Genomic DNA, 1,119,902 nt, shown 5'->3' with positions numbered 1-1,119,902 from the left:
GCCCCGAAACGAACCCGAAACCCCAAAACGAACCCCAGACCGAACCCTAACCCTAACCCTAAAACGAGCCCCAAAACGAACCCGAAACCCCAAAACGAACCCCAGACCGAACCCTAACCCTAACCCTAAAACGAGCCCCAAAACGAACCCGAAACCCCAAAACGAACCCCAGACCGAACCCTAACCCTAACCCTAAAACGAGCCCCAAAACGAACCCGAAACCCCAAAACGAACCCTAAAACGAACCCCAGACCGAACCCTAACCCTAACCCTAAAACGAGCCCCAAAACGAACCCGAAACCCCAAAACGAACCCCAGACCGAACCCTAACCCTAACCCTAAAACGAGCCCCAAAACGAACCCGAAACCCCAAAACGAACCCCAGACCGAACCCTAACCCTAACCCTAAAATGAGCCCCAAAACGAACCCGAAACCCCAAAACGAACCCCAGACCGAACCCTAACCCTAACCCTAAAACGAGCCCCAAAACGAACCCGAAACCCCAAAACGAACCCTAAAACGAACCCCAGACCGAACCCTAACCCTAACCCTAAAACGAGCCCCAAAACGAACCCGAAACCCCAAAACGAACCCCAGACCGAACCCTAACCCTAACCCTAAAACGAGCCCCAAAACGAACCCGAAACCCTAAACCCTGAAACTTTTTTAGGGTTAGGGTCAGGGAACAGGGTTTGAGCATAGCTCGCAGTCTCTTTTTTAGGGTTAGGGTCAGGGAACAGGGTTTGTTCATAGCTCACAGTCTCTTTTTTAGGGTTAGGGTCAGGGAAAAGGGTTTGCGCATAGCTCGCAGTCTCTTTTTTAGGGTTAGGGTCAGGGAAAAGGGTCTGCGCATAGCTTGCAGCCCCTCTTTTAAGGTTAGGGTAAGGGAACAGGGCTTGTGCATAGCATGCAGCTAGTGGCGGACCAATCAGCGCTGAGTCCGCCCAGTAGGCGGAGTCAGTGACGGGGACCAATCAGCGCCTTGACTCCGCCCAGTGGGCGGCGCCAGTTCGCTATATAACCAGAGCACATACCGGACGGCGGTAGGTATGCTGCCAGAGATGCGACAGAACAGCAACAGCAAAAGCAGACACCCAAGAGAAAAAGCAAAAGATTCTTACAGCGGTGGGCAGTGAATTGGGCTTATAGCCCAAGAGGGGCTTATTGGGCACCGCTGCATCTCTGGACTGGGCTTAACCGAGATTCTTAAATCGAGCATTGAGGGACACTATGCCTAATTCTAGACCCTAACCTAACCCTAACCCTAACCCTAACCCTAACCCTAACCCTAACCCTAACCCTAACCCTAACCCTAACCCTAACCCTAACCCTAACCCTAACCCTAACCCTAACCCTAACCCTAACCCTAACCCTAACCCTAACCCTAACCCTAACCCTAACCCTAACCCTAACCCTAACCCTAACCCTAACCCTAACCCTAACCCTAACCCTAACCCTAACCCTAACCCTAACCCTAACCCTAACCCTAACCCTAACCCTAACCCTAACCCTAACCCTAACCCTAACCCTAACCCTAACCCTAACCCTAACCCTAACCCTAACCCTAACCCTAACCCTAACCCTAACCCTAACCCTAACCCTAACCCTAACCCTAACCCTAACCCTAACCCTAACCCTAACCCTAACCCTAACCCTAACCCTAACCCTAACCCTAACCCTAACCCTAACCCTAACCCTAACCCTAACCCTAACCCTAACCCTAACCCTAACCCTAACCCTAACCCTAACCCTAACCCTAACCCTAACCCTAACCCTAACCCTAACCCTAACCCTAACCCTAACCCTAACCCTAACCCTAACCCTAACCCTAACCCTAACCCTAACCCTAACCCTAACCCTAACCCTAACCCTAACCCTAACCCTAACCCTAACCCTAACCCTAACCCTAACCCTAACCCTAACCCTAACCCTAACCCTAACCCTAACCCTAACCCTAACCCTAACCCTAACCCTAACCCTAACCCTAACCCTAACCCTAACCCTAACCCTAACCCTAACCCTAACCCTAACCCTAACCCTAACCCTAACCCTAACCCTAACCCTAACCCTAACCCTAACCCTAACCCTAACCCTAACCCTAACCCTAACCCTAACCCTAACCCTAACCCTAACCCTAACCCTAACCCTAACCCTAACCCTAACCCTAACCCTAACCCTAACCCTAACCCTAACCCTAACCCTAACCCTAACCCTAACCCTAACCCTAACCCTAACCCTAACCCTAACCCTAACCCTAACCCTAACCCTAACCCTAACCCTAACCCTAACCCTAACCCTAACCCTAACCCTAACCCTAACCCTAACCCTAACCCTAACCCTAACCCTAACCCTAACCCTAACCCTAACCCTAACCCTAACCCTAACCCTAACCCTAACCCTAACCCTAACCCTAACCCTAACCCTAACCCTAACCCTAAACCCTAACCCTAACCCTAACCCTAACCCTAACCCTAACCCTAACCCTACCCTAACCCAACCTAACCCTAACCCTAACCCTAACCCTAACCCTAACCCTAACCCTAACCCTAACCCTAACCCTAACCCTAACCCTAACCCTAACCCTAACCCTAACCCAGACCGAACCCTAACCCTAACCCTAAACGAGCCCCAAAACGAACCCGAAACCCCAAAACGAACCCCAGACCGAACCCTAACCCTAACCCTAAAACGAGCCCCAAAACGAACCCGAAACCCCAAAACTAACCCCAGACCGAACCCTAACCCTAACCCTAAAACGAGCCCCAAAACGAACCCGAAACCCCAAAACGAACCCCAGACCGAACCCTAACCCTAACCCTAAAACGAGCCCCAAAACGAACCCGAAACCCCAAAACGAACCCCAGACCGAACCCTAACCCTAACCCTAAAACGAGCCCCAGGACGAACCCGAAACCCCGAAACGAACCCCAGACCGAACCCTAACCCTAACCCTAAAACGAGCCCCAAAACGAACCCGAAACCCCAAAACGAACCCCAGACCGAACCCTAACCCTAACCCTAAAACGAGCCCCAAAACGAACCCGAAACCCCAAAACGAACCCCAGACCGAACCCTAACCCTAACCCTAAAACGAGCCCCAAAACGAACCCGAAACCCCAAAACGAACCCCAGACCGAACCCTAACCCTAACCCTAAAACGAGCCCCAAAACGAACCCGAAACCCCAAAACGAACCCCAGACCGAACCCTAACCCTAACCCTAAAACGAGCCCCAAAACGAACCCGAAACCCCAAAACGAACCCCAGACCGAACCCTAACCCTAACCCTAAAACGAGCCCCAAAACGAACCCGAAACCCCAAAACGAACCCCAGACCGAACCCTAACCCTAACCCTAAAACGAGCCCCAAAACGAACCCGAAACCCCAAAACGAACCCCAGACCGAACCCTAACCCTAACCCTAAAACGAGCCCCAAAACGAACCCGAAACCCCAAAACGAACCCCAGACCGAACCCTAACCCTAACCCTAAAACGAGCCCCAAAACGAACCCGAAACCCCAAAACGAACCCCAGACCGAACCCTAACCCTAACCCTAAAACGAGCCCCAAAACGAACCCGAAACCCCAAAACGAACCCCAGACCGAACCCTAACCCTAACCCTAAAACGAGCCCCAAAACGAACCCGAAACCCCAAAACGAACCCCAGACCGAACCCTAACCCTAACCCTAAAACGAGCCCCAAAACGAACCCGAAACCCCAAAACGAACCCCAGACCGAACCCTAACCCTAACCCTAAAACGAGCCCCAAAACGAACCCGAAACCCCAAAACGAACCCCAGACCGAACCCTAACCCTAACCCTAAAACGAGCCCCAAAACGAACCCGAAACCCCAAAACGAACCCCAGACCGAACCCTAACCCTAACCCTAAAACGAGCCCCAAAACGAACCCGAAACCCCAAAACGAACCCCAGACCGAACCCTAACCCTAACCCTAAAACGAGCCCCAAAACGAACCCGAAACCCCAAAACGAACCCCAGACCGAACCCTAACCCTAACCCTAAAACGAGCCCCAAAACGAACCCGAAACCCCAAAACGAACCCCAGACCGAACCCTAACCCTAAAACGAGCCCCAAAACGAACCCGAAACCCCAAAACGAACCCCAGACCGAACCCTAACCCTAACCCTAAAACGAGCCCCAAAACGAACCCGAAACCCCAAAACGAACCCCAGACCGAACCCTAACCCTAACCCTAAAACGAGCCCCAAAACGAACCCGAAACCCCAAAACGAACCCCAGACCGAACCCTAACCCTAACCCTAAAACGAGCCCCAAAACGAACCCGAAACCCCAAAACGAACCCCAGACCGAACCCTAACCCTAACCCTAAAACGAGCCCCAAAACGAACCCGAAACCCCAAAACGAACCCCAGACCGAACCCTAACCCTAACCCTAAAACGAGCCCCAAAACGAACCCGAAACCCCAAAACGAACCCCAGACCGAACCCTAACCCTAACCCTAAAACGAGCCCCAAAACGAACCCGAAACCCCAAAACGAACCCCAGACCGAACCCTAACCCTAACCCTAAAACGAGCCCCAAAACGAACCCGAAACCCCAAAACGAACCCCAGACCGAACCCTAACCCTAACCCTAAAACGAGCCCCAAAACGAACCCGAAACCCCAAAACGAACCCCAGACCGAACCCTAACCCTAACCCTAAAACGAGCCCCAAAACGAACCCGAAACCCCAAAACGAACCCCAGACCGAACCCTAACCCTAACCCTAAAACGAGCCCCAAAACGAACCCGAAACCCCAAAACGAACCCCAGACCGAACCCTAACCCTAACCCTAAAACGAGCCCCAAAACGAACCCGAAACCCCAAAACGAACCCCAGACCGAACCCTAACCCTAACCCTAAAACGAGCCCCAAAACGAACCCGAAACCCCAAAACGAACCCCAGACCGAACCCTAACCCTAACCCTAAAACGAGCCCCAAAACGAACCCGAAACCCCAAAACGAACCCCAGACCGAACCCTAACCCTAACCCTAAAACGAGCCCCAAAACGAACCCGAAACCCCAAAACGAACCCCAGACCGAACCCTAACCCTAACCCTAAAACGAGCCCCAAAACGAACCCGAAACCCCAAAACGAACCCCAGACCGAACCCTAACCCTAACCCTAAAACGAGCCCCAAAACGAACCCGAAACCCCAAAACGAACCCCAGACCGAACCCTAACCCTAACCCTAAAACGAGCCCCAAAACGAACCCGAAACCCCAAAACGAACCCCAGACCGAACCCTAACCCTAACCCTAAAACGAGCCCCAAAACGAACCCGAAACCCCAAAACGAACCCCAGACCGAACCCTAACCCTAACCCTAAAACGAGCCCCAAAACGAACCCGAAACCCCAAAACGAACCCCAGACCGAACCCTAACCCTAACCCTAAAACGAGCCCCAAAACGAACCCGAAACCCCAAAACGAACCCTAAAACGAACCCCAGACCGAACCCTAACCCTAACCCTAAAACGAGCCCCAAAACGAACCCGAAACCCCAAAACGAACCCCAGACCGAACCCTAACCCTAACCCTAAAACGAGCCCCAAAACGAACCCGAAACCCTAAACCCTGAAACTTTTTTAGGGTTAGGGTCAGGGAACAGGGTTTGAGCATAGCTCGCAGTCTCTTTTTTAGGGTTAGGGTCAGGGAACAGGGTTTGCTCATAGCTCGCAGTCTCTTTTTTAGGGTTAGGGTCAGGGAAAAGGGTTTGCGCATAGCTCGCAGTCTCTTTTTTAGGGTTAGGGTCAGGGAAAAGGGTCTGCGCATAGCTTGCAGCCCCTCTTTTAAGGTTAGGGTAAGGGAACAGGGCTTGTGCATAGCATGCAGCTAGTGGCGGACCAATCAGCGCTGAGTCCGCCCAGTAGGCGGAGTCAGTGACGGGGACCAATCAGCGCCTTGACTCCGCCCAGTGGGCGGCGCCAGTTCGCTATATAACCAGAGCACATACCGGACGGCGGTAGGTATGCTGCCAGAGATGCGACAGAACAGCAACAGCAAAAGCAGACACCCAAGAGAAAAAGCAAAAGATTCTGACAGCGGTGGGCAGTGAATTGGGCTTATAGCCCAAGAGGGGCTTATTGGGCACCGCTGCATCTCTGGACTGGGCCTAACCCGAGATTCTTAAATCGAGCATTGAGGGAAACTATGCCTAATTCTAGACCCTAACCCTAACCCTAACCCTAACCCTAACCCTAACCCTAACCCTAACCCTAACCCTAACCCTAACCCTAACCCTAACCCTAACCCTAACCCTAACCCTAACCCTAACCCTAACCCTAACCCTAACCCTAACCCTAACCCTAACCCTAACCCTAACCCTAACCCTAACCCTAACCCTAACCCTAACCCTAACCCTAACCCTAACCCTAACCCTAACCCTAACCCTAACCCTAACCCTAACCCTAAACCCTAACCCTAACCCTAACCCTAACCCTAACCCTAACCCTAACCCTAACCCTAACCCTAACCCTAACCCTAACCCTAACCCTAACCCTAACCCTAACCCTAACCCTAACCCTAACCCTAACCCTAACCCTAACCCTAACCCTAACCCTAACCCTAACCCTAACCCTAACCCTAACCCTAACCCTAACCCTAACCCCAACCCTAACCCTAACCCCAACCCTAACCCCAACCCCAACCCCAACCCTAACCCTAACCCTAACCCTAACCCTAACCCTAACCCTAACCCTAACCCTAACCCTAACCCTAACCCTAACCCTAACCCTAACCCTAACCCTAACCCTAACCCTAACCCTAACCCTAACCCTAACCCTAACCCTAACCCTAACCCTAACCCTAACCCTAACCCTAACCCTAACCCTAACCCTAAACCTAAACCTAAACCTAAACCTAAACCTAACCCTAACCCTAACCCTAACCCCTAACCCCTAACCCTAACCCCTAACCCCTAACCCTAACCCTAACCCTAACCCTAACCCTAACCCTCCTACATCCCAAAGGTGACTGGGGAGGGGGAGTTCACCCCAAATGTCTTGGGGGATTTCCGGCAGTTTTTTGGGGGAGAGATTTGGATCTTTGAAGACTCCAAAATGAGCCACAAATGCCCCTCGGGGGGATATTGAGGTTCCTGTTAGGTGTTTTTTGAGGGTCCCCAAAAAACCGCCGTCAGAGTCCCAGCAGTGGGCGGGAGGATACGTGTCCCCCCCTGCAGTGGGGGTTGGTGTTCCTGGGTCAGGCCCTTCATTGCCAGCCTGGAGCATGGAGAGGGGGGACCCCTGGGACCCTGAAATGGGGGCCCTGGAGAGGGGACCCTCAGGACCCCCAACAGTCTGGAGAGGGGACACTGCAGAAAGGGGAGACCCCTGGGACACCACAGTAGGGATCCCAGAGAGGGGAGATCCCTAGGATTCCCAGGATCCCCAGTAGCATGAAGAAGAAAGGACCCCAGAGAGAGGGGACCCCTGGGACTCCTTGCACCCCATAGCAGAGAATGAGGGGAGAAGGTACCCCTGGGACCCCCAAAACCCCCAGCATCCATAAACGGGGGGACCCCAGAGAAGGACTACCCCCAGAATCCCAAAGGGAGAAGACTAGAGAGGAGGGACCCCTGTGTTTCACAGCACCCCTTACAGCCTGGAGACAGGGAACTCCCAGAACCCCAAAGTGGAGAGACCAGAGAGGGGAAACTCCTTGGGAGGCTTTTATTTCACTGAATCTTGAACTTTTGGAGTTTTTTGGGGGTGAATCTTGGTGTTTTGGAGGTTTTTTGGGCTAAATCTTGGTATTTGGGGATTTGGTTTTTTATGACTCTTCATATCTTGAAGATTTTTTTATGAGTATTGATGATTTGGAGGGGATTTTAGCTGAATCATAACCTTTTGGGATTTTTGGGGCTGTGTCGGTGTTTTGGGGATATTTGTTGGGTTGAATCTTGGTGTTTCGTAGGTTTTTGTGGACACAAGATGCCTGGTGACTTCTAGAGATGGACTTGGGCAGGAGGAACCTCCAACTCACACCTTGTTTTTCTCCCAAAATAGAATTTCTTCTTCCCAAAACTTGGTCAAATAGAGGAGGAGGCTGTGAGGAAGAGGAAGATGCCACAGGACCCCCCAGGCAGTGCCCCTTTGCCCCCATTTTGTCCTGTATCTCCCAGTTGAGCATGGCCCCCAGCTGCAGGACAACCCCGCTGCCGCTGCCATCCTGCTGGGGACGGATTTGGGGGGATCTCCTTGCCCTTCTCTCTGGCACAGAGTCAAATCCTCTCCCTGTCCTTCTTCCTTCCTATCCTTCCTTCCTTGCTTTCCTTGTTCCTTTTCTTTCCTTCTTCCTTTTCCTTCCTTCTCCTTTTTCCTCCCCCTCCTTCTTCCTTCTGCTTTTTCCTTACTCTCCTTGTTCCTTCTCCTTCTTCTCCTTCCTTCTTCCTTTCTCTCCTTACTCCATTTTTTTCCTGTTCCTTCCTCTCCTTCTTCCTTTTGATTGTTTCTTCTTCTCCTTGCACCTTCTCCTCCTTCCTTCTCCTTTTTCATTCCTCCTCTTCTGCCTTCTTTTTCCTTTCTCACCTTCTTCCTCTCCTTTTTCCTCTCCTTGCTCCTTCCTCTCCTTGCTTCCTCCTCAATTTGTTCCTTCCTCTCCCTCATTCCTTCTTCTTGTTCCCTTTTCTCCTTCTTCCTTCTCCTTGTTCCTTCCTCTCCTCTGTTCCTCCCTCTCCTTGTCCTTCCTCCCCCAGACAACAGCTTGAGGACAGAGACCATGGAGGACAAATCCCCCTGGCAGAACCTCATGGAAGAGGCTGTTTTCAACAACTCCACTGTGCAGGAAGGCAACGGGGAGGAAAAGCCACAAACATTCCCCATGGGAAAGGGCTCCAAACCCACTCCACGATGCTTCGAGGAGGAAAGACCCCGTGTGCTGGTAAGGTGACTGAAGTTTCAGTCAGAGCTCTGATCTGGTGGTCCATGAGCAGCTTCACAGCAGAGAGAAGCCCTTGGAACGTGGGAAGAGCTTCAGCTGGAGGTCCCACCTGATCCGCCACCAGAAGATCCACAGCAGGGAACAACCCTACACATGTGGGGAATGTGGGAAGAGCTTCAACCAGAGCTCTGACCTAGTGGTCCACCAGCATCTTCACACTGGGGAACAACCCTACAAGTGCTTGGAATGTAGAAAGAGCTTCAGCAAGAGCTCCAGCCTCACGTACCACCAACACTTGGAAACTTGTTTTTCTTGCCCAAAGAACAACCCAAGTGGAATCGTATTTTTGTTCTCCAACTTTCAGAGAAAGTCCCTAACCTGAACTGGGGCCAGGATGGACAATTCCTGTGCCTTAAAGCCCCCTCTGCGTGGGCCCCACGCAGTCAGCCGTGCTGACTGAGACCCTTTGAGCTCTCTGAGGCCGCAGTAGCTGCGACAGCAACCTCCCTTTGCTTGGACCTCTCAGAACCCCCAACTCTCCTATTTGCTACACTGACAGCAGATCCGGGGCTGATCCCTCTCACTCCTTGAGGCTCAGCTGTTCTTCTGAGAATGTGCAATGGCATCCCAAGGGAGGATTTTCCTGAATCCCAAGGGAATTGTTCCCAGGTACCTTGTCCAGACTGTGGCAGGAAATCTTCAGTATATGAGAAAACTGTTGTTTAAACATGTCTTAAAATGGCTTTTGGTGGTCTCTTTGCAAACACATGCTTCTTCTTCCCAACACCCCCCATGACAAGTGTTATCCCATGCAAGAATGTCCTGAGAAGATATCCTGAGGTATTCTCATTGGCCCCTTTTAACCCCTTCCTATTGGTTGTTAACCCCTTCCTACAACCTGTAATTGGTTACTCTGTGAATCCTCCTGAGCCTATAAATGTAACACCCCCAACAATAAACTCTCTCTTGCCTCCTTTCCATGCCGGTGTACTGTCTCTGTACCGACTATGGAACCACATGGGTGGTGGAAGGAGGGGAGGACACCTCTCTCCTCCAGGCTCAAGACCCGAAGAAATCCCTGATGCTGGAGTTCCCTTTCCCTATCCTTCAAGACGTCAGAATGGTTCCTCAGATGGAAATGGAACTAGAACTGGGCCGCTCCACGCCATGGGCGGAAAGAGACCCCCATGTCTCACACTGTCTGTGTGAGTGTGAATCTGCCATAACAAATGTCCCGGGAACACTGCTCTCCTGGATTCTTCAGCACTTTGGATTTGTAAGTTGGTCAGGCCTGTAAGTGAGTTACTGTTATGGTGCCGTGAATTCTATATGAATGCTTTGCTAAATTGTTTGACTTCAGTTATCAGTTAAGTGCTGTTAAGTGCTGTTGGGCCTCTAAGGCATAAACTGTTGATCAAGTTCAGGCTCAGTTTAGCATGGTGGCAGCTGTGGCAGGGGCCTGACCCTGCCCGGGACGGCTGATGCCACCTGCCTGCTCCAAACTGGGCCGGACTGGTGCTCCCAGTGCTGTGTGGGCCAGAGCCGCTTTTGGGAACCCCCCTGGCACTGCCCAGCTGCTTTTGGGGTGTCAACACCTGCCCAGTGCTGGGGATGGGCTGTGCGGGAGGAGTTGGGGCCAGACTGGTGGTGCTGGGAACCCCCCCGGTGCTGGGAACCCACCCGGCTGTGGACGAGGGGAACTCGGGGGAGCAGGAAGGGGAGAGACAGTGGGAAAGCAGGAGGAAAGAGGGAGTGGGACACCCAAACCAAGTGGGACAGGAGCACGACAACCCAAACCAAGATCAGTGATGGTTGGGGATTGTGGACAATTGGAAAGGGGGAGGAGAGAGAGGAAAAGGTGGGGCTTTGGACCATCAAAATGAGCTGAGAGGGGCTAGGTCACCAAATCCAAGCAAGATGAGGGGGGATACCAAGCTGTCGGGGGAGTTGGGGATTGTGAGGATGATGAGGAAGGGGTGAGACAGTGAGGAAAAGAGTTGGAAGAGCGGGCACAGGTGTCCCATGGGGGTCCTGTAGCAGGATGCTCTGCCTGGAATGGGGTAAAACAACACCAGCAAGGTCCTGTTTGAAAAGCCCTCAGTGGGAAATAAGAAGGGTGGGGTCATGCTGTTTTGGGGACTGAACAAAGCTGAAAACAACCTGACTCATCAATCCCTAAGTTAAACATCTTGAGAGTGAGAGAATATTTGGTAGACCTTGTAAAATATCTGGATATAAAGGAACAAACAAGTGACACCACTGAGAACTTCTCCAAAGCTGCTGAGTTGGCATAGCCTGGACACACCTGACTGATAGTCCAATACTTTACACTAGAGAAGCCCCGTCCCAAATTTTAAAGGCAGGGTCTTCTGACATATCCTTTCTTCGGATTGTGTGTGGAGATTCCTGCCTGGAGTGGGGACGCCCCTCAAAGTCACTCCTCAAGGCTAAGCCAGAGATTTGCCTAAGGTCTTTGGTCTGGGTGAGTGACATCAATCTCTACTTAATAATTGGTTTTGTTTAAATGCAATTGCTTTAGTACAGTTGCTTCAATATTGCTTCCTAGTGCACTATGTTACAGCAGTTGTTGTAACTCCTATACTGGGTAGTAAATAATTCTGATTAAGATATTTTTACTTAATCATTATAATAATAAATCCTATATATATTTATATAATACATCTGGTTTGTAGTCCAGTCCCCTGGGATATATCCATGGAAACCCTGTCACTGCATGGGACATCACAGTTCTTTAGCAACATAGACACCTCTGTTGTCACCATGAAACCTCTGTGAGTGCTGTGGCAAATTGACTCCTTAGCAACCATCAAAATTTCCTGTTGCTGTGGTCAGTTTCCATGACAACCATCACCAGGACATGTTGCTCATGCATGGCCCGTGGCAGCTCCATGGAGATGCAACCACCCCAGGGTGGTAGCCATGGGAACAAGCTGAGTCCTGGAGCCAGAGTCTGGTGCTATGGCAGCAATTTACGATCCTATACCGCTTGTCAGTTACCACAGCACCCATCAATGGACCCCTTTCCTAAGTGTGGTGCCATGGCAACCAAGATTTGGACCAGTTGTGATAGTTGTTTGCCATGGAAACCTGCATTAGGGCACATTGCTATGGGCTTGTGCCATGGAATTCTGGATCTGTGATGTTTCCGTGGCAGTTTGGGTCAGCTGTCCCGGCAATCATCATAGAAACCCATTATCAGAGACTGTTGTCATGGACACTTGCACTGAGACCTGTTACTAAGTCTGGTTGCCATGGCAACCATCAAAAAGACCCATTGCTATGGTGGTTGCTACGACAACCTGCAGGGAGACCGTTGCTGCAGTTTCCATGGTAACCATCAATAAATCCATTGCCAGGGACCTAACTCATGGGCACTCCCATGAGTTGTTTGCCATGGAAACCATCCCACAATCTTATTGAAATGTTGGTTGCCATGGCAAGCAATATAAGAATCCATTGCTATGGTTGGTTGTCATGGCAACCATTCCAATGCCCTGTTGCTGGGGCAGGGGCACAGCACTGACCCTGTGGGACCTGGTGCTGGGGAATGGGCATTGGGAGATGGTTTGGGCTTGGAGGGAGTAAATTTCCTTCCAGGGGGCTTCTCTGGGACTGGGCTGGGAACAGGGGGGAAAATTCTGGGAGGTTTTTGTTTCTGCCCAGAGCCAAGGCCTTTCCTACTCCTCATCCTGTCCTGCCAGCAAAGGGAGCTGGAGGTGCACCACGAGTTGGGAGGGGACACAGCCAGGACAGGTGACTCCAACTGACCCCAGCGATGTCCCAGACCATGTGGCATCACTGTCAGGTGTGGGAAAGGAGGGCAGACTGGGGAAGGAGGGAACACTGGGAGCGATGGTGTTTGTGTCCCGAAGTCACCATTCCCTGAGGTGGGGAAGCTGAACACCCTCCTGCCTGTGGGAAGCAGGGAGGGAGTTCCTGATTTTTGCTGCTCCCATGGAACTGTCTGTGCCTCAGCCCAGGAGTTTGGTCCCTTTTGCTCTCTGGTTGTACCTCGTCCTGCAGGTTCTCAGATGTCGCCGCAATTAGCGATGGAACCAGGTGTGAGGGGCAGTGCTGGAGAAACAGACTCAGAAAGACATCGGTAGGGAATGTTGCCATAGCAACCAGCACTTGGACTATCAGTCCATTGCCAGGGACTCTTGCCATGGAAACCAGAACCCTTTCTCATGACCTAAGGCTGTTACCATGGCAACCATCCCTCAGTCCATTGCCAGGGACTGTTTCCATGAACACCTGCACTGAGACCAATGACCAGGGCCAGTTGCCATGACAACCACCATACAGGTCCATTGCTATGGTTGGTTTCTATGGAAACCATCTGATGACCCATAGCTATGGCAGTTGCTATGGTAACATTCCCACGGGCTGGTTGCTGAGGTCAGAAACAACCACGGTCCAGTTACTGGAGTTGGGTTACCATGGGAATATTCACTGAGATTGGTGGCTTCAGCTGATTTCCATGGCACAGTTAAAACCCATTACTGGGGACTACTTCCATGGAGATGTGAGCTGAAACCCTTTGATATGATCAGCTGGCACGGCAACCATTAGAAGACTTGTTGTTGGGAACTGGTTCCATGAACAATTAAACAGAGACCCATTGCTATGGCAGTGGTCTCCATGGCAACCAGCAAATGACCAGTCACGATGGTGGTTTGCCATGGTAACTTCCTCCAGTGCCAGTTGCTGAGGAGTTTTGTTATGGAGACTTCCACTGGGTCCAATTACAAGGGGTGGTTGCCATGGTAACCTGCACAAAGACCCAGGGCTTGTGTTGGGTGGCGAGGCAACCTGCACTGAATTTCTTGATGCAGATTGGTTACCATGGCAGCTATCATAAATCCCCATTACAAAATCGTGGTGCTATCACAGCTTCCTCTTCCATGCGTTGCTATGGTTGGTTGCCATGGTAACCATCATCAAACCCTTTGCTACAACCCGTTGCCATGGACAATGCCACTGAAATTCATTGTTAAGGTCAGTTACCATGGCAACCATCCTAAATTCCCATTGCTACAGTCAGTTACTGCAGTGTCCTGCTTACAGAGAAGGAGGTGGAGTTTAGTGCAGTGTGGGGATGATCAGGTATTTATTCCACATCCATGTCATCACTGGGAATGTGGTTTGGGCAGGAAAAGCCAGGGCTCTGGACACAAAGTGCCCCATCCTGCTTTACTCTCTCTGGTGGAGGGACTGTCAGCATCAGACCTGTGCTTCCTGTCCTCTGCCCCACTGGTTCCCCCTCCCATTTTCTCTGGAGCATGACAATGGACCTCTGATGCTGAAAGGGACAGAGGGGAAAAACATAATTGACAACAGTGCTGAACCAACAGCTCCTGCGGGGAAGCTGCCAGCAGGAACAGAGTGGTGACAAGGTGAACCCCCTCAGGCTGAGTTTCTCAAGCGAGAGAAAAGGAGGCCTGCGCAGGACTGAGCCTCAAGGAGCGACTGGTGGCACTAGGAGGACGGCCCAGCTCCTGGGGGTTGGTTTGCCCTTGTTTTCATTGTTTTCAAGCTGAGGGGATGGGAAATGTTAACCTTGGCACATTGCTGTGTTAGCTCCCCTAGCACATTGCCTTCATTTCCCAAATACCACTTGGCACAGCATGCGAGAACTCCCCCACCACATTGCCTTTTTCTGGGGACACTACGCAGACACATCCCACGAGGAGCACCTGCCATCTTGTTTGTGTGCCCAGTGGTGAATAACTTTTGGGAGTGAAACACTTTCTTTTTTGTATACTTTTGCTCTTAATATTGCTGTTGTTACTCTGCGCACCTTATTCGATTGCTGTGTGCTTTCAGTAAATTCTTATCTGAACCCACAATCTCTCCTTTTTTGTTCATCCCTTACCAAAAAGAGAGAAGGGGAGTGACTTATTTGGATTTTAATTTCCTGCTGATGTTAAAACCAGCACACCTGTCATGCATCAGCCTCAGGAAAGATGGAATAATGCAGTGGACTGGTAAAGAGGAGACTGAGAGTAGTGGGTGGTGGGACTTGCAAACATTGGGATCCACATTTAGCAAAGGCCACCTGATCACTCAACTCTTGGGAATCTGCCCATTGGGCTGGCTCTACCAACCAAAACGTTTATGTACCGTACAAAGGGATAAAGGGGACGGGAACCTCGGGGATGTGGCGCAGCAAGGACAGGGGCCCAGGCAGCTGGCAGGCGGCATGGCCTCACCCACTGCCCCAGCAGCAGCAGCGGGCCCTGCCCAAGGCGCTCCTGCCAGGGACTGGGTCCTGCAGGCAGGGGCAGAACCCACTCCCTGGGGCGGCCTTGCTGCCCCAACCCTTGTCCGACCCAGCCTCTCCCTGTGTGCACACTCCCCACAGCACAGGCTGCACTGGGCAGCATCCCCTGATGGGCCCTGCAGAGCTGCCCCACGGGGACACTTCCATTTTATGTCACAGGCACCACAGCCTGTCCCAGCCAGCTCTGCCCATTGTCCCCACCCCGGCTCAGTGACTCGTAGTGGCTCCTGGCAACCAAAGAACCAAAGCCCCACACTCCCACAGTGCAGCCCCACCCATCTGCAAGGGGCTCCCAAGGGTTCCCTGCACAAAGCAGCCCCTCCAAACCGTTGTCAGATAGAAAACTGGCTGACATGACACTTGGATGGTTTTAGTACAGTGATACAAGCTTTTCTTGAATAAGGAGGGGGTCACTTTTTTATTATTAATATTTACAGTTCTCCAGTTGGGGACAGGATGTCCTACAGGCTAATGTGGAGGAAAAGTACTTTTCAAAGAAACCCAGGGTGCATGGGTGATGCAGAGGAAGCTGCCAAGTCACCCAATGTGAAGTTCAACACTGCTTTACACAAGCACTGCCTTTTCACACATGTCTTTTGCAAAGACAAAGATGCCAGGGTTTAGGGTTAACCCTAAATCAGTAACACTTGACAAGATCTCTTTATGAACTGACAGCAAGAGAACTTCGGAGCAGCTTAGGGTTGGCAAGTGTAGGAGCCCAGAAGAGAAGGGGCTGATGGGTATGTCATGAACACTGACAGTTGGATGGTCGTGGAGCTGACCAAGGACTGCCAGACACGAAAGACATCACCTACTGGACTCTGCCTAAACACCAGCCCCCTCCTCTCCCTTCTCAACCACTCAACCACTACCTGCACACACCCACACTAACCAGGGTCAACTGGCTGTTTCTCTTCTCTTATCTGCCTGGGGGCAAAGGAATAAGGACAGGGAGGGCATTTGCCTTCGTGCCAGAGGGAAGAGGAAGGAGATCCCCCCAAATCCATCCCTGGTAGATGGGGGTTGGGGGAGGACATTGGGGGACCCCTAAGAGTATTTTCGAGGGGGGGAAAGGATGGGGGCACCCTCAAGGGGTTGAGGAGGGAGGGACCCAGGAATCTCGTGGTGAGATACGGGGGGGTTCCAAGTAGTTTCTTGGGGGGGTTGACCCCCAGCAGTCCGGGGCGAAAAATGAACGGAGGAATCCGCCCTAAAGGGTTGGGGAGACCCAAAAGATTCTAGGAGGGGGTCAGGAGGGGCCCAGGAGTCCTGAAGAGGGTTTGTGGGTCCCCAGGAGGGAGTTTGGGGGTCTGAGGTTGTCCCAGGAGATTTTCAAGGGTTAAGGGGACGCACAGGAGATTTGGTGGGGGAGGGGGAAAGGCAGAGGGGTGACTCCCAGGAAGGGGGCTTTCAGAGGGTCCCCAGGACTCTTGGGGGGGATCTGGGTGGTTACTGACAGTCTTGGGGGAGAATTGGAGGGGTCACCAGGAGCCCTCGGACCCCCCGAACTCACCCGACACCACCGTGGCCTCGTTGGGGCCACACATGAAAAACATTGAAGCGGGGGCAGACCCTGGGGCTGGGATCCATCAGGACCAATCGGGTTCAATCGAGATCCTCCCCTCCCCCCCTACCACCGCCCCGATCCCAGTAGCCCCCGCGGAAGTATCAACGTTCTATTGGATGACTCACTGGCGACAGGAGAGGGGTCGAGCAGAATTTGCCAATGACGTCATTCCAGCATAGCCATTCTATTGGTTGCAACCCATGAGGGAGCCCCAAAACCTGTTCATGGCTTGGGGGGGAAGGAGAGCCGGCATGGCCGGGAACGGGGGTGCAGAGGGTGTTCCAGCGCCAAGGAAAGAGGTAAAAAACTTTCCCCTCTCTCTCCCAGTGCCCACTCAGCCCATCCCAGTGTCTCCCCTCTCTTCCAGTGCCCTCTCGGCCCATCCTGGTCTCTACCCTGCTCTCCCAGAGCCCCCGTCCATCAAGGTCCCCTGCTCCACTCTGGTCTGGATTTCTCTTCTGCAGGGGCAACTGAGGTGACACAAGGGCAGGCGGGAACTTTCAGGGCCTGGGGTGACTCCCGATGTGCTACTGGGGCACCTCCTCATCCGAGTCTGGGGGAGGCGTCGGCAACAGGGAGGGACTTTGGGAAGGAATGGGGAGGTAGAGAAGGGGTTGGGAGTCGTGGAGGTAAGTGGGAAGGAGTTTGGGGGAGCTTGGGGGGTTGAGAGGGAGGTTGGGGAGATTGGGGCGTCTGGGAGGCATTTTGGCCTCAGTTCAGCTACAAAAGCTCAGGAAAGGAACAGGAAAGGAACAGGAAAGGGGGGAATCCATGTTTTTTACAATACTTGCCTTCTGAGTGGCCTCTCTGTGTGGTGAAACCCTGCTTCCCATGAAGCGGCCAGACATGGCTGCTGACGGGAAGTAGAGTATAAATCTACAATGTAAACCTAATGACCAGAAACCATTGGATCCAACATTTCTTTAATATACCAGCTGGGGATTCATGGGCGTACTCTGCCAGGCATGAATCAAAGAATCAGTATAAACTTCGGAATATAAATACAGTGATACTTGCAAGACACCCCTCCTTCACTAGCGGTCTATACTTATGATTTTGGTGTCAAATAACATCTGGGATTGTATTCGTGGAGCAAGACTGCCATCTAGCGTCCATTTCTTCTGGGAGGGGTAGGCATTTTTGCAGGGTGGTCTTCTTGCTTAGCATCTCTGATTGGTCTATTGGACATCTAACAACTAAACTAAATGTTCTAGGACCAACTAAGACATGTGTCTTAGAACTTCCCATTTGCTTAAGTGGCTTTCTTCTTAACAGAACAATCTCTTTTTAAACAAGTTTTCTGAGGCATGTAAGCTAATGTCTTGAAGATGGGCATACGATACACTCTCTATTAGTTTCCATGTGTCATCTACATTCTCTCTCCTAAAACTTATTTTAGTCTTTAAAGAAAGGACCGCTGTAGAGGATTGACTAGCAAGACAAGGACATACAGATATAACTAAGGTTATGGATGAGCTGTTAGAGTATAGAACAAGGCCTGTCTAGGCCGTGAGAAAATCTGAGATAGCAAAACTACAGTGTATTTGTGCCTGCTAGTTGGCTGGTAAACCGGACGTTGTGATTAGCAAAACAGAAGCAACTGAGAACCACCTGTGTCAATATAAGAAGGGAATAAGCCGTGGAATCAACATTTAAGCTAGAGCCAATAATGAGCTTGCCACTAAAGGTACAGTGAGGGACCATTAACTGCTGCCCAGCAGGGCTCATCTCCTTTTCCTGGGGAGCAGGGAGAGAGACATTCTTCCCAGGCAGATGAGGAGAAACCACAGAGGTGGAGGAGACACGTGTTCCCCGAGGAAGATGCAAGCAACCCAGAGAACTGCGGACAGCACGGGATGATGTGAAAGGTGCAGCAGGGAAGAAGCCCGGAGTTCCCAAAAGCCCAGCAGTGGGTGTGGAGCAGAGCAGGCAATTGCACCTGGGCAGGGGAGGACTGAGTGCACTGCTATCTGCCCGGGAACAGCCCCTGCTAATGAGTTCTTTCAGTGCCTGAACTACTCTCTTTGGGTTTCTCCCTCCCCAAGCAGCAACCCCTGTGCTCGGTCAACCGATGACCTTCTGAGAATTTCCTGGCTCTGGGGCCTCACTCATGGGCAGGGGCTGTTCCCGGACAGATGGCAGTGCAGTCAGTGCAGTCCTCCACTCCGTAGATGCAATCGCCTGCTCTGCTGCACACCCACTGCTGGACTTTTGGAAGCTCCGGTCTTCTTCACTGCTGCTACACCTTTCACACCTTCCCATACTGTCCTCAGCTCTCTGGGCTGCTTGCAGCTTCCTCGGGAAATACATTTCTCCTTCACCTCTCTGGTTTCTCCCCTGTCCTTCTTCATCTGCCTAGGAAGAATTCCTCTTTCCCAGTTCCCCAGGAAAGGGAGAGGAGCCCTGCTTGGCTGCAATTAAGGATCCCTCACTGTGCCTTTTTCTACTGGGAAAATGCAGAGTGCGAGAGAGGAATGTGGCTCCCGTATGGATGCTAGATATCCCAGCCCAAGTAGTGGCAAGAACAGCATATTCCCTAGGGAATGCGTTGAGGAATGAGCAGGGAAAAGGATTAAGGCCCTCACGCAAATGCAGGGAGCACAGGTGGCAACTACCACAGTGCTGCCTGCTAGTGCTGGGGCTGGGAGAGCTCTGTGAACCTATCTGAAAAGGCAGCTGAGTGTCTGGGGGCTTGGCAGATACAGACACTTACTCCCAACCCCTTCTCTTGATCAACTTCCGAGTGATCCCAGGCACCCATCACATCAAAAGAATCTGTGGCTTTCACAGTCTTCCCAGGTGGAAGAGCAGCATCAAATTCACCCTCCCGATGCCTGTGTGCTCCTGACATTTTTCTGCCCTCTTAGGTATCAGAGCAGAGATAACATATTTACAGCAATGTTAGCAGTCTGTATTTGTACTGAGAGGCTAAAGAAGGATGGTCCTACAACCTTCCTTCCCTGGGCCACATGGTTGGAGGTCTCTCTTAGTTTTTTCTCCTCTCTCACCACCTCTAAACCTTGGTCTGGCTTCGATGCACGTCGTTCTGTAGCACTCTCTGCCTTCAGAGCTTCTTCAGCACACGTCCGAAATATACTTTTCAGATTCCCTACGAATGGCTCTCTGTTCCGGGAGGGTCACCCTCTCTCCACCTCTTCTCCCTCCTCTACCTTCCTCTCCCTCCCACCCTTCACGGGGGAGGAGGTGGGGCCGGACTGGGTGACAGGGGTGCGGGTTGGTATCGGGGAGCTCAAGATTGGCAGGTCATGAGCTCCTTTCGCCGCCATCGTCTCTTCCCTCATATCACTCCTCTACTGGCAAGTGGAGACTCCTGAGTTGCCTTCAAGGGAACGTGTCGAGGGGCACGAGAGGTAGATCATCCTCCGGGCTAAGCACCCAGGGCTCAACCTCTCCTGGTTGGTCCCAGGGAGCATCCCTGCTGGCAGCAAGAGCGCTTCTGCTGGCGACAAAGACCACTTGGGTTTTTGTTGGGGGTTGTAGCACCAGCGCTACGAAGAGGCAGTGCGTGGGCGGAGCACCTTCCTCAGAGAAAACTCTGACGTGGCATGGCATCTCCCACCTGTTTTGGACTTCATGGAGATGCAGTCTCTGTAAGTGAACTCTGCTCTGCCCCTCTTCCTGCTCCTCTTCATCTGTCGCACTGTCTGCCTTCAGAGCTTCTTCAGCACACGTCCGAAATATACTTTTCAGATTCCCGACGAATGACCCTCCAAGTCTTACGGACCCTGACTGTGTCTTTTCCACAGTCAATGCAACGCCTGAACAGTCCTCCTATCCGAAGAGAAAGATCTTCATGGACCAGAGAATCACGGTGGCTGCATGGAGTGGATCATAGTTTCCAGGAGACGACGCCTCAGGACAAAATAAGGACAAATATTACAGCTGACTGCAGGATGCCCAGATTTGCGTTGCTATTTGCTGTGTATATCATTTGGCACTCAGGCATTCTGTCACAAACCTGTGCTCTGTGTAGGACTGAAACACCCTATTTTCATGGGGTGCTACTTTGTTCCGCTGTAGAACCAATTAACAGAGTTGTGTATTTCTAAAAAAATCCACTGAAAGCTCCGAAGATGACGGCGTCATTTAGTCCGCGTCCACCAGGGAGCAGGAATAGAGCGCCGTCTCTCCATGATGGGACCCGGAGAGCCAGAGGACGGTCCAACGACCATCTCCCGACATCGACAAACCCACCACTGGCACCCACTCTTCACTGAACCCTTTAGCAGTGCGTGCCAGGAACTCGGGGTTGTGTCCCGGGAGCTGCTGGTAGAAATGGATAAAATCAGCGATTCGTATGCTACCGTGTGAGCACTTGATGGTGATTTAACTGTCCTCGACTTTCTCTATCAATGGGTCCTGCTGTACCTGTGCTCTACCTGCAGACATTGGCGAGCAGAAAAAGAAGAAAAGCCGTCAGAAGTGCTTTTGGCACTAGATATTTTTTCCCAGAACAAAGGGCTCAGAAGGAGTCAGGACAATACGGAGAAGACTTTTAAGAGGATTTCACGGTGTGAAGTAGTGGAAGTGTCCATTAGTATTTGCTGGAGAGATGAGTGCAGGAGAGAAAGCTGGATGGGTGGAATCACTGAAGAATGGAAAACTGCGGCACCAAGTAAAGCAAAGAGAATAAGGAAATAAGGAAAGGGGAAGGACGGACTGCAGGAGTTCTCTGAATGACAGAGTGTCAAGCAAGGAAAGAGGAACGGCTCGACAAAGAAAAGAGCCCTGAGTGTTCCGACGGAAAAGTAACACTTGAGTGAATGGGGGGGTGTCTTGGGGGTTTCCATTCTCTTTTCTCTCTCTCGGTTTCTCATTTTGCTTGCTAATTTCTTTGGAATAAATGGGTTTTTTTCAACTTTCAACTGTATGCAGATTTCAGTTTTGGCAATCTCCCTACTACACGCAGACATAACAAACAAATGACAGCATCAGCAGATACCTTTCCATTCCTCTTTCCGTTCCCATTCCCTCTTCCTCTTCCCTTCCCGTTCCCACAGCCAACACACTGTTTTACTTTTCACTTTAACAAAACTCTTTTCTCCTTCAAGCCCCTCAAAGGCGCCAAGTCACATAGGAGGCCCAACACAAACAGTACTCCTCTTCCCACTTGACAACTCCTTCCCCCTTACTGTTCTACAGGGAACACCATGAATCTGCTCGCAGAGGCCTCTCTTTTCCCATCAGCAGCTCAGCACAAGGAGTTAAAGGAGATCAAAACTTAGGCCACAAGAGCTGACAGTGAGGAAACTTTGGGGGCAAACTAATGCTGCTAACACGGACCCAGCTGAATCCCGCACACGATGACTGAATCCAAGAGTCCTTCAGCTTGGGAAAGACCTCCAAGCTCATTGAGTCTTATGCTGCCCCTCCACGACCGCCTGCAGGGACAGGATGATGCTTTGCAGAAGCACCACATTTGGTATTCCTTTCACAGTATTCCTTTGAATACTGTGAAAGACATGGCCTGCAGGAGGACACAAAGAAGGGCTTGGCTGGGGCTAGGAAGGAGGGAGTTGGCACTGGGGGAGAGGGACGAAAGCCTCGGGGATGTGGTGCAGCAAAGTCCACTTGATCACTCAACTCTGGGGGAATCTGCCCATTGGGCTGGCTCTACCAACCAAAACGTTTATGTACCGTACAAAGGGATAAAGGGGACGGGAACCTCGGGGATGTGGCGCAGCAAGGACAGGGGCCCAGGCAGTTGGCAGGTGGCATGGCCTCACCCACTGCCCCAGCAGCAGCAGCGGGCCCTGCCCAAGGTGCTCCTGCCAGGGACTGGGTCCTGCAGGCAGGGGTAGAACCCACTCCCTGGGGCGGCCTTGCTGCCCCAGCCCTTGTCCGACCCAGCCTCTCCCTGTGTGCACACTCCCCACAGCACAGGCTGCACTGGGCAGCATCCCCTGATGGGCCCTGCAGAGCTGCCCCACGGGGACACTTCCATTTTATGTCACAGGCACCACAGCCTGTCCCAGCCAGCTCTGCCCATTGTCCCCGCCCCGGCTCAGTGACTCGTAGTGGCTTGCTACTCTTGCTCAGAGGACCAGGGAACAGCCTGTCACACCTGAACGGGATATGCTGGAACCAACACATCCGCAGCAGGTTGAGAGGCACTCAGATGCACAGAAAAAAATTTCGTTCTCTTTGCCATCGTTGTCACCTCCTTAAATTCTGAGGTTTCCTCAGTCCCCGACTTCCTCACTCTCTGAGAACACGAAATGCTTCTCCTGCAAACAGGGGGCCCTGCATTCCGATACCAACCTGGGGAAAACTGGAAGTCGTCCCAGAGGCAGCGTGGAGGCAGAATGGGAAGCATTTTTAAAGTTAATGAGATGAGAGCTTGATAGGCCTGGGGCAACTTCGAAAGGATCTGCTGATTTTCTTTCGAAAAGGAGAAATGTGGGACTGCAGAGAGAGTCGAGATGTCTTTTGGTGGCAGCATGTGGATGAGAAGACAGAAGGAGAGGGATAGTGAGAGAGGTTGAAGGGGAGAGTAGAGACAGACGAAGGGGTCTGAGCTTTCTCTTAACTGGGCAGAAATTAAGGGTCCCACAATGTGCCTTTCTCTGCTTGGAAAATGAAGAGTGCGAGAGAGGAAGGTGACTCCCGTACGGATGCTGGATATCCCAACCACAACGTTGGCAAGGACATCATATCCTCTAGAGAATGTGCTGAGAGATGACCAGGGAGCAGGGGGAAGGCCCTCACGTACACGCAGGGAACAGAGGAAGCAGCCACCAGAGTGCTACGTGCTAGTGTTGGGGCCGGGAAAGCCTTTCTGAAAGGGTAGATGAATGTCTGGAAGCTTGGCAGATGGAGACACTTACTCCCAGCCCCTTGTCTTGATCAACTCCAGAGTGATACGATGTACCTATCACACTACAGGTAATATATTTTTCAGTTTGGTTAACTCTAAAACGGTGTTTCCTCTACAAAACTCTTATGATGAGATGAAAAACGATTGAATGATGATAATGGTAAGAGTAAGAGCATTCCAGTAGGAGTGCTGCAGCACCTCAGTTTGTACAAATGACTTCCAGGCACGTGGAGGGTCCTGAGGCTCTCACAGGCTTCCCATGTGGATCAAATTCACCCTCCCTATGCCTGAGTGCTCCTGACATGGTTTTGCCCTCTTAGGTAACAGAGCAGAGAAAACACATTTACAGGAAGGTTAGCAGTCGGCATTTGTACTGAGAGGCTAATGAAGGATGGTCCTGCAACCATCTTTCCTGAGTACAGGGTCACATGGCTGGAGGTCTCTCTTTTCTTGGTGTTTTTTTCTCCTCTCTCACCACCTCTAAACCTTGGTCTGGCTTAGATGCACGTCGTTCTGTAGCACTGTCTGCCTTCAGAGCTTCTTCAGCACACGTCCGAAATGTAGTGTTCAGATTCTTGACTAGTGACGGTCCAAGTCTTGTGGACCATGACTGTGTCTTTTCCACACTCAAGGCAAGGACTTAACCCTCCTCCTATCCAAAGAGAAAGATCTTCATGAAACAGAGAATCGCAGTGAATGCATGGAGTGAATCAGACTATCCAGGAGAGGATGTCTCAGGACAAGATAAGGACAAATATTACAGCTGACTGCAGGATACCCAGATTTGCCTTGCTCTTTGCTGTGTATATCATTTGGCACTCAGGCATTCTGTCACAAACCTGTGCTCTGTGTAGGACTGAAACGCCCTCTTTTCATGGGGTGCTATTTGTTCCGCTGTAGAACCAATTAACCGAGTTGTGTATTTCTAAGAAAATCCCCTGAAAACTCCAAAGATGACGGCGTCAATTATTCCGCGTCCACCAGGGAGCAGGAATAGAGCGCCGTCTCTCCATGATGGGGCCCGGAGAGCCAGAGGACGGTCCAACGACCATCTCCCGACATCGACAAACCCACCGCTGGCACCCGTTGTTCCCTGGACCTTTTAGCAGTGCGTGCCAGGAGCTCGGGGCTGTGTCCCGGGAGCTGCTGGTAGAAATGGATAAAATCAGCGATTAGAATGCTACCATGTGAGCACCTGTAATTTCACTGCCCTCGTTTTTCTCTATCAATGGGTCCTGCTGTACCTGTGCTCTACCTGCAGACTCTGGCGAGCAGAAAAAGAAGAAAAGCCGTCAGAAGTGGTTTTGGCACTGGATATTTTTTCCCAGAACAAAGGGCACAGAAGGAGTAATGACAATACGGAGAAGACTTTTAAGAGGACTTCACGGTGTGAAGTAGTGGAAGTGTCCATTAGTATTTGCTGGAGAGATGAGCGCAGGAGAGAAAGCTGGATGGGTGGAATCACTGAAGAATGGAAAACTGCGGCACCAAGTAAAGCAAAGAGAAGGAGGAAAGAAGGAAACGTGAATTATATACTGCAGGAGTTCTCTGAATGACAGAGTGTAAAGTGAAGAAAGAGGAACGGTTCGACAAAGAAAAGAGCCCTGAGTGTTCCGACGGAATGCTTATTGGAGCAGAGAGACGGACTGACGGGAGGATTGTTCGGGAGTAGAGCTCTGTGAAGAACGTGCCAGGTAGGACGGTAACATCGAGGGACCTGCGTGACCGCCCCAACCTCTGCCCAAGCCCCCACGGTCCCCGACCGCTCAGCTCTGCTCACGAGCTCTGCTATCCACACTCAGTTCCAGCGCCACAACTGCCGATCCGCCACCCGACGTCTCGCTACCCTAGCCAACCCCGGCTCTCTGCTTCGGGGGACCGCCTTCTCTCGGCCTCGTCTCCCTCCTCTACCTTTTTCTCCCTCCCACCCTTCACAGTCGAGGAGGTGGGGCCGGACTGGGTGACAAGGGTGCGGGTTGGTATCGGGGAACTCAAGATTGACAGGTCATTAGCTTCTTTCGCCACCAACATCTCTTCCCACACATCACTCCTCTATTGGCACGTGGAGACTCCTAAGTTGTCTTCAAGGGAACGTGTGGAGGGGCAGGAGTGGTAGATGATCCTCCGGGCTAAGCGTCCAGGGCTAAGTCTCTCCTGGTACGTTCCAGGGAGCATCCCTGCTGGCAGTTCTTCTGCTGGCAGCAATACCACTTTGGTTTTTGTTGGGGGCTGTGGCACCAGTGCTACAACGAAGTACCTTCCCCAGAGAAAGCTCTGACGTGGCATGGTATCTCCCACCTGCTTTGGAATTCATGGAGATGCAGTCTTGCTCAGAGACCAGGGAACAGCCTGTCGCACCTGAACGGGATGTGCTGGAACCAGCACAACTGCAGCAGGTTGAGAGGCACTCAGAGGCACAGACAAAAATTTCGTTCTGTTTCCTACCTCGGGGATCTCCTTAGGAGGACATGAAGGACCACCTGGGCAGGGTGTGATCTACTGCCGCATGCACTGGAAGGGGGGTTCCAGGGCGGGAGAGAGTTTTCAGGGTAGGGGGTGGCTCTCGACGTGCTGCTGGAACCGACCCGTGCCAGGGTGGACCCGTCAGCCTGGGGCACCTCCTCACCTGAGCCTGGGGGCGGGACCGGCAACTGGGAGGGGCTTTGGGAAGGAATGGGGAGCCTGAGAAAGGGTTGCTGGTCGTGGAGGTAAATGGGAAGGGGTTTGGGGGAGCTTGGGTTTTGGGAGGGAGTTGGGGGAGATTGGGGCAACTGGGAAGGCTTTTGGGGAATAGTCGAGGGTCTGGGAGGGGACCGGGAGACAGTTTGGGGCCGTCCTGGAGGGGAAGGAGGCAACTAGGGGAGGCTTTATGGGTCCTGGGAGGGCTGGAGGTAACTGGGGGGGGTTGGGGGCATCTTGTGGGCTTTTGTGAGTCTGGGAGGCAGTCTGGGGGCCTGGGAGGGTTTGAGGGGAAGTTGGGAGTGTCCTATGGGACCGGGCTGGGATTTGAGGGCTCCTGGAGGGGCTGGGAGGGCTTTATGCCTTTTTAATGCGGGTATTGTCTAATAATGATGGGGTAATCGGTGAGCTGACTGTTTGACAATCATCCAAATTTGAACAAGACTCTGAAGGTGGTCAAACTCAGTTTGAAGCAGCTCAATTTTAGCAAAAAGTTGATCCAATTTTTCTCCTGTTTCTCTTTCAAAGACTAATGATGACTTCAACACCACATTTTCTGATTTCAAAACAGTGGACCCAATACCAGAAATCCATTCCTGACTACCCTGTCAGCACTCCATGTGAATGTCTGTGCACTCAATTTGACCTGAGAGAAACCTGCCGGTTTACAGGGCATTGACTGGGTAACGTTTCTTTTTACAGGTGGAAAAGGGCAGATCAAGAAAAAACAGATGGGTCCAGTAGAAGTGATGCTGCTTCTATCAAAAGCAGAGCAGAGGCCGAAAGCACTTGCAGAAAGCTGCTTAAGAAGCACTGTGCATTCCAAGTTACAACTCAGGAGTCTCAGTGACTTGTCCAACATGAGAGTTCCTTTTCCATTTCTCAACCCCCAGATTCCTCAGGAGTAGGAAACTGAAAACACTAACTCAGAAAAGTTCCTTTCCTTCCTAATACTTGTACTTTGTCCTTCCCATTTGACAGTGCTCTTGGAAATGTGCTGGTGTGATCTGTGAGCAACCCTGACTTCCCACAGCACTCCTCCAACGGCAGGAAGACCCTGCCTGGTTCCTGCTGGCGTTCTAACCTGCAGTGGGGTGGGTAACTACCCAGGCGGGTTGAGACCTGACCTGTCAGGCAGCAAGGTCTCTGCCCTGCACGAAGAACCCCGGAGCACAGGAACCCTGCTCTGCAGGACAGCCCCGGGCGCCCCTGGTTGCACCCCCACCTTTCCACCCCGCAGCCATCCCTGGGAGAAGGAACCCACCTGCACTCTCCCTCTGACGCTGCTGCAGGGAAGGCCTGCCCTGGAGAGCCTCCTCCTCCTGTGCAACAAGAGAAACTGGGAGAGTCCTGACAGATGCGCAAGGCTGTGGGATGTGGTAGCTTTAGGAGATTCCTCCAGGAACACAAGCGACATTGCCCTGCAACTGTAGACTCATTCTGCAGAGGAGTGTGAAGTCGTGTCACCAAGGGAAGTCTCAGCTGAACACCTCTCATCTTTCCGCTGCCTTGCTTCTCTTCTCTCGTGGCTACAGGCAGTGCCCTGGGCCCTGCTGGGTTGTGCAGAGGAACTGCTCCTGGGCAGAGCTGTCTCTCTGCAGTGCTGTTCGCTTACCAGGAGCTCCCTGTGTGCCAGGAGTCCGGCCCAGCTGAGCAGCACAGCAAGAGCCAAAGGTAGACCTTTCTCTGCCCCTCTGCGTTCCCCGCGGGTGTCCCTGAAGCTCCAGGGAAACCTGCTGTGGAACAGGCTGAAGGAAACAATGATCTTCCCTCTTCTCACCTCTTCAGTGACACTTCTTTCCAGCAGTGACATTTCTCCCCTGACGATCACCTTTTCTAGTTTCACCATTACACAGAATGCAAGAGGGATGACAACAAAGGATCTGATAACTCCCTGGTACAGTGGGGGTTAACCTGGAGTCACACACAGAAATGTGTCAGGGTTCTGAGAACTGTCCACACCTAAGCTGGACTGATGCACTGCTCACACCCACTGGGGTGTTCAGAGACACGAGTCCTTCCCTCGCACACACACAGGCAGTTCATTGCAGCAGGGGCAGTGTCTCCCTGGGCACCTGCTGCACTCCCAGAACCTGGAACAACCTCAGCCCTTTAGTGCTCCCATCCTGCCACTCCTCCACTTCAGATGAATATTGGGGTTTTCTACTCCCTGGAACTGCCCAGTCCAGCCCCTCCCCGGTCCCCCCATGTCCCTACCTTTTCCCAGTCCAGCAGATCAGCACAGTCGTTTCTGCTCCTGCAGCAGGAAAGGGAGGAAATAGAGGAAAGGGACAGGGACTGCGTGTCTGGACTGCTCAGGAGATCATCAGCTCTAGCGGTAGCTCCTGCAGTCCCAGGGCCAGACCCTCTTCCCAGTGCCCCCTAGGCAGCTGCTGGCACGTGGGCACAAACTCTGTTGCCCAGGAGGGTCCTGTCGGGCAGGGCTTTGCAGATGGTCACGTAGTGGTTGTAGGACATGATGGTGAGAAGGGCAACCTGCGCTGGGATTAAGAAGAAAAGCAAAAAACACCTGTGCAGCTCATCCTGAGTAGGAGATGCCCCTGGTGTTCCAGAGGGAATTGACCATGGCTTTGGGGACAGTGATGCAGATGTAGCCCAGGTGCGTGAGGGAGAGGTGGAGGAGGAAGAAGTCCCTGGGGGTGTGCAGGTGGTGGTGGTAGGCTACGGCGCTGAGGATGAGACCGTTGCCCAGGAGGGCAGCCAGGGAGATGCCCAGGAAGAAGCAGAAGCTCAAGAGCTGCAGCCCTTGCATGCCAGGAGGAGGAAGTCAGGGATGGAGCTGCTGTTGGAGATGAGCTCCCTCGGTGCATCAGGAACTGTCAAAGGAGGAAAAGGCAGTGAAAACTTTGGGGACGGATTTCCTAGACCAAAATCCCTGAATTCCTCTGAGCATCTACCCTCATCCCAAGTATCTGCAATCACACATATGTAGATTCTGGACTGTAGAAGACAGGCTTAGCGTGACTTTAAGATGATTTCTTCTGAATTTTTTGTTTTATTTTTCTACTGCCAGGTCTGACAGCTGTGTCACGGTGACACGGGGGGCATCATGGAACCAAACGAACCCTGAGACATTTCAGAATCCCCCACGTGTCTTGGGTCTGGATTGGAGTTCGTTTTCTCCCTGCACCCGTCACAGTGCTGTGCTTTGCATTTTGAACAACAAAGGGGTTAATCACACCAACTGCTTTGGCAACTGCTGAGCAGGGTTGGCCCAGCATCCGCCTTGTCATGTTCCTCTCTTTCACTAGGGGCAAGATCATGGGAGCGGATACAGACAAATTTGTTGACAAATTCTTTGTCAACAGACAAATTTGAGCCAAATGGACCGAAGGGACCTTGCAGAATACATGGGGTCAGCTCAGCTACAGAAGCCCAGGAAATAAAGAGGAAAGGGGGGAATCCATGTTTTTACAATACTTTCCTTCTGAGTGGCCTCTCTGTGCGGTGAAGCCCTGCTTCCCATGAAGCAGCCAGGCATGGCTACTGACGGGAAGTAGAGAATAAACCTCTTTATTTTCCTCTTCACTTATGCATGCACAAACTTGGACTTTTGCTTTAGTAAAGTGCCTGATCTCAAGGTAGAAGTCATTTTCTATCTTTTTCTGTCTCTCCCCTCTGGCTGGGAAGGGTAGCGATAGAGCGGCTTGGTGGGCACCTGACATCCAGACAAGGTCAACCCACTGCAACATTGCAGGGTCCCACGGAACCAAACGACTGCTGGGACACCAGGGGAACTTAAGAAATCAAGCGGCCGTCATGACACTGCCCTGCATCACGGAAGCAAATGTTCCCTGGGAAACAACAGAAAACCAGGGAATTAAGGGAAGTCATTGGGACGTGCGGGACTTCATGGTATTAAACAAACCCTGGAATATCTTTAGAACTTCATGGAATCGAAGGGATAAAACAAAAGAATTAAACCCAATGACCAGAAACCATTGGATCCAACATTTCTTTAATATTGCAGCTGGGGATTCATGGCGGTCCACTGCCATGCATGAATTAAAGAATCAGTATAAATTTCGGAATATAAATACCGTGATACTTGAAAGACCCCCCCCCTTCACAAGCAGTCCATACGTATGATTTTGGGGTCAAATAGCATCGGGGATGGTATTCGTGGAGCAAGACTGCCATCTAGCGTCCATTTCTTCTGGGAGGGGTAGGCATTTTCGCAGAGTGGTCTTCTAGTTTAGCAGGCCTCGTAGCATCTCTGATTGATTTTTCCGACCTCTAACCCCTAAACTAAATGTTCTAGGACCGACTAAGACATGTGCCTTAAAACTTCCCATTTGCTTAAACAATGTAAAATTGAGTTTCTTCTTAACAGAACAATCTCTTTTTAAAAAAGTTTTCTGAGGCATGTAAGTTACTTTCTTGAAGATGGGCATAGGATATACTCTCTATTATTTTCCATGTGTCATCTACATTTTCTCTCCTAAAACTAATTGTAAGAATGCCAAGAAAGTAAATCCCTTTGTTGATTAGGATTTTTATCTAAGAAAAAACTTCTGATTTACGAAGTCATTTAGAAAGGAGATCCTCTCTCATTTCAGTGCATTGTGACAATATGGGGCCTCATATAACACATGGAACACTGAACACTGCAGATTCTCGTGGAATCAATGGGTCATTGTGACACTCCAAGGCCTCATGGAAGAGGGGAACCCTGCAGAGAGACCAAAAATCAGAGGTTTGGGCAGTCATCAACGACAGGAAGTTCAACAAGGTGAAAGTGTCAGATTCTGTCCCTGGGATGGGGCAATCCCGGATGTACGGACAGACATGGAATGCCATGCTGCATAGCAGTGCTGGAAAATGGCCTCTGGAGTCCTGGTGGATGGTCAATTGTCCAAGAGTCAGAGGTACTCTAAGAGGGGCTCACTGTTCGGTCATACGAGGGTTTTCAGACACACGAGTCCTTTGCTTGCACACAGACACAGACAGTTCATGGCAACAGGGCAGTATCTCCTGAGGGTCTTGCTACCACTCCCGGAGCCTGGGTGCATCTCAGCCCTTACGAGGTGCCGCCTGTTCTGCCACTGTCTGAGATGTTTCACGGCCTGAGGGGTGGAAACGGGGAGCTCTGTCCACAGAAGCACATCCCAGATCTGCATGCAGGGGCTTTGCCAGGGTTATTACTGTAACTACAATGTGACACGAAGACACTTTTTGTCCCATATAACTTCAAGGTTCGCCCAGGAGGCCGATGTCATCTCCCCACACCAACACCAGGTGTGTGCTCAAGAATTGGCTGTGCAATGCAAACAGAGACACCCTGTTTAGCCCTTCTGTGTCTCTCCAGGGAAGGTTAAAGAACCTATGTGGGCTGGGTGAGAATCCAGTGCCTGAAGCAGTGGTTCTGTTTTGAGTGCCAACCAAGAGTGGTGGGGAGGTCTGGGATGCATGCCCTGGGGAGTTGACCAGGGTTTTCCAGTGCATAAAGATAACACCCTGACCTGGTGGTCCTTCATATCCTCCTACGGAGGTGACAGAGATGAAATTTTTGTCTGTGCCTCTGAGTACCCATCAACCTGCTGCAGATATTCTGATTCCAGCACATCCCGTTCAGGTGTGACAGGCTGTTCCCTTGTCCTCTTAGCAAGAGGAGCAGGAGGAAGGACACAGCAGAAGAGGTCACTTAGGGAGACTGCATCTCCATGAATCCAAAGCAGGTGGGAGATGCCATGTCACGTCCGAACCTTCTCTGGAGAAGATGCTTCCTCCATGCACTGCCTCGCCGTAGCACTGGTACCATAGCCCGGACAAAAACCCAAGTAATCTTTATCCCCAGCCAAAGTTCTCCTGTTCCAGCAGGGTTGTTCCCCCGGACAGACCAGGAGAGGCAACAATGCAGTGGAAACTATTAATGCACGGTGCTTTTCCTCCAGGTGAGGAAAGCATCCTTCATCTTATGTCTTTTCATATTTTGCCTTGTAATCCCTTTTGTTATCATGGTTTATTCGTATGGGAAGCTGCTCTTTTCTGTAAGGGAGGTAAACTGATTTGTCATCTGCATTTTTACTTTGACCCCAAACCAAGTAGAAAGCAGTAATTTCCATTTTCCCCATTTAAACTCCTCTGTTGCCAGATATGCCGCTCTTGGAACCTGGATCTCCTCTGACTGTCTTGTTGACACGCTCCAGTCTACCAGGACTTTAAAATTCACATTCAAGTATGAACAGATGGATTAACCTAGCTTCTTTTGCCCCGGTTGGTCTCCCTCACGTCCTGTTCTGCCCTCTGTCCCAACTTGCCTCTCATTTTGTCCGAGTAACAGGTACCACCTGCAGAGAAATGTTGGAGGGGCAAAACTGCTCTTCCCCCTCCTCCTCTTCCTCCTCCTTCTCCCTACCTTTGGCATTATACAGCCTTTGAGGAGAGAGGTGAGTTCCAACCAGAGTCACTCTTTGACATCATGAGTCCCCAGGAGGATTCACCCTTCTACCGTCCCCCTCTTGTGGTGGTCTGTGTTCAGCTGCCTCGGGCAGCAGAGGTGAGTAACTGCAACCTCCACAATCCAGAGGCCAACAGTACCCGCTGCTGACCCTGAGTCAGGGACTGCAGGCCCTACATCCCGACCGCAACTGCGTTATCACTGCGCTGAAAGGCAAAAAATACTAAATTGTTTTCGGTGGAAGTTTTGTTACAGGATTATTTTTTGTTATTGTTGTGTTACCTATATTTACATATATTCTTTGGTAAAGATTTATTCTTTTATTTTCTACACCTTTTCGACTGAAGCCTCTAAATTTTGAAGTTATAATTACTTCTGAGAAGTAAGGTTTTTCTCATATCCTGCCCTCCCTAACAAAGATTTCTGTCTTGGTAAACTGAGACACGCATAAAAAGTTGATTTAGGGCCCAGGAGAGCTCCTTTCTCAGAGAGGAAGCAACGTTTTTCTGCAGTTTGTGCAAAGTCTGTGCACGTGTTGTTTTATATTGAATGTGTGACCCTGTAGGACAGGCCTCCTGAGCCTCAGCACATGAGGGAAGAACCCATTTTGAGGTTTAGCCCACACCACTGCCATCATACCTGGTTTGCCAAAGATATACATACCTGTGTCTGGATCTGAGTTTTCTTTCCGTGAAGGGGGATTTACCATGAAGGGGGAAAGTCAAAACTGGACGAAAACGTGGGCTTGTTTGGGAAACCAGAAGAGAGGTGCAGGGGCAGGTACGTCTATCTATCATTCTGCCCTGGCCCATGCAGCCCCCGTATTGCTATTCCCGTTGCTGTGCCCATTCCTTACCCAGACTGGTGTTCCTGTTGTCCAGGTTCCCCCACGGCAGCAAGGTACAGAAGCCGCAAACCCCCCAGTGTGTAAGAGGGAGGGGGAAAAAGTGTAGCTGAGATTATCTGCACCACTTACAGGAGTAAAATTGTACTGAGAGATCAGGATGTTTGCTTTCACCGAGGCATGAAAAATTATATCCTTTCGCTTGACATTTGTATTTCCATCCTCTGATTTCTGACCTGATTACCACCACAGGAGGTATGCAGGGGTGCTTAAACTCTATGATATCAGTCTAGGCTCCCTCATTCTCCTGTGCTGCTTGCAAGCAGCTAACATATTCCACTCTCTCGCTTCGAGATTACAGTTTCGTTAAACCTAAAGAAAAATGTGAACACTAAGAGAGGAAACATTTTTTTCCCCACATCTCATTTCAGGTTGGCAGGAAATGACCAGAGGGAAGGGTTTACTCCAAGCCATTTCAAATGAATACCAGAGGGCCTGGAACATATTACAGTGTTGACACCAAATCTGAGTTCTGAAAACCTTTAGGAAATGACAGGTATTAAGGTTTCCAAACACATTGATCTTTTCTCATTTCTGAGAAGTCTTTCTACTTTGATACTTGTTTCATAACTACCCTATAATTGAATTCGCAGTGCCAACACAAAAGCAAAGGCTACTGGTCTCCTGGGGGGATGCAAAAGCTCGATGCATATGTGTGCTGGAAAACATCTGGGTTAAAGGGTTCTTTTGTCGCAGGTTCCTGTATGGGAGTTTCACCACAGTGCCGCAGTGGAATGGCAAGACCTGGTTTTGCCTCCCATGTCCAGTCCCATTCCTGAAAGGGAGCTGGAAGAAGAAACCTGTTGAGTGGGGTTTGGTGCAGGGAGCCTGAATGCTTTAAAATGGCCTTGGTTTTCATTAGTAGAGCCTCGAGAGCATGGTACTTCCCATTCAGTAGAATGTGTTGCTCCAGAGGAGAGCACAGGCCTGCTACATGCCATACCAGAGAAACTGTAATCCCTCAGCTCAGGTCACTGTAGAAGAATGACAGAGGTTATGAAGGTTTAGAAAAGACAGAAATAAAATAAAGCCTGAGAGACCTTTGGCAACCGGGCTGAGCTAGCTGTGAGAAGTAGATAAGCAAATCCAGGCAACACCTCTTATTCTGCAGAGTCCAGCGGCTTCTGAGTCAGGGTTAGAGGCTGTCAGGTTCAGGGTGAAGCATACAGGCAGCTACTTGCAGCAGGGCAAAACCTCTGGGACACCAAGCTGGGTGGTACTGGAAGGCTGGCTTCATCCTTCATCCAAAGGCCTGTGGTTGGTTTGAAAACACAGTTGTGTCCATGATATTACTTCTGCAAAATTATTTTAGCCAGAAACAGTGCACATGAACAAGACTCTGAAAGACAACTTCAGTGATGCAAACAATTAATGGGTTACAAAAAAAACCAAGAATTTGTGACTTGCTCTAATTCAAGTGCTTGAGAGCCAGTGTCAAGCTCACCCTGAGTTCTTGGATCTCTTGAAGAATCAAGAGCTCTTCGTGACCTATGTTTCAGCAGTGTGCTTAGCTCAAGGTGTGGGGCATAAAAATGTCCAGTACATACCTGCTTGGGTAAATCATCTGGTCAAACGTAGTCTTCATCCCAAATCTCTGCAGGAAATAGCCAACCCACTGACAGTAACACAAGAAGTGATTCCCAATTACATCCCTGAAACATGCAGGACACAACCATTCTGCTGCCAAGTTTTGGAATAGCACATGAAAACTTGAAAATGCTCACCAGATACAGATAAATCATTTTGTGAACACAGGGGTTAGAAAGTCATTAGTTAGAGTTCTTGACAAGATTGGTTGAGTACTCTTACTTGACTTGTCAGAATGCAAATATAATGCATTCCAACTTTTGTGTCACTATATTACAGTTTTGTTGGGATTTTTTTTCCTTAATTCATTGTCAGGTTACTCTTCTATCATCTCCTTTTCAAATGAATCTGAAGTCCTGCCTTCAAATTTTTGACCAGTGTTCACCCTAGTCGATAAGTGCAAAAACTCAATTATCTTCTTCTGAGACTCTTGCCCTCTGTTGAGTTACATCAGTGTAAATCTACAATAAGCAGTAATTACAGACAAGGCAGGAAAAGCCTACACCTCAGTAAGATTTCCATCAACACTCTGCCCCCTTGGTCCCTCAAGTGTTATGGAAAGGGAAAAAAGTGCAGGGAGGCATTTACTGTGTTACATATTAATTTCTTCCTGTCACTTAGTAAGTCTCACAGTTTTTAACATTGGGAAATAGCTTCATACAGCTTGGGCTGAGGAAAATACGGGAAAACAGCACTGTTTTCCAGCAAATCCCCTTCCACAGGCAGGAATGGGAAAGAGTAATTTCAGTGGTCTTTCAGCATTCACCCTGAAGGCTGCCAGAGTGCTTATCCAAAGTAAACTGAGACTGAACTAGGCATTTGAGACAAACACATCCACAAAGAAAGGGAGTATGACAGTTTAAGCACTGAAACACCAGTTTCAGTGTCATCTGCCAGATGACAGAAATTGAGCCCACAGGAGCACACAGAAACCCTGCAGGCCAAGATATCGAAGAGGGCAGTCGCCTTCAGAAAGGGGATCAGCCCCACCCACGCATAAGATTAATCAAAGAATTGGCTTTCTTTTCCGCCTTTGATCTCAATCCCAGTGAAAATATATTTCCCCACTCCAACAGTAGTAGGAGTTCCGCCCATTTGACGTACTCGACTTGGTTCATCATTCGAGTTTCTCGTATTTAGTTCATCTCAGAGGTGGGTTCCCCAACAGAAATTGCTGCTTCTTGGAGCAGAGGGAAAAGTCTTCCCTCAGCAGCAATAGCTGTAGGTAGTGGAAATCTGAAATCTAAGTGACCACAAAGCATATGCAAGGAGGACCACAGCCCGTGTGCTGACCCTGAAGCAACAGGCAACACTTCCCTCCACTCAGGGATACTGCTAATCCCTGGATCATTTGCTTTGCTGAAGGGTATAGTGACTATCCGCAGCTTCTCCAAAGAGCTGGAGAGGAGATAATTTGCCCTCGCTCCACTGCCGCATACATGTGCCACGGGATTTGTCCATCAGCAATTTGACCTGCTAAACACATTAAGGATTTTTCTAGTTGAAAACTAAGCAACTGTGAAATTTTTTTCTCAAAGTTCAACTTTTTTCCCACAGGTGTTTCCAAAATGTAGTGTTCATGCATATGCAGTAAGGAACAAGTGCCTCTCAGAGCACCCTCCTGCCAGAAAACAGCAGAGAGCAGCCGTGCTCCACGGGCTGAACTCCACTGCCCTTTTGCCCAGGGACCATATTCTCCTCCTCCACTGGCTCTTGTTGGTACTCTACTGCCTATTACAGATAACATTATAGAAGATTTCCTCTTCCACTCTCCGTGAGAAGAACATAAAATCACCAGAGTCATTACCAAATAAATCATCAATGAAAGATGTAGAAGGAGGGGAACCAAACCAGTGGGAATGTCAGCAGTGATGAAGTGCTTTAATAGTCATTCTCACTGACAGATGATTTATGCAGATTAAGAACTCCAAAGGACTTTCTCTCTGTAAATTTTCCTGCTTTATACAGTAAGCCCCCCAAACCTGGAACCGCAGTAGTACTGTGAACAGAGAACTCAGCTGGAGAAGGATGAGGCAGTGCTTACAACCCAGCCACCTCCCAGCATCATTGCATCGTGCCTGCGCTCTGTATTCTAGCTTTTGCATACAACAAAAGATTATTTAATATTTTGATATTTGAAACTAAAAATTAACCTGTTTTAGTGATTACAGCACTCTATGTTTATAACAGCAAGTGAGAAAATCTTTTAGGTTGAAATCTTAAATCTTAATCTTGAATCACATATTCCACCCTTGCCAGGACAGAGTTGCGTATGAGAGGATACTGTGAGCACTTCAAAGGCATATTTGAGCTACAAAGCTCTCTCTCTTGCACAGAACAACTATTATTCATCTTTCATATTCCAAGCCCTCTCAGAAATGAAAAGCTGGAAATTGAGTTCTTCTTCTCTCTCCTCTCACCTCCCTATAAGCTTTGGCAAAATCTATGTTAATACTGGAAACTGCAGCTTCCAAAATATCCCTAGTAATTGCAGAGCCAGGTCCTCCACCTGTACAGGTTCCAACGTGGGCTCTGTGATCTCCTGCCGGTGGGACATGGCCCCAGCCACCTTCCCTTGGTTACACCCAGCTGCAAGTGCTTCTCGTAAAATTTTCACAGTAGTATGGGAGGTTTTCCACAGCCTTCATTTATGGGGAAAAAAGATGATTTGCAGAGGCAAATCTTTCCCGGACTCTTAGTGCTGGACAGCACCAGGGGGCCAGACCAAGGGTCAGAAGTTTTGTTTGGACTCACCAAAAGTGAGCTGCTGGTATCACAGCAAGAAGGGACAGGCAAACTTGAGATATTTTGGTGTAAACATGACTAATTAAGTTATGTTTGAGATTGAAGTTTATACATAAGCATCAGAGTTGGAGTACAAGACTTTTTGCACATCAGGAATGGTTACAACAATTGTCATCTGGATGCCTCTGCCTGTAGCACAGCCAACAGGTGGAAACCTCCAAAGCACTTCAAAAGCAATGTGATGCTCAGAGCAGCCCAAACTGTGTCTGAGTAACACAGGGAGGAAAAGGTAAAATAGCATAGGAACAAGGTAGAGAAAAAGGAAATATTTGGCTGGGAAAACAGATAATTTATGTGGACTGTTATCAAGCTCCTATAATAAAAATTTATTCATCTGACTGGAGATTTCTTTGTATTTTTACGTGCCTTCAGAAGAGCGGGGGGCCTTTCACAGTTGTTTAATTTACAGACATTAACTCTTTATTCTCTACTTGGACAAGAAGTGGGAACAGGACAGTGTAGGTGAGCCCAGAAACCCTGAGCAGAGAAAGTAGAGTAGTTCCTAAGTGAAGTCAAATTCGAGGCTCCACTCCCTCAGGCTGCAAAAGAAGCATGGAATTCTGGTAGAAGTTATTGAGCAGTTTGAGGTAAAAGCAATTTCTTACAGATGTTTTAGTCCTCCTTGTGCATAAGGTGCTCCATTTTCCATAAAAATACACTTAGTCCAAGGCAAGAAACCAAGCACCAACAATGCCGTGGTCATGGCAGAAATATGCAACTGCTACTGCGAGGTTCTCCACAGCTTTCCACCAGCAGACAAGCTTGCTTCTATCCTGGAAATCCTGAGGAAGGATTCCCAGCCCTGAGAATAATTGTGTGGGTTTGACCCTTTAAACTAATACCCAGTATATTAAATCAGTTTCCATCTCAGTTTCCACCAGTAGCTCTGTTTTCTTGGTGTGCTGCCCCAGTTCTACTACCTTTGCAGAAAAATTTGCTGTATTTTCTGTGAATTCAGAGGAGTGATAACCCTTTTCATTTCACATCTTCTACAAGAAATCATCAAGTCCCCTCTTCCTATCTCCCAGAATTACCATGAAAAAATATATGCAGAGGAAAATCAGGGGGTGGCTTCATAATTGTCCTCTTGCATATAGGAAAGATCTGGACCCAACCAACCAGGACCGTGCTTAGTTGGTGTTGCACAAGAGACAATGGAAAGGGTTTGTCTTTGACTCAGATTTAGGTTGTTCTTATCAGTGACAGCCTCTTGAGATGTTAACTTACCAGATCTAGTGCAGGTAAGCAGCACACAACAAAATCTGGGATGTAGGAGTTTCCAAGTGACAAGCCAGCAATGTTGCTGCTTTCTGCCTCAAGTCATTTTAAGTCCCGTCTCCAGGTCTGCTCTTCCCCTTCTCTCCGTGTTTATCTGGGTTCAAGGTTGTTACATCAGTGTAAAATATGTTCTGTGGAGTAAAAGCCCAAGGTCTGCTAGGAGCAGAGCACTTCTGATATGGACAAGCATTAAAATGGACATATAGTACGGAGCTGGCAACTTGCTGTTGACACTCACTGTTTTTTTCATGGTAAGGCACAGAATGGATGAGATTCTTAAGAAAGCCTATGCATTGTTGTCAATGCAGGTACCATGTTTCTAGCTTTCAGAATTGCAGTGAGAAGCTTTTAAGCATAATTCAGACTCCCAAATATTAGGAGGGCAAGAACAACTTCCTTAAAAATAAAATCTAACTTGTTCTTGCAACATTTCTGCATGGAATCATCAGTCTTTAATTTCCTTGATAAACATCTGTATTTCCTCTCCAAGCAAAACCTTTTTTTTATTATTAGGAGAGACCATGGAATGTTAAACCAGTACTGTATGACTGCCCATCTAAGCTTCAAGGAAATTCTCAGTGATCATAGCATCATCGAATGTGTTGGAAGGCATATTAAATATAATCGAGTTCGAACTCCAGAGGGTCAAAGGTTTCCCTTGAAGCATCCAACATACTCACTACAAGCCCTCTATCTATGTTTATCCTAGAAGTAGGGCACACACTAATGTGTAGGGACCAGGAGGAATTTTAACATCCACTTTAGAAGAAATTGGATTGAACTTTAATGTACAGGCAATGCAATTTAATAGCAAGTTCATTAGGTTATACTCTGGTTCTCCTGCATATATTCAATTAACAGCAGTCATGAATTTGCCAGGGCAGAGTGTAACTGGGTATACCGGGCAGATTTTGGATTCTTTTGTGATGAACAGGTTGAAGGTGTTCAGCTGCTGCTACAGCTCAGGGGAGTCTGTGCTGCCCAGGTTATCCCTGCTTTGTTCACACCAGCCATTGGCTCAGCTAGTGGGCTCAGGCTGGTACATACCCAAATTAGTTGAGTATTTTTTTTCCCTCTCTCTGCCTAATTCACAGGTTTCTAAAGGATCATCTTCCTAGGCCCATGAAAGTTGTCCAATGTCAGTTTTCCAAGTTCTAAATTCTAGGGTGGTTTCACAAATGATGCAGTGGGGTTTAGGTGCTGAAAAAAATCTCCGGAGCAGTTAATTAGGGGTGAGATAAGAAAGGGTTTATTATGCCAAGGCAGAAGATGTTACATGACGCGCACACCCGCTGCGCCCTACATGCTACATTTTATAATACCATTCATCCAATCTCAAATGTGTCCACCCTGTGGCCTTTACGCTGGACTGCCCCGGGTCTACCCTCGAGAAATGGGTCTGGAGTGTATTTTCGGACCCTCTACTTCATCATCCTCACCATCTTCAGAGAACAAAGGGTATATAGTCACCCAGTTCTTGACTTCATTTTGTTGCTCAGGCCCTGATATGCTGTTCTGCAAACAATCTAGGCCTTGTCTTGACAAGAGACTAAACATTGCCACTGAATTCAGGGGCAGAAGTGATATAGGGTGCATAGAATGGGGTAAGAGAGTTAAGGAACATGTAAACTATGGGTGCTACAGGGAAAGGGACAAGGGAGTGAGGGTTGCTGCTTTTACCTCTACTTATAAAACTTACGAGGCTTAAAAATATTAGGAAAATAAAAAACCATTAGAGGTTTAAGGCATCACAAAAAAAAAAAAAAAAGAAGAAAAACATAGTCAGTCACTCAGCAGAGATTCTCAGATAATCCTGGAGATTTAGGAATTCATGGTTAAACCTCCCAGGTGACCATGGGAATATTCAACTGTACTCTCTACTCCTGGATATTACAGAGCAATTTCCACATCCATTGCTTAAAACATATATTTTACCTTCCTAGCAATGTGACCACTCTGTTATTTCTGCACAGTGTTAGCAATGTCAACCAGGAATTTGCTCTGTCCACAGTGACCTCTCTTTAAACCTGTCCTTGTTGCTTGTTGCATTAGTTGCTCATCCGTGTTCTTCTCATGTCCGTGACATCCAAAGCCATGCCACACAAACACTATTTTTGATCATCTGTGCTCCTACACTAGGAGGATGTTAAGTTCCCAATTATGGTCAATGAAATAAAAAAAGAAGGCAAATTAATCACTTCTGCAGGATGTCTCACCATCTAGAGGTGTTTTTCTGCAGTAGAAATCATAAAGTAACTTAACTAGAACGTGATACATCTCAGCACAGGGTCTGTCCTTCACCCATGTTCATGACCATCTGCACCATGGATCCTTTCTAATAGCAGAAGACAATACACAGCACAGACACATGATGGTTTAGAATGTCCTGGGAAGAGGCAAACAGGCAGTATCCAGGAAGCCCCTGAAATCATGGGTTGAATTGAGAGAGTGCATATTCCACAGAAATGCCTTTCTAATGAATGGGATTAAATACAGCACTGGTCACCATGTTCGACATCTTTATGTTTGACTTTCAGCTGAGTTTGAGCTGGAAAGGGCACAGCAGCTTGTTACGGTAAGCTCTCGGATGAAAAGGACAGCTCATGCGCAGAGTGAGTGCACACTAACATTTCCAGTACATTAATCCTCTTCCTGCCTGCATCGGTTGTCATGAAATGTGACTCCAGTACACCGGGAAACCATCTTTTCACTGCCCACAACTGTTCCTAGCATCAACCTTTACTGCCTGCCCACGGCAGGGATGGGAAGCTGAACAGAACCAGGAGTCGAGACTTTAACTGGATGTGCGGGATGGCGGCAGGTATTTTTTGTGGGTGTTTTCTATATCAAAACCTACAGAAATAGTGAGATTTGTTAAAAAAATAGCTTGCACAGCAGATTGATATTTAGATTTTTAACCAAACCAGAAGAAAAGGACGCTGTACATCAGGTCAGTGCACTAGCAGGGTAAGTAACTCTGCTGAATTCCTCTGGAAGCATTTCTGCTTTTAAACCTAAGCCAGGAACACCCTTGGCTGACTTTCTATCCTCCATGCGTCAGCAACTACAGACAAGCCACATGTGCTAGACTTGTGCTTAAATACTATCCTAAGTTATTAAGGAAAATTAAAATAAAATCCCGCAGCACCACTTATCAGCATGACACAACTCTTTGCTTTGCCCTCCTACAGAAGATGATCAAATAGCAAGTCTGGATGCAGTTGTGTGGTGTATCCGAGTCACCATCTGCTGCTTCCGTGCAGCAATGTTTCAAGGGTGCTGAGTTTGGTTTTGGAAAAGTTTTCTGCATGTGCCTCAAATATGAATATCTTGTGTTTCCTTTACTAAGCAGGGGAGCTTTGTAATTGAAAGTAAAAATGCTTCAAGGAGAATTGTAAAAGTGGGAGGATATTCAAGCTTTCTGGCATTGTAGGATGAAAACGATAATTTCGTGCTGCTGGGAAGGATATTCAAACCTTTCCTTGCTTACCCGTGAAACCATTCCCTAGCAGCAGCAGTCTGAAAACTGCAAGTTTTTCTCTTTTTTTAGGAAAGGATAAAATAATTCAAAAGTATGGAGAGTTGGTACAGGTTTGCCTGAGGAAGGAACATTGCACAGGTAGAACACACACCATCAGAAGTACCCCACTGACTTTATGTAAGTGTTCAACCCACTGACCAAAAGCAGTTGTTTCTCCCCATTTAAGCTCCGTGCCAGGTTGCATCAGGATATGAAGAAAGACCTGTTCAGACTGCACCAGCTCCCTGTGACCTGTGCCCAGTTCAAGCTTATTAAATGGAAATCCCTCCACAATCTTCCTCCCATGACCAGCCTCAGATCAGGTTGATTTGGATCCGGGAAGCATTTGGTAAACATTTGTCTTTTCTGACCTTATCTTAAGGAAGAGGTTGTTGGTTTGACTCTTCTAAAATTGATAAAAATCTGTAGGAAAAAAAAGGAGTTGTGTTTTTTTTCCTCAAGGACTTGAGGAATATGTGCAAGTCATCACCCACCCCCCACCCTAGGTGCCTCCTGATGCGGGGAGGTAGATAAGAGAGTCTCAGAAGGCCACAAAGAAACTGGGATTTGTGTGGAGATAAAGGACTCTGACAGCCAGCCGATGATGCCTTTCAGTACCGCATCTTGGGAGTTTAAAAACTAAGTGCATGTGATGCAAAATGCAGCCTGTATTTCGTCTGCATTCCTGTACACATCTGCCCCCATCCAGCTGCTTCAGCTTCATCACACATCCTGAGCATCTGGTGAAGTTTTATACCGAGATGTGGCAGACTTTCAACGAATCCACACACAGGGAGGTGCCATACAGAATTCTTATCGACTCCATGAAATACAATATAACCAGATGAATTTGAGCTATCTGTCTAAGATGTCTGTAAATAAATCTGAGCTACTGATGCCAGTGCTGGTTCTGAGTGAAATACTCACTTCTCACTAATGGAAATATTTTGATTATTTTCCTAGTGGCAAATACCACTTTCTTTTTTTTTAAATCACGGACAAGTGTCATAAAAGGTTTCACTTGCACATTAACAGGATATTTATAAAGTACTTGGTATTTGAGTTCCTTCAGAAGGCAATTACAGATATATTCTATTTTTTGAACAGTTTTGGTTAGGTTTTTTAATTAGTCTCAAGGTGACTTCCAACACACTAATACATCCGGACGGATTTCCCATAAAACTGCTTGTAATAATTAGTTCCTCACACTTACTGCAGTACTTTGCAATGCAGGCATTACAGAGTGAAATGCCTGATTTTCAGTGAAAGGTCTGATTTTCAAAACACACTTAAAACTAGGAAAAAAGGGTGAGGCATAGGCCAGCAGCATTTATATACAATATGATTTACTGACGTGTGAGCCCGAAGTCCAGGGAAGGAGTCTGTTGTAAATCAGTTTAACTCAACTGCTTACTTGACCAGTGGATTCAAAGGAAAAAGCTCTCTCAAAGCCTTCTTTTTCATGTTCTCACCTGTCTCCTGCCCTGCCCCAGTGCCCTCTGGGTAGAGGGCATTTCATTCTTGGCTAGGGGCATTAATCCTGGCAGGACTCAGACAAGCACTCCTTTCGGGAACACTGGGATCACCTGTCCCCCAGGGCCAGTTAAACCATGGCAGACTCCTTCTACTTCCCTCTTGCCCAAGATACTCCCATTAAACGCTGTGATTTAGAAAAACTGGAGAAGTCTATTCTAGATGAAGACCACTATTCCTAATCCTATTCCAACTGTTAGATACACACTCTGGTTATATCACATACCGTGGTGGGCGACTCCCCTCCATCCAGAACATTTCAGATGACACTCTCAGCCCTGCCCTTAGTGTGGCCACTCCAGGAGCCCCCATACACCACCAGTACACCTCCACGATCCTAGTACAAGCTGTGCTAATGGCATAACGGTGCCTCTCTCCCACCCAGGTGAGCGGCACCAACAAATGTGGTGATGCTGGTTTACTTTCTCCTCTGCTGCTCTATGCAGCTGTGGTACTTACAACTACATCTGGGAAACCTGGGCTCATCACCCCCGCAGCTAACATCATCCCATCCATCCTGGTCAAGAGCACCACAATCTACAGCCCCATCCATCATCTACATTCTTCTGAACAAACAGGTGAGTAAAATGTTACACTTCTGTTTACTCAGAAAGAAACAGTGAGGGGAAATAATGAGTGTATCTGTGACATAGCTGAAATCCATGAGAGGGAAGCACTGAGAAAGGGCTCCAACAAGTCTGCCCTTTTGGAAGTTGAATGAACAACTACCCACATGTCCAAATAGAAAGTGATAGGTCTGCTCTTTAAATTTCTTAATTTGAAAAACAGCAAGTTAAATGTGGAGGACAAGAAATCTGTGTTCTGGTACCAGAAACAGTGAAGGCACCAGAAACGATCTGAAGTTTACTCAGATATGTGAAGTCTTTTAAGGACGTGAGCTCTTGCTACCCTAAGCTGTGCCCCAGCACAACCCATTGCCCATAGTAACTCCTTTGCAGCAGCTTTCTCTTCCCTGCTTTACTCTTTTAACCCCACTCAAATCCTTCAGTCACTCTTCTGTCCTGCTCTGCCCCTCCTAAGAGCTGGTGGGAGCCACAATCAGCAAGGATCTGTCTGAAAGCGCTGCCAAAGGAGCTGACCCTAGAGCAGGGGACAGTACACAACAGACAGGAGCTGAGATAGCCACACAAGGACAGGGAATAAAAGTGAGGATGAAGATGGATCTACAGAGCACAAACAGAGAGCATCGGAGCCTCAGAACACCAGAGTTCAGTCCTTCAGTCACCCATTCCCTCAGCCCACTTGCTCAGGCATTTCTCATTGATCTTTGCATTGTTGCATTGTAGCTAATTTTAATCTTTGCATTGTAGCTAATTTTTTTCTCTGAGTCCACTTGAAATGATTTTCGGAAGCTGTAAGGAAGCACAGACAGTAAATTTCTCACTCACTCTTGAAAGAAACTGATGATGGTAAAGATTGATTTTAGTCTGGCAGTAGCTATGGCTGTTTTTACTGGGACATGGGAAATTCCCAGGGAGTAAAAGTTTCCATGACACCATGAATCAGCTCCACACCATCCATCAGATCCACTCATTGTCCCTAACAGTACATTGCCTTCTCTGCTCGTGCTCAGGATCCCGCACGTCTTCCCTGCAATATGAGTACTTCTTTTCCTTCTCCTTTATTATTTAGCTTTGAAATAAATTCTCTTGTGAAACTGCCTGGAACATTAAAGAGCTGCTGCCACCCTATACCAGAGGAAAAGCCTCCAAACACACCAACACAGAAAGGATAACTCAGTCTGACTTCAAATATGTTCAACCCTGGTTAAACAAGGGAGGTAGTTTATAAGTTACAGGCTAATCTTAACATGTGCACAAGCTAGAAAGATCACTCCAAAAGAACACAGACTGTGTGGAGGAATTTTCTACACATAATTATTAAGTAATCTTTTTACTAAATATGTTGAGAGGCAGCAGGGAGACACAAAGTAAACTGAGTTCATCCATGTCAAACTCCTTAAGATTACCATAAACTTCTACTATTAGTATTACATACACACTTCAGTTTCTTTGTGGGTTTTTTTGTGGTTTGTTTTTTTTTTTTTTTAATTACACTTGGTTTCCACTGCTCAGTATTTTAGCAGCAATCAGTGCTCAAGTTCCTATATTCAGTACAGAACAAGAAATCAATACTCTGCCTTTCACTACGCTCAAGAGAGAAAACAGTAGAAGCACCTAAAAGCAGGGAACACTTTACCCACTCTACCACTTCTGCAGCCACCCAGAAGTGTCAGGCAGACTTAGGGTGCAAGCAGCAGATGCTGTTCATCTAGATAACCATGTTCAACACTGACAGCATTCCTGATGCTATGGAAATCTATAGGAGATAACTTGATAACTCACACAGTTTTAATTTCCCTCTAATTCTGTGATATTTCTAAAACAATTCTGTGTCCAGGTTCTCCCCGCCCACCCCACTTTGGTAAATGTTCAGAAATCTCTAATCAGGATGGATTAAATTCAAGAACAGACCAGATAAAATAACATTTACATGGAGCAAATGCCTCCAGGCAAGGACTACGTGAAGGTCAAACAGATTAAAGAGACTCTCAAGCTGTAACAGAAATTTACTGGGGATTAAGCAACTACAAAAAGGTGGCTGGGAACAACCTTACCCACCCACATGAACTTGACCACTAGGGCAGGAGAGGAAGTAAAAAGCAGAAAATAGACAGTACTGCTCACAAGTTTTCAAACAGCTTAATACTTCAATGCTCAGTGGTTTAAGGCTGATGAAAAAGTTATGATTATTTTTATTAAAAAGTAAGTTTTAACCCTGACAAGATTTGGGTTCCCATTTAAAAAAAAGATGAAGCCTGTCTTATAAAAACTGAAACGAATAAAATTCCTGCTAACTTTTTGTTCTCTCTGTGCATGTGACAGTTTTACAGGTGCTTTTTGGTGCTTCCGAGACGCAACAAATCCACCTGGAATTCCTCCAAGTCCTTGCCCATGTCCTGCCATGCCTTGCAGCAGGTACATACAGGGTGACACTGGCTGCATAACACCTGCCCTGGCTGGCTAACCCTTGCCTGAAAGTCTGGACTGTGCTGGGAACTCATGCCCACATCTGGAGACACCTTGGCAGCTGGAGTCAGAGTTTTGCCAAATAACCTCAGTTTGTGGCTTTTTTGCTAATGAAGAACTGCCTGTCTCTTTCTTCAGAGGCTGGTTTTAGTAATAAGCCACTGCCCAGTTTATCAAGTACTCTCTTCCTTAATCAAATACTAGGAGTTTCGGAAGAAAAAAATCCACAGATGCCTCTAGAAAAAGATTAAAAAAAGAAACAACAAAACCCACATTCTAAAGACTTTCTGCCAAAACGTGAGCAAACAAAACAAACAAACAAAACCAAAAACAAAAACAAAAACCCACCCACAAAAAAACCCTGAGATCCAGAGCACGGTAGAACAGCTCCAAGAAACAACCTGCATGAGAAGAGGGGAGGTAAACAGATTCTCCCGTAGGGAATGATCCAACTTGCAAATGGTCTCTCTCTGGTTTGGACTGTGCTGTTCCTTAAAAGTCTCATATCACTTTTCAATACAAACCTGAATAGATTATGAAGAACTGCAGTTAAAAATCAAAGTTCTACTTAAGTTTAAAGTCCTTTGAAACATACAAAGGAGAGAAACTGCAACTGAAGCTTAAGAAAACAAATATTTTAGGGACCTTTTTTTTTTTAATTATTAGCTTAAAAAGTTATTGCACCAAAGAATTCTTCACACACCCAGTGAAGAATCAACTCTCTGAATACACAGTACTCAACGATGTAAAGGCCTTGTCTCTGGAAATCTGCCAGTTTGTAAGCATTAGGAAAAAGCAAGAATGATTCCAGCCCTTCCTAGAAGTGTGGTTATAGTTGTATTTGTCAAGACAAAAGGAGCAGACCAGTCACCACAGACTGTGAGCAGTGCAGCTGCCAGGTGAGACCCTGCTGCACTGAGCAGTAGTAAGAACAGTATGGTTTTACCCAGAACAGTCACAGCTGACACCATCAGGAAAGCTGGTTGGGGACCTTCTACAGGACCTTCCTCCTGGACCATCTTTGGGAAGGAAAGTGGCAGATGGTGTCTCTGCAAACAGAGCAGCGTTGAGAGTCTCATAAGTACAGCTGGAGGAAAAATGAAAACCAAGCAAACATGGAATGACCTTGTCCCTCATTAACTCTGAGTACAATTCCAGTATTTTGACAATGTTTTCATCCAAAATTGGAAGGAAAACACAAAATAACATCATTTTGTGGAGAATTACTTTTCAAATTCCAAACTACTTGGAAATGCCGTTTTTTATGGGAGTTCACACTGAGGCACATCCACACCCCTGCCAGCCATGCCAACACAGCTGTCAAAAACTGGTATCACAGTGGTCTAATTACCCTGCATAAGCCAACGCAGGTCTGGGTGAGTGAGTACTGTAGGAGAAAAATTGGATTCTTGATCACTGCATGGGTTGGATCCATTTCAAATCACCCATGTTAGATCTTCCCTATACATATGCACATAAGTTTGATTCTATGAGTCACACTTGCTGAGGACTTCAACACTGCAACTGCCCAGGAGTGAGGATACAGAAATCTGCTGCAATTCTGGAAGCAAAAACATCTAGCCCCAGATCAGACCACTGACATCCTTAAAACCGAGTATGGCATTTAAGAGAGAGCAGTACTGAGAAATGAGTCCCCATTATCAGCAGATTCCCTGAGCAACCCATGCTGGATGTCTCCAAAAAGCCCCTGAGAATGATGCATCCCCACTTCCTTCACTGATCAAAAGTCATTCATGTTCAAAGATCTACACCTTTGGTTTACTACCAAACACTGAAGCCCTTTGGGTGCCCTTGTACGCGAAGGAGATATTCACCAGTAGCAGGGCTGGCACAACGTGGCACAGTTATGACCTTCAGCCTGTTTTCCACCTCCATCTCCTCACCACCAGGGAGCACTCTGTGCACGTCACTGCCAGAGTCCCCGTTCCAAATGGATGTTTTTGATTTTTGTGTGATCACAACCTGTCTTTTCATTCCAGGGATGCAGGTTTATTTTTATTTCGCAATTTTTTAACAAAAACCTCTTCGTACTCACACATTATTGTTGGGTCACTGTCTTTATACGATAAAGAATGCTATACGCTCTTCATGAGATGGGAATCGAAGCGGTTTTATTTGAATCTCGCACTCCCTTTTATCCCCTAAACCCATGTGACCTTAGAACCAATGGGGTTGTCTGTCCCTGTGCATGTCCCTTGGTTCCCCTGCCCCTGGGACACGCCTCCTACATCACCCCCTTCTCAATTATATAAGAAGGTCATGAGAACAGTGCAACAACAATGCAAACAATCAGAACAGTACATTGTAAACTACCAAATCTCGCAATGACCCAGCACATCTCTTGCTTTGGCCTCTTATGCATCTATGGTAAACTTTTTTAAAACTTTCTTATATTCCTAAAGGGTAGTGCAACTTGGAGAAACAACTTTATTAACCTAGGGACCTTAGCCCAACCATGCATATTTATAATCTTTATTAATCTGAGGGTTTTAAATAACTGGGGAGTTCAACTTTATTTAAGAAACAGGCTAAGCTTAGCAAAACTAAATTCTCCTAAAGTGACCATGTGGCGGAGGTAGTGTTATTTTGTGAGGTGTTTGGTGTTTATGACACTTGTCCAGTCAAACAACTTTCTTATTCATTTGCTCTCTCATTCACTGACAACCGTCGTCCATTCATCACACACACATTCATAGATTTTTTATAGACTGCCTTTGCTACACTGGTCATCCTTAAATGTAAACCTGAAACATAAACATAACTCTTTTATAACTTCTGCGTTACTCTGGTTCTTGCTGCTGTGGTTGTGTACCTAGGTAGGGTCTGACACACCTGGAAGGAATCCATTTCAGCTCTTTTCTTGCAGCCACACAGGCGTAGCCTCTTCCCTAAGTCATGAGATCTAATGGTCCTGTCTGTAGGAGGCGTGTCCAAGGTACTGGGGACGTACTGGGGCAGAAAAACCCAAGAGAGCATGCACAGAAATAGACAACCCTATTGGTTAAAGAAGTCACATGATTCTAATGGATAAAAGGAGGCGCCGAATTCAAATAAATCTCTTTGTTCTCCATCTCAGAAGAATGTGCATCCTTCTTTACAATATAAAGGTACCGCACGCTATATATGGCGCACCCGAACATGGGACATAAAACCTATATTAGGTCAGTTTAGCATATCCTAAATCAGGCAGAGAACTCGGTAATTCCGGATATCGTCTCAATTGTTTGGAGACGGTAATTTTCACTGAAAAAAACCTGGACGTTTGTAAATCGTTGTCTCAGTGGCGTCTGAGAAACGCAATTTTAGTTTAGAGAGTTCAAAGAAGAAAAAAAAGAAAGAAGAAAAGAAAAAGGAGAAACGGAAGGGTGGGCGGTGAAGAGAGGAGCCGAGGACCATGTAGGTAGAAGCGGGCAGCGAGACAGCGAAGTTGAGTGAGTTATCAACACTGCAGCTCCCAGTCCCTGCTAAGGGAGGCTCGCAGCTGCTTTGTGCATACCTCGCGAGCTGCTGCCGGGCGCTCCACAGCTAAAAAGCAATGGACACCCTAGCAAAGGCAGCTAACGCGACCCCATGCCGCCTCCCCGTATGCTCTGGGGACCCTAAGACCCCTCGTGCCACCCAACCGTCCTTCCCCCCTCGCATGCTGCAGACTGCAACCGCGGAGAAACAGCCGAGCCATGCACGCGTTGCCGCAGTTCAGCCGAGTGCACGAAAACAGCTGCTGCAGGGACCCCCCACCGCGCCCGCCGCCTCTGCTGGCCCCGTGCCACACGTACAAGCCACGAGGGACCCACAGAAACCGCGTCAAACACAGCCGGCACCCGGGCCCCCCCACTCCGCCCAGCGAACCCCAGGAACCCTGGAGCCACCTCCTACTGGTCCCTGCCTGCCTCTAACAACAGCACAATGCGTCCAAGCTGCAGAAAGACTCACCAGGAGCATTGCAGACCCTGAAGGAACCTCTGCTGCTTTTTGCTGCTTTCCGCCACTTTGCCACTGCTTGCAGCCGCCCGAACCGCATTGGAGCAGCGCTAGGACCGCTGGCAGAGGACAACTGCAGGAACTAGATGGAAGGGATCCTGCCATCATCTACATTCCAGCTGCAAAGGACAACTTCGATTGGATGCTAGCTGAGGACGCAAGATTCCAAACTGCCTTAGCAAGCTTTGACGGTGACATTTCAATCCATCTCCCTAAACACAGATTGTGGGCAGAAATTGGTAGTTTGCCTTTAAAAGCCACAACCAGATGCAAACATGAACCAGTGAAAGACCTCACAGTCTTCACAGATGCATCTGGAAAAACACGAAAAGTTGCAATGACTTGGGTAAATCCTGACATAAGACAATGGGAACGATAGGTACAGACCATGAACCAAAGTTCTGTACAGGTTCTGGAACTGACTACCATTTCATTGCCTTGGGGAAATTTTTCTGAAAAACCTTTTAATGTTGTAACTGATTCCTGTTATACTGCAAAGTTAGTCTCTCGTCTTGAGAGCTCGTTTCTTCGAAATGTCTCCAACCCCCACCTGTTATTTGAAATGTGTACTATTTGGGTTCTTGTCAATTATAGAAAGTTTTGATTTCCATATAATACAAACAAAATTCACACACTGACATGCCAGCTGACAGAAACTGAGAAACTGATAAAGCAGTTAAACCCCTCTGGGGTTAACACCTTCCTGAGATGGCATGGGTGTAATTTTCTGACAGTCTCGGCATGACATGATGATGTCTTGAGCCTGATTGAGTGTTATTTGAAATTGTCTCTTCAGAGAACTTGTGTTCGGATAGAAAAATGAATGAAACAATTTCGCTTGCGCTAAGACTCTAGGTATGGTGTCAAACATTGTTGCTTTGTCAGCCTCTCAGTTCTCGTCAGTTATTGGCCCTGGCATGTCAGTGTGTGACCTTGTGTGCATTATATAGAAATCAAACTTTCTATGATTGACAAGAAACCATACAGAACGCATTTCAAACAACAGGTGAGGGTTAACGATATCTCGAAGAAATGAACTCTCGAGATGGGAGACTAACTTTGCAGTATAACAGGAATCAACTAAATATCAATAGGTTGTTCAGAAAATTTCCCCAAGACAATACAAATGGCAGCCAGTTAGAGAACCTTTACAGAGCTTTGGTTCATGGTCTGTACCTCTCATTCCCATTGTCCTGTGTCAGGGTTTTACCCAAGTAGCTTTTTGTGTTTTTCCCAGATGCATCTGTGAAGGACCAGAGGCTTTTCACTGGTTCATGTTTGCATCTGGTTGTGGCTTTTAAAGGCAAACTACCAATTTCTGCCCACAATCTGTGTTTAGGGAGATGAATTGAAATGTCACGGTCAAAGCCTGTCAAGGCAACCTGGAATTCTACGTCCTCAGCTAGCATCCAATCGAAGTTGTCCTTTGCAGCTGGGATGTTGAGGATGGCACGGTCTCTCCCATCCAGTTCTTGTAATTGTCCTCTGCCTTTAATGACAAGCTTGGCAAACATCTCATTAGTAGTTCACACAGTTTTAGGTGGTGTGTGGGGCAGAAACAGCCACTCTAGAATTTGCAGTGGGTCTTTTTCTGTTTGATTCCACTGAAACAAGTGCAAATGGCTGATACCTGCTGGGAACAAGGGTTAGGCAGATTTGCAGTTCAGGATTTCTCCTTCTGCCTTGTCTGCCTTCTATTGCCTTGGCATGAAAGTCTAACGCCTCTTTTGCCTCTGCTGTCGGAGACCTGTTAGACATTAGGTTGAAGTCCCCCTTTAGCAGTTCAAATAGAGGGTGTAGTTCCTCTGTGGTTATGCCTAAAATAGACCTTAACCAGTTGATGGCTCCCAGAAGTATTTGCAACTCGTGTAAAATGTTTTTTACCTCGAGCTGCAGTGCCTGTGGGGAAAATTTCCTGCTGTGTGATTTTCCATCCAAGGTAAGTCCAGGACTGTGATCGCTGGGTCTTCTCTGGAGAAACCTGTAACCCTGCATCTTGGATGGTTTTAATTAGAGCAGTAAGAACAAATGGTAGTTCATTTCTTGTGGCCGTGGTTTATTAGTATGTCATCTACATAATGGCGTATGATGGCTGTTTGATTTCTCGTCTGGCTATTTTGAATTCCCTGAAGAAGGACAACCCAGCAATAGCTTTGCATGGGCTGTGCATTGTTTAAGGTCATGATGGAAAAGGTAAACCTTGGCGCGTCTTCAGGGTGCAGGAAGATGGTAAAAAGGCAGCTTTTTAAGTCAATGATTAGTGGTGGCCACTTTGCTGGAAGCATAGCAGGTGAGGCAAGTCCAGGCTGCGATGTTTCCGTAAGCTCTATGACTGCGTTTACTGCTCTTAAAATTTGCAGCATTCTCCACCTCTCACCTTTCTTGGGGATGCAGAATACAGAGGTATTTTGGGGGCTGGTTGTTGGCACATTGTGGCTTGCCTCAAGCTGCTTCCTCTCTTGCTTGCGAAAGCGGGTGGCAAAGAGGAGGATGGTGAGCAGCACAGCAGCAAGCAGTGAGATGCTCATGGCGTGGCCCCTGCCCCACCCATGGCACCCTTGGTACAACTCAGCCCATTCCCTGCTGTTTAGGTACTTGTGGGATGTTACTGCTAAGGGTCTCCAAGGGCAATCCCCTTGAAAGTGGTCAGTGTCACCACATCTAACACAACTCACTCTATGTCTGGCCTCTTCTTGTACTCTTAGCTGGGCGCTTAGGGCTCCAGTCAAAGGGGCAGACTGGTGCTCCACAGAGCCAACTCTTTGGTAGAGTCGAACCAGCTCAGCAATGCTGCAGCTCTCCCTTTCAGGAAGGGCCTGCAAAGCTTTCTTATAGTCTGTGTTCGCCTTTTCAAAAGCCAGTTGCCTATACAGCATCTCTCTGGCTTTCTTGTACTCTACTTACTTGTTTAAAGCAGATTGTAGCCGATCTAAGCATCGTGAATTTGGTTCAGTACAACCTTGTAACACTTTTGCGGAGGACAGGTTGCTGTCTTGGTCTGTAGGGGGAAGCTTTCTCATAGCTTTCAGGGCCTGTTTGGCTGTTACTTTGTACACCTCCCGGGGATAGGTTGATTGGGCATCTACCATGCTGTAATTTCCCTCTCCGGTTAATTGGTTTGTTGTTATGCCTGCTTGGGTGTTAGTTGCATACTTAGCACAATTCTTTTGAAAGTCAGCTAACCAGGTTGTATACTGGGTGTTATTAAGAACTAATTTCATTAGATTCTTCCAGTCATGTGGGGTGAAAAAATCGATGGAACTCAATGTCTCCAAATACTTGAAAGTATTGGTTAAGGACATGTCAGTATCTCTTACCAGTTGCCTCAATTTCTTTGTAACCTCATATGGCAGAGGTTGGAATTGAGGGGGCTGACGTTGGCTAGTATCGATTGGGCATGCATGAATAACCTTCAAGCCTCTCACTCGAAATGCCTCATCTTGACATTGCTCCCACTTGTTAACTGACCTTCCCCTGTTTGCTTCCTTGCTCCCTCCCGGTGGAACCATCTCTGGTCCCTCCTCCTCATCGCCCTTCACCTCCCCCCCTGTAGCTCCAGTATACCCGGTTCCCTGTGGGGGGGTGGTGGTGGGTGGTGGAGGTGGCGTGGGGAAGGGGTCCCCTCCCCCTCATGCCTATAGGCGGGGCGGGGCGGCGCTGGGGCCAGAAGAGACGGATCGGTTTCCGTTCCATTTGGCGGGCAAGATGGCTGTGCCCAGTCCGAGACATGTGGTCGCTGGTCATCCACAGCGTGGGGTGGCAGAGGGGCTGGATTACCCTTGTCTGGCACTGCTCTGCTGCGGCTCCAGCGGGCGCAGCGGGGAAGTGGCGAGAGGTTTCTTCAGGGTCTGTGCCGCTTCTGGTGGGTTTCTCCTCAGCGTGGAGGCTTCATGCGGTGGTTATAGGCATGCATGGGTCGGCAGGGGGTGGCTGCGGGGCTCCTCCAGTCTGCTGGGTGGTGTGAGGGTTCCGGCGCTGCGACGGGGGCTCACAGCGTGGCAGCACGGGTGATGTTAAGGCGACACTGGGCTCCGTTCGGTGGGCAGTCCCGGCGTGTCCGGCATGGGGTCCCTGCGGTGGCGGGGGGGAAGGGGGGTGGCCAGCGGCACGTACGTGGCTTGGCCATTTTCCCGTGCTTGCAGACTGCGGTACGTATGCGGGGAGGGGCGGTGGGTCAGCACGCGGGGTCCTGGGGTCCCCAAGGCATCCGAGGAGGTGGCACGGGGTGGCTTTAGCTGCCTCTGCTCGGGTCTCCGTCGCTTTTTAGCTAGGGAGCTCCCGGCGGCGGTTCGCGAGATAAACACAATAGCTCCGAGCTCCCTCGGGGGAGGGTTGGGGGCTGTAGTGTTAGTAACTCACTCAGCTTCGCTGTTTCGCTGCCCCCTTTTGCCTGCGTGGTCCCCGGATCCTCTCTTAGCTGCCCGCTGTTCCATTTCTCCTTCTTTTCTTCTTTCTTCTTTATTCCTGTACACTTTTCCCTAATATTTTTGAGCTCACTAATTAACTTCTGTTTCTCATATGCAACTGAGACAATGGTTTTACAGATGTCTAGGGTTTTTTTGGTTAAAATTCCCGTCTCCACACAATTGAGACGATAAATGGAATTACCGATTTTTCTTGCCTGATTCAGGATATGCTAAACTCGCCTAATGTAGGTTCTCAGTCCAAATTTGGTGCGCCACATGTCGGGTCACTGTCTTTATATGATAAAGAATGCTATACCCTCTTCGTGAGGTGGAAATCAAAGAGGCTTTATTTGAATCTCGTGCTCCCTTTTATCCCCTAAAGCCATGTGACCTTAGAACCAATGGGGTTGTCTGTCCCTGTGCAAGTCCCTTGGTTCCCCTGCCCCTGGGACACGCCTCCTACACATTACTGCACAACTTCTTTCTATTTTTTTATAAACCCTAAGCCACAGCTGTAGTAATTATCTAAATAACAGCAGATGTTTTAAAATACAGAAGCTGAACCCATGAATTGAGGCTTTTACTGAGGTTCTAGTAATGAATGAAATGAAAGCAATGGATGCATTTACTGCTAAGGAATACAAATAAATTATTTATTCCCAAGCACACATTTTTAAGGGGTGGTTTGTTATTTTCAGATTAGAAAGCACAGAAGGAATTTTTCAGTTTGTCTTTTCCCTTGATACTGTCTCTAGGTGGATTGGTAAATTTCAATATTAATTTCTACATTAACAATAACTTTGCAACTCTGTGACTGGTGATTTTCATATATGCAAGAATCTGTTCTGTCTTAGAGTATACAAATCTGATTTTGGCAGGTGTCTTTGAGGTGTTAAATAGTTTGTGGCTTGTGATACATATTTATGTTTTCAACAAAAATTTCTAGTTTCTGTTCCAATAACCCTGTGACCTGTGGCAAACATCACCTGCAAATCTGCTCCAGAAAGCAACTTGTAAGTGCTCTGGTGCTATTTGGAACCCTGCAGAATGTTATAGCTATAAATAAAAAATATTTTCATTCAGTACCTTGCCAGCCTTATTTCCTATGTGCAAGCCAACCAGTTTGGCCTCTCCAGGCTTTCACAGCTTTTTGGCACAGGACTTGAGGCTGGATTTCACAGTAGCAATAGTAGCAGGAATGATAACTTGTGAAACTGGATTGCCACCACTCAGCATACTCCAGAAAGATAACTTGTAAAATATTATAGGTCAAATAGGTTTCTAACCCTTCCTAAACATTTGAGGGGCTTCAGTTTGTTTTCCCAGGCAGAGACTTTGGCAAAGCTTAGGCAAAAAAAATTCCCATTGCTTGGTGCAGAAACAACAGCAACAAAAATCCACTTTCAGAAAGGATTCAGCTTTCTCTGTCTTACTCATTCTCAGAGGGAACTTGCCGTGCACCACTTTTTGCCTGTTGCCTCTTGCTGGGCACCCCCGAGAAGAGCCTGACCTCTTCCTGCAAACACTGACAAATATGGATGTTGTCCCCTCTCAGTGTCTCTTCTCAAGCCTGAACAGGCACAGCTGCCTCAGCCTTTCCTTGTCACAGAGATGCTCCAGTCCCTTCATCATCTTTGTCACCCTCCTCTAGATCCGCTCCAGGAGCTCCATATCTCTTGTCCTGAGGAGCCCAGAACTGGGCACAGAACTCCAGATGTGCCTCACAGGGTTGGGCAGAGGATCACCTCCCTGACCTGCTGGCAATGCTCTTCCAAATGCACCCCAGGATACCTTTGCCCTTCTTGTCCCCCTGGGCACTGCTGGCTCGTGGACAGTTTGTTGTCCACCAGGACCCTCAGCTCCTCACAGAGCTGCTCTCCAGCAGGTCACCCCCAGCCTGTGCTGGTGCCAGGCATTATTCTCTGCCAGGTACAGGACCACGCACTTGCCTTTGTTGAATTTCACACAGTTGTTCTCTGCCCCTCTCTCCAGCCTGTCAAGGTCCCCCTGAAGGGCTGCCCAGCACTCTGGGTTATGTCAAAGTGTTCACACACAGCTAAACCACAGCCCTCACATGATGTCCAATACGTGGCACCAGAGGGACAGCGACTGCGCTTCACTTACACTGCCAATTGTTGCATTTGGGATCCTTGGACAATTTACTAGAAAATATGACCAAGGTGATATCAATTTTATAAAAAACACCAAAAAAAATCCAATAAAAACTACAACCAACCCTACCTCCCCCAAAAAACCACAAGCAAACGGACACAAAACCAACTAACAAACCAAAACCGGATTCCAATTAACACCTCCAAAGTGAGGGGGAAGATTCTTTCCCTTGAAAAGGATGTTGTGATGGACTGAAGTGTCAGTAATATCTTAAACATTGTCAAAATCATAGAAAGACTTTTTGTCAAAGTGCAAGAAACAACAGCCTGTGGTCACTGAGGCACTCCCAGTGCCTCCCAGTTGGAGTTCGGACTGTGGCTGGGGGCTTGAGACAAGACTATTGTCTAATCATCTCAAGTCTGAGGAGAAGTAAACAAGGCCCAGGAAAGAAGAATGCATCTGTGTTAAGAACCAGCCCTAGGTGGGCTCAGGGGGTGGTGGGGGAGAAGGGTTTCGGGCGTGTGATGGTGAAATGTCTCCACACCAAACTAAATAAACAACCCCCTGCCCCCCCTCCCCACCCCCACCCCTGAGAAGACCAGGTAAACACAGGCCATTCATGTGAGAAGCAGCTGAGAAGGAAGGGCTCATAAACCACGAAACACTCCCAGAGAGCCCCCCCTCATCCATTCCTGAGGTCTCCCATCACCAGAAGGGTGAAGGTAATCCAAGTGAGGCAACAAATCTGTTACAAGAGACTGCCAAGCTTCCCACCCAAAAGGGAGGTACTGGGCATCTCCTGAACATATATTAATCCATTGGACTCTATGTTTTTTGGGAAACCCTCACTGGACTCTATATTTTTTGGGAAACCTTCACCACCAAAAAGACCAGAAGAGCCAGATCAACGGGATGCCACCGGGTTATACGGAGTGGTGATATTTTTTCTATTTTAATCTCTCTCTGTTACTTTCTTTCTTCTACCTCCACCTGCTCCTTTCCCTTATTTCCTTCTATCTCTCTTTCTCTGTCTCACATTTACCATTAAATAAAACCCATGCTATTGACTTTGGCACTTGGTCTCTTTGTACCTTAATTTGGGGAGAGGTATTTCTAATGATTTTAATAACTGGTTAAAGAGGTGCAGCTCCCATTTTTTTCAATGAGTGTACTATGCTTTCTGATATTTATAAGCAGCTCATAATTTCATTTCATTTCAGCAAGTAGATCTGCTGTCTGTAATGTTTTTCATTAAACGAGACGATCATTTCATAACTATTTACCTGGATTTTTTCTAAACAAAGCACTGTAGCAGTGTAACCAGCAGTATCGTGGGGTGTTACACAAGCAGTCAAGCCTTCCCTTACCTGCTCTTCAACGTCTTCAACATCTGAAAAAAGTGGTTGCACCATTTTTCAAACTTTATTTTTTTTGTGATAAGGAAAAGCTATCTAGCTTTGAATGTAGGCATTTCATTGCATGCAGAACCAATCCCTAGCAAACCCCTGGGATATCCCAAGAGAGACTTTGCCTAGTTTTCAGATGCAAATCCAAGAATTGGGTTGAGTCAAGCAAAACTGATTCAAGAAAGGAAATTAATATTAAACACTTCCAAGTAGCTCCATTTCCTTTAGAGATCTCCCTTCTTAGCATCAAGCAGGAGCAATAATGGATAATTACAGCAGGGTTTACAGCACCATGTTCACAGAGGCCCATGAGGGAGCCTTGCACTGACCCTTGGGATGGCACCCCCTAAGGCACAGACCACCTTGTACTTATTAGAGAAAGAGTTTTGAATACTCTCTCCTTTCATATCTGGATTGTGTTGGCCCCATTTCAGAAAGAAATACGGTGCCTGAGCAAAAGTCTCTTCAGCCAATGGGAGTTTCCTCACCACTGTGAGAGGCCTTGCTTCAGGCACCATGGTCTGAAACTTAATTTTAAGCAAATCGGTTCTGTCACCCTCTCCCTCACTTTGAATTAAACATAAATACCAGCTTAGCTTTAGAAGACCTAAGTCCCAGATTAGAAGCAGAACAAGCACAAGTCCTGTAAGAGAAGGAGGATGACCTGCAGGAGATGCAGGGAGGTAATTCTCAAGGAAATTTGGTTGTAGTGGCCACATGAGAGAGGGAACAGCCAGCACTCATTCTTGAGTTATCCTGCAGAGTTTTGGGCAATAAGCAGCAAACCAGGTTTGTGGACATGACAGCATCCAGAAAGGTAGGAAACTGACATACACATTATTTTTATATAGCACAGTGCCAGGGGAGAACTAAATTTATAATGATTAACATTCACTGCAGTTGCTATAGTGATGGATTTTGTCTTCTACATGGGCTAGATGGCTATTTTCTCCTCCAGGCCTTAGAGAATATTGCCCCCAAAAAGCATCACTCTTAGGTCACACAGCTGACAGCTGAAATAACACCCAGCCCCCTGAAAATTTTTAAAAATTTATTGGGTTTTCCTATCAAACTATAAGTAAGTTTGATAGCAGATGGACAAATTACAGCAGGATGACACCAGCCCTTTAACCAGCCCATAAAGTGTTCTGCAGCATTTTCTGTTTTGGCAACCAGAGCATAGAGAATATATGAGGCAGCCCCAAGACGACTGAACACCAGCAAGTCCTGCTTTTAGGGCCAGTTGGACTTGCAGTCCAAGGCCAACTTTTGCACAGCACCTTTTTTTTTTTTTCCCCGTAACTTTCCTTGCAGAAAGCATTTTATTAGGTCTTCTTAGCAGCAGAGAGAAGGCAGCATCAAATGCTCTTTCTCTATCCACAGTGCTTGCACGTGATTTGCCTTTAAAATACATTACTAGTTTTAAGCACTTTACCAGAAAGCTGGGAGGACATGCTAAGACGTGTGAACCCCACTTCTTGTGTAAAGTGTAAGTTATCAGTTGTGATTTAAACATAAAAGAAACATTTTAGCAGCAGTGTTGGGACTGCTGGTGAAATTTGTCACTGAGGTGATAGACACTGAGAGCCTTTCCAATTACAAGTGAAGCAGAGGGTGTCTTGTAGGCAGTTTGTAATTACAGTGATGGCATTAATTGTAACATACAATGTATATTCCTCAGAAGGGAGGAAGGCTGTTTCCAGTAGGAGAAAAAGTAATGACAATGCAGTTTTAGGTTGTGAAAGTCCTTTACTTAGAAGCTGCTTGGGAGAGAAGTGCCATGTTAGAGGGCACTGGCGCCTTAGGACCTGCCCACACAGGGACACAGGGAAATCGACTGGAGTTAACTAAGGGGTGTGGATTTAAAGTGAGTGGGTTGAATCTGCATTAAGTTGCTTTGATTCTGAGTTAGGGTCTTTATTCCACTTTCAGATGTAATTAAGCCAAAATAAATTACAGTCAAGCAAGGCTATTTGAAATCCAAGTCCACAGGAGAGTGTTCAACCAATTTAAGCAATCTGCTTTAGAAAAGCAGATCAACTTTCCATATCCTCACACAGCTGAAAGTCCTCCAAAGGGCACACAAAGGGCTGTCAGCAGAGTCAGTCCCTGCCCTGCTAATGCCAGGATCTGGCCCTGAACATCTACTCTTTAATCTGCAAGATGCAACACATGTCAAAGGGCACATATCCATCACGGATGTCTGCTTTTGCCAGCCCTTTCCCATGCTTCCCATTGTATTTATTTGGTTTTGTTACTCAACAGAGGCAGGGCTGTGCCAACAAGGTGCCTGGAAGCAGGACTGCTGTGAGGAGAGAGGGCTGGGCCGAGCAGGGCAAGCTTTTGCCCCCACAGCTCTGCCCCGGTTTGAGTACCACATACCCCCACCCCACAGCTGCATCAGACATCCTGACACTGCCGCAGGGTGGGAGGAGCCTCCCAGCCCCTGGAGATACCCCAGACCACAAGAGTGTTTATGAGGCACCACCACAGATTTGTTAATGGCCTCTGTAAAAGACAGCATGGTCCAGCTGCAGGCCTGCAGCGCTCCAAGCCACAGCTATAGCTAAGGATGAACACAAAGCCAAAGATCTTAACGAGCTCACAGGATGCACAGAGCTACATCCTAATAGCAGCACTTCTGCCATGTCACATTTGATGCTGCTAAAAGGCAAGATTCCTCAGTGCTCTCAGTCCCACAGCAGCCAGCATCACACATCATAGACATGTTTTCATCAAATAAATCAAAGCCTTGCAAAATACCTCCCACGGATGACATTTAAAAGCCTGGAGTGCTTTTGAAGGCAAAGATGTTGAAAAAAGTTCCACTGATGAGGGTTCATGCAAGTTGTCACCCTTATCATCTAAATGTAGTAAAAATGCAGTAAGTGCCAGCCACAAATACTTCTAGCAGTAGTTGCTGTGATCCAAGAAGAAAAACATCCTTTCAAAGGAGACAGAGGAGGAATGAATACAGAGGATCTTATTCCACTTGCTCTAAATTATCAGCTGACACTCCTTACACAGCTCAAAGTGGGTGAACAATGGAGCAAGAATTTCAGTAGCTATTAAAAGAAAGATGGAAGATAAGAGGACACAACCCTATTTCATCACAAGAACTGTAAATAGATTTATACAAGCATTATATGACCAATTACCTGCCTTTGCTTTCATGATCTGCCTGGGCTTGGTAATTCATTCACATCAAATTGGAATTTGAGGAAACAAGAAGGGAGACGATCTTATCCTGCACATCTACATAACGCAAATACAGTTAGTAATTTGAGGTATTCCTGCACAAGGCCTTCTATGGAGAAGACTGTTTGTTTCTTTGTCCTTATTTCTGCCCGACCCCAGAACTGCGCGGGGTGCCGGGTAGGCCATGGTGGTCCTCGGAGTGGCGGGAGGGTGGGCGGGGAAGCCCTGTATGAAGTATCGCAGGTAAGCAGTGCGTGGGAAGATATGAGGTAACACGGTGGGGGGAGGATAAGGTCAGGGTGGATAACGGGTTCTTCTGGGGAGTTGGGGGTCTTGGCCGGGCTAGGGCCATGAGAGGTACTCAAGCCCCAGGTGGGTACTGGGGCCAGAACGGTTTGGTTTTGGCTCACCTGTGGTTACTGTCCAGGTTCAGTATGTTCTGGATATATTTGTTGCGTCCTGAAAGGGTAGTCAGGATAAAGGGATGTTCCTGAGTATTTCTCTGGGATTGAATATAGATGGGTGGCAGAAAAGTAAGGAGTGAAAGGCTTGCCCTAATCGTTTTAATGGGAAAGAAGCCTGTGTGCCCCTATGTGGTTGCGAGCTATGCTGGAGATGGTACATGCCTTCGGTAGGGTCGCCCATGCCAGACAGGTCAAAACTGTAGGGTCAGATACAATATATCCTTGGGCAGGATGAGTTTGTTAGTCTTCTGGCAGTCATCCTAGGAGAAGGACAACTCTAATCCCAAACCCGGGCAGATGGAGCTCGCTTAGCCCCGTAAGGCCATCCATCTAAGAGAAGGTCACTCTAATTAAACCTATATCCTGAGGACCTCGCTGCCACTGTCCAAGCTCGCTTGGCCCTGGCAGATGAACCTTAGGATTAAAGGGTGGGTTCAGTTCTGCACATACTACCTCTCACCTAAAAAATCCATCGCGCAGGCTCGAAGGCCTTACCCACATTCACAAAGCCCTGTAGCGATGGGCAAGGGTTGAAATGGCAGGTGAAAGGTGCACTGGAAACCGCAGACCCAACCCTGCATGCAGGCGGTTCAGGGCATTGGTCATTAGAGACTGGAGATGACAGCCTCTTTGGGCAGCACCCTGAACGACCAAGCAGCCTTTTCAAGGAGAGCACTGCTTGCTCCACTCAGAGAGGGGCCTAGAAAAGGTGGCCTAAACAAAGTTCATCTCCTCCTTCACCTGGTTGGTTAACCGCAGCCAACGGGCATCTTCTACTAATGCGGTCACACAAAGATAAAAGACAAAGGCATACACCTGCCTCCAAAGGTGTACCCAAATTAACTCTAGCATGTTGGAACATCAGAACCATGCTTGATTCTGCAGATAGTGGACATCCTGAGCATCGCTCTGCCCCAATTGCCCACGAACTATCACGTCTCAACATTGACATAGCTGCTCTCAGTGAAGTTCACCTCAACGAGGAAGGCAGCCTCAGAGAACATGGTGCCGGTTATACACTCTTTTGGTCAGGTAAACCCAGAACCAAAAGGCATCTCTCAGGAGTTGGCTTCATGATTAAAAACTCTATTGTTCCTAAACTCAAAAATCTTCCGACAGGTCATTCTGACCACATTATCTCCCTACACCTTTCACTACACAACAAGCAATACGTTGTCCTCTTTAGTATATATGCCCCAACTCTCCAAGTTGACCCTGCAGAAAAAGATAAATTTTACACCGACCTGCGTCACCTTACCCAAAAGGTTTCTGCAGATGATAAGATCATTATTCTTGGTGATTTCAACGCCAGAGTAGGTAAGAATTTTGAAGCCTGAAAAGGAATATTAGGCAAGCATGGTGTTGGAAACTGCAACGATAATGGTCGACTTCTGCTAGAATTCTGTGCAGAGCAACAGCTCCCCATCACTAATACTATCTTTCAGCAGAAAAATAGTGTGAAGACAACCTGGATGCATCCCAGATCTAAGCATCGGCACCTCATTGATTATGTCTTGGTGCGACGGAGAGATGTCTGCGGTGTCCTCCATACCCATGTGATGCCCAGCGCAGAATGCCAAACAGACCATCGACTTGTGCGTTGTAAACTCAACTTCAATCTCACATTCAACCCCAAAAGGTACAGTATCCCAAGGAGAAGACTCCAAGTTAACAATCTCCAATCAGCCACAGTAAGAGAGAAATTCCAGGTAAATATTCAAACTAGGCTCGAAAACCATTCCACAGATTCTATAGATGCCTCTCCTGAAACACTCTGGCACCATATTAAAAACAGTATCCTGCAGTCCTCTGAAGAATCCTTAGGGTTCTCCTTCAAGAAGAACAAGGACTGGTTTGATGAAAACAATCAAGAAATCCAGGACTTGTTGAGGAAGAAGAGAACCGCTCACCAAGCACACCCTGCACTGCCATCCTGTCACATAAGAAAAACAGCCTTTCATCTTGCACGCAGCAAGCTCCAACAGAAACTCCGTGACATCCAGAACAAGTGGTGGATCGATCTAGCGGAGAAAACTCAATTGTGTGCAGATACGGGTGATCACAGAAGATTCTATGAGGCCCTGAAAACAGCATACAGGCCTACGTAGCAAGTCCAAAGCCCTCTACTCAGCGCAGATGGTCAAATGCTTCTGACAGATAAAACCTCCATTCTGAATCGATGGTCTGAACACTTTCAGACTCTTTTCAATACTAGCCGTGTAGTCCAAGACTCAGCTATTCAGTCCATGACACAACAACTGAAGTATGAATTGGATACTGCCTCCACTTCAGGCCATACAGAAGGTGAAAACCGGCAAGGCAGTTGGGGTTGATGGAATTCCACCCGAAGTCTGGAAACATGGGGGCCATGCGCTCCATGCTAAATTTCACAAGTTTGTGGTGCACTGTTGGGAACTAGGCGAACTACCATCAGACCTTCGTGATGCAGTCATCATCACTTTGTATAAAAAGAAAGGAATTAAATCAGACTGCTCAAATTACCGTGGTATTACTCTGCTCTTCATTGCGGGTAAAATCCTGGCAAGAATACTCTTGAACAAACTAATACCTGCTATAGCAGAAGGAATTCTACCTGAAAGCCAATGCGGTTTCAGAGCCAACAGGAGTACCACAGGCAGGGTATTTGTTCTCAGACAACTGCAAGAGAAGTGTAGGGAACAGAACAAAGGTCTCTATGTAACCTTTGCTGACCTCACCAAGGCTTTCAATGTTGTGAGCAAAAAAGGTCCGTGGTAGATTTTGGAACGTTTAAGTTGTCGCCCCAAGTTCCTTAAAATTATCATCTCACTCTGTGAGGATCAGCACGGCCAGGTCAGATATGGCAATGCACTTTCTGAGCCCTTTCTAATAACCAATGGTGTGAAACAAGGCTGTGTTCTCGCACCAACACTATTCACAATCTTTTTCAGCATGATGCTCCAAAGGGCCACGGCAGACCTCGAGGATCAGGATGGTATCTACATTCGATACCATACTGATGGAAGCCTATTTAACAAGGTGACTGAAGGCTCACATCAAGACCTTAAATCATCTTGTCCAGGAGCTGCTTTATGCTGATGATGCCGCCCTTGTCGCCCACACAGAAGCAGCTCTGCAGCGTTTAACATCCTGCTTTGCAGACGCTGCTGAGCTCTTTGGGCTGGAAGTCAGCTTAAAGAAGACAGAAGTTCTCTATCAACTGGCACCTCAGGAAGTCTTCCATCATTGCCGTATCACAACTGGTGAATCAGAGCTTAAATCAGTCCAACAGTTTAATTACCTAGGTAGCCTCATCTCCTCAGATGGTAAGATTGATGGAGAGATAGACAACAGGTTAGCAAAGGCATACAGTGTCTTCAGAAAGCTTCATAAAAGAGTTTGGTGAAATAAACACTTGAAGAAAAGTACAAAGATCAGTGTTTACAGAGCCACAGTGCTGTCTACTCTTTCATATAGAATCATGGGTCATCTACCGCCACCGCTTGCATCTCCTAGAACGCTTCCATCAACGCTGCCTTCATACAATCCTAAACATCCACTGGTCAGATTATGTGACCAATACATTTGTTCTAGAACAAGCAGCAGTCACAAGTAGTGAGGCCATGTTGCTGAGAACACAGCTGCATTGGGCAGGGCACGTCTCCAGGATGAAGGACCACTGCCTCCCTAAGATCTTGCTTTATGGTGAACTTGCCACTGGTTGCCGCATGAGAGGAGCCCCGAAGAGAAGATACAAGGACTCCCTGAAACAACATCTCAGCCTCAGCCGTATTGATCATATCATAACTGGTCTACTCTGGCCTCCAATCGGGAGGCCTGGAGACACACCATCTATAACGCTGTTGATGCTGATGCCTTTGAGAATGCACGCAGGATCACTCGAGGAGAAAAGACAACGCAGAAAGAATTGTGCTTTGCAGAATTTACCACCTAAGGAGTCTTTCTGCTTTACCTTTTGCAACCGGACATGTCTATCTCGCATTGGCCTTTTTAGCCATCAATGCGCTTGTAACAAACGTGAGAAGAGCCCTTCCCAAATCTTCGTTCGCGAAGCTCAGCCATGATGATGATGATGATGATGATTTCTGCTCATTGCTGCTTATCCTCACAACTGCAGAGGTGTTTGCTTCCAGTATGAAACTTCTTCTTGTGCACTACCAAGCAGAAGAGCTCCAAAAACCATGAATCCAATCAGGCTACAAGTTTTTTAGCATAGCAGGAATCAGGGAGGAAGCAACTGTGTATCGAGTCAGTCAGGCGTGAAAACTGACTTCCCCAAAATAAGTTGTCCTTGGTCTGTGAGGATGTATGTGGCCTCCTCCTAACTTTTTAGGAGCATGCCAGCTGCAGAAGAGGAAATAACCCCGTAGCCTTGTTTTCAAAAGGTACAGATTTTGGGGTACTGGAGACCCTCTGTATCTTTGACCCCAGCGCCACACACATACATGCAGGTACAAGCCTTCACTTGAAAGCTTTTGAGTAGTTCCCTCAACATCAGTGTGGTCAGTCTGCGTTGAGAGGCTGCATTAAGTCTGCAGGATTCACCCTGTTTAGTGAGCTGTACATTTGAATACAAAAAATGAAGACTTGAGTTCCTAGCCAGTCTGCTTGAGTGAAGTTCTCAGGCTTGCTCTACAGAAAAAGTCCCTCTGGGCCTTTGTAGAAGCAACCAGTCTATAAACAGCCCAGTGGAAACTTCCTAAAGTTTAAAATTAGCATGAACGACATTGACATCTCAAATATCTTGGCAGAAAGTTTCACAGGCTTTTTCTGTGGAAGACCAACAGTAACCTCTCCACGTTCACTCCCCACAGAGCCCTTCCATCCCCTGGGGGTCTGCATTTCCAGCAGACCCTGCCATAGCACCAACACCACCATCTTGTTTGAACTTGGGCTCAAACAAGATGCCCAACTCACTTGTAAACATGAGGTACCAAGGTCCAAGTGACCCCTTGGATACAGGGAACAGAAGATACTCTCTAGTCACATCAGAGTCCACTGCAAAACCCCCAACATCAGTCAGGGTTCTCATCTCAAAAGGGCTGTCTTACAAGTGAAATACAAATCAGGGAGAAGAAGACAGAAAAGAAAAAGCCAAGATAACTGACTTATAAATAAATAACAAAAAGGTTCCCTTCAATCCAAAATGATGATGATGATAATAGAACAAAAATATGTTTATGGAACAAAGGAAGATTGATTAGCAACAGTAAGAGCTTCACTCAATCTTATTTCTAAGTTTTTTAATATCATTTGCCTAAAAACCCCCACCACTTTCCATTAAAAAACAAAAACTGACTCACTAGTAAATCAATGAGAATAACATTAATATGACAAGTTTTCAGTGCCAAAGTATCTACAGCTGAGTCTGTAACTGCTAATGAAACCAGAAGCCCTGGCTTCTGATTTTGTGTCAGGACCCAACTGAGAGACATCAGTGACTCCCTGCTCCCCAAGAGGGGCACTTGCCCCTCACTCCGTCGCTGGCTGAGACCCCACACCACAGCACTGTGCTGCACACAACTGCCCGATGCAGATAGGAGCATCAGGGCTGCTCGTCACTGCACAAATTTCTGAGCCCCTCCCAGCAGGAAATGCCTCCATCTCCTAAACTTTCCATCTAACACAAAAGTAGAGGAGAGATTTACCCCCACGCTGCATCAGAAAGTTGCTCATTAACCTGGAAGTTCATAGACTTTTCTAGCTGCATTTCCAAGAAAAGAGAAGGGATGTTTATTTTAGCTGTACTTCTCTGAATTCACTTTCAGATAAGAATAAAGTAATTAAGAGAAGGGGAACAGAGGAAATCTGCACATCAGATATCAACTTACCAACTCATGAGAGTTCTCTGCCTTGGCAGACAATCCCAAAGCAAATGCCATTTCCCATGCTTCAGCCATATGATTTTCCCACAGGCTTCTTCAGGACAACTGGCTCTGTTACTCCAACAGGGATTCATAGCAGTCAGCTCAATGTCTGAGATACAGACACTGCAGATTTCATTGTGGTCAAAACAGATAAAAGCGTGTTAGCTATTTTTCCCACCTATATCTTTGAAGAATACTTTTAACAGCTTTCTCTATTTTGAATAACATAAACAGCCAAGTATATGCATTTTTTTTTCCAAAACCAGGGAAAAGTGATCTCAAGCCACCCAGATAACCAGACACTTCTTTTGCAAGTTTGTGGTTGGTCTGCAAACAGGAGCACTAGATGCCCTTGGCAATGCACATCCTCTCCTGAACAGGTTAGCAGGGAGAAAGCTGAGGCCAATTTAAAAGCTGGTGCCCTAGGAGCCGGGAGGGGAGGTGAGGGGGAGAACACATGTGGGCACCACAGCCCCGGGGAGCTCCCCTGCACCTGGGTGTTTGTCCCATTTGCACACTGTAAAGCTCCTTGGAATAAATCAGTCATCAAACTTCCCTGGATTGCCTCCCCAAACATGCAGAGTGTTTCAATACATCTCTCATGAAGCTGAATACCCAAGGATACCCAAAAAAAGACATGTTCCTTCTTTTCTTCAGCAAATTTCAGTCTGAGACTGGTGCATTTCTCATAGCTGCTCTGGATAAATTAATAAGTTGGGTAAATTGTTGTGTAATTGGAAGAGTGACTCAGAGCTGAACAGAAGCTTTTGGTCCTGAGAGGATAAATGTTAATAACTTTGGCTTCAAGAAAATTGTAATTAGAAAAAAAAAACCTGCAAGAAGGGAAAAGTGACATGTACGTATTGAAATAGTCAACATAAAATGGCATTTTTTTTCCTAATTTATTAAAAATAAACAGGAACATGAGACTCCCGACCCTGTACAACAGAGTATCTCCCATATGCTCAAAGCAAGGAAGAGGGAACTCCCCTGCCCTGAGAACCTGCTGGCATCTGGAACCACTGCCCCATCGCTCTGCCTCGAGGGGAGAAGGGGCTGGGGGGCCCAGGGACAACACCTTCCCAGCTGCACTCCCTTCACCTGTGGAAGCCCCCAGGAAAACCTGGAGGAACCCATGGTCCAGCTCATCCACAGTGCAATCCCACTCCTCAGTTGACTCCACATACATCAAGGTATTCAGGGGCACGAGCATCTCAGTGTTTGAACTGAAACCTGTGAACTGGGGACAGGACACTCCCCAAACACATACAGCTGCTGTTCTGAGGAGATGCTAAATTGCTTCACAAGAGCAAAGCACCAGGCTCCAGGATTTTTCTTGAACGACTCAAATGACTCTCATTTTTAAATGCTCAATCCCTTAGCTTTGTAATTAAAAAGTTGAAACTGTGCAAGTTTTTACAACACATACCAAAGGCTGTTTTAATTTAAATATGTATTTTTAAATAGTATTTTTGTCTGTGGGAAGTATCTATTTGCACTTTGGGAAGAGGCTCTGGTTTTATCCCATTTAGGCATTCTTTTTTTTTTGGAGTTCTTTTCTTCCACCCCGATACCTGAAAGTATCAGAAAACAAATCTTGAGAGAGAAACTGAGCAGCAGCTGTGGTAACAGGCATTAGAAATCTGGTTTTAGACTACACTAGTGGCTTTAATTACTTCAAATACTACAAAACTCAGAAGTCAAAGAGTGGCAGGGAAGGCACTGGCCAATCTACAATAATCTGAATGGATCAGAAGCACTGACCTTGGGAACTCAATCAAGGCAGGCAATATTTTTTAAATAGCAGTTGAATGAAAGAAACTAATTTTCATTTACAGATGGCCTTTAGCTTGTGTGAAGATCCACACTGATTACACCTGCTCACATTCTGAAGCATGTGCAAATATTTCCACTACTCAAATTCCAGCCTGAGTTTCGTCCTCATAATGGATTTTACTGCACTGTTAGAAGTACTGAATACTGTAGAAAAGTACTTGAAGAATTTCATCCTCTCCCAAAACAGGAGAAAAAGAAACTAGACACAGCAAAAATGGAATGTATTGTGCATTGACAACACACTGCCATAAAATGCAGAAAATCTCAGCCCATGGCAGCCCTCCAGCTCGTGGGCCTGCATGTGGCACACTGGCAGTGATCTGTTACCAAGGCAGATTAATGACCTTTCCCAGGCTTCAAAATTAAGCTATCAGCAAGCATCAGAGCAGCAAGTGTCACAGGTGTAATACAGAAGTGCAATCTGGCCACATACTGCACTACTATGGGAAAACCTGCACTGCAGGAAGCACATACAACAGCAAAACCCTTCAGACCCCAAAAGGTATCACAGAATTGTAGAATGGTTTGAGTTGGAAGGGACAATAAAGATTATCTACTTTCAACCCCCTTGCCACTGGCAGGGACACATTCCGTTTTTCCCACTTCCAATTTTCTCAAGCCAGGGATGCCCCTCGCTGCTATTCTTGCTTAAAATACCACTGCTTTGCTCTGTAGCTTTTTGCTTCTTCCCCTTATGCCTGTACATATATACACACACACATACTTTTCTCATATGGCAGTAAAAGCCAGGAATTCCCAAGAGCACAAAAACAACTTCTTAAAATCACACTGAGCAGCATAATTCATAATTCTCACTGAAGTGAGAAGCAACACTGCATATCAGCACAAAATCCCTTCCTGCAGTCTCCTCACATCAATCACACAAGGGGAGATTCTCCAGTTTCTGCTCCGGGCAAGGACCTGTTCAGCTTTACAAATGGAAAGTTTCCATAGCACTACAGGATTTCTTATGAGTGCCTGTGTATTTGCTTGAGTAAAGGACCTTAAAATATTAATACTGCAGCAAAATCACCTTGACTCAGGACGTTCCTGCCTGCCAAGTGGGACTCAGTGCCAAGCTATGAAGGTGCATGTCAAGTACTTTGCCTATTAGATATACGGTTGATAAGACGGGTTTGGGGCTTTTGTTTTGCTTGTTATAAAAAATTTCCTGAAACTGATTTCACAGCTCTTCCCACTCTCACCGAACATGCCGTTTTCTGGTTACTTTTCCAGATGATCATTAAGCTTTTGTTACTGTTTGACCAATGAACAAATGCCAAGTGTTGCTCATGGTGGAATAATTACCTTCTGACTTTATAGGAAGAGCTGTTTTTAAGAGCTTTGGATAAACCATCCTCAGTTCTGCCAGATCACTATCTTCATGAATCAAAGCAATAGGTACATTAGCAAATAAATATATAACACATTTTTAACTGGAAGGTAGTTAAGCAAGTGATGAGGGGGACTCTCCAAAGGGCATTTTGAGCATGCAAACTCCTAACAGCTCCTGAGAGTCCTGGGCACCAGTCAGAGTGATATCACCCACTCTTCATGCTTTCACAAGCACTGCAATTCTCAGCCTTGTACTGAGCAGTCACTGCAGGCTCAGCCCTCCTTGGAAGAAAAATATAAAGTGTTTCTGGCATTTGCTGATCCATAGAACAGCTTTGAAGTGCAACTTCATCACAACCAAAAACCTCAAGCTAGACACTCACCTGTACCCAAGGGTTTCGGGGAGTTTGGAGGGATTAAGCTCATGGAGAGGGATGGCTTTGCAGTACAGGGTTTTTGTAACAAAATACTGACAGCGGAATCCACCCCTGTATGGTTTGTAACAGAGATGAAAAAAATCTGCCCTTCTAGTTTCCTTATGCTGAAAGCAGTGTGGTGCACAGCTCCCACACATACGCACTTTTCATCAGTGGTTCCTCTTCCTTAATACTTTAAAATTGATTTACAGCTGCACCCATCACCTCACCCTTTAATGACCTTCTAGCTGCATTAAAACCTCAGCTTCATCTGCTTCAGCAAACCACAAGGCTGAACTTTTTTGTATTCATTTATTTATTTTTCTTTGAGTAATTCCCCTGTGAATTCCCCTCACAGTTGTAGCTGGGCACAGGGGGGAATTTAAGGCCTCAGCTCACAGAGGGGTGTGCTGGCAAATTACAGTTTGGAAAAACAGAGACTTCAGGTAATGGGATTGGCTCAGCTGCTATTAATCCGTGTATCAGCTTTTCCAAAGATGCTTACGTTGGAAGATTAGTGAATAAAGCATCCATGTAACGCTGAAGCTACAGAACACAGCTTTACAGAAACCATCTGCTCCCAGGACTGGATGGATTGGTGATGAGACTAGAGCACTGCATAGACACAGGTTTCATAAAGAAAGACACAACCTTCACTGTCCCTTTCCAACTCCCCAGAGACCTTCGAGGGTGGGGGAAGGTGTAGTGGGTTGAAACACAGCTCCTCCATGGTGCAGGAATCCCCAGGTTTCTGTGTGGCCATTGACACACTCGAAGTGACAGGGGTTGGACAGGAAGGGGACTACCAGGGGGCAACACAAGCTTTGTTTTAATATTAATAGCTATTTAAGAGAACTGAAAATTAATTGAGCTTAAAACTATTTCCTGTACTGTCCATTTTATGGCAGTGACAAAACCAGCTGATTTCTTGACATACCACTTCCTTGTTCGCTCATGCCACCAGGGATACTCATTTGCTATTTTTTTCATTCTCTGCCACATATGACAATGCTGCATTATAGCACCATCATTATATCTAATTATCAGCTAAAAGTGTGAAATTAAAACAGAGTAAACCAGAATTCCTTCAGGTTTGGTTGTCTACAGGAAGGAGGACATCAGGAGGCCAGGGACTGGCGTGCAGAGCTGGATGAAACTTTCAGTATGAAACCTGGAGCAGCACAGCTTCACCAAAGCCCAGCTTCCAGCTGCAGGTGTCCCACCCACACTCACTTATTCTGCCCTTGTTTTCTTTATACCTATTGAGAACTGAGATCTGGAGAGATCTCCTTGCTTCCTTGTAGGACACAGCCAGGGAGGAGATGGTTTTATTGGTCTGTCACCAAGGGAATGTTTTTGAGTCCCATATTCATGAGAAGAGAAACCCTGAGGTTAGCAGTGCTGTAACACAGGTTGTTTGGAGCATCCACAGAGTCACCTCCACCCCAGTGTCCCAGCAGGACATCAATGAGAAGTCAATCCAACAATGACTGTGTGGGCTCAGTTTATGAACGCATGTCCATTTTATGGCTCTTTGCTGGCACCCCTCACCAGAATCTGCAGTCAGATCATGGCAAGCAAAGCAGCCACTCCCAGATGAAGCTGGGAGTGTCACCTCCACTTGGTGGCAGGACCAGAACAGTCCAGACCAGGAGGTACTGTGTCTATCCCCAGGGCACAGGGACACTTCAGACCTCCACATGAGCTCAACAGGGAAGTTCAGAGGCAACAGCTCATCCAAGAGGTGAGCTCTAAGTCAGCTCAAGCTGTCTCAGAGCTCAACCTTGAAAGCTTATTGAGCAAGACTACAATAGTCTGAAAATCATGGGGCAGAAACAGCACTCCACAATCTTGGCACCTCCAGAGTGTTCAAAGACCTGCACAGGTCTTTGAACGAGACCTTTGAACAGACAAGCTGGACACAGAGAGCTCAGACCTGCTGCCAGGATACACAACTTACCCACACAATTACCCCAGGCCATTCAAAGGCAAGAATGCCAAATCGTTATCATGTTGTCCCAGTCACTCACTGATCTTCCTACACAAACAGTGCCTAAAACTAGAAGTGGGGAAAAAAACTAAAAAGAGACCGCAAGTCATATATATGCAAATTAGAACTTTTACTCATTAAAAATAAGAAAAGAGTTTTCTCTAAACTATTGGTCACAATTAGCCTCGTCAGGCTCAAATTATCTGCCACGACAGTCCTACTTCAACAAGATTGAGTTGCTTCTCATCCAAACTGCTTTGAGCATCTCAGTCCTAACAAATAAACAAGATTTCTTTGTAATTTCCTTTAAATTCTTTAGCTTCAGTCTCAGTTCCCACAACCTATACAAATAACCTTGAACCGGCAGCTGGTACAAGACACCATCTTCTAAATTCTCTAGAAAACTCTGTTCCCCCAGCAACAAACTGCTTTGCACTCTGTCCCATGCACAGGAGGTCCAGCCTTAACTGGACTTTGCTCAGCCTTCTTCCTAAATTCAAGTGCAAATGCCCCCTCACACATATTTTCTTAAGAAATGTGGGTCTTTAATATATCTTTGGTAAACCAAGAGAGAATCAAATAATGTCTGTGAAGATACCTGAGAAAACTATAGGCTACTGAGAGGGGAAACAGATTCTCAGTTCATGAAAATTATTTACAGCTTCCTTGAAGGTAGGTTACTTCATTGATTTATCTCAGTTAAAGATCAGGTTCCGTTTTTTAGAAGTATTTTAAGTGGTAATGCAGTTATTCAGCATTTCTGAATGGGTGTGGATCACTCAGCCAAGGAGGAGAAAGCCAAGGAAGTTCCCCCTCCATACACTTGTTGAGATTAGTGTTTATGTAACACTTCAGGCATGATAAATCACAGTTATTTTGTAATATATAAAGCACATACTGAGCATGTAACTCAATTTTCCTATTTTTATGCTGCTGGGTGTATCCAAAACTGGCTTTTAATGAAATACAGCCTACTTTCACACATATTTTATTTTATTCTGGGAAAGGAAACGAGTGCTACAAATGCTGGTACCACTTTCACCATCCAGGGCCCTGCGTTTCATTTTAGTCTTTAACTATCAGAGAAGGACTCTGCTTTTCCACATTTTGGTTGGGTTTATAGACCTGAAACGGCCCAAGGCATTTCAGCATCACTGGAGTGGTACAAGGTAAGCACCCGTGGAAGGCTCTGTGTGAATTACTGAGGCTTGGAACAGGTGATAGCACACAGCAGAGCCGTTCTGGAGCAGGATTAGCAAAAGCTTGGCTGATTTAATCACCTTGTTAGAAGGACCCTCCTTCTGAGGTTCTCCTGCCCAGAGGTTTTAGAATTCCTTGAAACTGTAAACTACGCATCCCCATGCTAAAATTTTAACTTTTTCTGACGTGTAGAACGGCCATCAGCACCTGCTGAAGACGGGTTTGTCACAGGTTTGAATTGGCATTGGCTCATGGAAGCACCTCACCATCGCTTTTGTAAAGGATACCAGGGCCAGAAAGGAAGAACACTGCAAGATACTGCATGAATGGAAATAAAGACATTCCGAGTTGGTTTTGTTCCAATAAGGACAGCTTTCCATGCACACTGACCTCCAAAACCAGCAGCATACCCAGAGCTGGCAGAGACAGCAAGCCAAGCTCCCTGGGAAGTGTCTGTTCTGCTCAAAGAGATCTCCCTCCTGCCAGAAGTTATTCCAAACCAAACCGCTTTCAGCTCACTCCCTCCACTCCTGCCCTTCTCTGGCTTTCAGAGGGTTATTTAGAATAAAGTGCACTAGACTTTTTTAAACCATCTCCAAGGTCAGATTTTCCTTGTTCATCTTCCATTCTGCTTTGCAAGCATCCCTGTATCTTCCCAAAACATAGGATTTTTTTTTCAAATGCTCGTTGCTGAAATCCCCAAATCAGTTTTGTTCATTGTACACTGTACACTGGAATTAATGGTAGAATGCTAAACTTCAAGTCTGACTCGCCTGTCAAAAGATGCAATTAAGATTAAATTCTCCCTGTATCACACATGAAGTTGCAAGCTGAGTTTAGGCCAGCAAGCACATACAAACTCACGCAAAACTTGGAGACACAAACATCCTCGGGTGTCACCTCAGCAGAGGTGATACCTGGAGGATAAGTAGCAGCAGGAGCCACTTACCTACAGAGGGAAGTATTTCACAAGACTTGGATGGAAGATGAGGGGTTCCAAAGCTGGCTCCCACAAGGGCTACTTCCTTTCTCAGCGGATATGCTGTGAGGGTGCTGTGTTTGTAAACCCTCTGGCACAATCCCCTGAAAGAAGCCCTCCATACCCACCTCCAGAACTGCAGACAAGTTGCGCATGGCATGAGCTGTGTGTTACCAATTCCAAGAGACATCAGATCTCCCTCCATTGTGTTACCAGGATGACCAGTCATGGTTCTGTGTGTTGAAGCCATTTTCCATACCTTTCACAAGACAAGGCTACTGAACAGCTCACTGGGTTTAGGTCAAAAAGAGAAGCAGCTATGTGCAGACAGAGACATTTACAACTTTACCTTCATCTGCACTTTAAAGACAAGCTAGAAGCAAGAACATCCTCTTCATTGAAAGTTCTCTCTTCAAAAGGGAGTACTGATCTGTAGCTCCTTCTTGAAACCTGGAGTGAGGCACAAAGCCAGCTGGGTCCCAGCTTGTTCCCAGCATTCTCCAGGGAGCTCATGAGCTCCAGGTGATGCCTTGCTGAGTACAGTGACTGCAGGCAGCTCCCTTCCCAGGACACCAGGTAACATATCCACACCTCCACAAGATCTTCCTCACTTTCATCTCTTCTATAAATGCACAGGGATATGAACTAAGACGTATATGGCCATGCACACAAATTATCTGCTCCAGAATGAAGCCTGATGCTTCCACACTGTGCTTTGTATCATCACCTGAAGCAAGTAATGCAGTTTCCCTGCCAGGCTGGTACGATTCACAAATGAAGACAAGCACCTACAGCGCTGGGCAAGAGTGTCAGACTTCACAGTACAGAGCAGAGAATGAGCCATATTACTGTTCCCACACCTTCAGTTGGGTGCATGCACAAAACCAAAGGAATGTGTGGCTGGGGCAGCTTGTGTTTCTCTCCAGGAAGTGCCAGCATGTATTTTTTTAACCATCACTTGATACACTGGTTGTCAGATCTAGTTCCCACTCACCCACTCCATTCTTCTCAGGGAGGTGAGGACAGGCATGTTGACTCAGGTGGGAACAGCTTGAATTTCTGGGACTTTTCTCCCCTTGTCTTTAGTGAAAGCAAACCATAAAAATCCACAGGCCCCTTTGATAGGCCCAGACAATGAAAAATCTCCTTTAAAGACAATGAAGTCCAGTGTTCCTCTGTCAGTAACATATTTTCATTGCTTTAAATCACCCAGTTATTTCCTCATCCAACCATGACCCCCTGGCAGCAGCACTTGCCTCCTCTGGTCTCTGCTCACCGCAAAACCTCTCCCCACCCATGTTCCTGGCTCTCTAAAAAGGCAAAGTGGAAAAAACAGTTTCCAGCTGGAAATGTTTTCCATCCTTCTCATACAATTATGGAGAATTTTTCCTAGTTCTTAGCCCTTCAGCAGGTAACTGGAAAGGGCTCTGTTTTCTACATGGAGAGAGTTGTTCACTCTGGAAGTGGTTAGCCTGCAGGAGAGATGAGGCTTTTGTTACAGTCTAGCTGTTACTGCCCACTAACATACACCTGGCTCTTCTAAATACCAGACTTGCCGTCACTTGCAATTTATATTAGATTGGGATCTAGCCAGCCAAGAAGAGGGGAAAAAAAAAGATGGTTAAAACTGGCTTATTTTAAGCTCTGTCATAATTCCTTAATAGTGTTTTTAGTCTGTAAGTGAATCACACACTGGATGTAGCTAAAACTGTTACCATCACATTTGAAATTCCATGCCCAGTGTAAGACTATTGCCATAAATAACGGAGGGTTCTGAGAGACCCTGGGGAGCCTGTCTGACATTTTGTCTTCTTGCAGGAGCCCTGTAGAGGAGCAGGTGGTTTGGGGATTCCCAGGTGACCAGCAGGCAGATTGTTCTGGTTTCCCAGAAGCCACGTGCTATCCATCAGTTCCACAGCCCGAGCCGAAGAGGGTGGCTGTGCTGATCTCCCCAGGGTGGATGCTCGGGGAAAATAACGTGGTGGGAAATGTCAAATGAGACAAGGTAGGAAGAGAGTCTAAAGGTATTCAAGTCTCAACTAAACACATACTAAGGCAAATTGCTGTGGCAGACACTCCCTTGATCCAAAGGCCAGAGTTAGGACTGTTAGAAACTAAGAGTGGTGATGGGGAGAGGTTGCTGCAGCTCTCCCAAAAAACCCCTTATGGCTTTTCCCCCATAAGCTCTCTCCTCTCACAGGGAAAAGGAATGCTTAACAAGACACAACTGCCTTCACAGCATTCCTGCCCTAGCACTCCTGAGTAGTAGTGCCAGGACCTGAACTTTTTTCCCTACATATATGCCATACAATTTGTTAAGCACTGACAGACCCAATGCATCCCAAGAGATGGGGGTGCAGAGAGCCAGGCTCTGAAGGAACAGCTCTGCAGTGGCCCTCTCACCAGCAGGGCAAGAGCCATGGGCTCATTGGAATGAGTAGGGGAGCAGCTCCCTTCCAGCTCTGCCTGCACTGGTGCAAGGCTGGTGCAAATCCCCAGGGTCATGGAGCAAAGATATTTACAGTGGTTTCACCAAGGCAAAAACAGGCCAATGACTTCACAGGATTTATTCAAAACAGGAGAAGAAAAAGCTTTCTTTACAGACCTGATGAAACACACCAGTATAGGAGACCGGGAAGGTGTTCTCACCAACATACAAGAGATTGCACAGCTACTACTTCCATCATGCTGCCACAGGAGTGCCCTGGAGCAGGAAAAAGCTCCCCTTCTCAGTTCTGCCTGTTTCAGCATGAGAAGCAGAGCACACTCTCCCTCCTCACACCTCACAAAGCATGGAAGCAATAAATCTGCTCCCCACCTACTCAGAAAAGCACACAGCAACCAAGAGACTCCTTCTGGTAGCTTGCAGAAGACTGGAACTCATCTAGAAGCAGCTCTGTGGTATTTGTTACTGGGGACAGGAAGTAATTTGCCAACAATTGCAAAGGTAGAGCAGCAGACAGCTGGAAAGAGGTACTGACTTCCAGTGAGCTCTCCCATGTGTGCCTTGGAGCATCTTCCCCAAAACATTTCTGAAATAAGGGTTCTTCTGTACCAAGCCCAACACTGTACTGGAGAAGTAAATGTTCACTAAAATTTATTTTAAATTATTTTTAAAAAAGTAACAAGATTTAAAAGTCTTGCAAGAATCACCGAATTGTGAGTTGCCTCCCTCTTCCTTGGCCAAAAATGTCACCTGAGTGGTTTTAGAAGTCTTACAATTCAGAAGGAAGTTGTCAAGGTAATTTTACAAACTATTTATAAAATGAAATATTTTGGACTAGGAATTTAGCTTATCAGTACACAGCTTGACAGCATTTCCATAGATCAGTCCTGCTCTGAAGAGCTCCTAGGACTATGGGAACAAATTTTAAATTATTTCTCTTGTTTCCCAATGGACCAGGTTTTTGGCTATCATAACCCTTTTTAAGTAAACCAAACTGTATTCACCATTTGATCCCAACCTGTGCAATCTCTGCTCAGAAAGCCTCTCCTGCATCTCCCACACACCATCATGGGCTGAGAGGCAGACAGAGGTATCCACCCACTGCATGAGCCTGGCTCCACTGGGAGTGAATTTATTGCAGTGACTCATGCAGATATGGTGTGGATGTACCACAGTGAGTTAACACCACCTCACAGAGCTGGTCAACGAAGTCCTAAGAGCAAGCGCTGCTACATGGAACAGCTGTCAAAACACACCAGTGCTTAGACCTAACAAATCTGACAACCCTGATTTAAAAAGCGCTTTGACAGTCAAGGAAAACTAAACACCAATCCATTAGCAATGCACTTTTCGGAAGCCGGGCAGAGTGGCTTTCCCATGAGTATAGATGTCCTCGTCTGTCCCCTGGTTCATGTGCTTCACCAGGTTCTTCTCGAAGAGCAGAGGATGGTAAGCTCCCATGGTGCAGGCGTGGTCGTGAAACTTCTGGTAATAGTGGCAAATGTCTGTCTGCCGCTTGGAAGGGAGGAATTCGTACACGTCCACCTCATCACAGAGCGTCATCATGATCACAATGCCTGGGGAGGGATGGAAGGCAGACAGTCCACATCAGCCCAGAGAACCAATTAAACACTTGAGCAAGACAGGCAGGCAGCAAGGAGCACCCAGCTCCAAGGGGAAGGGTTTCCTTTTGGGACATTCAGAGTAGAGGGGGAGCAAACAAATCTGGCCAGATCAGGGATGTCTTCTGAAGCTCTCCCTTGCAAAGTGTGCGATCGATGTGATCACAGCGGATTGTTTACAGCGACAGACCTGCTAAAAGGCCAAATTTTAAGAGTGCTACCATTCTCAATGACCTTCATGGAAACTTGGGTGTCTGCCAAGCATGCACTACACTTAGCTGCTTGAATAAGCAGGGATGAGATTTTCGTCTTTTCCCCACCTGCCTCCAGTGAATGCAGGGAATATGAATGGGACTGGTGCTGCGAAATGCTCAGGGAGACCTCAGCAGCCTCTGCTCCTCAGGGTCCCCGCAGCAGAGTGGTGCTGCCCTCCTGTGTCTTCTGACAGGCACAGGGACTACTCGAGGACATCACACTGGGCACAGCCTGAAGACTTTTCGGCCAGATCAGACGTAAGCCATAGTTACTGGCTGCTTTTCTTCTAAGTGCAAGAATATACCAGGGAATCACAACCAGTGTACAACATCACAGAAATTCACGCAGTATCTGAGATATCAAGGACTCTGCACAATCAGAGGAACACGGATTGCAAGACATTAAAAGAACCCATATGTGAAACCACTCATTTACCTAAGGCACATTTTAAACACATTTTCAACCACTTTTTCAAATTACAACTTTCAATCACACTTAGACCTTTCAGAGAAGCTACAGTTGGAAACTAGAACTCATCTATGCCCCCGAATTTGGCGAGGTGATTTGCTTTACAAAGCAGGTAACCTGGCCCCAAGTTAAGCCACAGAGAAATTGCTGTTCGATGTGGCCTGGTGCCTGCTAACAATTTTGTTGCTGAAGTCATCAATTATGCTGCTACACAGTTATTCTGCACATATCCCAGCAATCATTTAATAGCTGTTGGACCTGGTAAAAATATGAAGTGACTCTGTTTACATGGAGACAGAAAGGTGCCTCTGCCCCAGCAGTGATGGGAGTAGAGACAGGAGCAGCCGAAGGGTGGAAGCACAGCAGTTGGACATTCCATGGCAAACAAGACTATAGGTCTTGTGTGATTTCAAATACACGTGAGCTTTCCCAGAGGTTCACTCCTTTTTATTCATCTGGTCATGAGATCTGCTTTTCACTAAGTAGGAAAACCTTTGCAACAGCAGAATGTAAAATGAGCTCCTTCGCTGAGAGGCAGAATTTAGCATGCTGACAAGCAAGAAGTTAGCATGCTGCATAAGGGGGAACATCACTGAACTTTTCAGGGCAACTGTTTAGTCTGACCATCCCCAGCCCCTCAGTAAGCCATTTATATATATATATATATAATATATGGAAAGGATGAACAGGCTAGCACTCAGAATTCATCTGCAGTAACCAGAGTTATTTGCCTGACAAGATCTGAGCCTGCAGGAACCATATCCTTCCTCTCACACTCCGTGGGAACTGCTCTGGCACCAGAAGCTAGAAATCCTAGAGATCCTCCCAATGTTGCAATCTGCCCTCCTGTTTCCATGTGGAACTGGGCTATGTTTGCAACTGCTGTTTCAGAGGAGTGCTGCAAACCACTTAGTGTAGCGCAACCGAGCTGCTACTTTAAAGACAGGAAGCTTAAATTTTGGCATAAGACAAACACTGTAAAAACAACTCTGATAAGCACCACAGATTTGTAGTTGTCTTTGTAAAAAGGCATCCTGGAGAGTTCCTGCCTGCAAACTGAACCAGAAGTTTAGAGGGTGATTATCTTACCAAGCATTCCTGATGACGGTGGATTAGGCTGAATATGCTCCAGGGAATTCTCCTGCAGAATATCCCAGAGTTGCCACTGCATTTTTGGATTCAGGATATAAAAGGGCTGCTCTGGATGTGTTCTACGATACGCCTTATAGCTTTCAAAAAAGTTGTAGTCTGGTTTTCTGTACCACTGCAAAACAGAAACAAGAAGTCAGACTATTTCTGGCCCATTTTCCTGTAACCAACAGGAAACAAGGATGAGTGAACCTGCTGATGCTGGGTAAAAGGTCCTGCTACACCTGCACACCCTGAGCTGCAACCCTTGGGTCACTGCAGTGACTTGACTCAGTGAACAGAGCAGGGAAAACGCGAATCTCAGTGAAGGACCATTAAATGAGATCAGCATCTTGTATAATTTCCTTCTGTACCTCCCAATAGCAGATGATATTGAGAACTCTGCCTTAAATGTTACAGACCCCAATCCTTCTCAGTGTTGCAGTACAAAGCATCCTATTCTGCAGGCAAGTGTTCTCAGCACAGCCTCCCAAACCAGGCAGAGCTGATCTGCGTCCTAAATCTTCTTTCAGTAAAAACACTTAGGAATGGTTTATGGGGTTTTTCTAAATCATTTTGAGATTTTTTTTTTCCTACGCTACAAATATCCCATCCTGGTTTTAATGACTCTTAAACATGCTGTACATACCCCCTTATGCCACCTGGAGCCATGAGACTAGACACAGGAATAAACATCAGTGACAAAATAGGAAATGCAGTCCAGAGAAAGGAAGGCAAAGACCTTTCAGTTACAGATAGAGCTCTAAATAAGAGTAAAGAATGGACTGTTCACTTCTACCTGCTTTGACCATGAGTCTCCAAAGCTCATCACTTATCAAATAATGCTCTTTTGTACTCAAAATCAAAAGTGAGTGCCAGAGGGATTGCAACACCCCCTCATGACAGCCTTGCTGACACAGAGAGGAGACATTTGCTAAGATCTTCAGAGGGTTTCCTAATCCATTTATAATGCATCAAGCATATCTCATGTCTCACTGGTGCTCGAAATATCCAAGCATCAACCAGCAGCAAATCTTAGAGTAACTGTCAGAAAAAACAGATCATCCTCTAACTGCTGCAGCCACAAGTGACCTCCTCCCTGTGGCATCAGTCCATGGGAAAGCAGAGGTGGTGACCTGTTACACTTGGCCTGATGCCCTTCAAAGGGATCAGGAACAGGCAAGTGTTCTCATAGGAGCAATCACGCATGGGGTGTTCTCAGAAGTACACACAGATACATCCACAATAACAAAGAGGTAAAAAACAATGGCCTTCAAAGGAGTGATTGCCCATGTTAGCAGGAAGTGGGTTAACCGAGGCACTTCAAAGCATATGAATCTGATTTTATTTACAGAAAACTCAGCCTTACCTCATGAATTTCTGCATGATAAGGTGCTGGATCCCAGACAATTAAAATTCCAGTGTTATATAGCGCTTCCCTCAGGAACTGCTTCTCTTCAACAGTGACAAGCTTGAATGACAACAACAAACGCAATGATATACAGTATGTTGTCAGAATGAGTGGGCAGCCAAGCAGTAAAAGACACCTGAAAACAGTCACAGCCACGCCACTGTTGGTTACTGAGCATTCCCCACTGTGTGCAGAAAAAAAAAAAAAAAAAAAGGCCTGCAGGTGGGTGGTTTCTCCTGAGCAGCAGGAACTCCAGCAGCCAAGGCTCAGCTGTGAGACCACCAGTGGAGGAGATGAGAGACCATGGCACCCCTGTCCAACCCAGCCTCACACCAAGCTCTCTATGCTTCTCCAGAGCAGAGGAGTCCAACTTAGGCAAAGAAGGTTTGAATCTTCTGAGAGCAGCAATGAGAAGGCAATCTTCAAACACAGAAGTTCTCTCTATACTCTGGACACAACAACTGTTTGGTACACCTGAGGGTAACCCAGGTCTGCAGCACAAAGCAAACAATCAGAATTAAACAATTCATCTCCTGTCCTTCCCACCTAAAGCCATCATCTGTACAGGCACAGCTTGTAAACACTGTAATCATAAATCATAATCACAGAAATCAGCTTCCATTTGTCCTGATTTTCTCCACAGATCTAATTATGAGCCAGCCAATTAGTCCTTGAGCATCCTGGCTGCCCCAGTAGCCTGCCTGGCTGTCCCCGTAACCAGAGTAAAAGGACACTCCAGCTAGCCCAGATATGATTTATTTCAAAAGCAAAAAGGGTTTCCTCGCATCTGTTCATAACTCTGCAGGATTAGAGCTTGGCCTTGAGCACGTGTGCTGCCCGGCTTCCTTTCCCTTCCTTCCTTTAGCTGCCTTCCGGCAGCTAAAACATCTAGGCCACTTGTGAGCTGGAGTGTGCAATGCTGCAGGTGTGAACATCTGTGGACACCAGAGGCAAGGAGGGGCACAGAGGTTGGTACCAGCCATCCCCTCAGCTGGGTATGAGCGGGATGCAGCACTGCAACGGGACAGTGATAGTGCAAGGAACACGGACACTTCATTTTCATTTCATTGTTTCTATTTAAAGGCTAGAAATTTTTCAGGAACTTCTCTGATGCAGCATCCACGAAAGGAGGGTTTGAGAGACTGAGCATCAGAGAAAGCAAGGGTCAGCCAAGCAAAGCCATGTGAGTTGGCAGAGACACAGAGCAAGCTGCGATAGGTACAAAAGCAAAGGGATAAGAAACCAGGTGGGGAGCACCTCCACAGCCACAAGCTGTTTGCTGTGTCCTTCCTCACGCCCCATGGCTGGGTCTTGGCACTGCTTGTTAACTCTTGGTCACTTAACCCGTTTGCTGGGGGAATCTGGTTCCCCAGATACTTTAGTGCCTATTTGTTGTGTTTAATACTGATAGTGACTGATTCTTTCTAAGTAGTTAAATTCATTTATATTGCTACATTATTTCCTTGTCTTGATCCTAATTAGTTAACTGATCTACTGATTTCCTAGTTAATTTGTTCTTCAGCCAGTTCACAGTTTAAGCAGTATCTTGCTAATACAGCCCCTACTCTCTTGGTACATCTATTGACGATATCACAATTATTTCCTTCTTTCCGGCTTCCACAGTCAATGTCCTGTAATCTAAACACGATCCCCTTTCCCATCACAATCTTCCCCCATTCCACCGATGTGTTCTATCCCTTCTCTTCCTCCCTGCAGACTCATTAGTGCCAGTAACAGCACAGGCAGCCAAAGAAGAGAGCGCTCTCTATGGCAGTGAGAAGTCAGCCCAGGAGAACTGTAAACAAGAACTGGGAGGAACAAGGAACTCTGGTCCTTGGTCAGCTCTGCAGGAAAGAGCTGCGTCCTCCACAGTGACATTGGCACTCCCCTTGCACACACTTCAGCCCTTGTTTTTGCAAGATGTGCTGCTTTCCCAGGGCAAATCGATGCCTTGTGTAAGACTGCAGGAAAACAAGCCATGAAAGGCAGCACCGCTGATGAACCAGTCAAGGTCTAAGAAAAAAAGCAAGGCAATGTCGAATAAATTCTTTATTTAAAACAACTACCAAACTTGTGGACCTACAAGCTTATCCTCAGATCTGGGGATCGCAATTGTCTCCCCCTCCTGCCAGTATCAAATCTATTAACCTTTCCCTATCCGTACAGATGCAAAAGATACCCCACTCCACTGTTATAACCATCTACCCTCAGATATGTAATGCAAATTACAGAAAAATACCCTAAAATAATTACTAAGCAACTTAGGGCCCCTGGCCACGCGTGCCAAAGGGATGCTACTCAATACAGGCTAGTTCTGACAGATTCAGGAAATCCCATTTCCTTCATTTTGGGAATGGACTGATCAATAGTAAGAGCCAAAATAAAAGCAGCCAAGCCACAGTCTCATCCCTTTTCCCAGAAAGGTCAAGAAATAACATAAGAAAAGCCAATCCCAGAACAAGAACAAACTACAGCTTCTCCAGCCAGTATGTGATGCCTGCAGGAGCTCTGGGCAAGGCCCAGTAAGCTGAAAACAGAATGTGATCAGGCAACCCCACTCACAAGAAGGTTTAAATGATGTCCAGAACAGCACTGAACAGCACTAAAAGTGCGAATAAACACATCGGAAAATCAGGCTTTCAATCCGGTGATCTCTGAAGATAACAGGGACTGCAATTAGAGATGGTCAGTTCATAAAGCCTAGATGAGAGGCTCCTGCACTACTCACCTTTTGCCCTGGTCAGCAGCCAGATCTACGCTGCATTTTGAGTTAAATTTCGCCTCTAAAAACTGCAACAATATTGTTCTCCCTGTAACTCAATTTTTCTAAGCTGGCGTCTCCACTCAGAGGGAATGTCACCCATGACTGCAGGCTGATCCACATGGAGAACAGAAATACTATAATGCCATGGCTATAACTACACTTGGTCCAAAGTAAGAGACTGCACATGAAGAGTCACATTAAGCTGTACAACCACACGGATCCCCTCCTCCCTGTGCTGATAATTCTGATATCCCACAGGTCATGTACATGTTTTCTCTTCTTATCACTGTCAGCTTGGCAATGACCACAACCTCTAGGGAAAGTTTGCTTAAGTGATAACACCTATCTGACATTCATATAAAAATACACACAGAAAGGAAAGACAAAAAAAAAAAAAAAAAGAGATGTCAAACAGGGCATAAGGAGGATGTGACCAGCCAGATATGTCTTCTAAACCAGACCGGTCCAGGAAGGACAAACTGTCCCACATCTAACTGGGGGTGTTAACACAAGGGCATCAAGATGCAGCAAGTAGCAGCACAGAGCACAGCAGGAAGTGGAGAAGGCAAGATCCAAGAGCAGAAAGAGGTGGCAACAGCATTCACAAGAGAAGCAAGAACAAAAAAGACACACAAAATGAACCAGGCAAACACACTAGCTGAATGTCTTGCCTTTGGAACAGATGGCCAAGCTTCTGCTGCTGTTTTGAGAAACTTCAAACCTCATTACACAGCAGCTCCCACGGACTCCTCACACAGGAGCAGATGAGAAAACTTCCAGCCTAAAAATCTTACCTTTGGGGTAAAGAAAAAAAAACCTACCTTTTTGGTTCTGGATTACAAAAGCTATGTTTAAGCCCCTCATCTCTCCCTCTCCCAGCCCCTCAGTCTTCATGTGCCTACAACCTCCTCCTCCTCCTCTTGCAGGGTGAGGAGGTGCTTCAGTGCCACAGCAGGTCTTTTACCAGTGAGTAATGGCCTGTTCAGCATTTTACTGCCTCACTCCATTACCTCACCAACACACACTACTGTGACTTTGTTTTCCCTCTGCGTGTCTACACCTGAAAATTTCTCCCCCCAAAATGGGCAAACATGAAGGGTAACAGCTGTATGGAAGAAGAGTGCAAACACACTGAGATGTACCTACAGCAGTAAGGACCTCCCTCTGCTCCTGAACGGGCCAATACACTACTAGATATGCTTCTGACCCCGGAGAGTCTGCTTCACAGGCCTACTGACAGCCAAAGGCAACCAGTAGAGGGACAGCTTCACACCTAGAAAGAGCTCTCACAGAGTCAGGGAAAATGTCATCATCACGGCCAGTCTTCGCGAACAAAGATTTGGGAAAGGTCTCTACCCACATTTGTTACAAGCGCACTGGAGATACAGGGCTTTGCAAATGCGGGTAAGGCCTTTGAGCCTGTGCAATGGATTTTTTAGGTGAGACGCAGTGTGCGCTGAACTGAGCCCACCCTTTAATCCTAAGGTTCATCTGCTGGGACCGAGTGAGCTTGGACAGTGGCAGCGAGGTCCTCAGGACGTAGGTTTGTTTAGGGTGACCTTCTCTTAGATGGATGGCCTTACAGGGCTGAACGAGCTCCATCTGCCCGGGTTTACAGTTGTCCTTCTCTTCTGTGTGTTCCGGGGCTCCCCTCTCATCTCCCACGATGATGGCACTGTCCGCACAGGCGAAGCTCCCATTCTCTCGCTCCTTTCCGCACCTGGGGCCGGGCCGCGCCGCCGTGCACGCACCCGGGGCCGGCCGGGCCCACACCGCAGGGAAAATGTAACTCCGTAAGCAATGCCTTGCATTAAAAGCATTTTCTGCCATGCTCTGCAGTGAGATCCCGGACCCTCCGACTCACCCATCAGAGCCCATCCCTCTCTTGGCTGCGCACAGACTACAGCTTTAAAGGTGTGTCCTCTGCCAAATGTCTTCAGCCATTTAGCAGCACTGGTTAATGTGTTATCTACAGAATCTGTGGCACTGCTAGGCAGTAAAGAAACACTGTTATTTTATTAAAAGCCAAATAAACTTCCTTCATTCTTCATACCCATCTCTGGGGCAAGCACAACTCCTCTCTCGGCAGACCTCTCTCTGCTGAGCTGCATTAGGTGAGCTGTGGTGCTGCTCCTGCCCCTTGCTCTGAAGGCAGAGCAGCAGCTTGCAGCTGGCCTTCCTATGCTAACACAGAGGCTTCGAGCCAAGACAAAACCCAGATTACCTTGTGCCTGCTGTAAATTGCAAGCAGGATACTACAGGTTCCCTAGCATGAGCTAGGGTCACTCCAGTCACCTCAGATCTACCAACTGTCCCCCATTCCAAGAGGAATCAGAGGGATGGCCCTGTTCCCCCAACTTCTTTTTAAAGACCTCCCAGCAGCAGATGAGCCCAGAAGTCCCCTGGATGCTGCTAGTTCAGCCTGCTGCTCAGCTCCCAGACAATGCAGTTCTGCCATGCTTGGCCCATTGGGCACATGTTGTTCAGACTCACCTGGGAATTCACAAGACGGATTGTTGTCTTCTGCCCCACGTCATCTTGAAAGCCCTTGACGGGAGCCCCATTGAACCGCAAGACAGCATCGTGGCTGTCTGAAAGCGAAACACAGTGAAAACCCATGAGCTAGCAACTGGTTTTTGACTGACAGAGACACATAACATGTTATGCACCTGTACTTCTAATACAATCTGGCTAGTCCCTGGCTTTCCATGTAACAACTGGAAGTAGCGAGCCAGATTCTTTGGAGGAAGCTGTGGCTCAAACTTCATGATCAATATACTTTAAAAAAACCCACTTTTTAAAACTACAACCCACTGAGAGCACAATTCCAGCATTTGCTCTGCATGGAGGAGTACAGTATCTCCCTCCCTCTGCTTCCTTCCGCTTTACCAGTAGACAGACAATTAATTTATCACGTGGCTGGCTGCATACTAAGGAAATGGAAAGTAATGGCAAGCCAGCAACCTCTCTTGCAGACGGGAGGTTGACCGGCCCGAGAAATCTGTATAATAGCCACAGTGGAAAGTGAAGCTGACCTTAGCCTGCCAGCACACCTCCCACATTACAGAAATAAATCCACTGCTGTGCATTTAAACAGGTACAGCTTGTTACATGCCTTGGGATTCACTGCATTTTCCTCCGCTGGCATCATCTCTTAAGATAGCACAGCATTCCTTCAGCACCCTCCTCTGCCTTGGCACAGCTGCTGTAACACCACGGAGCCAGGCTGCTGTGGCATGGAAGGTGCTCATGCCCATCACCCTGACTTCTCCATGCCTCGTGGCTGGATTTGGATAGGAAATCTTTCACATCAGAGAAGTAGGACCAACTCCCCTACCTTCACACTGAGGCCACATGACCACAGCTCACAGCACCTGCAGCCAGGGTCCCTGGGGAATTGCCAAGTTCCCACACAGGGCAGAAGGACTTGCCTGGTCCAGAACCAGGTCTTTTTGAGATCATTTTCTTGAAAATAGGGGTATTTTCATAAGCAATGCTGGAGGATCAGCAACTACTGTCAGCAAATACTGGCTTCTCAGCTTCTTTATTCTCAAGAAGTGGATCTTTAAGAGCCCTTCCAAAGCAACACCCAAAACTGTGAAAGGCGATGTTTCATGAAAAAAACATATCCATGCTGAGAAGTGCCTCTGTAGTTACCACGACAGACCCATAACTCCATGTCCTACCTTGCATCAATGCAACACAGGTTATAATTTCCCCCTATAACTTCAGCCAGACACTAAGCATTATTATGCCCCGAGTTCACATTTTAAAAGGGTGTTTGGTGACAGCTCAGGCAGAGTAGCTGGCTGTCTCCAGGTGGTTGTGCTGCACTTGGTATCTCCCATATCAGATTTTTCAGTGGCATCTTATAACCTCCAGTAACACCAAGAGCCCAGTAAGACACAAGCCAGTTGTTTACAAGCTTCTCCCTGTTCTGCTCTGCCAGCCTTCCTTACACTGACTAATTGCTCATTTGATATCTTAATGTGCTTACACAGAACACATATTTCCTGGAATAATAACTCAGCAATCCATTGTGCTCATCTACGCAAATGCTTAATTTTAAGCCTGTAAGATTTAGTACCTTTCTGACAACTTCCTCCAACAAAACCATGACTTTTCCTACATGGAAATAAATCCAGCCAAAACTGTGAAAAAACCTTACATAAATACTCTGAATGCTCCTGAATCCTTAACATTCACCCTGCCCAGCTCAAGGCTGCAAGTGCCCCACACTCTGCAGAAGCCCTTGCAGAGACGACCAAGCACAAAGGTGACCCAGGCGTGAGGAACGCAAGGCAGGAACACCAGCAGGGGTTAATGGATTTGCCTCAAGCACTACTCAGTGACCTCCCCAGCATCCATTCCTTGTGATCTGGAACAAACCAGTGCTTCAGCTCTGAGACAGGCTCAGGGACAGGCTGTAGGAACGATGAAATGGCTTTGCATGTCTGATGTCTGCTCAGCTGTGCCACAGCCAGAGCACTTGGCTGCTCTGGCACTGAATCCAGAACTGTATTGACTGTGCCTAAACACTCCATAAACATCACACTCACATCCTCAGAGGGTCACTTCTGAGCAAACTTTTAGCTCCAAGAGGCAACCAAAAAAGCCAAGACTGGTACTCAAAGGAAAAGTCAGAATTGGCTTCCCACGCCTTGACTCGCATAGCCTCAAAAGCAGGCAGAAACAATTACATCAACCAACTCCCACCTGCAACCTGAACCAGGAGGCAATGCTATTTTTCATTGCATTTTTAATAGCATTTTAACACACTTCCAGTTGTCCAGCCTCCCTCTAGTTCCTTTCCACCTGCTCTTTGGAGCACAGACAAGTTTGAGGGAGAACTTCTGAGCAAGTACCAGAACAAAAGTGTCTCTCGCAGGAGCATCCAGAGACTATGATTGCCAAGTTGTCTGTGAAAAATGCATTAAGATCTACCCACCTACTTGTTTCAGAAGATGAAGGCTACTTGCAGCTTAGTGCAGGCCAAAGGAATCTGATTCAACAGAAAACTTACGAATACACCAAAGCCTGCAAACAATTTCCACTTGAGAGAAAACTCCCAGGCTTTAAAACTTCTCCTTCAGCGAAGCTACAGTTCTGCAAAGTGAGAATCTTAACTGAGCTTCAAACAAAATATAATGAAGTAAGCTTAGGGAACTGCAGGCACAATACCCCAAGGTGAAGGCTGAAGACCTGGTTTCCCCTCCATGCTGCTTTTGTAAAGACCCAAAATGCTTTGGTATCAAAACATGCTTCCTTATAATCCACAGTACAAGACCAATGATTCAGCATTTATTAATGCATTAACTTCAGATAAATATGATCAGATAAGACTGCAAAGCGTCACCAAACTTTGCCTAAAGAGATAAAATAAAGCCCCGTGAAGTCTTCTGGGCCATTCAAATTCAGCCACTATCTTATGGCTCAGAATACAGTAGTGCCACCTTTGTAAAGCCTTGAACAGAATTATTATAGCATCCTTGAGGCTGGAAGTGACCTCTGAAGACTGTCTGTACCCAGCCCCTCTGCTCAACACACACTGGTCAGGGCTGTGTCCAGTGGTTTTTTTTCCCCTTTGGTGTTTTCCTTTATTTCTTCTCTGACAAAATTTTTCTCGATGGAAGTTTTCCTGACCATTGACTGTTCAATGAGCATTACTCAACCCATTTCAAATCTTCTCAAAAAACTAACACTTGTGGAACCAAGACCTCTCTCTGGTATCCAGTATTAGTGCTATCCTCTAGTCATGCCAACACAATCATGACAATTGAAAGGACTAGCTAGAAGAGAACTACCTATTATTCCCATCTCCTAGGCTGAAATGTTAACTGACTTTAGAAGAAGTTGAAAGACAATATTTCAACTTATTCTAAACATCTTTTGACCACAACAGAGATTTATTGGTAAGAGCATGACAGTAGCTTACTTCTACTCAGCATAAGTTATAAAACAACGATATTTGGCTTTATGCTAACAGAAAGATACCAACCTATCTCTTGTCCCAGATGAGATGATTTCAGAGACCCAGCTGAGGACACGACAGCACAGCGACCCAGGTGCCCCACTGTTTCACTGAGGCTCTTCCCTGGTAGGTATTGCTGCCATTCAGAGGTACCAAAAGGACCATCTGACCCCTGTATCATGGTCACATTGACCCTGTCCCGCAGCTGGCACAGCAGCTTCTCCGGGCTGAGTTTAGCAGTGTTCCTCTTCCCACTGTAAGTCACATTGTACTTGTTCATGGCCAGGTAGTTTTTTCTGACCTTCTGCAGCCTGGGTATGAGATTTTTGGATGAACTGTCCTTATCCCATACCTTCACAGAGGCTGCTGCTTTCTTGGACTTCTCCGCTGTTTCAGAAATGCTGCCTTTTGGTTTGTTTTGGGTACCAAGCCATGTTTTGGATACCTGACCCAACTCACTGGCTGCTTCGCGGAAGAGGCCTTGTGATTTAACAGTGTTCCACTTTTCTGTACTCCTGTGACCCTGCAAATCATCGTTCTCAATCTTGAAAGGATTGTAGTAGCTTCTTCTTGTCTCTCTCCACAGGCAAACTGTCAGTGCTACCAATATCACCACAAGAACACACATTAATTTTTTCAACACATTGATGTGAACCATAGTGTACGGTGCATCCAAATGGTCCACTGGAAGCTGGTCCTGCAAAAAGGAACGCAGCTCAGTCAGGGCTGCATATATATAAAGTCATAAATATCAGTGTGCAAGCAACAGGAGGGGAGAGGGACAACATAGTAATTCTAAAAGTTCAAGCTGTTTAAAGATCTCATTTCAAAGTCCACCACCTCAAACACTAAAAAGAAAGACCTGAGCTGGCTATCAGCCATCACATGCTACGTAATGGTGATCTGAGGCCACTGCCACTCAAACCTTTTTTCTATTCCCTACCACAAGTGACAGCCAACGTTAACACCACCAGTATTATACTAGCAATGGGGTAAGTCTCCACTTTGCCTTCCTTCATCTTTCATCCCTGCCAATCAATATCCAAATTACACCAAATGAATGTCCAGAAATGAGTTTTTTACTCGACCATAAGCTTGAATGCTAATAAACACATAATAAAGTATATAACTGGGAAAAAAAAATAATTTGTGAGTTCATGAGCCCCAGGAGCTTCACCAGCCTGGCACTGACACATTTGGTAACTTCACAGGGAACTGCTGCAAGCCTCTGGTGGGCTGAGTGCACTTCCCAACATCAAACCTTACTGAACAGCTGATGAGAGCCAATGAAGCCCCAGTAAGGTTCGAGGCATGTTTGGGCTCATAAACACGCTTTGATAAACATTACTCCAGCAAAGTTACTTCTGGAGGAAGCAGAACCAGACTTTGTTGTACAGCACTGCCTTTCCTCTTCTGTGTTGCCTCACTCTAGCAGACACCTCCAGCTCTCACCATAAAAGGGGGAATCCAACAGGAGGACTGCCCAAAAGGTAGCTCAACCCAAGCAGCACAAGGGGTGGGTGTACGAAACATACTGAGGCATAAACACCTCATGAGCAGCACAGAGGACCACAGAAGGTAGGAGAGCAGGTGCTCATTTCCCTACGTGGCTGCCTCCAGCATGCATCCAAAAACATGGGAGCGGCACAGAGGCACAAGGTCCTCAGGAGACAAACACATGTAGGTCACCACTGCCATCCCAGAGAGGCAAGGGCGGCAACTTCCTCACTGAGCAACCTGCTGAAAGCAAACAGTGCTACACCGTGCTGTTGAGATGTTACTGAGCTACCACCACAGTACCCGTGGAAAAAGCATCAGCTCTCCAACTCAAGTCATTTTTGGCTCTTGGCAGATTTTCTTCTGAGGACTTAAGCAGAATATCCCAAAACACAACAGTTTTGTGGTGCACTGAAGAGTTCAAGAAACACCTGCAGAAAAAGAGGAAAAAAAGAAAACCTGTTAAGGAAGAGCCTCGAATTTCTAGGGGTGAGCAAGTGTTTCCTCAGATAAGCCCTGTGGTCCTGAAAAAAGCTCTTACCAAGGCCTGGAAGGGCCAGCAGCAAACACATTAACACCACATAAGCCTTTTGTCCACTCAAAATAGACATCCTGCTCTCAGCTAAAGCAGGAACCAGTTCACAGACTGCCTGCTCTATGGTCCCAACCAGACCAACAGCCTTCTCCCGTGGAAAAGGCTCTGAGCAGTGGATACACCCATAATACATTGAAGGAAATAACTTGATTAATGCAGTGAACAGGGGAAAAGAAAGATAAAGCTAACTCTTCCCAGAGGAACATTCTACTGCCTATTTTTGAGCAATTCATGCACTCTTGCAGAGAAGACTCCCTGCTTTTCTGGAGCAAGACGTATGAAAGTTGCTTTATAACATGTATCTTAATCCATAAGGCTTCACAAAATAGATAAATCTACTTTAGACTTTACTACCAAGGAAATGCAGCAGGAGAAAGGAAGATTTCACAGTATTACAGAAAACAAGAAGTAGCTTGCTTTTGCAGGAACTCTGAGTCAGTACAATGCCACATAAGCTAAATTACAAACACTACCCTTCACAGACTAAATACTAAATTATTAAAGCATCCTAATGCTGACTATTTATATTTTAACTTTATTAAGGAACTCAAATTTTTTTTTTATAGAGCACTCCACAATGAAAAAGCAAACATTGTTCTACCTCCAGTTCTTAAACAACAACAACAAAAAGATCCAAGAAACATAAGTAATTCTAGCTTTCGTTGAAGTTATTTCCGCTGCCCTGACACACTGTATAACTCCTCATTTGTCTGAGTACAAATGTGCTAGAAAGGCATGCTGAAGCCTTTTTGGCCAGTGTGTTTCAGATGCAGAGGTCCAGCAATCTGGGGAAGGGGGGAATCAGGAGGGGATGCAGGACATCCTTGTGCTCTCTTCTGCAAGGAGTTAGCATGAAGTTCTCCACACTGTTTGTGGTTCCTCTTCTGCCATGGGCTCTGCAAGACACTCTCAGCCCTGCCTCCCGCCATGCCCTCCACAGCTGGGGACCCTGGAGGGCCAGCTCACTCGGGGTCTGCCCGGTGCCATCCAGAACAGAAGGCACACAAAGGCAGGGACTGCAAAAGCCATTGGCTAACAGGGAAAGCACCACTGAGTCACCCTCATGCTGTCAGAGGCTCTGCAGGCAAACTACATGCACACAGCAACGCTTCCCAATGAGATACACACGGAAATAGAGCTGTCCAGTGAAAGCTTAATACAAGAGCCTGAGATGCCTCCCTCATGCAGCCCCCAGTCTGTATTTGGTGAGGCTTCCAGGAAACTCAACCCAGAGCTTCTGTGCAGGTAGGACAGAGCATCGACACTGTAGGAGGTGCTCAGGTGCCTACCACCCTGCAGAGTGGAGCTCTCTGCTCCACGCCCTGGAGGGCTCTGCCCTGCTTTGGACTTCACAAACCTCTCTCGATGGGTTTCCAGGTGGAGGTGACAGCAGGCACAACTCAGCAACCATCAGCTTTGGCTTCCTACATTAGAATCATCTAGAAAGGTGGCAGGTTTATCGCAGTGAAACAACCTCACAGCTCACTGCAAGTTCCTGCTGGGACACTCCTCCCGCGGCTGCACAGGACAGGATGCCCAAGTCCCAATATCTCCTCTCCTTCCTGGGCCACACAGAGGAACCTGGAAAGCTCACCTTTGAGTCACTCCGTACAGGATGATCCCTGCCTCTGATGACTGTGTGCTGCTGCAACGTGAACTTTGACATATTGTTTGCTTTGATTTGCAAGCTGGCAAAGGAGCGTCTGCAAGCAAGCACACAGCAGAGCCACAACACTTCCTTCTGTTCCCCGTGGATTCAGTTTAATTATTACTAATACTTCACATGATATGGTTTTATTTTATTGGCACAAGCAGTGCTCTAACGTCAGGTTCCTTTTAAGCATTCCGCCACTAAACGTCTTCTGTGGAGAGAGAAGGCACCTGCTCTTCCAGACAAAGCAGGATAGCCCACAAGCGGTGTTCTCTTTCCACACCTTTAGATAAGCCACTTGTGTGCAGTTGTGTATGGCAGCAGTCAGTACAAAGGCGCTTTTGGGGAAGTGATGGAAGCTTATCACCTACACAAAGTACAAAGTGTCAGCTATGAGTACAAGGAAAGAAAGGACAAAAAAAATTCCCCAAACCTATAAAAAACCTTAAACAAATTGCTGCCTTTTTGAAACCCAGAGCCTGACGCAGCAATGTCACAGCAGAGAACACTCGGCAATCCCCATTTCACAGCAGATTTACCCTAAAAATGCTAACAGAACTGTCTTTATCTCATAAACAAAAGGTTTATCAAGCCTTACCTATCTCCTGTTGTGTCCAACAGCAGACACACAGAGAAACCACGACTATGAAACAAAGGTATGAATATATTTCTCTTCCAGTAAATGCGCACGGCGTCCCAGAAGTTGTGTCATCAGCTGTACCAATGCCCATCCTCTGCACATTTGTTTAATTAGTTCTTGAAAGCACTCATATTTCCCAAACAGCCCAAGGCAATGACCTCTGCAATGGCACACAGTGCAGACACAACCCCTCCTCTCTCCACCTCACACCAGAAAACCCAATCCCACTGATGGGAAACTCCTGCTTCATTTTCCACACATCCTTCATGGTTGCACCACCTCTGCTAACACCCTCCATTGCGCACTCGTGGCTTTTTCAGACTGAATCCCACTTGTTCCAATCTCTCCTTGAACAGCAGTTTTTCCATACCTTGGACTCTCTTGGTCAACCTCCCCAGCAGAACTAGCAGGACATGACCATCCCTCAAGGCAGGGACACCGGGACACCCCTGCTGGACATGCTCTCTGGACCACATGGTCCAGCCACAACACAACAACAGGGCTGCTTTGTTCTCCCTTGGAAACTTCCTCCCCTTCCATTTCCCTTCCTGATCACTCCTGAGCCCTGGTCTCTATGCTGTCGCTGTCGGCAATGACTTCAGGATATTTTGCAAGCAGCAGTGACTCACTCACAGAGTTGTCCCTGGTGCAGGATAGAGGGGAGGAGTAAACACAACTAAAGAGCATTATCTTATCCCTGCTGGCACAGGCTTCCTTTGCTGCTGTGCTGCCCAGCCACCCAGGATCAAGACCCCTCTGCAGCTGCTCCGTGTTTTGCCCGGTCCCAGCAGCCTCAAGGAGACAAAGTCAGCCAAACCTGTATCCCTACCCTTCCCTCCTCTCCTCTGCAGATCCATTACCACTGCTCAACAGCGGGGATCTCAGAGAAAATCTCCTGGGGACTTCTGTGATGTTGTGAAAACTGACCACCTGCTTTCCGACCTTCTAAGGCAGTCACTAATTGAGGACAGGGACTTTCTCATGCCACAACAGCTTATGGTGTTTTTTTACTGAGGCTCTTGGTGAGCAATCGCACCAAAACCTTGAAAATTCAAGGCTTCCTTCTCTCCATGCTCACCAACTTCTGAAAATGAGAGAAGAGGAAACAACTTCTGCAAACAGATGAGACCTCTTCATTAATTCTTAAAATATTTTACAGTTGTTAGTTATTATGATTACTGGTCTGAAGTAATGAATCCCACCAGAGTCTTTCTGAAATGCAATCACGTCCAATAAAACCTTTAATTTAAGCAATGATTTGAGAGATACCCCTGGGGATGGGCATATGCAGCAATCACATCTACCTGGTCTACTGCACCTCTCCTTGGTCCTGCCATTCATACATCAGCATCATTTACATGCAGTTTCCATGTGTCTGATCTATGCACAAAAGCTTTTTACTTTAGCAAGTTGTTCCTCAACCTTTTTTTTAGATAACGTGATAATGATTTCATATTTAAACTTAGAGCACTTACATTTCTTTCCAGATTTCCTTCATTTATGCATTTCCATCTGTACCCACAACTGTGCTATGCCTGAACAAGAAGAAAGTTTTGCCCCTAGCTTTTGTTGGTGTATTTTTGAATGTTTTTATGCTCTCCTATATGAAAATTTTATACTTCAACTACACCTTTACATTTTTTTTGTACATTCTCAGTGCTAACCCTTTCCTTCATCCAGCACCCTCTGTAAAGCACCTCTCAAAAGAGCAGTGGCTGGTAGCAGAGGCTGAATTAGTTTCCACAAAAGTGTGTGGAAAAGAGGGAAGACATGGAGGTGTAGGGCAGGAATTGCTCTGTTCAAAATAAAATAACATACTCAAAGAAACTGAAGAAGAGAAAAAACCTGAATTCAAAAAGTAACCTCAAAACCACATCTGCTCTTAAAATTCCCTATTCCTGTCCTGAGGAAAAACATATATATATCAAGATCTTTTACAGTATTAAACAAATTACAATCATGCCATTTTGCAGATGAAGAACCTATACTTTCCACATGCTTGACACACCAGATGAAAGGTGAGGATGCATTTGTCCAAGCTAAAGGTCTGTCCCTCTGGAGTAGAGTTTCAGATCTGTCCCTCTACAGCAGAGTTTCAGTTCTCTCCGATACCTTATTTAGCCCAGCCAGTTAATTCAACTGTGGTGTATTAAGATTTTGTAAATATATAAGTAGGGAAAGCTTGCTTTTTGTTTTGTTTTTTTTTTCAAAACATCACTGTGCTGTGAAAATAAAACATCTGTTGAGCCATACACTTAAGTACTTCCAATGCCAACAAATAGAACAAAAAGAAAAGTGGAGAATGAGGAAATTTTACATAGAGAAGGGAAAAGGGAAGGGAAAAAAATCATTTTAAGTGAGAAACATGGTTAAATTTCAGACGACGCGTTAAGGAGCTACACAAGTCACTCATAATCAAATAAATCATTCCATTAGTCCTGCCTGCATTAAAAATTTCTGCATGCGCCAGAGAAAATATGCTGCTGTCACAGTTGAAAAAAATCCTCCAGGAGAAGAGGAGAGCCAGATTTTGGGGGGAGGCACAGGGGAAAGTTTAAGTGTGAGCTTCATTTTGGTTTTACATGTCAACAAACACTGGAATTTAATATAAGGCAGAAGCCTTCATTTCTAGCTGTGTCAGCCCTTTATTCCCCCTTGTTTTTAGGTCCTGTGTTGGTTTTTGCTGCCCTAATTATGAGGCAGCAGCTTTGCTTTCACTCCCTGCAAAGGTTCCACCAGGCACCTGCAGAATCACAGTCACCATGAGCCATCAAGAACCAAGGCAAGAGGTGACCCACACTACTGTGGCTTCTCACCTCAAGCTCCGACCATCCCAGATGCCTGCACAGCTCTGGCCCAGGACCAGCACACACCAGGGCACAGTCTGAAATCAGCTTTAATAAACCACCTGACATTAACCAGTATGACAAATCCAGGGCACCTGAACTAGGCAACCTGTGCCCTGAGGATGTGCCAACAGTTATGGCTGCAGTGAGAAGCATCACAGGTGCCAGCAGCACCCACAGGGCTCAGACACAGCTTTCCCAGGAAGGGAGCCTCTGTCTGCTCTTGTGCTCAGGCCCAGACCAGAAGCAGACACAAACACACACATGCAAGGAGAGCTTCAACACTGACATACCAAGAAAGGAAGAGAGATCCACTGAAGAGTGTTTACAGCACAGCCATGCTGCTCTGATAGGTGATGACTGTCAAAGGGACAGTCCTCCTTAGCCTACTTGTTCAGAGACTGGTAGCCACAGAGGGACAACCTCCAGCTTTGCCACCTGTATCACGATATCACCCCTCACTCCAACATTGTCAGGAGAGCAGTGAATACCAAAAAGTGTGTCTTCTCCCTCTGCAAAGCCACAGGCTCTAACCATCGACCTGGGTCAGCAGTACCAGTCCCTGACCCTGCTGGCTAAGGGAGAAATGGGCTACTGCAGGGTCCTTTGCAGGTGTACCAAGATGGAAGGACAGTTTAAACTCTTAGGACAGGATAAAATAATTATCAAGGCATGCCATAGTGGAGAACACCACATACTGTTCCTTGCTTGGTGGCTTACTTGCTCAGAGGGACAGCATGTTTATGAACTCTGTAACAGGACCAAGCTCTCAGCTGGTGGGACCAGCACTTCTCCTTTACAAAACCCCCACAGCCTGCTGAATTTTCCATGTTACCAATCATGGACACAAAGGAGACCTCATCCGCATGGGGTGTCTGCATGCCCCAGGCCAGCCTTGGGCTCTTGTAACATGATCTCACTTGGATGCAGCTAGCTGGCCACCATGGAAGCTCTCAGAGTGCAGCTCAACACAGAAGCTGTTTCCAGATGGGCACATGCCCACATGAGCCTTGCTCAGCAAGACACTTCGAGACTACTGCTGGCAACAAACCTTTTCCATTTCTAAAGTCGCCAGTTCCACGTTCCATTGAAGAAACAGAAAGAAAGCACATCTTAGCATGCATGAACAGCACCAATTCCCAAATTCACTGCTTTTCCTCCCATACCCAGACCCCTGTGTGTCAGGACTTTACAAGTGAGTTTTTTGTTATCAGTCAACTTTACCACAACCATTCCCATGCTGAAGCTAACAGTAAAAATCCCCCTACCCTACCCCACCCCAACTTTAAAGACCAGGATGTGATCACTCACCTATGACTATTTACTTTACACGGAACATTACACCTTCAAATCAAACAAATCACTTTTTTCTTCCCTCCAAGTCTGTGTTTCTCTATAAGGTTTATCTTTCAAAATGAAAGGGCAGCGCTTCTTTATCTTAAATTAACAGCATGTGGTAGGTCAACATTTAATGCCTCTGCAAATATCCCTGCATACCAAGACATGTAATTGGTATTCCATGGCCCCAGGACAATAAATACACTGTGTGCCAGCTGCAGCCACACCACCCCTCAGGATAATATTTCTCTGACACCAGCCCTTTGCAGGTGGGCACGATGTCTTTCTGTTTCAAGGACAACACAGTAACTTTACAACTTGAAGAGGATTCTAATTCAATTTGACTTAAGACTTAGCCTTTCACTAAATGAAATAAACTTGCAGAAGTGTCCATCTATCATTCCCGGTTTTCAGTCCAACAGCACTACCAAGATTTGCTTTTCTCTACGTACCCAGAGCTCATGAGCTCAACAGCAGCCCTCCACCACATCAACTTCACTGGAAGAAACAATTAAGGTGGGAATTCTGGCTGTTGACTTCAGAAAGCACTATTCGAACTATTTACCCTATGTTAACCAAAACACTTCCCGCATTACATTTAAAAGAAATCAGTTTTCACTAAGAAATCTGTATTTTATAATGTAAGAGACACACAGATGTCAAGACTGTTCATCAAAAAAAATCAGATGCTGGATAAAAAAAAAGGCAAGTCCTGATGGCAATAAAGAGAGTACTAGAAAGGACACCCACTAGAGCCCATCAAACCAAATAACTACCAGAGAAATTGTAAGAACAATCATGTAACAAGCACTTCAATAACTTATTTGGCAAAAATCAAAGTAGTTCCCTTCTATGAAAGGAACTTGAGGCATGGAAGACAAATGGAAACATCAAAATGAGGGTTAACTATTTTGTCTCTGATAGAAAAGGAGGCAGAAAAAAATGTGCTACAATAATCAGACTTTTTCCGTAAATAAAAACCACTTGCATTCTCCCTAGCCACGGTGTTAGGAAAGCTAAATTGATATCACTTCTACCACACATCATCAGTTCCACTGGTTAAACCAAGACTGAAATGACCAAAGGAAAGCCAGGTGTAACCTAGCACAAGTTGTTGAGAAAGCCCTCAGTGTCAGGCTGCAGCAGAGCAGCTGAGGTAGCAGATATGCAGGAATCAATATCCCCCAAAGTCCTGGATATTGTTAATTGTTGAAGCAGCAGGCAGGTTCCCAAAGTCAGAATATTTGCAGTAGCAGATGTCAAATATGTGCTTTGCCAAGGCATGTCAGCGAGTCACATCCTCGTGCAGGGAGCTCTCAGCATGGCTTGAGTTCAGAGAGGAATAACAGCAAGTGCTGCTCTGTTTTTCAAACACAGGTCTGACTGATTCATCCAGTAACACTATCTCCTTGTAGCAGCATTTCAAACATATCTGCTGTCAATAAGCCCACATGTATGTTGGTAGAGAAGTGACATTACCTAAATACAACTCAATTTTATGAATCACAGACAATATGTATAGCATAATTTCATAAATCGTAAACAAAATGCATAGCATAGCCATTTCTGGACACCTAAATATATTCAAAGACATTTAAAGAGATTAAGACACTCCTCTCCCCTCAAAGTTTTACATATGTATTTATAAAAACAGAAAACATTAATGAAACTTTCCTAATAAAGCCTTCATTTGAAACCTCCTTCCCATTTTCTTCCCTCAGCATCTCCCCAGATGCTTAGGAAAGGAAAGCAGGTTCAGCAGTACCTCCTACCCAGACCCATGACTGTGTCCTCTGTTTAAGGATCCAGCATGGAGAACACTTGGCAGGAGCAAAGGGGTGCCTCTCAAACTAGTTGCAATGACCAACTCTTTGGTGGGATGGAGGACTGGCACAGCCTAGCAACCACCTCCAGCTGTAAGCTCCCAAACACAGCATGCCATGCATTTTGCAGCTCCACAGTGCCAGGTACAACCTAGCCAAAGAATTCCCTTTTTATTCCCCCCTTACACACGCTGGCAGCATCCCAGTGATGGATCAGTGTGGCTATGGGCATGGCATTAATTGATCGGAAGTGAAACAAATCTACACAATTGCTGGAGGGAGGTAAACACCAAGCTTGAAACACAGTCGGGTTCAGAGACACCAATAAAGGCCATTTTAGTGTCTGCCTATGTGATATCTCCAGCTCCCAGTGGTTTTAGTCTCCTTTCTTCTCCATCAGAAAACCAGACATAAAGCCTGGAAAGCACTACCCATCTCCTGTCCCCAAACACATCACTCACTTCCTACGGTCAGCACTTCAGAAACAAGTCTGGAAGCAGAGCTTGCAGATGACAACTGGATGGATCCTTCGTGGATCTGAGCCACACCTCCACCCACCCCTTGAAGCTTTCTGTCCTCTGGTATGTAAGCACACAGAAACTCTACGCACATGGGAATTTGTGTTTCCTCTATGAAAGATGCCATTGTGCCATCCCTATGGCACTGCCTTACAGGAGGAACTTGGTCCCTACTCACAGCAGCAATGGCTCCTGAAATCCACAGGACTTTGCTTTCCCAGGGTGTCACTAATGGTGGCCCATCTTCCCTGGGTCTGTGTAGTGCCAGCGGAGAAGCACAGCCACAGTCCCCTTGTGTTTGCCTGTGCCTGACACACCTGTGGGAGGGCTCCAGAGGTGCAGCCAGCATGGGCTGAGCACATGAGCCTGGCAGCAGCACAAGGGCCAAGCAGTTGAGTGTGCAGAGAGCTCCACACGGCGCCCAGCCAGGGGCATGAAACGCAGGACAGGGTGGCTGAGAAAGCAGGGAAAAAGGGAGACTACCAGTGAATCTCAGCACAAATGTGTTTTTCATCAAAGCCAGGTAACAACTTGCAGCATGGAGAGAGAGATCTAGACAGATAATTCTAACAAAAACATAAGGTACTCCCTAAAGCAGCAAAGGAGGCCCCAGACATTTTTGCATCTCCTCCACTCAACATCAGCTCTCATACTGCTTCTAGCACAACATGTTTCTGCAGTCTTTCTCCGAGCCTCCCAGAGCAAGGAAAGATTCTTGTCTTCCCCCACAACCAGACAGCACTTGGCTGGATGAAGGGATGAGATATGGGAGGAGGAATGAGATATGAGGGATGGGAGGAAGATGTTATTGCCCAGAGCTGGACTCTTGCACACGAGCACATAAAGCTCTTCCTGGGCACTCAGTGCCACCTGGCCACAAAGACACCACACTTCCTCTTTCATTAAGAGAACTGCCACCCAACACAGAAGTCAGGCATCTCTCATGCCTAGGATGGATGGCTTGGAAAGGGAAGGGAAGCTCAAAAAAGCACATGTAAAAAAATCAGAGGGGTGGGAGGGAGCATTCCTTATGAATTCCGTTGGAGTCGTGCTGCTGAGAAATGCAAGTAGCTGGTTAGACCGTTCTCGGAAAGTTTCTTTTTGTTGGTTTTCACCTGACTCCAACCCCCTTTGATCAGACATTGCTTCCGAGCAGGGATGGAAACATGGTATGCATGGAGGTGACCAGCAGGTCAGCTTTGAAGGTGCAAACCTGACCCAAAGTACATCACTTAATCAGATTTATGCTGCACTGTTCTTCCTCGGGATCATTCTGAAGTCCAGCCAATTCTTTTATCTAACATCTCAACAACCCAGACACAGGTCAAAGAGTTCCAGTGGGGCTTCTCCCGCCCCCAAAGAAGGAAACTGCATCAAACCACAGCATCAAACACTTGACATTAAGTTGAAACAAATATTTACCAGGAAGAAGTTACAGAATACTGCAAAACTTGTCTGCAAGCTGAGGCCGTGTAGCAAACACTACCTACAGTCATCTCTTACAACCACACACCTCAATGTACTGCACAAGTAAGTACAAGTGCCAAAACCATCCACATCCCAGCAGCAGCATCCTGTGCAGGCAAGGAACCCGTAGAAATCCAGCTGAGATGTTCCACACGCACAGTGGTGGCTGCCAGCTGCTGGGGGTGACTCACAGAACACCTTGGGAGGACACCATGCCCTACTGCTCGAGAGCAAGAGCAAGAGCCTCCCTACAGCAGTGGTCTCACATGCCACAAATCCCACACAGTGCTCAAGGCTGCGAGGGTGATCTCATGCCACCTCTTCTTGCTGCTCAACATCCCATTCAAGCTCAAAGTGGAAAAGCACTGGGCTTGAAATTCACTGAACTTTAAACAAGGCTGACTTTTGATCTCGCTCAGACAAGCTTTAGATGAAAAGTTATTCATTCATTTTATTTAAACAAATCTGCCTACCTTTACTCCAGCATACTTTAAAGGGACAAGTTTTTAAGTAGTTCATTTCGCAATGCCATCAGTCTCATGGGAGCTGATCCTAGATGATCCTTCATCTCCTTTTTCCTTCCTCTTCCTGCCAAAAGGATCCTTTGGTACAGCAATGTAGCTCACTCTCCACAAGCTCCCCTCCAGGTTCTCAGGATGGGAGCTTGGCTGCTACTACGCCATGTTTTAACCTCGCACAGGCATCTGAAGATACAAAGTCCTGGATATCTCTTGACAGGAGGAACACATTTTTTTTTTCCCTCCTCATGCCATCATACCAGTATCCCCTGAGGCTAAACCAGCAGAGAACCCCCAAGCCCAGGGTGTGGCGGTTAGAATATCTCCTCTCACATAGGAGGAACCACAACATTCCAGTATGAAAGCAAAGGAAAACAGAAGGGAAGCCTAGCAGAGTTGTCTGAAACTATTTTAGAATTATTAGTTTACATTTTACCTGTCTTTTTGTTTGTGGTGTTTTGTTTTGGGGCCCGGGGGGGGGGGGGAAGGGCGCGCCTTTTTTGTTTGTTTGTTTGTTTTTTGGTCTTTTTTGTTTTGTTTTGTTGTGGGTTTTTTTGGTTGTTTTTTTGTTTGTTTGTTTGTGGGTTTTTTTTAATTATTATTATTTTATTTTTTATTTTTATTTTTTATTTTCAAGAATCAGGTCAATTCAGCTAAGGTGGTTCTGCTTCCACTGAGACTTGTATTGCTCTCTCTCTTGGATTTATAACAAATACACATACTTACATACTTTCACACCTATCCTCAGCTATTTTTAAGTTAGGAAATAATGCATTCACAATACAGAGATATTGCTGAAATAAAAGCCTTTTCACAGGTTGTCCAACATGCATATAGGCCAGAGTTGTATGCTGTCAAGGGAAACCACTTTTACAAAGTGTTATCTCTCAATTTTCCTTCTTTATTCTAAACAAATATAGAAATCACTAGTTAAAATGCATCAGCCTGACGAATATTTTCTGAAGTCTGCTAGAACAGCAATTTTTAATTTTTTTTCCTCCCAAAGTACAAGGCTAAAAAAAATTACAAGCCTGACCCAGTTTACAGGTTCCTCCACTTTAGGTTGTGCATAAAGTCTTATTTTGGCTGGATCTCTGTATGGCATTATCTGCAGCCACCTCAATGAGGGAAAGCATTAGTGCCTCAGAAACTTGCAGCAAACCTCCCATGCCCCTTTTGGGAGCTCTTTAAAAGCTGAGTAAACAGAGCTCTTTCAGAGATCTCAGCAGATTACGGCCCAAAGAGGTGAAAAACCATTTGCATGAGAGCAGGGAGCAGAAGTTTCCCACACACTTGTTTCGGGGCGCCAGCTCCCCTGAACCCTCTGACTTGGGCAGGTGCTGCTGCCGGGGCAGAGGGAGGCCTGTGCTCTGCACTGCTGCTCACACTCCCAGCACGGCCCGATCACACAGCAACAGCGGGTTCAGCGCTTGCCACTACCGGCAGTGGTACTCAAAGAGCTATTTTAGGAGACCAAGGATGCACAGCGCCGTGTGGAGCAGGGGATGAGGGCTGGAGGTGGATATACACGCTACCTGTTAGGAACCAGGTGCATTCCTGGTGTGTCTGCATCTCCAGGACTCTTCTCTTCCTCCCAGGAAATCCCCCCTATGGTCCTTCACATCCCTTCCAGCATCTGCATTGCACAAGGCGAGTACCCTAGTTTCTGTGGCTTTCCCCACCAGGACAGTGTGCAGGAAGCTGCTTTCCTGCCATGGTGAGATTCCACCTCCAGCCCTCCTCCCACCCTCCACAAGCCTTTCTTCTTGGAAGTCCTTTCCTTATGAGCATTTTTGGATCCGAGTTGGGGGGAAAAGCTGACCACTGTATGCAGTGCCTGTCCTGGGCTCATGTCCTACTCACCATGGTGTTTCAGAGCTAATGCAGGAGTCCCACAAAATGCTTCAAGTGCAAAGCAATGTCTGAGAACGGCGTCTTCTGCCACAGCAAGGACTTCATGCATGTAAAAGAGTAGAAGCCATGAGTATATAGAAACAGGCTGCCAGAGTGACCACAGAGCCATACACACCAACAGCCAGCTCCTGACAGAGAAGCTGCCCCAAACTGCTGGCAGTAGTGGGGCCATCTCTAAAGCACACACAAAACTGCAGCAAAAACAAGCAGATGGGTTAGCACTGCACTTCAGCACAAGCACACAGAATTAACTGCTCTTACACAATACGATTACATCTGCGTCATCCTGTTATTGTGAAAGAAAACTGTATTTTAGTACGTGGTCGAAGGTTTTGCTGATCACACTCCACTGGTCTGGACACCCACCTTGGGAAGCCACTGCTAAACCTGGACTCGACACACCAAAGCTCATCTCCTCCACCTTCAACCACCTAGACCCAACACATAACATCCTCTTTTCCAACAGGCAGGCTCTGCCCCCTTCTAAAGGGGGAGAGGGTCAGAGGCTCCCACACAGCCACAGGGAGCACTGGGACATGAAGGGGGGTGTGTACCAATTTTTGGTTTTACTTCCCTATTTCAGATGTACCCAAAGGAGGAAAGAGAAAAGTCCCTCTTCCGTTTAAATTATTAACATATAACAGCGTAACTGCTGACAAGAGGGTTAGGCAGACAGAGAGGTACAGATATTACAGACCAAACGTATCACTTTGTTGGTTTTCAAATATCCAACTCCCACAGCAGCCTTGGCATATTGCAAGCCACACCTAACTAGGCTGCCTAGTCTGAAACTGTACTTAGTAACAGGGAGCTGGGTTTGCTGTTCAGGAGGAAGACTTCCGAGTGTTTTGAAAGGGGCTAAAGATTTCATTCTGACACAAACAGAAGGTGACTCTTCAGTGTTACCAATGCACATTAAGAGAAGGATATCTCTGCACTAAAAGTGAATCTGAGTTTGAAAGGTTAGCTTGGTCTTGGATTTCAGAGGAACAAGGAAGAAAAACAGAACTAAAAAAAAACCCCCCTCGTTTCCCAAGAACAACAACAACAAACGAGAAGTTTTGCAGGGGCTGAGCTCCATGGCTGACCTGCTTCTTTAACTTCTATTCTACACCCAAATCCTACCTAACTAGAGGTCAAGTTGTCTCCAGCTTTGTTTTCTTTTCCCCATGAAAAGAGCAACTGCCAGAGATGCCCAAGGCAACGTGCTTTTTCTTTTCCACTCACCCACCCTCCGCAGTGTGTTCCCACTCCTGCCAGTGCTCCCCAGGCTCCATACAGCTCTGTCTCGATCTCTCTGCAAATTTTGGCTGCTCTCTGCCCTCTTTGGGGATGGAAATCCAGCAGCCTCCAAGCAAGCAGGCTGCTGGAGCTCCACCACCCCTGCCCAAGTGTTTCAGTTTGCAATGCTAAAGGTAACACAACACTGGGAGGGACAAGTGTTCCTCAGCCAGAAAGGAAGAAAGGATGGTGCATGTTCCATATTAAAGATTCAGGTTTTAAGTAGAGGAGAGGAGATTAGCATGTTTCCAGCAGAAGAGGAAGTGGGGAGCAACAGCTGGCACTCCTCATGCCAGCAATTTAAGGATCTAGAGAAGCAGCTATACAACAAGGTCTTCCCAAGCCTTCTTCACACATGAAAACAGGTATAAACCCAACACTTACAGTTGCAGTTGCCTCTAAAAATGCTCCCTACCAAGTGAGCTTTCCCGTGCGCGAGAGAAAAGCGGGGTCCCAGCATCAGCACCTTCCTCAGTCACTGCAATGGCTCACATGACCCAACCTTTTGAACTAGCTCATCATTCCTGAGGGCAGCTCCAAAGCCTTGCAGTGCTGGGATAAGGGGCAGGATGCCAGCGGGGAAGGGTGATAGACAGGGATAGAGGCACCACCACCAAAAGCACTTCAGACATGAGGTCAGCCCTGAAAGTAGGCAGCTAATTACTCTAACCCAGAACCACAGGCAATATCCCCAGAGGGTTTCTGTGGAAAGCCCTTACCAAAAGGAGCCCCAATACACATCCTACATTCACTTTACGCAAGGCAGAATAAATACTGGATCTCAGACACTTATCTCTGGCACACTACCAATATGTCTCAGCTTCTACAAGGGCTCCCACAAGTAGCAGAACAAATCTTTTATTTTGCTTTAAAAGAGAAATATAGGATAGTTTCAAAGGGAATAGCAGAGAACCCTTCTCGTTTTCTTTACCACCCTCCCAACTCTGCAAGCAACACGGGACAGCCCTAGTGCCAACAGCAGTGCCTCTGAACGTACATGGCCTTGTCACGCCAACAGCAGTCCTGTTCCTGCTGCACACATGTGGAAGTGAAAAAAGGGACACTGAAAAGAAAAAGAAGAGCCATGGTCATCACCTTCATCTCCAGGTTCCCTTGCTGCCCACAGCAGTTCCTTGTCATTCCCTTCCAGGCAGCAGTAGGTTGCCAGGTAAGATCGGTAGGAGGTGCCACCACAGGAAGCACATCCGTGCAATTCTTCATGCTCTCATGTCCCTTTTAATCGAATTCTCTAGCCTAGGAAAGAAATCAAGATGTTAGACAGCTACATCAGACTGATCAGAAATCATTGGACAGGGGACTACAACCACCAGCCAGGACCACACAGCAAATAGGCAGCAACACAGAAACACTAGAGCAAATACTGCTGTGCCCACACCACAGGCAACGGTATCCTGGGTAAGATCAACAATCTCTTTAGAGCTGCCAACGCCTCTAAACACAACTTGGGCTTGAGTAAAATAGCACACAGAGCCTTGTTTTGAAGGTGAAATCTGCTGGTGAACACCTGCTGCCTGCAGAACTTCCCAGAGTCTAAAGCCAGGAGCCAGGGTCAGGGAGAGCTGGTAATATTGAGATCAGGGCAGAACAACTCACCCTTAGTGCTGGGGCTATGAGTCCCTAAGGAGTTCTGAGCAAGGTAACCTGTACAAACACATGTGCAGGACCCTCTTGAGGATCCTCCTCACCCTCTTGAGGATCCCTCTCCCACTGAACCATCCATAGCAAAAACCACTGCCTACCTTGACACAACAGAGCAGTGATGCACTGCATTAAACTGATGACCCTTGCTGGAAACACAAAAGAGCCTTTACAGAGTTTATATTTCTAACCTCTCCCCTACTTCTAAAAGAAATGCAGTGTAACTGTAGCATGTGTCCTAAAATCCTCTTAAGTTAAGACATTAATCACAAGACTGTTTAGCAAGTGAGAGCACACAGTCTGCTCAGAAAAAGCTGCCTCCCATAATTATCCTGCCTTGGGCAAGTTTCCAGTGTATGTGCCTGGCCTGGCACATGTTTCACCTGAGCCCAGCAGCTCAAGTTTCTGCTCTCAGCAGGGAACTCAAACACACACAGCTTAGGAGGAGGTCCCAGTATGTCCGTAACTCAAATTAATGCCAGCATGAACCATCCAAGGACCCTAATGCATTGCAGTACACCATGGCAGGGGATGGAAAGCAGTAGCATGAAGACGATCTGTGCAAATTATGGCTAATCCAATCTCTCACTCAGCAGCAGTCTCACCCAGGCATCATCCCAGCAGGATCTTTTTCCACAACTACCAAATTAGCAGAAGTTTCTCACTGCTTTCCTTGGAAAGATATTACAAAGACCAGTACTTTCACTTCAAATACATCTTGCTCGAGACAAATTCAACTTCCTTGATCCTCCTCCCCAAACCAGAGCTGAAGAATTGCTCATTTTTCCAGTGAGTAACACCAAAGTAGCTTCTACACAGGCTTTTTTTAAGGGGGTAGTTTTTGCAGCTTATCTGCTCTGAACCATTACACCTACTTTTTGACACAAACACACAGCTAATAATCTCCTGGTAACCAGCTATAAAACAAATTTCATTAGAACTACTGATAACACCAACACCTAAATTCAGTTTTCAGAAAGATAACAAGCGCAACTACAGAGAAGAGGCAGAATGTATCTGGTACATTTGGAGAGGGGTTTGGGTTTTTTGGTTGCTTTGTGGCTGGTTGTTTTTTTTTTTTCACCTGGAGATTGGCTTCATGAAACATAAAAGAAAGCAAGCCAAGGATGTGGGAGGGCTAAGAGATGCTCAAGGACCAGAAAGACTGAAAGGAGATGGCAGCTTAGGAATCTGGCAAGAACTGAAATGGGCTAGAAGGAGCAATACTGGAAGAAAGAGCAGGTTTCTTGGAGCGTATGGCTAGACAGGAATTTAGCTGAAGAAAATGTTTTAAAACAACTTCAAGACTGTGACACCATTAAAACATGCAACAGCCTGTGGGGCAATCTCAGGTGGGGAAAAGCAGGACATGATAACCTTCACTCCCAGCCTGAGTGTTTTCACTTCAGAAAAACAGGCAGTGATGGACAAATCCAGCCACAGAACCCTACCCAACAGCACAGCCTGTGCTTACCAAAACCCTGGCAGGTGGCCTCCTTAGGGAAACCATGGTGGCTCATGCTCTCCAAAAGTCATTACCACCACCATCCCAAAGTCCCCAGCACCAGCTGGCACAGAACAGCACATGCTAGGGCTGCACGACTAGGGGACACGGGGCTGGCAACATGCTCACAGCTGCTCCCTCCACTTACCGGAAACCCTGTGCAGTGTTCAATCACACCTCAGGTTTGTTTTCTTTCAGATTAGGGAGTTGTGGCAACCAGGGGAGATCCACATGGGTAGGAGCTGGGAAGAAAGACCTGAGATCTCCTGGCTGCAGTGACCGGTTTCATCAGCTCTGCTGCTGATCAGACACAGAAGAGGTGCTGAGTAGGCCACGCGCTGCCTGATGAGGGTTCTGACAGATGGGGAGGGCTGAGGCTCAGCCTAAACCCTGCTGAAGCAGGGCTAAGCCATGAGCAGAAGGGGTTGGGACAGAGCCCTTTCCTGCCCTGCAGGCTCCAAGGCAGCCACCCCACTGCTCAGCTGTGGTGCACGCATGGCAGGCCATGACGGTCATGCCTGAGGGCACTTCACAGATGTGAAACGCAGGCAACAACTAGGTGAAAAATTAAGCATTTCAAACATCACCTGCAGGGCTTGACGTGCCGTCCTCACCCAGTGTAAAATCTCAGCTCAGATGCTGCGAAGGAACAGTGGGGAGAAGAAGTAATTTCTGCAATATCTCAAAAATGTGAAACTTCCAGAGTGTTGTCTGCACGGACAGATGGGAAGAATCAAGCCAACTTAACGTCAGGAATTAATTTTAAAAGTATGAGTTAACATGCATTAATGACCTTGGTACACCCCCACATCTGTAGCCATGGTAAGCTTAAATTTCCTTCATTCCTATTCACTTCCAGCCCGAACTAAACTGATTTTAATTAAGAGTGTCCACACTGAAACTTCACATCACTTCTGACATCAAATTTTACAACTAATCTTTAATTCATTCTGAATTTTTCTCCTTAGATTGCAAACATATGATCCTCTATCTACCTAATTAAACAATCCATCCATGAATATCTAATAAAATAGTCACCCAATTGCACTCCCTTAATAACTAGGAACACTTCTCAACCTTAGAGCACATAGTTCAACTGAAAGATATGGGTGTTTTGCGAAGTGATTTACAAAGTGATAAGAAGTTTCCAAAACTGAGAGTGGGAAAGCAGAGGTGAGCTACACCACAATGGAAAATTAAATTTTCCAGGTGCAGATTTGAAGGAGTTTCCCTTTGTTTTTAAAATCCCACTTCTAACCACATTTGAAATTGCTGAGCCACATCCACAGGGCCTAAAATAATTCCCAGTCCACACCCACGCTATTATATATAAAAGAATAAAATAGAAGACAGAATTAGTGACTGCTCTGAAAGCCAGCAGATAGATCCAAAGAAAATTAGATTCTTTCCATGCAGCTTTCCCTCCTTTCTGCACTTTTCAGACCCCTCTGTTAAAGCAGGCCGTGGCTCATGCACACATCACATGGAGCCACTGCTCAGTGCCAAATATACAGCACCTTTTCAGACTCCTCCATCTATAGGTGAGCTGCTCAGTCTGCAAGATTCAAGACGGCTGTCCTTTAAGCACAGGTTAAATTAAATTCGAAGAGCCTGAAAATGCCAATGATCCCTCACTTTGTAGGATGAGCAGAAAGCCTGACTAATCCATCACACAAGGCATTCCTGAATTAAAGTGGCCTTCCAGCGCTGCTCTTCTTTCCTCTCCAGCTGGGCACTCCCACATCTCTCAAAATACCCTTTCACGTCACAGGCACAAGCAACACCTATTTCTATCAATCCCATTTTTGCCTTTGGGAATCCCCCTGCCCCCAGTACTAAAACACATCCAGGGGACTATTTCATCTGTGCTCCCGACTCCTTCAACCTGAATCCCATCTCTGTTCCACTAAAATCTGCCCCTGCAGCATTTGTTGGAGATCCCTTCCATGATGCCTTTTGTTCAGAAAGGTGAAAGGTGGCTCCTTAGGCAGAGTTACAAACTCCACAAAATACCAAGCTCTGTAAGGACTTTGTTAAGATACAACCCGTCGCTCTTTTATGATCTTCCCAGGAAAGCACTACTCTTTCGTGAACATACTCATTTGTGAAAAGTGAATTTCAAGACTGCAGGAACAGCTGTTAATAGGAAACAGGCTTCATATTCACAGACACCGTTATCTGGATGAGAGCAAAATCCATCCAGCACCTTCTCGACTCTCATAAAACATACATATTTCATGTCAGGCTCACCTGTGCAACACCAGCCCAGAGAAACCAGAACATAACATTTCCATTTCTGCAACATTTCTGCTAGTGCACCTCACAAAGGGCCTAACTCCTTGATAATTATTTACACAGAATCTCTGCTGGACAAATAAGAGCTGGGTGAAGAACTAATAAAAATTTATATAAAAATATAAACAACATAAAAAAAATATATAGCTCCAGAGAATCATTCTAGAATGGTTTAGGTTGGAAGGGATCTCAAAGATCATCTTCTTCCAACCCCCTGCCATGGGCAGGGACACCTTCCACTAGACCAGGTTGCTCCAAGTCCCATCCAACCTGGCCTTAAACACTTCCAGGGATAGGGCAGCAACAGCTTCTCTGGGCAACCTGTGGCAGGGCCTCACCACCCTCATAGGAAAGAATGTTTCCCTAATATCCCATCTAAATCTACTCTCAGTTTGAAGCTATCCCCCCTTGTCCTGTCACTCCAGGTCCTTGTTAAAGAAAAAAAAAAAGGCCCTCTCCACCTTTCTTGCAGGCTCCCTTCAGATACTGGAAGGCTGCAATTAGGTCACCCCAAATCCTTGTCTTCTCCAAGTGAACAATCCCAATTCTCTCAGTCTTTCCTCATAGCAGAGCTGCTCCACCCCTCTAATCATTTTGGTGGCCTCCTCTGGACGTGCTCCAACAGGTCCATGTCCTTCCTGTGCTAGGGATCCCAGAGCTAGAAGCAGCACTGCATGTGGGGTCTCACAGAAGCAACAGTGAGATTACCTTTATCCCAGCTATTACAATCTTGTATGTCTAAATTTCTAATTTCTTTAAGACCCCTTGCAAGCACAAAGGATGGCAGGATTACAGTCAGGTCATTAGGATAATCAAGAATTTACACAGTTATTCTCCACCTCTGTACCAAAGTTATGTTATGTATGTATGGATGTAGTTAAGTTATGCAGAACTAAACCTTTGGGGAAAGAGAAGAAAACCCTAAACCCAAACAAATAAATAAACATTAAACAACCCAACTTATATAACAAAGGATCATGCTCAAATTTTCAGTCTTGCTAGGCAATGCGACTCAGCATGAAGGCATCTTCTCTGAGCAATCAAGAGATTTATTTATTTATTTATTTAAAATGCAAACTAATTGCTTTCGAGGTGCTCTGTGCCTCAGTTGCTGTGTTCAGAAGGCACAGAGCTTGCACACTTTCCTGAGGATTCTGCATTACAAACAAACGTAGGGGTGAGGAAAAAAAAAAGTCATTACTCTGGTACTGCCCATTAAATGTTATTTCAAGGTAAAAAGCAGGTTCTTGAGACGAGCATGAGGAAACCAGGACTACAGATTTCTTTTAGTTCCCAGGAGATCCATTTTAGAAAGCAGCTATCATTGCTGCATGACTGCCATGGACATTTTTATTGTCATCCCATCCCAGTGAGCATCACCACACTCTCCCCACAGACTCGGGACTCCGTTGTCACACACAGGTTATCTGCAGAAAATCCAGTGAACAAAGTCAGGCTGATTGGAACACCTTTGATTTCCTAATCAGCAAGTGCTGCACCACAAAGACAAAGGCAAGCCATAATGCATATTAATAAATTAATCCCTGCTGTCAGCAACTGCTATTTTTCTGCAAAATTTTACAGTTGAAAATCCAAACTGCTGCAGCTGTCCTAAGAGGATGGGTGCAACACTGATGAGGGGAGCATTAGCTTGTTTCCCTCACCCCCAGGAATCCCAGGCACAAGCCAGGGCTTCGTGACAAACACTTGTGCCATGGGACCTGCTGAACAGCTCAGTATGCACAATACAGCCAGCCAGATTGGCATCCTGTGCTGAATGCTTCGGGTTCTCTGCTTCCTCCAGCAGCACCGAGGTATGCACCAGCACCAGCTTCCCTCAGTTCATTTGCAGCAGCTGCCAGTTCCTGGAGGGAACACAGATCGGGAGCACAGAAGAATGTCAGCACAGTCTGGCACAGAGCTCTCTTCTGCCTGTACCAATGCACCATTCCCAGGCAAAGGAGTCTGGGGCGCAGGAGACTATACAAAAGCAAAGGCCTCCCTGCACTTCAGCATCCTGCTGGTAAAAGGGGGGATATTCTGTGCAGCGTTTCCATTTTAAATAAAGGTCTTGCAAACAGACCTTTTTTTAGCTATTACAGAAAAAGAAACAGCCAGATGCTGTGTTGCAGTTTTCTGCACAACCTCTGCCTGAGAACGGACATTGTGGTAACTTGTGAGCAACAGACCACAAGGAAATATTTAAGAACATCTGATGACATGCTGGGAGAGCTGAAAGTTCAGACACCCCAAGCCAAGCATCTCAGGCAGCTTCCAAATGCTGCAGAGGGACCAGCAAATCCAAGCTAGGCAGAGGCACCACTTGGAACCTGCTGAGACAAAACCAGAGGACAGACTTCCTCTGCTCTGGTTTCATGAATCCCCGTTCTGGTTTCACAGACAAGCTTCTGGACCACGTGCAGTCTACTGGTACGTGCTGGGAAGCACAAGCACACCAGAACAGGCACTTCTTGTTGCTTCCCAGCATTCTTCAAACAAAGGGATCTATCCTGCAGAGATGAAATCATGACAGGTAGGAATGGGTTTAAGCGCTGCCTTAAAACAACCGAGTCACTCTTTTGCAGACCTAGTTCTGGATTCTCCTTTTTATCATCGTTTACCTCCTCACTCTGGAATCAGTAGGAAAACTTATCTGTAAGTGGAACAAGCAGATGTGCATTAACATCAATATCATCAGTGACTCGCAGGGAGCGGTTTTACGGAAGAAGCTTTGGGTTTACATCTCACTTAAGGCTGAGCTTGCAGCACGCACTTCAGAAAGGCAATAAAATTTCTTTTTTACCTATAAGCAAGTGGCTCAAATATGTAAGTTTTTCCAAGGTTTTTAATTACACAAGTGATAACAATGATCTCTGTTGGCTAGACATCTAAGAGCACTTTATACTGAAAGCATCTTATTTCATCTTCTAGTTTTTTCATCAGCACAAGTATAATAAAAAGAACATTCAAAGGAACCACTTATATTTCACACTTCATTGACAAGTTACCAGTCAAGCAGCACAGACTTCAAGCACATCTGAAGTCACCAGGAATTTTAGTAAATCTCTACATAATCTCAATGAAAATGTTCTTCAAACACAAAGATCTCCAGCAGCTGATCCACCTTACACTCAGAAACAAAGCCCATTCTTGCTGACGCAGTTATAGTGAAAGCTAGAATATGTAGGTCAGCAATCTAAGAAGGGCTATGGTTAAGACAAAGTATCAGATTGATTCATAATGCTCTTTGATTGCTAATCCTATGCAGAATTGTGATTTACATCACTCTACCAAAATCTGAGGGCTATGGAAAAGATTTGTGCACTTTTTAGAGATCATCAAGACAATTCTGTCTGATCTTTCACTGTGAAATTTATGAGTGTTGAGAACAGGAAAATGACATTTTCACCAAGAGCAGTGTGCACCGCTGAGCCTCTCCTGTGGAAAGGGAGGAGAACCATTACTCAGTGGCATCATTCCTGCCCTTCCCAAAGCTGCCAATGCAACAGATCAAGGGGTGTCAGAAGAAGCACTTGAAGCATCAAAGAACTTGAGTTCAAATACCTCCTCCACGTCAGTCAGCCTGCAAGCAAAGGGCAGGACAACCTGACATGGATTTGGGCCAGCACCCATTACCATCCTCCAGTTCTTACAGCCTGGAGCAAGACAGGAGCTAGGTGAGATATGTGCTGCCAAGTGCCTGTGGCTAAAGGTGCCAGTACAGGCAGTGCCATGGACACACTCCCTCCAGCACAGGGCTACCCTTCAGTGTCCCTCTGTCCTCCAACAGAGGCCAGCAGGGACATAAGCCTCTGAATATACAGCAATCTGCTTCTGCAGCAGTTTCTCTTGCACCACTGTCTCAGGGACAGAGATAAGATATGAAACATTACAAGGTGCATTTGCTTTGCCCTTCATTAGACCACCCCTGTCCACCTCATACTGGCACCTCTAATTCCTCCCACGCATTTCCCACTCCTGCAGGAGATGACTCTGCCACCAGTCACTCCAAACCAAGGTTTAAGTACTTGCCTATTTTGTCCCTAGAAAACTAGGTCTCTGAGAACAGTGATACACCTTCATTTCCACTGTTTGGTTTTAACAAAATTAGAGTATTTGCAAACAAACAGTAGCCACCAGAGCAAGCAACTTGCTCATCAGAGATTCATCAACACCTTTGTGTCAAGGAATTAGGTAGAGATGATCACACATTTCTCCTGTTTTCTGAAACTTCACATTTGCTGCCAGCAGAAGACACATACACGCCCAGCTGAGCACTGCAGCTCCAGTGGTTATGTGGCAGCTCACTGCACTGGGGGTCCATCTCCATTTTCAGGCAAGCCACCTCTTTTGTCAGAGGCACACCTTTTGGCACTAAATGAAGGAAAGAAAGCCAGCAGATAGATTTATGTGGAACCAAGCTGCACTCCTATGCAGCTATGCAGCTGTCCTGTCCCCAACACTGACAGCAGCTGTGCCAGAGGTCCCCCAGCACACACCTCAGCACTGCGGAGCTGCTTGTCTCTGCAGCACCATCACCAAACCAACTCATTTGCTAAACCAAAAGAAAATAGAGGATTTACCTGGACTCAGCACCTCCATCACCTCCAGAGTAGCAGCTTGTGCCACAGCAAGGAGAGCAGTTGCCCAGAGCAAAGGAGCCCAGGAGACAGGCTGTCTGCTCTCAGAGGTCCCCAGGTCTGCTGACTTCAACCCCTCAAACCCTCACCCTCTAACATTAAGAACTGCAGCTCATAAGGAAAGTTTGCCTCATTAGACACTGTTGGCCTCTGTCCCAGGGGCCTTCTGGGGAAGATTTTTCCTGGTAATATTCTTTCTCCTAAGGAACAGTTAGCATCGTTCCTATCTATATGAACTCCTCACTTATTTAAGGCTTCACCTAAACCTTCCCTGACACAGTGATGAAGCACAAGGGATGTGTGTTTGTTACCTTGTCCTGGACCCCAGCAGATGAGGGCAACTCTAAGATGCACAGCAAAGCTCAATAAAATAAATGGTTTAGCAGCAAAACCCAAGGACAGAAAGCTGTCCCTTTTCCCCTCAGTAACACACCTGCCCCATTCTGCTGATGTCTCCTTCCACAGACTCCTCTCTGAAAGCAGGAAGATGATGTAGGCTTGAATCACTGTCCTCCATACATTTAAGGTTATCCCAGCTCAGAAAAATGATTTCACAATCCTTTGTGTGAGGAGCATTATAAAATCCCGTTAGGTTAGCTACCAGTCTTTAGGCAAGTGCAGTATTGTAAGCGTGCCACTAAAGGAGGAGTTGCACATAGCAAGTTAGATTCATTCCTCACATATTAATAGGCAGCTCTGGTTTCTCACTCCCTCACAGCCAGGAAAATGTCCTGCTAGATCCAGCTGCCCCACGATGGCACCTTTCCGCTCTCAGCCATTTGTTTTGACGCTGTCCGTCGTTAGATCCAGTTGCAGCAAGCGGATATGGAAACAGCAAAGAGCAGCAGCAGTTCCCACTCCTTCGGCCCCTGCTCCCCTTCCACCGCCCTGATTTACCGGGGGCTCATAAACACAGCAACAGAGATTTGCCCTGAAACAAAAGCCTAGAGCACGGCAGAAGACACGCATTATTCACTCTCTCTGCAGCCTGACCTGCTGTGCGCTATTAAAAACGAATGCAGCTACTTCTAAAATTACTCAGAGCGTGCATCCCTTGCTACAACTCGCAGGTCCGTGCGGGCTGACCCAGGCCAGCAAGGATCTGTCAAATTTAGGCGAGGGTAAGCACAAGCCGAAGGGAAGGCAGGGGCCGCGATCTGCCTTATCCCCCGCCCATCCTCTCTTCCTCAGTGGCGGAACCGAGCGGTCTCCGCGCCCACCACCGACTTTTGTGCTAGCAAAGCCCCGCCGAGCGGGGAGAGAAGCTGGGGCAGGGGGGACGGGGAGCCAGGGCAGCCACGGCCGCACACGTCTGTCGCTTCTAAGTTTATATTGATGGCGTTATACGAATAAATAATAATAAGAATTAATAAAGTTACGAGTTGGCGCTCGTCTGCCCGGCGCCGCTCCCTGGAGCCCACCCTCCCGCGCGGGTCCGCCTCACGCCGAAGCCGAAACCCCTGAGGGCGGCGGGGCCGGGCTGGGCGCGGCCCTTCCCGCCCTCCTACGGCACCTGCGACCACGCCTGCCCCTCAGGCAATGCCTCTGTCACCGCCGACCCGCCGCCGCTCACCGCCAGCCCGGCCCCGCCGCCCCTCAGCCGGTCCCTCACTCACCGCCGCCGCCCGCCTTTGTTGCCGCCGCGGCCGAGGCATTTAAGGCGCTGAGGTGGGGGGGCGGGGGCCGCCGCTCGGGGGAGGCGCCGCCGCCAGCCCGGCTAGCTAGGCGGGCACGGGGCATCCTCCGCACCCGCGCCGTCCTCCCACCGCGGCAGAGCTGCGGAGAGGAGCAGCGGTGTCTCTGACCGGCCGCCCCCGGTACAGCCCAGCACAGCCCGGGCACCCCTTTAGCCCTGGCAGCGGTGACAGCAGGCTGGGGAGGGTCTCGCTCGGTGCCGCACGTGTCTCCACGCTCCGCAGCACCCTCGGGTGGGAGCCCCATCGCTGGCCCTGCCCACCGGCCTCGGGGATCTCGCTCTGGAAAGGCGCAAAAAGCGATCGTCCCCTGTTACTGGCACGGGCAGAGCTGCCATCCAACTCCATCACTACGGGCTCATTTTGAATAGACACTGCAGATACGTCAATATTTCATTAGCGAGCCGCAGGCAGCCTCCCTCAGCACCTATTTTAGGGCCGCCCCAGGAGAGCCCTCTGGCCTACGGCTCTCTTGGGTCCACCGAGGGATGCCCGTGGCATGGAAAACGGGGCACACGGCTACTGGCTGGCTTAAAATTGCCTCAGCCTTTAACTACTTTCAGCCTTTTCCCTGTCAAACGTACAAGCACGAGCAGGGATCTGCGCGTGCAATACATTTTGCCAAACTGTGTATTAGTCAGCGTACAGGCAAAGTAACCTGATTATTGTGATCATAAAAGCTTGAACTCTGGGTCCTGGCCATGCAAGCCAAAAACAAAGGTCCTGCTTAAATCAGCACCAGTCCCCATTGTGGGCAATCAGGGCTGCAGGAGATGGTACATTGTACCTATCCTGGCTGCTGCACTTCCACTGCTCAACTGGAAAGAGCAAGCAAACTATTTCAGAGGTGTATTCATGTTTTTCTGCCTTGAAAGGAGTCAGCATCTGGTCTGGGGTTATATCCTTCAAGTTTGTGTCCAGAATCAGCATCTCACTGTGCATTATTCCCACCTTGCCTGGAGATGATGTTCTGCTGCACAACTGTACCTCTACTCCCACTGGACAAAGCAAGATCTTCCCAAGGGCTTTCCAACAGCAGAGAAGATGAAACATCTGCAAGGACAAGTAAAGTATTTCCAGATAAACCCTCAGAAAAGAAATAACCCACAGTGCTATTGCAGAATGCAAGTTCACACTGTAACCCCATCCTTTCCCCAGGTACTCCTGTTAAGGCTGGTACCAGTCTGAACCAGGCTCTGGGTGGGGGGGGGGAATCGAAGGGGGAGACATGGCTTTCATGTGTGATGCAGCCAATTCCTGGTTGGAGAGGGCTGCATCCAGGAGAGAAGCTGGATAAGGAGCTCTCTGCAAGCAGTTTGATGCACTGCCTGGGAGAATCAGGGGAGCAGATTCTTGATGCTTGCCTGGACCAGGCTGGGGCACAGGGCGTAGTCCTGGACAAGTTTACATACAGCACCCTGTGCGCTTCCGGCCCCTTGACTGAGAGCACTGTTGTTGGAGCATGAGCACCGGAGCTGAGGTTTCACAGCAGGCAGACACCTTCCTGCACAGGCAAAGTCGTTTAGGGTACTTCCTGGCCTTTGTAAGCTGGTTAAACTTTACATATATGCTGAACTCAAAGGCAGATGAGTGTCTGCAGCTTCTTTGAGTAGGGACCTAAGTGAGACAGGCAGCTGGCCAGCCCACATTTACCACTAATTGGGGTATGTTTATGTGGATGTTTGCTCAGAAAGGTTTTAGCCTGGGCCAAGATCCTTTACTGAGCATCTTCCCAGTCCTTTTGCACTTAGATTGTGTGGAGGTAGGTACATGCTGTCCATGCAAGGCGATGCACAAAAGCCTCCTGCCCTTCCCTTCGGGGGCTCCAGGTTGGGAACACTGGAGTGTTCCCCTTTCTGCCTCCCCCTCCACCCACTCCTCTTTCTCAGAAGTCCCCTTCTTGCTGGTCCTTGGCTCCATCTCAGGTTCCTCCTGGGCTGCACTGCTTGCAGGATGGATCATAACAAGTTCACCTGCCTGGATAGTACAGAAATCCCCAAACTACTGTAAGCAGTTCCCCTCCCTTCCTGACACTGTTCATCCCTCCCTTCTTTCTTTACCAAGGTTTCAGACTATGACGGTGCCAGAGGAAGGACCACACCTGGCTGAAGGAAACCTTCCCCTACCTTTGGAAATGCTTATAAAATCTGCAGATAACTGAAAACAGTCTCCTGAAGTCCAGGAGCCTCGGAGGGGGGGGGTGAACCTCACCCACTCACCTTGCCATGCCCCCGGGGAAGCAGCAGAGGAGACCACAGGGGAAGCAAGGGAGAGCATCCAAATTCCGGAGAGATATGCTGAGCTGTGCTGGCTTTTTCAGGCTGATGACTCCTACCTTCCAGCAGAGCTTCTTTATGGAGAACAAAGCTGGCATCAGCATCTTCATTCAAGCCATTTTTTCCTATGCTGCAGAAGAACTAGCAGTTCAGGGAAAAGTGCTGGGAGTCATCGTCATTGTACTCTATTTGTCACTCTAAAGAGATGAGCAGACTCAGAAGAGGAACAGGATAAAAAGGTGGCTGTTGTCCTAGCGTGCTCTTGTCCTGTATCAGCCACATCCCAGGCCAGTTCAGGGATTCTTGTACCCCCTCAGCATTGGCAGCTGCTGCTGGATGTCCCAGTGTTACTGATTCTCCAGATTCTCCAGTGTCCAGTGCCCTCAGTGGCTTTGGTGGAAAGCAGCAGGCACATCTGGGTGCTGGCTGAGAGCTTTGCCCCCAGGGCCATATACATGTGACTTCTAGTCATGACTGAATCAGTGGGGAGGGGACACAATTACCTGTGCCTTGCTAGAAACCTCCCAGACGAGCACTCAGCTGCTCAATGAAGTGATTAATATTTATGCTTCATGCCTGCTAATATTAGAAGTTCGGGAACGGTAGATAATGCTTTTATGGAGCTGTTAAAAAGAATCTTCCTCAAAGACTCCTTTACCCAAAGGCCTATAAAGGTGGGTTTGAGTGTCTTTTACATGAAAAAAATAATTTGTCACATCTTCAATCCCTTAATTCCTTGCTTAAAGCTCTAATAGCTTTATAATAAAAAGTTGCCACCTTCTCAACTGCTTGACCTGATTGTCCTTGAACTGCAGGAAAACCACACATGCTTGGGCAGAGCAGTTGCAGGGAAGTCCCACCATGCTTGGGATGTGCAATGGCAGAAATTTTCTCCTGAAGCTTCTGACTTCAGCACAGTGAAACCAGCTAACAAAAAATATTGAAACTAATCTCAAAAACCCACATTGTCCGTCCTTGCTGCCAAAACCTGCATTCTTGACAGAGGTTTGTCTAACGTGGTCCTAAAAACATCTATTGGTGGAGACATGCCAACCTGTGTCTTTTCCAGTGCTTATTTATCTTGCAGTTGGAAAGCTTCTCTCAATGTCTTTTCAAAAATATTATTGCAATTTTCCCCTATTCCCAGTGGGAGACCAATTTACTGCCTTACTCTGTGGTAGTCTTTTATACTCTTAAAGGCTTAACTCATCTCCCTAGTCCGCCTTCCACTGGATTAACCAATGCTAGTTCACTCCGCCTGTCCTCACAGGTCACATTTTCAAGTTCTCCAGTCTTCCTTGCTGCCCATCTCCGGTTCCTCTCCAGTCAGGCTTTATCTTTTGACACCTGCCCTGAAGCCTGCCCTGGTTTGAGCAGAGGGAAAGGGTTGGATGGGATGTAAAAGTGCGCTTCTGTCTGCATTCTCCATTTCACTTCCTTTGCTCACAGGGGTGTTGGCAGCTTGTGTTCAGCCTGCTCTGGTCTGCACTAACCAAGGATTTTTTAGGATGGCCAGTGCCCAGCCAGCCCCTGGCCAGGATTCCCAGGCAGCAGCAGCAGCCAGACCCCTGCTCAGAGAGGGACGCTGAGCAGAGAGGAGCGTGATGCCACTCAGCCTCCTTGCCCTCCTGCACACGTTTCTTCTCCTGGCCCATTTAGGAACTTTGGATTCTTGCACAGGCAGGATAAGTCTTGTTTTCTTAATTCCCATGGCTGCACTTTCCAGGCAAAAGTGAAGAAAAACAGGAGTTAGACCACGGTGTTTCTTCCCTTGGCCAGCTGCAGTCTCCTGGGGCTGAGCGAGGCCACCAGAGCCCGTGCTTCATTATGCCTATGTTGCATTTCTCTCTTTTGTTGGGACACTGCTATTCAATAAAAATGTGACACATTTGACTATGGCAGAAACGGCAGACTCCAGGCAGCAAGAGCAACCAGAAGGGAGGATGTATAATCCCTGCTGGCACACACGCAGTGTATACACACAGCAACAATTAGGCAGGTTCAGTTGTCTCAGATCACAGTCTCAGATGTTATGAATGCAAGTCTACACACAGCCCAAGCTAAAACAGGCAAATCCCATTTTTTTTTTTTTTTCCTGGAAAATTCTGTGTCACTGAGTTGTCTCCTACAGAAGAAAGCAAAATCTCACTCTGATCCGGGAATTATCTGCCTGCGAATGGGTAGCACAAATCCCAGCAGGCTGTGGGCCAGGCTTTCTTCTGCAATTCTACTGCACAAGCACAGAGTTTAGGGTGGCACAGCAGCCTCTGAACTTGCATCCTCCCTTCATATGTCAGAGGAGGAAGGGGGGGGCCAGAGGCTGAGCTGGGACGTGGTTCACTGGGGATGCACCTTTGTCTGCTCAGCTCCCTGTCAGAGCAGCCCAGGTTCCCCTTTGTGCTCAACAGCAGGAGCCAAAGCTTGAGGGGAAGGTTAAATACATGTCAGTTTAAATACACGGCATGTATTAAATGCAGCAGTCACTCCTCCCTCTGCCCAGACACCTCATGTACCAGGGCTTGGCAGGGTGCTGGATTCACTGCACGATCCAGCCCCTAACCAGCAGTTTGAGCAGAGCCCATCACACAACAAGTCACAGAAGTGGGGTTTTCTCCCACGTAGTTTTGGTCACAGTGACTGACCACACAGGTCCTCTGCCTCCAGGGGCCTGTGCCATGGCCTGGGTGCAGCACAACCCCACATACACTGTTTTATAACCTCACTGGGCTGTGGTTATAATTTCCCAGCAATCTTGTAGGCACAGCAGTGGTGCAGAACGGCATAGGCAAAGACACAGATAACCCAGCCCTGTTCATCTCCCACCTCCTCCCAGGCTGGCACAGGAGGAGGTTGCTCCAAAGCCAGATTGTGATGCACAGCAACATGCCAATGAGAAAAATCACACCACTCCCTTTGGTGTTATGTTCCAGCCAAGCTAAAAATAAACTGCAGGTAGCATTTTCTTTGTTTTCTTCACACAGTAGAGAAGATTCAAGTCTGAACAATTAAGACCTAAAATGATTCCTGCAATCAGCATCCTAACATGATTATGTATGCTGCTGATGTCTTCAGCTTCTTCGTTCATGAGTATAAAGTGAGGAAGAAAATAGCATTGAGCGCTATTTAGGTAAGAGAAAAATTCACATACTTTTAAGCTTAGCAGAATCAGATTACAAGTGACATTTTTCCCCTCACCTCTGCACGTTATCATGATCATGGTTAAAAAACCTGTTAAGTTAGCCTTTTCTATGAAAGAAAAGAACTTCAGCAGGAGAACTTGAGGCCCTTGCTGTTGCTACAGAACCCGCTGTCCCCCCAAAAACAATTTTTAGACTGGTTAAGTTCAAGTGTAACCAAAACATCTTTAAATTACTTCTTGCGCAAAGCAATAAAGCAATATCATAAGTGTGGAATAAAGTCCAGTGCTACTGACCCTGTGAGCCATAAACCTACAAAGGCAGCAGCAGGAGGCAATCAAGATTTACCGTGTGAAGCTGTTTGAGTAGAAAGGGACTGGGAGTAGTGGTAATTTCTCCCAAACTCGTTTTCTAGAGGTGAGGTGTACTGCAGCCCCATCAGTGCTCTGGAGGAGGGGGATGTCTTCTTTGGAGCACAGTCAACAGTTTGGGAGGTCAAGAGACGAGCAAGAGAAATTTCCTTGGACAAGAGTAGAGTTCCCCGGCCCAGACTCATGGGCAAGAGGAGACTCCTTGCAGAATCTGTGTTATTTCTCAGAGATGCTTGTTTTTTCAGGCTGGCAGGAAGAGTGCAATTGCCTGCAGCCACTACACGGTGAGTGTTCATTCCTGTGGGTCAGCAGAGGTCGGTGGCCATCCTTTAAAGATTTCCTGCCTGCAGAAGAGCTGCCCTTCCCTCTGCACACATGGGAGTGTAGCCATCATACCCAAGACATGACTGTCAGCGGTCCCCAGTCAGACTTTGGTTGAAGATAGCCCCAAAACTTTGTTTTTGTTGTGGTAATCCAGACTCTGGACATCTTTGGATTACCTCCCTGGCTCAGCTCCAAGAGCAGCAGTTTGCTTCTGTGCAAAATCAGCCCAAATCTGCCTGAGTTTGCACTGAAGCACGTGAAGAGCTTTCACAGGCTCTGCTCTACCACAGTGTGGGGTCTCTCAAGTGTTTGTGTTTTGGCTTTTTTTTTCTTTTTTTTTTGGAGAGGGGAGGAGGCAGCAGCCTTCCCTGTGGAGGTAAATTGCACAGCCCTGAAGTAGTAACACACCAAACCGCGTGCTTCTCCTCTCCGTACTATAAAACCACCACAGATCAAACATAAAAGCACATCTGACATGGTCACAGTGCCCTGAAGTTTTGCAGCGTCTCTATTTTCTTGCCCAGAGGAATATTCTGAGCCAAAAGTCGCTTATACAGGAGTGTTATAATTTTGTCCTCTTGTCCTCCATGAAATGCAAACAAACCACATGGCTCAAAAATCAAATGAGCTTGGTCTGGGGCTGGCTGGCTTTCTCTAGCAATTAGACTGTGGGCAATAAACCATTCCATTACAAGGCACTCCAAGGTCAGACCCCGAAGAAAAGATCTGACACTTTGGTCAGCACCTGCCCTTAGTGGTAACATAATGTTTTAATGAAAACCAAGAACTCCAACATGAAAACCACTCATTTTGAAGTGTTTCTATTGATGGATTTTAATGAAAATATTTGATTTAAAGTTGTTAGGGAAAAAAAACAAAACACACAGCAAAAAACTTAGTTAATGGAAAAATAAAGTCAAGGAAACATTTTCAAGTAGTTCTCATCAGGACAAATTCCTCAGAGTCCTGAACAAATAAATGCAACATCTCCTACCGAGAGGTTCCAGCCCCGTCCAGAATTAAGGAACAGTGTATCCAGACTCTCTTCTTCTTACTCTATCTGGTGTATGCATGTGCAGAGTTGAAGAATGTGCAGAGTTGAAGAATTAGGAGCTTATCTGAGTTGAACTCAACCCAGTAAGTCTAAGAAATCTTTAAAGATACATCATAACTCAGAACAGGCTGAACAGAAAAAAGTGGCCTTGGCAGAAACCATTTTTAGTTTCATCTGGAACACAGAGTGTTTTTTGTACTCACCATGTGATCCCAGTGTATGCAAGGAGTGCTTTGGTTTGGACTAGGGATTTTTGGTTCTGCTTATGAGAGGGCATCACCTCTCCCCGTTTCTTGTCCATGGCAAAGAGACACAGGGATGAGGGGCCTTGCGCAGGCTCCACACTTCTGCAGGGTGTTCTCATCTAATCGATAGAGTTGTCTGACTGAAATTAAAGCAGAGCTGAAATTAAAGGATGTATTAGACAAGGTTTAAGAAAAGAAATTATTGCTTACCTTCCTTTTTAGTGAACTCATGATAAGCCAACTGATGTCCAGCTATACGCTGTTCCTGCCTGCTTCTACAAACTCTGCGTTACCCTACGGCCCCTTCTTTCCTTTAAATCCAGAACGGTGCTTTGAATTGATGAAACTGTAAAATTCCTTCCTGAAGTAATTAGCTACCTGATGTTGGGCAATGCTGTGCTGGAAAGGGCATGGCTTTCCACTGTCCCTAGCAGGAAGGCAGCAGGATATTTTTGCCACTTGTCATTCACATTACAAGTTTGCAATTTCCCCTTGGTCCTCCTGGGTATAGTTTTATTATCATATCTGTACCTACATCCTTACCATGCTTTACAGCTTGAGATCCTGAACTGATCTGCCAACTAAGTACCTGCATTTTAAGTCACAAATGTGGAAGTTCAGGGACAGATTTTACAGCCCTTACACTGTCGATCCTGTGTCCGAGACACTCCACCACAGTCCCACCATGATGTTGCTCAACACAGCAACATGCCCCAGATTCTGCATTTTTAAGATTTCCAGAGAACTGGTTGGGGTAGTGAGCAGTATTTGGTCACTCCTTTTATGATGGTTCATTGGAAAGTCAAGTTTTTTTTCTTTCTCATTCTTGAGCCTGCTATTAAGAGGATTTTAAGATCAACAAATAAAATTCTTTCATGTTCAGTCTTGATGTTGGTTTCCTGAAGAAGTGCAAGAAGAGGTTGTTCTATAAGGGTGCTGGAACAGCATGTCCTGCGCCCATGCTACACATGAGACAACAACAACTGTAGATCCTTGTTTGAGAAAATACAGTAGGGGAGGCAAGGTATCCAATAGGATGCAGCTGTCTGGCGTGCTGGATTTTTAATCTATGTCCAAAATAGGACTAAGAAGAGCTCACTCAGCATCTACTTCAGCAGCACCTGGAAAGCCACTTTCCAGGAACACTGATGCTTGTGATACTTGGTTGCAGTTGTAGCATCACAGCAAATTTACTCCAAATGAGCCCTGATGTGACAAACTGGGGACTGGGACTGAGCCCATGCTCACCCTGAGCCCTGCAACCTCGTGTTCTAATAAAATATCTGGAATTTCTTCTACTGCAAGCATAGCATAGAGGTTGTCAGGACAGCTTGTCAATCCATTACTGTGCTTTAACATCAAGATGCACTTTCTTGGGGCTGATTTCTGAAACACTAAAAGAGGGAAAGTCTGTTGTCGCTTCGGTGACTGGCAACCACATGACTCCCACATCTTTGACCACTCCCTGTGTCTGCAGTCGTGCTGCTGCCCCAGGCTCGTCAGAAGAAGGACACCCAAGCCCACCAACACCCACCTCTCCTGCTGCCTGCGTGGAGCCAATTAGGAGTGCAAGACAAACAGCAGTGGATTTACACAAGGCAGCAGCACCCCCCAAGCCGATGGCTGTTCCTTTTCAGCCTTTTCCCAGGAGCAGATGGAATGCAGCATTTGCCTCAGTACCATTTCAGCACCGCAGCATCACCAGCCAGTTTGGCACTGCACTGCTTGGGTCGGTGCCGTAGGAGCAGCCGGGCCCTGCTGTTCTCTTACACCAGCAAGAACAGGCTCCTCTCTGCTGCCCCTCCTGCCCACTGCTCCCAGAAGACTCCCCAGCATTGCCACTTGAGTGAGAAGGATAATTTAAGTTTTCTCTCTTTAAAATTCACAGCATTGCATGCTTTTTAGAGAAATAGTCCTTCACCATGCGTCCCATGGACTCGCTCAGTAGCACTAGTTACTGTATGACTGCTGGTTTCTCAGAAAAAAATTGGGAAAGAGAAGGTGACAAAAGCAGAAATAAAAGAGAAAAGCAGCCTATCCAGACAGAATTTTAACCCCCCTGTCAGAAGTGTGACTTCACTAATGCTGTGCATTTGGTGCAGCACAGGCTCAGGAGATACCCAGGACTTCCTTTTGAAACATCAGCAGATTAACTAATCAAAGTTATCAAAATAAAATATTTGAACTCTAAGTTATACGGGTTACATCTCTGGGTCAGGATCCGAAAAAACTTTTCCTTTTCCCATTGTCCTGCAAAGTGCAGGCTCTGATGGCTGGGCTGTCTGTGCCTCAGCCCTTCCACATCCTTCATGCTTCCCTTCTTCCCGACGAGGGTGAGGGGATGCTGCAGAGGAGGATGGGAAGGGGATTGGCTGCAGCCACAGTTGTTCTGGCACTAGGAAGGACGCTGGTACAGGAGGATTCAAGGGGTCAGAGGAGAGGTCTGGCACTGGCTGCAGGAGAGAGTTGTGGAATGCTGCTGATGGCAAACCCTGCTCTGCAGGATGCACACTAGCACCAGAGCACTTATGTTTACCATAAGCACAGTATCCCTAAAAGCACCAGAATTACTCTGGAGACCCACTGTCCACTGGAAACCATGCATCTGAGGCCAGAGATAAGTAATGTTTATATTGCTGAAGGAAAACATATACAGGATTCTTCTCTGACCTTGAGATTCCAGATGAATACGGAGTCAGGGCAAATAAAGATGTCACTGGTTCATAACCTATGTACAGGAATTTCCAGAGAATTATTTACACTGACTCTGGTATATCTACCTGTGGGAAAATACAGTTACAAGCAAAGCATTTGGGATGCAGTCCTGCAGTCCTCCTTCCTCCTAAACACACCCTGCCTGTGCTATTTGCTTTAGAAGTGTTTAAATGAAGGTGTGTGGAGGCCTCCCAAGCATCCACACAACATTGTCTTAGCTGGTGGCCCTTAACACCTCACTGCTTTTGTACACAATGCCCAAAAAACTCAAGTACAACTTTCCATTTAGTACTGATGTGCTGGAGAAACAAAATCCTGGATATTCTCCTAGTGTGGTAGCAAAGGCAGGAGGGCAGAGTGCTGGTGTGACCAGTTCAGGTGTAAAGCTGCCTGTGCTTACAGGGAGGCTTTTCTGAGCTGCCTTATTCATGGTTGGTGTGGGGATGTGTTCAAACTGCCTGATGCAAAGAGATCTCCAGCCCACAGCCTTGACTGTCCCTTGGCATGGAGAGCTGTGTTCAAAGCACAGCCTGGATGCCACCCACCTGCCCTCCTGTAAGGCACAACTACCTGTCTGCAGATGGCCATGCCTGCAAAGCAGCTGCACACCTTGGTTTGAAGCACCAACCCTTGGCTCTTCATCCCTCACTTGCAGCTGCCAGCTCAGCTCTGCTGGACCTGCTGCAGGGCAGGGGGAGGAAGGCAGCTCCTCACGTAGTGGATGCACCTCCTCAGACAGAGGAGGGACCACCTGATTAAGAAGGTTCAAACATAATGTGGAAAATCAAACAAAAATACCATCTCCTCTTGGCACTGACTTAAAACTATTGTGTCCTCAGCTCACTGAACACCACAGGAGCATCCCACCCTGCACACTTCCTGGTGGCTGCTGCTGCTGCTTTCACTGTAATTCTTCCTTGTAAATTAAAGAGAGATTCTTCTAACGTTGAGGAAAATGGCAAACATTTTCCATTCCCTGCTCATTTCCTACCTCACTTCCCTTTCCAGTCACTGAAGCATGAATGGTGTATCAGAGGAACTTCAGCCTGTTCTTAAAACAGTCTCCATCTCATCCACTGCTTTCTGCAACACTGACCCCAGTTACTGTCACCTTAATATTTCATTGTACTAACAATAACCCTACTGCTCTACCATCCTTTGGATGTGTAGGATCATATTTCTTCACAGTTGCTGTACCTATTTTCTTTCACAAGTTTTTGGTGCTGCCTGCGTGGCTCACGCTTTCTTGATATATTTTATTTTTAATGCCATGTCGATTTTCTCTTTCATGCATTTAACACCTTGTCCCTATAGGTATTACAGCAGCCTTCTCTGTTTTCTTTTACCATATTTCCCACTTCTTCTAACAAGGAACCTTTCAGTCTCCTTGCACTGTCTTGCAAGGTGCCTCTCTCGTATCTCCAACACTTGAGCTCTTCTTTTATTTGCTCACTGTTAGATTCTCAGTTGCTTGTGGCTTGATCCTATCTCCATGCCGTATAGCCTTTCCACATGTTGTTTTCATGCCTGCCTCCTCACCACCCCCATCAGCTGTGAATGTAGCTTTCTGAAGCATTTCTGGACCTTCAGGTTCCTTAGCAATGCCTGCCCTGCCCCATTCACCACGCAGCCTCTTGCCCACACTCTCCCTGCCAGCCTGGCTTCACTCCTTGCTCTTAGCCCATCTCAACCTCAGAACATCCTGTTTCCATCTAGTCATGGGCAGACACAAAATTTCTGTCAATGACAGAGGCCAAATCCCTCTCTGGTGGGAAGCAGTGACTCTCCAGGCTCAGGCACAGGTGTGAGCACCGTCATGGCCAGCTCAGAAGCTCAGCATCCTCCAAGCCCATCCTCCCCACAGTCGTACAGCTGATGCAGAGGTGCACATGATTCAGGCCAAGTCCTCTCCTCCTGCTTTCGAGGGCAGGATGGCAGCAAAGGCAGCACATCCTTTCCAAGGGACTTGCATGGAGACAGCCCCAAGGCAAGGGAAGATAGAGATGGCATAGATCCTATGTCAGCCCTCACCCCCATGGCTGTGGTCCCTTTAAGAGCTGTGCAGCAGTTCTTCCAGAGCTGGGGACTGCCATTCCAAGGATGATCTCCTGCTGGCGAGATGGCTTGTGGCTCCAAAAGGAGGAGGGAGGAGAGCAGTGGTATGGATCCACATGCTGCAAGATATGTCAGACCATGCAGTGCTCAGCAAACGGATGCTCCCCATCGGCTTTCCCAGGATGTCTGCACAAGCATAAGGTCCCCAGGGACAAGGTTTCCCCTCTAAAGGTAGTGCTGTGATTAACTTTCTAATTAAAGGAGAGGGGCAGAAGATGTGCCCTTGCAGCCTGCCCAGCTAAGAACACAGAACACAGACCTCCCCTGTCTTGCACTGTTCATCACCTTTTGCTTAGAATTCCAAGTGTCACCAACTCTATTTGCTTAGAATTTCCCCATGCCAGAGAAGAAATGTTGCTTCTCAACACTTAATGAGATGAAAGCTCAGACCATGCCTTGCTACTTCAGTCTCCAAGGGTATCCTTATGGGTGGCCTTCCACCCACAAGGCCAGCAGTCCCTCTGCAGGAGTGGTTTCACCTTCTGGGTGCACAACACCCACTCCCTTGATACTGGCATACTGATGTGTGCTGGCCCCAGCCCAGGCTCTGCCCCTCAACATTTTTGTCAATGCACATGAAACTTTGTTCACAGTAACTGTCCTCTCCACCTGTTCTGGAGCTTTATCCTTCCATCTGTTTCCATCTGTACAGACAAGACACCAACTGCAAATCCACAAACCCCACAGCTCTAAACGGGAGTTACCCCTGGTGTCCCTCAGCCCACATCTCTTCTTTTCCAAGACGCAACTTCAGAATCAGATGGGACTGGGAGTCTCTTATGTAAGGGTGTGTGAAGGGGAAGCTGTGTACTGAGAAAAGATCTCACAGAAATGAGGTTCACAAGGGAAGACGATTTCTGCATTACCTACAATAAACAGGAAGCAAAGACTCACTGTTAGGTAAGAACAGTAAATAACTCTTACCTTTTCTCAATAGCCAACTGAGCTCTAAAAAAAGGGTTTAGCCTCTTACGATTTCCTGTTTCCATGGTGGCAGGGTGCATCCCCCGCTGACTTCTGGCAGCAGATTCAGCCCCTGGTTTACTGCAGGGAGTGGTGGAGCCAAATGTCCCCAAGTGGAAGATGTGTGCTCACCAGTCTGTGCCATGCAGCAGAGGGATGAGCACCAGAGCCCCCTCCACATGTCTGGCTGGAAAGAGCGAGTTGGCCTGGACAGAACCTTCCTTGAAAGAGAAATCAAGCTTTTCCCAAGTCTTCTTTGAATGTGTTGGCAAAGGGTCATCTGCAGCCACTGGCCCCACTCCCTCATGTATGAGTGTTTTTACTCACGGGAGCCCAGAGGCAGGGCCAGGGTTAGCAGAGATCCGTACATATGTAGGAGGAGGCTGTGGTTTTCAGTCCCATCTGCAAGGGGTTTGGATTGCAAATTCCAGAAGGCTCCAACTGAAAGGTGGTTTGGGTTTAGAGCAGCTGTTGTTATTTCAGCAGCAGCAACCTGAGAGAAACATGCAAATCTTTCCCTAAATTTTATTAGTGACTCATCCTAATCACGGTGCAAAGTCCTTCCCAGTGACCACGATGCTGCAGGGGACAAAAGGAGTGGGTGTAAACATAGGAGATGGAAACAGGTGGAGAAAGCAGGTATGGAATGTGGTAGAGAGTAGCTATAAAATCTACTCTACCTCAGCTTCCCCAAAATACTTGTGACAGTTGAAAAAGATTCAAGCAAAAATTTCAGTTTTTCAAGGAGGCAAATGGCACCTGAAAGAGAAGAGGAATAAAAGCCACATTTTTTTATTTAGTATATCTACATCAGAGGCAGGAGGTCTGTGCAAAAGGTAAGCGGAGAACAGTAAGCAGGTTATCGTAGTGTGCTACATAGATTTTGAAGATATTGAATTCATAGATTAAACTTTGAAAAATGTTGGATTTAAGAGAAACAAAAGGAGCAGGAATCTTGCGAAGAAGCTTTTATACACAGCACAAATACAGCCAGATTATATGTTCTCTTCTGGAGGACAGGTATAATGGGCTCAGAAATTTAAAATGGAGGAAGAGATTGTCAGAATATTCCTCCTCAAATATAGAAACCCAGAGCTGGAATGGGGCAACATCCACAGGTTGTGAAGGAGTGGGGCTGCAAGGCTGGGTGGGAAAGCACAGCAATATTGGAGCAGACCAGCACAGAAACCACAGGAACATGACAGAGAGGGCAGAAATAGGAGCTCTGGAAAAATGCTTCTTGCAAAATCCACACTGAGTAAAAAGGCAGGAGATGGTCATAAGGAGCACAGAGATGGTGGGAATAAAGAGAGGCCAGGACAGAGCTGCCATGAGTGCAAGGTGCCCAGACATAACCTGAGGGAATAGTTAAAGGAGTCATCTCAAAGAAAAGTGAGAGACACAATAGAATAGGTTCCTTTTCTATGGAAAATCAAAGGATGACATCCCTTGCCTGTGTTCAGAGCTAAATAAGTATTCAGAACAGACATTTCCCCATGCTTAGAATAAGAGGTTATATTTGGTGGTGGGGCTTTTCCGCACTGGGGGCTTCAGCTGACTTCCTCCAGGGGCAAAACCAACCAGTCTCACCCCAGCTCATCACTCCACACTCTTAGGAAAGCATTGCCTTAGGAAACAGCCATTTGGACTGCACCCTGTGCCTCAGCCCATGCACACAGGGTGACAAGGGACACCATGAGCCTTGGGGCTCGTATGAGTAATATACTGAAGTGCCGATAAGCAATAAAAGAAACACAAGCAACATAAGAAAACTTCATGAGGCTTCTGAAAGACTGCTTCTGGTGAAATACTCCTTCTAGTTTTAAACCCAACAGCAGCATCTTAACAACCTTCTTAGAGAAAAGAGAAACTGGGCAGGGACTACAGGTGAATTCCCATCCATTGCAAGGGGTCAGCAATAGGCCTCCACCTTCAAAACCAGACTCACTGGGAACAGAAAGTTTTGCCATGAAATGCAGCATCCCCAGTCTCTGTGCTGCAACTGTTCACTCTCTGGCTTCCCTGGGTAAAGCGGGGGGAGGTACAAGGGACAATCTTGGGAAAGCCCATCCCCAGTTCAGGAGGAAGAGAGGCTGTGGAGGAGCTGATAGCCCAGAGAGGATGGAGTTGAGCAATACTGAAACCAAACCACAGCAAAGGCTTCTGTGCTCTGCAGGTGACTCACCAACTGACTGGGGCGGCTGCTGAACCGCTGGGTTTCACAGCCCACTCTGTAAAGGAAACAGCAGGAGGGTTTCTGTACCTGAGTCTGGGTCACCACACAGCAGCCTTGGGATGCATTGATGGAGAGAGGAGCTGCAGCTGAATCAGGTTCCCACTGACACTCCTTTACCACCTCTTGTCACCAGCACTTCTTTACCCACCTATAGTAAATCTCATCATGCATAAGTCTGTCATTAGCCATAAGGGTTAATTTGTGCTGCCCTCTGACACTAGCAGTGGAAAATACGATTCCAGTGCTGCCAGGTTCATGTCCTGCTCGGGACTGACTGCAAATAACAACCTGAATGTGCAGAAGGTGGGGAAAACCCAAATACTGGCTGAGCAGTGTCAGAAATAGAGGAGTAACAAACTGTTTGAGAGAAGCTGGGTAAAGTAATGAGGAAAGGGAAAGAAGAATATTTCTTCTTTCATGGCAACATGGCCAATGCTCCTCTTTGATAAGCATGTAGGAAACCTCCCTGCAGGTGATAGAGCTGCTCTGGGAAGCAGGAGAGCCAAGGTTTGGACCCATACAGCCAAGGAGACCCCTGTGTCCCAGGTGAGGTGGCAGAGGTCTGTTGCAAGAAGAGAGCCACTGTGGTTAATTTAATTGTATTTATTCTACATCAAAAAGCAGGTAATCTTAGTCTCGGAGAAATGCTTCAGCAGCATCCCTGAGGCTACATTTTATCTCCATTTCAGAGTGTCAGAAACATTCTGCATTTTGGAGTCATTGCAGTGCAGCCAGAGCATGCTGTCCCAGAGGGAAAGGCTGGTATAATGCCTTGCACTCACAAACTGGAAAATGCTGTCAAGGTAGCAAATGCTTTGTCAGGATGGTGGCAGGGTCTGCTGGGGAAATGTCATAACATTTTTAATTAAACCATAAAGACACGCTGCGTGAACAGCAGTCGCCAGGGGACGCATGCAGAGATGCTGCTTTCCTGCTTCTCAGAAACAAATACAAAAAATGACCAGACATGAAGTCAATTATTTTCAGAGGTATCAGAAAAGGCACTACGCACCAAGGGGACAGTGGGAGATGCACAGAGCCCAGAAACAAAAGCAATACACTGAAAGATGACAGAGCCATTGAGCACAAAAGCACCCGGATTATCTCCAGCACACATGCTGGCACTTGCAGGCTCATTATAAACCTCAACGGCAGAGCTGTGAGCAATTATTTCTGGTTCAGCTGGATACAAATATTTGCAAAGACCAAGCCAAGAGACAACAAACAGACAAGCCATGGGGCTCAGGGGCCAGATTCTTCCCCGTGTCTCTCCATGCCCCCAGAAAACCAGCAGGGACAGTGATGGCACTGGCATAGTCTGCCCATGCTGGTGGCCACTTGGGTGAGTGAGACCTTTGTTTTTGGAAGGCAGGTCAGTACTGCACAGCCATGTAGTGCAGGTGACGTCTGTGACCACATGCCACCAGCGGTCCCCTCCAAAGACACCGATGGGAAGTTTGCTCAAGGGTTTTCCAGCCAAGAGCCAGTGGGATGAAAAGGGCCTGGGGTCAGCAGGCACCAGTGCTCTGCCCTGCCTTGGGAGAATGAGGCAATGCCACAGGTACTCATTCTTGCCTCCAGTCTGCAGCCTTGATCCACAACAGGAATTAAATTACACTTTTTAGCTGAATCACTTGCCCACTTGCAGTCCCAGATGGCAGGTCCTGGGGTGTTTCCCAGGAAGAATATCTATATCATACCTCATTTTGGTTCTCTGAATTTCCTTAATCTTTCCTCTTTGCCTGCGGGGAAGAAAAAGTCCCTTTCTCACTCCTCTCCTGTCAAAGAGACTCTCTCTGATGTCCCTATCTCCATCTGTGAGCCAAGCAGAGCCTCATGGATGCAGGCACATGAAAGGTAAAAAACTAAAGTACTGGGGAGAATTTTCTGCGAGGTGAATATGTGTAGCTGCCTGGAAAAAGAAAGAAACAGCTTAGATCCTTTTTGTTTTCTCTCCTTGCTATTCAGAGAACCTCTGTGTCATCTGAGCAGAAACACAGCAGGGAACTGTTTCTTGCTTTGCCAAAGCAATGAGAAGGAATAGTCTCTGTTAAAGACACCACGCTCGTAGGGATTATAAATACAAAAGGAGACGAAATTATCCAGTTGAACCCAATCCACAGAAAACACTGCAGCGAAGGAGCAGGAGGAAGGGGAGTGCCTGGCTGTGGGCAATGGGCCAGGCAGGGACATATGAATCACATTAAAATCCTATAAGGAGCACCAGAAAATGTGTTTTATATAGAAGTGCTTTCACTCTCACCTGCCTATCTCTAGAGCTGTTGCTGGAGGAGCCTCCAATGGTGCCAAGGTGGCAGGATCTGAGACCAGCACACCAGGGTGCCCTGGTGTGACCCTGAGGCTCACAGTCAGGGTACCCATCCTGCCAGGGGAGGCAGCCATGGGGGCATGGCAGGAGCAGGAGACTTTGTGCAATTGCAAGAGAGTTCAGGACACCTGGTTTGCCTGTGGGTTTGGTATCCGGGGCCCAGTCCCACAGGATTTCTGTGTGGGCATGGAAGCTGTCGCAAGCCCAGATGAGTAGCACTAAGGGTCTCATGGCTGCTGCGTGCCCAGAGTGAAGAGTCCCTGGCATCCAGCCATCACTGAGCACCAACTCAAAGGCAACAACACAAACCAGTGTGTAACAGCACAAAACGTGTTTTCCACGTGCATTTGTAAAGGTTTTATAAAACATCAGGTCATAGCAAAAAGGAATGTTTCCTCTGCCCAGGCCAAGCTGCAAGCATGGAGGAGCAAGTTCTCACTGGGGCTGCTGACACAGCCCACCACAGTGAGCACAACGCTTGGAACACGTCACATCCACTCCTCCGAAGTTCCTCAGCCCATCTGCTGTGACAGAGTGTTGAGGCCCCCAGTCTGCTCCCAGGCTGCGAGATCTGCCTCTCCACTCTCACGTTCACCTCCTGGCAGCCTCAAGGAAAGGTGCTGCAGCCACTTGGGCTGGGAATAAGAGCTGCTGGGTCAGCCAGTTGCTGCCTGCACTGCCAGACGTGCTTTCCAAAAAAAAGGTGCTTTCCAAAGCCAGAAACATATTCAATGTTATGATGGCTTAGTGAACTGGCATTGTTTTTCGTATGGAAGAGAGGCAAAGTCTGCAGTGGAAGCAAAGTCATTTGATTCCAGAAAAAAACCATCCCAATTTACTGCTAAAATCAGTCACAATTTGGCTGCTCCAGTCAGGAGAACAAGCACTTATAAATGAATAATTGAAGACATCATAAGCCTTTATTAGCCCTACAGCAAACATAAATGCCTTCTGCACAGCACTAAGAAATGCCCTATCAAAAGTGTCACAGATGTGTGATTTCCCAAAGAGCACTTTGGGATAATTTATACAGTGAAACTCCCAAAAAAACCTACAGAGTAATAATTTTTTATCAGATTTATAGTTTCTTGGTGAAATATGCATCACTCAGATTGCGCAATGATATTTCATTTTATAGACAATATAAGATTCCTTATGCCTTTAACCAATCACATCCTTGCTTCTAAGTGATTAGGTTTTGAAAATGATGGAAGAAACAAGCAAAAACTGTTGCCCCTTAGCACCTCACTGGTGTTTTCAAACAAAGATCATTGAATTGGAACAGAGACCCTCTGGAAGGCAGGCAGGGACCGGTTGCCTGAGCTGAGAATACAGTGACTCAGTCTCATTGGCAGCTGAATGACAGTCTAGGAGAGTCCTGCACTGGGAAAAGAGCTCCAAACTCCAGCAGGCCAGTGCCAAACCCACCCCTTGCCCTAATGTTGCATCCATCATGCTGCAAAAAGCAGGGAGTCAGCTAATGCACGGCAGAGGTTACTGGGGCCAGTGGCTCTGAATCAATACCTTAGTGGATGGAAAAACCATTACGGCCAAAAAATTATTCTTGTGAATTTGCATAATGCAAAGAACAGTGTGATAGGAGGGCGTTGTCTCCCCCAGGGGCTCCTGTCACCCCAGTGGTGGTGTGGCCATGAACATGAACAGGCTGTCACCAGGCAGTGCTTCCAAACACAGCAGATGAGGGCTGTGGTTTATGGAGCCACGAGGAGACCTGCCTGTGCCCTGCCTGCCTGGGGCTCCATTCGGGAGGAGACCAAGTGTGCACCAGCATCCCACACACCTGCCTGTGGTGAGAGCAACTGTCCTGTATTTTCAGTGGGGGATAAAAGGGGTGGAGGGAGAGAGAGGGAAAGAAAATCCCCTTGTGAGGAGTCCTAAATCCCAGCTGGTTGCTGTGGGGAGAGCTGGGGGTACCCTGAAACCCCAGCAACAGGAGCCCCAACATCCCATGGCCCCTTACTGCCTGCCTGCACGGGGCCCCAGCATGGGGCCACCAACCCAACTCCAGGCATTGCTAAACCACTCAGGGTTTTGGGGCTCCACATGCCCCCTCCCCTTTTCCATCAGACCCAGAGCAAATACACTCTTCTGGTTTGTGCAGCTTCCTCAGACACTCCAGCAACACTGCTACCCCAAATCAAGAGTAGTGGGTACAGAGACTGAAAGAAAAAACATGTCCAGTGATGGGGAGTGGTGACCAGGGAAAATGGTGCCATTTCTGTCCCTCAGCAACCAAAAGTGATGAAAAATAGGGGACTGGGGGGGACAGACTGATGTAGACTGGGAAGACCATGGTAGTTGCACTGGGATTACCTCCATCACGTTGCACAAATGTCATAAAGCCCCAGACAAACTCCACAATTTTCCTCTTCTGTTTTGTTTCCAGCTGGCTGTGGTCACGTTTCCCAGCTAACTGCCCCCCACCGGTAGGGAAAAGGGCCTGGCTGCCCCCAGAGGATCCTACTGCTTTCCCCGAGGGCGGGGGCTCTTCGGGGGTGTCCCCGGATCTGCAGCGCTTGGCCAGGCATGCAGAGCCAGGGTGGTGAGCACCATCTATTGTCCAAGCGGTGGAGGGGCTGGCTGGGATACCTCCTCTGTGCGAAGGAAACCGTGTTTTTCCTTGCCTGAATGACTCAGAAATGCTCTCCTAATAAATAATTTCTCTACTTCGTAAAACTGTGTTCTCGATGAACGCAAGTACGCTTCGAGGGGCTGTGTGGTTATCAGCTGCAAGCTCTCCTTCCTTGCCTGTGTTGAGCTGCTCATTTTAATGGGCATGTGGAAATCTCATTAAATACCTCATTAACAGCTCAGCCGGTGGAGCTGAGCTGAAGGGGAGAGCAAGAAAGAGGTGCACTCTCAAGTGTCTCGTCGAAAAGATGCGATCACTGTTGGGGAGTGAAATCTGGGGAGGCCGTTTCGGCAGGGGATGTCACAAGGGAGTGCTGTGCATACCAGATCACTGAGGTTGTTATTCTGTTCCCTGCCCTGTTTCTTCCCGGCCCAGAATGAGCCCCAAAACAAGACCAAACTGTGCTGAAAGCAGACAGTACCTGGCTCAGCTGCAGGCTGGCATGGAAGCAGAGGGGAGGTGGATGCAGTCGTGCATAACCCCCTCCCCAGGGCTTTGGCTGCCTTTCCCTGGCCAGCCTGGGGAGGCGAAAGCAGTGTCCTGAACTTGCAGTGCAGAAACAAGTGCCCTGGGAACAGCTATAACATTAATAAAAGGAGCTTTGAGCAGTATTTACAGGGCTCTGTTTCCTGGACAAATGTGTCTCAATGTCCCTTTCGGCATGAGAAACCCTGCTGCGCCAAGATCCCTCGCCAGGAACCAAGCGGGGATCCCCTGAGGCCAGGGAAGTTTATTTGCAGTTACCAAGAAGAGAAATACGCTGTTGCTCAAGCCTGGCAAGGAGCTGTTCTGTCCAAGCTGCCCATCACAGGGAAGAAAAGAGCCCGTTTGTCTGTGTGAAATGGGCCGAGAAATCGGTAACCCCAGTGCCGAGCAGCCAGCTGGATCCATGGAGCATAGCCAGAGTATGGCGGTGGGTCCCATGGTCCTGCAACCAGGGCCAGGGTTCCCCACAGACCACCAAGTGGGGTGTGTCCCCTTGTCCCTGCTGGCTTCTGGTGGACCCAAAATGCTGGCTCAGCATCCCCACCATGTCATGCACCCAGAGGCCTCCTGTCTGCCACCACCTGACCCACATTACCGTCACCTTGGGTGAGCAGCCCCCGTGTACAGCCCAGCTGGGCTTCTACATGGCCCCAAAAAGCCACTGTCCCCTCCTGTAGGCTGATTCTGCCTGCACTGCACCCACACAGCTGGCCTTGGCCACTGCTGCCAGGTCTGCCTGTCCCTGCACCTAAGCTGCCTCACTGCACTCCTGTAGGAAAATCCAACGGGAACATCACAATCCACAAGTTTGTAGCAGGAAAGGCTGCACTGCTTTGCTGTGCTGATGACCCTTGTGCCTCCCTGCCATCACCATGGGGACATGAATGGCCACAGCAGCCCAAAGCCATGCTGCACAAAGTGCACCTACCAGCATGGCAGATCCCACAGGAGCCAGGCTGATGGAGAAGGGGCTGAGCAGCCCCCAAGGGCACAACGGACCAGGCTGACATACTCCAGCCTGCTGCAGGAGCTGGAGTTAATGGAGCTCCTCTACTCCATTAATAATTAGCCACTAGAGGGAAGTACAAGGCTGTACAGGGAATGGTTTGGGCACACGGCAACGCATTGCGTGGGATCACAGGCAATTGCAGTTTGTGGTATGAGGCCTCATGGGCAGCAGCACCTGCACTAAAGGCCATTTTACTGCTTTTTGTTTGGAGCTGGCCCCTCAGCACTCACCACTGTCTTGCACCCAGTTCAGGTGCCCATGTGGCAATGGCAGGGATGGGCACAGGGTCTGTCTGGGCATACGAGTGGACTTAGCTGGAGCTGACTGCAGTGCCCTGGGATGGAGCCAGCAGTGCCCTTGGCACGGAGGCTGCGGACCCTGGCATGGAGGCTGCAGTCCCTCTAGGGTGCACAGGCTCGGACAGCACCAGAATAGCCCAGAGCAGCCTGCCAGCCAGACTGCTGGACAGCATACACAGCTCTTGCCGTTTTTAGCAAAGTGGGGAATGTGTGTTGTTTCTGGGACATGCGGTATCCAGGGCCAGAGGAAAGACAAGGGAGTGACCTGGTGTCCCGGGGGGACAGTGAATCAGAGCACAGCAACGGACAGATCCCAGAGGAGGAGCCCCAGCTGTGGGGCTGGAGAGGGGAACAGCCATTTTGGGAAGGGACAACCAGTGGGACAAAGGTTCCCACAGACTCTGTTCCACAGTGGTGTTGGCTTGACCCTGCTGGGGGAGGACAGTGGTGGGCAGCTGAGGGCTCCTGCCCCAGTCCCATGGCATGGATCCTGCGAACAGGGCCAGGTTGGCCTGGGCAGCCACCAACCTCCTGTCAAGGCAGCCATCCCAACCTCCCTGCAACCAAAGCAGCTTTCTACCCCTCAAACAACACCAGCAGGGATTGGGACTGCACTGATGGAGCACAGCTGATAATGAGCCTCCTGCTCTACTTTATTCCTGTTTATAGAGGGCTAAATATAACTTTGTGCTTATTTTTAATTCTTAGTGAATGCTGTGAGCCACAATCCATCAAGTCAGTTTTGTGTTTTTCATATGGACTGGCTTGCATCAAATCCAAGTGAGAAAACACATCTAGGCCCAGCACAAGGTCTGTAGCCAAGTGAGGTTCGGGCAGTCTCACACCAGAGAGCTGGTGACCACAAGGCAAAGCAGAGAAGGTATTGCAGGACTTATGGGCAGCGGCTTTCTCTGTGCCAAAACACTCCCCGGTCCCCACCAGAGCTGCTGCCCCTGGGCAATGCCCACAGCTGTGGGCACTGCTGGGCCAGCCCACATTTGGTGGCAGGTATTGCTTGTCACCAGGTGGAGCCAAAGGCATTTTAAATGTTTTCTTATCACACAGCCAGAAAGCAGTTCCCTGGATTTTACAGTATTTCCCTCTGCAGCAGGAACAGCTGCAGCTGCAGTATTTCCCTCTGCAGCAGCCAGCATCAATCTGCAAACCAAGTGTGCAACAAAAACCGCAAGCAAATGTGCCAGGGCTTGTATCAGCTGGTTGCACCCCCAGAGATAAACTTCCACCCCTCTTCTGGGAGCCAGGGATAACATTTGGAAAGCTGTTTGATGGACCACTGAAAGGTTTATCACTGTGGTATTTCCCTGGGAACTGAACTGAAACACCATGAGGTAATTTCAGCACTACCTGTTAAACACGTCAGGTCCAATTCTCAAATCCTGGCAGCCTAACAAATACCCCAATCATACATTTTGGGGTTCAAGCCGAGAGCTGGCAGGGAAACCAGCCTTGTCTTGCTCACACCCAGGGCAGGGGCAGCTGAAAACCTCTTGCTCTACTGCAAAAACAGTTCCAATTTCAGTTCCATGATCCTGCTCCTCTATTCATTGCTCGAGAGACTTCAACGGAAACACTGGCATCACACACACGCCAATGCACACATAGGTCTAGAAAATCACATTTATAACAAAACAGATCCAACTAGATCACTGTCATATTTTACTGGGGTTGCATGAGAGATTGTTTTAAGTCTCAACATTGCATGAAAGAATCATCATCCGACAAAAAATAAAAATATTCTTCGAATGCTGGACTAAGGGCTTGACCAAAACAAGGCAGGCAGTATGCAGTTATCCTGTGGCTCCTCCCTTTGGCACCTTCTTCTCAGGCTATAAATTCACCCCTGCTGACTCCTAGCTCTATATATGAGAAATTATTTATATGCTCATGTATACATCTTTTTAGTCCTTCCAGATAGCCAGGTCTTTAAAATAACTCAGCAATTCAGAATACTGCCCTGCTGATATTCACTTGGATGAGTTTCCCCTCTCACAAGGACACTAACTCCCAATGCCCAGTTGCAACAACACACATCACACTAATTTTTCCTGGTGTGGTTTTGGGAGCCCAGGTTTGCTAAGGTCCCACCGAGCTAACCTTGAAGTGCCCTGGAGCAGCTGCAGAGGAAAGCCTCTGCTCACCAAGGTTCAACCTCCATTTTGGAAGGAGACAGACACAGGGAAAAAGGGACCTTGTTTTCACCTAAAGCCAAAAAGCAAGATAGGTGGAAAGCCATCCATGGGGTTGAAATTACTCCAGTTATTTACAACAGCTCTGGCACATATCTGGCTGCCTTAAGAAGAAACCCTCCCCCAGTGCTGCCTTTCCCCTCAGGCAGCTTTGCCCTTCTTTGGTGTGGCAGCAGCCTCCAGGCAGGAATGGTTCTTGCAGTTAAAAAGAGAAGCCAGAGCTTGTCAAACAATAATACACTTACAAACACATTGAAAAACCCCATGTGAGTGCATTACTGCAAGGCTGGAGACACACTTTCTCCATCAGCTGCTAACAACATTTCCAATCTGCAGAGAGCAACAGGCTGAGCTGGACAAGCCCAGCCCTGGTCAAGCAGGCGTTCCCTGTCACACAGGCTTTCCAGCAAACCACTGCTCTTTCAGTTCCTATCCAATTCCCAAACCTATCTTTTCCCTCTAAGGCTATCTTCACAAGCTATCCCAGTGGATTATACAAGTGGTCCAAAACTTAAGTGATGTCCAGGAAAAATTAATGGGAAAACCCAAGTTTTAGGTCAGCATGCGCAATGGCAAATGGAAAATGCAGTGTCTGAGCTGACATCTCCCTGTGCCCTTAGGGATAGTGATGTGATAGCCAGACCTCATTCTCCAAAGAGACTGCAGCAAGCCAACTAGGACTCAAGGCAGCTGGTAAGAATGATTATTTTTTTTCCTCTTACTAGGTTCAGGATTTTCTCTTCTTTTGGGCTGAATAAAACGGACAGACTTTCTGTTCGCAAAAAGTTTCCTTTCTTAGGGTTATTCTCAGAATAGCCGGGGAATATTTTAAACCAAGAATAGCTGATCTCCATTAGATTCAGACTCCCCTTTTTGGAAACACTATTTAGAGGACAAAACTCCTAAATCAAAAAGTAGTCAGGAACAACAGTGAAAAACCAGATGGCTATAACAGCAAATACTGCATGGGCACCTCTCAATTCACCTCTTTCCTCAAAGACTCCAGTAAAGATTGGATTTGCCTCAAATCTCCCCAAGTTGTATCAATTCCTTGCCAGAAACTTGCACTACCCAGATTTAAAGTCTGAGCCGCCTGGAGCAAATCACCACTGGAACATCAGCAAAATCTATGCTATGAGTAATTACAAAAAGAAAAAAGCTTGACAGTCAAAGCCCTGGTTAATACCCTTTGAGGAAAATGCTGTAGTGGGAAAACAGATGGATTTTTGGTTCTATTTTGCACAGAAAGGTGTGGATTTTTTGAATATACAATATTTATATAGTGTTATCTGAAATTTAAATTCTGAATCATGATCTGAATCATTATATAGCACTTAGGAATGGCATTGTTCTTATGGATGATGCTCTGGTTTCTGCTGATAAATGAATAAGCTTCATATAATGTATATGAGCTTTTGATATAGCAGCTGCCAAGGGAATAACTGAAGGCCACCAAGAGTACTGAGTTCATCTATTCCTAGTCCAAAAGGTACCAGTGACATTCAAATACAGCAGATTATTTCATGTTACACTGCTGAGCATCAGATGGAAAACCAAAAAGAAATGGGTGAGACAGAGCAAAAGGATGTCACACCTAAACCAGGGTCCGAACTAAGAGCTCACAGACACAGCTTAAGACTTTCCCTTTTTAAGATATACTTATGCCAAAGAATTACTCGGCTTCTCAAACAAGCAAACCACCTGTGCTTGAGTCAAACTGTAGCAAAAGAAGTAGTTCTATCTTTCTATCTGGAGCAAGCTGGCTGGGCAGCTGCCAGAAAAGCTCCCTGTAGCCCTGCTTTGGGCTCCTCAAACCTGCACTGCTTGCGACTTTATATGAGAGGTTTATTTGGCACCAGCAGAAGACCTGGCACACTGCTAAAATTGTAATGATATTTGGGTTCTAGGAAGCTTACAAGAAAGCAGAACTAACCCCATCGCCCAAGAAACACAATTTTGAGGCAGATTTTTCTGGATCGCTACCATGTTTTAATGCAGTTAGATGTCCCCAGACAGCCTGTGCTGATTTTGGAAGGGTACATGAGCCAGCGAGGACCTGGGAAGGGGGGACAAGGGTCCCTCTGCTTAGTGCCAACCACTGGGGCATGGCAAAGGGGCTGTGTCACAGTGTGCCCAATATACACACCCTTGTTTGCCAACCCAAGCCACTTTCAGGATTTATAGACATCTGTTTCCCTGGTCCACCCTGGTTCATGGACAATCAGTACATCCTTTGCTGTGAAGGGGCATTTTGGTTCCCAAAGTGCAGGGACACAGGAACACTGCCTAAGGCTCAGGCTGTGGTTGCTGGACTCCACAGCACGCTCAGCCCCAAAACTGCCCCTGAGCTAGGGCACCAGCCCCATCACAGGGTGTTGTGTGGCTGCTGGATTGCTGGAGCCTGGCTGGGAGGGCAGGGGTTTGGGGGTACCCTGATTTTAGGCATTGCCCACCAAAGTAATTAAACACAGTTTTGAAGTGTTCTTCAAAGCCCCCTCAAAATCCTGCAAAAAACTGAAATCACAGCAACCTCTGTTGTATGTATGGTCGGTCTTTATGAACGAAGATTTGGGAAAGGTCTTTACCCTTTGAGCCTGCGCAGTGGATTTTTTTTAGATAAGACACAGTGTGTGCTGAGCTGAGCCCACCCTTTAATCCTAAGGTTCATCTGCCAGGGCTGAGGGAGCTTGGACAGTGGCAGTGAGGTCCTCAGGATGTAGGTTTGTTTAGAGGGACCTTCTCTTAGATGGATGGCCTTACAGAGCTGACGAGCTCCATCTGCCCGGGGGAGTTTCCCTGATCGGGAATCGAACCCGGGCCACAGCGTGAGAGTGCCGCATCCTAACCACTAGACCACCAGGGGTCCCCAACCTCTTTGTTACTGTAGTATTTTAACTCCAGCTGGCAACTGAGCTCCACACAGCTGTTCACACCCTGTCCAGAGCAGGATGGGGGAAAGAGAATTGCAATGGGAAAAGTCAGAACACTCATGGGTTGAGATAAGAACAGTGTAATAATTGAAATAAAATAGTAACAATAACAATAATAAGTTGTAATGAAAGAGAAAATAGCAGAGGGAGAGAAATAAAACCCAAGAAAGACAAGCGTTGCAAATGAAAACAGTTGCTCACCACCGACCAACTGATGCCTGGACAGTCCCTGAGCAGCAGCCCCAGGCCAACCTCATCCATGGTTTACAGCTGAGCATATGAAGATGCCATAAGGTATGGTATGGTATGGAATATCCCTCAGGTCAGTTGGGGTCAGCTGTCCCAGCTGTGTCCCCTGCCAACTCTTTGTGCACCCCCAGACTTCTTGCTGGTGGGGTGGGGTGAGGAGCAGAAAAAGCCTTGACACTGTGCAAGTGCTGCTCAGCAATAACAAAAACATCCCTGTTATCAACCCTGTGTTCAGCACAAATCCAAAACACAGCCCATACTAGCTACTACAAAGAAAATTAACTCTACCCCAGCTAAAACCAGCACATTTCTTAAGCTTTCTTTGAAGCAATTACACGAGAGCTAATAAGACATTATTTAAAATATGACATTTAAATAGCTTGCCTAGGAAAAATCAACCCTGCAAAGGAATTGCTCCAAGATATTATTTTTCTTGGAAATTACAGAGCTAAGGAACTCTAATAGCCATGGTATTCTTCACTTTTCATTGCCTATTATGCCACTTACAATGCTCCTAACAGGATACCTTTATTGTTCCAAAAGGAACTGGGGAGCAGTTTCACGCAACAGTGATCATTTTAAAATATCTGTGTCCTAACTGAACTGGCCTGACTCAAAGCCCACCAAGGTCCCGCTGATTTCTGGGAGCCGGGCTGGCTGTAGGGTGTCACCATCGACCTGGTTTTGGGCAGCCACACTAATTGCTCTGAACAGCAAAGCAACTAGATCAAAGAGAAATACAACACTACAGTGTCTAAATACTACACACATTGTCTTGCACTAATCAAAATACGTAATTCGGGTGGAAAACAAACCAGAATCACAATTTCATATGGTGGTGCAAAGGAGCTGGAAAGCCTGGCTATGGTTTCTGTTCACATTAGGTAGAGCCAGGTCAGCAGGCTGTACATGCAGTGACAAACCACCTGCCTGGATTCAAGGCTTTAGAGGGTTTGAGACAGGCTCTGCCAGACCTTCCATCAGCCGCTTGCTCACCGAGGCCAACCTTACCCCAGCTTATAGCAGGAGTCAGGGTGTATTGTGGCTAATTGAGCAGAGATTAGCCAGAGATACTCTGGCATCTGCCGTGCTCGGTCCTGAAACATCTGTGCCTGTGCAAAGAGCCTGTGAGTGCTGGAGGAGTAACTGCTGTTTGCTCCTCTCTACACTTCTCTCCACAGTGTGGCCCATCCCAGCTTGGCTTATAGAGCTCACATCAGCACCACGCTGGATGCAGAGGGGCCCTTCGGGCAAACAGAACTGCTTTTCTTCAGATGTGCTGACTCAAACTTTAGTCTTCTGGGCCTCTGTGTTATTCAGGAGGGAGGTTTTGTTCACTTTTTTCCCCCCTATTAATCTTTAAAGTTAACAAAATGACTCTCTGCATCAGGAACCAACAATGAGGGGCCCAACAGGCATCCTGCTGTGCTCATTGCTGCTGATGGCCCCCCATTGCACAGAGGTGGTTGCCCAGGATGACCAGCCTGACCCCAAAATGCCATGTGCCAAGTGGATGGGAGGAGCACCTGGCTACCCTGGCCACAACGGGCTCCCTGGTCGGGATGGGAAAGATGGAAAAGATGGACTAAAGGGAGAAAAAGGAGATGCAGGTTGGTGAGAAACAGGTAGTACATTGGTGCTGGAGTCCATGGGCAGCCCCAGTCCCAACAGGTTTTGTGTCTGGTGGGTCAATGCCTGACTGTTGTCCAGATGACTTTTGAGTATCTCCTGGGATGGAGAATCCATAACCCAAGTCAAAGAGTTTGGTGTGGTAGCTGTTTCCCCAATTAGTGATGTTTTTTCAGACGCTGCTCTCAGCAGCTCTGCATATAGCAGGGGGAGAGGAGGGGGACGGGTAGTGAGCAGGCTTTCCACTCACTGACTCCGCTCCTGGGGGCTGTTGAGGTTATTGAGCCTTTCCTCAGCTCTGTGCTGCAGAGCAGATCCTCATGCCACAGCCCCCTCTGCATTTTGGGACGGTGGGTAGCAGTTGCCAACACTGCAAACACAACTCCCAATCCCCACTCTGTCCCCCAGGTGCAGCAGGTCCCATAGGTGCGCCAGGCATGACAGGACCCCCAGGGATGACGGGACCTCCTGGAGCTCCTGGATTCACGGGACTGAAGGGGGAGAAGGGTGAAGGTGCTTTTGTCCACCGCTCTGCCTTCAGCGTAGGGCTGACAGAGCGCCCCCCTGCCCCCAACATCCCCATCCGCTTCAGCAAGATCTTCTACAACGAGCAGGGCCACTATGACGTCAGCACTGGCAAGTTCCTGTGCAATGTCCCCGGCACCTACTACTTCGCCTACCACCTCACGGTCTACCTGGCAGATGTCAAGGTCAGCCTCTACAAGAAGGGTAAGGCCGTGATCTTCACCTATGACCAGTTCCAGAACAACAACGTTGACCAAGCAAGTGGCTCTGTCTTGCTGCACCTCAGCTCCGGGGATGAGGTCTGGCTTCAGGTGTATGGGAACGGGAACAACAACGGTGTCTACGCTGACAACGTCAACGATTCTACTTTCATGGGCTTCCTCCTGTACCCCGACATGGATGACTATTAATGTAGGGGGTGCTGCACAAAAAAGGGTGAAGCAGCTTAATCCCGGATGGAGTCCTGGGGCACTGGCACTATAGCTATAATGTATCTATACCATAAAATTGTCTTTTGCAGGAGCAACAATTGCCAAGGGTGGACTCTATCTCCTATGAGTACTTCCATGGGACCAAGGGCTCACTCCTACCTCTGCTCTTGTTCTCCTTGTGGAAAGCTCAGCCCGAAGTCAGACGCCTCTCCTGCCATATAATGAAAAAGTAACTCTCAACTCTCAATATGCCTTAATCTTTTTTTAAATTTAAAGTGAAAAGAGAAAAATTGATTAAATATGACATTTTAAATTTCCCTTTTTTTAACCACTTAAATCTATCTAAAGCAATGGGGAATATTTTAGCCAGCATTTTAAAATTTGAGTAGAAGAGGGAGAAAACTATTCACAAAATCAGAGTGCTCTTGTTTTCATCTGGAACATATGGTTCCATTTTTTCCATTGTAACTCCCTGTATTACTAGGCCCTTTGACTTCCACCCATGGTTTGTTGTCTCCCTTCTTTAGCCTAGACCTTTGAATATATACAGATTATTAACTTCCATTGATTTTAATCCTTTGATTTTCCTTTTATGTTTACCCCTGTCATTATCTCTAATGCAGATAGCAGGCTGGTTTAGGGCAGGAATCTTGTGATTTATCTGAAAAGCCTTATGAACACAGTGAGGCCACACAAAAGCGGCCCATTGACCACATGGCTTTGGGGTCCCAAGGCGATCACAGATATGTTGGCCACACAGATCCTGTCCCACCTACCTTCTGAATAGCTCCCGAGTGCACTCAGAAGTTGAGATCAATAACTGTGTTTCTACTTTTCCATGCTCTAAGTGTGCCATAACCAATGGTTTGCTCTGCACAGAGCTTCAGGTGGTGCTGAAGCCTCCCATGTGGAGTGGGCTCCTGGGATGAAACCCCAGGACCTGCCCCAGCTCTGGGCAAGCTTACCTTAACAGCAGAGGACTATTAATGCTGGAATCAGTAGCAATCCCATCAAACTGCTCTCCTGGGAGCTTGCCTGACTTTTAGCTAAAAGAGGATTTGATGGTTTCTCAGACACATTCAAAGCAGACTCCTACTACTAAGCTTCAGAACAAGCTAACACCAGTCAGAGGTAATGCATTATTACAAGCACAAAACAGCATTAAGAGCTTCAACTGAAATTATTTCCCACAGCAGCATTTTCCACACTCCAGTGAATTACCACACTGCAAATAAAAAATAAAAAATTTTCTAAATGACAATGTTCCCACATTTTTGTGTGTGTCATTGGGAAGGACTTGAAGAAAGGGATACACTCCTGGCCTCACCAGGTAGCCCAGGAAAATATTTTTTTTTTTCCAGCAAGGTGAGGGCACCCTGGGCTGGCACACACAGGGACACCCCCCTTTTTCTTTCCCAAGAAACGCTCCACACTCTAAATTTCATCAAGGCTTCAGCATCTCACCACCTGTCATGGTTTGAGAGCCCCAAAATCCAATTCCCTAGTCCAAGCCCCCTCTCACATCTCAACCCAATGTGAGATGATTTTCCAGACAACCACACGAGACTCAAAATGGGGGAAAGGGAATATATTACAATGACTGTACAAATAAATACTACAATACATTATATACAATCTTAATTATCTCTACCATGACATAAATATTTACAATGGATCAAATCTTTTCTCCCCTTCAATAAAAGTCCAGAAGGGAAGAAGGAAAGATCCTTCTTCAGAGCAGCAACGTCTCTAAGGCAGCAGGTTCTCTTCTCATGCAGCAGTAGCTGGATCTCTGCCAGTACTCATGAGGGGTATCCAAGCCCCTCGGTCCGTCGTCTTCAAGCGAGGGTCTTTTCTTCCGTAGGCTGTGTTCACCAGGACAAGGGTCACTTCACTATGTCATATCACGAAGCTCAGGGGTCTTCATGACGGTCCTTATCTTCAGGGGATTCAAGTTCCCCTACAGAGCTCTGTGCTCTGTCTCAAGCAGCGGGGGGGCCAAGGTCACCCTCTGCATTCTTCTCGGAGCTCTTCAGCTCCTTTCTGCAAGTGCTGTAGCACTTTAAGACTCTTTCAAGTAAGAGTCCATCATCTTCCTCCTTTCTCGGAGGTCTCAGAGGGGTATGGGGTCTTTTGGTTCAGTTCTTACCCCAAAAACTCTGTCTGTAGAGCTTAGGTTTGCTCTCTCTGCTGCTGCTCTCTCTCTCTCGGCTCTCTCTCTTCAGACAACTCTGTGTCTCTCTTGGCTGTATGCTTGGTTTGCTGCTTCTTCAGTTCTTATCTCTTGGCTTTCAGCCATCGCTCCGTCCACTACTGTTCTGCCAATGCTTTTCAGTATCTTTTGCTGCGGCTCACAGTAGAGAAACATCTCCCAGCTCAGCTACAGACACTTAGCCTAGTCTAACACTGTTCCAAGTCTCTGCAGCCCCCAGCCGGGGCTGGGGGGGCAGAGCCCCCCCAGGGAGGGCTCCTGTTCTCACTCCTCGTGGCTCTCACAACATGGCTACCTCTTCTACCACAAAACTACAACTACTTCTCTTCCATTCTGGTTGTGATATGTTTATATTTTGCAGAAGTGCTCATTGGGTAAAACCTCAAAACTTCAAGGGTCACCACCCCCTGGGGTTTTACCATTTTATAACTGCAGGGGGAAAACTGTTTCCCCCCACCACACCACCTTACACTGTATTGTCTCCTTTTTGGATAAGATGAGCTCTGGTTTACAGACTGTTTCCCCAAACCCAATGTGCCTGAATCCACCCTGAGTGGCCATCCAGAACAAGGGCCTCAGCTGACCCCAGAAGCTTCAAGCACATTAGATTTAGCAAGGGTGAAACTGTTGCGCAGTGTGGTCATGCTGAATTCAGAGAGCTGGGAAAAACCCTGCTCCTATTGTGGGAATTAATGGGAAGGGAACAAGGCAAAGGGAAAAAAAAAAAACAAACACAAAAATACTAATCCATAAACAAAAGATTTAAAAATGCGGCATTTGCTGGATCAAATGGCATAAGAGGCCATTGAAAGGAGCATGTCAGAGCTTTTACACTATTGTCAAACATTTTCAGATGGATCTTCAGAAAGCAGGAAAAATTGCAACAGCCAGAGTGCTGAGACATTTGAGATAAACACTAAGAGGCAAGACTACTTCTGAGGAGGAGCCAAAACAAATTACTCCTTTCTTTGCTGCCATGCAGTGGGAGCAAACATGCTTACAGCTTTATCCTGTATGCCAGAACTCAGGGGCTGAGACCTTGGGAGAAGTTTTAAAGAAAGCCATTAAGGCATCACTGTTCCGTGTACTGACTGCTCCCCTTCTCACAAACGCACATGCTGAACTGCAGCTTCACCATGACACTCACTCCAGGGTGGGAGTGCCAAAGCCACCTTCCTCCCAGCTCCAACAGGGATGCTCCTTCGTTGCTCATGCATATCCCACCCAGGCACCTCAAAACACAGCTGGAGCAGCCCAGGCAGCAGGCTGTGAATGAGACAGGCCCCAGCTACATGGAAACAGGGGTCAAAGCCCTCCCTTTTGGGTTTGGAACTGGTTTATGAAGTCTTTTACCTCAAACCTCTGTAAGATTCTTGCTCAGATGAGACACACGCCTTCCTAGCAAGCACCAAATCTCAGTTTAAGTCTCCACCCACCCAGAAAACTACTTTGCATCCCAGGAGCAGCAATCAGCTCCCTCCCAGCTCCCCTCTAAGGGAAATGCTCCCAGCAGAGGTTCAGCCCATCAGCCAAGCAAGCACAGTCACAGGGCAGGGCATGGAGAGAAGGACCTCCTTCTCAGCAAACACGTCTGCCCCTCTGCAGCCAGGGTCAAGGCCCAAAGCTGCCCTTAGCACCACTGTTCCTGCCTCCTGAGGCTGCTCAACCCCTGCAGGGCTCTGCTTGGGGGTCTCAACCAGTCAAAACATGCTGGCAAGCTTCAGGAGCAGCACCTGAATGTGGCCAGCAATTATCCCACCAGGCTGCAGGACCCTGGGCAGCCCTTTAAGGCCAGGAGCCGCCACATTCCTGCATGTGGGATGGCTATCAAACCTCCACTTCCCCAGCTCTGCTATGTCAGGGGCACACAGCCAGGCTGACTGTGGGCAGGGAGCTGCAGGCCACCACACTGGCTTTTGCTGCTTTTAGGGGAGAGCTGCAAATAGGGTTTGGGAGGGTAATGAGGTCCTGGGGGATGAGCTCAGAGGAGTTCCTAATGAATCCAGCCTTTTTCCATTACAGAGTTGGTGTGGTTTTCCTCTCCCTCCATGTTTCATAAACCCGTGGGAGGGGAAAACCTGGCCAACACTGGCACATCTCCAAGGCCTGGGCTTGGCTCCCAAGGATCACACAATTGTTTAAACACACAATTATCTTGTAACAAAAGAGCCAAGAATGACACTGACATGCTGAGAGGGCACAGAATCACCTGCTCTCCAACAAATTTAAATGTTTTAGTTTGTGTTTTCTTAATCAATCCTGACAGTAGATGCCTAGTACAAAGTTATGTCTTACTATTTACTGCCTCTCTAACTGTGGCAGGTTTAAATGGATGTTTTTCCCTTTAGAAGCTAATGTACTCTTAGAGGCAGAAAGCAAGAACACTCCCCAATGAAAGATTTAAGTCACTGCACTAACACTTAGGGAGAAATAACATGGAAAGCTGGAGGCAGCTGGAGAGACTGGCCAATCTCATCTAGCAGGGAAACCATCTGTAAAAGCATCCATAGCCCTTTCAAACACAATTATAGGCTGGTCCTAATTGCGCCTCAACTCTGTGTAATCACTTGTGCCAGTAATTAATTGGAATACAAATAGCAGCTGCACTAAACCATGAAGAGCTACAAGAAAAAGATAAATTGCTTGCAAGACTTGTATTTGTGAAGCATAAACTCACTAGAACCTTTTTGTCATGGAAGCAGGCAGAGGGATTAGGATAAAGTCCTACATTTAGCTAATCAGCCATTATACTTCCATGCAGGAAATGCCATCAGATTTAAAGCCTACCCTTTGAAATACTCTGGAGGGAAGCATCCCCAGGCTGCCACATTTCTCTGATATTTGTACTAGGTGTAAGTACCTGATGATTTACAGTCCCATGTCCCTGAGTTTCTTCATCAAACCCACCCTCAACTCGTCGTTAGACGCATCCCAGGAGACCAGCCCAGCATAACACCACTGCTCTTTGAGAAGAGTGGCCTTTCATGCAGGTGCAGTTTGTTACTCTCCAGTCCAAGGGGAAGGAAAGGTTTATTCCCAATGAAATGGAAGCATTAAATATCAACATCCATTTCTTCCTGCGTGGATTCCCACCCTCAAGGCAATCTGTGGGACCTCTCCCATAAAGCAGGACAGGTTTATGGAGCGGCATCAGGAAAGGAGGCAGGGAGGAGATCCCACTTGAAGCCCCTCTCTAAATCCCCTCCAGAGTTAGGCAGGGAAGGTCAGGGGGTATGAACAAAGATTATGTAAGACTTTTTTCATAAGTAAGAAAGCAGCATTCACCAAAAATGTCCTGTTTGTGAATTTTAAAACCTTTAAGAGACACGGCTCCTCTCTCCCTCTGGTCTGAACTCCCTGTAGTAGCTCAAGAAAAAGGTTATTATTTGGGTCATGATTGTCATCCTGCTCTTAGCAAAGAAGAACTGGAGCAAATATAAAAGGTAAACTAAAAAAAAAATAAATAAACCTGAAAGTAAAAGCATAGAAGCCAATGCTTGTGCTCAAAGTCCCCCCTGCTGCCAAGGACTGAGTTGCATTGTGCCAGTGCTTTTCGAAAATATCTTTGATGTGACACTGGCATTCCAGCCCCATCACTAACAGGGACTTCAGAGAACAGGGCTGCACTGTCATCTGCCCAGCATGTTCTCATGTGCTGAACAACTGCACATTGAGAGCAGGAAGATGCCTGCCAGCTTCCCAACACCCTGGGGAAGCAGGAAGGACTCCATTTATTCATCTAAATCAATTTCTTCTTTATCAAGAAAAATACCTTCCACTCCAATTATTGAAATAAAATATTAAAAGGAAAACTTTTAATTCCCTGGAAGTAAACGAAGCAGAAAACCACCAAGGAAAACCCACTACTGCCATATTAGGTCTGAGCTTGCCTGTTCCTGCTCACATTAGGAGCAGTAGCAGTTGTCTCTATAACCTGAAAGCCAAATCACAAGAGGCACTGCAGAAATATTATGCACAGGTGACAACCGTTTTCCTTTAGCATGGCAACTTCCTCTCCCTCACAATGACTGGATTATTTTCAGCTCAAATCAGATCACACGTTCTTATTTCCAAGGACTATACTGGGACAGTTTGCAGTTCCCTGCAAACAGAGCCTTAGCCTGGTGAGAGCATTGAAAGGAACAGGCTGACATTTAAGTGTTTTGAAGCTATTCCTTTTCATCTGTGCTGTATCACTGGCTACACCCCTTCTAAGGCCTTTCAGCACTTGGGCCTGCCAAGTCTCAGGCGGAAGCTCAGCTTTACAGATTGCCAGATGTCCCACTGGTCACTGGGACAGTTCATAAATCTATTCAGATTGGAACCTTTATCTGGATATTGAAATACCGAGCTGGACCCAGCAGCTTATAAAGTAACACACATCAGTCTAAATGGGTGCAGATTGCTGCTGAAGAGGCTTGTTTCCTCAGAAACACCTATTACAAGAGGTGTCAATCTCCACAGAAGATACAGGAATCAAAGCTCAATAAATTAATTGGCCAAGGCAGTCAAATGCCCTTTACATAAATTTTTATTAGAGATTTTGACATCTTGTGATTATTTCCTGACAACAGGCTGATTGCCCACAGACTAATTAGACCAAAAGTCTTGACAAAAGATAACACAGAAACAATGTGAAGCTGAAGGGCATTTTGTTCTCATATAATACCGTCCCAGAACGGACCCAAACAAATGACAGTTCCTGATGAAAGTTTCACACACTGACAGTTCTCTTTAGAGAGATGAAGCTAAACACACCCCCTCACTTCGTCTCACTGTGGATGAGAACTTCATACTCCAGACAGCTACAACATACATACCTTCAATACCATCCCATCCCAACCCGGAAGAATGTTCCTTTCATAGTACTGCCAGCATACTATTTATGCTGCTTTTTAACATGGAACAGAGTTTCTGGAAAGCTTCACAAAAAGGTGTGTTAGCTATACCTACCTTGAACGGAGAGCTGTATCCTACCAGGATGGAAACTCCGGCTGGTCCCATGAGCATTATTTGCCCTCTATCCAGTTCTGTAAAGGTTCCATGTTTTGATCAAGTGAGATGACATTTCAAAACTAGAACTACTCACCATGAGCACCTTCAAACCCATGTTCACTGAGGTTTTGGACACGTCTAAAAAGAGAACACCACCCATACTGAAGAGCAACTGTTCAACATGAGTTCGTATGACAGAATATACTCCTCTTGCTGGGACCAAACACAGGGCTCAAGTTTCTTACAACTTAAGGAAAGCAAATGAAAAACCAAAAAGTATGTACAAAACATGGACAAGGAAATATTCCAAAAACAAGATGACCATCTTAAGGAATCAAGAAAAGTAGCTAAAGAGCAGAGTTGCTTCTTAGATCTTATGTCATAATTTGCTCCTGCCTAGAACGCAGCCTCTATTTACAGGCATCAACTTTCAAAACCTGGCTTGGAGAAAGCACAGCACCAAAGCTAGAGACGACAGCCCAAACACACTTGCCACCTCTCAAACTGTTTTACCTTGGTTTCAATGAGAAAAGCTGGAAATGCCAAGCTCTAAGCAAAGCAAGCACTAAAAGGGAAAGGAAACTGCCTGAATGAGGCTGTTCCTTCAGGGACACATGGCAGCATCAGACACCAAGCGGAGTGTCAGAAATGCTGATTTAATGTTCACTGCACGATGAAACACAGGCTGCTCAGAAATCAACATGGGGGACAATAAAAAGACATCTAAATCCTACTAGGTTTATTGTGCTTACGTTTTTAAGCTTAGTGGTCAGCATAGACACTGTAAAATTTAAGATTTCATTTTTTAAGGCAAAGCAAAGAAAAAAATGTGAAAGAAGTAGGAGAGGAGAGAGCTTCAGTTCAGGTGAAATTTAATCAGTGCCAGGTGTTCACAGAAAGATCCGTCACACTATCATTTTTCTGATCAATTTATGGAATACACATTGCATTTGAGATTAGACAGGATACAGTCTTGACTCGGAAATAACGTGCTAAAAACTCACCTGCTCCTTTCATTCTGAGATTCCCTTTGGTCACTGAAGGGTGAAAATGAAACATTTCTAAAAACATTCTGAAAACTTGTGTCAAAATCTGAACTAATATGTCAACAGCTTAATTCATATACACTTACCTCTGAGTACAAACAACTGCACTACCCGCTGCAGTAGAAAAGAATCCTAAATTATTTTCTTTACAATTTCAGGAATTAAATTATATTTTTAAATCCAAGCACTGCCGTGGTCCAGGGTCAGAACACTTCTCTGCTTAAAATATCAAGGTGAAATTACTTTTGGTTTCTGTGCTTCCTAAATTAAAAGTGAAGTACTGATGTCTTGAAACAGAAGACCACTTACACTGCTCTTAGTGTGACCAACAAATGAACTGGACTATTCAGAACAAGCAACCATCTTATCCCAAGATAATCCTTTATTGTGGAACAATCAAAACTTTACTAGGCAGCAATGCGCCCTGCCATGTATCTTTTATATAATATCTAAAAGTAACAGTGAATTATTTAAAAAATAAAATTAAAAAATCATTCTCTAAGGGAGCTCAGAACACAGCAATATCTACTTTCAAAGTATAACCCAGAGTGAAGGAGAGTTTCTTTTAGTATTTTATTCAATAAGCACATCAGCAAATAAAATTTCCACAGAAATCTACGCACAGCTTCCTAGAAATAACATTCCACAATTCCCTCCTTAGTTATCTTTAACCATCTGGTTTTCATATTCCCCGAGCAGCTTATACAGGTTTCCCCCCCCGCTTGTGATTTTCCCATTTTGATTACTTTAATAAATAATGGACACCACAGGTGATCCTAGAGAAAAATCCACATCTCAGCACTGCATAGCTGGACAACCAAGTTCACTGGATGTCATCATCATCAAAGAGATCTTCAAAATCTAGTCAGAAAAACAAGACAAGGTAAAATTACCCTTAAAAGTTTCAACTGTTAGAAATGCACGTACTCAAGTAGAGTACTTCATTATTAAACACAGAAATAAAGATGAATTAAGTGAATGAGAGTTACTGCACCATCTATTACTGGAAATGTAATCAGGGTGGAAAGAGACAGCAAAGGCAGGCAAACCCATGGACATGTTCTCTGTCATGCACAGTTAAACTGCCCCACTTGTACAATACAAGCTGTGCAATCAAACTCATGAAAGCTAAGCTTAAAAGAAGGGGCTTTTTTAACGGCATTAAGTAGCCATCACAGAGAGGATCAAGCAGGATTCCCTGAGCCCAGAACAAAGCAAGTGCTAGCTTTATGCATGCAGCAAGTCTCAGATGTAAACACTCCTGCAGAATCCTAGCTTTAGGTCACAGCATCCAGGCACACCTCTAAATGCTGCAGACTGACATTCTCAAGTGGGATTTGCTGTTAAAACATTTCATTGCTTTGAAGGTGATAATAACATTTCTCTCTCTGAACTAATTTCAGACTAGTGAAATGTGGCTGGCTACATTTCATCTTTGGAAAGTGCTCTTAACTACTCAGCTTTGTATCTTCTTTGTATATTGAGCATAAACTAACAACATAACTGAATACAAACCCTTATTCTTACAGAAGGCGGTCTATGTGCCATACAATAAACTGAGGATTAATGCTCATTTAGAAGAGTCCTAAAATACCAATGGAATATAATACCATGATGGTAGAACTTTACGGAAATACCTGCTCCTGAATATGCTGGTTCCAACACAGAGCTAGCTCCTTCACCACTCCTGAGAGTATAACTGAAAATTCCTTTTTCTCCTGCATTCTAAATGTTGAGAACCACGAGAAACCTACTTTATTTTGGAATTAATACCAGTTTGTGATATTAACACCACTACAGCAACCAGATTTAATAATGTATCTGAAACTCCCTGTTGGAATGTCTAAACATACTTCTTGAGAAGAAGCATAGAAAAACCCTTAGTAATCAAGTGCAGTGTTCTATATTCTACCACTAAGTGGCCTGATATGTAGCTCTTTCCTCTCAAAGCAGCTGTCTATACTTACATCTAGGCTGAGAGAACTGGAATTGTTCAGCCTGGAGAAGAGAAGGCTTTGAGGTGACCTAATTGGACCCTTCCAGTACCTGAAGGGAGCTTATAGCAAAGAAGCAGAGAGACTATTTATAAGGGCTTGGAATGACAGGACAAGGGGGAATGGCTTCAAACTGACAGAGAGTAGGCTTAGATTGGATATTAGGGCAAAATTCTCCACTGTGAGGGTGGTGAGGCCCTGGCACAGGTTGCCCAGAGAAGCTGCGGCTGCCCCATCCCTGCAAGTGTTCAAGGCAAGGTTGGACGGGGCTCTGAGCAACCCGGGATAGCAGAAGGGGGGTTGGAACTTGATGATCTTTAAGGTTCTTTCCAACCCAAACCATCTTATGATTCTATATGCATACAGCTCACTTTCAAATGCAGAAACTGCATTAAAAACAGTGGTTTATCTTCCTTGGGACACGTATGCACATATACTTTAAGAGATTAATGAACTACCTATGTAATGCCCAGACACAATTTTTTGAAGTCCATTCCACGTTTTTGTATCTATTTGCACAGTTTAATATAAGTTACTTGTTATGCAAACAGATAAAGGTATTTTTCCTTGTGGTGATCAATACCAAAACTTCCACGAGAGGAAAACCACGCATTTTACCGCTCCCGCCTGCATTATTTAACACTAAAGCGCTCTTACACCGCTCACCAGAGATGTAGTTAGTGAAAAGTTTAGCGGCCACCAGGCACCGAAGACATGAGATCAGCGAGAAGCGAGGTTTGCTGCGACACTCCTCAACCCCCCCGCCCAGCCGGCGGCGGTCCTTACCATTGAAGAAGTCGGCGTGCACAGCTTTCTCGTTGGCGGCCAGGTCCATCAGCAGCCCCGTGCTTCCCCCTGCCTGGGAAAGCAGCCGCTGAGCGCCCCCGCGCCACGGCGGCACGGCGACGGCTCCCCCTGCTCCCCCCTCACCTCGTCCAGATCCACGTACGGCCCGGCTCCCTCGGGAAACATCTCGTCCACCGCCGGCTTCATGGCGGCTCCTCTGCGCCGTCACTTCCGCGGGTAAGGAGGAACCGCCCCTCATGGCCGCCCTGTGGGCGGGGGCGCCGCCGTTGCCATGGCGAGGAGGGAAATAGCGGCCGCCATTCTGCTCACCCCGCCCTCCCCCTGGGGCGGGCCAAGGCTTGAGGTGAGGCACTACGCAGCAGAGGGTGCAGCTGTGGTTTAAACTGGTGGTCCTTGCAGCCCCCGGAATGGGCGGACTGGCCAGATAATTCCTGTACACACACGACTCCTGTACTCTCAGAGAGTCGTTTCCTGAGTCAACGCTGGGTAAGAAAAGCTCCCAAAACTGCGCAGCAGGATGGAGGAGTTTATTGTTTTCACGCGAAAGGATAAATTGTAAAAAATTCAAAGCATGAAACGCTGCGTGCGACTGCAGTGAGTATCACTAAGTGGCTGAGGCCAGCCCAGCTGCATTTATTGGCACCTCTAAGTTGACAAAAGAGACTAATTTAAAGCATGAAATTCTGTGCATGGCTGTGGTATCACATAGTGGCTGAAGGCAGCCCAGGTGCATTCACTGGCAGGTATTCGCTCTAACACCTTGGCACCCATAAATTGTAAAAAGGAAACTAATTTAAAGCGTGAAATGCCGTGTGTGACTGCAGTGAGTATCACGAGGCGGCCGAGGGCAGCCTAGGTATGTTTGCTGTCAGACAGGTATTCACCCAAACACCTCAGCACTGGCTCTAGCAAAGCTGAGTGAGGCACTTAGCGCTCGTGGTCAGGCACGTGGTAGCCAAGGTGGCTCCCAAAAGGGAACTGGGCAAAAAAAGCTCTGGCCATTTCATTGATCCTGTTGTAGGCTCCCAAGGTCCAGAAGTATTCCACATAGGACCAGAAATCGTTGGATGAGAAAGGCCAGTATGGCAAGGCTACAGCTTCCTGGTACAGATCTTAAAAAAAAACAACCAAAATAAAATGTTGCAGATTACTGTAATACAAAGCATTTTTGTTGAAAGCTTGGTCCTGGGAGCCAATATGGTTTGGGGTTGTGGGTTCCCTAATGGGGCTTATGGGCTCCTCTGGCAGGAGAGAGGCAGGGAGAGCCTTCGACCCCTCTCCATCCCTCACTCTGTAGGAGATGAAGCCAGTATTCCCTGCTCCTGATGCACTAGTGTGATAGAGTGGGACAAGATGGAGAGGAGGAATGAAGGCACACCATCCACATCTAGGGCAATTCAAGAATTCATCAGGCTGATTTAATTGCTAGAAGGCTACTGATTATTTAAAGGCAAAGAGTGCTTGCAATTGAAAGCCATTTTTTCTCATTCCACACAATTTGCTTTGCCCAGTATAAAAATATAAGGAATAAGGTACCATCGTCTATACTCTGACCCTGCAGCTGCCCGCTCTGCCCACAGAGCTCCCCAGGACTAAGGCCATACTTCCCTGACATTGCCTGGGACTGCAGTTGCCCTCTTCTCAGAGGGCTGTAGGAAACAGGCGAAAGGAAGGGAAAGGTTTTGCCGCCTGGAATACAGCTGTTGTATTTGTGCCTGCTCTAGGAATATCAGAAAACGTGGTATACTCATTGAAACGGTTTCAAATTCAGCAGGAAAACAAAGTCAGTTCTGAAAATGCAGAAGCTGGCCACCCTTGGGCCCAAATCTGGGCAAACACAGAAGCATATATAACATATAAACACTAGCTGAGACCACACAGTTACAAATGTCTTTCCGTGCAGCGAAGCTAAATCTAGTATTTTGTTTTGATTTAAAGCCTATTTAGATAAATGGGAGCCATTCCACTCAGCTTGGGACCAGGGTCTTTAGTAGGAATTAAGAGCCTTCAACAATCCTGTTGTCAGAGCTTAATTTTATGGAGTAAAGTTTGCAGTGCACAGGCCCAAATGGCACATAACCAAACAAATGAACCAGTGAAATGCTGTCTGCAGAGGAGAACTCACTGTTAATACCAGCTGACCTTAGATTCACTTTGCAGGCTGCTGCTTGGCCCAGTGTGAAAGAAAACCATAATTGCTGGTAATGAGAGCAACAGAACACTGCCTGAAGAGGGTTGCATTTTCACATTGACACACGCTCCTCTGACCATCTCAGAAGGTTGCTGCAGAAGTATTTGCCGTGCACAAACGCAGGTGATGCATTCAAAATATTTTAGAGCTATGAAGAAATAGATTGGGGCATAGGGGGAAAGGTTTGACTTATAACTTAATATTAGACTTTATTCTGTATTTCTACAGTTCATATCTGTTATAATACTCTCTGCATATTTGTATCTGTGCACTGGACATGCTGCTGGCCGTCCTGCTGGTTAACTTAGATGTACACCAGCAATAGCAGTACCTGATTACTGTAGATATTTCTTTGCAATTTTGTTTCCAGACAGAATTCTGTCTGAAAAGCCAAAGAGAGGTTAACTGATAGAATCATCAGCAAGCCAGTGTAAACATCATTAGGGTGTTGAGGGTTTTTTATTTAATCAAAAGCAAACACTAATCCAATGGACTAATCACATGAAGCAATATGAACCACAGGGTAGCTTTGCTAAGGGATTTAGTCTAACATTTCTGTAATTGGATTTGTGGCAATTTGTAAATTTTAAGCTTTATGTTGTGGAGGCCAGTATCTCTTGCCAATAAGCAGATGCACATATAGTATTACTGTTCAGGACAGACAAAATCCTCAGATGTCTGATACACTTACAAGTCTGGTGCTTTCCAGTTATGATTTTGTACAACAGAATTAGTGACTTGACCATAGTCCCTTTTCATTTTAAGACTTTTAGTATATTAGCTCTATTATTAGACACTAATATTTCAGCTTTTAATTAATTTTAAAGACATTTCTAAAAGTTCACTCTTCTTTCTCCACCAGAACTAGATGAAAGCGCTTCCACAGCCCGTTGAGGTTACTGAGCGTTCCTGCCAAAGTCACTGCTAGGCATCAGGTCTGGGAGTTACAAATTACTCTCCTAATTATTAGTGATACAAAGCAAATAAAAATACATTAGGAATTACCATCTCCATCCTGGATGGATCGGGCATCTGTGAATAAAGAGGAAACGCATTAGTACCAGCTCATGCACAGAAAGACTTTCTGTTAATAAAAGGTTTCCCATGTAGCCAGAAGATGACAAGGGTTAGGGTTAATGCCCATGTAGTACCCTCTGCTTAGCCAAAGGATTTTTGTTTCTCGAACAGTAGAATAAGAAATTCCCCATTTGCAGTCACTCAGTGCTACAAGCCAAATACTTACAACTAACAGCCAGAACAGTTATGATTACTACACAAGTGATACTAAATAGAGGATATTGTATTCATAACAAAATATTTCTGGCTACTTGAAAACATAAACAAGGATAAATTCAGCAGTAATCTTACCTGTTAGCATGTTCATCAGCATGCAGAAAAAAAATAAGCCAGTAAATGTCATCATTTCTGCAAGATAATGCTTGTGTTTCTGAAAAGTAATCTGTACAATTGAAGATTATTACAATACATTAATAATCATGCAAAGTCTATTATTTCTTCTTTTAATAGAAGAATACATTCCAAAATAAAGTCTAATTATCAATTCAGGCATAACAAGATCCATTATGTTTTCTTACAGCTTCTGAACTGCAACACAGAGTATTAAAAGACCGGCAGTCCTGAAGCATGTACTAATATTTTGCCTTAAGAAGGCATAAATCCAAAAGGCTCCTCTGAACTGACGTGAAATTAAGTGTCTTTAGAAATGTTTTATTTTGTAGCTAATTTACTTTCACTTTAGAAATTACCTTTCTTTTCTTTTCTTCTTCTTGCAGTAGTAAAAATACGGAGCTCTGTGTCAGCTAGGAAACTCCAAAAGGATTTCTACTGCTGTAAAATAGCAGTGCTCAGTAAGGAAGGGTAGGGAGAAAACGTCACTGATTTTCTGCACCAATCTGGTTTTGTTGCCTTCAGGTATTTTAACTGCTCACATTTGCATTATATTTCAGCACTGCCCATGGAAGAGACAGTGGACAGTTTCTGCAAGGAAATCAAAATCAGCTTTGGCAATAACACTTTTGCTTTTTGAAGGCAGACGGAGAAAATCCAGAGGCAAATTCACTGATTGCTACCATTGCTGCCCTCTGAATTTTCTTTCTCTATAAAAATAGATTTTCAAAAATCTTATTTGAGCAAATTACTAAAAGGATATGGAGTTCCCTCTCCAGCTGAGTCACAAACCCCGCAAATGCTTGACACTGCTTTATGTTCTTACTTGGAATCCTTAAAACCTGGACCTTAAAGTGTACATGGGCACCAAGCGCCCGCTAAAATCCATTGGGTTATGCTAAGTAAAGCAGGAGGTCCCCAGTGACCTCAGTCATGCTGGTGGTGCAGGTGCTTTCAGAGGGTCATTAAGGTGCATTGAAATGCATTTTCACATTAAACTGAATTCCTGGAAAGATTCCTCTGCCAGGACCAAGTAGTGCTTTGGGCTCCAGCCTATGCAGGTTGCTGAATGGATCCAGTGCTTTCAGAAGCCTGGAGGGGAGACAGAGTTTGGAGAACACTCAGCTGACATGGACATCTTGATTGATTTTCTTTTATCACAAAACTCCTGATGGCAGTGGGTGGGGTCAAGGGCCTAAGGTGTAGCAGAGTGTGTCCTGTGACTCATGGGAAATGTGGGGATTTCTGTGCTCCTCGAAGACATGGCTGTTGAGGTCATCTTGCCAAACCAGGCAGCTATTTCCAGAGGGCTCCTCTGCTGAGTGGAGCTGCTGAAACACCAGTGCAGAGCTCACTGTGCATGTTCCTGCTGCAAGATCTGATCTTATAGTTGCTGATCTGAGCTGTGCCCTCTCACTAGGCATTTTCAGTTGCCTTTATGATCTACAAAATCATTCTGTCTCAGTTCTACACACCTGCATTTCCTAACTCTGTGTGTGTGTGTTGATGTTGGTGCTCTTGCTCTACCACATCCACCCATCTGCCACAGGAGTACAGAGAAAGTCTCCATACTCACAAAGTCCTGGAGGGGAGAGATCCAGGTGAATGGCCTTGCAGGAGGCCCCAGCTTTGCTGGAGTTTGTTCCTATCTACGCACAGAGTTAGGTAGTTCTGCCAAGAATTAATTCAGGATGTTCTGAGCAAGGGAAGAAAGGGTGCTTTGTAGCACACTAGCCTGTGCCAACTCTTGTGGAGGCTGAAAAGCAAAATATTATGAAGGCAGGATCTATTCCATCTTTGAAAGGCTTTAATCCTCTTGGTGAATATTTCCTAAGCCTGTAGGAAGGGTCCCTACATCAGCCAAGTTCTGCTGGCACCTTTGCCCCACTCCCCTGGATTGTGGCACTTCCCTTGCTTAGTGGAGTCCTGTGGTGCAGATGTACCCAAGTTCACCCACCAGCACTGCCTGCAGAGCCAAACTTTCCCTTTCGGTGCGTAGTCTGTATATCCTCTTCCAATAAACAATCAGAAGAACTGAGGTGTACTAATACACATAGAAAACAGTCATCAGCTGTAATTGAATAATTACCATGAAGCTCCTTCTGTACATATCTATCACTAGCTTTTGGTTTTGGCAGCTGATAAGCAGGAGGAGTTCCAAGTGGGAGGTGAGATAACATATTCTGGATGATGACAAAGGAGAAGAATGATGTTTCTGCTGCAGCCACATCCTGCAGCTCTACCCTCAAGATGTTAACGGTGCTGTAGGAGAATGACAAAGTCCCAGAAGTTATCAGATTCAGGGTCACTCTGGTCACAATATGATTTGCTACAGCACTGGATTATCATGGGAGGATTCACGTAGCTATTGAGGTTCGTGCTGACATACACCTTTACACCTATCTCCTTTACACCTTCTTATTCTGTCTTTTGAAGCTTGGAGTTGCCCATTCCAGAACTAGGAGGCTCACCCATCTGACATTGTGTGACAGTCTTTTAACAATTACACACTTACAATTTAATTAAAATCCAAGTTTTCCCCTTGCTAGTGCACATATTGGAGAGGAAAATAAATTCCCAGTGTTTCCATGCTAAAGTAGGTCTAGGAAATTATAAAAAGAGGGATGAGAATTAGCAATGAGAACAGTTGCATCAGGGGATACAATCTTTTCTATCTGCAGTAGATATTACAGCACTTAAGAGTGCTGAGAGAGTCCAGTGTTTTAATTTCTATTCATTTTGGAAAGAAGTTCACCGTTCTACTTTTTTTTCAAAACACTTATTTTTGCTGGCAGCAAGTTCTTCAGGTGCCAGACTCTAATGTTTGCGTGGAGTTTTTTAGATAAGGGCATTGATTCATAAAAGCTTTGCTACGTGAGAGAAGGGGCTGATGGCTATGTACGATCCCAGGAGGATCAATCTGTACTTTTTGTAGATGGCTCTCAAAGCCAGAAAATACTACACAGAGCTGTGTCAGGGACATAAATCAATCGGAGCACAGAGGACATTTCCTTGGGAATAAGGGAATGCAGTTTGGGCAGCACAGGTGTTTGTGTGACTCGATGGGTACTGGTGTCACAGACAGGATCTCCCTTGAAGCAAAACTGTTTATTCCAAAACCTGATAATTGCTAATTTTTATGATCGATCATTCTGTGATAAGACAATCAGAGTAAGGTACCTTCTTTCCTTTCTTTTTTTGACTTTATGACTGTGTGACTTAAGGACGTTTGACTTTACAAGTTATTTTTCAGTTTTTTTCGTTTTGTTTTGTTTTTGAAGTTAATGTGCACATTGTAACTTAGTGCTTTCTGGGGAGAAAGGGGTGAAATTTTGGAAATTAATTTTTACGAGGGGCCCCCCAGATAAGCTCACCCCGGTTTTGCTGTAACGTAACTTTTAAGAGGGGCTCTCTGGAGAAGATCGCTCCGAATTTGTGGTAACATGGAACATAATGTGCAAGCGCTTACTAATCTATTAGATGAATTTGGTGCCAGGCCATCTCCCCTCGGAATGGAATGGGCACAAGATAATTGATGTAATATTCAAGCAATTGTTAATCGAATCTCTACCCTACAGGCAGGGGCGAGAAAAGGTAAAGAAAACCCTATTGTTTGTTCAATATTAGGTGCAGCTGTAATAACTGCAATTAACAACAAAGAACAGCAGCAAAAAGCTCACATGACAGTGGTTAACTCACTGCAAGAATCGGTTAAGTCTTTGCAGATGCCGTTGGAGGAACAAGCGGCTACTGCCACTGTCCTCCAGGAAGAGATAAGGAATGAAAGGGCTACAGCCCGTGTGCTCAGAGAGGAGCTGTACACAAGACCCTAATGAGAGAAGAAAAAAGGGAGTCAGAACTGGAGTCATCTAAAGAAATATACCCTCTCTCTGACTTAAAACCTTTGCGTGATCAAGTGGAAAAGCTGTCGGTGTCTCTCCGTCCCCTAATTAAAACAGAATACACATATGAGGGCTCAGATGACGATACACCTCAAATAACTACAAAAGAAGTCCCTTATACAGCAACTGAATTAGCTAAATTAAAAAAGGAATATAGCAGAACTCCTAAAGAGTCTGAGACTGAGTATGTTTGGAGAGTCTCTCTTACTGGGGGTGATCAAATTTTGTTATCAGAAAAAGAGGCTGAAGGATTTTGGGGAGCCGGAGTTTTCCTGACCACAGGAGATAACCCTGCACCTTGGTCCCTTACCCAAAGAGCAGCGTATTGGGCTGGAGGACTCAACCCCTTAAAAAGGGGAGATCCTCTGGCTATAGTGGGAAATATTAATCAGATTGTAGAAAGTGTTCAAAAGGCTGCTTGTTTACAAACGATGTATGATAGGGAATTAACACCAAGATGTGAATCCCCTATGATGCTGCCTGTAGACCCTGAAAGAATGATTCCCCTTATCAGGGGACTCCCTGAGGCTATGAAGCCCATTGGCATTCAGCTAAAAGGACAAATAGAAAGCCTCACCAAAGGGGAAAGAACTGCAGCCACTTTAGAAGCAGCTTTAACCCCCAGTAATTACCGTGGAGAAAATAAGATGTGGACCTGGGGAGAAGTGGCACAGGAATTAATTAATTATGGAAGAAAATATGGTCCAGTACCCTCAGTTACTACTGATACTAAATCAATTCAGCACACAGAATGCAGAAGTACTCCAGCAAGACTCAGAAAGGTAACGTTCTCCTCTGGACAAGGAGGACCCACTAACACTGGCAGATACAGGGAAAAAAGGAATGCCCTGTGGATTGTGGGCTTGCAAAAAGGAATCCCAAAGTCCCTAATGGATGGCCAACCCACAGATAAATTAGAGATATTAATTCAAGAATGGCCAGTAAAGGAGGAATCCCTGCAAGCTGTCCCTGCTACAGCCCCTGCCCTGGAGGGGTCACAGAAAGGGGAGGGATCACAGCAAGAGGAGGTGACAGGAATCTCCTCTCTTCGTCCTCAGTAGGTAAGCTGGGGGACGAAGGCTGGTTTTACATTAGACGGCTTACCAAAAATTCCAAAGGAGATTTGTTAATAACCTTTCCTATTGGTCCCCGCAGAACTCCTGTAACTTTTTTGATAGACACTGGTGCTCAGGTATCTGCCCTGAAAATTGAAGATGCATCTGCATGTGGAATCACTCCCTCACGTAAAGACATATTTGTTGCGGATGCTTTCGGGAACATACAACCCCAGATAACAGCAAAGGTAAGATGCTGGTTACCAGGGGAGGAGAAAGCAGTTGAAACCCTAATGATTTTGGGTAAACTTCCTACCAATTTACTGGGACTAGACCTCCTGAAGGGAAGGTCTTGGACTGATGAGGAAGGAAACATATGGGCTTTTGGAAAAGAAATCCCACATCTGTGTTTACTAAGCCCTGCCCCTGCTCTTCCTCCCTCCCTAGTAACCAATGTCAAACGTTACCCCTTACCCTTGGGAGCAAGGGAAGGAATCACTCCAGTTATTGGAGATTTAAAAGAAAAAGGAATAGTGATTGCAACACATTCTCCTTACAATTCTCCTATGTCGCTTGTCCAGTAAGCCAAATGGTAATTGGAGGCTAACGGTAGACTACCGCCATCTTAATGCAAATACAGGACCCCTTACTGCAGCAGTCCCAAATATAGCTGAGTTAATAGCAACCATCCAAGAATAAGCCCATCAAATCATGGCCACTATTGACATCAAAGATATGTTTTTTATGGTTCCCCTGCAGGAACAAGATCAAGAACGCTTTGCTTTCACATGGGAGGGCCAGCAATACACTTTTACCCATCTCCCACAAGGATTTAAACATTCACCCACTCTAGCACATCATGCACTGGCACAGGAACTGTCACTCATTCCTCCTGCACCAGGAGTAAAAGTGTACCAATGACATTTTAGTAGCAGGAAATGAGATTGCGCCTGTGCAAACAACCCAAACAGACATTATCAGGCATCTTGAGTCCCTAGACTTACATATCCCTCCTGAAAAGGTACAACCTCCTTCACAAGAAGTAAAATTCCTGGGAATTTGGTGGAAGGGAGGAATGGTTTGTATTCCCCCAGACACACTTACCTGCCTGGACCAACTTAAAACACCAGAGAATAAAAAAGATTTGCCTGCTGATTTTTTGGAGAAAACACATCCCTGATTTTTCTATAATTGCACGGCCCTTACATGATTTATTGCAGAAAAAAGCAAGGTGGGATTGGACCCCCCTTCACGATGAAGCCCTACAACTCCTGATTTTTGAGGCTAACACATACCACTCATTAGGCCCCATACACCCTACCAATCCAGTACAAATTGAGTGGGGATTTGCAAGCTCCAGACTGTCCATACACTTATGGCAGAAAGGACCTGATGATCCCACCAGGCCTATAGGGTTTTATTCACGCAGTTTCAAAGATGCTGAAAAACTATATTCTATCTGGGAAAAAGGCTTATTTGTGGTGAGTACTGCTTTTCGTGAAACAGAAAAAGTTGTCCGTCAGCAACCTCTTAATTTTAAGGGGACCCTTCAAGGTCATCAAGCCTGTTTTGACAGGAACCCCACCCTCTGACGGGGTGGCCCAGCGAGCTACTGTTCGGAAATAGTATGCTCAAATTGAACATTATTGCACCATTTTTCAGGTAACAGAGGGAGCTCACAAAAATCTTCCCTTACAAGATGAGGTAACTTTAAATAGCACAATTGATTCTCTACCTTCTGTGATTGAAGCAGCACCCCCATACTCAGAACAATTGCAGAATGTGTGGTTTACTGATGCCTCAGCTAAACGGGAAGGTAAAGTTTGGAAATATCGTGCTGTAGCTTTACAGGTACATACAGGAGACAAAATAATAACTGAAGGAGAAGGCAGTGCACAGGTAGGAGAATTAGTAGCAGTTTGGAGTGTATTTAATCATGAAGCCGAAACCTGTGACTCTGTATATGTCTACATTGATTCTTTTGCTGTGTTCAAAGAGTGTACTGAGTGGCTCCCCTTCTGGGACAAAAATGACTGGGAAGTGAATAGAGTCCCTGTTTGGCAAAAAGAGAAATGGCAAGAAATTCTTGCTATAGCAAAGAAAGGGAATTTTTTAGTCGGATGGGTAGCCTCTCATCAAGAAAATGAAACTCCCGCTAGCTGCTGGAACAACAAAGTAGATGAACTGGCCAGATTAGCCCCTCTAAGTGTAAAAACTCTCTCAGAGAACTGGGACAGATTGTTAGAGTGGTTGCATTTAAAGAGACAGCACACAGGAGCATAAGACCTGTACAGAGAAGCAGGAAGCAGGGGATGGCCAGTAACTCGAGAGATGTGCTGCACCTGCATATCCTCATGTGAACAGTGCAGAACCCAACTCGAATGTCACCCCTTAGAACAACCCCCGTTACATATCAGAGACAGAAAAGGGCTGTGGGACACATGGCAGATAGACTATATTGGACCCTTTCGAAAGTCTGAAGGAAAACATTATATGTTAGTGGGAGTGGAAGTCAGGTCAGGATTAGTGCAAGCAAAAGCTTTCCCTCAAGCAACCAGTACAAACACTCTAGAAGCTCTTAAAATGTGGTTCAGTTTTTTCCCAAAACCTGTATCTATCCGATCAGATAACAGGTCACACTTCACAGCTGCCATCGTTCAGGAGTGGGCCAAGGAAGAAGGACTCCAGTGGATATTTCACACACCATTTGCTTGCCACACAAGCAAATGGCATAGTGGAAAGAACAAATGGCCTGCTTAAACAATTTCTAAAACCTCAGAAATCCAACTGGACTGAGCAACTATGGGATGCTGTAAAAATGGTCAATGACAGATGGGGAGTAAGTGGCTGTCCCAGACTCACAGCTTTTTATCCACAGCCTCCCTCTCTGATATCAGCAACATCAAAACATGACATTAATCAGAAACCCTCTCACCTTCCTGGACAACCTGTATTAGTGGAACTACCTTCTGTAGGAGCTCTACCAATGGTACTCACCACTCCCTTGAACATACACACCTGGAAAGCAAAAGATGCTTATGGCAAAGAACACAAAATAAGCTCTCGGTGGATTGTTCCTACATTTTAATATTGGGCCCTAAAAGGGACCAGACAGACCTTTTTCTTTTCTTTTACAGGTAACTGCCCAACGGAGAAAAGTATTCAGAACTGTGAATGAATAATCTCAGATTTGGACTATGGTTCAGTTTACTGGTAACTGTAGTTATACTTTGTTAGTTATGTTTGTATGGTTACTTACCTTGTACATATGCTCAGCAGAACAGACTGTTAAAAGTGAAAATCAAAGGAACCTTGCCTGGGAACTAGTCAAAAGGTTTGCAAAAATATGGAATCATACTGATCAGGGTATATGTGTAACTTCACCAGAGTCTGCTGAACAAGGTGTCCTAGTTAGAACAGCTGGGACCGATTCATCACTGGATGGGTGTAGCCCAAACCTGTGTCTTCTATAGCCTTCCATGCCATTTCCCAGAAACTGTTGTCAGTAGAGGCCTTCGAGGTGGGGGGATGTCATGACGAGGGAAGAATGAGACGCTCAATATGAGAATCAGCAAACTTCGTTTATTGATCACTACTAACAGCTTAATATACACTTTATAATTAGCTCATACATATTGCAAAAGCTAAGCTCATCATTGGTTCTGCTTAAATGTTGACTTCATTCTTTACTCCTTAACATTGTTGACACTTAGATGTTAATTCTGTCTCTTACTCCCTTCCTTTGTTGACACAGGTGGCTTTCAGTTGCTTTTTGTTTTGCTAATCACAGTGTCCTGTTTGCCAGCCAAATAACACGTACAAGGGCACTGTAACCTCGTTATCTCAGATCTTCTCACGGGCCTAGACAGGCCGCGCTCCACACTCCAACAGCTCATCCATAGCTCCAGCCACATCCATATGTCCCTGTCTTGCTAGGCAATTCTCTACAGGGGGATGTTCCTGTCCTCATGCCCTTTTATGGAATTGAATTCCCCACTCTGAGGAAGGGACTGAGCATTCCTGCCTGAGCTGGAGAATATATAAACCTGGAGTTTCGGAGCCTTACCACCACTCGTGGGATCCAGAGGAGGACTGCAGCTCACTGCTCTCAGCCAGACTGAAACCACCACCCTCGGCTGGACTGCAATCACCACTTTTGGCCGGACTGCAGCAGCTCTCCCACTGGCAGGTTTTTCCCCTCTCCCTTTGCTTTGGATTCGGGGGGGGGGGGGGGGCAGGGAGCACCACTTTGTTTTTACCCTGGGGTGCTGGGTTGTACGTTTGGGCTTTGTGGGTTAGGGCCGGTTGCTTGTCTGTGTGGGTCGTACTTATTGTATTATTTTATTAAATTGTTATTCTGACTTGTAATCTCTCTTTTGAGTTGGGTTGGTTTCCCCTGCTGGTTAACTTTTAAATCAGCACACAAGGATTGCGATTTTTTATGATACCTTTGAATTTATCCTTTGCCCCATTGCCCCTACCCGAAAAGTGGACCAACAAGACCAACGGAGCCCAAATACTCTGGATAGATATTCCTATAGTACATGGCCTTTACCAAACTTACACCCCACCTCCTAATATGACTCAAGACTGGATGTCACGCACCAAATATTGTAAAACAGTAAGTCCAAAGGTAAATGTAACCATCTTATCTCAAACTGAATCCCCTCACCCGTCTATTACATCAAGTAAAGGTGAATTTAAACCTGGAATAATAACCTTTGAGAAATATAATGCTAGACAACCCTGCCTTATTTACACATGGGATCCACTCTTTGACCCATTATACTCACCAGATGTATACAAAAGTAATATGCCACAGTTTTTAGTCCTTCCTGGTGTGTACAGCTTCCTAATGTAACAAATATAACTCCAATTAACCAGAAAAACTTAATGTGGGCATGGTCTGTACAAGCATTTTTTGAATCCAAATTTACAGAACCCAAATTTACCGTGCCTCAGGTAGAAGAAAGTCCTTTATTCAATTGCTCAAAGGTTATAACATGCAAAGAAGGACCAGGAGATCCTCCAGAAACATGGTTTTCACTCAGAACTAGAGCTTTGATAAGAGATATGTGTACTCGTTTGAGATACCCTTCTAAAGGCTGGAGAAGTCAGGATGAATCCTGTAATTCAACCTACGAATATCTTCTTAATCCCTGTGGAGTTCCCTATACCCACTACCCAATCCATGGTACTCCAATAAATACTAAACCAAAAACCACCATCCTTGATCATGCAGACAATACTGACTGTAAAACTGCAAAATATATAGCCCCTCTGGGAATGGCTTGGGGATGCTCTGATGGAAAGTTTTATTCACATTTGTCATTAGAGCAGCATGCTGGACTTAGGTGTAGTCCTGGAATTCCCTCTCTTTGACCCAGGCGTGTCTTTACTTTTACTAAATGGTCTAAAGAACATCATCATCGCAGCGTTATTCCCTCTCCAAAAGCAACACAAAGGCCAGAATGGGCAATTAAAGGAGTCGATTTTCCAGATTATTACACTACCTGGCAAAAAGCATCCCTTTTTCTTGAGAATTTCTTTACCCCCTATGTCACCTTAAAAGGACACCAATTTGTATTAGAAGATATTACCTGGCAATTAAGTGTTTTAAGCAATTGGACACAACATGCATTTGGGGAATTAAACACTCAAGTCCAGCAAACTACTAAAATGACATTGCAAAACAGATTAGCATTAGATATGTTACTGTTAAAAGAACAAGGTGTTTGTGGAATGTTAAATTTATCAGCAAACAAATGCTGTGTAACGATTTATAATGCTTCAACCTCCACTGAGGAGGCACGAACAACAATGAGAGAAATAAGTAACCACACTAGAAATTTGTTTTATGCAATGCAACCACAAGAAGTGTTAGATGGAATATGGGTTACCAACATCCTAGAGTCTTTTGGACTCACTGGATGGGGAAAATGGATAGCACAAATTGGAATAGCAATTGTCATTGGAATTTTGTTCCTAATTACTGGCATTGGCCTAGTTAAATGCATGATAGACCACTTGCTTGTTTCCTTCTCCCCCTCTGTTCGCTATATTCGTATTACCACCACTGAAGAAAACTACCTTGATGTGCCAAGAAACAATGTTGAACCATGGGGTGGCGTGTAACAGACAGATAACATACAAATGCCAAAATTTATGTTTCGCCATTGTTTCTGCCTGTCAAAAACTTCCTACCAAAAATTCTGTGTCAGTTTTCCACCAGAAGTTCTCACCAGAATTTTCCCACTGGAGTTTTCCTGCCAAAAGATCCTGTTATTGTTCATGGTTATCATATCTCTGCGAACATCTGAATAGGGCTACGTGCCAAGAAACCACACACGACCTCCTTGGGACACTATAAAAGATGAGGAAAAGTTTGGGAAAAGCAGGGAAAGAGGAGTGGGAGAGAGAATTGGCTACAGCAGCTAAGGATCTCTCCTCCGCCTCGCCCTCACCTTTTCTTCTGCCACCGTAAGCTGCCTGCCGTCACCAGAGACTGGACCTCTGCCGTCTTGAAGTGGACTGAGACCCACCGTGCCACCCATGTGAGTTTCTCCACCCTGACCATATTTCTGAGGGCCGAGAGGTACAGATCGAGACCTCCGCACAGCCTGGGACATGGCCCAGTGTGAGCGGCGGCGGCGAGGCCCACAGCCTGGCTGCATTCCAGAGAACTAAGACTCCCTGCAGCTAAAGAGATAACATCGAAAGCAGCAGAGACCAGAGGAAAAAAAAAAGGCAAAAAACTGCTTCTCTCTCTCCCCCCCACCCTACAGACCAGCTCAGATGAAAAGGTAGTTTTGGTGGTATCTTTTCTCTGCTTCTAAAAGTAATCTTAGCATTTTCCAACCTTTTCTTATTTTTTCCTCTTTCTCTTTGCATCTCTTAGCAACTAATAAAAAACAGTTTTGGTATCAACAGATAACTTGTATGAGTTTTAATTTTGCTCAAGGGAATATTCGAATCTAAAATCTCTTTCTGTAATATTTAAGCAGATCACAACAATGGGGAAGACTCCTGGAGCTGCCAGCCTGCCTTCAGGTGGGACCTTGCTGATGGGCTGTTTTACCCAAAGCCAACCCCTGTGGAGTAATTCAGCCTTCCTTGTTGATTAACTAGAAGCAAAGATAAAGGAATACATAAAAGCAAGCTTATGGATGCCTTTGTTTTCCCAATAGCTATATTAGACTGCTATTGCACACACACTGAGAAAAATCCGTAATCCCCCAGCCGCTGAAAAAACCCCATGTAAGTGGTTTTAAAAAACCAGAATCTTTCCTATTTAATCAATAGGCAAAAGCACATGCATGCAGAGCACCGTAAGAACTTATTTAAAAACTAAATAGCACTTACAGCTGCACCTGAAGTGCTTTGCCCTTGGGCTGAGCTGACAAAATGTTCTCTGCAGGGCTTCAACACTTTTGTACATCAGAAACAACCAATGACCATCACTAGAAATACAAATTCTGGATCTCTTTCCCCCTATAGCATGGGGCACACCAGTTCTAGTTCCATTTCCATCTGAGGAACCATTTCCAACGGCTTAATGTGGATAGGGAGGGGGGAAACTCCAGCGCCAGGGGTTTCTTCAGGTCATGAACCTGGAGGGGAGAGGTGCTCTCCCCACACCCCACCCACGTGGTCTCATGGCAGCCACAGAGACAGCACATTGGCGTGGAGAGGAGGCAAAAGAGAGTTTATTGTTGGGGGGGTTACATTTATAGGGTTAGGAGGATTCACAGAGTAACCAATTACCAATTGCAGGAAGGGGTTAACAACCAATAGGAAGGGGTTAACAAGGTCCAATGAGAAGTCCTCAGGACATCTTCCCAGGACATTCCTGCAGGGGAGATAAGAATTGCTGTTCGGGGTGTTGGGAAGAAGAAGCATGTGTTTGCAAAGAGACTACAAAAAGCCATTTTGAAACATGTTTAAACCACAGTTTCTCATATGATGCAGATTTACTGCCACAACAAATGTTTCATTACTTCTTCCAGCAATGTGGTCCAAATAATACAGGTCAAAAAGAGATTCCCAGGACTATATGATTTGCTCAGACAGGTGTGAATTGCCCTAGATATTCCAGGTATTCACAGCTTCATTTTCTTTCCTTTGAGCTTTGCTTCACTTTTCATGAATATAGAAGCTCCAAAAATGTTTGATGATGCTGCATTAGCCAGGATAGTAAAGCCCAGGGCAGACAAGGAGAATTCAGGCAAGGATCTCACAGTACCAAGCAGCTGAATAACAAAATGGCCAATAAAAATAAATGTAAAATTAAGAACCTGGGTGAATACCTCCAACTTTAGAGGCATGTGGTATCTGACCCTTCTGACTCAGAAAATAGATTTGCAGCTATGAAAGATAGTTCTGACCAAGCAGTGCTGCACTTTTGCTCTGTGTCTTACTCTCCTCAGATATCCTCTGCTGCTGGGCCAGGTGAGCTCCCAGACTGGCCCTGTCGTTGTTCTTACAGTCAGTTTTACTGAAAGTATTATATATTTCCAGTTCCTGTGAACAGATAGCTTTCCTGCCAGCAACTGGCTTGATCATCCTGATAAAAGTAGCCCCTGGAAGCAATTGAAAGGAGACACAGCAAATGGATTTGGATAGTTACAAAACAATTAACAAAACAACTGTAATGTGATTAGACATAGCACAGTTCAAATGAACCACTTTCAGATATATTAGAGCCAACTGTGAAGGTCAGATCTACAAACCTGAGTTAAGGAGTAGCTCTGCACTTAAGTAAATCACACTTAAGAGCCAATAAGAAGGTGCATCTGTTCACATTTATTTCAACTTATCATTTTAACCTCTATGTGAAGAAGGGTTATGTTTGTAGATGCAGATGAGCTTCCAGGGGTTCACAGGTAGCAGGCAGTGCTATATTGCAGCAGCAGGTAGTGAAAGCAAAGGAAGGGAGCAGTTCCACTAGTCTTGCTGGACTAGTGCAGCTTGGCTCCCAATGGGATATTCCTGCCAAGTATCCCAGTAATACCCTGGTGTCCTCACCTCCTGCAAGGAGCTCTCAGCTGTTCTCCACTGTCCCTTTCCCTCCCAGGGCAGCGTTGCCAGCTCCAAGCACTATGTTTGGCTTTCCCAAGGGTCCATGCAAGGCTGCTGGAACACAGGAGGCTGGTAACCCTGCTTACTAGTCAAGCAGCGGCTGCTGAGGAAGCAAAGAACAGCTGCAGGGCTGATTTCTCCCCTCTTATCACCCCGATACCAACAGATTTTCTCCACTGTCCATCTGCAAATTGTCATATGAATGACAGGAACCTCACATCCAGGCTACCACCAAAGTAGGTGAAGATTTGCTAACATTTCAAACTGTTTTTGCTATAGACAAAATGGAGTATTAGATCCAAGAAGTCCACTTGGTTTCCTACATCTTGTTTCCTCAGGAGACAGAGCTGGCAATTCCTGTTAGCACCACAGAAGGTGCATGGCAATGAGGAGCATTTGCTTCCAAGCAATTTGGCTGCAGGGAGAATGGGAGGCAGCAGCACCCATTTTCTAGTAGCAGAGCATCCAGGACTTGTCCTTTCCCTTCCTGCACCCATATTAGGCCTAAGCTTGTCCAAGGCATCTTTTTAAATAAATTGGTCAGTTCTTTGCTTTAGCCTTACTTAGCTATTCAGCACAGTCATAGATGACTGAACTCCACAGGGAATCTAACAAATTGATCCCTGATTCACAGCTCTTAAGAGAGGATATATTTTTCCCACTGCCATTATGATTAGATGTATCATAGCAATAACTTCCACCATTTTGAAATATACTCACAATAAGTTGCTTTTCAGATTGATTGAATGCTCAAGCTACACTTAAGCTATTAAGCCATCAGCATCTGTTTATTGTTTTCATTTCACAGAGAGGTTTCTTTAAATAAAAGTGCATTAAATATTTGTTACCAAAGTTAAAACTTTATCAGGATGAATAGAAGCTTCTTTACAGCCAGAGTCTCTTATTCCCTTTGATTCATATGCCAAGGCTACTTCAATATCAGCAGTTATACCTGTCCATGAGCAGCTCTGCCCTAGGGACAATAAAATTGATTAAACAAGATTAATGAGGAGATAGGCTTGAGTACAAAAAATCCATCATGGAAATGTGAGCAAGTTGCTAGTGTATTTGATAGTAGCAATAAATGAGACCTGTGAGGGGCAGTATTATTGTAGCAGTTGCCAGATCAAAAGCCACATATGAAGGGAGCAAGGGCTGCACAGTGCTCTGCCATGCTGGAAGTGACCTGGCTACCCAGAAGCACAGCATTAGCCCATCCAGCTGTCAAGAGATTGTTTCAGCTGCAGATGGGGAAGTCTACACTTAAAAAGAGACTTCTGCCAAGGAAGCAGCTTCCATCTGGTTCAATATATTGATCTGGGTGGTGTGACTGAAGAGGGCACTCACCCTGTATGCTCGATTCTGGAGATACTGCTCAGCACTACCAGCAGCACCTGTATCTCACCACCCCTCAGCCTTCTAGCATTTGGCAGAACAAGCTCAACGTGTAAGAGTTTAACAAGTGCATTGATTCACTAGGAGGAACAGCTGAGGAGCGGGAAGGATTTGGGAACTCTCATCTTCTTTGTCCTGTGTTCCCTCAAGGTTAGCAAACCCAAGAAGGGTCACACATCTGTCAGGAAAAAAAAAAATCATTCTGTTTCTCAATCTTACAAAGTTGGCTGTTTTAAAGAGTGACAGGGTGAGGACTATCAGTCACACCATGCCAAAATGAAGCAGCAGTTACCTTCTATTCCAGCTTTCCTGGGTAACAGCAATCACTGCTAATAGTGCAGTTGGAGGTGGAGAACAAACCCTGCACAGCTCTTGGAGCTTAGAAGTTATAGTTACTCAGGTTACACAATGTCTTATACATTGGAGGCAGAGCTTAGCCTTACAGCTTGCCTATTTAAAAGCATTATTTATTCTGATCAGGCATTTAGCCTTCCAAGCTAGTAGCCTTTCCAAGTTGTACAAGCTACTTTGCAGAGAGGGTATTTAAGGCACTAATTTGGACTGATGTACTAAACTCTGATTGAAAGAGACGGAACCTAGTACAAAAGGTGACCAAGTAGGATAAATTAATTTTTAAAACAGCTTTGTTGACACTCAACTTCCTTGAGACATACAATTAAACACAGGGTAAGCAGCTCTTGGCTGCAGCATTTATTGCCGTGCAGCTTATAATTTGATGATCGTACCCCAAAGCCCCTGTTCGACACGACTTTGCACCTGAACTTGACTGACAGCTCAGAATATTACCTGACTTAATATTCAGTTTAATGCCACTTTTGTCAGCATTGACTGAAGTTAAACCGTATGCATGGCCAAGGCAGCCTTACCGGGGTCCTGGCACTGACCTTCATTTCATCCCTGCGGAATCACACAGCCCGCACGAAGTCGGGAGAGCTGCAGCCGCGGGCGATGGAGACTCGCAGGTGGGAGCGAGCCCGGCCCAGGGCTCTGCGCGGGGCTCCGGCTCCCTCTGCTGTCCCCGGCCCGGGATCTCCGCTCTGCAGACACAGAATCTGCTCACACGGGCACGCGTTCAGACTTTTCTCTGATTTAGCATTTTGCTGGCCACCACGCTTGCAGTTTGAATAAAATCAGGGTAAAACTTTAGCTGCATCAGATCAGCAGAAACCAGGGCCAAAATCACAAAGGTGATAACCCCATCTCAGCAGAATGCGTTTGTGATTGAAGGATATATCATAACTTCTTCCTATACAAAAGGAAATCAGAAGCATTTTACATCTCTTGTGCAAATAGCATTCACCTTTATGGCAGCAAGAGGGGGAAAACCCAATGCCACATTCCTAAGCCCCCTGCTCCCTCCAGTTAGGCTCCTTCTGCTGTTAATATGGAGGCAGCACTGAGCATTGACTCACCCCAGGCTACTACAGATTAAGGTCTCGAGTATACAAGCAGGAACTACAGAGCAGGAACAGTCATACCTCTAGGAGAGCTAAAGATTAGCAGTGCCACAACAGAGAGACTAGGATTTATAGCCCTGGACTGAGCTTAAATGGTTCCTAGGACCATGGGTAGGGATGTGGGTGAGGCTCCAGGTGAAGCTGCTCAGCACTTTTAGGGTATATCAGTGCCCCCAGGCCCCCAGTAATGTCTGTTAAAGAGAAAAGAAACAAACTACTGACATTTTGCTAAAGGAGGTAATATGTGAGTTAGGAGAAGAAGGATAAGGACAATCCCCCTGGCAAAACCCCAAAGCATCCCTTAGCAAACACAGATTCAGCTCCTTGTATTGGTAATGTGTTTCCATGTGATCTTGGAAAATGATGAAGATACTTACATGTTTTTCAGTACATTTAATCTAAAATCACACTCCTTTCTATCTTTAAACTCTTTAAAACGTGCTGAACTTTAAATTTGCCTTGACTTGTGGCTTATAGTGTTGGTGGGCGCTTAGGACAAGAATAAAGACTAAAAATGCTGCCTGGGGACCGAATCAAGGTGATTTCTCCATGTGGCCCAACCTTTGCTGTCTGTGATCCCTGCTGTGAGCTTTCCAAGGGAAATGTCTGTGAACTGCACTAGAAGGCAAAGGTTACAAAGTACTGCAGCTGCCAGGTGTGTGGTGGCTTGTTTTACCCAGCTGGGCAGCACTTGGGACAGTTTCTAGAAAGTGGGCAGGCACTGTCAGGTGGTGTTGGGAGAAAAAGGCAGGCGTTTTTCCTTTAATGCTTGATTCTTGCCAGTGCTCTGATTTTCCTAGCCTGAGCAACATATGGGATGGCAGTGCATGCCAAACCTCCCTTCTCATGGGCACTGTCTTACCCATTTTTGTGCAAAGCAGCTGTTGCCCAAAGCTCTGCTCTCCTTTTCCTTCTGCAAAGGATGGTCCCTGATAAAGGTGACTCCTGTACGAGCACATGTGAAGCACAGCTGTCATGAATGAGTGTTTTAGGTTGCTCAGTCACTAGCAAAGGTATCAGCAAAAGCAGGTTTAATATTAAAGTGAAGGCACAAGAGACTTTGTTGGTAAGGTTCACTCTACTGCTTACTAGATGGTTAAAACGTACAGAGAAAAATTGGACTAAAACCTAAACTCCATCAATCTGAAACTAAAATCAACAAAAAATTATCTACCTGGAGGCTGGGAATGGGAAAAGGGTAAGGATACAAAGGAATAAGCAAGACCCTCCCATTGGGTAAGAAGGTTCAGAGTGGACTCCCTTGCCAAACTTAGCCCCAGACTTGACCAATGATTTAGGCCTAAAGGTTTTAACAGTGCTCAACAAGACCTTACTTAAACAATTTAACAAAAGATTCATACAGGATTTACTGGAGCACAACAGTCACTCATTCTTAGGCCTAATTTACTTACCAATGTAAAGTACTTAAGAATCCAGCAGAGCAACATTCATCATACATTTGCTAGAGCATATTCACCCTCACACACATACACACCTGAGCCAGCCTTGGCCTCACATGGGGCATGCACTGACACTCCTGTGCTCCCCTCAGCAGCACCCCAAAATGCGGACTGCTAACAAGTGGTGATTACTGCTTTTGCAGGCTGGCCATGCCCAAGATCCAGAAAGAGGGTCGTCAGGGCGAAACAAAAAAGGGATGGGGGGAACCCATTTCTCACCCTACTTAACAAGTAGGCCATCTGTCAAGTGATGGGGCCATCTGTCAAGTGATGTATCTGTTAGGTTTGTTTCCTGATTTCCAGCCCAAGGCCTGGGCTCCTCTGTAAACTGTGTGCTTCCCACTGTTTCTACATCCCTGCCAGTGTCTCTGCTCCTTTCACCACTTCCAGCCTGGGGCAAGGCTGTCCACCAGCAGGTATTGCAAAGAGTACCCTAACCCACAACTTATCTTTTTCAGCGTAACCAACCTGCTACATTAGTTTCTGACTCCTGCTGAACAACCCTTCCATCCTTTGTATGAAATGTCCCACCTCACTGCTCAGCCTTCCTTTTGCTTAGCCCAAGGGCAAAGATCTTTCGTTTTCCTCTCCAGATCCCAGTGTCCTTCTCCCCTCATTATCGAAAACACATGTATGGGAAAACACATGTTCTCCTCACTGCCTGAGCCAGCACAATTCCTAATCCTTCTCAAACTGCCAGGGGAGCCAGAGCCTGACACACGTAATCCACTCCTGAACTCTCCAGAACACTTCAGACATGATTAACTATCCCTACCACAGTGCACCTCCCTCCCTCAGCCCTCCATTCAGTCGGAACAGCCAAAGCTGCTCCACAGACCACTCCAACTGCTGACCCTTTGCCATCAGCTCATACATGTGAGCCCACCCTCGTGTCAGTGCTTTTTGCCTTTACTTTGAGTCAGGCCCACCTCTCTCCCTTTTTCTTGTTCTCACATGCTTCTTAATGCTTTTATCATCAGGCTCATGCCCATTTTCATCTGCGTGAAACAGGAGGACCCAGCCATGCAGACTGTAAATCCTTCAACATTAAGCATTTTTCACTCTGTGTGTGTGAGCTCGTTTGCATGGTTTTTCCCATCTGGAAGAGGCACAGCTGTTATTTTTATATCAACTCTGAGGCAGCTAATATTTTAAATATTGCTTATTAAAAAAGAAAAGGTGAGCGAGGGTACATCAAAACTACAGAGGCTCATGGGGTTACATTTTAAAGTTTACATACATCTTCATATGTAAACATTGGCCTCTTTGATACAGCTCTGCCTTTTTTCTGAAGGCTGCAAGATGTTCCAGAGATATAAAGGGCTCAGCCTCCATGGGGCTGCCTCTGACATTGCTCCAGCACAGCACTTGGTGAGTCGGCTCCCAGAACCTGGCCAGAATCATATTCTCCCAGTGCTTGGCTGGACTGGAACCAGAGAGCCCAGTGGGTGTGACGGTGGAGCTGTAATTAATTCAGGCTCACACTGCCCCTTGGAGGAAGAGATGGCTGTGAGAGCTGTTCAAAATGGGGAAATACCACTCTCTGGAAATTGTGTTATTGGAATGTTTTGGGTTTTTTTTGCTAAAGGCAAAGCAAATGCATGAATGTAGGCTTTAAATAAAAGAAAGGCCTTGTTTAAAGCTTTAAAGTAGAAATTATTTAAATGTGTTCCCCCTCCTTCCCATTCTTTGCCTTCTTCTCTTCATTCTTAACAAAAGATTAAAAAGAAATAACGGAGGTTGTTACAATGGAAATGAACCAGATTCAATGTAAAATCCTTAACCATTCTTATCTGTTCTGAAGCTGTAGAAGCAAGCTAAGATTTTGTCAACTTATGATCCTTTTCAGGGCCTGTGTTTACATCACAAGGAACTTAGAAGATGATTTATGGAAAATAAAGAGGAAGAACAGAGAGCAGGTGAGACCCTTCTGAGAGCACACAAGTGCATAAGACTGGTGGCAGCAAGGGGGAAATGCCCAGGCTCACAGACACAGGGGTGAGATGGGCACAGAACTGGGAGACAGTGCAACTGCCACAGTGGGGACTCAGATTCTTCCCACTGCAGTGTGGTCAAAAATCCTCATTTCTTCTGGAAACAGGACCACAGTGGTCTAAAGCCAGGCAGAAAAGGTGTGGAGTACTTAGCTCTGGGTAACAGGACAGGCAGCAGCTATTTCTGACAACCCTGCAAAGCAGGTAAGCTAAACACACATTCTCATGCCTGACTGCCCAGGGATGGGACAGTTGAGTGTTTTAGTTTAGGATATACTTTAATGAATCATGGCTTCTGCCAGGATTTAAGCCAGAACTTTGTATCTCCACTGTCTTCACCCTGCGTGACATCAGGTAACTTGTCTGGATGATTGGTTTTAAGCCTTCCAGCAACTCCATTCATTTCAGCTGGATTCCTCCTGCGTGCTAGCCCTTTGCAGTCAGCTGTGCCAAGCTCCAGCTAGGAAGGTTGGTAAAGATGGCACTAAGAAGGAAAAAACAAAATTCAAATGAGACCCAGGAGAGCCAGGCTCTATTTCGAGCTCTATGACAGCTTTGCTGGGTACCCACAGGCAGTTCATGCTATTGCTCCTGGCATTCGGTCTGCATGAGTGCATGTGCTGCAACATGATGAGCACAGCAGAAGAGCCAGGAATTATTATTAATAATGCAGGGCAAGGACAGAACCAGCAGGAACCCAGGATGGGTGGGATGACTCTAGTCCTCACTCTGGTGTGGAGAGATGGTAGACTTGACATTCTGTGCCAACCTGCAGCAACTACATAAGATTATTTTTAAGGTACTTTCATGTTGCTTTACGGTCAAGGGTTGATGGTGTACAGAGAGGATCTTCTCTAAAGTTCTGCAAGGGCAAGGGAAAGCAACCATGAACGTGATAAAAGACCAGAGAAGGATTAAGCTCCTTGCTGGCTTCAAACATAAATGCATCCTTATAAAAATAAGGCCATTTCCTTGTAACTGGAGTGTGCAGGAAGTTTGTTTTTATAAGTAGAAAACAGAACCTATTCTTAATGAGTAACACTTGTCCATGGCCAAACATCTTGTCAACAATGGTAATTCTTTCGAGCTCCTCGGTGCTTGTGACATCCCGAAAGAATTATCTTCTAAGAAATATGATCAAAAAGCCCATAAACCCCAAACAAGGAATTTACTGGACAAGATTTTAAGAGGAGGAAATAAGAAAAAAAAGAAAGCACAGTTAAAAAAGAAACCTACTATAAATGCTGCTGAGCCATAGCAGCAAAAAGTGCTGTACTGATGCTGACATCACTTAGGGAAGGCTGGGAAAACTTTCCCAACAGGAGTGCATATGCCTTTCATTATCTGGTTCAGTCATTGAAGAAGACTAAACACCCCAGTGGTGGCTTCTGTTCTCCTGATGCTGACAGGACCAAATTTGGAAAATGCGGAAAAACCAGTCTGAATGTGTGTCTAGTGCCAAAGCCAGAGAGGAACAGTCAGAGCTTCTGGGCACCTTTAGGAGCTGTAGCTTTTCATCCTGAAAAGTTGCATGCTGGAAATTCCAAGTACAAGCAGGACCTTAAGGCAAAGAAGGGGTGCAGGGCAGAGGCCCTGGTCTGTGCTGTCATCCCTGCACTCTTCACTCCCTTGGGGAATTACTCAGCCCTTTTGCTGTGCCACCTGAGTAATGCACATGTGCAGGGCAGAGAACATTCATAGCTCTTTGTCTGCATGAGTGATGTAAATCACAGGGCATTTTCTGAGGCCTGTGATTTCATGGCTGCTGGCTATAGACCAAAAATAAGAAAGTTGTCATCACATACATGGGTGAAATTGGTGATGGGCAGAGTTCTTTCAGAAATCATTTATATGATTGATTCTCAAAATTCAACTTTTTGCTCCGCTATTCTCATAGAAACTCATTTTCAGACCTTAACTCTGCATAAAATCTGCAGAAAAAAGGTAATCTTTTATGCCAAACAAGTGGTTGTGTAGAAGTCTCAAGTTTGCTGCCAACGTATAACCAGTTACATTCAGGGACTGTGGACTCAGGACTTAACACCTTCTTATTTCTATTACTCCCTCCTGTCTCATTCCCTGGAAAGACAGACAGAAAACCTGACCATACTGCAGCCCAAAGATTGGCCATTAACTTTGCCAAGGCCAGGATTTCATCTACTGTACGGGTCCAGTGCTTAATTCCATATGTGTGCAATCTGGTCAACGCTCCAAGGTACACTTTTATCCACAGAAGTATCACCAGTGCCATGCTTGTTTGCTGAAGGAATTTAAATTAACTCCATAATGCAGTTCAGGGAGGGAAAGGTAATACAGGTTGAAGGTTGCAGCAACTTGATTCAGTTCAGCTGCAAAAATGACAGATGGCCCCATCTGACTTGGAACTCTATGAAAAGTACAGTTCCTGGTGTATCACACTGAAACAGCCTCATTATTATTGCATGACCTAGCTGGCCACAGTGTCACCATGGATAAACAAACATGGGAAAATCATTGTGACCGCTTCTCAGAATCTTACGCTGCAAAGCATTTGTGAATGTAAATAGTGAGGGTGGGAAAACCTCGAAGACTCTGACCCTTATTTCCAAGATCTGGTATCTTGTGAGACTTGCTTACATAGTGAGAAATTTGAAACCTTGACAACTTGGCTTCAAAAGTACTTTTTAAATATACATCATTTTCCTGTTCCTGAGTAGGAGAGAGACAAGCCTCTTCTCCAACGCACAGTTCAGGATAAAAAAGCACCTCTGTAACCACGGGAAACTGTAGACCAAAATGCTGCTTTGATTTAAATAGTAATAACTGTAATATTAAAATATAGAATAGGCATTTCTATCTTTAGTCATCTCCCTGGTCCTAGGCTGGGGCTTATTCTTGTCAGTGTATTTATGCAAAACTTATACTGATTTCCCTGGTTTCACCTGAATTGTTTCATTTAGCTTCTCTTTCTTTATATCTTTATGCTACGTGTTCTTATTCAACTGCTTTGGTGTGAGTACAAATCAAATCTTTCACAGCTTTGGTTCTGCTTAAAAAAAATTGAGAGCAACAGAAATTTATACACTTCATCAGCAGCTGGCTATTTGCCCCAGTGTCGAAAGATAGAAGTTGTGTGAACAATTTCTATTGCATTTCTGAGAACTTTTGCCTTGGCATGGCTGGGTACAGCCAGTAAAAAATACTACGCCACTAAGATGGCTACAGGAGCTAAAGCTAGAACAAAGGTGGATTCTTGCCAGATGCCAAGGAGGAGTTTTGGCAGGTGAATAAAGTTTTCTCATCTCCTATGACCACCTGTTGTGATCCAATTAGCAGTGGACAGCAAAGTATGTTTTTCTTATGTATCCAATGTAGTGTGAACAAGAACTAAGCGTCATAACCGCTATATATTCTGTCTTTCTTCTAATAAAGCTGACATATTGCCGACCATAATGGTCTGTGAGCATTATGTTCATGCTTCTCCATCAATACCCCAGACCTCACCGAATTTGGAGCATGTGTCTGTCGGAGACAACGACAAGTCCGTCAGAAGGAAGTAAGAAGATGGAAGACAGGAAGTACAAAAACGGACTTCCTGGACTTTCTGCAAATCATCATGACTCGACAAAAGCTGTGTCAGCATGAGTTTACTATTTTGCAGCCAATCCTGATGTATTTATACATGAAGACACCAATAGTAGACTGACATGTGTATGGCCTGATATATGTGTACATGAAAGTACTAATAGTAGGTTGACGTGTATGACCTGATGTATGTTTACATGAAAGGCGCCAGTAGTAAGTTACATGTGTGTTGTGTGAAAAGCATAAATGTCTGCAACCTGTTGCAATAAAGATCTCTTCCAGCCTTCTTGCTATCCTGTCCCTGCTTTGGAAGAAGATTCTATGTCGCTTGGGCTGTCTCAATTTAAGAGCGACATGTGTCCATGTGGTAGGACCCTCCTGGAAAGGATGCTTGACTGGGATGTAGCAGGGACATGCTCTGTGTGTCTCTCTTCTTAGGAAAGGCACTTCTTTTACTGTGATCTGTCATCACAGCAAGTAACATGTGCCACAGTCACAGATCCCAATCTTGAGATACATTGTGAAAGTTGCCAAAATGTGCTGCATTTCCTTGATTTCCACTGACAGTCCTAGTTGTGCCCTACCTATGTGGGACACTTGAAGGTCTTATCTGTAGGAAAGCATTTCTTCTCAGGTATGATCTAATTCTTGAGAAAGGAGGAAAGAAAAGAAAGAAAGAAAGCTAATAAGATTTTTAGACACATCAAAAATTAAATCAATAGAAATATTCACAATTATTAAGTCTTTGCAGAATTGAGGCCATTTAGGGAGATGCACTTCTGGTCATTTCTTCTGATCTGCTGTGGATTTTGCTGCGATATGGAGAAGTAATTTAGAGACTCTTCCAGATGGCTGAAGGCTGTTCATTAAGGAAGACAGCTAGCATGTAAATATATAGCTACAGTCCTCTCCAGCTTCCAGACCTACAGCACTCCTATGGGATGAGCCAGGGAGGGAAGTGGGAGCTCTACAGCACCATAATGCTGAACAGCTGTGACCAGAGCCTGTAACTGTCAAACCACTTTGAGGAAGTGGTCAGGTATGGTCTATCACCCAAGCTGTTCCCCTGCTCAGGAATATTTTGTAGATGAAAATATTCAGGGATAAATTGAGCCCATATGGGAGAATAGCCGCGCACATACCTTTATTGTTCACCTTGTATGTGCTTTGGGTATGCATGAGCATCCAACAGCTCAGGAAAGGTCAGGTAGAGCAGGTGCTGTTTCATGTTGCTCCAGCACTATATGATGTGTTACCTTAATTATGTCATACAGAGCAATCCATGTAGGCAACGTGTTTTAAATATAAGCTGGAGGCACGAAGCTTGAGTTTCCTCTCATACACACTGGCTCCACACTTGTATTGCTTCATTGTTCCCAATGTAAATCCACACAGCAGGAATGAGACTGGAGAACAATTATATTCACCAGATGCATACTTCTTTTGTACCCTTTTTCCTTGATGCATGTCAGGCAACCAGCTTTTGCCCAGAGCCTCAGAAAATGCCCCTTTTCCAAAGTGGACCATGGTGGCAAAGGTAGGCACGCAGCGGGGTGCCAGAGAAGACACTTGGAGTTTCCGTTCTGCTTCAGGGAGGCAAACGTGGGGACAGATGGCATTAAACTTGCTGCTTTGATGATGGCAAAGAGAAGTCAGGAACAGCAAAGCCCCTTGCGAACCCCTGCCTGCAGCTGTCAGCCCCAGGAGGGAGCATTTCCACCTTCTGCAGGATTTAACCTTGTGTTGCTACAGGGTTATTCATATCACTGTGGCTGCCAGGTACCCTCTGCTCTGAGGACACTTTTTAAAGGGTCACAGCCTTGCCTTTCTGTTCACCCACCTTTCCAGAATGTGGTGGGTGTCCGGAACTTCCTCACTGGGCTCACCATGCCCAACATTTGCTCTCGCTGAACTCAAGCTAGTGGTGAAATATTTTCCTCTTCCTCTGTGACCAACAGTGGACAACAACTGTGACCCAGTTCCCACAAATGCAGTTAAAGAACTAATCTATGATTTTGGCTCCACTGACACAGCAAGAATATCAAGATGCCAAATAGATTGTCTGAAACCTGTTAATTTTGCATAATCTCAGAGTGACACATTTTTCTGTACAGGTATCTCGGGAATACATGTTTCTGCAAGAAAGTGGCTCAGCATTTCTGTCCTCTGCTATGTTAATCACAACCAACTGGTATCTCAATAACACAGCAGATCCACACAGGATAAAGCTGGTGTACAAGAATTTGAATTTGGCTGACCTGGAAATATCTCAGTCATGGATTTCACAAGCTGCATTGTCAAAATAGGGCACAGATAATTGAGGCTCAGACTAAAGGGCAAGGGGGACAGGAAACCATGAGATGGTGAGCATGAAAGTAAGTAGCCCTCTGTCATGAGAATAGCCCCAGGGCTGCTCTCTGAGAACCTCCTGCTCCCTGACCCCCCAGCCTACCCCAACTGGGGCTTAAGAAGTCCTGAGGGCAGCCCTTTCCTGCCCTGAGCAGAGCAAACCCTGTGGCACATCCCTCTAGCCTCTGGCACTGGAGGTGAGTCCTGCAGGACGCATGGTTGGGCACCCTCAGAGTGAGTGGGAAGCATGGAGCTGTGTGAGCTGTGGGGGTCTGTGCAGCCCCACTGCTCACAAGGGACCAGGACACTGACACCCTCTACCTCCTCCACAGCACAGCACAACTGACAACACTGAGCTTATTTTGGTGATCTGTCTTGCCTCCTTCCCCCACAGCAGGCTGAGAACTGAGGCATGTGGGGCCATGGCTGTCAGGCCCTGGATCACACTAAACCATGGGTCTGCTCAAGGCAGTGAACTCCTCTCCCTGGTCCTTGTTTTGGGACAGTTAATACCTTTGTTTTTCCTTTACTAAGGCCTCTCTGAGAGCCTGGCTAAGGGGCAGGTATTACTTCAGGTTCAGCTGCCTCAGGTGTCTCTCATTTACTGACTCTAATGGCCTCCTCAGGGCTGCTGGGAACACAAGCCCTTAAAAGCAAGAGCAGGGCAAAAAGGCCTGTCTCTGCTTCTGGAGTCTTTGCTGTGCTGTGTGAGTACTGAGGAGGGGGTTTCCTGAAAGAGAAAGCTTTTGATCCCTGAAGGGCCAGAAGCTTTAACTCTTCCTGTCTTATGGCTTTGATCCTTAGGTATCTGGGATACAGACAGGTATCTGGTTTTAGTAGAACGAGCAGAAGGAAAGGAGAGATTTATTTGTTATTTGGGAGTGGTTTAAGGAGGAATGTTTCTGGGAGTTTCAGAGCTTTCTGCTGTTTTTGTTTTGTTTGTTTGTTTGTTTTAAAACAAAAAAGAAGAGAGATGAATATTGCTCCTGTTTGAGGTAACTTCTGCTTCTGCTTTGCAGGAGAGTTATACTGCTAAACCCATGAGGTTACTCATTAATAACCATATGATTAACCTGAAGAGGTGATTCCCTTCAATACTTTCAGAGGAGCTGACTCCAGGTCCTGCTGGAGAAAGCTGCCTGAGAGGAGCTGGAGCCAGGGAGGTTGGAAGGAGAGACCGAAATGGACACTTAGCATAGGTGTACATGTAAGTTTGCAGTCCTGGGAAAGCCCAGTGTTTTAGCCAGATACTCATAACACACTGTTCCACAGAGTTAACTGATGGACACTTTCAACTTAAAATTCTATGGTTAGATTAATGAAGCTTGTGATTGTGAAAATTTATTTCTTCTAAGAGGTTGACAAAGTAGTCTTTTTAAGGTCATTTGCCTTCAACCAGGGGCAAAATAGAAGTATAAAGGAAAACTTGTGGATGAAGAAGGGAAGATGAGAGTAGAGAAACTTCAACCAGGCACTAGACCTTTTTGGAGACAAACACTTCTGTGAAGAAATTATGTTTGTTGTGAATTGTGTACTAAAATGATTGCAGGTATTTTGTAGGTCTAAGGGTGGAAAGTATATGCATGTTTAATATTCCTTGCAGAACTGAGTGCTGTTGGTCCAATGGACACTCGACTGTAGTCAGGCATCTGTGTAGCTGTTGGCAGCACCATGCGAACAGTCAGGGTGGCTTTTTGCGAGGGCCATTAACTCTGGGTTCTCTCTAAAAGAGTCTGTGGAAATGCACTATTGCTTTAAGCATCTCTAATGAAAGACAAGGGGTGTGTTTACAATTAAATTGTACTTGTGATAATTTTTGCAGTTGATGACTTTCAATGCTTGACACCTTTTTGTTTAGACATATGAGAGTTAATACAAACCTCATGTACCACCCACTTGCATTCCAGCCTGGCTTCATTTCTAGGGTGTGAAAGGGCTCCTTTAGAAGTTGTTAAATTGAGGGACCTAAGTATACAAACAAATATTTTTTTGTAGGGACTAATTGAATGACTCTTACTGCAGAAGTCTGCAATAAAAACATGGGAGGTCTGGCACTTTGTGTTCCTAGATTTTGGCAGGAATTGTCATTCCAATATTTTAACCCTTCATCAAGCTGTGGCCTCTGCAGCTTCCCCGTGTTTAATAGATATTATTTAATAAGTATCTCCTGCTGTGCTCATCCAGGTGAGTGGTCCTAAAGCACATGGGGATGGCTGGTCTCTGAGAAAGAGTCAGCCTCCTCTGTTGGGGTCTCTGGGATGGCAGCCCCCCTGACAGAGAGTGCCACAGCACAGCCACTCAGTGTGCTGGGGCTGGTCGTGGCTGCACTTCTCATCCCTCAGCAAGAATGTTCTATTTGTCCTTTCATCACGAGGTGTGGCTTAATTTATATCTTCTATTTTTTCCTTAAGTTCCCTTGGTGAGTGATCAGGTGTGCTGAGGGGAGGGAGAGCCTCAGGCTTGGAGAAAGCTTCCCAGGCAGAACTCTGTATTTGAATGCACCGAGGCTTTCTCAATTTTTTTGTTATTATGCATATTCTGACCTAGAGGGATGGGATTTAGAAGATGTTTCTTTAAACCCTTTATTTCAGATCTCTGCTTGGGGATCTGCCAGCCAAGCAGGGAAGCGAAGCCTCTGCTCCCCCACACCCCAGGGTAGCTCAGCTGTGCAGAATGAGTCCTGCCATGCTACTGCTTTATAGCCCACTGTATTCCCCAAACAGGCATTTCTCAGGGAAACTGTGGGATGTAAGGAAAGCCAGCTGTTCAGGCCAAAGGAAAGGTGCACAAGTGGAGAGTGTGACTGGGGGAGCAAGGGCTGGGGACTTGCTGTGTTTGCCCCTGTTTCATTCCAACCTGTTTAGCTGGAGAGCTGATAAAAGTTCTGTGTAAGCCCTCTCAGCAATAACAACATCTCTATATTATCAATCTTGTGTTCAGTGCAAATTCAGAATATAGGCTCATACCACCCACTGTGAAGAAAATTAACTCTACCCCAGCTGAAACCAGCGCAAGTGCGTTGGTCTTAGGAAGAGAAAAAAATGACCTGACAAGGGACTAGTTAATGCACCAAGCACAAAGGACTGAGCCTGGATTATAAAACACAAATTAGAAATGGAGAACTCCCCAAAAGCTTGTCCTGTGTACAATTCCCTGTTGCATCAGTCCTTCTCTTGTCTCTGGCAGGCTCCTCGGGAACAGGAGTATTTTCCCTGAGGCACCCTGGCAGGGCAGTGTAGTCTTGGGGGCCCAAATTGTAATGTCTGGGGCTGAGAAGAAAGTAGATCTGGAAAGAGAAATGCTGCTAAAGCAATTGAGTGAGGTGGCTGTAATGTTTTAAGCTCCCATGTTCACTGTCTACTGTCTTCTGTTTGCACAGCACTTGCCTGGAGGGATCCCAGGCTGAGTCCCTGGAGATGATGGTGATGCCTGGAGTCAGAATTCAGCCTGAGGAAAAGAAGCAGCAGCTCTGGGCATGGAGGATCCTGGTCTGTGTCCTCTGTACTAAGACAGAGCTTTGGAGGAGGAGGTACAGATAAATATTGGGCATAAAGCGTGCATTGGAGTATTTTTCTATAAATTTAATGTCTGGTAGCTGATTTAGGTGTGGAATAAGCTCTTTGCAGCTTTCAGGTAGCTCTGTGTAACTGGGGTTGAAGTGGTTTACATGGTTATTATTGTTATATTATTATCAGTGCCTCCACCCAGCAAGGTCAGTCAGTTAACTGTGGGTTCCTTGCTGACTTTGAAATCACTGTGTTTATCCCTATGACTTTTTATTCTTGAAACATTTGAAGAAAATTTTATGCTAGGGATCTAAATTAATAGTCCTCTTTCCAAAAGCTATGCAAGAGCTCTCTTAAACTTTTGACTTGCAGTGAAGTTTTGCCTATGAGTGCTTGTGTTAGTTTGGAATATAAGCTAGAAAATCCATCTGGGGAGCTAATGTGTAGTTAATGTCTCTATAATAAATACTGAAGGGACTAGTAAGTAGGCCAATTCTAAAATTCTGCTAGTTAAAAAATAAAGAGTGTGTTAAATTGACAATGCACTTTGATGTAAACACTAACACCATGTATCTGTGAGCTGTTCCTGTGCCTTCTTGCCTAGGATTTTGCAGGATATGGATCAAGTGCTCATGCACAAATATCAGTGAAACTGCAATGCTCTATACATTAATCTTCTATATAGGCTTCCAAACAGAGAATGATTATCTGAGGTAACATGTACATTTTCTATGTTTTTAGCATTTAATTGGGATAAATTATCCAACAGTTTTTTAAAGTAACTTCAGAGAAAATTTTCTATGTGTTGGGGACCTTAGTTGCATTACTTGTTGGTTGAGAAGGAGTTCTAGAGTAATTGAAAGGCTTGTTTCTAATCAGAAGTGTTTCACAAGAGTATTTCAATTTCCTTTTAATGAGACTAGGAAACTTGTAACTAAAGTTAAACTATGTGTTCCTCTGGGAAGCAGGAAGCTTTTGTTTCCCCCAAAATGTTAATTTAAGGAAATCTATACCAAGAAAAGAGGAAAAAAATAGTTATTCTGTCAGTATCTTATTTTTATCTGATATAAAATCATATTTTCTAATGTATGGTTTAACTGGCTGCCACACAGTCCTGAAAATACACTGAAATATCCTGTCACGATCTAGCCAGGATTTATCAGGTCGTGTGGCTGTTGACGCCAGGAGAGGGCACCAGACATCAGTGACAGCGCCCGTGCTCGGTGCCCTGCTCTGTCACTGCAGGGGAGCCACCGGTCCTGGGTACTTGCACAGGTAAAGGATAACCTGCCCTGCGGCAAGAACTTTTGTGGGGAGGGACTCAGTGTGTCCAGGAAGTGCTTGTGCTTATGCATTATGTTAAAGTTACAATACCTGAGGTTTGGCGAATCTTATTTATGTGAATTTTGGGAACCAGTATCTGTATGTGAAAGGATGATACGAGTCTGAGGCTTTCAAAGGAATGTAAAGAAATTAGAAGGGCTTTGGCTGTCGAGGGGGAGCTGTGTCCCATAATCCCCTGTTGAAATCCAGGCCAGTGAATGAGTGTGGTGATGTGCATGTGAAACTTCATCCATGCTTAGAACCAGCACCTGGGAAAGTGGAGGAATCCCCAGAGGATGGATAAAGGTGACCCTGGATATATCCCTGTAGAGCCTGGCCTAGGAAGACCCCTACCAGGAGCAGGGTGTCCACTGCCACTGCAGTGCATTCCTGCCTTCCTTTCCCTCCTCTGTCCTGCGGCTGCCCTTTGTCTCTTGCTTTGCCTTATTAAAGGTATATGGGAGCTTGGTGGACTTTTCCTGTAATCCAGTCAATGATTTTTTGAATAAAATGGAGTATACCTTTAGAATTCTATGGATAATTAAACTATAATTTTGATCCTCTAGTAATGGAAAATAAATGCCTACAGAGACATGTCAGAGTGGAGGCTTAATTATTCTATCTAGAGAATACTTACAGCTGACTTTTCCCCCCACCTCTTTAGAAACATATTAAAAATATTTAGGCTGAAATGCAGAATTTTACTGCCTCTAGTTTCCTCTAATTCTTTGGAATGAACTATTAGCTCCTATTATTGCCTACTCCTGTATTCCTCAGAAGCATTGTCTAACTGAATGTATCAGGATTTCATAACATGGTAATCATCCATTTTCTAATGTACTTTGATCCTGTGCCTTTATGGATTCTTTGACTCTCCTAACTTTCCTGGAAATTGAGGATAACCAGCTCTTCTAAGAGCTGGCCTCACACATAATTTGCATGCTGAAATTGGTATTTGTATTAAATTACAAAAAAAAGGCAGTCTTGGTGAGACCTCTAAAAGTTCCTGTACCACGAGCAGAACTCTGAGTCAGCTGCAGGACCGAGATTTGACTTTAAGAGCTGATGTAAAAATACGTAAAAATGTAGTTATGTAGACCCTCTTATTCAGAGCATTATAACTGTAAAACTGTAAAAATTTTATCAACTGCCGAAATTTGTTTGGACAAGTTTTTCTATTTTTAAATATTTAGTTTCTAGTTTCTCCCAGCACCTGAATCTGGGCTGAGCAGGGTGGCTACAGAGCTTCATTCTCCTGTCCTCAGTAACACTATCTTTTGTCTCCTTGAAGTAGTGGCACAACATCTGTTAATGTATTTTTGTAATGGTTTTTGTACCAACAGGATTAATATGATAGTCTTTGCTTTGCTTTTGTCCAAATTAGGCGAAGGAGTTTCATGCTGTTGGATAATTATTCCCAAAACGAGGGGTAAATATCAGGCTTAGTTCTTATTCTTGAAAGAATTGAGGCAACTGAAAGGAAATTCCACCCCACAATCTCTGATTTTCCAATCTTTGGAGCCAAAAGCCATGGCATCATTGCCCCAGCCCTTGCTGTGAGAATCTCTGTCTGAAGTAAAGGTCTGTGCATTTGCCTTTCATCTTGATATATTTGAGCTGTCCCTGTTTTCTGTCTTTAAACTAACAGGTACCCCCCTACCAGATTCCCTGTCTTGTCCCCTCCCCAGCCTCTTCCATGACCTGGAATTTGTGCAGCAGCTTCAGCTACCCGAGGCTGAGCAACAGCACTTGGCATGAGTCTTCTCGCATGGAACTAATAAAATTGTCCTGGCCACAAGTTGTGTGAAATACTGCAGAGCACCTGCAGAAGGGAATTAAGTTGCCCCTCCTGAATTGTTGTTCTCCAATTAATCTTTACACTGGGCACATACATCAATGGCACATAGTTCATACATGGTGACAGCAGTGCTAAGAAATGATAAGAAAATTAGGACTGAAGCTGGATTGAATTTTTAAAAAGGCATAAAGCCAGGCATGAATATTTGCTTATTTTCTTTTGTATTGTGCCTGACCTTGGCCCAGGTTTTGGATGCCTCCATGAGACTTGAAATCATCTTGTCAAACCCAAACCTCAGTTTTTTAATGGAGCGTTTGAGAAGGATTTTTGTTCCCTGTCACTTGTTTCAATTTTCTGAAACAGCTCCTCATTTCTTTCATACCATTATCCTGGCCTTTATTAGCCACAAGATCCTAAAGGCATCAAATGCTAATCCTGACTCTGGCCTCAGTCTTCAATGGTAGCAGGGCTAAAGCACTGCAGGAGATGCAAATGTGTGGTACTACTGGCTCTGGAAGTCTTGACTGCAGTGTAAAACCAGCAGTGAGGGGAGAACTGTGGCGTTTACTGGATATTAATGTTGATGGATACGTGACTGCAAAGGCATGCTGTCCATGCTCAGCAAAGGCTTGGCACTCCTGCTCAGAGTGCCAAAATTAAGAATCATTGACCTGTCTGTTTTCCTTACTGCAGATATCAGGCAAGGTATCCAGTATGGGTAAGGATGACAACTGGGCACGCTGCTGCAAAGGAGACATTCTTCCCTGGAGTGACACCCCTATTAAGTGTCTCACTGAGACAGATATCTTAAAACGAGCAGCCCCACTTGTAAGTGTAAGGTAGATTTTGCTGCCCAGCCCATGTGCTGCTAAAGGACTGGTGCACAGCTTTAGCTGAGTCTGCTGTGCAGAGCAAGTTTTTTCCTTACTTTTGGGTAGGTTTTAACCTGAAATATTTGAAGTTATTACCTTACACAAAGTTCAGAGTGATACTTCAGGATTGCCAGTTCTCCCTCTGGAGAGAAGGAGTGCCTTCTCTGTTTGTGTTTCCAGATTATCTGAGCTAACCTCACATACCCTGTTCTATCACTGTTTTAGAGGGTACAGGTTGAGAATGAGTTCATTATCCCACTCCTTAACTTTCTTGCAGCAAACCATGGCATTGTCAGTAGAGAGCACGGCAGGTTCTTGTAGGTTAACAGCCTAAGCACACAGGGAAAATGTGGCACTTGTGCTCATGGATACCAGATCAAAATAGTACCACTGAACTAAAAAGGTTGAGGGTCTAGTCCCAATGCAGCTGACTGCAGGTTTAGCATGAAATGATGTTGTGCCTTCTGCATGTTAGTTTTTGAAGAACATGCTTAACTCACTGGGGTTTGTCTATCCTTTTAAGTAAACTTTGTGCTCTCAGGCTTTGTGGCAGAATTCATTCTTCAGTGATTTCATGAAAGCTTCATTGTTAATATGGCCATATGTGGTCTGATTATCCAGCTGCCTATGTAACTCCCACATGTTTTCTCCCAGCCCGGTTGCTTATTTACTGTTTATTCCCTCTGCTAGGTTTATTTACTTTATTCCCTCTGCTAGGTTAATGATGCCACCTTAATGGCCCTATTCATCTTTTTTTTCCCTTCCACAAGTGTCACTGTTCCTGTTCTCACTTTTTATGTGATATGCCCCATTAAGTCGTTGCCTTTGCCATCAAAATCCTTTCTCAAATATTTGGGTTCTTCCAATACTGCTGAGTCCATTTTCCCTATTTGTGCACTTGTACATGATCATCTCACTCCATGAGGATCAACACGGCCAAGTCAGTTATGGCAATGCACTTTCTGAGCCCTTTCTAATAACCAACGGTGTGAAACAAGGCTGTGTTCTCGCACCAACCCTATTCACAATCTTTTTCAGCATGATGCTCCAAAGGGCCACAGCAGACCTCGAGGATCAGGATGGTATCTACATTTGATACCGTACTGATGGAAGCCTATTCAACCTAAGGTGACCGAAGGCCCACACCAAGACCTTAAACCATCTTGTCCGGGAACTGCTTTATGCTGATGACGCCGCCCTCGTTGCTCATACAGAAACAGCCCTGCAGCGTTTAACATCCTGCTTTGCAGATGCTGCTGAGCTCTTTGGGCTGGAAGTCAGCTTAAAGAAGACAGAAGTTCTCTATCAACCTGCACCTCAGGAAGTCTTCCATCATCCCCATATCACCATTGGCCAATCAGTGCTCAAATCAGTCCAGCAGTTTAATTACCTGGGTGACCTCATCTCCTTGGATGGTAAGATTGACGGGGAGATAGACAACAGGTTAGCAAAGGCATACAGTGCCTTCAGAAAGCTTCATAAAAGAGTTTGGCGAAATAAACTCTTGAAGAAAAGTACAAAGATCAGTGTTTACAGAGCCATTGTGCTGACTACTCTCTTATATGGATCTGAATCATGGGTCATCTACCGCCACCACCTGCGACTCCTAGAACGCTTCCATCAACACTGCCTTCATACAATCCTAAACATCCACTGGTCAGATTATGTGACCAATACATCTGTTCTAGAACAAGCAGCAGTCACAAGTAGTGAGGCCATGTTACTGAGAACACAGCTGCGTTGGGCAGGGCACGTCTCCAGGATGAAGGACCACCGCCTCCCTAAGATCTTGCTTTATGGTGAACTTGCCACTGGCTGCCGCATTAGAGGAGCCCCAGAGAAGATACAAGGACCCCCTGAAACAACATCTCAGCCTTGGCCACATTGATCAACATAACTGGTCTACTCTGGCCTCCAATTGGGAGACCTGGAGACACACCATCTATAACGCTGCTGATGCCTTTGAGAACGCACGCGGGATCACTCTGGAGGAGAAAAGGCAACGCAGAAAGAATCATGCCTTGCAGAATATACCACCTAAGGAGTATTTCCTGCTGTGCCTTTTGCAACTGGACATGCCTGTCTCGTATTGGCCTTTTTAGCCACCAATGCGCTCGCAACAAACGTGGGTAGAGACCTTTCCCTAATCTTCGTTCGCAAAGCCCAGCCATGATGATGACAGATGAGATGGCATGTGTTGAATCATGACAAGGTGTCATTTAGAGGCACAAGAAGTGACTCCTGCTTTTGGCTGTCCACAGCAGGGCTATTCCTAGGCTTGCATTCTTATCTAGGGCTTCCTCTCAGTTTGCCTGTTTCATGTACAGCAAAGACTGTGTTTGACCTTGTCTGATGTACTGTGGCACTGCTCCTGTGCTCCCTAGCACAGCAACAGCCCTGGGAAGAACCAGGGTCACTGATTTCAATGGCTTGTGTCCCTGGAGTGCAAGTGGTGTAAAGTAACTGCAGAGCACTAGCACTTCTGTTGCACAGTTTGGTGTCAAAGTCTCTTGACACCAAGAAATTGAAACTGGAGGTTTTGATAGAGTGAGGAAAAGGTGGGGAATGGCTGGTAAAAAAAAGAACCTTACAGTGCTGGTGGTTGATATATCTCATGATGCTTCACAAGTACTTGGGAATTTTACCTTTATTGCAAACTCCCCAGGGGAAGCTGTGGCTGAGTTAAATTAACATCCTCGAGCACTGTCCTGGTTAACCAGTGCCCATGTTTTGCCTTGTCCGTATGTGATTGTCATTGACCCACTGCTTCTGAGTGCCAGGAGGGCTCTTCCTCCTCTGTTAGTGCAGGGTGAGTTATTGGGCAGCTGCTACCCAGGAATAGCTGTCTGAGGGCAGAGTCATGGTGAGTGGCAACTGAGGCTGTTTTCAGACAAATATTGTCTGCACTCTCACTTTTGTCCTTGAGGGACTGATTGGGAAGACACTTTTTTCTGCAGTTAGTTGAAAATCACATCAAACAAATAAATGTGCTTAGTGCTATCCTGGGGAGAGGAAAGTCAATTAGGCAGCACTAAAATAAATGTGGAATACTTTGACCAATCTGGCATGAAACAAGAACTACCTGAGGTATGTCTGAGTGTGTCTTGCGAGTAGTGTTACAGCAACACACAGCGCTAGAGGCATTGACATTTGAGGTGGGGATGGACAGGCTAATGCTGGAGCCTGTGCTCATCCAAAGGCAGATTCCAGGTCCAACACAGTGGAGGCTGCTTTGCCAGTGCAGTTCAGACAGCAGTCCTGCAGTGTGCATGCAGGCTGTCTGCAGGCTTGGTGTAAGAGCATTTTAAGTATGTTGCCCTTGGTTTTAGTTTCATGGATAATTTTAGAAAGCATATGCCTGGGTCTCTAATTTCCAAATTACTGCTGCTGTTTCCATATGTCAGATGGTATCTGTTCTTTCCTGACAAAACTTTCTCATCATCACCACTGACACTCAATACTTTTGCTCCGATGTTGCTTCTTTTAGTTCCTGGGAAAAGTTGGAGAGCTTGCTCTGCTGGCCAATGTGCCAGTGGGAAGGGAGGTGGCAGTGGGAGCAGAGGCACTTCTGTGCGCTTGTTGCTTTTTTGCCTATTGCTATGGAATGGCAATATCCATACTTCAGCACAGGATACTAAGGGGGTGTTGGGAACGTCAAAAGTGCCAAGTTCAAATGTAGAAGTTTGCAAGTGTAGTTTTAGATGTGTAGTAGGCAAATACAAGCTGAGATATTGGTGTTCTTGACTTCAGTTGCTCGCAGTCCATGTGCAGATGTTAATTTGAGTTCACCCTTTCAGCCCTGCTTCCATCTTAGTGCTGCCATCACCTTTGTTTCCATAGCAACCAGAACGGGGAGGGGGTGGGGGGGGGTGGGTGTGTGTGGGGGGGGTGGGGGGGGTGGGGGTGTGTGTGTGGGGGGGGTGTGTGGGGGGGGGGGTGGGGGGGGTGTGGGGGGGGGGGTGTGGGGTGGGAGGTGTGTGCGTGCGTGGGGGTGTGCGTGCGTGGGGGTGTGCGTGCGTGTGCATACAGCCCAACGGCCCCCAGGTGACACTTTGGGGCCCTGGGGTGCCCCGTCAGCCAGCAGTGGGCCTACCTGGGAAGTGCTGTTTGTTCATACTGCAGGGGTTTAAAGAAACTACTTTAAACCTGATTTTCTGCTTAGTCAGAGATGGAGCTGGAATCACAGAATATTCTGAGTTGAAAGGGACCCATGGGGATCATCAGGTGCAACTCTGAAGTGAATGGCCCATGTAGGGATCAAACCCATATCCTTGATGGTATTAGCACCATGCTCTAACCCACTGAGCTAATCTCTGGACCTTCAGGTAAAGTGGTCTAGTGCCCCTTCTAAATGTCATCAGAATGCAAGTACCATGGACTAAAATTTTCCAGTTGGCATATCTGCATTAAGCTGGATGGTTTTGGGAAGCTTCAGCAAGAATGGTGCATGTATTTGTACAGGTACTGTTTTATCAACTTTTCTTTATAAAGGTGTAAGACTACTGAGCTGTGGACTAAAACAGGATGTTTTGGTTTAATGGGGTGGTCTCTGCTCCTGTAGGGAAGCGCCATCCCAACCTGACCAAGTGAGAGGTCTTTACATGCTCTCCAGTCTTGCAGACAGAATTGATTTGGTTTGGTAGTTGCCTCCCAGTTCATCCTGGCAGTGCATGGGCTTAGTTCCAAGGGTACATAACCATTTCCCCAGAAATGTGTTTTCCCACATCCTTTTCTAGTGGCCAAATGACATCCAGGAGCTCTAGAGGATGAGCATGGCTGACCTGCAGGAAGGATAAAAGCTAAATGGAGAGATGGGAAAAGAAAACTAGGAGTGAAGAGTCTCATGACTTGGATATTTGTATATCCATTATCTTTCAGTCAGTTCACAGAGTCCTAAACATCATCTTAAGCTAGGTTTGACGATGTATTGTTCTATGTCAAGAACCAAATATCACATCAAGAGGTTTGAAAGCTGGTGTTAGCTGGCTGAGATGAAGCTCTGGAGTGCATTATCTTAGGTGCAGAGTCTGTCTTCTATACACAGAGTAAAAGCATCTCATATCCCTGTTTTATTGTAAAAATAATTTGTTTGAAGTGCTTGGATGCAAGAGCTGAGCACTGCAAGAGGCTGTAAAGAAATATTTTTCTTTAGTGCATGCTTTGAGCAGTGTGCAGTAAAGAGGAGCACGGGGTAAGTACAGGTCACAACAGAGGTAATGTAATATTGTCATTTATTCTGTGTCTTAAATGAGACGGGGAACTTCTGGGGAAAAGTAAGATGTGATCATGTAATTAGACTGTATGATCATACAGGCTTTTCAGGAAGCAATACAAAAGCTCAACGGATCTCTGAACTATTGGACACATGGCTTTGAAACCTTGCTAAAGTGTTTTTAATATAGATAGGTGTGGTATAATACCTCGGACTGAAATAGCCCTGAGTGCTAGGATTGACCTCTTCATTGCTTGTTCAGCATCTCTGCACCAGTTAAATGTGTTATTTCTATAGGAAGATTAAAATAGAGTGAAGAAGCAATTTCCAGAAGGATTTTGAGCACTCTTTGATGGGGACTTCAGTGCTTCTGAAAAATATCTTAATGTAAATAGTTTTCTCATCTTTGCAAATACCATGATGTTTTGGCATTGTGGGGCAGTAACTTACACTGCACTAATTTAAGAAGCAGATGTAAGCCCAGACTCATACAAAAGTTTGCTGGAAACCTCTTTTGTGTAGTGTGTTGTGGTCAGATGTGTGAAGAAAAGCTGTGGAATGTGGGATATGCCATCATGGGCTGTGCTGTTCAGCTCTGCTGATTAAAAGAGGGTTTATGGATATTTTGTGGCTGAGCACTCTGCCTGTGCACTGATTATGGATGTTGTAGGAATGTTTTGAGATGGAGCAGAAGGAAGGGGTGGGCTGAGTTGAGAAAATGGGGTCACAGGAATGTCTAGTGTACAATACATAGCAATGAGTCCCTCCTTGGGGAAGAAAGGATTGTCAGTTGAGGACTGCATCTCTAGCAACAGCTTCAAGGGAAGGAAATCTTTTCATTGTGTCTTTCCTTAAATAGTCACTATGGTTTGGGGTTGAAAGAAGATTGTTGCAAGATGAAGTTTCCCCCTTGATTTTTTTTTTTCTACTTTAAAAGTATATTGAAAATAGGCTTTAAAAATACCTGGTGTCTACATGTGTGTGCACACCCCCTCCTCTTCCACTTGATTGTTACAGGGAAAAGCTCCAGGTTTTGCAAAGAAATAACACAAGAGCTGACAATGCTTTCATTGCAAGATGCCCATTATTTTCAATGTTTTCACCTAGTCCCTTTGAAATTGTATGTCACGGTCTAATGCAGGTCTCATTCTTATAGTGTGTCCACCACTTTCAGATAGTCCCCACTCTGTCCATACCTGTATCTCCCTGCTGTTTTTGAGCCATAATTAGCATCCTGTAATGCACAGTAATGGGATGAGTCATATCACCTGCTCTTCAGTGCTCAATGACACCTTCCCTCAGGGCTGTGTTTCCAGTTTGCTTTTCTCCAAGTTCTCCAAACTGCTGCTGGGTTACCTTGAAATAATTGTCTGATTGTAAATGAGGCTACAGTGGTGTAGGTGAAGGTTAATTTAATTTTGTGAAAAGCTGGAATGCAAAATTATGGCAAGCAAACAGACCTGGTGGTTCTTGTATAGCTTTACAGTGCCTTACACCTGCAAGGGAGGTAAGGGGCAGGGGTGCTGCCAGCCCAGCTCTTCTCCCTCATCCTGTCCTGTTGAAAGCAAGGGAGACTCCAGTCTCTTACAGGCTGCCCAGGGAAGTGCTGGAATCACCATCTCTGGAAGTATTTAAAAGGCATGTAAATGTGGTGCTTAGGGAACAGGGTTTAGTCCATGGTTTAGTATTGGTAGTACTGGATTGGACCTGATGACCTTAAAGGTCTTTTCTAGCCTACATGGTTATATGATTCTACCTGAGTGAGGACAACAGGACTCAACTGATGAGCTTTTCTGTTATACAGGCTTACACTTCTCTAGATCCTAGATTTGTGATAACAGATTTGCTACACAAAGAAGTGGATCTGTTTGCAATTCAATTTGGGTTTACTAAGACAATCTTGTATAAGCTCATTCTGGCTTTATGTGGCTATAAATGATGCTTGGCATTGTAGCTGGCACAGGAAGGACATTGCAGCAGAAAAGATGTAATGTTTTTTCTGCCAAGACATGATTTTTGAGAAAAACAGCAGGAACAGAACATTCGGCAGCCCTTAATTGTGACTTTAAAAAGTGCAGATGTTGGGAAGTGCTTTTGGAGCAATGTTTTTGTAATAGTTCTGCACAGTATGAGCTGCATCTGAACTACTGAAGGCTTTGTGAGTTTGTTTTGTAATCTAGGTTCAGTTCTGCATCTTTTACTGCCACCAACTAGATTTTTATGTCAGTTTGACACATTTGAAAGTCTTTCAGGCCTCCATGTGGTCTGACCTCCAAAACTGAGTGTTGTGTGCATAGACCTGACCGAAACATCTCACAAGGCTGGGTTGTCCTCTTCTGTGAAAGTTATCTTGGGTTCTCCCCAGCTGTGAAACCTGGGGAACGAGTGAAGAATAGAGGAACTCTTAACCCCCTGGTTCCTTTTTCCGGGGCAAAAAGACTGGAAAGGGCTTCCTGGAGCTTTGCAGTTGGTTCAAAGGTTTTTCCCAGCTGAGGCTCTGCACAGGCACCTGGGTTTTCAGTGGAAGTAGAGGTGTTGTCAGACCTGCTGATCGTGTCCTTCATGAAGTGCATAAGGGAAGCTGCTGTGGCCATCAGGGTTACCTTGGCTACCCATGAAGTTTTGTGGCTGGAAGGGTCCACAGGTGCTAAACCAGCACAAGCCCCCAAGAGTTCAGTGTCCCCTCCTAAGGTCCCAGTGCAGTAAGTCTCCAGCAAGACTGAACTAGAAGATGGAATTGCAGGAATGTGTGATATAACAGACTAGAGCTGGAGCCTACAGGCTTTAGCATTTACTGGCTAAGAATGTTGCTGGCTGTTTGAGGGAAGGCCACTGACAACACCATTTTTTGTGCTCAGTTTCTATGCTGCTACTAATATTTGAAGTTCTGGAATTCAAAACTAGATTTTCCCTTGGTATGAAATTGTCTAGGTGGTGTGAAGCTGACTACAGAAATCCAGCGCATCAACAGAAAGAGAGGTTTCTTTTTTTTTCAATGAAATGCATATTTGCCAGTCAGCATGTCTGGCAGGCTTTTAGCAGTAAATATCACTTGAAACCAACAGCTAGAATCCCTGGGTGTACTAACAGAAAGGAATGAATGGAAAAGGGAACTCACATTCGAAATCCTTCCAGAGTAAGTTATTAAAAATAACAAAGTTGGAGTAGGACTGGGAACAGGCTTATCAGCACCTGGAGAATGATGAATTTCATGATTGCTAAAAGCTGTTCGTTCTGTTGTAATTAATGTTAGTATCTGGCACATGCTGACCTTGGAAGTGGTCAGTGGTCCCAGTAAATGCTTATTGGGAGGAAGCTGACTCAGTTCTTTGGGTGTATAAACCTGGGAATCTCAGCCCTGAATAGTTTTGACAGCTATCATATGCTACCTTCTCTGACTTTACTCCCCATTGTCTTGTTTTTCTTCCGTCAACCTCAGATATGGAAATTTATGTGCAGAAATGGTAACAGATAATTTCTACAGTTTTTCTATGGAAAAATCACAGATCCTATTGGAGAGAAGAAAAGTCTTACTGAAGGACTGGCTGGGAGACAGGTCTTGAGTTCAGCCCTGGGCTCAGCTAAGGGCTTTATGAGTAATCTAGAGGCAAATTGGTTAATCTGTCTGTTCCCCACCTACAAGCTCAGGCTAATAATGCCTCCTCTAGACACACAGCATCAGGGATCTGGAGGCCTTGATTTTAACTTGGAAAGCCACTGTATTTCTACAGGAAAAGCAGCAAGACAAGACTAACAGATGGAGCACATTGTTTCTCAGAGTTTGACAGAGCAAACTCCATTTGGGGGACAGGAGGAATGAAGGCAAGAGCAAATGCACTCACATAATCTCCTTTTTTAGCTCTGCTCAATTGGGGCATCAACTGAATCTGCTTAACCTCTGCAGCTGAAGGCTCCTGCTTGAACTCAGGCAAGTCCTGCTGTTTTATCACAGAGGAGTTCTTTGAAGTTGTTCTTGTGTCTGTGGGTCAAGGTGATTACACTGCAGTGCATACAGCTGAGATAGACTTCAGGGGCCAAAAAAGTATGGCAGTAACTACTTTAATGCCTGTATCTGGTCTTGACCAGTATGTGCTCCAGTTACTGCTCAGTGTCCTGCAGCTACAGCATCTCAGTAAGCTGGAGCCAACCTGGCCCCTGCCTCAAAAAGTCAGATGTAAACTTTTTAGGTACATAATTTCCAAGCTTAAAAGCTTAGTTTTAGGCTGTGACTTATTGCACTGCCTCATTGTGCAGCAGAACGGAAGGAGTCCTGCCCCAGGACTCCTGGGTGCTATACCATCTGTGCTTCCTGTAGGTTAGTGATGCAGCATATGATTATACATTTATATTTTGATAGTGTTAAAGACCCACATGTTTGGTGTTCTTTAGTGCTTGGTGCTGTATAAATGTATTGAAAGTGATGATCTCTGCATAAAAAGCTCTTAGTCTCAAGACAAGTCAAAATGAGAATAAAACAGGCAAAAAACCCCCAAATTAGATGACCGGGAGAAAAAATTATAGAAACTTTGCCATATATTTGGAAATGACACAGGTTTCCAACCTCCCCCCTCCCTTAAAAATAGTCTTCCCATAGCAAAACAATAACAAGTGTTTGATCTAATCTTCTGCTTCTGTGGATTAGGCATGTCTGCACTGCAAGACTAAACAATCTATACTTACCAAAGGAAGCTTTAAATGAGCTTCTTTGGAGGCCATTCACAAGCAGGTGAGGACACACTGTAGGCTGCAGATGGCTCTCAGCTTCTGGAGTGATATGTGGGGTTTCTGGGGTGAGCCTTATGCTGCTGTGAGGTGCAGCACAGACAAAGCAGGCACTGCTTTCTCTCCTCCTCCTGCACTGGGAGCAGAACCTGGCCCAAAACAGTGATAAAACATCCGTCCCAGCACAGACGGCCTGTTGCTGCAGCAGCCTTGGGGCAAAGGGATTTTGGAGTGGAGGGACTAAAGAGGTGCTTCTGAGGTAGCCAAGGGGGTGTTTCTACTGCAAAGACAATTGGAGAGGAAATTTGGGACATGCAAATATTGAGGGGGGAACTGGAAAAGCACTGAGATGAGTTGAGGATGGAAGCTTGAGCTTTCCTTGAAGCTGTATGTGGGGGGTGTCACTGTCAATATTTGGAAAGGGACACAACAGCCCTGTGGCTTTCCTTGTGCTGGAATATGTGGGAGAATAAACTCACTGCTACTGAGTTTTTCAGGGTTGTGCTTGCTTGTGGAATTTAATAGCAAGACTCCTCCTAGTTAAGATAAAAGTGTGTTTTGGTGAGAATCACTTTAATCCTCGTGTCTCAGTTCTCAGATTGTCTGTGCTTCCTTTGTAGCAATTGACACTCATTATGTCACGAGTGCAAATTGCCACAGCACGTTTTCTGAAGTTTGATGTAATGAGAAAAGAATTCAGATACCATCAATACCTCATAATTTTGCACCAATTGTTAGTGGGAACCAACAAAATCAGATACAGCTTTTCTGTATTAAGTGTACAAACAATCCATGGGATCAAAACCTCTGACTTCAGTCGTGTCAGATTTCATGATTAAGTCCATGTTTCTGGGACAGAAAGTGAACACAGCTGAGAATTTTTGGAAAACCCTCTCTTCTAAAGGGGCGGTGCTGCAGTGTGGGGTGTCTAAATGGCCCTGAACGAGGTGGGGTATTTTTCTGGTTTGGGAAGGGTTGTGGTGTGGTGGGCACTGCCTTGGTGAACCCCTTCTGTTAGACCACTGCTTCTCTGCATTTGAGTTTGAGTGTTTCCCCACCCTGTTTCATAGGGAGTTGTGTACTAGGAATTTTTTGAGACCTGATCTTGTCTGCAGGGGGTCAGTACATTCCCTGGAAGATATTTACCCACGGTGGCTGGGGGAGCGCATTCTCCAAACACAGACAGGGAAAGGCATGCGGAGGGCAGCTCTGGCTGGGAGCAACAGGCCCAAGGTCTGCAGGGATTCTTTTGGGAATTGTGGGAATCACTTCTGCAGGGATCTCCTGCTAACAGCCCTAACACACTGTGTATGGAAAACGTGTTGCTAAGGGAAACCTCTTCCAGTACAAGATATTACTCAGTTTGAAAGAACTAAAATAAAACCAATACATTTTATTTTAGTAATAGTCCTATGTAATACTAACAGGAGTCACGAGATGGAGCTATTTTAGCTAAATCTTTCCAGTCCTGTGTCCTTGGCTGTTTGGGCAGTTAGATGGGAAATCCCCGTATCCGTGAGGATGAGCTTGGCTGGAAGGTGAGCCCAGCACCTGTGGGGTGTGTGTACCGGTATCTGGGCAATCCATTGTTCATTTGTGCAGATGCAGCTCTGACAAAGGCTTTCCTCCAAGCAAAAGCCCAAAACGGTGAATCTAAGCTCGAGGCAGGGGTTTTCCTTCTCTCTCGCTGCCCCTTTGCACAATAAGCCTCAGGACAGAATTTCATCCTTATTCTTGTGTGTAGGGCAGGTGAGTTTTCCTAGTGGAAGTCTTCTGATTCATTTGGCAGAGATTCCTCTCCACACAGCCAGGAAAGGGGTTCAAAGCACATTCAGTTCAGTGTTCAACATCATTTAACAGTCACATCTTCTCTTTAAAATGTAGCTTTAAATAAATCCTCATTCTTCTACACTGCATGTTGCTAGATGCAAACAAGTAGAACTTTCTCCTCAGGTACTGTGTGCCTCTAAAAAAAGGCTGAAATGAGAGATTTCTGTGACCTGAAACACCTAATTTAGGCTCTGAGGGACTCTGCCATCCAATAATCTCTTTGCTCCAGAGCTCAGAAATAAATTTTTTTTAAATGGCATTAAAATAGCAGATGTTAAAAATATGCAGTTTAAGGCTCTCCTCCTCATTCCCAAAGGCACAGAATAATAGATAACATTAATATGACATCTGAGTCTGTGCCTTTGTGCAACTGAACATCTCATGGTATCTGGAATAGGTGATGATAAAGAAACCAAATTGAATGTGGTTAGGAAGATTTTGGCTGTATCTGCAATTCATCTCCTGATTTCTTTTTCATTATGAGGGAAGAAATACAGGTTGGATTTAGCCCTAGTGTAAACTCACATGGATCCTCTGTGGGCAGAGGAGTTGCACGCTGAGAATGTCCCAGGTCCCTGTTGTATGTAGATTAACAGCCAATTATGCTAATTGCATTCCTAGTTGAAGCACAGAATCGGCCAGTGCTGTTTGTCACTGAGTATCAGCTCATTGAAACAAAAGAAATGTGTGATGTCTGTGGGGTGTGCGCAGAGATTTTTAGAGGATACTCATAAATTGCAAACACTCCCATCACGTTCTTTGCCTTGCACAGAGAATGAGCTAACACAGAGCCTGCTGCAGGATTGATGGCCAGGAATAGTAGATGTCAAGATATTAGCAGAACTGCTGTGGCTTTTTATATATGTGTGTGTAAATAAGTCCTCTACAACACAGTGCTTCCAAAACAAGTTGGAGTGACCTTGTAGCTTTGGGTTGTCTTGAAGAATGGTCAATCCATGTGAGTTGGGCAGCCACAATTTGTCCTCTATGTACAAAAAGCAGAAGAGGAGGACAAGGCTGTCTCTAAAACTCCCTGAATGTAAAATGCTATGTAGAAGGGAGGTTTGGGTGAGAAGAAATGCTGGACTGAAAACAGGAGGAGACTGGAAACTAGATAACTTGCTGTCTTGGCTTATAGCTTGGGACACGGGAATTCCAGGCTTCTGTCGTGGGCATGAGTCATACTTAAGTATGTGTGGTTACAGCAAAAAAAAAAAAAAAATGCAGACGGCTGCAGAAAATAATGTTTATACAACGCTCACTTAGAAATGTTTTCTTTGCAGTTGTTACATTACTTGAAGCATGAAGGCCTGAGAAACCTGTACGTTCTTCAGGGTTTGTTCCCAAATATGTTTTGATGGGTCCAGGTAAACCCAGGGTCTGGGGGGTTTTTGCAGTTGTCTGCACTTACAGGAAGCTTGATTGCTGCACTTTTGAGGGAAAGATCACAGGGAAGAACAGATTCCTCCTGTTATGCTAATCCAATCCCACTGAAGCCAGTACAATCATGCCAATGTAAATAAAGGAAGAATTCAACCTGTGGTTCTTTATAGTGCATCTCAGGACCCAGTATGTGGTGAAATATGGATGTGTTGTATGGATGCAGGTATGCCAGTTGTATACCAGCATCCAGTGTACTGCTGCTTTTGTGTTATAGCACGCACAAGCTTCCTGAAACACATTACTTAGTGTGTTTGGAATAGTGGTCAGGGTTACCCAGTAACTCAGAAGTACAGGATTTTCACTCTACTAATCTACTTTTCCTCTTAAAATATTAATAAATAAAATGTTATGTTCCTATAACATTGAAGCACTAAATGTTTTCTGAAGTTTTTCTCTGACTTAATTGCACTGTCAGGTGTAAAATTTCTATCTATCATAGAAATTCTCCTAAGAAACCTATTTTAATCATTCTTTGCCAAATACAAGCACGTTTATCCACAACTGCTATGATAAGTCCTAAATGAAAGTAGAACTGACACATTTGTCCTGGGAATCTGGGCTGTTCTTTTTGGATGCATGCTAAGGATCAGATGTGTAACATCTGTTTGCTTTGTGGCGTTTTTTTAAAGAGGCTTTTCAGTGAAGTAATGCACAGTTAATCTTTTAGAGTAACTCTGTCATTACTAAGTTGAATGTCCTACATTGCAGGGAGAGGTTTCATCTCTCAGCTGAGGGAAGGGCAAGGAAGGAATGAAGGCAGCATTGGTGACTCAAAAGAGAACTGGCTGATGACGTGCTCAGTGGCTGCCTGCTGTGATTCACAGCATGGAGACCATGTAGACACTGTCATCTGAGTTTAGGTTTTATAGCCATACAATTCTACTATGCTTGCACTGGCTTGGTTAAAAAGATTGAGTTTTATGAGACACATTATAAGGCCAAATGCTTGATGTTTTGGGTGTGTCATGCCTTTAGAAGTGAAGGTGCAGCTTTCAGGTGCAACTGCAGCAAAAGGATGTGTTTTTTCAATGGGAAAGCAAAGACCCAGCCATGCTGTGGAGGGCGAGAGCCTTGGGATGGAAATGCTGCTGCTGTAGTGTGGTAGTGTACAATAAAGAAATCAACCAAGTGCAGGTTATCCCTAGAAGTTATATTCAGGTTGAGTTAGAGAGTGATTAATTTTGAAATCTGATTCCTTTTCTCTCTATAAACAATAGTGTATTCTTTGTGGGGTTTGGCTGTAGTCACTGAAGTGTCCAAAACTTGAACAGCACAAACTCCTTGTCTCTTAAGGTGCTTATCCTTCAGAAATTGTTTGGGTAGATGTTTTGGTGCAATGCATGTGGAAAATATAAAGATGAGGTGCTCTATAGATTGCTCCTTTGAGTAGGGCACAGTCCTGATGGACTGGCACTGGTATAATCAAAGGGCAGCTAATTCTGCAGCTTAACTCAACCTATGCTTTAGTATGAAATGAAGAGTAGTAGTGGCCTTAAATTCACTTTTGGGATACTGATGTAGATCTGCTCTGATCTCTGCATCATATAAACCCGAGGAAGCTAAATACTGTGTTGCATTACCCTTTAAAATTAGGGTGAAGATAATTCATGTTGAAGTGCTCAAAAAATGGTTGTCAAATGATGCTCACTAAAATATGAACTATCTTACCAGTTGCTGCTTTTTAATATAGTAACCATGGGAATTATTCATGGCCACCTAGGTTAACCTGGCACAAAATACTACATGTCCACACAGAGAAAAATTCCACTACTTGTTCCTCTACAGTGTAAAAGATTTAAAATTACATTTCCTTGGTGTTATATATATAGACTGTAGCTAAGAAGTTATTTCAGTCCTTTAGTATTCTTGTTGTATAGAAAGCTATAGTTATACAGTGAATTAAATGCAAAAAAGATCTTTGTGAATGTGACAGTAAAATAACAGTTATTGAGTATGTGGGTCAAGAAATGAAAATATTCAGGTTTTTGTAGTGGCAGTTCTCTGCGTGGTAGTTTATGTATCAAGGCTGCCCTTGAGATGGGTCTGCTGTGCTGTAATTAGGACTGTAACAGAAGGGCTGCTCAATAAAGAAGGTAATTCAGGTAGCTCATACAAAAGGTGGGAGGAAGGAAGCAAAATAACCTTGTTTTGCAAATAAGCTCCCTGAATTGAGCAAGGATATCATAGCATAACAACAAGGGTCTGAGCTGTTCCCTGTTCCTTACTGAGGCAGCAATGCTGGAGCCAGATTCCAAGCGCTCATCTCCCAGGGACATTTTGAGATGAAGCTCTGAGGGAAGTTCTCTCTGTGGCTTTAGCTAGAAATAAGAATAAATGTAGTGAATGATATGGTGCTGACTTTATTTTTTATCTGCAATAGCAACTTGGTTTCTGCTCCTGTAACCTCTTCCCTGATACGCTGTAGGGAATGATTCAGAAACTTGACCACTACTTCTGTAGCAATTGCAATAAATCTCATATGTAGCTTCCAAAGTGTGCCCTTCAAGTACAACAAACCAACCCTGATGCTAAAGCCACATTGCCCCAACCTAACCAGGAGAGGTTGCAGGCCAGGAATTAATTGTTTAAAATCACTCACAATTTCTCCACACTGGACAGAGGCTGAAGTGCTTTTATGAAGCTTCCTGCTGAGCGATGGGGGGACATACAGCACATGTTCCTCCACCTCTTTAGGGGCCTTTGAAATTGGCAGAGGAGTTTGAACATGCATGTCAGGCTGGATAGCTCTGACACTTAGTATGTCTGAAAGTTTCTCTCTTTTTTTCCTAACCCCAGAGCATGTCTCACTGATGGTCAGTGAGCCTGAAGTGCCTTGATCTGTACAGCCTTGGTTGTCTGAGGCTCCATGTGTGAAACACATAATACAGCACAAGGCAAGCCCTGAGGATGCTCCTAACTGCAGTTTTTAAAGCCACGTGTAAAGAAACTATTGACAAGAGTTAACTAGGAAAAAGAATCTAAACAAATAAGGAAGCTTCAGTCTTATAGTTACCTACAAATATTTCATTCTGCTTTATCCTATACTCACTATCAGCCAATGGACTGAGAAGGGGAGAATATCAGACATTAGCTATATAAGGTTTCCAGAAATGGAGAATATCAGACATTAGCTATATAAGGTTTCCAGAAATAATCAGATGACTAAAGTAAGCATTTTTTCACTCAAATCTTATTGAAATATGTCCTAATTGGCCCTGTGCGCAGGCAAATTTTCTGATGGTTTTATTGCCAATTATTTATGCAGTGAGTAGGGCAAAATGTTCTTAGGAAACTATAATGTTCTCTAGCCTTTTTGTAGGCTTGCATTCTTGCCTCTTTGGGATTTTTCTCCTTGCTCCTAGAAACTGGACACATTTTCTGAGGCATCCAGCACAGGTCTGAAAAACTGAAGCCAGACTCCCCTAAGGAAAATTCCCACCCAGAGTTAGTCCAGCTGCACTTGCTCTAGAAACCCATCAGGATACTATTCTTCTTAGGAAGGCAGGACAGCATTGCTAAGGATATTTTCAATCCTTAAATAAAGATTTACTGTGGCTTCAGTAAGCAAACACATGGTTACATTTGTCTTAAGGCAAACTGAAGTAAAGGGGATTCTGCAAGTATAAAACCAAGAAATATAAAACCTATTTCTTCTATGAGTGGTAAAAAGAGAGGGAGTAACTTATAAATTACCAGACAAAGAGGGAGGGGTATCGAGTGAGCCATGGGGGTCCTCTGATTGGCGGGAGGGAGAGCGGGGCACTCCTGTATGAAGTGTCACAGGTGAGCAGTGTGCCTGAAGATACGTGATAACACAGTGGAGGAAGGATACGGTCAGGGTGAATAGTGGGATTCCTTTAGAGTGATGGGGGTCCCAGCCAAGCTGGGGCCTTGAAAGGCACCTCAGCCTTGGATGTGTACGGGGGCCAGAACGGTTGGTCGGTTTGTTTGTCTGTTTGTTTTTGGCTCACCTGCGTCTACTGCCCAGGTTCGGCATGTTCTGGATATATTTGCTTTGCTCTGTTACGTCCTGAAAGGGTGGGCAGGACAAAGGGTTGTTCCTGGGTATCTCCTTATGATTGTATATAAACAGGTGATAGTAAAGTAGAAAATGTAAGACTTGCCCAAAACCGTTCTAACAGGAACGTAGCCTGTGTGCCCCTATGTGGTTGCAAGCTATGCTGGCGATGGTACATGCCTTCGATAGGGTCGCCCATGCCAGACAGGTCAAAACAGCAGGGTCAGATACAATACATCTGTGGGCAGGATGAGCTCGTTAACCTTCTGGCAGTCATCCTAGAAGGACAACTCTAATCCCAAACCTGGGCAGATGGAGCTCACTTAGCCCCGTAAGGCCATCCATCTAAGAGAAGGTCACTCTAATCAAACCTACATCCTGAGGACCTCACTGCCACTGTCCAAGCTCGCTTGGCCCTGGCAGATGAACCTCAGGATTAAAGGGTGGGTTCAGTTCCGCGCATACTGCATCTCACCTAAAAATCCATTGCGCAGGCTTGAAGGCTTTACCCACATGCAAAAAGTCCTGTAGCGATGGGCGAGGGTTGAAATGGCAGGTGAAAGGTGCACTGGAAGCCGCAGACCCAACCCTGCATGCAGGTGGTTCAGGGCATTGGTCATTAGAGACTGAAGATGACAGTCTCTTGGGGCAGCACCCTGAATGACCAAGCAGCCTTTTCAAGGAGAGCACTGCTTGCTCCACTCAGAGAGGGGCCTAGAAAAGGTGGCCTAAACAAAGCTCATCTCCACTTTCACCTGGTTGGTTAACCACAGCCAACGGGCATCTTCTTCCAATGCGGTCACACAAAGATCAAAAGACAAAGGCATGCACCTGCCTCCAAAGGTGTACCCAAATTAACTCTAGCATGTTGGAACATCAGAACCATGCTCGATTCTGCGGATGGCGGACATCCTGAGCGATGTTCTGCCCTAATTGCCCATGAACTGGCTCGTCTCAACATCGATATAACTGCTCTCAGTGAAATTCGCCTTCATGAGGAAGGAGGCCTCAGAGAACATGGTGCTGGTTATACACTCTTTTGGTCAGGTAAGCCCAGAACCGATAAACATCTCTCAGGTGTCGGCTTCATGATCAAAAACTCTCTTCTTTCTAAACTTGAAAGTCTGCCTACGGGTCACTCTGACCGCATTATCTCCCTACGCCTTCCACTCCACAAAAACCAATACGTTGTCCTCTTTAGTATCTATGCCCCAACTCTCCAAGCTGACCCTGCAGAAAAAGATAAATTTTAAGCTGACCTGTGCCGCCTTACCCAAAAGGTAACTGCAGATGATAAGATCATTATCCTTGGTGATTTCAACGCCAGAGTAGGTAAGAATTTTGAAGCATGGAAAAGTATATTAGGCAAGCATGGTGTTGGAAACTGCAACGATAATGGTCAACTTCTGCTAGAATTCTGTGCAGAGCAACAGCTCACCGTCACTAATACTATCTTCCAGCAGAAAAATAGTCTGAAGACAACCTGGATGCATCTCAGATCTAAGCATCGGCACCTCATCGATTATGTCTTGGTGCGATGGAGAGATGTTCGCGATGTCCTCCATACCCATGAAGGTATGACTCCAAGAAGAATTAAGAAAAGACTTTTGAGATGATTGTATCAAACCATGTCTAAACCCCTGTAATCCCTCTATCCCCCATGTAATGCTACTAGAAGAAAAATTAACTATTTAGAAATTGCAGTAAAAACTTGTGTAATTCCATAATTAACATAACTCGTCCCCTTCATTAACATGTCCAACCTCAGATGCCTTTAAAATAGTGTTCTCGTGTTCAATAAACGATTCCAGTTCCCCCATACTGGGATCGTGTCTAGCTTTTATTTCTCAGACTGCCACTAAGAAGAGAACTGCTCACCAAGCACACCTTGCACTGCCATCCTGTCACGCAAGAAAAACAGCCTTTCATCTTGCATGCAGGAAGCTCCAACGGAAACTCCGTGACATCCAGAACAAGTGGTGGATCTATCTAGCTGAGAAAACTCAATTGTGCGCAGATACGGGTGATCACAGAGGATTCTATGAGGCCCTGAAAATAGCATACAGGCCTACATATCAGGTACAAAGCCCTCTACTCAGTGCTGATGGGCAAACGCTTCTGACAGATAAAACCTCCATTTTGAATCGATGGTCTGAACACTTTCAGACACTTTTCAGTACCAACTGTGTAGTCCAAGACTCAGCAATTCAGTTCATCACGCAACAACCGGTAAAGTATGAATTGGATACTGCCCCCACTTTAGGAGAAACCTTCAAGGCCATACAGCAGGTGAAAATTGGCAACTGGGATTGATGGAATTCCACCTGAAGTCTGGAAACATGGGGGCCTCGCACTCCATACCAAATTTCACGAGTTTGTGGTGCGCTGTTGGGAACTGGGCAAACTCCCGTCAGACCTCTGTGATGCAGACATCATCACTTTTTATAAGAAGAAAGGTATTAAATCAGATTGCTCAAATTACCGTGGTATTACTCTGCTCTTCATTGCGGGCAAAATCCTGGCAAGAATACTCTTGAACAGACTAATACCTGCTATAGCAGAAGGAATTCTACCTGAAAGTCAGTGTGGTTTCAGAGCCAACAGGAGTACCACAGACAGGGTATTTGTTCTCAGACAACTGCAAGAGAAGTGTAGGGAACAGAACAAAGGTCTTTATGTAACCTTTGTCAACCTCACCAAGGCTTTCAATACTGTGAGCAGAAGAGGTCTGTGGCAGATTTTGGAACATTTAGGTTGTCTCCCCAAGTTCCTCAAAATGATCATCTCACTCCACGAGGATCAACATAGCCAAGTCAGTTATGGCAACACACTTTCTGAGCCCTTTCTAATAAAGAATGGCGTGAAACAAGGCTGCGTTCTCGCTCCTACCCTATTCACAGTCTTTTTCAGCATGATGCTCCAAAGGGCCACGGCAGACCTCGAGGATCAGGACGGTATCTACATTCAATATTGTACTAATGGAAGCCTATTCAACCTTAGGCGACTGAAGGCCCACACCAAGACCTTAAACCATCTTGTCCAGGAGCTGCTTTATGCTGATGACGCCGCCCTTGTTGCTCATACAGAAACAGCCCTGCAGCGTTTAACATCCTGCTTTGCAGATGCTGCTGAGCTCTTTGGGCTGGAAGTCAGCTTAAAGAAGACAGAAGTTCTCCATCAACCTGCACCTCAGGAAGTCCCCCATCATCCCCACATCACCATTGGCCAATCAGAACTCAAATCAGTCCAGCAGTTTAATTACCTAGGTAGCCTCATCTCCTTGGATGGTAAGATTGACGGGGAGATAGACAACAGGTTAGCAAAGGCATACAGTGCCTTCAGAAAGCTTCATAAAAGAGTTTGGCGAAACAAACACCTGAAGAAAAGTACAAAGATCAGTGTTTACAGAGCCATTGTGCTGACTACTCTCTTATATGGATCTGAATCATGGGTCATCTACCGCCACCACCTGCATCTCCTAGAACGCTTCCATCAACACTGCCTTCATACAATCCTAAACATCCACTGGTCAGATTATGTGACCAATACATCTGTTCTAGAACAAGCAGCAGTCACAAGTAATGAGGCCATGTTACTGAGAACACAGCTGCGTTGGGTAGGGCACGTCTCCAGGATGAAGGACCAACCACCGCCTCCCTAAGATCCTGCTTTATGGTGAACTTGCCACCGGCTGCCGCATGAGAGGAGCCCCGAAGAGAAGATACAAGGACTCCGTGAAACAACATCTCAGCCTTGGCCACATTGATCACCATAACTGGTCTACTCTGGCCTCCAATTGGGAGACCTGGAGACACACCATCTATAACGCTGCTGATGCTTTTGAGAACGCACGCAGGATCACTCTGGAGGAGAAAAGGCAACGCAGAAAGAATCATGCCTTGCAGAATATACCACCTAAGGAGTCTTTCTGTTGTGCCTTTTGCAACTGGACATACCTATCTCGTATTGGCCTTTTTAGCCACCAATGCGCTTGCAACACACGTGGGTAGAGCCCTTCCCAAATCTTCGTTCGTGAAGCCCAGCCATGATGACCAGACAAAGAATAGCTTACAAATTCCAGGGGATCTGGAATGAAGTGAAAGCTAAATAACTATAAATGCAGAAGCCATTGAGTTGTACACCCAGTGAGGTACTTGTCTTTGTATCAAATTATTGTGTACTTCATATGACAGCTACCCAATGGCATTAACCTTTAGTATGTTAAGAATCTCCTTTGATCTATGGGAGTTTTAAACTATCAGGAATGTGTTCCATAACAGAGATAGTACCTTCTTCAGGTAGATTGGCATCCCCACAGGAATGGCAAAATATAATTTTAGAAACAGTTCAATATTTTTTTTTTATTTCTTTATCAGTGTTGCCAGGGCACCAGGAGAACTTGCGGAAGAACTAACCTTCGAATGACCATTAATATTTGAGTTCAGAGAATCTTTTCCAGTTTCCTGCCTGCATGCAGGTGTCTGTTCTGCTCTAGCACCTAAGAACCCGCTGCTGCTGGGTGGTTAACAAATGCACTTACCTGAAAAATACACTTAGTGAAGGTGGGTTTTGTATTCATATGTCCACTCAACTTCAGTCTTCAAATGTTAGATATCAAATCTTACGTGATACCTATAGCAGTCTGAACTTCCACAGCTGTGTTCTGGAGAGCTGCTGGAGCCCCGAACTTGAAAGCAAGATTGTGCTGTGACTCCTGGACTCCTTTTGGTTGTAAATCCTCAAAAGCCAGGGGAGCCACCTCTTCAGAGACATCTGCAACTAGGCTGCAAATACACTGAAAAAAGTGGATTTGCATAGAGTAAGTGAATAGACTTGTCCTTTGTGTGATTTGATGAACTCAACATCAGTTTCTGAATTACGCTGGAGTCTTTAACAAACAGGAGCAATCTGGAATGGTTGTGAACCTTTCTGTGAGATGATGTTGCTAAGCTGTAAGAACAGCACACAGACACCAAGCTGCTCTGCAAGCCCAGTGCTTTACAGATAATAAGTTTACCAAGAAAGGCTGATGCACTGCAGCTGCCTCCACTTTTGACTCTTAGCTCTTCACTGTTGTTTTGGTCTCTATTCTGATGGAGGTGCTTCCCTAATTTTATGCCCTTCTTGCTACACACTTATCAGCAGTTATCCAACCCTTATTTTACCATCTACTCCTCTAGTACTGAGGATGCTGTTTAAACTCATGTTAGAGGTCGGATGTACCACCAGGAGAATCCAAGGATTTTGATATGTCAGAGGGAAGAATCTTCTGTCCTGAAATGATAAATAGGTGTGTTGTAGTTTCTTAGCTTAAAGATCTGACTCAGGCTTGGCTCTCTCACAGGGTAACAACCTCCTAAACCAAGATCCCCCTGACTCAGGTGCTCTCTGTAAGCTGGATCTGTTTCAGCTCTTCTGATTCCTTTGATATAGCAACAGGCTCTCAATATTTGAGATAAGTTTTCAAAATGCAACTCAGACATGGTCCTTTGAGGTTTTTAATAGCATGGCTTTTACTGACCAGTCTTCTGAGATGAAAATACTGCAGGAGTTTCCCTTCAATTCTGTGGAGGATGTGTGCCAAAGTTAGTGAGCAATTTTCTCTTGATACTCTTTTAAAACCAATATTATTTATCAGTAATGGTGTTAAACATTTGCCTGATGGTGACAGTATCTACTGTGTGGAAAGCGTCTTAGACCTGTTATGAGATTGTGCATTCATTTTGAAGTAAATTATCACCATTAAAACACTTGGAAAGGCAGGAGAGTGTGTGGTGGAACCCTGTTCTTCATAAACATTGTATAAGTTCAATTACACTTCAAAATGAAATGAAAATTATTATGAGGAGTTTCTTAAAGGAAACCTGAAGGATTTTGAGGGTTCCACAGAGAACACTATTTGCTTCCAGTTGGATAGCTTTGCTTTAAACCTACCTGGATGATACTAGAAAAAAGAAGTTGTAGATACACCTCAACAGCTGGGCCTGGGAATGAGATAGCTTGTCCACACTTTGAGAAGTGAGACCATGTAACCAAACCCTTGGAGGCCTCTCAGCTCTAGCAATGGCTTGTTGGAGGTCCCAAATTCTGCTCTCAGCAGCTGTATTGTAGTTCCTTGGCATATCTAGTGCCCTGGTGCCAAGTTTGTCCTTTGGCCTCATGGTGATACGAGAGTCATGGCTCTGGCCATGCCCCTTGGAATGACAAGCCCTGGTGTTACTCTGGGCTTGCACCAGGCAATCCCAATGTTGATCTGCTGCACAATTAGGAAAATGCTTTCCCAGAAGTTGCTCCGGTGAAATTTGAAAGGAGAGTTGTGACTAGAAATATGCTTTTAAAGAGATGAGGAAATTCTAATTCAATTGGATGGTTCCCAGTATTGAAAAACCCCCATAGGACTGGATTTTTATTCAGAATTGGTTTTTAAGTATTTGGAGCAAGCTGCCTAATGTAAATATCAATTTCTGTGGAATGAACAAATTGTATCAGTATGAGGGAGAATCTTAGACAATATTCTGCTGCATGCTGAGCTACTGCTTAATGCATCTGTTCTGTTTTCAGGTTATTGCTAGGTTTTCTCTATATGCTCCAAAAAGCAAGAAATTCTGCTGACAAAACACTGTTGTTCCCTATGTAACATCACAGGAAAAGCTGGCACATAAACCTTGTGCCAGTCCATTCAATGCAATGAGTTGGGCAGCTCTGTTTATTGAGCAAAAGTTATAAGCAAAATTGACTTCTCCATAATTTTTTCCTTCTGTTTAATTTCTAAGTTCAACAGATGCATTTCCTTTAAATATGAAAGTTACCAGATGATAAAATCCTAGTTAAACTCTGAGGATGTTTTTTATTTTTAGTGTTTGCTTCCTCTAGATCAGTGAAAACAGCACAAACGAGAATGATGTATGACATCCTCCAATATGTTCATCATCCTTATTCCCTCTAAATGGGAGTTGCTTCCTGTCATTTAGTTCAAAGACATATATAACAGCTCCTCACAGTATTCCTTTTAATAATGAGTTGCCAAATTGTTGCAGGCAGTAGGCGTGTTGAAGTTTCACTCATTGTGAATATTCTCCACCATTACTTTTTGACCTTATTTATGTTTTCATTAATCAGCTAAATCAAATTATCATTGGCTGTTCAAATGGGTTTGCATACAGTTTAGGTCAAATGCTAGACTTGCTCAATAAAATAACTGCAGCAAGGCTCCTGCCCTGCTTTTTGTTGGTCTTTACTTCAGCCTGAGCTGGTCCAGGCTCCATGACAATACAAGACTTTTGTGCTCTGAAGAGCAAGTTACCTGTCTTGCATCTGATTTCCTACTTTGTTGTTGTTCCATCTTGTCTGATGAGTACTAAAGGTTAATTTAAACTGCTAAATTTAGGAATTTTTTTCCCAGTAACTTTATTACTAATTTACATCTCATCACGTTAACCTGAATGTGTTGGTGTGGTAGCTCCATAAGGTTGTAGCTGGTTCTGCTTCACCTCTGAGCTGGAGGGGTCAGCTCTGGTGTCAGCTCCTGACCTGATTATGGAGACTGCAAACAAAATGCCTGCGAGCATTGATGTGAGGGTGGTGGTGGCACAGACACCTTCTCATCAGGAGCTGAACTGAGATCACTGCCTCATTTCCCAGAGGTGGCCAAAGAGCCATCACAAGACAGTTCAAATTTAATTTGGAAAGAGAATTAGAGCCCTATTGGGTGTTCTGTGAACTTCCCAGTGTATCCCAGTTAATAACTGTTGTTCCAATGAGACCCAGATCAGGGGGAACAACTGTCAGCGTCCTCTTTCCTAGCTGAGAGTAACTAAATATTTTTCTTTCAGTTTGTTTTTGACAGTGGATGAGAGGGGCAGTGCCTGAGCTTCAGAAAGATCTAGAGAGTTGAGTACGTGATTGCCCACCTACAGAGTTGCATATTTTGGTTCCTGTCTAAGCATCTTATGCAATGCCTATAACGAGCACAAAGCTAGGTTTCTGCTGGTGTATTGTAGTAATCTTCCATATGGGTTTTAACTGTTACTTCATCTGCAAAGATATTTATTTAATGTTTTTCCTTTAAGATTTCTTTCTTTTAGTAATTAAGCATATGCAAAGTAGAAAAGCCAAAAAACCACCAAACAACCAAACAAACCACACAAATACTCAGAATCCCTAAGCATGATTCTCTTCTGGTTATCTCTAACCTGTCCTTGACAGGCCTCTGTCTTATTTGGTCATTAAAACTGAGATCTGAAAGTTCAATTTTTAAGCTATAGCTTGATTCTGATTTCTTACTTGCTTGCCTTAGGATGAATCTGGATTCTTAACAAAGGAACTAGGTGTCTGCAGATGGCGATCCCAGTGAGATCAGTCAAGTGTGTCATCTTGCTGATGCCTCAACCTAAAAACTGAGTGGATGATGAAAACTGGAAGCTGTTTTTGGAGTAGATGAGCAGCATAGAAGCATGAGTCATCTTTGCCACGGCAAGGTGTTATAGGGAAATTGCATTAAAACAGGTTTTGGGAGAAAATGGTTATTTTAGAAAATGCATGAGAACCAGTGCTCAGTTTAGTATCAATATTACAAAGGATTAAGCAGGCAGGGTGTGTATAGGCAGTTTATCATTCCAAGGTACGAATGTGTGAAGAAGCCACATGTCGCAATGTTAGCACTGCCAATTTATTTCTTGCCTTTTTCTGGGATGGAAGTGGTTACCTGCTCCATCCTTGTGCTGACAATGTTTCTAACCATTTGTTCATTATGTGCCTATTCAGTCTCCACTAATGGTTTGGTTTGTCTTCAAATAATCCTTCTGTATCCATTAGCAAGTTGTTCTCCCTTTTTATATTTTAAGTACTGTGTTACTCTGTTTTGTCCCATTAGTTAGCTGATGACTTTGAGCCAACACATGTAATGGGGGAAGACAAATAAACAGATTGGTAAAGTCACTGGAGCAGCTAAATGTGGGTAAATTCCTACCAGGGATTTGCACATCTTAACAAAGGAGGCTGTTTTTCAGTGAGGTAAATGTTAACTCATTCATGTGGCTTTTGTAAAATCCATTTAGTGTTTACCTGTGTATTTAAGTCCTTTAAATACCCTTGCTTGATCTTTGTAGTTCTTAGAGGTATACATTTTACTTCCACATCAAGAAGCAATCTGTTAAGTTTTTCTGTAACACATATATATGTGTATGTATGTATATATATATATACACACACATATATACACACACATGTATACACACACATGTATACACACACACGTATACACACACACGTATACACACACACGTATACACACACACGTATACACACACACATACACACACACATACACACACACACATACACACACACACACACACACACACACACACATACACACACACACACACACACACACACACACACATACACACACACACACACACACACACATACACACACACACATACACACACACACATACACACACACATACACACACACATACACACACACATATACACACACACATATACACACACACATACACACACACATACACACACACACACATACACACACACACACACACACACACACACACACACACACACACACACACACACACATACACACACACACACACACATACACACACACACATATACACACACACACATATACACACACACATATACACACACACATATACACACACACATATATACACACACACATATACACACACACATATATACACACACACATATATACACACACATATATACACACACATATATACACACACATATATACACACACATATACACGTGTATATATATTGAGCCCAGACCTCAGTTATTGCTACTCATACAATGAGTTCATAGCTGTCAGCTGTTTATCCTTCATGTGTCCATGCATGCAGATTCCAAATCTCAGTCTTTATATATAAAAAACCCTTTGTGTATATAAGCAGACATAGAGAAAGCCTTACCTTTGGATTACATCTGTGTCAAGCTGAGTTTGACCATGACTTGGGGCAAGAAAGATTCTGGGAGTTTTATTGATAGCATGTAAACATTACTGTTTCCTTGATCTATGTGAAATATAGATGTTGACAAATACAAGTTAGATTGTGGCATTTGAACTGGATTATGCGTTTTTGTTCTTTGTCAAATGTGTAGTTTCATTTTTGACTCATAAGAAACAGGCAGTTCATCTCTCTGTAGCCCATGTAGCCTTAGTCTTGTTTGAGATAAAAGAAATTGCCATTTTTTTCCATCTTCTGTCTCATTGATTGTACTGGAATTTCACCCAAAATTAATGTCTAAAATTTTGGAACAGTTTTGTTTTCTTAAATTGGTCCACTGAATTTCTGGAAAATTTAAACCACTTCTACTGTGGGAGCCAGCAAAACTATGAATCCATGTGGTAACATTCAGATGGACATCACTGACATGATCTCATCCTGCATGTAACTTTTGATGTTTGGATGTCAGCGAGGAAGCTGATGAGCAGAAGAACTCATTCAGTATCAGAAAAGTTACCCTTCCTCTTGCTGAGGATTTCTGTAGTGTGAAGAACCTTTCAGCTCCTTCTTTTCCCAGTAAAAATCATGTGTCTCAAAAGCTAAAAGTGAATAATGCCAAGCCTGTTCAGAAGCCATCAGCTCATCCTGATATCAGTTGGCACAGCTTGTGCCTGATAATATGCCTAGGACTCATCAGCTGTGACATCTCGCTCCAGGAGTATTTTGTCTGATTAGTCACATGAAAGGGAATTTATGAGTACAGGACAAATAGTGCATTGTTTTTCTGTTCATACTCAGTCTTACAGGACTGATCATTGCTACTTTTAAAAGGCCTATTTGAAGGTCTCTACTTGGTAGTGTGCTGGGCATCCAGAGATGAGCTTTGTTGGAAGTCAAATCAGCCAGGATTGGCAGACAAGTACAACAAAATTCTTCTTGCTAATTGAATGGCACTTTACTGCTTCCCATATCCTCCTGCCCTGATCTGAGACCTCTATTGGTGGTTCTTAGTCTCTTCACTCATTCTTCAGCTGTTTTTGAGGTCATGGTAGTCCCAAGTGATTTATCCTGTTAGTCATTTCATGGATTTGCCATGATTCCTTGTGTGCTCAGTGCATGTGTAGGTACACACAGTCTGATTTCTGTATTAGCTGTTCACTGCTGTGGTTGCAGTCTGAGCAGTTATCTGTGTTGCTTGTTGTTTTTTAATTCTAGTTTTTGTTTTGTGAACTTCAGAAATAAAAGGATTAGGTGGTATTTGTATCTGACTCTCCAGGCTGACTTGCTACAGGGGGGTGCAGGACACATTCCCCAAAGCTGGCACTCGAGGCTGTGCATGTATCACAGAACTGCTGTCTGGGTGTTAAAGGCCTGTTTAACATCCTTAAGGCACTGTCTTCTCATTCTGAGTGTGTGGTGTCCATCACTTGTGGAAGAGATGGAATGAGAGGCCCTTTTCTCACAAGTGATCCTGCCAGAGCTGCACTGGTTTTCAGCTGGGTCATGTCCATGCTGTGTGCTTGGAGACCTTCCCCTGGCATCTGGTACAGCTCCACTCTGCTCAGGCTGAGGACCTAACCCCTGCTTTCATCAACTGCCAAGCTGCTAGAGCATATCTGGTAGCTGTTACAAATGAATCCCTCTCACTTCTTCCTTTGGTTGTTAAACTTTATTTACATTAGTACTACAGGGACAGTGATGAGACAAAGGTCATGGCATACCTTTGTATCTTGTCCCCTGAAGATCAGATTAATTTGTTGTCTCCCCCACCCTCCACAAACTGTACAATTTAAAGCTGGTTTGTGCTGTCAGCAGCTAATTAATGGTATCTTCCACTGAGACTAGCAGCAACCCATCTGGGTTGCAGGCCATGTAACTCTGTAGCTGAAGTATTGGAAAACTTTACAGATAGCTTTACAAAGCTGCTTTCTATCTATCTGGTAAAGAAATTGAGAGTACTAGTGCTGCCAGAGAGAGGTTCCATTGCAATGCCTTTAGACTTCAACAGGTAGCAAAATGAAGTGTGTTGAGTGATCAGTAACAGTCCTTATCTATTCGTATGGCTACAGAGTTAGTGAGCAGCTTTTGAAGTTTAGGCTCTTCACACCAAGCTCCTGAAGTCAGCACAAAGTGATTCTGACTCCCTATTTCCCCCTGACATGCTTGCATAAATCAGGAGACTGAAACTCTTGGGTACTGAGCCATCCCCTGCTGCTTTTTGAGATGGGAAGTTGTCCGTGTCATGGAGTACAACCCTCCTGCTGTTGTGGCTACATCTCAGGTATGTGCTCCCAGCCTAGTTCTAAACCCAGCTTGTTCAGACCAGCTGTGATGCTAAGAGCTCAGAGGAGGCTCCCCATGCAGGCTTTTACCAGGTTCTGGCATGAGCACCAGTGTTTGGACCAGGTGCTGTATTTCTACTGCCAGTCATGTCCAGTCAAGTTACTTAAAGCTCACCCTGCCTTTGCAGCTTTGAGTTCTTGGTCAGCACCAGACATATGGGACACAGTCAGACCCTAAAGCACAGAGCCATCCCATTTCCCTGTGTTCAGTGGTGTGCTATAACCAAGTGAGCCCTTAGCCATGCATCAGATGCCATAACATTCACCAGTTCTCAGAAAATGAGTGCAGCAAGGTATCACAATGTGATTAAAAAAAAAAAGAAGACAAAACAAGCTTTAAACAATCCTTGCTTCATTTGAAATATTAAAGTATTCCTTTATCTACTGATTGTGTATTCTTTATCTGAAAGCAGCCTATGCAAGGTTTGATCTGGAACTGCTCTTGAGAGAGGAAACATATCTGGGTTTTGGGGCAGTGAGAGTTGAGCCCATTTAACAATCCTGTCACCTTTTGCATACAAATCTAAGATAATTCCATTTTAAGTATAGGTTATGCTGATAGAAAAACCAAGTTGGCTAGCATCTGGCTCTAATCTGGGCCTTAAATATTTCCCCTCTTTGGTTTACTTCCACTTTACCAGTTCAGCAGACTGAACCAAAAGCAGTGCGATTTTAGCCAGCTGCAGCATGTTTCTTAGGAGGTGTGGAGTGACACTGGTGAGGACTGGAATAGTGGCAGATCAAAATTAAGAAATAGCAGCCAGGCAAAATGCTGTGGGGGGCGTGATGGTGAAAATTTTAGTTTACACCTTTTGCTTCTTCTCTGCGAGTGAATAGTTAAAGCCTGCAGAATTGAGACCAAGCCTTGAGACCCATTGCATTACTGTTCTCCAGAAGAGCATAGTGGCAGTGTTTTAACATGCACATTGTGTGTGCTGATTTCTGCTACACTTGCAAGCAAATCACTTAGTGCATAGGAGCATACAGCAAAGTGACCATCTAAAGTCTGCAGGTCAGAGTACAGTTCTCTGGCAGCTCACTTAGGAAGCCTATTTCACATTAAATGCAGATGGCCTTAGGCGATGTTAAATGTCAGCATGGTCCTTCCTGGGAGTGGTCACTGTTACATGAAGGCAACTCCAGTTCTGCTGGATTATTCTGAAGCTCAGCAGACTTTCTTACAGTATTCCTGGGTGTATGGACATCATGGTTTTGAGCAACTGCTTTTGAATGAATTGTTTCACCTGTTAAACCCAACTTCACAAGCCTTTCTCACTTTGAGATGATTAGTCTGGAAAAGGCTTGACCTCCATCACAGGATAAAAGGATGGAGGACTCTCTGGGATTTTTATTACTGTGTTTGTGCCCTGTCCTAAAAGCTGCACACCCACAGGGAGATGAAAACCACCAGCACTGCTGCTCTGAACATCCCAAGGGGCCTTTTTGGAAACATCTCTAAGTGGAATTGAGACCTATGGAAAGTCCACTCTCTTAATCAAGGGGACATGAAACAAGTACTGTACTATACAGAGAAACAATTCAAGTTGGTTTTTCAGACAACCTCACAGAATGCCCCCTTGCTATATAAATGGACCCTCTTCTTCCCTTTTCATCTGTTTTGCTGTATTCTAACATAAAGTATTAATTTGAAAAGAAATGGATGGTATTTCACTCCTTTATTTGCATTGGAGTACCAGGGCTGAGCATCTTTCTCACAATGGATAATATACAGTAACTCAAACCGTAACACAGAATGTGTGGTCTAAAAATAGGTGGATGGAGGTATTGAGGTATTTTATTCTTGTTTTATAAATGACCATAGAGGCCCAGAGAAATCTTCATGTCAGTGTGATGGTCTGTAGCATAACTGAAAGGCAAAAGGAACTTTAACCTCTCCCTGCTCCTAAAAGTTTCAAGTACTTTATACTTAATATTAGATACACATAGGAGATGTTTAGATATGAGTGACTGTCTTTGCAGATGCTGTCACTGTGAAACATGCTGTGAGCTCTGTCTGGTGTATTTCTCCAGGTACAGGTCAATCGGGATAATGTGGGAGCAGTTCAGCCCTAGAATCAAGTTTGTACTCAGGCTGCTGATACAATATTTTTTCCTTACAAAAGGAAAGGAGGATGGAGTTCCCTAGGGTATGGTGTCCAACACTTCCTGTGTGAACCAATTTTAGATCATAAAACAATTTTTTTGTTTAAATTAATCATTAGGACTAATAGTCCCATTAGAGTGACTAACCAATTCTCTGCATTTTGGCAGAAGGCCGGGGGGGGGGGTGTTTTTAGCCTTTGTTGTAAAGCTGCAGACTTTCTAGAAGCTGCTTGTTTGGGGTATCTTGCTGCTGCTTATCTTGTGGATGCTAATGATGATCTCAGATCAGTTCAGAGCCCCTTTGTGTTAGACACCATATCCTGAGGAACAGAGCTTGTGCTGCAAAGCCTGGTGAGAAAGGAGCAGGGTGATAAGAACTGTTATCTGTCAATCCCATTTCACAAACAGATGAATTCCACCAAGACTAAAGGTAGTGATGCCTTATGATGACACAAGCAGAAAAAGAGCTGGCTTTCTATAACAACTAAAACTCCCATTAAGGTCTGTACAGATTTGATGTAAAAGATTTAAACTTAAAACTTTTAATTTATTACATCATAGGGGAAGGTAGTCTTCTGTCTTTATCTGCTTATTTATTATCTCTATAAAATAGGCCCTCGAGTCTGCTGCTGTGCCACAAACTGAGTGCAGATCTCGTGTATGCCAGGCTTAGGTGTTAGTTTTGGTACTTCAGTTTGAGTCTGGGCAGGTGAGACTGTACTGTTCTTCAGCTGAAATAGTTAACAGTGGCTGCTAAGGTGATTAACTTTTAGTGATGAATTAGAGAACTTCCTACCAAATAATTAAAAAAAAAAAAAAGGGCAGGCTTTTTTTAGATTTTTATTATAAGGCTCTTGTTGAGGCCATATTGTACAAGTTGTTCATTTAGGATCTTCCCAGGATGAATTTTTGGATCAGTTTTACGTCTTCTGAGCCACAGTTGGACTATGTTGACACTGCCTCTCCAGAGACTCCTCAATTAACCAAATGTATTTCTTTATTTTGGTTTTAAGCTACTGATTTTTTGATGCTGAAATGAATTGCAGCTGCTTTGCCTCCTTTCAGAAAACTATTGTGTGCTGCCTTCCCTTGTGCCATCATTCTAGTGGAGGAAATATTGAAACCGATGTGTTTCATTATGCACCTGTAGTATTTTTACACTTACCACTTTTTGTTGTGGCCCAACACAGGGGAAGGCTTGGAGTCTTAAATTCTTATTTGATGGGACAAGCTGTATCCCTTCCTTTTGGCTTCAGGCCCTTATTCTGCACTGTGGTTTTTGAGCACATCAACTAAGCAGCCATTTTAAGAACCCTCCAGTTACCACAGACTTAAGCCATCTGTCTTTGCTAGCCCTACTCCTTCATCCTCTACTTCTACCTATGTTCATCCTAATTTTTCTAGTGGAAGGCAGAAGGTAACACAAGCGTGCTGGAAGCTGTACCTGCCTTTCTGACAATTCTCCTTTGCTCTGCCCACTCCTTTGTCCTTTTGCTTAAAAGATCAGACTCCAGTAGTAAATAAAGACCAAGATATCTTGCTAATTCTTTGCTATCTGCATGTACTGGGGAGATTTTTCCAAGGGTTGTTACTTGGCTTCCTATGTGATTTCCCCCCCCCCCCCCCCCCCCCGGTGAGTCTTGGATCAGCTGTTCATGGGTGACTTTCAGCCCACAAAACCAGTGTGGTGAGCACAATGTACCCTGCCTGACTTTCAGCTCATATTTTTGCCCTCCCCACTGTGACACACACATCTCATTCTTGTTCAAAGAACATTTTGCACTTAAGATGAAAATAAGTGAAATGGCAATGGCAGAGTGCCCAAACTTGCTGTTTGTGCTTTTTGTGCAATAACAGCACACAGTTGCATTCTGGAGTCTGTTGGGAACAACAGCAAGGCTCTGTACAGGAGAAATGCATGTTAAGTGATCAAAGAGGAAAAAAACTGATTATGTAAACCTGGAACAAAAATAAAGAGGATGCTTTTTATTGCAAGGTCAAAGTAATTAAATGCTCAGTTAGAACAGTCTTTGTCATTCACTTAAGTAATAGCTGTTCACTCACTCATCTTCAGTGTCCTCTCTGTCTGCTGCTTTAAGGTAACTTATGAGCCATGAGGCATCTCTTGATCTAAAACATTTCTAAAGAAAGTGATTGTTGCCAAGTCTTTCACCCACAGGTACTTCCAGCTGCCCTGAGAACATCTTGATTGCTTCACTCCTGGAACGTCAAAAGCTGTGGGGTTAGAAGCCCTGATGTGGGCCCCATTCACAAATGGTGACATGCAGGAGTCCCCTGCATGTTCAGGAGTTCATCTTGGGAGCCGTGCCTTGGAAAAACAGGGAAGCAAAATCTAAATGACAAAATACTGTTGCTGAGCTGAGAGTGCTGTGCAGAGCTGTCCCAGGGACATGGAGAGGTTGTGTTCCATCCCCTTGGTGTGTCAGGCGCGGTGCTGAGGGCAGTGGCAGGACTGCTGCCATTCCTCTAGACAACAGCTGCCTTCCTCATGGGATGTGGGCTTTCCTCTCTGACTGAGGCCTACAGTGGGCAAAGGCCCATCCCGAGGCAGGGACTTACCGGAACACCCAATCACAGGAAGGGGTTAACAAAGGCCAGTGGGAAACACCTCAGGACACCTTCCCAGGACATTCCTGCATGGATAACATTACCGTGGGGGGTGTTGGAAAGAAGCATGTGTTTGCAAGGACCACCAAAAGCCATTTTAAGACACATTTAAACAATAGATTTCCCATATAATACAGATTTACTGCCACATATCACCCTTTTTTATTCCTTAAAGTTAAATATGTCTTTATTGATATATGGATTTTTGAATTTACCCCATTTTCCTACTGTTTGAGGGTGTCCCTATAAAACAAAATTTAAAAAGTTTTTTATTGATGTATTTATAAACAAGTTTTTCACTTGCACAAACTTTCAATTTACTGCTGAACCAAACAAACTACTTATTGTTGTTAATTTAGTTTCATTAGAGTCCAAATGGTTCTTCTGTTTCTCGGAGGCAGTCCTGGCATCCGGAGGATGGAGCGGCGGCTGCTGCCCCGGGCCGCATGGCGGGACGGGGAGGGTGCTGTGTGCGGCAGGAGCAGGGCGCAGGAGGGATCGGCGGGGGCCAGGACCGTCAGCGGCACCGGGGTCTCGGCGGGGCGGCGGCGGCACCGCGGGTGTCCGGTCCGGTCCGTTGCGGGGCGGGGGTCCGCCCCGGGCGGCTCGGTGAAGGCAGGCAGAGGTCGCAGTGGCTGGTTCCCGCGTCAGCTGAGGAAAAGAAAGTCTCTGCCTCGGCAGGATAAGGGCTGGCTGATGTCGGGGTCTCTCCAGAGCAGCGGCATGGTGCCGGCCCGGGGCCAAGCGGCGCGGCGGCTGGGAGCCCCGCGGGGAATTGCTGCGGAGCTGTTTTGCGCAGCTTTAACCCTTTTTTCGCCATGCTGGCGTGGTAACTATCTTTCAGGTTAGCAAAGCAGTCTTATTAGATGACTTGCGGATGGAATTAAATGTTCTTTAAGCTTTCCTTTTCTCTCTTAAAGAGGCATGCACGCTTCTTATAGTTACAGGTTTACAGGGGGAGAGGTTTAGGGAGTATGCCGAAGTTTGCTTCCTACCTGCCACAGGAGGAACCGCTTAAACTTCGGGGCGTCGTGGAACACAGATTCGCCGCATCTATGCCTTAGGAATCAACCTATCTTCATAGAAGAGTTCAGTAAGATTCGTTTCCTCACACGGGGCACCATTTACGACGGATTAGTGGGATGGGGGAGACCTCCAGGCCTTAGGCTGCTAGCCCATTACCTGCGAGGTGAATGCTCTTCCCCCTGCCCCCCAGCACGTGGCCCGCGACCCCGCAAGGAGCACACAGACCACCAGGGAGGGACAGATGAAAGAGGAAGTTTATTGTGGGGTAGGGGTTTATAAGGCTTTCAGGAGGGTCAAAAGGGGACCAATCACAAGTTCAGGGTCACATAGAAAAAACCATCAGGTAAAGGGTCAACAGCCAATAGGAAGGGGTTAACAAAGGACCAATGAGAAACACCGCAGGACACCTTCCCAGGACACTCTGTATGGGAGACAATAGCTTCACAGGGGGTGTCGGGAAGAGGGAGACAGTGACTCTGCAAAAAGGTAAAAGCCATTTTAAAACCTGTTTAAACCACCTTAAAAACTTCAGTTTCTATAACATTTGAACTGTTTTCATTTTCTTCACTAGTCCATCTCTGACAGGACTTCTTCCATCCTGTATATGACAAATCCATTGCCACAGGGACTGAATTCAACTGAGGAGAATATTACTAGAAATGGGTGGGGCACCTGCATTTCTAATGTGTGTACAGAAACACAGGCAGCCTTCACCTACCACTGCAGTGTAAGGAACTGAACTTGTCAGGGGACAATGGACAATTATCCATCCCTCTGTCCAAAAGTCTTTTCAACTGCTACTTCTCTTTGACAGGAACAGATTATTTCCTTCTCGTTTCTGGAAGACTGGCATGAGCCTGTGGAGAAATTCAATGAAATGGTTTTGAGTTTGTAAGGAACTGGCCTTTACCAATAAGCTTAGAGACTGACCTATACAGAGATGAGCGCTATCTTCAGAGCTCTCTAAATAAATGAGAACTGGCTTCACAGAGTAATTTAGATGGAGGAACCTGGGGAGACAGACTGGTCCAAATCCAGATGCAGAGTATTCTAAACATGCTAGCTCAGGTTCTTCAGGGGCACCCATTCTGCAGTCTTTCTAGGATGTGGGGTGATTGCACCTTTGACTCAGTTTATTTTTACCAATGTTTTTGGTGATTCAAAAATTAAGTACCAAGAACTTCAAATGCAGTCTCACTTTCAAAGTTCAAAATTAAAAAAAACCCAACCAAACAAAAAACTTCTGTTAAATATTTACATCTTTGTATTATTTCCTAAAGTCTTAATCAGAAAATAAGTGGGTTTGAACTGAAGAAACTTCAGATTCTGGTTTCTTCTGCAACCAAAACAATTTGCTAAGATTAGCAAAATGCTTTCACCAAACCACGTTAGCATTTTTTAGGAAAAGTTTAATCATTTAGAAGTAAAAACCCTCTTACCCCCCCACTATAATCCTCTTCAGCATTTATCTTGAACTTCATGAGAATCTTGCTACATGAAGTAGCAGTAAATCTGAGTTGCTTTTATCTTACATGACAAAACCAAACCACTGTCTTAAAACTCCAATGCGATGATCTTCTACCAATCTACCTTTCAACATCTTTCTATTCAAAAGGACATGCTCTGAAAAACTCTTCTTTGGGGCCTTTAGCAATTCCATGTGTTAATTTACTTGAGTTTGACTTCTAGCTTATTTTTCCTTTGAAGTTATACCTTTGATTTTTATTTTTTTCCCTCCTCTTTAAGTGTGATCACATTCCTGTCACTTCAGACACTTTCATGAAATTTCTGCTCTTGCAGGCAAAGAGGAAGCTGTCAAAACTCCAGAAATATGACTCTGGGAAATTTGTGTTTAATGGAGTTCTTTAGTTTGTCTGATATCCTACTGCTTTTTGACAGGATACCTCTGGCTTTGCACATTAAGAAGCTTTGGTGGTAATAGTGATAAAGAATGGTTTTATCCCTTTTGTAGAGATGAACTGGCCTGAGTTTTCCTGGCATGCTCTAATTCTCCCGAGGGCATTACAGTAATCCTCACATTTGTCACTTGTCTGTACTATAGTAGCCTCCTTGCAGGGACTCTGATTCCATTGTGCAGAGTAGTTTTCATGCAGAGGTAATGAATACACAGCTATTCAGCTGGAGATCAGCATAAGCAGGAGACATAACAGGTGGCCCAGAGTTTGATATGAGTATGATGCTGATGAGCTGCATTTCCATCCCACTGTAACTAGTGGAAACTACCTTGATATCATGCAAAGAAAGTGGTCTTGAAAGTTGTTTTCTGACTTAAGTCTTGCTCAAGGAAGAATTTCTCTGATTAGGTTGGGTTGCAGGTGGTGAAAGGAGGGACAGGGACCATGTTCATCACTGCCTTGAGTTCTGTGCTTCCCTTTAGTTAGATTAGAGCAGAGAATGTAACGGGTATTAGTTACCTGTACTTCCTTGCTTGCTGCTAATCCTGTAGTCTCTGTCTCTGACTGAACACAGGCTGTATCTCTGCTGCACAGAGCCCTCTGATTATCTCACCTTGGAGCAATGTGTGGTCCCAGGTTTGTGAGCTAAGCTGGCAGGGATGACCCGGTGCGGGAGGTGCTTTGTCTGCTCCTGTCCTTATTCCTTTAACATGGAGCTGTTGCAGGCAGCAGCACCGTGACAGAATGGTCTTCCTAGTGAAGACCAGCTTAATCTGGCCCTTGGATCTTTAAGGGCTGTAAAGACTTGACAAAAAAAAAAAAGTGTAAATAAGTATGTGGGTGACTGCAGTTCACTTTGCCCTGGAAGCAAACTTTGCACACAAATCACAGTGACATGGATTCCTGGAACTCGCTGCCTTGTGCTTGGTGGCTTCATTGTTGACTCCCTAAAGAACTCCTGGACCTTGGAAGGGTTTGCCCAGGGCAGGAGTGCAAAGGAGATCCCTGTCCTTCCCTACACTGACCTCTGGGCTGGATCCTCTTTGAGGCCAAGGAAGTTTTGCTCCCATCAAAGGCTGCTTAGCCTCTGGCAGTGGGGCAGGCAGGCAGGGGCTCTCCTGCATAGGGAATGCACAGGGCAGCAGGTGGCTTCAGCAGGACAAGGGCTCCAGGGCTTAGGTGGATGAAGGCCAGGTTGTGCAGAGACACTCAGGGGATATTTCCACAGCCTCACTTTGTTTGTAGTGAGGAGGGGGGGTTCACAGAAACATTCCAACTCCGTGTTGGTTTATAACAACTTTGGTGCTAAAAATTAATTGCTTGAGCCTGTATGCCAAATCTTAGCCTGAAGCTCATTTTTGCAGCCAAGTTATAAATCTTGAAAGTAAGGATTTGTAATAAAAACACTGGTACAATCTTGAAGCCCAATAGTGCTAGTGGCAGTTGCTGCTGTGGTGTAGTTTGAAAAAAAAAAATAGTGTGTGGAATAGTTTGTGTTAATTACTCTTAAACCTGTTAGTGTGTTATGCCTGGCAAACCCTGAGAAGCTCAGCTTTCTGTGACAGGAATGGTGTTTAGTTTGGGTTTACTTTTTTTATAAAATCCAAACAAAGAAAAGATTGGACACTTTAATGATTTCATGGTTTAAAATCTCTGTGCTAGAAACAACCTAATTAAATTCCTGACATCATCAGGTTTGTTAGTAAATAGTAACCATGGACACGGTGGAGACTTGCATCTCATTACATTCAGCATAGGGTTTCAATACAAGAGCCATTGGATGTGGTGTGGAAATGGAAAAACAAAGGGGAAAGTATGGGACACATTTTTTTTCCTCCCATTGATCCCGAACACAGTGGAAGACTCAACTCACTCATGGCTAGGCTTCATGAACGAAGATTTAGGAAGGCACTATCCACGTTTGTTACAGGCATGCTGGTGACTTATGAGGCCAATACGAGATAGACATATCCGATTGCAAAAGGCACAGCAGAGAGCTCCTTAGGTGGTGTATTCAGCAGGATACGATTCTTTCTGCATTGTCTTTTCTCCTCAAGAGTGATCCTGCGTGCATTCTCAAAGGAAACGGCAGTGTTAAAGATGGTGTGTCTCCAGACGTCCCGGTTTGCAGCCAGAGTAGACCAGTTATGATGATCAAACAGTGGAAGAAGATCTGTAATTAACTAGCAGGGCTTTAATGTAGGGTAGTAGGCCATAGGTTTTCTCTACTGAATGTAGTAAGTGGCAGCATATTGTACAAGACAGAGGAGACAAGAATATATAAAACCTACTCAAACTGCAGGAAATCAGCTATTGTACAGTGTAGTTAAAGCAAGCACATATTTGACACTGACTTATGATGGTGTTTGTGTATGTCTCTATCCCAGGAAAAATGCAATCCAGGTGAATAATCATTTACTACACCTGCCTTAATGTGATTTAATAAAAAAAAAAAATCCAGATTCAGTTAGGTAAGTGGTGACAACGCTGCCTGTTGAAGCAAGGGTGAATTAGCATGCAGACAGCAAACATGGGCAGAAGGGAAACAGACTTTCTCATAAAGGAACTGATTAGAATTACTCAATGCCACTCTTTCTTTAACAGGAGATGTACTAGTTAGCACTTCATTTCAATACAAACAACAAACAAATGATGTTCAGTTACCACGGTTTGGCATAAAACTGGTGCCTTCAAAGGAAGTGAGGCTGATTCAATGCAATTAGAACAGATTTTGCTTTGGACTTGTGAATAAATTGGTGCAATGTGTCTGAAAGCCACTGTGCAGCATATTTGTCCACTCTGCAGTCCCCAGTTCTGCAGCTGAGGGGATTTATGCTCAGCCTTGCAAGTAACAGTAGCAGTGTCAATGCCAGTAACAGAGTCCTCAATGAGCACATATGCAGGTGTCTGTCAGATTTTAATTTTTATGTTAATAAATGAGCTCGTATTATCATCAAAGGTCCACTACAGATTGATTTTTAGCAAAGCTTCAAATATACGCGACAATCAGATGGAAAAATAACAGTAAAGACTCATTCAGATAATGCTGACTCACTTTCCATCAGTAGCAAAAGGGAGATTTTCTTTAGAAACAGCAGCATGGAGCTGATTATCTCTTCCTTGCTGGTTTTCCTTGTGGATTTGTCAGTAAGGTTCAGCTGGAGTTGCAGAGGGACATACCCTCCTTCCTTAGGACAAGATGAACACTGTGCAGCTTTCTGTTAAATGGCAGTGCCTCTTTTCAGGAAAATGGGATAATCTGTAGATTGTGTGACTCGGTAAAGAAATTCCCATGACTTTTAATGGGAAGGGTCAGAGGCTGCACAGTGATTCCTTGCACACAACCCAGGCTTCAAAAGTTTAAGTTTCTCCCGCAGTGTGGGATTCCTGTACTAGAGAATGGAGTCCAAGTGCACTCCATGAGCAAGGATGTTTTAGGAATCCTTGAAAGTATAACATTTTTAATATTAAAAAGGGTTTTCAAAAACCTTGCTTAGAAGTGTTTTAACTGTCAGTGAATGGAAGAAAAAGGCAAAAAGGAAAAAAAATTAGTTTGTAGCTTTGACAGGGAAATAAGTTAGGGGATAAAGGGGCCCGCAGTGGAAGCTGCTATCAATCAGAGTGTGCCTGGTATGTAATTCTGCTCTGGAGACCTCTTAGATGTGGAACTTTGTGCAATAAATCCATTCCTAGAACATGTTTATTCCTTTGTTACATTTGTGGGAAGCAGAGATTTCACTGCATTTTCTGTAGTGATGCATAAAATCCATATTTATAATCTTGCTGTATGTATTACACATGTTTCAGCAACAGTATATTAGTTTGTTATATGGATTTGTTCTTTGCAGCCAGGCCCTCTTTTAATGAGAAATTTCAGAATCCTTGGCAAAATTATGAGAAGTATTCAGTAATTCTTTTTTCTGATTTATTTGTATATCATGTGTTTTATGTCATCTTGGTGCACACAAAAGGACTTACTAAATCTAATGGGGAAATGACATAATTATACTGCTATCCTAAAGCATTATTAAGCAAATTTCATTTGAAATTAATAGTCAATACTTGAGAACTGTCTTTTTATTAGCAGAAATTCTGTCCTATTTCTAACATAAGTTGACTATATCAGAATGCCTTTCATCAACCAATTCCAATAACTCTTCTGAACAGAGGTGGCTTTCCTTATGTATCATTTTCAGTTCATTGGCTACAGTTTTTTGTCATTTGGAGAGAGTGTTTGGCTTTAAAAAGGAAAAGTTTATTTTGTTTTACCTACAAAAAAGGTGAAAAAAAAAAAAATAGAAGCCAGTGATGTTCTCTAAATGGGAGATGCTCAAGAATTCAAGCATAGCATCCAGCTAGAGATACTGATACGTAGGCTTTTTAAAACGGGGAAAAATCTGCTTTCTTGTTAAATTACTAAATAGCAGTAAAATACCACATTTAAACTGTGAGCTTTGTGGTACTAACAGCTTTTGCTCTGGTCCAGTTCTGCTTTTGTTGGGATAGACTCTCTTATTCAGCTGGCAGTGCACTGGATTGATGGCTGAGGCCAGACCTGTTGCTGAAGGGAGAAATTACCCTCCTAAAATAATCTGATCCCAGTGATGAGGTGAGTCAGGAAGGGTTGAGGGGTAAATGCATCCTCCAGTTGCTGCCATAACTGAATGAGGATTGTGGTCCTTAGAAGATCCAAGGTTTTACAGCTTGATTTTTTTTTCCTCCCTATGAAATACTTCGAACTGGCTTTGCCTTTAATAGTAAGTTTTATGTTTCTATTTGAAGTTTTACCTCCCTGTGGAGCTTTGTCTCAACTTGCTGAAATCTTACAATTCATGTGACATTCTTACCCTTTTTCAGGTGGAATTCTAAATTAGTGACAGTGCCTTTTTCTGCAGGGTGCTTCCTAACAGAGCAAGGCTCCATCTGAAGAGGGCAATTCCCTGAAAGCCAGGAGCAGCCCTTGTGTGCCCCTTTCTGTCAGCTAATTGCAATTCCACAGATGCCTGGCTGCTGCAGAGACCTCCAAACCCTCTGTGCTCTACCAAAGGAGGGTTGTTTTTTTTTTCTTGCAGTTGGACAGTAATAAGGATGAGAGCTTGTTCTGTTGGCTCTGGCAGTTCCAGTGAACTCTGCTGTCCTTGTGCCAGGGGAAATGGGAATGCAGATTTATGATGGTGTAGCAAGGGGCAGGCACAGAAGGGAGTCGTTTGTATGATTTCTTTGCTGCAGTGAACAGCTGTGGAAGTCCTGATTGCAAATTTCTGTGCATGTTCATCTTTCTCTTGTTATGAAACAAGTACTGGGAGGAGAGTCTTTCCAGCAAAGAAATAAAATGAGGAAAAATGATTTAGTGCAGGCAGCTTGGCATAAAAAATACTTTTGTCCAGGAAAAAGTGCTGCATTCATGCCTATTTTCTCATGGGTGAGCTGAGGTATCAACAGAATTGAATTTTCCTATTAAAAGATGTGCTTCTGTTAAAAGAACTTGGAGTGGGCATGATGGCAGCTCACTAGATTTTTAGCCTGGGGGTTAAAAAGTACATTTAGATTTTTCATGAGTTCCTAGGAAGGGACTCGGGAGCCTGAACTGATCAGACAGGAGGACCTTAAATGCCTAGAAAGAGCATGTCTGCCATGAATTAGAGTTAGCAGGGTGGATTATCTCCCATTCCTGTTTCCAGCAAAGTGTTTCCCTTGAGAATGTTTTCTGGATAGTTTTTCTGGGCTGCTCTGATTCTTCATCTCTCCTATTTCCTATCACTGTTCTCCTTTCCTCAGAACCACTGGTGCTGAGGGAAGAAAAAAGAGCAAGTGCCCCACTGATGAGGAACTGAAGGGATAAACCCTTCTGGCCACAAGCTTGACATGGTATTGAAAATAGTGGGAAAAATTAGACAGAAAAAGAATTTGTCGAGTTCCTGTAGCCAGTTGTGGGGAAGGTTTTCTCTAGAAGATTGTTGCATTAGGAGGAGAGTCTCTTTAAGTGCAATAGCAATCCTTGATATATTTTATTGCTACCAGATGCTCCTGGATCCTGCCAAGTTGGGCAGGTTTCCCTCCTCTGTCACCTCTGTGTAAGCATCTGCTCTCAGCTCTTCTGAACGAATTTAGCGAATGAAGAAAAAAGCCCATAGGAGAACTCCTGGTGGTGGAGTGTGGCGTAACTGGAAATAACACTGACCGTAGTAACAACAGGTCAACAAAAATAGGGAAAAACCCTTGGGTTCCATTCTCCTGGAGTTCGGAGTTCATTCCTGTAAGGTAGGTTGGATACCTTGGAGGTGAGGCTGTCTCAACTTGTGTGCTGAGCTATGAGAGATCATAACAGACTTGCCAGAAAGATGTTTTGTTGTCACAGCTCGCCTGTGGATCCCTGTGTGCACAGGGATAGGGATTTGGATCAGTTAATTAGATAATTAATTACTGCCTGACTAAGGCAGGCCAGACCCACTGCAGAGCCATCTCACTTTTGAGGAATTGCATCAGCTTTTTGCCTTTGTTCCTTTGGGAAGAGGGGGTGGGAACTGATCCAAGGAGAAATCCCAACTGGCTTAGGGATATAAGTGTCAAAGGTAGATTATCCAAAATGTTGGCCCTAAGACAAAGATGACAGCAGTTGTCTTTATTCAGGAGGAAATGGAATGGAACAGCCTGCATGAGTCATACATTTTTAGCACATCAGCTATCACTCTATTGCTAGAAAATGTACAAACTACATAAGATTTTGTTTAAGTAAAGGCATATTTGAAAGCTCTGGCAATGAAAGTGCCAACACACTGGACTGTACTTGATGTTACTGCTCTCCAAGCACCTCACAGTTCTTATTTAGTTCTTCCTTGTGTTTGTTTTCTGAATTTTTTTCTCTTTTAGATGTTAGTAAGAAACATTATCTGAACATCAGAAAAGAGATGCTCAGTGCTATCTGATAGGATCAAATAGAGCCAGCTGGAAATTTCAATGGCTTAGATCTGTTTTCCCTATCTCACCACCTCTAAAAGGGTCCCCCTTCTGTGCTTGTCTTGATTGGAATCCTGCTGTGTACAAAGTGTCCAGATATTTGCAACTCATTAGAGCCTCTTCCCCTCCTTTGGTGACAAAACACTTTCTGTGTAGCTTCTGTATCATGTGTCCCCCTGTCCTGTCAGTCACAGGTAGCTAAAATCTCATTCTGTGATCACCATTTCCGGGTAAAACTTCCTGAGTACTAATGTGAGTTGGTGAGTATGGCATGGATAACGGAGAAAGGAGGGAACTAATTGTATCAAACAGCCTGGAAAATTCATGTAACAAAACAAATCCAAAAGGAAAGATTAATTTTAGGTAGCAAAACGTTCCTAGTTAAAACTTGGATCAAACTTTTGCGTTTAACTAGTATCTTTTGTTGAGTCATTATTTTTGTGTCATTTTAAATGCAAATTGCCTGCCCACATTAGATGATACAAAGCAAGTTAGAAAAGTAAACTTAACCTTTTTTTTAAACACAAACCATGCAGAGTCATAGCTGGATGATCAGATTGTTTCAAAGAATATTGCAAAACCAAAGGATCATGCTGAATCATTGTAAATAATTCTAATATTAAAAGTTCTGCACACAGAAAATGACACACAGCATAAAAAAAAAATAATCATATACCAGCAGGCATATTGTGGAAGATTTTCAAAGGTCCATTAGTCAACTAAGGCAACTCTCCTGTTTATTCCCACTTTGATAATATCCCCAAACTGCAAGATGTGTTAGGTCAATTATTGTCTTGCAAGAGGAAAGTTAAGGTGGACATTGCTGCAGACCAGCTGGCTGGGAACTCTTCAGTGTGAGGCACTTTTTCTAGAATAGTTAAATTGTTCTCCATGCATCACATACTTATCAAAAAACAATATATGAAGAATAAGTTTAAGTTCAGAATATTCTTTGTTGGCAAAAACTGTATAGAAAGGCTGATTAATAGTGGTTCTATACAACCTTATGCTTCTTGCATCCGGTGCAGATATCAGTGTGTAAAATCTGTCAGAGAGGGAATGGGATGGATTTGTAACGGTCTCTGAAAGGTCTTCAACTCCATGAGCCAGTTAATGGATTGCAGACAGCCACATGCAGCATTTCCATTTCTTATGGCTATAATGGAATAATGGTTTTCATTTAATAATCAGTCCAAGTATAATTCAATACAAAGACATATTATATTCCATTTGAGCAAATGAAGCATGCCACACCTTAAGTGGAGCTAAAAAAATACCCCATTAGTACTGTTTTCTCTCATGAAAAGGCTTGCTACATCTTTAAGTGCAAATTCTAGTTGTGAGTACACACTAAGTCCTAGTATCTAGTTTATTGATGACTTTTAAGGCTTTGTTTTGAACATATCTATTCCTATAATTCATAATTTAAAGGGCTGAATTCTTGCATGCTGACTTCAGTCAGTGAGGAGAGCTGTGGCTAAGATGTTGCTTGGTGGAAGGTATATAAGCTCTATTAAAAAAAATATTGTCACTCTCAGCTTCAGGCTGAAATCCTCCTGGGTTTGCAGCTGGAACTGCTGCCTCAGAGGGCAAAGATTCTGTAGACCTTTCCTCACGGATCAGTCTGAAAACAGAGCAGAAAGTGGGTGTCATCCTTTTGAGTTAGAGCATGGCATGAGCCCTTGTCTCTGCTCATGTACAGGAGCACCAGGCCACAGCAGACCTGTTCCAAAGCTCACTGGGGTCACAGGAGCTTTGCACTGGCTTTGAAGAATTTTAGATTGCATGCATACAGTTGCCACTCCGTAGAAAATCGTGATTCATTCAACTCCCAACTGTGTGAAGAACTTGAGAACAACAGGTGTCGTGTCAGGGCCCACATTTGTTCCTGATTTACTTTGCAGGGCAGAAACTCACTTATGACCAGCCCTGGACTTGGTTTTGAAGGAAGAAAATGAGCTGTGTAGAATAGGTAGTGCTATCACCACTGAGTAATCTGTACTTCAAAGTCAAGCAAAGCTTTCCTGTTACCTTGTGAATCATGGGTGGGATTTATCCTGAGCTTTGTCTCTAAAAATTGCCTGTAAGAAATCTCAGCAGTCAGTGAGAATAGATGGCTCAGAACTCGGCTATGGCTCTAGGGACCATCACAAATCTCAGGATGTCTCCTAAGCATAATCTCAGATGATGCTCTGATTTAGCAGAAAGTCGCATATAAACGCGTGTTGCCAGCAGCCTCTATTGGCGTCAGATGCAGAGGCTTGAGAGAGTACGTTATTCCAGCAAATATCAGCATTAATTTATACTTGCTCAGGCCTCATCTGCTTTTTCCTGCACTCTCTTGGAGAGGAGAGATTAGAGTCATGTGCATGAAAAATTTGGTGTCTAGCAGATGAAGCCAGAAATCGCCTGGAATCCTGGAGAGGGGTGTGTGCTGAGGGAGGGATGGCAGCAGGCTGACCCCCAAGCAGAGGGTTTGTGTCATTGCTTGTTACACCCTCTGTTAATGAAAGCACCATGAAAGTCATGTCATTAAGCTGCAGTGATGCCTCCCCAGAGGAGCTGCAATTTAAACTGCTGATCTGCTGGCAAGAACCGCTAATACAGACCTGTTGCAACACAGAAAAAAATTTTACTTTGCTAAGAGTAGTTCCCATAGCTGGAGTTAAAGGGGTCAAATATCCCTGTTTCGCTTATGTGAAGGATTGCAGCAATTGCTGTACTACTCAAGAGCAAAACCGACTGGGAAAATTTGCACTTACATATGAGGTTTAACTGAGCTGTTGCGTTCACGTTCTCTCACTTTGAAAAGAACTTTTCAGCTCCAGGATTACTCATTGCATTAGATCTACAAGTCACTTTATGGTGTAAGACAAAACAGCAAAAGATGACTTTCAATATTCAAACAAAAGAAACCAGTTGTTAAATATAGTTCTTAAAAAATGCAGTGGTATGTGTGGAACGTATCAGACATTCAAATGCAGCCCAGTGTGCTTACTTTTTATTTTTCTGATTCTATGTCATACTTGCTCAGTTTGCAAAGGGGTTGAGTATTTGCCCTGATGTGGGAGAAGTTAGGCAAGTGACTTGCCCAATTCCACCATTTCCAGCTCCTGTTCTGAGAGACACCTCTCCAAGTCCACTTGCAGTGAATGTACTGGGCAGATGTTGAACCAGAGAGAAACTATGAAACTTGCTTCCACCACTGTGGAACCAGGAAGCTTTTCATAGTTTTCTTGAAGTGTAGATTTCTACTTCGGAATTCTCCTATTGGAGTGCTCCTCGGCACTGAAATCTTTAGCAGAAGTGTTTGTATAGAACTGACAACAGTGAATGCCAATTAGAAAAAGTTGTTTTCAACATGTATTTTTTATGAATAGCATATTTTAACCACATGTGTTTCAGACTACACAGGCAAACTTCCCAGGCATATTTCAGCAGTGACTTGTGCCTGTTCTGCTAATGCTTATCCAGTCTCCAGGCTATCAAGCTGCTGTTGCCCTTCATAATGGAGCGGACTAGGAGTATAGTGTGAATCAAACAACTGGAAGTTGGGCTTGGTGACATGTGGTGCTTTTTTCATCTGTCATCTCTCCACTGCAGATTTTACTAATAAATGATGGTCTGTCTCCATGCCAGCAATTTTAACACAGTCTTCCCCTGCAGCCCCTCATATACCCAGTGGGTCTCTAGGTAGGTTGTGGATGACTTGTGCTGAGTGGCTTTGCAGAGGCTCCTGCCCAAGAGCGCAGGGCAAGCTGATGATTGTCCACAGAGCAAGTTGGCTGTCTCATCTGACCACCACCTGCCCTGTGGAGCTGGGCTTGAATAGGATTCTTGGCACTTGGGATGGGTTTGGGCAGGATTTGACTTCAGGGAGCAAGGCAAGTTTGCGTGTGTTAAATAACTTTTAAGGCACGTTCTTAGGCTGGAAAACATAAATATACAGGAGCTGGTCCTCTATAATATGTTTTCTACAGCAACAAAAGTTTCCTTCAGGGCTTATTCCAGCTCCCTACTGGTTGTTGGTGCTTATGATGCCGTGTGCTGACTGGAAGATGCTTTGGTCAAGGGCAGGTACTTCACACAGGTGTATTGTTGGGTTTCTTGATATAACTCCTACTACCAAATTGTAAGGAAAAGAGTGATACCATGGCAAAGGCTTCCTGCCTCCATTACCACCACCATCAGGCTCTGCAGGTGTGATGCCACAAGGCTGACAGCAGTCCTAGAAATTCTGTCCTAGCACCATTTGCAGATGTCAGATGGGGAAAGTTCAGTGAGTTGAAGTGGGCAGGTGATGTGAACCTGCCATGCTGTATGTGAACGTGGTGGCAAGCAGCCTGCTTTTGTCATAGTTGCAGAAAGGGCTATGCTTTTTCACTAGACTCAACCTGTGGCATGCTGGAAATCCAGAGCCCTCTCTTCCTCCTCAGTTTCTTGTGTTCCTTCCAGAAATAATCCCTGCCTACTACTGCAGTCCCCCAGTCCCTCATGCTGGGGGGCAGCTGCAGAAACTTGTGCCTGGCTACCTCTGCTCTTATTTAACCCTAGGTTCACACCCTTCATACCCTCCCCGTGAAGGGAGGGGGTACTATCATGTTATGTGATCCAGCATGTGGAGACTTACACTCTGGACACACAGAAAGTTGAAAAAGTCTGCACATATGCTAGTGGTGTGAGGGAGTAGCAGCACTGTTTTCTGGCTGTATGTGTTCTCATTAAAGAGATTTACTTTGCACCCATGCGGTAAAGATATCAAATACTGCTGTACCAGAACAGTGGTGCTGAGCTGTAAAGTTTTGCTACAAAACTGAGCACATAAACAAGTAATCTGAGGACAGAAAGTGGTGGCTGGTGGGAACAGTAATATGAGGTGCCAGAGGAGCTCATTCATTTTGATAAACTAGTTGATATTCTAGGATGCTTTCTGCCACATTGATGAAGTGTCAATCTTACAATGAACTTTGCTACTGATGACCTTTCATGTAAAGTTGCAGGGCAGAAAGAAAAGATAAACAACTTGAACAACACAATTAAGGCAAACAGAGAATTCAGTCAGTGAGAGACACCGGTGTTAAGTAAATCATCCCATGGAAACAGAGCTATTTGGAAATGCAATGGCATCGCTTACAGTACAGTGGGCAATTAGTTTTAATTAACTTCAAATTCTGACACATAGTTAAAAATCATCTTTTGAGTGCCCAGCTAGACAAATGACAGTTGGGGCATTATGTTCTGCAAGAAAAAGCTATTACAAGTATTATAATGATGTTATTAACACTTCTATTATAAGTATTATGTGATCTTTTTAATTTTTTATGAACTGTACTTTTGGAAGATGATCTTGTTCCATACCATAAGCCTTTGAATAAGGGCACTGTTTTCGAAGAAAAGATTGAATTTCTAGAAGCTGTTTTGAATTCATTAACAATGTCCACTGAACATCTTGTGACTTTTACTGGTCAGGGAGGAAACAGCCAGGAGTTCTTGTAAGATTATCAGAAATCAAAGGCAGCTTTTGATGTGTATTTTAAGGTTAAATCTGGCACTTTAAATGTGACATATGTCTGTCACTATGGAAGCCCCAGGTACACATTTTGTGGGAGGTAAGGGGGTGAGTGCTCTGAATTACAACTGCTCAGTGGGGCATGTGTGCCCCAGCCTGAGTCCACACATCCCTCTGCCCTGTGTGTCCATCCAGCTGGACCATTCTGGAGAGCAAAAAATTACTTCCTATATATGTTCTTTTAGCAGTGTATTATAATCCTTAGCACTGTGAGTTTGATGCTGGTGTTTGTGGGATCAGCTGTGAATTCTTGGTGTTTGCTGTGGTATGGCTCTCCTGTTGTTGGGGGGAGCAGCTTCTGAAAGATGCTCAGTAAGTTACTGACTTCTTCTATATGAAACTTATTTCCATTATTGGTGTTTTGAAGTATGTGAAACTAGAGCTAGATTCTTCTGCTTACATTATGCAACCTTTGCTCCTTGAATAATCTCCTTGATTTCCCTTGGACTGTGTGTGGCAGCTTCTCACATGAGTAAGTTCAGAGACTACTTGCTTGTCCCAGTTTAAATTAATTTGTATGCTGAGCCATGCAGGTAAGGGCAAAGAGTGTATTCATCTTGTCAGCTGCTTGGTGACCAGGATGCTTGAGGAAGAATTCAAACAGAAAGAGCTGGTGCTACTGAGATGGGAAAACTGTTATCATGCAGTCACCTCCACAGCGTGTTTGTCTTGGATCATGGCAGTTACCAGCCCTGGGAGGTGCTGTTTTATTGAGTCATTAAAATCTGTGCCTTTTCCTCTGTTACATCTTCGCCAAGATACTAATTTCTCAGGGCTATATTTTTTATGACCAAGAAAAAAGCTGCTCCTCTGGGGATTAGACTGATGTTCTCAGCTCATGTCAGAGAACATGCACAGCAGTCTCTGGGTAGCAGGGTGGGACTTGGAGCTGAGATCTGGAGAGGGAGAATGCTGATATGCTGCACATGGTGTAATTTCTAAATAAGCATGGTGGGTCTGATGTCTGCCACGGGAGACAAGTAATTGGGCTGAAGGATTTTTGGCCTGAACCAAAATAATTGCTCTCACACTGTTAAAACGAAACACTAGAAAATTATGAAAAAGTAGAATTCTGTTCAGCATTGTCTGTAGAATGTTTTCTCTTAACTAGTGGCTGTCCTGACTTGCTGTGTTGTCATATCAATTGTATTTCTTTCATAGATCTTCTGCTGGTTGGTGGCCTAATAATGTTTTTAAAAATGAGTTTTATGGTAGAGTTAACAGCTGTGCTTTTCAGGCATGATTTTTTTTTTCTTTCAGAAAAAATATGACAGGCACTTGTAAACTGTACATTTGGTAAAGTGAAAAATATCCATGAAACAATGAGCCAGCAGAGGAATACTGCATTCTGATCACCAAAAAGGTCTGCACATATTTTTTCCATGTGGAGTACATGCAATGCAGGAAACAGTTCATGATATGGCAGAATGCTCGTTCTCCTTCTGCTCAGTACTTGGAGTGTATGAGAAGAGAACAAAATGGAACCTCTAAACAAAAAAGAGAATGATAGGTTTCTACTAGTAATTTTTATTTTAGTTTCCTAGTTCTCATCACTTAACATGATGAGGAAATTGAGTAAAATTACCAGAAATTATTTTCAAACAGTGCTTTTTAGTCTTGGCATATTTATGAATATTTCATGCATGATTTTTTTTTACTATTTAAGATCTATATTTAAAATTTCATACTCAGCTTTAAAGTTTGCTCTGACTTGAAATATAGTAGTCTTTAGAAAATAGGTTTAACTTTCTTAAAAGAAGAAAAAACCGGAAATTATAAAAACCTGGAAAAAGAAACTTGTCTTAATTACAGAGAGAGGATTTTGCATTTCTTTTGAAGCTGATTAAGTTGTTTTTTAAATGAAAATCAGCATGTGTTTTGGGCTCATTCCCGTGACTTAGTGGACAGAAGTAAAATTAAGGAACCTGTTTCAGTTCCTCAGGTGCTTCAGTAAAACGTGAACCTTAGAAAATCAGATCTCTAAAGATAAAACAAAGTTTTAAAGACTAGATTACTGGCTTTCCTGGCCTGGCTGAGACATACAAGCAAGGGCTTTCCTCTGGCAGCCGAATTGGCAAGAGCAGACCTGGTGCCCATTACGTCTCATTGGTGGAAAATCCAGTGTTGGAGATGAGCTTATCTTAAACATAAGGGAATTAGTCCAGCTTCCATTTAAATCACTGGCAAAGCTCTGGCTATATTCAACAAGGGAATGGCTGAGGTAGCAGGAACACAAAACCCTGTTTCTAGGCCTGATCCCAGTTTTTCTTATATGCCCAAAGCTCATGCTGAGTATTGTGGTCACTTTAGCAGGATTAAGACCGAGCAGATTGTTTGAGCAGATTTATATTGCTGTACATTGTAAGAAGTACTGATACAGTTCTCAGTGATGTACAATTAATAAATACGCATGTTATAATACAAGACACCTGTTGACAAGGTGAGATTGTTCCAATCAAATTGCTCAAGTGTGATAGCATGTCACGTACAATAATTAGCTGAATAGCTCTTCTGTTATCTGCAGCCCTCTTCCAGTAGAGCACTTGGGCATGTGTTTGCCATGAAGCACCTGACTACCTCCATAAAGTCAGTCTGACTGCCCTGCGGTATGTGGAGCATGTGTTTCGGAGAAATAAGGCCTAAATTAATTGGAGTCCACTGTATTATGCCTGTGGTGTGTGTTCTCAGTCCTTTGGGAAGTCAGTCACGTCCAAATGTGACACCTTGGTTTCATCATCACTTCATAGGGAGAAACACCTGCAGTGCCTGTCACTTTACACTGGGTGAGTTTCAGTAGCAATCTTGCACACTCATGGGTGCCAGAAGGTTATATTTGTCACCAAAGCAGTGCCAGGAGAGAGGTGTGATGGTTCAGTGTCAGCCCAGAGATGCAGGGAGGCCAGTGGTTACCTGTGGGTTGTGACTGTGCGTGTGAACACCTGGGGCTGCTGATGGTGGTAATGACCACTCCTTGCTATGGATGTAATCAGTGACAAAAACATACACCTGAACAGTGTGTGGAAGGTCAACATTTTTTTGCAGAGGGGAAAAAAAATTAAACTCCAGCCCAAAAAAATGTAACGTGTCACCTTTATTTAATGCTTCTATAGTTATCACAAAACAACAAGAAATATAAATATTATGTATTGAAGTAACCAGTATTAAATGTATGGGTGTTACGATTAACTGACATGGTTTTTACTGAATTTGGGCATGTGGATAATTCAGGTTCTTGGCAGGATTTTGAGGAGAAGAGGGGAGCTGAAGATGGTAACGTAATGGACTGTCCTCTACTAATGATCTGAGGACCAATTAAAAAGTAAAATAATTGTCACCTGACTTAAAAAGCCAGGTGAGGAAAAGAACACCCATCATATAAAGATGAGGCATTAAAATAAACCATGCTAGAAAATAATTAGCCATTTGAGATTTGAACTTGCCACCCACTGAAAACAATGGCAAGAATCCCACTAAATTAAATGCCTCAAGCCCTTGCACGGGACTCATTTGATGATATTAATAGAATAACGTATATGCCAAATAATGCTGTTATTTGTCAAGTAAATTATTCATCAGATCAATCATCCTGCCATTTCTTTTTTGGCAGAGCTCCCACTGAAGTCAATGGGAGTATTGTCTAAATTAAAGTCTTTTAGGACTGGGCCCAAGGTTATGCAAAATGCTACTGGGGGCAACTTATTTATCTTCCTTGTGTACATAAACCCACATGCTGGACAATAGTTTGTCAGCCAGGGTACTGTGCCTTATGATGCTAATTGTTCTTTCACTGATGCTGATTATTCACGCATCTCTCTTTAATCTACCTGTTGCCTCCTCGATTTGATCCTGCTAACGTGTGTATGTAACTTAAAGCTTGCTGGCTGTATAACCCCTATTAAGCTGACAGCAAAGTCAACCTGTATTGATGTCCATGGCCATCAGCCCTTTGGGTGTGCTGTCTCGTCCTGTGGTGTCCTGGGCTCTTGTCTGACCTTGGAAAACTGCAGGATGAGCCAAGGACTCAGAACACAGGGCTTCAAAGGTGACTTGTTCTTTGCTTTGGAGTTTAGAAGCCTGATTAAATGGCTGATTTGTTCTTCCAGTTTGGGTTTTTTTAGTCTACAAGTTAAATGTTCTGAATCAAATTGCTTTTTCTTCAAAAAAGTGAGAGTTATCTCTTATTGTCTTGATAAAATACAACAAATCGTTTAAAAGGATTTGCACTTCTAGCTATTAAAATACAACTTGGGCAACTTCAGCACTGAGCTCATTACTACCTATGGGAATGTATAATGGTTAAATTAGCTGCAGGTGGGCTCCCCCGTTGCTCCAGAAGCACATTAGAAGCATCTTGAAGGTTGCAAGTAACCTTAAAGAAATCGCACATAATGGCCTCAAACAATAGTCATTCTTGTAACTACTAACGTGCTCCATATGCCTGTGCAAGGTACCATGCAAATGAGGCTCTTTGTGGGAGACCGCTTGGGTTTGGCATCTCTGGAAATGGAGTGTTTGTGTGAAATGGAAGATATTCATGGGCGTTGAAGGTAATTCTGTTCTCAAACGTGTGGCAGAGCAGCTGATACCGAAGCTTGCTTAGGGCGGTGAAAAGATCGCAGACCAGCTCTCCGATGGTGACAGTGGCTGCTCTCAAGGTGGTGTCATCCCCAGGAGGGGGCTATGTCCCCCAGACCATATAGGATAGATCTGCCGCTGGCTTTTGTCCAAATTAACAATTTATATCCGCAGCTGTATAGAGAGAGATGTATCCTGGTGTAAAGTCTCTGCTGGGACTGTTGGCTGGAGTTAACACCTGTCTAGTGAAGACCCTTCCATGTCATCTGCTAGAAATTTCGGAATCGAAGCAAACCTCCACCCTGCAGCGCTCAGGGGGTTTATACCTACTGCTCTGTCTGCTCCTGTACCTGTTGTTACCAACGACCACACGCTGCGAGCGCGCCTCTCCCTTGGTGCTGATCTTCCTTCTTTCGGGACTCTTTCCACTGACCTCGGTTCGCTCCCTTGGTCTGCGTGGCCCGCAGGGACCGCACCGCTGCTCTTGGAGAACTTCCGTGTCGGTGTCCCGCGGGGCCGGGCAGCAGCTTCCCCCGAGGCGTGTCACGGGAGCTGTGCCAGCGCTCTCTCCCCTCTCTCCCTCTTCTCCAGCCGCGATCGGGGGGCGGTGGCGCCCCTCGGATCCCGCGGGGGGGGGAGGGGAGGGGAGGGGAGGGGCGGGCGGCGGCGGCGGCCGCTCCCGCCGAGGAGGAGCGCGGGCGGCGGGCAGGGCAGCGCTGCTGCTGCCGCCGCCGGGACCGGCACCGGGACCCGGCCCGCGCCCGCAGCGCTCCGGCGGCCCGCGGCCGTGTGCCGGGCTGCGAGATGGCCGCCGGCGCCGTCCTGGGGCTGTGGCTGCTGGCGGCGGCGGGGCTGTGCTGCGGGGCGGCGGCGGGCAGGTCCCCCAGCTGCCACGAAGTGCGGACGGCGTTCCAGCTGCGGCAGATCGGGCCCCTCAAGCTGGTCCCCGACGTGCCCACGGCCGGTCAGTACCGACACACCTGCGGGGGGCTGCTCCGCGAGCGGAGGGGATGCGCGGGGCTCGGGGCTCTGCAGCTGCGAGCGGCCGGTGCGCCCCCGATGCCTCCATCCAGCCCGGCTTTGCTGCCGGCGCGGGGAGCGGAGCGCGTTTGGAACGTCGCTTGCTAAAACAACTAAAAGATTCTGTAGGAAGAGCAGACCGGGATGACTCCTGCGGTTTTACACTGTGCAGGTGCTGCTTGTCGGTCTCCACCGTAAGCGCGGTCTGTCTTACCCGCGTGTTTCAGACCTGTGCGGTCCCTTTGCTGAGTACCTGCCGCAGAGGATTCTTCGCGGGAAGGATCTCTGTCGTGGAACGCAAATCAGTAGCCGAGTTGTTAGGGAAGGCTTGTTTTACTGCTCGGATGTGGGGTCCTCGAGCGGGTGGTGAATACTCTCTAAATTCTGATTTGGAAGAGTTATCCTGCAGATGAATTCGGGAGCGCTGTCATAAAGAGAGGCAGGGGTGACACCTTGGAAGGACACAGCCAAAAGAACTTGGGTTTTGCTTAGTTAAGCAGCAAGTCTGCAGCATTTGGAAAAGTTGATGAGCGGAGTGGTGTTCCCTTTTGCCTTTTCACAGCTCCTCAACAATGCCTGGCAGCACTGAAAGGGGAAACTAACACACAGATAATAAGAACAGATTATTTTTTTTTTGCGTATTCTACAACTACTCTGTAAAATTCATGGCAAGGGGATAAATTGCTTTATAGTATAAAACCGTGATTAAACTCGTGAATGACAATATATCTGTCTATATAATGGAGTTGCATCGCTCACTTTTACGTGTTTTCCAACCTAAACGATTCAGTGAGTCTGTTTGAAGAAAATGTTTACAGGAATCGGAATAAGAAAGCAGAGACTATCAATCTCATGTCGCAGTCTCTAGCTGCCTTATGCCAACAGATGTGTGACAGTATAAGTTTCGGTTTGGGTTGTTGCCTTTTTTTTGTGTGTGTGCGTGTGTGTGTTTGATTTTTGGGTTTTTTTTGAGCAGTTCAATTCAAAGCCTGCAGAGTTTAATGGAAAGACTTCTTATCTTAGATGAGTTTTGGATATGTTTTCTGGCATGAGTTTCTGTCCTGGAGATTAAATTTGATAGGCCATTGGGCTGATCTCTTAGGGCTGTGAATGACTGCATAGTGCTGGTGATCTTCACTTTGCATGAAGTAGCTGAGATGACACATAGGTGTAGAGTTATCCTTGGGTAAGGAATCATTTGTCATTTTGTGGCAAGAAGAGGTCTGCAGGAATGGCATTTTGAAACTTGGTGCTACTGTTCTGTGCTGATAGAGGCATGAGGTCGTGTTTGTCTTGGAGAGCTAAAAAAGAAGGAAAATGAGGCTTTTCATCCATTTCGATGAAAGCTTAACCATCTCTCCTGAACTCTTTCTGGAAAAAGTTCCTCAAACTTTAAATTGATTGTTTTACACTTTCTGTGAAACTCTGCTGCTGTAGATGAAACTTTGAGAAAATTCTGCATTTGCAGAAGGTCAAGGTGTAGATGCAGTGATACTTCAGAGAATCCTGGAATGATTTGGGATGGAAGGGATCTCAGAGATCACCTAGTTCTAACTCCCTTGCCGTGGAGGGTTCTTTCATTGTTTTCTTGTGTCATATTGAACTTTCCTGTTGAATTAACAAGCTCTTCGAAAATAATCTGCATGAGAGAGGGTGAGAGAGGGTAATGTGCTTTTAAATTTTAGCTCATAAAGGTTTCTTTTGAAGAGGAGTGGAGCAGAGCTGCAGAAAAGTGGTGCATATTGATCTTCCCTGTTTCTTGAGTATTACTCAGCTCCACCAAAGCTTTTGTGCTTTAATGATGATAGCTTGCCAGGCAGTTATGTATCCTGTGCTCTCTTTTAATGAGATAGTGAAGTGTTTTCCAGTGTTTTCATCTGGCAGCTATTACTAGTGAATATATCTTAATACAACCTACCCTTCACACGTTTCTCTCTCACACTGAGGCTCGTTTTATTATGAATTTTAGCAATACACAAATGTTGAAGCGTGTCCCCTGAAGACCTCAAATGTCAGTTAAAGCAGAAGAGGGAAAGAGTGATGGGCAGGTGGGGGTGACACTGGAGAGCAGCATGTTCCCACTCACTTCTGGTCCTGTGGGCCAAACCTGCACTGCACTGGGGTGCTCCTCAGTCCTCAGTGCCTGCATGTTGGTTTTGGATTATTTTCTCTAAAGACTGAAACTTTTGCAGTCCTGATTGTTTATGAGATATTTTCAATCACAGGAGTGTTGAAAACCCTTGACTAATCTCAAGCTACTATTTACAGGCTAATACAACAAATCTGACAGAGGTTAAAGTCTTAATACTTACTGAGTTCTTATAACCTTTGGGAGAACTGGCAGCTCAGTTGAGGAGAGAGGCCCAACTCAGTGCTGGGAGAGGGATCAGCAGACAGACTGTCAGGTGTATGTTTTCTCTCCCCTCTTATGGGTGGTGCCCATTTCACCTGTAATAAAATTAACTCTAAATACTTGGGAGAGTTTGTAGCCTATACCTCTTGTGGTGTATTAGTTGTGGTTGTGGTGCTGAAGATGCATGCTGATGGATCTAGGATATGGTAATGGATCCTGGATACAAGCCTTATGGGGACTGGTGGACTGGAAGCTGCTTCCCTGTGTTTGCCTGGTCTGCAGCAGGTCGCTGGGATTGCTGAGTGGATGGGAGAGGGGTGTCAGCAGTATGTACAGTGAGATGTGGCTTTGGGCAGGAGCTCCCAGCCTCTTGTATAAAATGTAGTGGCAAGGGAAGGAAGAAGACTCCTGAGGGAAAAACGCTTTTCTTTTTGAGATGCAATGTGACTCTTGCAGCAACCTTTCTGGAAATTGTCACCACCTTAGAGGTGTCCAGGAGTCTTTTTTTAAATTTCTCTTCCACAGTTTCCCCCCAAAGACATGAGATTTTTCTGCTTTGGATTCTAGTCTGTTATTGAGGGCAGGGTTAAGGAAGAAGTGTTTGGACATGGGATGGATAAGAGGCCCAAACAGGTATTTTTGAGCAGCAGGTCTTCTTGGTCTGTCTCTAGCACTTCCTTCTCTACTAGTGGAGTCAGTGCTCCTGTCTGGTACCCTACTTTTCTGGAACAATGGGAATGTTTCAAGGGTAATTTGCTGCAAATAATAACAGACAGGTTGGTCAGGTAAGGATACTACTGCCTTGGCTGTGATCCACAGGAAAGGATTTTTTTGTGTCTTCCTCTACACTGGAAAATGAGGTAATGTGTTCCTGGACTTGTACTTTGATTATCACAGACTGAGCCGGGATGTTTTTGTAGGAGCTCCTTGGTTAGCAGTTTGATGAGAGAGAATTCTATGCTGTCTCCAAGGGTGAACGGCTGTGTTAATCCTGCCAAGGGCCTAAGCCTTTGGTTCCAGGGAGTCTGGATACCTCAGACTTGATGTGTGCTGCTACGTGTGGTATCGCTCCCAGACACGGGGCCGCCTCGGCAATGCCCTGTGAACCCTGGGTTGTGTTACAGCATTCCCTGCACGCTGGCATGGGCTCCCTGTGAAGTTCCGGTTATTCAGAGGCTGCTCTGTGGCACGGAGCACGGTGGTGCCTGCCTGGCACTGCTTTCCAAGTTCTCAGTAGGAAAACTGAATGAACCCAACTGGAGTCTGTGACTTGTCTGCATTCAGGCAGTGAATTGGAGCAGAACCAGAATAAAAGTCCTCTTGTGATTCCTTTGGTAATCGTGTGACCACGAGAACATCCTGCCCATTTATATATGCTCAGTTCTCTCTCTGGCTGATTGACTAGTGTATGAGCATGCAAAAAACCCCAAGTCTGTAAATGTATGATAAGAGAGAAGAATTGGGCTGATTTCTGGGAAGCAGAGAAAATATTTGTCACTTGTGAAAGACTTCTAGGAACTCTTTACCTTCTAAATAATCATCTTGTGGAGAACTACCAAAGGGATGATTAGCTTTATCTTGCTGCTCTACTGCTTTACTAAGAGCACAGATTCCCAGGTTGTGCTCAGGGATGCACTTCTGAAGGGGAGATTTTGTCCTGTTAAAAGCTGCTTTATTATCCTCTGTCATCCTGCACCTTAAATCAGCAGGAGTGTTCATTACCACGTGTGTGTGCTGAACATCCCATGGCAGAGCTGGACATGCATTAACAATTTATACATTAAAATTGTTTTACTTTCTGCATAGTGACAGGAAAGTCCAAGATTCCTACCAGAAGCTCCTTGATGCATGTGGTGCATGTGTTAGACAGGATCTCATTTCATCTCAGTCTGTGGCAAAACTCCCATCTATGTTGAGAAAGGAGCATGCCACACGTTATTTTGTTGTTTTTCTCTTAACACTCAGCTTTTTATTTTTATCTTGTTGATGAGAAGTCTGTAGTTCCCCTGCTAAAGGTGCAATAATGAAACGCATTTTGCTCCCAGCAGCATTCTGTCAAAAGCCACTGGTGAGTCTGGTGTGTGCCAGATGTGACATGTACTCGCTTTATTGGCTCTGGGAGGTCTTTGCCCCATCAGAGTGAGATGCTAAAATCCTGTTGTGTGAACTGCAGTTCATACTTGTGTGTCCTGTTCACCTGCCATACGTGGCTGTGTGGGACTACCTTCAGTAGGGTGGCTGAAAGGTGCATCTGAGAGCAAAGATTGCTGGGTGAGCACAGTTGTGTTAATGCTTAGAAACTGCGTAGGGTGCTTAAGATTTTTAAAAATGGCACAAAAAATAATCTTGTTTCTATGAGGTTTCTGTTTCTTTTAGACAATCTTGAGTGTAATACAAGTTTGAAATGTCCTTGGGATTACTTAGTATTTGTTTATTTATGAACACACAGGCTTCTTGTTGGTTTACAGCACAGACTACCTGTTGGAGGGATGGACTGGTCCAGTGTAAGATGGATTCTATTCCCATCTTTTTCACTCTCTGCATAGCCAAGGCCAGTTGTGCCTCAGTTTCCCTGTCTACAGGCTGTATCATGGTGTGTTAGTGTGAGCTCTTTCATTGCTGAAAAGCTGCTATTAAAGGGTCGTAGACTGCAGCCAGAAAAAACATCATTGAGTTCCATCTTATTTCTTCAGGCTGACTTTCACTTAATTCTTTATGTGAGGAAAAAGGCTAGAAGTCACCTTGGTTTCTGAACCTGAAAGCTGTCCTTCCTTCACTTCTCTCATCCAGCCTCTGAGCAGTCAGGGGTGTGTATTCTGTACTTGCTGTGATAGGTGTTCTGAGTAGAAGAAAAGCTATGCTTTTGCAGCTTGCAACCTTAGAAGAAAGGTTCCTTGCTTCATTAATCTTTTCAGGATTTTTTAGCACTCTTCAGGCTCAGACAGAAGTGTTAACCTAAGGCTGGTGATGGCTGTGGATGCAGGCAAGACTTCTGCTAGCAGTGATATCTTTTCTTCCCCTTCTTTTGCTGTGTCTTAAATTTCTGTTTGACACAGGACCAGCTGCCCACTTGGTAATGCCTCCTGGGAGTCATCTATAGGCAAAAAAATCTGTTTAAACTTACTTAGTGCCTCATAAAGATGGAATTGCTGTTCCACTTCCAGGTGGAAACTGGCAGTTTTCATATCTATGAGCCCCAAAAAGCATTGTCCTCGGTGACTTACATCAACATTTGGTCCAGGTGAGAAGATGACTGGCTTAGTTACTCAGATCAGCCTTTCCTGTAAATGTCTTGGGAAGGAATCCAAGAGTCAGCAGAGAACCTGCTCTCCCCCAGCGCACAATCTTGTTGTCAAACTGAGTCACGGGAAAGAGCCAAGTATTCCTACAACTCGTATGGTCTACTTATTCTTTCGAAAATCTCTGCTGAAAAGACTGTATAGTGATTTTTCTTTTTTTTTTAAATGGTTAGCTCAAGGCCTGGTGATTCTGGTGTTGAATTGGATCTCAGGATGGAGAACAAGCTTAGTCAGAAATGACCCATCCTTAAAATACTGGTGGCTCCCAAGAGCTGCCTCTATAGCATGTTATGTGCCACGGAAGTTTTGCTGTCGGATTGTTATCAGAAATTAGTATAAAAATAATGCCCCCCACCCCAGTATGTTGCAGGCATGATAATGGCTGTATAAATCAATAAAGTAAATACATCAAAATAAGTAAAAGCTTTTGTAAGGATTAATCATGAAAATTGGCATAACCTGAGGATCTGTAAAAAGCAAAAATACGTGCAAAATGCACCCTGGGCAGTGAAAGGGTTTTGCTTTTAAATGGTATAAGACTAGAGCTAGAGTTCCAAGTATTGTAAAGTCTTTGTAATTGAATCTCTCTTCTATGAAAGCATAAAATGACATGATAAAAAGCCATATGTTTAATAATACTTCAAATACATACTCATCACTTAAGAGTTTTAGAGCACAGCTACTGCTTTTAGGGGAAATAAGAATTTTGATGGATCAGAATCAATTTGCAAACAGCAGCCAGGCCTGCAGCAACATTTATACTTAGTGTATCAATTGGTTGATTTGAATTAGGTATCAGTATTTGATATGATAAACTCATCCTGGTATCTGTAAAGATATATTTAAAGGTATTTGTTTTGTCCACATTAAAGTAACTACTGAGCAACATCAGTGGATGAAATAAGGCACCTCACTAATATTTAATGATTTATATTAAGGATAAAATTGTATGGGGAGGCAAGCCTCTTTCTACATTCTACAGAGAAGATGTAATATTTTAAGGCAGTGTATTATTTGATGGAAAAACATAAAATACTTCTTCAGTATCTTCTTCAGATTCAATCCACAGAATTAACCTGAGCCTCAAGCTAAGAGCTGGGTCCACAGGATTACGTAGCACAGACTTAGGAGAACAAGGTTTTTCCCTCTTTCTGTGTCCTTCATGACCCAGGGTGGTCTGTAGATCCAAAGTGTGCGGTCTGGAAGGGAACTGACCTGTGTTGTGTGTGGAGCAAAGGTAGTAGGACTGTGTGCCAAGCTGTTCTGTCCATTAGAAAGGTAACAGGTGTCCAGAATACTTTTTTTATGGCTGTGTTTTGTCCCTTACAAGAGCTAAATATTTTTTTGTAGCAATGCTGACATGTGCACTGAGCCCTTTGTGTCTGAACTGCTTTATCAACGCTGGTCCTTAGGACCACCCTCTATAGAAGAATGTAATGACAATATTTATCTCCCTATTTTAGGATGTCAGATGAAAGTCAAGCAACTGAGAAGACTTTGCCAATTCCATAGTGAGTCCTGTAGTTTAGTGGCATCTGATGGCAGGTAAAGCAGTGCAGCTCAGCAGGGTGACACCCAAAGGAACCCCTGTGGATTGAAGGTGGTCTCGCCTCTACAAGGTGCTGCAGCCATGCCAAAGGCTTGTCCTGGCAGCCTTGCCCGATGAATTGTATCGTGCTTGATACAAGCCCTGCGGCTCTGTGCCTGGTACAGCTATGAGGAGCTCAGCACTATTACACAAATGATTTATGATGGAACAACCACCACCTTGCCTCGTATTATGGATACGCACTGTGCGTGTACTTCCATGAGAATAAATCTGTCCATTTTACTCTTTTAGTCCATTTACTCTTTTCAGTACATCAGTTTAAAGGATGGTTATTAATTACCTTCCTAGTGTATTCATACATGCATGATTAATGTCTGAAGTTTTTACTTATGAAATTTCAAGGCACTAGTTGGAAGAATACAGAAGGAATTTAAGACAATGGAAGAATTTTAAATATCACAGGCAATACTGTTATAATTATTTTGTGGACTGAAAAATCTCGGGGAAGTATCATTGATATGTATCTTCAGGTTCTCTTTTGCATTTTGATAGCTAAAATATAGGAATAAAGAACAACTGTAGCCAGGCAATTGTGTAGGAATTTCAGAGTTGTAGAGGATATAAAATTATTCCCCTAGAAGTTGTCTTTCTACTCTTTTCTTTTGGAATTTATTTTTTAGCCTACTTTATATGATTCTATGCCATATTCTGCCATTCTCTGTTCTTACTGAGTTTCTATTAATACTGATGACCAGCATATATATGCATTTGAATACGTATATATAGATTTTTTTTGGTCTTCTGACGATTCTGCTTGCTTCCTGGGGTCATGGTCTTTCCCTCTGCAGAGTCCTTCCATCACATGGTGGATGTGACAGCTATTCTGGAGGGATATCCTTCTCCAAGGAGCTTGTTCTCACGAAGAGCCCCTACTCTGCTATGCACTCCACTGTCACTGCCATGTCCTTTAAAAACAAATGGGAAACAAATTTCAGAGAGCTGTGTTGGAACCTGAGGATATCAGATAGGTCAGGGTAGCTTTGTTTGGCAGCTGGTTAAATTGGGTAGTTGGACACATCCCTAGATGTTAATGGTTAAATGTATTCATTGTTCCAACAAGGCCCCTATTCATAAGGGGACTATTCTGTGCTCGTTATGCATGCATAATTCTCATTAATGCTACTGGGGGTTAAGGGTGGATAGTGAGGGGGGAAACCAAGCTGATGTTTATACATCCATGTTTGCACTCAGAGAAGAGGTTTTGTAACACACCAGGAACTGATGGTGTTTTCACAGATCCCTTAACTTTAAATCTCCACTTTAAGGAGAGAATGGGCATGAAAAGTGACATTTGCATAACTGCCTTGCACACCATACTTGTCAATGATTAGAATATTACTCCAGTGCTATTATTGGAGAAGCTTTTGAAAGTAATTAAGTGCTTGGAAATTCCAGGTTCTTATTTGAATATCAAAATAATGACTCCGAATCTTTAACTTCTGGCAAAAAGTTTTTGCAAACCTTTGACTCAGTTAATCGAGGTGACAAGATTTTGTGATTTATTGTACAATATGGGTGTTTTTCCATAGAAAACCTTCAGATTAAGGTTCCTCACTCTTAGGTGCACATCAAAGTCATGTAAAAACATAAAGAAGCTAAGCATTTCCTAAGAAAGCCTTTCAAGTTCCAGAAAGGTGCTTGAACTACTGAGGGTTTTGAAGTGTTCTAATCTCTGACATGGGTGATCTGCTAGGCTAGCACTTTTTTGTTTTGTCACAATCATCCATGCACATAGTGCAAAGGGACCCTGACAAAGTCATTTTACTTTTGAAAAGGATTGCTTTTTTCCCCTACTATTATGTCTCCCATTCACATCTACATGTTTGCTTCCACTTTGTTCAGGTCTAAGTAGTAGGGCATTTGCATAGTCTTCCCTTTGTTCTTGGTAAATATGGAGTAAAATGAGCAAGATCCGTGCTTTGAATTAAGGCTCTACTCTTGAGATCTTAAGGGCCAAATCCTCACAAAAGGTACAACGTAGTTCCAAGGAGCTGCTGTCCAGGAACAGCTTGCCTTGGGTGTTTGTACTAGGAAATGTGAATAAAGGGAGAGTAATCTGTTGAAAACTGGATGTAACTAGGAAAAATACACTGCTGAGAGCTGCTGAAAGATTAGAATAATAGAAAATAGTGCTGACGTAGACCTGAAGTGATCATTGGTCCAGTCTTGCTACTTGCAGCCCAGAATAAACTGTGTTTAAATCAGGGGTAGAAGATCACAGCCTTTTTAGGCTGTTTGTTCCATTGCTTAATTACCTTATTGCTTGGGTTTATTCCTAATACAAAATTTAATTATTCCCTGCCAAAATACAGGCCTTTTGCTTCTTATCCTGTTCTCAGGACATTCCTCTTTGCAGTAACACTGGTATGGACAACTGCTCTGTTTGTTCTGCTCTGAAACAGTGCTCTGTGCATTTGCACTAGTGACAGACAGAGCAATAAGCTTTTTACATGTGAGTCTAGCCTTGATTTGGGACATGCACACCTGGAATGAACAATGTGAATTCCAGATGTGGCGACTCATTAAGCATCATGATTTGATTTGGTGTTTGAGCCCCAAGAATGTTTCGTCCTCCTTTATAAGTTTCAGTATTGTGAAGAAGGAGCAAAATGTGTGGGGGATATCAAATTCTGTGGACAGTAAAGCAAATAACGAAGGTCGCAGATTTGCCATGTAATGGTGGAGGGGAGTGTGCAGAAAAAGCAGTTTTCAAGTGACCAAACTTTCAACAGCAGTTGAGTTGCAAGGCTACCAGTGGGAAAACTGCAGTGTTGCAGCAAGGCAATGTGGAGATACGTGGAAACATGAGGTTTAGATGGGGCATATGCTCCTAACTTAAGTATCCACCTTAGATTTTGCTGGCAGTAGTTCCCTGTCTTGCAGGTGTATAGGCCAGAAGATGGAAATTAGGCTACTGTAAACAGAGGAAGATGACTAAAGTTTTAAGTCTTGCAAATAGAAATGGGATGATTTTGAAAGCAAGCCTGAGGATCTCCAGTTATCCAGGTTAAGACTAGATCTGACCCTTAACCCTCTGTTTTTCAGTGCTTCACTGTTTTGGGGTCTTCATTCTTGAGTGATGTTACAGTGTTACTGATATAGGAAATTGCTTTGTGGCTGAAGAAACAAGGCTTCAAGAGATCAGGGTTGTGTAAGGTTGTGTCTCCAGGTGGATTTGGTCTTGCCTCCAGCATGCTGCAGATAGCTGTAATCCAGTGCTATGCTGCCAGCAGTGCAGCCATACCTAGTGTGATACTGTGCCTCAATTCAGATCATTCTCTCCTGCTTCCAGGTCAGCACTTGCATCTTGCCATTACAAAGCACATGTGTCTGTCTGCAGAATGCTGGGTGACTGTGCTCTACATGGCTTGTCCTGGGAGCCTGTCAGAGGATGAAATCATAGAATGGTTCTGGTTGGAAGGGACCTTGAAGATCATCTGGTTCCAACCCCCATGGATAGGGATGCCACCCACTAGACCAGGTTGCTCCAAGCGCTGCCCAGCCTGGCCTTGAACACTTTAAGGGATGGGGCATTCACAGCTTCTCTTGGCAACCTGTGCCAGGGCCTCACCACCCTCACAGTAAAGAATTTATTTGTAATGTCCAATCTTAACCTACTCTCTGTCAGTTTGAGGGCATTCCCCCTTGTCCTGTCATTCCAGGCCCTTGTAAATAGTTTGTCACTATCTTTCTTGCAGGCTCCCTTCAGGTACTGGAAGTCATCCCAAATCCTTCTCTTCTCCAGGCTGAACAATCCCAATTCTCTCAGCCTTTCCGCATAGCAAGAAGTGCACCATCCCTGTTAATCAGATATCAAAACCCTTATGTCCTGTGTTCCCACCTTGTTGTTCTTCCATAAGGAAACACAAAAAAGTGTGAAATGGAAGACTGGAGTGATGATTTTAGAAGGAACAGGGGCTTACTAAGTAATACTTGGGGAACAGCACCCAGGGTCTTATATGGTTGCCCTTTGATGGAAGTCAAAATATTCCCTCCTTGCAAATCACAAGAAAATGCGCTTTTTCAGAAGTGCGGGATAGTTATCTTCTCTTTTTACATGGACAGTTAAAAGGAGAGGTGTAATGAGTCCGAGGGCAAGAAAACAAAGAATATGTAGAAAAGCCACTGCCTTCCCAAAACAGAGTAGGGCTTTTAAAAAAAGAAATTGGAATCATTGCTCTCGGAGAAAGGCTTTCAAATTTCTGCTCAGAGAAGGCTTGGCTTTAGTATCTTAATTTTAGTTAACTTTGGGAAAAATATATCTATTACCATTCACAGCAGCCCAAAGCTGTATTTGGCTAAAGCACTGCATTTTCAGTTTCAAGCTGCAGTAATCAAATTTACTCTTCCTAACCTGATTTGCTCTGGGTATGTCAGGAAATACAAACATTCACCCTCCTCTAAAAGCAGCTGTGGTTTGGCTGTACCTGGTTCTGATCTAAAGCTCACTGGGAGCTTCCCCGTTGCTGATGACAGACTTGCTGTGCTCTGTGGCCTTCTCTGATAGCAATAAACCCCAGCTGGGATGAAAAGTGGCTATGTCATTTGCTGGCAGGGCTGTTGGCTTAGGTTTGGAAAGTCTATTCTAGAGCTACTATCACAGGTGCCAAAACATTAGCTGAGCAGCAAGGACTGAATAGGGCTGGCTTGTGTCAGTTTGGCTGCTGCTGTGTCTCTGGTGGTTGCCACCCCCAGCCCAGCTTCCTTTCTCACTGCCTGCCTCTGGCTTTTCCAAGTGTGGATTGAGTGTAGCCAGTGCTGCCTGGCAGTGTGTAGAGCTAGCCTCAGACAGCTCTGTGGCACGGTGGGCTGCTCTGGACAGCTTGGATGGGGAGCTCTAAACCTTCAGTAATGCTGGTGGTTTTGAATGGAACAGCACAAGCAAGAAGGGAAGGATAGTCAGTTCAGTGTGCTGTGAAGGGAGCCTTGTTTGAGTGATGTAAGGGAAGAAACATGATTTCTTAATTTATATAACAGGTACATAGGATCAAAAGCAGGCCCTAGGAGAACACTGAACATGCACATAGGGCAGGCTCCACTAGGAATTGCTTACAGGCTAAACAAACTGATGAAAGGTGTAGTCTTCTTTTCCATGGGGGAAACAAAGTGTGGAGCCCAAGGGACCTGCCTTAAGTCAAACATACATTGTAGTATTGCCAAGTGGTAGGAGCCTATCAAAGGTTTCCACACTGGTTTTCAAAAGTTATTTGTCTGTGGTCCCAATCTAAAGGCTTTTAAGACATCTTCCTACCTCTCCTCAGTCTTTGGGAAGCTACATGTTTCAGAATCCATTATCCTGGCTCAAGATGTCCCAGAAAGATACAGGCATTCCTGCTAAACACACTACTGGGGTCCAGGAGGGAGTGGTGGAATGTCATATGTGGTGAGCTCGGCTGCTTTCCAGCTTGGGGGTATGGCTGGTACCCAGAAGTTGGGTGAGATTTCATTGTGGACTGTCATTAATCCTGTAGTTCTTCATTCCTCATTGCTGCCTTCATCTGCTCCTGATACTGCCAGGACGTTCTGCATGGTCTAGGCAGACAGAACAGAGCAAAGCCAAAACAAATGAGGAAGGGCAGAAGACCAGGCCCATCCTGGCTTAAGTGGAAATATTGTCATGGCCCTCAATTTCATGGGGGGTATATTAGCTTGTTAATGGGCCCTTGCTGCTTTTTGGACCACTGAATGTTGTCACAACTCTGTGATATGTGTGGAGTTTGAACTGTTTGAGCTTCCATTGATTTTCATTGAATGTCTGCAGCTAAAAATCTCAAGTACTTGTCTGAAATCAAACGCAAGTTACTCTAAGGTCATTGAAGTGCTTCTTTATAATTCTTTGTAGGTGCATTTTTCTGTTAATTTTGACTTTTTCAGGAGGGGCAAGTTTTCTGGGGTTTCCAGGCTGTGAATCCTGTTCCATGATTCACTTGAGAGTTTGACCCAAAGCCCTTCGAGTTCAGAGCTGTGTTAATCTCAACTATTAAATCCACTGTAGTGGGTTGACCTGGCCAGATACCAGATACCCACTAAAGCCACTCTCTCACTCTCCCTCTGCAGCTGGACAGAGGAGAGAGAAAAAAACCAGCTAAGAATTCATGCATAGAGATAAGAGCTGGGAAAGGTAAGTGACTGATTACCTTCATGGGCAAAACAAGACTCAAAGTGGGGATAGTACTTATATTTATTAGTAACAGGATAAGAGCCAAAGAGTGAGAAATAAAACAGTCTTAAAAAATACCTTCCCCCCACCCTCCTTCCTTCCATGTTTTCCTCCTCCCCCCAGCTGTGCAGGGGGATGGGGAATGGGGGTTACAGTCAGTTTTTGTTTCTGCTGCTGCTCAGAGAGAGGAGTCCTTCCCTTGCTCCTATGGGGTCCCTCCCACGGGAGACAGTCCTTGATGGACCTCTCCAGCGTGAGTCCGTCCCTCGAGCAGCAGCTCTTCCCAAACTGCTGTCCCGTGGGTCACTCCTCCATGAGGTGCTGTACCAGTGTGGGTCCCCCACAGGGGCCACGAGTCCTACCCGGGAAAAACCTGCTCCAGCCTGGGCTTCCCTCTCCACAGGCTGCAGGTCTCCAGCAGGACCCTACTCCATCTTGGGCCTCCCACGGGGTCACAGCCTCCTTCAGATATCCATATGCTCTAGCATGGGAGCCTCCAGGGGCTGCAGGTGGGTCTTTGCACCCCGATGCTCCCCTGTGGGCTGCAGGGGCACAGCTGCCCTGCCCTGCTCTGCACCACGGGTCACAGGGGCCTCAGCTCTGGTGCCTGGAGCACCTCCTACCCCTCTTTCTGCAATGACCTTGGTGTCTACGTTGTTATTCCTGTGTTTTCACTCTCCTTTTCCCTGGCTGGAACTTTCTTCTCCACAACAATCTTCTATTCTTAAATATGTTATCACAGAGACGTTACTATTGCTCCTGATGGGCTCCGCCTTGGCCAGCAGCCAGAAGTCTGTCCTAGAGCCGGCTGGCATTGGCTCCACGGGACAGGGGAAGCTTCTAGCAGCTCCTAACAGAAGCCATCCCTGTAGCCCCCCCCCCCGCTACCAAAACACAGCCACAGAAACCCACTACCTCCCCACAGAAGCCTGAAGCGCAGCAGAGTGTTGTGTCTTTAACTGTGCTTGTATTTTGTGTGACTTGATGCTACTGGGTGTCTGGACATCAGGAGTTGCTGAACCAAGCCCTCTGATACTACTTCCCTCGCCTCTTTCCTGCCCTGTGGAGCATTATTTTGCACATAGTGGTCCAATATGGAAGAACTGATCTGAGCATAAATCTAGATTTTTCTCAGACCATCCAAACAGCCTACCTGGTGTCTTGTAAGCAACCTGTGGGGCTGTCAGCTGGTTCTTCTGCGTGGTCACAGTGAACGAGTGTTCCTCTCCAGTTGCTGTCATCTATGTTTGGCTGTTTCCTCTCTTGCCTGCTCTGTGTTGCCTTCCAATGCCTGTGGCTCCAATTTGTGGCAACAAACTCCAGTTTTGCATGAGTGTCCCTGCTCCTGACAGTGCCATTGTCTGCGTAAGGAACCAAAGAAAGGGAGCAGGATGCAGAGACCTTGTGATACTGTAGTCTTGCTGCAACCTGTTTTAATTAATTACTGTGTCATGAAGTTCAAGAATTGGCCCTAGTGAGGGGTGTCTTGTCTAGTCATCAGTTGCTTAGTTTTGTTTCTGCTCTGTAAATGATTGCTCTTCCTTTTGTGTAAATGGCAGCAAGAACACATTATGCTTTTCTTAAAATTCTTGCTTATATCATCCAGGTTTTTATAGTTTTCCTCTTTCTTCTCCCTAAAAATAAAAAAAAATTATGGAAGTGGGAATGGATCCTAAAGAAATTTGTTCAAATACTAGTGAAAACTCTGGAGAAAGTAGCTGTTTCTCATTCTCAAGTCATGCACAAGAGTGAAGTTACACGCAGGCTTACTGGACAAACTGATTGAAAGCGTTTGGGATTTGGGCTGTAAAATTAATACTTAAGCAAGACTCATATGTATTTTTAAAAGAAAAAACGTGTTGTCTGAGCACTTGGTTTCACATATTGCTTTCAAGTGAAATGGCAAAAATGGAAGCATTCAAATCTTGGGGGGGGGGAAGGGAGTGTTGGGGAATTATTATTCTTCACTTCTCCAGTACTCTTCTTTCAGTTTCACTTTCTGAGGCTGTGACCCAAATATCTAATGGTCCCTTGGTTCCTTTAGATTTATCTTTGCTTTTGTTTCTTCTTCCCGTCTAACCTTCTTAGAGATTTTTATGTTGACAGAAAAAATAAAACAGAAGAAATACAATTGATCATGAACCTATCAATATATTTGAAATGTTCTGTGCTCTGCCACCTTATATAGATATTACCACAGCAGCTAAAGCATATTAGGAACTAGTTCATATTAAAAAGTAATCTGTCGGTGGTAAAAAACAGCTGGGAACATCTGAATTATCTTTCAGCTTTGCAGTTGAGATGAATGAGGTGATTCACACCTTTCATAAAGCTATTTTATGTCATCTCCCTGTGGGGCTAGATAGACAGCCTAGTATTGATTTGCATTCAGAAGGTGTGTTTTTTCTAACTGTACGGGGCTGCAAACCTACTTCTTTCATTTAAAAGCAACTTCAGTTTTGTTGCAAAGTGCTCCATACCTGTCTTCCTCTTTAGGCTTTCCACCTCCTGTGGTTTCTGTGTTCTTTAGTCAGATCACCCTGCAAGGCAGAGTTCTGTGGCAGTGAAATGCTGTCCCCACTGGAGAGCAGAAATGCAGCTGTTAGTTTATCGGATGATATGGAGCAGGAAGATTCACTAGACTCATCTAGGAAATATTTTGTTTGTATGTATGATTTTTTTTTTGTTGGCGGTGGTGAAAAAATGGATAGGATTTACTGCTGGGAATGTGATGAGACATAATGAAAGATGAATCATAGTAGACTCTAAATTAATGAAAGTTCTTGTAATTTTTCTCTCACCTCTATTGCAATTATACATGTTGTCCCAGGAAAACAGAGGAAGGACTTGGCATTACAGTAAATGTAGAAACCCCTTTGATGTAGACCCACTGACCTATATCAGTCTAGATTGTTTTAAAATGTACTTTATGTGCATCGTGTTTTTATATCAACTCTAGGCAAAAAAAAAAGTATGGATCCTCAAGAGTGTGAATCTCTTGAATGTGCATGTCCTGTGTAGTTAGGAAGCTCTGTAGCAGTCAGTCTTGCTGTCTCCCATATTCAAAAGATCTCACTTAGCACCGGGCTCATGTGAAGTAATTTAATTTAATCAGCATTAAAGAATTTCTCACCCCTCTATAGGAGTGCAAGCCCTGGAGGAAGTGACCACTGTGCAGTCCTCTGGCCATGGCAGGTAGTGCTTGCCCTGCACAGCAGCTGGCACTTACCAAGCTGTCTCTCTCCTCAGCTGCTCAGCCTCTTAAATTAATGGTTTGGGCTGAAATTCTGTAAGGTGGGTTTCATGCCTTCTGCTACCAAAATTCCTCTCTTTCTGAGATCGGGGCTGACTGGGGGGAAGACCCGAGGGGGAGGTAGTGGACTGTGGGAGATGAATCACCATTTCTTTGTTCCTTCCAGAGAGTATTTAGGAGCAGTGGTACTGTGGCCATTTGGCATTGACACCAAAGGTGCATCTCACAGCAAACTCCTGAAAAAGCATTGGAAAGTCTTGAATTGTGAACCTTGTCTGAGGAGGGTGAGAAGAGTGGAGAGGGACTCAGAGGAGGAAAGGGAGGGCCTGGTTACAGTTTTTGAGGTTTCAGCAAGTTGAAGGGACATCTGTTTTAGGGCAGTCAGTTTTTCTGTCGCTTGGGCCCAGGCATGAGGCAGGTTCAGTGGGGCACAAGCGAAGGTAAAAAAGCTAATAGGCATGCAGTACTCTGTGGGGTAGGGCAGAAGGTGTCTTGGAAACCAGGCCAAAAAATAGAATACAAGAGCGGTGAGAACCAGGCAAGCAGCAGAGGGAAATGGGAAAAACTCAGACAAAATGAACTTAGCAACAGGCCTAACAATACTGAATTGTGCAGATGCTGCTCTTAAGAGCTGTATATTTTGGAGAGTTCCTGCTCTGGAAGCTGATCAGGGCCAGTGCCTGATAGTCTCTAGCTGCCCTGCAAGCTGTGGCACTTGCTGATGCTGCCAACTCTCTGGAGTCATGACATCTAGTGCTTCTCACTGTCCCCCTTCCTGTCCCATTCAGGATTTCCACCCACCTCAAATTGGCTGGTGTAATTGCAGTGCAATCAAATGGTCCTCCCATTTTGTGGGGTTTTATACTTTTTTTTTTTTTCAGGTCTACTCAGGCACTCTTAGGCTAATGCAAGCTATTTGATTTAACAGAGTTGAAAGTAGCTACACATGCTAGTAGTTACATTAGCATGTTATCTAAGTGGTGCTTGATAACACTGGAGGTGTTTGTCTTTTATCCTTGATTGTTTCAACTGGAATAGCACATCTGGTCATGGCCTTAGTTATGCTTTGTTGTATTTCAGAAGAACAGTGAGAATGTAAAGTCCAGTGTTTAAGTTAAAAAGTGTCTCTGTTAATGTACATTATGCAACAAGGGATCAGGGAATGGAAATTTTTGTGGCTTGTGATTTCCAAACTGCACTTGTAATTTGCTGTGCTGGATATAGACAGATGGGACACATTCAGGCTCTGCTTTGGTATTTCATCAGCTTTTTGCTTTAAAGGGTCTTTTTAACATGCTGTTTGTCTATGTAATCTTTATATTAAAGCTAACAGTAGGATTATTTTAACAAAATAGAGGAAAGAGTTGGAAACAGATTGGAAGATTCTTTCTGAATAGTCAGAAAATGTGAGTTGGGTGGGCCTGGCCACAGATTACCTGAGGCAGGAGGAACAGACATCTTCATTTGACTTAGAAAGGGTCTCTGCTCCCTGGAGCTTACCTGGATGTTACCGCTTGCCCAAGGAGCAGAAGGTTTTTTGGGTTAGTTGCTATTTTATGTCCTAGAGCCATTTGCAACTGTGCAGTGGTCACTGTTGCACTGGCTTGTTGGTTTTTCAGGTAGTTCCTGGCACACGCTACTTCAAGCATAGTAACTACCATACTTTAAACATTGACAAATCAAATAGTAGCTGTTTGACTATGCACACGTTGAGCTTGATGGTTTTAATGTGCTTTTTGTGTCTTTCTAGTTGGAAACATTTTATTAGTTGCAGGGGGACTGGGCTGTGATGTAAGGCTGTGCTCCCTTCTGGGTAAGGATGGCTTGTGTTTGTGGATGAGTTTTGTGACCTCGATCTTGCTGGTGAAGGGGATGATGGTTTTAGCACTGCTGGAGCATGAGAACTGTGTAGGAAAAGAATCTCACAAACTTGTGGCAGCGTACAGTGGTTGGATTCCCTTTCCCTGATGCGGCTCTGTGGGTTCTGCTCATGCATCAAGTAGTGCAGGGCTGAAAACTGCTTCCTTTTTCATTGGTTTCGCCTTCTCCCCTGAATTAGTCTGCATTTAATTGCTGAATTTTCCTCTAGCTGAGGCAGCAGCTACACCAGACAGATGAGTCTCAAGAAGGATGAAGCGTTGGCTCCTGTTCAGCTGGGCCAGATACAATGTAAGGGACCTTTGGCACCCTCCTCTCTGTTACTAAGGCATAATCAATCTTGGAGTCTTTGAGGACATTTGTACAATGTTAAAATCTTTGGCTTTCGACTAAAGCTTTGTTTAGAAGTAGTGTTGAAATGTTTGCCCAAATACAAAGGAATAAAAACTATCAGAAGATAGATTGCACTGACCTCACCTTCTGATCGTGCCCAGGACTGTTCTGTGCAGTGCAAGTTAAAGGCTCAGCTTGTTTGGAAAAAAAAAAAAAAAAGTCAAAATCAGCCTGTCTTTGAAAAAGTTAATGCAGGTAAATCAATTACTGTGTGATTACTTGTTGTTCTGTGGCCAGGACCCTCCGCGGCCGGGGCCCGTTCCCGGGGTGGCTGGGGCTTGCCCCACGCCTCAGGGGCGGGAGCCCCTGCTGGGGGGGGCTCCCGAGCCTCGAACCTTGTGGCTGGGACCCTCCGCGGCCGGGGCCCGTTCCCGGGGCAGCTGGGGCTTGTCCCCGCACCTCAGGGGCGGGAGCCCCTGCTGGGGGGGGGCTCCCGAGCCTCGAACCTCGTGGCCGGGACCCTCCGCGGCCGGGACCCGTTCCCGGGGCGGCCGGGACTTGTCCCCGCGCTGCGCGCGCTCTGCGCGCGCTCTGCACGCGCGGTTGAGCCCTTGGCCGCAGCCGTTGCAGGAGAGAGGAGAAACAGGGGGAGCCTTGCCGGCAGGTACTACACCTCCATGAAAGAGGAGAAGGAAGATTCGGAGCACACAGAGGTTTGGCGTTCCAGGGTTGGGGGGAGGGGCTGGGGGGGGGATTACCGTAGTGTGTCAAGCGGGCCGTGGTGGTCCGCCGACCAGCAGGAGGGAGAGTGGCACAATCCCGTATGAAATGTCGCAGGTGAGTAGTGTGCCTGAAGATATGTGGAAACACAGTGGGGGTAGGATAAGGTCAGGGTGGATAGTAGGTTCTTTTAGAATAATGGGGGGCCCCGCCAGGCTGGGGCCAATAAAAGGCACCCCCGCCTGGATGGGTACTGGGGTCAGAATGTTTGCTTTGTTTGTTCTGTCTGTCTGGTTTTGGTTCTCCTGTGGCTACTGCCCAGGTTCGGCATGTTCTGGATATACTTGCTTTGCTCTGTTACATCCTGAAACGGTGGACAGGACAAAGGGTTGTCCCTGGGTACCTCCTCCAGTTTATTTATAGGTAGGTGATAATAAAGCAGGAAATGAAAGACTTGCCCAAGGCGTTCTAATAGGAACATAGTCTCCGTTCCCCTGTGTGGTTGCAAGCTATATGGTACATGCCTCCAGTAGGGTCGCCCATGCCAGACAGATCTAAACCGTAGGACCAGATTTAATACATTCTTGGGCAGGATGAGCTCTTTAGCCTCCTGGCAGTCATCCTAGGAGAAGGACAACTCCAATCCCAAACCCGGGCAGATGGAGCTCGCTTAGCCCTGTAAGGCCATCCATCTAAGAGAAGGTCACTCTAATCAAACCTATGTCCTGAGGACCTCACTGCCACCGTCCAAGCTCGCTTGGCCCTGGCAGATGAACCTCAGGATTAAAGGGTGGGTTCAGTTCCGCGCACACTGTGTCTCACCTAAAAAATCCATTGTGCAGGCTTGAAGGCTTTACCCACATGCAAAAAGTCCTGTAGCGACGGGTGAGGGTCGAAACGGCAGGTGAAAGGTGCACTGGGAGCCGCAGACCCAACCCTGCATGCAGGTGGTTCAGGATATTGGTCATTTGAGACTGACTGGAGATGACAGTCTCTTGGGGCAGCACCCTGAACGACCAAGCAGCCTTTTCAAGGACAGCACTGCTTGCTCCACTCAGAGAGGGGCCTAGAAAAGGTGGCCTAAACAAAGCTCATCTCCACTTGCACCCGGTTGGTTAACCGCAGGCCAACGGGCATCTTCTTCCAGTGCGGTCGCACAAAGATCAAAAGACAAAGGCATGCACCTGCCTCCAAAGGTGTACCTAAATTAACTCTAGCATGTTGGAATATCAGAACCATGCTCGATTCTGCGGGTAGCGGACGTCCTGAGCGTCGGTCTGCCCTAATTGCCCATGAGCTGGCTCGTCTCAACATCGACATCGCCGCTCTCAGTGATGTTTGCCTTCATGAAGAAGGCAGCCTCAGAGAACATGGTGCCGGTTACACACTCTTTTGGTCAGGCAAGCCCAGAACCGAAAAACACCTCTCAGGAGTCGGCTTCATGATCAAAAACTCCATTGCCCCTAAACTCGAAAAATCTGCCGACGGGTCACTCTGACCGCATTATCTCCCTACGCCTTCCGCTAAACAACAAGCAATATGTTGTCATCTTTAGTATATATGCCCCAACTCTCCAAGCTGACCCTACTGAAAAAGATAAATTTTACGCTGACCTGCGCCTCCTTACCCAAAAGGTTCCAGCAGATGATAAGATCATTATCCTTGGTGATTTCAACGCCAGAGTAGGCAAGAATTTTGAAGCCTGGAAAGGAGTATTAGGCAAGCATGGTGTTGGAAACTGCAACGATAATGGTCGACTTCTGCTAGAATTCTGTGCAGAGCAACAACTCACCGTCACTAATACTATCTTCCAGCAGAAAGATAGTCTGAAGACAACCTGGATGCACTCCCGTTCTAAGCATTGGCACCTCATTGATTATGTCTTGGTGCGACAGAGAGATGCCCGCGATGTCCTCCATATCCGCGTGATGCCCAGCGCAGAATGCCAAACAGATCATCGGCTTGTGCGCTGTAAACTCAATTTTAAGCTCAAATTCAAACCAAAGAGGGGCAGCATGCCAAGGAGAAGACTCCAAGTTAACAATCTCCAATCAGCCACAGTAAGAGACAGTTTCCAGGCAAACCTTCAAACTAGGCTCGAAAACATTCCCACAGATTCCTCTCCTGAAACAATCTGGCTTCATATTAAAAACAGCATCCTGCAGTCCTCTGAAGAATCCTTAGGGTTCTCCCTCAAGAAGAACAAGGACTGGTTTGACGAAAACAACCAAGAAATCCAAGACTTGTTGAGGAAGAAGAGAACCGCCCACCAAGCACACCTTGCACTGCCATCCTGTCACGCAAGAAAAACAGCCTTTCGTCTCGCATGCAGCAAGCTCCAACAGAAACTCCGTGACATCCAGAACAAGTGGTGGATCGATCTAGCTGAAAAAACTCAATTATGCGCAGATACCGGTGATCACAAAGGTTTCTATGAGGCCTTGAAAACAGCATACGGGCCTACATACCAGGTCCAAAGCCCTCTACTCAGTGCTGATGGTCAAACCCTTCTAACAGATAAAACCTCCATTCTGAATCGATGGTCTGAACACTTTCAGACTCTTTTCAGTACCAGCTGTGTAGTCCAAGATTCAACAATTCAGTCCATCACACAACAACCAGTAAAGTATGAATTGGATACTGCCCCCACTTTAGGAGAAACCCTCAAGGCCATACAGCAGGTAAAAATCGGCAAGGCAGTTGGGGTTGATGGAATTCCACCTGAAGTCTGGAAACATGGGGGCCTTGCACTCCACACCAAATTTCACGAGTTTGTGGTGCGCTGCTGGGAGCTCGGTGAACTACCTTCAGACCTTCGTGCTGCTGTCATCATCACTTTGTATAAGAAGAAAGGTACTAAATCAGATTGCTCAAACTATCGTGGTATTACTCTGCTCTCCATTGCTGGCAAAATCCTGGCAAGAATACTCTTGAACAGACTAATACCTGCTATAGCAGAAGGAATTCTACCTGAAAGTCAATGTGGTTTCAGAGTCAACAGGAGTACCACAGACAGGGTATTTGTTCTCAGACAACTGCAAGAGAAGTGTAGGGAACAGAACAAAGGTCTCTATGTAACCTTTGTCGACCTCACCAAGGCTTTTGATACTGTGAGCAGAAAAGGTCTCTGGCAGATTTTGGAACGTTTAGGTTGTCCCCCCAAGTTCCTTAAAATGATCATCTCACTCCACGAGGATCAACATAGCCAAGTCAGTTATGGCAACACACTTTCTGAGCCCTTTCTAATTAAGAATGGTGTGAAACAAGGTTGTGTTCTCGCTCCTACCCTATTCACCGTCTTCTTTAGCGTGATGCTCCAAAGGGCCACGGCAGACCTCGAGGATCAGGACGGTATCTACATTCGATACCGTACTGATGGAAGTCTATTCAACCTAAGGCGACTGAAGGCCCACACCAAGACTTTAAACCATCTTGTCCAGGAGCTGCTTTATGCTGATGATGCTGCCCTTGTTGCCCACACAGAAGCAGCCCTGCAGCGTTTAACATCCTGCTTTGCAGATGCTGCTGAGCATTTTGGGCTGAAAGTCAGCTTAAAGAAGACAGAAGTTCTCTATCAACCTGCACCTCAGGAAGTCCCCCATCATCCCCACATCACCATTGGCCAGTCAGTGCTCAAATCAGTCCAACAGTTTAATTTCCTTGGTAGCCTCATCTCCTTGGATGGTAAGATCGACGGAGAGATAGACAACAGGTTAGCTAAGGCATATAATGCTTTTGGAAAACTCCACAAAAGAGTATGGCGTAATAAACACCTGAAGAAAAGTACAAAGATCAGTGTTTACAGAGCCATTGTGCTGACTACTCTCTTCTATGGATCTGAGTCATGGGTCATCTACCGCCACCACCTGCATCTCCTAGAACGCTTCCATCAGCGCTGCCTCCGTACAATCCTTAACATCCGCTGGTCAGATTATGTGACCAATACATCTGTACTAGAGCAAGCAGCTGTCACTAGTACTGAGGCCATGTTACTGAGAACGCAGCTGCGTTGGGCAGGGCACGTCTCTAGGATGAAGGACCACCGCCTCCCTAAGATCCTGCTCTATGGTGAACTTGCCGCTGGCTGCCACATGAGAGGAGCCCCGAAGAAAAGATTCAAGGACTCCTTGAAACAACATCTCAGCCTTGGCCATATTGATCACCATAACTGGTCTACTCTGGCCTCCAATCGGGAGGCCTGGAGACATGCCATCTATAATGCAGCTGTCTCCTTTGAGAACTCACGCAGGATCACTCTCGAGGAAAAAAGACAACGCAGGAAGAACCGTGTCTTGCAAAATACACCATCTAAGGAGTCTTTCTGCTGCGCCTTTTGCAATCGGATATGTCTGTCACGTATTGGCCTCATAAGCCACCAGCGTGCCTGCAGCAAATGTGGATAGTGCCTTCCCAAATCTTCGTTCGCGAAGCCTAGCCATGATGATGATGACTTGTTGTTCTGGTTTCAGAGTATGGCTTTTACAGTGTGTACAGTATTTTAAAGACAGAACTGTTAAACTGCACTGTCAGCCAACAAAATAAATATATATTCAGCTTTTGGAAGAACTTAATTTTGCGTGCTAAACTGGCCTCTCTGCTTTTAGGAAATTATACTGATTGAGTTAACGTTAATGGCCAAAGTCTTAGATTTTATTGGTACCAGAGTTCCGACTGAAGCCCAGAACATTTTGATTTAAAATAAAAAAGTCTCCAAGCAACACACAACAAAATAAACCACAGCTGATTTCAGTAGACCTGGCCAGCTGGAGATCAAGTAAAGATGTGTTTTTTGTGCATTTGGCACCTTAAGTGATTTATAATTTTGACAGGGAGGTGTCTGAAGGTGATGCCTTTGGCATGTATTAAATGCTTTGGTGTTGCAGAGGAGTTTTCAATAGGGATCATTGTTTCTTTCCAAAATACTCATTCTTTAGACTCAGGTAGTACATTTTTTTTTTCTGCTGTTCTGAATGTGACTTTGTTTTTCAAAGTGGAGCAAGATATTTTATCCTGGTTTTTATAATAACAGTAAGGATTTAAAGTCTGTTGTTTTTCTCACTTTAAAAAATAAGCTGAGCCACAGTTTTAACCAGCACTCAAGGGAAAAAGACTTGAATGGAAAAATAATGTACATAATAAGCAGAGTAATCCTTCCATCTGATCTGAAGCAGAAAACTAATTTGTTTTAGGAAAGCTATAAACCTTTTGGAATTGAAGCCCAGACATGTACAGGTGAAAGTGTTCTGCTCTGTCAGTAAGTTAATGCATAAGAAAATAGAATACACAGAGGAGTGTCTTGGGATGCAGGTGCTTCACATCTGTGGCATAAAGTTAAGAGTCCTAGCAGAGGGCTCCCATGATGGTCAGGGCTGGAACATGAGGGAATAGAGAGCTAGGTTTGTTCAGTTGAAGGGAAGATTAAGGGAGGTCATACTGCTGTCTTCAACTGCCTTTTGGCAGAAAATAGAGAAAGTGGAGTCAGATTCTTGCAGGCACACAGTGATACGCTGAGAAGCAACAGACACGAGTTCGAACATGGGAAGTTATCTTTAGACAGGATTTCTTAATTCACTTATTCTACCACGAGGGTAGTAGTAACTTTTTTTTTCTTTGGGGGTACTTGAAACTTGGCTGGATGAATCCCTTGTGTAGGGCTTCATCCTACAAAAAAAAATCCTGCTTTAAAGGGTTGAACTAGAGGTTCCTCCAAACTAAATCATGAGTTAGGAAATGAGAGGCAGCTTGGGAAAAGCAGGTAAGAATGTCCTAGAGGGAAATTAGCAGAATCTATCACTGAAATGATGCTCTTGGTAACTTTTCTTCCCTCTTTCACAAATGGTGCTTTTTCTCTGGTGTAAAGAATGACTTTGTTCCTAAACTTGCCCTTAAGGTTGTCTCCCTTTTGCTGATATGCAGAGCACATATGAGCAGGGGTGATTGCCACGGCACTGTGGGGTGCTCAGTCCCTCGGTCACTGCTGGGTCACTGTGTTCCTCCCCTCTTTTTCTCCTCTTGGAGAGGGTAGTCTTTATTAAGATGAAAGAGATGAGATAAACTAAAATTAGTATCAGAGCTATTAAAGGCATTAAGACATTACTAATGAGTTCTAATTTAATCTCAGTGCCCAGGCATGTATAGTACTGAAAACTTTTATTAGGTTTCTATAATTGTATTAAAAGTGATACCCTCAGGCTAGTTCTGAAGCCAGTGAAAGTGCCAAGCTGTGCATGACAGCACTGACCCGACAGTACTGTGAGGGGAGGGGAGTTTGCTTTCAGTGCTCTGTGTTTAGTGCTGTTTCTATTTAGGAGTGGCTTCTGTATCATTTTGGCTCTGGACCATCGAAACCTAATCTTCAGGCTCATTGGAGGAGATAGCTGGGCGGGGAATCCCAGGAGTGCAGTTCCAGCTGAGGTATCTGTATTCTTAAAGCTTTCTGGAGGAGAAGCAGGTTCCTGAGGTTCAAATGGGAGCACCAGGCACAAGCACTGATAGCCAGGGAGAGCTTCCTGGCCAAGGCCAGCACACAGTCAGCATGGAGCACTTGATATTTCAGACCTTTTTGATACAGGTCTGAGCTTTGCAAAAGCCTTCCAAACAAAAAATTCAGAGGGCTGCTGAGTAAGGAGAAGTGCTCTGAGTATCAGCAGCCTGGCACTGCAGATGCCAAGTAACATTTACAACCCCTCTGCTTGGACACCTGATTGTGCACTGAGTTGCTCAGCAGCTTGTACTATAATTTCACACATGCTTTGTGGTGCCAGCTCAGAGAAGTGGCCCTTCCCCGGCTCCCAGTTCCTTGTGACAGAACAAACGTGTTAGGGGGTGAACTGGATCAGGGAACCCGCCCAAGTTAAAATTAGCCTGGCCAAGAAGCTAATTTCAACCTCAGGCAGCTTCTCTGGCAGGCGGGAACAGAGGAGTGTGCCCAGCTGGTGACAAGTGCAGCCTTCCTGCTGCTGCTTTTGGCAGCCTGCTGGTTCCTACCAGGGCACAATGGTCTTATCCTGGGCTTTCAGCGGGGTCTGGGACTGCAGATCTGACTGGGGAGACTTGTTGTTTCCCATTTTTGAGATTAGACTGAAGCGTAAAACAAATCCACCTCCAAAATGGTATCCTGAGTTAGCTCAGTCTGTGACAACTTTGATGTTTGTTTGTAAACTGGTACAAAAATGTGGTTAATTCAGTGATATGGTTTGAAGCTGGCTCCCTGCCAAGTCTCCAAACCTCACCACCAGAAGTCCCCCCCCCCCCCAAACCTCAGGGAGAAGAGGGAGAAAAAAAACCAACCAAGAAAACCCGAAACGAGAGAGACAGCTAAAGTGATATATATATAAATATATTTACACTTATGTTACAATTGAAATATATATATAATTTAAAAATATATAGAATTTCACAAGGGAAGGGGAAAAGGGAAAGGGAAAGGGAACAAAACCAAAATAAAATATATGTATATATATATATATATATATATATATATTCCGATCAGTAGCCCGAGATCTAGTAACTAAGAGTTAGCAAAGAAAATATCCCACCACTCTCCTTGGGACAACCGAGAGTCACTCCGGTACGATCGCCGGCAACCTCCGCTTCCCAAGGTCAACAAGGCCCTACCAGGCCTCGCTCCCCAACACGGCAGACTCAACAGCAGGGAACCTGCACCTCCAAGCCGCCGGAAGGAAAGAGAGCAAAGGCCTCTCCTCCTTTCTTCTTATAATCTGGCTTACATAAAAATCGTAGGGAATACTGGGTAAATCTGGACCCTTCCTTGGTTACAAACTGGTCACCAAGGAAGGCCTAGCCCAAACCACCACATTCAGATATTTCCCTTTGCTTTTGACCTTTTTGACACAAATTAGCCTCACTTTTAAATGAGAGTTGCTATAAACTGGAAACAACATTTTCAAGTCGAATGAGATGTTTCAGCCAGCTTGGTGTTTTTATTTTTTCTCCTGACAAGGGAGATTTACAAACTCCTCTCTGCGGGTTTGGTCTCAGCTGCTGATGACCTGGAGCTGGCTCTGAGCAGAGCCTGGTCATTTGGGTGATTCTACAGATTTTTCAGTCTGCATCCTCTTGTTTTCAGTCCTTGTCAGTTCTGTGTGGAGCATTGCCATGTGTTAACCTGCAAGGCCAGGTGTGAGGGTTAGTGCAGTGTGATTGTTCATTAATGTTTCTATCTCGGGGCTTGGCCTGAGTGCTCTGCAGTGGCTTGAGTGAGAAATGCTGAGGAGGAATTATGGCCTTTTTGAGAACTGGGGCTGTTTCCATCTGAGAAGGGGACTGCTAGTGGTGTTAACAGGGCTTTAGAAGCAGAGAGGTGGCAGTGTGGGGACAGGCCAGCTCCAGACCTGGCGCAGGGAGGGTGCTGGTGTCTCAGCACTGCTTTGGGTCCAACCCAGCTGGGCTGTGCCACCCTGTGCTGTTGGGCATTAAAATGGCCCCTAAAGCCATTGGTTGGGTGGGAGGGGGATCTTGGTCCTCTGTGTGGCACTGGCTTTCCTGGGAAAGGCTGTCTCCTTAAAGCCTGAGAGATGGGCTGGAGGTGGACACCTGCAACCCTGTTCCCTCAGGACCACCATTTCTGCCTCAAAGTGGAGGGAAGGAAGCGCCTGACACTGGCATGAGACTTCCTGCTGGGATGTTCCTGTTCCACTGAGAAATTGCAGTGGAAATATCTGCTTTTTAATATCATGTGACTGTTTTGGCTCTGGTATTTTCTATGTGCCTCTAGTTTATTTAATAGTCTCTTGCTTTCTTTCATCCCCTTCTTAAAACATGTGTTTGTGAAGCACCAGAATATACTCATCTGCAGTCTGTACCAGATCCTTTCTGGCACCTGTAAATCCTATGGTGTAGAACAGATAGACCCTAAATGTCCATTCACAACTCTGTGTGATGTGGGTTTCCTAATTAAAGGGTACTAAACTTAATGAAACATGTACAAAGATGGAATTATTTAAAACAAAATAAAAACATCCTATAAAAATCAAGTTTTTTAATTGACTTTCAACTTCCTCTGTAGTTGCAAGGTGGGAGTGATTTCAATGCCTTTACAATTTTTTGGGGGTTTTTTTTCGGTGAGCTGCTTAGGAGTTCAATGATTTTATTTTTTTTTAACCTGGTTCCCCTAGTGTAAGAGGTGAGTAGGTGATTCCTCAAGGCACTGTGGGGGTGAGTATTGGATCCTAATTTGAGGCACGGTTATCACCCACATGTTCAAGTTTTGATACCTTTAGCACAAGGTGTACAGTGGAAATGTATTGTCAATAATTCTGTTGTCCTTGACTTTGACTGTGCTCAGATGCTTTTTCTGCCCAGTGCTCTTAACAGTGTAAAATAACTTATTAACTGATAATGTGATGTTACCCAAATTTAGATGAAATGGTCATAAATTTATGTTCTTGTGACAGCAGCTGAATTTCACAGTGTCATTCCTTGCGGGTTCGGTTTTGTTTCAGAATCTAAAACATCGCAGTTCTGACATTAAGAAGCATTGTTTTTATGGCGTAAGTTTAAAAGGTTTTCTAACTGCTGTGTTTTTCTTGTTTGCTTTAAGAGTCAGATTTACAGATCTGTCAACACAGGGCACCAACATGTTGCACCAAAAAAATGGAAGAAAGCTACCAGGCCGCTGTTCGGAGAGAGAGGACTCAAAGTATTCAGGCACTGAACTTCGAACTAAAGTACATGATTGTTGGTCATATCACAGCTTTTCAAGGTAGGAACTTTTGAGTAGTTTGTAGCAGTATTCTCTGCAATACAAAGGAAAAACTCTTATTTTTCATTCCTCTGGTATCGCATGCTGTAGTCACTGCCGTATGGTTGACTTGCTTGTTCTTTGTGCTTTTGGAGAAAGGTAATGGCACTTAGTCTTGACTGATATTTCAAGCATCTGCCTAAATCTAATCAGGAATAGATTTAAACTTAGACCTTGTTCCTGGGCTTGGCATGGATTTTTTTTTAATGGCATTTTCAAATGTCATTTTGGTGCCTGATGGCTGTACTTTTTTTATCTTCCCTTGTGTTTTGCCAAATCATTTACAGGTGTAGAACATTAAATGAAGATGCATTTGCTTGTTGATGCTGAGGAGTAAGTGCTCGAACTGATATGTCAAATGAGAGCACAGCTCTTGCTTCATGTCAAAATGCTTTACTACTACCTTGCTCTAACAGGGTCATGTCAAACTATGGAGTTTCTTCCTACAGGTGGTTATTGTATTGTTACAAGGAGGAAGATGTGCACTGTAGTGTTGAGCTCTGGAGACTTTTCTCCAGAAGGGCATTTAGACATAGGCTGTGACATATGTAAACATATGAGAGTTGAGTGATTAAATCAGTCATTGACTGGTGAATCCAGTTTACTGACTTCTGTGGGCCTAAGAATGTGCTAAATTTTGACTTGCTGCTTTGCTGTGTTTAGTGCTGAGTGCCCTGATGGAATAGGCTTTGAAAACAAACCAGTAGTTATTAAAATACAGTGTTGAGGCCTGTATGATTAAGCCTGTTGTTACAACGCAGGTTTTATTAAGTAGCAGCTCTTTTTGTCTAGTTTCTTCCATTTGAGTGAAAATACTAAAAGTAAAAGGTGTGATTGACAGTTAAGAAGAGATAGCATATTGTCTAAAATTTACAATAAATGATGATGGAAATCTGAAAGAGGCATGCAGGGGCAAGATAAAATTTTTCTTCTGCTTTTGGGTTTTTTTACCTCTTTTTTTTTTCTGTTTTGGACGAATGAGTGAGAAATGGCATTTTGGTTTATTTTACAATTAAGTTTTGAAAATGTTTAATATTCCCCGTGATTAAAAAATTGGTTTAGAGGGCACTTCAGAGGAGCACTGTAGTGAAAGAGCAGCTGTAGGCATTGTTAAATGCTGGTTATTCATTCCAGCAATCTTTCAGTATTATGATTGAATAAAGATAAGGTCAGAATAGATTAACCTACCAGCCCCTTTAGGTCAAGCCAGTGGCTTTATTGTCCATTGCTGATGAAGCCTTTTGATGGAATGAAAGAGGTAGTTAGACATTTCACACAGTTTAAATTTACAAGCATTCTCTGGAAGTGGGTGAATAGGTGGTTTGTTGTAACTTGCTATGGCTGGCCTTCTGTCTACATTAGGTGGGAACACTTGAAAAATTTAACTTTGCTCTCTTGCATCAGGAGCTGCTTTTGTTCTTTGGTTTTGTCCCAGGTGTCAGTGAAAAGCCTCTCTCTTTATCTTGTGCTGGATAAACATTCTGTTGCTAAGAGTGGTGCTGTTCGAGACATTTACTGAGAAGGAAGATCTTTGCATGGAATTAACTCTGTCCTTTTGGAGTGTTTTCGTTTGTTGCTATTTTGAATGATAAAGTGAGTGTGCCAACAGCACACTTTACAGTCCGAGAAAAGAGCATCCTGATTTTAGAAGCTTTCAGACACCTTTCAGATTTCATGTTCCTTGCAGCAGAGAGAACTGACTCAGACATGCTAAAAAATAGCACTTTATTAATTTCTATGCAATAGTGTTTACTTGTACAGTTTTCATGCACAATTTATTTTTATATACAGAATTTTTAGTACTCTTAGTGTAGTCAGAGCAAAGCAGTAGAGTTAGCCTTGCTGCCTACTGCTGAGGAAAAGAAGTGTTAACTAATTTTTATGCACTTAAAGCAGACAATACCATTAATATTATACTCCTACTGATGAAATAATTTTTAAGAGTACTGTGGTATAATAAATGGATTTTCAGCTGTCCAGCTCTGAGAACATAGTGGTGGGAATTAAATTTCAGGGAGAAGAGATCAACTTTTTTGGAAGGGAGGACACCCAGAGAGAATGTTTTTTGTTTTCTTTTTGAGTTCTTATTTCCTTTTATGCTTTGATAAAAGTAAAAAGGCACTTCTGAGGACCTGCAAATGCCAAAAGTATTAATAATAAAAACCTTTCTCGTGTGAGTAGGAGTTTTGATATGGGTTGGGTTAAATATTGCCTCTGCACTGCCTCAGTGCTGTAGTTGGCTGTGGATATTTTGGTCTTGAAGAAATGTTGTTTTGGTTTTTCTTCTTGCAATTGAAAATGTTGTTTAAGTAGCTTTGACCGCAGCTGAAATAAGACAATTTTCACAGATTTAGATGTGCAAAATAATTAGTCTAAGACTTGATTAAGTGTGCCACAGCTGTGGGCAGGCTTGTTGTATGTGGGCTAGTGCCCAATCCATACATATGGACAACTTTAGCACTATGGTTCAACCCCACTGTTTCTCCCCATTTAAACTTTTCAATATTAGCAAGCCAGTCTTTGCCTGAACACTTAATAAATCAAGCTTTTGCTGGGTGTGTTTTGCTGGAATGCCTGTCTCCAGTGCTGTTGCTGATACATCTCATTTGAGTAGGAGGAGGCACATTGGCATGGGCTGCCAAATGCCCTCCCCATTAGTCACAGGACAGGAAGAAGGGAGAGAGACAGGAATGAAATGGCCAGCTGGCTGCTTAGGAATTCATCGCAGTCAGCTCCGGTGAAATCATACAGCGTCACAAAATCTTTGGTGTTTGGCATGTTGAATGGAAACAGGCCCCTGGGGGAGGGTTTCATGGAAAGCTGCTGGATTTACTTTCTCTTCATGTTTTGGTCCATGGTGTAGCCTAAAAGCCATAGCCGTGGTAAGTCACTCGACAGATGTGTGATTCTCTGCTCCAAATGGAGTCACAGGCAAGGTGGAGTAAGTGCAGGAGGTGTGCAAGTGTTCCAGACTGTAACAGGAGCAGTGTAACTGAGGACATTGTGCCTGTTGTAACGATCCTGGGCGTGTCACCCTCTGGCTCTACACAGGGGCCTTTGCTTTGGAGGCATTTTGGACCCGATCAGTCTGTCACATCCAAAGATGTGCCTGCCTTTCTGTCTTTCTCCTGTGGCTGCAGTCTGAAAGGCCCAGGAGGCCTGTTTAAATGGATGACAAATGAGATGCTTTCATTTTTTAAGTGGTTTCCCCTTCGATAACCTGAAGATTCTCCTTAAAACTTACTGCTTTTTGCCCCAATATTTTTTGAAGCTTGCACATATTCAAATGCATTGTTTTAGATTTATGTCTTTGTGGTGATGCTACATATTACTTGGCACAGCCATCCTTCTGCTAACCGTGCCCCCCCAATTCTCTTATGCAGTCCCTGCACTCCTCGGGATACTTCCAAGTAAGGCAACTAATTCATTGTTAGTGGATTAGAAGTGCTGTGGGTGTGTAGGCTGAAAGTTGCTGTCAGAAGAGGTATTAATGGTCTGACAGGAAGGCTTTGTTGTGAGCAGACAACAGAGAGAACCTGGCCTCCCTTTTCTGTGTCCTTTATGTGGTGCTAACAGGTGCCCCTAAGGGACCCACAGATAGCTTGCCTCTGCTCCTGTCATCTTATGCTGAAGCTAATTTGAGGTAATGAGAATCCAGATACTGGTAATTTATTTGTTCTGCTGATGGTTTCTGCAGAGGGACAGAACAAGGTACTTTTAAATGTGCATCACTTTTCAGTCACCAAATTAGCAGCTGTCAGAGATAGTGGTGAAAAACTTTGAGCTCAGGAGTTCAAAAAAATTACTGTTCTTTGCACTTGTTTTTTACAGCAAGCAATAGGAATTGTTCATTCAACCTCTTAAGAGAAAGCTTTCATGAATGAAAATAGATTGGTCATAAAGCACTAATATTGTCTTGTTTCTCTGAAATAGCATTCACTTGACCTTGAATGAAGGTGGTGGGACCAGGTGTTCTCATGTTCTCACAGCTATACGAGGGAAGCTTTGTAGCACTGTTCTTCTCACTCCAAACCCAAGGGGTTTGACAAAGCTGTGCTTACCTTCTGCTTTCTGTGGAATGGGGAATGATAGTTGGGAAAGCACCTTGTTGCAGTTTCTAATAGCTGGAGTTGCCCTGACAATGTGGTGCTTGCACATTGTTTTGGCCTGATCCAATAAGGCAACTGGGAAGGACACGAATGATATGAAGTGGAGAGGGGAGTTGGTTGTAGCAGGGATGGAGCCCAGGACTCCTGGTTGTCAGTAAAATGCCTGGAAGTTAATGCCCAGTTCATCCATGAAGTCCTTAAGCGCAAAGTTTTTCGTATAACATCCTGCATGGGGAATGGGAATGACTGTCTGGTTTCTGTGGGTCTTGGGATGGATAACATTAGTGAGCCCAGTAATGAAGTGCCCTGAACTTTCCCAGAAATAAGTAATATGATACACTGGCACTCAGAGCTATGCAGAGTCAAATACAGTCTCCATTTTCATTTGACTCAGTTGCAGTGTTGCTCATACTTACTTTTACTGAATTTAGGAATATCGGCTTGGAATAGGGGTGGCTGGTTAATGGTGTTGAAGTGCTATGACATTTACAAAACAAAGACTTGGCTGAAGAAGCACACTCTGGTTTGAAGTAAATTACTATATGAAGTGTAGTCACAATGCTGGAGATGGATGCAGTCCAAAATCAATGAGCTATTTAAAAAGCAAAGCCAACCATTGCCATCAGAAACCTGCCAACCCTCACCACCAGTGCTTCTGGTTTCTGTTATTTACTGCTGGATTATAGAAATGCAGAAGTGTTGTTTTTTAAATAGTTTTTTGTAAACCCCTACTACTTGGTCATTTATTCAGCCAAATTGTTACCCACCCCTTTCCACTTGTCTAACCCTGCTGAGCAGAGTTTTGTACTCTGCTGACCTTAGCTCTGAAAGTTGGCTGGGATGTAGAATTTGGTTTGGGCTCAGTGCAAAAATGATTTCCTGCAGAGAGAGAGGCTCCATTAGAGTATTTCTGTTCCCCCCCTGTATGCTGTTCACTCCTATTCCAGTGCACCAGTGAATCAGCACTTTACAGGATACTTTTTGTCTTTAGACTGTGAGCACTTAGGAGAGGACTTGAGTGTGGCTGTATTGGTGCTGGGCATAGGGGAAGTGAGCCACAGGGGAGGGAAAATGTCTTTGCTAAAGTGGCACATCGTAGCGTGTCAAGAGCCAAGAATGCAACTTAGATTATCTTTGTGACCTCTTCTGTTCCCTCACAAAAGTATTTGTGATTTCTAGAGACCTTTGAGGGGAAGGGCATTTTGTCTGGTTGTAGTCTCCTGAGGTGTTTGCTGCAAGAGTGAGAGATACTTGTTTTGTCCTTGATGGTTGGGCTACATTGCCCTGACTGTGGACCAGGTGAGTGTTTCAGAGCAGTGCAGTGTGAGGAAGGAGTGTTCTGCATCAACTCTTAGGGGATAAGATTCCTTCTTTCTATTCTGGTGCTACCAGAAAGTTCACAAATGCAGAGTACTCAGTCTGCCACGAGTTTGGAGGAAGGAATTCCCCTGATTTGCTGTCCACTGTGAAACAGTTTGTGGTGGGTAGAGGTAATGAAGGATGAACTGTGGGGTAAGGGAGGCAGAGTCCTTTAGGAATAAGTGTCCTGTGTAACCAAGACACTGCAGTGCTATAGTGATGAAGCATTACCCTTCAGATAGTGGTCTGGTTCTGCCATCCAGGTTTTATCCTCTATTGGTGCTGTTGTGTCAGGAACTGCCACGTATTCCCTGTGCTGCAAACAGGGCCACCTGATCAAGGAAATCCATCAGAAATATGAACATGCTTCCCTCTTACCCTGCTGTTCCCCAGAGACTGATAATTCCACAGTTTCCCAAGTTAGGTTGAGATGCACCCATTATCCAGTCTGTTGTTGGGCCCACTATCCATTAATTCCTCTTCCCGGAGGTTATCTTTTGGCTACCACAAAAAAATTGGCAATGCTGACCACATGTTGACAATTAGGTGGCTTCTTTTAAACATACTGCCTTCTGATTCTACTGTCTGACTTGATTCTGAAGTTTTTTCATTTAAAAGTGTAGTTATTGTCTCTTTTATATGCCAGTTATGGTTTCAGAGCCCAGGGCTTCAGTCTTTGTCTGCATGTAGGGTGAGGGAAGAGAATGTTAAATTCTTCCCTCTCATTGTCCTTTTCTCAGCAAAATAAAAAGTTTACAATGTGCTATTCCCTAATGCTCACACCTTTTATCTTCTGAATGTGCAAAATTAGAAGAAAATCTTGCTGGTGTGCTGGGGACTGTGAGTAAATATTAACATTACATTGTGAATGGTGATTATTGAACTCGTGTGTTCTGTCTCTAAACATTTCAAATGCTGTGAAGTTTTGGTTTGGTTTTTTTTTTTTTTTTTTGCTGAAAGGCTACCTGTGATGCTTTGGAATCATACCTTTTCAGAAGTTGTGTGTATGCTTTTGTCAAGATTCTAGATTCAGATTGATGTTTTCAAGCTGTACATTACAAAAGAATTAATGTGTTTCTTACGTGGTGACTTGTTCCATTTTTCACAGAAATTGGAATCAGAGTGGTTGATCTATTATCCATTAATAATTTGAGAAATTTGCTTCATTTCTGTGTACATACAAGCTGAAAATTAAACATTGAAAAAACCCAAATAAACCTTCACCTTCAAAATTTTTCTGTAGTGCATATTAAACATAGAATGAGCTTGTGCAGAAGTTTCATTCCAGCCTCTCATGTCCCCTAAGACTGCGTGCCTCTAGATTTTTCCCATACTGTTTCATCTCCCATCATCATGGCCAGTCTTTGCGAACGAAGATTTGGGAAAGGTCTTTACCCTTCGAGCCTGCGCAGTGGATTTTTTAGGTGAGACACAGTGTGCGCTGAACTGAGCCCACCCTTTAATCCTAAGGTTCATCTGCCGGGGCCGAGCAAGCTTGGACGGCGGCAGCGAGGTCCTCAGGATGTAGGTTTGTTTAGAGTGACCTTCTCTTAGATGGATGGCCTTACAGGGCTGACGAGCTCCATCTGCCCGGAGAAGTTCCCTGACCGGGAATCGAACCTGGGCTGCGGCGGTGAGAGTGCCGCATCCTAACCGCTAGATCACCAGGGAACCCTTCATCTCCCATAGTATGCTGTGAAAAGCAAGTATGTAGTGTTCCTTTTTCACTGTTTTCTCTGTTTTTTTCAAGGTTACCTGAATCCTGCTGAAAAGATAATTTCCCTAATCAAACTACTGATAACACTGTTTCCTTGATGGTGCTACCCTCCTGCATCTGAAGCATGCCTTTCATCTTGTATTTTCCAGTGTAGCCCATGCTGCTGGTCACCTGTGATTCATGATTTATTTAAATGTCAGGTACCATCACAGGCCAGCACTGCAGTCTTTTCACTTACTATTAAAATTCAGATGGGTATGTTTTTTTATTTTTTCCCATGCTGTCTTTCATGTTAGAGACTGGCGAGTTGTGAAGATGCTCCGTGCCTTCATTGTCTTCCTTTAAATGCCATTCTTGAAGCTGTCTTTAAGGTCATGATAAGCAAAATGCTTGTGAAAAGTCAACCCAGAATATACTGAATCTCCTGCCTCTTGCACTGACTGGATTTCTCATGCTTGTGCCCTTTTCTGTCCTTCCTCCCTGTGTGTGTGAATCCATCAGCTGTTGTCTGCCTTCCCTTTTATTGGCAGCCTTGAGACAGGCACCAGGATTTATTTAGGATCTCTGCAGCACCTGTGATCCCAGAGTTCATTAGCATCCCTAAGTGCTGTCATAATGTTGAACTTGATAACTTGTGTTTCTGATTGCATTAATATATCCCCCAACTGTGCCTTGTCCTTTGGGCAGCTTGTTAGGAAGAAAGAATTATTAGTCTTTAAAAGAACATAGGAAAAATCAGAGGGATCAGTACTGGAGGAAATTAGAAAATTCTGATGCCTTTATGCTTTCAAAATAGCAAATTCAAGTGGAAAAATTAATGAAAACTTTGGTAGAACTTATAGTTGTAGCTATGGAATGAAAATCATTGTCTTGCGAACTGTTTCTAGTAACAAAGATCATGTCCACAGAACTCTTTGAAGGATAACTAAAGCTAGTGACTGTATTGTTAAACATAGGATAACCTTATATCAAGTCTTATTTATTGCACTGGAATGACCTTATATCCAGTGGCAACCAGCAGTTGTACTTGGGAGTAGTTCACTGTGAGGAGTTCCTGCATGTTGTGGGCAGGTTTGATTTATGGAATAGTGTGCAGGTGTTTCTCAGGAATGCATATGCAGAACAGTGCTTGTGGATAACTGGATCATATTGCCAGAAACGTATACTGGAAATGTTTATATACTTAGGAGTATCAAAGTTTTTGGCTGGTTACTAGAAATGCAGTGCATTGACTGCTAAGCAAAAGTGTGACATTGTTTAGATACCTTTGTAACATTAAATTTTACTAAATACAGATTTTACAGAACTGTTTGGCCCAAGGCTTTGGAAGAACACTATAATGGGAAGTGGAGAGAGAAATAAACCTTAAATACATTTAAAAGGAAACAGCAAATCATCTTCGATAAGACATCATCCAAATATCAAGATTTATAATCATCCTATAGACTTGGTTCCTGAACTTGTCAGGCTGTGGCTGCCATTTGATGCCTAGAATGTCAGCAATTTGGGGAAGGGACAGTCCCTTCATTATCTCTTTATAGCTATTGTTCAGGCGATGTGGGTTGGGTATATTGGTGCTAGAATAAGAAACCTAATGTATATACACACACATCATGTGACCATGAGTTTGATTATTTGCTGTCCCTCTGTCCATATTTCACCTGTTGGTGGTTGTAATTGCCTCTTTGTTCCTCCCAATACCTTGTCAGGCTGTTGACTCTATCTCCATAATATAAAAGCACAGTGGAAAAAAGATAAGAACCTGCAAAAGCGAAATGAGCAAATGAGTCCAGGGGCTTGTCTGCCTCGGGAGACTGAAGCACAATTCCTGTTGTGACAGCAACTTCTTGGAGACAGTGTTTCTGGTATCTTTTTTAGTGTCCTTTTTTCTGGAGTTACACACTTTATTCACAACCATGTTGTGAAATTTCTGTGGCCTCCTTCCTGCAGGTGAGAAGGTGGGTGGTTTTCTCCCTCTGTTTCACTTTTGTTATGGCACTTCTGCCATTTGTGTGACATTTCCATGCAGACATCATTGCCACTCAGATTCTAATTACAGCAAGTCCCTCAAACCAGTGATTCTGCTGCTGGCTGTGTGAGTACTTCAGTAAGAATAAAGTTGTTCTCAGTGCAGCCAAGTCCAAGTTCCGACTTGCCTAAGTAAGTCTGACATTTTGGGAAAAAAAAAGTGGGTGAAATCCTGAGAAACAATGTGTTCTGACAAATGTTTGAATGGGAGTGTAAGTGTATGAAGATCCTGCACAAAACTTTTTTGAAATAAAAAGACCACCGACTGTCAGTTTGGGGGTATTTCAGTGATAATTCAGCTTTGAATTACATATCCTTTTCTCCCAAAGATGATCAGCTGTTTAAAATTACTTTTGTTTTTTTATTAGTCCTTTTCTTGTGAGTTTGGAAACAGGAAAGGCATCCTTGTAGGCCATTTCTAGATGCAAAGTTTTAGATGTTCTTTGAACAAAGTATTACTTCTCTTGGTAATATTGAAACCGTTGGTCAATTCAGTAAAAATATGGAAAAAACATTGTAGAGAACTGAGTGCAAAAGGACTGATTTGCAGGAAATTCTTCATTCTCAATTTTGTATTTTCAGGCTTCAAAAAGGAAATGACTGTGTGAGACTGCAAGGTTAAGAGAGCAGAATCTCAAAGCAAGTATGTTCAGGGGAAAACAGTAGATTCCAGCCTTAGATGCGTGCCCCGGTGAGGGTAGTGTGGCATTTCAGTTTGCAGTGTGCTCTCTTCTGCCAACTGTAGACTTTCAATGGGTGAAACTTGTACTCAGAAAATTAAAACTTTCTTTCTCAGGTTTACAGGTATGCACTTTCATTTTTCTTTTACCTTAATTTAGGAGGCAAGTGTAGAATAGCTTAGATTAATTTGGTTTTTTTCTAGAAAAATAATTTATCTGTTATACAGATATATGTTTTTTTACTCTTAGAGCAGTTTGTATATGTGCTTTTTAGTAATTCTGTGTAACATAATGCATTATTGATCTAAACTGTTACGTGTGTACAGCTGTAGAAAAAGAGGATGAAGTTTTCTTTTCTCCCAGTTTTTAACAGAAAATGACTTACTGCTGTTGTGTGGTATTTTATTTATGGGCTGGGACTTCACCGTGCTGACTGTAAAACTCTAAGACACAGTGCCAGTCCCAGGAAGATTAGGGTTACTGTAACAGGAGAGACAGGAATGCAGATGGAGGGTGTATAAAAGCAGTAGGATCATGGTTTTCTCTGTAAGAGATGGCAGTCTGAGTGTTTACAAGCACACTTGTCACGTTGGGATTTTTAGATCAGATTTCAGAATTTGGATTTGATCTCAGTTCCTAATTTGCTTGGTGCTCTAGAGTGTCATGGCTTTCCTGGTCATCCATCAGTTGAGGGCATTGTGGCTGGTAGGCGTTGAGGCTACTTTAGTTTAAAAGGAGGTGTACTTGATTTTAAGTGGGTTTATTCTTATGAGTGTTCACCTTCAGGCAGAATGTTTTCAAAACTTTAGAGTTGTACCAAACTTGGAGGTAGGGAAATTAAAACTGGTGGTGTGCTTGAGCCCCTCACAGCACAAATAGGTGAACACATAGATCAGTCCTTTTTCACTTCTTTGTTACTTCAGTTTTTCCCCTGTTGTCCTTGATGCTTTTCCCTTAGGTATCTCTCTCGGGGAGGAGAGGAGGAAGAGTGTATGTGCAGAGCAGGGAGTGCCTCATGGAGTGTTGGCCCTGTATTTACTGATTACTCTACCTTAGTTTAGGATCATTGATTTGGAGTTGGACAGTTGTACATCAGAACAGCTGAACCACTCCTTGTGCCTCTCCATGGCACGACTGTCAGAGCTGCTGTGAAGCAGAACTGGGACCAGTTCTGTGTACAGCAGGGTGATGAGGGAGACTGGAGTTTCTAAGGATGCAGGAACGTGCAAGTAGACTGCTGCGCTATAACCATGGAGAGGTATTTGCTCAAATCCATGGCATGTGAACATGATTCTCAGTAAAACTTACTCTTCCACGTGACTTAAGTTGAAATGGCTTTTCATCTGGCCTCAAAAGTATCTAGGAAATACTTGCAGTATATAAGAGCCGAAGCTGATGCGGATTCCTCGTCCTGTGCCTTCTTCATGGATGTCTGTTAGGATTGCATTTCTCCACTGGGCCATGTAGGTGGAGTGTAAGTATTTTAAAGTGTAGCTATTAGATCATACCTTTTGTTTGCTGTTTTTTTGGAGAGTTGGGGCCTACTTAATGAAGTACTGAATCTGTAATTGTCACCATCCTTGCAGAAAGCTTAAGACATTTTCTCTAAACTCAGGTAGTTTAGTTTTAGGAATTAGGAAGGTTTGTATGGGTATAGATAAAATCTACTGCATTATTTCTTATCCATGTTAGTGGGGAAATGATTAGTGCTGTTACCCATCAGCTTCCTATTGACTCTCTAACTGTTCTTCAAACATTGTGTGAAGGAGCTCTTTCCTTTGGTGTGAATCTGAATGAAAGCAATGTAAGAATAGGACTTGAAAGTAAGGAATTTATGGGTCATGTCTTCCATACATACTCTCAAGTCTTTTCCTCAGTCTTGCAGGCCTGTTCACAGCAACCAAAGGGTGATTTTTGTCAGAGAGTGGAGGATCCAACAGCTTTGTCCATCTGAGGATAACTACATCTGCTCCAAATCTTTTGTCAGGAAGGGAGAGGTTTGAGATTGGCTCTCTTTTTCATGTATTAAGGCTTTTGCCTTTGATGTGCCATGCTAAAATTAGGATCTCTGCAGATGTTTACGTTTGGAATGTAAGTATTGATGCAAACCTTAGTGGATTTTTATTAGAAAGGAGAGTTTTAACAGTTTTTTTCACTTTTTGCTGTGACTGTTTTGCAATTGTGTGATTTTTTTTTTCTGGTTTGTGCTGTCCAATGCTTGGGAGAGCTTCCTTTAGATTTTTTTAGATTGCCATGGGAAAGAGGTATGTTTGTAGGTGATGTAATAATGTCTTTACCCTTTGTTACTGCTTTCGTTAGGTTTCATAATATTCACTGTAAATAGAATGCCGTGAACATGAATAGAGGCTTTTCATAGCAATAAATGGTATGTATCTGCTACCAGGATTTTAGAGGTGCATATGTAGAAACACGGAGCTTTTAGATCTCTTTTATTTTTTCCCCCTTTAGTTGTGTTCTGAGAAGGCCCCTTTCAAGTATCTGCATTTTCCATATGTGACCAGTGGTTCCTGGAATGCCTGAAGCCCTGTGCCCCACTGCACCTCGTGTAGAAGTTGCTGCTCCAGAAACCACTCCTCATCCTCTCTCTCTATGACCAGGCTTGGTTTGCCCCAGCCCAGCTGCAGAGTCCTGTGTGACTCTGGATCCATGGAGCAGTGCTCATACCGCTGGATAAGCAGTAATTTTGGGTGGATAAAGAGCATTCTGAGAAATACAAATGACCAGACTGAAACCAGTTATCTGAGCTAGAACGTTTCTGTATGCATTTAATCACTTCCTCATGTGTTATTTCCTGCTTTTTTCTCTTAGTAGTTTTGGCCCAGGTGGTTGTGTGAGTGTCACAACAGAAAATGTGGTCTAACATCTCTGGAAAACCTTTCTTCTGTTTCTACCCATTCAGATTCCTCTAAGGAAACATTTTGGCATGTGGCGAAGAGCTGCTTATTTGTTTTATTCCGTGGACTAGAAGTTAAAAATCTGGGCTGTTTTTTGTCTGACTCAACAGGGAATGATCCCAATGCCAGTCATGTAGGTATGCAATTAACATTAAATGTGAAATGTTTTATCTTAAAAGCAAAGAGATGTAGGTCTCTGAAATACACTTACAAACTTCTAAATCTGAGGCACACCTTGTTTCATGGCACATGGGGTGAAAAGAGGCTGTTGGGATTTGGCAGGCTCACCTCCTGCATCCTTTCTTCTTCCCTACCCTGGTGGAAAAGGAGCATTGTGGAAGTTGTAAACATGCAGTGTAAAACACACTGCAGACAAAAGAATGGCCCACAAAATTGGAGATAGTTTTAAATGTACAAATATAACAAACACATTTACGGAATATATTTCATTTTTTTACTGTGTTAAACTTTATGCTCCGGAAATATTAATTTCCTTGAATGTAGTCATCTGTAAAACAATGCTTAGAAAATGTAGAAACCCACCAAATTTATTGCCAAAAGAAAAAAAAGTTTTAGGGTTACTAGCAAAAGAATGTGAAATTAAAGAAAGAGTGGACCCACCTGCAGGAGGGTGAATCCTTTTAGGCCAGACTACTTTGCTGTTGATTTTTTTGATTAGTTATGAATGTTTCAGTCTTCATGTGTGTAACTAATTTCAGTGCTGTTGGGAATAATGAATGAGTGTGTCTGTGCATTGGAAGTAAAGTGAATTTTAGTGACTCAGAAGTGCTTGCTCGAGAAGTTCCTCCTGAAGCTGTTGCTGTCCTGGAGTGACTGTAAGGATTTATATCCTGTTAAGATGACAGTTTTCAGGCATCCAGGCTCTGTCTCTGGGTATCCAGTTACTGGTCAGTGATGGCAGGTGCTGGTAGGTGGATATACTGCCAGTAGCTCCTACCAAGGTGAATATTGTTTTTTTACCTGAAAACACAGGAATGAGAAAGTCTTCTGTGATTTAAATTTATTTATTTAGTCTTTGCAAAACAATGAAGAATTCATCTTGGCTTTGGTCCAAAAGGAGTTAAAAACCCTGATAATCTTTTCACTGATTTAACTGAGCTTGGACGCTGGCTCCATAGGTAGAATGAAACTAAAACTTTTAAATTATAATGCTAAAGAAAAAGAGAGGCTTCTGTTTCCCGAGTGAAGATTACTTTGTTGGGATATGCCATGGAATATCTTATTAAGTGGCAAACGAGGAACCGCAATGGGTTTAATAATGCAATTTACGGAGACCAGCAGAGGAACTAAATGTATAAAGAACCAAAATCCACTGTAGTAAGTTTTTGTTGAAAACAAAATTATTCTTATGATGTTTTAGCTGAATATAGCAGCAAAAATACTCTTTCACCACTACCCCTGTCCAAATTCTAAGACTGGTTATCAGAGACATCTACCTTACTCTTGCTGCTTCTGTATGTGGTAGTAAAATTTGTAAAAACCGGAGGAAGAGGAGCAATACTTTGATATTCAGATGTGCAGAGTAAATTCTGCAAAGCATATGAGAAGGTGAGATATTTCATTTTATTAGATATGCCATTACAGTTCAGAAGAAAAATGGACTATGTTTTGGTCAGAGCCCTTCAGAGTTCTGTGGCTGAAGAACTTGTGTGTCCAAAAGATTTTTTTCTTTCTCCTTTAGCTGTATTAATTCATCTAATAACAGATGCCATCCTTCCCTATAAACCTTTCATTTTTCAATATCCTCAGTCTGCCATCCTTACAGCAAAGCTATTACTGTTCAACACCAAATCTATTTTGAGACATTTATGGCTGTTGTGCAGTAACACACCTGACATCCAGCTAATCCAGCCGAGCACAACAGCTCAGGAACCCTCTTGGAGTTCTGGGACTGCAGCAAGTGAGTCTGAGAGCTGTGGGCACTGCTTTAAGGTGGAAGCAGAGGCAGTTTATTTGCAGCCTGTCCTGCTGGTTGGGAGCTCTGGTGTGTGGATGCTGAGGTTCAGTCCTTTGCTTTTCTGCAGACTTTCCCTGGTGCCATGTGCAAGGGGCATTTGACAGCTCAAACTGCCTTTTCTTCTAAGTGTACCATTAACTTCAGAGTGGAGTAGGTTTTTTTAATTAGTCAAGTGCACTTCAGTTGGAGAATAGGAGATGTCATTGCAGTGGTTTAAATCAGAATTTGTTTTAATTTTTTGATGTGTGATCCATACACTTTCTAATGGAATGCAAGGTTTGTCATCTCTCTTTTTTTTAAAGTATTTAAAAATCCCTCCCTTTTTTTTCCTTAAGTATGTTTGTTACGTTTGAGCAATAAGTTTAACCTCAACGATGATATTGCTATTGCAAAAATACCTAAGAATTCAAAGACAAATAAGACATGTAGAAAATACTATATGAACTGTGTCCCTGCACACCTACCCACTTGTATGCTTAGAAATAATGTGCTGACGAACAGGAATGGCACAGCTTCAAGGAAAATGCAAAGAACTGATGAAGGTTCCTAAGATTTCTTAGTTATCTCTCTCTGCCTGAAAACTAATTGTTCTCTTGGCTACTTGAAGGTGGAGTAACTTGAGTGAAGGCTTTGGAGTTACACCAGGTATGACTGGTATAAATTACAGCAGCATGAGACCCACAGTGATTTATCTTGTGATGGCAGAGACAAATCTTATCTGAAGATTGCTGGTTCTGTAGAGGATGAAATGTTCATTTTCCTGTCATCACTCAAGGCAATAGATAGTTTCATCTGATTTTATAATCTGTCTGAACAGAGCAGTTTTGAGGCTATAAACATTATTTAAGGGTGTGCTTTCTTGTATTTCTGAAGCCATTATCAAGGTCTATTCCTCAAGCAGGCATCTTTTTTGTAGGCCTGCTTTTGATCTTATTTTATGACTGATGAGTTTTATAGCAAGTTTTAGTGAGTTTTTATTTCAAGATCAATAAAACTGAAATACTAAAAGCAAAAAACGGGCTTCCAGCCCACCCACTCTACCCACCACACACTCAGTGACACACCTTTCGGGACTGCTGTCACATCAAGTGCCACCAGAACACGTGCTCGGTTTTGTGGTGCAGCACGAGGTCCTGGTTAAGCAGGGGTCTGAATGGAGCTGTCCTGGCCTTGGCATGTTGCTTAAAATGTGTGTTGTAAGATTACAGGCCAGACAGGATGGAAGCATGGTAAAACACTGATGTGCATTTCTTAAAAAAAGTAACAAAAAAGTCATGCTATCCAGTACATCAAAATTCTGAAGACTTTGGATACCCTTGAAGTGGATAAGGCTGCTAGATAAGGAGAGGATTAGGGATGCAGTTCCCTCTGTTAGTGTAGTATCCAAGACTTTCCCTGTGTGAAGTGTTGGGAAGCCCAGGGCTATGTTCAGGCCACAAAAGGGACCAAAGAACTCAACGTTCCATAGATGAACCATTTGGATGATATGAGTTTCAACACCCTGAGGGCTCTTGGGTGAAGTAACTCAAACTCTATTTACACACTAACCTTTGAATTTCTCAGATTCACATGCATGATAATTTGTTTGAATAAAAAATTGGATATAAAAATGGAATTAAACCTTTATGGTGACCTTTGGAGTAATTTGGACACATTCTCATCTTGGCTTGAGATTTAAAACTGATGCAGTTACTGATCCATGGTGTGGGTAATGAAACTTTATCTGAAACTGTTTTAATATTTGTGTTGAGCTGTAAATGAGAAAATGCTTTTTCTTGTTAGTATTTGGATGCTATTTCTGGGGTGGTTTTTTTGGTATGTTTTCAGTGTAGCTTACAAGCATAAAGAGCTGTGGATGCGTTCATTCTTCTAGTTTCAATTTTGGATTCCATTTAGATTTCATCTTTGGGTTTATCTCGGGCTGTGCTGCCTCCAAGGAGGAGGAGGATCTTGACATTTTAGTTATTAAAGTGTTTTACTCTTCATTTTTTAAAAATAATTATGCATATATAATTAAATATTATGCATATATGATTAAATATGCATATTGCGTGAAACAAAGTTCCAAATGTTTTTCATCCCACTTTGTTTTGAGAACCATTTGATGCTGTTGGGTTAAACTGTATTAATTAAAGCATGGATCTACATCTGGTGTATTAGAAGTGGCAATTGTAGAGAAGTGAACACCCTTTACAGTGGAAAGCCATGTGAGAGCTTCAGCTGTGTGGTTTTTAACCAGGTTTGATTCAGGTTGACCTGTCTTAATGTTGCCCTTTTTTGTTTGTTTGTTTTTTAACCTTGTAACACAGAACAAGTCTTGGAATTTATATCAGAAATATTCTGAGTTAGGACAGTGTGCAGTCAACACAAAATTATAGATCAAATTCAGATGTACGGCAGGGTCACCCCCAAACCATTCCTGGAAAAATTAACAAAAAAAAAAAAAGTGGGAGAATCACTTGTTCTTCTTAAAATCTGTTTTGAAAATATAAATAATAATTCTCACGTACACCAACAAATTCTCACCAATAATTCTCACGTACACCCGTGTAGCCTGTTGACGAAAAAGAGTGTGCCTTGGGATTTCTTTTTGTTTACACAAGATCTCCACATGCAACATCTGGGCTCTTAAAGCCCAAGCAATGACCTTGTGCTGGAAAAATACACTGTGATGAGGCACATTGTGTGATGTGGACACCACTGCTTATAAGTTCAGGACCAGAATTCATCAAAACTCTGTGTCTATGTCTTTGGCTGGTGCCAGGGAGGATTAAAGAAAAAGAATAAGCACTCATCCTATTTTTTAATGGAAAATGAAATAGTTTTCAATCAGCATTCCTGAAGTGTGGCATTCCTTTCCAAAAGAACCCATTCAGTATATCTGTGGGCCTCTGAGAGTTCCCTGTTGGCTCTGTGTGGGATTAGAGTGTTTCTATTTGCAAGTCATCAACTTGATTCAAATCGGAGCCAGACTGAATCTTAACTCAGGGAATGTTCCTGAACATCTCTGAATAAATGGATGTGTTTTACCCCAGAACAGAACCAGCGTGCTTTGTAGTCACATCTCCAGTCCAAGGACTCCTATTGATAATGTCAGAATTAATAAAGTCAGCTTAATAAAGCTCAAAATCCCACCTAGGTCAGCACTAACAGCATTTGGAGGTTCATTGCATGTTTGAATCGAAATGCTGCCGTTGGAGTATCAAAAGACATGTGCTCAGTGCCTTGTTACTAAGAAAACCCACCCCAAAACATCTATATTGATGCACATGTGAGAGTTTAAATGCACATGTCAACATCTCAAACTGACCTTGGATAGTTTCTCATTTTTAGGCAGCAGAATTTCCTGATGAAAAATAATACTTCTTACATATTTTCCCACCCATGTTATTTATTAAATCCATATTGAACGTGTTTGCCTGCAGAATAAATGATCTTGGCTATTCAGCATAACAATGAGCTATTCTACAGAAATTTTAAAGAAAAAGAAAAAAAAAAAAAAAAAGAAACTACTTCTAATAAAAAAGGCCAGATGCTGACTTCATGTATTCTGGGGAAAGAAACCCCATGTAAATTCAATGCTCCTCGTTGATTCCCCCTAGTGAAATTATATCTAATGTATTGATCCAATGCAATTTTTAATGCACTAACATCTCTTGGCTCGAGAGGCTCCTTACGCTTTCCAGACCAGTAAATCTCTGCTTCTGCAGCACTAGGTTGTTTTTAGTGCTTTTGGCAGTGTGATAGCTCATGTTGCCTATTGATGATTTCTTTGGATTTTTTAGTACATTCTGACATATTCTGTTCATTCAGTACATCTTCTCATAAAAGAAAGCCATGTTTTCTTTTGTTGTCATAAATTTTGAAGTATATTTTTAAATAAAACTATTTTAACTGTTTAGGTGCTGGTGAAAAAGAGAAAGTAAGTCAAGCAGTAAGATAACTATTATAGTACTGTTAATTCCCAGGGCTCTAAATACAGATATGACAAGTGTGTGTTATAGCCTTGATTTAAATCTGTCAGCAGAGACCTTGTATAGTAGTTGTAGGCTTTGATTCTCCAAACACACAGTGCTCTGGAAGACAAAGTGAAGAGCACACAGGTAAGACCTCAAGAACAAGATTTAGCAACATGTCTGTTCCTGTTGTTGTCTACTCAAGCCCCAGTTTTCAGTTAAAACTTTTTCTTCTCTAGCCTGGATGAAGTGACTGGTTGGCAGTGAGTAGTGTCAGATTTCACACTTCTTTTCTATAGGGTATCTTGAAATAAAGGTGACAAGGTCGCTGAAGGAATGCTCAGAAAGAAATACACTCAGAAATGCTCAGTGGAATGTTTTTAGAGCTTTACCTCTCCCAGATTTTCCACGTGCCATGTCAGATGTGTGCATCTTTAGCGTAGGTCTTCCAGGTCAAATTCCATGGTAGGGAAAAGTTGAGCTTTAGAGCAGCAGAGAAGTTTTTGGCTGCCTGTTTTCAGTTATGTGTGCAGAGGCTGGGGAGTGCCTCGAGTGCAGTTGGAATCACGTAGAGCACCCCACATTTACTGCATTTGCGAGCAGCTGTTCACAGCAACATTGTGGGACAGTGACTTTTGGGAGAGAGGAGGGATTGCTTGACATTTTGAGTCTGCGGGGGGGGGAAAAGAGAAAATCCCAAATCTCCCTAGTGAAGCTTTAGATAAAATAGATGAAATTATGTTTCTGATGGTGAAGAGTTAGTGGTAGGTGAGATCTTTTAAAAGAGGAAAAAGTTGCTCAGCAGAGAGGGCCTTGGACTCTGGGAATTTGAGGGCATTTTAGTATGTAGAAGATGGGAAGGATTTTTCTACTGCAAATGTAGAGGATTGTGAAGCAAAAAAAAAAAGAAAAGCTGGAAAGATTCAATATGTGTGTTAATGATGTCCCTGAAGAGGAAGTCGGCAGTAATCCCATTCTCCTCATTCAGAAACTTCTTATTTGAGAGTTGGAGCTTCCTGTCAAGAAGATTTTGGAGGGAAGGTGCTGACTTCTGAAGTAGGGGTTTTTGATAAGTGTCTAAAGGACTCTTCATGTTTGATAGAAGCAGCTTAATTAGTACTCTCATAGCCTGATGAATACTCCACCTTGATTTCAAGTGAGATAATTCAAGTTCATCCTTAAAAGATCAGTTCTGTGCATATGGAGGAGAGAGAATATTGTCAGGAGCTGATGTTTCTGGCTGGCATTGCAGTGCAGCCCAGAGGTAACACACAAGCCCAAGATGTCCTGAACAGTCAGCCCTGGTTCCTTGAACCAGGATTTTCTAGTGAATCTTTGTCACTAGAAAATCTTTACTTGACTTTGATTTGCCTACTGGTATTATCATAGTCTGGACTGCAGTACTGTTTTTGTAGATCTTGCTTTTTTTGCTTTCCTTTTAGGAGGGCTTAGTGCTTCCTACACGGAAAAAGGAAATCAAGTGCTCCCGCTGATCTCATGACTCTAAAACAAAGGGGTAATTCATATTGGAAAATGGGGATTTTTTAAAATTCTTGTGTATAATAAAAGTTATGTTGTGGCAGTAAATGCCACAAGCTGCCAGTAAGGCCAAATGTGTGTGATGATTCAAGGATTATGTGTATTCTGTGTATCTTGCAGAGCATGATTTATAACGGACAGTACTTCTCTTAAAGAGAGTTCATTTTTCAACAGAATTCTTCTTGTTTCTCTAAAACTAAGACATGTGCAGTGGTTCTAAATGGACCAGCACTCCCCTGCACTGTGACCATTTTCCCTGTTCCCAGCTTTCCATATTTCTGTTTTAATAGCCTATAGAAATTGAACTGTTCTTCACTTTACCCATCACTTACTTTATGCAGTGAATCACTCAAAGCAGCAAAACTGAAAAGTAATGAGCCATTCAGATGATTTTTGCTGAAATTAAGACTTTAATACTGTGCTTTTAGTTTCTTGTGATAGTAAGTTGAATGATAAGAACAATAAACTTAAGAACAGAGTGTCCAGAGAAGGGCAGCAGAGCTGGTGAAGGATCTGGAGCACAAGTCTGATGAGGAGTGGCTCAGGGAGCTGGGGGGCCTCAGCCTGGAGAAAAGGAGAGTGAGGGAGGGGGGACCTTATCACTCTGTTCAACCACCTGAAAGGAGGATGTAACCAGGTGGAGGTTGCTCTGTTCTCCCAAGTAACAAGTGATAGGACAAGAGCAAACAGCCTCAAGTTATGCCTGGGGAGGTTTAGATTGGACGTGAGGAAAAATTTCTCCACTGAAAGGATGGTCAGGCTTTGGAACAGGCTGCCCAGGGAAGTGCTGCAGTCACCATCCCTGGAGGGATTGAAAAGATGAGTAGATAAGGCACTTGGGGGACCATGACTTAGTGGTGGACTTGGCAGTGCTGGGAAGCAGTTGGACTCAGTGGTCTTGGAGGTCATTTCCAACCTCAATAGTTCTGTGATTCTAGGATGATAAAGAAAAAGTTAAAAGCTTTAGGTGCACATGTAGAAGCTAAAGCAATGCATTACCCTTCACAGCAGGTAGCTGGCTTCCTGAAGGACAAAGGGAGAACTCCCTCAGCAGCCTTTTTTTGATAAGCTTTGAACATTTTGGAAGAGCAAGCTGGACTTTTGGCCTTACATAATTATATATAGCAAATATATTTGAGGAAATTCATGAAGACACTGATGAAAATAACTGTTTCTTCATATGAAAGCAGGATTTGTATAGTGAGCAAAAGCATCTGATACTAGAGGTGGCTGGCTGTTACATATTGCATATTTGGGAAGCTGTTGTTAAAAATCACTTCTTGTGACCAAATCCCGTATATTGCTGATCAGGTGCAGAGATTTGACAGGGAAGATCTGTCCTGTGTGGTAATTCTGGTAGCCTTAAAGGATAAATAGGTTTTTTATATAAATAAATATACATCTAAAGGAAAATATAAAACGGGCTGTAGGTGAATACAGAGGCTGACCCCATTACTAATGAAGTTCATGTATTTTCTGCCTGGTTCACTCATACAGAGCCTGCTCTTCCTGCCTTGGGAAGTGTGCTTTCATATTAATCAGAAATTTCAAACCCAGGGGATAAAGCCTAAGAGAGGAGATTGACTTAGTAATTATGCAGTTGGAACTCTTTATTGCTCCACAGAGCTGGATTTTGAGAGAGCGTTCCTGCAGGTGCCAGGGCTGCAACTACACGGAAGGAAAAGATGAAAGTTCACATTTTCACTTTTCAGTAGGGTCGACTTTCAAGTAATTTGTCCTTCACAAGACGTGTCCTGGCTCAGAGAATTGAAAGTATTCTACAATGCCAGACAAGGAAGGGAGTTTTGGTATGAGAGCAGTTCTGAGTGTATGGAGTGTCAGACACAGAGTCCTGCTTTATTTTCATAATAGTGTGAGGGAGTTATAAGTATTATGAATAAGCAGTGTTTGCTTTCAGCTTTTTGTAAAACGTCGTGACTTTTTAAATACTCAGTGTTCTATGTGTGCAGTTAATGAAAGGAAAATAATCTTCTTTTCCGTTACGGAAGAGATTATTTGACTGCTTTGGATGCTAGGGATGTGTCTTAGTGACCAGAAGTCTGTTCTTTTGTGCATTCTGACCCTGGATGGCTGGAACTTGGAGTTCTTTCTGCAGAAGTTATAACACTCCTGTAGTTGAATTAAAGGCAAAACCTTCACGAAGTGGTGGAAGTCCTGGAAAGAGAAGAGCTTTTTCCTCCAGCACTGTAGGCTTTATTGGTTATTTGTCCCCCTGGTAGGCTTTCCAAACCCCCATTTTGTATTTGTGGAATTGTGAAAAGCATTCTTTGTTCTTAATTTAGTCTTACTCTGACATCAACTACAGTCCAGTCATAGGAGGATATGTAACACCATTCCCTGAAGACCCAAAAAAAGTGTACAGTGAAGACAGATCATCTCTTTCATTGTGAAAATGAGGAAATCCCTTGACATAGAAACATGGGAAATGAGTCTTTTTCTAGTCATTAGGAGCCAAGAGGACGGGTAATCAAATTGCATTTAGTTCTTAAACATGGTACTCTGAAATAAGTGAAATATTAACTATGCTCTAGTGTTCAAACAATAGGGAGCAAGTTGAGCATTGCTAAGCTCAGTGAATTCAGTGCCATGAACTAAATATTTGAGCGTTTGTGGCATTTTGGCCTTTTGATAGCCATCAGAATCTTTAACATCACTAGGGAAGTCTGACCTTGTCATTTCTCTTCAGAAAGCTCGAAAGTGGAATATCTGATATAATATGTTCCCATACATAACATTTACTATTAAAATGTTCGTTTAATATTGTTGATACTTGTGACCAAAGAGCAAACTTTTTTGAACAGAATATATTTGGCAGAAAGGTAGCTTTTGTGTTAAGTAGGGGCTTGTTCCACAGGTGAGCAATATATGAAATATGCACAGGTTTTGATAAATGTGTCCAAGTAATCCAGTTTCTTTGAGATGCTAAGAGAAACAAAGGTGTAAAAGCAAACTCTTAAATGTTTATTACAAAATGTTTCCAGTTTCGGTAAAGTAGCTTTAATTTATTGGCTAGAATGCATGTCTCTGAGAATTTTCAGTGGAATTGACACATTGATTTAGTGTTTGAAAAGAGAACACAAGGTGGCTACTTAGCATTGCCTTTTTAGGAAACAGGAGCACTGCCCTGGTGACATCCTGGAAGCAATAGCATGGAGCAGGTATAGTGAGTATCTATGTGTGCTTTAATGAAATCATTCCAGGGGTGGTTTTGTGATTGCTGCAGGTGTGTAATTAATGAAGAGTTCCAATCTATTTTTACAGGATTTATTTAATCTTTCATATGCAGGAAGTAGAGATGGTGCAGTGCTGTGTTTTCTCCTGTTACAGTAACTTAGACCCTTAGCACGAGGGTTAAAGAAATTACATTGAAATATGGATGCAATGGCCAGCAGCCAGTCCTTTTATAATCTGAGTTGCACCAACTTCTTTGAAATAGTCTGCAGTTGGCTGATAGTTTAACTCCTCTTCTTTTGCAAGATAAATTACTTCCTTGTTGGAAGCACAGGTGTCTCTTGATAGCAGTTATTAGAGGAAGCATTGATACAGCATCACACTGCATGGTACTTACACAAATTCACATTTATTCTAGCTTTGTGATATTAATACTCTGTGCTGTAAATTTAAGAGCTACTGATCTGTTTTGTTTTGCAGAACAGGCTGCAAAAAACCTTGGGCTAGTTTAGTTTAAGGTAAGGTTGAGGGTGAGTGATTTGGTCTCAGTATTTATTGAAAATGAGACTGAAATGCATTTTTAAATGAACACATACCTGCGTTTAATATTGTTGAGGTGATACAAGTGCAGACCTAAACCACAGAAAACCAAACTCATTCTGTACCCAGGTGGAGATGATACAGTCCTTGATTTATTAGTGGTAAAATATTGATGTTGAAATTTTTTTTATGCATGTCAGCTGAGCAGGCAGGAATTTACTGTGCTTAGCAGGGTGAGGTCTCACTTGGTACCTTTTAAAGTGTGAGGCTGAGATCTTTTGTTTCTCCTGTACAAATGCAGACCAGATAAACAGCACTTGAAGGGTTTTACCATTTTAGGATGACTTGGCAGGCTTTGTGAAATGGCAAAGTGCCATTCCCTGCATCTGTAGCTGCAACAGAAGGCAACAGAATTGATGATGTTTGTGCAGGTGAGCAAGGTCAGGCCCATATGAGAGGGGACACAGTCCAGGTGTAATCACCTGGGATGCTGGCAGGACCTGCGTTGATGCTCCTCCAAATTCTGAATTATAACCAAAGCCAGAGCTGCAAAAGTGGGATATGGCTGATGGCAACAAGACAGGGGTTAGCACTTTATGGGGAGGGGGGGAAGGACATGTTCTCCTTAATTAATGCAAGAAATCATTGCATTAATACAAATTAATACCTGTGTGGTTTGAACCACATGTTCTTGGTCTTTTTTTCTTCTTTATGGACTGCTCCCTGTTACTCTGTTCAGAAACAGCCCGTGAAGGAATCCTGAAACAGGTATCACAGGCCTGCACACAGCAAGTGTGTCATAAATGAAATAAGCCACAGTTATATTTTCCAAGGTAAGCTTAAATCCTGAAATGAATACTGGTACTGGGAAAGAACCCAGGCTTTTGGGACTGTAATGATAACTCTTCCCTTGCCATGTGCCTCTCAAAGGATTGCATTGTTGCGGGAAATGTTGCAAGAATTCCCAAGTAGAAATCATACCATATTGTAAATGGATTTATTAGCCCAGGATGCATTTCCCTTATGGAAGTAGGGTGTAAATACAGGTATGAAACCAAGGTCAGAAAAGGAGAAAAAAAAAAAAATAAAAAAGGGGACAGGTGTACATCTGCGTCAGTGTAGAGAGAGGAACTGATTTACAGGAATCTTAAACTGGAGGCTGTCTGCAGTCAGCAGTTTGTCCTTTGTTCCTCATCCTTGCTGGTCATTGTCACACAGTCTTCTCTCATCTGTAGTGGTAGCAGCAGGACCCAACTTCCACACCCCCTTAAAATAACCAACTTAAAATTTTAAAGGAATCATTTCATGGGAAGTCATTGAGGAACTAGGAGAGCATGTAGACATGTTCAATGAGACTAAAGAATTGCTTCAGGCAGGAAGTTGTGGTGGGTACTTTCAAGATAAAGTTGTAGGAAAAAGAAATCAACATGTCTTAGTCAAAATCACCTTTGCTAAATACTGCAGGGCTTGGTGACAAGTATGAATTAAGATTAAAGTAGATACTATTGAAATGAGTTCCAACTTTTATAATAGAAAGATAGCTTTAGAGGAAACATATCTGCAGAAAGGCTTGGATTTAATCTCTAGTATATTCTTTGAATAATTGTGGTTTACGTAGGGTAATGCACTCAGGTAAAATATCTGAACAATCCAGTGCGGCGTAAATTTTTACTTGAATTTTGTGCAGAAGTTTTGTATAAAAAAAAAAGTATTCTCCAAATGTTAACATCTGTGTGGATGTGGCACGGGCTAAAAGCAATGACAGAAGATTTCCAGGTCCTGAAAGACCAAATAATTCATCACGTGCTTAATCTAAAGAGTATTTCCACTGGTTTCCAGGAGATCATCTGCATTCTCAAAACTAAGGACAAGTTTAAAGAATTTGACTCAAGCTAAAGCAAAAATTATGAGAAACAATTTGTTGCTCTTCAGACTTGGTTTCTTTTTCCTTTAAATTATGCACTGCAAGTTGTATATGCAGCTTGTTTAAGGGAGACTTAAGTACTTACAGTAGCTCAACAGGGAATGGTTGTATACATATGGGTTTGATAAATGGGCATGAACTAATAAACATGCTTTCCTAAGTATCTGTTCTTCATAATATTTTTCTGTGAGAATTAGACCATATTATGACTGAAGTTCAAACATTCAAGGGATTCCCAGAAAAACAAACATTACTTCCTCTTCCAAATCTTCTCATCACAGTATTGTTTTCCAACACTGTGCTGCGTTCCAGCACAGCAGATGTTTAACAAAAGCACTGAAAGTGTTATTCTTCACTAGTGATACTTTGCAAACAACAAAGTCCGTTTACAAGGTGTTGTCTTAAACTGTTTAATCGAGTACAAATCAACAAACAGGAGAATGTGTCTAGTATCCAGGATTTTTTGGGTAAAATTCAGCCTTTCAGAAAGACTTCTGTAGAAGTATTACTTACTTTTAATAGTATGTAAAAGAACTTCAGATGAGAGGTGGCCTGAAAGCAATGCACACTGAATTTCAGGCTGTGGTTCCTTTCTGGTTGAGCCCGTAGCACCCTCAAAGGGAGCACTGTTTGCCTCATAATCCCCTGTCTGTTGGTTCTTGTCGCTGTGGTGCCTCCTTCATCATCTTGCACAGATGTTTGTGCCCGTGTGTTGTGAACCTCTTACTGAACTGGCAGAACAAGTGATTCTCCTTGAGCTACACCAGGACCTTGATAGGTTTGCTGTGCACTTTGGCTGTGGCCTTGGACTCCTCAAAGGGAAGCAGAGCAGTATCATGAAAGCCTGGTGTAGATGTGCAGGGCGCTAGAGTCCCTTGCCAGGAGTTTACTCAGGTCCAAGCACGTGGAATTATCATCAACCCAACGAGTGTCCCCTCAGAAGGCTGAGATACCGTGGCTGGTGTCTCTGTACACACACTGTACTGTGCTGTGTGCTGCATTCTGTGCCCAAAGCCTTCATCTGCTGAGGTGGAACAGTTTCAACTGATTTCTCTAATTACTTCTCTAACATTTAGTTTACATTTAGTAACATTCTCTAACATTTAGTTTAGTTTGACCTACATGAGGTTTTTTTCTAGGAAGGTTTACGCTCATAAAATCTTCATATCTCTAATAAAAGGCAAGCCAGGAGCCTCAGGAATGTTATTGCCATGACCACAAGGCAGATTCTCATGCAAAGCTCCCATCCAACAGCCCTCACTTAGTCTGGAGCCAGCATTCTTTTCTGAAATACTCAACGTGATCACAAAAGACAGGATACACCAAGAAGGCTAGTAGGATTTGCAACCTGTGGTGTTTAGGAGTTTCCTAAATCAATACAATGGTTATGAAAATTTATCTTAGATGTCAAAACGTATCTTCAAAATGCGTTTTCATTTCAAATTTACAAATATGTTCAATGACATTTTCCTCAGTGTTTAGAAAATACAATTTTTTTCTCCAGATAATACTGAAGTAATTATTTTTAAAAGCACAAGATTGAATGCCACTTTAATACTGATAACTTTACCCCAGCTACCGTGTATTCATATGAAACATACACACTTTTAGGTGTGGAGGTGAGCAAAATACATGCTTTTTAACACTTTTAGGATCAGGACCTCAATTCTGAATATTGTCATCTTTGATTATTCCAGGTGGTAAAAGGGTAAGTTTATAACCCACATAGGACAGCTTATTCAAAACACATGTACTTTAGGTTGGGAGAACATCCACTGAGGATGTAATGGAGAGAAGAAGGGTCAGTGACACTGTTGCCTGCAGTTCAGAGATCTCTCAGCTTGTGCTGACCTGATAAAGTAAGTCTGGCAGCACAGTGACAAAATAAATGCAGCTGTATTGCTTCCAGACATGAACTGTCTCGTGCAGAGTTAACTTGGGTGTCATTCTACTCCTCGCACAAGGAAACTGCAACCCTGAAAAGCCACCAAAGGATGATTGAATACGGATTTTTTTTTCCCCCTCTGTAGAAACTTAAAAGCTTTATAGAGGTACCCCATCAGCAGCAACGGGATGAAATATAAGTTAGTTTTTTGTAACAGTTGACCTTGATTTGCCAGCCCATCAGTTTTCTAATTAGTTTTTTGCAAAACTTCAAAATAATTTAAAGCAATAATTTAAAATTATAGAAGTATCAGTTGATTGAATTCAGCAGTTTAAGTCACTTGATGTTAAGTATTCTGTTCAGATGAGGGTGTGCAGCCACTTGAACTGCAGCATTTGTTTGCAGAGTGCTTTGATTCCCATGGAGTGGCTTACATTTTCCTTTCAACCGGCCTGCCGAGCCTGGGATGGTGCACAGGGGCAGGATGGAATGGGAACCTGCACTCCCACAGTGGGGGAAGTGTGGAACTGTAGCTTCCAACGTGTATCATCAGCTGCAGTCATCAGTACACACTGTTATGCAGGACCATCATTGTTTCTTTCATCAGGAATATTTTTAAGTCATGACTTGTCCGTACCTTTTGTGGGACAAATCAATGCCCGAATTCTTTCAGTTTAATATCTGCACTGAGAAGAATTTAGTTCATTTTAGGTCTTTGCTTTTTGTAGTAGATGTCTGCCAAGGTTATGTCATGTATTTATGGATTAAATTTGGTGCTGTCTTCCTTATTTTACTCCCAGTAAGAAAATGTGCTCTGGTTTTGGCAGTGCTTTCTGTCCCATGTTTTCATCCTCTTCTCTTCCTTTCTACTTCCATATCTCTGTGAATCTCCTTTGTTGTTTTCCCTCTTATTTCTGTCCTTGTGACAACTCCAACTTGGCCTATACATCATGAGCCTCCAGTCCTGTGTGTTACAGACAGATGGTTCTGTTAATGGTGCTGATGCTCCAACACTGTCACAGGCTTCAGCACTGCTGCTGCAGACCATGGAAAGGAGCATAAAATCCGTCGTGTCTTCAAGCCTTTGTGTCAGCCTGTGTGTAGATGTGGTAGTTGAGCATTTGCAAGGTTGTTCTTTATCGCCATGAAGGAGTGATGTATAAATGGTTAGATATTGGAAAATTAAGGTTACGGCACACCAACCATTTTCACAGGAAGCATATTCTTCTGCAAGAAGCACAGATTTCAGTGAACTGTCTGAGATCATTGTGGAATTAGGGTCTTTAATCAATGCATATCTTATTTCTATTTAAGATATTATTTGGTGTGAAGTCCTTGCCCACAACCTGCTTGACATACCCTGTGAACTTGGTATGTGCTTTGAGCCTCCTTTCGAACCCCTGTCTGCAGAGATGCATGTCCTGGTAACGTTCTTGCCTACAAAGTGAATTCCATTATGCTGGTTTTCAGTTCAGATAAATACTCGATATTAGCAGTGCCACTGACTGGTCCTGCAGCGTCCCGTGCCTCATGTCGCATTGTCAGATATGATAATGTGAGTGTTCAGTGAGGAGCCTGGGATGAGCAGTGTCACAGTGGGAAAAGATCATGTAATTGCTCATAGGGATGAGATCACTGCATGACATGGGTTTATAGCCCACAAAGACATTCTTTCAAACAGACCATCTGCTGTGTTTCCTAAATTGTGGGTTTTGGCAGCTTCCTGACATTTAGGGGGGTGCAGGACACAGGGACGTGACAACAGCAACAATAAAACCAAGACATAGTGTGTGCACAGTGAGGGAAACAATGTTGAATTCAGTAATTGTTTTTCCTGATTCAGCACTGAGGTGTGCAAATGAGCAGTGTGAGTCATGGCCAGAGTTGCCTGAGTTGGAGGAGGTGGTAGGCAAGAGGACTAGTAAATGGTCCCCACAAAATATCCAGTTGTTCCATACCAGCCCAGCCCCTCATCAGCGCTGCCAGGCAGATCTACTACCACTGAGACACCTTTCTATGAATTATAATCTCATCATCTTTGTCCACAATGCGGCTGAATTAATTGTGCATTATCGATTGATGTAATTAGCTTAATGAGGCATCTGGTTTTGTTTATATTGTAGTTCAGACACAGTATACATGAAAAATATTTTTCAACTGGGCATGCGTCCAGTACATGTTATTTAACTTTCTCATCTTTCAAAATCTCCCCTTTGTCCATCTAAGAACTGCTATTTTTCTGTCTTCAAAACTTTTATTTACAACCTGCCTCAATTGTTTGCTAAACTGGGGTCCTTATTACTACTAATGCTGGTCTTCTGTTGCAAGCCCTTGGGAACTCCAAGTCGCATTTTTAACCCTTTTTCAAGCTATCAACATGCAGCCCTCTAGACATTTGTGAATGAAACATTTTTATTAAGTAGCTGTGGTGGTTTGGGCTAGGCCTTCCTTGGTGACTAGTTTGTAACCAAGGAAGGGTCCAGATCTACCCAGTATTCCCTACGATTTTTACGTAAGCCCGACTGTAAGAAGAAAGGAGGAGAGGCCTTTGCTCTCTTTCCTTCCGGCGGCTTGGAGGTGCAGGTTCCCTGCTGCTGAGTCTGTCGGGTTGGGGAGCGAGGCCTGGTAGGGCCTTGTTGACCTTGGGAGGCGGAGGTTGCCGGCGATCGGTCCGGAGCGACTCTCGGTTGTCCCAAGGAGAGTGGTGGGATATTTTCTTTGCTAACTCTTTAGTTCCTAGACCTCGGGCTACTGATTGGGATATATATATATATATATTTTATTTTGGTTTTGTTCCCGTTCCCTTTCCCTTCCCCCTTCCCTTTCCCTTGTGAAACTGTATATATTTTATATATTTCAATTGTAACATAAGTGTAAATATATTTATATATATATATATATCACTTTAGCTGTCTCTCTCTCGTTACGGGTTTTCTTAGCTGGTTGTTTTTCTCCCTCTTCTCCCTGAGGTTTGGGGGGGGGAGGGGGATGACTTCTGGTGGTAAGGTTTGGAGATTTGGCAGGGAACCAGCTTCAAACCATATCACCTTATCTGGTGTTTCCGCCCCGGATTGGGGCCAATTTTGATCCCAGGGACCTCAACCACTAGGCCTTTGATGTCATAATTAAGGAAAGGCAGATATTGGTAGATGCCTTTTGGGTTAGTTCTCACTGGATACCCAGAAGCGTATATAAAAATGGCCAAAATAACCAAGAAAATGAATAAAAAGGCCATGTTTATATATTTTTTCTTCCTTTGTTCCCAAACAAAGCTATGTTTATATAAACAATAGGTTCTTGGCAGCTCTCCCCGTAGTGTTCCCAAACAATGGGCAGTGTTTGCACCAACTTGGCTCCCTTCCCAGACTTGTTCCCAAACAACCATGGCAAAACCAAAACAAACCGGAGATAACCGGAGATAAACCAGGCAGAAACACCAGATAAGGTGATATGGTTTGAAGCTGGCTCCCTGCCAAGTCTCCAAACCTTACCACCAGAAGTCATCCCCCGTCCCCCCGTCCCCCCCCCAAACAAACCTCAGGGAGAAGAGGGAGAAAAACAACCAACTAAGAAAACCCGTAACGAGAGAGAGACAGCTAAAGTGATATATATATATATATAAATATATTTACACTTATGTTACAATTGAAATATATAAAATATATACAATTTCACAAGGGAAAGGGAAGGGGGAAGAGAAAGGGAACGGGAACAAAACCAAAATAAAATATATATATATCCCAATCAGTAGCCCGAGGTCTAGGAACTAAAGAGTTAGCAAAGAAATATCCCACCACTCTCCTTGGGACAACCGAGAGTCACTCCGGACCGATCGCCGGCAACCTTCGCCTCCCAAGGTCGACAGGGCCCTACCAGGCCTCGCTCCCCAACCCGACAGACTCAGCAGCAGGGAACCTGCACCTCCAAGCCGCCGGAAGGAAAGAGAGCAAAGGCCTCTCCTCCTTTCTTCTTACAGTCGGGCTTACGTAAAAATCGTAGGGAATACTGGATAGATCTGGACCCTTCCTTGGTTACAAACTGGTCACCAAGGAAGGCCTAGCCCAAACCACCACAGTAGCTTATAAGAAGAGTTGTAGAACCCTTTAGGTAACTTGTTAAAGATTTGCTGTGCTCGTCAGTGTGATGGGAGAGAGTGATATGATACTGAGAAATGCTTGAGGAGGAAATTAAAGGTTTATTGTTACGTGGATCTGTTAGAAATGGGTCATGCAGAGGTCTAAGATCTATTTGAAATGAGTTTTTGAAGCACTCTGACTAAGGTGGTTGTGGGTTTTTTTAATAATGAATGCTTCTTTCAGTTTTTCACCCCTTTAAGGAGTATATGATCTATAGTAGAAACAGATAAACTGTATTAACACAATACTGAGATTGTCCAGATAAATTCTGGCAAACTCAAGAAATACAAACAGTAATGAGTTCCCAGAACATGAATTTGTGAGTATTTCATGTCATCTGAACTGTTTTATCAGCTTTACAACAGGAATGTATCGTGCTCTACCTCAGATCTTTACATTCCTGTTGCTTACCTGGAGCTGGATGGATCTACATAGCCCTAATCTCATTGCTATTTGAATACGCTTCTCTGGCATAATCCAACTCTTTAGATATTTATTGTTCATATTGGTGTGGGATTGATCCTGCGGGACTCAGTTTTGGGAAGGCTGCCAGATGCACTGTCACAAAACAGGTTATTAATCTGAGAAGGAAATTAGCAAAAGAAGTGAATTCTACAGTAGAGTTTTTGTTAAGGTGGAACTGACCCTATAAAGGTCCCAGTCCTAAAGTGTGCATGTTTGTAGTGCAGTCCCAAGGAGCCAGGAAGGGGGTTTCACACCAGCTCTGATGGCTGTAGGGCAGATGTCACTGCAGTAGGGTTCCTGCTGTGAACTGGATAAAAGACTTGCCTCACACAGGGCTGGGCAGTTTGGGATGGAGCCACGTGCTGAAGAGGCTGGAATCCTGGAGTTCGGGTACACAGTTCCAGCTGGATTCTGGATTACAGCTTTATGAGTTTAGGATAATGATGCTACCAGACAGCCAAGCAGTTGTCCTAATTGAGTCTGGCTCCCATTAATTTACTGAGGACAAGACTTTGTGACAAGTCAAGTCTATATGGGATTAATTACTAAATGTGAAGTTTTTTAAAAAGGGCCTAAGAGAATTAAGTGCCCGGTTCCATTAGTTAACTTTTAAATAATTCCAACAGAAACGCCTGGACAGCTCTCTTTTCTTAAATTCTCCTGAAGACTTTGAATTCAGCTGCAGAATAGCATCTGTTCAAAGGGTTTGCAGCTCCTTTCTCTTGGCACTTACTTTACACACAATGAAGTCTTCAAGTCTGTTGTAGTCAAAACATCTGCTTTGATATCAGAAAATAAAATGCTTTTGCTATTTTATGCATTTGTATGACTGAAAGCAAGACAAAATGCCAGTGAATGAATAAATGGTGACAAGCCTCTTCCCAACAGGGAGAGCAGAGTGATAGGGTTAGGGTGAAATGTGCAGGGAATCTCATTGCCACACTGATAATGCAAGGTAAGAAAAGGAAAAAATCTAATTCCTAGACTGAAAACAGTGAAGTTAGAGAAGGATTGGATTTGATGTGCTTCATTAAGTGAGAGGAAGAAAGCAAGACACAAGTGTAAATACGGAATTAAAATGAAAATTTATCCAATGTGTTAATAAGTTCTTTCATCCCCCCCATTCAGTGTTGCCAGCTAACTTTTATTTCCAGTTTATAGAATCCTTTTCGGTTACCACACGGTTTGTGTCAGCTGAGTGAACTTCAGTCACTAATGCTCCCTGTGTTCCTGCTTGTTGCCCCGTAGTGGACACCGAGGGAGCAGACAGGCCAGTGCAGGGACCATGTAATTCCCTTTTCCAACTCAGTCAGCCTCACCTGTGCAAGCTGTTGCCATGTCCACTTCCAGCTTAATTGTCTAACGAGATGAATTCCGTTTGCTTCTCACCAGACTTGTCACGTATAACTTTGTGACACAACTTCAGACAAAACAGTGTGGACCTGGTTGAGGGAATTCACTTCAGGAGTCACCTGCAGTGTATGTGGATTGTTTTATTGATGGGTTGTTCCTCCCAGTACTCATAAGCAGGTCAGCTACAGATGGGAGGAAGGTCCTTTTCTTCTTCATGGGTTTTTTGGGGTTAAAGACCTCCTGGAATTGGAGAAACCATGTGGCCTGAGGAGTAGCCCAGCAAATACCAGTAGGTAATGTGAGGATGTCCACTGTACAGTTTTAAAAATCTATAACTGGGAGAGATGATTAATTGTAGTTGGTCCTCCTTTCTCAGAGATGTTTTGATGCAAATTTAAAGTCAGCATACATTGCCAAGGCTCTTCCACCAGAACCATTATTGTTTTCCATAGTGACATTCTAACACTCTTCCATGGAGGACCAAAGAGGAAATGAGTGTTCTGTGCCAAAGAATTATCTCCTGTAAAACGCTGTGTTTACTCACCAGATTGCTTTTTTGGTTTCATAATAAAATTCTAAAACCATTCAAAGCATTAAAGTAAAACAGATTGTAAAGGGGAAAAGAAAGGGTGGAACTTGAAATAAATATGGTGGTATAAGAACACTATATACATGCAATTGGATTAGTCCAACTAATTCAGTAGTGATTAGAAAAGATTATACATTTGTTTGGACCCATTCACAGATTAACCTGGCCAGTTGAGGTTGATCAAATTAGACATCATTCTTCTAATCGGGCCTTTGGTTACATAACAGATGGCCAATATTCACCTTAATTAGAACATAGCCTTTTAGTTACCATTTTAAAGTATGACATCTGGGCTTCCTCTAACAGAAAACCATGAAAATTATAGATGATGTACATTTTTTAGATATTAGTGAAATCTGTATGTACTTCCATGAGAACAGAAGTTCTTTTGTGGGAGGTGCTTTAGTATTATTTTCCTTCTTTCTTTTTTTTTTCATGGGTGCTGAGAAGGCATTCTCACTCCCTGGTTTTCTCTAGTTCTCCAGTGTGAAAAATACACCAGTTAATGAAATATTAATACTTCAGTTTAAAGTGCTTGTAAATCTCAGTACTTTAGGACACTTCTTTTAGTCTTTTGGGTTATAAGACTGCAGGTTTTTTGACTGGTTAACCCATCAAAATATTTAGTTTCCCTCAAACCCAAGGTGCCTTTAAAATATATATGTTTCTATATGATTTAAACAAATGAAGCAAGCTAAAAAGTATGTTTTATCTTTGACAAATGAATATGGTGATGTTGCTGCCTTCTTGTAGTTTTGCAAAGATAATTTCTCTAATGGGGCCAGCAGTTGGACTCGATCTTGATGGTTCTCTTCCGACTCAGCATATTTTATGATTCTGTGATTTTTGTCATAGCTTAAAAACAAGTTAAAAAAAAATATTAAAAAAATCCTGCATTTGTGTGCCTGTGCAACAGCAAGTAACTCCTAGTAGTACCAATTAGCATTGTGCATCCAGGGCCCAGTTTTTATTTTCATGACAGTGAATTGACATCCTGGGGCCAATTCTTTAAGTCATAACTTTTTTAGTCAATTGTTATTCACAAAAGCTTGACTAATTTCAGTTGGGAATGAATGACTTGCTGTGCATTAAGTAAAAACTGGCTGATCACCACTGGGATTAAACTCTTGGGATTAGCAGAAACTTGTAAATGGCAGTTGTGTCTCATTAACTTGGTAATTTTTAAGCTTTTCTCACTCTTGACAATTCTCTAGTGCAGGTGTAGGTTTCTGAATAGTGAACTTGAAGGCCTCTGATAATAGACTTTTTCTTATTTAAGCTTTTTGGACTCCTGAAGCTGGTCCATCGATTGTCCTCTCTTGCCCTCAGTGAAGTTTTCTGTGGCTCTGAAGAAACTGCTGCTGTAGCCAGATGTGTCTGGGGAATTTTGGTTTGTGCTGTTTTAAGAGGCAGAAATCCCATCATGTTCTTGGAACATGTTTTCTGCGCAGGAGAGGTTTACTTTCCTCTTGTGTCTCAGATTTTCTGCAAGAGAACAGGGGACAGGCTGGGGGACAGCAGTTTAATACAGTGTCTGTTGCTGGTGTAATCTAACAGCTGCATCATTAGGGCCATCCAGAAATCTTGGCCCATTTCTAGTCAAAATTTATTAGTCTGGGGGCTTTGCTGGCTGTCTCCTGCATTGTGTGGAGTTTGCATGTGCCTTACTCCTTCTCCAGGGGAACTTTGCCATGGATGTAGTCCCTGTGTCAGTACCTCTTCTATACAAAATAAGCCAATTGGATCTAAGCTGATGTAAGCCAGGCTGATTTCATTCAAGCAGGTGTATGTTTCTGAGATTCACGAGAGGGAGTGTGGAACTACAACTTTAGAGTCCTTAATTTGTGGTTTGAATGGTCAGTGCTTTAAACCTGCCAGGTGGCACACAGAAAGCCAACTATTTTCACCAAGGAATTTCAACTTACATATATAAATATATATACTTTTCTGGCATCTGTCAGACTGACTCAGTGACTTTGAACCCATCATTTAATTTGTACAGAGAGATGCTTACTGGGAATGTCTTAGGTTATTCTTATCTGTAGGTTTAATTTGTGAAGTGTGGTGGTTAGAGGTAGGTGAAGTAAAAGCAAACATCCCATAACTAGTGTGCACTATCCTGCCTGGGGCCTTGTCATTGGTCTGTAGGAAAGGAGAGGCTTGGAACTTTGAGCAGGTGATGTGCAGTCCCTGGTGACATAGGACTGGCTACAGGACTGGATCCATTTACCGAACACAGGTACCATGGGACAGCAGGCAGTGCCACCCCTGCGTTTGGAATTTGTGCTATTTGGGTGGCAGGCTTTGTGTAGAAGAAAGTAGTTTCCAGAAATGAGAAAGTGTATGGAAGGAGATTAATTGTGTTAAGGTTTTTTTGTCAAAATATTTTTTCAATGAACAGTGGTGTTTGAATCAACATGTGAAAGTGTTGTTTTCTGCTGAAGATGTTTATAAATGTGTTTGCAAAGCCCAAATAACTTCTGCTGAAATCTTATGAACTGCTTTGAGCTTTAATTGTCATTGAGGAGGCAGAACATGTTAGGGAGAAATTAAAATAAGCCAACAAAAGCCAACACCAACGCTCAGTTTTCTGAGGGGAAAAAATTAACAGGGTTTTTAAAACAGGCCCAGTTTCACTTGGGAGAGGGGGCAGAGGAGCCGAAGCTTTTGTTGCTCCTACTTCATCAGCTAAGGTGAAGTACCACATCTGTGTAGTGACTTCTTATTTCCATTTTTCATTTTCTGCTTTCCTTCCTACTTGCATCTCAAGTGCTGAAGAGGAAATTAAACCCTGAGATTGAAGTAATAACTGAACAACACTGCTTTTGTACAGGAGAGACTATATGACCATAGGGAAAAGAACCTTAATTGAAGTGATGCTGTTTCTAGATTTCTCTGTGATACCTCTGATGAATCTTTCATCTTTCACATTTTGTTTTACTCTCTGTTATGCTTTTGTGGTAGCAGGTTAATTGATAGTCTGTCAGTAGAAAAATATCTCACCTGTCAGGAAGCTGGTGGTAGGGGACTAAGGCTGCATTAAAAATAAAGGAAAGCTCAGAGTACTGCCCACTGAAAGAAGTGGGATGGTTTTTGTAGCGAGGAAATTGGTCTGTAATTTTAACTTTGGTTTTTCAGGTTAGTTGAAATGGGAAGCAAGTCCCAGATGCTTCCAGTACTCTGGGCTGGGATGTACCAGCCTCTCAGGACGTGGGAAGTTTTTTTAAAGTTATATTTGTCATTTACATGCAAACTTTTAGAATCTCAGTGGCAAATCTTGCCCGGAAATGTTAATAAGTAACATTTCCAGAGATACTGCAGTTTTCTGAGCCTAGAGCTCTTAGAGAGTTTTGCTGTTTGAACTTTTGCACAAATAAATATAGCTAAAACAACCCACTGTTTATCCCTGTGATAGGGACAGACTTGATAGATGCCACTGCTATATTTGATTGAGGTCCCAATATTACTTGCTACTGTAATTGCTTCAGTTAGCTAAGACTGGATCTGGTTTATGTAGGTTTCAATTTCAATGTGCAAGTTGTCTCATACTCACAGTACAGATTTACAGTTGAAGTTCAACATGGCTTTTATAGAGGTGGGAGAACATAATGACCAACATTCTTGGGATCCCCTCTTGATTACTAGAACAATGTAAACATTGTTTAAATGTATGGCTGTGATTAAGTATAGAAATTAAAATCTTAGATTAGGCATAGTAGCTACTTAAGCACACCACAGCCTGTCAACTGCAAATGAGAATAGCAAAATTTGAGAAAAGGAGCTGAAAGGCAAATGAATCCATATGCTTAAACACAAAGTTCAGGAGGTTATTTGAGCAAAAGAAATAGCTGTCAGAAACTGGAAATCCAACACTAGGGAATGCTAGAGATGGGGGCACAGCCTAGAGTGGGCATTGTGAAAAGGGAACTGAAGGGCTAGAAATGGAATTTGAAGAGCAAAGAATCAAAGACATAAAAACAAACAATAAGAAATTCTTGTGGTATATTAAAGCCAGGAAAGACTGTGAGAGATTGGGCAGGTCCCCTGGGCATGTTATTCTATACCCTGGGGCTGTCAACTGCAGGTCTTCATACAGCTGATGGTAACTATTCCTTGCTATCAGACCTGGGACTGGATCCATCTCTGTTTCTTCCTGTGTGGCGGTTCCTTCATGTCCCAAAAGTCCATGCCATCCCATCCCAGTTAACCACAAGATCCAAAAATAATTTCTGAGTGTTCCCTGGATATTTCTGTGATATTTAAGCAACTTTCAGCAAACTCAAATGTCAGATTTTGAGGACCAGTGGGTATACACTTTTGCATTCCTCCAGGGCCCACTGTAATATCAGGCCTAGGAAGATGTAGATGGATGTTTGTCTTGGCCAGCATAACAGACTGCTTGGCTTTTGTATGGTATCTGTGAGGTGTGATCATGACTGGGAAATGAATTCTCAGAAACTGAGCATTATATTTAGAATGTTTCTGAATGTGCTTTAAGAACCAGCATTGCCTAAAGTATATTAAACAAATTAAAATTTTGTAATGCTTGTAAATACTGATTTAATCTGCTCAGAATCAGTTCCAGGGCTTCCTTTGCCATGCTGAGCCTTCTGCTTCCTTCAGTATGTTGAAATTCCCCAAGCTGCAGATCTCCTATACCTTTTCTTTGAAGAATAGATTGAAAACCAGTCCTCAAGTTTTATGTCTTCTAAATTTGGAAACCCCTTCAACCTGATGCCCCTTTTATTTTAATGGTTTGTGTCTCTTGCTCTGTGTGTGTTTGGTGGGTTGTCTCTGGCTGTACCTCCCTAAATTACAGTGCAGGCTTTTCAGCATCACTGAGTTTCCATTTCAGGGATGCTTTGAATTGGGAAACTCTTGGTTCTTACAGAACTTCCCTACATTAGGATGAGGGGGGGAAAAAAAGCATTAGGGCATGATACTTCTACAAAATGGGACGATTTTTGGTCAAGGCACAATATTGGCTCAAAGCTGTGCCAGGCAAGGTTTAGACTGGGCATTAGGAACCATTTCTTTACCAAGAGGGTGGTCAGACCCTGGAACAGGGTCAGTCACCTCCAGGGGATGATTGATGCCCCAAGGCTGTCATTGATTGAGGCATTTGGACAATGCCCTAACCAAGATGCTTTAATCTGATCAGCCCTGAATGGATCAGGCAGTCAGACTAGATGTGGTTATTGCAGCTCCCTTCCCACTGAAACAGTCTCTTCTATTCACAGGGAGCTGGTCCATAACATTTCCCAGAATAGATTAATCAAGTCAGCATTTTTTTTCCCAGTCTTATGATGAGTTTCATTATACAAGATCGATCTGGAAGACAAGAGAAAACTCTTCCACAATTAGACCTTTGTGGAACAAGAAGGCAGGAGATTTGTCAAAAGGAACTGAAATGGTCTTACAGAATTCAAATGATTTTGTGAAGTTTAAGGCCCTGTTCCACAAATCCACTTTCTTGGCAGAAAACTTAAGTGAGCACTGAAGTTCTGTGGGGATTTTGTGGATCAAGAACAGTATTGCAGAACTAAGATAAACGTCCTGTATGCCAAAGTGCTTTTTTGAACTGGGTCTGAAATGCAGAAATGTGTTTTTTCCTTCAGGGCTCAGAATTTCTTCTGTGTTATCTGTTCTCCTCTCATTTGCAGTGTACCAGTCATTTTCCTACTTTGGTTGGGTGGTGGTTCTGTTTCCTCTCTCGGTTTCTTTCAGTGCTTCTGAAGGGCTTGATCCCATTACAGGGTTATATAGATAAAGTTTCACGCCAAAGGGTCTTTCTTAAAATAAGCAGTCAGTTCTAGGGCTTCAGAGAGTAGAACTTACCCAGTGGGAGGTGTCTATTATAATAAATTTAAAGAGACAGAAAAAAAGTGGAGAATTTACTTGCTTATGAAAGTGGCTGAATCTTGAACTTTTTCCTGAAACAAAACCAACAAAATTGCTGTCAGAATATTTCATGGTGATTCTCCCCTCACCCTCCCCTTTTTAAAACTTCATCTTTACTTTTGTATTCTGACTGGGCTAGAAATGTAATACCTAAATGGGTAGGGTACAAAAATTGATTTATTTTTATTGATTTCATGTGACCTTGAAATGAAGATAAGCATTTTAAGAGAGAAATTCTTCACAAACTTTGCCTTTTAGTTAAGAGTCTGTTTACTCCCTCTATTATGTTAAGTGTTCTTAATATAATATGAATGATACAAATTTAGGACAGCACTGAGTGATTAAAGTCAGCTGAGTTTGTAGGATAGATGAACAAGTGACCATGGTGTGGAGCTCTCTGTTGAGAAATAAACTTTCTGTCTTCTGAGAGAATAAAAGCAGCTGACTGGCTTGGATGTGTTAAAAAAATGTACTGTTAAAAAGCCAGGACTGTCATGAGACTCCCTCTTGCCTAAGAAAGACTCCTGACTTGGCTGGAGCTTGTTAGAGCTCATGATACCATTTGTGTAGATCATGGTTTTGGTGCTTTAGTTCTGAATACTTGTTTGATAAACTTCCTGTAAAGCTCCTTGGAAAGGGGAGCCCTGAATTGGAATTCAGGAGAGCACTGCATTATATTGCTGCAGTCAATCTCAGTGTGCTCATTTGTGTTGGAATTCTGCTGGAGCAGAATGGCTAATTTACTTTCATTAGAGTTTGATTTATCTGCAACTTTTATTTTTCATTAAGTTGCGGAGTAAAAGATTGCACAACTTTTACCAGAACTGTAAAAACTGCATGTATATAAGGGGTTTTAACAATTGCTTATTAAAACTTCAGTGTGACAGATGTGATGGATGCTTTGACCCTCAATTCCAAGTATAATATTTCTGCAGTTGAGTTCTAATGACCCACGTAATTTAACCAAAAAAACGTAAGTATATGTTGTAATTAGTGAAATACCCTTAACCAATAGAGAAAACAATACAGTCATAACATGACATGAGAAGGTAGGAGAAGAAAGCTAATGCATTCCCACAAAAATCTACTTCTAACTCTGTTGCAGTGCATCCATGGGTCCTGAGGGAACTGGCACATGTAGTGGCTAAGCCAGTGTCCATCATATTGGAGAAGTCATGGCAGTCTGGTTGAAGTTCCCGCTGACTGGAAAAGGAGAAACACAACCCTCATTTTCAAAATGGAAAAAAAGGAAGACCCAAGGAACTACAGGCCAGTCAGTCTCACCTCAAAGTCAGGGGATGAATAAGCAAGCTACACAACTTTATGAATTTAAGGAAATTCTGGGGTCTTGTGAACCCTGCTCATCTCAGAAGGTGTCTGGATATGTGTGGGAATGTTGAACTACAGTGTCAGGGTGACTTTATTTTGATCAAGGACTGTGCAACTTTCTGCACATAAGAAATTTCGTTGCTTTGGCCTTTGATCTTCATTGGTGCAACAGAGGCTCGTCTTGCAAAATCTCTGTAATCAATGTGATTGGAAAAAACTTACCTTTGGATATTTTCTAAGGCAGGAATTTCAGGAGAAAAATCGGTGTTTTGATTTATTAGTGCTAATGGGTTTCATGTGCTTTCCCTTAGGAATACCTAGAGCTATTTCTCCACAAACATCTGGTTAGCTATTAAATCACCAACATGTGTTCTTCTGCCAGTGCTGACCCATGTGTTGAACACATGCCAGTCACTTTATTTGAAGGAATTTGGGGGATAAATTGAGGAGAAACTCTTCACCATAAAAACATATGTGTTCTATTTTTATAGGATTATTTAAAGTATTGATTGCCCTTTAATTTTTTCCATTGAGTGGAAATTTTAAAAAACAACACCCAGAATATTTTCCTAAATTTCCAGTGATTTCAATTCTGTCTCAGTTGAAGTCAGTCATGAAAGTCTTTTCCACTATTTTTCTTCAGTAAGCTTAGTGGAATTCTTTGTTCTGACTGGAACGAAAGTCCATGAACAAGGTCAGATTCTTCAAGCAAACATGTCCTTTCAATTACCTTATGCCATTAGGATATCAAATATGTCTGCAAAATAATCTACAAGAGGACACAGCCAAAAATAGATGCTGCAGGAAAGAGTTTTGTTTTTTAAGCATTGCTTGCCTGTGTCTTTTTCTCTGAGGCCAGTTCCTCTGCCTTTAATCTTAGGTGACTGTGTGCTTCTCAGTGCACTGCTGAAGAGCCCAGTGGCCCTCACCCTGTTGGCCACACATGGACCACAGTGGCCTGCAGCTGGTCTAGGGAGCAGTGCCGAGGAGTGTTTTCAGCTCAGATTTGGGTGAGGATCCTGCATCTGTCGCTAGTTTTTGGGGATAGGAGTTGCCCAAGGGTCTGAAACATGAAAGCCACCGAATTAAATTATTTGCAGAAGATGACTTGTATGAAAGACAGTCTCTGCACTGTTCTTAGCTATGGAACTTCCACGTGTTCTTTTGTTTTGTTAAGGCTTCCCTATGTGTAGGGAGAAGGCTGGGTAAAGTCAGTACTGGGAAAGGAAGTTGATGCTGCTCAATCTGAAATCAGAAGAAATGGCTGGTAGGTTTTGTGGCCTGTGCTTTTGAACAAATGGGAAGTCCACAGTGGTTGTGTGCGGGCTGCCACGTGGTGTCTGACTGCCCTGGTGAATCTTGGTCCTTTTCCCTCCTGCAGCTGAGGTCTGGAGGGTCTGCCCACACACAGGAGCACAGTACTCGAGCCACCTGACACTTCTGGGTTAGAGAGTCTTTCTTCACTGTGGAACACACAGGACTGCATTACTGCTGGTCTCTACAAAAGACAATTTTCTTTGTTTTGAAGTTGTCGATATATAGAGATTTAATCTAGATTTTTCAAACTCTTTCTTTTTTAGTCTTATTTGTGACCTGAGCTCTTTAATGGAATTTGGACATAATTTCTTGTATTTCTGTTAGTACCGCAACAAAAGAAGAAAAAAAATACCTTGAAAAACAAATCATCTCTCCCCTGTATTTCATCTTTATTAAACTAATCCTTTCTCTTGTAGCTGTTTTTCTCTTAGATTTTTAGAAACAGGTCATAATAGACCACCTAACTATTTCAGCTGGAAATCATGAAATAGTTCATGACCTTATGAAACAAACGTATTAGTTTTCCTGCTGCCAGTTGAACTCCTTAATCAGAGGGTCAAGAAAATTCTCTCTAGAGACTCCTGTCTGGTTGCTTTTCTGGTTGCTTTAATGGAAAGATTCCCAAAAGAATGAAAAGACTTTTACGTCTTCCTGCTTTCTTCTGATTAACTCAGAAGAGAAATTTTTGGTTCTTATTTCTTAACTAGTGCAAGTTTTGTACTTTCCTTTCTCGGTAACACTTAATACATCAGAGATGCAAATAAACACCTCAATTTCTTCTATGGCTCTCAAAGTTACTGGCGACTTTGAAGTGTGTTTCTGCCAGGAAACACGAACATGCAGTGCAGCGATGTACCAGAGACAGATTTGGGAGTGTATTCGGTACTCTGGTCACATCTGGATTCTAAAGAAAGATTTTGTATTTGATACTTCTCTGTAGGTAACATCCCAGTGCTCAGTGCCTCCGGGATCATCGGTGCCACTGCGCAAGTCAAGCAACAGAGAGGAGTCTGTAGTGCTTTTGGCGGGCCTGGCTGCCTGCTCTCCAAGCCCAATTGTGTCAGTGTGCAGCACGTTTGAGTTCCAAGAGACCACCAGCGTTAAATGCCCTCTCTTTCTCTAGTGATGGCATCTGTTCCTCTCTGCTATTAGTACCTGGCACTGTGTTTAGTTGGCACAGCTTTTATTTTCTCTGTGGCTTTCATTTGCAGTGACGCTGCAGAAGCAATTTTTGACCTTTCTTTACCTGTTTATTTTTTGAATAGTGCCTTTCTTCAAGCAATGTAAACCAGCAATCTCTCTACATAGCCACATTTCACTTGTACATTAGCTGTGTCCTCACCCATAATCCCATTTTGGATTTTCTGGCAGTAGTCCACCTGCTTGCTCTTGAATATTTGTATGTGTATGTCCTATGCATGTTGTCATTTGAATGTTGTCCTCACCTTTACCTAGGCATAGGATCCAGTTAAGAGGATTTTCTGCTCCATGTAGGCCCAGAGCATTTGGAGTGCCATGATAAATGATATGTTGCCTCAGGTGCTCAAGCCAGCCCGTATGGCAGTCGTGGGTGGGCCGGGATTCTTCCATAAGTCTGGTTTAGTTCTGGAAACTATGCTATGTACACTAAATAGCTCATTCCTAAAATCCTTGTGACTAGAGTAGTTTAGCAAATCCAAAGAGGAATGATACCCAGTCTGTGGGAAGAGATTACCTGAAAGCCTTAGTCCTAGAGATTGCAATAAGGGCATTATTGTCACTTATCCAAGAGCCCCATGCTGGCATTTGTAGTGCAGTGATTCACAGCACTGAGAAATGGCTTGCACACATGGAAAAATAATTGCCATGGAACCCCAGAAAGAAGGAGGTAATTGTTTTGCACTGTTTCCCAGCGACAGTAGCATTTTTGGGTACCCGGGCTTGATATATATTGCCATCAGGAGCAGTTTTCCCCTCCAGCTCACCCCAGAAGCAGCTGTGCCCTAATGGTACCCGAAACTCCATCTTTCACTGGGTGCTCTGATAACAACCGTGTCGTGGCAGTTTGAGCTACATTAGAAATCCAAAATCTAATTTCCAGGCTTTCCCCCCACCCCTTCCCACAATTTATCTCAACACCGGAGAGAAACTTTCAGGCCAGAGGCTTCTATAGGGGAGGGGGAAATATATACATTTATTTACACAAATAAATATACTGTACAAACTAAAAGCAACTCTCTCTATATATGTATTTACATTTCTGTCAGTCCTTTTAAGTCCCTCCCTTTAACTTTAGTCCAGGAAGAGCTTTTCAAGGCTGTTGGGTAACCAGTCTCGTGGGAGTGTTCTGGGCCCGAACGCTCCCAGCTGTTTGTTGCAGTCTTTCTCCTCATGAAGTCCAAGAAAGTAGTTTTGAGTCCTTGCTCCTCAGTCTGTGTGATCTCTCCCTCTCATACCTCGGTTCGTAGGCTGCTGCAGTGTACTTCAGCTTATCAAGCATCCTCCAAGTCAGTTTTCGGCTGCCCCCGGTCAGCTTCAGCAGGGCAACCCCCGAGCTCTTGGCCTGTCTCCAATTTCACCTGGGATTCTTCTCCCAAGTGCCGAGCCTCCTCCTCTGGCCCGTCTCTTGGCTCAGCCCCAATGCTGAGCCTCTCCTCCACTTCACAGTGGAGGGAAAGAAAAAGCCCCCCTCCACAGCTTTAACTGCAGAAAGGAGGGGGGAGAGGGCTTGGCTGCAAAGCCTGCCTCTCTTCTCTTACCTCAGGTGCTGTGAATTTCTTCCTTCACAGCATACACTCCAAATGCTGCCTCTTAACTCTGGCCTAGGCAGAGTTGGGGGGGCCGCAGGGCTCCCCTTCCCCCCCGAGGGGGAAAGAAGGAGCCCAACCACCCCCTGGCCTTCTCCACCTACACGCAGCAGACACCAACAGCACAACACACAGACTGCCAACAGCTTCCGGTGCTGCGATTTATGATTTTGAGCAGAAGCGAGCAACAGGAATGGTGATTGGCTCTCCAGGGAACACTGCCCTGGCACCCAGTCACCTGTGAGCCCCCCAGCCTCTCAGGGGGGCCAATTTCAAACCATGACAACTTTGTGAGTTTTGAAAAATTATAGTTCCTGTTCAATAACCAAATTGTTGTGTTTTGAGAATTGGAACAAAAAGTTTGCAAGATTTTGGCACTGGAGGTTCTGCTCAAAGGAACTGCAGCCAGAGGTACCAAGTATCTATTCTGAAGAGACTAAACTGAGGGCAGGCCGTGTTTTAGAACCAGAATACATCCTTAGGTTTTTAGGCCATGGTCTCACTGTGTCTTTATAACAATATTCAAATATGTCAAAAAAACCCCACACCCTGCCCCCCAGCAAGACCCTTACTTGAAAAGAAACTGGAGGTTTACCTCATCCCCCAGCGTTGATTTTTTAAGACAATATTGTTCAAGCTGATGTTTATTTTTACTGGAAAACTTTATTTTCTAAGGAAAAATGGTGTCTTTCATTTCACTTGAACATCTTTGCAACAGCACATAGGGTTTTAGCCTGAAAAATAAAACCAGATGCTTTTTTTTTAATATGGCAAAAACTTTGTTCATTAGAATAGTTAGATCGGACCTAATTTAAGCAATGTGGACTGTCCCTGGGGGTCTGTCTGGAATAGAATGTTGACGGTTACAGAGTTGTCATTCAAAGCTGTTTTGCAAGTGCTTTGTGCTGTAATCCATCCTGGGAATTGCGTGCTGCTTGCTGTAGCTTCCAGTCATCACTATCCATGTTAGTGACTGATCAAATAACTGTGATAACATTGTTTCTGCTCCTACTCTAATGGCTATTAAACCTCTGAAGAACATCAGTGATGAGCGTGGTTATCTACAGATACACAACTGCTGTGGCTTTTTCTTTTGTATTTCTGTAGATTGTGAGAACTGTTATTATAAATAATTTGTCCTTGGAAAGCAAATGAAGGGTATAACAATGCCATTGAAGCACAGCTGTAGTTCTTCCTTAAGTTATCTTGGCCCAACTCCTGTTAAAACTGTGAATTGATATTATTAAGTAATGGCAGACAGGTTTGAACTTGGCAGATATGAATTATACGAATCATCTTTTGGAGTTCTGATGGAAGGGGAACGAGACTGATAGCCACAGCTTTTATAACACATCCAGCCACAGTCCTCAGGACTTTTACTGCTCTTCTGGATTATCTTACTCCAGTGATGGGAGGTGTCCATACTTCTACTGCACAAATATTCCAAAGAACTACTTGTTTTGTTTATCTGTCAGTGGAAGCCTGGTGGTGTCATGAAAGGTAAATACCACATCTGGTCTCCAGCTTTCTGCTGGTCAACTGATTTAGTTTTACTTGACACTGCTCACTTTAGAAAAGAGTAATTGTACCCTGTAATTATAGTGTGTAAAATAATGTACAACTGTACTGAAATGGAGTATACAGAAATAATAAACAGCTAAATTTAATTACCAGCTCATTCATTGTATTCTTAAAAGAGTCTGAAGATGAAATATGTAGTGAACAGGTCAAAGTCAAGCCAGCAAACTGTAACTGATTCTGTGAAGCATAACAACTTAATTGTTATTTCTCATCAGCTTCATCAAGAGTGGCTGTGTTTATGTATAGGAAGACTGCCATGCTAAAAACAGTAAAGACCAGGGAAAAGTAGGGTGTTAATGAAGAGCTTTGGCCCCACTTTGAGCAGAAGGATAAAGAGGATAAGAAGGAAATTTCCAAGCATTGGAAGTTTCGCTACTAGTGAAATGCCACAAAGGAAGCTATTGTTCAACAAACTGTATCTTTCATTCATCCGGTAACTGTAATAAATGCAAGATGTTGAAGGGAAAGGAGCCAAATATTAGTGTGGTCCTAAGAGAGCAAGCAAATAATGGAGCCACTTAAATTTCTCATTCTTCTTTTGTGATTACACTCAAACCTAAAATGTACACATGTCATGGTTTGAGATAGCCCAAAATCCAATTCCCTAGCTCCATCCCCCTCCCACATCTCAACCCAATGTGAGATGGGTTTTTCCAGACAAAACACAACCAGACTCCGAATGGGGGAAAGGGAATATATTACAATGACTGTACAAATAAATATCATAATACATTATACACATGACTACAACTATCTCTGCCATGACATATAGTATTTACAATGGATCAGATCTCTTCTCCCCTCCAAATAAAAGTCCAGGAGGGAAAGAAGGACAGATCCCTTCCAGTCTCTCAGGGCAGCAGCTTCTTCAGAGTAGCAGTCACTAAGCAGCAGTATCTTCTAAGGCAGCAGGCTCTCTCTTCTGTTTCTTGCAGCAGCTGATAGCTGGATCTCTGCCAGCACACACGAGGGGGGTATCCCCCTCGGCCACTCGTCTCCCCAAACGAGTGGTCTTCCGTGGACTGCGTTTCCCAGGACAAGGGCGCTATCACCACGTCATGTCACGAAGCACAGGGGGTCTTCGCGACAGTCCTTATCTTCAGGGGACTCAGCCCCTTGCAGAGCTCCTGTGCCCTGCCTCAAAGATGGCTGCGAGCTTCTTTGTAGCTTGCAGCAAGGGAGGGCCTCAAGGTCAACCTCCACACACCGTCCTGGCTGAGCTCTCAGGACGACCGAGCTTCTTAGCTCCTTTACTCCATCTAGGACTTCTAATCAGTAAGAGTCCACCTCCCTCCATTTTTGGAGGGATCTCCAAGGAAGTTTAGGGGAGTTTTACAGTTCTTACCCCCAAGCTTTCTCTCTGTAGAAACTTAGTTCTAGAGTGTTCTCTGCTGCCGGTCTTTCACCTCGGCTTGAGCAGCTCTGAGTCTTCCTTAGCTGCATGCTGTTTCTGCTGCTTCGCTGGTTCAGATCTTATCAGTTGGCTTTTAGCCATAACCTCTGGACGCTGCCGCCGCTTCTGCTCTGTCTCTGCTCACTCACGATGGAAAACATCCTCCAGCTCACAGCTACAGACACATAGTCCAGCTTAACACTGTTCCAAGTCTCTGTAGCCCCCAACTGGGGCTGGGGGGGGCCCCAGAGGCCCCGAGGGGCTCAGAGCCCCTTCCTCTCGTGGCTTACAACATGGCTACTTCTTCTAACCCAAAACTACAACTCTCCTCTTCCGTTTGGTTGTGGTATGTTTACATTTTTGCAGGAGCACTCATTGGACAGAATTTCAAAACTTCCAGGGGTTTCCACCCCTTGGGGTCTACCACTTTTCTTATCCTCTGGGGGAAAACAAAGTCCAAACCACTACAACACTGATGTTATTTCTGTTTAGATTCTGTATAGATAGTTTTGTGAGTATTGTTAAAACTTTTCAGTAATGTTTATAATATAATGATTATTTTTTTACAGAATTTGTGGATTTTTTTAAATTTAAGCCCAGCAGGCTGTCAATTATTGCAGAGTGTAAGGAAACATTAATGTAGTGGAGAGCTGCTGCATTATCAGGGTGGTCTTACCAGGTCAGCTCTGTGGGCAAGGTGGCAGCTTTGAGCTGCATCCAGAAGCGTGATGACAGTGACAGTAACTTCCCTGTCACCCAGGCCTGGTGTGGTTTGCACTGAGTTTTAGGACTTTGGTCATTGAAGACGTGGGGTTTCAAACATGAGATCTGCTCTCTCTCAGCCTCAGCTGATGTGGGGCAGAAATGGTTCTCTGTGCACAGTGGTCTCTGGTGTTTAGGTTGACTTGGTTTTGGGAAAATGGTTTCCATGCTAAATATTCCTGTGCTGGACCTGTGGAAAGAAAAGAATGTGGGTTTGAACAGATTCATAATCCAGCGAGTTGAAAGTTGCTTAACCTTGACTAATGCTCTCCATCTAAACCCTACAGCTGCTTGCAGAACATGGATCTCAATAGCTTTGTGAAGGGCTTGTATGAGGGAGGGAAGCAAATGAGCTTTCTCCATGCATGGCTATCATATATCAATCCAGATTTTCTTGGAAAACTTCTATCCAAGTGTGTTCCCTGAGACCACATCTGCTGCCTGCCATGCACTGTGAGAAAACCAGGTTTTATGAGATGAAGGCAGTCCTGAATGCAGGCTCTGGCGCTGCCATGTGTGTCAACTCGCTGTTCAGCAGATCTTCTCTTCAGGTCTTTTCTTGAGCTTATGTTGCTGTTTGTCCAGGAGCCTAGCAAAATAAACAGCTCCTTGGAATACACTCAGAGAGATTTTTGTAGCTGAAAGGGTGGCAAATTGATGCGTGGCAGTTGTGCATTTTTGATTCTCGTTCTGAGGATAAGGCTGCAGGAGAAGAAGTGGTGGCCTGGACACAAACTCAGAGAGCCCTTGCATCAGACTGGACTCACATGGAGGTGACAGCAATTTAAAAGCACAGGCAGCTATTCCTGCTGAAGGGAGGTAAAGTAAGTGGATGGAGTGTTTATGTGATGTGAGGAATGAGTCACAGCTACAGTGCCTGTACTGCTACTTAAAATCTACTTGTTCTTCCACAAATAGACCTCCGGGTGGTGAAAAAATAGAGGAGATATTTGGAAAATGCTGGTACACCAGCACTGGGCAGAGTGATACCTAACCTCCTCCATCTGTTTCTCCCTGTAGCACTATTCTTAGCAGAAACACTAAAATTCTGCAGCTTTTTGTGACATGCAATGCATTTAAATCAGGATTAAATCCCACTGAAGTCAACGGTGTTACACTGATGCAAAAGCTGGTATGAGGTAAGTCAGGAATCCTTTGTGATTTTTATTGCATCAGGCATATGAAGTGTAGCTGGTGGCTGGCTGAAGAGAAGGACTACATCTTGTGTGTCAGGATGGCTGTATTTTTGTCAGAAGGGAGCTAGTGCTCCCAACCAAGCTGTGCCATGCTCAGGGTGAATAAACAGGAATGCTGTACATGCAAAGCAATGTTTTCCAATCTGTGTGTGCTAGACTGAGCATAATGCAATTTTTAGTGTATGTGAGAGGTAGGACCCAGGCTGGAGGCCCAGCATGAGAACTGGTTGGCTGCTTGGCCTGGCAGGCCCTGTGCTGCTGCTGGAGCAGCAAACCCAGCGTGGCATCTCCTCAGAACAGGGCTCTTCTCCAGAAACTCATTCCGTAACCCCAGCGGTGCAATGGGAAGTTTCCAGAGGTGAGCTGTGTTTGGTCAGCTGTGTTTTGAGTTGTCCAGGCACATCAGTGGTGGCATCTAGTGTTTGGTGAGTGCATGATAAATGGTTTCAACAAAATTCTCCCCGTGGAAGGTGGTGTTGCCTGACTTTCATTAAAGAGTTACCAGTGTGTGAGTTCAAAATCTGAATCTGGCTGTTGTTTCACTTTCCCTGTAGTCTTAAATCAAAAAGGAGCTTCTGAGGAACGTGAGAACAAACCTTATTCTCCATATTCCTATTTATTTTAATACTAGTGGAAGGCAGAAATATACGTAATGTCTTCATCAAGTGTTAGGTTATTTTGGTTAAGGCTTATTTCTGCTCAGAATCAATATATTTGCAATTTATTCAGTGCTGCTGGGGAGCTTGTGTCAAGGGCAGTGAAAGATGATCAAATTATTCTCTCAGTGTATCTTTAGGCTTAGAAATCAGCTTTTTGTGAGTTCCTAACTGTTCGAAGTTTGCTGTATTTGACTGCACAGATGAGCAGCTGATCTAGTGGACAGTGGTAAATCTTCCTTGGGATTTAGAAACTTCACACAAAGTGCCATACAAGGTGCACTAAAAGCACATAATTAATCACTATAGCAGCTGCCTGCTCTGTACAGCCAGAACGCAAACTGTCCATTGTTGCCAAGCCATTTGACTGTGTGATGTCCCATTATTTCTAATTTAAAGGTCTAAGAACAGTAATTCGATTGTCTCAAACGTCTCTTAATGCCTTAACAATGAAAAAAGACCTGTATATTTCCTTCTGGAACATCACTGACTGCAGTCGTGAGTCATTTTTTGTGTCTGAGCAATGGTGATAAGGAGGCAAATGATACCTTATGGGTGTTTGCAGCACATCTACAATCACCAGCAATATTTTTGGGCTGTATTTTTAGCATTAGGGCTCTTTTTGCAGGAGGAATGAAGCTACATGCCATTACAGTTTCCCCTTATACAATGAAAAATTACATTCCTACTTGTCTCAGAATAACACAGAATTTCATTTAATTGAATACAGGATTTTCATGGTTAAGAGACTTGAAAATAAAATGCAACATGATTTCTAGTCTACAACCAGTATCCCAGGAATCTGCTGAGGTCTGTTTTCTTGGGATGTATGTTATCATTGGTTGTTTTATTCTCATCTTTCGCAGGGGCTGTCATTTCTCAGGAAAATAAGGATACTTGCACATTCATAAATGAATTTTGTTTAGTTTTCAGGAAAGGAGAGTGATGTCTACAGTTCTGCCTTTGTGGATGTGGAAGGTAAAGGAACAGCACAGGACTGTTGGCATTGTAGATGACAGTCCCTACTCCCATAATTTAATGATAAGCTGTAAGGGATTGTGTGTAGGGAGGAAACTTAAACCACTGTTTTCATGTTTTAAATATTTCTTCTGAGTTTTTTGTATGATAAAAATTATGTTTAGTTTTCCTCTAGAAATAAAAATACACACAGATGTGATGTGACAAAGAGAAAAACTTCCAGTAGTGTGCGGTAGCACAGAACAACCTGCTCTACAGTTTGTGTCAAGATTTCCATCATAAATCTAATTTTCAGAATTGTTACCAGCTATAAAAGTGCTTCAGACTGAAACTTGGCAAGGTGTTTCTCTGCCCAAGAATAAACTGTCATCTTTTTCAACTGAAGTGTATGTGGATTCTTAATTTCTAGGATTTTATAAGTACTTCCAGAGTATTAGTTGCTGTAATACTAGTGGGAATGCTGAAGTGATTTTTCTGGCAGAAGAATGCAGTGCGTGTGTGCAAAATACTGATGATTTAATATACAATGAGATATGCTGTAATATCTGTTAAGTTAAACCACACTTTGTGGTAAAAGGGACTGTAATGCTTATCATACCAAGCGAGTGAGTTGCCCAGGGAGATGTCATAGGGGAAGGCACCGAGCAGGCTTTGCTGCAGAACTTTGCCAGCATGTGCTAATCTTGACTTACATTATTGTATCTGCTCCTTTGTTGGGCTGAGCTGTGAGTGACTTGGGTTTGTGCTGCAGTGCAGTGAACCACATGGTGATGTTCGTATGAATGTAGAGTAGGATTAGACCAAAAACCCCATTATCTGGCCAGTCCTCAGGAGGTATAATGTGACAGGTCTCCTGCCTTGACTGGAACTACTTGCCACCCAGAGGAGTGCAAGAATGATTTATGTCAGAGGCTTTTTGTTGGAGAGCTTCCAAAGAAAGCAGTGGGAATGGTGTGGATTGTTATCTTCTGTGTCATTAAAAATAATCTGGGGAACTGATCTCTTCCTTACCCTGTCCATGGATTGTAGCGCCCCAGTCAGTGGTTTGAGTGTATAATATTTGCCATGTGCATTTTGAAATGTGTTAACTGTGGAACTTCTTAAACATTATTTTTTCTTCACTTTTGAAAATGGTATGGTTAAAGGAGATAGGATTTTTCTGACTTTATTATTTCTTTTTTGGTTTTGGGTCACAGCAGACTTGATGTCAAGTCCTGCCCAACCGCTGGCTGGTCTCCAGACCTGGCCAGTGTTAATGGGGAGAGAATTTATTTACACAGTGTTTTTTCTTCATCCTGGAGTTGTACTTTGCTAGAAGTGCCTCTCAAGCCACCTACTCACAGAACTGTGAAACAAAAGTTTCAGCTTCTTTTTGTATTCATTTATGTCACAATCTCTCATTGAGCTAGAGGAGGGATATTTTGGAAATATACCCAGTTGAATGCCCAAATGCAATGTCAGTTCCAAAAGCTTGTGCTCACAGGAGTCTGTGTGAGTCCTTCCTTGACTATCAAGTTTGGGTCAGGGTCTAGCTAGGGAGAAGAGAGTCATCTTTTTTAAGGAAAATAATTGTGTGTTACGTGTTACCTTTATTTATTATGCACAGGTATTATTTAGGTGACTTTCCAATCACGTTACTGGTGAAAACTGTATTACTGTAATCATATTGCAGATTCCATGTAACTGTTGGTGTTCCTGTTCAGGACAGTGTTAGTCCTGTGACTGAGATAGTGCCTGCTGTTAACTTCTAATTCTTTCTCTCCCCTGCCCCTGTTTTAGAGGCCTTTGAGTCTTTGCTTCGCTTTGCTGAAAACCACACAAGCTCCCTGTTTGAGACAGCTTACAGACCCATGGCAAAAGAAGCAGCAGAGCCTGTTAAGGAGCTTTTTACAGACATCTCTCTCTACATTCTGGGCGCAGAGACTACAGTGGAAAGTGCAGTATTGCGGTTCTTTGACAGTCTCTTTCCTCTGGTGTATAGTCGGCTAATAAACCCAGGAATTACAGATCTGTCAGAGGACTATACAGAGTGCCTGCGGCTCACAAGGCAAGACATAAATCCTTTTGGACACTATTCTAAAAACATGGTTACAGAGCTGTCAAAATCTCTTTGGGCCAGTCGAATGCTCATCCAGGCCCTGAGCCTGGGCATTGAAGTGATAAATACTACTGAACACGCGGCTCTGACGAAGGAGTGCAGCAGAGCCCTGGTGAAGATGCAGTACTGCCCACACTGCCAGGGCCTGACGCTCATCAGACCCTGCGTCGGCTACTGTCTGAATGTAATGAGGGGCTGCCTGGCCAGCGTGTCAGAGCTGGATGCACAATGGAGGGAGTACATCTCCACGCTGGAATATCTCACTAATGAAATGGCTGCCTCGCATGATCTGGAAATTGCACTGTCGGCAATGTGGAACTCCATCAATGAAGCCATCCTGCATGCACAGCTCAACGGGCCGCAGCTCTCCGCCACAGTAAGTGCTCTCTGATTATTAGCTACTCCCATTTATCAGTTTCCTTATTTGGTGGATAAACATATAAACGAGTTGGTATTGTCTTTGGGTCAATTTTTAGTCTTCAACTAGATCTTTGTTTAATAGTACATGAGAACATTACAGGCAATTATCATGGGGTTCAGTAGGGTCTGCTCTGAAATGAGAGGGTTGGGGGGGAGTTTGTTTCTTGAGAAGCAACACTGTAAAGCATAGAGCTCTGCTTTGACTGCACAGTTTTCTAAGCAAAAATTTGGGGTCTGTTACACTTGATAACGAGTAAGTGTTTCCCTGGCATGTGGGGACATTCTTCAGGAATTGCTCTAAGGGTCTAGAAAAGCAAGTTTCTAAATAAAAGCAAAGAAATTAACTTTCACAGTTTTACAGTCCCTTTACTTTTGTGTTGACTGAGACATCAGAAAGGTAGTACAGGTCTATAATAAGAACACCCATCCTACAGAAGCTGGGAAAAGAGCATGAAAAAATTCAAACATTTGACAGCCTTTATGTAAGTAAAGGATAAAAATGCACTTAAAGCAGATCCAGTTTTGTAAGTGGTGTAGATAAAAGAAAAAAGAACTAGGATGGTAGAACTGTCACATAAATAATTACAGCATATGACGGGCAGGTGTTCTCTCAAGGTGTTGAAGATTAGAGATTAGACCAGAAATGACTGAAATGACTAATGATGCAGCTGACTGCATCTGGTATGAAGTTCAACACAACTGTCAATGGAAAACAAAATGTAGCAGCGCAGCCTTAAGCAGGGTAAAGACTAATCTTAGAAATGCAGACGGGTTTGCCTGTCTTGGAAATAAAGGAATTCTTGCAGAGAACAAATAAGAAGAAAATGCACAAATGAAAAAAATTAATTACTGTGCAGAACTCTGGTCATCATATTCACATAAGAGAAAAAACAGTCTAGAGGGTCTACAGAATGAAGCTGTGGCAGAGGGTATTCTAAACTAGGGAAATGTTTTTATAGGGGAAAAATGCCTGTGTGCTTGCAACCTTCCAAGATCCCTAATATTGCAGCTGTCTACTGTAGAACACTTGACTGAGCCCAGAGATTTATAATCAGTACAATATGTAGATTATAAAAACCCCCAACCACTTCCAGTAATCTGATAAAATTTCACTGGATATTGCTCTGTTTATGTTGCTTCAGTTGTCCTTTCCTTTTCATGAATGACACTCGTGTCTGCTGGTTTATCTGACATCCAGGGATAAATACAAAAAATTTCTAAGAAAAGATTTTTCCAGGTTCTAGAATAGTGCACAGCAGGCATTGGAGCCTGCGTGCATTGCAGGTCTTCATGGTGATAATGTCTAGTAGTGTCAGCATGTATCTGTTAGGGCAATGTAAAACTTAGAACATGTAATGAACAGTGTTCAGGCATCTGCCCTTATTTTCACTCATAAGTTGTTTTTATGAGTCTAGAGAGGAACTATCAGAGTACATTATTACTGTATATTGATTTTTTTGACTATAGATGGATACCTCATATCATTCCACAGCTTCATTGCTGATTACACAGGAGTAATTAGGAATCAAGTTCAGCTTTCTGACTACTAGCAGCAAAAGTGGTCTGACATATTTGTTGTGATATCTGATGCTAAAGCATAACTCTGCATTGCATTTGTCAGCCTCATAGTTCACATGCACTTGTTTAGTTTACCGAGGGGTAAAATTCGTAATCCAGGTGAATATTGGATAATGGTGGATGAACTCAATGAGTGTATTGCTTTCAGGTGACTTGGAAGTAGAATTCTCTCTGAAGCATCTTTCAGGCTCAGGATTCTCTTTAATGATGATTCAATTATTTTTATTTGGGACTTTTTCCATTCCCTAGCAGTATGTTTAAACATTTTCCTTCTTTCATTCAGAATGAATTCAGAATGCGCTGTTGTGTTTGAAACTTCATTAATTCTTTTTTCCCCTGAAATTATCTTTTATCTTGTCTCACTGGTGAAATCTCCATGAGAAAAATGTGTGTTGTTTTAGGGACTGCTCAGTAGGATGGCAAAGATGTTTTCTGTTTTACAATAAAAACTGTGCCAGTGTGCGTTACCCTCAGCCCTTTCAATTGTCAGCAGGGTAAGATTATATTTGGAAGATAGAGCATGTTTCACTATTTGAACATTAATCTGATACTGATTTAAAGTTTTCCTGATTAGTTACAGAGGATAACCATTATTTAGAAAATTGAGCCTAATTAAGATGTATTTCCCTCTCTGAAGAAACGGAAAAGAATTGAGTCCTCAGCTTCAGGATTTCCGGCTGGAGATGGCTTCTCAGAATCCAGGCTTGGACTCTCAGTGACACTGGGGCCATTTGATCTGTATTTCCTGTTTGTTTTACTTATAGGATTATTTTTTTTTCCCCTAGAAAAGATAATTTCTCTTTTCCCTTCAAAAATATGTGGAGATCTTTCTCCATGCAGTGTGCTCTTCAGCTTCTGCAAAAGTGGAGATGTTTAACTTACATACAGTTTCCATTACAAATGCTCTAATTGGTTTCATTCAATTATAAATAATCTATGGAAAACTCATCCAGGAAAGCAGAGCACTATTAGTAATTTTCATTTATCCTGAGGCAGCCTAATTAATGTACCTGCCCTTTTAGGAAACATTTTACATTTTTAATAGACAGTATGGCTAAAAATTAGGGTTCTTTTTTTGTCTTGCTTCCTGCCTGGATGATAATGAATAATGGAAAGTTAGATTATGTTTTCTTTAAAATGGAGAAGGGGTGAAACAAACCAATAAAGCACTTAGGGTACTTTGTTCAAATGAGGTGCAATCAATTGATATTAAATTTAAAAATAAAAATCCTATTTGTATGAAGAGTGCATAACTTCAGGAGACTGGCCTCTGCTGATCTCCTCCATTACAGCCAGGAGAATTGCCTGATTTGCTGGGATAGCATGTGTGAAAGGTCACCTTTTAGATATTGGTAATCTCTCCTCAGATTTCTGTGGAATGTGCTGTGCCATTTGTTCAATGATGCTGGCTGGTCTCCAGCTTACTTAACCTAATGTGGGCCAGTCCCGCTCTGCAGCATCAGCAATCACTGTCATCACTGCTTTCTGCCTGGGCTGCTCAATCTTATTGTCTTATTGGTAGAAGCCCTTCCTTATCATTTTGAGACTTTTTCTCTTGCTTTTTCTTTTTGTGCCTTTGTGTGGTCTCATTTTTCATGTGCTCAGTCTACCATCTTGCTATACAAACTCCATGCATCCTTCCGGATTTGTTTTTTTAAATTTTACTTTCTATTAAAATGAAAGTAAAATGCCCTCAACTAAAAATGTGAGGAAGAGGAGAGGCAGTTCTGCAGTGGATGTGGCCACTGGCACTTCAGGCAGGTGGATCACCAGGCAGAGTAACAAATGCTGTCTGTGCCCACACTCCCAGGTCCCAGTGAGGTGTTCTAGTTGCTTGTGTAGGGCTAGCGGGGGCTTGGCTTTCAGCCCTCTCCAGAGGGACAGGAGTCATGTATGGGGACAGATACGGGAAATGGAGGTAGGGAAGATTTCTGTTGGATCAGAAATGGTTGGAGTCTGACCAGTCTCACTAACTATAGGTCTGCACCCCCAGTAATACATGGCATATATCCCAGTACTTTGAGTTTTGGGCTTCAGTGAGTCTTGGTCATCTTTCTCCCACAGTGGCACTGCTTCCTGCTCTGGATCCAGCAGGCACCAATGATCTATGGGATGGGTTTCCTGCTGGACAGGTGGGCACTCACAAGTCAGTGCCCTGCTCAGATTTCCTTTAGCATCTGCCAAAAACAGGCATCTTTCATTACAACCTTAAACCAGTTCCCTTTAAAATACAAATGGTATTTAGTGGATCTCTTCTCAGTATTATCCATCCTTCTCCTCCATGTCTTCACAACCGATGGAAAGACTGTCACTGATTTTCATCAGATTTTTTTCTCTCACAATCACTCTGCACATACCTTCAGCCAACTGGATGTTGCAAGGATTTAATGTTGCATTTAACCAGAACAGATGATCCCTGCTAGAAATCAGCATATAATACCTTTGGATTGAACAAGCAAACTGCATAGATTATTTTCTAGGTTCAGTTTAAGGATGGAAGGGGGCATCTGCCTGTGAAAGAACATACTTGGTGTGTCCTGGAATGCCTGTGTTCCTGTGGTGGGCTTGAGCCAGAATTTACAGGGGAGGGGCCTTTGGGGAAAACAAATATGAAAATCTTACTGTAAGTTTTCTGATAAAAATTCAGCAGTGGATGGAAGGCTTACAGAAAATAATTTAGGTGGTCTTAAATTATTAGTAATGGAGAAGGAAAAAAAAATCCTGAAAAATAAAAAACTGAGGATCTGTTAAAATGGTCACCTTTAGGTAAATAACAGCTTAGAGAAAAGAATGCCAAATTTGCAGCAGCAGGAGATTGATGTGCAATAACCCTACAAATTTGAAGAGGAAATGGCAGTAGTGTGAACAAAATAACTTTGTGCTGAGTGACTTCACAGCAACAAAGAGTTTCTGCCAGTCAGTAATGAACTGTTTGATTAATGACATTGAATGGTATCATAAAACACTGTCGGAGACTTTGGAGAACACTCAAAACTGAACTCAGGTGCTTCTGTCCTGCAAGTTTTCCAATTCAAATGATTGATACCAGCTGTCAATAAGTATAAAAACTGTAGTTAGCAGAGATTAAAGCAATATATTCAATTCCTTGCGGTTAGATTGCTGAAAATAACTGTAAAAACGGACAGGGAAAGTTACGTTTGTGAAATATTTACACTGGAAATGCTATTTTAAATGACATTTTGCTTTTTCTAAGTGCTTAGCAGCAAACCTCCTCTGAAAACAGAAACTGGAGGAAACTTCAGCTCCGATGAGGTTTCTGTCTAAGATCTCAGAGCAGCCCTGTTGAAGCTAGTCTGATGTAGCAGCAGAGGTGATGCTGAGTGACACAATCACTCACATTGAAGGCATGTCCTTGTACATTTTGTTCTTGGGAACCGAAGTTACATGAATGTACATCAGGCTCAAATCCCTTAGGAATCCAGGGACAGAAGGAGACCTTTTAGGAACGGGGTGAATTGTACTGAAGGCACACCTTCTAACATAATGACCCATTTCTGTGTGAAAGGTAAAAGAATGGCTTTCACAGGGGTGTAAAACATGTAAAAATAGGTCTACATTAAAATTTTGGTTTATTTCTCTTGGGCTTTATACTCATTAAGATGCTGCTCCCATGGTCAGTCAGGAGTGAATTTTTAAAAGCGAGAAGTGGAGCTATGTATCTGAAATCAACTGAATTTCATGGAGTATGAGCATCTAATTCTTGTAGTCAGCTTTGTAAGTCTTACCACGTGCTATTTGCTTGACTTAAAAGCATTTTGACACTTGAGTACTGTAGAAGTATTTCTGGAAATAATCATCTAAATTGTTTAATGTATTTGCCTCATTTCCATCTGTTACAAAAGTCCTCTGGAGAATTAGAGCTCATGTAGTCTTGAACAGCTCTTCAAGGGGATCCAAGGAGCTTTCTGGCCCTTGTTGGTTGATGACAGTTCTCCATGCAGCTGTTTGATACCTCAGAGTAACCTGATTTCCTGATGTTAAGGTTCATCTCATCTTCAGTGATGGAACTGCTTGAAATTTAGTATTTATGTCAATATGAAGTAAGTTAATTGAAATACATATTTCCAAAAATCTAAATTATTATCAGTTGGAACAGGAATAAAAACCATCACATCATTACAATTGAGTTGGCCTGAGATATTTACTGGGTATTATCCAGCTGTCATGTTGTTTGACTAAACATGTATGTAAGAAGTTGATTTTACAGAAATTGTATGGCCTTAAGTTTGCTTTTGCAGAAGCGATGATTTATTTGGATGTCTCTTCATACCCAAAGGCCATCACAAGTCCCATCTTGCCTGCTGACTTGCTGATACTGCTTAACCACACTGTTAACAAGTCATAAATCTGTAGTGAGATAAAAAGCTCTTTTCTGCCTGACGGAGCAGTATTCAAGTTCTACTTTCCGTTCCCTGGATCTTGTATTTTGTGTAAACATGTAACTAAAGGGTTTATGTTAAACATGGATATCAATGGAATTGATGGATATATATACCTTTTTACCTGCTTTTGATCCAAGACCAGTTTGGATTGTGATTAACCATTTGTGCTTAATTACTGTGATTAAGGTTTTGGGAATGACAGTGACTTGGGGCTGCTGCCTTTTGACAAAGGCTTCTGTCTTTGAGATACAATCAAACTATAGTTGTTTGGCCTAATCTTACTGCTAAACCATTTGTGGAAAATGTGTCAGGTATGTTTGTGTGGTCCTAGAAATGCTGTCAAGTGTTTTCAGGAGATGTGCATGCAGATTTGGTTCAAAACAGATGATATTCCACATGACTAAGGTGTTTCTGCTGTGTTGCCCAGGCCTATCCTAATGTATGGTATAGGGCCAGCAAGTTACCCAAATGTGGAGAGTAAGAATAGTAGGTTAAATATAAACCCAAGAAACAGTAACCTGCTTTCAGAGAAAGAGGCCTAAACAGTGTTGTAAAAAATGAATTTCAAAAAAAAATCATTGCATTATGGCTACCATCTGCATTTAGGGAAAATAACTCAGGTGTGATAGATTTCTGAAAGGTAGATTTTATTACTTCATTGTTGTTTTCTTTAATGTTAAAAACAGTGATACCCCATTGATTTTAATTCTAAAAACATGCCTAGAAGGGCATGGTTGATGAAGCAGGTGTTTTTGGCCAGGGCAGGGGTGTTAAGCCTGTCACCCTCTGATGTTCAGTGCTATGAAGACTAACACGAGTGTTCACAAGCACATAAGCACATGTGCACATGTTGACATAGGCAGCCCAGTGCTTTTCTTCATGCCTTCAAATGAAACTACATCTGTTTTAGGGTGTGGATAACCAGCTTAGTTCTAAAAGTTTAGCTCATGTAGCAGGTATTTTTATTTAGCAAGAATGAGCTTATTATTTCTGCTGTTGATTTTAGTTTTTCTGTGAGGGCTATCGGCAGGATATAGGCCACTTTTTCTCAAAACAGCTGCTTTGCTTCATTTTGTTTGTCAAACTGAGGCTCTAGAATTTTTCAGCACCTTACAATTCCTGGAGGATTACGTCCTGGGAGCTCTAACACCAAGTGTAATTAAAATAATAATGAAAAGTAAACCCCAAAGTTGTAACCTGTGTAAAATACAGCGAGAATGATGCTCATTTTCACCCCCAAGTTGAAAATGCTGAAGTATATCCTCAGTTGCAGTGTCTGTGTCCTGTTTGACTTTGGCTCGATGCTGTGTAAGTAGGAGGATGTGCCCATGGCAGGATATGAGCTACAGAGTACAAGGCCTGTCAAAGCCATAATCATAAAGCTGCCAAGAGAACACAGCCGTAATTTTCCAAACCCAAGGCTGTCACTGAGCACTCTCTATCTTTCTTGGAATATGATTCTGGTGTCAGCGCTTCACCATTATTAGAGTTGAAAGATGAAGGACATCAATATGGTAAAAGTCCAGGATTTTGCTTGAAACAAAGCAATGAATGGTTGGGATAATATTTATGGAAATGATGATGCTCAAGATCACAGATGATGTGTGCTTAGTGTTTCAGCAAGTTATGTACACTTTATTCATCGTTTCCACTTCTTTCTTTTTTATTCTATACACTTATTGTAAGTCTCCCCAGATTGCGGAAGTTGTCTGCTGAAATCGAGTGTTTTCTATTGCAAAATCAATTTAAACTACAAAAGAGAAATTAGATGTGCAGGTTTTTTTTATGAACCTGACTTTCTGTATTGTGGTTTGTTAAATATGATGGATTTTGTAGCTGCAGTGCTTTAGAATTTTGGCACTTGTGTTTGTTGTGGTTAATTTTTGGTCTTATAAATTAACAAGGCATCAAACAATGAAGTTGGAGTGTTGCTGGGTTAGGTCCAGTCCCTGGTAAAAAATGCAACTCCAGCATATTGGCAGCTCTGCTGCTTGTTATTCATTGTAAGGCATCTGGCTATGGGAGTGTTAGATGTGTGACAGCATTGAATAGATTCCAGTCAGCCATACAAACTACCTCCAGTGAAGTGGAAAGGACCATAAAATTGTTTTAGCAACAGCTAATTCTCCTGAGTCTTTTAAGGCTTTTTCCCCCTTATTTTTTCTTTAACCATTTCCTTGCCAGTAGAGGATTTGCCAATTTAAGCAGTAAATGTTCTCAGATTGATTTTATTTTTTAAGATTAGTTAGGAGAGCTCTTCACTGATTTTGCACTTAGCATTGTTTAGATTTTGAGGAAAAAAAATAACATCCAAAATATATATTGTACCTTTCCTTGAATATAAAAACTGAACTATAAAGAAACTTACAGCGCTGTTTTATTTTCTATAAATAAATTCCAGTTTTGTTTTTATCAACATTTGGATGCTAATCTCTTGATTTGTAGGTATTTTGTTTGATGTCCCTGTTCACCTTTTATATGCTGCAGTGCCACGCAAGCTTAGTGCTGCAGGGTGCTTTTACAAACAGCTCGAGGACTTGTCTTTCAATGTCCAGCTGAAGATGTGTGTTAAATGCTATCTTTCCTTTGAATTCCTTTGAATTTTGTTTTTCTCCTAAGTAGCTTAGTCGGTGGATTCAGTGTATGAAAGAACATAAAAATGTGTCCATTACCTGTCAAATATTTTATAAGAGCTAGTTGCTTCATAATGTGCTATAGTTCAGTCATGAACTGTAGTCATGTCCAAGAGACACAGTAACAGTTTTGGAGTAAGCTTTTGGTATACCAGAGGAAGATGGAGAATGAGGAGCTCCTCATTCTCCTCATTACAGCTTCATTGAAGGGACTTATAGGCACTTGGGTGAAATGTTAAGTTTGTCCTTTTGTCTTAGTGCAAGTCTTCAATCTGCTGACAGTAGATGGGCAGTGAGATTAGAGTGAAAAGCCGGTGGCCTCTCTTGTCACCTGCTGCCCCAAAAGAGGCTGCATCTTGCCAAGACCTCTGTCTTGTACACTGGGAAAAATTACATATTTCGTCCAACTGAGTACCGACTTCCCTTTTCCTCTCCTGTTTCCCAGTAATTATTCAGTTAGGTTAATGTTACCTGGAAAAATTGAGAAAAAATTGTCATTACCAGCATTTGTAGCCGGGAGATTTAAACTACAGGGAGGACTGTTCCCTGCTCAGATCAGCTGAGACCAGCTGTCCTGCGAGGCCTAATCAGCTGATCAGGGGGTCCAGCCAAGGTCATTGCCAGGAGATTTAAACTGCTCCAGGGAGCACAAGCAACCAGGAGTGGGCAAACAGGGATGTGGCATGGCAGTTCACACAGGAAGGGCACAGCCACGCTCCCAGCTCTCTCTGGTGGGTTATGAGATACGTGTGTGGCTGTGGGTATTTTTAGTTTTTATTTTTTTTCCCCCTGTAACTCCACTAGACCCAGCCAGTGGTTTCCAAACGAGTGAAAGCTGTTGCTGCTACTGTCAGGGGGAGTGTGCTAACCCAGGCAGAACCCCCAGGAAGGACACAGCTGTCCAGATCATTGGCTGCTCAGTGTGTCTGAGCCTGGAGTCAGTACCAGAGGACAGTGCGAGAGACGCCTGCGTATGATGTGAGCAGGTTGGATGATTTGCTGTGCTTAGTGGCAGAGCTCAAGGAAGGAGTGGAGAGGCTAAAGAAGAATTAGGGAGAGTGAAAGGGAAATACACTGGTGTGTATTTTTGACCCCAAAAGAAGTCCAGCAGGAGATGGTGAAGCCCTGCCCCTCCTGCCATCAGGCAGATGGAGCAAACCAAGTGGATGGGGGGAAATGGAAACAGATCTCTGACTGAAGAGGTAAAAGAATCCCCTCCTGACCCCCATCACCTCCTGTGGTTCCCTTAAAGAACAGGTATGAGGCCCTGGACCCAGAGAGTCAGGCAGAGGGTAGTCAAGAAGAGGATCTGTCTGGAGGGTCTCCTGGTTCCACCCCATCTACTAGACAGATTGAAACCACAGCTATAAAGAAAAAAAGAGGGGTAGTTGTTGTAGGCGACTCCCTTCTGAGGGGAGCTGAAGGCCCTATATGCCGACCGGACCCATCCCACAGGGAGGTCTTCTGCCTTCCCAGGGCCTGGGTGAGGGATATTAGTAGGAGGCTCCCTGAGCTAAACCAGCCCTCTGGTTATTATCCACTGCTGGTGGTCCAGGCTGGCAGTGATGACATTAATGAAAGAGGTACCAGGCTAATTAAAAAGGACTTCAAGGCACTGGGTCGATCAGTTAATGGGACAGGAGCACAGGTGATGTTCGCCTCAGTTCTTGCAGTAGCAGGGATGAATGAGGAGAGGAGTAGGAAAACCTGTCTTATCAATAGGTGGCTAAAGGATTGGTGCCACTAGTGGAATTTTGGTGTTTTTGACCATGGGGCAAATTCTATGGTACTCAGCCTGCTGGAGTCAGATGGGCTTCATTTATCTAGCAAGGGCAGAAGGACTCTAGCCCATAAGTTGTCAGGGCTGATCAGAAGGGCTTTAAACTAGGTTTGAACGGAGAAGGGGTTGAAATCAGGGTTTAAACCAGGCTCTCTAGAGATGAGCTTAAGGGTGGAAAGCCTGAGTTAGAAGTGAATTGAGCAGCCCAGCTGAAGTGCGTGTACACTTGAAGTGCATGTAGTTTGGGTAACAAACAAGGAGCTGGAAGCCATCCAGCAGCAGGAAAGCTATGACATGGTCGCCATCATGGAAACGTGGTGGGATGACTCGCATGACTGGAGTGCTACCATGGGTGCCTGCAAGCTCTTCAGAAGGGACAGGCAAGGTAGGAGAGGTGGAGGGGTGGCTCTATATGTTAGAGAGTCTCTTGACTCTTTAGAACTTGAAGTCAGTAACAATAAGGTTGAGTGCCTGTGGATCAGAATCAGGGAGAAGGCCAACAAGGCTGACATCCTGGTGGGAGTCTGTTACAGACCACCCAACCAGGGTGATGAGGGTGATGAATTTTTCTACAAGCAGCTGGGAGATGTCTCAAAATTGCCAGCCCTTGTTCCTGTGGGCAACTTTAACCTGCTGGATATCTGTTGGGAAGTCAACACAGCAGAGAAGAGGCAGTCTAGGAGATTCCTAGAGCGTAGAGAGGATAATTTCCTGCTCCAGCTGGTAAATGAGCCTACCAGGGAGGGGGCCCTGCTAGACCTTCTGTTCACAAACAGAGAGGGGCTGGTGGGAGATGTGGTGGTCAGAGGCCGTCTGGGGCACAGTGACTATGAGTTTTCAATACTCAGGGATGCAAAGAGGGCCATCAATAAAACTTCTACCCTGGACTTCCACAGGGCAGATTTCGGCCTACTCAGCAACTCTGCTAGGGGAGGTTTCGGTTGGATACTAGGAAGAAAGTTTTTATAGAGAGAGTAATCAGACATTGGAATGGGCTGCCCAGGGAGGTGGTGGATTCACCGTCCCTGGAGGTTTTTAAGATGAGACTGGATGTGGCACTTAGGGCCATGGTCTGGTAACCATGGCAGTGTAGGATCAAGGGTTGGACTTGATGATCTCGGAGGTCTTTTACAACCTGGTTGATTCTATGATTTGATCTTACAGTAAAAATACCAGCTATGCTAGGAAGGCATTGGGCAGGAGCATCAGCACATGGTGCTCGACTGGATCAGGGCTGGAATGATCAGCTTGCGTGGAGAAACGTAGAGCACAGCTTGGAAACAGGAGCTTGGTGACTCATGGTGTGTGTGCCCTTCTTCTGTGGTAGATGAGGTGAAAGGCCCTGGTGATTTTATTGTTATTCTTTAGGCTTTTGTTAATTGTAATGAAGCTTTACTTATTTATTTTATTCTATTCCATCTACGCAAAATCTTCGCTGATTTTTTTTCTCTAGTCTTCCTATGTCTGTACGAACCAGAGAATTCAATGCAGTCTGTAAGGAGAAATGGAACTATAAATCCTAGTTATTGAACTTTTTGTGCCTGTGTTTATAGGATATGACCTGCCTTTTCCTTTAAAGACTTGAAGCCTAGAGGGAGAGCTGTGGGCCTTTTAAGGCTGCACACCTTGTGTGCAGAGCCAAAGGCTTCCTGCAGCCACAGGACCAAGCAGAGCAAACAGGCATCTGCCCTGATTAGCAGATCTCCTTTCTCTTAAGGGGATTCTGCTCAGAGTAAAATTTGGCATTTATATAGAAAGAAAAACACACAAATTTGTTGTCTGTGATCTCAAGCAATGTCTCAGCTACCTCAAGGGTTGGCTTATGTCACTAACTGGAGAAGCCATAAAATACCTGATTTTTCAAGTTGGGACAGGGTCTGGGCATTTTGACAGTTGTGCTACATCTGAGCAGTCACTGAGACAACTTCCAAAGCTTATTTTTTACAATGCAAAGAGCCTCTGTCCTCCTTATCTGAAGTGTGTATTGGTGCCTCTAGTATCTGTTTCTTTGCAAACCTGCTCCATTCTACACTATCCCCTGTGGTTGTTTTCTGGGAGATCAAACAGTTTTAATCCTCTCTAATAAAACTGTGTTGCTTTTATTACAAACCCATAGCTCATGTGCTTGTGAGCCATGGCAACATGTGAATCCTCATTTTCCCAGAGATGGACCTTGTTGTTGCAGAGTTCCCTAGAAGGCATTTACTACTGGAAATATTAATAAGGAGTGGAGGATACAGGGAAAAGAAGAAAATATAGTAATTTCTAAGCTGTGTGTATCAAGTCTCTGCTTTGTTCTGTATGCTCAGAGTGGAATCAGGAGTGCAGTCTGAAAGATGAGCACAGGGCCCTTGTGTGTTGGACACACGGAAGGCAATAGGAAATTGGATGTACGGGAATAGGATTGAGGAGCAGACGTCTGTCTGGATAGTAAAAGGAGATTGAGGTATTTCTGTCCATTGCTCTGTGCCCTTACAGAAAGATAACTGTTTGCTCACATGTTGCCACAGTAGAAGTATTCAAAGATGTGCTCATACTTGTTTAAAAGGTCCATTGGCTCTTTTCAAGGAGACACCTATACTTTGTCCCTTGTTTTCTTTCTTTGTCAATACTTCTTGTTAAAAGTTTCACTTAGTGAGATGGTTTGTTTTGACTCACTGCTATACTTGATATATGGAGTTTACCCTTAGTTGCCATTCCCAATATGCTCATTATATTGTTTTACGTGCTTTTCCACCCTTTTTCCCCTAATCTAGTGTGACACTGCTGCCTTCTGTGGAGGCAAAAGGAAATAATCCTCTTGTACTCTGTGTGAGCCCTGGCTGTCACACCTGTATGTGGCACTAGAGCAGGGACTTGCAGAGCTCGATGGATTTTCACCTTTTCACTTTTATCTACCAAAAGTTGGAACTCTTCTGCCAACAGCAGAATGGACAACACAAACATTTCTGATCAAGCCACAAAGAACAGGCCTTGGGGATGGCCGGAACTGTCTGGAACCAGCTGTGTTTGGCACAGGGCAGCCTCTGCTCTCAGAGAGACCCCCGTCACACCCCAACTCCCCTCACAGAGACACCCTCCCAGCTCCCCCCTCCTCTCACAGAGACCCTCCTCACACCCTCCACTCTCCTAGAGACCCCCTCCTCACACCCTCCCTTCACAGAGACACTCCCACCACCCTCCTCCCCTCACAGAGACCCCCCATGGCCCCTTGTCCCCTCACAGAGACCCCCATGGCCCCTTCTCCCCTCACAGAGACCCTCCATGGCCCCTCATCCCCTCACAGAGACACCTCCACCACCCTTCTCCCCTCACAGAGACCCCCCATGGCCCCTTCTCCCCTCACAGAGACACCCCCCGCCCACTGCCAGCTCTGGGCACCAACACCTGACGTGGGCAGGAACGTGGAGGAAAAGAGCTCAGACTGAAGAAGTTAAATGTAAATTCTCAAGAATAGCATACTGTGTCTGGGCGAAGCCCTGATTTCTGGCAGAAATTCATCATTTACATTTCTGAATTGATGGGCATTGGCAGAAGGGGAAAGGGGCACGTCCAGAGAAGTGAAACAGTGATTTTGAGGTAATGGAGAAAAATACGACACTATTCACAGTTAAGGTAGGACAAGTGGTGGCTTGGAGAGAGTCTGATTTGTATGGGAAAAAATAAAAAAGAGGGAAAAAAAAAGGGCTAACCCAATAGAAAGAGTTGTAGAAGAATATGAAGGCAAAGCAATGGAAAAGGTATCTAAGAAATTGAGACAAAAGATATGGAAAAGAGCTAGGAAAACAATTACGGGAGGAAAAACTTATTTGAAGATTCAAAGAACTGGAATGTGTTTAAGAGGGAATAAATGATAACAATTTTTACTGACTGTAGGCAGGTATTAACATATGGCCTGGACTGGCTGGTCTTACAAGCCACAGAGCAATGCAAGCTGGTTTCGTGTGGGTTATTCTGAGAAAACAGATTTAATACAACAGAGGTGTCACGAGCCGGGTCCAGCAGCAGCATGGCCATGTTTACAGTTCTCCTCAACCAGGCTTAGCAACTTAAATGATGTCATACAAACACAGTTGTGCAAATTTATCAAAGCAGAGCAATACTCTATTTTCTGTTGGTGTGGTTGCCAGTGGTTTCCCTTCGTGCTGCAGTGCTGGGTTTTCACAGTAAGGCTGCAGGCGTTCCACTTGATGGGTTTGCTGTGAACCCTGTGGGAGGTGGGTGTCACATCAGCTACCTCTCAGGGCATATGGACTAAACTGGAGAAGTCTCTCTTTTCAGTGGTTGTATTCTGGTTATTGGCCTCCTTCTTTGGTCAGCTTGGGGTGTTGGTAGGGTTTTATCAACATCAGTATTGTCTCTCCTCCCCTTAGACAGCCCTCTTTGGTTAATCCTGTTATTTCAAACTAGTTTTAGCAATATTTTGCCTATGTTAGAGGAGGCTTGGATGGATTACTCTGGCTGTGAGTTCTCCAGAGCAGTTAGCCTAACCCTCTAGTGTGCACTTCCCTGTTGCTGATAGCTAAGGGAGGGACCAGAGCATGTGAATGACAGCACACATCCTGTCACACCCACACAGCACCAGATCTGTAGGGCTTTTGTTCAGCTCTCTTGCCCCACTTGGTTCTGCCCTGCTTCTTCTCCCTTTAGTTAGTTCTGTGTGTTTTCCAAAAAAGCATTTTGTGTTTTTTGTGAGGTATGTGATGTATTACTCTGTAAACTTTAATCATTAAGTATATATAATCTATACTTTTCCTATTCTCTTAACTTGCCTGGGATATGCCCTCAGTTCTGAGGTTTCATCCTTGATGGAATTAAGAAGTCAGCTTCTTGCAGGAGCAGGACAGGAATCTTCTCCATTGATAGGCTGAATTTTAGTATGAACTTAATTCTTCATGACGGTTATTTTAATTGACATTTATCACTGAATGAAATCTTTTTAAAAGAATGGATTGTTCATCATAGTTAACTATGAAAATGTATAACCAGTCCATGATTTTATTTTGAGACTACATTTAGTGACCCAGGATTTCCAAGCCTACGTCTCTGTTAATCTCCAAAACTTTAATTTGATAGTACAGAAATTTGTGACAGTGCTGTGAAGAGCTCCATGTGTCCCTGTTGTGGGCCAGATCCCAGTGAGTAAAGTCCTCCAAGCTTCTGTACTGCTATGCCAGTTTGTGCCAGCTGAGGGCTTGATCTTTGCAGTGCATCTTCATGTGCTTTCAGCTCCTTGAACTATTATATCCAAATTGCAAGTGCCTGGATTAAGCATGAAAAAACACACATAGCAAGGTTTGCCTGGGTAAGAATCTGCTGATTTCCCAGCCCTGCTGACCTACTGCAGAAATTACTGGTGCATCACAATCATACCGTCAGGATTGGCTAAATGTTTGGATGTATATACCAAACCTGTATATGTTCAGTGATGTTCAGAAATAAACGTGTCCTCATCTGAATTTTGTCCCTTGTAGCTTTTTGCAGAAACAAAAAACGAACTGCTTTCTGCTCACAGTTGTCTTGGTAGGTTTGTATTGTCACAGGTTTTGGTATGTAAAAAATTGGCAACAAACTTAAGGGAGGTTGTTGCTTTCGAGCTTTTAATTCAAGATTCATCTTGTATATAAAATATGCTTCAGGTCAGTGTCTGCAGTGGGGTCTGTGCTGGTAGTAAAAATGCCAGACCTATTTTATCAGTTTGCTGTTGCTGAAGCAGAAGAGACTCCCTATGTGCCCATCTCTGATCATTTACTGTTTCTAGTCTGATACATACTAGAACTCTTGAATAACTTAACTTTTTTGTTGCCTGTGTATACTTTCTGGTAGATTCAGTCACAGATATCTGGCATTTGGCATCGAGTGTACAGAGTTTAACGAAGTTACACAGAATTTTCAGCATAGATACCATTGTAGCTTCCTTTATATTTGGTTGGGGAGCTCACCTGGCAATCTTGAGACTCAGAGATTCTGTTCCCCTGGAATTCATTATCAGCACGGGCAGTATGTTGGATCATTGTTCCTCTTCCCCATTTGGGTGTTATATAACACTGGTGTGGTTGTGTGTACTGGAGCCAGAGACTGAGCAAGCTCTTGTTGTCAAGACGTAAAAGCCCTTCACCTGCTTTTCCACTATGGATTGCTGTGCAGAAGAGCTATCTTACAAGGAACCGCAAACAGTCCCTTGTAAGATCTTGTGCTGGTCTGAAAGTTAACCAGCAGAGGAAACCAAGCCAACTCAAAGAGAGATTACAAGTCAGAATAACAATTTAATAAAATAATACAATAAGTACAACCACACAGACAAGCAACAGGCACTAACCCACAAAAGCCCAAATGTACAACCCAGCACCCCGGGGCACAAACAAAGCGGTGCTACCTGGGCCCCCCCTTGAGTCCAAAGCAAAGGGAGAAGGGAAAAACCTGCTGGTGGGAGAGCTGCTGCAGTCCAACCAAAAGTGGTAATTGTAGTCCGGCCGAGGGTGATGAGCTGCAGGTTGAGAGCGACGAGCTGCAGTCCTCCTCTGGATCCCACGAGTGGTAAAAGGGTTCCGAAACTCCAGGTTTATATACTCTCCAGTTCAGGTGGGAATGTTCAGTCCTCCCCTCAGAGCGGGGAATTCCATAAAAGGGTATGAGGGTGCTCATTCCATAAAAGGATATGAGGGTGCTCAGGAACATTCCCCCCCCCCTCTCGCAGGCCTCTACTGACAACAGTTTCTGGGAAATGGCATGGAGGGCTATAGAATACACAGTTTGGGCTATACCCATTCAGTGATGAATCGGTCCCAGCTGTTCCAACCAGGACATTATCCACCCCTTATTCTATGCCGTCCATGTCATGCCCAAATTAACCCCCTTAAAAACTATGTCTCCTTAAAACTATATACACTTATATATATATATATATATATACAATGAAACATTACAGACCGTTCTCACTCAAAATTAGGTCCCCTTGTGGTACACAACGTGTCTCCCCATCTTTTTGCATTACCCACCAGGTGGAACCAGGTCCTTGAGCAAAAACAATCCCTCGGATGGGTTTGCCTTTGCTTGAGGTGGGACTAATCCAAACAGTCTTCCCTAACATTCCTCTCATATGCACCACAGGGACTTTATCTCCATCTACAGTATGCAAAAGTTCTGATTGAGCAGGGCCAGCTCGATTGATGGAGCCTCGGGTGTTGACCAACCAGGTGGCCTTTGCTAAATGCAGCTCCCAGTGTTTGAAAGTCTTCCCACACAGTGCCTTCAGGGTGGTTTTCAGCAGTCCGTTGCACCGCTCAACTTTTCCAGCCGCTGGTGCATGGTAGGGGATATGATACACCCACTCAATGCCGTGCTCTTTGGCCCAGGTGTCTACGAGGCCATTCTTGAAATGCGTCCCATTATCAGACTCAATTCTCTCCGGGGTGCCATGTCGCCACAGGACTTGTTTTTCAAGGCCCAGGATGCTATTCCGGGCAGTGGCATGAGGCACAGTGTATGTCTCCAGCCATCCAGTACTTCCTTCTACCATGGTCAGTACATAGTGCTTGCCTTGGCGGGTTTTGGGGAGCGTGATGTAATCAACTTGCCAGGCTTCCCCATACCTGTACTTTGACCACCGTCCGCCATACCATAGAGGCTTCACCCTCTTGGCCTGCTTGATGGCAGCACATGTCTCACAGTCATGGATGACCTGTGAGACAATGTCCTTGGTTAAGTCCACCCCTCGGTCACGAGCCCATCTGTATGTTGCATCTCTCCCCTGGTGACCGGAGGCATCATGGGCCCATCGAGCCAGAAATAATTCTCCTTTGTGCTGCCAATCCAGATCTACCTGAGAGACTTTAATCCTGGCAGCTTGGTCCGCCTGCTTGTTGTTACGATGCTCCTCAGTAGCCCGTTTCTTGCCTACATGAGCGTCTACGTGACCGACCTTCACACTCAGCTTCTCTACCCGGCCAGCGATGTCCTGCCACATCTCTGCTGCCCAGATGGGTTTCCCTTGGCGCTGCCAGTTGGCCTTTTTCCATCGTTCCAGCCATCCCCACAGAGCATTGGCCACCATCCATGAGTCAGTGTAGAGATAGAGTCTTGGCCACTTCTCTTGTTCAGCTATATCCAAAGCCAACTGAACGGCTTTAAGCTCTGCAAACTGACTTGACCCACCTTGTCCTTCAGTCGCTTCTGCAACTCGCCGTGTGGGGCTCCATACGGCTGCCTTCCATTTTCGGTTTGTCCCTACCATGCGACAGGAGCCATCCGTGAAGAGCGCATATCGCCTTTCCTCTGCTGGTAACTTGTCATATGGTGGGGCCTCCTCAGCCCGTGTCACCTGCTCCTCTTCTTCTTCAGAGGATAGTCCGAAACTCTCACCTTCGGGCCAATTGGTGATAATTTCCAGAATCCCAGGGCGATTAGGATTCCCTATCCGGGTTCGCTGCGTGATCAGAGCGATCCACTTACTCCATGTGGCATCGGTGGCGTGATGTGTAGAAGGAACTTTTCCCTTGAACATCCAGCCCAGCACTGGTAGTCGGGGTGCCAGGAGGAGCTGCACTTTGGTGCCGATCACTTCTGAGGCAGCTCGAACTCCTTCATAAGCAGCCAGGATCTCTTTCTCAGTTGGTGTATAGCTGGCTTCAGATCCTTTGTATCCCCGACTCCAGAATCCCAGCGGTCGTCCGCGGGTCTCCCCAGGCACCTTCTGCCAGAGACTCCAGGAAGGGCCATTCTTCCCGGCTGCAGTGTAGAGCATGTTCTTCACATCCTGTCCTGTCCTTACTGGCCCAAGGGCTACCGCATGGGCAATCTCCTGTTTAATTTGTTCAAAGGCTTGTTGTTGTTCAGGGCCCCACTGGAAATCATTTTTCTTCCGTGTCACAAGGTAGAGAGGGCTTACAATCTGGCTATACTCGGGGATATGCATCCTCCAAAAGCCCACAGCGCCTAGGAAAGCCTGTGTTTCCTTCTTGCTGGTTGGTGGGGACATGGCTGCTATTTTGTTAATCACCTCCATTGGAATTAGGCGGCGTCCATCTTGCCACTTCACTCCTAGGAACTGAATTTCCTGAGCAGGTCCCTTGACCTTACTCTGTTTAATGGCAAAACCAGCTCTTAGGAGAATCTGGATTATCTTCTCTCCTTTCTCGAAGACTTCGCCCGCTGTGTTCCCCCATACAATGATGTCGTCAATGTACTGTAGATGTTCTGGAACCTCGCCCTTTTCCAGTGCAGTCTGGATCAGTCCATGGCAAATGCTGGGACTGTGTTTCCACCCCTGAGGCAGTCGATTCCAAGTGTACTGCACACCTCTCCAAGTGAAAGCAAATTGTGGTCTGCACTCCGCTGCCAAAGGAATGGAGAAAAAGGCATTGGCAATGTCAATGGTGGCATACCACTTGGCTGCCTTGGACTCCAGCTCGTACTGGAGCTCCAGCATGTCCGGCACAGCAGCATTCAGGGGTGGTGTGACTTCATTGAGTCCACGGTAATCCACTGTCAGCCTCCACTCTCCGCTGGATTTACGCACTGGCCATATAGGGCTATTAAAGGGTGAGCGAGTCTTGCTGACCACCCCCTGGGTCTCCAGGTCACGGATCATCTTATGTATAGGGGTCACAGAGTCTCGGTCGGTGCGGTATTGCCGACGGTGCACTGTTGCTGTGGCTATCGGTACCAACTGTTCTTCAACCTTCAGCAGTCCCACAGCAGAGGGGTCCTCTGAGAGACCAGGCAAGGTGTTCAACTGTCTGATTTCCTCTGTCTCCACAGTAGCTATGCCAAAAGCCCAGCGAAGTCCTTTTGGGTCTTTGAAATACCCACTCCTCAGGTAATCTATGCCAAGGATGCACGGGGCCTCTGGGCCAGTCACGATGGGGTGTCTGTGCCATTCCTTCCCAGTCAGGCTCACTTCAGCTTCCAGTACAGTCAGCTGTTGGGATCCCCCTGTTACCCCAGAAATAGAGATGGATTCTGCCCCTACGTATCTTGATGGCATTAAAGTACATTGTGCGCCGGTGTCCACTAAGGCCTTATATCTTTGTGGCTCTGGTGTGCCAGGCCACCGAATCCACACTGTCCAATAGACTCGATTGTCCCTCTCCTCTACCTGGCTAGAGGCAGGGCACCCCTAATCCCGGTCATGGTACTCGTTGTGCTCTTCTTGTGAGTATGACCTGGAGGTCCCTTCAAGAGGATCAGACGTGTCATCATTCCTGTACCGTCTGGAGTCTTGCCCACGAGAGACTGGAGCAACATTTACCCTTGAAGAGTTCCTTGTGGCACTTGTTCCTCTTTTCAGTTCACATACCCGGGCTGCTAAGGAAGAGGTGGGTTTCCCATCCCACTTCCTCATATCTTCTCCGTGTTCACAGAGGTAAAACCATAGATTGCCACGTGGAGTGTTCCCTCTCTCCTTAACTGGGGAGCGCTGGCTCCTAATAGCAGAGACTCTTGTTTGTCCTGGCGCGATATGGAAGAGCCCTTCCTTAATTTCTTCTCTTAGCTTCTGGTGTCCCTCTTCAATCTTCTCTTCCAGGCTTCGGACATGTTCGGCCAGTTTGGTTTCCACAGATGAGACGTGGGCTCGTAGTGGGGCAGTGACAGTGTCTTCATAAATCCTGAGTTTACTGACCAATGCGCCCACCTTGTCCTCTCCTTCCCTCCATTGCAGCGTTGCTAAGTAGCGGGAATACATTTCTGGCCCGAGTCGTGCAAACTTTAACCACATCTGGGATGTGCACTGTACACCATCTGGACTTTTAGGGAATCTTTCATCCTCCGAAAAGATTATCTCCAGTACAGCTAATTCTCTTAAGCACCGGATACCTTGTTCCATCGTGTTCCACTGTCCTTGCTGTACGTGGAGGTCCTCCTTACAAAGGTATCTCTCCCTCACACTGGACAACAGTCGCCGCCAGAGGCTGAGAGTTTCCTGCCTCCTTCCAATCCCCTGATCAATGACTACATCTCGAGGCAGGGATCCCAGCTGTCTGGCTTCACTCCCATCTAGGATTGTCTCGTTAGCTGCGGCATCCCAGATTCGGAGCAGCCAGGTCAGAATGGACTCATTCGCCTGTCGTGTGAACTCTCTCCGGAGCTCACGTAGCTCACCCAGGGATAGGGACCGAGTGATTATTTCTGGCTCTGTCTCCTCCGGTGGATGTGAAGGTCCTGCCTCTTCATCATCATTTGCTATACGGACTGATTTAGTCTTTGATTTCCTTTTCTGGACAGGGGCGACTGCTATTGGTTTGGGTTGTTCTTCTGGCTCCTCGATGGTTTGTGTGGACACGGTGCCGGTTGATTCATTTCTTTCTCCCTCTGACTCAGTTGTGGTTTGGGTGGACGTGGTGCCTGTGGATCTGCTCCTTCTCTCCTCCCCCTGACAGCACTGTACCATGTCAAGTAGTGTCCGGTAGGCAGTGGCCAGGGCCCAGCAGGTTGCTGTGAGCTGGCCATCTCTGGAGCTGCCAGAGCATTTTCCCTTCACCAGTCTTATCATGCTAACAGGATCCTGCAGTTGTTCAGGGGTGAATTTCCAGATCATTGGAGGAGAAAACTTCTCCAAATACTGGCCGATGTCCTCCCACTTCCCATGCCACTCAGCATTATCTGCTCCCAGGGCAGGTGTCCAAACAACCTCCCTAGAAGGCCCTGTTCTGACCCTAAACATGGTGTAGACAGTACAGAGCAGACAAAGCAACACTAACAATAACATTATACTGTCCTTAACATCAAAAGGGAACTCAATATTTTCAAAAACTGTCGTAGCAGGTCTGAAGGGGAAGAAGGAGGTGAGAGGCTGGAAACAACCATTCCCCCCTGTTTCCCCAAAGGGCTGGGTGCGATTTTTAATGAGGCCCCAGAGGTAGCAACCCAAACCAGGACAGGCAAACAGGACTGAATACACATTTACAATGAAACTCATTGCTTCTGATGTTATGATGACATAAATATAGTAAACTAATAAAGCAATTTGGATCCCTCTCCCTGGTTTTAAAAAGAGCATCACAACAGGCAAATAGTTCCCCATTTGTGGAAATATGAACATGCTCAGATACAACATCCACGTGAATGCATCAAACAACATGGTGATCAGGGAGTTTCTATATCCAAATAGACAAATGCTTAAAATGAAATTGTGATTCTGACTTCTCTCTCTCTGCCCCACGAGTGGGCGCCAAAATTGTGCTGGTCTGAAAGTTAACCAGCAGAGGAAACCAAGCCAACTCAAAGAGAGATTACAAGTCAGAATAACAATTTAATAAAATAATACAATAAGTACAACCACACAGACAAGCAACAGGCACTAACCCACAAAAGCCCAAATGTACAACCCAGCACCCCGGGGCACAAACAAAGCGGTGCTACCTGGGCCCCCCCTTGAGTCCAAAGCAAAGGGAGAAGGGAAAAACCTGCTGGTGGGAGAGCTGCTGCAGTCCAACCAAAAGTGGTAATTGTAGTCCGGCCGAGGGTGATGAGCTGCAGGTTGAGAGCGACGAGCTGCAGTCCTCCTCTGGATCCCACGAGTGGTAAAAGGGTTCCGAAACTCCAGGTTTATATACTCTCCAGTTCAGGTGGGAATGTTCAGTCCTCCCCTCAGAGCGGGGAATTCCATAAAAGGGTATGAGGGTGCTCATTCCATAAAAGGATATGAGGGTGCTCAGGAACATTCCCCCCCCCCCCCTCGCAGGCCTCTACTGACAACAGTTTCTGGGAAATGGCATGGAGGGCTATAGAATACACAGTTTGGGCTATACCCATTCAGTGATGAATCGGTCCCAGCTGTTCTAACCAGGACAGATCTGTACTCCACAACATCTGCATCTGAGTCTCATAAGCCTCAGGCTCTCAGTAACACGCTAATAATACGTCCAGAATTTTGCTTCAGGACGAGACCAAGGTCACACTTCCCTCCTGCCAGGAGACAGTGGATACATTTCCCTTTAGATCAATTCTAGGATACTCAAACTTTGGCATTATTATAGATCGAGTCTGGGACATTTTGGATTCCCCAGCATGGAAAACATCTATGTCCACATGCAGATGTAAAAATTGCAACTGAATGTTTTGCCTACATAGCTTTACCTGACAGTCTGGGTGACACCAAAAGCCTCCAACAGACAGGTGAATAATGGAAATACCAAATACTCTGCAAATCAGGCACAAAATATATCAGAAACCCTGATGGTGTAGAAGTCCTAAGGACCTAGGGGCAGCTGTATTTGTCTGCCAGAGTCACAAGACTATCCACTTGGTTTCTCATTTATTTTTCTCTCATTCATTATGAATAGTCAAATTTCAGTAGAGAGAATTAAGGCTAGGCAGGGTAGTAAAACAAGTTTTACAGTGACAGCAGATACAAAATTGTGTAGAAGGATAGCCTTGAGAGGATAAATGTCTAGCGAGACATGAGGCAATACTAGTGTCAAAATCACATTCACTCCTCCCATGAGATGCCTAGGAGGGGATGATAAAAAATTGCGATCCAAGTAAAAAACCAGCCAACTAACAAGAACAACAACAATTTTATTTTGCTTTTGTGCGTTTTTTTTGTAGTGTGTGGTTTACTTTCTGCACTAATATTAGTGCACTTTAAATATTAGCTTGTCGTTGCAAGGTCTGGGTGTATCCCATTTCCCTTGGGCACATTGTCTGCTTGTAAAATGTTTTATGAAAGGTTAGGGAAAGAACAAGAAAGTTTGTGCCTCACTGATTTTCTGCCAGACCTCATGACCACTTTTGCTTCATAGCATCTTCTGAATTTTCCTGAGTCAAGCCATAAGACAATAAATTCTTCTCCATTATTGCTTAATTCCCCCTCCCCCTCCCCCCCCAATCCTTAAATTATGAGGAAAATTGCTCCAAGGAAGTACACTTGGTATAACAGCAAAAGGGAAACACAAAGTTTTTAAAATTTGCTGGGATTTTACAGTGTTCAAAAGCTGTGCAGCCTTGCAGGGTGTGGGATAGAGCCAGTTTCTCTCTTCCACACCTGCCCTCCTGGGTTTCCTGTCTCCAGCTGTGTTGTCCCCACCCATTGCTACCAGTTGGGGAAGGTGGGGCAGTGTTGTAGAGAGGGCTTTCCAATAAAGTTCCTGCACCTAAACTTTCTTGCTTTGTTTTTTGAAGCTTAAAAGTGTAGGGTTATTTTAGGGTCATTCCTCAGCAACACATTGGTTGTGATTAGAAAAATAATCTCTCTTTTTGAGTGATTTGAAAGTGCTTTTGCATAAGCATTTGCTTCTGAAGTGTTTTTCCAAGTACTCCCTTGTTTCTCTTTTTCTTTCATCTTAGAGTTTTGGATTTTTAAAATATAAAGAGTAAAAATATACTGAAACCATAAACTATCCAATGCTGTGTTACTTGTACTTGGCATGATTTTCATTTGCTTTTTCATCTACGTATTGTCTGGTTTTTTCACAGATTGAATGGGAGAGCCCTTCCTTCACTTATCCCTGTGGTGCTTTGCTTGTCCCTTGCAGAGTTAGGGACTAGTAAAGTGAGCATACTTCATAGCTGCTTTTTCAATATAAAGTGCCTTCAATGTATATGGTAATCAGACCACTGTACTTTAGGTTAACCCTTCACCCCTTGCTGAGCTCAATCCTGAAAAATAAACAAAACTCAGGGAAAAGAGGTTTACTTGGCAGAAAGATTGAGCTAAAATTATGGATATAAAAACATAGGGCTTAGATCTGCAAGAAGCTGAGCATGCTGGCCCCAGTCCCATAAAGCACTTGAGCACAAGCTTCATTTTCAAGCGAGTAGCAGATTGGCTGACAGCTGGAAAGGCTGAATTCTTAATCCTTGACCCTGCATGTGGAGCTGGACTCAAGTTGCTCACACAGTTGTGCCACAGCCAGGGTTGCTCCTCCAGTGCCCAAGTGGGATGGCAGGTCCCAGATGATGGCTCTGGGGTTTCTGGGAATGGCAGACCCCTCTGGGCACCTGGGGAGGTGACAGGTTGTGCTGCCACACAGACCTGGAGAGCTCCAAAATCTGCCTTGCCAGGGGGAGGAAGGAAAATGTGTGGAAATGGTCCCTTACACCAGACAAGAAGTTTCCTCCACCCAGGAAATTCCCAGCTGCCCTGTGAGGCTTTTGTACTCAGTCTGGCCTCTTTGCTGAGCTCAGCCCTTGTGTGGAATCACTCGCACACGAGGGGTGCTGTCCAGGAGGAACAGACACGTCCTGTCACAGGGGCTCCTTTTCCAGGGGACAGGGATTGAGTAGAGGGCTGGTCTGTCAGTCAGCTGTCAGGCATCGTGGCATTTTCATGATGAATTAGGCTCTGTAGATGCTTTGTGGCTTGGCTAACAAAGAGGTTCTTCTTTTCTTTACCAGAGTCTCTAATGCTGCATTCCCTACAGAACATGATTTTACCAAGATAATTTTTTGATACTTGGAAAATGTGATACACAGCATTGAAAGAAAAAGAGAAACCATACACATGTTTAATATTATCATGTACCTTTTTTGTTGTTGTTGTTGTTTAAGATTGTGGTGAGGATGCATTCTTGATACATCACCAGTGTCTGCTTAATAAGATTTTCTAATTCTGTATGCTTACTGGTTTATGTGCTTTTCCTTCAGAGACTATGGGTTATGGTTTTGTGTTGCAGGTACTTGCATGTATGTTTTACGGTTTTATATGCATTTATGATGTTTAGTGAACATACCAAAACTTTTTTTGTCTGTAGTATGAGTTACAGGTACTTATTCCTTAAGAAATATTTCTTTTCCATAAAGGGAAATGGGTACTGTAGTCATCAGTCTTTCTTTGATCTCCTTAGTGTGTTTGTAAGTAACTCTAGTGCTGATTGTTATTATGATTTTTTTTCTTTCTGAAACTGATTTACTCTCTGAATCTTGCTATTCTGTTGGTATTGGCAAGTAATGGAAATCAGTCTTCTGGTCTGCAATTTTGGGTCCCTGGTATAAGTTACTGTTGCAGAGATGACATTCCTTTTATTTTTGCACTGACCAGCCTTCACGAAGTGGAGGGGACAAAGTTAAGGCCACGCATTTCTGTCCTCTACAAAAAGCACTGGTTGGCTTTCCATAAAAAGATGAAACTTTTTTATTTTGAACCAGCTTGGAAGTGAACTATCTAAAAGACACCAAGGCGTGAAAAGTATATTTTTTTTTTGAGGTGGCTACTGATGGCAGAATGTTGCAAAGAAAATAAGTGGAACAAAAAGTTAGTTCTGATTCGATAGACACGGCTGGCATTGCAAGCAGATTTACCTCCCACACCGCATAGCAATGAGGAGGGAGCTTGGTGAGAAAGTTCAAACTGCAGAAGATTATCCTTTCACAAATAAATTCTTTTAACAGGCCGCCGTTGAAAATGGTAAGATTATAGCTCTCTGAAGAAGTGCTTATGCCACTTACAGTTTTTGGAAACTCATAAAATCTTTTTGAGTAAAAGTAACAAACTTTTCATCCTTTAAATAAGATATACATTTTCTGTCAGAAACAGGCCTGCTAATCGTGAATTACTTAGGCACCTAATGCTCTTCAGAGGAAAAAAACCCCTGAGATTCACATAGTACAATATTCCCTTTTGTTGCTGTGCTTTTTTGGGTGACTGAAAATTTCTTCAGCTTCCAAGTCAGAGTATCTAGCACATTTTTATGTTTCATCTCATTTGCTTGTTTTGAGTGTGCAGTTTGCGTTCTTTTGACATAAAGCATTTAGTTACAGTGCTATCCACATTCAAAATTATGGACTGGAAATATCCAAATACAGCTTGTCACAGTAACTTGTTTGATAGTCTAGTCTAAATGCAGCAGCTCTCTAAATACATTGAACATAGGCAAGATGATATTCACAGAGTTTATTACAAAGTTGACATGTAAAATATTTGGTTGATTGAAGTTATTTTTTAGTAGTTTTCATCTGTTTCAAACATCTTCTAAGGAAAGCAGTAGGTCTTTAGTGTGACAGTGATGCCCAAAGTGTCTGTATTGAATTTAAGTACTAAAATTGGAAATTGATGCAGTATTATTTACAACTACTAAACTTAAATTAGGTCCCAGTTCTTCTCCAAATAATGAATCAAGAGTGAAGTCTGGTGAACTCCAATTGTATGAACTGTGGTGAACATGTTTCCTGGGATATTTTGATGATGTGACATCAAACATATGTGTAACTGATTAGTTTGATGTTTATGTAACTTTTATAAATTTGCTTTTTGCAAAAAAGATGTTCTGTCCATTTGTTTGAGGTGATTGAACTTTTTTTGAATGATATTTTAAGAGAGAACAAACCCGTCATATTTAAAACTCAAAACTAAAAATTTTCATGTTCTGCAAGTTTTTGTCTTTTTTTTTTGTTAAGAAAAATAGAAAAACATTGTTAAGAAAATATGCTGAAATGGCTGCTATTGTGCTCTTCCACATTTTCTTACTGGAATTTGGCTTGCTCACTGCTTTAATCCAATTTGCAATCTCTCAGCTCCCAAGTCAGATTCTTGACAACCTTGGCATTACTTAGAGTTTATTTAGTCAGTATATTCTGATACTGGAATGTGAAATGTCCATTATAAACTATTGAAAAACATAAAAAAATTATGGAAAAGGTAGGATTTGCAGTGGCATTTCAACTGAGCTGGAAAATCTCCATGCGAGAGCAAAGGGTGGAGGGGGAACTTGGTAAAATGTGTCTACCTTCACTGGGAGTGAGCTCTGATATTTGCTCCATGAAGGTTATGGTGTCTGTGGTAAAAGCACGTGCTGTCCTGCACTTCTGAAAAACTGCATCTTCTTGGGAGTTGCAAGGAGGGAATATTTTGACCTCCGTCAAAGGGCAGCCATATAAGACCCTGGGTGCTGTTCCTCAGATATTACTTAGCAAGCCCCTGTTCCTTCTAAAATCATCACTCCAGTCTTCCAGTTCCTACTTTTCTGTGTTTCCTTATGGAAGAACAACAAGGCAGGAACACAAGACATAAGGGTTTGAGGTATGATCAAAGTCATGGAGCACCTCTCCTATGAGGAAACACTGAGAGAACTGGGATTGTTCAGCTGGAGAATAGAAGGCTTCAGGGTGACCTGGCTGCAGCCTTCTAGTACCCGAAGGAAGCCTGCACAAAAGATGGAGAGGAACTATTACAAGGGCTTGGAGTGACAGGACAAGGAGGAATGGCTTCAAACTGACAGAGGGGCAGGTTTAGATTGGATATTAGGGAAAAATTCTTTCCTGTGGGGATGATGAGGCCCTGGCACAGGTTGCCCATAGAAGCTGTGAATGCCCCATCCCTGGAGGTGTTCAAGGCCAAGCTGGATGGGGCTCTGAGCAACCTGGTCTCTAGTGGAAGGTGTCTCTGTACGTGGTGGGGGGGTTGGAGCAAGATGGTCTTTAAGGTCCCTTCCAACCCAAACCATCCTGCGATTCCATGGCACTTGCAGAGTCAGGCCTTGTGCAGTCAGGCAGTTTGAGGCCAGTGGAGTCCCTTCAACGAGTCAGGGTATCTGAAGGGAAGAACAGGGAGTGAAATGAATGCTTAATGGGTCAGAAAAGAGTCAATCTGGAATTCTGGAGTTGTATCAATCCCAACTCATCCTCTTGTGGCCAAGTTAGGTGAAGACACTGGGATTTTGAGGAAGCAGACAGCTGACAGAGCCTGATGCTTATGAGCAAATAAAGCTCCATTTTTTCTCTCATTCCCTATGTGCCATGGCTGTCATGGCATGCATAAGTTGGTTACATGTAACCCTTGAGAATTATGCTTTGCAGAAAATAATGAAAGCTTATCTTTGTGCTGGGAGGCATTAATAGTAGTGTAGGATGTGAATTGTGTTGGGGTTTGTTTTTTCTTTTTCCTCTGACATGCATAAAACTGTTCCATTAAAATCTTTTTTTGCTGTCTCCATTTAACTGCATTTCAGATTTATGGGTAGATTAAAAAAATTATCTTCTGGTGTTTAGGTATGGTAATATTGCCTTATTTTGGCAATGGTTATAGGCCTTGAGATTTTAGACTAAAGAAAACATCTGTCTTTTCACTCTTCAGAGTTTTCTGAGTCACGCAGATACTACAAGGAGGTTAAAAAAAGTGAGAAACATTTTCATAGGAATGACTTTTTTTAAGGACCTAGGTTATTTTTTAAGATCTCCAGGTTTTAAAGCTAAGTGAGTATGTGACAGACACACTGAAATTATTTGCTTATGTTTTTGCTGTCATCCTACCCAGTACAAAAGGAACTATGCATATACATGGTTTACAGGCTTTGATATCTACAAAAACATGGCAAGTATGAAAGGTTTTCCAATTCATAGTGCTGCAGAATGTGCTACATTTTGTATCCCTCTTGAATTTCCACAGATTCTTGCAGAATTGGGAATAGGAGGTCAGATTTCCAAATAAATGGTATTTCGAAGTTTATTTGATTAGGACATTTTCACTGTGACATAGATATCTTTTGTTTGGTAATTCAATCACAAGTGGAAGCGAATTCTATACCTCTTAAGTTTGCCCTCTGGCTTGCTGTACTGGAATAGTCTTTTTCATATGTATCAGTAACCCAAGTAATTCCTGCTCCTGTGTCGTTCTCCTGTATTGTTCCCCTGTTTCTCAAGCAGTCTAAATATTTTTTTAATGGGATAAGTATTTCTTCATATATGAAATTCTACTTAGAAATCCGTCTCGTTCTGTTCTTTAGATTAACTCTTAGGAAAATTAATTAGCAGTCTGCCATTTTTCCATGTGAATGGGCTTTGAGAGTTGCCAGCACAGCAGTGGGATGAACTTCATGAACCTCAGTGATGCCTGAACCTCAGTGATGCTCTTAGGCTCTGTTGCACGTAGAATTGCAGCTACCACAGTGAATAAATTTATTTGGTGGTATAATCCCTCTCTGATGGAAATAGCAGCGGTTCTGAGTTGTTAGATAAACATCTATAAAATTAGATTGGCTTAACTGAATGCCAGCAGTAGCTACTGTACTTTGCTTCATACTGGAGTTGAATTTACAGAATGCCGGTGAAGTTTTAAAATCTAAAAGAATATAGCCAAAAGTGGCACATGTTCAAATGAAGAATTTGGTCATGTATGTTTTCCAGCAGCTGTTTTTATTTTAGGTTTAATTTAAAATACATTCAGCTTAATTCCATGTTCAGAATCATCAAAGCCTACCAAAAATCCTCATATTCTGTTTCACAGAGATAATTATCAAGTTCTGAGCAATTGTATGTTTATTACTTTCATATTTTACATTTCTGGGGTTTCTTATTCTACCCAAGGGCATAGTCTAACTCAAAGAATAATAGGAATCAGCATGCTTTTCATTTACTCTTTTTCATTATTACAGGCATTCTATATCAAGGCCTGTTTTAGAAACAAGCCAGTTTTACTTTTTTAACCTCCCATTTGTTTTATTAGCTTGCTGAGGTTTTAATTTTTTTTATTTTTAAATGGTTATAAAAAGAAAGGGACTTTGGTCCTGATTCCCATTCATGCTGTTGCCTTTCTAAAAAGTTTTGTCATACTAAAGTTGTTCGTATGAATCTTTCAGCAGCTGATCAGACCAACAGAAAGGCACAGTATAAATGAGAGGAGCCCTTTGTGTGTATTTTTTCCTAGGAGATTGTTGTACCCTTGGGAACACTGTCCTTGGCACGTACTTTACCCACCCCAGCAGGCACTGAAGTCTCACTGTATTTCTCATTAAGTGTTCTGTGCCATAAGGTAGTTCACAGTAGAAGTGGCCACACAGACAACTTTATGTAAAGGCATTAAAAAATGTAGGCTACATAGCACCACCCTCCCATCCCAAATGATATTTTTTACATTAAAGAATCTCAACCCAAGACGTCTGGGATTTAGATTTCAGGAGTCACTTAAACATCTAGAATTCAGGAAAGGGTTTTCTCTCCATCATTGTTCAGTCCTCTTTCCCTGTCTCATTATAGTAATGAGTTTTGTCACGTCAGTCCCTCCCTATCAGAAAAAAGTGGGACTAACAATCTTTAACAATAATATTTGCTTAGGTAAACAAATAGCAGTCTCCTGATATCATAGTCTGCTTCCTTCTGTTTGCTGATGGTTGATAAACTGTGGCTGAAGGACTAGTCAGCTGGTTCCCATAGTCTAGCTTTTATTACATTTATTCTGTGTACATAGTAAATAATGAAAATAGCCATGTTTATGGGACACTCAAGATGCTTTCAGCATCATAACCAGTTCTAATTAGCTCAGAACCAGGGCAAACTGGGCCTCAAGTATACAAGATTTTACAACTAAGATACTTGCCTATATCTCATCATGTTGCCTTGTAAGAGTCTAAAATTGAAAACAAAATTGTAACTTTGTGTGGTAATGAATTGATCCCAGGTACAGATATATATTCCCTAGCTTTAATTTCTTTTCTGCAACCAGAATACTTTTATTCTCACTGGCCTACCATGCTCTTGCTTCAAGAACTTGCTCTGAAACAAGACCTTCAGTTCTATCCCAGTAGTTGCTGAAAATTTAGCATTTGGCAGATTTATTGACTATGTGCCCCAGACTCTACAAAATCAAAACCTTACTGGATTCTTTTAAGTAAATATTATAGTGTGCCTACTTAAAGAGGTCAAAGGGCATCACGATATAAGAATGAAAATAGCTGACCTCTCTCCTGTTTCGCATTAAACATCTGCAGATGACTGTTTAGAGGGATGAAGATGCTGTGAAGAAAAAGGCAAGGCTGGGCCTTCCCAAAACTGTCTGCTCATAGGAAAGTTCCCTAAGAAATGGAAATTGCTGTTAGAACCGTGTGAGCTGAGTGCTGCTGGGGGAGGCTGTGTTGAGGTTCCACTGGGGAATGAACATAGAACCTCCTGGTAAGGGCAGGTGGGGGAAAAGGGGCTGGTGCATCTGCCTGGGAGTGCTAACTCACCAGCTCCCACTGCAGAGCAGGGAACAGGGATGGAGGTTCAGGCCAAGCAACCTAAACACTAAATTACTTTTTCCTTTTCCTTTGTTTACATTGTTGTGGGCTGGCTTTTTGAGGACAGTGTCTCCTGGCACATGCATTGAAAAGACCAGTGGCTGAATTTACCTTCGGTTTGAGCCAATAGTGCTGCTTTCTTGTGGCTGCAGAAAAAGGGAACATAAATTCTTCTCTAGTGCACTGTAGGAAGTAAAGAAATAGGTTTTATTAATGAAAAACTTGGCTGCGTGTTTTGAAAAGCAGATGAGCACAGACCATATAGTTCAAATCAGCTGCTTCCAGTTCCTATTTTGGGCAAGTAAAACAGTTAGTGAATGAAACAAGTTTGCATATTCAGTGCAGTTTAATTACAGGCTTAAACAATAAGTTGGGTTGCATTGATGAGTGCCAACTCCTGTTGCTGTGCTGGGCTGCTGGGTGGTCTTGGACATCAAGGGATGCAACATGCTCGGATTGTTTGCACAGTCGGGTCTGCAGAAGCAGCCTTGGATCCACTCGGATGTTGTGAGACCATGCTCTGGAGACTTGTAGCTCAGTTCTTCAAATCCACAAGTTATAGGTAGGCAAGTAAGTGCACTTAAACATGAGGCACTTTGCCAAAGCTTTTGAACCCAGAATGTGATTTAATTGTCAAAGAAGTAGATTGGTTGTCAGGAGTTGGTCAGTTCCAAATCTGGCCTATGTGTTTTTTCTCAGATTTGTTAATCTCTCTGCCTTCGCCTCCTTGTTTGAGAAATGGGGATAAAAATACAGAGAGTTACTGCCAGCTGTGAGGTGAGGGCTGTAGATGGGAAAGGTGCAATGTTGATAAATGCCTTTCAGGACTGTAGCTGGAAGTGAGCAGAGTACTTCCCAGAACCATAGTGGTCTCATCAAGCATGTGATTGTCCTATGAATCCTGTGCTATACTGTCTGTTTGCTGGTAAGTAGGCGAGTTTTGACAGGGAACCTATACTGTGCTTTTTGATAGTTTTTTTTTTCATTATTATTCCTGAGCTATCTGAATTTGCGTTAATTTCCCTCCTAAAATTCAAATTTCTTTTTCTTTCCTTTTGAAGTGCTTAGAATGTGTGTTGAAAAATAGCAGTTTGACTACACCGAATTCCCATTGGTCTTGGGAGTTCTCTTGCCTCTGATTTTTATCTGGTATTTTAGCATGAGGGCTTCAGCCCTCAGTGTGCCATAAGGAAGGGAAACCCTGAGTGCCTTCTAGAGGTGGGAGACAAAAATGCTGAATCTTAATTTTCTATTGTTGACTTCAACAGGTGTGAGATGAGTCTTTAGTAAAGCACTTAAACACTGAAGAAAGAACAGAGGTTTATAGACACCTGTGTATCTGTTGTTTTCTCCTGCTTTGGGTGCTTGCTTGGTTTGAATCCCTTTCTGAGATATCTTGTACTGTGATTCAGGATCCACAAGTCCAGCAGGAACATCCAGACTTTAAATTCCCTACTCTTAAATTTTTTGGGCAGGAGGATGGTGTTGTTTACCCTTAGGTGACTTACTGGAAGTCACCAAGGAAACAAAACCAGTGAATTCCTAGAATTATGGATTGGATGAGGTTGGGAGAGACTTTAGAACATCATCTAGTCAATCCCCCTGCTCAAACAGGGTCACCTAATGCACAGAACTTGGCACAGTATTCTTGGTATGGTCTTGCCAATGCTGAATAGAAGGGAAGATCATAATTTGTCCTAATATAGTCCAGGATATCATTAGCTTTCACCTGTTGGCATGATGCTGGCTCAATTAAAATTTTCTGACACCCAGTGCTGTGCCCTTTTGGGATGTGTTTTCCATGCAAATTCAAGTTCTGTGCTGAGAATCCTGTTTTTCTGTCAGCTTTCTGTGTGCACTCAGTGGGCTGTAAAGTTCCACACGCGTTCACTGTGCTGCTTTTTATGTGATATGATGCCTGATGTGCTGCTTTACTGCATGGTTGCTAAAGCATGATTGATTCTTGCCAGCACTTGTCAGAACTGGTAACCCAGATTGGGTCAGTAACTGGCACAAGGTGACTAGTTTGGTGAAATGAGCACAGTCATGGTTGTTGAGGTGACTGTGGACCTCACTGTTGTCTATACCTCATGTCTCTTGCCTGAGTTTGTCAGTCTCCAAGTCAAGTAAAACTTCACATTGTAAAAGGAGACTTATTTTGAATTATGATGTATTTTTAAAAGTTAGAATGTTAAGTTTTCACTACCCTCCAGCTCAAAAACATCTTGTCCCATTTCCTTCATATTTCTTTGAGATTGTACATGAAGTTGGAGAAATCTTAAGTTGAAGGAAGGGCTATTTTTTGTTTGCTCTTGTTGCAGAACTTCATCAGGAATGGGTCAGAGAAGTACATGAATGGATCTCAGAAAGTTCAGTGTGACATCAGTGAGGAAATAATTTCTAGGCTTGCAAATAATGGCAAGGTTCCTTGGCTAGACATGGAATGGCTTCAAGGGAATCCTTCTGTTGGTTTTGTTTTTAAAAAGCATGAATCAGAAATAAAGTTTGGAATTAAAAAGACCTGACAACCATAAACGAGGAGTTATGTTTTGGATGCTGTTATAAGCATCTTTATTCCTTGTTTGCAGCTCTGTTTTCATGCTGTTCCTCCTCCCTAACACCAGTCTGCCATAATGGTACCACCTCTGCACTTGAGCACAGCTATCATGAATCCTGCAGAGCAGGCAGTCTAATAAGACAGCTTTTTTGGGACTGCGTTTCCTTTATTTATCAATTGGCCCTTGACTCTTAAGTTGACAACAGGGCACACATACTAGAAAATAAATTGTGCTTAATGTCTTGCTAGAAAAGTCTCTGTCCTGGTGGAATTTGAAGGTACAGTCCTAAAGGTCTGATCTGCAATTTGGACTTAAGCTTGCAGATGTACTGTCTTCTCTACTTTCAACTGCAGAAATACTCAACCTCTAAAATTGCATGACTGGTTTAATAGTCCTAAGTAGATCCACATGAATCAAACACTGCAGTAAATGCTCAAAGCACCCTTGCTTTCACCCCGTATAGATGGTCAGAGTCTGCCTGTGACACGTTTGCAAACCAAAAGCCTGGTGGTGCAGGTGAGGCCCAGTTGAAGTGATGATTCAAGTCCCTTGAATCTGTGAGGCTGTGGGTTTTCACTCCATGCAGGGTCCCAGCCCCCTTTGGGTGGTGAACCTACCTGAGGCCCTGAGGTAAAGGGGCAGGAAAAAGTGGCTGGTTTGGTATTCACTATAAGCAAAACATCTCTACTGCATTGCAGGTGATTTCCTTAGGAGACAGGAAAGAAGTCAGAGAATTTGCTTATAAATGTAATGTACTTGTCCCAATGGGGAAAATGTCTTCTAGATACTTTAAACAAGGTGGCTGCTGCTAATTGTGCTACATAATATTGCTACGGATCTGGGATAGTTACTCAGGTCTTCAGTACCATCTAAATTTGCTTGTGTTCAGAAAAAAGGCACAAGACAACATGTTTATTTTGACGGCAACCGTCAGCGAATCATAATTGTAATGATGTATCTCACGAAAAAAAGAAGAATTGAGTGTGTTTACCAGCCTTTTCTAATTATGGCATGTGTTAAATGCAAAATGGAAGGTTATTCTGACTTCTTTGGAGGTCTTGACATTGTTATTGATGTGTTTATTTTATGATTGCAAAAACTTACAGCATTATCTCAGCTAATAGGACAGTATAATGGCCATCTGACTTCCTACATATTCTTTTTATGTCACTCTCATGATGTCATTTGGACAAGAAAGTTGTGACATTTTGCCCATCCAACTAAATGCTTGCAGCAATGATGAACAGGAAAAAAAAATCTTAGAAGGAATTAAAAGTTTTGCTGAAACTTAGTTTTCCTGCTCTTGTTTATGATTTTTGGCAAATGTTTTCAGGGTTGATTGATCAGTGCTCTTATAAATATATAGGATAGGCAGGAGTTAATGTATCTTAAAATCTGGCTTAAATTTGCAGCATTAGCCATCCCTAACAGGGATGCTCTCTTCCCTTATATATAAAAATATGTGTATATATATATTTAATAACATATATGTTATATAACATATGTAATCATCCCCCTGAACATACCTAGATGTCAGTTTAAAGTAACAGTAGCAGTCTTTCTCAGAGATTTGGAGTAAACTTTTTTCCTTGGAGAATGTTTCCTCCATTTGTTTGTCCTGAAACTTGGTTCTTGAGGTGTATCTACCTGCAGAGAAAAGGGAGATTTTGACCTGGAGTTGTCAAACCTGTGAGCCTGAGGACCATTCTCTTCTTTGTGGACATTCTCCTAGTCCCTTCCCCATCCTGGGGCTTGTCCCCAGCTCATGCAACCCTGCTTTCAAGCACCCTACAGAGGAATACACAGTGTATAGGAAGACACCCACACTGAATACACAGTGGTTTTGAGAGGCATTTCAAATTGTCTGGGAGCCTCTCGTACAAACAGTTATAATAGATATATTAGTTGCGTAATTAGATATCTAAGTAATGGAATATTTTACAGACAACAAATCAGTGTTAGTCATGGAGCAAGCAAAAATCGATCATGTTCTGGATTGCTGTTCCTTGCTTTCTGTTGGATATACTACGTAATGCCAGCCCCGTGAAAACTGCTAAGAAACAATTCTGCTTGCATTAAACAGAGCCTGCAGACAAAACACTTAAGTTGAAAGCTGTGTTTAGAAGGGATATCTCAAAAGGCCTGTTAAACGGCGTTCATTTTGGTTTTTTGGGCTTGTGCCTAAATACCTGAGTAGTGATGCCCACCTACGAAAGTGTGTTAAACTGAAAATGAAGCTGAATTGCATGTTCAGGAAATTATGTGACTAAGTTATCCATGGTTCAGGTCTGGATCAGGTTCCTAGTAATTCATTGAAAATTATTATTTGTGCATATATGAAAAATGAGTGTCTGCAGTCAACTTGGCCAGTTATTCACAATCATTCCTGCAATTCTGGTGCAATTATGATTGCAGTAACTATGTACAGAGGAACGTTAAACTCCGGATGGGTTGGACTAATGGTCTGTCACACCCAGTCGTCTTTGGCAACCCCAAAAGGAGAGGGTGTTCACAGGGAGAAACACTCCCTCTTTCAGTAGCCTGTCCTGTGTGTTGATTCATTATGTCACTGTCATCTTGTGTATTCTTCTGCTGGGCAGCTGAAACCAGTGAGACTGACTGTGTTGTGGTGGTGATCAAACTAGGTCTGCATTTAGTGGAAAAGGTCCTGGGAAGAGATCTTGTCTTAGAGAGCTCTTGGGCACCATCAAGAAGTAAGGAACACTGCAACAATGCTGAGGTTAGGTTGAGAGCAGCATGGCTGATCCGTAGTGCCTGAGGTGAATGTCTTCCAATCTGGCGGAAAGCAAATTGAAGAGTGACGCTCATTTTTGGACTGAAGGCTTCTCAGGAGATAACTGAGCCTAAGGAAGGATGTTCTTCTCCAGAGTTACCTGTGCCCGTAATGGCCTGTCTGAAACATGGGTATGATCCCTGCTGCTGGTCAATCCCTGCTGGTGGAGGTACCACCCTCCTCACAGGCAGTGCTGGAGCTCTGACTCCACGGGCCAGCTCAAAATGAGGCTGAGTAGCCTGGCTGGTCCCTCATAGTGACACTTGGCCTGCAAGGGCCAAGGAGTGTCCCCGTGGGTCCTGCCAGTGGAGGTGGCGACGCCAGCCCTTGGTGCTGGGAGGGACAGCTGGTGATGGTGGCGGTGCCACCGTTGCAGTGAGAACCAGGCTGTGCCAGGGAGTTCTGCCGTCAGGGATCGCTGCAGCGGGATGGTCCACTCTGTGCAGCACTGGCAGACTAGGGGAGCCCTGAAAGGAGAGGAGTGTTTACCTTTTAATAAATATATGTGTGTGCATATATATATGTGTTTGTAAGATGTGTGATCTTTGCTACTTTTTGTACTTGGTTATTGAACCTTGGTAGAACAAACTGTGAGGGGTTTTTCTTAGTTGTATTTTAAGCTTGCAGTGATAAAAGAAATTCCAGTAATATTTTGATAATTGCTTTCTCTTAAGAATGTGTATAAATAATAAACACATCACAGGCAATACTATTTCGATATACTGTAATTAATTTGAGAAGTGATCAAAAGGAGATTTAAATAAAATCTTTTAATTGATTTTTCTTCTTATGTTATCTTTAAAGTTACCTAATTTTTCTGAGAGCTCTTAAAGTAGCTCACTTGGATTGATTCCCAATGGAATTTTCTTTTCATTCTAGATTATTGTAATTAATTATAAAATTGAGCTTAACCTTTCTAGGTTGTCAGTATCTAAGGACAAATGTAACAAAGGCCAGGACAGATTATTCCTGAATCTTGGGGAGTTTGTGGAGGAGAGGAGCTGTCATTTGACCTGTCAGGTGCTGTTGATATTTTGCTTTGGGTTTATAAATAATTTCCATTTCTCTTTTCAGCTGGGTAAATATATATACAATTTGAACATAAATATTTTGAAAAATCCTAACAAAATAGACAAAGATATTGACTTATATGCTTATTGACTTATATATGCTTAAAATACTTTAGATGTGGAGATTAGCTGCGAATAGTTTGATATCCTGACCAGTGTATGCAATTTTAAAAGCTAGTGAGAGCTGAAAATATCATTGTAATTTGTGGTGAAAATTTGTTAGATATAAGCTGTGTAAAATTATTGAAATGCCTGAGATCATGTAAGGTATTTCTTTATTTTAGGTTTCTCCAGAAATCCTCAACTACTCTCCTTGTGACAAAACCCTGTGTGTGTGCATTCAGAGGCAGATTTGTGGCATGCCCAGGACAGGTTATCTAACCCTTCTTTCTTAATGGCTCTTTCATAAGGCCCCAAATTCTCATTTCTCATTATTTGCATTTATAATATGGGAGAAGGTCTTATAGAATTTGTAGCTCTGCACAATTTGACCACTCTGCGTGCCCAGTGCTGGTGCCTGAAAGGATGGAAAAGATGTCTCTTCTGCTACAGACAGAAGACAAAAAGATAAAAAACAGTGTGGATTTCCTCATGCCCAAAACTTCCTAACAAAGCACTTACTTTCCCCTTTCCAAAACTAATTTCAGGGCTGTTTGCAGAATCCTACTGCTGCTCCACTTTTGGAACACTCATCTTTCTCAGTATATCTAGTAGCCTGGAAACCTGACCTAATTAGTTAAAAAGGAGGAAAGATGAATTGTGGAATAGATGAACAGAATTTTTAAGTAACACTTTTCATAAGGGCATGCAGGAGTAGTTCTTGGCTTTGTAATTCCTCAGCTTGGGGCCTTAGAAATATGTAAGAGGAAGTTGATTGCAGCTGTGTAAGTTATTCTATAACTTCTATAACTCCTGTGCTTGCAACCTGTCCCTTTTTGAGTCGAAGCTTGTGTGAGCTGGCATCACTAAAGAGTAACAGGAGCCCGGTTGCTTCATAAAAATGTCATAAAAATATGTATCTTAATCTCTTTGTATGTGTGCATTATTTTTCAGCGTATGCCTGTAGTTTCTTGTTGTTTGCTCAGAATGCGAGCTCTTGCTTTTACAGGACTGTTTTATTTCTGGCACATTTGTATCTTGATTCCAAAACTCTACCTCAAAATATTACTGTAATTCAAATCACTTGATTACAACCTAGGTATTTCCAAAAGTGGCAGACAACACTCAGAGCCTTATTTTTTATGGATTTAAATTCTGTGGCTGAATTCTTTGATGTCTAAGTGTCAAGTCCGACAGAAGTTTTTTCTGCCCCTGAGGAATTCATAATACTGCTCTCCTTGGAGGAATCTCTAATATCTTGTAAGGGTCAACTTCTCTAACTGCCAGTTTTCAAAAGATTTGTAGGAAATTAATTTACATTAAACTATTCAGTAGGTCCAAGATGAGAGAGAGGAGAATGCTCCCCTCCCAAGTAAAAGCCAACATATTCCTGTAGGAAAGTGAACTAGTAATCCCAGAGTTTGTTTATGTATTGCTGAACTCTGCTACCAGCAAAATGCTGGTAATAGGAAACATATTCCATAAGAGAGAGAATATTTAAACTAGGGCAAAATTGGAGGTTATTTGCTCTCTTCTAATGATCTTACTCTGTCTTTATTGCCTCTTCATTGAGGGCAAGATTTTGTTCAATAAAATATAGAGTGGCAATGGGGAATGAGCCCTAGTTTGTATTTATCTAATGTGCTCTTACTAATCTCTTGAGTGTTGGAAATGAGCATTTTGCAGCAATATTCTCAACTTTTATTGATGGCTTTGTGAACATAAAATGTTCGGTTTCTTGTGCCATCAGTAATCAAGTGACGAGGGTATGTCCGATGCAGAGGATGTGAGATCTCCTGGTGAACATGCAAGTCTGAAAACTCCCACCTGATTTCCCTATAACTCAGTGATTTTGCTTCCCTCACTTCAAGCTCGGCAGTTGGAACCAGAAAAATGCAGTTCTGGTTGAAAATGCCCATGTAGCAGGTGTGGTGTGGGTACAGCTGAGCTGGAATTGGGGCTGAAGGGGGTCATTTGGGAGAGCTGTTCACCCCACACCGGGTTAAAGATCAAGGGAGCAGAAGTCTGCAGGAAAACTTGTCAGCATTTTGATAACTCAAAGCCCAGTCACTAGAAAAATCTTATATTTTAAAATACTAAGCTTCCCATTACGAAATCAATGAAAATTACTGTTTTAAACTAGTGAAAAGGTCTCCTGCTTTGGAGAGCTAAGATTCGCTTGGTATCCAGAAGGGCATGACATTTTTTCCCGTGTTTGATTGTATTTGGTATATTAAATATAACCTCAGTGTTTAAGGTTAGTCGAGCTGTAATAGTTCAGAAAAATTTGGGGTGAGAATTTTTCAATTTGTTTTGTTAAGCCTCTGTAATAGTTGTAAATAGTCATTCTTTCAAATAACTAATAGTAAGAGGTCAGATAATCCATATATATATATATGACTCCATATTTCATTACCAGTGAAAGTTCACGGCAGAAAAAATGTAGCTATGGTTAGGTGGATATTTCAGAGAAATCATTGGTGTATAAGTAAAAAAAGCTTTAATGGGAAGAAAAATTTATGGAATTATGAAACATGATTGATAATTCAGAAGACAACAAGGTATGAGCAGTTTTTAGCTGTAGATGTTCCCTGTTAGAAGACAGACTTGCTTAAATATCGTGAAGGAAACAAGAGGGATGACCTTAGTCGTGTTTTTATTGATGAGGGATGATTTTCTGGCAGTTTGTAGATTGGCAGACTTATTTTTGAGTTTAAAAATCACAGAAATGGGCTCAGTAATTGTTTACATTAATTCCTGATTATTCTGAATTCAGCAATGGAGCTTAAAAATTTCAGTCACCATTTTTAGCAGCACTGTTTTTCCTCTGGATGGTGAGACTTGATTGATGAGCTCCGAGTTAAACTGATAGTGCAGTTTTCTGGTGCCCTTAGGATGGGAGGGAAAAACTCTCTGTGTTCCCTACTGTTGTTAAAACATAGGTAATTTGTGGCAGTAGATTCCAGATGTTGCAATTCCAGAAAGCACCTTTTTTTTTTATGGCATGCCTTATGCTTTTCAATTTACACAACATTAACTCATTTTTCATAAATGTCCTAGCTGGAAGTTTAAGATGGTTTTCTGTACCTAAGTGTTCTCATTCGTGCCATCAACTTTGTGACTACCAAAATGAGCTAATAAAATTCGGCCTTTTCTGTTGTTTTATTTTGCAGAAAAATACTCAATTTGGTGAATTGTAAAAATTAATCTACATGAAAAAAAATATTTAAACAGTCAGGTTTCTGTTTAATTAATTCAAAATCTGCAGCCTGGGGCTGTGGGAACTGCCCAGCCCCTGTGGCTCAGGAGGGACCAGCCTGGGGAGCTGAATTGAGAAGAGGGGCACTGCAAGGCCTGTGTGACAAAAAGTGTGAATGCTATTTGTCTTTTCATTTATCAAATTATTTTTAATAAGGAGTAGGACTAGTTAAATTTTTCCATGGAGAATTTTTTTTCCTTAAAATGCTGTGGTTTTGTTTGATATGCAGGAAACTGTTATTACTGCTTAAAAGGAAAAGCATAAGTTTGGCATGTAAAATACTGAGACCTGTGCAATTTAAAAAGTAATTTTATTTCTGTAGTATCAAAATACAAATCAAAACAAAATTAGTGTTTTCATTCACAACAGAAATAATGACTTAAATATCTTTGAAACTTCTCTCAGGAAAAACAAAAAACCTGGGAGTTCTTCATCACTTATGTATATGAGAACCGCATTGCTTTCCCAAACCGCTCTGGTGTTAGTTGGTTAAAACTGTCTTAAATCCACAGTGACAAGGTTTGAGGTGTATGTAGTTTGAAGACGTGAACTTTAGTGACATAATGTAATCTAAGATGTTTTTTGCAGAAACCTACAGTGGGAATTTGGGTCTGTGTGCTGTAGGAGACCTGGGAAGCCTGAGGCATAGGGGAGAAAGCCTGCTGTGCAGGAATGTGGTCCAGCTGTGTTATACCCTCTGTCCAGCTCTAAAGGGTTCAAAAGGCTTTTTTGTTTAATATTTTCATTTGCATAGAGTGTGGGTTTTTTTCTTCCCAGAAGTTTAGAACAGACTGAAGTAGACTATTTCATTTCACAGAGTTGTATTTTAAACCAGTGCTGTGCTAGTCCCTGGTGAGACCAGAACAATATACACAATGCGTGGTGTTGAGTGAGGCATCTGGCTGCTGGAGATATGTCAGGATTAATCCAGTATGTTCCCATTCAATTGCTACAGTTTTAGGTTCTTCTCAGCATATTATACTGGACCAGGCTATAACTCATACAACATTGACTGTCATGCCCATACAGCTTCCATCTTTTCACATTCCATTGGCCTGTTTTTTTGGAGGAAGATGCCTTAGCTTTACATAGCAGTAGTTTTCCTGGAGGAAACTAGCTAAGGCAGAGAAAATTGTCCTGTACCTGTGCTGACATATGTATCATAGTGGTGCAAAGGGACTGAGAAAATTATTTGAAGTCGTCTGTGGTCTGAAATGTTCAGTAGATGGGCAGCTGTGACTCAGTAAGGGTTCTAGAGATGCAGGAAAGTGCACAGATCAGCAAGAATCCATTTTGCCCTGGTTATAATGGAAAACTAAAGAAGGGATACAAAATACAGGGTTATGTGGGATGATGAATTCTGTGTGATTCAGGTCTCTGGTAGTACCATGCCCACAGTAGGATTTCCTTTGTTGTCTTTTTGTGTTTGCTTGAGGATTTAAGTGTAGGTGAAAACATTACAGACCACTCGTATGTGGCTTAGAAAGGGAAGACAGTCGTCCCACTATTGTCACTTAAAGCTGTTACAGCAAATAAATATGTCTGGATGCATGAGCAAGTGTCAGATCCACCGTATCCTTTATCCAGTGCATAAAGGATAGACATAGGTTTGCTTTCTGCTGGACTAGTATTAAATCCCTAATGAGGGGCTTCAGGAAGGGCAATGAGGGCAAATGGCAGAGTGATGTTACAATATCTGGTTAAAGGCTGGAAGAATTGCTTGTCTTCTGATTACAGGCCACTTCAAATATAAGATAGACTCTACTCTCTATATATGAGGCAGATGTCCCACCAAAATCCTTGTGGCTTCAAACTCCAGATGTGTTTCTAAATAAATAAATAGAAGTTCAGTTTGCCAACATTTCCATCAGTCACTACTTCAGCCTGTTTCCAAGTGTCCTATATCCAGTAGCCACTGACAAATCCATGACTGATGACTGTCTGGTGTCATGTTATTTGGTGGTTCTTGTGCAGGGAACTAGTTTCCAGGTCTCCTGGAAAGAAAAATCCTTTCTATCCTTTCTTTCTCTCACCCAGACAACTTCTCTTGCAGTAACATATATCATAAGGAACAAGGAGACTTTGGGGCAATTGTAAATCAGCCTCTCCATTCACACCCCATTTTCACTTCCTTTCATACAGGTTGATAAAGTGTGTGGGCAGCCCAGACAACAAGAAGGGAACTTGTCCTCAGCCAATATAGTGCCAGTGAAGGAAGTGACTGAAGCCCAGACGTTCGTGATGGCTCATACCAGCCTGAACAATAAAAGAAGGTAACCCCGAGCTACAGTTGCTTTGAAACAAACTCTCTGCCTCCCAATTTGTGCTATTGGTTCCTTGCACTGTAATTTTCAAACCAGAGCCATGGCTCTGTCATCTTGTCTGTGTGTGCTCTCCAGCCATTGCCATCATGGATATTCATAGGGATGATTTTGTGGTGTTATATTGTGGGTCTCTCCAAGAAAAGCTTTTTACAGGCCAGACTTGATATCATCACTTAACACCAAGGTGTTCGTTATTTCCAGAAACTTTCAGTGAAAATGATGAAAGCTTTTCTTTACCAAAGTCTGAGGAAACCAATTTCCGCAGTTGAGTCTAAATTACTTAAAATACAACTGCCCAGATCTTTAGGGACTTGAGCTTATCCAGGGACAGAAGTGTGAGGGAGGAAGGAATGAAAGGAAAGATTCACTGCCCTGACACCAAATCAGTCCAGTTGGTCCCTGATTTCACTGTACTGAGGAGGAGTAGTAAGATCCCTTGGAATGTCCTTGATTTGGTACATAGCAGAGAAAGAGCTGGAGCATTTGTTTGGGCTTGTTGTGTCCGTCTTGGTTTCTGTTGAGACAGTAGGCAGCTGAACTACAGACACTGGCCCAGGCAAGAGTATCCCTGCTCTCAGATCTCCTAAGTTTTTCTTTCACTTTACCTCATGTAGCTCCTGAATTGGTTTTCTGTAAATTGTAAGTGGAAAGGGAGAGATGACTTTGCAATCTCACTCATGATACATGAGTGGATAGCAGAGCTAACTGTCATAAAATCAAAGTGACCTCTTTCTGGCTAACATATTGTCCTCTGTAACAGCAGTATTGAGCTGGAACAACTTCAGCCAAGGGAGTGGAATCCTGCTGGGCTTACACCTCTATCCAGGAACAGTGTCTAATCTGCCCAGGGGAGTCCATGTGTATCTCTGTATGTTGGATAAATGGATGACAGACAGCAATATTAAAACTTCCATTGCCTGGATTCTGGACTTTGAGTTGTGAAGATGAGATTTTTATCCATTTCTACTTTAATTCTCGTCTTAGCTTGCATGAATGGAACAAACACTGCTTTAAAAGGTAAAAGTAATAGCAGCAGGGCAAGTATTTTGTGTGATAGTGGTAATTTTATCCCTCTGTAATTTAAAACCAAAACCTAACAGTTTATGCTACTGGGTGGAGCTAATCAATTTTTACCAAGCAAATCAGAGAAAAGAGCATTAAAGAAATTATATAAATCAATTCAGCAGTAAAAATCCGAGGAACAGTTGTAGTACAATTTATAAAGCACACTTTTAAAAACACAGAGCCCTAGACCATCTTCTGTGTAGCTCATGGACTTCACTGGGACTTGAACACTAGCAACCAAAAAGGCTGAATTGCCAACCTATCAACAGGTGACCTTTATGTCTTTCATGGCATGACAGCCATTCTTTCTCACCTGAGGATCTGCTCCCTCCCCTTCCCAACCATATAGAATTATTTGGATAGTGACCTTTTAAACTGTAAGACTTGTAGATGGAAAAGAAAATAAACTAATGCACTGTAAATTAGACAATTTTCCAAAATTGGTCTGCACACTGAAAATTAATTTATCAAAAAAATCTAAACTAAGACCATGCTTACATAATTAGCATGAAAAATTGCTGAAATACAGTGTTGATAGGTATTGTGGGGAGCCTGTGCACTGAAAATGAATGATGGAACCATGCCATAAATAGTGAGAAGTGGAAAAATTGAAAATATTCTCCACAACATCCTATAAAACACATGGCCTGAAGCTTGTACTTTGCTTCTTGGAAACAATTGTGAAACCATAAATAGAGTGAAAGATGCAGTGATTAGCAGCATCACTGTGTTGTTCATTCTCTATCATTTAATCACATATGATATCAATAAAAAGCAATTCAAGGTAATAAAATATTATAATACACGGGTGAAGTCATTCCTGCAGTAGATTATGTAGAATGCACTTAGAGTGACAGAGAACTGATGCAGGGGGACCAGATCATGAGAGTAATTACGTGAATGTTTTTAGATGCTATTGTTTGTGCTGATTTTAAGAAATGGAGAACAATTATGTCAGCTGTCTGTCAGTTGAGGTACAAGGTCACACAGGGAACTGGTTCTGTTGAATCTGTCTGTCGGTCTATATAATAGACATCCCTCCAAATGATCCTTAATTCAAGGGGAATATGGAACATGACTCCAGCCTTTTAAAAAAAGGAAAGAAAAAGAGAAGGAATGAGCCAGCACTCTCCAAATAGACACAAAAACTGTGGCTCATGCCCTTAATGTGTCAAAATGTTCCTGAACTCAAAGAGAACTCAACTGGTTGGCATGTCTGTGGGAGAAACCAGAGTCACGTGGCCTCTCATCTCCCCTATAGAACCTGGTCAGAGATGCCCTTAAAAACCCAGTGCCAGACAGCTTATACCTACAGATGGATATTTGCTCCAAAGCTAATGAGTCTTTGCCAGGCCAGTTACGAAATGAAACTCCTTTTCCAAAGAATCTGAGAAGCCTGGTTTCAGCAGCTCACCAGAGCCAGGGCTGCTCATGCAGCTGAGAAGTGAGATTGTTCAATGGCATCTCTTGGCCTGATGTCATTCCTAGGGGAAGGTGTTTGGGGCCTGGCTGCAGCCAGCCCTCCTCACCCTCTGCTGTCTGCACACTGAGGTCCTGCATAGTCCCTGAGGGCACAGACCAACTGGATCCTCTTTTGCAGTAGTTGAACCCTTTTCTTCTCCTCTTACTCTTGTGGGTTCCTGGAACATTTCCCATCTCTCTTTATTTTATTCTGCATTCCATTCCTACATATTTTTTTGTTACGCATCACTAAGTGTCAGGGACAATAGTGAAAGAAGGTGAAACTTGAATAAATGTTGCATGGTCTTGTTGGAAACCTTTTCCTCTGATTAACCTGAAAAGCATCAAATTGATTGTAATTATTTTTTTTGCATTACACAATGGTATTCAGGGATTAAGTGAAACTGGCAGCGTTACTGCTGCAGTCATTTTTTAATGTGGAGGTTACTATAACATGTAATAGAGATGACAAGAAAATTGAAACCATACGATGGTACAGGGAATGTAAATGGCATGTACAGAATCTCAGTGAGTAAATTGGAATGTTATTGCTGAGTTCAGCACAAAGAATTGTTCTGGTCAGGGTCCAGTCTCCTAGCAAAGTTGAATACCTGCCTTTTAGCGTCTCTGCTTCATGAAGCATTTCAAACCACTAAACACAGACTGGTTACAAAGCTGTATATGTAATAGGTTACATTTAACGAAGAACTGTAATTCATTAGGTCCCTAGTTGGAGGAAGCAAGCTTTGTGATTGTGTTTTGCTGTGAATTTACAGATCTTTTACACATCTTAAAATAAACAATTTAGGAGTTTCTTTGGGAATATTTGAAGTCGATAGTATCTATTTTATTTAAAATTAAGTATCTATTGGGTCAGACATCACATGATTTTTTTAAAATTTGAGTAATAAAGTGCTAGTAGAAAACAGATTATTAATGTCAGATGCACATTAATGTCTGGCCAAGGCAGAGGTTTCAGCCGGCCCAGATTTTCCCTGTTACCGAATTTCATTTTGTTTTATGAGTGGCTGTGTTGGAATCGCTGCCTCAGTGATGGAATGTGCCACTCACCTGATGATCAGGGCAGGTCCCTCCTCTCCTGTGGCCACCCCTGCTATGAGCTCTCAGAAAGTGTGAGGGCAAAGCTGCATCCTCTGGGTGTCCTGAAGCTGCTGAAAGGGGTCACTCTGTCCAGTAAGAGTGAAGTGGGTTCGGTGTGGAACTAGTTTGCAGGCACTCATTGCTCCAGCTCTGGCCGTTGCATTACACAGGAGAGCACAGGTGTGAGAGCAGGCTGAGCTATCAAACCATCTCAGTGGAAAATTACATCGTGATGTTAACGCTGGATGCAATGTCTAATGTTAATTAAGGGACCTCAGGATATTGGTGCCCCAAAATACTTTTACACGAAATAATTGCCTGGGTTATTTCCAAAGTTCTTCCTCCAGTATAACCCTGAAGCCTGTATCTCCTGTTTTGCAAAGCTGGGTGTTTGTAAATGGCAAATCTGACCAGAAGAGAACAGCAAAAAATATCTCTACTTACACATTTATTAACAGGCAGTAAATTGCTTGTCGTATCAGAACGTGAATGCTGCTCATGTATGTCTCTCTTCCCTTGGTTCTCATTCTAAACTGCCATTATTTTCTTGTACAACTCCATGTATTTGCAGTTCTTCCGTTTGGTATCAATTATGGTTAATTTAAGTACTGCTGAATTTATTTTCAGCTTTCTGCTGTGTACTCTGCATTTGTAATTGTGCTTCTATTTGAAAATGACGGGGACAAAAAATCTTGGTTGCAATTTCCCCCCCCTCCCCAATATTGCATTGACATTTTTGATGGTATCTATCATTTTGGAAAATCTCATGCCAGTTTTTCTCCTAATTGATTTTCTTTTATTATCCTGTGCATGTGCTTGATGACTTTTCTTTCAAATAATTTTTACTTTTCTCTTTTGTTTCTCATTTCTTTTCCTCATTTGCCTGAATTCCTGCTTCTCCCCTACTCCCCAACTCTCCTGATTGATGCTAATTCTCCCCGGCCTATTCCAGTTCTCTGCCTCTGAAAGCTTCAAAGAATGACAAATCAAGAAGTTTGAAAAAAATCTCTCGGTAAGAATGAAAACAAGGTGACATCCTTTGTTGTCTCTCCAGTTAGCTCATCTCCAGCTGTAACCTAGAAGTTGGCACACTTGATTGCTGCTTTTATACTGTGGGGTGCTGGGAAACTGTACATTTTCTACCCTACTGAGTTTAGTTTTACACTGATGAAAAGTAAATATTTTTGCTCAGAAAGATTGAGAGTTGGACACAGAATTCTCTGTTTGCTAAGATGCTACTTTGAAATGTCAGAGCCTCACTCTGCTGAGAATGCAAAGGAGTTTAAACCTCTTGGGGTGAGCTGGGTAAGACAAGCTTTAGACTGTTAAAAGATGCTGTTTTTTTCCTTCAAAGAAAACGCCAGTTTAGCACCCATAAAATTGTTAGCATCTGTGTTGCCTTTCAGAACTGATACTCTCGGGCTGTTCTGTCAAGTAAGCAGCCTTCAGGCTGGGCCTGGCTTTCCTGCATTAATACTTAGAGCTTGTATTTGTAAGTTGGTAGTCAAGAGGTAGAAATGCTGATTCCCTCCTCATAAGCCCAAAAATTCCTGCTTTTTTCTTTGCTTAAAATAACAGCTTTCCTGCTCTGTTATTTTCTTTGGAGCGTCTGACAGTTAATTTATCTAGACTAGGATTTCATCCCACAAGATAAATGGGATGGTTGAACACTTGAAAAAGTATAAAGATAGCTTTGGGGAGAGACGACCACTGCCTAAACCATGTAGGGATAGATATTTAGCAGTGGACTTTGACATTGTTTAAAACACTTGTTGCTCCTAAAGGAATGATAAATCCTGACTGGTTTTATGCCAAGCTTCATCCAGCCATATCCCCAGGCACGTCTTCAGTGCAGCGTCCCCTTATGGCCTGCCAGGCTGAAACATTGGAAACCAAAATGAGTCCTTTGGCCTTCCCAGTGGGAAGTTCTGAGACAAGCAGATAGCTCTGTGATAGCTCAGTTTGTGTCCTGCATCTTGTTCTCCCTATCTTTATCATCTCATACCAAACAGGACCTTCTAAAGCGATGGAGGAGGGTAATTTCTCATTCTGAAATACTCTCAATTAAGACGGGTTAACAGAATGTGTTAAAACCACCCTTCGTGTGCGTAATTATGCCTATTAACACTGGACTAAATCAGATTGGATGATAAATAGGGGTAGAAATACACTAGAAATAGAAATCCATTCAGATTACTTAAATTCTAAAATCATAACCTTGTGGAGGGTTTAGTTGACAGGGGCTTAAATGCTGAGTTTCCTGTTGTGTTGTTAAATATGTTCCTCCTGCGTTACAGAGAGTTCATCAGTTACATGAAGCGATCCCGCACCTTTTATGCCTCTATAGCAGAACGTCTGTGTGATGGAGACCTGGTCATGAGGGACAGCTCAACCTGCTGGAATGGAGAGGATGTTGTGGAAAGGTAAAGTTACAAGTTAAAGTTTGCTGTAAGTATGGAAAAAGGGACTTCGTATCCTTCTGATGGTTCAGCAGCAGCATTCTACTTTGGCAGCTAATTTTTTCCCCCCTCTGTTTTTTATCAGGGTCTTTGCCATCACCCTTTGGACTCTAAACTGGAATATACACTTTCTTTCCATGAGCTAAACTTCTTGCTGTCTTGCTTTTACTCTGTATAACATGAGGCAACATCACCCTGAGGAGAGAACAAGATGTTTTAAGCACAACTATATCTTTATTATCATTGTCAAAGTATATATCAGTTTTTGCAGTGAGAGCTTGTTGAAAGTGTACCAGTGAATGTTCTCCAAAAACTTCTTTTTGTCAAAAAAAGAGATGTTCCATGGGATTGTTGTTGGTTTTCATGATGTTTCTTTTTGAAGTGTGTTTTGTGGTAGGTAGCAGTTATAAAAGGTGCAGTTCTAGCATTCTGTGTTCTTACTTAAAAACAATTGTCATGCTTGTAAATTGTTTTGTAGGAACTTACAGAATAATTCCAATATGGAACAGAGAGAGATGTGACAATTATGTCTGTCCCATTAAAGGGAGTTCTGACTCCCACATAGCTCTGCTTAGTAAATAACTTCATCTTAATTACATCTGAGGTATTTGAAGATAAATGCATGTCTAACACATCCAAAGATAACTTTTAAGTTTAATGTTTCACTGTATATTGTCATTATAAATTAATTGTAAAGCATATGTTTGAAGATTTTGGCAACAATGTAGTATTCTAAATATTTACGTGATTGTAATACTGATGGAAGTTTTTACTGTCAAAGTAGTGGAGAGGAAACAGGAGGAATATCAGTATTTCCACTTCAGAATGCCTTTTGCTGGTGACGTGTTGCTGGATCCACGGTTAACTTTTAGAACAAACAGATTTCTGGCCAAAAGAAAAGCTCGTTAACACATTAAATAGGCTAAATGGAAAATAAAAGGTTAGATTCATGTGTTAAATCAGAAATATATAAAATACCATATAATAATATATAAATATTATACATTTATATACTCTCTTACAGTATTGACTGCCTTAAAAGGAGGAGACTTTCTGGGCAGCCTGCACTGCCAGCAGTGCTACACAGCAGCACAGACAGGGCTCCTGCTTGCTGGCAGACTTTGCTCCTTTCATCATCTGTTTTATAGGCTGGACCTGTCACAGGTCTCCCCGCATGGGACATAAACCTGTCCTGGAAATGCCTGAAGATGCATTTCTCTTTGCTCTTTCTCCTTTCCCAGGACACCAGAGCATTAAATATCAGCAGTAGTAAACAACTCTGAGCTCAAAACAGAGCCTTATTATTAACTGTGTAGCAGAAAACAGATCACCCCAGTTAATTTGGTGGATCTCCTATGAACCTGAGTTTAAGGTTGCTCAGGCTGTGGAGCTGGTAAAAGCTGCAGTTCCTGTTTCCTTGATACTTTTTGCATTTCAAAATGCTGTTTGAAAGCTGAGCATTATATATGCTGTGTGCTGATTGGCACACAAGCTCTTTAGGAAAAACAAACTTGACCTTCAAAAACAAATTGACACACAAATGCAGCCTGAAGCAAAATGAAATGAGGATCCTGAGGTCTGTGAGAGAGTCTGATAAACAGGATTGGGCCTTTTTATTTTATTATAGTTCTTTGGATTGGGTTTTATTGTGTTTAAATCATTGCACAAAAATTTTGAGCTGCCAGTTAAATGCACCATAAAAAGAGTCAGGTTTCCCCTGGCTTGAGAATATGCTTCTGGCCTGCTCTTCAGATGAACAGGAAAACATGCCTTTGCTAGGAATCCTGTAGTGTCAGTTCAGGACAACATTAGAATTACTTGCACCAGGAGTACTGCCTTTCTCTTCATTGCTCCTTTGAGCAGCTTGTTCTTGGAGCAGGACTTGATATAAGAAAGAGTCTGTCAGGATAATGAATAGTCTCGGTATACAAAAATGCTCAGAGAAAATGAGGCTGGAGCAGTAGAACTGGAAAACTGTTTTGAAAAGTGAAGCAAGCTTGGAGAAATTTCTGTGCTGGAACCTTTTTTTCCTGCCAGTGATGATTGTCTCAATACCATATCAGGAGAGGAGACTGCAGGGGAAGTTGATGGCGTTAACCATTATGTGCTACCAGGACTAGACACCGTTCATCTGAGAAATCTAGAAGGCCTAAAGAGAGAAATTTTTCATTGTGATACCGTATTTTCTTTAGGACTGCTCCAACATTAGAGGCCGGGAAGATGGGAAATATGAAGACATCATTGTCTTTTTAGCAAAATAAGGATTTTGTAAAGGTGTGGACGGTAAACTTGGTATATGACAGTAAAATCTATAGAAACTATAAGCAGATGAACACGGTAGGGAAATGAATCTAAATGTTGAGAGTCTTTAGAAGGTGATAATGAGCATGTAGACAGGTAGATTGTGGTGTTCTGCTTGAATTTCTGATAGATATTTCATATCCTTCACAAGAGACCGGTAGAATAGATGGTCATGGCGTGGTGTTCATGATACAGGCATGTGGTGTCTGCAGTTCTGCTGTGCCCTAGGCTTGGAAAGATAGAGCACGACCACAAATGTACAGAAGGAGAAACGAGGAGGAGGATCAGGGGCATGAACTGCATCCTGTATGTGTAATGGCAGGCACTCCAGCCTGGTGCAGAAAAGATAGAAGAGGAATATGTGGCCTATAAAAATCATGTGTGCTGTGGAGATGCCCAGTAGGGATTTCCTGTTTGTTCTCTCTTTCATTACAAGAACACGGGACATTGTTAATTAGTGACAGCTTGAAAGCAGAAGTAGATATTCCTTTGCTAAACTTCTGGTTAAGCTGTGAAACTTCTTGCCTCAGGATGTTTGGATGTTCAAAAAAAATGGATGAATTAACGAGCAAATTCAGCCCATAGAATAACAAGTTGTATAAATAACTGTCTGGGCAGATATGAGGCAATGAGGTGCCACATGCATCTCTCTCTCTCTAAGGCAAAAAGGCAAAAGATTTCCTCTAGTCACTCTTAGCCACTTGCTCCCATGGCCTTCTCTTCTGTAGAGGCTGAACTGCAGGAGCTTTCTTCTCCTCAGTAATCTCTCTTCACCTAAATGAAATGCTGGCATTGAATGAGTTTCTCCATTCTGCCTGGCCACAGTAGCCAAACAGGATTTGCTGTCTCAGCCGTATAAATGGCAGATTAGTACAATACAGCATCCAAGGACTTTCCCCAAAGCTCACATGGAGATTTTCTGTTGTACACAAAACGTGAATTTCCCTTTAGAACTCCTTTTTAATGAAATTTGGATTTTTGTGAAGTCCTAGTTGGACTAGAGCGTCCTTCTCAGAGACTGCTCTTTCTCCTGCTAGAAAAGGCAGAAGGAGATTTGGACTCACTGGCAAGCTTTTGGAGTGTGTCTCTCTACAACAAATGGGCAATCCTGATTTGGAAATAGCACTTTCGGGGATCAGTGGGTTGTGAGTACTAATTAAAGTTAGATAATCATTCAGTCTTTCCATCTCTGCCTGCCTACTTGTCTCTTGTAGTTTCTATTTCCAGAGGGATGAAACAAATAATAAACAGACAAGCGGTGATCTGTGCATGGAAGAGTTACAATATGATGAGTGTAGCCATGGGAGCCAACTCTGAGCATTGCTCATTCTCTCCCACTCTTTGGCCAGGGCTGTGCCATTAGTTCTCATGAAGAGGCTGATTGCAATCTAAAGACTATCAACTGCAGTGCCACTGCTTGGACTTTGGGGCTGGAGTGTGGAAGTTGCTCGGGAATGTTTGGTAACCTCAGCACTTGAGGTGTTAGTGGCAGCCTCCTCCTTGGTGTGTCTGGACCTTACCCTGAAGCAGGCAGCGATGGTGCAGCACTGCTCTGCATTTCCTGAGCTCTGCTAAAGGTGCATTCTCAGGGCAGCTGTAGAAGATTTGTTCTCCAGTTATTGTCACATAAATGGTCATATGCCTTCAGCAAGACTGTTCAGGACTCCTGTCACAAGCAATGTGTCAGGATCTCAGGATTTTTGAAAGCTGGGGAGTCTGCCTGTGACCTGTGTTGGAGTGCAGCTGGCTAAGTGTGGGGACTGTTCCACAGAGGAACACCCACTAAAATCTCCTCTGTCACTCCTACAGGAAGTGTTGTCATTTTATAAATTGAAATTTAGAGGCTGACAGATGCTACTGAGAATTCTGAGAGTGCTGCTGCCATTTCAAATATCCTTTTAAGCAATGAGTACTTGCAGTTACTTTGATCTACTCTAAAATGCACACCATTGCTATTGTGGTGTTGCAGGAAGCAAAAACCAGCTTGAGTATTGGAGTAGCTAAATGTAAGCTGGTAATGAAGAAGAAAATGAAGTGGTGGGTGCTTGGGATCACTGCAATAAAACCCTATTTGTTCAGGTGCTGTAACATGCTTTTAGGCTGCGTCTCCAGTGCGCAATAGGCACTGATCTTCAGAGAAAGGGATGGTGCTGATATCCCAATGCCGCACTTATCTGTGCTTGTTACCTGGGAGAAAGGCCTGCTCCCCACCTTACCACAAACTCCTTTCAGGTGGTCATAGAGAGCGATAAGGTCTCCCTGGAGCCTCCTTTTCTCCAGGCTAAACAACTCCAGCTCCCTCAGCTGCTCCTTATCTGACTTCTGCTCTGGGGATTTTCCTGGGGACTGCACACCTCTGTCATCCTTGACGTGCATCCTTAGTTTCATTAAAAAAGAATCTGATTCTAGGATGGCTCTGCAATATAAACTGGAATGTGAGAAATGGTGACACTCACTTTTAATTGAAAAGTATAAACCTGATGCTAACATGCTAATGTAGACACACCCTGTGGTCACCTGAATGCTTTCATTTGAAGTTTGGGATCTGAAACTTGAACTGCTTCAAGTAGTAAGCACTTAAAGGCTGTAATTCATGTGTATTTAAAGAAGGTTGTTAAAAAATTTTACCAGTGACAATTTTGGTAGCTCACTGCCCTTTAACAGTGAGGTGCTGTAGTGCTTCAGAGCTCTCAGACTGGGCTGGCTCACAGGTTTGCTGAGGAATTTTGAGCCAGCTGCTTGTGCTGGATGTTTTGACACCCAGTGAGATCCCAGCAGGTGTGGCTGCAGATCCTAACCCAAACCCAGGCTCTTGCTGCTTCTGCTGCTGTCTTTGCTGTTTACAAAAAGCCCCAACTCTCTTTAGAACAGGGTCAACCTTCAAGTTGACTATGAAAAGGAAAGCTTTCAAAAGTTTGGCAAATTCTTCCTTGGAAGAAGCAAATCTGAATCATGGCCATGCTGTGCAGCAACTTTAGACAACTTTTCTGAGGGAAGGATCACGACATTTTAGATTAGTGAGACATTTCACAAGTTACAGTTGCACTGTAAATACTTGGTTTGTTTCAGGAGTTATTGCTGCTCCTGTGGAATGGGTTCAGAGTTTCTGTAGGATTAGGAGGTTAAAGAAAAGTATGTTATTCTTTATTTTTATATTTTTCAGAGTGATAGGATTACCATCTGCTTCAGAGATTTTTCTTTCTCCAGGCTTCTCTTTGTATCACTTGATTATTTTTTGCACCTTAAGCCAGAGTAAGATCAATTTACAGGACTTTGGGCAAGCCAGTAGTGGCAGAGTACTTTTGTAAACTTGCGAGTTATACATGTGTGAAATGAAGAGCAGATTTACTAGGTTGCACATGTTGATGTTGAAATGCGCCAACAAATCTAAAACAATTCTGCATCTTGTTGTATTTTTAGCAGTCTGAATTCAAACACCAGCTTGAGGATCCACCACAGGTTTTGATGGAATGAATCTCTGGCAAAACAGAGCCCCTGCAGTGGTGGTTGTGGGCTGCTGATCTGTATTGTGGCTGTGTGAAATGGCTAAGTGAGGGCATGAAGAAATTGTGTCAAGAAGAAATGAATGTCACTGGGATTTTTGTTTGTTTGTTTGTTTTTTGTTTGCCGTAGTCATCAACATATTCTGAAAGTAAGTGAAATGCTGCCTTAAATCCTGGTGGTTATTCAGTGTTTCATCATGTTCTGATTAGATGTAATTCAGAAATATTTCAGTAATATTTCTCAGACCACTCTTTCCTCCTTGAAATTAAAAGGGTGTGTTCCTGAAAAAAACAGAATTAGGAAGTCCATGTGTAAAAGAGCAATGACTTACTTCAGACCAAAATAACTGTTATGTTAATTGGGGTTGGATTAGATGATCTCTGGGTGTCCCTTCCAACCCTAACAATTCTGTATTTGTATTTAAATAGGTTATCTGTTAAGTTTGTGCTATTCCATGAAAGTTTAAAGCTGTTTCTAAAGTTTTCCATCCACCACAGAAAGTGGCAGTTTTAGATTATAAATTAGAGGACAAATAAACCTGAAAAGCTTATTCCCCTTCCAGTTTTTGCATGTACAACTCCATTTTGAACACTGAGCCACCTGTTTCTGCAGTCAGGTCCTTATTGTTTGATTTCTCAGAATACTTTTGAGAAAAGCAATCTTCTGTACTTGATTTTTTTTTTTTCAGGTAAGACAAGTACTGAAATATAGTTACAAATATGACTGAGTTGTGTCCTTGTGACTTTGAAGCCTTGGCTGTTCTGCAGCCCAGTTTCACCATCTCGAGCATTCACATTTTTAAAACTGAAAAACATAATGAAATTCTCTTCCTGTTGCTGAAAATCCACAGCATCAGGAGAACTATGAAATTATGACCGTATGCAAAATGTTTTCAAATATGAAAAACTGGAAAAGGAGAAAAAGAGAGGAGGAATTATTCTCCCTGTTGTTAGGGTGGTTCTTTCCTCAGCTAAAGCAAATAAAGAATTTTTGGACACTTCCCTGATTGGTCCCATCAAATTTCTGTGAACTAACATAATTATTTTTAGTCTTAACTAAATATTTGTTCATATATGTAATATCTATAAGCAGGAATTAGAACTAGCATTACAAGTAACAGCTTTAAGTGTGCTTTAAGCCACTGTATTATTTGTTTTTTGTTGTTTTTCTGTCTGCCCTGTTTCTCATCTGTCCCACTTAATGATTGTTGAGCTATAGCCATATCTAACTTGGATTCTACATAGGAATGTTGGATCAGAAGATCAAACTTAGCTTTATTTGGAGTGAGGAAAGAAAAACCTTTGTGAAAATCAGTTTAGGGAGTTTTGTCTTTGTTGCTTCTCAATTTCAAGAGGATTCCAAAATCCTGAGTTTCCAAATGAAATGGTCTTTCTGTTAATACCAGTGAGCTTGATCTGAAATATTCTTCATGGTGGTAGAAGGAGAAAAATTCTGCTGGTCAGACATTCCATTGCACAGGTACAGATCCCATCATCATTTCAGGTGGATCTTTTCAGATGTGTGTGGGTGGATTTTATGTGGAATGGGTTTCCAGGAAGGTCGCAGACTTTGCAGTTGGTATGGCATAAACATTTGAGATGTGGTAAAACCTTTATTCTGGTTTCTCCAAATCTGCCATGGTTTTGTAGTGCTGTGAGGAGTTAAGAGGGAGTATGGTCTTGTCACTGAATTGTACAGGTTTCACATGGAATACCCTGATTTGGTGGGGGGTAGAGGAGGAGATTATTTTACAGCAGCTGCTTTTCCAGTTGGAGGCACTTTCTCAGGAAGCTTCAAGTGTAACATTTTAGGGTTAAAAGCCTGCATGGAAAAGTGGTTTTTAAACCAGGTTACTAGGAACCAAAGAGAAGAATGTTTTGTAACACCCAGTAGGAGCTCACACTTTTTTTCCTTCCTTCTCTCCTTAGTTTGTCTTGGAACTTTGCATGAAGTGGCGGGATTAGGGGACACCTGTCCACAGGCTTGAACAGATCATGTCACTGTTGTTAGACTCTCAGGGCCTGTGCAAGCTGGCTTAGGAAGGAAGTGCCAAATCACAGTGACTTTCCTTTTCTCAAAATGTTTTCCCTTAGAGGCTTTCAGTTGTTATGAATTTAGCACTTACATTGTCCTCTTTCTCATGTCCTTAGGCTTTAGCAAGCAGCCCTTTGGATATGGAAAACAGAGATAATCATTCAGCCTTAGCATGCTTAAAAAGTATTTAACTTCTGTTGTTCTTGTGCCATCAGTCTAAGCAATTTCTAGAGGAACACTCATTACTGTAAGTTGCAAATTACTATCCATATTTTTTTCCTGGATTTTGCAGTTTTTAGGGTGTTTTCTAGGACTTGTGCTTTTTTGTTGGAGTTAGTTGGTTTGGGTTTTTTATCCCGTGGGATAAACCAAATACACGCTGTCAGAAGTAACCATTTAAGACATAAATTTACCTGAGTTTACCCTTCTGAATGATGCAGAGCTCTGACAGGCTTTGAATGTCAGATTTTGTCCTTCTCTCAGGATGCTTGAGGGTGAGGGCTAAAGTTCATTGCCATGAAAGCATGTAAATGTTAATAAAGCTGCTAATTACCTCCTGCATTGGTCTCTTCCTGCTTTTGAAGGCAAATCAATTAACAGCAGCAAAGGATAGCACTGGGTCCTTCTCTCCAGTTCACTTTTCTCAAATGGGATAATAAATCCTGTGGGTTTTGTCATTGAAAATTAGACATTTTGCAGAAGTGAAGACAGAGGGGTTTCATAGAAACTCTTAACCTTTCTGTTACAAACATACACACTTGATCTGTTCTGCAAAATATGTTCATGAATTTGGTCAGATTCAGATGGGACAGTGCGAGGCCACAGGCCACGGTGCATGAAGGAAAGAGGGGGAACTGTGGGGAAATCAGTCAGGAAGTGTAGGTAGGGGGTATGTGGAGGTCAGCTGTGTGAGAGAAGAGGGGAGGAAATGGGAGTAGTCCAGAGAGGCTGGAAAGAACAGCTGAGGGTGCTGAGCTGATTGGAGAAATCTTTTCTGAGATACCCTGGTCTAGAGCTCCTGGCATCGGTCAGTAAAGCCTGAGCCTGCCACAAAGATCAGCAGCACAGAGGCTTTATTCACTTCTGTGGAATACTCTGGATTTCTGCTTGATTGATGTGAAGGAAGTTTCTGGAATTAGAGCTTTGGGATTGGTCATAAAGAAGGATGGGAAAACCAATATGTTTGATGCGCTGATTCTATTCTCCCCTGCTTTATCTGGGCACATTTTTAAATTGCAGTGTAATACCTGAAACTCTTGAAGGCCACATTTACAGCAAACTAACAAGCACCAGTGCTTGGCAGACTCTTCTAATAGTTGTGAGGTGCATTGAGACACCGCAACCTGCATTATTTTGCTTTTACAAGCTGAGAGACTTCACTGATGATGGAAAGAAGCAATGATATTTTAAACACAGAGTGTGATGCACATAATGAGATTAGAACTGTTCTTACCCCCAATTATTAACCTGTAGTACTTAATTAAAAATATGTATGCTGTAAGTAGTTCCACTGCAAAGGGCTGTAGTAAGTTTTAAAAGATGCTCACAGAGGAAAATCTATTTAACTAGGAAAACATAGCAATATAAGGAAATGAATGCCTCAGTAGGGATATGATATCTGTCCTTCTTGTTTCTAATAGGAACAAATGCAATTTTAGTTCAGTTTTAGAGAGGATTTCTTAAAAGAAATGTCAGGCAACTTTCAGTTAGGAAAAAAAAAAATTGGTCTAAGTGAATTGGTAATATATGGTGAAAGTGCAGCTGTTTGATAGCATTTCACCAGTACTATCAAACAGAAAAAGAATTGGTTAGTAGTGGATGTTCTGTGTGTACATGACCCATGTGAAGTGATTTGCTGTGAAAAGGAAGCACACAAATTCAGCCAAGAAGCTCTGAGTTATTGAATGCCAGATAATAATGCCTAGATGACTTTTCTCCTCCAGGTTCAGAGAGGGCAGCACAGTAAGCTGATACTAATTGAAGGAATTATTATGTAGTGCCAGAAAGGATGTCATGGATATACCTCCCAGGGGGTTATGGGAATATACAGATGTACAAAGGAATGTCTTCTGTGGTGATTTGAAATCAGTGCCACGTAGGATCCTGTGGCTACATTACTCTTCTGCTTCTAGTTCTGCCTCTATGAAACAAACCATGAGCTGTTTAATCTACAGTGACGTGGGAGAGTGGAGAAGACTCATGTTACAGTGCCATTAAAGAGTTAGCAGAGAGCCCCTTGTCCCTACTTGTTTGATGACAGTCTTACTCTAACTAAAACAGAGTGGGGAAAAATGGCATTGGAAAATCTGCTCCCTCGTTGTAAAACTGTTCCTAACGAGGCTCAGTGCTCTAAACATTTTTGAACACATGGACAGCAGGAAGTGGCGACTGTCTTGAAAGCTGTTACCCATCACTACACTTCTCAACTGTTTAAAGTGTTACAGTTTACTGTTGGTTACCACAGTAGTTATTTTTCTCCACGGATTGGAAAGCTATATTTACTTTTTCAGGCAAGGGCCATTTCTAATATTGCATGGGACAAAGCTGTCAGGCACAAGCTTTCAGCCTCAATTTTCTGTTCAGTCAAAAGGGTCCCTGTTACACCTTGGGACCATTTGCAAGGCTGTGTTAAAGAACCAGGATACAGAGCTGAAAAGTAAGTGGTCATGAAATACCTTATGTGTCCCATAACTACCTGTGAGCTCTCCTCTGCTCGGGGAAAGCTGTCAAGATCAAAGAGAATACGTACCACAGCTGCTGGGCTGTGTAGTGAGACCTGATACCTTTGGAATTCCAGACAGAAGTTTTTTAAATAAAATTCATTGTCCATAAAGAACTTTCCCAGCTCGGATGCTGCAGCCAGTTGGGGCAGGTTTGAGTTCATTTTGCTGTATGGATGTGACTGCAGTGGGTGGGAGCAGCAAACTCTAAAGTGCGGGCTGGATCAAAGCCATGTTCTTGAGAACAGATATCATTTTATGCACCACATATACAGCCTTTCTCCTTGTGCTACAGAAGGAACTTTTACAAGTGTACATCATGAATTTGAGTGGCAAGCCCTCCCTCCTTTCCCTCTCCATTGTGCAAGAAATGCCAGCACATGTGCCCATGTACATCTGCTGCATTGTATTAAAGCTTCTTCTTGTGGCACTTCAGTGCATTTGTGTAAGGATTTTCTGTTAAGTAATAAAATCTAACTAAATGAGGAAAGAGTTATTTGCTCCCGAATTGCATGACTTCTGAAAATTATTGTTTGGGTTTGCAAATATGAATTGAGTTTCCATTGCTCAGGAAAGATTAGTTTGGTCAGAAACATAAGAAATTTTTTACAGTTTTGAGCAGAAATCATGTTTTCTGGTGAGGCTTTCTGTTAAGAATAAGACTCTTTAAATGTCTTTCCTCCCCACTACAAATTTTAAAAAGGTCAAGACATGTCTTCAGTATGACCCACATTGGAAAAAGGGTATGAAGGAAAGTGGCAGAAGTCTGTGATGTTTGTACATGATACCTAACTCATGAGTACCTGTGTCAGACCACCTGGCTGGATGTTATCTGCACTGATCTTTGTAATTTAAACTGATCAGTCTGTCTGCTCAAGAGCTTTACTTTTGTTGTTGTTGAGCTTTTTTGTTTTGCGGGGGATGATCAAGGAAAGACAATTTTAAGGATTTCAGTCTTGGAAACTACTAATAGATTGATCTCAGTGTACTGCATTTCGTTAAATATAATTATGTGCCAGCTATTGGGAGACAATTTAACACCAAAAAGGAGCAAGGTGTTGAATTATCCAGCACCAGCTAAAGATGAAAAGCTAATGTGGATCAGGAGGCAAGTTTTCTGTGAAGGCACAGGAAGAGAAAGGCAGTAGCAAGTGTCGACATTTTTCAGGTGGTACAAAAAGAGCACAAAAAGTCTCATTCAAGGCACGAGTAACTGCTCGCCCAAGGTCTGTTTGTGAAAGTTTGATAGAACAATTTGTGGTCCTCGCTTCTCTTGGGCTGGACTGCTGAGGAGTTTGGTGCCTGTTGTGCATGCACTCCTGGCGGCAGCAGGATATCCTGATGCTCAGGCTGCATTTGGGGTCACTTGAGGGACTCTGGCAGCTCCACTAAATCCTTTACAGTTCACCCTTGAAGAAGACCAGAGAAGCTACTTCCAATATTTTGGTGGTTCTCTTTAGAGATTTTCTTTCTGCCTTTTTTTTTTTTTTTAAATTGCATTTTGGCTTGTGTTTCTGTGTAAAGTATCATCCTGATGTGGTGAACACAGTTCTCTGGATTGACTTATGTTGACCCCATGCCCACTGCCGGTAAAGTGTGACTTGCTTGTTGGAAACAGTCCTTCTTTTGTGAAATCATACCCTCGTCTTGCTTGCAGTGGTAGACTTTCTTCTTAGTTATTTGTTACTGTAATATGTCCAGGCAATTTAAATTGATGGCTTAGGTCAATATTTGAAAAATATTTTTGTAAATACAAATGAAGATTTGACCTGTGAAGATCTCTTTTTTAAGATTGCCACATTAAACGTTTCCTCTCAGATTGAGGGAACTGAATACAAATAATTAATACTTGATTTCAGAGTTTCTTGCAGGACACATGGATTTGTTGTCTACTCCATGATTTTACTCCTTTTGATTTAAATACTCCATGGTGCAGGACTTGGAACAGAGTACCTGGAAGAATAAATCATGTCATACAGTCAGAAGCTTGCTCCAGTGGGACAGTGTTTTGCAGATGCTATGTAATGGGGACTAACTTGTTACTAGCAGAGTATCTCTTCTATTGTGGCAAGTTTGGGATATTCTTTTTTGAAGAGTAATAAGGAGTGGTAGGCAGGTACTCTTTCTTTTGTATGCTTTTTTTTTCCTATTTATTTTCTTTAGAAGAAGGAAAGAACAGCCCTTATTTAGTCAGAAAGCTGAAACTTTCCAATTAAAATACTACTGTAATAGTATGGTAGTGTTCCAATCATTGAAACTCTTCTAACATAAACAATCCAGACATGGTTAAATTCTATGGAAAACATCCAAGGTAAAGTTTATTTTCTTGTGCACACTTCAACATAGTGACTTTATACCCATTCCTATTAGGGAAGGTCACGGTCCAAGTCCCATTGAAAAGGTAGAAAGTCTTATCTGATCCTTCGGTCTGTCTTAGCCAGTGATTCTTCCAGTAGGGAAGTAAAATTCATTTTCTTTCATTTGCATTTGGTATGCAATACAGTAATATCAACAAGAAAGAGAAAATCCCATCTTAGCCTAGAGATATTGGACTGAAAAAGTATTCTTCAGAATATCAGTTAAATGAGACATCAGTAAGAATATTTTTAATATTGATATGCCTAATCCTTTCCTCCTAAAACTATAGGTAGACGTGTGATCCCTTTGTCTGTGGGATGAAAAGGAATACCATAGGATGTTTGAATTTTGGCATTTTTCAGAACATTGAATGCCCATGCTGCCCCAGAGCACATTGCTTTGCTGCACCATTTAATAGAGGCTTCTAAATTTCCACCAATCCCTACAAAGTCTTACTATCACTTTGTATTACCAGGATGCGTGTATTTGAAAGAATTTACTCTACAGATTGTTTTGTGTAACTGTTAAAATGTGAAGTCTTGATGAGTCTGAGAAAAACACCAGCAGGTGTACATAAAAATCTTTTGGACATTATTTCAAGGAGAAATTGAACGCTTGAAAGTAATGGTGTATTAAAAAAAAAAATCAATTGGAAGTGAATTTTCTGATTTTCCTTTACCAATCCTGTGTCCCAGCAGTGATGAAAACAGCATCTATAGGCTGACTGTGAATAAGCAGGTCAATGGAAAAAAAAAACCCCATGCATTAAATTCGCTGGACTTTGAAGCAGGCCTTTAGGAACCCATCATTGTTTCAACAGAGCCAATCAAGTTAAATAATAAACTTTACATTTTTCAAACAGAAGTGAATACTTTGAGGAAGGTGTTGCTGTGATAAAACCTGTATTTGCTTAAATGAACATCTTTCGGTGGAAATGCAAAAAAATCTCTACTTAACAGCTAAGCAGTCAGCCTGCTTGGTTTGTTCCCTCTGAATATGTGAATAATTCTTCAGCCCTCCTCTCGCCTTGGTGCCTTGTTCAGACACTCAATTATCTGTCAGTCACAGCAGACAATACTGTTTCTCTCCTAGTTTACTGTGCCTGATATCCCAGAGCCCTTCTGTGTGTACTTGTGGTACTGATGCTGCATCCAGAATTGCTCTGTGTGGGCAACGTGCTTCCTGTCAAGCTAAATTAGATATATGCTGAACTAAATATACTTGACAGTTTGATCCAGGTTTTGCTGTGCTAGAACAATCTTGCTGGAACTTATCATTAGGTAAATGAGGCCTCGTATTGGTTTTATTTGTATTACAGGTACTTTGTATCTGAGGGGTGGGCGAGCAGTCTGTTCTTGCTGCTCTCCAAATCTGAATGTCACAGGACACAAAGTAATCTCCCTTTCTCTGGTTTGCATTCTTTGTTTAGACTTAGGGTAGATGCTGCCAGAATATCTTTGGTCTGGGGTAATGTGTGTGTGATTTAACATGTCCAATAGCAGCCAACTTCTTAGAGAAATAGCAAGGTGAGGTAGAATCCAAAATTTAAGCTGGAGTCAGGGACAGGCATTTTCTTTTATTGAGCTGGTTTTCACTGGAAAGATGTTGATTCATCAAAATCAGAGGAAAAAAAAAAGTAATCTGGATTCTAGCTTGGAAGGCTGAAGAGTCTCCCAGATTGCCAAGAAACCTGTTCTGCTGGGGGGTGATTGTCACTCTTCTGCTGAACTTGCTCTGTGGATGAGGAATAGAACATTTACCATGGTAGTGAAAGGAGCAGAGCTGGTGTGGAGCTCTGTAGTTGGGCATCAGCCACAGTGGGATTAGCTCGGGCATAAATCTCAGCTTTAATAAGTGAGGATGTAGAGTGGACTGACATTATTGTCCTCTGTGAAAGGTTTTGTGATTTCTCCACACAGAACTAGTAAACTTCTGAAATGCCGATATTCCTTGCAAAATAAACCCCACATTGCTGCCTAATTCTAGCTCTGCAATGAAACAAGTAGCACAGTTATCTGAGCATGTTTGTTGACTCCAGTAGTGTTCAGAGCCATGTCTTGTGGTTAGAGGCAGATTTGCCTAGATCAGATGAGTAGGCACAAAGACAGCTTGACAAATGTTAAATATCATTTAGTAGTAGTTTAATTTATACATTCTTTATCCCACAAGCTCTTCATATTATTGATATAAACCCATCTTTCTGGCACTGTCCCTGCCTGGTGTGTACTTTCACTGACCTCCCTTGTGATGCTGTTTAGAACAGATGATCTCTTCTATGCTGAGAGTTGGCAGTTTACACAGCCACAGAAAGAACCCGGTGGATTTATGGGAATAAAGAAAATATGAGCTCTGATGGAAGTTTTGCCTGGCTCAGCTGATGTGTTGAACCTGAGTCTCCCCTGTTCTGTTCAGCCAGTATGTTGCCAGCTAAGCTGAGTGGAGAACTGTGATTACATTTTCAGACAAAGTATTTTCTCACCCAAGGTGCTGCAAGAGACCTTGACCAAATAAGATCTATTAATGACACAGTAATTTTTTTGCATTGACCAACTCATAAACAGACATGGCACCCAACTTCTCAGTGATTTCTGCAAATATTTCTGGCTCATGTCTGCATTACTCAGAAAATAATAATACAAATAATATTTGTGTTAATATATATTTATAAAATAAATACTGATATTTTATTAATTTATTGAATATTATTAAATAAATCTATAATATATATGAATGTTTTTTAAATTATACCCAGCATTTAAAAGCATTCCCAACAGCATTTGTGCTATATACTCTATTAAAATTATTTTTTGCAAATGTGACATCTTTCTCAGTTCTCTACTGCACTTAATTTCTCCTTGACCTGGATTTGTGTTTCTTTATGTCTTTCCTTTTGCTTAGTTAAGAACTCATTCTGTTTGCAGAGGTGTTCCTGGCAGCCCTACTCACTTGAGCTTTGATTTGATCAGAGAAAGGGGAACGTGAGGTCTGCAAATATCTCGGTGTCTTTATTGGCAGTGCTTATTGTAGAAGCATTTGAAATGCTCCTGAAAGCTGTGCTGATGCTGGAAAAGCAAATCTGAGCAGGATGAAAAAAGCTGGCTTTGAAAACCAACAACCCCCCAACTATCTTATTTTCTAGGCCATAAGGCACCACATGAGCTTTACTGAATATGCAACAATACTTGAGACTGTTCATAAAGTTTAGGAGGCTCTGATGAGCTTCACTAACTGAAGAGACAAAGATGTTGATGAAGGCCTATCTCTGACTCGCCTGTGATTTCTTACTTATTGCAATAATGTAATTTCAAAACTTACTTTTAAATAAAAAATGAGTATTTGAGAGTGAGTTGTTAAAACTGGGGACTGAACAGAGGAGTTAGTTTTGCCTTTCAACTCATGATATCCTTGGATGAATTAGCTTTACAGTGAGTAATATAATCTGGCTGTGGCCTGGAACATGACCTCATGATTTTCCCATGGTCATTGTCCAGATAATAATTAAGTTATTTATACACACATTTATTTACATGTAATGTTTATCTCTAAATATTCAGTAATTATTTCTGTTCATACCCAGGACTTGGCAGTTTACTTCCAGTGAAGAATTTGGGGTATGATTTGAACAATATGTTTGTGGGAACTTGATGTAAAAAAGGCATATAATCACTTATGTTTTTAATAAATATACTATTTCCACATATAGAAAATTTAAAACAAGTTATGTATTTCTTGCCCAGCTATGGGAGTCCTTTCAAATAACTTGTACTAAACTTCTTGGGACAAATAAAGTGTTTGTAAGTTAACTTAAAAAATACAAATCAACATTCAGTGTTAACCTCTAACCTTTGCAGGCTCTTTGTCTAAAATCAGAATTTCACCTGGTGGACTTCAGGAACATACAGGCAAACTTGAGTTTTGAGAATCAGGATAAGCAGGCTTATTCTAAGGAAATGCATTTAAAATGTTATCCCAAAATACTAAAGAAATTCAGTGTATGTGTTGGTATGTTGAGCACATATCAGGAAATTCAGTTTCACTAAGGAAAACCAGTAGACCTTGTAATGTCTTAAAAGTCTGTGATTCAGTCGTGATAGTGGACTCTTCATTACCTAATTGGGAAATGCCTTGTTTAAAGCAAGATAATAAATGATACACTGCTGCAAAAACACCTGGGGCCAAACCAAAAATTCCTGCTGTTTTATTTTCCATTTTTGCAGAGGTAGGGCGGTCGAGCACAACTAGTGGGATGTAGCACACTACCATGGTTACTCCAGCATTTTTTCATATCCCCTCAACCTCTTACCAGTGTGAGGGAGAGGGAATGCCACCAAAACCTCCAACAGATTCAGAAGTAAAAGAAAGGAGCAACTGGAGCTACTCCAGTCACATATTCTCTTTTGCTGTGTTTGCAATGCCTGGAATACAAAACTGTGAGGCATACTTGAAGCTCTTTTAATTTTAATAGAACTGTGCCATTTTAAACCAGAGACAGAATTGATCCATAATATTTGATTGCTTCTTATAGCCACGTCACTGGGATAAGACTGCTGCGTGGGAAGGCTTGGGTGACTGCGCAACCTCAGAACATGCTCAAAACAAAGAGAGGAATGGACACTTATGTGTACTGTTACCCATGGCAGAGATAATTTTATTAAATATAAGCAGATATTCAAGCACATCCGTTTCCCTGGCATGGCTGGTTCCCCCTGGGTATGCTCAGACACCTTGTCTGGTTTTATTTAAAGTAGACTCAGGTGATTGTCTGGGTGAGTTTATTCGCAGCTGGACTGGAAGGAGAAGCATATTGAGGTCTTTTCTGTATGGTGGCAGACAGCTCACTCAAAACGTTTGAGTGGGTGTTACAAACCTTGCTATTGTAGAAAGAGCTTAACTACAGGGAAAAGAGGATAAAGGGAAAGTTGTGATTCAGGTGATCCTGTGGCAAATTGAGACAGTGAAGATCATAGACAACAGCAAATCCTTTGCTGTCCTATAGTGTGACTCTGCCCAGCAGCCTGTCGGAACATCTTCATGGTTTGGGTGCGAGGACTCAGTTCCAGAAATCCCTCTGAGAGTTTGCTAGGCCATGTCCACTTTATGGTGTCCTTGGGAGCGTGGTTCAAATGTGCAAAAAAAGATCTGAATCTGACCCTACGTCTGTGGAAAACAGGGCATGTGTCAGAGCGTGATCTTGCCCCAAAAACCCTGAGTTCAGAATGGCAACCAGGAAGTCAAGTGGTAGGGAACCTGAAGGAGGTTTTGATACCTTCTGAAGTCATGTTGCTGTGAAATGGCATTAATGTTTTGCCACTGATGTTTTGGGATTAAGAAACTGAGTCCTGTTCTTACTGCCAAGTGTATGAGATCTGCTGGGACTCTGCAAAGACATGAACTATGTTAGTGAATGATGTTATTGCTGTCGTTGGTGTCAAACAGGCAGATTTGGAGCAAAACAGACCTTTCAGAGAACAAAGAATACCCTTATGCTTAGGAATGTTTGCTTCCTAGTGCAGTAGTTGCAAAAGCACAGCCCTCCTGAAACACTGAGTTGCAACAATCCATGCTACAGGTACAGCAAAGCGCTCTCTTACCTGCAGGAACGAATTGTTCTGGTAATGAAAGTCTTTGCACAGACTAACCTTTCTAAGCTTCCTGCATCAGCTCTGTTTCAGTTTTGCGTGACTCTTGATGATCTCTGATGGCTTTGGGGAAGGGAACTGCCTCCCATCCTGCCCTAGGAGGTGTCTGTCAGGAACAGGGTAGGGTGCATTTCAAGTGAAAATGCAGATGGCTCTGCATTCCTTTGGGAAACCACCGTGTTGCTGTTGGTCCCCACCCCAGCTCCTCCTGAACCCCTTCCAGCTGAGGATTCAGCTAGGAGCATTCCCGAGAGGAAGGATTATGGGAAGAGTGTTTATGCCTGGTGTGCTCAAAGTGTATCCCCTGTGCTGGTGACATGCTAGGTGTCACTGCCTGGCCTCCCCTGGCCAGTGCTGCCTTGGCATTGCTAGTGCTGGAGTTGGGGAGTTAAAAACAGAGACTTCTCTAATGAAAGTCAGTTTTAAAACTTCTGCTGTACTAATTTAAACTGTGTGGAGCTAATGTAGTTTTTGCTGATCAAAACCATGGGAAAAATGCTTTCTGGCTTATTCTGTGGGGATAGTCTGTCTCATATTTTTCTTCCTGAAGATAAAGGACTACTCAAGTTTTTTTTGTTTCTTTGGTTGGTTTTTTACATTCAATAAGTAGGCTCTTGCAATGGAGAATTCAGATTTAATTACAAACTGCACTGGGCTATTATAGCTGTGTTTTAATCCCTTCCATTTTAATTCTTGGAAATTAATTTAATAATGTATTCTCTTGAGTTTCTTTGTTATTCTTTGGTCATCAATGAGTCCTGTCTAGAAAGCCTTTCCAACAGATTTCAAAATATAATAGTGTGCTTGAAAATGCCAGGTACTAAATGTCTTCTACAAAACCCTCCTGATTTAGATAGCTGGCATGATTCTGTTAAAGACTTAGTTAACAGCAGGAAACTTTACATTTCGACTACAGAGGAGTTATTTTTCCTAAACTTCATAAGCTCAAATATTGGGCTATTAGGGTGGTAGGATAGATGTACAAATGTTGTGCAGATTAGCACGTATCATAGAATCATTGAATGCTTTGGGTTGTAAGGGATCTTAAAGATAACTTGTTCCAACCCCCCTGCCATGGGCAGGGACACCTTCCACTATCCCAGGCTGCTCCAAGCCCCGTCCAACCTGGCCTTGGACACTTCCAGGGATGGGGCAGCCACAGCTGTTCTGGGCAACCTGTACCAGGGCCTCACCACCCTCATGGGGAAGAATTTCCTCCTATTATCTAATCAATATCAATAAACATATTCTAGAATAGAGATTGCTTTGTATTGTATCCGTATTTTCACTATTGCTTTTGGACCTGGTAAGATTGGGAACACCAGCTGTGGGGGATTTAGGTGCTTATAAAAAGCCAACTTGTTCTCTGGGTTTGGTGCTGTGCTCTTGTTGTAATGGCTGCCACTGGCCAAAGTGAGATCAGCTGCCCTGATGGCTGAGTGTGTGTGGAAAAGTTGCCCCCCCCCAAACATTTATATTCTACATGGAGAAGCCAAGATAAAGTGATTTCCCAGAGACAAATAACCAGCATAGCGTTTTAACCAAAGTCATGCTGAATGTCTGCAGCAAAACTGGCTAAAGAACATCTCTCTGCTGATTCCTTCTCTGTTGCCTTGGCTTAGTTCTTTGTTATTCACTGGGCAATGTAGCAAAAAGTTGAGTATCATCTAACATTCAGTACTTCTAATTTTAATTTTAAAGTATATTTGGGTAACTGCCTGTGAAAGTTTTCATCAGAATGTGTGGTGAGATGGAATGGGCTGGAAACAGAGCAGCTGGAGAAACTACTGTGTGTTTTTTGATGGCTCTGACCCAAAGTCTAGAGAAAGTGATGCTAAGCTTCTCTCAGCCTCCACTGGATCATGTTACTTGGTGTGGAAGCCATGTCACAAGTCACGTCCATCAACTTACTGCCCAAGGGCCCAAAATGTGTCACCTATCACATGATGAATTGCATAGGTTATGAGAAGAAATTTGAAACAGACATAAAAACGTGAAGAATTTAGCAATGTTATTGAAAAAAGGTAGAAAAGAAAGTGACGAAAGGATCTGTTTGTATTTTCTTGCTTAACACAGAGGCAGTTCCTCTAAAAGATGATAACCTTTAGCCTGTGTAAGTGGAAAGGTGCTGAATCTTTCTCTGCCACCGGAGGGCTTGGGTTATGAAATTATTGTTCCTAGTTCTTTGCTGATCCTCAAAACAGTTGGAAAACTCCCAGACTCTCCCTAAGTGGCCTTGCTCACAACATTCTTGTCATGGTTTGAGATAGCCCAAAATCCAATTCCCTAGCTCCATCCCCCTCCCACATCTCAACCCAATGTGAGATGGGTTTTTCCAGACAAAACACAACCAGACTCAAAGTGGGGAAAAGGGAATATATTACAATGACTATACAAATAAATACTACAATACATTATACACACGACTACAACTATCTCTACCATGACATAAGTATTTACAATGGATCAGATCTCTTCTCCCCTCCAAATAAAAGTCCAGGAGGGAAAGAAGGACAGATCCCTTCCAGTCTCTCAGGGCAGCAGCTTCTTCAGAGTAGCAGTCACTAAGCAGCAGCATCTTCTAAGGCAGCAGGCTCTCTCTGTCTCTTCTGTTTCTTGTAGCAGCTGATAGCTGGATCTCTGCCAGCACACACGAGGGGGGGGGGGGTATCCCCCTCGGCCACTCGTCTCTCCAAACGAGTGGTCTTCCGTGGGCTTCGTCACCCCAGACAAGGTCGTATCACCACGTCATATCACGAAGCACAGGGGGTCTTCGTGACGGTCTGGTATCTTCAGGAGATTCAAGCTCCTTGCAGGGCCTCTGTGCCCTGTCTCAGGCTGCGAGCTTCTTTGTAGCTTGCAGCAAGGGAGGGCCCTCAAGGCCAACCTCCCCCGCTCCGTCCTGGCTGAGCTCTCAGGACGTCCGAGCTTCTCAGCTCCTCTCTGCAGTGCATGTTGCACTTCAAGGCTCTTTCAAGTAAGAGTCTATCAACTTCCTCCTTCCAGGAGGTCTCAAAGGAGGTTTGGGGGGTCTGGTATCAGTTCTTACCCCCAAGAACTCTGTAGCACTCAGCTGCTGACTCTCTTTCCCTCAGGTCTCCTTCCAGGAGTCCCTTCTCTCGTGCTGCATGTCTTTGTTGCTTCTTCGGTTCAGTTCTTATCTGTCTTGGCTCTCTGCCACCGTTTCTCCGGTCAGTGCTGGCTGCTGCTCTGCGCCCATGGAGAAAAACATCTCCCGGCATAACTACAAGCACCTAGCCCAGCATTATGCTGTTCCAGGTCCCCACAGGCCCCAGCTGGGGCTGGGGGCCAAAGCCCCCCCGTGGGGCTCAGAGCCCCTTCCTCGTGGCTCACAACATGGCCACCTTCTTCTAACCCCTAAAAACTACAACTCTTCTCTTCCGGTCTGGTTGTGATATGTTTACATTTTTTGCAGGAGCGCTCATTGGACAGAAATTCAAAACTTCCAGGGGTTTCCACCCCTTGGGGTCTACCACTTTTCTTATCCTCTGGGGGAAAACAAAGTCCAAACCACTACAATTCTCTGTTACCATACGGTTTCTTTCTCTCAGGTGGTTGTTGACTGTGGTGTCACTTATATGTCGTCAGCCCACCAGGACTGACAGAAAGAAAACTGCAGCTGCTCCAGTGCCGAAAAACACTCGGAGCAGCTGTTTGAGCTGACCATGGTTCAGCCTTGGGCAGCGCTGCTTTCACAAGCCCTGGAGTGCACAAGCAGGCCAGGTATGCTTGGTAACATTTGGATTTTTTGGCTGCCATTCCACTTGTTTCTTAAAGGTTCTGGGAAGCACAAGCAGCAGCAACAGCTTGGGTGAACAGCCTGCAGCATGAGTTGTCCAGTGTAATACTAATGCTCAAATACCTCATGAAATTCCCACAGCCTTGAAAGTTATTCACAGAAATTAAGATCACATAGAAAACTTACGGAAAGTATTCTGCAATTGTAAGATAATGGTGGTAAATAATAGTAGGTGAACACTTATAAAGTCTCTTTGCAACCATTGGAATTCACGTGCTGTTGGGTGCTATTTGAGTTGAAGCAGGGAGTTAAATGCTTTATAGCCTTTCATAACTTGTGGTGGAATTAGCACTGAGTCCAGCTGACATACCAAGAAGTTAAATGTGAGTTGAATTAAGCTGAATAGATATAAAGACTAAAAAAAAAATAGAAACTGGTGTAATGCATTTTTTTTTTACATATATATTGAATACATGTATCATAATTAGGAGAGTTCTTTGGAAAATGAACTATCTTGAGAATTCGAAGTGCATTGATTTAGTCAATTTTATGGAATGGCCACACATAGAGGTTTGGCAAAGGACCTAAACCATCCTATTGCCTATTGGGGGGGTTACATTTATAGGGTTAGGAAGATTAACAGAGTAACCAATTAGAAGTCTCAAGGGGCTTACAGGAACACTCAATCACAGGAAGGGGTTAACAAGGTCCAATGAGAACAACTTAGGACATCTTCCCAGGACACTCCTGCATGGGATAACACTTGTCGTGGGGAGTCTTGGGAAGAAGACAGCATGAGTTAGCAAAGAGACTACGAAAAGCCATTTTGAAACATGTTTAAACCACAGTTTTCTCATATACTGCAGATTTACTGCCACATCTTCCACCTTTGTTTCTGATTTATTAGTTCTGTGGTTGCACAATGAGTTGGTTCAGATCAAGTGGGAAACGAGGGGAGCAAGGGAGGCAGTGGGAGGGCCTGCAGGAGAGAGGACCATATTTTCTGGCTGCAGGTAGGTGTTGGATCAGGTGAGTTATGTCACAGCACGCAACATGGCTCTGCAAGCAGTTGTGTTGATACAAGTGGGGGGAAAGCACAGGCAAGAACAAATAGTTTCCGAAAGGAATAGGATGGACAGTGGCTCCTTAAACTGACATTGTTGCCAGAAAATGTGGTTATGGAAGTACAGTCTGTAAAGAGCTTATGAGGAGCTTTTAGAAGCTAATGGATCATTCTGGCAGTTAGAGATTGACTTGTTTTAAATTTCCCTCTTTAAGATTGCGTGAGGGATGTGTAGTATCTCAGGACATAACAGTTTAGGCAATGTCATCTGTAAAGGAAGAGGCTGATAAAAACTTGCCATTCTAGTGGATGGTGAGTGTGTGGATTTATTTGGTAATAGCTCTTGTCTTAAACTTAGGCACCTAACACAGCGTTAAGTAATAGAGGAAGTTTTAAGTGATTCTCACTGGGACATGAAGTGTCTTTTGATCTTGCCTTTCAATTAATGCCATATCATTGTACTGGTAATAAAAATGCTTTATTTAAATCATGCAGGTGAATCTTTTAGACTATTAAATTTTATTTTTTTTTAAATCTTCTTTAGTGATCACATATTAAAATATATCTTAATTTATCAACAGAATTCCATGGAGAATCAAGAGATATGTGGTCATATGACCGTATAATATGAACCTGCAGATCTTTGCAGGTGATAGACTGTTACATCTCAATGTTTGTTGAAAATCATATTCTTGGATGTAAATAATTTTAGATTTATACCAGTCATTTTGCCAGAACAAAAAATTAAATGATCATTTGTTGAGTGGCATAATTTCTCTTCTCATTAATTAGCTAGTAAATGAGATTTGGGATTGAAAAAAAATGCTGAAAAATACTTGGCATAATGGTCCTCTGGCACCATTGGATCTTCTTTATTTTATTACTGTTTAAAGCCACATCTTTGATAAACAGCCCTTCTCTGTACAGTGGAAGATGCTGAAAAACTCAGTCCAATGAAGTTAACAAATGCATCTCCCCTGGTAGGGAGCCCCAAGGAAGGGATCCCAAGGGTGCCATGCTTGGTTTTATTGTTTATAACAGTGTGCAAGCAGAAACACTCGGAGTGTTGCTCTGCTCTGAGACAGAATCACCTTGTGCCAGGCCCAGTGTTGCCCCTCTGCTTGGAGAGCTGCTTGTGCTGTGTGTTTAATCTGCAGGTGTGTATGGGAGGTCATTTGTGTGTCCACGGGACACTTTTTTGTCTCGAAAACGTTCATCAGTGAAGTGGGTGTAAATACTTGTACACTCAAGATGTCAGGTGAGTGGACAAAAAGAGAAGATGGCCAAGAAGGCCTGAAGAGTCGGGTATTTCATGTAAGTGTCAAACCTTGCTGTGTACGAGTCTTCAGTTTGTAAAAAAAATTCATTAGAATTTAGTTTCATTACCTTATTTACAGTAAGATGTATTCAGTAGCAGTGAGGTTTCAACACAAGCTTGATGTGATGTAAACATGCAGATTTTGGGGAAGGGTGTCTATAAGGATAATGTTCGTGTCATACAGTTTTTTGGGACCCGCCATCCATCGGAGTCTCTGTCACTTTAGCTGCTGCAGCGTCTGCATCAGTGGAGCTGCGCCATCTCGTACCAGCAGCAAATGGGAGTGGTATCACAGTATGTGATTGCTGTCATGTAGTAGCTGTTTGTTTCAACAGATGTTGTTTTAGTTCCTTGCCTACTAAGTATTCAAAAATTTGTACTTCACTACAAACTAATGCCATGGATTGCTACATTTCAATAACTAGGCATGAAATGGTTCAGAAATCAAACTTAAGGCTCCAAATTTTTATTTTAGCTTATTTTTTTTTCTCTGTTGAAAAAAATGATATAATGAAAGCTTTTTCTTTGCAGTTCGTTCTTCATAAACCTTTGAGTCAGGGTTCTAAATCTGTGTCTTCCCTTTCTCAGCCCTCCCACCATGCACACAGGACTGAACAAAGGTGCTAGAAAAGTTTTTACTCTGCTGTAATTAACTGAACAATTCAGCAGTGTACTTGTGAATGCCTGTTGGCTGGCAGTGCTTGTCTGGGCTCCTATTTACTCCAGTAGTGAGCTTTGGGGAAGCTTAAATTTGTTCTAAACAGCAGCAACTTTATGTTTCCTGCAGCTTATGGGAATGGTGTTGAATTGCTCAAGTTTTGTCAGGTGTGGAGCCCGGATTGTGCGGTTTGGTCCTGAGCTCCAGATGAAAGTCCTTTCTGCAGTGGAAGCATTAGGGCTTTAAACAACAGGTGAAGGCAGTGATCAGGTTCTTGGCTGGGCTGAAATAGTTATCTTCTAGGTGAAAGGCTATGTCTGACAGAGTACCAGTGTTTACTGGTTTGATTTCTGAAGGTCTGATCTTAAAAGGCTTTATCCTCAACAGTTTTTCACTGTTGTTTTCTTAACCAGTGTTGGATTCTGCAGCCACCTCAGTCTGTTTTTTCATTATCCCCTTTTTTTCGTCCTGCCACGTTTATTTTGTGAAATATGATGAAAATGCTGTGTGATCTCTCTCCAGAGATAAGTTGGTGCAGAAAACCAAAAGGAAAATAAACAAACAGCCCTGAAGGTCTCTTGATAGATCGATAACATGTCATTACTGCTGTTTTCCTCTATTTAAAGATGAGTCTGTTTTATCTGATGGAACAAACTGCAAGTGTCAGGGCCGGCACATTAGGTAAAAACTTGGCTCAAAAATAGAATTCAAACACACCATTCAAGATCTGTAGTAAAAAATTGTCCATGTCTAATTTGTTAGTGCTTATCAACACATATGCCTAAGCATATGCACATGTGAACACACATAGCTGATCTTAAGGCTGCTGAATGCAGTAGTTACAGATCTGCTGTAATTAATAGGAGGACAGTGCTGGACACAGCTGGGGACATGGTCAGTGGAAAGCAAACGAACTGTTCACATGCAGTGCATGGGAACAAAGCAGGGAGGGTTGTGAATCACCGGTGTTACGTGGAGGTGGTTATAGAGCAGAACCATGGCAGAGCAGCCAACACTGTTCAGGGAAGTTAAAATTGTAAAGCTGATAGGAAGGCATTGTATACTGGAGCTCCAGTCACCTGGAATGAAGCTTGGGGATGTGTAGATAAAGTTGGTGATGCTTCTCTGTGCAGGGGATGCAAGAGAAGATAGTACAGGGAAGCATTTATGGACACAGGGTAAATATGTGACTGAGAAAACCAGCAGTTCAGGGAGGAAAGAGTGGGAGAGCCTGTGTCGTGAAAGGAAGCAGAAAGAGTGTGGCTTAGTTAACAGAATGAAGGCACTGAGGAGCTATGATTGCTCTCTTTAAATACCTTGACATAGAGGGATAAGTTATTTAAGTGGAAAAGATTGTTGGCAAAGGCATGTAAGTGGGTGTAAACTGCTGTGCTGGTTTGAAAGTTAACCAGCAGAGGAAACCAAGCCAACTCAAAGAGAGATTACAAGTCAGAATAACAATTTAATAAAATAATACAATAAGTACGACCACACAGACAAGCAACAGGCAATAACCCACAAAACCCAAATGTACAACCCAGCACCCCGGGGCACAAACGAAGCGGTGCTACCTGGGCCCCCCCCTTGAGTCCAAAACAAAGGGAGAGGGGAAAAACCTGCTGGTGGGAGAGCTGCTGCAGTCCAACCAAAAGTGGTAATTGTAGTCCGGCCAAGGGTGGTGAAGAGCTGCAGGTTGAGAGCGATGAGCTGCGGTCCTCCTCTGGATCCCACGAGTGGTCCCAAAGGTTCCCAAACTCCAGGTTTATATACTCTCCAGTTCAGGTGGGAATGTTCAGTCCTCCCCTCAGAGCGGGGAATTCCATAAAAGGGTATGAGGGTGCTCATTCCATAAAAGGATATGAGGGTGCTCAGGAACATTCCCCCCCCCCCCCCCCCCTCGCAGGCCTCTACTGACAACAGTTTCTGGGAAATGGCATGGAGGGCTATAGAATACACAGTTTGGGCTATACCCATTCAGTGATGAATCGGTCCCAGCTGTTCTAACCAGGACATTATCCACCCCTTATTCTATGCCGTCCATGTCATGCCCAAATTAACCCCCTTAAAAACTATGTCTCCTTAAAACTATATACACTTACATATATATATATATATATACAATGAAACATTACAGACCATTCTCACTCAAAATTAGGTCCCCTTGTGGTACACAACGTGTCTCCCCATCTTTTTGCATTACCCACCAGGTGGAACCAGGTCCTTGAGCAAAAACAATCCCTCGGATGGGTTTGCCTTTGCTTGAGGTGGGACTAATCCAAACAGTCTTCCCTAACATTCCTCTCATATGCACCACAGGGACTTTATCTCCATCTACAGTATGCAAAAGTTCTGATTGAGCAGGGCCAGCTCGATTGATGGAGCCTCGGGTGTTGACCAACCAGGTGGCCTTTGCTAAATGCAGTTCCCAGTGTTTGAAAGTCTCCCCACACAGTGCCTTCAGGGTGGTTTTCAGCAGTCCGTTGCACCGCTCAACTTTTCCAGCCGCTGGTGCATGGTAGGGGATATGATACACCCACTCAATGCCGTGCTCTTTGGCCCAGGTGTCTACGAGGCCATTCTTGAAATGGGTCCCATTATCAGACTCAATTCTCTCCGGGGTGCCATGTCGCCACAGGACTTGTTTTTCAAGGCCCAGGATGGTATTCCGGGCAGTGGCATGAGGCACAGGGTATGTCTCCAGCCATCCAGTACTTCCTTCTACCATGGTCAGTACATAGTGCTTGCCTTGGCGGGTTTTGGGGAGCGTGATGTAGTCAACTTGCCAGGCTTCCCCATACCTGTACTTTGACCACCGTCCACCATACCATAGAGGCTTCACCCTCTTGGCCTGCTTGATGGTAGCACATGTCTCACAGTCATGGATGACCTGTGAGACAATGTCCTTGGTTAAGTCCACCCCTCGGTCACGAGCCCATCTGTATGTTGCATCTCTCCCCTGGTGACCGGAGGCATCATGGGCCCATCGAGCCAGAAATAATTCTCCTTTGTGCTGCCAATCCAGATCTACCTGAGAGACTTTAATCCTGGCAGCTCGGTCCGCCTGCTCGTTGTTACGATGCTCCTCAGTAGCCCGTTTCTTGCCTACATGAGCGTCTACGTGACCGACCTTCACACTCAGCTTCTCTACCCGGCCAGCGATGTCCTGCCACATCTCTGCCGCCCAGATGGGTTTCCCTTGGCGCTGCCAGTTGGCCTTTTTCCATCGTTCCAGCCATCCCCACAGAGCATTGGCCACCATCCATGAGTCAGTGTAGAGATAGAGTCTTGGCCACTTCTCTCGTTCAGCTATATCCAAAGCCAACTGAACGGCTTTAAGCTCTGCAAACTGACTTGACCCACCTTGTCCTTCAGTCGCTTCTGCAACTCGCCGTGTGGGGCTCCATACGGCTGCCTTCCATTTTCGGTTTGTCCCTACCATGCGACAGGAGCCATCCGTGAAGAGCGCATATTGCCTTTCATCTGCTGGTAGCTTATCATATGATGGGGCCTCCTCAGCCCGTGTCACCTGTTCCTCTTCTTCTTCAGAGGATAGTCCGAAACTCTCACCTTCGGGCCAATTGGTGATAATTTCCAGAATCCCAGGGCGATTAGGATTCCCTATCCGGGTTCGCTGCGTGATCAGAGCGATCCACTTACTCCATGTGGCATCGGTGGCGTGATGTGTAGAAGGAACTTTTCCCTTGAACATCCAGCCCAGCACTGGTAGTCGGGGTGCCAGGAGGAGCTGCACTTCGGTGCCGATCACTTCTGAGGCAGCTCGAACTCCTTCATAAGCAGCCAGGATCTCTTTCTCAGTTGGTGTATAGCTGGCTTCAGATCCTTTGTATCCCCGACTCCAGAATCCCAGCGGTCGTCCGCGGGTCTCCCCAGGCACCTTCTGCCAGAGGCTCCAGGAAGGGCCATTCTTCCCGGCTGCAGTGTAGAGCATGTTCTTCACGTCCTGTCCTGTCCTTACTGGCCCAAGGGCTACCGCATGGGCAATCTCCTGTTTAATTTGTTCAAAGGCTTGTTGTTGTTCAGGGCCCCACTGGAAATCATTTTTCTTCCGTGTCACAAGGTAGAGAGGGCTTACAATCTGGCTATACTCGGGGATATGCATCCTCCAAAAGCCCACAGCGCCTAGGAAAGCCTGTGTTTCCTTCTTGCTGGTTGGTGGAGACATGGCTGCTATTTTGTTAATTACCTCCATTGGAATTAGGCGGCGTCCATCTTGCCACTTCACTCCTAGGAACTGAATTTCCTGAGCAGGTCCCTTGACCTTACTCTGTTTAATGGCAAAACCAGCTCTTAGGAGAATCTGGATTATCTTCTCTCCTTTCTCGAAGACTTCGCCCGCTGTGTTCCCCCATACAATGATGTCGTCAATGTACTGTAGATGTTCTGGAGCCTCGCCCTTTTCCAGTGCAGTCTGGATCAGTCCATGGCAAATGCTGGGACTGTGTTTCCACCCCTGAGGCAGTCGATTCCAAGTGTACTGCACACCTCTCCAAGTGAAAGCAAATTGTGGTCTGCACTCCACTGCCAAAGGAATGGAGAAAAAGGCATTGGCAATGTCAATGGTGGCGTACCACTTGGCTGCCTTGGACTCCAGCTCGTACTGGAGCTCCAGCATGTCCGGCACAGCAGCACTCAGGGGTGGTGTGACTTCATTGAGTCCACGGTAATCCACTGTCAGCCTCCACTCTCCGCTGGACTTACGCACTGGCCATATAGGGCTATTAAAGGGTGAGCGAGTCTTGCTGACCACCCCCTGGCTCTCCAAGTCACGGATCATCTTATGTATAGGGGTCACAGAGTCTCGGTCGGTGCGGTATTGCCGACGGTGCACTGTTGCTGTGGCTATCGGTACCAATTGTTCTTCAACCTTCAGCAGTCCCACAGCAGAGGGGTCCTCTGAGAGACCAGGCAGGGTGTTCAACTGTCTGATTTCCTCTGTCTCCACAGTAGCTATGCCAAAAGCCCAGCGAAGTCCTTTTGGGTCTTTGAAATACCCACTCCTCAGGTAATCTATGCCAAGGATGCACGGGGCCTCTGGGCCAGTCACGATGGGGTGTCTGTGCCATTCCTTCCCAGTCAGGCTCACTTCAGCTTCCAGTACAGTCAGCTGTTGGGATCCCCCTGTTACCCCAGAAATAGAGATGGATTCTGCCCCTACGTATCTTGATGGCATTAAAGTGCATTGTGCGCCGGTGTCCACTAAAGCCTTATATCTTTGTGGCTCTGGTGTGCCAGGCCACCGAATCCACACTGTCCAATAGACTCGATTGTCCCTCTCCTCTACCTGGCTAGAGGCAGGGCACCCCTAATCCCGGTCATGGTACTCGTTGTGCTCTTCTTGTGAGTATGACCTGGAGGTCCCTTCAAGAGGATCAGACGTATCATCATTCCTGTACCGTCTGGAGTCTTGCCCACGAGAGACTGGAGCAACATTTACCCTTGAAGAGTTCCTTGTGGCACTTGTTCCTCTTTTCAGTTCACGTACCCGGGCTGCTAAGGAAGAGGTGGGTTTCCCATCCCACTTCCTCATATCTTCTCCGTGCTCACGGAGGTAAAACCATAGATTGCCACGTGGAGTGTGTTCTCTCTCCTTAGCTGGGGGACGCTGGCTCCTAATAGCAGAGACTCTTGTTTGTCTTGGCGCGATATGGAAGATCCCTTCCTTAATTTCTTCTCTTAGCTTCTGGTGTCCCTCTTCAATCTTCTCTTCCAGGTTTCGGACATGTTCGGCCAGTTTGGTTTCCACACATGAGACATGGGCTCGCAGTGGAGCGGTGACAGTGTCTTCATAAATCCTGAGTTTACTGACCAACGCGCCCACCTTGTCCTCTCCTTCCCTCCATTGTAGCGTTGCTAAGTAGCGGGAATACATTTCTGGCCCGAGTCGTGCAAACTTTAACCACATCTGGGATGTGCACTGTACAGCATCTGGACTTTTAGGGAATCTTTCATCCTCTGAAAAGATTATCTCCAGTACAGCTAATTCTCTTAAACACCGGATACCTTGTTCCATCGTGTTCCACTGTCCTTGCTGTACGTGGAGGTCCTCTTTACAAAGGTATCTCTCCCTCACACTGGACAACAGTCGCCGCCAGAGGCTGAGAGTTTCCTGCCTCCTTCCAATCCCCTGGTCAATGACTACATCTCGAGACAGGGATCCCAGCTGTCTGGCTTCACTCCCATCTAGGATTGTATCGTTAGCTGCGGCATCCCAGATTCGGAGCAGCCAGGTCAGAATGGACTCATTCGCCTGTCGTGTGAACTCTCTCCGGAGCTCACGTAGCTCACCCAGGGATAGGGACCGAGTGATTATTTCTGGCTCTGTCTCCTCCGGTGGATGTGAAGGTCCTGCCTCTTCATCATCATTTGCTATACGGACTGATTTAGTCTTTGATTTCCTTTTCTGGACAGGGGCGACTGCTATTGGTTTGGGTTGTTCTTCTGGCTCCTCGATGGTTTGTGTGGACACGGTGCCGGTTGATTCATTTCTTTCTCCCTCTGACTCAGCTGTGGTTTGGGTGGTCGTGGTGCCTGTGGATCTGCTCCTTCTCTCCTCCCCCTGACAGCACTGTACCATGTCAAGTAGTGTCCGGTAGGCAGTGGCCAGGGCCCAGCAGGTTGCTGTGAGCTGGCCATCTCTGGAGCTGCCAGAGCATTTTCCTTTCACCAGTCTTATCATGCTAACAGGATCCTGCAGTTGTTCAGGGGTGAATTTCCAGATCATTGGAGGAGAAAACTTCTCCAAATACTGGCCAATGTCCTCCCACTTCCCGTGCCACTCAGCATTATCTGCTCCCAGGGTAGGTGTCCAAACAACCTCCCTAGAAGGCCCTGTTCTGACCCTAAACATGGTGTAGACAGTACAGAGCAGACAAAACAACACTAACAATAACATTATGCTGTCCTTAACATCAAAAGGGAACTCAATATTTCCAAAAACTGTTGTAGCAGTTCCCCTTCTGAAGGGGAAGAAGGAGGTGAGAGGCTGGAAACAACCATTCCCCCCTGTTTCCCCAAAGGGCTGGGTGCGATTTTTAATGAGGCCCCAGAGGTAGCAACCCAAACCAGGACAGGCAAACAGGACTGAATACACATTTACAATGAAACTCATTGCTTCTGATGTTATGATGACATAAATATAGTAAACTAATAAAGCAATTTGGATCCCTCTCCCTGGTTTTAAAGAGAGCATCAAAACAGGTAAATAGTTCCCCATTTGTGGAAATATGAACATGCTCAGATACAACATCCACGTGAATGCATCAAACAACATGGTAATCAGGGAGTTTCTATATCCAAATAGACAAATGCTTAAAATGAAATTGTGATTCTGACTTCTCTCTCTCTGCCCCACGAGTGGGCGCCAAAAATTGTGCTGGTTTGAAAGTTAACCAGCAGAGGAAACCAAGCCAACTCAAAGAGAGATTACAAGTCAGAATAACAATTTAATAAAATAATACAATAAGTACGACCACACAGACAAGCAACAGGCAATAACCCACAAAACCCAAATGTACAACCCAGCACCCCGGGGCACAAACGAAGCGGTGCTACCTGGCCCCCCCCCTTGAGTCCAAAACAAAGGGAGAGGGGAAAAACCTGCTGGTGGGAGAGCTGCTGCAGTCCAACCAAAAGTGGTAATTGTAGTCCGGCCAAGGGTGGTGAAGAGCTGCAGGTTGAGAGCGATGAGCTGCGGTCCTCCTCTGGATCCCACGAGTGGTCCCAAAGGTTCCCAAACTCCAGGTTTATATACTCTCCAGTTCAGGTGGGAATGTTCAGTCCTCCCCTCAGAGCGGGGAATTCCATAAAAGGGTATGAGGGTGCTCATTCCATAAAAGGATATGAGGGTGCTCAGGAACATTCCCCCCCCCCCCCCCCGCAGGCCTCTACTGACAACAGTTTCTGGGAAATGGCATGGAGGGCTATAGAATACACAGTTTGGGCTATACCCATTCAGTGATGAATCGGTCCCAGCTGTTCTAACCAGGACAACTGCATAGTGGTAAATTTAGTCTGGGAATTACATGTCAGTCCATTGCAGAACCAAACTGCTGGAACAGTTTATCAGGAGGAGTAGTGAGGGACAACTAACCCATATTGTTTTAATATGAACCGCTTTAAACACAAATAAACCTTCGACCTTATGGCTCAGGAGTTCAGCTTCAGTCCTGTGTCCTAGAAGGAGTACGGAGGAGAGAAAGAGGCCAGCTGCATTACAAGGCTGGATTTAGGAGAGCAGAGATTTCTGAGTTCCTGTGGTGAAATGAAAGTCCTGATCTCATCCACTCCACTGGTTTCATGTACAGGGAAGGTTTAGATCCTGGATAGGGAGGAAGGATGTAAAGCAAAACCTACTGGGATCTCGTTGGCATTACCATAGAGTCTTATAGAAATCTAATAACCAAGAAATTTTCACAGGAAGATTTTTAGCCCCAGCTCTACTGTGCTTGGGTTAATTCTCTGTTTATTACTGCTTCAGCAACTCCATGTGGTTAACTGGCCCTCATGGTCTTTCATTTTTTCCCTTGCTCAAAGGACCACAAAGCTTAACATTTCTATAGATTCTTGTGCTGCAGGAAATCTATAGTTGCTCCTATTTAGTGTTTCCCGTCCCAGAAAGGGCCCCTAAATGTCACCTTTTGCTGCCAACTCTTGTCCTGTGCTGCTGGAAGCTATTGAAAAAGATACACCTTCTTTCCCTTAGCACAGATTTACTTCCTATGGGAACTGCTGCCTGTAGATCACAAATAGCTTGTTAAAATGATCAATGGTTTTCCTCATTGAAATGAAAATCTGGTTATAGGATGAAGTGTGGCTTTGTCAGATTTACTATGGTGATAACCCACAGAAACGTTTAAGAGATGGTTGCACCAATTCGTTTTCCTTTATAGCACAACCTCATGGAAGTTAACAGTTACCATGGTTTCACATTGCTTAACATTAGTTCCCCTGGGGAAAAAGAAAAACCACAACAACTTGTCTTGGGTTTTTTCATAGTGAATGAGGTATTGTTGTGTAAATTGAAATCCAAACAGATAAAGAAATTTGAATTTAAAAGGAACTTCAATAAAGTATTGAAGAAAGGGAAGGAAGAAACAGGTCAGCTTACAGAAACAACCTAACTTGGAGGTCACTGAGGAATCTGAACTTCAGTAAATTCCTTAGAGCAGAACAAGTGTGTTTGCAATGACAGGGCTCTACCACCTGGAAGCTCTCAGGTGGACCTCACTGCTTGAGATGGCTCCTGACAGAGTTATGACAGAAGAGGGGAAATCAGTGTCGAGGTAAATTACTCAATTGGAACAACAGCATCATGTTTGATATCTTCATTGGGTATTTTTCCTACAAGGAAATAGCTGTTCTATCTCCCGCAGGAAAAATTATTATTTACACAGCTTAAATGAAAGGGGCAAAAACAAACTAGAAAAATTATTTATCTGGGAAGGAAACACTTGTTTATTCTGTTGTAATTGCACTGCATGGTTTGAAAACATTCTGTACCTCCCATTTGTTGTACTGGGTTGGTAACGAGCCCCTTCGCTTTTGTAGAGACCTGGGGGTGTTCTCAGCTTCTCAAGCCCATCCCTCCCCTTCCACCTGCTCCTGAGTGTGCTGCTGCCCAGACTGTTTGACAGTCCCCAGGGCCTTTGCTTAAGGTGGGGGAGGTGGAATGGAGGCATTAACAGTCTCTCTCTCTCTACATATAATTTATCAGATCTGACAAAATGCATTTCCACCAGTCCTCTCCCTGGGGGCTCTCGGTGTGTGTGTCTGCAGAGATCTGATGAGATCAGTCACTCACCATTAAGCCAAGGGACAGTAAAACCCACCCTCCTGTATTGCCTTTTTCCATGCCTGCCTTTTTCCCATAAGACATTTCTGGCAGCATAGATCTCGGGGCTGAGCATCAAGGGGCCCTAAGCTAATAAACGTTTGCAACCACTTGGAATTAATGCTTTCTGATTGATCTGCTGTTATCAAAAGATGAATTGCACTATTGAGTCGGGTTTGAAATAGTGATGTAAACCTTTAGACTGTTTTTAGGTAGATTAGATTTGTATAATCATTAGGGTGAAAGGTGCAATTTTAAAAAAGAAAAATCCTTTTTATATGAAAAACTTGGTGTAGGCACTGTGTGCTATATATTTGAGATATAACAGAATCTGCAAAAATTAGTTCAGTGTTTCAGTAACACCAGGTGGACTAATTATGAGAGGATACTTACTGAAAGTCAGCCTTCTAATCTATTTATAGATTTATTCTCTTGGGGTTTTGGTACATCATCTTAATATGCTAATTACTAATTCAAAGAGTTACCTAAAGCACAGTAGAAATCGTATCGCTCTGTTTGCTTGTACTTTTTTTCCCCTCTAGTTTTTATAAGAAGATAGGCTACAGGGAGTTATGGTGGTAGATGAAACAAGTATATATACACAGCAGCTGGCTACAGGTCTGTTAAATACCGGTTGGTTCATGATTATAGTTGTAGGTAGTAGAAATCAGCATTATTATTAGTAGACATGCACACAAACACTTGTGTGTTGTAATGCCTGGCTCTGTGTGTTGGAAACGGTGTATATTTGATAGCAGTGCACAGGAGAGGCTGGAGCTTTGTGTCTTTTGCAGAGAACTGGGAGAGAATGGATATTTGACTTCTTTGCTCCCCTCTGCATCCTGGGGCTTTCTCAGCAGGTATTAGTTTTTGAGCCTGAAGTTAGACTTTTAGAAGAAAAGTAGAAATATAACTGAAAAAAACCCTCCAGTTTTTATTTTGTTTTAGCCACTGGAATTGCTGTTGAGGGTTAAAAGCGCTGTAAAAAAGCAAAACACAATACAGGTATGCATATACAGGGATGGCTGGCTTGTAAAATAACCCTGTGCACTACCATTGAGAGAGACTGGTGTTAGCAGAGGAGGTAAAACATGTCTAAGTGAGCAAGTCTGACTGCTGTTGTTCAGCTGAGGTGTGTTCAGTACACTTTCCCCTTTCACGGTTGCAGAGCCTGCAGTTCTCTGCAACAACCTTAACCCTGTCAGCCTGAGCACGGCTGGGACACAAGTGGTATCTGCTTACGTACTGCAAATACAATGGTATTCCTGGGTGTAACTAGTTTGAGAGGATTATTTCCAGGTATATGGTCCCAGCTTGCAGCAGTCTGTGGCTGAAGTAAATTCTGAGTCTTTGGGTTTTAGCTCATAGTGGCCTTTGGTACATTTGATGTGTTAGGAATTCCTTACCTCTTTAGTCTCTGTGTGGTCACAGTGGTGTCAATATATGTGATAGAACCAAGTATATTCCTGTTTTAACCCTGATATCTAATTTAATTTAATGTCCTGTTCCTCCGCAATCACTCTGAGACTTGTGTAAAAAACAAATTTTGTCCTTTTGCAGGCCATTCATGATTTTATTGACTTTAATCATACCACTCACTGCTGTCTAGTTCCCACATTAAAGAGCCTTAATGTATTTAGACTGTCCTAGTATCCCAGCTACCCCACATCTTTATAGTATTTATTGCCATTTTTGTACCTCTCTGTTCTCCAGCTGTATCCTTTTTGAGGTGGGATAACTGGAACTCCATGGAGCCTCCAAGACACAGGCTTAAGATGGCTTTGTAATGGTAAAAAAAATGATTGTTATATGGGGGGCAAAAAAAAGGGGGGGGAGAAGAAATCTAACATCATATCTGCCCTTTCTGGCAGTGGCTGAAGAGGGAGCTGATGTTCCCAAACTGACCATAACAACTCTCTGCTCTGTCTCCTGAGTGGCAGTGGCCTATTGTTTGCCCACCAGTGTGTCGGTATTTAGAACAGCTTTATTCTGGCTATGTTTGCTGATGTTGAACTCAATCCTTCAGTTCTGTTGTCCAGTCACTCAGTATCATGAAATCCTCCCACATACTCTTCGAGGACAGCTGTGATTTTCCCCACACTGAACAATTTTGTATCATTAGTAAATTTTGTTACATCACTGGAGCTTAAATCTAAACATGTTCTTGAGCTGCTTCTGAAGAGGAAGTCAGAGTCACACTTTGGGTGTCATATTTCTCCCATATTCTTTTGCAAGAATAATTTACTCTGAAATTGGTAAATTTGAGGATGGGGAAGTTTTGCTGGTTTCTATGGTTACAAAATGGTGTCAGAACCAGTGTCCCCAGTCTGAACTGAAGACTGAGAGGGCAGTCATCAGTGGAGAGAGATAACTCAAGAACTTGTTGCCTGACTCAGAAAAACTTTCATGCATATTTTTTCATAACTGGCTTAACAGAAAGCCAGAAGAGCAGCCAACAAATTGCTTTTAATGCTTTCAGTTTTCTGAGAAGTTCTGATTCCTTCCATTCCTCAAGGCATTCTGTGTTGACAGCTTGGTTGACTTCCTTTTCTTAGTTTACTTGACTTTGTTTAGATTCAGATTTCCACTCTGTCTTGGTGGACAGGCACACAAACACATGTAAATGCACAAATACCTCTCCTGTTCCAGCAGATCGGTTGTCTTTGGGAAAATCCTAAAGTTCTCTCCTTATTACTGACTCTTACTACAGCTTGTAAAAGGCCCAGCCATGCTGCTTATAAGACAAACTCAATCCATTTAGTCCCCTGTGCAGTTACAGACATCTCAAGCTTACTGGACTCCCATCTCTGGCAGAGGTTTTGTACTCTGTGTGACAGGGCAGCTTCAGTACAGAATCTACCATCATCCTTTTGAGCTTTTAGGTGGGGTTGTAACCTGAAAAATTGTCTGAGCCAGAAAAGGGAAAAGTATTTCCTATCTACATCTCTTAAAGATTGACTTAATCTTTCTCGTATTGCAATAATTGTAAGAATATCATAACAGCACTGATCATTTGGAATCTATGACAAACCTCAGCATATTTACCCACAGTCATTGGAGGGGACACGAACAACTGCCTTGAAAAGAACTGAATTTAAAGGAATGCTTTGTTAAATCTGTACTTCGAAAGTAGGCATATATCCTCCCACCTCACTTTTTTTTCCCCCCTTCAGAGAACTGTAAAATACAGCACTCAGTGTTTCCAAAGCTGAATTCTCTTAAAATTTAATTAAGGAAACTGTGATCCTATTAAAAAAAAAAAAAAATCCCACCTTACTTGGTCATTAAAACCAAATTTTACACATCTGGAAAGCACTGTTCATTTCTTGTGCTACACAAAATTAGCACATCAGCTGAATGGAAATGATAATAAGAGATGACACAATCTACCAGTTATATTTATATTTATACTGTGCTGCTTGTATCAAATATAAAGAAAAGAAAAACCAACACAAAACATGTAGAAACATGACAAATGCAAAAGTTATAGACCATTAAATTTACCCGAACTGCATTTGTTACTAGAATCTGTTCTGGTACAGATCAGATTTCCCAGCAAATAGAGTCCCAGGGATAGTCTTTCTGCATCCCACTCCCTGGAAGTTACGGCTATTTGGACATAAATCTCTTCACGTGACCCACCCAACAGGTGGATGATGAATACGAGGCACTCAAAATAAATACATTATCATGAGATGTAGATAGTTTATTTATGTTTTGTGCCACCTTTTTGCTTGTAGGATTTGTTAATAATTTTGAAAGCAGTTCAGCTGAATGGAGTGAACGTGTCAAAGTGTCTGCATGATGGTTACTTGGCATTGCTCCAAAGAGGGAGGTGTGTTGTCTTTTACTAACAGAGACTGTAGTGAAAATAGCAATAAACTTTCTAAAAGAAAAGCCATGTGTCACTGGAAGGATAGATCGTGAGAGAAAAAAGCAGATAAGGCTCTCAGTTTAGTGCCTCTGTTGGAGCTGGATGGATCACAGCCCATCAGCTTTTGGCACCATTCACAGTATAATAGCAGTGATAGATATTTCATGTACAAGTTTAATGCCATTATAGATAAGCTCCCAGTATGCATCAGCTACTGAGGCACAGAGCTTCCTGTGCTTGTACCTACCAAAGTCTCCTGACCCAAACTAGACACAGACAAGCATCCCAGAGAATGGCAGTGAAGTATTATCATTGCAGAGAAAATGTAAAGTTAATGCTGTTTCTCCACAGAAAATGAGCAAATGGCAAAAGGAAAATGATGACATGACTGGTTCTGATGCCTGTGGATCCAAGTTTAGAGGTACTTGAAGGAATAAGGGAGTCAGATTCAATGAAAGTATGATTCATAGCATGTTTTTGAATGAAAATGGTCTTTATGCTTCTGTCCTGTCACTGGTAGGCCATTTGGGACTGAAAAGATCTCTTATTTTCCTGGCTTTGCCACTGACCTAACTATCACCTTAGTCAGATCGCTTAATTCCTATATCTGTCTCTCATCTTCAAAACTTGACCTGCAGGAAATTTTTTCCCCACTACATGTTTATACTGTGCTTTATAAGGTACTGCCGTGATTCTTGATAGCATCTGCTCATTGCACAAGTGCTGCTGTTAGGTCTGGCAATAACACTTATGGGGGAGCATTATCTAAAAATCCCCACTTCCAAACTGAAACAGTGTCATTGAGCTGCTTTAGAACACTGTTGTTTGCTCTGAGTGCTGTTTGTAGTTTCAAAGTCAATGATTCGTCAGACTTCAGTATAAATCTTCTGAAATGCCTTTGCTGTTATATTATTGCATCCTTGTGAGGTTCAAAAATTTTATGTGTATTAAAACCTTTTCTGTTAGGGGTGTAGAATTCAAGTAAATGGAATAGTAGTTTTAGGAACTGGTGACAGAATTTAGATTTCCCTACACCTCCATGTAGGATCAGGGACTATGTCTGATCTTAAGAGTGAAATTTAACAAAACATCATTACCATCAGTCTCCCTTGCTCCAGCCTGTGATTCTTCTGGAGAAATTTATGCCTTCACACTATGTCTGCAGATACCTTTTGTGTCAACACACAAGAAAAAAGGTCATTATATTGTCAGAATTGTTGTGCAGCAAAACAGGCTTCATAGAAGATAGGATGCTCAGGTTTCAGCTGGGATTCAGCTGAATGATTTTCAAGAGCCCTGCTGCTCCTTTGCTGCTCTCCAAACACTGACGAGGGATGAGGAGCCAGCATGGAGTAATTAAACTTCTGAGAGTGCTTTAGGAAAAGCTCTGAATGCTGGGCATACTGGAACACAGGAACAGCTCAGAAAGGTGTGTGCCGTTCTCTTCTGCAGGAGGTTTTTTCCTTTAATTTCAATAGGATTCTGTACAGGGTAAGTGAGGCAAAAAGTATTGCATCTGCAGTTTTCTGAAAGGTTGATTAAGTTGGGCTTGTGGCTACCAAGATTTCCAGAGAGTAATGGAACTGGAGGGTCTCACAGCAACCTCCTAGAATGAGTCTGTCCGTATGGGAATCTTTCAGCAATAGAAAAGTTGTTCCTTTTCTTCTTACTGTGGTAGTTGGACACACATTTATGGGTGAAGCATGGGTTTAGTTTAAAAGAGTAGACAGAATGCTGCAAATGGCATCAAGTGTCACAAGAAGTTTAATCTGACAGCATTGTCCAGGAGCTGGTGTATGAGAGGTGAAATGGCATTCTGCTGAAAGCAGATTTTGAAAAAAGTTTGCATGTATCTGTGAAAAGTTATGGAAAATGAAATAGTTCTAAAATAATCGGAACTTCTCCTTCCATAAAATATTTTTCCAGTATTGTATGCTTCTAAATGCAAAAGCTCTGCTGCACTGGCAGCATCCCTACCCACAAAGGCTGGTGTTTCACATGCTCTGGGTTCTCACCCTGCAGCTGGCGGTGCAGAGAGAGCACTGCTCCCCCTGACAAGGCTTGCTCTTACTTAGCAATGAACTAATGTTATTTATAGACCTCAGGAGTCCTTGGAGATGAGTGATTAGATTTCATCCCTTTTTTATGAAGAATGAACCTCGAGCTTTCAAAGAAATCCAATGCTAAGCATTTTCTCTGGCGGGAATGGCTGATGCTAACCCTACTCTTGGCAGTAAGGGGTGTGCAGCCTTGGGCAAATCTGTTAATTTCTGGGAATATCAATTTCTCACTAAAATGGGAGGCTATGTTTGTCTTCGAGATGCACTTTGAAGCATAACCAAATAGTCTTGATTCTATTCTAATTAAGTGCAACACATGATTAAGACCAGTGAAGTGGCTGGCCTAAGATAGAACATATAGAAGTTTCTGGTCCACCATATGCTTTTAATCCATACTAGCACTTTTTCTTGGATTGAGGCAGTACTGCACTGAAAGAAGACTGCTGTCATTGAACAAACAACATTAGGTTTTTGATAAAATCTGTCTTGGAGGGGGAAAAAAAAAATCAAAAGAAATGGTAATTTCTGTGGCATAAGAAATTCCTGATAGGAATTGTCAAAATGAGCTACAGACTGTTTTGTAAGATTGTTTTCATTAGGTTTGGGCTGATGGCAGCATCTTATTGGATACCCTGTCTGGAAAGGGATCAAATGAACTCCAGCTCCCATCTTCCCAACAGACCAGAAATCCAGATTTCCCAGAGCAGACAGGTGTTTTAACTGACCCTCAGAAAAAGCAGGTCTTGGCATTTCTTTAACCTGAGTTATGAGTTTACAAATAGAAACTTTGTTCATTTTTCCAGTTAGTAAGTTTAGCTCAGGGAAGATGTATATGCTAATACAAAATGTTTCCTGTCATTATGAGAAGGCAGTGGTGCAACATATCTCACTTTTGACCAACTTTAGTTGTTTAAAAAGCAAAACAAACAAAAAACCTCCCCAACAAACCAAACCAAAGAACAACAACAAAAGAGTTGGAGTGTGTGGGAGTTCTACGGATATTGAAAACACTTGGATATTTTATTTTTAATTATAACCTGGTGTTTTATTATTGCTTGTGACTATAGTAGGGTTAAGCTTTTTAATAAAAGTATGCTTCAGGCCAAATTGTATTTTATCAAAAATTTTTTATGCATTATATTAGGCACTAATGATATGCCAGATCCAAAAGGGAAATAACTCTTCTTGTACTTCAGGAGTGAAGTGAGATCTGATGGGAAAGGCTGACAGATTTCTCCTGGTGAGAATTTCTGTGGGCTGCACCAACCAAAAGGGAAACTGGAGATTCAAAATGGTATTTCAGGTATTTTTCATGTGCCATACAGTTAGACTAGGCCTTAATATAATTTACAAATCTGTTGTGTATTTAAGAAAAAAGTACCTTTTTTAAAGGTTTCTTGTTTCATAAAATGTTTACCCACACTACTTTTGTATTCTCTTTGTTTCCTTTTTCTTTTTCCTCTTTTCCTAATTTCCCTTCTTTCATCAGAATCCACTATGCTCTTTGCTTCCAGTCTGTGTAAAAGTTGTCATCTGGTGGAGAACACATGCTTTCAACGTGTATTGTCAATATTGGTTAATATTGTTATTGTTTGCAGGAACATCTCAGGGCCACTTGCACCAGAATCAAGTACCCTTTCAGTAAACTTTGGCATCAGTTTACATTTTCCGTCTTGCATATGCTAAAAAATGCCAGATAAGGAAAGAGAAATTAGAAGAAATACTGCTAGAAATGTTTGACCTCTGCAATTACTTCACAGTTTTTCTTTTTACATTATTTGTCTTTTTTTTCTCAAAGTCTTGTGTGTTTATAAGCCACAGTTTTAGAGTCTGTATTTCAGACCATCCACTCAGGGAATGGAGGCATTACCTCATGTTAGCAGTCCCATTCAAGAGTGACCTGCAGGCCTTGAAGAGAAACACTTACTGAAAATTACCATTTATGTTTAATCTGTGAAGTTTTGCAAATCTTGTGGAATAAGGCTTTCAAAGATGACTAAAATTAAGAGGATAATGATGTTTTCGCAGATATTCCCTAAGCAGTGGAATCAGTTGAATTAAGTTATCAGAAATTAGTTACTTGATCAGCTTTAATGAGAACGGTTTTTCATTACAGCCTGTTTTACCTCAAGGCTCTTATATACAGAGTTCTGCAATCTTGGGTTGCAAACTGCATTCTAATACTAAATTCCAAAGCAAAACCCGTCTTTAGTCGCTTTTTAATTAAAATTTCTGGCATTTTCTGTTGATAACGCTACAAGTTCCAGAGGCAAACAGAAACATACTTTACGCTTGAAGACTTGTGTAACAGATTAATAAAAGGACAACTGAAAACTCCCGGGAAAGAGTTGGAAGCTGAATCTACTTCTCTTCACTTGCATGGAATCAACTCTGCTCCACAAAATGCCAACCACATCTGTGGGTCAATTCCCTGGATTCCTAAGCATACGGTGTTCTAAAAAATCACCTGACTGGGCTTCACACTAAACCCTTTTTTCAGAATTTTCCTACAAGTTCATGCAGTTCTGTACCAATGCTTAATCTGGTCAGAAGCAGTTCCTGAACTTGCTCTGCACTGCTGAACGTAAATACTCATATCTTTTGGGTACAGGGAGTTGTTTTTATTGCTTCCACAAAGATGTGGAGTTGGGCGTTGCACTTCTTGTGATGTTTGTGTGTGAGAAGAGGGGCTGCGGGCAGTGGGAAATAGCCATATCCCCAGTGCCCCCTAACAGAAGTACTCATGGTAAAGCTCTGTGTTACGGCAGTCAGTCAGTAGGGTAGGATTCTTCTCAGTCTCAGAAACAGGTCACAAACTCAGAAAGACTGAATGAAAGCATAGCCTTCTCTTGGGTTTTAAAGTTTTGGTGTTGCATTTTCAGTGTTTAGTTCAGCTGTTATGAGAGAGGAAAATAGAAGTAGATGATTCTTTTACAGTGTCAAATCATAACTTTCAGGAGAAAATGTTCCAAAGAATGAGCTATTCAAGCTTTATTGGATGTGTTTCAAGAAGTCACAAGTGTTACACTGTAATTAATTCCATTTTCCTGATTTTTTTATGCTGGAAATGTGTTTCATCTGTGAATATGAAGGAGAGAAAGACTTTAAGAACAAGAAATATCAAAACAGATTTCTGTTTTAGATTATTCAGCATTCACTAATTTTCTGAAAGATGTCAAAACATCACTTTGTCCACCTATCTGCTGGTAGAATACTGTCACCTGGCTTAAATATATTTCATCAGAGTTTGAAATGATGGTGTTATTTGTGAACTGGAAAGCAAAGCATTAGTCTCTCACTGCAACTGAAATGTTGGATAAATCTTTATAACATAGTGTTATATTTGCTTTCTAGATTTCACCAGTAAGAATTACTGAACCCTCACAACCTAAAGTTTATTTTCCATGGCCCAAAGTGCACTGCTCACTTTGGAACAGCGATGTAAATGTATTTGTTTGGGAAGATTACCTCATTAGCCCAGCTGAGCAGAGGTCAGGTGCCACAAAGATTGAAATCAAGAGCAGGATTTTTCAATGGGAACTTTTAAGTAGCTTTTCTTTAAGAACGTTGGAACTTTAAAGCCTGACTGTATGGACCTTTCTGGGGTGGGCAATGTGTTCTGGGTCATGTTTGGGAAGTCAGAAAAATCTGTCCCATCGTATCCAGCTCATATTTTTAATACCGTTCACGGATATTGGACTTTAAGGTGTGAAGGGTTTAGGAGGGGAAACGTAGTTTGTTTTTTTCCAGAAAATTTATCAAGGAGACTTTACTAATGCTTGCCCACTTTTTGGCCATGGTCAAGAGTGACCTAGAGCAAAAACAATATCTGTCTTTTTGTTGGGGATAGACCACAATTTATTTGAAAAGTTGTTTACTTTTCTTTAAAATTCAGCAGTTAAAGGCTTGTAATGACTGAGGGGTCAGAACTAGATTTTTAAGGTCCCTTCCAGCCCCAAACCATGCTGTGATTCTATTTTAGAATTGATTATTTAGAGGTGAGTTGGTGAGGACCTAGTGCTTTTGTAGTTTGTTCTATTTATCATCATCTCCTACAGTGTCTATATAAACAGCATGTTTACTGTAGCAGTGGTACTCAGCTGGCAGTGTGGATTCCAGCTCTGTGCAGGAGCAGACCCTGGGCCATGCTCCGTTCCACTGATCCCTGCCTTTCTGTGGCACAGGCACAGCAGGAGCAGATGATCTCTGTTCCCTGGGCTGCCAGGATGTCACCTGTCTGGACAGCCCCCTGTCCATGCTTTGGGACAACCCAGTGTGACAGTACCAGGTAGGGCAGAGGAGGAGAGGCCCATGGGCAACATGGAGGCACCCATTATCTCCTCACTGTCTCTGCACTGAGAGTCACTAGCTTTTCCAGTTCAACCTTTTCCATGCTGATTTCTTGGCAAACAGTCTCTGTGCTGTGTTGCCTCAAATCAGATTCTTTTTATTTTGTTGATCCTCCTTGGTGTATGAAAACTACTGTCAGCAGTGGTGTTTAGGGACATAGTTTAGTGGTGGAGTTTGTGTTGGGTTAACAGTTTGACTTGATGATCTTTGGGGTCTTTTCCAACCTAAATATTTCTCTGATTCTCTGGGTTTGGTTTTTAGGTGGAATAACTGATGCACAGCTATGGAGAATGAGTTACTGGTGGGACATCAGAGAAGCCAGAACAGGCATCAGGCACAGTGCAGAAAGGACTGACCTCACCCTTTCCATTTCCTTGAATTCCTCATGAGCTCAGGAAATGCGGTAAATGGGAGTTTCAGTAAGGTAGCCAAGTAGTACAAAAGAAAACAAACTGCACCACCAGTGCCTTTGCCCACCTGACCATAAAGTCCATAGGGGTTAAAGCCCTTCTCCCTCAGAGCTCCCAAACAACACGCGACCTTGGATGGAAACAGCACAAGTTTGAGACATTCTTTGTGTTCATTACTTGCAGAGTCAGCCACCCTTGTGGAAGCCCTTCAGCAAGATTTAAGCATCTCTGTGACCCTTCCACAAGGCTCTCTGGAGGAAACCTACCCTCCCTGTTACCTAACCGTTCATAAGTAATTGTTGGTTAACCAGGAATTTTACCCCACACTTCACGTTCGGGAACAGATTGGAAACTGTTATGTCCATAATAGGAGGGAGAGGCTCAGAGCTTTATGGAATGCATGGTAATAAAACGCAAAGCAATTGTCACATGCATTTTGGCTTCAGTCATGACAAGAACCAGATGTGTGGCATGCCTTTTTCTTCCCTTGCGTGTGTGCCAAATGGCGCAAAATTCTGAAATGTTTTCTGCTTTTTGTCGCAATTTAATCTTCTCCTGAATAAACTGAACACGGCAGTGAGTCTATCCAGAGCATCTGCACAGTTTGACATTTCGGTGACTTTTCAGAAAGTGCATGATTTACATTTATTTTGGAGGAAAGTAGGGGAAGGATTATATTCCTCTTGTATTGAAAAGATAAGTATGTTTTCAGGTTAGAAAAGCATAAAAAGCATAGTCGCTGTTTAGAAGTAATGACTCTGCATTTTAACAGCTCAGAGACCAGCGAACTCTCTTGTTCAAGTCAGAACTTTATTTTTGTGTTTAGATGCACATATGTCTGCTCAAAAATACAGGTGTTCTTAAATCCAGTTTAATCTAGTGAATCCAGTATCACTTGCAGACATATGTGCATATACATGTGGATGGTAACAGGGCTGTCTGTAGGATGTTCTTCCTGATAAGTGTATTTCCCGGTTGTGTTGTTTTGCAGATATGTTACTGGGAGTGCAGATTTCCCCTGCTGTATAAATGTGTTACCCTGGTCTGAGCCTTCCTGAACTCTTGTATTCTGTGGTAGCGAGTTCTACAAGCTGTTGGTGTATGGTGAAGAAGTGCATTTCCTTTCCAGTCTAATCCTGTCATAGAGAAACAGATTATGGGGCTCGTTCTCCTGCCAAATCCTGGACAGCCCTTTTGCAGAGTCAAATGATCACGAGGTCAGCTCTCAGTTCTTAGAAAACTTAGCAGATAGTCCACAATTTAGACTACTGAGTCCATTAAATGAGAGAACTTCCTTTTAACCATATAAAACTGGGTAATAAACTCTCTTGTAATAATTTTCAAGATACCTCTTTTGAGATAGTTGTATATTTTAAATATCCAAAACAGACTTGTAAAATGGCTGTAATGCTGCAAAACGTTTCTGAGCTTGAACCACATTTCAAAAGAGAACAGCCTTTCTACAAACTCAGTGTGTGTAATTGCCACTGCTTTCAATGTGTCTCTTAGTTTGCTAGGCAGTAAAAGTGAACTGTAGTTCTCGCTGTCCTCTGGCTTCAGTGATTGCTTGAGATTCCAAAAGCAGTGCAGAGATCAGCATAGCTTCTCGTATGCACGGGTGTGAGCAAATGCAGTTAAAAAGGGAAGATCTCAAAAGCAGGAGGAAAATAAATGTCCCTAGATATTGTAATGCTGGGCTGGGAGTGGCCCAGCTGAAAGATGCTGGTAAAGAAAGGTTACCAGAATTCTTCATCCTTTTAACCTTTCTCTCCACAAACCTTTATTGATAACAGCAATAATATAACCAGATGGATTTCAGTCATGTGAGAAGGGCTCCTTAGCACTGGTTAAAGCCACAGAAGGGGGTGAATGATAGCACAAACAGCAGATGAATCTTTTTAAGAACTATTCTAAATGCTGTTCATCCCAGCACACCTGGAAGTGTTAGATTTGTCTTTAGCCATTGCCGGGATGTGTCTCAACCGCTCACGTAACTCCGAGAGATGTTGAAGAATCCTTAACATATGTTAATGTTCTTAATGTTCGTTTTCAGTAAGATTAGTGATTTGAAGCTTTTCTACTGAAAACCATAAAATAGAATTTCAAGTAGATGTCTTGTTTTAATCAAATTACCAAGCTAAACAAAAGTTTCAGCGACTCTAGTAGCGCTAAATTCTGTTCTACTGGGAGATGGAGGCATTTTGTGACAGTTCCATGTGGAGACTAGAGCTGGTTTCCTCTTTTGAGTTCATTAATACATGTTTTAACTGTAGTTCTTTTTCTGGTCTAAGTGACCTAATTCTTCAGACAATTGAGGAGAAGAAATGGAAAAACCCCCAAACCGCACCATCACTTCAAGCCGTTTTATATTGTGAAATACTGTCTTCTTGCTGTCGTATCCTATCCTCCACAAATAATTTCACATTCCAAGAAAATGAGGATCACGAGCAGGATTTGCTGCGAACGGAATAATCAGTTATATTATCAGTTACATACATCAATATATCCTATTACTGAGGAGAGCAGAGATGCAAATTTAAGAGTAGCTGAATGGTTCCATTTGAGCAGAGTAAAGGTGAGCCAGGTGACATTGTATGGCAGTGGGGACCTGGCTGCATCTTTTAATTGCTCATAGCCAGGCTTTTTTCTGTTGACATTTTATTTATTTATTTTTTTTTTAAAAAGGATGAATTTTTGTAGGTATAACCGAATACCACTGAAATTCTTAATACAGTGCACTCAAACATGATCTCCTGGTCAGATGAGAAATCCTTTAGGAATAACAAAATAAACTAAGCAGTTATTTAAAGGAAGCACAAGCTTTGTTAATTGAATTCCCTACAGAAATGGTAATAAGAATTTCTTACTCCTTGTTCACAGCAATAGTGAAATTATAGCTTGTTTGGTGAGAACCTGTAAGAATAATTGTCTGAAAAAATCCCACTGGAAAGGAGAAGGTTATACATTAGTCCTGTGCTTCTGAGCTCTGCAGCAGCTCAGCAATCCCACCAGGGTCACCAGGGCTGAGAGAGATGTGGGGATTTGGCAGGCAGCAGTATTTCACACTGATGTGGGATGTGTGTTTACTGTTAAGTATTCAAACCTGAATTGTGTGAATGTGCTGCCCTAAAACAAGAAACCATTTGCTGATGGAAGATGTTTGGGAGGGTAGTTACAAAGTTTAGATTGCTTTCCCCCACCTTATTACCACCACACATCTTGCTGTTTAATGTTGTTAAACATGAGTTTGTTTTTTTTCCCCTGCAGGATGTGCACAATTGCAGTGTTTTTTTCCAGGGGACTGAAAATGCCACTTCTGAAAAAAATCAAAGCCCTAAACCTAAGAACAATTTAAAACTTGATGAATAAGAGCAATCTGTAAATTCCTGAGGTTTTTGCAGAAGGGGCAAGTGATGACCTGAATTCCAGACCTGAATGCTGACCATGCCTTCCCTCTCTACCCTCCAGTGAGATGGATGTACCCGCTGAACTCCTGTGACAGTGTAGGGAATGTTCTGTGTGGAACTAGTCACCCTCCAGTCTGTCTGACAAGGAGGGAGAAGACCGTGCTAAGTACCTCTCAGAAATCCTTCCACTTTTATCCCAAATACCTTTAATTCTCCACCTGAAAAGCTTCTTTAAAAAATACTTACCTACATACTGAACAAGATTTCCTTCTTAACTAGATACCAGTTTTACATAAAAATAAAGGGCTGCTGTCAGCAAGCAGTCAGCTAGGTAAATACACAGTATGAGATGGTAACCACTAAATACATTTCTTGCAAAAGTTCTTCCTGCAGCTAATAGGAATAGGCATGTTATCGTTATTTCCTAAGTTTGTTCTCATTTGCCTTGTTCTCAGTGTGAACTGTTTCAGAATTTCTGTCTCAAGTCTCCATCATTTAACAGCTCTGGATGTTTAAGAATAATCCCTAATTAAATCAACACAATTGCCCATCTTTCCCATGGAAAAGTCATGTGCTGCATTTTTCCTGTGCCCTTGGAGTTAGTGCTTTTTGTTTCCCTGCTTACACATAAAGTCTTCTCCCTCACCTCCCTGACACTCCCATAAAACAGAGAGTGCTGTCAAAGATGTTCCATGGCCAGCACTTACTGAGTCACGTTTGTTAAGTATTCCAGGAGAGCAGCTCACTTCAAATGGAGCCTGTGGCCTTCGAAGCTTGGTCCCCCAGCTGGTTGGATTAATGCTGAATCAGAAATCCCACGGTGCTGTGGAAAATACAGGCGATCCCCTTAACACAGCTCCTATCTGACACGTTGGCAAGCAAGCTCTTATTTCTGCTTCTTGATACACATTCCACTTCTCTCTCACAGGAATAAAAGGCTAATATCTTGTCAGGGTTTTGATTTATGATTAATTGCTGAAGGACCAAATTTTCTGCAGTACCATAAGATTTGGGAGTGGAAGTATAAATTACTGCATTGTTTTCTTTGACACAAATAGCTGCTTTGGCTTCAGGGAGTTTTATCTTGCTGTGTTTAAGTCTCTTAATGATACTAGCAGGTACTTCTTCTTTCAGAAGATTTATTATTTTCCAGTGAAGAAAGGGATGACAAAAGTATTAAAAAAGCTCCCAAGACAAACACAAACCTCTCTGCTCTGTTTGCTCTGGGGCTTCCTACCTTTTTTTTCCCTCCTAAGTCTGGAGATCCATGTGGAACTGTTGCTGAAGCAGCTGTGCTGTTGCAGTTTTGCACACAAGTTACCTTTAAAATTATCTGCAGTATTTCTTTTTGTTTGTCTGTTTTTTTGATGATTCTATTTGTTTTTTTAAGACAAACATCCTTTAATGACCAGAACATTATTTTTCTCTCTGTCATACATCAGAAGAAGAAATAACAGTCAGACTGTGCCCTAGGAGGAGAAGTGTCCTAAAACTTCTGGGCATAAATTTCACATCCCTGTTTCCCTCGTGTCTGTTAAGTAACATTTTCCTCTGTCTTGACAGTTTGAACTGTGTTTGTCAGAGTTTTACAGCCTTAGAAACACTAGCAGGCAGTCCATGAAGGCACAAACAGGTAGATAACTGGTGGTGACACTGATAGAGGTGACAAGTGAGCATCTGTGTCACTTTGCCTATTGACACTGGGCTACAAGGAGTTGTGGCAATTAAAAAGTAAGAACAACATTGAAGAATTAAAACTCTTGTGGCAGCTCTCTGAAGGTACACGTGTGCATGGCACAATGTGCTGGAAAAAAGGTACTGAGGGGCTTTTACCAAATGGGAAGATTAATCCAATTCATTCTACCTGATGAAACAGCATCATTTTGATAAACTGATTAGCAGCGACAGACTCAGTCCTTGGGGAGACTCTTAACCAAGTCCTGGCTCATTTCTTTGAGTCAGCCCCAGAAAGCGTTTGGCTGTCAGCTCCATCCTGACTGCTGCCAGTCAGCAGATTTCCTTCCAATAAATTAATTCCAGGCACACCGTGTTGGCTTGGCTGTTCTCTTTCAGGCTCAGTGTTGCATCAGACTTTGAATAAAAAATACTTACAGCTTCACACAGGCATCTTTGCTACCTCTCAGGTCCACTGCACTGTTGTTTCAGCTGGCATGCAGTGCATCCCTTACAAGACTTTTCCCACATACTTGCAAACTCTTGACCATTTTAGCATTCCTGCAGGATTCTTCATTAACTGGTCTTTTATGAGGAGGGAGGAATGTAATCATAGAATCATAGAATCAGACGGGTTGGAAAGGACCTCTGAGATCATCAAATCCAACCCTTGATCCACTACCACCACAGTTGCTAGACCATGGCACTAAGTGCCACGTCCAGCCTCATCTTAAAAACCTCCAGGGACGGAGAATCCACCACTTCCCTGGGCAGCCCATTCCAATGGCTGATTACCCTCTCTGTAAAGAATTTCTTTCTAATATCTAACCTAAACCTCCCCTGGCGCAGCTTAAGGCCATGCCCTCTTGTCCTACTGCTGGTTGCCTGGGAGAAGAGACCAACCCCCACCTGCCTACAACCTCCTCTCAGGTAGTTGTAGAGAGCGATGAGGTCTCCCCTGAGCCTTCTCTTCTCAAGGCTAAACAACCCCAGCTCCCTCGACCTCTTCTCATAGGACTTGTGCTCCAGTCCCTTCACCAACCTCGTTGCCCTTCTCTGCACATGCTCCAGCACCTCAACATCTTTCCTGAACTGAGGGGCCCAGAACTGGACACAGTAGTCCAGGTGAGGCCTCACCAGTGCTGAGTACAGGGGCAGAATCACTTCCCTGGTCCTGCTGGCCACACTGTTCCTGATACAGGCCGGGATGCCATTGGCCTTCTTGGCCACCTGGGCACACTGCTGGCTCATGTTCAGCCTCCTGTCAATCAGCACTCCTGGGTCCCTTTCTGCCTGGCTGCTCTCCAGCCACTCTGTCCCCAGCCTGTAGCGATGCAGTGGGTTGTTGTGGCCAAAGTGCAGGACCCGGCACTTGGCCTTGTTGAACCTCATCCCGTTGGAACCAGCCCAACTCTCCAGTCTGTCCAGGTCCCTCTGCAGGGCCCTCCTGCCTTCCAGCAGGTCGACACTCCCTCCCAACTTGGTGTCGTCTGCGAATTTGCTAATGATGGCCTCAATCCCCTCATGTAAATCATCGATAAAGATATTAAACAGAACTGGGCCCAACACTGATCCCTGGGGGACACCACTGGTGACCGGCCGCCAGCTGGATGCAGCCCCATTCACCAGCACTCTCTGGGCCCGGCCCTCCAGCCAGTTCCTGACCCAGCACAGAGTGCCCCTGTCCAAACCATGGGCTGCCGGTTTTTTCAGGAGTATATTATGGGAGACAGTGTCAAAGGCTTTGCTGAAGTTCAGATAGACTACATCCACAGCCTTCCCCTCATCCACCAGGCGGGTCACCTGATCGTAGAAGATCAGATTGGTCAGACAGGACCTGCCCTTCCTAAACCCGTGCTGGCTGGATCTGATCCCTTGTCCATCCTGTAGGTGCTGTGTGATTGCACCCAGGATGATCTGCTCCATAACCTTGCCAGGCACTGAGGTCAGACTGACAGGCCTGTAGTTTCCTGGGTCCTCCTTCCAGCCCTTTTTGTGGATTGGTGTGACATTTGCCATCTTCCAATCACCTGGGACCTCCCCAGTGAGCCAGGACTGTTGGTAGATGATGGAGAGCAGCTTGGCGAGCTCTTCCGCCAGCTCCCTCATCATTGTTGGGTGGATCCCATCTGGTCCCATAGACTTGTGAGGATCCAAGTGGCTCAGCAGGTCACTGATTGTTTCCTCCTTCATTACGGGGGGGCTATTCAGCTTCGTATTCCTATCTACAAGCTCCAGAAACCAGCTGTCCTCAGAGAGACCTGTCCTACCGTTGAAGACTGAGGTAAAGAGGGTGTTAAATACCTCAGCCTTTTCCTCATCTTTAATAACTATGTTCCTCCCCATGTCCACTAAAGAATGGAGGTTTTCCTTGTCCCTCTTTTTGCTACTGATGTATCTAAAGAAAGACTTTTTATTTTCCTTAACAGAAGTGGCAAGATTGAGTTCAAATCTTGCCTTCGTCTCTCTGATTTTCTTTCTACATGACCTAACTAAATTCCTGAACTCTTCCTGAGTAGCCAGTCCTTTTTTCCATAATCGGTAGGCTCTCTTTTTCATCCTAATTTCCCTCAAGATCTCCCTGTTCAGCCAGGCTGGCTGTCTTCCCTGCCGGCTTGCCTTTTGGCAGACTGGGACAGCCTGCTCTTGTGCATTTAAGACTTCCTTCTTGAAGTATGTCCATCCCTCCTGGACCCCTTCGTTTTCAAGGGCTGTCTCCCACGGTACCCTCTGAACCAGTGTCTTGAACAGGCTGAAATCTGCCCTCTGGAAGTCCAGCGTAGAGGTTTTATTGATGGCCCTTCTTGCATCCCTGAGTATTGAGAATTTTATTATTTCATGGTCACTGTGCTCCAGACGGCCTCCGACCACCACATCTTCCACCAGCCCCTCTCTGTTTGTGAACAGCAGGTCTAGCAAGGCCCCATCCCTGGTAGGCTCATTTACCAGCTGGAGCAGGAAACTGTCTTCTATACACTCTAGGAATCTCCTAGACTGCCTCTTCTCTGCCATGTGGAGTTCCCAGCAGACATCCGACAGGTTAAAGTCACCCACAAGAACAAGGGCTGGCGATTTTGAGACATCTGCCAGCTGCTTGTAGAAAAATTCATCATCCTCATCATCCTGGCTGGGTGGTCTGTAACAGACTCCCACCAGGATGTCAGCCTTGTTGGCCTTCCCCCTGATTTTGATCCACAGGTACTCAACCTTATTGTTACTGACTTCAAGTTCTAAAGAGTCAAGAGACTCTCTAACATATAGAGCCACCCCTCCACCTCTCCTACCTTGCCTGTCCCTTCTGAAGAGCTTGTAGCCATCCATGGCGGCACTCCAGTCATGTGAGTCATCTCACCATGTTTCTGTGATGGCAACTACATCACAGCTTTCCTGCTGCACGATGGCTTCCAGCTCCTCTTGTTTGTTGCCCATGCTGAGTGCAGTGGTGTACATGCACTTCAGGTGGGCTACTGATTTTGTTCTTAACTTGGGCTTTCTGTCCTTAGGCTGATCACTGGAGAGCCTGGTTTCAATCCCTTCCCCCTTCAAACCTAGTTTAAAGCCCTCCTGATCAACCTTGCCAACTTATGCGCTACAGTCCTCTTGCTCTTCCTAGAAAGATGAATCCCATCTGATTTTAGGAGACTAGGTACCATGGAGTTTGCCCATGTATAAGATAATGTATAAGATCTTTCTTGTTTAAAAAAAAAAAAAGAAAAAAATGTAAGGAAACTAAAAATTCCTTAAAATGTTGACGTGACAGAAGTTAGATATCACTTTTATTGACTATCTGTTTACTTTCCTGTGTAACTCTCCATTTGACATGTGGCTTGAAATGTGAATTTACACAGAATTCTGTATTTGGAAAGGCTACGGTTAATTTTGCTTACGGAAAGGTGTTTGATTTTTTGGCTTTCCTAATAGTTCTGAAAGAAGAACCTTAAATAGCTTCGAGTTATAGGAAGGCAGGGACAGGGGTATTCTTTGCACCAACAATACAGAAGTAGTTCTTCCTCCCTGTATTTCAGCCTTCGGAGAACTCCTGGCAAGACAAAGTGCCAGACAATGACTTTTCCCCATTCTCACCTTCTCTTGTGTTGTCCTTCCTCTGACACTGCCAGGTACCAATGGTGACTTGGAGCAGCTCCTGGTTCCCTGCAAGCGGTCTTGGCCAAAGCCAGGCCTGGGGGTGACAATTTGTCACTAAGACCAGGGAAGAAATGACAGCAAGGCTGAAGTAGGCAGTAGAGATGTCAGTCTGTCTCCTCCCCTGAAAATATGCCCGAGATAAAGGAGAGGAAAGGCAAACATTTCGGGGTTCTTTCCCATAGAATTGCCTGTAACTGGGAGTCTTTCCAGGATGAAAGAGCTTTTTTTTTTTTTTTTTTTTAAAAAAAAAAAAGACCCTAAAACAGTTTGTACCCCAAACATGAGACTTCTGAGGGACAAATGGGAAGACATCCACAGTTGTCACTCTATCTGTGTCTCCTAGTGTGCAATGAAGGACTTCCATCGTTGAAGGAGTGCTGTTGGGAGCACTCTGACCCAGTGGCACAACTTACTCTGGAGTAATAGCCCACACTAAGTGCTCTGTGGTTGTAAGGAAGAAAATGTGTGTGGGTGTTTAAGGAGTTTGTAGAAAGAAGTAATGGAAAGATTGCTGTCCCTTAAGACCAGTAACACTCCTGTGCAGCCCACAGGGGAATTTCACCCACAGAAAATGGTTTTCATATGATGAAAAGATGACAGAAAAACTTCCCAGTCTTGCAGAATTGGCTGAAGTGCCCGAGTTATATTGTCCCATCTTCCCAGGCTGTTTGATGATTCTTTTTCATTAAATAATAGCAGATAGTGCCCTTCAGGCAAATCTAGTAAGTGAAAGCAATAACGGGTTAGCAGCCACGAATATCAGCAAAATAAGGTTGCACACCAGCGTTCCTCAGCCCAGTGTGTGTGTATGTGTATATATATATATATATATATATATATATACACACACACACACACGCACCCCCTTGGCTCAAACCCTTAGTTTGAAATAACTGCTTCCCTGCCCCACCACGCAATGCAAGCTCTCCACACCACAGCCCCTTGAAAACGGATATGAGAACATTTCCCAAAGCGCCACTTAATGAGCTGTAAAAATGGTTTTTATTTACCAAATCCCAGCAACCCAACCACAACCTGAGCAATATAACCAACTCCCTGCTCCCTAGAGCTTTGAAGTTTATACTGTGCATAGGAAATAGGTTTTTGAGAGAGAATTCCTCACTCTACTCTCTCGGAACTGCATCTTCCCCCTTTTTTACACAAATGCCCAAGTAGCTCTGCTATCTCTGGTGGGCCCTGGCACACTGGAGAGAGCAGGCTTTTCCTCCCTAACTGTGGCTCTGCTGTGTGATTGCTGCTGTGATCCCTACTCTTCAGTAGCCCTGATTCCTGAAGGACATTAATGAGAAAGGTTTCTATTATGTGCATGCTTTGTCTGTACCAGATACAGCAATGCTGAGAGAGGAATGCCAGGCATTTTTGGGTCAGTGTGAGTTTTGGTTCTCGAAGAGCTCAGTTCTTGTCCCAGTTGCACCAGTGGTGATTAAAAATACCTGCTCTGAAGTTCACAAGACACTTTTTCAACTGCTATAAAGTGATGTCTCCACTGGCAGGCACCAATTCATGCTGGTTTATACCCCCTAACAAGTTGGTAGAAAGACTGAGTCTCTTCAGATGAAAACTGAGTCAGGTCCTGAAGTTTTAAAATGGATCATCTCATTCCATGTGTGCAGGCTTCAAGTCAGCAGTGAATCCAGTGAAGGCTCTGCATTGTGCTTCCATGAAGAAAATTATTGGGAAAGCAATGAGAGTCTCATAACGCTGTCTTGGATACTCCTTCCTCTGGGAGTAGTGTTGCTGCCTGTAACCATGGGAGAAGTGTAGATTCTGAAAATAAGTGAGGATGCCATATTGTGAGAATAATATATTTTCTGCTTGTAATTTAGGTTGGAAAAGCAGTTGCTAATCCTTCTGAAAGTTGCTTACCATGGGTAGAATTGAAGAAAATAGGTTGGCAGAGGACCCAAAGAAATCAGTTCACTGTTTCTAGAAGCATTTAAGGCTACTCAGTACAGTATTTTTGCTATACTGTACTCAATGCAATAATTTTGCTAAAATTACTTACTGTCAAGAACTTTTCTGATCTTTACCTCCAGCTTCTATAAACATCTATTGGAAAGAGTTTGAGACTTTTTTTGGATACTTTGAGTGTTTTATAATGCATATCCCTTTTCTATCTGTGTTGTATTCCACCAGGAACATCAAGGTAGGAGAAATAATATATGTTTTATAATTTAATTATGTAAGTCCTGATGGAGGTATCATCTGTATTTCATGTATCTGACCTTTGGGTCAAATCACATTGCATTGTACCAGTAGTGGTGCTGGGCTGTCTATCCCTCACAGTTGTCATCAGCTACAGTCACATTGTTAAATGACAAAATAGTGCAGAAACCAGATTGATAACATATTCTTTAGCTCTTTACTTCTTTCTCTCCCTTGGAATTCTGGTCCTCTTGGATAAAAAATATTCAAACTTGTCATCTGATGTTAGATACTTGAAGTTGTGCCACTGATGCAGTATGTATGCCAAATTCAAATATATGTTTTTCCATGAAATCTTAATTAACCTAGCTCATACTAAAATTCAAGATACTTTTTTGCCCAGCCACTTCTCTTGTAGTGAACAGGCCAAGTTGATTTAATACAATCAGTATATGAAATTGCTTGAAAAGAAATTATTTTACAGTAAAGCAATAATGCTGAGAAAGCTTGCAGCACTTTTGGCCAAGATCCTCCTTCTGGCTCCCTTTCTCGCCATGCTGGCGTGGTAACCATCTTTCAGGTTAGCAAAGCAGTCTTATTAGATGACTTGCGGATGGAATTAAATGTTCTTTAAGCTTTCTTTTTCTCTCTTAAAGAGGCATGCACGCTTCTTATAGTTACAGGTTTACAGGGGGAGAGGTTTAGGGAGTATGCCGAAGTTTGCTTCCTACCTGCCACAGGAGGAACCGCTTAAACTTCGGGGCGTCGTGGAACACAGATTCGCCGCATCTGTGCCTTAGGAATCAACCTATCTTCATAGAAGAGTTCAGTAAGATTCGTTTCCTCACATGGTGGCACCAGTTCTGGATCCCTTTCCCCACCCACGACGTGGGGCGGCCCAGTTCTAGTTCCATTTCCATCTGAAGAACCATTCCGACGTCTTGAAGGATAGGGAAAGGGAACTCCAGAGGTTTTCTCAGGGTTTTCTTCTGTCCCTGAGGCTGGAGGGGAGAGGTGCCCTCCCCTCCCCCCACGCACGTGGTCCCATGGCAGGCACAGAGACAGCACACCGGGCGTGGAGAGGAGGCAAGAGAGAGTTTATTGTTGGGGATGTTACATTTATAGGGTTTAGGAGGATTCACAGAGTAACCAATTAGAAGTCTCAAGGGGCTTAGAGGAACACCCAATCACAGGAAGGGGTTAACAAAGGCCGATGGGAAACACCTCAGGACACCTTCCCAGGACATTCCTGCATGGATAACATTACCGTGGGGGGTGTTGGGAAGAAGAAGCATGTGTTTGCAAAGACCACCAAAAGCCATTTTAAGACACATTTAAACAACAGATTTCCCATATAATGCAGATTTACTGCCACACCTCCTAGAAGGGAAAGAAAAAAACCCAGATCATTGTTAGGTTGGAAAGAGTTCATTTTATAGTACCATATAAAAAGATTAAGACAGAAATGACTTTCTAATATAGTATTCCTTGGGATGTGTGCAGTTGCTTGTTCACTTCTTGCATTTGCTTTTACAGTTTGCAGCTCCCTCTGAACTGCTAAACTTGTAATTGTCCACATCTCCTTTCTCTGGATTGCAGCACATTGTTCACCCAGGGCCCGATGGTGACACCCAGCAGGGTGTGTGAGCATGGATGGAGCTGGATGGGGCTGGGGATGGAAATGCTGTGTCTGTAGAGAGAAAATAAAAGGGAGAGGATGGGGAAGTGATGGTGTAGGGTAATAACTGCCCTGAGTCAAAGGGGTTCAGAAATTTTGATCAAACTTGAGTTTCTTCCTTCTTATGTGAATAAGAAGGGTTTGGTAAGAGTGATGTTTAACTTATAGTGTAGATCTGAGGAGATGAGCTACAATTCCTACTCACAAATATGACTTAGCCTCCCTTTGCCTCAATTTTTTGTCAGTTGAACATGAATAACAGTGCCTTTTTTCTCACCTTTGATCTCTGTTGCCATCTAAATCATTTCAGGCAAAATGGTCAAAATTAATTTGAAAAAATTTCAATGGGAACCAGCTCTGGGGGTGGCACCCACAATTTCTGCTCTGCTATCCTGGTAAGTGGTCCCTTCTGGCAGGAGAGGTGCAGACTGGGCAGCAAGGGACACATACTCGTCTGTACCCTTGCTGGTTTATTTTGTACAGATGCTTCCAGTTCCCCCAGAGTTAAACAACTTTTCTATTGCCAGGACTGGGTAGTAGAGGATTCTCAGAATTGTCTTTGAGGTATTTACTTCGCCATGTCCCCTGAGACAGCCCACAACCCATAAACTTGCTCCAGTAATTCATGCTCCTTTTCAGGAATGCTAAATGTAAGTTGTTAACCCTGTTCAGGGGACTTTTCTCAGAACAAAGCCCTGTCTCCTTCCTAAAGACTGAATTAGCAGCTCTGGCCCTATCTGGAGGTGCTTGTTTTGCCCCCTTTCTCTCCCTCTGCCTTACCACTTCTTAATTTTCATCCTATGCATTTTACTGGTTCAAATGGCTTGTGATGGTTTGAACTCTGCCAACACCATCAGCGTCTGTTTTCAAACACTGACTCCAACACCCTTGCTTTGGGAAGGGGCTGTACTGAATCCACCCAGGAGGATTATACTGAATCCACTGAGGAGACACCCAAGGACTGTATTGAATCCACTCAGGAGACACTGTGGTGTTTGGCATCTCCTGTCAAGCTCATCCTCTGCCCTTCATTTGTGCTCCAGCAAAAGCCTGCGAACACTTTGCATTTGCATCACCACTGGTGTCCATCTCTGTGCTGTAGGTTAATATCTCATGTCAGGGAGGAAAGGAATGTTAAAATTCAGACTTTTGGTCTGTTTCTAAAATCTTGCGATGACTTTCCTTATGGAACTTCAGGACAACTTTCAAACAATATTATTAATTCTTGGGGCAAAGGAAGGAAGAAGTTAACTCCCAGTTACCTGCAGTAGCAAAAAATCTGCACAAGGTGCAACCACAATTTTTTAATTTGCCTCCCTGTGCAGAAGCATAAATGATTACACATAGTACAGGGTGATGGAATGGGGCCTTGGATATGGCTGGAATAACTGAGATATAACTTAGCTACATGACTTCATCTGTTACTTAAAGCCCAGAATTCACTGGTGCCAGTTCAGAAGTTCATAACTTGGGTGGCTGGGAAAGATGGGGTGTTTGGATATTGTGGTGAGGGCAGATTGAGTCCACTTTACCAGGATCACTCCCTGAAAGCTGTAGCCCTTTCAGAGGGCCCCCGCTCCCCGTGCTTTCCCACAACTAGTACTGTTCCCCAGCTGGTTCAAAGCTGATAAACTTACAGTCAGTGATACTGTGATCATTTATTCCAGTTCAGCAGCTCGCCCACCATTTTCCCTCCCAAGCCCATAAATCCTTTCTCACCATCATCCTGATTTTCTTCTTTTCTTTAATATATTCTCCTCTTGTCCAAGAGCAACCCTAGTTTTCTCATTCTTCACTGGACAGGGAAAAAACCTTTGGCAGAACTTGCCATTAGCTTTTTCCTCTGCCTCTTACTTCCATTTTGTTTGAGAGCCTGGTTGTTCTGTCATGTCCTATACTTGAGATGGTGATCTGCTAAATAATAAATGTAGCAGTTTCTTGGCATTAGCATTCCACACACCCCCATGTTGGGAATTCCATCTTCTTACTGGTTTTCTCTTATGAAATCCCTTTTCATTGATAAGTACAAGCAAATTCGCTCCTTTAACATCATTTGTCAAGCCTGAGAAAAGCTAAAAATGTCCTTGTGTTGATACAGCTTTGACCACAAAGGTGCTGTGCTGTCCTGGTTTAAGAGTAAATCAGATATTTGAGTTTCACATACTGTTTCTTGACCTGGCTTGAAGGGACTATAATATTTAATCAAAAATTTCAGAGGGAGAAATCCTAACACAGTCTCACAATTATTAAATATTTGGGACAAATATGCTGTTAGAAGTATGAACAGAACTAACCAGGCATGTAGAAGGATCCCAGACTGAGTTGGGTTTTTTCCTGCAGCTAAGCATTGTTATAAAAATAAGCTTTTTTATCTTCTTTTTATTAGCACTTTTTCCTGCAGAAACGAGGTGTTGTCTGCAGTCACACAGTATTCTCCTGTCTGTCTACGCTTAACTTCTCATTTCTTGGATAACTTCAGTGAAATTTGAACTAGTCTTAACCCATTTGATGAAAAGGAAGAAGTCTCAACAATGTTAGCTCTACGACTCCTGCAAGAGTAGGAAGCAGAGAGAAACCACATTTCCATTCAGTGAAAAACTGTGGGATGAGTTCAGCTTTATTAAACATGAAAAAATCGCCAAGGGAAAGGTTTCATTAATTCTGTTGCTCCCAGCACAACCTGTGTATGTAGCAAGAACACCTTCTGAGATATTTAGTCATAATGTTCATAACTGGAGTGTGAGGCAACAAGTGGCAAGGCTGTGACAGTCAATCTGTCTGGATTGCAGTGTCTAGAGTCCAGAAGTTCCTGACATGCACTGAGAATGTGGCCTTTGATTTCCAGCTGGGACGAGGCACAAGGGCAGTGATGAGCCAGCCCTTGAGCAGCTCTCGAGCTCCTCCTGCTTGCTCTGCGCTCCAGGCTGGAAGGTGAGTGGCAGTGAGGGGCATATCATGTGCTGGACCTTGTCTAGGGGTAGTGCAGGTGGTCTTCTCTTCCCCCGAACAGCAGAGGAACCAGTTTGGATCCTGACTCATAAACCCCTGGGTGGAAGGGGAGATTTCTTACTGCTGGTTACGTGTCTGTGTCTGTGCACTGTTGGAGGTGTCAGGATTGTTAGCAGAGGTAGGAGCAGGAGGCTTCATTGATTGTTCACTTTTGTGGGAATGCTGCCTTCCTGTGTCTTTTGCACTCACCTGAATCAGCATATTAACAGCCTGGGGCACTTGACTTTCTTAGTCAGAAAAATTAGTTATGGGAACTGAACTCTCTTCAGTCTTTCACATTTATGCTCCCTTAAAAGGTCTGTATAGGGGATTGGCAGACACACTCAGCATGGGAAAAGAGCTTCATCTTAGTTTTCTAGTTACTTATTGTTTCCCTCTGCTTAGGTACATAAAACAAATTAAAAACATTCTTAACTGCTGACGGTACAGAGAAGAGGTGCTTGGATAAAGCAATAAATTTGAGGCCAACTTACAGTGTTTTCTGATTAGAAAAAAAAATAAATGTCTTTTCAAGGCATGTAGCTTTTAAGGTTGAGATACAGATGTTTAAATAGTGTCAGCTTTAAGTATTACTGATGGTTTTGGAAATTCTACCCTATATTGTTGAAAGGGAGGAAACAGACAGTAGAAAAGTGATTCCTATGAAGAATTCATGTATAAACCTATTTCCTTGATTTTGGTTAAATAGCCTAAACAAAATTTTACCTAATGTGACCACCTGCTTACATGAGAGATCACTTTCAGTTGACAGCCCTTTGCAATTCATTATCTAAAAAATATCTTTTTATAGGACCTTTCCACGGAAAAAGTAAGCTCCTAATGGTAAGGGATTCTCAGTTTCTCACCAGTCCTGCCGAGTTCAGGGAAATCAGCATTTGCAGTGGCTTTATTGCCTGACAGTTCCAAGTCCAGTCCAGAACATGTCGTCACTTTATATTCTCTGTGAGGAAGTAGGAGAGGTGACATTTGGGCTCTGACTCCAGCCACTAGCAAAGCTGTGAGAGTTTTTGTTCCTTTTTACAGTTTTCTCCTTTGGGTGTATCATCCTTCATGGTGCAAGAAAAGGAGGCTAAAATCTTGCTGTCTTCAACACCATAGAACTGAGTTCATTTTATTATGTACATTTAAAAGACAGGACAGGGTTTAGCTTAGCATTAGAAATTCTGTTTTGATAGAAAGGTGATATTTGCACACTCAAATAAATAAATTACTACCTAATGTTCCGTTGTGCTTAATATTTTTCTCTTAAAGACTCCGTTGGGTGACAGTGTTGGATTGAATTATGTAGCAGACTGTCTAAGCTGTCCTACCTCGTACTATTTTTACGTTGTTTTGTCTTTTTGCTTTTAATTCCTAGGAATTGCAGGGTATTCTTTTCATGCCTAAAGGGACAAACTTTTACACTGTGTACAACGAACTTTCTTCTTGAGTCATTACATACTGTTCCTAAAGTTCACCCCATCACATAATTGTAGGCAAAGCCAAGACCCAGGGGGGCTGTTTCCTCCTTTTGGGAATGAGACTGCTTTTGATTCACCGGGGATCTCCCACGTAGCCTTTTCTTTTTCAGCCTCATTCCTTCTGACTGGATTTTGACCAGAGCTGAGCTAACAGTTTTGAAGCACACCATTCTCTAAGTGTAATCAAGATTCATGTAATTGGGGGTTTGATTTTCCTGTGTTTCACGCCCTAAGGAATTATTTTCCCTTTCAGTAGCACTTGGGTTTTCCAGATTACTTTTTGAGCTGCACGGATCACATCTGAATGAAGGCAGCACTATTGTTCTGGTTCCTGGGGTGCCATTGTAAAAACTTTTTTTCCCCTGAATACTAAAGCCTCCTTCTGCCAAAATATATTATAGATGTAGGGATGAAATCAAACTGCAAGAATCATGAGTGTTTTATTGACCATAAGTATGTGTAGCTCTGGGGTGTGACTGATTTTCCACTTATTTTACCAGTAAGTAGGTACATCGAGGTATTTTAAAATGAGTGTCATTAGGTCTTCAAGAAAGATTAACTATGCAAAAACTAACTTATCTGTCCAAGCATGTAACAAATAACTAGTAAACTGAGAGCTTCTAGGTGTGTGCCTAATTAGTTTTGAGGGTTAAACCTGGACAGTGCCACTGGGCTTTTCTCAGATTCATGATGAAGGAACTTGCTCCCCACAAACCTACACAGGAATGAGATTTTTAGTGGAGATATTTCCTGGGTCTCTGGAAAAACCTTCAAGGCTCTAGGGTCTGTGCATGCTGTTCTCCATTCCCTAGGAGGAGGAGGTGGCCGGTGACTTCAGGCCATGCTGCCTCCTGCAGCCCTTGCTGGAGCTCTCCTTGTGACAAAGAGCTGGGGCCATCATGGAGAGAAGCTTTCCATGGACGAGACTGGGAGGGGACACAGCTCTTATCCTCATTTGTCTCCTTCATCTCATCCATCTCAACCAACAGGAGTACCTTAAGAAAGTTTGGTGCTCTATTCCATATTGAGAAGTTGTCTGGCAGCAGTTCTGTGGTGATGTGTTCAGTGAGCTGGCACAGTTGTGCGGGTTCATTTGGACAGAACTACTGGAATCTTGTCACGCTTTCAAAAAGACCATTTTCATGTGCTACCTGTCCTCAGCTCATCCTGAGAGCACTGATGGGGACCTGCAGAGCTGGTCAGAAGGTATCTGCTAGGAGTGCCCTTTCTGCCTATGGTGTCCTTCAAAAATGCATTGGATTTAATTTCCTTGATTAGGATGCCTGGGGTTTGTCCGCTATAACCAGTTTCTTTGACTAACCACATCTGGTCTAAGCAGCATGCACAATGTTTATGTGGCTATGGCAAGTTCACCCTGGTTCTAAGATTTTCAGAAATTTTTTCATTTATGAGCAAAAAGAATGCTCAAAATTCTTTTGCTAGCACTTCTGTGGAATGGCTTTTGTTTAGGTTACCTTAATAGACACTCAGACACTGTATGCCAAGAATCAGCTTTTAACACGAGCCAGACTTGTTCTTTGGCAGCCTTATTTAGTTACAGATCCATCCTAAAACTTGTGTTGTCCTCCTTGGAGAATTCATTTCTGAAGGTAGCAGAAAAAGGTCTATAAGATTTAATGACTTTGTGAGGAGGTGTTCATTTCCACGGCGAGACTTGGCCTCAAGTGATCCTACAGAGGCTCTGTTCGCAGGCTGAGAATGTTTGACTCAATTTCTTTTGCAGATTCCAGAAGTTATCACTGATGTCTGATACTGTGTCAGACTACCCCAATGACAAGAAGGTATTAATACATTTTCTCCCTGAAACAGTCTGGAATGACAAGACTCTGCAGTGTGTTTTCTGGTCCCTCCGATACGCAGGTCTAGATTAAGGCCTATCACAGAGGCTGAGCTGTAACTCTTCTGAGTACAATAAATACAGCACTGGCAGACAGCCAACATTCATAAACCATGGAGTGTGTTTCCTCATAAATAACATTAATATTTTGAAATACTACCACCTTCTGGCAGTGAGAAGAGAGGATATTCAAACCATTTCTGGATGAAGAACATTACAATGCCTCATGTTATGAGAAGATGCACTTTCTGGTGTTAATTTTGAATTTTACATTCCATTTAGAATCATAGACTTTTTTGAGTCTGAAGGGACCCACTAGGATCATCAAAGTCCAACTCCTGGCCCTGCACGGGACACCCCCAAGAGTCACCCAATGTGCCTGAAAGCGTTGTCCAAACACTCCTTGAACTTTGTCAGGCTTGGTGCTGTGACCACTTCCCTGGGGAGCCTGTTCCAGTGCCCAGCCACACTCTGAGGGAAGAACCTTTTCCTGACATCCAACCTAAAACTCTCCTGAGATTATTTTCTGCAGGAGCTTTGCTTCCAAGGACTTTTTAACATGGATTTCCAAAGTGTTCCTGTCACAGAAAGTGTTGTGTGCTTGTTCTGCTTCATTTTCCATCTTAGTCATTTGTTTTAACAGGTGCCCTCAGTCCTCTCTGGTGTCATTGGGAAGAGGTATTCCTTCCATGCCCCCCTTTTTCCACTGCCCTCTCGAATGTTCATATAGAATTTTTGTACATACAAGGTGAATCAAGCGTTAATAGGATATCATCCTGTTGAGAGAATCTTAGATGATGCAGGACATAACATACTGCTTCAGGCCTGCTTGCACAATCCGGCCTGCGTGCCGGACAGCAGGGACCTGTGTTCTCCAGCAGCAGATGTGTGTCCTTGAGCAGCAGATATCAGAAAGCTGCATAGAGGAAAACAAGGAAGGAGGATGTTATCCAAGGTGTGAGAAACCAGAAGATGGGGGGGCCTGGAAATGTGCCTTGGCTAGTAGAGCCAATAAAGTTATAGATATAGTGTGTGAAAATGAATGTAACCAATAGAAAGTTAGAACAGAGTGTGTGAACCCTGTAGGACCCTTGATAATGTGTGCATTTTTGGAATAAAGTTAGAGCATTGACTGTACCTCCATGAGGACTCTGGAACTCCTTTTTTGCATCTTCTCATTTTATCATCCTACTAATTATATTCACAGTTGAAGCCAACATTGATGGTTTAAATGCTGATAAGCTTCCTTGAGATGCATCCTGTGTGTGTCTGACCTCAGAGTCTCAATCAAGGATATTGCATTTGCTTACAGTGAAAAAGTTAATGGGGTGATGTTCCCCTTGTGCAAAGACTCCATCCCATCCACTGGATTCCAGAGAGGTACCTACTCCTTTCTGGGCCTGTGCAGGGGCTTTGAGACAGACATAAGGCTCTTCTTCCTCCCACAAGGACCTGTAGGGATCAGCTGTGCCCTCTGAGTCCTGACAGAGCTGGACCTCTCTGCTCTTGGAGACAGTGGAAGAAATTCTTTCTCCTTGGTCGTTTATTTCAGTCTGAAATACAAAAGTATTAGATTATCAACTCTCAGTAAAGAGGAGGATTTCTGTCTCAGCTTTCTGATTCCATCACCAGAGAGAAGTCCACTTACTGGATTCACATAAAAATTCACAGCTGGCAGTTCTTGTTTCATGGGGGAAAATTGACATGCGTTATATATTTGTTTGGACTTGAGGGTTTCTTTTGTGGTGTATAACAATAAAAGAAGTTGTATTCATATATTGCTGCTTTGGACAGCCTTACAGAAATATATGTTCATTCTTTGACCAGGCATCTCTGTAAATAATCAATTTGCAAATAAATTTTAATTTTTTTACGCAGAACAAGAAGGCAGACACTGGCAAGCTCTGTACTTCATAGGTACAAGTCGCAGGGCTCTGCTCAGAAGACTGCAAGTTGGATGTCATCTGAATCTGTACGAAGGGGCTTGAAATATAGAGGCAACCTTATAGAATGGCCATGGTAAAGCTGAAAGGAGAATTCAAGTGTCCTGACAGTGGTCTACCTGCAGTGGCTCATTCTCATTGTAATATAATCTGATAACATAGTAATTTAGCTGCTTTGAACATTGTGATAACTTGTTTATTTCATTTTACCTAGCAGTGAATATAATAGTCGTCTTCCTCAGCTTAAAAAAACTTAGATATTTGCATCACTTTTCCATGCCACTGAGGTATAAAGATGGTTAATATTTTCTCAGAAAGAGATTGAATAATGACATTTCAATGTTGTGATTGTGCTGACTCTGTGAAAGGTGCAGATCCCTATGTAGGTAATTAACTACTAAAAAAAAAGGTGTACTCTAGGAAACTAATTATCTTTATTCCTATCTGACAGTGATTAATTTATAGTTGAACAGATGCTACGCAACATTAAACTGCAATAAATTCTGTCTTGAGCTGATAGGCCCAACAAAGGAGACAAACAGAAAGTAAGTGTAGTAAAAGAGAAATTCGATCCCACTTGAAGTCTAATGGATGTGAATTGGAGAGTCACATGGGAAGTAAGCAGGGAGTTGGGTTGAGAAGGCAGCCCAGAAGTTGGGATCCTTGAGCAAACTTGGCTGCCTGAATGGCACAAAGGCTGATCGCTCTCCTGGGCACTGAGGCTTTATCAGCTCTCTGGATTTCTTGTTGTGAATTTTGAATGCCGTGGTGTGCAAGTACTGCAGTCATATCAATAGGGCCAAGAAAAGAGTTATTCCCTTAAGCTCTCCATGTCTTAGAACATATCTCTTTTAACTTTCCAAGTCCAGAAGGAGAGGAGGAGTGGAATATAACATTTCCCCACTTCACAGTTCTTCCTTTTTCTTCCTTTCCTAGTGGAAGATACAATGGAGTAGAAACCTCCCCACTCTATTAGCAACTCTTTGACTGGACTTGTATTCTCAACTTCCTTACACAGACATGTGGCTCAAATTCACAAGATTATTTAAATTTTAGCTTGTGATTGCGAATTTCAGGAAGGAATATTATCGATGTCCCACCAAGTCTCTCCATTTATAAGAGCATACCTTTAGAAGGGGCACCTGTAGATCTGTTGTCCTCTACTGGTGATTTCAGTAGAATTTCACATGGCAGAGGGAGAAGTCAAAGCAATGTAGATTCTTAGGCTGTGACCCCTTGCAGTCACCTGACTGTATCAGTAATCTGTGTTATTCAGTTGGATTATGCCCAGGTGGTGAGACTGTGTGTTGAGATGTGTGGCTGAGCGGGACCTGTAAGGACAGTGGTTAATCCCGTAAATTAAAAAAGGCAGTCTGGGACTGTAATTAATGAAGATGTTATGAGCAATCAGAGAAAGTTTTTTTGAGCAGTTATTGTTCTTTGCTAGTGATTATTGATACAGTTTGGGAGGGCAGATGCTGCAGGTGTTCCTGGTGCAAAACTGTCCTGATCTGCCAGTCTGCACAAGGACAGTGTGGACCAGAAAGGAAATGGAGAAGTGATTTTTCAGGAAAATAAGGTAGGATGAGATGTCAACTGGCTCATTCCAGGGGGTAACCCTGGAAGTGGCCAAAGCTGTTCTGGGTCATAGAGAGCAAGTGCAGTCAAATTTAAAATGGCACCAAAATGCTACTTGCTGACTTCAGTAGGAACGAATCTCAAACTGAGCTCCCTCATGGTCATTCTCATTTGCTTCTGTTGCATCGGGCTTTGAGACCCAGTGGAGACAAGGCTGTGTTTTATCTGCTTGGAGCCCAGAGCTCATTAGAAAGGGAACTGCACACGTCAGTAACCGAGGAGAAGGAGACAAAGGAACACACTGTGAGATGGCTCCATTTACTGTGCTGGGATAAAGCATTATTATATGGTCTGATTTGATGGGCAGTGCCTGCTGCTCCTGGGGACCTGTCTGCAATAGAGCAAAGGTCCAAAATGTATACACAATCGCTCTGTTATGTAAATCAGCTAAACTGCTGGGAGAAAGGTTGTAGCTCTGAGACGGGGTCAGGTGAAGGAGGGGGTTGTTGCCCATCGGGACTTACCCTGGCAGAGAGAGAGAGAGAGAGAGAGAAAAGAGATGACAGGTCATTTGTTGTCTGCAGCTCATGAAGGGACTGGCTGTGAGATGGGGAAATATAATATGCCTTAGAACCACTATATATAAATTGAGTCTGATTTATTGGGGTTTTTTTAATGTCCAGCAGAGTTATGAATTTTAGTTCGAAGGCTTGTATTTTAGAACTGTTTTTGAAGATCCCTCATAGGGGATGAGAGGTCAGAGATGCACTGGTTGGTTGTGAATTATATTCTCCCATGGGTATCTGGAGTTTGCTGTCTGTTATTAAGAATCTGAGTGAGCTCATTTTGGTGAGGAGTGTTTTTTTAGTTGCTAAGAGAGCATTTAATACACTAGATATAATATACTACATGCAGAATACATGTCCAAGATCCAGAGAATTTAATGATGTTACTGTGGGGCATTTAGTATGGTGGTTTCCTGCTAAACTTGATGAGTTAAGCAAAACTGGGGGGTATGCTTGAGAGTTCAATGGAAATTTCTTCAGTGGAAAAGCTCCTTTTAGAATAGCCTGAAATTATTTAATGATTGTTGCATAGGTTACAGCCTAAGGGTCATTCTTTATTTGATCTACCTTTTATATTAAAACTGGCCTGTTTGCATTTTTTTGTTTTACACAGCCAGGAAATGTGGGAGCAAGTGGCAATTCAGTGTTGAGAGGAAAACTGAAATAAATTGTAAAAATTCTCAACAAAGACATTCACCCATAAAGCTCTCCTCCTTTTTTAATAAAACCTTGTCTCTGCCCCTGGGACAAAGGAGAGGCTTCTTCTTCTTTTGATAGATTGCTTTTTAGGGTTCGTCCATATGTGAGATTGCATTATTGCACCAGTAGACCAGTTACTAGCAGTACTCCACTTAATCACCGCCTGCAATTATCAGCAGATACCACAAAAAGTAACAGTCCAGAGGAGCTCATAAAAGGGTCAAGAAAAATAGGAGAGAAGGCTGAAGAAAATGAATAAGTGAAAGCAAAAAATTCCATTTAGTATCAATTTCCTAGTGGAGTCAGTCCTTTTTGTCCACTGTTTCTGTAACTTTTGGGGCAGTTGGTGTTATATCTGGCTTTCACATTGCCTACTGGAGGGCAGCAGGACACAAAGCACAGAGTGGCACACCCTGAGACACCCCACCCTGCCCTCCCTCAGCAGCGTGTGTGCGGGCACCCAGGACTGTTTGCTGGGTGATCTCTGCGCTCGTGTCACTGAGCTGTGCGAGGGTCACTCATCACCCTGTGCAGGGTCACTGAAGTCTGCCAGCCCTGACTGACAGTGTGCAGTGGGATCTTTGCTGGTAATAACAGAGCAGAGTTTTGTGGGGAGAAGTGTCTGAGTGGGAGCATCCCCTGCACTGGACGGGTGCAGGCAGGGTGCCCACCTGCACTGTTTCATCTACGCAGTTTGGGTAGGGTTCATTATTTTGGGACAACTGTACCACAGTTGCTGTTGAAACTCATTTTATGATACAGAAAGGTGACACAGTCACTGTTGATACGTTCCACAGCCAGTGATTTGATGCAGGGTTGGTGCCATTTTCCTTTTCAGACTTGAAGGAATACAGGGCAATGAAAGGCAGAAATGTGTAGATGCATTAAAAATGTCTAAAAGCACCTGCTCTGTAACTAAAAATATGAAATGAGGGATGGTATGCAAATGTGAAGGTAAGCTATTAGACTTAGTGTGGAGAGGTACAATGTCTGCCCAGTTTGAGGTTTAATGATAATTTTCATTACTTTCCCCAAATCCACCATGAAAGCCTTTTGCATTGTGCTGAGAATATATTTCTTACACAATACGTCTGGTAGTGATTCCTGCCAGCCAAGAATTTATAATCAGGCTTTGAAAATTGTATTCTCTAAAGTAAGAATAATAAAAAAGAGTTTTCTATCTACTCTATTGCTAGTGCGTGGTAGTGAAGCTGTGTAGTCTAATCCAAAGAGCTGATGGAATAAAAGAGAGATAACAGTAGATTAACTTTGATATTTTATAACTCTTTAAATGTTTATCTCCCAGAAACACACACTCTCGAGCTGAAGTTTCACAAGTTTAATTTCAGTCTGCGTGCCCAGGCCATCTAATGGTCAGCCTTTTGCTGTGCTCTGCTTAGAAAATGGGGGGCACTTGATAATGTTTTTCCTTTTTTTTTAAATTAAAAAACCCTAAATGTTTGAAAAGTAACAGACATTTTCAACAGAAGAGATAAACATGCTCCCAAAATGGTAGCTCTTTTTAATTCACAGATGTGCAAGCTCAATCAACAACAACAATAAAAACAAAAAAATTTCCCAGTCTGGAGTTTTTCATGAGGAGGTTTTGGGGGTTTGTTTTTCATTTACCATTGAATGAAAGAGAAGATAGAAAATTTTAAAAAATTATTTTATGTAATTTTATTTTTCTCTGGCTTTGCAAGCACTTTTATTTCTATTTTCTTCTCTACTTTGCTATGGAAAATGAGGAAGGAAAAGAATTCTTTTAAAAATACATAAAAAGTCTTAATTTTCAAGATATATCCTCCTGATCTTTTATGACTATAAATAGTGATTGATACACTCCTGTTGTGAATAGTAGGATGAGCTGTGGGAAGAGCGGTGGCAGATGTAGAGGGGAGCTCATACATTCTTCCTTAGGAAGGTTAAAGGAGCAAGAGGAGGGAGGAGTATGTTGGTTATGCTTAAATATTTAAATCTGCACACTTATCAGATTTCTTGAATCTTGCAGCTGCGGGGACATCACCGGACTATTTTTGCAGTGTCTTACTTCCAGGGCTGACCATGTCACCCAAGGCACAGTGGTGCTCAGGAATTGGAGGTTAAGTTGTCCTGATCCTTACTGGAAATGATGTGTGGGAACAAAGAAACATTCACGTGATAGTTTCTCACACTGAGGACCAGAGGATCGAGTGCATTCATCCCAGAGAAAGGAGTAGGGAGAATGGTAACATCAGTCTGGTTTAGCCAAGTGTCCTTCTAATATCAATGCAAGTCTTGCCCTTGGGGTTTTTACAATAGCAGAGTTAGGCTAAAATTAAATTATTTTGAAAAAAAAGCAGCAAATTCATTTTACAAGACAAAGGGAAACAGCAGTTTCATTTACAGTAGATATGGTCCTAACAGAAGTTGCTTTGATTTGCTGAGGGTGTGAAGGGTGAATGGAAGGGTACCTGACTCCTGTGAATACAAGGCAACCTTTGGTTGCCAAGGATAGTGCTTGATTTTGCCCTGTTGCTTTGTTTCTCTCCATGAAATGTGTCACCACAGGCACAGTCTATGCACAGCTTAGGCTTGAAGAAAAAATACACCTGTAATTGTTGGAGGTTGAAGCCACAGTCTGACCAGGTGCTGATGTCTCTCCATGGCCCCCTGTGGCAGCAGTTGCACAGCCCATGTGGACAAATGTCTGTAAAGACACCAAAATGGATTTACTGCTCAAGGACTGCTTGGAAAACCTGGGAGTAAAAGCTCATGATGTATCACTGTTCCAGAATCAGTGAATGGGACTGCTCAGGTGAGTGATGAGCAGTTAGTTTGATAAGTGCAGTTATGAAGGGTCATGTGTGACCTAAATAATAAAGAACCTAAAGGTGGTAACATAGTTCCAAGGAGTATTGGTTTATGAGCAGAGGATCTTATCAGACAATCTCAATGCTGGATTTTTCTTGCCATTCACAAAAGTTTGATACAGTTAACTCTGTTAACAAACCTAGATTTCTCTAAGGCATTTGACATAGTGCCAGGTAACATTCTGAGTAAAACCATGTGTGATTATTAAATCAGCATTGCCCATATCCACGGGATTAAGACTGCCTGAAAGATCACAAAAACATCCTAAATTGGAAATGAGGAATGCTCATCTGATGAGGCTTCTTAATTTGTGCTCGTTGCATGGGGATCTGCATCCAGCCCAGTGCAAATCAGTACCTGTGTCTGGGAAAAAATACAAAATCATTATCACAGAAAATTATGGAGAAATTAGAGACAGTATTAAAACAAAACAAACAAAACCAAAAACCAAACAAACAAAACCCCCACCCCACTCGAAAACCTACGAGGATATTTGAAGTCTATTCATATTTTGTGAATTGTCTACCTGTTTAGCATGCAGTAGAAAATTCTGGAAGAGGTGTGTGACTGATAAAAATTGCAGACTTTTTTATAAATACAGGCACTGCCCTAAAGGAGCTGATTTACCTAATATTGTTTTATCTACTGAGAAAGAAAATGGGCTGTGTTTCCATTGTACCTGTCTCAGGTCTATCCAGGAGTCAGGTTTTGCCAGCAATTGGTGCACAGCTTTTATTTTACACATATCTATCTACTGGAAGACCAGAATTTGTCACTTAAAGTGTGTTTCTAATCTCAGAAATTCCCATATAGCAGACTCCTCTAACTGAAGGGTTATGCTGTGCAGGGTACCACAAGATCTGTTTTCTCTGTGGACATCAGTGGTGTGTTCACATCAGCCTCACAGGCACAGCTCCCAGCTGGGACTTGTTTCTGAGATTCCCAGGCAGTAACACCAGTGTGAATGCAGGGAAGGCAACCTGAGCCTTCCTGGACTTGCAGAAACTGGGGGGGATGAAGGATTAAAAACCACAGCCTGCTCTTACAGTCCACATGTTTACAGACTTCACGTGTCAACTTGTTGCCTTTATGCTGGGATCCCTTGCTCCAGAAACCAGAGCAGGAGAGTGGACATCAGCCATCAATCCCAGGAAGAGCAGGTTTACAGCAGCCCTGTGCAGAGCTGTGCATGAAGGCCCAGAAAAACAACAGTCAGACCACAGACTTCTAATGAACACGTATTCTTTCGTATTTCAATATAAATACAATTTCTAAATATTTCGAAATACCTCATTTTTTAAAGTTTACAAAGCACGGCAAAGTACCTGTCAGGCAGTGTCTTCTAACCCACACCCTCAAACACAAATGTAAATGACAGCTATTAAAATACTCCAAAGAATCTTCAGCCCCCTGGTCCTGTCCTGCTCTCATCAAATCTAATTCCTATTTGGTTTTAAGGAGAGCAGCGTTTCCGCTTGATATAATCTCTGGTGCAAGGAAAGTTTAATATACATTTTAAGATGTATTTATATGTGCATTAGTTTGGTTTTTAAGCAGTGTCACTTTTAGGAGAGTTTTATTTGTATGTGGTTTATAAGCCAAACTCAGTTAACAACTACATATTTTCCTTATGAGAATGATATTTCTATTTCAGACAGGGAACTTTGCTTGAAGAAACACTTCCCTATTATTGAAATTGATGATTGCCATTCTTGGAGTGCTCAGGTGTCAGCATTAGTTACCCACAGTGTAGTGGAACTAATGTAACCAAACTGTATTTTCCTTATCAATTCATAGATGAGCTATTACTTTGGAATAAAAGAATAAATCTGGAGTGAGGGGTTAGAATGGCTGGCCTCAAACACTGTCCTTGAGGGAGTCTCATTTGTTGTCTACATAGCTATTGCCTGTGGTGTTCTTTGTCTTCAAAATATTAGGCTGAGGCTAGAGGTGACATTTGCTTTTTCAGAGACCAGTTTTCCATTGCACTACATGCCTCAGGCTATGTGGATTCAAGGAAAAAGCAATATTCATGAAAAACGTCACAGTCTGTGTTTTGGTCAAAATGAAGGAATCTGTGAAGACAATCTGGATCCTACACTTTGCATGTAACATGTATCACATTCATTAAGCTGCAGCTGCATTTTGATGTGTCAGCAACATTAAGAAATATTAATACTTTTGTGAGCTAAGCACGAGTACAAACCTCTTGTTCTTACATACCTTTAGTCTTTTTTTCCAGTCAGGTGCTGCACTACATTGATATAGATGGTATTAACCACTCGTGAGGGGTTAACACATTCTTGGATCCACTCATGCAAAATTCCGTGCCACCCGAGCCGGTAAAGGAAAACCCCATTGCTCAGTTCGTAATTTAGTTGCGCGGCACAAGGGGGAGCTCAAGGTTCAAATTGCTGCTGAATATTCATAGACGGTACGGAACATCCCCAGCCAGGTTCTGTTTTAAACTGTTCAGTACTTTAGACTTAACTATAAAATTATGATTTCAGGAACGTAATAGTTTAATTGCTGGTTTAATGGAACCAAAGCTCCTTGCTTTTTTTCAGTAGAATCCATGCAAACTGGGTTTTTCCTTTCTGCTGAGTTAATGCACAGTAATTCACAAAGAGCTGCTTTTTTTTTTACACCTGCTCAGCTCTAACAATGTCATGCAGAGAGTCACTCTCCCGGCTGAAGGCAGTTTTAGAACTCTGGGGATTGTGTAGGAGCGACAACTCCACAAACTGTCGATGAACTTCAGCAGTAATATTGTTCCTCTTAGCTTGTGATAGAAGTGTTGGTACTAATCACTCTTCAGCAATACATGTGCTGTTGTTACTTGAAATTACATTGAAGTGGAAGTGCAGTTGCTGCCGGTTACCTGTTATGATTGGCACGTCAAATGAACACAGGGAAGTGACAGAAAATTACTGCATTGGCTTTTAAACTGGAACTGGGAAGTGTTGAGCTTCTTTCCTACCAAAAATCAGAATTTAGTAGGTATGTAATTATCAGTACAAGTCTGCTTCACTCACAGTATGTTGAAGTGACAGCAGCATGTTTGCAGCGCTGTCTGTGTGATGACTGTAGGAATGTCACAGGCATCTAGGGGGACAGACCAGCTCCCATCCCTGGCCCTCTCAGGGTACCTTGGGCACTTTAGGAATGGTATTGGTGCTCTGTTATAAAACCTAGCACTGGCTTTTGCTTGGATGTTGCCAAGCTTAAAGATTTATTTGGAATCAGAAATTTCTGCTTGCTTGCTTTGTAGGCAAATGCACTAATACACTCCTTTTATATAAAAATATAAAATACAAAATCCTGCTTCGGACAGGAGTTTGATAGTTAATTACAGCCATAGGTGTAACTTCAGTTACTGAGTGCTCTGGATCTCCCTTTGGTGGCTGAGTATGACTCCTAGAAGACACGCCAGCCCTCTCAATCCTTGGGTCAGCCTCGTGACATCTCTTGTTGGGTAAGAAGTTCCCTCTGTGCCTTGTTTTTGGGAAGGCCAGTGAAAAGTACCAGCTTAACTATAGTGTAAATGACAATATGTCTCTGGGAGGAAAAGTGGAGACAAGATGTAAACTTCAGTAACCCAATTTAATGCTTGAGGCTACAAGCTGGCATCCTGGCTCAGAAAAATTCCTTTTGTTAGCTCTACAGTGAAAACTTTTCTTTTTTCCCTCGTGGAAGTGTTAGAAGTTAGGTAATTGCCAGAAACAGGAATTCAGGGCTAAGTGTGCTGGTGAGCTGATCTCTGGCAATTCCAACATGCCTCCTGCAGTTGGGAGAGATTACAAATGAGATAGATTAGAGCTGCTGGAGACTAACCAAGTAAAGTTGCAGGAATAATTTAGGCAACAGCTCTCCCTTTCCCCTGCCCCTGAAAATCACAGAGCGAGTAAGGGTTTGCTTAATTCTATATTGGATTTAACTGTACCATTGCATTTCCAGTTTCTTTTATATTCAAGGGCTAACTGAAGAAATTCTGAGATATCTGTAGAAGGAGCAATGAATTTACAATTTACCTTCTCTTTGTAAAAATAAAACCTGAGGACAATTTATGGCACGCTGGGTTCTAATTTTCATTAGATAACGAGGATGCTAGTTTTTCATTTCCACTCCCACCAGCATACAGCTGTGTGATTAATCATTACCTCTTACTGAAGGCACAGCATCTTACTGAAGGTACTGCATTTATACTTCCTTGTGAGCCCAGGTGCCTTCTAGGGGGGTCCATGCTGCCACAGGATCCTTGTATGGCCAGGACTTTGCCTGAAGCTGTATTTACATGTCAGCCTGTTGTGCTGGCTGCCTCTGGTCACTACTTGTTTGAAGAAAGCAGAGAGCAGGTTTTCAGCAAGACAAGCGGAGACAGGTTTTATGAATAAAATATTTGCTCTGATTTAAAAAAAAAAAAAAAAAAGGCACTTGCATGGAGCAGGTGCAGAAATGTAGAGATGGTGTGGTCTCCAGGAGCTGCTTTAGGGCAGGTCACAAACCGTGTCAGCTTCTTACTGTGTCTTACAGCCACCAAACACTCTGAGATGCTGTCCCTCCTATGCCATCCATGTGTGTGACAGGCTTTGCTGTTTTCCTGCCAGGAAAACTACTTTTACTACCACCACTAGGAGCTGCTTCTTCCATTTCCATTGCTTTCAAAGTTTTTTTTCAGTAGTGACAAGCAGTGGCCTAACAGCCCCACAAACCTGGGGGCCTGTGAAACAGAGCCAAGTGGAGCTGACACTGCACTGTGCTGGAGGGATTCTGTCACTGTGACCAGTATTAGCTGTGTCATTTCAGGGTTGTCAGAGGTTCCAGCCATCCTGCTCTGTCCAGGTTTGCAATCAAATAGTAATGATAGAGGAGTTATGCTGTTTTGTGTGGGATAGGTAAAGTAAGAGGGAGTTATGCAATGGCTTTCAGTTGTTTCCTTAAACTGTTTTCTTGTCAGTCTCTTTTCTCCTGTGATTGATTCACAGAATTTTTAGACGAGGTGTAAGAGGTGAACAAGACATGGGATTCTCATTCCCTTCCCATGTGCTGAGTGAAGTGACGAACCCGTGTGGAAAATGTGCAGACATGCACACTGCCTCCTCAGCAAGGCAGTTCTGCAACAGCTTCTGCAACTGCTTCTCCAGTTGCCTCTTGTGCCTGTGCTGAACTGGCTGTTGGAGGGATGGCTTGTAGTACCTGTCAGGGCTTTGGCTGGAGCATTCAGCAGAGATTATGGGCTGCTCCTAAAAGCAGCCTGTTCTCCCTGGCTTTGTTGTGTTAGAGGTGAGAATGATACCTCCCAGAAACACAGTGCAGACCCCTCTGCCTGGTTCCTCATTAACCTGCACTATGAGCCATGAGCACCATAACATCATGTTACAGCTTCTGTGCATGGCATCTCCATCAATAGCTTTTTCTTGCTGATTGTAAGAATGGATTTTATATCTCTCTTTACCTGCTTACTGACAAAGGCCCTGCAAACAGTGTGTGTGGTTCAGCTTTAAATCCAGGAGTATTCCCCATGGATTTGTGCATATGCAAGACCAAATGTTTTTGTGACTAAGCTTTCAAGCCTGCAGTCCAGTCCACTAGCGTGGGAACCCACTCCTGCAAAACCAGGAGGGTTTGCAAAGGAGAAAGTGTGTCAGCTGGGAAAGCAGTCCCTGGCGCTGAGGGGGCTGAAGACATGGTTGCATATGGGCAAGAAATGCAGTTCATAGTCTGCTCGGAGTTCAGAGTTCCTGTTGATGAATCCTGTGTGATAGCTTGGGCAGCTGCATCCTCATGGTGTGACCACCCTGTTGTGCTCTCACAAGTGGCTCTTACTTCTGTTTCTCCAAGTTGCAGACTTATCCCTTGTAGAGCAGTGGCATTAAGCCATTTGATCCCGTGACAGATTTGGCCTGGGCTGAGCTAATCATCCAGTAATTTGTAATAATTTTATGTCTTACCTTTCCATGTGGATCATATATTGCTCTCTTTAAGATGAAAACTAGTAAAACACTGATTAAATGGTATTTTCCCCAAGCAATTTGCTGTGTTTGCACCATTTGCCAGGGGGAGAGCTGTCATTAGAGTTTCTGAGATGCTTTTTCAAAATAGATGAGAGATCATTATTGCTGAGCATAACTGTCTACGTGGAGGCAAGTTGTTTCTGATAGTATTTACTCTCATGCCAAGGCAAGATCCAAACAGAAGCTTGTAAGTATATGAAAACTAGACAGATACTTTGAAATAGTTTGTACACCTCAGGGATTAATAGACTCTTAGTTTATACACTAAAATAGAAAACTAGGAGAAATAATTTACATTTGGCCAAATTGATCTCGAATTTTTTTGGTTAATTTTTTTGCCATCATAGAAGGAGGTGCCTCATCTAAAATGGAAGCAATAAACTACTCCCTCACTCCCCACATCCTTTTTGATTCATTTTAATCTCATTTGAAAGCCTGTTCTCATTAATTGTTTGCTAAACGTAATCTCAGAGAGTAGAGGATTGACAAGTTTAATAAAAGTCGCAGAAAATACTTAGCCATTCCTGATAGGAAATACTTAATTGCAATTGTGTAAAATGAGAACTTGGTTTTTAGCTTTTCTACCCAGTTACTTTGGCGAAAGATTTTCTGTGCACTGGTAGGACATTACAGTCAACGCTTCATCCTTCTCTTGCTCCTCTTGTCTTTTCCAGCATTTAAAGCCAGTGGAGTTGTGCGTAAAGTAATTTCTCCTCTCCAAATCACTGTGAAAAGGATTCAGAAATCTTTTTTTCTTCAGATTTTAAGGCAGTCTTTAACTGGTGAAAACCTTTCAATTAATGATGTAAGATTCTTTAACCACTCTCTAAGTCGAGTGTTTTTGTGTTTGCTGTCACATCACAGGGACATACAGGGATACACACATGGACACATCCTCCCCTGGCTGCCATTCAGGTCCTCATGTTATGCTTGGCCTGGAAGGCTGCAGAGGTCCTGAGAAAGAGGTCAAGGAAGGATATGTGTCCTTGGCTTGTGCTGCCCTGCTGTGAATGGGACTGGAGTGGCCAGGTTGGTTCTGACTTGTTACAGGAAAGAGGACGGGGTCTGTGCCTGTTCAGGGAGCAGTGTGGGACTCTGTCCCTTGTGCTGGAGCCAGAGCAGGAGTCAGGCTGCAGAAGTCCCTGGGTTCCTGTGTGTCCCTTCCCTTCACGGTATTCATCCTGCAGAGTCACAATACAAGTCTGTCTGTGCCAGCTGATCAGAAGAGGAGGTGTCAGAGATGACTGTCTCTGCTCTATCTCCCTCTGCAGGAGCCAGGGTCTGGGCTAGTACCACCAGAGGTGGTGTTCAAAAGGGACACCTTCCTAGGGGTCAGCCCCACTGGTGCCATGGCAACCCAACACCGTCTCCATCACCTCCTTCTGCTCAGCCCTGTCCCTGTAAGCCGATACCATAATTAAGGGAACTCAATAACGTGAAGGTGACAGCAGCTCTTTTATGTGGTCAAAGGTGCCATCCTCACCAGCAGTCAGCCTGCCTGGAACTTCCTAAATAAGGGGGAAGACACTTGATGAAGAATTTGAGTCCATCACCTCAAAATGAACGATTGCCCATCACCATGTGATGTGCATCGTCCTTGTGCTGCGCTTGGCATTTTACTCAAAAGAGGAATTAAGTATCCAACAGCATTAGTTGTGTAGACTTGCAAAGTTTTTCCATGTGCTGAAAACGAGCTGTAATACTTGTGAGCTGTTTCTAGTGACTAATGCCTGTTTCATTTGCCATCAGTCACAGTAGTACCAGCCCAACCCGACCCTTGCTGAAGTTCCTCAGGATACCTCAAAGATCAATGATGCTATAGACAATTGAAGCCTATTCAGATCCTATTGTAAATGTTGAAATGTCACAAGCTTTCTTTTTTTTTCTTTACATCCTTACATCATTTATTCTTCATCTGTTATTTGTTTTTTCCTTGGTCCTTGCCGTTAATCATCACAGTATTTTTAGCACACAGAAAACAAGTGGTGCTTTGTAGCTGATAGTTGTGCCACAACAAACTGCCTGGTATTCTCATTCTTTTTGTCTTGTGTTCAAAATGACTTTCTTTCTCTGTGTTCTTAAATGCTGTACATATCTTAAAAAGAAAAAGAAGAAAGAGACTTCCTGTCTATTTTTTCCTTTTCTTTTTTTTTTTTTTTAGCAGAAAAACAAAACCAGTCCTCTTGTCTTTTTTTTTTTTTTTTTTTTGGCCTAATATTTGTAGGCCTTTTCTTATGCCTTTTCTTATGCCTGAGCAGGTACATATTTCCCATGCTGAGGGATGTCAGCTTCACTATGTGTGGTGAGCAGAAGCTCTTTGCATCTCAGGAAGGACTTGAAAAAGCAAACAGGTCAGAGCAGCTATTGAGCTTGAGGAAAGAGCTCTCTATCTGCTTGGCCCATGGCAACAACCACTTGAAACTATCAGCTCCATTTTTAACCGGGGATGGTCACACTCAAGCTCTCAAGTACTTTGTGTTGCACCTTATGTCCACAGAAAGGATAACGAGCTGCTGGATAGGTCCTGACCTCCGTCCCTTACTGTGGGAAGTGCTTGTGCTGTGCAGTGAAGTGCCCATGGTGTTCTCTGGGAGCAACCATGAAAAGGCAGCTTGTTCACTCCCCCAGCGAGTGAGCAAGGATTCCTCAGGCCCTACCCGTGCCAGCCCAGCCATGGGTATGTGCTGACCATGGGCTGGTGTCTCCTTGTGCCTGGAGTGCAGTAATGGAGACTGCATCTTGATCCTTACAGCATGCCAAGAGGGCTGAGAAGAGATTCCAAGTGCAGCTTTGCACCTGGAGGCAAGGATTCCAGCCATGTAATGCTTGACAGACCAGTTGGATCAGTATGCCTTTCTCTGGGAGGGTGGAAGAGGCACCTGTTTATTCCTGTTGCTCTAAACCAGAGGACCCAGCAGGATGTAGTGGGTGGGTGGTCCTGGGAGAGCAGCATTTGGTTCCTTCCAAGTACGAGCTTAAGTTTTTTAAATTCAGATGATAAATAGGAATTGGATGGGACAGGGTTCTTTTAGGATCCCTCCTTGATGCACCATAACTTCATCCCCTAAATATAAACTGAGAATAGTAGAATGTTATTACTAAACACATTATTTGTGATTATACTTACATGCAAAAAAAGTCATGTCAGCATGGGCTTTCTGTAGACAAGGGCTGCAGGAGAATCCCTGCCATCACTGCAGCATCAGTCCCTCTGTTGTGTTTAGCACAGTATCCTGTTAGGCTTGGGTTTTTTTCCATGTTACATTATTCAGCAGGTTTATTTTTCTGGTTTCAGGTGTCTATACCTTCTAGGTAAAAAGTAAAAAATAAAAGTTTGTGGGTGTACTACATTATATGTGTGATGGGAAGATCATTTGAGTTTACCTGTCTTTAGTGAGTCTCGTGATCTGCTTCATGTTTGCTTACTTGGGAATTTTATGGGGAGTGTTTTTATTTTGTCTGAATCTATCACAGAGGTGTTAAATCTCTTGCAGGGGTGTAAGGGAAGGGAATCTGCGCAACAGAAATCCAAACTGTAGAGGAAACGTGCCACTAACTTGCAAATATGTCAGAAGTGGCTGTTCTTCCCATTTGCTATCATCCGGCTTAGAAATAGCTATCAAAAATAAGATTGTGCTTCCCATGATTGAAGTAGGTTTCTACAGGACAGAAGTCTCTGTGACACTTGGATTTTTAAGAGGAGAATATTCGCAGCAGGGGAAAAGGGATTCCCTGTCCTTATTTTTCTTCTTCGATTTTCTTCTGCTCAATATGTGCGGCATGTGCATTTGTGTCTAATATGTGTTTCCCTCTAACAATTTTGTCCTCGATGTTTTTAATAGTGCAGAGAACTTGTGTGAATTTGTGTTATTTGTCTCTGGGGCAGCAAAGTATGAAATGATGAACTCGGGATTGTGACCTTACTGCAAAATCAAGCAGGAGAGAAGCTAAATTGTGGAAAGGAACAATTTTAACCAGATGTAAATCTCCAGCAGTATTAGCAGAAAAATTGAACAGTATTGGGCAAGTAAATTGATTTTTGTATAAATATGCTCCATTTTGAATTTGTGATGACGGGAGAATCTTTCTACATTTGACCTCTCCTCTTGTGCAGTTACTTTTGCGAGAAGTACCAAACACTCGAGCAAGGAAAACAATGCTTTGTATTTAAAGACAAAAACATGAACAGAGGCTGTGCAGTTTCCCACCTTACTCTTGAGCTCTTCAACCTTGACCTGGGTAAAGTGCAGAGACTTGGGCAAGTGCAGAGACATTTTTACCTCCATAACTAGACCATATTGCCCTTTACTATTACTAACATTTTCTGCAGTGTTTTCAGGAGCAATAATAGCAATGATTTTTGCTCAATACTGAACTACTGCATCAAATATTTAGTTAGATAAAAGCTAGAACAAATGAAAAGTGTCACATGCCTAAACTGCTTCCAAACCATGAAACTGGCACTGAAGATGTCTGTGTTCAGCACATACCCATGCGGTGCTCTTGTGGCAGAGGCTGTGGTGTGTCCATGAGGAATTCCAGCAGTGAGAGTGCCTCCAGGATAATGGTGACTCAGCTAAGCCCAATCCAGTGCCTGCAGCCATCAAGCAGTGACACAGGATATGCTGAGTGCATTTTGGCTGTTGTTGTTTTCCATTTGGGGAGCAATAAACATTCATTGTCCTGATCTGTGCCAGTTTTCAAGTTGCAAAAGGGAGGAGCTGGATGAAATGCATGTGTCTGCTGGTGAGCTGAAGAGGTAGCTCATAACTTCTGTAATAAAATACTGCTTCCTCTATAAGGAATAAAACTTGTGTGCTTTGGAATGATGAATTCGGCTGTCTTGATGGTGGAAAAGATTAAGCAAAAGGGAAGGAGTTTAAAAACTCTGAGTCAGGAGATTTGGAAGTCTTAATGTCTGATCTCTGTATACAGCAGTAAGGCCTCCTATTTACTTTTTACTTATATAAAATTTAGCGTCATTTTCTTACTGATGAAGTTTTTAACCTGGAAATAAGAATAAATTAGAATTGCGTACCTTGCACTCCTGCAGCCAAGAAAGGGTCAATAACTCTTTCATGTGTGGCTAAAGGACTAAACACCTGCTGTAAGATATTAAGACCTGGGCAAAAGTGGAGGCACTGAAGCAGATACGAATTGCAGTGAATAGCCCTGCACAAAGATATTGGGAAAACTGTATAAGGGACTGAAATCCAATGTGTGTGCATTAGTGCATGTTTAGAATCCATAATAGTCTGAGGCATCCCTAAGGAGCCAGAGTAGCCAGGGGAAGTGAGAATGGTTCAGAAAGTGCAAATCTCAGCTGCCTTATGCTTGAACCTGGAAGAGGGAATGAGCCTGGTCTATCCAAATGCCTCCTTGGCATAAAATAGGAAGGAAGGCTGGGATCACGTTGGCATAATCAGCAGGGTAGATGAAAGGCTGTGGAAACAAGCCTGGGGATCACAGCTGTGGAAAGCACCAAAAATGGAGACAAGAAACTTGGAATGGCAGCAGGAGCAGTGCCACTGCACAGTGGTCCTGCTGTGCTGTGAGACTCCAACAGCGTCCCAGTGCACACCCAGGGCTGTGGGGTGGGAGCTGCAGGATGAGTGGGAATGGCTCGCTGCTCAAACCAGGGGGATTAGGAGGGCACAGTTCAGTCCCCGAGTTGAGTTCATACAGAGCTGCAGTTCATGTGTTCATTATTGACAGCTGTTCTTTAATCTTCCATGTGTACCTAAGTGCATTTGGAGAAACTGGCTTCTGAGGAAAGCTGGGGTTTTGACCTCTTAGTATTAATGTATTTTTGTTTTGTTTTGCTTTGCTTTTAATGAGCCACAGGCAGGGTCTTCTCCCTGTGGCATATGCTGGATAGTGTGCAAATTAATATATTCCCTGTTTTACTTCATAAAAATTTCTATGCTAGGATCACAGAATATCCTTTTGTATATCCATGGTCATCTGTCAAGACTAACTGTTAAGTATCTGCAGTCAGGGCTTCCAGAAAGACAACTGGATTCTTACTGCCTTGGCCTGCCAGAAGTCCTATGAACCACATACTGTGAGCCCTTGCTTGATGCTTGTTCTCTCTCCACTGATGAGAGGTTTATTGCCAGTCTGCTTTTATTTTTTTTTCTAAGAGTTCAAGTCCTCTCCTCTCCTGGGACTGTGTTTTCTTTTCTGCTGAGTCAGTCCTGTTTTCCACTAGTGTCTTCCATCTGGCAGTCATCTGTTGCCCTTTGTTTTCCACAGCCCTCAGAACAGAGTGTGAGCTGCCAGACTCCAAGAGATGCAGAATCAGATTCTCCATCAGGATTTAGCTTGGCTATGTTCTGTTTGTGCTTGAAGAAGGCTCTCCCCTGACCTGAGAGTTACTGAGGAAAAGGTGTTTCCTATTAGCTTTTCTTTTCCCTTAGGAATGGCCACAGATGTTACTTTGATAAGTATATACTGTTTATTGTTCTATTTTCTGTTTCTGGAATCCTTTTAATGGGGAATGGTCTTTATGCTGCCAGTTCCCAGTTAAGTTATCAGCTTTCAGGTTTGTACCATTTTCATTGCTCATTATATTCAGTTTGATGGGCTTAGAGGTACCATTTGTGTGTTCTTTAGAGTTTTTTTCACTTGAAATTAAAGAGCTTTCCTATCTGATGGTATTCTAGGCAAGTACTTTCTTTCCCTTGACATAATAAAGATTGTCCAATTAACATCTACAAATTTCTTTGGTGCTTTCAGTGTGCCTTGAAGATAGTATTAACTTTTCATGTACCTGGGAGAAGAACGTAAACTGTTTCACCAGTAGCCTGCAATAACTTCTTTTACAACACTTTTCAAGCATTTTGCAGTATCCTGTGAAGCTCTGGTCAATACATTTTCAGCATGATTTTGGACAAACTGATGAACTCATCTTTTTTGATGCTGATCTCTCTTACATGCTCATTCCTTCACCGAGTTGCTTTTCACTTTGATTTTCAGGGTGCTCATGGGGTGTCATCATCCAGTCACTTGAAGCCTTCTGGTAACTTGGTTTTATACCTGCAGTCTTAAAATTGTCTTTATAATTTAGATTGCAGGGAGTCTTTTTTAACCCTGTAGAAGTGGAGAAAGACCATTATAAATGCTGTCTGGCTTTATGATTTTCCTTTTCTAATTATCACATTAGCACACTGTATTTGTCTCATCATTTTCCATAATTGCTAATAAACAAGATTATTTGTGAAACTTCCACTGACACCCATTAAAATAGTTCTGACTGAGACAGAATTCACATAGTGTCAGTTCTGCTTCACAAAATCTTCAGAGCATCTAATCTCTTTACGTGCCAGACTTGAGCTTTCTTGTAGTCCGTTGGCACTTTATTTAATCATTTCAAAAGGAACTCTTTACATAGGTGGTTTAAAAAAGATAAATCTTTCTCTTGGAGAATATTGCAGCAGTTGTGCTCAGCTGATAATTTAGAATTCATGGAATTGTTTTTCTTTGTGCATAAAGAAGTATCCAGATTTTACTCTTGTGTGACTCCACCTACTCCAGTAGAATTGCTCCTGCTGTAAACTGGCATATAAGACATGGTTCTTTCCTTAAAAATACAAAATGCTGCACTGTTTTTCGGGTTTCCCAAGAAGTTATGTGACTCTCACCAGTCACACCAAAGGCTGCAGCCCTGCATGCAAGGGCTTGGAAACATCTGCAGCCTTCAGGATTTCCTGACATGTGCCCTTGCCCAGTGTCTGTTCAGGATGTTACTTGTTAAGAGTTCACCTGTCTCAGATGTTCTTACTGCAGTTCTGCCACGAGTAGAGGCCTGACTGAATCCTTTCCTATAAACAAGGAATAGACCCATTCAAGTGAGTGGAGCTAATAGCAAAATGACCTAATGGATCAGGCTACTAAATAAATGCTACAGTCATGAAATCCTCCATGATTTCATCCTATGAAGCACTCACGCACTGATTCTTTAAGTTGGGTAGATAAAAAGCTGAATTATAAGACAGAAGCAAACTCTGCAAACTGTGGCATTTTTTTCTTTCATGGCTGCTGATTATCTGACAGTAAATTTATCAAGGTACAGTTCCTTTATTTTTTTTTCTTTTTTTTTAAATAAAGTGTTTATTGTGACATTTTAGTGAAGGTGCATTTAGTTCCTAGAGAGTGGTACTGGTCATGGATTGATTATTCCTTTCTTACAGATCTCTCAGCCTTGTGATGCTCAATGACTGTAAACCAAGTTTGCCAGTTGGTACAGAAATGACAAAATGTGTGATGCAAGACATTTTTTGGATTGACAGGAAGCTGAACATGAGCCAGCAGTGTGCCCAGGTGGCCAAGAAGGCCAATGGATCCTGGCCTGTATCAAGAACAGTGTGGCAGCAGGACCAGGGAAGATTCTTCCCCTGTATTCAGCGCTGGTGAGGCCACACCTCGAGTGCTGTGTCCAGTTCTGGGCCCCTCAGTTCAGGAAGGACATTGAAGTGCTGGAGCAGGTCCAGAGGAGAGCAGCGAGGCTGGGGAAGGGACTTAAGCACAAGTCCTGTGAGGAGAGGCTGAGGGAGCTGGGGTTGTTGAGCCTGGAGAAGAGGAGGCTCAGGGGAGACCTCCTCACTCTCTACAACTCCCTGACAGGAGGTTGTAGCCAGTGGGGGTTGGTCTCTTTCTTCTCCCAGGCAACTATCAGCAAGACAAGAGGACATGGTCTTAAGCTCTGCCAGGGGAGGTTCAGGTTAGATATTAGGAAGAAATTCTTTACAGAGAGGGTAATCAGCCATTGGAATGGGCTGCCCAGGGAAGTGGTGGATTCCCTGTCCCTGAAGGTTTTTAAGATAAGACTGGATGTGACATCAGTGCCATGGTCTGGTAACCACGGCAGTAGTGGATCAAGGGTTGGACTTGATAATCTAGGAGGTCCCTTCCAACCCAGCTGATTCTATGATTCTATGATTTCTGTGAGCAGGGCTGTTGTGGGAGTCGCTCAGAGATGAAGCACAACCTGTCTCTTGGTCAGTTCTAATGACAGGGGTCGGGAGGAGGTGGAGGGAGTCCCCCACCGCCACTGTCATCATGTGGAGCAGCTCAGGGACAGCTGAGTCTAAAGGGAATCCTGTGCTGGCTGGCTCTTCCTCATGGAGAGTCATGCTTAAGCATCAACAACACTTCAGGAAAATGGCATTTTCTTCCTTGAAGTTACTTAGTGACAAGCAACTGTGATGACCAGGGAAGGGATATGCAGCTGCCATGTGTTCTGCTTGTTGTTTCTGTTCTGTGAAGAAGTGGGCAGAGGGGTTAATCAGATCACAGCCAATAATCCTGATGAATTATGTCAAAATCTGTCACTTCTCTTAATAGTTGGTGCACACTCTGTGTTCCTTGAATTGGGAGAAAATCCTGACCCTGTAGGTCAGAGGGTCACATGCTCCAAAGGGCTGCATCTAAAAACCACAAGGGAAGTGTCCAAAAATTATTAATGTGGAAACACCACAGGCTGCTGTAGATCAGCAGTGGATTCACATAATTGAATTTCAGGCAAACTATTCCAGCCCAAGGGTCAAATTATGAATAAATATAAGACAAAACACACCATCTGGTGAACCATGCCTAATTTAACTGAATTAGTTGTTCAGTGGATCTCAAGACCAGTTAAGTAGCTTATCCGTATTTCTCATTGCAAGTTCTTCCTAAATGGCACATTCAAAGCTCTTCCCTTCCCTCTCCCCTCTCCCCCTTTAACCTCTGAGTCATTAAGTAGTGGTGGGTGGTGTCTGCCCTGACAGGGTGCTGAGGATACGGCTGAAATAACCAGGTTACTACAGAATTCCCTTAGCAAATGGGAGCCTGTGACCAGTGCCTTACTGTCAAACATAGGGGACTGAAAAGTCCTCATTTTAGTTCCCTGCAGTTATTACTTGCACAGTGCCATCTCATTCCAGGTGGGTTTACAGGCGGCGTGTATCTCCGGGGTAGTTTCCTGTTTAAGTTACACACTAAGATGAAAGAAGCAGAGCTGGATGTGAATTGATTGCTGTAAAGTCTTGCTTCGTTGCAACAGTTTCATGATGTTGCTATAAAATCAGTGGCTTACTCTAGACTTCTCTGGCTTTAGCAGGCTGGGAGACAACTGCTGATTTTTGGAAGGGTGAGAAAGTGTATATTTTCTTTTAGGTGGTCCAGTCTGCAGTTTTTTCATGTGTTCTTCTGTTGGGGGGAGATGGGTTGTTTTTCTTACAGAATAGTTTATGCATTTGTACAGAAAATACAGGACAGTCATGTTTTTATAACACCAAAGAGATAAATGGTGAAATGTGGCTTTTAGAGTCTCAGTCATAAAGACTTTTCAACTTACCAGTATGTTTCAGAAAGGTGTTGCTTTTTTAGCCCCTGTTGATCACAGTGGAATTATTCAACCAGTACCATCAAAAAAGATGAAAAAGTGCATAACAGAAATTATTTCTGCTTCAAAATTGTTGCCTTGATGATGTGTAGAGTGTAATTATATTTTCCTAAAAGTGTGGTCAACAACTTAGAAACATTTCAGCAAATATATATTTAGTTTTGTAGCCAGTGCATTTTATTCTTATTCTCCATGTGTGGCAACTCTCAAGGTTGTATGACAAATTATTTCATCAAAAGCAGTTTCTGTCCCATAGAGATGTTTATGGCAGTTCCTGGATTCTGCTGAAGTAAATATGAGGCTCAGGTTTTCTGACTTGCCATGTGATGTCTGTCCTGTTTATTCCACAGTTAAATAAGAATTTTGATACCTCTCGTGTAATTGTGTTGGGCCAAATATTCAAGTGGAGAAAAGAAAACTAAAATTTAGAGAACTGGAATTCAGATGGAGTTTGGGTTCCGGGAATCCTGAATTTGCAATGCAGTTAATTCTGAAATGCTCAGTGCACGTGCCAAGCATTTGGAATGTGGTGACGTCTTGCTCCATAATCCCCCTGGTGAGTGGGTGTGCTGGAGCTGACTTATTCAGGAAAGGGGCAGGCCATTAGACACAGGGACACAGCTCAGGGTAACAGCACTCTGAGAAATATGGAACAGTGGAAATAGTCTCCCAGCTGGAAGTTGATGGATAATACTTGGAAAAGCTGCCTGCAGTATCCTGACTGATACGGTCTCCTGCAGGGAAGAGGGAACAGAGAAGGAAGTGGTATGAAAACAGCACCCTGTCCCTCAGGCTTTTGTGGCTAAGTATCGCCGCTGGTTACATCTATCCCTAATGCAGCTCCTGCAGTGGTTTGCCTGGAATTCCAAGTTATTTCTATTTTGTATATTGTTTTTAAATTATTGAACTATCTAGAAAGCCCTATTTGTCTTTGAGGGAACCCTCTACCTCGATATGTTTTCATATTAGGAATTAAAAAGAACACATTTCAGAACACAAAAGAAGATCATCAGGCTTTATTTCAAAATGGGCGTTTAGACTCAAATATCTTAATATATCTTTATTTATATAGAATATGAAAATGTGTGCCTTCAGTTGAAATGCAATGCTATGTGAAAACAGCATTTCACTTTTTACCTTTAAAACCTCTGAGAAGCTCTGCTAGCTGAGATCTAGAATAATTGATACTGTTCTTCTGAAATACTGAAAAACTGGGTTTGGGAGGTTGGTTTGGTTTTTTTTTATAATTTACCTTTTGCTTTTTAAGGTATCATAGCTTAGCCCAATCAGTCAGTGGAATAACATTGGCCTGAGGCTTGAGGTCTGGATGAAAATTCTGTCTGCACATGCTGTTCTTTGGGCACCAGTGTAACAGTTGCTTTCAGGATTGCTCCAGTGACAATATTTTAATACAACTTTCCAGGCCATTCCTGCTGACATTTCTGGGTTTAGTTTGAATAAAGTACTAGAGCTGTAACCAGAGTTAACAATTCTATACTACAATATATCAGTTAAATTGCAGGTTATTAAATAAAGCAAGCCAATTTCTGATCTTACCTAATGTACATTTCCAGTAATTCAGGATCTGATGTCAACAAAAAAAATGGTTTAGATAGTGCAAAGAAGTAAAGTAATCAGATTATCTTTCAGGAAATGTATAGTGTTTATTTCAAAGCATTTTAGCGTGATACAGAGCTAGTAGAAGGATTTTCAATTTACAGGGTGGGATTTGGGTCAGAGGGACATAATGTTTGTTTGTGGTGCAGTCTTTGGTTCTTGACTGGGATGGACTGGGGGAATTGCTCCCTTCTCTCTGGCAGTGCAGTTCTCCTCCAGTTCTCTGCTCTGTCTCCTCCTCGAGAGGTGTAGCCCATCTTCAGTGAACTCTCCATCTGAGTCTTTCCAGGCTCGAGTTTGGTCTAGCAGTGATCTCTCGGTGAGAACACACAAGACAGCACAGCTTGTTACAGGTGGTCACAGGAAAACCCAAGAGCTGGTTTTGTTGGTTTCTGCATATAAGTCTTTTGCCTCTCTTTCCATCAGCTGTTTACTCTACTCATTGGGCAGATCACATCTATTTCCCCGCAGCTCTCTAGTTGGTTTTGTGAGCATTTCCAGTTGTGCAGGTCATGTTCCAGACTAGAGCTGGGCCAGTTCTGGCATGCTGGAGCCTGACCTTAGCAGTTAGCTGTAGTCATTAGTGACTGCCACAGTGCAGCCATACTAGACCAAGGAGATAAAGGAACTGATGCAGGATTTACACAGCTCATGCATGCGGACTCTGACTTGTGAAATATAAGTAATCCATGTTATGAATCAAACTGCAAGCAATCTGGGCAACAGAAATATCTGTGCATAATGTATGCATATCTCTAGAGCTTCAAGGAGTGAGTCCTTAAACGTGAAACTTTAAGGATTCGAGTGTCCCCTGTGCCTCCATGGACTGTAAACTCATTCGTACCAAGTGGTCCTATTTTCCTCATAATGATGTGTGTAAAAGTGTGTATTTAGCAATAGCAATAGGTATGAGTTGGCTGAGATGGACTTTCCCCATTTTGGGTCCCTGTGAGGACTCTGGCATTAATGCTGAACCGATGGGTCTTTATGCAAACTCTGTGCAGTGCTGTAGGTTTGAAACACTGCTTAGAGGCATTTCATGGAGGGTTGTGATTCACAGGGAAAAAAACCAATAGCATTTGTCAAAAAACACCCCAGCTAACCCAGAGGGGAAACAATTTTGCATTCTTTATCCTGGACTATAGTGACATAAGCCTCTAGAGCAATTCCAATCGCTCTAACCAGCGGTTGAACTGAGAGCTGTCGAGTAGTGAAAAGGAAAACCCTTCCTTTTGCTACTGTTGATGAGTTTCTGATCAGACAAAGCAACACACACAGGGAGTCACCAAACAGACTGGTGGAGGCCAGGAGCTGGCCCATTAGATTGAAATTCTGCTGTATTGCAGGTGATCTCAGGAAGCTGTGTCAAGTGTCCCTGTACTTCTACAGCATGTGATCATGTGATTTCACATGGTGAACTGTGTTGAGCATTCAGCAAATAGTAGGATTTGTGAATAAAGCTAAAGCTAAATGTGAGTGAGACACAGCAGTGTTGTTATATCATCCAAATGAATTGATGTGGATTGATGTGATCCATACCACTCTTGACTTGAAAATAATACTTTAGCTGGGTTCTTCCTGGGGACATCAGTCCAGCTCTCTGAGTCTGCTTTTAAGATCTGAACTCAGCCATTATTTTGGGCATGCCATTGCATCATGAAAGTTTATACTTCCAGATCAGTTACACAGCAAGAAAAATTAGAACATTACCTTTAAAAGACTCAATGGACAAAAAAATACAAACTCACTCAAAAAAGTTTTCCTGAATGTTTGTCCTTTAAAAACTATCTGGCTATTAGGGCAAAACATGATTTTTTTTTTGTCAATTCTTTGTTCTAAACAATTTTTTTTTTATTTTTTTTTATTTTTTTTTTTTCCCCTGAGAAGTGACATTTGTTGAAGAAAGTGGGCCATTCTCAGTTCTTTCTGTTCCTAAGTCACGCTTTTAACAGCAGGGTACTACAGTGTGCTTTCCCAGCAGTTTGCATAGATTTGTTGTTCATCCTAAATGAAATTAAGATAGGACAAATATATTCAGAGAGCTAGCTCTCCCCCCAACTCTTTCTATTGCCTTTCTCTAATAGAATTTGGGCATTTTTTTCCATTTTGAAGTGCTGTCCTCAGCTTCAGTACCTATTGGTTTACAGTGAAGGTTTCACTGATAGGAGAATATCTGGGATATCAAAGTGTGTAGGTCTGATCAATGAGAAATATGTAGCATGCTGTTTCTCTCAACATTTCAGTCCAAAGGAGCAGAGCCAATTACTACCTCACTTATAGAGATGCCAACTTGGGATCCTCCCATGCGAGTGTGCGAGTCTGGGAGAGTTTGGTTTGGGAACAGTCACTTTCTGATCCGTAACTGGTCATGCAGACATCCCTGATCCACTTTGTGACAAATAGGTGCTGAACTCAGTGGTTCATACAGCCCTTCAAAGCATGACTTGCCAGAAGAAGGTTGCGCTGTAGCTCTCTGGGACTTGCAGTCTTGTGAGGGGGGGTTGAACCCAAGTCATACACAAACAGATAAACACTGAAGCTGACATGCAGGAATTTGGATACTTCCAGGAAGCACTGGATTCAGCAAACATGTGCTGATGAATTTACCTCCTCAACTGAAATGTGACTTTTAGAGTCTCAGTCATAAAGACTGTGTACAGGCATGTAGAGAAGTAGAGACCAAATGTGCACAACCCTGGAATTTTCCCCATGAGAGTACATGGGTGGAGCCCTGTCCCAATTAGGTTTTGAGAATACCCTGTGGTGTGTTCCAGAAAAGACTGGCAGAAACTGTTCAGTCAACAGTTGTGGGTGACAGGAGTGGGTTAGACAACAGCTGCTATTCTTCAGGTAAAGCAGGACTTGGTTAAAGACAATTCCTGTGTGTGGGTCCTGGCTATTGAGTTCTGATGCAGACAAGGCACAGGGAGGAGCTCTGGTAGAGCAACAGGTGCTGCTTTGCAGTGTCTCCAGACAGTTTGGTGATAAACGACTGGCCCGGCAAGAGGAGTCCAATCTCACGCTTTGAGTATGAATGTTTTTGAAGTGAGACTGCTGTTTCACTAGGTTTTTCCTTCTTCTCAAAATGTTGAATTTCTGACCAAAATTCCCCAAGTTTCTGCAATAATGAAAGAATTTTTGGAAAATATCAGTTGCATGGAAGAACTTGAGAATGTTGGTTATGAATAAAATGAAATGAACTTCTGTGTGGCTTATGAAATTTCTGTTGGTTCATGACTTGAATTGTTTGAAGTGATGAATGATACTGCAAGAAACTATGACTTTTATTCTGGCTGGAATATTTAAAAACATAAATATTTTATTACAAATTTTTATTCCCATTTACAAAATATTTGTTTTTTGTAAGCCCTGTTTAATAAGATTTTTGATTCCAATGGACATGATTCCAGTTACTGATGTTTTATTTTTTTTCTGTTTTACAGTTATACCAGCAGAGTTGTTTCCAATGGACTGAAGGCACAAATTAATAATCCAGAACTGAAAGTCAGAGGATTGGACCCGCTCATCAGTAATTTAATTGACAAACTTCAGCACTTTAATCAAGTAAGTAATTTTCCAAGATAAAAGCATTTTATCACACAGCTGAAGGTAAAATTACTACATGGTACAGCTCATCATTTATGTTTCCCAGGATCCTAGGTCTGAAATAGCCATGGAGTGGACTTGTACTAAAGGCAGCAGAAGATTCTGTTGTCGCACCTGGGTTATGAGGCAGAATTATTTCTCTGGGAGTTGCTCTGTAGGTATTGATTAACTGGAGTTAATCCTGGAGTCCACAGTGGCAGGGGCACAGAGGAACTCCTGTGCCCCATGGTTCACATGAATTGTGGCTACGGACAGGTCATGTGGGTGCCTTTAGGAATCGTGTGATATTCCTGAGTTGGAGGGCCATCTCCTTGTTTGTGCAGCTTCCTGCTTTCCAGTGGTGTAGATGAAAAGAGAACAAAACCAAAATGAATCTATAAGGGCGTGACAGCCGACTGTACAGAATGCTGAAGTCAGGACAGAAGGTGCTCCAGCATGAATTAACCTTGTGCCTTTGAAAGCATTTCTTTGACAGGCCTTTCCCTCAGCCCAAAGGAAAGATAACCTACTAGTGGGTTTGTCAGAAACGTGATTAACCCACGTCTGCCTCTGTCATCTATTTGAATCTCTCAGATGCACTTGCTTTCCTGGTGCATCTACCATCTTTCAAAGCTGAATGTGTGATACTCCTGCTTCAGCACACCTCTTTGTGAGCTCTTACAGCAGTGCCAGCCCAAATGAGCTGGAGCTAACAGATTTAACAGAGATTGATTTTCATTTAGAGCAGGCATGTTTTCTTGTCAGCTTGGAAGAATGCTTACAGCAGTGCATTCGCAGGCAGAGGTGTTTGCACATTAGTCTGCTCGTAATCTTTCACCGTTAAAGAGTGATGGAGCATGGGGATATAAATAGTAGGAAACCACTGCAAAATTAAAGTCCACCTTTGTGAGTGGGGTGTGCAGGAAGAAAAATAATCTGTGCAGGTGAAACAGGAGGAGGAGGAATTGCTTAGTCAGGATGTGGGAGGTTTTGAAGACTGTGGCTGTGACTGGGAGTCATGGTTTCATCTCTTACTTGCTCCTGCAAAAGTACAACTCTCCTTTACTTCTCATCAATAAATCATCAGTAAATCCATAATCTAACCAGTAATTAATGTTTTTGTTATATCTTGCTTGGCTCTCATGTTCTTTTCCTGTTCTGTAGGCTGCTGTTTAGGAATTCTTTGTATTAAACTGATTTAACTCACCATGGGGGATTACAACTACCAGTCTGGTGTGGTACTTAATATTACAGTGAAATAGGCATTATGTGGTCAGATTGATGAAAAGGATAATTCATTATTTATCTGCCTTTGCATGTTATAAAGTAGAGTGTTAATTTACTTTATTAATATTAGATATATCCATCTGTGTAATAGTCTTCTATAAACACTGACAGTAGGAAATAGTTAGAAATAGATTAAATTAAAAGTAGCTGTGTATTGGAAATTATTTCTTTGCTGTAGAAAAATAAAACTCTGCATTGGCTCATAATGATCTGCATACCAATTTTCCTAAGTTATGTACATTTAAGAAACGGCTTCAAAGAGCACTTTTTAGCCAGAAGAATAAAATCCATTTCTTGGCTCTTTTTGTAAGTTGGAAGTGTTGCTTCCTGATACTTCTAACTCTGTTTCAGGAGAATATCATCCTTAAGTAAATATAACTCCCATCAGATTGAGGTGCTTAGCAATAATGGATTCCAAGGGTGATGGATTAAACAGAATACTGATTATTGCCCTAAGATGGTTTGTTCTTAAGTACATGCAATAATATAAATTCCTTTGATCGTAATTTTAGTAAGATTTCTTTAGAGATCAAAGCATCAAAGAACTGGCTAAATATCTAAGGCTTTCACATGTGACATCAAATGTGTAGCTGTTTTCTGCTTCTTGAATTTTCATTTCAGTTGTGATATTATTATACAAATAAAAACTGACACTGAAAAGCTGATTAAATCAGGAGTTTAAAGTGTCATCGATAGTGTGTGTAGTCTGTAGAGTTATACAGAATCCCATTACTTATTTTATGGGCAAATTGATTTTTTCTTCAAAGTATTTTTTTTGAGGCAATGTGCAAGGTGGAATTTGAACAATGATAAAATGTTATCTTTATGTCTTCTCAAGTGCTTCACACTTGCGACACCATTTTAAGCAGTACTTGCACACTGTATACACAGAACCAATCCCAGAGAGATGGGAAGCCTGGAGAACAAGGAACAAAGCAATGCGCATCATAGGTGATTTGGTGTGTCTAGGCCCCAGTAGTCTTCTATCTCTTAAGTATTATTTCTAAACTACCCAGAAGAAAGCATGTTCTTGGATAAGAGAAAGGTGTGCTGAGATTTTTAAAGGATTAACATTTCTGTCTCAACAAAATGAGCTCCAGTCGTGCTGCATCTATCCCTCAGGGAGCCTGTTGGCTTTCACTCTCTCTCTCTCTCTCTCTCTCTCTCTCTCTCTTTCTCTCTCTCTCTCTCTCTCTCTCTCTTTCTCTCTCGATGTGTGTTTTGCAAAGGTACGTGTTTTGAAAATGGGAACAACCTGCTGCTAGATCAGTTTGTTGAGGCTGTGGAGTGCTGTCAACGTTCAAACCCGCAGGATTCATTTTTTTTTAAAGATGATAGCTCAGCCATTCTTAACAATTTCTGGAGCAAATCTAATTGCTGCTGTCTTTGATAGATCCTCTTCCACCTTCTTCTTCCACTGCTGGACCCCAGCTCTTCCCTATCCCTCACAGCCAGAGCTGCAGCCTCCTTCCCCCATGCTAGCAGTGCTGATTGCGGACACAGTGGCGCAGAGCAGCAGGGCCAGAGGGGCTGGAGATAACAGGGGACTCTGGCCACTGTGAGCAGGGCTGGCTTGTCACTGGCCATGCAGAAGGAGCAAAGTATTCACTCATTGAAATCCAAACCTGACAGTCTTTGGTGTACAGCAACCCTTTCTTTGTTAGTTCTGTATTATGACTTGCCCACCAATGTAAAAGGCAGATAACTTCAATTACCCTAAATCCCATGGACATGGACAACACTCTTGTGTTACTGTCCTAGTTGGTGCATCCCAGCTCCAGCACATTACAATTAATCTGTATGCAAGGCATCTTCCATTTCTGCCTGTCACTTAGGCTGACGTGCCAGTTTATTGGAGATTATAGCAGCTCCTCTTTTTTTTCATCTAGGGCTTAAATCCTCACCACATAGTTATTGTCTTTTTAAAAAAAAATGATTATTCAAATAGCAGGCTATTTTATAACCCCTTGGCAAAGTCAAAAGTAAAGTGAAATTTAGGAAATATTATTCAGCAATTACTGTTATTTGCATCCCTGGCAGATAAGGTAGTTGAAGGGTTTATTGAAGCTCCTGATCCACATATCACTAGAATTACCAAGCTACAATTTACAGTAACTTTCAGTAATGCAAAAACAGATCCAGTGAAGTCCCAGGTTGATTTTGGAAAAGTAGCAGTTAGAAATGTCTTCTGCTCTCTCTTTTCAGTGAATAGGGCAGATGTGAACCGCAGCTGATAATAAACACATAATCCCCCGTTGCACCTTTTTTGAGTACTGCTTCTTGCCACATAATCGCATTTAAATATGTTTTAATGGTTTTCTTCAGGATAATGCTCTCCAGAGTTCAAACACAAGTGGTTCTGAGGCCAAGCTTAAAAATCCTAAAGGATCAATTACACTGAAAAGAAATGAGAATGCTGGGAAAAGTGGAAAAGCGGTGACTGTAACTTTATTAGCAGGGATGCATCGATCTGCTCAAAGGATTGTGATATAATAAGTATTATACAAGTTTAATGTATTTGTCTTTTGTCAGCCTAAATCTAATCTAGACAGATTTTGTGAATCAGTGTGTTTTGCTGTTGTCAGAGATGAATGCTTAAGGCATGGCTGTAGTTCAAGAAAACAGTGCAGTTAGCCTAGTCCATAAAATGAGAGAAATATCAAAGCAAATCTTGCTGGATCTGGATTCACATATTTTATTTTTTTTCCCCACCAAAGTCTCATGGATCTGCCAACTGAACTGAGAAATGCATGTAACTTACTTAATTCCTTGCAGATTTGTACACAGAGGATGTGTACTGCAGGTTCAAAGCAACAGCACTGAGATGTTTCATACCAATAATATGAGCCAGCCATAATTTAATCTCAAATGTGAATTTAGTTGGATTAGACAACAGAGAATAATACAATAAATAATTTAAGTACTACTTAATTTGAAAGTGTGGGTTTTTTAGACATCTATGAAATTTATTACAATATAGAGTTTTTATTTGAGATTTAAGTGGAGACAAGTTGGTTTGATTTTCATCCAAAGTCACAGCTGACTTGGACAAACATTCAAAATTTTCTGTTCTTCATTTCATCCAATGAAAACATGGAAGGAAAGGTAGTCATCTGAGACTGTTGCTACATTAGTTCTAGTCCCTGGGATTTAAGCAGCCCCAAAAGGGTTAGAAGTAACATTGCTTACCCCCACTTGTCACTCTTACAAAACAGAGCACCTTTCCCAGCACAGCCGTATGTCTGGATTTCAAAAACAGGTCCCTTTTTTTCTATCCAAAGCACATAGAGACTGGACATTTCTTCAGGATTTAGGGTGCTCCATATCACTTCTGGAAAGGTGAAGCAAGAATCAGAAAGTCCCAAAGATACTCATTCTCTCTTCAGTGGCTAATCACACAGCCTGTCTGTAATTTCAGGCATTAGTGTAATGTGGATGCACAGGTTAATAGAAGATGGCTCAGGGAAGGGATCAAACCCTGGTCCTGGCTGTGCAGTGTGTGCCGGGTGCTGACAGTCTGTGCGCGGGTAGGACACTTCCGGGGCTCTCTGGATTCACTGCAGGCAAACTGTGTACAGACCTCCAGAAGGGGAAGGGCTGTGTCCCCTGCACAGCCCAGGGCACACCATCACACCCTGCTGAAGGTGCCCAGGGGAAGGGATGTGTCCCCTGCATAGCCCAGGGCACACCATCACACCCTGCTGAAGGTGCCCAGGGGAAGGGGCTGTGTCCCCTGTACAGCCCAGGGCACACCAACATACCCTGCTGAAGGTGCTGTCCTGCTAACCCTGACACTGGTTTTATCTTTCACAAGGAATGTAGGACCCACATCACTGCTCAGATGGTGAAGGTGGGCCCTAACACCACAGAGACTGTTGGTTCTTTAGTGCAGGTTTTGAATAGTCTGGATCAGAGAAGCCTTAAAGATTGATCTTGCTTCAGCTTGTCTGCAGCTCAAGTGCGAGGGAGATTTTCCTTGAAGCAAACACTTCTGCAACTGTGATGGTCCTTTTTGAATTCGCATCACTATGAAGGCAGTAACAGCCCTCACCACCTTCATTTCCCAATGCAAACAACAGTAATAATTGAATTAACACCATGATTGTAGGCTGATTAATGAATAGCAGCAAGAAACGCATATACTTCGGGAAAATAAAGATAGAATTAATGAAACCTGAAACAATTACATTTAAAGTCTTATAATGCCAGGAAAGAACAAATGAACTTTTTGTTGTTGTTTTTTTTTTTTAATTATTATTTCCTGCTCTGCTGTATAAAGATTGTTCACCCCTATAGTCACATAAACTGTCATTTCAGATTACTTCATCAGTTACAGAGTTTATTTCTCATCCTGTTTTATTTTCCAAAATGTTTGTCCTTTTGAGACTCATGGGCTGTTTTTCTTCTCCCCTGCTAAGTCAGACATGTCTTTGCTCCCATATACAGGTGCTCAGCTCCGATATAAATTATGATCTTTTTCATAATCCATATGCAATGAAACAATTTATCCCACTGCTTGAAACAATCCAATTTACTCAAGGACTGAGCATAATCTTACTCTGTGTGGCCTCCTGTATGGTTTTCTATTGCTTATCCATATATATATATACACACACATACATGTAATGCACGTTGTATAAAAGTTTTGGAGACATCAGATTTCCTCATATCTGTGATCAAAGCAAGAAAAGATAAATAAATGCTGCCAGCCTGGGAAGAAGAACCAAAGATCTAGTAGCAGTGTAGCTCTCTTGTCATCTTTGGGTCCATTGTGTTTGCTTTTGTAGCGTATTTTCATATTGACTTGTCAATTAAAATGCATCTGCTCTGTATTAGGAGATAAAATCAAAATCACTGGGAAATGCTTCTCTCAATACAGGCTGTAGCTCTCAGGCAGTTAAACAGGCTGTAGCTGCTGATTGCTTAGGAGCATTTATCTGTCACAGCTTCCATTAGGAGGAGGAGAATTCACAAGAAATAAATTCAAATAGCAGGTTGGGGTATCTGAAGTTGGTCAAAATCCTATTCTGGTCTTAGGTTTCTGCAAACTGCTATTGGTTTGTTATCAGTAGTTTGTGCCCCTTCCCTGCTTCTGATTTAGCGATCACAGGTGGGGCTGCTGGAGTAAGGAGCTTGCAGGGGAAGGAGCAGGGACAGGCTTAGGGCTGTGGACAGCTCAGCTGGGCTCCTGTTGGGAAATACATGGGAGTGACCATGAAGGAAGAACTCCCTCAGATTCCCTCTGTCTGAACACCTTGAGTGGAGGATGGAAAAGCAGAGCAGCCAACAGTAATTCCGTCGCTGAGCTCTTCATCTGGAGATGTGGATCTCCTCGCTCAGGGCTGGGCAGCTCCACTCACTGGGCTATGTGCAGTAGATTTCTTCTCTCAAATGCCCTTATGTTTAAAAAAGGAGTTTGGAAGCTCTAGCCTTGGTTCAGCTGTGGCATTAAAACCCCTGTCAAACCTGGAAGTTGTTCTATGAATCAGAATAAGAAAGCCCTTTCTAGTCCAGCCCCACTGAAACATCATCTCTGGAACATTGTTTTATGGAGAGCATATGTTAATGTTGTAATTTATTGCTAATTGAGGTATATATCATCCCTGCCTGAAATCAGTGTACTTGGCTGGCCTGAGGTCTGCAGGTTATTTGTTTGGTTTTGTTAAACATGGTAAGTTTAGATAGAATTAAATAATTTTAATTAGAATTGAGAAATTACCTTTTAGTACTAAACCCAGCATCACAATTTCAATAGAAACAGTAATCATGTGAAATACTGGCTCCACTAAAGTAGAATTTAGCATTTTAAAATAAGACAAATCTAAATCTCAGTGTAAATCCAGCATATCTTATTATATGCTAGCAAATATATAATGCTAAAATCGTCTTTTATTATTCACATGTTGTGGCTCAGAGTATGCTGTGCTATTTGTCTTGCAAGCCTTCTCAAAAATTATTTGCCCAGATGGGACATCGTATGTGTTTTGTTTTGCTCAAAAAGTAGTCTTAATAAATGGAAATCACATATTGAGTCACAATAGCGACTTATGCCAAGTCGGGCGCGTCGGTGGGGGAGCTACTGTTTCAATCCAGAACTGAGCCAAAGGATTTCACACACAGGAAAACATAGTTTGAAAAGAAGAGCCTTATTTAAAAACAAAAAAAAAAATCAGTGTGGCATCTGTCCTTTGGCTTGAGTGCCCAGTTCTGGTTGCAGCTGATGAGTAAAACCTGAGCTGACACTCACAGCTGAGCTGAAAAGTGTTTTGGATCCTCTGGTGTAATAAATGGCTGCAGGTGAGGAGAGGGTTAGGCTGTGGAGGGATTTGCTTTGGCCTGGCCAGTGGAAGAGGAATACAAGGGTTGGTGTGAGCACCCAAGGCCAGGAGCATGAGGTACTGGAGGATATCTGTGGAGAGCTGGTCAGGCGTGGGAGTGTGGGATTGCTACCCAGGGCATGGAGGCAGCAAAAGGGAAACTTTGCCACCACTAATGGAAATACTGTAGTTTCTCTCCACCTCAGGAGCAATGCATCATTCTGATAACTGCTCTCATTGTGGTGTAGAGTGCTAACCAAAACATGTGCTGTCTTATTTTCCAGCAACTTTTAGAAATTGTTACTGTCCTTGACAAGCAATGGCCCTTCATTAGCCTATCTGTTTGGATGGTAATTGAGTTTTTTACAGACAGAAAGCAGTAATCTTTAAATTAAGGTTGTCAAACTGAAATTATAAATTCTCTTTTATGTAAATGTATCTTTTCTTCTTTTAACCCATGAACTTTTTCTGATCACTCTAGTAATTGCAAGTCATATATGGTGTTTAAGTAATTATCATTAGAAGTGTGATTATAGTATTTACTTTTGATCTAATTCCTGAGGTACAATAATGTGGTTATTTTTGGAGGTGGTAAATTTAGCATAATAGAAAAGGAAAGCAGAGGTTTATGGGCTGATCATTGTTTTCTTTAGGGTAGAGTAAAGGTCTTCACACAATTGATTGATCATTGGCCAAAGGCAAGAAAAGGGTCATTTTCCTCTCTTTCTATTCCACTACTGAAGGGAGGAGACAGAAAAAACAATGTTAGTGAATAAAACTAAAGGCTACCTAAATCCCAGACTTAGTCTTTAAAGCTCAAGTGGAGCTGTACTGCTGGTGACAAGTGGATTAATGCTGCTGAGGTATTCAGCCACTTCCCAGCTAAAGCAAACAGCTTGGTTCCAGCAGCAATTTGGGTCGTGTTGTAGCACAAGTTGATGAAACAGTCCTGGACTGCAAAAGCTCCACATCAGGTGTCCCACTGAAAGGTTTCCCTTACCTAGAGGCCTGATGTACCTGCCCGGTTCCAGCGCCAGTTCCTGTTCATGCTCCCTGCACAGCCCAGCAGAGCAGCCAGGCCATCGACAGCACCTGCAGCCCTCAGGGTTGGGCTGCTTTACCAGTTCCTTTGTGACAGCTTAGTGTGAGATGGTTCCTATGGTTCATACTGGTCTGCCAAGGCAAGCTGCCTTTGAGTGTATCTCCTCAGTGTAACTGCAGTGTGCAGAGAAGCTAAAACCTCTGAGTCAGTTTGGTGCCATGTATTTGTGTGGTCAGTCTTGTACTTCTGGGAGAGCAAAATAAAAAGCTAATGGTAGGTGTGAGGTAAGGTTGTCTGAACTTTTTAGTTTCGCTGTATAGTCTCTAAAGAGGAAAACAGCCCCACAAGCAAGCAGCAGAGAAATACTTAATCTATACTACTCTTCTATCAATGTCTAAACAGTGTGGAGTTTAGAAAGCAAGTCTGAATATTGGAGATAGGCCATGTCAGGAATAGCTTTTCTCTTCCACTTAGGGAAACACTGACAAGGAATTAGTGAATAGGAAAGAGTAAGGAAACAATCCTCTTCTTTCAGGCAGAACCACTACTGTGAAATAGCATTATTTGTCCATTTAAAGAAATTTGGTCTTCCAATAGACCTGTTTGGCTTGTGACACTGTCTTAAGACTGTTTTGGTGTTGTACATACTACCTGTAAAGGTTCAAGTGTATTACATCTCACACATCCCTGAGCCATGCTGAGAGTAGTTCACCAAACCGCAAAGAGATCCTAGGATATCAGACTCTTATTTTCCTTATCTCCTTGTGAGTTCTTCTGCTGAGTTGGAATCAAATAAGCAAGATTTATGTAGGTGTAGGTTGGTGTAGGTACCAACCTAATTGGTAAAATCACACAAACGCCACTTTGACGCTATCCTTGATTGCCGCTACTGCTCTTCTGTCAAAAGCTTGATGTGGTTCTGGAATGACCACAGACCTCCTTGGCCTTGCTTTCAGCGTGTTTCCCAAAGAATGGTGCATCTCAGTGTTCTGGGGGCTGAGCAGGGTGGCTGGCCAGGCTCTCTCAGTGTAGGAAGGTGCCCTCCTGCCCTCTGCTCCACAAGCAGGCCTGGGAGGCTTCTGCCATCCTGACACCAAGACATCTCTCCCTTCTTTCAAGTGCAGCTATTCCCGCTTCTCCAGGAAACGCTTCTCCATGAGTAGCATTAATTCTATGTGACTGATGGTCTGTTTTCTCCATTACAAAAGCTTGATCCTGTACATTCATGTCTCTTATCAGAATTCCCATGATGAACTTCCCATCAGATACCGAAAGCTGTCTTACCTGCCTGCTTGCTGACACAAACTGCAAGAGAACCATCTAGTAGGGAGAATCACTTTTATTTGTAACCGTTTGTTTCTTAATTTTTATCTTCTTACTTTCGTATCAAGACTAGGCGACTTGCAAAGAACATGAGTTCAGCTAACATGAAAAGTTTATTAGGAATTTTACAAACCCTACAGCACTCTAATTTTCACTGTCTGTTACTTTTATGAGTATATAGCTAGTCTTTAATTTCCTTACCTTTATACTAGCCTTTCTTACCCATATTGAAATGTTTCGTTTCTGAAAATCAGCCTTGTTTAAGTCGATTTTACAATAATTAAGTTAGTTGTATTATTTAAAGGCACCATGAACTGAGTGTAATAGCTGATTTCATTGTATTGCAGACAGTCTGTGCAGTTGGCTCCTAACTCAATTCAGACTGGTGCAGGTATGGGGGCAGTATGTGGGCTTAAGAGGAAAACATAGCAAGGAATGGAAAGGAATTTTTTCGGTGATAGGAATGGCATAGGGCATAGTTTCCCATAAACATTGTTCTATCTGGGTTGTTAGGGATGGTAACAATCAAGTAAAATTGTATCAGTTGCTGGTTGAATGCACCAGCATGCAGTAAGGAACCAAACTCCACACCAAAGCCAAAGATGAACTGCGTGTCAGGGAACCACACAGGGACTTCATCTTTAAGGAAGGTTAAAATTCACTTTCAAATGGTGATGTCCTACAAGCCTGTCATTCTGACACTTGATCTACATGGACTGTCCCCAACAGGAGCAGGAGTTGCTTATGGGTATGCAGCACCTGAAAGCAAATAGCCATGGCCCAGACCTGAGCATTGGGCAGTGCTTGGAGCAGGCAGCGCAGCGTCTGGCAGATGAGCCCTTGGTGTTTGTGGAAATACTCATTCAATGGCTGTTCTCACAGCTGCAGGACAGCAGGATTAGCAAGACTTGAGCTTCCCGAGAAGCTGGGGTGTCCTGCCATCCACAAAGGAAAAGTGGGGGCTTCCTGAAGTAACAGGTTTTCCTGGCCCTGCAAGAACTCAAAGGGCATGGAAGCTCTGTCTGCCCAAGTGGTGTGTGCTCTTACACAGTGACTAGTCACAGAATCACAGAGTATTCTGAGTTGGAAGAGACCTACAATGACCATCAAAGTCCAACTGCACAGGACAGCTCCAAGAATAACGCCATGATAAGCAGCCCCAGCTGCGACATGGCAAGTGATGTGGTGTCAGCTCAGCACAGGCTGACAACCAAGGCTTTTCTGAAGTACAGTATGAACCAGACTCTCCCCACTGTGCCTTTCCAGGATGATACTTGAGAGGTGATACCCAATGACATCCCTCAGGCAGGAGGTAAAACACTGGAAGAGATAATGATAGGGAAACACTATGCATTTGTGTCTGAGATGCAAACTCAGACACAGTTGAGTTCTGACCTTCCTCAGCCTTCTCTAGAAGTCCAGGTCCAAGCCAGCATTGTATGTGCTGGTTTACATGGTGCTTAAATGACAAAATGCAGAGAGCCCCACAGAGCACTAATGCTAATGGCTGTCATAAGTAATAGTCAATTGAGATTAAAGATTTTTTCAAAATACATTAGGAATAAGACTATTTTTAGAGGCGTATGTTCTAATTCTGATTCTTCTATCATCTTCTACCGGCATTTAGTAGAGTAAAAAAATTACCAGAGAGTAATAGATAATTTGAGGTTATAAGGGACAATCTGGAGACAATTCGGCTCAACCTTCTGTTTAAAGCAGGGCCTTAGATTAGGTTATCCAGGGCCCTGTAAAACCAGGTCCTGTATAATTCCAGTGAGGGAGATTCCATCTCTTCTCTGGTGCCCCTCTGCTTTGTGTTTGTTTGCTTGCTTATCTTTATGGAAATAAGTATACTAGTCTTAAATGCCTTACTTCTTCCTGTTTATTGTGTTCTCAAGGTCCAGCGTGAATTCAAGGACAATAGATCTTGGATGCAGAATAGGCACTTTATACACTGAAATATGTTTAGTGTATAAAGCAGGAGCAGTTATATAATATCTTGATAGTGGGATACCTGAAAGTTCCTGCTTCCTATAGGAAAACATTCAAAGGAAACGACAACCAAAGCAAACACTATGTCTCCATATCTTGCACAAAGCAGATTCCTGTTGTGACTCCAGCCTGCGGGGATTACCACCAGTGAGGTGAACATAAATAAATGGAGAGCACTGGTTAAGCATCAGCCACTTCCTTTACAGAGCACAGAATTTGCATACACTGACTGGCTGGGAGAAAATTTACTGTGCACATGATGCTGGGGAGAGCCCTGGGGTATTACAGTGAGGAATCATTTGCTCATTACTGTGCTTTTGAAGAGCAGTGAGGTGTCTGTAAGAGTCCGTGAGCCTCAGCTCTACTGCGTTTGCAAACGAATCCAACTCCTGGGCACAGATGGGACTTACACCTTTAATTGTGATTTCATGACAGAAAATGCCACTTAAAGATTTGAGCTCTGTAGTCCTGAAAACATTCACGCCTTCTGTTTCTAGGCCCTAACCACCTCAGGCTTTGGCTGGCTGAAGTGTCTTGCATTGCAAATATGATTTATTAACTATGCACTGTTTAGTGACACCTACAATCTATCCTGCTTCCTGGTACTGTATGCATTTTAAATGAGATAATACATTCATTTCACTTGCCTTTTTCATGCATCTGAAATGAGCCTGTGCCTCAGTGCAGCTATGTGGGAGTGGGTCTATTTGGGGCTGAGTATTCCCAGTCCCAGATGTCATGGGATGAACTTGTCATTATGCAGAACAGTCACCCAGGAGAGCACCGATTCCCTTCAGAAAGGGGTAGCCTTGGTGTTGCCTTGAACACTGATAGCAGAGTGAGAAATGAGAGGCAGTGAATAAGGCAGTGCCACTTCACATGTAGAAATTGCACATGTTCCTCACTGTTTCCTCAGGCTGACTTTTGAGCTGTGCAGAACACCAGGTTCACTGTGGAGGGAAGTCATCCTTTGGAGAATCTGTTGTCACATAGATCTCATACAAGTGCTTCCCCCCACCCCAAAGATTTGAGAGTTGCCAGTAGTCAGCAGGCATGAGGCTCTCACAAACAAGTGCAGAGGATACCTGCCGTGTTGCAAGGCCAAAACTGGGTTCTCTGCCTCTTACAGCAACTGAGAGCTCACAAGAAGTTAAAGTAGAAACATTGGTGAGTGTTTACAAAGGGTAATACTGGTTCAGGAAAGCAAACAAGATATATCCGTGTATAACTGTGCTCAAGCCCAGAATCAGTCTTTACTTGTGTTTCTAACGTAAATAATTCCACTGGCTATTCACACTGTGTGTAATTACAATTCTATGGATGCATGAGTGAAGGCCATGCTCAAAAATAAGAGAGATGCAGTGCCTGATGTAACCTCCTGAGGTTAAACTCTGTGTAATCGTTGGAGAAGCAGACTCTCTCTGAGAGGGTAAGTCAGAATCTCGACAGGGAGGCTTTTACTCCAGCACCGTTCTCCATTAACAATAAAGGGAATCTACGGAGGGTCTTCTAGCAAGGCTCACAGTAATCTTTGCCAGTCCATTCTCAGTTAGCCCCCTCAGTTTTCTCCTCACCAGAAGCTCTGGTTCAGCAGGGCACTTGAACACACAGACCGCTCTGCCATTCTGTGTCGCTTCATGTGAAGAAGTCTTGGCTTTAGTGATGCTTTAGTGCCGGGTGTGTCCCTGCACAGGTGTCTATGTGGTGGTGTGCACACTACAGCACACCCAGGCACCCCCAAAGAGACAGGGGTAGCAGGCTTGAATTGTTTTAAAGCAACCACGTCCTCAGTCTTACACAGTTCAGTCACATCTGAACATGAATTTATGTTGGCCTCTACATGCTTTTAATGCGTGTAACTGTAAAAAAAAGTAACCAGTGTTCACCTTCTGTTGTTTCCAACATTCAGAAAAGAGGGTGTCTAGTTCTAATTTATTAATAATTCTGATATAGAAGATATTTTTTTCTATGCAGTGAGGATTTTTGCACAGTTATGAAAGTACGTCTATTAACTAATTCAAGTGATAGTCAAATCTGAATACAGCTTTTAATAGCTAGAAGCAAATAACTAGAATGTAGCCTGCTGATAGGAAGCATGTAGTGTTTTGAAAGCTGCCATATGTCCAGATACATATAATTAGCCTTGCAAAAAGAATCAGAAAGTGCTCAGGCTCATTTCAGGGCTTAGTCTTGTTTGCTTTCACTACCTGTAAGAGGAGCCTCTCACAGCAGAGTTTTTCAAAATGGCATGTTCATGGGAGTGAACTGACAGACAAACAATGCCATTATTGGATAATATAATGAAATATGACTTGTGCTTCACTGCAGTAAAGTGACGCTGAACCATATTTGATGTGGCATTTGAAATAAGAGAATCTAATAATATTAAATGGATTTCTGAAGGACAAATGGAAAGCTTGAGATTTGTCTCCCTTAGGCCTTGTAATTGGGGCTGGATGAAGTCATAAAGAGAGGGGAGGGGGCCAGGGGCTGCACAAGCTGCAGGCGCTTTGAACCCCTGGATGAAGCTGACCATTTGTGCCAGCCACTGGAATAAAAGTTTAATGTTAAAGAGCTGTGTTGCATGAAGTTCTAGTCTCAAGGGTAATTCTGAGTCATGCAGCACAATACAGAGGCTCTAACTGAGGTGTGTAAAATTAATCACTTTGAGTATTAAAGTTCTATTTTGGACTTCATTTAGAGTGTTTATGAACCATATGAAGCGATATTATACTTTCTCATTATAAAGATTATTTCAGTTATTGGTTAAAATACTTCTTGAGATTTGTTTTTCATCTAGCTTTGCTAATCACTTTCAAGCACTTGATAGACTACAAATTGCACACCAGTCACCAGACATGTAGAATACTTTTTGTGTTGGTAATATGATATATTAACTAATAATCCAAACAAAATATAATAAATTGCTACTTAATTCTGAGACAGTCAAGCAAAACTAAATTTATTGCATTATTTTGAAAACGGAAATAATTTCTTTTTGAAATAATTAGTTTCTGGTTAGCTCCTAAGTGTAATGGTAAAAGCCAGAAAGTCATGAGTGCCAATTCAGGAAATGTGATTAGCTGGTCATAACGTGTCTCAGTTCACTGGCAAAGGAAAAGTGCTTTACAATTTCAAAGGTAGCAAAAGTAAGAAAAGAAAAATACTAAGGAGAATGAAGGAGAAATGATGACATTTAAAACTAAAGAAGAGAAGCTAGAGGTGTAATGTAAAACCTGTGACAGGCAGGGCCAAAGACAGTAAGAAAGTGCCTTATTTTGCATGTTAAGGTGCACTATTAGATAGCAGGTAGTTAATAAGGAGGCAAAAAGTAGCTCTGTGCAACATTCTAGTAAATGCTGTGAAATCTTTGTTCTTTGAGGGAGACAAAGCTGTCCTGCCTGTCTGCTTATCAACCTGTTCCTCCAACAGCGTTTCAAAGAGATCAAGTTCGACTACATTTCCACAGCCGGTTTTGTCCGTGCAGGAAGTTTCTCCCCTTGCCCATTCCTCCTATTTCAAGATGTTTTGGACTACACTGACATGTTAGCATATGGCAGCTTGATTCCTGAGAAAAAGATTCTTGGAAGAAATGCCTGAGCATGTAAACAGGGGCAAAGGATGCAGGGCATCATGTTCTACCTGGGCATTGCCCCACGCAGAGTTTCAGCTGTGACCTTGTGCAGTTTTGGTTAAGCCAGCTCAGTTTTGTTTGTGGATGCCTTCTTTTTTTTTTTTTTTAATCAGTTCAGGCAGGGAAAAACTTGAATGGCTGTAATCTGGGTTGAGCTAAAACAGCTTGATATGAACTGTCAGGTTGGAGTTAAACTGGTGAGCAGGAGTTAATATGTGCAATAGCTGTGCAGCTGCTGTTAGACTGGTGGCAATTGCAGAGAGATCATGTGATCAAATGCATTAGTTTCCTCTGGCTGGTACACAGAGAGAGAACAAGATCACTTGCTGGAGCCTCAAGTCCGAGGAAATCTTGGTCTGTGGAGAATGCCTGAGGAGATTGATTGCATCCTAGGGAAGATTTTAGCCACCTTTTTTATGGCGGATTGGGAAGCGGTCTAAAAAAGAGCAAGTCTGGTCTGGTATCTATTAACATTATGGTCTGGGTCCCAGAGAAAGTCCCCAGCACAGTCTAGCTGTGGAGTAAAAATGGCTGTGGACAGACTGTAGAAGATGGGATAAAGCACCAGCTCTCTCCTACTCTCATTTTTTCCCCTGTCGCTTCCTTCTCAATCCCTGCTGTAAATGAAACATTTAATTTTGCCTGTGGTAAGTGGGTGACAGGAGCAGGGTGGAGCAGAAGCCCCACCCTGAAGCATGTGTGAAGCAGGCCATATGCCTGTGGGGGTGTGGGCGAGTGTGTGGACATGCTTCTCCAGGGAAGATTCAAGTGGGATGAAAGTGCAGTTTGTGGAGGATGCAGTTTTGGGATGTGGTAATTCCAAACCCCAGAAATGAGGTCAATCTCATGATGAGCATCATCCCGTAAGCTGTTTCTCAGCATCCCTCTGTTCTGGTTGTATCAGCCATTCAAAGTGGTCAATAATAAAAGTTTAGGCAAGCTGAAACCTCGGGGTCTATCAGAGGGAAGAGCAGCAAATGGGAGGTTAGTCCCTGGCCTCTGCCTTGGATTCAGATTAAACCCTTTACAGTCACAGCTACAAGTATGTGACAGTTATATTGCTGCAGTTAAATCAGTCCAATTTCTTCTCCCATTTTGTAAGCCCCATAAGGGAGGTGGGAGAAAGCCAGTTAATCTCACTCCTGAAGAGAAAGATGGCATTGATTTCTTAAAGAACACAAAATCCTGAGAATTCAAAGACACTGTATTTTCACTTTCTAGTCCAGGATTAAACAGAAAATAGCAACATGAGGCCTGGAAACATGATACTGAGGAATAATTTCGTCTTTTTCCTACCAGTCCCTCACTCACCCCAAAATACTCTTTAGTACCTGTAAATCCACAGGGCTTGGTGGGAGTTCAGTCTGTGATTTTAGGGTTCTGTTCCTTACTTTGGCCTTATACAAAGTTTTAGATGTGACAGAAATCAGATGAAGTTTCTACAACAGCTTGAACAGGCTTCCATCATATGTGGACTTTGGTAACTTTTGGAAAGCTGTCAGCTGCAATTTACTTAGTTCGCATGTGTGTATGTATGTATGTGAATACATATAATTTTGAGCATTACAAGTTGGAAACAGCAGAATCCCAAGCTGGTTGATCAGTCGGATGCTCATGTGCCACTGAAAACTTTGCCAGTAGATGTAGTTACGTGTGGCTGTCACCTTGGCGTGGTTTTGTCTTCCTTTGTCTCTGAAAGAAGACAAGTTGATGACTCTCCGTGAAGTACCTTTTTCTGGCATCTGCTATACTTAGTTCCCACCCAGAGGGTTCACTCTTGGGCAGCAGTGTCTCCCATCATGACTCCTCCAGGCCTGCTGCACTTCGACGTTTGGTACTGGCTCCTTTGAGGGCATGTTGTCCCTTTCACCCTCCCTCTGCTCGTCTTCACATGTAGTTTGTAATAATTTTTATTTCAAATTCTAGGCAAGACAACATCCTCTCTTGGGGATTTCTAAGTTCACTGAGTGTCACTTTTTGGAGACAAAAGTCTTCACTGCGTCCGATGGACTTGCTCAGGGTTGTCAGGATATTATTGTAGGTCCAGACTAAGGCAGTGGTCAAAACTGTCCGTTTTGAGTTTTAGATTAAAACATGACCTCCCAATCTTAGTTTGCCAAGGTTGTCTGAACCTACATCTGTAGGAGACGTACATGGCTGTGGCAGACAGGAGGTCTTGGCTCAAAGCTGCCCTTTGCACAGAGCAACTCCCCCCATCTCCTCCAAAGCAGCCACTGAGGACTGGATGTGTCTTTGTGTGTACTGTTTCATTAAATAGACACACCACAAGTGCTCTGCACATCCCACTGTAAAGACCCAGCATAACTGGCCTTATGACATTTTGATAGAGGGTAGTGGTATTTCAATCTAAAAGCCAGAATTTATGTTGTTGGGTGTTTTGAGATGCCGAGTTTCTAAATGCTTTTGTGACTTAAAATTTACCCTTGCAAAGTATGACCTTTACAAGGGTGCAGATCTGAAAAGGATTTTCTGTCCTTGAGATCTCTCTCTTTCAGGACTCTTGGGAGTTTTTTAGACACACTTATTGTTCTGGATTCTTTTAATTAAAAAAGTGCGGAGGCTACCCGTTAATTCCCTGCTATTATCTGTTGGCCTGCCCTATTCAATATCCATTGTGCAGTACGATCGTACTATTTAAATTTGTGTCTGTGCAGCATCCCTTGAACTGGTTCCTCTCCAAAAATGAGAATTATTTGGCTAATTTCCTGTGCTATCTTTAAATAGAGGCATCTTGCAGCTCATTATTTTCTCTGAATGGGAAGGTTCCCTTCTATCTCTCCTCTGTAATGGTATATCTTTAGGCAAATGAGTGGCTTTCAGGCTAAAGGGTTGGGTGATTGGGTTGGTTTGGGGTTTTTTTTTCCTCTCAACATTGCCAAAAACGTGGAATTGCTGTTGCTTTTAGAAAACAGATAATCTTTTATAGTTGCAAGTTCTTTGTATTCTTTTAATAACAATTGAAAAACCTAGAAAGAGGGGAAATGATTGCAACAGAAATAAAAGGGAAAGTTCACTGGTCAAAATGCTGCTCCCACGGCATTTCCATGTACCAGAAGCTTGAGAGTTTTTAGAAGCCAGGGTGTAGGCCACAGAAATCTTTGCAGCGGATGCCCAGACTGAAGCAGAGCGTTGGGGAACTTCCTTTCACTCTTTGACATGCTTTGTAAGGCTTGGGTGAAGCCTGAGAGCAGCACAGACTACAGTTTGTGCGCTCCATGGCCCTGGCTTTCGAGGACAGGGTGGGTCGGCACACTCAGCTGTCAGGGAGGGAACAGGTCGGGACATAGCTCAGCTCGCCCTCCCAGAAACTTCTGAACCTGCCAGTCATTTAAACCACTGTTTAAGCTTTAAAAAAAAAATAGTAATTGAGACCATGCAAGTTCCAGGAGGTGTGTGTTTGGAGAGTGAGACCCTGCTCAGTTCCCTGCTGACAGAAAGACTGCCGGGTGGGGCTGTGTTTTAAATCCCAGAGTCCACATTAAGGGGAAGGAGTGAGAAGGAGGACTCCCCGTTGCTCAGCTGTGAGAATAGCTTCGGTCAGGTCTCATGCTTCATTGCAGGTGAGATTAGCCAGCCACAATCCCAAAGCCAGAGGTAATCAGGCAAAATTCTTCTTCCCACAGAACGTCTCATTCCTTTTGTGCCTGTGTATTCAGTTTTGCTTTCCCTGTCACACTCAGCAGTTTGGTGAATAAAACTGTAGATAAACTTTCCTATTTTCCAGGCTAGAGAGTGAGAACAGTTAAACTTACTGTCAAATAATTAAACTCTATGTTCCTGTGCTTATCCTTTCTAACCACTGCTTTCTGCTGTCTCTTCTAGTTGACTGTAAATTGATCTGCAACCCAAAACATAGGAGATTTATGTGCTGGTTTTGTATTTGCATAGCTAACATAATAATGAATAAGAATTAAGAGCTTCATTGAAAGAAAAAAAGTTATTTCTTTATTTTTCAGAGCAGAATTTGAGTTCCTTGCGTAGTATACAGCAGGATAATATGTGATCTTGGACCTTTGTGTGGTAATGGCTGCATGCTGAAAGTTAATGGAATTTCAGAAAGGCCTTACTGTGCTGAGAAATGCACATTCCCAGTGCTTCCAGAAAATCTAAATTAACAGCTCAGGAGGAACTCTCACCTGGATGTCATCTTTAAGTTTCCATGCTTTGCTGTGGATTGTTCATTTTATTGAACACATCACTAGACCATCAATTATAACATTTGACACATACACATACATTTGTCAGTCACGTTTTGTGTTTTTCGGACTGAATGACTCTAAATTATTAATGTTTCAGATGCAACAGAGCCTCTAATGCTTCATATGCAAGAGAGCTTTGTTAGAAAACTCTCAAAAACATAACTAGTCTTCCATATAGACCAACAGCGTGGCCATAATTATCAGTGCCAAATTATTACTATACACACTGCAAATGTGCTTCATAAAGCTAATCCCATGTACGTACAGTTCCCAAAAGCTGAGGTGTTCAGACAGGGGAAAAAATTCCCACCAAATAGCCCAACAGAAATCCCCTGAGTTACATTTGGGATACTGCAGCTGTGAGCTTCTGCTCAAGAAGCAGTTATTGTAGCCTTTAACTCTTGGGGCGATTTATGCTGCCCTGAGTTGCAACGGTTTTGAAGGCCAAGATAAGAAGGGAAAGGTGTCTGAAGCAACCTTCAAAGTCTAACCAAGCATTCCTGAGCGTTTTGCCAGTCAAAAGATGATTGTTTCAGTAAGTTCATGTATCTGTTATTTGGATAACCATCCTCCTAAACACTGATTTGAAAATAGAAACCTATTCTCTCCATGGGGGTTTTGTTTGTCACTGCACAGAGCCAGAGAGAGCCCGTGGTGAGTAAAGCCAGTGCTGCAGTTGTCCAAAGACACAGCTCTTTCCATTTGGTTCGCTGACCTTCCAGTCCTCATTGCAGGCTGGCTCCAAATTAGAGGGGACTGCAGGGAAGCTGTGCTTGGGGTTTGGTGATGGGGCATATCCACATCCAGAGCTGGGAAGCTGTGATGGGCTCTGGGGAGTCTCTGTCACCATTTGAAGTGAGTCACTGCTTGCTTTCTGAGGTGTCCTTAACATAGGAGTCTGGCAGATATCCATGAAATCAGTAAAATAACTAACAGAACTGTGCTCAGGGCTAAATTAGGAATAAGATCAGGGAATGAGAACAATTCTAGTTCTAAAAAACAGCTCAAAAAGTGCCTCCTTCTTACATAACTAATAAGAGACACCAAGATATCCATTGTAATCACAATTTCATTGGAAGCTGTATGTATATGACATATATGACATGTTCCTTCTTAACACGATGTATTGAAAAATTCAGAATTCACGAAAAGCATGCTCTGATTTTCTTGTACAATTTTTTTTCAACATCCCTCTCGGTACTAAAATAGAGGCTTAGGACATGTAGATGCTAAAGCTCCAAACCAAATGCTGATAGTTTGAACTCCTTTGGGTTTAGAATTACATTTCTTTAGCAAAGAGTTGTTTTCAGTCATGCTGAAAGTCAGAGCCACATATTTGAGCAGAAGAAAGAAGAAAATTCAAGCCTGCTGTAATTACATTTTGGGTGTTGCTGACATTTGACAAGTTTGCCTATTGCAGATTAATGGCAAAGGTAAAGAGTCAGAGAAGAGCAAATGAAACAGGGATAGAAAACTGCCTCACAAAAGAAGGCAAAAGGTTACCCATAAAAGAAAAAAAAAGAAGAAAATAAAGAACTAAAAAACCTATTCAAGTGGAGGAAAAGTTCTAAATTTTGATGAATGAACTGCCAAAGTTTCAGGAGTTCACGTTGCTGAACACGCCCGGGTTGGAATGCACGTAGGAACTCTCCATTGTGTTTGCACCTACAGCCCTCTTAGAAATCTAGTGAAAACAAGTTTCCTCATCATATTTCGATACCTAGCAGTAATCCAGCAGCAGGAATCACCAAGGGAGCAATGGGAACATTATGTTACCTGGGTGCATGTGTTTGGTCCTTCCAAGATTTTTAGCTTACGTCACATTTTTGGGGATCATTTGGCACTTACCAGTGAAACAGGTCTTTTCAGGATGCATTGGTATTGAAGCTTTATAATTAAACCTGCTTCACAGAATATATTAATTGTTTGTTCTAGGAAAAGGAAATACTTGAGAGAATTATATAGTTCTGTTACAAATGGGGGTTCCTTCCTTTTTTTTTGATAGCTATTGTTTTATTTATCACACAGTGCCGAGCTTTGCACAGATTATTGACTGCCAGCTCCCATTCCCATGTGGAAGTGGAAGGAGTCTGTGTGTGTAAAGGGCCTGAAGTCTCTGTCCATGTCCCACAGAGAGGACAAAAGTCACAGAAATAGTGTTTTCCTCCAGCACTGTGTTCTGTGAGAGAAGGGTGAGGGTGGCCTGACTCAAGAACTCCCTCTTCCTACTGTTTATTTCTCAAGACAGACACATGTCCTACATTGGGGTATATAAATTACTTTCAAATCTATTGTATGGAAGGTCTATAAACTGGTAGGAAAAGGGAGGAAAAGGAAATACAAAGCCTCAGTTGAAGCAGTTTCACACTTCGAAGTTTGTGCTGTCAAGTGGTAAGTACTGTTAAATGTAAGCAAAGCAGACTCTGTAAGGAGGATTATGTGGCAGAGTTTTCAGAGTGGACACAGAAGACAAATGAGAACTGTGTTTTAATTTCCATCTTGGAGACAAACCTGTGGTGTTCCCAAGGACATGTCTCTCCTTCACAGGATTTCCTATTCGGTAACAAACAGTCCCTTCCTGGGACGTTATTGGGGCGAGTGGTCGTGGAAGACCTACTGTTGCCCAGAGGGAGAGCTGGAGATGCCCAGATTGTCCTGCTGGTTGGTCAGAGCAGCAGCTGTCAGACATGAGCAGCAGCTGGGGATTGACTGCAGGACTCCTTCATGCCACAACTCAGGATCTCCCACCATGTTTGCATTCGGCTGAATGTGGAGTGAGTATAAACCAGTGGCATCCTCAGCTCTCCTGGGAGCAAGGAACACAACATGGATGCAATGGAAGTATAACTTCCTTTCTTCATCTGGGATGCTGGGGACAAGACTTCTAGTGTTCATGGGCAGGATATTATAGCAACAAAGCAACAGAGGTTTGTAAGGCTGCATCCTGAGACATACTGAAAGTGAAACCAGGTTTCATGAGAGTTTGAGTGTCTCTGCTCAGGCTAAATGGAATTTTTTCTAAAATTTATCAAGAGCTCATCAAATACATATCCCTTCAGCATAACTGGAGGCTTTTGAAAGATAAGTTGGACAAAAAAATATAAGCAAAAAAGTCCAGAGTAAATAGAGAATTAAGGATCATCATTTTTCACAGGGGTATCATTAGATCCATTGTTGGAAATGCAACTGAAGTAGAGGGATAATAGGTTCATTGGAAAGGCAGCTGCCTTTATTTCTGGGTTAGAAAGCAATAGTGGACATTGTGATGGATGAGGAACAGTGGACTGGGAAGATGAGAGGACATATGTTTCACAGAAATCACCTTTTCTTTGCCAGAATTTCTGACCTTGTAAAATTCTAAGCTACTTTCCTTGCAAACTGGGGATTAGACTAATTACAGCTTTCTAATTCACAGTACACTGTGATATCCCCTGGACTATTTGAGGGAGGGGAATTGTTTAGTGTCTTTTAGTATTTCATATTCCCGTTGTTTTACAATGTTTCTTTTTACGAAAATTTACTTTGAAATACAGATTATTGAGAGAATAATGTCCTCTGAGCATTAGGCAAATTTGCCTCCAATTCAAGATATTTCCCCATCTCAGTTTTCTCTTAATAAGTTAATCAGCATTTAAAGGTTTTTTTTTAAAATGGTACAAATAGAGCACTGTACAATGGCTATTCTGTGTACACAACATACATTTAGCAATAGAATATATATTTAAAAGGACACACTGAGGTTCTTCTGCACTGTCTATACCTGAACAAACTGAAACCGAAGGGCATCTGTCAGCATGGATAATGTACAGGGAAGATGGTGGTAATAAATGGTTGTGGCAAGAAACATCCTAAGCTGAAGAATTTAAGTAAAAACATTATGATCTCCCTTTTTTTGTTCTAGGCAGATAGGAAGTAGAAATAAACAAATGATGTATTTGAAATGCCATTCAAAGCCTTTTCTTTTGTACAATGTCTGTCTATCAGGCAAAATCATCTCATAATGCTTTGGACTATGGGAGTATATGTTAGCAAATAAATTTTGTTAGCATCAGGAAGATCTCTCATTCATTATCTAGACAAATATAAATGATGCTTGATGTTAACTAAATTCATTATTATACAGAATCTGTTCTTTAAAATTGATTTACTTTTCTAAACTAGTTTTTTCTTAACTAGCTTCAGGAGAGGCAGTAAGGGATTTATAGAATGTTTTTGTATGTTCTGAGCACTTTACCTTGGTATAAAGAACAATACCTACCCCAGGTGAGTGAGCTTAGCCTTCAGTGAGGTATCCAGCCTTCCTTGGTGCTATGTCAGCTGCTCCTCTGGGGTTGGTTTGGTTTGCAGAGGAGGAGCAGAAGCTCCCTGGATCCCTGTCAGGGATCTGAGTGACCTGATGACTGACCTGCAGTGCATCACAACTCTGTGTAAGGCCTGTGATGCATCTTTGCATGGGGACCTTGAGCCAATTGACAGCTCTCCCAGGGTCGGAGGTTAATTCCAGCTGAAAGTCCTTTGCTTTTCCGGAGGTTATAGTGTAGCAAAGAAATTGGTGCTTTCCCTTTCTTACTGCCTTAAAGCAAGGCCGGTTCCATCCTGATGGATCCTGTGTGGGGAAGCTCAGCTTTGTGCAGCTGTACTTGGACAGACAGATCCTGCTTCACACAGGAGGCACTGCTGAAACTGTTCCTGATTGCAGTGGCAGAAACACAGAGCCTGGAATTTCATATCACTTTAAAACAAATACACTGCAATTGATAAGGCAACATTTAGGATATTTTAGCTGACTGATTAAATCGCAGTGTAAAGCAAAGTGGGCAGTACTTAGACTGATTTACCCTTCACCAGCAGAGCCCATTAATTTGTGTTGGATCCAAGGTGTTACGGCTGTGGTGAACCTACTGAAGGAGATTTTATCATCTCGTGCTGTTTAGTGTTGTCACTCTCCTTGTTTACAACAAAACCTGAGTTACTTAAGATTTGAATTAAATGTAACAGCAGTTGAAGCATGAACTTAGCAGCTGTATTTACAAGTATTACACCTTCACAGGCTTCAATTGTGATTGTGTTTTATTAGGTACCCTAATAAAACAAGAGCCAAGGCAAATCTTGCTGGAAGGAAATGCAAAGCAAAGCTGATCTATATGTTCTTGCTTAGGCGGTTTCTAATGACTATGTCAGATACTTCTGTCTAAAGTAATTGCATATCCCATCTAGAATAGCTATACAAAGAGGGACTCTGCTCACTGGTTCTGTTGTTTTCTAGGCCTGATTATGAGGAGGAGGGTGCTTCATGCCATTCTTTTCAGCAAAGGACTTAAAATAGTCTTAATTTTCATCAGTGGCTAGAGGTGGGATGTAGCATCTGCTTAGCAGATGCTGAAGTGCTTCAGTGCTAATTCAAATAGCCCTAGAAACCTACATGGATTTTCAAGGACATTTGATCCTAGGTGTATTATCTAAAAACAAAATGTAATCCAGATATAATAGGGTTGAAAGAGGTTGGTGATGGAAAAGAATACCACGTGGAGGGGTTTTTAAGTTAAAATCATGACCAATAAAATTAAGCATACTCACAGAAGTTAGCAGAGTTTCCCTCCATTGCTTAAAATTGTGTTGTTAAACCCTTCCTAATCTTGTAAAATTCCTAACAAGGCACGAATGTTTAATAGGAGCAAGCAGGTTTTTCTACAAGCATTTAATCTGGTTATAGTTTTTTACTAGTGCTTTGTAATGTTTTCAGCACTTTCAGCCTTTCAGCTTCTCTGCAGAGGACCCACAACAAAGTTCATCTTCTGCTGAACTCACTGTGTGACTTACTGGCTGCTTCTTAAAAAACTGTAATCAGCAGCTTTTTTTCTAAGAAACGTTTCATGTTTCAAATAAATCAGTGCCTGAAACAAGCTCTGCTAACTCTCAGGCATGCTTTCTTCATGTCAGCAAGGATCAGCTGCGGTTTGCATTGCTTTGAGCTTTACTTTGATAAAATTGTGTGTGGCATATATCATTCTTCCATCAGAGTCAAGTTACTTTTTAATCTAGAATTTTAATATTACTTAAATGTTAAGATCCATCTAAATAATGTCAATTATTTCATCTGTAAAACAGTAAAGAAAATTTTCTTGTGTCTATCTCATATTAATGTTATGAAGTTCATTTTAGTAATATTTGTAATAAATTTTTAACTTGGAGTCACTTTAGATGTTTTCATCTAATCTCTTTGCTGAGGAGATACAGGAATACTGTTAAAGGCTGATTTTAGTCCTTTTTAGTGTCCATGGGATCCTTCTATGGTTAGGGTAGAGGAAGAGAAAATCTAGGAGAGATTCAGAACCCTTTGAGTTAGGTTCCTTCTTTGGTATCTCCCTGTGAGGAAGGAGCTGCTTTGTTCCTTGGCTGCACCAGCATCTTCATCTTCCTGAGCATCTCCTGTCTTACGTGCTTGTAGAGCGCCCAAACTAAGACTCTAATCCTCACTGAGGCATTTAGAATCATTAAGTATTAAACCATCTTAAAAATGTAGAAGCCATACCAGTTGTGATATATTAAGACAAAGGGGGAAATATCTTTTTCCATGTGCCAAAAAAGGCACATAAAGTGCCTGTATGAGATAGGGGAGCAACATACTGGACCACAAGGTGTATCGGAGCAAACAACATTCCCACCCATTTCTGTGCACTGCTTTGATTCTGATGGGAGCAATTGGTTTGATTGGTTCTTAGGACTTGAAATTGTGCTTCATGTGAGCAGATTCTGGTTTCAGTTGTTCAGAATGGGGCACTTCTTCAAAATAGCCAGATTAAAAAAATAATATAGTGTGGTAATGCTACCGTGTTACACTTAAATAAATCAGCCTGAATGCTTCTCCTATGGAAGTCTGTTGTGATGTAAGAGTGGAATATTATTTATAAAGAACAGTCCTAATATGCCATAGCATGCTTTTTATAGTAGTTTTAATAGGTACTGTTATTGAGGTACGGTGTTGTTTTGTGACAGTAAACCTCTCTGAAACTATCCAGAGTTAATTTTACATTTTGAGAGTAAACCCATTCCTGTTATTGTAGCTGAGAGTGCTCTGTTTTAAACCCCGCTTAAACAGAACTCCTGTGACCCACCTGCAACAAATAGTGTCTGCTTCCATACATGAGTATGGATTTGGGCAGATGAAGCAGGATGTAGGTGCTTTATTTAGGTCACCAGTCAAAGTCTCATGGAATATATTTAATATTTTGTACTGTGCACTGTTAGAGCCTATGCCGTTCGCAGTGGACAGGGTTTCAAACAGAATATAGATTGTTATAATTTTGTTATAATTTTGCAAATGCTGGACTGAAGTGTTGGTAAAGTGTAACCCGGTGGGTTCATTGCAGCCCCAGCTGGACATCTGTTCCCATGGTGGGGCTGCCATCCAGGCTGCCCCTGCAACCAGTGTTAGGGAAGGGGAATGGGTGCAGAGGGGCACTGGCAGTGCCTGGAGAAAGCTTCAACAGTACCTGCCCAGTGCTGTGGTCTGACCCAGCTATTGATATTCTTGAGATTCAGGAGCTCAAAGAGGTGAAAACTTAAAAAATTAATAATTTGGTTTGTGAGAACAGACTTCCATAACTTTCTCATGATTCAGATTGGAATTAGGAAGTCATCACTTTGGAGGCTGGATTAGTGTGGTGTATCAGAAATGCCCCCTTTCCTTTCTCTGTCACAATTCCAGTGCTGAATTGTCAAGTAGCTTTTTTTCTTCCCTCCCAGGGCTGCATGCATTTAAAAAAATACTGAACACCAATTAATTTGTCTAATTTACATGAAAAAGTGCAGAAGATGTGTTTTTTCCATAATTAACTATATTTTGCAATTCATTAGAATTCTGCAGCCCTTCACATAATGGAGCCCTATTCACTACATAGGAGATAAGTGCTTAATTCCAAAAGGGGCAGACAGAGAAGGCAGAAAGGAAGTGGAGGAGGGCAAGATTAGCATTTTCTATATTAATTATGCATATTCATGAGGGAAAATGAAGTTCTACCAATTCTTGTTGTCTTTAAGTTTATTTTGTGGGGGTATTCACAACACTTACCTCAACAAATGGTTCATGTGGCTTTTTCCTGGTTCTAATTGAGCAGAAACATGGTGACAGGCTTTTCAGTGAACCCAAAGTACACGTCGCATATGAAGAGCAGACAGAGGTTGTGTGTCAGGGCACGGCCTGCTCCCCAGGGCTCTTTTTCCATGTGGTACCACCATTCAGAGGAAACAAGGAGAACAACTTGGGAGCCTGGAACCTCCCAATGAACTCCAGACCGCTCAAGGTACTGCTGAATTATTAGCTATTTTGGAAACTTCCTTTTCTTTATAGTGCAACAAGCTACAAGAAAGCCATCTATGCAATTTTTTCACTGTAGTTATTTGTTAGTAATTTATTCTTTCCTCCGCAAGGCCAGACCAATCGTAGGCAACACTGTATGTTATGTGCAAAGGAAAAGGCCCTTTTGGGCACATGCATGGGGTGGGGGGTCCCCAATAGGGAGGAGAGGCTGGCACCTTACGGTGGTCTGCCTCTGTGTCGTGGGGAATCTCACCCAGCACTGCTAAACTGCTGTGTTTCAGTCCAAACACATTGGACTTCTGTTTTCCTTAGGTCTTTGCAGACAGTAGGGCCATCGCTGCTGGAAATCTTTGGGTTTTTTCCCTCTCCTGGTGCAGGTTGTCCCTCAGCCCCTCTGCAGCAAGGTGTCCTTCCCAGGCTCTGCAAGTGCACTCCTCTGGGTTTAAAGTTTCTTTCCAGGGGTAAGCAGGAACTGGGGAAAAGAAACACAAGAGTTGAACCACTGTCCCTAACAACGTGTATCTCTGCTTTACTTCTGCTTGCATAACAAATTAGTAAATTTAGATGCAATAATAAGTGCTTACTCCTTTTTCTCACTGCCCTTAGCATGGTCTTTGGAATTAGATCAGCTCACTGTGCAGCTTGGAGCTTTTTCATTTTACAGCACCGTCATCCACTTTCTCTCATAGCCAGCAGCTGGGTGAGCCCTGACAGCTGGCCAGGAGAGAAGTTTGCCCAGAATTTTGTTCTTCCTGTATATCCTGGCTCTGCCTCTGTCTCAGATTTCCCATTAAAGAATTTTTTGAATTTTTCTTTTAGAAATTAGCTCTGTTGTCAGATAAGCCTCCAGCGTGCACATCAGTTTGTTGGAATCCCCCTCAGACTGGGATGTTGCTTCTTACCGCCGAGTTGGCAGGATGGTTTTCCTCACCCTTGCAGGCCTATCTCAGGTGATGTTGAGCATCTACTCTGCTGTCCCAGTGTTTTCAGAAAAGTTTATAAGCAGAACATGATTAAATGATAAACTGAGATATGGATAGTATTTAATAAAAACAACGTAGCAGTTTACATACTTTGCACAATTTCTATCTGTTGTTTGAAAGAAAGTATCAATTCAAAAGTCCAAGAGATAGGAAAGACAGAAAACAGTTGCTTTAATGACAGGGCTGATGACATTAATCAGCATTAACTTAAAGCCACACTGCACAAAATGCTAACTAATATCTAATGCTGGAGTTCCAATACTGGACTGAGTCTCCAAAAATTGTCTTAATGACTCACTTCTGTAATTTTTTTCAGCATATTTACTTAACATTTTACATTTCAGGATATGTTAATCTGCAAATCAGAGGTCTTTTTCATTCATCCTTTATTTCGTTATGCGTTTATATCTGTGTATTTACCTATGTGTGTGTATATATAGCTGTGGAGATGATGGCTGGAATAATGGGGAGATGAAAGGAAGAGGGAAAACTGGAGAGGGGAAATGAAACCCAGAAAGCTTCAACCAGGTGTAAGTGGCAAAGTATTTATATCCCTTCAGCTGGCTTTGGTGCAGGGACAGTCTTGAAATCTGGCAGGGGAGAGGGAGTTCTTTTTAACCAAGTCACACCGTTTACTTTGGCTGCTCCATTCATTTCCCCTCAAATCTGTTTTATTTCATCTGGAGATCAGGAGGAAAGCCAGTGCTATAGACACAACTTTGGGAGCCACTGATTTGATTGAGTTCTCCTTTTATTTTTTTACCCTGCATCTAAGGTTTCTGGATGCCGAAACTTGAAGTAGTAACATAAAAAAAGAAATAAAATTTTAAACAATTCTGCTTTTCCTAGAAGCTTGCAAGTTCAGACTATCACCCCAAAATAAATCGTAAAGCTGCTTATTACCACCTACCCCACAACATGTGCAGGCACAATCACACCCAGTAAGAGGAGCACAGGCCTTTGCCACTAATACAAAGTGCTGCAATTCAAAACATCCCTGCGGGCTTCTGGGTTCAGAAGGATCAATACATAACTAGGAAGGAGCCTGATCTACAAAGTTATGATCTGAAATTAGAAGTTTCCTAAGGAGCAGTAATGCATGGCAAGTACAGTAATGAGAAGCAGGAGGCTGTAGCCTGCTCTCAGTCTCAGCAGCAGCTGGGGCTGCCGAGCTTTCTCTGGGAAACACACCAAGCCAATGGACCCACTGGCATTGCCCTGTGTCCCACTGCATCACTGCCCAACCCTGGGCAGTCTCTGCCAGGAGGGAGTGTGAGAAATGTGTCACTGTGCTCTGACTCCCTGAGCTGTCAGCAATGCTCACAGGGCTCTGAAGCCTCCCTGACTCACGCTGGTGGTACCAGCTGGGTCCAGTACAGCGTGTCCTGAATGGGTGGTGCAGGTTGCTCCCACCTTGTGCAGATTGCTCAGAGCAGGCTGGCTGGCTCACTTGACACATGTGTTGGTGCTGCTTTTAGTCCTGCAAGTAGTGTATATTGCTGGGTTGATTTTGTCCTTTTTTTTTCCTAATAATTTGGGGGGGCTCATTTTGTTTTTGGTTGGTTGGTTGGTTTGGTTTTGGTTTCCGTTGTTTTTGTTTTACGATGCACAAACCTTTGGGATGTAATTCCTAAACTGAAAATTTAGAGAGAACGTGAACAGTGGTGGTGTGGTCCTGGATGTCAGCATTCTTCTTTAACTTGTGCTTGCTCAGCTGGCTAACAAGTGGAGTTCCCTATAAGCATTCCGAAAATCAAATTAGCCAGTCAGTTTTGGTTGGAAGCACTGTAATGAGAATGACAGAATTTTGTATTTCAGAAAATTAGGTTCAGTCTTACCACCACTGCTGTGCTGGGACAAGTTACCTGCTTTCTGGCTCTCAGGTCCCTTATCTAATGGGTGCATTATCAGGAAAAACCTCACAGGAATCAGTGAGAGGTGAAGCCACTGCAGTGGTGGAGCTGTGCCATCGCCTGAGACAGGCTGTAATACCAGTCATGTTTTGAACACCTAAACTACAGGACACACTAACAGTGAAACACCATTCCCTTTGCTTTGAGGCAGTTATTTCTTCTCCTTTTAGAGCAAATTTATTCTCTCCCTGAATATACCCAGTTATTCTTGTCAGGAATAAGGGAGGGTATGGGGGACAGACAAAGCCCAGACACTTCCTCCTGCTGCTCCAGTGCCTTCCTTTGCCAGTTGACTGGCAGTAGAGAATACCAAAAAGGTGATTCCCCCATCTCTGCAGGACAACTAGGCAAAGCAGAGTGACAGAGAATAAAGCCCTTTTGTCGCTGTCAAAGTCAGAACAGCCAAAACGACACAGATATAAGACATAGTCCAGCTGTAAGGTGATCAGGAAGCTGTTTATTGCTCTCAAGTGTTTCTTTTATACTCTTTGTACACTATCGTGCCACAACACAATTGGTCAAAAGTCTCAAGCATAAGACACTCTATATACTTTAATTGGTAATACAGAAGACACTGCACACACTCTTATTGGTGACACTGAAGACACTGTGCATGCTGTGACATGCTATTGGTGACACTATACACATTTTGATTGGTGACCTTTGGTCTGGGCTGCATTACGTTTGTTCCGTCCGGCATTACAGTAAATATTTCCTAAAAGTTGTTTAAATTCCTCGTCACTAATTGCCAGGCTGCTGACAGGTTCTCTGTCAACCCCACCAGCCTTTGCTTTCTTTTACTCCTTAAACAACCCAAGAAAAGTCATGACCCCTGAACCCTGTGGAGCTGGAAGCCACAGCTAGTATTAGGTGAAGATGAACTTAAGAGAAGTAATCCATCTTCAAATGACACCATGGCTTCCAGCAGCGGGAGCAGCTCTGCCATCAGGATCGTAGGTCTAAACTTCCAGAGACTGCACTTTGTTCTGCTAAACCAAAGGCTGAATGTTTGGAGCACTCAGAACAGAGAGAACACATAGGCAGGAAGAGCCGAGCATATGAAGAAGATGAAGATGTGTCATCTGCTTCCTACTGGGGAGAGGCCAGAGTGACCTGCAGAGAGGAGGGGTGGCTACCAGTAAAAGCAATGAGGTAGCAGGGGTGAATCTTCCCAAGAACAGGCTAGGGGAGCATCCTCAGATCCAGGCTGTATTGCAGGTCCTGTTCATTTCCCAGAGCGCAGGGAGGCAGATCTGTTTGGTGCTCCCTGGTTAGCTTGATCGTGAAATTTTAAATGGATATTGACTTGGATTAAGGAGCGCATCAAGATTTATTGAGCTAAGAGTTAAATACTGACTGAGGCAAAACCAAGCTAATACTTGCTCCAGGGGACCATTTGACCACTGTAACATTTGGTACATGTATTGCTGTGTCTGTTTTGTGTATCTTCAGTTAAGTGTCCGAAGAACATTTTAAAGGCAGAAGTTACATATATATTTTATATGTAAAAAGGAAGGACTTGTAAAGGAAAAAAAGGAGTCAGGGGGTAGGACAAACATCGCAGTTAGAAGAAGAAATACAGCAGTCAGTAGTGTGGAAAAAAGTCACAAATGTGAAAATACTGAGCACAGAAAGAGACCCTTATAACCATCTCTCCTAAGCTGGAGAATCTCCAAGAAACTTTTAGCTTTTGTGTGGGACAGAACAGTGCTCACACCAGATTTCAAGATCTCAGATGATACATCCTTTGGGGATACACTGGCTGCCCCACTGGAGATCACTGCAGTGGCCACAGAGTGTGGTGTGTGGAGGAACCCAGGGAGCACAAGGGAGAAGCCAGGATTTCATTAATGCCTTGTCAAGCACTGCTAGTTGTGCTGGATTGAGAAGATTGTGGCAGAACTTCCATAGCAGCAAGGAGCTAGACTGATCTCCCCTACGTGGTATGGATGTTGAGCTTATTCATCTAGTAAATTAGAACATTATTAGGCGAATGATTACACGTGTTTCTATTTAGTTTTCATTCCGTTCCTAGCTAGGGTAATTGCATGTCCCTGGAAACATTTTAAAATGCTGTTTGAAAAGAAACGAGTATTTTTTATTTCAATTGGTTTTTCCAGAGATTTAATATCGCTAATGAGCGTGAGATGCTCCAAAGTTCCACATAAGAAGCTCACATGCAGCTCATATATGGATACTTATGAATATTTATTTTTAGAGAGAGTTTGTCCTTCATTAGGTCCTATATGGTATTACATAGCTCACCCTGTCTTAGATGCTGAATTCAAGGGTCCCTGTTCTGCCAGATTTGTTTAATATCCTGATTATATACAGATACTCTTATAGTAGAATGGTTTGGGTTTAAAGGGACCTTAAAGATCATCTCATTCTTCATTTGGGATTTTATTGTTTGCTAGAGATTTGTGTTGTTCTGTTTGTTGCAGCTTCATTGAAGTATTCTGTTCAGGTTGGTGCCCAGGTGACATCTTTATCTGCCACAATTAACATGTATTATTTTTAGAAAAAAAATTAAATTTATGGTGTTCTAACGTAGATATCACGGAATTTTACCTAAAAAAAATGCAGTTGTGGCCATGGATCTGTGTTTCTAGTCCTGACTGCTTAGTATGCATTAAGGTCATATGCCAGCATTTTGTTAAATTTAAACACTCTTATTGCCTGTCCAAAAATGTAAGATAACTTTTGTGCTGATAAATGTGGTTTATATTAGTGACAACAAATGACTTCCCATTTAGCTCAGATCGCAAATGTGAAACTGCTGTACCTTTTACAGCAGTATCGCCGTAGGAAGAGGGTGTCAGCATTTCCATTCCAGCCTCTCTCAGAATTCAGCTGTAAAATCTCATTCAAAGCAGGAGCTAAATGGACCAGGTGTTAACACAATTTGAGGGGGTTACTCCTCATCAGCTGTTCCATTTTAACGGAGCAGCTTTTTGCATGAAAAAATGCAATAAAAATTCATTTCTGCAGACAGTGATAAAAACAACAGCTGCTTCTGGTAAGCTTTCCAAAGCCACTGCACGGGCCTCCCGAAGTCACCACGCACTCATGTCCCTCTGTAGCCTGATTTCACCCATTTGACCCTCTGGATGGGTTTCTTTTCAATGTCTGGCTTGTTTTGGAGGAACTTTTCATGGTGACGTGGGGGTTACTCAATTCTGACCCCGAGGGATGAAGGCCTTTGCTTCACGTGCTTTCTCCTACTACCTGATCCCATCTTCTCCCGTGACTCCCACATGCCCTGCTCTCGTATCTGTGAGAGCGGCCACCTGCATAGGCAGGGCGAGGGGTTGTGCCTCCCAAAATGTGTGCGGGGAAGAAGAGGGAAGGAGTGTCAGCTGGGTGGGAAGAGGCAGGTTCAGGAAGGATTGCTGCTCCTAGCCCTGCTGTAGGTGCCTTGGATTTATCCCAAAGAGAGGTAGCTTATACATACTCAGGGCTTAGGACCCCAAGTTCAGAGGCATCTGCTTGTCTTCAAAGATCTTAGAAAAATTTTGCTCTGGTGATTTTGAATCCTTGCTCATTCTGCATGCATGGTTCAGGTTGTATGTGTTCCCAAGTGCTTTGCTGCTGCAACAAGTTTGTCTATAGCATAATTTTGTACACTCAGGAAACCTCATTTCCTTTACTTCTTGCAGCTTTGTGCATATTTATGGATAAACAGTTAATGATTCATGAAGATGAGCCACTTTGCTTCTTTTGAAAATATTATTACCTGTTTTGATAATGAAGATAACCCAATAAACTATATTTCATGTTGAAAGAAAGAGAATTCCTTCTGCTGCCATCCCTTTTTCTCAGGTGTGTTCAGTAATTGCAATTGGGAAGAATTTGCCTGGGGAAGATTTCCCATAAATCTAATTAAAATAGGCTTGTATCTTTTTTTGAAGCAGTAATTCAACAGTGCACGTAGCATAAGCACCACGTGTCAGATAGCATGAAGTTTAAGATGGAAAAGAAAGCTGAGCAGCAGAAATGAAACCCCTTAATGTCTCTTGGAAAAGGCATCATCTTACAGGACAGTGACGTAAGTGGACAGTTTGCAGGATAATTGCAAATTGGTGTAGTAAGCTCTGAGATGTAGAAATGCTCCTCTCAGCACCCATTGATCCAACCTAAAAGTGCTCATTCTCAGCGCAATTAAGTCATAAACTTGAGTGTACTCTGCATGTTTGAACCTGCCTTCCACTTGTCCCTGGCTGACAGCACATAGGTGCAGAGCAGCTGAGTATTGGAAAATTCGTAACCACTTATCCCATTACCTCTGCTGTTCCATGGAGTCCTCAGCAAGGAGGTATTTTCTACAAGGAGAAGGAAGAAAGCTTTCAGTCTTGCTTTAATACCGTATTTTGCACTTAGTATTGAAGTCTGATGGATGAGTGCTGATTTAGAATTCCTTTCCACTTCCTGCCACAGCTTACTCCATAAATCAGATGGATAGGACCTCAGATGGGATAAAGAGAAACAGAAGTCAGAAGTCACATAATGATAGGCAATGGGGGAATAAGCATCACCAAATCTAGTGCTCATTTTTAATGTTTAGTTACATTATAATGGAGTCTTGTGGAAATAAAAAATCATATTAATATTCAGTTAGCGGCTATGAAAGATGTCTCTTTAACTGTGTCATAGTTAAAATTTTACTGGCAAGATACAATCAGTGTAAAACTTAGTGAGTGGCTGAACTTTCCCAGTAGTTTAAGTAACGACAAACCATAATCAAGAGGATGCTGAACAGTCTTAAATGAAGAGCGTGCTGGTTCTGCTTAAGAAATAATTTAGTAGCTCAGAGGCTTAGAGTTAGCTTCAAAAAATAGTCAACGCTTTCAGGCCCAAATTTCACACTCTGATAGAGCAGTCCTCTGGAAAATACAGAATTAAAAGAAATGGTTGTTGCTGTATATAGAGATTATCCTGAACAAAACATGAAATTCAGCAAAACATTGAATGGATCTCTTTGCTCTGGAATAGGTTGGCTTTAAGAACTCTGAAAGAATTATCATTCATTATTAAATGATTCCTTCAGATTTTTTTTTTTTGCAAGGATTACTCACCATCAGGTTTGTAGATGTGTAGAGATAGATCCTCTCAGTGAAACAGTGTAGCTGAATTCATATCAGAAAAGGAGGAGTTGCACTAATCTTGCTTCCATCTTAATCTATCACTTCAGAAAGAATGAAGCCCCACATTTGTATGTCAAAGTGAGTCAAATGGAGAATCAACTAAATTGATGGGATGTTTTGTGCTTTACTTGCCTCGCTGAGAGACATCACAACCACCTTTCCCAGGGTGGGGTTGGCACTGGTGACACTGCTGAAATAACACCACCTCACTACTAAAATTCCTGTTTATTAGTTGAGATGCAAGGAAGGAAATCAGCCATGTGTATATGCAGGGGGTTAAAATTGTAAAAATATGCACAAAAGAGGCAGGGGTGAGCAATTCAACATCTTTGCATAGCAGCCTTGCATGAAGTGAATATCCCTCCAGCTCTGGAATCCAGTGCTTTGGTTTTCTTGGATCAGGGCATTGGTTTCTTGAAGCTATGCAACTACAGCGTAACTACTGCTCTGTGTAGCCAAAAATATCAAGATCAGTGCCTAAAAATAAAATTTCTTGTGACTGAATAGATTAATTAATAATAAGGAAAGAGGAAAGCAACAAGAAGGTAAAAACATATCGAAAATATTAAATCTTCTCAATTGGTTGAGGAGTGTTGCATGGTAATTGGCATAACTATACACAATGTGATAATTATGTGCTTTCTCTTCTGCTCTCTCTCTCTCTTTCATTCATCACATTTGCCTGTTCAGGCTTCAAATAAATAAGTGTAATAAAAAAGCTAAGGCAGATCCCTAAAAACTGAATAAGCCTTTCAGATTCACAAAAGCTTGAAGTGGTGGAATTTTTTCCCATGAAAGGGCTAAACATTAGGATCATGAACAAATCATGCTGCATGCATCCAGGGAAGTGACATATCTTCAAAGACTATAGCCAGCCTGAGTGATGAAAATCAGCCTGCCAGCCTGCACACATTTACATGACTGCTTACACTATCAGTCAGGCATTTCCTCTGTGCCCGTGGTTTTATTTAATGGAAACTATCAAGGATTACAAATGGACAGTTTTCTTTGCATTTCCTCCCAGCTCCCAACTGTGTTCTCTGTGAGCAGGACTTGGGCACATCCGAGGCACTCTCTTGGTCCCAGTGTGTGCTGACACCTCCTTGGTGGGGGCTCTTGGCAAGGTCAGCAGGACCAAATATGAAACCACGAGGCTTAAAGCCTGTAAAGAACCCTGTAGGAGGAACATGGTGTGTTCAGGACATGGATATCCACGTGCTGGTGGCAGTGGATGCTGCTCCCGCAGGCTGTCCCTGGTGTGGGTACATCCATCTGGCCTTGCATCCCAGCCCACCTGGAGCTCTGCACTGGGCCACACCTTCCCACTCAGATTAGTGTCCCCGTGGAGGTGTAGGGATGCAGCAGTACAGTGTGACAGACACAGGTGCACTTATTCACCTGTAGGATTCTGAGAGCCGTATTATTCAGAAAACTTATCAGAGATGTCAGACTCCAACCTGCAGTGCCCTTGTGGTCTTCAGCTCTGCCTAGCATGTCAAGTCCATTCTGGTCTTAAGAGTCCCACAGTGGAAAGGGCAGATCTGATTGCTGGGAGAGCAGTAGGTTAATGAGGGGGAAGAGACACTCCAGCCATGGGCTCCTGAAATCCTGCTGTCATCCATCTCTCTGGAGACCTGCTGAGCTCCCTAGCCCCCAGCCAGAGCTCCCTGAAGCTCTGTTACACCTCCTGGTCTATCCCATGTCCCACAACACTCACCACCGTGCTACAATTTAGCTCCTGCTGCTGGACACAAGGATTGAGTGAAGTGCTTTGCCCTTTGTCACTGGGAGTTCACTTTGCCTGAAGGGACAAGGAGCAGTGTCAGGTTTGTTGCACTGCGAGGTGCAGGATACTGGGCTGGATGAACTTCTATCTCAAGCTGTATGGCCATTTTTATGGCATGCTGATCATTTTGATTCTGACCCAGGTGTCCAGCAGTTCACTCTGGCTCTGAGGACTTGTAGTACATTATCATACACTTTGAAATTCGTGCAGGGAATACATATTGCAAGTATAAATCAAGAGGTGACAATTCTCTTTTGAAAGGTCATATTGTGTGGGGCCGTGCTTTGTGTTCAATAAGCCTCTAGCTCAAAAATTTGGGATGTTTATTATTTTATGAAGAGCAGATGTTGTTTATTTCCTCTTTGTGCTTGACACCTCCAAGATTCAAAATATTTTTTTTGTTCTCTACTTGGAACCAAAACCTAGTCCTACCAAGGTGCCTTCCACTGCCAGATAGTGTGGGGGCTTGTCAAGGAGGTATTTTGCAGGTGTGCCTGTGTAATTCCGTGTTTCCTTGATTCAGCCCTTCCTTCTGCAGTAGCACAGGGGGCAAAGAGTGCCTTGTAAACCTTGATGTGAATGGGTACAGCATACAAGGGCCTGGACTGCGGTGCTAGAGGTGGACTGGGCCATCACCAAGGTTAGCTGGCATGGTCTTGGGCTGGTGGGAAGGAAGGGGAGAAGAGAGGAAATTTTGGGACATGGGCAAGAGGTCCAGTGAATTTCTCTGAATTGCATGACATGGTACCTGTAAGAGAAAAGGAAACAAATCCTCTTCTCTATGCCAGAGACATGCTGGACCTGCACAAAGTGCAGGAATTCTGCTGCTGTCGCCTGCCTGGGGGGCAGAAGCCACTGATGTCCTGCAGCACTCAAAGGATTAATGCTGCTAACTCCTGTTCCACAGGAGCAAAGATTAATGCTGCAATAAGAAAGCAAATGCTTGTGTAGGTAATTCAGTGAGCCATAATGTGTCTTTTGCCTTGTGTTATTTTCCCCTGAGAGCATTTTCTCCTTAACGTTGGCTTTTTTGTTTCCTGATTAACTCTCTTACCTGTCCGTTCTATATGACTGCAGCATGTTTTTAGACAAGTATGCACAGTGCGTTTCAGAATTGCTTAAGAGCTTGACTAAATCCTCCAAGAGCTGTGCACAGCCACTGAAATAATCTGCTTAATTGCCCAAATAAATAAAGCAGAAGTTTGGTTTAAAGATTAAGAACGTAAATGATAGGAAATAGTAGATGTCTGTCTCTTTTTAGTGGGTTCTTGCTTCCCCCCCCAGCTGTCTGTGCACAATATTCGCTATAGCACAGCTCAGATTCCAAGTTTATGTCATCCAGTTTAATCATTAGGCCTTACCTAGAGGGCAGCAGTGTCGCTGCCTAGTGAGATGGCTTTAAAGCTTGCTGGTGAGGAATGACAGTGGGATTTGTTACCACATTTTATTGGTTGGGTCTTCATTTCTCAGTTGCTTCCAAGACTGTAGTGTCCACAACTGTAACCATGAGAACATCATCTGAGAATATTGCTATCTTCACCCATCTAAACCTGCCCGGCATATCATTAAGGATCTTGGCCTTTGGTTTCCTGCTTGAGGGTAGGAGTCTCTCTTGAGGATGAAAGCTTCAATTTTATCAAAACTACTGACAGTGAAGAACTGTGGACGGCAGAGACACATCTGTAGTGCCCTGTCCACCTAATGATATTCAAGCTTTGTGGAACTGCTTGCTGAAAATTAGGTGGAACATTAACTGACATATTGCTGTGGTGTTAACCAGCCTGACATTCCTAGTTGATTAAAGGGTTAGAAAAACCATATTAGTTGTGAGCCATAATGGAAATGTGTTTCCCAAATGTTAACAAGAATCCCAGAAGGAAGTTACAAGGATTCCAGTATATGTAGACAGTAAGTTGTGCTCCTTTACGTTTTTATAGATACGTCATTTTGCATACAGAATAATCTTTTTCACATGCAGGCCTCTGACTGTGGTATTAATTTATTCTGGAGAAATAGGAGCTAAGAAGGAAACCATGCCGGAATGTGTTGCTAGAAAACATCAGTTGCCTTTGATGGAAAGAACAGAGTTAAACATAATGTGCTAAACTGTGAGAAACAAATCTGACATCTCAATAGAGGAGTGAATGGTTTCCATTAAGCTTGCTAAATCTGTCTTTCTCAGAATACCCAATATAATCTCATACACTCTTGATTTTAACAGACTTTATTATACTCCACCTCAACTACATAAAGTTGAGATATCTAAAATATTTAACAGATGTGGAACAGTAGAGGGGGACCTCTACAACATACAGTATGGGATTGGTCCAAATTAAGTAGTGATCATGGACTATTAAATATTAAACGCCATTCTGGAGGTAGATCATTATTCCTCACCTTGCATTGGCAGTTCTGGCACTTAAATGAGAAACTAAAAATTTCTTGAGTAATATGATCTTTGAAAATGTGTAGCCTGAGTGTTTTGGTTCTGATCTTGCAAGCTGCACTAACTTCCAAAGAGTTAAACGAGATTAAGTCATGCTCCCAGTATCAGGAACACTACAGTTTAGAAGACAATATACAAGGGAGTTGTAGTACAAAAAAAGTTAACAAAGGCAGATCAGCACCCAAAGTACTTCCACTCTCATAGCTGAATAAAGGGACTTGCAGTAGATGTGAGAAGCAGAGTGGGGTGTTGAAGGCTTTGCAGGCAGGGAGAGGAGGTAGAATAAAGTGTCTGTGTGAGATCAGGTAAAGGGGAAGAAATAACCCCAGAGTGGTGTGAGGGGGGAATAGAGACACAAGCCTGGGAAAGCTCAGCAGAGATGGGGTGCATGTCTGAGGAGAAGCCCTAGGGTGTATATCAATGATGTATATTACTCATGAGAAGGGTGTGGGAGAAGTATAACAGGGAGAAGAGAGATTTCCTGAAAATTATAACAAAATATGGCTGCTTCAGTCAGTTACCCCTTCCTTACAAACAGTAATGCCAAGTGAACAGTGACCTGATCTGCTCTGCACAGGCCATTTATTTTAAGTGTTAGAATACTGCAGAGATAACACAGGTATGATTTATTATTAATAAAAAATAAACATCTATGAAAGTTTTCTGCTCCAAAGGTAGTTCCACCTGTGTTGTGAGATAAATTCTCATTTTAGATAGAATACTAGCAAGAATCAGAGGGAGTAATCAATTATTGCTGCATATTCCACTGTATCAAGATCATGTAGAGGCATCTTAAAGATGGGAACTTTTGAAAGAGGCCACTAATGTAAAACATCCACTGTAGATCCAAAGAAAGAATATATAAAACATATGGACATAGCCCATAGGAACACAGGTTTTCTGGAGGTAATAAACTGCCTTTTTCTAGAAACTATTAGACTAGAAAATCTGTTGAAAGAAAACTCCCGGGCTCCTGGTGCAGGAACAGAAGAGAGATAAACAAAACATAATAATAAAATAGTAAAACACCACCTTATGATGTTTTAACAACTGTTGTCATAGCTTTTTTCATTCTTTTGTTAGTATTCTTTCATTTCTCATTCTTAAAAATTTAAATATCAGTGGCTCTAATGCCTGGCGGAAGACAAAACATTTCTTCGTTACAAGATAAAGAATGGCTCATCAGCAAAACACACACCATGCTGAACATCTTCACAAAGAGATCTGAGAGGCACAACAGATTGTGAAAATTAAAAAGTCTCTCAAGCCCTTCAAAACACAGATACCTCAGCTGTTGTGCTTCATATTAATCCAAGCCTCCTTGAAGACAAAATTTGATAAGAAGGTCCTTTATTATGTTCCACGTTGCCATCTCTTTTAACAAAAACCAGCTGAAGAGAACAAGAATTAGGATACCATCTATTTAAATAGTCACAGTAAGATTTGCAATATGTGTTGTCGTGATATAAGTTACCTGGAGAATAACGAGTCAGAGGGGTGAGAGGAAACACGATGTATAAAAATGGGCACAATTAAGCACCATTCCCTTTATTAAAATTGCACTTATTTGTCTGATGTATACACACACTGCACTGGGGACAAGGTGAGATCAGACTCAAAAGAAAAACCCAGCATAGAAAAGAAAACAGTGAAAAAACACTTACCATCTGTACAGCAATAAAAGAACCAAAAGCAGGGGGATATCCTTTTAATTATTATGATTAATCATATTTATTACAGAAGGAATAAGGGGCCAACTAAGAACAGCCCTCTGTGCGGGTAGTAAATCCAAAGGAGTAGGTAGTCCCTGCAGAGCTTGCAGCCATACAGGAGCCCAGGTAAAGCTGTGGGGAAGGTGACACAGAGCTCAACAGAGCTGATGGAGGTAGATCTAAACGTGATTTTCACGTTTAGATTTTCACGCTTTTTGCCCACTTTCCTACATAAACAGCCTCGTAGCACTGCTGTCTCTGCGTACCTGTGTGTGCTGATGACCATGTTCAGCCCTCTGACAGCACGGGGAGGGCTTGAGGCTGAAGAGGGGGATGTTTTTGAGATGACCTTGACTGAAGTCGGTGAGCAGACTTTAATTTCGCAGTCATTCAGGACATCACAGTAATGGGGATGAATAGCTCTAACCTGCCCCACAGCTTACACACCAGCCAGAGAAAAGAGAGAGAGGGAGCATTAGTGCTGCTGAGCCTTTCCAGCTGCCTTAGATTTCCCACCGGGTGTGTGTCCCCGCAGTTGTAATCACAGCCTATCACTGCAAGTCCTACCTGTCTGACAGTAAGAAGCATGGCCTTGGCTTTGAAGTTAAACTAAAGATAGATTCCTTCTTTTTCATGCCTAATTAGGATCAGATGACCAAATACACAGCGGGGTTCTTGCTATACTTCATGTTATGTTTCAGCAGCTAAATATAGCAGAAATACTTAAAAGACCGAGACCAAACAACTCCCCTAGATATAGCAGTCATGACGGGGGTTCTTTAGGGACTCCTGTTCCTTTCCAGTTTACTTACAGCCAGCATTGGTGTGTGTGGCTGCTGCCAGAGCAGCCAGCACTCAGGGCTCAGCACAGCCATATCTAAGCCCTAGGGAGGGAGAGGAAGCCACAATACCAGAAGGGTAAGTGCTTCATAGTCTCTTCATGCCATCTCTGCCTTGTATTTCGTGATTCGTGGTTAGGAGAACGCCCAAGGCAAAATCAAGGCTATGTAATGTGATTGCTCAGGCGTTGGATGAGAAGACAAGGGCACAGGAGTCTGCCTTTTTTTGCTTTCCTCATCCTTTGTCATCCCAAATAATCATACCTCCCAGAGCTGTGTGTGAGAACCCGTATGGGGTTGGATGCACAGGGAGAGAGGCTGTTCTGAGCTGCTGTGGAAGTGAGACAGGCCACAACTTGTTCTTCACTGCGGTTGTAGCGCCTCATCAAGAAGGAATGCTGATGGGTGCAGTGTGTGCTGTCAGTTCTAAAATCCTTCCCTCTCACCCTTAGCTTATTGCTTTAAAGCAACAGCTTATCCATGTGTGTGTTTACTGGTACTTGCTGCTGTCTCAGGCCACGATTAAATGAGAGCAAAGCAGGACATGGGTACAAAATGCCGGCACTTAGTACTAATCATAGTTCACTCACAGGAGCCAGCAGTGAACCAGGGCAGACAGCCCTCATGGGTTGCTTTACAAGCAGAATATGAGCTTTCCTGGAGATGTCTTACTGGTCCCTGAGTAACATACCTGTCCATGAAAATGCCTGAGCTTTTCCAGTCCACATTGCTCCTCTAGAGCGCTGTATTGCTGACAAGCTCATCTAGGAGTTCCTGGATGGTGGGGAAACTTACTGATGGTCAGTGGGGTTGATTCCTCCTTGTTTCCCCTGAGAATCCCTGCATAAAGGAAGATTTACAGTGGTACAAAAGCTGTGAGAGAGCAGAATGAAAGAGCAGGCAAGCATCATTCTTCAGAAGTCTAAGGTAGGGAAGAGAAACAGGGGAGATGATTGAATGGTCCTCGCAGGTCTTCAGTGTAAATCTGTTGGGCAGAGCTGCTGGGGTCGAGGAGGGACTGGCCTCCAGTGGAAGAACAGCTTCCACATGTAAAATTTAATAATACATTCAAGCAGAAGTGACCAAGAATCCTCATGCTCAGCTGAATGGATGATCATATTTAGGCAGGAAAGAGGATGCTGTTCCATGAGAAGGCAAAAACAAGAGGCGTGAGTCACAAGCAAACAATGAAGAGGAACTGGCAAGAAGGATTAAATACAAATGAAATGGGGAGCATCTTGCTGAGAAGAGGGGGAAAACAGTAACAGTAGAATGTTTTGTTTTACACTGATTCTCTTACAGTGGTAGCACTCAGGTTATTTTGCTGGGTGTTCACCTATTCCAGACTAGGTCTTTACAATAACAGAAGCGAGCTCCAGTCCAGAGCCCTCTCCTGTCTTTAGTAGAGCTGACATCTTTTCTTTGCTCTTTTTGAACACTGCTTGAAATTTAGGTAAGGTCTACAGAGCTGTACAAGAGTAGAATCTAGTTTAAACCCACCATTGGAGAAAATAGGATGATTGTTTTAATTAAATAAAAAATTAAATTCTTGGTGACATGAAGAATGGAATGGAGAAACTTCAGAAATCTCAGAAGATACTTCAGTGAAAATTATTCTAATTGATTAAGAGGGAACATTGTCACTTATAGAGAATACATTCGGAAATAATAAGTGTAAAATGTAAAACATCAGGATACATGACTGTTGCATGTATGTGCTGAAATGGCTTAAATGAACTCTGCAGTAAAGTGCTGGTAGCACAAGTGTAGAGCCCTGTTCTGAACATTCCTGTCCTCTCCCTGGAAATATCAGTGTGAATTTATATAGTGTGAATGAGAAAGAAAGACATTTCAAAGCCATTTTACATCTCTGGTAAATGTGGGCCAGTTCCCAGCTCTGAATTATAGGGATATACAGCACAGGAGAATGTGGTTATCAATTTCCCTTGTGCACCACGAGAGAGCTTTTGATCTTTGTGATCAGATTATCTTGTTAGTGGCTCTCAAGAAGGCAGTAAGAGCAGCTGATAGTCCAGGAAAACCTATGCAATGACCTTTTTCCACTTACTGTGGCTGTTCCGAGCCTGAACAGAATTTAAACCTTTGAAGGGGAAGAGCAAAGCTGCTGTCGGACAAAGAACTCCAGCTCTCCAGAAATTTTACTGTTGATCTGCCAAGGACAGTTGATTGTTTGCCCTTACGTTGCATTTTAACCTGGTTTCGTAAACAAACACAGCTTATCTAATGTGCTCTGCTGTGTCTCTGTCTCTCAGCCTTGCCACTCCCTCTGTACCTTTTTTACCCTTTAGCCATTTTTAATCAAATTTAACAGATCACGAGTTCAGTGAGGAGCGAGACTCAGTGATAAAAATACATTATTGTGAACTCCATGGAAGCCACCAGTGAAAAGAAAAGCAATAGGAAAAGCCACAGGAAAAAAGCTTCAGTGGCAGCTGCTGCTTGCAGAAGTATCTTTTCTTCTTTCTTCTTCCCTTTCTAAATAAAAGTGACTTAGCAAAAGCTAAGTCATGTCCTCAGATGTTACTGTGAAACCATTGGAGTGCAACGTCTGGAAAGAGTGTCTTTTCTTCTGTCAGACTCATGCAACATGAAGTGCATTTGTCTGTTCGTTACACCACCACACTTTCCCAAATGAGAAAAGTCTGGGCTGGCCCTTCATGTGGAATAAACTGGAGCAGCTCCGCAGAATTTGGTTTGCTGATTCATAGCAGCATAGGCTCCGATCCTTTTTTCCCCTCTTTCTTTTCCTGTGTATGTGGCACCTTCTAAATGATGCGGCATATTTAGAAATGTGATATTCAAGATTTCAGAGAAGTCTGGTGGCTTCTGAGACAGTAGGATTATTTTTATATGTGGGTTTGGGTTGCAGTGTTATTAAAGCTAGTTAGCTTGTGTAGTGAATAATTGGTGATTTAGCTCCCAACACTGGTACATGTTAAATGGATGACAAACACCATTATCCATCTTCTTACCGTAGTTTCTGTAACTTTATTTCATATTGTGTTTTACTGCAGAGGAGACTAAGCAGATCACTGCTTCTGTCATGTTTTAATATGAAACATCAAATCCAAAGCCTGGGTCTGTTGAGCACTACCAAGTAATGAGAGACTTTGATCGTTCTCAAGTCTTTCCAATGAAATGTCAAACTTTTCATTCTATGAAAATGATGTTCACCAACATAGAGCTTGAAAACAGATAATTATCCAAGAACATGAAACAGAATTAACATGCACTGGAGCATGTCATGAACATTTCCCTCAGCAAATAACAAAGGTAATTGCTGTCTGAGTACAGAGCAAGGAGAAAGGTTGGCTCTGTTCCTTAGATAATTCAGATTGGCCACTGTTTACTCACTTAACCCATAAAAACATGCAGCCTATCAGAAGGGTGCCATTCCAGGGCTGATGGAGTGTGACCAGCCTCCTGATTGCAGGCACTTCTCATTTCACACTTCCCAAGTCTGATCAGGCAGAAGTCCTTGGCTGTTATTAGACATCTAAACCCTGATGAGTCAGAGCTCTGAGTTAAAGAGCACATTTGTAAACCACATTAAGCCCCAGTAATAATACATTTTTTGAGCCACATTTTGACTTCAGGCACAATTAAGAGGCTTCATTCTTAGCCTAGAAGAAAGAATGGAAATAATTTGCTATGTGGACACAATTTTCCCATATAGAAATCAGAGAAGCAAGGGAAAAAAACCCCACTCCTAATGAATGGCTAATGGGGGTGGTTCTGGTTTGTGATTTTGATTTTACAAATCAATTTTCTAATATTAGAAACTAGTGGAGTGTAGAGATACAGGATGGTAGTCTGGAAGAGACCTATTGAATACCACATGTAGCTCATTGACATCACAAGCAACTCTACTCCCAGATTGATTCAGGCAGGTCCTGCAGATGCAGCCATCCACCAGTCAGACACGCACACTCTCAGCAACCCTGTCCCAAAATGAACTATTTTGATGGGTCAAAGGTCTTTTGTAAGCAACTCTTGCCTATTCTTCACCAATAATTATGTTTATGTTATAGTTTTATTACAACTTATTACAATTGTTTATCTTTTTTTTTTTTTTTTTTTTACTTTAAGAAGATGCAAAAAGTCTTCATGTAACACAACAGGTTTTTTAGCCATATGCTCTATTTTCAAACTACATTTCCTGCAATTTTATTTTTGGAAAGACTGCACTATGCTGTCTAAAGGTGAAGTTCCTGCCTGTGGCAGGGACTAACCCAGGGTCTGTGTCTAAGTTAGACCCACTAGATACCAGACCAGAAAGATCATCTTTAGTGTATCACATAATACCAAAAAGTTACAGCCCAACACCAAGACAAGACATCAAGGAGAGGTGTCTGTTTGCTTCCTTGCCCCAGCTGGCTTACTGAATCTAAATCAGATTTTCTTAATTGTCTTTAAACATCTGCTGTGCTTGGTTAAAGCACATTATTAACTAGAATGTCTTTTTTTTTTTTTTTTTTTTTTAATTTGTGCTCACTTTACATCATTCACAGTTAATACTTTTTGGGTAACAGTTTACCCAAGCTGTTACTGTGAAGTGATAAGATTCTGTGGGTGCACATTCTTGTGTCTTCTTCACAGCATAACCAGTAAATATGAGAATGTATGTAGCTTGTGTAGTTTAATTCAGTGAACATTAAGCTGCTCCTGGTGCTGGCACTCTTCTAGAAGCATGCTCACCTTCAATAAGCAGCTGAAAACCAGAAACCATAAACATCAAAAGTAGATGCATTAATGCCACAGTATAATAAGGTGAATCTCTAAAAACCGTCTTAGATCTCTGCTGAAATAATTCTGTTACATTTGTAATCAGCCGAGAGAGAAATAAATGCTTTTAGCTTCTCTGCTGTGCAGTGTGGATCTGCATTGGATGATCCAGGAAATCAGAGGAAACAGCCAGATTAGGGGAAGGACACAGAGGAGAAATCAAAAGTATTCAAAGATAAGTGAAAGTGTGGATTCTTTAGGTATCCATTGTGTGATCTGGCAATAAAATTATACGGAGGAGGATAATGAGTCAATCTGCATAAACCAGGAGAACAAAAACTAATCACAGGTAGAGACAGACATATGCAAATACAAAGCCTCAGGGACAGAGGATTGGAAAGTGTGTGTGGAGAAGTTAGGGCTATAAAGTTAGGAGAGACACATGTATAGAAAAAAAAGAAATTGTTGCAAGAAACTTCCACTGAAATCATAAGAAGCTAAATGCATTGTAGGAATACAGATGCTGTTTCTGAAAGCAGTAATTTAGTGATTTAATGGGAATAAAAGCAAGTAAAAACAAATAAAAACACCAACTCCCTCAGCTCTTTGACTTGAAAAGGATGGATAAAGTCAGAAAGCAAGTTCTAACCTTCCCAAAAGATGTACAACTTGTACTGAAGATGCTCAGAAACACAGTGGGAGGGGTGGTCAAATTTAAGATAGTTTGAACAAAAGACTTCTAGAATAAAGCAGAAGATGAAAAACAACATGTACCTTTGCAACATAACCTCAACCAGAAATTGTTCTGCATCACCTTTGGAACTTACCTTCAACTAGAAACTGGTGCAGTTGATCCAAAAGATGTCTCCATGGGCAGCTGCAATGTCACAAACAAATACAGAGCACAGTTAACAGAGCTGGGAGGGTTGTTGTAGGGTTATTCTAGGCAGGGGCCATTTCACGTATGAGAGTGCTTCAGGCAACCTGAGCAACCTGATGGGAGAACAAACAAAAAAACCTGAAACACCCCCCCCCCAGAAAAATGGAAAAAGAACTTTGAAATTGCTGTGTGAAAATTGCTCAAGTGAAAATACACTGCGGCAGAGGACAAAAGGGGGGTGTCAGTCCCCACTTCTTGGGCTGAGGTAGTCTAAGACTTGTGTTTCCATGTACTTGAGGAGAGCCTTCCCCCTTCAGTTTATATATATATACACACACACATATTTATATTTATTTTGGGGGAGAGAGAGAGAGAGAGAGAGAGAGAGCGACCAGGAGCATTGACATAGACAGTAAATATAAATATCAATATAAGTAAATGTGAGGTGCTTAGGCCAGAGCCAAAAACACAGAACAAAGGAATCTACCAGTATTGGTCGAGTTCCCAAGTTGAAAAAGTCTAGTCAGGAGGGACATGAATAAAATTCTGACCCCGTTGTCAATCTGTAACCATGTCACATAAATTATGTATAGCTGTTCAGTTAAATTATTGTAATATGTACAGGTGACTTGTAAAGCAGGATGTGTCATGCAAAGGTTATTGTAAGGATCTGAATAAACACAGCAGAAGGAAGGCTGGGGATGTTGGTTGCTGCAGAAGGTTGGATATCTTTTTCCTTCAGCTAAATAAAAGGATTTAGGAGCTGGGTGCTGCTACCTCCTGGAGTTGCACTACTTCCTGAAGAAACTAGAAGGGCTATGTCAGGCTTTTTTTATGATTTCTATGAAATAGAGACCAAAGAAAAACAAACCAAAGGGAATGTCTGACAAAATTGAAGCTAAATAAGTTTATTTTCCTTATTTATGCTGTAAAATATGAACACCAGATAAACATGGGAAGAAGAAGCAAAAGCAACTGCCAGATGCTTTTAAAAAGGAGGTAAGAGCATATGTGGAGGAAAATTAACCATAAACGTTATCTCAAAGGAGAGGTCCCACTTGGAATAAGCATATATATATGGCAGTTATGTCTAAAATTTGTTATGTTGCTATTGTTTTGTGAAATGACAGAACATCTGCTCAGTCACGAGGCACCAGTAAAATGCAGCTTTATGCCTAAGGCAGTATGTCAGTTCCTAACAAAAAATGTATATAAGAGGCCAGAAACAAAGGCACATTGTCTTTTCCAGTTGTAGTCATTTCTGACCTAATAATGGTTTAGAAAGGATTTTTTATTTTTATTTTTGAAAAAATGAATGGAAGGATTGAGTCATTTATGACTCTTTTCAAGATTAGGCTTTGTGCATTATTTGTTCATAAGCTCGCAAAATGCTTTGTCTCTGCAGATCATATTTATGTCACTAAAGCCCTTTTAAAAAGGCAGCTACTTGTAAGTACCTCGAGAAAAGATCATTCTGAGCTTAGATTTTCTAAATGCAGCCTATAAACGGCCATTTCTTAATCACAGTGGAAACACCAGCAAGTGATACATGTGCTCACATGACGAGTGGACACAAGGCAGATTTCACCTCAAAGCTGCCTTTTCAGAGAGGAAAAGCATTCACACTGTAATCAGTCATGTTGAAAACTTAATTAACAAATTCCTCGGGAGCAATGATTATATGGAATTTGTCTCTGAATATTCCAAGCGCACAACTTTTAAGGGGCTTCATTTTTAAAAAGAGTATTCTCTTAGATTTTCATTGTTAATGTTTGCTTTCCTGAGAAGTCTGAAACTGTGGTGCAAAATATAATTTTAAAACCTATTTTCTCATGAAATGAGGTTATTATCCGCAGTTTGAAGTCATCCTCTCAGATACACACGACCCTTCAGAAAATAGACTGATCAATGAAATAGGTAGAAATTGGCACTTTTAAAGAATGGTTTTCATGGAGGGAAACAGATATTATTTTGTTAACGTGTGGCAGTATTCAACTGGAACGTGCTTCATGAGAATGAATATATATTCTAACACATGTGAGGTCAGAGTAAGAATTAGGGTTAAACTTACTGTAGAAAGCTCAGGGGTTGTGTGTCGCAGACTCTTTGAAGCTTCTGAAGTATGAAGGACTCTTTTATGTGACGAGGAATGCGTGTGCTACATCATCAACTATTAATAGGGGAGAAAGACAGGAGCCACTCTCCTATGAATTCTCTCTTCTCCAGAAAACCTTATGTCAGCAGAACTTTTTTTCTTTTTAATGTCACTTAAGGTTGGGACCTTTCCTGGAATAAATAAAATGCATGTGGAGAGTTTTCTGTATCTGACTCAGAGCTAAATAGTGATATGTGATTTTTACCTTTCAGCTGAGCCAGATATTAAAGATTTCTCACAGAAACACTGTATATAGTTTCTCAGAAATGCTTTAGAGGTTTATGAACCTGATACAAAGCCTATTGCAGCTGGGAAAATTCATTATTTGAGTTGGTTTTCAGTTGGCCTGTACAAATCTTATTGATCTATTTATATAACTTTTTCAAGAGGAAAAAAATTACCTTTTACTTGTGGCAAAAACTTGAGGACCTAATTTTTAAGCTGTTAAGATTCCAGTATACTCTGGAGTCTTAGGCAGCAGATACCTTCTGCTTTGTGAAGGTAAAGACACAAGCTCCAGTGCTCAGACTGAAATTCATTGCAATTATTTAACCAAGGCATCAATTCTCATCATCAAAACACAGCACTCCCAGGCTGGAGCTGTTGTGCAGTGTTGCCAGAGATGGGTAGATGGCATTATGCATCAGCAGGGGGGTATAAGTCAGCAAAATAAGGTTTTTTAAGGGTGGCTTTTAAGCAATGATAGAAATGCCACGACTGACTCCAGTCTCTGCTCTCCAGTGTTAAATATGAGCAAGGGATTGTGGTTCTCTCTGTAGCCATCTGTGGGCAAGCAGAAAGCTTTAGTGATTGGTGACAGCAGCCTGGAGAATTGTTCAGGGTTTTTAACTTGGCTGTCTCTGAAGATGACTTGAACCTTCAGATGACCTCCAGTTCCCTACCCACAACCATCTTGGGGACCTGTAGAGTAAAAAAATGAGGGTTAATGGCTTCCGTTACGATATCCTAAAGCTTCACCATCCTATTCCATCCTGATGCAATCTGTGGTATTTTGGTGGAGTCTCAGACCTTTTGAGAAAGGTTTCTATTATTCTGTGAAAAAAGGAGATGGAGACGTGCTGGTGTAAGCTTTGCTATCACAATAAAACAATGGTCTTACTAAAATACTGTGGTGGTAGACAAAGGACAAGTGGTCCTTCAGAATGTGGAAAAGAGAAAGATGCTGGATCACTATGAAATGGTGGCATTCCATTCTTAGCAGAGCTGCATGGTGTGTCTGGAGCTCCTCACTAAAGTGGCTGCACTGTATCAGTGCAGAAGGTTGGGCTCTGGTCCATCATTCCAGGTAAATGGCAGCCACAGGACAGAAAAGTTGTTGGTAGAGGTTGGGAAAGGGTATAGAAGGTGAAAAGGGTTGGTAGCCTGTACCTGAGTTGATGTTCAGTGGTGATATGGTGATACTGAACTTGTATATAAGGGCTCTGTGTAATTTGGTGGAAGTCTCTGCTAACAGGCCAAAAAAGAGGTGGGTGCACCTTCAGTAATCCAGGGAAGATGCAGATCTGTGCTACAGCTCATCTCTTGCTGCAGTGGAGGCACTAAGAACCCAGAAGCATATGAACTGCTGCAGTGCACTATATGGGAAAGCTCAGCTTCCTTTTTGGAGGTGGTGCCCATTTGGTTCAAGTATTACTTGTTTGGAGCAGGGGTCAGGATTTGAGCTATGTGCAATGAATGAAATCAAATTTTTAAAAAGAAATAGTATCTTAGCAAGGAGTAAACACTCCTGCTCTGACTTACAAGCAGTCATTAAAAGCCTTTATTAAATTTTGTGTCCATTCTGTTTACCACTTAGCCATTTCTCTTCATTTTGAAGACTTATAACTAAGAATGAATGAGTCTTTTCTAATACAGTCAAGACGTAATAAATCTGTGAAAGAACTGAGCTATCTTTCTCCCTCATAGGCAAATTTTTCCAGTTGTTTAACAAAATGTTGGTTTGTATTGCCATGACATCAGTCTTTAGGCTGTGAATAACAAGGTTCGGCATTAGGCAACTTGTTTATGAAAAACAGTCATGCAGTAAAATTAGAGAGTCTCCACTAGAGTCCCCACCCTCTCCTCCCACTGCACTATGGGAAGCTATTTGTGTCTTCAGAATGAGCAAACAGATCTCTTCAGTGAAAGGGTGAAAATTTTCCTGAGTTCTGGCATATAGAAGTTGGTATCTGTTGTTCCACAGAACAGGATCTTTGTTGCACTGATCCAAGCATTTGTCAGCCCAGAGTGGAGGATGGCAGCTCACAGCATGTGAAGAAGGAAACTATCACACAAAACTTCCCACTGCAGAGAAACTGCTACATCCATCATCATCCTTTCAGCCCAGTTAATAAAGTTGTATTAGCCCTGTGCTCCAGTTCCTCCCACAACTCCCAGCCTTTTCCATGTGAAATGTGTTTGAATATTCAAAGTAGCTACATTTCCAAATACGTTTTGCTCAGTACCAAGAACAATCAGTCCTCCGAGATGAAGCAGATCACAAAGCCTGCAATGGATCTGAAATACTTTGGGAGGAAGATCCTCATGATGAAGGTTATTGGATAGATCCAGAATATGACAGCAGTACAGAGTCTTTGAGAAGCAGTACAAAGTCTTTGCATTTGGTTGGTGCTCCTCAGCTGTGGGGGAAAGGTTCAGGTTTCTCTTGAATCCTCCTTGCCTGATAAATATTTGCCTTATAACAGAATTTATTAGTCTAAGCCAGTTACTTTTTTTCTTCTCAAATAGTGCTGCTCTTATGTGCTCTCCACAGGCTAGATTTAGATTCACTGCCAGTGTAACAGGATTTTTCATCTTTTGGAGCTACCAGTGAACTGAAAAAATCATTTATTCCCACAGTGCTAATAATTCATGGTGACAGCAGGAGAAAGAGTTATCAAAAGATCAAAAAGCTGAGTTTGGGGAGTAAGGGTGTTGTTAGAGCAAGTGTGACCTAGTATGATCCATTTAGATTTATTCTAGAAAAGGTTTTCTTATTCTGTGCTCAGTCCTAGAAATATATTTCAAGTGGCATTTAAAGAACAACTTGCAGTTGGTACAGGCATCTTAAATGGCACCATCTTAAAAGTCATATCCAGGAGCCAAGGTGTCCAAGTGACCAAGTCCATCATGAAAAGTAGCAAATGCCTTCAACTCTTCAAAGGTTGTAAAATATATTGTGTTCAACTGTAAAAAAACCCTCAAAATATGTCCTAGAACAGCTGGCACATTGTACCATCATTAACCAATGATCTCCAAACTATGGTTTCCAAGAGGAAAAGCTGTAGGAACAGCACTCCCTGTGATATAGTGGTAGATGTGATGTTTTCAGTTAAAAGCTTGGTGGTAAGTGCCTCTGGTCATCTGTGGTGAAGAATATTTGATGGTATAGTCTGCTGTTCCAAAATATTTGGATGTCATTGCCGGGAAGAACCTCCAACTGGAGGACCTGTTCTTGAAAGTGAGTGAGAAAGTGAGAAATGCTTGTTGCTTTATGAACCAGATGGTGACCAGAGGTGGGAGCTGTGTAAATACTCTGACCATTGTTGGTTTGTTGCTTCTTCTGTTTTCAGCTGGATGCTGAGAAGGCCAAATTGAAACTGGAAAGATGGGCTTCCCGAGATGCTGGCAGTGGGGGAGGAAAAAGTGGAGAGGTGGAGTCAAGCGGAGATTGTGATGATGAGGATGGTTGTCAAGGATCCGGGGACAGGATTCCCACAGCAGGTAAACACTGTTTCTGTTAGTGCTTGCAGAGCTTGGGAATTCATAAATGTCTCAATTAGATGGACAGAGCTCAGACTTATCCTGCTTGTATTACTGTCAAAATCCTACTAAATTCGAAGGATTTGAATCTTAATCTGTGAAGAGCTGCAGTAAAAATAGAATGATACAGACAGTAACCCAATATAATTTAACACTTGGCATGCAGATAAAAGACTTAAATTTAGAGCGAATAATATCTGCAATGAAATCTAGATCACAGAAATACTGAAGAGCCTTTCTAGATATTGTGGGCTCTTCAAATAAATAGAAAATTGACGTCCTTATGGAGTGCATTAAGTGTTAACATAAATATTTATTTATTGCATAATGATGCTGAAGGATGATCCAAATAGAGTTGGCTGAAAGTCTATGTTCTTGAAAAAACACATGAAATACTGTGGGGTTTTCTTTCTAGTGGTTAAGTGAAATTTCTTGATAGTCTCAGATATGCATTCTGCAATATTTATTCATTGAATTACTTAGATAATATGTCATCAAGTGTAGAATCAGCATCAGAATGTAACTCAACTTCCACCAACATACTGCCAATATAATATGTAGTTAAATCTTTTTAGTAACTCAGTAAGTAGTAAAGTGTTTCCGAATACTTGATATTATTGGTTTCTCCTATCTGTAAATTCTGATTCATTTTAGCACATCAAAATGTAACTGCTTTAATTGCCATAGTGTCTGTCAATATAATGTGGATTGGATGTGCAAGTAGATGAAATATAGGTGTAAGAGTGTTGAAAAGCAATGCCTATTGAGATGGCTGGAACTCAGGTAAGTTTTAAACTGCTGCTGAGATAAACAAAGGCCTTTTCCTTGTCCCTCTGCCATGGAGTGGAGGGGTGGAAAGATATCCCATACTCAGGTAAGATTTGCAGACATGCAGTGATTAGCCTGTAGTCAAGACTTCAGTTGTTCCTCCTGTGAGTATTTGCTTGGGGAAACAAAGCTTAAATGTGTACTTTGAAACATGTGCAAACTGTTACAGCTAATTTGCAGCACCAGCTTATAACTACTTGAATTTTAATTTGTGTGGATGGCATTATGATCAGAGTACGAGGTACCATCATACAGGGAGAGTGTTTTTAAAAATGGTTAAGTAATTGCAACTAACAGATCAAGTAGAGGTTTTCATCATCTGCTCACCAATATTTTTGAACAGAAGAACTGTGACACAATGTTATTTTAAAACTATTTACTCAACTTTTTTGTTTGTACTGTATTACATCCATAAGCAATGAAAAGATTGCTAGATGTTTTAGACCCTGGGGATTTGGAAGGATAAATACTTTAATATGCTTTCCTCTCTCTATGGAGTAATACAAACCAAAGCCAGGTGCTACCTACTCTTCACTAACAATCAGTCTGTTAATACTGTGTTCTGCGAGGATGTGTGTGCATGCTTACAGGGACTATGGCAGAGTTCAGGCATTCAAAAATAAAAACTTGAACACTTTGAAGACTTGACTTTCAGCTGGCTTTAATAATGGAAAGCTACTTAATGTCTCTTTTGCCCCTTTATTGCAATCTATTTAATTAAAATACTTTATGCTGATATCATCCTGGATTTAAAAGAATTATATCTCCAAAACTAGCTGTTTCAGAATTTAGCAGGGTGTATATCCAATTAAAAAGGTAATTACAATAAATTTTAGAAAACGGTATTGATTCATAACAGAAGAATAAGTATTTCATTGTGTGACAATAGTAATGCTGTATCATAATTAGCTTTAAAATATTGTACTGTACACAAGCCACTAGCAGTAAATCTTTTTTGCATATCTGGATACAATTAAAAGATAAAATGCAGTAATCTCATTATAGAGCTGCTTTGCTTTAATAGAATGTTAAAGAATAACAAACATCAGATTAGTTGAATTTCCTCCTGCTGCATGCCTGTTAGATGGTGTTTGCAATTGTTCAGCCTGTGAACTTGTATTTCCTAAACCTAAAACTCGTCAAGTACGTCTAACCATTATTTTGTGGAAGTGGAACGTGACAACATTGCCTATTCCCTGCTTGTCTGAAACACAGAGTGAATTGAGATATGACTTGAAGCTAAAGTTAAATCCCAAATCAAATCCCAAGTCCCCTGATTTGAAGCTTGGCGATGTCAGTGGGAATATCCTTACTGACTACAGCAGGTATGAGTGAGACACAAACAAGGGCTATAAAATGCCACCGAGCTCATCAGGACATGTTTAGCATGCAGTCATACAGCAGAACAAAAGGAATAAAAGCCTTTCCAAACACAGACGTTTTGGCAGAGCAGTCATGCTTTTAACAACAGGTCCATGAAAAACAGAAGACAGAGGAAAGGATTTCAATGTCAACAGGTAAAATGCTGAATTTAAAATGTAATAAAAATTCACTACATCTGTCGTTTATATGAAACCTACATGAAAATTATATTTACCACTTAAGAGCATTGCAAAAGACTCAGATTGCTTTTAGTTTTTGAAAACCTACTGAATGCTCATTTCTTTCCAACTCCCAGAATAAAAATTACCTTTTCTTTACCAATAAATTGCCAGGAGTTTTGTCAATATCTGGGTTTCCATTGTCAAAGTGTTTCTGCTTGTAACTATTAGTAAAGCTCTCCCCAGACAGGATATGTTGCTGTCCCCCACTGGGCTTTTCCAAGCTGGTAACAGAGGGCCAGGCTTCTTGGTTTTAGATTCCAGTGTGTGTCCTGGGTAGGAAAACACGTAAGTGATTCTGTGCATGCCGATTCCAGCCAGGTCACTGTTCATATCCTTTTCCCTGGTTTTTGGGTTTAGTGGTTGTTTGGTTGGGGATTGCCATCTCTATATGTCAGCTTATCCTGCATTGGATAGTATGATCCTGTCCTTTTGTTTGTCACCTTCTAGTCCTTGAGAATCAAGCCTGCATAGCAGTTAATAATTTTATTTTAAATCTTTAATTAAGATACAGTATTTAGTGCTGGTTTTTTTATTTATCTCTTTGTTACAAATAAGTGTTTGCTTGATTGTTATCTAAAAAGATCACTTCTTCAATCAGAATGGGCTTAATTATCATGTGGGTTTATCCAAATGATTTTACGAGATAAATTCTCAGGAAACCGGCATTCTTTTTGAAAATTGTGTATGGTTTAAGATGCTTTAAAATGTCAAATTCTCACAGGCCCTACCAGTTACCACAAGCATCTCTTCTTGGGGAAAGCTGTGGGAACAGCAGTTTCTCAAGCAGGCCCATGTTTATTTTTTGGCAAGGACCAACTTTTTAATGACAACATCTGTGAATCATCTTTGAACAAAGCTTTGTTAGGAGAGATTTAAGAAGAGGAAAGTAAGCCATATAAATCTTGCGTGTGGATGAGGAAATTGCTCTGTGGTTGGCACTCTGCAGTGCTGCCGGTTTCTAGGCAGAAGGGCAAAGCAGCATCCTGTGCTGAGCCTTGCTGAATACAGAGTGCTCCCAGAACCACAGACTGACATGGAGCTGGTCACAGGATGAGCCCAGTGATGGAACTGCTCCTTCATAAGCCCTGACATGAAGGTGGTGGCAATGTGGCAAAGAGCAGGGATTGTTATTGCCCTGCAGGATTGAGCCATGGGAATGTTTGATTAGGAGAGGGATGACTGTCCTGCTGTTCATGAAAAGAGAACAGCAGCAGATTCACATTGTGTCCTGCCCATGCTGTTTAGGGAAAAGAAAAATGTTTCTGACTGTTCTGTGAAAAGGCGGAAGGAAGTTAGTGCAGGGGTTTTCCAATTCCCAGCTGTGCTGCACAGCTGTGAGTTGTCATGAGGCCCCACCCAAGAAGTGACAACCAGCATTAGAGCTCTGTTCAGGGAAATCATCAGCTGATTAGCCACTCAGCAAAGGTGGAAATGTTCAGACCACAGGTAGGAACCTGCATTCAGTGCCAGCGCAAAATGCCCTTTGTAGAGCTCTGGGCTGAGTGGTAGTTGTGGAGCACTGTGGTTAGGAAAGCTTGTGCTGATACCCCCTCTAGCCATGGGTCTGTATGCACACCTGTCTGTACATGGAGGACACAGGGATTCCTGGGCCTCCTCACTGGCGTGGGTCACTGCACTGTACGTGCAGCCATGTGTTTCACTAGCCAGTGTGGGACAGAAATTAATCCAAGCTTCTGTCTAGAGGAGACTGATACAACGTCCTGCAAAGTCCTAGGAATGTAGCTAAGTGCTGGACTAAAGATGTTCTCTTGCTGGCAGGGCAAGCAAACAGCACAGATTAAGGAAAACACGGTTTAACCTACCCTTGGGTCCTCCTGCACTGAACAGAACAGACAAACCCAAATGTCTGGTGTACGTGGACTGCAGTCTTTGCACCAGGTTCACCCATCTGAGGTTAGAGTCTCTATATGGGTCAAAAAGCTCAGCGTGTCCTCACGCACGACATGTGTTAACCCCAAACCTGACGTGCCTTGCAACTTTAGGTCATTGGGAAATGGAGACATTGGTCTTACCTTCCCCCAGCTCACTGCCTGCTCCATGCAGAGATGGGTTTTTGCTTTGTCCCCATCCCAAAAACAGTAGGTTTCCATGGAATAACAAGAAGTGCCCTTAGGCACAGTAGATTTTATACAATACTTTAAAATTGTGTCTGTTGGTGCAGGATTCAATAAGCAAACACATCCTGTGGCATCCCAGCCAGGCTTTGAACTTCCTGATTCTGGCCGTCTCAGTTGAACATCCTGCTTATTGTCGCAGTTCAGTGCCTGAGTGGGAATCTATAACAAATCCACTTAGCATATTCAGATGTCAAGAACCCCCGGCTTTCTTCTTGGCTGGGTAGACACTCCCCAGCTTCAGTCCATCTTTCTACTCTAGACAGAGTGTCTGAAGAGATTGCCCTGGTTATAGATTCTTTTCTTCAGGGCTTATGAGAAGAATGGGGTTTTTTGCCCCAAAATACCTTTACAAGTGCAGACAAGTAAATTTTCTTTTTTCTTATTGTCTTATGTCTGACTTGTATCTGCTCTCAACAGCTATGGAAAGTTAATGTATTTTTCTGACTTATGAATGTTTCTGGCTTATGAATGTTTTCATTATCAGTTTTTTCCTTTTGAGTATCAAGATTCTTTTACGCTTTATTATGTTATCATTCTCCCAGCTTGTCTTTCTTTTCTTGGCATCAATATTACTGTATGACCTGTCATTTTAATCATGCTTATTTCCATTCAACATGTCACAGGATGCACTTACACTTGTATTTATCCAAATATGTAATTGTACAGCTGCTGATTTTGTAATTATTAGTACAAAACATCAATATTCTGAGATCATAATATCTGCTGGCAGTCAGCCATGCTCATCAACTTCTCATCACCACACATCCTCACAGATGATCCTGGCTCACAGAAATACTGCATTTTCAGTGTCATCTATCTTCCTGCCTAGAGAAACCTCTCCATCATGCCTCCTCCTGATCCCATTGCCTCACAAAGCCATTTTTCTACAACCTTTGTTGCTCAAGACATTTTATCTGCCACTCTGTTTTCAGAGAGCCTACAAATTCCTAGATTGCCCTTAGTGTAAATGCCTCGTTCTATCCACAAAACAGCTTAGTAACAGATTAAACTATTATGTAAGTCTGATTTTGAAGAAAATTCAGGGGTGGTAGGTAAAGACGAGCCTCTGTCAAGAGGACCATAAGCAAACCCTGCCAGGGCCTTCAGCACATGGTGGGGGAAGCAGGTGGTAATTCCACAACTGCAGATTTCTGGCTTTGGCTTCTGTTGTAGGATAGAGTTTGGGAAGAGACATGGGAGAGAAAACCAAAGAAACCTGAATAATCAGGAGGAAAAGTACAGATTTTGATTATTTATTTGAACTCAGTGAGATCTGATCCTGAGATGAGTTACTTTGATCTGGTAGTGGTGTCCCACTGTTCCCTCCTGGGAACTTTGCTAAGAGTTTCTGTAGGTGACAGTGACATTTCCTGCAGGCTCTGCTCTGTGCAAATGGGATCAGAGAGCAGCTGAGAGGGGCCTCTGAGAAGAGAGTGGGAAGAGAAAGTGTTGCAAGGGGAGGGAAGAAAAGAGAAAGAGAGAAAGAAAGAGGTTTCCCACCCTCTCTATCCCTGAGTAAATCTTTTTTATAATCTGCCAACACAGGGATAAGGTATTCCATGTCATTTAGTGTTCTTCATTACACAGTATAATTCCAATGAAAATGCATAGGAGAAGAATCATGGAACCATGCCTCATCCTTCCTCAACTTCAGTGTTTACATGACAGTTTGAGGTGTAAAGGAATGGGATTTCAGTTCCTTCAGATTCTCACTCCTAGACCTGAGGTGAGAGAGTTCCCGGTACCACCAGTGCTCCCGCTCAGATTCATTCAAGACAGGAGTTGTACAAATGACAGATAAACACATCCCCTGTAGGACTGTCTCTTAATGCTGATCAGAACAGTAGCTGGAGGAATAACAGTCCTTGTGCCAGCTCTGTGACTCTCTAAACAGCTTTGCTACTGTCTTCGGTGCCTTCAAAGAGGTAAAATGGTAATTGAGGAGTTGCAATTTTACCATTTCAGCAGAGAAATGTAAATTGCAACACATTTTTGACCGTTTTAGCACCTTTTAGACAAAATTAAAAGGTAAAGCGTTTTAGTTGCTTAGGGTATAAAGCCTTCCAATGCATGTTCTGTAGGAGGAAATTAAACATTGGAGAGATCAAGATAAAGACATTTGGGGCTTAAGTGTTTGCAGTAGTTCTGTATAAGGAGTCATCAGAGACTGTATTGGAGATCACTGAAGGGTAATGCGCTTTTACCAACATTCTATTAAAAAATATTACGAATAATCTCTGTCCCTTGAACACACTTATTACAGCAGAGCAATTTTCACTGTCTTTGTCAGCAATATTTTATCTAGTTACTTTTCACAGGAGCAACTACATATGTACATATATTTCTGAGATGTGTTTTGAAAACAACTCTAAACTGAAAAGTCACCCATCTCCTCATTTTCCAATGAATTCCCACTCACCAGCATTTCTCACAGGTTTTAATAAAATGAACTTTTTATAAACAAAAGTTTCACAAAGCTGAATGGTCCCAAAAAGGAACAACGTAGTCAAACCACCAAGAGCATGAAGCAACTTGTATTTGATGGCTAAAATATGAGAAAGACAAGCTTCCAAGAAAAATTACCGTACTAAATACATGAAGCAGAACATACTTCTTGATTCAGGCTGTAAGGGCAGGCTGCAGATTGATAGTTTGACCCCATACTTGTAGTACTTTCTTCTGTGAATGCTATTTGCAAGTATCATGTTGGTACCCAGAGTTCAGAGGCCAAGGTAAATAGGGAGTAAAACTGATCCTTCACAAGTAACTCTCATGAGCTGTATGATTTAGATCCTTCTGACAAGGAATTCACTTAAGAGGTGTAATATCTCTGTCATGCCAAGCAGTGATGGGATAAATGGGAAGGTTAAGGCAATTTGCCCCCAAAATGCCATAAAGCCAAAATTAATTAATAGGAGTTAACAATGAAAAGTCCTTCAAATTGCTCCAAAATAGATAATTCATAGAACTTAATGGAAGCTCCCTTTAAAATAGGAATGCCATTAGACTGTAAGTTATTTAAACAATCCTGCAAGTCTAAGGAAAACACTCACCTTTGAGTTACTCTTTGTGCCACACAAGGTAACACTGGCCTGGCCAGAGCTGAGTGACCGTGATGTTGGTCCCTGATCCATGTGCTGCACCACGTGGCACCTCTGCCACTCTGCCTCCTCCATGGAGCCCTCAGCTGCTCTCCAGCGAGAGCAGGAGAGTGAGAAGCAGAGCACAGGGAATCACTCTGCCATTTACACCCACACTGATTGGAAGCATTAGCCGTGCTCCACTGTTTTAGGATTTTAGTCCTATCCGGGGAAGCATTGTGAGAAGCTACATGTTTGCACACAGGGATGTCTAGAGGAAAAAGCCCCACACATTTCTCCAGGGAAGGAAGATAGTAAAAGCAAACCCTGGACCTCATTTCTTCCAAAGGTAAATTATTCCAGGTTAATTCAGGCAAGGTTATGAATTACTGCAACCTTAAAAGACTTTAAGAAACCCTCTGTCATCTCTCATTGCACACAAGTGAAAGGCAGGTTGCGCAGTTGTTTGACAGTGGAAATACAACTGAAAGGCACTGACAAAGGAAAAGGCAGTTTCTGTTTCTCGCTGCTGCCACCTTCCCTTGTTTTATGATTCATAAGGAAAGCTTAAGCAGTCGCTGTTGTTTTAGAGGAGGAAAATAACTGCTCTGGTTTGTTTTCCTTCCCTCTCTCTCTTGAATCAATGTTTCCTGGGGGCATTTTGTCTTTACTTTTGGAAAGAAACTGCCTTCAGTACACCAGGTACACATTTTGAGTTTTTTTATTCCTTGAGTGTCCATTTTAAGGTAAAATAATACTTCTTTAAAAGAGTGCTGTTGTGCCTGAAGCCAACAGATACGCCATCACAATGTCTCAGCTGAGAAATTTAGGATCAAAACAGTACCCTAAAAGAAAGCGCAGTTTAGTTTTACAGTAACAAAGAGCGCAGCGCAACTACTCTGTACTCTATACACGATTTACTACAGAAAGAACAGAACTTCAGGCTGAAATATGTGACATATCAACAGGATCAAGAATTTATAGGACTGGATCTGGCTGCCTTGAGAACAAGGTACTTACAATAACCTAAACCAGCACATCCTTAAATACCTTCCTTGAAAAGAGTTCAAAGATTAGGCACATTATTCCTCTGCAGGTGATTTTGCATCTGCTTTATCCCACAGGGTCTCCTGTCCATGGGTTTTTAAGTGTGTTTATTTCTGTCCTTCAATCCTGAAAGCAGTCGAGTAATCATCATGGCTAGGCTTCACGAACGAAGATTTGGGAAGGTACTACCCACGCTTGTTGCAAGCGCATTGGTGGCTGAAAACGCCAATACGAGGTAGACATTCTGTCCTTCAATCCTGAAAGCAGTCGAGTAATATTTCCCTGAAATTTAACCCCATCCAGGATGGACAGGAGAGCTGACACCTTTCAGAGGCATTTTAGAGTGTGTCAGGCTGTAATGCCATCTGCTAGGTACGAAGTCAGGAACTGGATATGCCTTGCAAGAGAGCCAAGTTAGAAACCTTTTTGTTTTTATATGATGTACTGGAGTGTGGTGCCTGAATCTGTACAAACAGGGTGAAGTCTCTAAATTATGGATTACTAAGGGTCATCATCATAGTTCTCAGTGATGGAAAAGTCAGCTGGACATAAGATCCTACAGCACCTCTTCTAACACTGTTGTTAAACTGGTTTCCTCCATTTGCCTCCATTAATTGCCCCTCATGTTTAATTGTATCAGAAGCTTTTATTTTTCTGCCTTACATTGTATTCCTAGTTCAGGCTCCTGAATATCACAATCAGAAAATGTTTTCCTTCCTTGTCTTCCTGTCTTTTAGGATTTAGACAGATTTTCTAACATTCTTTAAGCTGTCTTCTTTAATCAGTTTCTCAAACCCTGTATTGTGCTTGTTCTTCTCTGGATGTCTAATAGTTTGTCAAGCCAAATTTGAATTACTTATGAAATAAAATACCATAAGGAACCAACCAAAGTTTGAATATGACAAAACGGTATTTTGAAATTTAGAAAATGTTTTGTTGTTTGTTTGGTTTTTTCTCTCGAGGTATCTCATTAGAGTTTGTTCATCTTCTAAATAAACACTGTCAAGTTTGCAGACTAGTCTTCATTTCAGCAAGATTTAAGTCCATTTCCTACTTTTGAGCTTTCTGGAATGATGCACATTCTTGGTGTAGGTATGATTTGCACAAGCAAACCCACCTTGCACCAGTGACCCGCGTGGGTAGCTGCATTCCCCAAAAGGGATGAGACACATTTGGCTGGTGCCATTTAGAAGAAATGTAATCAGCATTTTGGAAGAGGTGAAAGTAGTAACTGCATATTCTGATGAGCAAACATATACTTTTGAATAAGCAGATAGTACAGTTTCTGGCACTGTGGGAATCATAAACTCTCATCTGAGGTCCAGATGAAGTGGGAATGTTAAACAGTGATAACCCAGGTAGCACATGAGAGTAAAAGCTACTCTTTCAAACTTTATTCAGTTTAGTTGTAAAAATCATTGAACATTCTCAGTCACAATTTTAGCCCATTTACCATGGAGTAGCTGCCCAAAGTTGGCAGTTAATTCACAAAGATAAGCAGGACTAGATCATGGCCATAGGGCATGAAAAACTCGAACTGAAAAACCCTTGGACTCACTAGAAAGTGGGTATGCTGAAACCAACTGATGAAACTGTTATTTGCCCAGAGGACCTCAGAAATTCTCAGCTTTCAAAACTATTTACTATTCATCTCAAATTAAAGAGATTAAAGAGAATTTGCTATTGCAGTATTGCAACTGCCTAGTAATAAATCATCATCTGATATTTATAGCCCAAATTAAGACTGGTGACTCAGAGACACTGCTGACCATTTAGTAGTGAACTCCTATATAATCCAGTCTGGAACAGCAGGGAAAGGAATAGCTGTCTAATGTGAAGTCAGACAAGTAATTTCCTATTTAAAATTTGATTAGATAAAATCTTTTGAACATGTCCTTGTAAAGCAACAGCCTGTTTAAATATGTATAGTGCTGCAACACACACAGGACGCTGTTACGACAGCCAGCACAAAGAACATTTGCAGTAACCTGAACGTGCAGGGGGAAGCACAGCACCCTGGGCTAAAATGGATCAGCATAAATCCCTTACACGATGGAAAAACATTAAAGCTGATGGGGGAAAAGCAGTTTTCGTCCTGTTAAAAAGCCACAAGCTTGTTTTTATTTTGAAAAGGTATCCTTTTCCAAAGCGGAAGCATTTGGTAACGTGCAATTGGAAGAACATTAATTTGAGGGGGTGTTTTTGTAGGTTTTGAATACAAAAGGAAAAATACAGATTCAGGCTGGAATATTTTGCCCCCTGTAAATAATATGTAGTTTTTAAAGCCATCTAGTAAGCTTGATATATTCAGCCAGAAAGTTCTTCTGGATTTAAAGGCATTATATTCTAAAATTCATGAGAAAGAATAAAGGCCAGTAAAACCAAGATGGGGGAGTTTGGCTTAATCCTGACCCAGTAATCATCACTGGGGATTTTGCCTTTGACTTAATGAGGCAACAGTTTGAGCCAACACACCGTTTGATTGTGCTGCCCTCCTCCCTCCTGTACAGGCTGGTATCCCTAAGGCTACCTGCAAAAGTACTGCCCAGGATGACCTTCAGCAATGAGCCTGGCCCCTGCCAAAGCACAGAAATTACATTGGTTCAGGTTAAGGAACAGTGACACTGGCTTTTTCTCATACCCCAATTCATATAACTTACAGAGGTCATGGCAGCTTTTCTAATCAGCTATTGATGATTAAGCATCCTCTCAAAACTGAGATACAGTCCCAGAAATGGGATGCAGTCCCACTGCAAGTTCAAGTAGAGAATCCAATTACAACAGTTTAGTACAGTTGCAGCCAAGCTGGAACATTTTATCACCCATTATGGAAAGTACTTGCAGAATTGTCCTGAGAATCAAAATATTCATGTTATATTCACACATTATAAAAAATTACTGTTTTTGAAAGTGACCAACTATTCATGTTCACTGGAAGTTAATTTTTTTCTTTCTCTCTTCATACAGCTCTTCAGTTTTTATTAAAACCATAGCAACTTTTTTCCTTTTTTTTTTTTGAGTCTGTGGCATGAGAAACATCGAAGTGTTCCAGGTGGTCTGATAAATACCTGCTGCACTTGTGTTCATTCCATGGACCTTAGGTGGGGGATTTCTCTTGGAAGTTCCTTGCCTTATCCTTGCCTGCCAGGCTCTCCCTCAGCACTGTCTGTGTGGGATCACCACTGTCCTTGTGGAATTAATTACAGCCCTCCAAGTGTTGAACTGGACCATGAAACCAGCACGGCACTGCCCGGGTTTTGATTTTACAAAGCTGAAGAAAGGCCTCAACAGAGGCTCCAAGTCATGAGTCTTACAATCACATTCAGCTCGTATTTGGAGGCTTTTCTTGTAGTTGCAGCAATTCTTTGATTAGCAATATCATACTTTTATGTGTAGAATAGAGTTTCCTGCTTAGGTCCCTTGGTGTTTAGAGGGGATTCCTACACTGGTAAGCAGCATCCAAGTGTGACTCTCTTTCCTGTTCCCAAGGAATCTGTTGGATATGCAGTCCTACCCAGTTGGGTAGGAAGGTACTGGCCGTCTCCAGGCTGTTTCAAGGCTTTGACTCCTATGACATAAACTCCACATGGATATCATGAGCTGAAAAGAGCTTAATCAAAAAAAAAAACAAACCCTACTATAATCATATTCCAGAGTCTTGTGACATGTTAACAGGTCCCTGAGAGCTTGTCAGTAAGTGAAAAATATGCATGACACTAATGGGGACAGAGCAGTGGTTTAGTATCTTACCCAAAAGCATCACTGCGAAATGCCCAGTGGGAGTTTCCCCATTAATCCAAAAAAACCCCGAGTTATCACTGTCCATCCATGAGACGATAAACCCACAATCCTTTTGATTTCACACAGGAGCCTGGGCACTGTCAGATGAACTTCCTGTTTTAAAATCCGTTTGCATAATCTTTGTCAAGCACATTTGAATAATCTGTGTCACAACAAAAATTAGAACTGTGTTGTATCAAGGAAGATTTGAAATTAATTTTTTAAACTGCAGATAAATCATAAACTTATTTTTGCAAACTATATGAGAATACATTGCAAACTTTAAAGAAGTCTGCTCAAAGAAGCAAATACACAACCACAGAAAATATTTTTCTATCTGTATAAATAAACTGAAACCCTGTCAACTTGCAGAATACATCAAAAGAAGGTAAGAAATAAGCAAATTATAAATTCCTACAGTGCCAGTTTTCTTCCACAGATTATGCAAACGTGTGCTTCAAGTAAAGTTGCATTTTATTAAAAATGTAACTCATGATAAGATAGATGTAACATTTGAATAGCAATTTAGAATTTATATTATTCTTGCCTTATAAAATAATATTGAAAAAGTGAATTGAGCTAACACGAGTGTGTTCAATATGCATGAAATCTCTCTTTAGTCCTTAAAGTGCAGAGCAGATAGAGAGTGGCCATTTCCCAGCGCTGTAATTACTGTGTCACTGTCTGTGAAGCATTAATGTGAAGTACAGTACTTCTGACTAACCATGAACAAACTCTCTGCATCTTGTTAAAAGTCAAATCATTATTTTCAAATTCTTTAGGTTCTGCTGATACTGGAATACAATGTAATCCATCACTACTTATATTTTATATAATCAAACACAATCCCTTTCTTCTCTATGCATTCCTTTTAGACACACCTATGGATTATACATACTGTCTTAATAATGTAATTTTTTTAAAGTAGCAGACTGTTATAAAATAGAAGTTCTTCTTTATTTGTTCCCTCATGCTACAAAGAAGGCTTGAACACTGGCACAGGTGTGTCTTTACTTAAGGGTTCTTTCTCTTTTTTTTGCAGATATGTGCATTGATTTTGGTTGGAGATAACTTTTCTGTTTGCTGTATTCCCCCAAAAGAGCCTTAAGGTTAAGTCCTTGCAATGATACTGGTCACAGCTGCTAGGTAAATGCTAGCAAATTTAGAAGGTAAATAGTCAAAACTCCCTCCTTAGTGAGCGTTCAGGTTCTCTGCTCTTTTCATTTCACCCACGCATTGTGCATCTCGTTGATTTTTGAGATTCGGGATGTGGTCATAAATTACCTTGTGAGACAGCAGGCTTTCCCATGGCAGCCTCCCCTTTGGAAATGGGCTCCTGCAGGGCCAGGCCATGGATCCATACCCTGTTCTGAGCTCAAGGCACATCTGGGTGTGGATGTTGTAGGCAGCGACTGGGCAGCTGTGCCAGCAGTGCATGTGCCAGGGCAAGGGGTAAGTGCTGGGACAGGCAGCTTGCAAGGTCAGAGATCCAGGGCATGCAGGCAGGAGCTCCCTCTCCCTGTGCCCTGTTCCAATACAGTCATGTTGGTGTGGCAATGGGGATCCCCAGCTGGTTGTTCTTGGCTCTCAGCAAGGTTTCAGAACCACCTGAGCCGCGCTGAGCCCCAGCAGTGTCTGTGTGAGGGAAGCATGGCAGAGCAGCCTCACAGCCACCTGCCCTGGCACGGCAACCTGGTGCTCCCAAAACAAGCAGCTCTGGAATCTCTTCTCTCCTGGGCTCTTGGAAAGTCGTGGTTATCATAAATGTGTTGTGCCCAGACTGTATTAACACCGCTGCCTCAGAACGTAAGGCTTTTGTTCTTGGAAAGTGTTAAGATATTATGAGCTTAAGGAGATTTGTCCAGAAAAGAATTTAGAGACAATTGCCCAACATTAATGCCTTAAAATGCCCATCATCAAATGCATGACTGCAAAATTCTCAGGCAGGATGCGGTAATGTAATAATTGATGCATCCGTGGGAAAATCACACCTTTTACTTGAAAGTACTATATTAATACTCCTTTAAAATTCTCCATTAAGCTTAGGTAGTGCACATGTTAGTCAGTGCTAAGGAAAACTAGTTGTTACAGGCTGTAGATAAATTTATTTTGATTATTGCCTTATCTTAAGTGAATACTTCTTAGGAAAAATGGACAAACATGATGAAATTAAATGACTACAGATTATTAATACAGTGCCCCAAGACTACTATTTTGTTTGGCTTATTTTTAACATATTTGTTAGAGCTGGAGACTTGAATACTATAATTCATCAAAACAAAGTATCGTTTCAGAATGGACAACAGGAATAATTTCCCAGAAATCCAAATTGTGCCTGTAAACTAATAAAGCCTCTACATGAGAATTGGTCAGATACTTTTAATATTAGTTAGCTGCTAAAGCAGCTGTGTGTACAGTAAACCAGCTACACGGTTGCAGTCATCTTTTTTCCAGTTCAGTCTAATAGCTTGTACAATAATGTCGGGAGTAAATCTCAAGAAGTGGTGAGATGCATGTGGTTAGGGCTTCCTTGGGGGCTTCACTTGTGACAGTTCCTTGAGGAAGAAAACTAATTTGATCTATTGGCTAGAACCAGATGTGTGAGCATGTGTGTATTAGTGGCATTAAGAACTGTTATAGTTTGAATACTGGCTGAGATGATCAAGGTTTAAGATTAGGATGTGTGTATATTTCTCTTTAATTAAATAAATCACCTTTGATCTGACTATAATAAGAGTTTCAGATTAGCTCTGTAGAGTAGCTGGAGGTACTGAACACATTTTTTAGATCACAGGGTAGTTCTAATGCCATCCCCAGGGAGTGGCACAAAGGGGTTCTGTTCTCTCCAGCACCAGATAAATGTGGAGCCCCTAACCCTGTGATCCTTCCAAAATAACATTCTCATTCTGCTGTCAAGTAGTAAGAATCCCGTGGAGAACTCCCACAGACATGGTTTCTCATAACGTCTTGTGGAAATTGCTGAGAAATACCAATAATGAGAAAAAAATTATGTTAAGTTCTCTTCTCTTTCAAAGAATCTTCCCTGAATCTTCCCTTTACTACAATCAGCCAAAAAATTCCAGACTATTAGTATGCCAGTATGTTAATAGAGCTCCCCAGGATCTGTCATCTTAGTTAACATCAGCTAAGTACCTACCTTTAGTGTTTTCATCTTTTGAATATGTATGAAAAATTTCAGACAAGTTTTCAATACACTGGTATATTAGCCAAAAAAAATTAATTTCTGTATATAATGAAGAACGTACATTGGTATTATGTACTCTATTAAAATAAAATTATCTTCAACTTTAAATAATATTTATTTTTAAATTTAAAACAGGTCAGCTTTGAAGATGAACAGGCATGGCCCCTTGCCAAAAGAGCAATCAGATTTTCTGCTGCAGAATATATAGAAAATCATAACAAACTTAATTACCTGTACCACTGCTGAAGGCCCTTCATATCTTAGCGCTCTTGAGATTCAGCAGATTGTATCACATCTTCCTGATTAGCAATTCTGACTGAGAAATGAAACATTCTGACTTACTGAAATTAAAAAAAAGGAAGATTCAATTTTTAAAGAAGACAATCTGTGAACAGCCTCAATTTTAGAGTATAACGGCTTACAAGAAATGTTTAAATCTCAGTGTATTTTTTTTAACTACATTAATTGTTTGTGCCATGTGAATAAATATCAGCATAGTTTTCATTTTGTCAAATCTCATATCTTCAACCTTTCTTTTAGAGGTCAGTGCCTCAGCCTGAGGGGTTTCTCTAATCATTGTTATTTCTTTTCGGATTTTTCTCACAAAAAGCTTAGTACAATGATCCATGTTCACAATTTCTAGATACCAAGAATCCATGCAGTATTCAAAATCTGTTATTTTTGTCTGAAGTTATTGAGCACTTTTGTCATATAAGTATGTCTGAAGATCTCAGACGTATCAAATGTGATTTTTTTCTCCGAGGGACTTTAGAGGAAACCCAGCTGCTGGAGCAGGTTACCTTGGTAGGAAGATCCTCCTGGTCAGAGCAAGGGAAGGAGTCAGGACAGCATTTGTTACGGAGTGCATGAGCATGGGGAGTAGCTGAGCATTTCAGAGGGAAAGGCTCTTTTTGTGGCTGTGAAATCTAAATCCATATTTTGCTTCTTGTTCTTTATTAACATTCCCTTGGTATTGCTTATGGGTAAAAAGTTAAATACTAATTTTCTGGCACTATCTCAGAAGCTGTCAGTGCCTTAGGATTCAATTATTGGCATTTTTTTTATTGGCAGAAAAGAATGTATTCAGCGGGGGCTCAGGGTGGGGATAAAATCACCCATGTCCCCTCACCGCTCATGCAGCTCTGGTAGTTCTCAGAATCACGTGTCCCTGCTCAGTGTTTTCTCAGCCCCCTGTGTGATCCTTCTCTGAGCTCCTGATTTCGTCATGCTGCAGCTCTACTGATAGCACGTGTTGCCTTTTCTCTGGCCATGCCCAGGCTTGTGCTCCATGTCTTGGCTGGCGCCTGCTTTCCTTAAGACTTTCTTTCCTGGAAGTGCTGCGGCCTGATCACACGTAGCACCACAGCTGAGCACGGTAACTCCATTTGAGCCTAATTCTCTACTGATTCTTTGCAACCCTTCAGTGCGAATCAGAAATATCTTTACAACGTCCTCCAGACACCATCCTCTCTCTTAGGTTCAAAGATTCCTGTTTCTACAGCCTGGCAGCATGTAATCAGGATAGGAGATCCATCACCCTCCCCTGCAGTTCCAGCTCTGCCAATTCAGCCCTGTCAGACTCTAGCTGCAGCCAAACTTTTCAAGGCCAAACGTGATCAGGGCAGGAGCACTGAACTCCTCTGGACTTTGGCTTGCTAATAGGAACGGTACTGAGGGGCATTTTCTTTATGTGATAGTGATTTTGGATGAGATGAGAAGAGAAATGACATCTCAGTGTGGAGAGAGCACATGGTATTGAGCTTACCACGGTGCAGTGCCTGTGCGTGGCTCGTAGAGAACCAAGGGCAGTGCTTGGGTGTTTGCCATTCTGAGGCTTTTACACAGGGAAAAGCTACAGCAAATACTTGGGTCTCTCTCATTTACAGTTAGGGCTATTTGTATGCTTAATTATAGCTTTTCTGTGGGATCTAGAGCAGATAAGAACAAGCTTTGTTCCTTCTGAGCTTTCTTTTGCATCACACCAGATTTCCACAGTGTTTCCGTCCATTGCAGTGAAAGCATCACAGGTGATTTTCCCTTCTGCCTTCCTGTGTAGCTCCCTGCTCTGGTGAGCTATTGTATGCCAGAGGCTGGTTCTCCTGCCACTTATTCTGATGGGAGAGGTGATGAATGGGGAGAGGGGCTTTTTGTTGGTTCTAAGGAAGCAGTCAGACTCTGGCACTCTGAGGCAAGTCCTTCACTTGGCCTGCTACCCAGGGTGATGTGGTATCTGGTGATGTCACACCAGAAATCAGACTATCCTTCCAAATCACCTACTTTTCTAATCAGATGGAATTCTAAGGAGAGTATTTTGCAGCCTCTCATTAAGCTGCAGTTCTGGCCCCAGCTCTGGCTGTGGCAGCCCTTCTGTTGGGTGCACGTGTGCTCACACATGTGTGCATGGACACACACGCCAACCATTCTGAATGTTTGCATCACATGGGATCCCATTTAATATCCTCCTTTTACTTGTCTTCACCATGTGCTTATCAGATGAACTAATGTCTGTTTGCTTTCCCAGCTGCATGTTACAGACTCAGATTACTCTTAATTTTAAAAAATCAACACTTCTTTAATTAAAAGTAATTTCCAAACTGTCACTGGAGTGCCAGATGCAACAACTGGAATCATCCTGTCCCTCATTTCTTTTCTTCTCTCCTCTCTAAAAACACCCAACACCAACCAAGAAGAAAATTAGCAATAATAAGCCTATGAAAAAAAGAAAGAGCCAAAGAAAAGCAGCATTTACTGGTATGTCAGCCCCACAGAATGAGCTGCAGTATATCAACCCACCTTAAAAAACTGAACCCAGAACTCCTCCCTGCTTCATTTGCCATTGTATTCATAAGTAACATATTTATTGCTTTGTATTATTTGAAGTTGTATTTTTAATGTTGAGAAAACTATCATAAAACATATGGCAATACTTAGACATCGCTATAGAAGTGAAAAATTTACTTTTCCATAAAAATATATTCTCTTGTGGAATTATGGCACTAGTGAAAATGTACTCCATTTCAGTGTGCTCTAAGGTGTGCTTCTTGGATAGTGTGCTAATGTTATACCTGAATGTATTGTTTGCAGGCACTGGACACAATTCTCTGGGTGTGCAGAAATTAGATAAGGAATAATTCTTTTGTATAATAGCATCCTTTGTGTAATGCAATAAAATTAATTCAGCTTCTCTCCATAGAGCTTGTCTTCTGTCCCAGCATTAGACTGTACTTCTCCTGCATTTTACTTGGGCAGCAAATATTTTCTTACTTCCCTCTGTTAGAAAGTCCAGCATGGGTAATTTACAGAGCAACTCTGATTCTGGAGTCAGCCCATAATTCCGTGTATATTTTTGCAACATGTGGCTCTCGGGTTAAGTTGAAGAGGAAGAAATAAATGTGCCCCAAAGCAGGCTAATCTGTGCCTCGTGTGGTGGGAGAGTGGTTATCCTGCCTGTGTCAAGGTACATCGTGGAGCGCTGCTCAGAAGGTAGAACCCTCGTTCTCAGGAGAGCTCCTGTACAAAACTTGGGTTATTTACAGTGTTGCTGACCTGTAATTCAAATACCTCATTATTCATGAGACTGGGTCTGCATCTTTCTAAATATAAATTACCGTTTAGCCTTTTCTTTGGGGGGGATTCATGACTGCAGGTGAGGCCTGATTGAAAAGAGAAGAATCTTTGCTACTTACTGCAACCTGAAAAGCTCATTTTCCAGTCCTGGAAATTGGATTCACCTTTCCCCTATTTGCAGAAAATATCTTTAAACCCTTGATAGCATGGCTTCTGCTAGAGGAGTGTTTAGCCATATGGTCTGTCTCTAGTGCTCTAGCCATCAAAACTTTTTAAAACAAGTCAGTCTCATGGTTTTCCATCAGAGACATTACCGTGGATAACTCTTCATGGTGAATCACTGTCTTCTAATGCTTCTCACAGGCGGAACATGTGACATTGGACCATTCCTACATATATTTCTTACTAAGACATTTCAGTCTCAGTTTCCAGTTGCATGTATTTACTGGCATAATCACAAAACAGAGGGACTGAGTGGCCACATACTGAATAGTGTAGCAGCTCCTCTTCTGCTTTACTGTTCTCTTTTAATATACACAGCTGCAGAACAGTTTTGCCCTGGGCTTTCACATTGTTTTCCAAGCCTCAGGTTGACTTTTGGTATCTCACACTCTGCCCTTATACTCCTTGGTCACTAGAATCTACTTTACCATCCCCTTTTCCATTCTTTGCAAATGTTCCACTTATTTTGGATGTTCAGCTGGAGTGATCTTTTTTATCTTTTTTGTCTTGGTGCTGCTAGAGGCTCTCAAGTGACACCGGTCTGTGCAAGAGCCATGAACACTTCAGGTGAATTCTGTGCTGTTAAACCCACACTGGAAGGTACTTGCAGCTCACGTTTCTGGGTGTTTAAAACACAGAACCTCATTTTTGTTTTTTAAGCTTCTTAGTCCCAGGTGGCACCAACAACCCTTACTTAACTGAAGCAGCCTCACCTGGGAACCCACTCCCTCATCCTCCCCTGTGGGACCAGGAGCCCCATTTAAGCTCCAGCCTGGGGGTTTAGTAGTGGTTTGAGCTATGCTATAGGTGGATCTGTTTCTGGGGTGTTAGCTGAATGATTTGGCTTTCCTGGTTTTCCATTGGAGCCTTTGGGACTTTGGATACAACCTGCTGCTGTCACCACCCTGCTCTGCTTACCTGGCTCTGTTCCTGTGGGACCATACTGTGAAGTGAGTCCCTGCTTCTCCCAGACTACCAAGAGGGGAGGAAGCATAAGAGGTTTGCACTTATTCCAAAACATTCCTGCTTCTCAGAAGTGTGCAATAATGAGGAAATACAACGTAATATTTGGAGTTCTGTGGAGGAGAGAACCTTGAGGTCCCTTTAATAGAAATAGGCAAGAACACTGTAAATGGGGGGCCTGGGGAAAGGGCCTGTCTTGCTCACACAGAACACTTATTTTGGTAATGTCCGAATGTGCTGGTACAGCTTTGACTCTTTGACTCTATAACTATAGTTATCCTGAGCTTTGAGATGAAAGGTCACTTTGAACAAAGTGGGTTTGAGTATTGTGTTTGTGTTTTTTTAAGGCAAAAAAACCCCTTATCAAAGTGCTTGTGGCCAGTGCTGCCATTCGATCAGTTGAGTTTCACTTTGCCTCTCAGCTGGCTGAGACTGAGCCTCAGCTATTCTGCTTTCAGCCTTTGTGAGCTATCTATGCCTGTGGCGTGTTCTTTCATCACAATGGATTTCTGTGGCGATGTACCTTGCTCACGCAGGGCTTCCCATCAATCCAACCATTCTCCTGGTGTAAACTTAATAGGAGCTGAGTGCTGCATGGGCCATATACATGTAGTGTAGCTGACAGTAAACAATGACAACCTCTCTTCTCAGCACCTCAAACCAGCAGATATCGTCCGTCTTTTCTCCATTATGTCTGAAAGGTTCTTGGATTCATGTTCCACATAGTGTAAAACACCGTGCCTTGTGCAGGTCAGGAGCATGTCACAGTCTTTTTTCTTTTTGAATACCCAAAGCTCAAAAAGGAGCGTTTTGGCAGCCTGGCTCTCGCAGGATTTAGTGAGTGGGTGATCGTGTCATTGTGGCTGTGAGTGAGCAGTGTAGGTGTTCTACAAAAGGTTTAGTGTGCCAGGGAAGAACTGTGTAGGTGGGAAGTTACTGGGGTGTTTCAAAGGTGAAGGCAAACTGAAGTGTATTTGACTTCCCTAAATCTGCACTTGTGTACTGGATGGCCACAAGTCCTTTCCTAATATTTTTGGTATTTCCTTCCAAACAAACACAATTTTGTAGTACTTGGATGGGGATCTCTAGCCCACCTACTTGCACAGTATCAATTGCAGCTGTATTTAGCCTTTCATCTCTTTTTTTTTTTCCTCACTATGCCCCCTTGTTTTCTTAATTTTACAGCTGGAGAACTGGCATAGGCCACCAATGGGAAATAGCCCAGCCCATTCCACATGAGTTATGTTTTGCATTGGTTTTAAGTGAAACTCTTTAAAATATAATTAAAAGCTTTATTGTTCCTTGATTAATATGCTGCTCTGTTTCTAGTATAATGCTCCATTATCCATACTATTCCTCAGCTATTTTACAAATATTTCTAAGCTGTATTTATTTTGGCAACTGCTGCTAGATGTTGACTATATGAATTCTTTCCAGCTTTTTAAAAGCCATGTTGCTGTTCTGTCCAGAAAATGCATCTGTGCCAGGATATCATGACATGGTGAACTGCACTGTCACCTGGGAGCACAGGCCTCTGCCTCCCCCAGCATGCCAGGCTGAGGTGGTGGGGAGCAGAAGGGGGGGTCACAGCAGGATTTATGTTTGCTCTGCCATCTCCCAGCACCAGGATTGGCAACAGAGCTGGAGTCTCCTGATCCCTGGCTGCCACCTCACTGTGCTGCTGGTCACTGAAAGTTTCTTATGAGGGGAGAGCAGCACAGGAGGAAAGGTCATAAAGGGAGCAGAATGACCTGCTGTACCCACTTCAGAGTCTGATAGATGATGAGGGCTGAAACAAGCAGAAAAGATGACCCAAGGATGGAAGTGTGTGTCTGTACTGTGAAGCTCCAGGTGGAGAGGAACCTCTGTGGAAAAAGTATGGGGTGTGACCCATCCTGCCATGCCCACCTCTGCACAGCATTCATGAGGTTAAAGGCTTCAGAAATCCAAAGAAGCAGCAGGACAGTGTTGCATTTGCAGTGTTGTGTGAATACATGTGCATTAGTTTGAATTCTGCAAAATAAACTTCCATGGAAATATGTGGTTTGGGCCAAGTTTTTGAGTGATGTTCACTGGCAATACTCACAACAACCGGATACAAATCTGGCCCAGACCTTCTAGTTCAAGCTATATATTAGATGTATGACTCCATGCTTCTGAAGCTTTTGGGGAAATAGCTGGTTTGTGTTGCATTCTGTGGCTTGCGTAATCTTGTCTGGTGTTCTGTGTGCCGGCTGCGTGTCAGGAGTTTGAGCCTCATTTGTGCTCTGCGAAGGATAGTTTCCCTCTGGAAAAGGGAAGGGAAAAACAAACAAGCAGTGACTTAACTTCTGTAGATTTGGGGTTTTTTTCTTCTTCTGTAGACCTTTTCCTCTGAGCTTCAAGACAAAGCATCTATCGTGACTGCTTTCTTTCAGATCTAGGCATAGAAAAAATGTCTGGAAAATCTGAAATATGGAGCTACTGCAAGTACTGATGCCCTTCACAAGCTCCAGCACCTTTTAAATGACCTGTCTAGAGCCAATGGGAAATCTGAGGCTGCCAGACAAAACAAATGGGACAAAAACAATGGTGTCCCTTCCAGGCATCTTCCACTTTTGGTGGTTCAAGGCATAAACTGGCCATGAAGAACTGTTAGCTTGTCCCACTGATCCCATGGCTCTCTGATGCATTAAGGGCTTCATTCCTTGCCACATTTCTCCCAGCTGCTTTAGGTAGCAGTCAGAACTTAGAGTAAAGGAAGAAGTTGTCTGCTGCAGTGAGTTCATTTGGAACAGGCTTTTCCACTGGGGGTAATATTAGAAATTATGGTTTGGTTATTGCCAATTAACAGACTAGTCATGCTTCTGGTAGTGGGGATTAGGAGTCTTTATTCTGCATCATCATTTGAGACCTTTATGTTGCTGACAGGCCGTGGCATAGAGGGCCAGACAGCCCATTTGAGTGCTGCAAAGCACTTCCACATTAAGAGATCGTTGTGCTGTTGAAGTCAGGTGTGTAAAATAAATCATCTAAGGTTTTGCAAGTCATAATTCAGTGAGCAAATACCATAACCCTCATTTTATTAGAGCAAGGGACTGATTAATAGACAGTTTGCAACATGTCTGAAGGAACTGGAAACATCTCAACAGAAATGTAGATTCCACATTCAAATGCACAGACCACAGTAGCTCAGGGTTAAGGGTGTGGCCCCTGTAGGTAATTGCAAATGCTGAAATCCACCATGATTTTAGGATTTAAGCCTGTCCATGTCCCCTTTGAGTTTTAGATTGTAACTAATTTTGGGTTTTGTCTAAGTTAAGCTAATGTTAATAAACACCCATTTGTTCCTTTCCTGCAGTAGTTTAAAAGACAAAAACCACAATACAAAATCAACCTGAAGTAATCTTATCTTTGGCTTGGTGTGTTGTAAGCAATGTTACTTTATTTAAGGGTCCTTTAAAGAACAGCTTAAACAAGTCACCATTTCCTTTATATACGCTTTCCAATTATATTATACAGATCCATCTTTTTCTTTTTTTACCCATCACTGTTTTGTTGTTGTTTAGGAGGAAATCTTTAAAAAAAAAACATGTTTAAACAGGTTGTGGTCTAAGTTCTGGCATTGACATGAGCCCCACATGTGACATGGCATGTACTTACAAAGCTCTTGGAGCTGTACTGGGGGCTGAGCTCTGCCCTGGTCAGACACCCAAGGCAGTGCTTTCCCTTGGGCTGCAAGGGGGAAAATCCTTCACTGCTTTTGTTGGGAGGGAAGTGGATGTCCCAGAATAGTAGAGGAGTTGCCTTCAGGTAATTTGTGATACACTGTGCCTTTCTCCCATCCTCTCTGACCCCCCTGAATTAGCCTATGGCACAGAGTCTTACTTGTAGAGGGTACTTCATCCAGAGCAGAAGCATTTATGTGTAATTTATGTGTAATTCTGTGTAAATTAATTATTTACTTTGGGGGATTGGAACTAGATGACCTTTAAAGGTTCCATCCAAGCCAAACTAGTCTGTGATTCCATGACCTTGAGAGGGGGTGAGCAGAGGAAGCTGGAGTGATTTCTAACACCTGGATGACAAGGATTTGTGCTTTTCCCCTCCTTCAACTCGGTAGCTGTCAGAGCTCCTGAGCTCTGAGCAGAGAAAAAGGGGGCCCAGCCATTTTTTCAGTGTGCTACTATTTGCATACACTGCACATTTTCAAAATTAAGTGCATTCATTTGCAATGTTTCTGTTCCTTAATTAGGTTTACCGATTGCTAAGGTGAAGAAATGTGGTCTTTTGGTTTTGAGGATAGTTTATGAAAACAGCCTGTGCAATACATCTTTTAGCCTAGAGGCTGGTCCATGGCATTTCTTGCAGGACTCAGCTGCTCCAAAGGACCAGGGCTAAACTGTAATATATATTATTTCCTTCAGGTATTGGACAACTTCTGGCATATGAAGGAAGCTTCTTATTTTCTTACTATGATAATTAGCTGATATCAGAGAGCTCTGGAGATAATGTGACAGTGTTGTATATGCCTGTCTATTGTTGTTGTCTTTTTTCACTCAAACCAACTCTGTGATGCCAGTTCTTAAACATACATCTATTTTAACCATCATTGAAAACTCAGTGTGGAGACTCAGTTTAAGAACTAATGATTTTATCAGGTATGAATAAATGTTATTGTTTTGGGAAGGTACTGTATTAGCAAAGCTAGTAGCCTCTGAAGCCACTTGTACTGGTTACTATTTTGGGACTTTGATCAGTTTATTTTAAACATCTGTGGATATGTTACGAGTTCTTCAGCTTCCTTCTAAAGTACATTTGTCCTCTTGGCTTATGGTGTGGATTCTTTTTCTGGGGATTCTATCAGCTCAGGAATGTGACTGTGATGGATGCTGTGGCCAGGGTTTGAACGCACAACTCATCAGGGCCTGTTTCCTTATCACTGGCACTAAATGAGGCTGCTCTTCCCCTCCTCTGCGGGTGCTCACTGGCAGTCCTGGGTGCTGAGAGCAGGCGGGGATTGCTGATGTGTCCCAGCCTTGGTCTGCAGCCCATGTTCCAACCCAGACTAGACAGACAGCTCTGCTGATTCAGAAGAAACATTTAACATCAGAAAGCCAGAGGGGAAAAAGACTGGACTCAAAGCACAAATCGAATTGACTTCGGTGCAAGTTCAGAAATGGAAGCTTGCTCTTGTTCTTTTGAATTCCTAAATGTAGAACCTTCAGGACACCTTTAGGATAGGATGGTTAGTACCAGCCTTGTTAAAAACTGTGATATTTCCCATTACTATCAGGATGTAATGATGCCACAATGACAGTATAGATGGAATGCCACAGTGAGATGCCTGTGTTCTCTAAGCCAGTGTCCAAAATGTGGTGCCTGGTCCTCAGACCCTTTACCAACAGCCAGGAGAGCTGGCTCCAGGTTGGGGGCTGAATTTGCCCTCCTGGAAGTGTGAGTGAAACAAGTGACTTCTCCGTTTGATACTCTGCAGTTGCTGGGAGGCTTGTGGTTTCCGTTGTGAAGGAGAAGGTCTAGGAACCTGCTAATGGTGTATCTTCAGCCAGGTTCTCTGTTAAATTGGTGCTACCCTTTTGGAGTAAACTATTTCAGTACATCTAAAAAAAACCCATAAACAAACACCCAACCAACCAAAAACCAAACCCAAAACAAAAAAACCACCAAAACCAAAGAAACCACTTTGTAATCGTCAAGAAACTAAAGTGTTGTCTCAGAGCAAGCTGCTGAGTAGCCATCTGGGTTGACCTTTCAGTGCCAGAGCCATTTTCATCCTATGAATGAGTTGCTCTTGTTTTTTTATGATGCATCTTCTGTTCATTAGGGACAGTGCGTGTTTCTGACTGTGTCTTTTGTGCCACTTGAAATTAAACTACAAAGACACTTTCAGTTGGGTTGGAAATCCTTGTCTGTAGTGCTGGAAGAAATGGTGTAGGAGCCCTGGCGGTGCTGTGGGGTCAGTAACTGAGGCTGTGCCCAGGGTTTAGGTGGGAAGGGAAGCAGGAGGTGTTGTTTGACCTCACTGAACGTGAGCTGCCAGAACACCTTGCTTCTACTTGGAGGATAGGCATCTGTGCTCCCCTTGAGGGGGATAATCTGCAAGGGCAATTTACTCCTTTATAGAAGAAATTACCCCAAGGCAGTGTCTCCTGCCCCACTCAGAGCAATCCAGGGCAGGACTAACCCTGCTGAGGGCTGCTTTGCTCCCTGATGATAAGGGAAGCAATGCTTCTCTCCAACTGGGGAACAGAGAATCTATTGACTTTATTTGCTCATTGCTGGGAGAGGATTGAAATCCATCCTGCAGGGTAACTTGGCTATGTTCTGAACAAAGCCAGGTAAACAAATAGTACTTCTGTTTTTACAAGCATGCCCAAAGGAGAGAGGAAAAATTGTGCTGTGTAGGAATGATTTTGAGGCTGACACAGGTTACTGTTGGAAGGAGATTATTCCGGTGTATTGACCAGAGGAGAAACCACGTCTCGTTCCACCAGTGCTTAAATTTTGAGGGCTGGAAAGGGGTTTGACAGAAACAGGTTATACCTTCATGGTGACCATGATACTTTCCTTGTTTAGTTCTTTGTACCAAAGAAATTCAGTTATTGCCTAAGAAAGCATTTGGTCTTATTAGCTTAGATCTATTAGCTGAAATTATGTATTATGATGCATCTTGGTCCAAGTCCTGTTTGCAAGGCATTAAGTTGCTTCCTATAATTCAACTCAGCAGCTGTTACCAGGCAAAAGGCACTCAGTATCAAGGCTGTTATTGCCAAGGATACTTGATGTGTATTTTTAAGCTAGTAGGAAAGAACAATTGCTGTGATGCTCTGTATTGAGTCAGATTTTCTTTGTGGTGGGTTTTTGGTCTGCAAACCATGTCAGGGAGAACCAAATGTGACTGCAACCCCAGTTCCCAGTGTAAAGTGCTGGAGTCAGCTCCTCAGTCCTGGGGCTGTTTCTAGTCCTCATGATTGATAATATGACCTTGAAAATAGGCAACAAGTACAGAATGATACAGTGCTGACTGTCTGAGCCAGTGGGCACACAGGGGCAGTCCCAGCAGTGGGAGCCCTTCCATCTGTCTTGGAGGCTGCCTGGGGTACAGACACACAGACACCTGTTGGTGATTCCCCTTCTCTCATGCAGAGCAGCTCTATCATTGCTGAGGAAGGAGTCTGTGCATCCTCAGGTCTGTCTGTAAGGCCAAGGCAGTAAGCTGTGCTGGCACAGCCCTTTGAATCAGGCAAGGGCCTGTGTGTGCAGGCTGATTTAATGCAGATTGACACCCTTACCCAGCAAAGTGTTATGGCACAAAGGTGGATATAGGGCAGATTTCAGAAATAGCATCTCCTTTTTGCAGTCTGTTGTATGAATTGTGGAAAAAGCCTCTCAGTTTTGTCACAATTAGTGTCTTTTCTAATAATTTAAAAGGTTGAATTACTTACATGTGGGGCTAAAATAGCTCCAAGTGCATTTTTATTGCCTGGCTCTGGAGCTGCCATTTACAGGTTTAACAGCCCTAATGCTTTCAAATACTAGGAGATGGAGTATATGTAGTAGAGTGTTTGAAAATGATATATGCCTTGTTGTTTAGATACAAGTACAGTCCTGTTCTGTTTTCTACAGAATATTTTTCTTTTGCAGACCCTGACTTGTTTTAAATGTCCTCCAATATCACAGTAAATATTGAGAGGCTTTGAATGTGTAAAAAATGCTGTTCAATAAATCTTACTATTAAGAAAATTAAACTACTCATGTACAACCATCTACTCCAGATATACCAGATTTGTGGTCTATTTTAACATCAACTTAGTTTTCCACTTTTTGTAAAGTTTAATAGTATTTTTACTTTTCTTTCCCCTTCTGCCTGCTTTTTTTAAAGTATTTAGGGAAATAGTGCACTGGAGGAGCAGAAAGCTCCAGGATGTTCTGCATATAGGAAAACAGAAGAGGCGCTAAAAGTACCAGCATATGATGTTTTCTTTAATTATTAAAAAAAGGAAAGATTGACGTTCAGACTACTTAACTTTCTTTATATTCATAAATGCCAGAGTACTTCAGTGGAGATAAGGATGATAATCTCCCTTCTGTAGATAAGGAGAGTGAGGCACAGTGGCCTTCAGTTCACCCAGCCTAATTGTACAGGCAAGAGATGTCCCAGATCCCTCCATCTGCATCCTTCGTCGCTGGGCTACATCCTGCTTTTCTTGCAGGCTTGTGGTTCCCCCCCCAACAGCACAAGGGCTGTGGACAAGAGGGTTTGGCTTTTCTGACTCCAACATGAAGTGGCTGCTGCAGACTGTACTCACAAAAACACACAGCCTGAACTTTAAGCAAGTGCTAGCGATTTATTCTTTTATTTTTTTTAAAATATATTTAAAGCATTTACTGGTCTTCTGCATGTAGCTCCTTTAAATTCCATACTCTTCCTTTTAGATACAGAGCTTGTTTCATTGTTTTTAGGCTTTAACTGGCCCCCGTAAAACTAGTGAATAAGCAAAACCCTGAAAGTCAAAATCAAAAACTTCCTATATCAAGTGTTCTCTGATGCCTCAGGAGTGGTGTCCTGTGTACTTACCTTCTGTTGAGTGGCGCCTGGACCAGGTTCTCCCATATTCAGGGTGCCATTTCTTACACAGTGTTTAAAAAAAAAACACAAAAAAACAAACACAAACAAACAAATCCAACAAAACAAACAAACAAAACCAACAAAACAAAAAACCAAACAAAAACAAAACAACAACAAAAAAAAAACCACACACACAAAAAAAAAAAAAACCAAAACCAAAAAAAACCACTTTGCATAAAACACTGAATTTATTCAAAATGATTATTTTGGAAGATGTGAACGGCATCCCAAATCTATAGTGCCGGGCTTTCAAGAAGCATTGTCCATTTGCCTGTTCATCCAAGTGTGCTCTGTTTAATTCCTGAAAATATTTTTATAGGTCCCTGATTCAGTGTTGACTTGAGGGTTTCTCATGAAAAAGTGTCATAAAACTGTGAAATTAGCACTGCACATATCCTAACTAAAGCTGAGCCTGACACTACACTATTCTATATGAGGAAGGAGGTTTATATCAGAAGCAAGATTTTTTTTTCTTGTATTGCAAATAGTCATCTGTACTGAGTTGATGTGCTAATCTTTCTTCTCTATAGTGTAACTCCTAGAGTATTCTAGACTTTCCCATTTCCAGCAAAACCTTAATCATGATGCATTTTGCTTTTCTGTTAGCCATTAGGTGCGTAATTGTTCTTCCTTAAGTCATATTGAATTATCCTGCTGATTACCTGCTGCAGCAGATTGTCTGGATCATCTTGCACTTTACCCACCATGAGCAGTCTGCACCAAGCATCCCTTCTCTGCAGCCCTAAAAGGGGAGGTGTGTGTGGATTCTTCCAGACTGGTATGTTGAAACTTTTTTAGATTACCAGTCACTTATTTAAACTAAACTCAATTTTTTTAATAGCTCCACTTTAGTTTTTTTATTCTCACTCTTGAAGTCGTATATTCTTAATGATTGCACAGCTAAACCCCTAGAATTTACTTCTACACTGCACAGCTGACAGAGGATGCTCTGCCAGGGAGATGTTTGGGTGCACAGGGAACAAGCTCTTTAAGACTGCAGTGCAATTGTTACCATCTTGTGACCTTTTTTTTAGTGCCTTGTCTGCTCTCTTGCCTGACCCACTGGCTGAGAAACAGTATCCTGGACAGTTCAAGTTTATTGAGCCTCAGGGCATATCCCATTTGACACTTTTTTTCTGTGAGCTTTTGCTGCTTGTTATGAAGAGAGCCTTTGATCATGAATGCATCAAATAATCCTCATAAAGAAGTCAGGGGACCCTGAAAACCTTCAGTGGATCTGGTGTAGTCCCCTTGCCAGTTATTTTTCCCTTTACTCCTTTACATTTGGCCAAGGACTGGCTTGCTCTCTGTTTGCATTGGTCACTGCCATATCAGGTAAGCATTTGGAAAGTGGTTCAGTTGTTAAAGCATCTCCTATCGCCTTCCACCATTAGTCTTTGTTCATACATTGATTTTCCCTGTGCTTCATCCCTGTTCATACATTCTTTTTCCCTGTGGTTCATCCCTGATGTTTAGCTGCTCGGGGGGGGGGGGGGGGAGGGGGGAGGAGAGGGTAGCGAGGCTTTAGATACAATGTGTTGTTTTGAAACCAAAGCATGGTAGGATCAGCACACAGTTCCTCAGGTAGGTGAACTGTGGTGCCACAGTACCTGCTTGCATCTTCTACTCCTGTGCAGGCTGTAGGTCATGGGCTGAATTAAGAGATCACATTCATGCCCTAAGTGAGGAAAGATAAAACAATTCACTAATGGTGAATGTTTTATTTATATGCTACCAGTGGCGAGCCGAGCAGAACAGATTGGGATTCCTTTCTGCCTTGCCGTTCAAAATCTTACTGTGGCTGTTACTGAGCAGTGAGGCAGCTCAGAGATTACAAGCTGAGCCAACTTCATGCCTGGTGTAAGTGGTGCTGCCTCTGCTGATTGCAGTCGAGTTGCACCAGCTTGTGCTATCATGGAGTTCATTTTTCTTCACTAATTTTCACCATTTTTTGAAACAACATTTCTCAGGATCTTTCCCAACACCTGTTACCTTTTCACTGCCCCCTCCTACCTTGCACTAACCACTGTTTAAAAAAACCTTTCTTCTTCTTCAAGACTTGGTCTGTAAGTGAGCCCCCCCAAAGCCAAGCTGTCTCACAGTTAGCTCAGCCTGTCTTGTGCAGAGTGTGTGGAATTACACCATGACTGAGCCACTGCTGGATTTGACCACAAATGTTTTGGGGTTTAGTAGAGTTGATGGGGGCTTCAGGATTTATTCTTGTCAGCTTTGCCATAAACAGCCAGACATCAGAGGTCCCAGAACCATTTGCTCTCCCAGCTCTTGACAGAGAAGGATGCCTGGGATCCCTCTGCCTGGGATCCAGAATGCTGCTCCTTTTCCCCACACCTTACAGGGCTCTCACTGCCTCAGGTTCCCACTTGGCTGTCTCTGAAACCTTCCTCTCCCTGGAAAAGATCGCAGCTCCACAGCCGTGATTGACATGTGTGTCACATTCTTGCCTTGGGACTTTCAGATGATACAAACTGCCTGAGCAAGCACTTCTTTTTGTATCACATGGGACTTGTTCATTGTCTTTTTATAAACTTTTTCTAGTGTTACATGGATGGAAAAACATGCAGTTTGAATTCCTTATTCTGATAAAACAGTCTTTGGGTTTGTGTGTGGTGTTGCCGTTCAGAGAGTAAACCTGAGGAACCAGGCAGACAGGAAGATGCTCGTGCTGAGATCCTGCATTAGGCACCCAGGTTAGCTACAGGCTGCATTCTGTTCTAATCTCAGAATTTCAGTCTGTGCAAGTGACAGCTGTGGTTGTAACACCCTGGAGAAGCAGGATGTAACCTGGAAGTGAAGCACCACTCTTCTCTCACTTAGGTGATGTAGGCTGACTGTGACTGAAGAACAGCAGACTTTGTGTTCTGTTCTGGAGGAAGTATAAAAGCTGACTTGCTTTCCTTACCTGGTTCCTGCTTGAGTTAATTCTGTGTTCTGTAGTAGTATATTTAGAGTCAGGGATGCCTTAGAAAATGCTTTTTCATCAGTGTGAGGTGCTTTGAAAGTTTAATAGAAAACAAAGGTTAGGAGACAATCCATGGTGCTATAAAAATACAATCACAAAAGCTGTTACAAGGATGTAATGAACACAGATATTTCTTTCAGTTATTAGTAGAAAGGTTTAGACTTATGCTTTTGTGCTTTTGCAAGCCACAGGCACTGTGTTCTCAGCCTAAAGAATGTTTTCATACTTCTACCACCTCTAATTAGTCCATGGCTGAAAAACACCTAATGAAGGAAAAATGATGAGGGGGGAGGAAATGTGACTGTGATGAACTCAGTGCTCGTGTTAAGCCATTGTGGGCTAAAACAGCTGCTCTCACTGCTTCCTTTCCTGCAGTCAAACAAGGCTTTGCAAAGGGCAGCAAGATATTTTCTGAGTAGCAGCTGCTGAGGCCTTGTTATGGAGTCCCTGTTGGGATCGTAAGTCCCTGCCAGTCCTGATCCTGAGGTGGCTGATCTTAATTCCATAGTTTAATTTCAAAAGTTTTAACCATGAGGAAGATCAAGTGCTCTTTGCTCAAGTTTCACCCAAATCCTCCTCCTTGTAGGAGCTGCTCTTAGGTAGCAGTTAGAAAGGCTCCAAGCCTGACTCTCACTCAACTCCTTTCCTAGGTGCAGGGTGGGCACTGAAAACCGTTTGTCAAAGTCCAGGAGTGCTAGTCCTGCACAGGGACACTTGTGGTCTAGGATTTCTAATTCCTTTGGTTTGTCTGTGCTGTGTATGTTTTCTGGAGAGGGACTCCTCAACTCCTGTGGTTCTTAGGCTGTGCTGGGCAGGGAAGGGTTTGGCACTCGCTGTGAGGAGCCAGGGTTTGGAGCATCCTCAGAGCTCCATGGGTGAGCTGGTTCTGTGTGCTCAGAGATGATACACTCCAGAAACTGTGTTATGGATCCTTCGTGAACCATGGAATGCTTTCCATACTCAGTAGAATAATTTTGGTTTATATGATTTGTTTTAGAAAATGTCAATGGCTTCCCATGGAAACCTGTGCAGCCTGTCTGTCTGTAACCCCACCAGGCAGTTCATGCCATGGTCAGGCTGCCAGAGGAATAGCAGGACATTGGGATCACAGACAGGACTGTGCAGGGAGTTTCTTTTAGCTGTCAGCAACATCACCATGATCAGGGGTTTCTGTATGTTGAGAACAGTGAAATCCATTAATGCACAATGTGAAGGTTATTTATGGATTCACTGTTTATGGTGGATGTGCTTTGAGAACAGGGAAAGGTTGTGTTCAGTGTTGAGAACATTCTATTTATAATTTAAATTTCTTGCTAAAGATTTGTGCCCAACTCTATGAGAATCATGAACATCAATTCCTTTACATGAGAAGCAGTTTTCCATCTCTTTGCCTCATGTATTAATAAAGTCAAATTTTTGCCTATTTCTCTAGTATTAAGTTCCTCTCTTTGCAACAGGATAATTTATCCATATTCTAAGATATTCTAAAAATACCTAAGTAGTTTTAATCTGTTATTTTAGTAGATAAGATTGCTTCCTAACAGCAAGAATTCAAGCAGTAGCCCAGTTTAGAGTAGGTTGCCCTCATAAATTATATCCTCCTAGGAGGAAGAGAAAATCAGAAGTAATAGCTTCAGCTAGGGAAAAGGCTAATAATGTCACTAACCTCATGATTTCAAGTATGGAAATTCTCTTGCAATGTTAAATTCATTATGTTAAACATTCATGATACTGTTGAATTGTTTAATGAAAAACAGCATAATTGATTTTCCGTAATGAGCCATCTACCAAAAATATTTAGGGGCAAAATTGTTGGCCATCTGAAGAATTTTTTGAAGCACAATACTGCATGCTATTAAAATAAGGAACTTAACCTTAAAAAGATTTAAAAAAAAAAAAAATTTAGGAAAATTAGCTGATATTGCAAGTAAATGTGTCACTGTGGAAAGTAAAACTGGATGAGTTAAATAGGCAGCTCTCTGAATTTCAAACTTTATATCAGAAGCTGGAATACTCCCCCCCCAGTCAAAATAAGTGTTATTTGAATTAAAATCACATTTTAGTGTTTATTGATGATTTCATTTACAGCACGTGCTGGTGTGCAGTCCCTGGTGTGTTTATGGATGCGATGTCCATGAAGTGGATCAGTGACCATGTGATGGATCACCATGCAAGGGGCTCAGCCTTGTGTCACCTGTACCAATTAGGGTGTATGCTGGCAAAAGGAGCCATTAGTGTGTGTGCTGTGATCCACATGGGGCTGGAGATACCCAAAGTTCTCACCTGTGTGCTGGGAACAGGGATGTACTTTGGCTGCTCGTGTGGTGAACCTGAGGAAAGGAGACCTTCAGGAAAAAGCTTTTTTTGGTGATGCTCTATCCTGTTTGTCACTCTGGAAGAAGATAAGATAAACAGTGGGGGAAAAAAAAGCACTTGGATGCCCCATACCAGTTTCTGCTTTAAACTGTGTTTTAGAGCTGCTATTAATAACACTGCTGCACATCCAGGGGTTCCCCATGTCCAGATTGAACTATCTCCCTCCTGTCTCCATGAAACTACACCTAAATTTGGGTCCTTATTCCTAAACCAGTTCTTTATTACAAAACTTACTGGAAAGGTTTAGTACCCAAACCATATGAAGGGCAGGAGCTTGGAGACCTCTTGGAATCTGAGAGTCATCGTTACCTTGACCCAACTTGCTGTGCACAGAAGCAGGAAGCTTTTCCTGCCCTGCAGAGCATGTAAAGTGCATCCCCAGAAGGCAGAGAGACTGTAATAAGGCTAGCAGACTTCTGAAGAGCTTTTTAGTGTACATTAAGATGCTTTATAGGCATTTAGGTCTACCATTTGATATGGATGAATAATCCTGTAGTAGTCATTAGTACAGGAAGGGCTCAGGCCAGAGATGATGGCCCTCTGACACCTCAGTCCTGTGGTGGGCAAGATCTGCCTCCAGTGGGGTGGAATCTCACTACCTGAGGCTACTTTAAAAATTTGTACATTAATACTCCTGTTCATTGATTCATTTTGGAAGTGTTATACTAAATACCTCTATAATGCAGTGGGTTTGTTTCCTTGTGTTTCATTCATCTACCAAATTCCATGTTTTATTGCTGCTGAAGTTAGCTGAAAGTGAATCTTTATGTGTATCTTTGGACCAAGTTCCTTGAACTCTGTCACTGCTCAGCTAATGTCTGGAAAAAGTTACAAAAAGGCTGCTTGAAGCCCCTTCAAATAACTTCAGATGTTGCTTCAGTGGTCTCCAAAGTTGTGTTGCCCATTCAGGCTGGTTTCCCTCACTGGCATGCTGCAACCCTGTCATTCTACTCCGTAGGAGGATAAAAGAGGATTTCAGGAAAATCACGTTTCTGAAGGAAATTCTCAGCATACCAGCTACTAGTACTCTCCAATGCTGAGTTTTATGCAGCCTTATTCAACAGTGGCCTTGTGATTATACTAAAATAAAATGTTCTGGTTAAATTGTTTCATCTATGAAATAGTTCACAACTGAAAGCCCTTGGGGGGGAAAATGAGCGTGTAATTTTCTCGCTGTTTTAAACCACGTAAGCACCAAGAACAATAGTATGATTCATTTATTTTGGAGTATGTTGATTAACTAGCAATTAAAGCTTTATAGTATTTTCTTTCTAGAACAACAAAGGCCAGTTTAATGCTTTTACTTTGGTTTTGGCTCATTGGACTGGCTTCATACCTGGTACAGACAGATTAGTGCTCTGAAAGCATATGAAGTACCTGCATGCAGCTGAACATGGCCCACTTAGCTCAGAAATATGATGGATCTTCACAGAAGGAACTTTCATTCATTCACAGCATCTGGTTCCATTACATTCGGCCCAATCAAGCCATGAAATTGAAATTAAATGGGTTTTGATGGTGGTGGTAGTATAAGAATGAAAGTGAGGTGGGGAGAAGGGAAATATGTGCATGGCAGAAGAGACTCTAAGCGAGGACAAGATGTGTAAAGTGCCTTTAAATTTTCACATAAATGATAACATGCGTGGGAAGATGAACTTTTGGAACTATTTCATTTATTCAAAGTGCATTTCACCTGTTCTTTAGAATCTAGTTTGTGTCTGTGTAACACAGCAGTGTAGCATAAACCCTTCCTGCAGGGGCTCTGATGCTTGCCTCCCTCTGGTGGGTTACACAGGAACACCCCTTGCCCTGCAGCAGCCCCTCCACAACCCCTCTGTGCTGCAAATCCTTTTGCTGCCCAGCATTCTTCCAGTTTGTGGATGCAAGTACTGCTGCTGTTGCCTTCCTCGGCAGTCCAGGGGTAGCAGTGTGGGAGGAAGGGCTAGAGGGGGAGCAGGCAGCAGGAGGTGAGTGGACTGGGCTGGGCAGGAGGACGGAGGGATGGCAAAATGGAGAGAGCAGGAGGAAGAGATGACTAAAGAATATGGGCATTATGCAAAACCAGAATAGAGTCAGCACTGGGAAACAGGCTGTGGTTTCTGGCCTGAGGGCTCTGCCAACTCCTGTGTTGAGTGTGAGCAGGGGGAAGGTGGGTGTTGTGTATGGCGGCTGAGAAGCATCAAGTGATAATGGGGCTTTCTTCTTTAAGGTCTGTGGTGATCTCTACACTCAGTGGAAAAACTTGGTGCAGCTTCTAAGACTCTATATTTCTACCACCATTACAATAATCTCCATTCACTGTGCAGCCATGACTTGCTGATGAATTGTCTGCAGCAGGGCAGGTACCTGTGCAAAGTACCATAAGCACTGTATAGCATAATACACATAATATGTAAAGCATTATGTAATGTATTTGTGTTGTAGTGTATACATGCTACACAATTACATACACAACATCCATTTTTAAGTGTCTGGGTTTGAAAGGCAGAAAGTATACCCAGCTTCCTGGGCAGCTGGCACTGAGCACCTCAGGGCAGTGGCATGTTCTCAGTGATGCTGCAGACCAGCCTAGGGCAGCTTTGAGTCATGTGGAAAGAGAAGCTCTGCTTAGACACACTTGTGCCAACCTCTTATACCAGATAAGTGCTAGGCAGTGTAGTCAGATTGTTTCCCAGGCTGAGCCACTGGGTGTGCAGGAGGATTGGACTCTGCTTAGGAGAACAGGGATAGGCTGAAGGCCATGGAAACACCACTCAGCTTACAGGCGTGGTTGCAGTTTGTGCTCTGCACAAGCTGTCATAGCCCTGCTTGACATCTCAGTGCCACAGTTTTCCATCAGTAAAATGGTGATGTCCTGTGTCTGAGGGCTCGTTTTCAAGATCACAGTCCTGACAGCACAGGGCCAGGCTCTGTGCTGGTGTCAGGCAGCTGAAGGCTGGGGGTTGTACAGCCTGCCCAGGGTATCTGGGAGAGATGGGGCTGAGAGAAAGAAGCAAGTCTGGGGGCTTCTCCCTCTTCTAAGGCTGAGATTGCAAAGAACAAGTACTTCATTTGGTTTCTCTAAATACCTCATTGCCTCTAATGAGAAACTGCGTTTTCCCAGCAGTTTCCCTGGTCCTGAACTGAGCCATGTGCAGCTGTTGAGTATCCTGTTTATGCTCAGTCACCAAATCAGTCACTTCCACAGATTTATCTTTTTTCTGTACAGTTTCACTGTAGCAATTTTAACTGGCTTCTGAATGTTGTTGTGTAGGGGAAGGATTTATTAAACATTAATCCATCTGGGCTTACAAGTACCCACTTCAGGGGCTGGCTAGTGGGCTCATGCCATGCAGCTCTCAAGCAAGCTGGTTCCCACTTGTTCTCCTCTGCACCAGGGGCTGGGGTGCTCCCTTAAAACCTGGATACTCCTTTTATTCCCTTCTTCAAGCACTGTGGAAGCAAAATATAGGAAGTGTTGGATATTCTACCCCATGTGTGCTGCTTTCTTGAGTCAGGACTTTATTGAATATTTCAATAAGTATAATAAATGATGAAGAGGTGTCAAGGCAGGACTGGATGCCACTGTTTCTGCAGCATATTGAGTTTCTCTCTATGACAACAGTATGTTGTTGTTTCAGGGCATTGTTGTTTTTAGTTTTGTTACCTTTTTCTTGATGGTATTAGAGAACATCATTTATTTTTCTAGATTAGTGGGTAAGATCTCATGCAAATTGTTCCTGAAAACAGCTTGCTTTCCTTGTCCAGGAGCAGCGTGCCTTTTCACGCCTGTACATAGCCTTCTCATAAACATGGACAGTTCCTAAACCCAGTGTCTTCTGTTTACACAGCCAAGTCTGCCAGAAACCAGTCCTGATAAAGCAATTTCATTTACCACCACATTTCTCCAGCTTTACTATTTTTGGAGGTGTTTTCAAAGGTGAATGTAGAGAAAGCAGCAGCTGTTTCAGTCACACACATTAAAATCAACTTAGCCAGGGAATGAATTTTACAACACATCACTTTTACTGTCATACCTGAAATGAGTGATTTAGATTACTATAATTTAAATCAAAATATTGCAGATTTTGTTCAGGAAAAAAAAAGTAGATGAGACTTAAATGAGAAATAAATTGGGATTGAAACTTGAGACTGTTTGCTGATGCTAATTTTCAAAATAACATAGTTCATCTTGTTGTACATGTTACAGAGCCTAATCCTCTGAGGCACAGTTTGTTGTACCAGTGTCACTAGGCTGGTCCTGACAGGGACCTTGGCACCTTCCTGTGCCAGGGTGGATCCTGTGTGACTGCAGCCCACCCTGATGTGTGTGTAATGAAACAGGCCTTTTCTCATGTGAGAAAATACCCACAGGTTTGCTAAAAGAGAATAGCACAGAGAACAGGTCAACTAATAAGACTGAGGATGAGTGGGGAGGCAGGAGCATTCTGTGTATGAATGACATCTAGTCATAAAACCAGTGGGGGCAAGGTGTGCTGCTCTGCAGGCATTCTTGTCCAGAAGGCTCCCTGGGAGGGGGCACCTCCTTGCTCTTGATGGAAGGAAAAAGTCCCCTTCTCCTGTCCATGCTGAGCCAGCAGCAGGCTCTTCCCAGCACCACCTTCACTGGGCAGACATGGCGCTGGCAGATCTGCTGTGAGGGCTGTGTGGGTTCACAGCAGCTGAGGGGCTCTGCATGGCTGCCTACTGCCTCACCAGCAGCTGGGTTTAAGCTCCTCGTTCTTTCAAAGCATGTTGCTGTGAGTAGCAAACTGCCCGGTCATTCCCTAGGCCTCCTACCTGCAAGATACACAGCAGCACAGGGAACGCCCTGAGCCCCATTCAGATGTGAAACCCCAAATCCTAAGAACTAACCTGACACCATATCCCCCAGTGAGTTATGTGCAACAGTGTTGTGCTAACTTTTGTTTTTATTTATGGGTTTTAACAAATAATGTTCCAGCAAAGTTGCATAAGTTGTCCAGCATACTGTATTTATCCCCAGTCAGAGGATATTTTGAAAGAAAGTCATATCAAATAAAACTTGTGACAGGCTGCATGGATCTGAGGGGAGCTGAAAGGGCCCAGGGCAGGTGAGTGCTGTGGCTGCCAGGCTGTGTTGTGAGAGTGGAAACCAGGTGTGTGGGAAAGTCACAAATCAGATCCGCTTCTTGTTTTTTCTCCACTGCTCTATTCCTTCTGTGTTCACTTGTGTTGTATCAAGAAGCCACCTTGGGGTTTTTTTTTTTGGGCATCAGAATTATGGGATGAGATTTTTTTCTCTTCATGTGTACGTTTGATGATGGCTAGAGAAAATGAGGATTTAATTAATCAGTGAAGGTTTTTTTATGAGATGGGACACTTTCAGTCTCTCTTTCTAGGTCTGCTCATACTGACAAATGAGGCTGAAGTTCCCTGAATGATTCCAGAGGGAAGAACCCGAGTGTCCTAAAGTTTAGGGTAACTTAGGGCTTTTCTGTGTACAGAAATGAACCAGGTGCCTGCAGCTAAGTTATGTGGATTCTCTATTCCTGATCAGAAGAGAACTTCTCAATAACTGTCTTTGTCAAGAGGGCAACCTTTGGGAAAGATTTTCTGGCACAGCTGTCTGAGGATTCTTTAGCCATCAGGTTGGTGTTCATAACTGAGCTCTTCACTACAGTGGGTCTTGAGTCACCTCTGAGCTGGAGCAGGTCCAGTTCTGTGAAGCAGTAGGGAATTTTAAAGAGCCCACAGGCAATCTCTTGCTTTTGGACACTTAAGGCTGTCTTGGTAGCTTGAGCAGTTACAGATTATTATACATAAATACACACTAGCCTGTCTACCTGTTAAGTATCTTCCCTGATTCACCAAAATGTTGGAATATTTTTCTCAGTCATATACAAGTCATGTACTTATGCTGGAAGGCAACAGGTGATATAAATCGTTGCAGTGCTTGGTTCTTTGTTTAGAAGAAAAGAATGAGTATCTCTTAAGTACCTTCTCATTTTAATGTGATGTAGCTTGAATTGTGAACACATTTTTAGAAAGAAAAAACAGGACTCGATTTGGGGTCTCCAGGCTGGAAAATGTAAATCTCTTGCATTGTCTGTGGAAGAATCAAAAGCCAAGGTTTTGTAGAAACAGGTAAACAGTTGTCCTGGGTGGTTGTTGCAGGTCAGTTAGTTTGGTATCTGAATGCCAGATCTTTCCTTGTGCCTAAGCCATGTGCATTTGCAGCTTCCTTTCAGAAGATGCCATCATAGGTGCATGTGCTGTTCACTGACTCTTGATGTGCACAAGTAATGGATGAGAAAAAATATTTCGGTAATCATTTGGGAGTGGTAGGAAGGGAACAGAAAAGTGCGGAGACTCATCTTTTCCCAGCTGTGAAGTTTAATTGTAGTCCTTTTTCCCTTCCGGCTCCATCCTGGATGCTACACTAACATAAAAAGGAGAAAGAGGAGGTGGATATGTCTTCCCTGTGAAGAGGGGCAGAGTGGGCTCATGTTGAACCCCGTGTTGTAGGTCTTAAAGACGCCTTAATCCCTACTTGATATATGTGGAGGAAAAGACTAATCTGTTAGGATATAAAAGGGATAAAGACTTTTGCAAAGTAATCAAGCTGGGCATGAGGCTGCCTGGGTGGAAAGGAAATAAAGCAGCTGCCACACTTACCTGGGGCAAGCCCCAGTTTCAATGTGTGAGGCATGATCCAGCATCTGTGTCAGTGGTGCTGCTCCTGCCAACAGTGACACAGCTCTGCCTGTTTCTGTGGAAAGACAGGAATCTTTGCTTCCAAACTGAACATCTCTGTGTTTCATTGAAGAAGGTACATCACATCAAAATAAGCTGAAGATTATCTTAAACCAGTAGATAGAGATTTTGAAACAAAACCCCTTAGAAGTGGGATGGAACCTCTGAGTGTCTGTGCAACTTTAAATGCACCGCAGTCAAAAGTGCCTCTGCGTACCCTGAGCTCTGAAGAGTATCATTAGAAGGAAAGTAAAAGGGATCATTGCTTGAAAAGGAAATTTGGCAGTGGCACAAACCCTTCATAATTTCAAATATGAAGTCTCTTCTGGGAGAACAGTAACTCAGGGATCCTGAAAGATCAACGAGGCTTTTGCGGACTTGGGGGGTTTCTATGTGTTTCTCTATTGGTTTTGTTGGAGGTTTTTTTAGGAGAAAAAAAAAAAGCTCTATGCTTCATCCTTTTCTGTAACCCAGAGGTGATTAGAGAGCTCCTCTGAAGTATCAAACTGCTATCCTGAGATGATAGAAAAGATGTGAATAACCATATTTTAGAAAAAATCTTTGAGCTTTGCCAAAAAAAAAAAAAAAAAAAAAAAGGAGGAATAGTAAGGACAAATCTGCCAGAGAACAAATGTGTGCAAGAAAGTTTTATCACTGATAGAAGCTGGATCCTCTGGTCTCCAAAAATAAATAAATAAATAAAAGTACATTCAGTCATTCCCTTGGAGTGAGATCCCTGCTGTAACAATTAATTCATAAGGCTGCCAGAGACTCCCAGGGCCGTGGGAGCCCGGCTGGCATCCGTGATTAATGCTGACTGCAGGTGTGTGGCGAGGATTCCACAGAACCAGCCATAGGGGAAGCAGCACAAATTACTTAACCCAGCCCAAGTGGGCTTAGTCAGAGCACCCTACGAACAGGTAACAAGAGGGAAACTGTAATTTAACAGCAATTCAACAGCAACTGTCAAAAGCCTGTCAGGGTGGGCTTTGCATCAGCAGAGGAAAGGCATTAAGTAGGAGGAAGGGCCTTCCCCATGTTACAGGGCTGAAGCGACTGGGAGAAGTCGTACATTGGTGCAGAGGGAATGAGCCAGACCTGCTATGCTGTCCTGTCCTGGGCAGCTGCAACTGGGGGGAAAAGAAGAGCTGCTCCTCTGCTCTCGTTTTCTCTTTACAAGTCTCCCCTCAAAGAGCCAGTAGTATCAGGAAGCTCAGGAGGTAACTCAGTGGCTCTGTGGCTGCACTCAGTAACCCCGGCTTGGAGAGACCTGGCTGGAGTCTGCTGGGTGGGATCAGTGCCGTGTGTGCAGCACGTGGCTCTAGGAGTAGCTTTCCCACCAGGAGAAGGGAAGGTGGGCAGGGGAGTCTGGTCAAGATCACCATCTCCTTAGAAGGGAACCAGAAGTACTGTTTACTGAGGAAAACAGATATTTTCTGATGTAATTGTGGTATAACTAGGGGGAGGTTTTTTCTTTGGTGACTTTTATAAACATATGTACCTGTGCTGTCTGTCTTGGACAGTTTGGTTTTCTTTTACCTTATTGTGGGTTATTGTTACTTAAGATTAGATGGATGAAACAAACTAGTTTTTATTTGATGTGGCAAGTCTATAAATTAGGATTTTTTTTCAATTTAAGAAATTTAGCAAGTGCTTCAACTCCCCAGCACATCCAAGGGGGTACATCCCATGCTATCCAAAGGATAACACCAGCATGGATTCCCATGTAAGCTGTGCAGATCAGGTGGGATGCCAGTACCACTGGGGTAGGGGGAGGAGAAATACCATTTAGTGACTGCTGGTGGCACTGAAGTCTCCCTGACTTACAGGAGGGTGCTGGGCTCCATGTGCCAGCCCCCAGACTCCCAGGAGCGTGTTCCGCAGTTAGGTACACGATTCCTACCTAAAATGTCACCGCACTCAGTTACACTGCTGGATGATAGCATCATCCTGGACGGTACCACCCTCAGTGCTACAAGGCACTCTTCAGTAACAGGACATAAACCAGGAAAAGCCAGATTTGCTGGTGTGCAAAGCAGAGCTAGAGAAACTTTTTAGTGCTCCCAGCTGGAAAGGCCCTGAGAAGGGAGCACAAGTCCTGGTCTGGGGGCTCTGCTGAGTGTTTCTGTTCTTTCAGGTCAGTGGTGTGTGGTTTGCATTACACTGTGTGTGGGAAAGACCACCATGGCTCAGGAAGGTCTCTGACAGCTCTGCAGGCACAGCCCCTCCTGGCCCTTCGTGTTGGCCAGAAGACACAGAGGCCCTGGCTTTTTTGGAGGTGAGGCTGTGTGGAGCTCAGGAGGAGTATTTGCCTGGCTGGGGAGCCTGGCACAGGAGGTCCCATGTGGAGCAGAGGGAGGCCATTGAATTGTAACATTGAGCTGCTTAGAGAAGCATGGCCAGAACCTGGAAAGAGAAGCACAGTCAGTCACTAAATTGTCTGAAAATGTCCCAAGGAGTTAGAAAGTGCCAGTTCCTGAGGGGTGCAGAATGGGTTGCCAGGCATTTTAGGTTCAAGTTAGGTTTGTGGCGTGGCTGCTAGAATTCCCACACTGATGTGTACCTCCCTTTCCCTTGTTACTCAAAGGTTTTAATTTCACTATATTGACTGCTAGAAGATGTCTTCTTTCAAAATTGCTACCCCAGGTCAGCACAGACTCAGACTGTGTGGCTCCTCAGGGAGTGAAGTCTTATTTTTGAAGACTTGAAGTGTTTCTGGATTCCCTGTGCAGGGCTCAGCAGCAGACTGAGGGCGGGTGTTTGAGGGTGAAAGGCAAGCTCCCCAGCATTCCATGACCTGTGTGAGGAGGTCTGGTAGGGTTTGGTATGTATTGTTTGCATGTAGTTTTCTTTAATTCAAACACTAAGTAATTTGAGACCATCTAGCATTCCAAACTGATACAGATCTGGTTTTGTGTTGGCATAAAACAAAATTAGGTGCAGTTTTGTGTTTAATACATATTTTAAATGTTCTGTGATAATGGACCACTATACTTTTCAGCCAGTCTAACCTGAAGAGAAGTAGAGAGTTTATACTGAAATGAGAGGAGCGCTCAGTTTTGGTAAATTTTTCTTAAAGCATCAGCAAAATAAAGGGGCTGATTTCTAATGAAGCTCTTTGTGTGCCTCTGAATATGTGACAGCTAAAATAATTCTGTTAGCTTGCAGATTAGATAAGAATTGTAAAAATGAAATAAAATGTCATCTAGGTAAATGATCATTACCACAGATGCTGAAAAACAATCACGAGTAGAAATGGCCTAGACACCAGGTAATTAAATTATGATGACAGATGATAGTTTAATAAGGTGATTGTATGAAGACTTGGTAGGCCTGCAGTCCTGAGTGCTCCTAGCAGCACTGGCTGGCACATCTGGAGCGTGGCAGCACAGAGGATTTGGAATGAGATGTCCATCTGATGACTGTCAGTTTTGCAGGGAGAACTGTGTCATTTGCTTCCCATAATACTGTCTGTACACGTTAGGTGGCTTCTTCATTTTATATAGGTTTGGTTGTTTTACAACCCTTGGAAATATATATTTGAACCAAACAGTTTTCTCTCCTTTTAATAGATTAAAATGCCAGTGCATAACAATTAAGAACAAGTCCTGTAAGTACTGAGCATGTTCAGATCTGATTCTCAGCATTTGTGACAGTTGACAGAGTAACACAGGCTGATCAAAAGAAATCCCATGAAATTGGAGGAAGTGATGGATTTGCTGTGTCCTCAGCAGCACTGAGTTCTCACACTGTGTCACCTTTCCTCTGAGTTAGGTGAGCTTGCACTCAAAAAGAGGAAAAAGCAGTTGCTGGCCTCCAGGCAGACAGAAGTGTTTTCTCTCCCGACAGAGGTATTTGGGTTTAGAGGACCAGATCATCTATTAGAGGTTCTGTAGAACCACTGACAGCAGTGCATGAGATACTTGGCAACCTAGGCCAGTGCCTGTGATCAGATTAGAGGTGGAAGGTGCCCTGATGTCAATGTGCTGTTAAGTGTTTCCTGATGTTCTGAGGATGGGTCTCAGAGAACAGGTGACAGGGCAAAAGGGAGAAACTTGGTCTTACAGTGCAACCCTGAGCCCATAATGATCAGGGGTTTTTTCTTGGAGAAAAGCCAAGCTTTAAAAAAACAAACAAAATCCCCTTTATTTAGGAGTCTTATATTTTTTTCTTTGTGTTTATGAAACAGCACATGTTCTGAGCGGCAGTGTAGGTGGTTGGAGGCAGCTCTAGGAAATCACTCTGCACTAGGCCTAGCACAGGAGTTGCACTTGCAGCATCTCAGGACATAAATCACTCTCTAAGTAGCCAGTTCAGTTTTAAAAGACCTTCGTTTCCCATTGGGTTGCACACCAAGACAGGACAGGTTGTAGCAGAGGCTGCTCTACTGCTATAAATCAAGCATCAGAGTGGTTTGGGGTTCACAGTTGCTCTCCTGTCCACTTAGTGAAAGATTGGGATGAGTTAGAGACATCTTAGAAATTGTAAATCGTGGTACAACACAGCTTCACTGCTGAGCTCTGCTTTCACAGGAGAACTTATTCAGATTGTGCTGTTGCCTCTCTTGATCAGAATTTAGTAGATGTAACTATACAATCTTGAACATGAATGCAAATGTTGAAACCAGTGGAAAACCTCTCTATTAAATGGCAGAATAATTGTTACTGATTTTCATGAACTATATTGATTTGAGTGTAGGACGTATTAGTTGGTATCTCTAAAACTTTGTAGTGTTAAAATTCATCAATACCCATAAATGCCAATATGTAACAGCAGGTGCTCCTGTGATTTAGTAAATCATTATAATCTCTATTTAGTAAATCAGTTGCCGTCACTGTTAATGTTTAATTTGTAAGTTAGTGCATCACCCAGCAGTACAGGAGAGATGAGACTGCAAACACATTTTCAGTAAATATACTATAAATACCGTGACTCCTGCTATTCAGTGCAGCCCATATGTTAGCTGTTGATAACTATGATTTTTCTATAAATACAGCATTGTACCCTGACCTTTAAAAGGATGAGATGTAAAATTGAGAAATTTTTACAGAAATTGATAAATATCTTTTGAAAGAAAGTGAAAAGGATCTAAATTTAGGCTAGAGCAAGGCAAATGGTTATTAAAGATAAGTATGTGCTTCTCTTAAAGAGTTCTTAGGAATCGACCTGGGTTAAATAGGAAATTCTGGTCTTGAGCACGTCTTTGTTCAGGAGTAATATTTCTCCTGACATGAGCAAAAATGCAAAGTCTTGATTTGGGTGGGTTTGGATGGTATTCTAAGATCTCCCAAGTATATGATAGTGTTGTCATCCCAAGGTAAGATCATAAACCCTGTGAAGATACCTGTCTTCACCAGAAGTGTCTCTTGAAGTGATAACAGAATCAACCAGGTTGGAAAAGCCCCCTGAGATCGAGTCCAACCCATGACCCAACACCACCCTGTCAACTAGAGCATGGCACTAAGTGCCACATCCACTCTCTTCTTAAATACCCCCAGGGATGGCCCCTCCACCAGTTCCCTGGGCAGTCCATTCCAATGTCTGATCAACTCTCTGCAGCCCATCCTTCTTCACAGGCATCTCTGCCTGCTGGGCCCTGCACTGCCGTGGGGAACTTCGGGGTGAAGTTCACCCACCTGGTAAGCTGTTTGCAACGCAGGAGCCCTGACTTTGGGTGACTCAGTTGGGTGCTTGGTCTGGTGATGTTTTTTTGGGGGGTTAAGATGTGTTTACCCAAAGCTAGGGTAGAAATAAGTGTTGTTTTAATAGTGTTCTGCCAAACATATTTTATGAATCATAAGGGGAGTAAAATCATTTGACAGACATTGAATCACTGAAGAAGCAACCAAAATTCAGTTTTAAGAGAGAAGTCAAGGGCTGCCAGAACCTCTGTTCAGGTCCAAACCGACTGCCTCATCATTGCTATCCACATCTCTATAAATATTTAGGGTGTCTGAGGTTTAAATAAGCTATTTTACTAGCCACTGCCCAACCTTGGGGCTTTCCACAGAGGGAGGTTCATATCCATTAGTCTTCAGTACAATTTTATTGTCATTTCTGTCATCATAAACCTTCTCCTCCCCTACCCATGAAGAATCTGCCCAGTATTTGTTCTGTGCAATAGATGGCATGGAAAATAGGCTGGAGTATCTAGATATTTTATTATTAGTTATTTGCGAGTACTGTCAACTTAATCCAGAGGAGCTTGTTTAAGGTCTTTTCGTTGCTTTTTTTGTTTGGTTGGTTGGTTTTTTTATGCTGGGGTGTAAAAGAAATCATGTATTTGCCAGAATGTGTCTCCTGAGCACACATCCTCTTTGCAGTTTTCTCTCTGGTTACATCCAGAGGTGAGAGGTGCTTCAGCCTTGCTGTTCTCACTGTCGGACTACACAAGACACTGGCAGCTTCTCTTGGACTGAAGGTTCACCAAGCTCTCTTCTGCTGAGCCTTTGATTTGTTGTGACAACATCATCTTGTCTGCGTGATTTGTCCATTTCTCCCAATTGTAAACCCTTGCAAAGGAAGGATTTATGCAAAGGAAGCTACGTCAGCAATGAACCCTCCACCAGGCTGGGAGGTGCTCTCCCATTTGGATTGAGAACTCTCACCTAAAATTGCTTTTCCTCCCTTTCAGGAGGGTGTCTCCATGTATGTCTGGCAATAGGAGGAATGCCAGCCTGGCATCCTGTCTCTGCTGAGTGGGAGTGACTTGGGTTCATCCCAAAGAAATTCCCTTACCTTTCTCTCCATTCTCTGTCCCTCACAGCCGCTTCTCCCAGAGAACTATTATAATAAATATTAATAAAATACTCATGTCATTTTGCCAGTTAGCTACTTGGGTTGCCCAATATTGAAGCATTTTACTAAGATTAAACAGTACTCAACTGGAATTAAAAATACCTTCCTCAGGTTAAGGTCTTATCATTGTAGAGTCAAAAGGAAGGCTGAATTGTCTTATTCTGATTGATTCAGTTAAAACCACTTCTTTTCAGTATGCCTCCTGCTAAGTAAGCCTGCTGGTATAACTACATGAAACTCTGCTGAGGTGGGAGAGTGGAAATCTCCTGTTTCATTTGCTGCTTTTTCTGCCCTTGAGGCAGAATTCACAACATACAATATAGATATGCTGGTTCCAGTGACATGTTTTATACCACTATCCAATCTGGCTACAATTTTAATATAAGCATCACATTAGCAAGTGTTTCATCTCCCTAAAATATCTCCTTAGTTTTTTTTAAATATAGTTTCTTAAAGCTTTCACGACAGTTCACTTATGTATTATTTCTTCTTTCCCCATTCTTTCCACCTTCTGCCGTCTTTACCAGCTTGGCAACATTTCCTCGGCCCTTTGGTGACCGAACTTTCTCTCACTGGTACGAAGTTATAGCTCAGTGTTTTCTTCCAGTCCACAGGAGGCAGGAAGGAACCTCACATATCATGACTAGGTGACATTTAGCACATTGGGTATAATAGGTTTCAGCCCTTTTTGAGCAGGCACTGGTAGATTTAAGAAGTCAACACAGTAGGAAGTGTCTTACCCACAATAGTCTGCCTACTCAGAAGCAGCAAGTTGGACTTTATTTAATCTGTATTTCCTTTAAAGTGACAGGATTGGTAAATGGGATGCTCATTTGCATCTCTGTTTCTGGATATCCTCTTGCTGTATCTGCTCTGTGGCACGTTGCTGATCTGGGTAACTGGGATTGCAGGGATAATGTTATTACCGGCAACTTGCAAGTCTCCAAAGAACTGCTGTGGGTTGTGCTTTCAGGAGGCCCTTAACAATTCCTCCTGCACTCTGGAGGCACCAATCAATACCTGACTTGCTCTTGCTGGTATCATCTGCACAGGATATTGACAGCATCTCATGCAGCAGGTGCTCATTAAGAACACACAAGTTTTCCCTGCTCAGACCTCCATTCACACAGCATTTTGTGCTCTGCATAATTCCTGGTGCTTAATGTTTTCCAGGAGAGCAAATGGGATCGTAGAACCAGGGCAATATGCTTGAGTAAACTCACTCTGGGGACCTGGCTATCAGCTAACCCCACCTCATGTAATGGAGCTGTGTGTGTGACTTATTGTTCACGTGCTTATGTGTACGTAGCCTTTTTTAGAGATAAAATGTACAACAGTGAAGCTGTTCCAAGGGTGCAACATTGGAGAATACAAGATAATGGATGAAGGAGGATGGACTGGGAGAGATTTGAGATGTAGGTTAGGGGAGGAAATGAAGGGAACCGGATCAAAATCTTACCATGTTTAACAATTTTCATAGCAGTCATATCCCCCAACAAGTCAGGCCACATGCTGCTCTTAATTATACTGATTTCAGGCAACAGAGAACAACTGATGAACTCTTGCGGTGTCAACTCATGTAGTTAAAGGATTAGAACAGTTAAAGGAGTGTGAAAGAGGCATCTCCAAGTTGCACATTGAATGGCGGAGGGGCATGTGGATACTTTCCCATGGGGCAGCACATGCAGGTGACAAAGGGTCACTGCTGGCAGCAGCACGAGAGCAGGAGGCACGTGAGAAGGCAGAAACAATTGATGAGAGGCAGAAGGATTTCCTTTGTCAGGCATCACTGCAGCCCATTTACATTGTGAGTGTAACAGTACAAAATGTTCAGAAATGTTTTTCATGACTCGCATTGCTTTTGGTGACAATCCCTTTGGTATTGGGAATTGCATATCCCAGTGGGTCCGTGTGCTTCATGTTGGAATAAAAAACTATAAGCTTTATGAGTCAGGCATAAACTTGGCTTTATTAGGCCTTTCCTTCCAGTATCTGCCGTGTTTGAAGTTGTTTGAAGGCCGGAGGAAGTACTGAACAGTAGACAGTTTAAAATACTACTCAGAATGATTAACATGTTCAAACATGTCTACCAGGTCACATTTGATTCTGATAAAGTATATTTTCTTTAGTTAAGGTGGGTGATATGGATTCCTTAGTATATACACCATTTTTTCTTTATTTACCTATGCTCCTCCCAAATTTTAGTAGCAGTAATAATTTATTTGCATATGGATCATGGGTGAAAGTGTTGAAAAATATTGGGAGACTAGTAACAATTCATTAGCAAGCCCCATTAGAAATCTGTTTTAATGATGGCAAACCAACACTTAATTTTTTTCAGTTGACTTATTATAATGTGTTCTTAACCAGAGTATTATGCTGCACTAAATCAAACCCCATATAAAAACTTACTACAGTGTTGATTATCAATCAAACATGGTCTTGTTATGGAGTAAAAACAGGGGATTTCCTTTCTTTTTGTTTTGTTATTGGCAAGACTATTTTCCATAAGAATATTAACTGACATTAATTGTGTTTACCTACTTCAAAGCTTCATCCCATGCCTTACTTGTAGTCTTTCAGGTTGTTTGCAGCATAAAAGTAACACTTGTCCTCATGATCAAACTTGTGTCCAAGAGCTGATGCCATGCTGTGCTGCAAGAAGGATGGGGTGCATAGGTTATTAATGTCAAAGCAAGTCTTTATTTGCTGTGGAAAATAAAGTGTTTCATCCTCTCTGCCATTATCACAAGAAGCAAGAGATCCCTCAACTGAAGCTCACTGCTTTCCATGTTTCTCTCACAATCTCTGCTATCTCCTTTGGTTGCTGTATCGACAACATCTTCTGCTCTGTGTTGTCTTTCTTCCAAAGTGGGAAACAAAATACAAAAACAGTGGAAAAACAATCTGTGACTTGTACCTTAAGCAATTAAATACTGTCAAATATACTTTACATGTTGTATTGCCCCTGACACTGATTCAGGATTAGCAGCTCCTCTGGATCTTTCAGGCTCCCCGTATGCTGCCTTTGCCTGGGCTGCATGTGGTGCATCATCCTGCCATTCTCAGACCCTGCCTTTGGTGATAGTTTCCTTAGTTACATCTCCAGGGTGGCAGAGCTGAGACAAAGTTTTGAGAGTCCCTACTCCAACAAAGCACGTAGTGACCTGGGCATGTTTCCATGTTTGTTTTCCTAACAGGAGCAAGACATGAAGAGTAAAAAGATTTTGAAGAGGTAGTCTATGTTAGTGCCTCCCCGTTTACTCCTGTCCCATTCCTCCCTTTCCATTATTTCCACAAAACTCTGCGTGTGCACATGTGATCAAGTCTGAGGAACTGATCTGCAGTGAAAACTTGTCAGTTCTCCAATCCTGCTTATCATAATGGCACAGAGGCAGGCACACTGGGATGAGTGGGAATTGTCCGTGGGGATGCAGGGCACAGAGAACACTCAGACTGGCTTTGTCCTCAGGGACAACTCTTCCAAATCTGTCAGCTTTACCCAAGAGGCTCTGGCCTTTTGGGAGGCCACCACTTTGGCTGTGTGGCAGTGCCTTTAGTTGTGACAGGTTTGGGGGTGGGTTTCAAGGCTGTACATTGGGTAGCAGTATAAAATAAGGATGTGAATACTAGTTTTGACGTATCTTAAGAGACTTCCTGAAAACAAGCTCTCATGCATTTTTCCTTTTTTTACTAATCAATAGATGCTTCTTTGGCTTGCAATTATTTCCAGTCCTTGCCTTAAGTGGTCACAGATCACTAACCTTTGGTCATGCTGTGGAGCTCAACTGTGTGCCCAAGTGTCTACAAATGCTAGGACCCGATCAATGTGGGTTCGGTAGCACCGACAATAGGAGTTATCCGTATTACATTGATTTTTGGATGGGTTTCTCCTAAAATGTTGACTAGTGCTAGTTTTGATTTTCCTTGATGAGCTGTTTCAGGTAATCTTTCCAGGATTAGCATGTCTAAAACTACTCATGACTTCTGTTAGTGCTGGGGCACTGGTAGTAATGTTGATGGGCAGGTGATATTGCTAATAGCGCTCACACCCTTCAGCTCCATCCCAGTTACTAGCATCACATCTTACGCTTTTGGCTAATGCTTTATGAAAGTCATCTGCCTCAGGGAAAAGGTATTCATTCTTTTTTTTTCTGTCATAGATCCAGAGTCAAGCAAAGTTCCACTTGTGTTTCAGGAACTTAATGTACAGCATCAGGGCTCAAGAAGTCTAAAAAAAAAAAAAGTGTCTCTGTCTTCAGACCTTGATCCAGCTGCTTTTTCGTAAGGAGGGTGTTTAGTCAGTGGGATTTTTACATGAAAGGTCCCCAAAGCATTGCCTGTGAAATCCCTTATGTTTCATATGTACACATTAAAGACTTATTCTCACTGCCCATTTTCAAACTGACAGAGTAGGTTTAGATTAGATATTAGGAAGAAAATATTCCCTGTGAGGATGGTGAGGCCCTGGCACAGGTTACCCGGAAGTACTGTGGATGCCCCGTCCCTGGAAGTGTTCAAGGCCAGGTTGGATGGAGGTCTGAACAACCATGGCCGGGGGGTTGGAACAAGATGGTCTTTAGGGTCCCTTCCATCCCAGGACATTCTGTGATTTCAGGAAAGCAGCTCTCCCTAGACATTCCAGGTCTGCAGTGAATGGTGGGACAATCACCATTCCTAAAAGCAATTCAGAGCTCCTGAGTTAGGCCCTGGCCTCAAATTACCATGTGGAGGCACCTCCAGAGCTATACAAGGCACTTAATTAAACTGACCTCTTGATACATCTCTGACCCCTAATGCTGTAAATATTTCATGATGCAGGTATCTCTTCTCTGGAGGTTTAGTTACACTGAAATCATCAAAACTGATACTTGTAAGTGGATATTACAGAATGGGATCCCAGATTTGAGTGAGGAACTGTAGAGCCAGTTCAGTGCAGGTAGGAGCGGGCTAATTTACGTTAGGAAAGCAGGGAGTTTTCCACCTTCTATTTCTAATACTAAATGAAGACAGGATAGAATATGCAAAGCAGAAAACACATCCTTGGTAAAAAACTATTAAGTGTAAATCGCAATATTCTATGCCTCTAGATATTAGTGGGACTAATTTGAAAGGGAGAAGGGGGAACTGCTAATTTAAATAAAATTTTAAAAAGAGCAATCAGTGTTTGATCTTCTATTAAATATTTTGCCACTTGTGCTGGAGAAACAGTTGGTAGTTTTTCAAGTAGAAAGTTGCTACTTTGCAGAGGGAAACACATTTGACTGTGAAATGTACAGAAATTGTGACAGGAGCAGTCGTGGTGGGAGCTGGGGTGAAACCTGTGCTTCAGTCTAGCATGATTAACAAAGTAGTTTATTTTTTCTATGTGTATATGCAGTTATTTTTTGTGGTTCTGTTTCAAAGCTTTGTTTGTGTTTCCAAATGGGGTAGAGTGTAACTAGTGCAGAAGGATGGAAATGACCTCTGATTGCACCTTATCCTGTTGGTTAATATTCCGGAGCAGCAGTGAGTAACTTGTTAATACAGTGTATTTCACACCTCATTGCTGGCCACATTAAAAGTTTTTATCCTAATTCCTCAGTAAATATTAATGTACAGTATTCACTAGTATCTGTCTATTTCATTTACTTTCCCTATTCTTCTTTGCAATTCCTTTTATTCCCTCTATCCTATGATGATTGTAATCAAAGCTAAATCCAGTTGTTTTAATGATCAGTTTTTATTAGTGCTCCAGGCAAATGGCACTGCAGAGATATGGCATTGGGGCCCCATATTATTGTGCCTCTACAGAAAAGATTAATTTAACATTTTTACATATTGCAAGAATTAAAAACATAATAGATCAGCAGAGGTTTATTATACTAAGTGTATGTATGTAACCTATTAGCCATTCTGTTTGTTTTAGCTGTGTGGTATTTGTCAAGACTTCTGAAAAATCATCATTCGTGGTCATTATCCAAAGGCTGCTAGGGCTGATGTGCAAGTTGCTTTGTTAGTTTTGTAAGCTGACTGATCTTGGGTGCTCCCACGTGAGACTGACAACAAAGAAATAAACCCAGAATTTGCAGAGACTTCAGCTGAGCTAAGATTGCAGCGTTTGGATTTTCTTGATAATGACAGTTAATTTTTTTCAGTGTGTATAAAAGCCCCAATATGCACATAAAATGGTGTGTATGTGGCTACTTGTTTCCCAGATCTCCGCTGTCAAGTGTATTGTGGACAAAACCATTTGGACAAGTGGCTTCTAATGTCATTACTGTCACTGCAGAATGCAGGAGCTGTTGTCCTGGATCACAGCATCAGACAAACACTGAGTAAAAAACTGATCCCTGACCCAAAAAAACCCCCAAAAAAACTCACCAACCCAAAAGTTTTTGCTCTAGTACAGCTACTCCTCTTTCATCAAACAGTGCTGGCAGCAGGAGAGGCAGAGGATGAGGACTTGTCCATGGCCCCAGCACTCTTGGCAGCAACCTGAACCCTCCTGGGGCTCAGCTGTGCCCTGGGCAAGAGGTGTCATCATGGGCCACTGATTTTGTTCTGAGGGAATTATTTTGGCAAACAGAGACTGGTCATTCAGTTAAAATAATCAGTGGTGGATTGAATAAATATGTTGTATCTGAATGAATAAACACAGAGCCATTCCCTGAGTCCCAGAAACAGTTAACTGAGCCAAGGCAGGACTTGGTCACTGTCCCACCAGCCTGCCTCGAACAGGAGTGTGGCTGGGAGGGGGGATTCCCAGCAGGCAGAGCAGCAGGAGTGATACTGATGTTCTTGATACTCTTATCATGCCAAGGAGGGCAAACAAAACACTTTAATTGGTTTGCAGTTCCAAAATATTTCACAAACACCAGACGGCGGGAACGTTTCAGTGCTTCTGAAAGGTCCCAAATCCCATTGCCAAGAGGGAGGCTGGGCGGCTGGTGCAGCCTGAGCAGTGGGACAGCTTGTCTGCTGCCTCACTGGCACAGGCCCAGGCTGGCAGCAGGGCAGCCGCTCGCCTGCCTCGCCAAGGGCTGGCTTTGAGGGCTTCACTGGTATCTGCACATTCTCTTGACTTGGCTGTTCCTTACAAACCCCTTTTGTTTGGCAGTGTTTGACAGGCCCTTCTCTCATGTGCTCACTGCTCTTGGCTGCTGCAAATAGTAGCTTGTCACAGGCAGAGGGGCTTTTCCAAGAGGCAGGGATTTGGGCCCTGCCTGCTCATGTTTTTCGAGTGGCTCATGTTGAAGGTTTGTTCTTTGAAGGTTCAGTCTTGACCAGCAGAAGTAGTGAGGAAACAGAGTGCTCCCCTGGGTCAGCAGGTGCTGTGGGATGGAGCAGTGGGAGGGAAGGAGGAAAGGAGACAGAAGGAGGAGCCCAGGGCAGTCAGGGGAGAGGACCTGGGCTCTGCCAGCCACAGTCTGAGTTGAGCCACATGAAAAAGGCACTGGCTTTTGGCAAGTGGAAGGGGAAAAAATTACTGGGTCAGGGTGTTAGATCTTTATAGAAGCCCCTGGGGGGCCCCTGCAGCCACCCCCGGGGTCAGTGCAGTTCATAAAGCCTGGAGGGAAGCTGAGGGTAAGTGCAGGGTTACCGTTCCCCAGCACAGTGAGAGCGAAGCCAGGGTACCTCTGCTCATTGGAAAGGACTGGAAATCATCAGAAATGAGAGACCTTCTTGGGAAATTGGAAATGCTGATGAAGGACAGCAAGGCATTGAAAGGCACATGCTGTGAAAGGGGTCTGACTGGCGGTCCCTCTGCTGTGAAAGACTCTGCCCTATCATGTCCTCATAGCATTTTGGGGACAAGTGGAGGCCTGTGGGTGTGCCCAGAACAGGGAAGGAGGAATGGAGCAGCCAGAGGAGACCAGCTCCCAGGACATCTACTGCTTTTCCTCCCTTTCTCTTCCCCTCTCCTTTCTTTGCCTGTAACACTGAGTTAATCCAGGTGAAAGCTGCCAGAAACTTTCTTCCATAAGCCTGAAAGACCAACCAGGGAACCTGAAATTCTGCTCTCCAGGTCTGAGAGGGGCAGCTCAAAAGAGAACAGCTGAAAGGAGCGGACAAGGAAACACAGTCAAACTGAGATTGGAGCAACCTGTGCTGTGACCCTGGGACCAAGTGGGGCTTGGGCAAGCTGAGCTCCAGAGCTGCTGTTCAACAGGACGAATAAAGGAAACACAAAGTGGGAGCAGGTGTTGATAGAGCTGTGAACGTGTGTATTATAATTACATATAGGTTTGTACTATTAAGGGCACTAATATAAATTCTTGCAAATAAAGCTGAAGAAACAAATGAAAGGAAAAAGGTTGTTTCTGGCATAAAAAGACTTCAGTTTTACTCAAAGAAGGAAGCAAATGAAGCTTTTCAGTACTGTTTTGTACTCGAAAGGAATAGGTTTTGGAGAAGCAAGTGAACTAGAAGCAACATGTATGACATGGAGGCTTTTCTTATTGAATCAAACAAGATTGGTTGATTGTTGCAAAGAGAGGAAATGAAAAATCAAAAGACTAATGAAAATTACCTTTTATTCTAGGTTCTTTTCAGCTTGGGAATTTCAGCTTCTTTTAAAGAAGCATCCATTTATAATTTTAAAATATTGGGTATTCCTTCAGTTGTTCATTCATCTATTATTAAAAGTGTGTGGCTTCTGCCAGCCTGAATTTGTCTGGTTTCACGTTCTGCCTCTGGTACTGTTGCACCTTTGTTAGGATGAAAAGCCTTCTCTTATCAGTTTCCCTTTCCCCAAGTAAGTATTTACATAGGGATCAGACGTGCCTTAACCTTCTCTTTGATAAACTAAATAAATTGAACTCCTCGAGACTGTCCCTGTAAAATAGTTTCCCATTCCTTTATGAGTCTTTCAACTTACAGCCATACTGAATTTATCACTCCTCACATGTGAATGCCAATGCTGAAGGTGGGGTTTTGCTGGCAGTAGTGGCAACAGCTGTAGTGGTACTACAACTTATTTGGTTTTCCCCTGCTCTATGCCCAAACAACTGTGGTACTTGCAGCCATAAACCTGCTTTACGAGCTAATACTTGCCAGGATGCTTTAGCCAGGCTGGAGGCTTTCTCCCTGCATGGGTGTGACTGGCTCTGTTTACCTGCTGCAAGGCTCCTCAGGTGATCCAGCACACAGGGTGCGGCACGGTGTTTCCCCTTACTCTGTGCTATTTATCACATAAATGTTGGTGCAGACAGTTCTCACTGTGCTGGTCACCGGCTGGACCATTAGCCAAAAGAGTAGGGGTTTACCAGTGTTGCTGTGCAAGTAGCTCTCCTATTATATCAAAAGATTCTGTTCTAGCATAAATAGGCTTCAGTTTTACTCAAAGAAGGAAGTGTTTGCTCTGGCAGCAGTTTCTAAAGACTTTATTCTTCGTGATACTTTGTAGCTGTCCAGAAAGGCTTTGCACAGGAACAGGCAGAGCTGCTTGAATAACCCCTATGCACTGACCACGCCATGCATGTTGTGGGAATTCCTAGCCACCTGCATTATAAAAATCCTTTCTGCAGTCAAAGACCGAGGAAAGAAGAGGTTACATTTGTTTGGGGGCTTTTTTTGCTGCTGATTTGTCTTTCCTTTGTGGGATCAGAGTCTGGGAAGGCAGGAGGGGTCTGGGGTTGGAGGGTCTGTGCTAAAAGGTAATTATTTTTGTAACAGAATTAAGACCTGAAATACACTGAACCGATTTCTAATACAAACAGGATCAGCATTAGCTCTTAAAGGATTGCTATTATCATTTCAGGACTGCAATGTGATTTAAACTGTAATAGATATTGATTTCTATATTAGTGTTCTTGCTCCTTGTATTGCATTTCTGCTGCCATCTGCTAAAATAGGAATGGCATTTTTCACTTTATTGACTGGACAATGAGTTGGAATACTGTATTCCTGTATGCTCTGGATCACCAAGATGACTACATGCTTACAGGGAAAAGGAAGGTTGGCACAAGTCTGCTGCTGGGACATTTGTATTTTAGAGTTACAGCTACCAATTAGTATGTGTATATAAAAAAACCCCAACCAAACAAAAAAAAAAAAACAAAACCAAACACCAAAAAACCCCAAACAGTTAAAAGGCTTCTAAGTCGCTCATGGAAAGGCAGAAGTTTACTCTAAAGAGCACCACAGCCACTCCATGGGGCACTTATTTTTAAAAGAGAAGTCATTCCTGCAGTGTCCTGTGCTGGTGGTCTAAAGCAGCATGGGCAGGATTTCCCAGGCCATTGGGTTTGTCTGAGTTGAGCTCCCACAAAAGCAGCGGAAGCTGTGCCCGGGTAACAAGTGCCATTTGTGCTTATTCTGGCACAGACAAGTTCTTTGTTGCCGGTGTCCCGTGGCCCCTAAAGAAGGGCTACCCCATTCCCTCTTCCTTCTAACTCCCTGGAGCGCTGTGCAGGCAGGGTGGCCACTGCCCCTTGCTGCACACACAGGGATGTCCACTGCTGCTGCACAGAGTACTGGTGAAAGTGTTGGTAGTGAGGTGCTCCAAGGGTGAACTTCATTATAAAATTCTGTTCAGAATTGGAATATTCTGAAATTAGGTTACCTCTTGATTATGACTTTTCCCAGAAAACTGATATTGCCTAATGATAGAGAATGGTATTAAGCGGTACTTAATTAGCATAAATTAGGTTTAATGGGAACAAATTCTGCTAGTGCCAAGTAGTTAAGAGGTGTTTTATAGAACTGAAATTCTGAAAGTTTGTCTTATGCTATCTGAAGGTGCTAACTAAATGTGAAGGTCTGTGTTCTCCAGGGCATTCAAGGGGCCTCTGTCAAGTGTGCAGCTGAAGTTCAGTCTTAATTCTGAGAGAACTGGCCAAATTGTTCAAGTTCATGAAGCAAACTTGTGTTAGGGGTCTTTTTATTAACTATATATATTTTTAAAGTAAACTTAGAAATTTATGTCAAAATTTAGAATCAGAATATCAGGGTAGTTTAATTTTGTCAGAGATCTGACTCCCTCTGACAAAAAAACCTTGCAGATGTATAACTGACAATTCCCTTGGTGTATTCTTGGTGAAACCCAGTTTCTAACCATCTCTATTCTAAGGACTTTCTAGGACTCCTGTATTGTGAGAGATTTTATTTCAGATTTTTTCCCCTTAGCCACTCTTAAACAGAAATCAGAGCATGTGGCACAAGCCTGGATTGAAGACAATAAGTTTTCCAGCTTCTGTCTGCATTTTGTGATCTCTGAAGGCTCAGTTTCTCAGTCTTCAGTTACATTATTGCATGTAGTTAATTTTAAGTGTGAAACATCAGTTTTGCCTAGTTAGTGAGACACACTGTGTTCCTCCTCACCAAACACAGTAGGCAGTGCTTCCTAAGTGACAGGTGACAGGAACTTGAAGTTTTGAGAAAGGTACCCACTGTACTGGTGTGCCCAACCAACATGGACATGTCAGGCTGGTGTTACTGACCCCACACAGGAACAAGGAACAGAGGTGGAGGAATGAATTCCAGAAAAAAAGGGAGCGTTCCAAGAATATCAGTCACGGAAAGTGTAGAATAAAGCAAATTAATTTAAATAATATGTACTTTGCATATAAGAAATAAGAAGTGGTCTGGGTTTTAGTTGTGTTGGCTTTTGTGGTTTTGTTTGGGCTTTTTCAGGTTTTTTTTTCGTCTAAGAAAGATAAAAATCTTTGTCTTAAAGCTCTTACAATTTCTAGACTGTTAAGAAAGGGTAGGGAGAGGCCAGCCCACCAGCACCACACCTTGCCCTTTGTGTTAGGAGTTATGCTGGAAGGAAGGAAGGGTGTCTCTGCATCTGTAGGTGGGAACTTGAGTGTGAGCATGAGTTCAGTGCCAGGAGAGCACAGCCCCAGGCAGACCCAGGGTATCATCTGATGAACAACATAAACCCACAGGATCACAAAGAGGGAATGTGGTTTCACTTAATTTATCACTGTGTTTTTGGGCAGACTGGGTCTAAACTTGACCTTCTTAAAGCAACCTGATCTATTCCCTGGTCAGCTCTAACCAAGGAGGTTTGAGTTCATTTTGCAGCTTCTGCCTTTTTTTTTCTTGTCCTTTCTCTGTCCTGACTTAGACTGAAAGCTTTAGTGTATCAACCCTGAACTTTCCTCACCTTCCATGAGGCTGGATGCAGCAGTCTGCTGGCATTACCACAGTCCCTCTGGCATTCTCAGAATAAATCCCCTATTTGTTCTTCAGGTTAGGAGCAGGTTTTTTTGGTCTGGTTTGTAAAGCACATAAGCTTAATGCTGTTTTAGCCCAGGACTCAGCCTTCTAGCTACTATTAAAGGTCTGCTTTGAGCTCTGTGTAAGTAACTAATTTGCCCATGTTTACTGTGAAAGCTTCTAATTTATAGGCAAATAGGTTAATAAATTCATATTTGGATTTTTAAGCAATTAATTCAAGTCAAGCACAAAGGGAGTGCATGGCAGGCAGCTGAACTCTACGTGTATTTTTGCACCTCGTGCTGAACGTTCTCCAAATGAGGGTGGTCTGCAGCTGCCACTTGGGAACGGAGGAGTTTATTACTCAAACAGAGTGGGCTTTGGCCCTGTGCTTCGTGTTTGGGTGTGTGAACAGTGAGCCACAGGGCCTGGGGCAAAGGGGTGGATTTTAATCCTCTCTGTTTTGGACCATGTCATAGTCTAACTAAGCGCAGCTCCCCAGTTCCCCGAGAGTCCACAGCGAACAGCTCCACTTCTCCAAACCATGGCACTATCTCTTCAGACCCCTTATGGGGGACTAATGAGAATTCTTAGAAAAGAGATATTGCTGTTGCATTTTGGCATAAATCCTTACAGTCCGAAGACATTTGCCTTTCTCTAATAAAAGAGGACCTCACAGTCCTCCTCTGCATTTATTCTCCCAGAGTACCTGTGCCTCCCATATACAGCCTAGGAATGGAGAGACAGAGAAAATGCGTCATTTTTTCCAAGGCTACAGGGAAACCTTTCAGGGACAGGGGATGGAATCCACCTCCTGGGAATTCCTAGAGTCCCTGCCCTGCATTATGGCTGGTCACTGTTGCTGTGTCACTGGCAGAGTAGCATGGGGGAAGGAGAGCTCCTGCTCAAGGGTAGCTCCTGTTCCGTAGCTGCTGCTGAAACAGAGCCTGCGGTTGGGAATGTTTATCATCCTGCTCATAATGAAACCATTACACTGCAGTCACAACTCTGAATTGCAGCTAATAGATTTTCATTTTGTTTTCTCAGTTAAGTCATATTTGATAAATGCAGAAATGTGTAGGTAGCAGCTTATCTCAAGTAGACAGTTTCTCTTTAAATGGGTGGCTTGAATGTGCTTTGCATGAGAATTTTTGTAAAGGAAAAAAAGGATTCTGCAGCAAATCTTTACAAATATTAAGTAGCAAACCCAAGAGTATCCACTTGCTGAGTACAAGTCTTCTACCTTTTAGAGATCTGTTGACTTGCTGCTGTTGAAGATAAAGATTATTTTCTTTGTGTGTATGTGTACTTGTTTATTTGTGTGTGCACACAAAAATTTCATAGTATTGGATATGTAATTCTGTGCAGTGTGTTCTGTGTGGTCTAACAGATTGGCTTTAATGAATCTTACTTGAATTCTGTTATAGGAAAAAAAACAAAATTCCATTATCTGCTTCAAATCAGACAAATGCATAAGGATGTAGTTTTTGTTTAGTTTATTATCTTTTCCTCTTATTTTGAATTTAAATGGAACAGACTAGTTTGCACAAAGCCTAATAGTACTCTGGGAAATGACAGCGCCAGCATGGGCTGTCCTGTTCAGACTTACCCTGGACAAGTTCTCAGCACAAAGTTCCTTGACATATATTATACAGGGATTTTTAACTCCTGGCTCGAAAGGTTCTTAGTGGAATTAGGGCAGCATTCTCTGAAATATGGAAGCAAAGCTGGTCTCCCAGTGCTATCCTGAGGAACTCTGTCAGCATTTTCAAACTTCTAGGCCAGAATGCAAGCATGCAAATCTGTTTGAGCCAAATTTTCAAAGGCGTTTTCTAGCTGCAGATGGGATTTTTTAGAGTACACAAGCAAATCCGTAGCAGACTTTTTGCAGCAATGATAAAAATCACAAAGAAAAATCCTTCCCCTGGACCTTTCAGATACCATTCATTTCTGAGATGCTGAGCATCAGGTCTTGGGAGTGAGCTTGGCACTGTGGTGGAATGCAGCCCAACCACAAGCCCCCTTCCTGCAGTGTCATTCCCAGGGAGGGCGAGTGGCAGGTTCCAAATCAGGCCTGTGTGTCTGCCCTGGCCCCATGCCCAGCTCTGGCTGCATAAGGCAAGTCTCTGAATGCTGTTCACTGGATCAAAAGGCTGAAGTATTTCTGGCACAACCACCCCTCTTTGGCAACAGGTGCCCGATTGTTGGCAATGCTCTCATCTCCCCTTATCTGTTTGCCCCCCTCCGCTTTTGTCCCCTCTGTTTGCCTTCTAGGTCTTTTTCTCTCACCCCAGTGCTGCCCCATGTGCTTTCCTAGGGTTTTCTTTCTCAGCTCATTCTTCTGCTCCTGGTTCCTTTGCTGGAGTTCTGTCAGCTGTGGTTCCTGCTGCTGGAGATGAGTTTGGAAAGCACATCTCTCCTTTATCTGGACTTTGGGCTTCCTGTGCCTTCACCCATGTGCCACATTTGTGTTCTGTTCAGCTTCTCCTTTGCCCTGTTCCCACAGCACAGGCTATATATGCAGGTCTGCTGCTTTTGGTCTGGCCCTCCCCACTTACTGACTGCCACAGGAACTGCATCCCTAGCCCCAGGCTGTCTTCTCCAGCTGACCTTCACCCCAGCCCAGCTTAGACATATAAAACAAAATTAGCCAGTATCACATATTTTGATAAATAAGGCAACCAGCAGATCATGTAAACTGTGAGCTGTGCACCTACAGTAATATGACCTCAGACTCATTAAAATCACGTACTTTGGTCTGGTTTAGGATTTGTATATAAATGTTGTACACAGAGACTTTATTAGACCTTAGCAAAGCAAAATGTGGTCTTGGATTTCCATGGTTCAGGAGTTATTGGTCTGAATGCAGTAGGTGGATTAAGAAGAAGGAATTAGAAGTTTGAAACCATGTTTGTTGAAACACCTGATGAATTACACAAAGTCAGTCTGTTTATCAGAGCACTGTCATCTTTGTAAGACTAAATGATAGGAGAAATACACTCAATGAAGAATCCCAACATCAAGAAAAAATTGATTCATTTACTAAACTGTTCTTCCAAATGTTTTACTGGAGCAAGACACACAAAGTCGACCTTTGGAGGACATTGCTGTGAACTTGAGAGAGCTTGTACTTCCCTGAGAGCTTCCAGAATGACAGGCTATTACTTCACATTGCAGTGCTGTTAAGGGGAAAAGAGCACGTTTTAAGTTCAACTAAACAGTATGAACGTTGTGGTGAATGTTTTCAGCAGATTCTTCAACTAAAGTTACATTTCTCTCTGTTTGTGATGATAAAAGTAAACAACAGTCACACTGTCTGAGCCGTATGGTTTCTTCACCTCAAACTGCCAGCATGGGCTTGCAAAAGGGCCCTGTTTCCCCAGGCAACTTGTTGAGTCAGCTCTGAGTCTGTGCCAGGTTTGTGTCTGAACTCTGAACCACTGCTTTAGTTCATAGAATAGAATAGGGCACCAGAGACCAGCAGTGAGGAGTGAGGTGTTAGAGATGTTCTGTTGGCATGCCAAAAATCTATGGGCCCGATCCTGACAGGTGCCAAGACACTGCTTGCCTAGTGGTCATGGGGGCAGATGCCTTTAGGGACTATTTGCTCCCTTTGTATCCTGGAATACACGTGGAAGCATCAGGAACATCAGCGTGTGCTGTTTAGCCACTTTGAGAAATGTGCTGTGCTGGTCGAGGTTTTGTTACTCCCACAGTCACGTCCAATCCATCACGTGTGTGTGCACAGTGGTGTCCAAGCTCAGAGTGACAGAGAACAACCATCTCGTAGGTCAAAAGGGAGAGAAAGGTTGGCTGTGTGAAAAGAAAGCATGCTGAAATCCTAGGAAGTATATATTCACATCCCAGAAAATCCTAAAGTCTTTGGCTCAAAGCTAAGTGGCGAGAGTCCTTCCACTAAAGCCACTAAAACTGGCTTGAAATATATAAGAGGTAATTCAGCTTAAAACTGTCCAATTCTTCTTTTCCTTTCCTCATATAACATAGACACTAACATTTGTAAAGCGTGTAATTAAATGCTCTTTATTTCTGTGTAACAGTTCTTCTTGTGCACACAAGTAGTTGTGACTGAAATATTGTCTTGCCCTTTCAGTGAAATTTAAACTTTCTTCACATATTTTTCTTTAATTTTTTCTTTAATTCTTTTGTTTCATTAGGAAGGACTTATTGAGAATTCCAGACCTATCCACTTCCTAAGGATGACATAAGTGCTTGTGTCTTTCAGTGTTTTCTGTCGTCAGCAAAACAAAATTAAAGGTGTCTGAGACAGTTATTTATTTCCTTGGATTTAAGTAAAATATCCCTGTCCAGTGAAACCTTCCTTTTTTACTTGTACAAGTCCCTCTAGCGCTCAAAGGTTGGTATCTGAGCCCAGAACAAAACCTGTTCAGTGCTCTGGTTTTCCATGAGGATCACCTTTCTGCTCTTGTTGCTTACACCAGCTATGTGAAGGAAATCTAGACACTAAGGGTCAGTTACTCTGTGGCTTCCTTCTTAGACTGGATCTCTTGGATCTTTTCCTCAGTTTCCATACAGAGGCATCTTCCAAGTTCCATCTGCACCAGGAAATTTAAAACATCTGTTTTCACTCCCAACCTCAAAACTCTAGGCTGAAACAGCCTCTCATGCGCTGAGCCCCTTTCTCCTCACACGAGCCTTTCAAGCAGTGTTGGTGACCATCCATGTCACTGTGCAAGAGAGCCAGAGGTGCAGCCACCTCCCCACGGGAACTGTGGAGCTGCAATCCAGCTGTGAAGGCCAGGGCTGCAAGGTGGTCCTGGCTCCGAGAGGAGGGCAGCCCTCACTGGAGCATGGGCTGTGTCACTCCTGTCACCGTGGGCTGGCTCCACACTTGAAAGCCACAGAGAGGCTGCTTGCCCACTTACTTCCTTGCCAGAGTCAGGCAGCCACAGTAAGATGTTGTGTGGGAGACTGGTTGTATGATGGTTACTTGTTTGGATGTCTGCAGTGAGAGAAAGACGGGTGGGACAAAGCTCTGTGTTGCTCACAGTGTGACTGTGTGTGGGGACATCCCCAACGCCACCACTGCAGGTGAGTGTCCTAGTTAGAACAGCTGGGACCAGTTCATCACTGTATGGGTGTAACCCAAAACTGTGTATTCTATAGCCTTCCATGCCATTTCCCAGAAACTGTTATCAATAGACCATTTACACCATCTGCCCAGAGCAGGCCTGACTTCTCAGGCTATAAACTGGGTGTAAGAGGCCTGTGAGATAAGAGGATGCTCCTCACACCCATTGTGGAACTCCCCACCCTGAGGGAAGTACTGGGCTTTCCTGCCTGAACTGGAGGATATATAATCTTGGGGTCTTGGGACTTTTTTAACCACTCGTGGGATCCAGAGGAAGACTGCAGACCACCACTCTCGACTGGACTGCAATCACCACTCTTGACCAGACTGCAACAGCACTCTCACCAATAGGTTTTCCCCTCTCCTTTTACTTTGGACTCAGGGGGCCCAATAAACACCACTCTGTTCATGCCCCGGGATGCTGGGTTATACATTTGGGTTTTGTGGGTTAAAACCAATTGTTTGTCTGTATAATCGTACTTATTTTATTATTTTATTAAATTGTTATTCTGATTTATAATCTCTCTTTTGGGTTGGGTTCATTTCCCCTGCCAGTTTACCTTTAAATCAGCACAGTGGGTAACCTGCTTGTGTATCTGAATGGCTCTCCAATACTGGGACAAGGTGTCAGGAAATTACAGTTGACTTGGTAGAAGCTGATTCATGGCAAGTATGTCCTAAAATGACCAGACTGTCCCTATTCGGCAACGTGTTGAAGTGTATCTCTTTGATGTTAACAGGATAGAAGTATTGACTTGAGGTGTTTAATGCAGTAAGAATTTTAATTAAAATATCTTTCCTTCAGTAATGTGGCTTAGATAAAATCAAACTCTTGGACAACTTCAGTAAAGAAATGTTTCCCACAACATTTGTAAATACATGCTGGAATTATTTTTTTAGTGCAGATAAGACCCTTAATTTATTTTCTTGTTTTCACTATAGTAGCGAATCTCTGAAAAATAAATTTTGGAAGAGTTTCCTGTTGCCTTAGTTCATTTATTCAAGTTTATCATCGCTTTGATGTCTTTTTCAACAAAGGATCAAATTCATGAGATTTCTTGGTATATTGATGAATGTTTGCTTTCAGTTAGAAAGTAATTATTCCAGAGATAAGGCTTCTCAGCTAACAGGTCTATTTGCATATAGTATATATGCTGCAACAATGTTTTCCTGTTGACACTAACTATATTTTAAAAAAACAGAAGTTGTTCCCAAATTTCCTTGAGGTTTATGATATTGCTAGAAAATGATATTTTTCTCTCACAAGTTTGACGCAAGCATTGAAGAATCACATCTCCCTACATATGGAATTACTTTAACAAAAAAGATACAGAATTTATCCCCTATTATTAGAGAAAACTTTGATCAAGTGCTAACATGAAAAATTTGAAGGGAGATGTAGTAAGACGCTGATCAGTCATCACCATATACCAAGAATCTCTCCTGTGCTTTTTCTGTGTTTTAAGGAGGAAAAGGAATGCAACTTAAATTTGTTCATAGAAACCTTTCACTGTCAGTTCCTCAGGATTAATCTTTTCTGTGCAAAAGGATGTAGGACATACTTACAGAACTGTATGAACTTGTCACTAGAGCATACATGTATCTGTCAGTTACACAATGATTTTATTCCCTCAGCCACCTTGGGAAGAAGGTAAAGCCCTTCCACAGAACTAGAAATGGGATGCAGAGGAGATTAGATTTTCTAGGTGGTGTCTGTAACTCTGGAGCTACCCCTGGCTGAGCCAGAGTCTCTGCCATACTTGTCTTGCTCCCCACAATCCACAACACTTGGATGTGGGCTGCTGTCAGATGCTAGTGAGACACAGCATGTCTCCCATAGTCTCATTTGAAATGTCCACCACATCGGTTGGAAGAGTTTGGACTTGGTTTCACTGATGCTGTGTAGTCACTTTGTAAAGCAGAGCAGTGGTTACTGGATCACTGCAGTGGGATCCGTCCAGGCCACCAAACTCCATCTCCACACACTCCTGCTGAGAGGGCCTGGAGAAGAGTGTTCCCTCAGATGTGCCTTCAGGTGTTTGACGTTCAGTTTGAAATAGCTCTGGTGATATGCAAGGCTGATTTCCTTAGTAGTTGGCAGGAGATGCTTGTTAAGGATATAATTTCCTTTGGGGATATGCTTTGCTTTGAAGTCTGATTTTCTAGGGAAGTGTTTGGGGGACAATAGCTGTTTCTAGGGACAGTAGGTTTGCGGTCCTTTTGCATGCGTTATGTGGCCTTGGTGACATGTCCATGCTGGGTGACAGCTTCCTTCTATCAGAGGTGTCATTTTTGTAAGCAGGCCTATCATCCAACACCCACTAGGACATCCTTCAGAGCCTGGCTTTTCTGTGCTTCCCAGACAAAATTGGGAAGCATCACCCAGAGATGCTGCTGTCCCAGTTTACAGGACTTCTTTTCCTACCACCTCTGGGCCCAAGACTAGGAAGAGTAAGACCAGAGTGCTCCCCTTCAAGGGTAATTACAGTTAAATCACAGCATTAATAGTAAAAAGGAAGGGAGGAAGTGGTGAGACTTGACAGCTGCACCAGCAGGCCCCTTACTTGGTTCATGCTCAGCTTGCAGTGCTCCTGTGGTGTGTGGAATTGTCCAGGGTGCCAGTTCCCTCTTGGGGGTCAAACGAGCAGCGTGAGTGTTCTGTTGCAGCAGTTACAGATCACATCCCATTAGTCCCTGAGCTCTGGGGACCTTGCTATTTCAATGCCGAAGTGAGTTATTGTATCCTATCAAATGGAAAGGGATGTATGAACTACCAGGAAGGAAACCATTGATGTCAAGTCAAACTACTGATCAGTTCACTTCTAATGAATGCACATCATCCAGCCAAGGTTGCTCTAGAGGGAGATGACAGATTCAGGACAAAGTATAATCCCTGCTCTCAAATGGTAATTATGAGAGCAAATATCTGTCTGTATTCATTTTAAGTTAGATGCTGAGCAGGTAATGCCATTGTGCAAATGTTGCCCAGGGAATGCAGAGAACTGCAGGATCCTGTCTTTCCTTAGAGGTGATAGAACCAAGAGGTACTCTGTCTGCTTTTACAAGTGTATTCATTCCTGAGCTGCACCAAGATGCAAATTTTATAGAGATAAATAAGCAGTAGAGGTTTGAAATGTGGTTGGTTTGAGGATTTTATGCCTGGTGGCACATCCCCACAGGAAGCTGAAACCCACCCATGTTTGTCTGTGGGACAAACCGTCGTGCTGGGGCATAGCCCAGGGTTCTTGTTGGGAGTATTTTGGTATCTGCAGTTCTCCTCCCCATTGTCCCTGTTCTTTTCCTGCTTGGCACCCCAGGGTTATTTCAAGAAGGATTAACTGTGTTGAAGCTTTATACTGGCGGAATCTGAGGGTTTATTTCCCCACAGGGACTCTTTTGGGCTGATGTAGTGACTACTTCGGGGGGGGAGGGGGGAACTCCTTTCAAATCTCTTTTAGAGATTCTGTTAAAGGACCAGGCTCCTTCCTCTGTGCTCTCCTTTGTGCTCAAGCATAACACAATGTGATACCTATCAGACTGCATAGAGAAGTTGCTGGGTATGAGCAAAATGTGCCCTCAGCTTTCCTCTCAACAATGTTTTTAACTTGGAGCAAGTCACAGGCCCTTACTTCTTCCCAGATTATTCCAGGCAGCTCTCCAGTATAAATAAGTAATTCATATTTTGAGATGCCAGAAGTATCTAGGTAAAGATTTTTCCATCAAGCTTCTCCTTTGATTTAGGTATTATTCCACATTCTTTTCTCCTCTCTTTTGTTTGCTTCACCAAATGAAGTCACCTAGGAGGAAATAAGCAGAAGATTATCAAGGGATGGGGTTGGGTACCATGTGAAGTTCTGTAATTCCTTTGCTTTTGGAGTGAAAAGAAGCACTTAACCATTCCATACAGGGTGCAGCCATCAAAATCCTTCTCCCTGTTGTGATGGAGCCCAAACAGTGCTTGCTGTGAGGTGTATTTGCTATTTGTCTGCCAGATGAGGGTCTCGAGGGCACTTTATCAGATGTGGCCTGGGGGGACTGAGTGCACCATGGGCAAGCCCATGGCTTGGCAGGAGGGGAGGGAGGCCAGGCAGCAAAGCCTTGCCCTCCCATCAGCACCCTCCTCACAGGTTCATATCTGAGTATACAACCAACCACAAACTGCCTCCTTTTTTGCCTCCTGCACGGAGAGGGGTGAGCAACCACTCGTTCTAAGTATTCAACCTTGGTGTGGCACCCATCTCTTTTTAATGCTAGTTGTGAGGTGACTGATTACCTTGGTTCTGACAGTGCTAACAAACCCAGCTGCCAAATAAACTAGAGCAAAGCAGACAGCAGTAATACACTGATTTGTTAATTTGATTTACATTAGAACAGGTTTATAATGACCATAAATGATTATTTTTACAAGAGGTACATAAACAAGTAAAATTGAAATTACTGCTCTGCATGCTACTGCACATTCCTAATGCTTCATTTCTACGTGTACAAATGAATTCCTTCACTTCCACTGGCTGATTACTGCCAGAAGGAGCCTGTGGCTCCACAGGATGGCAGTCCCTCTTGTAGTGTGTATATTTGGGGAAGCCCATTCCATTCACTTCCACAGAATGGGGATATGGATGAGAGATTTGGATTTATACAGCTTCCTTCTAAATCTTTGTCTTTTAAAGTTAACATTTTTGTGCATTAATCAGAGTCAGACCATATGTTCTCTCCTGTTTTGGATGCAAGGCATGTGCAAAGGTTTTTACATGCCAGTAGTCCATGAATGTCCCTTGTTGCCAGGACCTTGCACTCCACTAGAGCTCCCTACACAAGTATACAATGCCTGATAAAGGCTGAGCTCAGTTACTACATGGGTGTTATTGTGACTTACTGCCAGGCTGTACCCTCTCTGTCGGAGGACTTGTGCTATTCCCTTTAGCACCCAAAAATGTTTGGAGAAATCAGGAAAAATACCACTTTGATTAGGGGAAGCAGTCAAGATGTGCAGAAAGCCAGAAACGTCAGAGAAAAGGCAAATTGCTTAAAGATACCTGAGGAAAGAATCTTCATTTTCCTTCCAGAAACTTGCAGTGAGTGTTTTATGCCCTCAGCATCTCTCTTGGAAAGTATCCATGATTTCATGCAGGCAAAAGACGAAACAGGTGAGATATGAAGAGACTGGGAGAGCAGCAAAGCCAAAGGTTGACAGCTAGACTGGGTCTGTACCACACATGACAACGGGAGAGGCCCTTTCTGCCTGTTCTGGCTTCGAAATGTCAGCACTGTCACTGTACCAGTGTTGCTGCAGTGAAAGCAACCCTTCAGCTCTGAGCACGAGCACATCTTCTGTCATCTTTATCCAACGCAATTCTAACCCAAGTGTCATAGTCAAAGGTTCAGTTGTGCTTCTGGTTGCTTTAGGTGTGTGAGAGCAGATGAGAATATTCCAGCTGTGAAGAGCACAAAACCCTTTGGAGAATGTTAGGTCCAAATCTCTCCATTCTCTTGTCTCTCTCAGAATCCACTCCAGAATTATTAACATGTGATAATCAGTTATGGATGTTGTTTCCATTTCATAGTGATATTTACAGCCAAGTGTAGCCCACCCTTCATGTCATATCCAGTGTGCCTACTCCCTGTGACTGAGCTGGCTGTTGATTCATGATGGCTGGAAAGGGGGGATTTGATAGCTCAGCATAGGCCAAGGCAAAACCAGGTAAATGAGTATCGGTCAATATGGAAACAGGAACAAAGATAAAGACAACAGTAAGATTAGACATGTACCAAATGGCTTCAAAATGTTATTTGAATTGTATACTTGGTCAAGCGTGATGTTATCTCTATGTAGCAGTTCAGTGTATTTCAAGGATAATAATCTAGCAATGTAGAAAGTGGGCCAAAAAGCAAACTACTGCCTGTCTCAGCCTTTGCAGGCAAGGTTTGGTGTGTGTGCTGCATGGTAATCTCCAGGTGCTGAGGCATTTGTTGTCATTGGGTAACTTTATTCTTTTAGAGGCAGGTTGAATGGCTTTGTAACTTCTCATAGGGGCTGAGAATGTCTGAATTAAATAGATGTTTGTAGCAAGTCTGTCAAATTGTGCTTCAGAAACCTGGTACTGTTTGTTTCCACTGTAGGAAAATACAAACACACACATCCACGCTCCCCCTTATCAGACCTTCACTGTAACCTGTATCACATCCTGTGCGAAACTTCTAGAAGACTGCATAATTTGGGGAAGGCTATTTCATCTTTCACTGTTCTGTGTGTGTTTGCTGACAGTTTTCTCCACTGTAACACTGTCTTTGATACTTTCAGCTTATACTTTACTGCGCCTCGCGAGCAGAAGCTGTTGTGTACTTCTATCATTGCATCTGATTATTACTGTTTATTTTTTCCTGTTCCAAATATTCCTGATTTTCACTATTCCAGGGGCCCCAGTGTTAGATCAGGACAATCCCTCATCAGATATTGTGGGCTAAGAATCACGAACTACGTGCTTGAAAGCCAGTTTATTATTACCTGCAGTTTTGGGTTTGTTTTTGTTTTTTTTTAATTTGGAGATACAGTAAATTACCTTTTAGTAAATGTCCAGACTGGGAATGAAATGACATCTGGCTGAATTAGTTTCTGAACTTAAGGATGGAAGTGTAGTGCTGACTCTGAGGGCCATTGCAGGTTTCTCCTGTGGCCACCACCTGGATCACTTTGGTCGCTTCATGTCTTCATCTCATCTGAAAAATGAGAATGATACTTCCTAGGAGTGCTGCCACATTTATTGCTTATAGTATCTGTTAAGACCATGGAACAAAAGACTTTTTAGGAATGTAAAAAGTTACTCCTTCTATTGATTTTTCTGGAATTAGTGTTAAGACAATAATGCTTTGATTTAAGAACTGCCAGAGTCCCTTGTTACCTGCTTTAGGGGGTCAGAACACTTGGCAGCTACTGAAATGGTTTTCCATTTGCCTAGATCTCTTTAACACGTGTTTTGTAGGGGCGAGTAACTGTATTCATTTTAGCTTATGTCATCTTGGGTCTTTCTTCAGGCCAAACTGAAACACTCCTGCTCACAATGAGTAGTACCACACTCCACAGAAAGTCTCACTGATTTCAGAAAGGCTTCCACTGATATGTTGTACTATTCATTGTTAAGTAAAGGAATAAATATCACAATCTGTCTCTGTACAGTGAGAGAAACAGAAACTGGATGATGGGGAGTGGGAATTACAGAGACAAGGAAACCTTTCATTTAAGAAAGGTGCAAAGAAAACGTGATTCATCTGAATGTCTTAACTCGAAAGAAAAGCTTTCACTGGCAAATGATAGAATATAGTATAGAGGCTGGCTGTAGTAAAACAGAATTTATAAAGCTCATTCCAAATACGAATATAAATTATTTGGCTGCTGTATCATAAATTTTACCTAAACAGTGAAAATTCAACTGAAGTATGACTTTAACCACTAAAGAATTCCAGGATGTAAAGGATACAGTGTTTCTTGGAGTGAGGCTGAGGTTTGTTTGGGTTTTAGTGCATTCATTTTTCTGTCACATTTTGCATGCAGCTCTTTCAGAAGTTACGTAATACACTACCAGCCCAGCTTCCGAGCTGTTGAAAAAACGGGTTTAATTTTGTGGGGTTAAAGGCTGCGTAAGGGCACAAAACCACCTGAGTCAGAAGTGTTTTCTACCTGTAAATGTTTGTGTATCTGCTGGCATTCTGTCTCCCTGCTCCTGTGAGGGTCTGTTGTTGTGCTGGCACTGCAGAGCATCAGAGTGTTGAGCTGGGGACATTACACAGTGCTCAAGGGGTGTTTTCCCCTCTGTACCTTGCTGTCCAAACCAAAGAGAAGCTTTTAATGGTTGGAAGTGGGGACAAGCTTACACATAGCTGCTTCACCAGTGCCTTGACCTTAAAGTAGTCATTCAGAGCTGTGCAAGACTAGACCCAATTCTCCTGTACACACAGTGGTGAGCAGGGCTTCACGTCAGGTTGGCAGATATAACTTCAGTAGGATGCAAAGAAGTGGGAGAGGGCCCCCAAGCTGCATATGCAGTGTGCTTTCTATGTCAAGAGCCAGGCAGTTTATAAAAGAAAAATAAACTCGTGCCATGCTGATTTAGACCAAAATACAGGTCATACTGGAAAGGTGCAGAAAGCAGCTGTACCTTTTCCTCCCATCCTGGTGCCATCCCCACCTCTGTTTCATAATCTCCCTTTTACTCCACACACAAGCAAAGCCACTGCCACCCCCAGCCGTGGTTGAGTGCTGACACTGCTGTGTGTGCAGCTACAGCGTGTGTGTGAGGATGTGTGCTGGGAGCAGGATGGTTTCTCCAAGGAAAGCTGTCCCGGATGCTGACCTTCCTGGAATAAATGGTGTTTGTTCACCGTTGGATCAGCTGCTGTGGAGTGCCCTGTTAGGAGACACAGTGGGAGACTACTTAGGCATGGTGTAGCTGCTCCATTGCTTGGGTGAGGAATGGTAGCAAAAACTGATAACTTGTGCTCCCTGGTCCTGTTACTGCACTGCAGTTGGATTTTCTTGGAGATGCATTTCAAGGTCTTGATTTTAGTGGGAACTACAGATACTTGGTTTGTCTGAAAACAAGACAAATTACTTAGACACACCCTTGGAAAAGCATTTGGCTGATGTTTGCAATTACCTATTTCCTAATATTTTTACTCTAGGGCTGTGAAGGTAAGTTGATGAAAGTTCAGCAACCAAAATCTCATGCATGCTTTATTATTTTCATTGCTGCAGCACCCAGATTCCTCAATTAAAGCAGTCATGTTTGTAATTTGGAGGGGGTCTTTCCTTTTCAATAGGTAAGCGAAAGGCCACTAAAGAATTTTTAGGCAGACTACCTCTTCCTACTCAGCTTTCATTTAAAGCAGACTGTCTCATAAAAAAGAATTAAAGCACTGGTAATTTTCAAATGGGCATGTAAATCAGACTTTTAGTCGTGTTTCTGATTCTGCTGTCTTGAAGTTTTCCTGGATAGGAGGTAAAGCAGAGATTAGCCTTCCAATAAAAACACCAAGCTTAATCAGTCCCTTTGAGCCAAGCTCAACTCTGTTATATCAAATTCAGTCCAGTTACAATTAATTTTTAACCTGGCACAAGGCTTTATTAACAGTATTGGAAACAAACCTCAAATGATCCATATTTTCATAGAATCATAGAATAACTAGTGTTGGAAGGGACCTTTTTAAAGGTCATCTAGTCCAAACTCTTGTCCCAGAGCTTAGGGACACAATTTAGTGGTGGACTTGGAAGTGCTGTTGGACTTCATGATGTTAAAAGTCTTTTCCATCCTAAACAATTCTGTGGCTCTTGTCCAGAAAGTAATTTATTTTTTCTCTTCTTAGCAGGTTAGAGAGCAAGGCTTCATTGCATTTAATTAGAAAGAAATCGGAAAAAGAAATGTCTTGAGGAAACCTAAGAAGTGAAAAATAAGTAAAAATCAGGCTCCTGGCTTTAAGAAAAATCAGTAGCTCTTGGGCTTCTGAGGTCTTATGGCTATCACCTCCCTCTCAGGTTACAAATGTACAGGGTAAGGTGTTCAGCAAGTAAAACCCCAGCAGCAGAGCCTCCAAATGTCACACACTCGAGGTGCCAGTGACGCACAGTACATCCAGCCACGCGCCCGGCTTATTCCTCACTGAGGAATTCGGGAGCTGGGCCTTTCAAGTCTCCCTTGTTGGCATTTATCCAAGAGTACTGAGGCTTTGAAAAGCAGGATTGTTCTGAAAGGGGGATGGCAGTTCCAAGCAGCCATTGCCATAGCATTGCACATCCATCATCTCCCTGTAATACTTGACTACGTGTACGCTCACATGACAGACAGTGCTCTTTTCATGAGCTGAGCGGCTGGAATGGGTGCCAGAGAATTAGGAGGAACTGGCCAGCCTTCAAGATTTCTTCACAAGGACTTCTTAATCAGCTCCCATGCCTCTGTACTCTCATGTCTGTGTGTCTGGTAATTTGCTGTACTTTACGTACACTCTGTTCATCATACAGATTGGCTTTTTACTTTCTGCAGCAATTCCTCTCACTTTGCCAACACCTTGCCATTTGCAGCTTTAATGCCTATCGATAGCACTTCATCAGCAATAGCTGCCAGTGTATATTCCTTTTATAAGATGTTCACCCTCGGTTTTTAAAGATAGTTACAAATTTAGTCACAAACTGATTGAATACTTCGTTTTCGTTTGCTTTTCACATGGAGTAGAGTCATCAAAATGAGTAGATCATCAGAAGACTGAAAACAGTGATGAAGAAGCTTCTCTAGTGTGGATTAGTGTACCAAGCCTGAGTCAGCTCTGCCAAAGCCATTCCAGTGGGCCTAGTCTGGTTTTTAATACCTTCACTGAGAGAGTTTTCACAGCTTCCCATAGACAGCTGCCTGTGTAGCCCCAATACAGTGGCCCTCATTCCAATGCCAACACGCAGCCCCTAATTTGGTTTTCGTCTTCCACTGGTAATCTTCACTCCCCAGACTCAGCCACAGGAACCTGAGCAATTGTCTTGTTAGCAAGCCAAGGCAGAGAAAGTATTTCATACCTCAGGCTTTGTAGTGTTCTCTGTCACCCTGAATCATTTATCATTGGGTACATGTTTTTCCTAGTTTCACTTCCACTGATGATGAGCTATTATTGTGGCCCTTCACATCCCTGCCCCTTTCAGTGCAAATGGAGGTTTTGTTCTCTTGGTTGTCACCCTGTGCCCCATCCCACCATCCTGTGCCTCTCCTTTTCCTGTCTGGCTAAACAGAGGACACCTGGCTGAGCTGTGTGTGGCCACCTCTTCTCCTGCCTGCCCATGCTCTGCTACACTAGTTGGAGACAGTTTGGTAAAATGTTTTCTTTCTGACAGATGTCAATTTTAAGCGAAAACTATCCCCGAAAAGTATCACTGTGTAAGTGGTTAGTGTTAGTAAAGTCCAGATCAAACCTCAGTTTGGTTTCAAACTCACCTTGGTGTAAGTCATAAGTCAAGCAGTTTGATTCTGATTTTTTAACAGAAACTGGTGGAAATGTGGGGTGGGAGAAGAACTGTGCATCAGCCCATGTACAAGGAATTTTTTTCTCTTAAAGGACAATACTACAATAATCCTTACACAAACAAGTATTGGTATTTTACAGGAGAACTATGATTTTAGACTTTCATTAGAGTTGCATAGACTTGCGTGACCACTGTCACTCCACAGTGATTTTTTTTTTCATTTACTATCAATGGCAGAACTAAACTGCCTTTTGATATTCAGTGAGGTGCAACAATTTGTTGCAGAGAAACAGATATGAGATTGTATCTTCTCCTGCCTTTTCTTCTCTCAAGCCATAGCTAGAAAATAAATGCTCTGAGTGTTGCTAGGTCTCATCTCACAATACCTCTGTCATGTCAGAACTTAGGGGTTCTTGTGACTGGGTGACATATCACAGGAGTAGCTCTGTTTCCTGTTACAACAGCCTGTCTTGTCTTGCTTTCAGCTTTGAAGATGTCAGTAGCCTGTATTGCTTGAGTGTTCCAGGTCAGTGAGAGTGGGATGTTGTTTAGTGCATATCTCAGCACTAAACTGAGAATCTTCTCCAACTGAGAAATGATTAGTTCTATCTCTTCTAATTACTTTGAATAGTTTTAATCTAAATTTGTAGCTAGAGGGCTATAAATCTGTGGGGTTTCTAGTTTAAGGTTCGATTGCAACCTTATAAGTGGCTGGTAGCTTGGTAACTGTTCTAGATACCAGTAAATGTTGGGGTTTAATTGAATAAAAAAATGTCCACTGTTGTTCTTTGCTGTCCTTTAATTATCAAAGTTTATATCTTCCCATTATTGATTTGACAGTAGTGCATGAATGCCCCAGTCAAGATCATGACTTTGGCTACTGTAGGTTCACTGAAGTTACTGTCCATGTCCTGAAAAGCCTACACAGGCCAGTAAAGAAAACTGAATGGCTGCAAATTGTCTTCTGAGCTCCTTGGTCTTTTATGGTTCATGGCTCAGAGAATACTACTCACCAGCAGTGATTAGAAAGACTCTTCCATTCACCTTGCACAGTCTGTGCCAGTCTGGGAAGCTGTTACCTCTGCTTTGTAACACACCAGTCTTTGTGAACTTTGCTTCAGATCTCTAATCTATCCTTAAATTAGGTGTTTTTCCCTGGCTAGCACAGTATGCAGTGCTTTCTCCATCAGCTGGCTTCAATTATGTGATCCTCACGTGCTATCTCTCAATAAATGTTCTTTGAAGTTATAAAGTAGAAAGATGCTCTTGGTAAGCTGCTTTGATTCAGCTGCTTCAAGCAGGAGGAATACTGTTGAGGTATAAAGGTTAATTTTACCCATCTCAAGTTCAACAAGAATTTAATGAAGTCCAACAGATGTTGAGTTTACTACTCCTGAAAACCTAGTTTCTCCAAATTGTTTACCCAGGTAGATAGTCTGTGATGTTTTCTTTTCCAGCAGATGATATATTATTTGGCCTAGATTCTTTTGAGACCAATCCAAGATGCTTAGTATGCTCTAAAAAAAAAAAAAAAAAAGTGAAAAAGTAATCTAACTGCTTGTCCTGTTTTCAGCTGGGATAGAGTTAATTTTCTTCCTAGTAGCTGGTACAGTGCTGTGATTTAAATTTAGTATGAGAATAACGTTGATAACACACTAGTGTTTTAGTTGCTGTTAAGCAGAGCTTACTCTGAGTCAAGAACTTCTGTTTCCCATGCTCTGCCAGTGACAAAGTGCACAAGGAGCTGGGGGGGAGCATGGATGGGACACCTGAACTGGCCAGAGGGATATTCCATCCCGTAGAACCCAAGCCCAGTATATAAACTCGGTGAGTTACCACAAGGTGCCAGTCACTGCTTGGGGACGGGCTGGGCACTCACCAGCAGGTGGGGAGCAACTGTGTTATGCATCACTTGTTTCTCTCCTTTTCATTACAATTATTATTCTTAGTATTAGCATATTTTATTTTGTTTCAATCATTGAACTGTTCTTCTTTCCACCTGTGAGATTTACTTCTTTTTTCCCTGATTCTCCTCCCCACAGAGGTAGGGAGAGGGGGAGTGCACCAGTAGCTGTGTAGTACTTAGTTGCCAACTGGGATTAAACCTCGACACTCCTTGATCTAATTCCCGAGTGGAAGCCCTGAGGAATCAGCCTATACCTACTGTGTCAAGCTTGTGGTCAAGCCCAACGTCCTGTTTGTCTATGCTGGTTATGTTTTGGCTTTGACCCAGCTTTCACCTAGGGCCAGGAACAGGATTGCAGGGATGGAGAACCAGGACTCAAACCCTTACACCCACAGAAGGATGAGCCACATGGCTTCATGCAGACATGTGGATGTTTGGCAGGTGTTAATTAATGTACAAAGTCTTAATTAAAAAGAAAAACCCATCATAATCCCAAATGAACAAGTGCACATCTGAATTCCAAATGGGATCTTTTGAAGCACTGCTGTAATAGTAAATTAAAGGATCTCTTATAACCTATGGTGTCAGTGATATGTGGCTTAAGTAGATCATGACGCAGTTGACTTTTACTGCAAAAGTCTGTCATGCCAAGGTAGAATCTGCATGCAATGTAAGGTTTGCTAGGCCTAAACATCCACAGGCAGTCCCTGAGCACAGGTTCACATCCGAGATCTTAATTGTCTCCAAACATCAGGCAAGTAATCTGCATTTTGAAGAATCTCTAAATGGGTATTTACATAATTTATGTTTTACAAAGACCACTGATGTATATTTGCATAATAGACTGCAGCAGTGTCAACAGATCCATTGCAACCCATGGTGTCAGCTCTCGTGAACTTCCAGTGGGCTTTTTTCCCGTTATTGGAGCCCTTGTGACAGAAAGAAACAGCAATAACTGATGAATCACAGAGTAGATGGAGTGCCTGTCAAAGCTTCTTTGGCTGGCTGTAAACACATGGAAATCAAGCTGCATGCTCAGTCACCTAAGAAGTGTTCTGTATATGTTCATTCCAATTCTGTGAAGAAACAGCAGAGATGGTCCTTCCTGGTCATTCAAGTCCATTCAGTTCTCTGGTCTGGAGTCCCCCATTGCTCTCCGCTCGCTTTCAGCACTGCTGCTTTCATGCTCTCCAGCTTTCTCGTCCTCGAAAACAAATACATTTTCACTCAGCCCCTCAGTGTGATCTGGTCTATCTGTGCTGCAGGTGCCTGTAGAAGGGCCTTGGGCTTTGTCACTAGTGTCACCTGGGCAATCAAGCTTAGCACATCAGTGCTTTAGAGAGAAGCCAGTTAAAAGCTGCAGACCTTTGAGTTCTAGTGCAGGGTTCATCACTCTCAAATGGTGTTTTTAACATTCTCATGATGAAGTTAATACCTCAGGGGGTTTTTAATCATGTGTGGCTAATGGCAGAAGTTTTTTTTTCCTCACAGCTAAGTAGGAGAACCCTGGCCAATGTCGAGTTACCCTGCAAAAGGGGGAACATTTGTAGCCCTCAGTCTGTAATGTTAGTAGACTAGCTAAATTCACTCTGGTGCTTTTGATGTAGGTGACTCCATGAAAACTGAAGGGAGCAGTTCATACCCTCCCAAAACAGAGCTGGAGAATGGAATCATTGCCAGCTCCAAACAGGAATTTCCTTCCTTTAATTTTCTCCACAGCCTGAATGCTGATGGGATGTAGCCTTATGCATAAGCTAATAACGGCTGGTGCTTCATTTTGTAAGACATTTTATTAGAAAAGTTTATTTTTTTTCCCCTCTGGTTGTATGTCTCCTTTCCATTTGTGTTGATTTGGTATTTGTCATCCCGCTGAACATGATAAGGGTTCATCAGTTTCTCTGCATGCTACTGATAAGATAATGCTTTTAAGCCGTTCGGTGTTTTCACATGAGACATGTTCCTCTTGCTGCAGATACTCAGCAGAGTGATGGCTCTAATCATCCTCTCTGTCAATAGCTGTCAGCTGTGATAGAGCTGGGTTCTGGCTGGCCGGATAAACCAGCAGTGGGAAATAGCGGATGTGCTGAAGAGTTGCCAAACTAGAGCAGCAGAAAAGACTAATTTAAACTTCCCATGCCAGAGCTGAAGCAACCTAATGCTGTGATGTTTTTCTCTAACTACTCTTGATATTCAGTCTAAAATGATTAATCCAGGATAATATCTTGCCACAGATTCTTTTCATTTCAATTCTGACTAAAATGAAATACTGGAAAGATTCAACAAACAAATGTTTCCTACTGATTGATCTAAGGACCAGAACTATCCTTTGGCATTATAACTAAACCTTTTTTGTCATTAGATTAAAAGAAATTAGATGATGTCTATATTTAAGTTATTTCAATGTTTAATCTGTAATTAAACATTGGTTATTATTATATTCTATTAGAATCTCTTTCCAAAATGTTTAGCATAACGTTCTGTCTCTGCTCAAGATATAACAGAAGTACAAGGAACGTTTTAAATCCTCACTGTTGCCGTTAGGTTCTGGTGACTTCAGAATCTTGCAGCAGGAGTCTTGTCTGCACAAGTTCCTTAGGGAGCAATGGGAATAACTGGAAGAATTTGACCAGCTTTTAAAGAATGAGGAAGGATGAGAGCAGCATTTTTGCAGGGTGAAAAGAACATTTCAAATGTCTCTTAGAGATGCTTGTGATTATTTTTCTGTGCCTGCCATGCTGGAGGTTGATGCCATGTTTGTGGTTATTCCATTTGGGGATTTGCTGGAGCTGCCCACAGTGCATGTGTTGAATGCCCCCTGCCTTGCTTCAAAGGCAGCTGAGCTACAAGGGCTCTGCCCTGAGTCACAGCTCTTAGGTGGGAGGGCAGCTGTGCTGTGGTTTATTTTCTCCTTCTCACTCCCTATGGATATGACATCTGCTTATGCTAAAATGTGAGAGGGTGGCTTCCTAAGCAGTGAGCAGTCCATCTTCCTGCCCCTTGCTGCTATCTCCTTGGGGAGGCATGAAGAGACCTCATGCAGTGGGACAGAGCAGTTTCTATTGTCTCTTCTCTTTTACCTGGCACCCTGTTACTTAATTTGAGTCGTTCTTTCCGGTGTGTTTTGGGCCAGTTTGCTGCCAGGGTAAACACAGGTAGTTAGAGCAGAGCCTGCTTCAGTTTGAGAGACACCTGTCCCTGTGTACCTTCTCTGACGGACAGGGCATGAGAGACCTGGGTTCAAGCACCCTTTCAAAATCACTTGCAGGAAGGATCTGAGCCTAGACCATCAGCTCTCATGGGTGCACAGTTTAACTGCTGCCCCAGCTGGCAGATGCCTCTCTGCTCCCTTACCATTTGGTGTGATCCCACAAGCCTGATCTGGCCAAGAAAGAGCAGACCTGCAGGCTATCCTCTGCCTCCACCACACACCCCAGGGCTTGTGTGTGCAGTGAGCTGCAGAAACAATCACATTGGAGGGCTTTTGGAGATAGAAACCGAAAGATCTAGGGAATCATTACACTCCTAGGGCTGGGCAGCAGCTGAATGGGAACTCTGAGAATCTCAGTGGTGCATAAACACCCAGTTTGGGCAGCTAGCCTGGCACATGGAAGCCTAAACTCCCCTGGGGATTGGTGCTGCCAGTGCACAGGTTGTAACCTACTCAGGCCTGACCTTACTCTTAAGCTTTATCATGTCTTCCTGTGGCATGAAGAAACTGTACAAGCTTCTTGGATATGACCTGGGAGGTTTTCAGTACTTGTCATGGTTTGAGATTCCCAAAATCCAATTTCCTAGTCCAAGCCCCCCTCTCACATCTCAACTCAGTGTAAGATGTGGGTTTTTTCCAGACAACCCCCACAACGAGACTCAAAGTGGGGGAAAGGGAATATATTACAGTGACTGTACAAATAAATACTACAATACATTATATACAATCTTAATTATCTCTACCATGACATAAGTATTTACAATGGATCAAATCTCTTCTCTCCTCCAAATAAAAGTCCAGGAGGGAAGAAGGAAAGATCCTTTCCACACTCAGAGCAACAGTTTCTCTAGGGCAGCAATCATCCATCCTCTTCTCATGCATGCAGCAGCCGGGACTGGATCTCTGCCAGCACACACGAGGGGATATCCAAGCCCCCTCGGCCCCGTTGTCTTTCAAGCGAGGGGTCTTCCGTGGGCTGTGTTTCCCAGGACAAAGGGGCGCTATCACCACGTCATATCACAAAGCTCCGGGGTCTTCGCGACAGTCCTTATCTTCAGGGGATTCAAATTCCCCTCTGCAGAGCTCCTGTGCTCTGCCTCAGGCTGCCACCTTGGCAGCAGTGGCGAGGGGGGGGCGGAAGCCAAGGTCACCCCCCTCTGCATTCCTCCTGGAGCTCTCTAGCTCCTTTCTGCAGTGCTGCTGCAGTTCACCCCTCCCTCAGAGGTGAGGGGTCTCCAAGGAGTTTGGAGTTCTTATTCAGTTCTTACCCAGACTCTGTAGAACTCAGTTCTCTCTCTCTGTCTGCTGGCTCTTTTTCTCGGCTCGAGCAACTCTGAATCTTCCTTGGCTGCATGCTGTTTACTGTTCCTTCAGTTATCTCTTGGTTCTTAGCCACAATCTCTGGACGCTGCCGCCGTTGCTCTGTCTCTGCTCACTCACGGTGGAGAAAACTTTCTTAGCTTTCAGCTGCAGGCACCTAGCCCAGCTTTATGCTGTTCCAGGTCCCTGCAGCTCCCCCCAACCAGGGGCTGGGGGGCCCCAGAGGCCCCAAGGGGCTCCGAGCCCCCTTCCTTGTGGCATTCACAACATGGCTACCTTCTTCTACAACCAAACTACAACAACTTTCTCTTCCGTTCTGGTTGTGGTATGTTTATATTTTGCAGAAGCGTTCAATGGGTAAAACTTCAAAACTTCAATGGTCACCACCCCCTGGGGTTTTACCATTTTATAACTGCAGGCGGAAAAAACTGTTTCCCCCCACGACGGTACTGCTTTTCAGTTCTAGGCCTGAGGGCTGAGAGACATGTGCCCAACTTAAAGGAGATGGGTAATAGTATTTATTTTTGTGATACAAGTCCTGTCTAAAGTTTGGCAGATGAAGTGCAAATCCTTGCTGTAAGTTGAACTGACACTACTGCTACTATAATATCATTTTCAGGCCTTTCACAAAATGGAGCTTTGTCTGTTTAGAACTACAGAGCTAAATTAAAATCCTCATTACAAATGTCAATTAGCAGTCAATGAAAATGCTGGATATTTGAAACACAGAAATTTTTAAGCAAGAAAAGGTGCAGTTTCCCCTTAGGGAAAAGAGTACCAACAGCACATGCTCCTTTTCTTCTCGAGAAATTAAGGAGTGTCTGGGGGAGAGGAGTTGGGATGGCTTCAAATGTTTTCGTACTCCCTTCCAAAATAAGTTTATAGTTTCCTCATATACAATTTAATTAAGCCTTCTATTTGACCTTTGTATTGAGCAATGAAATTTAACTGGGAAAGATGTGGGTTGGAGAGCACAAACAAAGCACGCCCCACATCAGCCAGTGTGAGAACTGTTTCAGTAACCAAAACTAATGAGATCACCAGGACAAAAGCAACAGCCAAAGCGTTTTCAATTATTACTAATATTTTTCTTCCTTGAGCCAGTTTATATTTTTCTTAATTACAGCTTTGAGCCGTGGCATGATATTTAGCAGATGCCTTCAGCACTTGGCATGCTGATCATTTGCACACTGCAAACTGGCAGGGGCACCTAATCTTTGAAGTCTAGAGCACGCATTCATCTTTAACCATAAAGGTCAGCCCTGCATTCCTCACATCCCCCCAGACTCCCATTAAGTTTAATAGGAGTTTTGAGCATGTCAGGCATGCGATATCAGGATCGCTCTCAGTCTTCATGATATTACTAGTGAGGCATGTACAGAATTTCTAAACTTAACTAATTAATTGCAGCACACAGTGATGGCAGAACGCAGTCACAGAGCTTTTTAGTTGTTTCTTTTATTACAAGAAAGTTACAATGAATGTTCAACAGATTTACTGGGAACATCATGTTTTACAGATACTTCCATGCTGTGTTTCAGGATATCACGTCAGCTGTGCTGCACTATGTACGAGGTATCTGGCAAACTAAACAAGCTTAAACATTGCAACCACAAACATGTGCCTAGGACTAGACTAAAAACAGATGTTTCCAGGAAATGTAAAAGATGTTTGGCATGTTTTAAGCTTATACTTTCAGCTTGTCTGCATTTGAATAAGTCCTGTATTAGTGTAAACAAAATGACAAAATCTTTTCTTGCAAATGACTGATTCATTAATGGAAGTACTGCTGAATCACACAAGGTTTGTTAGGTTATTTCTTCACAAGGAAAAGATGAATTGTTTTATGTTGACATTTACCATGGCAGGAGCTGAGGCAGTTATATGTGCAGGTTTACTTTTTAGCCCTCAGAACTAATGCAGTTTTATTGTGGCTCCTGAAAATCATGCAGCGTTTGCTATGGCAGCTCTGTATCGAAAGACAAACACATACAGTGACAGGTTTCCTTAGAGTATGTCCTGTTCTCTCTGTGAATGTATATATTGCATTCAAGTGCATATAGAGCAAAAGATTGTTTGGTAATGGGGGAAGGAGCTGCTTTTTTGTGTAAGTTTGTCTTCTAGGTACCTGAAATCTCAAATTGTCTCATAGTTGTTCCTGCTTTTATTATTGCCTTTTTTTTCCTTTGTTGCATTTGACTTTAGTTCTGAAAGTTCCAGTCAATGATATTTCTTGAAGAGAGTGGGTGTGGTTCTTCTCAGGATGAAGAATTTGCATCCAAAATGCACAAAATATGCAGGAAATAAAGTAGTTCTCACACTGGTCTACAGGAGAGATAATCTGCCAGAGATCACACAGAGTTTAATGCAGAATTAAAATCTGGACCTAAATAATCCTAGTCCCAATTTATGACTCTCCCCTCAAGGCCAACTTCACTCACTCGCTCCTTAAAAAGAGAAACGGAAAGATCTTCAGAACCGAAACAGAACACATCAGTTGACCCCCATAATCTTGTCCCCCAGCTCTTCTGGAGAGGCTGGCCTGAACCTAATGCCACTCAGGAGTTAAGTGGGGAGGGTGACCTATGCAGTTGGTATTTCTTCCATTTTCTGATTAAATGGTTTTTTTCCTCCTAACGCCAAGTTTCCGTAAGAAGGTGTGTGGGGAAAAGCTTCTATGGACACCATATTCTCAGGCTGAAATAGAAAATGGTAGAACAGTATATACATGGGAGACTGCAGAGCTGTTCATTATTTCCTTCTGCTAACTCCAAAAGGGATATATTACACCCACTTTTTACTGACTGGTATTATATAGTGGACAATAACGGACTCCAGAATTTGGAGAATTGGATCACGAGTTATCACACCTCAAGAGTTCTCACATTCCCGTTTCCATTTCTCTGATGCAGCTGTAACTGGAAATAATTAGTGCTGGTCTTAATGTCAGCATAATGGATTATTTGGAAATTGTTGGTACGTTTTATGGCGACAGCATTGTTTTGTTTCAGAGCTTCTTCCTTTGAATATGTAAAAGTAATTTCAGCTTTTGCTACCAGAGGTGATAAAAAGCTAATAATAACACTGCAGCATCTACTGTAATTTAAGAGCCTGTTCCACCAAGTTGCACCTAGCTTTAATTTTCTTATGAAGCTGTCAGCCAAACCCAAGCCTGTGATCGAAGGGAAATTTATCAAGCAACTGAGTTCCAGTGTGGAGAGAACTGCAGGTGCTGACCAGTTCACTTTAGACCTGCATTATGAGTATCATTACAACCATGATTAGGCATTCGAGACCAAGGCATTAATTTGCTATCATAGATGCTGACATTATGTCTTTTCAAAGCACAGTGTTTGCATGAAAATCTAGGAAGAAATAGACAGGCCTGACTTGATGTAATTAATGTGGAAAAGCAGAAATAAACAATCTCCCCTTCTTTTGTCTCCCCAAATAGCTGGGTTGGAAGTTCTCCCTAGCAGTTCATGGTGTAAAACTGATGAACACGTTTCCATGTTCAGAATCCCCACTTTGATATGGGCATGGTGGATTGATGAGCATGGATTTGCTGTTGTCAGTGCACCACTCCATTAGAAACCAGGCTGCTGTAATTAACATTTACAAGACTAGTCTGGCAGACCTCTCTGGTTTGTTTTTATTCAGCATCCCCTGGCAGGGGCTGTACACTTGTCTGGTAAGAAGGTCTGTAGCCTTAGATGGATGCAGGCAGCACAGCTGTTGGTCAGTGACAATGGCAGTGATGGAGGAGCAAGTACTGGGGCCCCAGCAGGTTCTTCCCCAGGCATGGTACCTTGGCACTGCTCTACAAAGTAGGGTCTGCCAGAGACCCTCTGCTCGGTGTGATGGGGAGGGCAACAAGGGCTCAATCTTAAGGGTGCTGGGACAGCTCAAACACAGGTTTCTCCAAAACTGATCCCGCTTCCTCGGTGGGAGATCAGCCAATTCACCTGCCCTTCCCTTCTTGCTCTTTTCCTTTGCTCCACAAGTACTTTGTCTGCAGCAGGGAGTCTTTGCATTTATGCTTCATCTCAATGGAGACAGTGCTGGGCATGTCTCAGGAGATGAGGAGGGTCCAGTGGCACTGGCAGATCTTTGCAGGGAAAGGCTCCCTCACACTGATTGTTTACAGTCCCAGATCAAGAGAAGGACAACAATGGAAAGAGGTTTCTGTTAAGTAGCTGAATTTGGTCATCCCTTGGCAGGACCATCGGAAACATAAATAGTTTAAAGCAGACCTTGCTGATACTGTTCCTTGGAGAGCAACAGTATGCAAGTACACCAAGAATTAGTTACATATTTGATAATTCCTAGCAGTAGCAAACTGCAAATCATTTGGCCTAGGAGGGGGGAGCTAACAGTTGGGGTGTCAATAGGACTTGAACTTGTGTCAGATAACCTGGTAATAATCTAAAAAATAATCATGTTGTTTCGCTCCTGTAACATTACTGACGAAGATTAAGGTGTGCTTTAACATATGACTCACCAAATGCATTTGAAAGGCATGCTCAGCCCTCACTATAGGGGAGGTTTCCTGTTCCTAAATTAGATGACAGTGACAGTTTTGATCTCCCTTTCATCCTAAGCTGTTCTCTCTGAGGAACGGTATTGATCCGTGTAAGTATTTATGAGTAGTTCAGTGCCATCAGAACAGCACATGCATTACTGGGTAGCAATCTGTGGTTAGATCTTTGAGGTGAAGATAATCCTGAATGCTCTAAAGAGCGGGGTCAAGTCATTTTCATTATGTGCTTTGTTTATACCGTCAAGATATTAGTTTAACAGCAGTTAACATGGATGAAAGTTCAGCTGAGGAAGTGGACTCAATCCCCTGGACTAGCTGAGCTGTTGTTCTCTGTGCTCAGAGTAATCACGGGGCCTGGAGGAACTCTGACTCAACAGACCTTGTCCTCGGCAAGAGTCCCAAAAGGCTGCTTTGGCAGTCAGCTACCTTCACTAAGTATCCTTTTTGGCAGGATTTGAATATTCGCACTGGGAACCTGGATGAGGAACAGCACAGTAGCTACTGCAGTGGCTGTGTCACCATCACATTGCAGTGATAAATAAACAGCATAGAATAATATTCATCTGCCAGCATCCAAAAGGCCATCACATGTGTCAGCCTGAGGTTAGCTGGCGCCTTCAGAGATTTTAACCGCTCCGTTTCTGGGAAGGAGAGAGGGACTGATGGTGAAAGGAAGTTTCTAGCAATGGAGAAAGCTTCTAATTGGGAACCATAAAGCCTTTAAAATGCAGAAAGTAAATACTAGAACAAACCAAAGCTGTGGGATTTGGTTGGTTGTTTTTATGAAGTCATACTCTGTGGGCTGCATTCATGAGTGCTGAACATCTGGGGTTCGCTTTGTTGAGACTGGAGTTTCATTTCTGTGCTAGTCGTCACACTGACACTTTATTTTTTCCTAGCATGATCACTATTTTTTGCCTTCTGAATGTCAACAGTAGACTGAACTTTACCTATATCTGACTCAGAAAAAGATTTAAGGGGAAAAACTCATTTAACTCAGAGCTTCTCCCAAATCTTCGTTCGCGAAGACTGGCCATACATCTCAGCCAAAATCCTGGAGTGAGTAAGCAACAGGAACTCTGAGGAAACTGGAATAAAACATGAATTCTTTACACTGCTAAAATTTGGACCTTAAAAAATAAATATAGGATTGAAAAAGATTTTGACTAGAAGTTGGGCTATTTTTATTTAGTTTTAAGAAAGGAGAAAACAGAACATTTTAAATAAAATTCCAGGTTTGCACAATTAGATGCCCGATTAGAATTGGCCATGTCGGAAGATACTCTGCTGTGAAGACAGAGAGAGAATTCAGAATGTGGTCCTTTCCCTGAAAAAGATAAAGGCAGAGTTTTCTAATGTATTATTTAGCACTTGTTAGGCAGTGCATTAAGCAGTCACTGAGAGGAAAGCTTTTAAAAACCAACAGCCTCTCTGATAGCATTAAATCTTACCTTAGATTTTTTGTTAAGTCAATAGTAAGAAAATAAACGAATTAATACATTTCAGTCTGCCCGATTTATAGATGCCAATCAAGTTACAATGCTGGACATGGCCAGCCCAAAGAGGGGAATAGATTTACCTGAGTGAGGTCTTAATTTAATCAACTGGCCCTAGAGAGCTGAAGTCAGCAGGCTAGGATGATATAAGAGGCAGCAGAGAAATAGCACCTTTACTGCAGTTGCAAAGGAGAATGACAGTGATGGAAAGGACTCTGGGCAGTGTCAGAACACACCTATTTCCATGATTTATTCTTAATTTACTTTAATGACAGTCTGAAGGTTGTCCATTTTTCTTTAAATGTCCTCAGAATACTGATATTTTCTAAACATTTGGAGCATGCTTTTTCTCCCCCTCCTTTCTTTTAGCTCCATTGCAGGTTGGAATCAAAGAGGAGCTAGGGACACGTTTTGCCATAAGGAATTTGGAGTGCGCTGTCAGACTACTCTTTTTCCACTGTATCCCTTGCCAGCCAGTGTCCCTTCCCTGCAGTCCCTCTTGAGTGAGGTCTAGGAATCACACATTCCTCTGAGATTAATGTTGATATTATGATAAAATGGAGGAATCCATTGCATTTCTTTTGCAATTTATTCTGGCAGAAGAACAATGTCTGCTTTCCCAATACAATAGCTCATTTTTATTATCAAGTGAATTTATTGATGGTTGTTCAGAACTAGTGACATGCAGACAATGATCTCAGATTGCATTTACATTTCTGGAGTACTTTCCATCTTTCCAATTTCTGCCAGGAACTTGTTTCTGTGATTCAGAGTTTTTATTTTAAGATTGGACTGTTTTTTCATCTGCATTACAAATCTGTACCTTTTGCTTTCTTGTGTATGTGCACTGCTTTCATTAGTATCAGAAATTCTTTAAGCTTGGACTTGAACATTTATTGTTAATTATAAATTTTTGCAGGTAGGCATTTGTTTTTTGCCAAAAACTCAGGTCTGTTTTTACAGACTGACTGTAAAATCATCATCCCTTCAGCAGATGATATAGTGGGTTTTTTTCATTCTCCACAATGCCAGTGAGAGGGTTCAAGGGCAATATGATCTCAGTAATACTTGCAAATAGCTTGGGAATGTTTAGATAACTGGAGACTAATCCTTTTGTCATTAAAAAAAAAATCCATGTTTTTACAATAAAGAACTACTCCTACTTTCTTCTGAATCCAGTTCTTTATATAAAAATGGGTGGAATTGCCCCAAAATGCATCTGGAAGGGGACTTACAAAAAGGAGGGGGAGCAACTCTTTACACGGGCATGATTTGAAACAAAAAGAGGAAAGAGTAGTTTAGATCCTAGGAAGTTCTTTACTCAGAGGGTGCTGAGGCACCCTAATAGGTTGCCCAGAGAAGCTGTGGCTGCCCCATCCCTGGAAGTGTTCCAAGGCAATGTTGGGTGGGGCTCAGAGCAACCTGGGATAGCAGTTGGCACCTCTGCCCGTGGCAGGGGGTTGGAACTAGAAGATCTTTAAGGTCCCTTCCAACCCAAACCATTCTATGATTCTATTAAGTCCATATACTTTCCAGTCTCCTCTGGCACCATCTCACCAGCTTGGCGGTTGCTTCACTGGGATCTGTTACTAAACCACTCAGTTGTAACATGGTGTTTTAAAGCATGAGACAGTTCCCATCCCAGGTGAAACCAAAGGTATTTTTTGTGAGAGAAGGTCAGGCTCTGAGAGCAGCCACTGCAATGCAGAATACCTGTTATTCTGCTCGGGCAGTGTCTGTGAGTAGCCAAGTAGAGCCAGGCAGTCCAGAGAAGACTTGCTGAGCAGAGCTGTGGGTGCTGAGGACAGAGGAGCCACACTGGGTCCAAATGCAACATTAGTGCAAGTGCCCCATCACTTGCTATACACATTTCAGTTGTTCAGAGTGAGTATACAACACGTTCCAGCAACAGAACTTAAAGCCCCTGTTTAAAAGATTTGTGATTAATCTTCCATTTACTTTTGTGTTTTCAGATATACTCAAGGACAAGAAAACCCATCCAGAGAACAGAAACGAACCAAAACCAACTGTGAAAAAGATTGACACCACAACCACCAGAAGCACTGTCAAGTCATCCTCCAAACACAGTGTAAATGGAAGTGGGAGCAGCCCAGCCCTGAGCCCCTCCCTTGTTTTAGCAGCACTGGCAGTTCTGTGGCATTGTCTGCTGTAGCTGTGTTGCCTTGCAGCCACTGTGCTACTGCTTCTGTTCACTGTCATTTATACCTGCAGTCTTACCCAACAGAAAACAAAACTAAATGGCTCTCTAGTTTATGTGGTGTGTTAGAATAAATATGAAATGCTGTGCTGGAGTTGGCAGATACCAAGTGTCATCACTTACAATATCTGGAGATAGCCTTTGGCAAAGCCCACCCAAGATACAGAGGGGATGGTGACAAGGATCTGAGTAGCTTAAGTTATGGGGTAGAAGTAATGGAAAACACAGAAACTATGTATGGGTGTGTTACTGCTTTTATCGATTTCATTTGCTAGAATTTGACTGGCTGGTTTTGTTTGTTTAATTTTTCTGATAAGTTATATGAATGGTCAGTCTTCAAATTCAAGCCAATCCATACTTTATGTTTTCAGTGAACAGCTAACATGCTGTGTCTACAGTTCATAGAATGTTAAGGGGTTGGAATGGACCTTAAAGATCATCTAGTCCCAATACCCCTGCTATGAGCAGCAACATCTCCCACTAGAGCAGGTGAAGTACTCTCTACCAGCTTGATGAAATTCCTGAGTGATCAAGAAGTTCAAAGCATGTTTGAAACTTCTTTTCACTCTTACTATTTAGATTGTAGGAAACAACATAAAAGTGTATGGTGTGTCTAATATATCAGTATAGTTGCCTTAATTATGGAAAAAAATAGAACCACTTTGTTTACTGAGGGATATAGATAGGGAGTTTCCCTGCCCCACAAAATGTCATTAACAAATGCTTAAGCATATGTTCAAGGCTTATTGGACAAATGTCCAGCAAAGGGAAACATAAATAAACATAATAATGTTTTATCCACTTGAATGCAGCTCTGTACAGAGGAAAAAAAAAAGTAATTCAGTTCAAACTTACTTTGCCTATATGATGTTACATACCAACTCAAGTTTTCCATAAAGATCGCAGCGATATAAATTATTGGGAACTCCCATTAGATTCTAACTAGATTTTGTGCAGTATGTGTCCCTGAAATCAACTATTTCATAAACTGTGTATTATTTAATTACATTTAATGTTTAAAATTTTGTATCACGTTAGGTGTAAATGTAAAACACACTGAAATCTAGAACATTCTCTGTTTTGCCTCATCTTGATTGCTACCTTAGAAAATGTCAAATGTGCATTATTATATTACAAGGCTTTGTTTTTTAATCAATGATACATTGATGTGTTTTAAGTTTTTGGATGAAAAAGTACTATAATAACTTCTAATGGGTTAAGAGTTAATGTGTGTTTTCCAACAACTGTTTACAGTGCCATTGAATATATGTATACAAACACAACTGTTGAATACAGTGATTAATATGATAAATATATGAAACATTCTAATTGTTACACTTACTACATTTCATAACTATTACAACAGTTTAATGGCCATTTTCATGTTGCAGACTATTATTATGTACAGTTTTGTAAGATTTGATGTAAAACACTTGCCTTCTGTTTTTTGTAAAACATCTCTTTGATACTTGGAGTTACACAGTCACTGAAATTACTCAAAAGAAGAACCCTGTATCTTACTAACCAGCTTCAGGCTTTTTATTGACAACTTTGATTATAAAAGCCTGACTTAAAGAAGGTGCCGTGTGCCAGTGCTGCTGCTGGATGTTATTACAAAGTGGCAATAATTCAGAATAAGCATACAATAGATGAACAAAGGCTCACTTCACTGTGTTATCAGACAGTATTAGTAAACTTGTCTAGTTACATTTGCAAAGGTGGGGCTTTAATCCAGTTTCTAATTTGGGCTCTTAGATCATATTTGCCAATGTAAAGGTATGATCAGAACCGTGGACACACCCAGCTGCGAAGGCAGCGTCTCTAAAGCGGCGGCAGCAGCTCAGTTTTCTAAAAGATAATTGCATTTCAATGTTGAAACAAGTAGATAAAATGGAAAAGGTACTTACATTACCATGAAGTTTTTTGTATTTTAATTCTGATTTTTCAAAATTATAAGGATATTACTATCTCTAATCAGGGCTTCCCAGTCAGATCAGTGAAAATCAGTTTTCCTAAAAGTGATGAAATGGCTGTCCTGTGTTTTCCAGGGTTTGTGAGCTGCACCAGTCCATGGAACCATAATTAAAAATGCTGCTTCTTGTATTCGTTTTCAGTACCCTTTGGAAAAGTGCTATGGTACCTGAGGAGGTGTGCAAGTTGTGTCATTTGTACAGTGACAGAACTCTGTAATGCCTTGCAGTCCTAAAGAGTGTGTTGTGATGGTTGTTGTTGGAGAGGCTGCCCTGTGTGTGCACACAGAGATGTACTTCAGGTGCTGACACCACCTGCTCCTGGGGTAACACCAACCACTGTGGTTTCACTGGAGCAATTCATGTCTGATGCTTGTGAACCTGACTCCTAATTTAGTTTTCTCACACTTGAGATGCTCAGTCACCATTCAAGCAGGTGCACCCACATTTGCACACTGTCAGGATTCCTATGGACAGAGGTTTCAGGGCTGGGCTCTGATCCTGCCAGATTTCAGCTGTGCAGCTTAGAGTTTGCAGTTTTTCTCACCTTCAGAGAGGGAACTTGAATATCCAGAGTTAAGTGTCTTTCTGAGGTGTGTTCTGTGAAAGATTTTGAGTGGTGATCCCACTCATGTTCAGCTGCAGCAGAGGGAGCTGCAGAAACCCTGCAGGAGTAATGGATGGAATAACTCACCCAAGGGATTATTTGTTGCTGCTAAATGTCATAATCTTGCCAACCAGAAACCTCTGAAAAATCAAGTGTTTGAATTTGGAGGTTGGCTGGCAAGTATTTGTATGATGTAGCACTCCCCTCTCAAGCTAAACAAGAGAGCCCTTTTAAAGTTTCTGTAACAAAACTGAACAGGTTCAGACCTTGGGATGAGAGAGAATCAACTCATTTCTTTGGATTCAACCAATGTTTTAATAGACAAAAATTGTTGCAGAATGAGGAAAGAGGACTCCACATCAATTAATACATTTCACACTAATACATTTTACACTGTAAGAAGAGTACTGGTCAAACCAGCATGAAATATGTTCATAATGTGTATCAAAAATGGTGCAGTTTTTAAGGGCAATGCAGTGTATTTCTACTAATGGTAGAAATGGTAATTTTTTTTCCCCAGGATCAGTTGCATTTACATATTTAAAATGAATGTTTTCCATCAAACAAGGCATCTATGCCAGGAAAGGCAAAACCAACTGTCCGTGTCAGATAAAGGATGTATTCCTTTTCAGATGAATAAGACACCTGGTTTACAAAACCTTATTTTGTTATCCAGAACACTGTAATTATGATGCAATTACAAAGGTCGAAATTCAAAATACTTTTCAACTTGTCTATGTAATCTCAGTGTAAAAGAAGGTACCAGTCTAAGAGCATTGCTGTAGCCTTGCCTAACAGTTATGAGTTGTATTTTTGATTGTTTATTGTTTTGCTATGACTTCCTTTTAATATTTTGCTGTGCCCGCATTTGTGAATGCCAGCGTTGGACGGTAACTGCTCTCATATATTTGTGAGTAAAATCAATCTGCAGTTTTCTGTTGATAGCGATGGAGGCTTCTTACCAGATCAGACGAAACTGCTGTAGTGTCAGTTCTTAGTGTTTCACTGCTCCTGGGGCTCTGTGTTACACCAGGTTCCTGTAAGAGGTTCAGGAGGTCTATGTGTGACTAGTCCCCTTCCTGGCTGTGGAAGTGTGAGGGAAGAGTGAATCTGGGTGGTCAGAGATGTGGGTGGCTGCAGGGGCCAGTGCATGGCCACGTCCAGCTGCCTTTTCGGAGGCCCTGAGACAGGTGTTCTCAGCTGATTTCAAGTGGCTTTTACACCTCTCCAAATCAGCTCATGGAGACTGGTCAGGCAAAGAGCAACACAGAATCTAGAGCTTGCACTTTCAGGCAACTCCACAGACACCTGCTAGGAACTGGACTGGATTTTGCAATTTAGATGCTTTACACAGTCTGGCCTCTCATTTTCAACCTTGTATTTTTTTCTGCCTTGGACACTGCCAGTGTTATGCCCTGTTTTCTGGCGCCCCAGGTGCTTTGTCATTGCATGAGGAACTGTGATTCTGATCTTGCAGTAATGAGCCTTTTGAGGTGCAAATGTCTGTCAGAGCTTGATAAGGGCAACACAAGTAATACTATCCAGCTGCATTGGCTTCAGAGGCTCTGTGTATGGGAATCTGCCTGTGAGATTCACATCTTTCTGATCTCTTAAATCAGATCTGTATTTAATGTATCCCTATTTCCTTTTGATACCAAGACTGCAACGTGTATCATAATTTTAAATTTGACTCTCTAATTCTGTATGAGTCTTCTCAATATTGTCCTAATGGATGTTGTGCACAGACTTGATTTTAATGTTAATTGAGCCTTTTTGCCCAGATTTGCTGAGCTATTCTTATTCAGTATTGCACACTATTAGTGTTAAGCAAGATGTGTTCAAGTGAAAGGGGATGAAAGTACTCAGTATCTTATTGAAGTAAGATACTGAGTAGGACAAAAATCCAGAAAGTTCCTATGTTCCTGAAATGGACTCTTCACATTAAACGAAGTTTGAGGTTTAAGCTGAAATTACAGTTGAAATTTCCTAACTCGCATGGTGTCAGTGGGATTTCAACCTTTTATTGAAAATCAATAAGTAGTCTACCCATTTTTTTTTAAGTGGGAATTAATTGATAGAGGTGTTTTCCCCATGTCTCTGGACGTGGGTAGACTCAACTCTGTAGAAGTAGGACACATTCTCTGTCCTGCACATTGAGCATCACAGCACCATAAGTGCTTAGTGTTACAACTGGCCAAACATTTGAGGCATTTATTTTCATTTTATAGCATTTCACTGCTCTAGTGCTTCTTGCAATGGCATATGACCTGTGTGTTAATGAAAACTGAAACATCTTAGAGTCAATGTCATTATTACTCAGACATGTGCTAGTCAAAAAGAACACAAGAAGGTCTTCTTCCCATTTCCTCAGAAGTCTAGAATTATTCCCAATACCGAATTCTCATCTTGTTTCCACTGTCACTCTCTAGATAACTACAATTGAATTGTATTAAATATTAAGCCACCAGAAAATAAATACTAGCCAAGAGATTGTAATAAATAGAGAATAAACTCAGAAAAGGATCCTGCATTTAAAAATTGGTAATTCTCATTATCAACACTAGATTGATTTCCCCCCATGGAAATCATGTCATACCCCTTTGAGAGAAGGGCACATCAAAGAGATGCCACTCATGCTTTCATGATGTGCATGAATTACTTCATTAAATACCCCCTAACCACCACATTGGTCTTTTCTTTCTGTGCACAAAATATTAGTACTACCTTGCAAAATTATGCCATTTGCACTTAATCATTTCAATTAATCTTTAGTAAATTACCCAGTACTTTGTAATTATATTTGCAGCTAATTTAGTGCCATCTTAAAATAATTCGTTGCATAATATATGCAATTAACATTTATTCAGGGTTTTTTTCTGTTTCAGGGGGACATATAAATTATTCTCAGTGGCCTTTCTGTACACCTAATTAGCACCTGTTTGAATTATTCTACAGGCTATGGACACTTCGTCTGAAAAATGAATGCATTGCTAGTTTGTGAACTCCTTGTAAATACACAGTTGTAAAAATTCCTTTTCAGGGGAAGTGTGTTTTCATACATCTTCTGGGTTTATGAGCTAAGCTAGGCTTTTAGGCTATTGCACCTAGAGTAGTTACTGACATTTTTAATACAGTTAAAATAAAAGTAGTCTGATACTTCTTTCCCATAATTAAGTACAATATCCCAGATTTGTAGCCTATTTTATTCAGTAATGAGAAAGGAAAACAATGAGACTTCAAGAATATAGATCTTAGTGTAACTTTCACATTTCTATAAATGCATATACAGTTTTACTAATCAGGTTATCAGAAGCATTGCTGTGCTGGAATGTTGAGGGTGCTGTATTAAACTTGTGGAAATTATACCAGATTGCTTCAATCTGTAAGTTTCTGTAGGTGAATCTGTAAGCAAGCTCCTAAGTAAGTGGTAATTTTCTATTTAAATGCACAGAATATCGAGGAAGATGACTTGATCTTTCTAAAAAGGAGAACTGAAAAAACTCTCAAACAATATAAAATATTTACAACCGCCACACATATTAGATTGGGAAATCAAAATAAGAGACTTTTCTTAGGGTATGAAATGTTGCAGCAGATCCTCAGCTCCTGTGAATCAGTGTTAGCTCCTTCGTTTTCAGCTCAATGAGGAACATTTACCACAGCATATTATCTAGCCCAAGAATGCAAATTTCTGCCCATGTTTTTCCAGATGCAGAAAAATCAAGTGTATCTGCAGTGATTACAAAATTTTCATTACAGTTTTACATTGCCCCGGCCACTGATCAGGTGGTATTGTCACACCTGAAAAGGAAACCTGTGACACATGGGATGCCTTAAGTCTTCTGGCAGTTTCCCTTTCCAGGGGCACAGCAAGGCCCTTATCCAGAAGCAGCTGGTTCCACACCTTGTAAACGGGAACTACAAGGAGATGTTCATTCTGCGAGTATCTCCTAGGGTAGAAATTCTTTCTTAGAGGAGGTTTGCTGATACAGATCAGGCCTTGAAGCAGATCAAGTCTGATTTTTCTGCTTCGTGATAAGATATAGCATCCAGGTCTTAAACTGGCCTCAAAAACTGAGAGACTCAGTTGAGAGGACTGATGGTGGCTTATGATGTTTTTAGAGGAGCTTACGGAGCAAGCAGCTGTGTTCCGCTTCAGAGCCTGTGTATCTTTGGGTTCAGTTCCAGGTCAAATTACCTGTGAGTTTCCGGATTAGCGAAAGGACAATTCGTGAGTTACTGTAGCCTGATATTCTATAGAGAAGAAATAAAATTTCCTCCTGAGCAGAAACAAACAGTATTTTATATTATGCTAAATATCCAACTTGGAAGGAAACCAAAGGGGGATGTTAGGCCTCACAAAGACACAGAATCCCCTGAGCGGGGTTGGTTTTGGTGCCTATGTCAGAGTTTGCCTGCTTGTCATGAAAGAGCATGTCTACTCCTTAGCTCTTTTTGGGGACTTGAGAAAGCTACAGTTTGTAGTTCACAGATGACAAATCATTTATATGCAAAAGTTGTGGACAAGTGCCCAAAGCAGTGAAGAAAGCAGTAAGACATTCGGTGGGGGTCTCATTGAAAAATGAGAAAGTGCATTTAATTCACGTATTTGAGCTTTTGCATTAGGTATGAACAATAGAGTTGAAACCTACTCCCAAAACACTGCAGTTGCATATGGGATCAGCCTAATGGAGCAACAATACTACAGAAAATGTTTATTGGATCCCTCTAATATGGAGCCATATTAGAATAAAAATGGAAGGTAGTATACTTAACCTTGCATAAAACAACCTCTTACTGTACTTTGATATCAGAACAAATACAGTATGAATGTTTACAGTGCGTTGGGATAGAAATTCTAGTAAAATATCTGCTTTGCCATTTAGCTTTTTAAATAACTAGCTTATGGCCTCCTAGTCTGTTTTAGTTCGTTTTATTTTACAGGAAATAATAGGCTGCTCCATTTGTATCTTACATTAGTTGTATCTTGGGTATTTTAAGTTGCAAAATAGATTGGTTTTGCCCTAAGCTGTACACAAGCTCTAACACGTATTTCTATTTCCCAAGCACGTGCTTTATTTGCAGTATATCTGCTTATATTTTTATTGAACAAATTTGTCAGTTTTCTTCAGTTTGTTTTCAGCATTGGATACAATAAAGGCAATTTAAAAAAAACAGACTGAAAACAATGTCTTAGAAGAAGAACAAGGCTACACTGAAAAGCTAAACAGCCTGTTTTGTAAAAGACAGTGAACTGTGATTAGGAATAAAAACAAGTAATCCACAGCAGGAAATTGATTATTGTCATCTGTTAAAATTTTTCTTTTTTTTCTGAATGTTTTCCATCATCTGTGATGTAAGTTACAAAGCCTATGAAATTTTAATCTGGTCAGATGATGCTTTGAATAAAGAGTGCAGACTTTGAGAACTGCTGAGGAACTTGTAATATTTTGGTCATAGCCTGGCAAAAAAAAAAAGGTCTGTTTCTGCAGCTTGTAACTACTTTCTTGCTCTCCTTTTCTTTCTTGTAATAAACACAGTGAGATGTAAAGTGCCTATCTGCACTCCTGGGAGCTCTTAATATCACTGAAGAGATGCAATGCTTGTAGCAGTCTCCTGGGTAAAGGCCAGCACACTGCCCTCAACAGGTAAGACTTTTTCACCGAACTTCCATTCCTACATAAACAATCAGATTCAAGTTCTCCATTGACTGAGGTCTTGCAATAACTGTGCCATATTAAAAGCCTCTCCCCTGATTTTGGTTGGGAGCACAGTACTTCTCTGTCTTCTTATAGGCCACTGTACTAGCAAAAGGAAACTCCCTGCTGTTAGCTTAGTATTCTCATCACTTGTTAGTTAGAACCTTGTGTTTTTTCTTCTTTTGGTGTTTTTTTGTCAAATGCTGATTATTGTGGTGGTGCCTCTATCTAAAGTAACTCAGGAGAGACCTTTGCTCTTATAAGCATTTCTTGAAGCTAATTTTCATGAGCTTCTCTTCACTGCTCTGTCAAATCAGCTGTTTCTTTCCTGCTTAGAAGTTGGTGGGAAAGACATTTACTGCTTTTTCACTTTTATTTCTTGTTTTGGTGGTATTTAGGAGCAACTCTTATAGTATTCCCGAATGGTTTGAATGAAAATTATAGGACAGACCACTGAACCACAATAGTATAATGAACAAATTGTTCTTTTATTATGTTTACATGATTCTGTACCTGCTGTCTACCTACCTACTTTTTTCTTACTCATTTTTTTTTCTATTGGCATGAGGGTTTGAGCGTTGCCTCCTAAAGCATCCGTAATTCCAGCTTTCTTTGATTTTTTTATCAAAATGCTTCCTGTTTGAGATCTGGGAATTGCATACAGCTCATTTCACCATCTATGGAGAGTACTTTTTGCTAATATATTCGTTTTTGACCCACCTCCAAAGATAATAGCCAACAGCTCTTCTGTGTCGATGCTAAAGCAATGCTTGTTCTCTGAAGTGCTGCCTCATAAAAGCCTTTTAAGTTTAAGGATTTCACATTCATCCTCTAATTAAGCAGGTGCGTAAATCTGCAAAGCTGCTTCATTCTGAAATCCAACCTTGCCTCCACTTCAAAGGATGTTGTTTCTTTTCCCAAAGATGTTTTAAAAGTGCTTCTTCAATGCCTCAGATTTGTAGGGTTATTTAAAGGCTTTGCCTCTCACCTGATCCAGTACGTATTTTCCAAAAATACAAAGAATGCATCAGATCTGATGAGATGCCCCAAGGACGTCCATTATTAGCTGGAGGTCATATCTCTGACTGAAGATCTTCAATTGCATTGAGCAACCAGGCCTTCTGCAGCCAAGTGACACAAGTGTTTGCAACTGTATAGGATCCATTCAATGGTACTCCCATCAGAAATCTAAATCTTTCCTCATTTGGTTTTTGTGGGTGGTGTTGGTTAGTTGGTTTTGATTACAAGCAGTATGTCAGTTTGGCTCTGAAACACATCTAGAATTTGTTGTACCCAAACCCTGAGTAAAAACTAGTGGATTTAGCCTAGCTTGTCCCGGGAATTCCAATATGGTGCAGCTCCAAGTACAACTGACTTACCAGAATGATGTCTTGCCTTATGATACTGAGAGAGGCACTGTGACTTTAGTGTGGGAAGTCTTCCTACACTTCAGCTTTACATCTGAAAATAAAATGTCTTTTTTTGGTAAGAACGCCTGTGAAGTCATTATTGACTCCGGGACCCAACATAAATTATAACCATCCTAAAAGAGCAAACTGAAAATACTCCTGCTTGTGTAAGAAAAACAGGTTTTATTTGCATTTATTATGGCCAAGGAGGCTCAGAGTTAACTTTAGAAGAAACAAGGAATTCTAAAAGCAACAGAAACCCATGTCCTACACCTACAGGTTTATGTCCTACAACCACAGATTACTACTTTCCCATCTTGCATGTTTTCAAGAAAACGACATATGGATGGAATTTGACAGAGCAAGCAGGAGGAGATTACACCAGATGTGTGAGCCCTATTCACTCACAGTGGTTACTCAGTATTTACTCAAGGATTTTGATCCTAAAAAAAAAATCCAAACCAAAACAAAAAACCCAGAGAAGACAGAGAACCTGAAAACACCCAGAGAACCTGAAAACCTCCAGAGAAGATGGCAAACTCAATCCTTAGGGTTGGCTCCTGTAGTTCTACAGGCATTGTTCTCTCTCATCCCTGTCAGCCATGGGGCCCCATGTTTTTCCCCAGGGTCCATCATGGGTACTAAATCACGCAGCCATTCCCCTTTTTAAGGTACGTGCAGACAATGTTACGGGTTCTCCACAGGTAGACCATGGGTCATGAAGGCAGGGGGAAGAGTTTACGCTGATCTTCCTCTACCCAGGAGCAAGAAGGGATGAATTAAGCCTCAAACCCTTCTGTTTCAGAGCTATCCTTTCAAAAAAGGTGCTTTTTTTTCATATGACCCATTATTTGTTGATCTAGGCAAGTGCTGGGGCAGGAGGCTGCTCCTTTATCCTATTGCACAAACTGTTATTGTGATGGCCCTCTGTTTTCTCAGCCACAAGTGAGCAGACTTTTCTGACTGCAAAATCAGTATTTTTCATTACTGACTAACTTGGTCTGCAGAACTAGAAAGTATTCTAGTCCTACTGGGTCTAAAATGTGGATATTCTCAGATACTTCAGGAATTAGAAACTGCTGAGAGTGGAAGTGTTTCTGCTTTGCCCTGGAAAGCATCCATGGTACACACACACCTGGTATGCACTGCTCTGTTTCTCTGATGAGGTCACCACTTAGCACTTGTCTTTCCTTTCTCAGTTCCACCTTAAATTTCATGTAAAGTTCTTGAGACACGTGTAGTGCATCAATTTCCTCAGGGCATTTCTTTAATTTAAGGAAAGGTACAAAGACTCCAATTAACCTCAGATGAAGAGACCCATAGTTCATTGTCTGTCTGGGAAAATGAACCTCAGGGAACAGTACTCTACATTGCAGGCGCATGTCAGAACCATGATCAGAACTCATGTTTTTGGCTCCTACTCTGGCATGTGATCTATTAGAACAGTGTGAACAAATAAGTTCATTAACCTCCCAGAGCCTTACATTTTTTTTTCTTGCAAAGAAGAAATTATATTTCCCGTGGGTGAAATCTGAAAAAAAAATCAACACAGGAATGTCAGCATGTGCTAACTCACTACACAGTGGTAACTACCCTGACCTTTTCTTACAGGGAGAACAGGAATACTTAGAGGTAAATACACCGGTAAATAGTGACTTTCTGATGTTACTTACAAGATGATGTTACTCACGGGGTTATGTTCTTACCCACAGATATGCAAGTAACTAAGAGCAGCAGCTTGTTTTGTCTGAACAGTCGAAAGCACAAGACTGATGTTTGCACATGAGCTAATAGGAATATGATTCCTCCTGTTTGATGCTCCTTGCTGCCTCCTGATTACTCATCCTTGGGCAAAACAGAACCTAGGAATGTGCTTCATCCTTGCCAAAAGACATGGCAGCACATGGAACAGTATCAAGATTCAAACTTATGAAAAATCCAGCTATCAGTGCCACCTGCTTTGTCCCAGTAAGCAGCTATGTCCAAAACTGAGATCCCCCAAACTATTTTACTAATACTGGAATAAAAGGTGGCCCCAGAATGATGTAGGACACACTTATAGGGCCATTCTCCCTTTACCTTTTTTCCATGCTGTCAGCAGGGAGCTCTCTTCAGCCCTCCTATTAGTCAGTACTCAGCTCTGCCTCAGAAATTAGGTTTGTCCTCCAGATGGACAGATCAGCAGGTGTCTTTTAGTATAATCTCTTTCCATATATAGACAACTAGCTGTGCAGAAACACCTGTGTGCACCTGCAAGTTTCTTCAGGTCCTTAAAGGTTTTAAGAGAAAACCTGGTTCATCTAAGAGACTCTGGAGAGTTGGCTCACTCAGCAATTTCAAAAGGGGAAAATGTATTTCCTTGGCACTAAAAAAACCAGGAATCTCTCTCCCAGTGAAAGAGCTAATTAGACACACCTGAGCCTTCCATGGCTTAGGCATTCTCTGGGTGTTCATTTCTGGGCATGGCTCTTGCTCCTTGGACAACACAGGGCTGTGGGTTCTCACCAGAGGGTAAGATGATTCTGGCTCACTGTTGGCCAGAATTTACACAGCCAAAATAGGAATCCACTGTGGAACATTTCATAACTGGCCAGCTACAGTGGACACTCACCTGTGGATACCTAAGCTTGTAGTCCCCAACATATCTGGGACTTGCAATAGGGAAAAATAAAGACAGAATATTTCTGTTAGCATTTCCAGAGAGCCAGACTGGGACATGAGGCCACAGAAAAGAGGCTGAGTTACAGACTCTGGGTTAGATAGAAGAGGGTTTAATTCATCATTTACCGAGAACAAAGCAAGGCAGTGATTTAATAATTGATTTAAGGTGCTTCACTTTAATGATAGTATAAGACTACTTTGTGTTGTCATATGAGCAAAGGTCAGTGAACTGTCAGTCCTCATTATTTGGGCAGATGTTCTTTTGTGAATGCCCAAACGACTTCATGTTACATGGAAATGAGTACATGTCTTAGGTGGTTATCTTCAAAAATCAATAAGCATAAAGTTTCCAAAGAAGGCAAATCAGTAAATGGAAGGAATCGTAATTAAAGAGATGAAAAAAAATTAAGAGCTAAAAGAAAAGAAAAAAGCATTACTCAAGCATTCCCATGAGAGAAGAGTTAAAGAGTTAAGCATTACAATTCCTGCATGGATTGGTGGCCCATCTCAATCTAAAATAACTTATCCCAGAAAAGAAAATAGAAAATACCAAGGGTATGTGGAAAGTATAAAAAACATACAAGCCCATAAAGGAGACTAATGGAGTCGGTCATGCATGGGATATATTTCATCTACCTTCGGGATTTAACTTTATGCTCTGAATTTGCTGTGACAATGGATCCAGGGTCCCCAAATAAATATGCATCCTTGTTCCACCCTGTGCAGTGCACATTCAGATCTCACAACTTTTTCCTGAACCCTTGCCAAACCCCAGCCTGGTTTTGATACCCTTTTTTGCTCTGTACACATTTCCTTTTCCATTTATCATCTTGAACTGCCCACCGTCATGCTCCTAGATCCAAGCTGTCTTCCAGAAAGTAATTTTTTTTATTCTTATATTCCTAGTTAGAAAAACAGCAGATATTCATTAACCTTTTGCATGCTATTTACTAATCATCATATCTTTATAATAACCTCTCATTTAAATAATCACTCTAGATCTCTTTTTCGGTTCTCTTCCAAGAAGAGTTTCCCTTCTGTCTCTTATCAGTATTTAGCACCTGTCTTTGAACTCTGGTATCTGTTCTACCTTTTCTTTTCCTTTGCTTAAAGGAGATCTAGAAATAAATCCAGTCAGTCAGGAGGGAGAGCACCACCAACTTTTGATAACAGTCTTCATCCAGGCTTTTAAACAGGGTCCTAGATTATGCACAGCAAGGCATGTAAGGCAAGTGAGATGAGATCACAGTTACAGAGCAAAAAAATTCTCAGATGCTACTTCTGTTATTGTTACCTTATGTTATTACATACGAAGGAAAATTTACAACCTGTCAGGAAAAGTCACGATACGTGGAAAAATCTGAATTAAATTCTTTGTCTGTTACTGAAGGGTAAATATTTTCTCTTAAGACTACTGGGCATTGGGTTTGCTCCTGTTTTAGGCTTCACCTTTTCTGTCTTACTTTCCTGGCAGTACAAATTATACAGGAGAATAAATTTATTGTTCCGCTCAAAAGGCAGTTGTGAATACAATTAACTCATGAGCTGAGGTCGAGGCTTAGGTTTTTCTTTAACCGATGTTTAACTGTATAAAGAACATTTGAAAATTACCTGTGCTTTCAGGAGACACTGTCCATGGGAAAGTGGAACATGGTGCCTGTTGGAGCTTATGGCCTTTGTCCATGATGACTAACTGATCAATGAAAAAAACAGATTATGCAATCCTCCAGTTAACAAGTAAGTAGTTTTTTCCCTGTCTGGGACCTAATGAGAGACGGATCCCCAAGAGTCATCCACTAAGGAAGAAACTAGCAGTGTATATATAGTACAATGATGTGAATTCAATACCCACCCAATTTATTTTAAAATACTTCTGCGCACATCCTTTGAAGATACGCTCTGGAAGAAATTCTTTTGTAATCTGCCATGTTCCACTGGGGCTGGCAAACATACGTGTGTGCAGCGGGGGAGAAGAGGAGGAGGATTTATTTTATCAGATTTTCTCTAGTGATGTTTAACCTCCCTTAGAATCTTTCAGCTTCTCATCTTCTCCTAATGGCTTCCCTCAGACATTTCCCTTTTTAAGCAGCCACATTTGACTTAGATATTTAATTCAAGCAATTTATACTGAGGTTGTTCTAATGCCAGATAGCTGGACCAAGCCTACTTCTGTATTAAGATAGATATATGTATCCAAACCCCTTTATTCTTGCTTCTCCTCTTCCTCCAGATGCGCTAATCAACAGTTAGCAGCAATGTGAAAAGTAAATTGTTTTATGTTTTGCTCCTTCAGCAGTAAACCTTCTGCTTTGCTACCAAAGGCAGATATAATCCCTGTAAAGAGGTAAAAAAAACCCAGAAACTGTTGCATTGATTTATTCCCACATAGGAATGAAATAGTTTATTTGGAAATAAGTTATTGGACAGTTGTATCATGTGGCATTTTCTTTCTTCTAAAAGAAGACAGGACATGATGAGGGAGAGGACATAGAGGGACAAGATACCCAAGACAGTGAGCAATGGCAAAAGGATTGGAGAAAGGAAAAAACATACAGGAGAAAGCAAGGTGAGCTGAGGAAACAGAAGCAGAAAATGATAGTGGAAAAGTATCTAGTAAACTGTCTGATTTCCAGGACTAGGCTTGCTGAGCTCTTTTCACACAAAATCTCACAAAAACATCAATAAACACTGGAATACTTAAAAGGTACTTAAATAGAGCAGATGTACAGACCCTCTGGGAGCTTCACAGCAGTATGGTCTAAGTCTGCTATATATAAAGACATATTTAGAGAGTTTGGCCTGTCTGAGTGACTGTCAAGTGGAGAAGAAACAGGTTTGTTTTAATTATAGTTTGGGTCTCAAATATAGATTAGAAAATGGACTGGCTTTGCCCCAGCTTTCAAAAACATTGCCTGTTCCTAACACATAGGTGCCCAGATAGGACCTTCCATGTGTTTCCACCTGCTTCCCATGGGTTCAGGAAAGGAAGGCTTTCCCTCCTGGAGCCAGGCCACACGTGGAGGCCATGGCGAGTGTTGTCACTGCATGGTGGCCAACCCCAGGGGACAGGAGCCAGACAGTGCCCAGGTATGCGGCCCCAAGGCCCTGGGCACTCCAGCTCTCTCACAAGGGGCTGGGCAGGTGCCTTTTTGGGGGGGCCATGTTCCCCCTCAGGGGATGGACTGAGCTGTGGGGCTCTGAAGGCCAGATCACGGCTGTCAGCATATCTCTGCTGCCCCAAAATACCCTGCACGAGGCACCCATATCCATGACAGGAGGGTGATACAGCCCTGCCACATCCTCATGGAGGAGGGAGGAAGGGAGGGAGTGGGGGAAAGGCTCAGGACTGGCAGGCGCCTGGAGCTCATCCCCTCACCTACAGCTGCTTCCCTGTGAGCTCGTGCACACCTGAGGCTCCTTTGGTGAATTATCAGCTGTACCACCTGCTATAATAGGGTATAACTGGGTGGCTCTTGGTGCTCATGGGGAGCAGGTGCAGGTGGGTGAGGGATTTAAAGGATCTGCAGCTCTGTTTTCAGCCTTGTCCACTGGAGAGGAGATGAAGCTGCCCCAGTCGTGTCTGCCTGAGGAGAGGTGAAGCTGCCCCATACGGAGAGCAAAGGTGAGGAGCTGTGGGAAAAGGAGGTGTCTATTCAGATCTCTCAAGCTGAGTCTTGTGGGGCTGGGGCTGAGGGAAGGGGTGCTGAGGAGCAGCTCCTCCAGCCCCATCTCTCTGCCCCCTCAGGGGTGTTTGCTGTGGGCTGGTTTTGGTTAGCTTGAGTTGTTTCTCCCTCCTGATGGTCACCATTGGTGAGAACCTGGCCTGGCTGGGCTTCCCACCTCCTTCATGGCCCTGGAGTGGCTTGTGGTCACTAGGGGGGATTTACTTTGGACCAGAACAACTCCCTTCCCTCCTGCTCCCCTCATGGCTGGCAGGTTCCTCTGACCAGCTGTTTGGCCTGTGCAGTTTGTCACCTGTTGTGTGAGGTTGAGGTAGAATGTGGCACAGCCTGTGTTGTGTCCCTGCCTGAGCAGGACTCGGGAATAGGAATAGCAAGGTAACCTCATTTCTGAGTGCTCAGTTTAGCAGGATAATAGTCTTCTGCAGAGTCTCCCTCTGCTCTGTTCCACCCTTCTAGTTATGGTCCCATGGGCTGGGAGATTTACTTTTGAGCTGTACTAGAGATCTTCTCTCGCTTTTCACCACAAACTCCTTATTAAACATGGGTGAAACATAAACAAATATTAAATACTGCATCGTACATAAAAGAGTTGTAGAGCACTGTTGGGCATGCATTGTTCCAGCTTCAAACCTAACATAAGGAAAGTTCTTGTGCTCTTGTCAATCTATAGAGGAAATGCTAAATCTCTGTTATACCATATCTTCTCTAATTTCTGAGACCTTTGTCATCCTTTGCTGTCAGTACTTTCTACTTTGAAATAAGAGATCCAGAGTGGTATGTGCTGTGCCTATTCACAGACAGTCCCTTCCTAAATTCCAAGTAAAATTTAGAAGGGAAGTAAAAGAGAGAGAAAGCAGTTTGTGCAATGTCATGCAGATGTTATTGGTAAAAAAAAAAAAAAAATTATTTGGCTAAAAAAAAAAATAAAAAAATCTGGCACCTTCAGTGTTTTCCACCTTGATCCCCACATCACTGGGAGTGATGACACAGCAGCATGTCCAGAGCGGATGTCAGTGTCATCATCTACATCTGGTGTCACAGGCTTGACGATTTCTCTGATACAACTCACATGATTTTTCTGAAATAGAAGTTTTAGGGAAGAACTACTTGGGCTGTACATTTGTTGGCAAATGTAGAAAGAAAAAAGATGTTTCTGGTTGTGTGTATCTGAGCATTTTTAAACTAATGATCAGAAAATTGAAGAGAATTTAGAGAGCAATAACCAAAAGTGACACAAGCATGAAATATGTAAGGAAACTTTCAGTCAAGACAGACTTTTAAAAGACCTTAATAAAAGCTAGAGCTGTGTTGTCGTAGTTCAGACAATAAATGAGAAGGAATGACTAAATAAGAGTCCACAAATTCCAAGGACAATGCCTTTTATGGCAATTCACAGAATATATGTTTGGATCTGTATTCATCCCTACTCATTGGTTATTGATTTGAACTTGAGCAAGACAGAAGAATTAGAATAATTTTATCTCAGACACCCCACAAAAAATGTGGAATGCCAACATTCTTCAGTTTGTACCTTGTTTATAGGTCTCCCTGTTTCCATCTCCTGTTTCTCCTCTCCCTTTGCAGACATACAGTAAAGAAAATTAATTAGAGACTTGGCTGCAAAGTTATCTTGAATTTTTGAGGGTTAAAGGCAAATTTACTCCTCTATATACATCTAAATAATGTTCGCTCTCTAGTCCTCTCTCTCATCATTAAAAATTACTTTGTCAGTTCTTTTTAAAATTAGTCTTAGCAACTCACCAATGCATTTTTCAACTGTATTATAAATACAACTGACTTTTAGTAGGAATGGCATCTGGTGAAAGGCTACAGAGGCAAACCTAGATCCAAAACCAGAATAAAATCCTAACTAGTTGGCTGCTCTGTTAATGCATAACCAGGTTCCCTAGCTCCAGTAACTTTGCCAGTACACCATTTTAAATCCGTCCCCAAATGCTTCATTCACACTATTTGACATTCCAAGTACCACTCCTCCCACCCATCTGTCTGACACCTGAATTGCCAAATGCCTTTCTTTAGCTAGGTCTTTGAGAAGTTGATGCAAGGTGGCTCTCACCAAAGTCCCACACAGAGCCCAGAGGCACTGTGTTGGAGGAGTAAAACCCCCAGAACTCTCCAGCCGACAACACTAAGTTTGATTCAGTGGAACCAGCGCTGCTGTCTCTAGCAGGTCTGGAGACCTCCAAGCTACATGAAATTCTTTCACCACAGCTAAGTGTCCCTTTCTAACTTTGAAACATGCTTTAATATATGCGCTTTTTTAAATTATATATTGCCCATGATTTTTCCCCATACTTTCAGCTTCCTTGGAAAATAAAAACTCTTTGTAGTAATTTGAAATTAAATTAAAAATAAAATGGCTTTATTCACCCAGCAGGTGGTCAGTGGGCCACCAATACCAATAGTTGTTTTCACAGCCCTTGTGCAAGTAATGAGTGGTCCACTTACTCCAGGTCTCAGGTCTAGTGGCTCATCAGCAATTGATTCAAGAGTATGAGAAATGGTACATTGAGCCAGTCCTTAAATCATCCATTGCTTTGTTGCTAGCTTCATATGGATTCCAAAATAAGACAAAACGGACTGTGTGTTGATGCTTAAGTTTTGCCACTGAGCTTAGAGAGAAGTTGATAGATCAGTTTTTCAAGATGTTGTATGACTAACTTGGAAATACAGGCATGGTCTGGTAGGGGGGAGGTTCTATATTCTTAATTTTTATTGATTCTGTTTGTCAGTGCAAGCACTATTTAAGCGAGAAACTATTTCTCTAGGGCTCTCAACTTAATACACTTATTGTAGCCTCCTTATCCTGTTAAAATGAAGAGAATCAGATTGCTCTGGGTTGAACAGCTGCTTGAAGTCAATCTTTGTCCACTGTTAAGGGAAACAATGTTAGTGAAGAGAAGCAGAAGGCAGCATATCAAAATGATATCCCCAAAGCATTTCCTACAGACGTCTTGAGAGTTCATGGGGTATTATGAAGCGCACAAGACATCTGGTCACATTTTTGTAATCTCGTCAGTGTATATAGAATAATCTTCTCTCTGTTTACCTCTACTTGTCAAGAGCCACAGAAAGGCTTATATATTTTTTATATGCTTATTTATCTTATTGCTATGTGAACATTACTGATTCTTAACTATCCAAATCAACTTAATGTGTCGTTAAGTCACCAACTTCTTTCACTGTAACATCTGACTCTCCTGTTTATTTATAGCTCTTCATTGAATCACTTTGTAAAGCAGGAGGTTTGGGGCTATTTTTATACTGTGTTATGGGGCATGTTGTCTTTCATCTGCAAGTGCTGTGAAATCACTCTTTCCTGCTCAAGAGTACTCTTGTACTTTTGTTCAGTGTTAATGACACTTCAGTGTGGTTTGTGGAAACACTTTACTTCTCCCCTGGAAGGAGAATGCTAAATGGACTGGTTCTGCAGGTACCACTGCAGCTTCTAAAATCTCAGGGTGATGAACTGCTCTTGGTGCCCTCCTCCTACAGGTTAGCATGGGCTGCCCAACCACGTTCACCCAATACTGTGGAATCCCAATTAGACCAAGAACATGTTGCAGAGCCTAATTTTGATGAACCAACAGGGTTTATTTACTGTGATTTGTTATCTTGACCTAGTTTGATGTTGCCATTTCTTTCCTAAGCATTAATTAAAGCAGAAAAAATAGAAAAATATTCTGGGTTTTGTTTTACCCATAGGACAGCATATTCTACACCGTTGCAACATTTAACTGTTTTTTGATCCAAGACTTTTTGTTTGAATTGTCATTATACTGGACAATTTATTTCATTTTCACATGACAATATTTCTGAAGACCACATAAGCCATGTTCTTATCCATGAGGAGTGTTTTTGCTGCCTGCCTTTCATTACCTATTTTGACAGAGGTCTGTACAAAATGTTTTAATTTCTCTGCATAACTAGTTGAATCTATTTTTTTTTCTTCAGTCTTCCACTTATAGACCAAGCCTAGACTCATATACAATATCCAGTCTCTGTCCTCTTCCATCTCTGCCAAGAAAACAAGTTGTTTCTTTGAAGATTTGTCTTTGGAGAATGGCATGGTATTGCAAGTCCATTCTTACTAACACTGTTTGAGGGGATTTGTCTGAGAAAGGACTAATTTTCTGCTACCTAAACCCTGCATAAGTAAACAAAAGTAAACCACAAAAATCTACTGAACAAAAGTAGATAAGTACTAGCTGTACCATTAGATCAAAATGTCAGACCTGCCTCGTGCTTTTCCACTTGGTAGGTCATACCCACAAAATAAAATAACCTACATCCTTTACAAAGCAAAATTGCTCTCCCTTCCCACCCCAAATTTTGAACAGACAGAACTTCCAGTGTATTGTATACTTCCTGTCATGGTTTGAGATAACCCAAAAATCCAATTCCCTAGCTCCATCCCCCTCCCACACCTCAACCCAGTGTGAGATGGGTTTTTCCAGACAAAACACAACCAGACTCAAAGTGGGGGATAGGGAATATATTACAATGACTGTACAAATAGATACTACAATACATTATACACAACCTTAGCTATCTCTACTATGACATAAGTATTTACAATGGATCAGATCTCTTCTCCCCTCCAAATAAAAGTCCAGGAGGGAAGAAGGAAGAGATCCTTTCAAGTCTCTCAGGGCAGCAGCTTCTTCAGAGCAGCAGTCACTAAGCAGCAGCATCTTCTAAGGCAGCAGGTTCTCTCATCTGTTCTGTCTCTTGCAGCAGCTGATAGCTGTATCTCTGCCAGCACACACGAGGGGGAATCCAAGCCCCTCGCAGCCCCGTCGTCAACCAACCGAGGGGTCTTTCGTGGTCTTCGTAACCCCAGACAAAGGTCGTTTAACCACGTCATATCACGAAGCACAGGGGGTCTTCGTGGCGGTCTGGTATCTTCAGGAGATTCAAGCTCCTTGCAGGGCCTCTGTGCCCTGTCTCAGACTGCGAGCTTCTTTGTAGCTTGCAGCAAGGGAGGGCCCTCAAGGCCAACCTCCCACCCTCTGTCCTAGCTGAGCTCTCAGGACGACCGAGCTACTTAGCTCCTTTACCCATTTAGGACTTCTAATCAGTAAGAGTCCATCTTCCTCCATTTTTGGAGGGATCTCCAAGGAAGTTTAGGGGAGTTTTACAGTTCTTACCCCCAAGCTTTCTCTCTGTAGAACTTAGTTCTGTTCTCTGCTGCCGGTCTTTCACCTCGACTTGAGCAGCTCTGAGTCTTCCTTAGCTGCATGCTGTTTCTGCTGCTTTGCTGGTTCAGGTCTAATCAGTTGGCTTTTAGCCATAACCTCTGGACGCTGCCACCGCTTCTGCTCTCTCTGCTCACTCACGATGGAAAACATCCCCCAGCTCACAGCTACAGACACATAGTCCAGCTTAACACTGTTCCAAGTCTCTGTAGCCCCCAACTGGGGCTGAAGGAGTGGGGCCCAGAGGCCCTGAGGGGCTCAGAGCCCCTTCCTCTCGTGGCTCACAACATGGCTACTTCTTCTTCTACCTAAAACTACCACTCTTCTCTTCCGTTTGATTGTGGTATGTTTACATTTTTGCAGGAGTGCTCATTGGACAGAATTTCAAAACTTCCAGGGGTTTCCACCCCTTGGGGGCTACCACTTTCTTAGCCTCTGGGGAAAACAAGGTCCAAACCACTACACTTCCTAAGGGAACAGAGGAATTGGATCTACTTGTACTGGAGGTCACTCCTTTGGAGATAAGGACACAGCGCCTCTCTCAAACTCTGCTAGTGGAGCTGAAGTGGCAGTGCACTGATTTCAGGGACTGGTCCCAGCTTGGCCTACTGGGTCCTTCCAGGTGGTCTGTCACACTTTTCCTATAGGAGAGAGCAAGCTCTGCTTGAGTACTCACTGCAGCAGGAGCTGCAAGGAACCTGCCCCAATTCAGTAAAGGGCATCAAACTGATGATGCCTCAATAAAGCCATGAAAGTGGATTTAGTACTCAGGATCTGCAAGATCCTGCCAGATGTATCTCTGCCTTTCAGCAGCATCCAGAATCTCTGGATCAGGCAGTCGCAACCTGCTTGGCCCAGGACTCTGCACCACTTTTCTTGGCAGCAGCCTGGAGAGGATCTTAGATGATGGTGGCTGTTTGGAGAACAGGGCTCTTCTGCAAGAGGCTTATTTGTAGTATGAGAATAGACACTAACTGGAGTTGAAGGGTTGCTTGCAGAAGGAGTGTTTGGCCACAGCTCATGAGAAGTGTGAGAAACCACTGAAGTGAACTGAGAAACTGGAGGGGGGAAAAGAAATCAAGCTTAAATAGTGTTCACCCCAGTGTTGTACTGGAGTTTAATCTCACAAGAACTTGCAATTTAGTTCTAGGCAGTTCTGTGAAAAGGCTTGGTTTAGCATCCTGAAAATTCAGATACTTTGGTCTGTCTTTGTAGACTTAATGCACCTGTTGTGCCTTGAATATTGCAGGAGTAATGGGATTCTTTAGCCTGGAGAAAAAGAGGCTCAGGTGGGACCTTATTCCTCTCTATAACCACCTGAAAGGAGGTTGTGGTGCAGTGGAGGTGGGGTGTGTTGCTTTCTTCTCCCAAGTGTCAAGACAAGAGGAAAATGGCCTCAGGTTGCTCCAAGAGAGGTTTAGATTGGATATTAGAAAAAATGTCTTCACTCAAAGGGTGGTCAAGCATTGGAACAGGCTGCCCAGGGCAGTGGTAGAGTCACCATCCCTGGAGGGATTTAAAAGACATATGTAGTTGTGTCACTTAGGGACATGGTTTAGGGTTGAACACAGTGGTGCTGATTTAATGGTTGGACTGAATTATTTTAGAGGTCTTTTCCAACTTCAGAGATTATGACTTTGTGAAAATCTAAAGTCAAGCTGAGTTTAGAGCATATTTTTTTTGCCATCCTATCACACAAAGTTAAAACAGCCAAATGACGCAACTTTTCTCTCAATAGTGAGCAAGGCATCTGCTGCTAAGGTATCTACAGCTGTGCTACCCTAGAAATGTCTCCTCTCCTCCCCAGTGCATTGGCTCTGTTGCCAGCCCTGCAGCTGGCACCCTAGACACATAATTGCAATGGTGTTAGAGATGAGGCTGGAGTAGGTGGTGTGTTCTGATAAAGCGAAATTCCTAAATGTCCAGTGGTGATTGGTTTGTGCTATCCAGGGTGAGAACACTTTGCTCCATTTCTCCACAGCTGATGATGGCACCATCTGCAAAGCATTTTGTTACTAAATGAAAAATAATGGCCTGTTCTGTCACAGTGGGACTTCATTATTGCATTTTCTCTTGTCTGTATGTATGCCTTTATGTTCCTTGCAAAGGTATAGTGACCTAGTTTTGAGCCCGATGTGGTGCCTTGTGGGGATCAGTGTCTGTTCCTGGAAGGAGGTACACTGGAGCCAGCCCAAGTGGAGCTATTGATATTAGGCTTATGCTGTGCGTGTGTTTTGTCTCCTGGGTTTTCATATCAGTACTTGAAAACCGTGTTGTGCTGCAACTCCTGAAAGAGCACCTAATGAATGTGCCAGTTCCTTCCTGAAGTGGTGCAAGAGCACTGGTCCCACCTGCATAAACAGAACCTGGGCTCATGTGCAGCTCCTACTGTGGAAAATGGGTCTCTCCACCTGTTGGGGCCTGGCCTGGATGACTTCTGGGGAACATGTCAGTTTTCAGGTTCTGATGCTTTATTTTTCCAAGGCTAACACACCCTCACAAGTCACAAGTTACATATTTGTCAGTGTGAGAAGGCAATAAATTTCTCTAACTTACCTGCAGCAAGAATAGTAATGCATTGACATGAGGTGTGAAATCATAGTGGAGTGCTTTTATTGACACTCACCCTAGAGCTAAATTACATTTTTCCTGGATTTCAAATGGAGCAATTTTAATCTTGTTCTGATTTGATAGAACAGTCTGTTCCTTGAAATGGGTTTTTCCAGCCCTCTTCTTTGTTTTTTCAACCTGCTCTCTGCTTAGCTAATAGATTGAACTTAGCACTAGTAGGGAGCTTGGCCTGAAAAAGCAGAAGAGAGAAGGGAAACCAGTGCTTCACTGAAAAATTAATGGATTGCAACTCTGTCACATTTTAAGAGATCAGATAATTGTATCCTTGCAAGAGGTGACTTGCAGGTGAATTTGCTTAGTTCTGTTTCCTTGTGGGCAAGGAACCACGGAGGAGAGCTCCATTATAAGGAGAGGATGTTTACTCAAGAACTAATTAAATGGCTTTCTGGACACCCCATTTTTCTATTGAAAGGTTCAAGCTTTCCTTAAAAACAAAGGGAAAAATCCAAGTAACCTTTAAATGCCAGCTTTGGGTTGCTAAAGCATTCTTTTTTTTTTCCTCCAATGCATCATATGCATATTCTTAAACAAAAAGCCTTAAAATAGTTCAGCATTACCTTGTTATGTCATTGTGGGCAGCATTTTTTTTAATGTTAGTATGTTCTAAATGTTACCTCTTGTGTCAACCCCATTAAAAAAAATTTCTTTTCAGATGTGCCCACTCTCACATCTCCTGCAGACCAAAGTCACCTGTTGCTTCTGACCCACACTTACTGGATGACTTGGTGCTGGATACTTTTGGTTCCTTAGTGGAGTGCTTCCCATGGAGCTGGATGATGAATTTCCTGCCCAGCAGAAGCACTAGAGATTCCCATACCACTTCTATCTAAAAAGTTTCACAGACGTCAGGCTGGGAATAGAGCTGTGCTTTGTTCCCCCTGTGCTGTTCAGTCATCCAGTGTGTTTTTCTGGTTGAAGTGTTTTTAAGGCCCATTGAGGGCTTCTGTGGCCATGTTATGTAAAAGAGCTTTAAAGAGCAATCTGCTTCTCTCACTTGAAATTCTCCCCAACCCACACACACACAGGCGCCGATTTTGTGGCCATAGTGATCCCACCTTCAGAAAGGGGAATACAGAAAAGCGATAAAGTTAAAAACCTGGGCAATATGTTTTAAAGCTCTCTGGGAAAGTAACCTGGTCAATCTCCTCTTCTCATTATCTCCTAGATGTTGCTTTTGTTTCTTCTGCTAAGGTGTATTTGGGGGACCAAGTGTGAAGTGGAGTTTCTGGGCACTCCAGTGCTGATCTGATGGTACCCTTAGCAAGAGTGTGTGAGGTGACTCCATGCCCTGACCCTATTTTTGCTGTGCTTAGTGTGTTGTTATGAGTGGTGCTACTGCAGCTTCAGTAGTATCTCATGGTGGTTTCTTCCTAGCCCTTTGTGCTGTGCAGAGTTGCCATATACTGTGAAGAAGGTACTGTCTTCCCATGTGAGACACCTGCATTTCAGTGGCTCCCCTCTGGAAAGAGGATGCACCATCTGGTTGGAGTGATCCTGTGATGAATTGGATGATTAAACACAAAGATGGCATAAATTGGTGGCCACAGCTTGGGAGCTTTTGTGATTTTCTTATGTGTGTGTGGGAAGAATGGGATGACATATCTAAGTCATCGCTCTCAGGAAAATTTGGCTGCAGGATGACTTCATTTGGTTGGAGGTGTAGGCAGGGAGGCAGCATATGTGAAAATCTTACCTTTTTTTTTTTTTTCCCCCTCCTCCTATTTCTGGCATACAAACAGGGAAAGTCAATATAAGAATGACTGAGTGCCTCTAATTTCTGCTATCTGATTTGACATCTTCTTTACTGATAGTGGGGAAATACTTTATTTTCTGCTCTATAAAATACCATCTAATGTGTATATTTAAAGCAGTGACTAGGTAGTTCTCTGCAGTCTCTCATTTTGATGTGCCCTATCAATTTACTGGTCTAGCCTTTTGTCTCTGGTGTAACCTAACACAAACTATCTGGTTCATGGGTAGTTTTAAGTAGTAAAGTTTGGTAAAATCCTTATTTTGAGTATTTTGTTTGCTTCTGTGCCTAACTTCTGACAAGGGACTTTGGGACCTTGTCCCTTCATGGTATCCGACCCTGGAACAGAAAGGACTTCTAATATAAATACAGAATTTGCAAACCTAAAGTTTGTGTTCTGGAGGACTCCTCTCTGAACCAAAGGGGATTGTTTGTATCCTAAGGGAGAGTGAACACTTTGTTTCTTGCTGCCTTGCTGGTGCTGGGAGACTCAAGGACTCAGTTCAAGTGCAGGTGCTGTGTGGGGGCTGTTGAGAGATTTGGGACATTCAGTCACTCACTGGAGAAGGCTCTGAACAATGAGGTGCTTTGATTAGAGAACTGGAGAAGATGATCTGTTCTGAGAGATCCAGTCTGGATCTAGAGTGGGATCCTGCTGAGTGAGGGAAGTTGTGCCTGTATGAGGTGCTGTGGTAGACAGGGAGGTCTGCAAGACTGGTCTGCTCCCGAAGGGTCCAGTCTAGCAGGGAGGGACATCCATTGCAAAGAGCGTAATTCTGTTTCTGCAGCTCCTGTGGTGAGAGCTAAGGATACTGTAACTGCTACTTGTGACTTCATTTTAATCCATTGCCACTATCTTCTCTGTTCAAATGCTGGCAAACTCTACTATACTGCTGACCTGTGGCAATTGCTGTTTCATGATCTTTTCTTCAGTGGATATAATTGCTAGTTCCATCCTACACTTTCAGAAATCATTGTTGTGTAACTAAGGCAGTGATTCCGCCTCTTAAAAATGACAGAGGGTTGTCCCAGCCATCATTAGGCTTAAAAACACTGCTGCTAAATGATTAGTTGTGATTGTGCAAGGAGATTTCACCTTCCCTGGGTGTAGTGATGTATAAAACGGGAAAAGAGCAAAGTTCATCATAGTTTTAGTAATTCTGTTAGTGAACTTCATCTGTCTGCAAAGGTGTCTTCTGCTGTTAATCACTAGGTCATTAACCTTAACAGTACGTCTTAGTATGCAGTCTACTTGAGCAAAATATGTCAGTACATCTCTAAACTCAGCAGAACTCCACAACCTGCTGACATTTAGTGAGGAGACATCGTATTTTGAAGAGCAGATAGAAAGTATGTAAAAGTGATTGTGAATGTAGGAGTACTGGGTCTCTTGTGGTGAGCACAATTCATGTAATACTCAGCTCTTCTGCAGCTCCGAGATTCAATTCATTCATTTAATCTGAAGCATCTTGAGAAAAATGAATGCAGGCAAGTTCAGATCCATTATCAGACCGAGGGGGGGGGGAAGAAAACCCAGAAAAATCTTGCATCTCTCTGGGCAATCTGTGTGCACTGTAATGTCAAACTGTGCATGAGAATGTTACCACAAAGGAAGGTACTATGCTCTAATTAGCAGTCACAAAAGTGAAATACCAAGGTGTTATTTTGGTGACTAAGAGCCAGACATGTACCGATTGTGATACAGGAATGTTATGTAGATGTGCTGTGCTCTGAGAGGTGCTTTTTCCCAGGAGGATATTGGGTACTATTAAGCACTCACCACATGGAATTGTACTCCTTATTTTTGTAGGGTTCATACAAATTAAGCTTGAAATGGCTTTAAATGCAGTGCTGTTTCTGTAGGTGTATATCACAAGTACAGTTGGATGGGAACTTTCCAAGAATGTGGGGTTTGGGGTTTTTTTCCCCTTTAGGAGAGGGAATTTGCTGGAAAATGTCAGTTATGTCAAAACCAAAATGAGGAAACCTGACTGTTTGACAATGTACTGCTGACACATTTGTGAGTTTCTAATAGAGAGCTCTGTGGCTTCTTGCTGCCTTGTTGATGCTGTGGAGCTGAAGGACTCCGTTCAAGTGCAGGTTCCATGTGTGGTCTGTTGAGAGGTTTGGGACCTCAGGCCTTCTGGGCTCTCAAATATGGGGTCTAGAAATTAGAATCTTTGGGCCCCTTAGCTTCAGCATGAGATGACTTACTGTAATCTCCTTGGCAGAGAGCCACCAGGTTTTGTCCTTCTACTCTATCTGTGTAGGGTCCCACTGATGACTTTCAAGGACTTTTTCTGAAGTCCCTCAGAGTAAGAAAAAAGGCAGAAAATTCTCCAGAACTGGGAGCAATCAACTGTTCTATTTCATTCAGAAAAAAAACTCCCAGTGTTTTGGCTTCTCTAATTCATTTTTTTTTCTTCTTCCACAATGTCCTTAGTTCTGAATACTTATAATTTTTTTTCTTGTTGTTCTAATTCAGAACAAAGCTTTCACCAAACACCAGAATTTCCCATAGGAAAGAAATCCTGGGTTTTTCAAGCCTATGAACAATGTCTTTGGATTTGGTCTCTATGGGGATGGTGCTTGCGAAGGACATAATAAGGCTTCAGTGGGCCACTAACTGGGCCTTTGCTTTTTAAGAACCATTTCTGGATCCACTGTTGAGATAAATTGGAAACAGTGTTCCTGCTTTGGCTTAACTCCCTCAGAGCACACTGGAGCAGTCATTATAGCTGCATCCTGCTACCCTTTCAGATGTATTTCCTAATGCATGTGTTAGCCTCATTTGACTTTGTTATTCCATCATGGGGATGTCTCATTTTACTTGATTATTTTTCTATTAATCTATTTCTAGAATTAGACTTTCTACAGAAAAAAATGAAACACAGAACACAGAGTAAATCCTTTCATCACATTATAGCCTGTCTAGCTGATTTCCTATTGCCTGCCAGGGCTAGTACTTAATGATTTTATGTGTTGTCCTGGGCTGAGCTGACAGCAAACCTTTAGCTAAGGCTTTACATACAAGGCACTGGGGCAGTATTTCTTCTGCAGTGAAACGGAGCAATTGTCTCTTCTGTCTCTGCCAAATACTTGTTCTATTTTGCCTGGTCTGCGCAGATCTGGACTGTATTATTTATACTGGATTTACAGTATTCTTGTCACAGGACTGGCTGCTAAACAGACCTGACATTTGCGAAGGAGGAGCAAAGATGAAACTGCCCTATCCACTTTATTACTTGTTTCCTCACTAAATTTTAAAATTGGAAAACAAAATAGATTTTGCAAAACTTGTTATCAAGATCAACAATATCAGTTTTTCAAACTACATATACTTTGTGCAACAGAATATGCTAATGTTTTCAAATATTAATGTCCTGCTTTTACTTGGCCAGTAATCTAAGAGGTAAATAGATAAAACATCGGTCATATTCACTAAGGAGGACTGTTTAGGGCAACTGATGCTTTAGTGTATATGAGGGGTCTGAAATTACCAGTGATCACAATGCGTTTCAAGGGCTCCTAATCCATGTAATCCAGAGGAAAAGGCAGAACCACAGAACCAAAAATCACTCACTGAACATGTGTTTAACTTCTGGTTCATAGTACTGAAAAATAAGGTCTTCCTTTTGGAAAGGTTTTTGAGTTGAAGGCTCTGGAAGCATGTGTCTGATTTAGACTTGTGCAAAAATGAATGAAACTGTTCAACCAAACTCATTGAGCTCCAACCCCTGATTAGGGACCACAGTAAAACATGGGTCTGTGCAGGGGCAATACTAGTGTGGCATCTTATCAGCAGTGCTGGTTGACACTGGAAATTTCCCTCAGGTGGACAAATTCTTGATATGAGCAAGATGAAAAAACTATGCTGATATCTGCTGAGTACAATGAACAACATAACTAGGAATAGGCTTGGTTGTTTTGATCTATTACCTGAGGCAGGGGGAGATGGCACTAAGGAATGTCATCTTTCAGATCAGCTGGGACCATCTCGCACATCAGAGCCAGCTAATTTGTTGACCTTTTGAGGGGTTTGGAGTAGGTGCATGCGTGAAAACTGGTGTAGTTTGATCCATGCTCAGCAAAGGAAAAAACCACTGAAATAGATGCTGATAAGCTCTACTAACAACTCTAAAGCATCAGTGTCAGACATACTCAGCTGAGTGTAACAGGCTTCAAGACACGAACCCCCTGGAAGCCAGGTACTGAGCACAGTTCGGTGCTGACAGGCTTGCAAAATCCTTCTGCCTTGGGAAAAATGAGAAGGCTGCCAGCACAGTAGTTTCCTGGGAGACTTCTGTTGCTGACATCCACTTTTTCAGAGGCTAAACCTTCATGTAAATGGAAGAACTAACTTTTCAGTCTGTGCAAAGAAACCCTTCTGAGCATGAATGTTGGCAACTGCTTGACAGGATACAAACAGTTTCTAAATCTGCCTCAGTTCAGCAGCAAAATGAGTAGAGAGGTTTCAGTAGCCACTTGTGCAGGTTTATTTTGAAGCACTCTACAGAGGCAGCCATAGCATGGGCTGCTCAAGTTCCTTTTTTTCCCTGGAAACACACATGAGGTTTGTACTGCGCTCTTTGCAGAAGCAGGACCTAGAAAGCTTGGTGTTGGTAGCCCTGGATCTTTTCAGGCTTCTCCCAAGGACTCGAGAGGGAAATACCTCTCCAGGATCAAGTCACATGATCCAGTGGTTTTGCTGTGCTAAGTAAGCAGGCTTAAGGAGTGTGGAATATCTGCTTATTGAGGGCAGGCTCCAGAACAGATCTAGGAAAAAAAAGTGTGGGAGTGCAGCGCTCTTCAGATCAAGAATGGTTAGAGGCTGGGCAGGTGATGCATGACCCCTACTTCTCCCAGAGAAAATGGGGGAATCATGTCTAATTCCTGTGAATAAATCTTCACTCCAAAGGTTATAATGATTCATTGAGCACATGGAGCTGAGAGAATACTCTGGCACTAGTGAAATGTCATACATTGATAATGCATGTCTATTGTGTGTCAGGAGCAGAAAAAAGTAAAATAAGAAAAATACTGAAATTATTAAAAATAAATTGTGTGATCATGTGATGCAATGTCTGTTTGGAACTGTAACTTGCTGTCTGCTTTTCTCCCTTTATGCTTTCCTCCTATTGCTTTGCAAATTTTGCTGATAAAGGGAACCATGTGTTGCTCTCTCCAAGTCCTTAAAAGTACAGATAATCTTCCAGGTGGCATGTGGATTTTTACTTCTTTCTTCACGGCATGACTATCAATCACAACGTGTTTTCCTCCACAACTGTGTGTCCACAGCCCTCCATCCCTCTTCAGTTCAGAGTCACTTGCTGTGCTAAAGTACCAGCCTCTCATTTATACTCTTGCTAACCATTTTGCCCAGCAGTAGGAGGATTATAATAATTTATCATTTTTAAACCCAGTAGAGGTGTATTTGACTTTTAGTCATTCACAACATGTATCAGAGGGGGGTGAAATGAAACATTAGCAGTGCAGGTTTTCTCTACTCTCTGAACCCTCTGAACCACTGGGAACAATGGGAATGAGCTCTTGCTGGGTGTGGATTGTTTAGCTAGCACAAGAGCATTATTTCATGGAACACAAGACCTTTATGTACAAGGTAGTTCATTTCTTCCATCTCAAAAGCAGCAGGTGGGTGTTTGCCCTGTTGTTATTTCCCTTTGTCTTTTGTGGTGTTTTACGGGGGCTTAGCAAATGATTCAGCACTGTGTGAGAGTGAGGGGTTTTAACAAACACACCTCCTAAGGCCTTGTCCTTCGTTGGTGTCTCAGGATTCATCATGACAGGTGTGTGTTCCCTGTGTGCTGTCTGTGTGGCTGGTACCACTCTCCTGTGCTCAGCAGTGGTGCTGAGAGGGAACTGTCCTCCCACAGGCCTGGCCTTGTGAACTTTTGAGCTGCTGTCCTGAGTGGCTCTAGGTGTTGTGTTCCCTCATCCAGCAAAGTGATTTGGTCACAAAACAATCACATTGGTCACAAAAACAATCTAGGAAGAGCTCATAACCCTTTGCATATCTTGCTTCTGAGGTGCAGCATCAGGAAATGTTCATGAGGCAGTTTAATGGTATTGCTTATTAAAGCAGCTGCAGCATGTGCTGTAAAACCTGACAGAAAAGCACAACAGTGAAATAACAGCGGTTATTAACAGATTGGTTCATGCTTTTTGAAAGGTTTGTTAGAGTGCTGTTTAAAAAAAGAAGTCATAACTTACAGAAACCTGAAAAATGTTTTTCTGGGTTCAGGTGTTTAGCACTCTCATAAACTACACAAGTGGCACAGGTTGTCAGTCTGCTGCTGCTGTGGTAAGCTTGCTGAATCATGATTTTCTGTTACTACTGATATAATACAATCTATAACTGCAGTTTCAGAAAAAAGTATAAGGAACTTACTAGCAAGGATAGGCTTTCCTTTCTCCTTCCCTTGCCAGCAGGTCGCTCTGGATGGGCTCTGTGTTGGAAATGAACAGCTATGGCAGCACCAACACAATATTTCCTGTTCTTCCTGTTCAGCCCCTGGTACCAATCTCTGACTCTTTTAGAGACAGTAATTGGCACACCAAATTTCTTATGCAACGTAGGGGAAATAGCCCAGTGTTGAAAGGAAGACACGAGGAAGAACTTCCTCAGAAGAAATCCTCTGTGCTGTTAATATGTTGATATGTTATATTTCATTTCTAACCAGTTTACTGGATATTGTGTCTCACACCATCTGATGCAGTGAGAAAACAGGCACAAGCCCCCTTCCCTTCATTGGTATTAGTCATTGCATTGGTATTCAGAGACAGGTATGGCCAATGAACCCCAAAGGTGTGTATTTATATAACTCTGGAAGTAGATGCTTCACTTTCCTTCCTAATGTGTGTTTGTTGCCTTCCAGGTTGTTGTAGTAACATTGTTGCATTCATTTAGGAGCAGTGGTGGTGTAACTGAGGCGAGGTCTATGTGGAGAGGAAATGCTTAGAAATCTATAGCTGTGAACATTGAACAAAGATGATAATGGACCCGACTGCCATTTTACAGGGCTGGACATAGAAAGGGAGTCAAATTGGCACTGGAAGACATGTGTCGTCGTTCCCATTTATGTGCTTGGTGATTTCTCTTCAGTCTTCATCTCTAGACGTGTGAGCAAAAGGCACTGACATAAGTCTGGTTAATGCTGAAGCTCTCAAGCTGATCTAAAATTGACTTTATCATATACTTAATTTCCAGAAATTAATGGTCTGGTATTTGCATCTTCACAATATTAATCCTTAAAGCACCCAAAAGTAATAATGACTGATAAGACACATAAAAGGAGCCTTTCCTTCATTATGTTGTCTTTGACAGTCATTTTTCATTCTTTGGCTACACATGTGTATTTTGAGCTTCAGAAAGTGTGCAATCCATGTGGGATGGGATTGCAGATGGGAACTTCATAGTCAAGATGGTGAAGATATGGACAAGTGCAAGAATTAAGTAGGCTGAATGTGAGACAACAGTAAGTTATGCTGAAGGGGGTGAGTAGATGTTAGAGGAGTTTTACAAATGGACTGGTCTTGTTTAATGCATTTGTAAATGACATGGGTAGGTGAGAGTACACATATAAAATTCTTCAAAAATTTAGAAGATTGAAATATACAGGAAAAGCAGGAGAATTCTCAGGACTGAACTAAAAAAGTGAGCAGTAATTCCACAGAACACGGCACAAGTCTGTGCTGCTAGAGACCAGTAATAAGTTTCTTATATGCTGTTGGAGCTCTACATTTGAAAAAGAAGAAAAAGGAGAAGCAAGGTATAAATATATTCATTGATCAGAAGATGACTGTCACTATAAGGGAGATGAATGTGGACCTAAAATATCAGGCAATGTTTTTCTACTGGAGATAAGGCTGTGTGCAAGGTCCTCTGTTAACTTAAACAGTGTGAGTATTTTAAGTTACTTGTGTTCAGAAAGGACTTATTCACACTGAAAAGGTACAGGAAAAGGCTACAACAATATTAGCGGTGTGAAAGTGGAGACTAAGCAGAATTAGCTGGTTTACTTGGGCAAGATAATTATTCTCCAAGTATATGCTGTGGGGTAACATCAGAGGCTGGGTGCAGAACCAGTTCCATAAAACCCAAAAAACAGGATCTGATGACTGATGTCTAGAACTTGGAGGAAAAACCTAGAAGTAGTAGTTGTGTAGGCAGGGTAATAGCAAAAAGTGTAAATGAGGGAGCCTGATCAGTTTGTGAGAAGATTTTGTGATGGGGTCAGATGCTGCAGCCCAATACTTCCAATTTTGATACTGTTAAAGGCCAGGGGAAGCTCATGGATTTATTTTTAAGTGACTTGAAACTACTGAGTTGTCAGCTAGTCCTGTAGGCCCTTGAGTTCCTGAGAAGTGTGTGAAATAAAGTTCCATGCTTTGCAGTAAAGTCAGAATGGCTTTTAATCAGATTGCTTTTGGCTGTCACCAAAGACCCACATGCTCAGATTTAATGTAAAATTCTGTTGCACTGTGGTTAATAGTCGGATCATCTTCTAAAGTCAGTTAGTATAATTACTCTGATTTCAGTGGAGTTCTGCTGATTTTGAACAGCCCAGTAGTTTGGAATTAATGAATTTTATATTAAGTCAAAGAAAATAATGTAGCTGGGGTTCCCTGTTCTATCTGGAGGATTATAGTAAAGAGTGTTTAAAAAAAGTTCCTATCAACCTGTCATCATGGAACTTTGTGTTATATAGAGATCACTTGAAAACCTTTAGAGCTCTGGGATTTTAAATTGTCTTACTTGTACTAGGAGCCTGTTGGCAAGAATCACAGCATCACAAAAGTCTAGAAAAGAAAGCAGTAAACTAGATGGGGAAGGGACAGATTGCATAGATCACATCTAACTTCTTACTTGCCACTATGTGTACTCTGTGTTCAAGGAAAAAAATTGTTTTGGAAAAAGGTAGTCTTCAGTTTGATAGTCCATAATGCACACCTTTCAAATCTAGGGTCTTCAGATTTGAAGATCATAAAAGATTTGAAAAGATCTTTCAGATCTTCAGACAGTCTTCTAGGAAAATAAATCCAGGAGAATCTAGTCTGAACTAAAGTGTTCAGGTTTAACACCGAACCAGGATCACACAGAATCACAAAAACATGGTGTTTGGAAGGGACCTCTATAAAGTAGGTTGTTCAGGACAACATCTCGTTGGGTCTCCAGTATTTTAGAGGATGGAGACTCCATAAACAACTTGCTTCAGGATTTGACCATTCTCACAGTAGAAGAAGTGCTGGGGTTTTTTTCTTATGTTTAATAGAGTTTTGTCTATTCAGTTTGTGCCCACTACTATTTCTGCTTTCACTGGGCACCCCTGAGAAACATCTGGCTCATATTCTTTATTTTCTTCCATCAGATGTTTATACAAAGAGGAAAAATCCCCCGAGCCTTCCCTATTCTGGGGTGAACAGTCCCAAATCCTTCAAGCTTTTCCTCACCTGACATGCTTCAGTCCCTCAGTCGTCTTTGTGACCCTTCCCTGGGCTTGCTATTTCCCAGTGATCGAGGTGAGGCTGACTGGCCTGTAGATCCCTGGATCCTCTTCCTTACCATTTTTGAAGATAAAAGGAAAATTTGCTCAGAAAAATCCCCTGGTCATTATGACCTTTCAGAGGTAATTGAGAGTGGCTTTGCACTGGCATTGGCCAGCTCCCTCTGTGCTTGAGTGCATTCCATCAGGCCCTATGGACTTGGATGTGTGCTGTTTGTTTAAATGCTTCCTAGGATGCCATCTTGTCATGTAAGAAAAGCTGCCTTTCGTCTTGCATGCAGCAAGCTCCAACAGAAACTCCATGACATCCAGAACAAGTGGTGGATCGATCTAGCTGAGAAAACTCAATTGTGCTCAGATATGGGTGATCACAGAGGATTCTATGAGGCCCTGAAAACAGCATACGGGCCTACATACCAGGTCCAAAGCCCTCTACTCAGTGCTGATGGTCAAACCCTTCTAACAGATAAAACCTCTATTTTGAATCGATGGTCTGAACACTTTCAGACTCTTTTCAGTACCAACCATGTAGTGCAAGACTCAGCAATTCAATCCATCACACAACAACTGGTGAAGTATGAATTGGATACTGCCTCCACTTCAGGAGAAACTCTTAAGGCCATACAGAAGGTGAAAACCGGCAAGGCAGCTGGGATTGATGGAATTCCACCTGAAGTCTGGAAACATGGGGGCCATGCGCTCCATGCTAAATTTCATGAGTTTGTGGTGCGCTGTTGGGAACTAGGTGAACTCCCATCAGACCTTTGTGATGCAGTCATTGTCACCTTGTATGAGAAGAAAAGAGTTTAATCAGACTGCTCAAATTACCGTGGTATTACTCTGCTCTCCATTGCTGGCAAAATCCTGGCAAGAATACTCTTGAACAGACTAATACCTGCTATAGCAGAAGGAATTCTACCTGAAAGCCAATGTGGTTTCAGAGCCAACAGGAGTACCACAGACATGGTATTTGTTCTCAGACAACTGCAAGAGAAGTGTAGGGAACAGAACAAAGGTCTCCATGTAACCTTTGTTGACCTCACCAAGGCTTTTGATACTGTGAGCAGAAGAGGTCTATGGCAGATTTTGGAATGTTTAGGATGTTCCCCCATAGTTCCTTAAAATGATCATCTCACTCCATGAGGATCAGCATGGCCAGGTCAGATATGGCAGTGCACTTTCTGAGCCCTTTCTAATAACCAATGGTGTGAAACAAGGCTGCGTTCTTGCACCAACCCTATTCACAGTCTTTTTCAGCAGGATGCTCCAAAGGGCCACTGCAGACCTCGAGGATCAGGACGGTATCTACATTCGATACCGTACATTGAATAGATGGAAGTCTATTCAACCTAAGGTGACTGAAGGCCCACACCAAGACCTTAAATGATCTTGTCCGGGAGCTGCTTTATGCTGATGATGCCCTCGTCACTCACACGGAAGCAGCTCTGCAGCGTTTAACATCCTGCTTTGCAGACGCTGCTGAGCTCTTTGGGCTGGAAGTCAGCTTAAAGAAGACAGAAGTTCTCTATCAACCTGCACCTCAGGAAGTCTTCCATCATTACCATATCACAACTGGCAAATCAGTGCTCAAATCAGTCTAGTAGTTTAATTACCTAGGCGGCCTCATCTCCTCAGATGGTAAGATTGACGGGGAGATAGACAACAGGTTAGCAAAGGCATATAGTGCCTTCGGAAAACTCCATAGAAGAGTGTGGCGTAATAAACACTTGAAGAAAAGTACAAAGATTAGTGTTTACAAAGCCACAGTGCTGTCTACTCTCTTATATGGATCCGAATCATGGGTCATCTACCGCCACCACCTGCGACTCCTAGAATGCTTCCATCAACGCTGTCTCCGTACAATCCTAAACATCTACTGGTAAGATTATATGACTAATACGTTGGTTCTAGAACAAGCAGCAGTCACAAGTATTGAGGCCATGTTGCTGAGAACACAGTTGCGCTGGGCAGGACATGTCTCCAGGATAAAGGACCAACCACCGCCTCCCTAAGATCTTGCTTTATGGTGAACTTGCCACCAGCTGCCACATGAGAGGAGCCCCGAAGAGAAGATACAAGGACCCCCTGAAACAACATCTCAGCCTTGGCCACATTGATCAACATAACTGGTCTACTCTGGCCTCCAATCGGGAGTTCTGGAGACACACCATCTATAATGCAGCTGATGCCTTTGAGAATGCACGCAGGATCACTCTCGAGGAGAAAAGACAACGCAGAAAGAACTGTGTCTTGCAGAATTTACCACCTAAAGAGTATTTCCTGCTGTGCCTTTTGCAACCAGACATGCCTGTCTCATATTGGCCTTTTTAGCCACCAGCGTGCTTGTAACAAATGTGGGTAGACCCCTTCCCAGATCTTCGTTCACGAAGCCCAGCCATGATGATCCTAGGCAGCTTCCACACTACAGAGCATAAATCTCCTTTTCAGCAGTAACAAAATAGAGGAAAGCATCAAGTAAGCTGCTGTCCTTGCAGTGAGTTGACCTCACATCAGGCTTTCTCCAGACCTGTGCTGAGTGCTTGTAGGGTGTGTTGTTCAGCAGTGGGTAGAAAGCCTTAGCACCTTTGCACAAGGAAATTTCCAATACAAACCAGAGTCATAAGTTGCTTAGTACCCATACACTGAACAGTTTTGCAGCTATGTTTGAGAAATTATAAAAGGAACTTATCAGTTGAGCTAGAAATGTGATGAATAAAGGAATAAAACAACATGAAAGCAAACCACTAAATGGATTATTTTCTCATGTGCACTTTTATCAGTTTAGATATATATGATCAACATGCTGTCTGACATAGACACCAACTGAATTTTCCTTCTTCAAACGTGTTTCCTTCAGGAGAGACTTTCAATGCCACTTTATATTTTCTAATATCTTTCATTGTTTTAACCCCTGCTGTATCTTGAGATGAAATCCAGTACTTTTACAGACTGCTTGTTTAAGGCAACCCTTTGAGAATGCCAGCTGCAGCCTCATAGCTTGGCAGACTTTGACCTCACATGACTCTCTTTCCTCTGCAACTTCTGCTCCTTTCTATATCACATTTTGATGCTGAGATCTCTGCATGTCTGCTCTGTTTTTCCATTGCTTGATTCAGCATATGTATTTTTTTGGATCAATATTTGAAACCACCCTGTCAGACAGCTGACTTGCATGCCTTGTAACAGCACTGGATGATCAGAAAGAGTCTCTGAAAAGGCAAATAAATAACTTTTATAGGTTTGGGAGAGTGGTTCTTGGTATGACTCACTGCTTATTCTAACCACGAATTCTGACTCACTGTGTAGAGTAGCATGGAAAAGTTATGATAGAAATAGCAGAAAATCTCTAGCAGTCATACCTAAGGCCCTATATGGTGATTCCTGGCATCTGGAGTTCACCCATCCCACAGTGAGTCCAACAGATTATTTTTGGAAGCCCTAGTCTCCAGTAAGTCAGTATCTGATATATATTTTCTCCCCTGGCCTCTGTGTATAGGGGTTTCAGTAGGGTCAGGCTGTGAACCTGAGGTGGTCAAGACCTCTCTTGTGATGCCTTTTGAGTGGATGTGGGGGCTACAGCAGGTGAGGAGGTAATTTTGGAACTGCTATATAACACCCAGGATTCTTGAAGCATGAGGTTCTCCTTTAGCTTCTGCCACACACCTTTGTCCTCTCAGACTACCAGTCAGGCCTTGTCCCATTGGCAAACCAAAACAAACAGTGCAAGCCAGTTCACTAATACTAACAATAAGGATAAAAGAAGGAAGAAAACATTCTACCTCCATTTTAAGTGTTAGTACCCTTCTGTAAGCTTAGGAATGCCTACGTGTCCTTTTGTGCTTCTTTCTCTTGCACCTTGTGGTTTGTAGCTCACTGCTCCACCAATATAAACCAGCAGGATAATTTTAGGCTTTTACTACTCTGGTGGAAATAAACGTGTACAAATGAATTTTCACTGATACTTTACCCCAGTCTGAGCTCTCTTGTTTTGCTGTAGAGGGTGCACTGATTACCTTGACTTCTCTTTCATGCGTTATTGCACTAGGCTTAATTTGCATCCTTCAATTGACTTGTGCTAACTTAACAATCCCCATTTTTGAGGAGACGCTCCCAATACTTTAATAACCAGTTTGTCAGCTGTGTTCATTGTAATGTGACGCTGCAAGCAAACACTAAGCAGCTTGGTGGTTTGACCACAGCAACAATTAGCTCTGAAGTGACTCTCTGCTATAGGCAAGCATTTCATTAAGTATTTATGAAACTGAAATGTTTCTGTTAATAAAATGAAACTGTAGCTTCTCAGGGAAAGATTGATATGTAAGTGCTTTCCCTCCTTTATCATTTAATGCATTCACTGACTGGTTATGTCTCTGGGATAAAGAATAAAAGAAGATAAAAATAAGAAATAGAAGCAGCAGCTTTGAACTCAGTGATGCCTCTTAGGAGAAGAACAAGCAGGAATTGCCACTCCAGTGTTTCAACCTCTGTCCAGTGAGATGTGATCCTATGAGCATACCAGTTCTGTGAACTCAGCTGCAGCCTGGGCTTGTGCTCTTGTGCGAGGAAGGCTGTGCAACAGCCGCCAGTTAGCATCCTATACTCATAAAACCATGCATCTCGCAGCACAACTGGTCCCGGAAGCTTCAGCCACCACTTAAGAGCAAGGCACAGAATTTCCATTAAAAGTCAAATAATTATATGCTGCTGACAGAGGGAGGAGAAAGCATGTAACAAATCAAATTGCCTCTGGATTAATACTGAGATATTGGGGTCACTTTGTTACTATATTTAGTGTATAACAAGTGTTTTTTCATATGAACGTAAGCAATAGAAGGCATCTAAAGAGTGGGGCTATGAGCAGACCCTATGTTATGATGAAGTATGGCAGTCAGGGTGGTGAGAGCAGCCAAGGGGCACAAGGCATAGCTCAGGGGTTTAAATACAGACCAGCAGCGAAGGAGATATGAAGTCAGGGAGTGAGTGGTTCACCAAGACCTGGGCAACTGGGACCTTCCCTAGTGGAACAAGTTCCCTGTTTCCTGCGCTAATTAAAAGCACTGCTGCCTCACCTGGAGGAAGAGAGAATGTCTTTTTCTCTCTTCAAAGGCTGAATTTCTCTATGTCAGTTCTCCTATGTCAATGGAGCCTGGCTGGGAGCCTGCCATGGCTGTGGCAGTAAGTGCTTGGCCTGTCAGGAAGCAAGACTGGTTTGTACAAAACCATAATGGTATGAGCTAATTTTAAGCAAAATGATCTCAAACAAAGTGATGGTATACTCCAACAGCCTCCACCTTCCTCCTGCTTCTCTAAAATTAGAACCAGTTGAATCTGTGGCTCTATGATCAGCCAGCCTTGATCAGGGGCTGGACTTCTTGTACTCAATAGGCCTTTTGACTTCAATGTGACTATTGCACAGCTCCACTCTTAGGTGGGGAGCTGGGTGACTTTAACTTTGTTTTCACTGTAATCTGTAGGAGTGTTTGTCCTTCACCTGAATGGAAGAAGGGCCTGGTATCACTTCAGTCTTCTTAATTAATGGCAGGGTAGCCACACATCCAGGGAAAAAAATTACAGTCCAAGTGGTTACACCAGTAAAATACCATATGGTTACGTTTATCCTTTTATGAAGTTTATCAGTCCAAACATGGGCTAGAAAGAAGTATCTCACATAGAAGAATGTCACCAGTTAGTCCAGGATCATTTCAGTTATCTGATATACCTACAAATATTTCCTTAAGGAAAAGAGCAGTGCCCAAGGAAGAAAACTGGATTCAATATTAGTACTTTTTTATTTAAATGATATAGTTTGATAAATATTTCCAACATTCCTTAAAACAACAAAACTATAAAAAGTACTGATTGTAAAGCAGAGGTCTTAAAAGTCAATAAAAATTATTCCTTCCAACAATAACAAGTAAATGAAATGAGAATTCAGCCTGCATTGTGTTTTCCCCTTTTAGCTTTAGCTAAATACAGCCAGAAGTTCAGTTCCCTATTTATTTGCAAACACTGCGTAATAAACATAAATGTACTGCTGTTAAGAATAATAATTCAATGCTAATGATTCTGAAAAGTAAGCAGGGGAATAAAAGAAGCGTCTGGAGGAAAGGGATAGGTAATTGCACAAAGGGATAGGTAATTACACAAAGCAAGGAGATGAGATGGTAGATAAGTACTTAAGAAAACTATTCAGTAAAGGTGATTAAAAATAAAGGAATATAAACTGTACATTATATGCTAGAACAGAAAATATAGGAAGTGCTGATAATAATGAGCCATGAAAGGTGAATCTGAACTTCAAGGGTTAAGGATTGAAATGTAGCTGTGTCGCAGTCCACTCTTCTCAAAAGAACTGGGGTAAGACTTTGCATTACAGCAGAGAACACTGACCACAAATAAAAGCAGAGGTTTTGCTCTCCATATCTGGTACAGGGCACTTGGCTGTGGTGATGACCTCCAGCTCTCCCGGCTTCTCCCTCCCACCTACCTTTTGTGTTACGGCCTCACAGGAGCTCCACTGTCTGCTGTTCACTGATGCTTAGCCATGGTTTTTCACTCATGGCCCATTTCCTGCAATGCAGTTGGCCAAGAAGATTTTCATCTGGTCTTGGATGGGCTCCCAGAAAATGGAAATTTAAGAGATGCCACCTGGATCAACACATCTAGGCTAAAAATACAAGGCTTTTGCATATCCGTGAAAGAGGATGGTTCTCAAGCTGACAATTGCGAGACATTAAAAGTCCCAATGGATCAACACGAGGGAAGGAAGGTTCCTAACAGGCAGTGACCAGTAGATTACATGAATTGTCATGATTTTGAGTAAATTTTTGGTCCTACTCCACTCTGCACCACTTTTTCCATTGCTTTTGATGAAATGACCTTATTTCTGTTTTCCGTGCCTATAACTGGACGAATACAAATAAATACAGAGAGGTATTAACAGGAAAAAAAGTGCACAGTGTTCAAATCTTAGAAGAAAATATCTTAATTAATTTTATTAGTAACCATAAAGTAAAATATTCTAAAAGTTTAATTTTTATGCCTTTTTGTGGTCAGCAATAAAAACTGGATTACTTTCCATTTTGAAGTAGGGAGATTGGGGCACTACAGTTTGTAATATTATTCTTGCTGAGAACCAGTTCCCTTATAATCAGTTGCTACAGAGATGATGCTGAGGAACAACAGTTTTAGTATTGCCAGTGAATCCCTCTGATTGAAGGAAGTTTTAATCAGAAATTACATCTTGGAAAGGAACAGTAAAATTGCAGAAGTTCAGCTTTTCCCTGGAAGAAGCTGTGGCTCAGCTGCCTGGAGCGGTGACGGGAAGCTCCGACTCCTTGGGTGTATTGCTGCTGTGAGCAGTTACAGCAATTGCCAGATTTTTCTCCTCAGGAAGGAATGTCTGTGCAAACTGAGCAGCATCCAGATGTTGTCAGATACAAACAAATTTGTTGCAGAGAGCAAACAAATGGAAAGTAGAGCCATACAGTGGCACTGTTTCACGAGGGAAAAAAAGTCTATGTTTTGCTACTGCTAATAACAGTAACACATTTTTTCTCAGACTTGATTCCTCTGGGCCTTCTTCCCTGGCTATCTCTCTGTTGTACGTGCCTTTCCTTTCAATTTTTTGGCAGTCAAATGATTCTGAACAGCCATCTTTTTATTTAATAATCACCTTTGAGTATCCCAAGCACCCCAGTAGGGAACAACTAAAAAGTCATAAGCACTCAGATGAAGGGTTCCCTGTGAAGTATCAAATAAAAGGTCAAAAGATTAGGCCTCTTGAAAGCCACTAGTTGCTTTGGAAGGCTCACACTGCAGGGCATTGGTTTCCACCTGTGGAGTGGTTAAGAGCACTGTGATGTTTATTTAATATTTGTAGAGGGTAAAGTAGTATGCTTAAACTATACTTTTCACAACTGAATGAGTACTTTCCCCTACAACAGTGCAAACTTGACTTTTGTTTAAGATTAATGGCAAGGATACCTTGTGTAGTTTAATACCACTTCAATTTAGCTCCACCAACCACCCTTTTTGTTATTACTTTAACAGTTCTAACTGGTCGTCACCTGTACTCCTTAAGCATGTCATGGTAACGAAAATTTAGTTGATTTAGCGAATAACTGAGTTGATTTAATTATCTTAGGTAAATAATATTATATGCTAATGTAAGTTAACTTATTTCTTTTTAATCTCTTAGAACCCTATATGCTGCAATCAGATTCTTTAAATATTTACTGAAGTGCATAGATGTAATAAATCTGATAGAATTATTCTGGAGTGACATAAAGCTAGTGCCAGCATAAGTTCCTTCTCTGACCATTCATGGAAAAGATGGGTAAAATGTTCCTGCTATGCTAGAGATGGAGGTAAAGTGATTTTTGAGGCATTCCCAGGCTCTCATTCATACTCATGGTAATTCATAGGCTGAAGCTGCCTTTGTAGTTACCTGGGCAGGGAAATGGTTCCTGCCACAGCTGGCCTCCCTTCTTCCCACCAATATTCCCACAGCTCCCCTTGGGCAGAGAGGAAAGTGGGAGCAAGGGAAACTGGCTCAGGAGAGGGAAAAGTGGTTGGTGATGCAACGGTGGTAGCAAGAGGAGGTCACAGAATGCAGTGGGACAGAGTGTGTGGTGAGGATTTCCTCTGGGAACGCGATGCTTGGAGTCAAAGCAGAAACTCAGCATCACTTCTGGCTCTGCTGCTCCAGCAACTGTCCTAACTTCCACAAACATGACACAACAGTGTGTGTCTCCAACCACGTGCTCTATATGTGAGTCTTGTTGCATCTTGCTCCATTTTATTCCTGTTAACATTTATAAAGAAAATTAAATATTTACTGCTTTAATACATGCAGGCCTTGGGAGTCTCATAAAAATTCTCTATTGATTCAGTTCTATCCTAACCTGTTATATAAAACTGCTCTAAAGATCCATAAAGTTGCTAATTCCAGGGAAGCTCGTATAAGTCTGTGTCTGCCTTTTATAGCATTTTGAATATAGTCATTGAAGCTGCCCAGGTGTTTTGTTAGGCAGAGCTGTGTGTTCCTGGATGTGTCCTGATGCAGACTGTGCATTGTGTCTTAAAAGTCAATAAAAATTATTCAGATACAGCTTGAGCCTCCATTTAGAGAAAAACTGAGGAAGATACTGGACAAGATTTTAACATGCAGAGTAAGGTGCTGAAGGATGAGCTGTTCTGAAATTCAGGCCATTTCAAGTAGGTATTTAGGTGAGCATCAAGCCTGTTTAAAATGCCCATCCAGTTCTGTGGGTTGAATATTTGAAAATTTGACTCAACATCCACAGATAGCTTGTAGAACAGTTTCAAAGTTACTAGATGATCATAGGTTGTAGTGAGAGTATTCTTAGAACTAGCAAATCTTGTATGAATGTATTTAATGGCTCAGGTCAGTAGCAGATTTTCAAATATACAGACATTTGAAGCGTCCCTTTTCTCAAAAAATGGGTAAAAACATTTAGATGCCTTGTAGTCTCCATAACAATGCTACCCTTTTTCTTTCTTTCTTTTAATGCTGAGATGTCTGTACTCTTTACACTAGTAAAAGGATAAATCTGATCTACTGTCTACCCTAAGTATTGAGTAATTGGTTAACCTCACTGAACAGAGAATATTAATAGCAGTCTGAGTACACGCCTGTCTCAATATATCACCGAATACTTATTTCATCAACTTAATAGAAATTATAAATGCTAAAAATAATTACAATTCCTATAATAAATAAAACTACTGAAAAGTAGGACTGGAGATGAGAAACCATTAAAATCAAGACATAACATTCTTGCACAATATTTAGAAGAAGCCCCAAAGGCAATACTTACATCACTAAATTTTTTGCGTACTTTCGTAGTTTGCTAAATGCAGGAAAACCCCCACACTGGAGAACATCTGCAGGATGTGAGCCATCCCTAACTGCTGAGGAAGGACTGATACGAACAGTACTTGTGGAGTGGTTTGCTTGTTCAGTATTTGTGTCCACAGAAATCCTATCACACTTGGATGTCAGAGTTGGTTGAATATCCTACAGATAAGTCATTTTCAGGCCTGAGCTCTGAAAAATGTGCAGCACGTGATAAAAGAAGTTAGAAAAATACTCTGTAATCTCCTGCTTCTAAGGCAAAAGGGAATTCTTTACTATACATTAAGTGGCCATTCCCAGGCACTAAGCAGTGACAGAGATAAGCCCGTGTGCATTGCTTACAGTTTAGCACTGTAATGATTGCTTATTGATATTTATATCACATTTTAAAGCATCACGGTTCTTCACATTATTTACAATACATATACCTCCACAGCTACATCCTCCAATCATTTTCAGAGATAAGTACATGCACTGTGGAAACCAAACCTGCTTTCACGTTCGTGTGCAGGGAAATCAGATTTGTAATTTCCTACTTTGGAGGCCTCACAGCCAATTCACACCAGCAGTTCTTTATAGCTGCCATATATCCTATTCTTGGAGGTGGCTTATTTTTAATTTCTTCAGAGCTGAGCCAGGCAGATTTTGGGCAAGTGTAGCCTGTGTTCAGATTTTGAAAACGTTTGCCAGAAGCAGAAGACAGAACAACCTCTTGCATGGAGAGTCCTGGGAAGACATGAGCTTGGCTGGCCGGGGTGGGAAGTTAGAACATGGCAGTGAATGCTGGAAGTATATCAGAGCTTGGATGAGGGACAGCAGAGGCCACAAAATCAATAGTCAATCAGCATAAGCAGAATAGCTGGGTCCCCAGCAAGGCTTCTGGCCCTGAGGTAGGGAGTGAGGAGTCTGGCTGGGTATAGATGGAGTCAAAAAGAGTGAAGAAATTAAAGTAGAGGGGCACTGTGATGGTGACAGAGCCAGATGGGAAGGTGTTTGGGAGAGAGAGGAGAGCGGGAGATGTGGGACAGAAGAGGAACTCAGGTGTGTGGGACGTGAGAAGCTTTGGGGTAGACAGCTGAAAGTCTTTATAAATTTTGACAAAAAGAATAGAGGGGGACTTGGGCTGGGGTAGATTTGGGACAAGAGCTCAGGGAACAGTTCTGTAGTGGGAGAGCAGAGGAGCTGCAGGGCTTGGAGACATGCTCCTGGTGTGAGAAGTCTGGGTGCTGTGAAGCGCTGTGGGGCATGAGGGTCGTAGGTATCACAAAACTGCTCCATCTGGCTTGGGAGCAGTCACAGTTCTCTCACCCATTCCCCATGCTGCCTTCCCTGCCTGACCATGGGCAGAGCGTGTTCACTCCAGGCCTAGAGTCTGCCTTTGGGTTAAATTGTGCTACTTCAACATTCAGGCTTTTGTTTGAATTTAGGGGCTATTCATATACATAGGCCTGTCAGCTTAATATGTAGCCCTTTACATCCACATTTCATTTTCTCTAAACAATAGAGAATACTGAATTAATTCACCTTAGCCCTTGGTTGCCTAAAGCTTTCAGGTACAGTATAAAAACAACAGCATAAATAGAGCTTTACTTCTACTAGGGAATTGCAGGCTGAGTTTATAAAATGGTGATGAGAACTGGAAATCTTTTTCTTTTATATCAGTGAGAAGATGTGCCTTTTCAATCCAGGAAGCATATATTTTGAGTTGAGGGAGACAAAAACAAATATTAGACATAAAGAAAACACAAAGCAATTCTCTTTGTAACCTCCTACATATAAAACACCTGACATGAAACATTGAATGGCAGCTAGAAGACAAGGTATGCAGAAAAATGAATTAATTTTCTCTTCTTCTACCTATCACTTCAGACTGTTGATTCAAAATCTGGCCCCAGATCAGAGGTTGGGTCAGAGAGGTGCCTGCCTGCCACTGAACTGATGCACTCCAAGATGAAGAGTCCTCTGCCTGGGTGCTGAAGCTGTCTCTCAGCACTTGCAGACATGTATTGTTTTGACAGGTGTTGGGGTAGGTAGGCACTTATCTCACATTTAATCCTTGCCAGGCGTCACAAACTGAGAGTCTGTCTTCCCTTTCTCAAAGGATCTCGAGCCTCAGAGCAAATCTAGTGATTTGGTCTCAGCACCAAATACAGCTGACAAAAAGGTTATACTTTGTTCCCTGCTATCCAGCAATTAAGCAGTCAGGGCATTTGCTTAGGATGCAGAAGGCCTGGACTCAGTTATTGCTTTTGTTGTGCCACGTGCATTTGTAAGTTTGGGCTATGCTGGCCTGTGTGAGGACTCTCATGTCCTCCTACTCAAGCTGTTCCACTTTGCCTGACATAATTAAATATTAATTGGGCCAGACCAAGAGAGTAAATGATTTTTTACAGCCTGGCAACTAGGCCACTCACCCAGGAGAAAAAAATCTCAAGTCCTAGTGCTCATATTTTACAACTAGAAGCATAAAGCTATATTTAAGAATGTGAATGTTAGATTTATTTTTTTTAAACATATAGATGTTGCTTCTTTAAACTCCACTATACTAAGCCTTTTCGAGGACCAGTCCACCTTAATTGGATTCCTAATGTATGGATGTATGCATTGAAGCTTATGGCCACATTAAAAAAAAAAACAAACCAAACCAACAACAACACCAACAACAAAACAAAACCAAAACCAAACAAAAAACACAAAAAAAACCCCAAACAAACAAAAAAACCCAAAACAAACAAACAAACAAAAAACTCCAAAAACCAAAAAAAAACCCCACCAGCCAACCAACCAACCCAAACCAACAAAAACCTCCCAACAAAATAAACAAATGAAAAACACCTTACACCTTTCAGCTGACTTTGAAGAATCTGAGAACAGAGGTCAGCTCAGTCTGATGCTGCAGGAGATGATTCACTTTGGAATTTTTTCAAGAAAATACAGTGAGTTGCTATAAATCATTGCCTTAATTGCCCAGTTTGAAACAAGAGGGCTGCTGTTTCTGGAAGCCTCATTGAGAGCACTTATGTTTCCAGACAAACCTTTTCTTTCATAAATTCCAACAAATAAAAAAAATTATAGGTTCTTATAATAGTCAACCCTCCATTTCCAGTATAAGTAACTGTCTGACGAATTAAGGTAGACCTTCCAAGGTGTGTGTTTGTGCCAGGCGTGGGTAGAGCTTAACCCACAGGCTGCAAAACACACAAACGCCTTGTCCTGGTGAGACACCACAGCTGACACTGGAGCTGTAATTGAGAGAGGTTTGTAACACATGTGAATTCCTTCTGCCTTGTCTCCCATGCGTGTGTGATGGAGCAGCGTGTGCCAGCACAGGTAGCTGTGGTGTCCAGGTTTATTATGGTTCAGCCACACTTTTGATTCTGGCAAGTTGCAAGCAAAAGCTTTAGCTTTGCAGACTCTGGGAGCCACAGGCAGACACAGTGAGCACTGACACAACTGGGAGAAGCAGAGAGGCCCTGTAGAGAGACCTCAACAGATCAAGAGTGCTGGGTAATCCCCAAGCATAGGAGGTTCAATACAGGGAAGTGCTGGATTCTGCACCTGGGGTGGGGCAACCCCGGATGTACGGACTGGGGAATGAGGTGCAGGAAAACAGTGCCAGGAAAGGGCCCTGGGGGTCCTGGTTGATGGCAAGTTGAATATGAGTCAACAGTGCCCTGGCAGCCAGGAGGGCCAACCCCGTCCTGGGAGGCAACAGGCACAGCATCGCTGGCCGGGCCAGAGAGGGGATTGTCCCACTCTGCTCTGCCCTGGGTTGGCCTCACCACTGCCTCAACTGTGGCACTTTTGGGTACCACAGTATAAGAAAGATATTAAGCTACTAGAGATGTGTCCAAAGGAGGGCAACGAAGATGGTGAATGGCCTTGATTTGAAGCCATGTGAGGAGCGGCTGAAGACACTTGGTGTGTTCAGCTGGAGAAGAGGAGACTGAGGGGAAACCTCGGTCCAGTTACAACTTCTTTGTGAGGGGAAGAGGAGGGGCAGGTCCTGTGGTAACCAGTGACAGGACCCAAGGGAATGGCCTGACGTTGTGTCAGGGGAGGTTGAACTTGGATATTATAGAGGTTCTTCACCCAGAGGGTAGTTGGGCACTGAACAGGCTCCCCAGCAAAGTGGTCGTGGCACCAAGGCTGAAATAGCTCAAGGAGTATTTGGACAGTACTCTCAGGGGCATGATGTGACTCTTGGGAATGGTCCTGTGCAGGGCCAGGAGTTGGACTCGATGGTCCTTGTGGGTCCCTTCCAACTCAGCATATTCTATGATTCTGTGAACACTTCACATCCTTATTATATCAGTGTCATACAGCATGAGGCAACACCATCACCTCTTTCAGTGACCCAGGAGTGTGAAGGTGTTAGATGGGACTGGCCCAGATGGAGAACAGGCAGAGGAAGAGAGGCTGCCTCGCATGCAGGGACCTCCACCTTCCCAGTGTGGGAGGAGGTGCTCTGGGCACCTGGAAATCTGCCGTGTAATTTAAATTCAGGGAGCAAAAGAGTGACTGGCCCTGTATGGGGCTCCCAAACATCCTGTTCTGGGACTGACCAGCCCATGGGGACTTTTCATAGTTTAAATAATTGAACCAGCAATGCTGAATAATAAATGATATTAAACATTTCATAAAATTCAATTATTAAACATTAATTTTTTTCAAACTTTTAATATCTTTTATCTGCAAAGGATTTATATTCACTGGTTTGCTCTAAAAACACAATATCACTGAAAAACACTTTTAACTCAAATGAAATACATAAGAACATAGATCCTCTAGTTATTCTAGATGCTTACAGTATGTGAAAGTAGATAATATTTTTATGAAATTAGGTGCTACAATGTCTGTCTCATTGAAATAAAGAACTGAGATCCTTGAAAGGGAGGGGATCTTGTTCTTCCTTCTCAGAAATTAACTGGTGTCATACACAATTTCTAGGCTTCCTCAAGCATGCTGTGAATGTAACATGTGCTTCATATTTTGCATGATACAAATCAGATAGTAAAAGTAATGCTTAGCCCAGGTTATTCTTAGCATTTCAGAAATGTATAGACCAGACTCATATGAGATGTTAATTTTATGATTTCCCTCTTTAATAAACTGTCCTGTATTTAGTAGAATTAGGGAAGGCCTTTGCAGTTGGACACAATTCCATGTCCAGTTTTTTTTCTTTTGCTACAGAGGTTCTTCATTAAAGATTCACAAGATACACCTGAATAATTTACATTGCCTTAATTCACTGGGCACAATAGTTAAGGTAAAAAAGACCACAGTAATTCAGGCAACAGAAAAAATATGTTCCAGAAAAAGAGCTTTATTAGAGCCATTCTCTTTGAATAGCATATTCTCTGTGTGTGTGTATCCACATTTTAATGTTGGCTCTTACTTGTCTGTGCTCTGTAGGTGGTTTCCCATTTTAAGATGCTAGACTAATGGTGGAATTATTTGCTGTTTAATAAACTCTGGGCCATTTCCACTCAAGTCAGTGGAAAAAGAGTCTTTGGTATTTTACATCCTTGCTTCCTGTTAAAGCAAAGGGTCACAGAGGAATGTACTCTTGACCCTGAAGAAGAGAAACTTTACATTTTCTCAGCAATTCTCATGGTGATTCACAGCAATGCAGAGTACTTAATACAATATGGTTTTCAGACAGTCATATAATAAAATATATAGCTCATACACTTTAGCTCTATAAACAGAGGTCACTGCCTCGTGGGACCTTCCATGATTTAAGTCTGTGAAAATACTGCTGTGTATTGTAGATCTGACATAGCCCTTACTAAGACATTCTACAGAGAACAGTCCCCATCTACAGAGGTGAAAAACATAAATAGTGAGATTATCCATAAAGTTGCATCCAAATGGATGGTTTACTAATGTCATAGTATTAGCGTACGTACATGCATGCTCAGCCAGTGACTTCTCTGCAAATCTGGTCATCAAAATGCTGCCTGCTGCAAAAAAAAAAAAAAAAAAGGAAGGAAAAAACCTGGCAGAGAGCAATGCTGAAACCTGAAACTTTGCTTTTGAGACCTTAAAATTTAAACTTTATGATGCCTAATTGTTTTCCAAGGTTACCAGTATGGAAATAAGACTGGGAACTTCTGTTAATGGTAAAGTATTGTGATTTTCCTAAAAAAGTGCATACTGTAATGTTGTAGTCCAGTTGCTTCCAGGTGCAATCATGACTACAAAGTATATTTGTCAAAGTTAATATTTGATATTTGATACAGTGGCTTCCACAATCTATTTAAAGCCAGAAAAAAATATTCAATAAATGCTTTGACAGAGAGCAGTATCTGTGCAGATGGGCCTTGTAATCTTCATTGAAGTACAGGGGAGTATGTTGACATTTTCCAAAAAAGAGTGATAATATATTTTGCCTAAGATATGACCTTCTAAATGACAGTATAGCAAGCTTGTTATTGGTGCAAGAGTTTTCTCTTCCACATCTGATATGTGAATATATCCAGATGCAAAATCAACACAGGAACAGGTTTCCTTCTAGCAAAATTCTAATGTTATTGTGAATAGATCGACAGAAAATATTAAACATTGAATGAAGGCTAAATCCTGTTTATATTATGTTCAAGTGTTATCTCTCAGATAAGCAAATCTTTTAAAAAATATCCTTTGTTGATTCCATCAGAATAATTATAAAGGAAAGCAATAACAATTACATTGTAATTTCTCTGAAAAGTAATAACCCAGAACTTTGTCCAACATCAAAATTAGATTATTGCAAGAAATTGCAAATGAATTAATGTTAGCCTTTCAGACTTCCTACTGTGAAAGTCTGAAACCAAAAATTTCTCTTTTGTAAGTCACTCATGCTTTAAAGGCGTTTCTGCTTTTCCAGGAAATGAACCTCAGATTCTTCATCACATCAGATGTGGAACTGAATCAGCTAAAATAGCTGTGTTTGAGGCTCTATTTTGGCGGGGGGGAGGGGGTCCTCCTGGTATGTAACTTCAATGTCAACATCTTTTTCAAGGAAACACATAGTGGCTGAAATTGTTATTTTCCATTGACTCATGTAAAATATTCATCTGTAAAGGGGAAGGTCCAAGCTGATGCCTTCACACCTCAATAACTATAATTGTGATGCTTAGGGCTGAATCCACACAGGGCTTAAACCCCTTCAGCCTGTGGGCAGCAGCAGCAGCAAACGATGTGCCTGTGCTCCTCGAGAGACGCTGGCAGGAGGATTTGCATGCAAGGGACTGCCTTGTACCAAATAAAGTGATAGAGTTGGCCAGTGGGTGAGTCATGCAGCCTGGTCTTCCACAGGATATCACAGCTGGATTTAGAAGAGTCTGCTGTGAATGTAGCCGTGGGAAATGCCAAATCCAGGAGCATTTGCTGGACAGGGGCTGCCCCTTGAATGGCTGCAGGTGAGCATTTTGCCACCTCCCCACTATTGCTCTTGCTGAGCCACCACGTCCCTGCTGGCACTGCTCATCTGTTCCCAAATGAGGCATCCTACTCTTCAAAACTGCTGAGCATCCAGAAATTCTTACTCATCACAGTGGGAGCTGTGGGATAAGTCTGGAAAATGAAGTGGTGTGTCTCTCTACTTGAAGTAGTATCTCAGGAACTAATTTTGAAATGCTTGTCTGAAATCCTTTTCTTTCTCCTTGAATGTGTCTGAACTGCTCATCAATTTAGGAACTTCTGATTCAGTTGACTAGTGTCCTGACAACAATCCTATTCAGAGTACAGTGTAAATCCTCCACTGGACTGCTCCTCGGGCAGGAAGTAGAGGAATGCAATGAAATAAAGGCAGTTCATAGGAACACAGTGGGTGCTTTATTCACAATTCTCCAAAGGGAACAGTCCCTTGTCAATCCACTTGCCTTCCCAGCAGTCTGCTGCTGGATCGACAGCCTGTCAGAGGACATTTCAAAGCAGACAGACACACTTACAGCAGTGACCACAGGCCTCAGTGAGTCTGGCTGGTGCTCCCAGGGTTTTCCCACTCCTGACTGTAAGACTGATTTTGAAAACTGGCACCAAGGCATGACTTTGGAAAACCCTTCTGAGTGTGCTGATCAGTGATGTGTTTGGAGTTTCTTCAATTCAAATCTCTTTCTGTTGTAAAATTTAGCGTTTATTTAAACAGGAGAATTATCTTTTTTCCAATGACATTTCGTCTGTGTGTTTTAATGCAGTGGAAATTCTGAGCTCCTGTGAGCCTACAACCTGTGTCTTGTGCTTTCTGCAGCAATTTATGTTTGCTGTTGCTGGAATTTCTTGTTTCTGCAGGCAAAGAGTTGATCTTCCTTCCATTCACCCACCAACCAAGCAAAGTCTCATCCATCCATTAGCAGCAGAGAATACAATTTCTCCCACTTCCTGGCTTTTCTGGCAGCTGCAGACAAATGACTGTCCCACTAATAGTCCCTCTGTTCCAGAGATTAGTGCTTTAAGCATTTGAAAACAGTATTTCTCAATTTATTTTGACAGAGTTTTATTTGTCAAGTTTACAGAAAGCTTAACCAAGTCATGTTGTGACACCCCTTCCAAATTCATCTTTAACCAGTTCTAGTGAAGAAGCTGGGATTTGCTTACCACCTATAGTGTTCTTTCTCCCCAGCAATACATCCTTGCTGGTATTTTGCCCTTCCACTCACCTAACACCAAGCACACTGTAGCTTAAATATATATATATATATATATATTAAATTTCTTTCTTCTGTGATACAGCTATCTTATTGTATTAGAAAAAATATTAACTACTACTATATCTGACTGCAGCACAATTACATAGCACCAGAGGTGACTTAGGTAGGCAAGGAAATGTTAGAAAGTTCTCCTTCATAACATTTGAACCTAATTTTTTCATACTTAAGGGACAGAGACAAATGGACCTTAACCAAAAATAAATTCTGGAGCATGGAAGAAAGTTTTTAGCAAGGGATTGTGAGCTTTGGGGCAGCTCCCAGCAGGACTAATGAGGGGATCTAATTGTCAGGTGGAAAGACATCACTTCATGAAGCTCACTGTATCATGTGGCTGTCTGCAGGAGTGGGGTAGACATAGTGATGCTCAGGGATGATGGCAGTTGTGTCTCTGTCATTGGACAGGTACTGTGACAACAACCTCTAAAAGCCACATTGCTTGATGGCTTCCTTGCTTAATGCTGAGGAAAGTTTGTGGGGAGGTGAAAAGGTGACTGATTGCAGCTTCCCCTGTGGATTCCTGTGTGTGTTCGGGCTTGTCTGGGAAGACAACAGGTGTGCCTTGAAAGTTACACTTGCCAGTAGCACTTTTAGAAAGCAAAATCCAAACCCTTTGGAAATCGGTTGTGTCCTTTATGTAAACACCCAGGAGCTCTGTTCAAACCTATCAGAAAGCTAGAAACATCCTGAGGGGAAAGGGTAGCAGAAGGGAAACACTGAGGACTACAGCTAAGAGCACAGCAAGAGATGCCCCATGCTCCCGTGCATCAGCTCCCCGGAGTACATGATGCCGATCCCCCACAGTGTTGAGGGATGAGCAGTGACAGTCTGAGGAATGAGATATCTTCCTGAGGCAGCAGAAGAATCAGGCCCTGTGCATAAATACTAATGCACAGGGCCTCTCCAAAACAGGACAGGCAAAGCAGCAAGGGGCTTCCTACAGAGAGTAATGCTGTGCGGAGATGAGATGGAGCGGGTCATTAGCAGTATCTCTGTCATATATAATAACAAAAAGCATTCACAAACATTTAATTAAAATGAATTTAATGGCTGGATTTAAGCTGTTATTCCAGAAGTTAAATGCCAGTTACCAATGTGTTAAAATGCACAATCAGCACTGCATAAATAAATACATCTATTGGTCCAATCTGTAACTATAGAAATGCTGTGCGCTCAGTAGAATTGTGCTGGGGGGCCCTGGCTTTCAACTGCTATTGCAAGAGCTGTCATCTATCACATTTTCTTGTCATGTTCATACTTTTGCTATTGTTCACTGGTTAAGAAGGAAGGCCTTTTTTGTTTTCTGAGCAACTCTGGGAATTAGGGAAATGGAGAAAGTAGGAGCCAAAATTGTAGTGTTGTAGGTGTTAACCATTGTAAGGCTAAGACAACAAATCTCTGGGTTTTTCAGTTTGGGAAGTTAGTTTAGACTCTATAATTTTGATTTTAAAAGAAAAGCAAGACCCTTTGGAGTCATTGTGGAGCCCACTGCAGGCTACAAGGCTTTGCAGGAATTCCTTCATGTTTGCTGATACTCCAGAAACGACCTCAGTAGACCAGCTGTCACATCTGTCCAGTCTGGCATCTTGTCTGCAAGAGGGGCTGACACTGTATGTGTCAGATGATACATGTGCTATACTTCTTTGTTAAAAATGTTTAATTTTCAAAATATAGAAACATGAAGGTACAATGATGTTCTGAGGGTGTCGTCAAACAGAAGTGATTTTTTTAAAGAGAAAACATCAAAATTTTTATGGAATATTTTATGACAAAAAGCCAATTTAAGAAAGCACTTCAATGAATAAGTACTTCCTATAATGACCTGAACTCCATAAACAGTGTTAAAGCTCCCAATATTCTTGGGACAGTGCTGAGAAGTCCACCCTGCTTGCCTGTCTCTTACATTAGCCACACATTTTTCCAAGATTTCATTCCTCCTTTAGGATGTAAAATTTATTATGGAGTGAAATCACTGTGAAACAGTACATTATAAAAACTCTAATTAATTGCTTCCTGTTACTTGTTGATCTTGCAGGTTTCTTATTAACTCTGAACTAACCAGTAGGCACAAAATTCTTCTGTTGATTCAAGATGCTGTAACGTCTTGACATGGATGAAACTTAACCTGGTGAGCTCCTCTTGGGTCAGGAAAAGGTCCAGCTTTTAATAAACTGTGGGAAAAAAACAACCAGGAAATGAGTGACTTGAAGTGTATCATATAAAATATTAAAGAAATGCAAGGCCAACTTAGCAAATGTTTTCCCCTCAGTGGCTGAGTGCTATGTCTCTAGCTGAGACACTTTCCTCGAGGAGCCTCCTGAGACCATCCATGGTGCCACTGCTAAGGCTGGGGTCCCACTTCAGTGATGGGAATCATCCCCTCTCTCCCCTTCCCTCCACCACTGCCAATGGGCTGCTGACCATACTGGGGAATTAGGCTCTGAGTAACACCCAAGAAACCTGAGCTGACTCTTGTCAGTACCTGTACCATGTGGGAGTTCCATCTCCCACATTTGCTCTGTCCAGGGAAGGAATGTTGTTTGTTTGGGGACCCTACACCCCAAAGACAAAGCTGTCCCAGAAAGCAGTTGGAAATGTTCAGAAATAGGCCCAGCTGCAGGGGGAACTACAAGAAAAAAGGGCTTGAGTGATGTCTACCTATTGCAAAGTAGATAATTAAGTTTTTAAAGCATATTAGTGCAAGAACTCTGCCAGAAATAGGTACAAGAAGAGTGAGTTAGCACATTTTATGGGTCCAGAAAAAAATGAGGTCACTCAACCCTTTTGGCTGTGTGAGCCCCTTCATCTCATCTTTCAGCTGTACTGGTTGTGGTTTTTTTGTTACCATGCTTATTTAACTATTTGCATATGATTGAAATGAATTTGAAATGGGCTGCAGACATCAGGTATTGTTACACATTGGCCTTTGACGCCAACAGACAGCATATTTGACATGCAGATACACTTCATGGGCTCTAATCTGACTCATTTTCTGTATTTTAATTCTTAGATGGCAGAAGATCTTATGGAGGTCACTTCAGCCTCTGAGCATTGCCTATTAGATGGGGACAGGAGGGAGGATAACATAAACAGTGTTCAACTCTATGTGAAAAGGTCATTTAGAGAAGCAGAGTCAAAGGCTTCATCTGAAGTGAAGAATTGTTCTATCACAGAGTTTTTAACAGAAAGAGCATAAATGGGCGTCCCAGTTAACCTGGAGAACCCAGGTGGTCACCTTACCTGCACTCGTTCCCCTGGGAGAAGTGTGGCCCTGAGCTGCGGCCACTGACACCACCCTCCATCACAGGGCTGGTGCTTCCCACTCCACAGCCAGCTTTCCAGCCCTGGACCCCTGGGGTGCTGTGAGCAGGTAACATGGGAGAGGGGAATGTGTCTGTGTGTTATGCCCAGCCACTCCTGAGGTGTGTGCCTGGGAGCAGCCTGTCGGGGAGCTGGGAATGAAGATTTTGATCATGTGTAGTTCCAAAGGGCCTTGTAATTGAATGTGAGCCGGGCTGCGAGAGCATCCCAAATCCAATTCCAGTTACTGCACTGTGCCCACCTAAATCCCCTTCGACATGTTATTTGGATATTGTGCCGCCTTATAGATTCTCCATAAACTGCCAGGCAGGGCTCCTTTGTGCTGCTAAATTATTGCTGTGCTGTAACATAGAAACTGCCCGGGCACTGCCTGTGCACAGCAGTATACAATTTTATACAGAGGTTTTTTTTTTAACAAGAGAGGTTTTCTATGCTTTTATGATCATATATGGGTGCCAGGTCTGGGCACCTTCATTAATTTTACTCTGTCTTCTACTGAAGGTACCATATATTGTGTTTATTGGTTGTCCATCGTGATTGATTGCGACTGTTACTTGAAGAGATTTAGATTTTTTTTTTTATTTTAATTCTGTGCAAGTCTTCATCCAAGAGCAGATTAGTTCTGAAGAGCAAGTGTGCTGGAAGTGAAGCACTCGAATTTTAGGAGATTGGGGAATGGTACTTTATTGTGAGAGCTCTTCCCTGTCTCTTCTCATCACCACCTTGGCAACGTGCTTCTACTTGAAGGCTTGTCAGCATCACAACAAATTTATATCCTCATGTCTTTCTCCAGACCAGTTTCTTTCCAGTTACTGATATTGATCTGATAAGTGCTGAGAAGGAATTGAGTGCTATTACAGTAGATAGTGATGGGTTGCTTTTAAATCTTTTGTCCTGTCACAGATGAGGAAGATTTCACCAAAGTAAATACCATGTCATCAGATTTATAGATAGAGATGATATATTATATATTATGTTATTATAATTGGTTGTGGCTAATCAACAAAAGCTGCCATATAGACTTTAATCTAGGCCACAAAAGAAAAGACCTTATCTGGCAAGAAGAAAACAATCACATTCCTCAGGATTTCCTTGAGAAAGCAAGAGACCAAATGAACAGCTTTAATAAAATTCAATATTATTCCTTTGGTTTATTCAAGACTTTGCAAATTACTACCCAGGCTTAATGGCATTCACTGACATTATGACAACAGGGGATGCTCCACAGACAGAAATGGGAATTAGAAGTATGCAAGGTTAACTGAAATGATGCTGCTATAATAAGCCACTGGAACTAGCCTGTCACTCACCCTCTCCTTCTGCTTCTGGATCCCAATTAACCTGTCAGTTGTTCCTATGCTTCTTCCATCAGCTTCAGTAAGAGGAAGGTGTGAAAAAATATGGACAAGATGGTCATATATTTAAATCAAATATACTAAATACTGTAAATATAGGGTGTGACATGTCCCAGATTATGTCTATGTCATGATATATCATTTTACTGCCAAAGGATATGAGATGATATAGGCTAATGCAATGTGACACAGCCTAACTACAAGTGCCTTTTAATGCAGAAAGATACATTTAAAGAGCAATGTGATGAATCCACGGTGTGCAATGACTTTTCAACAGGGTATCCAGCCTGTTTGTGCTCAGAGTTGTGAAGTTGTTGGACTCTCTCCTACTTTGGATTTCCTGAGGCTTTCTGCTCCATGACCACTAGTCTGTCTTATGGCTGGAAGCTGGTGCTTCATCTCACTGGTCTTTGACAGGGGGACATGGTTCAACTGAGTGCCAGAAGCCACTTGTGATCCATTGCCATAATTAAGGTTGGATATACAGACCTTTTTCCTGTGCAATTTTTTTCTTTCCTTGTTTTCTCAAGCTCTTGGAAAAATAAGACAGTAGCTAATGTTTGCTGGGGGGGTCATTCCAAATCTTTCCTCCCAGAAATGTGATTAGCTGTCTTCCTTCTGTGCACCCCTTACATGTTTTCTTTCCATCCCATAACTGCAGGCAGCTGCATTTTCCAAAATGCAGCAGTGGAAACAGAGCAGAAGGGAGCTGAAACAGCTTTGCGTGTGGACGTAGAGGCCTTCTCACAAAGCACTTTTAGAAATATGTAGGACCACACACACAAAAAAAGAGTAGAAGAGTCCACAGGAAAATCTGAATGGTTTAACAGCAGCAAAACCCAAATTGTCATGTGCTACTTTGTGCTACTTAGCTGACTTCATGGCCAGGCTGTTTTTCTTGGTCTCATACTTGGGGAGGAGATCTGCACATTCTGCAGATGTCCTGTCACGTCATGTCTCTCTTGGGCAGCCATAGTAACTTAAAGGAAAAAGACCATAGTGACATGTCCCAAAACAAACTTAAGCAAGTTCTCTAAAGCCAAGTGAAAGTGGAGTTCCAACTGAGTTTTCCTTCTGTGTATTTCAGGCCAAGAGCTAGAACAAGGCTCCCCATCACATACAGAATGGTGAAGTGTTTGGGCAGCTTGGCAGAAACTCAAGAGAGCAGATGAATTAATTGTATTTTTTTTTTGGCGAAGTTTTGAGATCATTGTACAAAGTTCTGGATTTGAAGCAAGTCAGTGTGGCTAATAAGGAAGTCTTAACAGAGTCTTAAGCTCTGGTATTTTTCTAGGTGCTACCATTCAGACAGCTTGGAAGAGGAATATCAGTGGTACATGCTAACTGTGAGATGTAAAAAAGTCCTATAGCTCTGCTGCAATTGTATTCTCCCAAAACATGTAAGTTTACATCCAGGAAATTTAAAATTGTCAGCACATGTTTGCAAAATGAATAGGAACAAGCACAGACTGACTACCTAAATATACATTGTTTTCTGGTAGTTCTCAATCAGTTGCTGTGAAGTTTTCATGCAGTTTCTGTTAGTCATGCGAGTGCTGGTACATACTGACTATGAGCTAGGCCAGAACAATAATGTGTAAGGAATTATATGGTGAAAGTCAACAGTAATTGTGTTGTGAAATTGTGTCGCAGGGCTGGAGATGCTGGACACTGCTCTGTACACCTCATCCTATCTCTGCCTCCTGTGCTTAGGCCTGACACAGTGCAGAATCACAGACAAAGCCCTGCTTTTCCAGAACCTCTCAGAAAGGATTATGCAGAGCTAAATAAACATCAGTGCTGTTTTGGTGTAAATTGACTGTATGTGGAAGAAAGGAAATGTCAGGGATCAGTCTAGGCATGCCAGGGAACATGCTGTAGCTGGAACACATCTGGGTGTCTCGAGCTGAAGCCTGACTATGTTCAGGCTTGAAGCAGAGCCAGTGGGAGCTGCAAGACTGAGCTGACTCTGAGAGTGCTCCTGAGGTGTCCTTGCATTGCTGTGGTGAGCAGAGAGCTGCCAACAGCGCTGACCTGAGCCTGGAAACTGAAGATATGTAGCTGTGTGTACCAGTATATCAAGGGAAAAGAAAAATGGAGACTGCCATTACAGGCAGTCCTTCAAATGCCTTTCCTCCTTCAAATGTCTTTGGCTTTATCTATCACCGATCTGTAGGAAATGGGAGGCAATGAAGTCTTGGGGATATTTTCATCACAGGCCAGGTTTGTCAGGATTTTCATTTCCAGTGGTGTCCAGGAGAGTGCTCCTGCCTGCTGTAGTGTGGGAGCATCCCGCAGCTCCCCACTGAACGGGCGGCGGGGATGTGGTGCAGGTCTTTGGCCAACAGTGGAGGGAGCTGAGTGGCCACGGGGGCTGGTCCTGCAGACTCCCTTAGTTTGGGTACCAAGAAGCTGTAGTTTGAGCTGATTTGTGTAATGGGCTTTTTGCCTGTGATTGCTGCTTCTAAGATGTTAAATTAAGTCTTTTTTCATACCACCGATGTGACAGTGCTACTGCCCTTCCATTTTTCTCTCTGCCCAATACTTCCCAAATTACTACTGGGGTTTGCCTAAATCTGTGGCTTATGTAGGGAAGGAGGTGTTTGAGTATGTCTTTTGGTGGATTTACTGTCATTTACTTACACAGTCCCTTGTTGCTGTAGACATCAACAGCACTGATCTGTACATGCAATGTTGAGTAAGAAAGGTATGGCTGTTTCCAAGTCTCCACAAATGCTGCATTAGCCAATTCCTACTGGAGGGTAGTTTTGGTTGGAGTGAGGGAGCGGGTAAGTCTCTTTGAACTCATTCGTTAAGCAGTGACTCCCACTGAAGTTTGAGGAAAGAGTATAGTGTCTCTAAATTATTAATTCTGCTCTGAGTAGGGAAAATTTATGTGCTGCTCGTGACTTCAGAAAAAGAAGTTTCTCCTTGGCTAACGGTGCACTTTAACAAGGTGGAGCCTTGCCACTGTTGGCCTGAAAATGGGAGCAAGTTTCCTTCATACCTGACTCTTCCTTTAAATTTTGTTCTTAAACTCTCGTTTCATTAACGTGCAGTTAATCATTTGGCAATTAATTTAGCAGACATCTGTTGTTTTGCATATTTTGTAATGTAATAACAGTTGCAGCCATTGGAAGATAGCATTTGCCAATGAGTCTGAGATAATATGATGGAGTCAGTTCATTCCAGGCACAAAACAGAGACTTTCATCCTTGAGAGGAACTTTTCAAGTGCATCCAAGAATTCCACAGGGCAAACACCAAGTCTGTGCATCTGTGTCTCCAAGATATATTCTGACTTTCTTCCATTTCTTTTTGCCTCTAGGGATCCACTAGCCTCAGTGTGTCTGAACTGATCACTTACCCCCAGAATCATCTGTGTTTTGGATATCTTTGATATCTTCGGCTCATCCCTCACAGCAACATCTGAGGCAAGACTCTAATTAAGGACTGTTGTCTCTTCTTTTGGAGGTTAGTATTCTTGTACTTCCATGGCCTCTGCTTTGAGACTCCCTGACTAACGTCAAGGACTGAGCAAATTACTCAGAGCTTCTTGTCAGCGATGTTCTTTTTCAAACACTTAATTAGCAGAGAATAACACGGTTTGAAATAAAAGTAGCCAACCCAAAAGCCAGCTCCTGTGAAGGGCTTTGCTTCTTAGCACTAAGGCTCTTAGGACTATATCTCTTTTTGAATGGTGCAAGCTTAAGACAAGTTGGAGAACTCCACAATCAATGAGTCCCAAAACTACTTTTACACACACCTGCAGACAAGCTAAAAATATGGAACATCTGTTCCATGTGTATATGTATATATAAAATGAGCTTTTTTTATTTTTCCTTGAGTGCTACTATGTGGGCTAAAGCAACAAACTGTTGCTAGTGTACTTTAGAACTAAATCAGTCCAAAATCTGATTAATTCTTTGATTGTGGAGACTTACACGCCATTCTGCAGGAGTCTGGAACAGGGTCTTCATTATTATCTTGTGATGCAGCAGGAATTATTGTTTGAATCACTTCAAGTGTTCACAAACCTCAGTAAAGCTGGTAGGAAAAATTTTTAAAATAGATAAAAGAAAGTGCTTCTTTATGCAGTGGGTGATGAACTTCTGGATCTTGTGGCCACAGATGTTCATATGAGCAGATGCAAAAAGAGAGTAGACATTCATGGACCAAGAGCCTATAAATGGATACCAGGAGGACTGAGCAATACACCCTATAACATCCTTGATACAACAGCTTTGGGGGAGTAAAAAGTAAATGGAGAGCAGAGAGTGACTAGGTTGAAAGGCTCTCTCTAAATAGTTTATCCTGTTGCTGCTGAGTCAGGATCTTGGGTCTGACGAAGCATCAGTCTGAGCCAGGAAGCAGTTCCTAAACCCTCATGTCATTCATGTGACTTGTACTTGAGCAGTGCAGGTGGTCAGGCTCAGCCTTGGCTCTAGAGGTCCAGTCCTTATAGAATCTACAATCAGAAGTGGCCCCTCCCTGGAGCTTGCTGGCACCAGGAGCACAGGCTGTTTCAGAACACAGCTGAGATGGATTGGCCAGTCTGTAGGGAAAATGGTTACCTTGACTTTTCCAAAGAAGCTATACTTTATCATGCAAATAGCAAGGATCATTTCTCACCAAGCCTCTTACTTTCAGAGGTAATTTATCTCTCGACATTTCCATTAGTTCATTGTCCTTCCCAAGCACTGTCCTTTGGCTCAGTTGCTTGGCTTCAGTGTGAGGTGAGATGGATCTGAGTGGCATTTGGCTAACATGCGCTGAAACACTCAGCTCATCTGAAAGTCTCTGCAAGTACTAGCTATTTCTACAACCACCTTTTTTGGAATTAACAGGACAAATCAAGGGCAGTAAAAGCCTAAGGAAAGGGCTCTATTTCCCTTCTGTAGAGACAACACATGGAATTTACAAGACCCACATATTGGATTTCATTTCCCCTCTCGAATCCATACAGTGCTGCAAAATACTGCTTGCTTTGAATGGGAATTTTCTTTTTTCATTCCTGTTGCTTCATACTGCACATTCTGTGATATCCATCTCTGCTGTCGTATATATAAGTACTGTGAAATATAAGTATTTCACAGAGCTTATGCAGTCAGAAATCTCTGTTTGGGGTCAGATCATCAGCTGACAGACACGTGCTGCTCAGGCTCCAGTGAAGCTATATTGACATTCTTTGGCTGAAAAGAGCTGGGACAATATCTCTGAGAACACAGTGTAAAGTGCTCCATATTTCTTTTGCTGGTTCAATGCTTGGAAGAAATCCAGCAAAAAACCAATGTGAATTAAAAATGGAAACTACTTCCCCAGCCCTCTCTGCATGCTAGCTTAGTGATCACATGAATTAACTGGGTACAGTTAATTTTTTTAACCTTTTTCTTAGTACAATGCAAACATCTCCCCATGTGCAACTTGGTGTTAAAATGTGAAAAACCAGTGTTGATCTAGCCTTCTTATGTCACCCTGTCACCATAGCTGAATGTACCTTATCAGAGAGAGCACCTTTTATGAGAATGTGCCCCAATAAACTCTCACAGGTTTCAGTTTCTCCCATTAGCTTGCACTGCTTACTGATTGCATTGATTTCATCATTTGTCAGGTGCAGATCGAAGGCATCTCAGCACATCTGATACACAATGCAGACCCTTAAGAAGTGTGAAAGAAAAACCAGCCAGTTCATACACAAACTCAGTGTAATAAACCTAAGAATCTAGCACAAAAGCAAACCCAGTAACTGTCAGAGAAACCACTTGGGTAGTAAAAGGGGGCTTCAGGTATTTTAGAAAGTACTGCTCCTAAAGCCTATTTAGGCACAAAGCATTCTTGTCACACTTTGCAACAGCTGTTATTAAAACCTACTTGAGGGTAAATGTGCTTTCTGGTATTTATCAGTGGGTCATTAACCTTAAAAATATCAACACTTCAATTGTCAGCAAGATTAAAAAAGCCCATTATAGCAAAATGAGTACATTCTATGTAGAGATATTGGAGTGCTGATGAATTACTATTTCTGTTCAGATACAGCCTTCAATAAGGTACAGCCTTCAGTGTAGTGAGAAACAGAGGATGAATTAATTGTTGTGTGAAATAAAATTCTGCAGAGTTAGAAGCAAACCAAATGAGAAGGTCTAGCACATGGAAGGACTTAAAGGTTTTCTCCACAAGACAAAGAATATGCATAAGCTTTTAGTTTTTGTAGGTGATGGCAGTAATGATGATGCAGACCTGAGTAATGAAGTCTGTGGATTCAGGCCCTTATTTATACACAGAGGGGAGAAGGAGTCCAGGCGGGAAACAGGCTGATTCCACTCACAGGACCACACAGAGGGCAGCGGAAATGAAAGAGGAGAAGACCTGCCAAGCAACACCGTACTCTATCTACCTGGTCCCTTGTTCATGTGATTCCAGAGAAAGATAACCCAAGGACCAGCTGGGCCTCTAAATTTTGGTGTTGGAACATGCAGAATTTAGGGCCCATGTGGCAGGAATTGCTAATTGTTACCTGGTAATGCAGTGGAGGTCTAACGTGCTGAAACCTGATATATAGAGAGCCACGGTCACAAAAGTCATCTCAGAGGAACAGTCACATCCAGTGCCGGGTGAATACAATGAAACAGAAAGCTCGGCGGGGAGCAGAGTCTGAGGGAAAAGAGGCAGTTGGGGTAAGAAAGGTAAAGGCTCACTGAATATTTCCATGTTATACTGAGATAGAAGGGGGACTTGACCCTTGCAGTAACAGGATCTTTGCCATCCTCTCAGTGGCAGAGATTGGTTGGAAGGGAAGCCTTAGGAATGAGCTCTTTCCTGCATCACAGGCCACATCTCCACTTGCCACTTGCTTTTGCCCAGAGGCTACCCATGTGAGGGACTCTGCAGGATGCAGAGGCACCAAATACTTGGGCACTGCAAGGAAAGAAGGACCCGGAAACAAAGGTCATGCTGGCACCCCGGGCCCCCTGACTGCCTTGCTCACTAGTGCAGTTTTTAAGTTATAACAGTAAAGGTATAACAGGAGCCTTTGAGAAAGGTTTTTTGTTGCTCTCTTTTCCCTCTGCTGGTTATTTTGCTAAGTGTGTGTGCACATGAGAATGTTCTTAGGGGTTCATTTATTCCTGTCAGATAACTTTGATTACTGTAATAAAACTCGACTGTGTGACGGTTTTTATTTCTGGATTTGGACTTGCCATGCCTTTCCGAGGTTTCCCTCTGACCTCTAGGATGTAAAAGGTTGGGGAGTGACATATCTGGCATTTGTGAATGTTTTAGAAATACTGGAATTCTAAAAGCCTGGCAGTTCCTGTCTGGTAGATCTAATTTCAAGCTCTAGTAAGACCATGGAATGAAACTGCAGGTCAGCCCAGAAGGCAGCACTAGGAGAAGGTTGATGCTCTTTAAAGCAAAACATCAATGCAGAGATGACCAGGAAGGTCAGCCACACCTGACAACTACAGATCCTCCAAAACAGATGAAGATTTGACACCCAGCAGCCTCCTCTTCCTTTTTTTATTTTCCTTCAGTCTTCTGGCAATGTAGGCACCCGGTTCCTTCTGCAACAGCAGAGATAGACTTGCTCTGTTAAGGAAACTCTGGGGACAGAGACAGGCTGGTACCAAGTTCTGTTCTTGTAAAGCAAGGGCTGAAATACTTACTTTTGTGTTTCCCAAATGAAAACAAAAGCATATGCCAACCCTCTGCAAGGTGTCCTGCAGAAGTGTAGTAAGTCTGATGCTTTTTGAACAGTTACTGTGCAGGATTTGCTCTACCGTAATCTGGGTATGCATTCTGTTCTGTTAATCTGTTCAACACATTCCTGGTGGTTCTGTGAGTCCCAGGAAAGGAGTGTGCATATATGCACATGGCTCCTGTGTGGGCTTTCTATGTGCCATCCAGCCAGCTGGAGTTATATCTCTGACCAAGCTTCTGCTCCCACTCCAGCCATGCCTGCAAACCTCAAACAAGTAGCCAGTGCTCAGAGGGAATGCACAAAAGTGTCCCTACATACAGTGATGCCTGCTTCTCCTTTCCTGTTCTATTCCTGCCACAGGCCCTTGTTGGAAAGTGGGACTGATCTCTCCTTTTCAAATAGAAGAGGTTTCCATGTGAGACTGCTCCGTGTGCTGGTTTAAAAGTTAACCAGCAGGGGAAAGGAACTCAACTCAAAAGAGAGATTACAAGTCAGAATAACAATTTAATAAAATAATACAATCAGTGCGACTATACAGACAAGCAACTGGCCCTAACCCACAGAGCCCAAATGTACAACTCAGCACCCCGGGGCACAAACAAAGCGGTGCTCCCTGGGCCCCCCCTTGAGTCCAAAGAAAAGGGAGAGGGGAAAAAAACCTGCTGGTGGGAGAGCTGCTGCAGTCTGGCCAAAAGTGGTGATTGCAGTCCAGCCGAGGGTGGTGGTGAGCTGCGGTCAGGCCAAAAGTGGTGATTGCAGTCCAGTCGAGGGTGGTGGTGAGCTGCAGTCCTCCTCTGGATCCCACGAGTGGTGGCAAGGTTCTGAAACTCCAGGTTTATATATTCTCCAGTTCAGGCAGGAATGCTCAATCCCTCCCTCAGAGCAGGGAATTCCATAAAAGGGTGTGAGGGTGCTCAGAGCGGGGAATTCCATAAAAGGGTATGAGGACAGGAACATCCCCCCACCTCGCAGCCCCCCCCCCCCCCCGACAACAGTTTCTGGGAAATGGCATGGAGGGCCATAGAATACGCAGTTTTGGGCTACACCCATCCAGTGATGAATCGGTCCCAGCTGTTTTAACTAGGACACTCAGGTATCCTGAACAGCACCCACTGCAGAATCATAAACACTTGCTTTATACTGGGCTATAAGAATGAAACCTGACCTGAAAACTGGGTTGTTGTGAATTAAGAAGACTTGGATTGATATTAATGTGGTTTCTGTTGAAGTCTTACAGATAAAATTTAATTTTGAAATGTTTTGGAATTTATAAGTGTCTTTTGGTTGCTAACTAGCAGAAGAGTAAGAAGCAATTAGAAATAAAAGCAGGAGGTTGATGCAGATGATATCCTGTGGAAATTATCATGTTCATATGAGATCCATTCTTGCCTAACATTTTCTATAAATCTGAAAGAGCACTTGGTGGCATGTGAAAGCAGATATGATGGCAGAGTGAACTTGATATCGATGCTGCTCAGGATGAAGGAAAGGTACTAGAAATATGACCTAAATGATGGTGAATAAGAATCTGCTTGGAAAAAAAACCACGGAGGGTATCTAGTAGGAAAAATAACTCCAGACCCAGAGATTTAGTGGCATGGAGGAAAATAGATGTGCAGTCCAAAAATGATACTGGACAGCAAGTGAACTTGTAGTGCAATGCAGAGTGGCAGGTAGAAAGGTCAGGGAATTGTCAGCTCTGGAAGCACGGATGACATGCCGTCAGAGCATGGAGGCAATAGCCTTTCTCCATTTGTGCCCAGGAGGAAGAATGGTAGCTGTAGGAATGTTACCAGGAGAAAGTGTAGGCAACTGAGAGTAATGCCAAAGATAGGAACAATTAATGGGATAGAAATATATTTTCATAGGTAAATAATAAAGATAGAAAAATGGTATGTGGCTTTCGCATTAATTTTCAAACAGTAAAGAGACCTGTTTATTAAACTGTCCTGCCCTACACCTTTGTAATTATAAGATAAAGTCTGGAGCTTCTACATATCCATAGTCTCCAAAAAGTCATGGTATCAATGCCAGCACCTGCTGTAAAGGAATCTGGAGGAGACAACACTTTAGGTTAAGATATGGTGGGCCAAATTCCACTCTCTTCACACCTCTGCACTTCAGCTAAGGTAAATAAATTTGCCCAAGGAGGTATTAAATGAACCATTCTGATTTATGAGAGACCAAACCCTTGATGAAGGCACCATTCACAATAATTAAAAAGATTGAGCAGTTAACAGTATGTATAATTGAGAGTGTAGTGTCTGATTGATTTATATATAAATGCATCATTATCTGTCAAAACATTTATTGTTAGCGATACAATATTCACAGCATAGCACTGATAGTGTTCTGCAAAGGACCTGCTATTCAAGCAGTGGCCATTTGTCACCTGGCAAGATCCACTGAATCATATCCCATTGAATAGTTTGAAAGTATTGTTCAACATCCTCCACGATGTCTGAATATTCATTGTCAAATACTCCACTAGCTTTCTCTTTGCACATCTTGAGTTACTGAAGTTAGACTGCTTAACTTAATGACTGTGGATCTACCAAATGGCAATGACTGAGGGGATCAGATACATGCAAATGTGAGCACTCTGAACAGTTTCTGGAAACAAAACCTATTTTAAGGAATACATTTAACAAGTGTCTTGGGAAAAGTCATCTTCTCGGATTTCTCTTGCTATTTTTGGTTGACTTGAAGCAGAGAGGAAGAAATACAAGAACAAAAGACAATCGTGAGGTGTGAAACCAAGTTTCTCTGTATGTTTTATAAATATTTGATATTACCCTCTGCCTGAACGGAGCTTTGTTTGGGGGAATCAGGCAGCAGATGTTTGGCTTTACCTAATAGCTACTTTGGCAGCACATTTTACTTCCCTGTTTTGTGTGACATGGTGCTGAAGCCATATTTTGTATTTATAGGCCAGACCCAAAAGCTGCAGAAGTGACAGGAAGGCTTGCATTGACACAGTTGGCTCTGGACCAGGTTCAGCCTCACTGTTTCTCCAAGCAAGGAAGGGACAAATGCTGTTTTTTGCCATATGACTATGAGATGAAAAACGCTGTTTCTCATCTTAATCATCTTTCAAATAGCAGAGAGCCATCCCTCTCCTAGTATCATATTTCTATATTAAGACTAAAAACTTAGGAAAGGTTTGAACCTACATCTGTATGTTTTCAAAGTAAACATGGATATCTGATCATTTGAACTAGAATGTAGTTTCTGCAGCAGCTACTAAAATATTTGTATTGCTTTTGCATTCCACTTTTGGACTAATATTGTTTTAAGGACTCTGTGTTCATAACGGAGATGGTCGTTCTTGCAAACAGCCATGCAGTGCCAAAGAACATTTCTTAGTGCTATTTGTTAGTGTCTGCTGGCTAGTTAAGCACAACTGCAGATGTAAGATAGCCTGAATTTGCTAGAACTTAGCCTCCAGAAATAAATCCCTGCTGTAAACAAAACTGGGCAAAAATACTGTTACTCGCATTGAGCTATAAGCTATAAGCGGCAGAGAGAGGAGAGATTTCAATAGCACAAGTGCAGAGTGGAAGCACTGTTTCATCAATGTTAAATATCTTGGAACAGGAATTGTCATTTGACAGCAATGACCTTACCTGTCCTGCAAACACACCTGTGTGCCATACTGTACCCTGGCAAAAGACAAAAATTCCCGAGCACTTCTGTGGCCATTCCTCCTGGAGTCTTAGCCTGCTTATGGTCTTTTGTGAGTTGTAACTTTAAAAGGAAGAGCTGGCAGCAAATGAGCTGGAGTCACTTGCAGGTTTTTTTCCTCAGAAAGCCTTCTGACCTTGAAAAGCCTTAAAGCTGCATTCCCCATGAAAAATAACTTCTACTTAGTGCTGAGCATGTGTATTGTTGCACAGACAAATAGACAAATAACAATGTGAGTACATGCCTTGATCATTTATCCTCCTCGGAGGGCCATAAACCATGAGTAAATGCAACAAAAGCAGAAGATTAATAGTGGCTGCATAATGCTTTGCATTTTTCATAACGATTCTCTACAGATAGAATCAGTAAGTGTCACTAATTGGTAGGCACTTGTTCTGCAAGGGGGCCCGATCCTCCCTCTGGTAGTGTTGGAGGCCAGTCCCTGGCTCTGGTGTGGGGAGAGCAGGAGCAGGCTCCTCAGGAACTGCAAGGTCTGCGCTTTTACAGATGCCGTAAGTCAGGCAAAGGCTGTGTGCAATGCAGAGAAAACCCTGGGAGCCTGCACAGCCTGCCTGGGCAGGGGCAGTTGTTGCAAACCCACCGGTGGCTACTCAGGCTGGAGGAGAAATAGAAGCTTGGCCACAAGCCAGCTGCTGAATTTAACATGTATTCAGCTGAGTGACTGACTGGCATAATAATATCATCCTGCAGCATCCCGCTGATCTCCTTCAGATCTTGTTGGCTTGTTGTCTGCCCCTGATCATTGTCCCCTGTGGATGCAGGACTGCTGCATGGGAAACTGCTGGAGAGACTACCTACCCAGTGTTGTCCAAACATTGTCCAAAGCAGCAAGTTCATGCAGCAGTATCCATACTGAGTGTTGTGGAGGCCTGTACAGGTCCAGGAAAAATGCTTTCATCAAACTTTTATCAAATTTGCTCTGTTGCTTAAATTGATTTTTTTTTTTTTAAGTCTTACATAAAGAATGAGAGCATATTGTGTCTATTCTAATGCTCTAACTCTGAAATTACAGATCTGCATACAGCCAGTACTATGCCAAGTAGAGGTACCCAAGCTTCCTCCCTGGAACAGTGCTGTTTGGGCAGGAAGCTCTGCCAATGCAGCTGTGCTGCTCCCAGTGCCCAGGCAGATTTGACTCTTTATGTGCAGTCTGGGTGTAGTGTATGGGCTCAGAGAGTGACCATAAAACTAGTGCTCCGAGAGGGGAGCTGGTACCACACCCAGCACTTCAGAGTCCTCTGTCAGACCTCCCACACTGAGATGATGATGGGCCCGAAAGCCATGAGCTCTGGTTTGGGCTGGCCACTTGACTTCTGAAATTGCCACACATACGTTGCACGGCTGCTCCTGTTGCCAGTTCTCTGAAATGTAAAAGCCAATTATTTGGGCTCTGCAGCCAGAATTTCCTCAAGTGAACTCAGAGAAAGTTATCTCACACAGATTTATCTAAAAAGCTGCCTAGTGGTGGGGACCTTTTCCATTTCCCCAAACCCAGAATATCCACATCCCTGCTCACATTCTCCATAACATTCTCCTTGTCTCGTGCAATTTCAGGGATCTGCCCTGCTCCAGTGTGAGAATGCCACTGGAATGGCGTGTCCTCTGCAAAAGGGAGGATGTGGAACAGATGGAGACACAGAGGGAGGGCATATGCAGCTTTCCAACCTCTTTCTGTCAGCACCCCTCTTAAGGAAATGGACTTTATCCCTTTCTCTTCTCCCCATTCCTAGTTAAAAGCAGCTCTGTGTCCTATAGAGACCTCGATTGTCTGTTCTTCCCGAGGAGGCAGGAAAATAGGAAAAGCAGCTTGTTAAGCAAGGTAAGGCTCAGAGGAATGTCACTCCACAAATGGCTCTGGCAGAGGACAAGCCCATTAGGGAAAAGCTGTCAGTGCTTTAGTGCCTCTGCTGACCAGTCAGGTGCTCTTTTACTTGTTTTTTTACCTATTGCTAATCCTCTTCATCTCTCTCTTTTCCTGGCTATTTGTACTTTTGTCTCTGTGCAGTGTCTTGAACACAATATGGTTTCAGTCTGGCTTCTTGGCACTGCTGTAACAGAGGTATTTCTGTTACTAAAAGCAGTCAAATAAAATCCAGCAGGATTGGGATGTGAACATTTGTGGTCAGTCTCAAAACCCAAATCAGAGTAGCAGCTTTGTTCTTTTCAGGCAGATCATCAATTAGGGCCAAAATTGGTAACGTGTCAGTATGACTTACAGATTCCAGGCTGCTTTTTAAAAAGCACCCAAGATACATAGACCATTACTTGACATGATATAGATATCTGTACAACATTTACCCTGCAATTATTGAGAAGCTTCTGAACCCTCCGGGATGTTTAACTTCAGAGCTCCTTCAGTTTACTATTTATTCAGTGGTAGCCACAAACAAACCACTATTCCTTATGTGAGGCAAAGATTTTTAAGAAAAGAATGCAGAATCTCACAAAGTCCCATCCACTTAAGTTAAGGAAAGCCATTGCCTGAATGGGAATGACCTGAGCATTCATTACTAAACTGTGCCATCAGGTACTTTCGGGGTAATCGGAGGTTATCGTCTCCAGAAAAAGTGCATCTGAAAAGAGAGACTGGCTGCCAGACAGACATCGCTAAAGGGAAAGGAGCTTCTCTGCTGCAAATCAAGGAACATATGCTCTTCCCTCCATGCAGCAGTGTATGGTAATGAAAAGGAGCAGGGCTTTTAGCAGAGCTATCCTGGCACACCAAACATACATTTGATGTTCAGTGGCCTAACATGAGTTAAAGGGAAGTGCATGGATGGGAAACATCTAAAAAGGTGTCAAATGAGGCCACCAATGCACTATGGGTCAGAGCTTGAGTGTACTGCCTGAAAAAAAAATTCCCTGCAGAAACCCTGTTCCCTTTTTATTCAATGTCTCGTATTCTGTTATTTACTGGTGCTCTCTCTAATTTGCACCACTGCATGTTAGGACTTGCTGGAAACAAAGGAGAGCTTGAGAGAGCAGATTTCAACTAGAATGTCATATCCAGGCAAGTTTCCTTGATATGAACTTTTCAAAATTTCTGGGTTTGGATGTTCCACTGATTTACCTTGGGAATGGTTTACTAGTACCGATATACCCACTGCAGATCCAAGGAGATCTTTCTTCCTCTTGTTGCTTTTTAAAACTGTACCTCTGTGAGCTGACAGCTGCATCTCTACAGTTAAAATAATCTTTTGCCAATGAAATTTCTGTACACTTTCTGAAAATCCCTGCCTAGAAACGTGAATCTGCAAGAAGGGAATATCTGAATCTTCCTCTAGGCATGAGCACAGTAGGCTCTTTTCTAGGCAACATGTAGCTGTGGTCAGGGAAACAGCTAATATCCTGTGGTTTTAATTTGCTATGTGTCAAAGCTCTGGAGAGTCAAGGTGGCTGCTGCTGTCATTGATGGAAAAGAATTTCAGACATTGCAGGGTGAAAAATCAGAAATGATAGCCGATAGGTAAACAAGTCCCCAAAACTATGTGAACCAGAACATGGATATGGTAACTCACTGGAAATCAGGAATCGACCTGAAAGAGTCGGTTGGGCTTGCTAATGCAATTGGAATCAAGTTGGTAGGATTGGCAGGAGGATTTGCCTTCTGAGGGTTTGTTTTCATTGCTGCATGATAAACTGCACCTGGAGCAGAAAAGGGTTTTGTCTGGCAATGAGGAGAATGGGTCACACCTGAGAACTCTGGCTTAAATTTATGGCTGGGATGGCAGTGCTTTGTAACAGACCAACATGAAGGGATGGTGTGAGGCTGTGGTTCTAGGTCCCCAGGAATTCAGGATGATTCTTTACTGCAATCTGTCTTTATCTGCCTCAGAGAAATATGATTTTTACTAGCAGTGTCATAGGGATTTTTGTGGCAAAGCGTGCACTATACTATGAAGGTGTTTTGTTGTCTGAAGAGGGCTTTTTGAATGTGGTTGTTTGGGGTTTTTTTTACATCTCTAATTAAAACATGGCTAAAAGTAAATTTCTAGAAGTAAAAGTAGGATTAAAACTTAGTTAGATTTTATGAAGTAATTAGAATGGCATTCATAAAGCCTGTGGCCAGATCAAAAATGCAGTTTTATCCAAAGCATATCTGCTGTATCTTTTCTTATTAAAGCACTTTGACCTTCTACTGTGAACAACAGAAGGTTTGGCAGGTGATATTATGTGCTCTAACCACAAAAAAGTAGGAGAGAGTTGTAATAACCCTGGAGTTCATGGAATTTTGCTTCCAGGGAGTTTGTTATGATTTTCACTTGTCTATATGAAAACTTTGCACTAAGGGCAGATTTTATGTGAGCTCAGAGAGAAAACAACCTGAATGGTCATGTATGCATATCCCTTCCTTCCATGGCTAAGCTGGGCTCAGGCTTACCTCGAAACTTACCTCTTTTTATGTGTTCACCTCTTTTATCTAGTCAGACATAAAAAAACCTTATGTGCTTGAAGACTTGTTTTATTTTTTCCTATCAAAGAGACTACATTTTTCCACTAACTTTGCCTTGTTAAGATCCTCCCTAAATTAACACAGTGGCTGTGAGCACAGTTATTTCATGCTATCTGCAAGTTGGCCAAAGCCAGCTTTATGTTGTTCCTGAATGATGCCATAGGTTGTGCCTGTGGCTCCTGTCTTTGCAATACCATCCCAAAATACAATTCCCTAGAGAAGTTGGTCACCTTGCTCTGTGAGAGCAGGAGCTGGAAGAGCACCAACTATATTAGATGGTAGAAAAGCTCCCGTGAATTTTCTTTGAGGCCTGTGAAGAAGGTGGGTGGTGGGGTTGCTTCCAGTTATCTCCAACAGAGATGTTTGTGCTGACTTTCCTCTCTGCCACTGTTCTGACACGTAGACCAACCATGGACAAAACTAGAAATCCTCATGTTAGAAAATTAAATACCTCCAGTAAAGCATAGAAAAATTTTGTGGAGACAGGTCTTCAGGAGACTGAAGAAGAAGCTCAGGAGAGATTCTTGAGTAGGAGAATAGTCAGAGGTGAGGTAGACTGTACCCTGGCACAGGGTGTGGGACTCTTTCCTCCTCTTTTCTCTCTGTGTGTTGTCAGCACAGTCACAATTATGCAGGCACGGCTTCTAATTTTTCCCTTATAGTTCAAACCTTTACTAATAAGAACTCTCCACTCTGTGGACATCCCTGAAAACTCCATTTGCAACATCTTATAGAGACTATCTAAAAAGAATGAAAAGCAATCATGGAAAATCAGATCTTTGATAGAATATTTCCAGTTGGAAAACCAGGACTGTAAGCCACATCTGAAGAAAATACAGATGGCTTCCAAAAGAAAATATGGATTTTATTTTTTTTCTTCAAAGATAAGATATTGAACTAAATATGATGCTATATAATGTGGTATTAAGTCATTGCAATCAGGAAAACCTACTGATTTTCTTTCTCTTGTATTTTCTGTGCAAAGGTTCTTCTAAGAGAGCTTTGCTTGGCAGCTTTGCTTTTCATGGAAATGGGGTGTGGTGACACTACAGAATTTCCTTGTCTTTTCCAAGTATTTATCTGGCCCAGGGAGTCAAGTGCAGGGCTTAGACAAAAACACATACCTACACTTGTCAAGCCATCAAGGGATGGAGCCCAGCTGTGTATGGGGGATTGCTTCTGCTGCAGAGTCCTTCACTGAAGGAGAGAGATTGCTGATGCTCAAGGGCTTCAAAGATAACAAAAAAACCTGGTTTTCTTTAAAACAGTTGAGTCTGATTTGGTTTCCATTATATTTTCATTCATACCCTATGCTGCAGGAGATGGCATGTCTTGCACTCACACTTAAGCGAAGACCTTGCTGCGCTGTGTAGAAATGCCTTGAGAGGGGTCTCACACAAAACTGTACTCACCTGAAACATGAAGATGTTCTCAGTGTCCTGCAGGTACAGATGGCCAAAGCATGCCTTTCCAGGCCTTTGCCTGAACTAAGGAAATGGGTTCAACCTGCAGTGAAATCTGTTGTTAGCTGTGCTGTGGGACTGCTGTGGGATGGTGACTTTTACTCCTTTTACAACAGTGGGCAATCAGAGGAACTAAGGATGTTTCAGCATGGGGGTGGTGTTTTGTTTTCTTTTTTTATTTTTCCATCATCTGCTTGATTCTTCTTGTAGTCCAGTCTCCTGTTGCCTTTCCTTGAGAAATGTTAGAAGCAGTTCTGGTGGGGTTTTTTTGTAGTTACAGAATCAAGCAGAGTGGGACCTCCTCCATTGCTGGGGTTTGTAGGAGCCAGGGTCGCACAGATATCTGTGCTGCACAGAGATGTCTCTGCTGTGCAGGCTGGTGCTGTGCTGGGGGTGTCAGCTCCTGAAAGCAGCCACCATGCCAACACAGCCCTGTGCTTGGGTCAGCTGCTCAGTGTATTTTCAGGTGCTGTCAGGTTGTGTATGAGCAGGAGCACCACTGGGCAGTGCCCTGGTGTGTGGCGGTGCCAATTCCCCAAAACTCTGCTCATGTATAGTGATTACCTCTTAAAGGATACCAGTTAGGCAGAAGCATCAGTGCTTGGCAACTTTGCTGCTCTGAGGAATCTCATCTGACGATGGGATGAGCAAACACATTTTCAAAAGTTCTTGTAAATGAAACAGCCTGCTGGAGAACTTAAAATTCAGGTCCTTGTATTTAAAAGAAAACTCTTTCATTATATTCTTCTATAGTCAAGAAAGTTAAATTAGTCTCCACCATGCTCTCTGCCTTCCAAGCTCTTTGGGATTGGAGAGGAAAGGACAGAAACTACTTGAAACAGACACTAATGGCACCAAAATGTGATAGAACTGACTCTGAATCCTTTTTGAAGTCCTTCAGATCATTGGGATGGCTTTCTACCATCTTCAGTCAGATCTAGCTGTAAGCACTGTTTTCCACCCCTGATCTGTAATTTAGGCACCACCACAAAGGATGTATCAAAGCAAAATAGAAAGAGGGCCGTCCTTTTTCCAGAAGTGATTTCATATGTGTTTCATTACCATAAACCATCAGGGAAAGAGGAAAATATGACTCCAATATGAAGTGCATTCAAAACACATCATGAGTCTTTGTTAACGGGTGACCACGGGGGTATTGATCAGTGTTTGATTTGTTTTGCTGTTGTAGCAATGCTTTTCTGTGCTGCTCTGAACACAAGTTTTTTCCATTTTACTTTTTTTTTTTTTTAAATTACAAAATCATTCCAGGCAAAGAGTCCTGAGTTATTAACATCTAAGATGGGGAATTCACCAGGATTGTTCTTGTTTCTTTGCTAAAACATTATCTTATGAGTTCCTTTATTTCTATCAATACATATGTCTGTCTTTGGAAGAGGACACAGTACCTCATTTTTTTAATAATATAATAATGATAATTTTTGTTTGCAAATGGAGTATACAAAGGTATAAACTGACTTGGCATCTTTCCCTGGCTTCCTCAAAGAAATTACAGCTCTAACATTTATATAGCAAAATGACAAGGACTAGACATCACTCTTTTGAGATTACCATATTCTTCCAACAGCAAGAATTTCCCCGAATTTATTTTCATTGTGTGTGTTGTGGCAGGTGCATAGGTGTAAAACAAATAAATAGTATGGAAGAAACCTTCCACAGAGAGAGAGAGGATACGTTCTGAGATGGTTATCTCGGAAAAAGTGAACACTCCTGCACAGTCTCTTCAACTGCTGAATAAACCCAGCTTCAGAACATCATGGAACCTGTTAATCTCTCATTTTGCTTATGCTTTAATCAAAAACTTTCATTGCATGTTCAGAGGTAGTATCTTATGTAGCAGTGATGCTGAATGTACAGCACTACATGTTAAATCATTCATACAGGTTTAGAGATAGTTACCTCTAAATGACAGTCTGGGTTTATTAAGGCTTTGTTTAGTGTCTGGAAGCAGCCCAGGGCGAAGGTAGTTTGTTTTGCCAGCAGCAGTGTCATTAGCGTACAATCTGTTGGAAAATGCTTTGCTCTTCAAAAATAAACTCCAGCATACAGTTGTGGTGAAGTGGACCCGCATGATTTGTATGCGTTCAAAGCTGTTCTCTTGATTATTGATTAAGGCACTGTTCTGTGAAAGGCAAGTATTCAAGAAAGCACAGTTGTGGTTGCAGGGTTTCTTTCATGGGAGAAATACTATGGATTTTTTTCCTCAAATTTACAAAGATGAAAGTGAGGCAGAACTTGTTGACAGGATTTTCATGGGGATCTACAGAAGAACCAAATTGGATGAGATACCTGGTTGTGTAAAAGCCAGAGAGAAACAGAAGGCCTTTTTAAAGGTGTTAAAAACTCAGCCCTTGCTGAGTGCTTGCAGTTTTAGCAAACATGTCTGAGCTGGCCTGCAGAAAATGCATTTCCACCTCAGAGTGAAAATACCACCAAGAACCCAGACACAGGCTGAGGTTCTCATCCCAGCCAGGCCTGAATAGGAAATGAGAAAGCATAAAGTGCTGATGACACTGCTGAGGAGCATAGTCCAGGCATGTTTTTCACTGTAAATGACTTTTCTGGATGCCCTTGCTGTGGGCAGAGATGCAGGTCTGCTGCCGACCCCAGTCTCTTCCTGCAGCACTCTGTGTTTCAGACCCACTGCACACAGAGGCTCCTGTGGCTGTTGTCATGGGCTGCTGCAAACACTCACCCTTCTGAAAATAAGCAGCTCAGTTTTACTGTTGGTCTGTACACCAAGTGATCCAAAGTCTTGGTAAAAATGAAGTGGATTTCATTTTTTTCATTCACTCTGTTTCTCTGTGCAACTGAAAAGGAAGGGAACCTTATGAAAACCAATGTTTCTCATTTTTGGGGTGTCAAGGATTACTTCTAAAAGTAATTGCAAAGGGTATTTCACATCTTTGCCTAAAAATTTATTATTCTATCTCTTCTTGCTTTTTTAAACTGTCAAGTACACGTCATGGCATGGACCAAGATAAAATATATTAGTTCTTTTTTTGCCAAAGCTTCTTATTTTTTTAAATAAGTGCAAGTTTTGTTTCTACTTAATTGGTAAATAACCAGTCTGCTGAGCCTTCAAATAATCAGCCAGAACCACCCTAAAACTCCTTACTTCGTCTTTCAGCAAGGTCTAATCTACTCGTATGAACAAGCTATCTGGAGTTACGTGGTTTTCAGGCAGTAGGAAGGTCTCTCCTCATCTCCTTGGGTGGATACAGAAGCAGTGACTGGAGAGGACTGAGGGGACTGTGCAGGGTATGCTGTGTCTCAGAAACATTGTGTTCCTCAGAGGGAAGTGTTTCTGTTGTTTGTCTTGCCAGGGAAGTGCATCCATTTAGTGAACCATGCCAAACCCTCAATGTCTTGCGTTAATAGCAAACAAACAATCAGCAGACACTGGGAAATGGGAGATGACAGCCAGCCAGGCTCTTTAGTGGTACACAACAAAGATGAGGCGCTTGTGTAACCTTAGCACGTGATCCCAGCATTATTCCACTGCGCAGTGGATTTCCTGGTCACTGCACAGAGCTCCCCACACGTTGTTTATCCTTTCCCTTGCCCATGGATAGGATTGTCTTGTAATCAGTGTCAGACTCAGGGATGGTTTTCTGTCTCTTGATCTCAGGGGGGAACCATGATGGAAGGAGAGGAGTGCACATCATTTCTAGCTTTAGGCAGATGATGGTTAAGCTGGATGGCTAAAATAAGATCCAGCCCAGGCATACTGTTGACAGCACTCAGGGAAAATTCCCAGAGACAGATTCCAGCTAACCCTGGCGCAGCCTGCCCACTATAACTGCAAGTCTCACTGTTGGCAGCTCAAGACGTGTGCACTGAGCTCTCCTGTCTCCTTCGTTTTTCCCCAGATGTTTATTTTAAATAGCCCTTTCCTCTTATACACATCTGGTTCCACATGTTCCCGTGTTAAAGTCAACATAAGGTTCCAAATAAATCACTGATGCAACCGTGACAGCTTCATTGAACTTAGTGGCAACTGCTCTGAGCTACAGAGGGTGGTGACTTCATTGGGAACTACAGCAGGAGGAGGAAACTGGGATGGAAAAAGGAGGTCTGGTTTTGAATTCCTCTCGTTGCAGGCTTAGGGCATAAGTATCCAGAGATCCCAAGGACAGTTAATCCAGATTAATTTCTGATGTGTATTACTTCAAATGCAGGAACCTAAACTTTGGAAATTAAGCTCCCTAATACATTGTGACAGTTCAGTTTTGTTTTTTTTTAAGAAGTGTTTAGGCAATATGTTTAATGTACTTTAACTGCTCAATGGAGCCCCCATATCCTTGTCTACCATGGGCTCTCAAGTTGGTATAAAACCTTAGAAACAATGTAGTATTTACATACACCTTATACATGATGTTACTGTCACCGTGGGCTAAGCATAGAAAAATGTGCTTGTTTTGTTTAGGCATGATTTTTATCCATAGGATATGTGGATTTTTTTCCAGGTGCTGCTCTTCCCTGAGCTTACAGTTGTTGAATTTCAAATATTGGCAATTGATGACAGAGCCTTTAATTTTTCTTCAAGGTCAATCTGTGCTCTTTCACTTGGGAAATCCCTGAAAAGAGTTTTAGGGCTGTAATCTCCAAAGATGAAAATCCATGGGTTTTAATGGAGTTGTGCCAGCAGGGAACTTGCTTGTTAGATTTGGCAGAGCAATGGAGACAGCCTGATGGCAGTAGCTTCTGTTGTTGTCCCTGCAGAGAGGAATGAGGACATGGATAATCCTCTTCAAAAAGGATTGGACTCTCTCTGGATTCCCCACACAGAATTTCAGAATGAGTTTCATGCTGCATCTGTATTTCTCTGCAGAAAAAAAAAAAAAAAGTAGCTTAGGTCTAGATAACTGAAGTCAGTTAAAAATGTATATTCACACACACAATCACAGTTTGGGATGCAGGAACAGAACCCATGAGTATCAGGTATCAGCAATGATGTGCTATTACATGGAGCGTGCGGGGCAGAACACTCATGGCTTTCCCATGAGGAGGAGAAACATGGAGTGTTGGGCTTCTGTTTGAGGAGCCCAACAGGAAACACTGTCTTGTGTCTTGTGTGCTTTGGTGTTGAAACATAGTTCATCTGTAGGCCGTGACTTACAGAGTGGCCTGTTGTCCAGTGCAGGACAGTAGTCATGGCCTGTTACAGCAGCACCCTTGGTAACGAGGGCTCCGTGCTGCCTCTAATGACAGTGGGCTTTCTGCTGCTGCATCGAGGCTGCCTCTGGTTCCCACTTAGGTCATTTAAAATGGCATGGGCATATTTACACTGTTCTGCAGCACTGATACATCCTCACGCTCCTGGTCCTTATAAATGTGGGGTTTGCACACTGGGATTGATCAAAGCCTTTGGATCCTGTGTCAAAGAATTGTTCTGTGTCCTCGCTGCAGAAACTCTGTAGATCAGAAATAGCACTACAAATATCTGTTGTTCTGCTTTAACACTGGGAGGTTTTTACAGCCTTCTGAATACCTATGTCCTCCTCTTGTGGGGAATACAGTGGACTTTGTATCTCTTTATTAAGTACTTTAGTCAGTAGTTTTATTTCATACAGTCCAGTTTAATGTATCTCCATACATATATGTCAGTTCCTACCTGTAGGAACCCAAATATGTGTTTTGCATGTTTTTTACATATAGGCATACGTACATAAAATCATACATGCATCTTGCATGGAAAGTTTGTGCATATCTGTACTGTGGGTGTGTTTGCCTGTATAAAAATATTTGAAAAAGTAAATTAGAATATATTTTTGTATAGTTGGGTTTTTTTCTGTAATACTGATAGGTTCTAGGAAGGCTACACCCTGCCAAAATTACCTCACAAGATGTCTAGAAAAGATGGTCTTTTAAACATCTTAAAAGTTCCGTGATATTTGCAGAAAAGCCAAATGAAGTGGTGACCTCACAGCAACACCAATGATCCAGAAACAGGAGGTATAAGGTATAATCTCCAATGCTGTAAGTTAATATGGGTACAATCCCACATGCTTTCCATGTACATAAGTGCCTACGCTCCTCCAAACTTCATCCTGAAAACTCAGCCATGGCTGCATGGAGCTTCTCCATCTTCAGCTTTAGTTTTCTTCTGAATACTGAGATGATCTAAATGACTTTGTCTATGTTAATTGAAATAAATTACATTTTTCCTCAGGACTTAGATGGCTTTAGTGAACTGACATCCCTTCCTCTATGAGGGACAGGGCAAAAGAGCAAACAATGTTTGCATCATGTTCATGTGAACTAACCTCAGCTGCTGTACAATGCCATGAAACCTCTCAAGCCCAGTAACCCCAACCTCTATTAACCTTTCATGCAACCAGAAACAGAAAGGTGCAGCAAAACAGCAACTGCAACCTGAGGGCATGACAAGTGGCTTTATGTGACAGAAAGGAGCTAGGTTCAGTAATGCTTCTGCTGCTGTATCCTCAAAATTATTTGTGCCAAATATATTTTCATTAATGTTTATTTAAAAAAAAAAATCCAGAAATTAAAAAAAAAAAATTGACTTTTCAAAAAGCTGCCTTTGCTTCTTCTTTCTATCCCAACTGAAAAATATTGGCTTGCTTCAGTCAGAGGCTGGAAGTTGTGCATGTTTATTGCTTCATTTTCTGATAAGCTAAATCTGCTAATGGTCGGTAACACTGGGAGAAAATTAAACACTACTTCTGTGAAAAATATAAACTCTAGCCACTGACTGTATTAGGAAACACTGAATGATAATAGGCTCCTGTATCAAAGCATCAGTTAAGCTTGCTGTAACAAGTGCTTGTTGCAAATCAGGACCACAGTCTTGTAATAGAAAAGTACATGAGGATATTTTTAATGCACTAATAAAGTTATGTCTTAAATTAAAAGACATATTTGCATAAGTTTGCTTTTACAGGAATAACTAAGTGCAAAGTAAGTTCAAATGAGTGTGTTCAAGAGGAAAAGAGGCTTTTGTATGAACTGTCCAACAAAATTCATCTAAAAATTTCGTATGTGTTGAGTTCCTGAATGACTGTTAGAGAGTAGAGTGTGGAGAGCACTGAAATGAAACCTTCCCATAAGGAGGAAGGAGGGGAAAACAGATGCCCATTTGACTAGAAGCGTGAAAAGTGTGTACAGGGGGTCAAAGACTGTCAGGACAGAGAAGAAGATGAGATGCCTGGTCTGCCAAGACACACCACCTGTCTGAAGTGGCAGAACAGATTGTAAAGCACTGGTGGAGGGGGGAAAAGACATGCTAATACTTATTACTTCAGACAAAGAGTGTGGTGGAAGGAGCCGCTAACAAGGAAGTCAAATAACTGGGGGAGGGCAGGTGGAGTGTTTGACAGCAATTTTTTTTTGTTCAGCTTAACAGAGACAGAGGGTGAAAGGAGAGCTTTGCACAGAGGCAGTGCTGCTGTACTCAGAGGGCTGAGTCACAGCTCAGAAATGGCCCAAACTGCACAGGTCCACCAGCAACTGTGTGAACATGATCATTCAAGGACCCTGGTTCAGCGTCCTGCAAAACGTTGTGTTTTGTGTTCTCTGTCTTCAGACTTTGGTTCAAGCATTCAAGCTCTAGGTGTTTGGAAGGCCCTAGTTTCTCTTGATGAGTGGTATGGTACGGGTATGGTGAGTCTCACCATGGGTATGGTGAGTCTCTCGAGCTGGTCTGTGTTTACATTACATTGAGGAGTATGGATCCAAAGCAGATTTACTTTTTAGTCCAGGTGCTAAAAAGTGCAGAGCATCTGGTTGGTAACTGAGCAGCCTTGCTGGGCTGGTGTAGAGACCTGCCTCCAACGTGAGCTGTGCTAGGCAGGAGGAAGGGCAAGTTCCAGCCAGGTCTCCGCTGCCGAGGAACCATCAATCATCTGCTACACAATCCACACTGGCAACACTTCTTGGGGACAGGGACAGAAGTTTAGGGATATTGCTTCTCCTTTTCTTGTTTAAATGTATCAGTGAGTCTGGTAATTTATGTTGTACAGTGAAGATCTTGGATTGTACGTTCTTGAAAGGTTCTTTTCTCTGAAATCCCTGGTACGCAGTCTTTGACTCCAGTTTAACTACCTTGGCTGACTGACTGAGGAACTAGCTAACAGCCAGGATGAACTTTATGTCTGTTTAAATGCTTGTGGGTTTGGTGTATAATGTAATATGATGCTGTCCCCTGGGACATTGTGGGAAAATGTAAAAACCAATTCCATACATGTTTGCAATATTAGAAAGGCAGCTTGATCAGGTTGGGCAGGCTTGGATTCTTTTTATAGTAGGACAAGTAAAACAAGATTATATTTCTCAAACTCTCTGGATTAAGAATTTCTTTCACATGAGTAAATATTTATAGAAGTTATATTTAATGGTTTCTTCACTGTAGAAGGATAGTTTATTTTATTTTTTAATGAGGATTCTACAAACTGAGACAGCTTGCTAGCCCCAACTTCTTTCTCATTTAACCATGTATACCAGGGTAAACAAAAAAAAAAATCCAAAATCAACTTCAGTTCTGGCATTCTCAATTGCCTAATTAAAGGTTTATAGGGATCTTTAGGTAGATGTGTTTAATTACACACCTGACTTTTCCTGTATAAAGTAAACCGACATGTTCCTTTTATGCAACTGAAAATACTTTTCCAGAAGTTACCCAGAAAAGGCCAACTTCTATTTTGCTGTTCTTACAGAAAGGATGATATTCCAGTGCTTTTTTGCCAGGTTGTTAGTGATAGTGGAAAATGTGACTGCAGGCACCTGAACTGCAGAGTGACTAAAGGTGGTGCCAGAGAGGCATGTGGCAGCCTGTGTCCCTGCAAAGACACCAGCTGTGGCTCTGGTCCCAAAGCCCTTATGGTGCCTCTGAGAGTCCCCTCCTCAGGAGGATCTCAGTCAGAGCCTCACATTCTTTCTATGTGTCAGGAATCAGTTTGCAGAGCAGTGTGATCTTGAACCTGCAAGATATTCTGAAGCTGCAAGAGATGAACAAGCACATGGACCCTGTCCCAGGGAAAGCATGAAGAAAAGTAGCATGTGGAGGAAATACAGCTGAGTTTGAGCTGTGCTCTTTCAGAGCGATCAAGAATAAGTCACAAGATCCTCACACATTAATTTCACTATTTATTACTAGAGAAGTAAAACATTTCTCTGGAGACAAGGAAGTAAAAGCAATTCTCAGTGCCTTGGGCATGGGACCATTTTGGGCCTGAAAAGCTTTAAGAGGTTCCTCTTCATTCAGTCCCAGTTACTTCTGCCTATCTGAACACAAACTTCTGCAGCCTCTTCCCAGGCTTCTTGTTCCTGAAACAAAGTCATTTCCATTTAGAGCCCTCCAAGCCCCATCCACCATAAGCTTTTCTTTGACCTGCTGAGTGTGGACAGTTTCCCCAGAGCACACTGTCCTGCCCACCCTCCCTTTACCAGACATGGCCAACAATTAAGCCAATTAAGCTATATGCAGGATTAAGTCTATAGGGCCAGATTCACAAAGGGACTCTGGTGTTTGAAATGGGAATTAAGCTGATTATCAGCATATCACTCTCATTATACGGTCTTTGAAACTTTCATAGCCTTGTGCTTGTGCACATTTCCTCTCGGAAAGTTCCTGTGTGCTCAGAGAGGGAACAGAATTCCCTCTATGCTGCCCCCTCAGTGAGAACTGCCCCAGGGCGAGTTGTGAGCTGGGGGTAGCCAGCCCCCACCTCTCCCATGGTGTCCTCAGGATCCATGAAAAGCACTCTTCCCCACATCCTTGCAATAGGCTCTCCTTGCTCCGTGTCTTAGGAGAGCCTGTTAGAACCATCTTGTTTCACACCTTTATGTACAAAGTCGTCAGGGGACAAAGGACATTTCTATTGGGAAAGGCTCACAGAGCTTTTCTTTCATGTATGACAGATGCTTTCAGAATACATTTGAGGGAATCTGCATAATTGATACACAACACCAGTGACCCAGCCTGAATGACTTAGTCTATTTTCATCTCGTGTGGTTCAGAAGCAGCCAGTTCAGAAGCAGTAGAATTTGTAAGGCTCCATTAAGATGTGCAGGTCTTCAGGCTCTCTAGCAATGGGGACCGTGTAAATACCTGAGGACAAATACCCCGGGTTTCATTAGCAAGATAAAATCCTCAGGGGGAAACATGGGAAATCAAATGTGATAAGGAAGTGATTGTGAGCAGGTTATGCATAATGTCAGCCACAGCAGGCTGAGGAGTAATGAAAGAAGGGGAAAATGATGAGCTCTAAACTGCAACGATTGCCCTGTGAGCCTTGACTGCTGCAAGACATTTCCTTCCCTCTGTCAGTCCTAGAAAGGCTTAGCAAGCTTTTTAATAAAAAACCAACATGGAAATTTTTTTGACAAGGTACACTGTTCAAAGTGTTGTTTCTGTCAGCAGCATGTTGTACTACCCCTCCCTCTTCAGACTTTCATTTTCACCCAGGCATAAAGGCTCATCCCAAAATGAGAACTCAGGTGGATTAGTCTCCTCTCATTGAACAGAAAGTATTTGAATTGCCCAGGCTGTGATCTTGATGATTCTGGTCAAGCCTTTTGGAGAGGCTATAAGTTTCCCAAGGATGAGAGTTAGATAAACATTATGTTTCATTTTAAAGACATTTTGCAGACAATTATTTTGCTTATTAATGGTTCTTCCTTTCTTTCTCTGATTTTTCTCATTCCCTAAACTCTGTGATTTACTACAGTGCCCATGCCTTGGTTTCCAGGGTATGTGGGACTGCAGCCCTTACGGGCCAGTGGAGTTCTGCTTGGGGTCCCCTGCAGGGCCTGACCTTCCTGAGGGTCCCTGTAATAAAGACTTCAGCAACATTCAGTAGAGTTTGAGTGTTCTGAAAGTAATACATCCGGAGCCATACAATACTCACTTCAAATAAAGTGGGTTTATCCCATGTTCAGCTCCCTGAGTCACCACAAATCATTGGATGAGTTGCTCTCTTGTCACCATACTCCATTTAAATTGAGGATAAAGTGTAGTATTTCTTCACCTGCCAGGAACACTGGCTTTGCACTTAGTTTCTCCAACCTTCCTGTGCACTTTCTGGTGTCTCTGCATGAATGACTTTTGCTGGGCACCTTTGAGAAATGGGCTGCAAGACCACCTGGGTTGGATCCAGTGTGGCAGGTCCCAAGTTCTTGGATGCTTCATGGCAGCGCAGCTATTGTACCTGTAAAGTATCAGTGTGGTGAGCAGGGCCAGTCTCAAAGACAACATTTGTTCCCTTTCCTTCTCTAGTTTCAATAATGTTTCTGAAGTCATGGCTACTCTTCTGTTCCAGTTCTCTGTGTAATGACAGAGCAAAGACAACTCACAGAGACAGCACAGAAAAGCTTGGCAAAGTATGGAAATCACATTAAAAATTATCATTATCAGTAACCATGAATAAGTTATCGGCACCATTCAGCCTAACATTATAATTGCTACAAATCATTTTGAGACACGTTTATGTTTAGTGGCCAATAAGAGTGAGAAACTTGTAATTTAGTTCTGACAGACACACTAGGAAGTGCCTCTTTACAAAGTGCCTTGGTACACAAAGCTTTGCATTACTTGCAGACCCTATTGACTGAGAAAGCAGTGTCATACACTTTGTATGGCTACTTCAACAAGCCAGGTAGGTTTTGTACAAGTGAACCCAATGTGAACCAGTTGCAACCAGAATGCAGCCAACAAAGGAAACGGGAAGCCTGAGCTCTGAGTTTCAGGTCTTCATCTTATTCTTCCCATTGGTGAAGAGACTCAAGCCCCTCTTCCTCTTCCAACCCAACCCATTCTATGATTCCCCACAAATGGGCAGGGTGTGCTAAACTCCTACAAGCAAACTTGTGCAGGTCCAGGACAGGCTTCTCCAGACATTCTGAAACTTCCCAGCCCCCTATCCAGTGGGGTGGCACACTCCAGGAGTTTGGCAGTGCCCCCTTGAGTAACAAATTTGCTTTTCCCTGAAGGAGCAGAGTGGTGCTATTCTATCTGTAGGTTACTAGAGAATCAACTTTATTGCTTGCTACAGGAACATACATTTGGAATAAAGGGACTAAGTTACAAAGGAAAGAAACTACATAGCATGTTATCAAAGTTAATACTGAATGAGAGAGATTCTCTTTAACTTCTGCAGCCTTTCACTTGCTTATGAGCAGGCTAGTTAGCTCTTTGAACCTAGTCCAGGCTTAATGTGTCCTGGAGAATTCTTGAAGGAATGTCTTTTCTACTCTTGTTTGAAGTCGGGTCTGTGCTACCCAGGCCACAAGATTATTTGCTCTTGTCATTAAACCAAATGGAAAAATCCAGCTTTATTTTCTTTCCCATTCATAATTCTTGTGTTTGGAAAGTTAAGACATCCTATGACCATGAAGATGTTTGGGTCCTTTTGTCTCCTTCCCTAACATTTTGATGACTGTGCCTATTTCTGTTCTTTTTTAGATTAAACATTGCCTTCATCATTGTGCTCTTTCTTGTTCATTATGGAGCCTTAAGACATAGTAGCAATATTTTATACATCTTGTATCACAACACTTTATAATTCTACCTGCATTTTAACAAGAGAGGTAAAATTTACTACTGGCAATCTGTAGAGTTCAAAAACACTATTTGGACATGAAGGAATTAAAAAATGGAGATGGCATATAATTTTTACAAGATTGCATTTAGAGTCACCGTGGCGTGTAGCATATAGGAAAATGTGTTACTTTGGCTAGGAAACACTGCACCTGCATAATTCTTTGTTCAAATCTCCTGCAATATTAGTCTAGGTCCTTGTATTACAAAAAAATTTCACTGTGATTAAATGGAATTAGTGGATGATACAGTACTTAATGCAGAAGTAATAATATGACTTCCCTCATTAGTGCAGGACTGCTATAGCTTCTTAATTGATTTTAATCGGCATTTAATTAGAAAATGTGAATCCCCTGTGGCTAGTTCATATTTTACACTATTCTAAGGTAGACTAATTTCTTTTCTACAAGTGGCATCCCAATTTCAGGTTAGGAAAAATATGAAATCTTTTATTTGGCTTGTGACCTTTGAGGCTCTCTCTGTACGTCACAGATTTGGGCTGTTTATCAACCCTAAGCCTCTAAAGGTCACCATCACCGGTCTCAGGAAAGAATCCCTTTTGCTATCTCTGGAGTAGAGTTTCCTAGTGTTGAAGTACCTCACAGGCTGTTGTACTTGTACAGCAGGTATTCAAGTGTTTCTTGGGGAAATAATGCAAGGACTCCGTGTTCAGAACTTGTGGGAAGATATGGATAAAAGTTTTATCATCTCTGTAAGGCTGAAAATACCTATGAGTCCATATATTGAAAGGGTGGTGAAAGGTGCTCAATGTAATACTATATTGTTTCAGCTCCAGAAGGAATGCCTTGAAACAGAGAGAGAGAATACCCTGCTCTTCGAATGAATAGCATAAAGAAATCCCTGTGCTAGCATGATATGAAAGTTATATCACATTCTGGATTTTCAATTGTGCTGTATTAAACCGTATTAATATTTGGCTTTTCCAGGGCCGTCGAAAATCATTGATAATGATGAATTTTTCACTTACACTAGTGCCAAATGATCAGCCTTAGTGCTCCTAGGTCAGTCAATCATTCCACTCTAGTGGAACATTTCTGCCTTTAAGGCAAATGAAACTTTTTTTCTCTCTGTCTCAAGTGTAGATAACTTATGGGACAAACTCACTAATAGCTTATCGTGTGTGCAATGCTGTTGCCCTATGATCCATCAACATACCCAAAATGAAAAGTGATTTCCCCAGAGACTCAGGGTAGAGCTGCTCATAGCTTTTTTTTGTGTACCTGAATGTAGATTCTCTATTAAGCAGCCAGATGAAGCAGAGTCTCTCTAACCAGCCATGTTGTGACTTGCTAAGAAGGAAAAAAAAACCCCTAGAGTCTGATCCAAACGTGGGTATAATATGCGGATATCTTGATTCCAAGGGCATTCAGAACAGTAATCCTTCCCACAATTGGAACAACATGAGCTCATGCTGAAGCAAAATTGTATTTAAACAAAATGATCTCTGAAAACATTAATCCTAATAGTCCATTTTGTAATGGAAACCTACAGGGTTATTGCCCAAATTGTGTTTTTGCTGTGAGTTATGTATGGTGTAGATTTCTTAACAGTCATTTGCCTCAGTACAGCAAAGAAGGCAGGTGTGGCTGCCCTTAAACCCTACTTACAACATCACTTCCAAACAAAAGCATCTGACCCTTTGGTTTCCGGCTTTGTTTGGCACAGAATTGTAACTGCAGGGATTTCTCGGTGACATTCACTCATTTTGTCTTTCTTTTAATACTGCTGCTCTGAGATTGGTGGTATATTGAAACTTGAGTAATTACATCTGCCTGCATGGTGTATTTAGCCTTACAACACAATATTCCTTTCTTTGCTTTATGTCTTTTATTACTGCCTGTTTTCTGAAGCCTTTGAATTTAGCTCAAACTGTAAGGTTGAAAGCTGTTGATTTCTGAAAGGTAAAAATGCAAAAAAGCTCACTAAATCAACATATTTGTTTGCAAACCAGTACTAACAAAAAGGTTGCTGAGGAGACCTCTGCTTCTTTCTGCTTCATATCCTTGCTTTGTGCTGCTTGCCTATCCTGCTTTCCCTCTTTTAATTTCTTTTTTAATAGTGTGTCTTTGTTTCTTCTCTCCCACCTGCTATTGCATTTTTCATCTGCCTTCTGTATTTGTCTCCTGTACCTCCTTCAAGTTTTCTTCCCGAGGAACCTTCCATCCTGAAAAGAGCATTGTTTGAAAGAATGTCTCCCAGTAAAATACCAGCAGACCAGCTTCTTAGGTTCCCCGTAATAGTGGAAATCAGACACAGTGAGCAGGATTGACCAGAAATTATTTTTCTACTAGCATTTTACTTTTGTTCTAACCCACTTAGGCTGGCAGGAATAATTCCAGTGCAAGGCATGATGTGAACAGTAGTCGGATCTCAGTCTGGTTTAGTGAGGAAATGCTGTAAATCCACTCCAACAGGTTGGTTGTTTTGGACTTTAGCACAGACTTTTCACACCATTATTTATGATGGTTCAATGAGTGAGGTGCCCAAGTCTGAGGTCATGTAACCTCCAGTTGTCCTTATTGGTGTCTGGACAAGTAGTTTTCACTTTGCATCTGTGTTATTGGTTATGTCTGGACATCTTTAAGCATTCGAAAGCACTTTAGCACTGGTCTAATTAAGCTCTTACTAGGGGCAATGGTAGAATTGCTGTTGACCTCACAGGAAAAAAGTTTGACAAATGCCAAGTGGTATTGAAAAGCCCAGTGAAGTGCTCTACAGTTGTCCTGCTATTCTGGAGCAGGAATGAATAGGGATGTTAAGAGTGCTGCTTAATGGCCCTTCTCAGGCTGCTCCTGCAGTGGTGGCTCTTGCTTTTGCCAAAGCCAGTGGGGAGAGTGAGCATTACACAGGAGCTGCTCTACGAGAACTACCCCTGCTCAAGCTCAGATTCTACTTAACACGGTATATTTAAGATTTATTTTTAAAGGTTCTTATAAATATAGTTTTGTGGTACACGTGTCTGAGGCGAAGTTAGAACCTCACATCAGTCGCGTGCTGTTCTGCAGCAAACAGGCATGAGAAGCATATGGGAAGTTGAATAAAAATGCAGTGCCTGAATCTGCTCTAGAGACAAACTTGTGAAGTGGCTGTTCCCCATGTTTCGTGAAAATGAGAATCTCTTACTAGCCCAAAGTGGAAAAATGCGTTATGTTTGTATGTAATAAAATGTGTTGTCTTTGAAAAATCTATTTATAGGCCTTGTCAATGGCAGCTGTTCAGCCCACTGTCTCTCTGCTACCTGCCAATTTTCTCTTTATGCTGCTATTAACTGGAGCTTTGGGATTCACAGTTTATTCTAATTCATTCTTAATGATAGAAAGCCAAAGTCTCTTGTGTCAGTACTTGTGAGATACACTGAAGCACTGCAGTCAAACTTCATATGGAGAGGGATTTTTTTTTTATTTCTCTATACTTCTGGATGATTTTTATACATTCAGAGTATCAGGATCACAACCGGTGTCAGAACAGAATGTGTCAGTAAGAATGAAGTTTTGCAATCTGCATTGTTTTAAAGGACTTTGATTCTGTCCATCCATGAATAATTTCTTGGTCTCAGGGATATTCCTTTAGTCTTTTAGACAGGGGCTAAGTAAAGGTTGCTGTCACTTTTGCTGAGGCAAACCTGTGTATTTCTGAGATGTGATTCTGTAAAAGGGTTATGTGAGTGCTATCTCAGAGATGTTGTTTAGCAGTGTAGGGAAATGCTTGCTTTTGTAATGCAGATTTTTAAGCAGAGTTACTTGTCACTTCTCCGGTCATTGGCAGTAGATACACTGATGGGAAGTCTGTGAGACAGTTTAGCACACTTAAAGCAGGCAGAACAAGATCATGTGGGTCAGGTAAAACATTTCTGAAATACCATTTTCCATTATATGTCTCAGTAGCAAGTGCTGCTGCTGTTCTGTGTGTGAGGGGGTAGAGGTGACTGCATATTTGTGATATTTAGTTGATCTGTTCCAACAAACTTGGCTTCATTTCCTCCACACAGACAGCAAGTCAAAGGAAGATGTATTTAGCAAGAGGCATCCTACTGAAGTTAAAATTAAAAGCTATAAAAAGAGCTGACACTTTGAGTTAGGCAGAAGAAACAATCCTTTATTGTCCCAATGAGGTTGAAGCATGACGGAAATGAAGGCTCAGTATGGATGAGTTAATAACAAAATCTAGTGTCTTGCCATGTTCTTAGAGCTGTTCAAGGGTGTTGAAGGAGAAAATGTAGTCTCAGGTCATATCATGATATTACTGGGTGCAATATGCACTGGTGTCCAAGGGAATTGTGCTGTTTGTGCCAGGATTGAATTGAAAACTTCATGGTTGGTTGTTTGTTGGGTTTTTTTTCTTCATGTGCAGATAAATGCAGTAACAGAAGACTGTCAGAAAATTAACAGAAAAATTATCAGTGGATATCAAGACTACAGCATTTCTCCTATCCTGATTGTATTACTCTTGAGCAGCCAGGAAAGCTATAAAAGAAAACAAATTTTCTACTGTACCAAAACTGACTGCTGTACTTTCTACTTTCATTTAGAGATAGATATTTGAGAAGTAATAAATATTCCTAAGCTGTACAAAAACACCACTTCAGTTAACCCCAAAAGAAGAGAAAGAACAATAGGTGAAAATGCAGTGGACTCAAACAGAGAAATTAAATTGATGTCCTGAAAAAATAGACACAGATCAGGAAATCCTCTCACTGATGGGTACCCAGAAAGCACAGATGCATAACATGGTCAAACATTCCTTTACGAACTCCCCTCCCCTCCTTTTTTAACCTCAACTTTAAAAGTTCTCCGCATGAGATTATTTTTCTTCTTTCTCTGTGCTGAGGGTCTTTGTAGAAGTGCAGTAAAAACAGAGAAAGGAAATAGAGAGTCTGCTGAGGACAAGTGACCTAATTTATGGCTTTATGTCCCAAGTCTCACCAGAATGTCCAAGGATAACATTAGCTAGCTCGCTCACAGTTACTAATTATGAAAAAGCTTGGCAGGGCAGCCTGAATCTTTTTATTAGACCAAGTAATATGGCTGTGGGGAAAAAGGGAAATATCTGGAATAAATAAGATCTTCTACCAGTTCATTAAAAATATATGATTTGGATTGTTGGAAGATGCAACAACCCTGGGCTTCCTGACAAGCCCTTGTTGGTTACTACACAAACCTTCCAAACTACCACTAACGTATGCACAGCAGTTTTGGATAATTTATTTGTTCATGTCCTAAGATGCAGGGCCTTGAATGGACAGAGTGGGTACCTGATAATTTTGGGGAACATGTGGTGAACTTTGAGACAATTTGGAGCGTGTTTGTCAGAGTTGCTGGAACTAGATCAGCATATGCTGCTTGAGGAGCTGGCCAGTACACAGATATGGGGGAGAAATAAGGGAACGGTACAAGTGCGAGTTAAGAAGTTGTTGTGAAAATCACTAGCTACATAATTTAAAGAAACAATTATCTGAGGAGGGGGAGAAGAGAAGGCAATATGGCCTTTTCAGTGCAAAAGAAAACTCTGAACCAATGCTGAAAAAAACAAATGGCAAGGTCATTAGATTGACAATGAATAATAGAGCAGCTAAGAAAGGCAATTGTGTGCTTCCATTCTTAAGAAAGCCATTTCTTCTGGCAACCAACCATCCCAACCAGAGACTAGAGTCTTATTAGAGTAGGAAATTAGTTGTTCTGCTGACTTCATGCGTGTAGTGAATTGGCTGCAGAACTTCTACAACAAAGTTCTTTTCAAACAAGTAGCAAATTGCAGATGAGATTCGTTAATATGCCTCACGGCACTCAGCTGTGTGTTAGTACGTGCCAGAATGTGCACAACATATGGAGTTTAGGTATAGATTTAAACGTGTTAAATTTGACTCTCAAATTGGATTGATTATGTTAGTGTTAGACAAATATTATCTGAAAGGACACAAACACAGTAGTTATCAAACTAAAGCACCAAGCAGAAAGATGGATGTAGTGTGCCCAGGCTTAGCTGTACTGAACTTTATCAGGACACTGAAGCTGCACTGGTTTCTCACTTATGTGAAGTGATTGTACTGTGTGATGGCAGCAAAGTCCCACAGATCTGATTGCAAAGATTAGTGAAAGGCTCGGTGTTATTAAACCTCTGTCATTCTTCCTCTGTTTTCACAGACACAAAAGAAGTATATTTTGAGATATAATAAGAAGAGACAAAACTTCTGTTTTCCTGTACAGGGAAGGCACGGGATATGCCATAACTCTCGGTGTAACGAGAGCACCTGCTGAGAGAACTAACAATAGGCCATTCACTTAAAAAGCACCAGTAATTAATCCTGGAGTTATACAGGGTTGTAGGCTAGTTAGAGGCCTGGTGTAAATGAGTATAGTCTAATGGTACCCTAATTTACACCCCGGTTCTATGGCATTTAAAGCTATTTGCAGTATAAGCATTAGTTTTTATAATTTGTTCTGCCAGAGGAGAGATTCTCTTCTATATTGCATTGTGTAGGTGCTGGTTTCAGCATTTGCTGGGAGAAGAAAAGTCAGGTCAGCTTGTCTAGTTGGAAACTGTTGTTCTATTGAAAGTAATTGCAGTTTTCATGATAAAATGTTGTATGCATTATATTAAATTTATTCCTATACTCTTGTATTGACCAATCGTGTAATTAAGGGATATACCAAGGATTTCTACTGTAGAAACCAACCACCTATTCTGAAGACTTTAATATAGCTGTAAAAGCTGATTATATGTTAGAATGTGAGCGTAAAGATTTTGGAGAAAGAGCTCTTTAGTGCACATAAAAGACATCTCTATATAATGGCTTATAAACATCTTCCCTCAAAATCTGACAACATTGAAGGGAGATGATGAAGAGCTACTCAAAAATCCATTTAACTGATAAGCTGAATGCTCCTAATAAGCCAATTTCAGGCATATAGTGAAATAAGTGAAAACACAATCTGAAGCAAGAGTCTGAGCCATAAGAAATCCTGCCCTTTCAGGACAGTTTTTATTCAAAGTGTGTTCTTTAGACCTCGTTTAATGGTGATAATGTCAGCCCTTGAGGTACCCACAGTTGGCACCTGCTGCCAGTCTCTCAGTGCCAGGTACGGTAGGAGCAGGAGTGGGGTTGTTCTTAAACATGGCAGAGCTCAGTTTCATTTCTGTACAGGAGCTGCACCTGCTGCCTGTGGGACAAAAAGCCTGGCCTAGCAGGCTGCGGTGCTGAGAGTCTGTCTGCCTGCAGAGGTTGGATCTAAGCTTGCTGTGCTGCAAAGGACAGTGCTGGGTGTGAGTGAGCTCACGCCTGGGCACGGCTGCTGCTCAGGCACTGTGGGAGATTTAATGAGATCCACAGGGAGAATGAGCCCAGTCATGCCCACGCAGCCCAAGGGCAAGTGCAGCTAAACCAAGGCTCTGGAGCTGCCAGAGAACTTTACCATGCATTTCTTTCCTGCCTTGAGCTTTCACTAACTCAGGACCTCTGTGTTGCACTCCATCTCATGCAGGACTAATGTCCAAAGTCCTACAGAACTGCAGATTATACACCAGGGCTGCTCTCATCTCTTTGCTGTGTTCTCTGGTATTCTTCCAGTACACCCTTTGCACCCTTAGAATGGGTATGGGGGGGGGGGGGGGGGGGGGGGGTGACCCCATGAGACAGGAGTTACAGCTTCCACAGGGAGCTGTAGAAGGACTTTCCCTCTGACTACACCAGTGGGAAACTGTACTGAGTTTCTCTGGACTGGAAGTTGCTCTTTGCCTTTCACACAGAAACCTCTTTGCTTTTCAGTGTATCCTTTAGAGATTTTTGGCAGTGGTTTATTCAGTAACCAAAATTTTCTGCTTACCAATTCAGTTTCAGAACAGGAACAGAAAACCGAACAGAGGGTGCAGATGGGAACAGCAGCTGAACAGAGCAGGGTGAGCCTCAAGTGAATGACAGTTCCTAAGCAAATGCTCTACATTTCTTAAACTCTTGGATTTTTGCTATTCTGGCACAGCCTGTCTAGAAATAGCAGTGCCTGGGATCAGCTCTCCTGCAGCAGTGGGTTATGTGGCAGAGAGGAGCCCTTCTGCAGGGAAGGGCAGTTGTGAGCACTCTGCAACAGCCCAGCTGCCTGTGGCTCTGTGCATACCCAGCTCACTGGTGGGATCTGAGTTCAGGGGGTGTTGTGTGTGAGCCCAGAGAGCCCTGGAAGCTGCAAGATCAGAGCCCAAGTTTACATGTGCCATAACCAGGCTTTGTTTTCAAAATAAGAGGCTCTGGCCACAAGGCTGAGCTCTGTGCTCACCTGAGTTTGGAACTGCCTGTTACTCTCAAGTCCTGCATTTATCCTCTTCTTGCTTCTGCCTCTCTAAGGGCAGGCCCTCAGGGCTTAATTTGTATATACGGTTGACATAATTATGCATGTATATTAGACATGCTCTTTTAACTTCATCGCATATCTGACTACCCCATTAAAGAGATTTAAGGGCACCTCTGGTCAGTGAAGGTGACTTAAAACTAACTTCTTTCATATCATGTGAGTATACTTTGTTTCAGCTAGGTCCTGACCAGCAGAAACCATTCCAAGTTTGTTCTCAGCTCATGTCTGATGGCTCCCTTAGGGCCATTATATTTATATATATAAGTGTATATATTCATATCCATATCTATATATAAACTCATTTTTAATCTAGGTTCATTTAGATAAAATAAAGCATTTCAAATATTTAGAAGAGAAAGGAAAGGACAAGTTGCTTTCTTGTGAGGAGAACTGAGCCCTCCTTGAAGACTGAGCACTTTGGTAACTTTCTGCAGCAGTTATCTTCAACACCAGATTTTGGCAGAACATGATTGAATTAGGGCCCGAGGGTACAAATTCCATTTCAGGAGTATGTTGGAAGAAGGAGTCTGCTAGCATAAAGACAGAGACAGTATCTGCAGTGTAAAAATTTGGAACAGACAGCATAGGGTCGGGAGAAGGAGGGGCATCATGACTGGAGAGGGAGCAGCAGACAGAAAGCCTCGGCCAAAGCCCCCTTTGAAGTCTGTGGCAGAGCCAGACCGGGCCCAGGCACCTCAGTACAGGTGAGGGAGGCTGCAGGCAGTGGTGTGCACTTCATTCTCCTGGTGGGAAACACCCTGTACAGGCTGAGGGTAAGAAGGATTTTTCTGATCCTAGCCCAGTACTTCCACAAAATCCTTTCCTGTCCCTGTACATTTTTTAAAAATGTTTCAGCCTATCTTTGGGATTAGAGCATTGGCACTAAGTGCAAATAAGTATTTTCTCCCATGTGCTTGAAGACCACCCAATCAAAAACAGGACCAGAGAAGCTGGTGTTACGCCCAAGTTTAACTTAATCCACCACTGAACTTCAGCTACTTGCATTGCACCTCTTTTGTTGGTTTTAATCATTGTGTCACATTATTGTTTGAAGCTGGCAGCATTTTATTTAATCAAGAGCATTTGCTTAATTCACTTTCAGTTTCTGCAGCGCATGTGTCTGATGGGGTAAGAACCAGTTACAAATGGCATCAGTGATAGTGAGTGGCCCAACTCCTCATACCCAGAGCAGCAAAGTTAAACCTTATAAAAAACCTGGAGCAAACTCCAGGAAAGGAAAACATCCAATTGGATGGAATTACCTATAAATCCCAGGGGCAAGTGCTCCCTGTAGTACAGTGTGGGACTCCAGAACAAACCCACTGTGCAGACATTAGAAAGGGAAGAAGGGGACAGAACAGCTGATCATTTTAAGTAACTGAAGGAATTTTTGAAAAAGAATAATTAAATTTAGTTAAGTAAATTAAATATGAAGCTTACTGTGTCGATATAGAAGCAGTAAAAAAAAAAAAAATCAGTGCACTGCTTTGCACTAGTTTCTCTTTAAGGCAGGATAAGCGTCTTGCTTTAAGGACGTACATTGGGGGGAACTGCAAACTGAGTCCAGTTTTTCAGGCCCTGTGGCTGCCAACTCCAGTGAGCCTGCTGTACTGCAGGAGTTGGATGTCTGCTGAGCAAACTGGGGAGGAGAATGAACAAGTATTAACCTTTTTCTCAGGGGTCAGAGCACAATCAAAATGCCCTTCCACAGAAAGTAACAGAATGAGATTAATTTTACATGCTACAGCTATGATTGTCCAAGTGTTATAGGGAAGGCAGGATAAATTCAGGCAGACAGGGTTTCCTTAATTGAGGGAATTTCCAGGCTAATTTACAGGTGTTCAGGGACCTGACCTATTTCAATTTGAATAATAACTGATGACAGAGTTCAATATGCACCAGCCTTCTATTTAAACAGAGGGGAGAGATTTGGTTTGGGCTGGGGCTTCTTAATTAGTATTCCCCAAATATGGCATCATTTTGCTAAGCCCAGCTAGCACCTATTTCCTTGTCAGATTTAAACTTAAAATCAATGCCTTTAGCTTTGCTCTATGTAAAAGATTAAAAAAAAAAACAAAACTAAAGACACAGAACTTGGGTTATATCTGGTTATTGCTTTACGTTTTAATCTGAATTAAAGGGGGAAAAAAACCTAGAAAAACTCTCAGATACTTTTTAAATTCTTCCTTTGATAATTAGACTCTTATTTCAAGTTTCATTTGGTTAATGGACAACTATCTTGGCCATAAATTACACTTTCTATGGTGCTATGTGTTATACCCACCTGAATACCAAAGGTCATCCCCTACTCACTCTATCAGTAAGAGGGAAACAACAAAAGAGAGGATGACCAGAAGCCATGGAAGACACTTCTATTACCAGCTCTGGTCTTCCAGTTATTCACTGTAACTTGAAATTACTTGCTAAGTTTCGAAAATTCAGCTAAAATTTTTAACTGTAGGGTTTTTAGCCTATTTAGAAAGAAATAATCTCAAGCCCTCTGGGGGATCAGTTAATACTTAATGCTGTTGTCATAATATTTAATGCTCTGACGTCAAGATTTCATGAGTAGGTAACAATTGGTGTTTAGCTCACAAATTCCTTGAAGCACAGCACAGAGTAGAATGCACACCTCTAATAGTGGGTTAATTCAGCTGTTTTCTATGTCACTTTTCAGTTAATACAAAACATACCTGCCTAAGGTAACAGTGGCACTGAGCCTCCTGGTTACTGCTGTTTGTGTTTCATTACAGTCCCTAGTGCCTGACAAAGGTAGTTCTGGTCCTGCACACTGTGCAAATACTTAGAGGAAAAAAGACCCTGTCTCTGGCATGTTTGCAGTCTCCTAGATGTTACTCACTGACTTTGTAGATCTCTGTAATAAGCTTTAAGTAGAGGGAGTTGCTTTAAATGTGTAGCATCTCACTTAAAACCAGGCTTAACCTTCAGTATGATACTGCCCGGCAGAGCAATCTATCTATTAATCACTTAGATTCCCTGCTGACTGTTTTCTATCCATTTCCATCTCTCTGTTCTGGCTTCTCCTGGTTGTAGGGGGAATGGAATATTTCTCACTGCCTGTCCCAAAATCTTGGTACAAATACTCCTCAGAGTTTGGGGCTCAGCATATACCAATCTTTAGAAGTAAACTTGTGCTAACAGCAGTCTTACTCCTAACACTCAGAGCAGCAGTAAAATGAGACAGCCCCAAATGTCAGATAAATGACAGATAACCACTATGCAACCCAATGCAAACTAGTTCCTGAGAATAACTCCTGTTGTCTGTCCCATAGTTTAAGAAATTGTTAGGCACAGACAGCTCCTGTGAATGGCATTTCTCCATCTCCCGGCAAAGCGTGCACACTCATGCCCAGTTCTCATAGATTGCATCACAGACAGTATCTGTGACTGGGGAAGACAGTTTCTGTGATGCTGAGTAGTTCCCACGGTTCTTTCCCAGACAAATAATCTTGGCATTTGTGAAATATTAAGTTTATAGAGAATAGTGACTTCTTTCTTGTTCAAGAAATAGCGTTGAGCTCTCCCATGTTATCTTACTGGTGTTCATTTTCACAAAAGGCTAATAATCTTGTTTCATTCCTTGTCTTCATTGTGAAGTGCATTTGCAGCTTCTTTAATCTTTTCAAGATAAGCAAGCCAGCCAGAGGCTAAATAATTACTGACAGCTGCTAGGTACTGTCTGTCCTATTAGATGTGTTAATCAAATTTTGTAACTGTGTAGAAACTTCAGCATTAGCAGAACAAGGTAACTTGGTCCTTTTTTTCATCAGATTTACCTAGAACAGTGTATTCTGCAAATATTTTCTACCCAGTCTCTCAGAATCACAGTTTGAGTTGGAAGGGACATTAAAGTCATCTAGTTCCAACCCCTCTGCCATGGGAAGAGTTACTCAAAGCCCTATCCAACCTTGCTCACACCACTGCTCTGGGGCTTCTAGTGTCCCCTTGGTCGCCCCCCCGTCATCTGTAAACTCTCCTGTGGGTCCTGCAGCACAGGAGTGGAACCCAGAATGGCTCCATCTGCAAAAGTGAGAATGACATATCCCTTTATTCGTGCAGCATCTCCCAGTACAGTAAGTGTAAAATTAGATTTTGGATGTAGGACACAGCAGAGATTAATATTATGGGTTCTGGCCAGAAAAATGTACTCTAGGCAGATGTGGTCTAATGGATTTAGTAGAAGCATGCTGTGCATGTGTAGGTACATCACCAGGCCAAGGCCCTTGTGCTGTAACTGCTGCTTTCAAAAGCTAATGAGACAAAAATGTTAATTTCATGACCCATCTCCTGGAGTCCTGACAGAGCCCCCTCTCCCTTGGGATTTGGGCGTAAATTGAGATTTAAGGTCAGGCTGCTGTGGAAGCCTTACAGTATGTTGGGCTGGAGTAGGGAAGAACAAAGACAGTTCTTGCAGGGAGTGGCTACTATTTATGTGTAGTGACAAAAATAGGTCCTCTCTGCATTTGTCCCAGTGTCCCCAGGCACGTAGAGCACAAAGAGTCTGGGCCCTGAGCTGACTCTATAGTCAGATTCCTCTGCAGGAAGGGAGCTGCCCCAAGGAGTCCCCTAGCCCTGTCCCTCTGACAGCCCAGTGTGCCATGGGACAGGCACTGGGATCTCGTGGCCAAAGTCTCAAACCATTCCCAGCACACTAATGAGCCTCCAATGGGCCAGCAAAGCTGATATTCTGCTGTCTCTGCCTGGTCCCTCATTACCATCAAATTGTCATATTTCCTCAGACCCACTGGCCTTCCTCAAGGTCTACCCCCTCGTGTATCTGTTGCTCTGGCTTCAGGAAATAAGAGCGAGCCTAATGTCTATCAAATAATCCCAGCAAAACTGAGATTCCTCTGAGTAATGGGTCTAAACTAGTCATATTTCTGTAACAGAGATCACAAAAAGGAGTAAAATCAAAATACCTGTTTATTCCTACTTCATCTGAAAGAACGTTGAGTGTCAAAGCAGATCTCAGAGTCAAAACCTGGTCACTGCCACTTGTTCCACTGTCACTTGTCAATTTTTAGCTGTTCTGCAGTATCTCTGTGCATCACTGTGTCAGTTTTGCTGTACTCCTTGTCATCTTCCCAATAAGGAAAAAGGGGAAAAATTGGCAATGGGCGCACAGGAATCAGAGATGGAATAAATTGAGAAGGAGTGATTGGAGAAGCATGAAGGCCTTTGGAGCTCCAGAGTACTGAAAACCCAAAAAGGAATTAAAGACATATTTTAGACATGCAGTTAAAAACGGCACAAGCTCTGAGACAGCAAGAATGGTTCTGAATTATAGCAAAAAGTGAAGAATCTGCAAATATTGTCAAACAAAAATAAAAGATCAGGGATGGTGCTAAACTCCATCAAAAGGAACCCAGAAGAGGCACAAATGATGGTAATCAAACTGAAAAACAGATTGTAAGTTTTTGGTCTCCTGCTCGGGTTAGTACTAGAGCAGGGGCTGTTGGACGCCATGAAGTTTTGCAGAATAACTGCTGTGTGTGTGTTTGGCAGTGATTCTGGAGACATGGACCTAAAAAATTTTGGGAAGCCAACGAGTGTTGAGTACACAGTTTAAACACATACTAAGCTCATACTACAACTGTTCCGAAGGTTCAATAGCCAGTCTCTGCTGCACCCATGTCCTGTGTGGATCAGCCACAGTTCGGGCATCACTCCCAGTAAATGGAGTGGTTTGGAGTACATATTAAAAGAGGGAAAAGTTAAAAGACTTCTGCCTACTCAAAAGAAGTAGCCATAGTTTTCAGAACAAAAAAGTCTCATGCATTTGACAAGACAGTCATGGTTATTCAGTGTATTTACTGTGGGAAGAGGAACATCTTGGGGCAGAAGCAATTCTGTAGCCTGCTACCCTACACAGCTCTGGCCACTGCACTGGAAGAGTCTGGCACTAATCTCCCAGCATCTGTTAGAACCACTGTGTTTTTAGATGTATGTCTGTTGGGGATTCTAAGACTTCAAGAAATGGAAGTTATAATACATCTCTGAATGGGCTGCTCTCATATCTACTTCCCTGGTGGTTAAAAAAAAAGGTATCTCATCTCATCTGAATTGCTGCCTTTCAGAGGTTTTTGTTAGCCTGTATCTCTCAGGTAATGAAGATCCTTCTTTGCTTTGAGGAATTCCCTCTCCACACACACACTTAGCACTAAACTCACTCTTTAACAGCCTTGGGGATATATAATGCTTGCCTCATGCTTTTCACTGTAGGATTCTTTTCTTCACAATTGCTTATCATTTTGCCAAACTGGAACCATGGGGTTGATTTTTCCAATCAGGGTTATTTTCTTGCCAAGGTAAGCCTTACTGCTTATAGCTTTTTTTTTTTTTTTTGTTAAGTTTCAGCCAAAATGATCCAGTATGTGCACGAATAAGGAGAGGGAAGCACATCTTTTAGGTTATTTCTTTGTTTTTAATGGTAAAAAAAACCCCACAGAGTCTGGATGAGCATTAGGAAAGGGGTATCTTTTTTGTGGAAATAAATACTGTGATGCTTTCAAGTGCTCTGATACCATCTCGCCATTAAAAAAAAAAAATATTAAAAAATGAATTGTTCTGCTTTCATAGCTGGGCTTGTTGAAAGTACAGCGAACAAGGCAGTATTTGAGGCCTTGATGGGAAGAACAAGGTTAAACTAGAATGTTGAATAACACTGCAATGCATATGCCCTGTCCATTTTACACCCCAGCTGAAGCAGATGGTGACTACACCCAAACATATACAGCTGAAAGCTGTGGCTCAAGGTATTGCAGAGCTGATAGGTGTAATCATTCTGGCACCCTGATTTTTGTGTATTTCCATTTGACCCTTTAAATTGTGTTGTTTTCATGTTGTATTTTGCATGCAACAACCCATAGGTTCACTTTATATAGTCTCTGAGTGTCAGGCAGGTTTTCAGCCTTCAAAGCCACAGCTGTAGCTCTTCTGCAACCCCCCTCGTGTTGCCAGCGTCCTTTCTCTGAAGGATGCTTTGGAGTTCCAGTAATGCTCGCACAAACAGTTGCTCTGTAATTGTCATTGTTCCCGTAGTACATTTTATTGGCAAACATCAAGTGTGTCTGAGGCCTGCTCCCGATGCCAAGAGTTTTTTAAGATGTGCTGAGCACCTCTCCATCTCTCTGAGTTCAGCCGGCATTGACAGCTCCAAGTACCTTGCAAGAGTAAGCACTTGGCATATAGGGCAAGTGAGACAATCAGCATTTTATGCATGTCAGGATGTGATCATGCTTGTTTTAATCCACTCTCCAGTAAGCCTCCTTGCAGAAAAACAGCTCTTGCACTTAATAGGGCCCAGGCCTTCAACCAAATGGCAGCAAGTGTAATTACAGACTGTTTATGAGAAGGCTTTTGCATGAGAGAGTTATCTTTTGCTTTAGCCATGTTTGTAGCCTATTAAAATTTTAGGTGGCTCCAATAAGATTTCCTTTCTTGTTCATGTAAAAATGTGCACTGTCTTTTCATGCAGGTAATTGCTTTATCTAAACACATGGGTTGATCGCAGGTTTTGTAAGAGAGGTGCTCTCGGTGCCAGGTTAGTGTCCAGCATTTGTCTGTGCGTGTACTAACCTGTGTATGTGCATGGAACAGGATTTTAAGAGTTAGTGGATCACACTGACCACAGGTTGAGCATTACAGTATTTTGGGAACTGTGCCCCACCATAACAGAGGGGAACAAGGGTTGAGATCTGTCTGTTAATGGGGCTTCTGGGTGTTTTCTGTTGATGTAACATAAATGATGCAACATTGTTAGAGAAGGAGGAAAGGAATGACCTTCTGAAGTGAAAGCAGAGGAGACATAAATATTTTACTCCAAATCATACAGTATGTGCCTAAGACAAGCATGTTATGTAGGACCACCACACAAAAGTCCCCCACACCATGTCGTTCTGTGGAAGCACTAACAGTGTTAGCAACAGACCCCTGCAAATGGTGAAAAATGTATTGAGTTTAATTCTCCTTGGCACCAGAGACTCATTTGTATTGCCCCACCATGGCAAGGCCGTGCTAGCAACCCTGGCTATGAGTGGAGAACATTCTGTTATTTATCATCTTAAAGTGTGTTCCTCTCTGGAGAAGCGCTGCTTTTAATGATAGATTTTTGGTGATGTGAATGTAAAATACATCACAGTTTCTGGTATCTTTTTAATTTTATGGATGGCACAGCTTAAAACCAGGTACATCAAATAAAATAACTACTGCTGAGAGTGAATAAAAGTTGGCAGGTATGGCAGTTTAAAATAGCCCTATTTTCACCCTAAATATAGCCTGGTTTAATTGAAATCTAGTGGTAGCTATGAGACAGCTGCTATATCAAAGACCGGTGACAGCCTGCTGAGGTTAAAAGAATACAGGCTGCCTGTATCTCTGCTGAGATAAAGTGGCATCACAGAGAGCAGAGCAGCAGTTAGATTGATGAAAAGTTAAGTTTTTAAAACACTGATTTGTAAAGCCCTTATGCAGTTTTATTTATAGTTTGTCTCTATCCTCCTAATAAAATAGGTTTCTGCATGAAAGCAGGAGCGTGATGCAGATCCTCAGTTGCTGTTAGCTGCTTTAGCTCACCTGGAAAGGAAGCCACAGATACAGCAAGTCAGTCAGGTGTCCCCCATGAAATTCTGACAGTGTAGGAGCAATAATGGTAGAATTTCAACTTTTTCCGTGGGACAGTTTCTTACAAATGGGTTTTTCAGCTTCATGAGGTCAGCCTAAAACCACCACATGCTTTAGGGGAGAACCCTCAGTACTTTAAGGCAAAATCTGACTAACTAAGTGACCCCATTCTAACAGCACAATGTACAGAAAGACCAGAGGACTTAACTCTAGGAAGGAGCTGTCTCCATTGGCACACGTGAAAAGTGGACATTTCTCATTATCCCACTGTTTTCAATATTCTCTAATTAACAAGACACTATTTTAATTTCCATGCTTTCTGGTTATTATTATTTTTTCAGCCTCATACAGTCTAAACCCCAGTCTCTCAGATTTATCCTCCCTAGTAGCTATTGCCATTTTTTTTAGTTGCTAGTACTTAATTAATATTTGCCATGTTCTTACTAAGGTAAGTCCATATATGAAATTAAAAGTAGATGAGCTTAGTTCCCAACTAAGAGAAGCTTTATAAAGATATAGGGCACCCCTATATATGGATTTATTTTCTTTTTGATTTTGATTCTCAGGAGAGCCCTTAAGATTTTCTATCAACCCTGTCAATCAAATAAGTTGATGAATCATTGAGTCAGAGCTATGGCAACAAGCAGTCCTGCATAGCAAGTTCTGAAGTGAGTTCCTGACTTTCTTGATTATTGCACACAGACAGAACCTCTTCATGGCTGTGGCTCACTGCTGAAGGAATACAAAACAAGGCAAGTGTGAAAGCTCATTCACCTCAGTTTTTGTGATTGCCCTTAGGAAGACGTGAGCTCAGTTCCCCTCCTGAGCCTCATGCTCCCTGGACTGGCAGGATCAGGAGAAGCATTAAAAAGGCAAAACAATCTGCCTACACAGGAGAAAAAGCATCCTAATAGCAGCCCCTCTAGCTGAGTATAGGACAAAACCAGCAGGCAGGGATAGCGGGAGGTTCACGGAGTATGGGAGAAGAGAAAGATAACATACAGTGTTACTGGTTTCATCGTGATGGATGAATTAAGTGTTCCTATGAACCTCCCTGGATATCTGTAACTTACGTTCTTTATTGGCATCATTATGCGTATATCATACAAACAAATATCAAATTGGGAAGGGGCACCACACCAAAAGACACTAAGATACCACAGAGGTTTGTTTGTATCATAGGAGGCTCCTGGCACGCTGCAGGACAGGACAAAGAGGTAGGAGTCTGTCCTCAGCATCACCCCCCAGGCATGCAGGAACCCTGGAGCTGAGCTGCTTGATCCTGGGAAACCTGCTGCTGAGGCATCAAAGTGCACAAAGAGCCTCACTGGGAGTCAGCTGAGTTCTTAATGATGTTGTTTATGTAACTGTAACTTTAAATGGTTTCAGATCACCACATTATAAATTGAGAGTCTGTAAAGTGCACATGAGAATGGGTCAGACCACAGGGCTGTCTCTGGCAATGGCCACTAACAGAGCTACAGGGAAGAGCATAAACAGTGCTTCCACACTGACCCTCTGAGCTTCCAGCACTGTGCCTCAGGATCTCTCCAGCCAAGAGTGATATCTGGGATTAATAGCTATGTGAATGTTGATGTTAAGGGGAGTTTGAGAAAAGAAATTCCAGCCATCTCTACTGGATTAACAAAGATAATTTTGCAGTTTTTCTCTGCATTTGACTATCTCCAATTTTGCTTTTCATATACAAAAGCAACAGTTAAAAGTATGGCATCAAAACTTGCAAATCTACATGAACAGGACACTTAATCAAATCCCATAAATGGAAAAAAAAGAGGACTTTCTCTTGCAGGCTATGCTGCATCTCTTGAAGAGAGAAGAGTACATTCATTATGCTACTTTTTGAAGGGAAGGATTTTCATCTCCTTCTCAATACATAGTTTTGAACAGTTCATTTCACAAAACATTAGAAAAGAAAGATTTGGGGGAAATTGTATTTCTCTGCCTTAAAATTGAGTTATTGGCAGGGTGTTTGCCAGCTCATTTTTCTTGTTTGTGTGAAATGGACATTTGTGAGTTGTGGAAAACGAGCAATGGGAGGAGGGAAGAAATTGTCCAAGCCTACGTAAGAAGGTTAGATAGTACGCTGGTGTAATTTATAAGGATTTACAGACATTGCTGTGCTTTGATACCCAAGAAGGCCATTGTAGACACACTGCACGGTGGTTTTGCCTTGTGACCCATCAAATCAATGGCAGCCATCGATGGGTTTGCTTCTGTCTGCCTTGAGGACATGGGAGCAACAGCAGCTATTAAGTGAACAACTCTTAATTCTGATACCAGCATTGGTAATTGAACTTGAGCTATCAGGCTGATGCTGGTGACAGATGTTGGTGACACAGTGTCACTAGTAAAGCCTGTGGCATGTATGAGAACAGGATGTCACAGTGGAATGCAGTTTCTTTACAGGCAAGTATTACATGATTTTCTCATGTCAAGAGTGTGAGAGAGAGAGTGTCCTGTTTCTACCAGGCGTGAGTTAGGAAGGACAGGCAGTCAGTGATTGCAAATAATGCTCTCCTCTGACACTGGGACATTCTTCCAGGCAGAGAACTCCATGGATATGCTGGTATCCACTACAAGTCCTCACTTGGTTAAGAAAATGCATGCAGTTTCTACTAGTGTTCTTGAATATGTCCCAAAAGGAAATTCTTCTCACAGCTCAGTAAGTTTTACAGGTGCCTTATACTGGGTTACCTTAGAGTTTATGAACCTTGTTAATGTTACAAAAACAAAGCCAAGAAAGCACAGAGATTCAGCATTTTATTATGAAAATTTGAGAGGACAGCAAGGATAAAATATAGTGCTTCATTGTAGGAGCTAGTCTTTATTTCCTTAAATTCTGAAGACGTGAAAGAATAATTTCTTCTCTTATCAATTGCGTGTTCCATTAGGAAACCACTTTGTCTTTTTCATTTTGAGCAGCTGTAGTTATGAAAGCACTCTGTGCTTAATTAGTTTAATAACAAATTCTCATACTAAAGATATATGGATTATATATATTGCATCAGCAAATAGTATTTGTTAGCTGCTGGTGCTGCATTGGAGGGAAGAGAGAACACAGCACATTAGGCCTCTTCATTTTTGCAAACTCATTTTGATATCCAATATTAACATTTTCAGGCTCCTTTATAAAGGAAAGGATGCTCTGTTTCATTTGCAGACTGAAAGAGTCTCCACTGGACTGTAATTAGTGTTATGTCCATCTAATATTGGGAAGAAACTAACGGAGTCCTCTTTTGCGGGGGGGAGGGTGGAGGAGGGGGAAGAATACTTTATAAGCTAGCAGTCATTGAAAGGACACAAAGCCAGAAAATCTGGCCCTGATTTTAATCTCAAAGCTGCATCTGTGTTAAAATCCATTGAGGGTGCAAACATCAGTTTAGAGAATACTATGGATGCAAGTTTATTATATTGTAAGCTTTTTTGGGGTTACCTTTTCCTTTGGCTCTTATGGGGAAATACTGGGAGACTAGAATAAGGAAAAGAACAGTGTGGATAAAGAAGAACACAACAGCCACAAATAATCCAATATTTCATAATTTAATTTCAAACTCACTAGACTGCAGAGTCCCCACTAGACTGGTGGGAGAATAATCTAAGAAGGGTATTGGCTTGACAGTGGTAACGTCACGACTTAAAGAGGGCTGGCAGATTTCTAAAAGTAAATGTGTATCCTTCCTTCTCCCTCTCTTTCTCAACTCAATATAGATTAAAGTGACCTCTGGAGATAAACTCTACTGGACGTCCCCCCCCCCGAGCAGTCCTTCAGTGTAGTTTTTATTTGTACAGTATGTGAAAGAAGAGTTCAGATTAAATTCCCGGCCTTTCAGAAAAGTTTGTCTGTTCCTTAAAAAAAAAGGAAACAAAAAGAAAAAAGGTTATTTTATTTTAAACCCGAAGCCTCTTTCATAGTCCCATGATCTCATAAGTTCTTTGGCTGGCCTGTGACCTTTCAACCCTGCACTACATGTTTCTTTTCTAAATTAGCCAGGGTTGAGACATCAGTGGAGGAATATAAATGTTATTATAAAAGGCATCATTCTCTCCCAAAAATGCCAGTGTGAGTGAGTCACTGCACCTAACTGCTTAGCTTTTGTAAGGCAGCAAGGAAGATTTGAAAGTCTGATCCAGGGTCCCTCAGTCCACCACCTTCTACTTAAAATGCTTTAAAAAGCTGTGTCTCTGGCATCTGCTACAATAGAGGCAAAGGAACTAAGCTTTGCTCCTTTAACCACAGAAGACAAGTCCTCCCTAAGGCAAAACTATATACGTGGTGTAAAAATACGTAGCTATTGCAAACAATTTATTTTGAAGGCTATGCTCAAAAGTAGCCCTGTAAAAACAAACCAATCAACAAACCAAAAACCCTGTAAGAAAGAACTGAGTGCCCTGGTGAGTTCTATAATTTCTAACACCTGGTGTCTTTGCATCTCCTTGTGTTCATGCTCTCTGGTTTCTAGCAGGTTGAGGAAATGAAATCAGATTAAGAGCTCTATTTTTAATCTTAAGGAGATGGGTTTGTGTTGTCTGGCATCTTGAAAAACCCAACACTAGATGCATATGCAGTACTGGCCAAAGAAAGAATAACTAGAGAGGCAGTAACATTACATGAGAATGTTGGATTTTAAGGGTGCTTAATCCTCAACCAGGAAAAAATGCTGGACCTACGCTATCTTCTGAGGGCTCGGTCTTGGAGCACCTTCAAAGTAATGTAGGCAAAGCATATGCATGCACTGTCTTTGTGTTGCAAAATGCATCGATCTTATGAAAAAGCTGGCCCAAATCTATTCCAGCTGTAACTCTGCTCATGTACAGTTAGATCAGAAGTGAAGCTGGCACATGTCAGAAAATTTGTGTCACCTGCTAATTATCTTAACTAACTGTGCAGAGAGAAAGGAATGGGAAGGACACTTCCAAACTCCAAGTCAGGTTTTCTCCCCCACGTGTGGAAGACTGCCCAACATTTGCTGTTAGCTGCCCTGCCAGGGTGATAACCCTGGCTTACCTGCTCCTCTGGCTGACACTTGGTCAGTGCTGGGGATTTTCTTGAGCCACAGACATAGCCTGGAGTGGGAGAGCCTCTGCTCCCAACTGGAGGTGTTGGGTGCTTTTAAGTACAGCACTATTGGTGTTTCCTCACAGTCGATTTCTCTAGAAAAACAGGTTATGTTGTCCCTAACTGAAGGGGGGGGGGAATAAACATTTGAGCAGAATGCAAGATAATTGTATTAATTCGTCTAAGTGCTTTAGTCTGTAGTATTTAATGTAGCAACAGCTGAGGATAAAGTGCCAGCTGAGAAGTTCCATTAGGGATGCCAGATGCCTGTATTGCAACTCCACACGTTTCTTGCTTCATGGCTGTAACTTCTTCCTCCTGCAGAAGTCTGGGATGACTGTCCCACTTCTATTTGCCTCAGAGCAACGCTCAGGAACACACTGTTGGAGCTGGTATTCATGGGAACAGAGTGTATTCCTGCTGATGTCTTTCTTAGGTCAATGCCAGAGACTGAAGACAGCGAGAATGAGGGAAGATTTTTACTTGAAAAATCCTTTTCAAAAACATTCAGCTGCAGGATATAACCTCTTGAATTATAAGAGGAAGTTGTCTGACTGCAACTTTTGCAGGAAGTGGGACAAATTATCTATACATCACTGCAGGGGCATGCTAAAAGGACACATTTCTAAATCAGTCATTTTGGGGCCAATTCTGAGTAATTTCATACTATCAAGCTAAGCTCTGCTTATCAAACATAAACCAGATTCAAGTGCTGTGTCCATATTCTTTGTTCATTGCTGCATATGTTTTGGAGACCTGGGACTGGAAAAAGCTTAATTGAAAGTGTCCAGAAAAGATGAAATGTACTTCCTGGGGCAGACCCAATTAGCAGCAGTTTCTCTAACAACTTTATGGCATTTATTTATTTTTTGGCCTTTAAGACTTCTTTCTACTGGGAAATCTCTGACTCAGATATAACACAAGTACAGTCCTGCAGGGTGGAGTCATTTGTAGGAGGTCATTAGAGCAATACATTCCTTTAAATTGCTGCTGTAAAATTGAGTTATTCAATTCAAAATACAGCACAGAGTGTCAATTACCTGCATTAGCCAGATTCTCTGTCTGAAATTACTTAGTTGTTCCTAATCTTCCTCTGCAGAGTACTAGCCACACATGGGAAAATGAAGCACTGGTCTGTCTCATCCAAGGGTCGAACAGCAGGTTGGCCCAGCTCAAGTGTACCCTGCTACACTTGTCCTCAGTCCAGCACCTCTCCCTCTGTTCCTCAGCAGCCAGGATTGTGATTGTCCTTGCCCTGGGGCCTGAATCTGGCTCGCTCAAGAACTTGGAAGGATCCCCAGCTCTGTGCATCTATTAAACAATGTTCCTGATTAATTAATCTGGACACACAAATCCCAACAAGTCTTAGTATTTCAGGAAGGCAAATGGCATCTTACAAAGTCAACTGAGATCAAGCTGGATTTGGCAGTTGTACATAGATGTTCCAAGAGTTCAGAGGAACTGATCTGATATTTTTGGTGATCAAAACAACCAGACACGTGCTGCTTGCGCATGTCAGAAAAGCTTTATGGGGGAATGTGTGCAGACGGGAGGAGGAGATGCCAGATTTCTAATGAGGAAGAGCCAGCAAAGAAGTAAATAGCTGTACATAGTGAGGTGTAATCGAGTAAATCCTCTGAATAACTTAATTATATTTGATTCAGCGAAACACACGTCCAACTTCTGCTGAACACCAGCCCGGGGGGGGGGGGGCAGGGAGCAGGGGAGGGGCTTTCTTGAATCCTGTAGGAGACAGCTGTTGCAGGGAATAAAGGACATGGGCAGAAAAGGTACTGAGATAATCCTACTTTGATGAAGATTTTTAATCTAAAGGTGCCAGATTTGTTGATGTTGCCACAGAATCAAATTTATCATAAAACTGGCTAGGGGGAATGGGCCAAGGGCTTCATTACACATAATGGTGGTGAGAGCAAGGAAGCAAAGACAACTTAGGCTTTGCCCATCTCCTTTCCCTCCCCACTTCCAGACAGTATGAACTCTGTACTCGATGCATAGGGAAGAAAGCAGAAACACCACTGAATTCAAGTGGGAATGTTCTATTCTTTTATGTGGCATCAAAGATACAATGCAGTTTGACAAGGTTATCTGGGGTTTTTCCTGTTCTGGTTTTCCTGTCAGACTCCAGGTTGCTGTAACTCGGCATAGGTCCATTTTGGAATCAGCTGGAGGTCTAGTCAGTGTAACTGCCTTGCTGCCTGTACAATTCTTGACTTGCATCAAGATGAAAAAGAGATGCAATTGTCCACTGCATTGTGAAACTTTTGGAAAATGCTAAAAACCAAGATATCCCTGTGAAAGTTGAGGTTGTAGAAAGCCTCTGTTCACCTCGTTTTTAAATGGTAGCTTTCCCCACTTGTGCCAGATGATTTCGCTCTTTTTCATTATTCTCATTTCATAATACCTGGATCAGCTTTTCAGTGGGCAGTGCTTTTTGTCGGGACTGTCAAGAGGTGATCTCCAGAGCAAGATGGATTTTCTGTCTTCCTGTGGCTATCTTGCTTGGCTGGCTGTTTGCTTTTCTCCTCCTCTGCATTTTGTCTACTCATCTTTGTGTTTTATTGTGCTTTTTCTTATCTTCCTCAGTTCTAGTTCTTTCTGCCTGTTTTTGGACAATGTTTTTTTTTACTTTTTGCCAAGCTCCATTCTCTTAGCTGAGAATGTTCAGAAACTGGATCTGATCCTCAGATACGCACAATCATATTTATAATGGATGCCAAAAATGCATTTTCATCATGACACTTTGAGGATGTTTATTTCAATTTACTTGAAATGGACCTGGTCAGATCCTGCATGTGCATACAAACTTAACAACAAAACAGATGTACCTCATCATTTAAGATTTGTTTGTGCAGGATTGGATCCTGTATAGACTTGCAAAAAGCTTCTCTGCTGAAGAGCTGATATAAGCTCAGGTTTATTTTTAATTTGTCTACTTATAAGCTTCTCATTCTGATAGTATGCGAGCATCTTCCAACCCGGTTGATTCTATGATTCTATCTGACAGGCAGGTGGTTAGGTAAGAAGCACTCTTATCCCTGTTTAGGAGATAAGTGATCTGCTGATGGTCACTTAATCAGGGACGTTTGCAGCAGAGCTTGTTCTTCATTTGTAGCTCCTGAAAAGTGCTTGGGAGCTGGCAGTCTGATCTGTGCTGGCAGTTGGTAGCCTAGTGTGTCACTGGGGGAACCGCCGAGTGCATGTTAACACGCAGAGTGTGTGCTGTGGTCTCTCAGGATTTTATCAGGAATGACATGACTTTAGTCCCTGCTGCTGGCACTGTTTTCACCCAACTTGGGGAAGTGAGATGTATATGAAGAAGGGAAATACTTTGGCCTGTGAAATGATCCATAGCTCCTTGGTTCCAAGGCCCAAACCCAAGGGTTTCAGTCCCAATTCTTTCCCTGCTAGCCGATAGTATTTCAGTGCACTTCAGCAGCTGTATGAGTGCAGAGGGCTTTGTGCTGAAACCCTGGGGTGCAGCCATAGCTCATAGACAGCTTCCCCAAGGTCACTTTAGGCAGAGCTGAAAGCAAGCCCTCAGTATACAACAGCGGCAAGTATCCAACCCCAGGCTTTGAGAAGAAAAAGAGAAAATGAAAACGTACTGCCTTGGTCCCCTATGTCATCCACCCCGAGTCATTCTGTAGCACCAGACCAGATAAAAGGTTTATGACTCTGCCTTTCTTCTCTATCAAGTACTTTGTCTATTTGGAGGTTGCATTCTTGGACCTCATTCCCCTCAACAGACCCAAATGAGACTGTTGTTAATTGTGTGTCTTTAAGTATTTGATTTTTCCTTTGATTTTCCAAAAGGAGGAACCGAGATCCTAGTGTTCCTCTAGTCATGGCAATATATGTACAGTTTCCTCTGCTGGTTCTTTTCTGCTGTTATTGTGGCTGGACATAGGTCTTCAAGTGATGTTTACAAAGCCAGAGGTGAGGAAAGGGTTAGGACTATAAAATTAGAATAAATCCCCAGGAGTAACAGCTGAAATAACCTTGTGCCACATAATACTTCGTAACCTCCTATGCATGCAGTACTTTTGCATTTACAAAAGCGTTCCCATTTGAAAATGGGGTAGGTCAAACTTTGCATGATCCATGGCAGATATTTTCCCCACATATTTCCAGGAACAAGACCTATTTTCACATTCCAGAAAGCTCACAAAGCAAGCTCCAGGCTGAGGTGTACCAAGTTCTGGGGACTCTGTAAGCCTTGGGTTTCTAAACCGTACATCACTGAGAGATGCAGCAAGAGGCCAAAAGGCACAATGTCATCTCTGAAAGAACTGAGATCTGGAGTGTATTGGGGTGTATCTGACTCATAGCTTTTAACTTGTGGTGGTAATGATGTGTCACCTTAGTCATGATCTTCATTACAAAATTCTGCCTGCCTTTGCGGTTAGATCCTCCTAATTTGCTTTGTCGTATCTCATAGATGAATCTAATTAGGAAGATTTAATAGGAAATCATTAGGTGATTTCATAGGAAACCAACAACTTTCCTCATCCCTACTGCCACTCCCTGGGGCTCCTACTTTGCTGTCACTTACTTCTCTCTTACTCATTCCCCAGGAGAACAAGCAGTTCTGAAGCAGTGAGATGAGCAATGCCTGTTTTCCACATATTTTTACATGTCTGAGTGCCTAGTCCAAAAAGTACGATCTCTGATAAATTTTGGGGTTTGGGGGGGCACAGTGATGGGGTTTCCACTGTCTTGTAAGATGTAAGCTCATCCAAATTCTTCAGCTGGGGCATGGGCAGATTCCCTCTCTTTTTTCCACAGAAAACAACTGCTCTCAGTAGTGATCTTTGCATCCTCTGTCTGTTTTGAAACGTGTTAGATGCTGGCCAAAGCCTGCAAGCTCATCTGGGGAAAGCACGCGGGCATTGTCTTGACACACACAGGTGATCACAGATGCCTCAGTTCTGTGGGAAGCAGTTTAAAACACGGCTGGTAGAGCTGCAGAGCACCAGTTTCAAGAGCTGACAGGCTGCTGTAGGAACTAAACTCCAAAGCTGAGAACGTGTCGTTGAAAATCGCCTCTCTTTCCGCATCTGCTCTTAAAGGGGCACTTTTAGCCTCCCCAGGACCTTGCTGGGAATCTCAGGCTCTCAGCTGAGATGCTTTTTACTCGCCGGTCTGGCAAAGTGTGGTATAGTTTGAGTCTTCTATACGGCTGTTTTCCCACCACGTTGAGGGACTCGGAGTCCTCAGGTCGACCATCCGGACCACGCCGCAGACAAAGATGGGTTTGATGCGCGTTGTCACCGCGTCCTTCCCGAAGGACGGCGTGCGGCCCCTCGAGTGCTGCCAGTGCACCGGGGCTGGTGTAAGCCCTTCCCTGCCCGGGGAAGGTCCGGGATGCTCCTCGCCCCGGCCCGGCGGCTGCGGGCGCTGCGTACCGCCCGCAGGCGGGGGCGCGGGGCGGGGCGGGGGCTGCGCCCCGCGCGGGATTGGCGCGGGGCCGTGTGATGCCACGTCCGGCGGGGGAAGCCCTGCCTCACTCGGAGCCGCCCCGCCGCCCGCTCCGCGCGCAGGTGGAGCGGTGCCGGCACAGCCCAGCCCAGCCCAGCCCAGCCCAGCCCAGCCCGGCCCCGCCGCGGGAGCAGCCCCGCAGCCCGCCCCGCGCCCCGCCCCGCCGCGCTCCGCCCGGCCCGGCGGCGCCGCAGCATCGCGGCGGGACTGCCCGGGGATGCAGCCGCGCTAAGAACAAAAGCCCTCTGCGCGCTCACGCTCCGGGGCTTTGAAGCGGCGCGGCCGAACTTGGATCTCTGCCCTCTTCGCCCGAGCCGCGGCGGCGTCCAGGCTGAACTCGCCGGCGCCTTCCCCTCACGCCTCGGGCAGCCGGAGCTCCCCCGCCGCCCTCGCCCGCCGTCCCGCCGGGGCTGCTCGCGGAGGGGGCCGCACCCTGCACCCCCCCGGCCGCCTCCCCGCCGCGGGACCTTGGCTTTGCCCTTCGCACGGCAGGTGGCGGGGCCAGCGGAGAAGGATGCGTGTCTTTCCGTGGGGATTTTGGCTGCTGTGTGTCGCCTCCGCCCCGGCTCGCGGTGACAGCGGCAGCAAGGCGAGGAGCTGCGCCGAGGTCCGGCAGCTGTATGGGGCCAAGGGCTTCAGCCTCAGCGGCGTGCCCCAGGCCGAGATCTCCGGTGAGTGCCGCGGAGGAGTGTGCGGGGGGCGGCCGAAGGCGCCGTGCCCCTGGCCGGGGCAGCCCACGGGAGGATCTCCGCACGGCTCGGGGTGCCGCGGGGCGGGGGTGCGCTCCCGCCCGCCGCTGGAGTTTGTCTCGGGTCGTGGGGGGCGAGAAGTCGGACCCGAGAGGTTTCCCCGAGGAGCGGGCTCCCCTCGCCTCTTGCAGCACCCCCGGGCTGGAAAGGGTCTCTTCGCGGTGCTGGTGATGCGAGCGGAGCTGTGAGAGGGGGTGGTCGCAGCAAGTGTTCAGTGGTCGTTCTCTCTTTTTTCTCATTGTCTCGTTGCTTCTGTTTTGAGTACAATTGAAACAGTTCCGGGGTTTTGGTTCAGAAATGGGGCTAATCAGACTGGAATGGGTTTTGGTGTCGGAGCTGGAAAATGCCACAAGGTTATGAGAGAGGAATTGATTTCTTTTAATCTTCTTCTGGACAGGGAACAATGGCATTTGTCACTTGATAAAAACGAAGCAGGACTAAAATGACAGAGGAAAATCGTGCAACATACCTCAGTGTGTCTTCTTGCCTTGGGTCTGGCTTTGGACAAATCTTGATTTCCTGCTCTTTGCAGAAACCAATGAAATAGTAAAGAATATTGAAGATCTGGTTTATGGGTTTGGGTGGGTTTTTTCTTCTTTTTTTTTTTTTTTTCTTGAAAGCTTGGGGAAAATATGCTGATGTATTGTAGTTTTTTTTAAAAATTCTCATCTAAGTTTTGATACACCAACTTGTGACCCATATCTGAGAGCTTTCTCCTCACTTGTGGGAGCTTCCTCCTTCAGACAAAGCATAAAACATGCAGGCGTACGTGCCAGAGCCAACCTACAGGGACACCCCAGTAAAACAGCAGTTTGTAGTGCACATCTAAGCTTACAGAATGCCTTATGTTGAATATTTCGTGGGGTAGTTTTTGAGAGAAACCAATTTGTTATCTGACCTGTGAATGGAAAAGGCTGATGCATATACATGTCTCATAAATTTGAACAAATTAATACTTTCTTTGTCAAGTTACAAGTGAGAGTAAATTTACAAAGTAAAACGAGTACTCCTTGAAGTTTAAACAGTGGGAAGTTTCAAAATAATTTGAACATCGCTATTAATAGAATAGTAATTCAGTTGAGCAAGAAAGTGGCTTTTTATAAATTTGCATCTAATTATTACAAACGTGAATACATTAGCAGTCCTGTTTCAAGTGGAAAATTCTTGGAAGACAGAATGTTTACAAACACTGGTGGAAGTGGCTGCAGCGTTGTACACGGGGATAGTACTACAGGGGCAGTCACTGAGGCTCACAGGAGCTGTGGTTACGAATATCGCGTATCGTTACAAGTATTGCATATCACAGGTTAGCAGAGAGCGAAACATCTTGTGTCTGCAGATTGTTAAGGTTCAAAAAGTGACAGGACGGAGATTTCTAGGATCCGGGAGTTTTGTTTCCTGCTGTTTGTTGCTATGAGCATATACGCTGGCAGTCTCAAGCAACAGCAGTTAAAATTGTAGGTATTCAACTGGGCATCTCTGGCTGTTACTGTAAACAGGGAAACTGTAGATAAATGCTATGAAAACTTGAGGAATACCGCATGGAAAGTAGTATGAAGAAGTGCTTAGGGGGAAGAAGGATCCACACATAAACCTGCTGCTGATACTATAGCCAGGTATTTAAAACAGCTAACAGACTGAATGATTTTCATTGGTAATTACTGTGCGTTCCTCTTGACTGATATGTAGTCAGGGACGCACTTTTCTGTTGCTGTAGTACTTACCCAGTGCAGTTAAAACATCAGTCTACATAGATACCAACTTCAGAAATGTCCTGATAAAGTAGTGTTGTCTATCGTCTGCACTTTTTAGCAGTTGTGCGGGTTGGTGCAGAGGTTGGTGCCAGTTTTGCGGTTTCCAAAAAAGAAGAGTCTCAACACCCTCCTGCAGTATACCCATGTGTAATAAGTGCAGAATTGTACAGTTTATAACTCCACACTTTGTCCAAATAGTCATTGCTTCAAGCTGGTTTCAATGGCATTACTTCAACCTGATGACCGTGGGGGTTGTCATCTGCATGGAGCCTTGTCAGGTTATGCCTGCCTGACACACCTGTGAATGCAAACACATGGACACAGGTGAGGTTGGGGTGGGTGTCTTCTGACATATCTCAAGTGAAAGGACAAGAGGAAATGGCCTTAAGTTGCACCAGGGGAGGTTCAGATTAGATACTAGGAAAAAAATTTCACTGAAAGAGTAGTCAGGCATTGGAATAAGTTGTCCAGGGAGGTGGTGGAATTGCCATCTTTGGAACTGTTCAAGAGGCGTCTGGATGTGGTACTTGGGGGTACAGATAAGAGGGGGTTATGGTGGTGCTGGGTTGATGATTGGACTAGATGATGTTGAAGGTCTCCTCCAACCTTGATGATTCTGTGATAAACAACTTTTGGCTAAGCTAAGAGATGCTGATGAAGTCGGTTCAGTGTTGTCTCCAGTTGGACCTATGCAGAGGTTTCCTGTTGGTGGCCCTCTCCATGTTGTCAGAGAGGCCCAAGAGCTACCCCATGAACCCTGTTTTTACCTTATTTCTGAGCTCTCTGGAGACAAAAGCCCTTCACTTGCTCCTTCTCCAAAGTGACTTAGCTGTTCCTTCTTTCCATTACTTGCCCTGAAGCAAAGGGGAACACTCATGTCTTAGCCCTACGGCCTTGCCCCGAAAGCAGTGCTGCCACACTCAGGTGACCTTGCTTGTGTCTGCTCTGAACTGGCTCCAGGCACTGCTTGGTGTGTGGCTGTCACACCAGCCTGGCACCAGGAGCCAAACCGTGCACTGCCTGCATCCCTGGAGCATGACTGCAAAAGGAGTTCAGTGAGCTCCCACGATGCAGGCTCTGACTCAGGCTGACATGGCTGTGTTTGTGTTGGTTTTAGAACACTTATTGCACACTTTACACCTCTTAATCTGTATTCTTTGTTATGATTTAAAAGGATTATGAATAATCTAAAGTCTGCACAGCTCACCAGAAGGTTGTCCCTGCTTCTGGCTGTATGGATGAGTTGAAGAAGCTGTCACACAGTTATAAGCTGGCTAATAGATAAGCATCTGATTCAGGAGTAGACTCTTGGTTTACCAGATTTCTCATGAACCACCTAGACAGGGTTTCCTGGTTTTTTGCTAATGTTGTGCGATGCCTTTAACGTGTCTAAGACTTTAAATGTGTCAGGTGCTGTTATTAAGTGTGTTTAGGGAATACACAAGGTGTTATATCTCAGTACTTTGAAGTCAATGGCAAAACTCCCAAACATGAAAGCAGCGTCTGCTCGTGTTAGCAATCCTGACAGACAGCCGTGCACCAGAGACTTGGGTGAAGATCTGCCTAGAAGAAAGTTTCTGGTGCTTGGAGGAAAGTCCCTGCTCCCTGAGTTTGGGAAAGTTACAACACTTGCTTCCGTAAGATGTACAAACTTTAGCAAAGTTTTCCTGTGTGTTGGAGAATGTTCCTGCTCTCTGGCTGGATGACCCACACCCCCTTTCTGTGGTTGCTACAAAATGTGGGAAACCAGTTTGACAACTTCCAGTTATTCTCTTTCCTGTCGAGTCTTCTGGAGGTGGCAAGCCTCCATTCTTATTGTCTGCCATTCTTGCTACCCAGACACCATCACCCTATTGCTGGTCTCCTGCTCTGGTGACTGAGGGAGAGAGATGTCTCCTCTAGGTGTGCTTCTTAGTGCCTGTGATAAGGGCTGGTCATCTTAGGTTCACAGTAGCGTTTGTGATAGAAAGAGTGACCCTACACCAAGAAATATTGTGTTTTGGGGAGGATATCCAGCTTTCTCTGACTTGATGGAGGGTGTCTTTGGATTACTGATGTTGAATGGGTGACTGCTCCCCAGCAGAGATAGTTCTCCAATGGACTGGAGAAGACTTGAGAGTTGTGATTTGATGTGGATGTGCTTGGCCCTTGCTCACTGTTTGGGCTGGACTTCTGCTTTGACTTGTTTATTCCTGAGATTAATCCTTCCTAGACTTGGCTTGCTGCTAAGTTGAGCTTGTTGACCCAGGCAATGGGTGCAATGCAGTAAAAGAAGAGGAGGGTACAGAAAAAAGCCAGGTGGACTTTGCCAGGCTATACTGCTGGCCATCTAGTCACACATCTCACGTGGATCCTTCCCTGGCTCTTTAGCTGGAAGGAATCAGAACAATTTTTTAATCTTTTAGTCCTTTAGGCTGTATAATTAGTTTTTGTAATGAAAACCTTGGCAAGTGTATGTGTTGGAGCCATTTGGAGAAGTGTTATCTAAGTAGAGAACAGGTCTGGTGACAGGATGGGACTTGACGAGGCTCTCGGAGTATGAAGGGGGTAATGGAACCCCATCTTGGGGGCATTTCAGCTGCTGGAAATTGCAAAGTGGGGCAAACCTGCATCTGTGGTATGAAACATAAAATCTGGGGCTCCACCACTCCCCAGGAAAGATCTTTATCCTTCATTGAAAAGGGACACAGTGTTGATCCAGCACTTTTTGAGGTGGTTACATTTGGTTTGTAGTTACTCAAGGCAGAGAGATTTCTCAAGGTTAGCTGCTCCATGGTGAACTCTCAGATGAAATATCAACCCATTTATCCAAATGAATTTGTTAGGGACAAATCGTAATGGCCTTTGTAGCCTGCTGGGTTTAGAGTACTATTTCTGATGAGGCAAAACACAGGGAATTGTGCCTTTTCCTCCATCTGGCAAGTGTTTTGGTGTGAATGTCAGAGGAGGCCATGCCTGAACTATGTATCTCTCTTTCTGTTTGACTTAAACTATACATAGAAATTTGCATACTTTACACTTTGTGATGCTGTGTTGATTTGTGACTGCACAATGTGTGCGTACAGAACAATTATGGAAATTGGATTTATGGAGAAAAATGGGCTCCCTCTAGTGGTTCATCCTGGCGCCCTCACGTTCCCGCGCCCACTGGAGCATGGCAGGGATCTGGAAGGCTTCGTGCTGAGATCCTGAGAGTTTTGTGGTGCTGACATTATTTTTAGGAGAATCTGCCTTTCTGTCACTGTGATATGGATGACTAAGCTCTCACCACGTAATTATCCTTATCAGCTGTGTCTGACAAAACTATGTCAACAGCTTCTTTTGTTGATGAAGCAAAAGCCTGATATTTCTTTTTCAAAAAAATTTGCATGGATTTATATCTGGAAACACCCACCAGCACCACTGTGTGAAACTGCAGAGCTCACCTCACCTCTCACTTTCCTGTTCTTGCCCTGTAAATGCCCTGTTTTGTTTAAGAACACATGTCAGTCAAACTCTGAGTTCACCGGATGGGTTTGGTAGATGTGTGGTTTTTGGCAGCGACTATGAAACAGTTGGTTTAATGTTCTATTGCTTTCAGTACAATTGTCTCACATTGAGGGGACCGGACAGATGTATATTCCTCTGGGTGATTTCAGTAATTAAGCATGCTTTGATTTAGCCAAAGGTATGGAGGGAACTGCTAACTTGGTTGTCAAAAATGTGTATTTAAAGGCAGAGATTTTATTTACCTCATAGGTGACAACAAAGATAACTGAAAACAGAGGCCCTGGAGCACCTGCCCACGAGCAGCAGCTGAGCACAGGCTCTGTGCCCTGCCCACCACTGCCCACTGGGCTGGGTACAGGAGTTGAGTATCATCTATTTTTATTGCAGCATCAAATTGCATTAGGCACAGTATGGCAAGAGAAAGCAGGATAAAAGGATTGCCCCAGCCTCAGAGAGCTGATGGTCTGAGCGATATCCTGACCCTGCTGTCTGCAGTAGTCTCAGCACTGTGTGACTGGGGCCGGTGCTGCAGTTTAGGTCTCCTGGCAGCAGCTTGTGTGTTCCTGTCACTTGTCTTGCGGGACTGTGGAATTGAGGAGCAGGGTAGGTGGGAGGGTGATTGGCAGGTGTCACTGGCATAAGGAGAAATTTTGTATCTGCTTTCAGCATTCAGCTGGAAATAGAGACTGGGAATTTCAGGGAAGACCAGAGAAGTAGACATCTCAATTCTGTGGAAATCCACAGGCTTCCTTGGAGAAAACAGCTTTAATTTCAGTTTGCTGCCCAGGGCCCTGTTGAACACATATTTCTCTAAATTGGGTTTCTTTCTTTGCCCCATCGGGTGTTTCTGTGTATGTGTAGTAGGCAGGTAGCCTCACAGAGGGGGTAATGTCAAACAGCAGACTGCTCTGGCACAGTCGGCCCTGCTGGCTCTGCCAAACTTCTGTGACAGGGCATGTGTTCCCTCCAAACGAGATTGCTTGCTGTCCCTCAGGTAGCTTCCAAGATGGTATTTGCACATGTTGCTCCTGCTCGGAGGAGCAGTAGGAAAAGCCCCCGCAGAGAGTTGCCCTCAGCGAGGTGTCCTGTCCGACAGTGGTGTCTCCTGGTGGAAGCACAGCCTGCACTCTGTGTGCTGGGCAGCCGCTGCAGCAGCAGCAGGGCTCGGCTCTGACTGCCTCGGGTACAGGCAGAGGCCTCCCAGGTCCCTTGGAATGTTCTGCCCTGCAAACATAGAGCATTTGCTTAGTTGAATGCTCAGAAAGGAACTGGATGTGCTACTTCTGGTTGCATGACAGGAAGGTCACCTTCAAGTGCCCTCCTCAGCTTTAATCTGCCCCTTCTGAACTTGCCACATACATCGAACCTTTCTGAACCTCCTGCTTTCCACCTGTATAAATCCAGCCAGAGTCAAGCCATCTTTTCCAATGCTGCTCCAAATACTGACTCTCAGGCACAGCTGTGAGAAGGAGGGAGAGGTACAGTGGGCAGTTTGTGGGGTAGACACACCACCTTGCTTGGGTGTTGGCCTGGAACAAGTCCATAAGAGTATCTTAATTTTTAAATTTCTCTGGTAAAAAGTCACATTCTTGTTTTGCTGTCTGTGAAAGGAGGGTTGACAATGTCTTACTGATGGCTGTGAGGGTAACTCTGCCCCATCGTGATGGGGAGAGACCTAGGAAAGGGAGATCCTAAAGCTTGCAGGAACCCTTGTAGCAGTTGCTTGAAGATTATTTCATCATGTTTTGTAGTTTCATTGCACAAGGTTGCTGTAGCTGCCAATGCATTAAGAATATTTCCCCTCAAAGTTACAAAAAATAAATAAAATTCAAAACTCAATGAAAGCAGAAAATTTCCTTTATTCCCCGTTACCGTTAAGGACAGATCGCCCTCTCCTCTGATGTCTATATAGCCTGACATTTTGTTGCTCAGAATGTTTTATCCGTCACAGGTGAAACCTGTCTTTAAGTAACATTTGATTCCCAGGGAATCGGGTTACCTCCGTTGCCAGATTGTTCTGCAAAAAATAGTGAAGCTTTAGACTGCAGACCCTTAAAATGCTTGTCTGAACGTGACAGAGCTCCGAGCCTGGTCAGTCACTTCTGCCCAGTAACGTGTTCCTGTTTTACTTGGAATTCTTCAGATATGTAAAACTTTTCTTTCTTCAAGTTTGAATAAGCAGAGTGCTGTGACAGTTTTTCACAATGCTCTTGCTCTGACTTTTAGATAATACATTAATCACAATTGTGTTGACTGTACAGAGATTATAAAACTAATTTGATTTTTCTGGTGCCTTTTCGTATACTGCAGCATGAATCAGAAGCACAGAATTACCCAGCTGTTACAGACTCCTGTGCTAGCAACATGAGTAAAACCAGTTTTTCAATTGCCATGCATTCTTCTAAAGTATTAAAAAAAAAAAAAAAAAAAAAAAGAAAAACCAAACAACAAAAGAAGTTTTGCTGTGGTTTCAGGGAGCAACATGATAGTACTTATGCAGACAGTCAATCTTTTGTATGCCTAAAATGCAAATACTCTATGACAAATAGTTTTGCCTTGCAAAAAATTGGTATTTTATAGGATTGTAAAACTGTACTGTATAATTTAGTTGGAGTATTTCCACTAATTTTACCGACGTTTCTTGCTTTTTAGCTGGAGCAGACAGGCATATTTCTAAAATATGAGTATTTTAGAAGTTCTTTTAGTTGTAATTTTTGTTCATAAATAAAAATATAATAAAAGCACTGTCAAAAATTAGGATTAATTTTCCATTTTTAAAAATACATATAAAAAGAGACTACTTCAGTCTCTTCTGCTCTCAGTTCATGTTGTTGCATTACAGTTGTTGCAGTGATTTGGTTGTACAATTGATCCCAGAGTGAGGGCCAAGCACAGCATAAAGTAACTTTTGTGTGAGGGCTGCTGTATTAGCATCTCTTGTCTTTTCCTGCCGTCTTCCCAGATAAGCTGCATGGTGGAAATTGGGTGCTGGCAGGGTCTGGCAGGAGGGAGGTCTGGTCCTAGTCCCCATCTGGATATAGATTTTCACCATGAAGCTGGAAAAGCCACTTCACTTTTCTTTTTTTCAGCAGTTTCCTCTGCCATAAACACTAAATTGGAACGAGAGAGCTTGAATAACTCATGGGAAGTTTGGTTTATTAAACTCTAGTCCCTACATGTAAGAGAGCAGTGGTCTTGTCCCCTGATGCAGTTGCTCACTGTGCACAGCTGCTTGAGTTTAAAACAGTTGTATAACCAGTTTGGATTTTTACAAACATCTGTTTGGCTTTGTGACAGAATACCAAACAAGCCCTGCAAAAAAGCCCCTCTTTCCCCCCTTTCATTTGTGGGAGGTCTCAGAGAGACTTCCATGTTGAGGGAGGAGGAGGAGGCGGCAGCTGGTATTTTTATTAGAGAGGCTCTCTGAGGCCAAAGCATAGCTGAGGGACTCATCTGCTGTGAATTTGAGGGAGGGCTCCACAACAGTGGGAACCCAGGGGTAGAAGTCCCATGGCCCATGGACTCGGCCACAGGCTCCCCATCCTATTTGATGGTGGTGGGATGTAGCAATGCCCCAGCTGCTTGTGTGTTGGGGGATTGGTGTGGAAGAGAGATTGGGAAGTGCCTGTGGAGGTCAGAGAAGTGTTCCAGGCTGCCTTTTGCAAGTGGTGGGCTTGGTAGTGCTGGGTTAATGGTCGGACTGGATGATCTTAGAGATCCTTTCCAACCTCAATGATTCTATGACTTGTGGCAGGTCTGTTCAGTGCCCAAAATACAAATTTTTGCAGGGGCATGGTGGCTGTGTGCTGGGCCTGTTGTGGGTGAGAGCCTGTGCACCTGGCCTGTGCTCACACACCTCTCATGCAACTGGCCAAGGCATCTCTTGCATGTGATGCAATACCTGCACTTTGATGTAGCTCTTGCAGTGTGTAAGGAATCACTGGTATGGGTTTAAATGTAACCATAAATGGAACCAGGGCTCCATTGCTCTACTTTCAGAGTTGGTATAAAAGTGCCATTGGCATCCAGAGTAACTTTGTGTTTGAAAAGGATAGAGCATACAGCTATGTCTTTTTGAAAAGCTGTCTGCTGCTGTTGGATGATTTATGGCCAAGAAACTGGAAGCAACTCGTGAGTTTTATGTATTTTTATATATGTGTGTGTGTGCCCGTGATGCGGTGGTAGCTCTGGAACAGGAATTTTGCCAAGCTCTGGGAGATGTAGACTGGGCCATTATTGGCTTCAGCTGGAGGAGGGAATGTGGTCTATCTTGGACCTGCTTCTTTGCAGTGCTGCTGGCTGAGTCCCACCTGTGGAGGAGCTGCTCCCATGGCAGCTTGTTTGTGCTGCTGTCCCGGTGGTATGAGAGTTCCCTGCTTGAGTTCAGATACGCAGCAACCTCTCAGGATGAAGGTGAGCAGTTGCATACGGAGCCGTGCTTGCTTTGGACACCTGCCTGGTTTGTCCTATCTGGACAACAGCGTGGAGAACAGCTTGTTTTGCCATAACCAGGTGTCCTGCACTGTTTAGTTGTGCGATCACTAAAGCCCCAAATATCTCCATGCCAAGCAGATGCCTTCCATATCAGGAGGGATGCCTGGCGCAGAGTGGACTGATTGTGCTGCTCCATAGGGACTATACCTTCAGGGGAAACCTAAAAGAAATGTTGATAGCACTTCTGCAGAACTAATTAATACGAAATTTTTATTGGTAAATATTCACAGGTGCCAGCAAATATAAATAAGCAAAGCTTAGGCTGTGACTTTGTTCTTGTTAAAATAAACAGAGAGCAAACACCTTCTGACAGGGAGTACATTTCAGTTGTAAACCAGGAGAGAAAGCCACTGTGTTTAAATGCAGTATCACTTCTCCCCTTATCCTGGATCGGCTGTCTGGGGGCTTGAGTTTATTTAGTAACACTGCTGCCACTGTTTGTGTTGCATTGAAGAGATCTCCTATCACAGTCGTAAATTAAATATTTTTCACTGTTAACAATACACTGAGTGACAGGTTTTAGGACTGAAATTCCTAAATGTGTCTGCTGATGTATGTGTGTCCAGCAACATGGAGTCTTTTGTCATCCTGCTATCACTGATATGTTTTGAGCATGTTACATCACTCAGGCTGATCTGGTTATCCTTTTTGTCAGCTAGAGAGAAAGACATGTGAAATGTCCCTTTCCAGTGTCCTTTATGGGAGCAGTGGTTGCTCTTGGGGCCCAGTGTGCCTGCAGGTGCTGAGACCTCTGCTACAGCAAGTGGTGTGCCAAAACAACGTTGCTGTGTTGTTTTGTAAACTGAAGGCTGCAGGGTTTGTGTAGTTAACATACATAAAAATACAATAACTGATTAAAGAAAATTATTTCCATGCTCTATCTGAAAAAAAAAAAAAAAGTGTGAAGTGCCTTATAGCCTTCTTTTTGGTGGCTGTGAGACTGCATCTGGAGCATGATATCCAGTTTCAGGCTGCCTGTAAAGGAATGGTACAGCTATACTGGAGCAAGTCTGGCTTGTCCGGTAAGTAAAGTGTAGAAGAAAGAAGGCTTGATGAGATCCCAGTGCTGTCTGCAGCTACTTAATGTGTGGGAATAGGGAAAACAGATAGACTTGTGTGCATAGGGGCAGTATGGGAGGTGGCAGACCCAAGTTGGAACTGGGGAAATTCTCATTTCATACGTGGAAAGACTTTTTCAACCTGAGTGATTGAACACTGGCACAGGAGCCCAAAGAGGTATTGTGATTTCCATCTCCATCCTTGAAGATATTCAGAGTTTGAGCAGATGAGGCCTTGGGGCATCTGCTCTAGTTTGTCCTACTTTGAATGAGAGGTTGGACTGGATGGCTGCAGAAGACCTTTGGGCTGAAATTATTCTGTGCAATGCTGGAATTGTACCACACGCAGACAAATCAGGTCTTTGTGTAGGGTTTTTGTTAATGAAGGTCCTCCGAAGAGGGAGGGGTGAAAGGAAATCCTTCCAGTACTGGCATGCAATGTTTGCATTTTTTGAACTTATTTATTAGTTTATGACATATGACATCTAGTGAAATCAAAGAGGAGCAGCAATGTTCTCCTACATGAGTAGGAAGCTGTGGTGGTGCTCCAAAGATCCCAGTTCAATTTTCTGCTCTGGCACATGTGTCTCGCATGACCTTGGGCAAGTTGCTTAATCTGTCTGTATCTCCACTCCCCATCTGTGCATTACTGTCTTTAAATTATAATATCTTGTTTTTATAATTTGTCTTTGAGTTATAAAGTCTTGGAGTACTGAGTCTCGCCATTGCTCTGAATTTCACTATACAGTACTTAGCACAATGGGACCATAAATCTTCATCAGTCTCATGATACGTGAATAATAAACAGTTACACCATAATTTAGGGCCACGCTTTGCCTCTGATCTCACAATGCATAAAGACAGAGGGTTTTTGTTGATTAAAATGCTATGCCGTTCGGCCTAACGAAGATACATGGGCCTTACTGAACAGATTTTTACGAGCCTGTTGTTGGCTCTTCTGGTTTGTTGGGGTTTTATTTTGTTTCATCATTACTCATTGATTGCAGGTATCTAAGCAATTTGCTTGACAGATCAGGGAATAATAAATTCCTTTAATCTATGTCTCTTTCAGTTTAATTATTGTTAACTCATTACTTGGTGTTTAGTTCAATGGATAATGAACTCAGTTCACTGTGTGGCGGAACAGAGGTGGACTACAGAGACAAAACTGGCTTCTCCAGTTCTTTTTAAGGTACAAACCAAAATTGCAGAGTCACAGAGTGTTTAACTCCAGGTTAGATTGAAGGTTACCAGCAGGCGTACCACGGTTACCTTTGCGGGCTTGAATGTAGGTTAACATTATTTCAGATGGTTCCATGTCTGGCACTGCATTACATTTGTTGCTTTATTTTTAGACAGTTAAGAAACTGGTAACTATTATGTAGGCAGCTATTTCTGTCTTGATTACAAGACAGTGTCTAATAAGTCATATGTAGTACAATCCTAATTACTGCAGACAGACTTTACATTTGTGACTGTGGTAATACTGTGTTAGACTACTTCCTGCAGAGTTTTGTAGGGTGTTCAGACCTTCTCATTTTGGCTACAGCTGGGGGAATAAATCCTTCATTCACTCAAGGGTGCTATGGTCTCTCATTGACATGCTGCTGAGCATCTGGGTTCTGTTTGGACATAACCCACTTCTCTTGTTTCTTCATCCTGAAATGTTTGTCATCTTCTTGTCACTGAAGACTGTGAACCCTGCATGGCAGGTATTGGCCATCACTCCACGTTGTGCCAGCGGCAGTTCTGTGGTGGAGCTGAGGAGGCTGTTACGGACCCCGGAGAGCTCACACAGGTCAGGGTCACCCATATCACTTCATTCTACATCAGCAACTTGGTTCAGCCCTGAAGCCAACGTCCACTGTGTCTCATCTAACACAAACTGAAAAAAACCTGTGTGTTTTTAACACTTTGATTATGTATCTTAAGTTTCCTTCCTGAGGCTGAGGAAAGCTAGACACCAGGAGTTAGGGGACACTGACACACCAGGGAGGGGAGCAGGGTCTGTGGAGTCACTCTAAAAATGACCAGCAGGTTGTTCATCTGTTGCTACCTGCTTTTACACGCCACAGGCTGGCTTCACTCATGCCTCCCTCTGTTCTGCAGCTCTTCACACAGGAATCAGAGAGTAAGAATACTACCAAGACTTTAATCTTTCCACCAAGGCTGTGACTCTGGAGCAGAGCAAGAAGCCTGCAAACACAGGTGCCCTTGGTAGAAATATAACTTTCCTGGTAGGGTGTCATCAGCTTTTTCAGCTAGAAAAGTAAAGAGAGTAGGGATTTTGGTGAGCAACCACGCTGAATGGCTTCAAAGGGTTTGGCAACATGTCACAGAAAGACTGAGTATGGCTATATGTCAAAGATCACTGTTGAAATGTTTATTTTGGGCTTGCTACTGTATTCTGCTCAGTCATCAGGAGAAGAGGTTCATAGCACTCATACTGTCTGACCCTTTTCAGCATGAATTTAATGCAAAATAAACAAAGGTAAAACTTGGGTGCCCGGGAATACTAAACTGCTGCTCTGGAGATATTTCTCCTCTTCTGGGGAAGGAGTTGTTCTTTGCACAGTGTCCCCACAAAAGCCCCTTAATATGAATGACATTACTCACATTTGCAGAAAGAGAAAATGGCACTTGCCAAATCTGCAAATCACAATTGTGTTTCTGTCAGCTTTGGCAGTTACATGGCTTCTGGTAAAGCTAATGAAGGCAAACTGCTTTTAATTTAAAATCCTCTCTGCAGAAAAAAAAAAATAGCTGGCAGTTGAGGGATTTGGCAGTGTCCTTGTGTGAAACTTCTTTCCTTATTTTCTATGGTTTGCTATAGCCAAGGAGAAACTGTTAATTAAAAAATGTTCTTAATGTAGCCAAATATGCAGGAATGTACTTATGCTACAACTACCTGTACCAGTTCTGCAGTAAATCACTTCTTTGTTTTCATTTGATGAGCAATTCTAATTAACCAAATAAAGGTACGGCTTACCTCGCACTTAACTCAGCATGTTTGCTGCTTCTTAGATGACTGAGGGACTGAGGATGGCAGGTTTTGTTTAGATGAGTCTTTTGGATTCAGCAAGGCTGAGGTGGTCAAGCGGCACGAGGAGGGATAACGCCCAGAGGAGGACTCTGCCTGTGGAGCAGTTCCTGCTGGCAAGGCAGGCAGGCAGGGAACACTGAAGGCTGCAGGTTCTCCCAAAAGGCTTGCTCTGGGTCTGTGCCTCCTGTGGGCACAGGGCAGGGAGACAGGGGAGAGAGGGAAGACAGCATTGCTCAGACCACATTTGGATGCAGTTTTTTTGAAGGCATTTTTCCTTAGTTCGGAAGGTACTGGACCAAATCATGGATCCAGTCGGCATAGTTTGATGCTTTGCATAACAGGAAATAGTCTGTGCTTGGAGAAGAGTGTGACGAAAGTGTCTGTGTCAGACATGTACACGTAGAGTGATGCTGATGTAGTCCTGCAGCAGAATAATCTAGAAATGATCCAAATACCCGTGTGTTGTGGTCACTTGCTTCAGCCCTACCCTGAATCCTTTGCAGCAGTTCAGAGGAGCTGCAGGCAGGAGCTACACCAGGGTGTTCTGCTGTACAGAGCTAAGAACATCTCTGGAGCTGTAGAATGGGGGAGTTGGGCAGGAGACACTGGAAGTCTTCCTAGCAAGTACAAATTGATAAGACTGCCTGATCACCAACTGTGGTGCTCCCAGTGCAGTCTTTTCACAGATCCCATTTGACAGAGCACCATCAGCTGCAGCGAGGCTGACAGCATCTGGCACAATAAAAAATATTTATTTTCTTTTTTATTTTTTAAAGCATATAGAGAATTTTCTCTAGCTTTAGGGAAATCAAAGTAAAATCTACTGTAGAGTTGTCTTGAACTCATCCATAACTAGGGTAAGCATTTACAGTGCCAAATGATGAAAGCATTTTATGCTTTATTGGATTGTAGTAACTTCTTCAGCACTGCATTTCATGTGTGCAGGAAGGAGGAGTTTGGCTTGTTTCAGAAATATTTCACAATGATTTGAAACTATTTGTTCTTACCCCTTCACACTAACACTTGTTTTGAAAGGGATGGGGAGCTAATGGAAGTGCTGATCCAACCTGAGACAGATATCACTGCCTTTTGCTGTAATATAAAGAGTTATTATAAGCCAGTAGCTGGAGCAATATTATTCTACCTGAAATCTGAGTGTCCAGCAGGAGTCCTAACTGCTCTGTTGGTGCTCGTGAGCAGCAGCTGGTACAGAGGGCAATAGCTCCAGCAGGTCTTCAAAGAGCTGAGAAGTTGGGCACAACCTTTCAGGGCTGCCCAAGCAGTGCAGTTTGCTCAGCAGCGTTGACTGCCTGCTCCTAAGGCTGCACCAGAGGGACAAAAATCTGGTCTCATTGCTTCCTCCAGGAGGATTTATCTTGGAATTTTGGAACAACCTTCTGCTCCTTCCCTAAATTTAAATCCATAGCTTCTGACTGAAGACAGAACCATATGTCAGTGAAGCACTGGGGCACAGCCACCCAGTCTATGTTTATAATCTATTGTTGCATTAGCAGTTTGCTGTAGAAACATCATGGCAGGAGGTGTTGCATGGGACATGCACTTGGGCTGCCAGAGTGCTGCCCTGTTAGGGGGCATGCGATGAGCCTCCTCTGTGCTTGGAGAATGAGCACTAGGAGTGGTGGAAAGATGCTTGCTGCCTAATCCAAAGGTCACCTGAGGTAATCCAAAAGCATCATGCAGTTCTGTGGAAGTGCCATGAATGCGTTTCCAGAAGCAGTCATGGTCTTTAAGCCTTGCTACACAAAGGAAATCACTTAAACAGGAAGCTCACCACCCCAGCAGAGCCTTCTGGAGACTGCAGGCCAGCTGCATCTTCCCTGGTGACCTTGTGATGGGGGCAAATGATATAACAGATGGAGAAAATACATTCTTCTGATTAGTGGTTGATGGGCTCCTCCTAAGCAGAGAAGGTCTGTTCTTTTAATTAATTAGCTGGTTAATGTGTTTGTGCAGTGGCATGCCCAACTAATGTGCAGTTACTATGAATACACATACAAATGGCAGTAATGGGTGCAGATGGCTGTAATTACCAATGTTGGTTTCGGCAGTAATCACACATACAACATATCAAGTTGGTTTAAAAATTGACATATATTGGGTGATTTGTTTCCCTTCCCCACTGTGTGTGAATGTGCTTGTGTGGCTGTTCTCTGTACACCCTAGGCTTGCTGCTAGGCTGACCCACTGAGCTGAGACAATTCAGCTGAATTGTGCACAAAGAGCTCAAGCAAGGTGAAGATGACTCTAACTTAGGTTTTCTCTGCAGTGTCCTACACCCAGTGCTTTGAACTATGTATTTTGCCTGATGACAGTGCAGAAGCAGGGCTCTAGGGCTGCTGAGGGCTTCATATACCTATATCTGGTGTGTAGTTGAACTCCATAGAGGCAGCTGGTTCTCACTCTGGCAGCCAGGCCTAGGAGTAGTGTGTCAGGGGCTTGGATGCCCTGCAGCTGCCTTAAAGAAATGTCTGATGAGGTCACCCCATGAGCTGACTCATCCTGCAGCCTGTGTCTGACCTTACCAACAGAAAATGATATTTAGGAACAGTGCATGTGGCTGTGCCTCCTTTCTGAAGTCTCTCACTTTGTATTCCCAAACACTCACAGCTTCTCAAGAGGGTACATCAGGGGTACATCCCTGTTTAGTCCTTTACAGACCTTTTGCCCACTAATCTATGTAATCTCTTTTCAAACCTGCTGAATAGGGTCTGCACCCCCCAAATTCCCATGGCACTAAGCTCCATCAGTTCATCTCCCACTATGTAAAGAAGCAGTTTTGTCTGGTTTGAGCTGGTGAGGTCCTTGAACTTGCACAGCTGTTCTTCACTCAGATCATCTGGCCAGATAAATCCATAAAAGGGCTTTTATTAATAAGCCTAATACTAAGGAGGAGTTGCATACAAAAGCCAATTCAAGGTTCAGGGAAGCAATTGCACCTTTTTTTTCCATGAGAGATGCCTAGAGTAAGGGAACAATATCAGATAGTTGTAGTAGTGCAGCTTTAGAAGGGAAATTGAGCTGCTTGGAGTGACTTGAGGACCCGGGAGATCCTGCAGTGGGTGCTGCCAAAACCTTTTTTTGCATGCATGCTGAGTGAGTAGTGCTTACCAGAATGGGACGATGGGCTCCCTTCAAGCCGAGTGGCTGAGGAGCTACTTATCCATGAAGCTGAGTTCTAGTTTAGGAAATGGCAAAGGCAATTTAGGGGAAGTGTGCACCAGAAAGTGTTTCTGAGATTGCTGAGCACTGCTCCAGGTATAAGTGCCGAGCACCATCTGCTCTGGGATTGCTCAGCACGGAGGAGAAAAAGCTCTGGAAGCTGCTGCCGCTCTGTGCAGTGCAGATCCAGAGGAAAGCGCCCACAAGGGAGAACTGCTGGCTGTGCCCTTCACCCCAGGGGTGCCTCTGCTCCAGCAGTGGGGTGGGTGGGTGTACCTGCCTCGCACACTGCTCTGAGCAGTGGGCTCTGTGAGAATGAAAGGCCTGTGGATAATTCGTGTGCCTGCACTTCTTTGTGGAGTGGCATTAATCTTTGCATCAGGAGACCGCTGCTTTGTCTCCCAGCGTTAACCTTGAAGACTCATGATGGCAGTTAAAAAGCTGGAGGTAACAAAGGGAAGTTTAAAGAAGCCTTGTAAGAGAAATTCATGTCATGAATAATCTGAAGGCTCTGTGCAGTGTAATGGAGAGCCGAGCTCAGGCTGATGACTCTAATGTAGTCAGTAGTGCAGAAAAGAACTGTAAGTACTTCCAAATCCTATGGCCATCCTTTTCTTTCTACAGCAAAAACATCTCTCTTGTGATCAGTTTTTTTCAGGCTTTTTGTCTTTCTCTTAGCAGGTATGGTCCCAGTTAAATATTTACTTTTCAACTAACATTTTTGCTATCTGGTGCATTTGTTTTGGGACACTATTTCTTGGTTTTTTGAAGCTTGTTTTGTTAGGCTGCTGGGTAAAGCCTTCCTTTTTTGACAGCCTTTTTACTTGTTCTCTAAAGCTCTTCTTTGATGTGAGCTCAGAAACACAGATATTATTCTTTTATCACTTTCCCCTGTCAGTTTAAAACCAGTTATGAGTACCACAAACTATTAAAAACAATCTAAGCTAACCTCTCAATTGACAGATACTCAGGGCCTATCTCTTATTTTCAGGCATCTATATAGAGCAGACTTTAGTTCTGAGGAAACGAGAAAGAATGCTGCTTGGTAAAGAAACATGATTGTAGCAGCTCAAAAAACTGTTTTGTGAAATTCATCTGGAAAAAGGCAGAGCTGTGGGATGTCCCACAGAGTTTAATATACCAAGAAACTAACTATCCATGCAGTCATGCCTATCCTCATCTTCTGTTTTCTACGCTAATGTAGTTGATCCTTTGTTGATAATTGGGTTACCTGAGTTCATTCCTTCTTCATCAAGAAGGAATATTGGTCTGGCAGGTTAATATGGAGTTGGAAAGGTCAGCTGGGTCATGAAGAGTAGTCCTCTAATACCTTATGCAACCCAATGCATTAAGGTCTGATGAATCACCTCCATGTGTCCCCAGGTACCACTGCCCTTGAAGTGCTGCAAAGGCCAATAGTGAGGAGATGAGACAACTGCTGTTGTCTCAGTATGGGCTTTGCTTTGTTTTGTTTTAATCTATCTACTTCATTATGTGCCTGAATTAGAGTGTACTCTTTGAAGATCTAACCACTTGTTTAGAGCCTTATGGGAATACTTCTGAAAGTGTGGCCCTTGGCCTCCAAACATTTCTGATTATAAACTCACACACACCAGACCAGACCAAAAGCATCACTGGGGTCTCAGTACATGTTACAAAAGGAAGTGTAGAGAAGAGCTCCCCAAGCTTTTTATTGTCCTCCATGAGACAGCAACTTTAGGCTTCTCTGAACAGCCCATCTTTTCCACCCCATGGGGCAGAGGTGTATGTTGGTATGAACTAAGTGAGGTTTTATCACTTGTCTTGTGCAGTAGTGGTGCTGCTATGGGGTTTTGCAAATACCTGCCATTCTGGAGGCAGGTCTTTTCCTGGAGTGCAGTGTGCTGGCAACCCCTCCTCACACACTCCAGACAGCATCTCTGGTGCAGTCACCTGCTTACACTCTGACTTCAGCTCCTCTATGTAATCCAGCCAGGAAACTTGTGGGCACAGGTTATCCCACTCAGGTCAGGACAGGCCGTCTGCAGTGGATCCTCAGTGCAATGGGAGTCAGGTGAGAGTAGGAGAATTAAAGGATTCTTGGCATCTATGAAAGTTAGTAAAATAAGTCATCTGTTTCCAGACTTCTGTCTGTCAGAAGCAGCTGTGTCTGCCATGTCCTGAAGCTGTCGAACTAGTAATGAGAACTGGTAGAAATATCTTGGAGTGGAGGACAAGAGGGCCAAGCATAGCATTGGCAAAAGGAAACCAGTTGTTAAAACTGCTAGGAGAAAACCTAAATATCGCCTTAATAATTTTTCTCACTTCTGAAGCCAACTCTGACAAGGTAGTGCAAGGCACTGGTGGGAGACAAGAAAAACAGAACCCACCATCACTTTCTTTTAGGTAGCTGAAATAATTAAAAACTGCCTTACCTTCACCTTTTTTAACACTGCCATAATTTAAACTAAAAAAGAGTTTTTTTCCAATATGTAATTATTTTCAAATAAATATGATTTTTTATTTTTAGCTGGTGGTGCACGATTATCTGGCATTGCACAGAGGTCCCTGATGTGCTGGGAAAGCCACGTTTCTCTAATTTGCTGCTCAGAGGTGCCACTGTAGCTGTGAACAGCAGCAGCAGGGCTGAACTTGGCTGGTTCAGGACTCTGACAGGCCAAAATAGTGACTTTTAACTCTATCAGATTGAGTTTCCCAGATCCAGACTTTCAATACGTGGGGTTTGTAACTTTGCCCTCAGAAGATCTGCCAAGATCTTTTGCTCCTGGTGGTTCCGGAGCCAGAAGTCTCTGCATCAGAGACACACAGCCAGGGTTTACAACTTCCCTGAGCTGAGCACGACCTCAGGCTTTGTGTGCTGGTGCATCCTCTGTCAGCCAGCAAGGCTTAGGCCAGGCAGAAGCTTCAGTGCTCAGAACAAATGGGGAAAAGTAACTGGGGTGAAGACTCAGGGCTTCTCAGCTGGCCAAACAGCAGGTGCTGCTGGCACACAAAGGATTTCAAGAGTAGAATTTTCAAGCTTCCTTTAAGCTTCTTGTAAAGCTAAACCAATGGGCTGGGAACAAGTGCTTTTGCAATCTCAGTCCAACAGATGCCGGTGTCCATTCACTTGGACCTAACTTACAGCCCACTACTGATCTTGCTTTCTCATCCACTGAACACCCCCAAGTCCATCTTCTTAGGACTGCTCTCAATCCATTCTCCTCCCAGCCTCTTCCAGGTAGGAGGCCATGGAAAGGGAAGGAATGTGAAATCTTGACCAAATGAAAACTGCTCTTTACAAACTACCCTGCCAAGGATGGTGCCCTGTTGCATGGAGAAGAGGCAGCCTGTGCATTTGGGTCTGTACTATGGGAGGCTGAGGAACACGGACCAGAGGCTTCTGACAGCAGAGACCTGGTTGTTAATTAGGATCGAGGTCTCACCAGAGCAAAGTATCTGTGTTTTGGGTGTGTGTGTGAGTATCCCGAGTGCATTTCCTCTGCCCTGTTCAATGACAGAGGGAAAACAAAAGTTGTCCCTGTTTGGTACATATGTCTGCCAATGTGGGCCCCCGTTTGATCAGGCCTTTGTGGTTTGCAGCACTTGGCAGCTGCACTGCTGCTTCTCTCCTGGATGGGATGGAACCATTGACAGGAATTTCTCTTGTCTTGGGAGAGCCACAGCAGTTGCTGATGGTCATTTCCTTTCTGCACTGCTTGGCTCTGTGGCACACACCTGCACTGCTGTAGGGGCAGCAGGCTGAAAATTGGGTTGAAGCTGGGCTTTGTGTACATTCATGGTGCACTTACAGAGCCAGACCTCAATGATGGGAGGAGGAGAGCTGACGAGAAGGGATAATCCATCAGAGCAAACATCTGTGTGGCTCAGCAGTCCATGTCTCTGACAGATACCAGATGGAGATGTGTGAGGAAGAGAGAATGACGAGAGTTGAGAATACTGTGATCATTTGCCCCAGGATGCTCCTGCCTTGAGAGGTCTGTATCTATGGGTATTAACACCCTTTTTGGACTTTCTCTTTAGGACTGTGAAATGAAGAACACGTAGGGTATTAAGGGAGCTTCAAGCACCTTTTCTATACTGCATCAGGACGGAGAGACACAGCACATGATTTCCTGCATGAATTCTCTCCTCCTGTCAAAGAGTAATGAGATGAAGGGGTCTGCCCATCTCAAATATCAGATCCCATTTTGTCAAATGAGGTGCAGGAAATAGCAGTGTGGTTCGTGCACTCTTCTTCAATTTCAAATCTCCTGAATTTCATTCCTTTTAAGAGATAAATTGCTCAGCTATTTCTGTGTGGCAGATGCTGCGGGGTGGGTGCTGGCTGCCCCAGCCTGACAGGACTGGGGCACTGCAATTACACCTGGCAAAAGGAATCCTCAGGCTCGGGAGAGTCTGTGTTCATGGTTTTTAAGGGACATCATCATGTGCCTTCTCACTTAAATGGAAAGCGTTAAATGGCCTTCTGCAGCCTAGAGGGAGAAATAAGGATAGTCTCCTCAGGGTACTTCTGCCACATGCTGACTTGCCTGACTTTTTTGCAATTCACATTTATTTCATTGAGGAAGTAGTCTGCCTGATATGCTGTCATTTTGCCCCATTGCTTGCAATGACAATTTTTTCATCCACTTTCTGCTACTGAGACTCCAGTTTCTTGGAATTATTCCTTGCCTAATGACTTCCATTGCTAATTTAGTTCTAAGTGATCCCTGGACAGCCACAACCATAAATGCATGTAGGTGGCTGGGCTGTTTGTCAGGGCTCTGCTCTAGGAGATGCTTAGTTTCAGTGCTTTTATAAAGTATTTTAAATAGCTATCTGTTTTATGTCTGCATTGTAAAGCAGTCCTGAAGTTTTTCTCATTTTTAAGTCTAAACTTGTTGATTTCTGTTAGCAGTTCCAATTTTCTGGCCTGCTTAAAATATTCCCACAGGGACATACTGGGCTCCTAGGGCAGAGCTGGTTGTGCCCTGGGTGCTGTTCAGCCACATGGACATGTCCGTTTGGATCTGAGTGAGAAGCATCCCCCTCCCTTGCTCTCCTGACTGGCACAGCCATGGTGGCAGGCTGGTGACTTAGCCCTCCAGACAGCCCTGGGAAGCCTGGTGAAGACTTGCCCCTCAGTTCTGCTGTTTTCACTTTATGGCCCTCAGCAGTCGCCAGGTGCATAACTTTCAGAATCTGTCATCATTATGCAGTTGAGTTGGCTAAGTGTTTCCTTGCTGGAGGTTTTGCATGGATCTGGGCTGCCTGTCTTTAATAGTTTAGCAAAACATGAAGAAACTCTTCAGGGAAGCAATTTCACAATTAAGCATTTAGGAGATGGGCACCATCCAGAGCTAACAATTTTATCTGGAGACATTTATGCAGTGTTTTGCAGACTTAATAGGACCTCTGTTCCCACAGGTCATAAAAAATATCTGCCGTCTTCTGCCTTGATAAGGTATTTATTTCTTCCTAGTCCTCCAGGTCCTAAATCAGAGAAAAGTGTGTTGCTAGTGACCAGCAGGAAGGATGAACCATTCATAGCTGGGGAAATAAGGTCCCACCTCACTTACCTAGGCATGCTGTGGGATGTAATTGCACCATGGAAGGGAAGGAACTCATTTGTTATACCTTTAAAGCTACCATCATGAGTTAAATGATATTTTCTGCTCTGTCACTGCCATTGCTTCTTTGCCATATTGGAAGCTCAGCACGTTGGGGCATATGAATGTTTTATATATGCATATATATATCTCCTCATCAACTTTTCCATCTGTGAAGCATATCCTAAGAGAATTCAGAACGGCCGCTCAAATAAAGTAACAGCACAGCGTTTGCTGTTTAGTGGTGGAGGAAATCAAGTTGCTATGAAGTAGAATGATTTGCTCAGGGTTGCTTTGAGAACTCAGTATTCAGAATTACATTTCCTTTTTTCCTTGATTTTCATTAATATGGTTTCACTCTTTATTTCAAGAACAAGTGACATAGGGTGGTCAAAGATAAGTGATTGATTCAGCCCAGGCTAAGAATAAATGAGACTATATTTGTTATATAGATAAAAATGTGATTCCTCTCTCCTCTTCCTTTCCTCCTCCAGTTCAGCTTTAGGCTTGCTTTTAGTCTTGTTTTTCTGAGGCCAGCAGCATGGTTCTTGCTGGCTGTGTCACCCTATACCAGGGAGGAAGGATTTGTTGCCTGAATTCAGCTGTTCTGAAGCTGGAGACCCAGGAAAGGCTGACTAGGCCAGCAGGGCCAAAATGCTCAGGGGTGCTATAAGGAGCATGAATGGATAAAACCTGAGCTACAAACTAACATGCCACAATGTTAAAAAACAGACATGACATTGTACAGTTATGGGGGTGCTAATTCATGTTAGGTGAGAACTGACTCCTTCATGGTTTAGCATGAAACTTGTGTTTTGAGTCCTTAGTCCAGAGCATGAGTAGATACAATGATTCTTTTACTGGCAATATCATCTGAATCTGTGTTGTGTCTCTGGTCCCTTTGCATGGTTGGTGTGAGGACAGGAGGGGAGTCAGGACAGTGGGCTGGAAGGGAAGGTTGCAGGTGAAGGTTTGTATTTCTCATTGGCACTGTATAGTGTGGGGCACACATTAAAACTGTAGTGTGAAGCCTGGCTGTCAGCCTGCCAGTGGCCTACTGCCTGAGTGAAAGACAAATTACATGCCTCTGCTCCTTCAGGAGAGGTGGCTTTGTACAAGGCTTGCTGTTCTCTGTCTGCAGTGAATTGTTGGGAACAGTAGTAAAAACTGCATGTGCAGCCTATAGAGAAAGGAGGGGGACAAAGGTCCTTGTCAGCCTCACAAAATCCTCATTGCAGTTACCCTCAAACTCCAGACAAAGAGATAATACACCACATTTTCCTAGAACATGAGAAAAGCAGATCTTATATCAACACAAATACTCAATTTGTCATGTATCTTAATGGGATAATACCATTTTTTAAAACAAGCAAACACAAAAACTCTATGTTCCATGTGTTCATATATCCACTATAATGTTTTTCAAATGGACCTCTAGGGTGGCATCCTAGTGGGAAAACATCTGCTTTTATACATGGGCCTCTCATGGTGATAACTGTATAAAATACGTGGGGTAGAAGGTTCTTCTGGTAATGGGGGAAGTTCTAAAGCCTATAGGAGACAAACTGTTGGGTGTTGCAGGGGAATGACTTGTGGGTGTAAACTGAAGCATCAATATAAAAGCCCCATAGATTTTAAAGCTGGAAAGAATGTCTCCATTTCAAACTGTGAACTGTGTCCCCTTTGGGAGCTGAAAAAAGTTTCAAAGTATAGTGGGCAGTGAATTTTTATTAATAACCTCACCAGATGGTTTGTTTAAAAAACCAAAACAAATAACCCTTACCAATTATTATGAAAGAAAACAAGATAAAAATAAAAATCAATGAAGTTAAGTGGTTGTATGTACTTTCTCTTTCTTACTCGAGTGCTGATTGTGAAATTTTACTTGTTGTTTCAGCCTTCAGCAGGTTTTATGAAGACAAGTGAGCCATGAAGCAAATCAAGCTTTCAGAAAGTTTGATAAACTCTGCCTTTTTTAATCACCCTCTATAGCTCCAGGTGTAAAATTTAGTCAGAATACAGTTTGTAGGTTCAGGGACTAAGTAATCATTTTTCCAGAGCTGTAGAGCAAGCCCAAGAGAGCTGTTAGACATCCTAAAATAAATAAATATTGAGCTCAGGGGAGAGATGAGTATGTAATTACCTGAGGTCTGGCTTTTGTGCCCTCTCAGAAAGTTAATTTAAACTTTGGATAGCTGAAAGCTCTCTGCAAGAGGCGGCACGAGAACATTGCTGCTGGTGAATTGTTTGGTGTGGCATTTTTATCTGTCTGCTTTCCAACTGAAATCCATGCAGATGAGGGGAGGCATTTGTGGGATGTAACTAATAGCTGGAGCCGTGACTGACAGGAAGGAGAAGGAGGATAAAGGGGCTGGTGCTGCATAGCTTTCCACAACTCAGCATTTCTGTTTGCACAGCAGTTTTTGATGTTTGGTGGTTGGTTTTTTGCTTGTTTTTTGTTTGGTGCCAATCTAAATCCTTATGCTTGGAAAAGATGAACACGTGATAGCAGGGAGAGTCAAACTTCAAACATATTCAGTTAAAGGGAAGTGAATGGCATGATACGGGTACTGAGCATAGAAACAAAATACTTGTCAGAGATGAACTGTGGGGTCAGGCCTTGGGAGAGACTTGCTTTACCAGTTACTCTTTACAGTGTCTATATCATTGTGAGCTCTCTTACTTTGGGAATCCCATGTGCTGCGGTGGGTTTGCCCTCATCTCAAATTCAGTAGCACATAGGGAGGTCATAAAGACCACTGCATGTTTATTTTCAGTCCCTTTGTTTTTAAAGATGTGGGTTCAGATGTATTTGGCAATGTACAAACTGATTTGTCAGAAATCTTATCAAACCCAGCAGAAGTCAACCCGGAGCTGAAGACCTGAGTAGAGAATTCAGTATTGGATTTTCTTCTTCTTCCTGTTTTAACTACCTTCACTGTACCTGTGGATGGTCCTGGCATGCACAGGGGCCAGGTCACGTTCTTTGGTTGCTCCTTCCACTTCTGTTCATCCTTCCAGTCTTCTTATATTTTGTCTACTTGAGGCAAGTAGCAGCTGTATCTTTAGCCCAGTGTGGAGGAGGTGGCAGTTTCTGTATATTGTACGTATAAATACTTCTGATCACTTCCCTAAACATTACAGCAAGCTATGAGTAACTGATGTCATGACTCATTATTGGTGCAGCTTTTGAAGCTGTGCCTAGGTCTCCAAATCACGTAACACAGCAGACCTTGGCTGTAACAGGAATCACTGCAGCTCACAAGCAATGTCCTTGGGGCAGGGAGCCACAGCTGTCCTCAGTGCCTTTGGCATAGGAGCAGTAGGATTTGGGTTTATACTGGAGCTCCTAGATCTTAGGCCAGTAATAATAATACACCAAATCTTTCTTGGTAGTGCTCCATCCTCTCCCATTCTGGTGGAAGGGGTTGCACACACACACATAGCCGAGCGCTGTGTGGACAGCCAGCTGGGATGGCTGTCAGGAAGAAGAGGATGTCCCCCATGGCCATCAAGAACCGTGCGCCTGGTGCTGTGGCTTAGGAAAACTGCAGGATTTCTTGTGATATTTAAGTACAATGGGTGAGCATTAGGTCATTCTTCAAATGTACCATATACAGTGATGCATATGGAGCTTCGCCAGGCTGATGCTATTAGCTCATGCTAATCTCATTTATCTTTTGGACAGCAGAGCCTGGCAATCCTACACTACTTTTAGAATCTCAACATTCAGGAATGTTGCACAAGATTTGCCCATTATTTTTTCTTTAAGCTACTCAAGTTTGGAGGTTTTCCAGAGGTGTTCTTGTAATTTTGGATGTGAATGTTCTGTACCAACAAAAGAGAAAGGACAGTGAACCTGCCTTTCTCTTTCAGCTACTGAAACGAGTGGCAGCAGTCCAGTACCTCAGCAATGATACTCAGAGGAGGATGTTATTTTTACCTTTTCGCATTTACAGAATTGCCTTGGCTTTCGGAGGAGGTAGCTAAGTCATTGTAAGTAAGGACCTCAGATCCAAACTCTACCTCTTGTAACTATGTCCTGGGCCATTTTTGGGTGATTATTCATGAGGTTTGTCTCTTTTAGTGCCTTTCATTGCTAATGGAGCTACATTAACACCAGTTACAGTGGGTTTTAATTATAGGCTTTGAACACATCCTAAATCACAGAAAAATATCAGAAAAAACTTGGTAAACCTCTGAATCTCAACAGGACTGTGCAACAAAACTGCAGCGATAGCTCATTTTGCGTTTTTATAATGCAGTAAATCATCTGAAAACAAAACCAGAAGAGGTGTTTGTGCTGTAAAGATACTTCTCTTGCAGCTGTTTGGTAGAGCTGTTCGCTGTGGTGGTAGAAGATCTTGCTGTGAACTTGGAGGAATAGCTCCACAAATGCACATGGTTCCATATTGCTGTCTCCCTAGTTTCAACCACATAACCTTGAGTGGGATTTTGGCACCTAAATTCCAAACACACCCAAGAAAATCTGGTCTTAGAGCATTAGTTACTAAATTAGCTGTTCTGCTCCATATGTGAATGTTCAGGACTGAAGAAGCTGAAGTGCATATTTAGAGATGCTCCTGGCCCTGGTTGGGGTGTAGCTGTTAGAATCTGGCCTGGATGTTCAGATTTTTAAGACGTTGATCCTGCAGACTCATAATGCTCTTGGACCTTTCTGCATATGTCCCTTGTTTTAAAAGTGGGGATTTGAAAGAGGTCTTAAAATTGGGGTGTTAGACTTTGCTACTGCCTCTTTCACCTGAAAACAGCACCGGATGAAATTCAAGTTGCCAGTACTGAGTTGCATAAAGCCTTCTTTTAAAATGCACTTCTTCTCCCACAAGGCACTGAACTTTAAAACACTGTACGCAGACACGGATACAAAGTATGAGAGGTTATAAGTCTAGGCATAATCACTGTACATAACCATGTAGAAATAAGGGCAGCTCAAAGGTGTTCCTCCACTGTATGTACTGTTTGTTGCCTGTTCAGTACTGTTTCTGCTTCAGTTACAATGAAATCTCTCTAGGGAAGAGACAGTGTCTTCTGCATTTCCACTGCAGAAAGCACACCATTGTGGTCTATAAATAATAATGGTTTATATTGTGTTCGCCTTTAACGTTTCCATCCCTTGTAAATAAATAACTCTATTGCTGTCTTTGCAGTATTCTTTATATTAAGCAAAGGGAGAAATAGCAATATTTAAAGAAAGGTAAATTGCAGCATAAGGGTATATTATTTTAGTATGGAAGACCACTATAGTCTTCTGTTTCTGGTTTCTAATGAAGGCAGACTAGATTAAAAACTAGTGACTGATGGTTAATAGAAAACTGTTGCAGAAATCCTGTGGTTAAAGTATACAGTTTGCATACATCTTTCTGGACACTTTCCAGATTTTCATTTTAGAAGGCAGTATTACTTCTCTATAATTTATTTTTCCTGGCATCCTTCATTAAAACAAAACAAGGTGCTTTGCAGCAAATATCACTCTAGTTCATGACCAGTATGAAAGCGTGCTAGAAGTGCAGCAAATACACGACTTCAGCTCCAGAGGCTGGTGGTAACTGCACCAGGTGCCAATACAGATACATGGTGATGCAGTGCACAGACAAACTGCTTTTTCTTCTTTTGTTATCACCATCTTCATGGCCGTCTAGAACAAAGTCACTCACCTGACTTTGCATGGGAGTTCCCCCTGCTGTTCAGTAATCTTTATGGGCTACTACATATATGGTGAATTCCAAGTCTGTAAGGCCTTCCTTTCAAATATCCAGGATGAATATGAAAGCAAATGGCTGAATGATGAGTTGCATTTCCAGGCTTCTCCAGGGCCTTGAGAGTTGAAGAGGACTAGTAATTGATATATCTGTTGAGCTTTGGAAATTTTTTGAGTTTGACCTAATGATGGTACACCCTGTATGGGGAATACTTGAAATACTGAGAAAGTATTAACTCATTTCCTCTTGCAATAATGCTGGAGGTGGATGGCCAAAATATGCTTTTGCATGTGGAATTTCTGCCTTATCAGAGAAGGTGAAACTGCAGGATGATCTTGGCAGTCACAGTGGGACTTTGGAAAGCTGATCTGGAGCTCGTGGGACTTAAGGCAGTTCCTGCAAAATGTCATACACTGCACAAAGAGGTATTCCCAGGGCCAACTTGAAATGTTTTACACAGGCCAGCCTGTGCTTGAATGATTTTGCTCTCCAGGTTCTGATTTGTCTCCATCACTTATCATAGAATCATAGAATCATACGGGTTGGAAAGGACCTCTGAGATCATCAAGTCCAACCCTTGATCCACTACCACCACAGTTGCTAGACCATGGCACTAAGTGCCACGTCCAGCCTCATCCTAAAAACCTCCAGGGACGGAGAATCCACCACTTCCCTGGGCAACCCATTCCAATGGCTGATTACCCTCTCTGTAAAGAATTTCTTTCTAATATCTAACCTAAACCTCCCCTGGCGCAGCTTAAGGCCATGCCCTCTTGCCCTACTGCTGGTTGCCTGGGAGAAGAGACCAACCCACACCTGCCTACAACCTCCTCTCAGGTAGTTGTAGAGAGCGATGAGGTCTCCCCTGAGCCTTCTCTTCTCAAGGCTAAACAACCCCAGCTCCAACAGCCTCTCCTCATAGGACTTGTGCTCCAGACCCTTCACCAGCCTCGTTGCCCTTCTCTGCACATGCTCCAGCACCTCAACATCTTTCCTGAACTGAGGGGCCCAGAGCTGGACACAGTAGTCCAGGTGAGGCCTCACCAGTGCTGAGTACAGGGGCAGAATCACTTCCCTGGTCCTGCTGGCCACACTGTTCCTGATACAGGCCAGGATGCCATTGGCCTTCTTGGCCACCTGGGCACACTGCTGGCTCATGTTCAGCCTCCTGTCAATCAGCACTCCTGGGTCCCTTTCTGCCTGGCTGCTCTCCAGCCACTCTGTCCCCAGCCTGTAGCGATGCAGTGGGTTGTTGTGGCCAAAGTGCAGGACTCGGCACTTGGCCTTGTTGAACCTCATCCCGTTGGAACCAGCCCAACTCTCCAGTCTGTCCAGGTCCCTCTGCAGAGCCCTCCTGCCTTCCAGCAGGTTGACACTCCCTCCCAGCTTGGTGTCGTCTGCGAATTTGCTAATGATGGCCTCAATCCCCTCATGTAAATCATCGATGAAGATATTGAACAGAACTGGGCCCAACACTGATCCCTGGGGGACACCACTGGTGACCGGCTGGTGATCTCCCACCAGCCCCTTTCTGTTTGTGAACAGCAGGTTTAGCAGGGCCCCATCCCTGGTAGGCTCATTTACCAGCTGGAGCAGGAAACTGTCTTCTATATGCTCTAGGAATCTCCTAGACTGCCTCTTCTCTGCCATGTGGAGTTCCCAGGAGACATCCGGCAGGTTGTAAGGAGATTAGCCTCCTAAAAGAGCCTTAAAATTTGTCAGGGTAAATATTTACGTGAGTATCTTCACCCTACCCTAAATGTGTAATGCTTTCGCTTGGGTATACGTTCTTACCTGTGAGAATGAGGAGTACCATGGAAATCTATTCTCGTTAAGTTCCTGCATATGTTCTGTATAATGTGGCTTGCACAGTAATTTAAGTGCAAATTTGGACTCACAGGCATATAGGCTTTTGAAATCCTGAAATTGTTGCATTTCTACCCACATAGAGCAATCTAAACGCCCCTTGGTTTGGAGAAGGGTCCTTGAGGTATTTATCCAGAGGCTCCATGTAGCAGCATATAAAAAGTTTTCTTGTTATTTACCTCCAGTGTGACCTCTAAAGACCCTTATTCCATCTTCCAGAAAACAACTTATTCATTGTTGATAAAGAAGCACAGCTCCCCAGTTTTATATGCAACACTATTCATTGGATCAAATGTCTTAAAAACATGTGAAAAAGGTAACTGGTGGCACATACCAAGCTTTCTGGGGGAAATTTCCATTAAGATGAATGACCACATCAAAATCATAGAGGAGGAAAAAAAACCAGGAGAGCTAAGAAGTGACAAGAAAGAGGTTTTTGAAGAAAGTTTGGAAGCAGTTGGAGGATTGATGTGGCTGACAGATAAGAGAGCTGTTCCAGGCAGCAGAAGTAGGCAAGGGGGGATGCAATGTTCTGAATAATGTTAAAATAATCTGAAGGGGACAGCAAGGGGAGTAGTGAGAGTTGAACTGGGATAGTAAGAGTCGTGCTTTGCATTGAAAACAGTGACCCAACTTCCACTGGGCAAACAGGAGCTTCCTGTATGTGTCCAGAAGCTGATTTGTCAGCTACCACTGATGACAGATCAGTGGGGGAGAAAATACTGCAAAGTACAGAATTCTGCTCTGATATTTGTTTTTCTGCATTGTTAAAACTGCGTGGATGGAGAAGAGCTGATGGCCTTTCAAAGGACACCTCTGTTTCAGAGTAGTCTCACTGCTAGTCATTACTTGACTGTATGCAGCTGTGATAGCAGCACACGTACAATAATAGTAGAGCAAGTTCAAATCTGGCAGTGAGGATGAAGGAAACAACTGCTCTTTCTCTTCCAATCCATAAGTTGGGCAGCAATGGAAAAAAACCCAAGTGTCAGACACAAACCAAGCAGGTTGTGGGTTGTTTCTTTTTTTTCCTTCCCTTAGGTGTGGCTAACTCCCAATTTCAAGTATCCAAATGCAGCTTCTGATGCACAGGATGATATTTTCTTGACGCTGTAAAACTTGTAGTGAACTATTAAACTGCAGCAGCATTTCATCCCTGAGCTGCCCACAGCAGTGTTGGGTGAAGTGACCTGGAAAGAGAACATGTATTTTATCTTGTTAAATTCATAAACACTGAGATGTTTTTTTGAGAGCTGAAGTGCTACATAAGTGCAGGTCTGATTATTTTGGGAAAGATGCTGTGACAAGCGGTCCTGATGTGTATTAGATCACCTGAGGGCAAAGTGGACTTCTTAAGGGAAAAGAGTATGTGCAGGAGACCTTGGAGTTGGTGCTGTGGGCAAAGGTCATACTGTAAAACACCTGAAACGCTTGAACTGATGATTGTGCTAAATGAACTGCTAACTCTTGCTGATGCAGGTGCACAGCTGCTCCCAGGAAACAAGTTTGCTCCCTGCAGAAGACAATAGTACTTCATTTAGTTCTTTTCCCTTCTGACACTCTCCCCTCCATCCAGTGCTTAGATGAATTAGTGTGACTGACAGGTAAACATGCAGTGTGTTTGTTATTTTTGTATATCTTTTCCTATCCTTCCTTCCTGGTTGGTTGCAGTTGGATGTAACATGTGAGTGAAATTCTGCCGTAGGAGATTGGATCACCCTGCCTTCTGCTGGGTTTGCCAAGGTGTGTAGCCATGTTTGTGCTTGTGTGATAATGCAACAGGGTGGCAGTTCTTGTGCTTTGCCTGAAATCAGGTTTTAGACAGACTTTTTTTCTCCTCAGTGGCACCTTTTATTCACTTAAGTGCTGGGGTTTTTTTGGATTAGGCCTTTCATTAACACAGAGAATATTTTGTCTTTAAATGTGTTGTGCAACTGGCAGGAACAGAAGGGCACCACCAGCTAGGAAAGGAAAAGATAAGCATTTTTTGGCTCAGTGAATTGTACCTAGAAGCCTTTCAGAAAATTGCCCTAACTTCTTTCTAACACCCCAGCCAGTGCCTTTCATGCTGACACGTAGCCTGAAACAGAGGTGAATAGTACCAAATGGTGGCTTGTATTACTAATAATTGTTTGTATTACAACAGCACTTGGTGGCCTGGTTCAGAGTGAGTGGTGCTGCATGTGGCTCTGCTGTATCAAAGAAGGCAGCCCAGGCCTCACCTGCTCAGCAGAGGAGGGGGGTAAGGATGACAAGGGACACAGAAATGTCAAGGTGTGACTTGCCTCAAGTCATTGGCAGGACTGGGAACAGATATCAGTTCTCATAAAGCTCAACAGAGACAACAGATAGGTGATAGCACTTTTGTCACGTAATCCCAGTGTAGTGCACTGGTGTATAGGTTTATAAGGTGACTGACCAGTTTGATCCTCTTTAAAGCTTCGATATCTTTAATCTCGATGTCTGTGAGTTTATGGGGAAAGCTGGGAATGGAACAGGGAAGTGACAGTCTCTTGAATTTGTCCTAATCCCACAGGTTACAGTAAATCAGTGGTGGAAGCATATTGCCTATCACAGTGCCATGCATGACTGATCAGCTCTGTCTTTCAAATGCTATTAACTTCAGGCTGGTTAATCTATATTCCTGTATGTTGAACACAAAGCAGTGCTGGCTGAGGGATTAGGGGAAATTAAGTATTTGTTCTCTAATCCTGAATGTTTATAAATCAATATTAATTACCTAAGGTGCTTTTAGAGTTTACATCCTGGTTTTTATAATAATTTCATGATCCATCTGGCTAATAAAAATACTTAATTGCAGGAGAAAAAATAAAATCTGTTGCTGTGAAGTGTAAGCATGCAGATCCTTTGCTTAATGGGAACTAATCGCTGTTATTATGGATTCTGATAAGTTAAAATTAATAGTGGGGGTAGCCACATCTCACATCACTGTCTGTAAACATGCTGCATTGATTCAGCCCAGTCTGTGGGAGAGAAGAAAGCTGAACCCAGGCCAGTGGAGCCCCTCCTGTTTCTAAGAATAAATTTATTTCTTTGATGTACAGGGTTTTTGGGGGTGGCATTTGGGGCTGGGGTGAGTTTGGATTTTTTGGGGGGAGGGGAGTTGATTGATAAGCATAGAGATACCAATGGGAAATGAGCATCCTGCAGGGTTTGTCCCTGGGCTGGCAGTGTCATTTCAAGCATGAGGCTGTAGTGCAGCAGTGCTGAGAAACGGGGGGGGGGGGGGGGGGGGGGGGGGGGGGGGGGGGGGGGGGGGGGGGGGGGGGGGGGGGGGGGTGGGGGGGGGGGGGGGGGGGGGGGGGGGGGGGGGGGGGGGGGGGGGGGGGGGGGGGGGGGGGTCGGGGGGGGGGGGGGGGGGGGGGGGGGGGGGGGGGGAACAAAGACAGCGTTGTCTTCAAAGGATCATCTTTCCACTGATAAGAACAATGGTCTCAAAGCAGAAAAGGGGGTTTGACTGCAGCAGGAAATCTTGCACTAAGCATTAGCAGAGCTATTGATTGCCCCAGATTCAGCATTTAATCCTTCCTTTAATCACAAATCAATTCCACTGTTTGTTGAGGTTTTTAAACTTTTCATCCAAATGCTTCAGATTTCAGAAGAATGTGTATCCTGTGCACAGCTTTGGGGACCAGAAGTCCACCAGCACGCTGACATTGCTGCCACTTTGTGGCAACAAAATAAATAAATTTTGGGCATGCCCATGTCTCCGGCCCTGCTATGTTCGGGTCTTTATCTTGGAAGGAAGGAGGCCTTTCTAATACTTTGTCTCCTTAAAGTCCTTAATCAGCTCGGACATTTGTTAGAAAGAGTATTTGTTTTTCCTTCCTTTGATCTGTGTTTAGCTCACAGAATAGATCAGCTAACAGGAGTTACGCTCCTGCCTGCCTGATGCTCAAGATTCTCTATTAGAATCAAGGACCAGTTAGGTTGGAAACCACCTCTAAGATCCCAACCCTTAACCCAGCACTGCCAGGCCCATCACTGAACCATGTCCCCAAGCAGCACATCACTGCTTGCATTTAGCCCCAGAGCTCAGCTTTTGGGCCTGCTGAGAAACAACAAGGCTGGAAAATATCATGAATATGTGGGAATGAACATGGCATGCTGCTGTGTTTCCATCAGTTCCACGTTTGACGCTGCCCCAGCTTTTCCTGGCATTAAGATGCATCCATTGCAATTTACAGGGAAGTGGCATGGTGGAGCCTGTGGAGAATGAGCCTGGGTCCCTCTGTGTGTGCATCCTGCTGGCTGCACATCTGCCACCAGCGGAACAGCTACAGGTTTTTAGGGTGCAGTGTCTCATTCTGCTGATCCTATGGCTTTTAGGATCCTGCTTCCAGTGCATTGCTAAGCTAATATTCATTGCTCGCTCACAGATTGAAATGGGATGCGGTTGTGCATGTATGTCACAGAAGTGCTTTTGAACAGCTAAATAATAATCTCCATAGGAAGGAGAAAACAAAAGGGTCTGAGAGAGGAAAAACTTTGAAAGCTTTGGTGCTTCTTGTTCTTAATTAAATGTATTTTGTCTTAATGTTTTGGGGTATAAGTCTGAGTGGAACAGCATTATACAAAGAGAGAACTGAAGCTCAAGACTTCTCAATTGGATGACATTTTTTAAAATTGTTTTTTAAGTTTAGCTAAATTTTTTTCTTGAACTCTTGGAGTTGCTCAGTGGGACAGTGAGATTGATCCCCCTCCCTGGCATCTGCATGCCGTCCTTGGAGGGAGGGCGTATTGCCCTCGTTGACAATAGCACATTATTCACAAGCAAGATGGCCACTGCTGAGTTAAGAGTTCCCCACTGTAGTAAAACCCCCCCAAATTTTACACTGCTTCATGCCATCATGTTGATGTTTATACCTCATCTATTTGGTGAATAATTTATCACCTGCTTTTAATATCTCCGTCTAGTCTCTGACACCACAGTAGCAGGTGTCTTGTTTACTGGGCAAACAGTGGTGTTCTTGGCAAAATTACATTAGAGTTCCACACATCAGTGGAAGGAGAGAGTTACAGATGGGTTGGGGGGACTTCCCCAGATGATTTTTTTAACTGGTGGCACAGCTGAAATTTGGACTGCTGTCCCTCAGTTTTAAAGCAAGATCCTAGCTGATGGTCCACATTCTCTGAGAATTACAGGCCTTACCTGGGACTGCAGTATTACTGTTGGTTTACCTCTTTTCTGGCTTAATTTTAAAGTTTATCATCTCTGTCTTGTATCAGGCTATGAAATGTCAGTTTTGACATCACTGAACATGTCCCAGCATTTTCTTGTTTTCCACTTTTCTGACAACTGGACTTGCCATATCACTGTGGCTGGCACGGGGGACACCTCACTACAGTACATCCAAGTTGGGAGTGAGTTTGTTTGGACATGGGGAGGTTGTTTTGTAGTTGGTGTGGGATTTTTTGTGTTTTGTTGGGGTGTTTGTATCCAGCAATTTTTTATTTTTTATTATTTTTTTTTTTGTTTTACATACTAATGTTCCCATTAGCTGTTGATTACTCAAATCCAGACCCCCTTCAGTGTCTAACACTAAGTCAGGTTCAACAGGACTCTTGGTCATGGCTGTAATTAGTTCTATACTGAATGTTCCTGCCAGCACAGCTCACCTGACCAGGATAATTTTAAGAAATACCAGATGACCCTAAATATTCTCTCATAGGTCAAGGCTTTCCATTCATTAATGGTTTGTCCTCCTCCTCCTGAGCTTCCTCCAGTATTGCTTTGATATTGGGAAGCTCTCTGAAGGAGAAAGTAGGCTCTGAGGGCAGGCTATCCCTGACACAAGAATAAACACACACCATGGTAAAAAGAAACTATCTTTAGCAACTAACAAAGAAAAGAATGTGAAAGGTGGTGAATGGTGGAAGGTATGAAAGGCTGGTTTTCAGCTGTTGAATTACTCTGCTAGCACGTGGTGCTGTGAGAGAAGCAATGTGATATATGAAAATAAAAACATCGACTGAGCTGGAGACTTCATTTCTGAAGCAGAAAGCTAAGGGTGCCAAATCCTGTTAAATTTTAATGAGATTTTAGATACAACTCCTTGTGTGTCACTGCTTGAAAAACAACACTTGAGACTGATAACAGCAGAGAGCCTGTGAGTTAACACCTGCAGCCCAGCGTGTGGCTCTCAGAGCTGAAATATGGGCTGCTCTGGAAGGCACTTTGGTCAGGGGGCTGTAGTGGTGGGAAGCAATTCCTTTGCCTGAGCCATCAGAACTGCTGTGCAGTTGCTTTTGCTGCCTCTGAGCTTTGTGAGTTTACAGGGCATGTGGGGCCTGTCACCACAAGAAGGGCAGGACTGGCAGAGTTGGTGTCTTCCCCCCAGCCACCTCTATCTCCCAGCCCTCTGTTTCCTGGATGCTCTAGAGCCAAGTGGGAGGCAGGCATGGAACTCTAGTTGTGTGTAAACAGAATAGTGAAACTTTGGGGTGTTTTTACTACTGTAATCAAAGCTTGGCCAATAGGTAATATTTCATGTTTTTGTCTCGTTTGTGGGAGGTGGAGAGGTGTCATACCTTCTTTTCCTTTTTGGGCATGTTTTCTTAACAGGATACTATTTTTGCACCAGGCCCACCTCTCTTTCTGGTGGTTGCAAGGAGTGAAGTGTTCCTCCAGTCTTCAGGTATAATAAGTAGCATGATAAGAACGACATTCATTATTCAACTGGATGAGATTTGTGAAAACACCTCTATTTTTAATAGGTTTTGCAAGCAAGCTTTCATGAGGGCTGAGAGGAAGGAGAAGGGGATAAGCAAGCTAAACTATGTCAAAACATGACTTTAAAGACTTTAAAGTACCAATACTTATTAATTCCTTTGGCATGTATTAGAATAATATTAATCCTGATAAACTGAATTGGTATTAGTTCAGATGTCAGAAGCACTTCTACAGGCATTCAGCTGTAATTTAGCATCAATTAACTAGAACATTATTAAAAGTGTTATTTTAATACATTAAATTTCCCAGTGTGTCCTCAGGCAGTTGCTAGAGCTACTGTGAGCTTCTCCTATCACTCTCCATTTTTCTTTCTAGCTGTAGCTCCTGCTCTCCTTTATTTTACAGTGTGTGCTTCCCACAGCCGCAGAATTCCTCAGGGTGGTTGGCAGGGTGGTCTCCTGCTGCTTAACCTAATTTAGTTGCAGGAAGCTGCTGCAAGGGACAGTCCTGCCTCTTTCCACACCCCTTCCTGGTATTCTTTTTCCTTCTTTGTTGACAGCTAACACTTCCAGAGGTAAGGTTTTTAAACTTAGAGAGCAATTTTTTGACAATTTTGTGACCTTGAAATATCCTCTAGACCACGTAGCTGTTGATCAGTCCAGTGCCATGCTACAGGTTGTGTAGCCAGCACCCGGGAATGTGGGATTTGTTCCTGTCCCTGCTCACAGCAGTGTGGAGATGCTCACTGGAATGCTGGCAGCTCTGTAGCTGTCTGAGCACCTTGCTGTAAGGGACTGTGTGGCCTTGTCACAGTGCTGTGACAAAGAGCTGCTTGTTCAGAAGCTGGCAGGGGAATGCCTGTGCCTCCAACTGCAAAACAGATGTGGTGATTGCTCATTTTATCTCTCTGTTCTTGGGGAATGCCCTGAAAACAGCTTCTGCCTCCAAAGATTGACTCTTATGATGTAGATGGAAATGCCCAGTACAGCAAGCATTTCTACAGTATTTCTATAGTGCAAATAGAGGAGTCTGATACTGGAAAGTGGAACAACCTTTTCCCCTGTATAATGTGTATGAGGTGTCCTGTGGTCAGTCACTGCTGTGGAGTAGGAGTAGTCCACTGTTTTGCATGGGGGAGTTTGGGAAGTGGTAGGTGTTTTCATCTGAGAAGAAATACCTGCTGCCTTGCTCTTTCCCACAGGGTGTAGGGGCCCTACCAGCTGATGTGTGGGGAATGGGGCCGGGATGTGCTGCAGAGGGCAAAGAGCCCTGCAGGCACCTGCCCTGGCACTTGGGTCTGTTTTCATGGGCTTCCCAAGGAGCCCGAAGAACAACTCCTGCTGCCTCTGGCAGCTCCCACCCAGTGAGCTGCATTTCAGCTCACGTGCAGCATGTCAAGACAGGCAACATGCTATTAACAAATGCTTTCTTCAGCCTCTGCCTCCAGTTTGCTATTCCCGTTCACTCCCTGTGGAAGACAAATTTGTGTGTGTCCTCTGCCAATGACCTTAAGGGTCTACATTAGTGCCTGCAGGAGGCAGGGAAATGGCTCTGTGGAAGCAAGCAGCCTTTGGGTCTGGCTCTTCCTCATGGGGACAAACCTCTCTCTGTTTCACTTGTCTGTAGCAGTATTTCTACTTGCATTGTTCATGATACAGAGACGCTTATTTGAGACTCAAAGAGTTTTATAGTATATCTTCCCCCAGCTTTATGATCATTGCAGTCTTCTGTGCTCCCTCTGGGTCTGCCAGCCAAAGGCCAGAAGCAGGGCTAGGCTGGCAGAGGAGGTAATAATTCTTGTTAAAACCAGCTGATAAGCTGGGACAATGTAGGTCCTAGCCCTTTCTTTGGATAGAAAGCAGGAGCTCCTCCAACACCCTCAGTGTTTCTACAGTTACTACAGTAAGCAGTTTTTCTGCAGACCAGCAGAGGCTTGAGTGTGAGCAGATCCTGCCAAATCATCAAATTCAAAATTATTGAAGCATATGGCAATCGCTACCAAAATCTCCTGAGTTTATAGAACCACCAAAGTCACTGAATTCCAGACATATCCTGTACTGCAATATATTGTAGGTTTGAACCAGATGCTTTTGAGAGACTGGAGTGGATTTTAGCAAAAACTGAAGAACTGAAGTCACTTGTAGAGCATGGAAATAACCATTTGCTAATCAAACATCACCAAACATCCACACTATCTTAATCCGAATAAACCTCACAGGAGACCAATGAAACAAATCTGTAAAGGAAATTATTAATTCCACTAAGTCTCTGAGTTTTAGTTGCAGTAAAGATGATGGGTTCATATCACAATAGGATTTCCCCATACGCTCCCAGTTTCCTCCTTCATCCTGGATATACCGGCAGTAATTGTGGGTCCTCTCTCTTCTCCTTCTCCTGTTCCACAAGCACTTTTCTCTTAAACTAGATCAGAGTAAGTAGCATTCTTAATCTGTACTTAGCTTAATTTATGGCTTCAGTTTCAGACCGTAAGAAAGACTGTGACTGTGAAGTTCTCATTTTCCATCAGTATGATAATGTACCTCTCCTACGGTGTATTCCTGCATTTAGTTATGTTTCACTTAGGGCCAGTGTTATGATTTTTTATGCTATATTTTTCCTTTTAAGCAATCAGAATTCTTAAAGTATTTTGCAAGTCTCCTTTAACAAAGTAGATATGATTGGTATGTCTTGGTATTTTTGTTCACTTTTTCCCCCCTGTCTGTCCCTGTACAAGAACATCAATTCTGTTGGACAGTGGTTAACCTCAGGGCTGTTCATCAGGCTGGGACTTTGATTTGCCATCTGGCTCATGCATTTGACTGTGCTTTCTGCACAGTGATGTGGCCTCAGATGCCTTAAAAATGATGGCCTTTTGTATGTTTTGCATGGAAATCTAATTAGTTGTTTACTGATTAAACCACTGTGTGCAATCTAATGTGTTTTCTTTATAGCACTTCTCCTTGGCTTTCATGCAAGCTTCTGTGATGTGTTTGCTGAAGTTTTTAGGTTTCTTTTTGTAGCCCAGCAGTGTCCCCTGTCAGTTTTGTCAAACCTCATCTCCTGCTCTTGGACTTGCGTAGTCAGACCAAGCTGACATCACACCTTGTGAAGATTTCTCAGTAAGAACAGTCATTACCTTTCATCTTTTGTCTTTATGAAGATCAAAGAGCTGCAAGTCCCAGCGAGTGAGGTTTGGTTCAAGGTTCCCATAAAGCCAGATTGGCAAGTCCGATTGGCTTCCTTTGCCAGTTGTGTCAGGAATCTTCTTGGCCATCCAACCTGAGCAGCCACTGCTGTTTGGCTGACTCCTTTGGACGCAGCTGCCTGTGGGCTTCTTGCTGGTGCCTGTAGGTCCTAGGGCAGCAGCTGCCAGTATAACTGCTGCTTTCTGAGGATAGAAAATTTGTATAGCGAAACCCTGGGAGCTGACATTTGTGCTGAGATCCCCTGTGACAGCCACTACCAGACTGTAGCCATTGGTTATGGCTTTAAGAAATCCTGAAGTAGCTCAAGTGATCAAGAGGTCAAATCGTGGCATTTAAGAGGACAGCATGTGTGAGAAAATCAGTCTTATAAATATGTCACTACCTAAGGCACGGGGTGCAGAATTAAGGGATTTCCTAGTTTTATTGTTTGAAAGCGGAATTGATCTCTTGTTCAATTTGTGATAGTGTAGTCAGTTGAGATGCTATTTATTTATTTTGACATTGGACACAGGCTATGCTGCAATACTCCCTGGAGACATTCAGCTGTCTCTTTTGTTCTACTCAGGTTTGGATATTGCTGTCACCGTGGTTTCTGAGTACCTTCTGACCACGTGTTAAGAAATATGATTTAACATATGTCTCATTTAATGTCTTCTCTGGTCCTTTGGGATGAAACAGGTTTGGATATATTTTGCTAGTTAAGCTTTTTTTTTTTTTAATTTCTCATTTTTAATGAGCTACAGATGTTGCCATTTAAGGCAGTAAAATTTGACCAGGTGCCTCCACAATGTCAGCCTTTGCTGTGCATTTGGAGAATTGCTATTCCTAAGAGTTCATCCCAAAGCATGCTGAATATCCACAACTCCTTAACTTCAAAAAGAAGCAGTGGGTGCTTGACAGCTCTCAAATTCAGTACCCAAACTTTATACCACCCCACAGCCAATTTGATGAGATGCTTTCATTATGCAACATGCATGATATGTAAAACTCTTGTTTTTCTAAGGGTTTGTTGCAGTTCATTGAGATGAAACCAGCTGTGAATTTGTACCTTTGAAGGACCCGTGAGGATGTCTATTCTATAAATCAAACCTAGTAGAGTTGTACTTTCCTTGTTTTGTAAACAGTGCTGTAACAAGGACTGCAGCTTGAAAATGCTTGGGAAGAGGAGGTGTGTTGTGATCCTGTGCATGTCTCAGTTCAGTTGTATGCCTATGGTCTATTTACAACAGCCCAACAGCTTTCAAAGTTCAATTGTTAGAGCTTTTGCAAACAGAAACAGGCATAAACTCTGCCCAGCCCAGTCAATGATGTTTTCCCTCAGCCTCTTGTAGTAGAGATTGCAGAGTCCGAAGTTATGTTTCAACTGCTTACACTATAATGTCAGGATAGATGATATCAGGAGAAAATAATCTCTTCCTGATAAAATTTGCTGCCTCATTAATACTCAGCTTGAAATAGATGATTACAGGGAACTGTGCAGGTCTCAGCTTTGTGTTTGAGTATGCCTGTATGTCTTTGTTGAGGGAGAGATCTTGAGTGGGTGCAGGTTGCTCCACCTCTTGTCTATTGCAGTATGGTAGGTTGCAACTTTTTAATTTAAATAGGATCACTGAGCTGTTGACTATCTGTGGTTATTCTTGCACCAGCTGAGTGTAATCCGTGTTACAGAGCCAATATCACTGCCACGTCTTCTCTGAAAGCACCCCTGGACATGCATTGTCACTTACTAAGGAAATACGTGATGGTTTCCCCCAGCTCACCTACGGTGAGCCCCTGGGATTCAGCTGCTGGCAGGGTGGGCAGCCAGGAGGGGGGCTGTGGGGAGGGAGAGCTGCCAGAGGAGCAGCACGGACTTGCAGGGTGCTGGGATGAAAGTGTGTGGGGGTGTTCAGGCAAGGCTCTTAGTTAAGGACTTGCTTGGTGTTACTGAAGAAAGGAGAAGGGGATTTGATGAGAAACAAGCAGGGTAGGACAACACCAACAATGATGGCCAGAGATACAGTGATGGGGAGTCAATTTATGTCTTGGTTATGATGCAAAGTCTTGAATGTTTTCTCTGGGCTGTGTAGCTATGTAAACAGACTGTAAGGTTTCTCTAGAGGCAGCTTAGTTCCAGTGTGTTTGGTGCTTACTCATGGAACGCACCAGGAAGATGCTGAATTGCAATCAGTCGCGATGACTTTCCTTTTGATTTGTGAACTAGATCAGAGTCATGATGTAAAGGTCTTGAAGATGACAGCTGATACTTAGAGGGGTCTGGATGGCCACTAGATCTGTACCTACTGGAGTACTTCTCTGAGCCCATCACTTACACAGAATTTAACTGAAAACTGAGCTATGGGGTGGAGAAATGCTCTTCACTCACTTCACAGAAATGAAGCACAGACAAGACCCTGTAGGGGAAGGTTTTATAATTAAATAGCTGGGACTTATCTCCTGCTGTCTTTACATAAATTAGCTTATGTTTTGAACATCTCAAATGACTTGCAGCTATTAGGTAGAAATCCCTTCCCTGGAGCTTGGACTTGTACCTTTTTGTCCTTAAGGTATCTCTTTAAATGCATTAGTACATCAGCTAAACAGATACTATCTGTGGGACTGTGCAGCCACAGAGAGCTCTGCCTTTTCTTCTCTTCAGGGTCTGGGAGAGCTCACCAGTGTAGGAACTGCAGTGGCTTTACGTTTATGGCAAAAATTCCTCTCTTCACAGCCTAGAAGTGGATTCAGAAACACTTGCTGTAAAAATGGAAGTGCACGAGGGAGGAGAGTGACTAATTAATTATCTACGTGCCTGGGAGACCAGCACTGACACAAAGTTGTCCCAGACATGGGAGGAACTTGCAGCACCTCCTGGGTACGGTTGGTACCAGTTTCCTATGGTCCCACCAGTGCTGTTGGCTGTGCACCTGCTGAGTGCTGCAGAAGCTGTGCATTCCACATCAGATCATTCAGTCAGAGTATCCTGGCTTGCTTTCTTTTCAATCAGTGTTTTAATGGCTCGAACATGGATGTCTCCTGTTTGAGATGATTTACAATGTGTACGCTGCAAGTTGGTTCAGTTTAGTATTGTTGGCTACGGATATGCTGAAGGAGGCTATGTCTTATTTTTTCAAAGAATGTGCTCGAGAGCATGGACTTCTACCAGTTTGATTGTTTATTGGTTTTCCTCCTCCCTTTTGGTTTGGATTTCTGATTTAGACGATATAAAAAGATATCACCTCAGATATAATTAAAATATGTTTTGTTTTGGAGAGGTCATGAAGTGCTGTTTCCTAATGTGGCAGTACTGTTATTAGGCAAAATTCCTGTTGCAGGTGCCTTGTTAAGGAGGTCCTCCTTGTCAGAGAAAAGAGTAGTCGGGGAAGAGTATTGGGTTTTACATAAAGTGGCAATATTCATGTTCCTGGAGGCTGGCAGAGCACAAGGCACGAGCAGTCCAGATTTATATATGTGCTTCTCTGTGACCCTGATAGCCTTGTTGCAGCCATGCTGTGGCTGGGATGTGAGCGGGAAATTCTTGCACTCTGCTCTATACATAGATAGAGCACTGATAAATTATGAGGTTTCATCACAGGCCTGATGATAGGGAGCGTTTCGTTGCCAAGAGGGGGGCCTTGTGAGAAGTTTGACTCCAATTAAAAACACAACTTCACACAATAGAAAATATAACCTCTTCATGATAAAGAGGAAGAGACAAAAGATACAACCCAAAGCACTGAACTCTGGAAGGCATGTACAAAAGGTATGTATAAACCATACAGTGTTTTGTTGTTTGAGTTGTTTTTCAGTAATTTTTAAAGATCTTGTGGTTGAGTGCTCTAGTTGTTTTCAGGGTCTTAAAGGGGTGCTTTGTTTTTTAAGTTTTGGGTTTTTTTCTTGGGACCAGCCTTTCTGAAACACCTGACTATGTAAAGACACCTCTTGGTGCTCTCTGCTGGACTCATTCCAGGAAAACAGCCAAGGAATGAACAGAGCTAAGCAGGAGGACAGATTCAGGCTTTGGTTCAGGTGCACTTTGCCTCCTGCCGCGCTTGGGGACGTGGTTTAGTGGTGAACATGGTGGTGCTGGGTTAACAGGTGGAGTTGATAACATAGAGGTCTTTTCCAACATTGATGATTCTATGAATCTGTTCAGATGCTGATGCTGTAGTGCCTGAGAAGTGATGTGTCAGTGTGGGGGACACTGTCCCTTCAAGCACAAATGTGTCACCATGGCCATTGAACTATGCAGGCACGTGGCCATCATCTTGCCTTAGAGGAACCCACCTAGTGGGGGTGGGCAGCTGGTCCAAGCTGTTTGTACTCACATCTGTTAGTCCTGCCTGATTTTCTGCAAGATCTAGTATGAAACAGAGCAGTTTGGTGTCCTTTTGAAGAATTGGCTAAAAACATTCCCCTATGGCATCTCTTGTTGATTGTCTCTATTTACTGAATAGAGAAATTCTCATTATATTCCTTTGGTTTTGATCACTGCAATCAAATGAGGATAATTTTATAAAGGAAGAGCAGTATTATGCACTGCTGAACAAATAATGAAAGACTACTAGATGGGAATAATGGGTGGTAGGAGAGAGAAATTTTTGAAAAAAAACTGGATTCGGGAACTAAGTAGATTTAATGAAAGCTATCTTTCAGAACTCTCTGACACAGCTTTAAATAAGTCTTCATCTGGCATGTGAAGTAAGCAAGAATGTAAAAGCCCATATAGAAATTGAATTGGACTTTCAGATTGTATGCCTAGACGTGACATTCTTCCTTCATTCATCCAGACTTCCCTTTATTTCTGTGTGATCTTACTATGAACGCTGCTGAAGTGGGATCTGCCCACACAGCATATTGCAGCTTCAGTGCTGAAGGCAGTATCAGCATCCATCCACTTTCATATCTGAATTTGGTTGGAGGGTGGGGGAATCCCTTCCCTTTTGGATAGCAGATGTCAGTCTCCTACTCTCCCACAGCTCCCAGAAGTGAACTCTGCCTGACTCCTGTTGGAGTAACATGAAGAAAAGGATCTCCCTTGCAAGCACAGGACGATAAATAAATGTAAGACCTTAAACAAACTCCCTTGAACAGCATTAGCCAGATCTCTGCTTGGGGTAACAAATGCCAGATCAGGTTTCCCTGTCTCTTCTCGTGTTTTACACTCAGTTATAACACCTTTGAAATAAGTGCTTTGGTCAAGAGCAGCTCACGCTCTGTCTTCAGCTGAAGAGTTCCTTGACTCTGAGCAGGATTTGGCAGAGTATGTTCAGGGCACAGACGATGGAGACCACTGTCCTTACTGATCCAGAGCTAAGGAGGGGGACAACTTCGAGCAGTAGTAGTGCAGTGTAGGGGGGGCTGTGTAAGGGCCTGGAAGCTGAGAGATGGGGATCAAGGGTGTAGTGGAGGCCTTTTTCAAGTGCTTGGCTTCAAATTATCTTCCTCCCTGGGTACCTGGAACCCACGGGACACTACTGGGATAGCAGTGGGTTTTAAACTGCTGCTGGTTGCTGAGGTGCATGTGCTCTCTTGGGGAGTGGGTCGTACTTTGGGAAGGAGGACAACCTCTGTGAATGAGGGGAGAGAGCAAGCTGCAGGCCAGGATAAATATTTGAGTACTGGCCACCTGCCTCACCTGTCATCTTCCCCTGCAGCCTGGCTGATCCCAGCGCTGGGCCAGTGCCTCCCTCTTGCCACAGGGACTGCAAGTACCTCTTGACACCTGGAGCCAGCAGTCCAGGGCAAAACCCCTGTTCCCAATGATGGGTCTGTCTAAGAGATGGCCCTCCATGGGGTTCTGCGGGAAGGGCAGGGGTGATGGGAGCGGCTGGGAGCAGATGTGTAGCTGCAGGCAGCAGTGACCACCAGGACACGGGTGGAAAAGTCCTGTGACGCACTGTAACAGAAAGTGTCTCAGCACTGGCTGTGGCAGGACCTTTGCCCAGCTGCCTTTGGGCACAGGGGATTCCCTGGGATTGATGTGTCAGGCTGCAACAGCCCTCATGTGCTGCCATTGACTGTGAGTGCCAGGTAGGTGTGGCATGGCCATGAGGTGTAATGGGTTGTAGTCCCTGATGGGTCTGTTGGCAGTCTGGGAACCACTGGCTTGTTTGATAATCTCACCTCCCCCCCGAGACAGCTGACTTTGGAAAGGAGAGCAGACACTGAGAGTTGTAGTGGCCCCAGTGGCACGTGCAGCCCAGAGCTCACGCCAGGGCAGTGAACTCATGATGAGTGCTGACCTCCAACATTTCAAGAGAACAGAAACTTCTGAATTAGCTGTTGCTGTCATGGCTTTGCTCAGAACATCATGCTACAGTCCACAAGCTTAATTTTGGTTTTGACCATTCATAAAGGGTTGCCACAGTCTGCGTCTGGAACACAGAGTGTTTGTGCTCACTGATGTTGTGGTGATTGTGGGTGGCAGGGGTGCTGGGTTCTCCTCACTGACCCTCACTCAGCCCTTCTGGAGAGCTGGGATCCCCCTGGCCCTGTTCATGGCCTGAATCTGGCCTCATCTGGTGAGATGCCTGGAGCAGAGCTGAGCTGAGGCACCGCCCGGTTCTGCCTCACCTATTGTGTCAGATTCAATTTGCTCACCCTTGTGCTTTCGCCCAAAGCCAGACGACACTGTGCCTTCATTGTGCAGGTCTGTCAGGAAAAGGTCCTCTCCTCTATGAGAGAAAAGGGGTTTATGCTCTTTTGTCGATGGGCTAATGCAACCTGATGAAAAGAGCCACGTCCCCACTGCCCTGTGGGAGCACTGCCCAGCACAGGCTCTGAGGGCTTCCAAATCTCCTGCACTTGCTCTCAGAAAAACCCTATCAACATTTTGGGAGACTCATTAATGCTCCACCAGCCTTGCTATGATTTATAAGCTGTTTTGTGGGTGCAGAATTGCAGATGGCCGCATATTATAACTATGCCAGGAATGGTGAAGTGTTTTCTGGAATTGCCTCTGGCTCCAGCATTGAATGGAAAACCCTCAAAGTGCTGTGGGCTAGTTCAAAGAGACAGGGTTAGGCACGTGGCAGACAGGCATCACTCCCCAGTGGGCCGCTCACATGAGGACCTCGCTGGCCCAGGCAGATTTGCCCCTTCCCTCCCAAGGGACTGGCTGCATCTTAGAAGACAAACTGTCTGCCCTGCAAAATCAAAAGGAAAAGGCAGAATTCATACCTGCAGGGTTTGGGGGTGAGATTGGGTTTCCCCCCCGCCCTTGTAAAAATCATGCTCCAAAGTGGTGAAGTTCTGCATTTGCTGGGTTAATTTACCTGTGATCTTAAAGACTTGAAGTTTTAAAAATTAAATTCTAGCAGCAATTGATGTGGCAGATGTAGTCTCTTCAAATAAGAGATGATGAAAAGTAAAGAAGGATGAATAGATTATTGTTTTTATTAAAGATATTATGGAGGAATAAATTCTTCTCATGAACAGGCTTTCTTAGCTTATTCCCATCTCTCATAAATCATTGCCACAGTGTCAGTTAATATTGTTTGGGGATCTTGCTCCGGAATGTTTTAGATTGGAAGAAAGAAATTCATATCACAAAACAAATGGTCTCTGTGATCACCATAAAGGTTACTGTAGTTTACAGAAAGTAAAATATTTACCATCTGATTCACATCATAGGTAAGATAAAGATTGAATGCTAAGGTGGGGAGAATAGCCCGAGGGCACAAGCCACTCCTACCAATACCAGCCAGGATTAATGAACGGCTTTCACTCCTACTTGCTTTGTACTTGAAAGTCTTTGCTGCATTGACTTCAGACTGTAATTAGATTGACTGGAAAACTGAATTATGTGCAAAGAACTGCTCAGATCACAATTGAGGTGCATGAGCTTTATTTGTCCACCCTAAGCATGTGTCACCTTCAACAAGCAGCAAAATATTTCCAGCATTTAATAAAAAAAGAAAGACGCATCTTAGGAAGTTGGGTATAAAGACAACAGTATTAGTCTGGAACGCTTCCATCAACACTGCCTCCGTACAATCCTTAACATCCACTGGTCAGATTATGTGACCAATACATCTGTACTAGAGCAAGCAGCTGTCACTAGTACTGAGGCCATGTTACTGAGAACGCAGCTGCGATGGGCAGGGCACGTCTCAAGGATGAAGGACCACCGCCTCCCTAAGATCCTGCTCTATGGTGAACTTGCCGCTGGCTGCCACATGAGAGGAGCCCCGAAGAAAAGATTCAAGGACTCCTGAAACAACATCTCAGCCTTGGCCATATTGATCACCATAACTGGTCTACTCTGGCCTCCAATCGGGAGGCCTGGAGACACACCATCTATAACGCAGCTGTCTCCTTCGAGAACTCACGCAGGATCACTCTCAAGGCAACGCAGAAAGAACCGTGTCTTGCAGAATACACCATCTAAGGAGTCTTTCTGCTGCGCCTTTTGCAATCGGATATGTCTGTCACGTATTGGCCTCATAAGCCACCAGCGTGCCTGTAACAAATGTGTATAGAGCCTTCCCAAATCTTCGTTCACGAAGCCTAGCCATGATTAGTCTGGAGAAGGAAGGAGTGTCCTGGCTTCTTCAGCATGACAATCTTAAATGAATGGCTTTGACAAGAGTACTTGAGTGGCAGCATCATTCAAAGAATAGTGTTTACCTACCTGAAGTTGGAGTACTTGCCATGGGATGAATAGAGTTCACTGAACATTGTTCTTTGAACTTAATTAAGCATCAGAAACCCCACTTTCTAGGTTTGTAAGAACAGAGGTTTTGATGATCATCTCGGTTTCCTTTTAATGTGTGTATTTTTTATCTTTTATATTTGATTGAATGCTCTCATAGTTTTAATGCAGAGTGTGATAGTGCTGGTAGACAAATGTGTAGAGTCTGAGCAGCTCTGGCGCTGTCATTAAAGGTATCTGATGTTGCTCAGCAGCTCAGGAAGGTGTACCCATAATGCAAGTGTTCTGGAAACTTGGGAGATACCTCTAAGCACCAAACTTTAGTGCTGAAGTACCATGGGCTCCGGGGAAAGGAATGGAGTTTGAGGTAACTGAACTAAATATCCGGAGCAGTCCATCCTGCAAGCCACACTCCCTAGGGAAGCTTTGCCCACAAGTAATCCAATTTCAGTTTGAAATGAGCTTGAGTCAGCTGCAGAGCTGTAGTTTGCCCTGGCTTTTCTCTGGCAGCAAACAGGAGGGGGACCACCAACCTTTTAAGCCCATACTGCACATTCCCCATTCTGCCAGCACTACAACTAGTAGAAGTGAGAAATGATTTACTGAAAAAAAAACTTTTTTGTGGGGTAAGTTGTCAAAGGGGAAGCTGAAAAATAGGTTTTATCCGTTGTTTTGCTTGTGGTGGGATAACATGGAGGCAGGTCCTGGTGCTGATCCTTTACAGTGTCTGTCAGCAGCACTGTAATGCCAGCACAACTGTGGACTTGGGCTGAGGCCTCTGACAAGATCTGAAAAATAAGGGCAAGAATTTTACAACTGAATAAAATGTGAAGTCTATAAATTTAACGGGCCTTGCATTTTGAATTACAATGGAATAAATTTTCCTCTTAAAAGGAGAAATTGTCTCGCTTGTGACTTTCTTCAGTGTTTTACAAGGTTATGAAGAAAACTTCTAAGCGTGTTTTGGCAGTTCACATTCTGCGGTCTCTATTCAGAAGATATTTTTTAATTTCCCTCTACAGTTAAGTTTCTCTTGGGGCACCTCCCCTGGCTAACTCTTTGTGTTAAGCAGCTAGAAAGTTGGCAGCATCCTTAAAACTTCAAATGCATTTGGAGCAAAGGCTTGTGTTAGGACATTTGAGTGCAATTAGAAGTGAAACCAAGTTTGACTGACTTTTCTTGAGATCTGCTTACCTTCAGTTTCAGTGAGACAAGTTGTCCCCTGAAGAATTTCTCTTGCATGTTCAGATGAGGTACCTGCAGGAGGAAGAATTAGTTTGGTGGTTGGAAACCTGAGGTTAGCAGACATATCGTATGTCACAGTGATTTTTTATTTTTTTTTTAAATAAAATGAGGGTGGAATGCAGGATCAAAATTGCCTCATGTCCTTTAACTTTGAAGTTAATGCTTTATTTTGGCTGCTATCACAGGTGCCCTTGTAATGAACTAACTGGTGGTGATGCTGGCAAGCATGTGCTCCCCAACCAAAGGCAGCGTTAGCGCTCTGTCCAAACTGGGGTCCAGGGAACCCAAGGTATATGGAACTGTGGCTCCCTAATGCAAATGTGCAACCTGGCCTTTGGGGCAACACAAAGACAGCACGCTCTGTAGGCATTGTGGATGTCTGTACTGAAGAAGGTGACAATGATGGTGTGTTTTGTAGTCCAGTAAGCACCGGCCACTCCTGTCCTCCAATGAGGAGGAGCAGGACATTGAATGCAGAGCAAGTGCGTGGTTTTGGGAGCTACCACCTCTGGTGAGCATCCCCACAGCACGGTTATGAATAACCGCATTCACTTCTGCCTCTCGTGGGCTTGGTATTTCTTATTCTCTTTTGGTCTGAGTTCAAATATCAAAGGTCAACATAAGTTCGTGTTACTATTTTACCACAGAAGTGTTATATGGTTATTGAAAAATAAGAAGAAATACAGGGGAATAAGGTTCTTTTTAATACCTGGTTTCCTTTAAGGAGGCATCATTTGTTCTCAGAATGTCTCTGGTGAGTCTACAGCAATAGTCTTGGTCAGTATGCTCTTACCCACTTTTATAAATCTTCTAGTCACTGTGCTTGCTAAGCTTTCCCACAGTGTTAGTTTTTAGGGTTTGATTGATTTAACTCCTTTCCCTCTTCCTCTCTCTCTCCCTCCCTTCTCCTTTTTCTTTTCTTTTTCTTTTCCGCCTTGTTTGCACTGTCACTCCTCTCTATGGTAAAGCAGAAATGGTGAAGCTCTCATACAGCTCTGGTAATAAATTTTTAGTCTCTTATGAACTGCAGCAAAGTCAAAGGAATTAAAATAGATGTTGAGAGCAAACACCTGTTTTCTCAGGAGGCAGTAGTAATTTGTTCCGTCCTCTAAGTCCTGTGCCATTGGGTGCCTGTGGAAATACTGGACTATTATGCCTATGTAATGTGATGAGTGTTAAAGGTTGAAAGAGAGTATCCATAGGTTTCTGGCTGGCCCTCAGCCACAAATCTGCTTCACTTAAAGACACTCCACCCCTTTCCCCACCCAGCTGTGGTAGGAAGCCTCAGTCCCTTGCCTAAACATGAGTGTCGTTGTGTGGCTCTTTTGAGAGTACACTGCAAAGAGGAGTAATTGTGCAGAGAAGGGCTAAGCTCAAGTAGTAAAGTCCTTGTAGAGGAATGAGCTGAGTGCTTCCTCTTAGTTCACCACCTGACACTGTGGACCTGAGCTGTGACTGGGGTTTTCTGACAATTAGTCAAGCCTTTCTCATAAACAGCTGAAAATAGTGCAGGAGACTTGATGAAAATGGAATGGAATAACAGTCACAGGGGAAAAACAGCAAAGGCCAAGAAATGAAAGGGGCACTAGAGGAGTGCTGAAGAGAACAGGAAAGATATGAGAAGAACAAGAGAAAATGAGGGCAGGATTAAAAGGAATGAAGAGGTGGGTAAGGACAGAAGTAGGAGAGGAGAAAAAGGTGTGAGCAGGGAAATGTAAGAGTAAAACTATTGAAAGAAAAGCAGAGGGATGGGCAGAGACCTTACTCCATGTGTACTCAATGTGTGATGCTGTACAAGTAACATACCTAATGAGGCAGGCAGCTAAGTTGTGGCTTCCTGCAGGTATGTGCTGGTTCACAGCAGTGCCCATGGGTGAGACCCTCGAGCCTGCCTCAGCAGATAATGTGCTTTGTGGGAGCAGATCAGCACACAAACCAAATATCTGTACTGTGAGTGTTTTGAGGGCTTTTAGCACCATCTGTTTCTGACCTGTATCAGGATCCTGCCAGCACTGGGTGCACTTCTGGAGTCCTCCAGTGCACATCTCTGTTTAGTCTCAGCTGAAAGGAATTCCCTTCCTGTGCTGTGTGACTGCCATAACCTCATGATATAAAGCACAGTGAGTGGGGATGATGGGCAGATCATCTCTGAAAGTTGTTCTCCTTAGTTCAATTGTACTAAGCAACTGGAATTAAGTCTGCAGGTGTTGGATTTAGCTTCATTTACATACCTCAGTAAATGTGGGGCCTGAGTGTGCTGAGCTGACATACTGTTTGGTACTCACACCACTGTGCTAATGCAGGGTAGGTGGGGTTTCTCCATTGCAGGATCAAGGACCTGCTCTAGGAAGAGGTAAGTCAGGGACAGTGCTGAATGCCGAGCACCAGATGACTGAGTAATGTGTAGAGTAAATGTGCTTGCCCACAGCCTGGTGATTGAGCATGTAGATACAGGCTCAGAAGGTTCCAGTGTGGATTAGAGCCTCTCATATTAGATCTGAAATACCAATCCAAAATCAGCTCTCTTCAAGCTGGTGGACATTTAGCAGCTGTTCATATGCATGCATATTGCAGGCTGCATGAGTCTGCTTCTCTCTGTCACTCAAACCCAACAAAACCAAAAAGTAAAGAAAGAATTCAGGCTTTGACTAATACCAGCTTAGGTGAGGGAAGCTGGTCTAAAACTGGTGGACAGGTCTTTGGAAAATTACTTTCTTAATATTTGTAATGTGGCAGCATGTAAAGGTCCCAGTCACATATGTTTTATAAGGTTTATTTTTTCCCAAAGTGTTGGGGCTACATAATTCTAGAGCTCCTGGACCACTACTTTGGGAATGGATTTGTGTACACTACCCCCAAACATCTCCAGATGCGTTGCCCAGTTCCCCATACATCAGTTTGACACAGGCTTATCTTAGGAAATAAATGTTTGAAAACAAACCAAAAATAACACTATTGTGTAAAAAATTCTCTGGAAGAAAGGTTTGTTTTGTTTCTGTGGGTGTGAGCCAGGGATCAGAGGCAATAATATTCCCTATTTAACAGTATTAATTTTAAGAATTTCCCCAGTTCAGCTTGGTTTCTAGTCCTTAAAGGTCACTGCTGTTGTTTTTCCATGGGGTTTTTTGCATTATTATGAGCAAGAAGCTAAGGGCCAATACATGTGTTGGGTTTGTCCCGGCCTCTGCCAAACTCATTTCTTGTCCTGGTCATGACTTTCTTTTTTTGAAGCTTATTGCAAGTCAGGTCACACAGTCCTGTCTCGTTTCTTTCTGATGGGCCAGAATAAATCTCTCCCAGACTGAGAGGTATAATGACTGCACTCAGCTCACTCATCACCTCTGCCTGATGAGTTCAGTAGTCATGCAGGACAGCAGATCTCCAGTGCATATTGGATATTTGCTTCTTAGGTTCCCAGTGTGTTGATAGTAAGAGGCTGCATTTAAAACTGCCCTCTCGAGCTTCATGTCCCATTTTCCATCTAAGTGCCCTTCTCCTGGGTTTATGAGCCTCTGCCGGGTGTGAGGTGTTTGCTTAGCCAGTGGTTGGCTGTTTATGCCAAGTACAGAGTGTCTGTGTGTACATGTGTGTATGTAGGAAAAGCACCTCCAGACTATTGACTGGCACTTCTGTGAGCCCCACTCTGCTCTTACCAAGGTTCCCCTGCATTTGTGGAATGGCGTGGAGGGTGAATTGGAGTCATCTCCAGGTGAGGAGATATAAAGCGGTAGAAGACCCACCTCACCTTGCACTAATTGGCCTTCACAGTGACTGACTTTATGGAGGGTCAGGGAGCAAATGGACAAGGTGATTACACATTTCACAGGCTTCAGAGCCAGGAATGACATCTGAATACCTGCAGGCCATATTGATTTGGAGCAAGTCAGTGCTGTCTTTTTAGCCCTGCTCCATCCCAGCTCTAACTAGCTGTCGGTTAGCATTGCTTTGGGGACACTATTGTGTTTCTAACATCTCAGCACTTCACTGCCCTGGTGCTCAGTCTAAATTTACTACTGCTGGTTGTTTTCAATTGTATTTTGCTTCCTTATAAGACCTGCTATCCTTCTGAGCTGTTCTTGCCTTTCCTGTGAGCCAGCTCAGTTTCCATCTGGGATGTGCTGTAAGAAGGCAGCTCATGAGGTGTCTGTGTTTTATGGATCGCTCTTTCAGCACTGGTTTGATGAGTTGTGATGTTGGAGCCTGAAACCTGACAAGAGTTTGCTCTGATTAGGTGGCGTTATGGCACGAGGTGCCACACTGAGCAGAGATGAGCTAGTGAAGATACACTATCACCCTTGCTGCATTTCTGCCTTTAATAAATAGTAGAGGGGCTGTTCACTGACAGCTATTTCGTGTGGTGCTGTGTGATAGACTGCAAAACACTGCTGGTGTCTGTCCCCTATTTATATAGGGCAAAGCAAACTGCTAAGAGCCCTCTTTGATTGTTATGGTTCTGCAAATGAGCCTGTGAGGGAGTGCTACATCCCGTAATGGTGGCATTTAGGTACCACCATCTTTTTCTCATCAGACTCACTGGCAGGCACAGCTTTAGTCAAAGCCTTCCTGCCTTGACAGCTCTCTGCTCTATCCCTTGGAGAGGGAATATTCTTCAGCCATCAGCACAATCCTGCTGTCATGCTAAGGAGCAGCAAGCCCACAACACAGCTGAAACTCCAGGAACTGTGCTTGGTTCCTGGCAAAATGCATCAAAAGGAAGGGAGACATTTATCTTGCTTTTTTCTATGGGTGTCTAAAATATTATATATGTACTCAAAATACCAATGTAAGGGACTCTTTCCCTAGCTAAAATCTAACCGCCTCTGGTCTGACATTCAAGAAGCTGTGCATTGCATCACTTGAAAAGTGCAGCTTGTGTTCAGTCACTCCAGACTCTGGTTTGAATCAGAACCAGACTGTTTTTGACCACAAGTTTTGCAGTATAACGGCTGTTCATCTGGGCCCAGTAAGTGCTCTGATTTATTGACCTCGCTCCAGTTCCTAGCAGACAGCCTCCCACATCACAGAAGTGCCCAGCTGGAGGTGTTACTGGGAGCCTCAGATGGGAAGTCTAGGAATGGATAAACCTGGAGACTCAGAGGCTTCTGGGCATCAGAAGCAGTCTCTTTGGATCAAGTTAAAGCAGAGCAGTGCAGAGAGTTCTGATTTGACACTGCTTATGGTTTGTGTGTAACATGCTAACGTACTGTGAGTACAGATTTAAGGAAAAGATATTTTTAAAAGCAGTGACTACCATGTCAAATTTCACTATTCAAAACCTTTTATTCCCAATATCATTCATCTCTCCTGCAGTTTTCTCAAGCAGGGCTCGTGCCAGCCTTCGGTAACCTGAGTCAGACTCCCATCTGGAGGTCCTTCCTAAGCCTAGCACTGGACAGGGGAGATTTTGTTTTACTTTCCCCCTTTGACTGGACACTGGAGGCTCTGTAGCAGCTCATGAGTGCCAGCTCATTCCAGGAGAGGGGCTGCTGAAGCTAAATTATTTTATCATTCTCTCAGTGGTGGAGTATTTTGCAGTCAAAAATTAGTTGTTTGGACTTTCCCTCCTTCTGTAAATTCCTCTATGGTCAGCTTTTCCATGTTGGGTAGCGAGCCTTATTTTCCAGACATGCATATAACAAATGGCCATCTCCTGAGGAGCCAGGGCTTGGTGCTCCCAGCACTCCCTGCAGCAGGGACTTGGGGGCACAGGGACAGTTTTTAGTGCAGTGGGACTTTGCACAGAAAGTGTCCATGATGCCACACAGAGATTGGAGGAAAAGCGGCCCAGCCCTTTCCGCTTCATCTTTTCATTGTCAGCAAAACTAATTCCAGACTCCCGATAAAGAAGTCTCAACCCTTTGTTCATCCTTCCCTTTTATTATTTTTTAAGCAAATCTTAAGAAACATGCAGGCACCCACACAGATGCACAGAGTTAGATTTCAAGTCCTAACAGGAAATGTGTAATCTACTTGAAGATTAAAGTGCCAAGTGCTTCTCTTAAGATTGGGAACCTGACACGGATTATGAATTAGAGATTGCTTTGTGGTATCAGTGGGGGGAAAAAAAAGAATGTGAAACCAGAAGGGTATAGACTTGTTGAGTTCTGCAACCATCTTCAAACAGATAGGGAGCCTGGAGGTTTTGGATGTTAAGGGGATATATGGAAGTTAAGCCAGAGTGTTATAAGAACATATTTTTCACTTTTGTTAAGCTCTTGTGATAGGAGGAGAAAAATACTAATTTTTGAGAAAATGTTGCTGAGTAGATGTCTGAACATGTGTCCTCAACACTGAAGGTTAAAGGTGTACTATGTAAGTTTTCAGAGAGAAATTCCTACTGCTGTACTGCTTTTCTTGGGGGAAAAATGAACCATTCCTACCCCTCAGAGCAGGGGTAGAAAGAGGTCTCCATCCTACTACGGACAGAACTGCTGCTTTTTGAGGAACAGAGTGCAGTGCCTGCCAGATTATCCCAAGTTTACCCCTACTGCCAGAAGAAATTAAAAAAAACCTTGTCAAAAACCACTCCAGCAGAGTAAAAGTTTTGTACCTGACTTACAAAACTGGAAGCAAAGAGCAAAGTGGAGAGACGGCAGATTAAGGTGCTCTCCGTGGTGACAGCTCTTCTCATTCCTGGATGCTGATCCCCAAAGCTGGATAATTGCCCAGCTGCCAGTACAACTGGAGCTCATGTTCTGCCACTGTATGTGGTTTTCCAGAGTAAGCAGCTCTCCGAGCTTACTGGGGCTGTTTCCTAACTACACCCTTAGTTCACAAAAAGTGTACAATATCTTAAAAGTAACCCCTTTAACTTTTCTCCCTTCCTATTACTCAGATTAATGAAAAAATACTTGGTTTACGGTTTAGAAAAATGAAGTAGTGTTTTTCCTGAGACCAAAGCTAACTTTGGACTGCAGAGTCATTTCCTGCTTTTCCTGTTGCCTTGAGAGCTGGATTTCCTTGCTGTGTAAATAGGCCATCAGTGCTCCTCTGAAGTGCATCACCTTTGCCAGGCTGCCTGTGATCTATATTAATAATTTCACAGAATCCTAGAATGGTTGAGATTAGGAGGAATCTCTGGAGGTATGTTGTCGAACCCCACTTCTCAAGCAGGAAGACCTAGAGTGTTCAGACAGCACCTCTTGTGTTTGGGTTTGTGCCCACTGCCTCTTGTCCTGCCCCTGGGTGCCTTTGAGAAGAGCCTGGCTCTGTCTTCTTTGCACCCCTCAGGTGTTTGTACATGCTGGTGAGATCCCCCAAGCCTCTCTCCTCCAGCAGCAATGCCATGAGCCTGACTGCATCCTCCTTCCTGCCACCTAAGTAGACTCGAGTGGGCTTGATCGTCTTACTAATGACTTTGGATGAACTGGACCAAAACCTAACCCAATGCAATATAATTCTGTCGTGTGGGAGAAGGGACACAGAAAAGGGAAGAAAAAGTCCTCCTTGTTTTTAGGTTGGATTCAGGTCTGGTCAAGAAAGCCTGGGGCTGAAAGGCCTGAGAGAATCCCTGCTTATATCGATGCTTTTGTACACCAGAGGCTTTTGCACACTTGCAGTCAGCTGTAGGGTTCTGGGGTAGTGCTCTTCCTTTTAACTAGGATGTTGCAGAAGCCCTTTTCTGCTGATCACCTACCCTTGCTGCAACACCTGCCCGCCTACCCCTGGCTGTTTGGGCACGCAGTGAATGGAGGTGCGTGCCTAACACGAGCATACGTGTGTGTGCGTGTGTGTGTGTGTGAGCAGGCACCAGAGGTACATCCTGCTTATCACAGCCTCTGCTGTTTTATCTCGTGACACATGTATCGCCTGTGCCTTATCTTAATGGGGTTCTGTTTCTCTGAAGTGCTGTCAGGCTGTTCTGTGTACGAAGGGTAACAGGTGCTCTCCTGCTCGGCCATGTTGGACATCGCAGCGCGAACGTGCTCAGGCAGGAGCAAGGGTTCTGTCCAGGCTGCTCCGTTAAGCAGCAGCAGCAGCAAGGGGTAAACTGCTGGAGTCAGTGCCTGCTGGCAAAGCAGAGCTGCTCTGTTCCCTGGCTCTGGGGTACCTTTGAGAAGGAAATGTTGTTACCCAATCAGACATAAGCAGAAGATGTATTTGTCTTCTCTCTTCCATGCACAATCCATAGAGTCTGATCTCTGCGCTCCCTCGTGTGCTCTTACATGAGGGGTTTCTGGGACTACCTGTATTAAGGGGGTGAGAATGGGTAAGCAGTCAGTGGGTGAGGTATGAGGGTATATAGTACTGTAGTAATGCAGAGCCACTTACTTGGAGAGTGGCTACATTTGAATTACTTTAGAAAATAATTTCCAAATAGCCAAGAAGTCACAATACTGCCTTTTTTTTTTTTCCTTTGGGCTTTCTAAATCTGAACACTTGTGCAAGCCTCAAAGTCTCTGCCACTGAATTGACTAGCAGTACTGCTACGAGTTATGCATACAAATTGAGTACTAATTTTAATTAAAAAACAACAAACAAACCAACAAAAAAAAAAGGGAAGGTTAAAAGAATTAGGATATCTGTTTCTGAAAGAGCAAATGTATGATGAAAGGATACAGGACAGTTTCTCTGGTTTCCCAAAAGAACTAAGATTGGCTGTTTATCTGCAGGGAAGGAGTCGCAGAAATAACATTTAACTAAGGAATTTGGTTCTGAGCCAGGAAGGGCACACAGGGTTTGGCACTGGTGCTCCTCACACAGTGACAGACTCTGTGTTGCACCGTGGCTGTTGGCAGCGGCAGGAGACCAGCCCATGCATGAGCTGGAGCTGCAGAAGGAGGAGCAAGGGAGCGCTTTGGGGGTCCCTCACACTCCTCTTGGCAGGTGATTCCTTTGGCTCTGGGGACGTTGCCTTTGTGGACTGGGCTCAGCACGGCAGGGAATGCTCCTTGGAATGACAAGGATAGCCCCCAGATAAGTGCATGTCCCTGGGATGCTCTTCTAGAGCAGTTTGCTTACCATGAACTTCACTTAGGAGCCTTCTTTCTCTTGGGTCATCCACACTGCCTTGCTTTATTTTGCACTTGCAGTTTTTGCCTTCCCTCATAGCCCCATTGCATTCTTGCCCACTTTCACCTAGCTTCCCCTGTAACCTGGAGCAATCCCAAGCAATACCAGGCAGAGGTGGCTCTGGACTACATGACCCAACCCAGGTTCATTGGGCCTATTCCTGGCCAGGATGATGCCAGCCAGGCATCCTTGTCTGATGGATCACCTGGAGATGGTCTGGATGATGGGCAGGAATCCTTGACAGGAGCAGGGTCTTGCCCTTGGGCACCCTCCTTAACCATGGTCCCAGAGGCCTGAAACCCAGCCCTGCTGCACTGCCTGGCTCAGGGACAGTGAGGCACCAACCACAATCATAGCCTCCCTGGATACCAGGGGAGATCCAGCTGCTGACTCTGTCCTCTCCTCTCGCTTCCCTTTGGCATCACCTGGGAAGAGCCAACTTTCTCACTTGCTCAAGAGAAGCTTTAAATTGGTGACTGATGTTTGTATTATTGCAGCAGCTCCCTTCCCCTGGGATGTTCCACTATTTATTCTCATAAGGGCAGGATGAACCCAGTCAGCCCCAATAATAGAAATGTCAGGGGCTGCTGAGGATTTGCTGAGAAATGCTTATTGGAATTTTAACATGGCAGGAAGCATCAATTTTGATAGTAATTTCCTTTATGGAAGAGCTTCCTTGATTTCTTCTTATTCAGGTACAATTTTGTACCATCTAGGCTCCTTATATCAAGAGTTTGAAATGTAGAATTTTTTAAAAATATATTAAAAACTTTATTAATATTGTAACGTGCCAATATGAGTTTGCTGAAGCTGAGCTCCAAGGAATAGCTGCTATCATGACTGGGTTTTTTCTGTTTCTTTTTTTAATTTATGAGAGTATTTATATACAGAAGCAACAGCATAAATAATTACTGGTATTTCCAAAAAATATTTAAGGAAAACAAGAAATGTGTCATACTTCACGTTTTTCTACCTTGATTATATATGTAAGAAAACTGTTGTATTAAAACATTCTGCTGTTGTAAACCTGCAATATTTGTTCTTTACTTAGATGCCCTCTGCAAGGTGGGAAGGGAGGTGACTTCTGAGTTTTTTTTTTTAATTCTTTCTCGTGGTTTGGTTTGGGGTTTTTGGTTTGTTTTTTTGAGAGACAGAATCTGTTCAGAAATATAAATCCCATTATCACAGCTCCCTTGCAAAGTAAAGTCATCCTAGCACTTGTTATTTTATCAGCTTACACTTTTGGAAAGCGAGTACACAAAGTTTTGATGGTAATTTGTGATCTTGGAGCAACTGGAGAAGCAGACAAGGAGACAGAGTTTCTGCCAGGGTGGAAAAAAGCCAAAAGATGAAGGAAACTGATCTCCCTAGACTGGTATGTACTAGTAAGCTCAGCTTAAGGCCAAAGTTGGTATCAAAGTATCACACTTCAGGACTAAGCCCACGAGAGAGATTTTCAGATAGCTCTATCAGCTTCACCGGGTTATTTTTAGGGACCTTCTGTCTTGATGCAGAAAGGCTCAGGAGTTCCTTCTCTAAGTAAATGTGCCAGGCAAGGCCAACTGGGCTCTAGCTTTTCGTTGTCTTCTCAAAGGGCAACTGTGGGATTTTTTCTTGGTCAGGCTGCTTTGTAGGTAACTTTACTGTACAGGAACAGCCTCACCCCTTGGCAGAAGATTTCCAGAGGAATGCTGGAAATTTTTTCTTGTCTCTGTGATTTTTAAATTTTATTATTTTTGTTTTTAAGTATTTGGTCACAGCTGTGGAAATATTTTTGTTAAACAGCTGGGCACAGACCCCATGCTGTGTAATGCTGCATGTGCAACCAGTTGTGGAGCTTTTGTGGAAACTTCTTGATCCCTGAGAGCACTAAAGAAAAACAGGATCAGTTTTGACTCTCTCTGCTATATGCTAAATCTCCTACTGCTGCTTGCTTTTATTGCGTGGTTTCATTCAGGGTCTCTGAGGTCCCTGATGTGTGGGGAGTTGATGGTGGCAGCATTTCATATTGCCTTGCTTGTCTTTGCAATGAATCCTGGGGAGCTGAGCAGTCACCCATGTCCAGTGATCACAAGCATTTCAGTGCCATCCTTCTTCCACTGAGATAATGGTCTCATTCCCCGCCCGGGATGATTCTTTGCTGACGTGCCGGGATCGATTTTTAGCTGCCATAGGATGTACATCCTCCCCCAGGGCTGTGCTGGACTGAACTGATGCACCTGTTGATGGAAGGAGGGCTCAGAAGGTGCTCCCCTGTTTGCAGAGGTCACTGCCTGCCTTGGCTTTGTCCACAGAAGGACAGCAAGCCCTCAGGAGCTTGCTACTGCTTTCTGAGCCCGCTGCTGGAGTGCCTTGCATCAACCTCTGGCCTGCTGTGCTGCCACTGGCATCCTCAAGGTCTCCATCGCCATGTGCCTGACCCTTGTCCCCATTCCTGCTTTCCCAGTTGAGCAGAGAATGCCCAGGGATGGCATCTCAGCATTTGTGCCACTGCCTTCCATGCTAAATGAGGCTAATTTGTTTTGTGCTTTGCCACTCAGCCTGGGTGCTTGCTTGGATAGGAAGGTTAAATTGTATTAGCAAGGTTGATTTTTCATAGGCTTGCCAGGGAGACGTCCTAATCGTTCGGTTGGGGATTTTCCTGCACCTCGCTCCACACAAGCACACGTTAATCAAGTACCTACTTGAACATAAGAAGTGCCTTCATTAAGAGGACTGGCATTTCAGAGATGCCCTTTGCTTAATTCCAGTTGTCTGCTTAATTAGACATTTGAGAGTGTCGTTAATTGATTGATGAACAATTAAACAGCTCCAGCTTCTCTCCTGACTAAGATGCATTCAGCAACTAACCCTTCTGTCTTCCCTCTGGGAATTTGCTCTGCATTGGTTAGCTGTTACCATGCTTGTTTTGGTCTGTAGCTCTAGAAACTATAACACAAACACATTAGAGGTGTCTCTAAATAAACACACATTAATGTTCTGGGCTTATCATGCACTCAGAGCCACAGTTACACCCTGGGTAAAGAAAGCTGGAATGGGAAAAAGCAAAAGCTGCAGAAGCAGGGATTTTTTTCCCTCAGATCTTGCATTTGCAGTCCACATTATATTTTATAATTAGACTGAGGGTCATGGGGCATTGTGACAGTCATTGCCAACCATAAATTGCCCTTTATCAAAACAGGGGAAAAAAAGAATCGGAGCGAGCGTGTATTAATTAACTCTGGTTCAGGCTATCTGTGACTGTCAGCCTCACCCCGGTTTCTGTTGCAGGGCATATTGTAATAACCTTTCTCATTTAATGTTTAGAATCCCTGAGGGATCTGGCAATTTGGAGACATTTAACAGATGAAGAGGTGGCATTAAAGGGAATGTCTTGGAGGGCAGCATGCACAGTGTGTGTGCAGTGCCTGGTCTCCATCCTGCCTCGAGAGCATGCGGAGCAGGGCGCGGGGGCCAGCGACGGCTGCGGCAGATGCGCGGTCGTGTGCGGGCAGATTGTGGCTGGCTGCCCCAGGAGGAGCACGTGCAGAGGGATCGAAGTACCCCGGGCAACACAGGAAAAAAGCCTCAATTAAAATTAAGATTAGATAACAGAACAGTTGCTCTGAAGTGTGCTCTTCACAGCAGCCTTGGGGCATTTATTCCTTCCTTCTCTCACACAGCTTGTAACAGAGCACTTTGCTGTGGAACGAGCCCAGCTGGAAGGCTCATGGTGTTTTTCTGGAGAAGCAGTGGGCTCCTTGCCAAGCTATGAGGAACCTCTTTGCTTCTTTGGGTCCTTTCTGCTTGCATTTGTAACTCCTACGTGGAGCCCCGATATCCCCGCCTGCAGAGAAGTGAACTGGACATGTCTGAAGGGCAGGGGTCTTGCAGAAGCAACAAGAGATGCCATGTCGCGCAGGAGCACATGGGACACTTGGCTGTGAGTGGTCAGGAGAAACCACACCGCTCCCTTTGCCTTCTCCTCAGCATACCTTGGTGGTGCATCTTACTTCCAAGGCCAAAAACATGCTCTATCTAGTGGGCAGGACACATGATGTACATACTCCTTTGTTGCCCTCACTGTGCTCAGGCCCCAGGTTTGCAGAAGATTCTGCTGTTGTGATTTAAGGACAAAGGAACAGATGCCTTGTGTGTTTGCTGCTGCTCTGCCATAATATGGAGGGGAGCAGTGACTCAAGTGGACATAGGTCCTAAGTCTTGGGCAAATGCAGCACGCATTTCCTGGAGAAAGCTCGGCAGCTGAAGAGCAGCAGACACAGCTGAAGGGCTGGGCTGGTGTTGGGAAAAGGGGCAGTTTTCATCCCTGTAGCTCTGGTATTTTTATCACTGTGTTTCATATGGAAACAGGCATTTGCAGTTTTTCTCAAAGCTTTGCTTCTGCAGCATTCAGACAGCCCCAGCACGCCTCTGGCTCTGCTCCCCAGCAGATTAGAGGTTCTTCCACCCCTGACAGTAGTGTTAGAGTAAGTGAACTGTTTGTTCTCTTTTCTCCAGCAGTGAAAGCAGTCAGCCATTGTTTGTGTTATTGCCTTTATGTCGGTTTTTGTGCAGATTTGATGTGCTTTCCTACTGCGGGATATGTCACATAAGGCAACTGTCAGTTTGGGAATAGCTATTAGTTTTGGACAGAGCTTGTAAGTGGTTAGAAAACCATTGCCTCTGCCTTATTCTATGACTCTGTGGCTTCGGGGGGGTGTTCCCTGTTCCCTAGAACCTGTTAAGTTTTGGTTTAATTGCTTTCTTTTCTACAGAGATTCTTAGCAATTTGTTAAACCTGCCTGCATGATACTAAAGATGAAATGGGTGGTAGGAGACATGATTAAAGCATTATGCAAGATCAGAATATGTTTTAACAAATTTCCTTGTTCTGCCAGATGTGATTTAAGTTGCTTTTAAGTGGAAAATAAATACATCTGCCATGCTGGTGAAAAATCTCTCAAATAGCACAATGTTCTTGTTAAAGGGAGGAAGAGCATGCTCTCAGTGGTCATAAATGTGATGTTACAGTGTGAGCTTGTCTCTATAAGGTAAGAAGAGCTGTGACATTTAGAGGTGTTAATTGAAAAGCACAACAGAAGATAAGAAAATAAAGCTGCTGTCTCTCCACCTTTTCTGGCTACTGAGAGCTGACACACGCAGAGCACTGCATACAAGGCTAATGGTGCTCGTATCTCTGCTTTGAGTGCCTCCCTGGCTGCTTTGATTTGCCCTCCTGGCAGTCTCCAGGAGGTAAAGCTTTCACCACGGGCGTGCTCAGCAGTGTGCTATAAGGTTAGTTATGCTGGGTGGGATAACGTGCCTGCCGTACAGGGGGTGGGTGAAATCAGGTGGATGGGAGCTGCCTGTTGGTCAGTGAGATAAATGAATATGAAGTTCATGCCTGAAGTATTGCTCATCCTTAGGGCTCATTAAATCATTCATTTTTCAGTGAGGTCTCAAGAGGTCTGAAGTTGGATTTGGAACCTGGTTTAAGGAGCAGTAATTTCCACTTCTTCCTGCTAGGTTAACTCTACCACAGGCACAGCCATAGCATCATTACCTGATTTTCTTTCCTGTTCCTGGTTTTGTCAGACCATCGAGACTGAAAGTGTACTGGTTTTTGGAGGGTTGAGGCACTGAAGATGGAACTGATGCAGACTGTGGATGATGTAGTGCTGAGCCTGATGAACATTCTCCAAAAGGACTGATGGATATTGTATTGTTCAAAATATCCTATCAGAATTCCCTTCTCATAGTACTGATATTATTGCAAATAGTTAAAATGTGTTTTAGCTTTATATAAAGTCTTGAAGATCTTGATTATTCTGGTTTTCTGATATTTCCAGTATTTTTTTTCCCAGAGGGTGACTAGAGTGTCACCATTGCTGCTGGCACTAACATAGCAAGGCCAGGGTTTGAGTTGGAGATGAGCAAAGTCAGAAGTTCAAAATCCTATTCCTTTATTGCTTGAGTCTTTTCTTAACAGTGCACTGAAAGAGCTTGCAGTAGCCTTGACATAATGAGTGTGTATTCAAACAGATGAACCTAAACATGGCTAATTCAACCCAAATTTAGGTATTTTTCTCGATTTCAGAAAGGCAGGCTACTCAACAGCTTCCAGAAATGTGTATAACTCTGGTTTTAGACTTGGCACTCAAAAATCTTCATCATTCATTTCTGAAGCTCTGAGGGACCCTGAAGAGGACTGCATTTTGGGGAATTAACTTTGTGTGAACTACCAGGAATTTTTGTTTGCTCTTTCCATGTGTAAAATGACGCATGTGTAAAATGCTAATACTGGAACACCATTTCTGTGCCTGTAGTTCCAAAATCTTCTGAGATACGGAGAGCCTTCTGTCAGTGCAAAGCTGCCGTGGGAACAGCCCTTCCTGTGGCCCTTCAGAACAGTCCCCTGAAACACATTCGGCAGTGTGAATGACTTTAATGATTAATTCAGACTGAAGTCGAAGTAAATCTCATTCAGATGAACAGTGCTGAAACCAGTTTTGAAGGAACTCAAGTGCTTCCCAGATGGGACAGATTTGCCCCTATGTTCTGTGGAGTTTTGCAAATGGGGTGCTTGATAAGGTACTGAGTTACCAGATGTACTGGTGGGAGGTAGTAGCTTGCTTCTACTATGAGATTTTCTTCTTGTACAAAAAGATGTTGATGTTGATCTGGTACCACATTTCTTTGTCAACAGACGGTCTTCAATGCCATTTAGGAAGATCACAACTATCACAGTGGATATAATTTTGATCTAATTATATGATACCACTTTGTACCATGGTGGAAAGCTTAGTTGTTGGCTTATTACAAACTCAAATTGCAGGGTGTAGTGCAGCAGCAATAGCGCTAACAGGGCTACTTTAGAACAGTTTCATTTATTTGGGTTTATAAAGTGGCTTATGTGAAAGTAAGGAACAGTTTTACAAAGCAGTTGTCGTAGATTAAATACCAGATTCTCCAAACATCTGTTGCAAAGCCCTGTTAAAGTCTCTTTCCATTCCATGGGGAAAGGAAAAAAAAAAAAGCAGATCTTTCAAAGTAAGCTAAAGGAAATTGGTGCAGACTAAGGAGGAAGGGAGTTGAGGTTCCCAGGAATGCGTCCTCTCATTTTTGCTATGGTGAGCTGGAAAATTCCTGCTGCCACAGATATGAATGGGCAGAAAACAAATCTATTAAGCACATGCATCTTCGAGAAGAAAATAATTTAGCTAACCTTTATATAGATGAGGAATGTCTACTTTATTGAGTCAGACACCTGCCCTCACACATACTCCAGGTGAAGCCAAGGTGCTCTGTTGTGCAGGTGTTGTTGGAGAGGCCCTGGAAAAAGCCCTGGAAAGGTGTTTGGGATGCTCAGGCCAGAGCTCAGCCCGTGCATCACTGGTTTATGCTGACATGTACCCTTTTCTTGCAGTTTAACTGCACAGTTGAATCAGCAGTCCTCATTCAGCCTTTTAATGGTTGTACTTGTTTTTTCATTCCTCAATTTCTGAGAATATAGCAATAAAACCAATTATTATTTGAACTCAAATGGACAGGCAGTATGTACAGTGCATGCCAAGTGCTGGCTGGGTGGTGCAGCCCAGCCAACTGCTGGAGAGACGTGACGACATCTAAATGTTCTAAAGTATCTCCTTGTTTAACCCCTATGTCCTAGAGTACTTTAGAAATTTAATGGATAGCATTAGTCTAGTAAACTGGTCCAGATAGTTCCTTCTCCAGCTTCCAGCTTTTAATCATAGTCTGTTTTCACATTAATAAAAGAGCGAGTTATGTAAGTAATTTCACTAATATTAGCCCCAGGCTTCTCACTGCTGAGAGTTTGTGGTACAGAGTTATTCTCTGAATCCCAAAGCTATGTGTAATTGTACAATACACAATTCAGCTCACCATATACACTTGATATAATTGAGAAAATTTACTTAATTTTATCCACCATTAAACCCAGCTTTAAATGAGAAATGAACTAATTAATAGTGGACAATTCCTCCCTGACTCTAATGAACTCTGTTTATGTTTTCTTGGTATCAAGCAGGGTTTATTTTTATTATGGAACAATAATATGTCTGAGCAGCCAGCCATTTGTCAGTGTAATCAAGGACAGATGTAATTAAAAGGTAGAGCTGACTGACCAAATAAAGTTAAAAACCAAACAAACACACATTCACAGGTTCTGGAGATCTCTGGTAGGTGTCAAGTCATGCCCCGCTCTTTTAATGGAAGGGAGAGATTGTGCATGGCAGGAGGAAGTGGTGCCAGTAGCCCCAGAACCAGCTCTTGCCTTGGGCTGGTGCTGGGCAGTGGTGCAGGGTCATGAACCCACTGCAGCCTTCCTAGAGCTGGTGTTTGGGGCTTACCTCTCTGGCAGGAGAGACTCCTGCTCTAGGCTGCTGAGGTTTGGGTTTGGCGTTGTAGATGAGCTGTTGCTCCCCAAGCAGTGCTGTATCCATGCTCATGTCCAGTGCTTATCTCCATGACCATTATATCTCTCCTAGCTTTCTGGAATTGTTGTTTTGTTGTTTTACCCAATTAAATATACCCAATCATTCTCATGCTGCAGAATCTCCTCCTGGGCAGAAGTCTAGCCAAAGGTAAGAATGGGTATATTCCTGGATTTAGGATTCAGTAGATAAAATTCCTGTAGATATCACTGTGAGTCAGATCATGCCCACCCATTCCTCTGCCAAAAGTCACTACAATCCACTGACATAAGGAGAGCGAAGTATTAGGTGTCCCTTGACCCTTTGAGGTTATAGGGCCTAGAGCTCATAGTTCAATCATAACTGGAACCACAAGGCATCTTCTGTATGATGGGGAGACCAATCGAGGGGAAAATGAGTCTGGTTCTTCAAATGCTCACTCTGCTTTTGACCCACCTTTGGAAAGCCATTGTTATGTGATGTTGTTGCCAGATGGATCACACAGGCATCCTGTACAACACTTTCTATATCAAACATATCTTCTATCTCTAACAGCTGCTCAGATCAACATCTGACTTTGCCTTAGACCATTTCTGCAGTTTGGTAGAACTGGAGTTTATCACACAGGCTGCATGTGAGTCGCAACCCCCTTTGCTTGCAGTGAGCAGCACAATTCCTTGTAAGGCACTTTCTCTGTGAACCTGGCCTGCTGTTGCTAGGCACAGTTGGCTTCTCCTTGTGTCTCCCCACGTGTAAGTGAGGCTGGTGCCTGGGGTGTGCTGAACCTGGGCACTGCCCTCAGCTCTCCATTCTTTGTGGAGACTCAGTGAGGGATAGCAGAGTTTTATGTGAACCTCGAGTCCTAGGCTGGGCAGATGCTTGCCCTCATGCAAACCATGACACCTCTGGGTGAGTGAATGAGTGATGAATACTCAAAGTTCTTATTGCTTAATTAAACAATTTAATTAAAGTATCATTTAAAATATGTCAGTGCTGATCTGCAGTCCATTTCTGACTGCTGGGGTGAAGAGTGCTCAGTTTCTTTTACTGTAACAGTAAGCAAATAAAAAGGGTGGTTGTTTACGGTCTGAAAAGTTTTTCCCAATAAATTAATTTCCTGCACTTCATTAACTCTGACCGGTTACCGAGGGGGCACTGGGAACCTTCTCTGTAGAATATGTTTTAATTTTGCACTCCTGGCCATGACAAGAGAATTTACCTCTCAGTTAGGAACTGATGTAACAAGATAGTGGAATTGATATCTTTGGCTGAAATATGTTCAGAACAGATTCAGTGTTAAGAAAACCCTTCAGTAATTCAGTGCTTGTTATTAAAGCAGCAAGAAGTTTAAACAAGATTTCAAATCTATATTTGACCTTTCATTTACCTCAGCAAGGCAGAGCTGAATTAACATTGTGCATCTAAATAGAGATTTTGATTTCCAGAATGATGTGTGAGCTTTGATATCATTCTCCAATTTCACAAGCCATATTGTAGAAATGAGAAATGTGGGTTTTTTCCGGTCTGCCTGTTTGTGGAGTAAATGTTCATGACACATTTCCCCCTCTTTTATGGGCTTTTACTTGTGAATGCTAGATCTGATCCCAAGCTCCATGACTGTACTCACTTGGCATATAAATTAGGATTTATAATAGAGTTTAACTCTTCCAAATGATTGTGGGGTCAGAGGTGACTCCTGCTTTATGGTGTGGTCTCAAGCACAGAATGTTGCGATGTTTTAGTCCTGGTAGGAGGGTTTATGGTATGAGCTTCCTGTAGTAACACAGTGTTTAGGAGAAAAATAATTTTGTGCATCCTGGTGGCTCTGAACAAGAAAAAGGGCTTTGTTGAGCACTATGTACGTGTCTGCCTTAAATCTTTGGTACCTCAATATGGCCTTTAAAATACATGACATTTGGAGTGCTGTGGAGAGAGTTGTCCACGCAGGACGGCCACTTCATTTGCTCTTCAGAGGCAATTTCAGCAGGTCCAAGGGGAACTGCAATAAGTTGAAGAATAACCTCTTTCTTCTTTATTCGTCAAGGCAGCCTAGTATTATTCCAGGCATAAACCTTTCATAAGAAAATGGAGTACAGCTCAGTCTTAGCCCTCAGGCGCACAGATCCAGGAGGTCATAAGAGAGGGTTCTCTGCACTGGTCTTCCTCTACTGCACAAAAATACAGGTTGTTTCCACCGGTCTAAAGTGCATGGGACGAGACATTACAGGTGGGTCTCAGGTTATGGGATCCATACGTCTCCTGACATATTTGTGCAAGACAGGAGAGTGAGTGAAAACTCCTGTGGGTTTTCCCTCTTTTTCTCCAACTTTTCGGGGGGGGGGGGGGCAGGCTTTGTTACACTTCTGAAGCCAATTTGGGTCACAATCACACACAGAGAAAACATTTGCACTTTCTAACTCGCAGATGTGTGATTCCTCTTTGTTCACTTGCAGGCAGTTCTTTAGGTAAGGACCCTCCAAAAAGTTTTCTTGACATAGCAGGAGGTCCTTGCTAGAATGAGACAAGGCATGAATTTTCTCTAATACATACTGGAAAAATCATGGTACTGAATCAGAGCCTTTGTGCTGTTCTGAGCTGTGATTTCCAAAGCAGTTAAAGGTGTGAGTGATGTGCCTCTTGGTGCCCATTAGCTGGACAGCTGACTCCTTTCAGTGCCTCTGCAAGGCCAAGCAATAATCTCCACACAGTACACTAACTGTAGAATATTTTGGGCATATTTCAGTCCCATCGTTCTGCCTTTCCCTCTACTTTGGCTTTCTTGTTCCTCTTGTTCCTCATCTCCTGCTCTCATTCCTCATTTGCTCTTACCTGTTGGTTTATTCAGGTTTTTTTGTGGCACTCTAAAGTTGGATGCATTGGAGCAATACTTGTCCCCACAGTGGTTTTCAAACCATGCCCCTGACAGTTCTGTAAGCGAGGAAAGAAATGTAATCTGGCTTGGTGCATACATCTACATGCTTATTTTGTTGAGCTGATTTGTGATAACTTTTTTTTTACCAGGGATAGGAGAACTGATAGAAGAGAGCTAGAGGTGGCCTTTGCAGAGGATTTATCATCAGAATTTAAGTGCAGTGATAAGAGTCCTGCTTCTCTCTTCATAATTCTTCAGTTTAATTTGCCATCCTTGTGGATTGACTGAGCTTGTGTTTAAGAACTCGGGGGGATGTGAATGTTTATGTTGTCAAGCTCAGAAAGGTTTTAAAATTACTTTCCCAAGAAAACCCCTTAAATATCAGGAGCAGAAAACCCCACAAGGAAGATCAGTTTTTTATGATTACTGCAGCTTATTTGGGTCAATGAAGAATGTCTGCTTTTATTCTGAGAAACTGTGACATTACAGGGACTGTTAAGGGATTTTTAAGTTCCTTGTGATATGTGAGGAACACCCAGGAGGCTCTCAGAACTTTTTTTATTATTCTAAAGTTGTTTTATGTTGTGCTTGGTCTTTATATGGAACACCAGAACTGTCAATGCTTCAAGCTCTAATTGAGTCGAAGGCAGTTACTGGGCTCAGCAGGGGAAATAGTACTTTACAGGTGGTCACATTAAATGATCCAGTGGCCCCCTTCTGGTCATAAAAATGTAGGATTTTTTTCCCATTATCCTCAAATGTAAAACATGCACTGAGCTCTTTGTTAGCCTTTTAAATCAAGCTACAGAAGGTGCTGAAAGCAAACCCAGAGTTTTATACCAGATTATGATAAATACGAAGGGAATGAAAACAGGAAGCAAAGCATGTCTAAAATAAGCCAGTGTCCAGCCCAGGAGAGCTAAATCAGTGTGATATAGTGTCAGAATATAATACAAAGCATAGCAAACTGTTTTAGGCATTGCAGGACCTTCTGTTTGCTGTACTGCTCTAATGTTCTGCGTGACACCCACAGGAAAGGTCTGCACAAGGTGCTATCAGAACCCGGTAAACCCAGGACATCAGAAAACCTCCTCCACTACTAGGACGACTCGTTACCTCAGCTGTTCAACTCTTGTATGGTGTCACCAGCAGAACTCTCTCTGCTCATTGAGTTACATGCCCAGGAGAGCAGGACCTGCCCTACAGCTCACAGGGCTTCTCATGGTCCCCAGCGCCACTTGTGCCATGGGCACCCCATCCCAGAAACTGCCATCGTGAGCAAGTTCTAGTGGTGAGGACTGCAGCCAACAGCTCTGAGGGTTGAGGACTTTGTCAAAAGCACCTAGAGCAGGAGGACTCCCTTTAGCTCTTATTTGATACAAGTGAGTGCAGCGGTACTAGGAGTCAGCAGGGGTTGGTTGCTGTGCCACAGGGAGGTTGGGAGTCTTGGGGTTCATCCTGCTCACTGGGTCCACTGACCCTCCTTAAGTAAGAGGGGGGCTTTGGTTTATGGGGCTGGCAGCATAAAGCCTTTTATGGGAATTGCATTAGGTTTAAAGGTCAGTTGTGGTTTTGAGGAGATATTTGGTGAAGGTGAAGTGCATCCATAGTGGGGTGTGTGTGGAGGCTGCACTCTGTGAGCCCAAACGGCGAACATCGGTGAGAGAAAAAAGCAGTCACTGAGGTAATTTAAGCCAGATGTGATTTAGCAACAGCAACAAAAAGATGTGAAACTACATATACCAGATTGTTGTTAGCTCCCAGCTATAGTAAGGACTGACTTCATACATCTTCCATTGCTCTGAACAGAGACATCACTCAGATTTCCTGGCTTTTTGTTCCCCATGAATTTTTTGGAAAGCTTGTTTTCTGTTCTGTGCAGCTTATACACTGGGTAAGAAAATGTAATCCTCTTTTCTTATTACATCATTATTTTACTGGAGGCTGTGAGGTATGTCCAAACATGTATGTAACGAGCAGGGCACTGTGATGGCACCGCTGAGCGCCCCTGGAGGGGCTTTTGTTCTTGGTGGCACGGAGTGGTTTCTTTCTGGACTTGCTTCCTATCACAACTGGCACAGCTGGTATTTCGGCTGAAACTGAGAGGTTTCTTTGCTACTTTGAAGTAGCCACTGAAATAGTGCTGACTGCAATCCAAGGTGTGAGCAGAATGGGACTTCACTGGTGGTTTGGCCTGCGGACAATGGGGACAGGTCACAGCTGTTTACATCTGGATTGCTGTTGAACTGTAACAGGTCCCTAGTGGTGCAGATGGCAGAAGGTCAGTCTCTTGCAATTGCTGTGGTGGGTAATAATTTTGCCTTCTCCTCCCGTAATAACCTCTCCATTCAAGAAGCTGAAAGGTGTGTTTAATCTGCTATTAGAAACCCTTTGCAGACATTAGGTCTGTTTTGTCAAACACTCCACTTTAAATATAATGGCATTACCTTGAAGGCTCTGCCCTGATGCAAGACAACACAGAGATATTTCAGGCAGCTTTTAGAAACTGGGAGGGGAGGCAGGAGGAGAAAATGCTGCAGAATTGTTTGATGTGATGATCAAAAGATAAACTAGAATCAAATTAAACCCCAAGGGTTTGTACAACCTTGCTTATGTTTTATGCAAACCCTCCTGTACCAAAGGAAATAAAATACCATTGCCTTTCAAGGCAGATGGAGCACAAATGATGAGCAATTTTTCCCTGTTTTATTCCACTACTTATGTCGTCATTTTACATTTTTTCCTTACCTGTACCACTTCATTTCTGATCATTAGGAATAAGGTACTTGCTAGTCATTCTACCACTTTGAGTCAGGAACACGGGCTCTTTGGGTAGTTTAAATTGGCATAGCAGTTGGTCTCTGTGCTGATTTACAACACATGAAACTCTGGCTCATGGTATCCCCTGTACTGGGCACTGTGAGCTTTCCACTGTCTCTCACATGAGAGAGACATACCAGAAATCTGGCAGGCCACTTAATAAAGCCTTGTACAGTATTTTTACTCTCTTGCTCTGAAATGTGTTCAGCGCTAATATAACCTGCCCTCTCCCTCCCAAAACTGAACAGCACAAACAGGATTAGATGAAGATCCACTCAGTGGATTCCTCATCTTGTTGCAACACCTGGCTCTCTCTGAGGTTTCCCCCAGTGTAAAAGGTGGTTGTATGAGAGAGATGACTCTTTCTGTGAAGTCTCAGACCTGGAGTGAGCCATGAAAATTCCTTTCTTTTCCTACCTCGGGACTTCACAGCTTGCAGGGCACGTGTGTTTGATGGGGCATGAGGCTGGGTTTGCATGTCAGCTTTGTGAATGTGGGTCCCTTCCACTGCAGAATATTCTGTGATACTGCAGTAGAGATGACAAATTTTCCTCATCACTTCTCTTGTGCTGGCTGGAGAAATGGAGCAGTTTGCCTCTTGGCTTCTCATCAAAGGGCCGAAGGTGCACAGTGGGCAGGCAAGGAAGCATTCATTTCATTCCCTGAAATCAAATGGGACTTCAAGAAGTGGACTCTGTCGAAGACACAGACAAAATCTCAAAATATATCCAGGTATTTTCTCAAATTAAACCTCTCAAATGTTCTAGGTCACACAGAAGAAAACATGTAAGAAACAGCTTGTCTCAGGTATGAACAAGCCCCAAAATATCTTTGAGCAAAACCTGCCAGAGCTGCTGGCAAACGTGAGGCCTTCTGTAAAGCAGCTCAAGCTGCAGCACAGTCCTCCCCTCTTCTCTGGTCTGTAGAAGCAATCAAGGGAACAGGTCCCTTGAACTGTGGGACCAATCCTATCAACAAGGGATTTTGACTTTGGTTTCTTCCGATCCTGCAATTCTTGAGCCAGCAGAGCTCCCCAGGGCACTGGTAGGCACCATATCTGCTGGCAGATTTGCATCTGTGAGCACAGATGCTTGTTTGGCCTCAGCTGGACTAAAATCACTCTTTCTCCCCATCCCATGTCGGGCCCAGCAGTGTTGTTTAGCAGCAGCAGGGGCCGTTTCAGGGGGTACGTTAATGCTGGCTGCCCTGTGCTTCCATTGTGTTTGCTTTCTAGTGAAGTGTTTATCTGTGGAAGTGAAATGAAGAAATTGGCCTGTGCCAGGAGAGCCATGCTGAGTTTACAGGATGGTTTCTGTCTCAAGCTAGATTTCCAGTGAGTCTGCTTGACTTTTGTGTCCAAATAGCAGGAGTCAGTGTTTTCCTTAGACAAAGGACAATGTCAGTCAGTCACTGCTTCAAATTTCTGGTTCTTTATCTTATCATGAAAGAGTGCAAGATGGTTTTAAGAAGGTAGCTATTGCCATAACTACTATAATCATGTTACTTGCTTGGCTGTATTCCTGGGTTTTTGTCTTTTGGGAGCTGGCTAAGGAAATACTAAAAAGCTGCTTGTGGTTGGATCCACAAAATGACAATGCACTGGGTACAGAGGGCAGGGTTCTGAGGCACCATCTAATTTTTCATGATACCATGTTTACCTCCTCTTTACTGAAGCCAGGACACAGAGGTGTTTGAGAACACCTCTGTGCTTGCCCTGGGTGTTGCACCCGCCCAGGGTATTCCCCACCCTGCCAGTGGAATGCAGCAATACCCTTCAACACTTGGGTATTGCGGGCTCAGCTGAAGCTGCCGTGGCTGGGTGGGTGTGGTGTACGTGGGAGGTAAAGACGGACAGTGGTTTGTAACCCAGTGCAACAACATGGGATGCAGGACACAGCCCTCCCCTGGGCTGTCAGTGTCGTGTGTCCATGGGCTGTGATGCTGTGGGGACACACAGAAGTGCATCCTTTGCTACAGCACTTCCCCTCTGAGCATCTGAGTTTGTCGAGTGTATTTAAAAGAAAACATTAGATGAATGAAAACTGATGAGGGATGCAAGGCACTGAAACTGCTTGAGACTGTCAACTTTAAACCATTTTTTATCTTTAAATTGCATTTTTTTTATCTTTTAAATTCTTACTGCCATGGCAATATGTGTACAGATGGTGATAATATGGAAATGCTGACATTCACAGAACCTTTTTCTATCACAAAACTTCTGTATGAAGATGGAGTTTTGAGATTCTGGAGCTGGATATACTGTGTTTTCCTGGCCTGTGCAGATGGCCCTTCCTGCTACACGGCTGTCAGTCATAGCACAGGGACAGACAAAGAACAGCCTGGTGGTTACAGGGCAAATAAGAGATGCAGTTGTAGTTACGGTTTCTAGCTCTGTTGCAGACTTGCTGCATAAACTCAAGCACATCAGTGCTGCTTCTGCATAGAGCTTCCTTCACCTGCCCTTTTCCTGTAATGTCCAGTGAGGCTGTGACTTCTTTGGTGTGTGGAAAAACCTTCTCTAGAGCTAAGAAAGTAGTTCTGTACATCCACACAAGCATGCAGCCAGAACTCGTATTAGGTTGATGGCTGCTGGCAGTAACTGCAAATGAAGTGAGCACTTCCCCATCTGCTTTCCCTCAAAGGACCTGCCTCTAACAAGCACCCTGGAGCAAGTCTCACAAGGACAGGCAGTAGCCCAGCCCCTTCCAAACCAACTCACACCTCTCCCTTGTCCCTCCAATACATGCAAGGAGTTCAAAAGCTCTTCCTTGGCAGTAGCTTGGAGGGGGCTTGCTCAGATGAGCCCTTGTGTGGAAGTCTGTGACAGCAGAACATGAAGCAGTGTAGTCCCTGTGTTTGAGCAGCCCTTACAGCAGCCAATTCATCAGATCAGAACTACATCCATTAATCACAGGCTGTTGCTTTCGTTACTGTAATTGAAGACTGGATTCAGGCCTCACATCTAACCCACTCACCTGACTATCCTTGACTATCACCGTTATTTAAAAAAGTAGTAAAAGTCTTATCAATCCAGGTGTTCCCTGAAGCAAATACAGCAATGAATTTTTAAAACAACAATAAACACACACAGCTGATGGGGCCAGACTTCCCATTCCCACTGACTCTCTACTGACCTTCCTTCTAAGCTGAGACACACATGTATGGTGTCCACTAGGTCAACCTGCTTATTCTCTGGAACGGGCAGGATATTGATATGTACAAGAATCGTGCTCTTGTAGCCTTCAGTAATCTGTCAGCTCACAGGAGTGGTGCAGACAGGCGTAGCACAGGGAAGGCATGATGGAAACCAGGGCTTGGGAGTCTGCTTACCAGTAATGAATAGAAAGAAGGCAAACCAAGATGGAAACCAGTGTGGGAATCCATGGCAGAGCTCAGGCTTCTTGGGAGGAAGTTGGGGAGTTTTGCCGTAGTGTAAGTGGTGCTAATCTGCTGCTTCTGGGTAGAAGGTGCAAAGGAAGGTGTGCTTGATGAGGAATTGAGTTTTATTTGAAGAACTGTGTATCCTTCATGCAGGAGGAGTAGGGTGCAGAAGTTGCCAAAAAGCAGGAAGACACCATAATCTTTCCTTTTGGTTGACAGTATGTTATGTTTCAACTGATGTTAACCAGTAGTTTTGGGACGTAAAAAATTCACTTCTCAGATGCTATTTTCCAAATGGTGAAGCACACGGTGGCTTTAGTGAAGTATTTAATGGTCAGGAGTAATCACAATTATCTGTTGTCCTCTTTGGGAGGGGTAAATACAGAGTACAAGACCTGCAGTTTAGCCAGGGTCATGTGTCCTGTCTAAACTACGATGAGATACTAAGATCAGTGAGATACTGGTAGCGTGCAGTCCCTCAGAATGCCATTGGCTGTATTGAAAAAGTAATGCTTTCCCAAGGAAAAGCAGTGTAGCAAGGGATTCAGCTTTGCCATCAGTGTTTGTGAACTGTGGGATAGTTGCTGATTTCAAGCTGGGCTGTCAGGCTTGCTGGTTGCAAAAAGCAGCAGGATGTGGCACTCATACAGCTGGATTTAGGTTGGAAACATTTAGCTTTCTATGACCAAGCCTGTGCTACTCAGCTGCCTGCTGCATCTTCTCTGCCGTTGGGTTGTAATGGAGTTTGACAAGGATTTTTCCCTCTGGAAAACTTGGAAGAACTAGGCTTCCTTGCACATTCATAGAGATCGTTTAGTGACACCAGTACCAGGGCCCTGGTGGAGTTGAAACGGTGAATGAGTGACAGCCCGTAAGTAACTTCGGTGGTGCGGCCTTTGCAGGGCACTCTTCTGTGATTTATTTGAAACAAAAATAATTTGTAAGTTGTGATTCATTGAAACAGTTGATCCTGAAGAACAATTGTGTTCTGAAAAATGACTGTGCACAATAGATGTGCAGGTAGGTTGTATTAAGAGTCTGTTTTACTGAAGTTACAGCCAAAATAAGCAAGTGTTGGTGTTAACGCTGGACACGTGTTGACCTCTCTGCAGCTGTGAGTATGAACTGGTTTCGTTGCTCTTCTTGCATGTTCAACAAAAGGTCCACCTGAGGAATGGTGAGAGTGCACTAAGCCTGCTGAATCTGTCATTTAATAATTAGTATTTATTTGAGGTACTGGGGAGAAGTTTCCCAAATGTGCCTGGATTCTCCAGATCCAGGACCAATTTGCAAGATACCAATTAGGGAAACAATGTGCCTGTCAGCTGCATGTATACAAACATACATGCATACATGTACATACACATCTCCTCCCCTGAGGCACTGCAGTAACAAGACTACAGTGCCTGGAATCACTGTGAAGGAGCTCTGCCCCAGATGCTTTTCACCTGCTGTGCATGTGAAGCAGGAATCAGTGGGACAAAATAAGCATAAGGCTGCAAATGGCAGGTAAAACAGCTGGTAAGGAAGGCAGTGTCAGAGGTGTACTCAGCACAGATGAACCCTGTTCAGCACTTGGAAATTGGGGAATGCAAATGACAGCTTTCACAGAGCTGGGGAAGTGACTGGGGACTGGGAATTCAGCAGGTAGGCTGTCTCACTCCTTGCCACTTGAGTAGTTTGGATGAAGAATGGAGACACACAGGCTTAGCTGCATGGCCATTTCAGCTGATAGGGACTGTGAAATCACCCTCGCTGTGGTCAGCAGGGGCGACAAGGAGAGGCTGAAAGCAGAGAGGAGGAAGAGTTGGTTCTGGCGCTTTCTTAGTCACCATTGCAGTGAATTGAAAAGGTGCTTTGTAAAAGTTCCTAGCGGGTGCTCTCAGGCACAGCTGCATGTGCTGCTGGACAGGAACTGACAGGCAGATCATCTGAGTAGAATCCATTTTCCTCACTAACCCAGTGGAAAGAGGTGGTGGGGGAGGCAATGTCTTTGGAAGAAAGGGATGCGTTTGCTCTGCAGTGTCTGTCCTGGGCTGAATGCTCAGAGTTGCGTCTGATCTGCAAGCCCTGTCCAGACCTTGGATGGGAGGTGTAAAAGAAATTCCAGATATTGTGGGCACATAACAAGGAGTCTCGGGGGAAGAACTAGACCACAGAAATGAAGTCAAAAGATTGCATTTTAGGTGCTGTAGCTTCTGCAGATGGGTGGTAGGAAACCTTAGTTGGTTTAGACAGGGTTTTTCAGGCACTTCTGTGCTCTTGCTCTCGGGTTGTTGACAGTACAACTATATTAAAATTCCAATTACTGACTTAAATGCTCCCTTTACATGTAAAGTAAATTCCTTACTTTACAGACAAAGGAGAGCAACCCTTGTCCATTGGATATCTGCTCTCAGAGTTGTTCTGCAAGAGAAACCTAAACAGCAAATAGCTGTTTAACTATCCCTTCTGCATCCTATTGCATATTTTCTCAAGGTAATTTAGAAGAAACCATTAATATCTTTTACTGCCAGTGGTAGATATCTTGAAAACAACCTGGGTTCAGGAGACAGCCTGCTTCTGTAATGTCAAGAGTACTGGATTTATGACTACTTAAACCAAGCTTGTTCTAGCTGTGTGCTATTGTACTGCATGTGCACTATCTTTGCAATGTGTTGTAATACCTACTGTAGCGTATGATTGTCTACTGTATATTAAAATACTAAACAACAGCATAAAATTAATACCCAACACATCTGGACTCCTTTGAAGAAAGTTTCAGTCTTGCCCAAATGACACAGAAAAGCTACTGGAAGCTTGCAGCATCCTCCCGGGGTGGAATGGGAAGCGTGAGGGAGGGTGGGGAGGGAAGCACACTTTGGCTGGCTGGATTTCTCTCTGTGTGGTGGGTGATCGCTTTCTTTGATCCCACAGCTTGACATTCTCTCCCCCTGAGCAACTCTGGCTGCTCAGCTCACTGTCACGTGATTTGGGCACAGCAGCATCCTTATAAACCTACTGCTGTCCTTAAAGATACCACTTAGCTCCCTGGTGTTTTCAAAAAGGCTTCATGTGGTGATTTTGCTCCCATCTCAGAGCAACATCTGCCATTCTGAATAAATACAAAACCAAAGCCTTTGCTCACCCCAGAAGCTGTGGCACCCTTGGAAGGCAGAGATGTGCAGCTCCCAGCACCAGCTCTGTCCCCCCTCTCTGGTGGAGACTGCTCCGGTGTGTCCTGGCCTCCAGGCATAGCATGAAGTGCATTGCAACCCCCTTCACACTCAATGAAGGTACGTTTTTACCTCATCAGAGGGATCCAAGTTCTGGGCTCAAAACAGCTGCTTCCTGCTGTGCTCTGACATGTGAGGGAGCCAGGGAAGTTCCCCTTCAGGGAGCTCACATCCCTTGGGGTTTTGGAGAGGCACAGTGGAGTCGATTGCTGTGAAGAGCAGACAGCTGGAGACCCAGGTAAGCTGCACTGTGGCACTGCTTTGTTCTGTGTAGGCAGCTCCTGGTGCCACAGGCTCCTGTCAGTGGGCTAATGTGTTGGAGGCAGACCTGTCAGAAGCCCTGTGATGCTCTGCTGAGCCCCCTCCCCAGGGATCTCCCCTTTGTTTCATCCCCGCTGTGCGCTGCTCTCAGCCTCCCACATCTACTCTGCCACCAAGAGAGGAGCCAGCTGCCCAGGCTCCATGGGCAGAACGGATTCACTGGCTCCTGTACCATACCAGGAACCTGAGAGGCGACAGGGTGGGAGCCCGAGTCTCATTGCTGCAGGACCTGCAGCTGGCATGAGGAGTGACTTCATATTCAAAATGTTCTTCTCCTTTGGCTACCTCATTATGTTCAACAGAAAGAAAATTTTAAAAGAAATCCATCTGGATTCAAAGCGTTGGAAACATGGAAAAAAGGGTGTGGAAAGATGGCTGCTCCTGAGTAGCACATGCTCTCTATTTGCTACCAGATTTTAATAGTTGCTTCCATTGCTTTAACTTATTCAGTTGGCTGCAACAAAAGAGACTGAATTTTGGAAGGCAAGTTTCAGTGCTTTTTTGAGAACTAGACCTTGGAATAACAAAACATTCTTGAAAATATTAATCAGATGATTTTAATAGTTCAACGCCCTGGGCAGTAACGGCTGGAGTGGACAGGAAGATTTCCAGACTGAGAGCTTCCCTTATGAGTCACCTGCCCTGACCTCAAGAGCCATGTTTAAGGACTGCTGTGTTTCAGGGCCACTCATCTGCTGGTTTGTAGCAGTAAGTACTTAGTATCCTGAATCCAGACAGTACCAGTTTTCACAGATCCAGCTTCCCAGTCTTGAGCGTGCTCTGGAAGCGAGGGACAGCAGCCACTGCTTCCCAGTGGGACACATCCCTCTCACAGGAGAGGCAAGAAACTTTGGGCAAAGCGAAGAGCAGCCCAGATGGGCTCCTGGCAGCGTGGTCCCCACCTGGGCCTTTGTGGTGGCCTGGCCCCATTGTGTGAATGTGAGCAAAGGCTCGTCTGGGTCCAGCTCTCACCTATCGATCCCTCTGCAGCTAACACTGAACCAGATTTGCAATGACTGGAAAACACAAGGGATAAGTACATGAGCTGAAAAGGCCGAGTGTTATTCAGGCCCTGGGGGAGAAAATATCAGTGACCAGTGGGAGATATAAACACCAGATACTGCTTAATTTACTGGCACAGAGGTTCATGGACTGGGAGCTGAACCAAAAGCAAAACTGTGGCTGTGCTGTTGGGAAAGACGAGGGTTATAAGCTCTTGTAAGAGCCTCCCACAATCTTACTTTCATCAGTTAGGATAAAGAAAATATACAGCCTAGCTGACAGCAACTCTTTACTGCTCAGGGAAACAAATAGCGATCGCAAGTGGGAATGACAGGCAGACCAGAAATGCACTTTCCAGGGCTGAATAGACCTGTTAAGCAGCATCTGAAGGGCTTGAGCAGAGGTGATTAAAGAAGATGCTATCTCCCAACCCTAGCAGACTACAAAAGGTGTATTTTCAGTGGCTAAATCCTGAAACAATTACGGCCTAGAGCATAGTCAGGTAATTTCTTATCTTTCTGATGGCCTGCTGGCAAAATCTGTTTTCTTAAAGGAGGTTTGTAATGTCTAATACTTCCAAGGGAAGATGGTATTGCCGCTACAATGTGTGTGGTAGTGAGGATCAAAATAAACATAGCAGGCATTGCTAGAAGTGTGTAGGCTTATAATTAATATTCCATTCCTCAGGGAAGTGATATTTTCATTTCGGTTGTGGAAGGACTTGTTGCTTGTTATGCAGGAACGCTGAGGGTTGTGCCTGCTCCACATTCCCCCTGTGCTTCCTCAGCACAGGCAGATTTGCCTTTTGCATCTGAATTGATGGGCTTGTTTCTGCTGAGTTCTCCAGAGCTACTCCCGTGGAGGGGAAGTCACTGCCCCAAGGCACATGTGCCTGTGTCTGTGTGGAAGTGTGTGGAAGGGTGGGTGCTGACACCCAACCCAAGGCAGTGGTAGGTTTCGATGGATGAGCTGTTTCTGGGGACATGATGGGGTTTTTCTCATCCTTGCCCTTGACCATTTTTTCCAGCCATTTGACACAGTGACAAAATCCTTTACTGGCACCATTCCTCTCACCTGAGAAGATGGTGAGCAGGTGTGAGTAGGCAGCATATGCTTCGGGGGGGCTTCCCTGAGCCTACCCATGCCTGAGGGCACATAACATTGCTGAGCCTCCAGCAGAAAATGAGAGAAACAGTGCCTTTGCTTTGGTGGTTCTGTGGAGATAAGCACAAATTATTATTACAAACGACTTGATTGTAAGCCTTAGTGCAACACACATTTTCAGTAAGGCTGTTCTTTTAAATGTTTCTTTTTCTCAGATCCTGAGAGCTTTCTTAAGAGGAGTTTGTTTTCTTTTTAAAAAGAAACACCACCCATTTTGCCTTGCAGAGGCAATGAATCCATGGTCTTGCAGTTGATGGGGTTTATTTCTTCCTACTAAACAAGCAACCTCAGCATTGCATTTAGGTAGTTAAAATTCCTCTTGTGTCTTTGTTAGACTGCTTATCTATGAGATGGTGAAAAAGGACAGATGATGGGAAAGAAATGTGAATGTGTGAAATCAAAGAAGAGAGAATAACAGACTGCTGAGAAGAGGAAAGGCTGACTGAATGACACAGGTCACTCTAATGCAGAGGTTTTCCAGTAGCAACAGGTCTCAGGAGTTTATCTGGTAGGTGGTAAAGCCACAATGGACCAATCTTCTGGGGAGCCCTCCTGTACAACCTGTACCATAGGATCACTATGTATTTTAGGGAAAATGTATCTACATTTCTTTCCCACTCTCCATTTGGTCAGACTAATATATGAGCATATATTTTTCCAAAGACAACAGAGATCCATTAGAATTGGAATAGTGTTGTGGGTTTCTTGGTGTTTTGTTCTGGTTTTGTTTGTTTTTTTTTTTTTTAATGAAGCATCTAGGGAAGAAGGAAGGAAGGAGTAGGATATTTCAAAATGGCAACTGTCCTAAAAAGTACAGTACTTCTGCTGCATTGCAGGCTGATCCATTTGGCTTCTCTGAATACAAATCAGCAATGAAAGTGGAATTTACTTGGAATTAAAGTAGATAATATGCGTAAGGGACACATTGAAAGTTGTCCATGTTAGACTGTGATGAAGCTTTGAGATAATTTTCCTGTCCTGAATCTATTTTACTGTTCTTATTTTCACATGAAATCTTGGTAGCTTTGAATTGCCTCAGGAAGTATACACTGATTGTTCTTGTGACTCTTGGACTCCTTTACTGAAATATCATGTGTCAGGCCAAAAAAACCCAAACCCTAAAGTTCATCTAGAAGTTCACATCTCCTGGCAGGCAAAAGCATGAAACTGGAATACTTTCAGGACTTGTGAAGGAAGCTCGTCTTTGCCAGTGTCTTTAATTAGAGTCTAAAGGTCAAAGCTAGGAACTAGTTGGCTGTTTGACACAGAGTATACGAAATCTGCCTTGGTGGAACTGTTGGTTCAGGCCAGTAGTGTCTGTAAAGCATCTGACTTGCAGCACGCTTCACTTCTGACAAGAAGCACTTTGTTCTAGCTCTTGACACCAGGGCAGTCACTGTACAGTGGTTGTGATTAAAGTAACGGGCCCTATGTTTGGACAAACCTCTCTCTGCTGCTCAGAAGAGGGTTGATGGATACAAAAGATCTTCCCAATTTGACTAACCTGCTGTTAAGCACACAGGTGGTTTACAAGAGTTGAAAGCACTGAGGGTCCAGTCCCTCTGTCTTTGAAGCCAGCCAGAGTTTTGACATCAGCTTCAATGGGAGCAGTTTTGTCCTCAGGTGAGCAACAACCTGAAGCTACAGCAAGTGCTTTCCATCATATTGAAAAGGAGCTGGATTTCTAACAGCAGCTCCTCTACAAGATCTGATCCATTCCCAATTGTTCCCTCTGTCAGATGCTGCTTCGGAAATCAGTAGTTCAGTGTCTCTGCTGGCTTAAGGCAACTGCTGATCAAAGTGCAGGTTTTGTTATTTGTGTGCCCTAATAAATATCTTAAGGCAGATGCAGAACTCTGTAAGCAGAGGGAGGAGCCAGTTTTCAGTGGAAGGTTATGCTGGGATAGAATCAGTGATGCTTCCTTTGTGACCTCAATAAACCAGGTGATTGCAACGTGCTTCAAGAGAAATGGGGACTTTGAGGAAAATCAGAATTTTGGCTCACAGGAGCTGTGGAGTTTGGAGCATGGCTGCTGCACTGCCACTTCAGCACTGCTCACTTACACAGCAGAAATCTGGGGAACCACTGGGTCAGAGTGAAAGGGGTCAAAGAAGAGGAAGAAGAAGGAGTGAGTGGGTAATCTGTGTCACTGAGAACAGACTGGGAAGGAACGAGATGAGATGACAGTCAAGCTGCTGGTCTGCCACATGTCATCTCCTTCCTGCAGTAGTGCAGTATGGTCCACAGCTAATGAGCCCGGTGTGAGGATATGTAGAATTACGTGTTCATCATCTGTTGATTACAGGAGACCAGTCACATACCTTTCATAAATGTAACAGGGAAGTCTCGTGGTCAAATTTCAGAGATAGGGCCTGAAAGACACGTGGAAGACAGTGAGTTTGTTTTATGAAAGGGTTAAGTTCTGTACGCCAAGGGAATGAGGGCTGAGGAGACTAAGCAGGCCAGTCATACTCAGAAAGGAGGGGAGGAGGATATTTCATGCAGGGGAGAGGTATCCACAGCTGTCTTCCTGCTTGAGTGAGGCCGAGTGATGGGCATCACAAATCCCGGGTGGCTTTCAGCAGGAACAGGACAAACATCCTCTGCTGATGGTTGGAATTTGAAGTAAATCAAAAGTAGACAGTGTGTGAAGTGTATTAATTAAGGGGGTTTCAGCTGTCATAGGGAATGAGGATGCAATTAAACATGCAAATCTTGTTGTATCTTCTTATTTCTAATGCTAGGTAGGTGCAGTTGCCTGTCACTCTCTGTCACACACTGATGGATATGTTGTCCTAATTCTCAGATGAGGTGCAAGAACCTGATACCATTGCCTAACACCCCAGCCAGCAAGATGGACAGGTCATAACATCCTGGGAAATGGAGAATGAAAAAGTGATCTGAGACCATGTAGCCTCAGCAGATACAGCAGATAGGAGTTGCTCAGTGAAGTCTGTTTAGAGCTGTTTGCCCAGCCTGTTTCTAAGCCTCCCCAGTGATAACACCTGTTCCCATGAGATTTCCACTTGGATTTTCTCCAGTGCAGGTGCACTGAGGCTCACTGTGACTGGCATTCAAGCTGTGTGAGCACATATGGTGGGGGAGCAGCAGTCCCTCAGCAGTACCCTGGGTAAGCCTGAAGGCTAGAGCATGACATGCTTATAAACACCAAAACCAACAGAGTTGCACAGTTTACTTCTATTTGCTCAGAGGAACAAATCCTCTCCACTTCCCTACCAAACTGGTCAGCAAAGACCACGTAGTTAGATGGTGGGAGACAAGCAACCTGCATACAAGTGTGATTGCTCTGCAGAACAGAGTCTTCTGCTCTGGAAGTCTGCTTCTCTGTGGGTACCTGGTTTTATGTTAGTAGCTCAGAAACAGGCCAAAATGTGGGCAGGGCCAGGGGAAACAAGCTGCAAGGCATTACTGAAAATCACACTGATCACAGTGATAGTCAGTGCCTTTTACTTACTGGTCAGACTGGTATTAAATTTTTCCTATCAGCTTGCAAAAAGAGAAAGTGTTTTTGCATTGCATTAATGACTTAGGTGAATAGTGGCCAGACTGGTAAATGTGTAGAGGTAGTATATCACATCTTTAAGAGTACCAAGAACATTTCCCACTGGGAAATTCCATTCAATCTGGAAGTGGAGTCGACTTCCAGACTTGATAAAACATCTTGGGGATGGTCCCTTGCTAAGACAAGAAAGAAAAATGTGGTGACAGTACTATTGTGCTGTGATGCACAAAGAATGTGATTATTCAAAAGCAAAAGCATCTCATTGAGCTCAAAGAACAGAGGGATCAAAAGGAGAACTTGCTGCTTTGATTGGGGCCCTGGGTTTAGACTGAGTTAAGTACCTGGGACCCGATGTATGAAATGCACTTTGAAGCACTATGGATTTTTCCAGAAGGGAATAACATACTTGGATGCACAGTATTGGGAGAACTAAATTCAGATTTTAAAAGTTGCATGTTTTACTGACTGGGCCATGATGTCTTTTCAGGTGGGTGCAGAAGATTGCATGCTTACATGCAGGAGAAAAGTGGTGAAGGAAAAAACTGTGCAGTTTGCATTTAATGTGAATCTGCCGCTTCTTAGCAACACTCAAGCAAAAAAGACCCAATAACCAAAATGTTGAGAACAGACCTCTTTCAAGTTATGAAATTGCAGAGCTTTTCCTTCACCCATCTTTATACATGTAGCTGAGTGCTTAATTAATGACAGTTTCTCCAAGGTATTCCCTAATCATAAACATATTCTGTGGAGACCAGTAATTGCATCGGTATCATCTCTTACTCTATGAACATGTTATGTCAGGTTAATAATGGTTGCAGTGGGAAAGTGATCCAGCCCTCTGAAGCCTGGATCTTGCTAACAGTCCTGTAAATGACTGAAGATACATAAGTAATCTGAGTTCATTTGCCTCTTAATTTCTAACTACTACCTTGAAAAGCAGATTCAAGCAGGGTATGTAGAAATTCTGCTTTGTACTGTTTTTAAGACATGGCAGGAATTAAAGTCATCTTCTCTGCAACATAAATACTGTACTTACCACAATTTGTAGCAGAGATAAGTACTTTCACTCTAAAAGAAGAATTTATCTTTTATGGTTTTCACAAATAATTGTGGTCAGTGTGGTGGGGGATCTGCTTTCCTCCCCTTCACAATAGCTGGTGTTGCTGTTCTAGTCCTCCGAAGAATACATTGGAATTGCAGGGAGCTTGGTGGCAGCTGCCTCCAGGAATTCTATGTGGTACCTTGCAAGCACTCTTATCCTTGTCACACTGCCAGGCTGTCTGAGGGGAAGCTCATTAGTGCTGGGGTGGGGAGCTCCAAGGAGGGCATGAACATTACAAGGTGTTAGAAGCTCGGAGGTGGCCAGTTTCCTGTATGCCAGGATCAAGGTTCAGGAAAATGGGATTTGAAACAAGGTAATGTTAAACGGTGGCATCTGTTTCACTAGAAAATCAAATTGCCTGGATAAACTAGTCTGTTCTTTAGAAACTGTGCACTGAAGATATTGATATGAACACTCGGACCATTCACTGCGATCCAGTTCCAGACTGAGCCTTGCAAGTCTTCAAGCTCACAGTTTTACACTGCTTTTTTCAAGCTGAGTAACTGTTGACCCACTCTGAGCTGGGACTGCACTTGAAGCAGTTCCTTGTGACCTGTGCTGCTTGTGGCATGCAGTGACAACCAGGCATAGAGGCCAGAGGCTGCTGTACCTTGCTGGAGTGTGGTCCCTGTGTGTGAAAGCAAATCTCATTCATACCCAGGGATGCTGAACCTCTAGGATGCTTCAGCCAAAGCTGGTTGGAAAAGAGCAGATGCATTCCTCTGATGTTCTTACAAATGCAAACAGCAGCCTGTTTCTCTTGAGTAGCTGAAAATGTTGTGAAAGGAACTATTTAATATTGTCTGGGATAAAATGTCTCATCGAGATGTTTCTCCCATCCCCTTCCCTTCCTTATGATTCTTCTTAGTGGTCCCCACTATGCCTTTGTGCATCCTGAAATGTGAGCCCTAATGGAAGTGTCAGGTAGGCAGGGAGCAAAGAGGCGGGCGAGCGTAGGGTGAGTCCAGCAGAAAGTAATCTCTTATAATCCCTGGAAAATGTTATTTCAAAGCAAAAAGATGTAAAGAAATCTAACAGCTCTATCCCATGAAATGTAAACCCATCTTCAGCATTAGATGGATATGCAGGGTTTACTTGGAATGTGAAGGCTCCTTAATGCACAGCAGTTAACACCACAGATATTAATGCTCATGAATAACATACAAAGGAAAGTTGAGTAGTAATTGTTGTGGGAATCACAACTTCAATTTTTTAAGACTTCTGTTAAATTGATGGGTTGGTCCCTTTAATCACACAGAGACATACACGGAAAACCCAAAAATCAGACACACACAGAAGTGTTTTTTTTCCTTCTGTAAATACTGCTACAGCCTTGGAAGTAAGAGGGGAATAGAAGGTGAGGGGAAGAAAAAAAGATCTTTAAATGGTTTAAAAAAAAATAATCCTTGCTCTAAAATTTCTACTGCCAAACTTCATCACAGACTAATTCCTTGCAGCTGAGCTGCAAACCTCTATGAAAATAGGGGTTTACAGTGGAAACACTGACTAACGATAGCTGTGCAGTCCCATGAATAATGACGCTCTAATTATGCCTTATGATTTACCAAAACCTGCTTTCTCTATAGCTCATGAGCTTTTCCTGGTTGCTGGTTTGGGGAGCAGTGTCTTTTTTTTTCTTGACTGTGGTTTCCTTCTCTTTGTTCGTATTATGTTGGCACATAGTTTTTAAAAAGCTTTTCCCTGAAGGGAGCTGGGCAGACAGCTATGATTAGGTATGAAATGATTGGTTGAGCTGTTTGTCAAAGTTATAAATAGGATACCACACAAACCCAACACTAATCTCGCTGAAAGACAGATACTGGCAACATTTCTTAGTCATCTGTTCCTGACGCTCAGGGGAGAACAGCTACACTTCCATTAAGTTTTCAAACAGAAGTTGCCTAAAATAAATTCCTCTGGTAAAATTTTGGGCATATGCACTATGAACCATGTTGAGATCTAGCAGGGCGTTGGAGTTTCAAATGTTCATCACAGTTTAAAGTGGGTCCTCTGGACCACCCCTCTGTGCGGGAGTGAAAGGCGATGGTTTGATGTTTGTGGAAGCCAAGATCTGTTCATGAAACGGTTGTGGCAGGACCAGACTGGTGTTTGCATCTCCTCATACCCGGGATTAATTTTAAGGGCAGAAGAGGAGGTCTCTATGGATATCCTTTGCATCTTTAGGCAGCTTTCTGTAATCTGCTTTTGGAAGATCAGATGGAGGCATAAAAAGAGGAGCAATGGTGCAGGTTTTACCTACGTGCTTCTGCAACCAGAAGGGAAAGGTAGCATATTGAATTCCTTCTGCTGCAGATCACTCACACACAGCAGCTAAAGGTTTCAGCAGACTCCAGCGTGGATGCTGATACTTGTTCGCCCAAGTTCTGCATCAGCTGCAGAACTGGAAGTCTGTAATTTCATGTTCCCACAAGATGACCCCATACTTGCCATTTGCTTTTGTGGTCCCTCAAATTGTAGGAAGGGGCTCCACAGCTCAGCACTTCTGCTGCTGGCCAAAACACTCCTGAGACAAATAAAGCGAAGCAGTAGCTGAAGAAGAACCAAGGATTTCTAGGGCTGAAAAAAACCTCCAAGTTGCAAAGTGAAAAAGCCCACAGCAACAAGAACTTGCCCCTCCAATCCTGCACCTTCCCACATCCCTGCCAACACATACAGCAAAGAGTTTTAGAGGAGATATAAGCACTCCCAATTTATGGCACAAGTCAACAACTCTGCATAGGTAAAGTTGTTTAAATTTTTATAAAAATCTAAAAAAGGATGATCTTGAATTTGTGGGGTTCAGACAATTTGTTACATGCATATTTTAATTTTGATAAGTGTACACACATTTATGGAATTTGTGATTAAGAAGTGTCATTAAATTTAAGTTTTAGATATTTAGGCGTAGGCATTTTGCTTTTGCAAACTCTCAGAATCAGATTCAGACCCAAAAACTTAGTGTGTTTAATAACTGTTTAAAGACAAGGTTTTTTGCAAGCTCGGGAGTCATTTTTTCATTTTTCCCAGCAGACAGAGTGGTTTAGGTTTTTTTAGTTTGTTTATTTTCCCTTTTTGCTAGAGAGCAAGACCCTTCTTTGGATGCAGACATCCTCCTGCAGGATTGGAATGAGCCGCCCCCGCACTCCTTGGTGCTCCCAGCAGTGTCTGTAGCTGTGCTCAGCAGGAGGAGGCAGCCCACAGTCCTCACCTGGGTGAGCTGGCAACCAGGAGTGCACCTCATCAAGGTGGGCAGCCGTGGCAGCCCCCTGGGCACCGTGCCCAGCCTCCTGCTCTGTTGTGGTACATCCTTGCAGGAGCCCTGAGTTGAGCATGTGGCTGAAACCCAGAAAGATGATTTTTATGGTTTTCACACCAGTGTCTACTGCTTGAGCAGCTTTGCTGGGGTTGAAAGGAAAGGTTCTCTAATTGCTGACTTCTCCACGAGAGGTTAATCCAGGTTTGTTTCTTGCATTGGGAACTGGCATTGGGACTGGCCACACGCACTCCCTATTCTTGACCAATAGTTTTACAAGCTGGCTGAAGCTCTTTAGTCTCTTTATCCCAAACTAGACCCAAGTGCAGTACCACCATTTTCCTTGCAGAGCTTCAGCAGAGGAACTGGAAAAGGCTTTTGGTTTTGTCCAAACCCTTCTTCAAGTTCCTGCCATGGATTATATGAATTATTGCCCCAAAGTTGTTTGTTTTTTTTTTTTAAACGGAGCCTTCACCTCTTTAAACCTTCACCTCTTTAAATGCTATCTGCATCTTTAGTCCTCAGTTTACTGCCCAGATTCCTTTTCCAGTCCGATCCTTCTGGCAGCAAGCTGTCAGGACACAAGGAAGAGCTGACAGTTTCTCCAGTAGATTTTTTTTCTGAGAAGTTGGAAGAAAAAGGTTCTGCTTAATGAATTGCTTTTCTTCTTATGTAATAACATATTTATGTTGTTATGGAGCCTGCAATGAAGCTGCATCTGATAAGAGTGATAGGTTTCCAGTTTGATCTTATTTTAGATTGCAGCAAACTGAGGATAAAAAGACTCTTTGTTCCAAGAAGAAAAAACATCTGGTAAGAAGCTGATGTGCTCGGTACAACTCTGAAAGAGGTTAATAGTGATGGATTACGACACAGAACTTCAATACGTCCCCACAAGTGTTATGAGAAGAGACAAGATAATTCTTCCCTTGTCTAAGATTCATTTTAAGAGTTTTCTGTTTTTCAGAGAAGGGGAGAGGAAAGAGTGTAACAGTGTTACACCCTGTGTGTTGTCCGTTATCCTTGCAACTGGTCTAGTCTGAACTGAAGGCTTCTTTCAGGATTAATTTATTTGGAGAGTGTTAATTGTAGACCATGTCCTGGCTCCCAATTGATGCCTTTAACAAGGCTCTTTTCCTGGAGCAGACCTGCTCAGGAGCTCCCCTGCGGTGGGTTTGGTGCCCAGGAGTGTTGGATTCGGTGTCAGTTCTGTTAGCTAGAGGTCCTTCATTGCTTGTGGTACGTGTGGATTTGGCCATCGTTCTTTCATTCCTCTCTCAACCGCTGAAAAAGATATTTTCTGTTGCAAATTGTAAAGCATTTCCTACTTTGTCCTTAAACACAGGCTTGGATTGCTGCACCCTGTGCTGATTCCTGCTGTGTGTGCACAGCTTGGATTCAGCAGCTTAGTCAGGCCCATGTAGCTAAGGACAGATCCAGGTCCTGAGAGAAACCTGGGGAGCAGAGTGATGGGAAGGGGTGTTCTGTTTCATTCAGAAAGATGGTCCTAAAACCCAAAGGAGCAATGCGTGGGTGAAGTGCTTTCATGCAGAGCTTTTCAGTAAGAATCATGTCTGTTGTCATCACTTGTGACATTTTCTCTGTTCCCTTCCTCTGGGCAGTTTGCCACTGTAACATACACAGATGACATTAGGATTTTCAGACTGTCATTTCTGAAGGCACTCTTATCTACTCTGTACTTAGTATTTTTCCAGGACACGGAGGTGGCTCTTTCTCCTCTGTTAATTAACTTTTTCTGCCCATGTTTGCCTGCCTTATAAATTCCTTTGACATCAGGGTCTAGGATTAAACAAATTGATACCACACTTCCAGTGTGAGCTTGACACTGAGCTGACAGCCTCAGAGCCTGAAGTATTTTGACACATGAACAGAGCAAACACAGAGGAAATTGCTGTTCAGACTCCTTCGCACCCTCCCGCCTGGTTCCCTGGGATCCAGACTTGAGCGGCCTGTGTTGGTGAGAACTGGGGCAGTCCCAAAGCTCTCCCACTCATCAGGGGGTTTCTGCTCTGAGGATGCCAGTTGTGGCATTTCTCAGAAGTACCTGTATTTATTCACTGTGTCAGGTTTTCATTGTAATGCAATTACAGAACAGCGCTAACCTGGTAGGGAGCCAACTCCATGCAGTAGCCAGATTGTCTTATTTGGTTAACAGTATTTTGATAGTTTATTAAATCCTGGTAGGAGTAGAAAGATAAGGAGTGGAAAGAACAAATCTTACAGATTATCTACTCCTGATTGTTCACTTCTCTTGGTATAATCCTGGTCTGAATGATGAGCTGTGGGAACAAGCATTTAATGTTTTGCTATTGTCTCATCTTAAACACATGCATTGCTTTAACAGAATAAGCGTATTCTCCAGCTATTTTTTCCAGTTTGCTGTTTTTATCACTGATGTGGAGCGTAGTGCTTGTTTTCTTTATCTGGAACAAAAACATTAGTTCATCTCAGATAGCACAAGGTATTTGATCAGCCCTCAGATGATAAGGCATTATAAAAGCTGCTGACATGGGACAAATTCAAACCTGTGGTGTGCAGCTTGAAAAGCCTTCATGCCCTTGTTATCAGTCCCCTGAGATACCCAGCGGCCAAGAGAGATAGGAGTTGATTATGCTAGCCAAATCTCTCTCATCTTACTGAGGCCGGGAGGCAGTAAGGATGTGCGTGGGATCATGGGTGTGGATGCAGGAGGTGAGACAGTGTCTGCCTCTTCCCCACAGTTCTGCACGTCTGAGCTGTGACACTGCTCTGTTCTGGCCTTGGGCAGGCTGAGATTAACCTGGGTCTTGCCACTTAGCACTGAGGTCCATGAGTGGTTCCTTCAGGGCACTGGTGAAGCAGACAGCTTCTTTCTGGCTCTCCTCTTGCTCCTGCTGAATTAGCTCCAAGTCCAGCACATCTGAGATGTCCCGAGTTCATGACAGGACTGGTTCCTAGCTACACCCTACCCAGCTCTGCTTCTCATCCTGAAAGTGCTTCTGTGTATGGAAGTGCAGGAAAATCAGGACTTCACATGAGCACAGCCCTTCCTCATGACATACTCTGCCCCTGGTCTCTGGGTCAGCCCACAGCCCTGCCCCACCATGCAGATCCTCAACTCGTGGTATCGCCAAGACCAGGGAGAACACAGTCCAGTGCATTTGGATCACAGTGTACATGTTTGCTGTACAATACTTGATATTCAGGCCTGCCATGACTTCCTTGGCATTGTGTGCAAACCAAAGCCAAAAATGACGATACTCTTAATATATAATCATAAAATAGAAGATATCGTATTTTGCTGACAGCTGACTGCAAATCAAAGAAACAGGCTGCACAGCTAACATCTGCCTTTGCAATATGGCAAAATAACTGATTTGCTCTCTCCTTAATAGAGCAGTCTGGTCTCTGGTTCAGTTTGATGTTAGCAGCTACTACAGGAGATCACCTGCATGCCCAGACACCTTACATGAGTATTACAGGGCATAGGTGTTTGGAAGCAGCTTGCCTGCTGATGTTTCTCAGTGTATCTAGAATGAAAATGGCTTGAAGAGCTCTTCCTAGGATGGTCAGTCAGGACTGTCTCCTAGACTGAATATTTTTTGGGTATGCCTGTTTCCTCTTAGGAGTTATCTGACTGGGATTCAAGGTAGCATTGCGGTATTAGTGCTGGCTATCAATTAGTTATCAGCACGTGCTAAATCGTGTTTTCTTTAGAGATGTGTATTTCAACAGAGATAGGGACAGGAACATCTGAAGCAGGAAAAGCTGGAAGTCATAAGGAAGGGGATTTACTTTCATTGTGCTACCTCTTGGAAAGGTATTTTTAACATCTGTACCACCTCCAGGCTCATTTTGCATCAGCTGCAGACATTCTGACATGGTTAAAAAAAAAAAAAAAAAAAAGAGAAATAGGAAGAAACCCCATGGTCTAAATTATGCTGGTTTGTCCTCAGTTCCCAGCTGTGATGCTCATTAGCCTAGGTGGGATTTAGGTGTGAAGAGGGAGAGGCCAACAGATGGTAGTGCCTACAAGGGACAGTAGGAGAGGAGTGGAGCTCCTCGGCTGCCAGGTGCTCTCAAGGCTAATTGGCTGCACCTGGCCAGGGACTGTGTCCTGGTGTCCCTGCCATACCTGGTAGGGGCATCTCAGCAGTGTGGCACTTCCGCAAGCCTGATTACCTGAGACATGTCCGCCCAGAAACCCTCAAAGAGGGAGTTTGGGCTGGAGCTGTCCTGGCATCTGGGGCTGAACTGAGGCTAGGAGCATGAGGTGACTTGTTGGAACAGTTTGGAGAGTGAGTGGGAGGAGGGTTACAAATATGAGGGAAGAATTATGATAGATTTATCACAGCCTGAAATAAATTAACCTCTGTGAGGAATGATTTTGTAATAATTTGCATTTAGATACTCTGACACATCCAAATAACCCCAAACCTTCTGCAAACATTGTAATTAATTCAATCTCCAACATCCTGTGAGAGGGATAGAAATAGCACTATTTACATGGTTAAAGGAGCCAAGGACTCTTCTCTCAGTATTGCATTTCACACCCCTGGGACTGCCATTCTGTCTTGTTTTCGTGGCTACAGAGCCTCGTGGTGGGGTGAAATGCAGGAGCAGTGAACATCTGGAGCGCTTTTCTGAACACAGTGAGCTGAGATCCTGCTACTCTGGTATGTTCTACCACACAGCCCATGTCAGGTAGGCCCAGGGATGAGAGGAGCCCGCGTGGGCTGGGGCAGCAAGGCCAGAGCACACCGGGGAAGAAGCAGGGAGCTTGAGCCCTGTCTCACCAGCTCATGGTAGTGGTGGCTGCAGGCAGGGCTATTCCCTCTGCAGGGACCCTGCCATGTAGCAGCCTGGCTCCATCCCCAAGTGGGAAGTGGTCAAGTGATTTAATATTCAGCACTCTCAAGTGCAGTAATGAATTTGATAGCCCAAATGATCTGCTAACCCAGCCAGCTGAGAGGATATTTGAAGGGCAATCCAAGCCCACAGCGAGGCAATGGGATATTTTCTCACCCTCAGTCTCCTGCCTATTCCTTTCCACTCCAGGGCACTTAATCATAAACGCGGTATTTGTTTGATGCTGTTTTCATGCATGCTTTACCCTGTTTCTGTTTCCAAGGGACCATGAAGTCGGTGGGTTACATCCCACCCCAGCTTCAGCAGCCTTTGCAGGAGAGCTGGCTTTTCCAGGGAGACCCATATTGAACCACACGTTGTGACTGTCAAAAGCTTGGGCAAGCTGATAGCTTTTGGAAAGGAAATCGAGCATCTCAAAGTGCATCCTCTTTTACTTACAAATGTGTCTTAAATCCAGAGTGCTTAGGGCAGCTGGTGTTAGCTGAGCCATCAAGTGCACCTTGTGCCACCTCCATGTTCCACTGCCAGACCTGCTCAACTGCGAGGTTGCAAGTCAAGGGCTGGGGAGAGATGGCTGGTTTTCAGTTACAGACCTATGGGGTGGTGTAAATCTCTTTGGGCTTGACACAGAGTTGGCTGGAGTTGCTGGGAGTGTATCCATTATCTTCAAGGAGATTTGAGCAGCCATATCTTTGCTGTCAGTTTGGCTTCTGCTGTGCCCGCTTGCTTTCTGTAAAGCTCTTCCAGGGGCTGGGAGCATGAGCTCTCCAGCAAGTGGTGAACAACAGGCCAGCTGTGTACAGGTAGAATTTCTGTGATGCAGCAGCAGAGAGAGAACACACACTGTATCCTCGTAAAACACCTCTGACTCTCCATAGGTTTTTACAGATAGTCTCCTGCCAAGGAAACCCGGAGATATTTATAGTGCAGCTTCAGCAGTGATATAATGGCAAGTTGGCAAACAAAAGCACTTTGAAATATAAGGAGAAAAAAAAATATGGTCTGTAGTGCTTTTATTTTGGAGTCAATAGAAAAAGGTTAAATAATAATAGTGAATGTTTCCAGGGTGGGTCAGGTTGAAAAGCAGAGAAAGCAAAGCATGTTCACAGTGCTGTAGGACTGTTCTGTGTGCGCAGAGTTTGAATTACAGAGACAAATAAGAAAAACTTTGCTTCCCACTGAGATAGAGTGAAGTGGTGCTGAGTACCACACAAACACCTGCAGAAAGCGAAGATAAATGCTATTTCAAAAGGGATTGAAACCGCTCTGAGTGGTTGAAAAAATTCTATATTCAATTCACAAAGTTAATTGTGCAAAATTAAGTGATTTTAGCTACAGATGTGACTTTTCTCTTGCTTTCTGCCCTTTTTTTTCCCTGTCCCTTTCCCCTCGGTCCCGCAGTGCTGGCTGGCTGGCGGTGACTCGAGACTCTGCTCACACAGCAAGGTGTTGGGCTGGTGCCATCCTGCTGAAACACGCTCTGCCTTGTCTAGGGTGGGAGCGCAGGAGGTTCTGTCTGGGCATGTCACATTTTAATTAACGCCTCACACTGCTGCTGCTCCTCAGTATCCGTCAGGGAGCTCAGGCAAAGCACAGGGCTCTGCCTCACTGTCCTCTCCTCCTGGGGGCAATCCCCACACTTTCCCCCTTCCTTGGTTTCTAAAGCCTGTGCAGGGAATGCGCCTGACAAGCAGCTTTGATGAACATGTCAATGTCTCCTTTGTAGGGATGTTCATGTTTGCTCTTCCAGTTTCAGGCAGGAGACCTGCTGGCTGCAGGCCAGGAGATGGGAGATTCTCCAAGTTCCCACTGCTTTGTTTCAGTTTCCCAAAAGATGGTATCTGTAAAGAGCTTCAGCCCTGGTGGCTAATGGTGCACAGAGGAATGGTAGGAATGCTCATACCCTTGGGTTCTGTTGAAAGCAAGGGCTCTACACAGGACCCGGACCTCAACAGCAAAATTCACCAGCAAATGAGGTGGTAAAGGCACTTTTGGGAACCACTGGGATCCCTTGGGATCCACTTTCTTGTTGATCGGCTTCTCAAAGAGGCACTGAAAAGGCCTCTCTCTGTCCTGAAGGCACTGAAGGCCTCATGGAACGGAGGCATCCCACAGTAAAACTGCTGTCCACAAAACCCCTGTCCTTACCAGAAATCCTGTGGCAGCAGAAATTGGACGGAAAGGGCTGTACAAGAAGAAAGTTTTTAATTTGCTGTGACAGGAATCAAAGGCTTGTCTTGTCAGAAAATTACAGCTCCCTTTTCCTGCCTGTCTGTCACACGTCAGCAGGCCTCACGCTGCAGAGATAAACGCAGCTTTACAGAAAGGAGCCCAGGGAATGGTTCAGAACAATCTAGTTCATGAGGGAAGGAGAGGCTTAGGCAAGCACTGGAACTGAACTTGCATTTGGTATGGCAGGCACTGAGCCACATGATGTTTATATTTGACTCTTATATTTGAGTTTTTATATTGAAGCAAGTTGCTGCTTTTACTGTTGCTCTAGTGGTGTGGTGCCTGGCCACTTGTGGGGACAGGGAGTGGGTCCCATGGGAGATTGCAGCCCATGGAACACACTGCCCCCCAACACTCCTCTCAGATGGAAGCAGTTATTCTCCTGCAAAAGCTGGTGAGCAGCAATTCCAATCACGTTAGACAGGAAGACTGCTCTGGGGGTGCAGATGCCCACAAAAACCCGTTTTCCAAGGGCAGGGTCACACCATGCCCTGCAGAGGTTGCTCCAGGGCTCATCTGTGACAAGGGATCCAAGGGCCAGCAAAATGCAAACTCATCCTGAATGGCTTCTGCCTAAAATACATCAACCACAGAGCACTCCTGTCAGAATTGCTCCTAGGCTGCTGATGACATGGCTTTCTTCACAAAGGTAGGACAGATGCCCAGTTTCAGAGACCCTTTACCATCCATTTACTAAGGACTTTACACTGGAAATACCTAAGGGCTTTAATGGGAAACTATTCAGCATCTGAAGCTGTACAGACACATAGATAAAACGTGATTTTAAAGATATTTAGGCTCATCTATGACACTAAGACAGCAGTCTTGTAGAAGTGCCAGCAAAATCATTGGCAATACCAAACAAATTCTATTAAGCATGGTAACTACTTGGTAATTGGTTTGTCTCAATGCATGCTTGGAACAAGGGGATTTTTATTCTTAAAAAAAAAAATGTTTGATTTCTTTCAAATGAATTGTTGCTGGGTAAGGAGAAATGTAGGGTGTGTTTGCAGGTGGATATGTCTTTGTAAAGACTCATAAGAACTTTAGCAATTATTTTTACAGTGTTGCTGACTCTGCCTATGCCAATGCTTGCTTCTTCACAGTAAAAAAATTGCAAAGGGCAGGAGGAACTCCATACTGGGGAATTTTTCAATTTGGCTTCCAAGTCCTCTTACCTTTTCTGTCCTTCCCTATAGCAAAGGTATATTCAGTGATTGTCATAGCAACCTTTTTTGGGGTGGTGTCGTCTCTTTCTGGGAGATAAACTTTTTGTTGAAAATTTCAATTTGTGTGGAGGGGAATTAGTCACCCAAATTCCTGGCATTCAGCACGTCTCTGTCTTTTGAAAACTTCTCATTAGTCTCACCTCTCTGGTTATGGAAATGCCTTCCCAGGATAGGTCTGGGAGGGCAGGGAGCACTTTGGAGTTGGGTTTTTTTCCTTGACAAAGCAGTTTCAAACAGCTGTTCTAATATACATGTTAAGTCTAATGGGGACAGCTGGTATGTCATTTAATCAGACTTCCATGTTTTCTAGGATTCTAGGCAGAGCTGGATTCTAGGACAGACTTTGAGCAGGTGACACATATATTTCCCTTCTCCTTGCCCCTTGTATGAATTTTCTCTCCTTTGCTTTTCCTTCCCTCACAGTCAGCAGTGAGAAAATTTGTGCCTGCATTGACACCAATATTAAAGCAGGATAACTCAAATAAGAGGGTAAATTTGACACAAAACCCTGATGCAGATCCAGATTACCAGGCAGCTGGATATTTTTAAGCTGAGATTGTCTGGGGTGAAATCCTTCTTGTTCCAGACCTGGCCATTAAACTACATTTTCTCTCATTTTAGGGGAGCACCTGCGAATCTGCCCACAAGGCTATACCTGCTGCACCAGTGAGATGGAGGAGAACTTTGCAAACAAAAGCCGAAGTGAATTTGAAGCCATGATGAAAGAGGCTGGTCGCTCTGTGCAGGCAACACTCACAGCACAGCACAGGAGCTTTGACAGTAAGTAAAAACTACTTGGTTCCCCCCACTCAGGATCCAGTCACTGCTTAGTTTTCCAAGCGCTGTTCGAGTTAGGAGTTGTTAGACACTTTTCTCTGTGTCTTGCTCGACGGTTTGTGTGAGGTGTTGACCTTCAATAGGAATTGTGCCTCTTGGCAGTGTTTTTGTAAGACCAAGCCATTTTGAGAACTCCATTTCAGAGCAACCACTGAAGGAGGCTGGCAGGCCAAGGTGTACCTTGGCACTGAGACAGCTTTTACAAGCACAGTGTAATCGGGTCCTACCACAGCAGTGTAACATTTAAGGCAGTGATGTAAAAGCTGGCACTGTATCCTGAGGTGTAAGTTGGACAATATGGTAAAGGTGTCTGGATAGCTCTCAGTAGGTGGGGAAACACGGATTTTTCTTTTCCATGTGGATTGCAAATGAAAAGGAGGCTAGTTCACATTAGGTGCTTATAGCTGTCAGCTTCATACAAACACCAGACAATGTTGTAGAGTAGGGAAGGTCTTGGAGACTGTGATGCATGAGATGTTGTGGACAACCATTCTCTCCAAAGTGTAGTATCCCTCCTAACGTGCTAAGCAAAGGCTAAGGATGGCTCTCTTATTTTATTGTTCCCTCAGGAATGCATTTTGCAGCACACTGCAAAAGGTCTGAAGGCCACTGGAAATAAATGGTTTACTGGCAAAATTGAGATGACCTATAATTCAGAAACTGTGCCCATTATCAGATTTTGAAGAAGGTCAGACATTTAGAATCACGGTCCTCCTAACTTTATCAACAGTCATCATATGGAGTTATCGTGAAAAGAATAGGAGTTGGGGAAAGAAGCTGTAATAGCCAGAAAGGTGGAACTGGAAATTCAAGCAGTAAATAATAGATCTAAAGAAATAAGCCTGACCTTCAGGGAGCTGATAACCAAGATGAAGTGCTTTTACATTAAATAGAAAGAAAAGGTAGTGCATCTCTGCAAAAGGCATTGTGACTGTGTGGCCAAGGTTGACCAGAGCAAAGGCATTCTTTTATAAGCTCAAAATTAATTGATTTTCACCTGCCTTAAAAGGTGATAATCAGGCTTTTTCAAAGAGACTTACAATGCTGATTGCTCAGACTGGTGCCTGAATAGGACCTGACATAGCTGCTGCTGAGCTCACTCACCGAACTCTGGAATCCAGACCTTCGCAGGGGTTAATGCAGAACATCCTCCAGCCTTGGCACCTTCTCCCTCCACTGCCTATTGCAGCACTGGCTGGTGTATCTGCTCTTTATTTTTGCCACAGACACTCAATAGAACATAGTTCTACATCTGTCATGTAAGAGAGTGCAAAACTTGATGGAGCTTTGAGGATTATATTGACGGGCAGAAATTGCCTAGTGAAGAACTGGTGTAGTCTGAGTGTGATGCTTCGCTGGATTAATAATAACAACAGCAATAAGAATAATACTAAGCAAAACCAAGCATATGAAAGGAGGATGCTTGTGTTGAGCTGCCAGTTAGAGCTGTAAGGGCATTCCTTTGTTTTTATTCTCCAGCATTTTACAAAAATAGAGCTTTATTTCAGTGATGCATACCCAAGTTTCTTTCAAGGATCAAACGAAGTAAGCGTTCAACAAGCCAAGTATTATTTTAACAGACCATAATGCACAGATCATTGGTGTTTTGCAGTGGGAATAACCTCACTTGAGCCCACAAGGCCGGGAGGATGTCTCCTGCTCCCATTATACCTTTTAGTTTGCTTAACTATCCTTGCAATCAATATAGAGTTTATAATTTATGCAAGATATGATTAAAAAAAAAATCATATTATGTCTCAGTTTCAAGCATGGCTTTACCTGTAAGTAGAAGTAGTATTTTTTCTTTAGCTACTGGATAAATGGTATAAAATTGAGGGAGTTCTGGTATCTATTGCCATTGCCATTCCAGGGCAATGGAATCACCTCATCTCCTGAAACAATGCCATGGAAAGCCCCCTAGCTTCCAGTAAGTGTTATTAATCTCACAGTTAACAAGACTTTTTGCAGGTATTGCTGTTTAGAGCTGTTCAATAAAGGAGTTTTTTAATGTCAGATTGATGATTTCTAGTCTTGCTGGCACCAGATACCTGGGTGTGCTGGATTTCCTTAGCAGCAGCTTAGAGTACAGTTTTTAGGGTTGCAGAGGTATCAATGCACAACTTGTCTTCACATTAGTGATTTTGTTTAGTATTAAGAGGATGGGGAGAGGCTCCATTGGATGGGTATGTCCTACCCTTTCTCATAGTATTTGCAGCCTGGAGATTATTCATGTATTCTCTGCTAGCAGGTGTGGCACATTGAACTTTAGGCCTGGAGCTGTCTTATTTTTGGATTCATCACAACAAATCTTGCTTCTGTAATCTCTCTGCTGATCGTGGCAATAGTCACTACTTGTAAATTGCCCTGAAGCTCAGATAGAAAATAACAAGGCTACAGTAATCTGCCTCTGAAGTCATGTTCTCCATTCAACATTTTGCTTTAGAGAATAATTCATCCTTGCAGGCTGTGATCTGTAAAGCCTTAAATTGTCAGTGTCTCTGCTCTGAGCTACAGCTTTGTCCCATTGCAAGGAATTAGTCTTTTGTTTAAGTCTCACTGACTGTTTTGGGGGCAAACAGTTTGTGGCCAAGAGAGGAGTGTCCTTTATCTCATACCAAGTATTTGTAGCGAAAATACACGTGTGAAGTACAGATGGCATGTGATAGGTATGGCCATCGATTCAAAGTGAGATATGTGGAATGCGATCCTACAGTCTGAGCGCTCTCTCTGCACAACAGAGGACACATGCCTTCTGGGGTGCCCTTCCTCCAGGATCTACCAGGGCTAAATTTAAAGTCTAACAGGCTACAATATTGCTTACCTGCTTACTTGTGTATTTGGGTTTTTGTTTTATATTACTGTAGTTAGCAGGATTTGGGGACATCCATTTTAAGCTACACATGTGGCGATCAGCTTGATCTTAACCTTTCACCTGCAAAGGTAGCATTTTGCTCTACAACTGATTGGTTTTAATTTAAAAAAGAAAAGAAAGAACCAAAAGCAGAGACCATGAGTGATGGGAACATATGCTTTTGATAAGTCAGTGCTAGGGAGGACCCTGAGGTCAGAGTAGCGGTATTTCGTTAGCAGGACTATAGGCATAAATTCTGTGTTAATTCTGATGTCTCAGAGGGCTCTTGATCAGGCAAGGAGGGGGATGTAGTTACCTGGGAGCACAGTCTGTAGCAGGGACCTGCTAGAGGCTTCTGGGTTGGTTTTGGTCGGCATTTATTTGCCTGGAAAATTGTACATACCCCATACTTTAAAAGCAAAATGTCAATAATAAAAAGGAAAACAAGATTGGGAGTCTAGGAGGGAGCTGAGAGACAGTCTCTGTTGAGACTGATACTAAAATATTGTTTTAAAGATGTTCCCTACATTAATTGCAGGATGTGCTTCTTTTCCAACTGGTGTCATGTCAGTGGACAGGAAATTTTTGGTATCTGTTACTGTGAAGTTAAACACTTTGACAAGGAGCTCTGTCCAAGGATTTGTTCAGGACATGGATGCAAGCTGCCTGTGCCCCCTCTGCTGGCTGCAGAACAGGCTCTAGCCAGAACAGGGCTCTTGAATCGTGCTGAGAGCAAGTTATAAACTTTGCACAGGTTTGGGGAAGATTCCTTGGGAAAATGAGCTTTGTTTTACATATCACACAGCTGTATGTCAGTGTTGCACAAAGTCACGAGACTTTGGAACTCATGCCCTTCCCCATGAAACTTGTACCTCCATAATCTGTTGCAGAGATGAGCCTGGAAAAAAACTTCTGGACTGTGTGGGAGAGCCTGGGTAAGTGATTTGTGATGGCTGGTCAGAGCAGTCATGTTCCGAGGCTGTGCAGCCTGGGATGGCAGCAGGAGCTGGGGCTGCATGGCTGGCAGAGAGAAATGATACTTGGAGTGACAGTGAGGGGCTGCAAGCAGCAAAGAACAAGGCTGTTCTTCTAATCTTGGTGAAAGCTCACTTGTTGAGTGTCTAATCCTTGTCTGTCTCTCTCTTTTCTCCCTTTTTCCTCACTGAAATAACTTTTTAATAATACCGCAATGTTGTACCAGTCTTTCCTTTTGGTGCACTTAGCAAGCAGTCCCTGTGTGACTGCTGACCTTTAGCTGAGAGCCAGGAAATCTGTCCTTTCAGAATTGGTTCATGTTTTCAGGAAATATCAACAAGCCGAACCAAAAACCTTGGCTTTTAGTCCACACTGCACAGTCTAAAAATGATTTGTAGCTCTCATAAATTCTGTGTTTTTTAAGATGTGGCAATTAAATGCAGATTAAAAATTATGTGTTTTATAGCTGGCTGCTCATTGGAAAGCTGATGTCATGTAAAAGCTTTCATAATTTCCAGTGTTGGTAGCTGGAAACTGCATATGCTGAAACACAGACCATGCAGATAATTAACAGTATTTGAGAGTTAGTTTCAGACAGTTACATATTTCTTATGAAGATGAATCATTGTTTTAAATGTTACAAGGTAGGGAATGTCCTGGAAGCTGTTACACACTGATGGTTAAAATTTTAGAAATTTCTAAAGGTCCCTTGTTTAAAGTTTAACCAAATGTGTCCTTGTCAGAGGTTGCAGCCCCTAGAAGGACTGTGTGAGAGAAAGACATATATACATATTTTTGTTTGCATCCACATATACTGTGGATGCTTAGAGAAGCTGATCAGGAGGTTGTGGAGTAAGCCCAGCAGGCAGAGCTCTGTCCTACACTGATGACTTTAAACCTGGACTACAAAATCCAGACCTGAATCTAAATTTTGCAGGTATTTCCTTAGTTGATGATAACATGAACCAAGCCCTGCTGATCTGCAATTTTAGGGTATCTGAATTTGGTGGTCCATGGACCAAAAGATGTGTTCTGAGAGATGTGGGACTTCACTGTGCACCAAATGATTGACAGAAAACCAAAGCATTGATTATCTGGGCCACAGAGGCTGCAGTGCCTGTGTCCCCAACTGTGTTGCCCCAACACCACTGCTCCTCACTTCCAGTGTCCTGCTGCACTACTCTCAGCTGTGTTTCTCGGGGACATGGTTTGGGTTTGGTAAGGTGCTGTCTAAAAGATGCTGTTTATGTAGAAACAGGACAGAAGGGACTGGTTATACCTCAGAATATGGAAATGCTGTGTTTAGAAATTAATTCCTTTGTTTCAGAGGTTGTGGAAGGGAGCAGTTCTGGAGTCAGCGGTGTTGCTCCAGCAGTCCCAGCCTGCTCTCCGTGAGCTGGCTGCCTCCTGCTGTCCCTGGCATCGGCACTGGCCGCTCCCCGGGGCCAAGCGTTTGAGTTCAGACTTCAAATATATTGCTTTTGATCCAGAAACCCCTAATTAGCCAGGAGCACTCTTTTTTGTGGTTACTCCCCATGCTGGAGCTCTGCCCTTGAAATTGTGGTGTGTAGCCTCAGTTGGTGGCCTTGGCCATGGACTCAGTGCTGTGGGAGAGCACTGACCTCTGGCACATCTTCAGGCAGATGGGAGGCACCAGGGGATTCCAGCACCCCATGGGGCAGCAGGCTCAGCTGCCCCTCTGGGTATAGGACATCAGGATGATTTACATGGCTCACCTGATGTTTGCCTTTCCAAACATCAGTCTTGCATTGGCCTTCTGCTGTCTCCTAACCGAACATCTACTATGAAACAGTGCCTGTGCACTGGGCGTTTTTTCCAAATGGATAAATGGCCCTAGAACACTTCAGTCCCGAAACAAAAAGCTAGTAGGGTCAGGGAGACTGAGGTAGAGGGGGGAATTAAGAGCAGGAAGATATTTGAGAAAAGCAGGAAGCTTTGCGATCTTTTTTCCTAGTGAGATGACAAAGGAACAGGAGGCAAAGAAACATGGGAGCCAATTGCTTTTGTTAACTGAATGTTCATCACCTGCACTGCATTTCTCTGACAGGCCAGAGATAACCTTTTTGGCAAAACTGCACTACTTGAAGCACCATTAGTTGTTTTGTGCCCCTTATGCACAGCACTTGGGCAGAATCATTTAGAAGCATCCCATTTGTCCCACAGCTTTACCTCTGGGATGCATTATCAAAAGTACTTACAAAAGAGGCCATCAAAGACGATTCCTTTGGCTCCCATGGACTTCCTTCCCTTAGGGTTGGTTTGGGGGTAATATAGACAGAGAGAGAGAGAACCTCCTTGAACCTGAAATGAAAAAGCAGAGTCAAGGACAGAGAAACAAAGAAGATGGGTTCCCTTGGAGACCTCCAAAGGAGGAGGGCAGCAAGCACCCATGCTTGCTTTATTTCTTGTTTCTCATGAGGAAGCACCTTAAGAAAACCCCAGCACAAGGCAGGATTGATGCTATTTGCGCTGTGTGGCACCCCCCCCCCACCACCACAATCATGGTCTGAAGAAAGAAGGTGCTTTCATGTGTGGTGCTGAGCATCTGGTTTGGTATTTATGGGTTCCTGGAATGGGGTGTGGTGTCTGCTGAGACGCATTCCTGGGCTTAGCAAGATTAATCCTGACAGGTAGCTGCCTCAGGGAAGCAAACACTTAGGCTCACCTGTAACAGTTCCAGCACCTGGAGTTTTCTCTCCCCTTACAGCCACTTCTCTTCACATTTAATCTGCCAGTCTCTGCTCTGTGCTGCAGGGTATATTGCAATGTACATGCAGCGCTTTGCTTAACAGATGCCATAGGCACAATATTCTCTTTTTGTTTCAAAGAAAGAACAAAACATTGCAGTGGCTGTGATGGGAGCAGTGCACTGGGGTGCCTCCTGCAAGGGCCTGCACACCTCAAGAGACAAGCTGCTTCATCCCTGCAGAAGTCAGATTAGGTAAAAAAGGTACATCAGGCATCTCACTTTCAGCAGCTGTCACCATGTTTTGTCACACACTCAAGAAAAGCTGCCTCTGAGTGCTCAGAGAACAGTGAAATGTGCATCTGCTTGGGGACATAAAAGAAAGCACCTGCTCTTCCAAGATATGGGATGACACAGGCATATTTTCTAAGAAATTAGTGATGTCCAGATAGTCATTTCAGAAGAAAGTGTTGGCAGAGTTTATTTTAACATTCAGGACACTTTGCACGAATCTCTTTGAAAATGTCTGATTTCATGGAGTAAGCAGCCAAACTTTTATCAGAAGCACTGGCTGCTGCCTTCAGTGGCTGCAAAGCCTCATCCCCAGGTGGCTGGATGAAGGTCAGAGGAGAGAATGGGAGAGGAACAACTGAGGTTTTTCTGCATGGCTCTGCAGAAGAGCCTTGGTTCAAGGTCTTGAACCACCTTATGCTCAGCCATCTTCCAGCTGGTTTACTGGTTTCCACATGAAGCAGTTTTCACCCTTAAGCTCTCTGATGCTCAGTGTTTTTCCTAAGAGGAAAATGCTAGGATTTCCTGGGCTGCTCTTATTGCAAAGAAATGTAGGTGCTCTGAATCAGCTCTTGAGGTGGTAATTTCCCCTCAGCTTGGTGTTTGCCAAGAACCCCATCTCTGTTCCAAGCCAGGTGCTGTGGTAATTTGGGAGCCTGAAGGGCTCCAGCAGCAAGGTGCTGTCCCTGCTTACAGATCAGCATACACAATGAGCTGGAAAATACGCTACTGAAATATGTGGCGTGTCCGGACATAGGAGCTTGGGTTATTTTGAGTACTGTAATATTTCTGTTCTCGTTTAGCTGATAGAAGTACTTTGTTCTTTCTCACCAGAAATGCTCATAACGAACTGTTGATTCTCCTTTATTAGTTATTGGCATTGAAGTAGCACATCCATGGGGCCAAGAAGCTTCTTCTTACTGTAATGCACTGCAGGGCGTCCTGGCTGTCTGAGCTGGACCTGTGATCCAAGGACTTTGTTTGAAAACAAAAATAAACAAACAGACAAAAACCTGGTTTGGGAGAGTGGACTATGGAAGGAAAAGATGAGTGGAAGATCATACAATATGTTTGTGCTAGAGGTGGGAACAGAGCTCAAGTCCCTTGGCTTTGGGTAAAGTGCAGGAGTACCACAAGTCCCTCTAGTTCATAAAACACAGTGATTCTCTTCTTGCAAGACAGCAGAAGATATCATGTCATTCCATGTCTTCCAGCGGTTTATCAACCAAGACCTTTCCATAGAGGGGGTTCTCAGCACCCCCAACCTAAGAGGGAATAGGCACTGGCTCAATGCTCCTTGGGTCATTGGTACGTGTGGTTTTTTGTGTAAGGCTCTTTCCAAAGTGGAAGTAATGATCAAAATCACAAGGAAGGTCTGCAAACATCTTGTGTAAATAGGGGCAAGGGTATATAGGAGTTTTCTGGTGTTGGGTAACTTGTGTGATTAGAGGATCTGCTCTGACTTTCAGAGTGTAGTATGAGTACCAGCAGTACCAGTGGGAGCTTGAAGGTGCCTATGGAAAATAGGCTGAGAATTGATCTGTCTACAGGGAGACTCAAAGATAATCCCTTTTTGTGATAGAAAGAGGCTGAATACCTTTGCTGATGAACATTTCACCTTTGTATTTGCTATAGCTGCTTAAGGACATTTCACTTCTCCCCCCCCTTTCCTATTCTCCTTTAACTTCCTCCCTTCAGACCAATACAGCTTCTTGCATTTAAAAGCACAGTTAACATGGTGTAATGTGTGCAGAGCTTTTTCCAGTGCCTCACTTCCTGTCCAGGCAGTGTTGGGGTATTTGATTTTATTTCTTCTATTTTCTGAAATAAGCCAGGTTAGAGGGGAAAAAAACCCCTCATTTAACCCAGCAGTTCACACCTACTTCTAAAGAAATTGGGTACTCTTAAATCATTCTCATTAAACCTGCAGATTTGGCCAAGACACCAATGAGCTGAGTTTGTTTCACTGTAAAAAGAAATAGAAATCAGAAAACCCAGCTTCCATGGGGCCTGATTTTGCAAAATGTGAGTGCAGCATCACGTGCTTTGAGACACTGAAGCCAGGGGTAGGATAGACAATGAATTTTACTTCAGCTCCAAGTAAAATTACTGGGATCTTTAGGAGAGGACATATAAAAAAGATCATGTCATTGAGGCTTTTAAAGATTTCTCTTTAGTAATAACTCCTTCTAATCCGCTGCTATCCCAGTAGGATCTACAATTTGCAGGAAGTTGTTCCACACTGCTCAGCAATGATTCCTGCTGACCAAGGGGGTAACATCAGCACATGCTTCACCCCAAGGCCAGCATGAGAGCACCCTGTGCAAGAGCCCCAGCAGAAAAGCAGTGAGGCTGTTCATTAGCAGAGAAAATAAATTAGGATTCATTTTTTCCCCTCCGGAGCACCTTTTTATTGATTACCAGCTTTATTTTTGCATGTAATGCTGGAACTCTTGTTTCCATTTGTCACAGTTGCATCTCCAAGAGGATTACATACATTTCCGCATTGTTTGCTACACCTGCTACGTATTTTTCAAAACAGTACAGTCCAAGAGTGTGAATTCATTGAAACTCAGTGGCTTGGAGATGCTAATTAAGGGAGAGGGTCAAATATATAAAGAAACCTATATACATATGTGCGTATGTAATTCAGATGAAATGGGGCAAGCCCCAATTTCAGGAATTGCTATGTTCTTTACGGATGTTGTTGGGAATGAGTATTATAGTATATTTCCAAGTCAAGAGGTAACAAGCTTGTTAAATTGACTTGGGAATGCCACCAATATCTAGTTAGATGTGAATGCTGAATCGTGTGGTCTCCAGCTGTTCCTAAACAGAAAGGAAGCTCCAAAGGGAGGAGAAATCAAATACAAAAAAGAGGAGCAGCCTTACTCTGAGTACCGGGGAATTTGATCTTATGGTTTTTCATTTCCAGTAGTGTTTTGCAAGAAATGCAACTGGTGGTGACTGTTTCTGCCCCGCAGGTTCCCAACTGCATGGCAATGATAAAATAAATAAACAGACTCAACACTCTCAACCTCCTTCCCCAAAAACCAGAGACAGCTGTGAGCTGGGGATCAAGGGGGTTAATCAAGGGGAAATAATGTTTGTAACAATTTAAGATAAATATCAGCTTTTAGCGCACTGGAGATAATTGAGCAGCTTCCTACAGCCCCAGCAGTAGGGCAATTCCCGTGTAAAATGCAACCTCTGTTTTAATGCTGCTAAGAATGAATAGATTAGTCCTCAAGGAGTAATGAATGCCAATAAAAGTATTATGTGGCAGCATGTAGTAAACTTGTCGTGAAGGAAACGGGTGGAATTTACTTTTCTAAGAGCAGCATTTCGGCTTTCTTCTGCTGCACCCATCCATGCCTGTGGCTCTGCTCCTGCCCTTCTGGGCACTGGGAGAGGCAAGGGCTTAGGTGGAAATAGCCAAGAATAGTTTGTTGGCTTTGTGCTTTGTTTGTGACACCTGAGGCCAAAGTGGAACATCCTGTTTGTCTTGGTTCACTGTAAATAAGGACTTGTCTGTGTCTTTGCTCTCCAATTTTGGCTCATAGGTAGAGAGGCAGGGTTCCTCCTCCTCCAACACTGACTGCTTTGGGTGACATCAAGAGGCAGGAGCATGGACTGATCCTCATCCTTCACACTTGGAAGTGAACAGGAAGTCTGTGCAGTTGGCTTTACCCATATAGCCAGTATTTTTCATGTCAGTATGCATTTGCTGCAGCTCAGAATAATCATGTCTGTTTCATACCTGAGTTTTGTTCATTTTAAGGAGCTATTTGAAAGGAACATAATTGTTCTTGTTTCTGCAGAATTTGGCATCCTCTATTAACCAGTTTTCAGTCAAGTTAGAGATGACCTGGCTGGGCTAAGCCAACCCAGCTTTCCTTTCGTCCCCTTGCCATGTCGAGCTCACTCCAGGTCACGGTGAAGGCCATCCCACAAGAGCATTTGCCTTCCTGGTGGTGCCTGACCTGTCACCATCAGGTCCCTTAACTGGTGTACAGTTCAGCTTCTGTTTGACCATGTATGAAAAAGATAAGAAACGCTAAATATTTTCATGTTTGCATAGTCCATGTTGAAAAAGCAAGAAGGTGAAAGACCAGAACTGAAATTTCTTGTGCAGATTTAATTTGTGCCTCCCTCTCTGACACAAGTAAATTATTGATATTCATTCTTCAATGATGTGATACTACACTTTTTTTTTTTTTCTCACGGGCCCTTGCCTCTTGCAGGGCACATGATAGATGATGTCTGCTGAATCATCACCATTTGTTGGGTAGTGTGGAGCATAATTTACTGTACACCAGCCAAATCCTGCACTCAGTACACAATTATTAATTTCCTCATAGACTAATTAAAGATTGTATCATAAAGCATGTGCATCAGGGAGCTGAATTAAAGTTTCACCAGCAACTTGAATTTTCTCCATTCCCTAAATATGAGGATGTTTGGCCTTACAATTTTAGGACAGTCTTGACTGCAGTCTTTAAAATCTGACATAAGGCCCCACTTTCACCAGGAGGTGCCACCCTGGCTCCTTCCTCACCATCACTGCCCATTTCAGCGTGCCAGAGCCTGGCAGCTCCTCAAGGGAAAAACGAAGCAAAGGCAGATAGCTGGTCCTGTAGCAATTCCCCAAAATTAAAGCAGATTCCCATCATGGAGGATTGGTGTAAGATGAGTCAGGTAAGTTTGCTGTGAGGTGTGTAATGACACTGTGAGCTTTTCAGTCTGCTCATCAGAAATTTGCATCAAGTATGATTAGTTAAGTGAAATCTTTGAAGACCTCTTTATTTGATTACCCCTTTTTTGTTGTTGTCTTGAGGAGAAAATTACATATTTAGACAGGAAAAGCTTTAGAGAGGGGTGATCTCTTTATTATGTGTTTCTTCAGTGTTTGGCACAGTGTGGTTGAGAGCTTCCAGCACTATAATAACAGTTATAATGAATGTGCATTGCCAGGGAAATTGTACTTCAAACATCACAGGTGAACTGATACAGACTCAAACTGTTACCTAAGAAAAAGATAGCTTTTCTTTGTTGTTGCCTTTAAACTGTGATAAGCATTTCTGTTGGAGAACGAACAAGGGCTTTTTTGCATTTTTAAAGTTAATGCACAGAAAGTCTTCAGTTGATTAGCTGAGGTCCTGCGTAGGATGGCTGTTTCATTACTAAGAGTTTAAGTGAGCTATAAATATATTTTATGCCTTTGTACAAGTTCAAAGGACCATGAAATATAATTAAAAGATTCTGGGCGCTGCATGCACAGGAGCAACATAGGAAATAAACGTTTGACCTTTCGTACCTTTGGTCACCAGTAAGCAATTGCTCTCCGTGCTTCCTGCCTGCATTACTTACTGTTTTGGCTTAAATACAAGATTCAAATGCCTACTGAGAATGCTGAATGAACATTCACAATTCTGTAGTTCTTCTGTCTGAATTCTTCTCTTCTCTAGAAGGTGCAGTGCAAAATGCCAAGCTATTAGGAAGCTAACAATTACCTTTAATTATGCAGACCAACTTTGACTGTCAATGAGAAAGAGTTTTGGAGTCTATTGTTATTTCCTTTTCTTTCTGAAAACAAAACAAGAAATGCTAATCAAGATATTTTATACAGCTGGAGCACAGTGTGTCTGAAGCAGCTCTGTTTTATTCCTAACCAAGGGAAACATCATATATGTATCATACAGACGTAGGATCTGCCTGTGGATTAACATCCCTGAAGATTTACTAGGAAGCTGACTCACTGAAGAGCCTTTTCTGTAAAACTGAGCCAAGTTTTGACGCTGAATAAGAGCCTTTTCTGTAAAACTGAGCCAAGTTTTGACACTGAATAAGCTGATGTAACTGGATTAGGACATAGTCCAGTGATTTTCAGGTTTGCACTGGGGAATATAGCTGTGACAGACAATCATTCTGAAAGAAACTCAGAAAATTAAATATGCAGTAACAAATATAAGTTTTCTCGGGGCCAAAAAAAATAGAATAAGCCCTTGTCTGCTATGTGTAAAACAGGGAAAGAAACCCTTGGCCAGCAGAGCTAACAGAAATGAGTTGCAGGATCCAATTATCAGTTATTTGAGTCTGTAGTCACTGACGGGCTCAGTCCTTGCCATGCAGTAACTGCATGGCACAGTCTTCTCTGAGCTCTTTGGGAGCACTCTCTTGGCTCGTTCTGTGTGCTGGTGGAGTGCCTGGGTGGGCTCAGAGCTGGGAACCCTTCAGTCAGCAATGCTGAGATCAGTAATGCTCCTGGAGGGAGCTGGCAGTGTCCACGGCAGCAGTTTGGGACACTTTTGCTGGAGGTCTTCACAGCAGACTGTCAAAGGGCAAGGAGGATGTAGCCAGCATGCAACATGAAAGGCTTGCACTCACTTAACAAACCTGCAATCACCACCCAGATAACAGCTGCCTCAGGGAGTGTGTCCGGGTGAGCTGAGGGTGGAATATGAATCACCCCGAGAAATCATCTCCTCAAACCCAACTGCTGCGTGAACAGCAATAGCAGAAATACAGCTGTGGGTGTAGAGGTCTTTATTAGAGCAGAGGTAGGCGTTGTGGCAAAACTTACTAAAGAAGGGATCTGTGTTAGGCCGTTAAGTGTCTGTGGTGCCGGATGATCCTGGTTGCTCCTGCTCTAGGTTCTTTATGGGAGCTGGTGGGGCACAGGGATGAGGAGGAGGTGCAGGCCTCATGCTGCACTGAAGGGCATGACCAAGCATCCCTGGGGTGGGGGATCTCTGACTGCTCCCTGCAACAGGCAGAGATTAGCACCACCAAAAAGGGGCTGTTGATACAAACTGGCCTTTCCTCACAGCAGCTCTTTCCCTGGTATCTCTGCTCTTCATTCCTAAATGAATAGACGTGCTCCTAGTCTCATGGCCCTTCTTATGAAGTGTAAAGCTTCCCTTCATTTTAAATAAACACAGCAGATGGGAAGGATCTGATACAGAGGCTGTTGGAATTGCTGGAGAGGCACTTGCATGGCCACTGCAGTGGATACTGTGTGGATAAGGTGAAAAACCACCTTGAGATGTAGGTGTGAAAAATCTGAAAAGGCTGAGTTTTAACAGGCCGCCCCTCCTGAACATCAAGGCTGAGAATTTTGCTTCTGTACGCACTCCACATTTGCAGATCAGAGGGAATCTCTGTGGAAGGTGACTCTCCTTTGAAGATGGGGTAGCTTAACACCAGGAGAATATATAAATAACGGGTGAGCAATAACACTTGCAGACCCTGCACTCAGACTCCTCAGAGGCGTATTCCTGAGCACACAGGGGGGAGATGTGGCTGGGAGAAAACAACCTGATCAGTAGCAGTCCCGTTTGGGCATCTAGAGGATAGATTGGGGTATAGAGGTAAAGAGGGAAAAGGGATATTTCTTGCAACATGAAAATCACATTCAAAGGAGTGATATACAGAACTCTGTCAGCTGGCACAGTTTAGGTTCGGTCTTTTTCCATTTAAAAAAAATTTATGATGATTAATTTTCATTAAGAAGACTATAAAAATTGGAATCTGTGCAGTTGTAAAACTTGCAGGTCTCTGTAGTGGAATGTATTTTTAAAAGGCAGGTGTTTGAGATAGTGGGCAATACCTGTGCAAACCACAGACCACAGTATGTACAAAATACTTCCCAGTCATACCTGAGTGATGGGTCACAGTGCCTCAACTGAGCACTTCCACCCCAGTAATTGGACTGTTTGGTATTTGTTGTGTTCTGCACCAGGAGCTTCCCAAGCAAACCAGGAAGCAAGCAGCCACCAACAGCAGACTTAAATCTCTGCGGGTCTCTTCTGCAGTCATAGCACCACAGTAAATCTTGCTAATTATTTCACTAGAGTTTTGTCCTCTTAGTATGTATACCCAGACATTCATCTAGAGTTGCAGGTTTAGGGTATTTTATAGCAGTCTTAAAGTGAAAATAGAGTACATATTCTCCATAATTCTAGAGAGTCACAATGAACTGAAACAATTTGGAACCTGAAATCGTATACTGAGAGTTCTTTTTCTTCTGATAATAGAAATTTACTGTGTCAAGCTAAGCTGATAAAATACTTCTATTTCAGATTGCTGCAAACAGGCAATTTGAGCAAGGAAGCAGTTGTACTTTGAACTCCTATTAGGAATAAAATTAGTTTTCAACACTGACAGATTAGCAAAACTAGTATCCAAGGAGCAATTTGTAATTTCTTATGTACAGGAATTGCTGATCTGATGAACGAGACCCGTGTTCCTACTCTGAGGGACTAGCATCATGGCCATGCTAGCATGTTAACATCTGAGACAAAGTGAACACTATATAATCCTTTATAGAGGGAGTTCTCATCTTCATCCCTAAAGGAGTTCTCAACTTCATCTGTCCCACCCTCAACACACATGCAAACATGGTGGTTGTGTTTCTTAGCCCAATACACATCCACTGTTTTTAACATCCTAGAGTACTTCAAGTTAATATAAAAATCCAGCTAACAGTCTCAAGACACTTTTCACACATGGACTAAGTAATAAAATATTAGTTTGAGGCTGGAACTAGATAGTATGTTTTTTCTCAGCTTCCACTTTAGGGAATTTAAGTGGTCAATTTCCAGACAAAATTCCGTGCCTTTAAAGTAACGAGCATCAAAGACTGTTTTTAAGATGCTGAAAGGCATTGAAAATGTTCAGGTAGTTAGATTTGGATGATTTAATACTTGGCTTAATTTAAATCCTGGAAAGATTGAACGAACGCATATCTTAAGAGGTAATTGCTTTGAGCAAGTGGAAGATACCATATCTTCTTTATTTAAAGGAGTGTGCCTGTGGCAATTAGGATGGAACAGTATTTTAGGCTTACTGTGGACTGCTAGTGACCAGGGAGGAAAAAAATCACATGTTCCTGTGGTTACAGTGAGAAAAAAAATATCTCTTTGTGCTGTCCTGATGGATATTTGGCCACTAAAGGTCACAGTGCCATTGCATCAGGCCTGGGTGCTCACGGTGACCCACCCAAGGCAAGAGGTTCAGGGTAGCTGCGTGTGTGACCACCCAAAGGTGCCTGTATAAAGCCCAGCTTTGACACAGTGAGTTTTTGTTACGTTATGAAATTGTGTACTGTTACCTTGTTTAACACTGGTTTGCTATTTGCTTTTGGGAAGTTTGACGTTGGAAATAGATATCCGTGTGTTCATAGGCAGAGTGTGTTTAGATGAATTCCCAAGTGTGGAGGACAGGAGCTACACTGCTCCTGTAGTGCCATTTGGGCAGGTCACTGGTGTGTTTTATATGTCTTTTGCTCAGAATTGGGCAGGGAACTGGTGGAGGACCCCAGGAATGATGGAAATTTCCATTCCAAGTGTCTGTGCTGGTAAGGGGGGGGGTGTGCAGGCATTGCACGTTTGCCCAGCCCTTGCCTCATCTTGCTTCACAGAAACAACTGCAGAAGAACCAGTGCTTCTGCAGAACAAAGTCAGGTGCAAAGGGCAATAAAAGTCTTTTTGCTGCTCTGTAGGGAAAGAAGTCAGGAGTGTTGAGCTAAATAAGAGATTTGGTAGCTACTCTGGCAGTTTTACACAGAGCCTTTTGAGAGAAAACCGAGCTGAGGTAAAGCAGAGTACACCAAAGTGCTTGCAGCTAGTGTATGCCAACAGTGTTTAAAGCTTTTCCATTATGCATAGACAGAAGAGATTAAGGATGTGATTTTTACCTTCTCTAATACCTTCATCCTTGAGTAACATAAGACTAAATCAAAACAGAAAAGCTGGTCCAGAAATGAGCCCCCCAGGCTAGGAGTGATACTCTTAAGAGGGGTTCCCTTCATTTCAGATGTCCTTTATGATTTTAGGGACATAGTGGAGGCTCTGAGCCAGAAAAGCCATGGGGCAGTTAATCCCATTTATCTCAGTGGCAGGCCCCTAAATATCTCTGATCTGAGCCTGAGACTGTAATAGGACTTTCCCAGCTCCCACAGGTATTACGAAGATGGACTAAGGAGGTGCTCAAATCCTTGAGTAACAACAACCACGTAAGTACCTTGAATGCACTTTATTATGTGTGGAAGGAGTAGGAAAGATAACATTATGTGTTGAAAACACATGGCTATGAGTGCTATTAAAGAGGAGCAGTTGAAAATTAAGCAATAGGCAGGAGAAATGCATGTTAAGAAGCATTTTTGTAGACATGTCTTTTTGCCTCATGTTTCTTTCCTCTCATTTCTCTTTATTCCAAAATGAAATAAGTGACTTTCTTTTCAGAAAGCCTTGAACCCAGAAATTAGACTAAAAACTTGCCTGCACATAATGAGAGAGACGCTAAAGTACATCATTGTAACTCTGAGAGGTAATTTCCAGAGCTAGATGGTCCCACATTTGTAAAGTTCATCTATCAAAGCCGTTCACTTACTGCACTTCCCAGGATTGTCTGGGTTACTGGAACTTTACAGCACAGAAATATTGGTTATACTCTGCTTAATTTCAGGGCAGCATAACAGAGGTGATGTACTCACTGGTGTCATTGCTTGCTGCTCTGCACTCCCCCCAAAATCAATGGACATTTGAAGGAGGCTCAGGATGGCCCGAGACAGGCACAACAGTAATGACAATTAAAAGCCATTTCCTAGGCTTTGAAGTGCATGCAGTGATGGTATTTCTAAATGGACTTCACTCAACATAAGCATGCTGGGAAGATGAAATTGCAAATTGCTAGAAAATACAGCTTTCTGTGTTCCTAACCTTTAAAGGATATATTGGGTTAAAAGGCTGACAAATTTACACATTAGGAAGGAAACTGTACACAGTCAGGCCTCTTTATGTAGCAGTGCTTGATGGGACACTTTTCTGTCTTGCTTCCATGTGCTCTGAGAAACAATACAATGAAGAAGACATTAAATTTCCAGTTAATTCTGGAAACAAAACAGGGGCACTTTAATATTTTCATGTATATTCACTTTTGGTGGCTCTTCAGCCTGATGTAAATTATAAAGAATACTATCATACTGTAGCGTTATAAAATGGAGTTTTATGCAAAGATTTGCAAAGCTTCCACAGCACAGACTATATAGGCTTTTTCTTAATAGATGCAGAAATCAAACCACAGTGAAGGTGTCAAAAAATAGCCCTTGAAATATTTCCTCTTCCAACTTGGAAAGTAATAACATTTCTACTGCTGCTAAGCCCAAGCCTGGCAAATATTTTTCTGTCATTAAAATAAGCATTTCCCAATGCTATTTCCTTCCTGTCACACTGAGTATTGGGCTATAATTCTCCCCACTGCTGCTTTTCTTTGTGAGCGGGTGGAGGAGTCTAGACGGGACGTGGTTTTGAAGGCACGCTCTTAGCCCTTGAGTCCTGGAAGTGTGTATGTTTGCTATGGGCAGTTTGGTGGTGGTATCTCTTTTGCTGCTCATTTGAGGTTGTATATCTTTGCTTTTGCAAACAGGCCCTTGGAACCGGTGGGAGTAGTTATGCGCTTGAGGCAAACAAGATTTGACCTTAAAATAACATAATAGCAAATATACGGGCTCAAATTGATGGCTTGGTGGATGGAAGTACCAAGAAGTACCTGCAGCAATTAGTTGCTCATGGATTAGAAATTTCATGCTCTGCAACCCCCATTGTAATCACATTTATTTTTTCACATATTTCAGAAGAGGTACCATTTAGTTTACATTAGCATGAATGATGACTGCTAATCTGAGATGACAGAGCAATTTAAAGCTGGCAGTAAGTTGCTGAGGTAATATCTAAAATATGAAATGTCTCATTTGTTAGGAGAGGTGAAGATGATGAGCTTTACTGCCCCCTCTCTCAAACTGGTGTTATGCCAAGGCTGTAGAGCTGGCTTCAGTTCAGATTAGAGTCAAGGTCCAAGTATCACCTTCTTCACAGTAGCTTAGCAAGGTGGTTATAGAAACTAGATGCTATATATATGTCAGCAAAAATCCAACGAAAAATGTTAACAGGGACTTGACCCTCTCTTTTCCTAGAGACACATAAGATAATTTAGGGTGATCCAAGAAAATAGGGCCTCTTAAGCAAGGTGGTGTGCTCCCTATCTTCAGAGAAAAGGAATGACAGCTGTCCTTCTTGAAAGCACAAGTGCCACTGTGGCACAGCTAGCATAATTCAGATTTTTAGGAGGATGTGCAACTTTTTTCATTACAGGCTCCACTAAATGATCTTGGCCAGAAATACATGACCAGATGGCAGTAGAGCTGCTTTCTCTATAAGATTACAAAGTGCCACTGTTCACAATCTCAGCATCTGAGAGATTATAAATTACTGGTGCAACCAGTGACTGCTTTTTTAAGCTCATTTTCTTGATGTGTGGGGAGTATTTAGGATTTTCATGATAATATCTTCAACTTAAATATGTCAGGTTTTATTAGTTCTCTGGTTTAGCTCTCAAAACCCCCTCTTTGTTGTGAAATTAGTGTGATGTTGCATCCTCATCTTTTAGTCTTTTTGTGCTGACTGCCTTCATCTGTTGGCATCTTCGCCATCTTCATTGACTGCAGGATGCACTTCTGACCGTGTATTGACTTCAGGGAGTATGTTTAGACTTCTGCCAACTGAGAAACATGCTGTGATGTTCCTGCATGACAGGTATGTCACTGAAGAGGTAGAAGTGCTTTTCTTGCTGTTTTATTCTGGCCTTTGTCCATCTTGGGTGTGAGGATATCCTGCCAGAGAATAGCAACCTGTTCTGGAGCCAGGAGGTGTGCAAGTGGGATTGGGAATGTGCCTGAACAGAGAGTGGTGAGAGGAAGAGATGATCACTAATACTGGGCAAGAGGTGGCAGCAATGAGGAATGAACCTTGTTGGATAGTATTTTTCAGATTGTCTTTTGAGTATCAGCTGTTATGTTAGTAGAAAGTTCTATCAAATTAGCCCAATCTATCCACATAAACCTGCTTTGTAAGACCATGACAGGCAAGGATGAAAACACTATATTGTAGCCTCCTGGCTCTGTCCAGTTTTTGAAAGTCAGCTCCAGAAGCGTAACATGATCCCAGAGAATCAGACAAAGAAGCTCGTGGGGGTGAGTGAAGGAGGATTTATGGGTGTAACCTGTACTTTGGAGGGACGCCTGCTGACCCTCTGCGCTTCCAGTGGCATGCCAAATGACACTGAGATTTTCTATGGTGGCTGGCGCAATTAGTTTGTCTTACAGGTTTAAGACCATCAGTATTTTGCAAATTGGAAGTCTGAAAATATCTGCCTCTGTTGGAATCCTTTGAAATGGAAATGAAAAGCACTGTGTTTGATGGCCCACTAACCTTTGTTAAGTACAGAGCTCACTAAGTCTAAAGAAAATGGTTTTAGAGAACCAGAAATAAGTTGCTCATTAAGCATTCCAAAGAATGTTTTTCAGATACGTATTAAAAGACGTCTTCTATCTATATACACATTTATTTATTGCCTGTAATTTTCTCTGCACCATAACTCTGCTTGAACAGTGCAGCTGGGCATAAATCTCATTTTTAGGAGCACTGCTTATGTTATGTTTCTTGACTTTCTATAATAACAAGAAATGGGATGCTTTGAGGTAATCCAAACAAAGAGGTGTGCAATGTAATAACATCTAGAGGAGTTACAAAGGGATCATTAAAGCTAGAGGACCTAATGACTGAAGCCTGATGGTCATTGTGATATGAAGGTCACCTGAGTTGGAAATTAGTTGCACTAGCCAAAATACTCATTTGAGCTCCAGAGCAAGGAACAACGATCACAGTGTGAAAGAGGATCATCTTGGCCAGCATTCAAGAGAAGGTACTATTCTGTCTGGCCAGGGCTTCTCCTCAATCCATCTGATACCAAAGGAAGAACAGACTGGGTGGAGGAACAGTTTATCAAAGAGGAGTGAGAACAGGCTCCAGAGCTTACCGAGACCAGAACCAGGGTGGGCAGAGATGTTGTAGATGGGGATGTGAGGATCTGTTCAGAGACGGATCCGGGAAATGGGCAAGAGTGACTCCAGAATTAGAGCCACAGCCAACTAAGTAGGTACTGCAGGCTTTATCACTATTGCAGCATTACTATATTACTGTTGTTATTAATATTATTGCTGTGTGTAACTATTTATTGTTATTGTTATTATTTATTGTTATTGTTGTTGTTATTAATGTTATTTATTGTTATTTATTGCTATGAGCATTGCTGTGCAGTAACACACTGGTTTGTGTTACTGGGCGTTAAGGGAGTGCCAGATTCTGGAGGGCATCTGGCCCAAATCTTCACCCATGCTGTGTGTGACCTAAGGCAGATCCTAAGCAGAAAGAAAAGAAACCTTTAAATTTGCAAACAGTGATTAATTCTAGATGTATTTGAACTGATTATGGAGGGAGACGGAATCAAAGCTGGGATTAGAGGCTTAGCAAGCATGAGCACATCCTTGGGCAGCTACTGCTCTCTTATAACTTTCTTGCACTTAGATGTCACTGTGCTGGTATTATGGCATTGTCCCAGGTAACCTGCAGAAGTCCCAGTGGCTGCACCCAACGAAAAAAGCATCTTGGTGTTCCCGACTTCCTGATGCTCTCTCATCATATCCTGCTGGAGCCAGACTTGTTTGTTTCCTAATAAGCTTCTGTAATAATACATTTTATTATCCTCAGCATGTCAGGCTGATTTTCACCTGCTGTTGAATGTGAAGGATTGCAGTTTTGTGCACAGGTGAAATTTCAAACGCTCAAAAAGTTCCTTGACAAGTTAATACTCTTTGGTTGTGCCTGTAGCTCACAGGCCTGCTGTATCTTTGCAGTAATATTTATTGCATTGCATTTAGAGCTGATCTCTCCAGTAGTAACCTGGAAAGGTTGTGGCCTCTTTCTCCTGGACTCTCAGTGCCTCTTTCTATTCCACTGCTGAGGTACAGGCATCTCACCAGGATGGGCAAGGTCTGTCTTCAGGACATACCTTGGAGCAGCTTGTGTTAGTGGCTGTGCTGCCTGGCCAGGGCCATGTGGTTACTGTGTCAGAAAGCTCACAAGCCACTCTTTAGAGGAACTTTGGGCAGCCTGTGCACATGGGCATTAATTTTTTCCCAACCCCAAGATTTGTTAGGGTACAGCAGTTTCCAGGCTTTGTTTGCCTTCTACCCTCATTGTAAGGAAATAATTGTCACACTGGTCTTTGTTCTTTGCGAGTAGCTCTTTATCAGAAAAGTATTAACAAAAACTTACTAAAAGAAGTTTACTTTATCAGGTACTTGCCAATTAATGTTCTGTGTTTATGTATTCTTACATTTAAAGAATATTAGCACTCAGTGTTTCTTGAGCTGTGCAGTATCTCTCTAAAGTTGGCCTGAACATTTTAAAACATTACTTAAATAGGATCAAGAATCTTGAAAATAAGATTTCTTGTAAGCTTTGTATTGTTGCCTCTCATACCCTTGCATGTCTGTTTTTCAAAGCAGCATTTTATAATCTGCACTAAGCCTTGAAGGATGCTTAGTTGTTATGGTTTGACTTAATATAATGTAAAAATGGCTAGCAATAAATCCAGTCATTTCCATGTAAAGGAAAGGTAGGATTGGACTGGTGGAACTGGTTTACCTCACTCAGGGGAAAAGCCAATAAATCCAATATATTTGTTCAGCTCCAAGATATCCACCTTAATTTGGTGCAAGGGGTGAAATTAAAAAGCACAAGCCTATATTTTGAAGTACAGTACAACAGTAGTGGGAACCACATCTTGTATTTCTGAGACTGGGAAAGGCAGAGAGGAGTGGGATTTGATGTGATTAATACTGTACCAGGGATGGGGAAAGTTGAAAGGAAGACAGAGCTGTCTCCTGAAGGCTGTTGATCTCTGCTCTGGGCTCCTGGCCAGACTAGCTGTCCGCTGAAATGTCTGTAATTTCCTGAATTATACAGAGCCAAACTTCCATTTTTGAAAAGGACAAATTGGGCCATAGGAGAATCACTTGTCTTTACAGCTCATGACAAAGTGCTCCCGACTTAGAGGTTGGCCTCACCTTTCCTTGATTTTATAGAGCTCTTATTGGCAAGTACTAGTCTTGTTATGGTTTAATCAATATTAATCTCAGTTGGAAGGATACTTCTGGTTGCTAATTGAGATCAGGTTCAATTCCATCTCGTCATATTTGCTGTATAATTATTAGATGCTTTACATCATGTCAAAAGAGCCCTGGCTAATAGCATCAGTATGACATTCCCATATGCTGGCACAATGTATAGCACATCAAAAGCTTTCGTGAACTTGTTGCTGTCTCTGCAGGGTATAATTCTCTGAAGTTCTCCAGGCTGTGGAAAGGTTCACAAAACCTAGTGGCAGCTTTCCTGTTTCTTTTCAGCACAAGTTGATACTCTCTCATTTGTAGTTTAGTTCTTCTAAACACTTAAACTTGACAATATGGCTGGATATTTCTGGTATGTGTTAAGTACATTACACCCCTTTCTGCATATTTCCCTTGAAATGAGGAAGAATTTGCTATAGGAGAAAAGATCAGTGACAAATAGCACCTCTAAAAGGCACTGACCAGCTGTGTGCACAGCACATGCAGCAGAGATCACCCTCGCTGCCCTTACCCAATCCCAACTGACCATCTGTGGATCACAGGCAACTTTATTGTGCACAGGTACTATGAAAGAATTTTGGTCTGTCTCAGGAACATCTGCTCCCCAGGCTGCACATGCACTCCCCTGCGGGCGGCTGGCTGCACACCCGGCTGTGGGCTCCTGCCGCGCTGTGTGTTTTGCTCCCCTGTCCCCATCCCATCCCAGCTCTGGCATCGTGGCATTCCTTGGGAGTGCTGCCTTGTGTGGATGGTTCAAACCCCCACACTCACTGTGGGAATTGGGAACGTGCAGCAAAAGTGGCTGTGCTGGCAGGGCCTGGGTACCCACCAGGCAGCTGCAGAAAGCCCACGCTGGAATGGCTGTTCACAGGAAAACTGCTCACTCCGTAGATTTGTTTCTTTGTGACGTGCTTTGCTTGGAAATGTAACACTAAACCTGTTAAGCTCCTGTTCCTGGCACCAGTCTCTGATATTAGTGGAACCACTTCAGCCTCAGAGATCAGGACCAGGTCTGGGAACAGGACATGGGCTGGAAGGAATGGGAGGGCTGTGTCCGCGTTGGGTTCGATCCCCTTGAATGAAGTGTGCGATGTTCCCGTAGGAAAGAGAGCTGGGGGAAAACATAGCTGTTCGCTCTGTTCTTGCTTGTTGTCCCACACTGAGAGTGAATGATCTTTTACAGGTTAAAAAAAATGGAAGCAAACATCAGTGCACTGAATGGTTTCAGCAAAAATTGGAAGGTTTTGACAAGAGTGTGATTTATGTGTTCCCCTCTTTGGCACAACTGCCTGTGGTTCTGTCAAACGCCAAATCTGGCCTGTGCCTGGCAGGCTGGCTCTAGCCAAAATGTCTGAGACTGACCCAAAAAAGGAGTGGTGCTTCTCATGTGTGCAGAATTGGATACAGCTTCAGGTCTGGGGCAGACTCTGGATGTGATGGGCAAAACAGGGTGTGAGTGCCAGGGCTGAGCAGCAGCCGGGGCAGCTCTCATGTGGGAGGGCACTGCCTGGGTGCTATGGGCAGCAGTGCTGGCATCAGGACTGGGTTTGGTGTTCAAAGAGCTCCTGGAGAACCTCACTGTGGAGCAAACTGGCTGCAGTCTTGGGGATGCACAAGTGTATTTTTAGAGCTGTATATTGCAACATGTGCAAATTTATTAGAGCTTGTTAATTAAAATTACTGTGGTGAATGCTTGTTACTACATCTGACCAGAAAACTTGCACAGACAGTTGAAAGAAAAACCACCAAACCCAATGTTAGAAAAATGCAGGTTAGTTACTAAAATGGGGTATCTAAAAATAGTCACACTGCAAATAAATTTAGGCCTTTATGTGGTGCAATTGCTGCTTTGTCCTGCCTTTCATTTTATGGGTTTCTTTAAAGATTTGCTGGTTTCTTTTTGGTCATATATATTTTTTATTCATATGACCAGAATCCATTTTTATTTCCGTGATATTGATCCAGATGTACAGCACACAGCATTGATTTCTGTTTGTATGTTATACATACACATAACCAATGGCATCCACCTCTGGGAATAGTGAGAACCTGGCCAACTGTGGTCTGTAGAAGGATGGAAGTGATTAATAAGGGCTACAGACTGTAGGATAGGATTTAGTTCACCAGTGTGCAGTATTGTGAGAATATCACAGCCAATAAATAGATCCACATGAAAAACAAAAGAGGGTGGAAAATTTAAAATTTGAAGAGTAAGAAAAAGAATGTAAATGGGATAAGAGTATCGGGACAAAGAAATGGCATTGCAGAAGCAGCGTGGAAAACTAAAGAGGGTATAAAGAGGCCAAAGGATCCTCCCTGCAGCATCCTCCCAGCCCACAAGTGTTTCTGTGTTTTTGGCTCTTTCCCATAGCAGGGCATGTTGGAGTTTTTAAAATGTGATCCAGACCCCATCACTCAGGCACGACCAAGGACCAGACTAAGAGCAAAGGAGAGATTTATTTGCATGGCTGAGCTGGACTCATCCTTCCTGTGGTGAGGATTTCAGCTGTAGCTTGTAGAGCAACTCAGGCTGGTCTTACCCTCACAGTTATTGAGTATGACTTAGTCCTCTTTACCTGGTTGTTGTCACCACTCTTTTCTGTGAAAAGAGCTGTTTGGAGACAATTCCCTGTGTTAAATTGGTTTGGCAGACTGCACGCAAGTTACCATCTTCCTTTACTTCTTTACAAGTCAAACCTCAGGTCAGGCAGGGCACTGGCATCAGGCTGGTAGAGCTGCAGCTGCTCATTTATCTTCTTAAGAATTTGTACTGCATTCACAGTTTTTTTGGTCTGAAATTTTTCCAGTGTTTTATGGGTTACTAAAAGTAACTATAAAAGCTACAGCAGTTTTAGCACTCACAGATACTGAGTAGCTGAAGGTTTGGGGTTTTTTAAATGTGCTATTACAGTTGTTACTGTTTTACTGCTTGAATGAGAAATTTGGTCATCACCCTGTGGTAACACTGCATTCATCTGAATTTTTTCTAAATAGTGAGCAAATATAATTATTCTCCCCCTTGTATTATTCTTTGCAAGTCTGCTAATTCTGCAGAGGAATAGCTTCATGTAATTGTAAAGGCTCTTTGCAGTGTCCTCTTAGTTTATTCTTAATATTCTTCCCCTTGTCCTTTCTGCTTCTGGCTCTACATTCCCCTCCTTGCTTTCCTCCATCTGGGCTGTGGACTGTTCTTCAGAGGGTCTGTAGAAAGACCACTTTGAGACACCTGTTCTGTTCAGGTTACGTTCTTCTTCTTCTACAGGAAGTCCATAGTAATTATTATTTTTAATAATCAACCATATAGACAGACACAAAAGGAAATTTCTCACTATGAGCTTTGAGAAGGACTGGCGAAGATGGTTTTCTGAGCCTTCTCCTATGCCTGGGTAATGTTGCATTTTGACACTGACTTTTAAGTCTATTCTGTCAGAGGTTTCTGGTTAGGGAGTGCAGAGACGTGATGCTGACAGACTGCATCACACACTGTGCGTGGCACTCCTTGAAAACGCCTCCAAAAGACAGTGTCCCCGGGCCAGCCCTCCTGCCTGACAGGAGGGAAAGGCTGCCTGTGCCCTACGGAAAGCCTCTGGTACTTGAGCAGCAAGAAGGGAGGTGCCCCTTTGCTTTTAAGACATGCATTAAATATTAAACAAGGTCTTACTGTTCTCGTGGTGTCAGAAGTTAAGACAAGCCCTAACCGAAGTCTCCAGAACCGCATGACCGCAGAACTTGAGAGAGGTAAGGCTGTAAATAACGTCTCTGTGGTGAAGCTCCGTGTGAGGAGTTGGGTGGGGAGGTGCTGGCGAGCACAGGTGGTCCTTTGCAAGTGTTTGTCCTGAAGCATTGGGACTTTTTGAATGAAAATATGAGAAGTTTTTGTGTCTGAAAAGATGTGGAGTGTAGACTTGTCCTGCAGCTATGAGGTGTTTAAAAATCCTTATTTCTTACAGTACCCAGACCAATGCCAGACATTTCATAACACGGAGGTAATGCCTTACTGCCTTCCCTGGAAGAATGTGCATCAGCAGCATGGGAAAACAGACTGAATGCAAGAGATACAATGAGTATCTGTCAAAGAACCTGGTAGCTCACTAGAGCTCTGCATAGACATGTACACAGTAGGGAATATGTTTTTGAAGAAATAAAATGACTTGCAGAGCAATGGGAGAGGGAGGAGAAGAGGGTGGAGGAAGGGAGCGGTGGGGGAAGAAAGCACGAGACGACTGTGAGAGGAACAAACATCACTTTGAGGATGATGTGCTTTATGCCTTTTGTGGAGTTTTCTACATTGCCTTCAGGCAGTTCAGGATGTGCAAGAGAAATCAGGAGATCAGAAGTGGTTGGATAAAAGTCTGTGCTCATCCTCCTTCATCATTAAGCACACTCTCCTTGTTGGAGATGAAAAACAAACATTGGGTGGGCAACCTGCTGTTTACACGTCTGGTGAATCTGCTCACACAGGGCTCTTCTTGCAGCCAAGGGAAAGGCTTTTTTCGTGACTTCTTTTTGAGGCTTCTTGTTATTTTCACAGGAAGGATAAATGTGCAATCTAAGTAGGGCTGAGCAAATGACTTGGGAGCATGGGCCTGGAAAAGCTGGATCTCTGGGATGGCAGATGGCTGTGACAGCAGCACAGGGTTTCTGAGACCAATGCAGATCAGACCTGAAGCAGGCAGGAGCTGTGGGTGCTGCAGGCAGCCCTGTGCCTGTGTGGAGAGGCTGGGAGAGCAGGCAGCACCCTGCCCATGCAGTGAGCCATTCTGGGGTGCAGCACTGAGCTCTACAGTGGGGCATTTCCAGCATCACTGGATGCCTGTGTGCACCATCCTCGGGATGTGCTGTGTCTTGAGGCAAACAGGAGTGGTGTTACAGTACAACTGGTGGGCTTTAGAAGTGAGATAGTTTCATATTGTATTTCAGCAAGTGGACACGATCCCTGTGTGATGGTGTGTTCGTTGGAGCTTGCTGTGTGCCAGGCACACAGCCTGTGTTTTCTCAGATGTCCTGTGTGAGTACTCCACAAGTGGGTAGGACTTCTCCTGGACACGTGCACTATAAATATGCCCTAAAATTTAGAGCTGCTTATCAAAAAGGATTGATGAAGAAAGTTCAGATGTAAGCAGTGTTCCCTTTGGCTGTGTCAGCATTGTTTCAGTACTCCATGGGCTGGGGAGCCTGTGTTATCACTGAGTATTAGCGTTCCATAGCAACCTTTCATTGTCAGATGGATTTTCAGTCTTTATTTGCTGTTTGGTTCATGTTCCCTGTTGATGCCCTTCATTCATCACGTTGTCTTTCGAAGAAGAAATCCCAATATTACATTTATTTTCAGAGTTGAAAAAAAATCACTAATAGCTGGAGATGCAAAGCTGATTGCATTTTCTAGTCCCGGGAGAGACCAGATACCTGGGCATGAGGAACCTTTCCTGGCACGGGGCTGGATGGGCCAAGCCTGGTGCAAGCATCCTGCAACCCCTCGGCATTCCATGGGTGCCCAGCAGGCACAGCACAGGGCTTGTTTGTCAGAAGTGTTGCTGTTAGCTGCTCACTTGGGAAGTAAGCAGCTTGAAGCCTGTAAACACTGCTTTTTGGTGGTCATTTGACGTTTGTGAATTTATGGAATGTTACGGTGAACATGGGGAAAGACCTGCATCAGCTTTCTGTAAACATATTTTCGGTCTTTTCAGCTGCAAATTGAACATTACAAATTTAATTGCAAATTAAACATTTGGACAAACCCCACAGTGTTGTTCTTTAGAACTGGTGCCTGGAGCTGTGGGTTGTTTCCATCCTTGCTGGCTGGGCTGCCTTGCTGGGGCTGCAAGGCGGGAGCAGGGAGCATCCTCAGGGATGTGCTTTGACCCAAATCCCACAGACAGGATCATGGACATGAGGAAACTGAACCATGGGTCCCTCTCACAGTCTGTCCAAACTGAAATATCTTGGGTTCAGTCCCTCCTTGAAAAATGGCACTTTTGGCAAAATGCTTTTCTCAAAAACATTTTCCCAGCAGTACTAGTTTCTGTAGAAAATGTTTACCACCCTTTCCTCCTTCAAAGCAATACTTGTTATTTAATAGAGGGTAATGGTCACACCAGCCCCAGGCAACATAGCCACAGACTGTCTTTAATACCAATATTTAGTTGTGTTCTCTTAGTTATAAACTAAATAATTTTTCTTTGTTATTATAATGATTAACAATATGACAAATTTCAATTATGACAGCAAATCATTACAGTATATTAAGATAAAATCAAGCTAAGACGTGTTATAAATAAGAATCCATAACTTATCAGAATTGCACGGGTGATACATTATTGGATTTTTCCCTTAGTCCCATGGCAAAAAGTGAGAAATTTTATTAAATGTCTTTTTGCTTTTGAAAACTTAAAACTTTTGAAACTTCACATTGCTTTCATTTTCACTAATAAATTCAAGATGTCCATATTAGTTTAACTTGAAATGAATTTGGTTTATTGCTGAAACTGAAATTCCCCTGTGGACATGTCAGTGGATTAGATATATGTTGGTTATATTCTTCTATGATTAAGTTTTTATTGATTTTTTTTAAAGTCAGTTAATGTATGTTACTCCTCACTGCCCACCTGTATTCTGCTGTACTGCCCTTGACGTGTCAAAAAGGATGATATGTATTTAATTTACTTGGTTTCCTAAAGTTATTAATCGTTATTTAATATCCTTGAAGGTATGCTAATTTGTGCTCTAAAATAGACGGTGTTTCGTACAGCAGGATTCAGTGCTGCTAATCTGCAGAAAAGATGTTGTAACTCCTTGCCCACTTTCTAAAGTGCAGCCAAGAGTAGGTGTTTCTTTTTTTCTTGTGCTGTTGCTGTAGCCTCTGTGGTGGTGCTGCACCAGGAGAAGAGATGAGGCTGTTTGTGACCATGGGGCAGTGGGGGGCTGTAGGTATGTGTCCTCCAGTCAGGTTTGGTCTATGCTAGGAGGGGATTTGAAACACTGGGCAGCGTTCATCTCAGTAGAAAGAATTCCCATCTTTGTACAGAACTATTAAAGTAAGCAATGGTCACACTTTTGGGAGGGGGAAAAAAATGAATGTTACTATTATATTTTGTTGCTGAGGTGCTGAAATCCAGACCAGCAGAAGCTGGATCAAGTATAGAAGATTTTGAAAGAGTGACCCATCACAGTCCTGCTTACTTAAACACAAGAAATAGCAGAAGGATTCAGATGTTTCTCCATGTTTGATTTAGATAATCCCTATTTGTCTCCACTGGCTGAAATTATTTTCTTCTCAAGCACGTGAAATAGCTAAATTATTTTTATCCATTGTTTCATGACTCACTAGCAAGACTTTTCTGCTTTTTTACATCCCCACCCAGCAAGACTCTCCACTTTGCTCCAGTACAGAGCCAAACAAAAAGGCTTTAATCATAATAGGGTCACACCTTGCATTTTCCAAAAGTCAAACAGCTGCACATCTGCCCTAGCTGTATGTGTCACACAAAGTGAGCCCACACCCTCAGAATATGGGTCATTTTTTGGCTTGGGTGGTGTTTTTTGGGGAGGGTGGCTTGGGTTTTTTTCCCCTAGAGGATGATGTCAGAAACTCCATAATTACTTGAGCAGATCAGTGATCCTAATCATCTTCATCACATTAAATGATTTAGAGGGAGGGAGACTGTGTCCAAAAGTACAGTGAAATCCATTTGGCTAGAAAGAACAACTATTAGAAATGCAGATATTGTTTTCCTATGATTTGAAGGTCATTTTCACACTGCATGGAGATTTTCAAATGCATCCACGTATAACGCATCGCCTGTTAGCATTCTGCTGTTGTAACTTTATATTGATTGTCCTCTGCAAAGATTTTTAATAACAACAGTAACATAAATTCATTTAATGTGAATAGAGGCTAATTAAGAACAAATGTGCTGGTCATGTTAGGAAGTTATTTGTCACTAATTACGTACCCTTCATCTCTGACTTGCCATATATACTCTCGTCCAAGCTGACACACTAAAAAAGCCCTACTTGTAGGTATGTGGGCTGCCTTTCCTGCCAGGCAGCCAGGCCCTGCTGAGGAGGAGGAGGAGGAGGAGGAGGAGGAGGAGGAGGAGGAGGAGGAGAAGGAGAAGGAGGAAGAAGAGGGCAGCGGCTGTGGCTGGGACAGCCCAGCCCCTGGGTGGGAACGGGATCATTTGCCAGAGGAATCTGGCTCTGCTGGGACAGCTGGGGGAAACTCCAATTCAAACAAAAAACCCTTTTGCAAACTTTCACATACTTTGTCCCTGTAAAACCTCTGGAAAATGTGCACAAATGTGCCTCAGCCGATTGTGAATACTACCAAGTGATACACCAGAGTGGCTGAGTTTTGAAATCATTACACTTCAGCTGTTTTCTCTCTGAGTCCTTTGCACGACTGAGAAAGAGGGGTTCATTTGCAACAGGGCGATGCAGAAGAGAATTTTAAGTGTCTTCACTCAGGCATTTGTCTTAGTGTTAACATTTCCCTGTGCATCAAGCGATACTCTTTGACAAAACCTGCTGAGAGCTCTGGCATTGGGCAGTTAAGGGGTGGATGGAAGCTCCCAACAGTACCATGTGCAGGCAGGACCAACCATGGTCCGCTGTGACACGGAAACAGGGCAGCAGTGCATGTTTACATGGGACACTGCTTCACACCAGCATAGTGTTCCCTGCCTTCTCACAGCTCGGGCTGTGGGTATCGTGCAGAAGCCTGGAATACACAGTCTAAATCCAAGCAGTAGGTCTTACCTCTCCTTTCCCTGGGAAGACTCCCGTGCCAGTGTAGCTTTCCCTGAAAGGAGCAGTTATCTCCTGAAGGAGTGTTGCTCCTCCTTCACCTCTCACTGAGCTATGGGAAAGCCCCAAAACTTTCTCAGAACCTTTAATCCAACTCAGGGAATTGAAACTCTCTCCTGTTGCTGCAGAGACTAGCACTCCTTGGAGCTTATGATACAAAGCAACAGTTATTATCTGCAAACAGTTTGTGATAAAGCTCGTAAAATTAAAAGAGCCTATGAAAATCATTAGTTTCCTTCAAAGAAAAGGTTGGTACCTAAGAAGAATCATTAATTAAATACTTGACTAGTGTTTCCTTGCCTGTAACATGCCTAGCCATCCCATATCACAAATTATTTACTTAAACCAGATTTTCTAAGGGAATAAAATCCATTGTTTAGCTTTTCTTATTAGTGCTTTCGTTCTTGGGAGACGATGTGTACACATGCCTTTCGTGGTCAACTTCCGTATATTTGCTTAGACTGAGAGATTGTATTTTCTGTTGAAGACGCGGTTTATCCTAATCTCTGTCCTAACTGCTCTGGGATTTCCCATTGCAATGGTGTGGTGGGGGAAAAAAGTTTTCCCCCTGGAGTTAAAAAAAATGGTAACCCCCGAGGGGGTGAGTTCCCTTGGGGTTGAGCCAATGAGCGCTCCTGCAAATATAAACATATCACACCAAACTGGAAAAGAAGGAAGATATTGTAGTTGTTGTTGGAGAGAAGTGGCCATGTTATAGAGCCACAAGGAGAAGGGGCAGGAGCCCCTATGGGGGACCACAGCCCCCCAGCCCCTGGCTGGGGTTACAGAAACTTGTAAACAGTGTTAAACTGGACTGAGGTCTGTAACTGAGAAGCTGGGAGTTTTTCTCCACCGAGAGTGGGCAGCAGGAGATACTGAAAAGCGGCGGCAGAGCAGCAGTGGACGGAGAACAGTGGCAGAGAGCCAAAAGGAGATAAGATGCAGCAGAAACAAGCATGCAACTAAGCAGAGAGACAGAGATATCTAATGGAGAGAGAGAGAGAGAGAGAGAACTAAGCTCTACAGAGACAGAGTTTTGGGGTAAGAACTGAAACAAACCCCCCCCACCCCTCTGAGACCTTCTAGAGAGGAAGAGGAGATGAACTCCTATTTGAGAGGAGTCTTGGAGTGCAGCACGCACCAGAGAGAGGAGCTAAGAAGCTCAAGACGTCCCAGAGCTGGACCGGGATGGCCAGACGGAATTCAGAGGGGGTGACCTTGGCCCCCCCCCACTGCTGCTGCCAAGCTGGCAGCCTGAGACAAAACACAGGAGCTCTGGTAGAACTCTTGAGGCAAAGGCTTACAACTGAAAGTTACCTGAGATGTTCCGACTCAGAGGTGAATCCCCTGAGGAAAGGGACCATCACAAAGATTCCCCTGCACTTCATGGTATGACGTGCTGACGTGAGCTTGTCCCTGATATCACAGTCCATGGAAGAGAGGGGGGAGAGGAGACCCCCTTGTGTGTAATGGAAGGAGATCCAGCTGCAACAGTCCAGCTACTGCTGCTGCATGGAAGAAGAGAGGCTGCTGCTCTGAGAGTGGAAAGGATCTTTCCTTCTCCCTTCTGGACTTTTATTGGAGGGAGAAGAGATTGATTCATTGTAAATACTGATTTATCATAGGAGAGTTAGTTAAGATTATATATATGATGTATTGTAATATTTATTTGTACAGTGATTGCAATATAATTCCCCTTCCCCCCATATTGAGTCTTGTGTAGTGTCTGGAAAACCCATCTCACACTAGATTGAGATGTGGGAGGGGGGCTTGGACTCGAGAATTGAATTTTAGGGGTCTCAAACCAGGACAAATGGAAAGGTATTGCATTTCATGTTGGGGAAAGCACCCCCGGCAGGCTCAGGAGCTGAGAGGAGCTGACTTACTAAATGGATTCTTGAGCCTTTCCCACCACAGCTGCATTGATAAATTAAGTTTGGGTTTAACAACACTGTTCTGTTTTCAAGGGATGATATGTAGTCACTGGTGCAATAACAGAGTGATACCATATTGTCCAGTGAAATCCCTTAGCAACTGATTCGATATTTGCAGGAAAATAGTTGGATGGTGGAAGCCAAAGCTGCTGAATGAGTGACAGTGCCCCAGCTTCCGAAGCTCTTCCCTGCAGACTGTTTTGCGCATTGGATCCTCAGAGCTTCTGGAAGGGTTTCAGAAATGATCATTCAGTGGTGCCTGTAGATAACAAAATGATTTTTTTTTTTTAACTAACATTTGTTTAGTGCTTGAAGCTTGGCTGGCAGCTGCTTCTAGCATTTGAAGCGGCCCAGAGCTCACGTTTCAATGACATGGAGTGGACAGGGCTGATCACTGGAGACTTGTACAGTGAAAAGCTCAGGTCTGGGAGAAGTGTTCAGTGTCCGCCGCTGACATTTGCCATAACAAAGAAACCCTGTTCTATCATAATAGCCCAGAAGACCATAATAATGCTGCTCTGATGCTCAGGCTGCTGTTGTTTGGGGTTTCTCTGTACTCGTCATGGCTCAGGGGGGAGGGTTAATTTTTTTCCTTTAGTGGAGGTTACAAGGGGGGCAGCAAATTTCACATGAATCCACTGGGACCTCAGCAACTGGCCATGTTTTAGCAGGCTGTTAAGATTTATTGCACAAACCTGAAAGCTATGAAGAGTTTTGCCATGCATTTCAGTGGCAGTGGAGCTGTGGGAACAGAAAGGTTAGTATTTAGCACTAAATGACTCCCATAAAAAATGAACAGTTTTCTCCAAGTAGATGAGAGCTTCTGCACTGGTTGAAGGTATTCAAGGTGTTCATCACCTCATGTTGTAACAAGCAAGTTTATTTGTGATGGGAGCCCAGCTGGGGTCAAACAAACTTAACAAACAGGAGAGCTGAGCTGGAGGAGAGGAGATCCTGAAGTCAGCAGCTGAGGCAGCTAGAGGGGCGCAAGCATTTTTGAGTATACTTTACATTAAATTTAGTTCTTTTGGGAGGTTTTGCCCTCAGAAATGTTCAAGAATGGTGCCAAAAATGTGATACATAAATCCTACCTTTCACCATGAACTTTCTTCCTTGTCTTCCCTGTCATCTTCTGTATTAGTGCTGTCAGCACTTCTGCTTTCCTTGCCCTCCAGTTTGTTTTCTTTCTGGCCTACTCATCTTTATCTCTTCTCCTCTCGTAAGCTTTCTTAGTGCTTGTGACTCTTTTTTTTTTCCTTTGTCCTTTCAACCCAAGAACATGATATAATTTTGCTTTACCTGATTTCTCTGTGTTGATGTCTGGCTGAGGCAACTGTCAGTAATCCCCTTCTATAACAGTGTTCAAACTGTTGGATACAGCAACTAGGCTTCAGTTTTGTATTTTTAAGTTTATATTCTGTCCAATCACTTGGACATTGAGCTCTTTCCTTATCTACTCCTTCTGCAAATGCATATTCCCCATTATTATGGGCTTACTTGCAGTGTTGCAATCTGGAATCCAGGAGGAAAAGTAATAAATAAAAATAGGTCAAACATGAGTATTTAACTATAAAAGTGAGAGTAGAAAAGACACATAAAACTTGAAAATTGGCTGTTTTCTAAATGCTTTATTTTTTGTGCTTATCTCTATAAGAGGCTGTAATTTGTTTCAGATGTGAATGTTTTGATACTGGAATTTGATGGGGATTTTAATAGCATGACCCTATAGACACTTGAACTTTGACAAAAAGGAAGGTTTTGATCTTATCATCAGACTAGCATAATAAAGGAGATTAGTTCTCTTTCCAAACCACATCTTGCTAGATTGTAGAAGTGTTTGGGCACATTCAGCATTCAGGCTTTTTAATCAGTTGTCCATGACTGCATCTTCTTTAAAAACACACTGCAAGAGTCATCTTGAGGAATTATTAGTTTACTTTTAATGCACATGGAAGGAAAAACCAACCAACAGATAATATTTTTATGAGATTTGTTTATTTGGTTTTTTTGTATTTGCCTCTGAATTTGTAGGATGTTATTGAACATTTTTGCTGTTTTTCAACAGTCTGACATTTTCTACCAACTCTTTAGCAGCTTAGGTTGGCAAAGGTATTGGACATCAGCAAATCTAAGCTGAAGATTGGCCCTCTGATCTAAGCAGTTCCATACAGCTACAAAAATTCCTGCTCCACACATATGGGGAGAAGGCATATTTTTAGTTTTGTCCAGCTGAATACCAGCTGCTTTGATTTTGCTCCAACTTTGCAAAAGCAGAAAAGGTTGAATGATGAAGCAGAAATAAAGCAAGGCAGGAAGATTTGGTCAACCAGAAATACCTCGGGCATACTCTCTGTTTTGTCTCTCCATGGCCTCTGAAGAGTCTGTGCTGTTGCATGGATGTTCAGAGAGGGGAATTAACCTGTGCTGCCCCTGGCAAAAAAGCTGTGCGTGTGCCTTCTGCCCTTGTCACACTGCCCAAAGCAGGCAGCCACACCACTCATGCTGTTGGGAAAGCACAGAGAGGTGGAAAAATGGCATGAAAGAAGTCCTCTGAGGTCTCCTTTCACAGAGATTCCATTTTCTCAAGAGGGAGAGAGGATCAGTGTTTCTCTGTGTGCATTCCCATGGGCCCATCCTCAGTGGCTGGTCTCTCAGAGGATCAGGGGAAAGTTGGGGCCATTCCTGTCATGGCCATTGATGCTGGCATGGTCTTAGCTAGGTAGGGCTTGCCAACCATGGCAACTGTCAGGCAGTTTGATGAGCCCAAAATGGCCTTGTGCATGCTTATCTGTACTGAGGTCCTCACTCTCTCTCTGCTCCTGAATTTTTATAGGCATGTTATGAACAATTGGAATGTAAGCTTCTGTTTTGGGAAACATGCTTCACCCTTAACTATAGTTCCAGGATCCCAAATTTATCAAGACATTTGTCCTTGTAACCTTGTCTATTTGTAGCCTTGCTTTCATTTACACTTTCAGGACTTAAATTTGCAAACCACCCCAGTATTAACTGCTTCTGCCAAGCCTCGTATGCTCTCGGAAGACTCCTTTATCCTGGCTTTATCCTGGACAGGCACAGCCACGTGGATCCCCACTGCTCCACCACACATGGGATGTGTGTGGTTAAAATAGAGAGAACAGGTCATATGAAAGGTGGTCTGAGGGGCCAAATAAGTGCTTATGGAGCAAAGGAAAGTTGTTCCAACTGGGAGGGGAAGGGAGAAAAAAACAGCACAGACATTCCTTTCCCTACGGGGCTGCCAGTCACCAGCCCTTTCTGCAGGGGGAAATACTGTGCCTTTGGAAAGGGATTTGAATGATTAAATTACTAGTTAGTGAGATTCTATGGGACCTGGTAACACTGCCTAGCATAAAAATTGTCTTGTTGAGAGATTTTTATTTTTGCCCTGTTGGAATTTTTTCCTTTGACATGTCGCGTCCAGCTGCTTCTCCAGATGGAGGCAAGGGAGCAGTTGCCAACACCCCCTGGGACCAGGAGAGGGATGGGAATGATTATGCAGGAGCCACTATAGTGCAGCTGTTCAGCTGTAGGCATGAGGGACTTGGGCTCCCCAGAGCTGCTGGGCTGCTCAGCCACAGCTCCCACTGTCGTCCCCGCACGCTCTGAGGCCCCACTGGATGGCAAGGCTGGTCACTCAGCAGCTGGACACCTGGCTTGTGGCCCCTCGGAAAGCCTGTTTGCCGAGCTCCAGCTGGGAGGCTGGTATTTTTAGAGGCACAGTATCTTTGCTGGCTCTCCTGGGTTATTCTGTATTCCAGCTGATCTTAGGAAGAGAAATGGAAAAAATAAGGAAACTGTGAAGTTCTAGAGAACTTTCCCAGATGCTGGTCATGTTTTCCATAGTATGACTTCTAATGTCATACTATTTAGGGAAGTCAGTAGGATTCAATCTGTCTGGGGAGCAGAGGGGTATTTTATCTAGAATGTTTTCCGTTGTTTTAACTTCCCATCAGGGACCCCAGCACGGCACACAGGGTCCAGCAGGCATTGGCAAGCCTCCCTTGCTCATCCAGAGCTATTTGGGCATGGTCAGTGTGCCAGATAGTGCAGTTCCCCTTCAACTTGATCCTGTTTCATCCTTATGGTTCCCAAAGGGCTAGCTTCAAGGCAAAACTTCCTCAGAGTTTCCTATCAGTTTTTACCTGTCTAATCTGGTAAAGGCTTGCATTTCAAAGGATGATAATAACCTTTCTACCACAGAACATTGATACACAGTTATATCATGCTCTATGTATCCAAGCTGGTTAACACTCTTATCATTCTCAGCACCTTCTGAGAACAGGACCTCCATCCCCAAGACGCTTTCAGAGGCAGAAGAGGTTCCACTCAAAATTCTGCCTTTGCATCTGGGTACGTGAATTTTGTACTGAAATCCAAGACACAGAGAAAGGGGTGAGGGCAAGACAAAGCTTGCAGTGATCATCCAATCTTCAAAGCCAATAGGCTTTCCTTTTGCGTTCCTGATAAGGATGCTGGAGGACACAGAGCTGCTGAGCAGCAGGGTTATCTGAAAGTTACTGGGGGAAGAGCTCAGGTGTTAGGATCAGTCTTGCAACCTTTTTCACACTGAATAGTTTTTATTCTTTTGTGTCTCCCCTTACATTCTGTAGGCTGAAGATGGCTTCAGCTGGAGACAAGCTTAATTACAGAGAGGCACCTGAAGCCTTTAGGACTGTGATGAAATTACTTGCCATTTCCAGATCTCTTTCCCTGGCAATATTTTCCCTTTGATTTTGATTCCATATTCTGCACCACATCAAATTTTGCTTGTTCAGACTTTACAGATGCCTCTCCCCTTTGATTTAGCTTGATTGCAAATCAAACATGTCTCTGGTTTCTGCTTGCAATGCTTTCCTATGACTTTAGGCCCAGCCTAGCCTGGATTTCCCCTCTCTGGCACTGCAGGCAGGAGGTTAAGGACACATGAAAACCTGTCCTCACTCTGTTTCAGGCTGCCACATTTTTAGTGTATCTTGTCTCCTCCATTGACGTAGTAGTAGATTCTTTTCAGGTCACTTTGATTCATCTTCCAGCATTGCACCATCTGAATAAAGTTATGGAAACCTGGGGTACGACACAAGATTCTCATTTGCCGGGAATCAGCTGAAATCCACAAGAGATCTGCCAAGCTGCACTCAGCCGGGGGACCTGGCTCTGAGGCTGGAATTGCATGAAAAGGGTGGAATGTGGCAAATGTGTGTGGATATGGACACAGATGGTACAAAAAGCTCAAAACTTCCTTTAGCCAAAGGCACTTGACAAACAGGACAGCTTTGCTCAGCCTGTCTTGTAATATTTATGTGTTCTACATATGTGAGATATTCCAAACTTTCATCTCCCAAATAGCAGGAACAGAATGAGTAGCACTGCCAGCCAAAGGAAAATTAAAGTAAATCCCCAAAGAAGTGATTTATAGGATGTAAATCACTTACAATAATGAATTTAATCCTGTCGAACAAGTTCTTCATTATAATAACAGGCATCTGTTGATTTTTATATCAGATCATAAATGCAATCTCTGCAGTTTTATAAAAGCAATTGTTTGCAAATGGTGTTAGAAACTGTTTGACAGAGTAAGTCTCATCTTCTAAACGAAGGGCAGAGCTCTGCATTCTTTTTAAATTTGGAAGTATCAAGAGCTTGTGAGCCTGCCCTCTCTGCCTGCCTGTGACGTGAGCCAAGCAGGCTCTGTAAGCCGTGTCTCTCGTGCTGTGACTGTAACCAGTGCACATGTAATCAGATTGTACAACTTCATGTGCAGCAGCTCAGCGAGCACAGACCCATCCAACCGACCCCAGCAAAGGGGAACGTCTGTGTGTGTGGTGGGCAAATAAGTAATTAGAATGCTGAAAGCTACAATTAGAAGTTAGATATTTATTTAGCAGGATTTGCTGTGATGTGCTAATCCCTTTCTTAGTACAGAAGAATATTTATTTTCTTCTGTACTTAGTGTCTAGCTTTGAAGTTGTTCAATAACATCTGCTGATGACCACAGAAGATGTTATAATTCTGGTACATCAATTGCAGCTTAGGCTTCATCTGAGGCTCTGTTAGAGGCCCTGGGTCTCTGTCAGTTCTCTGGTTCAAATCAACTCTTTTCCCTCTGAAGACCCCAGCCCTTAAGGCACCGGATAAAGATCTCTTGTTTTTGTACTACACTAATTAGTTATTTTAATGAGGGTTTAATTACCTGCCTGCCTAAAACACTGTTTACAGTGTCAAGGGAAAACTTTAAGTAAAGAGAAGGAAAAACAATTTAAACAATATAAGAGCCCATCCCCAGTTCCTAATCAAACTAAGCACAAGCAAGTTTTGAGAGTTAGGAATGGTCTGGCTCCCGTATGGCTGTTGTGTCGGCTTGTCTTCATCGGGATGCAGAAACAGATCTCAAAAGAGCGAGTAGGAACACAAACATAAACAACATAAGGAAAGCAAGGTGGATGTACTTGGATAAATAGGCAACAAGCAGTGATTTTTCTGCCTATTTCTTTGAACTCAAAGTTTTGAATAAGGTTTCTGTGCAAACGAGGAAGCCAGGGGTGGAATTTTAGTGGAACCTGAAGTCACAGCTCAGGGTTCTATCTGCCTCTGAGGTGTGTTCCCCATCACCAAATTTGATCATCAGTCTCAAGAGCATTAATTATTTATTTGTTAGATATTTTTTAACCTTGATTTTTGATTCAGCAGTTCCTCTTGCATATCCCCTCCTTTTGTACTCTCTCTCCTATATTTGTCTGTTTATAAAGTTTGTAAAAGGTGACATTTTGAGTATTAATGTTTGTGTATATTCACATTCATCGTATGATGATGGACGGCATTCAGGATCTGCTGGATGTGATCCAAAATCCTGCTGAAGTCAGTAGGCTTTCAATTAGACCCTGAGTTGTGAATGTGGTCTGCCTTTTCACAGAAAATGCTGAGTAGCTGACTGTAGCTTGTTTCATTCAACATGTTATACTGTCTTCTATAGCTGTTGCATTTCTTTCCTTCCTTGACATGCATAAAGGACCTTCATTGTGATTCAGTTAATATTTCCTTCTGCTGCCTGTAAGTAAGTGCAAATACAATTGGAGTGTGTTCAGCAGAGTAGACGTGAAGCAGCATTTGGCTTCACATGTGGAGTTTGTTAATTTCTCAGGGCAGGTTGAACATTTTCCTTCAGCTTTTTATTTTCTGTGCTGCAATTACAAATCAAATTTTGCTGAAAAAAATAACGTTACCTTGAGAGTTTGTGTCATGTTGAGGGAAGTATCTATAATCTGCTGTTAACTTAAATGGATTCTGCCACGAATACAGAATTTATTTAAAGGTGATATGTAGCAAACTGATTTGTCTTGACAGACTGACTTGTATAGCAGCTCATCATCCAAGTGGTTCCCACTGTGGCATCACTTGGGTTTAATTATAAAAAACTGTACTGAACGGTTGAGAATGGAAAATGTTGGCTTAAGTAAAGTCTCAAATCCCAAAACATCGCTGAAAAATTAAAATATCTGAGTTGACATGGGAAGATTCGCATGCACAGAAGTGTTCCTGAGGTTTAGACCTCACTGATCATCTGTTATACTCCCAGGAAGCTTTTTTAAATCTTTAGGTATAATTAGTTTTCTCAACTGGGTACAGGGAATGAATTCCAAAGAGAAGTCTGATGCACAAGCTGAATTATATTACATACCAGGCAAAGTAAGTAATTTTAATAGAAGCAACCAAGAAGTGTTGTTCCCTACTGTGCAGCCCTTGGTGGTCAGTGTGGACAGTGTTCATCTGGCAAGGGAAAAAATTCCAGGTTTCCTGCTGACAGAAGGAAAAATACTAACTGTTTCTGTAGGCAAGTTGCCATCACACATTATTTCTTATGAAACATGTTTTTTGTGGTTTGATTTTTGAGTCATGACATTTTTAAGGAGAATGGAGGGTGTGACAGAGTAGCAGGATGGGTAGTTCGTATGAGGCTCACCATCACACTGCCAGGCTCCACGCCAGCTTGTTGGGTTCTGTTTCTTACCTGTCACTTGCCTATGGCTCATGAATCACTTGCTTTAAGGGGTATTTTATAAATCCCCCACAACAGGTGTCTAAAGCTAGATTCAAGTATAATAGGGGTTTGTTTGGGTTTGGTTTTACTCTAATTGGTTTTTCTTAGTAGCTTTAGGCTTAGCAAGCCCCTTAATTATGCATCATCACCTGGAGGCTCGTCTAAAGGTTACCACAATGCTTTAGTCATGGCTTTGTATGTAACGTATGCATTATGTATGTAACCAGCCCCAATTCTTGGCTCTTAAAGCCCAAATACTTTGGTTACTTATCTCTTTGTATATAGTGTAGGTGTGTGTATATAGTAAACCAAGCAGTATGATATATATCAAGTTTAAAAAAGAAGAAACAGCATCAAAAGCATGTACAAAGTTGGGAAATATGACTCAAAATTAAATACTGATATGGCTACAACTTTCTGTATATGCACAAACGTCACTGAACATTACCAGAAGGCCAGTACCGGGGCTGTAATCTCACCACTGCTGAAAGACTCACCTTGGCCAACCTACACTTGCAGCTCTGTATGTAAGGGATGTCTGCGTGGGTTCTCAGTCATTATATTTTTTTTCCCCTTCACCAAGCACCTTTTATTCCTGGCTCACCAGCTTTTGCTTTGCATAGGTGGTTAAGGTAGGGCTGTCAAAAGCATCAAGTTGTGTTCTTGGGAGGCAGGTCAAGGAGGGGGGGTGGCAGCAGCGGAACGTGCCGCGGATGCTGCGGGAGCTGAGCACGCGTTACACATGCACGGTCACAGACGGGGAGGCTGGAGATCCCAGGGAGGCTGTGTCAGGTCATGGATAAATTGTTGAAGATACATAAAACAATAGCTGAAATTAACATTTTGCTGTTTTCAAAGGTCACTTTCAGTTGTTCTTTCTTAACTTTGTGTGCCTTGCTGGGTTGTGAAATGTAGGGTAAGTAGGTATGAAAGAGCAGCGCTTGGGAAACCTTTTTGGTGTTGGTAGCCAAGATTTTGCCAGCTTGTTACAGGGTTGTGTATTGTACATTCAGTAACCTGCCTGAAGTGAAAAAGATACACAGGAATTTTGCTGTCCACATTTAGCTACTGCTATCTCTGCTTTTGTTTGCTGGATCTGAAAGTCAGCCCTAAAAAAGCTTTTTGTACAATTTAGTCCAGTACTTGTCTTCTGAAACAGGTACTACTTGCCTTCTGTCTTTTTGTAGTAGTGACCTAGTAAGAAAGAGCCAAAAAAAGAGAAGAGTTACTAAAAAAGTTACATTGCATTTCCTAATGCTTTGCAACAGGCTTCCACCAACTGAAGGTCCAGAAACCTAAACCAAGCCTGTGTGATGTGTGAACTGACTGCTAGTAATGCTGTATCGGTGAGGTTGGCAATTTCCATGACTTATCCAATGTTCTGTGGAAAAAAACTGTAGCTGAGTGTTAAAATTGAATAAAGGTACCTTTAAACAGTAAAGAAATTAATTCCAGCACTGTTGCCCAATTATCAGAGTTATTCTCATTGGCTCTAAATTTACATTTCCCTTGACAAAAACATGCACATGTAACAGATGAAAATGTCTGATTTGCTGGTTTGGATACAGTACCAATTAATTACAGAAAATCCTACTATTTTGTTCAGACCTGCCTGCCTTGAGAGGAGACAAGGATGTTCTTATTTTGATTTGCTTTTATTTAGGAGGTTTCAAAAGGGAATGGCCCTTCATTTTTCATGTTCTGTTCAGGTTGGCCGCTGGTACTGGAGTGTACAAATGTTGTATAGGAGCCCATTTTGCCCCTACACAGAAACTGAAAAATCACTGTTTTGCCATACCCTGATAATCATGTATTGCCATGGCACCCTCTCACAGGCTCCTGGTGCTCTGGTACCTTCTGGAACTAGCCCAGCACCACCCTTTAATCCTTTGTAGGGAGTAATCAGACCTTAGGAACTTGCCTTTCTGGGGCTCTCAGGAAGCACAGTACTGGGCACAGCCGCTTAAAATCCACATTAATGTACAGGGTGCTGTGTACCTGTTTGCTGGGGAGAAGGCAAAGTGTGTTCACTGCTCTCCGTGCCTGCCGACAGAACCACACTGAAAGCCCAGTCCTGTCAGAGGGTGCCCCAGAGCTGGGCAGGGAGAGCCTGGTGTGCCATCAGCAGCTGCAGACAGAAAAGACTGGTACTGTTTGAGGGGTTTGGCTTAATGGAAAAGGGCACAGATTGGATGCCACCATCAGTGAGACTGGAATATGTGTGTCAGCCTTTTCAGCAAAACAGCCCTTGGCAGCTTCCCCGGTTGGAATGTGTTTCAGCTACTCATCGTGCTTAAAGGTGGTAAATACTCAGTAATAAGCAAATGGGAGTTAATTTCTTGGAGGGACTCAGTTTGAGTTGGCAAATCTCTGTTGCTTCTAAATGGCTAAATCTCTTTTTTTAAAGTCAGGCAGTAATTTGGATTGGTTTCAGCTGAAAGTTGGTCTTTCTGTGGGCAAGGGATAAGCCCAGGTTTCAGAATTACATGTTGCAGCCTACCACTAGCTATCAGTGTGGCTAAGAAGGGCCTGGAAAATTTCTTTCACTGGGCTCCGGAGGGACTTGCCAAAAAGCCACACTTTTCAGACAAAACACTGAGTATTACATCAGTTCGAAGGCATGCCACGCTGAAACCTCCAGCACAAACGGGCTGACTTAAGCATGGCAAGGTATCGGGTTGCACTGGGATCACAGAGCTGTCATCAGCTGTGGCAGACTGAGGCACTGGGAATGCTTCTGTAATGACCACGGGCAACAGCGCTCTCGGGCCTTAGAGAGAACAGGAGCTTGTTTGGGAGGGCAGAGAGCTATTGAAGAGGTGTAGGGTGAAGAGATACATTTCTGCATTTCTTGGCACCCTTTGCTGAGGGGATGAGGGGTTTTTTTGTAATTCTTGGTGCCATTTGCAAAAAAAAACCAAAAAACCGACAAGCACATGGTTTTTAAAATATAATTAATAAATTAAATATCCTTCCAGAGAAAGTAAATATAGTTGAGTAAACATTCACTCAGTTGCTGAGAGACTCTACCAACAGGACTGAAAAAGTGCCAATACAGAGGGATACGGATACAGGACCTATCGAAGCTTCAATTCAGATTTAGTAGGTGCTATATACTTATGGGACGAGGAAACAGTCCTGAGCCCTAAAGGCCCTATTAGCAAATGTTCATCTGAAAGACAGGCAGCAATCACAGCATCAGTGATATTAAAACATACACTGATATGTTTTAAAAAGTTCATCCCATGCGTGAGAGGAATTACGTGGGTACCTGTGCAAAACATGCCTTCCCTTGGTTCCTCCTGGATGCCTGAGTGCTTCAGACAGGATTGCTTCAGAGTACACTTGTGACCCTCACCTCTACCACTGGTGTCTGAAATATTCCACTGTACCCTAAAGACAGGGACACTCCATGCTTTCTGCTGAACTCCTGGACAGACATTTCCCCTGGAGCTACCCCTGTCCAATGTGTTTCGGTGAGCTTGGTTGGGAGGTTCAGCTCTTAAGGCTCCTGCTTATGTTATTCTCACAGTTTGCTAGGAGGCAAGCTGGGTGGCAAAATCAGTTTGAGGTAAACTAAGGCGCGTGTTATAGCACCCAGGAAGATCAACTGCTGGAACATAGTTCTGAGAGGAGCAGTGGAGTCTCATTTTTCATATACCCTTCTGGAAGGTACGCATTACCAAAATGCAAGTTATGGTGCTTCTTGTGACGCAGCTGATGAAATTTAGCTGTCTTGAAAAGTCTTGGTCAGCCTGGATGGCCCACAGGCACTTCTGGAGTCAAGGTTTCTCCAGCTGTGGAAGCATCACACAAGTGGGGACATATGCATTGTTGTTAAAAGCTTCTTCTCAGAGGTGCTGTATGTTCTAGAATCTGGAAGAGTCCATGAGACAGGCTGGGTCTGAAAGACTTGTGTGGGAGGATGAGCATAATATAATGCTCCAAAAGAGCTTCCTATTACAGCTTTAGAGGGGAGTGTAGCAGCTTTAACGGTTCCTCTTCCTGCACACCCTTGAGCATTCAAACTCACGTTATCAGTACAGCGGGGGGGACTGGTTGCAAGCCTGATCCAGAAGATCCTTGCTTTTTATGAAACATGCCACAGGATCTCCATGTCAGCTTCTACAGGAAGGAGATACATGGAGGCAAGCCTGTTTATCAGGGACATGATGCTTCTCCTTTCCAACAGCTACTGAGCCCTGTGGGGTTTGGTTTATAGGAACTAGTGTTCTCTGAAGCTTTTCTTCTCTGAGCAGCATTGAAATGTTTTTGTGATGCATCAATGTTATCTGTGGAAATGCAATTTATTACTACCATCAACTTTTGAAGAAACAGGAGGTTTGTTAAGAAAATGGAGTGGAGCTATTAAACTGATGAGCAATCTGCTTTACCGAAGTGATGTAAAATCCTTATCAGCAGCTTGTGGTGAGCTCCTGTACCATATGGCAGCACTTGGGAGAACAAGTGCATTGACTAGACCCCATCAAAACCCCAAGAAGGTAGTTGCTCATCTTCCTGCCTTAATGACTAGTTATGTTCTACAACGTGAAGCACTGGTGTCCAGCATGCGTTGTGTGACACTGCACTCTGGTGTCACTGGTTTTCAGGAGGAGCAGGAGGCTGCAGAGGTGGACTGGTAAGGCAAAGCTGAAATCCCTCAAGTCAGACCGAGTCAGACCATTTTCTCTATGGGTCTGGCAGATTTCACTTCCATGGCAGAGATGCTCCCTGGGTTTGTTTGCAACTGTGTGTCTTTGCCATTTTTACCAGATGGAAGAGAGGGTCTTGGGGTGTGACTCAGCAGACTCTGCGCTTCTTGAGTTGCACTGAAGTTATTATTCATAGGTGGGGGTGATTAATAATAAAACTGAGAGTTTTCTGACTTAGTGGACTGTGCTGAAATATTCTTCAGTATTGCAGAAGCAGTTTGTTGAATGATGTTAACCACACTTTGCTGGTTTTGTTGCAGAGGAGGAAACCCCTTTGAGTAGAAAAAGGGTTGCTTTATAGGGTTGTGATGCTGGTTTGTGAATACTCCCCAGGAACACTGCTGCAGATTGAGTAGAGGACAAGGAGTGTCAAGCATAGGGGCATGAAAATCAGGTATTTTTAACTCAATCAGTTAATGCAAAGTCTGGGATGGAGGAACTGGGATGGTTTTGTGAAAGAGTAACTCTCATTTGAATTTCAACTCTGGATGAATTCACACTCCTTTACTGAACTGCCTGCTGGCTTTTGGCATTGTGCCCTCGGGATCTCTGCATATGTTTATGTGATTAATAGTTTGAATTTGACTCTAGCTATTGCTGAGTTGAAGCACAGTAACACAAAGACTAGAAATAAAATTACTGTTGAGCCTCTTTAAAGATCACATAGCAGGCCCTCAGATACAGAATCAGGTTTCTTAAGATATGGGTGTATGTATGTAAATTCTCTCTTTTTATTTCTATAAAAAGTTTTCACGTGATTTAGGCAAAACCTTGGCTCGGGGGTAAAGTACCTTACTTGGTAATGCTGGAGATTGTATGCCAGCTGCACAGTTTCTAACATGTTCGCACTGGTCAGACTCGAAGCTTCCAGCTCATTTCTTCAGGGTTAAGTTTCTTGAAGTGTTCTCATCTTCCCCACCGAGCTCCCTCAGGGCAAGTAATATTTTGCAGTATGTGGGAATTGGAGTGATATGTCTTTAGCCAAGTTGTTAGCTCCATTGTTTGTATGCATTGGATTGCCTAGGAAACCATAATAATCTTGTTAAAATAAAGATTTAATCTTTCTGTGGTGTTGGGGCTAGTTCAAAAGTCACGCTAATACTGGCAGCTCATTAGAGCACGTTAATTTAGGCCGTCTCACTTTGTGGGGAGCAGGATGAGTGCCAGCACCCCATGGCCCTGCCCTGCTGAGCTGGGCACCAGCTGCCCATGGCAGCCCCACAGTCGCTGTGGTACAGCAGAGCTGGGCACCAGGGCATACCATCTGCAGCCTTGTGCAGATGGAGAGAACCCTGCAGAGAGCCCTGGATTAGTATCTCTCTTTCAGGACTGGCCAAACTAAGTTTGTGCAGTGGCAGCTCTCAAAGACACAAAGCCAGCTGCAGCAGTCGCCAGCTCACAGCTGCCTCTCTAAAATCTTCTGTGCCCAGAAGGATTGGAAGTGGAAACCCCAAGGAGGTAGTTGCTCATTTTCCTGCCTAATGACTAATTATGTTGTATTGCAATGTGAGGCATTGGTGTACAGCATGCCATGGGGTTCACTCAACTTTTCCACGTGGCTGGGGCTGGTATGGCCAGACCCACCTTCCACTGCTGGGGATGCTGACAGACTGTAGGTGGCTGTTCCTCCTCTCATGGTCATAGCTGTTAATTTTGGATTGCGTCAGGTCATTTGTACATACGCAGTTAAGAAATAAAACCAAAGCGTTGACCTCTGTTGACATCCAGCAGCTCCTTCAAACAGCTCCATCCTCCCTTCTCTTCCCTGGTTCTTAATTTGCACTTTAAAGAGCAGGCTGCTGCTCAGAAGGCAACTGAGTTGCTGATGGAATAAAACCTGTCCCAGTTTGAAGATAATCAACAAAGTTGGTCCATGAAACAATTTTTAAGATATGAACAAGATCAAAGCATTATCAGATGTGGACACCAACAGACTAGGCTTTGATAATTTAATCTACCAAATTACCAATTTTAAGGCATTTGATTTATTATTTCTGCAAATTAGGGGCCAGATGCTGATGCGCTTTCTTAGTTTTTAATCTCTTAAAAATAGAAGCGATTACTACTGGAGGAATGTGCTGCTCAGGCAGACTGATGCTGATTAACCCTTTCTTTAAAGCTCTTTAATTGCAGCTTGCTGTGCCTTTCTGTGATAATATAACTGCGTGCTCAGTGTGGTAGTTCCATAGAGGTGAGCCCATGGGAGCTGCCTGGTGCAGTAGTTAAAGTCATCGTGGTCTTGGCAACTTCTTGCTTTGGTTTATACTCTTCTGTCTCATATTTTTCTGCTCTTACTTCTGCTCTCAGCCCAAGTGTGTCCATCCTGCATTTTCACAGTCTTCATTTCAGCCTCTCTCTGTTGCCTTCAGTGCATCTCCTCATCCTCCTGTCTGGTCTCATGTCTTTCTCCTGCCTGAGAGGAATGAGCAAGGTTTGTGTCTGTGGTGCAGTGGGTTGAAGGAGGAAGAGGAGCTGTGTGGGCTGGTGGGTGGGATCACTGCAGCCTTGGGAAGTAGGGCTGTGAGAACAGTGCTGAGGGAACCAGCCAGGGTGTCAATAACCATCTCCACCCAGGTCTTCAGGACATCCTCCAACGTGGTGGGAGGCACTGTGTGGACTGGTGCCTCTGCAGTATTCTCTGGAGAAAAGATAATGAATCTGACACTGCTAAAGGCTTGTTCACTTTATGCCTCTGGGTGGAGGATGCTGGATTATGTGATGGGCAAGTCTTTGTTTATGTATTTCTGATGGGATTAAAGAGCCGGGGTTTGACCTGGACGCTTCCCATGCTTTGGGCTGTTTCAAAAACCTCGCCTGGGGAAGGGAGGTGTCTTCAAGTGGCTGAGAGTTTTCTGTTATGTAAAATAATACAGAATAAGCTCTTGTGTTATGAGTATGTTTTATTGTCTATATTTGTTACGCCTAAATTAATTCAGCATGTTTTCAGGCCAAGAGAGCCTAGCTGAGCCCTGCCAGAAGTCAGAAGCAAATTTGGTAGTAGATACATTCTTTTCTTTCAGCAATGAAAACACATTAATGATCAGGAGGAACAGCCTCCAGGGGAGAAATTTCATCCTGGAAGGGAGACTTGGAAAAATTTCTAACTGTGGAGCAGAGAGCCTGGGAGAAACACATCTCCTGCTGCTGCTCTGCTCCCTTCCCAGTCTCCTGGAAGCTGGTGTTGAAACACTTTTTCCTCTTCTGCTGACAAGTACTTACTATGTCCTGATTCTTGGTGAGGGAAAGTTTGGAAGTGAGCATTTTTGTTTCCCATTATCAGTGCAGGCCTTTCCCCAACTACACACTACCCGGCACCCCCCTACCAGGTAATCTGTTTGGGATTTCACACCATGCAAGCACTGCTATCAGGTGGTGACAGGCCAGTGTGTCACCATGCAGGTGTGACCTTGCAGAAGGACAGGCACCAGCACACTGACTTGTTGCACCAGCTCGGACAGAAAAAGGGAATTACTGCATCCTGCAGCATTGCAGCGGACACCAACCTCTGAGCAGTGCTGTTTTAACAGTGGATATGGCCCAACATACAGCCTCCTGCCATAAACCCAAGGCAAGTGGTGTGTTTTTTGAGGAAATAAAGCATTCCTGCAGCAAGTGTATCAGCAGGGATCCCCTGGCCTCCTTTATCTTCAGCTATTTTGGACTCAGTGATCTCGGAGATCTTTTCCAACCTTAAAGATTCTATGATCTGCTCTTTTCATCTGTCTTCCAATTATCAGAGGGCAGAACCAGGGAGATATCACTGGGTAAATGTGATCCACTTTCCTCTTAGCAGGAACAAGACGAACCTAGAACAAAGCACTTGTTCAGCATAACACCTCTCCTTACATCACTGAAGAGTGTCACTGAGCTGGTGCCTCTGTTTGTACCAGCCATTCCATTTGCCTACCATCGCTGCTAGCAGAAGGGCACAAAGATTTTATTCAACCACATCACCATAATTGGCAGCAAGGGATTCTGGGGTTTTGGGGGGTTGTTGTTTTTTTTTTTATTTAAAAAAACCCAGATAGTTGATAGGCCTTTAGAGTCAGTCTCACCCATTTGTCAAACACACATAAAAATAACAACCCTGCTGGTTTTTGAGATCTCAAGGGAGCTGCCTGAGCTAAAGCCCAGCACAATGGAAGGTAACACCGATGGAATGCCTGAAAGGGTTTTGCAATGTGAAGACCAAATGATTAACCACCCCAGCTAATCATCACTGGGCTCTGGCAGCCTGTGGCTAAATGCCAAGCTGCTGGGTTTTATATAGGAGGAGCTGTAAACTGTATATGGGCTGATGAGGGAGCTCTGCTGCAATATCATCCCTTGGTGGGGTAGGAAAATGTATGGCCCATTCCTTCATGGTGGTAAGAAGAAGGAAAGCCCAGACATACCAGCTCAATTAGCATTCAGTTTTCTGTATATCCACAGCAGTAAATTAACCAGAGATAAAGACCTGAATAAGTTCGGTTTTTGCATCAGGGTCCTCTCTCACAGCTGTCATGCTGCAGGAAGATTCCCTTTGCTCATGCCTGGAGGGGCAGCCACTGCTGGAATGGCTGGAGTAGCCATGGGACCCTTCATCACCATGATTTAGTGACTGGTTAGAAGAGAGAATGCCACATTCTGCTGCAGTGGCAGTGCTGCAGGTAGCATGTAAAAGACTACAATTAGCTGGCATGGGGGTTGAGCATGTGATTTATAGTCCCATTAATAATAACCATTTATTTGTTATTGCAACACATCAACAGGGCTGCAATCTATCAGGTGGATAGATACCAGACATGAAATTATAGATTATGGGTGTGGAGAAAATTGGAAAAGGAAGAAGGAATGATTTGTAAAATCTCCTGATCTTACATGTATACAAATTTTCCTGGAGGCAGTTTGGTGTCTATTATTTGCTGTAGCAAGCAGCAGTATACCCTTTGAGACACTGGGGACCTCTCACCTTTCGTGCTTGCCGCTGAAAAGCTTTTCCTCATGTTGCTGAGGCTGGAGATACAAAGCCACACCATGCACAGCCCCTCGAGCAGCAGGGGAGTTGATGTTTGATGGTGGAGGCAGGTGGAGGTGCAGCACTGCCTGGGGCTCAGCAAGATCAACCCTGGCGAACAGAGCTGCCGTGATCCCAGGTGCCCCTGCCCAGCCACAGGCAGTTCCCAACCCCAAGGCAGTTCCACCCTGCCAGCTATTTCCAGGTGAGCGATGAGTTTGGTGGCCAGAGTTTGGAGACTGGTCTGGGGCACTGCAAGTAGGGGAGCAGAATGTGAGGGGGGAGTGTGAGGCTCCCAGGGGATCTCTGCTTGTACCCACTGCTGGCACTGCTGCCAAGAGACCATCGCTGATGGCCATGCCCTTCTTTCCTGGGCACAGTCTCACCAGCAGCTGTGACACACTCTTGGCTAACACGGGGGCACAGCCACAGCACAGGCCCTTTGTGTCGGGACTTGTTTGCTCTGCAGTAGCTGCGAGTTGTGTTTCAGGCACAAGCAGAACTGCAAAGCCCCTGAACACAGAGCTTGTCACCTGCCTGGGTCTGGGGCCATGGCAGGGCAGGGTCTGGCCCCTGGTTTTCCCCTTCTCATTACAGCAGCGTGGAGACTGGGTGCAAGGGCCCTGTCAGCAGCAGCACAGAACAGTTCAAGTCAACGCTACTAAAAATTACCATTTGAAAAACCACTTCTGAATTTGTCTGAAATTACATAGAGAATGTTTACAAGAGCCTTTTGTGTTAAACCAATAGCTGAAATACACAGGCTGGCATTTCCAGTATTCCGCCCAAATAACCCACACATACCCCACCATAGCCATGATACTGAAAAAGCACAAAACCCATGATAGGCAAAGGCAAAACAAAAGCAAAATACAAATGAAGACCCCAGTCCTACAAAGTTCAGTTCTCACAACTAGTTTAACTGATAGTGACTCTCCTAGTGACTCCTGTGAGACAACCAACATGCCGCAAATTAAGCACAGGCACAGATGTTGTTCCTGAAAACATCTATTTGTGGAACACATTATTTATAATAGGAAATGGCATCTATTTCAATTTAAGAAAAGCTATATATGCACAAGCAAGGATAATGGGTGTTTTATAGTTTAAACTGGAGTGGGTCTCGAGGTAAGCTCCCCATGTGGCTCTGCAGACCCAGCCTCCCTGCTCCTTGCCTTGAGGATGCTCAGTCTGTCAATCTATTGCCAAGTCTATCACTCTGGTAGTTTTAGTGGGAGCATTTTTTGCATCACCAAGCCCTAGATCCACCTTCTGCAGTTTATGGAAGCTTCTAAATAAAGAAGTAGAAATCCTGTGTGATAATCCTGAAATTCTTTTAGGAGTTAGTGGCACCCAGTTGAGCCCTCTAAGACTGAAACAGCAAAGAGGAGAGACTAAAACTGTGCCAATATACAAAGAGAAGTTTCCTATTTTAAATTCTAAAAGGATTTAAGGTCTTGGAATCCAGTGGTTTTAGCTGGAGCCCTCTGCACACTTTCCTGACCTCAGCTAGAGATCATGTTAACTCCTGAAGTTGCAGAAGTCTGTGAGTCTTAATATTAAATATTGCAACACTTCTGATTGCAAGCTGCCAGGAGCTGCTATGCAGCTTGTGAGCCACAGGAGGGGAAGGCTTTTGTCATAGCCATAAAATCATTATTTTTCCGTCCCTCACAGAAAATTTGGATGTAAATGTAGTATTCATACACGGACACTGCCAGCACCCTCTGTGGCCCTTGGGACAGAGCAAGGGCTGTGAGATTTAACCCCTTGGCTTTGATTTTTACTATTGTGCTGATGAATTAATAGGTTACGAAAAGAAAAGCCTTTAAGAAAAATATGAGTTCCGGTTTGAAAAGCCGTGGTTGTGTGTGCATTGTTTAAATCAATAGCTTTTTCTTACTAATGGAAGCACAATGAAGTAACCATAAAACTCAGTATTGTGACGAATTGATATTTTTCATATCAAAACAAATGGAGATCTCAAAGGCTGATTGGATTAAATTGAAGAAGCCAATATTACAGCATTTTTATTTGCTTTTATGTGTGGAAATTCAGTGTCATCTAATTTTTGCAACTTTTTTGTGCAATTTCATGTTTGTTGAAACCAGCGTTTTCCAATCTTCTTCCCCTGGGAAAAGCCAGTGTTAAAACCCTAAAACTCACATAATTTTTCAGTAAAAGCAATTACTGGTTTTGCTTTGTTTGTGGTGGAGATCAGCAGTACTTGATAGCCTATCTAAATTATCACGGATTCTATTTTTATGTAGTGTGAAATTTTTGAAGAATCAAACTCTCCACCGTGGTAGATGACTCGAGATTGTAATAAATACTCTGGATGTAGAATTGTACTATGTGTTCTTCATCCCTTCCTCTTATCTGCCAAACACTTCCTCAGGAAACAGTCAGCAAATGTGCCCCCCACATTCCCCAGCACTCCCTCTGTTGCCCAGAGAGCACTTGCAGGCAGGAGCAGCAGGAGCTGGGGTTTGATGGGTCCTTGGTAGCAGTTTCTGAGCAATAAAAAGTGGGTTTGTGTTGGAATAAGACCTTTGAAGTGAGACGACCTGTGGTGGTGTGCACTCTTATCTACACAATAAATACATGATTTTTATATTCAGTGACACATGGTTACTTAAAGGCCTCTGAATTGCTGAGGAAAACTAATTTAATTGAAGTCAAACATAAAAATACAAGACAGAACCAAATAGAAAGCAATTCAGTATATTCAGCTGATCTTACTCTGGCAAGAGGTTTATTTTTAACTTGATGATTATGGATTTTTATAGTGTCACATCAACATAAAGGGCTTTTCTTCACAGCGAGAGCGAACAGAGGAAGTCCAAGTAAATGAGATCCAGTGTCCTCCAAGGAGGCAGTGGTAAACATGTTCTCAAAGACGGAAAAGTTCAAATATAAACTAACTATGCTTGCTGTGGCAAGAGAAAAGAATACATTGATTGTGTTTGAGAAGACAGCTGGTTGAAAACCAAAATCAGTATCGTTATTATCGTTATTCTCAAAGTCTGCCACAGTGATATTTCAGAAACTCATTCAAACCTCACATGGCACAGACAGACAAAAATACATCTGATAGAGCTAACTCGGTTTAAAGTTAGACAGCAGAAGCCCTTCAGATATGTCAGGGCCTCAGTAGGAAAAGAAAAAAGGTGAGGGGAAAAAGGAAGGGGAGCGTTTAGGGAAGAAGGTTCCACAAAACCTAATAATAATGACACCAGCTGTGGTTGTTCGTGTGGGATTCTCCCTGCCTGACTGCCACAGGAAGCCCAAGGAGCCACTCCACTGTCTGTGCCTGGGTGTCCCTAGGAGCTTCAGATAAAATCAGTACAGAGGCATGAGTCCTATGATTCAAGCTACACTTGTTTCCAGCTAATTGTCATCCTGTTAATGAGCACCAAATAACTTTGCTTTTAATAACAATACTTTTAGCATCATGGTCCAAGTGTTAGCCTGAGTAAACCTTTAAAACAGCCTATTTTAAGAGGATTAGAAAAAGGAGTGCTGTTAGATCACACCAGGTGATAAAAATGCCAAGGGCTAAAACATTAATTAGACTTACTTAAAGCTTTCAGTAACACAACTGAAGTAAGTTCCAAAGTGCACACTCTGCTTTTGATAGTGTGTGTGTTCTTTCAAGTGGTCTCACCCTGACATCTGGTCATATAGCCCTTGTATCCAGAGGCAGAGGAGCAGGGAGGAAGGGTATGGCTTTCTCTGGTTAAAACTGAACTTGCATTTTTCTCTCCCCCTTAATGTTGAAGCACAGCCTGTTGCGGTGGCTGAACAAAGCTGAAAATTCAGCAGATGTTCCTTTCCCTTCCACAGTCAGCAGGGAAGTCTAACACTAGTTGGGCTTGTACTAGGGTCTAACTGCTTTAGCAGAGAAGAGTCCACACCTGATCACTGAGATGTGTGTTTGTGTCTGATCAAGGACCCATGAGAGACCAACTGCCCCATATTCGGTGCAGAGGAACTTCGCAGCTCGGCATTCCATTCACAGGCAAATGCAGGTGATTTTTGTTCCCAACCACTTTTATTCAGGTGCTTTCCTGTGCAATTTGCTGAATTAGAAATGTGTCAGTAAGAGTGTAAGAGGTCCCGCCCAGCCTCCAAGGGTGGCTGTTAGACATGAGAAAGTAGTGCTATGTAATTTAAAAAAAAAAAAAATCATCATGAATATGTTCAGCTTTAATATTGCTACCGATCAGTTCACTCTAAGGCAGTGCTTTAAGGAAACAGCTTTTGCTTTCTCATTTGTTGAGGATAAATTGATACAGTAGTTCCCAGAGCCATTTATTCAATAGATCTCTTATAAATAAGTTGCAGCTATTTGGCTTCTTGTTCAGACTCATTTTAGCTTCTTGTTCAGACTCATTTTAGCTTCTGGACATGCAGCTCCTCCATTCTGCCAATATTTTATGACCGGCTTTTCTTCTTATTATTTTTTAACATATTGTGCAAATGGTTCCACGAGCACTAGAACTAATGAAGTCTGTTTTTCTAGGGCTTTGTGTTTCATGCACAATTGACTTTCATGTCAAAGAAGGTGTAGGATCCCACTGAAGCTGTTCCTGGACTCAGTACATTTATGCTGGCTGTCCCCTCCATGTGTTCCCTAGGAGTCAGTAAGCCAAAGGCTTGCTGAGCCTTTCCCATGCAGACAGAAGTTCTTCACTCAGAGGGTGGTGAGGCCCTGGCACAGGTTGCCCAGAGAAGCTGTGGATACCCCATCCCCGGCAGTGTTCAAGGCCAGGTTGGATGGGGCACTAAGCAACCTGGTCTAGTGGGTGACATCCCTGCCCCTGGAGGGAGCTGGAACTAGGAGATCTTTAAGGTCCCTTCCAACCCAAACCATTCTATGATTTTATGATCCATGACAGAATGCTGAGGGTCCCTCTCTTCTACCTGGCCTGTGCTTCCTCATTTCACAAGACTGGTAGGAGCTGTGTTCCTTCCCATCTCATTCACTCTCTTTGATACTCTTGGTTTGAATCCACCAGCACATTCAGCCCCGTCCTAGAGGATGGACCAGCATAGATAGGAAATCCTGCTCTTTTTTTCCCCTTTCTTTTTCTCTTATTCAATCCGCTTGCACAGATTTCCCTGTGCACGTGACTCCCTCATTTCAGAGATGTTACAGACACATTACATGCTGTGAGACTATGTGAGACTGCCGACAAAAAAACCTCACCAAGGAGCACCAACACTTCTGTCACAAACTGAACAGCTGCAAAGACCTTAAATGACTTCCCTGTTTTCAGCACTACAAAACATCAGTGGTTTGTATCACTGTAGGACACTGATTAAAGTAATTGAAGCAGGAGCAAGCTTCTAAGTGCCAGGGGTTTCCTTCCCCAAGCATTTGTAACGAAGGGCAGGGAGGTGATCCCAGGAGCGTAACATGTTAATTTAATTAAAGGAAGGGAGACTGAATGCTGAGACCTTCATGTGTCTTATCTAAGCATGATCCACTGAAAAGAGACATCTAACAGAACTACCACGAGGTGCTGAAGGAGAACTTGGGCAGATGGATCCTGCAGAGCAACTCTGTTGGTTATGCAAGTGAATGATAATGGCAAAAGATCAAGGCTATAGTGTCAAATGCTTCGAAGGCTGAAGGTTTGGTTATCTATCATGTGAATTCTACGTGTCTCCTGGCTTTTTTGACTCATTGATAATGGCACACAAATGCCACCCCTTCCTTATAGTCCTTATCCTTTTCTGTGTGCAGGATCCAGAGCTGTAAGCCCTGGAACATATCAGAGGGACACAGGGAGCTCTGAATGAAGCGAGATTGCCCTTCACCTTGCTAATGAAGAGTTGAGCTACTTTTTCTCTCTTGAAAGAGACTATAGAGCGACATAAACAGAAAGTTGCCAAGCATGTAGCTGAAATGAGAATTAAAAGTGTAGGAAATCAGCTCCATAAGCTGTCGGTTATGTGCAGCATATTATGTTCAGTGGCATAAATAGGGATTTCAGAAAAGGTAGTGTGAGCGCGTACCCAGTCCTCCTCCAGGGCCCCTCCAGTTGCCCACTTCCACATCCATGGTGTTTTAGGGCTGGGAGTTACTCTTCAGCTTCCTCAAACACTGGGAAAGATCATTCAGTTTGCTTTCTCCTATTTAAACTGCACAGAGTAGTACTGATGTCCTTTTGAAAAGCTCACACAACCCAAAAACGGTTCCTCTAGACACAGACTGGCTCACATGGAGGATATGCTCTGAGGAATGTACATCACTGCTAATATTTTTTCCTGAGCACACCAGGAATTTTTATGGCTGTTTTACAGTCCACAAGTTAAAAGCAGAGTTCAGCTGAAACAGGTGGGTGGGCCATTGATCTGAACCCAGATGGAGCGTGCTGAGGGAATCAAAGGCAAATTGTTGAATTATCCACCACCACAACAGGCGTGGAAAAGTCAATATGTAGGATGGGCTCTCCTTAGCAGAGAGCCCTAATAAAAGCACTGCTCAGGTTGTAATGTTATCCATTGCCTCTGCCCAGGGCTGATGCTAAGCTGCATTTATTATTATTGTTGTTGCAATAGCAGTATAAGATATCTTTGTAGGTTTCCGTGGATTCGTTTACATGCAAAGGAGACGTTCAGGTCTCACTCACCAGAGTGTTTGTAAAGAAAAAGCTGAATCTGTGTCACCTGCACAAGCTGCCTGTTTCTGAGCTGGGTTATAACATGGTCTGCTTCACCCAGTCTGAGCTCCTATTCAGAAAGCATGTCTGCACATCATCATCTAGTGTTGTATCACGTGGCTTTTCATTAACAGGAGGTACGTAAGTTGCTATCCTAATTAAGTTAATCACTGAGCTTCTGGGTTATGGAAGATCTCTGGAGATACATTTAGGCACCACAAGGTCACAGAAGGGCATTTGCAGCATGAAGAGGGTTCTGGTTAAGGGGAACAGTGCCAGAAAGAGGAGCTTGGCCAGGCCCCAGGTCCTGGTTATAGGAGGCTTTGGGGTGCCTCATCCCCGATGAGCCGAGCAGGACCCAGCAGTGGCTCTGGGCTGGGTTTGGTGGGTCTGTGTTCTGAGTCTGGTGATTGGTATCTTAACTTCCTTTTCCCAGAGAATAAAATTCGCTCTGATTCTTTCCTCAGCCTTGATTGTATCCCAGGTCAGTTAGGGTAATGGCAATTAATGAGGGTCATCCTGGTGTATGGAGGCAGTGCCAAAGTTATTTTTTCTACCTTCTGCCCCATGAATGTTTTGTGATTCCTCTGCTACCCTGGATGTCTTGTTCATTTTGTTTCATGTCCACCAATGGACTTTCTTTTTTCTGATTGGATCATCTTCTGCATTTACTTTACTTTTCAACATCCAGGACATTTTGTAACAGGAGTGGGGTTTTCCATAACTTGGCTAGTTGAAATAGTGTTTTCTTTTGTCTGTTCTAAATCTTCTGCCAGATCTGAGATTATTTTGAATGGCTTCAAGCATTTGTGATAAGAGGAAAAGGTGAATGACAGCTGCTTGTCAACCTCTCTGCGCATCCTCATAAGTGCATATTAAATGTACTAAATGCATTAAATTATCAAGCTGTTTAATGAGGATTTCAGTGTACATTCATGGGAAGACATTTTAAGGAGGTCAAAATTTATTACAGAATTGGCTCCAAGTCCAGTGTACTTGGGATAAAAATCTGACAGGAAGAAAAAGGAAAGTTTTGTGTTGGGTAAGTGATTCAAGCACATGCCTTTAACAAGTATCCATTTCTCCCATCCTTCAAATTTGGACTGGAGCCAGAGATGCTTCAACAGCAGCAGGAGCCCCATCTCATGCAGGAGGAGTGTGCCAGCATCTCAGGGTAACAAAAGCCTTTTTTTAGTTGTTTTAAATGAATTTTTAAAGAGAAGGAGCACATGTAGTTTCCCCTCTGTTTTTCCTAAGCATAGCTGCACTCAGAGAGCAGTTACCATTCCAGTTCTCAGCTCATATTTTCTTTAACACGCATTTTTGATCTCCCTTCCGCAAGCATGATGACAGCCAGGGGCGGATGCAGATGTGCTCAGTCACTGATGTATCCAGCTGAGAGTCTTGAGAGGCACAAGGCACCCAAGCAGGTTGCCTTTTAAGGTTTTATAATGCTGACAAATTCAAAGGTGATTTATGTTTGATTCATATAAATTATAAATACTTTTATTATACGTACATCTTAAAATTGAATCAGTGAGGATAGGAGATGAGAGACGTTTCTCAGCTTCTTGTACACACTTTCCTAAGCCTCCAGATGAAGGTCAGATGAAGTTTAAATGTCCATAAATAGCGTGAAGGTGACTATCTGCCAGTCAGTCTTGGCTGAGGGAAGCACACTCTACTGGCAGGGGTGGAAGATCCCAGCAGATATTAGTTTCTGTTTTGCTTCACTTTGGCCCCTAAATAAGGGCTATATTGTGTTCAGGGTAGTTTAGGTTTGCAGTGCTGGCACAGAGTGAAGATGCCACACAGGCCAGTGCTGATGTCCTCTGTCTGTCCTGTCCCTATGGAATGGTGGTGGAGGGTGCAGGATAGTCCCTAGCCATGTATTTGTAGATTGCTGCTGCATTATGCACCACTGTCAGGTGTAGCCTATGTGGCTATCCATGGGGATTTAGCAAAATTGTTGGACTGGGAAGATTCCCTCAATGTGTCTCATCTAAAAACAATGTTGGTGAACAGCAGAGGGACGGGGGAGTTCAAGCCATAGTTAGGATGGAACAGCAGCTTCCTCCACCAGTCAGCTTCCCAAAGCAAATAGATTTTGTGGCAGATTTTCCATGCTGGTCACAGTCATGATGCGATTTTACTTTAAAGACTTCTACACAAATAATAAATCAAGCCAGTAATATGTAACGTGTGTATAGTCCACAAACAAACATAAGTATGTTTATGCCTGTTAGAAAATATATTCAGACATAATCGAAAAAGGCCCAAGTACTGGACAAGGTCTTTTACTCTTTTCAATCTCTATGAAGTGCAGCAAAATCAGCTAGTGGTAATTCAGTAGTAGGACATCTATAGCTTAGGTGTCCCATAGGTTGTGGTGTCTCAGTGTTTTGACTCATTCTAGTTTTGAACTGATCCTCTTCATAAGGCTTTCAACACCAAGTCAAGGATCAGAACACTTGACCTCCCAGTTTGGTGCCATGTTTGCATCCATCCATTCAGAAGTCTTTCTATGTTTGGTTTCCTGTAGTCTAACGTTTACCTATTCGTGTAGAGTCAGCTCTACCTGGGGGGTCACAGGTGGGCTCCAGCCAAGCAACGCTCCCAAGCTCAGAGAATCCAGTGTTTTTATCCCAGCGTGGCTATAAGCCAGTGTATGCTTAGCAACCTTTGAAAGAAACAACAAACAAAACTTTAAAGAAAAAAATTGGGGGTAAACTAAGTTTGAATCTCTCTTTAGAACTGCTTTATAAGTTACTTTGTCTTTTAAAGCAGCAGGAGTCAAATGATGCTCAGGATTTTTGAAAATCCAGCTTTATCTAAATTTTTATCTTTGGACAAGTTGAAAAGTTAGTAGTGTTTAACAGAACAGATGCTGTCAGGTGAGACAGGAACTAAAATTTGCCACTGGAGTTATTTTTGTAGTATCTACCAGCGAACATGGATTCCTTTTCCTTAATCATTGCTAAAATTTGCTTCTTTTGAAGCAGGCAGCTGGGAAAAGAAGTACTGTGAGGTTATTCCTACGATAATTCCCGTGCATTGAAGTGCTGAGGGAGTGCTGTGTTACCCACCATCTTTCTGACTGTTTCTAAAGGTGTGTTGTAATGTCTTAATATTAGTTTAGAGTAGCTGTATATAACATATCCATATTTCATCTATATTAAAATAGCAATTGATTTTAGTTTGCCTATTATTCCAGTCACAGAAATGCATGTTATTGTCTGTGTGTCCATTTTTTCCACTCCCAGCTGTCCGAGACACATATGTGCTGCATACCTCAGGTTGGATATTAACACTAACTGTCTTCATTCATCTTTCTTTACCTGTTTCTCCTTTTCATACTAGTTCCATGGGCAGGAATGTCATAAGCAAAATATTTTTTACAAAAAGACAAGTTATTTTCTGATGGCGTTAAAGGACAGAAAGCTAGAGATTAAGAGCTTTATACAGATTTAGATACTCCTGCAATAATAACAGGGGAACTTTGCCTGTCTGGAATATTATCCCCACAGCTGTTAATTTTTATCCTCCTTGTTCCTTTGGGAAAACCCATGTGTCAGATACTCAAGATGCTTAGATATCCAAGGACCATGTGTCTTAGATACTCTATACTGCAAAAATGCAGTGGCAAGCATAGATCCGAATGATCCAATTAACCCAACGAAAAATAGTTTGTCTAGAGGCTGTTTTGAGCAGAGGGGAGGACTAAGGAAGAAGATAAAAAGCCATCAACAGTTCTGTCCCACTGACACAGCTTTTGCAAACTCAAGGAAGGAGTTTTATTCTTTAAAACTATGCAGTGTGGATACTCGAGTATGTAAGTCCCTCTTTGAACACAGAGGGTACCAAAAATAGACACAAACCATGGGGTTGTTTGCTTTTTTTTTTTGCAGACAATGAAATGCATTTACTTCTAAAGAGATAATCATTCACTGATGTTTTTCTCAATCAAAATAATGCTGCAAAGAGCCTGACTTTGTGACAGACTGGTTCATGGTATATTTTGTAAGTAAGGAAGAAGTTGGAATATGTTTATTGAAAGCTATAAAGGCGTCATTATTTTCAGCTCTCGGCAGTGTGTGTTGGAGACAAAGGGAAGGACCTTGATGTTGAACTCGGGCAGGTTAATGCACAAACTGGCAGCTGCCTGGTGCTTGCTGAGAGGGGTGGAGAGTCAAACTCAACCTCAATGAGTCTGATCAGGATGGTATTGCTGGAAATGTGACAACCTCCACAGGCATGGCCTGAGTGGATCCATTGCTTGTCTCATTCATGCCATGTCTCTGCAGTTTGTCACCAGCCCAGTAGATGGACATGCAGCCAAGGCTTTAGGGGGTTACCTTGGCCCTCTCCCGTTCATCTGCAGATAGGAGAGCACATTTCTGCGTAAACAGCTGTTCACTTCAGCTGGAGGAAAGGAACACTTTTCTTTCTGGAGTGAAAAATACCTCTGCTGCACAGGTGTGTACTGCGCATTTATCCAGGGTGTACATTGCACCTTTTAAAACTGCCAACAACCCTCAATATTGTAAGATACTTCTGAATTTATTTTACTCTTTGAGAAGTGGAGCCCTTCAGGTCTTACTGAATAAACCTGGAAAGGAACAAACAGTATTGGCAGTTAATATTACCACCTTTCGTGTTCCTGTCAGTGATAGCTGTGGTGCTTATTGGTTTGCTTTTAAATGCAGCCTTTCTTAAAGGGAAAAAATTCATCTCACAAAATCTCATTTATCCAAAAGTTCAGCCTACTCTAGCTCAGTTATCCCAACTCCTACTACAGTGAGAGATGAGTGGCTCTAAAGAGCTCAACTCATGCTAAAGAGAGAGGTGCCTTCTCCTCCTCAAGTGAGGACTGAGCTGCCAGATCAGATTTGACTCTCACTCGATGAATCCCGCCCACACATCTTCCCAGTCTTTATCTCACAGAGAGGTTGTGCTGAAATCTGTTTGATAAGAGCCTGCTGGGGCAATATTTGCAGTTCATCATTTGCTGCAAGTCTGTGGTTGTAGCACAGATATATTTAGAAGGTGATTGAAATCCCTTGCCAGCTCAGATCCAGGGAAAACACACAGGGAAAATAATCTAAAGATTCGCATCTCTTGTGTTTGTTTATCCCACCCTGGATGCAAACAGAGCAAATCCACTACACAGCTCTTTGTTCTCTGCCAGGCAGGCTGGAGGTGTACAGGGAACAGAGGTTGGAATTTGATGGATGCTGAAGTAACATGTGAAATATCTGGCCTTGGTGCAGCCTGTCTTTCAGTCTCACACACGGACACAGAGCCACAATCACATACAGGCTTTGGGTATTTCCAGGCATGCGTGTGCCTGTGCACCACTGGAGCCCATTTGACCTTGTCATTGCCACACAAACCTTGGCACACCTTAGTAGCCAACTCCTGCTCAGTCGTTCCACCTTCGGAGCCCAGCTGCACACACAGCTTGGGTGTGCTCCCGCATGTGCAGCCGGAGCGGCTGCCGGGCCTCTCTCACCCTGAGCACCTGCCCCTGCCATTGCACTGCAGTTCCTAACATGGAAATTCCAAGCCTAAACAATAGAGGAGCTACCAAGCAACTGGCTTGGATGTCAGCTGTGGTATATGTTGTGTTGGGGCATTTAATATGCCGGGATCTGTGAGGGTGTTGTGTGATGCCTGGATTCCCTTTGTGAGCAGGTGTGGGCCACTTGCTCCAGCTCCCTCCTCGCTCTCTTGCTGCCAGGCAGCAGGAAATATCACAGTGGGTTCATCCTAGGGGGAATGCTGACTCCTATTAATGCTGCAGGCTGTGCACAGGCTTCGCTTCTATGTCCTGCCACTCATACAGACTATTTTATCTCCTTTGTTCCCCAGCCCCAAGTGACTCTTGTCTTTGCAGACTTCTATGAACTTGAGTTCAGGGGTGACAGATCTGTTTCTGAGGGACATCAAGAAGGTAATACTGAGTGCATTAGGATCATCAAAGCCTAAAGTGGTTTCTTCACTAGCCATGTTTTGGAGAGAGCTGGGGCTGGGGAGCGTCTTGGTGCTGTGCTCGTGACACTCAGGCTTGCTGCTGTCACCTTGGGTGACACCCTGTTGGACCCCAGTGGGCACGATGCTCATCAGGAGGACAAGCAGAATATCCAGCTCCCCACTGTTCTTTGAGTGAGGGTCACCTCTTCCCTCTAAGAAGTTTCCTGCCAGGGAACATCCTCCTCCACTCCCTTATTTTGATAGCTGGATCCAGTCCTGCTTGACTTAGATAAAAGCAAACTATCTTAGAAAACTGTAGAAACAGAAGAGGGGAAATGTGCAGAAGAAAAAATAGGTGCAAATAATTACATCTCTCTGCCACTCAAAACAGTGTCAAATGAAAATATTGTCCAAATCCTGGTAGAAGAAGTACAGTTTATTTTGAATGACTGGAGGTGCTTCCTCCTGTGGCCTCTCACTAGCAGAGTTGTGCTCCAAAACCTTTCTTTTTCCCTAACACAAGAGGCAAGCTGTCTGCTGTCTGCAGTTAAAGGTAGGCCAACTTCTGCTCCTACCCAAAGACAGCTATTGTAGAGATTCAGTAAAACCCTCTATAGCTGCCTGCTTTCACTGTTGTTCCTGGTATGTCAGTTCTATCAACTAATCCATCTCAGGAAGCTTCAAAGATATTTGCATCTATGCCTTGATTAAGATGAAGGAGATGAAAAATAATAAAGAAATTATTAGGTGAATTAGCTAAGGAGGCAGCAGCAGTACATTGTGTAGAAAGAAGAGCTCCTAGGCTGGAGGGAGGTCCCGGTTGTGGTTCTCAACACAGGCCTAGATCCCATCCTGGTTAACAGCCCCATTAAAAACTGGCACCAGTGATGGGAAGTGCATTCATGAGATTAATTGGTAACACAGTGCTGGGAAAAGTTGTCGCTATTGAAGAGGATAGTGGATAACCATGATAACCAAAACAATAGAAATAGGGTGTAATTCAGTATTCCAGGGTGAGGCCTACAGCTGGGGATTAATTGGTTGGAAATAGCAAAGGGGAGAATTGGGGATGTAGCAGTTGGTGGCAGAAAGCCTGTGAAATGCTAATGTGATGCATTCCCAAAAAAGACAAGTGTAGTTCTTGCAGTATTCACAGTGTTATTGCCAGTGAAGAAAAGGAGATGTTGTTTGTAGTTCTGACTACCCACAGTTAAAGAAAGTTAATGCCAAGCAGAAGAGGTGAAGAGAAGAGCCAGTGGAGCAATCCAGAGGACTGGAGAGTCTGTCAGATGTAAAGAAGGGAAAGTATCTTTGTTTGTGTAGCAAGGCAGCATGGATGCTGAGAAAGTGTGGGACTTGGTGTATTAATGTCTTGGAGAGTGAACACCAGGAAATAAAAACAACAGTTGAAACTATAGACCATATTGGCAAAGACCAAGTGAATAAAGAATGAACTTAGACCAGAAATTGAGAAAAGGAGTCCACCCATCAGAGGAGGTGCTCTGGACCAGCCTTCTAACAGGAATGAGGGCAAAATCTCAAACTGCTGTTATGCTGGTCACTGAGCAGGTTTAGAAGAGTACAAAATCAATGGTTGCACAGCAGAACTGTTACTTGTTTCACTGGCCCACAACATCTCTTCAGTCCTGTGTTCCCATGCAGTTCTCAGCACACAGTCCCAGAACACAGTGTGCAGAGAAGATATCAGTCAAGTGGCTCTTTGGAGAAAATCCTAAATATTTTGAAGTCGTACTACCTAAAGGCATCATAATTCTAACATCCTGGCACACTCATCACATCGTTCATCCTTTGGCTTCTAGATAAAAGCCAATTTTATCTCCATTTGTTTGGGCTTTTTCCTTGCAATCTTAATCTTAGTTTGTCCTGATGCCTTTAGATCACAGCCACTGAAGAAGGGGGTGTTGGAAGAGATGTTGTAGATGGGAGTGATCCAGAATACAGCAGGGAGGGACTGTGTTCTCCAGGGTGTTCCAGGACTGGGGAAGCAGCTACACTAGAGCAGCAGTTTCACAGGAGTGTGAAGCTGTGAGGAGAGAGGTGATCCTTTAGAAAAATGCCATCAGGATTGCAGCATGCAGGGCCATCTGCACATGGAGCTTAAGTCAGTCTCTCTGTGGGTATTTCCTGAGGCAGCACCCAGCTAAGGTATGAACCAGATTATGTCACTGCTGTTGGATTGGTATCAGCTCTTCAGCACAGCCATGGGTAGTACTTAAATTAGTAATGAGTAATAACAGTTTTATAAATAAAATATCATCATACTTGCCGAAGTGAATAAAATAGACATGAATGTATTAGATTTGGATTTTAATGGCTTAAATCTGTTGCTGAATTATTCCTTCTAATAGTAGATTGACTGCAAGAACACCATTAGAACCAACTGGAGAAGCAAATTGGTATTGAGAAGTCCAGCAGTGTATTAAATGGGAACTCAGCACAGGAAAATACTGAGCCTCAGACCAACAGGTCTGGCAGTGAGAGGGAGCTCTGCTCTAGCAGACATCCCCATCCTATTTCTTTCTCTGCTTTTACTGAGGTTCAGGACACCATAGAACCAGCTAATTTTCCTCTCCTGTTCTTTAGTCCAGCCTTCTTGAAACATGATAACGGTGTTAGTGGTGAACATATTTCCCTCAGCCTTCCTATTATGACTGAATTCCAGATGTAGGTAGATGTGGTTGCCCAAAGTCTTCATCAAATCCAGTCATCCAATGCTAAACCTGCCTTTAGGACCATATTCATTCTTAACATCTGATTTTGGAATTAATGGCATCATCTGAGCCATGTGTTTTCCTCCCTCATCTCTTTCCAGTTGTGTGTCAGACTTTTTGTGCTGCAGTTTTCTGCCTAAGGCTTTAATAATATTCAGATCAAAAGTAATTCAGTCACCTTTCTCCATCTCTTCTGTTTCTTCTAGCATGCCTCTCAGATTTGATGTGTTTTGAAGCCTGCTCTGCTGCATGCCTAAGGAGCATTAGGGTGTTCTTCCTTCAGTGACCTCTTCATTCCCTCCTACATCCATTCCCGTTCCATCATTATATTAGTTGAAGAAACCCCAGTGTGTTCCAGATGTTGAGTAAACAAATGGTATCAAAGAGCTTGGATAAAGTACTTGGGGGTGGAGGGAGTGATAAAGGAGAAACTCAAAACTTTCCATCTTCAGAGAGAAACTGCTGGTCCCTGCTGTGCTGTTCACAGCTTCCCAATTTGAATCCAGAGTTGTGAAAACGTGGAAACTGTGAAAATATGAGCTGCGAACACTGGGAAGCTGTGAAGCAGGGGAATGGGCAGGGACTTACAATCTCTCTTGAATGCAAAGGTTATAGATTCTGGTTGAAAACTTAATTCTCTGAAAATTTTTTGTCACTACAACAGCAAGAGAAACAGCGGCCAAGGTGGCAGAATTGTCTTGGTTGTAAAAACCTTTCATGTCTTTGCTTGTAACTTTCTGTCATTTTTTGTATTTGGGGCAGACTTTTTCAGACCTAGCCTCTGCCAAATTGCCTTTGAGCAAAGCTGGTTTTCTTGTTTCTGAGCCTGGAAGTGAGAGGCAATAATAATAATAATAATAATAATAATAATAATAATAATAATAATAAAACACAACAGACTGCCATTTCATTTTATTTTTCTTTTGAATACTTTGCAGCAAGGGTCTGAAAGGTGGTGTTTCTTGTAGAGGTGGCCTTGACTGAGGAGCTGTGCCTTGCATTTGCCCAGGGAAAATTGAGTTTGATTTGTCTGAAGTACCGGTGTTAGAAAGTCACCTCCTGGGTGTTGTGAATCCCTTAGCCAGCAATGGTGAGGAAGGACTCACCTGTTCAATGGCTCCTGGAGAAAACTTTTTGAAAATGGGGAAGCCCAGTCATGGATTTAGCAGGTGACTCACAGGAAGGTATCTCTGGCTAGAACTGTCAAATTCCTGAGGCTGGCAGAGGCCAAGAACATGTCCAGTTTTTCAACAGAGGTGCACAAAATCTGTAACTTTCTTGTGACTCGGAGTGGAAACAAATGCATCCTTTCAGAGGGAAGCTGGCCTCTGCAGAGCCTCCTCAGCTGTCTGTGTACCTACTCCCAGGGACGGGAGTGCAGGAGGGCTCCTGGAGCCAGAAGTGCTTTACAGCTGCAGCACTGGCTCCTTGTGAGCCCTTTCCCTCCATCCCTGCCATTCCTGAGGCTGATGAAACCACATGCTACAGTGCATGAATGCAGTCACAGGTTGAGCCTGCAGATGCTGGCATGGAGAACATGGTGTCAGCAGAGCTCAGGAGCCTTGTGGATGTGTCCAGGGTGTGACCTGGGTGAAACTGCCTCCGTGTGCTTGTGCCCTCTCTCTAATCAAGAGAGCTCTGGGAGCCAGGGCAGACCTGGCAGTGGTGGACCAAAATACATCCAAATGGATCTGCCAAGTGGTCATTGTAACTTCTGATAGAAACAGTGGGACAGCTGTATTATTAGAGACTTCTGACCAGGTTACCTGACCACCCACCATGGCTACAGATGATGGGGTGCTTCCCTCAAATAAATAATTCCTTCTACCTGAAATCAAGGTAGAAGGGCAGATGTGTGAACTGTGCTTCAGCAAGTTGTTTATCCCAAGGCCCTGCATATCCTTTATCTATGACACGTCTGAACACGTTAAAAGTTTGGATATCAGCAGGCAGGGAGTGTTAAGGAGAAGATGCAGTGTTAGTTGGAGATCTTGGCTGATATTGTGCCGAGGACCAGGGCAGTTGGCACAAGCTTCTGTGCATCCTTCTTGACAAACCTTACTTCTTAGTGCCTTCTATTGCTGCAAAATGGGCATTTAAATTCCCTGCCAGCTCAGCCATTCATCACAAACACATTTAGACTTAATTGCTAATTAATTTTCCCTAGCTAGTGTAGATTTCTTTTCCTCAGTGTGTGAGATCTAGAAGAACTTTCTGAGAATCAGCCACAAACGAGTTGTCTGTAATTGGTCTTCTCCGACTTGGGGGAGAAGTAACAGTTCATCAGCCCTTAATTAGCTTGGACTTCTTTGAAAGCAGTCTCCAGTTTTCTGACAGGAAAATATACATCTTGTTTCTCCTGTAGCTATACAAAGAAAGTAATTTTACCTTGAATTGACAAATTGGACTGTGTTGGTGTTTTCTTCCTTGTGATGGTGAGTGCAAAGCTGCATGTTGTACCTGGATTGCAGAGCAATTTGTTCAGTTAGTGTCTCTTGTCACAGAGAAGAGACCGCTCATTATACAAGAAAGAGAGTTTGAGCTCAGTTTAATTAAATCCTGAATGGGAATCCAGCAGTGTTTGGAGTGATACAGAGCAGCTTTTATACACCTCATCAACATCAGAGAAACTTTGTATTTTTTGTTTGTTGGAGGTGAGTGCCGTTTTTGTTCATCATACAGGTAGGAAGGCTGTGGCAACAGAAATGAAGCCACTTCAGATTAGTCAGTTTGGGAAAAGTATCCTGCCGGGACAAACCATCAGCCTAGCAGTCATCTGCTTGGCTTGTGAGCCCCTAGGGAGATGCTGCAGGGGAGGGTACCCATGCAAAAAGATAAGGTGGCACTGCAGCAGGATGAGCCCTGAGTCAGCTCACAGCAGTGCCAGAGCAAATCATCCTCTTGTAGCTCTCACCTGTTGGTGGAGTAGCCAGAACCTCCCAGGAGTGGGTGCACACAGCTGCTGTGCTGGACACAGAGCATGGCTCTCAGGGTTAGGGTTAGGGTGAGCATGAGCACAAGCACTTTGCAGCAGCAGAAAGGTCTGTGCAGAGGCCAGTGGGTCAGGGTTACCAGGATAAGTCCTGTGTGTGTGCCAGGAATGCTTGCCAAGATTGTCCTGCCTTGAGAGAGACGTCCTCTCTGGCAGTTGGGGTGGGGAAGTGGGAGTTGGGACCCAGGGAGAGGGCAGGGCTCAAGTCACCCTTTTGAGGGTGACTTTTGAGATGGCAGAGGAGAGGCTTTGATAAGCTGTGTGTGTTAGGATGGCACATGCTGCAGCATCTCTTCTTATTAAACTGAAGTCTTCAGCAAAGTACTTGTTGATGAGATCAGCTTTTGACTTTTTTCTGTGAAGAACCCCCCATTACAAGGTCATTTTATAGGTGGCTTAGGTGCCCTGACAGCCTGGTGTCTGCAGGGAGAAATCCAATTTCAATAGGGAAGGTGTAGAAATACATTCAGAGCAGTCATTTGAGAGGCGGAAGGATCCCAGTACAAATGTTTGGAGATATAAACTGCCAACCTGGTCAGGTTGAATAAGAATAAATTTCTTCCAAAAGTACACCTGAAAACCAGTTTTTATTCAACATTTTAGACAACATATTTTTATTTTCTGCAGAAGTAATTGAACCAGACTTTTGCTAAGACCTGATTTACTCGCAGTCTTTTAAAAGCACTTAAATCAAATTTTAAAGTATTAAGGAGCACACAATTGTGGCTGGAGGAGACCAGGCTATTAACACTTAGTTAAAATAGTCTTTGTTAAAATAGTACAAGAAGTTTTGGTATTAGCAGGCTGTGACGAAGATGCAAAAGGTCTTTTCACTGGTTGATCCACGTATTGAGTTTTAGCTTCAAATCTGAGAAGCCAATGAGAGATTATTACTGTAGGAAAGCTTGTATGGTGCTTCCAGTCCATGAATATAAACAAGACGATAGAACTGTAGTTCTACAATTTTAGAGATCTTTAATTGTAGTCAGCGCCATTCCCTAAAAAAGCACTTTGTTTAATAAAGCTTTGTACATGCAATATGAATTTTTTGGAAGCTTTTTTCCTTTCCTTATATGCCTAGCACAGTGGAGTTAATTTATACACGCTGTTTGATTTTAATTGAGTAACAGTTTCTCTTCAACTGGAGCTTATCATGCATCATCAAAAAAAATAATAGTAGTTTAGATTTAGAGAATAGTATAATCCGGTTTGCTTCAAAAAGGCCTTAAAAATACAAATGTAATTGAAATGAAAATTATTATTTAAATTATTTTGCTTCTCACTGACTTAAAAGATGATTGAAGTTGCTCATGTGAATCAATAAATTGAATCAGGGCAGTCCTGCTATGAGTTCCCCACTGCGCATTCTCAGCCTGAAGGTAGCTGGCAGTTGAAATACTTAAAGATGTTGTTAAGGGAGGAGTCGAATCTGTCATCTTTACCCTACTGTACATACAAGAGAGTTACATTTCTGTCACATCTATGGCTGTTGAACTTAGGCTGTAAAACCATTTAGTTATTTTTACCGAAACAAAAGCAGGATGCACATCCAAGAAAGCAAATGGGATGAGAACCTCAGACATGATAATGTTGGCCTCAGTTCACAAACCCTTGGGTACAGCCCTGTCTTGAAATCCAGAGAAAGGCGTGTCTGTTCCTGATGCAGCTCCTGGAACTGGCACGTGCTTTGCAGGCTGTGCCTCAGAGCCAGGCTGGCTGCCACGACCAGGGCTGACAGGGTGGCTCTGGGAAGGGTTGGGACCCTTGGTAGTGGCAGCCCTGCTTCATCTCACCAGGGCTGTGGAAATGACATATGGCAAGTTGTGGTATGCATTAAGCAGTGCCAGTTGTGAAGAAAACCTATGAGTAGTACTGTGACACCTTCTGCACCCAGAGAGACTCAGGTTTGGTTCTAGGTGAGGCTGACAGACCCTGAGGCCCAGACCATGGTTCTCTGGCACTGTGGGGTTCCTCCCTCAATCTTCTCAGCTAAGTCTCAAGTCTGAGAGTGGGGTAAGGTTGGTTGGAGGAAAAGCTTCACGAGGGCCTTTCTCTTTTCTCAGGGTATTCAGTTATGCTGCCAAATGACACAGCCTGTTGGATTCCAGCTTCTCTGGAATACGTCACCTCTCCTTTTTCTTGTTTTTCAGGTTATTTCCAGGATTTGTTGAACAAGTCAGAAAAGGCCCTTTATGATGCTTTTCCAAGCATGTATGGAGAATTGTACACTCAAAATATGAAGGTCTTCAAGGACTTGTACAGCGAGCTGCGCCGCTATTACCGCAGCTCCAACATCAACTTGGAAGAGGCCCTCAATGAGTTCTGGACACGCTTGCTGGAGCGGCTCTTCAAGCTGATGAATCCCCAGTACCACATCACAGATGAGTACCTGGACTGCATGGTGAAACACGCAGAGCAGCACAAACCCTTTGGGGAAGTTCCCAGGGACCTGAAGGTGAAGGCAACCCGAGCCTTCATCGCAGCACGTTCCTACGCACAGGGCTTTCTGGTGGGCAGCGACGTGGTCAAAAAGGTGTCTCAGGTATGTTGGGGTTCTCCCTTCTCCTCCGCACTCAGATTGGCAGGAGCTAATCAACAACTGCTGTTGGGGAGGGGGGGTTATTTCCCCTTATGTTTTCATTAAAAAGCAGGCAGGTACTTTTCAGTTTTATCAAACAAACTGCTTGAGGGTCACCCCTTCAGTGGAAGGGAGCAGCAGGCCTGGACTTCTACAAGCACTGAAAGCAGCACTGAGGCAGCAAGGTGTAACTCACCACAAACCAGTCTTTACCTGATTTTAACCTGCGTAGCAGAGTGCCAAGGAGATGTCAGTCACCCAGGCTGTAAAGCCATTCCATTGCTTGCCTAGATTCCTTGTGCTTCCCTGACAGGGAAGTGCTGTGCCTCTAAATCACTCTGCCTTCTTTTCCTCCTTGATGGTGATAGGCTGCACCATTGGTGGATTGCCACGAGTGTGCTGGGAATACAGACAGAGGGATGTGTTTCAGCAGTCAGTGGTGGGACTGCTATGTCTGCTTATGTAGCTGTGCCTATTTGTACACGTTCTGTGTACAGAGAAGAGGGAGTTTGTAAAGTGCATAGGGATCTTCAGGGATGAAAGGTGCTATATAAATGTAAATTAACATGACTGAATCCAGGGTTCCAGAAGGAAGGAAGTTGTCTGTATTCTTTGCTACAGAAGCAGCCTTTTGGAGCCAGAAGTGATTGTCCTGAAACAAGATATTCAGGCTTTTCAAACAGGTATCAAGGAGAAAATCCTTACTGCAAAAATGGCTTGCATAGTGCACGTGGAGATGGGAATCAGCAGGTGTGACAATCAGGGTGTGATTAAACTGTGAATGTAAAAATACAGGATCACAATTCATTTTCTCAGAAGGTAATGCGTGGTAACGCGTAGCAGAGGACGGTACCACAATGCAGCAAATCCAGACTTTGATCTCTGGAAGAAACATTAATGTGGTTAACAGTGACAAATGCTTTAATTTATCAATGTGGGACTATAAAACTGTTCAGCTACCCAAAAGCCTTTGTACATCTCATTAACATCACACTCTGCTGACACTTAAGGCAGATAAAAGAGGAGAATGATGTAATTTCAGGGGATAAAAGTAAAATACTTTTCATAAATCCTCTGAATGGCAGAGATTTCGAGCTCTATGGGCATGACCCTGCCTGTAGCTGAGATTGGTGGGTAAAGGCTGGCAGGGCAACTGCAGGCTTCTGACCCACTGGATTTTGATTCCGCTCCCCCCTTTCGGAATTCTCCTTCTCTTGGGGATCACTCATCAAACAGGATGTGGGGAACATGACGAGTCACAGATCCTCCTTTTCCCTCAGCCTTTCCCCAGCCCATTCCTTCAGGATGGAGGTCTTTCAGGAGGGTCCCAACCATTCCTGTCTCACAGAAGCCCTCCGTGGGATTGCAGTTAGCCTGGTGTCTTGCTGTTGTAGCACAGTCTGCATGAACTGAGTAGGGAAACCTCAGCACAGCCTCCCTGGGAGCCGATTTTGTAATGAGGAACAAAACTGGCCCATTTCCCCTGTCTTCAGGCCCTGTACTTTAGGCAAGAAGGGGAGAGAGTGCTGAGGAGAGAAATCTATTTTACGGATGCCCTGGTAGCCCTCAGCTGTGTCTCAAACAAAAGGCCTGGTTTACCCAATTTCCTTTATTAGTTGTGGATTTACACTTGTGTCAAATGGATATGAAGTGCTGGACTCAACCCACAACTGATGCCCTGGTTTTAGTAATTTTTCGTGTTGCTTTATACTTACAATGTTAGAAGAAAGTGTATAAGACTTTTATTAAGGTCAAAAACTGGGGTTTGACTTTCCTGTCAACTGGTAGCAGTAGTCTTTAAACTGGCTCTTTGAGCTGAAATTTCATGTGGAGCACTGGTGAGTGTTTCGGTCAGGAAGTCTGAGAAAGCCAGGACACTTAGAAAAAAATTACCTAGCTTTGGACTTCAGAAAAAATCATATTGCTTTAGTTTTATTTATTTGCAAATCCCAGAAAAACTGTGGATTTCTAATAAAACCCTCCTGGTTTCAGCTTCTCGGATACTTCCAGTTCAATGTGTCAGTATATCCCGTATATCCTGTTGCTGTTTCAAGTCCTTGTGCAGAGTCAGCGTTACTGGGCACTCTAGAGGAGGACTGATGCTGTTTGCCAGATTTCATGGCTGTCTTACAGTGGGGAAGAGCCTGCCCTGACTGAGCTACTGGCATGGATTTCAGGAGATTTCTTTAATCCCTGCTGTGCCTCCACTGTGCCCAAGGGGTGTTTCATTCCCAGCCTTCAGCTACTCTGATCTCAGAGGAAGCCATTGCTTCAGGCACCGTTGGCCAGTGGCTAGTAGTCATACAGGGATAGGAACAGGAGCCATGTGGTGGGAGCAGGCCCTCTGTGTCCTGCTGGGCATAAATAGTTTGAGGGCAGACGGGGAGAAAATGGCAAAACCGTTTTTCATCTTTACTACCATCCAAGCTTTCAAAGCAAAGTCACCCTGACAGACTGCGGGCTCTGACACCGAGTTCTAAAACTTTTGATGCCGTGGCTGCTGCCACAGACCTGCCCCAGCACTGACAGCAGTGGGAGCGCTGCCATCTGGGATGGGACCCGGGACACACACGTGCTTGGTGGGGCTCTCACAGCTCAGGTGGCCTAGCAGGGCTGGGGATGGGTGTGCAGGCTGGCACCTGCCCTGGCACACAGTGAGGGGTTGCTATGGCCACACCTGGGTGGGGGTGTTGGGGCAGCAGCTCTGTGTTCATGTGCAGGTTCTGTGTTTCTGTAGCTGTGCTTTCAGCACAAAGTGCAGGTTTTCATTTAAGCTGCACAATGCCAAGTGCATTTTTCATCATCTGCACGAAGTAGAAGCTACCAAACAGCAGCAGCCACAAAGTCCCTAGTGACAGGCACTCAGAGAAGTGGCTTCCCCAGGGATGCCACCTTGTGCTGCTTGCCAGGGCAAGAGAAAACAAATATCCCAGTTCTGTTTAGGATCCTGTTCGTTGGCTGTGAGGTTGGCAGGCACCCAAACCCAGCATTTGCTCCAACTCCAAGCATCATGTGAACAGGAGAAGGCCTTGTGCTGGGAGACTTGCTGCCTGCCAGCTGCTGCTCAGAGATCCACACTGGTGCAAACAGGTGCCCTGTTCACCAGCGAGAACGTGCCCCTGGGAAATACGTGGTGGGGGTGAACTGAAATACTGGGGAGGGGAGGAAAACTGAGATGGTAGAAATGGCAGGGACTGAGGATGACCCCTTAAAAAACAAAACCAGAAAATCCTCAGGCAGGTGTAACATGATAAACAGGAATGTCCTGGCTGGTTTTGTTTCATATCACATTGCAATACTGCTGAGGCATCTAAGCCTTAGGCCAGGAGTGATGCACAAGGTGCTGTGGGGACAGGTAGCAGAGGTGACCCTGTCTGCACCAGGATGCCCAAAAAGGGCAGTCAGACTGTGCAGGGTCCTTGCAGCCATGCCCATGCTGCACCAGTGGACAGGGAGGAGAGCTGCCCTGGGCATGGCAAAGAATGTCCAGAGTCCCAAAACTTCCCTCGCAGTCCTGACAACCTGTGAATGTTGCAGGAAAGTGCAGAAAGAGTAAAGAAGTATGTTCTAATTCCAAAGGCAGGGAGAGGAAGTAATTTGAAATTAATTTTGCTCGTCAGTCAGAAAATTATTTATTATGACAGTCTTTCCTTTGCTGGGTCTTCATTGGTTCTTGTTTCTAAATTTTAAGTTTCCCCAAGGTAGTGGAGATTGATGTGAAGCAACACTAGCTATGCAAGCAAGAAATACTTACTCAAATAATCAATTTTAATAGTTGTTTGCATTTCCTTTTCTCAGGAGATGTTCTTAAGTCTGATTCTTATTTGAGTTTGAAACAAAATATAATGATTTTCTTTGTAAGCTTTTTCACTAAATCCTGTATTTTCTTTTACCAGTTAAAGTTGTCTATCAGTAAATTTATATTTAAGAAGTCCTGTATCTCACAATACGTTTCAGCCTTATTTTTTAAACTTTTATGTTAGAATAAGGTAAGTGGCAGCTTTCCTATTTACCATATGAGTAATTTTTAAACACATGGTGGGTCAAGCTGCATTTGGATAGGAGCTGAATTCCAATTAAAAAGGCCCCAAAATAGAATTTTTTAAACTGTTTTTAATGGCTAAGTGAATGTGCTGAACACATATGGAAAATAATGTTTATCTAAACATGCTTTACATTTCCAACAAGTCAATAACATAACAAAGACAGTATGGTCGTTCCTGGTCCTGATGTCCTTCAAGATTGCAGCCATTTTTCATACCCAGTTTTTTTCACAGCTTGAAACGACATAGTTGACTTCTGTCTTTCAGCTTCCAGTTCCTTTTCAGTGAAGTAGTAAGATTGATCTTACTGAATAAAATGAAGAATGTAATCTTTTTCCCACACTTAGGAAACCACTGTGCTAAAACATCTCAGGTAAAGTGAACAGTCCTGTCCCATGTGCTCAGTGGCACATCTCCATCCTTTCAGTGACTGATCTTTTTTCAGAGCATCAGCAGCAAGTACATAAAACCATAAATAACATTTTATTTCATTTAAAGGATTTCACTTTTGTAGTAAAAATAAGCATTCGTCTAAATTGACCTTCTCTTGATGCTTAAAAGACAGTATTAGTGTTTGTAAATAGATGTTATGAGAGTGTTGTTCCACGGCACTGTTGAGTGGCAGGAATACCCTCATATCCCCATGTTTACTGGGTGTTATCCCACCTCTTGGTTTGGAGCTGTCCAGTTTTTGCACAGCGGAGGTGTGTGTTCTTGTGTCCTGCAGAATCTCTATGTGGGGCACAGGCAGTGGGGAACAGCAGGTCCCAAAGGTGCTGGTGTCACCAACAGGGATTGAGGTGGGAAGGAGCTCACCACACCCAGATATAAACAGAACTGCTGGAGCAGGCTGGGATTTTTCCTTGGTTTTGCTTTCTGTCGTAGCAAATCACTGGTGAGGTTTTCCAAAAATGAGCTGGTCAGTGCCTGTGTAAAAGTTTGTGCTTCTGCAGACCCAGAAGCAATTCAGGGTTCAAAATGCCATAAGCACCCTTTGTAGGACTGGCTGTACTCAGGAGGAGGATGAAGAGGACTGAAGTCCTGGGGTTGAGAACCCTGCAGTACTTCAGACATGGCTGTCTGTGAACACCGTCTGAGGCTACAGGCTGAAATAAGCTCTTGCACCTTCAGGGACTGGTTTCTGCAGCAACTCCTTTTTGCCAATGCAGCCTCTGGCACAGCTGCCGAGACCTGCCCTCGACTGGGCAGCCAGGGGGCTGGGACCTGCCCTTCCTTCCCAAGGGCAGCATCACCTCTACTGAAGTGCCTCATGTTCTCTTGCCCAGCTGTCTCTGGCAGCTTGTATGTGAGATTGCATGGCTTAAAACAGTTTAGATCTAAGTTCCTATCAGCCCAATTCCCTCTGCAAACCCAGGAGCTTAATATCCCTTTCCCTGAGCTGGCTGTGCTCCCTGGGTCACTAGCCTCCCATTAGCTGCCTTCTTGCTTTAAACTGCAGCAGCTCCCACAGCTCCACACACACCACTGCTCCTTTCCAGCACTGCTGCATGTGAAGCTAGGGAGGAAATTTTGCAATAACATTGGAATTTGTTTGGACAGATTCAAATCAAGCTGGATGGGGAGCATGCAGTCTTGAACATATTCTTATGTATTTCACATATTACTTTTCAGTATTTCTATCCTTTATTACGTTTCAATCACAACCCTTCAGGGATAAAAACCCATAGGTGTTCTGAATAGAACAGAAATAATGCAGGCAAGCAGATATATGTCTCCTATATTTACCTGGTGGTTAAAAGTCAATTGAATCTACTTTTCAAAGGATTGAAAATTGTACCAGCTGGAAATAACTGAGTCAGATGAACAGAGCAGGGATTGTATGGAATAGGCAGGTGTTGGCTTGCAGTATTTTCCTCCAGATTGAGAGGACATGACAGCAGTCTGTCTGTCCACATAAATCTTCCTCATTTTAGTATCTGAACGCAGTTAGGCACTAGACAGGAATCCAAAGACATAGATCCTCTCAGTTAGCTGCAGGTGCTGCCTGTGGAGCCATCGCCATGGCCCTCTTGAAGTGCCCTCACTGCTGGATGTGGAGGGAGACAAGGGACAACACTACTCCCTATTTTGCTGCCCCAGATTGCTTGGACTCCCCCAGCCTTCATATTTTTTATGTCTTTTTCCTGAGTCTGCAGAATGGCCATTTGGCTTCTGGGCTGGCAGGGCTGGGCCCAGGCAGTCTTTCTGCCCTCAGCTTAACAGTGGCTCTAGTGTGCTGGAGTGTGAATGGCACATGTTTGGCATCAGTCTCCATCCTGTGTGTTCCTGCCCCTGTGCTGAGCTGAACACAATAAGGTGAGAGGGTCTCTGAACTGTGATGGGGTCATCTGTGCCCTACCACTGCCATCAGACCCCAGCACAGCCACCCCCCAGCACACTCTGCCTGTGCCCTGCTTGCTTCTGATCCCTGACAGGGGTTTGGGAACATGTGTGATGGATCTTGAATGATAGGCTTGGTGAGGCTTAAAACTCGTGGTGCTCCAAGGACTCGTGGCTGTGCATTTATGGAAGGAAGATGCAAACTAATGACTGAAATGATTATACAATTCATTAGACTTTGAAAGAATCATATTTCTGTCAGCCCTGCAGCTGTTTCTTTTAGAGTTTTACTCTGAAAAATTGGAAAGCTTGGTTCATTTAACACACATCCAGGTGCTAATTACATCAGGGCTGGCATAAACAAGCACAAGGCAGCTGCTGACCATGTGGTGGAGAGAGCAGAGTGTGCTCCCCACACCAGCTCTCACTGCACCACTGAGGGCTGGGCACACCTGCAGCTCCCGCACCTTTCACCACAGAGACTGGGCGCTGACTGCCCAGTGCGTGGAACAGCCTGATTTCCACACACGTGGAGATGCAAAGAACATCACAGCCTTTCTGGTTTTTATAGTAATATTTGAGGCTCCTTCCGTGGGGATGATGTAAAAGTGAAATGTTTCCCTATGTGAAATTGCCACATTGCAGATAGCCCCGATCACAGAGCCAGACAGCTCCCCTGTGAAACACAAACCTGTCCTCTGGGTGCTGGCCTTGTGCTAAAGGAGAGCAAGGCTGGCTTTTCAAGCCCGTTCCTGGGCTGTCAGTCATCCCGCGGGAAGCTCAGCAGTGCTCCTCACTGCCCGCCTGGCAGGATCTGCTCCTCTGCTTGGCCTTTTTTTGTAGCTGCTGTTCTTCATACTGACAGCTGTATCCCAACTGTACAATTCCAACAGAAGGATTTGGGGTAATTGGAGTGGCTTTGAATACCCACCTGCATTTCCCAGCACACACACCCTGATCTGTGGCTTGAAGAGCTGACCTGTTATCCCTTAAACACTTTCCGAGAAAAGGTTTTTCACAGCTGGCAGAAAACATTACTTTACTTCTCTCACCTGCCTTTAAAATTCATGTGAGAAGGTAAATGAGGACACCACAAATTCCTTGGTTGCAGCTGCCCATGGGGCTGCGTTGAGCCCCAAAACTGGGGAGCTCTCCAGCTGCTCTCTCAGCTGCTTTCTACTGGCTTCAAAGCACCCCTTGGTTTGGAAACCTAAGTTGCCTCATGTGACTGGGTTTAACTGATACTTCTGGAGGTTAGAATGGCCATTCAGACAGCAAGGCCTTCTACCTGGGAAAATATATCTGGCAGTTAGTGCAGGCACATTTTGACAGATATCTGATGTCTGGAGGTATTTTGTGTTCACACCTACCAACCCCACGTCACACCAAAAGCGCAGCCAGGTGCTGCATGACCCAGTGCCCACGCTGGGTCTGCCCTGCTCCTCAGAGACTAGAGCCAGAAAAGGACTGGGAGAGCAGGGACATGGTCCAGCATGGGAAACACCAAGTCTACCCCACAGAGAGCTCCCTGCAAATCACCTCATACTCCCTTGGGCAAAATTTTTAGAGGGAATAGAGCCCACAAAACAGCACTTCCATCAACAGTGTTGGGCACTAGCTCAGGCTTCTCCCCCCATAAGCCGACCTGCCCATGTCCCCATGACAATCCAAGCGGGTTGACAACACTTCCAGCAGCCTCTGCTTTTCACCCAGGCCTCCCTCTCCATCCCTGAATCTCTCCCCTCTACCTAACCCTGCTTCCCCTGGAAAGCAGGGCACAGATGGCTCACAGCAGCCTGGGGATAATGTGCAAGGGGGGTAGGAAAAATACCAGCAAGAGCTCAGCTTATTTTATTGGTGTTAAATGCCTTTCAGATGTACTTAAAGGCCCCTGAAGGCCAAAGAGTCCCATCACATTGCAGCAAGGCTGCAAGTTCTCATTTGCTTTTAAGCCAGGCTTCAAAAGGAGAAAGGATTTGGGGTTGGATGATTTTTTTTTCCTTTTTTTTTTCTCTCCCTTGTTTGAAGCCAGCACTTCAAAAGCAGCATCTGCAGCTTGGCTGCAGGTTCTGGGTGCCAGAGGAGCTGGCCACCTCCTGATGGGAGCAGGAGGAGACGCACCACCAGCCCCGGGAACAGTCTCACCCCCTTGAAGCCATCCAGAGCCGGCGGCATAGCCCAACCATACACTGTGCTGCTGTGGTAGGAGCTCGGTACTGCCACTGTTGAAATGATTGTCCTGTGGCTTCCTAAAGCTCAACCTTCCTCTGGAAGCTGGGAGGGGTAAGGAGAAGCATTGCTTGATCAAAAACACCATGTAACTCCTGGATGTGACGTGTGGAACTTGTGCCAGCACTAGTGCCTCTTTGGCTGCAGTTTCCTGAGGCCGCCTTCTCTGCATCCTACACTTGGGTCTTTCCAGCCACCTTTTCAGGAAATAATTGACTTGGGTTTTGGATTAAGGAGGGCGTAGCAGCTTTTAGCTGAGTGCTGGTGAAAACTCAATAACACATAAGGCTCATATAATTGCTTCCATGATCTGTTTGTGCCCTGATATTGCTCAGGGGGTTTCAGAGGCTTTGCGTTTTTTCCCAAGCAATAGGCATTAGGGTAATGGCAGAAAATGTGTCTCCTCTTTGCCCCTCTCTGTTCTTCTGTGTGACCTGTCAATTGAGATCCTATGTCAGAAGGGTAAAAAACCCTCCACTGTTCCATATTCAGCGAGGTCCAGGGTCAGGAGGAATTGCACTGTTCTTTGCACCAACTCTTACGCTGTAAAGAGGTCTACAAATCAGTGGGTGCTGTTTGGAAAATCAGCATGTAACCTGGGTAGGAGCTTTAGTGGGAGAAAGAACAGATCGTGGTGGGGCTGAGGGAAAAGTGCTCTTGTTACCTGTGAGCATGTGTAGGTGTGCAAAGATGGATAACTTGGGTTGAACATGCAAATCAAAAGTTTGATTTGCTCTTTAAAGGTGCAGAAGAAGGATAAGAAGGCTTTTTCCTCTAGAAAAGTCTAGCCTGTTTCGACCAGAGTGCTGCCCTGCTGCTGTGTGTCCTGCAGAGACTAAAGCCCTCCCAAGAGCTGTCTGCGCTCAGGTGTCTCTGGTCCATCAAATGCTTGTGCAGTGGTGTCTTGTGTTTGAGCTGAGTGCTTTCCTCATCTAGAAGTAGTTTCTCCTCCCTATGTTTTTGCTTCAGAAAATGTATAGCTGTTCCAAAGTTATGTTTAGGTCCTATGAAGAATAACTTAACTCTCCTTAAGCGTGCAGGGAGAGAGTAGGTTGTCATCCTCAAGCCTCCTGTGTTTCTGTGATTCTCTGCTTGGAAAGCATATTAATAAAGTACAGGGCAGAAGCTTTTTTTTTGTTAGGAGCTTTTCACACTGAATGTTTTCTAAATTGGCTGGGGAGTGGCAAGGAACCCAGCTAGCGACTAATCCCCCAGCCCATCCACTCAGCAAATGGCTTGTGAAAGTCATTCATTTTACTGTAATTGATTTAAACGTTGCTCAGGAGGAGGAAAAAATTAAGGAAACGGATGCCACTCTGAATAGAGAATTATGTGTTCTCAATGTTCTGTCCTGTTATCTCCACACATGCCCGTTCTCCTCTGGTTACTGAGCAAACAGTGTGCTGAGGAGTCACATGGCAAATCCCACCTCAAAATTGTTGTGAGCAAGCTCCAGTGCTGGCCAGGACATGAGACAGGAGAGTCTGTAAAGGTCCTTGGCTCTAGGAAAGCATTTCCCTCTTGCCGCGGTCCAAAAGCGGAGGATGGGACCATGGCACAGCACGGTTCCACGACACGAGGGTGGAATGCAGGCAGAATGCTCTATTCACTTGTGCACCCGGTCTTTTATCAGCTCGGGAGGGGAAAGGGCCAGAACATAGGGCGGAGCATGAGACAGACAAGTGGGGGGACAAACCAGGATAGGGACACGGGCAAAAGAGGGAGGAACGTGGGAGGAGCCGGGGAGAGAAGGGGTGAATGGAGGCTGTCCCCTTTCTGCAGCTTCTCCAGCCAAATGGGCAGAGAAACAGAGGAGCGGGGAGGTGAACAGGCCGGGAAATACAAATTCCGGGGAAGCATGCAATATATATATACATAATAACTGTAAAGTCTGCATCATAAAGTCCTTTCAATCACTGTACATCTTTTTCCACTTCTGAGATTTTCCCCATTCTGATTCCTGGTCCTTCACACCCTCCAGCAATTCACATCTGGTTGGGTGGCTCCATCAACAAAGCATGGGCACATCAGGCTTTGGAGAATCGCCGTGGAAAAGCACAGAGCTCGGCCCTGGCTACAGGCACAGTCATGGGGTAATACCTGATGACAACCTCCTTGAAATGTCAGTGCTTATGGTGGAATAGGGCTTTTTATAAGGCAGCCACCTGTTCCCCTTGCATTATGTCTTTGTTACTACTGTATTCCCAGCTGTAAAGTAGTTTTAATTAAAGTGATTTACTGCTTAATATGATTTGTCCCCTATTTTGGGTATATCTTAGAAGATAGTATTTTTTCCTTATCACTTCATCACTGGGTGTACACTTTAGAGGACTGTACCCATGGATGTCACTGGGGTCAGAATTGAGTATGTGGATTTTAACTGAGCAATGACATAGGATCAATGTATTTTTAAGCTGAGCTTAGCTTTGTTTTGCATTTTTATTTATACCTCTGACAAGTGAATGAGTTCCCTGGCTCCAAGCCATACCTCTCAATAATGATTTTTTTTTTCATATTCTTTGGAAATGGCTTCTCCAATGTATTGTGCCTGTTCTCTTGACATCTTAATGCAGTTTCTAGATCACTGAGCTAAGAAAAGACTACAGGTGCCACTAAAGTGTCCTTAAAGGAGAACCAGCCACAGGCTGGGCCAGGTTGATGGTACTTAGAGAAATCAATTATTGTCATGTACTATCTTCATGCTGTGCAAGATCAGTTAAAGATGAATCAATTATGTCAGGTTTCACTCCATCTGCAGGAGTTTTCATGCTCCTGCCCTCAGGCCACCTGTGGTGAACGGAGGACGTTGCTTATTGATCAATCAGTTATTGCAGTTCTGTGCTGGGAAACCGGGGTGCTCTCCAGCAGGTCTTAGCTGTTGGGCAGGGGGTAACTCATAATGTTTTGGGTTCTTTTGAAGACTGAAAGGTGAAAGCAAAAGCGCTAGGAAGTCAAGATATCTCAGTGTGCAGGTGGAGGTCAGTCTGGACCTCCTGCCAGCCTGGAGAAACTGCCTCACTCCCACTGTGCGGGCATTTTTCTGGAGGGAGCTGGCATGGAGGGAAGGTGCATGGTCCCTCATATCCAACCCAAGGAGCTCTTCTCCCCAGTGCCACTGCTGGAGCTGGTTGGGCCCTACAGGTGAGCAGGCAGGGGATCTGCAGCACTCTCCTGTTTGTGTTGCTGTATCCGTACCCTGGGAGGGAAGCGCAGCCCCTCCTAACAGGGGCTGGTATTCCCCTGAGAGGACACAGCATTCATGAAAAAAACCTGGAAGCTAACTTCAGCAAACTAATCCATGAGGACTGAGAGATGTTTGAAGGGCTCTGTTCCTTAATATACTGCAAGTCACTTAAAGGGATGGTGCAGGATCAGGGTTGGGAGGGGCTCTGGGAGCCCCAAGCCCTCACCCCCTTGTACCCTGTGTGGAGCAGTAGTCCATGGGCTGGGTGGAACGATAAGAAACTGAGCTCCAGCCAAGCAAAACATGGAGAAAATACTCTGTGAGATTCCTCTTCCTGCTCTCTAATCCCTCTGTTCTTGGTTCACCTCTGCAGCCTCCCTGTGCCGAAGGAGTGCTTCTGCCAACAGGAGAGGTTGGAGTCATTCCCTGGGGAAAGGGAATGAAGCCTGGTGTCATGCACCTGCAAAAAATTAATACTTATCCTTTCTGCCAAGAGATTAAGTTGAACAGTTGGCACCTGCTAGATTCAACAGAGTATCAGCTGATTATGGATGTTTCACCTGCTTGTCTTCAGAGGAGATTCTGTGGGGCAGGGAGCAGAGGCCAGGCTCCCTGCTGTGAGGCAGTAGGGCACTGCACTGTCCTCCAGGAGAAAAAGCCACCGTGCAAGAGTGACAGGCTACCAGTGCACACACACCTCTCTCTGACATCCAGAAATGTTCCTTGCTGAGCTGCAGAAGCAGCTTTTTTTTCCCCCCAGACTCTCAGCAGCTGAGCCTGAGCCTCGGACACCATTGTTGCCTGCACCCACTGCCCCAAGACAGTGGCAGCAACCCACCGTAGCTGCCTGGGCACCGGTGTGGTGGTGGGTGGTGTGGCTGGTGACAGGCAGTGTGGCTGGCTGACAGCCGAGGAGAGGTTGGAGGGAGGTGGGCTGCAGGACAGAAGGCAGCTGTCTGCACCATGGGGAGCCTTGGCAGCTGCCCACGCTCGCCCGCCGTGCCAGAGGGCAGATGGAGTGGGTGGGCACCAAGGAGCAGGCGCTCATGGCTGCTGCTCTTCTGCAGCTCTGAGGGTGGCCGGGCACGGGTGGCCCTGCGTGGTCACTCTTTAGTGGGAGAGCAAGTGCCGAGCTCACGGTGTGAAGGTCCTTTCTGACACACACAAAGTAAATGCAGAGGCCAGAATGAATTCTGCAAGCAGCAATACTTGTGAAATGCCCACTGGGCCTGTCACAAGCTTCACTGAAATATGGGCTTGCTGTGGTCACCCTTGTGTAGCTCCAGTGCAGGGCTGGGTTTAAACAATACTTTAAGCATCTTGGAGATGCTTTTCTGAGCCAAAATGTGTCTCTTGCCCCTCTCAGTGTACCCCACAGGTTCTGGCAGGCTGTCAGTAGCTTCGTGTCCTTGCTGCTGGTGGCTGTCCTCTCTGTCCCGGGGGGGCTGGCCTGCACTGCCTAAGGGCAGCTTCCTGCAGGCAATGCTGCACTCCTGTTTTCCACCCAGAGCACCTCATCTCCCTGCGCTCCAAAAGGCTGTGCAGTGTGACCATGGAGGTATGTGGGTGCAGACAATGATCTGTCCCCATCAGTGCTGTGGAAAGTGGCTCACCCAAGCGACTCACCTGTGCTGCAGGTGCTGGGCTGTGCAGCTGGCCTGTGGGGTGGGAGGTTACAGTGCTCCAGGGCCATGGCTGGATATGGGATGAACAGTGACGGGCCATGCCAATAAAACACAGGGACAAAGTTGTGTTCAGGCCTGCACAGGCTGCGTGATTGTGTTGGAGTGTCACTGTAAAATCCATGTACATCTATACCCTGCCCAGGGAAGGGGAGGTCACAGCTCCTTTCCCAGCTGGATCTCTTGCTTTTTGTGTGAGTGCTCTGGATTTGAAAGGTCTGCACCTACAACCTGTGCTCTTACCTTTGCCTTTCAGTCACTATTCAGCCATGATTATTTAAACCCTGAGATGTTTGCCTGTCCCTCTGCTTTGTTGCATCCCCTCTGAGATCGCTGAGGCAGGAAGCGCAGTGGCTTCACCGCTTCTCCCATGGATGAAGCTTGTGGCAGCCATGCGGTACGGCAGGATGGAGCCTCCATCTCCTGGTGACTGAGCCGCATGGCAGCTGGGCACCGGGATCTGCCTGTGGGAGTTGTCTCAGGAAGGAGCCAGAAAGCTGGTCCAGGAAGCCAAGGAAAGCTTTGATGTGTGAGAGGTCCCTGCCAGGCTCAACCCCTCTGGCCACAGTGGGACACAGCGTTTATCCAGAGTCATCTCAGGGCCTGCTTCTGGCTACCAAGGCTTCCCTGAAGCAGGCTCTGTTTGGGTTCTCTCTCTGAGACCTAGAAATTTTTGTCCTCATCGTGAAAAAGGTTCTCACAAGGTTATTTTAAAGCATTGCTGCCCGATGAAGCCTCAGCACCATCCAGCATCAGTTTTCCTGAGGCTTACTGCAAGTGGGGTGCTACTGTGCAGACAGTTTCAGTAGAGGGGAAGCTTAGGGATTTTCTCTTGCAACCTCTAATATTGGGCTCAGCAGGTTCACACTATCTCAAAGTACCTCAGAACTGCATACGTTCAAAGTATTTTTCACAAATAATAAGGAGATCAGGGCAGTTTCAGCATTGCAGCTGCAGCTCAAAGCTCAGGGATTTTTCCATGTCAAGATTTGACCCTTTCATCACTTTTCTCCCCTCTGAGCTCCTTGTGAGTGTCAAGTACCTGGAAGCAAGGGAGACTTGCATGCAGACACTCTTTTTTTTTTTTGTAAATGGTTTTAAAAGTTTGACAAGGGAATTGCAAATGGATCTGAGCAAAGATGGAAGAAGACCACAAAGGAGAAGACACTTTAGCAACAAGACAGGGGAGGCATGGAGCTCTGCCAGCATCTCTGCAGGGTCTGCCAGGTTGTTATTCACTCCTCCGTGCACTGACAGCCCCTTGCCCACAGCAGTTGAAGGGGGATGCTGTCCCATGGCTGATGGTCTGGGGGGATGTGCTGCAGAGGCTGTGGCCGTGCTTTCTGGGCTCTGCACCTGCACTGGCTCTGTGCTTGATGGACCAGGGTGGTTTAATTAAAGGTGACAAAGCCACCTCCCGAGTCAGCTCTGCACAGCACCGGCTGCACGTGCAGTGCCTGTGAGCTGCTGGCACGGCGTGTGTTGGCCCATGTCACCGGCTGCCTGCGGCTCCTCGAGTGCTCACAGAGAGCAACCACTTCCACTGTCAAGTGCTCTCAATTGCCCTTATTTTCAGAACTGTGCAAGCCTTCCCCCATTACCATTCTCCTTTCCAAAAATTCCAGCTGGGAACTTTCTGTGTCCAGGGCCCCACTGTGCATCCCCCCAGGAAGCCGGAGATGCAGTTTGTGGTGGGATGCCTGTGTCCACAGGGTAGTGGCAACAAACCCTTCCTGCAGAAGGGGCATGGTGGTGCACTGATTGCAGAGGCTCCAGGGATCAAGGTTACAGCTGGTGGGCAGCCTGGGCTGTCCTTGTGGCCACCAGACCAGGCTGGAAACGGGGTGCTGGTGCTCACATAAAGGTTTTTCGTGGAAGGCTGGGTTCAAACGCAGCCTGAGGAACTGGCTGCCTTGAAGGTCTTGTCCCTCCAACAGGAGTAACACCTGAGGAAAGATGAGGGGAAGGAATGGCAATGAGAGGGGAAGTGGCTTTCCCAGGGCCACACACCTGGGGAGCTGTGCTGCCTTTCAGAGCACACCAAGCTCCTTCACCCCAGGCAAGGGAGAGTTCATCCACATGCCCCCTGACCAGCCTGTGTGCTTGACTCTGATCTATCTCCCCCAGGTGTCCCTGAGCCACGAGTGCACTCGCGCCATCATGAAGCTGATGTACTGCCCGCACTGCCGGGGCATGTCCAGCGTGAGGCCCTGCAACAACTACTGCCTGAACGTTGTGAAGGGCTGCCTGGCCAACCAGGCAGACCTGAACACCGAGTGGAAGTACCTGATGGGTAAGATGGCCTTACTCTGCTGCAGCACAGCTGTCTGTCACAGCACCCTTTGAACTCACTGAGGCAGTGTTTGGCAAGGAAAGACAGGAGGGTTGGAGGCTCAGTGGAGGTTGTTTGCAGTCGTAAAGCTCTCACTCCTCCTTGTGCCCACAGAGCATCACGCAGCAAACTCCTCTTTCTCTCTCAGGCTCTACATAAGGAGTGCTTTGAGACCTGAGGGAGCTTTGGTGTTTGTCTGTGCTCATGCAAGGCAGGCACCAGAGGAGATGAACTTTGGGCTTGGCCTTTTCCCTTACCTTGGCACCCACTGCCTGGCCAGCAAGGCTGCCAGCTCACTGCCCAGATGCAGCCCGGCAGGCTGGCTCATGGTTGGCACGTGCTGGTGTTAGCAATAAAAATCCTGATGGAGTTCAAGGAGTGTCCCCTGCCTCTCAAGGGACATTGCAAAATCGATCTGGAACTGCAGCAACCAAGGCCGGGGCACTGCCCAGTGAGGTGCAGCTACCACCTTGTTCTGGGCCTAACAAACTGTGGCTAATTGGAAGTGCTCCGCATGAGAGCAACTGGGAGGCTGCCGTGAAGAAGGAGGAGGAATATTCCCTCCCCCAGGGGTTTAACCAGGACTTCAGTGTGCTTTAACCTTTCTGACCAGAGCCAGCCAACCGTTCCCTGTCACTGCTCTCCAGGCAGGATGGCTGCACATCTCCTGAAAGGTCACTATACAGCTCTCCCTGATTGACAAGAAAGCAATTCCACGTGCATTTTGCACTTACTGTGGCTTCCTCTTCCCAAGAGACATCATTGTCAAGGGGTGATGGTGAGGAGGAAATTGGAGTTTCTTTCAAATTGCTGTTGTACATTTCAGTGTCAGAGGTCACAGTTTGATCAAGGACAGGAGCAAAATGTGGAATCAAAGGCAACAGTTCACAGTGTTATCCATCCTTCACCCCTCTCCAAGCCCTTCTGTGTAGGCAGGGAGGATTTTGTTACATTAAACACAGAATTACTCTTTCAGTTTGACAAATTAGGGCAGGTCAAATTAAGGGAGGTTTTTATAGTAAGTGGTTCAAATATAACTTATTAGTAATTTTTGGGTGTAGCCTTTGATTGAAATGTCTGTATCCCAACATTAGTGCCTGTGCAGGCTAAAATTATCTGAAATATAGTCTCAAAGATGACACCACAATCCCTGAGTGGCAGCAGAGTTAAACTGCAAGCTCTTCAGTGTTGCAGGAGATGTTATTTCCCAGAATACAAAAAAAGTCACCCCTTACATATAGACTGACCTTGCTTCAGCCCCAGCTGGAGTGTTGAGAATCATCTCTGGAGGTAAACAGAGCCTGGTAATTCTATATAAGCCAAGCACAGTCCCAAAGCAGCCATCCAGGCAGGAACTTCCAGCCCAGGCAGGAGTGGCTGGACATCAAGAGGACAATCCTCCAAGAGGAGCTGAGAGCAAGAGGCACCCCTCAGTCACTCCCTGTCCTGTTTACCAGTTAGTTGTGGGCATTATGGTCTACTTCTCTGCTGTTATAGACTGATATTTTCCTTGTTGGTCACTGTCATCCTTCCAGAGAGAGAAGAATTAACTCATTTTTTCACTCCACTGCTACGGAAGCTATTGCCCACACCCAGTACCTCTGGCACTTCATTGGCCTCATTTGTCCCACCTTTTGCTGGCTGCAGTGCTTTGCTGAAGACATGCAGTGAGTTAGGAGAGGGTGGGACAAGTATTGCTGTGTGTTTCTTAATACTTCTGCACCAGTTTTCTGGTTTTCCTTTCTGTGTCAGCCCGGGAAATGCGGATCACTTTGGGTGAATACAGGTTGCATTTACCATTTGCAGGAGGTGGCCTCTGTTCCTGTGCCATAGAGTGTGGCTTGACTTAAGTAAGGAAAAGGAGAACCTGTGCAGTAGTGAAAATGGGGAGATGTCTCCCAGCCAGCCTGCTGAGGGGCTGGCAGCTTTTCCCACCCAGCATGAGCGTGATCTTTACCTTGGTTTGTACAGAGTGATGATGAGATGCCTTGTTTCCCCAGATTCCCTGATCGTGGTGGCTGATCGAATTGACGGACCCTACAATGTGGACACTGTAATAGGGACCATTCACATGAGGATTGCTGAAGCTATTTCCAACTTGCAAGAAAACAAAGATTCCATCACAGCCAAGGTAAGAGCATGTGCCTGGGCCTGGCTGAGGACACATCATGTGTAACTGCCAGGACCAAATGCTTTTTGTGCTGACTATTTGACTGAGCTGAAGGACATAAAAGAGTGAAAGAGAGCAAACGTCCTCTCTTCTAATGATAGGAAACCACCCATCTTAGGCAAAAACCTTCTTCAGTGTTTCCAAATATTGCTCCCTGACACATCCAGCCAGCCTCCTTTGGGTACAGGCACAGGACATGGGACTGCATATGCAGTGACTGGGAGAGGCAGGGTGGCATTTGCTGTCAGGGGCCTCTGTGTCTGAAGAGTCCTGAGATCTTTTGGCCAAGCTGAGGTGTTTACAGCAAGAGCACAGTACCCAGTGACAGAAGGCCGCTGCTTTAACCTGCCTCGGGGGGATGTTCTGCCATGGCAACACTGGACTATCAGGTTGTATCGTGGGACGGAGTTGCAATCTGGCAGTCCAGAGTACAAAGCAGACTCTCATGAGGCTCACCTGTCTTCCAAGAAGTATATATTATGAAGCTGTCTTCTATTTTTGGTATATTTATCCACTTAACCACAATCACCTCTGTAGCTATAGGTAAGAGAAGCTTTGGGAACAAAAGCAGCCCTCCAGGGCTTCTGCCTTTTGTCCAGACACTCCCCAGGTCCTGCAGCTATCCCGTAGTTAGGGCAGAGATGCAGATGAAAGGAGCGGGACTGGTCCTAACTGGGTTTTGGAGAAGGGATGGGCTACAAGTATTGCTTGGCAAGCAGGAATTCACTGGCACACATCAAAGCACTAACAACAGCATGCAAACAAGTTTAGGTTTCTTTCCTGACATGAAAGGCCATATTCTTTCTTCCCTTGTAAGATGAGACTGAGGCTGTCCTCATAAAAGCAAATCCATGGTGTGGGAAAACATGGCATCATTCACAAGAAAGATGTTTCCAAGGGGAAAATAATCTAATTGGTGCTCAACTGGAGCAACCAAACATGTTTGATAAGCTCCTCGGTGTGACCTGGTGACCACTTTTTGCTGGTGGCACTGTTTTGAGCGCAGCAAAGCCATCAGGTGAAAGATGTTGTCGTCACATGAGCTTGAGACTGTCTCAGAGCAGTCCTGGGGGTCTTCTCTGTCAGGGCCTAGGGCAGCAGGCTCGAGCTGCAGTTGAGGGCTTCAAACATGGCCTGGGCCATGGGCACTGTCTGCCAGTTGCGAGAAGAGCCAGAAGTGGCCCTTGAACCTGGTGACACCTTCAGTCATGGGTTTTCCTGGGATCTGGGAAAAAAATGGAAAGAAAAACTTTTGGTACTGGGCCCTGTGTTCACAGCACCACAGAGCCCTCTCTCTGCCTCCTCCTCTTGATCCCTGTGGCTCTCTCATGGATTTCAGGCAGCAGGAGCGATCAGAGGCAGCAAACACCTATTTGCTCTCATCGTGCAGGAGACTATTGATCACCTCAGTCTGCAGGAGACATGTTTTGTCCAGCAGTAACTTGTGTTGCTCACCTGAAGCCCTTGGGATGGCAAGAGGATCACCTTGGTACCACGCTGTGCTGGAGCTGCTACAGGAGCCACTGTCCTGGACACGACCCCAGGCTTTTACCTTCTGCAAGAGTTGTCTGCTGCCAACAGCAGTAATAGGCCCACAGGATACAGCAGTGAAACAAAATTGGTTTTATTTTGTTAGAACCAAGTTGAAAATGTTCCACGTGCGGTTTTCAGGGCAGGATTTTGCACAGAGCAAAGGAGACAGATGAACAAATTGGCTTGGTGCTGAACTGCTGGAGTCATCAGATCTGTCTAGTTCAACAGGACAGAGCACCCCAGGAGAGGCCTTTGGAGGCTGAATGTCCCTCAGACACACCAACAAGCCCCATTGTCACTGAAAGGACGCTTGCATAGGTTAGGACTTTGCTGATTGCTGTCAGAATCCACTCACCAGCACATTCAGCGGGTGGCACGAGCTGTGTCAGCAGTGCTCCTGCCTGCGGTCCTGACTCCTCTGCTGTAAGGGGACACCAGGCAAAGTCACATTTATCAATGGTTTCTGACAGTACCCTGGTAACCACAACAAGCTTGGAGCCCTCTTTTCAGATCAGATGGCTTTCTTTCTAAAGGCTGGTGTTTTCTGACTCAGACTGACAGTTCAAAGTCCCTCCTGGCCTCTGATGCTTTGTTCAGCCTGGCTGGCTGAGCACTCCTGCCACCAATGAGGCTCAGCTGCGCAGCACTGGTGATCTGCAACAGAGGTGTCACTACCTGGACAGGTCATGCAGAGACTGGGAGAAACAGGCGCTTCCAGGACATCTTTCATCTCATCCTAGAGGCCAAGTCTGAGGATTTGTACTTTCAACGTGCTTCTTCTGACCTCTGGCTACAAAGCCCACCTGGGCAGGTAGTTAGGATGGTAGGAGGTACCCAAAGATAGGGGATAAATCAGTTCCATTGCCTAATTTGTCCCTGAAACATCCAACCTGACGGTTTGTGGCACATCTGCTGTCCTTGCACTGCCCTGCTCAGAGGGCATTAATTTCCCAAGTGCGGGCGCTGATTGTAGGAGTCATGGGGATAGTCCCACCTCTGCTGTTGTCCAAATCAATGAAGCTCCCATGCTCTGCAATCATGAAGCCCACATCTCTAGTGTAACAAGTGTGATCAATTCCCATCTTGTTCTTCCCAAGATTTTATTTTCCAATCATAAGAAGAAGAGATAAAATTACTATAAATAATTTAATATCAACATTGATGACTCATCCAAAAACATGCATTAGTGCTGAACATTTTGCTTGATAGGGTAACCAAAACAAGTTACAATGTGCTGAAAACACATCTGGCACCAGAAACCAAGCCAGAATCTCTGAGATCTTGCAGGTAGGAAAGATAAATATACTTAAGACAGGGAAAAACCACCCATAATTCTAGAGTGTTAAATAGTGAAAGAAATGGCATCAAAACATGGGATAGAGAGTTTGATTTGTTTTTCAGGTATTCCAAGGCTGTGGAAATCCCAAAATCAGCACAAAAGGCTCCAGCAGCGAAGACAAGAAAGACGGGGAAAAGTCACATTGGAGGCCAAATCCTCTGCACAAGCACTGGAGATGCTGGTGAGTTTTGTCTCCAGAGCTCCCTTCTGCCAGTGACCAGGACAGGAGTGCTGGTGTGTGATGTCCCCTGGGAGGAGATCACTCCCCTGTGGGTCCTGCAGGTCAGGTCAGACCACCTAGGCTGCTCAATCATGAGTCTGAAGCTGAGATCATCCAGTGAGGGTGTGAGCTAAGCAGACCTGATCTTCTTACCTCTGCACAGGGTGGGGTCTGTGTTGCTGATAACCAATTTCCCAGGGATTTGGGGGCCACACTTATTTGGAGAGGCTCCTATCCATTGGTGTAGTTCAGCCTCAGTCCAGCCTGGATACTGGGGTCAGAGGTCCTTCTTCATGCAGATTTTGGGTCTGTGGATGGCAAACTGTGGGATTTGCCATGGTCCCACAGGTGAGAGGCTCCTCACTCGCAGACACCCATCTGTCCTACCCAGCAGAGCCTACTGGCTCTCACCAAGGAGCTTCTAAGCATTTCCCTCATGGCCCAGAAGATGGTCTCCTCCTGGTTAATCTTGTGGTACCAGAACAGTCCTTGGCATGTAACCTTCAGCCTTGGGTATTGGGTTGACAGTTGGTCTTTAGGGAAGGTGATGACACATCCTTGTTTTCATAAAACAGACTTTGTGATGTAAAACAAACAAAAAAAAAATAGGCAGAATCCTTGTCCTTTCCTCAGCCTGGGGTGCCCTAGAGGTCTCCTGGCCCTGAGCATCCCCTTTGCTTATAGGTTTTAGATGCCAAAGGGAATCTGACAGCTCTCAAGACTTACTGGATACCCCTGCCCAGCAGCCTGTGCAGCAAAAAAGTATGGCCAGCTCAGCGTCAGATGACAAGTGTTGGAACGGGATGACCAAGGGCAGGTATGGAGTGGGGCCGAGGTGCCAGGATTGCACCATTCTGGAGTGAGAGGGAGGTTTGATAAAGGCCTTACACATCATCACAGCCAGCCCACTTGTTAGAGTGAGCAGTCTGTCCCTGTCCATAGAAGTGTTGTGTTTCTGAAAAACTGGTACCTGGGAATGTCAGGCCTGGTGCCATTTTGCTGTGTGTCAGAGGATTAAGCACTGAAATGCATTTGCCATGAAATAACTGTGTAATTTTCTACTACTGAAGCAGTTTTGCAATTCCACATGCACTCAGAAGGCAGCAGAGCTGGATTTAGCTCACAAACTCCAGAGCTGCTGCGGAGAATTGCATACATGTCTCTCTATCCACACCTGCTCCAAAATGCTGTTTCCTCGTGAGAAAAGGCACCTAGGTGACATCAAACAACTGCAGAAACAGTTCCCACCCTGGCTGAGGTTAAAGGATGTCTGAGAGGAATGGGCAACTGCTGGACCTGCATCTTTCTCCACTTCTCTTCATGAACTTTCTGGGCTAGGCTCTGCCAGCCCAGACCCAACACCTTTAGCTCTGCCAACAGGGTCACAGATCTGCAGGAGGGCCAGGGTTTAGCTTGACAGCTCCAGATAACTGAAGCTTTCCTGGAGGCCTGTCTGGTTGACTACTCGGCTGGGTGTCAATCCCCACAGGTTTAACCAAGCAAGGATGAAGATGCTCCTCAGCTCCCAGAGATTTTCCACAGGGGAGTGGTCACTGTGGGGTCCACAGTTACCAGCCTGAGAGCAACCCCTCACCTTTCCTGCAGGAAAATCCCTCCCTAAGCCGGGATGCTGCAGGCCATCAGCCACCTCCTGCAAGCTGAGATGCCTCAGGATGAGCCTGAGGCTCTGCTGGGGTCTGGCCATGGCAGCATGGCTCCAGCCATCTGTGGCTGCCTCATCAAACACCACCCTACAAGGATGTTCCACAACCCACCGACTGTAGCTTCTCTGGGCTTATAGAGGCTGGATTGTCACCGCTGTCTGTGACAGGGACAGGTGAGGTGAGCTGAGAGGGAATCATCTAAACCTGTCTTCTTCCTTCCCATTACCTGCCTGAGTGGATGGGGATGGCTTAGCTAACCGATCAACAACCCAGAGGTGGAGGTGGACATCACCAAGCCAGACAGTGACCATCCGCCAGCAAATCATGCAGCTAAAGATCATGACCAACCGGCTGGGCAACGCCAACATCGGGAATGATGTGGATTTCCAAGACACAAGTGAGTGTAGCAGAACGGGGAGAGGTCCCCCGCAGGCGAGAGGGCCCAAGCACAGTCCCTGCAGCCTCCACAACTGTCCATGCAGACACTGCTCTTGGCCCGGGGGGCGAGAAGAGAAGGCACTGTGGCAACCTGGCTTTTGGCTTGGAGCAGCTGAGGGGCTGCTCGAGTGCAGCCAACTTGCTATGGGTGGTTGGAGGCTGTGCTGCTCCCAGTGCCTTACTGAAACCTGAGGAGCTCTCTCCAGTGCCAGCCCAGCCCTCTTTAAGGGACTCCTGTCTGCTCCATAGGTTTCCAGCTGTTGCAGCAGGAGGTGGTTAAAGTCAGCTGGAGGTCAGATATGGGCTTGTGTCCCACACTGGGAGATGCAGAATGCAGAGAGGAGGAGGTGGCCAGGGCAGGGCTGGTGGCAGAGCTCCCTGGGGTTGCAGGGACGTGTCCCAGGTAAGAAGGCAGTCGGGACTCAGCCGTGTTTGTCTCTGTGCAGGTGACTACATGAGCTGCTCCGGGAGCGGGACAGCTGTCCTGACGATGTCTGCGGCAAAAGACTTTCTAAGAGCCCCAGCAACAGGCAGCCAGAAACACACGCTATTCCTAAGCAGTCGGACACGGCGTCAGTGGGACCAGCAGCAGAATCTTTGCCTTCTGCCTCCCTCCTCCTCCTCCTCTTGGTGGCTGTCATCGCCCCACGCACTTGTGGCGGTAACTCACTGGCACGGCCAGGAAACAGACTGCGGCTGAGGGCTTCACTTGCCAAAACCAACCAACCAACCAACAACCAAGGACATATTTAATTCGCCTTGGCAAAAAAAAAAAAAACAAACAAAAAAAACCCCAACAAAACAACACAACAGGGAAAACGAAAAAAAGGGAGGAGAAAAAGGTTTCAAAAGGTTTCAGTGTTTGCTATTTCTGGCAGTGCTCAAGCTGTTTTCTTCTTTCTTGGTCTTCCCCAATGCTGGGCCCTTCTTTCTGTACCTCATTGTTTTACTTTTGTTATTGCCACAAACTGGCTTTTGGGGCCGAAACAAGACTTTGCAGAGAGGGCTCTGGGGGAAGTTGGCCAGCCCCTACAAGGGCAGCTCTCCTGCTACCTCCAGTGAATATGCAATTGCGCTGACCTTGTTCCCCAGACAGTGGCCAGAGCGGTGCTGCCAACAGCGCGATGGTGCCACGGGGCAAAGCCGGCTCCTCCCGCGGAGAGACTGGGATCCTCAGCGCCGCTTACATGCTGCATTCAGGGGCTCTTTCCAGTTCTTTGTGCTTCCTAAGTGGCAGAGATGGCCCTTCACTTCCAGCAGCGTATGTAGGAGCACAAGCAGGTCTGGTGGGTTGAACTGACACAGTTTGTCAGTGGCTGTTGGACCCAAAAACACAGAACTCCCTTTTTTTGGAAAGGTCACAAGTGGGTTTCTTGACTAGAGCTCGTAGCTGGTGACAATTTGAAATGTAGGTCTCCTACATCTAAGTGACTGGGAATGAGTCTTAGGGGTTGGGGTTTGGGGTACTTTTCCTTTGCATGCTAGTTGGAAAACCATTTTTACCCAAGTAACAATGGTTCAATTTCTACCTGCAGTGCAGTACCGTGGTAGGTAACAGAGAGATGAAAATATGCGCAGTGGGATTCTCTGTGCAACAGACAGTTGTGCTGCCTCCTCCTTCTCTGGCCCCAGCCATGAACAGGAATCCATTTGTTTTTTTCTTGGTAATAAGAAAGACATGGGGCTTTTTACTAACTGGAGCTTTGGGACTGGTTGCGGCCCCAGGCAGCTGCCTTAGGGCAGAGAGGGCTGGAGGTGATCAGCACTGGACAGTGTCCCTACCCAGGGGGCTGCCTCAAAGCAGCACCTACCAGAGGGGATGTGAGGATGGGATACATTTTGTTTGTTTTCCTTTGGTGTTTGTTCTAGTTGCATTGTAGGATTTTAATGAATTTCCCTGTTGCTTCCCATCATCCAACACACCTCCTCTAACCACTGCAGGGATGGGCTGAGACAGTGGGTCAGGCACCCACTGGCAGCTCTGTTTTGGCTCAGGGGGGGCCAGGCTCACCCTTTGCTGCCCCCTCCCAGCACACACAGCCTCTGGGTTGCACAGGCTGCTGCCCTAACCCCAGAATGCCTGGTGGGGTTGGCTCCGTGCCAGGTTTTGGAGACTGGAGGTGTGGGTGAACTATAAAATGTCCCCACGTAGCTGTAGGAGTGTCTGTGCTTGTAGGGCTGTGCTTTGGGGCTTCCGGAGGCTTCTGTGCCTGACAAGGGCAGCCACTGTTGGCTGGAGGCATAGGTTTAGCAGATGTTAGATCCAACACTGTCACTGTGACTGGTTGGGCCAAGAGCCACCCAGGGATTGGGTTTGAGTTTCAGTTGTGTTGTACTGAGGCAAGGGGGAGGGCAGAGCTGGGTCTGTCTCCTGCTTTACTGGTCTGCACAGCATTGAGCATATTTCCTGTGTCCTGCCAGAGGGAGACTTGCCTTGGCCTGAGCAAACATAATGGGGTTTGGGTTTGCCCATTTCCTAAGAAGAGGGGAAAAAAAACATTTTTAACATTAGCAGTTTCTAGAATGTGCAATTTAAGGGGAGATGAGAACATGAGGAAGGTAATGCCAAAAGCCAGCAGTGCAGGTAGGGCAGAGGGAGCTCTTTGCCTGCCCTCCCTGGGGGCCCAGTGATGGGACTGAGAGTGCCTCAAACTAGACAGAGATTTTAGGCCAGCTTTGACTGCCTCTCCAGTCTCTGGTGACTAGTGTCACTGACTGGGCATCCTTTCTGCCTTGTCCTGCCCTTCTTGTAAGGTAAAATCTTACCTGATCTTGTAGTGTGTCCGAAATGACCGCGCCCGAATGCTGGACATTGGCTGAAGGACAGACAATGCCACTAGACAGATCAGACCCTGGAAGAGGATAAATGCAAGTCATGGATTTGTACAGGTTTATTTACTTCTAGACATATGACAAGTTCACATGACTTTACTGCTCTGAAGAGCAGTAACTTTTTTTAAATTTTTTTTTTTTACTGGAATTGCCAATACAAATTTAACCTCCAATTGCAGAAATTCCCACAACCAGTCCTGCAGAAACTTTACATCTAAAGCAAAATTAAGAGGAGGGAGGGACATCAAACCATTGTACCCTCTTCAAAACGTGGTTCAGTTGGAGTTCTAACATATGGATGCTGAAGTCAGTCCTAACATATGGATGCAGAAGGAGACCTGAAAGGAAAGTCCCTGTCACTTCCATTTCTCTGCAGTTAGTGTTTACCATCCACCTTTTTATCCTCAAAGCTTCTTATGGGCCCCTTCACACCTTAAATGTAAAGCCAAGAATTTACTGATTGTCCGCTTTAATCTTTTAACAATTTAATAGCCCAAACTAGTGGTTCTGTTACAAGAATAAAACCTGATAGTCCCAATTAATACAGCAAAACCTCAAAGAAACTGTTAAACCAGTTACGCAGGAGAAGCCCTTCCTGATGTCTTTCCTCCAAGGCTGGGTTGAGCTCCCACTTCCACAGGGCCTCCAGGCCCTGAGGGTGACCCCTCCTATCCTCAGGGAGCCGAGCTGGGATGAGACCAGCAGGCAGGTGAGGGCAGTGCCAGGGGCTCAGCCCCTCTTTACCAGGAGGGACATGACGGTGGTGGTGACGCTTCCTCCCTCCTTGACCCTGGGCCCCCTTGGATTTATTTTTTCTACCTTTTCACACAGTCCATCTGCACTCCTGCTTTTTGTTGGTTCCTGGTTATTCAGTTTTTCTCCTTCTCTTTGTTGCCCTGAAGTGGTTTCCCCAAGCTGCTGCCATTAAATGACCTGGGGCTGCATTTGACCATGGCATCTTCCCCAGGGAGCCCACTGGCCGAGTCCCCCAGGATATCAACTTGATATCACTCTAAACTAAAGCAAACCTAAAGGAAACCATAGTTACTGATGACTAACAACCACTGGTGTGGCTCAACAAGCTGAAATTAGCCCAGTCCGGACAAGCCCCAAACCTGTTCTCAGGCTGGCACAGAGCCTGGGCCTTTCCAGTGCTTAGAAATGACATTCCTGGGCTACGACCCTGCTTGAAAATGCTGTGACACCCTCCCCAGCCCCTGGCTGGTGGCTGCTTGGGTTGGCTAGATGAGGGGAGCCCTGGGAACAGGTCTGTCTGGGGAGAAAACATCTGCTTGATGCTATCGAGATAGTGATTTGTGGTGTTCTGGTGTGAAAGGCCTCATGCTTGACAGGGTAGTGCTCTAGGAAAAATATTGAACAAAAACAACATCCCTGGGAAGGGAGAACCAGAAATAGGGATTCCAAGTGTCTCTGTCTTTCAGCCTGCTCTTGTGCCATAACATGTATGTTTTAACTAAGGGCAGGGTCTCAAAAGCTTTGAGAGCACAGCTACTTCTCATTTACAAATGACAAGCTGCCTGTTGTTTTCTGGTGGGCTTGGTAGGGGCTAAGGTATAGCAGAATATCTGAAGTCCATCTTTGCTTTAAACAGATGCATTTCTATCTGCAGAAGTAAGAATTATTTCACTTATCGGCATAGCTGGACACTTATCTATTTCTTTCTGTTACCAAGGTACTTGTAACTCTCTTGCACTGTTTATCTAAAGTTGAAATATGTTCTTGAATCCTTGTATAAAATAAAAAGGCTGGAGACAAACCTAGATACAGGGCAGTTATTTCTTCTCCATTTAAGCTGAGTTTGACGTTTTCTTTCTTTTCCCTCATTAAAGCACAGATAAAGGGCAGGTCAGGAGTCCAAGCAATGAAATGGTGTTCAGCCACAAGTTTCTAATGGCTGATGCCAGTGTTGGCAGCAGAGGTTTACCTGCATCCAACCCCGTATCTTCCAGAGGAGCAGCTGCTTGGTTGGATGTACAGAGTGTATTTGTGGGAACAAGGTGAGCCTGGCTTGAGTCATCAAAGCAGGATGCTAAATGTTCTCTTTCTCATGTAGAAGCACAGAAAGAAGTGGTATAACAGTATAAGGAATCAGAAATGCCCTGATATTGATCATTACGAAGTATTGTGGTAATTACAGCCATGGCCTTACACCAGTGCAGCTGTTGGCAGGGCTCACAGCAAGCAGAGAAGTGATGTGAATGTTTGATCTCAAGCATGTGCTTGATGCTGATACTGGTGCAGCAGAAAGGTTTGTACTTCAGCTCTGTCCTTTCCAGTAGTGGTTAAATACAGCTGTCAGGGTAACTCATCAGAAGCTGCTGGTGAAGTGTCTAAGAAAGACTTGATAACTGGAAACTACTAGAAGTGTATCTTTCTGCCTGGAAGCAAATACCACCTAAATTTAATAAACTGAGTGATACCCTTGAGCGAGTAGGCATTTCTTTAGGTTCCTGTCCTGCAGTTACAGCTATTTGCACCACATGCACACATTCATATAAATACAGACAAGTGCAGAAATGTAGGGTCTTCTCCTTGGAGAAGTTGTTTGCTTACCGTTGCCTCCTTTGCCTCCTCTGTGTCTAATGATGATCTTAAATAATATCCACTTACAGCTGTGTGTTTATTAAAGTTGTCTGAAAAACATTGCTGCAATTTGTGATGCCACTGTGTTTGCAGTGATGCCGCAGTGTGTTTGCAAATTCACTTGCTAAGAGCTTGCGGGAGGTGTTGGATGTGATACAACCTCAGCTCCCACTTCCCAGCCACACAGCCTTGCGTGCCTGGGAAGGAAAGGCTTCAGAGGCTCTAACAACAGCTTGGTACCTACAGGGAGCTCACCAAGACAATGGGGCAGACACTTACAAGTGCATGGAAAAGGATGAGACACAGCCAGTATAACTGGGGCTGTTTGCACCAAACCCCAGCTGGCAGTGGCCAGAAGACCAGAAGTCCCCCAGCAAAATTTGGACTGAGGCATCAGATCTTTTCTAGTCAGGGGATGAGGGGTTTTACCCTGCAGTTTGACCATCATCTGGCAGAGATGCCAACTGCTTCACTGCCAGGAGGTGGCATTTGTGTTTACCTTATAAATCACTCTCCATGTAAGGATAAGTGCTCTGTCCCTATTTCCTCCTCTGCACAGGGACATGATACAGGGCAGGCTGGTGGGAAGGGACAACCTTTCTGGCATGAATGACCATTCTTAAGGTCAGCTGCAGGCAGGTAGCAAGTAAACATCTGTAGCCTCAGAGTGAGGAAGCACAGGTGTGGCCACAGTGACATGGTGCTTACGTGACAGAAATGCTGCCCTGGGATGGGAGCACCCAGGGAAGACCTGCACATCAGTGCAGGAACTCATAAACCAGTAAGTCATCAGATTTGTCCTTTTAGTCTGTGCTCTGCTACTGTGAGAGTCCAGGTTCATTTTTTGTGCCAGCACAAAATATTGGTCACATGCTCCTGTTTCACCAGAAAGCAGAGGGGTGAAGCAGCTCAGCCACATGTTCAATGCTCCCGGGAAGTGGATGGTACCAGCGATCAGCCCTGCAGCGCTGGCTGATGTGAGCATATACACCTGGCCTGGCATTGCCCCATCCCCACCCATCCTGCACAGCTCTAGACCCATGTGTACTCTCCAGTGTAAGATACTCTTTGCTCTGGCACCACACCATCAATTCTATGGAAGTCCAGAGAAATTAGTGCTACGCTATCCACCAGCCTAGTAAATCATTTTCTGGGCACTCAAAAAGATCTTTTGTATATGTGAGAGGGCCCCAAGAGGCCTCTGGAGGAATTCACATCGATATTGCATCCCTGCCCAACAGCACTGACCGCAGCAGCCTTCCCGTGCAGACACAGCGGGGAAGCAGCTGCTGTAGGGGTAGGGATTGTAAAATCCAGCTATTTCTCATGTGAGCTGTGGGCTCTGAAAGCGTTTTAGCTTTACAAATGCAGCTCTCGAGATGCAGCCGGCACTAGGACCTGCCTGGAGCCTCTACGCCCCAGCCTGTACAGAACGGATAATACATCCCGGCCCGCCGGCTGCGGGCGGCACAGCCGCGCTGCCGCCGAGGAGCCCCCGCACCCCGACCCCCGGCGCGGAGGGGCCGGGACCCCGGGCTGCCGATGCTCCAGCTCTGCAAGGTCACGGCCTCCCTGTTCCTCGGCACGGCCAGGGCAGCCTGCGACGAGGAGCTGCTCTCGCGGGAGGGAGTCACCTTCTGCATCAAATGTCACCAGCAGCAGCCGTTCCCCGGCCTCCCGCGGGTGCGCGGCATTCGCGTGCCCGTGTTCGACGACCCGGCCGAGGACCTGTACCGGTACTTCGAGCCGTGCGGCGCCGCTATCGAGGAGGCCGTGCGGGGCGGGGGGAAGTGCCTGGTGTACTGCAAGAACGGCCGCAGCCGGTCGGCTGCCATTTGCACGGCTTATCTGATGAGACACCGGCAGCTCCCGCTCAAGGACGCGTTTGAGGTAACGTGCCTATGCCCAGATTTATATTTAGACTCCTTTTGGGGAAGAAATGCAAGGCTTGTCTGAGTAATGATTAGTTATTTTGGGCTCTCACCTGCCCATTACCAGTTATACCAGATATTCAACCATTTTGAATAAATGTTCCCCTCCAAGTTTTTTCACCCCGCTTGGACAAATGACCTTTCAGTGTGAGGTTCTGGGACAAAATAATTACAAATGCAATATGGCTTTGAGCACCAGTAGCAAACATGCAAAGCTGGTTTGTTTAGTGACCATTTTTCTCTGTCAATTGCATAGTCACAGTAAGTGACAATTGAGACAAATGAGTGGCTGCAAGAATTGTTTTGCAGGATTTACTCCTTCACCTACGTGACAGCTCCACACAGCAAAGAAACATCCTGTTAAGCCTGCTCAATGGCCAGGGACTAGCTATGAGCAGTAGCATCTCATCTTTCCTGGGAAGCCCTTTCTCTATGGGCCTTTAGTCTTCACCCGTTGGCAGGTGTATGACTGAAGTCTTTAGATAACCATTTATGCTCACGTTAGACTGCGTGCAGAGAGTGACCATGTTCATGCTATCTTAAACACGAGCAGTGTCAGCACACTTTGTAAGAGAGCATTCACATTTCCAGCAAATTCAACAGCTCCTTCTCATGTCTCGCCCATGAATCTGTATAGGGACCACATGCCAAGTCATAGCAAGCACAGAGGAGGTCAGCTCATCAAATAGCTGTTCGTTATTCTGTGGTCAAATCAAAACCAAAGTAAATCTCTCTAAGGTCTAAGGAAAAAAATCCATTTACAGGACACTCACAAATGCAGGACACTTTGCTTCTACCACTCTCTCCTGTTCCCTAGGCTGTGAAGACTGCTAGACCTGTAGCAGAACCCAACGCAGGATTTTGGTCTCAGCTGCAGAGATATGAAGAAGATTTGCAGATACTAAAGCAGCCAGGTCCACTGAGCAAAGGACTTAAAACTAACAGTGTCTGAAGATGCGTTAAAACAGAGTGAAGTTTCTACAGATCTAAAAAACAAAAAAAACAAACAAAAAAAACCTTCCTGAATCACCTCTACATAAAATGCCTGATGGTGCATTAGATTCATTCAGCGCATTTCTGTTGAAGGTGCATGGAAACAGGGTGAATAAGCAGGGAGAAACAACAAAAACAAAAAATGGTTGGAAGGACTGTAAACAAAGCAGAGAAGGCATGGAACCTTCAGCAGTTATTTCCCCTGAATGACACTGAATACGATAACAATGTACTGAATGAGTGAAGGAGTTACCTCACAGCAGTTTTGGTTGTAATTAAATTTCCCAGTGATGCCACTGGAAGACCTGATGCCAGACTAAGGAAGTTCTGAATTCCTGTCTCACAACCTGCTGATATTAAGTCATAATTCATGTTCATGAGCTGACACAACTTTGGTTGGAAACTAACACTAGTTGATGCTTAGTCTGCCATTTTCCTTCTGTTCAACTAGACCAAAGCACCTTCATAAAATTACCTAAAAATCCAGAGGACAGAATGTACAGATGATGGCAAGAGTTCAGCTCCCAACATGCAAGTTAAGTGCCTTTTCAGCTTTTTGAAATTATTCTCTAAAACACCAAAGGAATGATTAAAAAACAACAGTTGATAGTGGGGGTAAGAAGATGACACTGGCAATTTAAGAAGTATCCTCACTCTTTTAGGCTTTACTTACTAAGTCTAACAAGATCTGCCAGTGCCCAACACGTGCCTTATGTGCCAGTTTACAAGTCAGCTGTACCTGCATCCAAGCAACATGGCTAAATCTGCTAAGACTGCTGTGCGGTTGCTTTCTGAAATTATCTATTGGGACATCAAGAAACTGCATGAAACTTCTAAATCAGACTATTATATGTTTATTGTAAGACATTAGAAACTAGAGAGAAACACCAAGGTATTTGTCAAACTGTGTGAATCCATCTGTAATTTAAAAGGGACAAGTTATGAAACCTATGAACCTGCAGGGTGAAATTCCATTTCGTGTTGCTTAAAGCATAAATATGAAATAAAATTAGCTTATCACCATCTGTCTGAGTGCTCACACAAGCAAACATATGCTCCCAGCACTGGCTAGTTTAAGGCAGAAATTCTAATGACGGAACAATGACAGAGAATAAGCCTCTGGGAAGTACACGAATTAGGACAATTCAGATGCAGGTAGAAGTTCCCAAAGTTTAAAGATTGCTCAAAAGTTAAAATAGGATTATTTTAAAAAGCTGAAAAACATAGAAATAAAAATAAAAATTCAGGCTATTGTTTTCTTAGTTACCACAAAGGCATTTTCACACCAATGCTTTCTCCCTCCCAGCTGTGTTTGGTTCATTCCATATCATTTAGTTTTGGTATCTGCATTACAACCATGAAATTGTTGCACATCTGCAGATTTGAAGGTGAGTGGTGCTAGAGAATTTATTGTAGCTCTTATAAACCTTGACTAGTCATCATAATAAAGATTGCAGTAATACATCGATCCTTATGAATTGCCAGGATACCACTATCAAAAAATCTGTTCCAGTCAATCCATGGAATAAAGTTTATTTCCTGTCAAAAAGCTAAAGCTGCTAAACAAAAGTAGGAAGCTAAACATTAATGAAAACACAATACGTTTTTAACTGTGAGGCACATGAACTCCCAGTCAAACACAGCTATCAGTTCCACATGTTTGAGTCAGCTGAAATGGAAACGGTTGCTCTCAAGTGTCAGCACATACTGCGCTCTGGTTAAATTTTACCAGCCTTGTCAGCACGCAGAAAACCTTCTTGTGGCAGGATTTCACTGTCACATCTTCTGTAGAAAGCTATTTACATCTGAAAACCATTCCTATTTACATTGGAAAGCACTCCTTCTCCTGTACTGCTCCGAATTAAGAGATAAGATTGCAACTTGGAACCGGAACCCTGGAAGTAGTTCACTTCTTTATTTGAGTTCATAACCTACAAATGTTACAGGCGATGCAAAATGGAAGTTTAGACATACTCCTTGTTGCTTATGATCGTCTCAGTGTTCCTGGAATACATGTGTTGGCTGAGGAGCTGCCTGGCCTGCTGAATATCCGTATTTGTTGGTTCTGTAAAGTAAGGAAAAAAAAGATACAAATAAGAAGTATTGACACATGTTCATAGTTTAGATACTTAGGAAGTTACTCATTTAGGTCTATATCAAACCATCAATAGCACACTTCACAAAGGTGCAGAAACTAGCTGTCTGTTGTTCTCATCGGTCTGGTAGCTAAGTGGAAAGACAAGGGCTCCCTGACCAGGCAGCACAGCCATCTCTCTCATAACCAAAACCACACTCTGGAGTCCTAATTCACCTGTGCTCTTCCTCAAGGCATTTCAGTCAAGGCCTTAAAGCAGAAGAGAACCTAGCCCTCAATGCCCTTGTGCAAGCTCCAGGTTTTAATACAGGAATCAAGATGATGAGAAAGAAAAACAAGTATCTTCAACCAATCCCTTCAGCTGTCATTTGTCATGTTGAACTGCTATTTCATATGTCTGTTCTACCTGATTTTCAGGACATTTCAGGACATTCGGTACTTTGTATTAAAATACGGTGAGCAAGATCTAAAGTCCAATGTGGCTGATGAAATATTACCATAAAACTGAAATGGTTTCAGATTAGGCAATGAAGTATCAGAGGAGTGCTCACTTACTATGTGTTGTGACATAATCTTCAAAGATTAAATATAGCAGCAGTGAGCATGCTTCCTCCTTCTATGTTATCAGCCTCTCAAGCTTAGCCAGTACAACCTCCAACCCATTTGAGTTCTTCTGAGTAGACATGAACCTCTGCTATTTTTGCAATCTCATCCCTCTTCTTCAGAAAGGGACCTTCTGTTATGTCAATAATTTAAGATTGAAAAAAAGTCCAGGGAAGATTAAATATTGAGACCGGAAGTCTCAACTTTTCTGATTTGATGTGCAAGAAGACATTTCCATAAAGAACAAGAAAAAAAAATCATGTTCTAATGATCAGTTGGATGTGCTTTGGGAAGGAAATGCCATTACACTTGCTGCAAATTAAATGGTGTTTGAATATTTTAATCACAGTGAGTATTGTAGAGAAACTGGATTAAAATACACTATATTCTTTGAAATACTTTTCTTTTGCCAATAGACAGTTCACTCTTCACTGCACTTTTCACCACATAGAACTTAGAAAAATAAGCAGTACCCAGAAATACCAAACACAAGTTATAGGGACTACTGATGGTGAGTATCAACAAGTACACTGAGCAAGTGTTTGTGGAGCATCATCCCCTGCCATCACAAGTCTGTGACAGCCCATAGTACTGCTGTACTTTATATGGCTACATATTTATACAAGAGGGTGAGAGAGAGAGAGGGAAAAAAAGTGTACAGGTAGAAAGGGATATGTAATTTACAGCTACTGTTTCGACTGACAAACCCAAGATTACCTGTATTCTGTTTTCTCCTTCCCTTTGCATGAACAGGTCAGTAAGATCCCACAAGGATATAAAGAACAGAACCAGTCAGCCTAAGTATAGAGCTCCTCCTAGTTCATACCTGAAACATGAAAGATTTAGTGGAACAGCTTATAACAGAATCACAAAGCCATTATTTTAGGCTGAGCTGTAAGGTTCACAAATCATGCAAAAGAAACAAATTCTAGTCCGCATAGAAATCAGCCAACTGAAAGGTACATCAGCAGAGAACAGAGAACAGATCTGGTTTTGTGTCTGCTCAGTAAAAACTCTTACTTGTATATTTAAGTGCTCTGCTAAACTAGTGATAGTACAGAAAGCGTGAAGCAACATTAAGTTAAGTAGCAATAATAATTGCGTATATTTACAAATTGTTGATAATAAATAATAATAACATACCTTCTGTGCCATCCACAACACTTATTTTTCCCTTTTATTGGCGGTGCCACTGAAGCAATTTTGTGAAAAGGAATGAATCAGACCTTACTGTCTGTCCTGAGAAAAGGCTAACCATAGGAATCAGTATTCTATGGGCATGATGCTAGGTGACCTACAGTAGCTGTTTGCATAGAGCTAGTTTTCAAACTTAGGTATTCTAAAGAATATTCAGCACCTCTGTATGGTTGAAATCCATGTATGATTGTCCCAGGGGGAAAAAGAATAGTTCCCCATTTTGCTGTGCAAAACTATACCTTTCAGAAACCCCCAGTCCAGTCCAAGAATTAATTAATAATGACTTTGTCCCAAAGACTAACACAACTGAGTCTGGAAAAGTCTGGCAGGAGTTTCACAAAAGAGGAAAACAAGTTTTGTATTTGAAGACAGTAGCACAGTACACCTGTAACCTCTGTAGTCTGAGGTACACACCATAAGGGCAAAATAAAGTGTATAACTGTGTTGAAAGTACACTGCAACCAGAGATTTGTGTTTTCTTTCCACTTGTAAACACAAAATCATCATTTAAAAGTGTTGAAGCTTCTGACTCCAGAATTCATTGCTAACAGGAGGGCTTCGGAGGTTCACACACATTCCCTGCTCTCCGTGTTCTCATCACATGTTGGAGCTGCAAGGTCTCCACTGGTTTAGGTGCCTTCCAAACACACAGTGGGGAGATAGTCATTATCTCAAAAAAACAGCAGTGCAAGCTGCTGAAGGAATACAGGAACAGCCAGGGAGCATTGCCCAGTGTCTGAAATAGTCTCTGCTCACCAGTAAACTGCAGACAGGAATGCTGTAGATGCCATCCCCAAGGAAAGTATATAGGAGGGATCTGCAGGAGAACTTAGGTTGCCTTCACAACTGTATGAGAAACTCCCCTAAGAATTAGCAGAGATTAACTTCACTAGTTTGCTGAAGTCAGACAAAAAAGAAATGCAGTCTGAAAAACCGGATTTCCCAGTCTCTTAAGAGTGAAGATCAATACTGACCTGCAATTGAATTTAACTGTCTCTCAGAGTCCATGTCTGGCTTTACCAATGACCAAAGTTAGTTCACCAAGAACCGCTCAGAGAATCAATAGCTTAAACATGAAGTTTGGATATTAAAAAAAAAGATTTCTTCAGCTACTGAATGCAAACAATCTGGTAACTGATTAACAGCCATTGATGTTGAAGCCCCAAAGCTATAGCAGATAACTATAAAACTCACTAACTATCCCTCTAACTGAAATTCCTTATCAACATTTTTTTCAGTTCCCTAATGTATTTATTACCCTTCATATAGTTCTCTGAAGAGGATATAAAACAACAAGTAAGTGCACAAGTGCAATTTCTTTGTAAGTGCTTCATTGAAAACACCGGGAAAACTGACAAACAACTAAAGCAATTGCTTAAAGTACTTTGATTCATCACAAAGCACTTCACCTCTGACTTTTCTGAACTGATTCCCAGGTGGAAAATTACAAAACACTTCAAATATGATCCTAGCAACTAGAGATTTATAGTTTACTGATCTATGAATTATATACTAGATAGAGGTACTAACAAATTATAGAGGTCTCATGTTCCACAGTATGTTTCCATCTCCTTTTCTCCTTCTCTGAAGGAGAGGCCTGGTGACCTCTACCCTGGTTCCTTTACAAGGGACCTTGATAAAGGTGCCATAAGCTGCCATTTGGTTTTGACAAACCATTGCTTTACATCAGACAAGAGTAAGGGCTTTTATACCTTGAAACTTGTTTGTGTGCAACTGTACTAGCTGATGTCCCCCAAATTTTGCCTCATTTTATTCATAAGGCAAACAAATGTTGAGACATTAATACATAGACAAACATACATTTCTCTGCAGGTCCCTAGTACACAGCTCAGAGCTGCTTTCTGGACAATTTTCCCATGCTTGTATATGTGAGGTAATTTATCCTAGCCATATCTAGAATTTTGTACCTCTGAATGCTGAAGAAAATTAGGACTTTTACCTTTTTTTCTTCATCTTGAGATGTGCACTTAATTGAGTCTCAAAAAAAAATGTAAACATAGTACAAAACCCGCATGGATGTGGGGTTGATATTCCTCACACGTTTACTAACTCTTCCAGAAGACAACTCTCCTCCCTCCCCACCAACATCTCTGAGGTAAAAAGATTCCCTGAAGACAATTTTTTTCCTCCTGTAAGACTGTATAATGGTATCCATCCAGGTTCTGAGACTCTGGAGCAGCTGGGATTAGTGCAAGTTTCTAACACATGATGGAGTTTGGTACGACAGATCCATTAACTTACTTGGTTCCAGCATACAGTGGGTCAAAAAACTGAGCAGTAATGATTGCAGCATACCAAGAAACAGCCACCATGGAGCAGAGACCTACCAGAAAAAGTTTAAAAAGCACACAGGTGAGTGATTCCTTTAATGGTTATACCAGCTTTAAACTAAGAACAAGTTCATTTCATTTAATCTGGCTGTGAAAGCAACACAAAGTACTGATAGCATTCTCATTTCAGCCTTGAAATTACCTCCTAAAATGAAAAGAAATCCTCCCGTGACAGCAAACTTCATTTTTCCATCCTCATCGCTCAACCCAATGTTTGTGCACTTCAAACCAAGCAGTGAGACTACTGTAGCTAGGAATCCCAGAAGGATGGAAGTAATCATCAAGGCACGGCATGCCTGAATATGAGCTAAGACAGAAAAAGAGAAAACAAATCAGGATCTATACAAAAACGACATTAATCTTGTGCTGAAAAAGTGATTAGAAGGATTGACAAAATCAACAGGTGCAGTAATAAAATGAGTGAATCTTGTCCAACTTTGTCATATGGTTCAGAGAAGCCTCCAAACCTGAGCGCATTCAGCCTTCAAGTCAATCAGATTTCAGAGTTGAACAGCAGGTGCTAGCCAAGGTGTGTGGGGCTCAGGCATTACAGAGGAACTGGAAAAATGTACCAGCTTTACTGCTTCCAGGGAGAAATAGGAAAGAATGTGCTCGAGTTAGCAGTTCACTTCAAACTCTGAGTTGGTGTAACAAACAGGAGGCAAGTGGGTCCAAGAGCTGTAGCACTCCTTCCTAAGACATACTCCTGTGGAGAGCTTACAGCTCCTGTGGGCACGTTAGGGAATTTGGTATGCTGACAAGTCTGTATTGCTTAAGGTCACAGTCTTCACATTTAGGTATCAATTGCACAAAAACCTAGACAAGATTATTAATCAGTCTAAGAAGAAAGATCAAACAGAAACTTCGGTCTCCTCTAAAATGGCATTGTGCACTTGGCAGGTTCCAGCTCAAGTGGCATTTCGGCACCTTTGTTGTGAGATAAACATGCCAAGCGTCACCAATCTGGCAGGTCACAACTGCTAACTTTGTTGGACTTGATGATCTTAAAGTTCTTTTCCAACTGAAATGGTTCTATAACTCTAAAATTCTAACCACACATCAGAAGGGTCAGAACTGGACTACAACTGGACAGTGGCTTTGTTGATGCCAACATTCAAGTTCTTGCTCCCTAATAACCTCCCCAGTCCTCCATGATAACCTGCTGGTCAGGTCTGTAACAGAGTGAGCCCGTAACTCTCCAGACAACAAAAATCAAAGAGAGAAACAGGAGGCAAAGTGATATTCACACACTGACTCAGTGGGCTGTATTGACTAATGTGGCTTTAAGAGTATTGATCCTGCAAGCTTGAGTTATCAAAAATAGTAATAAGCAGTCATGAGATAAATTAAAGGATATTAAAGGATAAAATCGCTTGAGAAATTAATGCTTCATTAAGCACTAATTTTAAAAATTTTATGGAAAAAAATACAGAGAGTAAAAAAAGTGAAAAGACCTCTCAAAGTACCATTAATGCCTCAAGGTTTTTGCCTGCAGAAGGTACTGTTAGGACAAGCACTCAACAATGCTGCTTTCTAGTTTGGGGTCTTACACCACGGCACCAGGAATCACCCATAGCAGGATCCAACAACTTACATTTCAGGTCCTGCAGTGTTAGATGGGACTCCCCATCTTTCCAGGACACACGAGCATATCCTCAGGCTAACTGCTTGCAAGCAAATGGCTGTATTATTTTAACAGTAGAAAATTCATACCATTGTACTACAATACAATAACCTCAACAGCCTTAACTGAGGACCTTACTTCACAGTTAAGAAAGCTCAATTTGTTGTTGTGTTTATTTTTAAAATTAGCTTATTCAACAAGATACAAAGACAGTTCATTTTATTAGTCAATACTGATTGTAAGAGATTATGCCCAAAACCTATCACTGGAAGAAACAATTATGGAACATGAAAAAGAAGAAAGAAAGAAAAAAAAAGAAAGAGTATAAAAAGCATTTGGCAACCAGATCTATCAAATGTTTGACTTAGTTGTGACTAGATAGATAGTGCTAGCCATACAGAGTAGCCAGTCATGGTTTCGATCTTGTACAACATTGCTTTTAAAAAGATCCTCACTTCAAATGTTTGTGATTTAGACTAATGGCTTACTGAACTCAAAAGTGTTAAATCTGTCTAAAAGAACCAAGTCTGATATTTTCCATATATAAACGAAAACCCAGAGGTATTCCACATAGCTCAGTTGCCAATAAGGAAACCTCTGTGGAAAATCTTTATGATCCTTTTGATGAGAGGTAACAAAGACACTTTTGTTTTTTTCTCTTTCTTCCCCTCCCACCAATCCCTGACATTTTAGCAACAGTTTCAGCTAAGTTTTAAACAGCAACTTGAACCACGCCTAAACTGATAATGATAATTTTTAGTCTGCCTTTGCTCACATCTGCCAGTACTATAGACATTTCTTAGAAGTCCCACTGTTTGCTTGGTCCTCATTATTACCAAGCCCATTTTCTTCCTCTTTCCTGCTTTGCCCAGCTGTCCTTTCCACTTTTATCACAATTCAGTGTCTTCTAACTTCTTTTTTTCAGTTTTCCTTTCTAAAAATGTTTTTTCTCTACAATTTTGCAAGTTGTTTTTCCCTTTCCCCTGCCTATGTCCCTCAAATATACTGTTGTCTTCTCAACCACAGAACCAATCTCCTTTTCAACAGATCAAATTCACTTCAGGGCCTGGCCCAGTCATTTAACATTCTGTCTGGTCCCATTTATTTTTTCTTTCCTGTTGACTCCATGTTGTTATCTGCAGTTCTTCAGGAGCCCTCCTGTTGCTTGCCTTTTGTTCTCTTCGGCTTTAGCACATTGTGATGCTCTTTTCTGACCCCCGCCAGTTTCTTTGAAAGCCACTTTTTCCTGGGCAGCTCCATGATGCTGCCCTGCAGCCCCACTGCCCACATCTGCACACCCTCTCAGAGGCAGCACCTCGTGTAAATCCATCAATGACAAGATGCTGCCTGCAGTCAGTGGCAAACTAGCCCTTGAACTGTTTTTTTACAAGAACCAAATAAAATCCCAGAATCATTAAGGCTGGCAAAGACCTCTGGGATCCTGGAGCCCAGCTGTTCACCCAGCACCGCCAGTGCACACTGACATAAACGCTCTGCAGAGGATAATGGCCCATGGATATGATCCTGCTAATACTTACTCTAAGAAGTTTAAAAAGGGTTATGTAAAAGCAATTGTTAGATAAGACTGAAAAATGAACAGATTATTGCCTAAATACTGTACACAGACAGCTTCAGAGAATTGCTATGCTAGTGTCAGAGCTGGTCAACAACCAGCTTTATTTCAGACTGAGAGAGAAAGTGAATTTAATACCTCATTCCCACTAATCCTATAGTACACATTCTTCAGATTAGGAGTATCCTCCTACCTATTTAGTTTAACCACCTCCCAGGGTATATTCAACTAGAAAGAAGGCATTTTTATGCTGGATAAGTATCTACATACTGAATTATTCAAGATTAATAAAAAATAGCTTCACTATCTATAAACATGCTTACTATCCACAGAATATTGCCTTAGTGGGACATTTGAGGACAATCCACAATTCTGCTGAAGGCTGATACAGAGGACAGGAACCAGCAGATTTAAATTTCTTGATATGTAGAACCACATCCAAAAAGACATTAGTTAACAAGTCCTGACAGGTATATTAATTTATAACATATACTCCTTGTATAACTTATAACGTTATAATATGCATAACATATACTTACTGTATTTCTTGGATTGCCTACAATTTTCAGTCTCAATACACAAAAACCACTACCACTTCTCAGCTGTAAACAGTATTTCCTGCTATATGAAAAAACTCCAGCTGCAGTACATTAGCTATGAAGTATTTCAAAAGAAGGCCTATACAATAATTCAAAATAAATAAACAATGAAAAAATGTCTGCTACTACTTCCTCCCACAGATGCTAGAGAAGAGATTACACCATACTTAAAATGCCTATTAAAATAAACGCTTGATCAACCGACTTCATTTGCCATATTTATAGCCTCTCCTAAAATGCCTGACACATTCTGCTGCTTAGAGATTTTATTACTTCAACACCACAAAGTCCTTCTTGGCCAGTTATTTTCAAGCACTACCAGATCACCAAAACAAAAGCCATACTCCTTTTTGCCAATAAACTTTTAAGCAATATGAACAAGGCCTGAGCAAAGTCACATACCAGGCAGTTTAAGCAGAGAGTCAAATTCCCTGCAGTTGGATACTCCAGTGCTGTCTTCTACACAGCTCTTGCCAGAGTTTTCATAGAACGTAGACGTTGTGATCACACTACCATGTATACTGGAGACTTTCCAGTAATTATTTGTGCAAAGTAGCTCCAATAACTGCCAACCCACCCAAGCACAAGAGAAGACCAACAATTTCCCAAGGCAGCAGTCATGCTTGTGAGTAGTAACAGTTAAGTATCCTTATAATTAGATTACAATCAAGTGAAGCCTTTCAGAAGCCTCCTTGCTGTTTTATCTCTGCGTTTCACTCCAAAATGAGTCTACCTTTGCTCTTTGCTCACCCCAGAGATAAGGCTTGCCTGGGCATGACAATAAGAAGTGGGAGCAGTTCAGTAATAAAGATATTAGCGTGTAAAAAAAAATGACAATATTAATTCTTTTTTTCTAATAGGAAGTGAAAAATTAGCCGCTTCTTTTTCTCAGCCTAGAAAGTCCAGTCAGATATCTACAAAATACCTAATAAGAGTGACAGTATGCAGCAAATATTTTATTTCTGTCTCTTCTCTGAAGTCAACTAGATTTTACACTAGATTAAAATTGTTTGTAATTTTATTATTGATCTCAAAAAACTTTACTGTGTTATTTTGCTTGAGGACCTCAAACATAGAAAAGCTTGAGAACAGGAGCTTCATTCTTTGCTAGAAAATTTAGCACATTTTTTTGAGTATGGTCATAAGTAATCCATAACAATGTACTGCCAGCTTCCTTCAGGAAGGTTAAGTTTGTGGATAAGTGGTTTCCATTAATACTTTACTGTCTGTTGATCTATAGTTAAACACATTCAGTCTTAAAAATAGTGCCATTTATACTGTAACAATTGTACATGCGTTACATTGTAATAATGTACATGTCGTTGGAAATGAAATATAAGGAAATGAAGGAGTGAGTGTGAGAGACCTATCTCAAAGGAATAAAATTATGAAGAAAACAGCTATAAGAAAAATAATACATATCAGCCAATAGTATCTGCTTGCTAGAATATCTTAGTATTCAAAAAAAAAAGCTATTCTAGGCAAACAAGATGTTAAACTCGGTTTAGTTGCTACTGCTCTCAGCTAGACAGAATCATAGACACAATTCACTCACCACTAATGTTAATACTTAAGGTATCCAAACGAGGTTAACCATCTCTTGCAGTGATAACCTGCTCTTATCTCCAGGAAATGGAGTCAGAGTTTCTTCATAAATAATTCTGCTATGATGCAACATGGTACAGATTCACAGCATTTACATAGCACTATCAGAAAGATTAGCCTTTGAGAGAGTCACAACTTGCCCATAACAGATATTTGGGGTTTTTTCAAAATTCACTGTCCACTTTGAACTGATGCCGTAGGTTGGTAGTTCAGCTGCAAAAAGGATATTATGGTGCCACTGTGACTTTTTTGCTCCTTGGCAGCTAGAGGATCATTGCCACTGATTTAAACAAGACTATATCTGGCAGCACAAATCCTGTGATCCTGTGCAGGTCTGAACTTGCAATCTGGTAAGGAAACCAGAACGTGTGTGGTAAGAATTGTCTTCTTGGGTGACTGTTACAGAATTCTCTTCTTCTGCTAAGTCACTGCAATTTGAAAAAATGATGGCATAGTAAAATGAACACACTGTACCAGTACCCTGGAGATTATTCATCCCATTAAAAGCCCTCAAGAGTTTCAGATTAATTTATCCATACACTGGTGACTATGCTGGTGACCTCAGCGATCTCTTCTGCTGACAGCGCTTTCAAAGCTAAGATTAGTTGGGATCTTGAATCAAGTGTCACCAGATGTTATACTGCTGCCAATGATAAAAATAAAAAAATTGAAGATATAGTGTTAAAAAAATCTCTGCCTAATTAAGAATCATTTCAATAAGCAGTCATAAAGCACACATATAAACAGAAAAAATTATATTGCATATTATAATGCATGAGCTTTTCTGTAGGGCACCAGGAAATTTTAAATCATTCCCTTCAGGAAGTCCCCCTCAGTGTGTTAAAGAACACAGGGGCAATTCTTCGCTAAATTTCATAAACTGTGGTTTGGTGAGCAATGGGCAGAACAGCCAGTGCTACTCTGCAGGAGGCTCTGGATCAGCAGCAAACAAGAGTTGGTGCTGACAGCTTCACATCCACACCTTTCCACAGCTTGGGAGTTTTGCCTTCGGGCTTGCTCTAACCCGGTCAGGTGAACTGAATGCTGTCAATGGGCTGAATTCTGGAACTGCGCTCCTGGAGCACATTCCCCTGCTTTCTCATCCACAAGGAAACCAACTGGCCATGTTCCAAGACCACAAACCAGACCAGGTGCAGTAAATGGAAATTCATTACAAACGTGCACTCCTAAGTAAAATGCTACATAGACATGCCAAGGCAGACCACATACGATCATAGCAACATATGACCGAGGAGAGAAATTGCTCCTAATCCCTCTGGTGTATCCAACAGAGCCATTTGTGTTTAATATGGTTGAGAGAGCTTACAGGTAGAAACAGTAGTTTTTTAAATCAGATCACCCAATACAACTGGGAAAAAAAATACTGAAAATATGAAAAACCGAGTGCTTGATCAACATGAGCTGCACCTCACTTCAAGACCCAGGAATTGCTGACTGAGCACAGCAAGCAGAGAAACAGCCCTGCAACAGATGACAACTACTCTGCAGGCACCACATGATGTGCCTTGGCATGAGGAACCTGTGCTGATTTTAGGGGACATGCAGTTCTTTGAATAGTTGAAGATGATTCACTGAGCCCTGCCAAGCAGGGGTCCAGTCTTCCAATTATGGAGGCCACTGGAAGGGAGGGAAGAGAATCCCTAGGAGGTCACTGCTGCACTTCACCAGGAACTCTTCTCTTCCTGGGGAATATTTTCTTTCCATGTTGGTGTAGTGAAACTTCACTAAAAAAAAAAAAGGAGGCTGTCCTGCATCCCTACATTGACTCTGCTTGACTCTGCTTGTCTTCATAACAGGCCTGTAACATCTGCTTCTCCCCATTACACAAGTCAAGGCAGAGCTGCCACACCATCGTAACCATCCAAGCCATCTCACTACGAGAACTGAAGGATTGTTGGCCGCATCTCATCACTCTAATTTTCATAAATCATACTTAAGTTTCTAAATGAAACTTAGGCATCCTGCTATCTACATAGAGGAAGCCCTAGAGAGGAGCAGAATGGATACCAGGATTGTATGAAAAGCTGACATTGCCTCTGATGCAATGAGTAGTGTTTTTAAAATCCTTAGAAGCATATGATTAGCCTTCTTTTGAGGCTACAGATTCTGGCCTCATTACAGGATGTTGATACTTATTATTAAAGTGGCACTATTGATAAGAAGGCAAAAGGCCATCAAAGCCAGGATCCTGTGGAAGAACCACAAATGTGCTGAATCTTGAGAGTTCACTCTTGAGGGTTAAACTCTCAGACTTTAGAGATCTGTCTCAGGCACCTCTGACTCCAGGAAAGTCCATATCTATGTCAAGAAAAACAAGGTTCATAGTCTGTGAGACACGGTATTTTGAAGTTTTGACCACTGTGCATCAAGAATAAATCAGTTGGAAAGAGTCCAGACAAACAGTAATGACAGTAATCAGGAATCTATAAAGCAGGGAAGACTGGAAGAAATTATTCTATTAACATCACGCATAAAGTGACTGCACAAAACTGAAAGTTGTAAGGGAATAAACAGAAGGTTCTGCTTAAAAGAGAAAGCTTAAAAAATACCAGTTTTCTAAGGTTGCACTGTTAGTATTTCTACACTCACTTTTTTGAGGAAAGATCTTCAGTGTTAGTTCCTCACAGTCCTTTACCATAAAAATGGCGTTTACAGAAAGATGTCTTTAGAATTTAGAACAATTCAAACAAATACTTTTCAGTCCCTACAGAGACATTTCTTCTCTTCTAGTTAGAGACAAGCTACCCTGCTAGCATGGTCTACCCTAGAAAACACAAAAGCACAGATGTATTTTAATCTAAGCCAGCCTCTGGGAAATTCTAGAACAAATACACAGGTTTAGCACAAAGTATCCAACAAGTTCTGGATTATCTATTTGTCTCACACCAAACCACAAACAAGCACCAGTGCTCATTGAACTATGATCTGCTTGTATTTAAGCATTAGGCTGAGTGAAAGAACACTATTTCTTCCAAAACAATTTAAAAAAAAATCTTAGATTTTTTGTATATCACTTATATCTCTCTGTCAACACAACAGAGATGGCAACAAAGCCACAGCAGTGACTGATGCTGAATTGCAGGCTGAAGGATACGGTTTTTCACGGGGGCCCTCTAACCTGTCTGCAGCCACTACAGGATTTGTCCACACCAGGACCTTCTGTTACAACTGCACTATGTGCCACCCCACTGTGCTAACATGCTGTCCAGAAACTAGGAACACAACCTACATCCTGGATTTTATAAACTATGCATGCACACTTACTGTCTGAACTAAACATGTACAGAAATTTCTTGCACTCTACTGATCCAAGAGCAGTTGCTGCACAGTCCATCCAAAGACCTTCAGAAACCCAGTCTGCAGTGACCAGCTCTGTCGCCGTGTCCAAACTTTCCATCTGTTTGGACATGGTAGTAACAAGTAAAGTGGTGATCCTGCTAAAGCCAGCAGCAATGCACAGATCTCTAGAGAAGATGCTGCCATTCTTCCAGCAGAAGTGTCTTCAAAGAAACCTCCCAAGATTTCCTGATATTAGAAACCTGTTGAAACGTTTATACCCACAGAGTAAATGGAGTTACCTTTACATAAGGAGTTACCTACAGGGAACTGTAGAACTGGAATCTAAATCTCATCAAGTAATTGGAATACTTAAATATTCTATGACATTGAGTATCTTTTAGGAAAACATTTATTACTGCACATGTTTACCACAAAAAGTACCAACAGAGCAAAACCAGAGGATCTGACTGAGGAATTCTCTACTTTAAATTTGCAATGTTTCATCCGTTCTTTACTTGTTTGCTACACTCAAATTCTTTTAAAATTAGGACATCAACTGCAATTATGCATCTCCCAATTACAATACAATCAATGCAAATTTAAAGCAAGATAAATTTTGATACTCACGTCTATGGTCTGTCCGTTCATCTACCTTCCTGTGAGGCACTGGTGTCAGTGCTTTGTGAGGACCAATTTGATTCAACCAAGTGGAAGTTTCATACTCTTTAGGACCTTTGCTCCCATTCTAAAAATCAAGGACCCAGGGCCAAAGCTCTGCCTGACTTGCACAAAGTTCTGGCATGGCTTTTCGCTACAGCGAAGTGTCAGCAAAAGGGGGAAAATTACAGCAAAATCACCTAAGTTAGTACCAAAGATGCTCAGATTAACCTGGCACCCACTGGCATATAATTTGCTTTGTCAGTGCCACACACCATCAGACCACAAGCACTACAGAAATATATTACTACATACTTTCCAGTGGTTGTTTCACTTGAAATTTTTTATGCATTTGTTTTAGGTTGCAGCCCACACCATGAAGAAATATGCAGACAGCTACCTTTCCAGTGGTTCACACTAACAAATGAAACTGTTTGTTGTTGCAGCCATGCACCCTGACAGGACAGATCTCCGGCCAAAGGAGGTCTGGCTGCCTGGGACAGCTCTGCAACCACTTTGCTGCTCTTCTTCCTCGTCTCTTTGCCTTCCTCTGCCCCAAGATACCACTTTCACTCACCCCTTCCTGACTCTGCTGCTACCACACAAACCCCATAGGACTATCCAGCTAACAATTTATTCTGACACCACATCCATCCTCTTTCAACCTGTACTACGGACCCCAACCCTTCAGGACTTGATTGTACCAGCTGTTCATGTTTTATAGGTGCAAGGTGATGGCACCACTGATAGCAAATATGCTTTGCAACTGTCCAAAGGAGAATGACTATAAACCAAAATCAAATAAATACACAAAGTCCAGAGCATCATCCCTCACAAGTGCCATATAGGCTATATAACTAAGAGCTGTAATGTGATAAAAACAAGACCTGGGGAGCAAAACATCATCTTAACATTAAAACCAGGGAAAAATGCATGTGGTCTGAACATCAGCAGGAAGGGTTAACAAAGAAAAATATCTAAGTCACTTAAACAAACAATTTACTTCTGATAAGGTGGTAATTTTTGGAAGCAAAAAGAGTGGTAGAAGTGTTGAAAACTGAAAAGTTAAAAAATTCTTTTACTTCTTTTGCATTTTTTACATCAAAAACCAGAGAAAAAGCATTGGTTACAACACTGATTTCATTTGCATATGTGTATATACATTTCTAACACCAGCACTATATAGCTTTGAATCTGCTAATCACTCCTTAGTTCAAGCAAATTCTGAGGCTGACCCATGGCCACCAGCATAATCAGAAAGAGATAAAATGCAGATTTGAATACAGTACTAAACCACTTAAGCAGTTTCCCACCACAGCTCACAAAGGTTTTCTCTGGTCCGTCTGACCTTAAGTTGAGAAGGGCAAACTCTTTCACTACTAACTTAGGAAAGACAAAAAAGGGGAGAAATGTTAGTTCGTTGTCCTCCCCACTTACAAAGAATTTTGACTTTGGTGACTTTGCTCCTGAAGTTGTCATAACTTTTTAAGACCTAATCAGGCTCATAACCACTTGCAATTAAAATATGCAGATCACTCTCACATTGCTATTAACTTTCCCTTCACACAATGAACTATAGAATAACTTAGGCTGGAAGGGGCCATACTGATGCCAGTCTTCTGCTAAAGCACAGCCTCAGTGTTGGATCAGGTCATCCAAGCTTTTCCAGCCAATGGAGTGACCTCCGGGGCTGGAAACTGCACAGCCGCTCTCCCGTGGAGCATGTTCCTCACACCCACGGGGAACTTTTCCTGCTGCAATACGTCACTGCTGCCTCTCGCCCTCTCCATACAAGCTTGAGATAAACCACTGTTTATTCAGCTGCTTGATTTTGGAGGCTCTGCCCTCTGGTCTGTGGCAGCCCAGGCGTGACTGGCATGTACAGCGCTTGGTTGTCCCATGGGTATCTCTATGGCAACACAGATAACCAGGAAGGCACACACAGCTTCTGGAAACCTACAAGTTATTTGCAAAGCAGAAACCTGTTCTCTTTTCTCATTTAATTTCAGGAGGGTGTCGGTGTGGACAGGGGACTGCTTCTGCCAACACACCTTTCCAGCCCTGTGGAGCTCAGCTGGCATGGAGATGGTGCCAGGAACAGCAGCAGAGTGCCAGAGAGCAGGAGCCCCAGCCAGCAGCAAGGGGACCATAAGGTACCTGGGGCACCTGCTCAAGCATGCGTGGGGAATCACAGGATTATAGAATCATCAAGGTTGGAAGAGACCTTTAAGATCCTCCAGTCCAACTATCCACCCAGTGCTACCACTGTAACCCATAAACCACTAAACCACATCGCCCAGTGCCAGATGCAGACTCCTCTTGAGCACCTCCAGGGGTGACTCCACCACCTCCCTGAGAAACCAATTCCAGTGCCCGACCACCCCAGTGGGGAAAAATTTTTTTCTAGTATCTAATCTGAATCTCCTCTGTCTCCGTTTTTGTCCTCTTCACTGCAGGTGCGGCAGAAAAGATGGGTCCTGCCGCGCTGCAGCCTCCTCTCAGGTGGTCATAGAGAGCAATGAGGTCACATCTGCACCCCCCCTTCTCAAGACTAAACCAAGCCAGCTCCCTCAAGCTGTTCCTCATAATACAAGTTTTCTAGATCTTTCACGAGCCTTGTTGCCCTTCAGTGGACCCACTCCAACACCTCAAACTCCTCTTTAAAGTGATGGGCCAAAAACTGAACGAAGTACTTGAGGTACAGGCTGACCAATGCTGAGTACAGGGGGATGATCACTTCTCTAGTACTGCTGGGTACATTATTATTGATACAGACACAGGGAAGAGCCTGGGAGAAGGCTGTGGGGTGGGAGCAGCTGTCTTGCACCTGATCGGCCTCACGCAACCCTTTGCTGGAGCAGCCCAGTGGTGAGGCAAGGTAAGGCAGGGCAGAGGAGCCAGGTGAGGGAAGGTGGTTAGGTGTGGTGAGATCATGTGGAACCACACACAGAGCAAGGCAGGGCCGAGGCAGCAGCCCCAGCCTCCTCCCCACCTCCTGGGCTGCTGCAGGCAGAGCCCCAGGCTAGGAGGAGGCAGGCTCTGCCTATTCCATAAGGCTTCTAGAGAACAGTATACATTAACTCAAGCCCTGCAAGAGACCTTGATAAATTACAGAGCTGGGCAGTCATCAACTGTATGAAGTTAAACAAGGGAAAGTGTCAAATTCTGCACCCGGGATGGGACAACCTGGGTGCTGAGACAGACTGGGGAATAGAATGCTGTAAAGCAGTGCCAGGAAAGGGACCTGGGAGTCCTCGTTATGGCAAGTTGGATTGAGTCAGCAGTGCCCTGGCAGCCAGGAGGGCCAACCATGTCCTGGGGGGCATCATGCACAGCACTGCCAGCTGTTGAGGAAGGCTATGCTCTGCACTGGCATGGCCTCACCTTGGATATTGGGTGCAGTTTCAGATGCCACAATACAAGAAAGATATTAAGCTATTAGAGAGTGTCCAAAGAAGAGCAATGATAATGGTGAAGAGTTTTGAGGGGAAGCCATATGAGGAGCAGCTGAGTGCACTTGGTCAGTTGAGCCTGGAGGAGACTGAGGGGAGACCTCACTGCAGTTACAACTTCCTCATGAGGGGAAGAGGAGGGGCAGGCACTGATCTCCTCTCTGTCACAGAACCCGATAGGTGAAGGCGCTGCCACGCTCATCATGGCGGCAGAGCCGGGGCCACCCACCCGACATGGCGGCCGGGGGGGGGGGACGCGCTGCCTCGATCCCGCGGCGCTGCCCGACCGACCCCCCGACCCACCCACCCCCGACCCCCGTGCGGAACGGCCCCGGGAGCCGCGGCCGCCTGGCGCGATGCGGTGACCGAGGGGCTCCCCCGCCGTCCATAGGAAGATGTCGGCCCGGCCGCCCCGGAAGTGGTCGTGGGAGGCGCCAACATGGCGTGGCGGTGCTGGGCCCGCGCCGGGGCCCCGCGACCGCACAGGTACGGCCGGAGGCGCGGAAGGAGGGAGGCAAGGCGAGGCAAGGCAAGGCAAGGGAAGGAGCGGGGCTGGGGCGGGCGGTGCTGACGGTCCGCGTGTTTTCCCCGCATGCTCGCTGTGTTGCTGCTGCAGCCGCGGCGTGGTTTCCGCCGGGCGCGGCCGCGGCCCGAGGAGCCCCCGGCGGCCGCGACCGAGGCGCCGCCCGCCCCGGCGCCCCCGCGCCGCAGCCTCTGCCCGCCGTCGCCCACCGCCGCCGCCGGCCGCCCTCGCCGCGCCGCCTGGTCAGCCGCTCCTCTTCGCTTCGGGGTAAGTGGCTCCTGCGGGAGCGGGGTCGTCAGGGAGCGTGTTCCGTCTTTCTCAGTGGAATTCTGCTTTCTTGGATTCGTTTCTCACTACCTCAAAGTTGGTGCAAGGTTGTTGGCCAAATACTGTGCCGTTACACTGAGATAATACGAACAAACTTCAGCTAAATCAATGGAAATGTTGTAAAGATATCCCAGTTTCACTCCATTTCAGCGAACGTAAATAATTTAATTTACGCAGTTTGTTTGCGAACTTCTTTGATAAAGTATTGTCTTGTGACACTTAGCATTCGGTAAACCTGAGGAAATGGCCTCAGGTTGCACCAGGGGAGGCTTAGATTAGATAGTAACAAAGTTTTGTCACAGAAAGGGTTGTAAAGCTTTGGAACATGCTGCCCTGGGTAGCATTTAAGTCAACCATTCCTGCAAGTCTTCAAAAAAACGTGGATATGGCACTTGAGGATATGGTTTAGTGGTAAACATGGTGTTGGTGCTGCTGGCTTGGTGTTGGACTTATGATCTTAAAGGTTCTTTTCCATTACCAGTTTCTATTATCCCTGTCCATCAGTGTTGCTCAGCTCCCATTATCGGGGGCTGAGCAGCCGCACAGGGCATGGTGTTAGCCTGGGATGAGCCGGCTAGAGCGGTTTGTTGAGCCTTTGTCCGGTGTCGCCCAGTTACAGGCTCGGCCTTCGGGTCCGCTGCCATCTGGCAGTATGAGTCGCTCAAGTCGCGGGTCCAGACCTACTTCGAGAACTCGGCAGACTGGATGGATAAAATCGGACCGCAGAAGAGAGGCGACTTCAGAAAGCAGGTACACCAGCGCCAGGCCCAGGCTGCTCCCATGTGGTGGATTCCTGCAGGAGTGTCATCAGGCACAGCTGCATCCCTCCTCCGGTGTGAGCACTATTTGCAACAGATACTTGTCCTCAGTATTCTGATTTGTAACTGATTCTCAGCAAATTACAGCAGATGCGTTCCTTCAAGAAAAACTGATAGAATTAGTTCTAGAAAAATGTGACTTGCAATATCATTGTGAAAGGTATAGTGAAAAATAGAGAAAGAATACTGCCTTCACCCAGAAATGCAGGAAAGGAGTTTGTATATCTAAAACTAGGTACCACTTGTTTTTTCACCATAAAAAAAACCTGAAACAAACATTCCTGCTATGTCTAAGTGTCCTGAGAAGTGAACATGAACTCCCAAAGAGGACAGAGCTAGCTTAAATTCTGAACCTTAAGCATAAGATTTTCAGTGCTCTGGCTTCGGAAATGCATTGTATTTTCAGCCTCCAAATCTGACAAATACGAGTGGTTAGAGGGCTTTTTTACTTTGAGACCTGACAGTTGCGTGCCTTGGAGTTTGGACAGCAAGAACAAAATTAGTGCTGTGAGAGTTTGTTACAAATTTAGTTGATATCCCAAAAGTATCGATCAATTAGTTTTTAATTAAGTATACTTAAAACTAAACTAAGCATGCATGTATGCTTTATGTTTGCTTCAGTGTTACTACTGTGTGTTGTGATAGACCAGGCTTGGTACTCTGTAAGGTCCTGATTGTCCAAGGGAAGTAGGGCTGAGTGTGGAGCTGGAGAAGCTCAGGGTCCTGGGCAGGACACAGGAGCGGTGTTTATAATGTATATTGGGCACACTGGTACGGCTTTGGAAATGGGCATGTGGGATAACCCTGGTGGCGGCTGAGCACCCACAGCTGCTCACTCATATTCCTCACAAACCCACAGTGGTCTGAGAAAGAGGAAAGGAGAAGAATAGCAAGAAAACTAAGGGATAAAGATAAAACAACCACCAAAAAATTGTTTAGTAACTGGAAGACAAGAGAAGAAAACAAGTGATGTGAAGGCAGTTAGTCACAATCTCCTGTGGAAAGACCAGTGCCCAGCCAGTTGATGAGCAAAATATGTTAAATGTCCTAAAATCCCCTCTTTTGGGGGATTACATTATGTGGTAGGGAATATCTTTTTAGATATCAGTGGGTTAGTTCAGCTCATCTGCTCAATTGTATCCCCTCCCAGCCTATCACTGTCCCCTGTTCTGTCACTGCACAGGCAGAGTGAGAAATGGAAAAGGTCTTCATGTTGTGGAAATACCATTCAGCAAAACCTAAAACATCAGTGTGGTATCAGTACTGTTTTGGTCAAAAATCTAAAACACAGCACCATGTATAAGCTGCTAGAAAGAAAGTTAACTCTATCGCACCATGCTTTCTTGCTTGGTGTATGTGAACTGCAAGTGAGATTATGATCAGCACTTAATATTTTAAGTAACTTTGGTTTTATACTTTTATTTTCCTTCAAAACCTGAAGGGGAGGATCTGGTGATTAGCTATCCAAAAAAGAAAACAAAACTGCCCTGTTGTTAATAGGCTTAAACTGCCAATCCCCATCTTCAACGGGTAAGTTCTATTTTTAAGAGTTCAGGATTCTCCCAGTTGCTTCTGAGGGCATCTAATTCTTGTATTTTAGAAAAGTCATGTTTGTTTAGTGTTCTTATACTGGAGAACTGATATCTGTATCCTGTGCCAGAGAACTAAAAAGAAATGCAGTGAAGTTGTTACTTTGATATCAAATAGTGAATGCTTTGTTTCTTGCAGCATTATTTCCCCTGCCCCCAACCTGCAGATAATGTTAATGACAACTATCAGTATGGTTGGAAGGTCGTTGAGCTATCAGCGAAATATTTGTGCAAAATGATTCTGAAAGCTGAGGAGTGGAAAGGGGGGTGCAATTTATCTGTGGGCTGACTGCACTCAAAATAAACTTTTTCAGGGGTTTTAAACTTGGAGGAGGGCTGGGTGAGCTGGACGCAAGGGGGAATGGATTCCACATCTTGTGAGCCACCTCTGCAAAAGTGATCCTGGCACAAAAGTGGAATCTCTCAAAGGTGGGTGGTGTGATGTTAGCATTAGGGTGAGGCTTAGTGGAGGCAGGATTTATGCTAACTTTGGCTAATCTGCTAAAGTAAGCATTATGGGCTAGATCCTTGTTTAATACAAGCAGGGTAAACTTATGAAGTTGTGTCAAAGGATATAAGTCCATTCTTTTTAAAGAAACTCTTCATCCATATTGGGACATTTTATGAAGAAGAGGGTAGATAACTTTTCTTGAGTAAGGAAATGTCAACTTGAAAAGCCAAAGCAATCGGAAGTAAAAAAGTTTGAAACTGATTTACTTCACAGACTTCAAACAAATGCTTTCTATTCTTAAAAAAGGTACATAACCTTATTGACTGTTTTTGAAATTGCAAATACTTCCCAGTGGCATTGATGTACAACAATTCTGTTTCAGGTTAACAGCTGGTGGAATAGCCTGACTGAGGGTCAGCGGACTGTGACAGGTTTGTGTTAGCTTACAAGTATTAGACATTCACAGGAAGAGAAATATGGCAAACAGGTACAGTATGTTAAAACAGATGGCTTTCATACCACGTTTAGGTTGTTGGGCACAAAGCATGTGCAAACTTAGAGCTGCACATGCACTATTTCTGCTACACTTCCTTCTCACCAACTGTTTTTTGTATGCCTTTAAAAAATTCCTATTGATCTAGGTGAGGGAGTGTGGAGGATTAACTAGAATCCTCCCGCAGCAGCATTTTTCTCGGGAACTGTGGAAAACAGCAAATGCTTTTAGAAGGAATAGGTATATGTATTCCACTGATAGGTGAAAATGAAATTCCCTAATAGTTACTTGCTTGCAGCATGTTGTATAAAAAGTAGCAAAAATTATCCTGTGTGCTTTCCTTTGGTATAATGTAGCTTTGATTGGTTAGCCCAGTGCCAGTTGAAATCCCCAAGGTAAATGTGATATGTGAAAAGAAATTGATGAGAACTTGATTCAAATCCAGATGAAGTAGCTCAGCTCTATATGCTGTTATGTGTTCTACATTAAGTATTTACGGAATCTATATTAGCAGGTCGTTAGCATAAGGTTACTTAAGGTGCTATTTCTATGTCATTTAACTTTTCTACAGAAGCATTTTGGAAAAAAAATTTCTACCAACTTACTAAGCCTTGGAAGTGTTGACTCAGTTTAAGAATAGATTGCATAAGTGCTGAATGTTTCGGGCCAGAACCATCTCAAGCCACTCAATTAACAAGTGCTGTCAGGAAGTTTTGTACAATGCTTTGAATCACTTCAACATGCAAGGCAGGTCCTGACATAGATACTGTGGGGCAGTGAAAACTGATACAGTTTCTGTGTCCCTCAACATCAAGTTAATCTAAGGAGCAGTAGAAACTGTAGCTGGTAAAGCCTGAGCCATTCAGATACTTCACCTTGATTGCCATAACAGGGTTGGACTTACTGTACTGAAATTGCTGACTGTTCTGTAACAGTTTGGTTTGGCGTTCAGGGAAAGTATTTTCTCTAATAGAGGAGCATGGTCCAATAGGATGGAGTATTGAAAGAAGAGATTATTGAAATTTTAGTTCTAGGATATATGTGTCATAGCTTTTCACAGTCCTTGCATTTTGTTGCAAACTTCAAATGAGATTAATTATCTGAGATATACTGTTGTGTAAAGGAATCACAATTATTTTCCCCCTTAGTATTTCTAGCTATTATAAAACATATTAATACATAACTGCTTGGACAGAAATAGGGAAGGCGCTTTTAACAGGAATAATAAATATCATTATGTTTTCTAATAAATTACATTCTTATTTAAAGTAAGTATTCGTATTTAAATAACGACTTCAAGAACATCTGTGAAGTAAAAAGCTTGTGCATTTGCTGTCTCCCAAGGTGATTATGCCCTAGCAATGCCATTCAACTTTCTATACTTGATTTCTAAGCAGAATCTTCACAATTCCCTCTCCAAAAATGGATGGATGCGTACTGTGTGTTTGTAGGGCTCCCAGAGTCTTCTTCCCTTAGGCAGTTAAATGAAACTGTGCAGCAGACAGTGCCACTGGAGAATAAAAAGCTAGATGAGCAGGAAATGGGACCTCTTAGCTGGCTCCTGTTTTCGTTGATTCTGCAGTTGGAATAGGAGTTTGAAACCATAGCTGAACGTTCTCAGCACAGATTTTTCTGGAGTATTGTATTCAGTACACTATGTTAAACAGTTGCAATTAAATTTATTTTTTCTGAAGACTTCCCTATGTAAATGTACTTTCAGTATTTTTCTTTGCTTTTTCTAAACTCTATGCAAAGTAAAGAAGTGGACTGCTTTTATGGAATTGTGAAGTATAATTCTTGTAGGGCTTCCTTTTAAATACTTGTTTACAGTAAGCACTATAGTGTGTTACTTCATAATTGCTTTTATACTTATTTTTCCCTCTTATAGGTATTATAGCTGCAAATGCCTTTGTATTCTGTTTGTGGAGGCCTGCCTGTGCTGCGACGATTATGTTTTACATATTTCACCTCAAATCCACATCCTCCAGTAAGTGAACAGTAATTTGAGTGACTTTCCTCCGTAGGAGGTAATAGAAGTCTGATCATACTGCAGAAGCTTCAGGTGGCACATGCTTTGTAGCTCCGTCCCCACGGCAATCTCAGTCGTGCCCAACACATCGTTCTCTCTGGTCAGGAGATGGTTTAAGGGGAAAAATTAGAAGCCATGGATCGGATTTTTAAGACAAACTTTGTCTTAAAAAAACTGGTACTTTTGCTAAATATTGTAGCACCAAAACTGTTGCTTGCTATCTGGCCTTTTCCTGCATTCAGTGGGATGCAGCCCCTACCTGTGCGAAGGTGAAGAGGCACTCCTCCCAGTGATTCGAACCCCAGCTGCTTTGCTGGACAGAGTGCAAATCAAGCCACTCTTTAGGAAGAAGGAAAATAAATTGTATTACATAATGCCATTCAAAAACTAGACTTAAAATGATTACTTTAATGTTCAGTGGGAGCAGATAGAAGTCATCAGTCACATGCATGTACACTTTTGTCTGTAGACAAACATTAGTCTGTATGTTGTGTATGTGGTCCTTGTTTCAAAGCTTTGAGTCACATTAACAAAAAACAAACTAAGCACAGACTTTTCTTTCACTGTGTGTGAAATGTATTGAAGAGATTAACTTAGGAAAGCAAGTTACTGGTATTTAGTAGCAGAACAATTTGGTTTCGTTTCTACAGCAAAGAACTAAAAGGATGAGACAATGTATTCAGAAAGTACTTCCTGCTATCCTCTCTTAATTTCTGCTGAAAAAGTGGAAATTCAACCAGTTCCCCTACGGGCTCCAAAGCTAAAGATAGCTGTTATCCAGATCTGAGCATGTCACCCCAAACACTCGTGTTTTAAATAATGCTGACCTTAAAACCTGCTAATTGGCTTGTTTGCATTTTCAGGGCTGTTGTTTCAGTGAGGAGAGCTAGTAGCTTTTTGAAAATAAAACTGGTTTGGATTTATGAGTTCATCTCTGTAGCAAATTAATTTTATATAGCTGCTTATATATTAAAAATCTTTCACTATATACATATATGAATATATTTTTTTCCTTTTCAAAGCATAGGACACATGTCATAAGATAAATGTTTTCTATGAAACAATCCCCTCTAAGTAACTAAGACTGTGCAGCTTGCATATCTCTGGAGTGTATGTTCTACCTTTCCAAAGGTGTTGAACGGAATTTGAAATTTGTTCTATTTCGGGTTTATATCGGAGCTTGTATTTGAGAATCTAAGCATAAATTAGCCCCAGTATGTCTTGATAAATTCTAGTTTGCATGCAAGTTGACATGTAAGTTGAAGCAAATTAAAGCACTGACTTCTTTATGTTCATTGTTTTTCCTCTTTTGTAGAAGCCCTGTGTTCTCCCATGCTGCTCTCCACGTTAGGTCACTTCTCTCTGTTCCACATGGCAGCAAAATATGTATGTTTTATGGAGTTTTTCCAGCAGCATTGTCTCTCTTCTGGGATGCCGAGCAGTTCATTGCAGTATATCTTTCTGCGGGTAAGATATAAAATATATACTTAAAATATAAATATGTATTCATGCAAGTAAAGAGTGTGCATAGTTAACAGTTGTATGATGACTGATGGCCATTGCTCTATAGTAAAAGCAGTACTTCTTTGCTGTTATACAGATTTTTGGTACAGTTAGGATACTGGGCTTCAAATACCATGATAAAACCATATCTGTTTTTAATTCATACTTTGCTACCAAAATACAGACGTAATTTTTGTGAGAAAAAGTGACAGTTTGTGCTTTCTGATGCTTGTCTGCATTGCTAGCATTGTTTCCAATAGTAATTTCTCTTTTTAGGGTGTATCTCCACTTTGTCAGTTATGTTGCTAAATGGCCACTGGAAGGTTTGAACCATCCCTTGGAGCTGTAAGTATCTTGGAATGTGAGAGACCTTGTAGTGATCTCTGAAGCCATTTTGAAAGTCTGCTGTATTCTTTAACCTGCTTAAAAGCCAAGAATATAGGTGAGATAATGAAAATTAGGAAGGTTAACCAAAATCAAGTACCCAGGCAAGAACTGGTTTCTCCTGTTCATCCAGTATGTTTGATTCTGCTGCAGCACCACCCAGAACTAATGCCACTTAATGCTAAGGGTTGTAAATGAGTCCTTAAACAGCAGGACCTCTTGTGTCTGAGCAGGATCAGTTACGTAACTTATTGCAGAAACAATATTCATAATTGTGTATCAGTCTTCTCTAATTGAAAATAGAATACTTTAGAAAGAGATATGTAATCAGACAATCAAACTCAGTGTGTGATCCCAGTGAAAGTTGTAGGGCATGCTGTGCAGGAAGGCAGCACTCCTGCCAAAAATCTCCCTGGATGAAAGATGTGAGGCAGGCTGAGGAGCTCTTGTGGTGCGAGTTCTTTACAAGTGTTTTAGTAGTAAACGTTTTGAAACACTTAACTTGCTTTAAGTTTGAGATTAACATAGGCATTTGCTTCTTAACTTACTTTACTAAATAATTTTGATAAAAGCCAAAAGGTCGGATTCTCATTTTTCTATTGAAATTAAAAAAAAAAATCTGTTTAGGCTGTGCAGCAGTTAGAATTTTTAGAAGTGCTGTGTATTGTCCCTTTATCTTATGAATAACGATATCTGGAGCAAGTCACTTTCCCTTAGTCTTACTGATCTGAACTTACTGAAATTGCTACACATTGCATTAGTTTACTGTGTTCAGAGTCTTTCCACTGTGATTATTTATGGATACAAAAGCCCATGGTCAAGTTAGTACAGTCCAGGGAATTACTTGTTTCATTGACAAAAGATTTTTGTCCCTGTCCATCTGTTATTTTCCTTGATTTTGTACAAGCTTCAGAGATTATCCCCTTCGTTTGATTAATCTGTGTTAGATTTCCAGAGCTTACTTGGGTGAAAGCACATTTACATAAATTGTTATCTTAAAAACAGGGGTGGGGGTGGTATTTCTTAATTATGTAAGAGCATTTGAGGGATATTTTTTCCAGTACTTATAATTTCAGATATTGAAATGAAATAATGCTGTCTTGGTTTATTTTTATTTTGAACTTTGCTGTGGTGCTTTGTACTTTGAGTATTACCACAGGCTGCATTTGAAAATAAAAGCCCAAAAGGAAAAGGGGTTCACATGCAGGAAAATAATTTTTCCTTTGTGTAACATCTCAGCTTACTTTGATGTCTTTTAATGTATTTACAGTCAGGAGCTATAATGACTGTCCTTGCAGCCATATGTACAAAGATGCCGCGAAGCAAAAACTGGCCATCATACTTCTTCCGAATGTTCACATTTACAGCAGGAAGCGTAGTGCCACTGAAATACTCTTCAAATATTTTCCCCATACCTCTCCAATATCTGAGCAGGTGGTCCTCTTCATTTGTGTTTCTAAGCTGTTAATTTTATTTTGAAAGAGAGTGCAGGTCATGAAAGTCGTGGGACCAGTCAGAATTGTTGCAGCCTGGAAGTCATTGCACCAGTGTGGAGTGAATCTAGAGTTATCCTAAATCCCATCATCCATGGGTCTGTTTCAATCTGATCCCAAGAGGTGAAAAGAAGTTGGGAGGGGCGTCAGGTTTGCCTGTCTGAGGAAACCTTGCATACACATCCTGTTCTTTCTGATGAGTGATATTTTTGGTAGCAGCACTAGTAACAGGCTAATCTAATACTGGCACACTGCCTTTAAAGAAAAACTTCATTTCTCATGGAGATAACATTTCAGCCTTGGAGGAATATTGTCTCCTCTTTTAGATATCATCTTTTGGATGCTTTTAAGAACACTTGTGGGATTAATAATAGACCACTGAAACTTTCCTTCGTGTGTAGTACTGGGACTCTTTTTTGTTTCATTAGTTCTTTTAATGCACATCCACTTCCACATTTAAGGAAAGCTTCTTATGTAGATCTTAACTTGTTTTAATAAGTTAATCATCTTTGGTCCTGTACTTAAAGTTGTTTTAACTGCTTAAAGCAGTTAAGCCACGTCATTCCGAGATCATGAGATTTAATACTTTTGTAAGGGAAGCTTACATATTTGAACAAGTGTTCTTAGATGTAGCCTTTGTGTTTTCCCTTGCACTTCTGCTTGAGTGGATGTGTTTGTTTGCATGCTACCCTTTAATGGTATCTTTCTTAGAAAAGATGGCCAGGGTAGAAATATTAGCAGAGCCACAGAGAGCATTGCCATGATCAAGTACTCATTGCAACAGCAGAGCAAGAGCAATATTGGCTATTGCAGTAGAAAGGTAGGAATAATTTAGGCCCTTTTATGTAATTGTATGTACTTTACATACTCCTTTAGCCTACCTTACCTATACTGTATGGCTTCTAAAATAAACAAGCCAATGTAGCAATAGAGCTGCTATTCTAATACATATTTTAAAGGAAAGAAGTCCTACCTAAAGTAACATTTAATCCTAACATTAAATCTGTTGGTCTTTATGAAATGGGCCATCTAGTAAAATTTTGTGTATTGGCAGTTATGGTGACTTATGTCTCCTGAGGATGGTACACCATTGCTCATGTTAACTGTCATCCTCATTTTCTGTCTTCTAACAAACATACCCTTTAGAACTAGAGTGTGATGATCAATTTATGTCAGATAACAGGGTCTGCCCCACATGTTCCATCCACTGGAGGGGTTGAGGTTTGGGAGGACAGATGCACATAAATCTAAGCTACATCAGAATTAGAGAATGAGAATGCTGCCAATTACATGTTTTTGTGGGTCTTTTATAGCATGTACTCTTTCAGGTAACTTCTATCTTTTTCCTGATCTGAATTTGTAAGTGTATTTGTTTGAAAAGGACACATTCCTACCCTGCACTATTCTGTAGATGCTCAGTCTATTTTCACAGCACAGTACAGCTGAGGAATAGTATGTTGTTTGAAAACAATGTATTTTTATAGTGATTAATTTGATATAAAATATATACGATGTTTGTTGATCCCAAATACTTGCTCTGTGCCAGAATAGAAAACTGTTACAGGGGCCATTTTTTGTGCTGTGACCGTCCTGTCCATTCCACGTTCTCTTCCTTTCTAGGCTTTAAAAGCCATAATTGCATTTTGACACTGCAGGACTTGCTTTAGGCTGGAGACTTGTTTGACCATGCGGCACACCTTGGGGGAGCTCTCTTTGGAATGTAAGTCTGTATTTACTAACTTCTGCTTGTTTTGTATTTAAATCAATCCTGTATTTTTTCCTCTTTACTTCTATTAGTGCCGAAGTACAGTGGGTTTTTTTGAAAGTTTTCTTAACTAGCATTGAATACAACTCACTGTTGTTCTTGCAGTGCTATAAATTCTGTGGAAAATGCTGTTAACAGAGGCTTAAGACTGGAAGAATTGAGCTGAACTGCCTTAGAATCATAGATTACATGTAAGTTTTCCTGTCACCATAACCTGAGCGGGCTAGCTGTCCATCTCTTCCCAGAACATTGAAGAGAGTCACAAGGCAGAAGAGATTCTCGCGAAACAGCAATGGACAAATTAAATGACTCTAAACAGCTAAGAAAATGCCTTTGTCTCAGGTTTTTCCTCTAATTGGCCAATTTAGAGAGAGCTACAGAGTTATATAAGCACAGGCCAAATTCCTTTGGGCAGCCTGTACTGCTGTTGTCTCAGTGTTGTTGTGCTGCCTTTGTGTGGAACCTTTCCTAATTAGTAAGAACTACTAGAAACGAGTTTGTAGGAAGCAGTTCTGTATTGTTCCATGTTTCAACTACATTACGATTTTTTCCCTTCAACCCAATTGCAGCGTTGTCTTAATTGGCACACAATTGCTAAGAGCCTTTTTAAACATGTTAGGTAAGGCATTTGAAAAGCCTGCCTGAGACTTCACTAGGCCAGATTTAACGCAAACCAGTTTGTAGACCAAAGTGTTTGCTATGTCGTGGCTTGGTGTCAGTAAGTTCTGTGCTGCACTGTCTCCTCTTCTCCCCTTCTCTGGCATCACAAGTGAATGAACAATCTGCATTATAATGCAGAGTCACACACTAAAAAAGGATAGCAGTTGCAGTAAAAACTGTCTTGAGTGACAAGTCTCTTGCTTTCCTCACCTACACTGTTTTACCTGTTTGTTCTACTCTGTGATCATTTTGGTCACTTCATCCTAAAACAGGGCCTTTATTTAGGGCATATGTTGAATGACCAAAGTATTTTTATATATTGCCTCCCAGACAATTGGTCTGCTTTGGAAAGTGACCAGTTTCCCTCAGAGAAAAGAGCTTTTGTTATTCAGGACTCAGATGTGGAGTCAGGCTTGTGGAGAAACCTTCAACCTATTTCCATGTAGTTGCTTCTCCTCATGCCTCTCCTCTGCACCATAACCTCCCTTATCACTTATATTGATATTCATATATCAGAATATATAGTTCTCTATGAATATAAAGTAAGCTAGAAACTTAGATAGATTAAATCTTCATTTAGATCTTATAGAAGAAATTCACTTGAGTGGAATGTGGCTGTTCATTATAGGAGCAGTTGTATTTTTTTAGGAGAAAACCATTTTATTTGGGGTTGTCAGTAGGGATTAGCACAAGCAACAGAACTGTTTTAAGAGTCTCCTAAGTGGAGGTATTTTATGTGTCTTTTTAAGAAATCACAAATCACAAAGATTAAAGGCATGAAAAAACTATTCATTCTCAGGACTGAAATGAGCAAGAACACAAAGTAAACTGTTTGGAGTCAAGAGACAAGTGGCTTACCTGCCACTTTCCAAGCATGTTGTTCTTTGTGCCTCAGTTTATCTTGTCTTCTGTACCAAGCTTGTACTTGGTTTTAGTGACCAACCTGTTCTTTCTCAGATGCAAAGAAAAGTTGCAGTTAATTTTAACTATTATTTTCTTTCTCAGGTGGTACGTGACTTATGGCCATGAGCTCATATGGAAGAACAGAGAACCACTGTGAAAGCTTGGCATGAATTGAGGACAAAGAACGCAGGAAAGGGAGGAGGTGGAAGATCTAGCTGATTGTAATACTAGAGATTCCTTGTGCCCAAGTGGTATATTACTTGAAGATGTGGGACTGAATTGCTTTTGAAGGGTTTTTTTGCTACTCCACATTAAGCCTCTGAGAAGCTGAAGTTTCCAATGTAACAAAATTATGTTACAAAAATGCATATCCATAGAAAATGAACTCTGACGAAGGTGGAACAATAAAGGTTTTTATCCTATTGCTTTCTGAGGTAACAGTCTGCATTACATTTTTAAAGGTGTAATAAAACATGTTTTTCAATTAAGTGATGTAAATCTCTGTCCACAAAAAAAACCCCTTCAAAATGCGGTACAACTGGTTAATACTTAGGAAAATAAACTGAGGAAGTTATTGAATCACAAACCCCCCTAATGTCTGCCAGACAACACAAGGTGCTTTCTTAGAAGGCAAGCTTTAGACAAGTTGGACTCAACATAAGGCTAAGGTGGTGAACTTCAGTGGTCTTCATTGCTGGAAGGATTGGATGAGAGGAGCCAAAGGTCTCTTTTTGTTCTTAATCTTGAAATGCTCGAAGCAATACTGGATTGTTTGCCAAGGTTACGTACTATTTAATGGTCCACCCTTATTTGTTAGCTGTGGCTTATTCAACTCGTGTTTTTCATTTCTATACATTCCACGGTTCTTTCACATCTTCTTGAATTTACTATAATGGTATCTTTTTCATAATTATGTGCAGGGGAAGAATGACATATTGTGGTTGTTTGATATTCTACCATAAGTATACTGCGTTCTGGGTTCTTTCACTACATTAATTTGGGGGTGGGGTGAGGGGATTTCTTTAAGTTGTGCTTTATTGTTAGTTCCATTTAAGGTCCTTCTTCAGATTTTAAAACTGTAACATTTGGTTCAGAATCGGATAGTACTAGAAAATAAGCAGCTTCTGCAAAACTAGGTGAAATCAGCAACACCATAGCCATAACAACCATGATCCCTGAGATCAGCAACCCATAACCAGAAGTAACTACTAAAGTAAACCTGAGGGTAGTACCATGACTAAGGTTCCTATTTTACAAATAAAAACTTGATTGGGGGTGTGCTGCTGCTCGTTGCCTGTCCTGGCAAGGATAATACTGAACCCCTTACAAAAGGCTACAGAATCTTCCCAAATAACAGCTGGTGGGTTCAAGCCCTTAACTTCTCCCTGTAATCAGAGCTAGTCATTCCAGATGGACTGACCTGCCAAAGAACATGCTGCATTTGTAAGAAGCAACTTGTAGGTTTTTTACTTTGCCTTGCAGAAAATAACATTTCCTGTTGGGGATAAAGAATACTTAATGCTAAGTGGTATCAGTTTTAATAAGTGATGGAGTAAAAAATTGCTATAAATTCCCTTATTGTCACAGGCCAGTGCTTGTCCAATTTTTTTTCCTGCCCTTGGAAAACTGAGACATTTGAGGATTTGTTACTCTATGTGCCTGTCAACTTAAACACTTAAAAAAAATGAAGGTGCAGGAGTACCTGATGCTCCTTGCTCTGCTCCAGAAATTTTCTGACTTTCATTTCTAATCTGTCACATCCCCCTTTCCTACTTTGTTTTGTGATCCTCAGGACTAGTATGCCCGTTTTCAGGGCTTCAGCCACAGTGCAGCCCTGCCTGCCGCAGAGAGAGGGCAGCCGGACACACAGCGAGCGCACTGCTCAGCACAGCCAGGGAGGGGCCAGCAGCGTCAGAAGATGCCACTGAACGGGCTCATCCCACGGGAGCATTTAATGCCAAAGAAGCTCAAAGCCATAGCTCACAGTATTTCACAGGTTGGGTTTATCTATCTATTGTTGTCTTTGCCCACTTCCTTTTATTTTTACCCCCTTTTTCTTCCTTGTGTTACCTCTTGTCCGTTCAACAACTTATCTAGTCCCTTCAACAAGTAGGTATTTGCTGAGAGTTTTTCAGAGGTCCGAGCTGAAAGCAGGGAGTAATATTGCAGGAAATACAGTGTGTAAGCCCTGAAGGACATTATCTTTTACAAGTCTAGAAGGTAAGCCGAAGTTGCTGTTAAGTTCTTCAGCAATAGCAGCCAGTACCTCAGAGAAGTCATGCCCCTGTATCGCCTACAGAGAGTGAAGAGACTTGCGGTACACCCACCCAAGGCATGTGGTGGTGCTGCACCCTTTCAGCTTGCAGAAAGGGACATAAAGCAAGCCTGAAAAACCATCCTGGAACCACCACAGAGGTTGGAAGTCACCAGCTTTTCAGCCGGTGGCTGTGGCTTGAGGTCTCATGCCTACCCCTAACCTTAGGTTAAAGAGCATTCACCCTTCAACAACCTGTTCATACATTATGAATCTTCCTCCGTTATAGAAACCCTAGAGATGTGCAACATATGTAAGGCTGTACAAAAATCTTCATGTGGCTGTGCAGTTGTTTGCACCTGAGCCTTTGTGCAGCATTGTCTGGCAAAGGCAAACTGTCTTCTCTGGTCCAAAATTACCTTAAAACTGCAATAGGAAAGTCAACTCTTAAGTCAGTCAGACAAGGAATCACGACAGCTCACTAGAATAAATAAGATACCTTTCTGGCAAGCAAATACCCTTCTTGCAAAATCTGGCATCAGCATGTCAGTATCTCAGTATTTAGTCACACGTTTGAATGACAATTAGAAGAATGAAAAAAAAAAACCCCAAACTAAAACCCCAACCCTAGAAAAAAAAACAAAAACAAAACACAAAAAGAACCACCACATGGAAAGATTTTCAAAGAGATTATTGTGAATAAAAATACAATGTGGTGATTATGCAGACAGTTGGCAGAGACAACAGCTAGTGTTTGTGTAGGAAAAACAGCAATAGTATAAAGTCATGGGTAGTCATGTAGAGACACAATCCTTCACCTTTTTTCAGTGGCTTTAAAGTCTGCGTTGGCCTTGCCATGTTTAAGGAATATTTTATTTCAGTGATCTGCCCTATTGGAGTTTCATTTTCGTATTAAAACTAACTGTTAGAGTTTTCAGCCCCCATTCCTGGCAGCAAGAGCTGTTTGCTTTCTGATTTGATGGTTTTCTTTGTCTTACTGTTGCAGTATTCCTCCCCCCTCCCCCCCAGCTTTTAATCATGACACATCTTCTAAATGCAGGCACTTCTTAATCTCATCCAGCATCTTCTGGTTTTCCTGTCTGTGTTAGCCTTTGTGCCAATTTCATCCTACAAGCGTGATGAGCAGCTGCTCCAAGCACTCCCTGGTGCTGTAGGTGGACTCTGAGACATGCGTTGCCAGAGCTGAATTCAGTACTAGAAGTGGCAGGCACAGGATGAGCAGAGACATCCGATTTATTCTCTCATGTATTTGCGAAGTCAGGCCTAGGAACAAGGAGCAGAGCATCATTTGTACTGTGCCACAGATAACATGATAAGCAGATGTTCTGCTTTCTCCCATGGCTGTAAAGTCTATTTCTCTTTACCAATATGAGTTGTTTTCAAATACAATGTAGAACGAAGCAGTTCTAAAAAAACAAGAGCAGCAGAAAATTAAGAAATGTCTCCTGCATATTCCTAAAAGTAAAATTATGTTGGTGGCTTTTTTCAGACAACAAATTAAACACCACGCATCCAATGGCCTAAATGGTTTTGTGATAAGAGTTCTGTGTGGGACCAAAATGTTTTTTACCTGAAATTTCCGAGTCTCCTTGCCCCAACGAACTTGAGAGGGCGAGGGGGTGGTGATGAAATCAAAGCTGCTAGTAGCATTGACAACTGCCAAAACAGGTATTTGGGGACAACAGGGTCATCTGCGAAGGAATTGCTTCTTATCCTTGTTGACTGTGTTTCAGAGAGAGACCAAACACTCAAGGAGAGGTTCTGCCCCAGCCCATACCCACATGTCTAGCCTTTCTCCCTGCCAGAGAGCAAGTGCAAATCTGAACTGAGGTGCTAATACACTACAGATACAGTACTGCTCAGCTGAAACAAGCAGTAGATCTTAACCTTCTCAAGTTCCACTGCATAATTATTTTCTTAATAACGCTTCATAGAATAGAATGTTTGTGTTGGGTTGGAAGGGACCTTAAAGATAGTCTAGTTCCAACACCCTACAATGGGCAAGGGAACCTTCCACTAGACCAGTTGCACAAAGGCCCCATCCAACCGCTGAATGTTTCCAGGGATGAAACAGCCAGAGATCTTAGGGGCAACCTGTTGCCAGTGCCTCACCACCCTCACAGGGAAGAATGTCTTGATATCTAATCTAATCTTCCAGTTTAAAGCCATTACACCTATCTTATCAGATAATCACCCGTACTAGAGTAGATGAGTTTCTAACAGGAGGGATCTCAGTTTATCTGCATTCTTCACTTCTAAAGCCTTATATTTCATAGTTTGGTGACCCTCTGGGAGATTCAGCTTCCTCTGTAATAACACACTGAATGGGAAATTGTGGAGGAGCATTATGGCCCGTAGCCACTTATTACATAAGACGTAAAATTTCAAAAGCCCGGCTTATCCCCGATGTAATTCTGTCAGTTTCACTGTTTTGTGCCAGGACTGTTTGGTTTTGAACCTGAATGTACAAAAGGAAAGCTGTAATTTGCAGTCTCTGGCAAACAGTAAAGGACGTGGGCTCTATATTACGATACATAATAGATGCTTGGATTTTGGTCAATAGGAGGTATTTTAAAAGTGAAGTGGTTAAACTGTTAATGTAAATGGAGGGAGGGAGATTAAGAGAGGTGGGGTTTTGCATGCAGCTATTGGAAACTAACACTGCAAGGCTGCTGTTTCTCATCCAGATCACTTATTTTTTAAACGCCAGGTTTCGTATACAAACGCTTCTCTAATCATGAGTGGTGACGACTATACCCCTCGAGGGTATAACTGAGCAGCACCAACCATCTACAGCGGAGCAGCGCTCCTCGCCTGGCCGGTGCCCGTGACACAGAGCGCTCCCGGGCAACAGAGCGGCTCCCGAAGCAGCGGCACAGACAGCGGCAACTCGGCGGCGCACGGGCAAGAGCGGGTCCCCCCAGGGGGGCGCGGGGTCCGGTCCCGGCCGCGTTCCCTCCCCCGCCGCTGCACGGGCTCCCACCGGCAGCCGGGTCACGTGTGGCGGGCCGTAATCCCGGCGAGGGGGTGTCGTTACCGGGAAGGGGGCGGCGGGAGGAGGGGCTGCCGCCGATGAGGGCTGAAGCCGGGAGGGCGGCCGGCTGCGGGCGCCGGAGCCGCGGGCGTCGCTGCGGGCGAGGCGGGGGCTTGCGGCCCGCGGCCATGGCCTGGCCCTGCATCAGCCGGGTGTGCTGCCTGGCCCGCTTCTGGAGCCAGCTGGACAAGTCCGACCTCTCTGTGGCCGCTCACCATCCACAACTACTCGGACATCGAGGAGCAGGAGGACGGCTGCCCAGCGCGGCGGGCCCCCCTCGCGGGGCAGCGCTCGCCCGCCTGCCCCGGCGCGCCGCCCGCGGGATTCCGCCGCCGCCGCCGCCGGGAAGCCGAGCGGCCGCAGGAAGGGCCGGGCGGCCGCCGCCGGAGAGCCCTTCTCGGCGGAGACCCAGTACCGGCAGGACTTCAGAGCGTGGCCCCTCCCGAGGAGGGACGCCTTCCCCTGGGTCAGCGCCAGTAGCGGCGGCGGCGGCGGGAGGGACGGGGCCGCCCCCAGCCCGCCCCGGGACGCGCCGCCTGCGCCTTGCCCGGCGGCGGCGGGAGAACGGCGATCGACGGCCCCGAGCAGCTCCGGCCGCGCTCGCAGGCGGACGGCGGCCACACCACCTCCTACAGGTAACCGGGCCCGGCGGCCGTCCCGAGCCGGGGCTGCTCCTGGCCGCGGGCGGGGACGCTCCTCCGCAGCGCGGAGAGCCGCAGAACCGCCACCGAGGGGAGGGGGACGGGGGCTGCCGCCTCGCCGGCGGGCTCAAGCCTCTCGCCGAAGCCGCCTTTGCTTTTGGAAGTGCGGTCCTTTAAAGTGTCGCCTGGCCCCGGCGGCCCCTGTGCGTGCCGGGGCAGCGGAACCGTCCCCGGGCGCGCCGCCGCCCGGCCCGCGCTCGGGGAGAGGAGGAAGCACGCCGGGGGGATCCATGATTGCATCCCTGGCGCAGCAGCGCGCTACCCACACCGCTGCCGGGAGACTCGGCACCTCCGACAGCCAGAGCTGCCCGCCACCCGTCCGTGCCCAACAGCCGCACTGAGCTGCGTTCCCCGAATCCCTCGGTGCCATCATCGCTTTCCCTTTAAAACTCTTGGAATGCGACATTCATGGCGAGCCAAATTACAGCCTTAAAAGATCAGTCAGAGAAGAAGATATTTTCGGGATGTATCCCCTATGTCATCTAATGGGTAATGGAGAAAACTGTCACGAACCACCTGTCTCAGTCTTTAAAAATTACTAAGTGACTTATGTTATCGATGCCTTCCTTTCTCTCTGAACAGCATGACTGATTACAGATGCTTATTTCCTGAAACAAACAGTCAGGTGGGATGCACCTAAATTCAACTCTTGTTCTTACTGACTCTCCCCATGGAGGAGAGGGGATTTCAGCTCCTACAAGGCTGCTGTTGAATATTGTATCAGTTTCATGCTGTTACCACATGCTTCCTCATAATGATGTTTGGCAGATTTTAATATACCTATGAGATATATTAATAGAGTAATTATTTTTATTCCAGTAGATTTTCAAGTATTACCTATTATGACCTAGGAGACATTTCTCTTCATCACTGCAACTCATTAGATTATGTATCACAGTGGTTTTAAGACAAACTGGGAACCCTGGGGGATATTGCTTATCCCACTCCTCCTCACACAGGCAGCTGTCCTGCTCTATGTGTGGTGAACATGCAGACTTAGGAAGGATAACTGCAGTGCTTGAATTTGTGTGCTATTTTCTCCTTTTCCACATGTCCCCGGAGGATCACAGAGTGATTATTATTCTTAAGCCAAAACACACTTCAATTTGAAAGCAGCACAGGAATTACTTCAGAGAAACCTGCCTAGAACAAGACTAGCAGGGTTCATGTCTCAGAAACACATCCATCTCCACCATTTTGTTGAAGCTTCCCCCTGCTTCTTCAGCCTGACCCCAGAGGAAGGTTGCATTAGCCTGCATTAGAGCTGCAGCTGCCCTACAGCTATTTGAATGCTCAGAAAAGTCACTTCTCAAACCTTCCTTCCCTCTGACTTCTCTGCTCTTACACAGGGCTCTCAGCTACTATTATCAAAGAACAAGAAGTTTACAGATCACACGACAAATTACTGGCTGGGACAACATACCAACATGGAAATCAAAACAAATTTTACAAAAAGTAAGACTTCAAGTTATTTAAGGAACTCCTTACTGCTGAAAGGAGGAGGAGTGCAGGACAAGGATGGAGGCACGAGCCAGGGCAGCCACACCAGAACAAAGTTCTCTTGTAAAACCTTTAAGCTGTTTGAATACACAGTACACAATTGATGCAGATGGGACTATGTAAATCAGGCCACTTTTGCCTTATTCCAGTAATTCCCATGGTTTCTTTGGATTATCACCTAGAACAACATTGCATTTAAGAAGTCCCTGTACCACTGAGCACACAGGAGTCACAACAAGGAGCAGGAGAAAAGTTCACAATAGCTTCACAGGCTGCAAGATTCTACTTTCATTTATATTTGTCTCTTTTTGTTTTTTAAAGAAAGACTAAGCAGGTACTTGGCAGAGTTACTCATTTTCAGTTACACCTGGGGCACTTGGTTTGTATTTGGTAGCTTCAGTCATGGCAAAGCCCCAGGAGCAGTGCCACAGTCTGAATTGGGAAGGGGTGATCACAGTACCCCCACCTTTGGTGAGCTGAGCACTCACAACCACAAGGACATTTCCACTAACACCATTACAGTTCATTCCTCTCTTATTTTATTTTCCAAAGGCAGCATTGCAGTCTGCAAACACTTATCTTCAGGTAGTAGCTGAACAGCACCATTAAGGATTGATTTTCTTCATCTTCCTCTCTGACAAAGACTAGAAGGACCCTCCTTGATCATTAAACTGTCCCTTGGTGGCCACACACAACTCCACTATGCTCTGGCCACAAGGACCTGCCCCATGTCTTGTAAGCTGCACCCACCCACAGGTGAGAAGGCAGAAGGAAAGTCAGATCGCCTGTGGTAGAGGCAGAGTAGGGGGGGTTTCTCTAACTAGGGGCAGCTTTGTCGTGAGGAGAAGGTTGGTGAGCCCCATGATGCCTTTAGGGAGGGTGGGAAAAGGGAGAGTGTCCTGCATAGACATGCAGGCAAGGACCTCTGCAGGTAGATGCTTAGAGAGGAGCGAAGGTATGGAAAATATACACATTTTTGGTAAGATGCTCATTTCCGTGCTAGGGAGAACCTTGGGGAGATTCCTCCTTTTCTGCTGTTGCAGGAGTATCAGCCCATCCCTATAGCCCAGGCCTGAGGACTGGGCTCTCTGTGTGGGGAGCTGTGTCCACCCTCACAAGAAATGGGTGATTTGAGTCCTTTGTGCTCCGGGTGCTTCAGCAGCTCTGTGCCCAGCCAGGTCAGGCACACACCACGAGGCTCTTCCTGGCAGGATCTGCTCCTGCAGTGTGGACACTGCTGGTCAGCAGCCTCCAGCTGTACTGTGTGACTCTGTCAGGTCTCAGCAGCTGGCTGGGCTTGTTTAGTGTGAAAAGAGAGGGCAAGGCAGGGCACTGAACAGGACATGCAGAAAAGTTGGCGTTGATACATGGTCCACTCCATGCTTTTAATGGCAGTAGTGGTTTTCTTGCTTGACTCTGTAAGATGTTGGGGTTTTCTTTTTTAGGTTCTGTGGTTGGTTTGTTTCATTTGGTTTTTTTTTATGCGGGAATTTTGACCGCATGGTTCTACAACGGCCTATTGTGTTTATTTCTGTGAAGCACCCAAGGGTAGTGGTGAGTCCCCTGTAACGTGCAGCACCATTTGATGTGCTTTTGTGCATAAGTGCTCTGCTCCTGTGAGACTTCATTCTGCATGCTGCTTTTTGTTCAGAAGGAAACTCAGCTGTGTACAAAACTGTCTGTACATGGTTAAGCCAGTCAGCCTGACCTGGCATTTCCCAGCACAAAACAAACCCATGGGATCAATATCCAAGACCAAGGGCATCTTTCTATGGCCAGGATAAAGGGTAGGGGGTAGTGGAAGAATACCTGTACCGCTGAGGAAGCAAAGACTTTTGATTTTGAAATAGACTTTTTGATTTTGGGCACTCTGAATAAAAGGTGGAAGGACAGCACAGCTGCTTGGCCTACAAACTATTACCCTATGTCCCCAGATCTTTGGGGCAGCTTCCTGATCCCTCCAGTCCCTGGATTTTGGCTGGAGTTCTGCAGGGGCTGAATGAAGTCAAATCCCAAGGGGCTGCATGGTGGGTGCTCAGGCACACAGGCCGAGGCGGATCGATACAAGCTGCACTTGAAAGGCTAAAATGGGATGTGCTCCAACTGTGAAAAGATCCCAGGGACTGCTGCAGAAGGTTGCAGTAGATTATACCTTAGTGACGCTGGAGGAGGCAGAAGAAAGTGCTGAGTGCCCCCTCTGCACCTTCCCAAATGTTTGTCCTTTGGCATCATGGAAGTGACTTCTCCCTTCAGCAGTAAGTTGCAGGTGCTGTGTACTTTTGGCTTGCACACAATTAATTGTAGTACTAGGTCTTGATTGAATTTAGCAGACATTCTAGAAATAGAGAAGTGCTTTACTTAGCTCTCTTAATAGAGGATGAGAAGCTGGTGCTGTCAGCAGGTATCTGCAGCTGGCTCTGTTCTCTGGATGTAATTTTCTTACCTTGTTACAAGGCAACAGGGATAAGGCACGACCTCCCTGCCAGGGCCGATATTGCTGGGAGGAGAACCCTGTTCAATGCTCAGCTACACTATAGGTCGCTTCAGACTTCAGTTTTCCCTTCAGTAACCTGCCAGCTTTTGGAAAGCACTTCAAATATGTAAAGGAAAATGTTGCACCAGAGTTGCGAGGGATTGTTTTGCCTGTTCTTCCCCCACCCATTGGCTTTGCTTGTATTGGCACTCAGGGAACTGGGAGGATGACTGCAAATTTCTGCACACGTGCACAGTGCCAGCCCTGAGCACAGCCTGATCTCTGCAGTTGGGGTTTCTACAGGACAGGTGTTCTGAGCAGGCAGGAGAGTTAAGAGCGCCCACCTTGTTCACAGGTGGGAGGCACAGCAGTAAAGCAGACCAACTGGGCCCCACAGATCAAGCAATTTTGTTCTGATGAGAAGAAACCTCATAAAGAGCTGGGGTAATTAGGGGGAAAGGTGTCTGATGTGCCATTGCTAATGATTTTTTGGAATAGTGGGGTGGAAGATGCCCCAGCAAACTGAATTCCCACCTTCTTGCATGAGGACTCAACATGTGCCATTCACTGTGACCGTGGAACAGACATCACCCCACCAGAAGAGACACTGCAGAACGAAGGGGAATGACGCTTTTCCCCATAGCTATGGATGCAGTCACAGAACATCTTACTTGGCTGCCTCTCCTATTCATTCGCCTTCAAGTAGTGCTTGTGCAGAGAAACAAGGTGACCTGTGGTGACTGCTTCACAATGAAAAGCATCTTATTTCAGCTGTGCAGAAAACAAAGAAAATACCTGCGCTCGTGTTCTGTAATATGGGATCAAAGTACACACCTGAGCCAGCAGGGTTAATAGTACTGCGTATGAGGAGCTCCATCCTTGATCCAGCAAGATCTTTAAATGCATGCTTATCCTCAATAATAACAGTAAAGCTTTTATAATCAAGGCTTACAGTTATCTTTACATTCTTAAGTGTCTTGCTGCTTGGGGAAATTAATACTGAAGCCACTGATTTTTACGCTATTTAACAAGAAGGCTTACTTGGTGCAGGCATTGGGATGGATCCAGAGGGGCTCACTGTGCACTGCATAGCCTGGGTGGGGAAGGGAGGGCTTGGAGGGGGACAGAGGCATGTGAGGGGAGAGCCAGGTGAGCTAGGAATAGAGGCTCAAGAGAGGGTGTCTGTTGTGCAAAGTATGCTGCAGAACTGAAATGGGGAAGATTCAAAGCTGTTGCATAAAGTAGGAGGAACTTCCTCCCCTCAATGTACCCTCAACCTTAGGTTAGAGAAAAAGGGGAAAGAATGAAAAGTGGGATAATTACAGAAGTCAAGACCCTCAGACCTACTCACCCCCCCCATTCACACAGCTCCAATAAGAGGGAAGCAGCTGCCCATCCTGTCAGACCACTGTCAATACTCCTTCCTTAGGCATCTGTTTGTGAGCAGAGCAACCTCCTAAAGCTCACCCTAAGACAACAGTTTGAGGCTTAAGGTTTTGTTTGGTCCTTTCAGTCCAGTCTTTTGCTGTTGCTTCTTTCCTGTGAGTTATGAGCAGCTCCAAGTACTGCCTGACCTTCCTGCAGGTGAGAGCTGAGACAGGATTCATCCAGGTGTCTTCTGCTTTCCTCCTCTATAATTCCTGTGTTCTGGTCTCTACCTCTCTGCTATGTCTTTTCCCTACCCCTCTATTTTTTAGCCTCCATCTGCTTTTTCTTTCCCCCACTTCTGTCCTCATGCTGGGCTCTTTGGCCTGGTAGGAGAATGGGCACAATCTGCTCCTGTGTCCAAGGACTGGAAGGGCCTCCAGCACCCCACCAGTGTCTGCCACAGCTCAGAGGAGAAGCAGTTTAATGGCTCAGTTATCCAGGAAGGCTTCTGACTTTGTCCGTCACACAGAGCTCTCATCACTGCAACCATGACTTGTGACATTTGCAATCCTCCATTTGCCAGGAGCTGCCACAGCATCCTCCCTGGCCTAGGGGGGTCTTTGCCAACAAGCAGACTCAGTCTGTCCTCTGGGAGAGCACCACTGGCCACACAGCTCTGCCTGGGCAAACCAGCTCCATGGCCCTGCCAGGAACCTTCAAGGAGCTGTGTCACAAACAGGGAGACATTTCACCCCACACCTTCTGCCCAAACCCCTTGCACACCAGTCTGGCTTCCCCAACAAACATCTAGAGTAGTGTGTACTTTGAGAAGAAAATAACAGAGACTCCCAAGCTGTGCACACAACTTTCCTCCTGAAGGGAAAATTGGAGAAATGTTCATTGTGCTGTTCAATTCTCACTGGCGTATTGGGTATGAGAAGGAATAAGACACTGAAAGAATGAGCACAGACTAGCTCAGGCAGCGTAGCTTTGAGTTATGGTCAGCTATACAGAATGAGCCTTTTTCTCCATTTCTTAAATAAGAAATGGGATTGTAATGCAGTGGCTCAGAACTGCCATGGATAATTAATCGTGGAAAGCAAGCTATGACATAAAGATGAAGTACTAAAATAACAACTGTGATGGCATTGGTGGTGTATGATCAGGCAAAGGAATAGTATCAATGCTGAAGATAAATCTGTATGGAAACAGCAGCTGCAGCATTGCAAACAGCCTGGTCAGTGTTTCCATTTTCTGCCTTCCCATGCCCACCAGAAGAGTCCTCCATCTCTGTGAAGTTAGAAACATTTCTAGGTTAGATTTTTCACTAGGTCAGTGAAATAAAAAGGATTTTGCAGGCAGCTTTCTCTGCAGGGCCAGAAAACATTTGTGGAGCACATGAAATGGGAAGAGCTGGAGGCAGCAATTAGTCCCAGTCACTACATGGTTCGCAGCACCCAGCAGCTTGAGCTGCAGCAGCACCATGTCTGGAAAGAACAGAAGGACCAATCCCAAATCCATCATTCCCAAAAAATACCCTGAAGTTTGCAAGGCCACAGGGCATATCATTGTGGGGCTTCCCCCCTGCCGGGGCTGTTAGCTGGTCTTGCTCACTAGGGGAGGGAGATGGCACCCAGCCACCAGCTCTTGTCAAAGCTGGGCTTCATCGTAACCCCCTGGTAATTTAATAGTCCAGTGCTTTTTTTTGTTTCTAGCCTATACATTAGCTGTACTCTCATGGGGGTTAAACTGTCCCAGCAGGCCACTAGCTTCCCTCTCCACACTGCACAGATCCAAACCTTCCCCTCCAGACACATCCCCATACGTTACAAAAAACATGCCTTTCCTTGGGCTCTGTTAACCAATTTTGAGAAAGAGCAAAGAAACAAATGACAAAGCATTGATTTATATGATGAAAGCAGTTCCACACGGGGCAACCACCTGCAAAAAGCCGCTTCTTAATTCTTCCTAGAGTGAGTCGGAGGTACAGAAACAGCAGTACAATAAAAGCAGCCCTTCCCTTTTGATCCATACTGTTTTAAATCTTGCATGCTACTCAGGAGGCCTTTTTCTTTCACAACTCCAGTGCTTTAGTACTTAGAAGTACCACTGGATCATTTCTATATATGGAGATCAAAAATCTCACCTCTAGGTTGTAATAGTGGAGGACAAAACAGAACCTAAAGAGAGCGTGGACACTGAGTTATGGCCTAGAGGCTACATTCCCTCAACTGCAGGTCCTTGCAGACCCAAAGTAACCTGACAACTGCTTTCTCTAGGGACAGGGAGAGGAGGAGGGGTACAGCAGGAAGGATGAAGATGACCATGTCCAGCAGCAACAGACAGTCTTGCATGTTCATCCCCAGCAGCAGCTGGATGTCACATCACACAAGGGAGAAGGAAGACAGTCGCTAATCTTGACATTTGACATCTTAAACTAAGCAACATTAAAAACAGGTCATTCCTCTTCCCCAGGCTTGGAGTAGCTCATGCATTTCAACTCCACTCATGATTCCAAGACCAATTTCTAGTCAAGTCACCAAACTGGTATTTTGGCTTGTGTTCCTTCTGACTCTTGGCTATACAGCTGGAGATGAGAGCCTGTATCCTGCAAGCTGAAGGGCAGAGCAGATTTAGTTAGCTGTACTTTCTGTATCAAAGGTTACAATATTAATTTCTTGTTTTAAGTACCCCAGCTCCCAGAGGAGATATATTGTCTATGTTGTGCCCAGCCCTTCTCTGTGGCTCAGAGTCCTGGGTTTACCCAGTGGGAAATCCTAAGCCCAGATTGGAAATGCTGCTGTGGATATCTGCCCTCACATTTCTGATTCTGCGGCTGAAGGCAGAGCATTTCCTCAGTGCATGTAGGTGCCTCAAAAATAGTTTTGACTGTCCAGGGTGAGAGGAGAATGGTTTGGCTTTGAGCCAAAATGAAGATCCTGTGATCCAAAAGGGCTGTGTTTGGGAGTCTGCCAAATCAGCAAATGATCTGCTATAAAGCAGTGAGACAGAGCTGGCTGTACAGACAGGCAGCACAGTCATTCATTGCAAGCTGAGGACACACTCTATTGCAGCGAGGAGACCAGTCAGCATGAGGTTGAATGGTTAGGAATCAATGCCACCAGCATTCCTGAGGAAATTGGGCTTTATGTGGAGTGGCAGGTTCCAGTTCCTAGAAGCTGCTGGGATGTAATTGATGGTTTTGTACCATTTTGCTGGTATTTTGCCCAGTAGCTCTGTGTCCTCCCTCTGGTTGTGCAGCAGAGCAGAGCTCAGATTGAACATTGACACACATCTGGGATTCCCTGCTGAAAGGTTGCCTTCTTGGGGCATCACTTGGCCAAAATCACCTTTCTGCAAAGGTGCTCCCTGACCCTGAGGTGTTAGAGCAGCAGGAACCCCACTACCAGCTCCAGGAGAGCTGCATGGGCACTTACCTGCTGCCTGAGCAGGCCCGAACAGCAAGGTGCAGAGAAGGCAGAAGGTGGCTGCTCAGGACAGTGAGAGCAAACTGATTATAAACAAGATTTGCAATGGACATAGAGAGCCCTGACAGAGGCCTGGCTTTGCTTTCTGACAGCAGCTCTTCCATAGAGCAATACCCGTTACTGACTGAGTGGATTTAAGAACTCGCTCCACCCTCACTCAAGCTGACAAACTGCTGTCAGCCCCAGCAGCAGGTTCCTGCCCCTTTCCTTGTGCCTGCAGCTGTACTCATCCATCCTGGCAGGAGGCTGCTGCCAGCAGCTAACTTGGTCAAGAAAGAGATATTTAATTTTTTGGAATTAATTTTGTTAGCATGCTGGTTTCTCACTGGCTTAGATACAGTCCAGGGTTGTACCCTGTATCTACAAATCAGCAAAGAAATGAGGCGGCATTTTAAGGCTGAGTCTATTATTAGAAATAAAACATAAACCAGGCAGTGATTGTATCACTTTGGTGATATACTGAAAGGATCATGTCCAAACTACACATTCTAAAATAATACTACACACTCACGCACCTTAAAATAAGATTTTTAAAAGGGGAATTTGCATCTACTATCAAAATAGCAAAGAGCATGCTTGGGAAAAACAGAAAGGCTGTGATCAAAGCTAAACTGGACACATTAAAACACAGTCTGTTTCCCTAGCCTAGGCACTAAGGACTCAGTCTTACCCCTTGATCTTGTGTATAAGCAGATAGTAAAATGCAGATATTATTGAAGCATGCCAGGGTATGAACATAAAACTGTCACATCTCAGTTAGTCACCTCTCCCTTTGCTACAGAAACTGCCTGTTGGTTGCCAGAGATACATACACAAACAGAGCAGACTCCTGTCTTCTCCTGAGAGAAATGAGCCAGCTCAGCTGGCTGCTACTGCAGCATTCAGAGAGTCCTAATAGAGAGGCATCAGTGAGGCCTGTCTGTGACAAGGGGTACAGACAAGCAGGGAAAAGGCTGCAGAAGGGACCTGGCAGCCAAGCTGAGCCAGACCCTGCCGTGCTGTTCTTTGGTGCTCTCAAAACATGGTCTGCTCCTCTCTCAGTGCAGTCTCTGCACCCGTTTCTCTGATGGCACTTGGCTGACTAATCCTCGGAGCAGTGATGCCTTCTCAGACATCACCATGCAGATTTAAAGCACTTGCGCCCCCCGAAGGAAAATCATCTGCAGAAGCATCTGCCAGCTGAGATGGTGTCTCCCTTTGGATGCATTTCAGACTGGGCTGCCACAGCTGTGCAGCACAGCACACATTGGCAAACCTGGCTCCTATTGAGAGCCAGAGCCAAGGAAGGGAACACCAGCACACTCTCTCCACATGGGAGGGCCAGGCACCAGACCAAAGGGTTTTACATAGTAAGTGGCCAATGAGCTAGACATGTTTTACATTGTAAGTGGTCAATGGGCCTTTATGCAAAAAGTCTTCTTTGAATTTTTCTTATCCAGGAGGGAAGCGCCAAGCACTGCCAGGAGAGAGCACATTTTGCAGGAATAAAAGGAGAGTTAAGTCAGGCCAGCCAGTTAGCCCAGGCTGTGCCCTGTTGCACCTTTCATCATGGGCTTTGTGAGAGAGGCAGGCCTCTACATTCAGTACTACTTTTATTCTCAGTATGCCTTAGACAAGTTCAATCTTATGAACTGATTACAACCAGCCTTGCCTTCTGGCTTTGCAACCACTCTGAGCAGAAGCACCCAATGAATATATTGTGTTTTATGGGTTCTTCTGTCTTGACAATCTCATTTCAGACAAGAGTATCGCCCATGGACTGGAGCCAAACCATCCAAGCCTATAAAGACAAAACAAGGCTTCATTATGCCAGAAGACCATTTTGTTCAAGAGACAAGCTACAAGGCAGACTTTAAGGTAATTAACAGTTTTTAAAAATCCTAAAGTCAATGAGAGTAAAGCCCAAAGTGTACACATCAGGAACTACTCATTTTTTAGCAGTGGTGTGTGTAGCCATGTCCTCACTGACCCCTCTTTCATCACTGCCCATTAGGTAACGTGGCCATCCCTTGTCTTCAGAGATATGTGCTAGACAATGTCATACTGTAACTGGTCATCATTCAACACATAATTCAATCCCTCAAGTGGATACCTTATGTACAAGGTGTGTGTGTGCCATCCCCTCTCTGTGTGTAAGGTGCAATCAACAGCCTCTGCACACCCTTGGAGTGGTCAGTGTGCACCAGCACTAGGGCTGCAGTGTGAGATTCAGTCTCTGGTACCAACATCAACCACGAGCACAGGTGTCTGCATGGGAACCCTTGCAGATCCCTGCCTGGGGAACAGCACACACCCAGGCAGGACAAAACTCTCCCTGAGGCTGCCCCCACTACCAACACCAAGGAGGACACAGCTGTGGTGAGCAGCCAAGCTGCACAGCTCTTGGGCCTCTGAGACTTCCTTGGGATTTTCCTGTGAGTTTCTACAACCCTCTATACCAGTGAAGATAATTTTCTTGTTCATGAAATACATGTTACTGAAAATCCCCCGAGGAAACGTTCTCTCTGTACTCAGCATTTTCCCTAGCAGGGCCCCACACACTCCCCATCCCCACAAGGAAGGAAAGTGCACACTGACAAGGCTCTGGTTTAGCTGCTTTTTGCATTAGACCACCAAGGAGAACAGCACCTCACAGCCGACTGCAGAATTGGTTCAGAGGCTGCACTGAGTGATTCAGAAAGCAGAGATGGGGCCTGGGCTGAACTCCCCAGCCACAGTGTGCTGTGCTGTTAGAGGTAATAGCAGCTACTCCAGGGCCACACGTAAAAAGTAAATCTTTGCCTTGGAGGAGACAAGGAAGAAGTGTTTAATCAGCAGACAGTCAAGTGCCTCCTCCGCAGAGGATTGCCAGCACACTGCTGAGACAAGGCACACGATGGGTATATCCAGCTCTGCTGCAAGTGGGACAGTGACCTCAGGCAAAACAGAATTTGCAAACCTCACCAAAATTTCCTCCTTGCTCTAAATAGTCTGGGCTGCTTACCGAGGTGCAGCAATGAGGATAGAGGGTATTTAACCCTTAAACCTTGTATTTTGATGCTTGTGAATCTTATTTTTCATTTTGACCCTAGAGGGGTCAAAATACTGTGTCTTCCTATTTGGCAGATAGGATGCAAAGGAGAGGGTCCTAGATGAACCCCTTGGAGTCCCTATCCCAGTTCTCAAGGAAAGGAAAGGAAGACTGGAATCCCAGACACAAACACTTGCTGCCCAGGACACTGCAGTCTGGACCATGCAGCAAAGGTCTCATGTCCTGGAGCCCCAGGTACAGCCTCTCTCACAGACTGCATGAGAAAAGTGTAGTCAGGAACAAAGATGGTGCCGAAGAGCCACCAGTTCAAAGAGAAGCCAGACTGTCTCTGGTTCACACTTGACCATTTGGACTTTCCCTCTGGCCTGAAAGCCCTGGCTTCGCCAGACATGCGAGAGTCAGGTTTACATTCTGTCCTGACAGCCTACACAGAGGAATGGCTCTCCCCAGCTGCTGAGCTGTGCACAGGCTGTTTGTGACATATCATTTGTTCCTCAGTGTGTCAGATGCATCCCCAGAGGAACGGAAAAATCAGAACAATGAAATAATAACAACCAGATCAATAGCTTTCCCTTTTTCCCTATACTCTCTTTGCCTGTGGTCTTGCTCTTCTTTCTCTGCTTGGATGGTGCCCATCAGCATACCCAGCAGAGCTTTCCACCCTTTCATGTTTTATGGGCAGATTCACCCAGAGTCCTGGGCTGGATGCACATCTATGGCCACTGCTGTTTCAAAACCTTTGGGTTTTCAGCATTAAGGATGACAGAAGCATCCAGGTGTCCTTCATGCTTCAGTACAACCAAAACAGATACATATTGCATGTAATTATGACTCCACAGACACTAGAGAGAACAACAACTTATCTCTGCCTTTCCTTCCAACATCCTTATCTGAGTCCTTGAAGTTTCACAGTCTGGCATGGCCAGTTCTCCTTTGGGTACTCCAGGTCTGTTCACATCAGACATAGATCATAGCCCCATAAAGCATTACAATGGAACATTTTGATGGAGCCCAGATGGCATTCTCCAAAAGGTTAAGGACCAGACACACACCACTGTAATTCCTCTCACTTAAAGTCCAGCACCAGGCCAGCGGTGAATTTGTTGTGATGTTTGTAGAGTATTTGCCAGCAGGGCTTTGTGAAGAGGCAGCTCTTCATCTTGCAGAAGCTGGCTCCAGCCAAGGCCTGCCCAGCCATGGTTATCCCCATCACACCACACACCTCCAGGTCCAAGGGCTGGGTTACAACTACATCCCTCCTCATTGGCACAGCATCGCACCTGCCCTCGAATCACCCTGCATGCCGAGGCCAGTCTCACCCATGCCCAGCCAAGAGATAACACTTGTTGGGTAGTGGCACGTTACAGGGACAGCAGATAGATCCTCACAGCACTCCAGATCTCTCGGACTCTCTAGATAGTTGTACTCTGTGTCACACTAACATTTCTCTCTCCCCTCACCCCACTAGATCCCAGAGGTGAAGACCAGGTTCTCCCCCAACCCTTCTGCTGTTTTCCAAGCGCCATCGCGGATCCTCAACGTTTGAACCCGGACCCTCCTTGCACCCAGGCAGCTTAAACGCAGCGTTTCTGTTAAGATGTATCACTATGCAATTTTCACGAGGAGTGTTAAGATCAAAGAACCGGTGTTATCAACAGCAGCTCCAGTGATTAATGATATGCACACACACTTTCTGTTAACACAACAAACCGTAAAGCGCTTGGTTTAGAACTGGCAAAACACCCCGCGAAGAGTGACCTAGTTTTTCACAGGAGCAGGTTCATTACTATGCCAGCTGGCGTCACATTAGGAGATTGACTTTGGGCAGCAAAGGTAGGATTGCAGGCAATGTCCCTACGCATAGCTACGCAGGGTAGGAGGGAAAACAATCACAACTGGACAGATAATTAAAACCCAAACCAGTTTTATTTAGCAACACCCTCTAAGTAGGCCAGAGAAAGACCAGGGAGTAGTCTGGCCCTTTCTTGAGGGGTTTTGGCAGTAGGACCTCAAATGGCATCACCAGAAAGCACAGCTTCACGGGGCTGGTCTGAACTTCCAGGATTGTTTTAGAAGCTGGAGGAAGCCAATGTCATTAAACTCTAAAATAAATCTGGCACAGGCAGTGTTTTGGGGCTTTCCAGCTGGAAGGCTGGATATTTCCAAAACTGAAGGGCTGATGCAGGAGCAAGAGGGGGCTGAACTCCAAGAGACAGCCCTGATAGCAGGCTGGTTTGTAGAGAAGTACATGGACACAGCCAGGCACCCACCAGGCTCCTCCAGAGGATCTAAGATACTTATGTAATTTGTACAGCTGTTCAGGTGAGTGTAAATATTGTACATGGATTTTACCTAAAGCAATTTGTGATCCTTTAATGAAAAGGACATGCTTACACTTTTAATAAATGTTAACTCTTTGCATATGCAAGGTGGAAAATATTGCCTTGAAATTCCTAAGTTATTGCCTGTATATTGGTAATGCTATTGCTAGGAACAACCACAAGCGAATGTTACTTAGAAACTCTTCTTAAAGAAAAATGTAATGTAGAATGTAAGCCATCTGTCATTTCTGAGATAGGCCATTTCAAGTGTCATTGTTCTGAAGCTGATTTTTTTAGACTGCTGCGCATTTAACTTTTGCTGAGTTACACGTGTTTTAAGAAACCATTTTTTTTAGCCTTTGTTCATCAAGACTTTACAATTTCTATTAATAAGTTATGCAATATAATTAGTCTATTGCTTATTTAACGGTTTTACTAATTATTTTGGGAAAAAAATTTGAAAAACTTTATGTGTTTGCAACACGTGTGTTGTCTAGAATGAAGGGAAACTATCCTCAGACTTGAACAGGGATCAGATATTCATTCACCTGTAATGAAACAGACTTTAACACAGGAGCATTTTTTCTTAAACTTCCTTCTAGCTGAAGCCTAAGGCAAATTTAATGAACTTGGGGATTCTGCAAACACGTATGCATTGCTGATAACTCCCATAAGAACAATTCTTGAACTATTGGCATGTGGATTGTACTTGGAATACATGCAGACAGCATCTTCTCACTGCTTTGTGTGAGAATTTAATGGTGCCATCTCTGTTCGCTGTAGCAGGACTGAACACAACCACCAGAATATGGAACACCTGCAGTAAGCTGTGTTTGGGTGGGAACAAACACAGGATGGCACTTCCCACACTCATCCTTGGACCCATAGGAACCTACAGTAATCCCAGTGCTTGCCAAAATAATATTTCAGGAGATTAATTTTTCAGGAGATTAATTTGAAACATTCAAACTGTACTAAAACTTTTGCATGTTAGATGTTTCTAAGAATTTGATCTGCTTGTTTAATCTCTTTATAATGTTTTTAACAGTTTTGTTCAAATAATTTAAGTTCATTTCAATCCTGGACTTTATTAATAGCAAGGAAAAAAAAAGAAAAAAAAAAGGAGAAATTGTCTATTCTCTCTTCTTAATTCACTGTATTTCTTAAAACAAAAACAACCCAGGTTTAAACAAACCGGTAATATAATAAGCTTGTATTTTATCAAATGGACTGGATTTAATTTAATAAATTAAAATGTATTTTGTCTATTGGTTCTTTCCCAAATTTTTTTTGTTGTAAAGCATAACCCTCAGATAAGTCAACTTTGCAGGACAATTTATCACTGCACGTCTGTGTTGCACACCTGCACGAGCAGGACAGCAGAGCACAGCAGACACCAAGACAAGGTGTTGGGGCGATGCATTCAGAGCCATCAGCAGTCAATTCCTTACTCCCGGAGCTTGCCTCAGGCACAGCCCCCAGCAAGAACAGCTTCTAAGGCACACTTCAAGCTGCAGCCACTGCTGATCTGAAAGCACAGCTGCTTTCCAAAGGAAGCTGTTGCTCTGCAGAATCCATAGTCACTTATGGGACTTTTCCCAGACCTTTTCAAAGGGAAAGCAAACTATTCAGCAAGCAGTCCCTCACCATGAAGGGGAAAAGGGGATGAACCAATGACACTAATTTGCTACATTCCCTATGAAATGCACAGAGGGTAGATCAACTCCGATGCAGGTGCCACGCTCTCAGGATCCCTTTCAGACGTGCCCACAGTGTTCCCTGTTAACAGTTTCACCTCAGTTTCACTCTGCCATCTCACAGAGACCACAGGAATTGAATTTTAACAGATACCATCGCTTTACAGTTACTCCCAATAACATTTCTGTCAGTAAAGATGCTGAAAGTACAACTACCTTCCCTAGACAGTGGAAGGCCAGCTTTTCTAGCTATGCCTCAGAAGACTTCCAGGAGAAAGCCAAAAGCTCACGAGCTGCTGCCTGGCTCCAACTACATGAGGGGCAAACTGAGGAGGTACTTACCACTGTAAGGTCCAGGGTGATTTCACTGGCTGTTAATGTCTGCAGCTTACCTGATTTTGTATGAAAAATGCCCACCTCAGCCAAATTGAAAGATGTCAAACTAAGTTCCTCTGAAGAAGGCAAATCCACACGCATTTTGCAGGCTCCAGGGAGTCACTATGACAGGACTGCTTCCAACGCTGTTCTTATTTGTCTTCCCAATTGCTCTGGGCCCATGTCCAAGTCCCTCAAGGCTTTCCAACTGTGAATCACACTGCAAACAAGGGTTATTTGACACATAAAGAAATGTCCTTTAAAAGGAAAGTTTTACACCTGAAGCTTTATCATTTACTACCTCTAGGGTGTCACTGAGCCTACTTGTTTCATTTAATCCTCCTGACACCTTGCCTGTTGGGATGCTGAGGGTGAGTTTTATGCCAGGCAGCTGTGAATATCTGCACTGCCACATGCTCAGGTCTGTGCAATACTCCACTGCTCGGAACGGTTCTCGTTGAAAAGTTCACAAGCAGTACGTTACTGTTTTGCCAGCTTACATAAACAGCACGTTTCTCTCTGAATTGCCCTAATTTCTTTCAGGGTGAACAATGATGTGCAAACCCATGACCTCTGTCCTACTCATACCGATTTCCTCTATCCTGGCCACTGCAGTAATGTACTATCCTAAGGATCTACATGGTTTGCCATAAACAGATTGCTAGTGCCATCCATCCCAGAGAGGCTGTGTTTGTTTCCAGAGTAGAGATGGCACAGAGAAGGTGTGGAAGATCCCTTGTTTCTGGTGGGACAGGCTTTGATGTCACCCAGACCACCTCGAGACCCAGACGCACCACTTGTGCCTGTGCCAGCTCTGTGTGCAGACAGCTTAATTCCTGAAGTAATGATCCCGCATGTCTGGGCACGCTGCACCTGCCCCCACATCCCAGGATGTGCTCACCTGTGAGGGCAGGGAGGGAGGCACTGGGGGGCAGTGCCAAGGGCTCTGCCCACAGGGCACAGCCAGCCTTCCTCAGCCCCCTATGCTAGTTCAGGAGGCACTTCTGTGGGACTGAGCACAAAGGAGTTTTGCAGCATTTTCAAAAGACAACAGCACATTAGTCTGCTCACAAGCACCCATCACTCCTCCCCACAGCCGGAGGAGAACACAGGAGTTTATCCTTACTTTTTCCCCTTCCTGTCCGTGTCACGTGTTGGTGCCCAGTGCTGGCAGTAGGTGGAGGGGAGTCTCTGTGAGAGGAGAGGGGTCTCTGAGGGGGAGGGCAGAGCTGGGGGGGGGTCTCTGAGAGGGGAGGGCAGAGCTGTGGGGGGGTCTCCGTGAGGGAAGGGCAGAGCTGTGGAGGGGTCTCAGTGAGAGGAGGGCAGAGCTGTGGAGGGGTCTCAGTGAGGGGAGGGCAGAGCTGGGAGGGGTCTCAGTGAGAGGAGGGCAGAGCTGTAGAGGGGTCTCAGTGAGAGGAGGGCAGAGCTGTAGAGGGGTCTCAGTGAGAGGAGGGCAGAGCTGTAGAGGGGTCTCAGTGAGAGGAGGGCAGAGCTGTAGAGGGGTCTCAGTGAGAGGAGGGCAGAGCTGGGAGGGGTCTCAGTGAGAGGAGGGCAGAGCTGGGAGGGGTCTCAGTGAGAGGAGGGCAGAGCTGTGGAGGGGTCTCAGTGAGAGGAGGGCAGAGCTGTGGAGGGGTCTCAGTGAGAGGACGGCAGAGCTGTGGAGGGGTCTCAGTGAGGGGAGGGCAGAGCTGTGGGGGGGTCTCCGTGAGGGGAGGGCAGAGGTGTAGAGGGGTCTCAGTGAGAAGAGGGCAGAGGTGTAGAGGGGTCTCAGTGAGGGGAGGGCAGAGCTGTGGGGGGGTCTCCGTGAGGGGAGGGGCTGCCCTGTGCTGGACACAGCCAGTTCCTGCCACCCCCGGGGCAGCCGAGGGAGTCGAACCCCTGAGAGGAGCCGGCTGAGCCCAGTGCCTGAGGGATGGAGGAGGCAGCACTCGGGACTGAAGTCAATCTGAGGAAAAAAAGGAGTTGGGGGGGGGACGACACACGATGCTTTTTTCAGTTGTTTTTTCTTGTCTTTGTTTCTCACCATCCAGCTCTGTTTGGCAATCCGTTCAACTAATTTTCCCGAAGTCGAGTCTGTTTTGCCTACGGCAGTAACTGGAACGTGATGTCCCTCTTTTTATCTATAGAGACTGCCTTGATCTGAGCAGAACAGTGGTGGAGTCCCCATCGGTGGAGGGATTTACCAGATGTGCAGATGTGGCACTTGGGCACACAGTTTTGTGGTGAACGTGGCAGTGCTGGGTTTACTGTTGGACCCGATGGTCTTAGCGGTCTTGTTCAAACGAAATGATTCTCTGGTAAATTATCCTGACCCACAAGCTTCTTCATCTGCTGCAGGGGAGTGAGAGTGGCTGGGTGGGTGTCTGGCAGCTGGCCAACCTCAACCCACCTTGCTTTTCAATCTTCCACATAAACCAATTACTTGCTGTTTAAATAGGCTGCTCTGGAGGACGAAAGATTGGAGCTCAGCTCCTGGCTTCCCTTCTCCCAGCCTCCGAAACCAGGAGCTTTTTAAAATAACTAGGAAAAATTACCTTTTCCTTCAGATCAGTTCCACAACTAGCAATTTTTATCCAGAACTAACTAGGACATTCTGAATACACAGACCACAAAAGTATCTGCGGATTTGGAGAAACGCTGAGTGACAGGTGACAGTCAAGACAAATTAGAATTGTGCTCTAGGGCACAGCTAATAAAAGAATTTATTGTAAACATATGTATCTTACACAATTATACAGTATAATACAGATAACATGAAGGATTTAAACACTCAGCATTACAAATAGGGGTAATATTTGTAAAGAGATCTTTAACTTGTATCCAGACTCATTCAAAAGCCAGAGAAATACACCATAACATTTCAACACACCATATCACATGTAGCATTCCACAAACACCTGAACAGGTGTGTGAAATTCCGCAATCTCTACCTCATCTCCAAGCAACTCCCACAGGAACTTCTCACCAACAAATTTTTCTCCCACCACTATTCAAAATGCAAAGAACTTGTTGCAAAAGTTTCCTACATGTGAAGGACTAAACAAATTTGTCATTTCCTATCTGCTTTTAACAATTTATTTTTCTTCAGCAAACTTTATATACTATTCATATGCATCTCCTAGGAGAATAACCTGTGGTTGCTCAGAAATGTAGCAACAGATCTCCTGTGCAAGAACCCCATTAAGAATGAGGAGTCATTACCTGCCTGCTTCAGAGCAAGGTGCAGGACTCATTCTGAAATTCCATTCCTCACAGACAAGCAGGACACAGGCAAAGAAGCCACAATTTGCAAACAGATGCCCAAAGACAAGCTCCTGCATCCTCAAAAGTTGCTCTGGGCATATCACAATCCCAGAAACTAAGCCCACAAGAGACAGGGGCTGGAAATGTGTGTGTCACAGAATCATAGAATATGCTGAGTTGGAAGGGACCCATCAGGATCATCAAGTCCAACTCCTGGCCCTGTGCAGGACACCCCAAGAGTCACGCCATGTGCCTGACAGCGCTGTCCAAATGCTTCTTGAACTCAGGCAGGCTTGGTGCTGCGACCACTTCCCTGGGGAGTCTGTTCAGTGCCCAACCACCAGGTGAAGAACCTTTTCCTGAGATCCAACTTAATCTTCCCCCAACTCAGCTTTGTGCCATTACCTTGAGTTCTGTCACTGGTCACAAGAAACATCAATACCTGCCCCTCTGCTTCCCCTTATGAGGAAGTTGTAACTGCAATGAGGTTTCCCCTCAGTCTCCTCCAGCCTGAACAAACCAAGTGCCCTCAGCTGCTCCTCATAAGGCTTCTCCTCCAGACCCTTCACCATTCTCGTGGCTTCTTTTGGACGCTCTCTCATAGCTTAATGTCTTTTTTATATTGTGCTGCCCAAAACTGCATACCCCACTCAAGGTCATTGCAGATCATAGCACGACTGAGTTTGCCCAAAAGGCTGTTCCCACACAACCTGCAGGCTGTCCTGACAGTGACAGATCTTGAAAATGCCCTTTCTCTTTTCTTTTGATGCACTAAAAGAAGCACACAGGGATGCCTGAAAGTACAGGCTTGGAAATCACTACAGCCTACAAAGCATGGGGCCTGCATCCCAGCTACTGGGATTCCTCTCTACTCCACACTGAGCTGAAACATAATCACCACTGCTCGACTCAGTCACACTGACCTCTGCTGATAAACTAATGTCAGGGCTAAGCTGTGCCCTTTCCTTTCGCAGGCAATCCTGCACTCAGCTCACCCGAACAAGCTAGGATTAGCTTTTGAATCCAGAGCATCTGTAACGTCCTTCTCAGGGGGCATTTAAGTCCTTCTCTGAATGCTGTTTGGATTTCATCCATTGGTCCCATTTCCTGGATTCAAGGGTCAGGTTTTGCCACTCTTACATTGAAGAGAACTACAGCTCCCTGTTAGCTGTGATGAACTGAGAGGGGCTTTCCTGCAGACCCTAGTTTTATTTAAGGAGAAGACAGGCAGGACCCCATCTGAGGTACACAGTGCTTTCTTCAGTTTAACAAACCTGGGCTACTCTCCTCCAAAGCCTGAAGCCACCCTGAAGCCACGCTCTAACTGAACCATTTTTCACTGTTCGTGCACACTACTGGAGTTACCATCATCTGTCTTCTACCCAAAAAAAGCACCAAAAGATAACATTTTGAAAATTTCTGTTCCTACCCCAGGCCAGGAAAGATAACTGTAGCTTAATGTTTATAAAAGGCTTTGTATTGTCAAAGCACGGCACCAACAAGAGCGAGGCCTCAGTACACCCCTGTGAGGTAGGTATCCTGCTCCCCATGCTCATAGATGGGGAAACTGAGGCACAGAGTGATTAAATCAAAGGCCATGCAGCAGATCAGAGACCCAGCTGAGATCAGCACATTGGAGGTTCTGGCTGTTTGACCCATGCTCCACCCACACAACAGCACTGCCACACAAAACAAGCACGCTGAAAGCATGACAGTCCCACAGGAGTCCCACCAGCTTCACAATGGCTTATTCACACTACCAGCAAGCCCCCATGAGGCAGGACAAAGGGGTGGTGGATGTGAGGTGGTCAGGATGCTGTCAGCGAAGCCTTCTCCAGCGAGGTGTTGATAGCCAGGCTGCAGACATGTCTCCCTCACCAGTGATGTTCCTGAGACAGGTAAGTGCTGGGGTTAGTAGCAGAATTTCTTCCTGCAGTCAAGACATCAGAGGATCTCCCCACAAGCAGCAAATCTCTGACTTTTTCATCCTATCGGGCTTGTAGAACAGAACTTAATCCAAAGTAGTGCTGCTCCCACAGCACTTCAGTCTAAGCTGATCATTAATGAACACTGCCAAAACATTAAGACTTGTACAGCACAGCTGGTCACCTGCCCTCCAGCACACTCCAAACCTTCTGACAGCCTGGGGAGGCACTTGCTGGGCAAGCAAAGTGTTTCAGCCAGTCCAAGCCCACAAACACTGAACGCTGTCCTTGCTCCTTCCCTTCCCATGCAGGACAAGTGGTCAGTCAAATCTTCCCAGGCCTGACCGTGGTTTGCTCATCTTGACTGAGAATGTACCAGTCTACCCTTTCTGAGGTGACTAAGAAAAGCAGCATCTGACACATCCTCTAGAGTGGTAAGGAATTTGGTGAGGTGACACTTAGCTGAGAAAGCTACTGATCAGCCTACCCAGCTGTGTTCTCAGTCACACACATCATGCTCGGGCAGGACTGGCAGAATTTTTGCAGCCATCAGCTTTCTGCTCCCTGACATCCAAACCTACCCCATCCATCTACTCAAATGACCCACCTTTAAAAGCTGCCTTAGACTTCTCTCACACTCAAGAGTGCCAAAGCAAGAGCCCTGCCCACTGCATGGAGAAACAAACTTGCATGTAGACTGCATCAAAAAGCATAATTTTTATCTTAAAACCCAGTTCAATCTCATCAACAGAGCTGTCTCAGAGGAACCAGGTCTGTGGAGTCTCTCACAGCTAGCAACTCAATGCAAACTGACAATGTTTGTTCAGCCACTGAACACACACTTACCAAGTAAACACTGACATTTAACAACTTGATTTGGAACAGAGCATCATTTTGTTGCATTAAGGTGCATCTTTAATTGGAGGTAACAATCTAGTAGCCCAACGTTATAAATGTATATAAGTGTTCTACAGAAATACTGGATTTGTCAACCCAACTTCAGTCATAAATCCACCTTTCCTGTAGCATCTTCTCTGCTCTATTTCATTGTTCCTCATTTAGTATCTTCAGATGTTTGTTTGTGAGGAAGTCAAGAAAGGGAATATTACAGATGGCTTTGTGAATATTCATCACTGTGATCTCTCTTGGAGTCCTGCAGGGAATGCATCAAGAGATGCTATTATAATACATAAAAAAGCAGGTGTCCATAAAGCAGTAAGCCAATAAATTTACCAATGTGGGGGGAGGGGAGAATAAAAATATCAATCAAAAAAATTATATGAGAGCAGGTGTTAGAGCAACACAGGAAAAGCATTAAAATGTCACAGCACAAAAAAAGCCACTCTCAAGACTGAGGGAAACCTCTTGGGTACTGAGACAGGAATATCAAGTGCTGAAATATTAATTCTTGACCTTCTATAGCACAGAAATTGTGTATATATTTCTACATATAACACATACACATATGTTTTATGTATATTGTATAAACATTTACACATTGCATACAAGTGAATATTTAAACTAAGCATTTTCTCATAGTGTTATTTTTTAATCAATTTCAAGATATCCCAAATCATTCTGTTGAACAGAAATCAAAATGTGGCCTAATCATAAGACATTAGAAAAGATTCTTTACTCTCAGGGTGGTGAGGCAATGGAACAGGTTGCCCAGAGAAAGTTGTGGATTCCCCATCCCTGGAAGTGTTCAAGGCCAGGTTGGATGGGGCTCTGAGCAACCCGGTCTAGTGGGAGGTGTTCCTACCCATGGCAGGAGTTCCAACCCAAACCACTCTATGATTCTATAAAAATCACTCAATATCTGAGCCAGAGAAGTGTATATCAGTAAAATACAGAGATTATTTAGGTTGTTTAAGTTCTGGCAGGCCATGGCTACGTTGTCTACACAGTAACCTGAGATGGACAACAGTTAGCAGGTCCTTCCAACATGGCTCCGTAGAAACAGGTCATCTGCCTTTGGGTGTGGCAACGCCAGAGAATCCTGCCCCAGTCTTTGATGTTGTTTATGTTTCCATCCTTTGCCACTATGGAGCCAGGAGATGACAAACCCCCTTATAAGGCTTGGATCTTCCCAGAATATAGTCCACAAATTCCCTCACTCTCATGGTCTGAGCCCTACACTGACTAAATGTCCCAAGCCATTCAAGCCCTCAGTGCTGGTGTAAGTGGTCCCACAGAACCAAGTTGCTGTACCTGTTGTGAGGAGCTGTCTGATACGCCACAGCCAGCGCCTGCCGCAGGATATCACTCATGAGCTGTTCAGTGGCCTGCGAGAGGAGACAACATTAGGAGACAGCATTACAAAAAGAGTCAGGAAACTTGCTATTTGCTCGAGTATCAGTGTCAGAGCAGCAGAAATTTTAGCTTACTTCAAACCTCAATCAATCAGCAGAGGGCAGCTCAAAATGCCCAAGTGAGTTTAATTACTTCATATGTGTATATTTAACAAAAAGAAAGAGACCAAGAGACACCCAGGGTTTAGACTGTAACTGCCCAGCCTGGTTTCCCTCTGGACCTGCAGAGCAGTAAGCGCACAGCAGGGCGGATCCAATGTTCCAGAACCTGTGTTTCAAAGAGCATTTCAGGGCCCTTCCTCTCACACACCAGAGCTGGTTTTGTACATGGCAGACTGTAGATATTCTCCTGGGAACTGATACATGCTTGCCAACTACTCCTTGTGGTCAAGACACTGCCTCAGAAACCTTCTAGTCTGGGCAGCAAGAAGCCAGCAGGTGTATGCCCAACACTTGGCTTAACCAAGGTTCAGTCAAGTCATTAAGGCTCTTGTCTTTCTGTGCTGTGTCAAGACCAGAGCAGAGATTTCTGGGATATTCAGTCAGGAAAACTGGCATAACTCTACAATTGTAATGGAGCAACCTGATGGTTACAACCTGTGTCTACAAATGGATGTATCTCTACCAGATTTTAACTATGCTAAGTAACAGGGAGCACGGCACGGGCATGCACAGGAGTGCATGTGCCACCTGGAACCAATTAGCTTTTAAAAACTCACCTTCTAATAAGCAGCAGTCTGTAAAAAGAACCCCCAAAATCATCTTTGGCATGAAATGCAGCAGAGCGCTGCTAGAAATAATCTGTGTTAGCCTTCAGTCCAAACCCAAGAACTCCAGCTCCATGCTGTTCCAAGCTGGTACAAAACCATTTCTCTGTTCTTCCAAAAGCAATCACGATAGAGGAATGGTTTCTCACACAAGGCAGAATTGCTACTGTCTGCACGAATTCAGCAGTTTCCCAGCAGAGACAACACAAGCAAAGCACCCGAAAGGTGTTTAGGGAAAAATAGCTAACTTTGTATAAAATAATCAAGTCTTACACAACTCTGGCAGATTCACCCCCAGTTACGAAGGGAAGGACAAAGTAAGAGGTGTTTTCAAAATTACAGAATGAGTCAGTATCTTAGTGGCAGTGAGAATCTGCAAATCACTGTTCCCTGTCCGAGTCAACAAATCAGTTAGAAAGCTGGAAACACTCACAAAAGTGTATGACTCTTTGGGCAGATTTATACCTGCCCACATGTGTAGAAAGACAGACATCAGACCCTGATCTCCTAATTTGATAAATGGATATTAATAAAGATATTCCATTTTTTTCCTAATTCCTGAGTTAATACAATTACATTTAAGTCCTTAGTGTGAAATAATTTCTTACCTTTAAAATCATATCTTCTATTACTGATGCATAAACATTTTTTTGTACCTCAGCAGGTTGAAAAGAAATCCCTATCTATAAAATATGAGAGGAAAAAAAATTAGTACCTCAAATAACACAACTCACGCTGTACTACAGATTTGATGAGATTAACAGGAAAAAAAAATTACAAAGGGTAGTTAAAAAAGAAGCAGACACTGCAGAACTTCCAGGCAATATAATCTCAGGTTTCATTTAAAAAAAAATCTGGGGAAAATTAGTACAGCCTGCAGAAATGTCTCTAAAAGTCAGAAGAAACAAAAGCAGGTTTTAATGTTTGTTTCAGAAAGTTCACACAAAACCCAGGCTGTGTTGGGTATATTTGGTTTGAGAACAGTAGCTCTATTTTAAAACTGTACATATATTCAATCCATCTACTCATCTTCCCTGCACCCAACTGTGGCAACTGAAACCACTTTGAACAGTACTCCTGACACAAAAGTTCCACATCAAAAGAGTGTTTCATCCCTCAGTCCCACTCTCATTGTGTCTGTGCCTTTGTCACCTATGTAGCAAGAGCCTGGATACACTGCAGAGCCAAAGCTTTGTCCCTTGATGTCAGCATGTGAGGTGGAGACAGAGATCCTTTCTTTCTCCCACAGCTGCTGCACGCAAACCGCTCCTGCTGCTCCCGTCTCCACTGGTACAACGGTGAGCACTCTTTCCTACAAGCCAAGCCAGTCTTCTCTCTCTCCTCCCTGCTGCGGTGACAGAACACCTCCCTCTCCCTTTCTTTTGCCCTGATTTGAATGGGAGGAAGCAATCCAAGCAGTCGAGAAGTTTGCTGTGGCCTAATCTTTATCACAACCCCTTCTCAGGAGTTGCTATTACACAGCACTGGTCCAAGAAACAAGTCCAAATCTTTCACAGGAAAAATTCAGTGCTAGTGCTCCTCACTCCTCATTTATCCTTGCTTTTAGCCTTCCAAGACGATTTTTTTTCTGTACTACGCCTTGCAATACAGCCAGCTGGTACACTTCCCTTTCTCCTGACAGCAGTGGCAGCTGAGTGTCATGAGTCAGACGGTCCAATTTTTCCAGAGCATTTATAAAAACTTTCATTAAAAAATCCAGAGATGAAAAAAAGGCAACTAAATAAATGCAAGACCACAATTAGCTTAACAACAGTTCCAATTAGCTTTATGAGTCACTTATTACCTTCTCAGCAGTGTCCCTCACGAACTCCGATGCGGGCAAGGAAGCCATGTAGAACTTCATCTCTTCTTGTTTCTCCTCCTGTTCTTTCTTAATGTTTATTTTTAATGGTTCGCTAAAGTTGAGAATATCTACTTCCTCTTCGTGTTCTGGTTCTTGTTTCAGAAATTGCTGTAGTTCCTCTACTTTTCGGCACAGCTCCTCACCACTGCTGTAAGATGAAGGGCATTCTGAAAAAGAAGCAATCAATTAAACACATGATTATTTATAAAAAGCTGTTTATAAACAGATGCACACTCAAAACATGGTAAGAAATTAAGGTAATTGCAAGTTATTTTTGTAGTTCCTACCAAACACAAAGATGCACAGAAATGCAAACAATCACTGAGAGCATTCTAATTATATCTTTATGACACTTTGGTCCTCTCTCCCTCATGTGCTCCTACACCAATCAAGAAGGCTGCGTTTCAAACAAAACCAGGCTAATGTCAGTCTCCCAGACTTTCTCACAGAAGCTTTTTAGCAACTGGCAAACCAGTCTGATGCTCTTCAATTTGCTTGGAGAGGTGAAGTTTTTACTATGCAGGCATCATGTAACACTAAATCATCTTTCACATTCTGACAAGCATTATCATGATTTTTGAGAAAAAAAATCAGAAGACATTCACAGTGGAATGACAAAAGGGCAACCTCTTCTCTTCATGATCAACATGAGCCAGTAAAACCTTTAGTGGAAAACTATGCAATAAACTTCAAAGACAAAGAAAAATCTAGTGATTTAGCTAAAAATATTAAAAAGTAGATATTAGCCTTCCTTTCCACCTTCAACAACTGCAATGCAGGGCCAGATTTCGCAAAGTATAATCCATTCCATACACTTCTGTGAAATACCTAAAACCCCTGAATGATCAGAACAGAAAAACATTCAGCTTTGGGAGAGGGATTAGCTGAAGGTGAAAGGAGAGAGCTTAACTGTGAAGAATGGATGAAATTAAAGATGTACGTTTAATACATACTAAAATGAACTGTGGGGTCCCAGAGCTATGTCTACTGGAATAATGTAGCAGCTGTAATACAAAGCGGGATGCTTCACATAAGCCAATTCACCTCTCTTTTGGAGGTAAACTAACCCACACTGAGCTCCACACTGTCACTGCCAGGTTTGGGATTTTTGTTTTGTAGCTGAACTCATTCATACTGTTTTCACAGTAAGTCTTAACAGAGGCTAAAGCTTGCCCAAGGGCAGAAATGTCATTACTCCCTATGCTTACCTTTTGTATCCATTTATAAAAGATTATATTTGTGGAGCAAGAATTATCTTTCATGAGACTTATCCACTCTGGGTCTCCACAGGACCCAAAGCACAATAAAACCCAAGAGGCCCCAGAAAAACATCAGGACTAATATGGGCAAGGGACAGCCTCACTTGTAGGCCTGCCCTTACAATTTCCAACTTTGGTTATTCCAGAGCGAACCGAGTTCAGAACAAAGCAGCAGCACAGGTGTGCACATACACACAATCTCAAGGCATTTAATAAACGGTGTCTTTGGCAGAAAGGAGCTTCCTGTCCCTTCACACTCACCTGGCTCACTGTCTATCTGTGTCAGCACGTCTTCAATCGAGTCCTCGTCGTTCCGCAAGGCCTCAGGGTCCGGTGGAGTGTAGCCATGGCATCGACACCAGTGCACCACGTGCTTTGTTTTCAGAGGGGTAATATTGTGAAACCTGGGATGCCTCTCTACAATTTCCTGTAGGATCTTTCTCACTGTCATTGCTCGCTGCCACTGTGACAAACCGAAGGGAAAGCTTATCACACTGGCTAAAACATTTAAGGTTAGCCTACAGCCCAGAACAATAATCCAGGTTGCAAGGAGAAAAAAGGAACATGATTTTCTCAGAAGTCAGAATGACTTCTGACAGGTCATTTAAACTTTGCTTTATCATCCAAAGTAAGTCTCAAGAAAAGGGACATGCATTTACAGGGCCCTAGACAAATCTGTCTTGACTTGAAATGTCTCATCTCCCAAGTAACACCTAAGATGGCATAGTGCAAGAAATCCACTAGAGCAAATATGCTTCTTAAAATCTGATTACACTCTGCAATCATTGGCAACAGCAAAAGATCTAACCAATGTTAACATCTTCCCTGTAAAACCACACAAGATGACAAAGTTATAAAGAAATAGGGAGAAGCATAACCACAATACAAACAAGTCCAGGTTAACTATTTATCTTTGGTGAACTGACAATCTACTTCAGCACTAGCATTGTTTACAGCAGATCCCTCAATTCTCTTCCTACAGAAAGCAGACACAATCCCATAAAAAGGTAGACAAAGTCTTATAAAATTCCCATGACTGTAATATGCCACAGAGGAGTGATGAGGATAAAGTGTTAACAGGACAATTGGCAAAAATTTTGACTTTTAAAATGTTTCAAAACCATCTGATTTTGAATAACTTGAAAAATAACCTTCAGAATCCCTTCTGCTTGAGAAAGCCTCTGAACAATAAACAGGATCACTACCTGAACATAAGTCAGTGTCTCTTGCCATAAGGAATGCTGCCATTTAAAAGAACAGACTGATTCAGAAAACAAATCAGCCAACAAGAAGGCAGGCTCCATAATTCAGAAATCTTTCTTGTATTCCTAATGATTGCTTATGAAACACAGGAGAGGATTACCTCGGCTGCCCTCCTCTTCCCAATATTCCAGCTGTAATACTGTTCCACTGAACTGGCACAAAAAGAGCTTACGTCCTCACCTAAAAAACATGAAGTCAAAAACTGAATAAGGTTTTAGTAAGCAAGATGGATTCTGGGTTTGATGTTATTTAGCAGAAAGGAAAGGGAAATGTGTATCATGCTCACAGGCTCAATGACTAACTAATTCTTACAAATACTGTGCTTTCTCCAAGAGGGACTGACACTGTGGTGTTTGGATGCAAAACCAGCATCTGTCTTGATCATACACAGAAACACCTGTGGCTGTGGGCTGTTCTTCATTCAAAAACTGTATGATGTAGACCTGTAAGTCTGTCTTATTAATCAAAATCTCTTCCTTTGGAAAACTTTTTTTCCCCTCCAAACAAATTAAAATGTAAAAATAAAACAAGAGTGAAAAGGTTTTCTGGGAAAAGCATGACAGCTGTAAGTAATGGAAGCTTTACTGTGCCTCCCCACTCCTACTCTGCTGCCTGTGCTTGAGAGGGTCTGCCCTACCCAGCCTCTAGGACCATGTGTTCAAAGTGCATTAGTTAGCAGAGAAAGCTGACACATTTTCAGCTAAGTACATGAGCAAGAGGTGTGAAATAATAAAGTACCATATACAAATAAAATGTTTCTCTGCAGATCGCCACCTTTTGTTTAGAAAAAAACAAAACCCCCAATAACAAACACATTACAGTGTTGACCTATGTTATTGTACTTGTAAGCACTCTAAAATCCCAGCATTATATTTAAAAAATAAAAAAAAAAAAAAAAGAAAAAAGAGAAAAGCACATCCATTAAGGACAAACTAGGGAAAAGAAGACCTACTTGCAGCCACTATATGAAGAAATACAATCTATTTGTAACCAAAAACCAGATGCAAGTTATTAACGGCTGATAACAACGTATTTGGCTTTACTGGAAGAACCTAATTCTAAGCATCTTTAGAACAACCCCTGGAGAAAGCTCTCTGGGAGGATGGCTTAATTTCATTCCACCTTTTAAAAACTTCTATGGCTATAGAGTATGCAAAGCATTCTGTTGATACACTGAAAATAAGAAGCAAAGTCTTTTCATTTACTGCTTACTTTTTTCAGCAATTAATGGGACCTTCTTCACTATTGCTGTTAAAAGCTGCTGGACGTTCTCCAAATATTCTATGCTGCAAGGGATAAAAAGAATCACAATGAAGACTGCTGGAAGCAATGAATCAGCTGCAAAAGGTTTCAAAATCACTGCATGGTTTAAAGTCTTTAGCCCCAAGGCATCACAAATAGCAGTATGAGGATAAACTGTTATGCCCCAATCCAGGGAAGGTATTTCAAACAGCCCCTCCTCTTGCCAAAAAGTGTCCACATCTGAAGCTACGTTTTCAAGCTGAAGAAACTGAAGACAGGCTTGGAAGAAATCCCTGCATCAAGTGCAAGCTGCAATGCTACTTTAAGGGATAAGATGCACCTACTAGTGCAGGCTGTCCCAGTAGGAACACGGGATACTTCATGGGACACTTCATACTTACAGGAGTTTACTTTACCAGACGTACTCTATTTAACTGTCAGGAGCTGTATTTTCCAACAGTTATTTTTTAACTAAGATAATTTCCAGTGTGTAGTGACTTAAGATTTATTCCTCTCTCCTACACATACTCTCCATCAGGGTAATGTCTGCAGGGATATGTTGGGATTACAAAACTTTTCAAAACATGGAGATAGGAAAGTCAGCCACTGGAGGAATCAAGAGCAGAAGAAACATCCTACATACTGCAGGAAATATGCAAAGGAAATTCTGCAGACTGAGTTCTGGCAAAAAAACCCACTAATAAGCACTTGCAAGAGCATCACAAACAAGGCACCGGATTTCACAGTATCCAGTGAATAAATACTCATTACTATTTAATTCCAACTCTGAAGCAAGGCAGCCCTCATGCTAAGTAATTACAGAAGTACATGACCTTAACAAGACCAGAAAGACCAGAAGACAGACAGTTCTATTTATTTCAGATGCCTCTTTTTTGACCTGCATGTCACTGGGCAGTTCAGCCTTACTAAGGACACACAATAGCAATGGGAATTATCATCCAGAGGATGATAAAGAGGTTTTAGCAGCTTGTGATTTTAGCAAAGCCCAAAACAACTGCAAATACTCAATTTTTCCCCTTTCGTGAGCCTTACATAGAAATCCATTTACAAAGAAAATATTGCAACACTGTCTGAAACAAATGCCACTCAACAGGATTAGCACTGTTACAGCAGCGTATGGGATAGAAGATTTTATGATGTATTTCTAAGTCAAAAGTAACACACTGTATGCATCCCTAGAACCATCTCCATTCCCCTGGTATTTCAAAGATCAGAAATCCTTATAGAGAAATTAACAATTACTTGATAACGTAATTCCCAAGTTCAGAGCTCTCTTCTGTTTTCACTGCTGCTTGGTTTTCTTGGGTACCCACAGAACTGCAGCTCTGTCCAGTTGAATCAGGCTCCATCTTAACTTCAAAGAAACAGAACACATTTGAAGACAAAGTACCAGCCAGCTTGATAAACAGTGTCTTGTGAGACTCCAGGAAGACTAAGGGTCTTACATAACATCACTTCCTTTGTTGTTTGCATCTCGATTGCGAAGCATGAACAAATTTGACCTTCAATTCTCCTGAAAGAGAGCCACCATAACATGTTCCTCCCCCTCCCCCAAATCTCAACATGCTCACATCTCATCCTTTTAAGAAAATCTGCATAACCAATTGCTGCTGTTTTGCATATGACTGCCTGATCTAAACTGAACTGCTGCAAATGTACTTGGCCATTTTGTAAACAAAGAGCTGGATAGAAAGGTACTAAGTTTTAACCAGAAGTGACATCTCAAAGCAATAACTTTTTTGAAGACATCACTGATTCTGACATCTGAACTTTCTCACGTCTGGGACAGAACTTTGGCGAGACAGAAGCAGGGAGAGAGACGTGCCCAACCCAGAACATCCAGACAGTCTGGTCATGCTCCTGGGATGGAGAGACACAGGACAGTTCTGCTTGAACTGGACTCCAAGTGTCTTAGCTCTGCCCCACGCTTTATCCTGGGAGGTACTGAAAGTACATCTTCCCCCTCTGTGCACACAGACACATGCTGTCTGTATCTACTACTGCTGGAGAGCAACCTCCAGCACCGCCCACCACAGTCACTGTCTGAGGAACGCAGTCACTGCGACTGAACGCTTGCTGCTCTATGCAGTTCTGCAAATACGGATTGAAACTACAAGTGTTTAAGGTACTCATGGTAGCTTTCTAGGACATCCCCATTTCTCTCCGTACTTGTCTATGCTTTGGCATTTGTTGAGGGGGAATCAATGTGATTTCCTAGTCCCCAGGTGCCATTTTAACTTGATTTAAACCCTATTAACAATGGAAATAAAGGAACCCACAGTCAGAGTCTACTTTCATAGTCAGGCCACTTGCATAAAGCAGCACCAGCTTATTTCTACTACTTATCTTACTGAGAAATTCCTTGTTACCTTTAGTGATGGATACTGTAGAGGGACTAGGGGCAGTCATACTTGCTGCTGTAACAGCTGAAACTGCTGAAACTTTGCTGGTAGAAAGTGACTGTAAAACTGGAGATGAAAAGAAAAACAAGGGGGCAACAAAGAAGAAAAAAAATCAAATTTCATACACTGACAAATAACCATGTTCAGAAGCAACACAATGTTTTTGCAGCACAAAGTTTAGGGATGAATTCCTTGCTACATTTTCTTCTATCTCTACTTCGGACCATGTGTTCCAACAGTGACCAAGTGCTCTTCTGTGTCAAAGGGGATTTTCAAACACCATCTGTCATCCTCCTCTGCCCTTTACCTTTGTTCATAGGCATGAGTATTGTCTGAACACCTCCAGAAGCTGTGTTTACACCGAGCTGTTTAAGCTGGCTGGGAACTGTCAGAACAGCCTGCTGTGGACTAGACTGATTTGAGTGGATTTTTAGCAACCCTGCAAGAAGAACGGAAGACAAAATGTTAAATAAAACACACCAGTTAGTTTATCTCCAGCTACTTCTCTCCCTTTCTGCTTGAGCCAGGATGGCATGTAAGCGAGCACTGCCATCCTCTTAACAAGCCACAGTTCCGTGAACTGTCAGGACAAGTTTTTACTGACACAAATGATGGTTGAAACACTGGAGTGCTGCACCAGTGTGCACAATATTACATGCTGCACAGCACTCTGACAGTTGTAAAGCAAGTCTCCTAATTGCCTAAGGAATCTTAAGCAAAATTGATGTAACACAAACCTTTCCACTGAAGCAGGCTCAGCACAGAGTAAAACACTCTTGTCAGAACCAGACCTTGTGCTCAAGGGTCTGGTAAGCCAGTGAACTACAGCTCTGTTGTACTCACACAGCCACTCCCATGGAGGTGTCCCAGTGCTGCAGCATCCACTGCAGTCAGCAGGGCACAATCAACCATGTTCCAACAAAGTGACAAGCCCAAGGCGGCTGTGCAGCAAGTCTCACGAAGGACGTACCTGAACTGAGTGTTCTGTGTCTTTCTCTAACGTGCACTGAATACATCCACAAGGATGGCTTATCAGGCTAGGAAGTACATTAAAGTGGGGACTGAACTAAATCCCTGATTTAAGTCAAGGCCAAAAGAACAAGTAGAACAACCAGATATTAACAGCACTATCAGTGGCAGCACTCTGTAACTGTCGGTGGAAATCAGCACAGCTCCAAGTGGTGCCACAGTCCCATGGGTGCCACAGTCCCAGCACCTATCAGCTCTCTCTCCTCCACAACGTGTCATCTCCTTGTGATGACATCCCAAGCCACTACAGCTAACATTAACTCTGTGATTTGGGCCTATGCCATCCTTTTTACTGGTAAACCAGCTATTTTCCATGTAATTGTATTCAACCTATAGCTAACTTTTCTTCAGATTGGGGAAGTTCATAGCTTTTTATTTTAAAACATTAACAACAATGGATTCCTTAGCTTCATGATGGCAATTTTATACTCATGTTTTGTTTTGAGATAAAGTTCCTTTCTCTTTATATTTTTTTATTACTGTTTAAGAAACATAGCTGCCTTCCAAGTACTAGATATGCAAAGTCTGGTGAAGATGTCTCCTGGTTTTAAAAGATGCCCAGCATTGGTAAGTTAGGCTTTCACCTCCAGGCAAGAAGACTCACCTGGTATTACCATTCCTTTGTGTGTGACATACTGATGTGTCAGGTTTAGATGGCAAGGGCCCCCACAGCAAAGCCAGTGACAGAGACCTTTGAACTACTATCACCTGATGGGTGAGAGACATTGCTTGTTGCAAAACAAGGGAATATTGAGATTCTTTTCAAAAAGTTACCTTTAAAACATCAACGCTCAGAATTTTAACAGTTTTGTTTGGGGATTTTGTTTGTTTGTTAATACATTGAAATAACATGTTTTATAGCCACTGGTTCTTCTGCGATTCTTGAAGGAGTTTTTCACGATGAAGTCAGTGCCTCAGGTTACAAAAAAAAACCTAAACCAAACCCAAATCTAGATAGCATTCTCACACCTAAATGGGAATTTTAATCTGAAAGCTATTTATTAAGGCATATTTCCTACCAAAAAAAAGAAAAAAAAGACACCCTTGCGGCTTTCTTTGCAAAGAGAAAAATACTCAACTGCCTCTTGCAGGATTGTGTCAGTCTTAGCAGTCTATGCTGCTTATTTTCAAGTTCTGCGTAAAACACAGTCATAAAAATGGAGAACTTTGGAAGACTGAGTACAGACGAAACAAGAAGAGCTGCTTCAAAAAGACACTGTCAGATGAGCTCAGTGTCACTTATTTTCTCTTTTCTCTATTTTTACTCCACTTTCACTTCACAAAAAACCATTTCAAGTGAACAGAACATGCCAGCGGGTGAGTTAATCTAAATGAAAATCTCCAATTTTTACCCATAACACTCAAACGTGCTGTATTTACTCTCCCTCACACAAAAGATACTGGAATACAATAAAACTGAATAAGGAGAACTGCCCTTCACATAAGGGCAAGTCCATCTTTATTACCTCAAAACATCCCAGATCCAGCCTACTTCACTGTACTTAATGGATTTTGACTTCAAAGCCTTCAGTTCCCTCTAATCAACATCTCTCTCCTTTCCAAGCCAAACAGAGCAGATACGAAGCCTCAGAGACAGATTCTGCTCATGCAAGTTCTCTGAGTACAGTGGAGTTCCACTCTCACAAACTAATCAAGTCTGTAGTAGTGCTGGTACCTCAATAGTTTCCACATTCAGTGACACACTGTACTTCTGAACAGGCACAATGCATCGTCTAGTGGGAACCTGGCAGTAAAACTAAAATCCCTCTCCAATACCAAAGGGCAACTTGTGCTATTATTTGTAATAGATACAGTCAATGCCAAAAGGGTGCCAAATTAATTACACATTTCATTGGTTAAGCCAAAAGTTATGCTTGTAAGATGTTTTAGAAAGCATGACTTTACTTTTACACAGTCATAAATGCAGGTGACTATATTCTTCCACTTATAGTGAAGACGTCTAAAGAACCCACACCTGGGTCCTAACTTTCTCTAGGAAAAGAAATTTAGTACCTGACACTGTAGCTTTTCCCGTCATAGGCGTTGCAGTAGTCATCAAGGAAGCAACACTTACAACAGTGGAAGTCGCAGTCTTATTCACTACTGATGAAGTAGACTGGCTCTGGCTTACACAGATTTGGTGTTGCTGTCCAGATGTCTTTGTTGCAGGAGTTCCAGGAGATGATGAACTGGAACCTGCATTATCTGTTTGCTGCATAAGAGGCAAGGAGGGATAACAAATTCCTTTTCATGTCATAGATGATTCAACAATTAAACACAAAGAGGTAATATCTAGAAGTAGCAAAACCAAGTATTCATCTACCATTCGCTAAGAAGCAAGAAGTTCTCGAGTTCATGTCCAAAAACCCCCACACAATGATGGCACATACAGAATGGAGGCTGTGACAACATGGTGTCAATCTCCACTTGTTTAATCTTTGCCTCCCACAGGTAATAGCAGTGGGGAAGCAAAGATTAGGGGCTAATGGAAAGAAGTAGGCTTGGGGAACCCTCAGAGGGAATTACTTTGTTTGGCTGTCTCCTCCCCACCCCATGAACTGCAACTCCACTCCAGGTGGACAACCTGTATCAACTGGATATGTGGCTCCATCCACACACAGGAGCATTCACTCCAGGAATACCAATGTTTTGCTTCCCACCTCCCTCTATGCCAAACCACCTCCTTCCAAGGCTGCAGTGCCACAGCTCCCCTGGGGTGGAGAGCAGTGACATCCTCTGAACACAGCCAGGACCAGGGAGCACAAACTCAGGCTGCTGCTGGCCTCTGAAACCTGTGACAGCACTGTGGAGGAGCTGTGATCTCAGGAGTATTTGTAGTCTGGTTACTACAAATAGGAGCAGACCCACCAGAAAGCTGACTGGGAAGGACACCAACAGTGGAAAAAAGCAGTCCAAGTCCTTTCCTGGGACTGTAGTGGCTGGAGTACAAACTCTGCATTACAGAATACTGCAAGGTTGTTTCTCACCTGGGTGACACCATTCGTGGGAAGGGCCACGGCAGGAGCAGCAGTTGTGGTGATAACACCTCCTGATACTCTCAGCACAGTGGTGCCAGGTTTGGAGAGCTGGGATGAGGCAGGTATTGATTTTATAGATCCATCTGATATTTTCACCAGTGACGTCTGTCCACTGGATGAAGCCTTGGAGAAAGAATGCAAATTAAGGAAAGAAGTCTATTTGTTTGGGTTTTAAATGACTTTAAAAACCGACTCAAAAGGTAAAAACAACAAAATGAAAAAGACAAACACTTTTTATATTACTAGCAAATATTTTCAAAATACTTTTGGAAAAATCAAATTCTGGCAATAATAGCTGGAACAAAATTATCACCTTAGAAATCAACTTTATTAAACTGTTGACTTTGCAAATATATGCCTATCAATTTTGAATTTTGGATAATCAATTACAGGTACTCTTGAGGAGTTTGAATTTCATAGGGACGACCTGGTAGTTCTTAGAAAAGGAAAGGTAGTTTTTTTAAAAAAGCGATACTAAACCCAAAGATTTTTAACAGCTTTAGCAGGTGACCCATTTGTAAGGTTCAAATATTTAGACAGTTTTGCACCTGACACTGTTCAGTTTTCCAATTCCATTTCACTAAGAAATCCCAGAGCTCATTTACAAACTAAGCTTACACCGCTTGGAAGTTGACCCCCTCTGAGAAGAGAAAGCAAGCTGGAAATCTGTAGTATGATATGCTTTCCTCATCATAGGAGAGCCAGCATCATAACTGTACAAAAAAGCACATCAAACCAAGCAATTATGAAAGGAAAAGCTCTCAGTGTGTGGCCTGTGGTTCCTATACTTTATCTGACAAAACACTAACTGGTAAGAAAGAACCACATCATTTGCACATTACCTGTGTAAACAGAGCTGTTTTCTGTCCAGTTATCACTTTTAGGGCTTGTCCTTGTGTGGAAGATGCTCCAACTCCTACACTGCCCTGAACAACTGATGCTGGAGTGAGCTGCTTCCCAGAACTCTGAGGCGAAGGCTGGCCAACCAGAAAGGTGCCCTGATCCAGAAAATAAGTTAGGGAGGTCAGCACTTTGAAACTCACTTAAGAGTCAAGAGAAACACAGGATAAAAGCCTGTGGATATAATGCAACAACATTTCATCTTCTGAAGCAAAGTACTGCTAAATACAGTGGACGCTTCTGCACTACAAGCTGGACACAGCCTTCTTGCTACAGAACACTTTCTGATGGAAGCAGATGGGGAGAAAAGGTAACAGATCTAGGCACATAGTCCAAGAATGTTTTGTGCACTACAGAACCACAGGACATCCACCACTGCAGTCAATGTGCTTCAACTGAAATGCTTATGACACTGACCTGGGGTGTCTGCTTCAGGATGTAGGATGTGTAGGTGAGGTGCTGTGACAGGTTACTGCTTGTGCTTTGGGTTCCTCCTCCTCCTCCTCCACTACTTGTAGAAGATCCAGACTGAAGACCTGTAACCAGAGGAAAAGGCTTGACCCTCTGGTAATCAGTGTCAGCTGCTAAAGCATCCCTGTACACACAGTACTTGAAAACACCTGGCAAGGCATTTGGTGCCACATGTTTTGCAGGCAAGGAACATTATAACCCAGTACAGAAACAGTTTAGATGTGCTTGCTTTGCTCTCTTACAGCTCAGCAAACACTATGAACAAAAGGAGCTATGAGGGGAATAAGGAGGGCTGGTGGGCAAGCAAACTTTATCAAATGAAAACGCTATCCAACAGATAACCAGTCTTTTCATCACTCTTTTGCAGGTTATGAATCTGCAGCAAAAGCCCTAAAAATATTCTGAATCCCACTGGCTTCTTAATTTTACTTTCATTGGCTGTTTCAGTGCAATTTTGTTAACAGAATAATGGATACCAAGCAGTAATTTGCAGTGGCACTTTGATATTGCTCTGCCTCCAGAAGGAACAAGCTGAACAGTGACTTTTCTTCAGTCTCTCAGTAAGAAATAAGGGTAAAAAAATACTCATGGCTCTGTCACAAAAATCACAAGTATCTGATCTTCCACAATGCCTGTGAGATTTTCAAAGCTGGACTAACCCAGCTGCCTCTCTAAATCTCAACCAAAGAGGTTCTCACCACAAGCCCAAAAATACCTTCAGAAAGAGTATCTGCTTCTTCAGTGACACGTACTCTATTGCTGGGTTGCTGATACATATTACACTGAACAATACTTCAGGGAGGTCAAATCAGAGCTGGGAGAAAAAGTTTACACCCAATCCATCTCTCATCCCAAACCAAGTCTCAAAAATGGCATTGAGGAGAAGGTTCATGACCAATCTTTTCATCTACAGAGTCCAAAGCCTGAAGCTTTCCTTCCCTACAGCAACAGCACATTATAAACAAAGCACTGCCCTTCAGAACTGTCTTAGCATGTTTTTCTCCAAGTATTTCACAGAGAGTTTGATTCACAAGCCTATTAACAAAAAAACTGTTTCTTCTGCTTGAGAGCACAGCATGAAAAGTAGTTTCATTGAAACTAAAGCCACTCGTGAGGTCTCAGCCTTAAAAGCACCTCATATGGGTTTGTTCGTGCACAAAGAAATCCCATCTCATTACTGACTTCCACAGCACCAGGATGCTTCATAGCAAAAATGCCAAACATATTAATTATGCAGTGATTACATTATTTAACTCATTAAATTTCCCTGCAAGACTAACTAGCATTATTTGTGGCTCGCAGGATGGCTCCTTGGGGTATCAGAAGCAGTTTTCCTTTCCCGGAAGGATTCTTGCTGTTGGTGGTGAGATACAGCTTGGTGCCTGGTGGTAAGTTTGCCAAGTTGGCCAGGTTGGTGGCTGGTAACTGCAGCGTAGCCATCACTAGAGAGAAAGAATAAAAGAAATAAAACTGCTGCTTGCAGAAAGTAGGAAGCATTGAAATCTGCACAGGATGAAAGTACTCGGAGTGACATGCAGCTAGCCTTCAATAATCCCTACTTAGCTGGCCTAACCTCAGATTAACTCCACCACTGATGCACAGAGAGTTTTTTTAATAGGTCTGGAAAAAAAAATCTCTCTGTGTGCAGTGCCACTTATGGCTGCAGGCCAAAGCAGCACAGCTATGGGGTCTACAGCCCCAGGCACCACACCTCTCTGACAGTCCAGAGGCCCAAGCTGGCGTGCTCAGCTAGAGCCAGCTGTGTGCAGACACAGGCAGGGTGCTTCTGCCCATATTCCTGTACCTGTAAGCACTGCGCTGGACGTGAAAATGCAATAGGGACAGTCTGGCTCTTGTTGGTTGGATTTATGGGGAGCCCTTTGAGCAGCTAAGGACCATAATGCCAGGCAAAAATGTAAGATCTGACTCCATGAAAGTCTACCAGGTCTCCAGCACATTCCCCAGCATATCTATCTGATCTCCACTCACAGAGCACTGCATGTTTTAAAGCACTTGTGCTCCCTCTTCCCAATTACAGATAATAAGTTAACATTTTCTTTAATCTCAGTCAGCCTGAACTTTCCTACAGAGCTCTGTACTCATTTTGAAGTTTTTCAACCACACACAGTTATGTTGCAGCTGAATAAATCATTACAGACCCTCAAAGCCTACCCATCATGAGCTATTAAAAGGAGTAAAATTACTCTACCTGAGCCTTGAGATGTACTTTTCTGAGCACCTGTGGAAGAAACCTGTGCCTTTGTTATAGTCTGCACAGGCTGAGCAACAATTGTCCCTCCACCTCCACTCACGATGGCTTTGGCTACACCTTGAGTCACAACCTGCTTCGAACCAACAGCCTTTGCTACTGAAGAGCCAGACTTTGCCACAAGGATCTGGCCACCACTTATAGCCACCGCTTGTTTCACCGTCGACTGTAATGCAGAACCAACCGGGACACCAACCACCTGCAACAAATAAGGGTTGGATGATGCACTGCTGGCATGTTAATCCTGGTGCACGACCTCCGTCTCCAGATATTTCAGGACACTTCATACATGTCTGGTCATGTACAGAAGCGCTTCATTCAGAAACAAAATTAAATCGGCAAGAGGCCAATCCCAAGTAAAACGATAAACTCCTATACACAATCAGGATTTCAGAGCACCCACAAAAGATTAAGTTTATTCAAATTACAGGGCACTTCCTTTTTTTCTGATACATAAGGAATGGCTTAGTTCCAGCTGAAGATAAAGCTTGCCTTGGCGAATTACAGAGATGCAGAAATTCAGTTTCAACATGTTCATGGGAACAGATGCCCTGGGAAAAGTAAGGTCTCAAAGCAGAATCCACAAAGTGCTTCAATTTTTTGTGTTGACAGTAACTGCAGGGAAACATGAGTTTGCATACCTGCTCAAACAGGCAAAAAAGACAGTAAAAAGGACAATGAACTGTTGCAAATGCAAATAAGTATTTACTTATGCAAATGTGAAAGTTCTGTATGTAATCTTTCATTCTTGGCACATCATTTGACTCTATCCACAATGGAAGTAGGCAAGAATAGAGACAATTTCTGACACATCTGTCATCTTGTCACCGCAGTGAGCCTTCTCAGAAGCTGTGTCACTCCTGACGTAGCAGGACTGCACCGGCACGACTCCTACAATAAAACACCTGAGTTGCCTCTCAAGTAGAATCAGTCCTACTTGACTGATTTCACCTAATGCTAGTTCTGGCTCAGTCTCCACCTTGCTCCCTATTTGTCCTGTTCTCTTGTGTTGCAGGCCTGCACTCCTAGGAAAGAGAATTGACCTTCTCTTCCAAAAAGACCTGGATGAGTTTCAACAAGACCTGATGATGGTAGTCAGCTTTCTGGGCTAACAGTTCAAAAGCACCTCTGCCACACTGTTGCAGCGGGTTGGACAGAAGCGGGAGATGTCCCTGTACGCAACAAAATGCAATAGTGCAGGCCCAGCCTGCTCCCTTCCCAAGAACTACATGGAAGTACAATACCAGCCACTCTTGTGCACACAGGGAAACCAATTAACCATGGTGCTGCCAAAAGAAGCAACCTGAACCCCCTGGGAGAAGCACCAAGTGTTGCAATAAAACCACAAGACAGAGAGCTTACTCCAGAGACGCCCAAGTGCCTCATACCTTAGACTGTACTGTCCCCTCGCTCGTGCTCACAACTGGCTTCTGTGGAGACAAGGCCAGCATGTGGCTGCCCTTGACTGTGACGTACTGTGGCACCGAAGGCTGCGCCGCGCCTGCCCCCGGGACCTGCGGCTGCTGTGGCAGCTCTCCTGGCTCCTGCTTTATTATCACCTGGTAAACAGGAAGAAATAGCAGTAAGAAAAGCAAACACCTTAAATCTGGGACAGCCTGTCGGCAGGGAAGGGCAGGCAACAGTCGTGGTTCTCACCACCACGCGACTCTAACTCAGGTTGCTCCCAACACACAAGTGTGTGGGGTGGTGTCTGTACTTACAAAACATCCCACATTTGAGACATGCTCATAGAAATCAGGGAATTGCTAGTAATATTACAACTACTAGTCATACTGACAAGGGACTTGGCCAGACCTGACTTCTTCAGATCCTGCATCTCAGCATGAAACAACACCACATTAAAGTTTCAAATTTATAAGCAACTTCCTGTTCAGAGCATGTTCTGAACCTGAATTTTTTATTTCTATCCTGCAAAATTACAACTGATATAATAGCTTATAGGTATTGTAATCATTATAGCTGACGTTATTATCTTGTGTATGTGTTGTATGTTTCTCTGGGATAGGCCCTACATCTAATCCCTAAGGACAGCAACTGAAATAAGGATGCTTTGTGGGGGGGAGGTTTGTGTTAGACTGCTGCAGGTACTGTAAGTGGTAGGAAACATTCTTCCACCTTTTACTTGGATCACCTAATATTGCCAGAAACAAGTTTAAATTCTAGAGATTAGCATTTAAGGAAACATAATCAGAAGTGGCAATGTCTGAGATTTAGAAATCACTGTACCATTTTTTAAGAAGCTTCTGACAGATCTACCACAGTTTACTTTTACCATATCCTACCAAAATAGCTTTTAAAATATCAGCCTCGATACAACAGTAATTCAAAGGAAAAACAGACAAGATGAAAGAGGTAATAAAAGGAAAGATCACAGGTACAGCAGAGTTACAGGGAAAGAAAAGAATACAAGACAAGACACATTTCTGAAAGGTGCTAGAGAGCTCTTGTCAGCAAGATACATTGGTTCCAGTAAGTTCTACAGGCACTGGAGTTACATGATCAAGTGCACAAGTCAGGCATGAAATGACACTATTAGGTTCCTTGCCCAGCATAAAAGCCAGGAGAAATACCTTTGTAAAAGCTCCAAGTCCTCCAGTGACCGATTTGGGGCTTTGCACCTTGGAATGACTCCCAATGGGACAAAGGGGTGGCATCGTGGCAAAAAGAGAATCCTCCTGCTGTGAATAGGAAGACATGGTGCAAAAATCAGTGGAATACAAGAAATAAAACAACTGACTGCTAATAAAGGGCAGCGTGGACCATATAGGTAGGCCAAATTACCTGTGCAAATCAGATATTTCCAAAATCAGTCAACACTTAAGTAAAAGGAGTCTAATTTACTTAACACAACCTACAAAGCAAATTTTATTTGGAAAGTTACATCTCCAACAGCAGTAACTGTTTCTTATCATATCACACACAGGCAAAAGGAATATACTTGTTTTCAGATCAGCTTTTAATATGTTTTATGTAAAACTAAAGTAGGCTTAAGGGGGATCTTTACAATGCATATAAATACCAGATGAGAAGGGTAATGAAGGTCAAGCCAATCACACCTCAGTGGTATCCTGTGAAAGGACTGAGTCAATGGGCACAAACTGAAATACAGGAAATTATAAGAAAAATGTTTGTTGTTGTTGATGCTGATCAAACAAAGGAACAGGCTGCCCAGAGAGGCTGTGGACTCTCCAGCTCTGGAGATACTCAAAACTCAACTGGACATGTTCTCAAGCAACCTGCTCTATCTGACATTGCTTTTAGCAGGGGAGTTGGACTGGATGGTCTCCAGAGATCCCTGCCAACCTCAGTCGTTCTGTGATTCCATACACAATCTCGGAGGGAAGACAGTGCAAGAAGAAACAGTTATGGAGGGGAAAAATAGTTTCTCAGATGAATTTAGTGCTCTCCTCTAACTGGAACAATGCAATGGCACATGGTCTTCCTGGAAACTACAAAGCTGTATAACTAATAGAGTAAAAAAAAAAAAAAAAACACAAACCCCAAAAACATTTCCACACTTGCAAAATCATGCACGTGGCATTTCTGGATCTGAGGCTGGTAGAGAAGTCAAATGCATTAGAGGAAGTTGTTACAACCAATGTGAACTCCAAAGCCATGGTTTCATAATCATTTGGCCCATCCTTGGGTTGGACCATGATCAGAAATCAAGCTCTCAGACTCCAATCTAATACTCTTGACATCTTCCTGTACTGACACATGTGGCTGAAAACATACTAGTTTTCAAGCAGACTTGCTGGTCTGCTCTGGTTCTCCACATCCCATTTGCTACCAGTTGTGCACAATTGTAGCAAAACAGAGGGGAGCTTGTGAAGACAAGGCTAGAGCATAACCAGTCCTCCCAACAGCAGCTTGCATACCAGGCATTTAGAGCGGATGAAGAAAGGCAGCCCTTTAAAGAACCATAAAATTACAGCTTTTCACCAACCAGAAGACCCAACAGAATGTATTGGTTTACAGAAGTACGGTTTAATGTATTTTTAAATATTTAATATTTAAAATATATTAATTTTACTTTATTATTTTATTTACTATATATAATATTTATAATAAATGTAATTAATTTAATATTTAAATATGTTAAATAAAGGTTTTGACTTCGTCCTGGAAATACAGAATGCAAGCGTTACTAATAACGTGCCTACTTTGACTCACTGAAAACCTTTCAGAAAGAACTGTCCCAAATCAGTGAAAAATAAAGACCAATGAATGATTTTCAACACAGTTAAGTGAAATCCATCTGAGCAGACAGGCTTTGAAAAGCTGACTAGCTGGCTGCACACCTGACACTTAAAATGCTACTGCAAACAAACTGCTCCAGACAACAATCGTCTTTTTCCCTAACAGACATAGGAAGAATCTCAGTTCCAAAGGAAAGTGATTTGTTCTCTGCAGGCTGACTGGCAAACCTTCCCCCCACCACATCCTGCATTAATATTGTGGCTTGGAGACAGGGAAACGCTCCTGTTTTCAGCAGCACACCCACCAGCTGCTTTCAGAGCCTTGCTGACGCCACTTCCCTGCCAGAAATATCATTCCTAGCACAAGATGTGGGAGAGATTTTATGTGAGACAGTTCAGCTCTGCACCTTAGGGGCTTTTGCAGATCAAAGCACGAACTGTATTTATCGATGTTTGTTTACACACCCAAATGTTACTCCACTGTTTACACAAACAGTTTTTCTGATGCAGGCAGTTGTAAAAACACTAAATGACTATTTTCAGGCTGCTAGGAGCAGCTGCTGAACAACAAATAATGACAAGAGGTGAAGGTTTTTGAGGTAGGCACCTCTGGTTTAATCACCACTCTGTCACTAACCGAGTGAACAAGATCAAAGAGGCCTAGAGCCTTTTTGAAAGATAAGACATTTGGGAGCTATGCCCTCCATGGGTTCTTTGTAGAAAAGCAAAAGAGCAGTGCCTTTAACAGATGTGCAGGCAAGTCTAATTAGAGCTGCATGAAGTGACACTATCATCTTGTATAACCACCACGTTCTCATATGGCTCCATCTGCCTAGACACAAGTAAACCTTCACATGAATAACAATCAAAGGAACTTCCCTGAAATGCAGAACTTCTGATGCTAAAAAGCCCTATTTAATAGGAGCTGGACTTAAATGGGAAGTACGCACCTCAGACAACATTACCTTGACAGCTGAGGTAACAAAACTGCTCGCATGGGTCGTTGACACAGGAGATCCAGTACCGTGAGAGGCCTGGCAGACACTGCTCAGTTTGCTGGTTGGGCTCCCTGTGCACCAGGAAATAAAAGCAGATGCAGGTGAGGGCCAGGGAGTGGAGCCACTGCACACATGAAACCTCTTCTAGCAAGAAACACAGCACTGCATTTCGACTGTAATTGTTCAGGAGGTACATCAGTGGCAGCCGGCCCGGGCACAAACAAATCCACTACCCAGCATTTCCACCTGCAGAATCCGTGCCCCAGAGAAGGTCTCTCCACCCAGAGCTCTGTGTGATGCAAGTAAAAGGTCAGGCACCCTTCCTGGATGGCTGAGGATATTGGCTACAGGTGCAAATATGTGAAATCAGGGCAGTGAATGAGCCACCAGTTGGAACTTGCTGCTGCGATGTAAAGTCCTCTGCTGCCCAAAGCCATCCTGACCCTACACTAGCCTAGACACTGGCATGGAGGAAGGCTTGGAGTGGGAAGGGAAAGGAAGGCCAGAAAAGGAGGGAGACAAAGTGAGGAGTAACAAGCAGAAGGGACAGAGTGAGTAGGATAAAGGAAGAAACAGAAATTAGGAATGAAGGCATAGGGTCCTCAGCGGAAGACTGCTCTTGCTAAACTGACAGATGGATGGACACATGGCCACAGCAGTCTCCTGACTCCCAAGATCATGGGGGGTTCAGTATAACTTACCCTGCATTTTCAGAGGTGTGGACACCACACTGCAGTGCAGCAGTTTTGTTACTGCTGCTGTTGGGTTGGGTTGTTAGTTTGTTGTTGTTCAAGAGACACCAAGTCAGGCATTACACTCAAGAAAAACAATTATTAGTCCTCTCATACAGTTGTACTACAACCTGCATTTAAGTTTAGAAGGAAATGAGCAGCCATTTCTGAAAATCCAGGCTTTGGGAAGGCTGGCTTTCATAGACCATGAAGATCTTGCCCCTCTTTTTAAATATGATCTGCAGCCTTACCAGAAACATCCCAGTGACTTTGTCTGAGAAAAACACCGTCCAGCCTGGCTGCTGCTGCCAAAAAGCCAGTTCCACATATCCTCTTGGTCCCTCACCCAGGGTCTAGTGATGAGGCTCTCTGACAAGAAAACTGGCAGGCCCAGTCTGTACTTACATTACACTACTGTGGTGGGAAACTGCACCTTTAATGGCAACCAAGACGTTGTATGGCCAAACCATCTGGTACATCTACAGATGTTATCCTCTGTGTACAAACCTCTACTGGAAGAGCTCAGAAGTTACCCAAACCATGATAAACCACTTAGGCAGAGTACACAGTCAGGCTGGAGGTAAGGAAACAGAAAAGAAAAAAGGCAGAAACCACCCAGCCAACCAAAAAACCTCAATTAATCAAACCCTACAAGTGAAACAGCTTCAGTATTACCAAGAACACCACAAAACATACTTTAAAAATCCAGTTATGACTATGCTTCCCCTACCAATTTTCTCTGTGATGAAGCTAAAATGAACATGACAGCTACGTTCCCTCAGATAAAGGGTGGAACTTTAAAAAGCAGAATTCTTGTGCTTTCCAACCCCATCCAGCAAACAGTTTGTGTTACATGGATGCTGCACTTCCTCACAAGGCTCTGGGCATCCTTTTGAGATGCTGGGAAGCACACATATACACAAACAAGCGTGTTTTGAAAATAAGCGTTCCTGGTCAAAAATCACAACAAATAAAATGACTTCAGAGGGACCCTTTCCTCCAGCCCTGACACAAAGATTACCCATTGACTCCGATGACCATCACCTGTGTCCTGCAGTTCAGTCCTCCTCCTGACCCCAGGTTTTTGTCACCACTGAGGGAATCCAGTTAGAGGAATACAAACTGGCTGGAATTGAACCAGATAAAAGCTGAGAGCAGTAACAAACAGCCATGGTGTTCTCCTGGCAAGTGGGGTTTAAGCACTTCAACACACCCACTGCACCCCACACTAGAACCTACAACTGATCTGCCAGGCACTGCAAGCTCTCCATGCTTTTTGCCCACCTCCATGATACAGTTGTCACCCAAGTACCTTCGTGCTGTTTCTGTCTAAATCTGTGCCCCACTGTCTACATCACTTTCCCCTCTTTCCTTTTTGCCTGTGAAGAACAGGCTCTCTTTGAAGAGATGTCCTGTGATTTTCTACTTGGCCTTACATTGTGTGTTTCCTAAAGGAAGTTATGCTCAAGTCTGAGATATCCTTCACCATGTCACACAGGCCAGCTGTGCAAACCAACCAGACTTTCCTCTTTCTCTGGAGAGTACTTTTCCATCTTCACAAGCTGAAATACTGCTGTTATACTGATCATTTTAAAGAGAGAATAAACTTGAGTGCGTAAGACTGAGCCACTGCCTTCTATGATCACACTACACACCTGTGCTTGTGGCTGCTGCTCCAACCATCTGTCCAGGCTTGTCCACAATAATATACGGATTATTAATGACTGAACTAGCAGAGGCCGTGCTTCATGTGCACCGGAGTGGACGGTTGGGGTACGAGTAGCGGAGATGGACTAGGGGTCGATATTGGAGAACCTTAGAAAAAAAGTCCAATGCTTCTGGCTTGTAAATGTTGTAAGGACATAAAAACACGGCAATAGTAGTACTTTGGAAAATGGCTTAGAAAAGGACATTTTTGAGGGATGCATTCCCAGCCTGAGCAAGATCACAGGATGTGGAGAAGGAAAGAAGAGACAGAAGGAAGGAAAAGTTCATCTAAAGCACTGTGCTCATACCTACCCTGGATATGATCTGTCTACCAGGACAAGCAGGGTTCCAAGGGAACTTGAGAAGCCATCTGGTCCATTCCTGAATCCCGAGGGACATTACCTACATCAGTCTCACTGCCAAGACCAGTGCGCCCAAGGAGATGAAGGAAGAGAGTTGAGCTCTCCTTCCCTTGTGCAGCCCGTGGCGTTCAGAGCCTTTTGGGAACTGAGCAGTTCATCAGGCAGCCATGAGCACTCTAGTCCCTTCACTGCTCTCACTACAGCAGAAAACCTTGAAATCAAACTGTAAAACATGCAACTTCTGGGTAACAGCACCAGGAGAGAGAAAAACTAGAGAGGAAAAATGCTGCATGAAGGGGTAAACAAGAAATACAGAGAAAAGGACAGGCAAGGAAGTGATCACAGAATAGAGACAGCAGCAAGCACCAAGCTTCAACTGCCTAATCTACTTTCTTGGCAGTGACTGACAATTAAAACAGAACATAAATGCTCATCAAATACAATTCCAGTGTCTTCTAAACTGTTTTAAAATCTGAAAGGGGTAGCACTTCTCAGCAGACAGCAGAACCTTGGAAAAATATTCAGCAGAGTAACATTTAAATAGCAAAGATCAAGAGACAATAGTCCAAGGATTTTAAGAAAGATATGATGGCCCCTGCAATTCTTGCTTTCTGGGAAGCCTTGGGAAAGAGGATCAAAGAGAGAGCTTATAAAGAAAGAAAGCACCACTTGGCATCAGTTCAAATGTAGATCAACCTGAGTACAGTTTTAAGATGTCAAGGAAAAATATTGAAATTTAGTTAAAAAAAACCAAACAAACCAGACAAACTTTAAGAAAATTATCTGGGAGCAGATCATCAGAAATCACATATGCTGATAACTGGTACTTCATCTTCTCTACCCCGCAGATCAGAAAATGAGAGATGCAAACAGGTCATCTTTCAGCTTCACAGCAAGTACCGTGGTACCTGCACATTAATACGTTCTGATGTAAAACATCATCCAATGGATGGCATCATGACCAGGCAGGGAAGGGACCACAGGTGAAAATGAGCAAAACAGCACCCTGACCATGTTTGGTTCAGAAACTGTCACATTGCTCCCTGCAGTCAGCTGGCAATTTAATCCAAACACAGCGTGGACTTTTGGAAAAAGAAGACCAAAGCTGCTCCACCTCAGGAGATATGGCAAGCACAAGAGGGCTATTTGAGTCTACCAAGGTTGAAACTAATTATCTGCCCAATAATCAGGAAAAAAAAAATTCTTGTTAATCCATCCCAGCTTTCTGAAAGCAGGAGGGAGAAGAATGGCTTCTTCCTACATAATAATATTACACATGGAAGATGTGTCCTTGCCTGGGCCTTTCTGTGGGTAGCAGTCCAGGTTCAGACCATGCTATTTCATACTTAGAAGCACTCAAGAACAGGAGAGAACAGCTCTCACATCCTGCTTTTATCTGTTGTGAAACATTTCACACTTGTATTTTTTTCCTTGAGCATTCAGAAATATTTAGCTCCTTATTCTAGCATTTCCTACTGCCTGATGTTCAAAGATTGGCAGGAAATCAGGGGAAGGACACAAAACAAGTCCAACTGGTTCCCTCTCTTGTTTTCCAGAGGGAAGCACTCAGGGAAGTAAACTAACATTCACCTGATACAATCTTGCAACTCATGGTGATAGGCTGGAAGGATTTTCCGGGTGACTCTGCAGGGCTTGGACTCTGACCTTGAGGCACTATTTTACAGCTAGCTGCAATGGGTGGAAGGCTGAATTTCCATGAGAGCCAAAGGCACTTTCTGTGTGGCTTAACTGGTGGGAGTCCGTTCTATCGAAGATGGCAGGGAATAAAACGCGGTATGTCTTTCGGTTTCAGCATTCCCAGAGAATCCTGATTAAAACAGGGAAAAGAACAGAAATAGTTCTTAGGCTGACACATCTAATTCCTAACTGTGCTTCTCTACAAAAACAAAACTCAGGTATGACAAACATGTTCTTGAAGGAAGGAAAGAAAAGGAACTGGTGAGAAGCGCTGAACCAGGATAAAGTGGGAAAAGGGAATTCCTCCTGTGCAACCCCATTGAACTTGTTGGAACAGAAGAATAAAATGACAGCATGCACAGCCTGTTCAGCTGTGGCCACTTCTTATACATCTTCTTGGAATGACCCTTCCACTGACCAAAAGCCGCTGGTAGTTTCAAGTGTCCTCAGTTAGGGCTCCACAGGACTAAGGCTGGGTCTCCCTCACAGGGAATCTCACAGTGCAAATTTTGGAGTAAGAGCACAAGGAGACCACTTACTGCCCTCTGCGATGAGTTAAGGAATCCACCTTATTTGATGTAGGAGATCAATTAACCTGGAGCTGCCGAGAGAAGCCACTGTGTGTTAGTGTAAGGAGGAGGCAACTCTCCTTCCTTCGTGTTGGCTGTAGCACTGCTCACCTAAAGGCACTGCAAATCTTCCTGCTTGAATAAAAACCCTGTGCATTTAAAATTTAGTTGCGTTTGCCCTTTTTTTGGCCACAAGAAAAAAAAAAACATATTTAAACAGCAGACATTCTTCTTGCTGAACTCAAACACCACCAGTGGCATCACGGTACCTACCAGGAAATACACCATGCAAGGCACCAGCTCACAGCCATTCCTTGAGTACAGGAATGTTGGGATAAATCAATAAAAGCATCAGACCATGCTGCATCTGCCTGTATTTTGAAATATAAAATTTCTCAAACTAAGGAGTGCAAATTGTAACAGATACTCTCGTTTCTCAGTCCTGGTAACCAAGGTCTGTCACGCAAGCCTTGACACCACGTGCTTCAGAAAATAAAGCTAAATGCCAACAGAGGTCCACCTTTTCCTGCTTCACACAAACTACAAATCACAGCAGTGTGCCCACAGGGCCAGCACCAGCTTGTTTCAGTCAATCCATAGGACTCTAAGCCATCAGTTACTGCCCCACCACAATGGGCACTGCATTTCCTGATCTTACATATGAAGGTGAGAATGAGATCCTGACATGCAGAGATGCCATTATCCCCCAAACACACACCACTCTTTTTCCCTTTCTTCAACACTACAGTAACTACAGCTATGTAGGGATTTTTGCTGCTCTCACAGTCATCTCATGTTAGGCACCAACACATATAATTGAACACACTACCAGACCAATTCCTTACATGTCTCCAAGACATTCAGAAATCTAAAAACCTCTCTGAAAACAGTCTACCAAGAAAAAAAAGTGCTATTCAACTACCTTATTTCCAAGTGCATCTGCTGTTGCTCCATATTCACTAATTTTAGCAAAACAGAGCCCGCACAACAAGTCTCAGATTAAAAAAAAAACCAAACAACAAAACCCAAAACTCAAATAATCTGTAACAATTTCTGAATTATATTCCAGAGCACACTGAGGAAATGTTCATCTGGGGTGAGCAAGGAGTAGGTAAGCACCAGTAAGCTTTAAGGCATAAGAGCAAGAAGAGATCCAGAAGAGCTGAAGTTCCAAGAACTCACACTTCACTGACACCCATTTGCTTTACCTTTGTCCACAGAAGCATCTGGGCTGGAGTCTCGCAGCTGTTTAATTGGTGAGGAAGCTTTGACTGGTGCTGGAATACTCAATGGTAGTGATAAAGATGTAGGAATATCAGGAAGTTCAGATTCTGAAGACTGGGAGAAGAGATACCCCTCACCAAGGGAATGTCTGTGTAGCTCCACATCCACTACCTTCCAAAAATAGGAGAAAAGACTTAGTAATTTGTGGCTAGGCAAAGATATAAAAAAGTGAAAACAACGATGCCTTTTATTTCTCTTTTTCTTTTCCCCTCTCTGCATAACATTTCCATTCATTTCAGGGACAGTTCCCAAAGGTCCAGCAGCACCTGAGCTAAGACAAAAATCTTGCAACGTTTAATCCTCAGAGTAAAACAGCACACCTCGCAGTCCATGGGGAAATCTGAATAGTGAACACTGATTAGAGCCCAGCTCCAAGCATCCCACTAAGGAAAGGGCTGCATACCCCTGTAGGGACAGGCATAAAACTGCAGCTTGCCTTATCATGGCTTTTTGATAAGGCCTTGAGAAACACACCACATGATCTACTCTTCAAAGTGTTCTTTAATCACAGTAGACATGTCACATTAATGTTTTCTCCACAGACTGAAAAGCTGAAGTAATGCGATTTCACCACAAAAGTTTCCATTTACTACAGTACAACAAGGGGAGAACAATATCAAGACAACTTTGGGAATATAGCAAACTATGGGTTATTAATTCATTTATTGATTTTAAGAGTTCACTTTCCATTAAGGTACTGAGTCCTGTCAGACAGAGAAACTTAGAAGTACTTAGTATACTGCAAAATTTCAGCAGGATAGTTGGGTGATCCCTTTAACTTAAACTCTTTATGTGCGAGCTCTGCAGCACATTAGAATGCAAATCATAACATTTAGTACCAAAAGCTTCAAAAGAATTAAAAATTAAAACTGTAGTACAAAGTTCTTTCTGAAAGAAGAGCTGAAAACAGTCTCCCCTGAACCAGAAGGGAAAAAAATTATTGTTGTCTGAGTAGTGACAAGGTGTCACAATCATTTCATCCAACAAGAGAGCAAAATCTACATTCTAGAAACTGCAAAATCGAATGGGTCTGACTCCTGTGCTTAGCCCTATGTGTCTTTTCTTTCTAAACATCCTTCAGGCACTCAAAGCACAACCTCCATCCCATGACCCTCTGACTCACCGTTTCTTCTTCTGCGCCAAGTGTCTGCAGGCCTGTGTAGGTCCTGTCCAGCTGGTAAAACGATACAATATATTAACCATGACAAAGCAATATATTACATACAATTTACAACACAAATTGTTTGAAAGGAGTTCAAAACTGTGCAAGTTGAGCAATAGCACATCCAATTTCTTGAGGCCACAGGGTCAGGATGTGTTAAGTGTGCCTCTTCTGCAAAAAAAAGTCAACCATGACCCAAAGCCCACACTAAAATAGGAAGGAGCAAAAAAGCTGAGGAAATGAGATTGTTGAGGAAATATTATTTCAGTCTAAGAGAAGTCCTCAAGCAGTGCCCTTTGTCATTCCTCATCTCAATATAACGAAAAAATAATGAGAAAAAGTCGGAGATTTAACTGACCAGCACAAAGGCTATGTTTATAGTTTTTGATTAAATAACTGTTCACACTGAGTATCAGCTGATAAAGAGGCATAACATCCCAGAGGCATCTGTGAAGATACCTACAGAGAGAAGCCTGGGTTTGACAGGCTGCCATCCATAAACAAGGGCTCAGCTCATCCATATCCATCACAGCAGCCACAGGCTCAGCATGAACAGCAAAGGTTTGCTGATTTGAGCTCTTGTGTGCCAAGGACTGTCTCAGTTTTCTTCTGTAGGCTTGGGGCCTCCTTCACTGCCCATCACAGTGTTACCAATTTCTCCCCAGGTTATATCTCCCCAAATATATTTTACTCATCATCTGCATTACATGTCATTAAGTTGCAGGGGAATATTTTCAACCTCCTCTACTGTCTTATTTGGGGTTGCAACGAGGTATCTACATTAGCATGAATTCATTAATGGAGGTAGAGTTTAAACAAAACTAATGCTTCTCAAAGAAACAGGAGAGTAAACCAGCTCAGGACTTAAGTCTGCTAATGCCAGGGACTACTAATTAAAAGGAAAACAAGAGCAATGGCCTAGTTTTCCAGGACTGCTGCATAGTATAAATCCTACTGAGTGCTGCAGGAGCGAGTGGGTTGGAAAAGAAAGCTCTTTTCAAAAGGAACACAGACCAAATGGGGAATCTCAGCCTCCCTGCCCACTCTAACAGGGTAATCACTGGCTGATATGTGCAAGTGCTGAAGGAACAGAACAGACACAGCGGTCACTTTACCAACAGAAAGACAGCCCTGTAGCCTTGTCAGGTTTCAGCCAGTGAGAGCAGGATAAAAATCTCAAACTGTAGGGAAAAAAAAGCAGGTAAATGCTTTGCTGCTCTGAGTAGAATCGAGTCCAGCTGCTGCCAGGTTGGGTTTCCCTGGCTACTGCATTGAATCCAATATAGCCAAGGGTAAGAGGCTTTCCTGGATCTTTTTTGATTCTCCAGCTCAACTGTTCATGTGAAAATAATCAGCAGGACACACACACAACACAAAGAGGCAGAAACACACACACACAAGCGGAGCCTCTTTCAGGTTATGCAGGACAGCTCATTTAGATGCCTTTCTCTAAAGTATTTTGTTCAAATACCTTCAAATTGTGTATGATATCAATCCTCTTGTTCTGGCTATCCTGAAGTGTAGCTGTACTTCTCACTGGAAATTCTCCCCAGCCTCTCCTGGTCAGGTGAAATGGAGGTTCTCTGGAAACAAATAGTGATTACATTTTGAGGCAGAAGTGGTATAGATTTCATCTCCCTCTTTTTCAGAAAGCCCAAGCCTGATTTTCTTGCAGACAATTAAAGCTATCTTCAGGCCTGCTATTCGCCACAAAGAGAATGCAATCACAGCAATGAAAATTTTATGGCTTTGGAAACTAGCTGAAAACATACTTTAACTTACACAAGGGGAACAGGGAAGAAAATGATAAAAAGCTGTTGGATGAGAGACAAGTGTCTTATTTTGAAAAAGAAAAAAGGCTGTGTTACGTCATATGTCAAATGAAAAATATTCTCTTCAAAAAACCCCAAGCCAGCTCCTAGGACACAGCTGCAAGGTGAGCTTTCAGTGCAGCATTTTGCAATCACTTCTTTCTGTTCCCTATCGAGCAGAGAGAAGACACATGCTTCATATAACACCTAAGAACAACATACAGACAACAAGGAAAAATTAACCACTGTCATTTTCCAGCTGAAAAAGAGGTGTGTATTTATTGGTAACATTTACTGTTACTTTGTATTCCAGCTTGTTATTGTAAATCCCAATGCAGTTTTGCAACAAAAGCAAAATGGGAGAGGTTTACAGCTGTTTTTAGTCCAGAACATTAAATGTTCACTAAGATGACTGGGACTCTGACACCAGAAATCAATTAACTAGATGGGATTACACCAGAAGACAAACAGCACTGACATCAGATACTGGAAATTGAGAAAAAAAGCACAAAAAGACAGCAGTCAAGTGTAATTTGGTTACACAAGAAACACAAAGAAGTTTGCTACGTCCTGCTATCATAGAATCAGCTGGGTTGGAAAAGATCTCTGAGATCAAGTCCAACCCTTGATCCAACCCCGCTGTGGTTCCCAGACCATGGCACTGATGCCACATCCAGTCTCATCTTAAAATCCTCCAGGATGGAGAATCCACCACCTCCCTGGGCAGGCCCATTCTAATGCCTCATTACTCTCTCGTAAAAAATTTCTTCCTAATATCTCACCTAAACCTCCTCTGGTGCAGCTTAAGGCCATGCCCTCTTGTCCTACTGCTGGTTGCCTGGGAGAAGAGACCAACCTCCACCCGGTTCCCCCCTCCTGTCAGGGAGTTGTAGAGAGTGATGAGCTCTCCCCTGAGCCTCCTCTTCTCCAGCTAAACAACCTCAGCTCCATCAACCTCTCCTCATAGGACTCGTGCTCGAGTCCCTTCACCAGCCTCGTTGCCCTTCTCTGGACCTGCTCCAGCACCTTGATGTCCTTCCTGAACAGAGGGGCTGGACACGGCACTCCAGGGGTGGCCTCACCAGCGCTGAGTCCAGGGGGACAATCACTTCCCTGGTCCTGCTGCCACAGTGTTCCTGATACAGGCCAGGATGCACAAACCCACATGAATAACATGAAATGCAACAACTGAATAATTTTTCTCAGAAAGAAATTAAAACAAAACAAACAAACAAACAAAAAATATTGAACGTGTTTGGCACATTTTCTACATAAAATGTACTATGTTGCAGTAAGCCAAGTCAAGCCAGAGGTTAAATACAGACATGGAATACTAAACCAGGAAAAGAAGTTGCTAACTTTCCAAGAAACTTGGCACTGTAAGCCTGGCAAGCATAAGGACTGGAATAGTGACTGGAATAATTCCTTTTTACCTCACTTCTACCAGGTCGTTAGGTTTGTAAACTGGGATGGAGGAAGAACCAAACTTTCTTGACAAAATGATTTATGCTGGGTTCTCTCCGAGAGCCTCGGACGTACACCATCCATTTATGGGTTGACTGATCATTTCTTCTCTCTTGTCAGGGGGAATGTACCTGGCAAAGAAAGTAAAAAAACAAACACAAGATAAAAATCCTGAATAGAAAAATACTGCAAAAAGCATTTCAGGAAAGTTTAGGCAAAAAAACTGGGGATGGTAAAATGCCTGTGGGAACTTGCCCCATACAGTTCGCTTGTTCGTCCTTACTCTGACAGTTCATCCAGGAGCAGATACAGGTCCCAAAATCTACTCTACTCTTCTAACACATTTACTCTGTTTTAATGCACAATGGCCATATGAAATTCACCTATTTTAACATTTGGCTCTTAATTGGGAAGACTTAATTTTAACATTCTACCGCAGCCAGAATCCTTTTCCCATCCTATTCTGAGATATCACAAGCAAAACCACACCAGAACACATCAACAACTCTCCTATCATAAATACAATTTATACAATAAAAACAATTATTCTTAGGAATTTTTAAGAAACTTCAGAGTCAATACAGGAATTTTTAAGAAACCTCGGAGTCAATACTTAGTTCTGGGTACAGCCTTAGGTAGATTTTCAAGATGCAAGTCTAAGACTAGGCTTTGTCAGCAAATGCCTGATACTTTCTATGCAAAAGATTGACTTGAGTAGTGCCAGGGTGGAGAGTTAAAACCTGGAATTGTCCATAGTTTCCTAAAATTAATGCCTTTCTTCACTAATTTCCTCAAAGTTCAAAAGTTATGTATATTTACCTGGCAATTTTAAAAAATATATAAATAAAATCTGTAAAAATTAATTTATTCAGATTATTCTGGGCTGTCACAGTTTTCCTCATTCTAGTCATTTGGTGCACTGGGGTTTTTTTTTTCTGTTTAATAAAACCCCCACACTATCTCTAGGGACACACTGAATTAACCAATTCAATTAATCAACACACTGAATTAGCTTTTCATGGGAAAGCTTCAGACTTCTAACTGATCAAAAAAGGCTGAAATACTTCCCTTGAGAGAAACAGATCTTAAAACCTCCCTATATATGGTATGGCCAGTCTTCGCGAACGAAGATTTGGGAAGGGTCTTTGCCCTTCGAGCCTGTGCAGTGGATTTTTTAGGTGAGACACAGCGTGCGCTGAGCTGAGCTCACCCTTTAATCCTAAGGTTCATCTGCCGGGGCCGAGCGAGCTTGGACAGTGGCAGTGAGGTCCTCAGGACGTAACCTCCCTATATATACATATATAAATAAAACAACTACTAAAACACCTGATCCTCCCACAGAAAAAAAAAAAAAAAAAACAAACCCTCATGCAGACACCTGAGGAGAGCTGCCTTGGCTACAGTGATTATTCAAGGGCAACACCTTATGTTGTGACAGCCTAGCAATTTTATTTGCCTCCTAATTTTAACCTCCTATTCCATTTAATCCTGAAACAAAGGACCGTCCCTCAGGCTCTGGATACTAACTTGGAAACGTTGCCAACCACAATCGTTTTCTTCACATAAAGCCGTGAAGTTTCATCATTTGACAGTCCGGCATTTCGTTGTCCTGGTTTTTGAGAGCTTGAAACACCCGAACTGTCCTGAGGGTAGGGGAAGAAAAAAAAGGCAAACAAAAACCCAAACATTCCTCTTAAACATCATTTTGTTTGGTGCTAGAAATGTAAGGTGCTGTTAAGACCTGCATAAATGAAAGACCAACAACAAATGATCCCTAAAAATATTTGAATTGCTATCCAGACATGTTTAAGCAACTCAGGCATGGAACAGTGCTATCCTACCTAGCCAGGAGTGCGCGGCACAGCTTGACTGAGCGGACATTGTGCGACATCACATGGATCTGAGCCATGATTTCAGTTTGGCTTCTAAAGCACTGCCACTGCACTATCTGAAAGAAACAGGCACTGCTAGAATGGCATCATGTTGGTCACTAATCAGAAAAAAAAAGGTAAATCTCCCACAAGTGGGTGCTGAAAATCTAAATCTTTCTCCTTCCCAGACTCTGCTGCTTTGAGGGACTCTGGTGTTGCTTCATGGTGAAGAGTCAAGGCTGGGCTTGAGACAGCAATTCAACTCCAACTCAGCAGGGACAGCAGCAGCCACACCATGTCACTGACATCCAGGTGAACCTGCAAATCCACCACAATCCTTGGGGCACAATACAACCAGCAACCCTGTAACACAACCCCAGCTATTACTGGGGCCAAGGCCAAGACTCCCTGATATGACAACGATATGACCACCTACAGTGCCAACACAAATGGAACTGCTGTTTGCATGGGAACAAGAGGCTTTTCTACAACTCTTGGATAAAGCAGATGTCTGGACAATAAGGGACTGCCATCCTCTAGTGACCAACAGAGCTGGAGCTGCAGCTTCCTGGAGCACACTCCACTGAGCTCTCTCCAGACGAGGGTCAGCACGGGGAGCAGTGGATTCACTAGGAACCATTAGCTCTCCTCTGTCAAGTCAGCCATGCCCCAAAGTGGAGCAAGAAGCCATGGAAGGCTGGGATGGCTCCCGCTCCTTAACACTCCCTCAGTCACCTCTGGGCCACAGGTTGCAGGTCAAAGATGTACCAACGTGCTACACCCAAGCAATGGAGCTGCTCCATCAATGCCCTCAGTGCAAGAAACAAGTTCTGTTGCTCTGGTGGTTTACGATGTAGGTGGGTCCACATCCCATAGGGTGTATCTGCCTTCTGGCACAGACCCCAAGCAGGGTTTCAGCAAACTGCAGCCCTGTTATCAGTGGTGTCACACTGTTCAGTGGAGGCAGAATCATTCCCCTTTCTGCCATGTATTACTACAACTTGCTCACCTGCAGAATGCAGCCATATTCACTGAGATATACCCATCCCCTGGGTTAGGGGCTGTACTCGTCTCAGGCCTGACTGCTTAAATGAGGAAAGGAGATGGAAGAGTTTCACCTCACCTACTAAGGCACATTTCACCTGCAGACAGTGAGTGAGCCTCCTCCGTGGAGCTACCTGCAGTCAACAGGTGAAGCATTTGTGTGGCTGCACGGTGAGCCATAAAGGGAATGGATCCAGGTCAAAAATAACCCAGAAAAGAGCACAAGGAAAAACAACAGAAGGTATGTTTAACCTGGGTCAGTCTGGTACAGCTGAGCAACAGAGATACTACGATGTAAAACAGCAAGCAGCACCCTAAAGAGAAAACCAACTCAAACTATGCACCCAGGCTCTACCAGCTCACACTCCCAGGGTGAGCTGCTCCACTGGTGTTACTGTTTTCAACTACAGGTTGCTGAGGAGGCCAAACCCCTCCACTGGATCAACTGCTCTCGCAGTCCCCATCGGCACCCAGGGTCAGGCACTACTTCCTAAAAACACATCTTGCTCTTCTCTCCAGGCTCTGCCCTCCTGACCTGACTTCCATCCACACAGCAAAGCCCTTTGCTCAGGCTCTGAAGCACCTCCTAGCCCAGAGGCTACGACCAGACAGCAGCAGAGCTGTGCTGCCACCACTCTCCCTGTGGCCTGCTGAGCTCACTGCTGGGCAGGGCTGAGTTAAGAGGAGTTACCCACGTCACAGACACTTCAGGTGGCCTTACAGCAAAGCCAGGCTGAGGGAGTGGGAGCAAGTGGTTGGAGAGGGCAAGAAACAGATCTTCAGCAAGGTGGGTGAAAACATGAAGAGCTCCTGGTGCCAGCACCGAGTCCACAGAGCACACACCTCCAACAACTCGACCACCACTCGAGTTTTACTTTACCCGGCCAGCATTTCTGCTCTGTCTCTGGTCCAGGCTGTTTGCCAGCCGCTCCTCTGCATCCAAGTTGCCATTGTCTTTGTCCAGGAGAAAGTCATTGTGCTGAGAGAGCGAGTCGCTCTCGGAGTGGTTGGCAGAGGGAGTGTCTGAGCCCTGGTTAGCTGGAGATGAGGATCTCGAGGGCGATTCCAAGAATTTCTTGATTGAAGGGTGATTAAGAATTGTCGCATCACATGACCTGGTGCCCTGCAGGAAGGAGGCAGATGTGGTCACTATACCCCTGCAGCCCAGATAAAAAAGGAGCTGCACCAGAGAAGAAAAAGTCAATGTATGAAGAAAGATCAAATATTTAATCAGCTGCCCTGCAGGAAAAACATATGCTGCAGAAGATAAAAGCTTAAAATGGTTCTACACAAACAGCACCACAAATTGAATCTGTTCCCTTAGGCCTTTTGATCTCAGAAACCCATCAGGTTTTGGAAAGGAAGACTGCAGCCTACTCAAATACCTACAGTGCCCCTTTGTAAGTAACATCATCTCTTCCCATGCAGACACCTACACTCTCCCACCACACACAGGAAGGCCACAGCTGCCCAGCTCTTGCAGGCAATCAGGGTACTAAGTGCATCAGGCTCTATAGCTTTGATACTCACTGGTCATCTTGTCAAAACCTGTGAGGCAAGCTACACATATTAGCACCCTGCCTGCTCCCAAGGCTTAACAGAGGATAAATAATAATGTGCTTAGACAAGCTTGCAAACTTTCCTCAAAACGGACATCTTAGAGCTAATCTTAGATCCTCCTAAACCTGCAAGGGGGAGGACAGGGCGGGCAAGTGTTTACATCTCTTTATTTTTCTTCCTTAGTATGACAAAGGCCCTTTTTTTAATTCCTGAATTTGCTTTTAACCTCAGAAGTAGAAAGAAAACACCCATCACTCAAAGCAAGTGTCCCTCAGTCACTTGTCCCAGCCACCAGTCCTCCCTGTCACCTTGGTTTGATGAAAACCCCCCTCTGTCAGACAGACAGCCTTGCTCCAGCTCCTGAAGCCACAGACACACCAGAGTGGCACTGACACTTTTCTGACAGGCAGTACCAGCTGAAAGAGGTTTCTTCCCTGCCCAAACCACCTGGATCAGCCAAGCTGGCACAATTATTCATGGGGAGGGGGCAGGTCACAAAGGAAAACAAACTAAGAAACTAACTTGGGATTTATTTGTTGCTTTGTTTATTATTGGTTTTGTTCTTTTTTTTTTTTCTTTTCCTTTGCAGGTTTATTTTTCATCCATGTGAATTCCCTGATCCAAAATTCTGCCAACACGATGGAGGGGGTTGCATGGGGATAGACACCAGCACCACTATGGAACAGCAGAACTGCCTTCAAGAGGTGGTAGCAAGAGTGGAGTTAAACATTGTCCCATCTTGGCTTTTAAAGGATCATTTGAAAACATTCTTTCCAACTGTCCCTTACACACACAAGTGAAGCAATTACCAACTCTCAGTTACCTGCTTATGAGAGTTATATCCATACATCCAATGGTAGGGACACACGTCCAAAAAAAACCCAAAACCCAAACCAAACCACTACCAAGATCCTCTTCTTTTGCTTTACCTCTTGTCAAGTAAAGTGACCAACACCTTGTTCAGTAATTTGTGGGAAAACATAATAAACTGTAATCATGAGTCCTCATAAGCCTCAAAACTCAGCAGCACTGGGTTCCAGAATTGTTTTTATTTAGGAGAACAGGTTAGGAATTTGCAAATCATCTTCCTAGAAGTTCTGAATGAAAGCACAATGACTCCCATTCTTCCAGAAGGAGAAACAAGACAATCATTCCCTGCCGAGTCAAACATACACGAGCCACAATTAAAAAGAGACAACAAAGAAAACTGAAACCAGCAACAATTTCAAAATAAGAAGGAAGTGATTTAACCTGCATGCAAATCAGGACTTTCAGAAAAAATTAAAAATGCAATTGAAGACACAGCTATTGTAGCCATAATATCATAAATACTACTTGGAAAACTAAATAAAGCTAGGAGATGCCAGTAAGTGAATTTTGTGAATACTTCAAAACAATTACAAAATGTGTTATTTCTATGAAGTGTGAAATTCAGCAGGGAAAAAACCAAACACCCTGCATGGCAGAACAAGGGACAGTACAGCTCTTGTAGACACATGATGGCATTGGATAAAGGCACTTTCAAAGATCAGAACTTAGCTCACATTCTTCAGCTGCCCAGACAAAAATCAAGGGGGGCAGAGGGATCTCCAAGCCTCCCAATGCTTCCACAACTTTTTCCAATGCCTGTTGCTCAACTTAAGTTCATTGAGAGAAAAACAAGCTGAACTTTTTTCTTTTTACCCCACTCCAAGCCCTGTGGAAATCACAATAGGGAAACCAGGATCAGCACCGAGAGCCACTGCTTGGATGAGAAATTCTTATGGGACTACAGTGAAACTCATGTTTGCAGCACCCATCTGCAACTTCCAAAAATCAACTCAGATCTTTACTGGAAATCAGATCAACTCCCTGAAATGAAAAGATGGTAATGAAATACCTACACTGGCAAAGAACTACATGGCATTTGGGAGCCTGCACAAGTCATGAACATGCTACAGTTAGCAGTCATTAAGGGCAGAGTGCTCAGAACTGGGGTTTAACTAAGAAAGTTTGAGGTTCTTTTAATCTTGTGAATTTTTAATCTCCCTGTAATATCTCCCTGATTTATATCCTGCTCTACTGCTGCCATCAGTCTGTTCATCAACTCTTCAACAGACTGGCTGCCAGGTTAAAGGGAGGATGGTTTCATGGCACTGCCTAACCCTCTAAAACTCTTGAAATCTTGATTTTTTTAATTTTTTTTTCTTTCTTGATAAGTTCCAAAACCCATCTGCTTCCACTCTCCTCCTGTGGAATGGGAAAGCATGTTCCCCATTTTTCAGGGCTTTGCAAGGACAAACTGTGCAGTGTCTGACAAGAAAGGTGCTGTCATACAAAAACCGATGAAAAAAAAAGCAGAGTATTTTAGAAACCAGAACCAGGGGATGCTGAATGACTTCTCAACTGCTCCCTGAAGACTCCTCTTTGCCAAGTTCCTGAGGCCCAGCTGGTGGTGCACAGGTCTCCCCTCCCACTGGCACCCCACTTGCAGTTTGCATTCCCCCATTTTGTTAAATAACATCTCAAAAACAAATATCAGCTGAATAGCCAGTGAACTCTACGCCTTTCTTTGCAAAAATCCCCCTTAGTCTTATTGTTCCCAGAGTAATTTTTACCTCTCCAGCTTTAAGGAGACCAGCAGATGCGTAATAGTTGGCGACAATACAGGCACGCAGCTTGTCCATCATCCTTCTCGCTTCGATCAGGCGCTGCCAAAAGAAGAGGTAACATACAGTAAAAATAACCACTGCAGCCATCACCAAACCCCCATACACCAGCATCTCAGGTATTGATAGGAACGAAACCTTTATACCTGATCTATAACTTCGATTTCATGTTCTTTACTCTTCATTTCGACAGCAAACTGTTCTTTTATAATAGTCTCAATCTTCTGCACAGTAACATCTCGAGCTGTAGGAGGTCACACATGGAAAATAAAGAAGAATGAAGTATTTACACTTCTATTTTTGAGGCTCTATTTGAAAACAGAAAAATCAGAGATCACTACAGAGTGAGAAGTGAAGGGATAATAAGTTCAGCACACACACAGAAAAAGGGAAGGATCATTTTCCTGCAAAAGAAAGTTATTTGCCTTAACAAAAACCACATGTATCCTTAAAAGCTGGCTTATGTAGAGAGCTGTTTTTAGCTCTTTAGGTCTGAGATGACAAATAGCAGAAAATCGGAAGAACAGGACCAGTTTGTTTACTTCTGTCTCAGTGAAGCTGTAAACAGTAAGAGGAAAACTCCAAACCGCTACGGCCAAGCGCAGTTACCGCCGTGATTGCGCAGGAACGAGTGGAACACCAGGGACGTTTTTCTGCTCTCCTTGGCCAGATTCACATGCAGGAAATTTACACCACATCACGCAGCAATAATAAGGCAAACCCATACTTTATATGTTCAGCACTGGCACGAAGTACAGCCTCCTCTGGAGTGCCTACAAACCATTTATTACTCACAAAGGAAACTATATTATCAAAAGCTGGTCCATCTCTTACAAAATCCCCTTCCAGCACAGCAGTCAAAAAAATTTAGCCTTTCAGCAGGAGTTTACTGACCTCAGTGGAAAGTATGTAGTTTAAGATTTCAAACTGTGCAAATACCTAACAGCAAATTAGTGGCTAAGAATGAAATTGGCACATTATTGTATTTTTCTGGGACATGTATACATAGGAAGAACTGTTCTTTTTGCTTTACACATACCATAGCTTTTAATATTGACCTTCCTTTGTCACCTCCATTACCCCTCACGGGGGTTCAAACAAGAACTATTTTTATCAAGCTCTAAGTAAGAATCTGGCAAAGCAAGAATTAACACTTCTAGAATAAAGCCCAGAAAGGTGCTCCAGCTTGTGCCAGAAATACAGTGACTCCACTGCAAAGCAGATCAGAGAAGCAGCCTGGGCTTCTCTGGAAAAATTTCACATTGCTTCTACATGGAATAGAATGCAACAGCACCAAGACTTTGGCTTGAGCTTCAGAGCAAGCATATGTTTTCCTAAGAGGTATGTATCTGTTTGAAGAGGTTTCTAATATCCCAATAGAAAGAGTAAAGAAATCAAAAGCAAGTCAAAACCTTGCTGGTATGTTCCAGACAGCATACATAACCGTACTGTCTGATAAGGTACCTACAACAGAAGTGAGGCAACTGACACCTCTATATGCAATGGGGGTATCCTAAATATCTTTACTTATTTCCACATACCTATATATATACACATATATATTCTAGGATCAGCAATAGTTCAAGCCCACATTAAAACAGAATTACATTGAAATCTGTATGACTAAGGCAAAATTAAAAAGCAGAGGGATATAATTTACCTCCAGCCATGCCTAGGAAATTCACATGTAAGGCTACACTTGAAATAAACCTAAACAGATGAAGTTATGAGATGTATGGTTCAGACGGGGACAACTCCATCTCTTCCCTGAGACATGATGCCATGCCACACCAACATTATGACAATTAAAGCACTTTAGGATTTGTGGTTATATTAGGCTTTTAAGAACACTTTATTTTCGTATTTTGCCCAGCTTGTGTCAACCACAGTCCCTCATTAAGACTGTGTTAGTGAAATTTGTATACTTCAGGAATTGAAAGTCGGAGATCTTCCATGAGAGGAAGAAAGAAGCTAATTTGGAGGAATCATCTGAACAGAAAGTTCATTTTGGCAAGGACAGTTTTCCAGGGCCCTAAGACTTTGCCTGCTCGTTATCAAGACTTTCTGAAGAAGTTGCTTCAGAAGCAGATTTAAAATCCCATCTGCAGTCCCTGGGACACTTCAGAACAGAGGGTGGTGACTTCTGGCAGCCAGACAGGGCAGGCAGCTGGGAGTGGTGACACGGCCACACACAGTACAGCTGCACTGGGCCCCACTGTGAGGGCCCCTGCCCCACGTGGCAGCCAGGACCTGACCAGCAACACATTCACTTCAGAGTTCAGACTCCTCAGACCTGACCAGCTGTACACCATCCTCCAAAACATCACCCACGAAGCCATCGTCTGTCCCTCTCCAACTGGCAGCTCCGGCACCCTGCTCTACTCCTGGATCATCTTCAGATCCCACAGCCAGCCTCGGTTTTCTCACCTCCTTGTTCATCAGTTCTTCCCATCATGATCCTCTCACTAGCTGTGCTATGCCAAAAATCACTGGCCTACTCCCTGTCCCCGGGGCAAGAAGCTCCACTCTCATTTGCCCAGAGAGGACTGCAACCTGTCCCAGGCACTCTGCCAACAGGCTGGTTTCCAAAGCATATCTAATCGTGCCAAATGCAAACCTACTCATCCAGCTACTCTCTCCACTACACTTCTTTGTCCCCATCTCCTTTATTCAGGTTCCTCTTCCTCCTCTCTTGCATGTTTCAAGGCCCCTTCCTTCTCCCTAACTTATCCCTTCTACACTGCTCCTTTCCATTTTATCTGCCTGCTCTTGTAAACATTTGTCATCTTCCAAGAGCCAGTCTGTGTACTGCAGGGTCATGGATTTTTTTCCCCTCCCCAGGCTGTACTGCAACCTGCGCATCCCCCAAAACATAAACAAATCCTTCCCAGAGCAGACTTCAACTGCAAAACAGATATACAGGCTGCAGCACAACTCAGGTTGGGAAGGTGCAACGTCAAATACTTCAGCAAGCAGCAGGAACCAAAGCACATGGCTGGGACCTTGGAGAGCTCGTGCTTCAGCTGCTATCGGACACCAAAGGCTGCATCCTCACACTTTATTTATGGTTCAGATAGCAGGTAGGGATGACTACAGATACGGCACATCTTCATTTGGCTACACAGAGGTATCACTACTTGTCTTGCTCAATGTCTGCCCTTTGGCCCCTTAGCTCCTGCCCCAGCCCTTTCCTGAAGGTTTGTGGACAGCATGCACATCCACAGCGTTTCCAACTCCACAGCTCCTACCTGACTGTTCCGCTGCTTTGTGCCGCTTGTTGGGATGTGTGATGGTGATCTCCTCATAGTCGGGGTCCTTCTCTGCGATCACTCTCTTGATCCCAGACATGTTCTCTACTTCACTGACAGGAAAAATAAAACCATTAGCATTACCCATGGTGACCTTCTGGGCAAACTTCAACCTCTCACCTTGTGCGGGGAGGCCTATGGTGCACTCGCAGGAGAGGGGGCAACTCCTTCCCCAGGGGCTAGAGATCATCCCACAGCTGCACAGGGGAGCTGGTATGTTCTGTACAGCCCAGAAGCTTCAAACGCCTCCCGGACCCTGCTGTTCCCGACAGGTCGGGTGCCCACATCCTCAGCGGGGCTGTAGCGGTACAGGGCCCCCGTGCCCCGCTGCCCATGAGGGGCAAAGAGACCCTGCTCGGGATCCCGAGACTCCGGGAGAGCCAGGGCTCACTCCGCACAGGCACCCCCGCCGCTGGAAGGGGGAACTCGGGCACCCCAAGCACACGGGGAGAGCCCAGAGTGCCCCAGCACCAGCAGGGCTGCCCCGCTCCCCGCCGCGGGGTCACACACCGGCCGTGCCCCGTCGAGAACCGCCTAACGCGGGCCACGACCCTTCCCGTGAGGGGGCAGCGCGTCCCGCCGGGGCGGGAGGGGCGCGGGGCAGGACCCGCAGCCGCGAAGCCGGGCCGAGGCCGCCGCGGGGCACGGTGTGGGAGTCAGAGGTGTCCGGGGTGACGGCGGTGGCGGTGCCGCCGCGGGGCGCGGAGGGCGGAGCGCTGCCCGCGGCCAGTCCCACGTGCGGCGGCGCCGCTCCCCTCCCCCGCCGCGCACACAAAGCCGCCGCCGCGGTCGCGCTCCCGCCCCGCGCCGCTCCCGCCCCGCCGCTCACCCGCGCTCCGCCACTGCCCGGCCCCGCCGCCCGCACCGGCTGCCCCCGCCCGCCGCGCCCGCGCCACCCCGGGCGCTCAGCGCCGGCCCCCGCGGGGCCGTCCCGCCGCCGCCGCCGCCATGAGCGCAGGGCCGAGCGCCGCCCTCGCCGCCGGGGCGGGTCCGCGCAGGCGGGCAGCGCGCGGGGGGCGGTGCCGGGCCGTGAGGGGCCGCACCTGCCGCCGCGGGCAGGGTCTGCCTCTCGCAGCACCGCGGGGGCAGAGGACGGCGCGGGGAGCGCGGAGCTACCTCAGGGAAAGGGTCGAGCCGGCCCCGTGGCGCTGTGGGGGCCGCGCCGGCCCCGCCGCGGGCGAGGAGCGGGCTGGGGGCAGGGCAAGGCTCGCCAGCGGCACCTCGGGGACCGAGGTGGGCGACGCCGCCGCGTTCCTGTGTGGAGAAACGGGTGCAGTGCCCTGATCCGGACTTGCTGCCTGGAACAACCGTGTTTTAACGCGTAATAGAATTTGGGGAAGACATTTTAACACAGAAGATACTCCACGAAAGGATGTTGAGAAGGGCACTGAGGTGCTGGAGCGGGTCCAGACAAAGGCGGCGGCGATGGTGGAGGGTCTGGAGCACAAGTGCTGTGAGGAGCGGCCGGGGAGCTGAGTGTGTTTAGCCTGGAGGAGGCTCAAGGGTGACCTTATCACTCTCTTACAACTCCCTGACAGGGAGCTGTAGCCTGGTGGGGGTCGGGCTCTGCTCCCAGGCAACATGAGACAGGACAAGAGGACGTAGTCTCAAGCTGCACCGGAGGGGGTTTAGGTTGGACATCAAGAAGAAATTCTTCACACAAAGGGTGATTCGATATTGGAACGGGCTGCCCGGAGAGATGGTGAAAGACTGAATGTGACACTTAGTGCTCTGGTCTAGTTGACATGGTGGTGTTCAGTCAGGTTGGACTTGACGATCTCAGAGGTCTTTTCCAACCAAAACGATTCCGTGATTATATGATTAGCAAATGAAAAACAAACAAACAAACACTAAAACCAAGAAAAGACGCCTGGGCTGATGAGGTGCAGGATAGCAGCAGCCCACAGCACATGCCACCTCTCACAGCCAGGATGGCAGCCCTCACCTGCCCTTAAATAGGCTTCACAAAAACCTTGTACCATACTTACTGCTCACCATACTTCATATTCTCTCAAATCAGAGCTAAAATTGTCCAAATTAGTGCAGTTAATGCCACAGTTTGGTTTTTGCCAGGCTGCAATACCTGTCAGGTGCAGCTAATGGCATTGATGCTTTTGTCTGGTAGTCTCATGGTTTGTGCAGTGAGCTGTGAACCAGCATAAATTAGTGTCCTGCTCACTCATGGATTTGCAAACTTATTTATGAGGCCACTAATTTGCAAGTACTTGACTGTTCAAGGCTTAGCCCTTAAAATCCTTTTTTTTTTTTCTTATTATAGGACCACTACTCGTCCTCTTTTCAGAACATTTCAATGTTTTAGGGAAGTAAGCAAGATTAAGATTGCACAAAGAGCAAGTTCTGAGTCAGATCTAAAATACACATTACATGGAAGAGGAAGCCACGAGTACAACTAGTATTCCACTAGTATTTGTAAAAAATGTGGTATTAAATCAAATGATCCCTCTCAGTTCAAGTGTAATAGTACCTCTCCATCACAGTCTGACCCGCTTACTCCGCCATCTGGGAGCAGGACCTTGAGATGGCCAAGTAGCTAACTTCAGGAAAATAAACTTTCTATGATTATTTCCAACCTGTGTTATTGCCAGTCACCTTCCTAGTGTTATGTGACCTCTTCCTGATTTCCCATGCTGGTTTTGCCTTCCAAGTCCACTCACACTCTTTTCTCATCACAGTACCAAGGACAAACCAGATTTCACATGCCACCCATGTTTTTTTGGTTTTCTTTCAAGTTTACTCCTCTCCACAGCCTCCAGCTTGCCTTTATTCCCATTGGTAATAAGTTCTGTGTTGAAGACAGAAAGACGAGAAGGGAAAACACGTAGACTGGGAGGCAGAAGAAAGATCAACGGATAGAGACTATACAAGGGGCAGAATCCGACAAGTTAAATGACCCAGAAAAAACAGGAGGGAGGTTCCTCCTTGCTCCACCAAGCCCCACCCTGGAACTTCTCGTAAACTAAATAAACCACAGTGAACTATTCAAAAGGCAAATGTTTATTAGGTACATTGAACTTTAAAAAACTTTCAAAGAATTATGCAAGAAATATATTTAAATATAACAGGTGTTATTGCAATTGTGCTACATAACAAAATCACTTTTCTACTGTCAGCACAATCTGAAGACCTCAATGTTATATGCAAGACACGTTACATTGACTCTGGCACACAGTAAGTGGTCTGAGCTTTCCTGTTCAATCGCTTGTGCTGCACCAGGCTGTTCTCCAGGACAAAGTCAGCTCTTCGTGGAACTACGGCTTTTATGTTTCAGTAAATAAAGGAACTGGCAAGGAATAACACAAACTGCTGTTTTCCTCAGCAAAAAAGGAAAATCAAAACATGATTTCAGGCGAAGATACAGTATCATATGAGTAACAGTTCAGGAGGTAAACTCTCCTTCCCTGGCCAAGTAGCTCCTATCAATCCGACTCCAAATTGCTACAGGTGCACCAAAGGAGAATGACTCATAGGTCCAGCATTTACACAGATGAAATTAGTAATAGTACATTACATTTAAGTCTCTTGATTTGCTTATTGCCATGCTGCACCACATTATTGCTTCATATTTTGTATCTTGAACAAGAGGTTGATGACTTCAGAGAGTTCAGAAATATCATAGAGGCTACTGACTAAAACAAGAAACTGTACATATTAAGGTCAGGAAGTCAAAGACTAACCTCAGTCCTTTGTCACTGAGGTGTGCTGGAAACAAAAAATAGACAAAACCAAATACTGATTTCCGTAGATTATATCTGCCATAGCACTGTATGAATGGAAGCATTCTAGGCACATTCTAAACAAGAAGTTTAACTATTTTAATTAAAATGAATGGCAACATTTATTTCTCTTAGAGAGACATTAACAGTCCAGACAGTAAGACCAATCCTAATAAAGGTGCAAACTGGGAGAAGTAATCCAAGCTCTTTTTCACAATAGATAAAAATATAGGTGAATTTAAGGCACAGGTCTTTTCAAAATTAACATACATTCTTTTCTTCGAAGCTAAGCATACAAAGTAAGCTATAATTACATTATTAACAAGCTGTACACAGGGGCTTTATGTGCCTCACTTATAACAGGACTATCCGAAAACGATCAGAGAATTATTCACACGCAGATGTTCACACACAAATGTGAGCGTAGATTGGATCCCTACAGCAGAAAAAAGAAATGCTCCTGTAATAGTTTACAGTTCTTAGACACTAACGTTACCAAGGCTGTATACTTTGATGAACTTGTGTAACGTTAGTTAGGGAGGAGAGCAAAGGCACCGTGCAGAGAACACGAGTCACTTCCGGTTTGGTGGTGGTAGGAGCCTGTTGTGTGGCAATGCTCAGTAGCACTGACATAGTCATGATGAACTGACAGCCACATCCATTTTTTATTAATGCTATCTGAAATAATTCCATATTGAGGAAACTTGTGTGCCAAACATATTAAAAAAAAAATTAAAAAATCACTGCTTGGCCCCCAACCAGACAGCAAATTTCTGCTTAGAAATCTCATCTTACCATTTAGACTCCTTTTCTGAGTATATGTTGCTCAGATTTTTTTAGCCAGGCACAACAAACCTTTTCATTTGTACTTTCTTGTGTGCATGCAACTACATCCAGATGAAAATATTCATTGTGACTCACAGTGATCACGTCTCCTGAGTTTCTTAAGGCTCTTGGACTGGTTTTTGCCATCTTCCGTGGAAGGAATAAACCCCACATCTACTTGCCTAGTTGGGCAATTCAGAAAGATGATGCTTTGGCTTTTCTGAGCTCTGCCACTGGCAGAGCATAACTGTATCTGCACATCTATTGCTCCAGCTGAGTTCACTGAACGGAGACACAAAATATTTTTAACACCTGAGTTTCTGCATCTGGAATTGCAAACTTGTGAGCATCCAGAACACCTTGGTTTCAGCAAGCCCAGCCACATGTACAAACCCCTCCTGCCACCTCTCCGCTCCAGGGAGTTCCTCTTGTCTCGTCTCTTTGGAGCTGGACAAAGCTCACGGCTCTGCCCCATCGGCCTTGGGCAGGAGGGGAACCTGAAGTCACAGGCAGTGAGCAGGTCTCCTGCTTCTCCTTCTGTCCTTACAGCTCAAGTAAAGAAAAACCAAGATAAACTGAGTATCACCAAGATAACGTGGTGAACTCAACTATTTTGAGGAAGAAGCTGGAACAGACAGCAGTGTCCTTACTCTCAAGCTTCCTCTAAACCTCTGTCAAAGTGAGCATTTCCTCTTCCTACATCATTAGCCTCTCTCAAAAATTTGCAGTATTAAAAATATCATTTAAAAAGCTTCAGTAAATTATGATAAGGTCCGTATCAACATGATCTGCATTAACATCTCTGCTTCAGAGAGTACCACAAAGCAATCTTTGATGAGAACTGCATTGGCGCCAATTAAAATAAAAAGTGCACAATCTGGACCCCTTGGTGCTGGAGTGGAAAGCACAGTGCCCAATTCCCAAAATGCAGGCACACAGTACAAAATGACTCATCTGATGGAAGAGATTCCACAAATTATGCCTACTTAAGCATTATCAAGGAGGGAGCCTACAAGTACAACTAACATGATTCCCAGGAACTGTTCCGTGCTTGATGGCTGTAAAAGGGGGAAATGCTTCAGCTCAAAGCAGAAGGCTGGAGGCTGCTCTGTACTGCAGTACTGAAATTGGTGATTCAGAACCTTCCAGAACTCCGGCTTCAAGGAAGCATCAACTTTCTTTTCAATTAACATCACATTATTAAGAACAGAACTGGACATCAAAATGGAGAAGAAAAATATTTACTCATTCCTGTTCAGTGAAGACAATGCTTAAAAATTATTTTTTAGGTGTTACTTGGAGATACTTGGGCCCTCTTCCCATGTGTGGCTGGACTGGAGTTACATCTTCGTGCAGGTGCTCTAGAGTTACCAAACCTATCACCATTTATGATGGTGATTATTTTGATTAGAGTACATGGCTTTAATAATTTTCTTTCCTAGCTGAGACAAACCCCTTCCACCTCCCCAGCTTCCTGCTCAAGCCCATAAACTACAAGCAGCTAAATATGCATAATAGTGACAGTTTAAATCTTGGAATTCATTTATACCTAAGTGAAATGCATTGGAGAACAGGTGGCTCAGGAATGCGACTTCCAAATTAATGCACCCTTCTAGAAAAATGGTTCATTTTCATTAAACCAAAGTTGAATCGTTCTTTTTCTAGTACATCTAAGAATAATTGTTGTAACAGAGCAGGCCATAAGTGAAAATTATTTACTGAGTTAACAAGCAAGAAGAAAATCTCACTGCCTGTTGTAAGGAAATCACTGCATAAGTAACTGCCATTAAGCACTGCTCCACATCTGTAACTGCTCAGCACTGAATACAGGTTATCAGGAATTGTAAGCAGAAGTTTTCTTCTGCATCTACATTTCTGCATTTACTGTTCATTAAACGCTGTCATTTTCAAAATAATAGGTAACAGTAACAGTACATAAATTGTTAGAAAAGACAACTAAACTATAAAATGCATCTTCAAAACCATAGAAAGCAGTATCTTGTTATTTACAGAGTAGTGCAGTATTATAAACACAGATTAAATGACACTGTTCTACACCTACAGAATAAGGACTGTTTAAAAACAGTTTAGCATGACAATCAACATTACAAGTCTGAATACAAACAAGAAGAAATCAAAGGAGAGTATTTTTCAAATTGCATCTCTAATTAAGTGCTTCTAGAATTTTTGACATTTTCATTTAAAATGATGGCACAAGCTATATACACTGTTAGCATATAGTATCAGTTACTGGGCAATTACCATTGCAATCAACAGACCTTATTCACAGGTACTGAAATTGCTTTTTCAAAGTATAACTTGGTGAGCAGAAACAGAAGGAATCTAGAAAAGGATTAATTTATCTGACTCATTTGTCTTGCATTACCGAGGGACTTTCTTTTTAGGGCAATGTGGATGTACCTGCTCAGGAACTGACTTCCTGATCAATCACTGATATGCAGATTTGTATTTTATCAGTATTCTTATTCAGCATATACAAAGCAGTGTTTGGTATCCAGCCAGAAATTGAAATTTGTGTCCTTTCCTGAGGTTACAAGTCAATGCATCCCAAAGTACAGCTCCCAGTGCTCTTTAAAAGTCATGACCATGTTACCGAAAACGGTGACTCCCAGTTTGGCACAGCTTCACTGAGGGTCAGAATTTCCATCTCATGAAGAAATACTCTGGGAAAACACATGAGGAAAGTCCAGAGGAACAAACAACGTTCCAGATATGGTGCTTATTTTCACCCTCCGAGCAATCACAGAGACCAGAATCCTGAGGCCAGGGCTGGCTCTGCAGGGATTTTATGGTTTTTCTTCTGCCCTGGCACTGACCAACTTCCTTACTGGCTGCTGTCCTCAGAATTCCTTTAAAAGGCAGTTCCTGAGGTTTTTGGTGATTAACAGGAAATTGGTACACAGACAATCCTATTCATTTTCCAACTCTTAAGTGCTATTTCAGTTTTTATGAACTCTGTGCCTCAACTGTACAACTGCGCACTGGAAATAAAGAGACCTAGAACAGAAATTTAGAGAAGACTTAAAAAAAAATACCTTTACTGAAAAAACCCCTAAAAAATGGTGGTGTGTGTCAAAATACAGGCGCTTCCTTGGCTTCAAAATTATCCAAAATACGTCATACGGGAGTCACCTCATATGGCTACATGGACAGGTCCACAGATATTTTTCTGGTAACAGTAGGGACCTTCCCAGAGCTTCTTCTTCATCTGTGGCAAAACAGTTTATATGGTAGTTTAACTGTACTGAGTGATTGTCTGAAGAAAGGCCAAGAAATACTTGGTGGATATTCTGCCATCTCTGCAGATGAGATATCCAAAAAATCAATTTATAAGCTGTAGGGCACAACCCAAGTCCCTAACTCTATCGTCAGGTAATTTATAATGTGATTCAGGTAAGTGGAAGAATCCAGAGTTCATCATCTTTTATTTCTTTAATAGAGATACTTTGCAGTGAGCAAAGAGAGAACCCAGTAACCTTCAGCCTTCAGCCATACTGCTCACAAAGGTAAAAACCGGGATTCAAAATTTGCTTCACAGACACATGGCCTACACCCCCCTGGTTTTCCATGTCATGTAGCCTTGTACTTCTGATGGACATCTATCTACACTATGAATAAGGTCCACAGGGTTAAGGTACCCAATTGTCACTGCAGTGTGTTGTGGTGGCTCACAAAACAACCAGTTTCTCCTTCAGAAAAAAGCATTCCTCGGAGACTCTCCTATTTGTCCTATGTAGCTTGTTTTGTTGACGCTTTTTGAGGTTTTAATTCCAAACCATCCATGATCTGACATTAAATCTGCTTGGTTAAGCCAAGTAATCTGCCTGTAGGAATGCTGCCTACAAACTACAATTATTTAAACTTTTTAAATTATAAATAATTATCTTAGATGATTCTTTGGGATCAAAGAATCTATTTTTCCCATTAGCAGAACTGGAAACACCTTGCAGATATTGCTTCTTAGGACAGAGGCACAAAAGCTTGTGAAGGCACTTTCCCCAAAAAGCTTCCAAGATTTTAATTACTAATCACACATAGGGCAAATTTGCTGACCACTAGTACAACATACTGTTACTGCTCTTGTATCAGAGTCCACAGCAGATAGAAATGAACTCTGGTTACTGGGTAGGTTTGGAGACTTGTTTTGTCAGTTAAATGAACCCTTTTTCTAAAGGCACGGGATATAATTTTCATACGACACTTAGGCAGGGAATTCCCACTTCAGGAATCTTTAAAAAGCCTGTCTTGCAGCAGACCACTGGATTCATTCATGCAGTTTTCTTCTTTTTTTCAGGAAAAAAAAATTACAGTTTAAAGCCTTTTTCATTATATCTATGAATGGTCACACAGCCATGATACGATACTGGCCTGGGCATGGCTGCTACTCCTGTGATAATGCCCGTTGCAGGGTCATAACAAAGAATAGTGTCTGTGGCTTCACCATTTTCCCGTCTTCCACCAAGGATATAGATTTTTCCATTACACACAGACATGCCACAATTCTCCTGTTTCAAAGAAACACAAAGGAATACATGATTATCTAAAAAGACCTTGATTCATGCATATCTGCCCCCAGTGCAGGAGGGCAGCACTGATTCCTGTTTGTAAACAGGCCTATACTATTTCCTCCTGAAAGGGCCAATGCAGAAAGGACAATAATTAAGAGAAAGCAACAGCACAATCCTACAAAAAAGACTATTTCAGGTCTAAGCCTTCACTACATAGCTCATACAAGGGATATAATGGAATTCAGCTGAACACTGTACTTACTGTTTAAAGGTCTGAGATAGGGAAAGGAGGAGAGAACAAAGGTTTTCAGAAGAGGGACCACAGTAGGTACTATTAATGCAAAAAACGGGAACAAGGAGAAGCATCTTAGAGGAGTAACAGATAATGAAGAGGGATGTAAAAGGGGAGAGGAAAAAAAGGCATGACTAAAAGGAGTGCATAAGAAAAGACTGTGCTATGTCTTACTTGAAACACCGATAGGATTTTATTTCTTCCTTAAAAGCAGGCATGGAAAAAATATTCAGTTAAATAGAGAACTCAGATCAAAACAGAGGAACAGAGGGAAGGCCAGGAAAAAGAATGAAGTTCTGTTAAGGTAATACCACCGTAATAACATCAGGAAATGTAACTGATACATGCATACTTTGCTACCAAGGTTAAATTCTGTGTCCCATATGTGGCAGTGACAGAGACCTCACTACTCAAGTCAGAAATTTTCTGTGCTATACAAAGGGGCTTTTTCACACTGTAAAAACAGCCTTCAATATTTGTAGTTACACTGAAAGGCTTTAATCAACTACAAGGAAATTACTATCTTCAATCTAAATCAAAACATGCAGCAGAACCTGACAGAGTTAATTTCTATACAACTAAAAATTCATCCATTATACTGTTACCCTGTACTCCAACAGTAACAGCTCCCAAAGTTTGGACTGGCTAATAGTGACACCCAGCTGAAAAGCTACTGGTACAGAAAATTCTTCTGTGAGGTTTTGAATTACACAGAAGAGGTAAAGCAAAAAAGGAATCAGAAATGCAACTGTATCAGAGTTAAACAAATGCATACTCATTTCATGCCAAGATGATAATTTCAAAAACTACGTTTCAGCTGTGTGCAGGTCTTCTATTGTTAATTACCTGTCTGCTGAACGTGTTCTGTACATGCATCCAGTAGTCCTCAATGGGATCATAGCAGTAGATGGCTTTGGTGAGCCCACCAGCAACGTAGATCAGGTTGTTTAAGGACACGGCCGTGATACATCTCTTGGCGATGGGGATCGTTGCACGGAGCAACCAAGAATTGGTGTCAGGATCGTAAGACTGAACCTGAAAACAAATACAAGCCTTTCACATTAACAGTCTAACTGAAGTAACAGCCTGGCATGCCCACACAGGTTATACAAGAAGAGACAAACAAGCAGTGCCTGGTGGGCAACACCTCACCCAGAAAACGAAGTCAATATAAATATAGGTCCATATATCAATGTCTAAACATGCACTTGTATTTGACATTATTTTCTGAACACTCAGGTTTAAGAATTCACAGAACTTGTGAAGCCAGTGACAGTATCCATGAGAAACACCACAGGAACAGTATATCCCTGAATTAACATTTTCTACTCCGTATTTTTTGTATGATAATAACACCATACTCCCTTCAGCAAAAACAGTTAAAGCGGACCTCTGCAGGATCGGGTTTTAACCCAGCAATGCTGTTGCCTGTGGGCAGAAGATGCAATACAACACAACTCACTGACCTTGTCAGAACAGGTGTTGTCATCAGGCCCACCCCCGATGACAAAGAGTTTGCCCACACAGCTGGTCACAGCCGGGGAGCTCACGGCCTCTTTCAGGGGAGCCACCTCTGTCCAGCGGTTGGAGAACGAGTCGTAACACTCCACACTGCTGAGCCTGTTCTGCCCGTCATATCCCCCAACCACGTACACCTGTGCACAGGGGTAAAAACTGCCATTATTTCTTGGGTAGAGGAAGGGTTACATTTAAATATGAAATTAAATTAATTTAAAGCTAATTTGCTAGGTATGCGAAGGGATACTTTTCTCAGATTTTTAATATATACACAGGAGAAGAAGAATGCAGTCTAAAAACAAAGGGTAAAGACTTCCTGGAGAGTTCCATTCAGTCACATGTGGAATGACACTGCAAACACATGCCAAAGCACAGTATTATTAATACTACGATAGAAACTTCCTGTTTGAATGGCATTTGTTAGAAAAGGCATTTCTCTGCATTTCTCTTTTTTTAGATGACATTCAGCAACAGCAGCAGCAAAAGTCCATCTGAGTTTACCTTTGCTTTTCCGTGTTTTGCTTTTCCCTACTTACTTACAGAAATATTTCCTCATCTCAGTTTGTAAACTCTTTCCTGCCCCTTCTCTCATATTTAAGTAGCAGAACTCATTATTTATGTCTACTTGCTTCTGTTTGCTCAGCTGCAAGTTTCATCTCCGCCAAGCCCAAGGGATACCACATGCACATCCTTCCTAAGTTTCACTAACAGAATCCCCACAGGCAGTTGATCCCAACTACCCATTTTATGTTCAGGCATATACACCTTCAAAATACAGCAAATCCTCCTGTTTCCACACTGCATGTGTTCAGTTAATTTCAACATAAAACATTAAATAAAAGATACCACATTCAGAGCAACACCAATTTCTGTTAATAACTGCAAAACTGTTAGACCTTTGACAGCACTTGTGAAGTACAGGATAATTCAGATGCTTCTTTGCTTCCCAAAAATTTGCTTCTTGGGAATAAGACACTTCAATGATGAAAAAAAAAAAATGACTGGGCGGTAGGATGATTTTCACGTCCAGGGGTAGCGTCTGACTGATAAAAAGCCTAACTGTTTGAGATATTAAAGTATTTTTTAAACTATTTGATATGAAATACAAAGTAATACTAAAGTGTTTTTTCTACTATTTTCTTATCTACATGAAAACATCTCGACTATAAAAACAATTAAAATATACTTCTCTTACTTTACCAAGAAGAACAGCCATTTTATGTCTCCATCTGCCTTTATTTAAGGAAGCAACTCTGATCCAAATGTTAAGTTGAGAGTTATAAATCCAGACATCCCGGCTATTGATTCTTCCACCTTTAAAAACAGAAATATGCCGATTTGAATAATTATTGTATGGGAAATGCTATTAATGTGCCCCTCTACAGGGAGCAATGAAAACTTAGTATCACTTTTTGGGTGATCTATCAGTATCTATAAGTTAGACTGAAAAAGTAATTTCCAGTGGATTTCAAACACAAAAGCACACAGTGAGTTATACTCCTTATGTTTGCCTTCCTCACTGACATGCTGAGATCACATTAGATTATTTCTTGAATGCATGTGAATGGCTTTTGCCCATGCTCTGAATTCAGATTTCCTGTAGTGTCACTGCCTGGATGAGACACCCAAAGTCTTATCCCCTGAAGTGCCCTATGGCACATCCCTAACACCCGCTGTTCCTCTGTCCTGTCTGTGCACATCTCCTTTGTTTTTACACTCTGTTCAAATGACACAGGTACCACACACCTGAGGAAACAACTTCTTCGGCTGAACTGACTCACAGATCGTGGTGGCTAAACCATCAGCTGCACCCTGTAATTTTCCCTTGCTAAAGGACTGCTGGGAAAAGCCTGCTTGAGATTTTTTGCTTGTATTTTTCCCAGCTGTCACTGCAAACAGTCTGCTGCTGTATTTTAAAGCAGTGTACTGCATGAGCTGGTCTCTTTAAATACAACTGATGTCCTGGAATCAGCTGTAAAAAACTGCAGATTCATACCAAACAAAAACTCCAGAAAGCACTTTTGTTTACAGTAAGATTGCGCTGGGGCTGGTTTTCACCATTTACATCAGAAAGTGACTTTCAGCCAAGCTTCTGGAAGTTCACAGTACAAAGATCTGCCACACTACTTAAAAAAATCCCAAACAACAAACAAGAAAACAATCCCCAATCAATCATAGAATCATAGAACGGCTTGGGTTGGAAGGGACCTTAAAGATCATCTAGTAATGAAAAACAACCAATCAAGAAAAGAAAGAAATCTTAAACTTTTTAGGATTATTCACCTGAAACAAGAATATCATTCCGTAGAGCACACACGGCATACTCAGACTTGGTAAACTCTGGAAGTTTAGCCAGTGATTTCCACTCTCCTGTTACGGGATCATAGCACTCCGTGTACGGCAAATTAAACCCTCCAACTCGCTCACAGCCTCCAACAACAACTATCACCTCAGAATAACCAGTTGATCTAAAAAAGCAAACACAGAAAACTAAGATGTAGGAGATATTTATTAGTACACGGAGGCCAAACAACATCGTCTTCAAAAATGTGTGAAAATCAGAAAATTTACTATTTAGTGTTAACTTCTACAACAAAAAGAAGAGTCATTTAGCAAACAGAGGTTTCACTGTTTCCAGCTGTCTCGTTACACAGCAGGTGTCACTGACAGGTGCCCAGAGTAAGTGGTGGAGTTCCACTGCACAATGTTATATGCAAAAACTGAATAATTAAATAACACAGAAAGCCCTTACTTTAACAGTATTTTTACTTTGTGTACATAGAGAGATCAGAAACCAAGTTCAAGCAAGACCTGTTTCACAATGAAACCAGTCCTGACGTTCCCCCTGAGTTTTACAAAATCAATACTACTTTACATTGCTTAAATATCCAGAAAGTTTAAAAGCTGAAGGAATATATAGTCACCAAAATAAGAGAAAAGAAAGTGGCCTTAGAGCCAATGCAAAGTAAAGCAAAAAACAAGAGTAGTGACAGGAGGAAACATTAAGGAATGCTGAAATAAAAATTCAAGCCTAAACCAAAAATTAAAACTCAGTGTGAAAAAAAAATTAAGCATTAGACAGTCTGCAATGTACACAAGTAGGCCTTTAAATTCTATTCCACACATTCATTTTCCTTCTACTAACCAAATGTTTTTGTATTATACATATTCTACATTCACAGTAATAACAAAACCTCTTATTTATTAATTCACATTTGAATGTAGAGACTCAACCATCTTTGATGTGCAAATCAAACCGTGAGCACCTTTTATTCCTCCTCTCAAATTTCTAATTTCTTGTCATCATTTGTCAAACTCCTTTCTTTTCACGGCATTTTTAGATTAAAGCATTTTGCACTGACATATTTATTTCAAGGACTGCTGTCAATTAAGTAAAACTGAATGCAAGATTCATTTTATTTTTGATAAGCCTTTTTGTCGTGTCGAGCTTTGTACGATGATCCCAATGTGAACAGACATCTCACAGAACAGACATTAATACCATTGCTGAGAACTGCAGTCTTCTCTCAAAAACAAAAGACTCAGAACTGCCTTTGAGGTAAAAATTGCGTGATTTGCCCCCAAAGATCCTATTATAAACTTATGCACATATTCACCTATAAATCCTGATGAAGTTTTCCCCGTTTTGAAACACCAGAAACAAAACTAGTCGGCCCTTTTATCTCCTTGTCACCACACGCTGTAATTTAAATATACCATACATCTTTCTACTCAGAATATTGTCAACAGGAAAAGGCAGTGCTAAATGGTAACATCCTACAAGATGATACAAATGAGATGTGTCTGAGGAGTGGCACTTACGCACCTGAACCAGGCAGAAGAAACTCTCGGCAGCTGCTCAGCTTTGAAGTCAGGCTCGTTCCTGGTTTCTATGTATTTACTGTTACCGGTTTTTGCTTTTTTGAGGAACAACTCTGAAAAGAATCTCTCAAAGGATAAGAGAGGGGAAGTTCCTGTGCCAGCAAAGCATTACTGAGGAAAAGAACTTCCGTAAAAGCAAGACGCTCAACTCGTAATTTGCCACAGAAGCAAATCCAGATACACCAGCTAATTGTGGGTACAAAGAGGTTTGCCTGAGGATTACTTTCTAGATTAGAATCAAGGCCTCCACTCACATACTGAAAAGCTTAATGTATTTTAAAAATAAATGAACCAAAAATCTTTGCCCAGAGAGAGCTCTTTATGAATTGTTATGATGAAATCTTTCTCTGTAAAGAAAATATTCATTTAGCACAGTATTTCAAATCTACAGAAAACAAAAAAATTTCCCAACATTTTAGTACCTGTATGACCATATTTTTTATTCAGTTAAGAAACATTTCCTCCATTACATTTTCTTGGAGGAGTCATGCACTGTATAGGTTTTATGGTTAGTTCCTAAAATTTTTTTGCAAATGACAAAGAGCACGTTACTTTAATAAAAAAAAGTAAAACTGTGGTGGAATTACACAAAAACAACATACAGGCAAAGGCTAATTCCAGAAGAGAACTAAGGATATATCTGAGTGGAGGTTAGAAAAACCTGTGACCTCAACCAGTAGCACAGGAAGCCCTCCCTGTAGCCCTCAGAAGAAACAGTGTGAGCAAAATAACAGAGGTGTTAAACCAGGCACTAGAGATCCCAGGAGGCACTGTCCCACCAGGAAGAGGTGCATAAAATAGAAAAGGGGGGGATGGAATACGACCAGCAGTGCCATGTAATTCCGTGCATTCCCCAGAGCAGGTTCCCTGGGGGTCCCAAGTTACACAAGGCGAGAACACCAACCCGCACAGCAAGAGCTGGACAGAACCCTCGTAGTTCAAAGAGATTACATTCGAAATCATGTGAAGTTTGGGAAACAAATTACAGAAAGTCTGGTAAGTCACTATTTTTTATTTCCCCAATGTCAAATCACTTTTGGGTAGTACATGAAATAGCAGACAATATGTGAAGTGAAATAGAAACCCACCTCTCCTTGGGGGAAAATGAGGGACTACATTAAAGCTTTCTAAAGGCAATCAGAAAGGATGTGTTAAAATGTATGAATGTAACAACTTTCAGTTAAAGAGAACACTCACGGGATGGTAACTAGGCAGGTTAAAAGAAGCTTTGATGGAAAAACTCAGAGGTAGATGAAAACCTGAAGACAACTCAAATCACACAGTAGGAAGAGCCTATGATGTCTTTTGTATGGAAATGCATTACTGCTCACTGTCTGGTCTCAGCTTGGAGATTTGCTGTGCAACACAACCAGAGGGGACAGGAGAGACTCCAAAGGAGCAGGAGAGACAGCCTCAAGATGTCACTAGTCCATAACCGAAAAGCTCTTTCAGAAAGACCTCACTTGTCAATGATGCCTTAGTGGCAAAGAGCAACAGTTATGTCATACTTTAACTTCAATTCCCTTCAGGTAACTCTTCACTGGCTTCAAAAAGAAAAAAAAAAATCAACTTGTTTAAAAAAACAAGTTGAACTCACTTCACCCATAAGTACATCCTATTTATTACTATTTATTTCCCAAAGTTTCAACAAAAACACTTGTGTGGGAATTTCTTGTCCTGCAGCCTGTCTCCTTTTGGAAACAGTTTATATAGAAAAGAAATTGGAGGAAGGCAAGAAAGAAGGAAAACAGCTCTCCAGCAACCTGTCCTCTCTTCCCAACCCCCTGCTGAAATGCCCAGAAAAGGTGTGGTGAAAACACAGGAGAAGGGGGACCTGGCAACTGTTTTAAAATATGATCTCTTTTTGCTATAGGCAACAGAAACAAACAGGCAACAGAAACAAATGACAAAGAACTATTCCGTGAATGTAATATAGAAAAGGGGAAAAAATTCCTGCTGGGAAGCCAGCCAGTTTTCCTCTTTGTAAATTACTTCTCTTGTTCCTGCCTACTTGAATTCCCAGTGCAGTTTAACAAGCTCAGCAGTAAAACCAACAAAACCCCCTGGCTTCAGAAATCACCTGTATTAGGCAGGGTACTTCATGTGCAAACTGGAGCACTACACTGAGGCTGCTCAAATTCTCAAGCACACACAAACCATGCACTGGCAAAACTGCTGGGTCTGAGCGTATTTGCCTTCTTTAGCTAACTGAGTAATAGACACAGAATAAACATCACACCAAATACACCGCACACTGTCAGAATTCCAATGGTCCCTCCCTCAGGCTTGGACTCAGAAACAACAATTGCACCAGTTTCCAAACTGCCATGACCCAAACACTTCCAAAGACCCTCCACCACAGCACTGTGCAGCTTAGAAAATCTGGCAGCTTCGCTGCAAGGAGTTCAAGAGTTTCTTCTCTCATGGCAGGACTGAAGACTGGAAAGCCACTAATGGGGCAAACATTGCCAAGTATTCTTTTTCCCTCTTAAGGAAGCCTTTAACTGCTGCCAGAAAAATAAAGGTTTCCTGAACAGTCACTGTAGAGCAACCACATATGAGTAAGAGCAAGCAAAGAGGAGTAACTCCTAACACAATCTGTCTCGACCAGATCATTGCATCACCTTAATGCAACATACGATTTTATAAATACAGCTTAAATCAAGTGGAGTTGACAATAAACTATCGTGTCAACTATCATTGACATGAGGCTGGGAAAATATTTTTCAGGAAAAAAAGAATCATAACCACCATTGCTCATAAATGCCACTAATGGATTCTTCCTCATTTCTTTTTGCAACCTCAGTCATCTATTTGTGTAACGCATTATTAAGTGGCAGCAATTCTGAATTATTAAAATGTCACAGAATAAACACTAAATACTTCAGGAACTGTTTCATAATTCTTTAAAAATTACAATATTTGGTTTCTTTACAGTTAAGAACCTGTTCTACTGTCTATTACGAATACATGTACTACTCCATCTATAAAGTATTTGTGATGCAGCAAGGAAATGCTCTGAATACATAATATCCCCATCCACATCCTTTGTGGTGTGCTGGACACTTGCATGACTTTGTTAGAAAAAGAAAGGTTGGGAAATGCAATGGTGTACTTGCCACAGCACATGAAGTTCTCTTCAGGACACTGCTATTGTATGAAATACTTTTAAGGTCTCCCCTAGCAAACATTAAACTTAAGAAAGTGTTTTACTTGCAAGGTAATACAACTTTACTTACCTGAAGAGTTGTTTATTTCATAGCAATAAAGTGATCTGTGCAGAAAGACTCACTTAACTCACATTTTCAAGACATCTGTGAGCTTCATGGCTTGTGGGGAAGTACTGAAGAGTAACTGTAGCAGCTCCAGAATGCAAAGCAAAATAATCTGCAAGAGATTTTTCTCTGGGCATATGTTTATCAAACATCTGTGCAACAAACTGTGTCCTTCTCCTACAGAAAAAAGGAAAAAAAAAAAATTCCTCACCTGCGTGGTCTAGTTCTGGGAGACATCATCTCATTTCCAAGGATATGGTATCGTCTGGCTTCATGCAGGAGCTGATAGCACTCTGGGGAATTCTGAATCAGCTGGTCCACCTCCACAGTCTGAACGAAGTAGTTGGGGTGCAGGAGCGGGAGCCTGACGTGTGTCAGCAGTTCGTGGAGCACCGGCCGGCGCAGTTCCACGGCGCGGTACACCCAGCGCATCACGGCCTCGAACACCATCTCCTCCTTGCTGATCACCAGCTCGTCGCTGCAGATGTAATCAATGAGCTCATCCTTCCCCAGCTCTAAGAACTCTTCATGCTGGGACACATCCTCAAATGTCTGCAGCGCAAAATTCCTGCACTTGGTGAACAGTGTCTTGAGCGAGTGCGTATCTGCGAAGCGCTGGATTCCCAGGCAGTTGCAAGGATCCAGCTGCTCTTCCAGGAACTTGGCGCAGGCGTCACGCAAGACACTGATCTGAAAGAGACTCGATGTTTCAAAGAGATACTGCACGTTCTCCGTGGTGATTTTCACCTTGCCCGTGTACACGTACTGCAGAAAGCAATCCATGGCCTCGGCAAAGATGCCGTTGATCTCCACCAGCATCTCCCGGCTCTCCCGGTGGTCGTTGCAGAACATGGCTCTGAAGTAGCTGCTGCAGGCCGAGAGCACGGCGCGGTGGCAGGGGAACTCCCGGCCCTCCACGCAGATGATCACGTCTGTGAACAGCCGGCTGTCCCGGAACTCATTGAAGATCTGCAGGATGCTTTCTGCGTGGGATGATCCCGAAGAGAAGTCGAAAAACTCAGGGCCTGACAACGACTTTGGGTCCATTTCAAAAACTTTCCGCTTGGTTGCAGGGGAGTCTCGTATCCCGCTCTCCTCTCTATTCAGTCTGCGTCCCAATATTAGTACCATTGTTACATCAGTTGGCTATAGAGTCATTGAGAAAAATTTGCAGAGTTTCTCCTTCTCAGTGCTACGGTCTGGAAAATTAAAACATTTCAGTTTTCAGTCTAGCACAACCTCAGCTTCATCACAAGAATCAGACAAGATACTTGTTTGGTCACTCTAAGAACTGGAGCAATTGTTGACCCTTCCTTGAGGTGACACAATATTACAGGGCAAAGTACCACGCACCCTGCACAGGGCAGTGCAGCACTATCTGCCACACTTTAAATACAAAATATACCCAGAAAACAGGTGTCCTAGATGGCAAGTTCTGAATGTCCCAGCACCACTGGCATTGCATTAATGTTCAAGACAAAACCCTCAAGATCTCAGCTCTAGCAAATCACCTGACTAGGCAGAAGCCAAAGATTTCCTGGATAAAAATCCAGAGCCTGGACTTTTCACTTTTTTCAGAGTAATCCTCATTTCAGCTGGAGCCTCTGAGTGCTACTCTAACAGCACTAGCCAAAAAAGGTGGTGGGGGGGAAGACTGAAATTCTAAAAATGAAAGTTCAGCTTAGAAATCACCCCATTTTCATTATAAAGTCTATCATAATGAAGTCTTATAATACTCATGTTTAATGCCATTCTGTGATCTCAACAAACAACCTTGGCCATAAGTTTTTACCTGTTCATTCCTAACATCTAAAAATTAGTTCACTGATAATCTATGATTCAATTGCAAAAGAATGTAAACTGCTAGAACACAACACAGAATGAAGAATAAACTACATGTAAAACTAATGGAAATAAGAACCAAGGGGCAACTTGCTGAGAACATGGATATTTTGTTTCCACAGTACTACTAGAAAATAATTACTAGCAAAACTTTTTGCTGAAACACCTTCCAGTTTCAAGTACAAGTGTAAACGTTCCCCCCAATGTGCAAACACACACTCACATTATCAGAGCACTGAGGTTGCAAAAATCAAACACTCAAACGTTAGCATATGCCAGTAAGTTTCTGGGTGAAGAAAATGCAGCTGACTTTGCAGATAGTGCATGTTAGAGGCAGTGAGAACAACCAATCTAGCAGCAACAGGGCCTTTTGCCTCTGCTGAACTTAAAAAATACCTGGATAAACGTCCACCAAAACACATTTGAGGCAGCAAGAGGCTGGGCAAAACACCCTCTCAGACCTCACACTGGTATAATTCCAAGTGCTTATGATATGTCTGCAAGGACATGCACTGAATTATTTTAAAAGTTTTTTTAAAGGGATTTTTTTCTTTTTGTCTCCCAAAGGTTAAATTCAGTTTCCCTGAATACACAGCCAGGAAACTTCAACTCCTCACAGCAATTTCATTTCCTGATGTGCTTGCATCCTCAGAGCTGCAATTACCCAGTCCCAGACTGGCCACGTCATCACCTAATATAGAACACAATGAATGTGCTTTTTTTAAACGGCCTTTTTACATGGCACCTTTAAAAGGCACCATCTGAACAGCCAGCAAGGAAAGAATGTGTGCTGTACCTTTACTCATTGAGAAAACAGGCTCTAAAAACTATCATTCTCCCTATAAAATTTTTTACACAAATTTACAAGGTAGATTCTTGGTATGGCTCATTCACCCTACAAAATTTTAATTTGACTTACAACAGGGCCAGTTGTCGTTCTGATGCCTGAAAAACACTGTTGCAATGAGCCTATCTAATAACTGATTGCTTCAGAGAGACTTTAACGAGACATAAATAGACAGTCTGATCTGTAACTGATACTCTATCCCATGTATTGCACAATGATTTTACTCAGTAGTGACGCAGGCTGGATACAAAACAAAACCAACCACCACCAGCAGCACCTCACCAGCAATGTTGCTAACACCCCTATCCCTTACACTGAATCTCATCTGCAACTGCACACTACTAGCACAAGAAAGTGGGCAGAAACAATGGATCAGCAGCAGAAAAGGGAAATATAACAATGAAAATATGAATATAAACCCTAAAGGCTTGATTCCAGCATCACAGACTTAAATCAGAATTTCCCCAAATGGAGCTTTTCCAAAGCAAAGTTAGCCTGAAATCTCAAACAAGACCCTGACCCATTGCATGAAAGGGGAAAACACAGCAACTAAGTAACAAAACCTTCGAGATTAAATATTTCGCATTATGTGAGAAGTTAAAACTTAAGACAGCACTGTATTATGCAATCACTAATAAGGGGAAACGAGGTCTAGGTTAGGACTGCACACTGAAGGAACCTTTATGCTTGGAACAACACAGAATTAGTGGTCAGTAAACGATTTATTTTTCTTACTGTCCTAATGGTTTAAAGAAAGTGGGGAATAAAAAATAATCCATGGAATACAAACTAATCAAGGGGGTAAATATTGTACATTTACAAATAAGACACTAGAAAAGAAAAGAAATCCACTCCATTGCAGAACTTACTGCCTTTGAATGTACTATCCTTCAATCTCTGTGCAGCTAATCACTTCTCAGGTGGCTTCAGCAAAGCAATTTCACAGGCCTATCAGCAACAGTGTCACATGTTCAGCTCTATCACACATATGTGTGGCCTTCCTGCAAATCTTGCTCTGGCAGTTTTAAAATGTCACCTTGCAGCTGCCTGCCCCAAACTGGGAAAGGCAGAGGGGAACCTGTGCCTGAGGCTGAGCTGGTTAGTGAGCAAAGGGCCAAACAAGGGGAGATATCCTTGTCTGCACCTTCCCTGTATACAGAGGTACCCTACCTGCCTACAGACTCTGCATTATAAAGCACCAATGATTTACAGAATTTAACATGTGGATCTCTTTAACAAGTTTAAACAAAACAAAAAACAAATGCGTTTTTCTGAAAGGCAAGTACTGGGAATTATTAGATCAAAAAGAAAAAACGATGCAAAATGTATTGGATTGCTTGTCTGAACAAGGGTCAGCAAGGACAGACCTTAAGTCTGTTAAATCAGTGTCTGCCCATTCAAAAAACTGGAAGGAAAAACACAGATCACACTTCCAATCAACAGGTTTTAAAAATGCTTTACAAACACAGCCATGGCTCTAACACGGTTGCTACCTGCACATACACATATCTCTGAATTAAGCTGGGTTCACCAGAAGTTCAAGTTCCTTTATTTCTTTCACCTATACTGTCTGTAGGTCTTTCTATACAAGATGTTCCTCAGAAACAGCCTAAGAGCCCATTCAGAGGCTGGTAAAAGAGGTCTATAACATGTTTGCCCTGACACCTTCCAGCAGTAAATCCTCCTATGTAAATTACTTTCATGATGCACTAAACTATTTTACCCCTCTCCCTCACTGACAGCTCTGCCAACAGCTGGCAGCTGGTTCTGTCTTCCCTGTGTGTCACAGAGCTCCTCTGCCCCACCAGCAGAACTGACAGAAAGCAACAGAGGAAACACACGGTTGGGGCAAGGCCCTTTGGTAACACCTCATCATCAGCTGTGCCCGAGCCTTGCCCTCAAAGCTCACCCTCGGGGTGTAGTTTCGGCAGTACCTGAGGCTTGAGCAGGGGTTGTGCTGCTGCCAGTGGAGGTGGCGTCCAGCCCGTGCCGCTCCCCTGGCGTGGCCGGACCGCTGACTGCCTGTGGAGGGAGAAAAGGAAGCGCTGGGAACTGCCCCGGGAAGGGCAGAGCCACCAGCACAGCCCCAGTGCAGCCCTGCGGCCCTTCAGGGCACGGCTGGGGCCGCCAGACAGGTCGTGTCTGCTGCTCCCTGTTAGTGTCAAAGACAGCACCCCCGAGGTACCACAGCCAAATCCGCAAACAGAAACGGTGTTTTCATTCCCAGGCACGGGACCTGCAACTCAGGTTTGGCCAATCCTAGTTCTTTCTTGATTTCAGGTAACAGGATCTGCAGGCGTACTTCATCTCAGATGGTTGGTTACCACAAGAGTCAGAGAAAACAAACTCCAAATGTATCGACTGCAGATCACTGGCTAAACCACAACACGTGCTCTTTTTATTTTTAAAGGAAGAGAAGAAGAAGAAGAAAAAAAAAAGAGTAACCTCTTCCTCCAGCAAAAACTAAACACTTTTATTTTTGTCTTTGAGATACAAAAAAAGACCAAAAGTTGTTAGTTTTAAAGCACTTTTTAAAAAAGAAAAATTATTCTTGTTTTACAAGAGAAATTGAGCATTTGCACGTCTAAAATAAAAAGTCTTCAGGAATACCGAGTAACTAGTAAACAAAAATTCACAGTTATCAAACTGATTGACATGGTAAGGGGTTAGCTGCACTGTAGAAGTTTTTTATTGTAATGTAAGGTACTATTCTGATTCTAAAAAAGAATGTCAAAATTCAAGAGTAATCCAAGCTAATGACACACAAAACCAAGCCTTAAATGCCCTCTAAAGTCACCCGGCAAAAAAAACAGGAACTGATTTGGACATGAGAGTCATGATTATTAAGTAAAATCAAAACAAAAACGTGGCAAAAAGGAACATCTTTAAACTGCGCAGAAATCTTCAGCTACCCTTTAGTAAGTGAAGAAGTCCTTGAGAAAGGCACACACGCACTGGAGGGGGAAGAAAGGAGGGGAAAAAAGCACACTGCGTAGTATTGTTCATGTATGGGGAAGAAACCGTGAGAAGTCACAATCCTTTTCCAATTTTGCTAAAACAAACTAAACCAGAAGCCGAGCCCCGGCCACGGCCCCATCCTGCTGGTGGGTTCATCCAGATGCCCTCACACCCGACCCTGGGCAGTGCCCGCCGGGCAGGAGCGCGGCCCGGGCACGGCTCACCCACGGGGCCAGGAGCGAGCAGGGAGCGCTGGAGAACGGACCTGTCCGCACACAGCCCGGGCGAGCTGCCGAGAGCACGGCTCGGCGCCGGGGCGTTCTAGCCGCTCCCGCAGGGAACAGCGCGGCCCCGAAACCGAGCCCACTGAGGAGCCCAGGGGCTGGAGGCGGCGGCACAAAATGGCTCCTCCCGTCCCGCCCTCCAGCTCACCTTCACCCCGGGCCGCCCGGCCCCGCCCCCCGGCGCTCCGGCCAATCGGCGGCCGCGGCCCCGCCTCCCCCAATGGCCCGGCCAATCGGCGGCCGTGGGGGGCTCCGGGGGGACCCGCGTTACGAAACCTCGCGGGTGGCGCGCGGGCAGCGACGACCCCCGCCCGCTCCGCCCGAGCGCCGGCACCGGATCGGGCCGGGCGGCACCGCAGCGCCCCGCCCGCCGGGCCCGCTGCGCGTAGGGGGCAACAACCACAACACACGCACAGGGCATACACACAGCCGCCGTCCCGGCGCACCCGCGCTGCCAACATCCCTTCCCCGCCGTGTCACCGCCGCCCCGCGCTGCCCGCAGAGCCGCGGACGCGCTGCTCCCGCCGCGGCGATAACGGTGCCGTCCGGCCCCGCGCCCCGGCCCCGCGCCCCGTCTGTCCCGCAGCAGCCCCCGCGCCCTCCCCGGGGGCTCCCGGGACCGCCGCCCGAGCCCCGCGTCCCCGTCGCGGCCCCGCACTCACAGCCGGGAGCGCCCCCGCCGCGCTGCACCCGCGGGAGCCGCGGCCGCCGGAGTCGGGTCGGTTCCGCTCGGTGTGAGCGCAGCGGTGCGATCCGCAGCGGTGCAGCGCTCGGGCCTCTCCGCCGCCGCTCGCGCTGCCAGCGCCGCTCAAAACAAAGGGGCCGGCAGGGCATGTGACCTCCGAGCCACCGCACATGATGTCACCGCGCGGCGCGGCGCTGGGAGCTGTAGTCCCGCCGCCCCGCCCGTGCACGGCGCCGGGAAACGGGGCTCGGTGTCCCGGGAGGAGCCGGGGACAGGCGGCGGGGACGGGAGAGCCCCGGCGGCAGCGGCAGCTTCTGTCGCTGCGAGTTCTTGCCACCGCATTCCCTTTGCCGGGACCGGGGGCAGCGCACCCCCGATGTGCCGGGGCCGGGGGGAGCCCATCCCCCGGTGTGTCTGGGGGAGCACATCCCGCGATGTGCCGGGGCCAGGGGGAGCACACACCCCCGGGGTGCGCCCGACCCGACCGGTCCGTGAGCGGGCAGAAGCTTCAGGTGCATCGAAACTAGCGGTGCATTGGGATGGCACCTTCTAGGGTGACAGTCCCGTGTGGCAGCTCCAGGGAGCCCTACCAAATGCCCCCCAACAAGAGCCGTCTCCCAGACCAAAACCAACACCGGAGCCTGGGGTAGCTCTTCAGACTACAAGACCAAAACCAAAACTATTACATGAAAAAAAATAAAAATAAAAATAAAAATAGAATCTTTGTCTACCTGCGGTGCAGCTTCACCTAATTCCAAATTTCCAGTTGCTCTTCAACAGTAACACAACATGGAGTGTCCCTGCTGACCACAGAAAGCCAAGGTCAGCTTTAAGCTCCACTGTCACAGCTGGGGGTCGCAGCAGTGGCAGCCACTCAACTGCAAATATAAAAGCAGGACCCTGGTGTCATTGCCCTGCAATTTCATGAGCAGGTCTGAGCCTGTCCTGAAGCCCAAATTCACTTCATATCCAAACTATTTGGACACTGGCCCATGCTCCAATACAGGCGACGGAACATGCCTGGGAGTATGGGAATTTATTTTTGCTCTGCCCTTTAGCATAAGCAAACTTGCAAGCCCATAATGCAGAGTGGGAAGGCCAGGGCAGGGACATGCATGCTTAAATTAAGTTCACTACCTGATACTAAATGAGGCCTTATGCAATGCCGTGGAGCTGATGTGGGCAGGTAACTGGCTGTGTTCTCCTTCCTAGAAGGATGGCCTCTCCCTCTGGCCCCTACTACCAAGGGAGAGGGAGAAATACAAGTTCTTTTATTAGCTCCCACCTACTTTGCTCTCCTTAATGCTGGATATCAATCCCAGGCATAATGTATCTTTACCTTTGGTGAAACTCTCCAATCCTCTGACCGCAGGATATTCTCCTTGGGCCCTTCCCGGGATCGTACAAAGCCTTGTGCTCTTGGCAGTAGCTGATGGTGCTCTGTCACTGAAACTGTAAGAAGAGCAGTGTGTGCTCAGGACTCCAGGACCGACTCCCTCTGGAGCAAACTAGGCTCAGATTTTCATAGGCTGAACGGGCTCAGCTTTCCCCTGGGGTCGGGTAAACTGGAGCTTTGCAAAACAGTTAGAACTATTAATTAAAAGGCTATGCTCTGAAAATAGAGTGGAAATGTCTATTGATTTTGGTATGTAAATTGTTTTCGTAAAGATCTTAAACAATTGAAACCTTTAACCATTTTGCTGTCAAGCTAGAACTCAGAACTGCCTAATAGACTGCATTAGAAGTGAGAACGTTCAGTCCATTTCTCATCCTCTGTCTGGAAAAGCAACAAAGACCCCAAACAACATAAACAGCAAAGAGAAAATCAGCAGCAAATTCACCTTATAGACTACAGGTGTGTTGCATTAACTTATTTCACCCACTGAATACAGAAAAAGTTAATAACCTGAAGTCTTACTTGCTACAAAGACATTAAATCTAAGAAGTATATGACCTCAGGAAAATGTTTTGCTTAAAATAGATCTCTTATCTGCTATATCCTCTTGTCTGCCGCAGTCCTTTGAGTCTGTAACTCTTGGGGTCAATATGAGTATGCAGAGTTCACTTGAGAAAACATAAACGAGATTAAAGGAATGAGTCAGAGGAAGGAAAAAATCAAAACAGGATCAAGATACCTCTGAACTGGCTTGAAGAGACAATGTTTACTCTAATAAAAACTGCACGTGGCAAAAATACCTTGTGTGAAGAGGGTAAATGGAGCATTTAAAAAGAAAATACTAATTAAAAATACTCATTGAGCAATCAATCATTTCATAATGTGCTCATATATGCATGTGGTCACATCCAGGCACTTCCAGTTCTGAAAGCCAACGTCACCGAGGATGTCTGAAATTAAGGATACTTGAGTTGCCACTACATCCTATTGCTCTTCATTCCTCTGCTAGCAGGGGCATTGCCTGTTCTTTCTCAAGCTGTGCCAAGCATTTCTCTCAAAATAAGCAGTTGCTGCCTGAGAAGCTGAAACTGATTATTAAAGATTACTCATTCCTATAAAGCTTTGTTAATACTTTTTTTAACAATGTAAAGTACTTGTAAAGCATTTAGGCCAATGTTTTCCAAAGAGGTCAGTGATTTTGAAGATTTTGAAGGCTTCTTCAGGGCACTGGAAAGGTTAAAACCTAAAATTAGAAGCCTGCGTGAAGGTTTTGGCCTGCGTCCACCAGTGTTCATGTGTTTTTCTGGTGGTGTTGGATTTGAATACCACCCCCTCCAGGCACTTTTCAGACACACTTCAACGATGCAGTGGGCCACCTAAACAGGTCTGCGCATTCCTCCAGATAGAAGCATTAACTGTTTTGGGAAGTTGTGTTACCAGTACACTCCCAAGAACTTTCCTCTGCTGTGGGGAGTGTGGTGGCTCCTTACCATATTTTTCTAAAATTACGGAAAACCCAGAAGGTTTTCAAGTAGTTCAGACTCACAGAAAACAAAACCAAAGAAAGTCCATGACTGTTGCTCACGGACACTTACGCTAGCCAGTCTGGGGAAGAGCTCGGAGCTGAATGACGGAAGAGATGAAGGTGAGCAGCAACAACTGGGAGCAGGAGGATGAAGAAGAATATAAAGGAGGAGAGTCCAAGAGTCCCTTATCCTGATCTTCTCAGAGAGAAGAGAGCAACATTAAGCCATAAACAACACTAAGAATCCTGAATGCAACACAGGGATGGTATCACCAGATAAAAGAGAGGTTTTAGACATTTGAGTTAGGACAGATGAGTGCAGACTGACAACTAAAAAGCAACTGAAGCAATGTTATGCAGAGCTGTACAACAAATGGAGCTGAGATGAAACAAATCCTTCAGCACCTTTCTATAAAATGTTTTAGTGGACAGAAAACTTCAAAAAGAAAGAGGTGGTGTTGACTGAAATCACTGCAGAGCCTGGTGCAAGTATGCACAAAATGTAATGACAGAAGCCATTCACCAGGAGCACAAATAGTCAGTACTGAGCAAAAGGAAAGGTGATGTTAATAGAAATTTGTGAGGAGAAGCAGAAGAGTGAGTTCAGTAACTATTGCAGAATTTGCTTTTTGAGTATGTCAGGCTGGATTAAATGAGGATGAAAGTACAGAAAAGTCTCTTTATGTCATAAGGGGGTGATTCTCCCCCTCTGGTCTCATGAGTCCTCACCTGTAGAACCATGTACAGTTCCGGTGCCCCCAACATGCTTGCAAATGTTGGAACAAGTCCAGAGGAGGCCATGGAATGGATAAGGGGACTAGACCACCTCCCCTACAAAGACAGGCTGGAAAGTTGGGGCTATTCAGTTTGAAGAAGAGACAGTGCAGAGGCACTAGCACTGGTTTCCCAGGGAAAGCTGTGGATGCCCCATCCCTGGCAGTGTTCAAGGCCAGGTTGGATGGAGCTCTGAGAAACCTGGTCGAGTGGGAGGTGTCCCTGCCCATGGCATGGGGGTTAGAATGCAATGATCTTTAAGGTCCCTTCCAACACAAACCATTCTATGATTCTGTGATAAAAGACTTCTTAAAGAAATACAGAGAACACACCAAAATTTGCTAAAATTCTTCTGTGACTCTGCCAAAAGTCCTGTGGGTCCCATTGACTTGAGCTGGTCTGCTGGGATAATCAGCAGGTACACCCATTTAGGCAGGAAGCCACTTTTCAGGGACCAGTCCCTTTCAGCCTCTCATCTTCTCATCACCTGTTTCAAATGGCATCTGAACCAGGAAATGTCATCTGCAACACAGATTGCTGTGCTGGCACTTGCATAGGAAGGGCCCTGGAAAACCAGTACTCCCTCTCCCCAGACACCACCTACTCATCTTTTCCATTTTCATTACCTCCTGGCTGACTCTGTAGGTCCTGCTTTCCTCTGGACCCTTGCACTGCGTGTCCTAACTCTTCGCTCAGGCCGGTAATGCTTCCTTGGGTGTCTGTCTGCAGTGGTGAGACAGGAGGATGAGTGTCCTGCCAGGGGAATGAAATGGGATGTCCTCCACAGCCAAATGCTGTTCTCACACGCCCGGGGCCGGGGCTGGTGCTGTCCCCCTACCTACACACTCAGTGCTCGCTCCTGCTCAGCCAGGGAGGCACTAGGATTACAGTGTTACTTCCCTTCTACACAAAAGCCACCTGGTAAAACATCAATAGCATGTTTACATATTCAGCCCTGCCACTAATATTGCATATCTCCCTGTGCACCCTGGCCCTCACTAGGTCAACCCGCGTTCCTATCCCATGCAAATCCCCTCTCTTCCCACTCATCCCGGTAGCCATTCACTGCTGTACGCACCTCAAAACAAGGCCCATGCCAACAGTCCTCTTGTGCAGAAAGTTATGTGTCTAATTTTTTCCACCCAGTATCTTCCATGTTCCAAGTCTGGGAGATGACTGTGGGAGTGTAATTGCAAAGCTGGGAAGAATGAACATTGCATCACTGCTGCCATAAACACTGAACTATTTCTTTTTGTACAGCACTCAGAGTATCGAGATACCATGAAACCAATGCCTAACCAGGGAGACAGAATCTGCTGGTGTTTGTCTGGTTCTTCTCTTCAGGGAGAAATAAGAAACAAAGAAATAAAAGTTGGTTGAGCTCTTGGTCACATAGGTGACAACTTGAAGGGAGCTATTCTTGCGGAATGGCAGACGGACACACACAATCACTAACCCAGCAAAAGGGCAGTAAATACCTACAAGAGCAGTTCCCCAAGCTGATGTGGTGTTATCACCACGTTCCTACCCAGCCCTGTAACCTCAAGCCCAACCACAGCTCCACAATCGTTTGCATTAAATATTCTCTCACAACAGCACTTTTTCACACATCCCTATGCCACAGGCCTCCCTCTGCACCACGCTGCCTCAGAGCACTCTCCGACAGTACTCCAGCTCTGCCCCTCAGCTACACTTAGTAGCTCTCTTCTCAAACCATTTGCCAATGCCAGGACCAATTAATAGCCAGCAGCATTGCAGCTCTTCATCTCCGAGACCTTCAGGCGTTTTACAAGTTAAATAAATGCTTTCTCCAACCCAAGTGACCATGAAAAGCTTTGTATGACAGTGAAGTAAACAGGCAGGTTTCAAATAAACAGTGTTTTTCGCATGTGCATACCACTCCCCCAGAACAGGGAATCTCAGACTTGCAAAGCTACCAGTGACCTTCCACACTTGCAGATCCTCGCCACCAGCTGCTTCTGGTGCCCCTCTGGCAATAGGCTGAGGGATAGATCCTAAGTTTAGAATTTGGTTAGCTTGGACTAATACCCTTGCTATCCCTAATAGTGACAGCGGGACAGCAAGTTTCCAGCTGCAGGACCAGCCATCCTGCATGCCAAGGCTCTCACACTGGTCTGTGCTGCTGTGCCTTTGAGGTGATGCTTGGGCTAATCTCTAGATGACTTTTGTCATCTTATAATTTTGTCTACCCCTTCATGCTGGTCATCAATAAAGCTTTATCAGGTAGAGGTAATTCAGGAAGAGTTAGTTCACTGGGAGCTCCGTGATTTCTTCCTCTTGTGCTTGCAGCCAGAGCTGCTGAATGGCTCAGCACCTGCATTCTAAGATGCACTCAGCTGCTGCTCCATTACTGGCACAGGGGTGCAAAGTAATATCTCTCCAAGTGGACTTGGCTCTCAAAGGATGGAGGAATCACGGATGCCAGAAGGACAACTGACAAGTCTGTCCTCAAGTCCCAGGCTTCCTGCACCCAGCACATCAGCACAGTAAAAAGCCCCCTACTGTCCAGAAATCACTGGTGGGACTCACCATCCTGAATGCTGCTGCCTTGTCTGAAAGTGGTGGCTGCCTTAGGCATGGACAGCTGGGGAGGGATGCGGAACAGCTGCTGTGCCAATACAGCTGCTTTGGAGCAGTACTCAAAATCCCAGCCCACATCAACACCCTGGTCACCCCTTCCTTTGTAAATAAGCTTTTGAGCACCTGCTCTGAGATCTAAAATGGGACTGTTTCTGGACATGGAATACTCCTATGGAAAAGAGTTGTGTGCTTCCCTAAAGGAAGCTCTCAGCTCTATTAAAATGCTCAGCCAGACGAAAGCAACTTCACATCACTGGTCCTGGATAAAGATTTGTCACATGAAGACAGGAAAGAAAATGTTAGCCAAAGTAATCCCAGGAAAAACACATGTAATGAAGGTTTGCAGATTCCAGTGCAGCAGCTAAATCAACACATTGCTTTGCCAAGAAAATGTTGTGAAATCTGCAGTTTACTCTTTGATCCTAAGCCTTCCCTACCTGTCTATCATTAGCAGTGTCATTAGACAGAAACGATTGTAAAACTAAGATTTGTTTGTTAGTGAGCATCTGATAATAGATTGATTTGTCATGTCACAGATGGCTACTAGACTATCCTGACATACATCAGTATGGTACTGAACCTTGGGAAAAACCAAACAATGTAAAATATGTATGGTATGATAGGCTTCCTTGGCCTTTCTTATTAATATTTTTATGTATAGGAGACAATACTTTGTAATTTTTAAAGAGGAGGAGACTGAAAAGAGAAACAGATCATTAGTGTAGGCAGGAAGCAATACAAGGCAAATACGTGTCTCATTTCTTTAGATGTGTGCTTTATTTATGTTATTCATATTTTCCCCCTAAAATTAAATAAACGTAATAATGCTCTTCTAACTCAGAAATAGACACTAACAAGAATGTGAAGTTCTGAAGAACTTCTGTCTTTCTCCAGGGCAGATACTATGGAAATAGCACTGGAATATTAAAATTCTCCATTCTCTTTTTAATGGGAAAATTAAATATTTCTTAATACTGATTGGCAGAAAAATTAAAGTAGCGTTTCTAAAGTTAAAACTCCATGATTTGAAGAGTCAAGCTTTTAAAAGTTACCTGCTTTCTCCAATCTAAGATTATTTTGGTCCTCTCTTTCTCCAGTGTCACACCTCCAAAATGTCACGCGTAGTCAGCCGGCCCTCGGCTCCCTCCCCGACGCTCGGCAGCACTCAACTGAGCCGCCGAGCTGGGCTCCACCTCCCGCCCTGCCAGCACGGCATCTGTCGAGGTTTCCAAACTCGAAGTGCTGCGGTGTTCCCGAGCTCCGCGCCTGGCCTGGTGCAGCTGTCCCAATGCCCTACATTCCAGACAGCTTCCCTGATGGATTGCAGAGCCCCGGAGCCGACAGCTCCCGAGGAGCTCTCACGGCACCTCCCCGGGTTCCTCGCCCCTGCCCAGCAGCCGAGGCGGCACAGCGGCGCTCGAGGCTCTCGGGGTATGTCAACGCTGCAAGAGGACTGCAGCCCGACAGCTCCTGTAAGGACATCTTGCCTGTGCTCCCGGAGCTCCCCTGCACGCTCCTGTCCGACGAAAACCACCCCTGGCAGGCAGCGTGTCACAGCCAGCGCTGACCCCTCGCTCCCTGTTGAAGAGTGACACCACAGTGTGCCCGAGTCCTGGTGTGTCCAGATGAGGAGCTTTGGGCCACACTCAGATGCTCACCCGCAGGGTGGTCAGTGGGTACCCACCCAGTGCTGGAGACTGAGCAGGGACCAGCCTGGGCAGTGAGATGGAGCCCTGGCTGCACGGGAGCCTGCGGAGAGCAGAGCCCGGCACGTGTCCTGCCTGGCCTACATCGCACGGGAGGAGCAGGGCTGGGGGTGGAAAGCTGCACTGCGCTTCTCTGGCCACTGCTGCTCAGACTCTGCCATGTCCAGAGGCAGACAGCTATGGCTGTGTTAAGCTAAGAAGACTCTGATCAGCTTAAAAAACAAACTAACACACAGGCTTCTAACAGTGTAATACCTCCAAATTTGATCCACAGGCAGTTAGAGCACATTCAGATAATTCCCTTCCTCAACAGGAAATATTACAACTTTTTCAGCACTTCCTCTTTTATATTTAAAATCATTGCACTTCACACAATGCCTGAATTTGCATACAAATCGTAACAGTTCTAACTTTGGGTCATTCATAAACCAGGTACATAAAAGGCAATAACTATTTTTGCTACTGGTAATTATTAGCAAGAAGTACATTTCTACAGCATACTCTCTGCTCAGATTAATATTTTCCCACCTGCTCAGCTACTTAGCTAACAGTCTGCCAACTCAATTCCTCCACAGGCTGCAGGTAGCTGGAAGCTGTGAAGTAGGGCTTATCCACATTGCCAAGCTCCCCGGCTCACACCACACCATTCCAGGGGAAGGTGTCCCTGCCTGTGGCAGGGGGGTTTGAACAACATGGTCTTGAAGGTCCCTTCCAACCCAAACCATTCTGTGATTCTATGATTCATACAGAGTTAAGATTAAAAACCTCTCCTCTATAACTAATGTTGAATTGCCTTTCAAGCTGTTTAACTGCGCTTCCTAAAGACCAGTTGCACACGTTTAGTTTTCTTGCTAGAGACAATTAAGACAACCTGCTGAAAAATTGCAAAAGTTCCAGAACAGCATTTTAAAACTTGCTGCAGCTTCAGCTGCTGTAATGATGCGGAACTACTTGAGAACTATACTCAGTTTCTTTTAAACTAACGTTCAGGTTCGTCGGGCGTTCACCATCGTTCCCACCACCAAACTGCAAGTTTAAAGGTCAGGTATGAGCTAAACAAAGTAGCTGTGAAGGACAAAAGTAAACTGAAAATCAGACAGATGTAGGTACTGGCTTTATACAGAAGAGCACGTGTGTGTGTGGGTGTTTGCATGTTGAACAGCAGTTATTATTTAGTTTTTGAAAACATGTAGATTTCTGCTTCTTTCCAATTTGCTTCTTTCCCCCAGACCAAGCAAGGCTGAACTTTCAGCAGTCAACTGCCAGTGAGCTGACTGATTCTGCCCTTCATTATGTCAGAATAGGAGACATAAGAATTAATTACAGAAATTTTGGGTTTCCAGTGATAAACCCATGTTCCAAGAGTAGCAATATCCTTATTTTTTGATAATTAGACAAGCTAGTAAATGACCCCACATCAGCCAGCAGCAGAAACTATATCATACAGTGGTCAAAAGAAATTATTGATTCTTTGAGCTACTGTGTGCACCACACAGAATGTCAGCTCCCTCTTGTAAAGAGTCCTGCTCCCTTCCCCTGTTACCATCTGCAGAAAAAAATGTCATTTGGCTTCAGCATGTTTAGACTGGGCTTAATTTGAACATTTTCTTTTACTTTGGGTCCATGCGGGTTTCTAGTCTGTTAGACTCAGTCAGACTAGTTAGACTAGTCTGTCAGACAAAGGACTCAGTCCTTTGTTTTCTCAGAAGAAAACAAAGCATCCTGAGGATAGTCAGCAAGTGCTGAGAATACAGGGCAACAGATCATCACACTGGCTTCTCCTCTTATGATCTTCCCAAGTGAGAGGTTGAGAGCCTTTATAACCAAGTAGGAAATCTGTGTTGCAAACTAGCAAAAGCCCACCACAAGGATGAGAAGGACCACATTGATTCTGGGACCAGCATTTCTAAGCTTCACACAGCTGAAAAACTGGAGCAAAATTCAGTCACAGCTCTGAGTGTGAACTCATCAGTTAGGTATGTGTGCACAGAACTGGCTGAGATCGACAAGCCTTATGATAAATAGGAGTCAGCATAGCTTTAGACACCAATATGAGACTAGGTTTATTTCCCATGGTTTGGGGTCACACTGCCAGTGCTTTGCAGGGCCACTTAGCAAATTCTGTGAATGGACTCAAGAACTCAACTTTCAGTTCAACCAGTGTCCCATTAACATCAAGCACTAAAACACAGACCTCCACACAATTCACTGTAACTGGCAGTTTCCTCCATTTCCCAGCTCCTGCCAAGCAGAACACCTCTCCTTCATTTCAAGAGCTACGTTGTTGGTCAGGTTTCGTCAAGTTGTGGAACAAGTGCCTGAGCTATAGTGCTGTTACTTGTTGCCAAGGTTGTGTTTCTTACCTTGCATGATGGACACCTGCAGCAGGATATGGAAGTGCACAGAGAATACAAGATCAAAATACCACTGAGGACAACAGGCCTCTACTTCTTCTAGCATGGACCTAGTTCCTGCTGTCCACTTATGGAGATCAAAGGTATAATTTACTTAGAGGAAGAATTATTTGTGCATAGATGCTAATAAATTCTAATGGGTGGCACAGCAGTCAGAACATGACAGGTGACCTGAACATCTTGTTACTTACATAAAATGAAGCAAGAGGGAGTCTGATGCTGATGACAAAACTTTTTTGTAACACTGGTAAAATCTTTTAGAGAACAATTCAAGACTAAGTTAAAAGAAAGTGGGGCACTTCTTTCCTACTAGAAACCAACTTTAAGAATGTAATTTCTTTGCCTGTTCACATATGACAGGAAATGGAAGTAAATGCTGCTATTTTGTTTCAAAGACTGATTATCTTGAGGGCAGAAAAGGGAAGCACTTGTTTGTTCTCAAGAAAAACCTGTAGTAAAGTGTAGACAAAAGAGCATCCTTCTTCCAGGGAGAAGGAAAAGCCTGTTCTGAAGAGGGAAGGCTATCCTCCATTGCCATGGCCAGCACCTACTGCATATGACTCTTATCTATAGCTACCTTCCTAGGCTTCAGTCCTTCCAGTTTTATTGTTGGGCGCATCTCATCCCAGGATATAAAGTCTTAAAATACAGTGCTAAGTGATGTCTCAGTTTCTTCTGCCTGCTGCTTTGGGAGTGACCACACTGCACCCCCAGACTGCAATTCAGCTTCTTCAAACAGAATGAACACTTATTTAACTAGCAGTCTTCCTCCACCACTCCCTTAAAAGCTTAGGAGCAGGGGAGCAAAGATTCTCAAGCTCAGCTGGCCCATCCACACATCAGGGTGACCTCTATAGCCAGTAGCACACATGGGAGCAATATGATCATGGTAACAACCAGACTTACTGAACCCAAGTAATTTGGCATTTACAGCTTGGTCAGCTGGGACTTCTGTTTTATTCAAGGCAAAAGCACAGTTTGGAGTCACTCATCTGGATTGTTAGCACAATGCATAACTATCCTGAACAAAACAATACTTGGAAGCAGCAGTTTCTCTAGAAACATCGCAGTGACTTAAAATACCACTCCGAGAGCAAAAGGTAGGAAGGTAATAAATGCAGCATTAGCAGGGTAACACTGTGATACTCCAAAATAAGAGGTGATTTTCAAGAATGAGGGGATGAGACAGGCCAATTTCAAAAAATCATTGTTGTTTGCTGAATGTGAACAACTGCAGCTACTCAGGGGGAGGGATATGAGAAAGCTCAAGGAGTAATTTTTGAAATGGAAGGTGATGCTGGTTCAGAAGAGGAAGTAAACTGTGATGAAACAAAGATTCCAGTTTGCAGTTTATAGAAAATATGATCCATAAATTCTCTATGTGTTTTCAAAAACTAAAATCACATTTGTTCCCCACAGTTAAAATAAGTACGTGCTATTTTAAGCTAGTGAATATTATCCCAATGTACTCAAAACACAGACAAAAATCCAGCAACTTTCTGGGGTTGGCGAGATTATCTCAGGCCTGAGCTATCTTACTTTGCAGCGTGCTAGAAAATAACTGATGGTAAGATGAGCCCCGATACGTGTGTCCAGCTGCCCAGCTGCAGTCCCGTCTCTGCTCCCACACCAAGGAAATGGCTCTTGGTGCTCCACGGCAGGGTCCTCTGTGCTGTGAGGTTTTTTTCTGTAGTGATTGCAGAGTTGTTCTACTTGAAGGACTCAAAAACTACGGCAACTCTTCTGCTTTTGTGTCCTTCCCCTGTTGGGGGCCAGGACCTTTAAACAAGTCCCCTCAGATAAAAGAACATTCCCTCCCACAGCCATCAGGAAGCGTGTTAAGGTCTGAACGTGGAGCTGTCAACGTGTTGTTGGGTGGCTTCAGCTCTGCAAGTTATCTGGAGTATAAGAAGTATAAGATGGAATAGCCAACAGCAGCCACTTGGTCATGGCTCACACATACTTAGGACTATCCCCAGTGGTCACACAATGGACATGGTCTAGAATGAGAGGAAGAAGACAAACAGCAAGGAGCACTTTGTGGGAGCTCTGCAGTGACCGGACACTTATGGGAGAATTTTCTTCCAGGTCAGAAATATGAAGTCATTGCCATCTACAAGCTCAGCAACCTGCTCATTTCTTAAAGTAGGAAGTTTCCAGATTCCATTGTGATACCAGGATGGCTGAGCATCTTCTTTCTCAGTCAGAAAACCTCCTCCAGTGTTCATCTGGCCTCTTCCTTGAGGTATCCACACGTTCCCGTGTTTCACAGCTGGTCCCTCTCAGACTCACTGTGTTCATAATGGCTCAGTTAGCTAAAGTATGAGGACTGTGGGAAGCAAAACAAGTAACAAGAACTGTCAGAAATAGGTTTCTATCTTTCTGCCTTTGTTTAAAGAATGCCTCAGCTCCTTGCTCTTGATCCATTGTTGGTAGATGTCGCAGGCAGGATTTCTTCTCTCCCTCCTTTTAGTCATGGCCCCAAGACTATGATTTTTTTTCCTGGGACTGCCTGAATCTTTCACTCTCCAAGATAGGAACCAGGACTCCTGACCGGTCTGGGCAGATTCATCTGGCATGGTCAAACTTTACAGTGCTGAAATGCCACAGTGATGAGATACTGGATTCAGGAACAGACAGTTGAAAATGGGCTGGTGTTGGCTACAGATCAACATTTAAGCAGGGAGCATGATCATTGGGGAACTGGTCAGGGCAGGATGCAAAGCAGTCTCTGAACTCAGCTCGCCAACTGTGCTGTACAGAGATTCATAGGTACCAGCAGCAGTCTGTGATGTTACAGAGGTCTGTAAACTTACTACGTGACACAAGTGGTGGATACACATCATTTACCCAGTAATTCCAGCCAGTTATCTCAAGCTGGTACAGAACTGACATAGGTCAGTTCAGTATGTGTAAGGTAAAGACAATAGGCAAACAAATCATGAACAGACAAGCCTTCAGCTCTTACCAGATTCAGTGGTTCATTTAGCTAGCAGGTAATTCTCTACTGAAAACAGTCAGAGTGCAACCTGAACAAGTCTCGAAAGGCCAAAAAGAAGAATGTATTTCGAAGCTGCCACCATGAGGTAACGATCTGGATTTGCCCCAGGATTAAATAACATGTTACTGCTGCAGCCTTGGGTGATGGAGCACCTCGGGCAAGCAGCTGCCTGATTGCTGGGCTTGTTCCCTCATACCTGCAAAGACACAACATTGACCTCAGCACTGCCCTGGTACTTGTTCAAATAATGAAACTAGCTACTACATTTGCAGATTAATCCCTGAGCAAGGGACTCTGTAAATATTAGGCAGCCCAACTTGGGGCACAGAAGGTTCAAGATAACAACAGATTTGATTGGGATGTGCTGGATTGACTTTATAGCTGTTAGTGCTGTTTGGCTGGCAATGAGCAGCCTCCTGTTCCTGCCATGGGGCTCCCGTGCCCGACTGCATGTTAGGCTCTAGTGTTCACTGGTGGTCACCGTTGGCTGTGCTGCTGATCACCTCACTTTGCTGTGCCTGGGGACACTCTGGTGACAGCCATGGTGATGGGCCTGGGCTGGCAGGTGGCCAGGGCATCCCTGCTGTCTCTGGGCTGCTGTACTGGACAGGCTGGAATTCCAGTGCTAACTGAAGTCGAAGGGACTGTGGATGAGTTCACGATGGAGCAGAGATCCACCTGCAGCCTGAGGAGGACCCCACGCCAGAGCAGGTGGATGCCTGAAGGAGGATGTGATGCTGTGAGAAGCCTGTGCTGGAGCAGGTTTTCTGGCAGTACCTGTGGCCCCACGGGGGACCCACACTTGAGCAGTTTGTGAAGAACTGCAGCCCATGGGAAGAGCCCAGGTTAGAGGACTTCAAGGAGGACTATCTCCTGTGGGTAGGACCCCATGCTGGAGGAGGGGAGGCAAAGATTCCCTTGCAGCCTGTGCTGCAGACCATGGTGGAGCAGCTGTGTCCTGCAGCCCATGGAGGGCTATACTAATGGGAGAGTATAGCAGGAAACCCTGGCTGCAGCCAGGCTGGGGACAAGGGGAGAGGTTCATTGCAATGTTAAACCCTGTAACCTGGCCCAAAAGGACCAGGGGTGGAGATTGTAATGGATACACCTTTAAATTGTTGTCAGCCATGATCTGAGTTATATGTTACAGGAATTACTATAACAGGAACCACCCAAACCAATGGAGGAGAAGACTTACAAGAAGCAGCTGCAGTGCAGCAGTGACCCAACCTGATCTGGCTTTGGTGCCCACTAACTCCACACAACACACCACCTTTCCTGTCCTGAGTGACCACCAGAACAGCCCAAAGTCACAGACAGAATTAACTCAAAGGACATTTTGGGGACATTTGTGGACATTTTATGGACATTTTGCAGAGGTGGTCCATACTTCTCTGTATTATATCAAAGGGTGGCGAGGGGGGTGGCTAATGAGGTTATATTGAATAGTATGGGACCTGGGCATAATGTAAATGCTATGGAGTTAGGTGTGGAATGTGCTGTTTTCAGCTGGGGTAGGGTTGATTTTCTTCACAGTGAGGCTGTGTTTTGGATTTATGCTGAACATGGTGCTGATAGTATAGAGATGTTTTTGTTATTGCTGAGCAGGGCTTACACAGAGCCAAGGCCTTTTCTTCTCTCTGTACTGCCCCACCAGTATGAAGGCTGGGGGGGCGCATGGGAATCTGGGAGAAGACACAGCCAGGACAGTTGACCCCAACTGACCAAAGGGATATTCCATACCACATGGCATCATGCTCAGGATATAAAGTGGGGGGAAGAAGGAGGAAGGGGAGGATGTTTGGAGTGATGGTGTTTGTCTTCCGAAGTCACTGTTATGTGTGATGGGGCCCTACTGTCCTGGAGATGGCTGAACACCTGCCTTCTCTTGGGACACAGTGGATTAATTCCTTGTTTTGTTTTGCTTGAATGCATGGCTTTTGCTTTGTCTATTAAACTGTCTCTATCTCAACCCATGAGATAAATTGTCTTTATCTCAACCCATGAGTTTTCCAGCTTTTATCCTCCTGATTCTCACCCTGATCCTGCTGGTGGGGCAGTGGATAAGCGGCTGAGAGGGGCTTCTCTGCTGGCTGGGGTTAAACCACAACACATAAAAACAGACCCACAGAAGGAGAAAGGAGGGGAGGTGCTTGGCAGGAAAAAACAAAAATTAAGGGTTAAAAATATATCACATGGGTTGGCAGTGGCACAGAAGGAGATAGACTGTGTACAGGGATCACTCCTAGTAACAGCTAACACTTGCTTGAGTGACTGAGGTGCTTTCTGCGGTGGAGTTACTGCGCGGCTCACGGACAATACCACAGCTATCAACCCCGGTACTGCGGGGTTTCCGTTCCCAGCACTCACAGCCAATACAATCTTACTTCAACTTTCACAACTATTAATGCTTTGTTTAAAGTTTCAGCAACTGGAATCAAGTGATCGCTGCTGAATCTCAACGTTCGCTTACAAAGATAAGGAAAACGTGAAGCTTCTCACCATCAGAGAGAAGCCTGATAAGATGAATGCCTGAAGGTCAAAAGTCGTGATGATAAACAAAGAGAACCTAGTCCAGGATAGGGCTAAAGCATTGTGATTTTCAAAGCACACCTGGTGTGCTTTTTGAGGGATTTCCTTCATTTTCTCATTGTGTTCCTGGAGGAGTACTTGGAGGAAAGAAGGGACTGGCCTTAAGAAAGGAAGCATCCATTAGCAAAAGTTAGCACAAAAGGCAGCAGGAACACGTTTACATCAGCTGGGGAAGAAAAAAGCCAAAGGGCTGCACAGACTACACAAAATGAAGAAAACCCACTACAAGGAGGTAGGGGAAAGCAGGAGGGAGATATTTTTGCTTTCCTTCCTCTTGATCTTCCAACCTGGCTCTCAGAATGCTGCTTTCACCTCCCTCTAGAAGAGGGAAAAGCCAAGCTTCCCATGACACTGTGTGTTCAGCTATTAAGCTGGAAACAAAAGAGGAAACCAAACACAAAATAAGAACTTGTGGATTGGCCAAACAAGGATTCCTAGAGTAAGTATCACAAAGGCAAGGTTGGTTAGCACTCAAGCTGCCAAGGTTAGAGGTTGGCCCCGCATTCCTCTCAGGGGGAGAGAGAGGGGATGTGCTTTTCTACTCCCCAACATGTGAGCTTCCTAAGCCAGCCAGGGGATTTACTCTGTTATTTTCAATAGGCTGTGTGGTTTATTAACTCATCTTGGGTCAGCTTCTCATCTAGGTGATGGCCAAGCAGATACAATTAATTCTTAGCTGAAAGTGAAACCTTCAGCCCTGTGCTCTGTGAGCTCCTGTCATGCTGGAGGTCAGCCCTAGAGCTCCCCTGTAGTGTCCCCACCTCCGGGTTCACAGCTCTTGGTCCCACCACCATCCAGGGGATGGCAAGTTAGAAGTAGCTGTGACTCAAGCTACCTGCAGCAGTGGGGATGGTGGGGAAGAGCGTGGGTACATCCCTCTCTAGGCTCTCCCTAGCTAGGATTTCACTATCAGTCAAAGCTGCTGGCATGGCACTGGCTGCATGGACCACATCCCTGTGCCCAGCAGTGTAGTCTGAAGACTATCAAGCTGTGAGATCTTTGATGCTGCTCCATGTCCTGGGGAGAGTTAAACCCATTTAGCCTTAAAGAAAAGCCATTCAATGTTTGCCAGCTAACATGCCATGAGGGACAGAAACAGCCACTTGGAGGGCTTTCTGAATATGTGAGCGTGTTAGTAAAAAAACAAAAACAAAGCCCAAAACAGCTCAGTGATTAATTATCACCTATCTGCAAAAAGAAATTTAAAATATTGCCCTCTTTCCCTCAGCAGCCCAGCCCACCAGGAGTGACTCGGTAGGCCTGTGGTGCACCTATCGCCACAAGCAGCAGACCCAGATAACAGTGAGGGACTGGCTTGAGGGTGGGAAGCGGGCCTTCCCTGTCACTTGTAATCTTCTCACATGCAGAGGCATCTTAAGTCCTTTCTAAACACATTGATACTGCCTGAAAATCAATGAAAAAAAGCCACCCTTTGTTTGTGTTAACAGGATGAGAAAGTGCAAGGCTTCCTGTTATGTGTGTGTGACAGCTATAGATAAGCAGAGACCTCTGGACAGGAAATCCGCCCAACTTCTGCAGTGTGATTCGTCTGAAGCTTGGGAGCCCTTTTTAGATTGAAGCACCAACAGAATGAGACGGGGCTGGCCAGAAAATGGGGGACACGCTGGAGAAGAGCTCTGAGGAGCCCGAGATCTCTTTGGACAATGAGTGCTTGACGAAAATGGGGGACCTGGTGGAAGTCTCGAGCAGTGAAAGGGTCAAGTTTGATGATACGGGTCTCTCTCTGGTGCTCCAAAACGGCCTGGAGAACCTTCGTCTTGAAAATTCCCTTACAGATGTCATCCTGTGCGTGGACAGCAGGGAATTCTCCTGTCACCGAGTGGTCCTTGCTGCAGCAAGCAATTATTTCAGGTAAGGCTTGTAACAAACATACCCAATAAACTTACTTCGCTTCTTAGACTTGAAATGTAGATCTCCAAGGAGTGTAAACTGAGTGCTGAGCTCTGCAAATTTGCAGTGAACCTCTAATTCCTCACATCTTTCAGCTCATTTTTTAAAGTTGGACACTCAAATAAGGCAGGTGCCAGGTTGTGGGTTTGCTGGAGTTCCGATACCAGCACGCAAAAAAAAAATGGAGAATGTTGGCAGACAAGTGGATGAGAAAAGGGTGTTTTAACCAAATATCTTTAGCCTCTTGTATTGTCGTTTTGGGATCTGGGCAAAGAGGAATATCCATTCAGATCACAGGGCATTTTTATTGAACTAGGAGTGGGTTTGTGGAACTTGCTAATTTTTCTATTATCATTGTGGGGTAAAAATATATATCGAATAAAATTGTTAGGGAGGAAAGAGAGGGAATTTTCCGTCTGTCCTAGCGTTACTGAAAATCAACTGCAATGGGAAATATCTCCTTGAAAGCAATTTTACCATTGCATCCTCTCCTTCTGGTCCTCTTGAATTTTTCATTCTTTCACTACAATAGGCAGTCTATCTGAGACAACTGGCCAGCAAGGACAAATTTTAGAGACACAGAGGAACTCGGTATTGGTTTTAACACAGATTTTCCACTATCATTTAAACAATCACATTTGCATGGCTGGGATTTTTTTTCTTTCTTTTACTGCTAAAGTGGTCAGATGACTGAATAGCTACAGAGGAAACACGAGAAAAAAAGAACCTGTGACCACTTGTGACATGAGCAGAAAGCTAATTTTAATGGAGTCTGGTAAGCTTTGCTGGTAGTGCCTGGAAGAACAGTTCTGTTTTTATAATCTAGAAGAGAGATTGTGTCTGTGAATATTTAGAAACAGGTATTATTTCTACAGAGAGACTACATTTATTGCTTATGAGAAAATGTACAGCTAAAAGCAGTGATGCCCAAATATTTCTTACCAGCATTGTGTGCAGAAACGAGACCAGATGCACAAATTAAAATCAGAATTATCATAATCATTCTTTGAAAAAAACCCCACAATTCCATTATGAGCAAAAGTGCTGCAATCAAAAGGACTTCACGGGTAAAAGATAGTTTTATGATAACAGTTATTGGCCGGTTTTCCATTGAGTCCTGAGCTACAGCCTGTCCTTTGGAAAGAAGTGGGATACCTGGCTGGAGGTCATCTCATCCCAAGGCAATTGCACACGTGTGTAGGGTCTGCCCCCCTGGGTGCTTCTGTTTGGCCTGGCCTCCCACGGAGTCGAGATTTATTACATCACTGTCAGTGCCTCTTGTCGTGACTCTTTGGGTTGGTTTCAGTCACCTTTGGCTGAGGATGGAATTCTCAAAACCGAAGTTCACACAAGTTTGACAGAAGCCTACAGCTAGGAGAAGGAAGGTGCTGGGACTGGGGCCCCACGGTGCCCTGCTGGGTAAGGAGCACAGCGCCCTGGACAGCCAACACACACAATGCCCTGAACCAGCCAAAGGACGCGCTGCCCTGCCCAGCCAGACACAGAGCTGAGCTTCCTGGGAGGGACACAAAATGTGTGAGAGAGGAATAACCAGGGAGAATGGAGGGCTCAGGAAGGGGAAGCTGAGTTTACTGCGAAGAGGGAAAAGATGACACAAGTCTGCAGGGAACCGAGCTTCACCAGTTCTGCTACTCACAAGGCAGCTTCATTCATCTTGCCGTAATTCACTAGAAGCTGCATGGGCCCAAAGAAGGAAGGAATGCTTAAATCCCACTATTCCTATGAGTACTTTCCATGCCATTACAGGGCCTCTAACAGCCATGCACAGGAGCAAAGCAAAGGGACCCAGTGAGTCACAGGCTTCATTCCCCTGCAACAGTAAATTACACAACCCCCTTCCTGAGAGCTGGGTGCCACAGTACAGGCAATGCCCAGCAGCTGACTGAAACACAGTTAAACCAAGCTAACAACTTCTAGCCCTTTCTTCAGCACTGCTTGGGAGTAGATGCACTAGTTCCTGTGACACATCCTGCATCTGAAAACATAAAAGCATTAACTCTCCATTTGCCTGGATGATGGTAATAAAGCAGAGAAAAGAAACATGAGCTGACCAAGGTGGAGCAGCAGTTTTTTTACTCCTGCACTGTGCAGGGTAATGGGAGAACGGGGCTGGGAGAGGTTGAAGCAATATTTTCCAGAGCATCCTCAAGCTCCAGCATGGTTGTTTGAAGTCAGGTTTATAGTTCCAAGAACCAGCACTCCAGTGTGGGTAGATGCTTGCAAAGTACTTCACAAACTGCAATCCTCCATTGATTTTGTTGAGCTTTCTCCCTGTTTTTTTATGATTTTACCATTTTTAGGCTTCTAAATGTGGTGCTGGACCCTCACTTCATGTGCATTTCTTAGAGTACATGTTGATTTAAAGGTGTAGTTTGGAATTACACAGGGAAAAGAACTGGGGAAACAGACAATGAAATTAGTAGCCACATCTGAAGGATTTAGAGCCTCCTGAGGGTAAATACAGAAAGGTTCAGAAGCAGCATTTTAATCCCTAGGAGAGAAGCTCAACCTGATCAGCCTGAGTGGTGTTGGGTGTTTCCTCTGGTCAGGATGGGAATGAGGATCACTCCATTTGAGCAGAAGGAAGGTCACAGGAGGCAGCTCCCCTGTGTAGCACTGCCCTATTCTGCCCTGCCACATTCTAGAGAGGAGTACTGGTGGGAGAGCACAGTGCTTTAGGTGTGTGATTTCTGCAAGTTGCAGCCATGTTACATGAGTCCACACTCCCAGCTTCATGGGAGCTCTAATACCATTTCAAAGATTAGGAGACAGAGAGGCAATAGCACTTTGAGCAAATCCCTGTGGGAAGCCACCACCACAATCCCCAGGCTGGTTTCTGAGCAGCCTTGCACAGGCACTGGGGATCTTGAACCGATCCCATCAAACTCTCCGGCTCTCTGGGACGGAAGTGAGACTCTCACCTCCCCGACAGGGATGGTTACATACAAGACTGGAGTCACCAGTTTAAGAGATGAAAGGAAGAAGAGCAGACAACACCTGCATCCTACCCCGGCCTGTTTCTCGCTCAGATGAAGCATCTGGCACCCGGCAATCCCGCGCAATTGAACGGCTGCTCTGGGCACACCTCCCTCCCCGTGCTGAAACCCCCATCCCAGGGAGAAGTGGGTACTGGGGACTGCTGCTTTCAAATGACCACCTGCCCACGTGCCTCCCACATACATTATTCCACACTGCTAGAGGGAGAGAAGCAAAGTGAATCCCAGTCTTGTGGTCACTGAAGTTAAAGAGCATTTTGACTTAATGCCTTAGAAATACTCTGATTTCAGTGGCAGCAGAACCTTGACCATGGGGCAGAGCAGTCAACCAAAGATCTCTAAAGAGCTGAGATGGGTGGAGGGAAAATGAGAATTTTGGCTGAACAACTTTTCTGACAAGTAACTTCTCTGCCCAAGTTTCCTGCTAAAATGTTAGGTCTCTTTATCCAAAAGGCAGTTTTTACACTGAGATGACTACAACCTTGCAATAAAATTTCTGCTGAGGTAAGGAACGGGTAGCAAACAGCAGCTGGTATCTTCCATCCATTTGCCATTCACCATGCCTAACTGCTTTGTAATAAAACCTGTTTACATCTTAATTCCAGTAAGATGTGTCAATCAGACAGCTTTATTCTGGCACTGCTTTTACAAGAAAAGCATGGCCTCTGAGTTGGGACCTCCAGCCATTTCCAGGTTGCACTGTCCTGTCAACATTGTACATGACTAATAAAGAAGGGTTTGGTATGCAGGGTAAAGAGCGTTTCTAATTACACTTTAGATCTGCACATGTTTTTCACCAACGCAGTTACAAGTGGCTTCACATAATTCTCATCTGTTCAGCCAGATTCCAAATGACGTGGCATCTCATTCTCTGAGTGCAGTGAACAAGCTGATCAAAATCCCAAGTAAAAGCAAAAATTTGTGAGCTGAAAATGCAGAGGAAGACACGTGTGTTTGCTGTGCAGCTGTCACAATGCAAAGTGGATTTAAACAGCTCTTGGAGAATTTCTGACTCCCACAGGAAGTCTGACTAGAGCCAAAGGTGTGTATGGTGGTCACCTTTCAAATGCAGTATTATCCACCAAAGAAGAGGTGGCATCAGCATGCATGAAATCACTGCACTTTCTGGCTAACAGCAGTTCCAATTCATGATTATTCAAGTGCTTCTCTAGTCAAGAGGTACCAACTCTACAATCCTACCAGAAGCTTCCAAAATTTAGCAGAGGAAAAGTCAGCCTCTTAACTGGGAAAAAGTCCAAGAGTTAATGTAGTATGGAAAATGCCAGGGGCTTAATGAGCTGGACCTGTGCTAGAAACAGAAGGAGTTTGCAAGAGGCCAGCAGGTGAGACATCACAACTGCTCCACAACATCAGTCCAGACACGAGGAAGGTCCCAGCTGCCTTTTCTGCCATGGAGCCCTAGGGCTACTGGAGAGTCCAGCTTGGACGTATCCATCATGTGTGTAACCCTTATCAAACTCACAAGTACAGAGGTATGAAAGCAACAGAAAGATTTTCCTTGTTTCTATGCAATAATTGCATAAAGTATGAAGCAATCAGAGCATTCTGTGTTGAAATCTGTATAACCAAATGTTTTTAGAATGCCTCATCCTGGTTGGGAAGCAGTAAAAGACAAATGTCTTTCTTTTCAGGGCCATGTTCTGCAATGATTTAAGAGAGAAATATGAAGAGAAGATCATACTTAAAGGAGTTGATGCAGAAACCATGAACATACTCTTGGACTACACCTACACCAGCAAGATGCTCATCACAAAGCAAAATGTACAGAAAGTCTTGGAAGCCGCCAGCCTCTTTCAGGTACAGAAAACTGAAATGCACTGATCCAGTCTTGCTGCTCTGGCAACATCATGTCTTACCCCAGTTAACACACTGCAAACTTCTCGGATTTCGTGGGTTCTGGAAGCATTTTGCTTCATATTTACTCACACTGTGGTAAAAAAAGGCAGTGGCAGCCATGTACTGAAATGCTGCTGTGCTGGGTGCCATACAAACTGGCCAAGAGCCAGGCTCTGCCTCCAAGAGCTGTTCCCATGCACTGCCTCCTGTGCTCCCCAAGGTTCAGGTCACCCTCCAGCCCAGAAGAGTTAGTGGGCAGTGGCTGCCATGGCTGGCCAGAGCAGGAAGGTAACTTTGCCTCTCCCTCTCCACTGCGTTGGGGATGGAGGCTTGCCCAGCCAAAGTTAGCATCCTCCTTTGTGATCTTGTGATGTAAAGGGTTTTAGTCACTACCTGGGACTTGTGGGAAACCAGACTTGAGCAGTATTACTCAGCTCTTGGTCCACGAGGTATTCACGTGTCCTGTAAATCACTTGTGAGGTCTAACAAATTGCAGTCCCTGGTCCCAAGCTGCAAATTGCCATCAAATTGTAACCACCAGAACCTGCCCAGTGCCAATGTGTGTGCGTCCAGTCCTCTCGTTAAGGAAGGCAAGAAACACCCAACTCCATAATCATTGTAGTTTGTTATGGAATTCAGATTCTTGAATCTGACATGAGAATTTTGCTCTGGAATTCTAGAACTCTTCTTTCTAGAGCCCAAGTCATATGAGGAGTGGTTGAGGGAGCTGGGGGGGTTTCAGTTTGGAGAAAAGGAGGCTCGGGGGGACCTTATCGCTCTCTACAACTATCTGAAAGAAGGTTGTAGCCTGGTGGGGTCAGTCTTTTCTCCCAGGCAAACAGTGATAGGACAAGAGGAAATTGTCTCAAGTTGCGCCAGGGGAGGTTTAGATTGGATACTAAGAAGAAATTCTTCGCTGAAAGAGTTCTTAAGCACAGGAACAGGCTGCCCAGGGCAGTGGTGGAGTCACTATCCCTGGAGGGATTTAAAAGACGCGTGGATGTGGTACCTTTGGACAGGGTTTAGTGGCGGGCTTGGCGGAGCTGGGTTAAGGGTTGGACTCGATGATCTTGGAGGTCTTTTCCAACCTAAATGATTCTAAGATTCTGTGCAATGAACCTGTGGCCTTTGGGGTAATGGGAGCTGGTACTTGCTGTGGGGAGAGAAGGGAAAGTAATCCCAAAGTGCTCCCCAAGGTCACTTGGCAAAGGTGGTGCAGCTCTAATATCGCCTGGGCCCACAGTGTGGTAACTCACCGACATTTTCAGCAGACCAACACTGCCAACTGGTAGTATTCAATGGTTACTTTTGGTTCATTTTCAGGACACTTTTCTGTCTCCTTCTTTGTTTTCTTCTGAACCCTTTTCCTCATGATTGTTCCTCAATTTTTTGTTTTGTTTTGTTTTGTTTTTTCCTTCTGAAACTATCAAAAGTATAAACTTATGTTTTCTCATTTCTCTTCCCTATTTTTCATTAAAATTAAGAGTAAATTTGATTCCCAAGGCTGGTGCTTTAAGAAAACTATGAAACCCTGTTAGAGTAATGATAAAATCATTAGAGTGCCATAAGTAAGGAGAGTAAACTAGAAAAAACTAGAAAACCAGGAATGTTCAACTAAAAGCAGCAATCCCAAGTCTTACTGCAATCATCTTGGATACTATCAAGATTTATAAGGCCTTAAAACCTCATGTTATAAACGTGAGGGTTTGGGCTGGAAATGTGTTTTCTGTAAAAAAGATTTAGTAACTACTAAATCTTTAGTAATCTACTAAATCAAGCTGGCAGAACTTGTGTTCTACCAGCTTGTCTCTGCTATTTATGCTGAAGAACAAAGAGTGAGTTGAAAGAATCAAATGTTTCATTTCAGTATATTGACAGCTGAGAAGATTATTTATAGTCACGTTTTTGTTTGGGAAATTCTTTCCAATTAATGACATATGAAAAATCCAAATTCGAAATAGAACCTTTTTATCTGACTAGCAACAACTTGTGGTAGTGCCTGTTTTTAATTTCACAGACTTGGCAATGAACCAAAGAAGAAATAACTTGCACAGTTCTAGATATTCCAATACAGATATTCCAATATAGATAATCCTCTTTTCTCTAGAAACAATTTTTGAAAAATTTTTATGGAATTATGCCTTCCCTCACCCCCTTTCAATAAGTTTTGACCAAATGCAGCCAGAACTGACAGCAGGAAGGGGTGGAAGGCTGTTTGGATAAAGCAGATATCCCTGCTGCAGTGCCCTTTCCTCCTGGGGGAACCAGTGAAGGGTTTGGAACAGGGAGACACTGAACAGCTAAGCCTCACCCTCAAGTGACCCAGACAAATTTTTTCCACCTAAAGCACAGTTGCAACATGAGTTCAATAGTCACCTCCTCTGTGTGGGCTGGCAGCTGCCCAGCCACGGTGCTTGCAAGGCTGGTGCCCACCCTGGATCAGCCTCAACACCCTCTGCCACCCACACTGCCTGCAGAGCTGCTCATCCTTTCACCTCTGGGTAGGGCCAAGATCTCAGCTGCTTCTCATGGCCATGGCAGAGGGCTCTGCTTCCCCCACCATAACTCAACATCAACCTTCAGACCTGTCTGCACCCCTCTTGCCCCTCCAGGAACCTCTGTGTTACCCCACTCCCTCAGCAGGGTTTGGGTGAGGGGCCACATCAGCTGCTGTGGTGGAAGCAAAGAGACCGTGGGAGGGAAGCAAGCTCCTGAGCAGATGAAAAAGAAACAGTATTGTTGCCAAGGGCTGTGATGGCCACTGCCATGGAAATGCCATATGCAGAGGGAACATTGGAGGATGTCCTGGAACTCCCTCCTCTAAGGAGAGCAGGTCTGCTCTGCCCTCAGGGCACAGCTGAAGCACCACCAGCCTGATATGCCTGATGGCCTTACTGGCTCCCAAAGTACCTCTCATCCCTCTGTTAATCCACTTTCCATGAAAAAGACACTCTAAGAAAATATCTGACAACCACCCTGCAGCCAGTGAGCAGTGAAGAGCCAGGGTGGCTGTCACAGGACAGTGCCAGCAGCAGCACAGCCACCATGCAGTGCTGGCCCTGCCAGACCAGAAGGCACGACTCGCTAAGGAAGGGCTTCGGGGCAGCTCCTGGTGGGAGATGGGCTCCAGGCTCAGAAAGCCGCCAGCCAGGGTGGCTGTGCCCCTCCAGTGGCCGTGGGGCTCCCTTGGGGCTCAGGTGTCACTGCTGAGCGGGGACGTGCTGTCCCTGCAGCCACAGCAGAGAGGGTGTTCGGGGGCCCCACGGCTGCAGGGGGCAGGATCTGATCCCGAAGTGTCCTGCATACAGAGAGGGATTATGAATAAGAGCTCTTTTAGCCACCGTTCCCTTCCCTTTCTAGGGGTTCTAGCAGGAGGCAGGGCTGCTGGCACTGCTTACACTAGACCATTGAATCAAAGCTGGGACAAGCAAGGACTTAAATGGGGAGAATAAATTCTATTATTCAGAGGGAAGGCCAAGTAAGCATATGGGATGTCTCTAGCAAGTAAGAACCTGGATTCAAATGGGTATTAGGAGAAAGACACTTATTGTAGAAACTGTTCCCAGGGAACAGGGCTTTTCAAGTGCCTGGGGTGGCATTAGGAGGGGTACTCACAGAGGGCAAGAAGAAAATTCAGAGCTCTGACAGACTAATCAGAGAAGATGAAGCAGAGGCTGTGGTGTCTTCCTTCTGATGCTCTCTTGAGTCACCTGCTCTCCTGGGACTGAGTGATGTATGCCCAGCAAGTTTTGGGGGAGTTTTGGGGGGAATTTTGTCTCTAAATGAAGGGAGTGGTGGGGAGACACTGCAGCACAGAGATGAGGAGCAGCAGCCACGGAAAGTCCTGCCTTGACGTGCTCCCAAGCAGTCCAGCCTCTCTAGTTAAGCCCTCAGCATGGCTGTTTCTCACACCCACACCTCATAGTTCTGCATCTGCCTGGCCACAAGCAGCTCCCCAGAGTGGTTAATGGGGCCTGCTGGCTGTTGGACCAGTGTGCACCTTCTGGGAGAAAACTCTCTGGTGTCACCTCCCGGGTATGGCTCTTAACAAGCCGTGTATAAATAATTAGAGCACTCTACAGTGGTTTGCTGTAGACTGGTGAGAACATTGTTTTGGGGTCTGTTCCCAGACTTGTGGATGACTTGATGAGTGACCTTGGCAAATCCTATGTTTGTTTTCTTTGTGTCTCATTACTGACAACTTCTAATGCTTCATGCCTAATAAGTTCAATAAGGCCAATGCTTAACCTGCCTCAGGCCTGAGGATTACCTGGTGGTAGATCCTCAGGGAAGGGCACTGGTGAGTTCAAAGTGCTTGCCTTGTGCTAGCCCAGAGAACGGGCAAGGTGAACGTGGCGGGAACCGAGGGCTCACCAAGCTCCACTGTGGTACCACCGCGTGCCACCAGCGTATTTATATCACAACACATCCTGAGACCTCACATAGCCCTGCTCATCAGCCAGTTGCATTTCTCTAAACTCTTGACCACATCTAAATGTAAAACAGGAACCAGGCAGTCTGTATGCAGCGTCTGCGATCGCTCAGCTCTGATAAACAGTCTAAATGTGTCAACACGACACCGACGGGTCTGGAAGATTCTACTCTAATTACTGAAACAAATCTACATACTACAGTGTTCAACAATGTTTCGCTTCCTCTTTGCCCCTAAATTACTGTTGTGCAATTTTCCCCAGTGAGACAGAATGAGTTAAAATAATTTGCTTGCTGACACTGGATAGAAAGAAGACCCAAAAAGCGTGGATGGAAATGCAAAGCATCAGCTCTGACCCGTCTTTGTGTATTTGCTGTTTGCACTGTTCATTGACAAAACCAGCACAAAGTACTGATGCTGTATCCATATCTGATGTCACAGGGGTGATGGAAACCCCAGGATGAAGCATTGTAACTTATCAGTTCTACCCAAAACTGTTTCCAAATTCCTAATTAATAACTAGCAATCCAGCTCAGGTCATAGTTCATGGCAAATGTCCCACAGACATCTGTGGCCCAGGATCTGCACATTTGGGACCCTCAGGTGGGGTTACTGTGCCAAGGAAATTCATGAGAGTGGTTGTGCTGCCCCACTGAATGCAAACACAGCCAGTACTTCCATTAAGCAGACTCTGTAAAATGCACATCCATATTTTTTCAGCCAGTGGCGATGACTAGGAAAACAAAGGTCACTAGAACCTCCAAAGGACCACCCTCAACAAGACTCTTGCCAGACAACCCTGGCTGTCAGACAACTCAAAGATTTGCTGATGGCAAATTTCTTCCTGCCTCTGACCCCAGTTCAGGACAGCTGCCCATGCCCTCTTTGGGGGCAGCACTCTGGTCCAAACCTCCCAGACCTCAGCACTCATTTTCCACCACTCTCACAAGACCTCAGACACATTCGGAGTTCTGATGGTGGGAACACAAATGCAGACAGCAGAGCCACCTGCACTCCACAACCAGACTCTGTTCTAGCTGGTCTGGGCTGATAAAGCAGGTCTGCAAGATGAAGCAGGGTAAGTACACTGGGAGCCTGGGGACCTTATGTGTGCTCATCTCCATGATTGCCAGTGCTTTGAGATCTCATGGATCAATGTTAGAAAACCCTCTTGTGAAACAAATAAAATTCATGAGTCTCACAGGTCTTCTGCATCCTGCAAGAGGAAAAAGGAGCAATATGGATGCAGAGGGAAAAAAAAAAGAGAGGGAGGAAGAAATTCTCATTTCAGACTGCAGACTCTGGGAGATATCTGGCCTCATGTAGAGCATGGGTGGTTGGGACCCAGCCCCGAACTCCATAGCTTTCCTGTGATACAGTCAGACAGTAACCACTCTGGCCTTAAACATGCTTTTTCTGCCCACAGTTCCTTCGCATGGTGGATGCTTGTGCCAGCTTTCTCACCGAGGCCCTCCAGCCGGAGAACTGCGTTGGCATCCTGAGGCTCGCTGATGCCCACTCCCTGCACAGCCTGAAACAACAAGTGCAGAACTATATCATCCAGAACTTCACCCAGGTCCTGAACTACGAGGAGTTCCTGGAGCTGCCAGCTGACATCCTGTGCAGCACACTCAAGAGTGATGACCTGTATGTCACGGAGGAGGCCCAGGTGTTCGAAACCGTGATGAACTGGGTGCGCTACAAGGAGTCGGAAAGGGTTTCCCTCCTGCCGTACGTGCTGGAGAATGTCCGGCTGCCCCTCCTGGACCCTTGGTACTTTGTAGAGACTGTTGAAGCCGATCAACTCATTAGACAGTGTCCAGATGTCTTTCCTTTGCTCCAGGAAGCAAGAATGTACCATCTGTCAGGCAATGAGGTGAGTAAAACAGGAAGGTATTGGCCACTCTTTTTAAGTGTCTCTTGCTTCAGCTCAAAAATCGTACTGGAAGGAGCAGGACCACGGGGCAGAAAAAGGTACTAGCACTGAAGTTTCACTAACTGGGTGCTACTGAAAAGTCAAGATGGGCCTCACAATTCATCCTGCTGACTTAGAGAGTTTAGAAGCTTTTGGAGGGTTGTTTTAAAACAGTGTACATCTTCCTGTTTATGAACATCTGAGCTTGACCCTTCATACACACTCTTGCTTAGCTAAACAAAGACCCCAGGTGACTTCCCCAGTTACTCCTGACACCTCACCCTCTCAGCTGTTACTTCAAGCCTAAGAAAAGAAGAATAATTTTCCCACTAAACTGTGCCACAATCTGTAATGATTCTTTCAAATGTGAATATGCAACATGTCTACCTGTTAGTTATGGGAGAAAATGTTTCATAAGAGAGAATCTCCTGTGAAGAAGATGGTCTCTTCCAGAGGAGAGGTCTGTCTATGTGCCATTCGCAGAACTCCCTGCACCCAAAGACAGAGGTTCATCTTGACATCCAGTCAAGTCCTGTTCCACCTGCTCAAGGCAGGCTGTGGTGGATCTCCAATTCTTCAGTTGCCTGTCCTCTTTGGAAAGTTAGGTATCAGTCACATTTCCTTGCCCAGAACATGGGGTAGAGAGGAGGGCAACCAAAAGGTCAGATTTCACAACAGGAGCAAAGTATGTGAGTGTGTGAGGAAATGTGTGTGCCTTCTCAGTCAGAGAGTCAGAGGAGGGCAGGAGGCCTCAGGAGCATGTTGTGGACCCATCACTAACAGTGGATGTGTCACTGGCATGGGGGGAGAAACCAAGTGTGTTTTGTGCCAGTGACTGCGTAAGACAGTACACGGTGACCTGGGGCAGTGCCAGCCAGTCTGGGGGAAGCTCCTGGAGGAAGACTTGTCCCACTCAGCAGTGCTCTCAGGTCCACCTGGGATAGATAAGGGGAATGTTGCCCTGGGCTGAACACTCATTACACTCATCTTCAAAGGGCCAGCCGCTGCCAGCTGCCCTCCCCCGGGCTGGCTGACGCCTGGCAGTGGTGGCAGACAGGTTAGAACAGAGCCCGGAAACCTGGCAAGTTCTGGGACAGATGTTTAAAAAAATTTGCCTAATAATTCTCTAAACATAGTCAAAATGCAAGATTCACGTCTGTGTAAATAATATTTTTTAATGTAGATAAATTATGCCAATTTATAGAAACATTAAAAGTAGAATGAGAAGCAAAACTTTAAGTAAGCTGCCTCCTGGCACAGCATTTAACCTGTGGGTCTTGCTTGCAAATATTTCCTCCAAGCAGAACACAAGTTTCCAAGCACCCTCCGCATTCTTTGCTCCTGGTGAACATGTACCTGGGAAGTGACTTTTTCCAGTGTCCCTGAAACAAAGACCTGGTCAATAAACCGAGCTGGCAGGCAGTAAATTAGAGCTAACCATGTTTCAGAGCCTAGAGCCGGCTTTAAGTAAATCTTCTAATTTTGGCTTGAAATAAAAGTTTATACACAAAGAAACAAATAAAAAAACCCACCTCCACAGTTGAGAACTGTCAGTGCTTTGACACTCTAACATAGGTCTTCAGGACAAATAATGAGAGCACTTATTTTCTGGTAGCACTAACTGCAGCCTTGCTCTCTTCAAGCTCCCCAGGGCATACACAAACCTTGGGGCCTTGCTACCTTGCCCTCACTCTATCAGCAGCAAATAAAACCTGTCTTTTTCAGCTGCCTATCATGCACCCAGCCTTGGCACTACTGCTCACCTTCATACCTCTTGGTGCCACTCTGGGAATTCCCAAAAGGATCCTAGTTGATAGGCAAAAGCAACTAAGTACAGAGTTGGAAAAATCCTACTGAAAGAAGGATACAGCAACTTCTACGGAAAGCTTCTAAGATGCTTTCCAGGATTTCAGCTTAGAAAGCACTGGATAACTGGTTGAGCTGATGTAAATTTGTTGTGATTTGCAGAACAGGTAATCAGAAAAAAGGTCACCAGATCTTTCTGTAATTGTAGATGTAAGTGCCCTGTGTACTCACTCTGTCTCACTTGCATTTAGATTATTACAGAAAGGACCAAGCCCAGGATGCACGAGTTCCAGTCTGAGGTGTTTATGATCATAGGGGGCTGTACAAAAGATGAGAAGTTTGTAGCAGAAGTGACTTGCCTGGATCCTTTGAGGCGAAGCCGCCTGGAAGTAGCAAAATTACCAATCACAGAGCAGGAGCCGGAGAATGAGAATAAAAAATGGGTGGAGTTTGCATGCATTACCCTAAAAAATGAAGTCTACATATCGGGTAAGGAACAAGACACTGGGAGTGCAAGAGGGGAGCAGAGGGTTCTCACATTTATTTCCAGCTTTTATCGAGACCGTGCCTGAGGCAGCTTTAGGAAAATTAAGCACTACAGATATTCCAAATGCTTTCGCTTTGAACAGGCTCCAGAGAGCACTGAATGTGTGAGGACACTGCCTAGCTCTGATTTTAGCACAGGATTCCTTTTTAAGCAATATTAATCTATATGCATGGGTACTTGTGAAGCAGCACCCCAAACACTCAGTGACCCTAAACTCTCAGTGACCGTGGTCATGCAAGGGCTCTGGGGAACAGTTTACCAAACATTAAATGAAGAAGAATTGCTCCAACATCCTCTGTGACCTGTCCATTTGCAGCTCCACATGCATAAGCAAAACCCTATTTAACTTCCCACACAAACACAGTTGAGCTCCACACAGAGGTTTGACCCTGAAGCTACAAAGATCTTACTTTGACAATCAAAAATGTTAAACTCAAGCTTGCTGGTCAGTTTGACAGCTGGTTTTGGTGGCCTGTCAAAAACAAGTCTGATGATCTTGTTCTGCTTTCCAGAGGAAAAGTGACAGCATGCTTTTCATCATTGTCAAGTCACAGAGCAGGGCTTCATGGGTAGGATACCTTTTTTTCTGCAAAATCAACCACCAAATTCTACACTCCCTTAAAATAGGAGAGTAGAATGGAGGAGGGAGAACCAAAGTCTGAATGCTTTGCTTAAGTATGAATAGGGGTCCACAGCCTTCCATCGCATTCCTTCTTTTGGGAATCCACAAATTTTTGATACTTCATTCCAATTTAAAGTTTATTAAATCTTTATCCTGGGATAAGAATTAGATTATTCCTTCCCTAGTTACAAGTAAAAGAGGTTTTTCCTTTCAGCCCACTATAGAGAGTTTCTTTCAATTCTGGAATGAGTCCCTCTGTTAAAAGTTAGCTGTAGAGAGAAACCTAAGTCAAACATCCCAGCTAGGGAATATCCCTCACACTCACACCCTTGAGTTGGGAAGTCTCTTTTCCATTTGCCTTTAATCTCCTACCACTTTCTCTTTTTAAAGGTTACATGCTTTTTGCATCCTTTTATTCCTGACATCTTTTCCAGTGTATCTTCTCCACTTTTCTTTGATGGTCTATCCAGGCTCCCTCCAGGCCAGGCTAACATATTCCTTGCTGTGGTGAGTCTAAGCTGGCTTTCCCTTTGCTTCTATTCTCACAGGTTCTCTTTCCTCCTTCTCTGCTTAATTTCATATCTTTGACTCTCTCCATTCCCTCTTTGTCTTTCTCCTTTTTGCCTTTCCCACCCAAATAAAAGGCTGAGTGGACCAAAGCCTTTAAGAGTTTTCTTCTAGCTAAACCAAATTATTAGTGTCTCAATCCCAATTAAGCATCTGGTCCTTTCTGCATGTCCTCCTACTCTTGTTTTTTTTCTTTTACCTCCTGTAACGTGCTTCTTCTCTAACTTGGCTTGCATCTTTTCTAACTTGATCTTCCCTCCCATGTGCTCATTTCCCTCGGTGTCTTGGTATGGTCTGGAGTCTTCCCTGCCCTTCTAGAATCTGAACAATAGAAAATTCCTTTCCACAAGACTATGACTACTTTTAGATCATGATTTCTCCCGAACAGTTTAAATGCTTTGACTGGATGACCTGAAATACTACATTGGTAGCATAACTAAAAATGACATGAATTATCATTCACCATTCTGTTACTTTTACTAATGTAGTTACAATTCCTCCTCAAATTAGAAAGAACTGTTGTCTAGAGAAAGAACAGAAATAAAATAAACCTCCAGTTCTGTCCCTGTCCCCCTAATGTGCAGTAAATTCACGAACTGGTCCAGCTCAGGGTCCTACCAGAGTTTCAGCCTGTGCAGGAAAGCACAAGTCACAGGGAAATTTCTAGGGAGAGGAAAGGGAACACCTGCAGTCTCTCAGCCCCATTGTACCCATGAATGCTGCATTCAGGCCCTTCAGCCACTTCAGCTATTTGAGTGCAAATAAAATTCAACACATACATGTGAAAAATACTGAGACAAAAGCATTACAAACGACTCTTTCTAGCATGCTAATTATCTCCCATTCAATCTGCTGTTTGGCCCAGAGATAGGCTCCATCAGTTTGCAGTGATCTGGCTGCAGTACAGAATACCAATGAAGGCAGACACTTTCTCAATAGAATATGAATTCTCTTTTCAGTATATTCACCAGTGAAGCAAATGTTTAATCAGGTTGCAGATGATGGAATAAGCTACTCAGTCTGTAAATGGGGTTTCAGGCTTAACTAGATCCGTTTGTATTACAGTTACACCAGAAACTGTAGGCAAACAAAAGTGCTCGTTTAAAACACTGCTCTCACTTGCAAGTCAGCTCTAGAATGAGTGTGCAGGATCCTGTTCTGATCTCTGAACTATAAATATGAAGCAAATCCAAGTCTGTAGAGAAAGAGACCAGAAGGAGAGATACAAAAATGAGATCCCAGCCATATGGTCCTATGGTTGAATAGTAAAACTTCCAACAGGTCATGCAGGTCTACTGTTGGTAGGAGTTCAGAGTCAGATCTTTTGCTTTACGATGCAAACCATGAGGCTGGCTGGATCCACCCAGCACAAACTGGCAGTTCTCCAGTGCAGGCCTGTCTTTGAGGGATTTGGCACTACCAGCTGCAGCATCCTCCCCTGTCTTGTGGAAATCATGTTTGTTTATTCGTTCCTTTGCTGCATTCTGCAAAGCCCTGGTGGTGCACAGAAATCTCCCGCACATCACCACGCTGTGCGTGGTTGGTTGTGCACTCGGTTTTTAAATGAAAATGGTTGTGGTCTGGTAAAGTGAGAAACAGTGATTTATCTTTACTGAATATTTGGCTGTGGAAATTATTCAGAGTTTCCTTTACCATTAAGTAAACTAAATGCAGAAATTTTCTTCTGCTATAACAGGTCAGGTCATTGGTGTAGTAAATTAAGAAGTTAATAATAAGTAAAAATTACTTACTTTCTGTTCAGAGAGAACATATTTAAATTTAAACATGTTGGAGATGTTGAGTAAATACAAGCTATTCTATCATATTTACATGTGTCATGTACACTGCAGGTGGCAAAGAAACAAAGCATGATGTCTGGAAATACAACGCCTCCATCAACAAATGGATACAAATTGAGTACCTAAATATCGGGAGATGGAGGCATAAAATGGCAGTGTTGGGTGGCAAAGTATATGTCATTGGTGGCTTTGATGGCATGCAGAGAATCAACAGCATGGAAGCTTATGATCCCTTTCATAACTGCTGGTCAGAGGTGAGATGCTGCATCACATAACATTTTACTCATTTGGCACATTTTATTTGGAAAATGTTTGGGTTTGGAATCATAGAAATGATCTTGTACAATTCTTTTAAGTATTTCTGGTCTGTAAAGACCCCAAATATTTTTTTCTGTAGAAATGCATATCCTTCAGAAAGTAAAAATCCCTGCATCGCTGGTCAGTTGTTGCCTGTGAGACATCTAATGCCTAACTTTTCTTTTCTTCCTTGGCTTTTAAAACTAGTAGTCCAGAAATCAGTGAGTATGAGTACAGCACACATGAACCAGAGCACAGGCTCAAAACTACTCTCTGTTACATTATGTATATAAAATGTGTATATCAACCTGTGCATTATATATATGTGCTGCATTTAAGCTGAAAGGAAAGGTCTCAAGGTAAACAGGAAAAAAACCCAGTTCTATTAACTGTAGTTCAAGCAATGAGAGGAGAGAATTAGGCAGCTAATTAATCCATGACAGTAATGAAACTAGGCGTCATAATGGCAGACACAAACCCCAGTTTCTAGATTACACAGAGCAATGTGGATGAATCTAACAATCACAGCTGCAAGTAGAAAGATTGCTATGAACAAATTTCATATTTTCTTTTCTATGTACATAAGTACGTTAAGGAGATCTGGGGTAATTCTGACATTTCCTGGCTTTTCGATTGTGGATCGTGTAATTTTAATTTCAGCATTTGAACTGAACATATATTTTTAAGGGTTTCCGCAGTCTTAAGAAAAAACTGAATACTTCCACCTTATCCCTAGCAACGTCATCTTCTGAACCCTGCTTAAAAAGGGATATCATAAAAGGGACGTCTGACTTCAAATTCCACAGGCTCACACCCCACAGACGTCAGTCTGACTCCTTCGGATGGTTACTAATGATGTTTATGGTCCCCAGGCTGCTCCCCTCATGGTCAACGTGAGCTCCTTTGCAGCAGCAAGCTACAAGAAGAGGCTCTACGTGATCGGGGGAGGGCCCAACGGGAAGCTGGCGACGGACAAGACCCAGTGCTACGACCCTGCAACCAACACGTGGAGCCTGAAGGCGCCGATGCCGGTGGAAGCCAAGTGCATCAACGCCGCCAGCTTCCGTGACCACATTTATGTGGTGGGTAAGTGAAGCACCAATGGTTCTCCTTGTCCAGACACAGCAGGGCTCCCCTCTGTGTCTTAGTTTTACCCACAAACTCTGCGGAGTGTAATCAAATAGTCAGGTGGCTCTTCCCACTGAGCTTACGAGGGATGGGAATATGGCACCTTCACAGACAGGAGTAAAGAGTCACCAAGTCAAAATGCCTGTCCGTGTGGCAGGTATCTTGGAAAGCTGGAGCTAGCCCAGAGACAGCTTAAAGCCATCCAAAGGTGTGTTCATAGTAGCAAGGGCATGACTTCACTGCTACATCATGCCCCCTCTCCTCTCCAGCAGCATTACACAGCTCACTGCGTACAGGATTTATGCAGGATTAAGAGCACTGGAAGCAGGTCATGGGAGCAGAGCCACCAATACCCAAAGACCCAGAACTTCACTAGATTGCACTTGGGGTTAATTCAGTCAGTTGCCAGAACTGGATGCAAAGATGGAAGAACAGGAGTTTGGTGGTGGTGAGCTGAACTATGGAGGGGAAGGGAGCCTACACACATCTCCAGATGGTGCTGGAAAATCCAAAAGAAGGAAAGTGGAACATTTGTTTCCCAAACAGGAGCTCTGAAAATTCCCCCAACTTTTATGTACATAAATACCTCATGCTTCTCCTCAGCTCAGAGACTGGCCTCACCCTGTTTGTCCAGAATGACAGACAGAGAGAGAAGGCACAGACTTATGGGCTGGTTGATAAAACTCCTGATAAAAACTGACACGATATTCCAGTTACATTCATTCAGCACCTTTAAGACAGGGACATCCACCAGTAAACCTTGTTTACCAATCTGAGAACCAAATATACTTCAATCAGATAGAAATCAGCCCCATCTGAAGTTTAAAAGATAAAAGAGCATTTGGTTCCTCCATCCAGAGCAATCAAATTACCCAGATCGACGAATTACAGCCAGATGAATCACTGTATGTGACAACATCTGTTTTCAGTCTGCTCCAAGTGGGAAATAAAACTTGTTTAAATCACCTCACAATGACTTGATCATCCCTCAAATACTGGACTAGTATTATCAGACCCAGCATTTTTTGTAACTACAATAGATAAATGCTCATTTTGGCAGCAGGGAGGATCCCTGGCATTGTTGCCCCTTATCAGTAAGATCGTGGCTTCAAGGATTCTTTTCAGTGGTGTCCAGCAACAAAACAGGGAGCAATGGCCATAAACTAAAACAAAAGAATTTCCACCTCAACATGAGGAAGAACTTCTTTCCATGGAGGGTGGCAGAGCACTGGAACAGCTGCCCAGGGCGGTTGTGGAGTTTCCCTCTTTGCAGACATTCCAAACCCACCTGGCTGTGTTCCTGTGTCACCTGCTCCAGGTGACCCTTCCTTGGCAGGGAAGTTGGACTGAATGATCTCCAGAGATCCTTTCCAACTTAACAATTTTGTGATTCTGTACAGCTATTACACATCCAGTCCCTACAAATTTCAGAATAACAACCATTTCACTGTTGGCAGTCTCAGGAGGGAATATATTTCCATAGCCTGTCTTGATAATTAAGGTATTGACCATTTTTTTGAGAGAAACGGGACCTGCAAAATTGAAAAGGTGCACAAAAACTTTCAAGAATTTGGGAAACACAGAGAAACTGAAGGTCATTCTCTGTTTAACAAATCCGTAAGAAGATTATTGGATCAGTCTGACGAACCCCTAAACAAGGAAGGGGCTTTTGAAAAAGCCCTTCAGACAGGAGGTTTGATGGGCAGATGGACACTGAAGTTAAGAGGAGTTAGTGAAAAATCCTGTACCCATTTTTCACAGTGATGGTTTACCACACCTGGTCCTTCATAGTCTAAGCTCTTTTAAACGAGACTGTACTTTTCTGAAGCTGTGCCCTTAGCTGAAGCCTCAGGTATGAGAAAGGTCTGTTTCTGGGTGCACTGTGGTCACACTGAATGATCACAGCAGTTTGTTCTGGCCTTAAATTCCACAGCCTTATGAACAATTAGTGGCCTTCTGCGGATCAGGCTTTCAAAACAATAGAGTATCCTGTGACCTTGTTTTTTCTTGGCTTTGGGGCAGAAATCATTCTTAGGAATGCCACTTCAACAGAGAGCCCTGTTGAAGTGGATGGTTTAATTAAAATCCCTTACAGGAATGGCCAGTGCAAATATCCATTTCCTCTCCAGGTGGAGCAATGAAAGCCCTCTACTCCTACAGTCCCCAGGAAGACACATGGTGCCTGGTGACTCAGTTCACCCACGAGAGAGCCAGTTGTGGGATTTCTCCTTGCAACAACAAGCTGTTTATCACCGGGGGCCGAGATGAAAAGAACGAAGTCATTGCAACAGTGCTCTGCTGGGACCCTGAAACTCAGAAGCTGACAGAGGAGTGTGTCCTGCCTCGGGGGGTGTCTCATCATGGGAGTGTTACCCTCAGGAAGTCTTACACACACATCCGTAAGATTGTGCCCGGGGCAGTTTCTGTCTGACGGCGGGAGAACTGCAAAGAAACGCAGTGGCTCCATGTCCCTGTGGCACAGGCTTTTAGCTGCAGGGAGCAGTGGAGGGAAACACCTCCACAGGGCCTCGGGGAGTATCTGTATATAAACTCAGCCCTTGCACTTCCTCTGTACAGTGTATCCTTAAATTATCTTAATTCCTTCCCCCCACAGAAAAACCAGGGACCAGCTGTACTTTACTCCTGCCAACACAATACCTCCAATCAGGTGAAGAAATGTGATGCGTAGGTGGGAAATTTACTTCCCAGCTATATCTATCCTGAAATGTGCTTGAACTGGCTCAGCCTGGTCCCAGTGTTTGTTTAACTATTTATTGTGTTAAGTTGGATTTGCAACCACCCTACTAGTGTAAAAGAGAAGATCCTTTTTGGAATGAAAGATTTGTACTTTTGGTGAAACGACATTTCCTCCAAAGCTGTGCTTTTTTTCCAGTGGTTGGTACATTAGATTAGGTTTGAACCGGTTTGTGTGTTTGTTTTTTTGTTTGCTTGAAGATACTTTGATGGCTTTTCAGTTCTGGATGACCAAAAAATATCCACCTCAGTTTGCAAACCTTGCTGTTGTTCCCAAGACAGAGACTGCACAGGCTGCAAATGTAAGTGAACCTTAATCTGGTTCCACTGAAGATTCACTGTAGCTGTTTTCTAATAAAGCAAACCAAAACCTAGTTTCCTTTTTCTTGTGCTCTGGGGCTGGTCACTGTTCTGCCCGAAAGGCCTTTTCCTCTCCCCATTGCTCCACACAAGAGGAGTCCGGAGCCCATCCCTGCCTCCATCCCCACTGGGTGGCAGTGCGCTCCCGGGATTTTTCTCACGGGTTTTGGTTTCCTGGAATGCAAACGGACAGAACAATCTGCTGGAGACAAAAACAGTTCCAGGTACTGTTCCCAGCTGGATTCCTGGGAGCATCACATGCAGTATCGGGAGGGGCAAATGTTCAGCAGGCCAGGAGGGCCCGAGTCTCAAGTCCCAGCATCTGGGTCAGTCATAGGGAAAGAAAAATAAACACTGAGGAGGTCATGCCCGGGGCACTCTGGGACACTCTTGGCTAAAGACTGGGAACATATTCCGTCCCTCCTCCCCTGCCTAGTTGCTGGAAAGAGCCAACCCACTATTAAATCAAGACAGAAAACACTGCGCAAAACAAATCTCTCCAAGCAGAGAGCAGTGACTCCTTCCAGCCTCTCTCCCTCCCTTTCTGTAATGTCTCCTTTGCCTTTTACAGTATTAAAAATAATATTTCTGTCAGGTTGGGCTAAGAAAAAACCATGGGTTTCTGAATTTCAGCACTGTAACGCCAGAGTGCTCAGGGGTACAGCAGGGCCTGCAGACCTGGTGCAGCCTGAGCAGGGCAGACACAGCCCATGGGGCAGGTGGCAGCCCTACAAAAGGTCTCCATTGTGTCCTTCCTTCAGATAGACTGCGAGAAATCCTGTGTCTTCTGCAATTTGCCCCATGCCTCGAACTTACTTGTGTAACTCCAGACTATCCCCCTATTTCTTCCACTGATTTTCCCACAGTCCTTCCATTTCCAACTACTTTTTAATTGCTCCCCTTCCATATTTACATTCCTATCGTTCTGCAGGGTGAGCACTTCTCACACTTCCATGCTGGCCCACACTCTCCCATCTCACTCTGCTTTTCAGAAGGCATGAAGAAATACCCTATAAAAAGAGTATTTTGTTACAAAAAGTTTTTGTGAAGCACAGTTACCACCTTTGACTTGGTTAGCAGCACTGGCTGGTCTACAGGGGCAGAGAAGGTGGATGAATGGGTCCCTTTTCCCTTTGGTAAAACTAATGATAGTAGCTGCTGAGGCTGACTAGTTCTTTCTACTGGGAATCATCCTAAAAAACAGTAGCCCTCAGGAACTGGTTGATGATTTTCATGTCCATAGCAAGACTTGCATTTTTTTCTTGAGAAAAACAAACCACTGAGTTGGAAAAGAGTTGTCCCAACAAACAAATTCTTAACTCTACATATCAGAGGCTGAAAACAGCCTCTTGTCTCTTCTGCAGTGTTTTCCCAGCCACATCTGCAGACCTTGGGCAAGCAGGAGCCAAAACATCCCTCACTGACAAACAGGAGACAGCACAACCACAGTTTGGCTCCTTTTCCTCTCCTAACTCACGAGTTGCTCAAAAATTCTGACGTTTTAATAGCAGTGCATGAAGAGTTGTGTTTATTTGTCTCCCTGCTCTTTGTACGTTTTGGATTCATGTTGCAATCTGAAGGACTCGAAGCATACTGAAAAACAAAAACCTTCAGGATCAGTAGTTTTATGCAGATGCCAAAAATCACAGGCCTTGTGAAAAAATAGCAAGAACCAGCAGTGCTGGGCCCTCAGTTACCAGCAGTGAGGTGGGGTTGGAAACAGAAGACAACAGAAATCAAGTTTCGGGGAAACTTGTAATTTCCTTTTCCTATCAAGGGCTCTCTCTCATCTGTCAAGCATAACCCCCTCCAGCAGAGAATGGCCGCAGTCACGGTTTCTGTCCAAAGAACACACTCTACGTACCAACAGCGACTAATGAAGCAAGGAGCAGTCTCTCCCGGCGGGAGCTGCCGGACCCGTCCCGGAGGCAGCTGGTGCTGTTCCGCAGGGCTGGGACACAGCCCCGGGCCCTCGGGGCTGCCCCCAGTGCAACCAGGCAAATGCCACTTTCCTTCTGCCCTCTTACTGTATTAAACTGTCCATAGAAAATGACACAGCCAAGGGATGGAGCAGAAGTAGACACTCTAATATTAATTACTGAAACTGTGGGAGGTTAATTAGTTTTACTGAATAATTACTGAGATCGTTGCAATGAACTATACCCCAAATCCAAAGCTGTGTGCTTGTTTACCTGCCTGGAGATCCTCTGTATCTCCTGACAGTGAACCTGATCCCACTGGAGGCACAGACCTATCTCTGATGTAATTATGTCTCCAGTGTTGTATGGCACAGCCCCAGCCCCTGGAACGCAGGCCTGACTCCCTTCAGTCTGCAGGTTACAGACAGCAAACTGCACTGCAAATCCAACTGAGAGAGGGAAGAGAGCAGCGCTAAATGTAGTGACAATGTTGGCACAAGAAAAGAGGGGAAAAACTGAGCAGGAATATATTTAGGCTATAAATTAGAATACTTCTAGTGATTCATGGTATTGCAATTCATTAAAGGATTACTGCCCCCAGCTGCCAAATCACATGTTAAAGCCAACTGCTCTCCGTTTCACTTTAAATTAAAATGCTGGGCTGGCACAGTGACATCCAAGAAGTTCACTTATATGACCAGGGAGAGGTCGATTGCTGGGCTCTGGTAAATAGGCTCAGTTTGAATTTCCAGAGCTTATGTGGAGACATCCTTACAAGGCTGGTAATCACTAAAACCATGAGGTTCTTGAA

At 43.7% G+C, this 1,119,902-nt stretch overlaps 13 protein-coding genes and 1 long non-coding RNA gene across 30 annotated transcripts; 8 read left to right on the top strand and 6 right to left on the bottom strand.

Moving 5' to 3' along the window:
- Positions 1-79,164: 79,164 nt before the first annotated feature.
- On the bottom strand, positions 79,165-120,572 carry ST6GAL1 (ST6 beta-galactoside alpha-2,6-sialyltransferase 1). 6 transcript variants are annotated; one of them, XM_032698012.1, is made up of 8 exons: positions 120,480-120,572; positions 109,861-110,019; positions 94,478-94,605; positions 92,705-93,374; positions 89,200-89,297; positions 83,901-84,002; positions 82,493-82,667; positions 79,165-80,635 (listed from the first exon to the last, which is right to left on the bottom strand). In XM_032698012.1, exons 3-8 carry the CDS (start codon positions 94,490-94,492, stop codon positions 80,394-80,396), a joined length of 1,302 nt encoding a protein of 433 aa, XP_032553903.1. In that variant the 5' UTR covers positions 94,493-94,605; positions 109,861-110,019; positions 120,480-120,572; the 3' UTR covers positions 79,165-80,393. The 6 variants fall into 6 exon arrangements, with proteins under 6 accessions (XP_032553903.1, XP_032553900.1, XP_032553905.1 ...); XM_032698009.1 differs by having other exon boundaries at positions 120,437-120,538; XM_032698014.1 differs by lacking the exons at positions 109,861-110,019; positions 120,480-120,572 and adding an exon at positions 107,434-107,457.
- A 24,990-nt stretch (positions 120,573-145,562) lies between these two features.
- Positions 145,563-151,995, top strand: ADIPOQ (adiponectin, C1Q and collagen domain containing). The gene is made up of 3 exons (XM_032697760.1): positions 145,563-145,669; positions 149,546-149,765; positions 150,193-151,995. The coding sequence occupies exons 2-3, from the start codon at positions 149,555-149,557 to the stop codon at positions 150,717-150,719; spliced, it is 738 nt and encodes a 245-aa protein (XP_032553651.1). The 5' UTR covers positions 145,563-145,669; positions 149,546-149,554; the 3' UTR covers positions 150,720-151,995.
- Positions 151,996-159,517: 7,522 nt separating this feature from the next.
- COPS9 (COP9 signalosome subunit 9) lies at positions 159,518-162,048 on the bottom strand. Its single transcript, XM_032698301.1, has 3 exons — positions 161,918-162,048; positions 161,774-161,846; positions 159,518-159,854 (listed from the first exon to the last, which is right to left on the bottom strand). The coding sequence occupies exons 1-3, from the start codon at positions 161,978-161,980 to the stop codon at positions 159,817-159,819; spliced, it is 174 nt and encodes a 57-aa protein (XP_032554192.1). The 5' UTR covers positions 161,981-162,048; the 3' UTR covers positions 159,518-159,816.
- LOC116791874 lies at positions 162,039-173,056 on the top strand. Its single transcript, XR_004358891.1, has 3 exons — positions 162,039-162,137; positions 163,955-164,108; positions 172,976-173,056. It is a non-coding gene; the product is annotated as an uncharacterized LOC116791874 (long non-coding RNA).
- Positions 162,271-209,153, bottom strand: OTOS (otospiralin). Of its 3 annotated transcripts, none has more exons than XM_032698298.1 (4): positions 209,059-209,153; positions 165,354-165,444; positions 164,991-165,017; positions 162,271-162,906 (listed from the first exon to the last, which is right to left on the bottom strand). In XM_032698298.1, exons 1-4 carry the CDS (start codon positions 209,092-209,094, stop codon positions 162,722-162,724), a joined length of 339 nt encoding a protein of 112 aa, XP_032554189.1. In that variant the 5' UTR covers positions 209,095-209,153; the 3' UTR covers positions 162,271-162,721. The 3 variants fall into 3 exon arrangements, with proteins under 3 accessions (XP_032554189.1, XP_032554190.1, XP_032554191.1); XM_032698299.1 differs by lacking the exon at positions 209,059-209,153 and adding an exon at positions 181,710-181,777; XM_032698300.1 differs by lacking the exon at positions 209,059-209,153 and adding an exon at positions 165,752-165,829.
- On the top strand, positions 203,226-637,235 carry LOC116791870 (glypican-5-like). Of its 6 annotated transcripts, none has more exons than XM_032698296.1 (9): positions 203,226-203,491; positions 283,701-283,862; positions 337,945-338,639; positions 382,926-383,056; positions 387,687-387,746; positions 389,032-389,157; positions 483,591-483,711; positions 538,044-538,194; positions 628,858-637,235. In XM_032698296.1, exons 2-9 carry the CDS (start codon positions 283,754-283,756, stop codon positions 629,055-629,057), a joined length of 1,593 nt encoding a protein of 530 aa, XP_032554187.1. In that variant the 5' UTR covers positions 203,226-203,491; positions 283,701-283,753; the 3' UTR covers positions 629,058-637,235. The 6 variants fall into 6 exon arrangements, with proteins under 6 accessions (XP_032554187.1, XP_032554185.1, XP_032554182.1 ...); XM_032698294.1 differs by lacking the exon at positions 203,226-203,491 and adding an exon at positions 203,539-203,627; XM_032698291.1 differs by lacking the exon at positions 203,226-203,491 and adding an exon at positions 254,305-254,477.
- Positions 637,236-745,190: 107,955 nt separating this feature from the next.
- GPC1 (glypican 1) lies at positions 745,191-945,034 on the top strand. The gene is given in 15 exon segments (XM_032698303.1): positions 745,191-745,647; positions 844,729-844,887; positions 916,820-917,211; positions 932,853-933,018; positions 935,058-935,188; positions 938,162-938,219; positions 938,222-938,280; positions 939,004-939,079; positions 939,082-939,136; positions 939,888-939,901; positions 940,219-940,239; positions 940,242-940,285; positions 940,287-940,380; positions 940,868-940,891; positions 940,894-945,034. Coding segments are annotated over 15 exon segments (1,731 nt in total). The 5' UTR covers positions 745,191-745,490; the 3' UTR covers positions 941,175-945,034.
- Positions 945,035-947,370: 2,336 nt separating this feature from the next.
- On the top strand, positions 947,371-950,810 carry DUSP28 (dual specificity phosphatase 28). The gene is made up of 2 exons (XM_032697456.1): positions 947,371-947,747; positions 948,606-950,810. The coding sequence occupies exons 1-2, from the start codon at positions 947,400-947,402 to the stop codon at positions 948,738-948,740; spliced, it is 483 nt and encodes a 160-aa protein (XP_032553347.1). The 5' UTR covers positions 947,371-947,399; the 3' UTR covers positions 948,741-950,810.
- Positions 950,093-965,150, bottom strand: LOC116791465 (claudin-7-like). The gene is given in 10 exon segments (XM_032697457.1): positions 950,093-950,802; positions 950,804-950,846; positions 952,197-952,248; positions 952,251-952,274; positions 952,277-952,305; positions 954,939-955,020; positions 955,170-955,334; positions 963,714-963,836; positions 963,839-963,988; positions 964,356-965,150. Coding segments are annotated over 9 exon segments (669 nt in total). The 5' UTR covers positions 963,933-963,988; positions 964,356-965,150; the 3' UTR covers positions 950,093-950,745.
- A 2,921-nt stretch (positions 965,151-968,071) lies between these two features.
- PARL (presenilin associated rhomboid like) lies at positions 968,072-981,210 on the top strand. Its single transcript, XM_032697286.1, is given in 17 exon segments — positions 968,072-968,323; positions 968,454-968,634; positions 969,301-969,437; positions 971,928-971,976; positions 973,927-973,967; positions 973,969-974,029; positions 975,383-975,447; positions 975,449-975,502; positions 975,504-975,548; positions 975,860-975,875; positions 975,878-975,915; positions 977,225-977,329; positions 979,068-979,088; positions 979,090-979,122; positions 979,124-979,167; positions 980,878-980,924; positions 980,927-981,210. Coding segments are annotated over 17 exon segments (1,257 nt in total). The 3' UTR covers positions 980,995-981,210.
- Positions 981,211-985,711: 4,501 nt separating this feature from the next.
- MAP6D1 (MAP6 domain containing 1) lies at positions 985,712-1,002,234 on the top strand. Its single transcript, XM_032697270.1, is given in 7 exon segments — positions 985,712-986,290; positions 986,292-986,347; positions 986,410-986,470; positions 986,473-986,592; positions 986,595-986,719; positions 997,354-997,471; positions 1,000,114-1,002,234. Coding segments are annotated over 7 exon segments (726 nt in total). The 5' UTR covers positions 985,712-986,122; the 3' UTR covers positions 1,000,192-1,002,234.
- A 3,482-nt stretch (positions 1,002,235-1,005,716) lies between these two features.
- Positions 1,005,717-1,054,349, bottom strand: YEATS2 (YEATS domain containing 2). The gene is given in 36 exon segments (XM_032697269.1): positions 1,005,717-1,009,359; positions 1,010,418-1,010,491; positions 1,011,894-1,011,968; positions 1,013,090-1,013,316; positions 1,014,670-1,014,871; positions 1,015,772-1,015,851; positions 1,016,884-1,016,957; positions 1,018,177-1,018,288; positions 1,019,304-1,019,402; positions 1,019,644-1,019,775; positions 1,022,379-1,022,577; positions 1,023,353-1,023,526; positions 1,024,246-1,024,401; positions 1,024,721-1,024,839; positions 1,026,055-1,026,216; positions 1,026,984-1,027,242; positions 1,028,432-1,028,602; positions 1,029,635-1,029,742; positions 1,032,229-1,032,332; positions 1,034,648-1,034,729; positions 1,034,731-1,034,807; positions 1,036,652-1,036,762; positions 1,036,765-1,036,791; positions 1,036,794-1,036,889; positions 1,038,537-1,038,723; positions 1,039,736-1,039,786; positions 1,041,246-1,041,357; positions 1,043,019-1,043,047; positions 1,043,049-1,043,155; positions 1,043,158-1,043,180; positions 1,044,577-1,044,692; positions 1,046,845-1,047,087; positions 1,050,122-1,050,214; positions 1,050,319-1,050,416; positions 1,053,421-1,053,533; positions 1,054,310-1,054,349. Coding segments are annotated over 35 exon segments (4,188 nt in total). The 5' UTR covers positions 1,053,521-1,053,533; positions 1,054,310-1,054,349; the 3' UTR covers positions 1,005,717-1,009,250.
- A 2,126-nt stretch (positions 1,054,350-1,056,475) lies between these two features.
- On the bottom strand, positions 1,056,476-1,079,591 carry KLHL24 (kelch like family member 24). Of its 4 annotated transcripts, none has more exons than XM_032697397.1 (8): positions 1,079,491-1,079,591; positions 1,079,289-1,079,390; positions 1,071,747-1,072,734; positions 1,066,662-1,066,846; positions 1,065,574-1,065,692; positions 1,064,327-1,064,515; positions 1,063,707-1,063,895; positions 1,056,476-1,062,565 (listed from the first exon to the last, which is right to left on the bottom strand). In XM_032697397.1, exons 3-8 carry the CDS (start codon positions 1,072,664-1,072,666, stop codon positions 1,062,365-1,062,367), a joined length of 1,803 nt encoding a protein of 600 aa, XP_032553288.1. In that variant the 5' UTR covers positions 1,072,667-1,072,734; positions 1,079,289-1,079,390; positions 1,079,491-1,079,591; the 3' UTR covers positions 1,056,476-1,062,364. The 4 variants fall into 4 exon arrangements, with proteins under 4 accessions (XP_032553288.1, XP_032553285.1, XP_032553286.1 ...); XM_032697394.1 differs by lacking the exons at positions 1,079,289-1,079,390; positions 1,079,491-1,079,591 and adding exons at positions 1,076,159-1,076,246; positions 1,078,883-1,079,063; XM_032697395.1 differs by lacking the exons at positions 1,079,289-1,079,390; positions 1,079,491-1,079,591 and adding exons at positions 1,076,159-1,076,246; positions 1,078,129-1,078,216.
- Positions 1,079,592-1,095,677: 16,086 nt separating this feature from the next.
- Positions 1,095,678-1,117,180, top strand: KLHL6 (kelch like family member 6). 2 transcript variants are annotated; one of them, XM_032697391.1, is made up of 7 exons: positions 1,095,678-1,096,032; positions 1,100,741-1,100,906; positions 1,106,804-1,107,253; positions 1,109,350-1,109,587; positions 1,112,685-1,112,887; positions 1,113,803-1,114,016; positions 1,116,188-1,117,180. In XM_032697391.1, the coding sequence occupies exons 1-7, from the start codon at positions 1,095,773-1,095,775 to the stop codon at positions 1,116,487-1,116,489; spliced, it is 1,833 nt and encodes a 610-aa protein (XP_032553282.1). In that variant the 5' UTR covers positions 1,095,678-1,095,772; the 3' UTR covers positions 1,116,490-1,117,180. The 2 variants fall into 2 exon arrangements, with proteins under 2 accessions (XP_032553282.1, XP_032553284.1); XM_032697393.1 differs by having other exon boundaries at positions 1,113,803-1,114,012; positions 1,116,188-1,116,273.
- Positions 1,117,181-1,119,902: the final 2,722 nt, after the last annotated feature.

This window comes from Chiroxiphia lanceolata, chromosome 10 (assembly GCF_009829145.1).
Source record: "Chiroxiphia lanceolata isolate bChiLan1 chromosome 10, bChiLan1.pri, whole genome shotgun sequence".
Taxonomy (NCBI): domain Eukaryota; kingdom Metazoa; phylum Chordata; class Aves; order Passeriformes; family Pipridae; genus Chiroxiphia; species Chiroxiphia lanceolata.
The sequence above is the reverse complement of the archived record's forward strand: the minus strand, read 5'-3'. Positions and strand labels throughout refer to the sequence as shown.

Bases quoted from the DNA above. Each gene is read 5' to 3' on its own strand.
- ST6GAL1 (XM_032698012.1), bottom strand. The intron at 89,298-92,704 runs GTTGGTATCTTT...TTTCGCTTTCAG, and splicing joins TCATCTGGGACAAGAGATAG to ACAGCCACGATGCTGTCTTG. The intron at 84,003-89,199 runs GTGAGTCTGAAC...TTGTCATTCAAG, and splicing joins TCCGTCTTGTGAATTCCCAG to CTTGTCACTGTTGAAGAGAA.
- ADIPOQ (XM_032697760.1), top strand. From the start codon at position 149,555: ATGAGGGGCCCAACAGGCATCCTGCTGTGCTCATTGCTGCTGATGGCC. The intron at 149,766-150,192 runs GTTGGTGAGAAA...TCTGTCCCCCAG, and splicing joins GGGAGAAAAAGGAGATGCAG to GTGCAGCAGGTCCCATAGGT.
- COPS9 (XM_032698301.1), bottom strand. From the start codon at position 161,980: ATGAAGCCGGCGGTGGACGAGATGTTTCCCGAGGGAGCCGGGCCGTAC. The intron at 161,847-161,917 runs GTGAGGGGGGAG...CTGCTTTCCCAG, and splicing joins CGTACGTGGATCTGGACGAG to GCAGGGGGAAGCACGGGGCT. The intron at 159,855-161,773 runs GTAAGGACCGCC...TTTTCTGACTAG, and splicing joins GCACGCCGACTTCTTCAATG to ATTTTGAAGATCTCTTTGAT.
- OTOS (XM_032698298.1), bottom strand. From the start codon at position 209,094: ATGGCCTCCAAAGAAGCTCATTTAAAGCTTCCTTTG. The intron at 165,445-209,058 runs GTAAGTATAGAT...TCAATTGTACAG, and splicing joins CTCATTTAAAGCTTCCTTTG to ATTACTTTTCAGAAACACAA. The intron at 162,907-164,990 runs GTAATTCCTAAT...TTTTTTTTTAAG, and splicing joins ATCCATCCAGGATGGAGATG to ATCTGTACCAGGAAGCTGTA.
- LOC116791870 (XM_032698291.1), top strand. From the start codon at position 254,318: ATGGCCGCCGGCGCCGTCCTGGGGCTGTGGCTGCTGGCGGCGGCGGGG. The intron at 338,640-382,925 runs GTAAGTGCTCTC...CCTTTCATACAG, and splicing joins GGCCGCAGCTCTCCGCCACA to GTTGATAAAGTGTGTGGGCA. The intron at 387,747-389,031 runs GTAAGAATGAAA...CCTGCGTTACAG, and splicing joins AGTTTGAAAAAAATCTCTCG to AGAGTTCATCAGTTACATGA.
- DUSP28 (XM_032697456.1), top strand. From the start codon at position 947,400: ATGCTCCAGCTCTGCAAGGTCACGGCCTCCCTGTTCCTCGGCACGGCC. The intron at 947,748-948,605 runs GTAACGTGCCTA...CCTGTTCCCTAG, and splicing joins CGCTCAAGGACGCGTTTGAG to GCTGTGAAGACTGCTAGACC.
- KLHL24 (XM_032697397.1), bottom strand. From the start codon at position 1,072,666: ATGGTACTAATATTGGGACGCAGACTGAATAGAGAGGAGAGCGGGATA. The intron at 1,066,847-1,071,746 runs GTGAGGAATTTT...TTGCTTTTTTAG, and splicing joins CCCAGAACTAGACCACGCAG to ATCAACTGGTTATTCTGAGG. The intron at 1,065,693-1,066,661 runs GTGAATAATCCT...CTGTTTTTAAAG, and splicing joins GAATGATATTCTTGTTTCAG to GTGGAAGAATCAATAGCCGG.
- KLHL6 (XM_032697391.1), top strand. From the start codon at position 1,095,773: ATGGGGGACACGCTGGAGAAGAGCTCTGAGGAGCCCGAGATCTCTTTG. The intron at 1,096,033-1,100,740 runs GTAAGGCTTGTA...CTTTCTTTTCAG, and splicing joins GCAGCAAGCAATTATTTCAG to GGCCATGTTCTGCAATGATT. The intron at 1,100,907-1,106,803 runs GTACAGAAAACT...TTCTGCCCACAG, and splicing joins AAGCCGCCAGCCTCTTTCAG to TTCCTTCGCATGGTGGATGC.